Source organism: Pleurodeles waltl, chromosome 1_2 (assembly GCF_031143425.1).
Source record: "Pleurodeles waltl isolate 20211129_DDA chromosome 1_2, aPleWal1.hap1.20221129, whole genome shotgun sequence".
NCBI lineage: Eukaryota > Metazoa > Chordata > Amphibia > Caudata > Salamandridae > Pleurodeles > Pleurodeles waltl.
In genome coordinates this window covers 1,029,753,269-1,030,758,777 of record NC_090437.1, presented here as the reverse complement: position 1 = coordinate 1,030,758,777, position 1,005,509 = coordinate 1,029,753,269, and the positions used below count along the sequence as shown (strand labels likewise).

Genomic DNA, 1,005,509 nt, shown 5'->3' with positions numbered 1-1,005,509 from the left:
TTCGATCCCCCGTCGGGGCCTGGTCGGCCCGGCCACGTGCGACTTCAAGGCTGATGGAACGGACCCCATTCCGCTTCTGTCCAAAATGCCATAACAAGTATCCGTATACAGATCAGCATCTGGTCTGTAACTTGTGCTTGTCCCCAGAGCACAAGGAAGATACTTGTGAGGCCTGTCAAGCATTTCGGTCCAGAAAGACGTTAAGAGACCGAAGAGCCAGAAGACTGCAAATGGCGTTGACGCCGACAGGACAAGAGGTTTTCGAAGAGGAAGAGGAAGCTTTCTCTATCCACGAGTCGGACTCTGAAGAGCTCGAGGCCGAAGAAATGCCGAAAACCGTGAGTAAGACGTCGAAACATAAGACTCACGAGAAGTCAACAAAAGCCCAGGGGACGCCACCGCCAACAGGCCATGGCTTAGCCCAAAAAAATAGGTGACCGAGCCAAGGCACCGAAAAAGGGCACGCTGGTGTTGAAGTCATCCGACTCCGGTCGAGATACCGCCACACAGCAATCTCGGACCCGAGACATCGGCTCAGAGAAATTTCGGCACCGTGACAGCGGCACCTAACAAATTCGGCACCGAGAAACCTCCACGCCGAAAATTACAAAGGTTTCTTCGGAGCCTAAAAAGACACTGATAAAAATTTCGGTTCCGAAACATCCAGCCTCGGAGCCAAAAACAGGTTCCTATACAGAGGAACAAGGATTGTCCTCCCAAATGCAAAAACATAGATTTGGAGAGGAACTTCAAGCTGTAGAGCCAGACTATACTCAAAGAAGGCTCCACATTCATCAAGACACAGGGAAGATAACCACTCTTCCCCCAATTAAAATAAAAAGAAAACTTGCCTTTCAAAAAAAGGACAAGGAGCCACAGGCAAAGGTGGCAAAGAAAACAACTCCACCACCGTCTCCACCACCATCAGTGCACCCATCACCAGTAGCAACTCCACCACTGATGCACTCCCCGACTCATACTGCCATGAGTCAAGATGATCCCGATGCATGGGACCTTTACGATGCTCCAGTATCGGACAACAACCCAGACTCGTACCCTGCCAGGCCGTCCCCTCCTGAGGACAGTACATCTTACACACAGGTGATCGCAAGGGCAGCTGCTTTCCATAACGTCACCTTGCATTCCGAACCAATTGAGGATGACTTTTTGTTTAACACGCTATCCTCCACTCATAGCCAATACCAAAGACTACCTATGCTCCCAGGAATGCTAAAACATTCAAAACAAATCTTTCAGGATCCTGTTAAAGGCCGAGCCATAACTCCAAGGGTGGAGAAAAAGTACAAGCCACCGCCAACAGATCCTGTTTATGTTACAACCCAGTTAACACCGGACTCAGTAGTTGTCGGGGCAGCTCGTAAGAGAGCAAACTCTCATACCTCGGGGGACGCACCACCTCCAGACAAAGAGAGTCGCAAATTTAATGCTGCGGGCAAAAGGGTTGCAGCACAAGCAGCAAACCAATGGCGCATTGCCAATTCACAAGCACTTTTGGCAAGATATGATAGAGCTCACTGGGATGAGATGCAACATTTGATAGAACACTTACCCAAGATGTTCCAAAAAAGAGCACAACAAGTGGTGGAAGAAGGACAAAGTATCTCTAATAATCAGATACGGTCTTCAATGGATGCAGCAGATACGGCTGCAAGGACCGTAAATACTGCAATAACAATAAGAAGGCACGCATGGCTGCGCACGTCAGGTTTCAAGCCGGAAATTCAACAAGCCGTGCTAAATATGCCATTTAATGAACAGCAGTTGTTTGGGCCGGAAGTCGACACTACTATTGATAAACTCAAGAAAGACACTGATACGGCAAAAGCCATGGGCGCTCTCTACTCCCCGCAGAGCAGAGGCACATTTCGCAAAACACCTTTTAGGGGAGGGTTTCGAGGACAACCTACAGAAACCACAACATCTCAAACAAGGCCCACTTACCTAAGCCAATATCAGCGGGGAAGTTTTCGGGGGCAATATAGAGGGGGACAATTCCAAAAAAATAGAGGAAAATTCCAAAGCCCCAAAAGTCCTCAAAATAAGCAGTGACTTACAAGTCACACATCCCCCATCACATAACACCTGTGGGGGGAAGACTAAGCCAATTTTACAAACATTGGGAGGAGATAACAACAGATACTTGGGTACTAGCAATTATCCAGCATGGTTATTGCATAGAATTTCACGAATTCCCTCCAACAGTCCCACCGAAAACACACAGTATGTCAAAACAACATATAAATCTTCTAGGATTAGAAGTTCAAGCATTGCTCCAAAAAGAAGCAATAGAATTAGTACCAAAACAAGAACTAAATACAGGAGTTTACTCACTGTACTTTCTGATACCCAAAAAGGACAAAACTCTAAGACCTATACTAGATCTCAGAATATTAAATACATACATCAAATCAGACCACTTTCACATGGTTACATTACAAGAAGCAATCCCACTGCTCAAACAACAAGACTTCATGACAACACTGGATCTAAAGGATGCATATTTCCATATACCAATACATCCTTCACACAGAAAGTATCTAAGGTTTGTATTCCAAGGGATACATTACCAATTCAAAGTGTTGCCATTCGGAATAACGACTGCGCCAAGAGTTTTTACAAAATGTCTAGCAGTAGTAGCTGCACATATCAGAAGGCAGCAAATACATGTGTTCCCGTACCTAGACGATTGGTTAATCAAAACCTACACGCAAATACAGTGTTCACAACACACAAATTATGTCATAGAAACCCTACACAAACTAGGTTTCTCAATCAATTACTCAAAGTCACACCTTCTGCCGTGTCAAACACAGCAATACCTAGGAGCAACAATCAACACAGTAAAAGGAATTGCCACTCCAAGTCCACAAAGAGTCCAAACATTCCACAATGTAATACAAGCCATGTATCCAAACCAAAAGATACAGGTCAAATTAGTAATGAAACTCCTAGGCATGATGTCCTCATGCATAGCCATTGTCCCAAACGCAAGGTTGCACATGCGGCCCTTACAGTGCCTAGCATCACAGTGGTCTCAGGCACAGGGTCAACTTCTAGATTTGGTGTTGATAGACCGCCAAACATACATCTCGCTTCAATGGTGGAACAGTATAAATTTAAACCAAGGGCGGCCTTTTCAGGACCCAGTGCCACAATACGTAATAACAACAGATGCATCCATGACAGGGTGGGGAGCACACCTCAATCAGCACAGCATCCAAGGACAATGGAACATTCAGCAAAGACAGTTTCATATAAACCACTTAGAACTGTTAGCTGTGTTTCTAGCGCTGAAAGCATTTCAACCCATAATAACCCACAAATACAATCTTGTCAAAACAGACAACATGACAACAATGTATTACCTAAACAAACAGGGAGGAACACACTCGACACAGTTGTGTCTCCTAACACAAAAAATATGGCATTGGGCGATTCACAACCACATTCGCCTAATAGCACAATTTATTCCAGGGATTCAGAATCAGTTAGCAGACAATCTCTCTCGGGATCACCAACAGATCCACGAATGGGAAATTCACCCCCAAATATTGAACACTTACTTCAGAATGTGGGGAACGCCACAAATAGATCTATTTGCAACAAAAGAAAACTCAAAATGCCAAAACTTCGCATCCAGGTACCCACAACATCAGTCTCAGGGCAATGCACTATGGATGAACTGGTCAGGGATATTTGCCTACGCTTTTCCCCCTCTCCCACTTCTTCCATATCTAGTAAACAATTTGAGTCAAAACAAACTCAAACTCATACTAATAGCACCAACATGGGCAAGGCAACCTTGGTACACAACACTACTAGACCTTTCAGTAGTGCCTCATGTCAAACTGCCAAACAGGCCAGATCTGTTAACACAACACAAACAACAGATCAGACATCCAAATCCAGCATCGTTGAATCTATCAATTTGGCTCCTGAAATCCTAGAATTCGGGCACTTAGACCTCACACAGGAATGTATGGAGGTCATAAAACAAGCTAGAAAACCTACCACTAGACACTGCTATGCAAATAAGTGAAAAAGATTTGTTTATTACTGCCATAATAATCAAATTCAACCTTTACACGCATCTGCAAAAGAGATAGTAGGATACTTACTACATTTGCAAAAATCTAACCTAGCTTTCTCTTCCATTAAAATACATCTTACGGCAATTTCAGCTTACCTACAAATTACGCACTCAATTTCATTGTTTAGGATACCAGTCATAAAAGCGTTTATGGAAGGCCTAAAGAGAATTATACCACCAAGAACACCACCAGTTCCTTCATGGAACCTCAACATTGTCCTAACACGACTCATGGGTCCACCTTTTGAGCCCATGCACTCTTGTGAAATGCAATACTTAACGTGGAAAGTTGCATTTTTAATTGCCATCACATCTCTAAGAAGAGTGAGTGAAATTCAAGCATTTACCATTCAAGAACCATTTATTCAAATACACAAAAATAAAGTTGTTCTACAGACCAATCCTAAATTTTTACCAAAAGTAATCTCACCGTTCCACTTAAATCAAATGGTAGAATTACCAGTGTTCTTCCCACAGCCAGATTCTGTAGCTGAAAGAGCACTACATACATTAAACATCAAAAGAGCACTAATGTACTACATTGACAGAACAAAACTAATTTGAAAGACAAAACAACTATTTATCGCCTTTCAAAAACCTCATACAGGAAATCCAATTTCAAAACAAGGCATTGCTAGATGGATAGTTAAGTGCATTCAAACCTGCTATCTTAAAGCTAAAAGAGAACTGCCTATTACACCAAAGGCACACTCAACCAGAAAGAAAGGTGCTACCATGGCCTTTCTAGGAAATATTCCAATGAACGAAATATGTAAGGCAGCAACATGGTCTACGCCTCATACATTTACCAAGCACTACTGTGTAGATGTGCTAACTGCACAACAAGCAACAGTAGGTCAAGCTGTACTAAGAACATTATTTCAAACTACTTCAACTCCTACAGGCTGAACCACCGCTTTTGGGGAGATAACTAGTCTATGCACAGCATGTGTATCTGCCGCTACACATGCCATCGAACGGAAAATGTCACTTACCCAGTGTACATCTGTTCGTGGCATTAGTCGCTGCAGATTCACATGCGCCCACCCGCCTCCCCGGGAGCCTGTAGCCGTTTAGAAGTAGATCTTAAACATTTGTACATTTGTAAATATATTACTTAAAACTTTATTATGTACATACGCATTCACTCCATTGCATGGGCACTATTACTAGCATACACAACTCCTACCTCACCCTCTGCGGGCAAAACAATCTAAGATGGAGTCGACGCCCATGCGCAATGGAGTCGAAATGGGAGGAGTCCCTTGGTCTCGTGACTCGAAAAGACTTCTTTGAAGAAAAACAACTTGTAACACTCCGAGCCCAACACCAGATGGCGAGATGTGCACAGCATGTGAATCTGCAGCGACTAATGCCACGAACAGATGTACACTGGGTAAGTGACATTTTCCATATATATATGTGTGTGTGTGTGTGTGTGTGTGTGTGTATATATATATATATATATATGTATAGAAATATATGTGTGTGTGTGTGTGTGTGTGTGTGTATGTATATTATTCCATAGATATACTTTGAACTCTATCTTAATTAAAATACAAATCTTTACATTTTGAAGGCAGTCCCACATTTCTTGTGTATTTAACTAAAGAATGCCTACCAACATTTGTTACATCTGTAGGTACAGGAATACATTCAGCAGACTCAGTATCTGCACTTTCTTCATGTTCTACTTTAACTTCCCCAGTAATTGTACTGTTCACGTTTACAGGAATCTCATCCCTCCCATCATGTAGCACATTTTCAACATTATGTACAATAGTAGCAGAGGTGCTTCTAATTTCAGGAACACACCAAAAGCTTAAGTTAAATCCATCCAACTCATTTGTATCTTTTACTATTTAAGCAGCTTGCACTGGAGTGACCTTAATGACATCCTTCCTGCTTCTCCACCCTTTACCAGATAACACTGAACCTTTATATATTTTTTCAATGCGAAAAGGTCTTGACCATTTGGATTCTCCTTTTCACAGGAATCCTTGTTAACACCCAATCCCCAACATAAAGATTTACTTGCCTTACATGATGTTGCTGTCAAACTTGTTTTTGACCTTATTTTGTTTCAAGATCACATTATCAGCCAATTGTACTGAGTTTTGCAATTATTCCTTCCATTATCAGTTAACCATCCTATCCAATCTGGGCAAAGACCTGGTCTTGCATCTCTTTTCTCGATAGTGCAAATGGGCATACTTCTGTGGTATTCTGAGAAGGTAAATGGTAAGCCTAAATCTTCTCCCTCAAAAAGCTTTCAACGTCACAACCTATAGTCTTAGCTGTCTGCACACCTTCTTTCAGAAATGTGTTAATTCTCTCAACTAATCCATTTGAACTTGAGTAGAGTGCTACTTTAATGTGTTTTATATGTTGTTCCTCAATAAAATATTTCAGGCACAAAGTTGTAAAATGTATTCCATTGTCTGTCAAAATTTCATTGGGTGGACCCTGTATACTAAAACATTCTTCAAAATGTAATTTCTGATTCAGTATTGGGTACGTTTGTAAAATCAAAATGCACCCATTTAGAAAAATAGTCAATTAAGACTATCACGTATCTCTTGCTGGAAGGTAGGAGCTCAAATGGGCCTCTGAAATCAAGAGCCTTTTTCTGCCAAGCTTTATCAGGTAATGGGGCCAACTGAACGGGAGATTATGAAAATCTTAGAAATGGGGTCTCTAGTTGGCAGTCAGTTTACACCCTCTCCAAGTAGGGACCTTCACTTTAGTCAGGGTAAGGAAATACATATCTCGGATATCCCTTGCCCACCCCCTTCATAACTTGGCACAAGCAGTCAGGCTTATCTCAGAGGCAATGTGTAAAGTATTTGCACAAACACATACAGTAACACACTTAAAACACCACAAAATGACTCAGTACCAGTTTAGAAAAATACCCAATAGTTATCTAGCTCAAACAAGAACAAAACAACAAAAATCCACCATACACAAGCAAAAATATGAGTTTTTAAAGTAGAAAGAGTCTTAATTCATAGAAATCAATTGCTGCGTTATTTTAGCACAAAGTACCTAGTATGCGTCAAAAACAAAGCAGCACGGGTAGGCGTGCATCGGAATAGCAAGGGATGCGTTGATTCCTCACTCGTAAGTGATGCCGTACGTTGATTGTTTCTCCGCAAGGTAAGCAATGCGTCGATTTCCGGACTAGCAGCTTCAGGTCTGTACAGTGATGTTGGAGATTTTGGCGCCCAGGGAGGATGCGTAGAAAATCCAGATGCACAGCAGCAAGGAATCCACGCTGAGCTGGTGATATCAGCTCCTCCCTCCCACTCTAGCCCAGGAAGACTCATCAGGATATGCATGACACACCTCAGCTCCCTTTGTGTCACTGTCTAGAGGGAATTCACAAACAGCCCAACCATCAGTCTGACCCAGATGTGTATTCAGCAGCCAAGCAGAGGCACAGAATGGTTAAGCAAGAAAATGCCCACTTTTTAAAAGTGGCGTTTTCAAACAGACTATCTAAAAGATGTATTTTTAAATTGTGAGTTCAAAGACCCCAAACTCCTCATCTCTATCCGCTCCCAATGGAAACTGCACTTAAAAGATATTTAAAGGCAATCCCTATGTTATCTTATGTGAAGGAAGGCTTTACAATAGTAAAAACCGAATCTAGTAGTATTTTGCTATCAGGACATGTAAAACACACCAGTACATGTCCTACCTTTTAAATACAATTAACCCTGCCCCTGGGGCTGCCTTGGGCCTATCTTGGCCGTGACTTACATGTAGTTAAAAGAAAAGGTTTGGGCTTGACAAGTGGGTATACTTGCCAGGTCGAACTGGCAGTTTCAAACTGCCCACATAGACACTGCAGAGCATTTTTACAGTGCTACACATGGGAGGCAAAATCAATGTTGCAGGCCTACTAGTAGCATTTGATTTACAGGCCCTGGGCACCTCTGGTGCACTTTACTAGGGACTTACTAGTAAATCAAATATGCCAATAATGGATGGACCAATCAGCAATACAATTTAGACAGAGAACAGTTGCACTTTAGCACTGTTAAGCAATGGTAAAGTGCCCAGAGTACCAAAAAACAGCAAAAACAGATCAGAAAAAATAGGAGGAAGAAGGCAAAACAAATGGACATAAACTTGTAAAAATTGCCATGTCCAACACAATCCCCTCCCAGCGTAAAGCCAGGGTAGGCCAATCAATATCTTGCTGGACTTTCATGCTTAGGGCAATAGAACCTGGACAATGGCCCACTACTGCAGGGGCTCTTGCCAGTTCTATGCCTCTGTGAACTCAGATGGATCCCTCTGTCTACACTCTCAAGGCTCACTGAACCAATCCAGGGGGAACCCTTCTCCTCATCTGGTGACTCCATCTGTGCAGCACCTAACCTTACCTTGCTCACAGATGCATTGCAGTAGGCAGACAGTACCACCATGACCAACAATGTGATGTGGCCCATTCCACCCCTTGGGTCTGACCGGTTCCCCACCCAGGGAAAACTTTGACCACAAGGACAACAATCAACAAAGGCCACTGACAACTGTCAGTGTCATGAGCCAGGCCCCATGCCACCTAGGTGTCTCTAGTCTCTGTGGTTTTGAAAAGTTGGGGACAGTAGCCCCAGGTGCCTTGCACCCTTTTTCCACTTCACCTCCCACCTGTTCAGGGGTGGTATCCTGAGGCTGGTCACTGAACCTAGGGTCTGTACCCTCAGGCTGAGCAGGGGACATGGGTGGGCTCTCTTTCCCCTTGTCCCTCTTGCTGGGGTCCTGTACCTTTCGCTTTGGAGGGGTACCTCAGACAACTGAACTGTGAGGGCACCTCTGGTGGCCATCCCTCCCATTTTCCCTGACACCAAGTAGTCTATGGGAATCTGAGGTCTAACTATGACCATCTTCTGGGTCACCTCCCCACCCCACTCTAGGGATACCAGGGCCATAGTGAGGAAGGCGTCCTGCTCATGGGCTTGTCACCCTACACACTTGGCCGGTGTACTGCTCTTGGGAGACAAGCCTTTCTACCATCATGGTATGGCTAGCCCCACTGTCTCTCTGAGCAGGAATTGGGACCCCATTCACTGTCACTTGGTGGCAGTGATGTCTTCCACCCTCAGGGATCACCAACTCACCCTTTGAATCTACCTCCCAACTAAGGGATATCATTGCATGGCCTCTGACCTGCCTCTGGGGACTACCTTCCCCTAAGACCACATTGGCTACCCCTATAGAGGGGCCACCAGTGGGGGGTTTCTTAGGACAGACAACGTCCCCTTTCTTGTGTCCTAGCTGTGAACACTCAAAGCAACAGGTTTGCCCACCAGAACCTCCTTCCTTCTTGTCAGAAGGGACCTGGGACCCTCTCTCTCCCCACTTATCCTGGGACCTGTGTGTGTCTCCCTTGACCTCCCCTTCCTTCTCGGTTGGGGACCCTGCCCACCCTTGCCTGAGTCTCCTACATACAACTTCTTGTGGACCCTGGTGATCATCCAGTGGTCTGCCTCCTGGGCAAGCTTCCTGGGGTCAGTCAGCTTACTGTCAATCAGGTGCAGGCGCAGCTCTGGAAAAGTCTCTAATGCACAGGTCAAAGGAGGGAAATTGCTGCCTTAATTTGTGGTGCCCTCACACATCCTAACAAAGAGTGTCATGCTTCATCATTGGGCTACTCCTCGTAGGACCGGCGCTGCAATGTCCTAAGGGCCCCACGAAGGGTCACTTTGACAGAGCTCTTATGTTGAGTGCTGTTTTCGGAAGCCTATAAGTAAGAGGGTGTCCTAAAAATTTTAGGTCAAATGTCTAATGTTAATTGTCAATTGAGAAAAATGAGAATGGTTAAAACCACCTAGGAATTTACCAAAAAATTGTAATAATGCTGTACTCCTGACAGGACTAAAAAGCCACCAGACAGCGGCATGATAGACTACTCTGGGAATGTAATGAACCCTGGTAGTCATAAAAGGTCAACAATGAATAAAGGTCATCGTGTTTCGCACCCACTGATCCAGAAAGGTCAGATCAACGTGCTTCTTAAGGACCACAAATTACTCATAGTTCCCTAAATGGAAGCTCAAGATGTCCGTTATGTGGTGTATAAATAGCTACCACTGTAACCTTTTGAAAAATGACCTCTTCAATTGTGGAGTCTAGAAAGTAAGTAAATATCATAATACACTTATGCATATGAGAATTTCTGACACAAGTGAATGTTCAACCTGAAAGGAAAAGAGGAGAAAAGATAACATTAAATTAACCAATAATCCATATAGGGCACATCACACCCAGTTAACATGTTATTTATTCCTGTGATGAGATTGCATCCCAAGAGACATCTCTAGGTAGGAAAAATATTAATAGCGTAACCTGGGATATCCAGGAACTCTGAATCAAACAATGTCCTGAAGGTACGTGGTTTTTACACAGAACACACATATCACACATCCCACCATATAACATGTCTACATATATGCAGTTAGCAAAGCATTGTCACACGTAGACTGGTCAGATATGGATCCCATAGAAAATAACGTCAAATAGCAAAGGAACAAGGACCATAATGATCACATAGCCACCACTGTCCATGCAAATCAAGGTGACATGCATAACCAAACATATATCGCAGAGCAGAAGTCATGTCCCATGATATCAGTGGTAATGGGGGCGTGGCCAAGCGGCTGAACATGGCGCACGCCTAATTCTTCTGCTCCGGAGGGGCCGGAACTCCGTCCTTTATCATGCACCGCCCCGGGGCAAACTAAACCAGGAAAGAAGCGGAGACCCGCTTGAGTGAGCCGGGCGTCGGCAGAGCCCGGAGCGAGCCCTCCTAGGCGCATCAGTGGCGTGCGGCGGGTCCCTGGACCTAGGGCCTGCCTCTCCACTGGTGCCCGGAGCCGGGCAGAGGGGAGAGCCGGTGCGCGGCCAGCCCTGCGGCCGCGCGCCTTTGTGGAGGCACCGCCCTAACCGGGGCGGGCGATTGAGGCGCCCCCCCTCCCTTACGGGATCCGCTGGCGAGCGGAGGGGTCCCCGGGGGACCACTTGAAAAGTGGGCGGGCCCGCCGAATCGGAGGCCCTCGTGCTCCTGCGGGGCCGAGTTGACGGCAGCCCGAGCTGCGGGCGGGCCCTCTGCCCCCCCCTTCCTCCGGAATCGAAGGAGGTGGGCCGAAGGCGATTGGAACAGAAACCTGTGCTGCCCCGGGCCCGAGGCAAAGCTGAGAGCCAGATTGAAATGGAGGCCTTTTGGGGCGCCGGGGCCCCTGTTGCGGCAGACGTGCGCCTCGAGTGGCGGCTCAGGTTGGAGGGCCGGACCTGGCGGTTGGGGTGCCTTCCTGGCGGAGGAGAACATTGGGGGCCCTGACAGCGTGAGGCGAGGGGCGGACACAAGAAACCCCCTGGCGAGCGACGGGCCTGGGATGGCTCTCCGTGGGAACGATGAGGTTGCCCTGAGGCTGGGGTCCTGCCCGAGGGGCCCGGGGGAAGAGTCTTCTGAGTTCACCCGGCAACGTCTGGGGTGTAGAGGAGCCTGGGGTGGCCCTTGCAGGGGCGCGCCCCTTGAGGAGCCGTGTATCGACGGACAGCCACCGACCCAGAAGGAAGGTACAGCAGCGCGGCGTTTCGCAGTGCCTCGTTGGAGGTGGATGGCCTGCCTGGCGGAACTCGCCTGCGGAGATAAGAAGGGGACGGTCCGCGATCCCTTGCGCGATGACCCCCAGGACCGTGGTCTGTAGCGGGCGCCTTGACTCTCTGGACCGGATCGAGCCCTGAGGCGGAGATTGCCACGGTCAGTGATGTTCCTACTGACTAAACGAAGCGCGCCCTGAGCCCTTTGTGAACCAGAGCGAGGGAGCGCTGGTCCCGGTGCCACTGGGATCGGGCCTGGGAACCTTACGGGCCTTGAATTGCAGTGAAGACCGAGGATCTGAGTGGAGGAACCCCTGAGCTGGCACACTGGACTCTGATTCGCCCCCTGGGGGAGCGATCACCTGCACACCCAATGTCCCCTAAGAACCGCCACAAGGCTAGAGACATGGACAGCGCGGAGGCCCCCGGGCACAGAGGGGGGGACGCGCAGGACCCACCGCAGATCAAAGTGCAGGACACCCTGGACAAAATACTAGGCGCGATAGAAGACACTAAATTGACACTGCCACACAACATCAATCAGGTCGCAGTTGAGTTGGGCCTCCTGAGGGCTGACCACCACAAGTTATCAGACAGAGTCAAAGAGACAGAAACCACACTGGCTGACATCACGCCAAAACAAAAAGACCTGCAGGCTGAAATGACGCACCTCAGAGACAGGGTGACACGCCTAGAGCAAAGAGCAGAGGATGCAGAGGGGAGAAGCCGTCGGAATAACGTGCGAGTGGTGGGTCTCCCGGAGGGGGCAGAGGGATCGAATATGGTGGAATTCCTTGAAAAATGGTTGAGCACAGTAGTGGCGCCAGGTCAGTTGACCCCTTCTACACCCTGGAAAGAGCACATCGGGTGCCCTCGAGACCCCTGGCGCCGGGCAGGCCCCCTCGGGTGGTGATCGCAAGATTACTACACTACAGAGACCGGGACATCTTACTGCAAAGGGCACGAGAAGGGGGCCCATTTAAAGTAGCAAATGGCAAATTCACACTCTTTCCAGATTTCCCAGTAGAGGTACAAAGCAAGCGTGCCTCATACATCGCAGTCAAAAGGGCCCTAAGGAATGAAGGTATTCAATACTCACTGCTATACCCGTCTAGACTGAAAGTAATGCTAGACGGTAAAACAACATTTCTACAATCCCCGGAGGAGGCATGGGAGTTGCTGGAAGCCCGTGGAGTGCAGACGGAGTGGCTCGGGCGGGGGGTCCGGTTGGAGGCGGACCGCGCTGACCCCCCAGAGGGCGACGTGCCCGAAGCCACCCACGTATGGCACCATCCCGGAACCAAAAAGAGAGTGGCAGAAGAGCGGCACTGGAGGCAGCGGCCCGTATGAGTGGAGAGGGGTCCCCCCTGGAGTGCTCTGGAGGAGAATCGGACGAAACCGTGATGTCATCGACAGGGGGCTCGGGCAGCTCTGTGCAGGCCCCAATAGTAACCCCACAGACTGCAGACGATCTTTGACGCCCAAGGCTTCTTGGACAACCCCGGGGCGGCTGAAACTGATGTACTAAAGGCCTCTCCGTGCAGGGCCACCTCCCTACTGGAATCTCGCCCGTACAGGCAGACTGGCGAGAACAGCAACTAAAAATTGATACAAGTTGCACTGTTGCACAGGTATTCTTTTTTTGGGCAGCCTACTGTTTGAGAGGCGCCCTGGAGAGGGGGAGTTGGGATAGGCAGTTACAAGTTAGGATGGCAAGGGGTGGAGAATGGTCGGAAAACAGCAGAATTCCATTAATGAGCAGGGGAGAGCTGAAAGTAAAGGTGGTAAAGTGCAGCCGATATAAATCTGTAAAACATCAACATGACAGAATACAACTTCTTAACGTGGAACGTTAGGGGGATGGTGTCACCGAACAAACGACCCAAAATACTGGCTTACTTAAAAAGGAGGAATATACAGGTGGCAATGTTACAGGAGACCCACCTGGCGGCTGGTGAACCTGAGAGGCTGAGACGCAGATGGAGGGGGCGGGTGTACGCAACAGGGTACTCAGCATACGTGAGGGGAGTGATGATCTGGGTCCGTGCGGGCGTTCCCCTAGAGATAGAGGCCTCCAACATAGACCGAGAGGGGAGGTTTGTGATTCTGGAGGGAAGGTTGCACGGTATACCGATAGTCCTATGTTGCATGTATGCCCCTATCCAGGACCAGATCCCCTTTCTGACGAGATTATCGAGCCACCTCACCCTCCAGAGGAGAGGGGAGCTCTTGGTCGGAGGGGACTTCAATAGTATATTAGGTGTAGACTTGGATAGGTCAACTCCTCCGCGACAGGGTGCAATGACAAGTAAGATAGCCGGGAAGCTTAGTGAATGGTTGGACTCGTGGGGGCTAATGGATATCTGGCGGGAACACCACTTGCACGACAGGGACTACTCATTCTATTCGGGCCTTCACAGGCTCCATACCAGAATTGACAGGGTGGTGTGCACAGCAGACCTTACACGGGGGATGGTTCACTCAGAATATCTGGGCCGTACATTGTCCGACCACAATCCCCTACTGGTAACATGGAGGGTGACCGAGGTTAGGCTCCCCATACCGGCCTGGAGACTAACCCCTGCAGCGCTTGAGGATCCAGCATATAGAGAAACCCTGAGACAGCATCTGACTGATCACATTCAAACTAACAGTGGATCCACCACCACTATATCAATGGAATGGGAAGGTGGTGACAAGGGGTTTTTGTCTGGGACAATCAGCCGGAGTTCGTCGCACACTTGAAAGAGAACTGACCAGACTAGAGAAGATAATACATGAGAGGGAACTGGGACAGGGGGCGGACACATTAGGAAACGAGGAATACAATCAGGCAAGAAGGGACCACTCACAGGTCGAAGAGCAACTCAGATGCCACAATACACAAAAATATTTCGCCTCCTTACAGTCTGAAGAGGGTAGGTCCGGGAAAATGCTAGCATGGTTGGTAAGACAGGGTGGGGAGGCCGAGCCCATAACAAATGTGCTGGATAACGAAGGGATATGCAGAAGTGGACCAGGTACTGTAAATAACGCCTTCAAAGAATATTATACCTATCTCTATGGGAAGCCGGCTGAAAATCAGCACGGAAGTCTTTGATAATTATTTACAACAGATACCCACACCGAGCTTGACGGCCAAAGGTAGGGATAGCTTGGGGGGCCCAGTAACGTTGGCAGAGGTCAGTGAAGCTATAGCGCAACTAGCCCCTGGGAAGACCCCGGGGACAGACGGCCTCCCCATGGACTTCTACAAAAAATTCGAGAAACAGCTGGCTCCCCAGCTGGTAGAGATGTATTCAGAAGCGCTACGAATTGGGATAATGCCTGGCACCATGAGAGAGGCACTGGTGATCCCACTCCCTAAGACAAAATCAAAGCAGCCGTCGGTGACCGACTTCCGCCCCTTGTCAATGCTAAATAGTGATTTTAAAATACTAAGCAAGATCATGGCTAACCGACTGCTTAACCATGTACCAATTCTTGTACATGAAGATCAGAATGGTTTCGTCCCGAATTGCAGCACCTCCTTGAACCTGAGGCGTCTCTTTGCAGTCCTGAATATGCCTAGTGGTGCGAGACCCGCAGCTGGGGTGTTACTAGCGGTGGACTTTGAGAAGGCGTTCGACTCGATTAGGTGGGACTACTTAAGAGCAGTGATGCTCCGTATGGGAATGGGTGAAGGTTGGGTCAGATGGGTGGACCTACTATACACGTCACCGCTGGCAAGAGTGAGGACAGGCAAGACGGTATCTGACACCTATCCAATTTACAGGGGAACCAGACAGGGCTGCCCATTATCCCCAATGTTGTTTGCCCTGGCCATCGAGCCGCTGGCGTCCCAGATGCGACAAGACGGCGTAGGCAGAGGAATGGAGTGGGGACACCAAGAACATATCATCTCGCTGTATGCAGATGATATACTTGTCTATCTTAGGGACGGAGAGGGGTACCTCCCATGGGCGTTGGGAGTGTTGGAAAACTACGGGAATATCTCTGGACTACGCCTTAGCCGTAGCAAAACATGTGTGTTCCCCCCTGTCATCGTGTGGTGAACGCCCAACAACATGCCCTGGGGATATGATCTGGGCCCCACGAACCTTCAATTACTTGGGTATACAGGTATTTCTCGACAGGACAGATCTGCGCGAGGGTAACCTGGGTAGAGTGCTACGATCCCTGAAGTCCTCGGTTGGGTTCTGGCGGTCGCTAAACTTAACGATAATGGCCAGAATAACATTATCTAAAATGGTCATGTTACCTCGTCTCATATATTACTTCGCTAATTTGCCCCTTCTGATACCAGCAGCATGGTTCCGGGAACTTAATACCCTACTCAGGGAGCTTATATGGGATGATGGTCGTAGATGCACCTCGCTCTCGATACTATGCAGGCCAACTTGCCAAGGGGGTCTAGGAGCCCCAGATTTTGAAGCCTACTACTTGGCATCCCAGCTGCAGTGGGTAGCCAGATGGCTTACAGGTAAGGGCCAGCTGGAGAGATTCACTGCTCCAGCGGTTGAGGATATTAACCGGTTCATCGCGCGATTGACGAATAGGAAGCTCCCCCCCCACCCCCACACGCACAGCCTGATGACAAGAGTGGCACTGGCGTGTTGGAAGAGATGCGCAAAAAGGGTAGGAGTGGGCCCCCCGTACTCCCCGGCCCTACCCCTAGCGGCACTCGCGACTGAAGCAGGAGGGAGGAACCTGGGGGACTTGAGTATCGGACCCTGCAGGAGAGTGGGAATAGAAACTATGGGAGACCTGTTTCACAAGGGAGTACTGAGATCCTTCGCTAACCATGTTGATGATGGAATCTCCCCGGGGCAATACCTTCTATACCATAAATTGATGCAAACGTTGAAAACGCACTGGACCACGGTCAATGCAGAACCGGCCACCCACAGGGTGTTGCATCTCTTATTGGCGTCAGGTGAGGAGACCCATCTGATCACTAAACTATATCGCACTCAAATTGAGGATGCACTAGACTCCCTGTGGCCACTGAGAGAAAGATGGGGGAGTACAGTCGGTAAGGAACCGTCCGATGCGGAGTGGAACAGGGCCCTAGCTTATCCCCGGATTGTCGCTCGCAGCACGCGACTGAGTTATATACAATACAACTACTTACACAGAACGTACCTCACCCCACATCGATTAACAGTAATTTATGGGGGAGATCCTAGGAAGTGTCCTAGATGTAAAAACGTAGACGCAAACTTTGACCACATGGTATGGATCTGCCCTGAGATCCAGCAGGGGTGGGGCGAGGTGATGTCTGACCTGTCAAGACTTCTCAATGTGAACCTGAATCCGACCCCCGACATGTGTTTACTGGGCTATGGGGATGATCTACCGCGGGGAAGGGTGGAGATCTGCTTTCTGGACCTGGCCCTGGTTCTGTACAGGAGACAAATCGCGAAGAGTTGGAAAGCACAGTTTCGTCCCCCCGGGTCAGGTGGAGACAAGATGTTACAACATGGGCCAGGGCTGAACTCCAGGTTCTGAAGAACGAGGAGGGGAAGGGACTGCGCCACCACCCTATTGCACAGGAATGGGAAATAGCAGTGATAAGCTGGAGCAACATAGTGAGAGTAATGGACGCAGATACAGACGCAGCAGCAGTGGGAGAAACTGGGTAAATAATGGGGTGGATGGGACGTTACCACATTCACCAAGATGTGGATAGGTTGGACAATGGTGAGACCGAGATTGAATAAGAGTTGGATCATTAATGAATAGAGCCCAGGACATTGAGTAACAGACAGATTGGACCCAGTAGAATCCACCCCACCTGAAATCAGCCAAAGTTTAGGAGCACTGACACCATATAAATAAAAAAAAAAAAAGACAAGGATGTGGCATACCCCTGCGTAAACAATTACCACTCCCCACAATGCCATCAGGTTCAAAGTTTGAGTTAATAATGGTTTAATGCGAGTTAAATGTGTTGTACAATACCTAGAGTACTATGGCGGTACAGCGCCCAGACAATAGGACATCCCACAGAGAAGATGTGCTACTAATGTTATGCTTCTACATAAGTTTAAAATATAAAGGTTATCGAACAATGAAGTAATACAACTAAACAATGTAGACAATGGTGATGTTAACACTGGTACACATAAATATGATGCAAACGAGATGGTGCTGTAACCGAGATACTGTTTATTGAACAACAAAATGTTTTAATTATTATTATTTTTTTTTTAAATGATATCAGTGGTAATGTGGGTCACCAAGGACCTTCATGTCATAAACCACGAGTGCACAGGACAAAACAAAAAGGAATAAACATGAATAATAAAATTAATAATAATGATAACGTCCCAGTAACCTTTGTTTTTTTCAGTGAATTTCAAAAAAAAAAATTTACAAGTATTTCCTATTACATTCCCTCTAACCTTTGGTTTTTCCGGTAAATAGTTTTCTTAATTCTGTTTCCTAACTGTAACGTCCATGTACCCTTTGAGTTTTTCAGTGAATTCCTCAGCTTTTTACAAAGGAAATTCCTAACCATAACCTCCCTGTAACTTTTGATTTCTTTTTCTAAATGCATTTGCTGAGGTCATGAAAAATATTGTGACTGCTTTTATATTTATTTTTTGAAAATGATATCATCATGTACTGATAGAATGTATTATGTGTCATTTTCTTGTTTACAAACAGTTAAGTTAAAGATATTGCAAACAGTATGTAAAAGCAATAACATGTATTTTTACTGAATTTTATATGATAGAGATTTATTGCATAGCTAAGTAAATTTTCATTTGTGCAAAAAACTGGATCCACAGATTTCCTGCGGACCCGCAACCTGTGTGTGAATGGACTCATTAGTTTTTCCTCCAGCCACGTGTTACTTTGGATTCTGGTGAGCAGATTCACAGAGTTATGTTGTAAATTTCTTTTTGCATGTAATACTGTGTAAATTTAAATATAATATAACATTATGGGCGTCATTTCAACCCTGGCGGTACAGGACCGCCAGGGCTGAAATGACGGAAGCACTGCCAACAGGCTGGCGGTGCTTCCAGGGTCATTACGACCGAGGCGAAAGCGCCGTGGTTGCACCGCCAGGGCCGGCGGTTTCCCGCTACAATGACCCCGGAGGTAGTAATCCACCAGGGCAGCGCTGCTAGCAGCGATGCCCAGGGGATTACGACTCCCCCTACTGCCAGCCTTTTCCTGGCGGTCTGAACCACCAGGAAAAGGCTGGCAGTACGGGGAGTCACAGGGCCCCTGGGGCCCCCTGAACTGCCCATGCCACTGGCATGGGCAGTGCAGGGGCCCCCTGACAGGGCCCCATGCGGCTTTTTACTGACTGCTCTTCAGACAGTGAAAAGTGCAACTGCACCCGTTGCACGGCCGCAACACCGCCGGCTCCATTTGGAGCCGGTTCCCATGTTGCGGCCCACATCCCCGCTGGGCCAGCAGGCGGAAACTCTGTTTCCGTCCGCCGGCCCAGCGGGGATGTCAAAATGGGCACCCCGGGAGTGTGGCCGCATTGGCGGCCGCACAGCGGTTACAACTTGGCGGGCGGCGGCAATGTTGTAATGAGGCCCTATGTTCGGTGGCATGTGTAGCTGCAGATACACATGCTGTGCATTATCCTGCCATCTAGTGTTGGGCTCGGAGTGTTACAAGTTGTTTTTCTTCGAAGAAGTCTTTTCGAGTCACGAGACCGAGTGACTCCTCCCTTTCGGCTCCATTGCGCATGGGCGTCAACTCCATCCTAGATTGTTTTCTTTCCTCCATCGGGTTCGGACGTGTTCCTCTTCGCTCCGTATTTCGAATCGGGAAAGTTATCGAAAATTAGACGGTATTGTTATCGTTCGGTACCTGGTTAGTGTTACTGTATCGGCACCGACATCAAGAGCGCTCCGGCGGCCCTTTGGGGCTTCCATTCTTCACCGAGGCCTGGTCGGCCCGACCACACCCATCGTTCCAGATTAATGGACCGGACCCCCTTCCGCTTCTGTCCTAAGTGTCATTCGAAGTATCCTTATACAGACCAGCACCTGGTCTGTAATCTGTGTTTATCACCTGAACACAGGGAGGATACTTGCGAGGCTTGTCGAGCGTTTCAATCGAAAAAGACACTAAGAGATCGACGAGCAAGAAGACTGTAAATGGCGTCGACACCGAGAGAGCAACTCGACGTCGGAGAGGAGGAAAGCATTTCCATCCAGGGATCAGACTCGGACGAATCCGAAAGTGACCGAACCTCGACGGTTCAGCGAACAGTGAGTAAACCTGCCCGTCCAAAACTCACACAAAGATATTTAAGGCCATGGGGACACCACTGCCAACAGGCCATGGCTTAACCCATCAAAAAGAAGGTGACCAAACATCGGCACCGAAAAAGGCCAGGGATTTGCCGAAGACTTCCGACTCTGGTCGAGATTCCGGCACCAAACGATCTCGACACCGAGAGTTCGACTCACCCAAAGTGAGAAAAATATCTTCGGAACCGAAAAAGACTATGGTGGTCATTCTGACCTCGGCGGTAAAAGGCGCTTACCGCCGGTCAGAAGTCCGCCATAACACTGCCGCGGTAAACCGCCACGGTTATTCTGACCCGCAACTGGCAAACCGCCAAAAACCCGACAACAACAAAAGTCCGCCACACCAACGGCCAGCGAAAAACTTGCGATGACCAAACCTCCACCGTCACGCCAACAGAAATACGCCCATGCCATTCCGACCCACGAATCCACGCAGTGGTCTTTCAAACGCGGTATTCCATTGGCGGTACACACCGCCGCGGTCAAAATACACACACATCTCCAAAACACCACCACATTGGACAATTCAAAATACACACACCTGATACACATACAAACACCACTCCCACACACCCAATACAATATAAAACACACACCCACATCACCCACAAACCCCTACGACAAAAAAAACAGACAGAAAGCCAGAGATAGACAGCACTGCTTAGACAACACCATCACACAGAGGCAAACCACACCATCACCCACACAATATCCACGCACAAAACACCACACATCACCACACTCACCACACTCTACAACACATACACCACCCCACACCTCATCAACACCACCCTATGGCACCCCAAAGACACCCCCGGTTCTCAGACGCCGAACTCCGGGTCATGGTGGAGGAAATAGTTCGGGTAGAGCCCCAGCTCTTCGGGACACAGGTGAAGCACACCACCATTGCCAGGAAGATGGGGCTGTGGCAAAGGATAGTCGACAGGGTCAACGCTGTGGGACAGCATCCACGAAATCGGGATGACATCAGGAAGCGGTGGAACGACCTACGGGGGAAGGTGCGTTCCATGGTATCAAGGCACAACATCACGGTGCAGAAGACTGGCGGCGGACTCCCACCTACCCCCCCAGAATTCACAACATGGGAGGAGGAAGTCTTGCACATCCTGCATCCTGAAGGCCTCGCAGGAGTATCTGGAGGAATGGACTCTGGTAAGTCAAATCTTAACTACTTCTTCCCACCCCCACCCCACCTGCATCCCAAATCATACCCCCACCCCATCACACCTACTCCCTGCAAATGTCTCACCATCACAACCCACCCATCCCAACACTTAGCCCTGCATGCGTCCACAAAGCATGGACACCCATCACCAAAGCATGCCCACTGCACATACACATCTCCCCCACAAGCCACCCTCACAAAAGCCCCCACACAGGAATGCCAGCCCTGGGGTACACGGGCACCCACCCATTGACCGATATTGCACACACTGAAGCAAGAACCATACCTCTATACCCCTGCAGGACCCAAACGCCACCACACCGCCCAGGAGGGTCCAGAAATGTCCATCCCACCCCCAGAAGAGGCCACCAGTGATGACAGCAGCTCTGTCTCCCTGGACCCAGATGACCAGCCTGGACCATCGGGGACCTCGGGACAGTCGGTTCCCCTCACACAGCCACAGGCCACAGCAGACCCAACCCCCTCTGGGAACACCAGCACAGTTCCCACCCAGCGGGCCCATGCCTCTGTCTCCAGGACACGTCAATCAGTGGTGTGTCCACCACTACAGGGCACCCAGGTTAACCCACCACCCCAACAACAACCGGGACCTGGGGGCAGTGGTAGTGGGCACACCGTCCAGGGGACAGAGGCCCAGGGAAACAGGGGAACTGGGAGGGCTGCTGTGCGACAGAGGGGGGACAGGCCCAGGGAACCCACTCTCCATGAGGCCCTCTCCTCCATCATGGGAGCATACCACCACACCCAGGAGACGATGGCGAAGGTACTGCCCAGGTTCCAGGAGATCCAGGTCATGCAGGAGCAACAGTACATGGGGTTCAGGGAGGAACTCCGAAGCATCAGTTCCGCAATGGGCACCATCGTAGGGGCACTCAACCAGATTGTCACCACATTGCGGGACCATGTGGCACCCCAAAGGGCCCCTGTCACTAGCATGGACCAAGAACAGACAACCACCTCCGCCGGCGCTAGTGGACAGGAGGCCCCCACACAACAACAGGCCACCAGAACCCCACCTCCTGCAGAAGAAGAACCACCCCGCAAGCGGGGCCTGAGATCTCGTAAGAAGACAGAGTAGGATGTCAAGACCCCCGCCAGCAAACGATACCCCCTGATGTCATCCCACTGTCCCACATTGTCACACTGTCCAACCTGAAACTGCCCCAGCTCCACCTTCCACAGGCATATGGACAATGCACCTGTGAGACTGAAAAGCTGGACTCTGCCATGGACATTCCTCCACCATCACCCATCACCGATTTTCCATCCATGTCCCTAAATTCTGCACTTAAATAAAAACACTTATTGCACAAAAACAATCTGGAGTCTACCTGTATTGTGAACAAATGTATTAAACATAACGCAGCCAAAATGTCCAGTTACACAGTGATGAGAACATACCACTGTCACACAGCTGTAGTCCATGGGGAAACAAAGCAGAGGTCACGCAGTGGGGGCCACATCTCTGAAATTTAAAGGGAAAGTCACAACTCAGTTAACATACACTGGGGTAATAGGACAGACAGTAGAGAGGCAGGAGACTGTAAGTAAATGTAAAATGCCGGTGTTGAATTTTACCTGTGTGCTATTGAAAATACTGTAGTATCACTCTGTCCCTGTTGTCTGTCGTCCCCGTCGTCTTCCTCCTCTTCACTCTCCACAGGTTCCACTGCTGCCACAACACCACCATCTGGACCATCCTCCTGCAGGAAAGGCACCTGGCGTCGCAAAGCCAGGTTGTGAAGCATACAGCAGGCCACGATGATATGACACACCTTCTTTGGTGAGTACATTAGGGATCCACCTGTCATATGCAGGCACCTAAACCTGGCCTTCAGGAGGCCGAAGGTCTGCTCGATCCCCCTCCTAGTACGCCCATGGGCCTCATTGTACCGTTCCTCTGCCCTTGTCCTGGGATTCCTCACTGGGGTCAGTAGCCACGACAGGTTGGGGTAACCAGAGTCACCAATTAGCCACACACGGTGTCTCTGTAGCTGTTCCATCACATAAGGGATGCTGCTATTTCGCATGATGTACGCGTCATGCACTGACCCAGGGAACTTGGCATTTACATGGGAGATGTACTAGTCTGCCAAACAGACCACCTGGACATTCATCGAATGATAACTTTTTCTGTTCCTGTACACCTGTTCACTTCCTCTGGGGGGTACCAAAGCCACATGGGTCCCATCAATGGCACCAATGATGTTGGGAATATGTCCAAGGGCATAGAAATCACCCTTCACTGTAGCCAAATCGCCCACCTCAGGGTAAACAATGTAGCTCCGCATGTATTTCATCAGGGCAGACAACACTCTGGACAAAACCTTAGAAAACATAGGCTGAGACATCCCAGATGAAATGGCTACTGTTGTTTGGAATGATCCACTTGCCAAAAAATGGAGTACTGACAGAACCTGCACTAGAGGGGGAATCCCTGTGGGTTGGCGGATGGGTGACATCAGGTCTGGCTCCAGCTGGGCACACAGTTCATTAATGGTGGCTCTGTCAAGTCTGTATGTGAGTATGACATGTCGTTCTTCCATTGTCGACAGGTCCACCAGCGGTCTGTACACGGGAACATTCCTCCATCTCCTCGCAAGTCCCAGCGGACGGTGCCTAGGAAGGACAATATGGAGCACAGAGTCAAGCAACCCACAGGTACGTTCCCACAGCTTGCACAGTACACGATTCTCAATGCATTGAATGGCTTGTATGAGTGGCAATGCAAGGCCTAGGCCTGTGTGACGCAGTAGAAATTAAGCCATGTGGGCCCTTGAAATGGCGGCTGCCTGACCTGTGAAGTGTGACAATGGGATGTGAGGTCAATGCGCTGGCGTGGCACACCGTGGCGGTAGGCGGTCGAAGACCGCGGTGCTAAGCCGCATTGGTTAACATTGAACCCTATGGGTTTCAGGAGCCAATGAGGAAGTGCGCCGGCGGTCGCGGTACGCACCGCCGTGGGCGTGAGCGCCATTTTCTATCTGCTTAATCACTCGAGACCTGATCATCCACAGGAGAGGACCTATACTGCAAGTGCTGCTGTGACCTCGGTCTGGAAGAGACAATGGCTGCTGCGACTGGGGAAAGGGCCCCTGCCTTCACTTCAGAAGAGTTGGAGACACTCGTGGATGGGGTCCTCCCCCAGTATGCGCTACTCTACGGTCCTCCAGACCAACAGGTAAGTACAATGGGACCATGTTTTGTGGCCAATGCCTGGGTTGAGTGGGGTGAATGAAAGATAGTGGGGAGGGGAGCGAATGAGGCATGCATCGCACGACAGATGAGAGCATGTGCCACATGGCAAGGTTGGGGAGGGGGGCCACTCACATCGACCAGGCAGAAAAGTGATGATATTTCTTTTCCAACCCTGTACATGTCACATAGGTCAGTGCCCATCAGAAGATTGACATTTGGCGTGCCATCGCCAAGGACGTCCGGGCCCTGGGGGTCCACAACAGACGGGGCACCCACTGCCGAAAGAGGTGGGAGGACATCCGCTGTGGGAGCAGAAAGACCGCGGAGGCTCTGCTGGGGATGGCCTCCCAACCTAGGAGGGGTGCTACACGGCAATTGACCCCCCTGATGTCCCGGATCCTGGCGGTGGCCTACCCCGATTTGGATGGGCGCGTGAGGACATCACAGCAGACACAAGGGGGTGAGTATCAGCAAATACAGCTATATTAGCGCACAGTGGAGGTGTCTGGGTGGGGGAGGAGGGATGTGGGTATCCCTAGGCCAGGGCGATTTCTGTAGGCTAGGCCCCTCCGTAAGGCATGGCCCTGTGCCCCCGCCCCCCACCTCTGTATGGTGCTAAGTACAGCTATCCATGGCCCTGGGTCACCTATGTGTGCAGTTGTCGTCCATAGCCTTGTAGGCCAAGTCACAATAATTGAGTAGTGTACACCGAGTGCGCGGCGTAGTGCAGGGGGCTTCTGTGTCTGTCCTCTCCGCCAACGGTGTCGCCAATGCATGCACTCAACATGTCTTTCTTTCCCCCCCCCCCCTTTTTGTGGTCTTCCTGTTCATGTGTGCATTAGCATCATCAGGCGGAGGAGAAGTGGCATCGGAGCACGAGGGAGCTGCATCTCACATGGGCCCCGGAGGGCCATGCAACCGACTCCGAGTTCACCAGTGAGACAGAGGGCGAGGGGAGCTCCACAACGGGGACCCGTAGAGATGTCAGCGACACCGACACGTCCTCGGAAGGGAGCTCCCTTGTGGTGGCGGCAACATCCGTGCCCACCGCAACAACAGGTACAGCTGCCACCCAGCGCACCAGCTCTGCCCTCCCAGCAGCCCCTCAGCGTTCGCCCCGTGCCCGCTCGGCCAGGAAGGCGGGCATCTCCTTCGCCCCAGACACCTCAGGCCCTGCCCCAGTTACCCCTGCTGCCCTCAGTGCGGAGATCATTGACCTCCTCCAGACGCTCATTGTTGGGCAGTCTACCCTTTTGAATGCCATCCAGGGGGTAGAAAGGGAGGTGCATCGGAGCAATGCATACCTGGAGGGCATTCATTCGGGTCAGGCTGCCCATCAGCGATCGTTCAACGCTCTGGCCTCAGCACTGATGGCAGCCATTGTCCCTGTCTCCTGCCTCCCCCCGCCCCCCTCCAATTTCCTCATCCCAGTCCCACTCCCCTGTTCCTCTGCCTATCCCAGCCACACCTACAGACCAGCCTGCACACACCTCAACACCCAAGGGCAGCTCATCCAGACATAAGCGCCACACATCCCACAAGCATTCACACAAGCAACATCCACATGCAGACATGCCAACAGCCACTGCCTCCTCTGTGTCCCCCTCCTCCTTGTCTCCCTCCTCCCTCCCTGTGACGTCTCCACTCACACCTGCATGCACACCACCATCAGCCAGTACGTCCATCACCAGCACACCCACCAGAACACTCCGCACACGTGCAGTCACCACCCCACGGCCATTTACACGTCCCCTGTGTCCTCTCCCACTGTGTCTGTCACCCCCTCTTCCAAACCAAACAAATGCAGGCAGCCACCCACCCAACAGCCATCCACCTGACGACAGCCTCCGTCACAAGCACCTGCACCCAAAGACAGCACACTTGGCTCTCCTACAACCACATCCTCTTCCTCCACTCCCATACCCACTGCACCTACCCTTCCCACTGCTCCTAAAAAGTTTTTCCTCTCAAAATTAACCTCTTTGCATCACCTGACCCACCCCCTCCATCTCGTAAGAGTCCAAACAGCACCTCAGCCACCACAAGCCCTGCACCTACAAGGAACATTGTCCAGGGCTATTGGAGTCCACCAGCTCCTAGGGCAGGAACATCGGCCAGCAGCAAGGGGACAGCCAGCCCACCCCCTGGGAAAAGAACTAAAAAAGGGAAGGGCCGGCGCGAGAGGCCTGAGACGGCAGCCCCCAAAGACACTACCCTGGCACCGTCACCTGACACATCCACAAAGGGAGGCAAGGGCCCCAAGGAATCCGCAAAGGAGGGCAAGGGCAGCAGGGCGGACAAGTCCGGCAGCAGGCGAGCTGCCCAGGAGGGCCCCACCAGCCCCATTTCGGGGGTGAAGGAGGACACCCACGGGCCCAGGACTCCAGCACAGGAGGGCCCCGCAAGTGAAAGGTCGGATGGCGACTGAGCGGGACATATTGGCCCGATATGGTTCCCTGGGACAGCATGTCAAGCACCGCTGAACTGGGCCCCGTCGTGACAAGCACCGCTGAACAGGGCCCTTCAAGACAAGCACCGCTGAACAGGGCCCCGCCGTGACAAGCACCGCTGAACAGGGCACCGCCGTGACAAGCACCGCTGAACAGGGTACCGCTGTGACAAGCACCGCTGAACAGGGCCCTTCAAGACAAGCACCGCTGAACTGGGCCCGCCGTGACAAGCACCGCTGAACAGGGCACCGCCGTGACAAGCACCGCTGAACAGGGCCCTTCAAGACAAGCACCGCTGAACTGGGCCCTGCCGTGACAAGCACCACTGAACAGGGCACCACCGTGACAAGCACCGCTGAACAGGTCCCTTCAAGACAAGCACCGCTGAACAGGGCCCCGCCGTGACAAGCACCGCTGAACAGGGCCCCGCCGTGACAAGCACCGCTGAACAGGGCCCTTCAAGACGAGCACCGCTGAACAGGGCACCGCCGTGACAAGCACCGCTGAACAGGTCCCTTCAAGACAAGCACCGCTGAACTGGGCCCCGCCGTAACAAGCACCTCTGAACTGGGCCCCGCCGTGACAAGCACTGCTGAACAGGGCACCGCCGTGACAAGCACCGCTGAACAGGACCCTTCAAGACAAGCACCGCTGAACTGGGCCCTTCAAGACAAGCACCGCTGAACAGGTCCCTTCAAGACAAGCACCGCTGAACAGGGTACCGCCGTGACAAGCACCGCTGAACAGGTCCCTTCAAGACAAGCACCGCTGAACAGGGCACCGCCGTGACAAGCACCGCTGAACAGGGCCCTTCAAGACAAGCACCGCTGAACTGGGCAGCGCCGTCTCAAGCACCGCTGAACAGGGCACCGCCATCTCAAGCACCGCTCCGCTGGGCCCTTCATCTCAAGCACCGCTCCGCTGGGCCCTTCCTCTCAAGCACCGCTCCGCTGGGCACCGCCGTCTCAAGCACCGCTCCGCTGGGCCCTTCCTCTCAAGCACCGCTCCGCTGGGCCCTTCCTCTCAAGCACCGCTCCGCTGGGCCCTTCCTCTCAAGCACCGCTCCGCTGGGCCCTTCATCTCAAGCACCACTCCGCTGGGCACTGCCGTCTCAAGCACCGCTCCGCTGGGCACTGCCGTCTCAAGCACCGCTCCGCTGGGCCCTTCCTGTCAAGCACCGCTCCGCTGGGCCATTCCTGTCAAACACCGCTCCGCTGGGCCCTTCCTCTCAAGCACCGCTCCGGTGGGCCCTTCCTCTCAAGCACCGCTCCGCTGGGCCCTTCATCTCAAGCACCGCTCCGCTGGGCCCTTCCTCTCAAGCACCGCTCCGCTGGGCACCGCCGTCTCTGAACCGCTCCGCTGGGCCCTTCCTCTCAAGCACCGCTCCGCTGGGCCCTTCATCTCAAGCACCGCTGGGCCATTGGCAAGGCCGGATCTGTGTCGCCGGGGCTTCACGATGCACTCTGGGCACTAGTCCCCCTCCAGAACCAGTGGAGACAGGCATCCACTTGAGAGACTGTGGCTTTGCCCTCCCCAGGATTGCACAGTGGGCAAGCCACCCACTGTAGAGACTTGAGAGACTGTGGCTTTGCACTCCCCATGATGGTACAGTGGGCACCCCGCCCACTGTAGAGACTTGAGAGACTGTGGCTTTGCACTCCCCAGGATGGTACAGTGGGCATGGAGGCCCCTCGTGGATCTGGCGTCGTGGACTCAACTGGCTGAGGTGCCCCCCCTTCCCTTCCCCCTGAGGTGCCTGTAGTTTTACTATCTGATGCCCCTGCAGTGTTCTCTCCAATGGAATCGGGTCTCTTGTGTGGGCTTTGCCCATGTGTTTTGGCCCATTGGCCCACGAACAATGGATGATTGCCAATATTGGCCGGACTTTAGAGCTATGTATATATTGTTCATGTTGTAATATATTTAATTTATCTATTTCATATTTCACTTAACTTCAAATATGCTATAATATACTTCAATTTTAATGATCATTTTATTTTGTCTTTGCATTCTTCCGTGGGGTTTGGGGGGTGTCACTCTGAGTTGTTGCTCTGCATTGATTGGGTGTGTCGCGTATGTGTGTGCCCGTAATCTTTTCTCCTCCCCCCTCCCCTGTGTCGTAGGTGCAGTACTTACCGTTGTCTTCTGCGCCGGCGTTCGTGCTCCTGGTAGAGGAGCAGGTAGACAATAGTTGGTAGGATGTGTAGTTCGGGTTCCATGCTGTCCAGATTCCTCGTGGAGTGTGTAGAGGTGAGCGTTTTCCGTTTGCAATGTCTGTTTCTGCCGTGTTTTTATCGGCGGGGCTCCCGCCCCGGAAAAGGTGGCAGATTGGTGAGTTGTGATAGGGTGGGCAGTACATTGTCTGCCGCCTGCCTGTTGGCGGTGACCGCCGCGCTGTTTGTTTGTCCCGCCGTGGCGGTCGGTGTGTTAAAATGGCAGTCTGTGTTGGCGGTTCCCGCCAGGGTCAGAATCCCATTTTTTTAACCGCCTGCCTGTTGGCGGGTTGGCCACCGCTTTAACACCGACCGCCAGGGTTGGAATGACCCCCTATATCTGAAAGCTCAGTACTGAAAAAAGCGGCTTCGGAGCCGAAAAGAAGCTCTTATACAGAAGAGCAAGGACTTTCCAGCCAAATGAAGGAAAGACATAGATTTGAGCAGGAACTAAGTATGGAAGAACCAGACCATGCACAAAGGAGGTTACATATCCAGAAAGAGACTGGAAAAATACAAACTTTACCTCCAATCAAATCTAAAAGGAAACTTGCATTTCAGGAGACAGAAATGCAGCCTAAGGCAAAGGTGGTTAGAGAGAAATCCCCACCACCAAGGGTATCACCACAACCGTCCCCACCGCACTCACCACAACTGTCACCAGTGGGAACACCTCCAATGCAGTCGCCCACACATACAGGGATGACACAGGATGGAGCTGATGCATGGGACTTATATGATGCACCAGTATCGGATAACAGTCCGGATTGTTATCCAACAAAGCCGTCACCTCCAGAAGACAGTACTGCATATACGCAGGTACTATCCAGGGCAGCTACGTTCCACAACGTAGCAATGCACTCAGAACCAATAGAGGATGATTTCCTGTTTAACACCTTAGCATCCACCCATGCTTCCTATCAGAGTCTGCCAATGCTTCCGGGTATGCTCAAACACGCAAAACAAGTCTTCCAGGAGCCAGTTAAGGGAAGGGCTATCACGCCTAGAGTCGAGAAGAAGTACAAACCTCCTCTAACAGATCCTGTGTTCATAACACAACAACTTACACCGGACTCAGTGGTTGTAGGAGCAGCAAGAAAGAGAGCAAACTCTCAATCGTCAGGAGAACCTCCACCACCTGACAAAGAGAGCAGAAAGTTTGATGCTGCGGGCAAACGAGTGGCAGCACAAGCAGCCAATCAATGGCGGATTGCTAATTCGCAAGCCCTACTTGCTCGCTACGACAAGGCACACTGGGATGAGATGCAACACATCATACAGCACTTGCCCAAGGAACATCAGAAACGTGCTCAACAGGTTGTGGAAGAAGGACAGGCCATATCTAACAACCAGATAAGGTCCGCACTAGACTCGGCAGACACGGCAGCACGAAAAGTCAACACGGCGGTAACCATTCGCAGGCATGCGTGGTTAAGAAGTTCTGGCTTCAAGCCAGAGATCCAACAAGCGGTGTTGAACATGCCATTTAATCAGGAACAGTTGTTTGGGCCGGAAGTTGACACAGCAATTGAGAAGTTAAAAAAAGACACGGACACGGCCAAAGCCATGGACGCGCTCTATTCCCCACAAGTCATAGGCACCTTTAGGAAACCACAATTCAGAAGAGGTTTTCGACAGCAAACATCAGAGCCTTCCACCTCTCAAACCAGACCCACCTATCAGGCACAATATCAAAGGGGAGGGTTTTGTGGTTCCTATAGAGGACAATTCCCAAGAGGAAGCGGAAAGGTTCAGGCAACCAAACCAAGCCAGACCGAACAGTGACTTCAATGTCACAAAACCCCAACACTTATCACCAGTGGGGGGGAGGCTAACCGCGTATTATCAAAACTGGACACATATTACCACAGACGCATGGGTCCTATCAATTATCCAACATGGTTATTGCATAGAATTCACAAAATTCCCGCCAGATGTGCCACCAAGAACACACAATCTGTCCAAACAACACTTACCTCTATTACAAATAGAGGTCCAAGCACTATTACAAAAACAAGCAATAGAACTAGTACCCAATCATCAGAAAGGAACAGGCGTCTACTCACTATATTTCCTAATTCCAAAAAAGGTCAAAACGTTAAGACCTATCTTAGATCTCAGAACACTGAATCTCTTCATCAAATCAGACCACTTCCACATGGTAACACTTCAAGACGTGGTTCTCTTACTAAAAAAGGAGGAATACATGTCAACATTGGATCTCAAAGATGCGTATTTCCACATACCCATCCATCCTTCCCACAGAAAATACTTAAGGTTTGTAATGCACGGCGTACACTATCAATTCAAAGTGCTACCGTTCGGTATAACAACGGCCCCAAGGGTATTCACAAAATGCCTAGCAGTAGTAGCCGCTCACATAAGGAGACAGCACATGCACGTATTCCCATATTTAGACGACTGGCTAATAAAAACCAACACTCAGCAACAGTGTCTTCTTCACACGCAATACGTCATAGAAACTCTACAGAAACTCTGGTAAAAATTACCAGAAATCAAATCTGCAACCATCCCAAATACAACAATACTTGGGAGCAACACTCAACACACAAAGAGCAATTGCCACTCCAACTCCACAAAGAGTCCAAGCGTTCCAAAATGTAACATCAAGCATACAGTCAAACCAACACTACCCAGTAAGGTTTGTAATGAAACTTCTAGGCATGATGTCTTCATGCATAGCCATTGTCCCAAATGCAAGATGACACATGAGGCCCTTACAACAGTGCCTAGCAAAACAATGGATACAAGCACAGGGTCAACTTCAAGATCTAGTGTTGATAGACCGCCAAACACACTTCTCGCTTCAATGGTGGAACCCTATAAATTTAAACAAAGGGCGGCCATTCCAAGACCCAGTGCCTCAAGCTGTTATCACAACAGATGCTTCCATGATGGGGTGGGGAGCACACCTCAACAAACACAGCATACAGGGTCAATGGGACAATCAGCAAAAACAACTTCACATAAATCATTTGGAACTGCTAGCGGTGTTTTTAGCATTAAAAGCATTTCAACCACTGGTAGCCCACAAACACATCCTTGTCAAAACCGACAACATTACAACAATGTATTATCTCAACAAACAAGGGGGGACACACTCGTCACAACTGTGTCTCTTAGCACAAAAGATTTGGCATTGGGCAATTCACAATCACATTCGCCTGATAGCACAATACATACCAGGCATTCAGAATCAGTTAGCCGACAATCTCAGTCGAGATCACCAACAAACTCACAAATGGGAAATGCATCCCCAGATCCTACAGGATCACTTCCTTTGTTGGGGAACACCAAACATAGACCTATGCGCAACAAAAGAAAACGCAAAATGCCAAAACTTTGCGTCCAGGTACCCACACTCTCAATCCAAGGGCAATGCACTATGGATCAGTTGGTCAGGGATATTTGCTTACGCTTTTCCCCCTCTCCCACTCATTCCTTATCTGGTCAACAAATTGAGTCAAAACAAACTCAAACTAATACTCATAGCACCAACCTGGGCTCGCCAACCGTGGCACACAACACTGGAGGGACTAAAAAGAATCATACCACCAAGGACACCACCAGTACCTTCGTGGAACCTTAATATTGTATTAACACGACTCATGGGCCCACCATTCGAACCCATGCATTCTTGTGAAATGCAATATCTGACTTGGAAAGTAGCCTTTCTAATAGCTATCACATCACTTAGAAGAGTAAGTGAGATACAAGCATTTACTATTCAAGAACCTTTTATACAAATACATAAACATAAAGTGGTTCTCCATACAAATCCAAAATTCCTACCAAAGGTCATATCATCATTCCACCTAAACCAAACTGTGGAACTCCCGGTCTTTTTTCCGCAACCAGACTCAGTAGCCGAAAGAGCCTTACATACATTAGACATAAAAAGAGCACTAATGTATTACATTGACAGAGCAAAACAATTTCGTAAAACAAAACAATTGTTTGTAGCCTTCCAAAAACCTCATGCAGGTAATCCTATATCCAAACAAGGCATCGCCAGATGAATAGTTAAATGTATTCAAACTTGCTATATTAAAGCAAAAAGAGAATTACCTATTACACCAAGAGCACATTCCACTAGGAAAAAAGGCGCCACAATGGCTTTTCTTGGGAATATACCTATGACAGAAATTTGTAAGGCAGCCACCTGGTCTACGCCTCATACATTTACTAAGCATTACTGTGTAGATGTGTTAGCAACGCAACAAGCCACAGTAGGACAGGCTGTATTAAGAACATTATTTCAGACAACTTCAACTCCTACAGGCTAAACCACCGCTTTTCGGGGAGATTACTGCTTGTTAGTCTATGCACAGCATGTGTATCTGCAGCTACACATGCCACCGAACGGAAAATGTCACTTACCCAGTGTACATCTGTTCGTGGCATGAGACGCTGCAGATTCACATGCGCCCTCCCACCTCCCCGGTAGCCTGTAGCCGTTCTTAGTTGAATGAAAATTGTAAATATGTAAATAAATATTATCTTGATACACATTAAGTACATACATAACTACTCCATTGCATGGGCACCTCTAGTATGCTCACAACTCCTACCTCACCCTCTGCGGGGAAAACAATCTAAGATGGAGTCGACGCCCATGCGCAATGGAGCCGAAAGGGAGGAGTCACTCGGTCTTGTGACTCGAAAAGACTTCTTCGAAGAAAAACAACTTGTAACACTCCGAGCCCAACACTAGATGGCAGGATAATGCACAGCATGTGAATCTGCAGCGTCTCATGCCACAAACAGATGTACACTGGGTAAGTGACATTTTCCATATATTCCACAACTCATAAAAACTTGTACTGTTTATTTATATGGAATTAATGCACTTTGAAAATAAGATGAATCTGCAAATTTCTCACATAATTCTCAGAATCAGAAGTAAAAAAAATATATTTCAAGCTATCCATTGGTTCATAATAACCACACTCAGCTTTTAAAGGAAACCACACCCCACAGTAATTTTGCTGTTATCTCTTGGTTAGGAAGGGTGCATCTTGGCATTTGAGATTCCAAATGACAGAAGGTGGGGATCCTGGTATATCCACAAGCATGGAAGAACAAGATTAAGAAATGCATGGAGGTCGTAGAAAGGAAAGTGATGTGTGGAGGTGGCTCACCATCCCCACTTCTGAGACAAAAGCTTGTGCAAGGAATGTGGAGTGCAATCTGTGTGGAAAAACCTTTCCAGAAGCACTGAGAAAAAGTACAGCTATGGTACTTCCACTATGTGGAAACATTTGAAAACTTTCCATAACATATATATCTCCATTACATCACGGAGAGAGCTACTGATGCTTCTGCAGCAGGACCATCTACTTCTTCAGGAGCTGCAGCTGTGCAAAATATATCTGCTCCACCAGTCTGCAACAAGCTCAAGGAGATGGTCATCCATTGCAGTAAGTGCCAGGAACTTGTTTATTAAAAAGAATGAATAGTATGAGTTATTATGCCCTTGGGTATGTGCCTGTATCCGTATGTGTGTGCTTGAGTGTGGTAGTGTATACATCAGTGTGTGACTGGGTGTCTTAACCAGCATGCTTGAAAAAGTGAAGAGCCACCGCTGTTAATTTGTTTTACTTATTTTTCAGTTAGAAAAACACGTTTTTTGAATATGCTACAGTTTTGCATATATTTATTTTGTTTATAAAAGTTGCTTCATAAGCCATTTCTATAAAAAAAACTACTTCTAAAAATGTTTTTTAAAAGTTTTCTTCATTAAAACTTAAAAAAGATTAGTTTTAGAACTGACATATTTACTACAAAGAGGTGTGTCCTTGTTCCTATTTTTGTAGTTTATTTATGAGGGGTACCTGACTGTGTCAGTGAATACATCTGTATGTCCCTAGGTCTGTCAGTGAATGTATCAGTGTCTCACTGGCTCCGGTGTGTGATGGGTGTGTCATTATATGCATCAGTGTGTCCCTGGGTGTGATAGTGTATCCATCAGTATGTTTCTGGGTGTGTCAGTGTATGTGTCAGTGTGTCCCTGGATGGGCCCATGTCTGCAACAGTGCATGTCTGGATGTGGTAGTGCATGCATCAGTATGTGACTGGGTGTGTCAGTCAGTGCAGCAGTATATGCCTGACTGTGGGAGTGTATGCTTTGGTGTGTGCCTGGATATCTAAGTGTATACACTACTCTGTGCTTTGATATGTCAGCATCTGCATGAGTGTGTCCCTGGTTCCGTCAGTGTGTTCATTACAGTGTGTCTGGATATATACATGTATTCATAAGTATGTCCATGAATGAGTTAGTGTCTGTATCATTTGTACTTGGCTGTGTCAGTGCATGCATCAGTTTGTCCCTGGGTGTATCACTGTATAAATCAGAGTGTATGTGAATATGTATGAGTATGGATTAGTGTGTGTTTGGGTGTGATATTGTATCCATCAGTGTGTCACTGGTTGTGTTACTGAATACAACAGTGGATGTCTGGCTTTGTCAGTGTATGTATCACTGTGTGTCTGGATCTGTAAGTCAGTGTGTGCTTGGATCTGTTAGCATGTGCATTAGTGTGTCCTTGGATGTGTGAGTGTACCAATCTGTGTGTCTCTGGGTGTAGTAGTGTATGGATAACTTTGTCCATATATGGGTTACTATATACATCATTGTGTGTATGGCTATGTCAGTGTATGCATGAGTGTGTTCGCGGGTGTGTCAGTGTATAAATCAGTGTCTACCTGGATATGTTGCAGTATGAGTTACTATGTCCTTGGGTATGTGCCTGTATCCATATGTGTGTGCTTGAGTGTGGTAGTGTATACATCAGTGTGTGACTGGGTGTCTTAGTGAATTTAACAGTGTATGCCTGGCTGTGTAAGTGTATGCATAATTGTGTGCCTGGATCTGTATGTGTATGTATCAGTATGTACCTGGTTCTCTCTGTATGCATTAGTGTCTGACTGGATCTGTGATTGTATTCATCAGGATGTTGTTGCATATGTGAGTCTGCTCATCAGTGTATGCTCAAATGGGTTTCTGTACGCATTAGTGTGTGCTTGAGTGTCATTGTATGCATCAGTGTGTGCCTGGGTGTGGTACCATATGCATAAGTGTGTGACTGCGTATAGTAGTGTATGCATCAGTGTGTGCTTGACTGTGTCACTGCATGCATGAGTGTCTGTTGGAATATCTGTGTATATCCATCAGTGTGAGCTTGGATCTGGTACTCTATGCATAAGTGTGTGTGTTAGATATAATTAGTTACTTATATTAGCATAGTGAATAGCTCGTTTAATCTGTATAAAAAAAGAATACATAAATAAAAGTTAGTTTCATATTGATATCTTATGTGTTAAAAATTGTCAACCTGTAAAACAAATGATATAATGAATTGCAAGATAGAAGAATTTTAAATTTCTGTATAAAAATTACAAACTTTACTTAAACATCTAACATTACCTTCTCCACTGTTCTCAGCTTCTGCACTATAAATTAAGTGCATATAAATACTCATCCTTGAACAGTGAGGGGAAAAACAGTCATACTGACTTAAAAAAAACATAAGTACATAGCATGTTATTTACAATTAACAGTATTATGCGTACTATACATACATTTATTATCCCTGCTTGTCAAAACAAAGCCTATGTCAGATATGTGGAGTGTACTCTGTGTCAAAATACCAGAGAAAAAGTACAGTTATGGCACTTGCACTATGTAGAAACATTTTTAAACGTTCCATGAGTGAACATATGTCTGTTACATGACTGAGAAAGTTGCTGATCCTTCTGTGTTAGGTCCATCATTTTCTTTGGGTAATCCAGCGCTGCAAAATATATCCATTTCAGCAGTTTGCAATGAGCTCAAGCAGTTGGTGATCCATTGTAGCAAGTGCCAACATCTTGTTCTTTAAAACAAAAGCAAATATAATCAATATACTTGAAAAGGTGAACAGCCACCACTGTTAATTCATTTTACTTATGTTTCAGTTACCAAAATAAGTTTTCCAATAGTAACATTACTATGTGTGACACTCAATACAAATATTAACAAATGTCTATTTGGTCTACTTGTCAAATTTTATAAAGTATGTTGTACCTTTTTAACATAATTAGGCCCAGATTTATTCTTGCTTTGTGCTGAATTAGTGTAATTTTTTAAAACTAATTCAGCGCAAACTTAACTCCATATTTATATTTTGGCGCTAGACAGGTCTAGCGCCAAAATATTGGAGTTAAAGTCATTTTTTGGATGCATGGACTTACCTTGCGTCAATGAGTTGCAAGGTAGGCGTTCCCGTCCAAAAAATGACTCTAAGGCCCTAGCGCCTTATTTATCCTCCTGTGCAAAAATGGTGCACGGGAGGGAGGCCTGCGTAAATAATGGCGCTAATTCTGCTTAGCACCATTATTTAACGCCTGGGTCAAGGCAGGCGTTAGGGGACCTGTGGACCCATTTCCATGGTTAAACACCATGGAATGGGCCCACAGGTGCCCTGCGCAAGCCCCAGGAACATCCCCACCCACCAGAGGGACACCACTGGATGGGGGACCCCATCCCAGGTAAGTAGAGATAAGTATTTTACTTTTTTTTGTGGCATTGGGAGCCCTGAAATGGACCCCCGTACATGGCACTGGGTGCAATGGCCATGCCTAGGGGACCCTTGTCCCCTGTGCTGTCTACTGGGGTGGTGGGCATGGCTCCTGTCTTTTCTAAGACAGGAGTCATGTGGTATGGATGGTTTTGCATCAAGAAATGACGCTAGGCTGGTTAGAGTCCTCTTTTTTTACTCCAACCAGCCTGTCATTTTTTGGTGCAAAACACCCTTCTCCCATACCGCGTTTGTGCCGTTTTGCATCAAAAAGTATAAATCTGGGCCTTTAGTGTGTATGGATCATACTGGTACTAAAAAAGGTGCCTAAAGATATCACCCTGGTTAGGCCGTATAATGTAATAAAGTACAGTAATCCATTCAACAGCAGAACAGTATATCTCTAGTGTTCTTCTTTTAATTATTTTGCAGCTGTTCTTGAATTATAAGTTTGGCAGTCCTCCTTTGTATCTTCTATAGATGTTTGTTCTAATTGAAAGTTTTTAATCTCCATTTCCAGTTTACTATAATAAGTGAGTTTCAATCCAAGGCTAAGAACATTTGAAAATGTACAATTCTTTAACAAGACATCACCCCTGATAGGTTGTATGATGCCTTATTTTGTCATATAAAAAGTTCCACACAGCTACTATTGCATTTCTTCTTTAGTAATCTTCCTTAAAACTTTGGTTGAAGAAACAGAAGGTAAGCATTTTGTAGTGTATAGGGTAATCTCTCTTTAAATGTAAGTTTACTATCATTGCACTCTGTCTATCCAGGTGTGTTTTATATAGATGGTGTAATGTCCAGATGTAACACTGTACCTTCATGGAAAATAATGGCTGTGCAGGTTTTACTAGAAATTGAAATTTGCCCTACTTTAAAATTTGGAATTAGAGTTTCCATCTTAGTTCCATCAGCACTGCATCGCTGCAGCATTAGGATGATATAATTGTACTTTATTTGTGTTATATTCAGAGTTGATAGCAGATGTGACTTACATTTTCTGCAGGTATAATTCTGGGATGCATCTTTAAACAAGTTGTCAAAACTGACAATTTTACAGGCTGGTAGATTTAAGTAGATAAATCGTTTTGATTCTATGTCTGTTTTTAAAGAAAATTAACAATTTTCACAGTCATGCTGCCATGAGTAACTTAGTCCAAATAGGTCATTAATAGGTACCATCTCTTCTTTTAAGATACCACGTACAGTCATCAAAAATACTTATGGAGTATTTTGTGTGAAATGTACAGATCCAGTGCACATATCAATAAGGTCTCTAATATGAGTTGCAGAATATGTTCTAGTTCTATCACTAGACAAGCATTCTAACAGTGTAAAGAGTGCAGAGCCTAATTTGTTATTCTTATTGTGTTTAATTGTATGAACCAGAGCAGGTAAACAAAAACTGTGCATTGAGGGCTACATTGGCATAGCAGTTGACTACAGATACTTTTGAAATCTGATACTTTTGTTTTTCTGCAATACTTCTGTTTTTTTTTTTTTTTTCCCCTTTTCTCAGGACGTCACCATGGTCCTTCAAAATCTTTCATTTTGGTAATAATCTAGGTTTTTCATAGACTGGGCACTGTCCTGAGTGAGGTGCATACAGCTTTCTCAGTTATACTCTATCACACAGCTTAAATCAGAATTTACTTTACTGTCATCAAAGTCTAATAGATACAAACAGGACAAAGTTGTAATCTGTAATAAAGCTACATATGACATTCCTTCCTTGAATACAGTACTACCAATATTAATAAATGCTGAGTCTACACCTAGGCCTTGAGATTTATGAATTGTTACAGCATATGCTGCTAAACAAATTGGAAACTACTTTCTCCGAACATATAGGTCTTTTACAAGCAAGAAATGTGTGACAGACCTTCCTATCTGTTTTACACCATCAACATCATCAAATTTAGTTGCTAAAAATTGAACCTCATTTCCATTTGGATATAAAATTAAGTCAGTTATTTTGTCTATGGTTCCATTAACTAGTCCTTCTTCAGCATTTAAATTTTGCAGCAAAATCACCCTGCAGTTCTTACAAACACGTAGACACTTTTCTAATCTCGCAGTTTTTGAAACAGACTTTTCTAAAGAATCTAATTTGGACTGCAGTTTTTTATTCAAGACTATTGTTACTCCTTGATGTCCCATTTTATCAACTGCGGTAATATTTAGTATGTGTTCTTTCTCCAGGTGCAACAGTTCTTCATCAAAAGAGATGCATTCTTGAAGCGAAGGCATTAGACATACAGTAGATCTTTCTTGTTGAATAATTCAAACATGATCTGTGCTGCAGATTTCTTGCAAGTAAATATATTCTTTATAAGGCATGTTTCCAAACAACGTTTCCCTCCTACTGACAGTAATCCTATTCTGATATCCTTCAGAATATTTCCATATTCTATATCAGAGGATTGACGCATATTTCTAATTAGTTCTTTGTATTGGAAATTCAACCAAATGTTTACATTTCCAATGCTTCCCAAGGAATTGCGAGTTTGTTTATGTAAGAGTGTCCTAAATACAGCCTTTCCTTTCACAGGATTAAGTTCTAATAAATCACCAAAAACAATAATGTGCTTTCCTCCAAAAAGTACATGATACACTGTCTTCAATATTTGTTGCATTCTAAAATGCACAAAGGCAAGCATTACGTTTGACACCATGCTCACCTCATCAATGATTAAAAGATTTATTTTTTTCAAGGTAACTCCTTTGATGTTGTGAGCAGCTAATCCAGTAGGGGCAAATATAACACATGCCAAAATAGAGTCTGTCGTCTTCTTTAGAAATCTGCTTAGAGTTTGAATTAAAACTCTTTTTCAGTGCCATCTTGTCCACTAATATATAAACAAATTGGCTTAAAACTTGAACACATGCATTCATTGTTTTCATGCAGGAATCCATGTTCTATTTTTTCTTTGACTTATACATATATTTCTTTCTGCCCATCATTCGGTTGTGCCACTAGCTGTTTGGAGTCAACCTTTTTTTCTGTTTCTTGTTGCATAGTTGTCTCATTCATTGTTATAGACCCTTCATTCTCAATAATTGGCTGACCTAGAGGATCTTGACTGAGAGGTGCAGTATCGCAGCAACAATTGTCTCCTCCTGTTCAATTTCTTCATTCAACATTTTTAGATAGTTTGGAAATATTGGACACTCAATGTTGTTTTTTATAGCATTGAAAGAGTCTTCATAGCAGCCATAATCTCCAAATAAGTGTGTTTCAGATCGCCAAGGTTTGAAGAGTTGAATGAGTGCTAAGTAGAACAATTATTTTTTCTTACTAGTTTGACAAGTGAGTTTTCTTTTGCAAGCAACCGTCACAACCAGCAACAGCATACCTGCGTTTATCAATACTTTCTGACACGTTATTTCTGTACGTACAGTGTTGTAGAATTTCATAAAGACAAATATTTAAAACATGTTCTGAGTGTGTCTCAGAATGCCAAGATTTGAACAGTTGAATGAGAGCTAAGTAGAATTTTGTTTTTTCACAGTAGTTCGACATGTTAGTTTTCTTTTGCATGCCATACCAAGCAAAATCACAACCAGCAACAGCAAACCAGCGGTCATCAATACTTTCTGACACATTATTTCTGTATGTATAGTGTTGTATATTTCATAAAGACTAACATGTTCAAGATGTGGACTTCTTCTTGGATAGTAGGTGTCCATCATGTTCATTTTCACAATATCTCAACTCTCTGTGAGATACTGAATTTTTGGGAAAGATCTCAAAACTCTATTTCTTGTGTCTGCAAGTCCTAAACTAACCCAAACAGTTCCTCTAGGCTTTGAGTACAAGCTCGCAGAACTCAACCTATCACAGCACTCAAATGAGCTTATCTACCTATGAGAGCATTTTCAAACTGAATCTGTATAGCTTCTTTGAGAGGGATTTTTCTGCAGAAATCTCCTCCCAGGTTTCCTTCATCTGTGTTTTCTCTGATTTTGTGATGTATGAAGTGACGTAGAGAGCAACAGCAACCAAATTATCTTGATAAAACTGTATGCCCATATTTGCATTGCATACCTTCAGAATACCAGGAATATAATCATTAGTATATTTGAAGCCTATAAATATTATTTGGAGATTTTCTTGTCAGTGTATGCCTCACTGCCGGTAAAAAGCAGTTCTCTCTCCCCTTAGAAATGATAGGCCTTGGAAATCTCAAACAACATCTTGTATAAAACTTTCCTTAGCATTTATATCTTCGGTGGCAATAGTTGCCACATCTATGTGATTGAAAGCGTAGAACTTGCTGTCATAGAGATTTGTTCTGATTGTCATCTGGAATGTTGCACGTAATGTACTGTTCTATGAAAGACAGTACAGACTCATCAGTATCAGTTCCAAATTTTGGTGCATCCTTTATCCATAATAGCATGTGAATATGTGGAACACCTCTTGCCTGGTATTCTTTCCTCCAAAAGAAATCTATGACTTCACCAACAGGAGGATTAGTTTTGTTGTATTTAAAACCAAGAATTGCTTGAAACTTGTGATTGACATAAATTAGCAGGGTCCAAAGAGCAAAGTTCCCCTGCTGTCTTCAAACTGATATCTTTAACACTACAGTTTTCTTCTCTTAGAAATTCTAGTAGATCATCCCAAGCATACTCTGCACAACTAAGCGTTACAAACCAAGTAGGAGGATGTAAGTTCTGGAGCATACATTTAAGTTGTCCTTGACGAGGGTACCAGTATTCATTAGTCCCACATTGACATGCCATCAAATTGATTACGTTGTACTCCAGATTTTCATCTTTACCTTGTATCTTATCAACAAACTCCCTTCCAGATAGATTTTGAAAATTGACTCCTATTTTAAGCATATGGTTCACAGCATAAGCGAGTCCTGACAAGTAAATCTCAAATAACAGATGAAATATGTATGGAACACATTGCGGAAACCTAGAGTCTTCAGAATATAGTCTTGGTAACATGTATTCAACTGTTGGTATTTGCGCATTTCGGTCATCATAGCAGCCTCCTACTCCTACCTCCCTGCCACTAGAAAATACATCTAAATTCCAAGTTTGATTTTACAGTGAGTGTGACGACAACTAATACACACATACTCTGGTTTCTAAGAACACAGAGCATAAAACTTGTCTATCTCTTTTCCAAATTTTTCAAAACTAATCTCTATGTCCAGTTCCTCTACACCTCCAGTTACTACCTCCTCATTCTCCCTACTGTCTTCTTCAGGGCCAAAAAAATGGAACTGAATGTTGTCACAAACCTTCTCAACCTCTGCTAAGTACCATGTAAGAGAGCTCTATTCAAATTTTCCAAACAGAAAGCTAAAGATTTACAAAATAATGTCTCCTTAATAATTGTTTAATTTTTGAATGATGCACAGCTAACCTTCTAAAGTAATGAAAAGTGCATCTACACACTTTTTTAAAAGACATGCCGATGGATGGCCATGTAAATGTGTTTATTTTCTGACTTTGCATGGATCTAATTATTGAAGCATTCAAATATTCTGTTTCAGACTTCCCATGAAAGTTTTCTTTAAAAACATTTCAATTTATCAATAGATGCCTGTTGGGTACTGCAAATGCCACTACACTTTCACTTGTACGCAGGAGCCTGTTTATGCCTTTTTCTACTTCTTCAGCTATCATTTCATCTACCTTTCTATGAACTATCTCTTCTTTTTCTATGGGAGTACTGCTTTTTACTTCATAACAATGACCAGTTATGTCAACTGCAAGCACTAATGTACTCTCTTGTAAATAACTCTCTTGATTAAAAAAGGGTTCTGCACTAGATGTGTGCGTCCATTCACCTTTAACAATTTTACAAAAATTAATTTAGTTAATTAGTCTTTTTCTCAACATTCTTTTTCTTATGTACATGACTATTGTGTGTAGTGCCTTCATTCTGTTTAATATTAATATAAAAAGCTTCCTCTTCACAACAAATGCTTTCTCAATTACATTCTCAATATGATGCTTTTGTTTTAGAAGAGCAGTTCTTCTTTTAACTATTGTATTTGGAAACATTGTTACTCTTAATTCCTTAAACTGTTTTCGTCTGAACGCTTTTTGTTTCATAAATTTCATAATTTTGACAACATCAGTTTGTTCCTCGTTCTCACTATGTTTCAAGCTTTTCCTCTTAATCAATGTCTTTGTCTCATTTAGCATTTTACAGCATATTGTTTTCAAAAATCCTTAGTATGTTTACCAGTGAGTGTTTTCTTTCTCTTGCCATTTTCCACCCTATCTTCATTTTTACTGTCAGTTTGAACCAGGTAGTAGTGTTGTTTCTGTTTTCTTCTTCTTTCTGTTTTGTTATGCATTTTGAATCTTCTTATGTATGTGGAAATATATATCTGAAAAACAAACAAAGACCCAATACATTTAGCTGTACAGAAAAAAAACTTAAACAGAATATTTTTCAATACAAAATTCAATTCATAGTGAAAAAACACTTATGCACTGCATCAGTATCCACCTGGGTGTGTCATTCCATGCATCAATGCGTGCCTCAGTGCCCCAGACTATCTATCACTTTGTCCTGGGTGCATGAGTGTATATATGACTGTTTCTCTGCATATGCCAGTGTATGCATGTGTGTGAACCTCTATGATCACTGAATGCATCAGTGTGTTCCTGGGTGTGATAATGTATGCATCACTGTCCCCTAAGAATGCGACTGTATGCAGCTGTCTATGCCTATGCATTACTATGCATCCGGGTATTTTTACACTATGCATTTGTCTGTAATTGGGTGTGTCAGTGTCTGCATCAGTGTGGACTTGAATGTGTCAGTATGTGCATCAGTGTGTCCATGGGTGTATCAGTGTATGCATCCGTGAGTGCCAACCGTTCTTAGTGTATGCAGCAAGCTGCCCTTAGATATAACAGGTTACATGCAGGTGTGCGCCTGGGTGTGTCAGTGAATGTATCAGTGTCTACCTATGTATATAACTGTATTCATCAGTGTGGGCTTGATCTGTTAGTGTATCCATCAGAATCTCCCTGGATATGTCACTTAATGGCATCATCATGTCCCTATGTGTGTCAGTCAATATATGCATAAGTATGTGAATAGGTGTGCAAGTGTGTGCATCAGTGTCTATCCAGCTGTCTAATTTTATGCATCAGAGTCTACCTGGGTGTGTGAGTGTATGTCTCAGTGTCTGCATATGTGTATATATATATATATATATATATACATCTATGACTTAGTATGTGCCTGAGTGTATCAGTTTATGTAGAAGTGCATGCCTGGCTGTGGTAGTGTATGCATCAGTGCATCCCTACATGTGTTACTTTATGTATTTATCTAAGCCAGCGTGTCTCATTTTATACATTAGTGTGCACCTGGGTGTGCCAGACTCTGCATTAGTACTTGGCTGGATGTGTTAGTGTGTGCATCAGTGTGTGCCTAGGTGTCACAGTGTATGAATTACATTCTACCTAGATCTGTTACTGTACGCATCAATAGTTGCATGGTTATGTTAGTGTATATATCTGTGTTGACTTAGAAGTATCAGTGTATCCATCAATTGGCTGTTAGTGTTACTAGCTCCACTCTCTATTTAGCTACATAAGTACTGTGTCTTTACTATAGTGTACATATACCTTGGTATAGGAGTGTGCAAGCTAATATTACACTTAAACTCAGAAAATTGTTTCATGATCTAATAGGAAAGTATTCACTTTTGTCAGTATTTCCATCTCACTTAAAGGTTCAGTTATCTGTACTAAATGAGCTGTACAAAGCTTCTTAAACACATTGGCCCTCATTACAACCCTGGCAGGTTGGTGGTAAAGTGGCGGTAATACCGCCAACAGGCTGGCAGTAACTACCGCCAAATTATGACCATGGCGGTGAGAACTCAGATAGACAGCCACTTTACCACACCGACCGCCAGGGCAGATACAACAGCCACCACGGCAGTAGCCGCCTAAAGCCAGGCGGAAGTCAATGTTCCGCCCACCATATTAGGATCCTGGAAACCACCACCTCTTCTGGGGCGGTACCAACGACATCAAAAGCCTGGTGGAAACACTGCACAGAAGGGAAAGGACTCACCTTTGGAGACACGGGAAAAACCACACCGCCATGGAGCCTGAACATCAAATATTCCCAATGATTTTCTACGTCCTACTCCACCATGAACACCAACAACAGGGAAGACGACCACAGTGAGTACAGCCGCCTAGCACACAGGGGAGGGAGGGAGGAAAAAGAGAGAGACACACACACACGCACAACACACCCTCCCACCCCAACACCATACACACAATCAGCTGCAGTAATAAAACATATTTACCCCGTACCACTGAGGAATAATGCAAGGACAACAGGATTGTGCAAAAGTGAGTGTAATAATAACAACACAGTAGAAATACAAAAATGCTATGTAATGGTATATACATATGTACAGTTCATGGGACACTGCCCAGTCCATATTGTGCGTGGGCCACAGGCCAAAGTCCAAGGCCCCACTTGTCACCTGCACCAAGACGGGGGACGGGGAACGGGGGCACCTCAGCCGGCAGATGGAACAACACCTCTGGTTCTGGAGGGGGCAACATGCCCTGTGCTTGGTCCTGGGGGGTGCAAGGCCACAGTCTCTCAAGTGGGTGACTTGCCCACTGGTTCTGGAGGGGGCAACATGCCCTGTGCTTGGTCCTGGGGAGTGCAAGGCCACAGTCTCTCAAGTGGGTGACTTGCCCACTGGCTTTGGAGTGGGCAACATGCCCTATTCTAGGTCCTGGGGAATGCAAGGCCACAGTCTCTCAGGTGGGTGTCTTACCCACTGGTTCTGGAGGGGGAATCGTGCCCTGTGCTTCTGATCCTTGGGAGGCTGGGGTTGGTGGGTGTCTTACCTACTAGTTCTGGAGGGGGCATTGTGCCCTGTGCTTCTGATCCCGGGGAGTGCAAGGTCACAGTCTCTCAGCTGTGTGTCATACCCAAGGAGGGAGGACTACATACCGTCCGCCGCCAGTGATGGCTGCTCAGTGATAGTGGTGCTGCTGGTGGGGGTTGGCTCAGTCCATCCCCTGCAGTCTCGGACGGCTGCCCACTGGTGGTGGTGGTGCTGCTGGTGGGGGGAGGCTCCAGCCCATCCCCTGCAGCCTCAGACGGCTGCCCACTGGTGGTGGTGGAGCTGCTGGTGGTGGTGGGGGGAATCTCCAGCCCATCCCCTGCAGCCTTGGACAGCTGCACAACCATGGTTGGTGGTGGGGGTCCGTCTGAGTCCCTGCACCAGGCCCCTTGTCCTCCCTGCCTGCTGGTGCTGGCTCCTTGCCCTTCCTGGCAGCAGCTGGGGCAGGCACCTTGCCCTTCCTGGCAGCAGCTGGGGATGGCTCCTTGCCCTTCCTGGCAGCAGGTGGGAATGGCTCCTTGCCTTTCCTGGCAGCAGCTGGGAATGGCTCCTTGCCCTTCCTGGCAGCAGCTGGGGATGGCTCCTTGCCCATCCTGGCAGCAGCTGGAGATGGCTCCTTGCCCTTCTGGGCAGCAGCTGCAGAAGGCTCTTGGCTCTTTAGGGCAGCAGCTGGGGATGGATCCTTGCCTTTCCGGGCAGCAGCTAGGGCAAGCACCCTTTCCTTGAGGCTTTCTAGTGCCCTGGATCCTTTCCCACCACGAGTGGGTGTGGAGACAACTGGGCCCGTGGACTGGGTGGCTGAGGTGCTTGCCTGGGTTTTTGCCACCCTGACCAGACGTGAAGGACGGGTGGAGGGGCAGGGAAGAGGTCAATGGGGGAGAGGAAAAACTTCTTAGGGACATTGGGGCGGGAAGAGGGAGAAGGTTTGGGAGTGGAGGAAGAGGGAGTGGTTGTAGGAGGTGTCTGTTTGCTGTGTTTTGGTGTAGGTGCATGGGCTGGATGCTGTTGTGAGGTGGATGGCTGTTGGGTGTCTGAGTGCTTGCGTTTTTGTACCTTAGGAGGAGGGGGACAGGCACAGTGGGAGAGGACTCAGGGGATGTGTGCCTGGCTGTTGTTGAGGTATCTGCCAGTGAAGTGTGTGTTCTGATTGGTGTGATGGTGATGCTGGTAGTGGATGAGGATGTAGTGCATGCAGGTGTGAGTGTAGATGCAACTGGGAGGGAGGTGGAGGAGGAGGGGGACACAGTTGAAATTGTGGATGTTGGTATGGCTGCATCTGGATGGTGTTTGTGTGAGTGCCTGTGCGATGAAGTGTGGTGCTTGTGTTTGCTTGTGCCACTGTTGCGTGTTGTCTTGTGTACCTGCTCATAGGTTGGGGGTTGAGGGGAATGGGATTGGGAAGAGGAAGTTGGAGAGAGGAGGGTTGAAACTGGGACAATGGCTGCCATCAGAGAGGAGGCCAGAGCCTGGAAGAATCTCTGTTGGGCCGCCAAGCCAGTATGAATGCCCTCCAGGATTGCATTAGTCTGTTGCGTCTGGGCTGCCAGCCCCTGAATGGCATTCACAATGGTTGACTGCCCTATAGAGATGGATCTCAGGAGGTGAATAGCCTCCTCACTCAGGGCAGCAGGGCTAACTGGGGCAGAGCCTGAGGTGCCTGGGGCAAAGGAGATGCCCACCCTCCTGAGTGAGCGGGCATGGGCAACTCGCTGAGGGGCTGCTGGAAGGGCTGTGCTGGCACGGGGTGGAGGCTGTACCTGTAGCTGGGGTGGTCACAGAGGTGTCTGCCACCACCAGGGAGCTTCTAACGAAGGAGGCATCTGCGTCTGAATTGTCCCCTCCAGTCTCCGCCGTGGTGCTTCCCTCACCCTCCATCCCACTGATGCCCTCAGCGTTGGTGGACTCTGCCTCCTGGGTCCTGAGGGATGCAGCTCTCTCCGTTGCTGGTGCCTCTGCTCCTCCGCCAGATTATGCTAATACACATAAGGACAGGGTGACAAAACAAAAAGGGGGGAAGAGACAAAGGATACACTGGGTCAATGGCTGCACGAATACCACCATTGGCGTACACACCACCGTCACACACAGGGAACAGCCCTACGCACTATGCATTGCACTAGCAGTTATAATGCTATCCACCGAGGCATGGGGAGGGGCACATACCGCCAAATGCAGCACACCTGGGACCCACACAGCCCCGACCAGTTGTGGATGCCTACAAGCTAGGTAGCAGGATTATCACTTCAGAACCCTGGCCAACATGGGACCTACTCTGCAATGACAGGCCAGGCCTAGGGGCACCCACTGACACACATCCCCCACCCGGGTACCACTCTACCATGCGTAAGTTGTAATGATGGGCACTGTACTCACCCCCTTGTGGCTGCTGTGATGCCCTCAAGCACCCATCCAGCTCCGGATAGGCCACTGCCAGTATGCGGGCCATCAGTGGGGTCAGGGTTCGATGGGCACCCCTTCCTTGTTGGGAGGCCATCCCCAGTTGGGCCTCCACCGTGTTCCATACCCAGCATCTCAGGTCCTCCCACTGTTTCCGACAGTGGGTGCTCCGCCTGCCGTAGACCCCCAGGGTCCACACGTCCTTGGCGATGGCACGCCATATACCCTTCTTTTGATGGGCGCTGACCTGCAGAGAAATACACACAGGAAATGGTATCAGTCAGACCGTCCTGCCTGTTACACTTACGGTACACCATACCCTTCACATCGCCATTTACACACACATGGCTCAGCACACAAGCTGTACGCCACCCAGGGGACAAGTACACGAGGCCTTCACACACACCACTCCATGCATTCATGCCACATGCATCGTGCTCACAGTGTACTCACCTGTTGGTCTGGAGGCCCATACAGCAGTCTGTACTGGGGTAGGACTCCATCCACCAGACATTCCAACTCCGCTGAGGTGAAGGCTGGGGCTCTTTCCCCAGTCACACAGGCCATGGTATGTTCCAGACAATGGTCACAGCAACACATGCAGTGTAGGTCCTCTCCTGTTGAAGATCAGATAGCAATTGAGGGATGATATAGAAAATGGCAGTCACGTCTGCGGCGGTGCACACGTCACCGCCGGTGTAGATCACCATTGGCCATTGTACTCCATAGGGCCTAATGTTAACCAATGAGGAGTTGCACGGCGGTTCCCGACCGCCTAGCACACCGGCGCACAACAACAGCAGAATTACCTAACTTCCACCTGTCCCTCCACAAAGAACAGGCAGACGTCATTTCGGGGGGGGTGGCAGGGCCTGGATAATAACTGCGTCACAGTTAAAAATTGGACATACAGGACAAATAACTCTTACCCATTACATATTAACATCATGCATTGTACTGTTTGGGCTCTGATGTTTAGTTTGTGACCGGCTACTCACTCTTTTGTCCCTTAGACTGCAACCTCTGTGGATGAATAGGAGATGGAGACATAACCCCGTGTACAGACCCCTGGTGGACTTGGCAACAATGGAGGAAAGGCACATTATCTTCACCTATAGACTTAACAGGGCCACAATCACAGAGCTGTATACCCAGCTGGAACCTGACCTGATATCTGCTATCCATCACACCATTGGGATCCCCCCTCTTGTGCAAGTCCTATCTGTGCTCCATTTCTTGGCAACTGGTTCATTCCAAGTGACAGTGGGCTTGGCACCAGGAATTTCATAGCCAATGTTCTCAATAGTGCTGACAAGAGTGTTGTCTGCCCTGATTAAACACATGTGCAGCTACATTGTATTCCCCCAAGTGGAGGATTTGACCATAGTGAAGGCTGACTTCTATGCAATGGGACATATCCCCAACATAATTGGGGCAATTGATGGAACACATATTGCATTTGTGTCCCCCCGGCAAAATGAACAGGTGTACAGAAATCAAAAGAGTTTCCACTCCATGAATGTTCAGATGGTGTGCTTGACGGACCAGTACACCTCCCATGTCAAAGCTAAGTATCCTGGGTCGGTGCATGATGCCTTTATCGTGAGGAAAAGCAGCATCCCAAATGTGTTGGCCCAACTACAGAGGCACTGTGTGTGGCTAATAGGTGAGCCCTGCTTCCCACTCAGTAGATGTTGGTGTATGGGTATGGTGTGGGCCATATAGGATAGTGTGTGGCTAAATGTTGTCCCTCGATATTTGCAGGTGACTCAGGTTATCCCAACCTATCATGGCTACTGACCCCTGTGAGGAATGCCAGGACAAGGGCAGAAGAACATTACAATGAGGCATATAGGCGAACAAGATGGATAATCAAACGGACCTTTGGTCTCCTGAAGGCCAGGTTCAGGTGCCTCCATCTAACTGGGGGATTCCTGTGCTACTCACCCAAGAAGGTCTGACAGATAATCGTGGCGTGCTGCATGTTGCACAGCCTTGTCTTGAGATGCCATGTGCCTTTTCTGCAGGAGGAGGAGGCTGGAGATAGCCGTGTGGCAGCAGTGGACCCTGTGGACAGTGAGGATGAGGAGGCAGAGGATGAGGATGAGGACAACAGACCTGCAGTGATTTGACTATACTTCCAATGACACACAGGTAAGACAGTGTTGCTTCACATTTAGTTTAGTTTAGTTTTGAGGATTTGTAGAGCGGATGGCTACCAGAAGGCCTCCCAGCGCCGAGGAAGCTCACTAGGTAAGAGGAACAGACCTAAACAGGAAACAATACAGTTTTCAATTGTCTACGAAAAGAAGATTCTGACATGTCATGACAAAGTTCCAAGGGGAGGGAGTTCCAGATCTTAGCTGCGCTACAGGCGAAGGATCTACCCCACCATCTAACTTTCTCAGCACGAAAGGAGTTAATTAAAAAAGCTGAAGAAGATCTGAGTATTCTCCGGGGGTATAGGGAGTGATAATTTGTCTGAGGAAGACTGGACCCTTTTTTCAAAGGGCTCGGTGAATAAAACACATAGCTTTAAAAATAATGCGTTGTTCAATCAGAAGCCAATGGAGAGAAGCCACGGCTGGAGTGGCAGATGAATGTCTGGGGGTGTCTGTGAGCAGCAGCGTTCTGCACCACCTGAAGTCTCTTTAGAACATGCGAAGGAGAGTTCAGGAGCAGTACGTTCTCATAATCGAGACGTGAAAGTATCAGAGCCTGAGTAAGAAGTCTTTTGGCTGAAAATGGAAGTAATTTAAAGATTTTCCTAAGGGTTCTTAGAAAACCGAAACAGGTAGCTGCCAGTTTCTTAGAATGGCATTCCATTGTAAGGTGCGGGTTTAGCCAAAAGCCCAAGCTTTTTATAAAATCTTTAGCTGGAGGTAGATCTTTAGGCAAGTTCACTGCTAAGGATGGGGACCTAAGTAAGGAAGGATTCCCGATGATCATAACTTCTGTTTTCCCTTTGTTGAGCTTTAGCTTGCTCTCTATCATCCATCTAGCGATATATGAGAGACGGGAAGATAAGGTAGCCTGTTCTTGGGTATTCTTACCAGAGAAGGAGTAGACCAACTGAGTATCATCCGCGTAAGATACTAGAGAGAGTCCATGTGGCTCAATAATTCTTTGTAGGGGGGACACATAAATGTTAAAAAGAGTAGAGCTCAGAGAGGAGCCCTGCGGCACCTCACAACTTAGTGGCAGAGGTTTAGAAAAAAAAGATCGATCAAGGACTTGAAAGGTCCTGTCCTTCAGGAAGTCAGAGAGCCACTGAAATGGGGTCCCTGAAAAACCCATCCGAAAGATTCTCTGAAGGAGAATATTATGATCTACAGTATCAAATGCAGCACTCAGATCCAAAAGGATCATTGCTGCATAGCCACCTCAATCCAAGCCAATCCAAAGGGTGTCCTCGGTAACTGCCAACAGGGCAGATTCCGTGCTATGCAAAGGTCTAAAACCCATCTGAGTGTCTAGACCTAGGCCTAGGCCTTGAGATTTACGAATTGTTACAGCATATGCTGCTAAAGAAATTGGAAACTACTTTCTCCGAACAGATAGGTCTTTTACAAGCAAGAAATGTGTGACAGACCTTCCTATCTGTTTTACACCATCAACATCATCAAATTTAGTTGCTAAAAATTGAACCTCATTTCCATTTGGATATAAAATTAAGTCAGTTATTTTGTCTACGGTTCCATTAACTAGTCCTTCTCCAGCATTTAAATTTTGCAGCAAAATCACCCTGCATTTCTTACAAACACGTAGACACTTTTCTAATCTCGCAGTTTTCAAAACAGACTTTTCTAAAGAATCTAATTTGGACTGCAGTTTTTTATTCAAGACTATTGTTACTCCTTGATGTCCCATTTTATCAACTGCAGTAATATTTAGTATGTGTTCTTTCTCCAAGTGCAGCAGTTCTTCATCAAAAGAGATGCATTCTTGAAGAGAAGGCATTAGACACACAGTAGATCTTTCTTGTTGAATAAATTCAAACATGATCTGTGCTGCAGATTTCTTGCAAGTAAATATATTCTTTATAAGGCATGTTTCCAAACAACGTTTCCCTCCTACTGACAGTAATCCTATTCTGATATCCTTCAGAATATTTACATAATCTATATCAGAGGATTGACGCATATTTCTAATTAGTTCTTTGTATTGGAAATTCAAACAAATGTTTGCATTTCCAATGCTTCCCAAGGAATTGAGAGTTTCTTTATGTAAGAGTGTCCTTTCCTTTCACAGGATTAAGTTCTAATAAATCACCAAAAACAATAATGCGCTTTCCTCCAAAAAGTACATGATACACTGTCTTCAATATTTGGTGCATTCTAAAATGCACAAAGGCAAGCATTACATTTGACACCATGCTCACCTCATCAATGATTAAAATATTTAATTTTTTCAACACTCTGGAAACTTTGTGACAAGCCTCACCAGATAACTTTTGATACTCCAGTTTAATATTGTGTTCATTAGGTAGCATAAGTAGATGATTCAAGGTAACTCCTTTGATGTTGTGAGCAGCTAATCCAGTAGGGGAAGATATAACACATGCCAAAATATAGTCTGTAGTCTTCTTTAGAAATCTGCTTAGAGTTTGAATTAAAACTCTTTTTCAGTGCCATCTTGTCCACTAATATATAAACAAATTGGCTTAAAACTTGAACACATGCATTCATTGTTTTCATGCAGGAATCCATGTTCTAGTTTTTCTTTGACTTCTACATATATTTCTTTCTGCCCATCATTCGGTTGTGCCACTAGCTGTTTGGAGTCAACCTTTTGTTCTGTTTCTTGTTGCATAGTTGTCTCATTCATTGTTATAGACCCTTTATTCTCAATAATTGGCTGACCTAGAGGATCTTGACTGAGAGGTGCAGTATCTCAGCAACAATTGTCTCCTCCTGTTCAATTTCTTCATTCAACATTTTTAGATAGTTTGGAAATATTGGACACTCAGGGCCTGATTCTGACTATGGCGGGCGGCGGAGGCCCCCCGCCATAGTCCCGCCGACAAATGACCGCACCGCGGTCAAAAGACCGCGGCGGCCATTCTTACATTTCCGCTGGGCCGGCGGGCGCTCTCCAAAACAGCGCCAGCCGGCCCAGCGGAAATGCCCCTGCAACGAGGATGCCGGCTCCGAATGGAGCCGGCGGAGTTGCAGGGTTGCGACGGGTGCAGTGGCACCCGTCGCGTATTTCAGTGTCTGCATGGCAGACACTGAAATACTTTGTGGGGCCCTCTTACGGGGGCCCCTGCAGTGCCCATGCCATTGGCATGGGCACTGCAGGGGCCCCCAGGGGCCCCGCGGCACCCCCTACCGCCATCCTGTTCCTGGCGGGAGACCCGCCAAGAACAGGATGGCGGTAGGGGGTGTCAGAATCCCCATGGCGGCGGAGCGCGCTCCGCCGCCATGGAGGATTCTCCCGAGCAGCGGAAAGTCGGCGGGAGACCGCCGACTTTCCGTTTCTGACCGCGGCTGAACCGCCGTGGTCAGAATGCTCGACGGGGCACCGCCAGCCTGTTGGCGGTGCTCCCGTGGTCGGTGACCCTGGCGGTCACCGACCGCCAGGGTCAGAATGACCCCCTCAATGTTGTCTTTTATAGCATTGAAAGAGTCTTCATAGCAGCCATAATCTCCAAGTAAGTGTGTTTCAGAACGCCAAGATTTGAAGAGTTGAATGAGTGCTAAGTAGAAAATTATTTTTTCTTACTAGTTTGACAAGTGAGTTTTCTTTTGCATGCCATACCAAGCAACCGTCACAACCAGCAACCACATACCTGCGTTTATCAATACTTTCTGACACATTATTTCTGTACGTACAGTGTTGTAGAATTTCATAAAGACAAATATTTTACACATGTTCTGAGTGTGTCTCCGAATGCCAAGATTTGAACAGTTGAATGAGAGCTAAGTAGAATTTTTTTTGTCTCAGTAGTTTGACATGTTAGTTTTCTTTTGCATGCCATACCAAGCAAACATCAAAACCAGCAACAGCAAACCAGCGGTCATCAATACTTTCTGACACATTATTTCTGTATGTATAGTGTTGTATATTTCATGAAGACTAACATGTTCATGATGTGGACTTCTTCTTGGATAGTGGGTGTCCATCATGTTCATTTTCACAATATCTGAACTCTCTGCGAGATACTGAATTTTTGGGAAAGATCTCAAAACTCTATTTCTTGTGTCTGCAAGTCCTAAACTAACCCAAACAGTTCCTCTAGGCTTTGAGTACAAGCTTGCAGAACTCAACCTATCACAGCGCTCAAATGAGCTTATCTCCCTATGAGAGCATTTTCAAACTGAAGCTGTATAGCTTCTTTGAGAGGGATTTTTCTGCAGAAATCTCCTCCCGGGTTTCCTTCATCTGTGTTTTCTCTGTTTTTGTGATGTATGAAGTGACGTAGAGAGCATCAGCAACCAAATTATCTGGATAAAACAGTATGTCCATATTTGCATTGCATAACTTCAGAATAACAGGATTATAATCATTAATATATTTGAAGCCTATATATATTATTTGGAGAATTTCTTGTCAGTGTATGCCTCACTGCCGGTAAAAAGCAGTTCTCTCTCCCCTTAGAAATAATAGGCCTTGGAAATCTCAAATGACATCTTGTATAAAACTTTTCTTAGCATATATATCTTCGGTGGCAATAGTTGCCACATCTATGTGATTGAAAGCGTAGAACTTGCTGTCATAGAGATTTGTTCTGATTGTCATCTGGAATGTTGCACGTAATGTACTGTTCTATGAAAGACAGTACAGACTCATCAGTATCAGTTCCAAATTTTGGTGCATCCTTTATCCATAATAGCATGTGAATATGTGGAACACCTGTTGCCTGGTATTCTTTCCTCCAAAAGAAATCTGTCACTTCACCAACAGGAGGATTAGTTTTGTTGCATATAAAACCAAGAGTTGCTTGAACCTTGTGATTGACATAAATTAGCAGGGTCCAAAGAGCAAAGTTCCCCTGCTGTCTTCAAACTGATATCTTTTACACTACAGTTTGCTTCTCTTAGAAATTCTAATAGATCATCCTAAGCATCCTCTGCACAACTAAGCGTTACAAACCAAGTTGGAGGACCTAAGTTCCGGAGCATACATTTAAGTTGTCCATGACGAGGGTACCAGTATTCATTAGTCCCACGTTGACATGCCATCAAATTGATTACGTTGTACTCCAGATTTTCATCTTTCCCTTGTATCTTATCAACAAACTTCCTAGCAGATAGATTTTGAAAATTGACTCCTATCTTAAGCATATGGTTCACAGCATAAGCGAGTCCTGACAAGTAAATCTCAAATAACAGATGAAATATGTATGGAACACATTTCAGAAACCTAGAGTCTTCAGAATATAGTCTTGGTAACATGTATTCAACTGTTGGTATTTGCGCATTTCGGTCATCATAGCAGCCTCCTACTCCTACCTCCCTGCCACTAGAAAATACATCTAAATTACAAGTTTGATCTTACAGTCAGTGTGGCAACAACTAATACACACATACTCTTGTTTCTAAAAACACAAAGCATTAAACTTGTTTATCTCTTTTCCAAATTTTTCAAAACTAATCTCTATGTCCAGTTCCTCTACACCTCCAAATACTACCTCCTCATTCTCCCTATTGTCTTCTTCAGGGCCAAAAAATTTAACTGAATGTTGTTACAAACCTTCTCAACCTCTGCTAAGTACCATGAAAGAGAGCTCTATTCAAATTTTCCAAACAGAAAGCTGAACATTTTACAAAATAATGTCTCCTTAATAATTGTTTAATTTTTGAATGATGCACAGCTAACCTTCTAAAGTAATGAAAAGTGCATCTACACACTTTTTTAAAAGACATGCCGATGGATGGCCTTGTAAATGTGTATATTTTCTGACTTTGCATGGATCTAATTATTGAAGCATTCAAATATTCTGTTTCAGACTTCCCATGAAAATTTTCTTTAAAAGAATTTCAAGTTATCAATAGATTCCTGTTGGGTACTGCAAATGCCACTACATTTTCACTTGTACGCAGGAGCCTGTTTATGCCTTTTTCTACTTCTTCAGCTATCAATTCATCTACCTTTCTATTAACTATCTCTTCTTTTTCTATGGGAGTACTGCCTTTTACTTCATAACAATGACCAGTTATGTCAACTGCACGCACTAATGTACTCTCTTGTAAATAACTCTCTTGATTAAAAAAGGGTTCTGCACTAGATGCGTGCGTCCATTCACCTTTAACAATTTCACAAAAATTTATTTTGTTAATTAGTCTTTTTCTCAACATTCTTTTTCATATGTACATGACTATTGTGTCTAGTGCCTTCATTCTGTTTCATATTAAGATAAAAAGCTTCCTCTTCAAAACAAATGCTTTCTCAATTACATTCTCAATATGATGCTTTTGTTTTAGAAGAGCAGTTCTTCTTTTATACTTCACCTTCCTCCATAAATTTTGAACTATTGTGTTTGGAAACATTATTACTCTTAATTCCTTAAACTGTTTTCGTCTGAACGCTTTTTTTTCATAAATTTCATAATTTTGACAACATCAGTTTGTTCCTCTTTCTCATTATGTTTCAAGCTTCTCCTCTTAATCAATGTATTTTTCTCATTTAGAATTTTACAGCATATTGTTTTAAAAAAATCCTTAGTATTCCTTCTAGTGAGTGTTTTCTTTCTTTAGCCATTTTCCACCTTATCTTCATTTTTACTGTCAGTTTGAGCCAGGTAGTAGTGTTGTTTCTGTTTTCTTCTTCTTTCTGTTTTATTATGCATTTTGAATCTTCTTATGTATGTGGAAATATATATCTGAAAAACAAACAAAGAAACAATATATTTAGCTTTACAGAAAAAAAACTTAAACAGAATATTTTTTAATACAAAATTAAATTCATAGTGAATATACACGTATGCACTGCATAAGTATCCACCTGGGTGTGTCATTCTATGCATCAATGCGTGCCTCAGTGCCTCAGACTATCTATCACTTTGTCCTGGGTGCATGAGTGTATATATGACTGTTTCTCTGTATATGCCAGTGTATGCATGTGCATGTACCTCTATGATCACTGAATGCATCAGTGTGTTCCTGGGTGTGATAATGTATGCATCACTATCCCCTAAGAATGCGAGCTGTCTATGCCTATGCATTACTATGGATCCGGGTATTTTACACTATGCATTTGTCTGTAATTGGGTGTGTCAGTGTCTGCTTCATTGTGGACTTGAATGTGTCAGTATGTGCATCAGTGTGTCCATGGGTGTATCAATGTATGCATCCGTGAGTGCCAACCATTCTTAGTGTGTGCAGCAAGGTGCCCCTAGATATAACAGGTTACATGCAGGTGTGCGCCTGGGTGTGTCAGTGAATGTATCAGTGTGTACCTATGTATATAACTGTATTCATCAGTGTGGGCTTGATCTGTTAGTGTATCCATCAGAGTCTCCCTGGATATGTCACTTAATGGCATCATCATGTCCCTATGTGTGTCAGTCAATATATGCGTAAGTATGTGAATAGGTGTGCAAGTGTGTGCATCAGTGTCTATCCAGCTGTCTAATTCTATGCATTAGAGTCTACCTGGGTGTGTGAGTGTATGTCTCAGTGTCTGCATATGTGTATATATATACATCTATGATTTAGTATGTGCCTGAGTGTATCAGTTTATGTAGAAGTGCATGCCTGGCTGTGGTAGTGTATGCATCAGTGCATCCCTACATGTGTTACTTTATGTATTTATCTAAGCCAGCGTGTCTCATTTTATACATTAGTGTGCACCTGGGTGTGCCAGACTCTGCATTAGTACTTGGCTGGATGTGTTAGAGTGTGCATCAGTGTGTGCCTAGGTGTCACAGTGTATGCATTACTTTTTACCTAGATCTGTTACTGTACGTATCAATAGTTGCATGGTTATGTTAGTGTATATATCTGTGTTGGCTTAGAAGTATCAGTGTATCCATCAATTGGCTGTTAGTGTTACTAGCTCCACTCTCTATTTAGCTACATAAGTACTGTGTCTTTACTATAGTGTACACATACCTTGGTATAGGAGTGTGCAAGCTAATATTACACTTAAACTCAGAAAATTGTTTCATGATCTAATAGGAAAGTATTCACTTTTGTCAGTATTTCCCTCTCACTTAAAGGTTCAGTTATCTGTACTAAATGGGCTGTACAAAGCTTCTTAAACACATTGGCCCTCATTACAACCCTGGCGGTCAGTGGTAAAGTGGCGGTAATACCGCCAACAGGCTGGCAGTAACTACCGCCAAATTATGACCATGGCGGTGAGAACTCAGATAGACAGCCACTTTACCACACCGACCGCCAGGGCAGACACAATAGCCACCACGGCAGTAGCCACCTAAAGCCAGGCGGAAGTCAATGTTCCGCCCACCATATTAATATCCTGGAAACCACCACCTTTTCTGGGGTGGTACCAACTACATCAAAAGCCTGGTGGAAACACTGCACAGAAGGGAAAGGACTCACCTTTGGAGACACGGGGAAGAACCACGCCGCCATGGAGCCTGAACATCAAATATTCCCAATGATTTTCTACGTCCTGCTCCACTACGAACACCAACAACAGGGAAGACGACCACAGTGAGTACAGCCGCCTAGCACACAGGGGAGGGAGGGAGGAAAAAGAGAGTGACACACACACACGCACAACATCCCCCACCCCAACACCATACACACAATCAGCTGCAGTAATAAAACATATTTACCCAGTACCACTGAGGAATAACGCAAGGACAACAGGATTGTGCAAAAGTGAGTATAATAATAACAACACAGTAGGAATACAAAAATGCTATGTAATGGTATATACATATGTACAGTTCAAGGGACACTGCCCAGTCCATATTCTGCCTGGGCCACAGGGCCACAGGCCAAAGTCCAAGGCCCCACTTGTCACCTGCACCAAGACAGAGAGAACACTGCAGGGGCATCAGTTGGAAAAAAGGCAGGCACCTCAGGGGGACGGGGAACGGGGGCACCTCAGCCGGCAGAAGGAACAACACCACTGGTTCTGGAGGGGGCAACATGCCCTGTGCTTGGTCCTGGGGAGTGCAAGGCCACAGACTCTCAAGAGGGTGACTTGCCCACTGGTTCTGGAGGGGGCAACATGCCCTGTGCTTGGTCCTGGGGAGTTCAAGGCCACAGTCTCTCAAGTGGGTGACTTGCACAATGGTTCTGGAGGGGGCATCATGCCCTGTGCTTGTTCCTGGGGAGTGCAAGGCCACAGTCTCTCAAGTGGGTGACTTGCCCACTGGCTCTGGAGGGGACAACATGCCCTATTCTAGGTCCTGGGGAATGCAAGGCCACAGTCTCTCAGGTGGGTGACTTACCCACTGGTTCTGGAGGGGAATCGTGCCCTGTGCTTCTGATCCTTGGGAGGCTGGGGTTGGTGGGCGTCTTACCTACTAGTTCTGGAGGGGGCATTGTGCCCTGTGCTTCTGATCCTGGGGAGGCTGGGGTTGGTGGGTGTCTTTCCCACTGGTTCTGGAGAAGGCATCATGCCCTGTGCTTCTGATCCCGGGGAGTGCAAGGTCACAGTCTCTCAGCTGGGTGTCATACCCATGGAGGCAGGACTACATACCGTCCGCCGGCGGGGATGGCTGCTGTGAGAAAGTAGCCTCTTTCTAGCCTTGTTACCCCCACTTTTGGCCTGTTTGTGAGTGTATGTCAGAGTGTTTTCACTGTCTCACTGGGATCCTGCTAGCCAGGGCCCAGTGCTCATAGTGAAAACCCTATGTTTTCAGTATGTTATGTGTCACTGGGACCCTGCTAGTCAGGACCCCAGTGCTCATAAGTTTGTGGCCTATATGTATGTGTTCCCTGTGTGGTGCCTAACTGTCTCACTGAGGCTCTGCTAATCAGAACCTCAGTGGTTATGCTCTCTCTTTACAAATTGTCACTAACAGGCTAGTGACCAATTTTACCAATTTACATTGGCATACTGGAACACCCTTATAATTCCCTAGTATATGGTACTAAGGTACCCAGGGTATTGGGGTTCCAGGAGATCTCTATGAGCTGCAGCATTTCTTTTGCCACCCATAGGGAGCTCTGACAATTCTTACACAGGCCTGCCACTGCAGCCTGAGTGAAATAACGTCCACGTTATTTCACAGCCATTTTGCACTGCACTTAAGTAACTTATAAGTCACCTATATGTCTAACCTTTACCTGGTAAAGGTTAGGTGCAAAGTTACTTAGTGTGAGGGCACCCTGGTACTAGCCAAGGTGCCCCCACATTGTTCAGGGCCAATTCCCCTGACTTTGTGAGTGCGGGGACACCATTACACGCGTGCACTACATATAGGTCACTACCTATATGTAGCTTCACAATGGTAACTCCGAATATGGCCATGTAACATGTCTATGATCATGGAATTGCCCCCTCTATGCCATCCTGGCATAGTTGGCACAATCCCATGATCCCAGTGGTCTGTAGCACAGACCCTGGTACTGCCAAACTGCCTTTCCTGGGGTTTCACTGCAGCTGCTGCTGCTGCCAACCCCTCAGACAGGGTTCTGCCCTCCTGGGGTCAAGCCAGGCTTGTCCCAGGATGGCAGAACAAAGGACTTCCTCTGAGAGAGGGTGTTACACCCTCTCCCTTTGGAAAATGATGTGAAGGCAGGGGAGGAGTAGCCTCCCCCAGCCTCTGGAAATGCTTTCATGGGCACAGATGTGCCTAATTCTGCATAAGCCAGTCTACACTGGTTCAGGGGACCCCTTAGCCCTGCTCTGGCGCGAAACTGGACAAAGGAAAGGGGAGTGACCACTCCCCTGACCTGCACCTCCCCTGGGAGGTGTCCAGAGCTCCTCCAGTGTGTTCCAGACCTCTGCCATCTTGGAAACAGAGGTGCTGCTGGCACACTGGACTGCTCTGAGTGGCCAGTGCCACCAGGTGACGTCAATGACTCCTTCTGATAGGCTCCTTCAGGTGTTGCTAGCCTATCCTCTCTCCTAGGTAGCCAAACCCTCTTTTCTGGCTATTTAGGGTCTCTGTCTCTGGGGAAACTTTAGATAACGAGTGCAAGAGCTCATCCGAGTTCCTCTGCATCTCTCTTTTCACCTTCTGCCAAGGAATCGACTGCTGACCGCGCTGGAAGCCTGCAAAACTGCAACATAGTAGCAAAGACGACTACTGCAACTCTGTAACGCTGATCCTGCCGCCTTCTCGACTGTTTTCCTGGTGGTGCATGCTGTGGGGGTAGTCAGTCTCCTCTCTGCACTAGAAGCTCCGAAGAAATCTCCCGTGGGTCGACGGAATCTTCCCCCTGCAACCGCAGGCACCAAAAAGCTGCATTACCGGTCCCTTGGGTCTCCTCTCAGCACGACGAGCGAGGTTCCTCGACTCCAGCAACTCTGTCCAAGTGACTCCCACAGTCCAGTGACTCTTCAGTCCAAGTTTGGTGGAGGTAAGTCCTTGCCTCCCCACGCCAGACTGCATTGCTGGGAACCACGACTTTCGCAGCTACTCTGGCCTCCATGCACTTCCGGCGGAAATCCTTTGTGCACAGTCCAGCCTGGGTCCACGGCACTCTAACCTGCATTGCACGACCTCCTAAGTTGTTCTCCGGCGACGTGGGACTCCTTTGTGCGACTTCGTGTGAGCACTGTTTCACGCATCCTCGTAGTGCCTGTTTCTGGCACTTCTCTGGGTGCTACCTGCTGCTGAGAGGGCTCATTGTCTTGCGTGACGTCCCCTCTGTCTCCTGACGCAATTTGCGACATCCTGGTCCCTCCTGGGCCACAGCAGCATCCAAAAACGCTTACCGCACGATTTGCAGCTAGCAAGGCTTGTTGGTGGTCTTTCGACGGGAAAACACTTCTGCACGACTCTCCACGGCGTGAGGGATCCGTCTTCCAAAGGGGAAGTCTCTAGCCCTTGTCGTTCCTGCAGAAACCTAAGCTTCTTCTGTCCAGTAGAAGCTTCTTTGCACCCACAGCTGGCATTTCCTGGGCATCTGCCCATCTCCGACTTGCTTGTGACTTTTGGACTTGGTCCCCTTGTTCCACAGGTACCCTCGACTGGAAATCCATTGTTGTTGCATTGCTGGTTTGTGTCTTTCCTGCAGAATTCCCCTTTCACGACTTCTGTGTCCTTTGGGATACTTTAGTGCACTTTGCACTCACTTTTCAGGGTCTTGGGGTGGGCTATTTTTCTATCCCTCACTATTTTCTAATAGTCCCAGCGACCCTCTACAAGGTCACATAGGTTTGGGGTCCATTCGTGGTTCGCATTCCACTTTTGGAGTATATGGTTTGTGTTGCCCCTATCCCTATGTGTCCCCATTGCATCCTATTGTATACATTGTATACATTGTTTGCACTGTTTTCTAAGAGTATACTGCATATTTTTGGTATTGTGTACATATATCTTGTGTATATTTCCTATCCTCTCACTGAGGGTACACTCTAAGATACTTTGGCATATTGTCATAAAAATAAAGTACCTTTATTTTTAGTATAACTGTGTATTGTGTTTTCTTATGATATTGTGCAAGTGACATTAGTGGTACTGTAGGAGCTTCACTCGTCTCCTAGTTCAGCCTAAGCTGCTCTGCTAAGCTACCATTATCTATCAGCCTAAGCTGCTAGACACCCTATACACTAATAAGGGATAACTGGGCCTGGTGCAAGGTACAAGTACCCCTTGGTACTCACTACAAGCCAGTCCAGCCTCCTACAGCTGCTCAGTGGTGGTGGTGCTGCTGGTGGGGGGTTGGCTCAGTCCATCCCCTGCAGTCTCGGATGGCTGCCCACTGGTGGTGGTGGTGCTGCTGGTGGGAGGAGACTCCAGCCCATCCCCTGCAGCCTCAGACGGCTGCCCACTGGTGGTGGTGGAGCTGGTGGTGGTGGTGGGGGGAAGCTCCAGCCCATCCCCTACAGCCTCGGACAGCTGCACAACCATGGTTGGTGGTGGGGGACCATCTGAGTCCCTGCACCAGGCCCCTTGTCCTTTCTGCCTGCTGGCTCCTTGCCCTTCCTGGCAGCAGCTGGGGCAGGCTCCTTGCCCTTCGTGGCAGCAGCTGGGGATAGCTCCTTGCCCTTCCTGGCAGCAGCTGGGGATGGCTCCTTGCCCTTCCTGGCAGCACCTGGGGATGGCTCCTTGCCCATCCTGGCAGCAGCTGGGGATGGCTCCTTGCCCTTCCGGGCAGCAGCTGTGGAAGGCTCTTTGCTCTTTAGGGCAGCAGCTGGGGATGGACCCTTCTCCTTCCGGGCAGCAGCTGGGGCAAGCACCCTTTCCTTGAGGCTGCCTGCTGCCCTGTATCCTTTCCCACAACGAGTGGGTGTGGAGACAACTGGGCCCGTGGACTGGGTGGCTGAGGTGCTTGCCTAGGTTTTTGCCACCCTGACCAGACGTGAAGGACGGGGGGAGGGGCAGGGGCAGGGGTAGAGGTCAATGGGGGAGAGGAAAAACTTCTTAGGGACATTGGGGCTGGAAGATTGAGAAGGTTTGGGAGTGGAGGAAGAGGGAGTGGTTGTAGGAGGTGTCTGTTTGCTGTGTTTGGGTGTAGGTGCATGGGCTGGATGCTGTTGTGAGGTGGATGGCTATTGGGTGTCTGAGTGCTTGCGTTTGTGTACCTTAGGAGGAGGGGGACAGACACAGTGGGAGAGGACACAGGGGGCGTGTGCATGGTATCTGCCAATGAAGTGTGTGTTCTGATTGGTGTGATGGTGATGCTGGTCGTGGATGAGGATGTAGTGCATGCAGGTGTGAGTGTAGACGCAACTGGGAGGGAGGTGGAGGAGGAGGGGGACACAGTGGAAATTGTGGATGTTGGTATGGCTGATTCTGGATGGTGTTTGTGTGAGTGCCTGTGGGATGAAGTGTGGTGCTTGTGTTTGCTTGTGCCACTGTTGCGTGTTGTCTTGTGTTCCTGCTCGTGTGCCTGTGTGCTTGGGATAGGTTGGGGGTTGAGGGGAATGGGATTGGGAAGAGGAAGTTGGAGAGAGGAGGGTTGAAACTGGGACAATGGCTGCCATCAGAGAGGAGGCCAGAGCCTGGATCGATCTCTGTTGGGCCGCCAAGCCATGTATGAATGCCCTCCAGGATTGCATTAGTCTGTTGCGTCTGGGCTGCCAGACCCTGGATGGCATTCACAATGGTTGACTGCCCTATAGAGATGGATCTCAGGAGGTGAATAGCCTCCTCACTCAGGGCAGCAGGGCTAACTGGGGCAGAGCCTGAGGTGCCTGGGGCGAAGGAGATGCCCACCCTCCTGAGTGAGCGGACATGGGCAACTCGCTGAGGGGCTGCTGGGAGGGCTGTGCTGGCATGGGGGTGGAGGCTGTACCTGTAGCTGGGGTGGTCACAGAGGTGTCTACCACCACCAGGGAGCTTCCAACGAAGGAGGTATCTGCGTCTGAATTGTCCCCTCCAGTCTCTGCCGTGGTGCTTCCCTCACCCTCCATCCCACTGGTGCCCTCAGCGTCGGTGGACTCTGCCTCCTGGGTCCTGAGAGATGCAGCTCCCTCCGTTGCCGGTGCCTCTGATCCTCCGCCAGATGATGCTAATACACATAAGGACAGGGTGACAAAACAAAAAAGGGGGGAAGAGACAAAGGATACACTGGGTCAATGGCTGCACGAATACCACCATTGGCGTACACACCACCGTCACACACAGGGAACAGTCCTACCTACTATGCATTGCACTAGCAGTTATAATGCTAGCCACTGAGGCATGGGGAGGGGCACATACCGCCAAATGCAGCACACCTGGGACCCACACAGCCCTGACCAGTTGTGGATGCCTACAAGCTAGGTAGCAGGATTATCACTTCAGAATCCTGGCCAACATGCTGCAATGTCAGGGCAGGCCTAGGGGCACCCACTGACACACATCCCCCACCCGGGTACCACCCTACCATGCGTAAGTTGTAATGATGGGCACTGTACTCACCCCCTTGTGGCTGCCGTGATGCCCTCAAGCACCCATCCAGCTCCGGATAGGCCGCCGCCAGTATGCGGGCCATCAGTGGGGTCAGGGTTCGATTGGCACCCCTTCCTCGTTAGGAGGCCATTCCCAGTTGGGCCTCCACCGCGTTCCATACCCAGCATCTCAGGTCCTCCCACCGTTTCTGACAGTGGGTGCTCCGCCTGCCGTAGACCCCCAGGGTCCGCGCGTCCTTGGCGATGGCACACCATATGCCCTTCTTTTGATGGGCGCTGACCTACAGAGAAATACACACAGGAAATGGTATCAGTCAGACTGTCCTGCCTGTTACACTTACGGTACACCATACCCTTCACATCGCCATTTGCACACACATGGCCCAGCACACAAGCTGTACGCCACCCAGGGGACAAGTACACAAGGCCTTCACACACACCACTCCATGCATTCATGCCACATGCATCGTGCTCACAGTGTACTCACCTGTTGGTCTGGAGGCCCATACAGCACTCCGTACTGGGGTAGGACTCCATCCACCAGTCACTCAAACTCCGCCGAGGTGAAGGCTGGGGCCCTTTCCCCAGTCACATGGGCCATGGTATGTTCCAGACAATGGTCACAGCAACACATGCAGTGTAGGTCCTCTCCTGTTGAAGATCAGGTAGCAAGTGAGGGATGATATAGAAAATGGCAGTCACGTCTGCGGCGGTACACACGTCACCGCCGGCGTAGATCACCATTGGCCAATGTACTCCATAGGGCCTAATGTTAACCAATGAGGAGTTGCACGGCGGTTCCCGACCGCCTACCACAATGGCGCCCAACAACAGCAGAATTACCTAACTTCCACCTGTCCCTCCACAAAGAACAGGCGGACGTCATTTCGGGGGGGGTGGCAGGGCCTGGATAATAACTGCATCACAGTTAAAAATTGGACATACAGGACAAATACCTCTTACCCATTACATATTAACATCATGCATTGTACTGTTTGGGCTCCGATGTTTAGTTTGTGACCGGCTACTCACTCTTTTGTCCCTTAGACTGCAACCTCTGTGGATGAATAGGAGATGGAGACATAACCCCGTGTACAGACCCCTGGTGGACTTGGCAACCATGGAGGAAAGGCACATTATCTTCACCTATAGACTTAACAGGGCCACAATCACAGAGCTGTATACCCAGCTAGAACCTGACCTGATATCTGCTATCCATCACACCATTGGGATCCCCCCTCTTGTGCAAGTCCTATCTGTGCTCCATTTCTTGGCAACTGGTTCATTCCAAGTGACAGTGGGCTTGGCACCAGGAATTTCATAGCCAATGTTCTCAATAGTGCTGACAGGAGTGTTGTCTGCCCTGATTAAACACATGTGCAGCTACATTGTATTCCCCCAAGTGGAGGATTTGACCATAGTGAAGGCTGACTTCTATGCAATGGGACATATCCCCAACATAATTGGGGCAATTGATGGAACACATATTGCATTTGTGTCCCCCCGGCAAAATGAACAGGTGTACAGAAATCAAAAGAGTTTCCACTCCATGAATGTTCAGATGGTGTGCTTGACGGACCAGTACACCTCCCATGTCAAAGCTAAGTATCCTGGGTCGGTGCATGATGCCTTTATCGTGAGGAAAAGCAGCATCCCAAATGTGTTGGCCCAACTACAGAGGCACTGTGTGTGGCTAATAGGTGAGCCCTGCTTCCCACTCAGTAGATGTTGGTGTATGGGTATGGTGTGGGCCATATAGGATAGTGTGTGGCTAAATGTTGTCCCTCGATATTTGCAGGTGACTCAGGTTATCCCAACCTATCATGGCTACTGACCCCTGTGAGGAATGCCAGGACAAGGGCAGAAGAACATTACAATGAGGCATATAGGCGAACAAGATGGATAATCAAACGGACCTTTGGTCTCCTGAAGGCCAGGTTCAGGTGCCTCCATCTAACTGGGGGATTCCTGTGCTACTCACCCAAGAAGGTCTGACAGATAATCGTGGCGTGCTGCATGTTGCACAGCCTTGTCTTGAGATGCCATGTGCCTTTTCTGCAGGAGGAGGAGGCTGGAGATAGCCGTGTGGCAGCAGTGGACCCTGTGGACAGTGAGGATGAGGAGGCAGAGGATGAGGATGAGGACAACAGACCTGCAGTGATTTGACTATACTTCCAATGACACACAGGTAAGACAGTGTTGCTTCACATTTAGTTTAGTTTAGTTTTGAGGATTTGTAGAGCGGATGGCTACCTGAAGGCCTCCCAGTGCTGAGGAAGCTCACTAGGTAAGAGGAACAGACCTAAACAGGGAACAATACAGTTTTCAATTGTCTACAAAAAGAAGATTCTGACGTGTCATGACAAAGTTCCAAGGGGAGGGAGTTCCAGATCTTAGCTGCGCTACAGGCGAAGGATCTACCCCACCATCTAACATTCTTAACACGAAAGGAGTTAATTAAAAAAGCTGAAGAAGATCTGAGTATTCTCCGGGGGTATAGGGAGTGATAATTTGTCTGAGGAAAACTGGACCCTTTTTTCGAAGGGCTCGGTGAATAAAACACATAGCTTTAAAAATAATGCGTTGTTCAATCAGAAGCCAATGGAGGGAAGCCAAGGCTGGAGTGGCAGATGAATGTCTGGGGGTGTCTGTGAGTAGGCGAGCAGCAGCGTTCTGCACCACCTGAAGTCTCTTTAGAACATGAGAAGGAGAGCTCAGGAGCAGTACGTTCTCATAATCGAGACGTGAAAGTATCAGAGCCTGAGTAAGAAGTCTTTTGGCTGAAAATGGAAGTAATTTAAAGATTTTCCTAAGGGTTCTTAGAAAACCGAAACAGGTAGCTGCCAGTTTCTTTGAATGGCATTCCATTGTAAGGTGCGGGTCTAGCCAAAAGCCCAAGCTTTTTATAAAATCTTTAGCTGGAGGTAGATCTTTAGGCAAGTTCACTGCTAAGGATGGGGACCTAAGTAAGGAAGGATTCCTGACGATCATAACTTCTGTTTTCCCATCGTTGAGCTTTAGCTTGCTCCCGATCATCCATCTGGCGATATATGAGAGACAGGAAGATAAGGTAGCCTGTTCTTGGGTATTCTTAGCAGAGAAGGAGTAGACCAACTGAGTATCATCCGCATAAGATACTAGAGAGAGTTCATGTGGCTCAATAATTCTTGCTAGGGGGGAAACATAAATGTTAAAAAGAGTAGGGCTCAGAGAGGAGCCCTGCAGCACCTCACAACTGAGTGGCAGAGGTTTAGAAAAAAAAGAACGATCAAGGACTTGAAAGGTCCTGTCCTTCAGGAAGTCAGAGAGCCACTGAAATGAGGTCCCTGAAAAACCCATCCGAGAGATTCTCTGAAGGAGAATATTATGATCTACAGTATCAAATACAGCACTCAGATCCAAAAGGATAATTGCTGCATAGCCACCTGAATCCTAGCCAATCCAAAGGGTCTCCTCGGTAACTGCCAACAGGGCAGATTCCGTGCTATGCAAAGGTCTAAAACCCATCTGAGTGTGATGTAGAAGATTGAAATCCTCGAGAAAGCCTGAAATTTGTTTGTTAACATGTTTTCCAATAATTTTAGATTTTATCGGCAGAAGGGCAGTTGGTCTATAATTGCTCAATGACCTAGGATCAAGCATAGGCTTTTTTTAATAAAGGTTTGATGACAGCATGTTTCCAGTTTTGTGGAAGCTGACCAGAGGTGGGAGAATTATTGAGAATCCTAGTTCGAACAGGCACAATATCGTCCGCGCCTAGGATTAATATCAACGGTGGGGCCAGATCAAGGGGAGAGCCTGATTTTATAGTGCGTAGGAGATCGAGGACTAGGTTCTCAGTCAAAGGCTGAAACACTATGAAAGTGACATTCAAAATGGCTTGAAATGCCATAGTGGTTTCTTGTGCGGAGAAGTGGGAGAAGCCTTGTTGAATATCAAGAACTTTTTCATGAAAGAAAGCTGCCAAATTGTTACTGTGCTCTGAAGATGCTTTTCATTATCATTATTTTGATTATCTTTGGCACTGGCATGCTGTTATTTCCCACTTCTATGCCCACTCACTGTACCCTTTGGCAACTCATTTTGCAGATGTTGGTGCCCCACTATCGCTCCTGGTGTGATCGCTGCAGCTAACTACAGGTCTTTCCTATTTAAACATTACTGTACATTTGAATTGCAATGTTTCAACCCGGTTAAACGATTACATACTAAAATAAGTTTGACATACTCCATACTTGTATTTTTTCAAAGGGTGTTTATTTAAGTGCTAAGAAGTAGAGGGGCAAGTGCATTGGGATAAAGTCATGATGGAGGAAAGTCCAGGATATTGCTCCAGTCTATTTTGTGCACAGGTGTATTGTCTATGGGGACATAGGGAGGGGAGCAATGGCAGTTCAAGGTGGACAGGGTGACAGAGTGGGACACCAGGGTGACAATCAGGGGAGTCTTATTTCCTTGCAGGTCCTGGCAATAGTCTCTGGCATCTGCCTGGATCGCAGGGAACGTTTGCGGGGTGGTTCACCTTCTGCAGGGGAAGGGGTGCTGGTGGCCTGTTGGTCTTGTGGCAGGGCCTACTGTCCACTAGCGGCAGCGGAGGTGGAAGGCAGTTCAGATGTCTGGCTAGTAGCAGGGGCCCGCTGTTGTGAGGATTCCTCCCTCATAATGTTGGCCATGTCTGCCAGCACCCCTGCTATGGAGACGAGGGTGGTATTGATGGCCTGCAAGTCCTCCCTGACCCCTGATACTGTCCCTCCTGCAGCCGCCTGTTCTCCTGCACGTTGTCCAGGATCTGGCCCAGCATATGGGAATGTTGGTAGGCTCCCAGGATCTCTGCAAGTGCCTCCTGGAGAGTTAGTTCCCTGGGCCTGTCCTCTCCCGGGTGCACAGCAGCCCTCCCAGTTTCCCTGTTGTCCTGTGCCTCTGTCCCCTGAACTGTATGCCCACTGCCTTGGGTATGAGGTGTGCCCTGGGGTCCCTGTAGTGCTGGACACACTATTGACTGACGTGTCCTGGGGACAGAGGTTTGGGTACGCTGAGTGGGTGCTGTGGTGGTGTTTCCAGATGGGGGAGGCTCTATGGTTGTCTAGAACTGTGCCTGGGTAACCGACTGTCCAGAGGTCCCTGATGGGCCAGGATGGTCATCCAGATCCAGGCGACCAGAGTTGCTGTCATCATTGTGGGCCTCTTCAGTTGGGGGTCTGGATATTGCTTGCACCTCTTTGCTGCTGACATTGGCTGGGATACCTGTGGGGATGTAAATGCAGTGTTATTGTTTCTGTGTGTGACATATTGTGCATCAGTGGGTTGCCCTCTTTGTTTGTATTTGCCCTGGCAGCGTTCACTTGTGCACGTTGGTGTATGGTGGGATGATTCATTCTCTCTAGTGTGCATGCTTTAGTGATAGGTGTACATGCAGGTCTGTGAGTAGTGTCCATGCATTGGTATGGCATGCAGGGCTTGGCATTGGGATGAGTGAGATGTGATGGTGGGGGGTGTGGGAGGTGGGGGAGTGATGGGAGCGAGGGTGAGGGTGAGGGTGGGGGTATGTGATGGCATGCAGGTAGGGGGGTGATAGTAGTATTAAGTTGACTTACCAGAGTCCAGTCCTCCTGCTACTCTGGCCTGGCCCTCAGGATGCATGATTGCCAAGACTTGCTCCTCCCATGCTGTTAGATATGGGGGAGGAGGTGGGGGTCCACTGCCAGTCCTCTGTACAGCGAGTTGGTGTCTTGCTGCAATTGAACGTACCTTACCCCGTAGGTCGTTGAACCTCTTCCTGATGTCGTCCCTTGTTCTGGGGTGCTCTCCCACGGTATTGACCCTGTCCACGATCCTCCACCATAGCTCCATCTTCCTAGCAATGGATATGTGCTGCACCTGTGCTCCAAATAGCTGAGGCTCTACCTGGATGATTTCCTCCACCATGACCCTTAGCTCCTCCTCTGAGAATCTGGGGTGTCTTTGTAGTGCCATGGGTGTTGTGTGAGTTCTATAGGTGAGGGTGTGTAGGGTGATGTGTTGGGGTATGTGATTTGGGGTGCGTGGGTGGTGTATAGGTGGTGTGTGTGTTTTATAGGTGTCGGTGGTCTGTGTGTGTTTTACAGTGGTGTGGGTGTGAGGGTGTGGGGAGATTCAGGTGCGCGTTATTTAAATTGTTCAATGTAGTGTTGTTTTGTATGTGTGTGTGTATTTTGAGTACTGCCAATGGTTTACCCCCATTGAATGTCCACTGTGGTGATTCGTGGGTCATAATGTGATGGGCGTTGTTCTGGTGGCGTAACGGTGTGGGTTTTGATACTGCCAGTTTATCACTCACCTCTGGTGTGGCGGATTTGTGTCTGTGGCTGAATACTGACGGATTGGTGTGTGTGTGTCATAATATGGTGAATGGATATCCGCCGCGGCGGCGGTATGTTGGTGGCAGTCAGCATGGCGGTAAGTGGGATTTACCGCCAATGTCATAATGAAGGCCATTGTGTAGGACCAAGTCTACTTAAACATAAAACTATGTATCTATGCTCGTTATTACACACAACATTTTAAGACTTCGTAAGCAGCTTTTTTTAATGCAAACTGAAAATAACAGTAAACATTCAGTTACCCTTATAAGTACGATGGTTCACTTATGTCTCCTAACCCTTTCACTGCCAGGCCTTTTCCCACTCAGGTACCAGGCATTTTTTTGGCTATTTGGGGCAGGGCACGCTTAGGCCCTCATAACTTTTGGTCCACATTAGCTACCCAGGCCAAATTTGTGTCCTTTTTTTCCAGCATCTTAGACTTTTTGGGTTCCCCTGGAGGAGGCCAAGAAAATAGCCAAAATAAAGTGAAAATTTAATTTTTTTCAAAACAATTGGAAAAAAGGGCTGCAGAAGAAGGCTTGTGGGTTTTTCCCTGAAAATGGCATCAACAAAGGGTTTGCAGTGCTAAAATCACCAGCTTCCCAGCTTTCAGGAACAGGCAGACTTGAATCAGAAAACCACATTTTCAACGCAATTTTGGCATTTTACTGGGACATACCCCATTTTTACGATTTTAGTGCTTTCAGCCTCCTTCCAGTCAGTGACAGAAATGAGTGTGAAACCAATGCTGGATTCCAGAAACCCAAACAATTCTGAAAAGTAGACAAAATTCTGAATTCAGCAAGGGGTAATTTGTGTAGATCATACAAGGGTTTCCTGCAGAAAATAACAACTGAAATAAACAAATATTGAAATTGAGGTAAAAAAACTGCAATTTTTCTCTACCTTTTACTCTGGAACTTTTTACTGCCATGTCAGATTTTTGAAAGCAATATACCTTTATGTCTGCTGGACTCTTCTGGTTGCGGGGATATATAGGGCACAGCAAGTTGATAAGCACTTAGGCGGTCATTCTGACCCTGGCAGAGTGCCACGGAAGCACCGCCAACAGGCTGGCAGTGCTTCATGGGCAATTCTGACAGCGGCGGTAAAGCCGCGGTCAGAAAAGGGCAACCGGCGGTTTCCCGCCGGTTTACCCCTGCCCCAAAGAATCCTCCATGGCGGCGCTGCTCGCAGCACCGCCATGGGGATTCCGACCCCCTTCCCGCCATCCTGGTCCTGGTGGTAAAAACCGCCAGGAACAGGATGGCGGGAACGGGTGTCGTGGGGCCCCCTGACAGGGCCCCATAATGATTTTCAGTGTCTGCCTAGCAGACACTGAAAATTGCGACGGGTGCCACTGCACCCGTCGCACACCAGCAACTCCGCCGGCTCCATTCGGAGCCGGCTTCATCGTTGCTGGGGCTTTCCCGCTGGGCGAGCGGGCGGCCTTTTGGCGGTAGCCCGCCCGCCCAGCGGGAAAGTCAGAATGACCGCCGCGGTCATTTGACAGCGGTGCGGTCTTCTGGCGGTCTCCGCCCGGCGGGGGGTGCCCGCCGCCCGCCGGGGTCGGAATGACCCCCTTATTCTTCTTTTATACATTTTTAGGTTGACTCTGCTTTGGGGACCCACACAAGTGAAGTGCCATTTTACTTGGGAGACTGAGGGGAATGCTAGGGAGTAGGAATTTTGTGTTGGAGCGGTGATCCTACAAAGAAAAGTCAGGAAAATATGCTTTTTTAATCAAATTTTGAGGTTTGCAGAGGAGTCTGGGTAAAAAATGTTGGGGGATCCACGCAAGCTACACCTCCCTGGACTCCTAGGGGTGTCTAGTTTTAAAAAATGTCTGGGTTTGGTGGGTTTCCCTAGATGAAGGCCACTCCCGGGACCAAAAACATAGGTGCCCCCCCCCCAAACACAGGTAGTTTTGCGATATATCATTTTGATGTGTCCACGTAAGTCCGTGATGTACCAAACACTAAAATTATGAAAAGAAATGCACTTAGGTTATGTGAAAAAGACCCCTCACCCACCAACCAAGTTGGTGGCATGCTTCATCATCGGGGTCCCACCTGAGACACCTAACGTGTCACAAGTGTGCTGCAACGCCTGATTACAGCGGTGCAGGTTTTGTCATTTGTACCACACATACTGGTTGGATTTGGCACGAGGGTGAGTGATGGTTCAGTAGATCAAATTTTAGTAACAAGAGATTTCACAAAAGTGAAATGCACTGTTAATAACTGAAAGGCCAAAAAACTGAACCAATGACTCGTGAGCTGTAAAACCGCGTCAAGGCACCAACCGTTTTACAGTCCATTCACACACCTTTCATACATGCACAAGAAAATTCACGTCGCCAGCCACGGGCCCAGCACATTACAACACTTGCATCGACAGACAGTGGCACTCAAGGGCCCATCACTAACATATGCCCACATACCTGATACAGCAGTCACACTAGCTGATGGGAGTGTGTAGACTGACGTTTGGCACTGCCGGCCAAGTGCCACACCACGCACACCTCCAGCTAAGCGCCACCCCAAGCACACCGCCAGCCAAGCGCCACCCCAAGCACACCACCAGCCAAGCACCACTCCACGCACACCACCAGTCAAGCGCCCCCCCCACACACACCCCCAGCCAAGTGCCACCCCACACACACTGCCAGCCAAGCGCCACCCCACGCACACCACCATCACTTTTTTTTTGTTTAGAAACAACAAATAAACCACTAACTAATTATAAAATAAGTACAAAACTACAAACACAATAGCTCTAGCTAAATACATGACAGTAATGCCAACCGTGAAACTGAACATATGAAAATATAAAATAGGCAGTTTATGCTCACGGTATTTCCCCAAAATGTTTCTTTGTGTGGTAATTTCTGAAACAGCCAGCCACACCCAGCCCAGGCTTTGAAGGGCAATGGGCAGTACATCCGGCTCTCCCTCCGGATACCTCTTCGGGCACATACTCTACATTTCTTAGTGGGTAAGTCTTTTTTGGAAGTAGGAGGAATGTGATCTGGAAAGTGGCGATCTTTCAATCTAGCCACATCCTCCACCACTGCTACTCTAGGAACTCTTGCCTGTTCCACCACAATAAGGCTCTCTATCACTGACTCCTGAAATTTAACAAATTTCATCCTTGAATCAGGTGAACAATCCTTGAAAACAATAAAAGCATTAAAAGTTGCCAAATGAAATAAATGTAAGGCCAACTTTTTATACCACACGTAAGACTTACGAAGAGCAGTGTGAGGTTCCAACCTCTGATCTATTCTATCAACACCATCCATGTGTCTATTGTAGTCCAAAATGCACGTAGGTTTTCGCACTTCGGCAACCTGACCCCAAACTGTCACGGGGAAGTACTCTCATCATGGATGGTAGATAGCATGTACACATCCCTCCTGTCTGAAAATTTCAGAGCTAGCAGCTCATTATTCCTCAAGGCACCGCACTGTTCTCTCTCAAGTTTTTTACAGACAAGCTCCCTTGGATAGCCTTTCCGGTTAGATCGGATTGTGCCACAAGCAACAGTGTCCACTCTAAACAACTCCTTGAACAACTGCACTCAAGTGTAGAAATTATCTACGTACAAATGGTGACCTTTGTTAAACAGTTGTATACCAAGTTCCCACACAATTTTTTCACTAACTCCAAAAATGGCCAGACAACCAGGAGGGTCAATACTGGAATCCCTACCAGTGTAGACCCGGAGATTATACAAGTATCCTGTACTGCTTTCTGACAGCATATACAATTTAATCCCATACCATGCCCCATTACTAGGAATGTACTGCTTAAAAACTAAACGCCCCTTGAAAAGGACCAAAGACTCGTCCACACTTATCTCTTTGCCTGGAACATAGACCTCTGAAAACCGATCTACAAAATGATCAAGGACAGGCCTAATCTTAAAAAGACGGTCACAATCAGGGTGATCTCGTGGCAAGGCTAAAGCATTGTCTACAAAATGCAGCATACGAAGAAGAGGCAAATAGCAATTACGTGTCATAGTTGCAGGAAATATTGCCGTTGCCATCAAGGGACTAGTAGACCAATAAGAAGCCAGTGACGGGTTCCTTATCAACCCAATCAAAAAAGTCAAACCTAAAAACTTTTTCATCTCTTCCAGATATGTGGGAACCCACTGAGTAGCTCTAGACTGAGGCCTAAGTCTGGCAGCGTTGTCCCTCAAATATTGCTCCGCATACAAATTAGTCTGCTCCACAATCTCTTCCAAAATTACATCGTCCATGAACAAGTGAAAGAAATTGACAGGTAAAAAGTTTCCCGTATTGACTCTACACCCTGGGAGACCAGTAAATGCTGGTAACTGTGGCTGCTCCATGTTTGGGCCAATCCAGGTGTCAGGTCTTCTAATGGGAAACCCTTCAGCCACAGGCTGGTGCACTCTTGGCACATCAATGTCCTTCTCTGAAACAGGCCCTTCATCTGCACTGAGAGTGGCTTCCTCATCAGAAGAATTGTCTCGGACAGAAAACTCACTGCCAGAATCTCTCAGTTCCTCTTCTGCCTCAGATGCAGAATCAGTCTCGTAATCATGGTATGAATACGACTCAAAAAATATGCCAACAACTTGCTGAGCGGTCACTCAATGGCTAGCCATGATCCTCACTAACAACAAATGGATTGCCAACAACAATCAGCACTAAAATAAATAATAAACAAAGTGTAGCTTTATCACAAAGAGTTATGTACTAAAAAACTATACCACTCACTTGCCTGAAAAAGCTACTCACCAGCAACTACTCTTCACAGACACAGCAATCACCAATGATATCCCACTAAAAAGAAAAAAGAAAATTAGACATATGACAACACAAATATCATTGTGCTCAAATCTAAGGACATTTTCACACACAATACTGCATTTAGTACACCACCTACAAACATGTCATTCATGCATGTCAACAATACTCTTTTGGAGTAAATTGCTTTCTCTTACCTAAAACATGCAACTATGAAAACTGCAGGACAACTACTGCCAAAACCGCAAGGATCCACAGCAAAGGAAGCAAAAGCTTTGAACTAGAACAAAAAGAAGAAATAAACTGTTATAATCACAAATACAAATACTTCGCCAATTGACAAACACCCCGCCACCAAGAACTTAGAAATTGTCTCTGGTGCCTAAGTGGCTTCTGCCCCACTTGGGGGCACAAAATAGGGCGATCCGCCCCCAAGGGGGGCAGAAATGGCCAACAGCTCTGTACCCTGTTTGGGGGGGGTGACCTTTGCCAAAGGGGGCACCCCCACACAAAAAAACTAAGGGGAGAAAAAAAAATCCCTCATGTCTTAGTGGATTCTGTCCCCTTGGGGGTGGATAGGCCTAAAAAAGTAGCCCAATCTGCCCCCAAGGGGAGCAGAAATGGTCATCAGTAATGTGCCCCCCTTTGGGGAGCGACGCTTGCCAAAGGGGCCACCCCACCACCCACACAAAATACACACACACACACACAAGATCCCTGATTCCTAAGTCGATTCTGCCCCCCAAGGTGGGAAGAAATGGCCAACAGCTCTGTGCCCTCTTCGGGGGGCAACCCTTGTCAAAGGGGGCACCCCCAGCACACACAAAAACAAAGGGAATCAAAAACAAAATCTCTGACATCTTGGTACCTTGGGCAGATGGGCCTAAAAAAAAAATGCCGAGCTGCCTCCAAGGTGGGCAGAAATGGCCATCAGTAACGTGCCCCCTTTGGGCCCTTGCCAAAGGTGCCACCCCCCCCCACACAAAACACACACACACAGGATCCCTGGTGCCTAAGTGGATTCTGCCCCCCTTGGGGGCAGATGGGTGTAAAAAAAAAAATGTCCAACAGCTCTGTGCCCCATTTAGGGGGCGACCCTTGCCAAAGGGGGCAAAAGGGGGGACCCCCAGCACAAAACTAAAAAAGGGGAACAAAAAAAATCCCTGGCGCATTGGTATTTTCTGCCCCCCCTTGGGGTCAAATGGGCCTAAAAAAATAGGCCCATCTGCCCCCACGGGGGGCAGAAATTGCTAATACTAATTTTCCCCCTTTGGGGGGCAACCCCTGCCCGAGGGGTGCCCCCAAACACACAAAACACACACACATACAACATAATCCCTGGTGCCTAGCGGGTTTCGACCCCCCCACCCCGGGGGCGAGATCGCCCCAAAACACGTCCGGTCTAGCCCTGGGGGGGCTGAAACATATAAAAAATTAGTGCCTCTGGGGCAGTGACCCTTGCCCAGGTTAACCTGCTAATGAAACAATCTCTGTCATTTCTCAATATATATGTAACTCTCTATGAGTTATCCATTGCTTTTACAAATATCTGTTAGTATAGGCATAGACATTTCACTTTTTAATACTAAGAACAACATTTTTTATGTTTTAAATACTCGATGTGTTCTGTATACTAGCTTCAGCATAGCTAAGGAGTCAGTTAAGTATACTGAAACAACATAGAAATGCCCATTAAGCACCTCTTTTAATTTCTACTAAAATATTTTAGTCATTTATTTGGAGGTTTGTATAATTTTTTTATATAAAGTACAAACATACTATCTATATTTCTGGTGACATGTCTGTACCAAACTACTGAGCTGCATTCACCTATTACTTATTCATTCCTTTACTAATACTTTCTAACGTAAAATCCATTTAACTACACACACATGATAAGTGTGCTTGTTGCAGTGTGTATTCACCTTATAGTATCAGGTAGAATCTCTTCTCACTGAAAAATGTACAGAAAACCAACCACAAAAATGGAAATCTACTCTCACAGCAGGCAACCATGAAATGGCAACCTTTTCACCTTTGCTTTTAAGGTTAGTCAATCAGAAAACCAATCACAATCTCCCTTTCATCTGAAAATTATGTTCAACCACTTATAACTGGCTTCTATACTAAATCCTTTCCAACACTCCTCAAAAGATAGGTCAAAACGATATGAGTTTTCACCGGATCCACCATGGAGTTCAGCGCAGCCACCCCCATTGTAAATCCACAGATGGATCCATGGATCTGCAGGGAAATCTATTTTTTTAATACATTAAAAAAATACACATCCATATCAGTCTTTTTTACTTTTACACAAAAGCAGATCTGAACACCAAACAATTACTGCAAATCATTATTGCTTCTACATTTGCAATGATGAAGTCACAGTCTAGTCTTTTTTTGTATACCCTTCCTCTTCGTGCTCCTGTAGCTGTGTTACCATGGCTACACAGTCTGCAACATTCTACTGCAGCAGGTCACAAGTTCATAGCAGTCTCTGACTGGAGCATTCTTACTTTTAAACCATCTACATAACCTCACTACCAAATCCACCAACAAACATATGTTCAGGAGCCAACAAAATCTGTTCTTTCAGATCCTACCTTCTACCCTCCGTTTTAACAGAACTTCATTTCATACAAGCCTCATTCACCTGCAGCCATCTCCTGTGAGCTTCTCCAGATTACTTCCAAGATGCTCAGAGTGTGGATTGTGGTACACAGCTTTGTGTTTTGGGTCAGGGAGAGAGTAGTTGTATTGACAGAGACCTGGGTTTATCTAATGTGGATAATACTTGGGTTGGCCAGAGAGGATTAAAGTGGCATCAATTACTCCCTTTGGTTAAATCCATTCAGGATTACCAACATCCAGACTTTATGATTGTGCACTGTGGTGGCAATGACCTAGGCACAATTACATGGATTTGTTTAGAAATCCTAATAAGGGATATGTTTGGAAAATTAATGACACTTTTCCCACACACTGTCTCTGTATTTTCAAACATTTTCCAAAGACAGTAGTGGAACTGGCCAGCTCAATTTTGCCCACAAATTGACAAATCCAGGACCAGGGACCATAACATGGGCTCTATATATCACTCTAACTTACGATTTGACATGGAGTGTATATACAGAAATGATGGAGTTCACCTAACAGACAAAGGCAACAAGATGTTCCTGTGTAACTTGAGAGACTGCATCCTCTGTCATCAGTAGCAGTCACCTACACATCATAAACACAGAGGTTCTTCTCAAAGCCAATACATTAACCATACATAAATAAATATTTTTTACATACTTATTTTTTTATGTCATAAGCGCACAAATCCCAAAAACAAAAAACACTATTTCTAACATCTTGTACGCATTTTTTTTCAATGTGCCATATTAATTTACATTTTTTTTTAGTAATAGAACTCGTACCCTCACTCATTTATAGGCATCAGTGACCCCATATTGGCCCCCCAATCCTCTTGTGTTGACTGTCTGTCTGGACACTGGATTTTACAGCATCTCTCTAGCTGTGAGACGGTTGTGACAGTGTCTCTCCTGTTGTGAGATTAAATGTGATAGTGTATGTCTCCATGTGAGGGTGAGTGTTAGAGTGTGTTTGTAGGTGTAAGACTATGGGGTAGATTTATGAAAAGTGGCGCTGCACCCAGCGCCTCTTTCCTTGCGCCCATAAGCGCATCCCTCCGAGCACCATAACGCAGGGTAGGGTGCAATAGTGTCATTATTTTTTACGCTATTGATGTACTGTTCAGGGTTAGCGCCAACATTTTCGGGCTAACCCTTAAGAGTGCATAGGGGCCCATTGTAACCAATGGTGTGCCCCCTTTTAATGGCTGCTCTGAGCAGGCGTTAAAAAGGCCAAGATTTCTTTGTGCCATTGTTCCCCCCCCTAATGGAGGATCGCCCCCTTGCGCCACATTATGCCTGGGCCAGGCATAATGTGGCGCAAGGGGTTACAAAGTGGCGCAATGCATGCATTTGTAAATCAAGTGCAGCGATTTTGGCCTCAGGCCACATCAGTGTAAAAAAAATGACGCTAATGTGGACCAAGGAGGCGCTAGGCTCTGAGCCTATATGTCACAATCTCTGTATTAGTGTGAGTCTGAATATGAGACACTCTGTCTGGGTGTGAGAGGGAGTGTGACAGTGTCTCCCTGGATGTGAGAGTAGGTGCAACAGTTTCTAATACTAAGATAGATATAAAGTGTGAGAGTGAGCATGAGAGTGTCGGCGTGGGTGTGACAGTGAGTGTTAGAGTGCATCTCTGGGTGTCAGACTACGTGTGAGAGTCCCTGTCTAGGTGTGGGAGTAAGTGTGACTGTCTCAGTCTTGGTGTGTGAGGGAGTGTGACAGTCTCTGTCTCAATCTGAGAGTGGGTGTAATAGTATCTCTCTCTGAGCGTCTGAGTGAGTGTGAGAGTGTCTGCATGGGTGTGAGAGTGTGTATGAGAGTGTCTGGGTGTGAGAGTAAGGGTGAGAGTCTTGGTCTTGATGGGAGAGTGAGTGTGACCGTCTGTACCTCAATGTGAGAGTGGTTGTAAGAGTATCTCTGAGTGTGACAGTGAGCGTGAGTGTCTGCATGGGTGTGAGAGTGTCTTGGTGTGAGAGTGAATCTGACAGTGGTTATCTTGCTCTGAGAGTGCGTCTGAGAGTCTGTATGCGTGGCAGACTGAATGTCAGAGTGTGCCTGTTGATGTGAAACAAAGGTTAAAAACATCTCTATGGGCGTGAGAGTGAGTGTGAGAGAGCCTGGGAGTGAGAGTAAGTGTAACAGTGTCAGTCTGGATTTGAGAATGGGTATGACAGTGTCTCTCTGAGTGTAAGAGTGAGTGTGGGAGTGTCTGCATGGGTGTGAGAGTCTCAATCTTGGTGAGAGAGGGGGTGTAACGGTGCCTACCTCAATGAGAGAGTGGGTGTAAGAGTATCTCTCTCTGAGAGTGAGTGTGAGAGTATCTGCATGGTATGAGAGTGGGTGTGAGAGTGTCTTGGTGTGTGGTGTAAGACTGTCTCTAAGTATGAGAGTGCATTTGACAGTGCTCATCTTGCTGTGAGAGTGCGTCTGAGACTCTCTATATGGGTGTCAGAATGAGTGTCAGAGTGTGTTTCTTGGTGTGAAAAAAAGCATAAGAACATCTCTCTGGGTGTGTGAGAGTCTGTGTGGGTGTGAGAGTGAGTGTCAGAGTGTGTCGCTGATTGTGAGACTACGTGTCACAATGTGTCACTGGGTGTGACACTGAGGCCCTCATTAGGAGTTTGGTGGACAGAAAAGGCTGCCCGCCAAATTCCTTCAAGTCAGGAGACCACCAGTGTGGTCTCCTTCCTGCTGGCCCTATTATGAGCTTCCTGAAGGCCCAGCGGAAAAACGCACAACATTGACGCCGACTTGTAATACGGCCGGCGGAAATGCTGTTGTGCATTGGGTGCACCAGCACCCATTGCGCAAATCACTGTCTGCAAAGCAGACAGTGATTTTTGCAATGGGGCTGACCAGGGGGTCCCCCTACACCTCATCTCCACCAGCATTTACATGGCGGTGAAACCCAATCCGCCAGTGCGGTGCTGTAAGCAGCGCTGTCCTGGGGATTATGACCACCGGCACCGCCAGGCCATCTGATGGCCAAAAAGTGGCCTGCCTGCAGTCGGACCATGGCGTTTTTGACATGGTCTTAATGTGGAGGCCAGGCGCTGCATTGGCAGCGGTCCGACTGCCGCCGCGAGTCTGGTGGTCCCAGGACCGCCAGACTCCTAATGAGGGCCTGAGTGTGAGAGTCTCTGTTTGGATGTGAGAGAGAGTGTGACAGTGTGTGCCTGGATGTGAAAATAGGTGTAAGAGTGTCCTCCTGAGTGTGAGAGTGACCATGAGACTGTCTGTGTGGGTGAGAGTGTGTGTCAGAGTGTGTATCTGGGTGTGAGACTACATGTGACAATGTCTGACCTGGGTATGAGAGTAAGTGTGAGAGTCTCAGTCTTAGTCTGAGAAAGTGTGACATTGTGTGCCTCAATCTAAGAGTGGGTGTAAGAGTATCTCTCTGAGTATGAGTGTGAGAGTGTCAACATTGGTGTGAGTGTGGGTGTGACAGTGTCTGTGTGGATGTGATAGTGTCTATCTGGGTGTGAGAGTGGTTGGTAGGGTGTTTAAGTGTTTGGAGAGGTGTATGATTTTATAACTATTTTTTTATTCGTGTTGTTAAATCCACTGACCCACTTGCGGATTTACACAGGGGCACAGGGGGCCACGCTGAGCCCCGTGGATGGATAGCGGATTTCGGAAACCATAAAAATAAAACTTTTTAAAGCACTTGAAGACCATTTTTACTCATTTACTACAAATAAATAAAACCCATTGGGTTAGGGAGGCTCTACCCTAACCCAATCATCTACATTCAGCCAAGATTTCAGCCCCGAGGACCATTTCCCAATGAACAAAAAAAACGGAGGTTGCGGCCAACCAACCAAACCCTCCCTGTAGCGCATGGATCCGCGAACATCCGTGGCGCTAGATATCTATATTTCTTTGGCCTTAAACTACACCAAAACTACTGAACAGATTTACACCAAACCAAAGTGTGATCTGTAGAACAGAATCTAGATTTGTGCCAAATTTTGTGTCATTCCGTTCAGTGGTTCCAGAATGGAGAAAAAGTGTTTAGGAACCCCCCCCCTTTATTTTGGCCCCTGCTTCACAGATCACCCCAAATCTTTCAAGACAGAAGCCGAACTGGCCAAAGTAGGTTTGGAAAATTTCGTGAAGATTCGGCAAGCGATGCCAGTGTTATTGGCGAAACAAAGAATGCTCCGTCTATGGAAAAAATGGTCCTAACTATAACTACCTATGTATACATATATATCTATATGTATTCCAAAACAAAGGTTAAAATTATAGATAGAGAAACTTTGTTTGGTATAGAAACCAAAATTAAACTACACAAACAATAGAAATGTTAAATTTATCATTGATGCACCACTTATGTATTTACTTATTTCTTATTTGTCACAAACCCAAATTAAACTACACAAACATTAGAAATTCTACAGTTATAGTTTTGTGTTAAATCTATCATTTACACACCATTTTCAAATTACTACAAGTGATACATATAACTCACATTTATAGTTGCACACCACCTTCCAATTAATATGACTCCGATGTACACAGTCTTGTCACCTCACTCGCCAGACTACATTAACTATAAGTCACCCCTTCTCCAAGCACTACTTATACTCTTGCATAATAGATAAGTTATAATGTGAAATAATGTGAAATCATTGGGTTAATAACAACACTTATGACATCTGAAATTACCTGATTTGCCAAAACACAGTGCATGGTACAGTTGCGAGTTATAGTTAATGCAGTGTGGCAACTGAGGGGACAAGATAGTACAATGTCGTACAGTGGAATAGGGTAAACTGTAGAAGCTTACAGTGTTGTAATGTATAGTGGAGAGGAGTTTACTTGAGTGGTGTAGAATTTATTGTTGTTGTTAGACTTTTCATCCTAGGCGTGGTCTCCCCTAACTTTTTGCCTCTATTTCCCAGGTTGTTGATGTGTGCTGGACTCTGTTTTTGCAGTTTTTTGTTACTCTGGGCACTTTACCACTGCTATCCAGTGGTAAAGTGCAAGTGCTCCTGTATAAAATGTGTATGTAATTGGCTTTCCATGATTGGCATATTTGATTTACTGGTAAGTCCCTAGTACAATGCACTAGAGGTGCCCGGGCCTGCAAATCAAATGCTGCTTGTGGGCCTGCAGCATTGATTGTGCCAACCACATCAGTAGCCCTTTAAACATGGCTCAGACTTGCCACTACAGTGTCTGTGTGTGCAGATTTGTAACTGCCAATTCGAAGTGTACCCACTTACCGGGCCTTAACCTTCCCTTTTCTTACATGTAACACACCCCAAGGTAGGCCCTAGGTAACCCCATGGGCAGGGTGCAGTGTGTGTTTAAGGTAGGACATATACTAAAAAAAAATTATATGACCTGACTGTGAAATACTGTCAAATGTGGTTTTCACTGTTGCAAGGCCTTTCTCTCTCATAGGTTAACATGGGGGCTACCTTTAAATATGATTAAAGTGTAGATTCCCTTTGGGAGCAGATAGACATGTGGAGTTTGGGGTCTCTGAGCTCACAATTTTAAAATACATCTTTTAGTAAAGTTGGTTTTGAGACTGTGTGTTTGAAAATGTCACTTTTAGAAAGTGGGCATTTTCTGGCTTAAACCATTCTGTAACTCTTCCTGTTTGTGGATTCCCTGTCCGGGTTAGTTTGACAGTTGGGCTGTTTGCACCTCTCTCTAGACATTGACACAAAGGGAGCTGGGGTGTAGCCTGCATATCCTGATGAGCCATCTGTGCTAGGAGGGAGGTGAGGAATGGTCACTTACGCCTTAAAGGGATGTGCCTGGCCTCACACAATGCAGCCTCCAACCAATGGTTTGTGTCTGAGGCCTGACCTGGGCAAGGCAGGATTTTCACAAACAAGAGAGACCTTCCTTTGAAGTAAGCCTACTTCAAAGGCCAAAATGGGTATAAGAAGAGCACCCAAAACCACAGACTTTAGATCACTTCAGGGCATCAAGAGGAACCTCTGCCTACAGAAGAGCTGAAGAGCTGAGGAGAAGTGCTGCCCTGCCTGTGACTGTGCTGTGTGGAGCTATCCTTCTGATACCGTGCAGCAGGATTTTTAATGCAAACCTTGCTGGGCACGGAAAAATTAGGCAACGCCTGCCTGGACCGAGTGCTTGCCCGGATTGACGCATCGCTGTCCTGCGGAGAGGAAAAACGACGCACGCCAACCTGACTGGAGGAGGAGAAATGATGCAGTCTCTCGTCTGCGGGTGAAAAATGTACGCATCACTAGCCTTTTTCTGACGCACACTCGCCCATGCATGTTATTTTGATGCTACCCAGGTACTTTTCAATACTAACAGTGGTTTTACTGGTTTCTCAAGGATTTAAGGCTCTTTTTGCTTTTTAAATCATAACTTGACTTGTGTATGTTGGATTTTTGTCGTTTTGGTCTTGTTTTGTTAAATATTTCCTATTTTTCTAAACCCGTGTGTTTCATTTTTTTGTGTTTTCACTGAGTTACTGTGTGTGTTGGTACAAATACTTTACACCTAGACTCTGAAGTTAAGCCTTCCTGCTTGTGCCAAGCTACCAAGGGGGTGAGCGGGGTTTAACTGAGGGTGATTCTCCTTTACCCTGAGTAGAGTGAGGGTCCCTGCTTGGACATGGGGTAACCTGACTGCCAACCAAAGACCCAATTTCTAACATTGGTGATCAGCGGTTGGGATTGGACTTGTATTTGTACTTGACATACAGTAATGAAGTGTACACTACTGTTTTCAGTGCAGACCACTACGTGACCACATACTACTTGTCTTGTGATTTAGCTTTTTCTCTTTTGGGGATTTTTCCCTACTTCCATTTTGTGGTAATCCTTGATTGACTTTTGAACTTCATTGGGAACTTGTTTTCTCCCTTTGGAACTTTGCACTTCTGTTGACTTTTCATCATGTTTCAGTCTGGAGATGCATCAGCTGGAGCTGCTTTTGTTTGGGGAAACTGGAGAGTTACGCAGTGTCCCAATTGAAACAGTTCTGTAAGGATCTTGCCTGCCCCATTAAGAGCTCCACCAGGAAGGAGGAGCTGCAAAAAGCACTGAGGGCCTGGGTGGCAGCCAAGGAAGCTGGGGGCACACATAAGATGAGGATGAGGGTGAGGAGGAGGTGCAGAGTATTCACAATGGTATTGTAGGTGGGCCTGTTCTGTCTGGGGGGAGAATCTCCAGGGCAGGTAGCAGTGTCTCATCTAAGGGTCTGACTCCTGAAGAGTTGCAGGACAGACAGGCAGAGAGGGCTCACCAGTTGGAGTTGGAGAAAATGAGGATGGCCATAAAGGAGAAAAAGTTATTGTTGGCTCATGAGCTCAGCTTGATGGAGCTGGATCAGAGGAGCCAGTCTAATAGGGATGGTGGCAGCAACATCACAGTGAAGCCTTAGAGGAGGGTGCACATTCCTAAGGACCTTGTGAAGGATTACAAGAGGAAGGATGACATACTGTTGTGGTTTAAGGGGTATGAGTCTGCTCGCCATATGAATCTAGGCAGCTCAGGGCTCATTGGGGGGTGGGTCTGTGAAAGTACTTTGAGGTAGAGGGAAGAGATACTCGGACATCCTTAGGCGATCCCCAGGAGCTCACTTACCCTATCATGAAGGACGCCCTGATCACTAGGCATGGTCTCAAGATGAAGGAATCCCAAACATGTTTGGAATGTGTTGATTCATTCCGCAGGTCACTGGATGGTTGGTTGAAGGGCAGTAAGGTGACAACGTATTAGGTGCTTTACAATCTGATTGCTTGGGAGCACTTGTACAGTTTATGTTTTCCAGAGCTGCACCAGCACCTGATTGACAGTAAGCTGACTGACCACAGGAAGCTTGCGCAGGAAGCAGACAGCTGGGAGAGTACCAGGGACCAAAAGAGATATGGGGGAGACCACGCCAAGGGTGGGCTGGGTCCCTCTCAGAAGAAAGAGGAGTTAAGGGTAAACAGGGGGAGTTCTCTACAGGGCCCCAATTTGATTCCCAGGGTAAGGATTCCCAGCCCCCCAGTGAGAAGAAGCCATGGTTCTCCAAAGAGAAACCTGTTGCAGGGGGTCCCCACGTAAGTGCTATGCATGTGACCAAGTGGGTCATGTGAGTGGGGACCCCAAATGCCCCAAGAGTACACCGCCCCAGGGTTTAGCTAGTGTAGCGCTTGGGGAGGAGTTGGTTCCAGGTGGGTGGGAGCCAGCTGAGATTACCCTTGTCTCACTAGGGGACAGTGAGATGGTCCTGAGAACCCTAGTGCCTGAGAACACTAAAAAGTACAGGCATGGGTGACCATCAATGGACAGAGGGTGTAGGCTCTGAGAGACACAGGAGCCGGTCTGACTACAGTGAGGAGTCACCTGGTGTCCGAAGAGCAGATAGATCCCCAGGTTCTTCACCAAGTAGTTGCGGTAGACAAGTCAGAGCGCCTGTGCAGAGTAGCACAGGTTCCATTTGAATGGGGGGGGGGGTCTCAGGTTCCTTGAAGGTAGCTGTGAGTCCAACCATGCCTGTAGATTGTTTGCTTGGCAATGACCTGGAGGATTCCCCTTGGAAGGAGGTGGAACACAGGTCACACTTAGAGGTGTTGGGTCTGCCTGGGTGGGTATGCGTATCCACCAGGTCTATGGCAGCTCGTCAGGGTGATCATTAGACCCTGGAGCCTGAAAGAGTGTCCCAGAGGTCTGCCAAAAGGAGGAAGGGCAAGGGGCGAGGGAAACCAGCCCCAGAGGTTCCCACAGTCCAGGAGTCCAGGAGGAGGCTGAACGTGAGGGGGAGGCCCTGGAGCCTACAGGGGAACAGGTGGCTGAACTGGGTGAGGTCCCTGAGCTGTCAAAGTGGCAGCAGGAAGGGGGCCCACCAGGGAAGCATTCTGTGAGGCACAGAAGTTATGCCCTACTCTGGAGGGTTTGCGGTAGCAGGCTGCAGACCAGGCATCTGGCAAGGAGCCTGAATCACATTTTATTTACTGGAAGGTTGGCCTCCTATATAGCGAACCTAAGGTTCCTGAGCCTGGGTCAGCCCGTGTGCTGGTGGTACCCCAGGGCTTCAGGGCCTTTCTACTGGGCCTGACTCATGATGTGCCTTTAGCTGGTCTTTTGGGGAAGGACAAGACCTTTGAGCGGCTTGTCACCCACTTCTATTGGCCCCAAATGCGCAGGCACTCTGATGTTCATTGTAGGTCTTGCCTAACTTGTCAGGCAAGTGGCAAGAGTGGGGGGAAATGTAAGGCTCCCCTCCAACATTTTCCTGTGGGTTTGAAAATGCCACTTTTAGAAAGTGGGCATTTTCTTGCTTAAACCGTTCTGTGACTCTGCCTGTTTGTGGATTCCCTGTGCGGGTTAGTTTGACAGCTGGGCTGTTTGCACTTCTCTCTAGACAGTGACACAAAGGGAGCTGGGGTGTAGCCTGCATATCCTGATGAGCCATATGTGCTAGGAGGGAGGGGAGGAGTGGTCACTTACACCTGAAAGGGCTGTGCCTGCCCTAACACAATACAGTCTCCAACCCCCTGGTGTGTGTCTGGGGTCTGGCCTGGGCAAGGTAGGATTTCATACACAAGAGAGACTTTCCTTTGAAGTAGGCCTACTTCAAAGGCCAAAATGGGTATAAGAAGAGCACCCAAAATCACAGACTTTAGATCACTTCAGGACATCAAGAGGCATCTCGCCCCCACCCGCCAACTCCGCTCCGCCAACCTTGCCCTCGCCACCGCCCCTCGCATCCATCGAACTACAACCGGTGGCAGATCCTTTTCCCACCTCACCGCCAAGACCTGGAACACCCTCCCCACCCACCTACGACAGACCCAGGACCTCCTGACCTTCAGGAAATGCCTCAAGACTTGGTTATTCGAGCAGTAGCAGTTTCTCTCCCACCCCCCCTCAGCGCCTTGAGACCCTAGCGGGTGAGTAGTGTGCTTTACATATGCTTGATTGATTGATTGACCTCTGCCTGGAGAAGAGCTGAAGAGAAGTGCTGCCCTGCCTGTGACTGTGCTTTGTGGAGCTATCCTGCAGTTGCTGCTTCTGTCTGTGCAAGGGGACAAAGAGTGGACTTTGTTGTGCATTCCTGCTTGTGAAGAGATCTCCAAGGGCTTGTCCTGAGCTTGTCTCCTGTTGTTGAAGTCTCAGGGCCACCAAAGACTTCTCCTGCCAGCACCTGGACTCTCTGCTGAGAATCCTGCCCTGCCAAGTGGTGCCCTATCCAGTTCTTGGGGCCTTGGAAGGGAAAGCTGGCAGACCAAAACTGAAAAGCCACGCACAGACCGACGTGCAGGGAAAATATCAACGCACCTTCTGAGACGCAGCTGAAAAACAACACGCTGCCAGTTTCACAGCAGAAATTGACACTCCACCGGCATCTCGGCTGGAAGATTGATGCACGCAGTTGGAGAAACGACACGCATCACCCGCTGACGGAGGATGACAACGTCGCAACTCACACTGCGTGGTTTTGCTGATACCGCGCGGCAGGATTTTTGATGCAAACCTTGCTGGGCACGGAAAAACAACACAACACCTGCCCGGACCCGAGTGCTTGCCTGAATTGACGCATCGCTCTCCTGCAGAGAGGAAAAACAACACACACCGACCCAACCGGAGGAGGAAAAACAACACACAGTCTCACTTGCGGGTGAGAAATTGACGCATCGCTAGCTTTTTCCGACGCACACTCGCCTGTGCATGTTATTTTGACTCTACCCAGGTACTTTTCAATGCTAACAGTGTTTTTACTGTTTTCTCAAGGATTTAAGACTCTTTTTGCTTTTAAAATCATAGCTTGACTCGTGTATGTTGGATTTTTGTCCTTTTGGTCTCGTTTTTTTAAGATAAATATTTCCTTGCTTGGACAGAGGTAACCTGGCTGCCAACCAAGACCCCACCCATTTATAACAGTTGTAAAGTCTAATAGCATCTAGTGGATTGTCATAGAATGTAGTGGTGATTTCTCCATTTCAGTACAATGGAGAGGGGTACAGTGGAGTGGCATACATTTGAATAGCGTAGACTACAGTAGTATACCATAAATGTGTGGCAGAGTGCAATAGCATAGGGTACAGTAGCATGCAGTGGGGTTACGTACAGTTTGTACACCTGCCAACTTTTAAAGCAATGTCACTGTGTGAAGAGGGAGCAGGGTCTCATACCAAGAGCAATAAAGAGGCTCTCTTCACTCCCCCAACCCCCCTCAAAAATCTCTCTACCAACCCCCCTCTGCCTCCCTTCCCAAAGAAAATAGTGACTGAGGTTGTTGCCTATGTTCTAGAGTGTTTCCACACCCCTTGGACAGGGGCTGCGTGCAGTGGTTTCCAGCTAGATTTTCCGGCCACCCTGTGATTTTGACTCCTCGCGGGGTGACCATGTGAAGGGAGTTGAAATCGTGTGACACATGGTAGCACTGTGTGAGTTGGCAGGTCTGCAATGGCATACAGTTGCAAACAGTACAGTATATTTCTAAAAATAGCATACAGTGCAGTGTAATAGAATAGAGTGGTGCAGAGTGTATTTGTGAAGACTAGAGTAGTGTAGAATGGAGTGGCATACAGTGAAGTGATGTACAGTGTAGTGGAGTATACTGGCGTAAAAGAGTATTAGTCTACAGTAAATAGCGTAGAGTGGAGTGGCGTAAAGTAAACTGTTCTAGAATGGAGTGGCGTACAGTGGAGTGTGTAAATGCAATAAGACGTACTATTAAAGTGTGTTAAATTATGTTAATGCTATGTGGCCGAAATATATTTTATAATGTGTAAATGTTACTGGTAGTAAATGTAAATAGGTCAAGTCATGTTAAAGTTATAAGTTGTATAAAACGCAATGATATATTGTGCCATGGTATACTGTGATATGGTCACGATATACCACAGTACATAATGGTAAAAAGTGATTATGTGATTGGTTAATGTCTGTTTACAATAGGTAAAAGGCAGCCATTTAGTTTGTATAACAATTTTGTATGGTTCGGCGATCTGCATTTCGCTGTGTTCTGCTAGGGTCTCATATAGAGATAAGTATTCTGTTTTATTGATGTTCACTACCTGTTGCCACTCTTTAAAGTGGTAATAGCTTAACATTTCTGTTTATAATTTTCGATCTATTTTTATAGCAGTCAGTGGTGGACTGTTTTGTTGAAGTTGCACAGTCAGTTTTACTAAATAACAAGCTACTCCATTCACTTTTGTGCATATATAAATATATAAAAAATAGAAAAACACTTTAGCACACTGTATTTATAAAATATAGGGGGTCATTACGACCTTGGCGGGCGGTAACCGCTGTGCGACCGCCAATGCGGCCGCACTCACGCGGCCCCCATTATGACTTTCCCGCTGGGCCGGCGGGGATGAGGCCGCAACATAGGAGCCGGCTCCTAATGGAGCCGCCGGTGTTCCGCCCGTGCGACGGGTGCAGTTGCACCCGTCGCGATTTTCACTGTCTGCTATGCAGACAGTGAAAAGCTGGCCGGGGCCCTGTTAGGGGGCCCCTGCACTGCCCATGCCCCAGGACACCCCTTACCGCCAGCCTCTTCCTGGCGGTGCAAACCGCCAGAAACAGGCTGGCGGTAGGGGTGTCATAATCCCCAGGGCAGCGCTGCTTGCAGCGCTGCCCTGGTGGATTATCACCGCCGGGGCTAAAATGGCGGGAAACCGCCGGCCCCGGCGGTGCAACCGCGGCGATTCCGCCGCGGTCGTAATAGGGCTGGAAGCACCACCAGCCTGTTGGCGGTGCTTCCGTCCTTTTAGCCCTGGCGGTCTCGGACCGCCAGGGTCAAAATGCCCCCCATAGTGTCTTACAGTGCTTTTCCAATTTAATTTTTTGTTTTTGTTTTGGGTACCACAGTAGTACATAAGTACTCGGTATTTTTATTTTTAAACAAATCGAAACTTATCATTTTTTAACTACCTATTAATACTTTACTAAAGTGGCAATAGGTATCGAAAAAATACCAAACCTAATATTTACCTAGATTGCTAGTCGTAACGCAAAACACCAGCAAAGTCGACCTCAGAACAGCATGGCTGCCTTTAACTTTTGACTTATGGTTTCTCATCACTATGCACTGTGGTACTACCGCTGCAACAGATATCACTGAGTTAAAAAACCCTTACAACCTATAAAATACTCACCCTACTTACCTGCTTTACCCCACAGAATCATCGGTGCATCCTAATAGGTAATGCAGCCAAAATTTGTCATAATCTGACTGACAGCTCATGATACAAAATCTATGGAAAATGCTTAGGATTTTTCAACTGTTTTAAGACACCCCTTTTTCTTTGCACCCCTTGACCAAACACCACAAAGCTATCCGTCCTCTGACAATGAAACAGGCACACAAGGTCTGCAAAGTTTTGTGAGCATTCGTCAAACAGGTGCAAAATTATTGGGGAACAAAAATTTCTATCTTTGGTGATTCCAACTAGTGATTACTGTGACTCTGTAACAAAAAAAAAAAAATATATATATATATATATAAAAAAAATAGTCACATAGTCACGAAGCAACAAACACAAGCTGAGGAGAGTATTGTCAAAGCTGTGAAGCAAGGATACAAGCCTATTTTATTTGAGAACGGTTCACGGAGGAATAGTGAGGAAGAAGCTAGAAGAGGAAGTAAGGCACAAAACAACCACGTAAATACATAATTGTTGAATCCATGTTTTGTTCAGTGTAGAAAAATGAAAACAAAAATAGGGGGACTATGGTGGGTGATAGAGCAAACTGAGGAGAGGAACCAATTTACTAAGAGCCCTGCTGACTCCTGTAAATCTTTACGTACTGCAGGCAAAGGGACCAAGATGGGATGCAACCTGGGATACTAAAGGAGGAAGCGATAGCGGATGAATCACTGACAAGTTTCTATCAATCAATCAATCAATCAACAATTTGTATAGCGCGCTACTCACCCGCAAGGGTCTCAAGGCGCTGGGTATGGGGGGGTGGGGATCCATTACTGCTCGAAAAGCCAGGTCTTGAGTTGCTTCCTGAAGGAGAGATGGTCCTGGGTCTGCCGTAGGTGGATGGGGAGGGAGTTCCATGTCTTGGCCGCCAGGTAGGAGAAGGATCTTCCTCCGGCGGTGGTTCTGCGAATGCGTGGTACAGCGGCGAGGGCGAGGCTGGTCGATCGCAGCTGGCGGGTGGGCGTGTAGAAGGTGAGGCGGTTGTTGAGGTACTTGGGACCCAGGTCGTGGAGAGCCTTGTCTGCGTGGGTGAGGAGTCTGAACGTGATTCTCTTGTTGACGGGGAGCCAGTGCAGGTCTCTCAGGTGGGCGGAGATGTGGGCGTGGCGGGGGATGTCCAAGACGAGTCGTGCGGAGGCGTTCTGTATGCGCTGGAGTCCTTTCTGAAGCTTGGCTGTGGTTCCTGCGTAGAGGGCATTCCCATAGTCCAGTCGGCTGGTGACGAGCGCCTGGGTGACTGTTTTCCTGGTTTCGGTGGGGATCCAACGAAAGATCTTTCGGAGCATGCGCAGGGTGTTGAAACAGGATGACGAGACGGCGTTGACTTGTTTGGTCATCCCGAGGGAGGAGTCCAGGATGAAGCCCAGGTTTCTTGCGTGGTCCGTTGGCTTGGGGGTGGTGCCCAGGGCAGGGGGCCACCAGGAGTCGTCCCAAGCGGAGGGAGATGATCCCAGGATGAGGACTTACGTCTTGTCTGAGTTCAGTTTCAGACGGCTGTTCTTCATCCACTCGGCTACGTCTTTCATTCCTTCGTGTAGGCTGGCTCTGGCGGTGGCGGGGTCGTTGGTGAGGGAGAGGATCAGCTGGGTGTCGTCGGCGTAGGAAATGATGTTGACGTTGTGTTGGCGTGCGAGGGTGCAGCAGTTTTTCTTGGATGTTTTGAGTTCGTTGGTGAACCACGAAGCTTTCTTGCTGCCGGGTCTGCTAGGTGGGTTCTTCAGAGGTGCAGTTGGTGAGCCACTTTGTGAAGTTGCGGGCTGCTTCGTTGGGGTCCGTTGCGGTGGCGGGAGGGTTTTGGCTGAGGGAGGTGGTGAGCTGGTCGGCAGTGATCTTGCTCCAGCTCCTGCGGGGAGCGTGTTGCGGGTGGTGGTGGGTCGTGGTTCTCCTGAAGTTGAAGTGGACGCAGCTGTGATCAGTCCAATGAAGTCCGGTGGAGTGGCTGAAGGAGATGTGCTTGCTGGAGGAGAAGACGGGGTCAAGCGTATGGCCAGCGTAGTGGGTGGGGGTGTTCACCAGTTGCTTGAGTCCGAGGTTGGTGAGGTTGTCCAGCAGGGTGGTGGTGTTTCTGTCAGTGTTGTTCTCCAAGTGGAAGTTGAGGTCCCCTAGGAGGATGTAGTCAGGGGAGGTGAGGGCGTGGGGGCTGATGAAGTCTGCGATGGCTTTGCTGAATTGTGTGCGTGGTCCCGGGGGTCTGTAGATGAGAGTGCCTATGAGGGTGGTCTTGGGGTCAGTGTGTATCTGGAAGTAAAGGTGCTCGGCGGCGGTGAGGGTGTCGTGGGAGTTGGTCGTGATGCGGATGGTGTTCCTGTGGACGATGGCTATGCCTCCTCCGGTTTTGTTGATGCGGTCCCTCCGGGTGATCTTGTATCCGTCCGGGATGGCTATGGCGATGTCGGGGGCTGAGGAGGCATTCATCCAGGTTTCCGTGAGGAAGGCGACGTCTGGTGATGTTGTGTCGAGCAGATTCCAGAGTTCGACGGCATGTCTGTGGACGAAGCGGGTGTTGAGCAGGATGCACTTGAGGTGGTTGTTGCTGGTGCTTGGCCTTTCAGGTGCGGTGCAGGTCTGGAGGCAGGTGAAATTGCAGGCTTGGCAGGTGAAGGGTCTGTGGGTGCACCTCGGGGTGGCTCGGTAGCAGGCGGGGTTCACGTCGGGTTTGAGTGCGTTGAGGGTGGCGGCGGCGTAAGTCCTGGGGCTGGGCGCGGTCCAGGCGCAGACGGGCTTGCCTCTGGCGTGCCTCCACAGCGGCCTGCATTAAGAAGGGTGGAGGGAGGGAGGAGCAGCAGCTGGGAGGCGGGTGGCGAATGGGAGAGGATGGGGGTGGGGCCGCAGGGGAGGCAGCGGCAGGAAAGGAGAGCGGGGGCGGGCGGGGGTAGAAGGGCACTGAAAGAAACCAACAGCGAGAGCAAAACGGGCAAGCTAGAGGCAGAAAGCTAAAGGCAGAAAGAGATTAAAACGAGCAGAGGCTAAAGGCAAGAAACAATGTATACAATAAGAGCAAAACAGGCAGACTAAGGGCAGAGAGAGAAACGAGCAGAGGCTAAAGGCAGAGTACAATTAAGGGCAGCAGACAAGCAGGGGGAGGGAAATCGGGGAGAAAGACGGACAGAGGAAGAGGTCAGATTTGATACTTACCGCCCACCACTGGGCCACCAGGGATGAGGCGCGGGCGGGAGCCTGCGGGTGGAGGAGGGTCTCGAACTTCGATCAGCGACGAGCAGGCAGCAGGCAGAGCACTAGCAGGGAACGCTAGCGCGGTGGGGGAGCGGACCTGGCCTGAGAACAGGTCAAGGTTCGCACCCTCGCCGCTCAGCGGCCTGCATTAAGAAGGGTGGAGGGAGGGAGGAGCAGCAGCTGGGAGGGGGGTGGCGAATGGGAGAGGATGGGGGCGGGCCCGCAGGGGAGGCAGCGGCGGGAAAGGAGAGCGGGGCGTGGGTGGGGGGAGAAGGGCACTGAAAGAAACCAACAGCGAGAGCAAAACGGGCAAGCTAGAGGCAGAAAGCTAAAGGCAGAAAGAGATTAAAACGAGCAGAGGCTAAAGGCAAGAAACAATGAATACAATAAGAGCAAAACAGTCAGGCTAAGGGCAGAGAGAGAAACGAGCAGAGGCTAAAGGCAGAGTACAATTAAGGGCAGCAGACAAGCAGGGGGAGGGAAATCGGGAGAAAGAAAGACAGACAGAGGAAGAGGTCAGATTTGATACTTACCGCCCACCACTGGGCCACCAGGGATGAGGCGCAAACGGGAGAATGCGGGTGTAGGAGGGCCTCGAACTTCGATCAGCAACAGCGGCGAGCAGGCAGCAGGCAGAGCACTAGCAGGGAAAGCTAGCGCGGTGGGGGAGCGGACCTGGCCTGAGAACCAGGTCTATAACGATTTGCTACAGATAATGAAAACTCTGGGATATAGCGAAAAAGTTAATATAGTCCCAATCCACGAAAATGTGACAATTGAGAAGGGTGGCATGCAAGTAACAGCTAATGTAAGGTCAGTGGTGTGTAAATTAAAGAAATGCATTTTAAAAAAATTATTGTTTTTTTCTTTCACGCAAAACATTTAGCAGTGGGTAATACAGCATCCCGTAATATTTTCTGGACTAGCAGGCCAGTTGTGCACAGTGACTGCATCCAGTCTTGGTATAACACTGGCGTCTTGTATCCTACAGTGTAGTAGTTTTCTAGTTCTGTCTTGCAAGTAGTAGCATTTTTATAGATTACACACAACAACTTCCAGTCCAACTTAATCATCTCTCAGTTTGTCATCCGCTGTTGTCTCACTCATATGCAGGACTCTGCATCCGACCACTCTTCAACATGTTCTATCAGATTTTGTGCTCTCGATGCAGACTGCTTCAGCTGTCTCTCACAGACAGCCTTGAATGCAATACTACAAGGAGTTGACCTTGGGTCAGCTCTTTGACCATGATTGGATGGCTTTTTCTTCTATTTTCCTCCTCTTGATTCAATGTCTTTTCTCCTTTTTCTTGTGTTTTTGACACTTCAAGACATTGCATGTCCTCTTCCTTGATCTAGCTGTTTTGCATAGAGAGCATGCTCATGCTCTTTCACCGACTTCCCTGAGCTCTCTCACTCACTCAAACACTTACTAATCCCCAACATATAATAGATCCAAAGCCTCAGCGCTGGTGCCGTCATATCTGATCGGTATTATCACAATCTGTTCTTTCTTTGGAGAAGCCCAAGATCCATGATTCTCTATAAGCCCTTCTTGTCTCCACTGGAAGAGCATATAGGGCAACTACAGATTTCTGAGGGCTGTCCAGGCATTGGGCAGTCCCTGTAGTCTTATCTGCCATTGACTGAATAATCTTTCTTTTCATTGTGGCCATACAAGAGCAGGTGCACAGCCTGTGTTCTCTCTTTCTCAACACTGCAAAGACAACATCAATGAGTCTTATGGGAAAGCTGTACTCAGGATACCTCAGAGGTTAGGTGACAGGACCAACCTTTCTCCTCCTCGTTCTCCAAGGGCTGCAACTGGATCCTAAATGTGCAGTCATAGATCCATGCTGGACCATAGCACAGGTGTTAAGGTTCTTTGCTGATACCACCCTTTTAGGATGACTGGCCTTACCATCTGAGTGAACAACTCCCTGAACTCCTGGGTATCCACCTCACAGGGGTTCATCACTGTGTGGCTGGTCTGGTTCTCCTGCAAGGCACAAATCCTGTATCCTAATTTCCTGTCTTGCCAATGTCAACCAGCACACTTGTGGCATGAGGACTGCTGATGTCGCCTACCAATAGACCAAGCAGTCCACTTTCCTGGTTAGCCCCTGCCACAGGGAACCTTCACAGAGTCATTGAGATGTCTATTATCTGAGCGAGCAGCATGCACAGGGTTCTAAGTGACATCATAGACATCCAGAACTTCACTCCTGTTGTTTATTTAATGTCTCTTAGCATCTCTTGGTGAAAAACATCCCTGTTCCTCATAGTTACTCATCTATAAATCCATTTATGATTTCTCATGTCAGTTATGCTGCGCTTTGGTAATAACACTAATAATGACTTTTGTACTGCTGCCATCATTAATACATTTGTTTCAAAAAGTGTTATTGGGCCACACTTATTTTCATTGGCATGGTATGTATAGGATTAAGTATCCCTTGAAGTATGTTACAAGTATATTGCAAGCCACTGAGGAGTTACATGAGATATGAGAGATGCAGCTGAACCATCACCCTTCCCTCCAATCATTTAAATCCTTAAGACCAGGTTTACATACAATTCATGCAATGCAGTGCAAAAAGTAGGGTTTCTTCACTACGTTGCATAAACAGGAAAGAGCATCTACTAAGATGTGGAGTTGTTTTGCTCTCTCCCTGCACTGGCACATTTTTGACTGCCATGCACCACCACAGACACCCTTGCGCCATAGTGCAAAAGTTCTGCGTTATATGAAGCATAGTTTTTGTACTGGAAAAGGTCCCTTCCAGTAAAAACGATGGCCCTCATTATGACATTGGCGGTAACTCCCGCTTACTGCCATGCTGACGGCCTCCAACTTACCGCTGTGGCAGCAGATATCCGTTCACCATATTATGAAACACACACACCATTCCGAAAGAATTCAGCCACAGACACAAACCTGCCAGACCAAAGGTCAGTGATAAAGTGGCGGTATCAAAACCCACATTGTTACGCCAACAGAACAACTCCCATCACATGACCCACAAATCACCACGGCGGACATTCAATGGAGGTAAACCATTGGCGGTACAAACAGCCACGCACACAATCGACACCCACCGACAAAACAACTCCATATTGGCAAATTCATAAAACACACAACTGACACCAATACACATACCACACCCACACCACTATAAAACACACACACACATTACCCACAACCCTTTACGATTACAAATCATTGCCACCAGAGAGACAGCAAGACCACTGAGACAACTAGAGCCACACACTACTCACACCTATACACCACTCACACACTCCACATCACACACCCGAACACATTAACCAACACACCCTCACCAACACACCTCACATAACACCCATGGCACCACAAAGACACCCCCATTTCACAGAGGAGGAGCTAAGGGTCATGATGGAGGAAATTGTCAGGGTAGAGCCACAACTATTTGGAGCACAGGTGCAGCAGATATCAATAGCCAGGAAGATGGAGCTATGGCGGAGAATCCTGGACAGGGTCAACGCTGTGGGACAGCACCCGAGAACTAGGGATGACATCAGGAAAAGGTGGAACGACCTACAGGGGAAGGTATGTTCCATAGCAGCAATACACCAGCTCGCTATCCAGAGGACTGGCAGTGGACCCCCACAACTCACAGCATGGGAGGAGAAAGTCTTGGCAATACTGCATCCTAAGGACATGGCCGGAGGAGGACTGGACTCTGGTAAGTCAAATCCCTACTATTATCACCCCACTACCTGCATGCCATCACATACCCTCACCCTCACTCCCATCACTCCACTACATCACACACACACCACCATCACATCTCACTTATCCCAATGCCATGCCCTGCATGCGCTACCAATACATGGATACCCCTCACGGCCCTGCATGGAACATTCATTACTAAAGCATGCACACCATAGAGAACTAACAATCCTACCATACACTAACATACAAAAGTAAAAGCTGGCAGGGCAAATCAAACCATAGAGGGGAAGCCAGGGATGCACAATATGTCATACACATCAACCATAACACATCATTTACATCCCCACAGGTACCCCAGCCAATGTCACCGGAGCGAGGAGGTGCCAGCACTATCCAGTCCCCCAACAGAAGAGGCCCACAGTGATGACAGTAAGTCTGGTCTTCAGGACCTGGACGATCTACCTGGCCCATCAGGGACTACTGGACAGCCGGTCACCCAAGCCCAGTCACAGACCACCACAGAGCCTCCCCCATCAGGAAACAACACCACAGCACCCACCCAGCGTACCCACACCTCTGTCCCCAGGACACGTCAATCAGCAGTGTGTCCACCTCTACAGGGACCCCAGGCCACACCTCGCACACAAGACAATCAGGGACCTAGGGTCTTTGGCAGTGGGCACAAGGTTCAGGGGACAGAGGCACAGGGCCAGGGAACTAACTCTCCAGGAGGCACTCTCTGAGATCCTGGGAGCCTACCAACATTCCCAGGACACGATGGGCCAGATCCTGGACAACGTGCAGGAGAACAGGAGGCTGCAGGAGGGACAGTACCAAGGGATCAGGGAGGACTTGCAGGCCATCAACAACACCCTGATCTCCATAGCAGGGGTGCTGGCAGACATGGCCAACATTATGAGGGAGGCAGTTCCACACCAGCGGGCCCCTGCCACTAGCCAGATGTCTGAACAGCCTTCCAGTTCCGCTGCCGCCAGTGGCCATGAGGCCCCGCCACAGGACTCACAGGCCACCAGCACCCCTCCCCCTGCAGAAGATGAACCACCCTGCAAACGCTCCCTGTGATCCAGACAGAAACCAGAGACACATGCCAAGACCCCCTCCAGGAAATGAGACTCTCCTGATTGTCTTCCTTGTGTCCCACTCATTCACCCTGTCCACCTTGAACTGCCATTGCTACCCTTCCTATGTCCCCTTGGACAATGCACCTGTGCTACAAACAGACTGGAACAATACCCTGGACTTTTTCCTCCATCATCACCCCATCCCATTGCATTTTCCCCCTATATGTTAGCACTGCAATAAACACCATTTGAAAAAAATCCATTTGGAGTATGTCATGTATATCAAATATGTATTTTGGAAACGGTTACAAACATTGCAAATGAACTGTACATAGAATGAGCATAGATTAACGACTTGTAGCTGGCTGTAGTGATCACACCAGGAGTATTTGTCAAATCACCAACATATGCAAAATGAATTGCCAGAGGTAACAGTAAGTGGGCATAGAAGTGGGAAATATCAGCATGCCATTGCCACACAGATTGCAACCAAAGTCAATGAAATGTAAAGTTACACTGTCTTACCTGTGTGTTGTTGGATGTATTGACAGATCACAGATGTTCTATTATCCTCATCCTCATCCTCTGCCTCCTCATCCTCACTGTCCACAGGGTCTACTGCTGCCACTGGGGCATCTCCAATCTCCTCCTCCAGCAGAAAAGGTACATGGTGTCTGAGGGCCAGGTTGTGCAACATCCAGCATGCCATTACTATCTGGCAGACCTTCTTGGGTGAGTAGCACAGGGATCCACCTGTTAGATGGAGTCCCCGAAGCCTGGCTTTCAGGAGGCCAAAAGTTCTCTCAATTATCCTTCTGGTTCGCACATGTGCCTCATTATAACGTTCTTCTGCCCTTGTCCTGGCATTCCTCACAGGGGTCAGCAGCCATGACAGGTTTGGGTAACCAACCAGAGTCACCTGCAAATATTGAGGGACAACATTTAGCCACACACTATCCTATATGGCCAACACCACAGGCATACACCAACATACACTGGGTGGGAACCAGGGTTCACCTATCAGCCACACCCTGTGCCTCTGTAGTTGGCCCATCACATTTGGGATGCTGCTATTCCTTAGGACAAAGGCACCATGCACCGACCCAGGATACTTAGCATTGACGTGGGAGATGTACTGGTCCGCCAAGCACTCCATCTGAACATTCATGGAGTGGAAACTCTTACGATTCCTGAAAACCTGTTCATTCTGGCGGGGAGACTATTGCAATATGTGTACCATCAATCGCCCCAATTATGTTGGGGATATGTCCCATTGCATAAAACCTGACCTTCACTGTGGCCAAATCCTCAACCTGGGGGAAAGCAATGTCGCTGCACATCTGTTTAATCAGGGCATACAACACTCTTGTCAGCACTATTGAGAACATTGGCTGTGACATTCCTGCTGCCAAGCCCACTGTCACTTGGAAAGAACCAGTTGCCAGGAAATGGAGTACAGATAGCACTTGCCCAAGAGGGGGTATCCCAGTGGGGTGATGGATAGCAGATATCAGGCCAGGCTCCAACTGAGCACACAGCTCTGTGATTGTGATCCTGTCAAGTCTCTAGGTGAGGATAATGTGCTTGTCCTCCAGTGTAGCCAAGTTCACCAGGGGTCTGCACATGGGTGTATGTCTCTATCTCCTATTCATCCGCAGCAGTAGGTATCTAAGGGACACAAGAGTGAGATGGCTGTCACAAACTGAACATTGGAGCCACAACAGTAGTTTGCATTCTGTAAACATGTAATGGGTCAGTGTGATTTGTCCAGTATGTGCCTATTTCTCCTGTGACACAGCATGATTCCATAGGCCAGCCCCCGCCGCCATGAAATGGTATCCGCCTGTCCTGTGTGGAGGGACAGGTGTAAGTGAGGTAATTCCGCTGACGTTGTGCGCCATGTCGGGAGGCGGTCGGGAACCGCCGTGCAATTCCTCATTCGTTAAAATTGGGCCCTATGGGGTACAGTGGCCAATGGTGGTCTACGCCGGCAGTGACAGTATGCACCGCTGTGGACGTGACCGCCATTTTCTATCTGATTCCTCACTTGCTACCTGACCTACCTACACTGCCTGTGCTGCTGCGACCTGTGTCTGGAACCTACCATGGCCCGTGTGACAGGGGAAAGGGCTCCAGCCTTCACTTCGGAGGAGCTGGAGAGACTGGTGCATGGGGTCTTACCCCAGTACGAACTGCTGTATGAGCCTCCAGACCAACAGGTGAGTACACTGTGGGCACGATGCATGTGGCATACATGTATGGAGGTGTGTGTGACGGCTCTGTGTAAGGGGGGAGGGATGTCCTCCTGGCTGGGTACACATTGGGTGCTGGGCTATGTGTGTTCCAATAGTGCTATAAACAGGTATGGTGGGCCATATGTGTAACTAGCTGGACTGTTTGTCTGATGGTGTTTTCCTGTGTGTATTGCCTCTGCAGGTCAGCGGCCATCAAAAGAAGGGTATATGGCATGCCATCGCCAAGGAGGTGCAGACCCTGGGGGTCTATGGCAGGCGGAGTACCCACTTTCGCAAACGGTGGGAGGACCTGAGATCCTGGGCACAGAAGACGGTGGAGGCCCAGCTGGGGATAGCCTCCCAAGGAGAAAGGGGTGCCCATCGGACCCTGACCACCCTGATGGCCCGCACACTGGCAATGGCCTATCCAGAGCTGGATGGGCACTTGAGTGCAGCACAGCAGCCACAAGGGGGCGAGTACAGTGGCTATCATTACAACTTACGGCTGGTGGGGTAGTTTCCGGGTGGTGGTTGTGCGTTAGTGGGTGCCCCTAGGCCAGGCCTGACATAGCAGCGTAGGTCCTCTGTTGGCTAGGGGTCTGAAGGGATAATCCTGCCTACCTTGTTAGCATCCACAACTGCCCAGGTCTGCGTGGGTCCCAGGTGTGCTGCAGTTGGCGGTGTGTGCCCCTCCTCATGACTTGGTGGCTTGCAATATCAGTGGTGGTGCAATGCACAGTGCGTAGGCCTGTTCCCTGTGTGTGAGGGTGCTGTGCACGCCAATGGTGGTGTTGGTGCAGCCATTGACCCAGTGTATCCTTTGTCTCTCTCCCCCCTTTCTTGTTTTGTCATCCTGTCCTTATGTGCATTAGCATCATCTGGTGGAGGAGCAGAGGCACCGGCAACGGAGGGAGCTGCATCCCACAGGGCCCAGGAGGCAGAGTCCACTGATGCTGAGGGTACCAGTGGGACAGAGGGCAAGGGGAGCACCACGGCGGAGACTGGAGGGGACAATTCAGACTCAGATACCTCCTCCAATGGAAGCTCCCTGGTGGTGGCGGTCTGTGACCACCCCCGCTACAGGTACAGCGCCACCCTGTACTAGCACCACCCTCCCAGCAGCCCCTCAGCAAGTTTCCCATGCTCGCTCACCCAGGAGGGTGGGCATCTCCTTCGCCCCAGGCACCTCAGGCCCTGCCCCAGTGAGCCCTGCTGCCCTGAGTGAGGAGGCTATTGACCTCCTGAGATCCATCTCTGTAGGGCAGTCAACCATTCTGAATGTCATCCAGGGGCTGGCAGCCCAGATGCAACAATCTAATACATTCCTGGAGGGCATTCACACTGGATTTGTGACCCAACAGAGATTGATCCAGGCTCCGGCCTCCTCTCTGATGGCAGCCATTGTCCCTGTTTCTACTGCACCCCCCTCCAACTACCACTTCCCAGTCCCATTCCCCTTAACCCCAACCCATCCCAAGCACACAGCCAGATGAGCATGCACACAGGACAACACCCAAGAGTGTCACAGGCAAACACAAGCACCATACTTCATCCCACAGGCACTCAAACAAACACCATCCAGTTGCAGACACAACAACATCCACTATCTCCCCCTCTTCCTCCTCCTCCACCTCCCACCCAGTTACGTCCACACTCACACCTGCATGCACTACATCATCATCCTCAACCTGCATCATCACCACAAGCAGAGCACTCACCTCACTGGCAGACACCTTCACAACAGCCATGCACACGTCCCCTGTGTCCTCTCCCACTGTGTCAGTCCCCCCCCTCCTAAAGTACACACATGCAAGCACTCAGACACCCAACAGCCATCCACCTCACAACACCATACAGCCCATGCACCTGCATCCAAATCCAGCAGACAGACACCTCCAACAACCACTCCCTCATCCTCCACTTCCATTACTTCTCCCTCTTCCCACCCCAATGTCCCTAAAAAGCTTTTCCTTTCCACCACTGACCTCTTCCCTACCTTCCTCCGTCCTGCACGTATGGCTAGGGTAGCAACAACCCAGCCAAGTACCACAGCCACACAGTCCACTGACCCAGTTCCATCCGCCCCTACTCGTGGTGGAAAGGATTCCAGGCCACATATACTGAAGGGAAAGGAGTCTGCACCAGCCAGCCGAAAGGGGAAGGAGCCTCCACTTGCCATCCAAAAGGGGAAGGAGCCTGCACCAGCAGGCAGGAAGGTAAAGGAGCCTGCACCAGCAGGCAAGAAGGGGAAGGAGCCTGCACCAGCAGGCAAGAAGGGCAAGGAGCCTGCACCAGCAAGCAAGAAGGGGAAGGAGTCTGGACCAGCAGCTGTCACTGAGCCCCCACCACCAACCGTGGTTGTGCAGCCATAGCAGGTGCAGGGGCTGTGCAGGAGCCTCCCACCAGCACAACCACATTGCAGCCATCTGAGGGTGCAGGGGCTGTGCAGGGGCCTCCCACCATAACCACCAGCACCACCACAGTGCAGCTGTCACCGCTGGCGGACGCAATATGATCGTGCCTCCATGGGCTGCTGTGCGGCCTGTCCACTCCAGGACCAGTGGGGAAGACACCCACTTCAGAGACTAGCTTATCACTCCCAAAGGCCAAGCACAGGGCATGTTGCCCCCTCCAGAACCAGTGGGGAAGACACCCACTTGAGAGACTGTGGCCTGTCACTCCCCAGGAGTAAGCACAGGGCATGCTGCCCCCTCCAGGACCAGTGGGGAAGACACCCACTTGAGAGACTGTGGCCTTGCACTCCCCAGGACCAAGCACAGGGCACGTTGCCCCCTCCAGAACCAGTGGTCTTGTTTCCACTTACGGCTGAGGTGCCCCCCCGTGGTGCCTGCCTATTTGACAACTGATGCCCCTGCAGTGTTCTCTCCGTATTGATGCAGGTGACAAGTGGGGCCTTGGACTTTGCCCTGTGGCCATGTGGCCCACACGAACTGAGGACTGGGCAGTGTCCCTTTTTCTGTACATTTGTACATATCTGTAGCATTGGCTAAATTATTATTTATATTGTGTTGATCTTATTACAATCACTTTAGTACATTCCTGTTTTCCTTGAATTATCTGCTGATTTAGGAGGATTAACTTGTTTTCTTGGGCAGCTGGTTGTGTGTATGGTGTGTGTGTCTAGGGTGTGTATAGTGCGTGTCTGTCACTCTCGTTTTCCTCCCCTCCTCCCTTGTGTGGTAGGCGGCTGTACTCACCGTCGTTGTCTTCCCCGACGTTGGTGTTCATGGTGGAGCATAACGTAGAATATCATCGGAAATACTTGCAGTTCTGGTTCCATGGTGGTGTGGTTCTTCCATGTATCTCCAATGGTGAGTCTTTTCACTTTTGTGCAGTGTTTCGGCCAGGCTTTTGATGTTGTTGGTCCCACCCCGGAAAAGATGGCAGATTGTGTTGTCATAATATAGTGGGCGGAACTTTGACTTCCGCCTGGCTGTAGGCGGCTACCGCTGTGGTGGCTGTTGTTTCTGCCCTGGCGGTAGGTGTGGTACATTGGCTGTCTTTCGGAGATCTTTCCACCATGATCATAATTTGGCAGTAGTTACCGCCGGCCTGTTGGCGGTATTACAGCTACTTTATCACCGACCACCAGGATCGTAATGAGGGCCAATATGCTTTAATTTGCTTCACACTTTTGTATCTGTGCTGTAGATACAAAATTCCACACATGCAAAGAGGGAAAACAAGCAGAAAAGAAAACATTTACACCTGCCTAGAGGAGGTGTAGGATATCTTTGCATATAAGGATTTTAGTCAAACCCCATGGGTGGTTGCATGGGAGTGCCCATGCATCACCTATGGAACGCCCCCCTTGACACAAAGTAATGCAAAGCAGAACATGGCGTAGTTTCTTGTTACAATCTGATGCAAATCACGATTTGTGTTGGATTGTGAATCCTACATAAACAATTTGCATCAGATTTGCATTTTAAAAGTATTGAAAAACATATGCAAAGTGTCTGCACATCTGGGCCATAGTGTCTTGCCGCTTCATGTTCATTGCAAACACGAAGAATATAAGCAGAATCTGTACTGTGAAATTAAAACTAGCAAAAAAATTATTTTTGCTCAAACATATTGCAGGCATTTTCATGTAAATCGGATGTTTTTTTTAAAAACATGCAGAGGTTCTGTAATGAACTGTAGGATGGAAAAAATATATTGCCATAAATATCTTCCTTCTGCTGAACTGCTTTTCATTTTAGAAAAACATGCCAGTAGAAGGAAAATGCAATTTCAGTTTTTGTTGCTTAAACTGCAGTTGTAATAATAATTAATTATGTAATTGTGTAATTCGGAGTCACTTTGCTGCTGGTTCTGACAGCAGGCATTGTGATGTCAGAACCCAAATGTAATATCTGATTACAGTTGAGCAGCTATGTGATTTCTTTTTTACAGTTTACTAGATGTGTCACAAGTCGCAGATAATGAGAAAATTAAATACAGGCTTTGTATACAGGGATTCCCATGCATTATATTTGGAATAAACAATGAACACCCTACTTTATAAGAACATTGTAAGTCACTGAGGAGCTCAATGGTTGTATAGAGCTACAAGGTGAGCTCTGAATATGTAGAAACAGGCAGGGAGGGTATGTCTTTCTTGTCATGACCTATTGTGTGCAAAAAAAACATGTTGCCATAAATATATCCTTTCTGATGATCACTGTTCATTTTAGAAAAATAAAAGAATAAAAACCCAATTTTCGTTTTTTCTTGTTTGAACTGCAGCTGTAATTATGTTGTGTGAACTGCCTTTTACCTTGGCTGCCACCAGTGCTTAATTCGTAAAAAACACTTAAGTGTGAGGGCTCGTGTCCGGAGGCCACTGTAGCTTGCACAACACATTGGCACTTCCATGCTGCCATGACAGCAAAACACAAATGCTAACAAGCACACTCCCAAAAGTGCAACAATTCAGGCTATTCCAGGTCACCAAATCTATAAAAATGGCTTGACTGTCAGATAATATTCATTTTATTGTATACTGAATTAATAATTAACTGTTGTTGTGGTCCTCTCTAAATTAGCCATCAGCCCACCTTGTGGCATACTGTCACAAGCACCAGTGTTGACAACTAAGTGCTGGTGCTGAGCACCGGAAACCACCAGCTCAAATTAAGCACAGGCTGGTAGTTCCGGCAATAGGCATATGGTGACATCACAACTCAACTGTAATGAATTATTACACTTGCTCCAAATAACATGGATTTATTTTCTCTAGCATGGAAGAGATTGCCTCTATTAATTTATAGGTCCTGCATGGCTGCTTGTGGTGATTTGGGACATGAAACTTAACGGCAGAGCCAAAACCCTGACAGAATGGCGGCAGTATTTTCAAATGTTACTGTGTTTAATTCATTTCACAGCACAATTTTCCCAATATAGGGACATAGTTATCAATCTTTCACGCAGCGCAGTGCTGTGTGAAAGGGCAGGAATGTGCCATATTTAACATTACACGATGCATTCCTGTCATTTACTAGTGCATTTTTCCTGCCTAGTGCCAACGCAGGCACCCTTACGTCATGTTGCTGGGCGCCTCCATTGTAGGCATGTTTTTGAGCAGGAAGACCTTCCTGCACAAAAACAATCCTTAGAGGCATTTTCCTCTTTCCATCTAGGACCTATGAATTAATAGAGACAATCTTTTCTATGCTAGTGAAAGAGGAAACAAGGAGAAATGAAGATATTTCTCTTTGTTGCGCCTCTGGTGTGGAGGCGTAGACTTCTGATGCATTCACAGGTCTACCAGTGTTGGTAAATCTGGGAATGTGTCAGAATCCATAGGTGGAAGCGTTGGAACACCCACATTCCACCCTTGGTACGCCTTCCTGCCATAGAGTAATGCAAGGCAGCGATTTGCACTGCATTGAGTTACTCTAGATTTATCAAGCCACTCAGGCTCATTTAGTTTTTGCATCGACCCTGCGCCCCCTTGCATGGCTCAAGGGCGACGCAAAACCTTGATAAACGTGGTCCAGATTGCTTAAACAGCTAGGTTTCAAAGGCAGTCTTTAATATAAATTAGCAAAACTTAGAATCAATGACCGTACCTAGAAGAATTATTTATCTGCAGCAGTAAATCAGCTCTGTGCTGTAAGAAAAGTATGTGCTGCAGACAGTATTATTCAAGGTCTGTGAAGGAGCTGCGACTTAAGAATGCAATCAAATGACTGTTCCCCTGTTGTGCCTTTGTCACTCCTTGGTAGAGCCTACATAATACTCCAATGTACAGTAATAGTGCCATAAATAGGTTGTTCCTACAATGTCAGGAACCCACCATCAATCCAGGGAAACAATCACTCAATACAGAGAACAGGCACCGAGGCCCAACGAGGCCCAAAGATGTCTGCCACGTACAGGTGGCATTGATGTGGACTTTAATACAGCCCAGCCATGCAGGTCCCTCATGAGTTTTAGGCTGGCCTTTCTAAAGTGACGCACTTTCTTTGACAATAGCCCCATGCTTGCCACACAGACCATCCAGGTGGGGATTTGTTCTCACGGCAACATTATGGCCCCTGCATGCATTTCTCCAAATCACGTTTTCCTCCTAGTCCCCCAGCAAATACAATACTATTCCAACCAAGCACTCCTCCACCGAACAGTGTGCTAGATGTCTGCGAATGTGCTTCGGCGTCTCACAATGTGGCATTGAAGCGCCACGCAAATGCAAATACTATAAAATAAAATGCAATATTTTAGCGTCACTGACTTCTTAAAAAAAAAACAGTGTTTGCAGCAATACAGAACTATAAATTGTGCAATATTGCGTGGTATATGAAAGCATTCGCTGGTTATAAAGAACACACTGTACACTCAAAGAGCATCATTTCTACTGCAGGAAATTAGACCCACTTTTCAAGGCATGTATAGTTCATTGGCTGGCCATGAGGAGAAATGTAATTATCCTATATGAGCTTCAGTCAGTCCATCTCATAATGATGAAGGTAGTCAAGCCATTTTACTCTTTAGAGGAGGAGGGAGATATATGACTGGTAATGGTATTATGCTTTCAGATTGCACTGATTTACTATTGACGTTTTAGTTTGTAATCCGTGCACGCAGTGCATGCACTGGACGCGAGTGTGTTTTTGGCATGTTATGATGCATGTCTCTATTATGTGGTTGTGTTCTCGCAGAGGAGGGAATGCCATGCTTCGCGGATACCGTGACAAGTTAAATGTCACTCTGGAGTTAGCCCGGGCGCGCTAGGACAGAAGTGCTCGTTGAAGCCGGTATGGGACGTACCATGTGACGGGTCCTCACGGCTAAAATAAGCCGGTAGAATTGGTTCTTCCTGCCTGGTGAGCGCGAGCGCTGCAGAAGGTGGCATCGAAGCAGCCGCAGGGCACAGCAGATGTACAGAGTTGATAAACTACGTCAGCCAGGATCCAGTGAGTACAACGTTTGTCATGAAAGAAGACAGCCAGGGAGGGGAAGAGAGGAAGCGGGTGGCGGTGCAGAAGCTCTGCACTGCAGCTGTTCTTCGCATGTGACCATTGGTGACATTTAAAAACTCGTGCAAAAGTCACACGGGTCATTATGGTTTCATCCAGGCAGCGTCACTGCATATGTGTATGTTTATTTTAAAATACCATCTAAGGCTCGGCGAGCTTTGTATATATTAAAATGACAGGAAGATATACAGGTGCAAACTGTGTCAGGCCAGAAACCATTTCTGCCTGACTGGGCAGTTGTACTCTTTCAAATGTCGGAGCTACGCACAAGAGCACATGGTGATGTTTACAGACCTCAGTTTTCCTGTACGTCTCTTCTTCTCATTTGGCGTATCAGCTTGCAAAGTCCATGTTACCTCTGGCCTTTGTTCTATACATGTAGAGAGGAGGCAGCTGCAGCAGGGGCATTGGGAGAGTGTGTGACATGAAAGGAAGTTGAGTGCTGTAGTCAGCCAGAGACTTGGCAGGCGGTGCAGTGCTTTCCAATGTCACCTCCAGGGCTTTGTTGTCCCTTCTAAGGCGTCAAGGCCCCTTCTAGACTGCAGGAACCAACGTAGTCAACAGGTAGGTCTCTGTTTGCCATTAGTACCTCCAAGTGTCTCTGATGGGTTGTCAAATATCGTAATATTTTCATATAGTGCTGCCAACGCAGATTTGCTGTGTTGTAGCGCTTTTCTAATCTCAAAATCGAGAACGCTTTAAATTTAAATTTAGAAAATACAGACGCTCATTTTGTTGATGATAAGCTTGTGTCTCGCATAATGTTGAAAATATTCAGAGTGGTAAAGAAAGCAGTCCAAAATGGCTGTATTTGGGTGGGTAATGGATATTTGAGCAAATTAAGTTTGGCATTATTTACGTTTCCTCACGGTACTTAACACTATGGTAAAGTATAGGGAAAAGTTAAAAAAAAATGTATTAAACTTGAAAAAAGTAGCAAACATTTTTATGTTAATTAACTATATATATTTATTTTAAAGAAATTATGAAATCAAAAAAGCTACAGTGCTGGTAACCTGATGTTATTTTAAAATGTTAGTATTTTGAATATATTAAGTTAAAGGCAAGTTGTTTTTCACGAAGTTAAAATTAAAAAATCTGAAGTAAAAATGTATTTGTTATGTAAAAATCTTAAAAGGAATGTATTGAATTCATTAAAAGTAATTTAATTGTATCGTAAACATTTTATGTTGTATTTATTTTTAATTACAAAACATTAGTAAAATATAAAACGTAAAAAAGTTTTATTTTAAGATAATTTGTTTAACATTAAATTAATATAGTTATATTTTTAACTACACTAAAAAATGATATTAATGTAACATTATTTCCTTTTATTTTAAGTCCCTGACTCAATTTTTCTCTTTGAGAGGGTGCTGCAGTACCACTAAATGAGCATATCAAGTGCTAGACTCACTCCTGTTCTGAGCTAGAGTGCATTTACTGCTATCTCCTTTTTTACTGTAGTGATTTTAGAAGTACAGTTTGTAAATAGCAGTGGACTTACTCTTTTGCTAGTGACTGTATGTCTCTTCTTAAACCCCTCCTTACTCCTTGCTAAACCCCTCCCATTTAAAAGTAAGTGTGCCTCTTTTTCCAGCCACTCCCCCTTGTCCATCCCACATTTACTGCTAAGTAGCAAACTTACATGCATGATAATCTCCCCATAGAAAACACAGGAGAGGTGGAGATTTAAACTTGTAGGTTTGTGAATTGAAGTTTGTAACACATAGTGCTATTATAGTGCTACTGTACATGCTACAAAATGCAGTTTGGGACTTGGGACCTATATGTAGCAAAATTGTGTAGGCCGACAGAAGAAGCCACTGTAGATCTACAAGGTTGTTTTTTGAGTACAGTATTCAACTGCCATCCCAGCCATTGCTGTGGGGCATACACAGGCTTTTTTCAATACTATTAAAGTTGTCTAGAGCAGTGGTTCCCAACGTGTAGTCCGCGGACCCCCAGGGATCCGTGACACAGTCCCAGGGGGTCCGCAGGTCTGGGCCAGGAGGAAGACACTTCTCCAACTGGTGCCTCTGACAAACACATGCATGTTTTTATATATTTATTGCTTCATTTTTACAGCAGTTTTGAAAGCACTGCAAACTTCCTGGTACATCCAGCAGCTTTCCAACAAAAATAAAAGCATCAAGATTACCCTAGTGATTAATGTACCTGCTAGAGAGAGATGGGAGTTTTGTCTAGTGGCAGTTTTTAATCAAAGGTAGTGCGAATAGTTAATATGCCTGCTGCAAAGAACATGTATCAGGCAAAGAACAGTATTTTATGTGCATAGCACAGTGGGTTACTGCTTTTGTTATAGGGATTATTTTTTTACTGTGCAGTACATAAGTTACAAACATAATATAGCACAGTGAGCTATGAACTGCCATTAAGGAGCTACATGCAAACTGCAAGGCACAGATTAGAAAGTTGTTTTTTCCCCTAGACTTTCATTTTCCTCGCTGCTAACCAAAGGTTTGCTTGCATGGTTTGCTTACATTCTTATTAAAGTCGATGCTAACCACTGTGTTGTGTTCGGAATCCTGAGTTTGTGCTTCTCCAGACCAAGCACTCTTAGAAAATGCTTACCAGTATGGATGACTTGAATCCCACACCTTGTTGTCTCCTGTAAAGTGCTCTGACACCCTACACTGGTATGAGAGGCGCTATAAAAAATGAATTACATGTGATAGAGATGCTATGGACAGATAAGAGGCCCTTTTGCTTTTACTTCCTTTCCCTACCACATATTCATGTGAAAAAGCTTTCTCACTTATGTACCTAAAAAATTAAAACAGAAATCACTTGGGAAATGTTGAATCGGACCTGAGGATGCAGCTTTCCTAAAGAAAACGAAACATTGAATAGTTAGTCATCGAAATGCAGCGCCAACCTTCCCATTACATTTTTTTTTATTTTTTTCAATATAAAATAATTATATCTGTAGTAATCTGAGTATTTGTTTGGTGTATACTCTTTGTGTATTTCTTTTGCAAATTACTGTTTTAATGTTTGAAATTTAAACTATACAAATTGTCTGTGGGGCCCCCGGCTTCCAGTAATAATTCACTGGGGTTCCTCAGGAGTCAAAAGGTTGGGAACCACTGGTCTAGAGGCAAGAATATTTTTACTTCATCTGGTCAGGTAATCTGGTAGCAATATATGCTTTCTTGGTTGTGGCCAGCGGTGGCAGCCCCAAATCTCAAGGGGAGGGATGGGGATAGAGGAGAGGAATTAAAAAAAAAAAAAAAAAAATACCTCTTCCTGTTGCCACCACCACTCTCCTCTTCTTCTGGTGTCCCAGCATTCACTGGGACACCAGCACAGGTTTCCCAATCCTGGTGCTGCTTTCATGCTAAACTTAGCATGAAGACAGCATCAGGCTTTGTCTGAGCAGCTTGGACTGCCACTCATTGCAGTTTCCCTAGCCTAGCTGTTCAACACATTTGGGTTGGAGAAACCTAAGTGTGCAAGTAAGTTTGACTGGCCTAAGACGGCCCGTCGGCCAAACACACATTCGCACTTAGGTGCATTCTCTTCTCCTCCTCCTCCTCCCACCTACCTCCTGAGCCCACACCGCCCCCTCCCTGCACATGTTGCTGGCTCAGCCAGCAGCTCAAAGATAAAATGATAAAGAAATATTGTTTTATCTTTCAACTTCTGGCTCAGCCAGGGAAGCGATGCTCCTTCGTCATTGCCGTCCCTGGTCATGGCAATTTTGAGTGAGAGGTCAGAGTTAACACAGAATCAGAGAGAATTTGCATAATGTGTGAGTTTGTAGATCACACTCTTAAAAATGAGGACCACCATCCTGAATTGACTTTGGGTTTCGTTGGTTCCTCATGTATGAGAATACATCCTATTTTGTTAGGTTAACTGCAGAAGCCCTCGACTGAGTAAGGCCAGGATCGGAGGAAGTGAATGCCCTTTGCAGACAACAACTGTAGTGCTTTTAGCTGTTGTCTGTGCATTGCTCGATTGTGACTGCTTCTTGGGTAAATTAACTGATTGAAAAGAATAGATAGAAGAATGGGACCTGGGTAAACCAGCATATGAGGGGGGATGAGAAATGTTCGAAGGTGTTCATTTGAATGAGCTGAGGATGCTCAGAGACAAAGAAGATGAACAAATGAGACTCATGCTGATGGATAGGGTAGTCAGATGGGCCCAGTAATCTCTAAAGTCATTGAAAGGGGAGCAGCCAAAGTAGGAAGGTCGCCTCTGTCTATGATGCAAGGGGTCTCACCAACTACCTGGATGGAAAGTTTTTTTGTGCAGCGTTTTGGAAAAATTAGTTCTTTGCTAAGAGTGTGGAAGGTTGCAGTTAATGTTGAAAGAAATCTGTTGACAGTGTTGAGGTGGGGGGTGAATTATTGCTCCATGGAGTGATTTTGTGATGGCGGAGGGTAAAATATCAACCAGGACAGAGTGTTGAAGAATTCATCTTGAGGGAGAGAAGTGTGAAGGCAAGCCAAGTGAGGTTCCTGTGTGGGACATCTAGGTATACTACAAAGAGTTTCTAGTCAGGTGAAAGTTATGCTCGATTTTGTCAAGAAGAAAATGGCTGATACAGGGTTTTTTAACTGAGTGTGGGATATTGAGTGGACGGAGAGCCAATGCAGTGTTTTATAAATTTGAGGCGTGTTCCAGTCTCCTGTTTTACGATTGCTATTGTATTTAGATGATAGAGATTTTAAGTAAATTGTTTTGGCTGTTTGTGTCATTTCTGAGACTAATAACAGCTTGCTGTTTACAGCGCATAACACTGCCCCTTCTCAGCAATGTAAAGACAGATGTTACTATTACCCAGTTTGTGGTAATCAACGTATCAACCCCAAAAAGATGGAGTACAGAATCTGCCTTGGTGGATTTGGACTAGCGACCTTCACCTCATCCTAGTTGTCATCAGCAATTGTTTAACTCACTGAGCAATCCTGCCACCGTCCAGGTGTCGTTTGAGCTTTATGGATCGCCAAGGAGCGCCTAGACAAATAGTTAATCCATTCAGGAAACCAATCAATGGCATACATTTTACATATTAATGAGTTTGATCTAATATGTTACAGTGCAGACCAACGCGTTCTTGACTTCAGTAATGTCCTATGGTAATTCTAAGCTATGGCACGGCTGAGGCATTTGATTAAAATGCTCCTTCAGTTCTGCTGCCAGTTCTATTAAAGCTATTAATACTTTTTGATTTAGTTATTGATGTTGCTAGAGGCTATTTTTGTGCCAGGGCATTAAGTGTAGGCAAGTGCAACAGTGCTTCGCTCTTTGTCTACTTGGGACCGTGTTAAATAACTACCAATAAATTAACACCTACTAATAGAAAATGTGTAATTGCAAACCTGTGTTTTATTAAGAGCCAATTCAGAACAGGTTCAGCGTGGATAATTACGTTGGACAATATATGGTTGCTTAAATTAATTTTTGAAAGATTAAGAGGAAAATGTATGCCAGTATCATTGAGGAATTATATATCAGGTTGAAATTCATCATGCACTTTTTCTGTCCGAATATAAGGTATTGCCAAAATTAAAGACGTGGGTATATGTTGTATATATGCTGCACTTCAATTTTTAGGATTGTGTCTTTTTACTATCTGGAGCTTATCATGAATCAGGACTAGTCTCTAGAAGATGTGTACCTGCCAATCGGATTTAAATTACCACTCTATATCTCACTGTTATCACCATTCGCGTCACAGCAGTCAACTTCATTGCAGCAAACCATAATAAGAAGTTACAACCTTATGCATTGAATAAGAGGCCCAACATTTTACAGAAAATACAGATAACAATTATGGTTTGGGGGCTGGAGTACGTAGCTACACCGGCAACCAAGAATGTGGCATAACTTGGAGCTCCACGTCCTGGCCTGCCACTATCTTCTGCGGTACAGGACTGCCTCTGCCTGGAGGGTGGAGAAAAGGCGTTAAGAGGACTGAGTGTCCATCGGGTCCTTCGGGTGCAGAGGTGTATGTGTGCCCACTGGGTAGGGGCACAAATACCCCCATGGGCTCATTCCACCATCTCAGGGGCCTTTAGGGCTTAGAACTGACAACAGTCGTGTAGGCCTGTGGGCCCAGGTACTGAAGACACTCCCTGGAAAGCATGCCACCTAACAGCATAGGAGGAGTGGCTTTATCTCTGGGTTTCAGACAGTCTGGTACATCTTTGCAGCTGTGTTGCTGCTTCCCTTCATGCAACAGCACCTAATGCATGAGCAGACAAGGGTTACAGTCTGGCGATGAGTTAAGGAGATTCACGCTATATCCAATGAGTCACCAAAGGGACCCCTTTACTAGACGGGGTGAACTGTTGTGGTCGTATACCAAGTGGAACCTGGCATACTTTGCACAAAGCTGGTATGGGGTCATTATTGCTGACCACACCCTAACACATCTCAGAAGACAGGCTTGGACTTGCTGGCCAAATGTTTTAATTGCTACAGGCTTGGTAGTACGAACCTTCGTGCACAACTTCATGATACTTGGGTGACCCCTCTACTGCATCCCTGCAGGGCATCTGAGTACACCAGCCTGGTGTCAGAGCATTGGGTGACAGGCCTAGACATCCCGCTGATGCTGTGATGGCAAGGGTGTTCAGAAGCAAAGCAAACTAGTCTTTAAGCAGTATAGACTGAATAGATGATCAACTGCTGTGTCACATCCAATGGAGGGGCAGGGGCCTTGGGCCAGGTGAACAGTGATGGGGGCATGAGTGCTATACTAGAGGAACAGAGGATCAGCCTGAGGTCCATTGACTCCAAGACTGATGCAGTGACATCATCCCTGGATCACCTCATGTAGCGAATGGATAGCCAAAATGTCAGGCTGAATGGGCCAGAATGCTTGAAATAAGATTCAGAAGATGACTCTAAAGCAACCTTGAGGAAGCTGGTGAATGCCATAACAGAATAAAATTAATAGAAGCATGATGTTGATGCAAAAACATAAGGATTTTAGGTGCTGAGAGTCCACAAAGATAGGTCGCCTAGACTTCTTTGTTAGGAACTTGCCTGCCAATCACAATATGGCCTTAAGGCTGGCGAGGGTAAAAGCGCAGTTACAACATCAGCATGTGACTTCGGCGATATATTTAGATTTTACAGTAGAAGTACAAGATACCAGAAGTACATTTGCCGAAGTTAAACATCCAAGGCCTATACATAATGCTATATCCTGCACGGCTAAAGGTTGAGTTTGATGAGAAAACTCATATATTTGCAGATACAGGAGTTCTGTAAGAAATATGTCAATGCAAAAAGACCATCACTGGCACCGGATCACCCACTGACCTTGGAGGGAAGCCAAGAGCACAGAATGAGCATGGTTGACTACACTACTATGGTTGCTAGGAACAGAATTCCTAATTGTTGTTTTCTTCAATCCCCTCCCCCCTATCCCCCGAGGGGAGGTCTGTGGCCCTTTAGTATTGCATTCACATAATATACATTCCTCATTGGTAAGAATTTGTGAACTTTGAGTTAATGTGTTCTTGAATTGCCTCAGAACAAACAATAAATACTATGTTGCTTACAAAGTGATAAGGATAACTATTCCATAGAGCCTGGGCAGTGGTTGGCTCACCACGTCACTAGGTATGAACCACCTCTACAATTTTTCACTGGTTAAGTAAATTACATGTTCAGAGATAATTAAAACTGATACTTGAGATGACTAGTGTGGGTGGGGGAGGTGTGAAAAAAAACAAAAAGAGGAAAGAAGGAGGAAGAGATAGGCAGAAGAACAGTAATAGTGAAAGAAAGCAAGAATTAAAAAGAAATTGTAATAATGGGATAAAGGGTCACGGAGGACCTAGTGGTGGATGAAAGATGCATGAGGTGGAATCAAGACCCCATATCTTCAATACCACCGTCCATGGGCTTCTGAGCAAAACTATGGTCCCCAACACTTATTATTTTTCAAATAAAGCACTGACGATTCACCTATTAAGTTGGTATTGTCCATGTCTTGTTCTAGGTTGAGAAACCATAAAGGGTTTCTGTCAGATCCATTGCTCCGAAATGAATTGAGGGCTCCAATAAAAGACTTCATTCTGCAAAACGCGGGCTCAGTGGATAAATATGCCATACTATCAGAGGCCTTCAAAGTCTGCATAAGAGGCATAACAATTGCCAAATGTGGAGGAATTTAAAAAAATATACGTGTGCATTTAGAATACAAAGTTAAGTCTTAGAGATGGCAAAGGACAGGTACCTCAGAGAAGTGAACAACCTCATAAGAGGTATAAAGTATGCACAAAGGCAGGACAATGACATACTTTCCTGTCTACCTACTTCCTCACAATGCCAACCCCTACTTCACCCCTCTCTCCTTCCTTCGGGTTTGTTTTCTGTTTCCTTCCTTCATACTCCCCACCACCCATTAGCTTTCTCACACATCACTTCCGTTTCAGTAATTTTTTTCTCTTTTACCCTCAGCATCCCTTGTTCTTTTCTCCTTTCCTTTCCATATTTCTGTCACAATTGTATTTTCCTTGTTTCCACCTAATATCCTATCCACTTTTGCTTGTGCTTCACCTAACTCTTGTTCTTCACCCTCCTACCTTCTTACTTAACTTTATCTCCATGGAAATTAGTCACAGCCTTCAGATAAGTTAACAAGGTAGCTTGATGAGCAATTGTTTGCTGCTGACCTCTGCTTTGGTCTTCAGGTCACACGTCTCTTTCTGCAAGGCCAACTCAGCCTTCTATCATTTCAAAATTGCTTGAGTAAATATAATTAAAATGGTAAATCTTAGGGCCAGATGTACAATGCTATTTTGCAGTCGCAAAAGGTAAAAATCGCCATTTGCAACCGCAAAATGGCCTTGTACCATGTACCATCCATATTTTGCAAGTCGGTAGCCAGTTACAGACTCGCAATTAGGAAGGGGTGTCCTGAGAGCGCCCATTCCTAATTGCAACTCTCAAGGGGATGTATGATTGTTTTCTGACCGTGAATGCGGTCGCAAAACAGTCGCAGTTAACACCAATTTCAAATAGGTGTTAACCTATTCGCAAACGAGAAGGATTCCCCATGGAACCCCTTCCCCTTAGTGAATGGTAGCGAAAATGTTTTTTTCAGAGTAGGCAGTGGTCCTGTGGATGTTGCCTCAGAAGAGTTGAATAGCAAACAGTCTGGTCACCAAGGCACAGAGCAAATAAACAACTTAGACACTGATCTTTTTAATGAAGGCCAGAAGTCATTTTCAAATATACCCTTGGATGCAAGGGATGTGAGACCGTTGGCGCTGTGCTTTTTGGAGTTTAGTAACACCATGGGAATGAGAACCATGCAAGGATAGCCAGGATATCCAAGAGGGACTGCAAAGACACGTGCCCGAAAGTAATGCATGCAAGATTTGAAAATCGTGCTTGGCCCCAGGTGGGAATGTGTGGATGTGACAGACATGACACTGGAGTTATTTCTCATCTTTATTTTGAGAAAACGTATTATTTAGACAGAACATGAGGCATGCTAACACCGAAAAATCTTATTTTTATGCCTATACCTGTTTCCTACCCAAATGGTTATTGGTCTAAATGCTGTTTCAAACATAACTCAATATAAATCAAGACATGTTTATGTATCGTAATACAGGTTCAGCTAATACATTCAGCTATGTTTCAGAATGAATGAGATCACAAATAGAGAGTTTATAGTCACAATGGCTATGCTGTTACTGTTTGTGGCACAGTGTATGGATCCTTTTTGATCGAGATAAAGTTTGGAGAGCAATGACTGGGCAGCGCTGTGCAGGGGAGAGATCTGTACGGATGCCTTTAACATACCATACTCCTAAAACTGGACTTGCCTCTCCTGCAGCAGGATGGGGCTTGCACTGTGAACATTACTGGTGCAAACTCAAGTACAAGCTGCACCCGAGTGGATGGCTCTTTATTCCCGTACTGAGGCTTAACATCAACAAATCAACAATACAGAAATGACAGTGAAGCACATTAAGTCCCACTAGGATAAAAGAGAGTAATATATCTGCAAACAGTGAAAGTTTATTAGTAGATTAGCAAAGTTACAAACTCAAATTGTTTAAGGGTACCAAAGATAAATGATCGGTTACATGGATGTCTCCATTATATAATTCAACTCAATTCAAATGTGCAAATACAGAGAGAAATGCTAAAAGTTATCATAGGGCAAATCCAAACAACTCACCTTCCCTTGATGGGAAGATTCTCTTATCTGCTAGGCTAAAGAAAAGCAGGAACATTTGTGAGAGAAGTCAAGCAGGAGGTGTCAGCAAGTCAAGCCTCTAAAAGGCAGAATCAAATAAAGATTCAGTCAGGTAAGTGAGAATGGATTTGCTCTAGAGTCTAACTCTTTGAGCTGAAGCAGAGAGGTGTCTAGACTCACGAGAGTTAAAAGGGGGATCCAAATCTAAATAGGTCAGCAATGCACAAATAAAACATACAGATCTTTGGAGTGAAGAACGACTCCCTAAGGTTCCCATGAAGAGAGCCAATCGGAATCTAATATTTCACAATAAGACATTTTCAGTCTTATTCCCATACATCGCACAATGGAAGTTTTCTGCTGTATGGCCTTCAAGAGATATCTCGTGGCAGGATGATACATCATGGTCAGCCATTCCTCAATGCAGGTGTGGAGATTCATTATTTCACACTTGGAGAAACACACACACATATAAACATTCACATAGAAATGTTAAAGCAATGGCTTAGCTCCTGAAAAATACACAGCAGCCAAAAGACAGTTCATGTTACCTTAAATCATGCAAACTGAGGTCTACAATAACTATGGCCAACTTTAACATGAAAACCACACTCTAGAGATATATTCATGTGTAGTACAGATTAGTGCACATGTTACATAAAGCACAAAACAATGACAGAGCCGCACCACCTCTATGCTAAGTACTCCTCAGGTCGAAAAAATCAATATCAAGGATGTCATTGCTCACGTTCTGAGTCAAAACATCCCTACAATATATTTACGTATTCTGATACTTGTATGTTCTACTTTCTTGGAGAAATTCGAATGCCTCAAAATCGAAAGAACATTTTAAAGTGCTGGCAACATCAAGATTTGAGCTTGTTTTGAAAGTGATTGCAACAGCTATGCATTTTCATTTATTTATTGTGACATCCTTAAGTTATTTTTAAAAGTAATTACACCTTATGTCTTTGCTATTAGAAACTTCTCTCTGCAGGGTTGACTCTAGTGGTAGAACCTAAAATCTTTCTTTGCAAACAAGGGGACAGATCCTTTTCCTTCTTAGCAAACACAACTGTTAATTAGCAAAAAACACTGTTGAACTCTCTTTCACCACAGATTCGGTCTATTTTCAATCACAATCAGTTACAATAAACATCAAAACCTGGTTATTCCAGCTGTCAACCCAAGATATCCGTCTCCTTCGTTTGCTCTGTGGATTCTTTAGTGCTAGAACACCCTAAGGATAGAAGATGCGCTTTACAAGACCCTTTTCATTTATTCATTCATTCAGTATAACCCAAGAAAATTTCTTAGTGCACTGCATACACTTGAAATTTCACACCAAAACCATACCAACTGCAAATGAGATACTCTGTTGTAGGTATACTGTCATAGCAGAGCATTACATCTTCCAAGACTACCTGCAGCATTTCGCTAGGATTTCCAAAGTTATACAACAGCCCTCATTTCTTAGAAATTACCATGACATGTAGAAATGCTCAACATACCCAATCGCAAGAAGGTCTCTTGCAAAAAAGAGATGCTACCTAGGCAGCACGCTCCAGGGAAAGAGCATTAGAACACTACAAAGTGACTGCCTAAATACTTTAAAACAAATTAAGCAACACCACAAATATATGAACTTATTTGAGCATATAGGATACCAAGCAGGCAGACGTGTATAGGAAAACGATTTATGAACTGTACAAAAAATAATGAATATAATATACAACATTCAAAATATGATACATTAGCAAAAACCTTACACAAAATTCATAGGCTTATGATGTAACAGACACCTGACTCGGTAACAGCCATCGCCATCAATTAAAAACTTTAATTCATACCATCAATAACACACACTGCACACACCATCCTACCACACACACAATTCCTCTCAAAAACAATATAATTGAGTTGAGGTCACTACTGTCCCATCCAGCTTATATGCAGCTTTTCCACAAATATAATTGAAGACACATATTAGACTTCAGTAGCTTCGTGTTCCAGGGGAAAACATCAATGCAATATTTGGAAAATAACAATCAACAGGATGTCATCGGATAGCATTGCATAATCAACTTGGAGCCGACAAAAATTGTGAATATAATAATCAAGGTGATCCATCCATCCCTTGAATCGTGCCACCTTCTTCAGGGCACAGGAATTAAATCAAGAGAGATGCCGCAACCCAGAAACGATCTGCAACCACTGGGGCTATGATCCACAATGATTCTAGAAAAAAGGAGGTGTTACAACTCAGGTCTCAATAATAGTGCCTAAAACTGGCAGGGAGAGGCCCAGATGATGACAATACATAAGGACTCCAAGGCTGATAGAAAGAGGTATAAAAGGCCTGCGTATACTAGTCCTGATAACTTATAAACAAAGTGAAGATCGATATCCACCTGTATACTCCACCAAGATAATCAGGGAAGCGTCAAAGATTTCACCGCCTTTTTTTCTGGAATATTTGGGAACCACGAATGAAGTGAAGACTGACCTGGGGCTTGAAAGAGAGAAGACCAAGGATACCAGGAGGCACAAGAGAGGGAATAGGGAAGCGTGGAATGGAGTAGGGTCCAGAATGTAAATATAAAGGGATCCAAATAATAGTAGGATCCATGATCCAATCTAGTGCACAGCAAACCACCACCAAGCTGTGATCTAGGAAGGGTGTGAAGACAGAGGGAACTTTAAGGCCCATAATGCTTCAGGCATGGGGAACAGAAACCAGGACTGAAAAGTGAAGCAAAACGAAGGGGCATATTTATTCTCTTTTTGTGCTAAAATAGCATATTTTTTACGCTATTTCAGGGAAAACTTAACTCCATATTTATATTTTGATGCTAGACCCATCTAGCATAAAATATTGGAGTTAAAGTCATTTTACCTGTGGAAAACTACCTTGCGTCAATGAGATGCAAGGCAGACGCTCCCGGGCAAAAAATGACTCTAAGGCCCAGGTGCCTCCCATGCAAAAATGGTGCACGGGAGGGAGGCGGGCCTAAATAATGGCGCTAAGCTTGCTTAGCGCCATCATTTAACGCCTGTGTCAGAGACCATGGAAAAAGCCCACAGATGCCCTTCCCTAGCCCCAGGAACACCCCACCCACACCAGAGGGACAGCGGAGGATGGTGGACCCATCCCAGGTAAATATATGTAAGTAGAGGTAAGTAATTTTTTTTTATTTCTGTAGTGCCATGGGGGGCATAACTTGGGCCCCCATACATGGCACTGGGCCCAATGTACCCTGGGCATGCCCATTAGGGTGGTGGGCATGACTCCTGTCTTAACTTAGGCAGGAGTCATGTCCATGGGGTTTTAACGTCAGAAAATGACGCTAGTCTAGTTAGAGGCATTATTTTTGCCTCAGCCCATACTAGCATCATCCTTTGACGGTAAACCCGCTGTTCCCCGTACGCCTTCCCCACCCGGCTAGCGTCCTTTTCTATGATGCTAGCCCGGCCTTACTGTCGGCTACCATCATCCCATAAATATGATACCCGGCCAGCGTCTTGGTATGGCGCTAGCTGGCAGTATACATTTTGACGCTAAACTGTGTCAGCACAGTTTAGCGTCAAAAAGTATAACTCAGGGCCTAGGTATGGTAAGTGTTGAATGTATTTATTGACATATACTGATATAAAGGCAGGTTCATAAAGGGTCCTCATGAGTGACATATAGTCACAGGATGGCAGTTTTGCCTCTGTTTTTCCAATTATCACTGCTTTTATACCATTATTGCTAATTTTTTCTCACTTTCTCACTGTGTTCTTTTTTACTCCTCACTCACACTTCTCAATTTTGTTTACTTCCTTTAACCATTGATCTCTCTGGCACTTCTTCAGCTTTCAAAGTTAGCTGTTAATGCTCATCTTACTCTTTTTTTACACTCTTTTGATGTCCTTTTTTGCTCCTTCTCCCCTTTTCTGTGTCTTTTTCGCACTCCCTCACTTTTGGCCCCCCTCATGCTCTTCAATCTTCCTGCTTCCTGTACTCTCTTGCTTCTTGCCTTTTGTGCACTCTCTTAGCCCCACCCCCGTCTCTGCCTCCTGCTATCGTTTTCCTTCCCAGACCTACTTAATGGTGGCTGCATGCAGTTGGCATGTCAAAGAGAAGTCTATCTGCACCTGTTCACACCATGGCTAATGCCAGAAACCATGGTTTTCCCACACCAACGCTAGGCCACTGCACATCTCCTTGCATGCAACCCAGACATCACTCACTGTGCTACTGCACTGCACCATACAACACCTGTGAGGTGTTTTCCCAAGCCACCTGCAAGTTTTCCTGCACCCACCCACACCCACCATGCAGCACACTCGCATCAGCTGTACCCAACACTCAAATCACTCTCAACCAGTCACATCTTACACCCATCGCACCAAGCCCCACACTTTCCTATATACTCCTCAACACCCACTCTGTCACTTAACATGCCCTTAAAGTCTGGGGCCTACTTGAAAACACTCACCAAGTCTGCTCTTCCTCATGGAAACCTAGCTGACCCCCACATCTATCTTTGGCATCTCCATGGTCATCCCTCCTGGCTACAAGATTGCCATATATGACAGACAACACAAGCCCGGAGACAGAATCACCATCATTTTCAAGAACTCTCTCAGCAGCAGCACCCCCCCAGAAGTGACCCTGAGCTTGAGCACCTGACCTTCAAGCTTTGCATCACAGTCAACTTCACCCTGAGCGCCATCCTCATCTACCAACCACTGGGACAAAACTCTGACTTTATCAGCTCCCCAACGACCCTTGTCACGCTCCACAACCTTGACTCAATCACCTTCAGCATCCTTGGAGACTCTGGAAGAGAACACCAACCCTATTGTCACAACCCTACTCAGAGTCCACATGGCCCTGCTTGAAGACTGGGAAACCTTGCACTCAACCAATAGGTGGAAGGACCAACTCACGCGTCCGGATTCCTACTAAACCCTGTATTTAACACCTCCAGAAGCATCACAGTAACGAGCTGACACCATTCACCTGGATTGACCATGCCATCCTCAAATTCATCATTCCCATCCACATCACTGCAAAACCAACACCACCAAGCCCACTCGCCAAGACTGAAACAAGGTATCAGAAAAAGGCCAGACTACCAAACTATACCAATCTGCTCACATCAGCAGTCTCCTGGACTCCATTACCAACTGAACGACTGGATCACTGCTTGCACTGACTTTTTGGAACCCTTAAAATCTAACAAAACTAGAAGACCCAGACCGCAGGCCAACTGGTACACAGAGGAGGCCAGGGTAACCAAACACCACTGCTGTAGGAAAATGGCTCCCTGTTGCAGTTACTCCACACTTTTTGCCTGATATTGATGCTGACTTGACTGAGAAGTGTGATGGGACCCTGCTAACCAGGCCCCAGCACCAGTGTTCTTTCACTTACAAATGTACTATTGTTCCACAATTGGCACATCCATGGCACACAGATAAGTCCCTTGTAAAAAGTACCAGTGGTACCAAGGGCCCTGTGACCAGGGAAGGTCCCTAAGGGATGCAGCATGTGTTGTGCCACCCAAAGGGAACCCTCACCTAACACATGCACAATGCCATAGCAGATTGTGTGTGTTGGTGGGGAGAAAAATCAAAAGTCAACATGGCATCCCCCTCAGGATGCCATGCACACAAAATACTACCTGTGGCATAGGTAAGTCACCCCTCTAGCAGGCCTTACAGCCCTAAGACAGGGTGCACTATACCACAGGTGAGGGCATAGCTGCATGAGCAATATGCCCCTACAGTGTCTAAGTCCATTCTTAGACATTGTAAGTACAGTGTGGCCATATTAAGTATATGGTCTGGGAGTTTGTCAAAAACGAACTCCACAGTTCCATAATGGCTACACTGAATACTGGGAAGTTTGGTATCAAACTTCTCAGAATTATTAACCCACACTGATTCCAGTGTTGGATTTATTAGAAAATGCACACAGAAGGCATCTTAAAAGATGCCCCCTGTATTTTATCCAATCCTTCAGTGCAGGACTGACTGGTCTGTGCCAGCCTGCCACTGAGACGAGTTTCTGCCCACCTGGGGCGAGAGCCTTTGTGCTCTCTGAGGACAGAAACAAAGCCTGCACTGGGTGGAGGTGCTTCTCACCTCCCCCTGCAGGAACTGTAACACCTGGCGGTGAGCCTCAAAGGCTCATGCCTTTTGTTGCAGCACCCCGGGGCATCCCAGCTAGTGGAGATGCCCGCCCCTCTGGACACAGCCCCCACTTTGGGTGGCAAGTCCAGAGGAGATAATGAGAAAAACAAGGAGGAGTCACCCCCCAGTCAGGACAGCCTCTAAGGTGCCCTGAGCTGAGGTGACCCCTGCCTTTAGAAATCCTCCATCTTGAGTTTGGAGGATTCCCCCAATAGGATTATGGAGGTGCCCCCCTCCCCTCAGGGAGGGGGCACAAAAAGGGTGTAGCCACCCTCCTGAACAGTAGCCATTGGCTACTGCCCTCCTGACCTAAACACACTCCTAAATCTAGTATTTAGGGGCGACCCAGAACCCAGGAAATCAGATTCCTGCAACCTGAACCAAGAAGAAGGACTGCTGACCTGAAAGCCCTGCAGAGACGACGGAGATGACAACTGCTTTGGCCCTAGCCCTCCTGGCCTGTCTCCTGACTCGAAGAAAACTGCAACAGCGACGCATCCGACAGGGACCAGCGACCTCTGATGCCTCAGAGGAGTGCCCTGAAACTAGAAGGACCAAGAAACTCCAGAGAGCAGCGGCACTGTTCACCCACAGCAACATCTTTGCAACAAAGAAGCAACTTTTAAAGAACTCACTCTTCCTGCCGGAAGAGTGAGACTTCACCCTCTGCACCCGACGCCCCCGGCTCAAGCTCCAGAGAACCAACATCACAGGGAGGACTACCAGGCGACTGCGACCTCATGAGTAACCCGAGATGACCCCTCTGGACCCCCACAGCGACACATGCAGAGAGAATCCAGAGGCTCCCTCTGACCGCGACTGCCTGTAACAAGGAACCTGACGCCTAGACCAAGCACTGCACCCACAGCCCCCAGGACCAGAAGGAACCGAACCTCAGTGCAGGAGTGACCATCAGGCACCATCTGCCTAGCCCAGTTGGTGGCTGGCCCGAGAAGCCCCCCTGTGCCCTTCATGCACTACTAGAGTGACCCCCGGGTCCCTCCTTTGATTCCTATACAAAACCCAATGCCTGCTCTGCACACTGCACCTGGCTGCCCCTGTGCTGCTGAGGATGTGTTTTGTGTGCTTATTTGTGTCCCCCCCAGTGCTCTACAAAATCCCCCTGGTCTGCCCTCCGAGGATGCGGGCGCTTACCTGCTGGCAGACTGGAACCGGAGCATCCCTGTTCTTCATAGGCGCTTATATGTTTTGGGCACCTATTTGACCTCTGCACCTGACCGGCCCTGTGCTGCTGGTGTGGCACCTTTGGGGTTTCCTTGAACCCCCAACGGTGGGCTGCCTATGCCCAGGAACTTGAAATTGTAAGTGCCTTACTTACCTGAAAAACTAACCTTTCCTTACCTCCCACAGGAACTGTTGATTTTTGCAGTGTCCACTTTTAAAATAGCTTATTGCCATTTTAACTAAAACTGTGTATGTTACTGCTCTAATTCAAAGTTCCTAACTTACCTGTGTAGAGTACCTTGCATTTTATGTATTTACTTCAAATCTTGAAACTTGTGGTTCTAAAATAAATTAAGAAAAAAATGTTTCTATATAAAAACTATTGGCTTGGAGTTAAGTCTTAGAGTGTGTGTTCCTCATTTATTGCCTGTGTGTGCACAACAGATGCTTACACTGCTCTCTGATAAGCCTACTGCTCGACCACACTACCACAAAATAGAGCATTAGAATTATCTAATTTTGCCACTATCTTACCTCTAAGGGGAACCCTTGGACTCCGTGCACACTATCTCTTACTTTGAGATAGTATATACAGAGCAAACTTCCTACAACTGCAAACAACTAGAGTGCAGATGGAGAATGAGCGAGGACTACAAAGACAATATTACCTCCAAACCTGCCCTCAGATGGTTCCACCAGCAGAGTAACACCACAAAACGCTCCACACTCAAAGCGATTTGACACCAACATCAACAACAGCAAAGAGATCACCCGTCACTGGGTCTCTGCACCAAACTGTCCCAGTTCCTCTGTTGCAAGATAACCAACATATACAACAATTTCAACCTCCAACCAGACCCTGTCAACCTAACTACAACCCTCCCTATCTTGAGCACAGGTACCACACTGATGGCCTGACCTGCCATCACCAGGGAGAAAACCGCTTCCACTATACAGCCAGTCCACTCCGGGGCCCCTTCAGACCAGACTTTTTCATCAAAGGACTGCATCCCATCAGCTCATGCTCACCCTAATCTTTAACGCCTCCATCACTACAGCCACCTACCCAGACACCTGGGGAAACACCACCATACTTCCCCCTCAAGAGGCCCTCCAAAGACTTGAGTACGCCAGCCAATTAGGGTCCCATCACGCTGGTACTCTACATGACCAAAGTGCTGGAAAAGTTGATCAACAAGCACCTACTCAACCACCTCATCGGAATCATCTACTCAGTGCTACTCAGTCTGGATTCAGACCAAACTACAGTACAAAATCAGCCATCATTACTGCAACAGATAACATCTGGATGATCATGAATAGAAGAGATACTGCAGTTCTCACTCTACTGGACACCTCTATGGCTTTCGGCACTGTATCCCACCCCAACCTCATCAAACGACTACATGAAATGGGCCTCCTAAGGACCAATATTCCTCTGGATATGCTGCTTCCTGACTAGCATAACACAACATAACAAATCATGAACAAAACCTGCAATGTAAATGTGCGTGCACATGCCATGTATCCAGGCCATACATCCTAAAAGTGGGGGAACTAAACAAGTTAGGGAGCATGAAAGTGACATGGTGTGTGACATCAATTGTGACATTGCAGGAAATGACATCACAGGAAGTGTCATCACAATCCATGACTTCACAGGAAGTGACATCACAAGAAGTGCCACCAGATATATATATACACACATATATATAGAGGGTCTGCCATGAGTACATTGGGTGCATTACAATAGTTAAGAAATGGAAGCTGAGCAGTACTTAAGCCTGTTCCATAAATTCCTTGTATGAAGAAATTAACAGCCCAAATGTGGACTGAAGTTTGGTGTCTGACTAACTACAGCAGAAAAGCCACTAAGTGGTACAAGCTGGGCATACTAAAATTGGCACCAAGAACAAAGCACGGTTCATGAATTGCATTGTAATAATAGAAACTGTAATTGATAATATGAAAAATATTACATGTATTAGCCTGCCTAGTATTTCACTATTGTATACACAGACAGTTGTAGCACATGCTGATCATTATCAACAAAATGCAAGTCGCACACTGCATTTGGTATTCCAATCATAGCAAGCAATATCCCAATACTGCCTATGAAAAATGCAATTATAACTGATATTCGGCATATATGTTAATTCAGGCATTATGGACCATGCTATATCTATATCTGCTCTCTATTTAATGTTGTTTCTTTCTACAGTTTTACTTCCTAAAAGTGCATTGTGTTATAAAAGACCTACTCTAATTATATTCCTAAACCCTGCATGAAAAATTCAATGTGCCTTAAAACATTAAATTGTTTTATCTCCTTTCTTTCTTTCCACTAACCGTCTCCTTACCTTTGATCTTGTGCATGGCTCCTCTCTCAGAGTATAATGTATTCTAAGTCACATGCCTGTTTGCCTCATGGCTTTTACTGTATTTCTACAAATGACTCACACCTCATTTCATGGGTAACAACCTAGTTCCCTATAAATCATATCACTGCGACATAACAGCACTTACTCCCTGCTAATCAATGTATTCTCCTCACCAAGTATTTGTATGAACCTGCATAGCTCACATTGATGATTACAACCAACTACTTGTAATCTTCTTCAAAGAAACTGGAGTAAATCCACTGAATGGTTTTCCTTGAAAGCATCTAAAAAATAAAAAGGTTTATGAACATTAGTGAAGAATGGTGTGCAATGCCAAGAAAATTTCTTAAGGGTAACATTATAAAGTCAATTACACTGAAACCCTTTTCACATTCACTTGAAGTTACTAGTGGTGTGTTTATTGCCTCAAAAAGGTTTCCATTGTTTTGTTATCTCATTGCCACCATGCCACCATTGTCAGTACAGTCTCTGAAACCTTCTGATATGAGTTTATAATTAGAGAATTTCCTGCACAGGTCTATACACTATCGCAAACTACATACACACACAAACTTACTCTCTTCTGCATTTGTTTGTGGGGTGTGACTTCTTCAGCTTTAACATAGCACAATCCAATGTCTTAAGAAACAGTAGAATATAGGAAGGACATTTCTACATCCCACAATCAAGTGGCCTACAATATTAAAGAATGCTTGTTCTATATTCTTCCTACTGATGTCTTCCACGGTTCCGGTGCTGGGCATGATGGAAAAAGCGCAGGGTGGACTCGAGACAGGCTTGAAGCAATTTTTCAGCCTTGCTACTGCTCTCTGCAGGATCTTTACAGCAGTGCTGAAATTGGAAAAACTTTAGTGCAGGAACATACACATTGGGGGTCAATGTATGGCAACAAACAGGAGATTGAGTCATGAGGGGCAGAGTCATAAAAGGCAGTCTTGTAGTCAACTTATTTTATTTTTTTAAAACACTGCCTCAAAGAATTTGGCAACCAGGATAAATCTGACATTATATCTGTTCTGACCTAATCTGTAGCAAAGGCTGCATTATAAACTATTTTAGGGGGTGAAGACACCTGCTGCAGATATCTTTATGTGCACAGTAAATCTCAGTAAATAATTATAATGGTAAGATAACTCTGGTGGTTAATGCACTTACTGGAGAGATCTGTGTTTTGTCTAGTCGCAGTTTTAATTAATAAAGTAGCATGGGGGGTTAATGTGTCTTCTGCAAAGCACATTATGTAACATGCAGAGGACAATATTATTTTATCTTGATAGGTATGTGCTTTTAACACTGAGATCCTCTTGTTACTTGCAGTTCATAAAGTGCAATCCTTCTAATATAGCACAATAATCTATAAACTGGCTTCAAGGACCTGCATGAAAACTGCAAGGCATATGTTTAGGCCAGGGATACTGGATTTATACAATTTTGCAGCAGCTGTATTTTCTGCATAGGTATGGATTTGGTGCACTTGCCACATAATCCATCATCTGCTCCATAATCTGTAGATTTGAACAAAAAATAGTGTTTTTAGCTTAAAGTTACTAAAAACTTATCCCTGCACAGTAGAAGGCCCCTTGGCAAAGATTGAATGGTCCTCTTTCAGTTGTTTATTGCTGTATTGGTGTATTAAATTGTTACTAATAATTTTAAATATTTTCCCAAACAGGGTTCCCAAGGGTAAAGAAAATGTGCTGCGGTGCACAGCATAATTTGCATTTTCATGCCACGTAATTTAGTCAACCTTTCTTGCATAATTTTGTCTTCAGCTGCGGCATGATTTTAGTAGCCATGGTTTAGACTTCAATGTTTTTTCTCAATCTGTTGTTATTATAATGCTGCTAAAGTGTTTTGGGGTAGTAATAAAGTCTTATCATTACAGAGAACCACAATCACTGTGTTATGTTTTAAATCCTGACCATGCACTCTTAGCCTATAATGCCTAGCGATAAGGATGAGATGTAACATTTACACCTTGTAACTCTCATTGCCTTATGAAACACATCAGATACATTGATTTACACACTAGTCTGATTTATTGTCAATGTATAATGTGCATGTGTGATGGAAAGTGCTCTGACACCCCACCAAGGGCTGTTTAGGCTATAAAAGAATTACATTTATAACAATTAGTGACATTTAAATTGTTATTCGTGTAAATACTAGTACAGACCAACACATCTGACATTCCTACAGTGCATGCATATTTCTTATGTATAGGAATTGGCCAAAGTCAAAAGCTTGCCTCCATTGGTAGTTATCTTAATTACTTGTGAAGTGATAAGTTGTGTGTCTTTCTTACCCACGGCCCCCATCCCCCAGTGCATTTGCATCTAGGTGTTGGGCTCCAGATAGCTCTCGCCCAGGATTTTACTTGACCAAAAGGAGAGCTGTCGGCCCCTTAAATTATGCTTTTTATTTGTGCCCAGCTGGAATCTCAAATAAGGAAGCACACACTCCGTCTGCAAGTCGGGGCTCTGAACGGAAATCAGTCAACGCCCAGTCGCTACCGAATGTGTTCCGATGTCAGCAACTTACACTGGGACAAACGCAGCTTATTTAAACAGGGCCCACTTCATGGCAAGGGGAGGGCGTCCATCCTGTGAAAATAGTGGGTGGACACCTTCCACACGCGTGTACCCCCAACTTGTGCCCTGCCTGTAGCACTGCTTTGCAGGTCGCCAGCTTTTTCAGCCTTAAGGAACAAGCTTTCGGTATACTAGTGCTGGTTGGAGCCGGGGCAAAAAGTGGAAGGAGGCAGTGGCAGATGGCCATGAGGGCTTTCATGGCAAGAAAACAGCAGCCCACTTAGCCCTGAAACAAGCCCTCAAACCTGCGGACCAATAGGAAAAAATGAAAGTGCCCGCAGGGGCCATTCGTCCGCGGCTTCAGTGAATGTCAAGTATCATGTGCGAGAAGTCTTCAGATGGCATGGGAAGATTGCAAAACCATCACATTGTCGAAAGTTATTTATGTTATAAACAGAAGCACAGGTAAAGGCTTTTTATTTTATGAATTGTATTTGCTCAGTTTTGATTTATTTGTTATTCATTAGTATTTTTATGTGAAACACTGTTCCAAAGTATGTCTGTCATCTTATGGGCTGTCAGGTCGTAATCACATCACTCACACTCCGCACATGCATAGCCTTCAAAAAGGTGAGCACTGCCAAGCAATGTTGTAAGTCTGTGTTCCAAGTAAGAGACGCTATCCTGTTACCAGTCATTTCTCATAGACAGCACTGCATAAAGCAGACCCTGGAACCATCCCCACCCCCGCCCCAGTCTGACAACATTAATAGATTTCACTTAAGTCCACCTATGTAGCAAATATTTCAGACATCAGTTGCCATCTATAAACAAAACTGTGACGAGACCTCTGATGGGTCCTAGCAAAACATAAGTAAACAACCATAGTAAAATCCCTAGGCCCAGATTTATACTTGCTTTGCGCTGAATTAGTGTCATGTTTTTTTACGCTAATTCAGTGCATACTTAACTCCTTATTTATATTTTGACACCAGACCCATCTAGCGTCAACATTTTGGACTTACCGTAATTTTTTGTATGCATGAAACCACCTTGCGTTAATGAGATGCAAGGTAGGTGTTCCCATCCAAAAAATGACTCTAAGCCCCGAGCGCCATATTTATCCACTCGGGCAAAAATGGCATACGGGTGGGAGGCATACCCAAAAATGACGTTAACTCCGATTTGCGTCAAATTTTAACGCCTGGGTCAGCCCAGGCGTTAAAATGAGGCAAACACATCATTACTTAAGGAAAACATACAGAAGCAACATTACCAACCCACAGGACAACATGGAAGTGATACTGCTCCGGTTTGTGAGATGACGCAGAGGAGAGCAACAACAGCTGCAACCAACACCACCACAACGGGGCCCACAAAGGCAACTCGAAAGGCAGGACAGGATATTCAGAAAGAGGACAACTCTTCTTGGCCTCAGGGAACAAGACATCAGAAGGACATACAGACTCAACCGGCAAGCCATACTCCACCTGCTGCATCAAATTGAGCCTCAGATCACAGCCAGCCTGCAGACCCCACATAATATACCACCTGTGACAAAGCTGCCAGCTGTCCTGCACATGCTGGCAAGTGGCTCATTTCAAACAACAGGCGCCCTGATTGCTGGTGTGTCACACCTGTCAATTTTGGTGTTCCTGCCAATAGTGTTAGACACTATTATCTATCTGACACCCCGCCACAGCTGCTTCCCCAAAACTCAGCAAATGCAGCAGAAGATAAAATGGGTTCAACCAATTTGATGGCTTTCCGTATGTGCTCGGTGCAATCGACTGTACCCATGTACGACTTGTTCCACCTGCAGCAATAGAACATTTATAGCGGAATCGCAAACACGCGCATTCCATAAATGTGCAGGCCACATTGGATCACTTGGGACTATTAGCAAACACTTTGGCCAAGAATCCTGGGAGTGTCCATGACGCCTGCATATTCAGGCACAGCAGGATCATCGAACACTTCCAGGATGGCCAATATGGAAATGGCCTACTTGTGGGTAAGTCAACAAACCTAGCGATTTACACACAACACACCAACCCTGTGGGACACACAAGACATACACCACTCCAAAAACACATGGCCAGAGTAACACATATGTGCAGGTAACAACACATATGCATCATGCTGCAGTACAGCACAATCAGTGCACACCACAAACACATACACCCACATGTATGTAACACACCCACAACTTGACAGGCACACCAGGTGAAGGACAGGTGCAGTATGTACCCTTTGCTAACAGAAGAACTACACCGACCACCACAACTGCCCACAGGTTGGCTACTATGTACACTTCACACACATAGTACACCAAATAAAGAATAGCACCGCAATGTCAATGGCATATACCATGCTCATGTAACGTGAGCCACTAATAGGCATAGATCTCTCAAATCATGCTGTGCAAGTCTCTGCCAGAGCAAAGATAAAATGCCAGACAACTGGTGCCAATACCAACTACATCTCATTGTCACATACCTGATTTCCTTGTAGTGTGCATATACATCTGCCTGATGCATTGGGTCACACACATAGGAATATAACATTAACGGCCATCACATACCATGTGCCAGATTATTGAGAAGTGGCACCACACCTACATGCACCACTTACTGACCCACATCACCATCATGTCTGTACCGTAAACAATAAGTGTCCCACCACAGGGCAGAGTCACTGTTACACAGTGCAGATCATGGATGCCATAGTGGGACCCTGTAGAAGTATACAGGACAACACTGACCTTACATGGACTGTGCTAAGGGACACATTTGCTAAGTAGCTGAGCTCTATCCCATAGCCTGCACTGTGCATATGTGGACAGTATATTTGCTGAACCATGTTTTGGAAGATAGGGGAGACACTAGCAGCAATGTTGATCATCCTGAAACAATGGGATACACACCCTTGGACATCTAATGCCTGGCACAAACATCAGCTGCCACTCAAGATCACTAAGGGGCCAATGTAAGTGCCCCCAGTGCCATTGTGATGGCCTGCACTGTATGTATAAGTTTGTGGATTACCACTCTATTGTGACTTGAAGCCACATTGGAAATCGGCCACTTTCCTACGCAGCACTCAGGATGGAAAGTGCATGCAATGTGTGTAGCTGCCGGTCTGTCACCACACGATACATAGCATTATGATGCTGACACAGATATATGTGTCACCTAAGACCTGAGGCAGTGCCAATATCAAGCACCACACAAGGGGTGCCATTTGCAGGTTGCAATATGGAAATAGACTGTGATTTTACCCCATATGAATGTGCCAACTATGCATGTTGCATACTGCTGCACACACAGTAAGAGTCAATTGGCCATCAAAAATGTATATGTATAGGAAGGTGTCCCTTCCTGCATAGATACATCCACCTCCACAGGGCAGCTAACCAAGCTTCCTGGTGCAAGGTTGGTAGTCTTGGTGCACGGCTGCATATTAGGCTCCAGTGCAGGGGACAACAAAGGGTTGCCTAGTAACATGTCACACATGGTGCATTCCTGCTTAGTCAGAATGTTGCAGCACAGTGCTGCCAATGTTGGAGTTGTGTTGTGCATTGTCACTTACCCATTATAATGGGCCTAAGTGTTGCACTTCATCTATGATGACATGTCAAAATGGCTGGGATGTTCAGGCTCTATAGGGCTACCATGTTTTCACCACATCTGACCCCATTGTGTTGTGAGTATATGTCATGCCCTCTCTAGTGATAGCACACTGGTACATACATACTGAGCATCAGTTAAGATTCTAAAATATATGTCCCCGGCCTCACAGCTTGTGTGTGCTGGTGGGGAGAAAATGACTAAATCAACATGGCACTCCTTGAGCCAATACCCAAGACTGTCATGCTCAACAACACAGTGCTAAGTAAACTTTTCACGAGGCCAGGAACTCACACCATACCACAAACACATATGAGTCACAACCAAGTCATATTAACAACTGCCATGCTACATGACGAACCTGCTGCAAGCCTACACAACAACTTACACCTTTTATCTTTTGCAGGGGATTAGGGCTATGGCATACAGCCGTGGATGATGACCCCATTTGCAAACCCAAGCACAGCAGCAGAGCGTGCATACAAAGAGGGACACCGTAAGACATGCAATATCGTGGAAAGGACATTTGTCATACTGAAAATAAGATTCAGGTGCCTGGACCTCACAGGAGGCATCCTTCTATGTACCCCACACATTGTGTGTAAAATCATCCTGACGTGCTATCCTGCACAACATATGTGTGCGGATGAACGTTCCGATGTATGACCAGGTAGATGACCTGCATGAGGAGGAGGAGGAGAATGGTGGTGACGATATGGAGGGGGAACAGCACAACAAAGCTGCTGGCGTACATCAGAGACAGCACATAGTTCATAACTTTTACTCTTAAAAACCACTGAATTCATCTTGTCAATTTTGTAAATAATCACTGCACTAATACAACCAATCCTGCCTTGGTATTTTCAATCTCCACTACACATAGCATAGGAATGTGAATCAAAGGTCAGGGATCATGGTACAAATAAGAATCTGACAAGTACAGTTGCAATATCATATGTGATATGTAAGATTGTACTGCCACCATCACACACATCACTAACAGCCTCATCACTGGTATGTGACAACTGAAGGACACAATCTATGGCCTACTACATATTTTGTACATCCATGTTGCCAACTTGTTAGTCAATAGGTCATCAGACACAACTACATCATGTTCAAATAGGATGTATGCAAGGGGCCCACACGTGAGGTAGTGGATGTCAACAAATAGAAATTAAGTCATGTTCGAACTGAACACTGTCACAACTCAGTGTGAGAGTTGCAATGGCTGCATGGAACATGTTTGACACGAGGGCAACATCATTAGTAACTATGGTCATCATGATTTGCCCATGTACAACAACCAATGGTCGAAGTTGGCCCTGCGCAGAATATCCATGGTAATCTGTCCTGCCACTGTCATGGGGCACAATCCTGACACAGGATACACATGACCTCACACATTGCACGGACACATCTGTGGAATGCATATTAGCATGAATGAGACCATATGCAGCTAATGCTGCAGGTCCACCACACAAAATCAGAGACCATTGGTAATTGCAACGGGTTTAATCAAACTTTTGTGATCAAAACATATTCTGGGTGGAATGTGGGCAGAGTGTGTCATACACACTATGTACTAAAGATGTACACATGTCAGACAAATATGCAGGCATCACACAAGTCTCCATAAACTCAAAATATACATAGGGAGACAGCTGTTGGGTAATAATTCCTAGGAAGCAATGGTTCACCCATCATCAACAATGCCGGACCTGTGTATGTAGCATTAAATATAATGCTGTGTATGACAACATCACACATCACAGACAAAAACACTATACACAATCACAAATCAGAACTATTGCATTGTACTGAATGCCAAACATATGTGGATACAATGTTGTCACACATGCATATATATGCACGACGTGCAACAATTGGCATGCTGTTGACTCTGTAACACACACATTGGTGGAACAGATCAATCACACCCTTGTCACATTGTTGCATGGACTACCACATGTGGCCATATCCAAAATGCACTGCAGCACAGCCTATGTCATATGTATGTTGATTCGGAGTGCAGCTAAGGACAATGCAAAAAATCACGCAATCAGGAATTGAGTCAAAAAATATGAGGCAAATGCATCTAAAACATCAGCAAATGCAAAGTAAATGACACAAGGGTCCTTAGCGTGAATTCCATCTTCGCACTCCTCTCGATGCTCCGTTCAGTGAAATTGTCTATGTAAACTACGCATGTGGGTTATGCGTCTTAAAAAAACCTACGCAAATGTCAAATGCGGCAAATAAATACATGCATAATTAAAAAACGTGACACACGGGGACAGGAAGTGATGAATAGCAAATCCTGTTTACAAGCATGGTACAGTGGGTGTAGTTTCACTTTCTCTTTACAGTCTGTGCCTTTCTGACTGTGTTGTTGTGTTTTGGAGCTGGTGGTTGTGTCTTGGTAGGGTTTTGAAGTTTGTGGTGTCCCTCCTGTCGTGTCCTATCATATATTGTGTGCATTTTGTCCCAGTAGTTGTGTTTTGTGTGTTTTTTGTCCATATTTGTATTTGTACTGTGTAGTGTCTGTCCAGGGTAGTTGAGCATTTGGGATAGCTGGGACTAGTTAGTGGGGGTCAGGTTTCCGTTTTTTTTTTCTTGGTATTTGGGGTCAACCTTGACCATTTTCAACATGTCTAGTAGGGGGAGCCTGACAAGGTTGTCAGAGGATGAGTTGGGTTGATTTGCATGGCTGGTATACCACTACCTACCTATGATGCTGGAGATGGGTGGCCGGGTCATTCTGGGATACCGGACGGAGGCCAGGCGGCTGCGGTGGAGCAAGGTGCTCCACCACCTGAAGAGAGTCTACAGAAGCAGCAGGAATGAGCACCAGCTCAAGCATCGGGGGGCAGATCTGGTGGCCAGGGAGCAGGATCTGCTTGGTCACCTTGGTGTTAGATTGGCAGACCTGTTGGTGAATCTCACATTGGCATACTATTTACTGTTCACTGCTCTTCAGTAGCAGATGAGTTGGAGTGCTGCATGCTATGTTTGTGGACAGGTTGTATGCTACCAGAATGAAGTGTTTCTGTGTCAGTCTAGGCCAACCACGATCCCAATACAGGTCAGATGTCTGGTGAGTCGTGCACAACCATCACGTAGGAACACATTTTGGAGGCCATGGCGACACCTGTGCCCGGCGTAGTGTTATGTATGAAACACCAAGGCACCTCCAGCCTACCATATTTTCCTTGGATTGTGTCGACAAAGTTGGCCAAGGCATGTATAGTGCAACTTTGTTATCATTTAATTCACATAACCCCTGCCCCTGACATTATGTTAGCAAAGGGGGCTTACCAGCCTTAGGGGGCAATGTATATGGACATTTGACAACTTTGCCACATCAGTCATCGATTAATCAACGCATGATCATTGCAGACTTAAAATTGAGCAGCATGTCCATCACAGAGCACCTCTGGGTGTCTTTTAGGACAAGCTTGAGTACCTGAGTCATATGTCTTGCTAAGCACCAGGGTAGTGTCATTTTCTTTACACACCTCCCCCTTATACCATGTTGTTCCGTCTACTATAGATGGCCCACATACAATTGTTGCAGGGTGTAGCACTACATGAGTCTCTTGCCCAGTGTTAGTGTTGAGATGTGTATTTCTTTCCCACCTGAGTGTCTGTGTCATTGTGTGATCGTAGTGGTGTGTCTTTTGCACTGTTTTCCACTAGGATAACAAGCACACTCCTCACAACCAGTTCACACTGAAATTTGTTATCCACTTGCAGTAACTATGATATGACACTAAGCATGGTTTTCCATTCATGTCTTACAGGTGGACCTGCCCCCTACACAGCTGTCAAAGTGGCACGATTTGAGGACCCATATGTATCCAGTAAGCGTGAAAATGTGTGTCCTGTGAAGTAATCCAGGGTTTGGTGTGAGTGAGTTTTGTGTGTTGAATACAATGCCAGTTGTGATAAGCTGTCCAATGATCAGATATCAAAGTAGGCTGGATTCTGACATTATGGCCCAACCAACGGATCTCCATGCACCACCAGAGGGTCACATCTGGTGAGACTTGTGGTGCATAATGGCCAGCATTGTGTACACAAGGTGATGACAAGCCACATGTAGGGCCATATGTGACTAAGAATGACAGAGTGCAATGCTGTGAGAATACTGGTAGTGGCTCACTCCTCATTCTCACAACACAGGAATGCACCATATTCAGTCCAATTTGATGCATCCCTGTATTGTCATGAAGATGGAGGACTGGGCTGGCAAATGTCCCACAGCATGGCACTCCATCTTTTGCACTCCATGTATGTTACACTTATGCGGAATGTAATTGGCTTGCATGCAGGTCAAGGCCAAACGTGTGCTGGCAGGGACATGGGTGTGTAAGGAATAGTAGTGGGAGATCTGGTATTGATGGGTGTCTACACCTGGACACATGAATGTAGATGTGACAGTCCTATGGATACCAGCTTCCTAGTTGTCAGCCCTCCTAACATATGGTCCACTCCTTGACTCCATGTATGAGTGGGCATGCCTTGGTGGATGGCCAGGACAGTTGAGATGATGGATTGCATGGCCAAACCACCTCAGTCCCAGGGGGAGTCGAATACCAAATTTGTAGGTAGATGTGATGCTCACAGTGCAGGTGACAGTCATATTGATCAGGCTTGCATGTGTACCTATGAGCTCTGTCCCCTTATGGTTACCAACAGCAACCCATCCCCCCATGAACATGTCCAAGTTCCTGGTGATGTATGGTTGAAAGAAGACACAGATGATGATGAAGTTTGGGCCTGATCTATGTAAAGTTTGCACTGCCTTTGCGTTATTCTTTATGATGCAAAAGCAATGCACACTTCTATATTTTTGCTTCATTGTCACGTTTTGCGTCGCTTAAGTTTCAATAAAATGATGCTAAGGCAGCATTGTCGTTACATTTCTCAGGGCCATTTTCTTTTCTGGAATGTGAGTTGGAGTGCATGTGTAATTAGATGTAGCAGTGTAAGCTACTAATCTGTACAGACTCCACACAATGCTGGCACTGATGGTTGCCTGTCTCTATTTCACAGCTGTCAACATGAGCAATGATAAGCTACGTGCTTTTAAAAAGAGGGCAGTGAGGTACCCCCATATCCTGGCAGTGGAATCTGGCTTTCGTCACATGGCTCACCGCTACCGGGCTGAAAGGGCAACAGGGAAATGGCATGCATTCCCACAAGGGGTCCCAGCAGTGGCAAAGAAGCCACCACATACACAGAGCTCCTCAGCAATGCAGAAGGGCACATCTGGCACCACTCCCACAACTTCGACTGCAACTAATTGACAACAACTGTGCAACAGCCCACACCACCTGCTGCCATGGACATGCAATTGTTGCAGGATCTAAAGAGGGAGGTTTCCCTGGTCCTGCCACGTTTGGACAGTTTAGAGAAGGAGGTAGCCGCCAACACCAAGCGGCCGAAGTTCATACAAAAAAACTGAAGACAAAACTCTGAGTGACTTCTGAACTGCCACCTCCAAGTTCTGTCCCCTCACTTCTGCTTTTAAGTTATGTTTTATTGTGGGGTTTAGGGGGATAGTGTTAAATTAGTGTAGGTATGTAGCATAGTTAGGTTATGTGGATTTGGGGGGGTGGGGTCATGTTGGGGTATCTATGTGTTTAATAAAAACATTAATAAAAAAATATATATATATATTTAAAAAAAATACAAAAAATATATATTTGTTTAGTTTAGTTAGTATATGTTGTCCTGCATGTGTCCTGTAACTTAATGGGGGCGGTGGGCCAATGTTTAGAGTGTGGTGTTAAATGTGTAAGTTAAGTTTAGCATATGGTAGTTAGCTTTAGTTGTTGGTTAAGCAGAGTTTGAATAGGTTAGTTTAGGATAGGATAGGTTTTATTATTATTTTTAGTACATTTTAATACTTAATAGAAACTTTTTGTGTACTCCTGTACATTTTGTGTTAAATGCTAGTGTCTCAGGGTCTTCCCATGAGTACACAGTGCAAATTGTGTGTTGGCCTAGGGAATCTGTCATGCCTCTGAATACCTCTCTTGACATGTACATCACCTATTGACAACTGAGCTCTCACATTGGCAGCAACATCACATCTACGTGCCTATGCATCTGCCATCCATTGTACCCACCACTCAAGGTGACTATGTTAACTTTGTATTGGACAGGTAGGTGTGGTAATTCAGCTGTCAGTGTTGGGGTCCTGTGTAAGAATATTGGAGAAGGTGGCACATCTGACAATTGCCTACATTTGAACTCTATCCCGCAAAAGTGATTGGTGGCAATCACTTATGAGGTTAGGTACCTCTGTTTCACACCAATGTGTTCTACTGGTACTTCAGCTGACGATATTGCCCAAGAACTTTTTCACAGCCATTCTTGCCATATGTAGTGAATGATGCATGCACGTGTTCTTACTTTTTGACATACTCAGTGAATTGCTTGTAGGGGATGAGACCAGCATTGACATTTAAAATGTTGGAACCTTGTGCGTAGGTATGTGCCCCCATATTCCTGCACTCTTGTACTGACACTCTGTGACTATTGACATGAATAAAAACATCACAATTCCTAAACATAGTAGATGTGTCACAATACACTTAGACAAGCTGTTTGTGTAGGAGGGGTTTATTTACAAGTGTCGTAGTGCAATTTATGCAATGTCCAGGTCAGTGACACCATTTGTGAAATCCATACAATTGTGACACAAAACAAGTCCAGGGTTGAGGGACAAATCATGGGACATGCTTGGGTGAAGTGATGTCAAGTGCGGAGATACATGAATTGCCAATTGGAAAGTGAGAGACAATGACAGTCAATAGCAGACAGGTCAACAGTGTGTCGGTGAAGAGTGCACATATCCAACTGTGCTAACACTGGCATGATCTCAAGCACAGGACAAAGGAAAACACTGCCCATGTGGCATGGGCTGGTGCTACTGGGAACTCTTACAGTGGTGGTGGTGGAGAGGTAGAGAGGGCCACACACACTTCAGTGGTTGGAGATGTGGACTCCCAATTCCCGGCAGCTGCTATCTGTGGAACAACATATGGCATCACTGCAGCAAGGAGCTGCTGATTTTTGAGGATAGCAGCAACATCATGGTGGTAGAATAGCTATGTCTGCCCCGAGAGAGGCCACTTCCCAGTGCATGGAGTCCAGCTTGTTCTCAATTACACTGCTGCCAGTTTAGGAGAGCAGTTGTTGTGGCCTCTCCCTCATGGCAGCAGCTATGTCCCTCAGACACTGCTGGACTCCATGCATTGGGGAGTGTGTGCCCCGTTTGGCTGCAGTCTGTTCATTGGCCGTAACGAGGCACATGCACATACCCTCTGGGCTGGCTGCCATAGTCTCCATTCCCACCTGCACCTCATTGGCCAGCTCCCGCTGGACTCCTACCACTGTCTTCTCAAAGCTGGTCCCTGGGTCCTCGGAGTCCTTAGCTGTGGCGGTGCTGGCAGGTTGTATTATTGGAGTGTTTGGTGGGGCATCTGGAATGGCTGCTACATTATTTGTCTTCCTGGCGAATGGAGGTGGTATCTGGAGGGATATGAGGACTTCTTGGCTGATGGTTGTCAGCTGGTCATCCAGGTCATCGGGGTACTCCAGGACAGGCAGATCAGCAGGAGAGCCATCATCCTCTGCAATCAGATGGTGTAAAATCAATCTTTCTGTGTTGTGGCAGTTGACATGTCACGTCACTGATTTGCTATTGGAGGCTCATTGTCATCTTACTTCCCAAACATTGTTCCTGTTCATCATGGTTGCACTCTATCAGCCCTTTGCCCCACCAGATTGTCACATGAGGGAAAGCTCAGGTGGCGCAATTGGCTGTGTCATATCTACTAGGTGTGATGTATATCCTTTTTGTGGCTTGACACCATCTTGTCATTGTCAACCCTCCCTATGCATCCATTAGCATGGTAGTGCCTTGCAATGGGTGTTACAGTGGTCAAGCCACAGCACCACACATGGCAATATGCCCCTGTCCCAGTCTTACATGTTTCAGATACACCTGGGTGGTACTGAAACCTTGCACCACCCCAGGGATGGCATTGCCAAGACACTATGCTGTTGTTACCTTTGATAGCTCCTCATGTTGATGTATGTGTATGTGTGCTACATTGCACAGCACACATGGACCTAGCAGAGTTAAATTTGATCTTCCATCTGTGCTGGTAGGTGCGCCTTCCTACACAACTATTATCCCCCCTCAATGCAGCCATCCTTGCCCTATGATGCAACAGATGCAGCGTGGTGGGTGGTGGCAGTGCAGCCCATTTGACACAGGCATAGGGGTATACCCAGGGATCGCCAGCATGGGTTGCATTTTTTGCCGTTTACATCATTTTGTATGTGACAGTGCCTGATGGTAAATTAGTTTATGGACATAGCCACTTAACTGGAGTTGTACTTAGGTCATGGCCTCGAGCTGGTTTGATGGTGATTCTGCAAGTAGTCATACTGGTCCCTCATTACAAGTGCGGCAGTCCTCTGACCACGTGACTGCCATTGTCTATATGACCACCCCCAACACCACAGGCGGTAGTGGCACATGTTGTCAATGGGGAATGCCCCATAGACCAGGGTCCTTGCACCAGCAGGTTTCCGCCAGCTTATAGACTGGCAGTGCCACCTGTCTTTTGACAACAGACCAGTATTATGATTAATGCTACCCTCCATGTATGTTCCCGCTTTTCCACCAGCCTTTGCATGGCGGTGAAACCCCGATACAAAGGTTGGTGGTGATGTGGTGTTGTGTGCCCCTGCACAGCCCCTGCACCTGGCATGGGCGGTGCAGGGGGTCCCCTGCCCTGCTCCTTTGCCCTTTCCACTGCCTGATTTGCAGGGCTAAGAGCAGTGTGTCCTGTCACATCTAATGCATCCCAGGACTGGCTCTGACTATATTTGATCCATCAACATTGTTGTGGTAAGTGCCGCACAGAGCTACCATGAGCAGACAGATTTCCACCCACCTTCCCAACAGGTGACTCATACCACCAACCGCAAAGGGTACACTGCACTGGCAGTCTTACCAACACCAGACTTGTATTACGCACCATTATGTTCACAGTCATACACCATGGATTGTATGTGTGTGTTTATTTCCCCATTCCACATGGTTGTGTCAGAGTAGTTGTGGGCTCAGCCTGTATCTGTTGTGACATACAGTTTGCTATATGTGGTACATATTTTCTGTAGTGGCACATTTCAGTGGATGTGTAGTTAATGTGCAGGATGGTGGTGTTACAGGCACATGTCTGGCTACTGTTGGGATGGTTGCAATGAATTGTGTGCTGTAAGATGTAGCACATACATGTTTGGGTAATGGGGCAAGGCAGTTGCAAAGTGTTACTGCAAGGGACACCAACATGACATAACCCCAGGAATGGTATTGACTGACTTCCTTGTCTCTGATGTCTTGGTAGTGTTGGTAGGGTTAATTTGACTATATGCAAGGGATGTTGTGATGACACAACCAGAGGCACAGTCATTAGACATGCCAACCATCCCACGTGCTGCATATGTACATGTAGGTATTTAGCCCTGGTGATTGACATATGTCCATTTTGTGTATGTGTTGTGGTGCATGGCACTACCAAGGAGTAGGTACATGTGTAGCTTATGTCAGCATTGTGCAACTTGCTTCATGTGCAATGTGTCCCTCTGCGCTCCTTTGACATGTATTGAGTGTGTCCTATGTGCCTCCCCCTTGCACTTGACAATTTAGCATTAATTTCCCCATGCAACTTACCCTGAGTTTGTGGTGTTTCCTGGTAGTCTGCGCTGTCCTGTCCTGCGATTCCATGACCTGTTCCTCCAGGATGGCCACTACAACCATCTCCTCCATCTCGTCCAGGTCCTCTTGTGGTGCTGGACTACCACCTCCAGTTTGCAGTGCTGCCTTCCTGTTCCTTGCCATTTTTTCCTTTGTCCTTCCCTTGCAGTCATGTCAGAGTTTCTTGCACTCAGTTACGGTTCTCCTCACCTCTGCCACACTGTTAATCTTGTCTACTATCTGTTGCCAGATTGCCTCTCTCCTTCCAATTGGCAATTTTGAGGTGAAGAAGAGTTGATGTTGATGCTCCATCACCTCTCTCACCAGCATTCCATGCTCCTCTGCACTGAAACAACTATTTCTCTTTTTCTTCTCCCTCCTCCTGGCTGGTTCCTGGTTGATTGGGGTCACCCTGGGGTCTCTCCTGGCTTTCTGGCAACATTGTGCCTCTCCTTTGCACTGTTGTCTGCATTAGCATCTAAAGTTGACGCTAACACTGTAAAAAATGGTACATTTCCATTTTGCGACATGTTTACATATTGTAAAACAGGTCAGAGTCAAAGACTTTGATGTTAACCATTGCGCCTTGTCGTAAGGCAAAATGACGTTAACGCCGGAAAAATGATTCTAACCTGTTTTACGACATGTAAACAAATGCACCATTTTTTACCACATTAGCGCCACCCAGCGTCATAGTATAAATATGATGCCTGGATGGTGATAAAAAAAAAGTACGTTTGCACATTTTTGCATCAAAAAGTATAAATATTGCCCCCAGTGTCTCTCACTAACAGCATCCAGGATTTAAGTCATGTTCTCAGTACCGGTGGGTCCAAGCACCCAGCCACTGAAGTGGCTATAATCATTGGACATGCCCAGAGTCCCTAGGTACTTTGTCTGTATCTTGGGTAGTTCTTGCGAAGCTGACTACAGGGGTGTGGAATTTATTAAAATATCTACTTGTCCAGGGGACAGGTTGCTTCTCAAATTTACTTGTCCTGTAAAAAGATCTACTTGTCCCTTTGGTGCCATGTAGTGTGGCGCCAAATTATGGCAACAATCTCATTATGTAAGAGCTCTGATAATAGCCTTTCTGATTATGCCAGGGCTACTACCACAGTAGGGCTTGAATACTTGCAGTTTCAATCCCTACTGTAGCAATTTCCTTATTTTGCCACCTTTCTGCAGATCTGCATAATGGGGCTGGAGGAAGCAGTAAGCAATAGTTCCAGGGCTGGAATGCCTTTGAGTCTGCAAACCTACTAACCTGCATGTTTTAAAGATTTTCACCAGCTTCTCTCTAATATTTTCCCATAATAAGAAAGGTTGGACATTTACTCCTGACAATGGCAGAATTAGAACTTCTTCCAGGGTTGGGAAGAAAGTGGCTGGCGGGAAAATGAACTTGCAAATGCTCAATAGATTTTCACATGAGCAAATCTACACATGCGTATTTACCCATGCTAAAATACAGTTCACAAATATTTTATAGGGGTACAACATATACCATGGGTGCACTTTTGTGACTTTCTTTAAGAATTTGGGGCCACATGTAGGTAGGTTCAGATTTGCGACCCGCAAATCCGAATGTAGGATGGTGTCCCTGACACCGTCTGTAATTCGCAAGGGCTTCGCAAATGCCCACCTCATGAATTATCATGAGGTGGGTCGCAATTTGAGACCCCCTTGCGAATGGCGGCCCTCACAGGGATGGTGGCCTGCTGGAGACAGCAGACCACCATGTCTGTGACTGCTTTTCAATAAAGCTGTTTTTTTTTTTTTGTAATGCAGCCCGTTTTCCTTAAAGGAAAACGAGATGCATTACAAAAACGAAAAATTAAACGTTTTTGTTTCATTTTTTCAGAGCAGGCAGTGGTCCGCAGGACCACTGCCTGGTCTGAATTTTTTTTTACAGTGACATTACCGAATCGCAAAACTGGGTTTGTGCATCGCAGTGTGCTTTTTGCACATCGCAAACAGCTAAAGTCGCTGTTTGCGACATACAAAAAGCTACCCACACGTGGGTCTTGGTCCCTAATTAGGTCTGGTGTTAACAAAGACATTTTGTTTTTATTAAACTTCTATTTCTCTCTCTTTCGGCTGGCTTTACTGTGAGTGATCGCATTCTGCTCTTCCACAAGGAGCATATTGGCACACAAAGTAGTTTTGTTCAGTGTCAGGAACTACAGTGGCAATCAGTGATGTAACAAAACTGGAGGGTACCCCTTTGCAAAGAACATGGAGGAGCGCCCTCTCCAGACTCACTCAGGGCAGGTGCTGTGCTGAAGGGGCCCCCTGGAGGGCGGCTGCGGGGCCTTTGTTATGTCACTGGTGGCACCGTGTGCTTTTAGAGTTCAAAAACATTTTGGGGGGGTGGTTTGCCAGTGTTTGTTACAATGTTGAGGGCCTGGTAGCTCCCACAACAATAAAGTGTTACAAAAGCCATGTCAAAACAAGACATGCATTGATGAAACTAAAAGACTTATAAAAATATTTCAGATCAGTTGGCTTTGTCAGTGTTTGTTTATTTTCATGCTTCCCATAATCGTGTTGAAAATGGTTACACTGATTTTCCATTAGAAATATTTTTGGGAAATACTAGCATGCATCAAAACATTTTACTAAATGACACTTCATTTGCATCTAATCAGAGAGCCTTCTGGGAGCATTATACTTAGCCTCGTAGCCTAAACTTTTCAAACATGTGTATACACGTTTAGTTTTTTTTGTACTGGAACCAACGTCAGTAGTGAAGTGTGGCCTTAAAACATTTAATTACAGCACTCACCCTAATAATGAAGGCTTTCAAATAATGAACCATAAATACAAGTTCGAACAGCATTATCTTTTGGAAACACATTACCTCAACTGCAAAGAGTTCCACTCTCTGTAAACAGGCAGCCAAAGGGTTTGTGCTGCAGAGCGTTGGGCCTACAAAAAACTTGTTGCCCATGACCCCAAACAAGATGTCTCGGGCGATAGGAATTCCACATCCCTGTGACTAGTTTTTCATTTTGCAAATGAGTGGCCTACTGAGTCAGCTCTTAACAAGCACAAACTAATGTGCATATCATTTTCTTTCGTACTGGCACCCAGAATTATCCAGGAACTGATAGGTGTCTTGTCTTGTATTCATTACTGCAATGGTATCTTTGATGAGCTTTTGCTAAATCTTTCATGTTACAAAACTCTGTACTTTATTCTTCAAGTCATGCTAATCCCTGGCTGGAAATACATGAATCCAGTAGCCAGGCCTATTTATCGGTGCTGATTTTGAATTTAGTGGATGGGATAGTCCCCCTCAAATGTTACATGTGCCATATGCCATAATGCACTTGTAATACGCTGGACAGAATACCGTCATATTTGTGACATTTTATTCCTTTGCCACGGTCTAAATCTGGTCCAAAGTGCACAGCTCCCACTCTGAGTCTTAAATACCGAATTCTTTCATAGATGTCCCCGTTACAACAATGATTTATTCAGAGAAATGTCAACCTAAAATGGTCAAATCAATCAGATGTTATGCATATCCTGAGCTCATTGTCAATCCCTGACAAAAGAGACACTGATTCAGTTCTCGTGGAGACACATACCCACCAACTTGCCAAGCTACCTATAGGTGAGAGGTTGATCAGATTGGAAGGTGTGCACACTACTTCAGTGTCATAATAGATGTTGCACAGGTGCAGCAGAGATGGTTAAGGGGATATTTTTCCCAGTCCAGGTGCTGATGGTGCACTCAGGACAGCAACAGTTGTTACTATAGTTTACATAGGCCATGAGTGGTTGTGTTTCGCCTGAAAGTCCATAAGATGTGGGGCACTGTCTTGGTTCAGTGATGTACTCCACAGTGCAGATCCCCCACCTGAGTTTGCATTATAAATCTAGATTCTTTAAGGACTGGTCTTCTCGGGGACATCTGTGGAGCTGAAATATAAAGTGAGGTATGTTCAGGCACCCACATGTATTGCACTTCCATCAATGTATTAACCGTCGTGTTGTTGGATAATGGCAGTGTGCACATGAAATATTTGACCAATATATGTCAATTTTGCCCTTCTCAGTATTTCTTCAAAGTATACTCTCTTCTTCGACAGTAATGATCTACTGTGGCAGTGAGTGAGGGATACAGCACTAGGTACCACTCGTTTTACTTTTCGGGATGCTTTTTTTTAATATGTTCATGATTGTGCCCCCTAATACCTTATAACAGGTGGCTCGGGAAGTGGACTGGTATTTCCTCGCCTCATAGTTACCAATGCCAGGGTACCAGGGTAAAATCCAGCCCATTATGAATTTGACCCTCAGGGTCCACTAAGAAATAGGATATTGCAGGATAAATCAGTAATTGCAGGTAAATGCAAGTTGTAGCCCAGACTTTCACCCAGACAATCTCAGGTTGAAAGTAAACAGATCAGCGGTGTTACAACAGATATCATAGTTCTTATAGGGCCAATACATGTCATTAGTGGCTTTATCAGAGTTATGCAGTCACTTGCAATAATGGCCTAAGACACACAAACTGCCTTACCTGAAAAGGCAGATTTTGTGGATCATGATTAGTGAGAAATAGCATGAAGCCTGAGAGACAATGAACATGGTACATAGCTGTTACACTTACAGCATCTACTGTAACAAAAAAAGTGATGAAAGGAATGCCTGAATCAATCTCAGCCACCAGTGATGCCTTGCAGCTGCCTCCAAGTCCATCCTCTTTCACCTCTGTAGGAAGTTGGCTCTGTATATACTATATCAAAGTAAGAGATAGTGTTCACAGAGTCCAAGGGTTCCCCTTAGAGGTAAGATAGTGGCAAAATTAGATAATTCTAATGCTCTATTTTGTAGTAGTGTGGTCGAGCAGTAGGCTTATCAGAGGGTAATGTTAACCATTTGTTGTACACACACAGCCAATAAATGAGGAACACACATTCAAAAACTTAACTCCAGGCCAATAGTTTTTATATAGAAAAATATATTTTCTTAATTTATTTTTAGACCCACAAGTTCAAGATTTGAAGTAAATACAGAAAATGCAAGGTACTCCACACAGGTAAGTTCGGAACTTTGAATTAGAGCAATAACATATAGTTTTTGTTAAAATGGCAATACACTATTTTAAACGTAGACAGTGCAAAAATCAACAGTTCCTGGGGGAGGTAAGTATTGGGTAGATTGTGAGGTTAGTAAGGCACTTACAAGTCTCAGTTCCTGGGCATAGGCAGCCCACCGTTGGGGGTTCAAGGCAACCCCAAAGTTACCACACCAGCAGCTCAGGGCCGGTCAGGTGCAGAGGTCAAAGAGGTGACCAAAACACATAGGCACTATGGAGAACAGGGGTGCTCCGGTTCCAGTCTGCCAGCAGGTAAGTACCTGCGTCCTCGGGGGGCAGACCAGGGGGGTTTTGTGAGCACTGGGGGGACACAAGTAGGCACACAAAACACACCCTCAGCGGCACATGGGCGGCCGGGTGCAGTGTGCAAAGCAGGCGTTGGGTTTTGTATTGGTTTCAATGGAGTGGCCCGGGGGTCACTCTAGCGGTGCAGGCAGGGCACAGGGGGGCTTCTCGGGCCAGCCACCACCTTGGCTAGGCAGAGCATCACCTGGGGGCGCTTCTACTCTGAGGTTCGGTTCCTTCTGGTCCTGGGGCCTGCGTGTGCAGTGCTTGGTCCAGGTGTCGGGTCCCTTGTAACAGGCATTCGCGGTCAGGGGGAGCCTCTGGATTCTCGCTGCAGGCGTCGTTGTGGGGGTCCAGGGGGGGTCGTCTCCGGCTACTCACGGGGTCCTCCCTGTGGTGTTGGTTCTCTGGATCTCGAGCCGGGGGCGTCGGTGCAGAATGTGAAGTCTCACACTTCCGGCAGGAAGAGTGAAGTCTTTGAAAGTTGCAGAAAAGTTGCAAGATTGTTGCTGTTTGTTGAGCAGAGCCGCTGCTCACAGGAGTTTCTTGGTCCCGGGGTTCAGGGCAGTCCTCTGAGGCTTCAGAGATCGCTGGTCCCTGTTGGATGAGCTTTTTCAAGTCAGGAGGGCTGGGGCCAAAGCAGTTGTCATCTCTGTCGTCTCTGCAGGGCTTTCAGGTCAGCAGTCCTTCTTGGTTCAGGTTGCAGGAATCTGATTTCCTGGGTTCTGGGTCGCCCCTAAATACTAAATTTAGGGGTGTGTTTAGGTCTGGGAGGGCAGTAGCCAATGGCTACTGTCCTGGAGGGTGGCTACACCCTCTTTGTGCCTCTTCCCTGTGGGGAGGGAGGCACATCCCTAATCCTGTTGGGGGAATCCTCCAAAACTAAGATGGTGGATTTCTAAAGGCAGGGGTCACCTCAGCTCAGGGCACCCTAGGGGCTGTCCTGACCGGTGGGTGACTCCTCCTTGTTTTTCTAATTATCTCCTCCAGCCTTGCCGCCGAAAGTGGGGGCAGTGGCCGAAGGGGCGGGCATCTCCGCTAGCTGGGATGCCATGTGGCGCTGTAACAAAAGGAGTGAGCCTTTGAGGCTCACCGCCAGGTGTTACAGTTCCTGCAGGGGGAGGTGAGAAGCACCTACACCCAGTACAGGCTTTGTTCCTGGCCACAGAGTGACAAAGGCACTCTCCCCATGTGGTCAGCAACTCGTCTGCTTGTGGCAGGCTGGCAGAAACTGGTCAGCCCCACACTAGAAGTCGGATTGGTATTCAGGGGGCATCTCTAAGATGCCCTCTGGGTGCATTTTACAATAAATTCCACACTGGCATCAGTGTGCATTTATTGGGCTGAGAAGTTTGATACCAATCTTCCCAGATTTCAGTGTAGCCATTATGGAACTGTGGAGTTTGTGTTTGACAAACTCCCAGACCATATACTCTTATGGCTACCCTGCACTTACAATGTCTAAGGTTTTGCTTAGACACTGTAGGGGCATAGTGCTCATGCACATATGCCCTCACCTGTGGTATAGTGCACCCTGCCTTAGGGCTGTAAGGCCTGCTAGAGGGGTGAATTATCTATGCCACAGGCAGTGTGAGGTTGGCATGGCACTCTGAGGGGACTGCCATGTTGACTTAGTTGTTTTCTCCCCACCAGCACACACAAGCTGGTAGGCAGTGTGCATGTACTGCGTGAGGGGTCCCCAGGGTGGCATAAGACATGCTGCAGCCCTTCAAGACCTTCCCTGGCATCAGGGCCCTTGGTACCCAGGGTACCATTTACAAGGGGCTTATCTGAGTGCCAGGGCTGTGCCAATTGTGGAAGCAAAGGTACAGTTTAGGGAAAGAACACTGGTTCTGGGGCCTGGTTAGCAGGGTCCCAGCACACTTTCAGTCATAACTTGGCATCGGCAAAAGGCAAAAAGTCAGGGGGTAACCATACCAAGGAGGCATTTCCTTATAACCTCCTACACCACTTTCGACCGAGAACAGCCAAATGCAAATCAGTCTGGCTTCTGCTACATTAGGAGCCATCCAGTGTGAACTACCAGGCATGGTCCCCTCCGAGTAGGAATACGTGGAACCAAATACCGGATTTAGCCTGCTTAGGCTTTATCAGTGAGGTATAGGTTAAGTCGTATGAGAAAATAACAGCCACATCTGGGCATATGCATCACGTTTAAGGTGTCTACTGCAACAAACAACAGTGACAGAAGGAATGCTTGAAATAATCTCATCCATTCACAGTTGCTTGCAGCTTCATCTCGGTCCATCGTTTTTCACCCACTGTGCCACTCCAGACAGTGACAGGCAAATGCAGATTGTCTTGATTCTGCTCCACTAGGAGCAGTCCAGCTGGAACTGGCAGGTCATGTCCCCTCTAGAAAAAAACACAAGCAACCCAGACCAGTTTTTGCCGACTAAGTCATCATCAGTGAGGAATAGATGGACTTCTGGAGCGCACTGAACATGAAATGCACAACTGGAAATATATGTCACACTAAAGCAAGGTGATGGATGGTATGCCTGAATTAATATAAGCTGTTGTCAGTCATTATGGGGCACATCTCAGTCCATCATTTCTTTTACTCACTATACCAATTTAGGCAGAGACCAGCCATAAGCAAATTCATCTGGGTCGTGCTCCAATAGGAGCAGCTGGGCCTGAACTGCTAGGTCAGATGCCTCCAGATGGGAACACAAGCTACTCCAGTTGAGGATTTGGCTGATGAAAGCAATTGTAAACATCTGGTTGAGGAGAATCTCAAATGGATGAAGCAGAGGTAGCTGATTCCACTTAAGCAAAACTGAATTGCTTGCCATGGGCTCAAGGCTGCATTGGAGGAACTGTATATCACTCATAAAGTCATGAAGGTAGAAAATTCTGAGGTAAAAGTAGCGATAAAGGGGAAGTCCGTAGCAGTAGTACTAGCTAACCACCTCACCAAGAAGGGCTACGTCAACTATCTTACCAAAACATACACTTACTACATTCATGTACTTGATAGATTACAACTGTACCTACCAGACAATAACAGAGCTAAACTGGAATTGCCAATTATTGGAATAAGAATGGGCTATAATCACTCCCTACTTTTTGAAGTATCTTAGAAGGTCTTCAGAACACTCAGAAAATCCAAAATGCTCCTGCAAGTGTATTAGTGGATGTTGAATGATTCAAGCATAGCACTCCGATTCCTCGTAGAATGCACTTGCTACCTATTGCTGATCGGGTGACATGTTAGGTCTTTGTAGTGCTTCATAAAATTTTTTACCACATATGCACAAGCTCCTCAAATGCAGGGTTGAAACAATATGTCCTAGAAAGGGGCTTGAGGTCAGAGGATCATACTTTCCTAGATCTATATAAATGGAGTAGGACAATGTTGTGTGCTGGCCCTCTGAGTAAGATGGCAGAACTACCTTCCTGTAAGGCTAAAGAAGGCCCCGTGTACAGAGAGGTTCAGGAATTCTGAAAACTCTTATTCTAGATTTTGCATTAGCATGGATGGGATTTGTGCCTAGATACTACCAGATTGTGGCATTGTACACCTTGACTTTACCTGACTATTAACGATGGATGACTCAAACAAAAATGGGTTGAACATCTCTTTAACTATAATACTCTCCACCAACCTGTCTCCAAAACTAAACTCACCCTTTGATTGTCACAGCTCCAACTTCAACAACTGAATTAAAAAACCTTCAATTAATCTTTGACCAAGTGAGCTTCTTCGTTCCACTCATTAGGAATGAGAGCAGACGACATTATGAAACACTTCCTATCAAAACAATGAAAATATAGTTTATAGGCAATTATTCAGATTGTAATTCTGTAATGCACCTACCCTTTGGTATCTTTAAATATAAACTTCAACAAGCTTAAATCCAAACAGCCCGGCTGAATCATCCATTGTCACTGTGGAGCCACGTCACACCTCATTTGAAATTAATTTATTGGCTGCATATCGAGGATGGATCTCATTTAAAGTATGTACTGTCTTCTGCAAAGATTACCAGAATTCCTTGTCCCACTATACACATATCAACTTCCAGGATAGAGACATCTAATATCAGAGTACACAACACATCCCAAATTCCCAACTTTAAAAAAAATACCAAATTCCTGTGAATATTATTCTGGAACTCACTTCTGCTGAAGATAAGACTTCAAGCTTCAAACATTTAACAAGCAGTGGCAATATCAATAGGTTTAGCTTCAAATGAATATTGTATGGTAATGTGAAGCATTACAAATAAAAAGCATGACAATTAATATGTATTTGTGTGGAAGCAAAGAACTAACTGTAGAATATCATTTTTGTAGGTTAAAGGGTTTTGTGACAGTTGAACTTTCAAGCTAGAGCTAAAAATCTATGTAGGTTAATAACTACCCTCTTCCTAGCTGTGCTGCTGTCAGAGAAAGACAAATACCATAAAGTATCTAGTTATCTAAGACAGTGTCACAGCATCACTGTATCATGCATGTGCCACTGAGAGTTCAATCTCAGCCAACTGGGTAAATAAACAAAATGTTTGCGGCTGCGTGGAGGGCAAGCATTTTTTGTGGAAGCAGACAACTTCTGAGCAAATAAAACATGTGGGTGGATCTAAAGCTCCTCTAGTGATGCTCACATAATTGTCTAGCAACACCTGTGCTGGCAGCCAGACCATAAAATGGACCAAAATGAGGAAATATTTTGAATAATGCACTTTGTTGAGAGCCCGCAATTGGCAGGATGTCTCATGATTTTTGGTTTCAGTTTCTCTACTGCCCAACCAGCTTTCTACTTCTAGGCTTCTGCCCTTCTTTCTATAATTGTTTACTTTATGCACTGCTTTTTATCATTTATGGAAGTGATGTAACAAACACTGTGGATCTGATTTTTCAGGAGGTTTGTTAGTTGTCGTGAAATACTGTTCATTTCTATTACTTGTATTTATTTATGTTTTTTATGAAATCTTGTCAGAAGCTGCTGATATAAAGAACGTATCTGCTTATACTTCATAATTAAAATGCATTTTCTTTCCTAGAGAGACATAAGGGAAAAAATATTTTAATTCTGAAGTATAAGCAGATACATTCTTTCTATAACCACCTTCTGACATGAATTCATAAAATGCGTTGATACAATTAATAGAAATCAACACTTATTTCTCTGTATTTTTAACTTCCTTAAACGTCAATCGTTTTATATTTTAAGAATGTAATAGAGAATTGTTTATAACAAATAAACATAGAACTGCAGTTGCGCAGATAAAGAAATTATATATTTTCTATTTGTTCTAATTTCAGGTAGTTGCAAAATTCAAGGCATTTACGCTATTTATCCGTGGGAAGATGGACCCATTGTCATTTCGTGCCCCAGTACTGCCTACTGGATGCTGGGGTAATGAGTCAGACTTCAAACTGGAGCTAGTTGGGTTCTTGCCAGTCCATCCTTTAACCACAACGCAGATGTTGCCATGGATTGTTGAGGAAATTAGACGTGCAAATATACCTGATCCAACCCAAATCAGACTCTATGTGTCTAAAACTATGTTACGTGGTGAGCTAGACTGCGGGGTAAGCAGACAATGGGATCCACTCATCTGCAGCAGCATTTTCGAACACAAACCGCAATGTGTCCAGAAATTAATCCACAACAGCCAGGATCCCAGCTACTTTGCCTGCTTAATAAGAGATGATGGCCTTCAAAAGCAGCAGAGTATCTGCTATGTTTTCAGAGGTGCTGAACAAGCCAAGGTAAATACTATAGAACTCCACTGTGCTTATTCCTTTTCATGAGAGCCTTGCTGGTCTTAATTTTTGATGCGCTTGAGTGCAGTGCGCAGAACTAAACTGAATTATTTCATACTTTTTATACTGTGAATGTTCTCATTCTGTTTAGATTACCTTGGGTCAATGAAGTTGTTACCCTAGTGGTCAGTGTTGTTTTTAAACGTGTGCAATGGTATACTGAAAACAGCTGGATTTACGCACTATTCAAAGGAGCTCTGTACAGAAAAATAATCAGTTTTCAGGATCAAACCGTGAACTATGACAGGGGTAATCCTACTCGTTTTAAGAAATGTAGTTGAAATCACTCAAGTAGCTGTCACATAGTTTGTATTTTGAAATGTTGAAGCCCGTTGACTGGATCTTCCAACCTGTGCCTAATGCATGCAAATATGACACTGTAGATGGGTGCCCAAACATGCCCCCCCTTCGCTAATATAACATTAAAACAAAAACAGCCATGCCAGATCCATAATTCATTGCTACAGGTCCCTGGACCCTAGATTATTTGCCTTCTGATCGCATCCAGTCTATTTTACACTGAGATATAATTCGCCAAATTCTCGCATCAGTTTAGCAGCTCCAAATATTTGTGTCCAGTACACCTAGACCTCAAGTAACCAGGTAGCCTGCCATTTTTTAAGCACATTCTTCTGATACATTCCTATAGATGTAACAGGTGGCAAAATTCATGAAACCAAAGTTATTTGTTGTGCACTCAATGATCTAGTGTTCTATTGTACGCAAAATATTATTTTAACTGCAAAATGTATTTTGCAGCTAATTGCAAAGAATATATTTGCCTCAGCTGTTCCTAATTATGCATCTTTATTATCCAAGCTTATTTGGCCATTGTAAGGCTTTTTGAAAGAAGTTATTCTATGTGGTAGATTAAAGTATTATCGAATAAAGTGAAAATAATATAAGTTTTTTTTTTTGTTAAAATAAAAAGAGATTTGTTTTTTAAAGTAAGGACAGTTATGTGCTATATCAGTTTTAATTACATGGCATGAGTACTATCCCAAAATATTAGTATAAATTGTATTTTATTTTATCAGAGATTTGTAGCACTATGTTGCCTTTGCCGCTGTTTTCAGTTTTGGTAACTTCACATTGTTGTCTTGAGGATTCCATCATAGACCGGACTCGTTTGTCAGTACATGTTTCGTTGTAAGGGGTTTTGGTGCGTGTAGCGGGAGATTTTGCCAATTTAGGTATGTGTCAGCGGAAGTTTGGTCTGTCAATTGCCCAACATAATATATGTGTTCGAGGTAACTGAGACTACGGTGTCTTTTTAGAGTCCACAGTATACCTTTCCATCAGTCTCAGTGTGGAATGTTGGGTGCTTGCATGTTATTCATGTTATTTGCTGGCTTGGGAAGTTATATTGTTTTATGAAGAGTGCAGTGCTACTGTAAACTGGGTCAAGTCATCTATGCAGTTATGGATGCGGATGCGTGCTCATGGTTCTGGCTATGTGATTCTTAATTTTTGTGGATTGCACCGTATGAAGATATGTAGAGAAGGAAAATCAACATATTGTAGAATGTTGCTACCATACTGACCCTTAATGTTTCTGGAAATAGTACAAATATAAGTGAATATTTTTGTACATTAATCACTAATCAGATATGATTGATATTTCTTTTCAAAATGTAGTTTTTTATGATATCCTCAAAAAGATACATGAATATTACTGTTATTCATTTCGGGGTGTGGCAGGCCAATCTTTAATCCTGCTATACTAAGGCACACCAATTATTTTGAGAATTTTGAATTGTAATTGACATGGCCAAATATTTACTGAGATGTAGAAATGAGAATAACTCATTTTTTTTTGTCAGAGATTCTTTTGTTCAAAAGTTTTATAGTATTGGAACAAAAATATTGAACAATACCATACATTATGGAACCGTTCCAGAATGTCCATAAATCTCATACTGGCTGAGAGATAAAGGAAAAATCTATCCAAGCGATTTTATATAAAATGAATCATTCTAAAAACGTGAGAAGTATTCAACCTATCAATTGGTCTATTCCTAACTAAGAAAGCATGTATTATGAACATAAAGCAAAATAATCAATAACCTAAAGAAATAAAATAAGGTATTTATGTATAAAGCTATGGACTGAGCGTATTACACTACACTTGATGGGAAGGGACCCTCAATTGTACTTTGAGACAGACCCCTGGAGATCCACGGGGATGAGCATTTCTAAAGCAATGGAACAAGCGAATATAGGGGCATATGTAAGAGCCCCTATATGCCACCATAGAATAATTTTTTCAACGCTAAGGTGGCTCTAAAGTGGCATTTTCCCCATGCCATATTAACAGAGTGGTGCAATGCAAGCATTGCACCACTTTGTAAACCCTTGCTCCACATTATGCCTGCACCAGGCATAATGTATGCCAGGGGGATGTGCCCCCATTAGGGGGGCTGAAAAAATGGCACAAGGAAATCTAAGGGGCCATACCATAATTTATAAAGGGCCCCTATGTACTCTACAGGAGTAGCGCCAACATTTTGGCATTACTCCTGCAGAGTACATCAATAGCATTAAAAAATGACACTATTGCCCCCTACCTTGCGCCACGGTGCGCGGTATATTAAATAATGCACACTCATGGGGGCGGTATGGGAGATCTAAGGGGTGCAAGGAAAGTGGCACTGCACTGGGTACAGCACCACTTTCCTTAAATCTTTCTCACAGTCTGCAATCTAGGAGACTGTGTTTCAAAGAGAGTTTATCTTCTGTACATCACAACTTAATTAACTTCATATAGGTGTTTTGTTGAGTATGACGTCTCAAGCCAATGTTATCTGCATTATGTCCATCATGTGTGATTTGATTTTTTTACTGGAGGATTTTCTAGTAATAAAGGATTAGTTTCATCTTAAAATGAGGAACACATCCATTATTGTGAAGTCAGCAAGATTTTCATCTTGACTCATGTTGACTGCGTTTACCTCAAAGAAAACAGTCACTGCATTTAACATTAACTTGACTTTAGCAATATCTTGCATGTAAGTGTTGGTTTTCAGCCACCAGTAAAAAATATTTTTCTCAAATTTACTGGCAAACATCATGTTGCTAGATCATCTCTTCCTTCCATGCAGTTACAGCATAAATCAGATGACGAAAGACCTAATGCTTTTGAATCTCACTGGTGTCCAAAATGGTCTACACCAACAGATACACATTTGGGCTAATGCTGCAGTACTTTTAGTCATTATTTGTGATTTGCACATCATTGCCCATTTTAAGATGTAAAGAGGACTCTAACAATAATAACTCCAGATCTGCTCCCACTTCAACTCTATTGTTTTGGTTTAGCATAGAAGAAGTAGGTCTTTTATACACTTTTGATATCATATTGCTTTGCATTATGATAAATGCAGAAGATTAACCTGATCAATATGTTAAAGTTTAGATATGGTCATCTTTAATTTCATGAAAGTATAAAGTTCTAGATTGTCTAGTCCCTATCTGTGTTGTAAGTAGTTGGAAAACATTGGTAATGCATGAGAATCCGTCTCCTGGACTAAGCCTCTGATGATTCGGTCTTTCAGGTATATTGTACATTCTCCCATTTTAATTTGTTGTTCTATAATGATATAATGGAAGGTTTCTTTACTTCAATAGTAAGGTTTTTGTCTAGTTGTATCAGTGCATTCGACAGAATGGGTATAGAGTGAGTAGGCTGCGATTTGTTAAGGGTAGATATTTCTAGTTGAGATAGGATGGCAACTAGAGAATTTACATTTTTTACCAATCCAGTGAGAATGTATCATGCAGTTGAAAACAGAGGGATTTTTAGTGTACAGGAAAAACTGTTTGAACTAATGGAAAATTAGATAAGTTAACACTTCTTACCTCACTCCACATTTCCAACTTTTTCAGGGATATTCTAGCTCTCTTTGATTTCCCAATTAAGTTCACAACTAGGAGATATTTTTTATAGAATTTGATGGATAACCTTATCAGCATAATACGCCAATGATGATTTACTATAGGTGTCACTATAATTTTTGCAATTTCAGTTATTCCCCAACAGGATACAAAACATAAAAAATTTGATCAGCTGTCAAGGAGATCTGTGATTTTCATAATACCATCTCCTCATTGTACCTGGCTGAATAACACCCATACTCTATTCAAGTTTCCCCGTCTCCAGCTAAGTTTGATGTCACGATCATTCTTGTTTACAAAGGACATTGAAAGGCTGTACCCCTGACTTTTCTTTATTTAGCTTATAGTTCATAACTTCAGCCCAATCAAAAATTGGCCAGTTTAAAATGTAAGCTTCCTTGGTAAATATCAAAACATCCTCAGCCTTGACCATCATTCTTTATGTGCCTGACTCTAATCTGATGTACTGATGCTCAGAATCATTTTTATAAAATTGTCACCAAATTAAAAATTAAAAATATCCGAATGGAGAAAAAGTCAGGAAACATTATAGGATGAATGATTCCATTGTCATTGTTGTGGTTAGAGAGTTAATCAATTTCACTATTTCTGTCACGTGGCCAACAATTCTGGAACTGTCACTCAAATACCTCTTTTTTTTAAAGAAATGTGCTGCAAGTCTAGTTATTATTAAAGCTAAATCTAGTCTACTTGTTAATATCTCTAGAATCATTTTACAATAAATATTGATTAGCGACCTTGCCCTTTAGGTTTTTGTTTACTAGTGATCTTTATTTTCTTTTTGTAATAATACTAGTGTGACTTCTGCTGCTATTCTATCGTACTGTGTGATCTTTCCTCTGTTAAATGTCATGATTGCAGCAGAGTTTACAGAAGAAGGCCATGTAACCATCAAATCCAGGACATATACCCAGAGGTAACCTTTTCCACTCGCCATTCAATGCAATTGGCAGTCCACAATTCATGTAGTCCGCCCCAGAATGGTTGTTGAGTTAATGGAGGCAATGCCTTTGGTGCAGGTTTTCCTAAGTCCTCCATTGGCATTGCACCCCTAGAAATGGCAATAATGCTACAGATTGTTTAATAGGTAGTGCTGAGAAGTATGATCACTTAACAGCACAAAAAGTGATCGGGGTAATCTCTGAATTAATCTGAACCAAAGGTAATCACTGTTACATCTTTACCGAAAGCAATGTCCAAAAGTTACCAAAGACTTTGCGCATTCAAGAAAGGAAATAGCTCTTCTCCCACTGTTAGCGGGCTGTGTTCTCATCACCTGACTGAGTATCCATACTGTCTTGCCCTATCTAGTATTTCTGCTTTCAAGGTCACCCCTAGTTGTGTATTACACAAGGTGCCTGGAACTCCATGCATAAAGGGCATTGGCAGGAATCTGTGGTCCAGGACAGAATGAAAGATGTCAAACAAGGGCTTCTTCATTTACTAAATGAACACCATGACTTTCTGGAAACCTTCCAATCAACCCTTCCCAAGATGGTGGAGTCACTATTAGACTTTATATAAGGTACTCATTCCAGGATGAAGTAGAACCGTTTCCAGTGATGTCAGTTTCTGTTTGAATCATATACAAGGGAGGCGGTTACAAGAAAATGTGCTGCAATGCATTTGTTCCTGTATTTTACATTACATTCGTCTCCCCATTAGAATTTTTATTGTCAAAGATTTTTGGATGGCCAGCCGGTTCTTCTTCTCAAATCTACACCTGTAGTTCTCGCTTTGCTCTTTTCTTCTTTGTGATGAAAAGGTAAGTGTGGTGCCTTGCTAATTTCTTTAACATTAATCGTAATCTTCAATGAAGAACTGCAAAGTTTCCAAGAACTTTTTTACTCCGTTGTGGGATTTTCTGCATAACTTGGATCCTTTTACAGAGTCACTTGACACATTTCACATATACTATTCTGTGCAAGGTAGCACCATGACTACTGGTAGGAATGACCAATTTCTCTTGGGCAATCACGAAGTGGTCTGCATAGCCCATTTCAGCGTCCAGTGCTTGACAATTACCATGTGCCATTCCATGTTTTTAGCTTGTCTGTGCCATTATATACAGGGGCTTTCAAAGAGGAAGTGACCTAGCAGTTCAGGCCTGGCTGTTCCTTTTTTAACAGGAGAAAGCTGATTGACAAAGGTTAATCCCTGTCTATAGTTCTGTCACGGTCAATGCTCTGCCTTACCTATAGGAAAAGATCAGCTTCTCAGGAGGCCTCACTTAATGAAAGAGCCAAAGCATTGATGCGCCTGCAGTCATGTAAACACTATTTCTTTAACAACCCACTCAGGATCTGGAATTATACCACTCATCAGGCTTGCCTCGTCACTCTTGCAGTTCAGAAAAGAACTGAGAAGTAATTTCTTCAAAGAACACACCTTGTATCTTCATTAAATACCAGAGCCCACATGTATAATACACCAGCAACTCATCTGCTCTTCAAAATTCCAGCACTAATCCTTATTAGGAACCCTAAGCGAAATCTCTCTCTGTTTGTGCTTGGCAAGTACCAATGCATGCATGCATGAATACATACCATCCCATAAATCAGTGCAGCAGTCACATTTTTATTTCTTTATTTCGCTTTACAAAATTTCTCTAAATGTTTGATCATAATTGTCTTTAGTTTAATAAATAACAGTGGTATGTTGCATACAGTACACTTCATGCTGTGCTGGATGGAATGTACTGTAATCCATGCCAGTTCTGGGGGGTTCTATCAGCGGTGGATAATAACCAGTTGCTTATATTTCAAGTCAGATTCACTCTCTACGAGAAGGCAAAAAGACCTCAGTTTACATGCCTGGCATTATTCAGCTATAAATGGACTCAGCAGGACCTTGTCAGCGCCAAGAATAGGTTGCCAGGGCCATTCACATAACAGAGCTTCCTTCTGTTTATTATTTGATCATCAGCCAGTATTAAAACAGCCTCAAGGTTCAAACGCCTCCATTTCAGACATATACACTTTTAGTCTCTAATTTCCATAGCTAGGTCAGATCAGAATGAACATTCTTCTTTTGTTTCTTGGTGGAGTCTAGAAAAGATTGCACTTCATTTTCTTGCAGCTACAATCTCTGCAATTGATCTGGGCACTATATGGGGCACATGAACATTACCTGGCGGGCTCAACGTGCCTTTTTCTAGATAGACTGATTTGTAGAAAGATGAGTCAGTGTGAGTGATATCGTCTGCGGCTTTGTCTGGTGGAGTGTCAAATATCTAAAGGTCTGTGTGGGGTTCCTTGCTCCCTGAAAGGCTGAAATAGGTGACATTTCCTGAGGAAATCTGGTTTGTTTTTGGAGGGAGTGCTTGATAATCCCTGGTGCGCCGGTTAATATATGTGAAGGAGAGCGTAGAAAGACTCAGTGTTTTTTTCAGAGGGTGGCAGGTCTCATGCACTCAAGTGTACGCTTCCTTTCTTTGAAATGTTGAATCAGGCTCACCAAGATTTTGCCTTTTCACACAAGCACTGCCTTTCAGCGCGCCCTGCTCAGCTGCATTGGCCCGGCTTTGTCTACCACAATGAACTGGCAAAACATTAGGAAAAAGTGTGTATTTATAAGCACAGGGCAGAATTTCGGGAAGTGAGAGTCAGTAGCCTGAGCAATAATAATTGGGATATGGATCGATACATCCCAAAAGTGCTAAGGTGCTGGCGAAAGTTATCCACATGATGTACAAGAATCTCACATGCCTTCATAGCTTTTTTATTTTCCAAACTATGCAGAATGATAGAGGTGCCACTTGGATGTGCAACTATGGACCTGCCCTCTTCAGAGGTACTACAGGCAAAGTTTACAGATTATAGATCCTTAGGGCCAGTGAGAATTGGACCTTATCACACCCACTAGCATCTTCTGAGAACCTCTTTGGACCACTGTCTGAGACCATCTTCTGAGAGCCACTTTAAACCACTTCCTACTAGCTCAACAAAAACAAGTTGTCTAATTGAAAGAAAGAGTAGGAGAAAAAAACTTGAAAAGGAAAGACATTCTAGCATTTTTTATTATACCCTCATAAAATGTCCTGATATTTTCAAGACGCACAGTGGGTCGGTGACAAGTTTCAGTATTGATCCCTGATGGTTCATCGCATCAGAAAAGGTCAAGACAAACCTTTATTTCACACTTTGGACAAGACTGGTGTTTTTCTGGAATTACAGAGATAACCATCAGCAAAGAGCTAGGAGGTTTTGTTGCTTCATGCCGAGATACACTGCCTCATGACTAGGAATAATGACCACCCCTACTGAGGGTTTGCACTGCGAGAGGACGCCAAAAGGGTTTCTGAAATATAATTCAGCTCTTGAAGAGTGCAGTGGGGGTGGGAATAGGTGTTCAGTTTGGCGACTTTTTTCATCAAGAAAGTGATCCTTACTTTTTCCAGTGCACATGGATGGGCAGAACATGTGGTCACCATCAACATTTACATTGCACACAATATACAGAGCATATTTATTTATGTTACAAGCTTCATAGGGTGACCAGATTTTGAGGAGCAAAAACCGGGACAGGTCAGACATAAAAGAAGGACTAAAGAGTTTACTCTCACTTTTATATCTGGCCTGTCCCATTTTTTTTTGCATAGCTTTGTGATTGTGTGCCTATACATGTGTGTGTTTATATATATATATATATATATATATACACACACACTCACACAACACACACACACGCACACATTTACAAGGCTACATATATAAAATTAGCTATGGCTTGACTTCCCACCCTGCACCCCCAATCCGCCCACACCCACCTCTCTCTGCTCCCCACTCCATCTCTCTGCTGAGAGCAGACAGGGGACTGTGTTGTCTGACAGTAACAGATAAATTACTTTAATTATTTCATACTTTACTTATGCTTCCCTACATGATCTGACCTTTGCCCCAAAAACCAGTACATTTATTTAATGATCTGACCTTTGTCCCAAAAAACAGGACATTTTTTTAAAATTAAGGGAAGCGTCGGGACACCGGGACAGTCCTCTAAAAACCGGGACTGTCCACGGAAATCGGGGCATCTGGTCATCCTACAAGCTTCAGTATCTTTAGAAGCATATGTTCCCCACCCTGTTACTTGCTACTTGATTGCTTGTTTGCTTACCTGATGATCAGACCTATGGACGCACTACTTATATCTCAATGTATCTTTATTCTCAAATGATGATTTGTTGTTATGGCCTTACAGAAGGCTAGTCCCTGGGTACATCATCCTTTGTGTGAGTAGAATGTGAGGCGATAACTCAAAAAATGCATTTCTGTGAATTCTGTGAATCATTCGTCCTACAGTATTTTGTGATGCACGCTTAATGCACCGGCCTGTTGGCACACATGGTGTGGTACTGTATTTGAAGCATTTCATGCTCTGAGCTCATACGTCCACGCATCAATATATTCTGACACCCACCATCACCATGGTTAGAGTAGTTTCTCTGAACTTTGGGTGTGTAAATGATTTGAATCATAAACTTCAGTGAGCTGAGGCTTCTTTTGTATTTCTTCGGAACGCAACTCTCAAATTCACTGAACTATCTAAACATATGGGAAGATGGATACGCCATCTTACTGTTTTCTAGTTCTCCCCAGGAAGAAAGGTTGTTGCAGTTCTTTCCATAAAACTATGCCCTTCTACCTCGCGGGTACCCGTTGCGACACTCAAGGCCGATGTATACTGACGTCTCGCTCTCATGTGGGTTAGAAGATTACCTTTCTAAAGAGCTGCACTCCGAGCCAAAGTTCATGCTCTGTCAACAATGTTTTTAAGAACGCTATCCCTCATAATGTGCGGATATTGTTCTGGAGTTCTGTTCTACTTTGAATGCTGTTTACTAATTAGTAGCAGCCACATTGTTATCTGACAGAAGGTATCCACGTCTATTAGGTTGAGCATAGCAGCGCACAAGTGCTGCTTTGCGGACGTGTTGGTATCTCTGTGGGCTTTTAACCACTCCCACCTCACACCCATCACTCACTCCTTCGTGGGCTTGCCTTTCAAAAATCCTTTGATGACTTTGGTAAATGCTTTACCTTTGTCCCGTCTTGGGGTGGTTTTGTTATCGCCTTGGGGACCGACCCTGTTATATGGATAATTGCACGTTTGCCCATATGTTTGACTGCCAGTGAACTTCTTTTTCCTTTTGTGTCTCTTCTTCACGCTCACGCTCATGGCAGCTGTGGCGCTTTGAATTGACTTGTCAACTGTTTTACTGTACATTTTCAATTTATGTGGCAAAAAAGTCCAGTTAGGAATTTACAACGCTAATAGCTCTAACTCGAGCAAACGCGAGAACCATTGCGTTGCAAATGCTTGTTTTTATATTGATATACTTGACTCGACTGTAAGACTGTTGCATGTGCACAGGTTCCCTGTACAGCGACCTAGAGTGGAAATATCAAAAGTGATAGTGAGGCATAAATCTATCCTAGCCGTGTTTAAAGCATGACCAGAGCCACTGGAAAAACAGAAGGCCACAGGTTTCTCCATGTAAACATGAATTTGACACACTTACCGCATAATACAACGTGTGCTGCATAGATTACAGATGTTAAAGAAATATTTTTTTGTTTCTAGCTTAAATAAATGGAAAGTTATTAAAATTGGTGTGCACAAGTTTTACTTCTGACACTTTTCAAACGTTAATCGTCCCATTACAGGATTTGAAAGAGAGGGCTTTTGTGTACAGTAGCAATGTATATATTATTATATATACTTGAAGCAAGGGAGTAAGCGGTTGTTTTTTAATCAAAATGTTTTGTTTCACTATTCTCTGAGATTCAGGATTACATCACAGACACTGTATTCAGAAGGTAATCAAACTTGAGAAGAATCCAAAATATGTTACATCTTTTTGGTGGTCAATGTCCTAAATCCTAATTTATCTCTTAGCGAGGCAGATATGGAATAAATAGGAAAAGTATTACAGTGTTCACCAGGGAAGAGAGTACCTCCTATTAGACCCATTGTGGGAAGACAGGGAAAAGCTGTAACTGCTGACCAGTCTTACAAATAACTGGGATAGTCGGAATAAATGTGGGCTTCTTGTCTTCAGGGCGTTACACTGTATTGTTTTTACACAACAAATTTGTTATGGGGTAGGTCAGTAAAAATACCATATAATATTGTACTCCTGATTCCTTGCCATAAATAATCAGTAATTGTTTCTGTTGACTGTGTATAGGTTTCTATCTTAAAAGCGTATGTGTTATAACTAAATAATGTTTATTTCAAAATGTTTATGTTGAACATATCATAATGCATCAGTGCTTCAAAATACGTTTAGACAGTAAAAATGTAAAAAATTGTTCAATTAAACGATATTGGGTGCATAGGATACATTGCTGTACGTAAACAGAATATAAAATTGAGTTTGCATAGCAACTGATAGAACAATAAAAACTAGGACATGGTGAAGTGCCGATCTGTTTCTCTTTCCTCTCATCTAGACAATGGTTGTTTGGTATCTCCTCCCTACTAATTAACCTTTCGAGTTCTACCAAGGAAGTTGAAACGGTCCATCCCCACCCTGGTCTGTGGAGCTGCTGTACAGCCAGTGGCCCATTCCTATGTACCATTACATTATCTAGCCTGCTTACAGTGACCATAGTTCCTTTCAGTGTCACACTGCATAAAGAGTCATGCCTTGTCAGAGTTGCTAGGACATCTGATCACATTATAAATATTCCAAAAGATCTCATTTGGCACTGCAAGAAGCTAAAATATACTTCAAAATGACATGAATGATTCACAAGGGCCTCATACTTGACTCACAAGCTAATCTAATGACAAACTTTACTTCACTGGAAGACAAAAAAACTGAAAAAGTGTATGAAATTGGGGTTATTGGTTGAGGGGGGTGAAAGCTCCACTCAGGCAACAACCAGAGTCTTTAGAAGGGCAAACCACAAAATCACTAAATTAACCTGTGCTTATTCCTCTGGTACCTTTGCACAAAGTAGCCAGGCTTAGTTTAGAGTCAAGGTATAAAGTAATTAGGCAGCATACAAACAGTATTAAAGTGAAAACATAACACAAGAAAAATCCCAAACCAGTTTGGTAAAAACAGAATATATTTTTTTAATTAAAATGATACAAGAATGACAAAATATCAGTAGAAATGAAGATATTCAATTTTAAAGATTTATGTGAAAATAGCACCTAGAACCACAAAGCGCCACTCATGGTTATCTGGCCGCAGTAGACAGGGGAAAAGTCACAAGTTCATGTTGACTGTGATAGAGAATGAGTTGGATACCGGAACCAGGTTAGTCCTACTGGGAGTTGTACCTTAGTGTCCTTGCTGTTGAGATGGAAGGTTCTGAGTTGGTGTACGCCACACTGCATGAGATCTGATGTAACTGCCAATCAGGAGCTGCAAGATGCTGTGATGCAAGGTCCTCCGTCACGCTGCATTGGTTCCAATGAAGCAGCAGATCAGGAGATGCGAGGTGCTGCAATTTGAGGTCCTGCATCAGGTTGCTTCTAGCTGCATCAGTTTCGATGAAGCCTCCATTTGCTCCAGGAGGAGTACATTCAGCTACAGCCAAGGGTCCAGGTACTGGGGGGGTGGAGAGGGGTGGTCACTTTTTTGGGATCAGGATTTACTCCAGCAGAGACCAGCAGCGGGCTCAGTCAGGTCCAGTTGCTGGTCCAGACAGATCCAGTTGCAACCAAACAGTTGGGCAGATGCAGAGAGGGCTCGGAAGCTTGTTGCTTCCCTGTAGCTCAAACAGGAGGTCATCCAACTGACTGTTGTAGACACTCTGGGGCATATTTAAGAGCCCCTAGCGCCATTCCAATGCCACATTAGCATAATTTTTTTACTTTAATGTGGCGTTAGAAGGCAAAAAACACCTTGCCATATTTACAACGTGGTGCGCAACTTTATAACCCTTTACGCTACATTATGCATGCGCCAGGCCTAACGTATGCAAATGTGGGTCCCCCCCATTAGGGGAGCCAAAAAATGGCGCAAGGAAATCTAAGAGATTTCCTTGCACCATTTTTTGGGGCACTCCTAATGCCTGCTCGAAGCAGGCATTAAAAGAAGGCTTCCATTGCTTACAGTGAACCTCTGGGTGCTTTGCAGGATTAGCGTCAGAATTTTTTACCCTAATCCTGCAAAGCACCGGACTAACGTAAAAAAATTCAGATGCTAGTCCCCTAACTACCGCCATGGTGCGCCGTATTTTAAATACAGCGCCCACATGGTGGCATTAGGGGGACGCTAAGGGGCACAAGAAAAGTGGTGCTGCACTGTGTCCTTTAAACAGCAGGGAAGTCCTCTTGCACAGGCTCCCATGTAAAACAATTCAACATGTGCTCACACAGTGTATTGCATGGATTGCCAATCCATAGTTTCTGCCCATATGTAGATTAAAAAAGTAAACTGTGGAAACTCGAGTGCTCAATACTGAACGTGGGATGCTAAGAGAGGCCTGGTCACCACTATGGATGCATAATGCTTGTCTGGATCTAAAAAGTAATTAGTGGCTAGCGAGTCCTCAATTTTGCAATATTTGTTTCCTTTAGTGACATGTCCATTCTATTGCGTTTAAGACTTTTGCTGCATTATTTATAGTGAATGGTTTATTATAGAGGCATAGGTTCTGACGATTGATGTCTCTGAATAAAAATCTTACACGTATTTGTAGTCATATCTTTCTAAGAATTGTTTTATCTGGTTAGTCAGTCTTTGTGGTATATGTTCACCTCCTAGCCTATCCAGTCTCTGGCATACATGTTCACTTATTTAACTCCAGAGCTAAGTCAGTACTACTGTGCTGTAGTCAGTCAATTGTAGTTTATCAAAACAAACTCAGTTGCTTAGTTGACGCATACACAGCCACTTTTATGCTCTGTTATATTGTAAAACACAGAAACTACCTGCACTTCGCGTCGGCCAAGGCAAATCTCAAGGGGAGGGTGGGAGAGAGCACGGAGACAGAGGGGCTAATATAAAAAAATAAAAAAACATACATTACCACCAACTCCGTCTCCTGCCGCCTCACCCCTTTTCCCTCCATGCTGGGACACTAGCACAGGTTCCCCAGCAATCCTGGTGCTGCTTTCATGCTAAACATAGCAGCGTAAGGATTGGTCTGAGCGGCAGTCACTGCCGCTCAGACACAGCCCTGATGTCTACGCAGATTCTCCAGCCCAGCTGTTAAACACAGCCGGGCTGGAGAAACCTAAGTGTGCATGTGTGTTTGGCCAGCCTGTGATGGCCGGCCCACCACACATGTGCACTTAGTGCAAACACATATGGGCCCCTTTTGAAGCAAGCATTATGACACACATAGGAAGGTAACACTGTATTGTATTTCTTTGATTCTATGTAGACTGCAGCGGTGTTGGATGCAGTTTGTTGCATTTTGAAAGTGTGTGATGCGTCCGCTTTATATAGGCGGGGTTTTTCTGTTCCAATATAGATGTAATATCTAAAAGCTTGCTTAGCATTTTGCCTGTGTTTCCTAAGTACTAATTAGGGTGTTAAAATACGAACATATTAGGATTACATTTATACTAGATTTGTGATCTGTTGAGAGGTTTGGAAATATATTCTGAACTGTAGCTTGATTAATTCATATTTATTGCTTGATTCGTTTGTGTTATGTGAAATCACTTGTGGTCACAGTACAGGAAGTGCTGTTCTGAATAGCTAAAGGATGTTCTGTAAGCAAGTGCTTAGTCATATGTAAAGGGTGCTGGCTTTAAGAATATGAAGCAGTAAAAGAACAGCAGCTGGAGAACTCCAGGGCCAAATGTTTTGCTTGCAAGCAACTATGTTCAAATCGTTTATGGCTTCACTGTAGTAAGTATGCACAGTAACACCATGCTGCAAGCTTATGATTATATGTCCACTTCTTTACTGTTAATCCATAGCATTAAAGTTACAACCATCAATATGTATGCACCCTGAACAAAAATTAACAGCCTATTCTCTGGCAACTGACGTCCTCTAGCGTGGACCAATCATTAGTTAAGTAACCCTTTAAGTGCTTCTGCCTGCCATGTGACATCCTCTTTTTTTTGGCAAAAAAACAGCAAATCGGTAAAAATCTTAAAAACTATTGGAAAAAAATGATAGCCTCCAACATCAGACTAGGAGGACTCTTAACTCACCTTCCACGATCAGACTTCCCAGCATAGAACTTGTAATTCACCATTTTAAAATCATACTAAAAGAAAACACAGAACAAAAATGGAAGGTATGGTTGGGAGGGAAACTCTTTACCCCTTGTCTTTAATAGAATTTAAGTCTCCTGTCACATAGTGCGGAAGATGCTACTTTCTATTACAAGACCAGAGACTTAATTATGACACGTCTAATGCCTAACACTCACATTACAGAGTGGCCAACATGCTTAAGTGACTAACTTGTAATAGAAAGCTATGAAAATATATTCAAAAGTCCAGTGCACTGCTTTCGTGAAGTCCTCAAGCTGACTAAATCCAGAATGATATCCCCACCCCGCCACCACCCTCCAATCGATCTTGCTAGAGAAGAGCAGGAAACCTGTTTATAGGGTTTTCTAAAAGAAATCAAAAGCTAGGTAGGAGAAGCAAGTCTGAAGAGCAGTGTGATCCTTATAACAGCAATGGCATCCAATCACACATCCATTGGTACAGTCAGGCAAAATGGGATCTGATAGTGTTTGAGAATGCCTTTTTACTTATAGTAACTTAAAAGTCGCTCCATCCGGAGTAAAAAGATCTAATAGGTAAAAAAGATCCATTATTCACAGCTGACAACACCCTAAAGAAAATGAAATATAACAAAAAAGTTAGCTTTCAAACAAAGCTCCAAAACCATCCACACGTTGCTTAAAATTTAGACTTAGGAAAACTCTCAGTGGGTATGGAGCACAACTCTTTGTTAACAAAGACGTATTTACACTGGCTTTCTATAAGTAATTTATGGCTGGCAGACAATGTAGTCCTATAAGTATTACCAGTCGCAAAAAAGAGAGACTGGAAAGGTTACCACCTCTACTGGAGGTGACCTGATTAATGTTTTGTTCCACACATTAGACAATCCAGACGGATCAGGCACATATGTAATGACCTCGAACTGCCAGAGTGCAAGAATATCAGATGATAGTTGTAGGAAAGTGCCGCTGTTGGCATGATTAACCCTCCCACACGTTTTGCCTAGTGTTGATGCCAACTTTGATTGAAAGTGTGCTGGGACCCTGCTAACCAGGCTGCAGCACAAGTGTTCTTTCCCTAAAACTGAACCTTTGTTTCCACAATTCAATCAATCAGTCACTCAAGGAATTTGTAAAGCGCACTACTCACTCTTGAGGGTCTCAAGGTGCTGGGGGGGGCGCTGCTACTGCTCGAACAGCCAGGTCTTGAGAAGTCTCCTGAAGGTAAGGAGGTCCTTGGTCTGACACAGGTGAGTGGAAAGAGTGTTCCACGTCTTAGCGGCGAGGTGCGAGAATGATCTGCCACCGGTTGTAGTTCTGCAGATGCGTCGGATGGTTGCGAGGTCGGCAGAGCAGAGCTGTCAGGTCGGGGTGTAGAAGGAGAACCGTCTGTTGAGCTACTCTGGTCCGGTGTTGTGCAGTGCTTTGTGAGTGTGGGTGAGGAGTTTGAAGGTGATTCTCTTGTTGATGGGGAGCCAGTGCAGGTTTCTAAGGTGGCCTGTGATGTAGCAGTGGCGGGGGATGTCCAGAATGAGGCATGCAGAGAACTTCTGGGTAGAGCCCTGGCACACAGTTAAGTCCCTTGTAAAGGGTACCCATGATACCAAGGGCCCTGCAGCCAGGGAAGGTCTCTAAGGGCTGCAGCATGTATTATGCCACCTTGGGGGACCCCTCACTCACATGGCCATGCACACTGCTTGCAGCTTGTGTGTATTGGTGGAGAGAAAAAGGCAAAGTCGACATGGCACCCCTCTCAGGGTGCCAGGCCTACAAACCACTGCCTGTGGCATAGGAAAGTCACCCCTCTATCTGGCCTTACAGCCCTAAGGCAGGGTGCACCATACCACAGGCAAGGGCATAGCTGCATAAGCAATATGCCCCTATAATGTCTAAGACCATTCTTAGACATTGTAAGTCCAGTGTAGCCATATTAAGTATATAGTCTGGGAGTTTGTCATTACGAACTCCACTACAACATAATGGCTTCACTGAATACTGGGAAGTTAGGTAACAAACTTCTCAGCACAATAAACCCACACTGATGCCAGTGTAGGATTTGTTGAACCATGCACACAAAGGGCATCTTAGAGATGCCCCCTGTGTGTTAGCCCAACTGCTAGTGTAGGACTGACCAGTCTGTGCCAGCCTGCCACTTGCAGACGAGTTTCTGACCACATGCAGTGAGTGCCTTTGTGCACTCTGTGGCCAGAAACAAAGCTCGTCCTGGGTGGAGGTGCTTCACCCCCCCCCCTTGCAGGGACTGCAACATCTGGCAGTGAGCCTCAAAGGTTCAAGCCTCAGGTTACAGTGCCCCAGGGCACTCCAGCTAGTGGAGATGCCCCCCCCCCCCCGGACAAAGCCCCACTTTTGGCAGAAAGTCCGGTGGGAAAATTAGGAAAAACAGGGAGGAGTGACCTCCCAAGCCAGGACCACCCCTAGGGTGTCCAGAGCTGAGATGACCCCCTCCCTGCAGAATCCTCCATTTTGTTTTGGAGGACAGGGACTAATAGGGATAGGAAGGTGCCCTCCTCCCCAATGGGAGTGGGCACAAGGAGGGTGTAGCCACCCTCAGGGACAGTGGCTATTGGCTACTGCCCTCTGACCCCTAACACACCCCTAAATCTAGGATTTAAGGGCCTCCCTTAACCTAGCTCACTAGATTCCTGGTGACCTACAAAGAGAAGAAGGACTGCTAAGCTGAAAAGAGAAGAAGGAAGACGACAACTGCTTTGGTCCCAGCCCTACCAGTCTGTCTCCTGCTTCAAAGAACCTGATAGAAGAACAGTAAACCATCCAGCGGGCTCAGTGACCTCTGACAACTCCAGAGGACTACCCTGCACTCCAAAGGACCCAGAACTCCCAAGGACAGCGGCTCTGTCCAAAAGAAACTTTCAACAAAGTACTCCCACCTCACTCTGGATACCCGTGTCCTGACCCTTGTGCACCCGACGTCCACGGCCTGTGCCCAGGTGGTCCACCCAGCAAGAAAGCATCCCCAAGCGATTGGGAGCAAGAGCCCACCATGGGTTGGCCCCTCCAAACCCCCACAACGATGCCTGCAGAGAGAATCCAGAGGACCCCACCCTCTTACCTGCCGACCCATGGTGTGCCCGAGACACCAACCTGGACCTCGACTGCAGCCTCTAAGTGACCCCCAGGGCCCCCTCATAGAGTTGTATTGGAAACCCAACGCCCTGTTTGCACCCTGCACCCACCCGCCCTGGTGCCATTGAGGGTGTGTGTTTGGTGCCTACTTGGAGCCCCTCCAGTCCTCTCTTGAACCCCCCTGGTCTGCCCTCCAAGTCGCAGGTGGTGGGTATTTGGGGTTAACTTGAACCCCTAACGACGGAGTACCTAAAACCCCAGAGATAGGAAATGTAAGGTGAATACTTACCTGTAAAACTGTACATTCTTTTCTTCCTCCAGGAACTGTTGAAAATTGGAGTGAGTAGCCACGAGGAAGAGCTCTGGCCCAGGACCTCCGTTAACAGCCCATCCTGGCTGCGCTGCCCGAGGCACCAGTAGCAACGTCTGTCAGGGAAGGCTCAGAGGGTGGGGACTCAAGCATCTGGAGGTCTCCAGCCCCGAAAGCTGAAAAATGGGACTAGGAGTGAAACGACTGAGCCAGAAGCGCGCCGCCTGACTTCAAGATGGCGGCCGTGCTGCTTTAACCTGTTGGGTGCCTTGGACGAGGTGACCTCGTCCAAGGCACCGGTTCCCGTGTGCCTTGGACGAGGTGATCTCGTCCAAGGCACAGGAACTGGGGGGAGCGCTAGCGTTCCCCCCCTGTGCTCCCCACCCACCCCCCCAAGGCAGGGATGAAAGGGAAAGCCCTTCCCCTTCCACCCCCCACGCCCCCCCCCCACCGCCCCTGTGACATCAGCGCGCGAGCGTGCGCTGATTTGTCACAGGGCTTCCCCATCGCGCTGGAAGCTGAGCTTCCAGCACGATCGAAAGAGAAATGCTCAGCATTTCTCTTTCGATCACGTGGGGGAGGCCCGGAGAGGCTTCAAAGGGAAGGAAATGTATTTCCTTCCCTTTGAAGTCTCTCCCAGCGTTTCAAAAGCCGGATTGCTTGCAATCCGGCTTTTGAAACGCCCACTAGACACCAGGGATTTTTGTTTGAAACTAACATAAGGGAGCGACCCCTTGGGCAAGGGTCGCTCCCAATGGGGGGCATTTTTCAGGAAGGCCTTTCCTGCCCCCCCTGGGGGCAGAAACCTCTAGGCACCAGGGTTTTTTTTATTTTTTATTATTTATTTATTTTATTTTTAGGTGGGGAGCGACCCCTTAGGCAAGGGACACTCCCCTAGGGGGCAAATTATATTTAGGCCATTTCTGCCCCCCTTGTTGGCAGATTGGCCTATTTTGATGAGGCCAATCTGCCCCCAAGGGGGGCAGAAATCACTAGACACCAGGGAGTTTTTTTTGTTTTCGTGAATTTCACGCAAGGGGAGCGACCCCTTAGGCAAGGGACGCTCCCCTGGGGGGGGAATTATTTTAGGCCATTTCTGCCCCCCTGGGGGGTAGATCAGGCTATTTTGAGTAGGCCGATCTGCCCCCAAGGGGGGCAGAAACCACTAGGCAACGGGGATTTTTTTTTTTTTTTTTTTACCGATGGGGAGCGACCCCTTGGACAAGGGTCGCTCCCCTGGAGGGGAAAATTGTAGTTAGGCCATTTCTGCAGATCGGCCGATTTTTGCTACGCCAGTGGGGGGAGAAACCACTAAGCACCGGGGATTTTTTTTTTGGCGCCAATGTCACGCAGGGGGAGCGACCCAGTAGGCAAGGGTCGCTCCCGGGGGGCAGGGGGTTGGGGGAGCAAATTTATTTTAGGCCATTTCTGCCCCCCCCCCTGGGGGCAGAAACCTTTAGGCGCCAGGGCAAATTTTTTTGGGGTGTTTTTCTTTGTTTGTTTGTTTTTTTAGAGATGGGGAGCGACCCATTAGGCAAGGGTCGCTCCCCTGGGGGGAAAATTGTATTTAGACCATTTCTGCCCCCCTTGGGGGCAGATTGTCCGATTTTAGGTCAATCTGCCCCCAAGGGAGCAGAAACCACTAGGCACCGGGGATTTTATTTTTGGCGCCAATGTCACGTGGGGAGCGATCCCGTAGGCAAGGGTCGCTCCCAGGTGGGGGGGGGCAAATTTATTTTAGGCCATTTCTGCCCCCCCTGGGGCCGGCTGAGCTAGAGGCCAAAATCCACAGGTAGGCACTTTGCAAAAAACACCTCTGTTTTCTGTGAAAAAAATGTGATTTGTCCACGTTGTGTTTTGGGGCATTTCCTTTCGTGGGTGCTAGGCCTACCCACACAAGTGAGGTACCATTTTTATCGAGAGACTTGGGGGAACGCTGGGTGGAAGGAAATTTGTGGCTCCTCTCAGATTCCACAACTTTCTGTCACCGAAATGAGTGGAAAACGTATTTTTTTAGCCAAATTTTGAGGTTTGCAAAGGATTCTGGGTAACAGAACCTGGTCAGAGCCCCACACGTCACCCCATATTGGATTCCCCTAGGTCTCTAGTTTTCAAAAATGCACAGAATTGGTATGTTTCCCTAGGTGCTGGCTGAGCTAGAGGCCAAAATCTACAGGTAGGCACTTTGCAAAAATCACCTCTGTTTTCTTTAAAAAAATGTGATGTGTCCACGTTGCATTTTGGGGCATTTCCTGTTGCGGGCGCTAGGCCTACCCACACAAGTGAGTTATCATTTTTATCGGGAGACTTGGTGGAATGCTGGGTGGAAGGAAATTTGTGGCTCCTCTCTGATTCCAGAACTTTCTGTCACCAAAATGTGAGGAAAATGTGTTTTTTTAGCCAAATTTTGAGGTTTGCAAAGGATTCTGGGTAACAGAACCTGGTCAGAGCCCCACAAGTCACCCCATCTTGGATTCCCCTAGGTCTCTAGTTTTCAAAATGCATAGGTTTGGTAGGTTTCCCTAGGTGCCGGCTGAGCTAGAGGCCAAAATCTACAGGTAGGCACTTTGCAAAAAACACCTCTGTTTTCTTTCAAAAAATGTGATGTGTCCACGTTGCGTTTTGGGGCGTTTCCTGTCGCGGGCGCTAGGCCTACCCACACAAGTGAGGTATCATTTTTATCGGGAGACTTGGGGGAACATAGAATAGCAAAACAAGTGTTATTGCCCCTTGTCTTTCTCTACATTTTGTCCTTCCAAATATAAGAGAGTGTGACATCTATTTGAGAAATGCCCTGTAATTCACATGCTAGTCTGGTCACCCCGGAATTCAGAGATGTGCAAATAACCACTGCTCCTCAACACCTTATCTTGTGCTCATTTTGGAAATACAAAGGTTTACTTGATAGCTACTTTTCACTCTTTAAATTTCAGCAAATGAATTTCTGTATACCCATTATAGAATGAAAACGCACTGCATGGTGCAGCTCATTTATTGGCACTGGGTACCTCGGGTTCTTGATGAACCAAAAGCCCTATATATCCCCGCAACCAGAGGAGTCCAGCAGACGTAATGGTATATTGCTTTCGAAAATCTGACATTGCAGGAAAAAGTTACAGAGTAAAACGTAGAGAAAATTTGCTGTTTTTTTCACCTCAATTTCAATATTTTTCTTTTTCAGTTGTTATTTTCTGTAGGAAACCCTTGTAGGATCTATGCAAATGACCCCTTGCTGAATTCAGAATTGTGTCTACTTTTCAGAAATGTTTAGGTTTCTGGGATCCAGCATTGGTTTCACGCCCATTTCTGTCACTGACTGGAAGGAGGCTGAAAGCACAACAAATTGTAAAAATGGGGTATGTCCCAGTAAAATGCCAAATTTGTGTTGAAAAATTGGGTTTTATGATTCAAGTCTGCCTGTTCCTGAAAGCGGGGAAGCTGGTGATTTTAGCACCGCAAACCCTTTGTTGATGCCATTTTCAGGGAAAAAACCACAAGCCTTCTTCTGCAGCCACTTTTTCCCATTTTTAAAACAAAAACGAAATTTTCACTGTATTTTGGCTAATTTCTTGGCCTCCTTCAGGGGAACCCACAAAGTCTAGGTACCCCTAGAATCCATAGGGTGTTGGAAAAAAAGGACGCAAATTTGGCTTGGCTAGCTTATGTGGACAAAAAGTTATGAGGGCCTAAGCGCGAACTGCCCCAAATAGCCAAAAAAAGGCGTGGAACAGGAGGGGGAAAAGGCCTGGCAGCGAAGGGGTTAAGTGAACTCTATCCCCGGGCGGACTCGTGCTGATCGAGTGCCTTGAGTGGGGAGAGTCTGCCACTGAGGCCACCGACACCGGGGTGACTCCCGAGCAGAGAGGAGTGTTGAAAGGAGATGGAGGCGGCGGAGGCCTGAAGCCGCCTGTCCCTAAAATGGCGACCGCTCCGGGCACCAGCCGATTAACGCCGGACTTGACCTGCTCTGCGGGGAGCAGCCGGGACTGATCTTGATCCCGAAGCGCATATCGGGACCATCTTGCTGGCGTTGGTGGACCAACACGACCCCGTAGGGTCCTGGGTATCACTCTGGATGCGGGGGTGCGAAGAGAGAACATCCTGCAGGCTGGCGGATCGCGGAGCCCGTGAGAGACACGTCCTCTCCCCATAATCATCAGGAGATGAGCCCTGTGGGCTGGAGGACTCTGGGTGCCTGCCTGCGGCCCTGAGGGAGACCAGGGCCGTAACAGACACCTGACCGGGCCAAGTGCCCTGTGTTACTTCACCCGATAGCGGCGCAAAGAGGTGAGCAGCGTAGCTCTACCAGGCAACTCTAGCTGGGGGCAAGCAGCGACGTTGACTTAAAATAGCGGCCCCCTCTTCCACACAGGATGGGCAATACTGGGAAGAAGAAGGATGCGGTGGGCGAAGTGGATGCACGACGGACCTGCGCTACATCCTCCCCTGTTGAGATACCGCAGATTGGCGTGGTTGGGGACCCACCTGGGAGTCCCTCACTAGGCGATATCATGCAGGCCATCACATTCTCCAGGGAGAGCCTTGAGACAAAGATTGATTCACTGGCGATTGATTTAGGCCTGCCCTGCCCTGCGAAAAGATACAAAGGCAAATATAGAAAAACAGTGAGCAGGATAGGCCATGGTGTCTCATGATGCATAGCAGGATTAGTAAAAGTGGCTCACTTCCTTACAGAGCTAAAAACACAGCAGGTGTTAGCATCACTGTTCAATAATAATAATTTCCATCTACCCCAGTAGGCTCCGTTAACATTGGTATTTCTTCTATCAGTGTGAGGGTCAGGCTGGTCTACTACGCTTGCCTGGTATGTAGATGTGCAAGTGGTGGCAAGATTGAGATGCGTCTGTTAACTAAAACTGTGCTTATCTATTGATAGTACATATTGCTCTGCCTATGTGTTACTACCACCCTCCCTCCCCCCTCAGCTTATCTCCTATAGTGACGATATATCATGCCTGGTAATACCCAGCCGTGTTAGTCTCGCGGAGTGTCCCGATTGCCCTGCTCGGGGATCCGCTCTATCTGTGTTGCTCACAATGCAATTTGACCTCTGTGAGGGTATCAGTCTTTAGGTGCAATGGCCTGTGTGGGGGCACCCCCGCCAGGGTCCGAGTGCTCCCTCTGCAGTGCTATGACAATCTGATCCCAAGCCTCCTTCATCTCGGGGGACCCCAATCCCCTTCTTGGTTCCGTGTATATCGCTGCTCCCTCACTTTCTGCCCATTTCCTAAGCTCCCTTCACCAGTCTCGGAGCCTTGGGCCCCCCAGGGTCTTCCAGTTCCTTGTCAGCTCTCTCTTGGCTAAGATAAACGTGAGGTCTTGGAATCTACTAGTGGCCTTATTCTTGGGTGTATGAGGGAACCAATGAAGTATGCACCTAGCAGGTGTGCGGGCAATCTCATTATGGATAATGTTAGCCACCTCCACAACCACTGTGTCCCAGTAAGATTCTAGCCGGGGACAGGACCACAGCATGTGGAGGAAATCCGCCGCCTCCATGCCACAGCGGGGGCATTCTGCATCTCTTACTCCAAAGTGATCTTGCAATGTGAGTGGGCGTTCTTTCTAGAATGCGTACCCAGTCTGCATCCGGTATCTGAGTCCCCAAACCATGCTTCCACTTCTGCATCAGGCCTATCAGGGGTGTCCCCTCCTCTGCCCCAATCACCCTATAGAGTCTGGTAACTGCTTTATGTGTGCAGCCTGTAGTTAGTAAATAAGTGCTGAGGCCATGTTGAGGGGCTTCGGTAGCTCCCGTCCCCCATTGCCGCCCAACAGATCGGGTGAGAGCTCGATGTAATAGGAAATGGCCCTGCGGGAGATCGTGTTCTTGCCGAAAATCCTCAAAGGGTAGTAGATTTCCCTCTCTGTATAACTTCCCCATCCGCGTAACCCCTGCCTCAATCCATGTGACTAGACCCCTCCTCTCTCCCACCCCAGGTAGCCAGCGAAGCCAAGATAATGGTACCTCAGGAGAATAAGGCGTGTTCATTCCTGCCCTACGGAGGCATCGCCTCCAGCACCTACGGATAACGGCGGGTTCGATAGGCAACGTCAGTCCTCTCCCTTGAAAAGGATTCCAGCCAGCTCAGTAGCAGGGGGAACCACCAGGCCCACGACATTCTCTCCAACACCTCCATCCCCCATCCATCTCGCCAACCATTGCAGCTGTGCCAATTAACCCTCAATCCCGATAACTGACCGAAGCGTGCCACTATAGCCTGCACCCCTACCTCTCCAGGCCAGTATTTCGTAAGAATAAGAGTAGGTCATCCTCATACAGCGCGATCACATGTTGCCGATCGTGCCTGGCCTGACCTTGGTACCAGGCGGCTGTGCTGGCATGAGCGGCCAGCGGCTCCATCACCAGAGCGAACAGCAGTGGCGATAACGGACACCCCTGTCTGGTGCACCTGCCAACCGAGTACCGTGCCGAAATGAATGTGCCCGTTCTAACCCTAGCCTTGGGGTCTGCATAGAGCAGCTTTGTCCATTTAATAAAACCTTCCCCGAGGCCCATGTGAGCGAGGACCATGTACAGGTAATCCCACTCGAGGCTGTCAAACGCCTTCTCTATGTCTATGGCAAGAACTGCTGACCCTGGCTCCATGGAGGCCGCCGACTCCATGAGGGATAATAGCCGGTGTACATTCTGGGCAGTGCCCCTAGTAGGAATGAATCCCGCTTGGTCCGGGTGGACCAGCCGTGTCATGTATGGCAGTAATCTTGTTGCTAGTACCCGACTCAATATTTTATAGTCTGAGTTAAGCATGGAGGGGCCTATATGCCCCGCCATCGTCAGGAGGTTTGCCTGGCTTGAGCAATGGCACAATTAAGGCTTCACCCATCGAGGCCAGTAGGCGGCCGATTGCATGTGCCTTGTTATACAACTTCGCCAGCTTGGGGGTGATTGTCCGTGCATAAGTTGCATAGAACAAGATGGACAGTCCATCTGTGCCCGGAATCTTCCCGCGAGCCAGGCCCACTAAAGCAGTCCCAATCTCCGATATCTTGATATCCCCGCCCAGGGTTCCGCGCTCCTCCTCGGTCAGAGATCGGGGCGGCAGCACCAACAGAAAATCTTGCAGCTCCGCTCCCGTCCCGTGGGGCGAGCTGATCTAAAGGGTGGAGTAATAGTCGTGGAAGTACGAGTTTATGTCGGCTTGATGATAAAGCTTTTCACCCAGTGGGGTGGTGATCTCCACTATAGAATTCCTCTCTTGTCGGGGTTAGGCAGCCATGCCAGCAGCGCCCCTGACTCATCCCTTTCAGAGTGGGTCCTTGCAGTGTACTGTTTATAGTCAAAGCATCGTACCGTCTTGGTATGCTCCGCCACTTTTTCCCTAGCCTCGTGCTCTTCCCCTCGCCTCTCCGGGTGATCCAGTGAGAGTTTCTCCAGTGACCTAAGTTCTTTTTCTGCAGCCAGGATATCCGGCAGCAAAGACCCTTTAATCCCAATGGAGGCCGCCATGCAGCGACCGCGCACCACTACTTTGAATGCCTCCCAGAGTGTCTATGGTGAAGGAGCAGTGGGCTCATTGTCCTCAAAGTAGTGGATTATATGGTCCCTAATCTGCTCTCGGAAAGCGGGGTCCGTCAGCAAGTCAGGCTTAAGCCTTCAATTAGGTATGCACGTGACAACTCGTGTCCACGACAAATGCAGTAGGAGCAGGTTATGATCAGAGGTGGTTTTCCCCAGATATTCCACTCCTTGCGCCTGTGCGTGCTCCTCTGGGGTGCTCAGGGAAGTGTCAAGCCGCACATGGAGATCATGGGCAGCGGAGAATGAGAATAATCTCTGGACGCAGGGTTAAGAGTTCTCCATATGTCTGCCAAATGCCACTCTGCCTGCCACTCTGTGAACCTTCTAGCAAGCGCATTGATCGGGGATTCCCGCAGTGGTGGGTGGGACCTGTCTATGCCAGGATTAGCCACGCAGTTTAAGTCCCCCCCAATCAACGCCGAGTGCAGCATGTGAGGCGTCAGTATGGCTGATAATTTGTTGAGGAACGTGCCCTGTTCTATGTTAGGAGCATATACGTTAATCAGTGTTATATCTCGTCCGCCCAGGCGGCCAGTGGTCAACACATATCGTCCACCAGGGTCCGTTAGTGTGTTAGTAACCTGGATAGAGACCCCCGCTCTGATCTACATCAAGGTGCCCCTTGCGTATGCCGAGTAAGTGGTATAAAATAGTTGATCCCTCCACCTCCTTTACAGTGCTGCGCCCTCAGCGGCAGTCAGATGGGTCTCCTGTAACATTGCTATGTGTGCCCCTCTTCTACGTAAATAGGAATATACCTTATACCACTTGGTCATATTATGCATCCCTCTTATATTCCAGGAGATCACCTTATATCCCTGCTGATCACCCATTGCAGAAGCCCTCTGACCATCCCCCCCGCGCAACCGCCACCAGACCAGGAGACCCAGACCAGCGCTTCTCGTAGTCATTGTCTCACCACAGGTAAAGATGAAAACAATTCCCTCTATAAACAACCAAAACTCCCTCAACTCCCCTTCCCCAGGACAGGAGGTGGAACAGTTCCCCATCCAAACTGTGTCAAACATGAGTCAATACTAGATCGGCAGGCAGGAAAGATCTCTCGAGCCATCCAAGGAGTCAAGGCCGTGGCTCAGGATTAGTTTAAATGTCTTGCTGCATGCCTTGTGAGTCACGTGAGTCTGAAGACCGAGTGAAAGTTCGAATGCCAGATGCCAATTACCGGGGCCAACCATCATATAATGCAGTCCGAGGTTCCTGGTGTCACTGCTGTAGTTCCAGGCTTGTCGCAGCCGACCCTGCAGACTCCGGCTCCGAGTCCGATCCTCCGGTTCCCCTCGTCGTGCCAGTCGAGCATGGGCTGTCACCCCCCTGGCTGAAGGAGGCCACCGCCGCGGCAAGGTTTCTCTCCGCTTGTGCTTCTTCCTGCGTGGGCGCCACAGCTCTCAGCCTGTGTCCTCTCGCATCTCAGTGTCTGCTGCGGGGTCTGGGTTCTCGGGTGACCCCCGCCTCTGTTGGGTCCCCCGTTCCTCCAACCATTCTCTCGCCTCCTGCGGTATGTGGAAAAATCACGCTCCCCTGCCATCCGCCACCCTCGGTGTAGCAGAGAACATTGCATAGGAGATATTCAGTTGCCGGAGGCACTTCTTAATTTCGGAGTACGTTGCCCTTTGCCTCTGCACTGCTCTGGAGAAGTCAGGAAAGATACGGATCAGGTAATTCTCAAACCTTATTTCTCCAGCCTTTCTGGCCTGGATCAGTATGTGGTCCCGGACTCTGTAATGCAGCTATCACCGGTCGCGGCGCAACCCCCGGAGGGGGAGCCCTTGCAGCGACCCTGTGCGCCCTCTCAAGGGCAAAAAAGTGTGAAAGGCCCTTTGGCGCAACAGTTTCAGAGATCCAGCGCTCCAAGAATTCAGGAAGGTTACGCTGGCCGATTTGTTCAGGGAGGCCTATTATGCTGATATTGTTTCTTCGGGACCTGTTTTCCGCATCTTCAGCTCAGGCCATGAGAATTTCTGTTTGCTTCTCCAGTTTGGTAATTCGAACCTCTGCCGCTGTCAGCCCGGGACTGAGGGCGCCCAGGGTCCGCTCCGTCGTCGCCACTCTCTCCGTACCAGGCAAGCGTAGTAGACCAGCCTGACCCTCACACTGATAGAAGAAATACCAATGTTAACGGAGCCTACTGGGGTAGATGGAAATTATTATTATTGAACAGTGATGCTAACACCTGCTGTGTTTTTAGCTCTGTAAGGAAGTGAGCCACTTTTACTAATCCTGCTATGCATCATGAGACACCATGGCCTATCCTGCTCACTGTTTTTCTATATTTGCCTTTGTATCTTTTCGTTAATAAAATCTGTTTAAAAAAAAACAAAACTGTGTACATTGTTGATTCCATTAAAAGTTCTGATTATAACTATGCAAAGTACCTTACATTTTATGTACTTACCTGCAAACTGAATCTCGTGGTTCTAGAAATAACTTATCAAAACATATGTTTCTATATAAAATGCTATTGGTCTGGAGTTAAGTCACTGAGTGTGTGTTTGTTCTATTGCTTGTGTGTCTACAACAAATGCTTAACACTACCCTCTGATAAGCCTAACTCCTCGACCACACTACCACAAATAGAGCATTAGCATTATCTATTATTGCCTCTGTCAAGCCCCTGAGGAACCCCTGTACTCTGTGCACACTATATTTCATTTTGACATAATATATACAGAGCCAGCTTGCTACAATATTGATTTCTGGGAAAGGCCAGGGTCATACTAGGGAGTCTGGAAATCTTCAAGCTTTAATTGAAGGCAATCCTGGAGAGCCATTATATAAGGGACACCCATTAGACTCAGAATACATGAGGGAATAGAGGTAGACACCTTGGAAAATATCTTGAGGGTTCAAGAATTCAAGGGTTCGAGGATTTAAGGATACCATAGTTAGGCTGACTGAAATAGTGTTAATAAGTCTATGATCACCCTGTTCCTCTTGATGTGTACCAATGTTATAAGGACATGGAGAAGGGAGGAAAATCATAACCCAAAAAAGCTGCCCAAGGCTGAAGGAAAGCATTTAATATCTCAACTTTTGGATCTGTTCTCCAACTGTTCTCCAACTGTTCTCCAACCTCAGGAGCATGCGGTTAAGCCATGAAAAAAAGAGATCTCTCCGTAGCAGGCCTCATAATGGGTGCACTGTTGAAATACTCTCCGATCTAGAGCCCAATCACACCTGTCCTTGAAAACTCTGGCCCCCAGTGCACTACTACATTGGACAACTGTGGGAGATATTTTGCCTGCACCATGATATTGTTGTTTAGGCAGAAGGGCCAAAAGTCTTTGGCTAAATCCACCAACTTTTCAGATTACACTGTTCTAAACGTGTTTATGTATCTGATTTTGGAAACATTGTCAATTCGCTGGAGAACATGCCAATTCATCCATCCTATCACTAGAGTCTTTCTTCCTGGAAGGGACGTGTAAGCAGCTCTAAGTAGTTTATATGGAACACACTTTCTCCTAGTGACCACTTGACTCCTGTTACTATATTCCTGTCCCATACATCCCAGCTTAGTTTGCTTGGGTACCTGACTTGACAATCAAAAATCAGTCTTATATTCCACACTTCCACCTCGGAGAACCAGCAAGCCAACGTCACCCTTGCATTCTAAGAGAGGGAGACTAAAGCTGAGTATGAGAGCCCCTTCCATAAGTGAAGATCCTTCAGACGTTAAAGAATCTTGCAGTATAAGAATGCCTAAAAAATGGCTTGAATGATGTCAACAGAAAAGCCATAATCCTGGCCAACCTTCTCTAAGAATAAATTGTCCACTTTCACACTACTTGAATTTCTTTATTGATCAACTTTATTTTTGAGTGTCACAAAAAACAGTGACAATTTCCCTGCATTTATCATGAAACTCGGAAGCAGGATGCTTTGAGATGAAATCAACACATATTTCTTAACTGATTACAAAACCCAACTATTGCCCAACAACAGCTGCCATCTTGTTCCTTTGAACACTCTTGGAGTGGGACATAAAAAACACGTTTTCCTGATATATATTTATCCTGTTTGTTAGATCTTGATCTCAAAAGAACCACAAGCTTCAGAATTTTTGTTTAACACGAGAGAGCTGAGAAGGGGAATAATATTTGTTGCATTGCGGAAAATAAAACATCAAAAAAGTCACATATGTCCTGCTACATCCACAAAGAAGAGGATGTCACAAGGATAGCAGGAAAATTCAAAGAGTTGGCCTCGTATGGACTGGTGCTGCCGGAGACTCAAATGTTAGTTTTTGCTTAAGAGTTTATTTCTAGTATCCATTTTTGTTGATTATTGATATCTTTATAGCATGCTGATCTGGGTCATCAGTAAAGAAGTGATGTTCTAATTAAGTCCCTACTCAATTGTTTGAAGTTTAAAATACATGGGGCCTGATTACAACTTCGGAGGAAGGTGTTAATCCGTCCCAAATGTGACGGATATACCACCAGCCGTATTACGAGTCCATTATATCCTATGGAACTCGTAATACGGCTGGTGGTATATCTGTCACATTTGGGACGGATTAACACCTCCTCCAAAGTTGTAATCAGGCCCATGATCTGTTGTTGGGCATGCCTACCTATTTTCCTTATAGCAATGTATTCTGTTCTGAATGAGTAGCCACTTCAGTGGTCAATTTTAGATGCAGAATGTTTAAATCCAGTTAAAAGAAATATTAGGATGTATGCCTGATTACATCAAGGAACAATATACAAACTATGATCAAGCACCTCAGCATATTGCTTGTCACATCTTACCAATAAGTAATGGAACCACAGAACATATGGGCCTCTGAGACACTGACACTGCCACTTCTATTAAAGAATGTGTATGTGTGAATGCAAGTGTGTATCAGTCCTCTGATGATTCAGGCAGATCCCTAGCACCCTGACCTCAGGACCATTCCCTTCACTATAGACCACATATGCAGATCTTACTATGTTTTCTGCACTTGTAGCTTCCACCTTACCTCTGAATAAAAGATGGCTTTAGTAACCTTGATTGGAGGTCCTCTATGCTCATTTGAAGGGGTATGTGGTTAGTCTGTAGGTCTATCAATGCAACTGAGGAATCAGCTGAATCTCTTCTCCATAGCCCGTATGGCAGGTTAATTTACCCTGTCATACGGGCTATGGAAAAGAGATTCAGCTGTTTCCTCAGTTGCATTGACATACCCTGTCATGTGACAGCACGATTGGCTTGCTAGGAGAGGGTCACACATCCTGCAACCTTTCTCTCATTCCTTTTCACCCAAGATAATTGCTAGTGGTGTTTTGGGGATTGCGCAGAAGAGAGTTCAACGGGATGCAGCCAAAATAGACTGAGCGTGAGGCAGAAGAAGAGAAAGAGAAATAGTACGAGACAGAGAAAGCAAGAGAGAAGGAGAGTTTGTGGGAGGGTGCTGGAGTCTTTGGTAAAAACGATATGGGAGCTCAGTGCCTGTTCCTTCGATGTTTTGGTAGCATGATATTTAGGACAGATAGTATACCTAAAGTGTTGATGTGTTTAGCGTTTAGCTGCCAGATGCATTTAAGAATAATAAGGTACCATAGAAATCAGAATAAAAATGAAACAGGCTTTTATCACATTCAAAGATAGTATAAAACCTAAGGAGACTATCTGTGCTACAACTAAAAAGGAAGAAATTGAAATCCCACCTGCCAGCAACTCAGTTCTTTTCCAGCACGTTCTCCATCCTCTGAAATCTTTATCTGAAGACCTCTAATATCTGTAAGATCTTTTTGAATTAAAAAGAAAATCTAAATCTCCCCTGACAATCATACACCTCTTTTAATCTGTTTTGCCACATATACCCCTTATTCTTACTTTCCCGTCTCTCGAAATAATATGACATCTCAAGTGCACTAGTCTGCTCTCCCCTCTTTCCTTTTTGACCTTTCACTATCCCATGTGCCTTTCTTTGCCTATTTCTTTCACCTAAAACGCTGAGAATATTGATTTGAAATGATTGAGCTTTTGAGATAAATATAATTCATTGACACACTTTGTAAAGATTTTTTTAATCTGAGTCAATTGTTCTAGTAAGTAAAGAACAGTGACATGTGTCTTAAGGTAGAGTTGCGATACGAAAAAATGAAAAGGGATCATGATACTGCTTTTTTTCCATGATTCCATGGTGAACATCCCTAAATGCTCCTATAAAAGAGTCTTTAATTCCAACCAAATTTTGACAAAGTTACTTAAGCACTGCACCTAAATTGTATTTAAGAACAATTAATTAGTCATTATGACTGTCATTGGTACAATAATACAGCAAGTTTTAGGGCCATTGTTCTGTGGTCTTTGGTCAAATATCATATAATAGTTTCCAGTTCTCCACAAACTGTTTGAATAACACTAATGTAGATAAAGAAACTCACTCCATAAGAAGTAGTTTTCCAATAAGCGAGCCAAAAATGTAATCTACGCTGGAATTATATAGGTTTATTTGTTATACATAACCATTGAAAGTAAGCAAATTGACAAGACATTTTGATTTCAATGTCACCATAGCCTGGGGCTAAGTAGACCCTGCTAATTTTAGGCAGTTTTGAGCATGCTTTCCCGCAACTCTTGCCCTTTCTCTTGGTTATGGGAACATGGGCCATTGTTCCAGACTCCAGGCTTCCTTGTGGCCACACACACACACACACACACACACACACACACACTCAGGCAGACCCAGAATTTCTGCATGGGTCTTCCTTTTCACCTCAGCCCAAGCAGAGGTTTCAAGGTTGCTTCACAAGAGACATGGCAGGGCTCATAGTTACTTTCTTAAGGCCAGTAGCCCCTACCAACTCAAAGGTGGCCATTGCCATGAGATGAAACTTCACCTCATTGTCAGCATTGGAGAGTATCTGGGATAATGTGGTCCAGGGAAACCACCACTGTGGTCATGTTGGCTCCTGCATCCCTGAGAGGTTCTACCTTTTTCCTGTTGATGATGGGCCATTGCATGTCTTCATCAAGCTCCATGCTGGGAGCTAAGGTGGCAAGGGCTTCAGCATCCACACCACCCACGGAGACTAAGGTGACGTCAGTATAACCCTGGTTTCCACTGGGCACAGTTCCACCCCAATTCCTACAATAGCAATCCCTCTGAAATGTCCACCAGTGGGGGAGCTTCTTGTGACACACTGAGTCTTTCTTCTTATGTCCTGGCTTGAGACAGTACACACAACACAGCCTTTACAGGGTCAAAAGTTTTCTTCCCCTTGTATCCTCCCCCTTTAGGTTTGGAAAAGGCACTGTACTCCCCCTCATGAGTAGACTTTTCGGCGCTTGAGAAAACTCCTTATTTTTATTATTGCTGCTCCCCTCTTTCCCTTGAGGTAGGGCTAATCCTTCTTTCTTGAGCCCCACTCCTCCAGACCCTCGGGACATGTTAAATACCCTAGTGCATACCACACACATCAGCTGCCTTACCAAGCTGTCTAGGGTCAGAGAACATGGAATCTACTAGATCCTGGTGTAACCCCAGTGACAATTGCTCAAGAAGTGCTCCTTCATGATCAGATTCTATAGTCCATCATAAGTAGTGATAGCATTGCCTTTCACCCAGCCCTCTACTGCCTTTAGTGAGATATCAAGAAAGTCAACTCAGAATTGTATTGTGTTTTTGTGTGTGTCCTGAAACCTTTTCTGGTACTGTTTACGTTTGAGACCAAACTTCTGCACTATTGCTACCTTCATGCGTCTGCCAACTCTTTTCCACCAGGGCTGTGGCTGCCAGTTTGGACCATATCTCATTTTCGAATTACCTCTCACTGAGAAAGGATGAGCTGAGTGTCATTGGCGTAGGATAAGATGGAGATGCTTTGCAACCTGATGATGTTAGCTAACAGTGTCATGTACATTTTGAACAGGGCTGAGCTGAGCGATGAACCTTGGGGACTCCAAAGATCAGATTCTTAGGTTCTGATCTGTAGGATGATAGTCTGACTCACAGTGTTCTTCCTCAGAGGAAGAGGCTTATCCAGTTGAGGGCCAGTCATTGGATGCCTCTGTCATGTAGTTTTCTGACAAGTGTGTGGTGGGAAAATGTATTGAAGGCAGCGGGGAGGTCGAGTAGGATGAGGGCTGCTGTTTCTCTATGGTCCAGTATAGTGCAGATGTCGTCCGTTGCTGGATGAGGGCTGTTTCTGTGCTGTGGCTGCTCTGAAAACCTGATTGGGTGTGTTCCAGCAGGTTGTAGTATTCAAGGTGAATGGTGAGTTGTTTGTTGATTGCCTTCTCCAACACTGTGACTGGGTGTGGGAGCAGAAATGTGAGTCAGAAGTTGCTCAGTTCTCTGGGTTTGGCTGATGTTTTTTTTAAGGAGGCTACTGCAATTTTGGATCCTGACGAAGGGTTCAGCTAGGATTCTGTGAGGAAGAATAGGTCTGGCAGTGTTGCTGAGGAGATCTCAGATCTTGATTTTGTGTTCGCTGAGTATACAGGTGTTGAGAAGAATGCATGTGAGTGGTTGTTGAGCTTTGTGTTTGATGTGTTGTGTCTTATCCGCCTGAGTGGGCGGAGAAGGTGTTGGTGCATAGGGGACATGTGCGATTTTCCAGTTAAAGCAGCAATGGAGACATGTGAAGGGTTCTACCATGGTGTGGGGTGTGGTGCGGCAGCTTTGGGTGGAATGCCGATGATGGCCTTGGTCGAGCAAGCGGTGTAGTAGGTCCTGGGAGGGGGAGGAGTGCAATGGGCTGGGCTTCTAGGAATTGGTAAGAAGAAGCAGGAAGGCGACACAGGAAGCAGGTACAGAGTGGGGGAGGTGGGAAAAGCAAGGGGATAGGGTAGGGGGCATGAGGGAGCCTGAAGAAAGAAAAAGACTTCTGAGAGGAAAATGGCAGAAAAGTAGAAAAGAGGAGAGACAAATGCACAAAAGAGAAAGACATACAAGAGGGAAAATGGCAAAAATAAAAACTACACAGAAATACAGAGAAGACTAACGAAAGTGAGGCTCAAAAGTGGAGGAAAGTAGTAAAAGAGGCCAGAAACCACAAAAAACTGCAAAAAGAGAGAGAGAGGCCCTAAAGATGGAAAGGCACAAAAGGGAGGACGTAGGAAGGCTGAGGAGGCCGTAAGCTGGGGAAAGAGCTGGCAGTGGTAAACAGCACAAAAGCAGAAATAAGGCTCAAAATAGAAAATTTCACAAAAAAGAAAGTTGCACAAGAGGGAAAAAGACACAAAGAGAAATGGCACAGAAATGGAGAGAGGCCAAAAAGAGAGCAAGGCACTAAAGACAGAAGAGTAGAAAAGTGGTAAAAGAGAGCAGATAGCACAAAACAGGTGCAAAAGAGAGTGAGTGTCTAAAGAGAGAAGGGCACCAAAGTGTGGAAAGTGCGGGAAACAGGCACAAGAGTGAGAATAGCAGAGAATGAGTGAGAGGAGAGACGTTGCTGCAGAGATGGTGAGGCAGGTCCTCGAAGCCCAATGCTGAGCCTGAAAGGTCCTAGACTGGTTAGAGGACCAACCCCAGGTGAGTGGGGTGGTTGCTGGGCCTAGGCACCTGCCCCTGTTATTACCAAACCTACATGTGAAGGTCTCCGCCTCATCCTCTATTATCTTTTATGTATGAGGATCTCTGCAAGCGTACTCCTACATTTTAGTGGTAAATGTTGGATGGATGAGGGAGTGGCTGGAAAATCGGGAATATATACTACTAAACAGGAAGTGTTTTGGAATGAGAAGGGCGAGGTTAAGGGAGGGCTGGGGATGGGTTTCGATCGAGACAAACTGTAATTCTAAAGTTACTTCAACCAGAAAGGAACCAAAACAGCAGTAAATGTACTCCAGCTCAGATCTGAAGTACATCCAGCTACACATGGCCAACCACTGGTACTGGTACATCCTCCCATAGGAAATAATAATATTTAATTGAACTAAATATCTAATATATATATATATATATATATATATATATATATATATATATATTAGATATTTAGTTCAATTAAATATTATTATTATTTCCTATGGGAGGGTGTAGCAGTACATTTACTGCTGTTTTGGTTCCTTTCTGGTTGAAGTAACTTTGATAGTGGTGATAGTGGCGTCATTGTGGCAGTGTTGGTGGTAAATACATATATGTATTTACCACCAACACTGCCACAATGACGCCACTATCACCACCTCAAAATGATAGTGACTGCGATGACTCATGGCCTTCGTCTTCAATCCAGATAAATTCACAGAGTAACAAAGGCTTTGGAGAAGCTGAAATGCCTTCATTGACTTTTGCACAATACACTGGTGTGCTTCAGTTGGTGTGCCGCTTTCTGTTTGAAACTTATTTGTATATACATATGTGTATTTATATCTATATATATATATATATATATATATATATATTTACGTGCAGGGAAGACAGGCAGATGAAAACACCACTGTCAGAAAGTAGACCAGAAAGTGGACTTTGTTTGCTTTTGCGTGGTGGGAGCTGTCAGCTCCGACCAAGTAAAAGCAAACAGTTATGTCCCGGGGGTGGGCACCCTGGGAAATAGCAGGAGCCAGCCCTGAGTGGTGGCGGTCCCCAGGGCCATCAGTGGCTCCTCAAGGGCAGGGCGCGTGGCCCCCCTCCAACAAGCATCGCCCGGGGAGGTGGTGGTACCCAGGACTTCAGGGGGTCACGGACCCCCTTCACTCTTTTAGAATAGCCCCAGGGAGGTGGTGGTCCCTAGGGTTGCAGGGGGGCTGCAAGGCTCCCTGCACTGTTTATAATTACTGCACTGAGGAGGTGGTGGTCTCTGGGGCTGAAGGGGGTCTGTGCATCCCCCTCACATTGAATTTACTAATAGCCCTGCAGAGGTGGCGGTCCCCGGGGATTGGGAGGGGCGTGCACCCCTCCGCATTGAATTTGACAATAGCCCCGGGGAAGTGGTGGTCCCCGGGGCTGCATGCTACCCCCCACATTGAATTTGACAATAGCCCCAGGGAGGTGGGGGTCCTGAGGGCTGCAGGGGTTTGGGTGGCGCCCCGCACACATAATGTTTTTAGCCCCAGGAAAGTGGTGGTCCCCTAGGCTGCGGGATGGCCACCCTGCATTAAAATTTACAATGCCCGAAGACTTTGCTCACCCGAGTACTTGAGAATAATGAAGCGCAGGAGCCTGCGCTTTGTTTTTTTTAAAATTTGCCTTGGAACTGCAGATTTGCCGCAAATCGCGATCAAAATTTTAAAAAATGCCTTTTTCCTCTGGGACCCCAGCACCAAAGCTAGCGGGTCAGTGTGATTCTGCCATGGCCCTTTTTGTTTTGTTTACCCCTTTTTCTGGGACTTGGCTGAAGCTGAGTCCCAACATGGCTGACAACACTTCCTTGTTGAAGTGTCGGTGGCCAATCAGATCCCAGCCCGAGATCGGAAGGGGTTGCAAATCCTTCACGTCCCTATGTGTACAATATTGGATTTTTAAAAATTTCTCTAAAACTACTGAACGGATTTATACCAAATAACAAGAAGGCCTCTTTCTGGGCCAAGAGTTACCTTTCGGCTAAATTTGGTGCAATTCCGTCAGTGGTTTGGACGCTATCGCTGTTTAAAATCCCTATGGAAAAATTAATAGGCAAAATGCGTTTTTACAACCCCCTTTTTCTCGGCCCCTACTTGATGGGTCACCCCAAAACTTTCCAGACAGCAGTTGAAGTGAGCATAAAAGTTTTGGGGAAAATTTTGTGAAGATTCATCATCCTGCGCCAAAGATATAGGCAAATCAATAACGCTTTTTCTTTAAAAACTATGTCCTAACAATAATGCCTAGTGGTGACCGCCACTAAGTTATATATATATGTACACACACACACAAATATATGTAATTAAATGCTAAAAATATGTAAGTAAAAACGAATTATTTTATTTAAAAATATTTTAATAACCTTTCTTAAAATTTAATGTAGCTTTATTTATTTTTAAATTACATTAATTTAAATTAATTATATAATGATGTTTTATAATTCTAATACGTAAATACCTATGAACATTTCACTTTAGGTGTTCATTTTTTAATTTAAAACTAACTCTCCAAATATATACATACCATTTACAATAAATATATTAAATTGTTTCCCTAATATTTTATCATTAAAATGTAATTACTAAGTTTAATAAACTTTTCAATTTTACCCTATACTTGACCTTAGGTATATCTCCCCCTTCCCCACTCTCCAGTAGGACAAATGTGCTCCTACATGTGTAATGTTGCAAGCAGGAGCTTTAAATGTGTACATTTGGCCCTTGCTTTCAGGGGGTGGAGATATGTAAGTCTGAAGTGTGTAGTAAATTTACACTCATAAGCAGTGAATAGTCAAAAATAGTAAATGTAGTACAAAATATAGGAATAAACCTGCAAGTGTAGGTTTACTCATGTGTAGATTTACCTTTGTGAATAGCCCCCAGGTGTTTATTTGCACATTGACAACTTTCAAACTGACTTAAACTGGCTTGATTGTTTTGCGAATGTATATATGCCTTGTCTACATGATATATTACTGGTAACTTTTTGTATGTGTAACTTTTGTGCTCTGCACACCCAAGTGCCTGTAAAATTTGCCTTTCCCAAAATGTGCAAGAGTCCGTTTGATACAGGAAGCAATTTTTGAACCAATACTGGACAGACTGAACAGGGCACTTGCATTTTCCCAATGGGCTGGCAGGAAGGGGGCTGGATTTGTTGTTGGGACTGGGTCAACTAAACGTCTTGCCAGCTTCAGCACTTTACAAACAAAACACATTAGCTTCAAAACCTTTTGTTTTTGCATTTGGTTATTTATTGTCTTTTGCAAAGTCATCATGAGCACCTCTGCCTTTCAGGAGAAATGGGGGTTGAGTGATCTGCTATGGCTTGCCTCAGAGAGTCAAGTATAAATATGATAAGGACTTTTCAGACTCTTCAGAATTCAAAACAAAGTATTTCTCAATTATGTGACTTTTGGAACACATTTCAGTTGATTATCAAACATTACACTATTGCACTGAGTGACAGTTGTTAGAACTGATTCTAACCATGAACTTAGAGACATTCGTGCCCCCACCGCCACTACCCTGACAATAATGCTATCAGTGATCTCACCCTGAACTGATGTATTTCAAGGTAGTCTCGTGTGATGATAAAGGAAAATGATGCACTGTTAAAAAAATGCAATAATTGCCTAGGATCACACAATTGCAGTCATTACGACCGTGGTGGTCTTCAGACCACCAGGGCCATGGTGGCAGTCGGACCGCTGCCAATGTGGTGGTCTGGCAGCCACATTATGACCGTGGCAGTTGTGCCACGGTCGGGCTGCCAGCACCGCCAGATCACGACTTGTCGTCGGTCTGGCGGTGCTGGTGGTCCTGATCAGCCAGGGAAGCACTGCAAGCGAAGCTGCCCTAGGGATTCCGAGTCCCCTCTCTGCCAGCTTTTACATGGTGGTAGCACTGCCATGTAAAGACTGGCGGAGATGGGATGCAGAGGACCTCATGGGATGCAGAGGGCCCCATTGAGGCCCATGCACTGCCCATGCACTTGGCATGGGCAGTGCAGGGGTCCCCATGGCCAGCCCCATCGTGCTTTTCACTGTCCTCAAAGCAGACATTGAAAAGCACGATGGATGGTTGTGCAGCCTACGCACCGCAAGATTTCCGCTCCGTCTATTATGAGCCAGCGTCAATGTTGTGGGCTGTTTCCCGCTGAGCCAGCGGGCGGAAGCTCTGTTTCTGCCCACTGACCAAGCAGGAAATTTTTAATAGGGCCCACGGGAAGGGGACTGCACTGGTGGTAACCCAACTGTGGGAGTTTCGCGAGCGGTCTTTTCCACCCGCCAAACTCATAATGAGGGGCAATGTGTTCAAGTGGAAGCCAGGATTGATGCAAGTTTTCTTGGTTTCTCATTGTGCCATTTTGCCACTATATTGGTTTTCTCTTTCTTTCTCCAATTTTAGACCAACACTTAGTGCTCTGTGTTGAATTCTTTGAGGTGCTAAATCAGCTCATTGTGAAATAAGAACTGTTTTCCTAAATGGAAAATTAGTGCCAGTCTGGTATTTCCTCAGTAGGCTGCAAGATATGGGGCTGCTTACAGCCCAGGATGGGCTGCCTTACCCAATTATGCCATTAGCCCCATTCTAGTCCCTGCCTCCAGCAGTGGGGAGCTGGTTTGAACAGTTTACCAGGGTTGATTTTAGCTTCAAGTCAGTCCCTGGTTGTTCCATTGATTAGTGTAATTTTGTTTTGTAAGAGGGCCATAATCCAGGGTTTGTATAGGGTCTATCTCCAGTTAAACAACAGTCTCAGACAAAAGATGCAGGAAGTAAGAATTTATTATTAAAATTAGTTATGCAGGGCCTCGCTGGAAACCAGAAAAATTCAGGAACTTAAAACACAAGTCTCAGCCTCCTTGAATCCCCTTCAGACTTCTGAAAAAGTGAAGATCAGTTAGCTAGCAGTAGTGGTGCCCGTTAAATCGAGCAGGAAATGGGGGCAGCTGGGCCACACATGAACATACACACTAACTCATCTATATGCACATTCACTACACCCATGCATTCATAAGTGTGCACATATATGCCCACCATTAATAAGCACAAACACACACACCAATTCACAGTATACGTACACAAATAAACGTACATCTCATTGGGTGACCTGTTATCGGTCAGACAATGAGAAGGAGCAGTCCCTTACTAGTCACCGTGTGGCATAGAGTCAGTGAATGTTGCTGACGCCACACCACTCTGTTTGAAGTGTTTTTATTTTTGCAATTGCATGCTATAATTTGCATGGTTAGCGGTGCAGGTGCGCGGGTCTTAAAAATCTGTATGTCAGCACCTAAACATTTGGGTGGATTGATGACAGTGTTAACCTCAAAGTTATAAGGCACTGTGTCCCAAGAGACAAGAGTCAAACCGAATTTCAAATATATAAAAATCAATAAGAAAGAACTGACTCAAAAAGGAAGTTTGAGATCAGAAACTTAAGAAAATCATTAAGGTTAATTCAAAAGACATAATGCAAAAAATAATAAAATGCAATACAGTAAGTTTAGCTTCTTCTAACTCCATCACACTGTCTGTCCTTTCAGACGTCTTCTTCTTCTTTTCTACCCACAATTTAGACCCATCTTATTAATTATTAATTCAGAAAATTTAAATAAAAGGAATAGAACTATTGTACAAATCGACACAAAAAGAGTTAGTATATCCCGCAGTATGTTCCCACCCAAACTATCAATGCCCTCACCAGCTTTTCTAAATTTCTTTCAAAACTCACCAAACCAGAAACTCACTGATTCCCACAGACCATACATTCAAAAGTTTTTACTTTTCTAGAAATGTCTGTAGTATAATTGACATACGTGTCAATGAGCTTACTTTTATCATAAATGAAGGTGCACCGCTCTCACCTTCAGAACCCTTCAATCTCCGCCCTTCTTTACAAGCTGTTTTAGAATAATCATGGACTAATTCATTTGTTATTGATCTGGGTTAATACACCAGCATTGTTAGAGCAAGGCAATCTACAAACGTAGATAATCTTCTAACTTTACATCAGTCACAGCCACTGCGATAGATGGAAGCATAGCATCTAACACAACTTGTGCAAATTCACACTTCACTCTCTTTAAACTGACAGCATCATAGCATCACTCATCTCATTCATATGATAAACCTGAGGGAATACCAACGCAAAGTAGCAACTCCGCACCGAAGTATGAGGCAGCTTAAAGTAAGCAGTCTTACTACACGTATATTACATTCCTCAAAATAGTGGTTCTTCACCAACCTAAATCTCACCATCAACAACATTATTCAATTTGCACTTACTCTCTCCAACATATTCTATTGATTTAGTTCTTCAGAACCTTATACAATATACACAGTCCACCCTTTCTTTCATTTTCCAGTCTCAGTCTTAGATGCAAATTTGAATTCTAGAATTCCTCTTCAGCCTTAATATATTCCTTAACCTCACTTACATCTCTCTAATCTCTCAAAATGATCACTCTCCTCTTGTCATACTCCCTAATAAACTATTGATCCTCGCTACTCAAACTACATACATTCCCACATTTGGACATGTTAGTCGTAAACTTAAATGGTGCAACCTGCAAATATTTAGAACATGTGAAATGATTCCAAAGATTCTCAAACACAGGATGTTCTTGCAGTGAAGAGTTGAAATCTGACAGACATGGCAAAATAAACTTGCTTATGAAGTATACTAACAAAGCATTACAGGACAAGCTACAAGTCAACAACAGTTGGAAGTAGGTTGCACCTTCACATGCAGAAGAAGGAAGAAAAGTACAGACAAAACAATTACCTATGCCCAGAATTTCATTACTATTCACTAATCCATCCCTATGTGTTATTATCAGGTGTTCTACTTTATTATGTATTGTAATTGATTCAACTTGTGTAGGACAGGCATATCCGACTGGAGAAATTAGACATAACATCGGTCCAATTAAGACATTCATATCACCATCAATGAAACCATACTAAAACATCCTCAGCATCTGCTGAAAGCCATGTTCTAGTAAAGAAGAAAACATAAATTAAAAGAGTTCAAAACGCAGGAATCAGGGGGCATGGCTGGAGGTCACGCAAGATGGCTGCTGCTCTTTGGAGTTTGTGAGGCTTCAGCACTTTCTGGAAGAGAGGAGATGTTTTCACATCAAAATGATTAATTTCTCCAGCATTTTTGAGCACTGGAGCTCTGCCACTGCATAAATATGCCTGTATCTTGCAGAGACTTCCAGTTTTGAATTTATGTCAGAGACTTCATGTGAGGGCCTGAGGTAATATTTTATCTGTGTCATTTGTGTTCCACTTCATAAGCCTCTGCACAAACCTAAACTTTCACAGAGATGTTTCTATTTGACTTTTAACTGCTTGCCTGGATGTCATTCTACAAATATAATTCCCTTTGCAATGGAATATTTATTACCTTCTGGCAGCCAGCTGAACTTTTGACCTCTCTCTTCAAACACATTTAGCTGAGGTTTTCACTGGCAGCTCTTGTTATCAAGGAGCTATTTCAAATTGCTCTTCATAACATGGTAATTGCTTTCCTTTGACAGAGGGGATTTTTTCTTTTCAGAAGGTTCCCTTAAAACTAATCACCAATTGTTTGACTATGTGCAATAAAGTGCTTTGCTCTTGTGGTATTCTGCCATGCCTGTTCTGAGAGAATAATTTAGGATTTTCTATTTATTTCTTTTTTATTATATTTTGCTCTGTTGTTGGAAACTTCTCCCAGGAGCTTCTCATCATAATATAATTTCATCATCACCTCACATTGCACCAAATTGCTGCTGGCTTTTATGGGGAGACCACACAATTCTCAGAACAGCCAGTCATCCTCTTCCTCCAAGTCTAATAATCCTCGAGTGGTACGCACACATATAATTCAATCTCCTCTACTATCAGCTTTAACAATGGATAGTGCTACAGACTTTTTAAGGGATACCGCCTCTTCGTCTCATGCTGCTGGCGCAATTGCAAAAAAAATCTAACACCTCCTACGTCAAGCGCCCAAAAAAAGACCTTGATTCTCCCTCAAAATCACCCAAACATTTTACTCTAGATAATGTCATGGATGAATTGCATGCATTAAAGCCCTTTATGATGGACACTAATGCCTCTTTGCAACGTATTGAGGAAAAAATGTGTACTCTGGAACAGAGAGTCAGTAATCTTGAAGATTGTAGCACTGTCAATCCTCAGATCTCCAAGGACATAGCTCTACTTAAAAGGCTTACCGAAAACTTAGAAATAGGAGAAATAATCTTCATCTTTTTGGGATTCCAGAAGATTCGGAAGGCTCTAACATGATTGCATTCCTTCAAATAGCAATATCTTCAATTCTTCGCTCGTCTTCTACCTCTCCCCTCTCTATCCAACGGGCACATCGTTTAGGTCCACAGACTTCAATCGGCCCTCGTGCACCTCCTCGAGGCATTATTATTCTCTTTCTCCAGTTTACTGACTTGATGCGAGTACTCTTGGAAGCCAAAAAGATGGGCTCTTTGCAGTGGTCAGGTCATAAAGTGTTTTTCACACAAGACTTCTCTCCTGCTACAGCTGCACTTCGCAAACAGTTTTTGGACTTACGTCCACAACTCAAATCCTTGTATATTCAATATGGTCTTCTTCACCCATTCCTTTTCAAAATTACATTCAAGGACAAATCTTACTTGTTTGAGGAACCTTCGGCACTACAAACTTTTATTAACAAACACAAAACAGAAGCAATGGAACTACGAGCATCTGCAATTATTTGAAGATATAATTTAATTTGTCTTTAATGTCCCTTCTTTTTTTTCTGGACAGTTTAATAGTAATGGTTATTTTTAGTATTTATATCCATGGTTTCCTTCTCTGCCTCTTCTTTTTTTTTTATTTATTTTTTTAGATAGTGTTCTTGTGCAATCCTCATGTTCCTTCCCAACCGTATCCCTTTCTCACCATCCAAATTGTTCTCCTACACATTCCACTGGTAAGGTTTGATTTTTATTGTTCTTTATGTCAAACTACTTTACTGTAGTTATTACGTTATTTGGTCTCCTAAATGGTAAATTTTTCGTTTGTATAATGTTTTCTTTTTTCTCCATGAAACTCGCCTTCATTTGTTTTAATATCTAATATCACTTTTCTTGTGCTGAAGCCACTCTTGCCTGTCTTTTCAGGTTCTCCCCTGTCCCTCTAGCTTTCAGGGTATTCACTTTCTATCTTGTCTTCTTTAGCTTTCGTGGACTTTGGTCCCTGTATTGCCACATCCATGTATATACAACTTCTGGAGGTCATCTTCTTCCTTCTCTTTTTCTTTACTATCTTGTTTCTTTCCCATTTCTTTGCTTTTCCAAAATTGATATGCCTAGTATTTCCTTGTTACAGCAGTTGTTTATTAATACTTCTTTTTATGGAACTTAGAACTATTACTTGGAATGATAAGGGGCTTAAACACCCCATTAAACGTCAGCGAGTCTTATCTCACCTAACTTCGTTCCACATCCCTCCCACAACGCTGTTAAAAACTTTATTTTACAGCATTCTCTCTCTGATTCCTTTCAAATATACAATCCCAACCTCTTGGAATACTCTTTTTATGATCCTATCCACCATTCCCATTCAAGGCTTGATTATATCTTTCTGAGTAAAGGTTTATTGCAACATATGTCAACTCTGAAATAGGTGCTATTTTGATTTCAGATCATGCACCTGTGATTACTGACATTGATCTTTTTCTTAATGGTTCTAAAACGTCTTCTTGGAGGCTTAATAACTCTCTACTTTCAGATGCTACTTTTACCGCTTCCTACAGTAAGTTTATAGAAGAATACTTCCACTTCAACGATAGTGATCAACTATCATTTCATTTTGTGTGGGATGCATTCAATGCAGCCTCGAGGGGTTTCATCATAAGTTACGCTCACTCAAAAAAACAACTGCTCAACAAAAATCGACTTCCATCCTTAAAAATATAAAGTCCCTTAAACATGAATACTATACTCACAAAAATAGTAAATCACATCTTGAAGCACTAGTCTCAGCTAAAATGGAGTTTAACAAATATACCACTGAGCAAGCATGCGGCACCCTCCTGAAAATAAATGCCAGATATTATATTGGTAACAATAAAGCTGGTTCTCTTCTGGCTCGATATTTGAAACAAAGAAAAGACAAAACAACAATTAAATCTATCACAGATAACAATGGTGTTAAACATTTTAGAGCTAAAGATATAGCATTGTGTTTCGCATCTTACTATAAGGACCTATACACTCCAGAACACACTCTATCAGTTGAATCTATCAACCAATATTTCTCTAATCTCAAACCAAGAGACCCATTGCGGATTGACCTCTCATCTTTGGACCAACCCCTACAACTTCCAGACTATATACAGCTTTACAATCTCTCCCCAAGTGTAAGGCTCCAGGCCCAGATGGCTTCACAGTAGAATTCTTTATTCAGTTTGCTAAGTGTCCCTTCCCCAAACTCTTTCAATTACTTAATCACTTTATAAAGTCAGGTTCTGCATCTGGCTCATTTATGGAGGCCATGATTTGTCTTATTCCCAAAAAAGATCGGGATGCGACTGAATATAAAAATTATAGACCCATATCTTTAATTAATATTGATTGTAAACTCTATGCCAAAGTTTTAGCTCTCCGTTTACTCCCATATATACCTGACCTTATTGAGTCTCATCAATCTGGTTTTATCCCTAATAGAAATGTAGTAGATAATTCTTGTACTTTTTAAAATATTATTAACAAGGCTTCTAAACTTAAGATTCCTCTGGCAGCTTTACAATTGGATGCAGAAAAGGCCTTCAATAGGGTCTACTGGGGTTTCTTGTCAAAGGCATTGGAATGGCATTGACTAGGTACTAAATTCCAACATTTTATATCCATTCTTTATTCCTCACCATGTTCCTCAGTTATAACTAATGGTATCCAATCTCCATTTTTCCCTCTTAAAAGGGGCACTCGTCAGGGATGCCCATTATCTCCTTTACTATTTATTTTGGTTCTCGAACCCTTTTTATACCAATTAAAAACTTCTGAACAATTTACGGGGTTTCAAATTAATAATACACATATTAAATTTATGGCATATGGGGCCAGATGTAGTAAAATCCGATTTACCGAATCAGAAATTGCGAGTCGGTGCCACTCCGATTTGCAAAATCGGATGCAGAACGGTGTCTCAGACACCGTCTGCGAATCTCAATGGGGTCGCAAAGACCCACCTCATTAATATTAATGAGGTGGGTCGCATTTTGCGACCCCATGGAGATTCCCTGCACTCACAGGGATGGCGGCCTGCCGGAGACAGCAGACCTCCATGTCTGTGACTGCTTTTTAAATAAAGCAGTTTTTTTTTTTTGTATTGCAGCCCGTTTTCCTTAAAGGAAAACGAGTTGTAATACAAAAAAATAACGAAACCATTTGGTTTTGGTTTTTCAGAGTAGGCAGTGGTCCATTGGACCACTGCCTGCTCTGAAAAAACATTAATGGCGACATTCACAAAGGGGAAGGGGTCTCATGGGGACCCCTTCCCTTTTTGCGAATGGGTTACCACCAGTGTGACACTGGTGGTAACTGTGAATTGCTTTGCGACCGTGTTTGCTGTCACAAAGCAATTCTGCATCGCAGTGCGAGTCGCAAATAGGAAGGGAACACCCATTCCTATTTGCAAGTTGCATTCCCATTTTGCGAGTCGGTACTGACTCGCAAAATGGGAATGTGCATCGCAATGCGCATTTTGCATGGCGCAAACTGCGATTTTCGCAGTTTGCGCCATGCAAAATGCTCCCTACATCTGGCCCTTGGTGATGATATTCTTGTGTTCATGTCTCACCCTGACACTTCTCTTCCTGCATTCCTGCAGGAGCTCAACTTATGTTCTGATGTATTTGGCTGTAAACTTAATATAGCCAAAACAGTGGTTTTACCACTTAATGCTCACTGCACTGGCTCTGTATTCCTTGATGAAGGAATATCTTGGAATTCTTATAAGATTGAATGCCTGGGGGTATGGTACTGCACTACACTCAAGGATACACCAAAGAATACTAATTCTGAAATCTTATCTGCAAAGCTTGTAGATCTCACACAGAAATGGTCTCCGTTATATTTCATGTGGTGGGGCCGCTTGGACACCATTAAGATGATGCTTCTCCCTATGATTAACTTCTTCCTTATGTTGCTTCCTATTAAGATACCTAAACTTTTTTTTGGTTCAATTGATAAAATTCTATCCAAGTTCCTGTGGAATGGTAAACAACCCCGAATCTCTCTCTCGAAATTAAAACTTCCTAAAGTACAAGGTGGAGTTAATTTTCCTGACTATTTAACTTATCACAAATCTTTTGGCATTAAGCAAATACAACCCTATTTATCTACACTCAATGATGCACCTCAAAAGCTATGTTTCTCTTTGGAAGAAACATTTATATTTCCCTTTTCCCCTAAACACATTGGGGGTGATTTTAACCTTGGCGGACGGCGGAGGCCGTCCGCCAAGGTACCGCCGTGAAATGACCGCACCGCGGTCAAAAGACCGCGGCGGCCATTTAAACATTTCCGCTGGGCCGGCGGGCGCTCTCCGAAAGAGTGCCCGCCGGCCCAGCAGAAATGCCCCTGCAACGAGGACGCCGGCTCAGAATTGAGCCGGCGTAGTTGCAGGGGTGCGACGGGTGCAGTTGCACCCGTCGCGTATTTCAGTGTCTGCAAAGCAGACACTGAAATACTTTGCGGGGCCCTCTTACGGGGGCCCCTGCAGTGCCCATGCCATTGGCATAGGCACTGCAGGGGCCCCCAGGGGCCCCGCGGCACCCCCTACCGCCATCCTGTTCATGGCGGGTTTCCCGCCATGAACAGGATGGCGGTAGGGGGTGTCTGAATCCCCATGGCGGCGGAGCGCGCTCCGCCGCCATGGAGGATTCAATGGGGCAGCGGTAAACCGGCGGGAGACCGCCGGTTTACCCTTTCTGACCGCGGCTGAACCGCCGCGGTCAGAATGCCCTCGGGAGCACCGCCAGCCTGTTGGCGGTGCTCCCGTGGTCGGTGACCCTGGCGGTCACCGGCCGCCAGGGTCAGAATGACCCCCTTTATATTTATGTCTATCCCCCCAAAATTCTGGTTGCCCAGCACTATCTCCCATTCAGTCAACTTACTGAAACCTTTTTTATTTTGCATATTTCCCCCATTAATCAATTCTTTAACAGTCCTATGTGGCACAATAGTTCTCTTAGGAAACAGGGTAAAACCTTGTGTTGGAACGCTTGGATGACTAAAGGTATTCTTCTTATTTCCCAATTATATCATAAAGACTCTCTCATCACTTTTACTACTCTCTCAGCAACTTATAAAATCCCTATTCGCATGAAATCCCAATATATCATTCTTTCTACTCTGGTCCAAGAGGCCCTCAATAAACTTATACATCACAATCATTCTTCCCTTTCATCATCTCCACACCCAATCGTAACTTCTAATTATCCTAGGGCAGCTGGAATTTATAAACTTTTAAGAACGTCTGTTCCACCTAGACTCAAGTCACCTATTGAGACATTGTGGGAAGCAGATCTTGGTGATGTTTGGCCACTTTTATATGGGATAGAATATGGTATAAGATACATTCCACTGCATGCACTGCAAGCCTCACGCAGACCCTATATTTTTCTATAATATACTTTTCTACACTCCTGTACGCCTTTACAAACTCAAACTTGCACAAAATGACAATTGTTGGCGCTGCCACACTCAACATGGTACTGACTTTTACATGTTTTTTTCTTGTCCATTCCTATCTACTTTTTGGTCCTCAATATGGTCTCGCATTTAAGCAATAGCTCAGATCTCCTTACCAATGTCACATGAATTACTGTTTTTGGGTGGCATACACGAAATCTGGAGCTCATTCAAGCCTCTAGGAAAATTGGTGGGCCTCTTGCTTTCTATTGCAATCTCTATTATTACTTCTAACTGGAAATCTTCGGAGAACATTACTCTCAGACAGTGGTGGAACTCTGTATGCTATCGTCATAGACTTGACAGCTACAGGCTTAATTCAACAGAAAATTTCTTCAAACGTCATCAGCTATGGTTCCCATTAAGTAACTATCTATCACGCACTGCAAAGAAAATGGATTTTTCTCCTCCTTTTTAAAAATGTCAATATATTTCCTGTTTTACTTCTTATATATACTTATTTAATCTTACATTTACTGTAACTACTGTCTCTCCACATGGCTATCACTTGATTCCCTTTTCTATCCCTATAGCTCTTCTCCCTCTCCCTTTCTCTTTCTTCTTTCTTTATTCAAACTTGGAGTCTTTGATACTATATTGCCTAATTCATTTACATGTTTAATATGCATTTATAAATACAATATTCTTTATTCATATATATTCACAACTACATATCTCTGTTCTGGCAATGTTAAGTTCATGTTCTTGTATTTGACTCACTAAAAACGTCTTTAAAAAGAAAATACATTGTAGGAATATTTCAAGGAAATGTGGCTACTTTCGCATCCTTCTGAAAAGGTATTTTTATATACAGTTCATTCCTCTCTGAGAAGACTTTAGAATTAAATGTATAATAATTTATAGACAAAACACCACAGCATCATTCAAATGTTTTCAGTGAACATGCTCATCCTGTCAGTTATGGGGTGCTACTATATAATTAAATACCCATTGCTGTATTTTTTTGAAGCACAATATTTTTGTAAAAACACTTAACTTAATGTCCAACTCATTGTCTCAATTGTTCCACAAACCTTTTATTCAACCAGTGTTTAAACAGCCACTTTGTGGAGTCTTGCAACACAAATACCTTTATAAAAAGCAGGAATCAAAATTTAAACTTCAGGATCTTTATTTTAAATTCAAAACTTTCAGTTCATATAAATTCAGACAAAGTTTAATGGTCAAATAAAAAAACTCACGAAGAATTACCAAAAATTCAAGGTGATCTTTCTTCTTCTGGCCCATGTTCAAAGATTAATTGTAAAAATGCTGCTAGAATGTAGGTTTCTACATCTGGTTCTTCTTTTTCTTCAGGTACTTATGATATATAGTTTTGCTCAGGTGATAAGATACTTCTTGTTTGGAGTTTGGAACTCTTCTTGTTATTGGCCTCCTGGCTACAGGCAATTCTGCCTCACTACTTTCAGAATCAATTTCAATTGTCTCTGATTCTTTTTTAATTGATTCAGGTTGCTGAGTCTTCCATTGCAATCTCTTTTTGCAATTTGCAGAGACAGGCCACCTGTCACCTCAATGTGATATTTTGATTGCTGTATCTTCACTTGACTACTGCTGAATATGCTTCTTCCCTCACAGTTGGTGCAACAACTTGCCTCACATTGATTCGTGTTCCCTTGGGGTTCTTAAGACTCTGATTCTTAGTTTAACTTTTTCATAAATAGGAAAAGTCTTGGTTTCTTCCCATTGCTGTTGCTAATGACTTTGCAAGAGTGTTTCTCATTGATTCTCAATTTGCTGATTTTCAAACTGACTACTCGTACCTTCACCAGGATCTTCCTTTCTTTCTTCTCCCTGCTGTGGATCTATGCAGCAAGCTTGAGTATGACTCTGTGAATCAGTGGTTGTTGTCATAACTTCTTAATCTTCCGTCTTCACCCTCTTTGTGTGAGCTGCATGGATCCACTGTGGGATTCCTGTATATTTTACAACAGTGTTAGACAAAAGCACAACTTGATGTGGCCCTTTCCATCTTGGTTTCAAATAGCTTTTATGAACATGCTTTTTTATTAGGATCCCATCACCTGGATGCAGTGCGTGGCACAGACCTTCTTTTGTTGATGGTGTTGCCAAATTCACCTGATAAGAGAAAGATTTCACCACATCAGCCAGACCTTTACAGGTTCCAGGACAGCTATAAAATCTTTTTTAGAATCTAGCTAAAGATCTAGGGACTTTCTGGATACCCTCGTGGGATTGAACACCAAACAAGGTCTTTTTTGAGAAACTAAAATTAAAAAAGATATTGGTTGACTTCATGAATAGGAATACAAAATAATGCTCGTCATAAGTTAATGACTAAATACTACTCTGCATCTGCAGGAATTTGAAACAAAATGATTGCAGGACATGGTACCACTAGACACCATGAGACTACAATTGTATTAATTTCCCTAAGGTCCTGAACTGCTCTACACAGCTCTATAATTTTCTCATTGACAGGCTTTAGCCCCCCTTCTGCTTCTTGTGAAAGTTACATTGTCGACTTCTAGGAAGGACAGTTTCTGCATTAATTTGTATTTTGACTGGTTCTGCAGTTTTTATTATTCCTAGTTCGTTTCTTCTAACATTCTATACCCGTTCTTTCACTGTATGTTTTAAATGAAAATGGAGGTCATCCTTTGTAACAACTGGGAATGGCTGAACTATTAACTCTTGCTACGTTATTTTAAATACTGAATCTTCATCTTGGGTTTCAATTGTGACACCTTCTGGTGTGCAATAAATCATATAAGTGTAATTCATCTTGCAAAGCAAGTCTCGTGGCAGTAACAGGTCCGCTGCCACTTTTTTGATGGAAAACTCGTTGCCACCCTGGCAGTCCGCCTGCCCGATTTATATGTTGGTGGACCCATAGATGATAATGCTCCGGAGCCCAACCGGCTCTGTCAAGGATCCCCATCTGCTGCAACAGTGCCATTGGAAACAGTGGCTCATGGCAGGACTCTAGCCACTCGTACTGCCATGCAGATTTAGATGTGCCTTACCACAAAGCCAACTGTGATGGTCCAACCTCCACTTCTTAGTTAGCGGATTGGGGTGAAATGGGGTGAAAACTCACCTTTTCTCATGATTTCATTTCTGTTTTCGACTGGAAACAACAGGGCAAGACCTTCTGTCATTGCTGCCACTGGCCCACAGACAAATCGCAACCCTCGACATCACCGGGCTCAAGTGTAAGGAACCCATATTGGCTTTGTATGTTGTGGGGTCACTGCACATGAGCTGGCGACCACTGAAGACATGTACATGTCACAGTATTCTTTTGTAATTACTGTCACATGCATATGTTGGGAACACAAGTGTGTCAGACATGGATGGGGACCCCCTTGTATACAACAATTATCGCACACATACACATATGTCATTATGGTGCCAGTATTCATTGCCAAATGGCTGGTGGCAGCACAATGGCATCACAATTGCACTTGTCAACTATGTCCATGTGTGCACATTGCAAGGAGACATGTACGTGTAGTGCTACCAGTTGTGTATGCGAGTCACATGTGTGTATGATTCGATTGGTTGGTGGAGGGAGTTGTAGTGGTGATGTGTTTGTGTCACTGTGTGTGTGACTTGCATATGGCTCTGCAGTTGTGTCTGTGCCGTTGTGTGTTCTGGTGCTGTCTGTGACATTCAGGTGAGTGTGATTGTTGTGTGGTGGTCGTTGTCATGATCTTTGTAGTTGTGATATTGTGTGTGTGTTTGTGTAGATGAGTGTGTAGTTGTGTTGGTTGTCATGGTTGTGTCATGTATGAGTGTAGTGTCGATAGTGTTGTATCATGGATGTATTAGCAACACAAAAGGGTGACGGATGGAGTGCTGAAACTTTTCAAACACTGACGCCCAGTCACAGATCTGGGTTCTATCCATCATTCTTTTGCTCACCAAGCCACCCCAGTTTAGACCCAGCCACTCGGAAATCAGTCTTGACCCTGCTCCACATGGGAACAGTCCAGCCCGAACAGCCTAGACCGGAAACAAGCATCCTGAGACCGGTTTCAGAGTATTACCCCTCATCAGCCAGGTTATCTCAAATCCAGTGGCATAATGCGCAAGGGACCCACATCTGGGCATGCCCTAGCCACTTAGGGCAACTTTAGCAACACAAAAGTATGATGAACGGAGTGCTGAAACTTTTCAAACACTCACCCTCAGTAACAGATCTGGGTTCTATTCATCGTTATTTTGCTCACCATGCCACCCCAGTTTGGACTCAGCCATTCGCAAATAAGTCTTGACCCTGCTCCACATGGGAACAGTTCATCCCAACATGTCAGGCAAGGTCTTCCCTGGACAGGAAACAAGCATCCTAGGACCAGTTTTTGGATATCACCCCTCATCAGCTAGGGTAGCTTGAATCCAGTGGCACAATGAGCAAGGGACCCATGTCAGGGCATAGCCTAGCCACTTAGGACAACTTTAGCAATCTAAAAGGATGATGGATGGAGTGCTGACCCTTTTCAAAGACTCACCACCAGTCATATATCTGGGTTCTATCCATCATTCTTTTGCTCACCATGCCACCCCAGTTTGGATCCAACAAATCAAATCAGTTTTTACCCTGCTGCACATGGGAACAGTCCAGCCTGAACTGCCAGGCTAGGTCCTCCCTGAATCATAAACAAGCATCCTGGGACCAGTATCGGGGTATCACCCCTCATCAGCCAGGTTAGCTTGAATCCAGTGGCACAGTGAGCAAGAAACCAGTGTTTGGGCATACTCTAGCCACTTAGGGCAACTTTAGCAATACAAAAGGATGATGGACGGAGTGCTGAAACTTTTCAAACACTCACCCCCAGTCACAGATCTGAGTTCTATCCATTGTTCTTTTGCTCACCATGCCACCCCAGTTTGGACCCAGCCATATGCAAATCAGTATTGACCCTGCTCCACATGGGAACAGTCCAGCTGGAACTGCCATACGAGGTCCTCGCTGGACTGGAAATAACCATCATGGGACCGGTTTTGGGGTATCACTCCTCATCAGCCAGGTTAGCTTGAATCCAGTGGCACAGTGAGCAAGGGACCCACATCTGGGTATACCTTAGTCACTTAGGGCAACTTTAGCAACACAAAAGGATGATGTACGGCGTGCTGAAACTTTTCAAAAACTCACCCAAGTCACAGATCTGGGTTATATCTATTGTTCTTTTGTTCACTGTGGCACCCCAGTTTGGACCCAGCCATATGCAAATCAGTCTTAACCTTGCTGCACATGGGAACAGTCCAGACCGAACTGCCAGGCCAGGTCCTCCAAGGACCAGAAACAAGCATTGTTGGATTACTCCTCATCAATCAGGTTAGATTGTATCCAGTGGTGAATGAGCAAGGGACCCACGCCTGGGCATACCCTAACCACTTATGGTAATTTCATTATTTTTATTTTATAGTGTTGCTATGTTTGCCCTAAGTGGCTGGGGTATGCTTAGATGCGTGTCCTTTGCTCACTGTGCCACTGGATTCAAGCTAGCCTAACTGGTGAGGGGGAGATACCCCGAAACCGGTTCCAGGATCTTGAATCTGGTCCAGGGAGGACCTGGCTTGGCAGTTCATGCTGGACTGGTCCATTGGGGAGCAGGGTCAAGACTGATTTGCATATGGTTGGGTCCAAACTGGGGTGAGGTGGCAAGCAAAATAATGATGGATTAAACCCAGATTTGTGGCTGGGGGTGAGTGTTTGAAAGGTTTTAACACTCCGCCCGTCATTTTATTTTGTGGTGTTGCTATGTTTGCCCTAAATGGCCAGGTTATGCCCAGACATGGGTCATTTGCCCGCTGCATCACTGGATTCAAGCTAACCTGACTGATTAGGGGTGATACCCCAAAACTGGTCCCAGGATGCTTGCTTTTTCAGTCCAGGAAGGACCTTGCTTGGCAGTTCGGGCTTGACTTTTCCCATGGTGCAGGGACCAGACTGATTTGCATATGGCTGGGTCCAAATTAGGGTGACATGGGGAGCAAAATAACCATGGTTTAAACCCAGATCTGTGACTGGGGGTGAGTGTTTGAAAAGTTTCTACACTCCGTCCATCATTTTCTTTTGTGGTGTTGCTATGTTTGCCCTATTGGGCCAGGGTATGCCCAGATGTGGGTCCCTTGCTCATTGCACCACTGGTTTGAAGCTATCCTCTCTGATGAGGGGTGCTACCCCGAAACCAGTCCCAGGATGCTTGTTTCCAGTCCAGGGAGGACCTGGCTTGGCAGTTCATGCTGGACTGTTCCCATGGGGAGCAAGGTCAAGACTGATTTGCATATGTCTGGGTCCAATCTGGGGTGACGTGGTGAGAAAAATAATGATGGATTAAACCCATATCTCTGACTGGGGGTGAGTGTCTGAAAACTTTCAACACACCAACCATCATTTTATTTTGTGTGTTGCTATGTTTGCCCTAAGTGGCCAATGTATGCCCAGACATGGGCGCTTTGCTTGCTGTGCCGCTGGACTAGGACCAGTTAAAGTTGTTAATGCATTCTTAGAGAGAGCACTTGCACTTGCAGGTACTTCAAGTGTTGTTATTCTCTTTGTACTCATACCTGGTTCACCACCAGCGCCCATTTTAGTTGGTCTCTATATTTGTGCCTGTGCATCTTCTGTGTGAGTAGGAGGACTAGAATTTAGCAGGTCATTTAAGTAACTATCATCCTCATCTGAACAGTAACAACAGTAACAATGGTTGTTGTTGCTGTTATTATTATTATTATTATTATTTCTAAAGGGCATGATTGCCTAAAAGGCATTTTGGCATTAACAGACTATTATGGTCGGTCACATTTTACACTGCCTTTCCATCCTGTTTCTTTTCCCTTCTATAACCACTCCACCCCATTCATTTAATGCTTCAAGTTGTGTAGCTGTAACGTCTGACTTTCTGTCACACATTGCACATCTCAGACACTCAAGCTTTTCAGTATTAAAGGTACCCTCTGAAAGAAACTGCAGGTTCTTATCACCAAAGTTATTATTGTGCCACTTTTTCAGTCACACACATGTATAATACCCGAAGTCTGTCAACATTTCAAATGCAAGAGAACCTTTGTGAGGAATGTCCTCAACTTCCATAACAGGTATGCAAGGGACTTTAGCCTTTTTCAACAAGGCACCTGTTATTCCCACTCGAAATAAACCCCAAAACTCACAAAATACACAAATGAGCAACCAATCCCAGCGTGATTATGGCAAATGTCAACCAATCACAGTGCAGCTACAGCAACAGGCAACCAATGACAGCGCAACTGATGATGAAGTTTCACCAATCCTATCAGGGCTCTCAGCGTCAGTCAACCAATTGCAGTGTGACTCTTTAATGAATTGGAAATCAACACAAACCACTTTAGCCACCAAATATACGCGAATAAACAGATTAAAATCGTATGTGCCCAACCTAAACAAAGAGGAAAACCAAAGGAACCTAATAATCCAGTAGTACCAACTCAGAGATCACATAAAGACTACCTTACATTGTTAGTCCACCCCTGATTAGTATACTTACTCTTTTACAAGAGAAAGCAAATAATATCAATCTGAGTTAGACATGCATCCCCTGTAAGAAAACTTGTTAATACAGAAAACTCCCTAACAGTGTAAATGCTGTGCCTCGCGAAATACGCAACCTCTGTAGACAGCTCCAACAGCAATATTTAAAGAACCACAGTAATCAAGTCTAGGACCATCAATGCAAAATTAAAGAACTCACATGCAGTTCAAAAATTCATGTCTAAAATGCAACCCACACTCTCAACTTTGAATCCCACAATGCATTATTAAAACACCAAAACACTCTCAGTTGCAACAATCATTCACCTATTGATATTCACAATCCTTCTGCTCAGGAACAGCACTGGAGCATCAGGAATCAGAAAAATAATCAAATTGGGTTTACTGGAGTGTAAGCAAAAATTCAAACCATAGAGAAAAATTGTTAACGGAGCAATCATCTTATCTCTCCAACCTTCCTCTGCTACAAACAAACTTTGGGCGTGAGGGGCTTAGGAAATCTATATGTCAATGGTGCGTCCAAACATTGGTTGTACTGGGGATGGTGCTAACCTCCAAGTTATGGGCCAATATTTCCCCAAAGAAAAAGAGTCAAAAAACACAATAAATATGAAAAGAATGACTCAAAAAGTGAGCCTGAGATCTGAAATTTAGGCAAACCATAAACGTTTATTACAAACTCCTAAACACATAATACAAAGAATAATCAAATACAATGCAGCTTCAGAAAATGCTTAATCTTAAATTTGCAGCAAAATCAGACAGCACTGCTAGGTATTGGAATGGTCTCCCAAAAGATCAATGGCTCATCTCCAAATTCAAGAGTTTATAAACTTTACATAGTTTTCTTGCACATGAAAGTACAGAAATTGCAGTTAGCATTGTATGATAATTTCACCAGAAAATGGCATTATAAATCGTTGCGTAGCCCTTTCACCTAAACACTCACCCACTACATAAATATTGATTTGCCCATTCTGACGTATCACGCGGAGATGCTAGAAAAAAATAGCGATATCAACAAAAGACCTTTGTGAAAGAATACAGCACAGTGTGGGAGCAGAAAGCCTTGGACTATCTTGCAGTTGGGCTTTCTTTAAGGAGCCCTTCGCGAACAGTATCATACAGATACAAACAACTACATCTTGCTGCACGTAGTGTCAGAGAGAACTATAAACACAGAATGAACGTGAGGATAGGGCATCCATTTTGAACAGTATGTTGTTGAGGCCAACTGGGGCCTAGATAGCCTAAGCTAGAAAAAAAATCTCTTCTACAGCATCGTTTCATTCACAATGGCTTTACATCAGGATAATATGTGCAACTCATATTAAAGCACACTTTTTAATAAAATCATAAAAACTCTAGCACCGTGTATTTACATGATGTGCTGTAGCGTAAAATTGCGAATTTCACATACCAACAGTAAGGCAAAATTGATGAAACCACGCTAAATACACCTGCCTAACACAAAATTTGTCCGGGCCTATCAATGACCGCACACAACTTCAGTAATCCACAGTATGAGCTAAGTAGGAAGAGGAGTTAAAAGATTTCACCCCACGTGGCGTAATACGTTCTCCTCATTATCTTAAAATTCTTCCTAACATCAGGAAGTTTACCCATCTTGAAAGCTGTCTTGTATAGTTACCAAGTAGCAAAGCACTGCACAGTATTAAATGGGGGGCTGCAAGCTAAGGTAGATGTAATCTGCTTTCTTAAAAGTAGTTTATTGATGCTACTCTTTATAGTTCCTCTGTGAAACAATCTCAAATATAATATACCAAGTTTGTGAATATTCCAAATGTCAGTACTTTGCCAGGCTTGTTCACTAGGTGGCGCTTGTAGATGTGGGGCCTAGGAGCAGCGCTGCAAGGAATACACGGACACCTTTTACTGGGATACTGGGGAAGTGCCACGTCATGGCAGCCCCTCTTTATTTATCAGCTCGGTTCCGCGCTCCTCCCGGACGCGCAGAACACGATACAATGTATAGTAGAGGCCGGATGGCTCTCTACATCCCTCCCATGTTTTATTCCACATGAGTCAGTAAACCAAATATATATAGACTCTTAACCGGACCCAAACAATAGTCCATCATGTAGAAACCTGTAACTCAAACAACAGCTAGCAGCAACAATATGGGAGAACGACAGAGGTTACCCAATGATTAATATAGTGGACACACAAAATCTTTAAGTTGACTATTCGGCATGGGATTGGGCCGCAGATGATATCTTCCACCTCTATGAGATTCTCTGTCAGGTTCCCCTTCTTTTGTTGATGGTCTTTGCCCTTCTGGGACAGATGCTGTATTATTTTCCATGTCGTCCATATCGCTCTGGGTGTCACCAGAATCATCCTCAAACTCTCCGCTGTCCCTCTCCAGAGGCACAGCTCCTGCTCTCTTAAAGTGTGACACATTCCGGGTGACTCTCAGTCCCCCTCGAGCCGCTGTCACCATGGTGCCTTTCACTCCGATTACTCTCCAGGCCTCTGGTTCAAATGTTGTTTGAAACTTTCCTCTAAACCGACGACTTTTGACTACCACCAGATCACCTTCTTGAAAACCTCTAAACTTACTTCGCCTTTTCTCTGTAGCCTTTCGGTTAGTACGTTCTCGACGGCGCTGAGTAGCTTGGACATCTAACTTTGGGGCGACCCAGTGTGGACTTGCCGGGATGCAATCCCTCGGTGAAGTTTTAAACATCAACGCAGCCGGTGCACACCCGGTGGTGCTGTGCGGGGTCTGGCGATACGCACTAAGGAATTGTTGCAAACACGTTTCTCCATCTTCTTGCTGTTCCAGTCCTATTCGTAGCGCTCGATTTAGAGTGCGCATAAACCTTTCTACATCTCCATTGGCCTGAGGCCAATAGGGCATGACCTTGCGATGACGTATGGCCAGCCCATCCAAATATGACCTGAACTCTTGCCCCTGGAACGGAGGGCCATTATCCGTCCTAACTTCATCCGGGAGCCCAAACATAGCGAATGTCCTTTGAAGTATGGGTCGTACATTTTCAAACGAGGTCGAGGACACGACTTCAACAACTGGAAACTTGGTGTACGAGTCTATAAGGACAACCGTCAACCTCCCGTCCGGAAAACTGCCAAAGTCCATGCTTACTTTCGTCCACGGCTTCTGACTGGCAGGCTCCGTGATAACTGGGCAATTGGGTGGCTCTCCAGATGTGATGATGCATGAATGACACTTTCCCACCAGCTCATCCACCTGACAGTCCATACCGGGGAACCACACTTTTGCACGCAACCTGGCTTTAGTTTTGGCAGCACCCTGATGCCCCTGATGAGCTAGCTCCACCACTCGGGCCCATAGACTCTGAGGTAACACGATTCTTCTTCCCCTCAGGAGTAGGCCTTTACCATCTGTGGAGAGCTCGTCTCGCACTCTCCAGATCCCCTGCATCATGTCTTTATGTTCCAGAGTGGATGTTTTTGTCTTCTCCAAGAAGTGTTTCCAATGTTTATGCTTGAGAGCTTCCTTAGCTTGATTCAATACTACATCTGCTTTGGTGGCATCTATAATGTCCACTATCCCGAGAGCATTGGGGCATGCTGCTTGCACGACCATGTTTACGAATACTTCTGTATTCTCCTCATCTTGTTCTTGGTAATCATCTGCCATGGCCGGGGGTGGGTGGCGAGACAAGTAATCAGCTGGGTTGTTGACTCCTGGTCGATAGACTACAGTAAACCGATAGGGTTGAAGCAGAACGGCCCATCGCTCTATTCGGGGAGGCACCAGACGCACACCTCCAGCAAACAGCGACACTAACGGCTTGTGGTCAGTTATTACCTGGAACTCTTGTCCATACAAGTACAAGTGAAAGTGTCTGCACGCCCATCGAATCGCTAGCGCTTCTCGCTCGATCTGTGCATATCTGGTCTCAACTGCCGACAGCGCCCTGCTGGCATATGCTACTGGAACCCATTCCTGACGATTCTGCTCTTGAAGGAGAACAGCACCCAGTCCTACCGGGCTGGCATCAACCACAACCTCCGTCCGTCGATGGGGATTGAAGTATGCCATGGTTGCCTTGTCCAGCAAGGCTGCTTTGATGTCATTGAACGCTTTGTCTGCAGTGGAGCTCCATTCCCACCTCTGCACTCCCTTCGTGAGTTGCCGTAGTGGTTCTGCCATAGTAGCGAGCTGCGGAATAAACCTCCCACAGTAGGTGGCCATGCCTAGGAAACTTCTCACTTCCGTGGGATTTTTTGGAATCTTGGCTTGTCGAATAGCCTCCGCTTTCCGTGGGTCTACTTGCAGTCCATCTTTAGAGAACACATACCCAAAGAACTCCACCGACGTTTGATAAAACGCGCATTTCTTCCTGTGAAGCGTAAGCCCTGCCTCTGTTAATCTCTGTAATGTAGCCCTCAGGTGGCGATGGTGTTCATCTCTTGTCCTCGAGTATATGAGGATGTCGTCACTTAAGTTTATCACACCTGATAATCCCGACAAAGTCTCTCGAATAGCATTCTGGAATACCTCGGCAGCCGAGGATACACCGAAACTCAACCGTTTGTATCGCCGAAGTCCCACATGTGTTGAGAACGTGGTAATGTTCCTGCTTTCGGGCTCCAGTTCTAGCTGATGGTACCCAGCGTTCAGATCTAATTTCGAAAACCATTGCGCTCCGTTCAAGTCGGCTATAATATCGTCCATGGTGGGTGTTATGTGCCTCTCCCTCTTGATCGCTTTGTTGGGTATGCGCATATCCACACATAGACGGATGGCACCCGGTTGCTTCGGTTTTGGTGCTATCACCAGAGGCGAGACCCACGGCGTTGGTCCGTCTACCTTTTCTATTACTCCTTGACTTTCCAGTACCAGCAATTCCTTTTCTACTGCTGGTCGCAAATGAAATGGCACACGCCGATGTCTCAAAGCGACTGGCGGAACGCTTGGGTCTATGTGAAGTTTGACTTGTTTACCTCTCAACCGGCCCAACCCTTCAAACAACTGCGGAAACTCTCCAACCAGCTGCTCAACCTGTGATTCGTATATTTGTCGTGCAAAGAACACCAGTTCCAGTTCCTCCGCGGTATGGCACCCCAGCAGTGTACCTCTGTTTCCCGTTACCACATAAAATTTTGCTGTTGTTGAGACATTTTCACTAGCCACAGACACCTCTATCGTGCCTTTCAGCGGCAGCGGCTCTCGACCTCCGTAGTTGTATATTTTGGTATTTGTTGGGGTGAGAGATGGTGTTGGGACCAGCTGTCGAAACAGGGTGTCATCCATTACGTTGACAGACGCCCCTGTGTCGATCAGTACTGTTGCCACTATGCCGTTGACTAGTATGTTGCTCATTGGTGGTGATCGCTTCTTTTGTTGCCTCGCCCCGTTGAATGATATTACAAAAATATCTTCCTCTTCATCTTCTTCAAAGACAGGTACCCCTTGGGTTGTGTCTCCAGTACCATCATCCTTGCCTTTACTCACGCTCCTTACTTTGGCGTCTTTTCTCGTCTGGTCTGTGAGTTTGTTTCGTCCTGATCTGCACACTTTGGCAAAATGGTTACTTTTGCCGCACTGGTTACACGTCTTCCCTTTTGCTGGGCATCCTGTCGATGTTCTGTGTTCATACCCACAGCTACCACAGGTGCGTTCGCTAGCCCTGAATGAGTTCTGTCTGCGCCCCAACGATGGGCGCGCTTGAATGGCCTCTACTTGTTCTTCCTTTATTTGGGGCGGTCTGGTGCTAGACGAAATTGCCACCGATTGACCCCTTGCCGCTGCCATGGCATCCGCCCGCACTGCCGACAATTCGTGTGACCGTGCCAGGATCAGTATGTCGTCAAGAGACATGCCTTGTTGGCGTAAGATAAGCTTCCTCAGGGCGTTGGACCGGCACCCTTGGATTATCTGAGCTCTGATCTCCTCTGGCTGATTGAGCCCTACGCAGGAGCTTGCTAGTTTTCTCAGTCGCGCGTAAAACATGTCCATTGACTCGACATCAGTTTGTTGCGCTTGGCGAAGCTTAAAGCGTTCGTAGTCTGAGTTTAGTTGTGGGTCAAAATGTCTGTTTAACGCTAGGACTGCGGCGTCAAAATCTGACTTATCCCCTGTGTCCGGTAGTGCATCACATAACTCTTGCAGTTCCTCTCCCCCCATTAGCAGCATGAGGGATCTGCGTACCGCCCCGTCCGTCTCTCTAGTGGCGCAGAAGTAGTTTTCCAGTCGATTGAGCCATAGGCGCCATCTTGGCGCTGCGGTGGCCGGATCAATTAGTTGGCTGAATGGCGGTAGCGCAGTGACTGAGGAGTGGGCCCTGGTGTTTGCTTGCGCAGGCGGCTGAGGGTTTTCTTGCTGTGGTGCACTCATTTTCCTTTCTGGTAATGTCTTTGTGTACTTATCCCTTTTGTCTCTAGTGTCCTTACTGAGGTTCTGCCTCCTGGGTTTTTTTTCTGTTGCTGTCCCTATTATTGTCAATAGCTTTCCTTTTTTTTTTTTTTTTTTTTTTATTTTTTTTTTTATTTAGTCTCTATTGGAAAGTTCTCTTGTTTTTTTTTCTTTTCTCTCTATGATTTCCCTTTTGTTGTGTTCTTTTCTTTTATGTTGTTTTCCGTGTTTTATTTGCTGCTGCACATTTTTCTCATGCATACGTAACTTTTTTTTCTTAGACGGAGTTCTCTGACTCCTCGTTCGAAGCGCTCACTCCGTGTAGGGCGTTCCCCGCTCGAGGAGCGTTTCCGTGTGCCTCTTGTTTACCGTCTCCTGGCAACCAAGAGCACACGTGGGCCTCGTCTCCTCACGTGGTGCACGCGGGCCTCGGACGGGAGTATTGAAATGGACTCACCGTCCGAGGTCGGGCCACCTCGACGTTCCTGGTTCTCCGCCGACGACCCCCTCTCGCCGAGACAATCGGCGCACGCCGGGTGTGGCCCAGCGGGCGCACGGCGGCTTCTTCTTGCGGGGCGGCGGACCCGCTCCGGCAGGCCTCCAGCGTTGTTTTTCTCGCGGCGTCGACCGGTATGGACAGGGACGCCGTTCGTCGCGGGTGTGGCCGGGGCTTGGCGTTCGTCGACTGACTATTCCTGCACGGCGCAGGGTTCGTGGGTCCCCTCGTCGCCAGTGTAGATGTGGGGCCTAGGAGCAGCGCTGCAAGGAATACACGGACACCTTTTACTGGGATACTGGGGAAGTGCCACGTCATGGCAGCCCCTCTTTATTTATCAGCTCGGTTCCGCGCTCCTCCCGGACGCGCAGAACACGATACAATGTATAGTAGAGGCCGGATGGCTCTCTACAGCGCTGAAGGAAAATATGAAAACACGGCACAACATAAACGATCATTTGTGCTGTTGGCTCTAATGTACAGTGTACTTGGTTTAGGTAACTTACTGGTCCCATGCAGACACGAGGTGTATCCTGCTCTCTTCGAACCGTACACCTAAAATCGTATTTATAGATATTGCAATTTTTCACAAAGTAGGTGATATTGTTCCATAAAAACTGACCTCTACACTCATCGCATAACCTATTAAACATGGATTTAACATCACGAAAAGAATCAGTGAACTGGGGTAGTTGGGCTGTAGTATTTCACCTGAGACATCGCTCACTCTAAATGGTTTTCTTCTTGAGACATTCAAAACTGAAGCTTAACACAACATATATATCATTAATTTAGCAGTGTCGGTCTCTCAGAAATGTTCAGTATCAAATGTGCATTCCACTCTGTTTGACTGTCAAAGAATACGACTGTTTTATTCAAAATTTTCTTTAAAAGTATTGTGAATATAAAAGAGGGGGAAATAATATCAGCTGTAACGTGACATATATCATGAAACCGTGCTCAGATGACCTAGTGGTGCTCCTGGCTGCCTTGTGTCTATGGCACCATTTAGCTTAATTCACTTTGGCACTTGCATGGTGTCTGGCTTGATATTCACCCAGGCACTCGTGCAGTGTCTGCAAACACCTACACATTTGTGTGGTGTCTGGCTGTAAATTCCCCTCAGCACTCGTGTGGTGACTGGAAATTCACATAAGCAGATGTCCGATGTCCAGGAATTCACCCAAGTACTCATATGCTGTCTGGAAATTTACCGAAATACTTGTGTGGTGTCTGGCTGGAAAGTCACCCAAGAACTAAGTGATGTCTGGAATTTCACCTAAGCACTCAAGTGATCTCGAGAAATTCACCCGAGAACGTATGTGATGTCTGGAGGAAATTCAAATGAATACTTGTGTGGTGTCTGGCTGGAAAGAAGACCTAAGCACTCACGTGATGATTGGTGATAAGAAGCTGACAAGAAAAAAGAATCAGGAACAACAAAACTGCAGGCAAAAAACAGGATAGGTCCAAAAAACACTGGAAGCAGGATCGAGGAGCACCGCCAGGCCGGAAGTGTTTGCAACACAAGGAAAAGAAGACCTTCCGTGTTTATATACTAACAAACAGGAATTCACATGCAGGAAGAACTAAAGGTACCATCTTGGATTGGGAAAGCCACATACAGGTGAATGGAAAAAGTGTAATTGTAGAAAAGGTAGTGAAATGCATGCAGGGAAGGAAACACAGGCACCTGGGAAGAAGCAAGTATGGCCACAAGAAGAAAAGGGAAAAAGAAGAAAGAAAAAAGGAAAAAAGAAGTCCAGAAAATAAGTAAGAAAAATTACGGGGGCTGCAAGCGAACGCAGCGTGACCCAGAGCCCAAGAGAGGACTCCAGAGCCACGCTCCAGTCGAGAAAACAGTTCACGGACCAAAAAGCATCCAGCGGCAGGGCTGCCTGCCCGAAACGCGGACCGCCGCTCCGACCTCAGTCTGCGAGGGGGACGCCATGGGGACCCGCGACGTCATACACCTAAGCACTCATGAGGAGGCCAAATAGTTGAATCGGAGTGATGCTGCCTTTGGTGAAAATGTGACTACAAGAGGCATTACCCCCACCCTAGACCAGGGGGCAGTGACCCTATAGATGTAGGGCTCTACACCAGCTCGAATAATCTTCAGGTAGGCCTGACATATGCATATACTAACAAGAAAGGTTAGATTTCCCTACACATAGTGTTTTAAAAGGGATCTCAGGCCCTGAAAAATGCCCCAGACCTGTTATGGCCTAGTATGAGGGCAGAAAATTGTTGGCCCTGAAGTTGAGAGGGACTGTAAGAGTCATCACACTCTAACAACTGTCCATCTTTGTGCTTTCAATATTACCAACATACGCCATAATTAAAAGTGATGCACACTGGTGATCTGGTAGGTAATTGTAGCATCATATCTGGATCTCTGCATTATCCAGAAAAATAAAATCTGAGCACTCCCTCTGGATGTAGAGATCCGTGAGGTTGAGTCCGCCCAGGTGGCACTGCCCTACCTGGGTGGGGATACGTGGTCAAATGATGAATCATGACACTATAATGTGTGTGAGACCATGTATTCCACAAAGGAAGAACCCCCCACACAAGTCTCAAGTGCAGGGTTCACAAAAACCTGTAAAAGCCCCCATACCTTTTGTGTGTATGGCCAAAATATTTGGGAGGTAGTATGTGGGTAACAAACTTGCCTCTCTCTCCTTTGTGTGATATGAAAAAAATTACAACATACATGGTAATCCTTCTACATATACAAAAAAGGGAATACTTCCCTAGGTATCAAACTTACAACATGCCCTCTACAGTTCAGAAATATGTAGGTATTTGATCTTTTCAAGTTGCTCCTCACAACACATTGATAAACCTCCGTGCCCAAGTCACCATGGACAGAGTCTCAGCCTTACAGGTCAGATTCATCAAGGTTTTGCGTCACCCTTGTGACAGGAGCGCAACGGGTGATGCCAAGCCTATATGAGATTTATCAAGCCACGCAAGGCTATCTTGTGTGGTCCTGCATGAATTGTTAAATCTAGAGTAACGCAAGGCAGCAAATCGCTGCCTTGCATTACTGTGTCCCATGGAAGAGTTCTATGGGTGGAGAGTGGATGTTCCCATGTATCCACTTACTGATTTTGGTGCATTCCAAGATTTATCATCAGTGGTAGACCTGGGAATGTGTTGAAAAGCCACGCCTCCCCAGGTTTTTTCCTCTTTCTACGTGTGCTGCACTATGCAGCACACGTAGAAAGAGGAAAATCCCTCTGAAGATTGTTTTTGTGCAGGAAGGCGTCCCTACCTGCACAAAAACAATCCTGCCTACAACACAGGTACCCTTTCACGATGGTGCAAGAGTGCTTCCGTTGGTACTAGGCAGTAACATTGTGCGCCTGCGCAAGGAAAAAACTGAAATGCACCATATTATGTTAAGTATGGCACATTCTTGCCCTCTCCCTTTCACAAAGCACAGCAAGATGGCTTACTGCATTGCGTGAAAGTATAATAAATATGCCCTTATGTTTTGTGTACCCAGTTTCTAAGTCTGCTGTCCTTTATAGGTCCCTGGACAGTGCTCTGCTGCTTTCTAGTGAGACCCACATTGTATAAATGCCACATGCATGAGTTAAAATCATGTTGGTGTTTAACTAGTTTACATGTGACTGAATCCTGTTAACCCTATAAGCGGGAGTGCATTTACACGGCCTAGAATGGGGCAGATCACTGCAGGTTTCCCTTGGCAACAGGAGAGGATGGAGGAGAGATTTTTGGGTGAGGACTCAGCCACGCTTTCAGTATGTCTGATTGTGAGGAGGAGTGACAAGGTAACTAAGGGGATAGTCAAGGTCTGGTACACCCTACCTGTCCAAAACATTTAGAGATGAACAAGGCTCTGTTTGTTTTTGTCTTTTTATGCTTTGCGTGGTCATGTGACCTGCTCTCTGTGTAACTCTTCATATGCATTACTTGGGTAATGTTAAGTGTTCCATCACATTAACCTTTCTTTCATTCTCATATTTCTAGACCTATCCACTCCTTTGATATTGCTGATCATCCAACTCCTCATTCTGTGCTGGCAAGTCATTACAGGCAGAGCACACAAATGATGTGTCTTCTACTTCTTTGGCTACCCTTTTATGGTCTTTCACTGGATCAATATTATGAACATCCACCTCAGTCACATCTAGAGGGTGTTCCTCAGGGTTCTCTCTTTTTCTCACTCTATTTTACCTCCATAGTGGACACCATTTCCTCCTTTACTTTCTCATACCACCTTTATGTTGACAGTACTCAGTTATATTTCGCTTCTATTTTTTGCTCCTTGTCAGTAATGCAGATCTGTTTTGTGGCCATCATCTGCTGGAATCGTGTTATGGTAATCCATATTTAACTCCTTCAAATTTGAGTTCTTGTATCTCTCAGGTATTCCCCTCCTTATCTGCACCTGCCTCTCTACATAATTGAATCCACTTTGCCCTGATGCCCTACAAACAGAGAAAGATTATCCTGTAAAGTTCTCTGTATAACACACCTACACTACTATCTCTTAAGAGATAATCCACAATATAATGGATCAATGAGTCACTTGATTTTCCTTTAAAGTGTTATAATAAACCACCCTCTGATAGCTTGTTCTAATTTAATAACTTAGGGGGTCATTTATAACCTGGCCCTTAACCCTGACTTCCTGTGAAGGATGTCTTTGCTGTCCAGGGAGCTGCTGTGGCTCCCTTCACAGAACTAAAGGTCTGTCAAGTGGGCACCATGTTTAATTTTAGTAAACATCTTTGAACTGAGAAAATAAATTCTGAAAGCAAAAGTTTGTTTTCTCAATACAAATATTGGAAGCCCCCAAAGTGCAGAGACGTTTCACACTATATGCGGGGGCCATTCTGCATTTTCCCTTGTAAGTCGCCTCATCCTCAATAGGTCAAAATGACCACCACCATGACTTGACGGCATTTTGGCAGATAGGCCAAAATTCAGAGGTTTACAATGGTGGAGCCTGTCAAGGCTGAACCAGTGTAAACACAAAACGTCCCCCAACTTTAAACTTTAAATAGAGAGGTGGGACTTCAAGTATGACAGAGCAGGAGCACCACTAATTAAGACAGTGGTATCTCTATGCAACATAAGACCGAACTCTTGATTTTATATCACAATACTTCTTTATCCTAGAATATTCACCAAACAATATTGTCCAGTTAGTATCCAAACAAGAGTGTGAAATATGTCCCCAATGCAGAAAGCAGACAATTTAGATTAGAGGCAGTATAGAGAGGCTGGCATAGAGACGCTCAGAGAAAAGATCAGACTTGGGTAAAGTGACATATCATTCCAGAGATTATGTGCATATTTAGGAAAACATTTGTTTCTGAGTCCTTCCATTGTGAGCTGTTTGGTTTCAGATCAGGCTATGCCATGATTGTGTGTTGCTATTTGGCGTCAAAAGAATACAAGTATGTTAGCAGAATAGTTTTAGTAGCCTACCTAGAATTTGTCCTTAAAGGTTCCCGTGTGAAATGTATGTCCAATGTGTCTAGGGGTGTTCATAGTATGGCATGATCTTATTACTGCCTAAGTGGGATGTTACTTTAAAGAGGGGCTCTTTCCAATTTGGAGCCTAATTAGGTTTTCATAAAGGCGTGGGAGAACCTTTCTCTGAGATCAAGGTGATGATATTCCAATTGCAGGGTAAACAAGCATTTACAATGCAATAGGTCTCGCATTTGCAAGAGTTAGAGCTATTGGAGTTGTAAATGACAATGTTACTTACCTATGTGTTTTGGTTTGGAGTATAGTGGATGTATGTGGTGTTGAGTGGAATTATGTGGGTTGTATTGGAATATTTATTTGTGGAATTGTGTGGTGTGGATTTTATTTGTGCAGTGGAATTATGTGGCATGGTGAATAGCTAGGGGTGAGAGCTGCACAGAATAGGTAGAAAGGAAGATAGAGAGGGATATGTAGTTTGTGAGGAAAGTGGTGAGTGAACTCTAGAAGAGGAGCAGAAAGAGTGTGTGAGAAAGAGAGAAAGAAGGGGAGAGCAGGCCATGGACGCATAAAGAGGGAGGACCTGTGTATGCAAAAGACACACTAAGAAGAGGAGGAGAGCGTGGGTTTGAGGGAAAGAAACCTCACCATACGTCTTCCTCACACAGGTTGCAAATAAAACCAAGTAAGTTCTGTTCTGTTCCCAAAGCTTTCTGTTAGTATATGCACAAATATTTCACTTGTTGCTTTCAAAGGCAGAACTATTTGGTGGAAATGTTCACACTGCTTCTAGCGTGTTTGTGAAAATCATTGGTAATGGGGGTAAATAAATAAAGTTTCACCTTACACAACTTCTTCAAAGGAACACCAAGGTTTGATTTTAAAGGATAGACCACTGAAATATCAATGGGAAATTGCCAGAATGGAATGGTTGTCTTAGAAAAAGCCTGACAAAGGAAAAATAAACAGAATGAGAGGGAAAAACATCTCGTTAAACTGCTCTCACGCGGCAAGGAGTAAGTTGAGAACACAATTAAGTAGTTAAAAAAATTATCAAAATACTCTTTGCTTGAAACATGTGTTGCACTAGCACATAGAAATAAAAAGCCTAAGCCACAAACTATAAACTAGAATGGAACAGATTTAAAAAGTGACTGTTCACGTACTATCAAAAGAGAAAAAATAAAACGTTCCAAACTGTCTTGTACGTGGTATAGGACAACTTCCCAGCTCTCAACTGGTCTGCTTGTTTACGTCAAGTGGTGGGTCGTTCATATATTAATTTCCATTTACACTGCATTGTGAAGCTTTTGATATGTTTACTACACCTCCCACAACTATTGACATCTCTCTGACAAATGTAAATGAAGGTAGTACTATGACCCAGCCCTGAAGGATTATCGGATATCCACGCTTTACAGAGATACCTTGTTTCCAGCTGGTGCATTTTTTCATAATTCATTGCACAACGAATGCATAATTCATTGGACAACTGGAAGTAAAGAACCAAACTATAGAGCAGCCCTGGCAAAATTATATGGCAAGCAAATGCAAATGAATTGTTTTGACATTTGAACTATTCAGACTGATTGGGTAAAATTGTTAGTACCAGTTTGACACCTGAATATAGCACTTAGCCACTGAAAATGGACCAGTTAACCCTTGCTATGTGTGTGCCATTGCACGAAGCCACGTGTGGTCATTTATGTTTAGTAATTTGTGCTCAGTATGAATTAAAACTAACTTTTTGTGAAATCTGCTATTTATGCAGCAGATTGTGGATTATGTGGAGATGGCACTAATTCCTATCTATGGAGACAATGCCGCAGCCTCAGAATCACATAATGCCAGTGGCCCTGTTTATCGTAGAGGAGACATTGTGATTGCTGCCAAGTGTCGCTTTGTCATGTGTGACATCTTGAGCCATTCCTGGCTTTTTAGCCAGCACTCTACAGCAGCCTGCCGCTTTTAGTCATTGTTAGCAAGGACTGATAAACCTTCCCCTCAAACAGACCACAGGTAGTCTTCTGCTGTGGAGTCTCTGTGCCTGCCTGGAGTAACATGGAGAGCTGGGTGCCACCATAAGCATCAAAAGCAGACTGCTACAAACTACAAGTAACTGATGCAGCTACCACAGAGCATTAACTGGCCACCATCTTGGAATGGTTGCAACTACAGGAACTTCAAAAAGAAATAGTCAAAACCGAGCTACATTACAAGTTTCATTGAAATGAAATGAGACAGATCGCTTAATTAAACAAGGTAAGTGATATGTGTTAAAAATAGTTTTTCAATAAATGCAAAGTATAGAAACATAATTGTGATTATAAAAGCTACTCTGTGATTGGTCATAGGAGGCAATGAGGATGATCCTCTCTGTAATTGGTCAGCTGATCCCACCTTCTGAACTGTCAATAGTAGAGCTATACTTTTGTCGAGAAGTTGGATAAAGTTTTGTTGCATTTTGGACTCTCGCTCCTAGGCGAGAATGCTGGTTGAGGGGAAACAGCACTTGTATTTGTAGGCAACAAAGCCATTCCTACCACTGTTGGCCCAATGCTCCCAGCTCACAAGCAATACCTCACCAAAACTCAGAATGCAAAGGTGATTTCTGGCAGCCTTACGCATGGACTCTAGAGAAGATCTCTCAGGGAAGTCGTGGTGGAACGAAAGTTATCCATTTCTCTCGTTAGCAATAAGTCACACACAGGCAATGAAGGAGATGCAGGAAAGTTTTCAATATATTTATTCAAAATGCTGCAATCTACGGTAAAATGCATGAGCTGCAATGATTAGAGTAATGAACAGTAAAAGAAGTATGTGTGAAGATTTGAGTTGTGAATACAAAAAAACCCATCACCTCACAATAAATATGAGATGTGGAAATCATAGCAAAGAATGCCTAATTTCTACCCTAATGAGAGCTAGGTATGATAAACCTAATCTGCCAGTACCATGTCCATCAGAAGTACCACAACCCTTGTTACCTTGGAATGAGGTCTGACTCCATGGTGACACAAGGCTGAGTTCTGCAGCAATGTGACATGCAGCATAGATGGCATCTGGAAGGAATCCCTCTAAACACCTTGTCCATGTGAGATGTTTTTTACAAATCATGTAGGACTCCTGACACAGGTATGTTCCCAAACAACTGATAAGGAGGCAGACTTGTGGCAACAATTATATAAACAATCCCCAACAAGTGTGCATTATTTTCCTATCACACATAAGTGAGGAAGGGATATGATGTTAATACCTACGTACATCACTGACCATGAAGCTGATAATGACGCCTTCACAGAGTGGCACTGATAATGCAAATCAAAACATTTCTATAACCATAAACAATGGCAGCCATCTTAAAAGAAATAATAAAATAAATGGACTAAAACAGAGCAAGCTAAGTAGGTTAAAAGTCCCTAGGTGATGGGGGAACAGGCCTGCAAGCCAAAGGCTAAGCTAAATTCCTGAGTCCCAATAATGGCCAAAATGGGTTCTCCACAGTTTTATCAACTTATAGGTTTAGTCGGAGAGGAAAACCAGTGCTGTGCCTCAGACATCTCAGCACTTAGCTCCAAGGAAGCTGGCTCTGCCACTGCAGATCGCTTCAAGCGAAACAAAAAAAAAAAACGTTGCCACTCCGATCTAAACACACTGATCTATGCCCAGCAATATTTGGAGAGAGGACGTGGTGTAACATCCAGAGCTGCCTACATTGGCATTGGGGAACTGGGTTTGAGTCTACGCTTCAGTTCTCCCCATGCCTAGTTAAAAAAAAGATAACTTAAATACATTATTATCTGTTAGCAAAATAAAACAATGGTAATATGGAAGACAAATGCAGAATGCCGTTACAAATAAGTGTATTAGCAGTATGGAATGTGTGAAAGTGTACAGGGTGACTAAGAAAAGGTGCCATTTTGAAAACACAGGCAGTAACCAAATAAAAAATGGTGCCCTTACACAAGCCTGCATGCACAAAAGGGCAAGCCTACAAGAAATAGGGGCATACTTCATGGGAGGGTTTGACACACAAAAAGGAGGAACATATAACCCACATTGACCACAGAGAAGCAAGCCTTGTGAAGGACATGCAAAACAACCAATTAAAGGGATGGGTGGGCTTTAACCCACACAATAGATAACAGCATGTCTCAAAGAGACAGCACATGTGCTGCCTAGGCGAGACCTAAAAAGGGCAGTAACAGCAATTTGGAGATGGTCCACAGAGTTTGGGGGATGGGGAGTCAATGAAGGCATCGGTGTCTTAGGAAGCATCTATGCATGTATTGTAGGCCCATCTTCACAAGGATCTAATGTGCATCCTATTTACACAGGGATTTGTGCTTACCAGTAAAACACCTAGGGGGTGATTCTGACCGCGGCGGTCGCCGCCCGCCAAGCGGTTCCCGCCGAAAGACCGCTCCGCGGTCAAAAGTCCGCGGCGGTCATTCTGGCTTTCCCGCGGGCCGGCGGGCGACCGCCAGAAGACCGCCGGCCGGCCCAGCGGGAAAGCCCCGTCAACAAGGAAGCCGGCTCAGAATTGAGCCGGCGGAGTTGAAGGGGTGCGACGGGTGCAGTGGCACCTGTCGCGATTTTCACTGTCTGCAAAGCAGACAGTGAAAATCTTTGTGGGGCCCTCTTACGGGCGAACCGCCAGGAACAGGATGGCGGTATGGGGTGTCAGAATCCCCATGGCGGCGCAGCAAGCTGCGCCGCCATGGCGGATTCCCATGGGCAGCGGAGAGTCGGCGGTACACCACCGGCTTTCCGCTTCTGGCCGCGGCTGTACCGCCGCGGTCAGAATGCCCGGCGGAGCACCGCCAGCCTGTTGGCGGTGCTACCGCCAACCTCCGCCCTGGCGGTAATTACCGCCAGGGTCAGAATGACCCCCCTAGTGCGATGTCTGTGATAGTGATGGCAATTGAGGATGGAAGAAGACATTATGGAAATAGCTACATTTAGAACCTTTTAGAAAGGCTGGAATTTTAGAAGTTAGACCATTTATGATAAGTTATGAAGTGTAGGTTGTGTGCATTTTACAGATCTTTCATAGTTGCTGTTCAGTAGAAGAGGCTCTTAGGTGACAAAAATGAAGTGCCTTATAACGTGAGTGAGAGGGACCTCGTGACTGTTAGCACTGAGGAGGTGAGAAGAAAAAGACAAAGAACAGAAACAAAGTTAATATTGTTTTAGATAAGTAAAAGAAATATGATCACAGGCTTTGATGTGTTAACTTTGAGGCAACAAGAAGTCATCTATTAGATGATGTCTGTGAGATGAACTTTGATGTGAAGTGTGCATGAGTCAGCAAAGGAAAAAAGGCAAAAGGTATTTTATTGTTGTCTGCAAAGAGGTGACTGTCAGAATGCATTATCCATGCAATCCAGATCCAACAAGAGAAAAGTGTGTTTCCATGCTTCTCTAAACCCAATGTCAACTATACACCAAACAATATGTTGGTTAGAAGTGGACATGGGAAAAGGAGAATTGGATATGTGAGAGAAAAAGAGACACTGAATATTGTCACTCTGCCTGTTCACATTGCGGGGCATGCTCTTCATTGTAAGAGCACTGGTTTTTCAAGATCGGTAGAAGCTTTTAATGATTTTATCATTCCTGCTGCACAACCTCAATTCCTAATATTGTACATGATTTACCTTTTAAAATCTCTATATTTCCAACTCTCTACTGTCTGATGAAAGTCAGGCCCTCATTACGAGTCTGGCGGTCAGAGACCGCCAGCCTCGCCGTGGCGGTCTCACCGCTGCAGGGCAGGAGGTGAAGACCGCCATATTATGAGCTGTGGGGTTTGGCTAAAGCCAAACCTCCACAACTCCGCCTGGCCTCCCGGTGCGGTCGCACCGCCACGGCTGGCGGTGACCTTCTCCAGTCCGGCTGCAGGCCTCAGGCCGCCGTCTGGATCTCGAGGTTGCAAACTGCCAGGCTTTCCTTGGCGGTCACCCCGCCACGATAACCCTGACGGTCACACACCCAGCGACAGGAATCTCCATTGCTGGCACAATCTCCATCGCCATCTCCATTGCTGGCACACACATACACTTATGTCCCCACACATGCACACATCCCCCCACCCATCCACACACTCACAAACCCGCCCTTCATGGACGTATGCATTCACATACACACACATGCGGCACACACATCCATCCACTCAGACACCCCCACTCACTCGCATGCATCCACTCAGACACCCCCACTCACTCGCATGCATCCATGCAGACACCCCCATACACGCGCACATACACACACACACACTCATTCACATACACGCACGCATTCATCACCCTCCCTCTGTAGACACGCAAACATGTACTCAAACACACAGACCTCCTCCCCGCCTCCTCTTTCAGACCCCCACTTACCTTCTGAGTCAAGAAGGATGTCCAGGAGGTGATGGGTCCTGGCAGTCTTCCCTCTCCGCCACCACCACGCCAGCTGGACACCGCCGAGCCATATTACGTCTCGTAATACGGCAGACGGAGTCCTGGTGGCGTGGCGGTGCCGGCGAGGGAACAGCCTCTGCACTGCCGACCGCCAGAACGAATGATGGCTCCTTTCCGCCTCAATAATAGCGGAGAGCAGCCACCTCTCGTAATATGGCAGTCTGCTGACGTCATAACAAGGGCCTCAGTCTCTTCCTAAAACTGCAACACATTTGTAATTACCATTTTCATTAATAATAAAATCTCTACTCAATGGGGCAGTACTTTTGCATAAATATCTAGGTTTGTTAATTGGGGTTATCCTATAGAAGATCACCATTTCCAGTAGCCATCAAATAAAAATAGTTATGGAGCTACTTATAGGACAGATTGTGAAACCTCTGTTGAGACCCACTACATAAGTGCCACTAACTCCGCACAGACGTTTCTCAACAAGCATTGATGAAGCCATTAGCATACGATTTGCAGGCAGACATGCACACGTAGAGCAAAGCGCTCTCCTGCCTTTTGGCTAGGTTTGCACTATAGAAGAACCATAAGCATACATATACATACAAACCACATAGGCCAGAATGCCTGCAGACACAGACAAACATGCCAGTATTAAAGCACACAGATCAGCCTTTATACATAGTCTTGAGCTGTAGGGGACACGTGGTGGCGTGCATCGACGGAGTACAAAATGATGTTCATTAGTGGTACAATGTAACATTCAGCAAGGGGAACAGAGTGAGGTGCTCCAGGAAACAAACAATCTGGCATCAATGCAGAGAGGACTTGGCACAAGGGACACCTGGTGGTGTTAATCAAATAAACATAGAATGGTGTGTATCAGTGGTACAGTCTAATGTTCAGCAGTGGAAACATGGTAATGTGCATTGGAAAGAGCACAGTTATTTGCATCTGGGGAAAATTGGGCGCTGCTCATAGGGGGAGCACCAGGCGATGTGCATGAGGAGAACACTTGGTGAAGCACCCCATGGGAACGCTGGATGATGCTACTCATGGGTCCAATGAGTGCTGTGCATCGGTAGTGGAGCAATGGGTGCCACGCATGAGTTGAACATTGGGTGTTATGCATCTGGTGTAACTGCATTATCGATCAGTAGCTTCCCGATACTGAGTTCACTAGGGAGAACAGGGTAGTGGGCATCAGGGGACCTTTGGTGGTGTACAATGGGGCACCTTTGTGATGTTCTACATGGAGAAGAAATCTATAAGCATCTTCATCGTCAGCCAGGGCTGGCTTTTTAACAGCAGCATTTTGTATGCTAGAATTTCGTTTTTTAGCCTCTACTTATTTTGGTAAATGCAAAACTTCAGGTTCCCAATTGCAGAGATGGCTTCATTGGGAATTAGAAACGTTTCTCTTTCAGATTTTTGAATTCACTATGCGCTTCTATTAGAATGTAATTAGTTGTTTCAAAATGTGATACGGAACAAGATAAACAAATACACATTCGTAAATATATAGCCAATCATTTTTACAGGCTCATGATGATTTAAAAGTCTTTGTTTCCTAAGTTAAATACATATTTACAAAGTGTTGTATCAACGGATTTGTGGAAAGGTGCTACAACGTATAGAAAAAAATCATACCATGTTTGAACTTATTTACTTTTTCTGAGCTATCCGGCCCCATGCGTTGTGTTAAGATGTTGAAAAAAATAATTGGCTCATTGCAATAAACCTTCCTGACGGAGCTGTAAGCAACCAAGTCGCTTTTTTGCATTGCAAGTCTCCCAGCTGTAAGGTCGCTCGGCAGGCAAGGACATGACTAGGCATGGGGATAGCACGATTTATAACAAACGCCTGCCTTCAAAATGGCTGCTGCCAAGGCATTGCTTCACTTTCTCCCCACACTGAACCAATGTCAAATGCTACTGTTGTTGAAGGAATTTTATGCAGCAGCATGAAACTCACCGTTCAACCCATCAAAACAAAAGTTACACATAATGCTGCCCAAGGTCTTTATTCTTACCTCTAAAAGTACTGGATTTTAGAATAAAAAAGAGATCCTTGAGACGGCACAGTAATGTGCTACTCGATAAAAATACACCCTTGCTCTCTTGAATCAGTTGTTATCTATTATCATTTAAGTACATTAGCGCTTATCAAATAACAAAACAGTCCTAGTTTACTTGATTCCCTTAATTGTTCTTTTACAAGAAATATGTATTTCCTTTCCACTGTTTATATTTATACATCAACACAGAAACACTGATTGGAACATTTCCTGCAATTCCCCCTTATTAGTTTACTTGGTGTTCAGTTATCTAAATCAGCCTCATGCACCAAGATCCAGGTGGCCCAATTAGTTTGTATAATTCTATTTCCACTCTAATTCTAACAGATTGCTTGTACTGTCAGATGAGGGAGAAATTGTCATTTGAAGAAAAAGCATCACCACGCATTTAGAAAAGACATTCTGAATAGAAATGTTTAGAGCGTCCGGTATAAATCAGTTCTGAAACAAATTCACAGACACTGTATTACTACTTGCATTTATTTTCATATATTTTATTTAATTCTGCATGTCTTACTATTTATGTACATATGAATGCAATGGATGCCTTGCCTATCTATGTGGTAACGCCACCACAAAGTTAATAATAAACAAAAAATGTTTCTGGTAAAAAAATACCATAATAATAATTTCTACCCACATAGAGCTATGAACTTGTACTTTTAATATAGCAAATATTAGTCTTTTATCAATTTCTCAAGGCAGAACGACGGGGATCGTCCAAATTTCTGGTTTCAAACATTTACTCTCTCTTAGATACCCACAATACTCTTTCATTTTCACCTATCAATTTTCAATCAGTGGAGATACTCATAAAGACAATGGGACTGATTCACAGGGCTACATTCTTGTGTTAGTTAACAATGTTTTTGGTATTCACAAACAGCATGTGCTTTCTTTTTATGTGTGGATGTTCGTATGCTCCCATTAGGGAGTCTCCGCATTCATAAAAATTACCATTAGTGAAATCAAACTCGTGGTTTGTGAATACCAAAAAAATAATAAACTTACACCAAAGTGGATATTTACCTTTGTGGATCAGGTTCAATATAGGGAAGCATGCAATGCTGTGATCAGGTCAGCAGACCATAGAGAACTTTGGTAGTTATTCGGGGTAAAGGATAAATTGTGGAATGTCTGTGCTGTTTCATCCGGGCCCTCTGACTCCTTCGCCATACCGGGTAGACTACCATTGGAGACAGTAGGCTTTAAATACCTGGGAATATGTGTAATGCCCAATACAGAGCTATGTCTCGCTGCCAGTCTCTGAAGGGTGCTAACTGCTTTTCACGGGGATGAAGAACTCTGGAGGGTGCTGCTCCTGACTCTCTTGGCCGCTATTAAGAAGGGATGCCCTTGGCACACCCCTTCCTAATAGCAACTTGCAAACCCATTTTGCAATTCGGTAAATAGATTACCGAATTGCAACATTAGGTTTGTACAGTGGAAAATGTTCTTTTTTTTGTCTTAAATGGCCTGATTCTGCGATTCTGGCTTTTGGAACAAAGAAAAACCTGCGTACATCTGGCCCAATGTCACTTACTCCAGTGACTCCCTCATGCACAATACTTTTTTAATAACTTCCTCCTCTTGACGACGACCTTCTCCTTCAACTTGGAATGCAGGCCAGGCTGCCTCTTATGGATTTCACCTATGCTTTTAGTGGTAAGCCTGATTGCATTTATGTGCTCCTGGATGCTTTGTCATATACAACTCTTCGTGACTGAAGCACAATCAGAGAAAACTTTCTAAAATGTGTGTCATTGATGAACATACCTTCTTCTACAAGTATCTCTGATTCCATTTTTCAAAATTTCCATTTCTTTTTTTGGTACTGTCCTCTCTTTCAAGCTCCGAATGGTTCATTTTTGCTCTTCTCTACAGCCTACAGTGTGTGGTAACAGTCATATAAATTCCAGGACATTAGCAGGTTGAAGGTAAGAATAACGTTATTCATTGACTCCCCAGGGCAGCCTGCCAATCCCAGGACCAGCAGCCAACTGCCTCCCACAATCAAATCCCAACAATTAGCAAGGTTCCGTATTCCATGTTCCGTTCATGGGACACTGGCAGAATATATCTCCCTGTTTTACCAACACAAACAATCATATTGAAACAACATAAATCAAAAGTGACAAATGAAAAACCAAAATCCCAGCGAACCATAAAAATATTTCCATGTGGCATTAATGCATTTAAAGATTAACAGCACAAAGGGTGCACAACCAATGAGAGCTATATCATGCTACATAGCTAAGGTACTATACAGTGGCTATGCTATCACTCACACATGAAATCCTTGTATTTTCTAGGAAATGGTATTTCAATTTTTTCTTGCAATTCCCTTGAACACCTAACTCTCTGAATTTTCCATCAAAATCATCACTCTTACTTCCACCAAAAACCTTTAATAACCTACTCTTATTTCATTTGGCCCAATCATTCAGCTCACAAAACACAATGGGCGCCAACCACTGGGATGACTCAATTTCCTCAATAATGTCAAGATCAATTAAATTCTTATTTTCAAATCTAACATCCTCTCACTGCAAAAGGCAGACTCTGCACTTTGTGAATCCTAGATTGACACCCTCAAAGTAAAAGAATCTTCTGTTTAAATCGTTTCAATTCTCCAAGTTTGCCAGAAAACACTTCTGGAAGCATTTGCTAAAATATTTTCTTCTTGTACTGTGGAATTCACTAAAACCATCTGTTCAGGAGCCCCAAGTTGAATAAGTCCCATAAAGGGTGCCCCCTATGTAGCAACATAAACTCTATCAGGAAATCTCAGCAATAACAAATCCCAACAAAACCATACATTCCCCACTGTATGATTTTTTGCGCAAACATTTATCTCTAAATGCTCCACATCTTTAAAAATCCTGCACTGAAATAATGGTATACCCAGCCCCAGAATCCACTAACATTTGAAATTGATTACCATCAATTTCAATCTCACATTTGGGATCTTTTATACCCACATCTCTCCTTGTTAAAATTATTGACAGACAACACAAGTTGTTCACTAAACTCCTGACCCCCCCACCTTCATCGACCAAACACAGAATTTGATCACCACACATATCATCCGATACCCTCTCTCCATTACTTACATCACTCACAACTCCAACACACGTCAATAACATGCTTTTACACACATGTACGTAATAACCAACTTTCTTACATTCTAAACAAGTTATATTTCTTGCAGGGCATGACTTATCATTGGCCCAGTGCTTCGTAGTGCCACATCCCATACATGCACTCCTGTGTACAGCTTTATATTTTCGTTTACATTTGTCCATATCCTTACTAGACTATTTCTCAACTTTGGATTTCCCTTTGACAACATTGATCTGCTGCCCAGCTACACACCTCTAACTATTTAATTTATCTTCATTCAATAGTTTGACACATTTTGATGTCAACCCTTCACCTCCAGCATTACCCAAAGTCTCAGATAATTTGGGATTACGAGCACTACACATTTTTTAAATTGAAGAATTAGATGTGTGCATCATGAATTGATCACAAATATGCTCATCTTTACCAGTATTGCTCTCAACCCTGTTACAAACTAATCGAAGGATTCATCACTTGCTTGAACACGAGAAAAAACGTGTACCACTGCAAAATTACACTGGTCTTTTTACCAAAATACAAGTCCAACTGTTTCATGTACTTACCAAACAATGATAAATTATCACCTGCCTCCTGATTAGGAATGTCAGGAAGAGTGGTATAGACTCTTAGGGCCATATGTACGAAAGCTTTTTCCCATAGCCACAGAATGGGTAAAATCCTTTGGTACATCTGGCCCTTAGTCCCTCCTTGCAGAACGAATGCAACAACATAGCTTGTTTTCTTTCATCAGCCAGTCTTTCATTAGCAGCAGCCAGCATGAATATTTAAAACCCATCAATCTTTTCATTCCAGGGAGTTACAGGCTCACCAGGACACGGTAGACACGGTGGTGGAACATATAAATGGTGCTACATAATGTTCAAAATAACTAATCAAAATAAATAGTCACTGTCATTACAGGTTTTCCCACAAACAAATAAGTTGTCAAAAACAGGTTCTCCAAATTACATTTTCAACTGATATGGGCACAAAATCAAGCACAAAGTGGAGTCAAACATAGTCAGATGCACAAGGAAGAATCCAACAGAAAGTGAAAGTTTTATATGCCAAAATATAAATGGTGCCCCTTCACATACTGTAGGATCCATGGATAAATAAGCTTATAACACATATAAAATGGTGCACTGTAGCTCAAAGCCCTCCTAATACAAAAGTGGCGTCCTGACATTACATTTCGCATAGGCTGCTGCAAAATGACAATTCGATCCTGTGCTGTCCGTCTTGTCTATGCTGAATCCCACAATAAAAAATGGTTATCCGATTGCACAGACACATACCAAAATGGCGTCCTGGTTCGTAACATGACAATTCAATCCCATGCTGCAGGTCACGCATATGAGTTATGCCCCAATCCAAAATGGCGGTCTGACACGCAGGTATGTATAATGTTGAATGCCCCAATCTAAAATGGTGCATTGATGTGCCACCAAAACACACTGCCAGAACAAAACAGGATTCATAGAACCTGTGGAAACCTCAGGATGATGCTACTGAAAGGCACAAATTAAACAGTGAAGCCAGCTCCAATTAATTTTCATTGTGAAGCATCGGCTTTCTGGAAGCAGAGCTACACCACCAGCACCAATAATTCGACCATGAAAAACATCCTCAGGAATCTGCGATTCGTCATCACATGCCCGCTTGCACCAAAAGAGCTCAAAGTTGTTTGCAACAGAAGTCATTGAACTGCCACTTCTTATGAAGACCAGGAACCACAAACTCGATGTGGGTTTGAAGCTGGGGAGTTGTTCGCTTGCCACCAAAAATGTTGAAATAACTGTGGTATAAATTCCAGGACACCAGCAGGTTGAAGGTAAGAATAAATATATTCACTTACTCCCCAGGGCAGCCTTTCAAGCCAAGGACCAGCAGCCAACTGCCATCCACAATCAAATCCCAACAACTACTAAGGTTCTTGTTCCATGTTCCATTCATGTGACATTGGCAGAATATAACATCTGGCTTAAAACATTTGCACCAACATTTGGACTGAATGACTGGTGCAAAATGGTAATTTGGTGCAAATGTAGCTTTTGCATTTGGCAGTAGTGTCATCACTGATTTTTTATTTATTATGTGGTACCAATATAAGTGCAAAATTGTACTGGCACCAATGCATTCTAGGCAATGCTACAAAATTGTCAGGCCATAACATTAAAATACAAAGTAGTTATATATAGAAAGCAATGTAAAATAAACACAGTTTCTTGTCCACACCCACAAAGGAAAATACTGAGTGCAATCCAACAATTAAAAAAGACCAAATAAATATATGTATTCTCCATATAATCACACGGAGATCTCCACACCTGAAAAATATCAGTCTTATAAAAAGTCTGTTCGTTCCCACCCACCTCTCACTAATCAGAAAAGGATTCACAATAATCAACGAAAATTGTCGAGAACAGACTGGGACTAAATAAATATATAATCAACAACCTAGAATACTCACAATGTATGTTAGGACAAAGCTGCTGTGCAAATTGCCAGACTGTGCCAGTCCTTCATTTTTAAAAGAATATGTGTTGCATCCCAAAGACTTTTTTCTGAAGTCTTCCACCAGCGACGTAATTGTCTGGGTTGACAAATACCAAGGCTGTCTACTCTTGATAACGCTTCATCCCTCTTGTATCCACCATCATATATTCCATGCCCTTAATCTCTTACAGGGTCTGTTTCAACCCTGCTTTCTCACTTTGTTGCAGTTTTTTCATCTTTCTTTTTCTCCTCATTTCTCCCTTTCTGCCTTTCTCTTTCTTGTGATAGGTCTAAGTCTGATGAAGACAAATGGGTCCCGGTCCCCAAATATGAATGCCAGTGGGGAATTGTGGCAAATCAAAAGTAAAATGGCCCATCTAGCCACAAAGGTGACCTCAAAGTCCTACAAAACGTCCCTCAGGCTGATCGATCAGACCAGCCCATCAGGCGCTGGCTGACTGCCCTATAGGCCAGTCCGACATGGTTCATGGGTTATTGTTTACGACAGTCCTGGCAGTATCCGATTCTGTTGATGCAGTGGCTCTTGCATTGCATGTCATCCAGTAAACCCACATTGAGATATTAGACATTGTTAATTTGAATAGACACTGGCGATTCTCTAACATTGCCTTAACCTACTATTCTAAGGACACCACAGAGGTATGATTGATGGGTGCTTCTTGCTTATGTATACACAGTTTTTCTTGCCAATGAGCTCTGCAATTTTTGGCATAACTCAATCAGTGGCACACATAGTCCAAGCCGTGTGGCAGTAATATGATGGTGGTGCTGTGCTTTTCAAATAAAAATTCAACTGTTTTGGCTCAAATACCCATTTGTGACAGTTTTTGCTGTCACAGCTTTGTCATCTTTATGACAAACCACTTTTATTTCTAGGACTGGCAAGTAGGCACAAAAATACAGAAATCTGCCAGCATGATCCAAAGAAAGACAAACTTAATGTCCCAAATGCAAATGCAAAATGTTGGTTGTTAAGGTCAAAGCCAAGATGCATCAAAAATTATATAGGACTGAGTTCAGCATATAGCATTTTAGTGGCTTTCCAACACTTTTTGTCACTTTCTAAGAACAGCAGAGGAAAGCACAACTTAGTGAGGGAATGTAGCTCCAGCAGCTTACAATACAAAATTGAAACCATTTGCAGCGCAACTTGATATTGTTTCTTTCACTTCAGGCTGTTTCTGTAATCACCTCCGAGTAGCAAAGTTACAGCCACTCACAGAACTTCAAACTCTTAATCACCTGAAAATATAACCACTCATGTTCTCTGAATTTTCGCCACCAGAGGTCTGCCAGAAGACGGCAACTCAGCTTTTTATGTTTGAATGTGTAGGATTGCTGTATCATTTTAGTTTTTATTGTGTTCTTATTTTGTCAATTTCATTAAAACTGTAACACAACCTATTGACATATATTGGCATTAATATTTGTAGTTTGCACTAGCTAGTGCACAGCAATCAATGACATTTGTTAATGACATTGCATGGCACAGGGCACCAAAGACAAGCTGAGCATGTTATGTACTTGAATCTGATCCCATTCCCCTTTACCTCTTCGTCTCCACCACCCTACCACCCAGAGTGCTGGGCAGTCTAGCCATCACTATCATTAGATATCTCTGTTCTCCACTGTATTATATTTTCATGGCTTTCACTAAGCAGGTATCCACGAAAGGGTCGCCATATAAAATTGGGTCATGAAGAATGAGGCAGTACTGTCCCATATGAGTCAATTGTATCATCACAAGAGACCAGGTTTCTCAACCAGTCTGGGTATCAGGCCCCTACCCAAGAAGACAGCCATTTTACTCTTGTTGAGCAACAGTGCCCATCCTGGGGAGCGCCTTGTAGATCAAATGCTGAAGAGCGGGTGACTTTACTGATGATCATGCCTAACAACGTGTCGAATATTCTGTGCCAGTAGGCTGCCACCAAAGGACACGTCCAGGCATAATGTATACAATCTAATATAATTTCTGTGCAACCTGTCTAGAAGTGTGAGGAAAAAGTTCTTGTCGTCCTAGTTGTTTGACGAATCCAGAATAACTGCACACTAAATTTAATGGTAACAGGTACAATTTTCTGTAACCTCGATTGTGCTTTTTAGAACTTGAAATGCTTATCCTTGATTTAGTAGTGAAGTCAGTCAGTTTGTCTCCCATGGGTAACTCAAATGGAGTAAAAGGGGACCTCTCTAAATGTACTGATCATATTCAGTCATTTTTCCGTGCCCATCTCCAGCCCAGAGGAGTCAGCGCCTTGTACTGCTTGTCATAAATAGACTAAATTATCCCTGTTCTCGTATGCGCTCTGCTCGAGTTTCTTAACTCCTAGATTCAGAATTTCAAATACATCTAGGAATGATGTAAGGGATAAATAAACTGTCAGCAGCTTAAGGGCCTTCTGTCTAGCACAGACTGCCTTTTCACAGCACCTCCACGTGTAGATCGCACTTGTGCATGGCTTGTTTGTACTGGCACCTGGCGGCAGAGCATTCAAAAAGCTTGTTGTGACTGCCGCTCTGAAATCACAACCTAGATTCCAAGGTAAGCTTTATTGAAACATCTCAGCATCCTATGGCCTCAAGCAGGGGAAACTACATGCGGTTCTAAACGACACCTGAGTACCAATCTAACTGATACAAAGGATGCAGTTGTGTAAAAATGTGCTATAGGTTGAAGCCTGGCAGTAAAGCAAATACCTCTTAATGGCACACATTTTTGTGTAAGATGTGTTATGTCCCAGAAAGCAGGAGGCAGCTCTAGTGGTTAGCGTTCTGATGCAGGACTTGCTCATAAAGGTCAGTGTACTGTTTAGGAAATCACTACACCTTCAAAGGTTTGTTACCATATTGCATAAAGGGCATGACTGAAAGTTGAATTGGTCTGTATTTATCACTTCACAAAAAATACAGAAATCACCAATGCTCTTTACTGACAAATCACCATGCACACCTCTGTTAAGACAAGGTATGGTAAATGACATAGCTCCCAATATAAATACACTTAGTGGAATTCTGTGTTTGTAATGTAAAGTGTTTCTGCCTATAAAAAGGGTTGGCAATTTTGGGGCATTTCTCAAATTCCTAAATACAGAAGAATGGGTGGAAATGTGACGATTTCAGAGCTGTGCAGACATAAGTGAGCACCCTCCCAGCCACGAACACAACCCCCATACAGGAAGTTTGCTGCTCTTAAAAACAGATGGTGTGTTCCCAGAGTCGGAATGGGGACGTAACACCCCATGTTTAACAGAAGTGTAGGTTCAGGAGGTTCTATACAGCAAAACATACTGTTCCTATGGAGAAAATGAATGAGATGCAGCAAAGAACATTTGCTTCGTGGTAATGGAAACCGAAACAAATTGTTCTCTTGGCGAAAATAAAGGAGGTGCGCCAAAGAACATTTGCTTCACATTTATGCATAACACCTGGTGCAGATTTCCAGGATTACTCCTGCGGTCCTTGGTGAATCCTATGAACTGCCCTAGTGCAGACAGAACTTTGTGTAAACTATTTTGGAACTAGTATTAGCATGACCAGGAGTCATTTCTTACATATGTTGAAACAGTCCTGTGAAATAGTCATTGGAAGCATTAGCTCCTTTGGTAAGCACCACAAAGCTCCTCCAACAGAATAAAGCTCCCAGTTGTTAATAGTGGGTGTGTAGTGCTACCAGCACTTCTCCTTCTACCTGATGGCAGAGAAGCGACACAAATCCTGTAATGCCATTCCTGGACATCTGTCCCTTCTGCATCATTATAGTTCTCTAATAATTCTACGCTCAGATCGAATAAAGTCTTAAAATGTTTATAACAAGAGGCAAATATATATCTGTGAATCATAGAATCAGCCAAGAAAAAGGTTCCCCAGCAAGTGATGTACAAGTGAGCGCTCCAAGGCAAGGCAATTCTCCTAGGCGAACAGGTTTTCAACGAAACAAAGGAGTGGTTTCAGGAAACAAAGGGAGTACTCAGGTGCTGGAAGCTGAGAAAGGAAGACGATGACGTTCAGTTGTAACAAGAATGTAAACTTTATATGCTGAGCAAGCTAATCAACACTTCTCTCAAGACAGGCACTTCCTTTATGCAGTGTTAGCATTAGCAAAAACACGGCAGTCAACAGTTACAGTTAGACTAAAGCAATGGTTTCTATTGACAACTCTTCCCTCTTGCAATATTTAGTGCAGCGCAGGGCACATTATTGATCCTTAAACGATTCACTTCCAAATTATTTTCAGGCTCAAAATATCCTAAAGAACTATAATCAGATTTGCAGTCTATTATATCATTATCATCAATCATGTGTAATGGGTAACAAGGAGAGGTTTCATTGATTTCAGTAATGTGGTGGATGGAGGCAGTGCAAACATGGACAGTAATGAAAATCATTACGATGACCAATACAATTTCAAGAATCTTTATTCCCCAACCAACCACCAAACGTATGCTTCAGTCAAGGCCGGATACTTACCTTCAGAACCGACCCAGTTATTGATTGTGTGCAAGCCCTCGCCTATTTGACCACTTTGTTCATCTAGGTATAAACAGACATTAAATATGAAAGTGCAACATTTGGGCCTAGGATTGCACAAACCCCATCTTTGGCAGCCAGAACAACACCAAGAGTCGTCCTGTTCTGTAAAATGACAACCTGGTGTTTCCAATTGTTCAGAGACAACACAAGGGCAACTGCAGTTGAGTTTGACATCTCCTCCGATGCATTAACTGGTTGTCGCATTTCGTAGATGAACATTCCTACTTATTAGCTAGGAAACAAAATTGCAAAAAAATAGGCAGTTTCAGAAATCTCTCTTTGCAGTCTATTACGGAGGGGATGACGTTTAGCTGGATTGTGTTTTATGGCAGTTACAACACAAGCAGAACAGTTGGATTCAGACCAGTACTTTAGTAATCAAACGTAAATAAGTTCTGTTAGCATTGATGAAACGTGTTCCAAGCAGATCATGGTGCGGCTACAGGGTATAGGGCACTGCAGAGAGATTTTAGAGAAGTAAAAAGATAGTGTGCAAGTGGGCACAAATCCAAAATGAAGAAAAGTTTATTTCCTGCTTGTAATGCTCCAGGAAATGCAGGAAGCTATTGTCATGATGGAGTAAGTGTTTGTTGGGGGGTGAGGGGTTTGGAGGATGGGGGGTAGCAGGCTCAGTATGGTTCATTGCTTCCTGCTCAGAGCCCACCCCCTCTCCCCCCCCCAGAAATAGCCATAGGATGGGCCAAAAAAGCAGGCTTGCAGCAAAGAGGGCCAGCCAGAACCATTGCGGGATAAGGTAGCTGGGAAGCTTCCAACTATTGAGGTTGTAGTGGTAGCGGCAGCATTGTAATGAGATCTGTACAACTGGGTTGCCATAACTGGAGCTCTTTCAAGAATCCGTACAAGGGTACAGTGATCAACTAAGGCAGCACCAATTATTGCAGGAGGCACAGAACCTCCTTGACTGGCAGATACCGGGGTGGTTTGGTCGGCAGGTCCAGAGTGGTCTTCTTGCAATGCAATGCACGAATCCAGGCATTTCACAGAAGTGTTTGTGATGGGGAGTAACTAGTAGGGACCTTGAAAACAAGGTTGGAAAGCAGACTCCTGCTGATGAATGTATACAAGAATCCATTCACCAGCCTGTAGATTGTGCCCGGCTTTGGTGGAACATGGTGAGGAGGCCAACTTAGAAGGACAACTGATGAGACAGAGAATCAATTGTTTGTCACACCAGAATCACACCATCATTCAGATGCTAATCAACCAAAGTTAGAGACAATGGAACATGGTGGGACAACTGATACTGATTTTGTGTGGGCTTAGCTTTTTGGTTAGGAGTGGTTGAACATGACCGGAATGTCAAAGGTAAAGCATTAAGCTACTTGAATCTCACCCAATATGTGTCCTACCTTGTTCTTTAAAGTACCATTGACCATTTCCATCCTCCCATAGGACTTAGTGTGATAAGCAAATTGTGTTTTTAGTCATAATGCTTTACATAGCTCTTGGACCACAAATGACACAAAATCGGTACCATTATTACTCCCTATCCACAGGAGGTTCCCAAATATAGGAGTGAAACCTGCAACTTCTTTGGCAACAGTGATGGTAACTGCTCGTATGCATGGGTAGGCTCCATGCCATCCAGAAACCATGCAATCTAAAACCATAACATAAACATAAGGGTAACATCAAGGCATTAATATGAAATTGATTTGAAGGTGGATGAAATGCCTCATGGAAATGGCTGGGCAGTGGGGCAGTTTTGACACCCTTACCAATGTAGTGGGCTTGGCAAGTGTAGTAATGACAATATGGCGAGCACTGGAAGGGATGTAGGGGGAAACTAGTGAGTATTCAAAGTGTGGGACATGGCTTCTCTGCTTATATTGGTAATACTGTGATACAGTTGGGCAAAATTTCGAGGAAGCAGTTTTGGGGCAAACACTCCCTCTTGCTTGTCCCCACCGAATCCGTCAGTCCTTTTTACATGCTGGCTTTAACCAAATTCTCTTTTCCACATTCTTGTCATTTGACTTGGTCTTTCAAAGAGGCCACAAGAGCTCAGTAGGATGAGATTAAGTAACTTCAGATTTGGAAGGCAAAGCAGCCATTTTGGCAGCATGATCAGCTAGGACATTCCTTTAGATACTTCATGTTGCACAGAGCAATGGGACGCGCATTTAATTATTTGTAGTTTGGAAGGTAGGTGAAGAGTATCAAGTAAACCCTTTGCAAAGGATCCATTTAAAAAAATAAAATCGAGCAGAGGTGATGAATCCTTGTTGCTTAAAGAGGAGGTTAAGGTCATGAGTAATCCCGAAAGCATACTTAGAATCATTGACGATTGTTATTGTACAGTTTTTGAGCTGCTAATATATATGCATGTGTATAAGTAATCAATTCAGCCTCTTCGGCCGAGTAAACACTTGGTAAAAAACGTATTTCAAAAACATCACTTATTGTAAATAGTGTACATATGGTAGAGCTGTCAAGTACCTTTATAATTTCTGAAGCATCGACCATTGACATAATGCACAAAGCCACAGATTGTCAAAGGTGCATCACTGAGATCGACTCAAGGTTTGGTTTATAAGGATACAATCACGTGATTCGCCAGAGAGAGCAGTACGGGGTTCAGCACACAACAGTGACGATCTACAAGGGCAGTATGAAATGCAGACAGTAACAATATTTTATATTTTGTCCATCTTGACTTGGAAAGGTGCCGAGTTTAGTGGTCAATAATAATGTCACTGTAGTGTGTGGTACAGCAACAGTGAGCTCAGCCCCTACCACAATATTCTCAGAATCATTAACAGGAATGGCAGGCAGAGCGTCCATGCATAGGCATGCAAGCATCCCAGAAGCAACAACATCAAGTTCAAAAGAGTAATGGGCAATTGGTTTCTTTTTATCACCAAGATCCTTGAACCAGAAAATCTATAATGAACCCTCCCTTCTCCCGGCAAATAAAAGATTTGCAGGAGGCAATGCTTATTTCAGTGATCTCCATAACCAAATGTATGTGTACCCAGGAGAGAATAACATGTTTGGGTTGCTTATGGTTAGGTTCAATTCAGTCTGCAGACTGGTGTCAGTTTCCCACAGAGATGGTGTGAGCTAAATATTGAACAATAGGTAAATTGAACTGTAATTTCTCTTTAGACACTTTGGGTCTGATTTAGAGTGTGACGGAAAGGGTACACCTTCGCAAAGTCGACAGAGTACCCTTTCACTGTACTGAAGGTACGCCCACCTCATTCAAATTCAGGCAGACCTGCAGTATGTCAGTGTTAGAAACTACTTTGTCTCCACTGCTGGCATACATCTCCGACGGCCCGACTGTTGGATCCCAGTTCCCTCTTCACCACATAAGAGGTATTTGGGAATCCGCAGGAGCTTTTTCACGGGGGTTCCCCCTTATCTTTACAGGTGCAAGAAATAGAACACAACCCATATCAGACCATAAGGTGGAAGAAATTATATCAAGCAAATCCAATATTGATTGACCTGAAAAGTTAGCATTATCAGCTTGGAATAAGTCATTATTTTAACACAATTCTGCTTATATGGTATTTCAATTTTCAATTGGCACATTCACATAGACACCATCTCTGTGGACACTATGCCATACATTTCAACTTGCATTAAAGACCCCTCCCTAGAAGGTTCACCTGAGAGATAGGACTTAAGAGGAAAGCATATTAGTCAGTGATGGGACCTTGAGAGACAGATGCAGGTTTTGTGACAGAGTGAGGCTCATGTGTGTTAGAAATGCCAACCACATCAATATTTGTACACAGGAGAGGTAGTGAAAATAATTCAAAGGTTTTCAATGCAGACTTACTAGCACCATTAGCAATAAGGCATGAGGTGGGCTTTCCAATAATGGCACATCATACATATGATGCTTTCTGATATACAGGTACAAATGTACTCACACAGCACTCAGCTCCTCCCAGGCTGTCCTAACAGGTAGACTATCGGTTATGTGGAACCTGAGTGAATTCAGGTTGCTCGGGCTGTTCAAGTAAACCCTTAGGTATATTAGGATAATCATGTTTACGCTGCCCGGACTGCCCACAATTGGAACATGAGGAACTGCTGGATGGAGCAAAGTCCTCCTTTCCTCTATGTGGATCTTCCTCATCCTTGACCTCTGTGGTCATTCTGTCTTCTCATAGCTCCCAAGTGATTTCATTTGCAAAGCATTAGCCTGAACTTGTGAGGATGAGGTTTAAACCTGTCACTCACATGGCTAATTTGGTCTATCAATTCCCCATACCCCAAATTCATGTCTATAATTCATACATTTTTTGTGTCAGTTTAAAATGGATGTCCACTGTGCTTGATTTTACTTATGCTCCTTCCTTTGTTTCTTAGGTTTAATTCAGCGTTCAACATCAAAGTTATCTTCTTCTGAAAAATACTTTTTATCCTCACCACTACTGCACGTGATCCACTTATCAGTATACCTTGGCATGCTTTTCCATGCTGGAGGTACATCACATGGGCAGAAGTGCCTTTTGCCTTTCTTGCCACCATCAGCTCTGTAAACACCCTCATTCAAGATCAGGTACACAGTTCAGTGTCTGACAGCCGTGTGCCATAGCTCACCCACGGAAGGAATGGGGTAGAACGGTATGAAGGATGAGGATGGGTTAAACAGCACTGCTCATCTGGGGGCCTATTACATAAAGGGTACACTTTTTCTGTTTGCATCTGGTGCAGTTTAAAACAGGTGTGCCAGGCACACACAGAGACAGTGCACAATGTTACCTTGAAGGCGCTGCCCGCAGGGCAACTGCAAACTTGCACTGCCCTGGGAGCAGCGCATTCAAGTGAAAAACAGAGCGGCTGCTTAAAAGCCGGTCCATGTTTCATGTTTCACTGTGCAGGCAGCAACCTGCCTGCACTTTTAAGGGGGATTAGAGATCGCCTTGCAGGCAGGTGCAGTGAGTGGCTGCACCCGCTGGTAAAAGGGCATCTGAGCCCTCCGGAAGGCTACCATCAGTTTCTACGTTTAGCATAAGGCCTTTTAAAAACAGAATCATTTTAGAATGCTGCAATCAAAGTATATTTGACAGATCAGGGCTGGTAGAACTGTGTAGTCCTCGGATCTTTTTTATGAACAATTGCTGAGGTACATTTAGTAGTATAAAATGACATGCACACAAAGTACGTGTATCTTTCACAAGCACAAACATCCCTCCCACCCTCCAGGCAAAAGCTAATAGTTATGGTTTATTCAAGTGAGCAAGAAGAATAGTTTATATTAAAGCCTAATTTTGTGTGTAGCCGTCAATAGAATGCAATCCAAAATCTTTTTGGACAGCTAGTTAGCTGGCGGCCACGCACTAAGAGTGCATGTTTGTGGCCTAATAATTTTCAGCTCATTAACTTAATTGATAGTAAAAAGGGTTGGCAACAAATAGATTGAAAGAATAATAGTTAACATAAACACAAGTAGAAAGTTAATTGAATGGAGGACGCGCCCGAGAGGCTGACGGCAAGATGGCCACCACTCCATGAGGCTTTGCCAGCCAAAGTGCTGAATCTGACATTTATCTCCCTCCTGGGAGCCCATTGATAACTGCTGAACATAGCTGTGCTCCTGCTGTGACTGGCTAGCACGGTGGGTGTTTGGACGCACTGCCTGCTGGCCGGTGGCTGCCGGACAAGGCCCACCATGTGGCTCAGTTGCCCAGCATGTGACGATGTGGCGCGCTCCTGAATCAGAGGCCCTGCCTTGCTTACGGCACCTACACCTTCCCTGGCTTGATTTGTTTCCAGGCAGCCCCTGGCGGCTGATTGCTGTGCTCAGGCGCGGGTGGGTGCTCCTCCTGCTTGTGCTCCTTTCTGCTTTGGCGACCTGTGCTGCTGCTGGTGTAGTGTTGGCCCGTGTTCGGGTCAGCCCACCCTGCGAAGTCCCATAGAGGGTTATTGGGGTTCACCCCTCCCCAGAGAGTTAATGTGGCCACGTCCTGACATGACGTGGCCAAGTATATATGTATATATTAGGAGCCAGGGCAGGAAAAGGGATTCAAGCCCACACACTTACAGTAATAAAGCGTACTGGTAAATGTCATACGACTCACGTGTGGTTTATGCGGCCTGCTGCCTCGCAGCTGTGTCCGAGCTGGAAGTGCCTCCTAGGCCGCTCCCCTGATATGGGGGCAGAGGCAGACTGCAAGCCTGCTCTCACTGTTTGCCAGCTGGCATCGGAGGAGCGTTGACACATACATTCATCATTGCAGTGCAGAAAGAGAGGTGGTGGCATGCAGCAATCGAGTAAGGGGCACGGCCCAGTGCACAAGCCTTGCAATTATTATGAGTGCTTGAGGCTTTGTATCTACTATGAGGCATGAGGGATTCTGGCACCCTTAGGGGGATTCTTCTTGGCTTGAACAACTGTGAGACTTGGTTGACTGCTTTACTCTGATACATACCCTTTGGACTTGAACTTGGTTGGCTGCTGTCACTGGACGCTGGTCTGTGGAACCAGGCCTTTGCTTAGTCTGCTGCAGTGCACCTTCCCTTGGCGTACCACATGTACTTGACTGGCCTGCCTGTCCTCCCACTTATGTAGGTTACCTACATTAGGTGTTTCCCTCCTGCTACGAGTGCTGTTTCCCCTCCTTTGCCAGTCCCCTTTTGGAGGTCTCGATAAGGCAGAGCGTTTGCACGTTGGACTGGAATTTACATATCTCCGGCAGACCCCGTGAGGCACATTGGCAAACTGTATACTACTCAGGCTTATTCTCTAAACCTGTGAATGCTATCTAGCAGCAGAGAGTGACTTGCTCAAGCCTCCTGGAGCTGGAGAGACAGGGTGAGGCGGGCCGAAGGACTACTATAACATCAGACACCTCCTGCTAGTTCATACCTCTGAAGGGAGTTTGTCACTGCCTATTTCACCATTTTGGTTGGTATCCTGGCACCTTGTCTGCTTGTGCCCCCCCTATTGATGCAGAAACGGTCATTGCCACCCACTCACCCCTGGATCTGAAGACATAATGGGCAGAACTGACAACAGACAGGCCAAACTCTCCTTTGACCAGCGGAAACAGACAAGGGGAGTGGATTTTAAGACTGGACCTTCCCAACCAGACCTTCTCGAGGAAGACCCATCTATGCCAACGCTAACCATCCGTTCCATGTTTTTGAAGCTCAAACAAAGGCTTAGAACCATAGACTCTAAAATTGATCTGTTAGCAGGCAGACTAGACTGCCTCAATGAAAAGGTTGAGACATTGGATCTTGATGACAGCCACCATGCGGCCTGGGAAAAACTTCTGCAGATGGAAAGAATTTTAGAACATATTTGCAGCAAAAAAGAAGATTTAGAAGTGAGATCCAGGTGAAATAACATTCACATTATTGGAATCCCGGAGTCCACTGACATGGGGCGCGTGGAAGACCGTACAGCCAAAATGCACTGAAAGGCCACCTTAGCAATAATGACTAGTGACATCTGGCTGCTACAAAAGGCTCAGACCTGGGTCCCCTCCCCCAAAGTGTCACCCACTCCTACGATGGATGGCTTTCTGGTTGTGTGTGATTTCTTCTTCAGACTTCACTTGGGCCACCTGACTTACCATCCTTGGTGGGGCACTGTAGGGACTTGAGTTCACCCCAAAGGGATGGTTATCGCGATCTGTCTTCTACTCCTTTGTTCTGGGGTGATCTGGGATAGGTTCATTCAGTTTGGCCCAATTGCAGGGCCGAAGTGGGAGGTGTGTGGGTGTGCGGGCTATTGTGTTTTTGTGTGCTGCTTGTTGCACTATTTACTCTATTGGTGTCTCTCCTCCCCTCCATATCAACACTTGTAATGACTCTGTGATCATTCCACATCTGCCTTGACAGACAGGGTCCAATGTTGCGACTGTATTGTTGTATATGTAAAATTGAACAATCAACTGCTTGACTTAAAATGTTAGAAGACTGAATAATGTGATTAAAGCAAGACATGTCTCTGCGTATCTACAGCATCATAATATAGATATTTGCATGCTTCTGGAGTTACATCTTACTAATGCCACACAAGCTCACCTTCACGCTGGGTGGATTGGTCAATGCCATGTGGCATTGTACTCCAACTATGAGCATTGGAGTTGCGATACTGACCCGTAAAGGGATTCTCCTGCGTATCCGCAAAGTGCCGAGTGACCCTCAGGGAAGTGACGTATTCCTAGCTGGCAAACTGTATAATCACCCACTCCATCTCTTAGCTATTTATGGCCCCCAACTTTGATTGCCCTGATTTCTTTGCAGAGGTCTGGTGGCTGACCTGCACACTGGGACCGGGTGCACTACTACAGGGTGGAGATTTTAATAGACCTAATAGCTGACCGTCATAGCACCTCTAGACCACTACACCCAGGTGTTGCTTCACTGCTGTGTTTACTTATGACTGATAACTGTCTCATAGATCTCTGGCAAGCCGCACACAGTTCTGACAGGAAGGGCACTTGCATTACCACCGCACACAATCCTGGTCCCACATAGACTTCTGGCTCGCTACTCAGAATGTCGAGAAGAGAACATCCAGAGTCACCCATTTACTGCGCACATTTTGTGATCAGGTCCCGGTTCTGTTGCAATTACGTCTCCCTGTGGCTGCATTGAGGGCATTCTCTTGGAGGATTCAGAGTGGGGCCCTCAGAGTCCAAGTTTTTTAGGAGGAGGTAAGGGAGGCTATAGTTGATTATTTCAACTGCAGTAAAGCTTTGGTACAATCCCCTTCTAGTGGGGTATGCATAGTAAAGCAGGCTGGAATATTAAAATCACTGTGCAGGGACCTTGCTGATCTTAAGACTGAGATATGTGCCATTGGGCACCAGTATTTTGCTGATTGCAATCAATCTATATTGGCTGAGATCAGGACCTGCTTAGATCATTTTGAGGGAGCAGCGCAGAGGGAGGTGCACTACCTGGGGCGCGATGCATGTGCTCGGAGATATGGTGAGGGGGTCAGAGCTGGCAAGACACTGGCCAACCTTCTCCGCAGATCCTGGGCCAACGATCACATTGTTGAATTAGTAATCAGCATGAACAATCTCACATTGGGACAGAGGCAGCTCAGCAGACAATGGCATCTTACTTTTCCTCACTTTACACATCCACATGATCCACGTCCATAGGTATTCACTAGATACTTCGACTCCATCCAACTCCTTTGGCTAGATGGAGGTCATAGGCGCTTTCTTGATGAACCGCTTACCACGGAAAACATACATCAAGTTATTCAATAGCTACCTGGAGACATAGCTCCTGGGTTGGATGCCCTCCCAGCTGTCTTTTACAAGGAGTTTGCGTTAGAGAGGCCATCCACTTGCTAGAAATGCACGCAGAGCACTAAAGGTGGGGATACCTCCCTCCTCTTTGCACGAAGTGCTGATCATCTTGATGCTCGACAAAGACCTGCAGTGCTGCAAATCTTATTGTCCCCTCTCCATGATAAACATTGACAATAAGATCCTTGTGAAGCTGATAGCCACCTGATTGCTGCTCCTTCTGCCAAAGATCACTGGCTCCAATCAGTGTGGATTTGTGCTGGGCAGATCCATGGCTCACAATTTATGTATCTTTTGTGCTGTTTCACAGATGATTGCCACTACCTGCAAAGCTGCCGCTGTTTTCCTGGACACCACTAAGGTGTTCGACTCACTCAAATGGCCATACTTATTTGCCCTACTTGCCCGGCTTGGACTTAGTCATAATAAGTTCCTCTGTTTAATAGGCCTCCTATACCAACAACCCATGGCTCACCTTTGTATTAATGGTGTGATATCGGACCCAATGAAGAGAGGCACCTGTCAGAGATGTCCTTTCGCTCACATTTTATTTGCAATCACTATGGAGCCCCTTGCTGCATGACTGCATCAATATCATACTCACCGGGGTTGGCTTTTATGCCGAGGGCTGTATTAGTCTCTATGTATGCTGACGATGTTACACTCTATGTAAATAACCCCCAGAGTAATTTGGATGCTCTGATCCATGAATTTATTGCTTTTGGGGGCCTTTCAGGTATTATGATTAATTGGGCTAAGTCTATCATCTATCCAATCACAGATCTCACTGCCGCATATTCTTCATAGTTCCCACTATGCCGGACTAGAAAACCGGTCAGATATCTTGGTATCTGGTTAAAAAGAGACCTTGATGAACTGTGGTGGGATAATTATGGACATGCCCTATAGGATTGTCTGGAGAAGTGATGCAGATTACCGCTCTTCCTAACAGGCCAGCTTGAAGTAGCAAAAATTGTGGTACTCTCTAAATTCCTGTACCTGTTAGTGAATGATCCCCTCCCCTTACAACTTACTTTTCACCAGAAACTGCCATTATGTCTTATCTTACTCGCTTGGGCTGCTAAGCCCCCAGAACCAAATGGGAACTACATACGCTCCCCTTTGGCAGGGAGGCCTTGGAGCTGTACTATGATTATGCGCAGGTCCAGTTTGCGCACTTCTGGATACACCCCATACTATTTCAGCCTCACACAGCCCCAGAGCATGACCAGGTGCACCCGTGACCCTTAAAGACGGCTCTATTCCACCTCTCCACCACCCAGGGGGTCAGATTGACACTGTTGCTTGCATGGTGCGGGCATGGAATGAACTTCAGTGTACAGTTAAAATTGAGCATCTGTTAGCCCTATCAGTCCCTCTACTGAGTAATCCCTTCCTGCCCATCACTGCAGACACCGACACCTGCATAAAGCTTCGGAATCTACAACTGATCACCATGGGGGTGGCATAACCAGATGGCACTTTTATTGCACTTTTATTGAACCAGAGCAAGCTTTCAGGGCCCCATGGCCTCCATATCAAACATCCTCACTTGCCATCAGCTCAGGGCTTCTCTATGTATGCAGCATAGTTCCTTCTCACAAGCTCCAGAGATGCTCCAGGCACTAGAGATGGTAGTAACTATGACATCCTTATGCCGCCTAATCACAAAATGTTATGCTACAATGGGCTGACAATCTAGGAATAACGATCACAGATGCCCAGTGGACGCACTGCTGTACACAACCACGAGCCCTCTCTCTCAATTACAGGCTCTGCTTGCTCCATTTTAAATCCATACATAGGCTGTACTACTCACCCGAGAGGCAATGCTATCTAGGCTTGCACGAGGAGTGCACGCTTTGCGTGCTACGCAACACCCCATGCAGAGTTTCTCCATCTTGCCTGCCTCTGCCCAGTCATACAGGCAAACTGGGGAAGGTCTTTGACGCTATTACAGATATGCTGGGCTATGTCATGGAATGCTCTCCGATGATTGCTTTACTCGGCTATGTTAAGAATGTGCCGGATGATGAGCGTAGACTGGTGGCAATGATCCTCCTTCTTGCCAAACAACGAGTGGCTATGTCCTTGCGGCGGCGCCATCTACCACTCAGATTGCACAGCTGCGCGATGCAGCAAACTGCCATGAACAACTGCTAGCTTATTGGGGCCTTATGCCAGCGAGCCCTCGTCCTTGGGATGTCTGAACCCATTAACGTCATATTCAGCTACACTGGCAGCCGACTAACCATCACTTACCCCAGGGGGGCCTCCTCCATTAGGGCGGAGGAGCGTTGCACACCTGCCAGCAGCGGCAGCTGCAAACCTTTTCCCCCAAAAAACGATAATAAACTGTGTTTATTAACGTTTTTTGGGAAAGGGGGCCGGGCCTCGAAGGTGACGTGCATATGTGTTTGGCCGGATGGCTGGAGAGAGCCTGCACAGGCTCCCAATCTGCCTGGGAGCAGCACCCTGGCTGGGCGCTCCCAGCCAACCCTGATGCTGCTCTACGCAGTGTCAGGATTGGCGCAGTAGGCTGGGAGCCTGTGTCTGCAGAGGAGTGGGAGGAGTGGATGGAGCAGCGGCAGCGGTGGAGGTAAGTGGTTTTGTTTTTTATTTTTTTATTTTTAACTTAATTCCTCCCCCGTACCACTCGCCCCCTTTTTATGCCGCAAGACGCAACTGACTTACTCCCTCCTGAGCGGCTCTTTAAAATGTAATTATAGCACTGGACATTTAATACCCGAACTTACACAAAGCTGATGCTTGCTGTCTGTAAACCAGCCTATGTGTAACTCCTGTGTAAAAACGGGTTGCTCCCACTCCTTCTATCCTTCCCTCCAATGCCACCCCTCCCACCTCTCTCCTCCCCTGCTTTGCCCCCTCTCCACTTCCTTCTCCTTCCTGCTACCTTTTTACTGTGGCTACACGGATTGGTTTATTGGATATCACAGAAATTGCCTTATTTTGTAATGTGGTCTGTTCCTTCAGGTATCTGTTGTCCCCCTAGTAGAATTGTTATTGTCTGTTGTCCCTTTTGCTACTTGCAAAATCCAATAAATACAACTTTAAAACAGGAAAGTTAATGGGGTGGGTAGCAAGAGCTATATAGATGGCAAATCATTAAATATAATGAAGTGCACGCACTATATTCATGTTATCTTAACCTGAGCTAGTGAAGCAGCAGTGAACTATGATCCGTCACTTAGGGTCCCTAGCAGAGCTAATCTTAAACTGAAATGTTCACTATCTACAGTGTCAGTGAGCATGAGTTCGCCATAACTTTTAAATGTTTAGCCAGATGCATTCACGTTTTAGAAATGCAGCACTAAACACACATATCTCTGCACGGTTGTACTGAAAAGATAGATGTCAACTAGTGTTCACGATTATAAATCTTGGGCTCCACTCACTTCCTAAACCGGTTTCTTTCTTACCAAGCTCTTTCGGTGCCCTTGAACATAGGGTATCAGAAGATCTTACCTGTACCATTAGGGGCTTAAAAAATATCCAATTATGTTTGTGCCTTTTCTGACCTTGAGGCCATTTGGAAAAGTGGACAGGACTGCTCCTCTGTTACTAAAGCTGCTAAAATACAACTTTTAGGGACAGCAGCTTTATCTGTCTGTTTTTTAATTCCTGTATGTATATTGCTTTCCCTTGCAGGTGTGCCCTTTCCCCATCACTGTTGCTGGTTTTCTCTTCATTTTTCTTTCTCTGCAGGCCCCACTGTAGCCTTCGTCCCCTGCATCTCTTCTCTTCCCCTAGTCACCTACATTGCTGGTTTTCTTGAGCTCAAGGCCATGCACTGAGACCTGTATGCGTGCCTCTGTTGACTTCACAGCAGTTTGGAAAAGTAGGAACGGAGTATTTGTTATGCCGCTGTCCCAGCTAATGTTTCCTTTCACCACACCGGCTCATTTTTATCATGAAATGGAATTTCCTCCTATTAATGAAAGTGAAAAATGTCTGAGAGGAAGTCCTAGAAGGACAGGAGGCTGCGTCCTCCTGCAAAAATAGAAAGAGCAATGTTCTCAGGCATTTAGGAAAAAGTATCGGCTCAGACGGAGGGGTGAGGAAAGAAGGGTAACAATGGGTGTGCCAATTCATTCTTGTGCTGTCAGGACAGCAACTTACCAAGTGCTTCGTTTCCCACCCTTACGTGTGCTTACTGACAATCTGAGTAGTGACAGAGCGGTCCAGGGCTTCTCTGGCTGGTGCTTGTCTGCCTTTGAATCCTTGGGTAGCATAAACGAGGCTTGCGGCATGACGTTTTGGCCTCCTTCAGCTTAGCTAGAGTAAGTGAAATCTTGGCCTTTTAAAGATTGTGCTGCCTCTGCTCAGCTAGCTAAACATTCCTCATTCTTTCATGCTCACAGGGTGTACTTGTACAGAAGGCATTATGCCAATTATTACTACCTTTAAAAAAGGTAGGGGCTCGGCTGCTTCTCACATCATCAACTCCCCATCTTGCCCATTTGGTATCGTTTTGCACTTATGGCAGAATTTCTGCCTCATGCATGCTGCCATATGGATGGCTGGGCCTTCTCCGATTATGCACCTTTTCTGTCTACAAGCAAACAACACAATGCTGCCCCCCTGGAAAGGTTGGTACTACGTAATTGCCTATATCATTGACATACCTATCTCTCACACCTTCCCCATCACACTGCTAGGAGCTGCACCCTAAGAAAAGGCAAGAGCGACTCGCTGGTCACTCACACACGACTCCATAATACTCACACTATAGGATCACAACAAATACATGCTCTGCCAACCGCACACTCCCCACAGTGTAACATGCTAACTGTACAGGTGCGTCACCACAACACAATGAGATGTGAAGTTCTAGATTAAAGCTACAGTACAATGAAGGTATTTTAATACATATTGGCATGTGCTTTTAATTACTTTCAACCTAAATTCCCTTTCCATACATTAAACTTGCTTAGGCCTCCCATTTGTAGGCCCAGGACATGGAAGTTCACCACCACAAAGTGCAAGGCCTTCATTATGAGTGGCCCGTTGATCCTGACGGATCTGGTTATTGGGGTTACTCCCAACAGTCCCTTTGATGTAATCTGTGAATGTAATATGCAGAATGAGGTCTTGAATTATGTTTCCACAGATGTCTACGGTACACATGAGGTGTTCTTTTAAAGTGGGTCACATTGATTTATGTAAAATGTCTCAAATGCATCTACTACATCCACATACTGTAAAATGTTCTGTTCGTGAGCATTTTCCAAGGTGGGTCACACGTATTGTCCCTGAGAACAGTCCTTCAACCTTCTTTTGTGATTCCATTAGGTTCATGTCCTGTTAGGGAATTGCCATTGGCCTTTTTTGAATCACTCTTCATTGGCTAAATGCTATAATACATGTCTACCTCTAGATTCATCGCCAGTACGTAGCGAGAGTGCCATGGGTCTAAAGCAAGCAAGGAAAATGCTCTTGACTCCTAAGGGCAGCAATTGACAGAGCTACTTGGTGTGCAGTGTACCCACCCCTCTGTACCCTGATGCAACTGCACCTGCAGCAGACATAATATCTGTGCCACTGAGTGTCATTGATAGGTGCATTCTTTGACTCGGTCTGTAATGTTCTGCTAGTTACCACTGTGTCAGATAAAAGAGGACGTCAAGATGTGTTATACTGCATCTGCCACTGAGTCAAGATGTGACAATCCATTACAATACGAAGGTCTGTGTAGTGCTACTTTCATTGCTTAAAAAATGTCTTAGGAAAATCAATGTCCTGTGTTCCAATTCCCAAGTAACTGTATTCTGAGAAGAAGTTGTCTGCTATTACATCATGATGTAATGTTCTTTAAAGAAGCGTGTCTTCAGCTCCTCCTAGAGAGGAGCAGGGTTGAGATGGTCCTGATGCACAGGGAAATGTCCTGTGAGCATAGATGTAAGCTGCCATGGAAGTTTCGTTGCTTCGTAAAGTGACAAGGAGGAAAGGTTGAGACATAAAATCTGAGGGCTTGCCTTTGTTCTCAATTCAGAGAGCACATGCCAAGGCATTTTCGGCTGTCGTGGACTGTTCCCACTGGAGCAGGCTTAGAGCATAACTGCTCATTGTTGGTTCCCTGCCATAATGATAAAGATGTAATAAAAATGATGCTATGAACCCAAGCTTTGGAAAACATACGTCTAGGTGAAAAAGTGAACACAAGCGTTTACCTTTGGTGGCTAGAAGTGGAGGAAGTTTTTATTTGATACACATAATATTGTTAATCAGGTAAAAATGTAAATTTTTGCTAATTCACTGGAAATATGTCGGCATTTTCCACCAAAATGTGTAATTTTATTTTTTTATTTTTTTGCAGTGACTCAATTATTTTTTAAAGTAATTGTTTTGGGATTTTTTTTAAGGCGAACCAGGGTACCAAGCAATCAACTCCCCATCATATGTTGCTCCTTTTTTCCTTCGTCCTGCAGTTCTTTATTTGTTGCGCAAATGAAAGGGTAAACAGTATTGGGTACCGGAATATGATAGCACAGTATACATATGCCACCGGTTGTCACAACAACAAGAATTCCCCTGCTGAGGAGGGGGTGGGCAATCATAGGAATAGGCACCGTCAAGTAAGCCTGGAATATTTCCGGACTACAGTAGATTACCAAACCTAAATCTCAGAAACTCCAACGGAAGATAATTTAAAAACTGATCCGGATTGCACAACCATAGTAGGAACACACAAGAGATCATCACAAACAGGAAAGGACAAAAATCAAAGAAGAAATAAAAAGAAAAGCGGTCCTGAAGACCCTCATTTCATTGCTACGAAGACGTACAAAGATGTTAAGAAAATACGTGCATCAAAAGAAAATATGCATTAACGTCTTTGAAACGATGACGATTGTTCCAACGAGGTGTAAAAAAAAATACAAATGTATAATCCTAGTTAGATAGTTTTGGGAGAGTAATTATAAAATTGAATCTGTCTCCATGATCACAAATGGTACCTAAGAATACTTCTCTGCATTTCGTTCAGACTTCCGTCAGTTCGGTAAGAAGATCACATAACAACTTCCAGGGCTTTCCTTAGCAATGAGGTCCTGCTGGCAATGACAGCGTATCTCTATTGCCTAGCAAGAATGCTCTGGACCATGAGGAACTTATATTTTGACTTCAAAATAACCAATACAGCAGAATAGCGAACACAAGAAGCGTATAGCAAGCAAAGGTAGGTTTCAGAAGGTAAGCAGGAGGTGTCAAGAGTAGGAAGTGAAGAATGTCTAGAGGGGCAGAGAAAGAAAGAGAAGGAAGAGACAAAGGCAGGGGTATGGAATGATGATCTGTAAAGTTGGAAATGAGCCCAAAAAAGTGAGAGATGTTGCCAGGCACAGAATATGTATCTGCTAGTCAGGGTCTCCCAGAAGCTCCGCCTCATCCAGGAAATGTCCTTCAAGAACAGGTACCATTCTTCATATACGCCAATCCGGACTTCTTCTAAATTTGAATGAGGGCTTGAAGCCTGCATGTCTGAGTATGGCCCTTCATTAATTACATCTTTCCCACTAATTCAGACATGTCTGTCTAGCAGAGGATCTTAACCAGTAAACAAATTAACTTTCATTTCCAGTTCTTTACACAGGGTAGTACTAGCATTGAATTCATACCGCCTGTCAGGTATTAAAACTTGTGGTATTCCATGCAATCGAATGATATGGTCTATAACGTTTTTGTGCTAACTTTTTTGAAGTGGGCAACCAGGTAATGAAATGAAATACCCCATTTTCATCAAATGGTCCATAACTACCAAAATTACAGTATACATTTTAATCTTAAGCAATTCTAATATAAAATCCATAGGTATTATGTGCCAGGATTTGTATGAAACAGGAAATGGTCTCAAAACACCTACACGTTCAGTGTAGTAACTCCTAATTTGGCCAAAAATGGAACACATTTAAAAATATTGTTTAACACTTAGAATTAATCTGACCCCCACAAATGTCTCCTAATTTCTGCTAATGTTTAGCTTTTCCAGCGTGCCCAGCAGTTTTAGAATCATGAGGCCAACTCATAGCCTATTGTCTTAACTGAACTGAAAGCCCGAACACAGCCTTCCCTGGATTCAGTAACTCATCCTTCTCATATCGCCCTTCTTATTCTCTGGCCTAAGCTTCTTTATCTGTAGATTGCAGTTCTGCTTGTATGTGTCTTATAAATTATTTTGGATTAATTAAAAATATATATAGAACGACTATACTGAGTTTCAGAGTTCAAAATCAACGGAATAATCATTAATCACTTTATTTTCATTTTCAGGTTAAAACTGATAGAATAAGGCGTCTGCTTTACCACAGTGGCGTAACGAAACTTGAGGGGGCCCCCGGTACAGCACATGTCGGGGCTCCCCTCCGGGCTCACTCAGGAGCTCTGAGGCCAGGGTACTGTGCTGAGAGGGCCCCTTGGAGCTCGAGCTCCCCCCTCCACCCCCCCCCCCCCCGCACCTCCCACGGGGCCTTCGTTACGCCACTGCCTTACCATTGTTTAGACCTGGTTTACAATTTATCACAAAATAACAAGGACCATTTAAGCTGTCTGGGATTCTATGCTTTGACTGATTTAAAAAACGGTAAACTACTTTGACCAGTATGTACCAAAATGTATTTGTCAGTTATGGTACACTTTTATTCTGCTGAAGAACACGTTTGAGGTGAATAGGCCACTGGATCCATCTGCCTAGTAACTACATTTCTTAGAGACAAAAAAACCTCCAATACATAATAAAAAGCATCATTTTCAAGATAAATCGTTGCTGTGCATTTGGATGTTGCAAAACAGGGGCAAAAGAAAAACTCTTTTGGAAAAAATAAAATGCATGTTAGGCCATACAAAGGCAGCTCCCTTATGTAGTAGTTTAGCAATTAGCCTTTCTATTTCTTGTAATAATTAAGAAATGTGCCTTCTATAAAAATAAGTAAAGCATATATTCTTTGTATAGCTATTGCTAAGATAGATGTTGGACACTGAATATTTTGTAACATGTTCTTTTCGTCCATCTCAATACCTTCAGCTGTAATTATGTTAAACAAAACTTCTCCAGTAGCAGCATGAAAGGCACACCTTTCTACTAATTCAGCAAAAAGAGGATGATCTCTTAATCTTTGAAAAACCGCCTCGACAGCTGTATGAACATTCTCTAAGGAATCAGAATAGATCAAAATATCATCCAGATAAACTAAGCAGAGCACATCTACAATACCTCTCAAAACCTCATAAATGAAATACTGAAAGGCAGTTGGAGTATACTGAGTCCAAAGGGTATGACCCGAAATTTAAATAATCCAAGCTTTTTTGTGAAAATCAGTTTTCCACCCACCTCCCTTTTACACTCTAACTAAATGACATGCTTCCTGAGGGCAAATATGGACTAAATGTTTGCATTTTGTATCTGATCTAAAGGAACAGGTCACATGGGAAAGTACATTACTTACCATGCTACTTAATGAAGTTCGGTAGACATCACCTTTCTCTTTCCTCTTTGGAAATAGGGCTCTTCACAGTCCCAAGTTGTGAAGTTCTGTAGCTTGTGGGTTTTCTGAGAGTCTATTCTATTCTAATTGTGAGCACACTACTAGCACCTTACGGTCTTATTTAGAGTTCGGCGAAGTGTTCTGTGTCGCAGCAGCACCCTCTCCACCAAACTGAAGGTTTACCCTCCTGATTTATAGTCAGGTGGACCTTAAGTATGTTCGTGACATTATCCTCCGATGGCCTGACCAAGTAAGGGCTGTTGGAGGTTTGGCCATTCGACTGCCCATCTGATTTAGAGTTTTTACTCTCCCTTATTGCCATGAAACCCGTGGAAGGGACAGTAAAAGCATTTAAATGATCCCCAGACTGTGGGAAAAGAATCCCCTTGGTATAAGGCTTATTAGTCTCTCCAAGCAGGATTTAGGCACGTATTTATACTTTTTTTGGCGCCGCATTTGCGTCGTTTTTTGATGCAAAAATGGCGCAAACTTGCAAAATACCACTGTATTTTGTAGGTTTGCGCCGTTTTGCGTCAAAAAGCGGCGCAAATGCGGCGCTAAAAAAAGTATAAATACGGGCCTTAGTTTTTTGAAGAAATAAAAACTTGAGTTGTCCGCTGGGCTGGCAGAGACCTCTAAATCAGAGGAGGAGTACTCCAGCAGGGCGATGGAGTATTTTATTCCTCTGCCCTGGCGAAGTACAATCCTGTACTCCAAAGTCTAAATGAGGCCCCTCCGTCACAGTTTTAGTTTTCTCTGGATGGCATTCAGCTAAGTAATGATCTAATTGTACCACCGGATAAATGAGTTCAGCACATTTAGCAGGAGGGGTGACTACCTGTGGTAGTATATCCTTCATTTCACTTTATTTATTGATAAAACAATGATGCCTCCAGTTAGCAGCATTCTCACTTAAGTATTTCAAAACCAAGGCCACTTTGGTCACCTAGAAAATAGGTTTGCATAAGAAATGACAAGGTGTGCAAAAAGTATGATTTTATAATCGTAAAAGTATAGCCCTGAAACAGTACTCAGAAACAGTTTCTTTACACTCCAAAGTTAATTCAGACTGATGCTGATTCCAAAAGATGATCACAAAACAGTTTCCAAGGTTTTCCTTAACTCTGGAAACATGGTCCTGCCTGCAGCAACAATGTATCTCGATAGTCTAGCAAGATCACTCTGAACCACGAGGGAATTACATTCTGTAAATTCGATATGGCTTGCAAACCTTATGAGCACCCTATAGCTTCATGGGCTTGTGGTTTCCTTGAATGTACTCAGATGTCTTCTGTAGTGCATCCAGGGAAGATGTGAAGTCCTTTTTCAAGCTGCACCAATACTCCACAGGTACCACCAATGTTTTCTTCCTGGCTGCGTGCAAACTACCTGACAGTATGGAATGTCACACAGCCTGCTGGTCTAGCACAAAGAGATGAGCGAGTGCCGCAAATAATGCCAGTTTGCAACATCGAGTTGTCACATTGCCAAGAGCCTTGGTGACCATGACCTTTTTATTTGGAATTTGTTGTAATGATCTGGAAGTCAAATTACTTGTAAAGATCACCTCCTTACCTCTGCCACCACAGAAGCTCCCATTTACGTTGCTGCACGGATCACAGCGGCTTCTGTCTTCTTTGCCAGGAAGCTCGCAGTAGGGCTGTGCGGGTTGGATGGTCTCATGTGGCTTGTCTTGGCCGCGGTGGTGACACAACGATGTCTTACACCATCTTCATCTTGGATTGGGCAGCACACAGGTGCAAGGGGGTGGGCTTATCACTGCATGCAAGCTCCTGACATACACCCATGCAGGTTTTCTAACTCCATAAACGGTCTGGGGAATATTTCGTGAAATACACTAATTGTTCTCATATTACAAATTCATTAACTTAAATACCCTCATTATTCTTTCCATTCTTATCCCAATCTAAGCTGGCTAACCTAAATTTCCCACTTAGGTCACTTCCTGTTTTTCAGTATAAAAGTAGACTCTAATCCCAACTGAATCACAATTGTTTCTTCATTGCTTGCTACCTGTTTCTGTGGATTTCCTCAGTCTCCAGTTCTACTCGCCTGCAGCTTGGTGCTTTCTTCAGAATCCTGATTCCAGCCTGGACAGCTTAAAGGTTTTTTCTAGATCTACATTTTTTTCCCTTCTTGCTGCGTTATATTCTGGAGCAGTTCCAGACTCCATCTTGTCATTCTGATGTCCATCCCTTCTTCTGGTGATAAACGGTCAGAAGAAGTTCGCTCTAGCGTCGCCTAGAAGACCGGCTCTTGACGGGTTGCAATGCACCTGTATTGTAAACATGAATCAAGAACAGGAACGTTCACAGATGTGGGGCATCAAGTGTGAGGAAGCATTTCCTAAGCTCCGTCTTGAACGTTTGCATGAAGATAGGTGCCACACGTAAAGCAAGAGACTGTTTCCACATGAGTGCAATTCACAAACGTGGAGGCAATACTATGGGAGTTAAAGAGAATGGTTCAAAATCTAATGGTGTATAGATAGTGAGTAGAATCGAGGGAACCACTATTCGTAGGCATATCATGAGCTAGCAAGGAGGTGGATGAGGGGAAACATAACGTGTTGTTAAACAGAGGTATAGGAGTGGGCAAGAATAATCTGAAAGACAAATTAGGTTTTTAATGGGGTCCAGTTTCAGAGCACTTAAGAATTGATCAGTGTCCTAGATTAGTAAACCACTGCCCCAAATAATTGGCATATGACGAGGGGGGAAATCTTGTGGAAGGTCCATAAATATCAGTTGTGGTGATAAAGATGGTAATGCATGTGATCTCCAGTGTTTCTTGCTGAAGGGGAGATGATGGCGCTGTCTGGAGAAAAGAGAGGGAGCGGTGATAGGGAATTAATAACTTCTGTTTTCGTTGCATTAGGGATTAATCATTTAGTGCTAGAGTTGGTATTAGTGTTGGTATAAGAGGATTGCCCAGCAGGGTATGACCTGGGTGGAATCAATCAATTGATAGTAGAATTCAAAGTAAGAAATATGATAGCTGTGTTTTTAAGGTAGGATGTCCAGGAAAGTACATTGTGAAAATTCCATAGGTGTATACGTGGATGATTTAAATGTCTGCCATGAGATGGAGTTCCAGGTTCTAGGACTTGTTACTGTGGTCATGTTGTGAACATTGATAAACCCCCACCAACAGATGTGTGACTCAAATCCTCAATCAGCATTAACGACTAAGACACGCATGTGTGCAGAAAACCACGGGCACCTTCATCTGAAGATGCACACATGCTGCAGTTCCACATGCACTATCAATTAAATTATACATAACTTATTTCTGAGAGTGGAGATTAAAATCTCTCATAGAAGCATAGGATTTGCACCTGTTTTTCCACCAGAAGCTTCTTCCAACACCTAACACTCAAATGCCCTGTGAAGACAACGTTTCTCTGCCTCTATAGGGATGGTATTGTGGATATTATATGTGTGATTATAATGCACTATACTATAAATGTTATTATGTATTACACCTCTAATCAATGTATCTTCTGGTGCTGGTGGAAATCAGGAGTGATGCACTGAGGAGCTACCTTCTAAATGTGTGGCATCATGCCAGAATCTGGTAGTGAACACTTGTCATAACCGAGGCCCAGTGCCTCAAGTAACACTTTTGGAGGGCAGCTGCCCCAAAATGTCATAGGTGTGCCTAGTTTCTGCACACCTTTTTTGGCATGGCACCAGATATGACACATGATAGGTATAAATACCAATATGCTTGCAAGCAGACCGGAGCAAGAGAAGTGGCGCACAATTCACCCGAGATCACTTACCGCGTGGTGTTGCTAATAGTATTTGATTTGTAACATTGTTGTGCTGTGGAATCTTAGGTAACGATCTACTTCACTAAATTTTGACTGATACACTGTCCAATATTGTGAATCCAGCTTTCGAATTCTACTTCTCCTGCTGCATCTCGAGTCATCCTCCTAGTTCGATTCCTTGTGGTCTGGGCTCTGCACTACTTACTAGGAACAGGTGAATATGTAGCTGTACAGCCCTTCTGTCACTGAACTGAAGCGCTTCAATACATATTTGAGTTATTTAGAATTGTACGATAGCATTAAATATAGCCCCCTTTATCCTTGTACTTTTTACTGGCTATATTTCCATCTCTGATTACTAGATATTTTTCGACTATCAATGTAATGGTGCAGTGCCAGAAAATTGTGCTCTGTATATAGATTTTAGTGAGTTATTCTCTAAATATGCTGCTTGTAAAAAACTGTGCAAATGCAACAAGACTTCGGCCTCATTATGAGTTTGGTGATCTGACTGCCAGACCGTCGCGGTGGCGGCCGCCAAAAGACCACCATATTACGAATTACACAGCCAGGACCACCAAAAGACAGCCAATATCCTGATACCGCAAGGACTCTTGAGGACGAGAAAGAGACGGTCCAACCACCACCAGCCCATCAACCAACCACTGGACCTATTACGACTCACAAATCACAATGGAGGTTTTCCAATGGAGGCACAAACCGCGGGCGTTGGTGGTCACCAAAGTATTACACAGCACCACATTGGATGGACTCAAAACCCACACAGCTGACACACATCCACACACCCGATACACCTACGAACTGTACTATAAAAAATCACCCCTTCACACACAATCCTTTGCATTGACAATGCTACACATATAGGGGGTGATTCCAGCCCTGGCGGTCTCGGACGGAAGAAGCACCGCCAACAGGCTGGCGGTGCTTCTGGGGCAATTCTGACCGTGGCAGTAAAGCCGCGGTCAGAAAAGGGAAGCCGGCGGTTTCCCGCCGGTTTCCCGCTGCCCCAGGGAATCCTCCACGGCGGCGCTGCAAGAAGCGCCGCCATGGGGATTCCGACCCCCTTCCCGCCATCCTGTTTCTGGTGGTTTTCACCGTCAGAAACAGGATGGCGGGAACGGGTGTCGTGGGTCCACTGGGGGCCCCTGCAGTGCCCATGCCACTGGCATGGGCACTGCAGGGGCCCCCTAACAGGGCCCCATTGAGATTTTCAGTGTCTGCTTGGCAGACAATGAAAATCGCGACGGGTGCAACTGCACCCGTCGCACACCAGCAACTCCGCCGGCTCCATTCGGAGCCGGCTTCCTCGTTGCTGGTGCTTTCCCGCTGGGCGGGCGGGCGGCCTTTTGGCGGTCGTCCACCAGCCCAGCGGGAAAGTCAGAATGACCGCCGCGGTCTTTTGACTGCGGTACGGTCTTCTGGCGGTTCCCGCTTGGCGGGCAGTGACCGCCGCCCGCCAATGTTGGAATCACCCCCATAAGCCAGAACCCCAAACCAGAGTCACAGTACCATAGATTAGGCTCTCCTCCAACTTTCACATAGCATATATCCACACCCGCACAACACACCCACCACACAAAATAACATCTCTACATATCATCTACTAACCGTCACCCCCTTACAACATAGCACCTACACCACAGCATCCCAATTTTGTGTTGACTAACTGTAGAAAGCTGCCTCTGTATATACTATCTCAAAATGAGATATAGGCCCTCATTACGACCCTGGCGGTTGATCGAGAAGTGGCGGTTTTACCGCCAACAGGCTGGCGGTAAAAAATTTGGAAATATGACCATGGCGGTTACCGCCATGGTCATCTGCCACTTCTCCGATCAGACCGCCAGGGCGGAGACGACCGCTGGGCTGGAGACTTGGGTCTCCAGCCCGGCGGCTGTCACACCACCGCCGGCGGTATCATGACCCGGCTCACCGCCATGGATTTCATGGGGTTGGGAACTGCCATGAAATCCATGGCGGTGAGCACTCTCAGTGCCAGGGAATCCCTTCCCTGGCACTGATAGGGGTCTCCCCCATCCCCCCCACCCCTGAGTCCTTCCCTGACACCCCCGCCCCTCTGCCACCCCTCAAAGGTGGCAGGACCCCCAACATCAGATTACTGATTCACACCCGACACACACGCAGGCACCACCAACACACATACCCGCACACACACCAACAAACATGCCAACAGCCACACACACAGTCATACACACACACCCACATTCAGACAGAACGTGATTCAGTGGGTGGTGTTCTGTTGACATGGCGGTGGAGGTGGAGCAACCTCCACTTCCCCGCCGACCGCCAGTATGGCTGCTGGCAGCTCTCCGTCCGGAAAAGGATGGAGGGCTGCCAGCAGTCATAAATGCGCCGAGCGGAAAACCGCCTGCACTGGCGGTCTTCAGCACGGCGGTCCCTCAGCGGTCTTGTAAAAAGACCGCTGAGGTGGTAATGACCCCCATAGTGTGCACAGAGTCCAGGGGTTCCCCAAAGGCTTAGCAGAGGCTAAAGCAGATAATACTAATGCTTTCTTTTGTTGAAGTGTGGTCGAGCAGTTAGGCTTATCAGAGGGTAGTGCAAAGCATTTGTTGTACACACACAGACAATAAATGAGGCACACCCTCAATGACTAACTCCAGGCCAATTGTTTTTATACAGCAAAATATATTTTGTTATTTTATTACTAGAACCAGAAAAACTTGTTGCAGGTAAGTACAGCTGTAAGTAGGTATCACGCATATGTATCAAATGTACTTTGCATGGTTTTAGCAGATAAAGCAGTTTACAAGTAAGTAGCAATTTTCTATTTCAAAAGTTGACAGTGCAATTTTTCATAGGAGTCCATAGAGTCCTTGAGGGGGGGTATTAGTATAGAAAACAGGTAAGTACAAGACTTACAAGTCCAGTCTTCAGGATTTAGGGTGTCCACAGGTCAAAGTTTAGGCTGACCCCAAGAGTGCACCACCGGCAACACGGGGGCCGGCTGGGAGAGGAGGTCAAAGCTGGTGCTGGGTTTCAAATGAGATCCTATGGAGACCGGTGGCACTCTGAAATAGATCTGCAGGCAGGTAAGTACCCTTGACTTCGGAGGGCAGGCCTGGGGGGGTTTAGGTGAGCACCGGTGGGGGGGCAAGGTTAGCACCATACACACACATTCAGAGGCTCAGGGGCGGCAGGGTACAAACACAGTGTCGGGCTCCTAAAGCTTTTCAATAGGGGGACCCCGGTGATCACAAAGATGCTGGAGTCTTACCTGCTGGGGTCTGCTTAGAAGTCTTTCTTTCTACATTTCTTCTTGAGGTTGCCAGGAACCTAGTGAGCTAGGTGCAGGGGAGCCCTTAAATCCTAAATTTAGGGCGTTACAGGGGTCAGAGGGCAGTAGCCAATGGCTACTGTCCCTGAGGGTGGCTACACCCTTCTTGTGCCCACTCCCTTTGGTGAGAGGGGCACATTCTTAACTCTATTGGTCCCTGTGCTCCAAACCAAGATGGAGGATTTTGCAGGGAGGGGGTCACTTCAGCTCTGGACACCTCTGTGGTGGTTCTAGTTGGAGTGGTCACTCCTCCTTGTCTTACCTAATTTTCCCGCCAGACTTGCCACCAAAAGTGGGGCTCTGTCTGGGGGGCGGGCATTTCCACTAGCTGGAGTGCCCTAAGGCACTGTAACAAGAGGCCTGAGCCTTTGAGGCTCACCACCAAGTGTTATAGTTCTTGCAGGGGGAGGTGTGAAGCACCTCCACCCAGAGCAGGGTTTGTTTCTGGCCTTGGAGAGCACAAAGGCCCTCACCCCATGAGGTCAGAAAACTGTCTTTTAGTGTCAGGCTGGCACAGACTGGTAACCCTAACACTCAAGGGTTGGGTAAAATCCAGGGAGCATCTCTAAGATGCCCTCTGGATACATTGTACAATAAATTCAACACTGGCATCAGTGTGGGTTTATTGTGCTGAGAAGTTTGATACAAAACTACTCAGCCTTCAGTGAAGCCATCATGGAGTTGTGGAGTTTGTGATGACAACCTCCCAGACCATGTACTGAGTATGGCCACACTGCACTTACAATGACTAAGAATTAAGTTAGACACTGTAGGGGCATATTGCTCATGCAGTTATGCCCTCACCTGTGGTGTAGTGAACCATGCTTTAGAGCTGAAAGTCCTGCTAGAGGGGTGACTTACCTATGCCACAGGCAGTGGTTGGTGGGCATGGCACCCTGAGAGGGATGCCATGTCGACCTTACCTTTTTCTCCCTACCAGCACACACAAGCTGCAATGGCAGTGTGCATGTGTTTGGTGAGGGGTCCCTTTAGGTGGTACAATACATGTTGCAGCCCTTAGGGACCCTCCCTTGTCACAAGGCCCTTGGTACTACTGGTACCTTTTACAATGGACTTATCTGTGTTCCAGGGTTGTGCCAATTGTTGAAACAGTGGAACAGTTTTAGGGAAAGAACACTGGTGCTAGGGCCTGGTTAGCAGGATCACAGCACACTCTGTCAACTCAGCATCAATATCAGGCAAAAAGTGTGTGGGGGGGAGGGCAACCATGCCAAAAGGGGCACTTTCGTACACTAACACCACCATGTCACCACAAAAATATCCCTGTTTCACAGACAGAGAGTTGAGTCATGATGGGTGAATTTATCAGAGTAGAGCCATATTTATTTAGAGCCTAGGTCGAGGAGACTACAATTGCTAGGGAAATGGAAATGTGGCAAAGAATAGTCAACAGAGTGAAGTCTGTAGGCAGCTATCCACACACAAGGGACAACTTCAGGAAGTAATGGAATGACCTCAAGGGGAAGGTGTGGTCGATGTCATCCAGGCACCAGCTGGCGGTCCACCTCCTCCCCCACAGTTCACATAATGGGAGGAGAAGGTCTTGGCCATTCTGCATACTGAGGGCTTCACAGGAATAAATGGGGGAGTCAAGTCAGGTAAGTCACCACCCCAATAATGCCACCAAAATGTATTTTCAGGCATGCTCACTGATGGCCTTTTGCCACCTTAACAGTTTACCCACTCACCACCCCTGTCTCTAACTGTCTGGATACCCCTCTCTAGCAACACACATGTGAAGTTAACTCACCTGGGGGCACAGTGTCTGTGTATGGTGTGGGTAGTACAAGGACCGACAGCACTACAACTCCCAGCAGGCACTGTTTTACCATTAAGAAAACCAGAACAGTGTACCAAAATGAAAATAGCCTTGCATGCAAACTAAAAATGGAGTATAGACACCTGAATGGTTCACGCTGTATGTGGGAATGGCAACAATGCTATGGACATCTGCAAGTACAATACCACTAACACACAGCTACAACTGTATCCTCTGCTACTCTGTCCCTTCTACCTCCCATCACCTACTGGAGTGTACTCACCTGGGGGGATCCCACAAATATGCATTGTGCTGTACTTAGAGTAACCTGTCACATATGGCCAGGTAGAATGGTTACTCCAAATTTGATGGGCAGGTCAGTGTGCACCTGATATTGTGCAGCTGTCTGTTAACTCAACAATGACGTATTGCCAACTGGGAGGTACCATGAAACATATTATGCTATATTGCTGCTAAAATATGAGTCACTGAACAGACATCCAGGTGCCAAGATACTCTGACATCCTGTAACATGGTGAGTTAAAAAGAAAATGTTTGTACCCCAAATGTCAGCTCTCAATTATTGCAAGCAGATGTCACTGTCACAGTAGGGGATCAAGCAAAGCTATTCTGTAGATGGCCCAAAGCATATTAACCTGTCAAAATTGGTGCAACATGTCACATTATAACCTGTAACTGTCTGTTTCACATCTTCAACAGGTCTACCTGCCACTGTGACCATGAAAACCACTCGTGAGACAGCTACTTCCCCCCCCGGATGAAGCCCTCAGTGAGGAGAGCATTCCTAGATGTGTGGACGTTAGGGACTGTTCTGGCCCATCTAGGCAACCTAGTCAGACAACAACTGTCAGCCTCACCCTGCCCACAGCCCTGCTGCTTCTACATCCCAGGCAACCAGTTGCTCCCGCACCTATGTCCCAAGGACAGTAACAACCATCAAATGCACCGGAGTCCAGGTACTGGAGTCACAACTAGAAAACCTGGACAGTGATGGACCTGGCACCAGTGGCAGTGCGCAAACTGTGCCATGGGCGCAGACACAGGGGGTTAGGGTGCATTGGAGAGATGGTGTGGGCCAGCGCCAGGAGGCTGCTAGGGATAGCTCTGGCCAGGACACCATCTCCCAAGTCTTGGGAGCCTACCAACAATCTCAAGGCGTGACAGGCCAGGTACTTGCCATGCAGGGGGAGATCAAGTAGCTGCAGAGTGATAACCACCAGAGTGACCAGGAAGTCATGCAATAGTGGGAGGCCCACATGGTCTCCCTAACAGTGGTGCTGAGAGACATCAACACCACCCTGAGCAGGGAACAACCACAACACCAGACCCCTTCCATTAGCCAAGCTATACCAGCCCCTTCAACATCTGTGGCAGCCAGTGGAATGGGGGTCCTGCCAGGGGAAGGACATGCCTCAGACACTCCTACCCCTGTAGCTGAAGAACCACCATGCAAGCGTGGACATCCACCCAAACAACCAGGAGGTACAGCTGGGAGGACAACAACCACTGACAGGAAGTAACCCCCAACTGATTGAATCCCTTTGTGCCTCAGATGCACTCTGCTGACTTTTCTACACTAACTGTCCTATTTTCTAGGACAGTAGGACACTGGACTTGGGACTTCAAATGTTGTGGATGCTACTCCATCCACCATGATTGATCCATTCACTGTATGAACATTATTTATTTGCTCACATGCATCCTATTCCCCCTTGCACATGAAAGACACAACCAATACAGTATCTATGTTTGATAGTCATTTTCCACCCATGTGAGAAGTATAGACTGGTAAATATTTTGTGCTTATGATTAACTCATAAGAAGGAAATGTGAGGAGGGACATGTCACAGGTAGTGTCATGTAGGGGATCGCTACCAACACAATGACACAAGTGAACAATCACCTATCACCAATCTTTATTTACTACAATGTGAGGCACATAGATTGACCAAATATCAGGATTGTCATAGTTAAGTATGTCTAAACATTTCTTGCTTCTGCCTAGCTGTCAGTAAGTAACATCCCACTGACCACTGAAGTTAGGGACATGTCAAATTGTGTCACTCTGAATAGCCTAACAGTTTGGAGGAAACTGTCATCAGCTAAATCCGTATCACATACCTATGCCATGCCTTCCAAATCAACAGACCCCATAATACAGACAGAGGACAGTAAAATAGTCCTTTGTCAGAGAACCTTCCACTTAAATGGTAAGACATCTGTAGGTATGTCACTCACCTATGCCATTGTTGACACATGCACAGTGGCCTACAATGAGGGAACACAATGACAGCTACATACTAGTCAAACAGGATCTTTGTCAATACAATGTGAAGCTTGAATAAATTGATTGCACTGGTTGACATGTGTCAAAGACGCATTCTCATACACATGACACCATTGGACACACATACCAATGGCAAATAGGTCTATAGTGTAGCACAGAACTCTGCCATCCCACTGTCCTAACAGCCTGGGCATGAGACTCATACAGCCCAAAAATATGTAACACAGTACCTCGATCAATCCATGTCCACTTCAAATATCAGACCAGCTACAGCCACCTGCCATTGACTCAACTCAGAAATGTCCACATGAGGATGTTATTGTGAAGAGACCTGTAACAAAAAAGTAGTTAACAAGGAGTTTAGGCAGATAATGAGCTAGACTAATCTGTTCCAGATATTGTTCTTTCTCTGATTGTGCATCTTGACTGCCCTAAATGACAGAGTCACAACTCCAAGTATACACTTGCCAGACAACCTGAGCTGTATATTGCAAAGCATCAAATGACCTGTCTAATGTTGACACAGAGACCCTTCTCAATCTATCCAGACCCCCAGAGTACCCCATGGAGTCAGTGAAATTAAAGAACATCACATACTTACACTCAGGTGAAGTACTGATTGATGAGATCTGCCCGCATGTCTCTGCTTTCATCCTCATCACTGTCATCCTCACTTGGCATTTCTGCATTCTCAACTGGTGGAACTGCTGGCTCCCCCTCATCTGGGATTTATGGGATCTATCGTCTCAGGGCAAGGTTGTGGAGCATGCAGCAGGCCACAATGATCTGACACACTTTAGCAGATGAGTAGAGGAGGGCTCCACCAGACTTATCAATGCTATGGAATCTTGCCTTTAGGAGCCCAAAAGCCTGCACCACAACACGCCATGTCCTTCCATGGGCCTCGTTGAAGTAGACTTCCCCTGGCGTGGTTGAATTCCTCACTGGTGTTAACAACCAGGGATGGATGGGTAGGCAGAGTCCCCTGTAAGGAATTGTGGCATGTTTGCCAACATGAGCCCAGGGCATCATCACATTTGGCTGCAGACATAGCATGCAAACACACAACATATGTAACGTACCAACAGCCAGGCCCTCTCTGGGTACTGTTGTGTCATAAGCTGTGGGATAGGGCTGTTCCGCATGATGAAGGCATTATGGACTGAACCTAGATGCTAAATGTAGAGGTCTGCCAAACAAACTACTTGGATATTTATGGAGTGGTAGTTCTTCCTGTTCCGATAGACCTGTTCATTGGCATGTGGGTGAACCAAGGCTGCATGGGTACCATCAATGACTCCCACTACATGTGGGATGTGTGCCAAACCATAGAACTCTGCTTTCAGATGGGAAAAATCTTCACGTTGTGGAAATCGGATGTAGCTGTCCAGGTTTCTCAACATTGCTGAGAGTACAGCCTTCAAAACCAGCATGAACATAGGCTAGAACATCCCTGCAGTTAGGGGCACTGTATTTTGGAAGGAGCCTGTGGCCACGAAGTGCAGCACTGAATGACTTGAACAATGGGTGGTATGCTATTTGGATGACTAATGGAAGGCATCAGATCTGGCTCCAACTGATGACAGAGATCCTTGATTGTCTGCCTATCCAGGCGGTAAATTTGTATGATGTCTATTCTTCATGGTCTGCAAGTCTGCTAGTGGACGGTACACAGGAGGTTGTTTGACCCTTCTCATTCCAAGGTAACTATGGGAGAGTATAAAAGAAGGTATGTCTATCACGCATTGTGACCCTTGGAAGTGGCATAACATATGTCACACAAAAACTGTGACATGCCTTTTGATACAGTGAAAACATGATACACAGCACATATCAATTGTAAAAGTATCACATTAGTTACATGCCATCCTCTTGCCTCAATTAAGATATGTACACATTAACTGATAATTCAGTGAGGCTGTGTGATACTAACATCAAACAATGCCTGTGATTGAAAGGCCAAAATACAAATTTGCCCATGGCCAAGAGGGTGATGACTGTCCCACAAATGATTCCTGAAACTTAGCCGGACCACTTGACAACATGATCCTTCAATCCGGACAAATATACATCTTCTGACAAGTCAGCACAGACGTTTATGCTGTTTAAATGTTTCCCACATTGTGACACATCAAAAATTGACTTTTCCGGCCATCGAAAGTCTTTAAAATGGCTGCTGCCTAACCTACAACACTGGACAATAGGAAAAGACCACTGCCGGAAGTGGTCATGGCAGTAGGCAGATGCTACCGCGGCGGATATTGCCATTGGATTACATTGCTGCCTGTGGTGATCTTGGGCCAATGGCAGTGTCCACCGGCAGTGACGGTCATGTACGTGGCAGATGTGACCACCATCCCCTGCTTCTTCACTCACTTGACTCCTGACACTGCTGCTAACAAGATCTCCACGACCTGAGTTCCTGTGTACTGCCTCTGGGAGCAATCATGCCACGCCATACAGGTGATAGGGCCCCTGCCTTCTCACCAGAAGAGCTGGAGAAGCTTGTGAAGGAGGTCCTACCCTTGTATGAACAGCTCTCTGGTGCACAAGAGGAGCAGGTAAGAGCACCATGTGCACATATGTTTCTTTATCTCTACTTTGATTTAGTTAGCCTACGCTTATGGGCATTATGTCAGAATGTGCCCTTAAAGCCCTGTGGGTGCCATCTGTGTGCTTAAATGGTTGAGTCCCTGGGAATGTATCTATGTGAAGGGACAGGTTTAGAGTCCTGATGCATTGTGGAGAGTGTGCAATGAGTGTTCCCTGACCCACCTTGTGATTGTTGCACATGGTTAGTTGAGGGTTCATGACAGCCATTGCCAGGTTAATCCCATTATCTGGTGTGCTTGATGTGTGGTCATATGTGGTAACATGACAGCAGGAGGTGTTGATGATTTTGTTTGCCAGTTTTACACATCATGTTGTGGCTTTTATGTATCTGCACATACATCTGTGGCCACATCTGGTATTGTCCTAGTGTTGTACTGAAGCTAGCTAATGACACTCTGTGGCCCTAAGCTCTGCACAATGATAACCCTTGCCAATTTGCTATGGGATACATGAAGTATTATGATGCATCTAACCTTTTGGGACATGGTATTATGTGTGGCTTTGTGTGGTCTGCCTGCAGAGAAAGGTGCCTTTTCAATTGCTACTTTCTGTAAATATTGTCATCTGGTTATTGAATGTTTTTTGCACTGCAAGTGTGAGCCTGTAACCACACCCTGTGTCCATAAACAGCATGTGAAGCTCAAATGATCATGCCACACTACTAAGCTTCATCAGCTTGAGCCCATGCCCAGTGTTTACCATTATTATGGCATTGGGTGCATGGTGGAGAGCTGTGACAGATGTGCTCATCACAACTCTGACAATTTGTGTTACATATCCTTGACAGGTCCCATGATCACACTGCCCAGTTGGCTCCTTAATCCAGCTCTGATTCGTACTGTGGTTGCTCCTAATTATTTGGGCATTGAACTTCTGCAAACAGTGTGTTGTGCACTGATGTCCCATGATACTTGAGTCAGTGTTTTGGACATGAGGTGGGAAATGTTTAAAGCAAGGCTAGGAGTATCTTACTTTAACATGGTGTTTGTGTGCACACATGATTTGGAAATATATTTCACATTTTGTTGATGACACAGAGCCCCACTTCCTGAAGTAGCATGTGGGTGTACAGTATGTGTATATGCATAGGTATACACATATAGAGGCTTGCATCTTTGTGTGCACAACATGTGACTCCCTTGTATGTTGTCCTGGCATTATGGGCATGTCTGTAGCCTAGCTGTAACCTGTGGAGACCATATGCAGCTTGTGATCATCAGTGGTTGTGGATGTATGTGTGCAATGTTTGCCTTTTGGTGTAGCTGTCACTTGCCATTTTGCATGATATGTTATATCGTGTCCCTTGTCAACGTAATGTGAATTGCTCACATCACACAAAACACACTGCTCTACTGACTGGTCAGTGCAGGGGCTGAGCTGGTGGTTGTGACGGATACTCTTGTCGGGAGTGTTAGCAGGGATGTCCAATGTCTGCTATGTGCCATAGGTAGACAGGATGGTCAAGACAGGGTGTTGTTGGCTTGTTGGACTGACTTGTAGTTAACTCTGTTCTTGTGTGGGACTTGTGGACATGATTTTCTTTCTTGGCTTTGGCATCCATGCAGGTCAATGCCCATAAGAAGAAAGGGATTTGGCGTGCCATCACCAAGAAGGTGCGGACCCTGGGGGTCGACAGCCAGAGGAGCGCCCACTGTTGGAATAGGTGGGAGGATGTGAGACCCTGGGCCCGGAAGATCACAGAGGCCCATCTGGGGAGGTCTTCCCAACGAGGACAGGGTGCAGACGGGTCCATGACCTCCCTAATGGCCCGCATTTTGGCGGTGGCCTACACTGAGTTGGATGAGCACTTGAAGGCAGCAGAGCAGCCACAAATGGGTAAGTACAGACTTAACTCATGTTTGACCCTTTACCAGGTGATTGAGTGAGGGACGGAATACTAGCTATGACAATGTGGGAAGTGTTATGTCACAGATCTTCTGAGCACACCTTGGTGTACACAGGTCATGAATTTGCAACAGGTGTGCACATTCATTTTGGTAAGGGACGTGGTACTCAACTATGTGGACCCCTCAGTCCTATAGCATAGAATGGAGCACATATGACTGTGTTTAATGTTCCAGTAATCTGCTATTGCTACCCTGTTGAGCGTTAGTTCCCACCAACAGATCACTCCTCCCTAATGTCACAGTAGAAATGTGTGTAGGTTATTGCACACTGTCCTCTGATATGTATCATGGGGTATGTGTATGTGTGATTTTAAGACAGGCAGGAGCAAGTCACCTCTAGCGTTCGTTGGTTTCTGAAGTGTCACAGCATTATGTGATGCAGTGGTGTCCATCAGCCATATCAAATGATATACATAGTTAACATTTTTCACACCTGTTGCAAGGTAATTCCCCTTGGTAATTGAGGTATGTTCATTGAAATGTGTGATGTCCCATAAGAGTTGACAATATGCATGTTGGTTTCTAGTGTGCATATGCTACATTTCCACAGGGATACATATGTTGGTATCAGATGTAAGAATGTGACTGCCATGCTGACGTCCTGATAGCAGAAACCTGTCACCTATTTTGTCAATGGTATACTTATGTAGGTATGATACATAGGCAAGGTTCTCCACTCACAGCTATGGCCCAGACAGTACTGTGTCAATATCATGTATATTCTGAAAACAAATAGCATGCCTCACTTTTGGAATTTATCATGTGCACCTGCTGTAGCTATGAAAGATATGACACATGAGGCCAAGGTGTTTGGGAACTTCATGTTTGACGATAAACGTATTTGGTGCAGTTGTGGTAGTTCATAAACACCTGTGTGTAGGTTGGTAATTGTGAACTGACTGATGGTTTGCATCATAGTTGGTGCATCATTTATGTTAGCATCACTTTTGCTTTGCCTCTGGGAACCCTCCACAGAGGGATGCCATGCTTGCCATATCTGATGTGTGAGTAGTGATGTTGCTTCTCATTCTGTGACAAATTAGTTTACTCATGTTAGTGTTTGCAAGGTCTGATCTCTATTTCCTGCACAGTACAGTAGTATATTTGATAAATACACAAAAATGTAAACTTCTTCATGTGTGTGGGACATTGGTGTAAGCTTACTCGGTCCTAACATGCTGTGTATTGCTTGCCTTCTGGAGTCATTTATCTGAGATATTTTGGACCTGAGTCCATTGTCACTCCTTGCTACATCACGATTGGTGCATGTGTGTGTGACATGTGCACTACCTCTTTGAATACCATTGGGCAGGTGTGACATATTGATGTGTCATATGATGGTATGTGTCCATAGTAATATGATTGGATGTATGTCACTTGATGAAGGTATGACCTGTTTGTACCAAAGTTGCCTCGCAACATATGTGATTGCCTTCAGGTAAAGGTATTTGTGTGGTAATGAACGGTCTGTGTAACTGGCAAACTCCCTTACACTGGGAATCCATTGCTTGTCGACTGCTACACTATGTTGTTATGATGATGGCACCTGTATTGGATGACATTGTCACCTAGTCATGATATGGTCAATGTGATTGGTCAACTTCATTCCTGGTATTGCAGTTTTCTGTTAGCTTGCTTTGCTGGTGTGTTACACTTGTAAAACTGAGGAATATGCATTGTATAGGGTTGTGACATGATGTTGGCACTTTGCTGGCAGTTTCTGCGGGGGTTCAGGTGACATGATGGTATATTATTTCTTACTAATTTGTGATGGAAATGTTATCGTGTATGCTATGACCCAACTTTACTATCTATTTTCAGCATCAGCACTGGCAGGCGAAGCAGAAGGGGAACAGCCGAGTTGGGAATCTTCTAGCCACAGGACCTCCAGTCACTACACCAGACACCAATAGACCCAGTGGCCCGCAGGGTTATGGGGACTCCACGGGAGGGATCATATCTGCTACATCTTCATCTGAGTCCTCCTCGAGTGGCCACTCCCTGGTTTAGGTGGACCTATTGGGGACCACTCCAGAAGCATCTCTGTCTGCCACCCCCAGTCCTATCACCGCCCTCCCGGTAGTTTCCCACCCAGTTGGCTGTGCCCGCTCATTCAAGATGGTGATCATCTTCTTCCCTGCGGGCACCTCTGCGCCAGCCCCTGTTCCCCTGCTGCCATCAGTGAACAGGCTATTGACCTCCTTAGGTCTGTCCCTGTGGGTCAGGCGGCCATCAGAACAATGCGTTCCTGTAGGGCGTTCATGGTGCAGCCTCTAGCCTACAGAGATACTTTCAGGCTCTGGCCTCCACACTGACAACAGCCTGTCAAACATTGTCTACCATCCCCACTCCACCTTCCTCTTTCCATTCCAAACCCCTCCTTCCCTAACCCAGCCAAAGCACACAAACAGACTGGCATGCATCCATCTCAACAATCTCAACAGACAAGGGAAGTGCACACAAACATAAGCACCACAAGACACACCACTGGCACACACAAAAACAACATCCACCTACAGACACAGCAACAGTCACAACTTGCCCTGACACCCCCACCAGCCCCAGCATTGAAGACACAACACCTGGCACACCTGCACACACCACAACAACATTCACTGATCCAGCCACCACACCTATCCTAGCTACAGACACCACTGCAGCAGACCCTCACACGTCCACCTCAGTCACCACACCCGCCCAGAATAACACCCCCAAAAATCAGTTTCCCTCCCCAAGGCCATCCCTCCACATCCAAGGCCACTCCTACCCCCCTTGTCAGCACCCATGCCCCGCCCCCTCACCCCTGCGAAGAAGAGGTCCACCTCTCCCAGGAAGGTTCACCCCTCCCAAACCAAAGCCAAAAACCCACCCCTCCCCAGCCCCAACCCCCCACAACCCTCCAATACTCCCTGAGGTGCCTGCCTGCTCCCTTGATGCCCCTACCTGTGCTGGTTACGTGGCAGTCAGGAGTCAAGTAGGGGCACCATTTTGTGCCTTTGATACTAATATTTTGTACTTATGGACTGGCCAATGGCCTTGGACTGTCATATATTTTTATCATGCAATTTAATAAAGCCAACCAGTTGTTGGTTTTTTGGTTACATCTTTGTCCCGATTTCCTTTCCTAGGTTTGAGTTGTTACTGGCTGACACTGGTCATGTGCCTGTATTTTGTTGTCTGCTGCTTCATGTATTGTTTTAGTTGTATGTGAGGTTGTGTGCAGTGCTGTTTCCCCCAAGGGTAGGGTGTGTGTTGTGTGATAGGTATGTGTATGTAGCTGACATGTGGGTGTCATGGTATTGTGTTGTGTTTGTAGTGATATGTGTTTGTTGCAGTGATATGCAATGTGGTACAGTAAGGTGTATGTATTGTTCTCTGATGTGGCTATTGTGTACATGTGGTGTGTGTTGTGGAGTTTTTTCAGTGCAGACATGGAGCGTGTTGAGTTAGGAAAGTATGCTTTGCTTTTGTGTGCATGTGACTATTTCGGTGTTTTGCCTGGGTTTTGACCACCCTGGCCTGACGTTAAGGACGGAGAGGGAGGGGTCGGGAAGAGGTCAGTGGTGGAGAGGAAAAGCTTCTTATGGACATTGGGGCAGGAAGAGGGAGAAGGTTTGGGAGTGGAGGAAGAGGGATTGGTTGTAGGAGGTGTCAGTCTTCTGTGTTTGACTGCAGGTGCATGGGCTGGATGCTGTTGTGAGGTGGATGGCTGTTGGCTATCTGAGTGCTTGCGTTTGTGTACTTTGGGAGGAGGGGGCACAAGCACAGTGGGAGAGGACACAGGATGTGTGCATGGATATGGGGGTGGTGACTGCCAGTGAGGTGTGTGTTCTGATAGGTGTGCTGGGGCAGTGGATGAGGATGTAGTGCATGCAGGTGTGAGTGTAGACGCAACTGGGAGGGAGGTGCACAACGAGGAGGAGGGGGCCACAGTGGAGGCAGTGGATGTTGGTATGTCTGCATCTGAATGGTGTTTGCGTGAGTGCCTGTGGGATGAGGTGTGGTGCTTGTGTTTGCCATGTCCACTCTTGTGTGTTGCCCGTATGCATGCTCGTCTGCCTGTGTGCTTGGGATAGGTTGGGGTTGAGGGGAATGGGATTGGGTAGAGGAAGTTGGAGGGGGAGGGTGGAAACAGGGACAATGGCTGCCATCAGAGACGAGGCCAGAGCCAGAATTGATCTCTGTTGGGCTGCCAAGCCAGTGAGAATGCCCTCCAGAAATGCATTGGACTGTTGCATTTGGGCTGCCAGCCCCTGGATGGCATTCACAATGGTTGACTGCCCAACAGAGATGGATTTCAGGAGGTCAATAGCCTCCTCACTTAGGGCAGCAGGGCTAACTGGGGAAGGGCCTGAGGTGCCTGGGGCAAAGGAGACGCCCACCCTCCTGGGTGAGCGGGCACAGGAAACTCGCTGAGGGCCTGCTGGGAGGGCGGTGCTGGTACGGGGGTGGTGGCTGAACCTGTAGCTAGGGAGGGCACAGAGGTGCCCACCACCACCAGTGAGCTTCCATCGGAGGAGGTATCCGTGTCCGAACTGTCCCCTCCAGTCTCCGATGTGATGCTCTCCTCGCCCTCTGTCCCACTGGTGCCCTCAGTGTCAGTGGACTCTGCCTCTTGGGTCCTGTGGGATGCAGCTCCCTCCATCGCTGGTGCCTCTGCCAGACGATGCTAATGCACATAAGGACAGGATGACAAAACAAAAAGGGGGGGAAGAGACAAAGGATACACTTGGTCAATGGCGGCACCAATACCACCGTTGGCGTACACAACACACTCACACACAGGGAACAGCCCTACGCACTAGGCATTGCACTACCAGTTAAAATGCTAGTCACCAGGCCATGGGTAGGGACACATACCGCCAACTGCAGCATACCTGAGACCCTCACACGCCTGCCCAGTAGTGGATGCCTACTAGCTAGGTTGGAGGAATTTCACATCAGAACCCTGCCCAACATGGGACCTTCTCTGCAATGTCAGGCCTGGCCTAGGGGCACCCACAGGCCCCCACACCCCACCCAGATACCACCCCACCAGGTGTAAGTAGAAATGAAGAGCACTGTATTCACCCCCTTGTTGCTGCTGTGATGCCCCCAAGCCCCCATCCAGCTCCGGATAGGCCACTGCCAGTATGCGGGCCATCAAGGGGGTCGACGGGCACCCCTTCCTCGTTGGAAGGCCAATCCCTAGCTTGGCCTCTGCGATGTTCCATGCCCAGCGCCTCAGGTCCTCCCACCGTTTTCGACAGTGGGTGCTCCGCCTGCCATAGACCCCTAGGGTCCGCACGTCCTTGGTGATGGCACGCCATATACCCTTCTTTTGATGGGTGCTGACCTGCAGAGAAAATACACACAGGGAAAGGTATTAGTCGGACCGTCCTTCCTGTTACACTCATGCCCCACCATGACCCTTCCCATCCCCATTAGCACAGACATGGCCCAGCAAACAAGCTGCACGCTGCCAAGGGCCCATCCACCAACCACCCCCCCACACGAGCCCTGCACACACAGCACTCCATGCATTTATGCCCCATGCATCGTACTCACAGTGTACTCACCTGTTGGTCTGGAGGCCCATACAGCAGTCGGTACTGGGGTAGGACCCAATCCACCAATCGCTCCAACTCTGCTGAGGTGAAGGCAGGGGCCCTTTCCCCAGTCACATGCGCCATGGTAGGTTTCAGACACAGGTCACAGCAGCACATGCAGTGTAGGTCCTCTCCTGTTGGTCAGGTAGCAAGTGAGTGAACAGATAGAAAATGGCAGTCACGTCCATGGCGGTACGTACCGTCACCGCCAGCGTAGATCACCATTTGCCACTGTACCCCATAGGGCCCAATGATAACCAATGAGGATTTGTATTGCGGTTCCCGACCGCCTCGCGCAACGGTGCACAATGTCAGCGGAATTACCTCATTTCCACCTGTCCCTCTATACTGGACAGGCAGACGCCATTTCTGGGGGGGGGGAGGCTTTGTGGATCTTAACTGCGTCACAGTTCACAATTTCACTTTCTGGACATATGTCACCAAAATATTGTAACAAATGCATTGAACTGTAGTGGTTACAATGTACAGATAATGACCAGCTGCTCGCTATTTTACCCCATAGATTGTAACCACTGCGGATGAATAGGAGATGGAGACTCCCCCCGTGTACAGACCCCTGGTGGACTTGGCAACAATGGAGAACAGGCACATTATCCTCACCTATGGACTTGACAGGGCCACAATCACAGAGCTGTGTGCTCAATTGGAGCCTGACCTCATATTGCTATCTGTCACCCCACTGGGATCCCCCCTCTTGTGTAAGTTCTATCAGTGCTTCATTTTTTGGCAACAGGTTCTTTCCAAGTGACAGTGGGCTTAGCAGCAGGAATGTCACAGCCAATGTTCTCAACAGTGCTGACCAGAGTGTTGGCTGCCCTGATTAAACACATGTGCAGCTACATTGTTTTCCCCCAAGTGGAGGATTTGGCCACAGTGAAGGCTGACGATGGGACATATCCCCAACATCATTGGTGCGTTTGATGGGACGCATTCCCCTCCCCACCGGCAAAATGAACAGGTCTTCAGAAATCGTAAAAGTTATCACTCAATGAATGTGCGGATGGTGTGTTTGGTGGACCAGTAGATCTCCCATGTCAATGCTAAGTATCCAGGCTCGGTGCATGATGCTTTTATCCTGAGGAATACCAGCATCCCAAAATGGGATGGCCCAACTCCAGAGGCACAGGGTGTGGCTAATAGGTGAGCCCTGGTTCCCACCCAGTGGATGTTGGTGTATGTGTATGGTGTGGGCCATATGGCATAGTGTGTGGCTAACAGTTGTCCCTCGATATTTGCAGGTGACTGGTTACTCCAACCTATCATGGCTACTGGCCCCCGTGAGGAATCCCAGGACAAGGGCAGAGGAATGTTACAATGAGGCACATGGGCGAACAAGAAGGATTATTGAATGTACATTCGGCCTCCTGAAGGCCAGGTTTCAGTGCCTCCATCCCATAGGTGGATCCCTGTGCTACTCACCCAAGAAGGTCTGCCAGATCATCGTGGCATGCTGTATGTTGCACAACATTGCCTTGAGACACCATGTGCCTTTTCTGCAGGAGGAGAAGGCTGGAGATGGCCGTGTGGCAGCAGTGGGCCCTCTGGACTGTGAAGATGAGGAGGCAGAGGATGAGGATGAGGACAACAGAAGTGTAGTCATTCGTCAATACTTCCAATGACACACAGGTAAGACAGTGTTATTTCACATTTAATTGACAGTTTGATGTGTGACATTGTCACTGGCAGGCTGAGAATTCCTACTTCTATGTCCACTCACTGTACCCATTGGCATCTCTTTTTGCAGATGTTGGTGCCCCACTATTGGTCCTGGTGTGTTTACTGCAGCCAACTACAGGTCTTTCATATGTAAACATTAATGTACAGTTGAATTGCAATTTATGAACCTTGTTAAATGAATACATTTTGAAATCATTTGACATACTCCATACTTGTATTTTTTCTAAGTGTGTTTATTGCAGTGCTCTGACGAAAAGTGGGAAGTGCAATGGGCTGGGGTGATGATGGAGGAAAGTCCAGGTTAGAGTCTAGTCTATTTGTAGCACAGGTGTATTGTCCAAGGGGGCATAGGAAGGGGAGCAATGGCAGTTTAAGGTGGACAGGGTGACAGAGTGGAACACAAGGGTGACAATCAGGAGAGTCTTATTTCCTGGTGGGGGTATTGGCAATAGTCTCTGGCTTCTGCCTGTATAGCAGGAAATGTTTGCGGGGTGGTTCTCCTTCTGCAGGGGGAGGGGTGCTGGTGGCCTGTTGGTCCTGTGGCAGGGCCTCCTGTCCACTAGCGGCAGCGGAGGTGGAGGGCTGTTCAGTAGTCTGGCTAGTGTCAGGTGCCCGCTGGTGTGCCACTGCCTCCCTCATACTGTTGGCCATGTCAGCCAGCACCCCTGCAATGAAGACCAGGGTGGTGTTAATGGACTTCAAGTCTTCCCTGATCCCCAGGTACTGTCCCTCCTGCAGCTGCATGTTTTCCTGCATTTTGTCCAAGATCTGGCCCAGCGTATCCTGGGAATGTTGGTATGCTCTCAGGATCACAGTGAGTGCCTCCTGGAGAGTCGGTTCCCTGGGCCTGTCCTCCCCCTGGCGAACAGCAGTCCTCACAGCTTCCCTGTTGTCCTGTGCCTCTGTCCCCTGAACTGTGTGCCCACTGCCACTGACCCCAGGTCCCTGATTGTCCTGGGTTTGCGGGGTGCCCTTGGGTCCCTGTAGTGGTGGACACACTGCTGATTGACGTGTCCTGGGGACTGAGGTATGGGCCTGCTGGGTGGGTGCTGTGGTGGTGTTTCCTGAGGGGGGAGGATCTGTGGTGGTGTGAGACTGTACCTGGGTAACTGACTCTCTGGAGGTCCCTGATGGGCCTGGTTGGTCATCCAGATCCAGGCGACCAGAGCTGCTATCATCACTGTGGGCCTCTTCTGTGGGGGGACTGGATGTTGCTGGCACCTCTTCTCCTGTGACATTGGCTGGGGTACCTGTGGGGATGTAAATGCAGTGTTATTTTTTCTGTGTGTGACATATTGTGCATGGGTCGGTTGCCCTCTATGGTTGTTATTGCCCTGGCAGCTTTGCCTTGTGTGAGTTATTATTTGGTGGGCTAGCTAATTTTCTCTAGTGTGCGTGCTGTAGTGATGAGTGTCCATACAGGGCTGTGAGTGGTGTCCATGCATTGGTATGGCATGCAGGGCTTGGCATTGGGATGATTGGGTTGTGATGGTGGGGTGTGTGGGAGGTGGAGTGATGGGAGCGAGGGTAAGGGTGGGGGTATGTGATGGCATGCACGTAGGGGGGGTGATAGTAATAGAGAGTTGACTTACCAGAGTCCAGTCCTCCTGCTACTCCTGCCAGGCCCTCAGGATGCATGATTGCCAAGACTTGCTCCTCCCATGTTGTTAGTTGTGGGGGAGGAGGTGGGGGTCCACCGCCAGTACTCTGTACAGTGGTCTGGTGTCTTGCTGCAATTGAACGTAGGTCGTTCCACCTCTTCCTGATATCATCCCTTGTACTGGGGTGCTGTCCCACAGCATTGACCCTGTCCACGATTCTCCACCTTAGCTCCATCTTCCTAGCAATGGATATCTGCTGCACCTGTTATCCAAATAGCTGTGGCTCTACCCGTAAGATTTCCTTCACCATGGCCCTCAGCTCCTCCTCAGAGAATCTGGAGTGTCGTTGTGGTGCCATGAGTGTGGTGTGAGTGGTGTGGGTGAGGATGTGTAGGGTCATGTGTTGGGGTGTGTGATGTAAGGGTGCATGGGTGGTGTATAGGTGATAGTGGTATGTGGCTCTGGTTGTGTAAGTGCTCTTGCTGTCTCTCTCTGCTGGCAATTATTGGTATTTGTAAAGGGTTGTGGGTAATGTGAGTGTGTGTTTTATAGTGTGTGGGTGTGGTGTGTGTATGGGTGTCAGGTGTGTGAATTGTCCAATGTGGTGTTGTTTTGTTTGAGTGTGTGTATTTTGAGCGCGGCGGTATGTACCGCCAATGGTTTACCGCCAATGAATGTCTGCTGTGGTGATTCGTGGGTCATAATGTTGTGGGCGTAGTTCTGTTGGTGTAACGGAGTGAGTTTGATACCGCCAGTTTATCACTGACGTTTGGGCTGGCGGATTTGTGTGTGTGTCTCATAATATGGTTAGCGGTTATACGCCGCCGCCGCGGTATGTTGGCGGAAGTCAGCATGGCAGTAAGTGGGATTTACTGCCAATGTCATAATGAGAACCTAAGTATGTATGACCCATCATTTTATGTAGCATAAAAAAAAAAAAAAAAGGTCTTACCCCAAAAACTGGTGTCTGGGCCATGCCACTGTACACCAAGATAAATAAACATATTTTGTTACTCCAGCTGTGGCATTGATATCTGTTTCCACCAAACCTTCAGTCTAAAATTTGCAATGCAGAAATTGATCTATAGTTCCTCTATGAATTTACTAAAAACCTAAAACAAATCATATATATTTAATGCTGTACTCCAGCATGAGTTGCTGTGAGTATTTTTAGGTCTGGCGTAGCAGTGCAGATGTCTGCAAGATCTATTGTTTCCAGTTATTTAACATTTACATAGATTTGGCTTTGGCTCTACCCCCACAAGAGTGTTACTCCCTCACCTAATTCTATTGGTTAACAGGTGTATCATTCCACCTACTGTGTAGTGCTTGCATTGCAATGCATAAGGGACTATTTTACATCTCATAAGTACACTGAATAATCAGATATGAAATTCTCAGATGCATCATTATATAGAGCAATCCATTATATTTTTTTCATCGCAGTTGGTATTTTAAAATATTTGGCTTTACCATTGCTTGTTTGCAGTTTGTCATACAGGGAGCAAGATGAGAGAAAATACATTTCGTTTTCAGTTTGTGATATAAAGTACACACAAAAATCAAACTTATTTGCATCTCATTTCCCATTAAAACTGCATAATGTTAAGGTGCCTAAGAAAATTGTAGAAATAGCAACCTCATATACGAGAATAACATAGATTACATAGCATTTGTGACTTGGTGTAGATTTGTGCCGCAAATATCTGGGCCCCAAGAAAGGTAAATATTTGTCTCATTTGACATTCTTCCTATATCAGCTTCTAATCAATCCTGTGGTGATCTAAATACATTAAGAAAGAGCAGACCGAATAGATTTGAGAACAAGGTTTACCAAGGTTTGTATACCATGGGAGACTCAAAGGATGCTTAGAGCGTTACCTGCTTTCAGTAAATCCTGTAAAGTTACTTGATGTGCTTAGGGAGCCTTTTTAGACCATATCCAAGACAAAGGCAATGCAGGCGTAATGGACGCTACATCAGCTAATTCCTATGTCCCATTGCTTCGTGCTTAACAAAAAGCATAAATCTGAATTGTGGCAGTACCAAGACAAATTGGCGCTAAACATTTTAGAGGTGAGTTCCTTGAAGTTGGCTGCCTTCAGTAATGTCAAATAGCATTGTGGAAAATGCAGTCCTTGCAGCTTTCATTTCCTTTTTCAGTCTTGATTTACTAGTGAAATAGTGATTAATTTCCAAACAAGTACCGTCGTTTATATTTAAACAGTTAGTACAGTTCAATATTTTTCCCTAAGGTAATCTCCTGACTGCATACTTTGCTTTCATTAAAGCTCTTCAGAGGAATTTAACCTTGTTCGATGGTGGTGACTTTGAATTCTTCAGAACAATTCAAATGGTAAACCTGTTCCAGTAAAGAAGCGACTCCCCCTTAGAGACCATTGGTGATTGCATGGGAATATTCAGGGGCGGCTCCTCCATAAGGGCGGAGGAGCGCTGCCCCCCGCCAGCAGCAGCAGCAGCTGCAAACCTTTTTCCCAAAAACGATAATAAACTGTGTTTATTATCTTTTTGGGGGAAAAGGGGCAGGCCCACAGGGATGACAAGCAATGAGGGGAAGTGCTCAGCACTCCCCCTCACTGCGCATGTATGTTTGGCTGGCCGCCTTGGGCTGGCCAAACACACATGTGCAGAAGGTCTCTCTAGCCCAGCAACACAGTTGCCGGGCTGGAGAGAGCCTGCACGGGCTCCCAGTCTGCCTGGGAGCACCCTGGCTGGGCGCTCCCAGCCAATCCTGATGCTGCTCTGAGCAGCGTCAGGATTGGCTGCAGGGCAGGCTGGAAGTTTGTGTCTGCAGTGAGACAGAGGAGCAGAGTGGCGCGTCCAGGAGCAAGGTAAGTGGTATTTTTGATAATCTAATGTGTCCCGTCCCTCCCACCCCCACCCACGCGTGCCGCCCCACCCCTTCTGCAACCCGCAAGCCACGACTGGGAATATCTGAAGTGTTTACATCTTGCCTTCAAGTAAAGGTGCGTGACTCACTCTAGTGCTATATTGGAGATGTATAACATGATATTACCCTATGGTTACACATGACGATTTTTGCCCACACTCACTAGTGCATAATTAATAAATGGCTGCAATGTCTAACCATGCGGAGAGTCATGATGCTGAATTCATGAATGTTGAGAATAATTTGTAAGGTGGGTGTTCTTGTGCCATTTTTAAAAGCCTATCCAACACGTTATGTGGTCACAGGCATACACTTTAAATCTTAAATTACCTGTGCCACTTATAAGGACTTTACACAGAGAAGGCTGATTTATCTGGCAGGGAAAATGTGAGGGATCAAGACAGTGGTGGCTCCTCCATAGTGGTGCTAGGACAATGCCCTGCCGCTGCACACCACCACACACAGTGCAGATGTCAAATTGGTTTCATATAAATTACTAGCCACATTCATCATAAAAATCTGCAGGTTTAAACAAGTGCCATTTCAATGTGATATCCTGAAAGGGAATTGAGAAAAGGCTACCCACTGCCTTGTGAAAATGTGCATGTGATGCTGACCTGTTCCTTTATGTGGTCAGCCAGGCAGACACACTATATTCCCTGGAACCTGTATTGCATGTTGGGCTTGGTGAGTGAGTACACACAGCCCTACCAATCTGCAATAGAGAGTTAGATTTCCTCGTCCAGCCAATCCCAACACTGCTATCATGCTCTTTATTTCATTAGAGCAGCATCAGAACTAGTTGGGGTGGGATTACAGATGCCAAACAACCCCTATAGGCCTCCACATAGTGTATCATGACAGAAAGCCTAGCAACTGAGGGTGCATACAACATGGCCAGTCACTTTGCAGATATATTTTCAAGACACATAAAGGCTTTTTATGAAAAAGTCATGCAGTGCAGTAAGTCACCCTGCTGCGCTGCGTGATAGGGAAAGGGCAGCAATGTGCCATATTTAAGACAATATGGCGCATTCCTGCCATTTCCTTTTAGCTGGCACCCTTTTGGCAGCTTAGCACCAGTGCAGGCACCCTTGCACTTTGGTGCAAGTGAGCCTGCGTTGCTTGCAGGATTGCTTTTGTGCAGGAAGGCACACCTTCCTGCACAAAAACAATCCTGAAAGGCATATTCCTCTTTCTAAAGAGAAGGTAATGAGGAGAAATAAAGATATTTCTCCTTCTTACGCCTCTCTTGGGAAGGCGTATCTTTTTGGCGCTTTCCCAGGTTTACCCGTTCTGATAAATCTGGAAATGCATCAGAAACCATGGAAGTTGTGTGTGAGCCCCCACGCAACGCCCATGGAATGCCTTCCCAGGGTAGAGTACGCCAACGCAGCGATATGCACTGCGTTGTCTTACTCCAGATTTATGGAGCCACTCAGGGCCACGTAAGGTGGTCTTGCTTGGCTTGATAACTCTGACTTGAGGTTTGCGTCGCTCTTGAACCATACTGCGTGGTGCAAGAGCAATGCAAACTAGCTCGTAAATAGCCCCCATAGTTCGTACGTGGCAAAAGACCGGATTCAGGTGCAAGACTCTCGATTTTAAAAGCCAAAAATGGTTTTAATTTAGCTTATTACCCGCCTGGAATTCTCCCTACTTCAGTGCGAGTCAACGGGGGGAAATAAATCCACTGGTTTTTTTTTCTTAATTTCCCACGTCGATCTGCAATTCAGGGATTGAAGCTACGAGAAGCTCCCAGCTGTCTGTGTGTTGTTTAGTCTGTGCAGGGCATTGGTTTCATTCTTTTCGGCACATTTCCTCAAAGAAGTGGCGGGTATACAGTGGATGGAAACAGAGACCCTGCCCTGCCTGCGACTGCAGCAACAAAGAGCACACATGTATGAAAATAGCTATAATTGTTTTTCAGCCAGACTGAAACAGCCATTAATTGTGGAATCTCTGCTGTTTAAAGCATAAGTCCATGACAAAATGATTTATATTGGGTACAGCAGTGTTTACTAATTTATCATGTGGTCTTTCGTTTTTCAGCCTTGTTCTTTGCATTCTGGTACTCAGTGACCAGCTTTGAAACAGAAGTTAAGCAAAACTACAGCCTCCCCCCAACTTGGGGGGGCACCGGGCAGAATGTTTCTGAAATATCACCCAACCCTTCAAGAAACAACTGCATCTCTAGCTTTTGGACATATTATTAATTGTTGGCCATGCCACAAATATTACTTTTGTGCAAATAACCCTCTTTTGAAAATGACAAGAATCCTTGTTTAGAAGTGGCTTACCCACTGCTAAATAGCAAACTACTTGTAATCAGAAGTTTTCATGGTCAGACTTTATCTTCACTTCAAGACCATGGCATTCTATTTACCATTCTTCAACTCGCAAGAACTATGGGTCATGTGGTATGAGAGGCGCAAGAACGGCACAAGAACTACATGTTATGGTATGGAAGTAAAGATTTGTTGCGCCCCGTCATCAGAAACTGACCTGGTGGTGCTTAAGTGCCCCCAACGTTTGGTGAATGATCATTTACAAAGCTTTCAGACAGTCCAGTGTCTCACATGAGTATATGAGTAGCTTATTCTGCCATGTTTTTTGCATTCAAATACTTGTAATCCTTCTGTTTATAATGAGCAGCAAACCTAAAAAGTACAACAATGAAAGACTCACATCTGACAGGTCAGTTTGAGATTTCACATGTTTTTGGGTTAAACATAATTGAGCCTATTCACAAACCAATACCTTTTTGTGTGTACGGATCCCTGCACCCACTGTGAAGTCTTGGCATATGTACGTATACATTTTAGTAGTAAATATAGGGGAAAGAGAGAGGAGTAGCTGGAAAATGGGGAACACTTACTACAAAATGGAAGAAGTTGAGGGAGGAGTAATGGGGGGGGGTTAGCGAGGGACATTCACTTACCTACAAAGAGTAAGACCATAGCTATTCACAAAATGCATTTCTAAAGTAGCCAAAAAAGATCCAAATCACTAAGAAATTAACTCAAGCCCAGAGCTGGAGTAAATCCAGCACCATGCATGGCCATTCACTTGTACTGTACCACCCTCCCATAGAAAATAATAGAGGAAAGAATATAAAATAAAACCCCTTAGTTGAATGTTAAATTAGAATAAATCATTTAAACTAGTTAAAAATATAACAAGAATAAACATAATTTAATGTTAAAAAATCTAAAAATAAAATAATTTTACTTAAATGTAACATAGGTCAATAATCTTTTTTATTTAACTACAAAATAGCATTATTTTTTCTTTAAACATAAAGTACTTTGAATCAATCTTATACATCACTTTTAATCATCTGTAATCCATAGTAAAAATATTTTTTTATTTTACGTGGGGCTTTTTTTTATAATTCAAATTCATGGAAATAATTTTAGTTTAATTCAAGCCAAAATAAGTATGTTTTATATTGAAATTGTTATTAATGCTTCACTATTTTTATATTATTAACTTTCAAAATAAATATACAAAATTATTTAACATTAATATTTTACATTCAAATATTATTCTACTTTTGTAAGCTTCATAAACCTTTACACTTTTCCCTACACATTGCCATATGTAGATCTCCACCCTGGTGGGAGATACCTCTGTCTACATGTGAAAAGTTACTAGTAGTAACTTTAAACTATTCTCTCACTTTTAAATAATTATCACATTAATTTAAATATATTAAATGAAATGCAAATTCATTTTTAAAGTGTTAATAAGAAAAAATTCCACTCAAGGTAATCTGTTATATTGATTTATCGTGTATTAAAAATTACAAAAAAGTTATGGATAAATTTAATTGAAGTTCATTTAAAATTGTTTTTAATTAATTACTTTTTTAAATAAAATAGGTATTACAATATTGTATCATGAAATAATGTTTAGTTTAAAACATATGTATGTAATATTTTTAACATTCAACTTAATGTATGCATATATTTTAAAAATGATTGTCAATCATTTAATTTAATTTAACATTATTTCCTATGAGGATCTATTTTAGATCCCTGTCTCTATTATTTTCTATGGTATAGTGTTGCAGGTTCGATAGTATGTCATGTGTGGTGTTGGACTTAATACTGCTCCTTTTTGGCTGTAGTAACTTACACCCGTAAATTTGGCTCCTCCCCATTTCAGACGGTGGAGACATGTAAATCCACACTTTGGAAAAACGTCATGCTTGTAAATGGTGAATAGCTAAAAGTAGTAAAGTTACCCAAAAGTGTAAGAGTAAACTTACACATGTAGATTTACTCATGTGTAAGCTTACCTTTTTAAATAGGCCCCAATGCAGATACCGTTGGTTGGTTCAGCATTGTGGAAGAGCACTGCTAATAAATGGTTTGTTGCAGTGGGTCCGTGTGACAGCGGCTAACACCAGGACTCAAACAGAGGTATTTGTGTGAGGTGGGAGCCAGAGAGCCTGCATATCTCAGTAGGACTTCTTTTGTAAACATTAAGGAATGTTGAAAATAAGTGCACTCAGTGCAGTTTTATCATTTTTGTTCCTTTGTTTGAGGTTAAATGTTGACAGATTTGCCTACTTTGTCATGTACGCATGTTTTGAAGAGATTTAAAAACATATCAACAGAATTTTTCACAGACTTCAAATATATAGCTACCTCTAGATATATATCTCACGCTCAACAGATGGCATCCACTAGATTAACATGGAAACTTTGGTATTGTTATCTCTGAAGATAGTGCTGCCTTGTTTCCCAAACGAAAGGCATGTTTATTTATAACAACTTTTGAGATCAATTGCCATGATATATACAGTCAGGAGTAGTTGTAAACAAATAGCAATTAAGAAAACAAGCACTGGCAAATCCAAAAAGGTCTGGTGTTAGTTGGCAGCCTTTAACCTTTATCAGTGCTTGTTTTGATATGGTTTCTGTAAAACATTATTATTAGTGGAAGCTTTTAGGACCTCACCAACATTTAAAAAAAGCAGTGCCTGAAAGTAAAAAACAGACACTGAGGGCCTCATTACGAGTTTGGCAGATGAACTGGCAGACTGCCATGGTGGCGGCCACCAAAAGACCACCACGTTGGTGGTCATACAGACCACCGATTTACGAGTTGCACAGCCAGGACCACCAAAACCTGGTAAAAAAAACGACACCACCAGGACTCCGGAGGGTGAGAAATAGGAGGTCCAACCTCCGGCACCACCAGCCCGTCAACCTACCACCAACCATATTACAAGCTGAAAATCACAATGGCTGTTTTTCCATGGCGGCCTTCCAATAGCGGTCCGAACCACGGTGGGCTACTATCACCACAGTAAAACCCAACACCACATTGGATGGATTCAAAATCCACACAGCTGACACACACTCACACACCCGACACACCCACAAACAATACCATAAAACACACCCCTCCACAAACCACAATCCTTTGCTACTCCCATGCGAAATACCGAAGCCAAAGCAAGATTTTCCATCAGGAAACACCATAGATTAGGCACCCCGCCAACTCACACATTCACTGATCACACACCCTCAACATACACAAAACCCCATTTGCACACAGCACCCTTCACCATGTCACAAAAGAAAAATCCCCGTTTCACTGATGACGAGTTGAGAGTCATGGTGGATGAAATCATTAGAGTGGAATCAAAATTATTTGGAGTCAAGTCCAGCAGACTACTATTGCTAGGAAAATGGAAATGTGGCATAGAATATTTGACAGGTTGACTGCTGTAGGCACTACCCCACACACATGGGATGACATCAGGAAGAGGTGGGAAGACTTCAAGGGCAAGCTACTTTCCATGGCATCCAGGCACCAGCTGGCCGTCCTGAAGACTGGCGGTGGTCCCCCAACTCCTCCCCTACAGCTCACATCATGGTAGGAGAAGGTCTTCACCATCCTGCATCCCTAGGGCTTGACATGAATACCTGGGGGAGTGGAGTTGAGTTTGTCACAACAATTAAAATGTCACCAAAATTGTCATGCATGCTCACTGATTACCTTTTGCCACCTACAATGTCACCCCACTCACCACCCCTGTGTCCAACTGTACAAATACCCCTATCTGGCCTCTCATATGTGAAGTTAAATCACCTGGGGGAACAGCATCTGGGGATGGTTTGGGTAGTACTGGGACTGACAGCACCACAATTCCCAACAGGCACTGTTTTACCATAACAAAAACAAGAACAGTGTACCACACCCAAGTGCAAATCTCTTGTGAACTGTGCTCACTTTAGAGTGGGACCACTGGACTGTGTGAGTGCAGGACAGACACTGGCAGGAATGCTAAGACCAGGAGGCAATAATACTATTACCCACCACAGATAACACAGTGGACACTTCAAACAATACACCCTTCTCCCTTCACTCACCCAATGAATTGTACTCACCTGAGGGGAGGACACCTGCATAGTGTGTGAGTGCAGTACTGGCAGGAAAATGGTTGGATCTCATAGGAGGATCCCTTACTCTCACAACAGGCAACAGTACAGCAAACACCTGCAAAAATGATTGTGATATCTGACATTCACACATGAAGTGCAAACACCTGGAGAAGATACATAGAGGAACTGCCTTTAGTACAGGAAAACACAGCACTGCTAATGCCAGGAGGATCTGTCTACTTCATCCCATGACACACCCCACTCTAAACAAGGTCAAATATCCCTGCAGATATACTTGCATTAGAAGAAAGCCCTCCTTAGAGGAGTGGCAATGAAAACTGGGAGTTATGAATTGAGCAACTCCACTCTAAATTACACGAGCCCAAGCCCATACAACCTCAAATACCAGGCCACTCACCATATGATTATGGTTCACTGTCTACAAACTAATTTATGAACTTGCAACACTTGGGAGGGACAAAGATACAGGATATGGATAAACCGTCTGATGTGCCAACACATTCCTAATCCATCTCTAGCAACTATGCCAATATGGAAGTTGTGTGCTCAGGAAGGACACCACAAAATGTGTGAAAGAACATTTAAGATAGATCTAAGGCCACACAATGTGTAATCTGATTGGCTGTGGCAGCAGTCACATCCACAATGCCATGACCGTACGTGGACAACTAACACATCACAGGCTGCATGACACAAAACTGATATTAAGATTACACAAAGTACAGTTTGCCCACCCACTGTTCTGCCTGCACTGCTTGCATGATAGTAGTCCACAGCCATCCCTCCAACAGCTAAAAACTTACAGTCTGACCTTACTGCACGCAAATCTGACTGGCATGTAACTACATCGTCAGGACACCATAAATCTTAAGATGTGTACTTGTAACATTAGGTAAATCAGCAAATCCATTGTGACCATGGACCTAGATCAATGTCACTCTCAAATATAGGAGGTAGATGTCAAAATACAACCTTTAACATTGTATCTCTCACATCAACAGGTCGAGCTGCCATTGCGACCACAGAGACCATTTAAGAGATTTCCACCACCTGCATAGAGAAAGCCCTCAGTGAGGAGAACACTCCTGGACTAGTGGATGTTGAGGACGGTGCTGGCCCATCTGGGCAACCTGGTCAGACAACATCTTTGAGCCTCAGCCTGACCATATCAAATCCTCCCAGCCCGTTGCGTCAACATCACAGGAAGCCTATCGCACCCAAGCCTGTGCACCAAGGCTAGGTACAAACATCTGGTGCCCCCAGTCAAGATTCCTGAGTCACAGCAATCCACCTCCGACAATGATGGTACTGGAACCAGTGGGAGGGGGTAAGCTGCACTAAGGGCACAGGCACGTGGGGGTAGGGTGCGTGGGAGGGATGCTTTGGTTCAGTGGCGTGAAGCCACTGTGGAAAAGCCTGGTGAGGACACCAAAGCCCAAATCTTGAGAGCATACCAGCAAACCCAAGTCGTAATGGGTCAGGTACTCACTGATCTCAGGAAAATGAGGCAGATAGAGGAACAACCATCAAGGACGTCCAGCCAAGAAGCCAGGAGCATTGGATGGCAAGACAGACACAACTGCAAGAAAGTGAACTCTTCCTGATGACAATCATTTGTGTGCCATGTATCCACCCTGGTGACTGCACTCCAACCACTTTCCATTTTCCATGGTAGTTGGACACTGGACATTGAACTCCAAATGTAGTGGATTCTACTAAAATGATTGCATTCACTGTAGGAAAGTACCATCTTGCCTGGCATGTTACCCCCATTTTTCACTGTATATATGTTGTTTTAGTTGTATGTGTCACTGGGACCCTGCCAGCCAGGGCCCCAGTGCTCCTAAGTGTGCCCTGTATGTGTTACCTGTGTTATGGCTAACTGTCTCACTGAGGCTCTGCTATCCAGAACCTCAGTGGTTATGCTCTCTCATTTCTTTCCAAATTGTCACTAACAGGCTAGTGACCAATTTCACCAATTTACATTGGCATACTGGAACACCCTTATAATTCCCTAGTATATGGTACTAAGGTACCCAGGGTATTGGGGTTCCAGGAGATCCCTATGGGCTGCAGCATTTCTTTTGCCACCCATAGGGAGCTCTGACAATTCTTACACAGGCCTGCCACTGCAGCCTGAGTGAAATAACGTCCACGTTATTTCACAGCCATTTACCACTGCACTTAAGTAACTTATAAGTCACCTATATGTCTAACCTTTACCTGGTAAAGGTTAGGTGCAAAGTTACTTAGTGTGTGGGCACCCTGGCACTAGCCAAGGTGCCCCCACATGGTTCAGGGCAAATTCCCCGGACTTTGTGAGTGCGGGGACACCATTACACGTGTGCACTATACATAGGTCACTACCTATGAATAGCTTCACAATGGTTACTCCGAATATGGCCATGTAACATGTCTATGATCATGGAATTGCCCCCTCAATGCCATCCTGGCATTGTTGGCACAATCCCATGATCCCACGGGTCTCTAGCACAGACCCGGGTACTGCCAAACTGCCTTTTCAGGGGTTAAACTGCAGCTGCTGCTGCTGCTGCCAACCCCTCATACACGTTTCTGCCCTCCTGGGGTCCAGCCAGGCTTGGCCCAGGAAGGTAGAACAAAGGACTTCCTCAGAGAGAGGGTGTTACACCCTCTCCCTTTGGAAAAAGGTGTTAAGGCAGGGGAGGAGTAGCCTCCCCTAGCCTCTGGAAATGCTTTCATGGGCACAGATGGTGCCCAATTCTGCATAAACCAGTCTACACCGGTTCAGGGACCCCTCAGCCCTGCTCTGGCGCGAAACTGGACAAAGGAAAGGGGAGTGACCACTCCCCTGACCTGCCCCTCCCCTGGGAGGTGCCCAGAGCTCCTCCAGTGTGCTCCAGACCTCTGCCATCTTGGAAACAGAGGTGCTGCTGGCACACTGGACTGCTCTGAGTGGCCAGGGCCAGTAGGTGACGTCAGAGACTCCTTCTGATAGGCTCCTTCAGGTGTTGCTAGCCTATCCTCTCTCCTAAGTAGCCAAACCCTCTTTTCTGGCTATTTAGGGTCTCTGCTTTGGGGAATTCCTTAGATAACGAATGCAAGAGCTCATCAGAGTTCCTCTGCATCTCTCTCTTCACCTCCTGCCAAGGAATCAACTGCTGACCGCGCTGGAAGCCTGCAAAACTGCAACAAAGTAGCAAAGACGACTACTGCGACACTGTAACGCTGATCCCGCCGCCTTCTCGACTGTTTTCCTGGTGGTGCATGCTGTGGGGGTAGTCTGCCTCCTCTCTGCACTAGAAGCTCTGAAGAAATCTCCCGTGGGAAGACGGATTCCTCCCCCTGCAACCGCAGGCACCAAAGAACTGCATCACCGGTCCTCTGGCTCTCCTCTCAGCACGACGAGCGAGGTCCCTTGAACTCAGCAACTCTGTCCAAGTGACTCCCACAGTCCAGTGACTCTTCAGTCCAAGTTTGGTGGAGGTAAGTCCTTGCCTCCCCACGCCAGACTGCATTGCTGAGAACCGCGTATTTTGAGGCTACTCCGGCTCCTGTGCACTTTTCCAGGATTTCCTTTGTTCACAGCCAAGCCTGGGTCCACGGCACTCTAACCTGCATTGCACGACCTCCTGAGTTGTCCTCCGGTGGCATGGGACTCTCTTGTGCAACTTCGGGTGAGCACAGTTTCACTCTACTTCGTAGTGCCTGTTCTGGCACTTCTGCAGGAGCTGCCTGCTTCTGAGAGGGCTCCTTGTCTTGCTGGACCCCCCTCTGTCCCCTCACACAATTGGTGACATCCTGGTCCCTCCTGGGCCACAGCAGCATCCAAAAACCCTAACCGTGAGCTTTGCAGCTAGCAAGGCTTGTTTACGGTCTTTCCGCAGGAAAATACTTCTGCACTACCTCTTCACGACATGGGACATCCATCCTCCAAAGGGGAAGTTTCTAGCCCTTGTCGTTCTTGCAGAATCCTCAGCTTTTACTGTCCAGTAGCAGCTTCTTTGCACCCACACCTGGCGTTTCCTGGGCATCTGCCCACTCTCGACTTGATCGTGACTTTTGGACTTGGTCCCCTTGTTCCACAGGTACTCTAGTCTGGAAATCCATCATTGTTGCATTGCTGGTGTTGGTCTTTCCTGCAGAATTCCCCTATCACGTCTTCTGTGCTCTTTGGGGAACTTCAGTGCACTTTGCACTCACTTTTCAGGGTCTTGGGGTGGGCTATTTTGTTAACCCTCACTGTTTTCTTACAGTCCCAGCGACCCTCTACAAGGTCACATAGGTTTGGGGTCCATTCATGGTTCGCATTCCACTTTTGGAGTATATGGTTTGTGTTGCCCCTATCCCTATGTGCCCCCATTGCATCCTATTGTAACTATACATTGTTTGCACTGTTTTCTATTGCTATACTGCATATTTTTGGTATTGTGTACATATATCTTGTGTATATTTGCTATCCTCATACTGAGGGTACTCACTGAGATACTTTGGCATACTGTCATAAAAATAAAGTACCTTTATTTTTTGTATATCTGTGTATTGTGTTTTCTTATGATATTGTGCAAGTGACACTAGTGGTACTGTAGGAGCTTCACTCGTCTCCTAGCTCAGCCTAAGCTGCTTTGCTAAGCTACCTTTTCTATCAGCCTAAGCTGCTAGACACCCCTATACACTAATAAGGGGTACTTGGGCCTGGTGCAAGGTGTAAGTACCCCTTGGTACTCACTACAAGCCAGTCCAGCCTCCTACATTCGCCATGGCTGATTCACTCACATATCATACTTTATTGTCCTGTGGTCACTTAGTTTGTGCACCTATCTAAATAAATGCAGCAATATGGTAACTATTGGCCTCTTGCTTCTGTTACACATGATGAAATGTAAGCCATTGTGATGCAGATGAATAGGACACAATGGTATATGAAGGAGGGACATGTCAATGGTAGTGTCATGCAAAGGAAAACTATCCGCCCACTGAAACAAGTCTGTGGTCACATCTAAAATGTATTTGCACACTAGGCACATAGGCAGGCCCAATTTCTGTACTGTCTTAGTCCAGTATGTCTGACAACATGTAGGATCAGGCAAGATATGCCATGGTATCATCCCCCACACCACAGATGAACAGGTTTACTCAGACCTTGTACTGGAAATTAGGCTGCCATATTAGCGGATGTGTACACCAGCTGGACACGTGTCACATGCCAAAACCATGCCTTCCAACTTAACATATGCCATGGCACAGGCAGAGGGCAGTATGACAGTCCCTGACATAGCTCCATCCTATTACAATGACCAAGCAGCTGCTGCTAATATATTAACCCATGTCAGTGTCTACAAACAGAACATGCAAGTTCATTATCCAAATATGATGGGATAATGCATGCACTGAATTTGATGACATGTGTCTAGACCAAATGGTCACACACACGAGACAATCGCACCAGCACACCACTAAAAATGAGTGTATTGTGAACCTTGCCTTCTTACACACCCAATGTCCAGGTTGCTGGGGCACAGGACTCATATACTCCCAAACTGAGAAACATTACTTGGATCAATCCATTTTCACTTCACATGTAAAACCAGCAACTGCAACCTGTCAATGACACAACTTGGAAATGCTCACATGAGGATGGCATGGTGAAGACACCTGGAAGAAAATTACAGATTACAATGATTTAAGTCTGGTCACACAACACATATACACCAGTATCAGTTCTGATTTCAATGGGTAAAGTGACAATGCAGAGGGAAAGAGGCAAATAAAGGATATAAGCAAGGTAGTGACATGATCCAGTTTGAAATAACTTGCAATTCTTGCCTGTATGATGCATTGCATGAGGTTGCGCTGTCTCTTTGCAAAAGAAATGCCTACTCAACACATCCTGATCCCAACAGTTCCTCACACTGACACAATTTTCACAGCATATCACATATTTACATTCAATTGAAGTAATGGTTGATGAGATCTGTTCGAATATATCCACCTTCATCCTCATCACTGTCATCCTCACTTGGCATTTCCAATACCTCACCCAGTGGTACTGCTAGCTCCCCCTCATCAGGAATATAAGGGATATTTCTCCGCAGGGCAAGGTTGTGGAGCATGCAGCAGGTCACAATGATCATGCACACTTTTGTGGGTGAGTAGAGGAGGGCTCCACCTGGCTTGTCCAAACACCTGAATCTGGCTTTTAGAAGCCAAAAGGCAAACAGACAGGACATAAGTGACTTACCAATCAGCCAGGCCCTCTCTGGATACAGTTCTGTCATCATCTGTGGAATATCACTGTTCTGCATGATGAAGGCATCATTGGCTGAACCCGGTTAATGGGCACAGACCTAGGAAATGTAGAGGTCCACCAACCATACACCTTGGACATTGATGGAATGGACATTTTTCTGGTTCCTATACACATGTTCATTGCCATGCGGTGGAACCAAGGATACATATGTACCATCAATGGCTTCAACCACATGTGGAATGTGTGCCAAACCATCGAAGTCTGCCTCCCAATGAGCCAAATCCTCATATTGAGGGAAGCGAATATAGCTGTCCAGGTTTTTTAACATTGCAGAAAGTACATCCTTCAAGACCACACTGAACATAGGCTGGGATATCCCAGCAGATAGGGCCACTGTATTTTGGAAGGCCCTGTGGCCAGAAAGTGCAACACTGCCATGACTTGAACAATGGGTTGTATGCTGTTTGGATGACTGATGGCTGGCATGAGATCTCGCTCCAACTGCCGACAAAGATCCACGATTGTCTGCTTATCCAGGCGGTATATCTGTATGATGTGCCTGTGCCCCATGGCTTGTAGATCCGCCAGTGGACGGTACACAAGAGGTTATTGGATCCTTCCCCTCCTAGGATAACTATGTAGGACAAAAGGAGAATGCAGCCATCACACAATGTGCCCACTGTAAGACAACAAAAGTTTGTCATTTTCACACAGTGGCATGGCACCTGATTAGCAGAGTACATGCTACACAGTACACATCACCACTTTCAAATACAGATAAGTGACACCTTTCTCCCTTGCTTCTCACCATATATATTTCCATCAGCTACCTTGTCCACAACAAAATGTGCATGTGACTTTCCACGTGGACTGTGATTTCATGATCCTACACCTAAATTGTCTGGGGGAAACGATTTTGGATCTGTGCCCTTACTTATGTGGTCACATGTGCTTGGCAGCATACCGGTACAAGGGTTAAATATGTTAACAAACATGACAGGGCACTAGCAGCACTCAGGATTCTACAGAATGACAAAATCGGATTTGTGACACATCTGAAAATACCAATACTGGCATTGCATTTTTAAATAAGGATCCCTGTTCTCCATTTATACTGATTTTTACAGATAAAGACAGACAGAAAACAAAGTGTTTAATGTCTGTATTTATTTTTAAAAATGGAAAAATACAGAACAATCTGTTTCTCTTGAGTAACTTTCCATACTGTTTTCATCAGTTCCAAGCCAACCGCTGTGCAGATAGATGCGTGGAGAGTTAAAAACAAGATGAAATTTCCTTTCATTGCAACATATGTCAACATGCATTTGTAATATAATGCTTATATTTACCTGTGGGTGGATTGTTATGTTAAATGTGGCTGCTTACTTTGCTAAAACACAACAGGCATCAAAGTATAAGTGCACGTTTATTAGTTTAAAAAAATGTGGAAATATACCATTTTACACCTTCGTTTATTCACAGAACACAAAATAAATATGGATAAATACTGATAAGATGGCCAAAAAATAAATATGGATAAATACAGACGGAAATGTTAAAAAAATAAATCCAATCAAACTGGAAGCCCTACCTATAAAATGGCGGCTGCCTGACCTACTCTACTGGAAATTGGAGAACTGCCCACCACCGCCAGCGGAAATCGTCATGACGTTTGGCAGACACAACCGCAGCAGACACAGCCATAGGCTAACGCTGTTGCCAGATGCCGTCTTTGCCCAGTGGCTGTGACCGCCAGCGATGACGGTTACGTATGTGTTGGACGTGACCATCATCTCCTGCAGATTCCTTCACTTGACTCCTGACACTTCTGCCAGCAAGGCCTCCACTACCTGAGCTGCTGTATACCGCCTCTGGGAGCAATCACGCCATGCCCAACAGGTGGTAGGGCCCCTGCTTTCACCACTGAGGAACTGGACAAGCATGTAGATGAGGTCCTAACCCTGTATGGACAGCTCTATGGTGCACCAGAGGAGCATGTAAGTACCACATGTACACAGTTTCCTGTATACAGTAGCATGAATTAACTTTAGACAGGGAGTAATGTGATGGATTGTGATGGCTGTAGGTGCTATAAGTGTGCATTGATTGGTGAGTCAAAAAGCATGCTTCAGTGTGAGCCAAGTGTGATAGTGGAGTTAGTATGCTGGCTGTGGCGGATGTATGATGGTACAACGCATGCACTTACAACGCATGCCTTTACAACGCGGTAAGTACAATGCATGGTCATTACCACGCATGCACTTACCACAAAATGTTTTCACAATGCATATGCTTTTACCACGAATGTCTTTACCACGAACATTTCGTAGTAGAGGCATAGTTTGTAAAGGCATGGTAAAAACTACTATATATATATATTTATATATATATATATATATATTTATATATATATACATATATATGTAATATATATACATTTCTCTCTATATATGTGTGTGTGTATGTGTATATATATATATATATATGTATATATATATATATATATATATATACAAAAACAGACCTTTCCACCTAAAAACCTTACCTACTTTAAACCCTACAAATTACTTTACCACCTCAAAACCCATAGCCACCCTAAAACCTAAACACCCTTTACCAACCCAAACTCCATACCCACCCTAAAACCTAAACACCCCTTTCCCCAAAACCCATACCCACCCTAAAACCTAAAAATGCCTTTACCACCCCAAAACCCATAACCACCCTAAAACCTAAAAATGCCCTTACCACCCCAAAACCCATACCCACCCTAAAACCTAAACACCCTTTAACATCCCAAACCCCATACCCACCCTAAAACCTAAACATACCCTTACCACCCCAAAACCCATGCCCACCCTAAAACCTAAACAAACCCTTACCACAACAATACCCATACCCACCCTAAAACCTAAAAATGCCTTTACCACCCCAAAACCCATAACCACCCTAAAACCTAAAAATGCTCTTACCACCCCAAAACCCATACCCACCCTAAAACCTAAACACCCTTTAACATCCCAAACCCCATACACACCCTAAAACCTACACATACCCTTACCACCCCAAAACCCATGCCCACCCTAAAACCTAAAAAAACCCTTACCACAACAATACCCATACCCACCCTAAAACCTAAAAATGCCTTTACCACCCCAAAACCAATAACCACCCTAAAACCTAAAAATTCCCTTACCACCCCAAAACCCAAACCCACCCTAAAACCTAAACACCACTTAACACCCCAACCCCATACCCACCCTAAAACCTAAACAAAACCTTACCACCCCAAAACCCATGCCCACCCTAAAACCTAAAAAAGCCCTTACCACACCAAAACCCATACCCACCCTAAAACCTAAAAATGCCCTTACCACCCCAAAACCCATGCCCACCCTAAAACCTAAAATTGCCCTTACCACCCCAAACCCACCCTAAAATCTAAACATGCGCTTACCACCCCAAAACCCACGCCCACCCTAAAACCTAAAAAAGCCCTTAGCACCCCAAAACCCATTCCGACCCTAAAACCTAAAAGTGCACTTACCACCCCAAAACCCATACCCACCCCAAAACCTAGAAAATGCCCTTACCACCCCAAAACCCATACCCACCCTAAAACCTAAAAATGCCCTTACCGCCCCAAAACCCATGCCCACCCTAAAACCTAAGAATGCCCTTACCACCCCAAACCCCATGCCCACCCTAAAACCTAAAAATGCCCTAACCACCCCAAAACCTATACCCACCCTAAAACCTAAAATTGCCCTTACCACCACCAAACCTATGCCCACCCTAAAACCTAAAAATACCCTTACCACCCCAAAACCCATGCCCACCCTAAAACCTAAAAATACCCTTACCACCCCAAACCCCATTCCCACCCTAAAACCTAAACCCACCCTTACCACCCCGAAACCAATGCCCACCCTAAAACCTAAAAATGCCCTTACCACCACAAAACCCATACCCACCCTAAAACCTAAATTGACCTTACCACCCCAAAACCCATACCCACCCTAAAACCTAAAAATGCCCTTACCACCCCATAACCTATGCCCACCCTAAAACCTAAAAATGCCCTTATCACCCCAAAACCCATGCCCACCCTAAAACCTAAAAATGCCCTTACCACCCCAAAACCCATACCCACTCTAAAACGTAAAAATGCAATTACCAATAACTGTTACCCACCCTAAAAACTCTCTTGTTTTCTCTCTCTCTCTCTCTCTCTCTCTATATATATATTTATATATATATATATATATATATATATATATATATATATATATATCACTCAACCCACTTCATTTAATACTTACCTGTACTTACCTTTAAAAACGTTATCATGCATACAAAGTCGTTGTAAAGGCATGCGTGGTAAAGCTATATTCGTGGTAAAAGCATGCGTGGTAAACACATATGCGTTGTAAATGCATTGTGGTAAATGCATTTCATTGCATTCACCGCGATGTAAGTGATGTTTCCCGCTGTGGCCTGTATGGACTGTATGCTGGGGTTATTACTCAAACATATTGGTTGTTTATATGCAATAATGGTTGTGGATTTTACAAATCAATGGCCACTTAGTGTGTTGCGTATCATTGTGTTCCTGCTCTCTCTCAGGTGGCCAGTCCTTGTCTCACAGTTATTATAGTTGACCTGCCTAGTCTGTGCTTGGCCTGAGATGGGTGGTGTGTGGGTCAGCCAATTGGACAGTGTCTGTAGTCATTGTTCCTGTGTTCAATGATTGCAATGTGTCACAGGTGGTTAAGATAGTCAATACAGGATGTTTTAGCTATGCACACTGACGTATGTAACTCTGGGCCAGATGTATCATCACGGCCCTTTGCGATTCGGAAATACCGATTTTTACGAAATCGCTATTTCTGACTCGCAAAGTGCCATGTATCACATTTGTGAATTGGTAATAGCGATTTCTTAAAAATCGCAAATGCTATTACCGATTCGCAAATTGCGATACCGGCCCCATTCGCAGCTATGGGCCTGTTGGCCCATATCTGTGAATTTTTTGCATTTCCAAAATTGCTATATCTGAACCAGAAATCGCAATTTTGGAAATGCAAAACCCCAGGGTGCTGGGGGGCTAAGGCCCCCTCTGCTGCACCCCAAAAGTTTTTTTGGGAACATGTAAGGTGCACACATGCCAAAAGGGCATGTGTGCTTTACATGTACAATTTAAAAATGCATTTTAAATGCATTTTTAAATTTTGCACATGGTTACCACCAAGTTCATCCTTAGTGGTAATTAGCGATTCCTAAATGCCAAAATCGCATTTAGGAATGGCTTCATACATGTGCTAAGAAATCGCAAATAAGGAATCCTTATTTGCAATTTCTACTTTAGAGAGTCGCAATTTGCGACTCTCTAAACAGGGTCGCAATTTTAAGGCATCGCTATTTTAGCGATGCCTTAAAATTGTGTTCAGAATGTATTTCATACATTCTGAAATGGCATTTTGCATTCGCAAACTGGCATTCGCACCGTTTGCGAATGCAAAATGCTTTCGTACATCTGGCCCTCTGCCTTTAATTTGCCCACTGTCGGAAGAGGTGAGAGGGCCTAAGACGCTTGGCCCGGACTATCACGGAGGCCCAGCTGAGGCTGTCCTCCCAAGGTGGACGAGGTGCCTGTTGGACATTGACCCCCCTAATTGCCCGCATTCTGGCGGTGGCCTACCCGGAGCTGGAGGGGCATTTAAGGGCAGCACAGCAGCACAAGGGTGTGAGTACAAATGAAATTTCTACCTAGAGCCTTTGATAGGGTGTTATGGTGAGGGAGTGACTAGTACCCTTGACCATTAGGGATGTGTAATGTGTTACAATTCATATGTTATGTAGTATTAGTGGGCAGACAATGTGTTTCCAACTGGTGGACTCTGTGTTTTTGAACTGGCACCATGCACCATAGATATTAGTGTGGGAAACTCTCAGACCATCCATTCAGCAGGGAGGACATATGTGTGTGTTTAGTGATCCAATATAAATTATTTGTTTTTTTTTCTGGTGGCCCTCAGTTTTCAGCAACAGGTTACTCCTCCCAATTGTTGCAGTCCAAAGGTGAGTATGAAGTGGGTCACTGTTCCCTGCCATGTGTCTGGGATGATGTGCATATTGACATATGGCACCCTGGAGCAGGTGTTGTTAATCATTTAGTGGCAGCAGGGGCATCACTGCAGTTTGTGAAGTGTAGATGTCCATCATACATGTGTGATGACTTACATGGCTACATCTTGACTACTGCAGCACACTACTTTCCCTTTGTAACTGGAGAATGTGCAGGAGAAGGTTTTCTGTATCTTTACTGTATCCAAATTTCCTTGCGGCTACATGTCAGTATGTGTATATTCCCCTTAAAGTGACATAACTAGGCTAGGGAAACAGGCATGTGCCATCCATGTGGATGGGATGATGTCTGGGGTATCTCACATACATGTACTCTGTGAACTCTGGTTGTAATGGCAGGTTAATATAATTTGCCCTATTCTTTGAGGATCTACAGACAGGAGTGTTTCACCATCATATCCTATCAGACTGATACCATAATGCATCACAGTATGTCATTAGTCATGTACAACTGCAGTAGCATAGAGGGTCATGAGTGGTGGGGCCAGAGAGAGATGTTTTCCAGTTCATGTTCATATGTACCTTTGAAGTGTGGTCATGTTGCTATGTACAATGAACATGTGTAATGGTTGTAAGATGTGCCCAGACTGTTGGGATGCAACATGGTTTGTCAAGCAGTGATTATTTGAATCACATATGATTAGACTCAGTGATTCATCTGCTGACAGATGCAATGCTTGCAATGTGAGAGATGTGACTAGTGATATTTCTTGTAATTGGAAATCATGTTCGTTTCCTACTGCTATTGACTCAGAGTTTTGTGTCTCCCCATTCTGTATGATATAGCTCCGAATTACAAACTCAGTGCAGTGTAGACATAGAACTGGATGTCTTCCTTCGTGGAGGCTATACCTGCTCTTACAGAATAATTCTTGTATGTATTCAGAAGATGTCACTTCATAAGCTTTATGAGCAAAATAGGTGTTTCTTTGATGCCACTTGTGGGGCATATCTATGTGATATTGCTCCTACCTCATGGACTCTATTTGGGCTGGTGATGTTTGGTAAATGTTCATTGTTGTAATGTGTAAATTGTGACATGATTTTCTACATGAATGCAAGTTCAAGATATTGCACATTTGTGGCTCTGTTGTCTGCATTGCCTTTACCACAAGTGTTATAGTTGGAACCTAACATCAGTACAGATTAGGTGTGTGCGTGGGCTTGTATCTTTGTAATTGGTAGGGTACCTTATAATGGGGCCCAGTTGTTGGTTACTAGTCAGCTGTGGTGTGCTGCATGTGGCACTGGTTTGATATGGAGTGTTAACCTAGTTGTGTTATGGTAAGTGTGTTGGGTAGACTCCATCTATGCTATTGCAGTGGTTTGAGAGCCACATTTATTTAAGTGAAAGTTTTGGTTTTCCTGATGCCTTGCATGGTTTTGCATTGGTGCATGAGTGTTCCAAATTGCTGGCACTCTCAGAGTGGGTCTACTAGATATGATGGTATTTTTTGTTTTTCAGAGCTGTGATTAAAGTGTTTTAATGTCCATGTACCGACCCTATCCCTCTTTCTTTTGGCAGCATCCGAACAGGCAGGCGAAGGAGACGGGGCACCGCCGAGTGGGGAAGCATCTGGTGTCAGGACCTTGAGGCAAGACACCACTGACACAGAGAGACTCAATGGCCCGGAGGGCGAGGGGTATACCACGGGTGAGACTGGATTTGCATCAACATCATTGGATTCCTCCTCCAGTGTCCACTCCCTAGTGGTGGCATACCTATCAGGGAACCTCCCCAGCACCATCTTTGTCCACCACCCCCAATTCTATCACCACCCTCCCTGTTGCTCCCCACCCAGTTGGCCGTGTCTCCTTTGCCCCAGGCACCTCTGCCCCAGCCCCTGTTACCTCTGCTGCCCTCAGTGGGGAGGATTTTTCTCCTCGTGAGGTCCATCTCTATGGGTGAGCCCGCTGCTGTGAATGCCTTCCAAGAACTGGCAAAACAACTCCAGCAGACAAACATGTTCCTGGAGGGCATTTATGGTGCAATAGCTGGCCTACAGAGATCTTCTCAGGCTGTGGCCTCCACACTGACAGCAGTCAGCCACTCCTTGTCTTCTGTTCCCACTCCACCTTCCTCTTCCCAGTCCAGTTCCACCCTTCCTCAACCTACCCAAAGCACACAAACTGACTCTCCTGCATTCACCTCAACAGACAAAGGTAGCGCTCACAAACACAATCACCACAAGACACACTGCATTCAACATCCAACAGCAGACACAGCAACAGTCCCCACCTGCCCTGACACCACCCCCAGCATCACAGACACATCAAGCATACCCACATGCACAACACAGTCACTGATCCATCCCACCCGCAGACACCACCCCAGCAGACCCTGACATCCACCACAATCACCATACTCGCAGACACCACAACTACTGACACACCTACATGCAGCACATCCACCATACCTACAGTCACCCCCAACAGACAGATACCCACCAATCATGGCATCCCCCAGCACCTCCACCCCCCTCAGCTCAACACACATAATTGCCCTCACTCACCCACCCAGCAGACACCCACCACACACAGGCATACCTCCTACAAGCATACACCCAAGACATGCACAACTCCACGTCAGACAACCACTCCCACTCCCTCAACCTCCAAATCCCCACACCCATTCTGACGACCGTCCCCGTGTGTCTAGGAAACTTGTCCTGTGTGATCTTGACCTTACTCCTGTCACCCCCCACCCCATGGTGTCACACCCAAAAGGGCCACAGTCCTGGCCAAGGCCATCCCTCCCCCTCCAAGACCTCCCCAGACTCCCCTGCAAATACCCAGGCCCCTCCCCCCACCAGGAAGAAGCTCCCCCCTCCCAAACCCCAAGCCCCTCCAAAACCCAAACCCCCTGCCACCCATTCCCAGATAATCCCTGAGGTGCCGGCATGCCCCCATGATGTCCCTTCTAGTGGAGGCTACATGGCACTTAGGAGTCAAGTTTAGGCACATCCCAGTGCTATGAATTGGACCATTTATGGACTGGCCTATGGCCTGCCTCGAACGTTTATGAGGATCATTACTAATAAACCCAACCAGTTGTTGGTACACCTTTGTCCTGCAGTTCCCTTTCTAGGTTTCTGTTGTTCCTGAGTGACATTGGCAGTGTGCCTGTAGTTGTGTGTTTTTGTGCCTGCTTGTTGCTCCATGTGGTGTTATATACAGTATGTGAGATTGTGTGCATAGCTGTTGTCTCCCAAGGGAGGATACATGTTGTGTGAAGGATATATGTGTGTATATGGTGTGTTGCTATAATGACATTGTGTAGTGATTGTTATTGCAAGTATTCGGGTTTGTGTTGGGCAGTGTGGACATGTGTGGTGTTGGATTAGTGCCCCTGATATGTCTGTTGAATAAATTTGATGTGTGTCTCCTTGAGTTTTGTCAGTGCAGACATGACGTGTGATGAGTGGTGCTACGTAGCATTGCAATTGAGTGTGCATGTGCCCATGTATGTGCATTTCTTTTGCAGGTGGTTGGTGTAGGGGCATGTTCCATGGAGTGGGAATTCTGTGTGCTTTTTAGACTTGCCCTTCCCCATTGTGTTGGTGTGCATGACAATTGGTTTAAGTATGTTTTGTCCCTGAGATCTATGTAGGGCTATTTTCTTTGTGGATGTGGTTTGAGGGACCTGTTGTGCGTGGTATGTGTCCCTGTGCAGTCTCCTTCCATGTATTTTCCTGATGCCCCCATCCAAATTGGACTGGTATGTTACTTATGGTGATCCTTGCCTTATGTTGTTTTGTTTTGTGCCTGTGTTTTGTGCATGGCATTGTGCTTCCATTGTGTTGTGATGTGTGTGTCCATTGCGTGGTAGTTTCATGATGGTGTTGCATGTGTTCTATGCCACATCGATGGCTATGTGTGTTGCATGTGTGGTCAGTCCCAAGCTTGTGTTGTGTGTGAGTACATGCATTGTATTTGTATATGTGCACTAGATGTGTTGTTATAGCTGTTTGTGTTACTGTTGTGTAGCCTTCAGTGGCCCTGTGCCTGAGCTGTGTGGTTGTATGTAGAAGTGTTGTGTTGTGGTGCAGTGTGTGGTCCGAAAGTGTGTGTCTCGTGAGTGTGTAGGTGTCTGTATAGATGTGTGTATGTGGAGTTTAGGCGCCTCACATGGCATCCCCCCATATAATGTGTTTGCTGGTGCTGCGTGGTGTATGTAAATATTATTGTTATAGGTAGGTCTGTGTACTTACAGTTGCTATCGTCAACGTTGAGTTAGTTGTCTTTGGATGAGCAGGAGCAGCGGGATGACGTCTAGTTGTGGTCCATGGCAGCTCCAAACATGTATGGCTTCTTGGAGGTGAATGTCTCCCTTTATACTGCCCGTTTCTGCCTACTGGGACCTGGCGGTTGGACCTCCATGGTCACATTGGTGGTGTGCAACCTCTTAATGGGTCAGGTGGAAACATGGTCGCTGCCTGCCTGTCTGTGCTTCCTGGTGACTGTGGCGGACGGTTCTGGCTGGCGGTGCCGGAGGAAGGTTGGAGGTCTTGCCTTTGTACAACCGCCAAACTCATAATACGGCGGCCCGCACCGCCAGGCCGTTGGCGGTCCTTGGACCACCAAACCCGTAATCAGTCCCTGAGTGCAGGTGACTCAAGACTTAAAATAACAAGTGTTTTCAAGTGTAATTGGTTCCACAAACTACAAATATCACTATCACCCAACATGAATGTGCTCCCCTGATTGACATCAAGATGCTTAGAGGCTGAATCATTAGAATTCGAGTCAGCCACCTGCAGGTAAAATGGGGTTCTCCTCAGAGGACCTAGAATGCCCCCGAGTTTCTCTCAGCTATTTTAACGGACACAGAAAAACAAGCAAACCGGTCATTCGTGACACATTAGCAAAACAATATGGAAACGTGGAAGGTAAGAAAACATGTTTTGGGTGCCAGGGATGAAATAGGGCCTGCAAGAGGGAAATAAAGGGTTAGTAAGAGCATGTAGGTAGAAAATCGAGGCATAAGTGGGAATCAAGACTAAACAGCATTGGTATTTGGCAACCCCTACATTAGGGAATGGCGCCGACGGGTTCCTGACAAAAGGTTGGGCCCTGCACTTATTCCAAAAATGACATCAACTTAAAACTGTTTACGGAAAGAAAAAAACATTTGTAGTCGAATTATCGGAGGTTGAGGGCTGCCAAAACATATCTATCTTGCTAGCTAGCTGGAGTATACTTGGCGATAAAACACACGCACAGGTTATTACTGCTAACAAATAAGTTGCCGCATTGTAAACCACTATGTATCTAGGGAGAAAAGCAAAGACACCTAAAACACAAAGATAAACAACATCCCACAGGCTCCAGATGAACTAAATGCTGTGCACATTCTCTAAGAATACTCTTTTGGAATTTCATTGTAATTTTCTAACGTTTTCAATAAATATGTTTTCAAAATGTGCCTTAAATTCGCTTTATTTTGAAAATATTTTCAGGAAGAAAACTCTTTGAGGTGCACTTAAATCAGTCAAAGTCACAAATTATGCTGACGCCCATGCACCTTGAAAATCACCAACCACAGCTGGGTCGAGTACAATGTGCAATTAATTATTGATGGCTCTAGGTACTCTAAAGCCTGCCAAATATTCTAAAGGGTTATTTTCTGGGGTGCACTTTTCCTCTAATTCCCTTGCCATTACGCCACTAATGTCACGCTTATTTAATCTTGTCTTTCCTCATTCCTTCGTTACTCTAGATGGCTAAATCGCTGATGTGTCTTTGAATCATACTTTTCAAATACACTGCATTCTTATTTTTTAGTACACGCTGTATTTTAATCCCTGTTCCTAATGTGTTTATTGTCAGTTTGTATGCATTTTTTAGACTGGTTTGATGCCGAGTCTCCTTTGCAAAACATAAAAAATAGATGAAACTAAATCCGGAGACAACTTGTTGCCGTAGCCCCCAGCCTCACAGCCACGTGCTTGTTGCCAGGATACATCTGGCTTCTTTTGTAAAGTGAGCTGAGTCACTTATTTTTGGATGTTGCCGGTTTACACATTTTTATTACTTAACATTGCAAACCAAGCTACTGTTGCAGTACACGCCGACCTAATACAAGGTATTTCCTATAGAAGCTTTTCAAACATCCAGGACAATAGGGATTTGCAGCGATCCCAAATGTAAGTGGATAAAGCAATGTTATATAAAGTATTTTTTTTTAAATACGCAATAGCAAAAAAACAAAATAGATGAAACCGTTCTAAAAGCAAGCATTGGCAAAGCAAATAGGGCTCGCCTATACAAGAGTTATTGGCTTGGCAATGTGTTTTTGCCATGCTGTACTCCAGTTTGGCATGGCTAAAAGTTAGTGGCATGGAGTGTCAGAGGGTGGAGAGGGGGAGTAGTGCGTTAGGGTGGATTTGTTTGAGTGCAGTGTTGTAGAGTAGAGTAGGGGGAGTAGAGTGTCGTAGAGTTGAGTTGAGTTCATAGTTCAGTGGCAGAGAGTGGTGGAGTGCAGTATCGTAGAGTGGAATGGTGTAGAGTGGAGTGGGGTGGAATAGGGTGAAGTGGGTTGGAGTGGATTGAGGTAGTGGGCTGGATTGGATTGGAGTAGAGTGGGGTGGATTGGATTGGGGTAGAATGGGGTGGAGTGAGTGGGCTGTGGTGGAATGGAGTGGGGTAATGTGGTCTGGACTGTGGTGGATTACATTAGACTGGTGTGGGTGTACTGAATTGGAGTGATAGGACTGGGGTGGGATGAACTGGATTAGGGTGGGGTGGGGTGTATTGAGTGGGGTGAATTAGACTGAACTGGAGAGGTGTGAATGGTATTTATTGGACTGGAGTGGTGTGGACTGGATTTACTGGATTGCAGTGGGGTGAATTGGACTGGAGTGGGGTGGACTGAACTTGGATGGGGTGGGGTGGATTGCCTTGGGGTGGAATGTGTGGTTTGGAGTAGATTGGTTTGGAATGGAGTGGGGAAGACTGGAGTGAAGCAGGGTGGAGTGGAGTGGGAAGGGTTGGAGGGGTGGACTGGATGGGGTGGATTGGATCAGGTGAATTTCATTGAAGTGGGTGGGTTTAAATGGGTAGGGTGGATTGGAGCAGGATGGAGTGGGGTGGATTGGGTTGTGGTGGATTGGATTGGGGTGGATTGGATTGTAGTTTGGTTAATTGGGTGGGGTGAATTAAATGAGTGGGTTGGAGTAGGTTGGAATGGAGTGGGTGGATTGGATTGGAGTGGGATGGGTGAATTGGAGTGGTGTGGATTGAATTTGAGTGGGGTGGGCTGGATTTGAGTGAATTGGATTTGAGTGGGGTAGACTGTGGTGGATTGGACTAGAGTGGGGTGAGGTAGAGTGAATTGGATTGGTGTAAGGAGGATTGGATTGGATTGGGGTGGTTTTTACAGAGTGTAGTGGGGTGAATTAGGTTGGTGTAGGGGTGATTGGACTGTAGTGGGTTGGATTAAGGTAGTTTGGTGTGGGGTGGATGGGATTGGAGTGGGGTGGATTAAGGTGGACCGGATTGGACTGGAGTGGGGCAGATTAAGGTGAATTGGATTGGAGTTGAACAGATGGGAGTGGGCGTGTGGACTGGAGTGGGTGGATTGGGTTGCAGTGCTTTGGAATGGAGTTCAGTGGATTGGATTGGATTAGATTGGAATTGAATGGGGTGGAATGGATTTGAATGGGTGGGTTTGATTGGACTGGAGTGAAGTGGGCTGGATTGGAATGGGGTGAATTAGACTGGAGTGGGGTGATTGGGCTGGAGTAGGGTGGATTAGAATGGAGTGGGTTTGATTGGTGTGGTGTGGGTTGGACTGGAGCAGGGCGGACTGGAGTGGGGTGGATTGGATTCGAGTGGTGTGGAGTCGGGGGACTGTGTCGGATTGTTGTGAGGTGAATTGGATTGGAGTGGAGTACATTGCATTGTTATGGACTGGAATGGTGTGGGGTGGATTGGATTAGAGTGGGGTGGATTGGCGTAGATTGGATTGTACTGGCATAGGGAAGATTGTCGTGAAGCAGGGTGGATTGAAGAGGAGTGAGGTGGATATGAGTGGGGTGGACTATATGGGGTGGATTGGGGTGTGGTGGTTTGGAGCAGGATGGAATGAGTTGGGGTGGATTGGAGCTGGGTGGGAAGGATTGGTTGGGGTGGATTGGACTGGAGTTTGGTGAATTGAGTGGGGTGAATTGGATTGAGTGGGGTGGATTAGATGGAGTTGACTGGAGTAGGGGGAAATGGAGTGGGTCGATTGGATTGGAGTAGTGTGGGGTGGATTGGAGTAGTGTGGATTGAATTTGAGTGAAGTGGGCTGGATTTTAGTGGAACTGGATTTGAGTGGGGCGCACTGGAGTAGGATGGGGTGGATTGCAGTGTGGTGAATTGGATTAGTGTAGGTGGATTGGATTGGAGTAGGGTGGATTTTATGGAGTGCGTGGATTGGAGTGGGGTGAATTAGATTGGTGTGGGGTGAATGGACTGGAGTGAGTTGGATTAAGGTAGGTTGGTGTGGAGTGGATTGGATTGAGTGGGGTGGATTAAATTTGAGTGGGGTGGATTGAGGTTACCTGGATTGGAGTGGAATGAATTGGAGTGGGGTGGATGGATTGGTGTGGGTGGACTGGGCTGTGGTGATTTGGATTGGAGTGCAGTGGATTGGCTTGGTTTGGAATGGAATTGAATGGGGTGGAATGGATTTCAGTGGTTGTGTTGGATTGGACTTTAGTGGGGTAGATTGGACTGGAGTAGAGTGGATTGGAGTAGGGTGGGTTGGATTCGAGTGTGGTGTGGGTTGGACTGGTGTGGGGTGGGCTTGACTAGAGTGAGGTGGATTGGATTCGAGTGGGGTGGCTGTGTTGAATTATTGTGAGGTGGATTGGACTGGAGTGTAATACATTGGATTGGGCTGGATTGGGATAGACTGGATTGGCGTGGGCTGGATTGGGTTAGAATGGGGTGGATTGGAATGTGGTGAATTATTAGGTGGTGGGGTGGATTGGATTGGATTGGGGATAGGTGGATTGGATTGGAGTGGGGCAGAATGTTTGGGACTGGAGTGGGGCAGATTGTTTTGGGTTTGAGTGGGGCCGATTGGACTGTGGCTGACTGTTTTGGATCAGAGTGAGGGAGATTGTTTTGGATTGCAGGCAATGTTCTCCCTCTCTTTGAAACTGTCTTTTGACGGCTCCCAAGAGCCACGGCTGACGAGCCTTGGGAGGCACCTGTGCGCCATCAGCGGTACTTAAACCTGAGAAGACATTTGGCGGCATTCCAAGCAAGCCCCTAGTCCACGCTGCCCCCTGCTGATGACGGGCTAAACCCAGAAACATGTGTACAGGGATATACAGCACTTGCTGCACCTACGGAGGTGAAAGACTCTTTTTACTTTTTGAACGGACTATGAATCGACTGCATTTACTATGATGCATTAGGGTCATACTTTGTTGCTGGAGTGCAGGCAGTGTGCTCCCTCTCTTTGAAACTATCTTTTGATGGCTCCCTTGAGCCACGGCTGACGATCCTTGTGAGGCACCTGTGCACCATGAGCGGTACTTAAACCTGAGAAGACATTTTGCGGCATTCCAAGCAAGCCCCTATTCCACGCTGCTCCCTGCTGATGACGGGCTAAACCCAGAAACACGTGTACAGGGATATACAGCACTTGCTGCTCCTACGGAGTTGAAAGACTCTTTTTACTTTTTGAACGGACCACGAATCGACTGCATTGACCATGATGCTTTGGGGTCATACTTTGTTGTTGGAGTGCAGGCAGTGTGCTCCCTCTCTTTGAAACTTGTTTTGAAATGGAGTGGTGTAGACAGTTTTTATTGGAGTGGGGCAGATTGTGTTGGATTGGAATGGTTTTGCGAGTCACACATCGTCTGTTTGCAGGGCCCTAGAAGTTGAAAAGGAGTACATCAATCACATTGGGAGCAGCGGACGGACACTGATTAAGTTGAATCAATCAGTGCTTGGTGCCTCCTCCACAGACTGGAACTGAAATGATGCTAGGCCTGCAGTGATCTATTACAAGGCTGTAAAGAGTGTAAAGAGAGTGCAACACAAGCCAACAAATAGTAAGCAGTGGGCAGGCTCTAAGCCCATTGTAACATTACAATAGTCTCGAAGAGACAGCACATGCGTTGTCTAGCCGAGACCTAATGAAGAGCACAGCCCTGCCAAGTACCACTCATCAGGGGTTAAACTGGGGTTTAGTGCTGGTGTCCGCGTCACCGCAGTAAAATGCATTAGTCACACTTTATAGCACCCCTGAACCACCCCCATGAGGTGCACTCTTCAAGGAGCTGCATTCAAGCTAAGTATGCTGTGCTGGCCAGACAAGAATATGCTCTGACTCACAAATATGTTGGCGACTCGCTCGTGTTTACTTCTTTATTGAGTCTTCACACACCATCAAAGTTGAACGAACTCTGTAGTTGCCGGCGCATGCCCAAAATGAATAATTATCACTCATATCAAGCAGAGCCCGGCTCTGTGAGTGAGTGTATCTTCTTGTCTTCCCAGCAGACACTTTGGCTCAGGCGGCCCTTTTAGCCTTCGGCTTTGGTATGAAATCCTAATGTGCAGTGTGGGCCCACGTCTTGTGCAGTTTTGAAGACAGCGCAGACTTGACCCAGAGGTATTGGAGTGCTGTTTTGTAAAGAGATAAGCCTGTCCTGTGGCCTCACTGAAGGACGCATTGCTTCTTATTTTAATGTTTGATCATCTGCTTCGCTGGACACCGGACTCGTAACAAAGAAGCCGCTCCTCATCCCTGGCTTCATATCAGAAGCAGGGGTTTTTGTAGCTCTCCGAAAAGCTTTTCTCAAGCTGTGGCCTGAGTGATCAGACTGGCGCTCTCCGAGGGAAGGGTGGTCGTAGGAATGGGTGCTGCTTTCCATTCCATGCACCTGCTGCCCATTCTCTGCCCTCACAGCCTGTAAACACTTTGGCAGATATTGACCATGGCCGAGGGGTGCATATTTTGTTAGCTCGCTGCATGCTAGATGGAGCAACAGATCTTTGATTAAACAATAAGCACTTCAAAACAAACCCAAAGAAAGGTGATAGCGCTGATTTATAAAATGGCAATTCAAATAATGCAAGCATTAGAAAGTCTGCCTTTTTAATTAATGGTGTTTTCATTGATTGGCGAGTTTGTGCATGTGGGTGTATTTGGGGTATGTGTGAATGGTTGTGAGAATCTATTAATGGGTGCGAATAGATGGATATTTGAGCACGTCATTCATGAATGGATGGTTGAATGGATAGTGTTTGCAAGCGTAGAAGAGGTATGAGTGTGTGTGAGTACATGAATAAATGAAAGGGTGGCTGAGTGCATGGATAAGTAAGTATAAACGAGTGCTACTTGGGTAGATTAGTGGATGAAAAGAAGAAAGCATGGCTAATGGAACGGGTGAATGCATGGAGTGATTACTAAGTGCATGAGCAGATCAATGGATGAATAACATAATGAGAGTGCATGGACTGAGGAATGAGTGTGCAAGTAACTGAGCCAATTGATGCTTATATATGAGTTAGTGCACGCAGAGTTAAGAAAGTGCATGGGTGAATAAGTGGATGAGTGAATGAATAGATGACTGGGTGCATAATGTCGTCCTGAGTTGTTACACTTCGTGGCAGAGGAAGCTGAAAGGTTGGTAGGGCATGTAAACGGGGGGAATCCAGACCACACAGACACATTACTAAAAGAACAGAGCAGGATATTCAGAGGCTGTGGATCCGACCTCAACTCGTTTTGGACCCGTCTTCATCGCTCTGTTACATGAACTACTGCCTACCAATGATCTCTCTTCTGGGTTTAGACTAATGCATTTTAGTTCTGCTGCCTGCATAACTGCACTAAAATGCTGAGGTCATTATGTAATGTTATAATGTAATTATAGCTCCTCTATGCAACCAGGCTCTGTAGCTCTGTGGGGTTACATAAACTCAGCAGCCAGTGCTGTTGTGTTGCCCGAGCAATTGTTACGAGCCTGGCCTAGTTTGAAAATAGGTGTCTTATTGCTAAGGAAATCGGACTGGGCCCAGCTAAGTGATTTACTTTATTTTCTCTAAAGTCAGTCAGAGTTTCTCATATTGCCTAGCACTGGCTCATAACATTATTTGACTGCATGATCATTCAAACCGTAGCCTCTTGGCAGAGTGCACAGAACAATTTTAAATTGTAATTGCAATTGTAATTAACATGCACAAGGTGTGGAAATACAAACACCAAATTCAAGAACAGGATATTTTCAAGATGAGGAAGATGAAAGAGAAGGAACAGAGAATGAGGTGATGCAAGAACGTGTATGCAGAAAGAGAAAACGAAAATAGTTTTGAAGAGGAAGGACGCATGAGATCTGCATGCAGAGGATTTCAGAAAGATGTTGGGATACAAGAGTCAGAGAGAGACTACAGGTGAAAATGATGTGAAGAGAACACCATATTTGAGGCACTCGCAGCTAACTACTGCTTCCACAGACACCAATATTTGATACTGTCAAAACTGAAACATTTTGAATTCTATTTAGAAACAACACAATCATTGTTTTTACTCATGGATCTGATGCTACAACAAGCATTGGCAACACAAGTAGACCTGACTTGTTTTAACCGTTTGTTTACCGTGTGGTATGTCTCGATCCAGTAACAGGTTATTCACAGAGAGGGACTCACATACTCGTCACTGTTTCCATTTATTCGCGAAAAAGTGTCACTCGAAGTGTCACATATTTGACATTAGAATGCCACTCTAACAACAGTTGAAACCATTGAATTCTCACACCACGCATCCTGAAAACTTAGCAGCTATGACAGCGCCCCCTTTCCCTCGCCCCCTCCTGTCTACCCACCCCGTTCCCCGCCCTCTCAATTAACAAAATACACAACTGAGCAGCGAACTGTGGGAGCGCGTGTGCTGGCCTGCTTCCCTCCAGATACAGGAAGTAGCTCCTATTTATAGTCCCTGAGCGAATATTTCACAAAACAAGAGATTCTTTCTCTGGGCATAAATGGTCTTTTTGGCTGGTGAAGTGAGCTTAAGAATTTAACTAAGCATGTAAAAACACAAAGCCATTTCTTGTGAGAAAAACGTTCACTATTCTAATGTGCACTGCAATGTGTTCAGTGCAAGAGTATAATCAGTTTGTACTTAGGCTTTGATGATATGCACCAGATTGATGTAAAATCCTCAGGGTATTTTGCAGTTGATACCTCGAAGAATCCAAAAGTGACTTGCTTGCATGCTAAAAGTCACACACACATTTCTTCAGGACGCAGTCCTTCAGTATTTGAGCAGTTACCTCCCCAGCTATATTTATTCTAGCAGATAACAGAAACATACAAATGTTTGTTGAATCAAGACATGGTCACTCTTGCGACACAGCTAAAACTATATTACTAAATCTTCATAGGAAGCTTGTAAAAATCAATGTGAGGTGTGTGTGTGTGTGTTTATATATATATATATATATATATATATATATATATATATATATATATATATATATGTCTGTGCCTTGTCTATGTCTTTGTTTTGTATAAAGCTGACCATGGTCCATGCTGGACTTGCAGGCCTGGATGTTTAGCATTCCTTTTCCCCTTGGCCGAGTGCAGTTGTTTCTTTGGGATGTAGAAGTAGCCTTTCAGCCTTTGCTGTTGATGCATTGCTTCTACCAAAATGTCACCAGACACTCCCTCTCTTCCTGCCATGATATAATGTCAAGCCTTTCCAGAAGAAGCACTGTGCAATTTAAAAATTAAGGCCCATATTTATGGAAAAGTGGCGCTTCGCAGCAAGTCACCTTGGTGCACTGCACTGCGTCACTGGGAAAGGGCAGGAATGTACCGTTTTAAGGCGTTCAACACATTCTTGTTCTTTCCCCATCTTCTGGTGCACAATGGGCTGCCTAACGCCAATGCAAAAACCTTTGCACCATGGTGCAAGGATGCCTGCGTTGCATGCAAGATTTTTTTTGTGCAGGAAGGGGCACCATCCTGCACAACAAAAATAATCCTAGTAGGCTTTTTCCTATTTCTATGTGTGCTACAGAATGGAGCACAATGCAGCATACATAGAAAGATGAAAAAACAAGGAGATGTAATGATATTTCTCCTCGGTGAGCCTCTCCTGGAGAGATGTAAGGTTTTGGTGCTTCCCAAAGTTTACAAGGTCTTGTACATCTGGGGATGCGTCAGAATTCATGGGAGTAGCGCAATGCCCATGGAACGCCTACCCAGGACAGAGTAGCACAATGCAGCAACTTGTGATACTCCATATTTATGAGGCCACTCAAAGTTATACCAAGTGGCTTTGTGTGGCTTCATAAATCTGACTTAAACCCTTGCGTCATGCATGTATCCTTTTGCGTGGTGGAAACGTGACGCAAGACTTTCATAAATATGCCTCTAAATTTATTTCATAGACTGAGGCTGTGGCTTTGGAAAATGTGTCTCGTGGTGAAGTGACACACGTGAGTGATAGCCAAGTGTTCCTTACATAAGAACTCAAGTTAAAAATGCTATATACCTGGAAATAAAAGAATAGGTAGGTGGCGAATTGAGGAAATTATGCTAAGAGTAGATACATAATTACATTTCCTTATTTTCTAGCAAGCATGCTCTGTTGAAAGCCCTATATACTCGTCATGTCCCATTGTGTAAAATACCATGTGCAGGATCGGACGGGCCTATAGGCTAGAATGCAATGTGGCAGTGCCTGGAGGGCTGGTCGGACAGGTCAGTGTGCGGGCCATCTTTTTTGGCTGGTTCTGGGCCTGTTTTATGGTCTGGTGGACCCATGTTTTCTCTAGCATTACCACAGACATTGCCCTCATAAATGCATACAGTTGGCCATGTCTTGAAAAACACACATACAGCTTGTTGTTTCAAGTTCAAAACTGCTCTGATTTGCAAATGTGGGTCACTTTTTTAGCTTTCTGTTTCTCTTATGGAGCCACTTTCATTTTGGTGCCCAGGCCTATTTTCTGTCCCAGTCCGATCCTGACCATGTGATAGAACCTGTACTGTGCTACAGCAACAGGTCTGATCCATGTGGAGCACCCAGTATTTTTCCAAACTGTCCATGTGAAGGGGATATATGGCTTTGCATAATATAGTTTTTATGAGTCACTTACTTATTTAAGTGAAATAGTATAGATCCTAAAAGAAGAGCATAACACCGTCTGGTTTCTGGGTCCTATACAGTGTCACTCTGAGCTGTATCCCTTTTAGATAAAAATTTAATGACAGCGACGTCAAGAGGGGTCCCTATTTACTAAACTGATCTCTAACTGTGAGAAGGAACCTAGATAAGTTAAATGGCACATCCAGAATTAATGTATTCTTAGAGCAAACATAGGTCACTTGGAATATATAATTGAAGCTATGTACTATCTGTCATTACAAATGTGGTAGGACTCCGCTGCCTGTTCAGCCCGCAGTATAAAAATTTCCCATTCAGAGTGTGTTAAATGTATGAAAAGTAAGTAGTTATACATATCTTAAAATTAGACTATAAAAACAAAATTATTAAAGCTTAAGAGTCTCTCAAAAATGTTAGTGCCATTCCACTGCTTATGTGCTTTCATAGGTACGTTTTAAAACTTTTATTTGCAGCACTCCATAAGAGCGCTTTTGTTTGCAAGACTTCTCTCCCAACTCGCCCTACATTGTTGCTTGCAACCCTGACCCTCCCTCCCACCCCTTCCTGCATTCTGTTGTTTTTGCTTACCTCTGTCTCTCTCACCCCCTTCCCATTTCGTAGTTGCTTGCCTCAGGCCCTTAGCCCTGGTGATGTGAGCAGCTGCACAAAGTGGACCTTCAAAGGCAGAATGTACCTTGAGCGCCATGCCAGGGCCTGAGTTGAGGCACATTGCCCGACATTTGCGGATCACCGCCAGTGGATCCCTTTACCGCTACCATTCGGACTCTGACAAGGACCACTGGATGGTTTTGTATATAGTGTATCATATTTTAGTCTTATATTTTGAGACACTTAAAAGAGCAGAAGTACCATCACTACAGGTCTTGATGAATGTTGCTACACCTTGTTTGAGGGTTACAGGCAGAAACATGTTGACCTCCCTCTGGGGACACGAGTAAGCAGGTTAAATCCTTCCTGCAGTGTCCTGTTTTTTAATCCTGGCAAAGGGATGCACTAATAAAACTCCCTGTGTACCATGTAGTCGGTTTTATTTTCAATTTTTTTCTTTTTTATACTCTGCTGACCTCTGCTCGTTATTGGGTATTGATTAGACCTCTCAAAACATCCGCAGAGCTCCTCCCTCATAGTGAGTAGGTTGTAGCACACACCGTGACTAGGCATCATGGCGTTAGGAGGTTCCCAATGATAAAGCATGCCAGCTATGGTGGGTGAGGGAGTTTGTCCTTTAAAAGGAATAATGCTTTGTACCGCTAGTTCTTCTTCTCCCAGGAGCTTTGGAGTGCTTCAATTAAAGCTTGCCTCATCCCTCCCACCCATCCTGCATTCTGTTGTTTAACTTGCCCTGTTCACCTGCCACTCTGCTCCCTATCATTGCTTGCCTCATACCCCTGTCCCCTTCCTGCATTGTTGCTAGCCCCATCCCGACAACTCAACCCCTGCTACATTCTGTTGCTGTTGCTTGCCCCATCCATTCCACATCCTACCTCATTCTGTTGTTGCTTGCCCTTTTCCTTCCCACCCTTTCCTGCATTCCGTTGGTTTTGCTTGCCCAATCCTTCCCACCTGCTCCCATATACTGTTGTTTTGCTTGCCCCTATCTCCCACTCCCTACCTCCTGTTATTGCTTGCCCAATACACTTGAACCTTCTTTCCTGCATTTTTGCTAGCCTGATCCCTCTGTCGTTGCTTGCCCTGCACCCCTGCATCCCCTGTCATTGCTTGCCTCGTTCCCTGGCCCCCAGCCCAATTGTTGCTTGTGCCTTATCCCCCGCAGAAAAAAAGCAATATGATGCTGCCCATGTTATAGTGCTTTCATCTGTCCTCTTCACCCTCTCCCCTCATTGTTGCCTGCCTCTTACCTCCTTCCAGAAAAAGCATTGGCAAAGCCAAAAGTTCTCACCTACGCAAGATCTATAGGTTTTGTTAATTGTTTTGCCATTTGTACAGCAGTGTGGCTATTGAGCAGCATGGCTCAAAGTAAAAAAAAAAAAAAAAAGAGCTATGACGTGGTCAACATCATAACATTATTTATTTATTTTTTTAACTTTCAAACGTGCTGCACAGTAGCCATGCAACTATGCAATGTGGCTTTAAAAACACTGACAAAGTCAAATAGTAGAGAGTGTGAATGCTATTCCCCTGGATTGTTTTGCCCCTTGTCAACAGCTGGAGATTCCTGTAATTTTATTGGTACATCCAGAATGAAGAGGTCTTGGGAGAAACCACTGCTATCAGTAATTAAGGGCAAGATACTTTAGAACAAGGCTAGTAGCATTAAGTAATTAAATCCGATTTCTTCCTGCCCACATTTTTGAAGGTTTTTAGTTTTATAACTGACACCTAAAGTAAACTACAGACAACCTGCTTCCATTTTAAGGGTAAGGCCTGGATATGCAACTGAAGGTCATTTGGGAAGCCTTAGTACTCTGCACACTTTACCACTGCTGCACCACCAAGCCCTGCATAACATCACTTGACAGATCCCCAGGATCAACGCAAAGTGACGCCAAGCCCCACAAAGCCTCGCTGCACAGCTCCCCCGTATCAACGCAAAGCAATGCCAAGCCTTGTTGCAGAGCTTCTCCGGACCAACGCCCGATGACGAAAGGCCTCGCAAAGCACTGCCGCGCATACCACGCACCAGGATTTAGGGTACTGTGTTCAGCGGGCCCAAGCAGTCCCTGTAGTCAGCTCGTGCTCCATCGCAGTCGGCCTGAACTTGTGACTTTATCCTGGTCGAGCGCAACCAGATAACCACAGTTGGCGCTTTTTACTTTTATGCGCTATTTTGAACTAAATCTTTGAAATTGCATATCTCAGGATCTTCGTATTGGATTTTTGTCATTTTAGTCTTGTTTTATTTATAAAACCCTAAATTATTTTGCTAATCTGGTGTTGAGTCCTTGTGTGGTGTTTTTACTGTGTTACTGTATAAGGTATTGCACAAATACTTTACAGATTGCCTTCTAAGTTAAGCCTTCCTGCTCCATTACAAGCTACCAGAGGGTGAGCACTGGATAATTTAGTTTGTGTTGTGACTTACCCTGACTTGGATCGTGGTCCCTGCTTGGACAGGGTGCATACCTCTGCCAACTAGAGACTCAAGTTCTAGCATTCACTTTTCAGCATGTACTTGTAATCTTGAAGAAATGCAGATTCATATTTCAGTGTCACAGTGTATTTAGTTGATGAAGACAGGCTTTCTTGAGATTGTCACATACTTAAATGGACCCAAAATTCTGCATGTTGGACCACTATCCAAAATTCATGTTTTGACATTGTATCCAACAGTTAGTCACAATCAAGCCCCCTTTTGGATGTCATCTCTTGATAGCATGTTTATTTCCATTAGGGAATGATTGAAGCGGCCTGCCGAACGTGGATCATAAAATAGTGTCTCTCATCCATTCCACTCATTCCATCCTCTGAAGAGCAGCCATTCACCATTGTGTGACCATTGGTTTCTCATTTGCCTGAGCACTGGTTTATTTATTTTTTAGCTTGCTGTGTTTTCTGTGCAAACTGTCAAGCAATTCCTCCATCACAGTTGTTCCACTCCTTGTCCCTCTTAGTCTCAATTTTACTACACGTTTATTCATCCCGGTCTAAGTTCTTGCCACAGCTAAGATATGAGGGAATGTGCTTTTTAAACAATTATCTATGAACATGTTAGGAGCTTCTTCCAGAGCTTTTAATAAGATGAGCTGAAACTGCACAGGTCAATCTGTATTATCCACATGGCTTTTCCTTTTACCTAAATGTTTGAACCTGTGAAACATGAAACATTTTACTGTTAAGCAGCATGTTCTTTATATTGTTAAAGCTAACATTTTGTCATAATGCAGGCTGTACTACAATTTTTTTTGATGGGCAGCTAAAAACACCAGCCATCTGTAACTTAACCACCAGACTGACAAGACAGCAACCTTAGTCAGATCACCTTACAGACATGAAGCGGGTTTTGGCCAAGTGGAACATGTCAGAGGGGCAACAAGGCCTAAGAATTAGATGGCCTGACTCACTACAGAAATGCGGTGTTCTCTTTTGTTTGCTAGAATAAAACAGCTCTTTTCTGACTGCATTCTGAAAAATACTCTAAAATCTTCACTTTGTTTCCCATCTCTTACAACCAGCTTCAATCACATACAAAGCACTGTTGGCGTCCGAGGTGCTGAAGCCACCTGCATGAAAAATATGCTTTCAATGCTGGTCTATGTGACCTTGAGGGGAAAACCAGTCTAATTCCGATTTGGCAAATTCCTTGGAGGCACAGTGCACAAAGGCCATTGTTATTGCTTTCTGAGCTTGAAAAACATTTACACATTTGCACTGGCAGATGTTTACTTGTTCTTGGAATACTTCTTCCGATAGCAGACTTGGGAAGTGGGCCTCCTCGTTTATGCGGAATGGGTGGACCTCTTCAGTGTGACACTTTTCACTTTCCTTTGGTGCCAATCTTTGTCCAGTGCACACATTCAGCTCCTTCTTGGGGTCCTTTGTTCATACACTTGGCAACGACTAATGTAACCGGTTCCACCGTAGCCTGGGCGAATTTTGCAAAAGCCACTTTAACAAGGGATTTGGTGATTTCAAATCCTTTTCCCAAGAAAGTCATGCGTCTTCTAAACTAACTACAAAAAAAAGCCTTCAAGTTCTATACTGTACACAATAAGGGAACTTTGAAATAAAGGGTAGCCTCCATATCCGGGTTGATTACACTAATATTCCCTACACAGTTAAGGTTTTGTGTATGTTTTCACAAACACCATGTTGATTTTCTTTCAGTGTTCTCTGTTGCATTTCCGTCTTAAATGAAGATTGATATCACTTTTCCCTTATTTAAAGGTCACTGGGTAACGTCACTTTCAGGGCAAGACTTCAGAGGCATGGACATCTTGTAGAGGCTACATGGACTACATCAATTCTTGGTCAAGGTGTATGGGTGACATCATTTCTGGAGCGGGATTTTCAGGTCAGGCCTCCTAGATAATCTCACTTCCTGATCACATAGGCCTGAAGTCACCACCACTTCCAAGTATGAAACTTCAGGGTCACAGTAACCTCGGGGGCAGGGGGGTCTGTGTGCAGGGGCAAAATGTTTCCGGTTTATAGCTCATGCATGAATAATTTCTGGGGTGAGGTCTTGGGATCAGGTTTCATGGGTGACTTCACTTCCTGGATCCATGTGCCGGAATGAAATCACTTTCGGAGCGTGACATTCGAGGACATGGCTCCTCTCACATTATGCAAACCAAGCTCCCCCTTCTTGAGTTTTTTTAGAAGGAATTCCACTTTACCTCCCAGCTCACATCTATGTTTGCATTGACCAGGGCTTGTATTCACCTGTTTGGAATTGAGTGTGAAACTGATCCAAGTGAAACAATGCTTCCAGTGCACTACAGAGTATGCAGGGTCAGCACCTTTCCTTGGCACCTAGGCCAGCATAGGGATGTTACTAAGGTGTTCAACGGCAGATCTAAAAACTATCCAGTTGGCAAGGAGTGTGAGCTAGCATAATATTACTGACATCATTTGATAATAACAGTCATTATTTAAGGCCTGGGGCATCTCCAGAGCTTAGACTTTAAATTTCAAATTGATTGTTGAGGCAGTTGCACTGAGACACAGAAGACACACATAGGTAGACCAACTGTAGAAAACTGGACCAACGAAGCAGCTCAATAACCCACCCGAGGTTCTCTTCTATCACGGATGCAAACAAAGCCAGTGAGACTATACATTGACATGTGCATTCCAACAAAGCTGTCACAAGGGTGTGACACATCATCCACTACAGTTGTAAAATATTGGCTGATATCACTTGGCTTCAATACCTCTCCAAATTGAACTTGAATATGGGGTAGTCCATCTACTCCAGGAGTATAACTACTTTCTTGAAGCAAATCTGCCACCTGCAGTTCTGGTGATTTATCTCCAAAATATCACCAATAGTTACATTCTTTCAAAACACTCTCTCAGAGGTCCTAACTGGGCTCTGAGGAGTCTTGAACGTCAACAATAACATCCCTATTTGCACCTGCGGGTGCGGTGAACATCCTCAACAACCGAAGGCAACCTTTCAAAGACTCACAAATTAAGGCCACAAGGAAAAGTATGAGATTATATTTTTGAGTATGTCTTCTTGATGGAGGGAGTGTTGCGTAGACTGAGTCTCTAGCTCAGCTCCACAAGATTTGCTTTCTTACCCATGGGTGACATGAATAAACCTAGTTCAATGAACCAACGCTTGAATGTGAAAGACATTTTTGTAGCCCCGTAAAACCCCACTCAGTACATAGCTGGGTTAATAACAGTGCCCAAAGAGGGATCCAGGGACACTGTAGTGATCAGAAACAAACCTTTTTCATTTTCTTCCATCACTTACACACAAGATGTGCTGAGAAAAAGACACCTTTACTTAAAAGCACTTTTATTTCAACAGGTGCACGCTGTTGCTCAACACATCTAAAATACCCACACAGAATACGATTAAAACAGCACAAATGCACGTTGTGAAGAACAAGAGTAAAATTAATGTTTCTACCATGGATAAAATGTCATCTAAAACCCCAAACTTAAAACTTACTTCTGTGCACTACAGTGTGAAAGAATGGAGTAGAACACCCTTAAACCTTCTTCTATGCACTATGTTATAAGAGCATGGAGTACAGTAACCTGCATGTACATTTTCTTAGGGAGAATGAGAGCACTGCATACCTGTTTACAGCAAAGCATTGTAATTATCAGGAGTCAAGGAGGCTGTGTTCCCTGCAAAAGGCAAACACAAATTTAGCATCAGCTCCTCCCACGGTTGGGCTTGATTTCAGCTTTCAGTAGGAAGTGTGATACAGCAGCATCTCTGGCAGGCAGGATCGTCTCTGGCAGTATCTCGTTTATGATAATCTGTGGCGAAGGGCCTCTCCTGACTGGTGGTCAATTGGCAGTCCTTTTATTTTGTACCTTATTTGAGATGGAATTTCCAACATCACCTTGGGAATGTTTGATTTAGCCAATGAGCATCAATATGTTAATTTAAGACACATTTTTTAAACAAACAAGGTAAAAATATGACAATTCAGACTACACTGTTTTGGCTATTGTACTTATTCGACATTGAGATAAACAGTCACTTGTTCCAGACTGATGTCACATCAGGTGTCTTGTTGATGTCTTTAAATGACTAGACACTTTCACAGTTCTTGGAAAGATAATGACAGAAGACATCTGTGTCAAAGGCAGACATGATGATTCTGCAAAACTACATAAAATTGAGTATCGGCCTACTTAATGTCACACACTCACCTGGTTCCAACTGTGGGAACGATGCTGGACCTCAACTACCACCTAATAGAGGGGCTGAACAAAGGTAAAGTCAATCTCCATTCACCTGCTGCCTCCCGGTGGAAGGAGGAATGGGATAAAACAAGAAAAGATAATCTTGCATCACTGATGAACTCCTCAGCTGTCTCCTACACTGCCTAGTAAGATCGGGACTCCCTGGACCACATATCCTCAATGCAGGTGACTTGAAACTTGAATACAACTTTAAACTCTAGAAGTTTCTCCCAAAATGCTAGATACAACTTGTCAAAAAAACACAAAGGCAAATGTTCAATTCAGGTACTATAGAGTTCAGAGCACTGCGATAAAAAAATACGGAGCGCTGGGCCTCAAGGGGGTGAACACTGAAATAATGTCCAGTGTCTGAAAATTTGCTCACACCTTCAAAGGTGCCAGTCTTTGAAACAAATGCTAACCTAAGGATTAGTGCGCACTAAACTGAGGGGAAGGTACTTAGCCAAGTCAGTACTTGAACCGGGAACAAGGATAACTATATCCATAATGATCTTCCTTACCATGGAATCACTTTATATAACCCCACAAAGAAATTAAGACAAGAAGCCTTAGCTTGGTGTCATGACACCCCACTAGTAGGATATCCTGGAATTCACAAGACCTCCTGTACTGTTGCTCCACCTGGTTGTACCCCTATTAGAGTATCACAAGTTTCCTAGTTTATTAGCTTCATCCGCCTTTACCTATTGCATCTAACCATTAGGCTTATTTTTCCTCTTTCCTTGGTTATTAGCGCCAACTGGCATGACCTATTGACTCTAACAGATAATCCTCTTGGTTCTGACAGTTGATCAATTGATTTCCAACCGTCATTGCACCTGTGGCACCTCTGCATTTTTGGGGTGATGAGATCTATGAGCTATTCTAGCACCTTCCAGATACTGGAATGTAGATGATTATGACACCACTATAACGCATATTTCGACCCCCAACTAAACCAGTATTCCGAGTGTTTCAAACTGAGCAAGGCAGGGCACAGGGAAAGGGAGATGATGGACAATTTCTATGCCCTCTTGAGGGCCCTTGCAAGTACCTGTACAGATTATAATCAGCAAAAGAAGGAGCAGGCGCAACTAATACAGGGGTACAGGTCAGTGGACTTGTGGAGGCAACCAGGAATAACGCTAGAAGACATGCTCATTCTGGCCTGCACCTATGATCTCCCCAGGGCCAGACCTGAAAAAATGGATATGGCACTCAACAAGGGGAAGGGGCAGGCAGGCGCCCAAAAGCGGCCAACCATCAAGACACAGACAGTTGATGGGGTCTGTGAGAGGCCCCGCCTCACAAAGGGAGACTGAGAAAAGGCACAGAGAACTCCTGCAGAAACTGCGGGCTAGAATTTCACCTAGTGGAGAGGTGCCCAGCATGGGGTTATATGTGCTTGGTGTGCAGCAAACCCAACCACTTTGCAAGGGTTTGCAGAAACAGTAACCGTGGATGAGGGCAGGAGACCACCAACCAGAGCAATCTGCCACCGGTCAGTCAGCAACTGGCCCTTGACCGTCAGCAGGAGTGGAGACTGGTGGAACAAAAGCAAGGCAGAGGAAGAAGGCCTCGAAGACGAAGAAGTGTTCCTCATATCATACACGGCACCAGGCAGCAAGGGCCGTCAACCCCAGCCCCCCTGCAAGGTATTCGTCATGGGCATGAGGGTGACATCCCTAATCAACACTGGGGCATCAGTCATCTACTTCTGCAACCATGCCCACCCCTCAGCCCGTCGCGTACCAGTATATATGTGTATGGAGGCAAAGAGTCTCTTGTCCTGATGGGCACAATGGAGGCAGATGCTCAGAATGGAGGCAAAGCTTCCAAATGACTGAGGAGGGAGAAGGGAGAAGACAATCTTTTTGGGTGCCACTCAACCGAAGACTTGTGCCTTGTCTTCTTCACCAGGTAAAACCACGACTTACAGGTGGACAACATATTGGAGCAATTCCCAGATCTATTCAAAGGGCTGGGATGCAGAAAAGGGGCCTTGGTCAAATTACACATAGACAAGACTATATAAGCAACTACACTGAGACACCGGCGGGTACCATTCCACCTACATTAGCAGGTGGAAACCGAAATGGAAAAACTGGAGAAAATGGACTAATAGAAAAGGTCTCCGGCCCTACCCCCCTAAGTATCACTGGTTGTCTTCACAGACAAAGCTAAACAGCCGGAAGCTATTCGATTCTTCATCGATATGAGACTGCTGAACCGAGCTCTCAGGAGGGAACATCACATCACACCAACAATAGACAACATTATCTCTGACATCAATGGTTAGAAGTGTTTTTCTAAGTCAGACCTAATGCAGACTACCACCAGTTAGAGCTACACCCAGACAGCAGGTACATCACAACTTTTTCAATGCATTTAGGACTGACGCTACAAGAGGCTAAATTTAGAAATATCTGCGGCTGCAGAAGTATTCCAGAATGCAATCAGAGAAACCCTGTCAGGACCAGAAGAGGTCCTCAACATAAGCGATGACATTTTGATTTACTTCTCTACTTTAGCTGATCATCACAACCGCTTCTGGGCCACCCTTCAGAGACTGAAAGAGAGTTGTCTGACACTGTGTATGGACAAATGCTCCTTCTTCGAGCCCAAAGACCAGAGTTCTTTGGTTTTGTGATCCCTCAGGAGGGTTTGCAAATTGACACCAGGAAATCAGTTGCGATCAAGGAAGCACCAGCTCCGAGGAACGCAATGGAAGTTTCACAGCTTCCTGGGAATGGCGACCTACTGCATCAGGGGCCAGATGTAGGAAACACTTTGCGAGTCGCAAACGGCAAAATCTGCCGTTTGCGATTCGCAAATGCGTGTTTCCTATGCAGAATTCAGATGACATACTGACTCAGAGCCGGACAGAAGTGTTGGACACAGACAGCGAGGGGGTAGAGAAGTTTGTGCGGATGGTGACCGTGACTGTATGCCCTAGAGACCTTACACGCGACAATATCAGGCAGGCATTATCGGAGGACAATGGCCTCTCACGTGTTGCAAAGGCTATCTGCTGAAATGCGTGGGAGTTGTTCTTGCAAGATGCAAACCAATGGCACCCAGAGGAGAAGTCAAGGCTCACACAACTGTGGAAAATCAGAGAGAAGTTAAGCTCCATGGCTGACGGAATCATCATGAGGGGGCCGCCGCATCATAGTCCCTATGTCATTGGAGAATCCAAGTCATTGGCTGGGCCCATTAAGGGTACCAAGGTGTGAAAAAACACTAAGGCAATGATGAGAAGCAAAGTGTGGTTTCCAGGCATGGAGGGGAAAGTAGAGGAAGCTGTGGGACTCTGCCAGGCATGTCAGATCATGGGGAGCCTGGCTGCACCTGTCTCTGTGGTGACGCAAGATGCTCCCACATCAACATGGGGAAAAGTACGTCTCGACTTTATAAGATTCCCGGACAGGAGGCTGGGCATGATCATGGCAGATGTGGATAGGCCTAGTGCCCGTGAAAGGAAATGCCCCAAAACACTATCTGGACACATCAAAATTATCAAATACAAAACTACTTGTTTTTGCAGGGGGCACCTGCATTTTTGGTCCTGGGCTCAGCAGCCATACAGGGAAACCTACCAAACCAGACATTTCTGAAAACTAGACACCCAAGGGAGTAAAGGGAGGTGTGACTTGTGTGGATCCCCCGGTGTTTGCTTACCCAGAATCCTCAGCAAAGCTCAAATTTAGCTAAAAAAATATATATTTCCCCACATTTCTGTGTGGGATCACCGCACCGGGACAAATTTCCTACCACCCAACATTCCGCTCAGTCTCCCGGTAAAAATTATACCTCACTTGTGTAGGTGGGCCAAGTGCCTGTGACAGGGAAGAGCCAAAAACATGTTGAAACTGAGGGGGAACCAAAAGGGGTCCAAAAGGGCAGTTGGAAAAAAAAAATGTTTAGGCTGACAAGTGGGGCAGAATTTTTATCGGTATAGATGAGACAATGCTGAGTGGTAGGAATTTTGTGGAATCCTGCAGATTTCGGAAGGTTCCATCACAAAAATGGGGAAAAAATGTGTGATTTCCAGCAAAGTTGGAGGTTTGCAGGGCATTGTGGGTAAGAAAATGGTGTTGGGTGCATGTGAAGCACACCACCCTGGACTCACCCAGATGTTTAGTTTTCAGATGTGTCTAGGCCTTGTGGATTTTTCTACATGGCAGCGTCCCAAAGTCCAAAAAGTACAGCCCTCACCATTCCAAGAGGGACGATTTTGAGAGTTAGCCAAGCTCTCATGGCCCAATTGTAAAACCAAAACCCAAAATAATCAAATATCCTCTTGCTTGAGGTGGGATAAGATGTTTAAGTGTGCGGGGGAGAGCTGAAAGACTGTTACCCCTTCAGTTGGGGTGGGGGCATAACCAGGTCCATATTGGTTGGTAGCCACCACCCCACTATTTTTTTTTAATTCCCTGGCATCTAGTAGACTTTCTCCCCCCCCCCCAGGTGTGGATTGGGGGTAATTGCCCTATCTTCCCACTGGTGGGCAGAACAACTTTGGCCCCATTTATTTGGGGTGGGGGTATGGCCATATCCCCGCCCTCTTATTTTGGAAAAAAAAATCTTCCCTGGTCTCTGGTGGGCCTTCTGCCCCCATTGGGGGCAGATAGGCCTTCCACAAAATAGGCTGCAAGAGGGGCCGATATGGCCAACAGTAATGTGCCCCCATGGGGAGCGACCCTTGCCCGAAGGGGGGCCCCCCAAACAAAACACACATACACACACACCAATACCTGGTGCCTAAGTGGTGTCTCCCGCCCCCCCCCCCCCGGGGCAGATCGGCCTAATAGAAACAGGCCGATCTGCCCCCAAGGGGAGCAGAAACAGCCTAAAATTAATTTGCCCTCCCAGGGGAGCGGCCCTTGCGTAAGGGGGTCACTCTCCTTGCGTGAAATTGGCACCAAAAAAAAATCCCTGGTGCCTAGTGGTTTTGGCCTAATAAAAATCAGACGCCACAAGGGGAACAGGAGGTGGGGGAGGAATGGGAAGGGCTTCCCCTTCCATCCCTGCCCTTGGGGGGTGTGGGGGAAGCCCAACCGGTGCCGGGACGTAATGATTACGTCCTCGGCACAGGAGCACTGTGCCGCGGTACGTAACCGTTACGTCCACGGCACAGAAGCAGTTAAATAACGCTTAACAATACATCTCCACGTATGATATATAAACAAAACCTTCTAATTTCTGCATATCATTTCATGATAAAAAGAACAGATGATGGAGGAATGCTGAACAATGCAAATATTCACCCCCAGTCAAAGATCTGGGTTTAATCCATCCTGTTTTTGCCCACCAAGTCACCCCAGTTTGGACTCAGCCATATACAAATCAGTCTTGACCCTGTTAACCATGGGAACAGTTAAGCCCGAACTGCCAAGCCAGTTCCTCCCAGGACCAGAAGCAAGCATCCTGGGACCGGTTTGGGGGTTATCCCCCCTCATCAGCCAGCCTACCTATCCAGTGGCGCAGTGGGCAGGGGACCCACGTTTGGGTCGCTACCATTTTATGGTAGTCAGGCGTCTATCCTTGCTTTGCTATTTAAAGTGATAAGGCTAAGGCGTACAAATGTTCATTTGAATGTTGATATATTTAAAAAGCAGCGAGGAATGTAATCCTCGTTAATAATATTCCTCTTTAATATAAAAAAAGATCAGTATGAGGACTGGAACGTCCGTTCAGAGGACCCTCGGCCCGAGCACGCAGCACATTTCCTGGGAAGTAGGCAGCCTGTTGAAAGAATGCCCTGTGAGCCCGAATAATCCAATGGAGGCTGGCAGTGGTAAGGAGCCGCCGAGGCTGTGCTCTAATTGGCCAGAGCACTGCAGTGGAGTTTGGGCTGCTTAAGGAGCAATTAGCCCGCGCGAGCATGTCTTACAGGCAGAAATGCTCTTCTGGAAAAGTTTCTGATAACTTTATGTTGCTTTCACACTGAGGAGCGGTGAGATGAGGGCAAGACTTCAGAAGCTGCGATTCCTCCACATTGACACTGGGCAAAGCAAGGAAAACAAGGTAGGTTTTTTTTCGGTTCTCTACGGCTTTGGGGCTTGGGCACCTTTTCCGGTATGATTTGAAGACGGCGACGATATCCTTTTCAAGGCATAGAAACACCAGGATCGCTGTCTGCGCTACCAGTCAGTGTTTTAGTTCATGGCGCTATATTTACCGGCTCCTACACGGCTCTTACACGCCCAGGAAGCCACATATGAAACCTACAACACAGCGGCGGGTAGCTTTGAAAGTAAAATGCTGCACTGAATGGGTTTGTGTTTCATGGCTTCTCGTGCGTTCGTTTCTGGTTTCTGCAGGCGCTTTTCTGTGTTTGAACACCGAATCGGCATACCTGAAGCGCGCTGACTGTGTACCGATACATTCAATGCAAGGATTGTGATATTTTGTGCTCGTTCAGAGAACGTTGGATTACATGATGTTTCGGGCAGATTGTTTTTAAGGCGCCTCATCTGACATGGGGAATTTCTTGGTGTATACTGGCGCTAGGTTTAAATGTTATTGTTTCAGTTGCCACTTGCAACACCTTCAGCTAGCCCTGGTTTTTCGGATTACAACGTTTTGTATGTTGAGATTTTCCTGCTGTCAATTTGAAAAAATAACCTAAAAGTCCCAGAATGCAATGTCTGCTTGGCCATAAAGCCAGTACTGGCTGAGGGTGCCACACCTGACATGGGCTCGATTGACATCTGTCAGTGGCACAAATAATGTGTGTCGCGCGTAAATGGACTGTAACCCGCTACACTGTGGTTTATGAAGTGTACTGCTGTGCCACTAAAATAAACCATTCATAGGTTTCACATCCCTACAGATAGTAGGCAGATTGCAGGAGCTACATGGCTTCGCATTGTGATTGTATGCCTTAAAATTCCATTTCCTTTTTAATATATGTATCCTAAACGCGATTGGGATTTATTTCAAAATGCAGACGTGAAAGTTTTCACAGGGCATTAGGAAGTAATAAGTATGGGGTCGAGTGGTTCTCCAGTTTCTGTGTCTCCAGGACGATTTGTGTCAACATATGTGCGATATAAGGACATTTGCAAATGTATTCAGTGGCTAATGTCTGGCCCTCTGTAAAGGAATGGTCATAATATTACGTTTAGCATACAATTAAAATGTATTGCGTTGCAAACTGGCAGCTGCTATTGTTATCAAAGAATTACCCCCAACATTAAAGACATGTTTTCTTGAGAACTGCATTAGATACAGATGGCATGACCACATCCATCCTAGCAGCAGAACTTTAGAATTATTTTGATAGATGTTATAGCACACCGTCACGGTTTTGTTCCTCCAAAAATGTTTTGATATTACCTTCCTGCAAAAAGTAAATTTTTTCCAGGGCAGGTAAAGTAAGCAAAAGATGTCTACTTTTTAGGGTTTTTAAATATTGAGTTGCATATATTAAGAACGAGAAGCTCCAACGTTTTGGGAATCCGAACATCAGATGCTGAAATGCTCGTCCTGAACCTGGAAACATTTATCTAAGTCGGCACCTATCAACAAAACCCATGTCGTGACTTTAAACAGGTTCTGACGCTCAGCATACTGGGATTTGAAGTTTCATAATTCCCATTACAAAGCATATCCTTTTATGTACATAGATTCCAAGTTGGCACAGAGGAATATTACCAGACGCTATTTTGCATTCAGTGAATATTAGTTTTATTTTTAAGTCTGGCATTTAAGATTACTTTATCGGTCTCACCAGACTTTTTAAAAATAAATATTACTTCCCGTCCCTCCCGCGCCTTCCTTCTGAACCAATGACAGGCCCTTTGCCTCCAATAGACCCCTCCCTCCTCTAAATAAAAGCTCCCTCGGCCCCCCTCCTCATCCTGTTCTTCTTTTTTTTTGTCTCCATGTGGACATACCTTCTTTCTCCCTTCATGGCGTGGCCTGGGGGGCTTCGTTGTTTGCATTGGCGCCGTGAGCGGAGCTCTGGGCAGCGATTTCCTGGCTGGGTGGCTTTGCCTGTTTTCTGTGTGGCTGCAGATGGAGCGCTGCCTGCAGTCGCTGTGATGGAGACCAGCCGTCCTGTTGTGGCTGGGGTAGCACTTCCGGGTCGGCTCCTTGGCGTGTATTGGAGGCGTGGTGACTGGGTGATAGGAATGAGGTTGTGCCCATTTTTTAGGGTCGAGCCTGCGTCGCATGCGCTAGCGCATGCGTATCCCTAGCGAGACGCTTAAGGTATTAGAAAAGGGCTTGGAGCCCCGTCGACGTCACGTCAGTGTCTTTCATTGGCAAGTTGGCTTGCCTGCTGGAATCTGCTTCTTATTATTTGTGGAAGGCACGCATACGTCATGCCTTTTCCGTGGTTAGCCCTCCTCGAGCGCAGCGACCTAGTACGGAAAACATGCGTGGCTCGCTGGGATTGTGGACTACTTTTTCTCTGTTTTCAGAGTGCGATCTCGCTGGGCAGAAGTCAAGCGCTTCGTTAATGCACTTTTGCCGGTAAACTGTACAGCGCGATCGCGCTGTTTTTTTCTTTTAATGCAGGGAAAATCCGGTTGGGAGTTTACAACTGTGAACAGTTGTAACTCCGACAAATGCGAGACCCTGGTGCATTGCAAATGCTTGTCTTTCTTTGTTATGGTATGTGCTGGCCTCCTAGTCGACTTCTTGGGCTACAATTTGGTCAGCTGAGGGTTCCGCCTCTTGTCTCGCAGAGGTCAACTGTGGCCCCATGCATAGCTGCTGAGGTTTCTGATTGCTATGTGTGGCATTTTCATAATATCAGTATGCTTATGAGTGTGATTTCAATGTCTGAGTGTCACTTTCTTGCAGGCAGAATTGAGGGATGCAGACGAGGGAACCATGGACTTATCGTAATATGTTGTGTATCCTTTGCCTCCCATTGTATACCAGTACCACCGTGTGACCTTTTGATACCAACACTATTTGGGGCTTACTTGGCACAGTGAGACACTGAAACAAAGTTTTACCGCACTCCATACCACGTGGCGGTAATGTGGGAACCTGATTATTTGCTCATGGTTTAGGTCTTCATAACTCACACTGTCAGATGTGAATTCTGGTCCAGGGGTGTCTGATGTTATTTTCCTGCTGTTATGTATTTCAGAAACGTGGCTGTTTCTTTCTTTCTCTCGTAGGGGACTGTGTTTGGGTTTCTTTCTATGGTTTCTCTGCAGTCCTGTCATGCAGCTTCGGCCTTGTGCCTCCTACTTCCTGGCTTTGCGTATGGTGGTTGGAGGTTGTCTTCCCTGTGGGCTTGTTGGTTTTATGGCCTTCAGATTGGGCTCTGAATTGGGGGTTGTCTGTGGCCTGTTAGTTCAGGTCCCCGACCCTCGTGCTGTGGCCTGTGTGTTCCTGTCTATCCTCACACTGTATGTAGTGGGTTTCCTCTAGGTGTCTTTATGGTCCTTCCCCCTTCTTTGTGGTGTGTCTAGCTTGTCGGATATTCCTCCTCCTCCACATACACACCTCATGCCTCTCTGTGTTTTGGATGGGTATGTCTCTTCTGTGAGAGTGGTGTTGCAGGTCCTGGTTTTGGTTACTATTGCCCTTGAGCACAGCCTGCTGGGCCTGTTCCGATGCCCCTCCCTATGACGGCGTGCCTGTACATGCTTCTTTGGCCACAGTTTTGGGGCACCCTTGTTATGTCCTCGTGTTATGTAAGGTCACAGTGCTCGCGGTGGAATGCGTTGATACAAAGACGGTTGTGTGCTGTCGAATGCGAGTTTCGAGAGGCAGACCATGGTGGTTGCGCAGTGTCTCCCTCCCGGTCCACTCTCCTAATAAACTAACAAATAACTCACCCCGGTTTTTGACGGATTCTTCACTAGCGAACGAGGGTGGTTGAGGAAGAGCTGTGACTGGGAGGAGAGACGGCGGTATCCTGTTCTGGGGACGGTTTGCTGTTTTGATGGCGGAACGCGATGCAACGTATTGCCACTTTCGGATGGCTGGACACAATGCTACGGGGCGAGTTGTTCTCCACATGTTGGTTCGTGGCTGCTTTTGTGTGCAGGGTGAGCTGGTTTCACGGAACAGGAAAGGAAGAGGAAACAAGCCGGTGAAGCATCGTTAATTTGTTGCTAGTTACTTAGCAACGCTGCGTCAGGCATCGCTAAGGAGGTTTGAGCGTCGAGCTGGTGACGGTTGCTAAGCAACAGGAGATGCCTGTGGAGAGCCTCATTATGTACAAGTTTATGGGGAAAACGGAGCGCTATTGAACTGCTGATTTCAGCAAGTCTCAACATTATAGGCACAGGCACTGTTTGTGGTTGTTTCTTTTGAGCAACAGAGAAGTTTTTTTTCCTTTCTGGTTTCCAATGTATAGTGACTCTATTGGAGTAATAACCACTTCAACTTCTGAAATAGATACTTGATGGATTTATCTTGTGGGGAATAATTTTGTTTAAGATTATTAAAAAAACATTGTTTTATTTATATTTCGGTGTTGATTTAACATTGCAGCACAGTTTGATCTCTCTAGTGCTTTGATGGAAGGATTTACAGAACCAAGTTTCTTTTTAAACACTCCTGGCGAACCAATCACGCTGTGGGAGGACTGGAAGGAAGGATTTGAAGCCTATGTTTTGGCTGTGGGCGGAGATATATTTAAGGCATCTAGGAAATTGGCTATGTTAAAACATTGTTTGGGAGCGGAAGGAAGACTTATTTTGAAGCATTTGCCTTATCCCTATGTGGAGGAGGATCAAGATAGCGATGAGTATGTGGGAAGAAAAAGAATGTTGTTGTGAAGCGATACAAATTTTTAAAGAGAAGCCAGATACCAGGAGAATTGTTTGCGATTTATGTGGCAGGGTTGAGGGTTTGGCAGCTACGTGCAACTATAAATATCTTCAGGATGAAATGCTGGGAGACCAATTGGTTTTGAAGGTGAACGATAAAAAAATTCAAGAGATTGTTGAATACGGAGGACTTGACACTACAAAAGGCCATAGACATAATTACAAGGGTTGAAATAACTAATGAGGGTTTGAAGGAGTTGTCCACTGCTCCTGGAGCTGTGATTTCCGTCAATGCAGAAGGTTCTAAGTTTAAAAAGATCGATCAATTTGTGGGTTCCACTAAATTGGATGGGAAAAATTATTTAACTTGTTACAGATGTGGGCTAAAGGGATACATTGTGACTGACACATGTTGTCCTGCTATTGGCCAAGTTTTCAGGAAATGTAAATCTAAAGGACATTTTGCTAGAGTGTGCAAGGGTAAGCAGGTGGGTTTGAGGAAAAGTAAAGGAATAATTAATTCGGTGGGAAGTGATAGTGAGGATGTGGGTGCTCAACAATTTATTTTGCAAGTGGTGGATGTGGGAAGCGTGAATACTAATGGTCCACATTGCGTTGTTAAGATTGATGGAGTGGATATGTTGGTGATGGCTGATTCAGGGGCAAGATATACCCTGATTTTTTGAAAGAAAACATGTCAAAATTTCCAACGCATGAAATCAAACCACCAGACGTACGGTTAGTAGCTTATGGTAACAAACCAATTGACCTGGTGGGATATATGGAAGCCTTACTGAAGTTCCAAGGTACAGCAGTAACATCTAAGTTGTATTTTGTGGAGGAGGTTACTAATCTTTTGGGTTGGCTGCAACAAAAGGATCTTGGTATCATTCTTGATCCAAATCATCCTGATCAAGTTTTGGGATCACGGTCCAATGTACACAATGTTCAAAAGGCCAATTTTGTAGAAGAGTTTCCGCAAGTATTTAGTAAGGAGTTAGGAAAATTGAAAGGATTTATGCATAAAATTATATTGAAGCGGAATGCTGGTCCTAAGGTGCATAAACCCCGTCCTGTTCCCATAGTGATAAGGGAACACGTCTGGCAAGAGTTATCTAGGTTGTGTGAGCAGGGTGTGATTGTGGAGATTGAGGCGTCTGAGTGGTTGGCTCCTGTGGTGATTGCTAAGAAAGCTAATGGGGATATACGTTTATGTGTTGATCTTCGTGATCTGAACACTGCGATATGGGTGGATAGACATCCTTTACCTAATATTGGAGATATGTTGTCCATGGTTAGAGGGGCAAGTGTGTTTTCCACGTTGGATTTATCATCTGCATATCACCAGATAGAGTTGCATCCGGAGTCACGTGTGTTGACGTCTTTCATTACACCAGAGGGGGCTTACAGATTTAAACGCATGCCTTTTGGTTTGGCATCAGCGTCATCTCTATTCCAAAGAGCAATGCATCATTTGTTAAAGGATATTCCTTGCGTCACTTACTTTCAGGATGGTATTTTGGTGTTTGGTGCGGATCAAGCAGAGCATGATAGTACGATGAGGAGGGCTTTGAGTGCTTTGAGGGAGAATGGCTTGACGATTAAATTGGAAAAGTGTAAGATGAGCGTGCCTGGAGTGGAATATTTAGGTCATTGGATAAGCAAAGATGGGATTTCCCCTAAATCTAATTTGGTGGAGGCGATATAAAATGCTTCTTCTCCTGCCAGCAACGATCAACTGAGATCGTTTTTGGGTCTGGCAGAGTATTACTCGAAATGTATTCCCAGGTTTGCTGACAAGACTAAATACATGAGGAAGTTGTTGTGTTTGAAAGAGCGGTTTGTATGGAGTGATGTTTGTGAGATGGAGTCTTGTCCGTTGAAAAAACAGATTGCCTCAGCACCAGCTCTTAAGCCTTTTGACACCACGGATAGCATCATCATTAATACTGATGCCAGTTTGGTGGGACTAGGTGCAGTGTTGCAGAATAGAGATGGTGAAGAAGTGACCATTGCGTATGCTTCCAGGCCGTTGAGTTTGGCTGAAATTAATTATTCTCCCTTTGAAAAGGAAGCGTTGGCTTGTTGGTGGGGTGTAAGCCAATTTCGCAGGTATGCATGGGGAATGCGGTTTGTGATATGAACAGATCATCGACCTCTGATCGAGGTATTTTCGACTAAGGGGGCAGGAAGAGCTACACCTAGGACAGCTCGATGGGTGGCAAGAATGTTGGAATACAATTATGACTTGGAGTATCTTCCAGGAAAGAGGAATGTGTTAGCAGATTGTCTGTCTAGATTTCCGGTGCAGTCTGATCAGGAAGGAGATGGTGAACCTGATGAGCTTATAGCTATAGTTGGAGTTGATATGGGAAGTGTGACAGAGGGTAGAGTTTCTCATGAGGAGTGGGTGTGTGAGGATCAGAATGATGTTGTGTTACAAGAAGTGATGGTTTATTGTCGACAAGGGTGGCCAACTAGAGGTGGTGCTTCTTGTGATGCAAAGTGTTTCCGTCAAGTTAGTGTAGAGCTGTGTTTGGAAAAAGGTGTGATGTTTAGGGGAGAGCTTTTGATAGTTACTCAGTCTTACGGGAACGTGTGTTGAAATTGGCTCAGGAAGGTCATCTAGGTATGAGTGCAACAAAAAGATGGGTCACATCTGAGTATTGGTGGTCTGGTTTAGCTAGAGATGTGGAACATCATGTAAGGGAATGCATGTTATGTACGTGGAGCGAAAAATCTCAGTCATTAAGAATTCCCCTGTGGAGTCTGACAAATCTGATGGACCGTGGAAAAAAATAGCCATTGATATCATGGGTCCATTTTATGTGTTAGGAAAAATTCCAAAATATGCTTTGGTTGTGGTGGATTATTTTTCCAGGTGGCCTGTGGTGAGGTTTGTGGAGAATATCAACACTACGTGTGTGGTGTAATTTTTGATGGAGTTGTTTGATTAGGAAGGAGTTCCTGAAACGATTGTTTGTTTCCGACAATGGGGTGCAGTTTGTGTCTAATTATTTGAATGATTTTCTGTGTAGATATGACATTGAGCACATCAGGGCATCAGTTTACTATCCACAAAGCAATGGTTTGGTGGAAAGATGGAACAGGACGTTGAAGGAGGGATTGCAATTGGTGATCAGTAATGGAATAAATTGGTGAAAGGCAGTGAAGGATTTGATTTGGTCTTACCACACAACTCCCCATAGTGTGACTGGGAAATCGCCTTTCGAGGTCATGAGAGGTAGGAGCCCAAGGGCATTGTTGTCTAAAGGAATGGAGAGGAAGAAGGTTGTAGAGGATGAGGTGCAGGGTGATTATTAAGTTGGCGCCTGGGTGCGTGTTGTGAATGGTGGAAAATCAGCGACAGGTGAGTCTAAGTTTTTGGAGCCTTTGGAGATGAGAAAGGTGTACAAACATACCTTGTTGTTGAGTGATGATAACTTGTGGAATCGTGGGAAGGTTGTGAAGGTTCCAGTGTGTGTCAGACGGGAAAAATTATTTTATGTGGATAACAGTTTCTGGTACTACAGAGTTTTTGTCGAATGATAATATTGGACTAAGAGTGCGAGACAAGTCCACGTTAAAATTGCCTAAGAGATTTGATGACTTTGTTATGCAATAGCAAGTTTTTGTTTGTATGTTCTTGTTATGCAGTAAGCACATTTTCCGTTACTACCTGCATTTTCCTGTTGTAATATTATTATGAGAAAGGGGGATGTGTTATGTCCTCGTGTTATGTAAGGTACACAGCGGATGCTGTGGAATGCATAGCGACAAAGACGGTTGCGTGCTGTCGAATGTGAGATTTGAGAGGCAGACCGTGGCAGTTGCGCAGTGTTTCCCTCCCAGTCCACTCTCCTAATAAACAAACAAATAACTCACTATGGTTTTTGACAGATTCTTCAGCCCTCTACTTCTTTTTTTGCAGAGGTTTGTTTCCCGTGTGGAGTGGTGGACTCTTCTGGCACCTGTGTGGGTCCTCTGGTTGCACAGCTTGGGGGTGCTCTGTTTCCCTGCTGGCCTCCGCTTTCTGGTTTACCATGACCTTCAGGTTCCTTTTGGGTCCTAGTTCTGTTGATAGTTCTGTTGATGGGGCAGGTGGTTGTTCCGCTTCCTTTCCTTCGGATTCTGTGATTATTGTGCCCTTCTGTGGAGGGGGAGCAGTTGCTCCTCTGGACTCTGTTTTTGTCTTCCCTGCTCAGCTTGGCTACATTTTCTCTGGTATGCTGTGCTCTCTTTGCTGCCGCTGTTGTGCCATTAGCCTTTGGTTTTCGGGGTTGGTACTGCTGAGACGTTGGGTTTTGTCTGCTCGCCTTTCTCAGCACCTTTGACCCGCTTCTTGGTACTGGTCTTCGTTATGCTGGCTGTGGCCTTTGGGGTGGCTGTGGTGTGCTCTGCTCTGCTGGCTGCTATGGTGCAGTGGGCAGGGTTGTTTGCAACCGTTTTGTTGAGCAGTTTCATTCTTCACTGGTGCTCTGGCTGCAGCCGGGGAGTGCTTTTTTTGGGGGGGCGTGATGGTCAGCGGCCCTGTGGGCTGCTGCCTTGCTGTCTCTTGTTTGTGGGTAGGCGCTCTTTGATGAGCGATTCCCTGTTCTGGTCTCCAGGCCCTTTTCTGCGTGTTTGCATGCCTTGCCCTTTGAGAGTGTGTCTGGTCGTTTGGTTCCTGGTCATTGTGGCCTGCGGCTATGCTGTGGGTTGCTTTCTTGTTTCCCCCCCCCCCCTTCTGCAGGCATCCTACTGCCTCTGGTTCCTTCGGTTAGGATTTGGGGTTTGGCTTTTGGGGCCTTCTGTGTGCTGCCTGTTGCTGGTTTTGTGAGGGAAGAAGCCCCGACCACGTTTCTGTAGGTGTCAGGGATGTTTTTGCCAGCCTCGGTTGTTCCTTGGGTCTGTTCCCTTGCTGTTTCAGTGCCTCGTCAGGGGTAGTATTTGCTATACACATACCACATACTTTTATATCCAGGTGGTTTTTTTTTTTGTTTTTGTTTTTTGCATCCGTGGGTCTCTGGCCTCTCTGCCCCTGCCTGTTGATGTTCCCTTTCTGTGGGATCTCCGGTTGGGGGAGGGGAGTAAGGGGGAGGTTGCCTTTCCGGTTTTTGGTTCTTCCCTTTGGCCTCGACTCATCACCCTTATGTTGTGTCGTGAAGTGGGTGTACGTTATTCCCTTTGTCTGCGGTCCGGGGCACTCCCCTTTTGTCCCCCTGCTGGGGGTACCTGTGCTGGGGTCCTGCAGGGACTCGGATTTGTGTTGTCTCGATGCTTTGTGTTCTTGGTTTCTGTCCCTGGCCGTGGTGTTCTTTGGGCCGCGTTTTCGTCCTCCCTGGTTTGGTTGTTGGTACTGGGCCTCATGACTTCTTTTGTTTTTCTGGTGCATTGATCGGTGTTTCTGCTACACTTTCTGCTTCCTGGGATTTCTTTCTGTGGTGAGGGGAGCTCAAGTTCTTCTGGTCCTTTCCAGCTGGCGTCTCCGGTCCTCAGGGTTCTGTTGTGCCACTGTTGAGGTCTGCTGTTCTGGATGTTCTTTCTCTTTCTCCTCTGTCTCTGTCATTGGATGCTTCTTTCTCTGCATTGGTGGTTTGTCTGGGGTCGATGCCAGTCCTGTAGTTCTGGGTTCCTTGGACCGCTTAGAGGTCTTCAGCCAGGTAGGTTTTTGTGTCTGTTCTACTGACTCCGGTTTGTTTCTGGACAGGACTGTGACTTTTGGTGCTGCTGGTTCAGACAGATGGTATGGTGATGTGTTCTTTCATCCTTTGGTTCCGTCTCCCTGGGCGTGCTTGCTCTGGGTTTTTAGTGCCTGTCCTCTGCGCTCGGTTCTGTCTCTGATTGCTGTTGTCCTTCAGAGGGTGGGGCCTGTCCAGGTGGGACTTTTGGAACTTGGAGTAATGCCATTATGTGTAAGTACTCGTCACATTATATTCTATGCATACATGTAGGCAGTGCTTTAAATGGGCCGGTACTGTCCGGTACTGAGTACCGGCACTTTTTTATTTTGAGAGGGAGAGTACCGGCACATTTCAAGAAAAACGTAATACTTTTAATAGGAGAGTACCGGCACTTTTAAGGAACAAGCAGGTACTCTGGCACAGAGTACCGGCACTTTAATTTTTCCATTTCAAGCACTGCATGTAGGGGCATTTTGTCAGTGGTATTCATCCATTTGTCAGTTATTTTATCACTGCTTGCAGCCTTCACTGTTTACAGCATGATGCCAAGGATCAACATACTTGGTCCACTGGCTCCCCTGAGTGTGAAGGATGGAATTCGCTTGTGAGCAATCTGCATTGCATGCATAAAAAGATTCTCCTTCAGTACCGTAATTCGAGGGACAATGTTTACTTTTATTTTATTTTTAGCTCTTTAAATGTTTGTTTATTATTATTCTTCTTCTTCTTATTTTTTTTAATTTATTTATTTTACTTTAGTGAGGGCGTGGCAGACACTTTTACCGGACACTTGCTCCTGTTTTAAATTTTCCCCATTCCTAAGAGGCTTTGCTGGCTAGTGGTGGTAATCTTGAAATGGGATCTCCCATTAATTTACCAGTACAACATTTCAAAACCTTTCCAAAATGTTTCTTCTTGCATATGCATGCATACACAGATGACAATCTTTTAAGGTTTATACTGTAAAGTATAACAAACCATTTAAAGATGGCCACCTTTAAGGGCGTGCCCACTGGAGACCGTCATGCAATGTTTTTGCCATATTTTATTTTACTGCACTATTTCAAGATGACTGATTAATTTGGAAGCGATGCGTCGGCCAAGTTTTATTCAACTATAGCAAAGAAAAGAATCATTGGCAAAGAGCAAATGTCTGGAGCCACATCCAGACCTATTAGTTCAAGTTGTGCCATGCCAATCTTGTTTATCATTTGTTTTCTTGTACTTGCACTTTTGTTTTTCCTGTTGAAGTCTGAGCACAGCAAGGTTCCCCGCATAGTGGGTTGGGCACTGGGCCTTAATGGAGACCCTGCACACATCCCCTACTCATGACCTTTGACCATGCACAGTGGTCAGTTTCACACAATGAGGCTGGCTTTGTGAAAGATTCGGTGTGGGCTTTTTAGCAAACCTCTTCTGCACACTCAAAGCCAATGCATAGTTGGAGGTTGACTGCATTGGAAGTTGGGCACAGAGCCCTGCGCCCACATCTTCTGTGTGCAAGGCGCAAAGGCCATGTGCAGAGTGAAGTGGCTGCACATTGGGTGCCCTTGTAGGGCCTGGTCGTAGACCAGGCTCTGCTGCTATGCTCCACAGAGTGGAGGTTGTGCACAGGACCTTATGCCACACCTCCACTGTACAGGTCCAAGGCTGTGTGCAGTGAAGGTTAGCTGCACAGTAGAATGTGTGTGAGGTCTGGTGGATTTTTCAAGGACTTAAATAGGATGTTATTGTTACCCTATTTAATGCTAATCAGTTTATTAACCTCAAAAGGGGCAAAAAACGAGCCTGTCACTCCAGGAGTCCAACCTTTGACTTTACTGTGCCGGTACCAAGATTTTCATTTAGCCCTTTATTTACCAGTGAAATAGAGATCTGGGTTGTGTTAGCACTGTTCTTAGTCCCTTAGCTGCTAGGCCTTTGCCCCCACCCTCTCACCTCCCAGTGCTGAGCCCTGTTTTTTGGCTATTTGGTGTATTTCGTGCTTTGGGCTCAATAACCTTTTCTCCACATAAGGTACCCATGCCAAATTTCCATCCTTTTTTCTAACATCCTGGGGATTGTAAAGGGTTTGTGGATTCTCCAGGAGGGGACGAAGAAAATAAGCAAAAATTTGATTTTTTGTAAATAGAAAAATAAGGAAAAAGTGCTCCCGATAAGTGTCTGTTTTCTTTCCCCTAAAAATGTTATCCACAAATGTTTTCTGTACCAAAGTCACCACCTTCCCAGCTTTCAGGAACATGCAGAGCTGAAAAAAAACTAATTTTGTACCACAGTTTTGGCATTTTTCTAACAGGTAGCCTATTTCTGCTATTTTTTGTGCTCTCAACCTACTTCTAGTTTGTGGTGGGAACCAGTGTGAAACCCATAAGTGATCCAGGAAAGCTATAGGGTTATGAAAAGCAGATAACATTTTGAATTTAGCAAGGGATCATATGTGTAGATCCTTCAAGGTTTTGCCAAGGATAATAACTGTTGAAATTAAGAAATATTGAAAATGAGTGGGAATGACGGCCATTGGTGACATTTTCATCTGTACGTTTTTGTCACAATGGCTGATTGAGAAAAGCAATATACTATTACATCAGCTAGGCCCTTCTGGTTGCGGGGTTTGTAGGTTCTCCAAGAACTGAAGGTACCCAGATCCCACAACTGAGCTGCACCGTACAATGGTTATTCATTAAGTACCAAGGATAGACCAATTATTAAAGCGAAATAGGCAGAGTGAAAAATGGGTATCAAGGAAATGTATGTATTTGTGAAATGGGCACACAATATAGAGTTTAGGAGCAGTGCTTATTTTTACATCTCTGAATGTGTGGGTACCAGTACTAGCGTATGATTTGGTTTGACATTTCAAAGTGTCATGTTTCTTATACACTGGCTTACATTTGAAATGTACAAATTCAGCAAAATCTAACTGCTAATAACAAATGTTCGACTATTGTATGATCCCACATGTCTCATTTGATTTGTGTGGATAGGCCTATACCCCTGGTACAGCAAATCGGCTAAAACGCAACATTGACGCAGCACATTCTTCAACGAAAAACAGACCCTTCTTTTCCAATGCTGAAAGCTTGAGATTTTGGACCCTAGCTCAGCCGGTACCTAGGGAAACCTAGCCGACCTGTACATGTTTGAAAACTAGACAACTAAAGGTATGCAGGGCGGGGTGACATGCTTGAAGAGGTCACTGAACAGCTCTACTCCTCTGTAGAAATTCTCCACATAAAGGTTATATCCTTTGTGAAGGAGTAGCTGGACAAGCTCCTTTGCAATCTTTCCTGTGACTCCAAGTATGGGAGGGCAACCCACAGGGTTTAGAGTGGAGTCCATCCCTGTATACACTCTCAAGTTGTACACAGCCAGTAGAGCTCTCATACAGCATGTACAGCTTGATGCCTTAGTGAGCTCTTTTGCTCGCAATGTACTGCCTGAAAAGTAGCCACCCTTTGTACAGTATCAAGAACTCCTCGACGGCTGTATTCTTTTCAGGAGTATATATCTCTGGAAATCAGGTAGACAAATGTTCCACAACAGGCCAAATTTTGAACAACCTGTCATGGTCTGGATGGTCCCAGGACAATGCAGCAGTATTGTCATAGAAATGGAGCATGCGCTGCAATAGCAACAAACGATCTCTGCTCATGTATGGTGTGGAGATGGGGTTACCCAAACCGTTCGAGTAGACCATTAGGACTGCAGGGTTGGTTTCTGCACTAGCCCCATTTTGAGCATGAGGATCAAAAATATCTTCAACTCCTCTAGAAAAGCGGGAGTCCACTGGCGTGCCCTAGAGCGTGGCCCTAGAGTGCCTCCATTTTCTCTCTCTCTCGCTCTTTCTCTCTCTCTCTATCACAAGAGTTAACTTGATATTTTTATTGCTGCCCGAATTTTTTTTATATGTATGTGTGTGTATATATAGAATCTCTCTGTATACATATACTTCACTTTTTTACATAGATGAGTGGTTTATCTCAGCCCCCAGGTAAAGCACACATATATAAAAATACAAAATATCCCCCACGGGGGGTTGGCCCGTGTATAGGAGGGCTGATTCCCTGACAACTTCTAGATGTTTTAATATATGTACATATAATCTTGGGTGGAGGTCGGGCGTGATCGCGTCCCAGGGAAAAATTATGCATCTACAAATATGAAATTGCCTCCGGGTGATGGAGGAGGAGGCCAGAGTGGGTTTCCACGAGGGCCAACCCACTCTGACTTCCTCCTTGGTGGCTTAGTGGTAGTCCTGATCGTGGGTGGGAATCTATTTGAGAGGCCTCGCTGGAAAGAGGAGACTCTCCCCTTTCCAGCAATGCCTCCCACAAACATAGGAGACATTGAGCACCCCCCAAAACTACACTGGACGTGGAAGCAGACCTTACCTGCTTCCTCTGAGCAACTCTGGTGGGGGTTTGAAACATCATTGCACTTCCCATTTGCAACGTCATTGCACCTCCCAGTGAGCTGATGTTGCAGATGGGTGGGAAAGGTGGTGTGTAGAGATGCAGAAACAATTCCGCATCTACCCTTGGAGGGGGTGGGAGTGGGAATCCTCCAGTGCTTCGCTTCAAAGGTTTCTTTCAAGCCCTACCTGATGGAAGTCAGTGGCCGTCGGACCTCACCAGAGAGGGTGTGTGTGTGATGGCCATTCATGTGCACTGATGGGGTTTATGTCACAGGCAGTTGAGAATCTTCTTAGTGAACAATAAAATTATGAACATTGTGAGCCATTGTCAGGGTGTGTCTGGGTCAACCACCAACAGTCACTAAATTAACCTGTGCTTAACCCTCTGGTAATTTTGCACTAAATCAGTCAGGACTAACTTAGAGGCAATGTGTAATGTATTTATGCATCCCACAAACTGTAATAAAGTGGAAACTCCCACACCAATTTAGGAAAGCAGAGTAAAATATAATAAATAAAATGGCACCACAATGAAAAAATCCTATCAGTAAAACTGGGGGTATTCAATTTTAAATATGTAGCTAAAAAGTAGTGCCAAAAAGCCCAAAGCACTAACTTAGGGTATCTGGTCATGCTGGACCAGGACAAAGTCACAAGTTCAGGCTGGGCACAGGACAAAGTGTAGCATGCTGAGGATTGTACCTTACGTCCTTACACAGTCTGCGCAGAGTTGCTATGCAGGGCTGCACACTGGATTTGGTGGAAACTTCAGTTGGGCTGGTACAGCACCTTTTTATCCCTACTTGTAGGGGTCCGGGACTGGAGGGGCACCACTTATAGACTCAGGACTCACTCAGGCTAGGTCCAGGTGAGGGTTCAAGATGGATAGAGCCTTCTCTTTCCCTGAGGTTCTGATCAGGTGTCGAGCCAGCTAACCCTTAGAGTCACTCTGGCAGTCCTGGGTACAAGCAGAAAAGCACGCCCCAAGCAAAAGGGCAGTCCTCTGAGCAAACAAAGCAGGCTTCAGGCAGCAGGCCAGTCATCTGAGAGTCCTTCCACAGGCCCAGAAGTGAACTGAAGAGTGGGTCTGAGGGACTCCTTTTTATACCTGGTGCCCACTTTGAAGTGGGAGAAACTTCTGGCGTCTTCCCCCTATAAAAGTGTCTGGAATTTTCTGCCCCCTTACCCTGGTCCCAGCCTGTCTTCAGGAACAATAGGCTAGTGTGAAGTCATTTGTGTGTAGGCTAAGGCAGTGTCTCTGAAGTGTAAGTTTGACAGCTCTGCCCTCTCATCTAGCCAGGATAGCCCATCCTGGCAACACTCAGACTCTCTATTGTGTGGCTGTCTGAGAGGAATACACAAGGACTGACGACTACACCTTGTCATGTGACCCAGAAACAGGCTGCAGGCACCAAATGGTTAGAGCAAGAAAATCTGACCTTTCTAAAAGTGGCATTTTCAGAATTGTGAGTTAAAACCCACCTTTACCATTAAAGATGATTTAAAAATATAATTCCTCAGACACCCAAACATGACATCCCTACCTGCTCCCAACCAAAAGTTATCCCTTATTGAATGAAAAAAAGGTAACCTAATTTTATCCTATGGTAGAGGTAGATCTTGAACCTGTGAAAATGAAATTGAGTTATTTTATTATCAGGACATGTAAAACTTAAAAGCACATGTGTCACTTTTTAAATACAATGTGCCATGCCTTGGGGGTGTTTAGGGCCTACCCTATGGGTGGCTTATATGTATTAAAAAGGAAGGTTTAGGCGTGGTGTTGGAAATTGCCCTTTTTGCAGGGTTGTCCGCAAACATTTTGCCTCTGACCTCCTGCTTTTGATTGTGTGCTGCATTTTGTTTTTGCTGGATTTAGGGCTCTGGACACTTTACCAGTGCTAAAGTGCAAGTACTCCTTGTCTAAATTGTATTGGTGAATGGCTTTGCCTTGATTGGCATATTTGATTTACTAGTAACTCCCTAGTAATGTGCACTGTGTGTGTCCAGGGCCTGTAAATCAGATGATACTAGTGGGCCTGCAGCACTGATTGTGCCATCCACATGAGTAGCCCTGTAAACATGTCTCAGGCCTGCCACTGCAGTGTGTGTGTGTGTGTGTGTGTGTGTGTGTGTGTGACAATTGCACCCACTTGCCAAGCCCAAACCTTCCCTTTAACTACATGTAAGCCACCCCTAAACTATGCCCAAGGCAGCCCCATGGGCAGGGTGCACTGTATTTAAAAGGTAGGACGTGGACTAGTGTGCTTTACTTGTCCTGCTAAACTTGGTTTTTGCTATTGCAAGTCCTAGCTCTCTTGTAGGGTAACATGGGTATTGCCTTGAAATATCTTTTAAGTGTAATTTCCCATTGGGAGCATATAGACATGTGGAGTTTGGGGTCTCTGAACTCACAATTTAAAAATCCATCTTTTGGTGAAGTCGGTTTTTGAACTGTGAGTTTGAAAATGCCATTTTTAGAAAGTGGGTGCTTTCTTGCTTGACCATTTTGTGCCTCTGCCTGTCTGCTGAATGCACGGCTGGGTCAAGAATAACAGTTGGGCAGTTTGTGCATTCACTCTAGACAGTCACACACAGGGGGCTGAGGTGTGCCATACATATCCTGATGGGTCTTCCTGAGCTAAAGTGGTGGGAGGAGTTGACACTTGCACCTGAATAGCGCTGTGCCTCTCCTCACACAAAGCAGTCTCCAACCCACTGGAAAGTGTCTGGGGCCAGGGCAGGGAAAGGCAGGGTCTTGTTCACTACTTAGACTTCTCTTTGAAGTTTGCCTACTTCATAGACGGAGATGGATATAAGTACTGGACCTCTGACACCACAAATATACAAACCTTCAGGACTGAGCAAATTCTGCCAGTGTGAAGAGCTGGATCCTGTTGCTTTGTTGTGCTGACCTGCTGCTTCTGTTCTGTGAATGAAAGGAGTGGACTTGGCTTTCTCCATCCTGCTACCAAAGGTTGTCCAAGGGCTTGGACTGAGCTTGCCTCCTGTTAAGAAGTCTCAGGGACATCAAAGACTTCGCCTGCCAGCACCTGGGCTCTCCTGCTGAGAATCTTGACTTGCCAAGTGGTGCCAAATCCAGTTCATGGGCCCTTGGGAGTGAGTTTTGGAGCAACAAGGAAGAAACAACTTCGGAACCAACGTTGCTTTCTGACCCTGCGTTGCTGCCTGCATGCAGAGCCTCCAAAGTCCCGCCACAGCAGGAGTACAGAGTGCCATGTCACTGATGTTCGTGGCATCCAACTCTGCCGCAGCACCTATTGCCTTGAAGCGTGATTGTGACACCTCAAAGTCAAAGCTTCATGCCTTGATCTGCTGGATTCATCCACCCTGCCCTTCCGTAAGTAACCAATGCCACACCTTCCTGCCTAGCAGTAAGGACCAATGCCGTACCAGGGATGCCTCACCACCCCATCTCCGTACAACGTCTTTGTTTCCTCATTGTTTTACAAGGTACTGTTACCGATGTCAATGCAACTCCATGGCCAGCTGCGCTACCTTGCTGGTGCCGCTGGACTGTTGGAGGCGACTCTGTCAAGCTGCTTTTGATAACCCCAATTGGAGCTATTGTGTCTCTAAGCGCTATACTACATTTAATCTTTAGAAAAATAGCCAATTTTTCTAATTTTCAAACTGGTGTGAGTACTTTTGTGGTGTCTTCACTGTTAATCTGTGTGTGTGTACAAATACTTTACACATTGCCTCTGAGATATGCCTAATTGCCAAGCTACCAAAGGGTCGAGCAGGGGTTATCTTAGCTGTGTGACAATTGCCCAGTGTAGCTTTCAAATATTAATAATAGATTAAAACCCTTCCTGCCACAACCTACTACATAAGGATACTAGAGAGCCTAGTCTGCTATTACTTTTGTATGAAGATGAAAGATAATATTTCCTCCATGACCAAGAAACCGAGATGACGGTCTATGGTCTGCAATCAACAGAGATAGTTGAGGCTGACCTTCCACTATCTCCTGCCAGCTGTGAGTGTCTTTAAAAATGTAATAGGAGGTGTAGTGAGAGAGTAGGCTTTGGGTAAGTACCCTTCTGTCATTATTTTTAATGTGTTTGCCATTGAATGGATGGACATTCCATGAAGCCCACGGCATTTTGTGAATTGTTATATTGTCCCACTTTTTTTTTCTATAGGTTTTGTTGATGGGAAATCAAGTAGTCCCTTTATTAGGCTGCAGATGCAACACGGTGTGTAATTATAATAGAGTTCCAATACACGTTTCTCTTGCAGTAAGAGCAACTACTCACCGATGATGTGGTGTGATACTTGTCTGATAATGTTCGTTGGTGCCTTGCAGTTGGGTATAGAGCACTATAGAAGTACAATACAAAACAATGGGTTTACTTTGATGACATAGCATTTTTATTTCTGAGTCATTCCTGTTTTGTTAAAAAAATGCATGCTGTCTGGATGCCTTAGCCTTTGATAAAAACACAATACTAATCACTAATTGTCCTTGCACGTTCATTGCTTTGCTTTACTTTCATGATAAGTTTTTGACTTTACAACTTTTCTTGGTCGCAAAATAAAGAGACATGCTCGTATACTTTCTTTAAAAATATAGCAAAATACTGGTCCCTAAACAAAAGTACCTACAGTGCAATATTAGTATGCTAATTAAGTTTGCCACTAATTACACAATATTCTGCTTTTGTTTCTTTGAGAGTACAACTTTCTTTGCTAATGAAATCTGTCGTTGCTCCCATTTTATGTATTTTGTAGCCCAAGATGCTGTTTCTTAATGGATTTTTCTTTCTACCACAGCTGGTTGTCACATAAAGATGCTCAACTTTTACCCCGACAAAAAGCCTGACCTATTGTCTTTGCTGCTGCTTATTTCTTTTTTTAATTAAAATGTACTACCTTCGCTGAAAGGTTTCTGAACGCTTTGGAATGATTTAAAGTGTAATGGGGTGGGGGTACCACCTGAAAGATTCCCCCTGTTCAATTTCTGTCGTGAGTCTACTAAATCTACCAGGACAATTTCTGGTACATTTCTTTAGGATTATACATGGCTGTCTTGGTGAGAGAAATAATAACAAATGATAACTAAAATGTATTTTATATAACACATAATCCTACAGTATTGCTTTTTGTAAGCGATTGAATTAACAGGTGTTAGCATTACCCATTTTATCAGCCTCCAAAGGAAGAAAGTCTTTGTTGATCCGACCAGGATTAGAACTCGCGTTCTACAGAATTTACCTCCCATTATGCCAACGTGCGACTGCAAAGCGCATGCAGATACCTGCAGTCAACGTTTAATTGGCTGAGCCATCTTGTTGGCAAAAGAAGGGATTACTCATTGCCTACACTGGAGGCTTTTGGAGAGTGATCGACTCGCAGTCTCCAGGAGGGCTGTCACTCATTTTCGAAATAAATCAACCATTCACTGTAATCACTGTTTTTTAATTTCCGTCAACGATGTAGCCTAGTGCGTTTGGATAGTTAGTGCTAGTTTCTTTCATAACGTTTTGCAGCAGACAGCCGGAGTTTTTGTTTAGGATTCACTTTAGATCACTGGTGGTATAGTTGCAGTTTACTCTTAGGGGGTTTATTATTTTATATTTGTCTTGACATATTTTTTCAGATTGCCGATTACAGTTGTTTGTGGAGTAGTTTGTTTTATGTACTCACTGTAAGGGGGAGCATCATGGCAGGGCCGGGAACCAAAAGCACCCATTGCAAAGATCTTCCAACCATCCCCTGCTCCTTCGTGTCTTTCCTTCCAAAATTTCCCTCTCTCCCTGCCCGCTGACTGACCAGCTTTAACGCCCGGGGGGATGGATACAGCGGTAGTGGTCCTTTAACTTTAAAAACGAGCCCAACCTCCCGGTAAATGCCCGATGGAGTGAACGGGTTATCCGGCCCTGGACAGCATACCACTATTAAAGTGTGAAACAACATAAAAGAAAAAGACCACGATTAACACAGTTTCTTTACCTATTGCAGTGCACTGGATTACAAGCAGGACCACTGCAGTGGAGGACCAAATTATGTGGCAGGAATAACAAAATTACGCGGCAAGAAAAGTCTAAATATGCGGCGCAATCTATGCCAGTATTATTTTGGTTGTGTGTTATTTAAACACCTATGAATACTGTATGGGCCAAGTTGCAGCTCAGTAGAAACAGTTTAACACCCGAATGCAGCAATAAGCAACTGCCAGATCATTAATTAACCTTAGCAAAGAGTCGGCTATTGTTCGAAACCAAGTTTTGGTCCTTTTTTTTAGTAACTTTTTAACTGAGATAGAAACAATTGTTTTTGGTGAAATCCGCAAATCATTCATCATATTATGTGTGAAATACACCAGGTCATAGTTATGTGGAAATAGCATAACTAGTCTCCAACTGCACCTCTTCAGGTTTAACTCCAGACAGAAAATTGTTTCAGAGATGGCGAATTTAAACTAATGTACTTGGATGAATGGTATTTGCATGGCAGGTAAAATGACTATTCCCCCCCCCCCACCTTTTTAGGCCCCATGTCTCCCATTCTCGCAACCCGGCCCTGCTTCCGTCCACGACTCCTTTGTTTTCTTCTCTCCTTCCTCACTATCTGCTGGCAGACCCCTAATGCCAGATGGCCACAGTGCACTCTTGCTCCGTCCGGCGAGATACTAGCGCTTAGAGGAACACTAATGTATCCAAGCGGCGTTCTTCAGTCTCTACTGCCCCCTGTCGTTCCTTCTAGTCAAGTTTAACGTACCAGAAGGCGCCACCAAATTCGCCGGCTGAGGCCTTGAATGCAATTTATGACTAACTTTGAGTACGTAATGCTTTCCTAACTACTCTGCAATGTATAAGCCACCCAAGTACATTGAGTAATGATGTTCTACAGGGAGTGCAGAATTATTAGGCAAGTTGTATTTTTGAGGATTAATTTTATTATTGAACAACAACCATGTTCTCAATGAACCCAAAAATCTCATTAATATCAAAGCTGAATATTTTTGGAAGTAGTTTTTAGTTTGTTTTTAGTTTTAGCTATGTTAGGGGGATATCTGTGTGTTCAGGTGACTATTACTGTGCATAATTATTAGGCAACTCAACAAAAAAAAATATATACCCATTTCAATTATTTATTATTACCAGTGAAACCAATATAACATCTCAACATTCACAAATATACATTTCTGACATTCAAAAACAAAACAAAAAAAAATCAGTGACCAATATAGCCACCTTTCTTTGCAAGGACACTCAAAAGCCTGCCATCCATGGATTCTGTCAGTGTTTTGATCTGTTCACCATCAACATTGCGTGCAGCAGCAACCACAGCCTCCCAGACACTGTTCAGAGAGGTGTACTGTTTTCCCTCCTTGTAAATCTCACATTTGATGATGGACCACAGGTTCTCAATGGGGTTCAGATCAGGTGAACAAGGAGGCCATGTCATTAGATTTGATTTTTTTATACCCTTTCTTGCCAGCCACGCTGTGGAGTACTTGGACGCGTGTGATGGAGCATTGTCCTGCATGAAAATCATGTTTTTCTTGAAGGATGCAGACTTCTTCCTGTACCACTGCTTGAAGAAGGTGTCTTCCAGGAACTGGCAGTAGGACTGGGAGTTGAGCTTGACTCCATCCTCAACCCGAAAAGGCCCCACAAGCTCATCTTTGATGATACCAGCCCAAACCAGTACTCCACCTCCACCTTGCTGGCGTCTGAGTCGGACTGGAGCTGTCTGCCCTTTACCAATCCAGCCACGGGCCCATCCATCTGGCCCATCAAGACTCACTCTCATTTCATCAGTCCATAAAACCTTAGAAAAATCAGTCTTGAGATATTTCTTGGCCCAGTCTTGACGTTTCAGCTTGTGTGTCTTGTTCAGTGGTGGTCGTCTTTCAGCCTTTCTTACCTTGGCCATGTCTCTGAGTATTGCACACCTTGTGCTTTTGGGCACTCCAGTGATGTTGCAGCTCTGAAATATGGCCAAACTGGTGGCAAGTGGCATCGTGGCAGCTGCACGCTTGACTTTTCTCAGTTCATGGGCAGTTATTTTGCGCCTTGGTTTTTCCACACGCTTCTTGCGACCCTGTTGACTATTTTGAATGAAACGCTTGATTGTTCGATGATCACGCTTCAGAAGCTTTGCAATTTTAAGAGTGCTGCATCCCTCTGCAAGATATCTCACTATTTTTGACTTTTCTGAGCCTGTCCAGTCCTTCTTTTGACCCATTTTGCCAAAGGAAAGGAAGTTGCCTAATAATTATGCACACCTGATATAGGGTGTTGATGTCATTAGACCACACCCCTTCTCATTACAGAGATGCACATCACCTAATATGCTTAATTGGTAGTAGGCTTTCGAGCCTATACAGCTTGGAGTAAGACAACATGCATAAAGAGGATGATGTGGTCAAAATACTCATTTGCCTAATAATTCTGCACTCCCTGTATATGTTATAGGGCCCGCTGACGTGCAGTTGGGTCTATGTTCGTGGCTTAGAAAAAAAACTCAGTAAATGCACAAATAAATACAAATCGTTTACGTTCAAGTTGTTGTTTCCTTCATCAGTTCCACCAAAAAGTTGCATGCATGACGGAATTTTATAATGTTGTTCTTTTCTCTCGAGCATGCTAATTCACATATTTGTATGTTCTTATACAAGTAATAGTTATAACCACTCTTCTCCTTAATAACGTACTTTGGAAGGACTGAGGGGCGAGTCAACTGACATGGGTTTAAAGGGTTCAATTGGGGGTGATCATACGTTTCTACAGAAGGAGGATTAACCCACTGAGCTGTCTCTCCCGCAGTGTTAATAACACGCGTATGGGTACGTATTGAAGGACTCGCTGCAAACTGACATTTTCAAGTGGTTTTACCGATGATGTAAGCCCGACCTAACATCGAGCCGCGCGCTCTTTACCCCCAGCAGCAGAGGCCGAAGAGGGCGGGATCGGAGGGGCACGACGTGCCCATATTTTTAAATTTATGAAGAGCAGTTCTGCTACTTTTTGTGAAAACACAACTGTCCGGGGCGGTTAATTCAGCCAGTTTAAATGGTTTTGCTGAAGTCACAGGCATCAAACCAAAGGCTGGCAAACAGCTAAACAAGAAGCAAGTCTCCTTGCCAGAATGCCTGCTTCCCTGAAAGAAATGTAAATGTGAGCAACTGGTTAATCTGCAAATGTAAAGGGTGCTTGGAAGTGGTACTTGTCTTAATTGATGGAATCACTTTACGCATCCTGATACACAGACTGAGCCCTCATTATGACCCTGGTGGTTACGGTCCGACTGTGACATTGCGACCGTGACGAAAGCACCACGGTTGGACTGCCAGCACCACCACATTTCTGCCACCAGACAGCTTGGCAATGCCGGCAGTCCCAATTTGCCAGGGCAGCGGTGCAAGCATCGCTCCCCCGGGGATCACGATCCCTCTCTCCGCCAGTGTTAGCATGGCAGTTTCACTGCTTTGCAGACAGTGATTTGCGTGATGGGTGCTGGTGCACCGACCGCACAACAGCATTGTCGTCGGCTCTATTATGAGCCGGCATCAGTGTTGTTGTGCGAAACACGTAATAGGTTCAGCGGGAAGGCGACTGCCCTGGTGGCCTCCTGTCCTGCGGAAGTTTGCCAGGTGGCCTTTTCTGCCCGCCAAACTCCTAATGAGGGCCTTATTCTTTTTGAGTGGTAGTGCAAGGAGTTACCAGCTGAGCTGAGAAGTGCATGCTTTTAAGAGACACTTATAGAAAAAAATGGGCTACCTACAGTCTGTGTATTGCTAAAATCTATATTTTGGAAGCACCTTTTTATTTAAACCTTTTTGCACATTTTGTAATAGCCAATCTTGTACTGTGCGTAATGCAAGTTTAAAATACTGACATATTTACAGGGCATTTTGCTACTGGCTGCGACCTTGTAGCACTAAAAATACAGAAGGCACCATTATCCACTGCACCAACCAAGATTCAGTCCTATATTTATCAACGGATTGTGTTGCCCTAGTGCCCCGCAGGGTGACATAAGCGCAATATAATTCTTAAGTAAGATTTACCAAGCCACGCAGAGCCACCTTGCATAGCCCTGTGCGGCTTGGTTAATATGGAGAAATGCAAAGCAGCTCAAGTCGCTGCCTTGCGTTACCCTGCCCGGGAAAGCATTACATGATGTGGAGAATGGGGTTCCCATGTTTCCGCCCATGCTTTTTGCCGCATTCCCAGATTTACCATGAGTAGCAAACCTGAGAATGAGTCAAAATAGTGTGCCTTCAAGATAGAGAACAGGAATGTGCCATATGTTAGTAAATGTGGCACCTTCCTGCCCTCTCAATTTGCTGCTTTGCGTCACATAATGATGTCTGGGCCTTAATTCTGTAGCTCTACGCACGCACGCGCACACACACACACCTCCTTTTTTTGCATTAAATGAACTAACAGAGGTCATATACTGTACTATAGTGCATTTCCCATTCATTAACTTCACTTGTATTAATTTTTCATTTAACCTGTGTTATTTTACCTGAAGGTGAAAGACCAAAAAATCATGCAAAATATTTTGTCCTTTTATAGCCACACCTTTGACCCCGCCCCCAAGCTCACTGACCCCGCCCCATTGCATGCAGCATCACGGTTCCCATACTTTTTAAAGGCAGTCAGTGGATAGTTGCGTGGGGGTTTGACATTCCTTGTATGCCCCACAGTTCAGAGATCTGTGTGTTTCCTCCTACACGGGTACACGCTTTCAGTTCAAGGAAGGAAAAAGTAACTTTTTATTGAAAACTGTCCGCGACCAATGCTTGTTTCCACATCCTCCCGTAAGAGTATAATGTGAAGGATTAAAAAATTGCAGTAACACAATTTATTTTTTCTCATCCTCCGCTGGTTTTATCTGCTTCCTTAAATGTTGTGACTCGTTTCCTGGTGCGCGCCACCACTTGAATGGTGCGTTGTGAACTTGCAAAACCATAAACCCGACGAGTGATCAAAGGAAGCCGGGGAGAAAGTAGGCGAGGGGACGTTAAATTAAGAAAGCCAGCAGCAAACACGCCTGCATTCATATGTGTGCTTCTTTAAGTGTGTTTATGGTATTGAGAATGGAATGCAGCCTCGCGTCTGCCGCTCACGCGTGCATGCACAGAGCATATGACAGAAGATTGTACCAGACATGCGGCTGGCTCATTTCTTGCCAGCTCTTGAATCACGGATGGTACATGGTCACCAGCTTTACACTTGTTTACATTATACTTTTTGACCCTACTTCTGTCGGAAGCCTTTTTTTGTATTAAAAAAAACACTGTTTCTGTCTCCAACGCTTCCAATGAGAGGTTGTTTCATGCATTTAATTTATTGCGTGTGTTAAGTATCTGCTGTCTGTGTTTGCCAAGGATAAAGAGCATGGCACAGTGAAATCGCGTTGGGGAATGTCTGCCTATACCAGCTATATTACTGGGCACTATAACCCCTTTTTTTTTTTTTTTTTTTTTTTTTTTTTTTTTTTTTTTTTAGCACCGCTCTCTCTATACCTACCATGGTGTTATTGGCTTAACCATGCCGTGCTGTGACCATTTGTCCTTGCGAAGTTCAGGCCACCCTTTGTGTAATAGCGTCGAGTCCTTGACACCGTGTGGGACATCTTGGTGACAATCTAGCTGTTCCTTACACAATAGTGGCCCATCAATGACCGATGCTGTCATTGGATGTACCAACAGCATTTCTGCTCCTGGAGCTGGGGTGGGGGAGGAGGCGCAATACACTGCCTGCAGTTGAGCAGAAGTACTGTGGTGCAGCAGAACTCTATACTCCAGAGCAAGGAAACAGCAGATGGTAATCTTCCAAACACCCCATACCAAAATACGCCAAGCTCGCTTTGAGAAATGAATACTTTTCTGATTGCAGAGTATGCTACATATACTTGCTGCAAAGCATCAAGGATGTGTACATACATGGTGTTTTCTCTGGGTGTGGGTATAGTTATAGTTGAGCATGTCATCACTGTTAGTTAGAATGCCTGAAAAGTGATCAGTATCTCACAGAAGCTCAGTCACTGCTGGAAGCCATCTTGATTAGAGGAACTGATGATATAACAAAGGTTTTGATGAAGGTCCAGCTGGTGGTAGACAATGTTCATGTCAAGAGGTTTCCATTGAGGTCCACCATAGTGTCATCTGTGGTGGATGTTGGGTATTTTATCACTTGACTTCATTAGAGAGGCTCGAGTCCACCTATGCGTTTACCTGTAGCTGTCTTGGAGGCAACCTTTAGTAATAGCAAGGATGGATCCTCAGTGTGCAAGGCCTGCTGTCTCACCAGTAAGCAACGATTAATGGTCAGGTACAACTGAAGGCCTGTTTAATTTCTTTTAATTAAGCTTTATTCAATTCTTATCAATAAAAAAATAGGCATATTGTTTATGACTCCAAAGTACATCGCCTCTATTTCTAGTGAGAGACAAAATTTGGAACATTATAATAAACATTGCATACTCTAAAGGTAGCTTCCGCCCTCCCCGTTTGGATCAATGGAGAAATTATAAAAAATAGAAACACATAATTAGTTGTGAACACATTACCAATTAAACTTTGAGCTGTGTAACTAAGTTTGTATTGGTCCTGATAAGTCTGCATTCTGCCTTTCTTTTGTGGGTGCTCCTATCTGCTAAAACCTGGGGATGGCCAGTGTGTGTCTGCTTATGTCATCAAGCCATTGAGAGTCCAAATACCTTACTTGTGTACGCAAGATCTGTACAATAATCATATAGGACAGCTTATCGTCTGATGTAGGTCTATAGCCATTATCATGGGATCCCAGCCAAACGCTGCTGTTTCTCTATTTTTGGACTGAGGGAAATGTCTGCTTGTGCATATTTATGTAGCTTGTTCTTCCCATCTCATGAGGTCTGGGGGTGGATCTCCAGTTCATGGATATAGGTCTTTTCGCCAGGGCAAGGGCCAAGTCAATGCATTTACTAGCAGACTTAACCACTTTTGGCTCTGGAAGCAATCCCAGTAGGCAAGTCTTGAGGATTAGTCAAATGGAGCCCACTCTTCCATTCCATCTCAGGGCCTGCTTCCCCTTCCATACATACACCCAATAGAACACGATGAAGGCGCATTGAGCATATCTGTGTAGTAGCAGAGAGTGCAGTGTTCTATTAAGTTGTACTTTTGAATGTTTTGTGTGTATTATGTATTGGGGAAGTGAGTTGTTGGGATTTGACTATAGGCAGTGTTAACAAGTTTTGATGAATGTACATTTCTTCATCCTGATGGGATTCATAGTACAACAGGGTATTCTGGCCTAGAATCCTATTCCTTCCTCTTTGTCCTCATTTGACCAAAGGTAGAGTGGGATAATAAGTGTTTCTATACTTTTTCTGTTGGAGACAGCTTTTTCACATAAGGATACTCTGGGGGCAAGATCAGTGCTGAGCAAGTTATTTTGAAGATTTAGAAGAGAATAACCGTTTGAATCTACCATTTTTGCCTGATCTGCATCATCTTATATGGGCCAAAACAAAGAGTGAACACCAACTTTAAGCAATAGCCACAATCCTTGTTAAGGGAAATACCTGAAGTCAATAAGATTAACCTGAATTCAACCCCCTGGTTACTATGGCACATGTCAGAGAGGCTTAATGTGGCAGCAATGTGTAAAGTATTTATGCAGTAAAAAACAGTAATAAAGTCAAAACACAGCAAACAAATAATTAAAAAAATAGAGTACATTTTAAGACATTGAATGGTAATTTTACAGCAATTCACGAACCACTGCAAAATTGTTTCACTGTAGTTTAGGCATTGTGGGTATTGTAGGTAGAGTTTGCTGTAAATCCATCCGATTCTCTAGTTGTGGATCTTCAGACCAATTTTTGCCTGCCCTGAGACCAAGAAGGCAGATTTCACCCTCTTTACTTTTCAGTTACCTTTTTTGCTTAACCCTAGTAAAAATCCATTGTGAGTGAGCAAGTGCTTATCCTAATCCCGTGTGCATTTGTTTGCACATTAATTGCTTAGTTGCTTATTACCAGCACTTTCGAATGAGGCGGGTGCAGGGAACTTGCTAATAGGTGTGGTATTCTATTTTCTGTTCTCGCTGTAGTACTTCTGGAGAAGTGAAATTCATAATAGAGATGAAGCTGTGCTATCGGTTTGTGGCTGCAGATCGGTGGGTGCAGGCAAGCTGCGATGTGGGCTGCTATGGGAGAAACAATGGTTCTCCACATAATTATGTATAAAGGAGCAATGTTCTTAATGGGTTGGAAGGATATAATCAATTTTCAGCTGTGAGATTATGTGCAAGAGCTTTGACATGCCCGTGTACATTACAATAGAAAAGGATTGGGGTAAATATTTGCTAGAATGCTAAGCCCTTCTAATGCATGCAAAAAAGTCATTAACCTATATGATGCATTTATGTATGTTCTTCATGTTCAGAATTAACAGTTGTCTGCTAGCTGATATTCATCTTAGCTTATTCCATCACCTTCTGAGGCCTCCAGTTGACTTGTGGATGAAGTTTGATTCACCAGCACTTTACCACATCACTCATCCCACAAGAGTCAGAAAAAGTCTCAGCACAGGTAGACAAGCTGGAGTGCAAGATGGCATGATGTAGCATGCCTTCCTCTCGTGAACAAGGAACTGAAATGGTGTCACACAATCACCTAGTTCCAACCGGAGAGAAAATGCTGGACCTCCAATCCCAACTGGGGCAGTTTAATAAAACCAGTAATAACTGTCTGGTTCCAACTCAAGGTGTGCAGGGGATAGGATAAAACAAGAAAAAATGAACTTGCATCACTGAGGAAACTGCTCGGCTGTCTCGTACACTGCCTAGTAGGACCAGGTTCCAAGGACTTTACCCTCAATGCAGATGTGATACTAGATATCATCCTAAATATTGCATCAGGAAGAGGAGAAAACATTTCAAGAATAAACTGGTGATTTTCTGGCACAATAGAACATACAAGATTCCGATTTCATCTTAAATACAGCTTCAGACTCTAGAAGTTTCTCCCAAAATACTGTGAACAACTTGATAAGAAACACAGTGGCAAACTTTCAGTTTGGGTACAATAGAGTTTAGAGCGCTGGTATGAAAGGGTCCAGAGCGTTAGGCCTCCTGGGGTCTAATACACAAATGTTGTCCAATATCCAAAAATGTGCTCATGCCTTTAAAGGACATAGGGGGTCATTCTGACCTTGGCGGGTGGCGGAGGCCGCCCGCCAAAGTCCCTCCGTCAGAATACCGCTGCGCGGTCAGAAGACCGCCGCAGTAATTCTGAGTTTCCCGCTGGGCTGGCGGGCGACCGCCAGAAGGCCGCCCGCCAGCCCAGCGGGAAACCCCCTTCCATGAGGATGCCGGCTCCGAATGGAGCCGGCGGAGTGGAAGGGGTGCGACGGGTGCAGTCGCACCCATCGTGATTTTCAGTGTCTGCTTGGCAGACACTGAAAATCTTGGTGGGGCCCTGTTAGGGGGCCCCTGCAGTGCCCATGCCATTGGCATGGGCACTGCAGGGGCCCCGCGACACCCGTTACCGCCAGCCAGGTTCTGGCGTTCAAACCACCAGAGCCAGGCTGGCGGTAAGGGGGTCGGAATCCCCATGGCGGCGCTGCCTGCAGCGCCGCCATGGAGGATTCCCCAGGGCAGCGGGAAACCGGCGGGACACCGCCGGTTTTCCGTTTCTGACCGCGGCGGTACCCCCGCGGTCAGAATGCCCATGGATGCACCGCCAGCCTGTTGGCGGTGCATCCGCGGTCGTTGGCCTGGCGGTAGTCTACCGCCAGGGTCAGAATGACCCCCATAGTCTTTGGAATATTTGCCCACCCTATGGATTAATGTGCACTAACCTGAGGGTAAGGTACTTAGCCAAGATAGAAATTAAACTGGAATCCGAAGACTACAGGAGACATGGTGCAAGAAGCTCAAGAGGAGGCAAAACCGTAGCTCATGAAGGAAGACATGGGTAGCAGGTTCACAGAATCATCAGGAAGGCTGGAGCGCTGGAAGTTCCGGGCGACTCAGGAGGTAATTGCATGGAAATTGCTGGCGCAAGACTGGAACGAGGCTAAGCACTGATGTAGGTTCAGAGAGGGTATTAATACAGGAAGCAGAGAGTGTTCCAGAAGAGCACATATCCCACATGGGATCCTGGAATATTCAATGAACCAGGTGAAGATCATGTGTTACATACAACAGATATGTAGCTTTACAGGTGGCAGGTGCAAACTGTAATGGCAACTGTAAACAAGTACAACGGAACCCCAAGTGCCTGATGGTACAGTTCAGTGGTTCACAGTGGAAATGCAGCTGTACTAAATAGACGTGATATCTGCAGGTGCACACTAGACCTAACTTGCATAGCAACAAAACAGAAGAGTCAATAGTTCAGGCTTCCTAGGATGGGAGTCGTAGAGTACTTGAGACTGGAAGGCGCCAAAAGGAAAGCGTGACTTGGAGTGTTCGGTACAGAGAGGCGCCACAGAGGAAGGGTGGCATGAGCCCGGACAGTGAAACTCAAAAGACATAGGGCACAAAATGGCATTGTAATAAATGGGCATAAACCCATGTTCAAATATGAATCGTAATGCTTAGCATGACAGTAGTCCACAAAGAAAACAACCAAATCAATAAAACATACCACACATGCTTCAATACATCCATACACAGATATCACGTATCAGAACAAGCCACACACCACAATTACGACCCCATGAGTATTTTGAGGTGATAACAAGCCTTGGCTTGTTTTCCGTGGTTGCAGGGTGTGTAGGTTCTTAGCCAGTCTTTTCTTGGTTGTAAAGCATGTAGTGCCTTAGTCTGTTTTTATGTAGTTTCAATGTGTGTGCCTATTCCCATCCTTTTACTATGCACAAGTATGTTACAAACGATTTTCAGTGTGAATTGCTTTTAACCAGATATGAGATGTTATACTGCTTACTTTTTAATTCAAAATTAAATATAACATACTGTGCTAGCATGCACACAAGGACAATTGTCAGAATCTCAAGCAGGGCTTCAAAAGAGTAGTAAGTGTGTGGTCCATCCCAGGAGAATACAAAAATAAATTGATTTAAGAAAGTCTGAATTTCACTATGCCGGCCAGTAATTTCACTTTAGGGTAAGCCAGGAACCTAAGGGAGCGACAGACATACTTTGGAGAATAGGGCTCAATGTAGGAAAGTAGATCCCAGATTCAAATCGCTGGTAGCAGCTGAGAAAAGTAGGTATTCACACTTAGGAAACAGGGACCTTAAGTAACTCAAAAGGCAGGAGAAAGAATGAGCTACAGTATCCATACTCAAGATGGGTAGTCACACCATTTCACTGTCATCAGATTTTGACAATTGGTAACAAATGAAAGTAGCAAAATGAAAAAAAGCCAGGACAGAGAATTACCAGGAAATGAAATTGCATGTTCTTGTATGGAAGTGAATCACTTCAGGAGTTTGGCGTCAGAATCATTTAAATGTATTCGATTTACTTGCATTGGCACGAAGGACACCTTAGGAAGCATCAATTGTGAATGTTATGATCAAAGGTTTGGCTAGAAAAAGGCAGGCTTTTTCTAAAATAAAAAATAGATTTGGAGTGTATGCCGCTATTCTGTTTTGCTCTTTATACAGCAGGAGTATTCATTAGTAAGCATCAATCCGTTATTCGGTTCATGGCCCCTTTATTTCTGTTGAAGCATCTAAAATGATCCTTGGTTAGCCTGAAAGATAGCAGAGTTCAATGTTTTCCAATGCAGTCGTAATGCAGAATAAAATCAATTATAGAGCCAAACGTTGGAAAACAGATCACGAAGGTGGTCCTAATATCGAGCAGCGTGAAAGTGCTTACATATACCATAAAAATTAATATCCCCTGAAAAACAGGTTTCATTGAGACAAGAGTGAAGTGATTACTAAGTTCAAGAAAGGCCAATTAATAAAAGCTGCTTGTGGTGTAGTAGGGAAACAATGCACACAATTCTCTGTGTGTTAAGGAATCCTCAGGAGAACTCAAGTCAGTACGTTATTTTTCTATTAGTAATGGTCAGTGGCACAATTATAATTTAAATTTATATTCCAAAAAATACATAGATGTAAGAAATTGGTTATTAGTAATAAGTATAAGCAATAGCCACAATCCTTGTTAGATTTTAGTAAATGAACCTGAGTTCAACCCTGTGATTGCTATGGCACAGAACAGACAGGCTTAACTTGGAGGCAATGTGTATATTTAATATTTATGCAGCACAAAAACGGTAATGAAGTCAAAACACAACAATCAAATAATTTAGAAAACTAGAGTACATTTTAAGACGTTGAAGGCCTGAAATCCAATAAGAGGAATTGGAAAAATATTTTTTTAAAGGGTGAACTCACTCAACAAGTATAGTTCCACGAATTAAGAAAAGTTTAATAAATTTCCCTTATTAAAAATGTATTACATTTACCCTAGGAATTGATTTTGTCATAACAGTTACAAATGTTTATAATGTTTTTGACTCGATGAAGGTGGATGTGGTCAAATCACTAGAAATAGATTTAGAATGATTTATTGAGCAGGACTCCTTCATAATTTGGGTTGGTGATTTCAACATCACGGAATGCCCTAGTATGTCCGAACTAATATGTGGGTATAGTGACATCGGTGGGAAGACTCTAGGTCTCTTTAAACACAGTCTGTATGGTTTAGCTCTTCATGAACTGATGATGACATTTAATCTGAAATTAGTTGAACACTTGTGTAACAGTAGCCATCCACATTTACCCACTCTTAAATGGAGAGGCCACAGCAGTAATATTGATTACATCCTTACTACAGGTATCAATAAGGTTAACTATTCTAGACCTACAGATGGGATCTAACTGTATGAGTGATCGCAACCCAGTGACTCCTAATTTGAAACTCAGTATTCTCAAAACCCTAGATTCAGGGAATATTGACAGTCTGAGTGGTGTTAAGATAAAATGGGCAGGAGTTAATCCCATTAGGTTCTTAAAAAATGTAGTAGTTAGGCATCTATACCAATTTATGATAGAACTAGCCTAAGAAATGAATTATGAGGAGATGCAGGATGCCCATACTAAGATATCAAACTCCATCAATCAAGCATTAACGATAAGGCCAAAACGGCATAGGAATGAAACGAGGGGCTGGTTCAGTGGCCAATGCACTAAGGCACGGAGCAACCTGATCAAAAGACTAAATCAACACCCAAGGGACATCCAGGCAGTATGGGAAGCTAGAGTTAAATTCAATAATGCTATAAAACAGAGAAAGAAAGATCTACAAGGGGAGGCCTGGGCAGACCTCCTGCAGGCTGCAGAAAGAAAAGATAGTATTTTATTCTGGAGCACGATAAATGCTGCAATGTTCTCTATGGGAAAATGCCACGTCTTGGAATCCTCTATTACACTCGCTCAGTGAGTGGACCATTTTAGCTTGATTTTCTTTGTCTAGTTTGAAGGGGGAGGCCCCCACCCTCTGCTCAAACAGAACCTTTTGATAAGGAAGGATACCTTGTCTAAGGAAGGATCATTACACATTTGGTTTATTGACCTAAGCAACTTTGGGAATGTTTAGACAAAAAGGAGACTCCTAAGGAAAGCACATCACTTGTGGCCTATCTGTACTGTATATTTTAACAGCCAAAGTCTACTTTGGAACACAGGGCGAATTGACCGCACAGTTTGATATCGGGAGTGGGCTGCATATTGGTGCCCTTCCTTTTTCTTTCTCTCTCTCTCTCTCTCTCTCTCTCTCTCTCTCTCTCTCTCTCTCTCTCTCTCTCTCTCTCTCTCTCTCTCTCTCTCTCTCTCTCTCTCTCTCTCTCTCTCTCTCTCTCTCTCTCTCTATATATATATATATATATATATATATATATATATATATACACACACACACTAAACAGATCGCCATGAAGAGTGGTTTGCTTTTTTTTTTTTTCTCTCTCTCTCTCTCTCTCTCTCTCTACATATATATATATATATATATAGAGAGAGAGAGAGAGGAAAAAAAAAAAAAAAAAGCAAACCACTCTTCATGGCGATCTGTTTAGTCCAAGCAAGAAACCATGTTTATCAAATCTGTCATTAAGGATTGCATGTGTCTACAAAAGATGAATAAAACCCCTGGTTACAGCACATAAAGCAGGCTCTGCTGGCCCTGGGTCAGACAGAGAGGGATATCTGGTCGTACCTGGAGGACATCAGCAGGTGCCCTAAAAGAGCCCTAAAAGAGTATGTGTTTGGGGCCTGCTGTGGGAAGAGGATTCAAGCAGATCTCCACAGAATTCCAGTGGGACATTATACTGTACTGAATGACCAGCCTGGTTGTAAAGTGTATCTTATGATAACCAATAATCTCCAGCACAGGTGCCTTTTAACCCACTTTCGCCTTCTTATTTTTCACTGTATGACCACATTTTTTAAAAAATGAAGGTTGGGGATCTATCCCTTGAAAGTGTCCATGTAACAGTTGGTTGGTGCAGACATTTTTTTGTAAGCTTTACCTAATTCCAAGGAAAACATATATTAAACCCCTCTTTCTACAGGAAAGAATTATTGATTATCAGATGTCTTTTAGACAATTGTAAGAACTAGGGGATGTGACAATGTGTTGCAGGGTCGCATTGTTTCTTTCTAAGATGATCTGTATCATAGCCTTATTGGAAGACTCGGGGAATGTAATCAGTTAATATGGATTATGTTCTCATTATGTGACCCAGAGCCTGTTCCGCTTTGTATTAAGTTAGGTTTTTTATCATATATAATTTTTACAATTTTAGATCAAACCTTGTTTGTTACGAATTTTATGCTATTTTGTGAGATGGATGTTTTTATTGAATTTTACTGTATTGATATGATGCTTTTATAGTTCATACAATATGAACTGAATAAAGTTTTTGGAAATTGAATTGAAATGTTGAAATCAAAATGTCAACAAAAAACACCAAGCACCAACCACGGTCAACTGGTCACAGTAGAAATTGACCTAGGTGCGATTTGAGGCTGATCATGATGGAGCACAGGTTGGATACAGAAACCAGGTTTGACCAGGTCGAAAGATTTACAATGGGACTTAGGGCCTGATTTCAAGTTTGGCGGACAGGATGACCTGTCCGCCAATCGTCTGACAGGGAGGCTGCTGCATAATGGCTACCTCCCCGGTGGGCCCATTACAACGTTTCCGCTGGGCTGATGGGCGGAAACCAAGGTTTCTGCCCGTCAGCCCAGCGGGAAAGTGGCAGCAGCATTGTCGCCAGCTCATAAGTGAGCCGGCAGCAATGCTAGCGCCCGCAGGGTGCACAAGCACCCTTGCAATGCTCACTGTCTGCTGAGCAGACAGTGAAGGGTGCTGGGCAGGGGGACTCCTGTACTGCCCATGCCAACTGCATGGACAGTGCAGGGCCCCCCTGTGGGTTCCCTGCACCTGTTCTCCACCAGCCTTTTCATGGTGGTTAAACCGCTATGAAAAGGTTGGCAGAGAACCAGGTTGTAACCAGCAGGGCGGCGCAGACTTCAGCGTCGCCCTAGCTGATTCCAACCTCCGCCACCGTCAGCCAGTCAGGATCAAAGCGGAGACGACTGCCACAACTGCAGAGGTCTGACAGCCACCGTGAGAGTGGCGGTCCAAGGACCGCCACACTCACAATCAGGCCCTTAGTCTAAAAAATAGAAGTCCAGAATGAAGCCAGGCAGTTGTAGCTGACCAGAGCTCTTCTCAGGTCTGAAGCAGCAGGTGAAATCCTCTTTTATTTTCTTCAGGTCCAGAAAGTGTAGTGAGGAGGGTACTGGCACCAGCTTGTCAATGAGGGTGACTCCTCCCTAACTAACTGGATAAAAGTCCCAGGGGTTACCTTACCCACTTTTGCAGCCTTTCAAGTGTGTTCTACTTCCAACAACCCCACATTGTACCCTCTGTCTACATCCCAGATGGTGAAACCCTTCTGCTCTTGAGTAGAGCAGAGCAACCCCTCCTCTGGCATCACTTCAGACCAGTTCTGGGGGCTGCTTCCTCCCTATTGGGAGTGGAGCCTGACTGTATGTGGGAACAATCAAGGCACTTATGCAGGTGTCACCTGGCATCTATCTCTGAGAGGAGAGGCCCCTTTGAAGTTAAATTCCTGGGTGATACCGGATGGTTATCCTGCTAGAGTGCGGCACATCAAACACACACACAAGCTGATAGGAGGAGTGCTTGCAATTTGTCTAACCACTGGCAATGATGGTAGTATTAAAATCCATTGTTCTTTTGACCACCATGCTGCTTCTGTTTGGACCCAGCCACGTGCTAATCAATCTTGACCCTGCTCCAATATGAACAATTCAGCCCAAACTGCAAGGCCAGGTCCCCTCTGAAACAGTGGCCAAGGGTATGCCCAGATGTGGGGCCTTTGCTCACTGAGTCGCTGGAACCAAGCTACAACCGACTGAGGAGCCCCAAGCATGGCAACACTGGTCTAGGGTTGCTTGTGTTCTGGTTCAGAGCAAACCTGTCTTTACAATGCAGACTGGACTGTTCTTATTGGGGCAGGGCCAGGACTGATTTACATATGGTTGAGCTAATCTAAGGTAGCATGGTGAGCAAATGAATGATGAGTTAGAATGCTGCCCCAATGGATTGTCAGTGGTTACACTTATTGCAAGCATCCTCCCATCACCATTTGTTTTCTGACGTACTGCCAGAGGAACAAAAGTACCTTCCCACACTCAAGCTTTTGCTCTGGAAGCAGATGTTCACACCACATTCAAGCTTGAGCACTAAGAGGGCTGCAGCTCGAGACAATGCAAATTAGCCTCCAGAGGTTTTAGGTGGGGAAAAGGTAACTTTCTAAAAGTACCTTTTATTTAATATTTATAACAAAAATCCAATTTCACCAGTGAATTGAGCTATTAGTAAATATTATAAAGATTGTGAATATTTTCCTTAAGTATGTACATCACATGTTGTAGGGCACGTGGAGGCTAGTGTTACCTGTCGGTAAGCATGAGGATGCCATAGTTACCTGTTGCTTGGCATATGCAGATTGACATTGCCGGTTGCTTCAGGTGTAGAAACTTGTATTACCTGTTGCTGGCCATGTTGAAGCTGGTCATTCTTGTTACTGATCCGAGGCTGACTTTCCCTGACGCTTGGCACTTGGTGATAGTTTATACACATTTCTGGGCATTTGAAAGCAGATTTATTCATGTTTCATGGCATAGAAAAGTGAGTCATCTATGTTGCTAATTATTTTCAGTTATTTCCACTATTTTGTGCGGGCAAATTAAGGCCAGCACTACTTACTGCTATGCAAGAGACGGCTGGTCATTTCTGTGTTGCTTCATGCCAGGCACCCATATGCCTTCATCTATACCGTTTAAATACAAGGAAAAATGTGTCTCCCCCCACCCCCCCAATGCCGTTCTTTTTTCTCAATACTTCAAGTTGCAGCAACTACTTATCGGTCCTTAAAGAGGCGAATCGGAATGTTCCTGGTCTGATCTGGTCTTCAGAAAGAACCTCAAGACATGGCTGTTCGACCAGTGACCCTCCCTGACCCCCCTCTCCCCCCCCACCTGTTTCCCCCCCAGCACCTTGAGACCTTCACGGGTGAGTAGCGCGATCTACACATTTTTGGGATTGATTCCTATCAAAAACAGAACAGTATCTGAGCCAGGCTCTCAGCCTGCCATGTTTTTCTGACTCTCCACGGTATATTGGTTAAGCAGACAAAACTGTACTCCGAGGAAGTGGTCTCTTCTGAAGAAGATGTCACGGGTGCAATGAAGAGAGACTCTCCAGTGTTACTTCATGCAAAAAACGGCGCTGACATGGGTCTCACAGTGGCAGAAGCTTTTGTGGTTAGTTGGCATATTTCCACCGGATAAGGTTTATGGTTGTACTGTGACTTTTGCAAGTTGAATAGCTTAAGGCTAAAGGGTGTTATTTAGACCTGAGGCCAAAAAGATCTAAAAGCGGGCATCTTTTTCACAATATTGGAACGGCGTATCAAAGCGTGTCAAAGACCTGAAAGGTGGCACCAGGGTTACCACCTAGTCGTTTTAGGAAAATCGACTAAAGCCGGTCATTTTTCCTCATATCAGGGCACACTTTAAAATGGCAGATAGAAGCAGAAAGCGCTTTAAAGTGTATTTTAGAGCTGCCTTAATGAGCCACGAAGGATAAAGTAAACAAAAGCAGAAAAACGGGTTAAAAATGAATAAGGAAGATTTTATATAAATGTCTAAGTATCACGTCCAGGCCTTTTTAAAATCGTAAAATATAAACAAATGACTGGTGTCTTTCACTGGGAAAGGGGCGATCCTGGGAACTGAGGGCACAATATCATAGTGCTTCTGCTCACTGAGGAAAGTTAGTCATATTTATGTAGCTCTTCACATTTGGACTACCTCAGGGGCAGGTGCGTAGCTATCGGTGGTGCCGCAGGCGCAGTGGCACCGGGGCCCAGTTCACCCCAATTAGCGGCTGTGTGTGTGTGGGGGGGAGGGGGGGGGGGGCAGGCAGCAATCTCCTTGCTAATATGATGCCAAAGTACTATATTCTGAAAACTGTGTGATTAGTTATTTGTTTATTAAATATGATGTATTATTACCGCAGAGTATGTAGAGCATTTCGATGGAATTACACCGGTTTGTTGCATTGCTGCTAACACATTTCTTCCAAATGCAATTCATTTGCTTCAAAGCATTTAATATTTTTGATCCCTCTACTCGCTTTTTTGTGAATTTCTCCTGATACATCTATGCATCCTGCGTTGCAGTACTATGCCATCCATACAGAGTGGATTAGAAGGCAAGTGCAGCCATGAAGAATTACACTAGATTCATGACAGCGCTTTTCTAATAAAATCCGCCAAAACTCCCGGGTGAGTTTCCCAGCGTTGTGTCATACACTACAAACCCCTTGCCACTTCCTGGTTTCTCAGCGCTGCTCGTGCTGATAAACTGGCGAAGGCGGGGCCTGCTGTGGAAGGGAGGCACTTACTCACTTCTCGCCGGGTCCCCGTTTACCCAGCAGACCGATCACCGGCCAGACGTGTCACCAGGGACGCAAGCCGGTCACTGAGCTCAAAGTGGAAAAAGGGAGTCCATGTCCCCGTCACCGCGCGATTCCCTGCACGCAGAGACCCGTCCTGAGCGCTCCCCGCTTCCGCCCCACCGGTGAGAGCGCTTCGATGGAAGCTCACTTCGGGCGGTAAGACTTCGAGCGGGCGGTAGCAGGGGACCATCTCGTCCTGTCTGCCGGCTCATTAGGATGTCCCCACTCTTCAGCTGGGTGGCTAAGGTATGACGTTCCTTGGGCTTAGTAGTTCATGTGTTTTTTAGCGGTTTATATTTCGCTTGCTAGTCACCTACACAGAGTTATAGACCTATAAGAAAAGTGCTTGCACGGGCTCATGTGAGATGAAGCATACCGCTTTTTCCAGTTAGATGTGTTTTCAGAAGCTGGCATATTTTTAAAACCAACTTAAACATCGAGATTCATTATTATTGCTTGTATCGGAAGAAAATAAATGAAGTAAAACGCCGCTATTTTTTTTTATATCCGTCAAGAATACTTAACTGTTTTATGAGATATGATAAACCGCAGAGCACCGTCTAAGCATACAGTTCTCTTTGCCACAGTGGGCATGCAGCTCAGCGGATTCACTGCTGGTGGGTTTGCGCACTTCTGTGTCCGAGCTTGTTAAAACAAAAAACGGCTATAGGTTGTATAGGCACAAGTACCTCTTTGGTATCTGTGTGCACCCACACAAGCTATCTTTGATGGACATTCAGGACTTCGTATTGCTTAAAATCCTCCAGCAATCTCTCAATGCTGCTTGAAAATGTTATGCAAAATGTGAAGATACTTTAATTTTTTAATACACTTGCTCAGTGTTTTGTTGTATTTCTCAAATGCACAAACCCAAACCCCAGAACCACTATCCAAGAAAATTTAGCTCTGAATATCTGGAGTTCGCAGTGCCAAATGTGTGTGGGTTTTTCTAGGGAATGTCATGTAATCTTTTATGTAATATGAGCGTAGATCACTAAATTGTGTAGGAATCACTGATTATGGTGCACTGTTTATTTGATTATAGATGTCAAACTCAAGACTACACGGAAAGTATAAGAAATATTCATTTTCTAATCATATATGACTCAAGGAATCTATTGGTGCTAGCAGATATCCCTTCCTGTAACTGGCTGGCCTGTAGAACTCCCTGAACATGACATTTATCAGATTCTTTAGTAATTTTTCCCAAAACGTGTTAATTCTTCCCAGTCTTCCTCACACAAGAACATATTTCTGCCAAGGCATTGGCCCTCCAACTTTTGTCCTCTGGGTCTTCTGAACATGGTGGTACCAGGCATGTATTGGTTTTCTATAGGTTCAGATTGCCCTCGGGCGATAACTCGATGCAATGCATTTTGTAAATTTGGACAGCAGCTGCAAGCGACATGCCGAATTAGGATACCTATCTTTTGGTCACAGATATTACCCTGGTCTGAATGGAGACTTATGCAAACCTATATTAACATTTACACATCATGAGGTTTCCATTTCTGGATGCCAGAATTCCCCCACCCTGAATCGCTGGTCTGGACAATGCGCTGAACAAGACATTTATCATAATTTGAAAATTTTCTCGAAAGCATGATCGTTTCTTTCAGTCGTTCTCATGAAGGAACATATCCATCGTAAGGCTTGACTCAAATCTGGGTTCCCGTAGGTGTTCTGGATGTGGGGTGTCAGATCTGTGGGTTTCCATAGATTTGAGTAGATATCCACACACTAGGGAGCATGGAATGTTTTTGAGGGGCAATTTTAGGGGTGATGCCTTCATTGTTTGAGCTCTTGGTTTGGTAACTACCCAAGGCAATCTACTAACTGCAGACATATATGAAAAACTAGAGACAAATGAGAAACCACAGTCATGAGGCTTGCACAAATCTCAATAATGTTTAATACCCCAGGTCCTCTTTAAATGTCAATGTACTGTAAAAAAGAAAACAAAAAACACAATTTTCCTTTTCTGCGAAAGGAAACAGCACAACTTCAGGCAAACGGCAAAGGTCCTAACATCTAATGTTCCCTTACTTCTTGCAGTAAAAAAAAAAAACAGCTGCACGCATGTGTGGATGAGTTTAATACATGGAGAGGGATAGATCAAAATTGTGACAATGTGAAGACCCTATTAACACTAAATTAACATTTCACCCGATCCCATATTTGGCATTTTCCTGTCATTTACGATAGTGACACACACAGATTGGTACGGCCTTTAATGGTAGAAGTGTGGGAACCCTGAGTGATGGATTCCCTGCTGTTCCCCGCACAGTCCAGAACTTTGTATCACAGAAATGTGAGGACACCTTTTTTTTATCCAGTGTTTGATCTGTGCAGGGAATTCTGGTAAGAAAAAGTTGTGACATCCTTACAAGCCACACCTTGCATCACTTCTGTAGGTGTCTAGTGTCAGAAATGTCTGGAGTTAAAAGATTTCCTTAGATGCCGGACACTCCACATCCAGACATTTGTTTCTGTGCCCTAGCGAGGACCCGGACACTGTTTGAGTTTTGTCTTAGAATAAGAAAAAATCAAAACTACATCTGGGCTCTCGTCTGGGGCACAGAACTGTGCATCTGCACCCCAGCGAAGGGACCTGTCAGGGGCCAGATGCTCTTCACATTGTTTAATGGAATCAGAAAGAAAACAAGCATTTGCAATGCACTAGGGTCTCGCATTTGTCCGAGTTACAGCTATTACCAGTTGTAAACTCCTAACCGGATTTTTCTTGCCACGTTAAAAGAAAAAAACAGTGCTATTGCGCTGCTACAGTTCACTCGTAATGAAACCTATCGGCAAAAGTGCAACTATGTACGTAACCGGCAAAAGTGCAATTAACTGTGTAACAGGGTCAATATTATGCAAAGCACTCGACTTTTAATCGAGATCGCACCGGGAAAATAGAGAAAAAGTAGTCCACAAACCTGACGGGAAACAGCGAGCCTCGCATGTTTTCTGTACTTGGTCGCTGTGCTCGAGGAGGGCTAACCACCGGAAAAGACATGACGTATGCGTGCCTTCCACTAATCGAAGCAAGTAGATTCTAACCGGCAAGGCTATGAACCAATGAAAGACACTGACGTGACGTGGACGGGGCTCTGAGCCCTTTTCTAATTCCTAAAGCGTCTCGCTAGCGATACGCATGCGCAAGCGCATGCAACGCAGGCTTGACCCTAAAAACAGCATCTTGCTGTGGCACAGGACTATGTGTCTGGTCCACTGAACTGTGTGTCTGCTCCCCGGTGCCTGCCTCCTTGCTGGGGCACAGACACACAGCTCCTTGTCTTCCAAGGCCTCTCTAGTTAAGAAAAGCATTGGGTTAGGTAGGAACAGTTCAAAGCTGTATCACTAAGTAGTAATTGGAAAGGGAGGGACTAGGAACAATCCTCATCCATGTCCTTTCAGTCCTCATGTCCTGGTTTGTTTCTTCTGTTAGTGGTATGGGACATCCTCATTCACATCTTGGTTGGTCCAGCTCCAAAAGAAACAGTGCAGCGCGAACTGCGAGTGCAGGTCTGCTCTTCACAGAAAATCAAGCAACCCCAAGTCTGCTTTGGCCTATTTGGGTCTCATCAATGAGGTGCTTCTTCATTCCCATGACACAGTGATCACAGGCTTGTGCTTGGGCATATCCATCACACTTCTGGTGTTGCACAGAGGACAACAAAAGGAGATTGCGAGATCACCGTGGAATAAAGGTTGGTCTGTGGCTTGTTCCATAGCATTACAGAAATAGACACAATTAGTACAGGGTGCTGAGGACTCTTTTAAAAGAAGGTTTGTGATAGTAAAAACTGATTTCAAAAGGTGAAAACACAAGAATACAATATGTATTGAAGGTGAAGAAGCAATACATATGTAAATATTGGGTTCAGAAGGATCAGCTGTTAGAAGAGTACATCAAATGTGGTTCTAGAATGTTGTCAAGGAAATCTGTTAAATGGATATTAGCCTTAAGAATTTATTGGATAAAGTTGTAGCAATTTCTCTTAAACCCATCACATACACAGATAGCTAATCTCCCGTAAAATAAGGCTAATTACTGCTCCAGCATGCAGCCATAATGCAGTGTTTGGCACTGGAGAACATTGCCCTGAAGTTCACGGACAGTTGTTTTAATATGTTTATGGCTTTTTGGCTGCATTTCATAAGGAACTCTGACGCAAGCTGAGCATTCTGGATCCTGATCCTGCAGTATTGTCTGTTCTTCAGAAGACTGGTCACTAATCATGTGCTAGGTGGAGAATAGATGGTGGCAGCAGTAGCTGTCCTCCTGGTGTACAAAATGAGTGTAACACAAAGATGGCAGTAGTTTGACAACTCTAAATACAACAAGGTGGAAAAAGAGTAATATGACCAAAAACAACCTTAATTCTTTGTAAACTGACACCCGTGATCTGAATTATACCGGAAAAAGTTTGGAGCAGTATTAAGGAAGACCATGTGCTAAGACAATACAATGTGATGTACGAACACCATAAAATGAATCGATGACTGTGAGGGCAAAACACTTCTTTGTTTATCAAATAAATTGTATCCCAACAGCTCCCTGGAAATTCTAAGACTTTTAAAGAGCGACTATTTCATTTATTGATGATATCATTATTCTGACATACAAGGCGGCTATGCAATCCTATGTCTACATTTCTCTATATAGAAGATTTCAAATATTTGAGATGGCATAGCTAAAGGAGTTTCATCTAAGAAGATATACACCAAGGCTATTTATTTTGGGGATGGCGATTGCTAGCTTGTAATTTTACTATACTTTTACTGCCTTAAATAATCCTTCAGATATTAGTGCCTGTCTGACAATTGGGGCAATTGCTAGCTACGTTTTCTACAAAGTATTTAAATAATCTGTTGACTGAAAGTCTGAGGATCTATCATTGATGGTCAATACCTTCTTGCCGCCACAATGCTAATCTGATTATCCTAAAAGGCTATAATTACATAATTATTAAAAAAAGTGTGCATGTGATTCTTTTATTCAAATTAATTTAACTCAGTTTCTAAAATTTCTGTGAATGTCTTCCCTATTTCATCCTTACCTGTGAAGATTGAGGCAGAGGTTACAGTACACCAGCATGTCTCTATGGAATTCCCTCGGTTTCTCTCGGACCTCCAGTCCGTGTTTCACATTACTGATTGGTCACTTGAAAATGCTGTCCGGAATCATGAGACAGGTGCATGAACAGACCTGCTACACTTACATTATTAGAGTGGGAACAGTTATTGCCACTATGTAACTGAGCATTTTGTGTGATTGGGCAGTTGGAAAGGCCATTGAAGAACCTCAAGCTGTACATAGAGTACATAGTCCTTTTTTGTGGCAAGGTTCGACAAATTCAAGTTGGTCAGTTTTATCATGGTTTCGTGCGTGCTCCAAGGCTCAGCCTTATCCCTTTAAAAAAAGCATATTTACTTTTCTCTTGGCTAATATGCGGCCGTGGTCTGCTGTACCAAATTTATGTTGATTTCACACAACTCCTACTGGATTTGCATCTTACCGCGGAGGCTTCTCATATAGGACTAGAGTGTTTGGAGGTATAACAGCTATGGACGCAGGACAATTGATTGGCACTAAATCAAGACGCGAGCAAAGTCTTGCTCCATGGGCATGGGTGTCCAGTTCCCAGAATTCTCCTTTTCTGCTTTGTTTACCATGGTGGGCTACTCCTATTCCTGTGCATACAGAGTGAAGCATTAGGGTGTTCTTTTGCTGAAGTTTATCTTATCAACCAAAGGATGCTCACAGTCATGAAGGCATTTCATTTCCGCTAGTACATGATGTGAAGGTTGTGCTTTGTTCTGAATAATGCATACGGGACAACTGGATCACTCAGTTCTTTCTTCCAAATATTTCTTCCACTTGTTATTAGGATTGCAGTCTTTCAACGACAAAGCAATAATGAAAATTTCTGATCCTGAGAAATAGTTTTTTATCTAACTTCATTTTACAAAAGAACTATATTTGTTTAGTGTAGACTGCCAAATGGAGCTGAGGGTCTAAAAATATAGACACATTAATGCTATGTCTTAAGCCTACAGTTCATCAATCTCTCCTGCTTACGCCCCTTCGCTGCCAGGCCTTTTCCTCCTCGGGTGCCAGGCCTTTTTTTGGCTATTTGGGGCAGTTCTCGCTTAGGCCCTCATAACTGTTAGTCCACATAAGCTACCCACGCCAAATTTGTGTCCTTTTTTTCCAACATTCTATGGATTCTAGAGGTACCCAGAGTTTGTGGGTTCCCCTGGAGGAGACCAAGAAATTAGCCAAAATACAGTGAAAATATTGTTTAAAAAAAAAAAAGGGGGGGTGGAGGGCTGCAGAAAAAGGCTTGTGGTTTCTCCCCTGAAAACAGCATCAACAAAGGGTTTGCAGTGCTAAAATCACCATCTTCCCAGCTTTCAGCAACAGGCAGACTTGAATCAGAAAACCACATTTTCAACACAATTTTGGCATTTTACTGGGGCATAACTAATTTTTATGATTTTTTTTTTTGTGCTTTAAGGCTCCTTCCAGTTAGTTAAAGAAATGGGTATGAAACGAATGCTGGACCCCAGACACCTAAACATTTCTAAAAAGTAGACACAATTCTGAATTCAGCAAGCGGTCATTTGTGTAGATCATACAAGGTTTTCCTACAGAAAATAACAGGTGAAATAAAAAAATATTGAAATTGAAGTGAAAAAAACAGCCATTTTTCTCCACGTTTTACTCTGTGACCTTTTCCTACGATGTCAGATTTTCGAAAAGCAATATACCGTTACGTCTCTTGGACTCTTCTGGTTGCGGAGATATATAGGGCTTGTAGGTTCATCAAGAATCCTAGGTACCCAGAGCCAATAAAGGAGCTGCACCTTGCAATCGGTTTTCATTGTATACTTGGTATACAGCAATTAATTTGGTGAAATATAAAGAGTGAAAAATAGGTATCAAGGAAACCTTCGTATTTCCAAAATGGGCACAAGATAAGGTGTTGAGAAGCAGTGGTTATTTGCACATCTCTGAATTCGGGGGTCCCCATACTAGCATGTAAATTACAAGGTGTTTCCCAAATGGATGTCTTTTTTTCCACACTGTCTTACATTTGGAAGGAAAAAATGTATAGAAAGACAAGGGGCAATAACACTTGTTCTGTTATTCTGTGTTCCACAAGTCTCCAGATAAAAATGGTACCTCACTTGTGTGGGTAGGCCTAGCGCCCGCGACAGGAAACGAAACATGGACACATCGCACTTTTACATTGAAATCTGATGTGTTTTTTGGAAAGTGCCTTGCTGTGGATTTTAGCCTCTAGCTCAGCCACCACCTAGGGAAACCTAGCAAACCTATACGCTTTTGAAAACTAGACACCTAGGGGAATTCAGAATGGGGCGTGTAGTTGGGCTCTCACTAGGTTCTGTTACCCTGTATCCTTTGCAAACCTCAAAATGTGGCAAAAAAAAAAACTTTTTCCTCACATTTCGGTGACAGAAAGTTCTGGAATCTGAGAGGAGCAACAAATTTCCTTCCACCCAGCATTTCCCCAAGTCTCCCGATAAAAATGGTATCTCACTTGTGTGGGTAGGCCTAGTGCCCACGACAGAAAATGCCCCAAAACACAACGTGGACACATCACATTTTCCCAAAGAAAACTGACCTGTTTTTTGCAAAGTGCCTAGCTGTGGGTTTTGGCCTCTAGCTCAGCCGGCACCTAGGGAAACCTAGCAAACATGGGCACTTCTGACACCTAGGGGAACCCAGGATGGGGTAACTTGTGGCTCTCTCACCAGGTTCTGTTACCCAGAATCCTTAGCAAACCTCAAAACTTGGCTAAAAACACTTTTCCTCACATTTTGGTGATGCAAAGTTCTAGAATCTAAGGGGAGCAACAAACTTCCATCTGCCTCGCGTGTTCCCCCAGGTCTCCCGATAAAAATGGTACCTCACTTGTGTGGGGAGGCCTAGTGCCCGCGACAGGAAATGCCCCAACACACTATGTTCATTCATCAAAATTATAAAATACAAAACTACCAGTTTTTGCGGGGGGACCTGCGTTTTTGGTTCTGGACTCAGCAGCCATCTAGGGAAACCTGCCACACCCAAACATTACTGAAAACTAGACACCCGAGGGAGTCCAGGGAGGTGTGACTTGCGTGGATACCCCAATAGTTTCTTAACCAGAATCCTCAGCAAACCTCAAATTTAGGTAAAAAAAATCAAGTTTTCCCCACATTTCTGTGTTCTAGAGAAACCGGTTTTCTCTAGTATCATACAAATGCCTGAAACCTCATCTGTTTCCGAGATCTTTTGATGTTAGCTAGGTACTATATTTGTCTTGATGTAACAGGTTGATGCTGTTTTATTATTTTATATACTAGAATTTATTTGGATGTTAGATGCTGTTTATGTTTTGCACCTTGTAGCTGTGCTTGTATAATAATTATTGTGTGCTTTATAATAGATAAAACAGCACTGCCATGGTTTTTGTAGCACGGTACATGATAGTTTGAGATTGAAAATCCTGAACTACATGTTTCTGGGGTGATAACCCAAACCAAAAACGTAACATTGAGCAAAAATGTGTAGCATTTTTAGGTCTGATGTGTGTGTATATCACTTGCAAAATTCATATTGAATTTGCTGCTTACTGCTTAGGAGCCTTGGGGTTACCCTTCGTGAGCCATTTGCATATTGTGCCCCTGGACCTTTGAATTCTAAGGTGCTTGTACCATTCATGGCAAACTGTGCTTACTGTAAAAGGCTTTTGGTTACCCTACTTGAGCATTGGCTTTTTTTGCTCAGGAAACTTCAGCCATTGGCTTGAGACTGTCAATCATCCCTTGAATCAGTGCCTAGGAGTATTGTAGAGTCACTGTTTGGGTCGAGCGCTCAAGCGCTTTGACCTGTTGTAAGTATTATGGGCTTTTAAGCACGCCCACCGCATGCCCATCACTTCCACTCATTCATGGGCTTGCCTTTCAAAAATTCTTTGTTACATTGGTAAATGCATTCTATTTGTCCCTCCTTTGGGAGGTTTTGTTACCGCCTTGCAAAATTGCACGATTGCCGATATGTTTGACTGACAGCTAACTTTTTTCTTTTTGTGTCTCTCCTTCCTGCTCATGGCGGCCATGGGGCCTTTAATCGGCTCGCTTCTGTCAACTGTTATATAGTTCATTTTCAGTTTAAGTGACAAGAAAAGTTCAGTTAGGAATTTACAAAGTTAATATCTCTAACTCGAGCAAACGTGAAACCCATTGAATTGCAAATGCTTGTTTTAGGTCTTGCCTGCATGAGAATGTGCTAGCGCATGCACTGTTACTTGCAAAACAGTTGTGTTCTGTAATAGGCTTGGAACCCGCCCATTACTTACAATTTGTTTATAGCATTGTCACTATTTTTTTCTCACTTCTGATTGGCCAGTGCTTGCGATGTGTCACTTCCCTTTCTTTTAGTGGCACGTGGACGAAGCCCTGATTAAGTTTAATGTCTCTACGTTGACCTTTCTGCTTGCGCTATGATTCAGGTACTATTTATTTAAAAAAAAAAAAAAAAAAAATTATATGACTTGCTCAGCGCTGGCGACATCATAGTACTTTCTTTTACATTTCCCTCACCCTCCCCATCCTGCCTTTTCTCCCTCTCTATCCTGTCTCTTTTCCCACACTCCCGCCCATCTATTTCATCTCCCCTTTCTGTCACGTTTTCTTCTGCTGTTGGAGCTCCGAGGGCCTTGGCTGTTTCTTTACATATTAAAGTATCTCCATCTGTTACTTGCTGATAGATTGACAACTTTGGCTACACAAGTTGACTTATGCTGCCAGAAAAAGCATTTATACATCCCACGACGCTGTAGTAATAGGGACTGCTTTACTGAGCGTGGTTGCATCTTACTTTGTTTTGATCTCCCTCAACACAACTTGCAAATATTCTTTCAGTTATGCACCCAGACTTCTAGCTTTGACCTCTGTTGTGTGTCTGCAATGACTGGCATTGTTTAAATACGCACAACTATGTAGTGCTCCATGAACGTTCCCAGAGAAAAGTGGGTTGTTTCTGTAATGTCATTCTGTAAATATTCTTTGTGTTATAAATAAAGCGGAGTTTCTGACATATTTTGGGTTTTTTGCTGCCATCCCTTCTTCCATTCAACTCCCCTCCACACACTACCCACCCTCACCCGATTGCCAAAGACAATAGTTCGCACACAATACATATTGGCTTTGCTAATGCCTGTTCTGTTAGCTTTTTGAGTGATTTTGTTTACCCACATTAGAACGCATGAATGATTATTACGAAACAGAGATCGGTGTGTTAGTGACCTGGTAGCATTGGACAGTAAACAAGGAAAAAGCAACTGAAAAATGGGTTGTACATGAAGAAGGATTTATTTTGCAGCATTCATCTGTTCGGTTGCCTTTTTCTGAGCGTTCTCCCCCAATAGCAGATTGGTTTTGCGTTTATAAGCCGTGCACACACCTGATCCACGCATTATACAAATGTCAGACCAATTGGCTTTTCAATGGCTTTCATTAAGTTTGGACAATTGTTTTGTAATGATGTCCTCAGTATTGCTGGGAGCTTCTTTAACAAAGCATTTATGAGTGATGTCTGAAACGTGTCAGAAGCCGAGACAGCAAGTAAAAGTATAAGAGCAGAGAAGTAAAACTTAGGTTGGATTTGGGTTACTGGAATATTGTGTCCGTGCTTTGTTATTGATCTCCGGTTGCTCTCAATAAGAGTGAAGACTTAGCTCTGTGAAAAACATTCAAGGATTTACATTTGGAGGTTACTGGCTTCCTAGCTAGGCGGTCCTCACAAGTGACTATTTTTCCGACTCTTAATGCAGTATATATATATATTTGTTATTGGATTAATGTCTGATCATCTTTGCAGACAGTTTCCTTTTGTTGGTTTCATTGTATCTGGAACGTTTTCTTGCTTCCTGTATCAGAACTGCACTGCTTGTAGCAATATGTCGAGCATGCACACACTATAGAGAAAAAACACAGGTTCCCTGACTGACACCAATACATTTGGACAAAACATTTATTGGTATAGTCTCCATAGTGTGTACATAATCTGGAGGGAATATTGCCTTGAATGTACACATTGGATATGCTGGTGATTGATGTTATTAAGCTAATAACTACGTGTGACTTACTCGTAGCTTTAGAGGTTAAGTGCAGCCATTGCTCTGATATAAGATATTTTTAGTCACCATTGTTGTTTATAGTATTAATAAAATGTCTGTAATGTACATATTAGATTATAATCAGTTTATCTATAAATCATACTTGACATTGGATATACGGCTAGACATAGAGTATTTGGTCGGTACATAGGGCCCTCATGAGATGAATTGAGTGTAGCAAGAAACAGTCCTCAGGTTACCACACATTAGCTTTCGTTTTTCTGAGCCGTGCTCTTTCTAAAGTCAGGGACTTGACGAATGCAGCAGGTAACAATGAACCATAAGGGGTTTTCTTATGGCTTATCCATGGATTTTCTTTCCATATTTAGTAATGGCGGATAAAGGTAGGATATTGCTGGACCGTAGTACGACAGCTCAGCATAGGAAACCCTCCATATTGTTATGAATCAATTTTCTTAAGGGAAATTGATATCCCACCAGGAGGGTCTGGTGGGCAACCTCAAAGCTAAGCTAAGATAGACATAATTTAACAATGAGTAATGCCGACCATCTAACTGTTAAATGATAAACCTCAAAAGGCATGCAGCTTTTGTTATCTTGCTAGAATAAGGTGCTTTACGCATTTCTTTGCCTATAAAACTTTACAGCCAGTGCCACTCTACAGTTATCATCCCTTTAATAACACCCCCAAAAATAAAAATTTCAAAATCTCCTCTTTATACAGGTTAAACTTCATTATACATCACCACTTTTGATACAGAACATTGCAACTAAGTTTAGAGCATTGGGTCATAGTTTCTTGAAAGCGTACCTTGCTAATCATGCTGTGGAGTAAACTATTGGTTGGGGGAAACAAATGCTCAGTCCCAATCCAATTAAATAATTAACACCCAGGGCATCACTGGACTGGTTAACACCGCTCTGAGCCAAAGCTCAGAGACTAATACCGAATATTGACCTAAGTGTGAAACCTCACCTCGTCATGATAGGACAGACCAGATTTTCCACCATTATGGAGTAGATAAAATAAACTTGCAAAATAAATAAAGAAATCCACAGAATTTAAGTGTTTTACTCGAAAGTGGATTATAGTCAATTTTGCCCCTCAAAAAAAATCTGAAGCCCCGGCCCACCTCCCACTATCCAGAGTCTAGAAGAAAAATGCCCTTCTCCATGATGCACCGGGCTCCTAGCTTAACTTGTTCTTCCTTCTGTGTCCCTCCTTAAGGAGATCTAATACATGGAAGATAGACTAACACAAAAAACTCCCAGTAGCATCCCAACACCATAATAATACAAGGTGAAGAAATAGCGTGACTAGCAGCCTGCGAAATAGCTATAAACTGGCAGTCCCGAAGAAATCTTCTATATGGTCTTCAGGGCCAGTAACTGATATTTTGTGGGAAACATCACTAACAACGCGGTCAATGCAACGTTATGCACTGACCACGCTGCTGTTACCACACATATGCGTTTACTACGCATGCATTTAGCACGCATGCCTTTACCACACATATGCCTAGGAACAGCACAGAGAGCAGTCTGGGCGGAACAGGGAGGAGCAGCGACCAGAGGAGAAAGAGGTAAGTGGAGCGGGGTTTGGGGGGGTTAGGGTAGTTTTTAGGACTGGGTGGGATAGGTTTTAGGGTTCTGAGTGGGGGGGTGTTGGGGTTGTTTTTAGGACCGGGTAGGTTTTAGGGTTTAGGGTGGGGTGGTGGGTCGGAGTAGTTTTTAGGACTGGGTGGGATAGGTTTTAGGGCAAGATAGGTTTTAGGGTGGAGGGTTGGGGTAGTTTTTAGGATAGGGCAGGGTACATTTTATTGTTTAGGGCGGGGAGTCTGGGTAGTTTTTATGAGTAGATGGGGTAGGTTTTAGGACCAGATGGGGTAGGTTTTAGGACCAGATGGGGTAGCATTTAGGGTGAAGGACGGGGGGGTTTCGGGGTAGTTTTTAGGACAGGACCGGGAAGGTTTTAGAGTTCAGGGTGGGGGGGGGGTCAGGGTAGCTTTTAGAAAATAGTAGGGTAGTTTTTAGGACAGGGGCAGTTTTCAGGAGAGGTTAGGTTTTAGGGTTTAGGGTGGGGGGGTCGGGTAGTTTTTAAGACGGCAGGGTAGTTTTTAGGACAGGGTAGGCTTTAGGGTGGGGGTTTGGGTAGTTTTTAGGACAGGGCAGAGTAGGTTTTAGGACAGAGCAAGGTAGCTTTTAGGGTGTGGGGTCGGGATTCGTTTTTAGAACAGGGCAGGGTAGGTTTTAGTCTTCAGGCCAGGGGGTCTGGGTTGTTTTTAGGACAGGTAGGGGTAGTTTTTAGGAGCAGGTGTAGGTTTTAGGATAGGGTAGCTTTTAGGCTTTAGGGTGGCGTAGGGGGTCGGGGTAGTTTTTAGGGCAGGGTAGGTTTTAGGGTTTAGGGCAGGGGTGGGGGGTCGGTGTAGTTGTTAGGACAGGGTAGATTTTAGTGTTTAGGGTGGGGTCGTTTTTAGGATAGGGTGGGGTAGATTTCCAGGACCGGGTAGGGCGAGGGCATTAGGGCTCAGGGCTTGGGTGGGTGGAGTATGGTGTTAGGTGTAGAGGGCAGGCGGGGTAGAATTGGCCATACATATTTCTTTACCAAACATGCTTTTACAATGAACTTTGTGGTAAAGGCATGTGTGATAAAGACGCAGTTGTGGTAGAGACGGTGTTGTAAAGGCATGCGTGATATACAGATGCGTTGTTCAGTCATTCATCCATGTTTTGTCATTTGTCTCTAGAATCCTTAACATAATATATAACGTTTCACATAGTCATCTGCCATGATTAGAATGACCGTAGAAAAAGCTACTAGGAAAACTCGCCTAAGCTGTAATTGGTTTAAAGAAAGAGTGACTAAGAGGGGAGGCATGCAGCGAGAGTCTTTACAGATTGCAACCTGAGTATAAATTCCCAGAGGACAGATGAATTGCAGTCTAAGCTCCCATTTCAATATCCTTTATCACGATCGCCGAAGAAGACTAGACAGACTGAACTGCTACAAAGGCTGATCTAGTAGCATAGCGAGGGCTTTTCTTACCTACTGTTGAATGTTTCCCTAACCAAGAGTTGCCAGTGTATTATGAACATTTGTATCTTAGTGCAATTTGAATAGTACTATTACTTTTTGAAGAGAAAACATTCAAAGATAACTTATTTTTAAAGACTATTATATGAAAAATGTTTTTTTTAGTTCTCGTTATCTTTATTTTTCTAAGGTACTAATGGGATACATGACTTTTAAAGCATAGTGCTGAAATAAAGAACTGTACAGGCTAGGAGTTCATTGCTTAAGAGTGATCTTCAAAGCCAACACTATTAAAAAAAAGTCCCAGGGATCAGTAACTGACTTAGAAAGTAGTGACAGGCTGGCTGTGACTCTTGCCTTTCTTTCAACCTAAAGTCCATCTCTGTCTTGAGAGCTGCAGGAGTACCCCCGCCCCTCTCCTGTCAACACTGCTCAACCAACTGCACATTTACATTTACATTTACATTGAATCTATATAATCAAGAGGGATGCATTCAGTGTAAGGTCACTGACTGGTCAGTGGCTGCGTTGCACATTTAGTGGTTGGATCTGGGGAAGGTGCTTGTGTTGTTTCTGAGTCTTCAACTAGGAAGGAGATTTGCAGAAGGACCTAAGGCTGGCAACCAACTTCCAGTTGTAGGGGCAAGTTTTAGTAATAGTGGCTCTAATAACAGTCATGCTATTAATTCTGTCCTGAAGTCCTAGCACACAAAGTGTCAAAACCACTAAAATGTCTATGCTGTTTTTAAATCCTGAAGGGGCAATGTGCAGTATAAAATGCAACATTTGTTACAACTTTCTCTAAAATTCCCTTAAAAGGAATGATCATATTTTCTGTGATGGGTGCTCCTAAATGTCTATACTAATTATAAGAATTAGCCTGGCCTTGGTAGGGAAAGGGACAACCTTGAATGGGACTCAAGAGAGCCACCAGGCTTACAAAGTGGTTACCAGTTGCCATTGTGATGCTGGAACAAGCAGTGCACAAAGTAGTGTTATCATTTTCCAGTGCTTTTCCATTGGAAAGCTGCTATAAACCGTATCAGACATATGCTGTTTTTGACTGTCTTGTGCTTAGGTTGACAACAAAGGCTTCACAAAAATGTTGCTGCTAGACCACACTAGTTTAAAGAGACAGGACCTAGTGATACTATGCCTATGCAAGGGGTAAAAACCACACAGGGCATATATTAAAGCAAATTCAACATCTGTCTTACAGGGTACTCTGAGAAACTGATCATAGAGGTATTTGCTTTAGGTGGCAGAGGCATGTCTCTGGTTAGACATAAATTATATGTTCAGGCTTCAGATTGCAGAGCTATCTTTTAGTCTACCTGTAGCTAAAGGAATCCGACACCTGAGCTCTCCCCCAGGTGACAGTGACCCATCACCAACCATAACCCATTATTTCTACTTGATTTCTTCACAAATTGCCACTGGTCCTGTACTTGGTGCCTGAGTGCACCCACAAAATATATTGAAAACTATAAAGGTAAGATATGAGTTGAGTTGATAAATTAAAAAGTGCAACAAATACCCCAAGGCATTGTGGCACTGAACTAACAAACACACCATAAGATATATAAAGTTAATAAATAAGGTAGATGAATTTTAAGAGCCTTCTTAGAATAGTTCTCTGTCTTGTACAGACCAGGATGAGTGCATTCCAAATACAAAATCACCAAATGATAAATATATATTTTCCCACCCACCCAGGTCTTTCTAAATCAGGGGACTGATAGCAAGAGGGAAGAGCCAAAGTGAAGATTTGACTTGGAAGCAACCATAAACAGTATGGGGTGTGTTTCAAATACGATGTGTGAGCAAATCAATGAACCTTATAATGGATCCTTTTAGAAACTGGCAACCGGTGCAGCTTACAGTGAGTCTCAGACGATCCTATTAAATTTCCTGAAATTCATGATCAGTCACGCTGCCATATTCTGAACACCTTGAACTTGTAAATAGCTGTCCCAGGAAGGCCAGCATTATGCATAGCAAACATTGGCATTGTTTAATCTGGAAATTAGCTAGTGTTCAAAACAAAAGCTTCAAGTACTACAGAATAACAAGCATTTACAATGCAACGGGTCTCGCGTTTGCTCATGTTAGAGCTGATCGCGTTGTAAACTCCTAACCCGACTTTTCACCTATGGGGCAAAAGTGCATTTATGTACATAACCCGAAAAAGTGAAATCAAGTATGTAAAGCGCTCGACTTCTGCCAAGCGAGATCGGGCTCGTAAATTAGAGAAAAAAAAGTCCACGAGCCCGATGGAAAACAGCGAGCCTCGCATGTTTTCTGTACTTGGTCGCTGCGCTCGAGGAGGGCTAGCCACCGGAAAAGGCACGACATATGCGTGCCTTCGACTAATGAAAGCAAGCAGATTTTATTAGGGAAGCCTACAAACCAATAAAAAACACTGACGTGAAGTTGACAGGGCTCCGAGCCCTTTTCTAAATACAAAAGAGTCTCGCTGCGAAACGCATGCGTGAGCGCATGCAACGCAGGCTCGACCCTAAAAAGGTGTTTCCTTAAAGTGCTCGTTTTGAGGTAACAGGATGACGCAACGGAAACAGCAGGGTGAGAGAGGTGTAAATACTATCATTGTAATTTTGTCCACCATTATTCAATACAGCCAAAGCAGTAGTCTCTGTGCCTAAACTAGGCTACATACTCATCCCGCTAGCCTCTCATAACTGGTGCTGTTCAAGATGTTTAGAAATCCGCTGTGCCAGAACGTCTCACTAATTTTGTGACTGCTGGGAAAAGAAAGTTGATGATTAGTTTGTATGAGGTTGTCATTAAGGCCCCTGCACAGTCCAGTACACATCAGCTAAATCATTGTGTGTGACCTGGAAGCTGCAGCAGCCTGGGCTAAGGCACGCAACCAGCTGGAGAGACAATAGGGGGATGGCTGAAGCCCTTTAGCCAATGGGGTGTTTGCATGCCTGATCCCTAGAGTGGCAAGACTATAAAGTACCCAATAGGTGTAAGGATGATATGTCATAAAGTGCAGATCTGGCAATGCACCATCTATAGTATATCAATCACGAATGTCCAATATATTCAGTTGTTCTCTTTTATTTGTGTTCTTGACATCCGGATTCCAATTCATATGACAAATGGATACAACCAGCCTACGAGTTTTGTCTACTTAATGTAGACTTCTTCAGGGCTGTAAACAACAACAAATACACATGTAATACAAAAAGACAATAATACATTAGACAATACTCTATAAAACCATATAAATTATTCAGGCTACATCCTCCCGATATTTTTCCACATTGGGATCTATATAGTCAGAACAGAAGAGAAAGAGGTTCTGTAATATAAAATTTTCCATCCGGGGACCGCAACCTTTATCGTCGTAAGAGGGTGGCGAAAAACCAGAGATAATAAATACTAATATCAGTCCAAGAGCATAATCACATCTTTAACAACAATTTAAAAATATTTTTAAAGGTTTTCACCAAGCCAGAAATATTAAAGTTGGCGAAAATGCAATAGGAGCATAGCAGATGGCATACCACGTAGAATTAAGGCCAGATAAATAACATTCCTTCCTAAACATATTATCAATACGGTGAATACAGTCAATTATAGAGGTTTTGATTTCATATGGCTAAAGCTTGTCTTTTATATGTTTTTGCCCTTAGCTCATTTAAAAAAATATTTTTCATCTAACTATCTGCTTTGTGCAGTGTTTTCCTCCACAGAAAATATAATCATGCACTAAATAGATTTTCCGTCACCCGACTCGGTACACTATCTATGGATGTTGCTTGTTAAAAGATAATTTCTTGTGCACCTACAATGATTCTGTTCGGAAAGAGACTTGCACTTAAATTCAGGTTTTCCGCAGACCCCAATATGGCGTCATTTTACATGTGGGGTGTCGTGCATTTGTGGGTGTTCACATCTTGGAATTCATAGCTCCTCCACTGTCTGTGGGCATATAGAGGAAGGGCTCGCTCCATCGAGCAGAACACTTGGAGAAAAATACACTGTAATTTTTGTAGCTTCATGATTGCTTCTGGAATTCTGTGTGCATTCCCAAAATTATCTGATATTTACTAAAAATGTAGACGTAAGTTATTATGAGTAATTTTTTTTATATTTTGTACTCTTTTTATGAACATATAGCCCAACAAGCAGTTTTCCTTTTGATTTGTACAATAAAGCAGATCTCTACGCCACTTTCTATTTTGTTACATTTTATTTTATATAAGTGTATGTGTACAGTAAAAAATACCTGCACTCCAGTTATGAATCAAGGTTGCTTTAGTAAATTCTAGGTCTGGCTCAGCTGCCCCTTTTGTCATTGAAAAGCGAAAAATATGTAGAGATAGACTTTGGGTCACATCATTTCAACTATTTCTTGAATAAAATGTCATTCATATTTTGGAATAGCCCTGAGGATTCTTTTATTTTTAGTCGGGCTGTTGTGTACTAGATGTAATAGTCCTCTAAAGAGTGTTTTTATCATAATGCATGGATGGTGAAGTGTCTTTGTACTGCATTTGAGGCACATATTTTCTGTATGTTTACCATGTGGGGCTTTTCTCTTCAAGGGTGTGGCAAGTGCCCATCACACACCTGAGCCTGCCCACACTCCTCTGTTGCCACATGAGTCAGCAAACTCGCAGAAATCACAGGAAGAAGAGAAAAATCGAAGATGGGAAGAGGTAGTGCTCAGTGACAGAGGCAAGGCATTACCTTAGTTGTTCCGACAAAGCAACCCTTCCACCATATTTTGTATGATGTATTTGCAGAGCAAAGGCCACAAGGCTCAATGTAATGCAGGCGGAAATTGAGTTGTGGAAGAAGAGTGCTTGGATGTACGAGGGGGCCAGTTGGTGCAAGGCCCAATGGCAGTGCACTGAGATTTAGAAAAATAAAAAGTGTTTTTTAATAGGGAGTCAGTGGATTGGCCAGGCATGATGGGATATATAAAATGTTATTCCTAATACCAAATGTGCAACTGAATTCTTAAGAGGTTGAAAACAGTATTGAAGAGCATGTGGAATGATGACACAAATGGAACTGCCATGATCTAATCTGGATATCAGAACTACCTATACATATGTATTGCGTTGAAAGGTAGGAAGAAACAGGTCCTTTAGAAGTAAAAAACATGCAAATATAGAGATTCGTTCTTTGAAAGAAAGTTGAGAGTCGACAATGATTCCCAAATTAATTGCTGACTGATCCAATGGGAGGAGGAGTCTAGGCCACTTCTCAAGGCCACCAGTCAGGTCCCCAAAGGGAGAGATTGCTCATGATCAATATCTTGGTCCTAGAAGAATTAAGACTTGGGGAAGTTCTATTGATCCAGATGGAAACAACTGAAAAAACAGTTTCTAACCAGTGTGTGAAAACACAGATTGTCACCATCTTAGAGTAGTCTTGTGTGTCATCATCATAGCAAAACAAAAGAAGGCCAGCAGATTGTATCAAAGAATCCAAATGAGTGATATAATGCTAGAAATGGTTGGGACGGAGATCAGGACCATGAGACATCCCACAAGTGAGCCATATAAATTTGGAATGATAAGAATGAAACATTACCACTTGAGAACTGAAGTTGATGAGAGCCAAGCCGGAGCCATGCCCACACCCCAGTGTCCAAAAGTCGGTCAAAGGGAATGGTATAATGTGTATAGATTAAGCAAATCAAGCAAAATAAGTGCAGATACTCTACCCTTATCCAACTTCATGGTCAGAGAGATTAAAATGGCTTCTGGTCCATGCTGTGGATGAAGGCCTGATTGATATGTATTTCCTGTTCTTTTTGTACTGATGTTGGAAAGTGGATTATTGGTAAGGGACAGGTAAGTACCTACACACAGCAAAAGGCCACTAAGCCCACTTAGGTCCAACTAGGCCTCAATAAATTAAATCCAGCTCAACCCTTGGTAGTTTGGCAAGGAGCATTAATGCTTAACTTAGGAGACAAATGTTTAAAGCATTTAGAAATCACAAAACAATAAATAAGTAAAACACAATAAAATTCCAACACCAGTTTATAAAAATGGAGTGTGTTTTTATCTGTAAAATGACATGAAAACAATCATAATAGGATAATGGGAACCGGCGATGCAAATTTTTAAAGAATTAATGTTTTCTAGCACATAGAAACTAAGAGCGCCAATCTGGTCATCTGGTTGCACTAGACTGGGGTGAAGTCAAAGTTTGAGGCCGACCGCGATGGAGCCCTGCTCGACTACCGCAAGCGGGAGGCCTCGGTCAAAAGTTTACCTTCGGACTTAGTCTTTTTCTTGAAGATTTTCTTCAGCGATACGAAGTCACCAATCTGATCTGACCTCTCTGGAGCCCTCTTCAGATACACGTCGCAGGAGACCTCGGTGAAGAATTCCACCTTCTGATTCAGATGATTTTTCAATACGGAAATCTTCGTCCGGGCCAAAGCTGAGTCTCAATCCTATGTCCCTGGAGCTCTCCTGGAATATGCTACGCGGGAAGACTCGGTCAACTTTTTACATTAGGAATTTGTCACTTTTTTGGAGCTTTTTTCTTCTGACGGGGGTTGACCCACCACACCAATCCTATTTCGATACAAGGTCATTGGATCACCTTTCCAGGATCCCCTGGTAAAATCCTGGAAGTCTGGGGCTCCAGAGCTTTTTAGCAGGACAAACCTGCAAGTCAGACTGGGTAGCGGTTGAGGTAAGCCAGCTTGACTTAGTATGGCAGGTCAGTCCCTTTATTGAGCTTTTTTCCCCAAAGTTTTCCAAACTTCTGAATCTTCGTCCAGAAGGTCTTTGAGGGTCCTTTAGGAGTCCAACACTCAGCCCAAGGTTCCATAAGCTCAGAGTTGCTCCTTGAGGGTTATAACTCCAACTCCCAGAATGCACCTGGTTCAAATTCAAAAATTACCACTAGCCACTGGTCAGCTTGTCAGTTCCTTCAGGTTTTGATGCAGGGGACTCAGGTTAGCTATTTTTCACCTGTAGCGAGCAGGGAGTCCCTTATTGAGCCAGTTGAAGACAGGCAAAGTCTATTTAGTGGTGAAACCCAAGTGTGCAGCTGGTGCAGTTCTTCAGAGTACAGTGTCCAGGTGCAGCTAAGGTGTCCAGAAGGGCAGTCCTTCTTTTTCTGTTGTTGTTCCTTGTAGGGAACTGTGGTGTGGTCTTTGCTGTTGAAATGAAAAATGGGAGCGAGGGGGCAACTGTCCAATCACAGGCAGGCCACTACCTTCTTGGATGACCACTTCCTGGGAAGTGTGACAAAAATAAATCTTAGGGAGCAACATTCCTTAAAAATCCAAAATGGTAGAAACTGAATTTGGAGGTTAGGTCTGGCTGAGCCCCCCCCACTGGTGTGGCTAAAAATCCTTAACACACCCCTCTCCTGCCCTCTCCTAATCTAATCAAGAGGACACCTGGTTGTCTGGGTTTGTAGGAAATGGGGGAGGTCCTGAGCAGCTCCAAATGTCCTTCCCTCCTTTGAAGACCAGTTTGGCCGATCTCCCCCTCCCCCCCCCCCCCCCCCCCCCATCCTGTTTCCTCCATCTGCTGAGGCAGATCTTCCTCCCCCAGGCACTTCCTTTGTGTTCAGCCCAGGCCACTTCACACCTTATTAAGGCAACCTGGCCAGAGGCCGGCCAATCAGGGAAGGGCACTACAGAGCTGAAACTGGTAACTTATAGGAAGAGTTCTAAAACTCTTTCTAGGTGAAAGTTATATTAAATTCAACAGTGGCAAGTTGTTGTAATTGTTAGAACATTGTTTGATTCCAAACTTGACAGGTCTAGCTCCTTTAGAGACGTTATTAATTAAAATAAAGTCTCCCCATTTTAGCCTATGGAGCCTATTCACTAGAATGAGGGAAAAACAAATTTGGCTATTTTTCCTCACCAGGGCTTACAAAACATGTTTTATAAGGTCCCTTCTTATAGTTAAACTGCACCCACCCTGGGGGCACCTAGTGCACACCTTAGGGGTGGCTTATCTTGAACAATAAGGTAGTTTAAGACTTTGGAAGTACATTTAATTCCAAAGTCGAATTTGCATGTAACTTTAATTCAAAAGCAGCCAGCAAGGCAGGTCTGCCTTTAAAATGACCCTGGGCACCTCGGCAGTGCACTTATGGGGGCACTACCTATGCTCTGGTCCCTTAATCTACATGCAGTATCATGTATTAGGGATTTATAGGTAGGTTGATACTGCCAATAACAATTACCCTAATTTGCATATTCATTTTATTCAGAGCACAGGCCCTGGGACTGGTTAGCAGTACCCAGGGCACCATCAGAGTCCTGAAAACACCAGTAAAGTGAAAAATGGGGGCAAAAAGTTAGGTGGCATCTGCAGTCAGACCAGTTTTCTCACAACTGGTTACAGTTTTGGTGCTGTTTCATTAATCTGCATATACGTTTCACAACTCTAGCAAAACTGGGTAAATTGGGGCACTCCAAGTTTCATGCAGATCTGTGCAGTGGAAAAAAGTCAAAGGAGGGGTGCAAAAAATAATAATTTCTAATTTTCATTCCCATAGGAAATGTTGCTGTCCGCTACAAAAAAAAACCTGCAGAACGGATTGACACCAAACGTGGCATGAAAGTACAACTCCCCAAGAACCCATTTTTCTTTTGATTTATTGTAAATGTATTCAGTAGTTTTTGAAATAATAATAGCATTTGAAAATGAACCGAGACGCTTCAAAGAGTTAATTTTGGACCTATCTTGGCTGTTAAATTCTAGGAAACTCAGGAGTTCTGTTAGTCACATTTCAATTTTCCATGAAATGTCATGTGACAGGGGATTTGTATTTTCTTTCATCATCTTGAATTTCATAACAAACTCATGAATAAATAGAAATTGAAGAGCTATGACCGAGAGCTTGAAAAAAGTCATGAATTGAAAAGAAAGATGTGATTGGACAGGGAGGGCCTTTGTGGATACACTGGTGGTTGCACATAGGTCTTGGATGCAGACTATGTCATGCCTCCAGCTCTGCTGTGCCTGGCCAGCAGCTGCAGCACTGTGGCTTGGACACATGGGCGCTACTAGTCAGACTGAGTGTCCAATACTGGCTGTGGGTGGCCAACGGTTGTGCATTTCATGGGCTGAAGGCACAGACCTGGCTTGCGTCTAACCCCTGCCACGCATGACCACAGATTGGGTTTAGCAGGGGTTGACACAGATGGTTGGGACTAGGGCTTTGCCACATGCCAGGCCCTACTCCCAACACCTACTGTGCATGCCCAAAGGCCATGTATGTCAAGTTTTGGACTCCTGAATGGATGGGTTTATGGCCGTGGCCCAGGTCACACCCAGGGTTTAACTCCCCAATGTGCATAACCTGGCTACATAGACAGTTGGGCGCAGGGCCTGCATCAAATTCTCGCCATGTATAGCTGATGGATATGTGCAGCAGGTTTTGGATGCATTAACTGCTAGTTGTGGGGACTAGGCAAAGCATTTTCAGGATCTGATCCTGTCTTACTTCGCTGAAAGTCGTATACAATAGGAGCTGGTTGGATGGGCTGTTGAAGCAGTTGCAGCTGCATGCCATGACCTGTTTCCTACCTCAGCCACAATTAGTCAGAGGGTATTCATTGCAAGGGTTGGACACACAGGTAGTTGGCTGCTACAGAATAGACCCTGCATAAAACTGCTCCATGATTGCCCAAAGGCTGTGCATAACTGGGTGGATGCACAAACGGTTGCTCTACATCCAACCACTTATGTCACTTTTACAAAGACCTGATGAATTTAATAAAAAATCACTGTTAACAATGTTTTGGCTCTGGTAGTGCAAACCAAGTTAGACTCATATTTGAAATAGTGAAAAAAATCCACTGGAAAAACACAGATAAAGTTACATTGTGGTTCAAAATCAAAAAAAGACCTGAATTTCTCCTGTTAAGGTCCACTACACCAATCATACCTTGTGCCCCTCCATCAAAACCATCCCTCGCCCATGAACTATTGTGAGGAACCTACTCCTCACTGGATTGGGCCAGGCTGACGCGTAAGTGCTGGCAGTGGTCAGGAGAAAGGAAATGACCCAATTCCAGAAGTGCCTGTCCTTTAGGATATTGCTTAGGTGTTGTAGTCTAGGATAGAATGCTTGTATGTGGTAGTAAACTTTTTCAGGAAGGGATAACCTTTTCATGATTTAGCAGGTCAGAAATTCCTAGTGTCTGGTTCAGAAGATTGGTAATGTCACGAGAGAAGTGGTAAAAATCCAAGTTGCCCCTAGTAGCAGATTTATTTGAATTCAAAGATGACAGAAGGAGTTCAAGGATAGGAGTGTATGTTTATCATTTTTTGTTTTTTCGCAGAATCTCATGTATATATTTTGTGTAGTATTTTTCTGTTTCCTTTGTATTATTTAATTCTATTTCCCGTGAGTTTGCCGGTCCATGTGATAGCCTCTCATAATTCCGGATCAGAAACAAGGGTGCCGTTATTCAACGTTGGCATGTATGTAGTGCCTTTGCTGTGGAAGTGAAAATGTTGGCTTTTAAATCCAAGCGGTGAAATGATGCCTAATTTTATGTATCGTCCGCTGCCAGGGAAAATATTACTTTTTGCACATTGTGGTAATTATGCATCTTTTCAGCCTTGACTTTTGTATCCATATTTTAAATTTATCAGAAAAGTAGCTTTTCAAGAAATCGTTTTTTAAACATAATTATGGACAAATTGTGGAATTATGATAATCTAATTCTGACTCGATTTGTTGAGTTTACAAGGTTTGTAGTTAGTAATGAGTTTTTGTTGCTGATTCGATTTATCCATTAAGACCCGTAATTCCTGTTATCTAGTTTGTCTCGTTGTGGTTCGGAAAGGCAGTCAATTGCATTAAAAGGCTGGGACTAAATGTCATATGGTGTGTCCTAGTTTGAGTCCTTTGCTCACGGTCCCTTTGTAGGGATAGCTCCATGGCTCGCTTCTCCTACAGGGATACATCACGCAGTTTATTCTGACGCGTGCACTTTACCTGTGAAGCTGCACCCTCGGAAGAGCCACACAACAGCCACGTGAAGACTGCTTTCCAAGTAAACATGTTTGATTAAATGCTACCCATATCAAGCAATATAATGATCCGCACTGACTGCACACACCACCAGATTTCGTAGTGTCAACGTAGTTGTATTTTCAGGAAAGAAATGCAAAACCTACAGCACTACAGAGGACTACCGCGGATTTAACTTTGGGCTGAGCCAGTGTAAAATGTTCTATTATGTTTGCGTAATTTGCCTGGTTTTGTTTGCAGGTGCAGTTTCCATAATTTTGCATTTTTTTGCACACAATTTTTTGTAGGGGACTGGTCCAAGTAGGAAATGTCTTGCAGGTGTCACGTTCGAGCAGAAAATGTGTTGCAAAAGATTTTCTTTGTGAACCCGCCAGTTTGCCGGCATCTTGATTGGCTTTTGATCCCGAGAGATGCCCTTTCGTTCTTTTTAGGGTGGAGCCTGCGCCGCATGCGTATCGCCAGCGAGACGCTTTAGGTATTAGAAAAGGGCTCGGAGCCCTGTCGACGTCACGTCAGTGTTTTTCATTGGTTCGTGGGCTCGCCTATTAAAATCTGCTTGCTTTCATTAGTCGAAGGCATGCATACGTCATGCCTTTTCCGGTGGCTAGCTCTCCTCGAGTGCATCGACCAAGTACAGAAAACATGTGAGGCTCGCTGTTTTCTGTCCGGCTCGTGGACTACTTTTTCTCTATTTTCCTAGCACGATTTCGCTTGGCAGAAGTCGAGCGCTTTACACAGTTAATTGCACTTTTTAGGGTTAAGTACATAAATGCACTTTTGCCGATAGGTGAAAAGTCGGGTTAGGAGTTTACAACGCTATCAGCTCTAAAACGAGCAAACGCAAGACCCGTTGCATTGCAAATGTTTGTTTCACTTGAGGTAACCCCAACATGCATTTCGTGTACCTTTGCATAATATTCTTGGCATTTTGTGTAATTTCAGAGAAGAAAATAGACAATTTTGCACTTTTTTACTTTAGGAATACCACATAGAAGTGTGGTTCTCTATGACAGGTTGGGAGATGGTAGTTGTATCTATGAGGTATGATTCTTACCAAAGTACACGTTGTAAAAGCGGAAAATGTGTAGCTTACAGGGGAAGAATTATTTGCATTGTTAAAGGAAACTGCCTTAATGGAAACCTACTCGCTTGCTAGCTGCATATGATATTTTTGCTTTTCAAATGAGTTCTCAATCTTTGCTTCTGCGCATCTCCAATGAAATACCCCTGTAACCAGCGCACAGTTTAAAATAAACCTGGATAAGATCTGCACATAATTTGTTTTAAATGTTGATTGCAAATGTATCTGTTTTGTCACAATCACTGGCTCTTCTTCGGGTAGAAATTTATGGGTTGTATGACAATAAAAGGCAGTACCAATGACAGTTGCTTGCAATTAAAGACATTGTTATCCGCACAGTATTATAGCTGGGTAGCTAAGAATAACAATAACAAAATTGTTCACCTAGAGATTAAAGGTAGTAGACGTGGTTCTCTGGTTGGCAGGGGTATCCACCTTGTCCAGCTGAAAAATCCCCTTTTGGTTGGAGGATGCCTCAACCCAGTATTATAGATGGGTAGCTAACAATAACTAAAGTGTCCACCTAGAGGTTTAAGGTGACTGTGAGAAATTAGGTTTCTGTTTGGCATGGATATGCACATTGTCCCCACTGAAAAATCACCTTTTGGTTGGAGGATGCATCGACGTCTGAGACCTGATGCAAGGAGCAGAGGAGGTGATACACAGACGATGCGTCAGTTCTGATCAGCTCAGCCGGGGATACGTTGTTGATGAACCCTTGGCGATGAAGTTGAAGCTTTGCTGAAGCCTCGTCATTGAGCTGTGCAACTGGTGATGCAAAGGCAATACATCGGTGCCTGGGGTGATAAGCTGATTCCGAGCCATGCAGCTAGTGCTGCGATGTCCTGCGTTCGTGAGAGATGCAGTGGTTCAGATAAGTGCAGTGATGACTATGCGTATATTTTTGTAAGAACAGCTGCAGAACCCTCTTTCAAGGACTGGCTTGCCACCCCTTGGTAGAGCAGGACTCACAGTTGGCAGAGACCAGGGGCTGTAGCTAGGGTGAGTGAAGTCTTTGATGTCCTTGAGACTTCAGAACAGGAGGCAAGCCAGCAAGCCCTTGGAGTCATTTTTTTCTGGGGATGTAGAGATGTAGGTCTAGTCCTTCTCACTCCCAAACAAGGAGGCCAGCAGGACAGCCACAGCAGGGCACGAATCCAGCAGAGTGACAGTCCCTTCAGCAGCACAGTAGTCCTTCTTCCTGGCAGAATGTCCTGCAGTCCAGAATTGTACTGAAGTGGTTGTGTCCGAGGTCCAGTACTTATAAACTGTATTTAGAGACAGGCAGAGGAACTAAATGATTTAAGGCAAGAAAATGACAACTCTTTAAAAGTGGCATTTTCAGAATTACAATTTAAAGTCTGACTTCACCATCAGTTGGGATTTTAAATACTGATTCCAGAGACGACACACTTGGGGGGTCCCATCTCTTCCCAATTAGAAATTACACTTATAAAATGTAACAAGACACCCCCAATGGTAACCTATTAGAGAGACAGGCCATGCAGTAGTGAAAAACAAATTTAAACGTTTTTCACTACCTGGAGAAGTAAAGCGTAAACGTATGTGCCCATCTTTTTAAATACAGTGCACCCTGCTCTTGGGGCTGTCTAGGGCCTAGCTTAGGGGTGTCTGACACACATTAAAAAGGAAGCTTTGGACCTGGCAAGAGGGATAACTTGCCAGGTCGATATGGCAGTTTAAAACTGCACACACAGGCTGTGCAATGGCAGGCATGAGCCAAGTTTGAAGGGCTACTGCTGTGGGTGGCACGATCAGTGCACCAAGTCCACTAGTAGCATTTTATTTGCAGGCCCTGGGCACAGGTAGTGCACTTTACTAGCAACTTATAAGTAAATTAAATATGCCAGTTGTGGATAAGCCAATGTTACTATGTTTTAGGCAAAGAGCACATGCACTTCAGCACTGGTCAGCAGTGGTGAAGTGCCCAGAGTCCTAAAGCAAGGAAAAACGAGGGCAGAGGGCAACAATTTGGGGGACGGCACACCGAGGATGCCAGGTCCAACAGTGATAGACAACAAGAGTAAATATCTTGTTGCGTATGAAAGACCACACAGTGGAAAACTGTTACTGAGTGTTTACCCATATATATTTGTATGTTATGGATGCATACTCCTCCCTCAACACACAAATTCCCTTCTACTGTGTGGCTAATCCTATGAATGAGCTGCACAGTGGAAGAGGAATCAGGAGGAAACCGCACACAAAGTGGCTTCTACCCATTTAGCAATCTCCATCTAACTGTAGTTTTAAACCAGCATTGGCAAAGCCAGTATGTTTCACCCGTGCAAGATCTATTGGCTTGGTCAATAATTTTTGGCACTGCTGTGCAACATGGCTTAAAGTACAAAAAAACCTATTTGACGTGGCCAGTGTTGACCGCGTCATAGCACTTTTTTCCCATTAAGGCATGTTGCACAGCAGCCTGTGCTACTGTGCAGTATGTGTAAAAGCACTGGGGGCAGCAACATGAGGGGGATGCTAAGGAGGGAGCTTCAACCACAGATACCTAGATTTCTTGGTATCCTCTGGGTGATTAGTGTGTTATACAAATCAATACAACATAAGATGACATAGACTGGGAGGAGGGCTGGGAGTGGGAAAGAAACAATCAACGACAGAAGAATGATGTTAGGGGGATCTTAAAGAACAACCAACAGCAGGAGGAGGGCAGGGTGGTAAAGAAACTACAGCCAGCAGGAGGTTGGCTGTGGAAAGCAACTCAAGATCGGGAGCAGCAACAGTAGGAGGAGAGCTGGAGTGAGGGAGAGGGACTGCAGACACATGCACTCTGTAGGAGTGCATGTAAAAAAGTTAAAAAGAAAGAACCTGCAGAAGCTTGCGGCCAGTGGAATGACACTGGCTGCAAACAGGAAGCTGTACTTTGTCCATGCTCTATTGAAGAGACAAACACAAAGACCCAGGAGGAAGCTAGAGGCGAGAAGGAGGTGCTGACCAATAACAAGCAAGGAAACGAAAGTGGCGTCAAAGCCAAACAATGGTAAATAATGGTAAGTAATAGGCGAGCTGTAGGTCCGTTTTAAGATTTGTTTCTTGCTAACAAATAGATTTTGTTAACAGTGCATGCGTGCTGTTCATGCAAAACCTAGAAAGCATGGCTTTGGTGTTTTGACACTTACTCCCAGTGCCTTCATTAATACCCTCTTTCCCAAGTACACAAATTATACTTGGACCATACCACTCTCATTCACCCTGATATTTAAAAAAAATATAATACCTGGTGTCCTGCTACACCTCATAAAACTCTCACAAAAATATCCTCTCCTCTCCCACCCCGAAAAAACAGGAAAAAATCATGAAAACCACCCCTCCCAAAAAGTAAACAAAAAAATGTCTCCTACCCCCCTCCTCAAATTCCACTTCCCTCCTCAGCCCTCACCTGAAACTCTGCTCTAAGGTCTCTATTGGAGAAGAGAGCCAGTGACGGACTGAAAGCAGCTTAGTGGAGGCTGCAGTCCCACATCCGTGCAGGTCAGACCAGACCTTTGCTGATGGAATTGAGACGGTTTGGATTTGTCGGCCTCCGGCCAAACGGGGGGGAGGGGAGGAGGAGAGAGGGCTGGAGACGGGGAAAGTGAACACTTTCCCATATGATGTAGCAGTAGAAAACAGCTTTTGTTTGTCCAGTGTTGCTTCGTCATAGCAGTCAATATCTATGTTTAGAATTCAGTATTCACTAATAGCTCACTCTGAGAGCGAAACATAACAAAACATATTTACAGAAGGGAAAACCAGTCAACCACGATAAAGTTTGTATACTGAATATTTTGTATCTCAGGAAAAACTTTATGTTTGATGAGTGGATTCTCTAAAGTATATATAGCTTTTGCTTGATTTCATGACCGATGGATTTTATATCTTACCTCTAGATATTTATTACATTTGCAATGTCCAACGTTAGGCCTTTTCCATGAGGTAAAGACAGCTTAGCTGAATCTAATTCTGTCTACTGTCTGGACTCAGCCAATAGATATCTTATTGATAGACTATTTACATGCAACACGGTGCACCATAAAAACGTGCCTGGCATATGTAGGTTTTCCTATTGTGAACTTGGATATCATTGACTTTTCCTTTCTTCCTTCTAAGTTAATAAATAGATTACCAGTGAATTCGGTAGTAATGACGCATACTTCTGGTGCTTCCAAAAGGGAAAACTTTGGCATTAAGTGTGTGTATGAAAAGATATTTTGGTTTTAAGTATTGTATGAAAACAATCGATTATTCAATTAGTTTGCGGATTTATCTATGGCAGGGGTAATTCCATGGTGGCTTACCTATGCTAATGTAGTCTATTCAGGGATTACAGTAAGCATTTTTTACCAATATTCTTACATACGCGCACACTCACACTTGGGTATGCGCATGTTTATAGTACAGATTTCAAGTTAATACTTTGTACGTGATAATTTACAAATCTGGTTCAACTAATACATTTTTGTGGCTTAGATTTTTGTTCTGTATTCTGTATCTATAGTCCTTTTTCCTTGGGCTACTCGTGTTTCTGCTGTGCTCGGCCGAGGATTCAGAAGTTTCTATTGTTGCTCATGTTTTTCACAATACTATATATTTTCATGGATTCATTTTAGATTTAGAAAAACTTAGGTGGTTTAAACTCCATAAAGACATAGCACTCATTCTGCTCCCTGATATGACGTATATGCACTTTACATTGCATGCAAAATGTAGGTACATTCTTGATGCCTGTTGCCAACGGCAATAGGTTAGACTTGCGTTTTGAGTACAACTCTAACCTATTATGCTTGCCAATGCTTTTCAGTCTTTTGGCACCTAAAAACTTTAGGCAGGGTATTCACCGTATCTTAGAGAATCAAATTGAAACTACATTTTTTTAGATTTTCCTTGAAATAACTGATATATGTACAGTTTTGAAAGACGGTGCTTTTCCTCAAATGAATAAAATTTTAACTTTTCTAATAACAATAGTTTACGAATTCAGGCGAGGCTAAAACAATAGTCTGTTTACAAATCTATTTACAAGCATATATTATCTTTTAGGTCTGGGTTTTGACAGCACAGCTGCCAATCTGACCTAAAGCTTACACTGCACATAAAGTGGATTTGGGGTCAGCGACTTTGTCATTTGCTTTCTTCAAGCGGTACCTTCCAGCTGTTGGCTCTAGGCCTTGTTAATCATGTCTTGGTTCAGCCAGTGGACTAGTCTTCAACTAGTGTAATTTGCTGTGTGGCTGTATTCTTCTACCTCAATTCAGGTGCTTGCATGGAACTGCATACTTTACAGCATGAGTCCTACCTGTTTACTCCTGCTGGCCCCCACCTGGGTGGGATGTGTCGCTGTAATGGAGTGGTTCCCACCCTGTGGTCCGGGAACCCCTGGGGGTCGGCGAAGCCTCCTCAGGGGGTCCGTGACTGCTTAGAAAATTAAATAGTATTCACAGATTAATAAAGTGTACATAAAGTGGCCAAACCTACAATAGAGCATTTTAAAAAATACAATTAACGTCAAGGAACTTGAAATTGGAGGCTACAAATTAAATTAGTATTCTTAGATTGATTCGTGGGAGCAGTGCAGGTGAATCAAACAGAATATAGTATGGATTATGTGTGATTTCAGCTGAATTTAGAAAAGCTCTACCTTTCCTATTCAAATTATATTTTTCTTTTCATATTTGTTTGCAAATTAAATAAAATGTGTTATCATTTGTGTATGTGTTTGATGAATGCTTGTTCCTGTATTTTGTGTGTATTGTTTAGTGTTTCAAATCATCGACACTGTTTAGACTGGGTTCCCCGGCTTCCAGTAACGACTCAGAGAGGGTCCCCGGGTTCCAATAATGATTCCGTGGGGGTCCCCAGGTTCTAATAATGATAACGTGGGGGTCCACAGAAGTCAAGAGGTTGGGGACCACTGCTCTGATGTGTTAGAACATTACTCATTGGCTTTGCCAGTGCTTGTATTTAGGTGTGACAGGGAACTGCTGTATCTCACTTACAGAGTTAGTTAATCTACGGAGAGGAGGTGGTGAAATGTTAGCTCTTTCAGCTGTTTCTTAGTGTGTAATTCACATATTCATTCATCAGCCATTGGTGCTTAGCAGCGGCATTCATAACATAAGGAGCTAAGCTATTGCAGCTGTGCTCTCACACCGGCCATGTTACGGCGGGCAGGCGCTTCTGGAAGTAGCCGGTGGGAATGTCTCCAATGTGGCTTCAGCTGGTGCTGGCATTTGGCTCATCAGCTGTCCACATACCACGCTGCAGAGAAAGTTGATTGCCTTACCTTGTCATATTCAAGGGAGCATCACAGAAAGAGGAAAGGAATCGCACTGCACCTCTTTCAAATATGCTGGGATTTTGACTGTGATAAAATTTAGTTGCAATTAATTCGTTATTTAAACAGTGAGCCGCAGACAGTGTGGGGGACGTGAGGGGGAGGAGTTGTTTAGTAGCAGCCAGTGGGCTCCACTCCAGTGTGGCTGTTATCTGTGGGCTTTGTTTATGCTGCCCAGATGAAATGTGGCTCTCATCCCAGGACAGCTGTTAGCTGTTCTTTGAACAGACGGTACAGTGGCTCAGGGTTTCTGCGGTGACTGCGGTCTACTTTCGCAGCAAAAGAGAGAAAATAAGCTGTTCAAAATACACCCTGTGGGGATCTCAGCTTCATCCCCTCTGAAAAGAAAACAAGTTTCTTTTCAGTATGACAGCTTTTTATGGGCAAAAATATAAAGGGGCATTGTACAGTGATTCCTACACATTAATACTGGGTGTTGGTCCAAATGTGTGTACAATTTTGGCTAGCCACTCCTTTTTTGAGAGACGGAAAACACATTAGCCTGCACTGAGTTTTACTAAGTGGTGATGCAGACCTTGGTATCTCCTGAGGTTTTTTTTTAATGATAAGTATTGTTAACTATATTGTGCGGATAATGGTCCTCTTTTCCGAGACCATGTATTAATGCATACATAACGCTTCGGTTTAGACCGAGAAGAGTTCGTGCAAAATAGGTCCTATGATGAATAAGTGAAATTATTATTCAGGCAACTACATTAACTTAAGTATGGGAGAGGATCCTCCTTTAATAGATGGATCAGTTTGCAGACACACATTTGAAGCCTTTTGAGAACAGAAAGTGGTGTTTTCCTTTAAGCAGCGTAAGGGCCACAGTGCTCACTTGAAAAAGGTATGCATAAGTAATTTTTTTTTACAATCATTATTTGAAAATCAAATGTTTATACAATATGAAACATAAGAAGCTGAATGAACTGGAATAAAGCAGGTGTCATTGACAAACAAGCTTCATATACCAGTCCCACCCATTGGTGCTCCACAGGAGTACCTCTCCCAATAAAGTTACAAGTAGTAGGTAAACTACTTGGGTAACAAGAAAGGAGGAGGAAGGGAAAGGGAACAGGAACAACTAGAGAAACAGGATGATAGGCAACAATAGAGCCATTGAGCACCTCATCCGTCTCTGTAGTATACAACTATACCTACTCAGTGGACAACTGGGTAGCAAGAAAGCAAGCACACTCAGGTTTTCCAGTGCCCCTCAGTACTTCTAGTCCCACTCCTGCATAGGCTCTAAGACGTTAAGTGAATAAGGGGATGACATACTATCATTCCATTCACAAAAAAGTGGTCCCATATTGCACACCTACGTTTTAAGAATGGAATAGGATTTTTGCGAACCTACCTATGTTCAAATACAAGTACAAAAATGGTAGAATACCACATCCCAGCAGGTAGCAGAACGGCCAGCACATTTAATGTTGATTAGGCAGGTCACAATTTGCAACCTACTGGCCACAATTACAAGGATGTTAGCAAGCAAGAGTCCGCAAACCACCATATCTATGATTGTGTTTTTATATATAGAAATCAGTTACCACCCCAGATTGGAAGTCGATAACTGATTAAGTGTTTGTGACTGGAATTGTGGTTGGAAACCATTGACACAGTGTACTGAAGGGACGGCCTCAAAATGCCCGTCCCAAATAGGGATTCTTAATCTGGTTCTAAGTACATTAACAAATTCAAAAACAGTTTTTGGAATCTGTACATGTGTTTGGTAGATACACAGGGGTGTGGAATTCTTTTAAAAATCTGCTTGCCCTTTAGAGAAATCCACTTTACCTACTTACTATCTAAATCTTACCTAGACCACAACAAACCGTTCATAGCCTTCTATAATAGCAAAAACATGTCTTGTGTTTGGACAGCTTGAGATGTTGTTGGGTGTGAAATGGTGCAATTTAGTATGTTTTAATTTATTTTTCAGGTTTGCTCATTTTAACTCATTTACCCCACTACAAAGCTCCTACTTGGAGTGCAGTGCTGGAATGCTGCTACTTTATTGGAATTGCGACCAATAAATTACAGATAATCTTTGCATATGGTGCATTATTCACTTTTAACTAAATCCCTAGAGTTGAAAATTGGTCACCTTCAGGATAAGCCATAGATCCTCCAGTAGGTGCATTTACAGTTTTGTGACTGTGATTAAAACTCAAACCATAGCTGTGAAGTTTAAATATTGGTACCACTTAACAGAAAATTATATCCATAAGTCTTGAAAGGTTCCATTCACAGGGTACCCAAATCACATTTTAACACACAACATTCATTTCTACTTTTTTAAATGTTTAAATAATGTTCATTCTTTTCCCTTTTCCCTATTTTTGAGCCTGGGTTCCCTCACCTACAGAATAATTCCCTTCATATTTTTGCTGATATCTACTGTCTACTGTCTGTTTCGTTTTTTCCTCAGTTTAATTTCCTTCTGTGGTCTCTTCTTGCCTTTTTGTCTGTCTCATCATGTTCCCTTCTTCCTGTTGAAGTGACAGGCGGAGCAGAATGACTTCAAGAGCTGCTGCTTTTGAGCTGCTTATCCTAAATATCACTGTAGAGAGGGGAGGCCCAGAAGAGTGTCAGCCCTCACACAAAGCACCCAGCAGACGCCTCACACACACTCACACACATAAATACAAACACCCTCTTTTCGCATTCACACATCTCTAACCTGCAGACACAGCCTCCTGCAAAGGTACATTGAAACACACACAAAACCTGCTAAACAAACTTATCTTCTTGTGGCATGCATACAATCTCCTGCAGACGCACATTCAGAACAAACACATGTTCCTCTGATTGACTGGCCTCTGGCCTGGCAGACTCCAATGTGTGCACGCACACACGCACACTCACAGTCCACACAGCCGCACAACTCGCTGACACACCACCGCAGCAGCAGACAGCGCCACAAGCAGAGCTATGCCACCTCAAACAGCTGTTGCAAATACTAAGCTTCTGCCTGGAGAAGACGGAGAGAGGCATGGGGCGCAGTTTAGACTTGAGGTTCAGTCTGCATGGGGGGCATAGACGTATTCGGGGTGATTAAGTGTACACAGGTGCCGGGTCTGTAACTGTCTTCAAAGGAGCAAGATTTAGTTACTGAAAACGGAGCAGAGAACTGGCTAATGCTTGCCTGAGGTCAGGGGCCAGCACATGCGATCAGACGGCGAGGATTGCATCAACGAGGTATGATTGACGTACAGATACCGTATCTAGAGACCTGAGGATGATGGAGAGCTCTCATGGGGAATGGTAGTAAAGAGGCCCGGGAAGCTTCAGGTGGTGAAGGAGAGATAGTGGCAAAGCCAGCACAGCGCTCCTAATCTGTTAAATGTGCACAAAAGCACACCATTCATGCGCACGTCTTTCTGACCCCATGCCCTGTCCCAGCTGGTAAAGAATGAACTGTGTCTGGACACAAAGATGAGAATGCCAGTGTTGCACAGTAGTGTTGCACAGCTAATAGCTGAAACCTACTGGAGAGAGTTGCGCAGCCTGGCTGAGGGTGTCATTAGCAGAGAGAGGTATCTAAGTTCCAGGGCAAACAAAAAGCCTGGAGCAAGGTCCAGATACAATGGGCAGGAGAAACAGCGAATCAAAAAAACTATGAGAAATAGTCCCGGGTCAGCTTTAAAAGTACAATTTGGTCTCTGATCGGAACAAGCTGGGAATGTGCAAATGAAAAGGAAAGGGGTTTGGGGAGCTTCAAACAGCTTACTGCAGGAACTCGAAAGGCAGGGATGAGAGGCCACATTCCCTCTCCAACCTCATAAATGACGATGCTGGAGCCGTATTTGGAGGCGCTGCATTGGCGTCACCTTAATTGCAGTTTTATCAAGGATTTCGGGCTCCAATATATGCTCACATCAGCGTCTGAGTAAAAGGGGCGGAACGCTCCGTGATCCCTGTGAGCCCGTCCCTAGGCAGTTCTAGCAACAGGAGATGTTTTACCTGGGAGAACCCCTGAGTTGAGAAGAGTCCTCTACCTCTGGCCAATCACAGCCCCTTATGTATTACCCCACATGGTTGGGAATTGTTTCTGAAAACTGATTGGCTCGGGCATCAGGGTTCTGTAGCAGTGTAATTTAGGGCCATATGCATGAACACTTTTTCCCATAGACACAGAATGGGTAAAAACCTTTGATACATCTGGCCCTTAATGTCTAGTTGCCCATAGGACAAACTAGACTTTAAAACGTCATGCTGTGACTGAAATCCACATGGCTCAGGCGATATAAATTTCCCACCCCTGAATACAAAAATGCTTTTAACAGTTGCAAACCCTCTGTTTGGTGAACGTTTTATTCAAATACTCATCTGAGGGAGGTGCACTTGCTTGCTTTCAATATCATAGCATAGAAATCTGGGCCACAGCTAAAAGTAATGCCTTTCACCTATGACTATGGACAAGCAATGCTGCAACAGCAATTACAATAAGTAATATGGTCAGACTGTGTAATACTGAATACTCTCAGACCCACAGAAAATGCAGTCAAAACCTTATTTGCTACAAAGTCAGCATCTACTATGATGATCATTTGTCTTATGCAGTCTTGAAGGCTAGCTCCAGTTCTTTAGGAGCTTGAAATACAAAAAATCTCTAACAAATCTGTCTTCAACCAAGGCAGCAGGGATGAGCAGTCTCCATGGGAACATTCAAGGTTTTGTGCATCTTGCCACTGTATCTTGGTATAACTTTTAGGTTTGAAAACAAATTCTTAATAAGTACACTGTACAATCCCAATATTATGCTCCAAAATGTATCCCACACTTTGATGTATTGAAGAATAGGGAATTCGAATAGTTCAATCAGCACAGGGAACAGAAGGCATCTTTAGGAAATGTGGCATTTGTTAATATTGCCAGAGGTACTTTCCTGCTATGCCACATTCAATATATAAAAAGGTGTTTTTTTAGGGTCCTGTTAAAATTCAAAAAGCTGTGTGGTTTCATTTGTTGGTTTTACAACCTTTACCTTTACTGGCATCGTTTGCTCACAAGATACCCATTGCTAATTTTTATTGGTAATATGATACATGTTTGTTTCTTGGTTAAGGCTTCATTAGATCATCTGGTATTTTGCTTTTTCCTTGATCACTTGTTTTAGCAAATTGTTGCATATAATTGTCAACAAGAGTCAGTCTGTTGCTGATGGTATAGTCCATGAAAGCCACATACTGAGTTTGTTATGAATAGTACAGTTGAGACAAGAGAAGCTGGTTATATTTCGCAGGTTGAGATGTAGATGTTGATTGTGGATCTTTTAGTTATATTTTGAAAACATCATTATGAATTAAGATAATAAAACGTATCAAGCTAAAACAAACTATAAAATACATTGTGGATGGCAAACCAGCTAATTAAATCATTCTGTCATTTTGCAAAACTAAAAGCAACATCAATTACCAATGTCATTCATACCCTTTATAAGTCAGAAATCCATATCCTTAAATGTATTAAATATAGTGCATTCACCATTTGCGTTCCCGTGCAGAGTTGAGATAAGGCACCTGAATCCTATAAGTTCCATTTGAATTGAAGATCAAAGTAATGTTTTCTAATTCTGAGAATAGATGGAGAGATGCAAAGGAAAATTGGTGAATGATTCTTTACCCATACAGTGTAAGTGACAACTAGACTCCAAACTCCCATTGCATTTTTATCTGTGTTGTTGATATTGTAAGAATATATTTCTTATTTTCTAATTTATCACTTCCAGAGAAATCACTGGGGAGGGACGACAAATTCATACGTAGAGTAGAGTAGCAATCAAGTCTTTGTTTCAAAGATATCTGAATGAGCTAGCATGAAGCTATACCTATTAATACCATCTCAGACCATTTTCTCTAACTCAGCCGCAGACCTCTTCTCTTGAATACACTCTTGGTTAAGCTCATATGGATTAATTAATTCAAATAAAACATGCTTGGCCAAAAAATGCATGACATCATTTCATCACGTTCAAAAGAGAGACTAGACCAAAAAGATTATAATTTTGCCATATGTAACAGGTTATGACTGATGCGTCCCAGAGTTTAATTGTGGTAAGGCTGAACTCTAAGCATAGAAAAGCTTGAGGGGCAGGCTGCCTTAAGTTTATTTTCTTAGGTATAGAGCTTCCTGTTTGTCAACTCTGTAATTATTAGCTCCATTGCGAGATAATATCAAAATTCTTAGGGTATTTTAACATGACCGAAAATAATACTGTGATGTACGAAACTGTGCCACATCTCATAAGAACCTGTATAAGCCCATCATTAACTATGGCATATTTCAGAGCTAAATAGTCTAATTGTGGTTTCAGCGAACAGTTGAGAGGTAACCAAGATGGTCATTGGCTTTTTTTTACCGCCATATGGGTACCTTCAGCAGTCCATTTAAAATGACAGTGGAAATTTACCAAAAACCATTATGTTGGTTTTCAAGGACTTCACTTTTAATTCATTCTCCCTGCTATATTTCATTCTATGTTTAGCAAATCCAAACAACTAAATTTTCATGCGTCGTAGTTTAGGAGAACAGTGAACCTTTACAATAAGCAATTATATATCTGCCAGCTAAAGATGGGACCAAGATACAGCACTGGTTCACAATGTGTGGTGTCAGAATTTTTTTATGTAGTCAAATCGTTGTTGACTCGTGGAGTTTTTTGATGAAATGTAGTAAGTTGGCATCAAATTGAAAGGTCTGCATCGTGGTCCGTATATTATACCTGTCAAACTCAAAGATTTTGGGCAGGTCTGGATTTCCAATGCAGTCCTTTACTGTTCTGTTAAATAAATACATTAATGTGAAGCCAATCAGATCTCACCATGAGATCTGTGCTTAGGCTCTGCCCATATATACAAACTTAGAGTTTCTTTAATTTCTGGCACACTACTGAACGGATTTACACCAAATCACAGAAGCACAGTGTGCGAAACAAAATCTAGCTTTCTGACAAACTTGTTGTAATTCCGTCTAGTGGTTCAGACTGTAGTCGTGTTCAAAACTCCTAAGGCGATTAACATGAGAAACACACATTTGTTGACCTGGTTTTCTTGGCCCCCGCTTAACAGATCACCCTGAAACTTTCCATGTGCAATAAGAATCACAGCGCACTTTTTGTTTTTTTATAAGAAAATTTTGTGAAGGGGGAGGGGGAGGCAGAGAGGGAGAGGGAGAGGGAGGGATGGAGGGAGGGAGTGTGTGTGTGTGTGTGTATCTCCCAACATTTGAGAGGGTGTATCCAAGATGGAAAATTGTGAATTTTTAAAACTCGTAAGCCGATATTTGAAGAATTCCCAAAATATACTTAAAACTGGTGTTTCAGCGATAAATCATGGGGGTTGGGAAGACTTATTACTAACATTATTATGTTGTCACTATAGGGGCATTGCAGCTGCTTTATATAACCCATGTAGAAACATTCCAAATTGGCAAAGCATATTTTATTTACCTTACTGCTGGTAGCCCTACTTGATGCAAAGAGATAATCACTGCTAGCTATCTCACATATGGTGGCTAGTAATGTAATCTTTTCTAATGTTATGACAATACTAATAATATTAGTAGCTTGGGATGATTATCATTGCACATCAGTAGACCCCCCCCCACCAAGTTAGCCAAATATGCCTGATAACAGAGACTTGTAGACGCCCAGGACTTATCCATGGTGTTAGACCTATATGCAGACTTCTGGCATACAATAGGAATTGCTCCTCTCTTGCTCCCTTGCACACATTATAGAATAATACCAGGAGAGCTACTAAATGTCTACAAATTATAATGAACTGCTCTTCTTTGTGGAACAATGATCAGGGATCCAATAAATCATCACCTCATGTCCATATCTTGCACTGCACTGGATAAAGAGGGTTTCTCTGCCTTTATGAGCACTACCATGATGGAGATGCTGGTGGTTGAAGAACCAGTGCCAGACTCCCCTTAATCCCAGCCCCCTGATATACCTCCATTAAAAAAAAAAAAAAATGTTGTCCAGAGACTATCATTTTTTATTTATGTTTTTGGATTATTAGAGAAGTAATTACGCTTGGGTAGACATTGCTGATCCAGTCCAAATTGTTCTGGATAACATTTTTAAAATGGTGCATATGTTGCAGTGATGATGAAATATTTCAGGAACCATGAGACCTTTATACTTCATTTCGGTATCAAAACATAGGCTTTGGGGGTCAAGTAGTCTTATAGGGACAGAAAAGTAACTCCCTAGAGCAACCCTTCAAACATTTTCCAAAATGGCGGCTATATGAGAAGAAGAAGAGACATATGTTGAATTGAAACAAATAATGGTCATAAACAATGTTTTTGTGATCTGAGTATGAAAAAAAATGTTTATCACTCCTGTTTTAGAAACATTTTCATAGTTCACTTTAATGGTTTCTGAAAAAGCTTGTGATACATTGCAAGACTGTTGAAAATTTCAGAAGAGCATATCAACAGGGACATCTTGTAGCACAGGTTTTGCAACTACGTGTAAGTTCTGTGGGTAGAGGCTTTAGAAATTTCGTAGGTTTATGCACCCCATCAATATCTTCCCAACCAAATTCACATGTATCATTCTCTACATCTGCATGATCCAAAACATTTACACATCTTCTGATCAAGTAGAACACTCTTTTATTGTGTCCACGCACAGAATATGATGTCATGGGAAGGTCAATTAGAGGGACTGATCTTTTGAACTCACTGTACTGAAGATAATCAGATGTGTGACGGAACTCGTTTTCCAAACGTCTTTAAAGTCACATTCTTCTTCTGTCTTAGCAGATGTTTTTAGGAACGTCACAGGTTCAGCAGTTAAACTCCAAGCTTTGTTCCAGTTTTGCTCATAGTTTCATCACCCGTGAGCATCTATGCCTTGAAAAGAACACTGGGCATCGCTGGGGCAAGTTTCTTGTACAGAATATGAAGCTGGATAAAGTGTCTTTTCTCACATGTTCCATAACGTATACATAACTCTGACAATCCTTGATTTATGAACATTGCAACAAATCTAAGTAGCACAATAATAACAGCTGTGTCATTTAACAGTACAATGACTCGATCAGAACCATTTCAAACAGCCCACTCATCATGTTGCACAACACAAATGTCTTCTTTCTCTAGTTTGCTGGTAAGTTATTGAAAAATAACGCCCATACCTCTTGAAAATATCTCTGCAGGCACCAACTCCTCATTTACAATCATTCCACTTGGAATAATTGTAAACTCAGTGTTTACTAAAGTATCATCAATGTTTTGGTGAGTTAACATCTCCAAGTTTATCTTGTTCGATGTTGATGACCGGAATTTATCAAGTTGTACAGTTATAGGATTGATGCAGGCAAGGTCAATTGTTCAACTTGTAGACATTCATCTCATTCTCTCTCATTCTTTGATAGAAAGTTCAAGATAACTGTCCAAGACAATGTGCGGTTCTTGCAAGGAGAACACTGACTTTGATATTTGTAAAACAGTCTGAACGACCTCTCCAAAGTTTGGCATGGATGAAATCTTGAACATTCTCAACTGTGACATATGGTCCACAACAACAGCAGTTTTCAATGAGGACACATTTTTTTATTGAAATTCTTCAGGTGAAAGTATTTTTGAGCTCTTGTACTAGTTTTGCTTCACTGGTTTGGTTGCATCATCTCCATCAAATAATGCACTTGTTGGAAGATCATGCATCAGAATGTCCTTGATAAATTCACCCCTTTCTTTTGCAACATCCACCTCTCTATGTGCTTGCAAATGTGTTTTTGTAACCTGTTTTGTAGTGTCTGGTTGGACGAAACTCTTACTATGGCAATTAAAGCGTGGAAGTTTAGCTTTAGTGAATATGTCAAACAACCTTTTCTCTTTCAGTACAAATCTCTGCTGATTCAGTTCTGCATATAGTTTTGATCCATGTTCCAGGAAATCTAGTAGATGTGTCTCCAATCGTTATCCACATATTGTTGGGTCACGAAGTTGTGTAGTCGCACTCGCTCATTAATTTCAAAGGGGTTTCCTTGCTGTTGCCTGAAATGAAGAAGGCTGTCAACATGTTTATTAAAATGTTCCCCTCTTTTTTCCAGAAGATCATGGTGAGGAACCGTTTCACGATGGTCCATTAATTTTGAATTTGTCAACTTTCTGAAAACATTGGAAATAGAAAGGACTTCATGGTAAACTAGCTGCCATTGAGCAACATATTCACTTTTATGTGTCTGATCAATGATATTCTATGAGCCTTCCTGTGATCTCTGGATCGGCTGTTCCACTTTCATATCTGGAACCATAGCATTGAAACTACCCTCTCTGTCTTTCACCACAAAATGTCTGTAGAGGTATGTTTTTTCCACCTCAAGCTTCTTCACTCTTTCCAAATACCAGGACTCATAGCTCAGGTAGTTAATGCAATCGAATTCCCGAAACACAGTAATCATTGACTACACAATCTTCACATGCAGCCAGTCATCTTCCCAATCAGCATGTACCAAGTTATTCACTAGAGCTATCATGTGTAAAACATTTCCCCACCACTTGCAAAGTTCTGATGTTTCTTCACATTCTTTGACAAACTCTACAAACTTGGTTTTCAGGTTTTCTGATTTTAAACTGAGTGTATTGAACATTGCCTGGCTTTGCATTATGTATTTTGAATAAAGTGCACCCTGTGCCTTGTTCACTTCTGGTAAAATGTGCAAAACCAAATTTGTCTTTCTTGTTCCAGAAAGCATTGTAACGCAATGTTTCTATAGCCTCAGATATGATGAGCATACCTTGTAACGAACAAACATAATGAGTACCGCTCAATACTGACTAGCCACTTTTACTTCCAAGGATTTCAGCCTCAATAAGTGCTTCATCAATGTCTCACCCACTAAGATAACTTTTGCACACCTCAACACAACTTGTTTTCATGTGAAAACACCCATCGATGGGTCCACCCACCCATGGATAAAGATCATCAAATTCTACTGAATTGCTCATACAAATGTCAGCTACAATACAGAAGACTTCATTGCAGAAAATTGGCAGGATAGGCTGGTCTTCAAGCTGAGCACACACATTTTTTATTTTTTTATTAGAGCTGTGTATACTGTTGCGTAGTTTGTGACTGGAGATGGTATTGCTAGTAAAAACCCAACCTTCTTCAGTGGGACTGTATTCTGGGAGATCTGAGCATGAATTCCAGCTCACGGGGAAATGGCTTTTAAGTCCGCACTGAATAAGCAATATGATAAATTCATTTAAATCAGCATCATGTACTCAGCCACTTTGAAACTTTCTGGTAGACTGGAACGTGTTAATGGCTTGTAGGGATTTTGCACAAGATGGCAGTTGGGTTACAGGTTTGCAGTTTTGTTTGTTTATACCTACAACTGACACAGCTTGTTTTCCAGCAGCTACTTAATTGGTACAGTCTTAATGGCAGTATCACGGGTGCTGGATGTTCCAGACAAAGAAGAGCTGTCTTTGAAATCAAAATGATCAAGACCAGCAATTGTAAATTATTTTCTGGTACAGTGACGTGGAAGTGGAGTGCTGTCGGATTGACAAGATTTTACAGCATGAGCTGCTAACAAGTTCCTGCTCCGTACTATGTCATTATAACTTGTTGATGCACCTATCCTATTCATTGAAATGATTAGTTCTCTACTTTTGCACTTGTCATAGATTGCATGGGCAGTCATCATGTGTAGTGGAGTTTTCTTTTTGCTGTGATGTAATTAATAAAACATGATTTGGAAAAGACAGTACATTAGCACATCATAAGCCTGTTGGTTTATGGGATTCCACTTCTTCGCTTAGCTTCAAAGTCATCACCAATGTTGTCGGCTTTTGTTCTGAACTTAAGGACTTTAGTTGGTAACAGTTTTGCTCTGCTGATGCTAAGAAATGATGTAAAAAATGTTAAGACAACATCAGGCATTCTTGTAGACTCTCACGATTTACGTAGCTGTGGGGCATCACAGAATTTGACACTAAACCCAAAATCTAAATCTTTCAGGACATTTCTTAAAATGGTTCCTGCTGATTTCACTGCATCCTGTGATCTTATTTTGGCAGCAAGAACTTCAGGACTCAAATTAGCTAAGAAACACCATAAGTAGCTAATCCTTTTTGTTATGTAGCTAAAATTAAATTCTGTCATTGTACATTCTCACCAGAAAACTCTTAATTTTGCTATTATGGATCAATAAAGTTTCATCTATGTTGTCCATTATTTCTCTGATCTCACAGAGCGTGAACCCATAGCCAGCACTCAAGAGTGGCTTTAAAACTTCATTTACTTTTTCAGAGAGTGCAAATTTAGCTGAAAGCTTGTGGTTACGTTGCTGCTGGGAGTTCATTGTACATTCATATTTTCGAATGTATGCAAGCATGCAGTTCAGGTGGGCATACAAATCTACTGCAAATACATTCATCTTACTGTTTAGATAAGCTACTTGGTTGAAAAATTTATCTGGGAAGAAACTAACTACAGATAACACCATGTTTGCCTTTGAGACTCACATACTCTGTACTTTCTTTCGTCAGTCCCTTTGGCCCTTGCTCTGGCTGAATCACAGATAACACATTGAAGATCCTCTGCTTTCTGATCAGTACTTGGAGGTAGACAAGGGGCAGCCATCGATCTTCTGAGTACATGGGCACTGGGTTTGGTTGTCATTGCTTTCTCAGAAGACTCGGATTCTGGTTGTGATTCACTGCTTTCTGCTATTTTTTGACTATTTTTTTCCTGGCTTTTTTCATTGTATATGACTTGTAGCACTTGTTACAGTGATAAAATATTTTGTCCTCTTCACCCATCTGTTTCAGTCTTTTGTGAACTTTTTCTTGGCGTATTTCTGCAGCATCTATAACTCTATTCTGTCTAGCCGCAGTTGATGTTATCTTTCATTTCGGATTAGTTTGGCATATGAGACATTTTTCTTTGTAAAAGGAGTCCTCAGATTTTGTAGTTAGCAGCACTCTGTCAGGAAGTAATGACCCTCTACTACCACCTGTTTCGCTCATGTTTACAAATTTGAATCAACTGAAAACTTGAAACAAAAACAATATGTAACTAAAGTACCAATACGATGGCTAAAACACATCATTATAGACCTCGTCATTTTGGAAAATGGCAGAAGGATTGCTCTGAGGAGTTATTTCCTGTCTCTAGAAGACTACTTGGCCCCCAAAACCTACATTTGGACACCAAAATGAAGCATATAAGTCTTATGGTTCCTGAAATATTACATCATCACTGCAACACAACTGCCATTTCAAAAAAAGTTGTCCAGAAAAAATCAGCCTGGATTAGCAACGTCTACCCAAGCTAAATTACTTCTCTCATGATACAAAAACACAAATCAAAAATAAAAATTTCTGGACAACAATTGTTTTTACGGAGGTATATCAAGGGGCCAGGACTACTTTCTTTTTATCTACCTGTGAGCCTAAAAATGCATCCATCGCAGTTGATGAAAGTAATTCATAGGGAGTTCTTTTCTGTTTGGAGCTATTGTTCATTACTTAAGTCAGTGCATTGGTGAAATATGTCAGCATGTAGTTTTCCATATTTTGAGAACTTATTATTTTCTTCCAAAAAGGCTAGAGGGTTCAGCTCATAAACACCCTTCTTATGGCCCAAGTAGATTACTGTGGCAATGTTTAGGCATGGATACCAAAGAAACTCATTGATGTTGCAAAGACTACAAAATTAGATTACTAAAATGTGCTTGAATCTCTGAAGGCGCATGATGTTGTAAAGTAATCCCTAATATTACTTCACTATCTCCAAATGGATGAATAGCTTATGGTTAAAGTGCTTTGCACTGTACATCTGCTTTGGCAAATGTTCTGTATACATACAGAAACTGATACCCCACTAAATGCAAACGAGGAACCTTACCTCAATGACCACACAGTAAATCTACCATCAGATCTACAACTCTAAAGCAGATTCCACGGCCCCAGTTTGTGAAACACACAGGACACATATTGAGCGCCCTATGCAAATACAGATGGTCTAGTAAACATTTGAAAACTGTCTATTTAATTTTGAGTTGGATTGATCACCATGCAGAACAGGAGCTCTGATTGAAGAATGTCACACAAAGGTTCCTCCAGATCCAGGCCTTAACACTGATTGTTTGCTCAATACACCTCTACACTCTCAAGTGATCAGAAATGTGATACAGTCCCTCATACTCCCAGATTAAGAGCAGTGTTATACCTTGGGGTAAGAAAAATAAGCAGGCAGTGATTTACAGTTTTACCTATGTATACTGATAACAAGGATGCTAAGAATGGTCTAGAGATACAACCGTCTGTTGTTGACTACAGATGATTGTTACGAAGAGGGCAAGAATTTATTGGGCATGGAGTTTGTTGTATCAGTTCATTTAGAAGTTATTTCTCCAAGCGAAGTCACGTGTTGGAGTGATCACATTCTATTGCTTCCATCGTCTTGCCTTACGTTTCCTATTCAAAATATCTGAAAATTAGGATGAACCTACCTTCATCCATCAGTCCATTTATATATCTAGCAATCCCTCTTGTTCTGCGCATTCCACTATCCATGAGTGCCTGTATGTGTGCTAATGGGCTCTGATTTTTATATATTTATGCATGTGTGTCTGTTAGCCTCAGTTTATTGCATGCATTGTTTGTGTTGGTGGCTGTTGGTTTCTGCATAGGCCAGTATGCCTGTTGGTCTTTGTGTATCTATGTAAGGCCAAGTGGGTGGACATTTGTGGATTTACTTGACTGTCTGCATGCATGTCCTTTTGTCTTTAATCCTGTGTGCATTGGGGCTACCTGTTCGATTTGGTTGCAAGTGTGCACCTGTGCTTGTGGGTCTATTGGTCTATGTTGAGTTGTGCTCACAAATGTGTGTGATATGCTTATGAAGGTGTGCATGCCCGATGTGCACTATACAAATGCAAAATCTGTTGACTTCTTTTGAAAAGATGGTGCTTTAATTCATGGACTATTTAGTGCACCTTGCTAACCTATCAGTAAATGGATGGAGAGAAAGCATGCTATACAAGGTAAGCATTTCTGGAAGAGCCAGAATGATTGTGCATTTGTAAAAAAAATTTGTTGCAAATATGTGATTATTTGTTAATACAGGCACAGCTCAGTGACTAGATCTGTGATTTAAAATCAGTTCTGTGAGTGAAGGCTCATTAATGCTGCTTCCGCCGTGATTTGATGCGTGTCTATGTACAGAAGACTTTTGATGCTTTCGATGTGGCTAGATGGTGATAGCAGAGTGCAAGGGGTGTGTAAAGGAGAGGTGTTTTTGAAAGGATTCAAAAAGGTTTTCACCTTCATAAAATTGTACCTTCTAATTTGATCACAATTGGAGCAAATTAAATATAGTAAAGTCTACGTTTTTGTGGTTGTGGATTCTTTAGTCTCCTGCCTGTGTACTCTGTTGGTCTCTACTAAATAATATTCCTAAGTCTTTCATACGCAGCTATCGGTTATCATTTCCGAGCAACCAATACATTTTCTTCAGATTTTCCTTAATGGAACCATTCATAGTGTAAAACCTACCAACATATACCACTGTCCCCTCACTGTGGCCAAAAGCTTTTTTATCTGTTTCCTAAACATTCTGATTAATGTGATAAAGGCTACCAGAGTGGAGCAGGATTGAGGTGTGTGAAGTGGTGTTATTTGAGCTAAGTTGGCTTCTATCATTAATTAGGGATTGTGGAAATTTGTTTATGTTGTACGTTTGTTTTGAAACTAAGCCAGGCAGATGAGGGAAGGCCGGTGTTGAAATTGTAGAGTACAGTACTGGTTTATGTGATTACTAGGTTAAGATATTGAAATGCATTGATCTGGCTTTGATACTAGTTAAGCATCACATCGCCATGTGCTGGAAGACAAAACACGGTCTAACATAAAGGTGTGGCATGGGGAACTGTCAGAGGGAAGCCGCTGAGAGGAGAGTTACCCTGCTACCTCATCTTTTAACCACTCACCTACTCTTCCACCCTAGACAGACAAGGTGGAAAACCTTTTTAACTCTTTTTACTAGCCTTAAACATGTATTCTAGATTTGATCACTTAATAATGTTTTGATATGTGATGTATTTGAAGTTGCATTATCTTACTATTAGTGAAACAAATGACCGTGCAGGAATATCCTGTGACTCAATATATATTGAACAAGATGAGAATATGGTTCAGTAGTCTCATGTTTGGGTTATGGCGATGTGCGATGACTGGTACATTTCTTGGATGCTGGTTATGTTAGAACAACAAATTGTGGTTTTAAAAAAAGATATTAAGATGTCTTTATCTTGTTTGAACTTTGAAGTCAATGAGGTTTTGAACTTTGAACAACGGATTGCAGTGGTTCACATTAAACAGATCAATAAATGCATCCTTGAAAGGACTCTTGCAAATGAAGCTAGATGATGGACACTCCAAGGCAGCCAAGTACTGGATCTTGCTGGTGGGCGATTCTCCTTCACTTGTTTTAGAATTTATAGCTAGAATGGCTTTTGATCGACCGGGGTTCAGTAAGGAGAGCCCCAGTGATGAACTCATCTTGTGTAGTCAAGGCTGTGCCAGGAAATGTTTCTATGCTGCACATTAGTGATTGGTTTTGCTTTACTATTTCTCATGCTGCTGGCATGAAGTAGTGTGCCCTATTTTGTGACGAATTGACCAGCTCTCTAGTTGGATGATATTTGTGCCATTTAGATAGAAACAGATTTGTATTCCTTCAAGTGGATTAGCAGGTTTCCTTGTGTTGAAAACCCAAGGATTGCTAATCTAAATCGTATTCCATCTGCAGTTGTACACACCCGGGACAAGACAGTAGACTATATTTACTCATTGGAAATCCTCCTAGAAGTTATGTTACAGAATGCTCACTGGCAGTGGATGACTATTGCTGTGAATCCGAGGCTGCTGTAAAAATTCTAGTAAACCACACAACTGTTAAATGACCTCCATGGGATACAATAGGTGTCCGTGTGGAGATATGTAGCACACTGCTGTACAGGGTCAAAAGCAACAATACATTTAATGAGTAATTGGAGGGGAAACTAAATTCTGAGCGTGGACGTAGACTAATGTAATGTAGTGCTCTTTGAAGTGGTGTGTCATCAGTTTTTTTTCTTCAGTTGGAGGAGGGATGCAGCAATCCTTATGTATACAGGAATGTCAGCATAATTAAATTCTACAATGAATCTGCTTTCAAGTACCACATGTGGTATCTTTTGTAATAAGCTGCTGCAGATTTACTCGCAGGTGCTCAGGGCTGCAGATGCCGACCTTGATGTACGCTTTTACGGTCACTCATGAGAGGTGTAAATGTACACAGCAGACAGAGAGTGCCCTTTAAAGTTTATACCACCGGTTAACCTCCCTTTTAGGGTCAAGCGCACATGCGCTCTATCCCTGTTGTAATCTCTCTTTTGGCTTTTAACCACGCCCGTGTCACGCTTGTCACTTTCATTGGTTCATGGGCTTGCCTTTTAAAATCCGCTTGATTTCATTAGTGAAAGGCATGCATACGTCATGCCTTTTCCGGTGTTTAGCCCTCCTTGAGCGCACCGGCCAATTACTGAAAACATACGAGGCTCCATGTTTTCAGCATGGTTTCCGTACTACTTTTATCTTTTTATTTTCCACGCAGCATGATCGCGTTGGGTTTTACTTAGCGCAATTGCACTCGGTTTTTCGGTTTTCAATTTCAGCGCATTCGAGCTGTGTTTTACATAGCGCGATTACGCTTGTTTTTTTTCTTTCAACTTATGTGGCAAGAAAAGTCCAGTTAGAAGTTTACAACGCTAATAGCTCTAACTTGAGCAAATGCGAGACCCATTGCCTTGCAAATTCTTGTTTTGTTTTACTGTGGTTATACTTTAAAGTTAAAAATGCCATTTGGATTTTGCCAGTCTTCCACCATGTATGTTTAGGGGATGGATCAGATGCATTGGCAGCTGATAGGCAACATCCCAGTGCCTAGAGTCAAAACATGTCAGGAAATCCAGTCCTATAAACACAAAAGGTGAATTTTCCTACTACCTTAAAATTTCTTGGAGGAATGAAGCTAAACCATGGGGATGCAAACTCTGCTCCCAGTTCAGGTTAAAAGTATCCCACTGTGGAGGGAGACATTGGTGAAGAGGCTGCTTTCGAGAAAACAACCTCTGTAATCATGAATTCTGAAGTCTGGGGTAACCCCACTGATATATTCTAAAACACTTTTCTATGAGTCTGCAACACAGATGTGAGTAGCTGAAAGGGAAGGGCAGATGTGTTTTAGAAGTGTGATCTTGATTATTGTGTAATACGTCCATTTTGCAGATTATTCAAGTTTCTGCATAAACTGGGATTTGACTGCAGATTATGTGGACTTTAACATCAAACATGTACAAAGTGCTGCAGTATAAACACAATATCAGTTACTCAATAAGTAACTTATCTGAGAGAGGATGCAGTTTTATTCAGTACTATTTGCATCACATTTTGATATTTAATCCTGTCACCATTATGCAGACAGAAGAAATGTACAAATGTGGTAAGAGATAATCCAGTCTATAAAGACAGAAGCAATATAAAAATATGAAAATTCTTTATTTTATTGCATGCTGGCAGAAGAAATGCAAACATATGCTTGCTGCCCCTTAGACACTTTTAATTGTTGGCTTTTACCAAAACGTGCAAAGCACTGATAAGTGAAAGTAGTCAGCTAAACAATGTGGGAATATTACTACAATTTTCTCTTTATCAAAGTAGTGGTGCCTGATTCAAAAACTTTCCCCCTGAAGTGACATTTAACAAATAGGCTGTGTAGCACATATGCACTGAGTTTCCTGGCTTTTCCATGATATGCAGTACCTATATTTTACTACTGTTGTGCAACGGGCTCTAACATTTGATCGTATGAAGCTTTGAGGTTTTTGCCAAGCTAGACACCTCCGGAATGCTGTTCGATAGGTAGTCATCTGATTAGAGTGCTGCAGGTATCTTAAGTGGGTAAGGGATGATAGTACATAAACTTTGGATGCTGGTAAAATGTAGATACATTTTAGTAGAATTCTAAATGCTATATACCGTATTGTAGGTTTTATACTCTCCTTTGATAGTTGTACATGATGTAACTAAACCGCACATGAATTATTGTGAGGGTCATGGTACCCAGTCAAGCTGAAAGTCCAGGGCCAGTACCAAAGGCCTCATTGCTAGGAGTTTAAAACATTTGATGCATGGGCTATAATGAAGCAGGAAACCACAGATTAACATGGAGTGCTGGTTGGCATACTATAGCAGTGGTACAACCAAGATTTATGCTTTCTGATTTGGTGTCAAATGATGCAATGATGAACCCTCTACAGACCAGGATACCAGGAGAAGGTTTCTGGATGCCACTGTAAATACTTGAATATTTCACAGACAACAATACAGATGACTGTATGGAGCCATGGGGGGTGCAGTAATGGGTGTGTATTAGAATAACACAGAGAGCCAAAACAACTAACCACATGTTGCCAGGTGTTGTCTCTATGTTTGATAACTTCTTAAAGGCTGGGTTCCCTTTTTTTGTCCAGACGGGACCTGAAACCAGTGTGTAGATAATACAAGATCACCAGCATAAGTTCAGTGGTCTAGTGTTCAGATATTCAGTTTCTATTGCCTCGTCGTCCAGAGTCTCCAACTGCAAATCACCCATCGCCTCCTTCCAAGACTAATGTACTGAGGTCCTGACCACTATTTAGAAAGAAAAAAGAGTAACTTTTCTTCAATACACGTGCTACTGTTAACATGCTGTTCATTTGGGAAACAATTTGAGTACCCCTTCTCTAAATAATCTGGACTCGTTTAGTGGTCTGGTCTTGGTACTGTTCTCAGTTGATGCTGTTATGCATATTTTTAGGCCTTGCTTGATAGTGCAACTGCCTATTGTTACCAGTGTTTGAAATATACCAAGAATGGGCTTTGGCTCCAACTGAAGGAGTATTTTTCCACTTAGAGGAGTATTTGTCCTTCATCTCATTTTATTGGATAGTTTGGTGTATTAATCCACCTTTTAGAAAGGTATTCAAATGGAATGCATTAATGGACTATTTTACATCAGAAACATTACCCTGTTATGCCTCATTTAATTCTTTCTGCCCTATATGCATTCTATGTTTCTGACTTTAATTTGCTGAACAGCAAACAAATGCAAAACCTCTTTTGGGAATGCCTCTGTTAACACAGATTAGGACCAGGGGTGGGTGGTGAACTTGAAACGAAAAACTCTGTGTAGTGGAGTGGAGTTTTCTCCTCGCGCTAGTCAGCGGTGAGTTGGCAAGCACGAGCAAGGAAAATCTTACTCCAGATTCTCAGCGATATTTCCTGGCGATATTTCTCAGCGTGAGTGGTCGCAGATGGTTGCGCCTGCTCACATTTAAAAATCTTCAGTTTGCGTTGAGGTAACTGCAGCTCGAGTAGAAAATCAACTTGAGCGGCAGAAAAGAAGCAGCTCTCTCTTGTGCTGCGCAGGGAGTTGTTTGCACTGATTTTTCAGCGCAGGACAAACACTTGGCACTAAAAATTAGTGTGAAGGGCGCAGACCAACGCACTCCACCGGTTGCAGAATGCTGCTTAGTGCGGCAGAGTTTTTTGGCACTTTGCAGTGTTCCATGTAGCGCAACTCTGCGAACTCTGCCCAGGCCTAGTTAGGACATTTACTACCATCTATGCAGTCACCTTTGTCTGACTGACTTATAGAATTTATTGCACACTACTGCTTTTTTGACTTCTGGAAATAGAATTGTATCAAAAGTTTCTTTGTATGCAAACAGGGGCATTGTTTATATTTTTCATTGCTGTACACAAACGTCTGGACCTTTATATATGGCGGTGTGTAAACTGTAAAGTGTCTAGTGTGAAGTAGTGTGGTATGTAGCATCCCAGTCCTGGGAGATGTGCAGTTTTACAAGTATTTAACAGTGTCCTGATTGACAAACATATTTTGTGATTAAACTTAACTGGAGTTTACTGTGGCATAACTGAATGTCTTTTGAGGGATGTGCTGTTTCTTATCTAACACCTTTGCTGTGCTATGCAAGAAGTCCCATCTTCCAACATGGCTGCTTACAGGCATCACTTCTGAGCTCTGCTGCTGGTAGTTGTGTCTTTCTCGAGCTTTAAAACATGTAATGTTAACAATTGTTGTAGATGAATGTGGACTCCGTCTGTAACACAAATCCACTTCTGCTGGACTTGGAAATAACATATGAAAGCATTTCTGGTGTGATGGAGGATGTCACTTTTTCGGTGTTACTTCAGTGGCTTCTTACCAAATCCTACTCGGGCGTTCAGACTGAAGTCAGGATGTGAAAGAAAGTTGGATCATTGCCAACTCACTTGTTTATGGTGGATAATCAAAAATGCAAGTCTTATACCTTTTTTGGTAAAGTCAAAGGGATTCTGCATCCAACTGCAGCAAGAACGCGGTTTCAAAAATGTAGTTCAAGCAGAGCAAGTTTTACATGTTAAGTACATAAATCCCCTTTAAAGTACTCTTCGGGACTATTTGGCCAATGTTTTGACATGTTTGGGATTTGCACTTTCAAATAACTGCTTTCAGCATGAATGTTCTTGCTTCTTTCGTGCACTTGAACACAAGTTTACTGACCCACACAGACTCCGTTTTTATTTGCAGTAATTGTCTGGAATCCGTCTAAAAAGATGTAAGGCATAAGGCTTTGAATTTTTTTTTTTGGCTTTAGGCTCGAGATAAGACTTTCAGGTGGAAGTATTTTTCACGTTTTGATACTGGAAGTTTGAAGTAAAGTCCATTTTTTGGCAGATTGAAATTATTGTTGCAGATTTGAAACAGCACATATGTGATAAAAAGACATTACTTATTTTCAGCAAGTTAAGTCAGTCAGACACCTAGAAATATATGTTTTTCCTTTAAAACAAAGAATGCGTTCCCTTGATTGTTTTGCGCTGCTATTAGTCTATTCTGATCCGTCTCTCTTAGACCTTGTGCCCCTCTCTATGATCTTGCTCCTGTTTTGACACCCCTGCTGGTGGCTCTCTAGTGCTCCACGTGCCATTTTCTTTGTCATTTCCTTTGCCCCAAACGTATGGCTACCTGCATTTCACTTGTTTTGCATCCTTCTCCTATTACTTACTTGGAGTTATGTTCCCTTGTATACAAAGCTGCCAAGTTTTCAGATTGCTTATCTGTGACATTTCTATGATTTCAGTGTAGCTATGTGTGACATTGCACTGACAAAGACATTTTCCTGTCAGTAAATTAAAGCAATGATTAGTATTTTGGTGCTAAAACCAGAGGAGAATTCACTGGTATTCTTTTTTTTTTTTTTTTTTTTTTTTTTTTTTTTACTGTACTGTGGCTGAAGCCAAGGAGTAAGCATTGCTTCTAGAAGTCAGAATTTTCTCCATTTAAGGCCATCCCAAAATCACGCCCTAAAGACTGCTGTCTCGCACCTTATCTGATTAGTGGTGCAGTGACATTATCCACATTGTACTTATTGTTACAGACCAGGATGATGTCTGAAAGTCATCTGAATATGGTGCCTGGACTGCACAGTGTGAAACTTGAAAATCTGGGATCATTCCCGGCTTCCATGCTTGACCAAATTGTGTGATCCTAGGCACACACTTTTATTTCACTAAGCCTACTCTTTGTTCATTATCACAAAACAGAGAACCTTCAAATACATGAGTTCAGGATGAGTGCTGTACAAAAAAATATCTGTCTTGTTTAATAGACTAAGGGCCTGATTACAACTTTGGAGGAGGTGTTAATCCGTCCCTAAAGTGACGGATATACCACCAGCCGTATTAAGAGTCCATTATATCCTATGGAACTCGTAATACGGCTGGTGGTATATCCGTCACAATTGGGACGGATTAACACCTCCTCCAAAAATGTAATCAGGCCCTAAATGTTTGCTCCATGTATAAAAGAAACTACCGCACATATAGGGTACACGTGACTGACTCCTGACATGCCACTTAGTTCACTGATCGCATTGTCAGCAGGGTGTGAGCGTGAATATTGCTCAGTTCATGTTTAAAACCTCTCACTTTAAATAAATACTTCTCAATGTGACATAATTTCATGTGCAAAGATAAAACGCTTTTTACGTGTTGCAGAAAATCTTTTTTTTGTTTTTAATGTAAAGATACATTTTAATATTCTAACATCATGATTTGTGCTCACTCTTGGTGGCTGGTACGGGAGATGATGAAGACAGCAGGGAAGAGGCAACCTGGTGATGGAAGCGGTAAGGCTCATCTGAGGCTGTTGGCACTCGGAAGGTGATTCCCGAATCAACTGGTGACTGGGGTCTGATCAGGTCAGACGTCAAACGGGCCCTTATGAGAAGGAGTGAGCACAGGAGGGAGTGAATGAAGTCTTTGAGGGGCAACAGCAAAGGAAAGAGGGGCTTGTGTTTGAGCCGTTTGCAGTTGTACCTGCTCGTGTTTGGTTGACTTCAGGGAATTGTCAGCTGCATCGATGTTACTACTTAAAATGGCAGCTCCTGTTTCTAGCCTTCCACTGCTAACGCGACAGCACTGAAATCCTGCGATGTTCGGTGGTGAGATCTGTAAACTCTTAGATAGTGTACAACAACTCCAGGGTCTCTTCACTAGACCCCGAACTGTCTCATGATGATGCCACCAGTGGCCAAAATAGCATTTCCTTGACCTCCAGTTTAGTACTGTAAAGTCACACAGTACACACTTAGAAACTTTCGAAAACTAAACGTTACTTGAACAACATTATCCTTTTTTTTTTTTAGGTCGAGCGCGCAATTGCACTGGCCTGTTGTAATCTGTCTATAGGCTTATAACCACATTCACTGCACGCCCATCACTATCACTCGTTCATGGGCTTGCCTTTAAAAAATCTTTTGTTAGCCTTAGTAAATGTTTTACGTGTGTACCTCCTTGTGGCAGTTTTGTTACCACCTTGCCATCGACCCTGTTACATGTATAATTGCACATTTGCCGATACATTTGACTGCAAGCGAACTTCTTTTTCCTTTAGTTTCTCTCCTTTGTGCTCATGGTGGCGGTGGCGCTTTGAATCTGCCTTCTTATGTCAGCTGTTTTACTTTTCATTTTCAATTTATGTGGCAAGAAAAGTCCAGTTAGGAATTTACAACGCTACTAGCTCTAACTCGAGCAAACATGAGACCCATTGCATTACAAATGCTTGTTTTCTTCTGTGCTCAAGCTATTCATTTTTTTATGCTCCTTCCGTACAGCTTTCATACCTGTTGATTTCTTCCTTTATGTTGTAATTTTTCTCTCCCTTCCATAACTCCACTTCTCCCTTCCGATCCTTTCTGCCCTTCTTTTCCTTCTCTACTTTCTTCCTCATTTTCATTATTACATGTTTTTTCACAATAGGTCCTTCTTCAATTCCAGTAGTTGTTTATTAGTTTCACACCTTTTTAATGCTCACACTCACACCTTATGTATTCTCACAGTCGCACTTTTTGAAAGAGTCCTATGTGACCAGACTCACGCTTTTCTGAATAACCCAGTGTTGCATAATTTAGGAGGAAACTATTTTAAATATTCTGCTTGTGCACAGGCTCTTGTAGCCAGAGCCGGCTCGGCTCAGCTCTCTCTGTTGTTTTGTTGCCTCACTCACCTGGCACGCTCCAATTGTGTCAAGGAGATATATATATATATATATATATATATATATACATATATATATATACATATATACATATATATATACATATATATACACACTGCCCATGGCATCCTTGCTCCCTCACACACTGCAGAGAGGGAGGGTCATTGCGCAGTGTCACCTAGTCTGGACATGGCGAAAACCGTCGCCCCTCTACCAATAAACTATCCTGTCAAGTCGAAAACAGGTGGCGGATCCACATTAACAGCTGGTCCCGCCGGCCGCGTACTGTTTATCTTTTAAATTCCACGCCCTTCCGTGACCTTAGGCAGCAAGTTCAGGCTCAGCTGTCAGAGACTAAAAGTACACTTCCGGGGACTGCCAGCAGTACATAGCAGCTTTAGCCGAATCGCTCGTCTGCTGTTTAGTTAAATTTTTCACAGCGCAGTTTTGCACACAAGAACTTTGGAGTTGTAATACACGACAAATGCATTTTAATGCAGTGATGTGGACACCAGCATTAAAATGCGTTAGTCTAACTCCTGATGCGTGGTACTTGGCAGGGCTGTATAAACCTCACCCTCGCCCAACTACATTGTGGACCGTTTTCTAAAATAACTTGGGATAGCAAGCAGCTTCATTTAATAATCTTGTGTCTTTTCTCTTTAGATAATAGCTTTGGTTTAGTGTGTAAATGAATCTTTCCCTGGATCACATAAGTAGTTTGTGATGAATCTCCCCCACTTTGTCTTTACCTCAGTTTTTTTCTTATTGCATTTTGATATGTGTGCTGTTTCAAGATGGGGTCCTCTCTGCCTCTCGGTGCAGCTACTGTAACATGGGACTTATGTGCCAAGGTTTGAAACAGCAGGCAACTGGCACTTATATGTGCCAAACACCTCACATGTGAACAGTGTTCAGCTGACTATTTAAAGGTAAGTGACCTGGTTCCAAAGGTATCTACTATGGTTGGTGCTATAAAAACATACTTTTCTATGACAAGCATGACTTATCAAAATTCAGCCATTCTTCCCAGAAAACTATAACACATGCCTGTTGCTTACTTTATCAGTCCTGTCTTGTTAACAAAGGCACAAGTGAACCATTTGTCCTTTTCTCGAAAGAGCCAATAGGGCTTATGATTCCTCATTCGAGGCAAGTAAGGCCATTAGTTTTTAGGTTAGAACTGTAGATGTCGCTCGGAGTGTCTGATCTATTTATGTACAGGCCAAAGCTAGACCTCAGTTGCATAGCATAGGGATGGCAGTTGTCAGTGTAATATGTTACGATTATCTTATATTTCCTTGGTGGGCCATAAGCAGAGAGGCCTGTCTGTCTTGAGTTTTCTTGCTACATAGACCTCTGGGGATTTTATGCCTACAAGGCTTGCTCTAAAGCTTGTCATGCTTTACATAATTATGAGGTAAAAAAAGGTGGAATCTGGAGTGAGAATTTTGGGTAGTGGGGTGGCTTTTCACCAAAGTTATAGGGTTACACCCCTTAGGTATTCCAGTTGGGGCTACTGTTCCTCAGAACCACCCGAAACGTGGAAGATGAAGAATTAAGGTCTGCTCTTAAAAATGTCTGCTATGATGATGCACCAGACTACCTCTTGGCTTACACCCCTGGTCACAGTCAGCTAAATTCTGGAACTGCTGGGACCTACTTGACATGTCTTATGCTTGCAGAAAGCTTGGGGAGGCTTTTCAGAAGGCGCTTGCACAGATGTTCTTTTGGCCTTGTGAGCTCTTTTCCTGCTCACATATAGATGCTGTAAGGATTCTAGAAGCCTGAATGTTGCAGGGAGATTCAAGCAGCTGTGTATCCTGCATGAGAGTTTGATGCCTACTCGCCAAAGGCCTGACGCAGAGTGAATTGACTGAATCTGGCCTGGTAACGTAGTTTGGAACAATGGATGGTTGTAACATGTTAAAAAGAAAAACTCGGAAATTCACTGGTAGAGTTCTACACTAAGTTGAAGTCTGCAGTGCCTACAAGAACTCTGATGCAAAGTCTCCTAGGGTATTTAAGGAGACAATGAAAGCATCTTGACCTGTAGTGGGGATTTAGACTGTGTCCTTGGTAACCAATCTACCTTGTAAGCTACCGGAGACAATAATATATGTACACTGTTTGTCAATCTTGTATAATTGTGGTTTAAATCTGAGTGACGAGGAAGAACAATACCACTCAGTAATGATATATTATTGCTTGACCTACATTTACTGCCACAGACTATCCTTGTTGATTGGAGAGTTGAACCCTTTAATCTTTAGAGATATCAGCCTATGTTTCTTGAATACATCAGGGGAGCATAAGATGTTTTTGGCAAGAGATGCCTAGCCACCTTGTGAGGCAATCGTTATAGCATGTACATTGTATGGAACTTATAAACAGTAGTTCATTGGGTGAAAATCCCCAGTACAGGGTTTCCCACCATGGTCCAAAAACATTTGGACCACTGAATTCCACAGTGAGCAATGTTGTCCCCACCATCTCCCCGGGTGCCTCTGTGGGTACCTTAATTTGACTACTTTCTTATATATAAAGTAGCACTAAGTGACCTTCATATTTTGCTTATTGCAAAATCCATACTGTACTACAGTTTATCAAGCAAGCCATCCGGCGTCTCTTCCTACATATCGATCGTCCCTCCCCCAATCCAGCAAGAGACCAAATATTGTTGGAGGGACAAGTAGGGGATGAAAGGCGAAGAGTTTAAAGCAAGTTTGCTTTGTATAATTGAACGATCAAAGTTAAATATGGGTGAATTTCAAAGAGAGAAGCATCTTCAAATTGACCTACTTGTACTAAACCTATCTCGACATCTCTGAGCTCTTCTTTTCCTCCAGGATTCTTGTGGTAAAACTTCTTGCAAGATGCCTGGTGAATGCTCATGGGCATCCATTTCAGAGTCAACCGAAAATGTCCATCGGTAACAAATTTTGTCTAACCGAAGCCTGACAGTTAAAGTTCTGAATAGCTGATTTTACTGCAAATTGCAGTGTCCTTGTGTAATGCACGAATGTTCTCTAGGAACAATAATGTAGCTTGTTTTCTAGCTGCCAGGAGAATTTTCTTTTATCTAGAAGCTATGCAGATTAAAGGGAATGTCTCTGGTTTCTTCATTCCTACTAGTTGCCTCGGTCCTCTTCTACTGTGAGCAGGGCCACAAAGGCATATCACCAGTTGCTATCGCAGCTTATCTGAGTTTGGACTTCTAACCTGTCCATTCTTCTCTGCTAACTTGCAGTGGGCTGCCCACCACAGATCCACATCAAGAACACTATGCCAACTCCCACTGCTGCTTTGTCCACTGCTTCTGGGAATCACAGAGCCAGTGCCTTTCTGCTCGGTGGTAGGTAACTCGGTGACCACATCAGCACTGCCATATGACTCTGCCATGTGAATCAGGCAAGATCTGAGCGGTCTTCCACTCCCTCCAGCTGTAAGTTGATTTCACCACTCAGAGGATTGTACTGTTATAAAATGCAGCAAGAATTGATCAGAAGTTATGATGTTAGTATTGACACCAACTAGTAATCTTACAGTGATGTACTGCCCCGGTAGGGTACCTATGAAATGTTACACCTTTTGTGACAGATGGAGCACAGAGTGTAATGGATGGTTTCGGAAATCAAGCTTGCACCGTAGTGGTGCCCAAACCAGAAACCTGTGCAGTTGCTTTAGGGCTGGGGTGATTTTTTTAGGTGAGAAACAGCCGGGGTGAATACTCTGTGAACCTGTAGGAATAACGACAGAAGTAGGAAATGCAAACATTTTCGAGTTCGGTCAAGACCTACCATATAAAAGTGTCCTTACCAATCCTGTTCATGGTCTAAACGTGCAAGAGCCAACAAGGCCTAGATGCTATGGAAGGTTTGTCATGGCGGTGTTTGTCAAAGCTGTGCTGTGGCTGGTCAGTCATCCTAATGAAACGTGTGCCTTGTCATTGGAGCCTAGGGTACTAGACAAAAGCCCGACTAAGGTTATTGATGTTTAATGCGGGGCACAGATTTGTGGGCATTGTTGCACATAAGGTATTGACATTTATTTTTTAATTGAACATGCAATCGTTCGAGCCTTGTGGTAAAGGTAAAAAAAGTGTGTGTATGTAAAATATGTCACCTTATGAGTTAAAGGGAGGTTTAAAACTCGAGTGCAACATTTAAATGATTGTGGGTCATATTAGTACTGCAGGGGAGATAGACATTTATTGGATGCAGAAGGAAAACGCTGCCCCAAAATACTGAGCAGTTTCTAAGGGATATTGTTGCTTGTCTCCATTATGTTAGTCACAGAACTGTACCACGTGAAACTAAGCCATATAAAGTCATAGAATATTTACACTTCCGCTTTGTGTGATTGGCTCGGGATGTTTGAGCGGATGATGTCTGTAATGCAGAGTAGATCCATAGCTGTACTTATTGGAGCTTTGCCCTCTGGTGTCCGTGTATGGCCTAGACTGCTTTGCTTGTTTATCACCACACTAGTCGAGATCACCTATTAATTGCATTTCACTGCCTAATATTATATCCGTGCAAACAGATCATAATATACAGAGTCATGTGCAATCTTTTACTTTGGTGTCTATAGTAGGTACCTCACATTTTGGGTGATGTGGTACGTTTCAGCACAAACTGTTTGAGGTGCTATTACTGTTCTTACTCAAAAATGTCAAGCAGCGAGGCCATTGCGGTATACAGTTTATGAAGTCCTGTTTAAAGTTTCCAACCAAGGCACGTGTTCTCTCAAGCTTTCATGGGCTCTTTAACGTTTTACACTTGAAACATTTTTTTTAATTTAACAGTACTTTGCTGCTGGCTCTTTTAAAAGACCAAGTAGCAAACCTGTTTTGATTTCCACTAATGATTGTGCATACTAACCGTCATGCACAAATATTGGGTTGCTTGGGTGGTTACACTGCAGTAGTGTCTGCTCAACCCAAAGAACTGCCCGGGCGAAGACTCCTGTGTGTGACGCTCAGTTCCTTGTGGTTGCACATGTGCAGAGATGGACTGTCGTGCGTCTGCAGACACCTCTGTTTGCTAAGCTCTGCCACAGACTGTAGGTTTGTGGTGAGCCAATCGCTGCTGCATCTTGACTTTTTGTGAAGGTCTTTAGCTGCTTCTCAGTCACAGCTTCTACAATCAATAAACATTTATCAAAGGTTTGAGTCAGTAAACTTTACACACCATGGCCCATGCCACCATGAATAACCACACAATTTAGTAAAAGTTAGAATATTTTTTGCCCTAGATTAACAGTGCTAATGTCACGTAAAGCAATCTCAATATAAGCTGGTAGACGACTGAAGAACTTTCATTTTACCAAAGCATTTAACATCAAACATTCAAGAGATACCGTACAAATTAATATCAACACCAACTGGATTAATGAGATGGCATACATTTAGGCATTTACAGGTAAACAAAATCAATCCTTGGTTAATAATTATTGTTAAACATGGACACACTAACTAACCCTCTAATTCGAATGGCATGATTGGCTTTCATGCAAAAGTCGAACAAAAGTTAATTTGAAAACATCTAGCTATGACTCCAGCAAAAATATAGTGGTTGGTACCTAAAAAAACAAATCCAAAAGAAAGAAATAGAAAAATCCATGACAAAATACAATTTCATCTCATTATACCGCTCCTGAATGGATCAGCAAGCAGAGACTTCTTTATTCAGCTGGACATCCATCTGGTCAACATTTGCAGTGGGGAAAGTATAGGGAATTGGTTCAGCCACAGTGGGCTCGAAGATAGCCGACCCAAGAAAATATCATCAACATTAAAATGCAATAGCTAAATAAAAGTCTAAGAAAAGATATCTAGGGCTGCTCTGGATCTCTTCTGGAACATCTCTCGGCTCTCCTGGTCTGCAACTGTCTCCAACTCCAACTAACTCTCCTGCTAAGCGTAATATGGGTAAATTGAAAGTATTTTCTCACGCCGTCATTGGTCAGAATATCAACTGTTTACAGTAGAACCAATAATTATTAATTCTCAAATCTGTGATATAGTTACAGTCTTTCACACGTGGATGATTCTGTCATCAGTTTCCATTAGGTAGCTTTTAGCTGCAATTCACACTCTTGTCAGTGAAGCCATTGTCCAGTCTTGGGAACATTAGCTTCTCACACACCAGTGATACAAATGTAATGGTACTTGAGACATCATATTACAACAGACAGTTCTCACAAGAAAGTTAAGACATCATCTAGTTTCCTGGTGCAACATTACAAACTATTTGGTTAACGCTGTGTGTATAATGAACAATGGACAACTGAAGCTTCTTTCTCAGAGCAGAACAAACATTTATGAACATTTATTAATGCCATGAAACTTAGCATGAGGCTCTATTGACTAGGCCCAACATTTCTCAATCTATGCATAATAAGTTTAAGCAAATACATATCATTTATACATTCGTATGGTCCACTGATACATTTTATTCTATATGTGCACACTGCTTTAACAGTTAATTTAATTTCTTAATAATTGTCTTACGCCTGATAGTGGCTACCCAGATGGGCACATTTTCCAAAACACTCGATTTCTTTGTTAGCCTAATTCATGTAAATTCCTAACTACTTATCAATGCAAATTTATTATTAATTAGTTCAGCTTTCCCAGTTTGTGGTGAGCCAATGGCTGCTGCACCTTGGCTGTTGTGAAGGTCTTTAGCTGCTGCTCAGTCAGGGATTACACAATCTTGCACATAGAGCAAATGATAAGTGTAATTGAGCCTGCGAGGATTTGCTGACTATACAATGTTAGGTCATTGTCTACTTAGCCATCAAAAAGAAAACAGCTGTAACTTTCAGCCAGCATCAGCATCAACATTTCATGATTACATAACTCCCTCAACTCTGCTTTCCTAAGATTGTTCCCTTGATTAAATGACTAAAATAAAACCACATCGCCGGCCAGTGTGTCTAAGATTCATGAGTGACAAAGTGCTCTCTTAACATATACCCTGCCTCTATGCCTTTTTGTTGCTGCACTTTTTTCAGCATTGAACTTCTGAAAAGGTTGAAATGTGAACGGATAATCTGGCCCACTTGCCTATTTCCCAGGGCAGTAGCAGTCCGTGTCACGCCCTTTGCAGCATTTGTAAACGCTGATGCGCAGCCATTGAAAGATGGAGTCCACTAAATTCAAATGCATCTTCTTTGTTGTGCATTTCAGTTTCATAGTAACTATGGTTTCTTTTTTATTGGTTCTTTATTTTGATATATTTTTGTATCTTTCAAATAATGAAGCAAACAAGCAACAAATCTGGCTAGAAGTCAATGACATTGTCAGAGCGTGCATTATAACCTTATTAAAGAGCTGACGGTAGAGCATTGTAAAAGCAGTGCTCTTGTGTTCATCCACCTATCAGAGGAACCATTAAGGCAATGTAATCAGTATTCTTGCACTTTGCAGAAGTAGTCTAGAGTGAGGCTGTTTTTCTTCCAATTTTGTCATCAGTCATATAAAGCGCATCATGCGTACAGAGAACATCTATAAATGGCAGTGTGAGCACAGGAGTAGGGGAGAAGTAAAAGGCAGGATAGGGGAAACTAGAATAATGCTGTACAGCCCTCAAAACTATCCCTTCGCACCTGTGGGTTTTGGAACACCATAAGCCAGCAACACCAGCAGAGGGAATGATCGTGAAGCAGTCTGACATAATGTCCAGCAAATCCAATCCTTGACGGCCGCTCAAATATATATCAGAATACAACGACTACTTGATCATCGAGGGTTAAACCAGAAATTCAAAATCAAGCTTGTGGGAACCGAACACATATCAACATCATGATCTCTTGAACAGTAGGGAAAGGGTGCCCTTGGCACAGCTTGGACGATTTGTTCAAACTCTTGACAACGGTTCATAACTCTTTTAATGGTACCATCTGGTCATTTAATCTATAAATCAATGTCTTATTTAGTGCCATCAGCAACATTTTCTCCCCCGTTCATCCTGCATAGGCGTCAGGGAAGCCTTCTATTTATACCATACACAGACCTTTGCTGCTGCCAACTAGATGCAAACCATGTGTTGTGTAAGTTGCTGTGACAGATATATCACAGATGTCATGTTGCAGTTGGGACAGCATTCTTGCCCACAGGTTACCCAGTGTGGCCCATTAGTAGAGGATCTATGTCACAGCCGCCCCGCTGTTGTGTCCTCGTTAATTAATAATGGAAAGAATATAGATTTCCAACAAATCTAATGGTATAGAAACTATCCACGGTAATGTGTACAAGTTAAAAGCGTCTCTGTTAATGCCCTTCGTCAACTGCCTGTTGAAACATCCCTCACAATTCCAAGTCAGAGCACAAAACTTCATCAGTGGATCATAAATGTGCCATAGTAAGACATGAGCATCGTTAAACTTGATCCGGATCATAGCAATATATTTTAATTATAAACTACATTACAACACCACCTGTATTTTTAGCAGCATGAATTCAGAGAAAGGTCTTCAAAGTGTTAACATATTTTTCCTAAATAGAAAAAAATCTTCATTTTAAATGTGTTATTTAGCATAACTGAGCTTTATTTGACGTCACTAAGCCAAAGTCAACCTCACTGACATTTTGCATTGACAGGAAAAATGTGGCTTTTAAAATTACAAGAACGAGTTTCCTACCTGCCTATTTATCTTCTTTGTTTTATTTTTTCAGAACATAAGTGTAGGAAGCTGGCTCTGTATATACTATATCAAAAATGAGATATAGTGTGCAGAGAGTGCAGGGGTTCCCCAGAGGCTTAACATAGGCTAAAGTAGATAATAGTAATGCTCTCTTTTGTGGTAGTGTGGTCGAGCAGTTAGGCTTATCAAAGGGTAGTGCTAAGCATTTGTTGTACACACACAGTCAATAAAGGAAGCACACACTCTGTGACTAACTGCAGGCCAATGGGTTTTATATAGCAAAAATATATTTTGTTACTTTATTTCTAGAACCAACGGAATCTTGTTGCAGTTAAGTACATTTGCAAGTAAGTATCAAGCATATGTATCAAAAGCACTTTGTTTAGATTTGGGAAACAAAACCGTTTACAGACAAGTAACACTTTTCACCTTAAAAACTTGACAATGCAATTTTCAATACAGTCCTGGTTGGGGGGGTGTTAGTGCAGTTTTGCGGTAAGTACTCGACTTACAGTTCTGGTCTCTGGGGATTAGGCTGTCTACTGGTCAGGGTAAGCACTTGGGGGGGTGGGGCACAGGTCAACACCAAACACACATCCTCAGCGGCACAGGGGTGGCAAACTGTAGGGTGCAAACACAGTGTTGGGCTCCTAATGCTTTTCAATAGGGGGGCCCCAAGAGTCACAAAGATGCTGCAGGCTTTGGCCCAGGGGGTCGGTGCTGGGAAACCACAGGCTGGATAAGGAGGGCCACCTGCTGAATGTTGCTGGAAAAGTGGTCAGATTCCCCAAGGCCATTGGAGAGGCATCAAGTATCCTCGTGTGGTTCTCTTGCGGTCGGGTGGGGTCCTCTGGTTTTAGGCTGCAGGTGTCATTGTGTTTGTCAGGAGGGGTCAACCCAGGGTGGACACAAGGTCAGAATTGCCTGGGGACCTGCTCTGGACTGGTGGGCCACCTGAACACGGGTCTTGGTCTCCTGGTGCACAGTGGGCAGGACCGGGGTGGTTCTGGAGCCCTTGTTGGAGTTTCTTGTGGACAGGGCCACTGTCCTCTGGAGTTCTTGGTCCTCTGGAGGGGAGGCAGTCCTCTGGGGGTTTGTAGAGGTCACTGGCCCTGCAGGATGCATCGCGTTTTTGTAGCAGGGCTTCTGAAGCTGCAGACCGGCCAGTAGGTCTGGGGCCAAGTCAGTTGGTGTCTGGAGCCCTCTCTGCTGGGGGGGGGTCGACTTAGCAGTCTTTCTTCTTTCTGCTTGTCTTGAGATAGTCAGGAATCTGAAGAGCGAGGTTCATCTCCACTAGCTGGAGTGCATGAGGCACTGTAACTGGAGGCCTGAGCCGTTAAGGCCCATCGCCAAGTGTTACAGTTCATTACAGTTCCTGCAAGGGGGAGGTATAAAGCACATCCACCCAGAGCAGGCTTTATTTCTGGCCTCAGAACAGAGCACAAAGGCTTTCACTCCAAGAGGTCAGAAACCTGTCTGTTGATGGCAGGTTGGCACAGACTAGTCAGACTACACTAAAGGGTTGGGTAAAACACAGGGGGCATGCCCTCTTTGTGCATTTTACAATAAATCCAACACTGGCATCAGTGTGGGTTTACTATGCTGAGAAGTTTGATACCAAACTTCCCAGCCTTCAGTGAAGCCATCTTGAAGCTGTGGAATTCGTAATGAAAAGCTTCCAGCCCATGTACTCAATATGGCCACACAGCACTTACAATGTCCAAGAATGGACTTATACACGGTAGGGACATATTGCTCAAGCAGCTAAGCCCTCACTTGTGGTATAGTGCACCCAACCTTAGGGCTGTAAGGGGGGTGACTTACCTATGCAACAGGCAGTGCATTGTGGGCATGGCACCCTGAGAGGGATGCCACGTCGACTTAACTTTTTCTTCCCACTAGCACACACAAGCTGCAATGGCAGTGTGCATGTGTTTGGTGAGGGGTCCCTTAGGGTGGCACAATACACGCTGAAGCCCATAGGGACCCTCCCTGGTCACAGAACCCTTGGTATCATTGGTACCTTTTACAAGGGACCTAGCTGTGTGCCAGGGGTGTGACAATTGTGGAAACAATGGTACAGTTTTGGGAAAGAACACTGGTGCCGGAGCCTGGTTAGCAGGATCCCAACACATTCTCCTTCAAGACAACATCAATATCAAGCAAAAATTGTGGGATAACTATGCCAAAAGGGGCACTTTTATGCAATAAGCAAATAGATTTTATTTCAGGGTGTTAGTTTTGCTGAGCTGAAATGTATTAATTTGTGTTCCTCAAGAAGAAAGCTGTGTGCTGAATATTCCTGTATTTACAACACATTCCATACTACTTGCCATGGTCTACTCTAAACAGTTGTGCTGTGCATTGTTTTCAAGTTTTGCACAAATATCACAGTATTTTCTTGAATTCTATAAATTTAAGTATGTGTTCCTAAATGTTTAATTTTGTCATATTTTCTTGTTTTCCCTTGACGTGTGAATGAATCATCATTAGCACAGCCCCTACTTTTTGCCTTGTGCAATGATTCTTACATTTGAATAAAAGTATATGGCTCTGACTTTGAATTTTGTCCTGTGAAGATTTTCTTTATTGGCATAGGGTTGCCGTCATTTGATTCTTGCTTGGCCCTATCTTGTGTCTCAACCTTTTTAATATAGAAGTTAAACGCATTGACAAGAGCATAATCAAGTTGGAGACTAAAGCTCTTCTGGTAAAACCTTAAAGCATCCAAATGTTTGTCGGCTTCTATGAGACCTCTATGTTATGTTCCATTTGATCTTGTTTTATATAGCACTCGAATGCCCGAAGGTGTTTTGGCACTGACACTGCATGTGGGAGAGGAAAAAAGTGCCATAGCAGGTTTACAGATCCTTCTGTGTAAAAAGCCAAGTCTTGAGGGATTTCCTGAAACTACTCAAATCAGTGCAGTTCTTTGTATTTAAGGGGAGAGAGCTCCAGAGCTGAGCTGCTCTAAGAAAAAAGCCCCTGCCACCCCAGGAAGCCTGTTTAAACCTGGGTAACAGAAAGTTCTTGTATACTGTGGATCTGAGATTTTGCGACGGTCTATAAATTATGAGTCTGTCCTGAATATACGAAAATTGACTATGGGCTGTTCTTTTTTGCTATAAAATGTACAGTGTCTTAAAATTCCATTGTGATGTTCAGAATTGCATGATGTAGGTATGTACGTATATTTTCACTCCAGACAGACCACAATGAATTGGAGGGTACTGCTGAGTCTGTTGCTCACCTCCTGAACATACACGGGATATTGAGAATACGTAGAGGGGAGATAATGCAGTATCCCTTGACCCCTTAGTTTGTTAATCTGCACTGTTTTATATGCCATAGACGACATTGCTTAACTGGCTCCTATCAATAACTAACTACATCAGTGAGTGCATACATCTCTTTTCTGTTGAACAGTTTGTTGCTCCAAACCAGACACTCAACCTGGCTCACACTCTGGGGCGAGTGAGGGTTCCAGGTCTTGACAAACTGCGAAGGTTTACCAGTGAGATGTAGTAAGTAGCATCAACCACTTGTTAGTATGGGTTAAAAGCCCTCTACCTCATCACTTAACCTGAGGTGGTACCAGCTGCAAGTCAAGCCAATGCCTGGACGGTGAAATCAGGTCTGGCTTTAACACTGGCTGCACCAAGTGTGACAGTATTCGTTTGTGTCCCTCTCCTCCACCCCACCACCACCAGCTCGTATTCCCTCACCTGGCAAAAGTGCCCCTCATCTTTCCATTGCCTCTCTCACACACTTGTTAGTTTTTTTTGTTAATAGCGCTGGTAAAGGCTGGCTTTACTTATCAACTCACGTACCACATTCTTTGCAGCAGGCCTACTAACCCCTTTGTGCTACTGTATGGCAAGTCAAAACTGCCACTAGGAAAAAACTCAGATTTCTCTTTCTAGCAGGAACATTAATCACAAGAGTTATCTTGACATTTGTTTTGCTTCCTGAAAGCTGGATGCACAAGGAACTCTGCAGCAAGTGTAAGCACAAAGCTCCCCCCCTCCCCCTTTGATGTCAGTGTCCCTCCTCCAGGTCACACTGATTGCATTGCAATAAAGCCGACCCTGAATGAAATGGTAGTAACCCAGGTTGAAAGTGGGTTCTCTTTGTGTGCACCCCATCTCCATTGCATCCCAAAACCATCCTTGATCACTTCTGGGCAGACTTGTGACAAATCTTCTGAGCAGGGCAGCATTAATTGTCCATCAGAAATGGTGAAATTTGGAGCCGAGAGACACAGAGTTAGATTACATTAATATGTTTACTGTTTCTTAGTCATTTGGGGAGGACATCAGATAGGGTGTAAAACATATATTTTTATAACAAAGGGTTTTTACAGTTGCGACATCATCCATGGTACTGTAAATGGTTGTTCTTTTAGATTTCAGTGAAAGGTTGCACCAGGAGTAGGTGCTTGATGAATGACGTGGGGCTGATAAATGCCAAACGTGATTGTGACAGAGACATAACCTAACCTTAAGGAGAGGTAGCCTCCATGTGTTTGTGTGTGGTGGGGAGATGACTGGTGGGGAATATGTTGTGTCTGGCGATGTGGATTCTCAGGCTGTGTTTACTTGGGGTTGGGAATGTTGCTGGAGGATAACTGAGGTGGCGAGGTGGCGCATGTGAAAGGAAGAGGGGAGGAGCAAAGGGAGTAGAGCAGAAGGGTTTGGTGGGTCTGCCAATGAGTGACGCAGTGAGCATGTGACTGAGTAATGTGTTTTCAAAGGGGTTTTGTTTGTAAAGAGACTGAGATAAGTGTTATCGGCGTTTGTGTTTGACATGCCATCTCTCCCACCTTCTGCACACAATCGTGTTTTCCTTTGGAAAAAAACTCAGTTTTTTTCTGTATCAGTCGGACCAAACTAATAATTAAGATACTTTTTGTCGTAGTATGGTGTAACAGGCCAGCACATGCACAGTAATGTTATGTGTGTGCTGCTCAATGGATGAGGTACAGCTGTAGACACTCACTGAGGTTTAGAGTTTGATAACTAACACCTGCTGATTCTTCAAACTACAACATCAGTAATGCAAAGAAATTAACTACGTTTCATGATGAGTTTGCAGGATAGAACTAATTTTAAGTGCATCATAGTCTAATCAATTTTTTTTGTTCAAAATGCATTAACTTTTAAAGCTTTTGACAGGATTTTATTTGTAGCCTTCTCTGGGCTTCTGAATTAGGTTGTAAAGTCTTGTTTGACAGCACTTCGAAAAAGTTGGGAAAATGTGGTTTACAAGAGTGGTCATAGGTTATTCTTAGATTACAACGCATGGGTCTTTTACTGGAGAATATTGGTAGAATACATCTCTTGTCAACTCATTTACCTGTTAAAACAATATCATCCATTGAGAGGTTTGCTCAGCGGCACTAACATTTACATGGGTCAATGTGTTTATTCACTGAATTAAAATACAGACTAATTGTTCCAAATGTATACACTCTGCATACTTGACAGTAATACACCCCATTTAAACCTACATCCTAAAATAATAGCTGGATTTATCCTGTAAGAATATATTCTGTTAGTCTGTAGAAATAACCATCTAAACTGTGAGAGTCATAATTTCTCGTTAATTCCTGGTGAAGTGATAAGGCCTGAAATTAGTGCTTGCAATATCGCATACATGACACACATAAAACCTAAGATTATTATTTTTATTTCCTTTTGTTGCCTTTCCCAAAAAGAGATCCTCTTCCCAGTTCTGAGAGCCATAACGTGGGGTTTTGTCAGGTATGAGAAAGTCGGGCATATCGCCAGGCTACTTGTGAGTAAGGCAGGTTGATTACCCTGAACTTGATGCTCGTCTGGTAACAAGTCATGTGATGTGATGAGTTTGGTTCTCTTTATACCAATGACGAGAATGAGGTGAGCTGTATACCCTTATTACTAGTAGCATGTTCTGCTTGTTTTGGCAGGGTGGACTTTGTAGCCAGAATTGTAGTAATACACTGAAAAGGCGAAAGTGGTGTGATGGTGAGTTAACCGTGGAGGGAAATTTGCATCAGGAACAGAGGACAAAGAGCACATTTTCGGTTCCAATATTTTATCAAGTCAGTGAGTTGAATGACTGCTTGAAGTCGAATATTACAATCTAGATTGCAGACTGAGCACACATGCTTGAGGTAGAGTGTAAAAGGAGTGAATAAGGGAGGGGCTCAGTGGACGACCCTCTGCCTATGATGTGATATCCATTTTGGATCCATTTAACAAAAACATAGATGTAGCCTTTATTGAACTTGTACAAGGCACCCCATCCCATTTCCACAATCAAAAAGGCCTTTAGAAATTCTAATGTGGGTGTCATTGATGTACAGTTAATAGCCTATGTTATGGCTACTGAGGCTGGCTTACACAAGAGCACTGAATGTGCTAAAGAGGGTGGATGGACAGCCCTGACCTTTGTATGTGATTGTTGGTTGTCTTGGAGAAGATAGATCCTACTTTCACCTGAAATGTCATGTATAGGGAAACACTGGAGTACCGCCTGCCATGTACCACACGTTTTTTTTTAAGCTGGTAAAAATGTTATGACCCACCTTGCTGAAAGTGCAGTGGTGTACATGAGGGTCAGAGCATAGAAGCAGAAGAACCCTGTTCTGTGGAGTATCAGTTATTCCTTATGTAGTCAACAGTGTTTCCGTTACTGTGACGGAGATAGAACCCGATTGTAAATCACTGTGTTTGGTATTGCAATTTAAACAGCTGTATTTACTAGTTCTAAAACTCTCATTCTTGGAAGGATGAGCAGTTCATTTGAGCTGGGCTTCCCTGTAGTTGAACTTGACCTGAAAGTTGACCTACTGAGCCATCTCAGGTTATTGAATTCCAAGTGAGTATGAAGTTGTGGAGTGATCATGATTTTAAATAGTATTGGCATGCATGGGAGGGCAGAGACTAACTGGATGTTTGCCAGGTCTTCTACTGCTGCAGTCAGACTTTTAATAATATAATAATGAAGTTACGATGATCCCTCTGCCATTCTATTCAAAGGATCAGGTTTGGGATCTACCAAATCTTCAGTTCTACGTTGTTTCATCCGTAGGTCACATCCAAGACCTCCTGTACAATATGCATTTTGAAGAACAACCCATTGAAAAAGCCCAATGCAGTTTGATGTTTTAATTAGTGCACCTTTGGGAAGAAATCTAGTCTTTGCAGAAATGTTTTGAGTCTGGCATTTTGTTGTGAAAACAGCATTCTTGCCATTACAGGCATAACCTTAACCCCTCAGCATGACAAATGCTTTTGCCCAAAACCCGAGACTGAGTGAAGGCGTTCATATTTCTGACCAAAAGGATAGCTACCTGACAAACAGTGCCATGCCGGGAGCCAAGTCATCACCAGACTTATAACAAAAATTTGCAAGATTAAACCAAGAAGATTGGCCACCTCAGTCTATGGTCCCACCAATATGAAAAGAGGTTCAGCTGTGATGTAATAAAGAAGAAAACTGAAACCCCATCTCTGCTAGAAACACCATCCTCTCTGCACCATAGAACCCAGTCTTTTACCTGCCTCTTCAACAATCATAATTTGTACCTTAGGGCTTTACTCACTGTTTAGCATGCTATGCTTCCCAACTGGGTTTTCAGTTTACAAATACCCTTACATATGGGTATGAGGCTAGAAAGAACCACTCACAGAACGAGGATGATGGTGACATCAAGAATCATGTATGAGGGGGTGTTAAGGGGTGACCAAGCAAAAATGCATGGATCACCCACAAACCTTTATCCGTTTTGGTATTCTAAAACACTGGTTAAACAGTGGTTAAACTCTGGGGTAACTGGATGTCCATTGCAGGAATGGGTACAGGAACACCCTCCAGATTTAATTGAGGTGGGGTAGAGTTTCTTGACTATTAAAAAAAAAATCTAAACAAAAAATCAGTGGAATACAAAAAAATGAATTCCACAGTTTTAACCTCAGCCATGGTGCTTGTGTCCTAATCACATGACCACCAGAACCCTCTGATGTAAACAGCAGAGGGATTTCCTTTTTTATTTTTGAGCCTTGAGGAGCATGGGCTACCCGAGGCATTTTTTTGTCATCACTGTTATGATGATCAAAGTGAAATGAGCCGTTCTGCCTCTGGGGGGAAGGAGAGGGGTAAGAACCACTACACCCCAGGGATTACTATGTTTTTTTTTTTACTAGTAGGGGTGGGGGCTGCGTGGCGTGGCCATGCCACCCCACAAAAAGGAAGCATTCTCCTGGGGGTTGAGGGGGAGAAAGCCCACTAGACACCAGGGATTATTTTCTTTTTATTTGTAGGGGCGAGGGCTGTGCATGGGCATGGGCATGCCCCCATCCCCTCCCCAAAAAAAGGGAAACAGTCATTCTGCCCCCCGGGGGATGAAACGGGGGCAATTACTTCCTTAAGGTGGGGGGGGGCAGAAAGACAACTAGACAAAAGGGATTACTTAAAAAAATATATATATATTGGTTGTGGCTGCTCAGCATGGGCATTGCCATGCCCTCACCCACCCCCATAAACACTGGTCACAGTCAAACAAGTGAAGTATAATTTTATCGGGCAACCAAGGGAAACTCTGGGTGGTAGGAAATTTGTGCCAGCGCAGTGATCCCACACAGAAATATGATGGAAAATGTGTTTTTGTTTAAGCTAAATTTGAGGTTTCTAGGGAAGAAAACGTTGGAGGCTGTTCACAAAGTTGGTAGGTTTCCCTAGATGGCCGCCGAGGCCGGGACCTAAAACACAGGTCACCCCCTTGGAAAACCAGGTTGTTTTGTGGTAGATAATTTTGATGTCTTCACAATATGTTTTGGTCCGTTTCCTGTCACAGGCACTAGGTCTACCCACACAAGTTAGGTACCATTTGTATTGGTAGTCTTGTGGGAATGCTGGATAGAAGGAAGTTTGTGGCTCCCCTCATATTTCAGAACTTTGCATCAATGAAATGTGAGGACATTTTTCTTTTTTACAAAATTTGAGTTTTGCAAAGGATTCTGGGTGAGAGAACCTGGTAAGAGCCCCACAAGTCTTCCCATCCTAGATTCCCTTAGTTGTCTAGTTTTCAAAAATGTACAGGTTTGCTAGGTTTCACTAGTTGCCGGCTGAGCTAGAGCCCAAAATCCACAGCGGGACACTCTGCAAAAAACACATTGGTTTTCTTTGGAAAAATGTGATGTGTCCACTTTGCGTTTTGGTGTGTTTCGTATTATGGGCACTAGGGCTACCCACACAACTGAGGTACCATTTTTATAGTGAGGTTTGGGGGAATGATGGGTGGAAGGATGTTTGTGACTTCCCTCAGACTGCAGAACTTCGCATCACTGATAAGTGAGAAAAATGTGTGTTTTTTTTGTTTTTTTCCAGACAAAATTTGAGGTTTGGAAAGATGTAAAGGTTTGCTAGGTTTCCCTAGGTGCTGGCTGCCCTACAACCCAAAATCCACAGCTGGGCTAGGCAAAAAAAGGCATCAGTTTTCAGTGGAAAAATGTGATGTGTGCACGTTGCGCATTTGGCTCTTTCCTGTCACGGGCACTAGGCCTACCCACACAACTGAGGTACCATTTTTATTGGGGGACCTAGGGAAACACTGCGTAATATAACAAGTGTTATTACCGATTGTCTTTCTCTGTATTTGCGCCATTCAAATGTAAGACCGTGTGAGAAAGAAGTAATTTTGAGAAATGCCCTGTAATTCACATGCTACTATGGGTACCCCATATTCAGAGATGTGCAAATAATCACTGCTTCTAAACTCCATATCTTGTGCCCATTTTGGAAATGCATAGGTTTCCTTGATACCTATTTTTCACTCTTTATATTTTACCAAATGAATTGCTCTATACCCCCTTCACCCCGGATGACTCCTGGTGGCCCTCAATGCTCGGATCCCTCCCCGCCCCCACACTAGTACCGACCACGCACGCAACCTTGGCATCATCCTTGACTTCTCGCTCTGTCAACCACCAAAGTCAACGCCATCCTCATGCTTCCACACACTCTGCCTGCGCTGAAAGATCTTCAAATGGATCCTGATTGAGTCCAGGAGAACATAACCCAGGCGCTCATCAGCAGCAGGCACTCTATGCCAGCACCACCCTAACACTCCCCAAAAAAATGCAGAGAATCCAGAACGCCTCAGCCAGACTCATCCTGGACATCCCCCGCTGCAGCCACATCTCCAGTCACCTGAGAGACCTTCACTAACTCCAAATCAACAAAAGAACCACCTTCAAGCTCCTCATACACGCCTACAAGGCCCGCATACCCCAACTACCACCTGACCTTCCGCATGCCTCCCAGTCACCTCCGCTCCACCCAACTGGCCCTCACCACAACCTCAAGGATATATGCAAGAACTCAGCTGAAGGAAGATCCTTCTCTTACCTCACCGCAAAGACCTGGAACTCTCTTCTGCTGCACCTCAGGCAATCTCCCTCATTACCTCAATTCAAGAAGGACCTCAAGACCTGGCACTTTGACTGAACTCCCACTACCCCCAGCGCCTTGAGACCCTGACTGGTGATTAGTCGCACTTTACAAGAACCCTGGTTAATCGATTGATTGTGTACCTGGTACACAATGAAAGGTGCAGCTAATTTTTTGGGTTTCTGGGTTCCTTGGGTTTTTGGTGAACCTGCAGGCCCTATATATCCTCACTACCAGAAGGGTCCAGCGGACGTAACGGAATACTGCTTTTGAAAATCTGCCATAGTTGCAGAACGTTACAGATGAAAACGTAGACAGAAATGGCTGTTTTCTTTTTTTTTTTAATTTAATTTCAATCTTTTTTTTTTTATTTCAACTGTTACTTTCTAGAGGAAAACGTTGAAGGATGTACACAAATGACCCCTTACTGAATTGAGAAGTGTCTACTTTTCAGAAATGTATAGCTTTCAGAGATCCACCATTGGTTTCACACCCATTTCTGTCACTAACTGGAAGGAGGTTGAAAGCACAAAAAATAGTAAAATGTCAAAACAGCGTTGAAAAATGTGGTTTTCGAATTCAAGCTTGCCTGTTCCTGAAAGCTGGGAAGGTTGTGATTTTAGTACCTTTTCCCTATTTTCCCCCCAAAAAAACAGTTTCAGCTGTATTTTAGCTAATGTCTCGGTCGCCACCAGGGGAATCCACAAACCCTGGGTACCTTTAGAATCCCCAGGATATTGGAAAAACAAGGACGCAAATGTGGCGTGGATAAATTATGTGGACAAAAACTTATGGCGGCCTCAGCGTGAACTATCCCAAATAGACCAAAAAAACAAAAAAAAAAGGCTTAGCTTGGGGTGGAGGCTTAGCAGCAAAGGGGTTAAAGCAAGGTTAGTGTATCGGTCTCGCAGTTAGTTATCTAATGTGGCAAACTGAAGCTGCAGCAAATGGAAAGCCTAGAGATTAGTGAATCGGCTGCATCATTCAGGATCTTTGGTCATCGTCTTTCGGTTATAACGTGCGTACATTTGTCTTTCTTCATGAATGACCTACGGAAATGTAGCTGAATTGGTGCAAGTCCTAGTGTTTTAAAAATGTTTTGTGAATCACTCTTCCAGGTCACTTCCCTGCTGTGCCTCTCATACTATTTAGTAAAAAGTCCCACATTCCTCTGGGGCACATGGAGTCCCTCTGTAGGTCCCGGTCAGGCCGCCCTACTCCACGATCCTGAAATTAATGGTACATGGCTGCGTGGGAGGGAAAACCACAATATTTTTCTATTCAGAGAAACTAATAACTTCTGTATTATTTTAGCTGTTGTTGGCGAAGCAGTTGTAAGTACTGTGATAAACCGAAGGCCCCCTTTCTTTAGAGCTTCTTTTAAAGCGAAATATCGCACCCAGTGCTAGAAAAGATTATTTGAAATTGCCTTCTCCCTTGATGTGAAACAGCTGCAGAGTTCAAGCACCAGAGGCGGCAAGTGGCAGGAATTGTTTATGATGATGTCACTGAAATATAAATAATTGAAACATTTGTAGCACATTTCAGGGCGAGAGAACCTACCCTTTCATGTACACAAATAGAAGATTCCTTTTGAAATGTACACACTGAAGTAGGTCTAATTATTTGAACTAGAATATAAAATGTGTGTGTAAGCTTTATAATTATGTAATGATGTACCCATTAATTTGCTTATCATATTGACAATGGAACACCCGCTCTTCACTTAATAGAGATTTGTTTCTCAGGTCACTAAAGTGAATGACTTTAGGTGTTGCAAAGGTAATTGTTTTGAAATAATGCTGCTATATTTGTGAAGGGAGGAGACTTCAGGAGCCCAGTCTTGCTGAGCTGAAAGTGTATGTGAAGTGTGGCATGTGGGAGATTGTGAGAAAGGGAGGGTTGTATCCCTGATTCTTTCCTTTGGAAGCTGGAATGGCAAATCATTTCTATACATGGCAAGTTTACTTCAAGACAAGAGCTGAGAGGTTTGACTGACTTACCTTGTCTCCAGTGGTGATGGGTGCCTTGAGTAGGGTTAGATGTTCTCTCCAATCTTGAAGGCTATACTATAGCATTCAAGGAAGCATGCATAACGATGATACCTCGCTTCATCCAACGAGGAGCTTTATTCCATGTCCTCTTGATTTACACATGCAAAGATCTCTCCCTTGTTTTGCTCTGGGTAGTGAAGCATTTCTCCCTGGAACATAATCATGATGTTCTGAGCGGAGAGTCCCACAGACATTGAAGAATTTTCATGTGGTAGAACCACACCACATCTTACTCTCTTTAGAGGACAGCGAACTATATAAAATGCCACACAACACCAAATACCTACCTCCCTTCAAACTGCAGGGAACAACACCTGTTGTCATTACACCTCCCTGCCTTCACAGGATAGGGAACAGCATAGGAAACCACTTCACTACCTTCTGTTCATATTACATCAAACAACACAGGACCACACAGTAGATGTACCCGTTTTTGTTCCAACCTGCTAGCAGAAAGCATCTCCAGCTAAACCCAAGGCTTTTAGAACATTGACACCAAACAACAGTGGTTTGATGTTTGACCTGAGTGCCACAATGACCAGTAGCCTGTGTTAAATACACCCTGCCCACATCTAAAAACAACAACAAAAATAAGACCTTCTCTTCCTAAAAATATTTGTTGTTCTTAAGTGTCACTGACGGTTATGTATTCCACAATACGCAAAATATGAAGGAGCATTGTGCCAGCAAAATTACCTTAGACATGGAAGAATTTAAAGATCACTTTTTTGAGGGTGTTTGACGTTTTCTCTAATGGGATTTTTTTAAAGGAGAAACATATATTAATTTTGTACTTTGAATGCACTTTGTGCCAGTAATTGCAATAAAGCATGACTTGATTTAAAGACAACAGCGTTAACCTTGCTTGACAGTTGGGTGGGTGGGCGGAGCTCTCTCTAAAGGAATGCTTAAGACAAATATGTAAGACAAGTGTTTATTAATATTTAAGTACATTTGGTCATATCGTTGATAACAAGTAACATCATGAGAAGACCACGCCATAGGACTGTTTGATAGTTTTCCTCTCAAAGAATATTTTGAAAAGGTATGAAATAGTGTATTGTCAAGCACATTGAGCTGTTAAGTCTGGGAATGAATGTAAACTACTTTATTTGGAGGCCGGGGAAGAGGGTTGAGATCGTAGTTCTCTCCCAACACCTTACTGGAAAAAAGAGTGGCAAATGGTGCTTTCTACAGCATTTAAAGCGACTAACATCGACAAACATTTGATAAGAAAGAAAGTACATTGATTGCGCTTCTCTTAAAAGTCTTTTTTTTAACCGATAGTTGCAAAATTATGCATTTAATGCACTTTGGACGAGAAACAGCCAAGTAATGAGCTTAAAAGATTACTTTAGAAGGCTTATTGGAAATTCACCCTTTTCCATATTTAGAGTGTGTGTAAATGTCTGGAGCTTTGGCAGACATAATTGCAATTGTATTGTGATAAATGTTGTCAGTTTCATGTGTCCTGCGTCGATATGGCACCCCCACAAGCCTATCAACTTTGTATGTATGTGTGCCCAAGGAGAACCAATGGAGTTCCTTCAAGACAATGGTGATGGAACATATTTCTCAGGACCTGGATGAGATGTGCTGCTGTGTGTAGAATGCTTTGGGGGGGTGCCAATGTGGAGCCTGAGAGGCCATGAAGTAGGGAATTACCACAATCCAGAGCCAAGAGGTGATAGAGCGGTCCGTAGTAATGATTTTACCTGTTTTCGGACGCTCTTTAGGACGATGAATCTTTTGACTAAGTGGGACTCTCTGTACTCCTAATCGGTCAATTTCATCAAATCAATAATGAATAACGAACATAAGCAATACCTTGATCGACATAACACTTAACAATTAATCCAGAATACATTTCGGCGAACCCTGACCTTTCAGTCAGGAATAATCACACCAGTTTATTGCAAAGTTAGTGAATTTATTTCCCTATATTAACAAAGCTAGCACAATATAGATGTGTCTCAACACCAAATGATAAATGTAAATGAACATTAATAGCTGTCCATAACGGCGAAACAGGTGCAATCTATGTAGCATTTGAATCACAAGGCATTCGATAATAGCAATGCAAATCACTAATACGATAATCTGTAATGAGCTAATCGCATACATTTAGTCAGCATAACAAGATCTCAAATTGCATCGTGCGACATATGGAATCCTCATCTAACCTCAAATTAGCATCAGCATGTGGGGCTTCATGCAAAAACAATTTAGCAACATTAATTTAGAAAAACTCCTAACTAGGGCTCTTATCAAAATCAGCAGTTGGTTACCTAAAAGAAACACAATGCAATTTTACAATTTCCTTTCATATTTACCAATTACGATCAGCATTCAAGGAAGTCTTCGTCTCACAGGTACCGTTTCTCGATCAGCATGGGTACCATTCGATCAGCATAGGACGGGGCAAAGGGGCAGGGGTGGACGGGGCAATTGCCTCACGGCGGCAAGGTAAAACTATTACTTCATGCAAAGGGATCAAAGTTAAAGTCTCTAGGGCAAGAATCATTAAAATCTCTTTCTCTCGATTAGAGAAAGCATCAAAGTCTCTTTCAAAATGGCGTCGCAGCAAAGTGGGCCATAATAGCTACGAAATAACGCAATGGGCGTAGTGTCCGGGTAATGGCCTAATCTCTTCTCGTGCACCTGGTTTTTATAGTCAACAGTTCAAATCCAGTAGGGTCTTCCATTGGAGGGTTCATAGGTTAGCTTCAAATTGTCCAATCAAAAACGACAGTTCTCAAGCTTTTACTTAAGCATACATTATCCTTGGAGATGGGTACGCAAGTTGCAACATTTTATGCCAATTAACTCACTTTCAGAGCTTCCATTGTCCGCACCTGCAGATCGACCTTGGAGTAAAGAGAAAATATGCCAGGCTGGCACGAAACCTTAAGATAAGCATGTGAACGATCTCAGTGGAAAAGTACAGCTTCAAGCAAAAATACACGTTTATTAGCACAGTGGAAAAATACGAACATCTAAACCGTGAGACCAGGCCACTAGGCCAAAGCCTCCGCTAAAGTCATGCTAAGCTAAAACATTTCAAACAAGCAAATCGTAGCACACGTTTATGATTATGTCGGATTAGTGCAATTCTAGTACACCACGTTATATAAAGCACGCGTATAAATGTTGGCAAACTACTCTGAGGGCACATTTTGTCCCCGTACAATCTTTATTAGTTCGGTTAAAGTCACACATGATTATTTCACACTACGTTTACGTTTTAATAAATGTAAAACCTTCATTTTCTGCTTCATCAATCCCTCCTCTGATGACTACTTGTCATCACACCAAACCATTCCCACAAATTTTATTCCATTAAAATTCTGTCAGTTCTCTTTTCCTTTTAATTCCCCTAGTTTGCGCTTTGTATTCCTCTGCCATTCTTTTCATAATTTTCTCTTCTTTTCTTCTCTTAATTCTTTCCATGATCATTATTATTCCCCTTTTTATTCCCCAAATTCCAAATATACAAATTATCACTATTAATATCCCCTCTATTATTTTTAGCAATATTCCATTCCAAATTCCCCCAATCCAATGTCCCACTGAAGCAAGTCCTTTTCCAACCTTCTCCCACACTCCTGGTTCTTTCAGTTCCTTCAAATCTGCACTTTCTTTTGTTAGATTAGCAAGCATAGTTTTAATTTTCACACTATTGTCTGGAATATAAGTACAACAGTGGCGCGCACCAAGCATTTTGCAAACTCCACCATCCTTTGCTAAAAGAATGTCTAAAGCAAGCCTATTTTGAAGAGTCATAGCTCTTTCCGCTGCAAGTTCAGCATCTATCAGGATTATAGCACCTGAAAACTTTGTCAACATGTTATCCACTATAGTAGACAATTTTCTTATTTTGATGGAATTCAGCACAACTCCCAACGAAGGAATCATGGCTCCAAATATATCTCCTACCACAGCAGCTGCGGTCTCTCTTTTCTGGATACGATGGGATCCAGATGTCTTTTGAATCATCGATAGGTCATCCAGTTGATAAACCTTTGGGAACACTATACCCAAATAACATCTCCCCCACCATCCCTTTGGAAGACGAGAATAGGCATTATACCCACAAATGTAATATACACCTGGAATGACAGGGTCAAGTCCGTTCATCATGAATGTCCATTTGGCCTTAAAGATAAACGTATGTTTACACTCACTCGCTCCTACAAAAATGTTGTCATAATAAGATTCTCCTCGATATATACAAAATTTCCCTACATGCCAAGCATCTAAAGCTATTTTCCCTTGTGTCTTTATTGCAGCAAAATCATAATTATCTACTGAAGTCCTCTTATGTAGCTCTTTTTCTAATTTCGCCTTCATTTGTGCCCTTCTATCATCTGTGCGATCTAAGAAGCTTATTTCTATTGCAGAGAGTGAGCAGGTAAGATTTTCCCTATGAGCGTGAGCCGTTTCAAAAGGTTGCATTGGCTCGAAAAATTCTCTCATTATTTTAGCATCCCAATCTTTAGCAATCTGGCTTAGCTGCGCTATTATAGGAACATATGCAAAGGTAACATCATAATTCGAATAAAAATACTGTATGTTAGTTTGACCATAAAACCTAGACATTACTATACTACACGTAATCCCGTATGTAAGTGGCATGTGGTGATAAGTCACCCCTTCCTTTACTGATGTCGGTATCTGTGTACACACGTAACAATCCTTCGCATCCATAGTCTCAACATATTCTGTTAGCAAGCGATAGAAAACGTTATACGAAAGCTCCTTCCTATCATGCAAGAGCCTCTCATCTATTTCTAATCTTTTCAATGCGGTTAGTTCAGTGACAGTAACAGGAGCAAAAGTAGAAGCCTCAATATTCTCATTCTCACCCTTTCCATGCATTCCAAGCACAATTGCCATTATTATTAGTACACATGTAATTACCAAGCCTATACACACATATTTACAATATTTCTTTCTATTGTTTTGCGTCATGATCTATATAGAATCAGAGAGCTGGAAGCACCTATAAAATAAAACTATTTTGCAATTCAGTTACAAAGCTGAACGAGCGCAATGTTCACACCGTCTTCTTCAAGAGGCCAAGTCACTTATCAGTTAGCAGCATTTGTCTCAATTCGGCAATAACTCAGTCTTTATCGGTTTAGCAAATGTCTTATCCGGTTTAGCAATGTCTCAGCTGGTTGTTTGTTTCACGTTAGATTGTAGCAAGCAATATCATTTATTACTCTTTCAATCGACAGAGTCTATAAAACTTTTCTTTTCTATTGGTATCTCTTCTTCTTCTTCGTTCTCGATGCTTAGAGATACAAACTCGTCAGTCCAATCGTCATTGACTGCATATGCCCATTCAGGACCGGAATATCTCCTGTTTGGTATCCTTTTCCTTTTCAATTTGGCTTCCCTTTTCGATTCTGCCTCGCTGGTACTTTCCTCTTTTGTCGAGTCTTTTTCTTCACTCGGGGATGACGCCCCGAGAATTACTTCTTTTCTTTTCTCTTTCACTTTTGGCCTTCCTCCCTCGTTCAAACTTTCTTCAGTCCTTTGTTTTATTGGTGATATGCTTAGTCTTCTCTTTGCACCATGTCCATTTGATGGACCTGCGATCTTTCCTGAGGAATCTTGAACCTTTTCGTTCTGTTCTGCCTCGTCCCCTCCTTCTGGGGAATCAATCACGTTCTCCTTTTCTTTTTCTTTACCGTCTGCTTCTGGGAAAGCCCTCCTCTGATCAGGCTCTCCTGCTTTTTCACCTTCTTCGAGCCCTTCGTCACCGTTATTTTGGTCAGGCTCTTTATCACTTTCAGCTGCTTCAGGTTCTTTGTCACCCTCAGCTGCTTCAGGCTCTTTGCTACCCTCAGCTGCTTCAGGTTCTCTGTCACCTTCAGCTGCTTCGTCGCTGTCTGAACTTTCTCCTTGGTCTCCCCCAAGCAAGTTGGTCTCTTCGTCCTCAGAGAATATCTCTTTCTCTCCCGTTTCTACCTGTTCGCTTTCAGTTCGGTTTTGCTCTGTCTCAGCACTCAGCACTGTTTTGTCAGACACTGGCAGTTTCAGCGCTTCAACTTCCTCCTCTGTGGGACACAACACTTTCTTTGTGTGACTGGCGTGAATCCAGTTGGGAACCCCCGCACACTTTACAGCGGTAGTTGTCGTCAGGATCACTTCGAAAGGGCCTTTCCAACGGGGTTCCAGACACGACTTTCTCACGTGCTTCTTTACCACGACCCAGTCACCTGCTTTCAGTGCGTGTCCTGGACCTCTGATCGGGGGCAAGGTGGTCGCTTCCACCTGGTGAGAGAAAGAGCGAACCACGTCAGCCAGTCTTTTGCAGTAGTCTAACACCATATCATCTGTAATATTCAAAAGCGCGTTTGCGGGAACTGCAGGAAGTCTCATAGCCCTGCCCATGAGTATTTCATGCGGGGACAGTCCAGTCTTTCTATCAGGGGTGTTTCTCATTGACATTAGCACCAAGGGCAATGCGTCAGGCCATTTCAAATTTGTCGATGCACATATTTTCGCCATTCTCGATTTCAGTGTACCATTCATCTGCTCCACCAGTCCTGAGGCTTCAGGGCGATAGCTACAATGCAGCTTTTGTTCAATGTTCAGCGCTTCGCAGAGTAACTTTATCACCTCGTTATTGAAGTGACTTCCCCTATCTGATTCTAAAGAGATCGGGAATCCGAAACGTGGTATCAACTCCCTCAACAATAGCTTTGCAACTGTAAGGCTGTCATTTCTACGTGTGGGGTATGCCTCAATCCAGTGACTAAAAATGCACACAATCACCAACACATATTTCAGACCTCCATGCACAGGCATCTCAATGAAGTCCATCTGCATACGACTAAAAGGCCCGCTTGCCCTACCAATGTGGCTCGCGTTCACAACTGTTCCCTTTCCTGGGTTCATCTGCTGGCAAGTGACACATCGATGGCAAACTGCTTCTGCAGCTTGACGAAATCTGGGGTTAAACCAATCAGTTTTGAACAATCTTATCATGGCATCTCTCCCTAGGTGAGCCTGCCCATGATAGAACCGCGCAAGCTGTGATAAGAGACTATTTGGCAAAACAAATTTTCCCTCATGTGAAACCCATAACTCGTCTAGTCTCTTTATACATTGTGATTTAATCCAGGAATCTCTTTCATCCTCCCTGACATTATTTTGTAATGCTTTTAATTCCTCTATTGTATCTACGACCTTCAAGGCAAAGGCTTCAGCTGGTTCGAGTTCTGGTTCACTTATCGAATTCCATTCATCTCTGAGTAATATACAGTTCAAGGCACAAAATCTTGCGACTTGATCCGCATATGCATTTCCCAGAGAAACATAGTCCTGTCCTTTCGTATGAGCACTACACTTTACCACTGCTACTTCGGCTGGCGCTTGAATGGCGTGTAACAATTCCCTTATCCTCTCCCCGTTCTTCACTGGGGATCCTGAAGAAGTCAGAAAACCTCTCTGTGACCATAGTTGTCCAAAGTCATGCACAATCCCAAACCCGTATTGACTATCAGTGTAAATGGTGACTTTCATCAATGCAGACAGTTGACATGCTCTGGTAAGGGCTACAAGTTCTGCTACTTGTGCAGAATAGACTCCTTGAAGCCATCCCGCTTCCAAGACACCTGTTACAGTACATACAGCATATCCTGCTTTCAAAATCCCCATCCCGTCTCTTAGACATGACCCATCAACAAAAAGAATTTGGTCATTTTCATCAAGCTTAGTATCTTTAATGTCCGGTCGAGGTTTTGTGCAAAATTCAGTCACCTGAAGGCAGTCATGCTCGACGTCTTCAGCGTTCTCAATTTCGGCATTTTCTCCAGGGAGCAACGTTGCTGGATTCAACGTAGTGCACCTTTTCAGCTGCACATTCGGTGAGCCCAGAATTATCGTTTCATACCTTGTGAGTCTTGCTCCAGTCATGTGCTGCGTTCGGGAGCGGGTCAAAAGTATCTCGACTGAGTGAGGGACCATGACTGTTACTGGGTGTCCCATCACTATTCCTTCACTCTGAGTGAGGCTGATACCAACTGCTGCTACGGCGCGCAAACACCCTGGGAGTGCTGCTGCGACCGGATCCAAAGTAGCTGAAAAATACGCTACTGGTCTGTTTACGCCACCATGGGCTTGAGTCAAGACAGACAAAGAACATGCATCACGTTCGTGGCAAAACAATGTGAAAGGCTTTGTGTAGTCAGGCATACCTAGAGCTGGAGCCCTACACATGCATTCTTTCAATTCAACAAAAGCATCCATCTCATCTCCTTTCAGTTCAATTTGATCCAAGGCATCCTTCTGGGTCAGTTTCAATAAAGGCTTTGCTAGAGTCGAGAAGTTGGGAATCCACTGGCGACAGTAGCCCACCATTCCCAAAAACTTCCTCACCTCCCTCCTTGTCTTTGGAGGACTCATTTGAAGTACGCTTGTAATTCTTTCCTTCATTATTCTCCGTGACCCTTTCTCTATTTGGTGACCCAAGTATTTCACTTTCTTCTGGCAGAACTGCAATTTGGAAGGAGACACCTTATGTCCATTCCTTCCCAAGTGGTTCAACAGAGCAATGGTATCGGCTGTGCAGCCACTTTCTGTCTTTGATGCAACCAGTAAGTCATCAATGTACTGTACTAGGGTTGACTCGAATGGCAATTCTAATGCTTCCAGGTCTTTCTTTAGGATCTGATTGAATATTGACGGTGACTCAGAAAACCCTTGAGGAATTCGACACCAACTGTACACTCTGTCTAAGAATTTGACACAAAAGAGGAATTGGCTGTCCTCATGAAGAGGCACAGAAAAGAGTGCTTGTGACAAATCGATGACTGAGAACCATTCGGCATCGCAAGGGATCTGGAACATTATCACAGCCGGATTCGGTACTACTGGGCAGCATTTGACTATGATGTCATTTATTTTCCTCAAGTCCTGCACGAGTCGGACCTTTCCACTCGGCTTTATTAGTCCCATTATTGGTGAATTACATGGACTGCTTAACACTTCTTTCAGTACCCCCTGTTTTACAAATTCGTCAATAAGTTGAGCAACTTTCATGAGGGTGTCTTGTGCCATGTGGTACTGTGGGGTCTGGGGAAAGATTGCATTGGGCTTTACAGTCACTTTCACTGGTTCCACTCCTTTCATCAATCCCACCTCTTTCCCTGTCATGTCCCACACTTCCTTTCCGACTGTCTCCCGTAATTCGGCTGGAATATCTCCTTCAGTTATCATCGGGAAAAGACAAATCAGAGGATACTCTTCATCTACAGTTTCCATCTCATCCCCCTCTACACTGTCCTCTTCTTCCCCATCACTGCTCGTCTGTATTGTTATTCCCTCGTTCGAACACATGATCGAACAACCCAATTTGCACAATAGGTCTCTCCCTAACAGTGCTATCGGGCTTTAGTCACATACCACAAACTGATGTACCCCTTGATAGTTACCGATGCTGACTGGTACCGGATCTGTAATTGGGTTCGTCAGATGTCTGTTTGCTACTCCCACCACTTGAACTGTCCTCCCTGAGAGTGGCAAATTTGGTACTTCACTGCTCTTAACAGTTGAACGTGTGGCTCCTGTGTCAACCAAGAATGAGACACAATGACCCATTACTCTTCCCTCTACGTACGGACCCTTTGATCAACTTCCAAGGATGCTGCAAGCACACAATCTCCTTCTTCTTCTGAACTTTCACTCTCCCATACATTGTTTATTCCACTCTCACTGTGTAATGGGAACTGTTGTACGGTGCCATTTGTACTCATTACCTGACCCGAGACCTGTGGAGGAACCATCACTTGCTGCTGACTCATTGGTGCCAAGGGTATTTGCATTTGCTGATTAGGTACCATAGGTAACTGCTGTTGCATTGGCTGCATTTGCGTCATCTGCATACGAGGCATCTGCATCTGCTGCGGCTGCATAGGTTGCAACCCCTGCAACTGATTTACGGTCTGAAAATTTGGGCTTGGACCTCTCATTTTCGGTCCCCTCATTGTCTGAAATGCATTGACATCATTGTTTTGCTGACCAACACCTGCACCTGCACCTTCCTGCACCACCATCGGGCACTCGCGTTTCCAATGACCGACAATTCCGCACACGTGACACGGCATCACCTTCTTCATTGCCTGCACACCCGTCACAACAGTGTTCAAATCCGGACCATTATTCACAAAACCTCCTCTGCCTCTGGCTGAAACGCCATGTTTCCCTGCAACTGCGGCTGCGGTTGCGGTTGCGGTACCTGCTGTTGGAACCCTTGCATCCCTTGCAAACCTTGCAAACCTGTCTGAGCTGCATTAAGCTGCATCATCATCACCTTCTCTTTCAGCTTTTTCTGTTTCACTTCAATTTCGTCACTACAGTATTTCGCATAATTCAACACTTCATCAATCGGTTTCGACTGCCAGCAAATCAAATGCGACTTTATCATCTGACTTATTTCTGGTCTCAGCCCTTCCACAAATCTGAACACAAAATGAAGCATGTCCTTCGCCTCGATTGTTTCCGTGCCACTGTAATTCTTAAACGCCTTTAACAACCTCTCATAGTAACTATGAATCGATTCTTTAGCCTCTTGGGCAGTTCGATCGATCTTCTGCCAATCCACATTTTTCGCGGCTACCTTCGTCTTCAAATGCTCAATCACCTTATAGTACAAGCTCATCACCATAGGTGATGGTGCACCCGTCTCCCTGTCTCTCTCTGGTTCACTTGTCGGCCAACCTACCGCTCTTTTGCAATCCTCCCACAAATCTGCTGGAACCACAATCTCAAAGAGAGTATTCAGGTCTTCCCAGAGACATTTTGCAAGCTTCACAAACCTATCAGTCTGCTGATACCATTCAATCGGTTTCTCTCTCAGTTTGGGAAAATCATCCGTAAAAGACTGAATGTCACTTCTGTGCCATGGTACATGTATTAATTTTCCCCCTGCTGTTTCCCTCCTTGGTAACATGGTTACTGTCTCGCTGCTTTGTGGTCTTTTCTCATTGTGCTCTGTAGCGCTGTCCCTCCTCTTTTCCTTTCTCTTTACCCACCTGCTTTCCCACTTGTCTAGACACCTCCACACTTGGGCACTCTGCAGCAATTCTCTAAGGTGTGCCTTCATGCCTGCTGACCTCATGTGTTCAAAATCTGTGGTCCCAAAATCCAACCTGTAGCTTCTGCTCAAGTGTTTCATCTTGTCTATGTCAACCCCGTTTCTGTCAGCTGCTTCCTGCAAGCTCTTATGTACCTTGTTCACTTCCTTCGTAATCCTGGGACATAGATACCTCAGCTCTTCTTCCGTGTAGGACTCTAACCTATTCACACCCATAGTCCCTTCCACCAATTCTTGTGCTTCCATGTTCAACCTGACCCTATTCATATAGTCTTCTCCTTTCCCACTGGCTGAACTTTGTGTGGAATTTAAACTGTTGAACCACTGTGTCAGCTGTTGCGCATTCACCCCCATCAGTGTAGCGTTCACATCGACTGCCATTGATGGTTGCGGCAACTTTTCAGTGTTCGATGTTAGAGGTATTATCAGTGGGGGGCTCGACCTCACCAGTGTTGACTGAGCACATATGGGACTAAACTCCATCAAGGATCCGGGTCCATTTGGCTGAGCCGCTATCGGAGTTATCCCTGGAGTGTTCTCTATGCACCTCCTTTCTGTCCCATTCTGCAGTATTGATCCTTGACCGCTCATACCTAGGTTAGGCTGACTATACAGAGGTACCGGTGGACCTACAGTAATGGGTAGTGATATCGCATCCGGGTTTTGTCCAGTTCCCATGTTCTGTGGCATGTTCATGCCCACACCATGGGTCATCATTGCCGGCATGCCCATCTGACTCCCCGTCATCTGAGCATGTGCGTTTCCTCCCTGCATCTGCTTTTGAGGCATCAAAAACTGGGTTGATTCGGCTTGTGCCAATGTCGGGTTGTGACCACTCTGTATTCCCCTTACGGTTGGATCTAGAATCATTCCTGTACTGTTGTCACTGCTGTAGTACCCTGGCATCTGCGGCTGATAATTTTCTGCTGGTTTCAACATGGGCACATCTGGATATATTCTCCTAACCTGCGGTATCTGCGGGGTGAACAGTAAACTCGGGTCCTTAGATCCCGATGACGCTCCTGAACTCTGGGTTTCACTGTTCTGTACCGGTGCCGGAGGGGCAGAACTTGTACTTGGACCTTGTCCATTCTCCGCATGAGGTGGTGGACGGTCGTTCAGCAATTGCATTATTAACTCCTCATCCTCTAACTCCTCTTCTCTTCTCAACTTTTCCTCGTCCTCTCTATCCTTGGAATACTTCCTGTCCGTCTTACAGGTAGCTTTCTTACCTGTCTCCTCTTCTTCCTTAGTAATTGCGGGAAACAATTTTATCCCCTGCAATACATCTGACCTCCACACCTTTTGTGCATTATCCCACCTAGCATCCGCTAGTGTCTTTTCTACCTTTCTCATCCTGGTCTCAAACTTCTTCTGCTGTTGCTGTCTGGCCATTAGTTCCCAAATCGCTAGAGCCTCAAACTGGGCTGGCCTTGGAGGCACCTTCATGTCGTACATCGAGAATCTCAAATTCTCTAGGATCCTTATATTGAATGTCCCATGTATCGGGAACGCTACGCTCCCATGTTTCTCTGTCAACTTGTGCCATTGCTTTAGCCAAAGGCACGGAGCTACCCCCTTCTCTTCCATTACAATGTAAGCTGGTGTACCTTCGGGCGGCGTCTCCTCTCCTACGCTCGCTTTAATATAAGACTCCCCCTTCATCGCACTCCTAAATGCTTTAAAGAATTTCATTTTCTCGTCTTTTTATTTCACAAAATTTGTAATCAATAGGTGACTTTAATTCCCGGAATACTCTTCGCTTGCCTTTCCCCTTCCAATCGAGCCCCACGGACTGCGTCCAATCCGTGCGCGACCCTTCTCTGCAACCAACCTATCCCAGCGCGGCTCCTAGTGACGTCACACTCACACACACTGCGGCTGACAAAGCCTCGCGGCTAGTCCTCCTTCACTCACCTCCTCCCGTAACAACTTCTTGCATGTATCGCGAGCTACCAAAAAAATAAAACAGATCTGTCGGTTTACTACAGGAAGGGTAACACAGTTGCTTCAGGACCTTAGGGACCTTTCACTAGCCTCGGCCGCTATTCCGTCTTTCTCGGTCCCCACGTTCGCAAGCAAATCTGACCTGCAGACCTACTCTCAACTTGTCAATGATCTATTCTAGTGCACTTAGAATCTTGTCAAAGCCCGAAGTCGAAGTTTCTTTCACTCCCTAACACACGTACCGACTTGTTGACCACGCCCGATCAACCTACTAAACTGCCCAGACCACAACATGGATCAACATACTCCGGAGTCTCTTGACCTCGCAGGGCCCGTCTCAACAACAACAACCACGTGGACCTTTTTATGCACAAAGCGCCACACGCACATGAAGTTCGACGACTTCCCTACTCTCACACTCGGAGTCGCACCTCCGCTATCCTCTAAAAAGAAAAATCCTCGCAACCTTTTCACACACCTTGCGGCAATAAGCTGTGCAAGCGCAAAACCCTAACTTCACTCATACCATCACTAGTACCGCCAACGCCGATTCCACACCTCCATTCTCTCCATTCGCAAGTTCCGAGATCCCGGGAAAGTCGCGGTGGACCTAGCCCATCATCATTCTGTCAATCTATTTTACCCAAGAAAAATCTAATTCAACTTCTCGAGTGGGGTCTCAAAATGCGTAACCGTTAATTCAACACCATGTACTTTAAGAGTACAGGGTCCCAAAAGAAGAAACCGTCCTCTGCTACCATCTACTGATAGAGCGGTCCGTAGTAATGATTTTACCTGTTTTCGGACGCTCTTTAGGCCGATGAATCTTTTGACTAAGTGGGACTCTCTGTACTCCTAATCGGTCAATTTCATCAAATCAATAATCAATAACGAACATAAGCAATACCTTGATCGACATAACACTTAACAATTAATCCAGAATACATTTCGGCGAACCCTGACCTTTCAGTCAGGAATAATCACACCAGTTTATTGCAAAGTTAGTGAATTTATTTCCCTATATTAACAAAGCTAGCACAATATAGATGTGTCTCAACACCAAATGATAAACGTAAATGAACATTAATAGCTGTCCATAACGGCGAAACAGGTGCAATCTATGTAGCATTTGAATCACAAGGCATTCGATAATAGCAATGCAAATCACTAATACGATAATCTGTAATGAGCTAATCGCATACATTTAGTCAGCATAACAAGATCTCAAATTGCATCGTGCGACATATGGAATCCTCATCTAACCTCAAATTAGCATCAGCATGTGGGGCTTCATGCAAAAACAATTTAGCAACATTAATTTAGAAAAACTCCTAACTAGGGCTCTTATCAAAATCAGCAGTTGGTTACCTAAAAGAAACACAATGCAATTTTACAATTTCCTTTCATATTTACCAATTACGATCAGCATTCAAGGAAGTCTTCGTCTCACAGGTACCGTTTCTCGATCAGCATGGGTACCGTTCGATCAGCATAGGACGGGGCAAAGGGGCAGGGGTGGACGGGGCAATTGCCTCACGGCGGCAAGGTAAAACTATTACTTCATGCAAAGGGATCAAAGTTAAAGTCTCTAGGGCAAGAATCATTAAAATCTCTTTCTCTCGATTAGAGAAAGCATCAAAGTCTCTTTCAAAATGGCGTCGCAGCAAAGTGGGCCATAATAGCTACGAAATAACGCAATGGGCGTAGTGTCCGGGTAATGGCCTAATCTCTTCTCGTGCACCTGGTTTTTATAGTCAACAGTTCAAATCCAGTAGGGTCTTCCGTTGGAGGGTTCATAGGTTAGCTTCAAATTGTCCAATCAAAAACGACAGTTCTCAAGCTTTTACTTAAGCATACATTATCCTTGGAGATGGGTACGCAAGTTGCAACATTTTATGCCAATTAACTCACTTTCAGAGCTTCCATTGTCCGCACCTGCAGATCGACCTTGGAGTAAAGAGAAAATATGCCAGGCTGGCACGAAACCTTAAGATAAGCATGTGAACGATCTCAGTGGAAAAGTACAGCTTCAAGCAAAAATACACGTTTATTAGCACAGTGGAAAAATACGAGCATCTAAACCGTGAGACCAGGCCACTAGGCCAAAGCCTCCGCTAAAGTCATGCTAAGCTAAAACATTTCAAACAAGCAAATCGTAGCACACGTTTATGATTATGTCGGATTAGTGCAATTCTAGTACACCACGTTATATAAAGCACGCGTATAAATGTTGGCAAACTACTCTGAGGGCACATTTTGTCCCCGTACAATCTTTATTAGTTCGGTTAAAGTCACACATGATTATTTCACACTACGTTTACGTTTTAATAAATGTAAAACCTTCATTTTCTGCTTCATCAGAGGAAAGGGGATGAACAGCAGGTTTGAAAACATTTTCCTGGAAGAAACAGTTTAATTTTCTTTAAAAGAGAGAACTGGTACCGGGATGTTTTTTTTTTTTTTTTTTTTTTTTTCTTCTTCTTCTTCTTCTTTTTGGGACAGTGTGCTCCTTAGCAGTCGGATTGGTGTTCATAATGAGTCCAAGTGCTTTGCCAATCGATGAAAGTTTGGGTTCAAGGCGTCCACATTTCAAGCAACAGATAATGCCAATCACTCTGTCTAGCCACAAGTGCTATTAACTACTCAAAACAGCTACCAGTAATGGAACCTCCAAATGTTCAGCAGCAGATAGTGCATTTCTCCAAGTGCCCAGAAACATGTTTCTATAGTCTTCAAAATCCCAGCACGCCTCCATCACCATATTCCATGTGAGCAGAAATAGGTATTATAGATAACCTCTGTGTGAACAGTAACTGGTATGAGCAGCTCGACTACGGCAACACCCTCTTCGCCGGCACCTCAACTAGGAACATCAAAAAACTTCAACTCCTCTAGAACGCCGCTGCCAGACTCATTCTGGGCCTCCCTCGCCAAGAACACATCTCCCAACACCTGGGGACCCTCCACTGGCTACCGGTCGAAAAGCGAATCACCTCCAAACTTCTCACCCACACGTACAAGGCCATACGCAATGCAGGACCAGCCTACCTAAACCACCGCGTCTCCTTCCACACCCCCACCAGATCCTTCTGCTCCGCCCAGATGTCCCTAGCCCACCGTCCCTTTCATCTGCAAAACCACCGCCAGAGGATGATGTTTTACCTACACTGCAGCAAAGAGCTGGAACAACCTCCCCCTTCAACTCAGACAAAGCCCGTCGCTCACCATCTTCAGGAAGAACCTCAAGACGTGGCTTTTCGGATGGGCCCGGTCCCCTCCCCCCCTTGCCTTGAGACCCTCACAGGTGAGTAGCCGCGCTTTACAAATACTGATTGATTGATTGAGCAGTCTTCATGTTTCCAGCAACTGGCAATGCCAGTCTCCTTATGGTGGTCTCTCACATGGAAATGCCTTTATGTCCAATATGTACCATAGGTATAAGTGACCCCATGCTAAGCATTAGGCAACCACAGACTCCATATGCACGACAGTAGTTATAGGCTGCTTGCAGATGTCAATAAATAATTGGTAACCTGCTTCCATATGCCCAGCAATCTCAAAGAAAAATGAACCCTTGCTCAGGAGCTGTGGATAACTGTGAGTTATCTGTATCTAATTCTTTGTCAACTCAAATACGTCATTCTACTGCATACTGCTAAGGAGCAAGTAGGAGTCAGAGGAAATCTGTTAGTATTTACTTGTGGGAGATTATGGATCAATTTGTCTCCATTGAAGTGATTAGAAGCATCGAGAAAGCAACAGGCTGTGACAGGCACTACATACACAGCGGGAGGTAATGAAAGTCTCAACAGGCCTAGCAGCAGCCCTTCCATGCAACAAATGCCAGTCACCACACTCACAACAGCGAGTGCAGGCAGTGCATAGTAATGTGAATTTCCAGTTTCCAAGTTATCCCCAAACTCACCGCCTCCTCCTCATTATTATCCCCTTCCTTCTCCTCTCCCTTGTTCTTCTGCTCCTTCTCTTTTTCCTTCTCATTCCTCCCCTCGGGCCTCTGTGGATCTTATCCAGTGTGGAAGGAGGACTTCTCGGAAGGTTGCAGCGGGTGTGATGGCCCTGTTCTCAAAGACGGTGCTGACTCTCATCGGCTGGTGCGGTGGGACCTCGGGCATGCAGCCACCCGCCATGGAGACGGTTTGTCAAAAATGAATTCAGCATCACCCGCCTTCCTTTCCATCCGGCGTGTCTGCGTGCCACTGAAGGGAGGCTTAGGGCGGAGGCTCTCCCGCTGGCTCAGGCTTTTGCAGGTGGCAGACTCCCGTCTAAACATTTTTCCATGTGAGCAGCGATAGAATGAGGGTGTGTGCTTCTCTCTGCTAGGAGTGTAACTTGATGAGCTAATCAACTGTGTGTGCGTGTGTGTTTCTGTGTCTAGTGAGCAAGCAATTATTTCTCATGCGGATTTATGGCTCTGCACCCCTGTTTGTAAAAATGTCTGTGCCTAAAATATGTTGCCCACCTTCTAACTGATTGTACTGGTAAGGCCTCTCCATCCCACTTTAGACTTCCTGTGCTTGATCTTGCACCAGTATAAAGTTTTTCCCTATACATTTCTGAAGTCCTTTTTCATTCACTGCTTGCCTGAAATCATCCTAACAGTCAGTGCTTAAAGACTGATATCCTTAATCCAGCCGGTGCTGTAGGACTAAAACCTCTCCCAGTCAGCACTACATTGAAGAGCCCCCCTTCTTCCAACTCTGTATGGCTAACATCCTTCTCCAGGCCAGTGCTGTATGGCTGACCGCCTTCCAGTGTGACCGGCAAGCTAACGCAGAACAATCAGAGAGGGCACTCATGCCCCAGAGAGCGCCTCTAGGCGCTTACAGCTGTGAAACGGCTGAGAATGCCTTTCCAGTCAAGGTGTGTTTGAGAGCTTCCTTCCTGAGTCTCCTTGTGTCTGACCCATCCAATTCCTTCATTTATTCGTTGTTTAATAAAATATCAGCCAAAAGAATCAAAAACAATTAGGGCTCAGATTTTCGGCTCAGAATATTTTCTCGATATTTTGAGTTGGTAACAAATGATCAGTTTTTAACATTCAGTAAAGTCATCCATTTGCCCCAAATTATCTTTTTAGACTCCTAATAGATTTAGACATATTTTCAAGCACTTAACACAGAACAGCAATCTAGAGACGATCACGTGATGCAGATCTCTTTGAGGGCAGTCTCTTATAACATCAAGAAGAAATATTTTTTTATATAGCGTAAGAAAATCTTTCAAGGGAATTCTTGAACTGAAGTACAACTCATAAAGTGATAAGGATTTTATTTTGTACGTCCTTGTGCATGTATTGTAGCCATCCTCCTGTATCCTCTACCCAGAAGAGAGCAACAAGGGTCGGTACAGCCAAAAGGACTGGCTTATAGCTGAAAAAGGCTCTTCACGTATTGCTCATTTAGGCAGTCAGTCATTCCACTTGCAAGCGCCCTGTCACTTAGCCTTGCACGCATGCACCCATTCACCCATTCACCAATCCCTTGACTCTTGCATTTGCCCACGGCCCTGCCACGCACAGAAATTCACAAGTCTTTGAAGAGGCTCTTTTAGTTATAAGTCAGTTCCAAACCCAATCAAACACGTGCGCATAGTTACATTTTTTTTTTGTAAAACTAAAATCGTCTGGATTCGCCTGGGTAAGTGTGGGCACATTAACAATGGCAGCAGCGCTGCTGCCACATGAAAGTTTAAAAAATATACTTTCAGAGCGTACTACGAATTGCAGATATCCTAATGTGTTATGCCGGTTCGATAAAGGGGGTACAGACCTGACAGATGTGCATCCGACTGTAAAAGCCTTCATGCACGGGGCAGCCGGCTCGGTCCTGCTTGTGTTGTCTCGGATGGCTGTTGTGAAATGATGCACGCATTCACAACATTGGGGCAGTGCCTTTTTTATATATTCTAAAGAAGCCTCGCCACATCGTGTCACCTCCGCACAACTGGATTCAACCTCACAACGACTGACTTCCATGTTTTTTTGTGTTGCTAAGCCTTTTTTGAAAGGGTGCTTGGGTGTTTGCTCAGCTTTCTATCCAGTTCTTTCTTGTTCAGGCTCACGTGAAGCATGAAACAGTGCAGGTAGGAGAGGCATGTGAGGGGTTGTCAGCACCGGTAGCAAACTGGGGGAAGAGTCGAAATACGAATGTACACTTAAAATGCAGGCTGTGCCCCTTTTTTAATTGCTGCAACGCTGTATATTTGAGTGAATAATTCCATACTTGGAGTATTCCTGGAGTAAGGGGCCTTCCTGGCACAGCTGTTAATTAAGATCGATTTCCTAGACTGTTACACTAGCAATTTGGATTTACTAAAAAGCTTCTAATTGTGTTTGGCAGGGCTGTTTACTACTTAAGCAGAAACCGTGACAGATAACCAGTATTTGGCGTCGCTTGTAAACGTGGGGTGCCCCTACCGACTAGGAATACACCATCAGTTTCAAAGAAACACACCCCGCCGCTCTGCCTGCCTGGGAACGGGTGTGTCCGCTTCAGAGCTAGAAAGTGGCATTGAATTATCGTTGAGTGCCTGTTTGTTCACATTTCTCTTTTTTAATGATAATTAAGGCACATGCTTGTGCATTTTATCCAGCTCTACGTGTTTTACACCAGCCACACGTCGCAAGGGAGGAGGGCACGGAGCAGCGTGGTCCGTTTGTCTGGTAATTAATTCATAGGTGAATGTACTCAGGTGGCATGGCTGTGAGCTCTCACCCTACCGCCTGGCACTGAGCAGAACACGAAGGTGGTTGACTGCACCAAAAACAGCCGCTGCAGAAGGGTGGACAGACAGCGGGGTAGCTGCCAGGCTGCCTGATTTTCACCATGAGCGCCCTGCAGCAGAGGCAAGGAAAGGGATAGATACTTTTTGGAAGTGTCAGAAAATGTAAATACCCACATAATGCCATTGGCTGATCCAAAACGTGATGGTCAGCCCATGGAGCTGGTGCTTAAAGAAGACATGTGATTGGCTGAAGAGGGCTGGCCCAAAGCTCCTTTCTGTGGATTTGTTGTGGATGGTATTTTTTGGGCACATGAGATCTTGCAAGACTTGCAGCAGAATTTAAACTGAAGACTGCACATTTCTATCACTACATGGTTTTAACCTCCAGGGCCACCTGGAAGCAAGAAGAGGCAGTTGTCCTGTTTCAGCTTTAAAATGAGATTTATTTGCTTTTTATGTAGTAATTGCCTGCCGTTGTTTGAATAGGAATCGTGACCCAGCTTCTTACCGATGCAAAAGATGCCCGTTCCTTTCCCTGGAGGGTATGCTCCTTCCAATCGTGCAAGGCACTTTGGAGCAAACATTTGCTCAACTGCCCTTCAGTGCAGCACTTCCCGTTTACAGAAGTAAAGTGAAAGTTAAGAAACAGACGAAATTATCAAAGATGGAGATGGGTATTGTCTGTCAGTGGTTCCCAACCTTTTGACTTCTGTGGACCCCACTTTATCATTACTGGAACTCGGGGACCTCCACTGGATCATAATTGGAATCTGAGGACCCCCCACTGAGTGATTACTGAAAGCTGGGGAACTAATTTGTTAATATTATTTAATTTTCTAAGCAGTCGCGGACCACTAGAGGAGACTTCGCAGACCCCTAGGGGCCCACCGTACCACAGGTTAGGAACCACTGGTTTAAGTAATTTGCATGCAGGTCTCCTCTGCACATCTGCTATATCTGCAAATGAAAGTTCTTTTGTAATCTGATAACTGGGTGTGATCGTTACAGTTCTTGTTTGCAGAAACCTTGTGTTGGGTGGGACTGGCTGTCAGTTACGTATGCATTTTACTTGCTTTATTCAGTGAAGTGGAGTTGTAAGAGGATCCACTGTTGAGATCTGCTATATCTGTGTCGGTTGCATGGTTTCTACTGTGTTACTAATATGTTTGCCTTGAAAGACAGTGGTCTGTGGGGCTGCGATTTGCCTTAGGCGTTTATAACAAGTTTTGCTGCATTAAATTGAAAACCATGGTGCTTGTGGTGAAATAGATAAACATTTTTTGAGACCCATGACCAGTGCAGGAAACATAGGGGGTCCTGGATCTGGCAGCTAGTAATGAGCCACATCCGTGCTGGCCTTGGTGAAATATGCTGAATTTATTTCGGTGTAATTTGCAGACACCAGCACATTGAACACTGCCCCCATGTGTGCTTTCTGTTGAGAGCAACCCCCGACGGGGTACAAACCAAAGGACTGATATTATACCGCAATCAGATCTCGTTTTGTTCCAGTTTCATTCTGTCTGGGAGCTACCTGGAGCCTAAAAGGTAGATGCCAATGCAGTGGAGGGAAATAAATGCACTGAGCTTGTTATCACTTCACAAGTACTTTAGAAAAATTATGATTTGGAGGCTTTTTTTTTTTTTTAAACTTTATTCAATCCTTGTGTACAAGAGAGATGCATGCACTCTAAGAATGCCAGATGTCTCTAACGCTATGTGTAAACACACAAATAATGATTTAAATAGCACTTCCTAATTATTTATTTATTTTGTTATGCAACTCATCCTAATGTGGGGGTATCAGACCACGTTACACCTTATGTCTAAATTATGCACAGAAAAAAAAATCGTGCAAATGCGTAAATTAATGTACACAAAATGTTACCTAGGACAGTAAGGGTGTTAAGGTATAATACTCACACATTGTCCAACCTGGGAAGCCTATCTTTAGATTGCATACGCGAGAGAAACACAAAATCAGGATTTAAAATATAACAGTGGTTGGAGTTGTCTTTAACACAAAGAGCTTACTCAAAAGAACCCTTTTAGCAACCTTAAAAACAAAAATAGATTGGGAAAAAATTGAAGATTCTAAACCTACGCCTTACACTTTCAAACATCTCTTTGGTGACAGTTAATTACTCTCTGTGCTATATTTGAAGGACTGTAAATTATGAACTGCAAGCAACAAAAGGATTTGTGTGTCAAAAGCAGTAACCCACTTATCTATCTACATAAAATATGAATCTGTGATCTTCATGTTACATAATGTGCTTTGCAGTAAGATCATTAACCCTTTATGCAACTTTAGAAATCAAAATTGTGCACGGACGTCTCTACCAAGTGCACTAACCACCAAAGGCATTGTGCTTTCATTATTTACCTAAAAAATTGGTAGGCACACAGACCTCTGCAGCAGGTTACTTATTGCCATAAGGTATTTTAAAAATATAGCCTCTTTGTGACCAATTAAGTCAGCCAGAACAGATTTAGCGTCATGTTTGTCATTGTTTACCATTTGTTTGTGGCCAAGGTTTTAAATATACATGTATAAATTAACTGTCACGACTCTGGTTTTAATAACTCTGCCCCAGCACTCCTCTGCTGCTACCCCTTAATCCCCAGTTCATGGGTCCCCAGAGTAATGTTTTTTTCAGCGCTGAAGGACTGGTCACTCCTAGTCAGCCATTCTCTTTTTCCAGTTGACTAAGTGAATTTTAGGTGGACATTTCTTTTAGTGCAGATACAAACGCATTGCTTGTATCTGGTAAATAAGAAAAAATTGAATCCCTGAAAGCTAATAAAACCTGCAAAACAGGGAAAGAACTAAATATTACCCAAAAAACCCGCCTTCACTATATTATTTTCTAGAACACATCCAATTAAAATCACTGATAAATAGACAACACATAGCCCAAATAAACCGTTTTATTGAACATTTCACAATTACTTTTTATTAAAACAGTTGATTAAATCCCAGAACATTATTGCTTTATACAAAAGATAACGTTATAAATTATATAGACGTAATTCTGGAATACAAATAAATGCAGTGAAATTTACAATAATCAGTGGACCCACCCAGCAACTCTAACAAACATAGGACAATTAAAAATAAACCATTCATCCACTCTCATACAAAAACATACATACCTATATCTCTAAAATTACTCAAAACCATAGAGTGTCGTCAAGGCAATTAGTAAGTATTGCTACTCAGAGATACTTCTATGTGGCATCTCATTTATGTTCCATATTCTTTCTCTCTTTGTTATTTTCCATTAGTTTCATCTGTCGACTCGCGTTTCAGTGCACACCGGTTGAATGACCGTCCTCCTATGATACAACACCACGCTTTTTTGCTCACCAGCTGATCAATTGTATTATAGTTGCAGTTATATAGCTCTTAATTCCTGTGACAGCATGCCTTTGTGCATGAGTAGCATGATACTCGGCTGCTTATTGTAATATTTTGTCAGTGCATTTGTGCAAGGTGTGAGCAATAGGTTGGGTAAGCATTATATGGTAGTATATGGACGGGTACAAACTTTGTGAGAACACCATACATATGGTATTTGTGTTATGCATTTTTGGTAGTGACTGCTCCAAATGTGTTGCAGCAAGTGTTCAACTGCAACTCTGAATGGGTGTGGGAAAAAATTGTGTCAAAAATACATCATTATTCATATATGTTAGTAGCAATCAGTTTTGGGTTTATTGTGCTATGCAGTTTAAAAAAACATAGGATGTGGCCATCGTGAGTGCCCAACGTTAGATGATGCTACCTTTGGCGGCAGGCATTCTAGCTTTGACCACAGTGTATTCTCTGCAGTTCACACAGGCGCTGTGGAAGAGCAGCCCTTGGGAATTTGCATGATACATCCGGATGCTATGTCCCGTGAGAAGGGGGTCACCCATAACTTTTAAGGATGCAACCTCTAGGAATGGGCGTGATGCTGCCATCTATTACTGCAACTGAAGCATCCAGGATGGGAAGGGCTCCTCCTTTTTTCCCAAATGAGAACCCAGTTCTGCCTGCTCTGGGGCTCTCTGTTATGCTTAGCATGATGCTCTCCCTTGAGATGCAGCTCTATTGGTGTCTTTCCTGTATGAGATGAACATTGATGACTGACGATCCCATACTCAGAAGTAAAACCACCATTCTGGAGGATATGCTGCTCATCTTGCCAAGTGTGGTGCCGGATTGGTGGTGGTAGAGGTGATGGCTAGGCTCTACCCCAGAGTTTGCTAGAGGAGATGTACTCATGATCTCTGCTCCCTTTGAAAGCAAAGATCCCACCACTCCTGGTCTTGCAGAAGGAGGGAATGGTCCTTTTCAGGGACTCTGTGCCTCCTCTGCTAAAATAAAGTCCTATCTGCAGATGCAACAGGCAGGGTGGGCTGGTCAAGAGAAGCCATGGTGATACCAGAGAGTGTAAGTAAAAAAACATACCGTATTTTCCGGCGTATAAGACGACTTTTTAACCCATGAAAATCTTCTCAAAAGTCGGGGGTCGTCTTATACCCCGGGGGTCGTTTTATAAGCTGGTATACGGCCCAAACCCTATATTTTAACAGGGAAAGTAGGGGGTCGTCTTAAACGCCCAGTCGTCTTATACGCCGGAAAATACGGTACTTACATTACCTCCGCCTCAACTTAAGTGCCTCAGAGTGGATGCTCTCATGATGTAGCCCTAAACAGGTTCAGCACACACTGTAAGTGCAATGCTTCTACGCCTGCAAGTGCTGGGCTGCGCCTTCAGTAATGATTTTTTTTTATAGTGCTTAGTATATCTCTTCTTTATTTTTTGGGCCACAGATGACACACAATACTAGCGCCTATTTTAATGGTTCTCAGTTACCTGACTTCAGTAAATTTGAATGCGGGGTTTGAATTCTTGACCTTCAGCGCACTACAAAACTAAGTAGCAAGTCTTTAACTCTGTAAGGCATCTTGTCAGATGTTTTATTATTCTTGCCTAATATCAGTTATCTGAGATTGGTTTAAGTATTATTTTGCGTTTTTTAAATCCCTTTCCCATTCCTTTTAAGTGACTGTTGCACTATGAACACAGTGAGGCGCCTCGAGGGCCGAACCTCAAGCAATAAATGTAATTTTCATTCAGGAGGCCTTGAATGTCCATTATTTTAATTATTCAATTTCTTCATTGAGGATACTTTGTTTTGTGCTAAATGTTATTTTATTGCAATTTGGGACTGATTAAGAGTTCAAGCACCTAGAAATAAATTGATTTTTGTGTTCTCAGATTGGCATAATCATAGACGCTGTCCTTTGTAAATAAGACACAATATATCCTATCTTTTCATTTTTACCACGCATCACATGGGTGGGATTTAGCAAACCCTTCTCTTGCTGCACAAGGTGGCCTTACTTGATCTTGAGTTGTGCGTCCTGTCAAGAGGGATCAAATCAAATCATTTCACGGTGTACAGTGAGGATGTAATTTGGTGTGCGTATCCACAGACCTGTTTCATGCAGTATGCCCGTTTCTGTCTCTGAGGGGTTGGCATTCTAATGAGCTCGCTTACTGCCTCTGGGAAACCAGTGGTTCCAGCAATAACATAGTTTCCCCAGGAGACTCCTCTTGGCTGTTCCACGGCCGGGGGAGGAGAGGGCTGGTTTTCTTTTCCTTTAGTAGAATTACGGATTAACGAGAGGCTACCAAGAACTGGGAAAGATCGGCAGATAAAGATACCGGGCTCCATAAAAGTTTGTTTTAACTCCCATGTAAAAAAAAATATTTTATATTTCGGCGTTATTATAATTATCAGAAAAAAACGTTTTACCTACAAGTAAACGTACCATAATCTTGCATGGTAAAAAGCGAAGTTAATAAAACAAACACTCGAGTAAACTACTATACCATGGTCTGCGTATCATTTTAATATGTTAGATTATTGAACATAAGTGTTTATTTACTTAAGAGAGTGAATGTGTACTATCAATAGAAGTGAAAACGATGATCACGCATGCGCAAGTTGGCTGCTCATTTTTATGAAAAAAGACGATATCCAAAAGATGAATGTGTAAGTGTGTGGTTATAAGGAAAGGCACATGATTAGGTGGCATTTGGTGAGATAAAATGGTTGCTACAGCATACAGAACTTTCAACAGGTACAGATCTAAGAGGCAATGTTTTCAAAATGTCTACTGTGTGATAGCAGAATATGACGTGCAGTCGTTTGAGGACTTCACAGTGTACGTGAGGTGTTTACTGTCTCTTTTAAGGACATCTTCAGTGCGTTTCTGACCAAATGAGATCATTTTTTTGCAGTTTTATATAGCGCGAACTTGACTTGAAGGCTTTGGAGCGCTGTAAAAGAGTACCAGTTACATTGCACAAGCACGCATTCATGTTTTTTGGTAGACACGGGGTAGATGAAGTGATTTGCCCAGAATCACAAGATGTTGAGCACAAATTCAAACCTGTTTTTTCAGAACTAAAGTCGCCACATCCACTCCCCAGTGTTGTTTCTCTGGCCATTTCTAGTCAATGCATTTTAGTTATCTTGCAGTGTGTGATCTAGTCTTGAAGATCACAGGTGTCCTATGTGATTTCTCCAGCCAGAGAGATCTGAAAGTGTGTACAATTTGATCAGTGTTATGAGTGCGGTTGTAGGGAGTCATAAGATATATTTGAGGATATTTTAGAAGTGCCTTCTATTCCCTCAGTGATAAATCAGCAGCTTTGCCCATTTGATAAGGAGCCTCCAGTGATGTTGATGTAAGATGATCAAAAGAAAAATACCAGGTGTGATTGATACCGCACCCAAAGAGTAACCACATTTCTTGTCAGGGTTAAACACAAGCAAAACCCCAAATTAACCTGTGCTTAACCCTCTGTTACCTTGGCACAAACCAGTCAGGCATAATGTAGAGGCAAGGTGTAAAGTATTTATGCAGTATCAAAGTGAAAGCACAACAGAAGAAAAATCTAACTTCAGTTTAGCAAAAATAGAGTAAAATGTAGTAAATTATTGGAGACCAAAATGACAGAAATCCAATTAGTAGAACTGGAGCTATGCAATTTAAAAAATGGAAATAGTAAAAACAGTGCTTAGAAGCATAATGTGCAAACTGTGGTTATCGGGTGGTGCCAGACTGGGACAAAGTTACTGGTTCAGGCCCTCCGTGATGAAGCACTGGCTGGATACAGGTACCAAGTTAGGTCCACTCAACAAAATACCTTGAATCCAGGTTGCCCATGGAGGATGTGTCACATGGGGCATTTCTGAGAACTAAAGGTGGCAGTACGAAGTCGTTTTCTGAAGATGTCACGCAGCGGCGATTCCAATAAAGCGGCCCATCAAGTGGGCTTGCAGTGTGATGTCCTGTGTGGGAATGCTTCGTGCAGCATTGGTTCAGAGAGGCTGCAATACAAGGTCCTGTATGAGGGATGTGTTGCGCAGTGGCAGTTCTGATGCGAAGGTACAAGGAGATGCAGAGATGCGAGAGCATTTGCAGAAGTGTGTCGGTTCTGCCCAAGAAACCACAGTGTGCTGGCAGAGCACCTTCAGACACACTTCCAAGGGATCAGGACTGGGGAGGCACCAAATGGAGGGGCAACACTCACAGCAGAGTCCAGGTGCTGGGTTCAAGGTGGTTGGAGTCTTTTCTGTCCCTCAGGCTCTGATCAGGAGGCCAGTAAACTAGCCCTTGAAGTCACTCTGATTCTCCTGGGTTCAAGATGCAGGTCCATTCTTTCTCACTCAGGCAGCAGAGTGGCTATCCTTCTGGCAGCACAGTGGCCCTTTTTCTTAGTCTTCCACAGGTCCAGAGGTGTACTGAAGAGTTGGGTGTGATGGACAATCTTTATACTTGGTGCCAGCTTTGAATTAGGAGAATGCTCTAGAGGTTTACACTCCCAGAGGTGTCCTGCCTCCCTGCCCTGACTCCAGCTTGTCTGGGGACAAACTCGACAGGTGTGAAACCCTTTGTGAGTGTGCTGAGGCAGAGCCTTTGTGATATGCAAGTGTGGTAGGTAGCAGCTCCCCCCATCATGTCAGACATGGCCCATCCTGCCAACGCCAATTCCCCTTTTGTCTCACTGTGTGAGAGTAATACCCAAAGACCAACTGACAGCTACACCTAGTCATGTCACCCACAATATAGACACCAAATTATTGGGACAAGAAAATGCCAACTTTCTAAAAGTGGCATTTTCAAAATTGTAACTTAAAATGTCACTTTACCATTAAAAAGAGTTTTACATTAAAATTCTTAAGTCACCAAACACTAACTTCTTACCTGCTCCCAATTGAAACTGACACTTATTAAATGTAATAAGGTAACCAACTGTTATCCTATAGGAGAGGTAGGCCTTGCAGTACTGAAAAATAAATGCTAGAGTTTTTCACTACCAGGACATGTAAAAGTTAAAAGTACATGTCCAACATTCTAAATATACTGCACCCTGCCCTCTAGGCTGTGTACGGCCTACCCTAGGGATGACGTATGTGTATTAAAAAAGAAGGTTTAGGTCTGGTAAAAGGTTTATTTTGCTAGATTGAAATGTCAGCTTAAATTGCACTAGCTGCACCCACTAAGGTGAAAAACTACAGACAACGGATTACAGATGAAGTAAGCACAACTTTGTACTGCATTTACCATAGTGCAATGGGGCAAACTGCATGCTGTATTGTGAGGGAGTCTGCTCCCAACTGTTTCCTGTTTAAAAGACTACCTTGATACTCATATCATAAACACATTAATCAACCTGGTGTCTTGCATTCCCATCCCCAGAAATATGCCTATATTTTCTCCCACGTGAACTCACATGTAAACTCACTTTCTGGTTTTGAGTATCCCCCATCGTACTGAGCTAATTTTGCTAATTTTTGTAAGTTACTCCCTTGTCCTAGCTCATACTTTGGCATTGAGCATTGCTTCTTCTTTTTTAAGTTTTTCTTTTTTATTGAACAATTAAACAACATAAACTGCGGTGACATTGCAGATTAATTAGAAGAAACAAGCCTTTGCAATGCAATGGGTCTTGCGTTTTCTCAAATTAGAGCTATTCGCATGGTAAATTCTTAACTGGATTTTTCTTGCCACATAAATTGAAAATGAACAGTTGAGAGAAGTTAGCCAATTCAAAGCACCACAGCCACCTTGAGCGGGAGTGCGAAGGAGAGACGCAAAAGGAAAAAGCAGTTCACTTGCTGTCAAACATATCAGCAATCGTGAAATTATCCATGTAACAGGGTTGATAGCCAAGGCGGTGGCAAAACTGCCCCAAGGAGGGACAAACGTAAAGCATTTACTAATGATAACAAAGGATTTTCGAAAGGCAAGCCCATGAACCACTGATAGTGATGGTCGTGCGTTGGGTGAGGTTAGAAGCCCACAGAGATTACAACATGTCAGAGTGCTTTCGCGCTTGACCTAAAAAGAGCACCAACCATCATCAAAGACCCTGTAAGGCAAGTACATTACAGCATTAGACAGGACATATTTGTCAATTATTGTTTGCAATATTAAGATATTATCTAAGCTATTATGGACCTTTCTAAAGCCTGCCTGTTCCATCGGAAGAATGTCATTTTCCTCTACTCACTCAGTTAATTGCGTTAGGATACTTTTCGTAAAAATCTTGCCCATTGCATCTAACAAGGCAATTTGTCGATACTTTAACGGTACTGTTCTATCTCCCTTTTTGTATAAGGGGAGTATAATACTACCCATTCAAGATTCCGGGATATTACCTTGAGAGTAGCAGGCGCAAAATACTGGGTGAAGAAGTCTTGCCCAAAGCGAAGTCTCCCATTTAATTAGTGTAATCTGAACCTCATTGGGGCCCAGGGCACCCGATGAGCTCATTGAATTTATAATCCCCTCTAGCTCAGACACGGTGGGTGCGCACATATTGTCCATTACCCCCTTCCCATATAATGCTGTCACCTCTTTCCCAAGGGCCACAACCCGGTTTTCGTCATAAAGGACCCGAATATACAGACTCCAGTCATCCTCTGCTATCGTGGAGGGCAAAAGGGGTTTTGCGATTTCCGCATCCCTCGGAGATAATAGCCCAAAATTTACTAGGGTTTCTCATTGCAGCTGCTTCCCTCAGTGCGATCCACCTATGACTCGCTTCTTTCCTTTGGATGGCCAGTTTCACCTGCGATCTTCTTCACTTGAGTAGTGATATTTTCCTACTCCTTTCCATAGACTTTTTTTATTATTATTTATTTATTTATTTATTGTATATTAGAGAAAAACAACATACAACAATACAGGGACAAAACAGGCCGCAGAACTGATTACACAAGTACATCAAATTCAAGCCCCGAACAGTCCTGGGCCCCACCTGTGAAGAGAAAATGCAATAATTCACTGGTCCATGCGCCGAGCAAGACTCCCCGCACACCACTAGGGGCCCCAGTCACGGCTAGATAAACATGACCGCAACAACCTGATCTCAGGGTGGTTCACACCTAGTCCATCGGGCTAGCAACTGGATAGAAACACAGGAATGGGAAGAATGAAAGGAAAAGAGGCAGGCAGAAAGAAAACATAGGAGCACATACAACAACCAATGTCACACTTCTGCTCCCAGAGAGAAGAGCGAAGGCGCACAATGCTCCTAAACGCATAGGCAATCTTGCAATGTCAACACATCCATATTATAAGGCATCCCAGACTTACACTCCAATTGTCACCTTACCAGTTTGTTAATTTCTCTATTCAGATTCACAATGGGTTGCTGAGCTTTTTTATTTCCAGGTATGTTACGCTCGGGCTGATTCCAAGTAATAATATGTCTCATTAATTTAGCAAAATATATTATGGCGTCCTTCCCCCAAACTTCCATATTTCCCACAATATTTTCCAACAGTGGCTTCAACAATGTTATTTTAGCTGTCGGCTAATACATTCTCCTATTTTTGCCATTAATGCTAGGTTTTACGTCTTTTATGGACCAAGGATCCACCGCAGCTAGCTGGATTTTTAAAGTGAGTTTTAGAATCATGTGGTCACTATACATGGTATCTATTATTACCGTATCCTCAACTCTTTGAGCGATATTGTTCGAGGTGCAGATAAACACTATAATAGAACTACTCATAAAGGACTTATGAGTGTAGTCTGCGGGCGAGTCCGAACAGAAACGCCCATTCAGTATAATGCGACTAAAGGACTCAGACCTTTCAATAAGATAAGTCCTCTTTTATCTGTCCTGATTCTGGGAGGAAATAGGATGGGTGGGATGTTCAACGCTTTGTCCCTTTCTGGATCACAATAAATGTAGAGCGTGCAATTTGAAATTTTGCAATCCGTCATTATAACTGAGTCAACAAAATTTCCAAAAGCAAAAACTTGGTTAAGCATCTGTTGAAGGATAATGTCAAAGTCCTTTTCAGGAGGGATATATGCATTTACGATAATCAAGGGGAATTTCCTACCCTTCTTTCCACGAACGTGGACTTTCACTATTTGAAATAAAGTTGTAGTCATGGGAAGACTAATGAATTCCCAATTATATCTATTGCTTAAAAGCATGGCTATACCCCCTGTAGCATGCCCTTTTTTTGAGGGGAGTGCTTTTTTTCTTAAAACCGTATAACCGGGGCATGAAAAATCATTTAATGACCAGGTCTCTTGAATGCATATCAAATCAATCTTCAATGAACAAATTACATTTAATTTTCCTAGATGTTTCCCTAATCCTGCAGCATTCCAAGAGACCAATGAGAGGTTAGTGTTAGTAACTCGACTGTATCAACTTGCCCTTCGACTGAGACCTATTCAAAGCCCCCACCAACCGATTCCAATTTTCATGTTTAGGACTGGTGACCTGATGTAGGGGACCTTCCAAAACCTTCACCCCCCTTGCACCCTGGAATAACGAAACTTGGACAAATTCACCAGAGGATGATAAACATTTCCCCCCCTGTTCAAATTACTATTTGAGGAGCCTAGGCCATGAGTAGAATACTTCCCACCGAAGTATGATAACTTATCCCAAACTGGGATAACATCTATATCTCTGCGTTGAAGTTGAGCACAATTGACCAAAATTAATTTAAAAACAGTTTGAGTTGAACCAAACCTTTGCTTTACACCCACCTATACCGTGGTCAAGAAAGACCCTCACAAAATTGCTACTCTCAATTAATTTGAGTTCCTCTATTTCCAGAAAACACTACAGTAGAAAGGATCAACTTAAACTTATGTTAATGTCAAATATAGTCAAAAACTCCAGGCTATCCGGTAACTCCGTATGCCTAATAAGGTCATTATCCCTTCTGGGTTTTTCTCCCACATTCTGAATGTCCAGTATAGAGCAGGTGTCCAGAGCTCTTAATGAGACGGTGCCAGGCAAGATTGCATCAATTGAGTCAAATGTGCCTCATGGCATCACCGGGTAATCTGTCTGTCTGTGATCTCACAATGAACCCATATCTGGTGTTTGCTGTAAAACAGGAAACACCTCCTCAGTCCCGTTCTGGGAGTTCTCCATTGTGGGGACCTGATCCTGCACATCCGGAGATCCCACATGCTCCCTTTTCTCAAACTTGACCTTCCTCGCCTTCTTTTTAGTGATTCGCCGATTCCTTTTTTCCCTGCCTTTTTCCCTCTTATCTTAATTGTTTGACTGGCCTTTTCCATCTCGTTTCCAGTCAGTTCAATCGACTTTAAGGAGGGGTGATCTTTAGGAAGGAAAATTGGGAATGGAGCCGCTCGAGGGTTTAGAGCAAATTCCTTTTTCTGAACATCTTGGTCCACAGGTGGAGTATTACACGCTGAACTCATGCTGGAGAAAAGATTGTCCAGAGAATATACCACACACTCCTGGGAGCAGGATTCGCTAGCGTTGGAACTGATTTATCCAGTTGTGATTTTCCCGCTTGGATTCCTTTATTGGAGTGCGTGAACAAATCTCCTATGTTCATCAAATACCCAACAGTTGAGGAAGGCAAACGGGTACCATTTATGTTTAGTCCCAATAATTGACATACATCCTTTACAGTCGTCTTGGCCGACTCGTCAGAAAGGTGGCTCACATAAAACCTCCAATATGGAAACTAGGATAACCTGGGTGGGATCAGGATTTTTTTATGGATTTTTCGAGGAGTTCCAGAATCGACAAAAGGATTTTTTCAAGGCACTTAAAGGATTCAGAGAGGACTATGTGTTGATCCAGTGGACAATTGGAAAAGTTCCACATGCAGACAAAATCTGGGGTTTCTGAAGACCTTATATCCGAAAGGAAGTGGTCCGAAGGAGTACTTCTAAAAAGTTTTAACATGGAAGAGCAAGGATTAGATTTAGCTACTACGGGCGTCGCTGGAAAGGATGGAGAAACAGTTCAAGGGGCGGGCACCTCATCCGGGTCAATGTCGGGGAGGGTAAATTCCCGAATTTCAGCTTGATTGGCCCTACTAAAGAGAGGTGAGGCGGTGACATCAACTAATTCTCTCCCACCCCTCCTCCCAGCAGCGCCCTGATCCATCATGAGATTTAAATCATTACCCTGGTCGGAACCTTGGGAGATATTATTGTTGGTACTGAGATAATTTCCCGCCTTACCAACCAATGTCTCACATGGGTCCTTTTGAAGAAATGGGAGAATAGAGTTCAAACTTTTTGTGTTCAGATGCTGAATACCCTTATTTCTTAAGGGGCTTGATTTAGTTTTTTTGCAGGCCCGACTGAGGAATGACCTGCTCCTTCTCATGCGCTTAGAAGTCATTTTTATTAATTCTGATCCTTTACTCCTTTTTATTCTACTTTGTTCCTGAATCCACTCTCCAAGCAAACCAGTATTTACTTTCAAGAATTTTGTTTGGCGTTCCACCAGGACCTAGTATAGAACTAAATGCAGTTTTTCCTGTTGCACCCTGAATTACAATCGCCCCTGGATCTCTAAAAATCGCAGTCCATGGGCCTCAAGTCACCCGCTCTATAGTGATGCAAACTGGCTGAAGCTCAACAGCAGAGCAAAGCAGGGCCAGGTGGAAAGGAGTAAGGAAAAGAGTGGAAAGCCAGGGACTAGCAACAAACCATAGTGTCTCAATGTCAGAAATACAAGCGCCCCTCAATTCCTGGCTCACCCAGCTCTCTTCCGCCCACTGTTCACCATGTCCTGCTAACCTGTATCCTCTGCGTGGGCCGGCTCCTTGATGCTTCCTCAGTGCTGTTCAAATGCTTCCCCCTCTGGTGTGCAGAAGGGGTCTGGTCTCTCCCTCTTTCTCCCCTCTGCCTGTTGTTATCTTAGAGCGATGCCAGGACTTGTCTCTAGAGAAAAGTGGCAGCTTGTCTCAGCTTCATGGACCCCGCCGACCTTTTCCTCTGTTGACGGTGACTTCTTTGGGCAAACTGCCCAAATCGGCCTGATTCTGCCCACTTCGGGCAACCCATCCTCAGTGGGAGGAGCGCGCTCACTCGTGCTGCCTGCGCCTCCCTGTAGGAAAGTACCATCTTGCCTGGCATGTTATCCCCATTTTTACTTGTGTGTCAGTTTGTTTTTGCCTGTGTCACTGGGATCCTGCTAGCCAGGACCTCAGTGCTCATAGTTTGTGACCTATATGTGTTCCCTGTGTGGTGCCTAACTATCACTGAGGCTCTGCTAACCAGAACCTCAGTGTTTATGCTCTCTCTGCTTTTAAAATTGTCACAAAGGCCTACATTGCAGTGTTGACTGGTGAGAGGGCCAGCGGTCTGTTTATTGTTGTGGATGGCAAAGAGATCTCTCAAGAGGAGTCCACCCTCACGGAGCCTGTGCAATAGCACCCCAATATCTGAAAAAGCATAATCATCTAGTCTGGCGAGGGGGGATGAGTGGAATGTAAAGTGATGTAGTGTCAAGCATGGAGCCCTCCTATTGTCCTGTCACTGCCACAAACCTCCTGTGTGGGTCAGGCCATGTCTTCTGTATAGTCAGCCGGGAGAGTTTTGCTCGCAAGGATGCCAGCTCCCCTCGTCCCCCTGGTGTGCCCCATGTGGGCTACCATCCTTTATCCCCCTCCGTCTAATGCATGGTAGGTATTGCAAGATGACATCCTTATCTCGGTAATTGAAAAAACATGGTATGATCGGGTGTGGAGGTGGTCCTGGTTTTGGCAGAGTGCTCTGTAGGCTTCTATGGGCCCATTCAACAGAGTAGTAGTTTGAGATGCCTTGGGGCTGTAGCTGCTTAATTATGAGGTTTTCAACAAACAGGTCGACTGTTGGCCTTCTGCGTCTTCTGGGACCCCTGTTATTTGGATGATGTTCTATTTGGAATGGACTCCATAGTCCTAAAGGCAGGCCTCCATGGTTTTCGTAGTAGTACTCAACCCCACCACTTGGGCTTTCAGCATCTTCATCTCCGCCTGAAGTGTGACAATGGAGTCCTCGTTTGCTTTGACTCATGTTCCTATGTTGTGGAGATCCACCCTTATCAGGAAGACGTCTTTGGATATGCTGTCTATTTTTCCTTCCAGTGCAGTGCGAAACCCCTAAATGGCTGTCATGATGTCTTTTAGAGTGGGGGTCTCCACCGCCTCAGCTGGTCATTCACTGGGCGAATGTTGGTTCACTGGCTGTGATTTAGGAGTGGCCTTCCTTGCCACGGCAAATTTATCCAACTTTGTTTGGTGAAAAGCCGAGATTCCGTGGCTGCCTGTCATTTTCACGGACAATGAGTACTTTGCCCCACCCGTGGTCACCTTTATGTGCTGGAAGAGGGTTGTGGGAGGGCGATGGGGGCGATGGGGTGGCTGGGTTGGTACTCACTACCGACTGCCACTACTGACTACCAAGGGACAACTGGCTAGTCCAAAGCAGCCTGTCAACTTTTCCTCCTCCATCCCTTTACCCTCTGGTGACATGGCCAGCAGTGGTCGTGTCTCTGGAAAAAGCACTTACTTGAGCATTGATTCTTTGAACATTTTTTTTATTGCTTTCTTTAGTTGAAAGCATTGCTCTAAATTTCTTTCAAACTAGAGCAAATGTTTCTGTAACTTTCACAGGTGTTTTATTTACCTGGTTTTCCAAGAGTTGATCAACCTCCATATGTTATTGTTTTTTTTTCATACCAAGCCATCTCTTTTCCAACATATTTTCCATTTGATGTTAAATCCATATATAACCAATCATGTTGACTGTTACATAAATGTTTCTCTGGGTGTTTGTTATTGTGTAAGTGGGTTGAATTATCATGAACGAGTAAAGAAATGAGCTTGTCAGGCTCTCCTAACAGCTAGCCATGTGAGTTTGTGTAAAATGATGAGTCAGTATGCTTGCCACAACATGCACACTGCTTCACCATTTTGGCACACATAGAATTTAGCTTCAGCTCCATCCTCATATCTGGGCCTCTGAAGCTTTTTCTGAGAAATTGTCTCTCCATGAACTAAGAGATATTTGTTTAAGATCTTGCTAGCAGCTTTAAAGAGTTTTCTGCATAATCCTTTGGCATACTATAATGAGAGTGATCGTCCTCTTGAAGGATACAAATTAAATCAGCTATGAGGTGAGAACACCACTCTTAGTTTTTCATTCTGTGAAGTATGTTATTGATCATGAATTCAATACCTTTAATGCAGAATCTAGAAAACAAAGTTTCTTTAAAAATATATAGCATTAGGCTTACAATTAAGTCTGCTATCCTGATTAATAGGCTCTAGTTAAACTTTCGGTTTTCCATAATGTTAGGATTTGCATTTGAATTTTGACACTTGTTGAAATGTCTCATTGGTTGCCAACGTATCTGGGGGTGGTGAATAAGGCTCTCGAATGCATATGACAGTACTGTCCCTGTTAGCTGCTACGTTAACTTTGGTATTTAATTATTGCATTAAGTGTAAGAATGTTGCTATGCCAGCCCAAGATTTGTGTATGTGTGTTACCTGTACCTGATACTGATCCCATATTTCCTTTCAATTGGGAGTGTAGTGATAATATGTCAAAGTTATTATTAATAATCGGACTTTTTCCCACATGTGGCATGGGCAGTTCAGTGTGTTGGAAATTGTGTTTCCAAATCTTGCTGTTGATTGTTAGTTTTCATTGTCCAAGCTTCCAGGTTGTAGGGAACGAAAATTGTGCAATAGATCAAGCAAGTTTAAATGAAGACCTCTGAATAGAGGTGTGTAATAATCTTAGTGTAATTATTTTAAATCTGCAAGACGCTGTACAGTTTCTGCCATTGCTTTTTTGGTCCCTTAAGTTACACCATTAACATTGGCACTTCCACAAATGAATTTGAAGGGCAAATGTTAACGGTGAAACTGATCATTTTATAAAAATGAAAATGTGCTATTTTTATTGAGATGTTATCAAACTTTTTTCAAGAAGAAGATTGAGGATGGTTTTAGAACTGATCAAATGAAAAGTGGATCTGTGTAACATCGGTGAATGTTGATGATTTGGTTTGGAAAAGGCAAAGTTCATGGAAGTTTGGTGCATTAGAGGTAATGAATGCAAGAATAATAGGTTTTCTGTGTAACTACTGACTATGTAAAGTAGTTTCATTTAAATTAATCTTAAATAATAACACTTAATTTATCTTATTTCGATATCCTAAAAATCTGCCTTTCGTCCTGTCGCTTGGATCCACATTGGTGACCCCAGGCCTGTTTACTTATTGTACTCTCTGTTATGGAGAAAGATGAGGGCTACAAACTGGGCCAAGGGAAGATTAAATTACATTGTGAGGAGTATAGGCAAGGACTTTGTAGTCCAATGTGTCAGATGGAGAGAGGTCCAGTAGTTAGATGAGAGCCTATTTCCCCTTATCTCGAGCTTTATGGTGTCATCAGCTATTTCTTCTAGGAGTATAGCTTTAAGTGGGTGTATGATAATGAGCCTAATACCCCTGAAAGTGTGGAATCAAATGATAGCTTCTTGATAGCTGAACAGGGGATGATGTGTTTACATCCTGCAGAAAATGTAGGTTGATAGTCAAAAGGGTCTAAAAGATATCTCATAGTATAGGAAAGAAATGGGTGAGTGGAATCTAACCACTGAGGGTGGAATGGGATTGTCAACAAAAGCCATTGGTGTGGTATACTGTGCCTTATGCCAGTACAAATTAAAGTTAAAGCGCACATGAGTTAGTTTAGAAGTACAGTATATATTTTTAATATTTTGTGGATCTCCATCTTTTTAATTGGTCACAAGAAGGACTTGCGCTAAATGTGAGAAATTAGCCAAAGATCAGCAAGTGATGTTTGGCTTAATTTTCGAGAAGAACTGTTTGTGCTGATTTTATTTGGATGTAAACAGTACTTGGCGACCAACCGAATGTTAATCCACGTAAATGTTTTTTTTTATTTTTATTCACACTTCCAGGCATATTAATTTTCCGTAGTGAACCTTATTTTCTACAAGACAAGTTTCAGATACGGTGTGATAAATTGCCAAGACTCATCCTAGTGTTTGTATCCTTTGATTTCCAAAGTTCTGGTTTTGCTAATAAATGTGTTTTTCACTAAGGGACAACAGAGAGTTCCTGCTGTGTATTTAACTAATTTGTAGAGTTGTCGACCATGGAAATCATTCGTCAAAACTCATGTAGTTGCAATACTAGAATCTGGTATTGTATGTGACGCCATGCCATGGCATGAGGGAATATCTCGGGAGCTCGATTTGAATCCCACTTCAATAATGTATTTAATGGTTTCATTTATTTGTTCTGAAAGCCACATTCCACTTTACAATAGTTGATATAAACCAAAACTCACATTCAGCAAAACCGCTAAGATACATAAAATTATGGTTTTGGGTTTCGTTCCATTCTTGCCAACTCTAATTTTGTTCATGTATTCGCCATCCAGTACATTCGTTTCCAGCAGACATCCGTAGCTTTGGATTTCACGTTGTGGGAGGCGATTGCTAGTAAAAGATATAAAAACATAACCCAAACTTAGGATGGATCCCACACTGTGATATACAAGTGCACCGCTCTAGTGAGTAGACATATATATATTTCCTTTGAAATTACAGTTCTGTAATTGACAGTCCTCGGAATGTTGCAGTAGTACATTCCTGCTTTCCTGCTTTAAGTCATAATTGTATGTTTCTTTTCATGCGGACAGAGACCACATATGAGAACATATTTTTCCAAGAGGCACTGATCACAGCGCATGAGTAATTGTGGTTAGATAGTCATCTTGCTAGAATGAGGTCATAGTTAATTTTGTCTTCAGTTGATACACAGATTAGAGGTGACTATTGGTGTTAGTTCTATTTGTCAAGAGACCTCCTTGTTTTTGTTTTTGGGCCTGGGTGTAATTTTGTGAATGCATACTGGGATCACTTGGAGCAGCCATTGGGCTTGTCCTCCTGTGGAGGCCAGGGGATACAGCTATTTAGCTACAGCAGCTTAAAGAGGAAGCCTACAAGGCCCATGGAGCATTACTGCGGAACAGTTCTCAGCACTGCCAGTTCTGCATGTTCTCTAGCTAGTAATAAAGATTAGGAGAATAAGGAAAATAAAGAATATTGCACGCATTTCTGAGGTTTCTAGCATGCTTTAACTTGCGCAAAATTCCTGCTTGCTTACAGGAGCACGTGGCTTCAATGTTTCAAAGCACGCAGAAATGTATTTACATGCATAGCATATTAAAGCCAGGCATTGTATACACTTAGCTGGTATCAGACTGCTTTATAAGTTGCTATTACATTACATTATTGTTTTACCAGTGCTACGGCGACATTGGTAGTGGTGGTACTGCTGATGATGATGTTGGTTTTGGAATTTGTAGTGTGGTGGTGGCATTGTTGGTGCTTAGTGGCGTTGGCTCTTCCTGTGGAGTTTGTGTTGGTTGTGGTAGCGATATTGATGGTGGTGTTGCTCATGGTGGTGATGTGGCAGTGTTCTTGATGATGATAGATTTGTTGATAGTATGACTGGCACTAGTATATTACTGTTTCTCATGGTGTTGGTGGTGGTATTTTTATTACTGATGTTGGTATTTTATGAGACTGATAATTAATCACCATTGAATACTGGTGACAAAGGCTCTCAGTCATATCAGTGTTTAAGTAGAATCTCACAGTGCTCGCAAATGTTACTTGAAAGCAGTTCTTAAGGGCTCTTATTTCTGCACGCTCTCTGCAAATAAGAAATAGAAACTACAGAGCACCTTTCTCCCGTTTCTAACATGCTTTAACTTGTGCTAACATCCTGCTGGGGTTTCCAGAGCAGCACAGCCAGGAGGTAAAAGGAAACCTTTTAAAAGAACTAAAATAAAGCTCTGTCCGAGTCCTCGTCGCCCACGCCGGTTGAGCTCCCGAGTGGCCTGGATCTTTTGAAATTGTGCGTTTCACCAGGTGATATCCGAATCCACCTGTGGCATCCCTCCAGCAGGCGGTTGTTCAGGACAGCGCTCTCATGTTGGTCTCACCGTGTCCTGTTCTCGTTGCTGAGTGTAGACGCTTTATTGCTTCCAAGAATCAAGTGTGAATCACAGCAGCATTCACGTCATACTGATGGCATCTGTAATGCTTAGCGAATCGGTGCAGAGATCAACATATGTGTTTCCTTAGGACAGGAAGGTGTTGCCGTTTATAAATCCAGCATTAAACAGGTTTTACTGCCAGGACGTTATCCAATAGGAAATTCAGAAGACTAAAGGCAGCAAAATAAATGATGATAAATTAGCTGAAAATCCAAACCAACTCGTATATTAAAAGCAGTAGGGGCTTTGCGCTCCTCCCAGCGCTGAGTTCTTATAAACTGATGATGGAGGCGGGAAGAAGTGCGCAGATAGACGTTTGTAATTTGGACCCTAATGTTTCTTTATTTTTAAACGTATTCCTGAAATGGTTAACATATTTATTTATTACATAGTTTTATGATCCACTGTTTCTCCTTTTGTTACTTCAGAGTGACGTAAAATGCAGCAGATGGTGGGAGAGAATGTCAGTTTCCGAAAGAGTAGCCATGTCCGAGATTACTCGATTATGATCCCTTTCCTGAAGTGAGTTTTGCTAAAGGCACAGAAGTCCTTCCTTGGGTTTTGCCAAATTAAATTAAATCACAATTAAATCACTTGACCCAGTGTTCTAGAATAAGCGCTAGAAATAACATTGTGTGACTTTTGACACTAAAGACATCACAGGAAATTACATACATTAGTTATTAAAGCCTCGAGAGCCGCTTACCTCTCCTTCATTGTCACCTCGCCAAAAAATCCTCCCCGAGCGCTTTTCGCCAAAGGAAAGTAGCGTGGAAACCTGCGGTCTGTTCGAACACTATTCATCACACGTTCGCTGCACAGAGAATTTTCATTCTTTTTTTACGGACAAAATAGAAAAATAATTTAATTTTCAGCAGCAAGTGGATTCTAACACCACTCTCCCTCCCTTCCACTGCACGAACATTAACTTTACTCTTAACAGCTTTGAGTCACTTTCTGAGAGTCCTACTTTGGATATATTAACCTCTGTCAGATCAGGCTCTCTGCTTCACTCGTGCACTCCCCCACCTCACTGAAATGAAGGACATTACAGTACCAGCTACCACATATCATTGCAGTCTGCCTTTAGAATAAGCAGTAGTACCAGCATTCTGGAAACGGGTGATTATTACCCTGTTACTTAAAAAGCCCACCTCGGAGCCTTCCATCTTGGGCAACAGTAGCCCATCTCCTTACTGCCACTGTCCTTAACAGTGAGTCGAGAAAATCGAACACACAAATCTCTAATTACGTTGAAGGCTACAATCTTCTAGGTCCCTCACAGTCTGGATTCAGTCGAGGACATAAGACAAAATCAGACCTCCTTGCCATGGCCAATGATCTTGAACTTATTCTCGATGAAGGCAGAACAGCAGCCCTTGTGTTTCGGCAGTGTTTGACACTTTCAGCCAGTTGTACTAACAGTAGGAATACTGATTTCATAATTGTGGTTATCTCTGAATCGCAATTAGGAAATCAGTGTTAATAATGTACAAAACCCTTTTATTTCTAAATAGCGATTCCTAGTAAGTTTGAAATCGACCAACCTTATGAATATTAAGGCAGAAGGTCTGAATTTGCAACCCATTAATAATCTGTGCCATCACAGGAATGGTGGCCTGATTGGGTCAGCAGACCACTACGTCTGTGATTGCTTTTAAATAAAGCAATCTTTCTTTTTAAAAATGCAGCCTTTTTTCCATAAAAGAAAACTGGGTGCATTTAAAAAAAAGTATATGAAACGTTATAAGTTTCATTTTTTAAGGAGCAGGCAGTGGTCCCTCTCTTACATAACTGCCTGCTCTTAGTTTAATTTTTTTTTTTTTTTTTTTTTTTTTTTAACATCCTCAAATGTGACCTTTCCTGTTTGGGAATGGATTACCACCACTTTTAAATTGATGGTGAAGTAAACAGTAATACATACTGTACTGATTTAGTATTTGGAAGGAACGATATTTGTTTGAAAACCCAAATTGCAATTTGGCAACAAGTTACCAAATCTCAATTTAGCCTTTGTACTTTTGAAAAAGCATTTTTGCGGTTGCAAACGGCCTGACTCTGCTTTGTACACCTGGTCATTTGTCCCTTTCACTACTCATAATTAGATCAATCGATTGTGGCTTTGGGGATGCTGCCTTGAAATTAATAATACTCTCTTTCCTAATGAATAGAGTTTATACACTTAATTTAGGCCTGTTTTAATGTGATTCATTTTATTTTGGGTGTAGGGTTTCTCGTGACTCCTCTTTGAACCCACACTTTTTAATATTTACATGTCCCTTCTTGCGGAATAGTTAGATCTTTTGGTCTCAAGTTAATATCTTGTGCAGCTGAAACCCCAACTGTCCTTACTATTTTGGACAAACATAGTGAGACCAAAACTAACTTTCAAAACTGTATGAAGGTGGCTGCAACGTGAATTAATAACAGTTGCCTCATGTTGAATGACAGTAAGAGTGCAATTTTAATTTAGTTTTTGGTTAACAATGTGAAATCTTCACATTTGACTGGTAACCAAGCAAACTGGGCTCTCCTCCTCTTCAAGTCAACTCAGCCAACAAACCTTGGCATCTGGTTCAACTCCTCTCTGACCTTGTTGCTTCTGATTTCCAAAACGGCTTACTCCTCCTTTCTGATTTTTCACAACCCACTCAAAATGTTCCCTCTACTCCCTTCAGACTCTAGAAAGGCAATTGTCCATACTCTTATCTCCTCAATAATTGATTACTGTTATTCTTTCTTTTTAGGCGCTCCCACTACAATCCTCAAGTGCCTGTAGATAATTAAAAATGCAGCTGCCTTGCTTATTCTTGGTATACCTAAGTACACACCTGTTACAATCCTACCATTTTCATTTACATCAGTTCCCAATTGATAAAATAATTTCCTTTGACTCCTTGTTTTGCACATAAAGAACTTCATAATACTAGACCTACATATCTAATGACAACATTTTCTAGTTTTACAAACTCTTTGCAATTTCAGATCGAAGTATACATTTCTGATTAACATTCCTACGATCAAGTTCTGCCAAATGGGAAGTAGGCCTTTCTAGTACTACAGGTAAATTGTGGAACTCGCCTTAATTCTTGTGATCTTAACATAATCAAACTCTCTTCTGTAAAATTCTTAAAACGTAACGTTTCTCTCATCAATATCTCCGGAATGCTTTATTTTCAGTAGTATAAACCCTAGTTCCAGGAGGCCTACAGGGAGCTGTGTGCTTTATAAATTCACTTTCATTTATATGCAGTTTAGAAGTTAAAACCGGAAATTATATGGAAATTATCCCCTCTCCTAATAAATATTAGTCCCACACTTGTAAATGCATACCTAGGGACTCTTAATGCATGTGCATATATTGCCAGGAGCGGAGAGTGACATTACCATTGTTTCAAAGTTTATTGTTTTGAAGGAATCCCATGCTGCCTTAGTGCTATGCCTTCCTAGACTCACTTTGCAGATTGACCTGCAGCGATGCTTGATAATCTTCAGGCTAGCACTTCCCGTATTCCATAGTACTAGACACAAACAGTTTTCAATAGCAAAATTGCCAATATCTAACATAAATTAGGGTTTACTGGAATTCACCTGTTTCTCTCTTTATTGACACACAGTCAATAAAGGTTCAAGCCTAGATCCTTTCTCTGTGGATATGACATGGCTAAAAACATAAGAGTATGCTCTTTAGCCTTAGTCAGTGTATGAACCATACTGAATGTTTTTTTTCTCCATAAAAATACAAACAAACTACTTAAGACAGCTACAGCCATTAGTAGTCTGTAAAAGTATGCAGCGTTCAACCCTCACAGTCGTTCCTTTGTAATTCTGATATGAAGTAATTTGCATGTATTCTGCTCACCAAAAATCTAATCTTCTTGAATAATTTACACACCTAGGAGGCGTGGCTTTTACACAGACCTGCACCGTAGGAATCCAACACAATTAATGACTGAATGAAGTCTCAACATATGCCCTCTGCTTAGAATGCATGTAGTTGAGTTCCTTATTAAGCTTGCATTTTACTCCTTTTGTGCTGCCCATAAACAACTTTACTAGTTAAGTCCAAGGTTGGAGCTGTGGTCAAAAGCAGCCCTGGCAAAAATATTCTCCCAGCCCTGCTCACCTCCTCCTCCTCTCTGTCCCTCTATCTACAGAAATCCAGAAGGACGTCTGCAGAATTCACTAAGCCAAGACCTCAGTTACCAACCCAACCTATTGTCCTTCGAGAATAAAGTGAAAACCTGCTTCTTCTAAAAGGTCTAGCCAATCTGTTAAGCACTCAGGACCCACCCTAATCTATTTTAAAGATCGGGCCTGTTGAAGAGCCTCCCCAAGTCAGTAGTCACTACAAGTAACAGTACTGGTAAGATCTTCTAGAGATTAATTATTGCCTACCTGCTAACTCTCAGGAGAAACTCTTCGGCCATCAATTCAAAATGACTGCATGTGAAAAGGCAGTGGTTTATAAACCAATAACACACCTAAAGGTGGTAGCCTACTTCCAAAAATGGGATGATGGGAAGTTCAACAAAGGAAAACCACCAGCACCAACCCATTTCCAAAGATTCCCTCCAAGAGTAAGCAAACCCAGCCTCTGTACTCCTTCAAACAAATATCAAAGTTAATTTATGGATCTGGTCAAAGCAAGCAGGCCTTCAGCTGCCCTTCTGACCCTTATCCACCACACATCTTCAGTAATATTCTTTTATCTACATCTGCTGCCACGCCAGTAAGAAGATACTTCTTTAGCTACAGGAATCTTTCCTGAAGATCTTAAAAAGGCATACATATGCCTGTTATTAAACAAAAACAAACATAGACCCACAGGACTCCAGCAACTACAGACTGATTACAGATGGTCCTTTCCTGGGCACACTGATAGAAAGAGCAGCTTTTGCCCAGATGTTACAATTCATTGAAGATCACGCCATACTTTCAGACTTCCAAACTGGATTCTGCCCAGGAAGAGGCAGTGAATCTCCCCTCATCGCTATCTGGGAAAATCTTAAAAACTCAATAGACTGCAATGGAGTTGTTGCACTACTTCTTCTGGACCTCTCAGCTGCCTTTAACACAGTTGACCATGACACTCTAATACAAAGACTCAGCAAAGCTGGCATAAAGGGGGGTGCTCTCAACTGGATCTCATCCTACCCTCAAAACAGAACTAATTTCATCCATACTCCCCCTTTCTCGTCCAAACTCTACTTCGATAAAGCATGGGTCCCTTATCCCTCTAAGCTGGATTACGCCAATGACCTCTACCATGCATCATCTTTATCTACTATGAAAAAAACTACGACGCATTCAGAAATTGGCTGCCATACTACTCTTACACCTAAAGCAACTAGCCCACATATTCCTTGCCTTTAGGACCCTACATTGTTTATCTGTTGCTAGAAGATCCACCTTCATGCTGCTCTGTATCACTCACAAAGCAATACATGGAACAGGACTGCTTTTCATCAGGAATAAAATCACTAAATACATTCAACAAAGAAACCCCTGCTCAAGATTTGCACCCCGCCTCAAAACACTACCATGCAAGAAAAAGACGACAGGTGGCACGTCTCTCTCAGTTCAAGCGGCCAAACTATGGAATTCATTACCCCCAAATATTAGATCCATCTTCAGAAGACTACTCAAGAGTTGTAATAATCGCCATACTCAAACAGCAATGGACTGCATATTCCTGTGTACGTAAACATGTTATAATTTGATTATCTGTATACAGCTAGATATGTGTATTTCTTTGTACAAATATGTATAACTGCTGTTTTATCTTAAAATATATACATACTCTTTAGGCCAGTTTAACAGAAGGATATTTTATTTAACAATTTGTGTGTGTATATATATATATATATATATATATATATATATATATATATATATAGGTGTATATGTGTATGTATTATGGATATGTGTATGTTTCTAAGTGTGTGTGTGTGTATATATATATATATATATATTATCCTCACTTGACATGTTCATTGGTTATTGCATAGTTTCTATGCAAGTTCCTTAATTAGATGCTTATGGGTCTCTGTTTTTATTTCATTTATCACAATAGTTAAATATTATCTTAACTATTTATCTACAAGCACTATTGAAATATTGAGGAAAGATAAAATGCTGTGTAAAAGTACACAAATCAATTTGCTTCAAATACTGTAACTCTTGAAAGCTTGTGTTTACACAATGCAACTTTAAATCTCAATATATTATATCCCATACACATTTAATCCCGATTACATAATCATGTATCTATATATGTACTACTCTGATCCTACTGTACATGAGAAAAAAACATTTTACTCTCTCAAAAGCTTTACTCTGTTTGACCATCACCCTATACCTCTATCAATCTATCCTCTATCTCCACTCTCTGACTCATCCCAAACCCATTCTACCGCTATGATCTCCAAAGTAACCCTTCCCAGACTCTTCCCGCCTCTACCTCTCCTGGCTCACCCCAAACCTCAGTTTACGACTATGAACTCCCAAACATCCTACTAAATTCTCCTTCATTTACCTCTACTTTGACTCATCTCAAACCCCATTTAACTACTGTGATCTCCCTAATGCCTTTCTTACATCCTCCACCTCTACTTTACTCATCCCAAACCTCATCTTACTACTATGATCCTCCAGTTAACACTTCTGGATTCTTCCCTTCTCTATCCCACCATTATTCTATTCTATTCAAATCAATCAACAGACTTGCATGTCCTATGCTCAGAATAACTCATACATCCCTTTACCAGTACCATACTCATATTTCCTTATACTAATCCTCCACTAATCCTTTTGGGTTCCGGAGTCGCATGCTACTCTCCAAAAAGCGCTTTGACACCTCGTCATGGGTAGTAAACGCTATATAAATACAATTACTTATTTTGAATGACAAAGTCTTTAAAGTTACTCCAGATGATTCTTATTCATCATTTAGTCCTAGAAAGTGTCAAAGAATGGGCACCACTGACTGGATTTAAGGCTGAAGGCAATAGGCAGTGTTACTCTTGGCATCACTCCTTGAGCTATAGATGGCTTATCTGAAGCTGTCTTCATAAAATTAAGACGTTCCACATATTTGAGATTCACACTTGGTCTCAACTATTTTCCACTTGCGAGTATGAAAACAATACTTTGCAAGAATGACTTCCACATCCTGATTTAGAAAATTAATATTTGAGGAATTTTATCATTGTAAATGGTTTTAATAATGCTGAAATACAGGCTAATAAACTGTAGATAAATAAAGTGGCTAAATGTCCAACTGAAAATGTTAAATCAATATAAATGTCAGGGAATTTGAAATGGGAGGCTTAAAGTTAAAGTAGTATCCTCAGGTTGATTTGTGGGAGCAGTGTAGGTGCATCTGACAGAATAGAGTATGGACAATGTGTGGCTTCAATAGAATTTAGAAAAGCAGCAACCTTTCTACTAAAATTATTTTTTAAATGTTTTTATTTATATTTGTTTGCAAATTAAAATGTGGTATCAGTTGTGTATGTATTTGATTTATGCTTGTTTCTGTAATTTTTTTATGTATTGTTTTCCGTTTCAAATAATCAACAGTGTTTAGGTCAGGGTCTCTGGCTTCCAGTGAATACTCAGTTGGGGTCCCCAGAATCCAGTAATGATTCAGTCGGGGTCCCCGTATTCCAGTAATGATAATGTGGGGTCCTACAGAAGTTAAAATGCTGGGAATCACTTGTCTACTGTGTTTTTGTGGCAGCCAGTATAAAGATTAAGTGCATATTTTCAGATGACTATTAAAGATCACATAGACCGAAATCAATTAGGATGATGTTTTCTAGTATGAAAATATATTTAAACCAAAAATAGCAAAATTCATTTTTGAGAAGCCTTGAAATGAAAAACCCATTTAGTGAAAATATATCTAAAAGGCCATGTTCAGTCCCTGTTAGGGAACAAGGTTTTAATATCAACGCAGAAAAAAATGACAAGGATGCCAAGATATATAGCGGCATGTAGTGTCAGGTTTAAAAGAGGGAATGAGGATACAAATGGGGGTCACACAATGTATAAAATAAACAATTTGTCAAGGAGAATAAAATAATATGAAAAATGTATTAGGAAAGTGTTGGGCAATATCCCATCACAAAAGGAGGAGGAGGCCGCCAGAAGAAAAGGGAACGTGAAAAGAAAAAGAAAGCAGTTGAGAGGTACAGGTTTTAGGTGGTAAACACTAGAACTACTTCAAAGAAAACAACTTTTTAACTTTAATGACATTTATACCTCAAAACAAGCCCTGGCAAAGGCAGTGGTTCTCAGCGCTAAAATACTGAGCTACTGGCTTGATCATTTTATTTTCTTAATACATACATGCAAATGTGTCTTGGCGCTTGTTCAGGCATGGTTTCCAATCAAGAAGTGGGTTTTCTATTAAAGAAAATTCCCATTCCAGAATGGACACATATGTGCACACAAGCGTTGTGACACACGTCCTTGCTCATGCATTGTAATGTAGGTAACCGTTTATTTTCCTATCTAACATTGTAAATGGCCATGTTAGACTGGCAAATTAACAAAAACAATAAAACAAATTGTTCAAAGCAAGAAAAGTTGAACTACCCACATGGCAGCACCTTCCAAACGCTGGGTCTTGGTTAAAAAAATATATATATATATTATAATAATAATAATAAATATGTAATGAGGAGAGGGCATGCAACATCCGGCAGGGAAGATAAGTGAGCAGCCCAGCAGCATTTTGCAGCTGCCAGGCCCTCTTAAAAAGCAAAATAAAAAAAGGGGAAAAAAAAATGCAGAGAGCGTGGTGGGGGGTGAAAGGGGAGAGTGCGAGGGGGCTTTTTAAGAGCTAGAAAGGAAGGAAACTCATGAACTCCATAAAGCACTTAAAGCAGACTAAAAAAGAGTTCCCTCAAGCACACAGTGGAAGAATAAGTCATCCAGTCAGACTACTGTGAGGCTTTCAGGCACTTCGGTGGGACAAACACTAGAAAGGGAGGAAAGCCATGGAGACAAGAGCTTTGAAGTGTTGTGAAGCGCTCTTTTTGGATGGTCACTCCCCACTTTTTGCTACTTGATGCTGTTGTTTTTGATCCGAAAGTGCACTGAGGCCTGCTGAACAGACACCCCCAGTGCCAGTGCTTATTCCCTTAAATTGTACTGTGATTTGGTATACCTAATTGGCAATTACTTTACCACCCATTTAAAGCCCTAGTAAATTGTACTAGTGGTACCCAGGGCAGGGATGGTAAAGGGGTCACCAGGGCTGCAGCACCTATTGTGCCACTCTGCTTAACCTAAGTAAAACCAAAGCCTTCAGAGCTGCCATGCCAGCCGGCACGAGCAGCTTGCCTGCTCAGGTTCAAGTCTGCCCACACTAGGGGCAGGCAGAGTCCCTTCACTGCCCATACCACAGGTCAGTTAACCCCTAAGGCAGACCTCCTATAGTCCAGGAGACAGAGTGCATTGTGTTGTGAGTGTGGAGCACATATGGCCCTACCAGCATTTAAAACGTAATGCTACCGCAAGTGATCGGCGGTCTATTGGATAATATGGGCTGGCACTCAGACAAACCCCAGATGTCCAGTTCCGTTACAGCCTGACTGAATTTCCCCATGTTTGGCATCAAACACCGTGCTTTTTAACCCTAAACACGATTATCATTCTCAAGTTTACCTAGCATTTGCCCAGGTGGTGTCCTCAGCTGATGCCCACTGAGTTTGTCAGCTTTCTCCTGCCTTGGTTGGCTTCCTCGAGTTTTTGCCACCAAGACAAGAGTCTGCCCTCTTGTTGGTTGTGCTTGCACTTCCCCAGGACTGAGGCAAGGGAGTTGGGCAGGATAGAGGTGACACCTCCTCCCTCACAGATTGTCTAATGTTTACAGTAATGAAGGCGTTAAGCCTCAAAGACTTTTCACTGCCCTTGATATGTGATCTCTTGTCCCCGTTCAAGTACAAAGTCCTTCCCACCCTGTCCAAGCCGACAGGTGGGAAAATTAGGTATTCAGGAGGTGTACACCCCGAAAAGACTAGCCACACCTCTTGAGTGCACTAGGAGATCTGTATAGCTGAGGAAGGGTTCTGCAATCTTGTCAAACCCTAAATTAATGGGTTCTGGGTAGAAAAGTGACATACTCCCATAGGAAGCTGTCACCTCGTGGGCGTATGAGCTGCAGAGATCAGCAACCCATTTGCCACTATCCCCCACACCCTTAACACCCCCTAAACTAGGATTTGAGGGGAAGAGGCAGAAGAGGCACAGATAACATGCCATCACTGACAACAGGACTTTGGACTGCACTGCAGCGCAAAGATAGGACACTTAAGTGCCCTGAGGAGGCCATATACTGGAACCGTGTGTTTGATGTGTGCTTGTGGCAAAAGCGTGTTGCTCCCAGCAATAGGGACTCCAATGGACACCAGAAACTGAAGAAGGCTTCCCTGACTGGCGGAACCAGTCACTTGCAACCTGCAGAAGAATCATCATGCTGTGTCACAAGAAGTGCAATCCGTCTGGCCCCTGTTGAGTGAGCCCAAAGAAAATGTGTGACCTGCAACCTAGGAGATGTAGTGAGACTCACACCAAGTTTCAAGCCACTACACCACTCCTGTCGACCTCCAGCCAACAAAGTATCCGTTGATTACTTTTGCGTATGCCAAGACTGGTTGGTAGCCAGCCCGGTAATCAGCACTTTCTCAGACATCACCGACTCCAGAGCAACTCCTAGCAATAGTGAACTCTGTTAGCAATGACCCCCATAGTTCAGATCCTGCATCCTGAAGAATGTGTCGTCGACCAATTGGCAAAGCATCTTTGGCGCCACCCTCCCTTAATGGACAGCCCCAAGGCTACATCTGCATCAGGAGCCGCCGGATGTGGTAGCAAAGTTCATTCTGTGGGATCCAGGTCCTGGGACCCTAAAGGCCTCTACTCTCCAAAGTTAGAGTGTAGATCCATCTTCAAGTGTGTTTTTGTCAAGTGCTGCAATTTTGACAGCGCCTGTGGATCCTGTCAGCACCAAGGACAGCCATAGCAACTCTACACCTGGACTTCCTGGGCAAGATAACGAAATACCGTCTGCTGAGACTTGGTCTAGAGACCTGCAAGACCTTAACCCTAGTTAGGTTGCATGGAACTCACCCCACAAGTGACTGATTGTATACTGTTGTTTCTCCCAATGACCTCACTGATAGATTTTGACAGCTCTGCAAAGTACTGATTTAATTAAAACTTCAAAATCTATAACTCTGGTTATCTGCAAAGTATCGAATTGGTTTTGGTGTCTAAAATAATATAGAAATCTGCTTTATTTTTATAAATTGGGGTTTGAATTCTTTTCAATCATGTCAATTACTTATCTCCATGTTGGCACTGTGAAATGCTAAACACATGTTTCTCTAACTAGCCTGACAGGTCTTTTCCACTCTATCGGGACGGAGCTAAGGTTTACTGGTGTGAATCAGAGGTCCACATCTGGGTAACGCGTTAGGATTACACGGAAGGACCCCCAGTCATACCACGTAATACTGCCACCTTGCTACAAAGTGAGATAGACAACAAAGCCATCCAGTTGTGACCAAGGATCTCACTTGAAAGCCAGTATATATAATAGTATGTATTGTAGAAAATTTATCTTGCTCCCAGACAAGTTAAAACTACCTGTAGCCAGACTAAAAAAAAAGCTGGCAAAAATAATTTAAAGAAAAAAAAGTGAAGTGGTTTCTCCCAAATCGTAAATGCCATCCCATCCATCTTGATCATTTAGAATAAAAGATTTTGATGAAGTGCTTTTAGAACTGTATTTTTGGTTTTTCTATGAAATCACATAGTTTTTATATTTTAAGAATAAAATCAGTGTTTTGTGCCTTGTGGAAGTAAAGTGATGTGGAAAAGCTGTCCCATATCACTTGATCTTGCTTGGAATACTCTGCTGATCATTGTGAACCCACCTTGGATCATTGGTGCTCTCAAGTAACTGCACCAGTCCATGCTGGACGTATTCTAGGGCATAATTCTGTATTTGAACATTACTTTTGTACATTAGCTTTGCACGGTAACGAGATAAAGTGAGTTCAATAGCAGAGTTTCATTTTTGCCACTTAAAACAGTTTTTCTTTTGTTTCTATTAAACATGCCTTCAGTGCTCCAAACCGAAAACTGACAGACTGCTTAGAAAGAGTAACTGCCTGTCATTTCTCAGCTAGGGAGAAATAATTGGGCATCAATTAATCTGTTTATCCGTGATGGCCGTCGATTGTGCCTTCTAATTTTGGGGGATGAGGGTGTCACATTGTGACTTACCTTCTTATATTAAGCGATGAGTGTTTTTTTGTTCCAAGTACAAATTAAGTTAAATGACAGCCATTTGTAGGAATGCTGCGTGCAGTTTGCCTGAAACTATTCAAGAAACGTTACATAAACATTTTAGAAAATACAATTGCAACTGTCATTCTTCTTGAAAGTCTCAGGAGAGAGACCAGAGCCATAGCACAGACTGAACTTGGTTTAGCCGTCAATCCTCACCCATCATGCTCAGAAATCTTTATTAAAACAGTCACCTGACATAGGTGAGCCATCCACACTACATTGACTACACATCTCCACAAAGCGAATGAGACTCCAGTCTGTGTTGGAAGCTTTGAAGCCACAGGGAAAGTTGAGTGCATACTACCAAACGTTGTGCCCTGCCATACTAAAGGCAGTATGTGTGCTGCACAAATGGCAAGTTGTAAAAATGATTTAATGCCAATAACCACCTTCCGAGCCTGTGCAGCGTTGGTGTACACGGAGATTTACCTGGACGATCCAGCTTCAGTCATCTTGCAGTGTGTATTAAACTGTAGTCCTTAATCTGATTCTCAGCTCCACAAGCAAAGCCAACATCTTGAGCAGGGGCACGGGAACACCAGCAGTAGTTGTAGCCCATTGTATTATTCTGCAGTTCTTCTAAATTGCTCTGCCCAGTACCTGTCCTCCTAACCACTCTGCAAAACGTTCTGGGAGGGTTTAAGGCTTCAAAAAGCCACTTTTTCCACCCTATTGGTTGAACCAGCCTGCTCCCATCTGTTAAGATCTGCTGAACCCCGATAACGTGTAGTACAGAGCTTACGGAACTTCAAGCAAGCTTGCTCACGAACGGGGTTGTGACTGAAGAACCTAGGCAGGTTCACCGCACTAAGCGGACCTTAATGTCCAACCTGAGTTACCAGGGAACAACGCCAAAATAAGTCAAACACAAGCATCTGCACCCTACCCATTTGAATGCTTCAAAGTCTGTCTGTGGAGCTTGCTATGATTTTGCAAGGTGGGGTAATTGTAAGAAAGCCAAAACAGAATGTACAATTTAAAAACGCTACGAGCTGCTTCCTTCTGAACCTACGCTTTCGAGGCATCCTTTACCAATTGAGCTTTTGCAAAAATAAATGTTGATTGTATATTGAAGCAACTAATTGTGTAAGTTGCAGATTTCACTTCTGAGCGTTTTCCTTTTTTGCTTTTAAAATTGGAAAAAACTGAGCAGAATTCTAGAGCAAATCTGACTTGCAAAAGTCATAATTACTCCTTTTGAAATGTTCTTGAATACATCTAGAGATCGCCGGGGGCGAGTTAATCCTCCTCTTCTGTGTTCAAGCCAGCACCCCCCACTGTGCCCTTAACCTCAGACAATATTTTAATCAATTTCATGGTCAACAAGGGATACAGCCACACATACATAAGGATGTTTAAGAAGCAAAATGTGGAAATAAGTATTACTTGTTGCGACGGGTTTGCCCGGTTCTAAAGTTTGAAGAATTGAAACTGATTAGAACTAAGCAACTTGCCTCGATGCTGCCTCACTCCAGAAATATTTTAGGAGATATCGCATTTAAATTTTTTTCAAACACTTGCGCTTAAGAGTCTGTTTTCCCTCCACAGGTTATGTTCTGCTTCACAATGTTGCAATGATGCTATATATGACTTTTGAATCAATCCGTGAGTGTGTGAATTTGTGGAATGTTAAATGTGAGATGGTATGTTAAAATGGACATACATTTGAATTCCACTTTTAGGGGCTGATTGGTGGATGGATGTTTGCGTCCGCAAAATTCACAAACTCCTGACAGGGATGGCATGCGCAGTGCAGGGGCTCTCCCGTGGCCCCTTGCACTTGTTCTCCGCCAGCCTTTTCATGGCGGTTCCACCACCATGAAAAGGCTGGCGGAGAACAAGGTTGCAATCATCAGGGCAGCGCTGAGTTCAGCACCACCCTGGCTGATTGCAACCAGGGCCACCGTCAGCCCGTCGGGATCTCTGATCCTGGCGGGGACGGTGGTAGGTTGGTGGGTCTGCCTGCCAACCTCGTAATGTGGCGGTCAGAGCTTCACAGCCACGGCGGTCCGACCGCCACCTGCCAGCCTCGTAATAAGGCCCTTAATCTTTTTTTGATGTTGCTGCAGTCCTAGAGCAGCTGTGTACAGAGCATGTTATATTACCTCTTTGACTGTAAGTTACGAAATGGCTCTGTGTCTTTACACTGCAATTCTTGTATGTTTGTGATCATCCCTCCGGTGCATAAAACTTAAACAAGGCTTTGTTTGTATTTTACAGGTACCTGAAATCATAAGTTCCATTCGCCAGGCTGGAAAACTAGCTCGCCAAGAAGAATGCCAAGCACGTCTCTCCGATGTTGATGATGCTTTTGCTAAAAAGTTTGAGGTGCTTTTCTGTGGACGAGTGACAGTGGCTCATAAGAAGGCCCCTCCAGCACTTATTGATGAGTGTATTGAAAAATTTAACCATGCCAGCAATACCAAAAAAACTGATGACAATTTGGGCTCTCAAGGGGAAGAAACTGTCAGTCATATGGGATTCTTGAAGAACACTACATTTCGGTCCATGTTCCAGTCTCCTTTCAGTGAAGAAGATGATAAGCCATTTCGAAAATCCGTGTCTCAGCCTGGACTACGAAGTTGGGCTTCTAAAAAGGCCTGGCAAGAAAGTGGCAGCAGTAGTCTTCCTGGCTCTTTTGATGAGGAAGAAGTATCATTGGATATCCAAACCCCAGTAACCCAGGGACGGAATCTTGTACAGCCAACAGACATAGAAGGAAATCGAACTATGCTGTTTACGGTATGATTGAACAACCATTTTCCTTAGATACTTGCTCATTCATATGCATCTTAAAGTCGCATTCGAAGGCTTTAACCTCTGGCCACAAATCTCTGCAAAAATTGACTACTTTTTTTGCTAAAACTATTCAGAGCTTTTCAGAAATCTTTTGTAGCATGCAATTGTATGCATTGTGACTTGTGTAGGCCTCTAGTTATTTAGTTTTATTTAATATAAATTATAGTTAAAAAAAAAAATACAAATTAGAACACTGTAAGGTTGAGAGATCCATTAAAGACAATGGAGTGGCAGAGGGCCAATAATAGCTGGAGTAGAAGAGATCTGTTCCAACATTCCAGTGTTTACCGTATTGTTTCTCCATGTTTAATTTAGAACATTCCGCCCTCACTGGATGTGTTTGTAAAGTCAGAATCCAATACATTTCAGAAAAATTTGTTGTAGTTGAAACACCATACACAGCTTACAAACACGTCCACTCCTTGTCTCTGTCCTCCAACCACTGCCCTCCGCATTCCACAATTGAACATGGAACACGAGGAACGTGCATGGAACGACATTAGTATTACAAAGGTAAGCATCACTTAATACAGAAAGCTACCTATGTATGTAACTTATATATTAATCCACTATGCTAACAACAGTAACAAATAATAAGGTAACATAAAAGTAAAACACATCTTCCCCTTTTTATATAAATTAAAATTCACACTTTTATCTAAACTAGATATTAATATCACACACATAATCATCCAACCACTTTGGCCTAGCACAAATTAAACTGCTCCTGTGTCCCTTACATTCCTTGTCAGCATCTCCAAGAACTCCTGGAACTTTATCCATTTCCTCAAACACTTCCTGTTCCCCTATAGGAATTATCTTTTCTTCAATCTCTTCCCCTTCACTTGTAGCAATTAACTCTGCACCCTCTTCCTCTCTGTGCAAAAAATGTTCACTACTTGCGTTCTTTCCATTGTAAATATTATCACTAACTTTTTTTTCTTTCTCATTATTCTCATTCATTCCTTCTTTATCTAACATAGACTCTTCTATTGAGTTGTCAAAATTGTGCTTGTACAAATTGCTGTGCCCTTTAAGCACAGCAATTCTTTTGAGGTTCCATACTTTCCCATCACTCAAAAGAACAGCATTGCCTAACAATTTGCATACTTCTAAAGTTTCTGAAAAATGACTGCCCCCCTTCTTTACCTTCCATTGTTTCTTTACCTTTACCAGGCACCTTTGCAAATTTCAACATCTCTCGTTGAGCCTCATTTATTATCAAAAGATTGTTTATATTTCTGATGCTTCTTGATTAGCCCTTTCCTGACCTCCTTAAAAGATACTTTGAGATCAGTTGTCTGCAATAACCATTCCGAGTTACATTTCATCCTGGGTACCCTTCCTCTCATTATCTCAAAAGAAGACAAACCAAGTGCTTCATGATTGCTGGTTCTATACATCTACACAGCTCTAAAAACTTGAACTTCCCAGTCGTCACCATTTTTACATGCAATTTGAATGGCATACTTCAAGACTCTGTTAAACCTCTTGATCATGCCATTACCACTAGGATTGTACAAAGATGTGGTTCTATGTTTCACACCTAATCTTTCAACATATTGTTTTGTTAAATTTGACACAAATTGTACTCCATTATCACTGATAATTTGTATTGATCAACCTTCCTCCACAAAAGTATTGCCCATAGATGTTAGCACTCCAACAGAATCGATCTTCCCTGCAATCTTAACTACAGGCCATCTAGAAAAAACATCAATCATGGCAACTATATACTTTGCAGGCATACCAATGGGACCCATAATGTCTATAGCTACAGTATGCAAAGGTTTACTCAGAATAATTGGCTTGCACATATTTGGTCTTAAAGTCCTTAAAGTTTTGTCAGAATTGGCACACACCACACAATCCCTGACCATTCTTTCGGCATGCACATTCATGCCTGGTCACCAATATCACTTCTTTACTCCGTTTGGTTTTCACTATACTGCAGTGATGTTCGTGCACAGTTTCATAATATTATTCCTAACTGCCAATGATGGAATTCAATAGTTGAAAATCCATACACAGCTTACAAATGCATCCACTCCTTGTCTCTGTCCTCCAAACACTGCCCTCCCACATTCCACAACTGAACATGGAACACGAGGAATGTGCATGGAACCACATTAGTATTACAAAGGTAAACCTTGCTTGAGGCAGAAAGCTACCTACGTATGTAACTTATATATTAATCCACTATGCTAACAACAATAAGAAATAATGAGATAACATAAAAGTAAAGCACAATGGTGCTGTTATAATAATTTATATTCTTTTTTTTCCTTCCGGTTGTACCTGTCTGTAAAAAGCCATTTCCCCTGCTATAGAACCTTGCCTGCAGCTTGGATCTGTAACTGTAGTAGAGGGCCTTTAAAAACAAGCATAGCCTCACAGTGGACTGGAGCGCTTTGTTAAACATGTCATGGATATCTCAATTGCATTGAAGACGTGAAAAGTGGAGCCACAAAGAGATATGGCTGGTGACCTATTAGTAGACCAAATAAATCAAATATGTGGTTTCCCATTAACCCGAGAACGATTCAGCTCCGCTAACAGTTATAAGAAAGGATTTGTTTTCAGGTTTCAGTTATTAATCTGTGTAAATGGCTTCTGTAGATGCCACTGTTACTGGCAATGAACATTCAAAAGGATAAGTTGGTAAAAGTGATGAGCAAATGTTGATGCTGACATTGTTCTGCTCTTTACTGTTCCATGCAAAATGGTGGCATGCACAAAAGTGAGAGCGAGGCCCCTTCGCTCCATTCCTTATCAGTGAAGCTGCCACATGCAGTCCTAAATAGATCAACTCTCTGTTATCCCCTCTGAAAAACATGTAGTTTGACCACATTTTTATGAGAGATGACCTAATTTGCCAGTCTCTTCTGAGTTCTATGGCCTAAGAAAAGTACTCTCCCTGCTACTTCATTCATTCTCTCACACATTTGCAATATCGTTTCCTTGTATGCCTGGATTACTGTTTCTCATAATTGACAAGAGAAGAGGAACTCACAATATACTTAATTTCATAAAAAAAGTTTATGAAGGGCAAATTTGTCTCTGTTCTGGAGAGCCCTCCACGACCTACTGGAATACGTGTTAAAATATACAATAAAATCAGATTACAAATACAGTGAGTTTCCACAAACACAGCGTACATCGCTTTACAAATGGTTAAATTAATCTGTATATTCTTTAAAGAAACAGATTTATTTTGAAAACTAGTGAATCTAAAAACAGGAAGGCGCCCAGAATAGAGCGATATGGAGACTATTCCATGGGAGGGGGTGGAAGACAAGGAAAGCCCTGATTTATTGTTTGGCCAGCTTTATGAGTGAATCTCCAATCTTACCTCTGACCTGCCCCTTTATGACTGACTGCTGCAACATTAAGATCGGCAATGAGGTAACTTTTTTTTTTTTTTTAATAACATGTTCTAAAAGTGCTACGTGCTTTGTTGAACAGAATAAAATCCTCAAATAGAGCCAATGAAGATAAATCCGATAATCAACATCTTCTTGAACTTCTTATCTCTCAAAATTGGGCGTGATGCAGAATTAATGCAAACTTGTAATTAATAATGTGTGTTCCTAAGCCATCTAGTGAGGAAGCTTTGTCTTCATCTAAATGGAACATACCCAATGCCCTTCTCTCTTTTGCTGTAGGTCAAAGTCTGAAGATGAAAATTAAGCCCATGTTCCCCAAAACTGGGTTCCTAGGTCCACCAAATGCAAGTACCACCACAAATTAAGCACTGTCTGGACTAATCACAATCGCTTCGCAATACAAGCTTTCACATGAAACTGAGAAAAAGGGCACACAATCAACCGTTTTGCTGATGTAACAAGTTTGGGAGCAATGCTCTCAAACTCAACAGTGTAAGCAAGGTTTAACTTTAAGGCAGATGGTTATTATGTATTGACAAAATATATTGGTTTGTTTGGTTCAGGGATCAAAAAAATATCTAAAGCTCACACCCAAAGCTGAAAGTGAATTGCTCAGGCAATGGAGATTAGCATGGAGATATTCTCGGTAAATGAAGATGTCAAACCAATAGCAATCCTAGTAACTCTATGTAAAGAACAAAGATTATACATGGCTAGAGGAAACCCTGAGTACTGTGCACAATTAAGATGGAGCAGACTAGATTCACTAGTGAGACTTAGAGAAATGGCAGCTCCGACTGCATACCTACTTCTCCACACAGCAGATACTGTCTCCAATTCGTAGCATAAATACACTGTGATGAAGTCACAGTGACATTATGTGGGCAACAGAAGCCCGGTGAGGCTCGCAGGTATTCCCGACTCTGGGCCTGATTTAGATCTCAGTGGTGGGGTTGCGCTGTTGCAACAGTGACAGATATCCCATCCGCTGAAATCTAAATACCATTGTTTTGTACGGTATTTAGATTTCGGTGGACGAATATCCATCACTATTGCGACAGAATAACCCTTCTGCCAATATCCAACTCAAACCCTCTGGCTCCAGAGGCTACTTCACAACACTTCCTTGACACTTTTGTCCAGGTCTGGATGTGCTGCATGCTGCTTAATCCACTACCCTCTCAACATCTATTGGATTGTATACTGTTCGTGCAGTACAATGCCACTGTTACGTAACCTCTAATGTTGCTGCCTGTGTATGCAAAATTGAAAGAAAGTAAAAAAAAAAAAAAAAATTGATTCATTAGCTTTAATTGGGTTCTTTTAGGTGGTAATAAAACAATCAGTCCCATAAAATACCTGCCACAGTCTTATCAAAAGACAAAGAGGTGAAGACGTAAAAGCATACTTACAACCCTATCATCTGGCACAGTCGAGGAATACTCCAGCGCGTGAGGTATGAATTTTTCAGCACTGCACCAAAAAGTAGCCATATTGTATGATTAGAGTATCTTATAATCATCAATTTGATTATGTAAAGCCATTGCTCTTCCGAGAACACTCCCTACAAACTGCCAAAAGGCCTGTGCTCACTATTTTATCACTGTATAATTTAATAGAAATTGTCATAGAATTCTAGATATATTACTGGAAAACGTCAGAAGATTTCTAGGAGTATTTATGTACATTTTCATTTGTGCATCTGAAAATGTACCATCAAATCAAATATGTGCATGCACCAAACGTAGTTTGAAAGGGTTTCTTAACAAACAAAAAATGATTTGTCTGTGAATCAGCTTCGGCTGACCAGAGTGTCCCCGCGAAATTTAATTGAGCAAGTTCTGCAAGCAGAGGCAAGAGACAAATATATACCATTTCAGATACAACCTTCCTATGAACGTGGAATGGCTTTGTGAAATAAAAAGGGCACACAGCTACCAAGGCCTCAGATCATGAGAAATGAAGATCACTTGCAGATGTAACAAAATTGTTTTTTTTGGGCTGAGCATGCTAATCAACAGGGTTTTATGTTAGGAACTTCGATGTGAAAGAAAGGCTTGAAATTTCATAAGATAAGCAGATTCCTTTAGCCTTGGTTCGTATTAGCATGGAAATATAACTACAGCAGTCAGTTAAGGAAAATTATTAAGTCCCATTTCACAAGTCCCTGCGTCTTGCACTATTTTTTAGGCAAAATAAGAGACATAGACAGTGATTAAATCATTCACTTTCTACCAAATCTTTGTAAAGAACGATAATCAGATTTGCAATTCAGGTCATCATTATTATCCAGTTGTTTGCAATACAGTCAGACCATCATTCAGGTGCCACTCAAGCAAAGGTGGCATTATCAGATGGATAGAAGTATTAAGAAGGGTCATTGGGCATCCCATTATTATTTCCTTGGAGTTCAATTTAGTAAATTTGGTTAGGAGTGGCTCCAAAGGTAGAGGCAGGCAATTTAGGCCTGTTCTCACTACAACTCTTAGCTTTCTTGTTTTTCTGAGCTGCATTAAACCTCTTTACTCCTCCTGAAAATTTGGGGTGCTAAGCACAATGAAAGTGTTGATTGATTCCTAAGGCCTTACATAATTCTTGGACCACTGATGGTACAAAGTCAGTACCCTGGCCACTCCGTATCTGGAGAGGAATTCCAAACCAGAGGTTAAATCTCTGAGCAGTTTCATAGCTACACTGATTGATTGTATTGGCTCGACCACATGGATATGCCTCAATTCATCTTCAAAACATGCACACTATTACAAAAAGGTAAGCCGAAGAATAATACTGGCATTTGAATGTAGTTGGGGTGTATATGGTGAGGGGCTCTCATGGAGGTGGGTGTGCAGCAAGGATGGTTTTGATACCGTTCTCAGTACTTTGTGGTTGACAAGTGGCACAAAAATGACAATACTGTTGGGTAGAAGGGAGCACACCAGTAAGTACTATGGCACAAATTATGCTGTCTCGTCCGGTGTTGCAGGGTAATTAAAAAAAGGAAAGAAAGACAGACTCTTCTTCAGCAATGTAAAGACAGCCCTTTACTGCTGTGGCAGGGAGATCGGCCCTCTCACACAGCCAGGCTGCCAGTCTCCATTTGCTGTAGCACAGACAGCTTGTTATATGCAGATTCACACAATGCTTTACTACAAAACAGTAAATAATAATTGACTGGCCAGTCATAGATTGAAACAGAAAAACATTTGAGCACCTGTGATCCCATAACCGCTAAACTCCGAACTAATCTTGTACACATTCTTCACTTGTGGCTTTAACAATGCACAGCAAACTAACCATTCTTCACTCTAGAAAACATTCATACTTGTGGTAAATACAACTTCAATTGCAATGGAACCAGAAAACCATGTGGTGAACCAGAGCCAAAGTGCACTACAGAAGAGGCCTGTGGGCCAATTTAACTCTTAAGTGTTCCAAAGGTCAATGGATTAAACCAAAATCAACCTGCTATCGTACATAATTTATTCATGACATGATAGGCAATTATTCTCAATATTTATTGACTGTGGTATTATACAAATGTTGCTTCACATTCAATGCACTGTCAAAATACAACTGTACGTAGACCAATGTTCACATAGTGGTTCGTATTTGAAACCCATTGCATTTCAGATGATGGCAACCTTCACCAGGGATAACTAGAGTGGATAAACAAAACAGTGCAAAATCTGTTATTCGATTAAAAAAAAAAAGATTTTTCCATAAACAAGAGGACAGAGTTTCCAAACATAAGAAACTCTGCAGGATAACCAGGCTCACCTTAGTTATCAGAACAAAACAGCATTAAGTATTAAATCCTGGGGCAACGCTGTATATTGATATAAAAGATAGAAAAGTGATTATAGGAATTGTCACTCCCCTGAAAACTTCCTACACATTCTGCCCGTACATTAAAGCTCTTGTTTTTCACATGGCTATAAGTAATTCCCAACAGTAATGACTCAAGGAAATGCTGCCAAGAAATCCATCAGGTGCATGGCAATAGTGTCCTTATTAAATGGTGCGAATCTCAAACACCGACTGAATCAGAGTCAAACGTAGCTGTGTATCATGCATGTTTCCACATGGTTGTTAACAATGAAAACGATAACTGTGGGTGACATATTAAAAGCAACTACAATGCCCATCCTGCATCTCATGAATTGAAAAAACCTGCTTCCTTACTAACTGCGGAGGTTATAATTCTCTGTCCGAAACAACAATCAATCTGAAGGCAGGAAATAAACTGCAAATTAAACATGCATGAGCCATGACAAAGACAGTATTAATGTGTGTAGAGTATTTTATATGTGCTAACATTCAAGCCAACTCACACCACTGAAGTCGTGTCTCCACGAGATTCCAAGTCTTAATTCGCTTGTTAATGTGGTGCGATTCCCAGAAGGGTTGCAAGGTCAAACTCATGCAGTTCCTAATGTTAAAGCATACAGATTGTCAATGTGTACAGCGAAGTACTGGTTTAGATTCCATAAGTGGGATATAAAAAAAAAAAATGCGTGTAACCGGTCTAGGTTTTTCACACCGCCGCGCTCCGTTAGTTTCCTTGCTAGTCCTTGTGACATAATCTAAAATATGCAGTGTATATGTGCTTTTAACACGTCGCAACACATGACCGAGTCCATGATAGACATGGAAGAAAGACCATATTCCAAATGAACCACCATTGAATCAATACTACTGAAGTAATATGCAACATAAATCCAAGTTGTCCCTGATGAAACAATATGATACACAGTGTCTGATCGTACAGTTTGCTGAGAACCCAGTGGTTAAGTAATCTGGGATACATAAGAGTGTCTTCAGCATTGGGAGATAAAGCCACCTTTCTAGTGTCTGATCAGCGAGGTAATTTCTTTTAGACACTTCATTTTGTGGAGCCTGTTGAGTAGTACATTTAACAATTGCAATTTTAAAAAACAGTTGAGGAGCATTGAGCAACTTGGGACTCCAGCAGAGGAAAGAAAACCTTGTTGCAAAGCCCAAAACTGTGTACATGGCAGAATTGTATCCGGTTTTGGTACAACTAGGGAACTTGGTAATGCAACAGCATTAATAGCACATAAATCAGTACAAAATGGCAAGTTTCTCTTCCAGAGTTTTTGATCCGTAAAATAGAAGCATACCAGAAGCTTACAGTGGGCACCAAGACACCTTATTTGAGCAGAGCAACAGTGACTGAGCAGATTCCAGATTCCTCCTTTGGAATTAATGGGTATTAAGGAATTCTTGGGAGCTTTTTGATAGAGTTTATCCTATCCATATCATGAAAGGTTTGGCAGTGTGAGAGCTTTTTACCATTAAAAGGGCCGCTAAGATGAATCTGGCCATGTGAGTCTCAAAGAGGGAGAGCCTTAGGCATTGGATTTACAAGAAAACCCACATAGTAACATCTTCACAGGAAAATCCCTAATGTAAAATCCATGCAGGAAAAATCTACACAGAAGAAGATTCAAGTACATGACATGAAGGTTTATTTAAATTTAAAGAAACATTACTGAAGCATATTTAGAATCGGTCACTATTATTTCAGTCTTTGAGGCTGCTAATATGCATGCATGCATAAGAGCAATTAGTTGAGCAATTTTAGCAGATTCTACATAAAGGCAGATATTGAATTTCAACAACAACATATAGAAATCAAACCACAAAACCTGAAACTGGAGTTGCTGAGACATGGACCATTAACATAATTCACATGGTCACAGCTTAGAAGAGCTTCATCGTTGAGATCAAAACAGGGTTTGGTTATTTGTGACATCTCAAATTAGCTTGCTATCTCACAAATAAGTCACTTTGATCTATACGTTATTCCATTCCATGTGTTTAGTTGCCGCTTTCCAGGCCCTTACAACAGCCCAAGTATATGATGGCAGATCACTGGTCCTTCTGTTTGGTATCTAGGTCTGAGGTCTATCCCTGGGGACATAACCAAGTTTACCTACCATGATTTAACATTCATCTAGTGTGGAAAATGCCAAGTTGTTAGCCACCTCTTAGTGAGTGGCTCAACTTCAGATTTTCTGGGAGGGCTGATGCTTTCATTAAGGTCTATTTGTTTGTGGCCCACAGCAGTACAGCAACGGTGAGAGGAAGGGGATCTGGTACTGTATTTTCAGAGGCTTCAAGCAAATGGTCAGCAGAGGCCACTACAAGCTGCCTCAAAGGAATCCCTGCTACAGCAACATCAATACCAAAAGAATAATAGGCTGTTGGTTTTTTTCTGTCACAATGATGCCAAACAAACACCTAAAATAATATGAATGTCAATACAATAAAACGGTTTGGAATAATAGGACCTCCACCAAAGTGGGTGCTTGTACTCTCTTCTAGGACCAAGGCAGAGGTTCAGATTATCTTTCTTAACAAGATCTTGCAGTGGCATAACAATATTTGATAATCCAAAAACCATTGCCTACAGCAACCTGCCAATCTCCAGGCTACTCTCCATGCCTGGAGACGGTAATAGTTTTGGTAGCTTATGGACGGGTACTGTGTGGTTCAGAGGTATGTTTATTCCTCTGCTATGTGTTGTTCCCTAAATATCGAATATGGTTAAGCAGAACTGTAATTTCTCTTCAGAGGCTTTGTGTCACCTTCATAGGACAATCAGTGAGCAGATACAGAGAATCAGCTTTGCATTGGTCCAGTGAGCTAGAAGCAACCAACAAATGATCAACAGATGGACCTAGTGTAGAGCCTTCTTGGAATGTGAGGGTGTCCAGATTCTTCTTGAAAGTCTGTGAAAAGATAGATGATGACCCTTTAGACATCTATGGGAGACATAGCCATGTGAGTTAGCTCCCAGAAAATGTGAAAGCAAAAATATATTTATTTTCAGGTAGATTGAAATAAAGAAGGCAGAACACAGACCCACAACAATGAACCATGTGCCATACGCCAGTGTACATGACAGAATGTTAGTAGGTTTTGGTACAGCTGGAGAACTTGGCAATGCAACAGCATTAATAGGACATACATCATGTGCAAAATGGCAATTTTATTTACCAGATTTTTTGATCTGTAAAATAGAAGCATAACAGAAGCTTACAGTGGGCACCAAGACCCCTTATTTGAGCAGAGCAGAAATGACTGAGCAGATCATGCTTCCTCCTTCGGATTTAATGGGTATTGAGGAATTCCTCAGAGCTTTTTGATAGTTTATCCATATCATGAAAGCTTGGCAGTCTCAGAGCTTTTTACCCTTAACAGGGCTACTGAGCTGGATTGGGCCATGGGAGTCCAAAAGAACGAGAGACCTAGACATTGAATTACAAGAAAATCCACAAAGGAAAATCTACACAGGAAAACCTGTACTGGAAAATCCACATAGGAAAATCCACTCCTGACAAGATTCAAGTACAAACCATGAAGTTTTATTTAAAATGAAAGAAATATTACAGAAGGCAAAAATAGTTAGTTGGTCAAATCAATACGTCTCAAAATGTAAATAAACAAGAATTAGCATAAGGTTAGAAGACTGGCGTTAAGTCAGAACAGTTCAAAAGCAAGGGCAATCTCTCTCAAATCTCGAACTATAAAGTCAAAGAGTAATGTGCCATAAAGACATGCTCATTAGAAGTCTCAGAAAAGTCTGTCTCTTCCCTAAAAGAGTTGTGTATACCTTTTCAAACAGAGAAATCACTCTGCCAAGGTGGAGTGAAACAAATGTTACATCACAATATCCAGTGGTAAAACAGAAAACGTGTCACATGAAAAATTACTTTTGCTTTACAACTAATAAATAATTGTGTATTAAGTACGGAAGAGGAAGCAAAAGCACATTTAAAAGTATATACACACAAAGCTAGGCTAGAGGAAATAGCATTATAAAGATCTATCGGCCCGGCTCCTTCCTCCAGGAACATCTAAAACATGAAACAGAATATATTTTAATAATACATCAGGACAGGACTGTTAAACTGTTTGAATTAAAGATATTTTACAAAATGCTGAAGGTTATATTTTAACTTAAGCTGCACACAGAGAGAAATGAGAAAACATGCTTTAAATGTGCAGTCTACAACTCAAGGCGATTTGAGACCTAGTTATGTGAGCTTTAACAGCTTTGTTAGGTTAAACACTGTTGGGTTATATGATTTGTAATGCATCCATGTTAATTGAACATACATAATTTGTTAATTTTAAAATTCACTCCTACAGCAGCTAGACTACAACCTCCATCATTAGCATGTTCAGACTATAAAGTGGAAATAACTTGATCAAGAAGATGAGACCTCGCTTGAGATGACTGTTTTGCAGGGTTAGTTTCATATGAATCTCAATTTCACAAAAGACTGCCAATACACTGTTCTGGTTTTCAGCTGGTACCTTCAGATAGACACCATTTCTAGTACAGTATACACTACATTTCAATTTACACAAATGATCCCTCCTTTTGGCCCCTTCTGATTGAGAGGGTTTGGCCACCCTCAGGTTGTTCTCAAAGGTAATGTATCAGTTTAGCAAAATCTCAGTAAATTCAAGTTGTTTAGGCTGATTATGTGGACACCGGGGCAGGTGAGAGTGTAATCAATTGTCCAGTTCCTCAACTGCCCATAACTCAAGCATGAGGAATCATCATTCGGAGGAGAATATTCCTTTCTGCCCCCATTGGTTCCAACCCGGCTTTCCTCTTCCTTGCCCACCACGTCATTCTGCCTCTTTCCCTCCCTCTGACTGTTTATTGGAAGGGTAGCGTTTGTAAAAACATTAGCTTAGATTCAGTGGATGCTTTATTTCTTTCTTTCTGTTTTCTTTCTTAACAACAAAATAAAGTAGAATTGAAACCAACTCAGAAGGACCTTTAGTTTGCCAGCCTCTATAAATAATGCACAGCTGCTCCTTCATTTTGAGCAGTAGTCCTTGAACATATGCTGCATTTGTTGCGTTTTGAACAGTTTCTGTAGCATTGGCAAGACCAGAATGATGATCAAATTATTCAGCAGGAGTTTCGCTTTTCTTCTGTGTACAATTAATAATTTTGGGCTTATTGGTTTTAACTGGACATAGATCAATCACAGCCAATCTGTGAATTAATAGTGGATTTCTAGCAGCATAAAGAGCAGTTATACCACTGGTGCTTGTTGTGGCCAGTTAGCTTTCTCTTAAAGGCAACATTTTTTTCACTTGCCATTATAATGCATAACAATTTAGTTAGTCCGGTTAGGTTTGTAACATTGCAATAGAGTTTGCATTCTTCACAAAATGTGTGAGGTTTATACTCTGTATTGGAGAATTGTTGTTTGACATTGACTAGGCTGGCTGGAGACCAGGGAACATGGACAGGTACTAGACTCTTACCCCAGAGCCTGGGTGTTATTACAGGTGCAGAAGGGTGTCAGGCTGAAGGCTAGCTGTATTATTGGGGTCACCACTGTCTTCTCTGCTTTCCGAGGAAGGATATCCTTTTAGACAGGGTGTTTTTTTTCAAATATCTTGCTCTTTGTGTCTTGGCCTTTCTTAGAGTCCTTTGAGTGATAGTTGGGGCTACAAGTCTTTTCACTCTGATATGTTGGTTTGGGACAGTGGGATACTGACAGAAAAAAACATCTAGGGTGGCAAGTGTGGTGTTAATTTCTTGTCCTTGCACCAGTTATCTTTCTTGCCCCAGTTGCTGCACTCATTTGCCTTAAATTTACCTACACCCTACTGCCAATTAATTTAGTGCCACTGCTTCATCCCCAATCATGCCCTGTGGTACACCTCCAGCGTCTCTTGATCTTGAAACACCTAACAGATTCTGCTCCTTTTCTTCTACCGCTTCTGAGCTCTCACTAGTGGTTTGGGAAAAGATATGAAAAGGAGGTGGCACAAGCTGTAATCCAGTCTCTCAAATGACTAATTTGGTTTTTCAGTTTGCCATGGTGTCTTTCAATCCCCGAACCTCAGAGTCTTGTTTCCGCTTCTTGCCCTCTCATACCCATTTAGAAAGGCTACCCATTTTACTGGACTTGGTTTATACTTAGTAGCCTTAGATATATTTTTATGATTATTCAAGCACTCAATGTCAAAGGTATCTTCTTATGGAAAATATTTTTTGTCCTTGCCACTAGTGCACTTAAACAAGTATTTATTATACCTGCACATGCTTTTTCTATATTGATGGTTCATTGCTTGGGCTGGATTCATTTTAGCTAGGGCTTTGTCGACAAAATATTTTTCTGGCCACATTTCCTTACCGCATCTTCATCCACAACCAGGCACACACAGTTAGGTGTTGGGTGGAGTCAGGGCCAGCTCTTCTCTCCGACCCAATCAAGCACAGGTACTTTCTGGCACCAGCTGTCTTGGGACTGCACGGATGCACATCGAAGCCTGAGAAATTTTATGAACAAGAGAAAAATTGATTAACTGTGACTCACCGATTCGGCCAACTAGGAGGGTATCTGAGCAAACTGAATCTGGAGCAGCGTAATTCTGGCTGCTCCCCCATGTGTTACTAAAGTAACTTGGCAATGTAATCAACAACATATATACTGTGTGTCTTAACCTTATTAATGTAAAGTGACGCATCAAATTATATTATAAAAAGTGCGTTCACTGTAGAAATTAGGTTTCATTTATATGTTTCAGTGCTAATGTTTATCTTTAACATGAAATTTGTAGTTGCCTTTCACATTCACGTTTTCATAATGACACTGCATTTATTAAAAACCACGTTGCATGTATTGATTGCTCGTGTTTTACATTTATTCTGATAATATGCCTACAGTTACAACCAATTGTTTAACCCTGCTTATTAATGGTGTTTTGCTCAGTTAGACTGAGTGGGCCTTCGTTTTAACAAGTAAAATGGTTTTTCCGTGCTTCACATATTTTTTCCCTTGTACGTGCACATTATTGGTTGCTTAGCTAGTGAAAGGAGTATTATGTATTAGAGATAGAAAGGCTGAGCAAGAAGTTGGCGTGGACTGAATGGTTTAGTGTGCCTCCCATTCATTCACTATCTGGGAAGGAGAAACGCAAGGGCCAACCTGTTCCATATTGCAAGTGCGCACCTTGAGAAGGAGAATTATTTTGGTTTCTGATGACATGCTCCGAAGACGCTGATGCTCCTGGAACTTTCCGCATTAATTTAGGGACAGATGTATGTAGCTTTGTTCTTGTGATCTCCTAAGTGTGAATCTTCGAGATGCATACTGGAGTGTGTTTTACACTGTTTGCTATTCCCACTGGGTCGCAATTGACCTGCCTCATTATTATTTATGAAGTAGTGACCCATTGGGAATCACTAAAAAAAAACACAAGGATTGTGGCCTGCTGGGATCATCAGACTACCATGTCTGTGTTTGCTTTTAAATAAAGCAATGTGTTTTTTTTTTTAAGTGCATCCCGTTTTCCTTAAAAGAAAACAGAATGCCTGTCAAATAGAAAAATTAAAACATTTCAGTTTCATTTTTTAAGAGTAGGGAGTGGTCGGTGGGACCACTGCCTCCCTTTAAACGTTTTGCATGGATTAACAAAGGGGAAGGGGTCCCATGGGGCCCCTTCCTATTTGCAAATGGGTTCGACCAAATTGAATTTGGTGGTTAAAAGTGAATGTTTTGCAAACGCAATTCGGTAGCAAAACATTCATGCATACCACTACAAGTCGCTATGAGGAAGGGATGCCCCTAACATGCCCTTTCCTGATACGAATCAATAACCTATTTTGTGATTCAGTAATAGGTTACCTAATCGCAAAATATATTTAGTACATAGGAAAATGCTTCTTTCAGGTCGCAGACAGCCCGATTCTGTGAATCATGCTGTTTGTGACCTGAAAAAGGCTTCCTACATCTGGCCTTTAGTATGCAAACTGTGAGAATTTCAGCAGATCACTTTTAGACTCTGAGAGGTGCAGCCCTCAAGACCCCTTGTCATTAGCTTTGTGCTATCACAAGATTCTTTATTTTCTGAAGACTTCTACTGGAGTATTTGTGTTCCTGAACCCTACCTTGCTTTGACCCATGACCTTTGAGTTCAGCTCTATTTAGGATAGAAGCTATCCCTACTTGCCCTTATTTCAATTTGTGCTGAATAGAGGGGACTTGAACTTTTTTTTGTTATAGAATATCACTTATTTCTTTTTTACATTTCTGTGACTGTAATTTTTATGTGTCTTTTTGAAAAGACTGTTTGTTTCGGTGTTTCAGGTTGGCAATTTTGATTTTGTATCTCTATGATCAGACTTTGATATGCTCATATAATGGAATGATTACTAACTTTTAATACATCTTCTAAACATTAATACTGACTCCTGGTTCTTTTTTGTGTAGCCAAATGGGCTTCACAGTATTGTAAAATTAAACTGACCAGCGGTTCCATGCATGCTCCAGGAAGGTTGAGCAAGACCCTCAAACAAAGCCACTGCACTAATATATAATATTTTACATACAGTTTTCTAATGAGGAGTGCATGACTTTGTAAAACAAAGGGAGTACACAGGTGCCTGAGACTGAGATTATGAGAAAGGAAGACGATGACCATCAAATGTAACAAGACTATGACCTTTTTTTGGTTGACCAATCTAATCAATACTTTCTAAAGCCAGGAGGCAAGATGTGAAAGGGAGTCTTCAAACTTTATAGATGGGCACTTATAATAAGCATAGTTAGCCTAAGAAAGAAATCATGGCAGGAGCAGTCACTTGAGTTGAAACAGTAGAAAGTTCCCATTTCCCATGGAGAAATGTGAAATTCAGTGCATTTGTACTTGTGCCATGCATTTTCTTGTTTCACATCTGAGAAATGTTTCTTCTCCATTCTCCAAAGTTTTGCCCTTGACATTTATAAATCTATATCTTTCAAAGTAGAAAATTACCTAGAAATGTTATCTAAAAAGTTTACAAACCTGCCCTTTCTTGCGTATTTGCTGGCTACACATTTTCACCACACTGGCAGAATGTTTGAACAAATCCCATACACAGTGGCAAAATCACAAAAATTAGTTCTTCCTCATCAATTACTTTGTAAATCGAACCCCTGATTTCTAGTTCTTGGTTATTGATTGTCTGGTTTGGACTCTTTAACTGTATGAAGAAAGCAAATATTTTCAAATGATTTGGTTGCATTTCATATTTGTAGATCAATCTCTGTAAAAACATAAACCAGTAGGTTTTAGGAAGGGAAGGATATCTTATCTAGCCAACTCACAGAAAAGATGTATTTTAAAGTGCTTTCTGAAAATGAGAAGGATGTGTATTTTTCGGATATTAACTGGTAGAAAGTTTGGGACAGTAGTTGACACTCCTGTGAAGGAGTGCTTTCAAGCAAGTTAATCCTTCTCGCTAATAGAAGCCCATAGAGGTCACTAAGTATGGTGGTGATGTTGTTGCATTTTCTCTTGACCATGATAGGTCTGGCAGCACAAGATCAGTATCGAGAAGCACAAGTGAGGGTTGTGGAGATCTTTCTAGGAGAGTGTTTCCAAAACCCAGTCTGGACACAATAAAAGCTCTAGCTACCGTTTTCAAATGGTCTGAGATTGTTGTGGCAATTGATTTAATTTTTGGTAGAAATTACTGACTTGGTTACACAGTTCATGTGTGGCATGATGATGAGCTTTGAATTTGGAGAGAAACAGAGAGGTAAAAAGAAAGAAATAGAAGTGGAGACGTCTTCCAGTTTGCTGTTCATAGCCTGCAAACAAATGTAGATCTTGTGCATATGGTAACTGGGCATTACTTAGCTTAAACAGCTTCTGAAAATGTTTTACTATTTTTTAAATATGTTTGTGACACTTTTTTGCACACTCAACAATGGATCAAATAGTCAAGACCATGCCATGGTAATAGAGTTCCATATCCTTCAGCAGACCCATCCTACTCCAACTGGATTCTAAGATTTAAGGCTGCCACCAGGTTTCAATCTGATAATACTGACCATGTGGCGTGCGTGGGTGTGCCCTATTTATTTTGCACCGTCAGGTCACAGTTGCTAAAGAAGGGTCTAAACTCTTTTGGGCAGCCCAAAATGACCATCCAAAATGGTGCACATGGAGCGCCGATTTGCTGCCTTTATTTTTATGTTAAAAAACGATATCGTTATCTACTTGGCTCCCACGGCTGTAGATTGGATAAATCCTTATAGGCAAGCAACAGCAGAGTGTGTGTCTTTCAGAATCTCAAATAGCAGTACAAAAGGTGCAAACCTGGGAAGCTACACTATTGGAGACCTCAGAGCACTCATATGAGAATCCTCATCGGTGGCTAACTTGCTGTGATTTGGGTTGGATAGTCCTGCTCTGCGAGCAGCCACTGGAGTGCACCAGAGAAGACTGATGATGATTGGTGTAGTCTTGCTTATACTACACATGCTTCACACTGACACAGGTGATAATTTGAGACCGGAATAAATTTGTGCATTATTGGGCAGGAGAATAATCGCAATTTGTGGGAATGACATCTGTACAATCACTACCACTTAAGGAGCTGTTACTAATATTGGTGAAGTATTGCCAAATAATGTAATCAATGTAACTAATTGTTACTTGTTAGTTAATTACGTATTACTCTTCTTTTTGCTCGTCTGAAAATACAATGAAATACAACTAGCACTGAAAAAGATTAAATCGCCCCCAGTGGTGTAATACATTTTCCACATTTCTGGTTAAAATTGGAAGAAATCCCCTCAATTTTTACCACGGCTTCATCCCTTTAAAATTGAAGGTACTAATTTAAGAATTACAGCAACACTAAGCATCTCATCTGATACATAGGTCGATTACTTTTCAGGATGTGATGAATGTGTGTGGGTGGTTGACGTACTGGAGACCATAGTAATCCCTAAAGAAACATAGCACACACCACATGAGCGGACTGGGACCATCAGATTGGTTTTGCATATGTGCACCGAATGGTCCAAGGAGGATGGTTATAACCTATGTACCTAAATGTTAAACGTTTGTAGCGTACAATCAGTATTTTATGACACTTAGGTGTTCCCAGAAAAGTGCACTGATCCATTTACCTGCTCTCTTTGGCACCATATTTTGGTTATCAGTTAATGTTTTCCATGTTGGTTGATCTGCAAACAGGTATGCCCTCACTAATTTTCTCATAAAACCTGATTTGGGTGGTGATGGAAGTTACTGGCTGAATCAGGATAAGAAGGAGTATAGGGACATTGGCTCCTTTTGATTTTACTTGGACACATTAGGCTTTTTAAAAACAGGCCTAATGCATCCTAGAAAAAAAATACAGAACGATGCAAGACATACACGGATTCCTGTGGTTATTCTCCATTCTTCCGGATTCAACTTGTAATGGTGCTGTAGTAGCACACCCGGGAATTAGTTTAATCCATGGTATCCGTAATTCTGGCTGCTGTATTAACTGTGTCTGTCATGCACAATTTGCACTGAGCCCCTTATGTCTTCGGGCGCGGAGCACAAACAAGAAGTGGTCCCTATATTTTGGGTTTGCTAATTGTGTAAACTTTAGCTCTAAGCTTTTGACGTTTTACACAGCTTTTTGCTGGATTGCTTGGCTTTTTCATATTGTCCCACTTATCGCCCTTTGCCTATTGCATGATAAACCAGGTAGCACTTTGTATATTTCCTTTATTTGCCGTTAGCACACTTTTATTTTTTTGGTCTGGCTTGCCAGCACATGTTCAATAACGTAATGTAATCAACAAAACAAGCATTGGCAAAGTTAATAGGTCTCCCCTATGCAAGAGCTGTTAGCTTTCGCAATGGGTTTTAGTCATTATGTTCACCATTGTGGCAGCTGTCGACATTGCTAAAAACTAGTGGAGTGGACTGGGATGGGCTACATTGGGGTAGAGTGGAATGGGGCAGATTGGGGTGGACTGGGTAGATTGAAGTGAAGTAGATTGGGGTGGATTAGAGTTGGGTAGATTAAAGTAGATTAGAATTGGGTAGATAGGAGTAGGGTAGGTTGGGGAACAGTACAGAAGGATATATTCGGGTAGATTGGAGTGGGGAATAATGGTGAAAAGTGGAATGGTGTAGAGTGAGGTAGATTGGAGTGGAGCTGGGTACAGTGGAGTGGAGTAGATTGGGGTAGTTTGGAGTGAGGTGGATTGGGGGTAGAGTGTATTGGAATGGGTTTGATTGGGGGAATGTAGTACATTGGAGTGGTGTGAGATAGATTGGAGTGGAGTGGGTTAGATTGAGGAAGAGTGGAGAGGGGTAGATTGGAGTGCATTTGGATATATTGGAATGGAGTGGAGTCGGGTAGATTGGAAGGGGGAATATAGGGTGGATTGTCGTATGGTAGAATGGAATGGGGTAGATTGGGATAGTTTGTTGTGGGGTAGATTGGGGAATGGGGTAAAGTGGTGTGGGTTGGAATGGGTAGGGTGGGGTAGATTGGGGTGGAATGGATTAGATTGGGGTGGAGTGAAGTAGATTGGGTGAAGTGGGGTAGATTGGATCAGGGTAGATTGGGGTGAAGTGGAGTAGATTGGGGAGGTGTGGGGTAGATTGGAGTGCCTTGGAGTGGTGGAGTGGGTTAGGTTGAAGTTGGGTAGATTGAGGTGGGGTAGATTGGGGCAGAGTGGGGTAGATTGGAGTGGGGTAGAATGGAATGGAGTAGATTGGGGTGCCTTGGAGTGGGTGAGTGGGTTAGGTTGAAGTTGGGTAGATTGAGGTGGGGTAGATTGGGGCAGAGTGGGGTAGATTGGGGCAGAGTGGGGTAGATTGGGGCGGACTGGGGTAGATTGGGGCGGACTGGGGTAGATTGGGGCGGACTGGGGTAGATTGGAGTGGGGTAGAATGGAATGGAGTAGATTGGGGTGCCTTGGAGTGGGGGAGTGGGTTAGGTTGAAGTTGGGTAGATTGAGGTGGGGTAGAATGGAATGGAGTGCGATATATTGAGGTAGAGTGACATGAGATATTTTGGGGTAGAATGGGGTGGAGTGGGATATATTGGGGTGGAGTGGGGTAGATTGAAGTGGGGTAGAGTGGAGTGGGCTAGCGCGGAGTTGGGTAGATTGGAGTGTGATAGATTGAGTGGATTATGGTAGTGTACATTGGAGAGAAGTGTGGTATAAGGGAGTGGAGAGGGGTAGGTTGGAGTAGAGTCGATTGGAGTGGAGTTAGCTAGAGTGGTGTGAGGTAGGTTGGGATGGGGTGGGGTAGATTGCAGTAGAGTAGATTGGGGTAGATTGGAATGGGGTGGGGTTATTGGTGTACATTGGAGTGGAGTACATTGGACTAAGATAAGTGGTGTATAATGGAGGAACATAGAGTGGAGTGGAGTGGCATGTTGTGTTATGGAGTGAGTGCCGTAGATTGGAGTGGCGTGCCGTAGATTGGAGTGGCGTGACATGTCGTAGAGTGTCTTAGACTGGATGGGCATAGAGTGGAGTGGCAAGTTGTAAAGTGGAGTGTAGCATCATAGAATGGAGGGGCACTGTGTGGAGTATGCATAGTGTGGTTATGCACTGCCATTACATTCAACACATTTTCTATTGAAATGACTATTACATTTGTACTAAAATACAGTTTTACTGCACACAAACAATAAAGTGTGTAAATGTCATCACCTAGTTTATTGATGTGTTTTGATGGTATTCAAATATTTATTTCCACCACACTTCAGTTACAAAAAACATGCGCTTCATTTGTACTAATTCTGATATATTCTGAAACATCAGCAAGTTGGGGTTTTTTTGTATTAAAAAAATTACACATCCTCTCCTCTTATGTAGATACTCAGCAGGATTCTCACATAAATTCTCCCACTTTGAAGACCGAGAAAGAAAAGCAAACACCAAACTCCCTGGGAAGTGAGAGCCTAACATTTGACCTCTGTCTTTGTATGCACAGGAAATGATACAAGAATAGGATATAAAGGTCTGTTTACAGGAAGTGAGTGGGAGAATACAGTCAACGGGGTTTGGGCAGCTGGAGGGAGGAGCTCAAGCTGGGCAGCCTAAAGCAAATAAAGCCAGCAAATTGAAAGCTAGAAAGAAAATGTGAGTTACAACCATAAATCCAATGGTAAGCAACAGGTGTAATGCATTCCCAGGTGAGCTTTTTTGAAAGTCTCCAAGATGTCTTTAGCAAAGCAGACTGCTGAGCTGTCTGGTAGACTTCAAATTAAAAAGAGTCTTAAGAAGCATTACCGAGAGATGGACTTTGCCCCAACCCACATGTTGGTTCTCCTGAGTACAGAATGTATTTGGGTGAAGTTGTGTAGTTCTGTAGAAAAAAGAGTGCTTCTATTAGACTTTTTGCCTTGTTGGGAAGCACATGCTGAATACGGAGCTGATTATGGTGACGAGCCAATGATTCAGGCTACAGGATTGATCTGCTTAATATTTAAAGTTAAAACAAAGGCACAAGGCTTGTCTTACATATTGTGAAAAACATATGTTAAACTACTAGGCTTATGTAGATGAACTGTTATCCCATCGTATTATGGACTGTAGAAAGGCATTTGTTGACTTAGTAGGCAAGGGTGTCTGTTGGTCATACCCTCTGGCAAAACCTGGGGAAGACTAGAACTTTGATGTTCGATTTTATGTTCTCTGAGAAAGGAGCGTATATTGTTTTTAACTGTAATTTTGCACACATTTGCAGTTTTGTGACTTTGCCTGATAGTTTCCTTCTGAGAAACCTTATGCACAATACAGTATGCCTACATTGTTTATGTGACAACAGACTGTAGGCTTGAGGAACATTATGTGAGATGTCAAAGGTCTGACCTTTTACTAGGAAATGTTTGACAAAGGCAGTAGGTCTAACTTATTTAATGTGTAAAGCAATTGTGGCAGCCAATAGACCTTCAGGGTTGGTTTGTTAGTACACTTTGTTCATCATCATCATTTAACTTTATTTCGGTAAGTAAGAAAACATACCATAAAAGTACAGTACAAACAATAACAGTTGAATATTAAGACGCTAAAAAAACATACACAGTAGAGAATTAAAAAAATACAAGAGGGTTAAAATCCAACCAAAGTATCAAAAATGAAACTCTTAACAATAAGGGGGTCACCTCAGCAAGGGGCCACTTCCCAGGATCAATAAATACTCAATAATATAATAGAAAAATAACTTTATGCTAAGAAGAAAAATGTAAAATTGAGTGAGTAGATATGCATAAATAAGTATAAAAATTGACTACCCTGTATTTTTCTTTAAAATAACTATTCTAAGGCGCCAGATTGCTTCGAGAAATTTTGCCACTGGAAAAACTACTCGGACAGATGGGTCAGATTTTAAAATTCTCTCAGCATGAAGATGAGACCTGACACCAATAGATTTACAAAGCGGGATAATCCAAAAGGCTCTTGGTTTAAGGTATGCATGACAGAAAAAAAAAACATGTGCAACAGACTCTTCACTTTTACAACCCATCGGGCAAAACTTAGATCTGTTAGTGGAACTATGCCAGTTGTACGTCAAGGAACATAAAGGGAGAGACCCTACTCTAAATCTAACAAAAAGAGCATGTGCGAATGGAGATAGTGCAATGTCCATGAAGGGCTCAAGTTCATAATTGCATTTGATTGATAAGAACTTGTCCGACATGGAGAGAGGGACAGTCTTAGCAAATTGCATAGTCTGAACATTGTGCCAAAAAGCATCCTTCAGTACCTGTGCAGCATTTTTGGGAATGGAGGATGGGTCCATCCAAAAGGACCCTAAACCTAGGTGAGTTAAAGACTGTTTGACATAAATACACCATTTGGTTTTAATGATAACGTTATGACCCACCAAGGATAGAAGCCCGCAGCGAAATGGAGATAGGGCATCTGTTGACCAAAGCCGAATCCAAAGTAGCAAGGGCCTTAAAGCAGCAATCTGCAAGATAGAAAAAAGGTTTAGATGCAATCGAATGGGCAGAGATGGAGTACTGGAGGGAACTTTGAGCAGCATTTTCAAAAATTGATTTTCTGCCCTTGCCAAGTTCACCAAACTGCAATGGCCCCAGAGCTCGGCACCATAAAGGCCCCCCCCCCCGCCACAAGCTTGAGATTTGTATATTTCGAGGGCAGGAGACATTGCAAATTTGGGCGATCAAGAAGCAAATCTGACAATGCCACCCGCCCTTTGCTTCAAGCACAGTAAGGATGTCTGGCGCTGAGCATGCCAAAGATGCGAATCTTCCAATTTAATGCCCAAGTAATCGAAGGTGCCCACTCTTTCCAGGGGAACACCTTCTAAGTACACCGGCCTCTTCATTCTGCACCTATTGTCCCCAAAGACCATATATTTAGTTTTTACTGAGTTATTTTCCAACCCGTGGACCTTGCAGAAATCCATAAAACGGGAGAGCAGTCTTGAGAGGCCCATTGCAGTTCGTGAAAGTAGCAGGGTGTCATCCGCAAACAAATGGCAAGGGAACTTTTGCCCACCCAGACTTGGAGCGTCACCATAAGGATCTAAGAGATATGGGATACATGCGTTGATGAACAGTAAGAATAAAGTAGGCGCCAAAACGCACCCCTGTCTCACACCGCGGGCTGTAGGAAAAGCTGAGGACAAATCACCAGCCGAACCCCAACGAACTCTGGCATAGTTATCAGAGTAAAGATGTTTGAAAATGTTAATCATAGAGCCCGGGATTCCGGTAGAGCTCAGAACCTCCCAGAGCTTAGCGCGCGGGACAAGGTCAAACGCAGATTTCAAATCAACAAAGGCCACGAATAAGTGACCTCGGTCAGCGTCTACGATCTTCCATTTGATGGTAGTAAATCAGAAAACCTGGTCGATGGTGCTGACCTTGTCCCTAAATCCAGCCTGTAGATGTATTTTTCGATATCCAGTACTTTAGTCTGGCTAGAAGCTGGAAAGAGAATTTTTTTTGCAGGTTATCTAATAGACTAATAGGTCTGTAGTTCCCTGGGAGCTCTTGTCTCCTTTTTTATGGATGGGAACAATAATTGCCACCTTCCACGAGTCCGGATAAGAACGAGTTGTTAAGACGCTATTCGAAACCCTGTTGATGTATCGGGTCCATACGGATAAGTCTGATTTATACAAATCCGAAGGGATGCCGTCTAGACCAGGAGCCTTCCTTCTTTTTGGGGCACAAATAGCCAGCTCTGTTTCTTTCAATGTAAAGGGCGAAACAGCAGAAAGGCACGATAAAAGATTAGGGGGAGTGTTGTCCATATCCGGGCAGGACCCATACAAATCCCCAAAATGAGAGAGCAAGGTTTCTGCATCAATGTGACACTCAGGAGTAGATAAAAGGGCAGGATCTCTACGGGAAACCAGAGACCAGAAAAGTTTGGTATCACGAGCACTGGCCGCCTCCGCCAAGCATTTCCATAGATTTTCCTCATGTTTAAGTTTAGATAACTTACATGTGGAAACATAGTTGCGTCTCGCATGTACAATGGCATCCCTGTTCTTTAACTTTAAAGCTTTGGACAGAAGGCTCTTGGCCTGCCGACACTCCTTATCAAACCAATTGCTATGTGATGCAAGAGGTTTCTTATGTATTAAAGAAGATTTAGTAAAAAGCTCCTTAAGGCCCGCAAAAAGAGCCTCATGGGAAGACATGACTTCTAAGGGAGAGAATACAGTAAAATAATCGAAAAGCTGATGGCAAGAAACTAGGGCGCAAAGCTTATCGCTAAGCTGATTGGATTTCGAAAACAAAGACCATCTCACTGCACGCCTGTTACTGGATAATTCCAGTGGAACTTTGGAAGCGACCAAGGCAGGAAGAGGAGCGTGCCCTTTAAAAAGCATTGCGTTGTAAACAATTTGTATGGGGGCGTGATCACTGGTACACCTCGAACCAACCTCCACATTGAATATGGAATGCCAGACTCGTAGATCAAGGATAACGTAATCCAGAGTACTGGTATAAGAGCCTCTGAAGAAGGTAGGTTTGGCTGGGTTATCATTTGGGAATCGACCATTCCCAATACGGAGGCCATATGTGACTGCAAGGTCTATTATCTGCAGCACCCTAGGAGGGGGGATACAAGAAACTGAATGGGATGAAAGAGGGGGAACGTTCCACACTTCATCCTCATCCTGGATAGACTCAGAAAAAGCGGATTCCAATTCAATTTGGGCGTTAAAATCACCTGCAATGATGACATGATATCTCAAATGGAATTCAGATAAAAGGTTGTGCAGAAGATGGATGGTATCAGACTGAAGATTAGAAGGACCTGGTCTATTATAAATGTTGATACATATAACAGAACACCTGAAATTGGCCATATTACTGTTGCTAAGATATCACAGGAATCAACAGCAATTTCCTTAACCCTGCCCACCTCAGTCAACTTGACCCAGGTACATAGACCCCCAATCGCCTTTCCCCTAGTAGATTGAGTTGCCTTTTTAGTAAAACAGCAATAGCCTTGCCTATACACACAGTCCTTGGACCAGGTTTCCTGGAACATGCATATGGAAAAAGAATCAACATAAGACCCCCACTCTGGGTCGGATAATTTTCTCTTAATACCCGCTACGTTCCAAGACAGTAGTTTCCCAGGTACAGTACTGCAACCCAGCTTACACGAGTCAACATTAAAAGGTGGATTGGGGAGCGCATTAGTAGTACAAAGTTTGGCCCCTAAGGTATTGACCCCCGTGTCCAGTTGAGATCCTAGGGGAGGCACTTGTTGATAATGTGGAGTGCAAGGTTTGCCAGAAGAATAATGGCGTAGTCAGTCCACATCAGATGTATCCCCTGGACAAATAGGGTCTCCGCTATTAAGAGCTTTAATGTTGCAAACCTTAGCAGCCCCATCACTAGAAAAAGGCAACAAACCAGGGGTGGCAACAGAAGCAGGAACATTACAAGGAACGGTCATAGCCCTAGAGGGGCAAGAGAACAAGGTCTTGTCATCCATAACGGGCAAGCTTTCTCTAAAAAAAAAATATCTAGATCCGTTCTTGGTGGATTGCGAGCTTCCATGTGCAAAAGTCCCTTAACTAAAGCGGGATTAGCCAGATTGAGTTTGATGGTATCCCGCCCCCCAGGGCAACCTCGAACACGTGAAGCAAAGACAATGTCGGCATGAATAATAGAGCCGCAGCCCCTGTGTGGCGAATCCAATACGACACCTTGTTAATAAGAGAGGAAGTATCTTGAGGTGTAAGTTGGGGTACATTGCACATGTCAATACAATTTTGGTCAGACACAAATGTAGGGCGAGCCCTAGGATAATCAGAACTATGAGGGGCTGGAGCTAAGAACAAATGGTTTCTGTGATAAGGTCTACAACTAAGACCCTTGTCAACTTCTCATGGTAGTGGCAAGACTACTGGCAGAGGAGCAGGAGCCAACGAAGGGGCAGCATGTGCTGAAATAGGGGGCGAGGTACACTGGGGAGTTGATTCGGGTTTTTTGAGAAGTTTTAGAACTTCAAACAGTAGGCTCTTCAGTTCCCCAACTTCATGTTTCAGACTGGACACCAATGTTGTAACGTCTTCACTAGGAGGATCACGGTTGGAGTTGGAAACTGAAGAAGACAAAGGCTGGATGACATCCTCCAATTCTGGGGGAGCCAGAACAGAAAATCGGTTTACACAGGAAAACCCATTGGGGAAGGAGACGGGAGGAGCAACCTCCAAATTGGAACGGGATCGAGGATGAGGAGAGGGGCAGGCCAAACAAGGCAAGGGGAAGGTAGCGGGGCCGGAGGCCAAAGTTGACAAAGACTGAGCATCAGAGGGTTTATTTGGGCCTGTTGTCAAAAATGGGAGCAAAGATCCAGATTTCAATCTCTTTCCGGCGTTGCACTCTTGTTCTTTAAGAATAGATTCCACTTCCTCGATTAAGTTATTGATTTCTCTAGAGACACATTTAGAGTGGATTTGCGTTTCTCTATTGGATTTAGAAGATTTGGACTTAATTGAGGCTGAATCGGGACTAGAGCATACCTTACGCTTCCCCATGTTGAGGAAAAAAGGAAAGGCTCACTCAATACCACTGGCAGCACAAAAAACAAAAATTAAGAGGAGTGGCCCAGCCCAGCCTCATTCGGTCTCAGACGCGCACAGGACGGGCCCGCCCTTGGCCGGGCTTTGCCCAGGCGCGCCCGCGAGCGGGAGCGCTATTACGTTTTTAAAGGGCTCCTGCCCTTTCCGGCTTGCGTCTCCTCCCAGGCCCCCAGGTGAGGGAAAGCAGAACGAACGTCCCCTTTGTTAAAACCTGTAGACAGCTATTTTGTTGCATGGCATCCCAGATACTACCTTAGTAGGCAAGGGCTTTGGTCCTGAATATCTCCTTTGGGAAACCCTTCAGGTAAAACAGTTACTCTGTTAGAATCCCGGTTAAGCACCTGTTAAGAGGTATGTGTCTTATTTTATAAATTGTGTTGTACATATTTATAATTTTAGCACTGTATCCTTGTTGGTTGCCTAGTGGGAAAGCCTATGCTTAATAGGGTGTATAAGTTATGAAGGCAAGCAGATTTTAAAGGTTAAAGGTGCAGTTGATTCCTTGGGAAGCGTTATAACATATGCCATTGGTCTGATAAGTTTATCACAAAATGTTAAGGCAAGGGCAGTATGCCAAACTATTTATAGCAAAAATCATGCGTTAAAGCCAGCAGGTCAATAAGGGTGGATTGCATGGTGTCAAAGCATTTAGACCAATATTTTGTTTAATGGAATTTCACAGATTTCCTCAGTAGGCAATGATATTGGTCACCCCCTCGGACGAGCCTTGAGGATAAAAGAATACCAGCTTAATAATCCTTGTTGGACCATTTTGGGAGAAGTGTATATTGTTTTCCAAACTAATTTTGTGTATATTTCTAATTTCATGACTATACCTTGTGGGAAAGCTTATTCTCAACATAGTAGGACTGATTTGGTTATGGTAACACTCCACTGATAATAGCTTAAGTCCGCATTGATTCATTGGAAAACGTTATGTCAGATGCCATTGGTTTGAGCTGTTTATTATGAAATGTTGCCACAAATTATATGTTAAAGCTAGTAGATCTTTACCACGGTTTAATAGTAATCCACCATTAAAGCATGTAGCCACGTAGATTGTTACATGGAATATCTCAGGTTGCCTTTGTAGTCAAAGGTTTTGGCATAAATTAACCCTCTGTTAAAACCTGGGTGTAGAAGATGTCCACTCTGATAATCCTTTCTAGACCTTCTTAGAAATATCTGACACAATTGGTTATTTGGCTTTTGTGATTGAAACAGTTGTAAAAAAAAACAAAAAAAAAACAAAGGATATGTATGCACATACATTCAAACACACGAACATTTATATATAAATATATATTGAGGAACTTTGGGTAAGTCCTCTTCTGCCATTGGTCTGTGTGGATGTCATTCTAATTATGCTTCTGCCCATGGCAATGTACAACATGGGGCAATGAGTCAGCTCATTTAAGCCATTTGCCCTATGAATGATGTAATTTTGCCTGATCACCTGCTCACATCCCCCTGAAAATAAATATGCTTCAATGCTCAGGTTGGTGGGCCTGTTCTTTAGTTTTCAGTTTTCTCCTCTTGTAGGTCTCATTTTATGTCATTCCCTTCTCCTTTTTTTTTTCTTTTTTAAGGATCCTGAAGTTGTTCAGACAGTTTCCTGGTCAGCCTGTCTGAAGTGCCCTGCTTCCCGTGGCACCACATTTAGGCGCTTTATGTTAGCCATCTTCGATCGGTACAACAATGATACACTGTTTACAATACCATTTAAATATAGCTGCCTAGTGCAGTGTTTACTTAGCGATCATCTAATATTGGTACTGAGCTTAATATATCATTGTTTTTGTGTTACATGAGGGACAGTATGCGGCTTCTACACATAGTGGCCATCTTGAAATTTTAAAACAACAATGCGTTATGTCAAATACTATTACAAATGGGCTGCCTGCTGCTTTAATTTTGTTTTTAATTTTCCAGGATACAGCAGCCTATTAGCTTTTTCATCTTTATTTTTTTAGTGTATCTTGCATATGCTTGTTGAGTGTGTGTTTTGATTTTATTGTTGATTAGTAAAGTGCAATGGAAGACTGAGCCAGTCGGTGGATGAATGGATGCCTGGGTGTTCAGATGAGTTGCAAAGTACATGTGTGGTAATGTATTGACTGCATACACTCACCAGTGACTGAAGAGGCACTATCTGTTATCGGACAGACCTATTTGCATTGTTTTATAAAATGTAAACTAGCGTTTTACGATTATCCTTAATGCTTCTGTTGGCATGCTTTCAGGTTTCCATAATGTCCCGCTTGAGACCCTTTGCAGCTTTGTTCCCCTCACTTTGAAAGATGTGCTATTTTCCATAAAGCTCCAGTTGTTACTCTTTGCTTGATTAGATTTATCTTGTTTTGAAGTACTCAGCAAATTCAATGTGTTACTAGGGCCTCATGGCATTTCTAAATAAGGACTCATCACAGATCCTTCTGCCAGATTTTGTTTTCATCCATTAGGAGCTGCTCCGCTTGAATAATACTGTAATGTTATCTCATGTCCCAGAGTGCTCAGTAGGTTATACGTTTCTTGCTTGTTACTTTGTTCTGTCCCCTTTTATTTTAAGTTGGGCTAGGTCTTTAACCATTGAAAATGATAGTCATCACTTAAGGCGTAAGTCTCAGAATTTGCACGCACAACTGTAACTTTGGTTTGCACCAGTTGTTTGAATCCGTGTGTGTTTGTGGTGGCCTTTGGCACTAGTTCGGAAGCCCTAGGGCATGTATGGTTTACTGATTACCAGGTATGGGAAATGGGCCCATTTACCACTGATGTCCTCAGGGGTGTGGAATTTTATAAAATATCTACTTGCCGATGGGACAGGTTGCTTCATAAATCTACTTGTCCTGTAAAACAAATCTACCTGTCCCTTTGGTGACATGTAGTGCGAAAACAAATTATTGCAGCAATCTCATTATTATATATAATAGCTTAAACAATAGCCCGTCTGATTATGCCAGGACTAATACTGTAGTAGGGCTTGAAAACTAGCAATTTCCTAATTTTACCACCTTTCCGCAGATCTACAAATTAGGGCTAGAGGTGGCGGTAAGCAATAGTTACAGGGTTGGAATACTTTTGCAAACCTACTAACTTTCATGTTTGAGAGTTTTTACCAGCTGTTCTCTAACCATTTCCCATACTGAGAAAGGTTGGAAATTTACTCCTGACAAGGGTCAGAAGTAAAACTTCTACCAGGATTGAGGAAGAATGTTCAAAGGGAAAGTGAGCTTGTAAACGCTTAATACATTTTTGCATGAGCAAATCTACACATACATAATTGCTCGTGCTAAACTACAGTTCACAAATAGTTTCTAGGAGTACAATTTCCTGATCTACTTCTGTAAATTCTTTTGAATTCCTGAAGTATATAAATCTGCACTAATGCAAAGGCATATACCATAGGTGCACTTTTGTGACTTTCTTTAAGAATTGGGCCCCTAATTAGGTCCGGCGTTAACCAAGACCTTTTGTTTTATTAAAATTCAATCTCTCTCTCTCTCTCTCTCTATCCTTCTTTCAGCTGGCTTCACTGTTATGATCCTACTTGCAGAACTCGCTCCTACTAATCTCCTGGATACCCTCACGAGTGACAAGTTTCACGCTCTACAAATCCATGTTACATTATAATACAGTTATCACAATCTTCTCTTTCACACGGAGCATATTGGCACACAAAGTAGTTTTGTTCAGTGCCACGAAGAACTACATCAATGTGTGCTTTTTGCGACCAAAAAGTATTTACAGTGGTGAGGGCCAAGCAGCTCCTCCAAAAATATATATATATTCTTTATAACAGTCATGTCTGAACAAGACATGCATTGGCACAAGCAAAAGACTAACAATCAGTATTGGACATATTGGCTTTGCTAATGCTTGTTTATATTCATGTTTTCCATAATCTTGTTGAAACTGGTTATACTGACTGTCCACTATGAATATTGTTTGGATATGCTACCATGCATCAACACATTTTCCAAATGATGATTCAAAGAAATGGTATGTAAATTTTACAGTAGTTTAGCAAAACAGTTTTTTCCTAGTTGCTTTTATTTTAGTGAACATTTTATTTTGAAAGCAAATATTCATCAATCTTGCTTTCAGTCTTCTACAAATATATGCATCGAATAAGTGAGCATTATACATAGCCTCATATTTTTTAACTTTCCAAATGTGTTAACACGTTGTTTTTTTTTCTGGAACCACTGTCTATTGCAGTCTGCGCTTACCCTAATAATAAAGGCTTTGCATTAATGAACCATAAATACAAGTTTTGACAGCAATAACATATGGACAGAAATATTACCTCAACTGCAGACAATTCCTGTTAGACCTGACAGCCTTAGGGTGACCTTTCCCCTACTTTTTGCCCACCTCCTCCCTCTATTACACGGATCTCGTTTTTGCTGGTTTTACGACTCTGTCCACTTTAGCGCTGCTGACCAGTGCTAGAGTGCTTGCGTTATCTCCCCTAAACATGGTAACATTGGCTCCTACCCAATCTACATAAATGCTACTAGTGAGCCTGCAGCACTGATTGTGTCACCCACATAAGTAGCTACTTAACCATGTCTCAGGCCTGCCATTGTAAGGCCTGTGTGTGCAGTTTCACTGTCTCTTCAACTTGGCATGTAAAACTACTTGCCAAGCCTTAAAACTCCCCTTTTGTTACATATGTCACTCCTAAGCTAGGTCCAAGGTAACCCCCTAAGGCAGGGTGCAATGTAAGTAAAATACAGGACATGTACTTATACCTTTTTCATGTCATGGTAGTGAACAAAACCCAAAGTTGTTTATTACTATTGTGAAGCCTGCTCCTCTCATAGGCCAGTGTTGGAAATTCCCTTATATACTTTTAAGTCATCATTTTTGACCTGAAAGGAGTGGCATTGCCATGTTTGGCATGGTTGGAATGGTAGTGAGATATCCTGCTCACTGGTGAAGTTGGATTTAACATTTCTATTGTAGCAATGCCAATTTTAGTTCAGAAAATAGGCATTTCTCTGCACTTTCTGCTCTCTGTGCCTTACAGCCTGTCTCCAGTCCATGTCTGGTCTGTGCTGGTTGACAGTTCTCCTTGTGCATTCCACCCAGACAGCCATGAACACAGGACACTCAGCTGCATCTGTGTTCATCTGCTTACTGATCAATCTGGGCTGGAAGGGTGAAGGGGTTCTCACACTTCAAAGGCTAATGACCTGCATTCATACAAAGGACAGATAACCTCTCCACAGATCTGGCAGACAGGGTTGGGTTGAAAGGGGAACTGGAGCACTTCAAAACCCACTTAGTCTCCTCCACTTCAAAGGCATATTAAGGTATGTATACTGGGCACATTTAGGTATATATACTTCTGGACCTACAACTGTACTCTGTCAGAAGGACTTCCGTGCTGTCTAAAGGACTCATCTTGACTGCTTTTTCTGGAAGGTCTGCTCTCCTTCATGTTGCCTTGCTGCCTGCTGTTCCCTGACTCTGTTGGAAGGACTTTGCCTTCCCCCCACAAGTGATGTGATCTCTAAGGGCTTGTACTGAGCTTTCCTCATGTTAAGAAGTCTCAGGGCCATCAAAAACTTCACCAGAGAGAGCAAATCCGCAATGTTGGTAAATTGACGTGACACCTGTACAATTCAATGCAGCACCTGTCTCGCAGTTGAAACATTGCTGCATTGCCTACCAGATTGACAAAGCACTTGTTTCATGCTCCTAGCACATTTTAGATTTCCCACGCATTGTCCCTGGGTATCAAAATATCACTGCAGTAAGGAGCCAAGGCTGCACACCCAGAAATCAACACATCACCTTGCCTGCAAGTAAAGAATCAACACATCACCTCCGCTGTGCAGGAAAAGTAGACGCATCATTTTATTTTCCAATGCATCACCTTCCCTGCATCATTATTTTTGACGCATCCTAGATACTGTGTGTTAAAAAGATGCACCCATTGATACCTATAGATTAAGACTTAACTGAACCTCTAAAAAGTGATAATCTTGTCTTGTGCATATTGGATCCTTATCATATTGGTCTTATTTTATTCAGATAAATATGATCTATTTTCCAGAACTGGTGTGGAGTACTTGTTGTAGTGTTTTCACTGTGTTACTGTATGTGTTATTGCACAAATACTTTACACATTGCCTTTTAAGTTAAGCCTGCCTGCTCTGTGCCAAGCTACCGGAGGTTAGCACAGGATAATTTAGGTTGTGTTGTTACCCTGACTAAGATTTTGGTCCCTACTTGGACAGGGTGTATACCTCTGCCAACTAGAGACCCAATTTCTAACAATTGTCCTCCCTGCTATGTTATGTGGTACTGTAAATTGGCAAGCTAAGGGTTGTGCTGCAGAGAGTTGCGCGCCTACTTGTCCCAATTAAAAATTAATTCTGAAAACTTATTGTCCTTGACCCCAAACAATATGTCCTGGGCATTGGCCTATAGGAATCTCACACCCATGTTGTCCTAGGGTTGATTTACTATGCAATTGAAAATTTAGGATTAGCATTTGCCTCTGAGGGCAGTGAAGCAAGTAATCCATACCTTACCTGGGGAGCTGCTTTCGGGTAGAGTTAGGAGCTCAGTAACTCACAAAGTAGCTTTGAATAAATAGAAACTTTAGCCAGTACTTTATAATAAGAAGAAGTACTTTATTTTACTTGTGGCATAATGCTACACATAGCATATTTCTTATATCGTGGCAGATTTTCAACAACTACAAACAATAAACGAGTAAAGAATCACAGTGACTTTGAATAATTCAACCTATGGCTGTGGCCCTAGAGTTTGTCTTTGAGTTCTACTATGCCAATTGTACCTTAATCACAATTGGGGGGACTAAAAGGCAGTCCCAGTAGCAACATGTCTGTGTGATATGGAAGACTCAGGGGCCCTCATCACATTCTGCAGGGAGGGCACTTCAATGCCATTGTGTCCTCCTGCTTCCTAGAGTATGGCTTACCTGGAACACATCATGGACTCATTTAAAGGAGCCCAGCAATATTATTGGTTGGCTACCTTCATCCTCCTTTGTGTACAGCACACACGCAGAGGAACTACAAAATGGATTACACTTTGTCCTTAGTCAGCCATGACAAACACATACTTTACTCCATTTGCTGCACACACGTGTGCACACATGCAGCATCCATTCACAAATGAATGCATTCAAGGACCCCATTGCAGAGAACTTGCAGACACATTTAGAGTGGGGGAGCCGAGCAGGCAACTCTCCCTGTATAGAACACGGATGCAAACGCCTCTCCTGTCATAATAATACATCAGGGTCTTGACTGTCAGTCCTCTACAATCCAGTGAGCTGATGGGCAGTCACAGTGAAATTAAGGTGGGTGTGTATGGTATGCCTCTCCAACCACAGATCATCTTTCTGGGTCTCAATTCATGATTTTGGACTCTTAGCATATGCATGATTGTTGTATGCTGAGGCAAAGTAAAAATAATAATTATATAAGAGACTCACTCCTTTGGTATCTCAGGATGGGGGTGTGCTGTGAGTAATGCAGGGGATGTTCTCATCCCAAACGTAGCTTAGTGGGACCCCAATATTTTTCAGTATTCCTAAAGAAAATCTAATGACCACTTGTTGTTCAGTTATCTTAATTGTGTGACCATTCACCTGATGGTTACTGGAATATAAACTGACTATCCAACTGGATTTTGATCTTGAAGTTCTTGGAGTCTTTGCGAGGCAATAATAAGGTGATTTTTGTAACCTTGTCTCGGTGTAGCATTGGTTTGTGAGGCTGTCATTTAGTAAGTGCTTGACCTCTTTTGTCCCCAATATAGCTGAGTTTTCAAGGGGCATGTTAGGATGCTAGGATATTATCTCCAGTGTTTGATTGTGTAGGCTGTGAAATATTTCACAAATTCCTTATTTTTGTTTTCGGGTGCAAAATAATGCTGTCCTATGCTTCATTTGTGGAAGATATTCGGATTTCGATAACTGGGCAGTTGAGGGTAAAGTGCTGAGAGCCTGGATCCTTGCATTACTCTTTTTTTATTTTACCCACCCACCTGTTTATATACATCATGTGTAGAGGCAGGAAGCACTGGTAGAACTAAATGATCCATGATGGTTTGTGTTGAAATGCTAAAGACTATAAGCTCGATTGAGGTGCATGTGATGATGATATCACTTATATAGCATGATTAACTTTCGGACGTCTGTAGACGCTACACATCCTATTACTTGGAACAGGAATGTCAAATCATTTGGCACGCAAATTCCTATACTGTGCCTGACACCGGAATTTCAACAAATTGGACTGTCTGTATTAATCTCTTGGCAAGTCGAAGTCTAAATTAATTCTCCTAATCAGATCTGAAATTGACAGTGGCTCTAAACACCATGCTTTGCCAGTGCTTGTTTGGTACATGGCATGTAGTGAATCGCCCTTCTGAGTCAGCCCAATGGGAAAAATATTGTTTCATTGATAGATTTACATCTCCAATTACGTTCAAGTTGTTGACAAACAAGACTTCTTTTATGTAACAGTTAATAAGCATGATTTATGTGCCATGTAGAAACACTTCTGTCTTGGCTCTTTTTCATTGGCTTAAAGGACTATCCAAGACTTTCAGAAACAAAAGAGAAGATTGGCAAAGTGATCCAATGTCTCATCTGGCTCTCCCACATATAAGCTTTAAATAGAAATGTGTAGTGCATTTAGTGGTAAAATAAAACTCTACATTTGTTTGATTAAAGTCTCATGAAGGCAGTATACTCTCAAGTAATCAGATCTGCATGAAAAAAGGCTGATTAGACTACCTGACAATAGGCACTACTACAGTGATGTAGCATTTTCATCCTTCGGAGGAATCAATGCTCTTCGAGGTGGACGAATCTTTGGACCCAGTAAGTAGTGCGGTAGAACCATCAACAGAATTTCAATAGTTACCAAAAAACAATTTAAACATCATGACCGATGTGGCCACAGAATAAAGTTAGATTTTATTAGAAACACAAGCTAAAAGTCATGTAGACAATTCACAAAATCAAGTTGTAAAGATACATAAGCACCAAGGGTTGCCCAAGGCCTCGAAATAGATGTAATCAAACTAGCATTAATAAAACTAAACATTCAAGAAGAAGAATGCATATTATCTACAAGAATGTCTGAGTTACAGAGATGACACCTTGCTCAGAGTTAACAATCATCAGTCACATTGAATTGACAGAGTTCATACCATTAACTGCGCACAGGTCAACCCTTCAGCTAACCAAACCAAGGAAATACGTGTGTGGGGAGAAACACACGTGGGCAAAAGACTAAAAAAACACAAGGAGGACAAAAATAATTCGGAAAAAGAATCTCGGACTGCAGGACACTAAGTTAGGCAAAAGATAGGTAAAAAAGGGAAATAATCAGCATGTCAGAATCTCCATCAAGCGTCATCTGAAGGGGAAGTTAAAAGGATTTCTAAGTTTTAAAAGGGCATTTCAAAGTACAATGGTTGAGAGGGAGTTACCTCTCTAAGGAATACAGCATTCAGGAATTTTTCATCAGCAAAGCATCTACAAGCATCAGGACAGCATCTGGGGACTGTTAGGATCTCTCAGGGACTGCAATTTCAACTCCTCAGAGTTCAAATGCCCATCAATATTTCAGAATTCCCACAGCATTCTAATCCGTCAAAGGTATCCGTCCATGTCACGTTGAATGGGCATCATTCAAAAGAAATTGATCATACGACTCCAAGTTCAAACAGTTCAATTCTTTCCCAGATCTGTGTGCCTCCACGCAAGTTTTAAACATTTGCATACAATGTCAGTCTATGTTCCACAATATTCTTCCATCAAGGACACTATGCTACATTCTCTGTATGCTTAAATAATAGAGCACATTACCAACTAGCCAAGCTTCTCATGAGAACATAACCTTAAGTTCACGTTAGAAAATGAATCCACATTTCTAGCACGTCACAAATTACAAGCTTCAAAAGCCTCACTCGTGCTAAAACAAGGATTATATTAATGCATTTAATTAATATTTTTTAGTAAAACACATGTAATATGCAAATTTATAAATTCAGCATTAATAACAATTCACTTATGAGTAATACATTCCATTTCAAATGAAAAGGCTTGGTTACTGTATTTGATTAAGTATAACATAGAAGTATATGCCTCTCATTTCTGCACGTATTTTGAATTAATTAATCATCAGAAATCCGATATCGTTTCTATATGCACAGTTAGTGTAGAGTCTAAATTACAATATAACATCAATTTTATCCATCTAATGTTATTTAATTCAAATACCACCTAAGTGATTATTGTGTCAGTGCATTGTCTACTTTTTACTGTTAGCACTTTGATTAGCATAAGATGTAAACTGTCACATTCTGATTACCTTTGACACAAGGGGCTCTACTAAAAGTCATACTACATCGGCCCCCTTTTGTTGACTACTAAGTCACCATAAATTACTCCCACTCCCACTTTCATTTTCAATGAGACAGTACAAAACTTCAGAGGTACATTTCAGGTAAGATCTTCTGAAATATGCCTGATATTAGTGTAATACAGGCTTCTTCTAGTCCCCATTCTATCTCTTCCCTGTTGCTCTTTGCTTTCTTTCCCTTTCAGTATCTTGTAATACTTGTAAAATGCAACTGCAACTAGGGCACCTAGACACCCTATGAAAACAGTTCCCACAATTGCTTGTCACAGCTTTCCAAACCATCTACCAATGGCTGTAAAACCTTTCCCTATAGCCTCCCATGCACCCATTGCTGTCAGTTGTTTCAGGTCTTGTTTTAACTCAGTCATGTTTAAAATGTACTATCTTATCTCCTTACTATTGTCAGGTATGTATGTACAACATTGCAACATATGTAGCATTTTGCAAACTCCACCTTCAAAAACATTAATCTCATAGCTCCCATTTTGTGTCCATTAACAATATGGCACCTGTGGTGTCTGTAAATAACGTATCTACTATCGTTGGGAACTTTCTAATTTTGATGTCATTCAAGATCACACCTACTGATGGAATTATGGCACCAAAAATATATCCTGTAATCTCTGAAGCACTTGCCTCTTTTTTATCTCTGGAGTTTGATTTCTCACTCCAAACTGGATCATTAAAATGGTCCACTTGACAGACCCCGGGAAAAACTACTCCCAGGTAACATGTACCATACCAGCCTTTCGGCATTTTGTAATAGTCATTTCTTCCAGGTATGAAATAAACACCTGGTATGGTGGGGTCTTGACCAATTACCTTAACGGTCCAAACGCTTTTAAACAAAAATACATGTCTATACTCACTAGTACCTACAAAATGTCAGTCTATGATTTCAACCTATATATATATAGCTTCCTTACATGTTGCAATCAGTAGCCAAGAATCCTTGATTTCCAGCTACTGAGTGTGTCACATCTTTCTCCGAATTTGTCAAAACTACTTTTTTCTATTCTTGCTTTCATTATTTTCCTTCTGTCCTCAACTTGTCCAATCCATTCCTTTTCTACAGGGCTAAGAATACAGGTTAAATTATTCTTGTGTGCATATACTGTTCCAAATGTCAATGTAGGCTCAAAGAAAACTCCTACATAATCAATGTTCTTTGTCTTTATAGTGCTATTTAAATGTTTCATAACAGGGACAATTGTAAGCACCAAATCATAATTTGAATAGAAGTACTAGTAATACTCGTGCTGAATAAACCATGTTAATAACAGTCTACAGGGAATTCCATTTGTTAGTGGTATACTGTAATATGTTATTCCTCCACTAACTGATGAAGGCTATTGTGTACACACGTAGCAGTCTCTAACTTCCATTGTCTGAACTTACTCTTACAACTTATAATATACATTTGTTGATAAATCAGCTTTATAACTATTAATACTTCTCATCTGTGTGAAACAAATTTTGATCTACAAGGGGATTTACTAAATTTGAATCAAGTGTGGGTGCAGTCTGAGCAGAATCTTTTACTATGAGAAAACTCAAACCTGCAGACAATAATATGATCATGATAACTGTCACTATTGCTAGACCTATACATGTATATTTACTCCCACTACTTCTATTGCGATTTGAATCCATGAGGTCTCTAATTCCAGACAAAAATGTCAGAATAAAAAACAAATCAAAGCGGCTTTTGTTCATCACTGTCTCTTTTCAGTTATTGTTATCTGTGCACAAAGCAATGAAAAAATAGCTTTAAAAAAATAAATATATATTCACAGAGTTCCTTGATCTTCTAGAAAGTTCATCAATAATTTCTTCTACTTCCAAATGTTTAAAACTTCCACTAAAAATCTCAGATGTCTATAATAAAGGCACAGTTAATAATCACTAATAACCACTTCCAAAATGTATTGTCTTTCTTCTTCAACTGGCAGTGAGATTTCAGTGTTCAGCTCCAAGGCAATTTCAGTCTCAAGAATATTGAGGTGCATTCAGATTGTAAGCACAAAAGGTAACAAACTACTGTTCCCAGTCATCAACTGAGTAATATGTCTACTATTCAGGTACTTTCTGCTTGGTACTCTTTTTCTTTTTGATCTTCTGTTTACTTGACTCACAGCATCCCTTTCACTTTGACTCGTCTCTTTAGTTTCTTCAGCAACACTTGATGGGACAGCAAGCACAGTTTTCTCTTTAGGCCAATTGCCTCCGGGTACAACTCTTTTATCTGGCATAACTGATCCTTCGTCAGCATCGGAACCTGCATGAGTCAGCTGATTCTGCCTCAACTCTTCTGTACCATCCACTGTTGTCACTGTTGTTGTCTCGTTCAGAACCCCATCAGACTGAGTCTGTGCTGCATCCTCTTGTCCAGCCCCAACTAATTGGCTAACCTGATCCTTTGCGCCCACAGTAACTGATCCTCCAGGAATAGGTGCTGTTTCATCAAGGGGACCTAGAACTTTGCGAGTGTGGCTCACGTGTACCCTGTTCAGGGGACCAGCACACTTCACAGCTGTTGTCATCACAAGAGCCACTTGGTAGGGACCTTTCCAACGGGGTTCCAAGCATGTCTTCCTTACATGCTTCTTGAGCATAACCCAGTCACCAGACATAGTTCATGACACAGTTCCTGCTGCGGCGGTACAGTAGCCTCTCCACCCTGGTGAGATGAAGACTGTACCACATCAGCTAGACCTTTGCAATAATTCCGCATGTCATCTGTAATGTTCACAAACGCATTTGCAAGCACTACTGGCAATCTCATAGAACCCCATAATGATTTCCTGAGGATACAATCCTGCCTTCCTGTCGGGGTGCTGCGCATTCTCATTAAAAAAAAGAGGCAGTGCACCTGGCCATTTAATTTTTGTGGATGCACATACGTTGTCAGTCTGGACTTCAGTGTTCAATTTATCTGTTTTACCAGACCTGAAGCTTCTGGTTGATAACTGCAATGCAGTCTTTGCTCAACTTGTAGTGTCACACACAACATTTTAGGAACCTCACTGCTGAAATTAGTTCCTCAGTCTGATTCTAGAGATGTCAGTCTGAGAAATATAATTTCTCCTAGTGGGGTAAGCCTCAACCCAGTGTGAAAAAATGCATACAATCACAAGAATATACCTTAGTCCATTGCACACTGGCAGATCAATAAAATCCAGCTGCATTCTGTTCTCCTGATCTACCTATGTGACTCATTGTAATGACTCTGCATTTCCCTACATTCATTTGTTGACCGGAGATACATTGGTGACATGTAGCTTCAGCAATCACGCTAAACCTAGGATTAAACCATGCTTGTCTGAAGGTTCTGACCATTGCATCTCTACTTGTGTGTGCCTGTCCATGGTAATGTCTTGCCATCAGGGACAGTAAGCTATCTGGCAACACTACTCTTATATCACTTGAAACCCATACATCATCTTCATTCCTTTTGACACATCCTGCTCTAATCCAACTTTGCTATTCTTCCTCTGTCACTTCTTCCTGCAGTCTTTTAACTTCCTCCCATGTGTCAACAGTAGTCATCCAGAAATGTTGTCTTTTCTCATCCTGTGCATCACTGTTCCACTCTCCATTAAATGAGATACAACCAAGACACAAAACCTTGCAACTTCTTCCGCATAGGCATTAACCAGGGTAACATAATCAGTTGATTTCCTATGGGCTAGGCATTTTCACAATGGCAATTTTTGCTAGTAACTGTAATACATTCAACAAATGATAAATTTTATCACCGTTTCAGATTGGGGAGACAGAAGAGGTCATAAAACCTCTCTGAGACCATAACAGTCTGAAATCATGAACGACAGCAAACCAATATTGGCAGTCAGTGAAAATTGTCACTTCAAGCTGTTCAGAACACAGCATGCTCTAGTAAGAGCAACCAATTTGGCTACCTGGGCTGTTAAGACTCTTCGAAGCTAGGAGACCTGAGACTGTGCAAACTGCATAACCTGCACTCAGGATCCTATCTTTATCTTTCAAACAGGATCCATCAACAAACATGACATCATTATTTTCATCTAAGGGAACGTCTTGAAAATTGGCTCTTGGTTTGGTGCACAATTTGGTCCCGTTGAGGCAGTCATGCTCAACCAATCTTCACAGTCACTTGCATTTTCAACAGGAATGGGCATCAGGGTTGTAGAGTTTAAATCTGTGCATCTCTTGATATTCACATTTGACAAGGCAAGGACCCCTTGCTCATAATGGGTTAAACGGGACTATTTAGATATTGGGTCTTTGTACAAGTTAACAAAACCTAAACTGAATGGGGAATAAAAACATTCAGTGGATGTCCCATCACAATGCTTTTGCACTGCTTTGTGCTGATGCTGAGGGCAGCAACGGCTTTTAACCAACCAAGCAATACTGCAGCTACAGGATCAAGTGTAGCAGAAAAATAAGCCACAGGTTTGTTTGCAATTCCATGCAACTGTGTCAAAACTGAGAGTGCACATCCATCTCTCTCACAGCAAAACTAAGAAAACATTTGTTATAATCAGGCATTCCCAGAGCTGGGGTTAGGCATAGGCTTTTTCTCAGCTTAGTGAAGGCATGTGTGTAATTTTCATCCAGTGGTACCAGATCCTTCACATCTTTGTGTTAGCATCTGTAAAAGCTTGGCCAAAAGGGAAAAGTTTGGAATCCACTGAGAACAGTAGCCAACCATTCCCCAAAACATTCAGACTTCTTTCTGTGTTACTGGAGAATTCATTTTCATGGTTGCTGAGATTCTTTCTTGTGACACTTTCCTCATACCTTTCTCAGTGTGGTGACCTGAATACAGGACTTCTTTCTTGTAATTCTGTAATTTTGCAGGAGAAACTTTATGGCCATTCTCTCCTAAATGGTTAAAAAGGGCATTGGTATCTCTTCTGCATGCTTCTCTGGTGTTTAATGCAACCAACAGGTGGTCAATGTATTGCACTAAGACTGAATGATTTTTTCAGCTCTGGTCGAAAATGGATGGTGACTCAATATACCCCTGAGGAGTTCAGCAGTATGCCAGAACACTACTGCTGAATTTAAGTGTGAATAAATACTGTGTTCCTCCTGCAGTGGAATGGAAAAGAATGCCTGGCAAACATCAATGACTGTAAACCATTCAGCTTCACAGGGAATTTTCAATGAAATTGTTGCAGGATTCAGTACCATCTTACAACATGGAACGACAATCTTGTGCACCTTCCTCAAATCTTGAACTATACGATATTTTCCATTGGGCTTCCACAATCCTAAAATAGGTGAGTTACATGGACTTCCCATGATTTCTTTTAGGATACCCTGCTCAATTAAACAGTCAATCAATGGGGTAATTCCAGCAATTATCTCTGTGGACATGTTATACAGGGGAATATTTGGATACACTGCATTTGGTTTCACTGTTATTTTAATGGGCATAACTCCTTTAATGAGTTCTATTTCCTTTCCTGAACAATTCCATCCTTCAGGTGTCACTGTTTCCTGTAAATCGTCAGGCAAATCATTACATGTCATCATGGGTATAATGTGACACTCGGGTACTGCTCTACAATTTTACAGGGCACATTTTCCTCATTTGCCTGAATAGCTATTCCTTTAGGTGGGCACCTGATGGAACAATTCAGCTTACACAACAGATCACATCCCAGCAAACCTATGGGACTTGAATAACATACCACAAATTGGTGCTCATCTTCAAATGAACCTCTTTTAACAGGGACATACTCTGTTACAGGATTTGTCAATTGCGTATTGGCAACTCCTACAACCTGGATTCCGTTTCCTGAAAGGGGCAAGCTCAGTACTTCATTTGTTCTGACAGTGGAACATGTAGCTCTGGTGTCAATCAAGAACGACACACCATGACCCATAATGTTTGCGTTTACATAGGGTTCACATTGATCTGCCTTTAAGGATGCACCTAGCATGCAATCCTCATCACCAGAACTATCACTGTGAAACATTTCTGCAAATTCCTCATCACTCAAATCAGTTAAGGGAAACTGTGATGCTATTTGGTTCATGTTTACATTTGCAATCTGATGCATGTTTCACTGAGGAACAATCACCTGCCTCTGTCTCATCGGGGCTTGTGGTGTCTGCATCTGTTGTCCTGGGGACACAGGTACATTCTGAATATGGGGTCTTTGAACTCTTTGAATTTAAACCTGATTATTACCTTGTGTCTGAGCAACTCCAGCATTCTGCACTTGAACATTCACATTATAATATGGGCATTCCCGTCACCAATGACCATAACCTCTGCACGTATGACATGGATTAGTCTTCTTCAAAGACTGGGCATCAAGAGCACCTCCATTCTGAGCCATCTGAACACCATGTCCTCTACTTCTAGACTGGACAACATTTGTCACCTGCTGCGGTACTAATTGCATCGCATTAGTGTTCACCATCATCTGCGGATTCGGATTTGCTTTCTGTACAGTTTTTAATTGCAAAACCAAGACTTTTTCTTTCAGCTTTTTCTGTTTCCACTCTCTCATCACTATAGTAGTTTGCATAACGCAGAATCTCATCAATTGGTTTATTCTGTCAACAGATCAGGTGCTGCTGAGTTATCTCACTTATGTCTTGCTTCAATCCCTGTACAAATCTCCACACAAAATTACCCATATCCGTAGCTTCAATAGTTTGAGTTCCACTGTGATGTTTGAAAGCTTGCAATAATCTCTCGTAGTAAGCAGGAATTGATTCTTTCGTCTCTTGGTATGTTCTTTTAATTTTCTGCCACTCAATATCTTTTGGTGGCACTTTATTTTTCAAGAACTCATTCACCTTGTAATACTTTTTCATTACCTCTTCGTAGTGTGCACCTGTTACTGGATCTCTCAAAGGCTCACGTTCAGGCCAATCAACATGCACTTTACATGCAGTCTACAAGTCAGTTGGAACGACCCTCTCAAACAACGTATTGAAATCTTCCCACAAGCATTTTGCATGTTTCACAAATTTCTGCTTGTACCACTCCACAGGCTTTTCTCTCAACCTCGAGTAATCATTGGTGAATGACAGTGTATCAAGGTATGTGAACATAACCTCCACCTGCTATTTCTCTCTTGGGCATGATTTTCACATTTTCCTCAACTTGATTTGCCCCTGCCAGAGGCACATTTGACTTTGCTTTCTTCTGATCTCTTTTCTTTGCCCATCTGCCTCCCCACTTATCAAAAGCTCCCCACGTATGTATGTAGGTAATCAATTCCTTAATATGCAATGTCATTCTAGTAGATCTCATGTTATCTATGTTTTTTTAACTGAACTCTAATCTGTAACTTCTCTTCAAGAGTTTTGATTTTTCCAAATCCACGTCATATTTCTTGACTAATTCAGATGTTCTCTCATAAGCCTGTCCTGCACATTGAGTTTTGTTCATCTTCTGTGTAAGTTTCCAATTGAGCAATTCCCAACATTCCCAGTGTTAATTCATTCAGTTCTAATATTAATCTGGGTACATTCACTGTTCTCTCTCTCACTGGTGTGTCTTGTGTTCTGGTATTGCATTCTGTCAATCTTGTTGCACTCTATGGTCTCAAACTATTTAGCCAATCTGGCAATTGCTGTACAATGAAACCATGCAAACTAATATTGTTTCTCTGGGATATTTCTTGTGAGATACTGCAATGTACATTTGGAATCTGATCTGGTCTGAGCATGGGATGTTGTAGGGTTCCCTGAGGAAACTTTGCATCAAGACCTGGTCCTGCATGAATTAACATCAGGTTAAGTGCTGCAGTTCGTGTGGGGTCAAAGGTGAAAGAAGAGAAGTTGTTCTCTCCATCTCCGAATTGTTTGAATATACTGATTTCTGCGTACCAATTGGTGATATCCCAGGAGACATAAGTGGTATTACAGGAACAGTTGGGACATTTATTGAAAGAGTATTTCTTCCAGTATTGCCTGAAGCATACAAGAGAACAACTTGACCTATAATCACCGAGAACTGTTCTTGATTTGGGACCCATAAGATATGTCTGGTTTTGAAGAATTGGCATTCCTGCACTCTGTTCTGTTAGGACAGTGCTGAAACTTTGACCTGTTTGACTCTGGGTAACATTTGGCATTGATTGAACTGGATTAAACATTGGTGCTGATCTGTGCAGGGTACAGTTTTGAATGGACTGATTCACATAAGGTATCTGCACCATTTGACTCATATTGGGACCTGGAACAGTTTGATTTACAACTGGACTTGAAATGGGCTAAGCTGTGTTAACAGGCAAAATTGGCAGATAGGCCACAGACACTTGTCTTTGAATCTACAGATGTAACTGGAACAATATGATTTGGGATCTTTGCAGCTGGAGCAGTTGGCACATTCAAAACTACATTCTGTACTGCGTCACCTCTCGTTCCTGTCTCAACTGAATGATACAGTGGTGGATGATTCATCTATAACTGATTTATAAATTTGTCATCTGAATCACTGTAATATGTTACTGTCTTTTTACTCTCAGCTTCTGCTGTCTGTCCTGCTTTCGTTCAAATTTTAGGTTTTATACTCCTGTCACCTTCCTCTGCAATAACTGGAAACATTCTGACTCCATTTAATATATCTGCTCTCCACATTTTGTGTTCTGCATCCAATCTAGCTTCTGAAAATGTTTAAATTGCTTTCTGCATCCTATTCTCATATTTAGTTGACATCCTTTCACAGGCAATAGGTACCCCAAATACTGAGGACTTCAAATAGTGTGAGTCATGGAGGCAGTCTCATTTCATACATTATTCACCTCAAATTATCTAAAGTGCTCAAATTAAATGTTTAATATCGAGGGAAATGCTAATGCACCTTCTTTCTCTGTAGGTTTACACCATTGTTCAAGCCAAAGAGAGGCATGAAAACTTTTAGTGGACGACACAATATAGTCTGAAGTTCCTTCTGATGTTTTTTCTATACCTTCTTTAACTGGAGCAAATACATCTCCACTTGAAGCACTTTTTATTGCTTTGAAAAATGTAATTTTCCATCAAATTCAGTTAATTCCACAATTTACGATCGAATCAGGAAGTAATCTCAATCCCACAATCCTTTCCTTTTAGTGTCCTCAACCAATAGTAACACAGCACTGTCCATCAATACCACCGCAGTTTCACACTAACCAACCTATACCAGCGCCGCACAATATGACGTCACACTCACCTCGTTCAGCAATGCAGTCGCTTCACAATTGTCTGTCACCCAATTGTTCACACACACCTAATGCAATATATTTGGAGCAAAAAACAACAACCTGTCCGCACACTACTGTTAGAAACTCAAACACGTCAAAGCTACATGAGCTTACACTTTTCTGACAGTAGCTTTCACAATTGCACAGTGAGTGAAACCTGACCAGCAATTCTCACTCTGGTTGATATAGCTCCTCCCTTGGCCCTTAGGATTCAGTAAATACCAACTATCTACTCACACTCACTTAGGGACAACTATTGGCACTGTCTCATGACAAGTACCTCACTGCAGATGATACATTTTAAAAAGTGTCTTCTACACTTGTGCGTTATCCCAGGATATTAGGCCACGACAGACCCATCAACAACAACTGGGGACATTTTTTTAACGAAAAGCACCTCAATCACTTTGAGTACGCCGACTCGCAAAACATTTCATAATATCACACTTCACCCCAATCTTCAAGCCAAAGCATTGTAAGGGCGAAACCCTAGTTACACTCACGCTCCTGTCACTTGTAGGCACAACGCTGGACTTCATCAGTCTTCAGACTGAACCATGGGACAAGATTTGTAGTGGGCAGCCCTTACACTGGACAGTCACATGGGGTTAATCCTCTGTCCCTATGACTACAATCAAATGGTTCTTCTCTACTTATGGGAGGAAACCATCATTCTGCTACCAGAACTGATGTAGCATTTTAATCCTTCGCAGGAATCAAGGTTTTTCGAGGCAGATGAATGCTTGGACCTAGTACATAGTGTGGTAGAACCATCCACAGAATTTCAGTACAACCCCAAACAATTTAAACACCATGATCAGTGTGGCCACAGAAGGAAAACTCCAATCAGGAAATAAAGTTAAAATGTATTACAAACACAAGCTCAAAGTCATGTAGACAATGCGTAAAACTAAGTTGTAAAGATGCATAAGCACTAAGGGTTGCTGAAGGTGTCAAAATAGATTTAGGCAAAGTAACATTAATAAAACTAAGCATTCAAGAAGAATAATGCATACTATCAACAAGAATATCTGAGTTACAGAGATGATACGTTGCGCAGAGTTAACAGTCATCAGTTAAATCCAATTAGCAGAGTCCATACCCTTAGCTGGGGATAGGTCAACTCTTCAACTAATCAAATCAGGGAAATACATATCTGGGAGAAACACGTGGGCAAAAGACAACAAAAAACAGAAAGAGGACAAACATAATTTAGAAACAGGTAATCTCGTACTGCAGGACACTAAGTTAGGCAAAAGAAAAGTAAAAAGGGAAAGCATCCGCATATCAGAAACTCGGTGAAGAGTATTCTGAAGGGGAAAATAAAAGGATTTCTAAGTCTAAAAAGGGCATTTCAAAGGACAATGGTTGCAAGGGAGATACCAGTCCAAGGAATACAGCATTCAGGAATCCTTCATCAGCATCAGGAATCAGCAAGGTGTCTCCAAGTATAAGGGCAGCATCTCTGGACTGCTAGGAGCTGTCAGGCACTGCAACTGCTCAGAGTTCACATGTGGATCAATATTTCAGAATACCCAAAGCATTCTGATTCGTCAAAAGTATCAGTCCATGTCACAGTGAATGGGCATCATCCAATAGAAATTGATCATACGATTCCCAGTTGAAACAGTTCAAATCTTTCCCAGGTCTGTCATTGGAACATCTTCCATCTGTGTGACTCCACACAAGTTTGAAACAATTGTACATAATGTCAGTCTATGTTCCACAATGTTCTTCCGTCAAGGACACTACACTACATTCTCTCAATGCTTCAACAATAGAGTCTATTACCAACTAGCTAAGCTTCTCATGAGAACATAACTTAAAAGAAAGTTCATGTTAGAAAATTAACCAGCATTTATAGCACCATCACAAATTACAAGCTTCAACAGGTCTCACTCATGCTAACACAAAGAATTATAATAATGTATTTAATTAATGCGTTGAGGTAAAACACATGTAATATGCAAATTAATAACAATTCATTATTATGAGTAACACATTTCATTTCAAATGAAAAGGCATGGTTACTGTATTTCATTAAGTATAACAGAGAAGTACATGGCTCTCATTTTTTTTAACATATTTTTAATTTATTAATCATTAGAAATCCAATATCGTTTATATATGCACAGTTAGTCTAGAGTCTAAATTACATTATAACATCAACTTTATCCCACCAACATGTGATGTAATTTACATACCACTTAAGTCCAACTCTGAAATACAGGCAATTGCATATTTGGTGTCAGTGCAGCTTCTATCTTTTACTGTCTGCACTTTGATTAACATAAGACATAAAAGGTCACATTCTGATGACCTTTGAGGGGCTCTACTAAAAGTCAGACTACATCAGCAGCAACAGTTTGTTTTATATTCTTCCTAATTCTTGCTCGACTTTGTTGTTTTTGGATTGCACATGTTTAGGGATGAGGTCTACTTGTATTCTCCCGTTTTTGGACCTTTACTTCTTCCTGCATTTTTCACATATTTTCAACTTTTCATGGCAGAGATTGCTTTTCCAGTAATGTTAATGTAGGCATGATGCGCTTTCTTGATTTCAGATATTTGGTTAAAAAAAATGTGAACCAGGCCAGGGGGGGTTACATGGGGTGAGAGTTTCAAATTTTACCCTATAAAGAGCCTTGAACCAGTTATCATAGCAAAGTAACTGCAGAACACTCGCATTGAAGTTTCACCATTTAGTTATAATTTAAAATCGAGTAAGGGTTTAACTGTTTTAATATCAGTTGTTTAAACATTCAGTTTATCTTGAATGTGTCGATGGACTAGCACTCTGCACTAACAACACTCTTATAAATTAATTCCAGGAAATGCTAATTATGTATATGAATATCAAGCTGTCAATAATCATTCTTTTTTTTTTTTTTTTTTTTAGATCGCCCAGTCTGAAGTTTACTTGATTAGCCCTGACACCAAAAAAATTGCCATAGAAAAAAGCTTCAAAGAGATTTCCTTCTGTTCTCAGGTTAGTGAGGAAAGTTCCTTCTTAATTTATGACTGTGTATTTTAATGCTTTCATCTGTTCTGTTTCAAGGAGGTACAAGTGTAAAGCGGTCTTGTTTTAGTTCTGGGAATAATCTTTTATGTATGTTCAGTGATAAAGATCAGTACAAACATTATTTTCCTTTTCAACTACATCCAGCTGTGTTGTACAATCGTAAACAGTGCTCAGTGTAAAACCTCAGGGCTGATCTGCTCAGAGTCTACTTTTAAATATTTGTCTATGTAGTGTGGGTAGAGTAAAAGCAAATATGAATGTAAAGAGTTGAATAAGTACAAATAGTGATATAAAAATGCAAATCGTACAATAATGGACTCTGCTTTTCCAAGGTTTACATTACATTTACTGTTGAAATTGATTCTGCTCGCCTTTTCGGGTGGTTCCTGTAGTTAAGCAGAGTCCTACATAAAGCCAGTTGTGTCTTGGATTAAACCTTTAAGCTACTTGCTTCTAATTTGATTTTAGTTGGCATGCAAAACCTCTGCATGACTTGCCTAAGTCCTAGTTAGTTTATCCTCATTTTTATAGCCAAAGACTCATTTTTTTGTTTTGAATTATTTTTTTAATACCTTTATTTGTGTGATTTTACAGTATGGCAGTTTAATGATAGATGGACATAAAAAATTACAAAGGACAGAACATCAGCATTTAACCTCTTTCCCACTATACTCACACCTGGTGTTGAGAGAGAGAACACATTTAGTAGGTAAGGAGTGTACCAGGTCAGAAATTACGCATGCACTTGGCCTCATAAATGACATACCTGGAGTCCAGGTCCCTGCAAGGATATGTGCAGGTGGTAAGTTACACTTCTCCCTCCTCGGATCTTTTGTCCGAGTTAGATCCATCACTGCATTCTCCGTGTGTTTGAAACCGTTCCAGCACTAATGCCCATATCGCAATATCATCTAACACCTTGTCATCTGATCTGGATAACTGAATATACTGTTCTTCAACTACCGCCCATTCCAGCACATCCCTGACCCACATGGCTGAGGTGCACGAGTGCCCATCCACCTAATTGCCACTGTCCGTTTTGCCAAGAGGAGCACCAGTTGCGCAAATCTATGCAGCATTTTGTTACCCCGAGGCTGCGGCAATTTCCCAAATAAACACTTTCCAGGTGGCATTCCAATTGGGAGCTCAGTTGCAGCTTCAATTAGTGGTATTATCCCCCCCCCCCCCCCCTCCTCCGTATGCCCTGTCCTCCCCACAAGCCCACGCCTATGTAAAAAGGTGACTATTTCTTCCCCACATCTGGGGCATTTCAACTCCCTAGCAGGCTAGATTTTGCTAAGGACATACGGGGGTCATATAATTTCGGTAAAGGTAATTGACGTGTATAAGTTTGACCCTGCTATGGCAGGAAACCATGCGAACCAGTGCACATGCTCGGTCCCATTCTGTCAGTGAATGGGGTCATTCATTTCTGATTCTCATGCCCTTCGTGCACGTAACAGAGGCTGGGCAGTAGTGCACCTGAAGGCTTTGTACAGGAGCATGATTAGACACCGTCCCTTCCCCAGCTAAGGAGCCCACCTAGTAAATGTGACGGTTCCACTGCAGCCAGGAATGTACGCCATACCGCCCGAGCAGTACTTTCTAATTTGGGGTATTGCAAGAATTTCCCTGCACCAACCCAAAAGGTGTCCTAGACCTCCCGAAAGGAGATGAAGACTTTGACAAGGTATATCACCTGCTAAGATGTAGCCACCCCTCCTACAATGCTCCATGGACATACCAACATCTATAGTGTGAAATGGATGGAGATCTCACAATCTGAGTCCCTGATCAAATTATGCTCTTCAAATTACTTTAGTGACCACCTCTTCCCAGATAGCCTCTGTCTGTTGTATCAGATAGGGGATCAGAATATCTGCTCTCCCTCCCTTCATGAAGAGTTGAGGCAGTGTCTCATCACCGAATGTACAGCGCAACAGGCGTTTCTCCAAACTGTTTTAGTCAACAAACCACTGGTCTGCATACTGCATGTGGACGGCATAGTAGTAGTGCCGTATATCTGACAGAGCTAGCTCTCCATCAGTCATGTACTGTTTCAGTACTTGCAAGGCCACTCTGCTGCGATGACCCATCCTTACTAGTGAAGTTAGCAAGCTGTCCAGTTTCCTGAAGTCCCCGGAGAATATCAGACAAAAAACGTTTTGGACCGCATATAGGCAGCAAGGTAGGAATACCAATTTTGGAATGACAACCCGACCCATAACTGAAAGGGTTAGCGTGTTCCAGAAGCGAAGGGACCTTCAGAAGCCCTGCACCAACCAGTTTGTTGCAGCAGTTTTGATGCGTTTCTGTATAGGCCACCATGACCCACAGGTAATGGAAGCTTTTAGTCTCACAGTGGAATCCCAGGAGGTGGCCTTGCTGGATATTTGTCAGTTCCCCGGAGGAAATAATAAGGTCTTATGCCTGTTGAACTGGAGTCAAGTGGTCTCCCAGAATGCCTTGACATGTCTCATTAGGGCCAGTACCACCTCCTTAGGGAAGCGCACAAACACAAGCGTGTCATCTGCATAGAAGGAGACAATGTCTGTAGTGTCTCCCACCATGATAATTAATTCCCTCATCTCATGCCATAACAGTACAGGCAGCGACACAATTGCCATTGCAAAAAGCAGGGGCAAGAGAGGGAAACCCTGTTGGGTACCCCAACATACCACCCATCTGTCTGAGAGCACTCCCCCCACCCTGACCTGGGCCACAGGCTTGTGTACAGTAATCGCACCCACGTTCTAAAAGAAGGACTGAGCTCCATTTCTCCTAACTCTGACATTAAGTATGACCAGGACACCTTGTCAGAAGCCTTCTTCAGATCTAAGGCCATCAGGGCTAGCTCATGTCCCTCAACTTTGTGCAACACATGGATCAGTGGGCATATTTTCATTGCTGTGCTTTGACCTGGTGTGAAGCTACATTGGTCAGTGTGTACTAGATCCCATACCACTGCCCCAAGTCTATTTGCCAACAGTTTACAGAGGACCTTAATGTCTGAACTAATCATAGTAAGGGGGTCGGTACGAGGAGGGGTCCATCTGTCCCCCCCCCCCCCCCCCCCAGCTAAGGAGGGCATATGACGTACTCTGGTGCATAGTTAAAGGGAGAATTTTCTTCACGCAAGCTTCCTGAAGGACTTCCAGTAACCTTTTTGAAAAGTGAGCAGTGGAAGTTTGATAAAATTCCACCAGGAAGCAATCACATCCCGGCATCCTAAAATTAATTAGTTCCCGCATGGTCCCCCCCTTCAGCTCCTCCAGAGATAGGTCCTCATCTAGCTCTTGCATGCTCTCCAGAGCCAGCCCGGGTAGTGGCAACCCACAGAGAAATGTCTGTATCGGTCCCTAATCAGCAGTCTCCCCTGTACTGTATACTGTCTGTAGGTGAACCTGAAAGGCCTTTTGTATGTCTAATTGGCCCATAACTGTGTTACCCCCTGGGGCCCTCAGCTGGTGTGTGGGAGGGGATTCCCATTCCCGTTTTAAAATCCATGCCAGGCATTTCCCAGACTTGTCTCCTTCTCTGTGTAGGCGTTGCCTATAAGGAGTGAGGATGTAGTTGTCCAGTGTATTCCAGAGGTCATGCAACTTGCGTTTAATCTCCACTATCCCTCTTTTTGCCTCAGGGTAGTCCACCTCCTCCTTCTGGTGTTCTGCTAACCAGCTCTCTTGGGTTGTCACATCCGCCTCTAAACGTCTGCGCGTCCCAATAGTGGATCCAATACAAACCGTGCAAGTCGGGGTTCCTCATTTATGTTCTAGGTACTCCGTCAGTGCCTCAGCTAATGATGCCTTACACACATTGTCTGTGAGGATGTCGGGAAGCAAACACCAGTTTCTCCTACTTGCCACCTCGTGCCGCCATTTTATTCGCAGAACAACTGGGGCATGGTCAGACAGGCACTTCCCCAGGTGCACTGCTTTCTTCATGGCATTGTGTGGAAGTCCTGCCATGAGTATGCAATCTATCTGACTAAAGGTGTTGTGTGTTAATGAGCGACATGTAAATTTGCGTTATTGGAGGTGAAGTGCTCTCCAGCTATCCAGCAAACCCAGGTTATGCATGTCCTATGTAAGTGACTTAGTTGTATGCGGTTTCATTCCCATGTGAGGTGTGTGGCGGTCAGCATTACCACCCACAGCGCAGTAAATCTCCCGCCCAGCATATAGGAGAGCCAATACTGTCTTGAAGCAGGTCTTACATCTCCACAAAAAAGTACCCGTCCTCTGTGTTGGATACATTTCTATTCAGGACAGTAATAGGTTTCTCATCTAGTGTACTCTGCACATAACGGCTTCACACATCTATCTCAATGTAAGTATGGCGGAAGGGCATTCCCCCCCCATTTTTTGGCCAATTTTGTTCTTTTGTCAGCCATGAGGTGCGTTTCCTGCAAACATGCTATGTGCATCTTGGTGCATCTCAGGAAAGAATGGACCTGGTGCTGTTTCGTATAATCCCTTAACCCCCCTGACATTCCAGGAGATTAAATTAGTAGAGCACATAACAGGGGATCATATGCTTCCATTAGTGCCCTCTCGCCCCTGATGTGAGAGGCACCCGATGTCTCCCTTGCTATGTCTGGATGCAACTGAGGACAATGTGCTGTAACCCAAGTCTGATAAAACCATCGGAAAACAATAAGAAACCAAACAATAAACTGACCCATCTCCCCTCCCCCGGCAAACAATGTAACAGAAACCAACAACAGTCATGTTCGCCCATCTGTGTAATGCTGCCAGGATCCGCAGCTTAAAACAAACCCAAAGAAAAATAAGACGTACACTCCCCATGTTGTAGGAATCTCTCAGCCCGTGTATAAAGTAAATCTCAGACAACATGCATAAGTGCTCCCCATCAAATTACTAGTGAGTGAAACATGCCCTCATGTTCTGCCCTACCCCCACCCCCTCAGGCAATAATAAATCAGTATGACAATCAATGCACAACATCACCAATCCTGCCGTCCCCCCCGAGCATCAGGGGGGGGGGGCACATCACCAGTCAGGGCACCATCATCAACTGCTGTCCAATGTAGGCTTCCAAGTTCAAGTGGGGTCCAGATGACCTCTTTCTGTGCCGATGACACTGGACTCCAGCTTCATTACCGCTGAGGTCCCCCCCCTCCCTCCGTAGCCGGCTCCTCTATCATGGTGCCATCCGATTGGATCACTATGTGGGGGGGATACTGACCTCCTGTTGGTGCGGGGTCTGGCCACTCAGCCTTGTCTCTGGTCCTGCAGTTGAAGCAAGGGCTCTGTTCCCTGCTTGGTCAGCTTCTGCAAGATCCAGTTTTATGATATGGTGCCTTAGCCCACATTTCCAACCAACACCAAACATTGTCTGGACAATCAAAGAAATGTGATTTGCCCTCAGAGATCACCTATAGCTTAACTGGGTACAGTAGCATATACTTCAGCCCCATGGCTCTCAGCTTCCTCTTGACGTTAAAGCATGATTTCCTGTCCCCTTGGACTATGTTAGAAATGGGGTCTCCAGTTGGCAGCGGTCTGCACCCTATACAAGTAGGGACCCTCTTTCTAGTCAGGTTAAGGGAGTTACAAAGCTAAGATAACCCATGCTCACCCACTTGGTAGCTTGACACGAGCAATCAGGCTTATTTCAGAGGCAATGTGTAAAGTATTTGTTTGTACACACACCCCTCCCCCTCCACACACACACACACACTAACACAGTAAATACACCACAAAAGTACTCCACATCAGTTTAATAAAATATCCCATATTTATCTGAGTAAAACAAGACCAAAATGACAAAAATCAACATACACATGCAAAGAAACACATTTTTAAAGATGAAAGCTCAGTAAAGCGCTTAGCAACACAGTAGCTCCACTAGGGCTATCATGACATCTTTGATGGATGTCCCCCCCCCCCCCCCCCCCCACAGTCCGATGCCACTCGCAAGGGGGTGCAGGCCGGTCATGGAGTCGCACAGACCTCGGGCACAGTACCTTTAGAAAATTATGAGAAAGCAAAGATGTTGCAAGGAGTCAGGGAGGTGAGGCGTCGCTGGAGCCGGTGCAGCGTTAGTTCCTTACTGCTACTGGGGAGGTGAGGCGTCAGTTCCTTACGGTTGCAGGGGAGGGGATGCAGCGTTGGTGGTGAAGCATCAGTTCTTTACAATCAGACGGGGTTGATGAATCCAGCAGGTCAAGACGGAAGGCATCAAATTCACGGTGTCACGATCACACCATGGGGCCACAGGTGCTGCGTCGGAGTCAGATGTCCAGGACGTAGGGGACACGGCACTCAGGACTCACGCTGTGGCAGGACTTCGGAGGTGCGGCGGCGGTATCGGGTCTGCGATGTCAGTCATGGTTGTTGCATTCATCAGGGACCATGACTCCGCTGCACATAGCAGCACGGAGTCAGACAGCAGGACTGGTTCTGAAGTTGCTCTGGAGTCAATGTACTTGGTTTCTTCCTGGTTACACCAGAAGTCACTCCCAATGGCCCGGAAAATGGATTTGGCACCACTTTGAAGAACTGGGAAAGGCAGGCTCACCTCTCCCAGCGGTGGAGGGGACACCCTAAGCCTTCAGGGTCTCTTACCAGCAAAGAACACAACAGGCGGAGTCACGACTGATGAGGAAGAGAGAAGTTTTATTAGACAAACAGATAATAGCTCGAGCTAAGCACAGTGTCCCAGGACAGTCTAAATGACTTTCCTACGGAGGCTGGCTGCTTCATTCTGCAGCGTACAATCTTATATAGTTAAGCTGCCCCCCCTTCAGTCAGAAAGCCACCCCTCCACATCTGGTGAACACAAAAGCTTCAAACAGTTCTCTTTTTTAACCCGAGAGCATCCTGCTGACGTACATACATTAGATTAGTCTTTCCTGCCTGTACTCCTACTATCTCTGGAGTATCCTGCTAATACACGGCAAAGTGACAGTTCATTTGACAAAAGTCAGTCTTATCACAGTTGGTTTGATAATTTACGAGGATATCCCTTGCAGGAGGCCCCTGGAATGCGGTGGGAAGAGGTACAGTTCTGTTCGTGCACAATGATAAGAAGGATGCAGCTGTGGCTCGGTTTTCTGAGAGTCAGCTTGGTTAGATAAGTAGAGAGGCCCAGAGCAGGAGATAGTTTTAGAAAAAACAGAGTTCACAGGGAAGTCAACTTGCACAGTTCAACGAAGAGTCAGTTTTGTCGAGCACATGGCAATATTAATGGAATAAGCAGAAATGAAGTCTGAGGCAAAATCATCTTGGATTATTATTTAACAACTTGATGAGTCAGGACTCTCATCAAGATAGCTCAGGTGCTGGCAGATGAAGTCTTTGATGTCCCTTAGACTTCTAACAGGAGGCCAGCTTAGTCCAAGCCCTTGGAGAACCTTTGGAAACAGGATGTAGAAATTAAAGTCCAGTCCTTTCACTCCCAGGACAGAAGCAGCAAGCAGCAGGCCAATAGAGCAAAGGAACAGGCAGAGTGACAGTCCCTCCTACATCGTCTAGCTCTTCTTCCTGGCAAAATGTCTTCAGTCCAGAAGGATTCTAAAGTTGTGGTCTCAGACGTCCGATATTTATACAAATTTCTGCCTTTGAAGTAGGCAAACCTCTAAGGAACATTTTTATATTGCACAAGACCCTTCTTTTCCTGCCCTGGCCCCAGACATACTCCAAGGGGTTGGAGACTGTTTTGTGTAATGACAGGCACAGCCCTATCCAGGTGCAACTGTCTGATCCTCCCTCCACTCTTGCCCAGGAAGACACATCAGGAAATGCAGGCCACACCTCAGCTCCCTTTGTGTGACTGTCTAGAGTGAATTCACAAACAGCCCAACTGTCATCCTGACCTAGACATGTATTCCACAGCCAGGCGGAGGCACAGAATGTTAAGCAAGAAAATGCCACTTTCTAAAAGTGGCATTTTCAAACTTAGAATTGAAAAACCAACCTCCCTAAAAGGTGTATTTTTAAATTATGAGTTCAGAGACCCCAAACTCAAGATCTCTACCTGCTCCTGATGGGAAATTACACCTAAAAGACATTTCAAGGCAATCTCCATGTTACCCAATGGGAAAGATGGGCCTTGCAATAGTGAAACCCGACTCTAGCAGTATTTCACTATCAGGACATGTAATACGCACCTGTACATGTTGTACGTTTTAAATACACTGCACTCTGCCCATGGGGCTGCCTTGGTCCTACCTTAGGGGTGACTTACATGTAGTAAAAGGGAAGGTTTGGGCTGGGCAAGTGGGGGCACTTGCTAGGTCGAACTGGCAGTTAAAAGTGCCCACACAGACACTGCAATGGCAGGTTTGAGACATGTTTACAGGGATACTCATGTGGGTTGCACAATCAGTGCATCAGGTCTACTAGTAGCATTTGATTTACAGGCCCTGGGCACACACAATGAACTTTATTGGGGATTTACTAGAAAATCAAACTTGCCAATAATGGATAAACCAATTACCAATATAATTTAGACAGAGAGCACTTGCACTGGTCAGCAGTGGTAAAGTGTGCAGAGTCCTAAATCCAGCAAAAACTAAATTCAGCACAGGATCAAGAACAGGAGATCAGAATCCAAAAAGACAGGGAAAACCACACCATGAGCTGACAGGTCTAACAGACTCGCTGGGTGTTGTCAGGGTAGACAAGGATTTTGTGGTTGTCATAGTGGGCGGTGTACATCTCACAGGCGGCCCAAAGGTTATTGTCCCTAGCCTTATATTTAAGGACACAGGTGTTAATGACCGAGAGGGCCCCAGGGGGCGGTGGAGCAGTCGGAGCCCTGTGTGCCCTTTCTACAAAAAAGTAGGCCGAAAGGACTGCTGGCTCCAGAGCTTCCCTCACCCATTTTCCAACTAATTGCTCTGCTGACCTTCTTTCAGCAAGCTCAGAGAAGACCAGGAGTCTGACATTATTATGTTGCACTCTCGCCGGTGTCTTTTGTCAAATCCGCCAGCATTGTTGTCTCGGAGAGAACAACAGTCATTTGTTTTTTAAAAGTAGCCACTTCCAGTTGGAGTCCTCCCAGTAGTCTCCTCGGATGTGTGCACCTTTTCTGAGACTTTTCAGAGATATGTGCGGAGTAAATTAACCTCTATGGATATGGTCCCGATCTTCTCCAGGGGGACCCTGGAGCCCTGATTTGCCATCAGCAGATCCACCCTGGAAGGCTCTCCCACCTGCATATCTGGGCTGGGATCGCATCTAGGGCCCCCTTGACGCAGCTGTCTATGGGTGCTTGACTGAGGCATGGTAAATTGTTCTTTAGTATTTTCCTGGCTTGGGCCCAGGGGCTTGCCCTTCCCTGTGAGGGACAGCTGCAGAGCATAGCATGTCCAAAATGAAGATTAGAAGGAGAACGGTGCCCCAGCAGGTATCTGGAGACTCGAGGCCAATCTCAGTTGTGTTCACCAAACATGTGTCTCTCCTTGCACTTTTTAGCATTTGACCTTGTAGCCTCCTACTCAAAGAGGCCTATTAGTTCCCCCCACGCTTACAGCTCAGCTCAGCTCAGCTCAGAGTCTTTTGACGGGTCACTACTACAGGTCCTGCTCTAGTCCGGTCTCCTATCTCCAGTGAACCTCCTGAGGGAGAGGGAAGATGTGCCATACAGGTCCTGTTCGTGTCTCAGGAGTCTCAATGTGAACAAGTGGCCAGTATCATCAGTGCTCTTAAGTCATGCACACCAGCGATCCCCCATCTCACCATCTTTCAGGGATCATCTGCAGGCCTCACCAGCGTGATCTGTGTTGCCAGTCTTACTGTTGTGTGCAACCGGTCGGGAGCTACCCGACTTCCCCGATTTTCTGAGGACAGGCCAGATGCCCTCACAGCAGCCCTGACCTCCGGCGCAGCCCTGGACATTTATTCCAGTCAAGGGCGCAGTGTCCGGCGGGATAATCTGACCCATGGCGCCTCTGACAGGGGAAGCTTCTAGCACCAGCCACGCACGTCAGTCCTGGCACAGGGGCCACAATCACGGGTTCCACACGTCTCCCTGCGTCGCTGGCCCAGGAAGGGGTTGTGCTGCCTCCTGCAATTCTATGGCGTGCAACACACTCCCTTCGGCTGTCACCCGGCCCGGGAACGGCTGCTCAGGCCTTCCACTGCCTTCTCATCATCTGGCCTGTGATACCACCAGTCTCTGACAATCCGGTCCCCAGCGCCGGACTGCAAGCACATAAACAATTCCAAGAGAGGGGGGGATGCATGCTTTGTCCGCCATCTTGCATGGCCACGTCCTCTTTGTGAATTCTTTTATTGACATTTTAATCAAAGCCACACAAGCAGCCAAAAACTATTGGACACTACAAACTGTATAAATCTAATAGAGCGTGCTCCAGAGACTCATATTTTGAGGTGCTATGTATAAAAATAAAAACAATACAGGCACGTTCATTTCACTCAATTTCCAAATGTAAAATATTGTTGCACTTCCTAATGAGAAGAATATTTTTGGTACTGTATGGAATTTGGAAAGGGGCAATGCTTTTGTGAGCAATTTAACAGTTGAGACTCAAATATAGGACATATGCAGAATTTGTCCTATGTTTACATTGTAAAGTTATTCTGTTTTGTCACATTGTGGAAAACAAATATAACCACTTCAAACACTATGCAAGATGACCGCATTTGAGTGACGTTTGGTAGAATTGCTACGACATTCTCAGGAGAATTAGGTCAGCAGTATTGTGATTGAAGCCAACGGAGATACCATTGGGGCCAGGTACATCACCTTTATGGAGACTCCACGAAGCGGACTCCCACGGGACAAAATCATTTCTGGTAAAAAGGGCCCTTCGGGTATGGCAGTGCATTCAAAGCTCTAAGCCGGACACTCGGCGACCCATTGATGTGACAAAATTGGGGGGCCTTGCTAGTCGTGTTGCCTTGCTAGTCGTGTTGGATCGTGTTTGTACTTCTCCCTGGGAGGTCACCTTATTTAAGTCAGCCTTTACCCTTGCCTTTTATGGAGCTTTTAGATTGGGTGAACTGGTCGTGCACAACAAAAGGTACACCTCGGGGGGTCTGCAGTTGGCAAGTATTAATTGGCCGGATGGGTCTGGGTGTCTGGCGATTACTGTTCCCTGCTCTAAGATGGATCGGGATGGAAAGGGGGACCACATTCTATTGCATAGAGCCCTGGGTAATTCATGTTGTCCTATACGGAACTTGGAGGCCTTCTTAGCACTGCGCGCTCCAGGGGCGACGGGTGTGGTTTTGGTGAATGCAGACGGCACGCCACTTACTAGGTACCAATTCTCACAGGTACTCAAGCGTTCCCTTCTGGCAGTGGGTTTGGATGCCTCACATTTTGGCACTCACTCCTTTAGGATAGGGGCAGCCACAGCGGCTGTGGCAATGGGTTTCCCAGGAGCAGCGGTTAAGAGAATTGGAAGGTGGTCATCGGATTGCTACAAGTGATGTGAGGCTGAGATGCTATGAGTTCATGTCCTTGACACCTCTCTTTCTTTGTACTCTTTGCAGACACCCACCACAAGCATTTGACGGTTCCAAAAACTCTGGTGCATGCAGGAGTTGCGGGTATCATCATGGTTTGGGTAATAGGACATTCCCATGTCCGACGTGCAGGTGAACAATTTGCAAGTAGTGCCTTTGCGCCACGAACATCAGAGGCTGGTTTCGGAATCTCTTTCTTTGGCCGAGGTGGGCTGGGGCTCACTCAATTAAGGGCATTCCTGAATTCAATGCCCCCTTTAGGGTATTCGTTATTGGACATCATTGTGCTGCACCTTGGGGGTAATGATTTGGTTGCGCTAGGACGCCGGCAGCAGTTTGAGCTGGTAATATCCGACATTGGTTGGTTGGCCAAAACATTTCCTCAGGCTGCCCTTGCTTGGTCGAACATGATTCCTCGTTCTTTCTGGAGGGGCGGGATCTCAGTGAAAGCCCTCAATGACTCAGTAAGAAGAATCAATAGCAAATTGGCCAAGTTGTTTCGGTCTCCAAAGTTGGCTGTGATCTTGCATGTCTGCATTAAAGGAGACAGGTTTTTTCTGCAGGACTGAGTTCATCTTTTGTGAGTAGGCTATGAAATGTTTTTAGAGAATATACTCGCCTGGCTCTCCCAGCTTACGTGACCTCTTCATGGGGGGGAGGGGAGGAGCACATCGTCGGGCAACGATGTGGGCCTGTGGCGGGGTGAGATCATGACCGGTAATATAAATGGGTACCTTCTTATTACAAAATTGGGTGACAAGCTAATTGGACCCTCCAAGGGGTGCTGGCTGGGAAGTGTGGACGACACATAGGGGTACAAGGGGTTTCGAGCAGTCGCTGGCATCTGGCCCCTAGAGCCAACCACCCGCACATGCGCAGAAGGTCTGAAGCGAGCACTGGCCTTTTGGGGGGTTGAGTCTCAGGGTGGCGGGGGCTCCCGAGGTAGGTATCCTAGCAGGCAGCTGGGCCCCCTCCACAGCAATCCAGTCTGGAAGGTATGAGAACACCCTGATGGAGATCCTACCCGTGGGATTTGTAGCGTAAGGGTAGGGTTACAGTCATGATCTCATTCACAGCCACCAACATTGGGTATGCAGGAACGAATGGTTTTAGTCAGTGACAGGAATGTGGATGTATTAGCGTACTCTGTTAAGGCTAGGCATCCCTTGACCTCTGTAAATACTTTGTGAACATGATTGTGGTTACTGCATATAATTTTTTATTATGATTAACAATATTTTGTCAATAAAATACGGCCGGGGGTTTACGACCCCTAATCCCAAAGTGAAGTGCATCTAAGGTTTTAATTCAAGCCTACGCGGAGGGGGGGGTGAGTGGTGTTTGGTGGTAGGAGGCCTCGGTAATACCCGGCCATAGGCCTCTGGCTGAGATGACATCTTTAAGCTAAGCTTTAAGCAATATCTGCTTTTAGAGGCACCTTTGCATCTCTACTTGTCTTTAGTTCATTGGTTTAGTAGAGCAAAAGAAGGTAGATAGTTGTCTGATAAAGGCATTAAGGGCATCTAAAGAAGATTGAAAAGGTGCTTCAAGGTTACAGTTAAATTGTTCCCAGCTAGCAAATTAACCAAATTAAGTATGTAATAGCATAAATCCGATTGTGGTCCCGATTCACAAAGGGAGTTACAACTCTTAAAGTTAGGAGTATGCAGTCAGCGCACTTGGGGCGCAGTCTCCACACTTCAATACTGAGTGCAGAGATTCCTGCCCTGGTGAGGTCTCTATGTGACCTGCATGTGTGGGTGACAGGTTCTGACCTTTCTGATTGGACATAGATTTTATCGCTCCAATGTAGATAAAGTAACTGAAGCAGCTGACCTTTGAGTCTTCACGTGGGATTAACAGAGCTGCAGCAGTACTGGCCATCTGTACATCTTCTTCCTGTGTTTAGTCTCAGACCTGAGGCACCTAATGACGTGTGCCATCTTGCTTCTCATAGGCTGGATATGGTGGCTCTTTACCTCCAGTTTTTCTAACAGGGCTGTGATAGCCTTTGCTTTGAAGGTTCCTTACAGCTATACAGACTTCACCGGGTAAGCCACCCCTATACTAAACCAGCAGCGCCCCTGTGAAGAGGAAATCACACAGCAATGGACAGTGCTGCATACTCTCTTAAGCCATTATGAGGTTTTTCTTGTTTTTTTTGTCTTACTGAGACTGCCATTCCCCATCATGAACATCACAGGTAGCCTCCATGTTGTTGCACTCTGCCTAGGGATTTAATGATTTAGTCTCTGGGTATCTCTGAAGCGCGCTGCTTTGGGGATAATGTTTTAACTTGCACCCACTTTTTACTGTGTCCTGACAGACGAGCTTCTGGTTATAAGTTAGTGACTCATCTTACTTCTAAAATGCGTCAGATGGGGATGGCTAAAGGTTGCACACACTATGTCCGCCTGGACTGGCCTTTTTTCCATTGTACGTTCCCCTAGTGGGCTTTAGACATCAGGGACTAGTTTAGGAAGCCAAAAGCCACTTCTGGTGCCTCTGTCACTTTCTCAGACTCCCTAAAGTTAACTGCAGTAGGTACAGGGGGCTACAAGAGAGAGAGGGAGGCAAAGTAGATTTTTTTTTAAATTACAGCAAGGAAAGAGGAGAGAATGGGTGGATCTAGTTGGCAGCTATGTATGCCTAAAATAATTGTGCAGCACCTTTCTTTTCCCTTCTATATTATTGAATATGTCCTGATGCTTTATATCATTTTGTCCACTTACTTGAATTTTTCTGTTGGTGCTGTAAATTACGTTGCTAGCAAAAATCAAAGTTTACACATACAAATATACAAAAAAATAATTGGGTTCAACTGGAATCTGACATTTTATTAATGCACTATAAATATACCTGTCAAAAAAGTACTTGAGCTCTTTAAAGAAAGGCAGAAAATTCCAGGGAAGTCTGTTTTTATTTTTTATTTATTTGTTTTAAAACCCTTTCATGCTCTTGTACATGGTCTGCTAAAGTAAAACCTGAGCCCCTGACGTGCACCTCCTGATCAATAGTACTTTGTTGAATTAAGGTCACAGATCAGAAAGCTTCAAAAGCAGTGCGCTTGTGTGCCAGGTGATACTTTTTCTCATCAACCGTCCAGTTTGCAGGAGCTGCAGTCCTTTCATTGCTTTTAGAATGGTATAAATGACGTCCATTCTTCATTTGTTGATAATGCCAAACATGTACAAATGCAGTCATCCATGCCTTACAAGATAAAGCATGCAAAGAACAAGAGATGTTTCCAAGGATTTTTAATGTTTCCTGTATCCAACCGTTGTGATCACCATTAAAGTCATCTTCAGGAGTTTACATTTGATAAGTCATTAATTTACGCCAATCTCTTAGCATTTTAATATTTAAGTATTCGAAGTCTCACAACTTCTTTCTATGTTCTTCCACTGCTCCACTATATCCCCGGCGCCTCTGACCCTTCCCAATGCTGCTCCTTTGCAGGCCCTGTCTCTTTTTCCCAGCGAGCGGATGTCGCTGCGCGTTAGCAGTGTGGGGAATGACTGCAGCCGCCCGGTCCTGAAACAATGTGCCTTGCTACTTTTGGCATACCCATCCTGTGGTGCCTGGCACACGGCTGCTGGTAGCGTTGAGGGATGGGGAGAGAAACCCGCGGCAGCTGGCTCAGGGTGTTCGATAACCCTGCTTCTCCTCATAATGTGCTTTATAGAAAATTCAGATTGCTCTAAGGGTAATGCTTTAAAAGCCTTTTAGATACTTTGTTCCATTTCAAATTGTAGCATTATAGACCATTGATGAGGGCTGAAAAATTGTTTAAGACCCTCTTTCTGAGTGGTAGTTATGAGCTGTAGAGGCAAGGGCCTACAACAAGGGCTAGGGCTTTTAACAGCTGTTATCAGCAGAAAGGCAATAATGCTATTAATACACCCCACAGCGAGAAACAGAAATATACACATTGCGTTGTTGAAGCGCATCTGGGGGGCATTATTCATGAGCAGATATTTAACGTGTGATATAGACAATTTTAGCAGTCTATGAAGCTGTATTTTAAAAGCTGTAGTATTTGCTTAGTATGTATAACGCTGCTTAGTGATATGATACGATCACTAAAAAAATGAGTCTTCTATTTTGCATTAATACTTTCTACTTTTCTTTCTCTTCCAGGGAATCCGACACGTGGATCATTTTGGGTTCATCTGCCGCGAGCCTTTAGAAAATGGAGGGTTCCATTTTGTGTGTTACGTTTTTCAGTGTACCAACGAAGCTTTGGTGAGTAGGCTAAAACAGTGCGGATACAGACGCATTTAATTTTCATATGATCATTAAGTATGTCTTTGTTCCGTGGAAGTAAAGTCTACTTTTAAATAAAAAAGGCAACCAAATTATAAGCATCTTAATTTCTCAAGACATGCATGAAATTATACATGGAAGAAAACACATTAACATCTTTTTGTTATAGACAAATGCCACATTACTGCATTTTTTAAACTTTTCACTAAAAACAACTTTACCTGTGTAGCAGCAAATTTATCTTCTTTCGCCCATACATTTTAATTTTCTAAACATTGCTATGTGGATCTGAGCAAAAATTCCCTTTTTGTCAGTGGCCAGAAAAAAATGTCTTTTTGATAAAGGACCATCACGGAAATATTTATGGCTTTACACAATCTGTACAACTGGGCAGGATACAGAGTAGCAGTATACTTTCGGAGATTAATCATAAAATACGTCTGTGATACTACTTTTCACTGCAAATAAATGCAACCTTATTTCTAACAAGTTTAGTAGTGGCTCCCCACTTTAACCTGCGTTTCCAAACGTTTGTCATTTAATTACCTTTGCAATTTGTGACCTACGTTACAAATTAAAAGCAAATGTGTCAATAATACTTTTTTTACTGTACTACAGAGCTACCTATAAGCACACTTTGTTGACAGTGAAGATAACTATTTATTTTACAACTAAACCATAGTATTCTAAGATTATTATTTTTTGCACTCATTGGAAAAAAAAAAAACCTTTTTGTAGCACTATAGGTGACACTGTGTATTGTTGCCTGCTTAATGAGTTGATTAACCCATTTCTTACTTTTAACAGGACAATCTGTCCCTTAGCAACTGGATCAGCCTTTCTGAATTTGTGTAATAAGCATTAAAAGCATTCACCGTATAATTACATTTCACCTCCACGACAGCCATCAGAACACTCCTTTCTGACGCCTCACTCCACAATTCCTTACATTTGTTTTATTCTCTTAATATATATTTTTAGCTTCTGCCTTCTCCTGCAATGAACAGAACTTGTCTGAATGAAGCAGCTGTAACTTTGCCACCTAAACTGGCATTCGTTGTATTCTAAACCCTATTTCTCAGAAATGTCTACATGTAGATCATGAATCAACATCTTCTATGCCAGTACTGGAAAGATGGTATCTTCATTCAGCTATTCTTTGCAGATTTGTAGTTATTTCTAAAAATCTGCCATAGAACCTTACCCTAAGGACTCCATACAGATTAGGTATGACAAGGACAAATAACCTGACTTTTTAGAAGTAGATTGGTGATTGCACACAAGGGTATACTGTAACACTTTGTGGGAAAGCCTGATTTATTTAGTGAGTTTCCAAAGTAGAATTTTAAGTCAGTAAGTGATGTTTGAAAAGTTACACTTTTAATCCAGAATATTTATTAATTGGTTTACAACACTTCTCCAGACATGACTGTCCTCCATCTTTTCACTTCCACAAGATAGGAAAAAGAGAGAGAGAGAGAGAGAGAGAGAGAGAGAGAGAGAGAGAGAGAGAGAGAGAGAGAGAGAGAGTGTGTGTGTGTGTGTGTGTGTGTGTGTGTGTGTGTGTGTTAGTCAGTCACTTGTTTTGTACTGAAGCTTCACCCGTGAAGTTCTTTGAGCCAGCCCTGACTGAACCTCAACACTAGAAGCTCAAAGATAAGAAAGATGGTTTCTGGGCATAAGTTTTGTGTCGCCGTGCATTTCTGACAGAAGGTGGGTGCTGTGATTATAGTGGAAGGCAGTCTGTTGCACCCGACTTACACTCCTGCAACTTTTGAGGATGGCACTTTCAAGTGAGCTTCGTATCATTTACAGTTGAGGCTATTGATCCATGAACACAAATGTATTGCTTTCTGTTTCCAGTGTCATGCTGTGCACATCTTAGCTGAACATTTTGCTGGATATACAACCCCTACTCACCCAAATCTAAAGTCTTTCCTAGAGTCCCCTGCCAGTCCCCCATTAGTACCAGTTTCTTCTTAAAGGAACCTATCTTTCTTAAATCAGCTTAGAAAAAACCCATGTGTGAAAAAATGGCATTACAATCTGATAACCATGTACACTGCTGTGCCTCTGGAAGGATCCTCTCCTAGCGGAAAAGTTTTCATCTCTGTAAGATTGTTTGACTGAGAGCACCAAAATCAATCAATCAGAGAGTGCTGAATTAAAATTGCATATCACCGGCTCCCTCTTCAAGTGTTGATGTTCTTCTGGCAGGATGACCATTAGGGCATTTCCCAGGAAACTGAGTCACTTCAAAGAGGCTTCCTCTGTCAAAGAAAAATGTTAGCTGACAACTGGGCAGGCTCTTCCTTTGTTCCCAGATTCATGCAGGTTCCAGTCACAGTGGGGAGGGATCTGTCTTCAGGACTGGTTTGAGTTGACCAGAGAAGGAGGGGTTGCACATTTCTCTGGCCTCTCCGCTGGGGTTGGTTTACAGGGTCTGCACAAAGGGAAAATGGTTTTACCATCCTGTATTTAGGAAAAAAAGGGGCATTGTAGGATTGTTTGCAAGAAGACAGACAGGAACTCTTGTAAATGTGGGTAGGCATACATCTTGGACTTGTTTCTCTAATTCCCTATTGGTTGGGGAGGGGGGGAGGAGACAGCCTTACCACAGGGTAATGCCAGGCATAAATTGGCACACTCTTCAGAACACTCTGGATCTGTGGAAGAAGAGAAGACAAGACCTGAAGGGCTGGACCTTCTCCCACTAGTATACAGGACAAAGAAGTTGACTCCAAAAGTCAGTTGACTGATCTCCTCTTAAGCTACAGGGACACAACAAAGTGGAAGAAGCCCTTTTCCGGAAGAGCCTACCTGACCAGTTTCAACTGGATCCTCCCTGGTCACTGTTGGTGACTTCTGCTGGAGTCAGTCTTGTCCAGAGTGCTGCTTCTGAGGTCCTGGAATCCTTGGCTATTTTAAATCCTACTCCTCCTAACATCCTAAAAAAATCTGTGACTTGAAAAGTGTTTGGTAGCTTCTAAAACCTACATAGCACCGAGGCAAACCTTCCAAGTCGCTCCGATCAAGATACATTGCCCCCTGGGTAAAGATTCAGTTTTCTTCTGCTTTGAGTTTTTGTGCAGATGTAAATCTGTTTCAGTGGGAGTACGCAACAAAATCAATTGGGCTTTGTGGAGCTATCTTTGTCTGTAGCTTGCAGCTTTGTCCCGCTGGAGGAATCGGAGTTATAAAAAAAAGACTAAGGTCCTCATTACAAGTTTGGTGGGCAGCGGTGGATGCCCACCAAACCCATACCACCATCTGACTGCCAGTGCGGCCAGAACACCACCAGCCCTATTACAAGTTTCCCCACTGGGCTGGTGGGCGGAAACGCCAGCCCAGCAGGAAACAGGGCCTTAACATTGATGCCAGCTCGTACTCGAGCCGGTTGCAATGTGGCGCTGTGGCGGGTGCAGCAGCACCCGTTGTGCTTTCCACTGCCTGTAATTTGGGCAGTGGAAAGCACGACAGGGCTGTCCATGGGGGCCCCTGCACTGCCCATGCCAAGGTGCATGGGCAGTGCAGGGGACCCCCCGACACCCCTATTCCGCCAGCCTTTTCATGGTGGCCAGCCGGCAAGAGGACTTCCTTGGGCATGAATATTGAATTTTCCCACTCTGAGCATTTCCCACCTAAACCAACGATGACTTTGGGGCCTCAAACTATGCGTGTCTGACATTGTGAAGCTCTTCTAGGACACAGACTGCTGCATTGTCTCACTTAAGGATTCAGACTTCCAGAAAATAGACTAAGTCCCAGGTAAAACCTCTGACATGGTTGATTGTGGCTGGTTTACCCAAGCTGCACTTCATTGCGGTCTGCCTCAAATCACACCTAGGTCCTAGTCTACTGCGACCAGTTGGTGGTGGTTAGTGTTTAACTCTTTTTGGCACTAACTTCTCCCTGCAACTAGCTGGATTTTGCTATTCTAGATCGATGAACAGAGCACAATAATTCCAATATTATATTTCACCTGTAGACTAAGAGTGGCTTTCTGTCATAGGTTCAAAAGTCTATGCTCCTTTCTTCGCTCCTTAACATATAAAAACCCTTTTTCTCTTGGAGGTGCAAGTAAGTGCAGGTATGTTGCACCATCAACCTTGTTACAGCTGTACATGTATTTGTGTAATTGGCATGCACTATTGACATACAGGCTTTTGTGGGTTTGACCGTTGTTACCTTCTGCGTTCTTCTTTTTATTCCATAAGCTATGCCCCTTCTCTGCGGATACACTGGATTCCTTAGTCAATCCCATTTTACTGTGCTGTTTTCCACATAACCCAACATGAATTAAAAAAGGAAAAATCTGTATCCAGAAGCATCTTTAAGTTGGCTACTATGGGACTAGGTCGTCTCTCACCATTGGGCGTGAATCTGTGGAATGGTTACCCCCAAGTCATTGGGCAGCAACATCTTGTGCATCACCTTGCACACAGTGTCACCTGAAAACCCTTCTATTCCATTAATTCCTGGACGCAAGAATTGACAGTCTGTGCTGAGAAATCGTCTCCACCACAGAATCCTGGCTTGTTTTCTTTTTAAATGCTGTATCTGGAGATAAATTCGTAACTATTTATTTTAGAGAAATGATTAGGTTAAGATTTTTTTTATCACTTGATTTCCTTTATTTGTCATCTAGGTGGATGAAATTATGCTGACTCTGAAGCAGGCCTTCAGCGTAGCAGCAGCACATCAACACTCTAAAGTCCAGGTCCAGGTATGCGATGGATGCCCAATGCAAGGTCTGCAGAAGCTGTGTGAGAAGATAGAAGGTAAAGCCCTCTGCTGCATAAGTAAAGTTATATTTTTGACTTTCTTCAACTAGTAGCACTGGATCTGTGCAAAAGATCCAAAAATCAATTTAAATTAATTTGCTAGTAGATGAAATAATCTTTCGTTAATCTTGAGTTACTTTTCATCCTATTTTGTTGCTTTTAGTTGTGCAGATCAATGCAGTGTTCGCAGAGTTTATTATACGATTAAGAGGATGATTGTCAAACACAGTTTTTCCTCTGCCCGGCTGTGGTACTGTTTGCAGCCACAGTAACAGACTTCCAATTACTCTAAACCGAAATTTAGATCCATGACTGTCAGCCTCATAAATATTTCTCCATTTTGTTGGAAGTGATCAAATTCGTTTTTTAATTATTTTTTAAGTGACATCCGTATATATAAATCTATTTTAATTACATAGTGGCAGTCACCAGTGTGTAGTTATAGGTAGGTCAGAGTTTCCATAGGAAGAGTGTTTTTTTTGTTTCACTAATAACTTTGTTGCCGTTTGATGAATCATCCCAAAATATTTTTAAAAATGATCATCCTCCTCAGCTACTTCCTGGAAAGTTTTGTGTTCGGTCAAGTGGTAGCCGAGAATAAAGGGCCTTTTCCCCATCCAGTTCCATAGGGAATTTTAGTCAGTGCTGTAGCCAAAATGGTTAAACAGAATTACACCAAATTTGGAAAAGGTACATCTTTACTCAGAAAATGTGTTTTTTGTGATTTGGTGCTAATCTATAATTTGTGAGAAATTAAGACTTGATATTAATAGATGAATTGACAGTTGATCCCATGGGCATCTCGTGGGAGTGAAAGTAAAAACAAAAAAAAAAAAAAATGTTTTGATTTGCCAAGGGATCCTTTTCTCCTGTCGGCCATTTCACTCATGCGGGAGCAAGATTGCTCCTATGAAAGTCAAGACTGCTCCTGTGATAGTCAAGACTGCCCCTGCGAGATTTTGCGTTGTGAGTGGCTGGACACAACAGTCTGAGAAATGTTGCAGCTGCCATTACAGGACACAGGGGCATGTTCCTAGTGTCCAAAAAAACCCAATTAAACGTCCCTTTTGTCAAATAAAACAAAATATAATTTGAGTCACCGTGGTCCTGTGGGACCAGTAGAGATCCCCCCAAAAAAATATTAAAGTACAGCCTTCCAGCTATGCAAAGTTCTTTATGGAGAGTACACTCCCAATAGACCGTGAAGTCTCATTATCATTATGTCGGCAAGCCACTACAACAGTCAGTGCTGAGTACACAGACTATGTATATAGCGACTACCTCCAGAGAGCCACATTACCTATACAACCCACTACTATGCACAGTCTGTGCTTAGGGCCAACTCCCTTCAAAGACCTAAGCTGTAATAGGTTGGTAAGCTCCTACTGCACAGAGCCCACTCCTCCCAGAGACCTGGACTTCATAGGTTAGCAAGTCCCTACTATGCACAATCTGCACTCAATGTACAGACTGTGGGGGTTATTACAACTTTGGAGGAGGTGTTAATCCGTCCCAAATGTGACGGATATACCACCAGCCGTCTTACGAGTTCCATAGGATATAATGGACTCGTAATACGGGTGGTGGTATATCCGTCACTTTATTTTTGGGACAGATTAACACTTCCTCCAAAGTTGTAATAACCCCCTGTATCTAGAGCTCACTCCCTCCAGCCACACAAGTCCCATTAGGTGGGCAAGCCTGTGCTGCTTATAGTCAACGCTCAGTGTGTAGAGCCCACTCCATTAAAAGCCCCATTAGATGGGCAAACCCATACTACTCACAGGTCAGCACACAGTCTGCAGACTGTGCATGCAGCCCACTCCCTCTAGAGACCCAACATCCATTTGGTGGACAAGGTATATATATGTACCTACACTGTGTATCGTACTCATGGCATAAGGTAGGTTGTGGTAGGATTAGAATAGAATATTTATGAAATTTGTTGTGTTTATTTTAAACTATTTTTCCCATTTAATTGATCTTTTAAAGATATTCTGTTTCTTCATGCACTCCATAAAAGCCGAAATCTTTTGGTGCACTCCAACCTTTCTGCACCTCTTGAGTCTGGATCATGTATGTTCCCGATAAATGACTACAGTGTGAGAATCGCAGTGGGGTTTGCAATTGCACTGCATTTGTATGATCACTAGTCAAATCCCTTTTTTTCTAATGATATGTCAAAAATACCTGTGCATAGTTTATGCACAAGTTAAACATTTCATGTGTATGTAGAGTATGTATGCCAAACACATTCATATTATGACTTCTCTTAGGCTGAACTGTGTGCTGCCTTGTCCTCTGCTGGCTCATAGAATCCAGTTATTGGCTCATTGCACCTTTTAAGCATGGGTCCCCTTGTGTATTCAGGCCACAATCCAACACTAAATGCTCTGTCTGCCTCTTTGGTCCGCTGCCCTATTGGAACTCTGTGCTTTGCCTTTCAGTCAGGCTCCTCTTGGAACGACAGCTTTTTAAAATCTTGATTCCTGCTATTTAACTTTGTTTTTTTACTGTGAATATTGGCTCTTTTGAAGGGCCCTCTGTGCCCATTTGATTTGTTTGTTCATTTTCTGTGGGTGGTTGTAAGTGGTTGGGTAATTAATAGCACAGTGATCTAGCTAGGCAAATGATCTTCTGATAAATGCCTATTCACGTTACTAACTTATGAGTTCTTGATTATGAGACTCGCCTCTTTTCTTCTTATTTTCACTAGGACTTCATCCAGCGAAAACTAGATTGGAACTCCAGAAACACCTCACAATGCTAAATAATCAGGAACAGGCTTCAGTTTTTGAGGAAGTACAGGTACAGTGTGGTATTTAAATCAAATGCTAATTTAGCAGATGACTTTTCCATTGCTTTCATTCATGGCTGGACCAGATGCAAAATTCTGTTTGGACACACTTTTTCAAAGTTCAGACACCACTAAATCAAATGACACTTCCCAACCCCATACTATACGTTTGCATAGCTTACCATATTTTAGAAATGTAGTTTTTTTTTTTTAATTCCATACTGAGGGTATTCTCTTAAGGGGGCTCTGGAACCTTGACTCATCAAATGTTGGGACAGCTATCAGTCTGTGAAGCCTACGATCTAGTGGTTGGAAAAGACAGTTCTCTTGAGGTAATGCATACAAAGGCTATTAGGAGATTTGAAAGACATTTAGGTTTTTATAACATCCTGCAGTCTCAAAAATGCTCTTTTAATAGAGAGGTGGCATATTCCTAACTTTGTTTCAAGGGACTAGTGCCTCTTTTTCTTCAGTTGGTGGAAATGCTTGGTATAACTTCTCTGGCAACTGCCATATGAGGAGCTAAACAGAACCACACTACACCCCCAGTGCTGAATAAAACTAAATTCAGCCGTAGAAAGGCTAATCAGGAAGGTTTGTCTCCTTAGTGTGGTCTGTAGTATGAAAAAGTACCTCCAGAAATTCTTGAAAACGTTTTTAAATTCAAATAATACTTTACCCTCAATGCAGTGCACACTTTATTCCATTTTCATGTTTTATATGTTCTCCAGGGTAACCATATCCTGAAGAAGCACCTCTTGCTTGCGGTGGTCTCCTTTTGTGGACTTGCTACTTGGCTCAATGCGGTGGCCATCTTGGAATTATAGAAAATAGTCCAGATATGTTCGCCCACCACTTGTAGCTTTGCCAGTGCTGGTGCTGCATTGCCAGAGCCAACCAGTACTTCAAAACAACCAGCATTGGCAAAGCAAGACCAATTGACTTTGCTAATTCTTCTTCGATTAGGCCTCATATTTTGTGTCTTTGTGCTAGTTAACATGTGCTCAGACCTCTTTGGTGCCGATACGTATCGGTGAAAAGTTCTGTATTATATCTACTTTAGTCTCCCACTTGTTGAAGTTATCTCTCAATTGTATCAATAAATTGGTGTCCACATTTAAGTAGTAGTACTATACTGTGGTGCAGTTCCTATTATGAAAAACAGGACTGCGCCTATGGGATGGCTGAACTTAAGAATGTGGGGGACTGAGTCATTCCACACCATCTCAAAATGTCGGTCCAGTGCCTCACCTGAACCCCCTAACCCTATAGGCAGAAGGTGATTTGTGGCAACCTGAAACATGACAGTCTGACTCCCCAGCGAAGCTGTGGAAACAGATCTCACCCTTTTGTCATATTACCCATTCATGCCAAGCTCAAAACAGAGAGAAGATATGTTCTGAGTTTTTAATATATTTATTGAAACTAACTTAAATCTTATATAGAATGAGCTGAGATAATTAGGCAGATGAAACAGAGCAAAATAATCAGCATTATGAACAGGGTGAAAACAATGAACATTCCCACCATTAGTTGGTTGGTTCTAGAAATTCTAGAGATTCCTACTTTGCTCTAATACCGTAAAGAGAGCATATTTCGATGTACCCTTCTGTCTGCTCAATTTAGGGGATTAGTGTTCGCCTCATACCTGAAGCTGGTGTCAGGAGTCTGCGGATGTGATAAATGTCAATCCTTGTCAGTAAGCTGGTGGATCAACACCAGTAACGCTGCATTGTCATGCTTCCTGCTGGAATGCCCGACAGACCCTTGTGGTCAGCGCATTGCTTATATAATAAAACTGCACTGTTAGAAGATGCAGCTCTGACTTGATGCTTTGTCTTGGTATTAGAAGCTGTCACCTAAACTGGCACTACTGCACCCAGAATATCTTGTTCAGTATGTAGCTTTGGACGGAGTGTTCCTGATTATGTGCCAAGAAAGCTAGCTAGAAACAAGTGTCCGGTACCCTGCCTTATCAGAATAATATCATTTGAGCTTGTAAATAAAAAAATAATACTGCTAAAATTTGCAATGTGGCTAAAATGTACAACATGTAAAATTTTCAATCCAAAAGACAGCAAAGAAACAGGAGGAACCAGACTTGTTCCAAGATGGACATCACTACACCCTTCCCTAGCTAATGACAGGGACTGAGTAAAAAAAACAAGTGAACTAATAAAATTATGAAATGTCACTCCAACAAGCAAAGCAAACAAACTGAATTAAAAAATACATGAATTTAAAAGGGAACAAATTTAGATAAAAAAATAGGAGCCAAATTCTAACAAGGGAGGCTTCCAAATTGTCAGTTGCAGAGGAATCCAGGATGGATCTCACATCTGCTAATGATAGTACCGCCAAAGCCTCTTTGAATGTATTGAAGGTACACTCATGGTCAGTGACTTCAGGTGCCACTGAGACAGTAGCATCATGTGCAGTGCCCACTGTTGATGCCGGCAAGAACGATCCCTGAAGTTGCATTCACAAGTAGTGGCTCATAAACAACATCCTTAAGCAATCATATTGTCATAGGACAACACTGAAAATGGGCCCATAATAGGGACATCAACAGATTAATGTCCGTAGTTAGTACCTATTGTCTTGCAAGACAGATATCCAGTGCATTTTCATAAGGGCACCAAAGAAAGCGGAACACAGGCTGGACGTAATAGAATCATATTGGTCTAAAGGACAGAGACCAGTCTTCATTCAGTTCCTACAGTAAAGATGCGCCAAAGTACTGTATCATACATTTACAACACAGGCTGACATGTGAAAGTTGTATCTCCCTTTGGCTTTGATATGGGACATCCATTGCGGAGCAGAAAAAACAAGACCAAACTGCTACCTAATTAAGTCAGTATTAGTGGAAAGCCCCTGAAAACACTTGAAAATAAAGATTGAATTGCTGCAGTAATGACTCCGCAAATAGTCTGAAAGGTACTGACAAAGCCAAACCGCACCGCTTTAAAAAAGGTGTTTGATGCATTAAAATATGCAACCCACAAGTTAACTAAAATGTCTCAGAAAATTAAGCGTGTCTTTATTTCAGAAGACGACCTTTCAGCTTGCAATTCAAACATTTCACAGGCAGATGTAAGCTCAATGTTCTTCTGAAACAATAGTGCTTTGAGTCAGCTCAGCTTGCCTGGTGCGGGGGGGGGGATGTTAGCACTTGCCAGTGCTCAAACAGGTCCCTCTCTATAATGGGTGAATCCCTGCCTGGAGATTGCTCTCCTGCGGTGATTCAAAAGCAGGTATCCACTAGGAAGAGGCAATGCTGGAACCTCTTCTCTGGCTCCTTTTCAGTAGTGCCTCTGTCCCACTGATCAGTACTCTATGTGGGGGATGGTGGCCGAGTGAAATCCTAATGGTGTAAACTGCTTTCACTTCTGACACAGTGACATCTGCATGCTATGCATGCCGATAATCACAGTGACAGAAAAACTAGGGAAGCTCTTGTTTTTAATTTTAGTTTTTTTTAAATCCCTCTTGCGCTATCACCAGAAAGATTTTCTCGTGCAGTGTGGTGAAGGAACCGCTCACATCCACTACACTGCAAAGGTAGTGCGATGAATGTGAATTGTTCATACACCCCACTTAATAGGCTAACAGGGAAAAGCCCATCCAAACAAACATATTGTAAGTGTGAAGGACATAAGGAGCGGAAGGGTAATGATAACAAGAAAACTGATCTGTTTTTGAGGTATTCATGATTACTGGGGTCTTTAGGAGCTGACTACTTTATGGGCTAGGTAGTCCCGTGGCCTGCAGTGGAAGGTTTTGTGCCTAATGAAGGCCAGTTTTACAATTCCTAAGGAACGATCTGGGCTCATTATTTTACAGACAAAGTCGCCAAGTATGTATGAGGCCACGTTTTTCTCAGACCAGTTCTCCAGTATCTGTGAGGAGGTTATGTCCTCTGCTATAAGGGTGCAGCATAAGCCGTGCATGGAAGGCAGGACGTGCTTGATGACCATGAAATATTCTCTACTCCGACTAGAGGCCAAAGAAGTCCATACTGCCCTCTTGAAGTTTAAGCCAGAGTCCCCCAGTGATCCCTGCTTGGTGGCCATTTTATGCCCCTTTGTCTACCCCCCTTCTTAACGTCCATTAACTCCCCTCTGAAGGAATGGTTGATGCCAGTGGTCTGCAAGGAGGGTGGGAGAACCCCTGTGTTGAAGAAACATAACCTGTAGAACCTAACAAACTAAATAACTGGAATTTGATATTCCCCTAGGTAGAGGTATCTATGAACTAAAGTAAAGCATCTCAGTCATTCCAAAGAGGATGGCCACACATTTGCTAATGGCTTCAGGCTCATTTCTGGGGCATAAACATGTAATGTTTTACCACAGCAAGGATCTAATTAACATATGGTGGCATCTTCTCCCCAGGATAGCAGGAATATCCTGGGAGGAATTATAATTAATACATAAAATACTAGTCTAATTACTCTCCTCAAATCTTGCTCCTACTTGTCAGGCTCGATCGAAAGGTTGCACTTCTAAGAAATATGCAAATGTACAACTCTGAGCATTGTGGCGTTCATGCGTGCTTGAACCATGAAATTTAGCAAAATCTGTAAAGTTACAGGAAGTTTTAAATATTATAAAGCAACAATCATAATAGATTATAAAATATTGATATATTTCTTGGTTATAAATCCGGATGTTAGCAACACAAAGCCTACTATCAAGCTGTGGTTTACCTAGTTTTTATCTTTTTTTAAGCCAACCGTGCATCACTTGGTAATAAAACATCTAATAAATAGAAATTGGGGATAAATGAAAGCTATGCATTTTTTAAACATACCAAAGAATCATAATTTGGGGATAGGAGTGAATTTAACCACTTTGTATTCTGAATTAATTAAATACTAGGTGATTATGAGGACGTTTTTTCAGAAAGTGTTTTTGTGACACTGACTTACTTACAAGACTACACAAAGTCAAACATATTTGCAAATGGCCTATCATCTTGTGTCCCCGCACTTCTCTTGATGTTTTGGTACTCCGTAAGTGTGGGTTGACTTTTCATCTGTGACAGCAAAGGCCCTAGAACGCAACTGTACAAAAATAAATTGAATAATCAAGTCTCTCCAGTACTGGACCTTTACCTTTCAAGGCGATATTGAAGCTCATGCTTTATGCACAGGTGGAATTGGTATAGATCCAGCCAACAACTTTCTGGCCCGTTATCTATTTCCGGATATACTCTAACACATGAAACATGTTTTTCCGACATGAGTGAGTCTCTCCTGCACCGACCAGAGGCACAGGGACACCCCAGCACCACAGGAAGCAGCTCACTGACCAGGATGCACTGGGTTTTGATTGTTTTACAAAATAAAGTCTGTAACTCTACGTGTGGGAGGCAGGAGTATGTTTATCTTTGTGTATCCCTTTATAGCTCACTCACTCACTCTACCACGGTCAGATTTCTGCTGCATATAATTTTAACACCTTCCGTACCACATCCCCAAAACTCTAGGCTCCAACGGGCTCGAGATCTTGGATCTTTCTTATTAATTTGTTGTGTCAGCATTATTGTTGTTGTTATTATTGCTGTTAATATTATCGGTCCCCGCAATATTGGTGTCACATGAAACATTGGTGTGTTCTTTTCACCAGGCATGCCCTACAAGGGTTCATGTGTCCTCGCCCTTTTCGTTTGCACTATATGTGTATATGGATGTAATGATACATACATATGTGTCCTCAGTTGTGCCTGAAGAAACATGCATTTTACTTGGCGTTGTGGCTTCAGATGATGCACGTTGTGACCTTGACGTCTTGCGAGCTGGACGAATGTAGGGAAGAGTGGCAATGATGCCGGTTATTAAATTCTGCAGGGAAGGAGGATCTGTGCCAATGGTTGTGTGCATGTGTGTGTTTTCCTTTTGTCCCCTCTTTTGTGCAGTAAAGATTCTGTGGTCCGTTCCTCACTTGGCAAAGGAAAAAAACATTAATTTTTAAGAAACACAACGAAGTGCATCCAGGCTTTCCTTTGCTCGGAAAATCCACATGATGCCAATCCTGACCTTGTCCTTTTTATTTTGAATTGCCTTTTTATTAGCTCAATATATAAAATTGTAAATCGTCCATCACAATGTCATCAAATTATTTGGTACTCAAACCCACATTTACAATGACATTTCAGATGATTTTGGATGGTTGAAAAACGTGTTGTTATTGTGGCATTGCTGTGCAAGAGCAGAATAAACCATCTTCACTGCGAGTGCATCCATTCTCTCATGCATCAGAAACAGTTTGAGGAGACCCTCCTTCCAAATGTCCTCCTAGGCTGCTCTACAGACCCAACATTTGTGTAATGATACCCTTCACAGCAGGGTAGTCTCCAGCCTGGGGCACTTACAACAGAGACACAAAGACGTATGAGTTTCTGCACTTCGATCAAAGTCCAACTGCAAGTGTGATCAAGGAGGACAGAAGGTTGGCCCTCACTTAAGACCTCTTCACCTTGCACAACAGGATCTACAGTTCCACCCTACAATCTTACCAAAGGGCATAGCTTCCTGAAGTCTAATCAGCAGCCCCATGCTAACAAAGCTTTCACTTGAATTTTTAAAGGGAGAACATTTTCCATCCTCCACACTTAAGTATCTGGAACTCTGCCCTCCAACAACAAAAACGCCAGCAATACACTTCCACTGTCTAGCGAAGCTGTCCTCACCTCTATCCTACACCATGCTGAAGCAGTCACATCCAAATAGATCCCACCTTTCCTTTTATAATTATTTGAACTGGAGGCCCAACAACTAAAGACATGCTGCAGCATTTTCAGAGTTTGCATTCATTACCCATATAATTTCTTAAATTACTATGATATGGAGGTAACTGCTTCCTTTGAGCGTAGCCTAAAGCTCTCAATATTTCTCTACATAGCCATTATTTTTCGCTTCCTTCCCTTGTGCTCATAACCTGACCAGGCTGGAACAGTGGTCTAGGACTAGCCTAGCAGATGAATATCTGTTTGCTTATATTAGTGTCTATCAAAAATACCTAAAGTAACACTATATTCGTATGCAAATAATGTTGTTTCACTCTACAGTCTTATATCCCCAAATTGCATGGTAGCTCAAAAAACGATCCACTGGATCCCTAAAATGTGGAGTGACACGCGGCCTTTACGTAAAATTTCTGCATGCCACCTCTCCCTTTCGCTTTCAAATGACCCTCTCCTTACCTTCCATCCTATGCATGCTTCAATGCTCTTAACACAATTACCTTGTCAAATACATGTTTTTCTTAGTGTCTATTATTGTATTTCTGCAAATTGCCTGCAGCTTATTTACAAGGCCACAACCTCTCCTCTGAAAGGCATATCCCTGCAGCCTAACAACACCTAACCTCCCCTAATTCATCTATTAATCCCACCAACCATGTGCATTTGTGACTCCCCCGTCACCCCACCACTGATCACAAATAAGTCCTTTTAAGCTAATACACCACAGAAAACTGTAATGAATGCATGGAATGGTTTGCTTGGGCACACATGACTAATCCCAATAGTGGTAATACTGGGCTAACCACTCACCTTGGGTTCCGGAGCAGCGTGCTGGCCACCGTATAACACCTCAATGCTTCATCAGTGGTAGTAAGCACTATGTAAATACAAGTAAAAGACAGACACCCTATACCAGCATTTCTCTTCAAGTGGCCTTTGACATTACTTGAATGCAGTGCACCCAGTGTGCCCCCTGTCACCACTTCCCATTGATTGAAAACTCATACATGTCTAGTAGCCCCACACTCAGACCCAGGAAAACACAATAGTGGGTGAATCCATTGAAGGGGTATGTTCCTGCAAGGTGTAAACTGCAGGGAATTGCCATTTTTTGGAGACAAAATTGCTGAAAGGTTGACAATCCTCATGTCCAGCACTTCAACCCTGCCAGCACGTCAGGGCGAGGGAGGTCTGACTTGCAGCAGTAGTTACCTTACCTTATATAGAAATAGAAAGTGCCTAGTTTTTATACTTTCTAGACAGCCTAAGTGTGATACGTCATCAAATTAACAGTGCAGCATTTTTCTGAAAACAAAAAGCTAAAACACTCTTGCACAGGGGTGTAAACACCTCAGAAGTTTAAGGGCTAATTGCTGAAAACCAAATATACTAATTAATTCAGAGTTCAAGTGAGAGTTTGTTACATGAGAGAATATTGCTGCAACAAAAACTCTGATGTGACATGATAGATCACAGAGACAAATTTATGTTCTGTGAGTATTAATATAATATTTCACAATTCCATAACGCAATCATAAATGTGATTTTATAGGGCAGTTTTTATATCTGCAGTTACCTTAAAATATGAAACTTATTAACGCTACCCCGTTCCAGTGTTAGCCTAGCATCCTGACACCATGCTAGGAACTTCTTGCAGTAGCATGGGTTTCACTGGGAGAGAGTGAAGCAAAGTGTCATTTTGCACAGACCATAGTGACTGCCTTGTTTAATGGGACTTAGATCAGGTCATAGGCTCAAATCATGTGGCTCCATTGAAAAGAAAATTGAGGAACAACTAGATTAGAGATAATTTCTAACGTCTTTTTGCCACTAGCAAGTGTGAATTTAGCACCTTTTGAGAAATATGTACAACAAGATGACTGATGATGATTAGGGATGGGACTATAGCCCCCTGTTTGCAGTGCAGAGAGTATAGGACTAAACTATACGGAACTGTGAAGTTCTTGTGGGATGCTTGGATAGCTCCTCTGAAGAGTTTCATTCTCATACTTGCTTTATTGATCATTATGGAAGGGTCACGAGGGGGCTGTTTCCCCCTTTTTCTAAGGCACCTGTAACTCATAATGTTTACCAGTTAATAAAATTAAATGTGGGGTCTATGATCCATTTGAAATTTAGCTGCTGCTCACGTCACTGTGCATATGCACATTTCTTATTGGTGCATCTGAGGGGCATCATATGCATGAGATTTCTTTATGGTGCACTACTTTGACCAGTGGTATTTTGATACCTTCATGTAGAGAATCTATATTTTAAGACTTCCTGTATGTGATAGTTTGTCTTTGAAAGGCGATATCTTCGGCATAGTCCACTCACTTGTAATGGGAGCAAACAGGGATAGTGTATTTATTTGCCTACACCCCTCTTCATCCTTAGATCACCTGATCGAACAGCCGCTATTCTCACTTTTTAATCAAATGTATTGGGTCAGGCCATGTGCATGTTTGCAGTTCCCACTGAGACACATTTATGTTAGGTTGTATGTACCAGTCTGGTAATGTGGTTAATCCCAACTGTCAACCGATCCTAGATAACCTTTTAGCCTGACTCTGGGGGTACCACTAGTAGGTCTAACATCTCTGGAAGATTTAATATCATTGCATACTCAATGGATTTAAGTATCCAACAACACTGGAGCTGTGGGGAGCAGCATTCTTGCTGTGGCTTGAACTGAGTAACCCGCTGCATCTACTGCCTGCATCCAGATTTTAGCCTTATAGCCCACTGCAAGCTATAACTAAGGCTCTATTTGGAGCTGGTGATTACAGATGCACTACAGGGCCTCTGCTCGTTGCATATTTGCATCTATTTTGTTATCTAAAAATGGAAGTAACAGAGTTGATCTGGAAGCATTGGCTCAAAGAGCATCCAGTTTATATGATTATATGGATTTTAGTGGCAAAATTACACAGAAACTACTCACAACTTCAGCCAAGAGATTGAAATGGTAATCAAGATGTAATAAATCACTTTCAAAGCTGTGCATGCAGCCTGTAAACATACAAATCTGCATTATTCACCATTGCTTCCTATATGGAAATCCTGCTTGATGGAACGCTCTAAGGGCCAGATGTAACAAAGGTTTTTACCCATTCTGTGTCTATGGGAAAAAGTGTGTGTACATATGGCCCTAAATCCCAATTGCCTTTATTGCCAAATTAGACTTATTTTCTCCAGTATCACAACATTTCATCAATCAGCGGCTTATAAATGATGTCATCTACATTGATTCAGATCATTGGGCTTGCAAACCCCTGGACTGGACCTGTCACTTTGCCAACCCTATGTCTCTGCTCAGTGTTCTACCAACAATGGGCAACACAAAACAGAAGAACAAATCTTCAGATCTTTCAAAGCCTGACTAATGTTTGAACTGATTTGTCACTCTTTCATCTCTATGTACAACCCCAACATCCCTCTGAACGACTTCAACAATGTTTTAGAAAACTGCTTGCACCTCCTTGCCCCTATTACAGCACACCAGAGGAAGCCAAATCCTTCAGCATCATGGCATTCTAAAGATCTTGCTAGCAATAAACAATCCATCCGCACACAGGAAAGAAAATGGGGGAAAAATAGGACTCCAATAATCTCTTGATACTGAAGTCCCTTTGTGCAACATGCAGACAGCTCATCACATCAGTCAAAGCAAAGTACTATGCCAACACCATCATTGAAGCATTGGTAAACACTGCATCAACCACCTGTTGTACCCACCTATTTTTCACACCACAGAAACGGTCGATGCCACCAACTTCTTCATTGAACACATCCAGAAGATCTGAGAGCAGATCGACAACACAAACTCTGCTTCATCTCTTTCACCTAATCATTTCTGCAGAATCCCACAATGGCCAGCCTGGTATCAATGCTCTCTTCTAAATAAGGTGAAACCATTTCTTTCAATATGCGACTTCAGAACTGCTGTTCATGTCCTTGTTTGAAGTCTCGCATTTGGATGGTTGTAATACCCTGCTCCTTGCCGTCCGAGACCCCACTAAGGACACCCATTAAGGACATTCTACTTGCTGCAGCATGTCTCGTCCAGGGCCGGATGAAATATGAGCACATAACTACCATCCTGATGGAAGTCCTTTGGAGCCCCTTGCTGGCCCACACCATCATCATAACCAGGTGCATTATTTGCAAAGCAATCACAACCAACACCCCCACATACCTTGCAGACAAGCTCACCATCTGTGATGGTTGTCAACACACCTGCAGCTGGGGCACTTTTAAACTGCACACTAAGAAATGTAAAAAAATTACAAAAGCAAGACAACAAGCCTTTTCCTCCTATGCAAACAAGATCTGCCTGTAGCTTTCAGGACTGCCAAATACTGCTTCAGTTTGGGAAAGAGTTGAAGACTTGCCTTTTCAAAATTATTACATCACAATGTATTAATCGTCCTCAACCCTGCTTGTTCTCCTACTACTGGCTGACTTTTGCTTGCCTTGACCGTGTACCATGCTCCCCTGTCTTTTGACCAGGTTCAATTTATAGACATACCATATACCTACATGCATTTACATATATGCAAAGAAAAGGATACCTTGCCCATGTCTTTTTACTACTATTCCACTCTACCTCCAGCTTATTATAAACGTGAAGAACATTCTGAAAAGTATTCAAAGTTTCTTTTACGTGTCGGGCACTAGAGTTCATATCCACAGCAAAGGTAAGAAATAAACTTACTTCAACAATAACGGGACAGATGGTGATGTCTTTCAGAAAGCCAATCTGCACATCGAAGAGCAAAATAAAGATAAAACTCAGTATTTGCACTTGGTCCATGCATCCTGCACAAAGCTGAACACTTTTGCTAGAAATGGTACCAAAGCCAAGATGAACATTGGCGATCTGTCAAAAATCACAATAATATTGAAACGAAGAATGGCATATCCTGGCACGAATCTAATTTAAGAAAGTACGGGCCAACTGTCTCATCACAAGTAATATTCTATCTTGAAAAATACTATTCTTCATGGCATACAGCAATATCCTTCCACTTAACAAACTCTTGGCCAAAAGATCCCAAGTAAAGTTGATGGCAAAACGAAGGTGGACTTAGTTAGTACAGTCTCTAACCAATGTCCAGCTCCTTTGTGAAACTTATCATCAACTTCACAAAAGGACTTCTGTATTAGAAGTCAGATCTTAAACAAACAAAACCCACATCATTGCATGGGCTACTGAAGAAACCATCATACGAGCGTGCTGCTTCCTAAGAGAAGCAAAATAAAGCTAGTAGGGAAAAGGTGTCATCCATCACCTCTGGTAACTGTACTCTGTCTTCTCACTTCTTTAGTCCATTGTATTTTCTTAAATGTCTCCCATCTCTTCTAACAAATTCCTCTCATCTCCCTTCACTCCTGCTTTGTGTCACTCATACCATGGTGCATTTTCTTGCGCTACAAAGCATCATACTTTACTGTTTTCATAATCCGTTACGAAAGACCAACAGCTTAAAGTGTAAATAAAACTATAAAGTGTTATCTACTTGGTTTGTAAGCCACCAGAGAAATAGAAGAAACTTAATAAATAGTTTAAAAAGTGACATTGAGCAAAGCTATTAAATTAGGGAATGGGTTGAAAATTTGAAATATTCAAATTAATCTTCATAAAATAAAGCATTTCCAAGATCAGTGAAATATTGCCACAGATGAAGCCAGTTTGTTCCAATCTTAATAACGTGAGCCATTGTATTATCCAGCACACAGAACAAGTTTGAGCACTGATTCCCTGGAGCTTACTAGTGTGTATTTTACATAATGCTTGTGCCCTATATGGCACCTGTCACCCTTCGATGTGTCTGCATCCATGTCTTATTTGTTTACTTCATTAGCTGCACTATAGAAGTCTTCTTTAATTTTTCATTCTGACCAGTGTTGTAGGGTTAGCCATTTCGTCACAATAATGTGTTACTGAATGTATCAGTTTGATAGCTTTATGTGATGAGTTTACCCTATAGGGATTTCATTCTGTGATGCACATTTCTTCAGTGAGAGTCTTGTTCTGAAGCCAATGAGCATGGATCATTTTTTTTACTGGAGATTTGGTAACTAGTGTTTTGATTCTGAGGAGTATGGGATCAAAAATGAATTAAATTGTTTTAGGTACACAGTATATAAATAATTTAGAATTGAATGAAATTGAGTAGACCCACTCAATCACTGAATTCTAGATCAATCAAACTTTTAAATAGAGTATTATAGAATTAAAAAATAATTGGTAAATTCAATGCCAAGAAGGCTCTCAATTCGGCATTATACAAAATATGTAAAAATCGGAAAATATTCGAAGTTACAGTAGGCTGCAAAATCGGAAAACAGACAGCATCCTTGGTAGAACACAATCGTCTTCTCCAAATCTCCACCAAAATCGATTCTATACATAATCCATGAATAGAAAAAATGAGAACTTTTGCTATGTCACAGTGGTATGAGCAAATGTATTATTTTTTTCAGCATATCAGAGCACAAGAAAAATAAATGTAACAATACTTTAGCACCTAAGCACTATCCCACCACATGAATAGTTATTCTTCACCCTCTAATGTCATCTGAAGAAGTTTGAACTAACAAATTACATTTACAAATATAGCAGATATGGCAACATGTCACCAGTTCAATCCAGGCTGGAGAACAGAACAACTATAACAATAGGAATATCCTAGTACATTTTAGCTTTACTGTGTGCTTTAGAGCTCGTGGTAAGAGGATGGATGCAGGAGGGGAAACATTCAGTGAGTGACAGAGACTTCGATCTTGGTTAAAATGGAGTTGGACACAGAACTGTGGCATTTCTAATATCCATTAGAAAAACAAACTTGTACACATCATAGGAAAATTGTTAAAAAAATAATTATATTAAATCAGTCAAGTACATGAGAAATCAAGTGTAATGCTGCACATGAATAATGCACAAAATTAGCGCCCATAATATGTCATTACAACTGCAAAACACAATGCAGTTTGTAATATGTGAGTAAATATACTGCTTATTCTAGAATCTCGACCACTTTGGCCATATAGTGGTCAAAGTAGATGGGAACTTTTGCGAACAAGATTGTTTTTTTTTTTTTTTTTTACTTTCTGAAAAAGAGATCTGTGCTTTAAAAATGTTCCTGAACAGTTAGCTGTGGCTTTAACGTGTCCAGTGCTGATGGAACCTTTCTGGTGTCCTGGGTTGACAGCAGGTAGATGTGAACGGACAGCTAAAGGAACAGCAAGGAAACCCTGTATCCCCTGCTTGACAGGTTGCCTTGCTTTTTGAAAGAACGACAAACACCTTAAATCTGGCTGCAGCTGACTGTAGATGAGTCGTCGACTCCTAAGTGAGGGTTACTGCCGAATCATTATCACTCTGGAAGACATGCTCAGCGTTACCTTACTCTGGGAACAATGTCCTTTACTAACCAAACCTACATTTGCTTAGTTTTAAACCATGCCACTTTACATTATTTATAAGTCGGCTACTGTTGTTTTTGAGCAAAAGGTAAATGACTAACAAATCATTTTCAAAATGCTGTTTTCACATTTTGTATGTGTGATCATATATAGTTTTGTTATTTCTGTGGGATGGTCACGCATTCAAGAGACCACTTAAGTGATTAAAGCACAACATGCATAGCACTTTCTATTAAATCTTCATAAGGGCGTTCATTGATATTTTTAAAAGTTGGCTCATGTAACCTCTCAAACATTTACTGCTTCCCAATGATGGACGAACTAGTAGATGGATAATAGAAATTTGTGGTTTTCTTATGAACATATACATCGTCGCCTTTTCGTCGTACATGCATGTATAATGTACCCAGCTTAGACTATACTCCAACTTTGACTGGAAATTATTCCGAATATCAAATACATTGGGGAATATGTACTGAAATAACTTATTGCAACGTTAAATTATTTCGTTAAATGTGATCATAACAAGAAAGGAAATGGGAAGAAGAGAATGAAACAAAGACTAGAGCGTACAACCGCTGTAAAGTAATTAAGTGGGAAGACAAGGAATAAAAAGTAAATGCAAGAAGTTGGCCAAGCTAGAGAAGGCAGATAGAAAGGACAAAATGGGAGAAAAGCTATGGCAAATAAGAACATAAGGTGGTTTGAGACATGTAATAAGATACAGAAAATCATAGTGTAAGAGGAAAATTCGGAAAAGATTGAATATTAAAAAAAAACAAGGGTAATGATCAAAAGGATAAGAATTAATATAGAGAGAAAAACTGTTTGATGATGAATAAGCGCTGTGTGTTTTAGTCCAGTGTTTAATCGCTGGTCATTGGTTCCATTCCCTTTGAGATAGGTCAGTGAGTTGATAGACTCCAATGACCAATGTGTAGCTTGTGAGTCACAGATTCTAAAAACAGACTGAAAACTCAGTAGGTAAATGTACCTATTGCCGAAATCGGGGTAACCGCAGGCCAGAAATTCTGATCCCTATGACAAAGGTCAGTGGGTAAATGAACCGGTTGCAAATATTTTTGTGTGACCTGTAGGTCACAGGTCCCTCATACTGAAGTATGCCAGTGGGTTAGGGGTGTAATATGCCCAAACAAGAGATTAGTATCCTGTCGGTGTAGTTTGGTAGCCACATACCAGCAAGACACTAACAGTGTGGAACACACTTTCCAAAACCGTTACTTTTTTTTTATTTTTTATCATTCAGGGTGCCAGAAGTTGCATTCTTTCAGTATTTTCATTAAATATGTTTTTTTTACAAATCTTTATTACAATTATACAAAATGCTTGCTGATAAACCAGTTAACAACAAAAATCAAAATGGGCCAGTGTTTTTTTTGCGAATCCATTATTTAATATCCGCTTGGTCGGTAGTGGTCAATCCTATGTGTACACATAATGAGTTTACACCACAAGGTACATACCAACCCTCTATACCTCAGCTGCAAAGTGTAATAACAGCGTGGCACTTGCATGATTGGTTTAAAAAGAAATAAAACTTCTTGCATTTTGAGTTTAAATGAAAACAATGTATGCTCTAGGAATCAAATAAAACGTGGTTGTAATATTTTAAATGCATTTATTTGAGCAACCTCTAACCCTACACCAATGGCCCCATCCCCGCTGCATTGGGGAGCCCGGTTACTATACTTTTTAGGGTTGACTTTACAGCACAGCAGCTGCCTGACCTTATGTGATCAATAGAAAAAGAGCCTCCAGAAGTACTATTGAGAGGGACTTTGGCTTCACACAGATGTGGGTGTCCTTGAATACAGCATTCGATTGGGCAGAAGTTATATACTTCCTCTGAAACCGTCCTTGTATTGTGCTCCTGTTGGCGGAGGGAGGGTTCCCCTCATCCATCAAGTTTCCATAGTTCCAACACAATATCGTGGTGGTTGTTCAAGTTGCAACCCTCTGTTATGCCGCACTAGTATTGTCTGGACTACTCCTGATTAGACATACCCTAGATGTAGCACTACAGAAAGTGTATTTCCATCTGTGCATGGCGACCTCCTCTGCTACTTACACAGATGCCCATGAATTCAGCGTATTGTCCACTGAGAGTTTTTAACCACGGACATTTGTCTGTAATTTCAGTACTTCTGACACACCTGACAACCAGTCACATTTCTGGTCATATTCTGGGAACTGTCTGGAAGTGAAAGAGGCATTTTATGTGTGAAGTGACTTACGAATGGCACAGCTGGCAGAATTTCAGCCAATCCTAGTACGCTGTGCAGAATTTTGAAGTGCTGATTAGCTGTGGAGTCCTCATCTTCCTCTGTGTTATGTAAGCACTGCCGGGTTATGCTCTGACTCAACCTTGGTGGTGGATAATGAAAAGTATGTCCGACACGGACCAGCTACTAATCTGAAGCTGGGCTGAGAGTCATTTGGAGCCCCGTAGTCCCTTGCTACTGCTGTCATCCACATTCTGGAAGTGAAGACTGGGGGCAGTTCGTTTGCAGTTGCACTTTACAGCAGGGCTGACATCATGTGGTATGAGTGAATGATGGTTGGACCCGAACTGGTGTCCTTGTGAATTACAGACAGCCGTCCAGTTCCAGATGCCCTAAGCAATGCTGCTGTTGGAACTGGAGCTCAGGCTGAATTGGTGACTCTTAATAAGCATGGCAGTGATCACAGCAAGGTATGTGTGGGGGGCAGCAGTGCACTTAGGCATACGCAGGAGGATGTTTGCGGTGGTACACCTTAGTCGGCTGACCTTCCTGTCTAATTGGATGGTGCCAGGAGGCTGCCAGGAATGGGACGCTTAATTGGATAGTCTGAGCTTGTATTTGCTAATATGCATGGCTTGTACCAGTGCCCATTGAGGTTTCCATTGTCCTGAGATGAATGGTCCAAACAGTAAGTTCCTGCAGTAACAGCTCACTTCTCCTCTCCCAGTCTCCCAGATGTCTCCTGGAGGCTTTTGTCAATTTACTGATGAGAGAGCTTGAATACAAAGTGAACAGTGACTCTGCAGGTTGAGAAGTGTGTGAGTAGAGGGTGAACAGTGTGTTATTATAAAATGATTATTGTATCCTTAAAAGGTCAGAGTGCCTCAGTGTAGGGTGAGTAGTGTTGGAGTGCAGAGAGTGGCGTGCAAGTTTAAGATGAGCAGTGTGAGTGCATAGTGAGAGTTGTGGGGGCAGTGTGTGAATACAGGGTGGGTAGTGGTGAGTTCAGAGTGGGTTTTGTATGTGCAGGAGGAGATATGCAAGAGGGTGAGCAGTGTGTGTGAGGGGTGAGTTAGTGGTTATGTGAGTGTAAGTTGAGAGTTCTGAGTGCAGTGTAATGGATGTGTGAGTACTGTTAAGTAGTGTTTGAGTAGGGTGGCCAGTGCACAGTGAGTAGTACGTGTGCAATATGAGTGGTGCAAGTGTAGAGGTTTGTGAAAATCACATAATTTGCTTTTGAATATGTTAGACCTGTTATCCTTAGGGTGGTCTTCCCCTTAAACATTTTGCTGATTTGTTTGTTGGCCTTAGGACTCTGAGCTATTTACCACTGCTGACCAGTGCTGAAGTGCATATGCTTCTCCTCTAAACATAGTAACATTGGTGTATACTTAATTGGCATATTTAATTTATTTGTAAGTCCCTTCTAAAGTGGTGTAACACATACCCAGGGCCTGTAAAATGCTACTAGTGAGCCTACTGCACTGATTGTGCCACCTACTTAGGTAGCCCTCTAAACATATCTCAGCCTGCCATGCAGACTCTGTGGGTGCAGTTTTACTGCCACTTTGACTTGAATTAAAACCCTTTGCCAAACCTCATACTCCCCTTTAAATACATAGAAGTCAACCCTAAGGTATACCCTAGGTAGCCCATAGGGCATGATGCTATGTAACAAAAAGGCAGGGCATGTACTTTTAAGTTTCACATGTCCTGGTAGTGAGAAACTCCCAAAGTTGTTTCTCACTACTGTGACACTTACTCCTTTTACTACATTTATAGGTTAACATTGAGAATTTCTTAATACACGTTTAAGCTCTAATTCCGGAGAAAGGAGCAGGTGTGTCATGTTTCATATCTCTGAAATGGAAATAATAAATCATCTTTATTGTTAAAGTCGGATTTAACATTACTATTTTGGAAATGCCACTTTTTGGTTGTGTCCCTAATGATAGGGCACCCTATAACCCACAGAACAAGGGTTATACAATAAAAAAAAAACACGTTCTGCCAAGTAGCAGCATCAAGTAGGACAATTTTTGAGGTTTATGGGATACCAAGAGACACATCATTAGAAAAGCACCATCATAAATATGTGAAAAAGAAAAGAATCACAAATAAAATGTTCTAAATGCTTATATATGGTGTATTTGAGCCCAACATTATTCTTTGTAAGCAGAAAGTGATCTGTCCTACAGAACAGTGCCCCCAGTGCAGAGTGATACAGTGTGCCAAAACAAAGTGAAAAAAGTAAAAAATAACATGAATATATACAACATGTAGACAGACAAAGGAATAAGATTGAGCCATAAGACAGGAACTTGATATGAATGAATCAATTAAATGTCCACTTATAAAATGGAGATTGGTGCATCCCTTCACTGCATGGAGAAACCAGGCACATCAGCTTTGGAACCAATGCATCGAAGCATTGGTGCTTCGCATTTTGAACCAATCCATCGACAGCACTGCATGAAGAAAATCGGCACATCTTGGGACTGTGACCAGCTTTAAGGTACTTTGCTCAGCGGGCTCTGGGTGGGTCCTGGAGCTGGTGCTTTATCGTGGGCAGCCTGAACTCTTGACTTTGTCCCAGTCCGGCGTGACCCCTACAGCTTTTAAGAGCTATTTGCTCCTAGGCACCAGAACTATTTTTCTTCTTTAAACATTCATAACTGGACTTCTACTTATTGGATTTTTGTCATTTTGGTCTTGATTTATTCATTAAACTGTTGTCTGTTTAGCTAAACTGGTGTGGCGTCTTTGTGGTGTTTTCATTGGATTACTTTGTGTGTGTGTGTGTTGCACAAATACTTTGCACATTGTCTCTTTAGATAAGCCTGCCTGCTCTGTGCCAAGCAACCAGAGGGTGAGCGAGCATAGGTTATCTTTTAGTGTGTATCTGACTTACCCTGACTAGAGTGGTGGTCCCTACTTGGACTGGGTGCATATTCCTGCCAAAAAGAGACCCCATTTCTAACAGTGTAATTATGTGAAATACAAAACTGTCATTTATCGCTATATGTTAGTAGGAAATGCGTCCTCCAGTCCATTTTGGACATGAGGATGTTCCACGCAAAAAAAAAAAAAATGCCTAAATAACATAAGTGCTGCAAATAACAGCCACTTGCCTTCTGGTCATTCGTGTTGTCCCTGTGCTCGCATGCCAAAATGTTGCCACATAGTGTAATGGCATAGTATGTGAATCTCACATGACAAGTGTAAAGCAAATGTACTCAACATTACACCGGTGTAACTGAAGTAACTGAAGTTTTGCCTGGGCCTATGGGTGCTCAGGGTGAGGGATCAGTGAACATGCAGGGTGAGTGATAGTGTGCATTGTCAGGGGAGAGTCAGTACACAGGGTGAGTGGTCAGTGTGAGGTGTGTTTCAGTGGTGTGTGAGTGCAGGGTTATGTTTAAGTGTAGGATGACCACCTATCTGTAATTTGCACAGACTGGCCATAATTTAGCCCTTCTGTCCGTTGTCCATGATGAAAGGCTTAACGGACAGCATTTGTCAGCAATTTTAGCCTTTCAGCTCAAGGACAAATGCAATTAGGATAATTCAGTTTCCCCACCTAGATTGAAAGGCAGGGAGTCTCCTGTGCTCTGATCCTGAGGGAGGGGCGGACAGATAAGAAACCGGCCTTCTTGCCAGGGTGTCTCCTTCCCAAAAAGACATGCAATTGTGTGCAGCAGTTAAATCTGCAAATGTAAAGGGGCTTGGAAACCTGTATTGTCTTTAATCGAAGGATTCACTTGAAGCTTTCTGATGGCAAAGATATTTTCTTTCAGAGATGTACTGTAAAGGTGTTCCGAGCTGTGGAATGTGTGATTTTAATGGACAGCTTTAAAAAATGTTTGCACTAGGTATAATCTTTATATTATTGAAATCTGTATTTTAGCAGGACTTTATTTAACCTGAATGTATTTGCACCTTTTGTGACAGCCTATGTTATGCTGTGTGTAATGCATGTTTAAAATAAGGACTTGCACATTAACTGTGCTTTATGGGTCCTCAGCATCTCACAGTACTAACAAACATTGCCAAAGACATTACGTCTCGTCTGCGCAAGAGTTATTGGTTTTGCTACTGTGTTTTAGCCATGTTATACACCAGAGTGGCTGCTGTTCAGCATGGATAAAAGTTAGTGGGATAGAGGAGAGTGGCGTGGAGTGTCGCAGAGTGGAATGGCGAAGAGTAGAGTGCTGTAGAGTAGAGTGGCAAAGAATGCTGTGTTTAGGAGTGGCACACTGTGGAGTCCCATACAGTGTGGATATATTTTAGTGGTATGTAATAGAGTTGACTGGTATAGAGTGGATTGACGTAGCGAGTTGCAGAATATAGCATTGTAGAGTGAAATGGCATTGAATGCAGCAGCATAGAATTCAGTGGTGTACAGGGCAGTGTCATAGAATGCAGAGGCATTGATTGGAGTGGTGCATAGTAGAGCAGGGTGGTGCAGAAAGAGTGGCACAGTGTAGTGATATAGAGTAGAGTGGCATACAATAATGTGGCAGAGTGTGCAATAGTATAGAGTGGTGTAGAGTGCTAGGAGACTTGAGTGGCCTAGAGTGCAGTTGTGTAGAGTAGTGTAGAGTGGTGCAGTGGCGTAGAGTGTATTGGCGTAGAATGCAGCAGGAGCGGCTTGCGACGCTTGGAGGGGTGGGGCGGCACAGGGGGTGGGTGGGGAGTAGGGGATGGAAGAAAAATTAATAATTAAATAAAACAAAACTTACCTGAATCCGCCACCGCGCATCTCCTCTTTCCTAGGCTGCAGGCACCGGCTCCCAGTCTGCCCTGCGGCCAATCTGAACACTGCTGTCATGCTGCTGGCAGCATGACAGCAGCATTCGGATTGGTCGGAGCGCCCAGCCTGAGCGCTCCCAGGCAGACTAGAAGAGTCTGCCTGCTTTCTCCAACCCCGGCACTGCTTTGCCGGGTTGGACAGAGCTTAGTGCGCATATATGTTTGGCTGGCCCGAGACGACCACTCAAACATACATGTGTGTTGCCGGGGGAGTGCTGAGCACTTCCCCCTCTGTGCTCGTCACGGCCTGTGGCCCCACCCCTTCTACAATAAAGTGATAATAAACGTATTTTATTTTTGTTTTATTGTAGCAGTTTTGCAGCTTCTGCTGGCGGGTGGTGGGGGGATGCTCCTTCACCCTAACGGAGGGGCCGCACCTGGAATGCAGTAGTACAGAGTTAAGTGATGTAGAGTACAGTGGCGGGTAGTGCAGTGTTGCACAGTAGAATGTCAGAGTGTAGTGGTGTAGAGTGGCATAGTGTACAGTGGTGCAGAGTAGAGGGCAGTGGCATACAGTGCAGTTGTTTAGAGTGCATTGGCGTAGAGTGCAGTGGTATAGTGTGGCGTGAGGCAGAGCAGAGTGCCATAGAGTGCAGTGTCGTACAATAGATTGGCAGAGAGTGCAGTAGTGTAGAGTGGTGTATATTGCAGTGGTGTAGAGGTCAGAGTAGGTTTGAGTGACATAGTGTGCAGTGGCGTAGAGTGGAGGTATGCAGAGTAGTGTGGCATAAAGTGCAGTGGTGTAGTGTATTGGTGCAGAATGCAGTAGTACAGAGTACAGTGGTGGAGAGTGCAGTGGTGTATGGTAGAGTAGAGTGGCATAGAGAGCAGTGGAGTAGAGTACAGTGGTGCAGTGTAGAGTGAAGTCATGTATAGTGCAGCTTAGAGTGTTAAGACAGAGTGCATTGAAGTAGAGTGTAGAGGTTTAGAGTGTAGTGGCGTAGAGTAGATTGTTTCAGAGTAGAGTGCAGTAGGAGAGAGTGGAGAGGTGCAGGGTAGAGTGCGTTGGCATAGAGTGCAGTGGCGTAAAGTAGATTGTTTCACAGTAGAGTGAAGCAGAGCGGTGCAGGGTAGAGTGCAGTTGTGAAGAGTGGTATAGAGTGTAATAGCATAGACTAAAGTCGTATAAAGTGCTGTGGTATAGAGTGCAGTGGTGCAGAGTATATTAAAGTGACACACTCTGTTGCTGTAGAGTGCAAGAGCATGGAGTTGAGTGTTACAAAGTAAAGTGCATTAGCATAGATTGTATTGGCATACAGTGCAGCGTTGCAGAGTGGCATAGAGTGGAGTTGTGCGGAGTAGATTGGTGTGGCCTCAACTGGAGTGGTGTAGCATGCAGGGTCACAGAGCGCAGAGGTGTAGAGAGTCCAAAAGTTCATTGGCATAGAGTAGAGTGGTACAGAGTAGAGTAGAGAGGTGTAGCATGAAGTGGAGTGATTCAGAGTGTCGTAGAGTGCAGTGTTCCAGAGTGCAGTGGCGTAGAGTGGTATAAAGTGGAGTGGTGCAGAGCAGAGTGGGGTATGCATGGTGTGTTAGCACACTGCCATTAAAGACAACATGTTTTTGATTAAAATTACCATTACATTTGCACAGACATACAGTTTTTCTAATAAAACTATACAGTGCACAGACGATGTGTGGAAATTGTATCACCTAGTGTAATGATTTGTTTTTATCATATTAACGTATGTTTCCTGCACAGTTCAGAATTAACAAAAATGTGCCTCATTTGTATTCCTAATTCTGATATATGCGGAAATCTTTGCGCAGTTCATTTAAATGTTGTTGTGTGCTAGAAAAACTCTTTGATACCCGGCAGGACCCAGCAAGATTGTCACATTAATCCTCCCACTTTGAAGTCAGAGTAAGAAAAGTAAACACCAAGCTCTTACTGAAGACAGAGCCTGACATTCTCCCTTGTTCTTTGACTACCCAGCAAACATGATGAGATAGAACAAGATTTAAAGGCCTGTTTACAGCACTCTGAAGTATACAGCAAATAAGATTTAGGCAAGGGAAGGGTCAAACTCAAGTTGGACAGCCTAAAACAAATAAAGGCAGAAAACTGAAAGCACTGAAATGTGATTTACAAACTACAAAGCCAATGGGAAGCAACAGGCGGAATGCATTCCTAGGGGGTTTACTATGAATGTACTTAAAGTGGCAGCCACAGGATACTTTGTAGGGAAAGTCCAGTATTTTAGACCGGTCTGTGTCTTGTAGAGGTTTGGCCACATCAATCTACCAGGTAGTATGACATGGTCTCCATGTTGCAGGAAAGGTCTGTACACCCACCTTATCAGTTTGTCACCATTCCTATGGTGTACAGCTTCTGGCACACCTCATGTAGAGTTAGTACTAGGTGGCAGACATGAAACGGGGAATTTAATGATTGTTTAAGATATTTATAAGTAAGGAGTTGACCTGGGTGAAGATGGTAGTCTGCCACAAGGGTTTGGAAGTCTAAAATCTCACCATTCAGAAACAAATCCTCCAATTTTAAGATGCCTGAATCATGCCACTGACAGTGTTGCTCTAAGTGCAGCCGTCCTGTGTGAGTGGGAAGGTTTCTTCGTGTCAGTGAGTTTACAGGTTCTAGCAAGGCAGGAGAGCGCTGTGCAGGATAACCCCAGACAGTGTTCCGTAGAATAGTCAGTAGGAAACAATGCGTAGTGCAGTAAGCCCTCCTTAAAGTCTTTATGGATAAGCCCCATCTCATGCAGGGGCCGGGCAGACAGCCAGCGAGCCACCCATTGGACCTGTGCAACTAAATAATAGCATTCCAAGTCTGGAAGGCCTAATCTACCCACAGTCATGTGTAGCTTTAGAGTGGAAAGAGCTAACCAACAGCTCCCCAGCAACCAAATCAGATGTGTGGCATGTCTGAAGAAGGACTGAGTGATGAGCAGGGGAAGGTTTGCAAAATAATACAATAATCAGGGTAGCACACCATCTTCACTAGTGCCTCATGGCCCACTACAGAAAGCAAAAGAGAAGACCAAAAAGCAAACCGTGTCGCTCTGCTGAGATTTCCTTCCTCCAAATCAGTGAGGTAATGGTAGATACTATTCCCTAGGTATCGAAAGGTAACTGGTTCCCAGTTCATTGTGAGATCTATTTGTATATAAAGGGGAAACACTAATTACATTTTAAAGTCTTTCTTCTGTTCTTACATTTTGTTTGTGCCATTCACATCCCAAATATTCTTAAGATTCTCTGTATACGTTGACACTTGGGGATTAGCCAGATCATGGGTTTGGCTTTTGCTCAATTGCAAAACCATTTTAAGACATGAACAGAGAGGGCAATAGCCTTGCACATCCTTGCAAGGAGTCTGGCCCCTGTTCACCCTTCACAAGCACGAACAGCGGACCATTGTTCCAGAAGAGTTTGCAAGGTGGGTTGGTGCTGCTTGTTCAACTACTTGACCGTGCCTCTTCTGTTTCTCTGATGTCTGCAGAGACAACTCCACAGGCATGCCATACCTTCCTACAATCTTGGTGGCCCATCTTGTCTGATTTTAGGAATTGTCCCACCTTGTTCTTCTCTTCCTTATTTATCCAGATCTTAGCAACAACCCTTTGAATCAGTTGCTGTGGATCTCCCATCTGATCTCGATTTCATCCTCCTCTTTTATTATCTTTGATTGGTAGTCTGGGCTCCCAGCTCAGAGATAAATTAATAATAATGGACATACACTCTAGTGCTGTGAGACTATAGACTAGATGTAAGTACCTCACATCCTGCCATTAGGTGTGAGACTGTCGCCCACATTATCTGCTCTGCCTCATTATTTTTTTTAGGTTGAAAATCCATTGGAGATGTTTTTGTTCACCTTGTTTAAACTAGCATAAGGTTGCTTGCGTTAATGTTTCCCAAATTCTTTGCCATTGGTTTTAAAATGTTAAGAAACATAATTTAAAATGTTGCTTCCTCTCTAAGAAAGATTGGGTAGATTTGGGTAGGGGTGATGGCCTTGACACAGTGCTGAAGGGCATTAGTTTACTACTGAACAAGGACATAATGTGACACCTGAATGTAGCATACCAGGAGGCAATCACAGAAAGACCACAGTGAAAAAATGGTGCTATGTAAGAAAAAGACTAAATAAATGCACTGATAAGGTAACAGCGTATGGCCTCTTTTGGATGTTTCTGTAAAACTGACATTTGTTGTTGAATTTTTGTCCTGAATGTTGACATTTCGTCCTGAATTTTTCTGAATTTTGACCCTGTGTCCTGATTTTTTTATGGTTCCGTCCAGAATTTGCCTCGATGCCACGTGGTCACCCTGTTTGGGTGAGCAGTGTGTGTGTCTGGTGAAAGCTGGGCGAGTGCTGGGTGTGCCGTCAGCGTGAGCAGTGCTGTAGTTGTGTGAGTAACGGGCTAAAGGTGTGTGGCTACAGTGTGAGTGTGTAGGGAAGACGATGGGCGAGTGCAAGGTGTGCGGTCAGCGTGAGCAGTGCTTTCGTCATGTGGGTTCAGGGTGAGTGATGGGTTAGATGGGTGAGGTTGCAGGGTGAGCAGTGGTGAGAAGTGTATGGATATACATCGTGCATTTGGTGAAAGTGTGATCGGAGGGTGAGCGGCAGGTTGACCGTCAGTGTAAGTCGGGGTGAGAGGTGTGCCCAAATACCTTGAGTGCCATACAGCACAAGCCAAATATATTGCACTTTCAAAGATTGTTTAGACTCCGACCACTGGCTCCATAATACTTTGTTGAACAAAAAATAGACAACATTGAAGGTGTTGTACTATGTAGCTTTTCGTCTTAAAAAGTTTCAGCGAACAATCACTGTGGTTTAATTCCCCATCAGCGCCCTCTGGCGTTCATTCTGGGGTGCTCTTTACATTTCATTAATTTTGTAAAGCTGTTTCTTTTGTTACTAAGCCTCTGAAGAAGACACAGAGAGACGATATAGCATGGATGTCATGTTTAGTGTTTATCTTTTTACAGAAAATAAGGCCAAGATCTGACCAGAAAGAGAACGAGATGATTGTTTCTATCCTGAGATGCTTGTATGAGGAGAAACAGAAAAACCACACCCACAGTTGGGAAACTAAGCAGGTAGGGTATTTATTCGTTTAACTGTGATAAAGGTGACCTTGTGGCTGTGCATGGAATTCATTAGACTATGCAGCTTTTTAGTAATTTTTTACAACAATAACATAAGGACATTAAGGGGCATATTTAGGAGACCCTAGCTCCATTCTAACGCCACATTAACGTAATGTTTTATGCTAATGTGGCATTAGAAGGCCAGAAACTCTGTGCCTTATTTACAAAGTAGCGAAATTCATGCATTGTGCCACTTTGTAACCCTTTGTGCTACATTATGCCTGCGCCAGGCTTAATGTATGCAAAGGGGGCGTTCCCCCTTTAGGGGGGGGCTAACAAATGGTGCAACTAAATCTAATAGATTTCCTTGCATCATTTTTTTCAGCACCTATAACGCCTGCTCAGAGCTGGCATTTAAAGGGGGCATTCCATCATCTATAATGGGCCCCTATGTACTCTGCAGGAGTAGGGTCAAAATGTTGGCGCTACTCCTGCAGAGTACATCAGTAGTGTTAAAAAAGAAAAAAAAAATGACTATTGCCTCCTACCTTGCGCTATGGTGCCCCGTATTTTAAATACAGCGCACACATGGTGGCGGTGGGGGGGGGGGGGTGTTTAGGGGCTCAATGAAAGTGGCGCTGCGCTAGAGGCAGCTCCACTTTTCTTAACTATACCCCTAAGTATTGAAGACGTATATGAGTATCTTCGTCAGCTGAATATTTTTTTTACTTGAATAAAAAAGAACAGTTATTAAAACGAGCTTCATAACAACAAACTGTACAAGCAGTGAACATTTTGGACTGTATAAAATGCCAGAGGAACCATAGGCTGGCATGCATACAGTAAACTTCAAACCAGTGCGCCGCTAGAGTTTTTGTCAAACTGGTGCATTGGAGTTGAAACCCTCTGTTCTACCGATTTGTATTTCTTGTGTTTTTGATAAAACGTGAAATACATCCAGTGGTGCTTTTATGGTGTTTAACATGTCTAATATGTTGTTTTTTTAGGCGTCACAGGCAGACAGTTCAGCCCCGGAGCTGCCGAGCCCTGCCCCAAGATTCCGACTCGATATGCTGACAAGCAAGGCGAAGCGATCGCTAACGGAGTCTTTAGAAAATATTTTATCAAGGGTAACAATCGTCTCCCACCTTTGCTTCGTTATAAATTCTTCTTCCCTTGTTCAAGGCTTAGTGCACATTTTAATGTCTAGACAGAAAATCGCTAGATTTTTTAAAGCCACTTTTCACTCAAGCCAACTTCAAATACATACTTCGAAGTCACACTGCTTTGTGCCACGTTTTGTAATAGACAAAGGTACAATATACCTCGTGTTCTAGACTTCAGGGGAGGCAGAAAAGCCTGAAATTAAATCCAGCATTCTTCTGTTGGACGTTGCAGAATGTGATGCTCGTTTGTGCACGCAGCTAACAAATATGCATTTCCTGTCCGTGACATTTCCTGGATAAATATACAACCGCTTGTTACATTGCATAGCAAATTACAGACTTTTCTGTGACAAGTTAGATTCATTCTAACAAACCTGCTGGAAAAACCCAACTTCTGGGTGATATATCCGTACATATGTATTTGCGTATTCCTACCCTGGCGTCTGGAAATAGTAGACACACAGCTGTTGGTATTTTACAATAGATTGTTTAATATGTACTGTCCGCACATAAATATTATGTATCAGAAGTATGGTAATTATTATGGTGATATCAGTAATCATTATGTAAACCAAACTGAATATCATAAAAACCCAAATAAGTTTACATTGCACACCCCTACAACTCCTAATACCTCTAATTCCTACCTAGCAGGTATATGTATAAATATATATTGAGCCTATGGTTATTCAGATGACCGAGCTATTCATGATCTCCCTAACTATTGTATGCCAGCCCTCCCAAACCCACATATCCCATCATATGTCAGAAATGTGTTGGGCCTACAGTTGAATAATGGCACTCCAGCATATTCCGTCTAGCGGACAGTCTTCGGGTGCGCCTCGCCTAGATTCCTGGGTCCCTTTTTACCTTTCTCCTCAATGGTTCCCCAAGGAGAGGGCAGGAGAACCTTCTGAGCAGCATCTTGTATCAGCATGAGCAATGCCTTTATTTGAGATATTAGACACACACTCAAAAGGTGAGTAACTGTAACCAGGTTTGCTCCCTTGTTCCTTCCAAACATGCTCCATACAAGGGCACACAGCCTTGCAGCACTAATCACTACCCACAGTCCCACACACAAAAGAATGGAAGATTTCTGTGCGTCTGTGTTTCTTAGGGTGACTAATGTCAACCTGCAGCTAGAAGAACATGACAATCTTGCCCACTCTTGTTAGCATCATCATTTGGAATATTATTTCCTTTACCCTAAACCTTACACATGCACACTCTGAAGGGTTAGCGCTCTTCATACGATATGCAGCCAGCTCTGGTTTGCATGTATGTGTTATCAGGAAAGCCCTGCCACACAACACTATAATTCATTCGTCAACTCTGCTGTTGTGTATCCCCTTTCCTAAAAGAAAATTATTAGCCCGTCATTCCTTAGAATAATCGCAACATCATAATCTTGAATACTGGTGGTTTGCTTGATCTAGCATTGAAATACCTGCTATATGAAAACAACCTTTCACTCTCTAAACATACCAAAGCAGCTACACACAAAGTGTGTCAATCAAACCTCAACATAGTTATTAATCCTTTCAGTGCCATATTATGCTTCATCAAAACACCAAGTAACCGCTCCAGACCCACACCACCACCATTTCTGTACTTCCTTTACCCAAAGCCATGCAGTATCCACTTGCAGTCCATTGCTCTTCATTCTCTTACCCTGTGTCTATCTTCATATAAATACAGCACATTATGACAATAACCCATGCCTTTTCATCTCAGTCAATGAGAAGCAACATCCTCTGCATCCTCAACATCTCATTGTTACAGAGCAGCTTTCCTTATGGCCAGGGAATCACCGATGTCCCAGGGATACCTACCCCCACCCACAACCATCCATATTGACGACCAAGCATGACACCAGCTCTTTTTGGGTTAGGGGGCCTTAAATCATTGCACGTATTTATTTCACACAAGAAAAAGCATTTTAAACTTCAAACATTTTTGCACAGTAACCACAGTATTTGCATGTTTGTTCACAAGTAAGGCCTAGTCTTAACATAGATCTAATACATGGTGTTTCCCAACCATACCTAGATTGTTCCTGTGCAACCAAGAAAAACATAACTGTCCAAGGGAACTCATGACTGGTTTTTGGTGTCCCTTTCTCTTAAAACCCCTGCCCAGCGGATAGGTCCCTCACTTTTTGAGGATGTCACCTTACCTCTCCCATACCTGTACCAGTAGGTTTGCTTGCCTCGAGAGTTCTTGTGATGGTGGCCTGTCTGCCTTTAGCATACCAATCTCGGGCACCACCTACACCCAAGTTCCTTGTCCCCCAAGGGCCTGTGCTAGTTCATGCCAATTGTGCTTGCGCGGGTGGTTGACAGGAAAGGAGCGCATGTCAGCGACTGCTCCAGCCCCTCACGCCACTGCACCCTCTTTTCCGACTAGCTGCCAGCACCCCTTGGAGGATCCAGTGGCTCCAATGTTATTTTGGTATAAAAGGATGTTGTAGAGTGACCTGAGGACCCAAAGTGTCCCCACCAATCATGACCTCACCCGCCACAGGCCAGCGTAGTTCCCCTGGTGTCTGCCCCCCCCCCCCCAACCATCTTACCATGTGCTTTGGACAATCCCAGGCCAACAGATTCTCCAGAACCGTTGCATTACCCTCCTTAGGTAAGTGCACCCCATCCTGTGAGAGTGAGGTTCACCCCGAGGTATGGATGCTAAACAAGTTGTGTTCAACCACTTACCAGCCTCCCTGTTCAACTGTTTGACCCACTCATTGGGGCCCTTACCGACTTACCAACTCTCCAACTCAACCTTTGGACCATGCTATTATGGCCTACAGAACTTCCTTGAGAGTTGAAACATTCCAGAGGATCCTTAATTCAAATAAGTTGTTTCCCCCTAGCTTAGCCAACTCGGTGCCTCCCAATGTACAATGGCAATTCCTGAAGGGCAGAAACCTCTAGTGCACCATTTCCTCAAATGCAGTTCTTACTTTGGCCAAGCGCACCTCTCCTTGAACACTGGAAGTCAGCCGAAATCCTGGCTTCCTTGCCTGCGTGATGTAGTCACCTGTAGAATAACAAACCTTTGCCTAGCTCACGTACGAGCTGCCCAACACCAGCATTTCTGAAACACCTCTAGCTTCCCACGTTGACTGGAGTCAATGAAGTGTCCAGCAGCCTTATCCTATAGTCCACCTGCATTGACAGGAGAATACTGTAAAGGATGGTAGAAGTAGTGCCAAGACAATTACAACATGTTCAATCTCACATAGCACTCGTAACAGTCAGACTTTCACCTGCCTGTCCTTTGAACCGTTTGTGCCACCAGCCCCATTCCTGCTGCTGCAGTGGCTGTGCCAAAGAATGGAACTATACTCTGCAGGATCCCCACCTGCAGAACACCAGGGCCCTTCTGAGTGCCCTGGCCCCCTGTGCCCGTGTGCCATAAAAGCTCCAAGGTTCCCCAGTGGGCAAAACTCATTCCCTGGGGCCCTGTGCAACAACAGGTCGACACCCCCACCACCACCCCATCTGGTCGGTCTTAGAACATGTAATGGTGACCGCCAAGGAGCCATTCGGCCATTGAAAGCCTGCAAGCTGCCAACCCCCATTTCTGTCCTCCTTGCTCTTTGCTACTATCTCCCCTACCTTCGGTGCCCCACAGAAACGTTACGGAGAAAGCTGCCATGAACAAACTGACCTCAGCTGGTGACCTGCAGTGGTGTACCTTCAGGGTGGGTTTTTGGGATGTTACACACCTGAATAAATGTATTGTCTGGAAAATAGTTGGGTAGAGGTGCTTTCAGTCTGGTATATTTAAGTGTCTGTTGTATTTCACAAGGATTTTATTTACATGAACAGACAAAAACACATACTCTCTCCCTCTCTGCTTTGAAAGTCTTCAAAAATGTTGGTTATTTTACAAAGTATAGTGTTTTCTCCCATTTAGTACCCCTACAAATCCACTTTAATCTCCCTTTTCACTGCCCCTTTGGCCCCTCTCATGTGCCCTGCTTGTCGTATAATGTATTTTGACATAATATGCCAGCATAATTGTTGCAGAGTTGAAGCTCACAGGCCCCAATCTTACTGACCGAGCCATGCCCCTGGTGACCTGCGGACAATGGGCGAACTATAGGTATGAAACGGAGAGCAAGACTAAACTGCCCCACCACCATCTAAAACTAATACAGTGTCACTTTGTCAGCAGCCCTATTGTCCTCCAAGGCCCCTGTGAATGCCTCTACTTTTCCTGGGGAAGACTAGACACGCCTGCCTTATAATCCAAATCTATCCCTAGAAATTCACATTCTGCAGTCTGCCCCCTGATCTTAGCCTGTTCCAGAGGTACACCAACATTGCCATTAATTCATAGAAAGATTCTAAAGCCTTCCCACACCCCGTGGCAGGGGAACCAAGAACAGGAAGTCATCCAGGTAATGGTGTACCCACCGGTGCCCTGGTCTCTGCCCGGAAAGTAATAAATCTCTCAAAGTAAGCACAGGAGAGCAAACTGCCTATGGACATGCACTTGTCAAAATAGAAGGTGCCCTCAAATTGGAAAACCCACAAAATGAAAATTTGTCAGAGTTCATCAGTAGCAGCCAAAAAGGGGGATTCAATATCCGCCTTTGCGAACAGTGTCCCAGGCCTGCACAGTATTGCAACCACCTGGTCTAGCGAGGCACGCTTGACTGAGCATAATGCCCGCCCATAGCCTCATTAACAGATTTTCCCTAGGTGCTGATAAGGTGTGTATCAAGTGGTACTCCCCTGGATTCCTCTTTGGTACCACCTCGAAGGGGCAACACACACAAATTCTCCAGTGTAATGGAATCAAAAAGGGAACCTGAAACCCTCATTTAAGTTGTTTCCCTTCAAATCCTTATCCATGGCAATGCTAGGATTAACTCTTACTGAGTGCTGGACTTGGAGTACGTCACCCCCACACAACCCTCCTGCTGGGGCCCTGAAACTTTCCTTAAAACCTGCATACAAGGCCTGTGCTGCCGCTGCGTTACTGTAATTATTCAACCATTGCCTCATTTCACTTGACCAGTAGTGGTTGCTTATTCCCACTTTTTGGGGACCTCTATCTTTTGTCTTTTTCAAAGACGTGAGGTGTGAAGATAGGCTGTCGATGGAACAACAGTGTTTGAGGTTACACATCCCTGGGACTCTGGCGTAGGATCGTCCTTGAAATCACTCCTTCTTTCCCCGCCCCCTGAACTACCACCTGCCTGTAAGGCTGCCCAAAAGGGCTGACTAGGTAAGGCCTCAAACTTCTGTGGCCTTGTAAAACACAACCATGTGTTCACATCGATCTAGTCTCAAGCCAGTGCGGGTCTAGTGGCCTTAATTCTTCTATTTCTTTGTCTTAATCACTCTACTCCTTGCTCCTAAACACATTGTGGGTGCATACTATCCTACTCTGGTAACCCTCCAATTGAAAATGTCTGGGAAATTGTGCAGCACTGGACCCAAGTCTTGTAAGGCCAATGCCAACACTCCCTTGAACTGGAACACTCCATGCTTTTGTTTGCCCTCCTTCCATTCAGTCCTATCTGCAATTAACCTGCACATATACACCTAACCAGCCTTTTCCAAGCCTCTCCATCACGTCCGCCAGCATCTGTATGCCCAACATATTGTGCTTATACTGCACATCCCCCAAACGAATGCTCAGCAATGTTGCCAGCTTAATGGATCGTGTAACTCTTTGGTAAGGGGTAGGACTTTGATTGCCTCCGGGACCACCTGGGCTACACTACCTGTGTGTGAATGTCCCACCACTTCTGACCCCTGTGCCACCTGACCGACTACTGCGAGCCCACCAACTGCTCCCACAGGCGCACACACAAGTCCTGTTGCTACATGGCAATGGGGATAGCAGTGGCACTCTTCTGCACGCAGGAGACTGGGAGATGCCTTCTTGGAAGTGGTGTGCTCACCAGTGGACCATCTAGTGCCACTCCTTCTTGAGTCTTGAAATAACCATGGGTGGTACTTGCTGCTAAGACCAGATTGCCCCACAAAAACATGAAGGTGATGGTCCAATTTGCCCAGCACTTTGTCTCCATGACTTATTTTAAGAATTGAGGTGTGCGACAATGCACGCATGTCTTTGAACTTGAATTGCAGGGAGTTCAGGCGTATAGCTTGCTGTGACAGAGGCTGTTGGTTTGTGGCGGAAACCCACTGCACAGCAGCGCTCTGGTGTGTACAGCATGGTAGGCCCACTCTCCTGTACGTACAGCCCCGGGCCTTTCTGACAGAGGCTACCTTCAAGAAGCAGTCTTCTGTTGTTGGTGAACACTGTGCTTTGAACAACAGATGATGGTAGTCCCTGACTGGAGGCGCTGCATCTCCCTGGCAGACACAGCACACTCTGCGGTGTGCTGTACCAGACGTGTCCACCATCTCCTGCCTCAGGGCTGCACTAGGGGCTAGGAGGACCAGGGATGTGGCCACATTCACGGCAGGGCTGGAGCGGTGTGGCAGAGAGTGGTAATGTTTCCGGTAGCCCAAGATAAAATCGCACTGATGCACTCTTGTCTTTTTACCACCAGTCTATTGGCACATTCCCACCAGGCTCCTAGATTGTGGAAGGCTGTTCCATAGTGAGAGAATGGAAGAGGAGGGCTGACTGTAATTGACTGTGGCATGCAACACGGGGATGCCCCTTTTCATGTCGATTCCTCTGCCTCCTGTGTTAGCAAAATATTTAGGGACAGATGAAGCCCAAACAATCTGCAGAATGTTGTCCCCAAGGCTCAAACACTTGATCTTTCCCATGTAGAGCCGGGCACTTAACCCCTAGGTTGCACGTACAGCCTTGTTAGTGGGCCTCGAAGCAACTCCTGCACTCTCCCTTCACCCCGCAGAGACCTTCACTGCCCTCTGGTCCTCTGGAGCCACCACCGAAAGATGGTGAAACAGTCCCCAGGGTCAGGCAAGAACATTTCTCAAGCCCACGTGGCTCCCGGGGAGCAGTGTGTGAAATTATGGTTGTCGATGGGGTGGTGATGTGAGGTGGAGCTGGAGCGTGCAACCTTAGTGGTACGGCGAGCAGTAACAAAGAGACCTACTTGCCGCAACTCCTTAAAAGGGACATGTTCCCATCCCCTGTGCCCCCGGAAGCACAATACTGCTTCCAAGTTAGCATCCACGGCAGCCCAACCTACCCACCCTCCCCGCTAACCTTCAGCCTGGGGGAGGATGCGCTGCAACCAGGGTGTGTCCCCCTACTCCCTGCCATATTAGTTGGCTCTCCTGAGTTGGGAGAGCCTTGGTAAGATGTTTTGAAAGTTGTGTTGCTGCTTCTGATATTATCTTTCGTACCGGTCATTGACGCAAGTTATTAAGTATTTAAAGTCATTTCTACAAGTCATTGTTCACTTCTAGTTCTCTACTCCCCAGTAGACTACAGGTACCCTAGACTCAATTTTCCACATGTTTTATTATGAATATGAGGGACACTCAGGGTTCTCTCCTTAACACTACGTTCACAATCAAAAGTACTGAGCAGAAAGGCGAGATGAGAGTTAATGTTCCATTTTAATAAAATTCAAATTTGTACATCTAAACATACAGAAGCTAAAGAGACTAAATGCTAAACATCTACCTCCATTAAATATTCATGAGATTTATGAGGTTGGACTATAGAATGATCAGACTCTTAGTGTGCATGGGGTCTTTAAGAAATCATACAAAAACATCAAATGTGGTTGTAGCTATCTGGAAAGAGAAGGTCGGGATTCCACCATTATGCGTTTGAATGAACCTGTGAGCAAGGCACATACATGTGCATATTTATGGCAATATCTAATGCAAACTGATTGACCCAGCCACTTTTGACTACTGTGAATGAGTGCTTGTTTGAATGACATTTCAGTTTGTAATGTTCAAAATATGTCATTAAAACACTACTTTTGAGTGACAAACATCCTGCCGACTGATTGGCGGATGAACGCATGCGCACAAAAAATACATAACAGGTAACTGTTTAATATGGTCTTGTATTATCATATAGGGATTCTGGTGACATCGTGAACCAAGAGGCCGAAGACTGAGTGTTTGAAAATATCACCAGAGCTCCCAGATGGCAGTATATAGTCACTGTCACAAAAGTTAACAGTTTTGCTATTTTCATATTATTTATATTTAGGTGCACTTAGCTTGCATACAACAGGCAAAGGTTTATTGAAACCAGCAAGTAGATTACTAGACTATATTGTTTGACTGTAGACAGTAGTTAAGAAGACGGGGTTTCAAGTAAAACAGACCTTTTTGGAGGCATTCTCGATATAGAAGTCAGCTCTGCTATCAAGTACATTAATTACAGTTAGAATGTTCAGCTTTCACACAAACTAAACAAAAGGCAATGATTTTACAAAAATATTTTTGAATCTGCTGCCAGCAAGGCAGAGCTTACAAAATACCCCGATTTCAATTAGAATGTTAAGCTTCCATGCATTGACTGCCAATTAAACAATAGATAGGGATATGCCCAGATTGTTAAAGGTACTGCACTACGGCGGAGTTATCCATGGAACTTCATGTTTTTCTTTTATTTCACACATTGACTCTTGCTAATTAAACAGTGAGCTATGTTTTTTTGCTTAGATGTTTGAAATGCTTCCTTAGTAATTAATCAGTGGGCACTGCTGAAGCTCTTGACGTGCTGTCATGTCATTCTGAGATAGTTATGTGTGTATATATATTAATATATATTACTCCTTCCTGAAATGGCCTGCACATTTCACTCTGGCAGGACCAGGAGACTGCACAATCCTGTACGAAACTCATGCTTTTGTTTTGTTAAACACATTTTTATTCTTATTATTTCATCATAAAAGTGCAAGATGCTACAAAGACCTGGCTTATGCGTTTCGGCAGAAAGCCTTCAACTGGGCCATATTTAAATATTAATATTACCTACTGGCAATAGCCAGTAGATGGTTATCGTTAGGACCAACTTTTTCCATAGATGGAGTGTTTTTTGTTCTGTGGTGATTCATCAAGCAAGGGCCAAGAAAAAAGGTGGGCGACAAAACACTTTTTCTCCATTCTATGCCTATGGGATTTTTTGCATACAACAACAGCTGGAACCACTGAACGGATTTACACCCAAGTTGGCAGAAAGCTAGATCTTGGTCAATGAGCGTGCTTATTTAAGGTTGGAAAATATAACTATCTAGGGATGCTGATCCTCCGGATCCAGGGAGGGGGGGAAGGAGCAACTCCCTGATTGACAGCAACCTGGAAGGAAAGTTCAATTTGTGACATGCAAGTGTACTCATGGACAATATGGTCATCACTCTCCCTTAATCAGTCATTCATATTTATATCTTTTCAAGCCTCCTGTAACCATGTCACATTTCTTTATCCTTTTCCAACATGGAGAATTTTCCAGGTTACTTAACCTTTTCTCAAGGCTCTAGCACTCATAGTGGTATAATCTTTTCATGTGTGTAAGACATGTATTTAAAATCATGAAAAAAATGTTCTGTGATGAGTTGCTGGAGCGGTGTGATATATCTCTTTGCTGCAGATCAATTTAATTACTGTGTTGTAGCACATACAGTAGTTGTGAGAAGATGTCTACTGCCCTAAGTGAGTGTCATTGTGGGAACCGTCTATTAGTTGATGATTGAATTGAAAGTTACTGCATGTGTTCGAGAAAGGTCAATAGACATCAACATTTGATCAATATGTGTTTAAAAAAATCTGGATTTTAGAGTTTAATGCTATTAAAACGTTTTCCTTAGGGCAGTAAGGCCAGACTCCAGCAACAAACATCAGGAAGTTTGGAATTTGACAACCCCTTGACTGGTCCATTACATAGTGAAAGCACTGTAAGTCCATCCTGTGTAAGTATGTATGTGAAGCACAATTAGGTAATACTGAAGAGTTGACTTAAAATGTACAACTTCCAGCTTACCCTTATACTCCTACTGACAACATGTTCTACTAACATCGGCTGTAGATATTTAGCATGAAGGTACCTCATTAAGGCATCGGTTTCTCTGTCAGTCAATCTGCAGAATGAACTGCAAACACGCTTACTTCTCACTTCTAGGCACTCAGTAGTGAAAGCAGCCCCCGCATTAAAATCACCAGCTCATTTTGTAGACACATAGCATCAATATGATGAAAATCCCAGAAACATTTCACAGACTTGGTACATATTTTTAATTCATTTTGTTGTTGCGAGCTACAGGCATGAAACAAAATGGAAACAGCAAATGATTCTCAGGAACTGCGTGCATCACACGCTGGACTGGCATTCTTGAGCCATTGTAGTACCCAGAGCAGTATCTTCTCACTTGTCTCTGACTTTTTTTTCCCCATATTCAAGGTTTTCGGCAGCATTCTTACATCAAGAGGTATCTTCTCTTAGGCACAGTTCTGTAAAGGAGAGCACACTTCTAAGGAAGAGGTGTCCAAAATAGATTTGAGGGGGCGGATCTGTGCTAGAATGCCAGAATTTTCACATAAGCTAGATTTACACAGAGTTAATCTAAGTGTATGTTTGCCTTTGAGCAAGTACAGCGCTTTGTTGTCATTTGCTGGCTGTGTCTTGGTTTACCCTACACATGAAGGAATCCAGATGTGCAGAGGCCTCTCCTGAGACTGTCCTCTTCAAGGGACATCAGTGCATCTTTTATTTAAACGGGAAGTGCAATCATGCCAAGGGTGTTGCCCTGAACTCTAAAGGACATGAATCAAATCAGTGGCATTGTGACTACCATTGACCTGAGTCTCCATCTCAACAATGTTTAGGTGGTCCCATAAGCACAGCAACATTTTTTTAAAATATGTTACTCTTTGGAAACCTTTGTAATTAACCATTATGCAACATCAGAATGTGGGTTGTTTATGAAGGTGTAGAGATGTTAAACACCCCATTGTTACAATAGTAACCTAATGCATTTGACATTGACACATTTAGGACTGGTTTTGCTCTGGTACTGTGCTGACACAATTGCCTAGAGACTGCAGAACACATTCACCACTTGAATGCAAGGTGCGTAGAGGAGAGTTGTAGCTGAAGAACATGAGGAGAAGTAAAGGATTTAGTAGAGTAGCCACATATGGCAAGAAAAAGCGAAGGAGCCTGACTGATCAGGTAGCCAGACTCATCGGCCGATCACCTTGATTCAAGTGGCATCGAGGGAGCTGCCACAGAGCTGCTCGGCTGCACAGTGTTGTGTCTACATCACAAGAGAAGATCTAGGCGCAAACATTTCAATGCCAGTCACCTTTCCCTGCAGCTGCACCTGCCGTTCGAGGTGTGCATATGACACAGTTGCTCCAACCCTGACCCATGTTCCTTCAGCAACACCGATATCCTCATAGAGAAGAAGCTAAAATATTGCTTAAAGGGCCCCCTCGACCTCAGCCCCAGAATAAAGAGTTACAGCATGCCGCATAATTCTGCTCCTGCACTAGCTGCCTTGATTGTACCAACCAATGCTGGTGATTCTTGAAACTTATCAATGGGAGCGGGCAGGGACTTTCAGTACCGTGCAACCAATGCTGGTGATTCTTGAAACTTATCAATGGGAGCGGGCAGGGACTTTCAGTACCGTGCAACCAATGCTGGTGATTCTTGAAACTTATCAATGGGAGCGGGCAGGGACTTTCAGTACCGTGCAACCAATGCTGGTGATTCTTGAAACTTATCAATGGGAGGGGGCAGGGACTTTCAGTACTGTGCAACCAATGCTGGTGATTCTTGAAACTTATCAATGGGAGTGGGCAGGGACTTTCAGTACCATGCAACCAATGTTGGTGATTCTTGAATTTTGTCAATGGGAGCAGACAGGGACTTTCAGTACCATGCACCCAGGCCCTGGATTGTTACAATAATACTGACTCCCGCAGTCTTATTTTTACCACCTCTAAACAGCTGTCACTTTGGGCTCACTCATGCCTCGCAAAACGAAATATTTTTTCACAACGAAATAGAAACCTAAGGATTGATTCCCACATGAAGACGGTTGTGTATGAAGTTTTGCTGTTCATTTGAGAAGCATATGGGTGGAAAGATCTGTTCCGCATTTGGGTCCAAGTACAACACAGTTTTTTATTCTTATAATGAAGAAATGCAGTTCCTTATTTTTCTTGAAAATATGCTGAGCAGTAGAGCTGTCCTGAAACAGACCAGTAAATGAAGTTTTAATTTTCCATTTTTTTTTGCAAATTTGGGAGCACGTTATAATTTCACCAAAAAAACGGGCCATAAAATGTAAGAACTATCTTCTCAAGGGTGGTATTTTTTCTTTTCTTTTTTAGGACCAGTCGACTAGTGATGCAGAAGCTGAGGAGCCTGCTGAAGCCCCCGTGAAGCCCCATGGATCGGTGGGAAACCTCTCCCAGGATGGTAAGAGTCCATGCTCTTCTCAGCCTGAGGAACCATCCCACCCGGCCTTCCGACGGCGGGCCAACACGCTGAGCCACCTCCCACTCGAGAGGACAGAGAGCTTGGATATAGTTGAGCGAGCTCCATCGGTTTCACAAAGAAAACTCACAAGGTATCACTCGCTGAGCACCGAGTCTCCTCGCAAGCAGGAGTAAGTATCGCAATGAAGCTATTTGAATGATAACTAGATGCACACCACACTATTGATCGCCTGTCCAGAGTCATATAGCCAGGAATTTGTATTTTGGATTTATTTAAAAAGCAGTCGCCCTTCTAACTGATTTGCTATATATTGTTTCAAGGGATGAACGGTGGTAAAATGGGATTTTACCTAGAGGTAGGTTTATGAGTCAAGGCGATTTGGGTTTCTAGGCACAAGCTTAGGAAGTGAGCCACTGACAAAGGCAACATATTTCATGGTCAGTCCCCTCAATGTATTTGATTTTAATGAATTTGTGGTGTATCAACATGACACATAAAACCTTGTGTAGAAATAATTGCCCTGACAATGCTAAAGACTTGAAATCGGATCAGCTTTGGATCATTCATAAGCCTATTGCAGGTGCACTATGTACCAGTTGCCTATTTTTCTTGCCGCCCCACTACCCTGTTTGCACCTAGAAGCCCCTCCTGCAAGCCTCACTTTCACTGCGGCTCTTGCCACCCCCACCCGCAGCTATGTTTTAAGTTTCTTTCCTGCTCCTCTCCGTACTAGGATGTCATAATTACCGTGTACCACTACAGCAGGCTTCTCAGTAAGCACCTTTGATGAGGGTGAGATGGATTAATGATATGAGCAGGAATGTCATGTAATGGATTGTGTGTGTAACTCGTTTATTTGTGGGGGTGTTCGGAGTATACTGGAGGGGTACTAAGGGTTGTATGGCTTACCTGTGTAGGAATTGCTCCCGGTTTTGAGGTTTCAGAACGTAAAAATTACTTCAACTGAACTTTTTCATATGGTTTCAGTGTTTGGTTAAGACATTTTATGTTCCTTAACTAAGGTTTGTGTAGCGTTTTTTTAGTGATATTCGCCCTGTATGCCATCAACATAGGACAAGGACTGTAGCCGTGATCTGTATGCGCTGCACACAGACTATGGTCACCGCCTACCTGTACCTACTCATGGTCTGAAACGTTCAATTCTCTCGTGGGCGGTGGCATTTCCCTATCTTCAGATTGCACCAAACGTCATGCCATATACCCACCACATACAGGGCATAGCCCAGTAGTTCCTAAACTTTTTTGACCCGGGGCTCCCCTGATCTTTTGGTCATTGGCCGTGGCTCTCCATTATCTTATGTTTTTTTTTGGCTGGTGGGGGGTGTAAACCTGGCTTTGGGAGTGCTTCCATTTTCCTCCCTGAAAATAGTTGGGATGAAGGTATTATAATCATTATGCGCTGCAACATCAGTGAGGCAGTTTGGTTTTCCCCTCACCTGTGAAGGATTGCGGAACACTGTGGCCTTATTAAGGTGTAGTCTGGCGAAACCTGCAGTTTCTGTTTTAGTTTTGCCTGACTACACATTTGAAAACACCCACCTTCTTTTTCTGAATTAAGTGTCTGTTGTCTCTGAAAATCACCCTTCAAAAAAAGCCCTTCAAGTGGAGCAAAGAAGCCCTGGTAGGATGAAGAGAGAGCGAAAGAGAGAGAGAGAGGTAGACAGGGGAAGAGAGAGAGAGCAAGAGAGAGAGTCTGTGTATGTCACATCTGTCTTCTAGGTTCCCAAACCATCATGAAGCATAAAATGTACTTAGTGACGCCATATGGGTGCATAGCTGCCAAGGTGTCAGACTGCATTTGTGTAACATTTTGGTGTTTTTAGTGTGTGTATGAGTGACATTCTACTGTCAAATGGTTGACACTTTGAGTGACACTTTCTTTCAAGTAGATCAAAGCAGTAAGTAGTACTCGAGTGCTCTCTGTGAATTTTCTGTACTTATATCTAGACATATTCCAAAAATGAACACACGCTTAAAACAAGCCAGAACTATTGGCATTGCCAATCCTTGATAACAGTAGCAGCTATGTGAATCAAATAATTACATTTGAAAATATTTGGAGTATGAAAAGATGTAATTGTGAATTAAGCATTACTAGGAAGTGTGAAAGGGCTAGGGGTCTTCAGAGTTTCTCAATCCGATCACTCCTGTGGTCTCTTTAAAATACTCTCATCCACTGTGTCTTACTGTTAGCCACTTCCACCCTGTTTTTACTTGCCTCTGAAATCCTCTTCTGCACATCTTAGATGTCTATTCATCACTGATTTGTTTTACTGTGTCCTAAATAACTACTTGGGTGCCCCCTTCACCACACAACCACCCACCTTCTCTCCTCACCTGTAAACATACCATTTTCTTATCATGCTGCCAGTATTTCAACATCTATTCATTACTACTTCAGACACTTTCATATAAAATAAAAGTTGCTATTGGCACATACGTGAACATCACTCTGCAGAAAGGCCAAAGGGTGGACAGGCTGATCACCTCTTTTTCACTCATGGACAGGCACTGTGAGAAGCTCTGGCCATAAGCTTTATCTTACCTATACACTATAAATACTCCAAAAAAATAACAATATTGTCTGGGAAATTCAAATGCTTTTAGGGAGCGTGTTCAAGTGAATGTTTTTAAAGGTTTGGATTTCCTGATAATGCATCAGGAAAGGAATCACCTAAAACATAGGTTAGCAAAACTTTCAGAGTGCAACAGGTTCATTTCTCTATCAGACCAGCTCACGTGGGGACTGGCCCAAATACCTATATCACGTGTCTTATCATGACTCTCTGCCATGATAAGAGGTTTCCACAGCATCTTCCACGCAGGCTGCAGGAGATGATCTGATTTAGGGGAGAAAGTGCCAGGCACCCTGCCACATGCATACACTAGTAGCCGCCCTACAACATCATGCAGCTGATGTGAGCACAAGCAGCATGAACTCCCCCCCCCCCCCCCCAAAAAGTATTAAGACCTAAAACATGCGAATATGAAGCGCAAGATAACATTAAAAAATGGTTTTATTGCTGAGTTACATTACTAGAGGCTGCTGCTGCCAGTTTCAATTTCGTTTTGGAGCTGAAAGCAAGTATATGACAGTCTGTGACCTGCTCAATCATCGGAAACCCACTGGGCGCGGAGAGGGGGCCTGAGAGCCACTGACCAGGAACACTTGGATAAAATAACTGCAGTACAGCTGGAACCATCATCCGAGGCTGGGCTTATGCTTGATATTATTAGTTTATTTTACTCTGTCACAGTTTAGCCCCTCCCCCCCACCCCCGGTCCAGTGCTCCAGCACCCCTTGGTGCCTCCAAGGGGCGGGGCCACCAGAGCACAAATGATTTTTGCCGCGCAGTATAGCACAGCAGCTGCTGTGCAGGCTGCTTTCGTTCAGCCTGGAAGCTCCTCTCGTGATCCCCCTCTGCCTTGAGGAGCTGTTAGGCCAGTGGTTGTTAAACTGTGTACGGTGCCCCAGGCTAGTTTTGACAGCGTGCCAGGGTGCCGTGGCGCACAGATTGGGAACCACTGGCATAGCCCATCACATTGCTCTATTTTCGGAGTGCACAGGACAGGCCCTGCGGCTGTGATCTGGGTGGATGTCACACATCCATGACCTGTATATACTGTAAACAGTGACTAGGGCAACTCATTAAATTTCACATAATCAATTCGGCCTAGGACAGAATCTTTTTTTTTTAGCTCTGCTTGTTAAAGCATTTTCCAAAAAGAAGATACCATACATTACAGTAAACAGTGTAACACTTGAAATGACAGGACATGCACAATTGTACACATTAGACCTGTTTGAATGATTGATGCATGAAGCCAGATTGATGTGCCTCTATCAAATTATCAATCAACTGAATGAGCCACTCCACGCGCACCTTAGCTAAGGTTTTAATTTTAATATTTAAAAGGGTAACGGGTGTCTAGGAGACACAGTGTTCCTTTGACTTGCCCTCTTTGCGAATGAGGACAATTGTGGCTATCTGGTGAAACTGAGCCAGACTTTCTACCCTCTTTGCCTCTTGAAACATTTTGTGGAGTGGTGTCACAGTCTTACTATAGAGGATCTTAAAATATTAATCAAGGAACCTGTTGGGGTCCGGAACCATTCTGGATTTGAGCTGTGTAATGGCATTGCCGATTTTGTGTATTTTGATGTCTTCATCTAACATTCTTCTGTTGTTGTCTCCTAGCGAGGCCATCGGCATGTCAGTGACAAACCTCCGAAGGTCCTCCAGCCTCTCACCTGCTTTGTGCCGATATAATTTGGCCATGTATGTGACAAAAGTCCCCACTATATCACCCAACTCCTCCACCACCGCCAAGACCTCAGCTTCTATTTTGTGTGCCTTTCTCCAACTTTGCCAGGCAGGCCAGGAAATTGCCAGCTTTGTTTCTCAAACTGCTTGTGCTGTCTGGCTTGGTATATTGTCCTGCCCTCTCCAGCCTCTCTTACCAGGCCAAACTGGACATTAGCTTGGGTCTCGGTTGTGTGATGTATTCTGCCTCCCTGCAGCCCAGCCTCTCCTCTAGGTCTGTTATCACCTTATTTCTTCGTCTCGTCCTTTCTACCTGAAATATGGCAAATTAGGAGTCCCCTGACAAGTGTCTTGGATGCCTCCTAGACCCTGTGTTTTCATTAAAATGGTGGTCTGTGGCTTAACCTACAAGCTTGTGTGTGTGCTTGTCGGTCAGTTCCCACCTGTACTACCACCTGGAGGGCCATCTGTCAAGGGATATGCTCATAAGCGAGTGATCAGAGACCCCCTCGGCAAGAACCTTGTATCTGAAAATCTCTATTCTTGTGTGTGGGAGACCAGAAAGTAATCCAGTCTGGACATTCAACCCATTGTTCTAGACATGAAGGAGTATTGTCTACCGGTGAGGGTTACCCTCCCTCCACACGTCCATTAGTCCCACAGGATCTAGAAATGTCCAAAGTCAATGGCCTATCCCCAACCTGTCCTATTCTTTCTTCAGAATGAGATTTTATGTTTAGCCCCAGGGAGGTGGCGGTCCCCGGGGCCCTCCCTTATTAATAGTAAAAGTTTTGAAGCTGAGCCTCAAAATGGCTGCCAACATTTCCTGGTTGAAGTGTTGACAGCCAATCAGATCTTTGCACGAGATCGGGAGTTTTCGTGAAGCCTTCGTGCCTCCAGATATACAAATTTGTTTTTCTTTGAATATTTCAAAAACTGCTGAACGGATTTACCCCAAATAACTAAAAGTCTTTCTGGATGAAAAGCTACCTTTCTGCCAAATTTGGTGTAAGTCCGTCCAGCGGTTCAAGCTGCAGTCATGTTCAAAACCCCTATGTGAATTAAAATGGGAAATGCACTTTATTTTTTAAAAAAAAATTTTTTTAAACCCATCCCCCCCCTTCTCTTTCTGGGCCCCACTTGATGGATCCCCCTGAAACTGTCCATTCACAAAAAGATTCTCCGGAACACTTTTAAAAATATTTTTTTGTAAAGAATCATCAAACGGCACCACAGTTATAGGCAAGTCAAAAAACACTTTTTCTATGGAAAATAGGCCCTAACCATAACTACCTACTGGCAACCATTAGTAGGTAATATATACATTTTTGTAGTCACTGAAAAAACCAAAGGTTACAGGGACATTATAGTTAGGTTCTGAATTTACATGCACAAAACCATAGAGATTTAGCTGTTATAGTTAGTTATTTCAAGTAACTATAACTCATGTCCTAACGTAACTTTACCTCGTGCCCCCGCCATGCAGTTTTCTCATCAATAATTTTATCGCAAATGTTGCAATGATAAATGTCATCAATGATGTAATAGGTGGGGTGATTATCTGTGCATGGTGAGGGCTTGAGTAGAAGTACAGAGAACAGAAATCTATGCCAATGTTTCCCTGGACTTTCCTCTTGCGGTGGTAACAATAATCCTGTCACAAATAGATTATGGCAACATATGCTACCAGGGCCTTCCGCTGGAAAGATTCATAGACTTCAGCATGTCCAGAATATGTCTGCCAAACTAGTGAATAATCTCTAGAAATGTGTAAACTTGACCAGGTCTAGGAAATGCACCGCACTGGCTGATAATGGCCCAGGAGATTTGGTTAAAGCGCTCTGTCACGCCCACAGAGCTTTGCATGAACTTGGGCCCTTTGGAATTGTGCTGGGTTTTGACAGAACATTCCTGCATTTTCTCTTCATTCTCTTTCTCTGCTCAGTGCTCCGGTTCTGGTTGGAGGACATCCTCTGTCTTGCCATTTATTCAAATAGTTAATGTTGGAAAGAGGCCATACAATTTCACCTGATCTGCTCACTCTATTTACCTTATGTAGCTATCTCTCTTGACGTAACACCACGATCACTATGTGCTTATAAATAACCCATGCATATTTAGCTCATACAGACACAATAACTATCAAAAGGGCAATATGTTATTGTCACACACCCACACACCATCTACTTATGGAGTGAAGGCATAGACATTTTTGTTATTGTTTCCATATAGCAGAAAGCTCATTGTCTCTGTAAAAAGTGAATTTCTCCTCGTGCCTAAAATCCTTGCTGTCCCTACCATGGGTTACCTATGTTCTTTAGAGACCAAGGACATTGTTGCGTAGACTGTTGTAACAAGTGTGACGTCATCAATACTATTAGGGTGGTCGTCTCATTTTTTTGAGTGGCTCCCTTTGTGAGCGCACAGACCCATACATAAAATTTCCTTTCAGCGTACTGGCTTTGGATTGGAAACAGGGTAGTCCCTTCGGTACTTTGGTGCTCCCTGCTGGACCCGTCCCTCATAACAAGCAAAGTAACAAATGCACTTAAGGCATGAAATAAGCATTTCTGGCCAAGGATGACAAGGACTTCGGTTTTAAGATTTACTAAGTGAATTAAAATACAGAAATGCATAGGGTGACCCCTCACTCGAAATAAATATGCATATAACTCAATATACAATAAAGCAAAGAACTCAGTAAAGGTCTAGTACAAATCCAGCATAGATTTTCCTTCTAAGAATTGAAAGGGTCTCCGCCTCACGCTCTTCTATAGTATTTTAGACAAAAGCTTCATACACTTGCTATATTAATTCATAGTTCACATACTCCTGATAGGAAACAGGCAAAGAGCACCAGTTGCAATGGGATATATTAGAAGATGTTCTCACTAATTCTAATTTAGGGAGCTCTAATGTTCACAACATCTGTTATAAGCAGTTGCAATGTTACATTTCATATGATTCAGTCTGGGACATTTACTGTGTCCTTGGAGAAAGTACACTCTGCCCAAGCAGCTACGAAAATGATCTTCTCTGCTAATGAAGTTTAAGTCTTTATTGTGACACAGCATAAACTATAATTCAAGTCTTCTGTTAGGCAGCTGTGTCACAAATAATGGCAGAAGAGGCCTAACTTCTCCTAAATTAGAAAATGCATGGATTCCGGAGCGCTAAGCATTGCAATTTCAAATAATTTTAAACAATCCACTTGTACACCCACAGACATGAGGGATTGAATACTTGATGGAACAACAGAGCTCAGCCACCGAAAAAACATTGTTGCCTGGCGACCCTACATTTTTTTTCTGTTGTAGAAATTTTTTTCATGAGATTAACACTGCGGTTTCTGTTGGGCACAACATAGTGCAAAGGATAAAGAAGTGAAAATGTATGAAAGTGTACAGTGCCACGGAAACGAAAAAAAGGCGTTATGCTGTTACATCTGGCAAAGTCTTTTTTTTGCCACAGAGTGCCTTACCTGTTTTCGTATTAATTATTGTTTCCGGGTTGGTAGAACTGTGGTGCAATCATCAATGTCCAAACCCGAAGTTTTTAAAGTTTCAACTGACTGACGCATCAGACAAAGAAAGGGCAATCCTGGTTATATTCAAAAACTTTTTTTATGTTAGTGTAGGCTGTTGCTATTTTAAATATTTATAGTATGTTTTAACCGTCATTGTGGGGGTCCCTTCATAGCATGCAAACGTATGCCTCTGTTTTTAAATGGGTACGATTTAAGTAATGATGTGTCTGAAACTGGGATCATTTTTTACTATATTCTAAATATCTTATATTCTAACCTGTTTGCTGTGTTACATTTCATGTAACAGAAAACCAATCTGGTAATGTGATGTCTATTTTTTTCTGAACAAATACTTCAATTTGCAAGGTAGACTATTTATAATTGAACTGAACGTGGTACGCGCTGCCCACTTTGTTTTGGTATTTCTTCTGCTGTATTTTTTTTCTTTCCACCCCTCCTTCTCTGTGGCTCCCTCCCTTCTGCTCTCCCCCTCGCGCTGGAATGCTGCTTGCATAGCTCGGACATGCCTGCAAGTGAGCCTCCAAGCTGCCCAGACCAGCCTGCAGCTCCTGCTGCTTCCGGTCGCGCCGCCGCCTCTTCCGCTTCACCTAGTTTGTTTAAAAAGTTTATGCCCAGTTCCTATGCGGACCAAGGTGGCCCCACAGTGCAAAAGAGGTGAGCCGGCAAGCATAGTTTGGTTTGTTTGCTTTCGGCATTTTATATATATTTTTTAATTGGGCACAAAAGTTAAAAGGACAGAATTTTTTGTTATCGTTAAACACAATATTAATTAAATATCATATATTTTTTTCTATAGTGGAAAAAGTAATTATACCTGTTGCAAATTTTAAACTAACGCTAGAGCATGGTAATTTGAATCTCCTCAAATAAATGATGTAATAAGGTGTATGTGACGTATGCTACGTAAAAGTAAAACGTTACACTTTTGATATTTATTGGGTGAGTGTGGGGTGGATTAAATGATTTAGAAACCTATGTAAAACTAATGTCAAAAGTTTTATTTAAGTCTTGTAAACGTAGAAGAGCCAAAATTATAATTATGGACGTCAAAAACCCCTTCTACTTCAATGGATTTCGTTTATATAACCCTTGTTTTATGTGTTTAAAAAATCCACATTATTGTGGGAGTTTTTGTTATAGCTTATATTTTATGTTCTTTGCTCTCTTGCCTTACCTGACTGCTTCTTTATTTCAAACTGTCCTCCAAGCTTCTCCTACCGTACTGTCCTACGGAACAAGCTTCGCTCTTCTTCCTCTGTGCCAAATTTTCTTAAATTTCTGGCTCCTGTAGCGGAAAATAACTCTTCTGAGTTAAACAGGAAAAAAAGGTAGGGCTCAATTATTACTGTCAGGCTACTGATAACACATCTTTAATTATTTGGATGTTGGATTTGGTAACCGCAATATATTTTGGTAAACATTAAAATGATTTATTATGTAGAAAGAACCCAGATATTTCCTTCTAACAATTGGTTGGGAATAGCAGACTGTTTTTACCCGTGTGAAGCTTCCCTGGACTAACTTTGTAATAGCTCATACTTCTGCCTCATGCATGGCGTCCCAGTGTGGAGTCCGCTGCACTCTTTCATTGAGTAGCATTGCTCTTCATTTCACAGGTGCACCTGCAGTCGAAGGCTTGGTCTTACTTTTCTGTTGCACATTTACTACTTTCAGTGATTTGGGATGTAAGCCAGATGAAGCGGACATTAACAGTGAAAGCCCGATAAGAACTCGGAGGCATTCATGGAGACAGCAGATATTCCTGCGCGTCGCAACACCACAGAAATCCTTCGATTCTCCAAACCGATATGAAGGAGGTAAGACAACATAAACATGTGTTGTCGATATTGTTGGGTTTCGATTTGCAGTGGAGTTACATCCTTGAAGAAGCAGTACCAATGGCAGCATGCTTACTTGTGCATCAGTGTGACTGTGTACTGGTTAGGACTATGTTCAGCCGTTGGTTATATCTGAAATCACTGTGTACGCACCGAGCATTGGTTTGTAAAGGTGCACAAGCTCCAAGGGCTGGAGCGGGCTCCATACATGAATGACATACGTAGAGTTTTCTATTTCAGAGAGAGATATGTCTACTGAGGGTCTTATCAAAATAGATTCTCTTCTATCTTTATTGGGTAGGGACCTAAACAGTGTGCCAAGCTTACCTTGTTGCAGTGACTGAGAGAGACCAATTAATATGCCATGCTTGACCTTCTTTCTGAGCTGTTTGTAGAGTAGTACACATAAACCAACTTTTGTTGTGAGGTTATTTTAGTGCTTATGTAGGCACAATTAGTTTAGCTTGGGTCTGAGGCCTGTGCCCTCTCACCTAGTCACTTGCCATTTTATTCCTCTTATTGTTTTAGCAAGGCGTCATTTGTGGCGATGTCTCATTATTTTATATCGCCTTGCCCTTCCAGACAGAATTCATTTTTCTGCACAACATTTCATCCTGTGTTCACTCCAAGGCTATACGCAATAGTTTACCGGGTATTGCCGGTCCAGAGAGTACCATGTCTACCCTACACGGAATAATAGGTGTTGTCACATCAGGGCAGTTCTCAGAATAACCAGATGTTTTATAAAACAACATGCTGCCCCCACCAACTAATAGGGGACATTCCAGTCAGCTTACCATCACATGTTGCATGTCGTTGCAGTTTCTGCTGAAACCTCACGTTTCCTCTTTGTCTACGTGGGAGGACTCCCAACAGACTAACAGACCTCTTTGTTACCCTTAACATAGGTATGGGGTTTCGGCTTCCTTCCTGGACTAGAAGGGCAGATTAGGACTATCACTGCTATTGCTCTCATGCAGAAACGTAGTAGTGTAGGTAGGGATACTAGGGGTGCTATTGTGACAATATGGTAGGGGACTCTTCCTGCGTTTCACTTTCCTCGTCACTGCTGTAATAGTGTTGTTTCATTATCCTCATAATTGCAATAAATGCCTTTTTACATAGAATACAGTTGCTTCAATGAAACCTATTGAACCAAGATCCTGCTTCTGTTTGTCTTTGCATATATGAGACTTGTATAACTGAGAGAAAGGAGTACGATCTGTTCTACCACAACTTTCATGAGGAGTCTGAGTGTCATGCGATAGGCTGCCGCAAACCACTTTTACCTTTGATACTGGTGAGGTGCTGCTAGCTAGCGAAAGGTTTAGGCCGACAGCTGTCACACGGTTGTGGGATCAGACTCAGACTCCCGTACTCTGTGGTGCTGCCACCCAAAATCCAGTAGTCTCTTTTTATAACGGGAGTCTACAACACTTTCTTGCAACCTTCAAAATTGGGTGCACTGCAAGAGACAGATTATTCTCTTTAAACTAACCTTCACTAAATAAATTATTATAGGTAAATATAACTGGGGATGTTTATCCTATGCCATCATACGTTTAAATTCTGAAAAGGAGAAACCATCTGTACCTATAACAAAATCACCTACTGAAGATTTCATGTCCACCTCTCCCCTCCCGCCCCTTGCACCAAACTTACAATTCTCAACAACTAGCAGCGACAGCCTGAACACACAATTTTACTTTAGATATTGCCCCAGAATTTTGCTCAATATGAAAATGTTATTCTGTACCTAAGTAGGCAAACCTGCCTGTAGATTTGCCAGTGTGTTTTCTTTCTGCTTAATATGTGAAACAATAGCATATGACCTGCCAAAGTGCCAAAAATCTATTATTTCTCGATAACTTAATATTTGGACTATCGCTGTCTTACAAGTGTGACATAAGGCAATGGCATATACCCCAGGACCTCAAATAGGGACAGTAAACCTCCCAAGTGATACTTACCAGCTTCTACAGGGATGGAAACAAATATGACCGGTTACAAATTACTGCAGTGCAGGTGCATTGCTGATACCAGGTTGATTTCTGTGAAATATGCCTTTGCATCCTATTGGTGTACACTCTGTCTTCCTCATCAGTAAACCTTTGAGAGTCTCCGTTTTGGTACCAAGCCCATGTGTAGTATTAAATTCATACAAACGAGAGAATGACATAAACTGCTGCCAATGTTGGCTGGCAGAGCATTCACAATAACAGGGATCAACTCAAACCTATTGTGACTCTTACTGGTGGATTTAAATGTCTTCCTGTAGACACATCTATATATTCCCATATATTTTATTCCACTTTACTTTATGGGACACCCTTGATCTAGAACCTTATTTTGTTCCCTCTCAAACATACTCCTAAAATGTCCCTTTGTAATGTAATATCCCTTTTGAGACTTTTAAACATATTGAACATTATCCTTTCAAACTGTGAGATAGCTGAAACATAGTGAACATTTTCCTTGGAAAACATGAAACCACTCACGTAAGACTGAAGGAAGTCACCCTGAATAGATATATAGCAGAAGGCCTGATGAAAACAGGTGGTATTTTTCAGTCTGGGCAGACGTGTGTTTTTTCTCTTCAAACTGCTGCTGTTTATACTCTTATCAAGGAGTGAAAGGTATTAGTTTCAAAGAACATTGTACCTCAAATTATGTGTGAATTTCTTTGTACTTTGAAGATTTAAGAGTGTCAGTCTGTCTTCTGTCTCTATACTGGACCTACAATCTGGTGTTCTAGTTTTCTTTATTCACCTGTGTTCACAAGATCTTTGTAGTTTGTCATCTTGAAGGATTTGCTTTGGTATCAGCAGCCCCTTGACACACGTGTTGGCTAGCTGTACCAATATTGGTTCAAATAATCATCTTTACTTCCATCATAGCTAGATCAATGTGCTTTTGGAATCGAGAACCAAGAAGTTTGCCCTTCTTGAACCATAGTGCTAAATCAAGTAAAATTCAATATTTCAATGCACTACTTTTTACGACAGGTGTGTCCCCTTTGAATAATTTCCAGAATTACTAATGACATCGATGAAGGGTTGCAAAATAAAAGAACTCTGAATCAAATATACTCTTAATTTTTTAGAATTGCTTAATAATTTGTTTTCACTGAGCATTGCAAAATGAATGTACTTTTTATGAACTTTTGAAATTCACAAATTAACGTTTCATTGGTTTATAATTTATAATAATAACATTGTGGTCTTAATTTAACTTTCATCTGTAACGTTTTAATTTTCGGCCCCAAGCAAGCTTGTATCACTTTACTACTACTTTTATACAGCACTCAAACTCAGTGTTCCTCCCTGACACACAGTATAGAGTTGCCTACTTAAGGCAAACACAAACTTAAATGTAGTAACTTACAATTTACGATATCTTCACAGTAATTTTTGATATTGTGTCTAATGGACCCCTCAGTGCATGAGAGAGCAGAGGATGGCATCTGGGTCTATCTTGTGCGCTGCAACTGTACCTAAGCGAGTGCATGGCAGGTTTTCTGCCTTGAGTTATTCTGCTGCAGCTGGCCCATGTTATACTCTTTCATTCCTCAAATGAATGAATGAGTGGGAATATATTTAAACACACTTCTACAGGAAAGTCTCTAGGCGCTATGAATGCATCTTCTCAAAGGGTCAGGACAGATTTAATTTTTAATTAAATATGTGGAACTTGAGTGGCTTCCGAAAAGCATTATATTTTCAATTTGATCAAAGGTGGAGCGGTAAGCAATTCTGCAACTGAGTTGTCTGAAGAAAGCCCTTCCTCCAAGTCGACGAGAGTTGAAGGGACCATAACGTACAACAATCCACTGACTGCAGAGGGCGAACAGGCACCTAAAATCACAGATGTAACATGCTTATAATGAAAGCCAATGATGTTTCTTTAGGGTTGAAAAATTGTAGTAGTATGTATTTTTAACTTTTCACATGAGCAATGGCATGCAATCCAGGTGGGTACTGGGGACACTGGTTAGCAGGAAATCCAGGTTTGAAAGAACCAGAGCTCAGATGTTGTTTGCGAAGTTGTCTTTTAGGAGGTGTGGCAGATATGATTTTACTTGAATGAGAGTTGAAGTAGCACAGTTTGCTTCTTCTTGCTGAAGAGGACCTTGCCGACAAAGACACTGACTTTAACAAAGCGTAGGCATTTCATGTTATGGTCATGATTTTGTGAATCTTTCCCACTTCATCTGGGGATGTCAGTCCTGGCTCTAGGTCTGTTTGACATTCTTCTTAATGAGCATGAATTTATCTTGATATTCATTTTAGGGTCGGACTAGTACATACGTCACTCGAGAAGGGCAGAACTTCCTTGGGTTCTTAAATGTCAATTTAAGTGAGGGCTGGCTATCATCCGAGTACTGTTAGCTCTTAATTTCCTAGCTGACGTGGTAGAGTCTGAGACTTTTTCTACAGAGTTTAAAAAGTCAGTGGTGAGATCTTGCGGGTTATTCTGTAGGCTCCGCAGCAGCTGGTATAAACGTACTCAGCTATAATGGATCTTGAAATCTATGGAAATATTTATCTTGCAGTGTACCGGTTCAGGGATGCAGAAGTGCTTGGTCTTATTCATTGGATCCTGAATCATAACCTTTCTATGCTTATCCTCTGGATAAAAGATCAGCTTGTCTTATTACATCATTGACCAAAGAAATAGCCAGGATGATCATTTTAAAAGAAGATTCTTCATTGATACCAGAAAATGTCTAATGGGACTCTGAATCAACTGGACAAATTACTTTTCTGTCCTCTCCCCTCCAAAACTACTTTAGTTGTTGCAAAAGGAGTGTTGGAACTGGAATTGGAGAGTCTAGTGTGATCACCTGGAGAACATCAGGCAGGATGGCTATCTAAGGGAAGATTAATTAATTTTAGTAGGTTTTCGATGAAAATGTGACTACAGTGGTTTTCACTTGGGAGGGTTGGTGGGTACGATTTTCTTGCTCTTGAGGCATTTGGGAAAAGAGTGCACAGTGACTTCCAGCTTCTGGGCATGGGTATCTCTGTTGAGGTTGAATCACCTCAGCAGAGTAAGCTAGAGAGTGGTTGGAAGGTGGTTCACATCAAGTTGAATTCTTCTGAATTCGAAGCAGTGGCATGAGGGCCAGTAAAGGAGAATGCCCAGCAAGCGAGGACTCAAATGAGGCTGCAAAAAGGTTGAGTGAAGAGTGTAGGGCTGATGTGGAGATAGATGTAGGTCTTTTTTTAGATGAGCTTTGCTCTCCATCCATTTTTCAGGGTGCTGGGGACTTAAGTGCAGTTGTGATAGAGGGTTGCAGACAGTGTTCTGTCATTGAACTAGCTCAAAGGTATGACCAGAAAGGAACACAATTCTGTTTCACACCAACCTCAAATTCCATTGTAGTGCTCTGGGAAACAGTTTAGGAATGGGTGTATAGAGGATTGGGTCTGGAACAGAGGTTAGAAGTTCCTGAGTTTTTTTACGTTGAATATTGGATTGAAGGCTAAGCAGAGAGAAGGGGACCTGGTTAAACATTTTAAATCTGTTCAAAGATAGTGGGGTGAGAGAAAAGAAGGAAAATGTAAGTGCGATGGTCATGATGATGTGGGAGGTTGTGGGCCTCTAAACCAAGTGCCTCTCCATGCCCTATGGTGCCAGAATAATCAGGGAGGCAAAGGCACATAGGAAGCAACTGAACAAAGAAGAGGCAGTTGTAAAAAAGAGTCAAGCAAACTGAATCAAACTGTTCAATTCACTGTAATGAAATTATTTTATCTGTTTTTCTAAAATACAGCATATTAGGGTTCGATCTAAAGTTCACAGGAAGTAAATTGTATAGTCTAGATCCCAGAATAGAACATCTCTGCTCATTTCTCCACCTAAACCTAGCTCGAGATAGTTTTGATTGCAAGCTTGCAAACAGTACATATATGCCTAGATATAGTATACACCCCAGAAATATAGTTAAGCAAAATCGTGGCATACCTGAACATGAGAAATCAATTTAAAGATAATGTGTTTAAGGACTATGAGGAGTGCAAAGATTTGAGGCTGTGTGCAATGATATATTTATTGACACTTAGGATCAGGTGCACTAGGGCATTCTGGACCTCTTGCAATTGAGTACGTTGACGCATCGGCGCCAATTCAAATAGAGCCTTGGCATACTGAGTTTTATGTTAATCAGAGAGCCAGGTACTACGTCGTGATAATACTGGCTAATCAATAGCAACAAAGTTGATGAAGATCATTAAGTTACCTGATCAAGTGAGCCTTTGTAAATGTTGATGGCAATTTCTGTATCCAAAATGACTTGAAGTGTGCCTGCAGGAAAAAAATGGGAAGCTGAAAGAGAAGGGAGGGGAATGCTTTCTCTTAAGTGTAGCAGAGATTTAACAGATGTATATATGTTTTATCCCATTCAAGCTTAGGCTATTATGTTATGTTAGGGGGTATTTGTAAAGTGCCAATATGCATAAGCCTCTTGACGTTGTACGACGAACACAACCTAAGCTCATCATCTCGAGTTATAGACATTTATTAGTTAAATACTCGGATTTTCAAGTGTTTTCTGTAATCTAGAGCAGGTTTAGGATTGTAGGGATAGAGGTAGCAAGTTTTTGCAGCAGCCACGGAGAATGCTCTGTCTCCGTAGGAGGCTACTTGGGATCTGAGGACTGAGTGAGGCATAAACTGCTGGAGCACAGGTTTCCAGTAAGATTGTTCCACGAACACTTAGAAGCAAGAAACATTAGAGAACTTTTATAAATGACCTTATGCAAAATCATCAGAGATTTGGACGCATTTCTATGATGTACAGGTAACCAGTGAAGCGATAGTAAGATGGGTGTAATATGGTCCCGCCTGCTGCTGCCGGCATTTTGCACAAGCTGAAGAGGTTGAATCAATTTGTTAGAAGAAGCCAAGTAGACTGAATTAGAATAGTCTAGTCTTGTCGGGATCAGTGCATTAGTAACCGCCATGTGGAAGTAAGCCTCCAGTTATGAATCCTATTTGTAGCTGCAACTCCTCTAGTACTTCATTTATCAAAACGAAATCATCTTGTTTTTAACAGACTAGCAGGCAGAATGCCCCTCTTTGGCATAGAGGTTAGAATTAGAGCTCCTCCCTCCTGTGAAACTCAAAAGTGGCGTGATGAAAATGTAAAATAAAGGCTTTAAAGGTGGAGGCTCTTGAGGGGGCTCTACGTTCCACCAATGACTATAGAGAGTGAAAGTTTTCCAGTTTAACTCATTACTGCCTACCTACCCAACATATGCATAATCACTATAATTCAGGATCTGACATTTTAGGATTATAACAAGGATTATCACAGTGGTTTTAAGCAGTCTGGACAGATCTTGTGCTGGAGCTCTCCATCCCATAATGTCTCAAAAACCTGATTGATTATTTTTTAAAGGTTGTACTGATCAACTAAGTTCCTCGTTTGTTAGGCATTGGTGTGCTTCTGGATTTTTGCTAGCTACTGGGGACACGATCTGCAGGACCGTAATTCTCTAAAATGTCCAGGATTTTACCTGATCCCTTGAAATGGTGTATTAAAGAGATGTGTTTAGCCCCTGGAAGACAGCTTTGAATGATCGTTTGACTATTTGGGTGAGCTAGGGAGAGCTATGACTTCAACCCATGTATTATGTTATGTTATCTTATGAGGATTTATAAAGCGCATGGCTACCCTCTGGCCTCCCAGCGCTATGCGGAAATCTTCAAAACACACAATGGGCACAGATCAAAATAACCTAGTTTTAAGCAGGCGACAGAAGGACAATTCATTAGCAGTTATGGTAGTCAGAGATTTATATATGTGATAGGAGGGGCAACGTTTTATATTCAACCATTCTCCATCGTCTATCTCCACCTCCCTTAGAATGAATTCTGGGGTATAGTGAGTGTCACCAGTGTTTTCTCTTAAGAGTTTGGGTAAAGTTTAAACGTAGTCAGTTTCTCTAGAGGACTTATTCCAATCCAGTTTCTATCCACAAACCATTCTAACCTAGAGCTTTAGAATACTTAGCACAGTCATGACTGCAACACCCTGAATGTATTGGATTACTAGGTAAAAATACAGGAACGGGTTATGGCATCCCTAATTAATCCAGTTGGTTTCTATTCCCCTACATTTCTGTCAGGGCCACCTGAATATCTGGTAAGCTTTTTGTTTTTAAGAGTCCCGTCATATTTCAATGTAGGGTACATAGGCTACAAACAGCAATCAACAAGGACCATAGGAATTGATCCAACCGTGCTTCCATGGTGGAGACCACATTAAGAGTCTCAACATTCCTGTTTATCACATTATTTAGACAGTGGGATTTAGAGCATGGTGGAGAATCGTCCAGAGAAACCATGCATTGACAGTCAGTCATATTTGGAAAAGTTGTCTGTGCCCAAAGCTTTGCTCAGAAGCCTAAGTTTGGTGCAATTGAATGTCATCGCGCCGAATACCATAACTGTGTAGTGAGTTCACCTCCTTCTTCTTTAATTCGCCACCAGACACTGCTTGCTTCTTTATCTCACTCTTGCATGTTCCTGTTATCTGCCTTTGTAACATATATTCCGTATTGCTCTTCTTCTGTGTTTCCTCTTTGTGTGTTTTTCCCTCTCTTGCTATTGATTACTGTCTAATGCAGAAAAGTAAGTGTCGGCCTCCAACAATAAGTGTTGGTGGCCCCCACTGGCAGCCACCGGCTCAATTTAAATACTGGTCTCTGTGCTTGAATAACTGTTTTTTTCCAGCCAGAAATGGGTAGAAATGAGCCGGTTGAAATCCTGTAATGCTATCACATATTGTGAAGAAAGCACTTTCTTAAATAGACCACTGAAAAAGCTAGACTTGCTGGAAGAGGAAATCGATAAGTCATGAATTCCTTACTGTTTTTTTAGTAATACATCACAATAATTAATGAAAGAGAATCATAGTTGCCAACAGAAGCAGTTCGTGACCATTTATTTACCCAGAGAAGGCGTATGAAAATCGTTGCAACCCCTTCTCTCTTCTAGACCATTGTCATGGTAGTATGTCCATGCTCCATGTTGCATAGTAGACTGTTTTCCATTTGATCTGCGCTTTGAGCACCCACGGCATCCATTTCCGTAGCACAGCATTTTATTTCAGAAGTGCAATTATTACTGTTTAAATAAAACTACGTCCCTCAAGCATACTACAAAATACACACATCCAGGAAGTGAGGGTCCACAAAAACTTTACATGTAATAGTCAATTTGCGGTGTATATCCTGGAATGCCCATGTGACCAAAAATGTATTGGGAGCACGACTTGCACCCTTCATAAATTTTTGGAGCATTCCTATGCAATTAAAAACATGGATTACTCCTATGTAATATCAAGACAGTGTCAGTAATTTTATGGGACAAGGCCTCAGGCCCTATGACATAGTGGGATTGGCATGTACAAAATTGACAGAGGTAGCTACAAAGTCAGAATTCTGAGAAAGCTGTAATAACGTTACATTATACAATTTAAAATGATATTCCCAACCGGAGACAATCTGGATGAAGAACTGTTTTTGTATCTGGAATAACTGATGACAGTGTTGAAAATGGACATCAGGCGTGCCTCCTTATGGCAGTGCCCTGACATATTTTCTCCACTCATTCCATTAAAATGTAATCATGTATTAATACTAGAATCTAAACTTGCGTTGCAGAACCCACCATAGTATTAGTCCATGAGAGAGAGTGTCATTCATAAGGTTAGAAAATGCCTGGACGTAAGCCTTATTAACCAAAGATAGTTTATTATTTGCCCACTAGAGGGAAACCCGGTGTATAAGCGAGGGCTAGGAAAAAATAATATTGGTCTTTGTCGAAAATGGCTATCCTTTTGATAATATTTAATAATGAAAATAAATAATACAGTGCAAATGACTGATTTGCCCAGCAGAGGACGGAATTTGCGTCTGTTTCAATATATTTCAGAGCAGCCACTGGAGAAGGAACCACTGAAAACCTCTCTTTAGAGATATATATATATATATATATATATATATATATATATATATATATATGAGGGGAGGGTAGTAGGAGCGCAATAAGAGTATGTGCTGCCTAACCAACCAAAGGATTTCCCAGAGTATTGCTCTTTTTGTTCCTTCCTTAATTATATTTCAATATTTTATTGCCACTAACGTGTGAGTCCAGGAAAAATAGTTTAATCAGCTGAGAATGTGTATACTTAGGCGAAAAATGAAGTATCAAAAACCTTAGAAGAGGAGGAGGACTCGGTTTGCACTGAACATATAATTACATTTAGTATCCAGCAGATAAAGCCAGAACCGCTATCCAGCTACTCTACACGCTGCAAAGAAATGAAAATAAGAAGTTGCTGAGCTCTCTTTTAAATGACCAAAGTGCAGGTTTAGTGGTGGACAGCGCCCCTCCCCGTTTAAGGCACTGGCTCTACAAAAACGTATTACATCACCACAACTAATGACATAACTCTCTGCAGTAGCCGAAAATAGAACTGCAAGAGATTTTCATGAAAATATACTCTATAAACATATGGAAGAATTTAAAGATGGCTACCTAAATGAAAGCATCTAAAGGAAATGAGAGCACAGCACAGGCAGTCAAGCAGGATGTAACCCACAGTTAAAATGCAGACCATTATTAAATGGATAAGAGTAATTGCATGATAGGTAGAAGGGGGTGAAAAACGTGCGGGCTGAGCCAATAGAAATAGATTTGGTTCCTCCTGCAGATCTTGGGCATTAATGATGCTTGTGCATTTAAGTTATTTAATATAAACAGTGAGCAAGCACTTCACTAAGAGGGATATGTTTAGGGGCGTGTATATCCTGGAAACTCACGCTCCAGAGATATGAATTTCGTTGGGGTTTAGAAAAGCAGAATCAGAGCCACATGGGCTTCATTACAACAAATAGGATTGGTGCCTCCTTTACAAACCTCCCTCTTCCGGCCTTTTAGATATGACAACTTTGTCTGTTTTTAACTATGAAATATTAGATATAAACTATTCTTTCAAGAAGACGAAGTGGTGGAGGAGCGACCTGGGGCTGTTCTATGAGATATTGAAGCCTAGCTAGTAAGCCTGTCGATAGTGCATATTAAATGTGCTTGAGTTTTTTGGTACATAGAACAAATGGCAGACACGATGTTTACAGCTTCAATGTGAAAATGCGGACTGAAGACAGCCACCGCTAAAACATGAGCTGGTTACCATGGGGACAAGGAGGAAGGTCTGTAGGCATAAGACACAAGGTTGGGAAGGAGATCCAAGCAAGGAAAGCTAAGCTTAGCAGACAAAAGTTGAACCTGTCTGAATGGCAGGCGCAACAATTAAGAAGACAATGCTTCTAACAAGCCATAATGGAGTGATTTCATTGTGTTCTTGAATTGTTTCTGGGATGACAACTAGAACGAAAATGTGCATGTGGTGCTGCCTCCTTGCCTTGCATAAAAAATAAACGTATAGGCATATCTGAGATACTTTCTGGCAAAGGTGAGTCAGACGGGGTTAATTCTAATTACTTGGGGCCGGTGTCTATTTCAGTTGATGATGTCAGAAGTGGTTGCATAGCATTACATGTAATCTCGATGATGGTCGTTTGCTTCTTTTTCAATTGACAGACATATTGACACCTGAATTGGTAAGAACTTCAAATAATGGTTTCTAAAAATAAGAACATTGCATATAAATTATTTAGCCTTGGTTAGAGAGCCTCTGCATTAATTATGATTTCCTATTTAAAAATCGTGTACTTCGTTGTATTTGTTGCGGATGGGGTAATACCATTATGCTTGTGAATGCAAGCCATATTCTGAGGACTGGCTAAACTTTACATTCCCCAAAGAACCTTTTCAGTTGATTTCCCTTGGGATTACATTTTTGTCTGTGTGCGCTGGCCTGAATCCTAATTGGAAATGTTTCTGGATATTTCATCTGTATTCTGTGTGTTTGATTTCCACTTTTCTCCCCTCCTCATTCCCCGCCTGTCACCTTGTGATCAGTCCACTTGCCCGGGCCTCATGCAGTGTGGCTTGGTCGGTGCCACGAATGTACCATGGCCCTTTGTTTAGATGTGCGTTGTTTTATGCTGGCTGCGGTGCTTGTTACATTTAAAGTGTCTCCATCTTGTTCCAAGGTATTTTAGGGTTGTAAAAAAGATACCTCTTACTTTCTACTTACTGCTTCCTCACTTCAACAATCTCCTTCCTTCAGTGACAGCAACACTTGTTTCACCTGTATGGCATCCACAGTTTAAGTGAGAGAGGTGATCTGGTGTGTCACATGCATGCGTCCAAAACCTATCCTCCTCATCTGCTCTGCAGTTGGGTGAATTCCGATGTTGGCTTTTTAATAATAAATTGGTCAGCCGAGCCTTGTGCAGTGTCATGGCATAATGCTAAATCCAAGTGCTATGTGTGTGTGTGTTTCTCTTGATCCAGGCCTGTGGGTCTCTGTGCATCCCACTGGTGTGAGGTCGAGCTATGACGATCATCACCCAAACCCAACCATACAATACAACCTCTGTCTGGCTTCCGTGATGGACAACTCACCTGTCCTGCGAGTTGCCTCACGTGCAGTTCCACTAATACAGGTGTGGTCCATATGGCTCACCTGGCGGAGCAACGCCACACAACTCTACCCATCCCCCAATGCACAGATAAGAACTTTTGTGACGCATGCAAAAATAATCACGCCTAGATGCCCAGCAACACCAGGAAATTGAGCACAATTCATCCGGGTTGAGAATGGTACCAGCATATTACCACTATGGGGCTGTATATTTCTGCACTATAAACAGCAGTGTCAAAATGCTAAAGACCCCACTTTAGGGAACCACAGGAAAATGGATAAGAAACATCTCAAAGACGGTCACACAGCTGTGTAAGGAAGCACCAACACAAAACATCTGTGATTAATCAACGTATGTAAAACAAAAGGGAAAGACACATTGTTAACATTAGCCCTATGATTTTGCCACAAGGCACACATAACATTCTCCCACACAGTGGGACAAACTGGACCGTCATTCACATTCATCACCTTGGTCACGGTACTGATCGCCTACTTTGTCCAGTTTGCCAGCTAGGATTATGATCTTTTCTTCTTGATACAAAAAAAAGCCTGAAGAATCAATGGACAAGTTCAGTGTTCACCTCAAAGAGCTTGCTGCCAAGTGCACACTCCCTGATGAAGCAGATGAAGTATCCATGCATTTCTTACTAGGTTGCATGTCTGCCAAACTTGAGGTGACAAGTGGTTCGTGAACTAGACAGGTCGCTCCAGGATACTCTGACACTGGGAAGGGCAATGGAGTTCTCCAACAAAAGTGCTACGAACATGGAAATTGCACTGATAAAGCCCATTAAAGTGGAACTTGTTAATATGGTATTGAAGAAAGCACCAAACTTACTCCCAGAGACACCAGAGGGAGAACCTGCAGGTAATTTACACAGGAGACTGCCTGGCTAAAGGTTAGTAATGTGGAGCATGGAGAAAAATACACCACTTTGCATCTGTTTGTTGGTTATATTGCAGAAGCAAAACCTCCCAGGGAGCTACAAAACACCATTAATTCCAAAGATTCAAAGTAGTGCCAATGGCATTTGATGATGATGACAAAGAAATAGAAGTAACATTGCATGTATTCTAAACCAAATAATGAAGAATGAGCAATCTCCCCTACACTTTACCCAAAGTCAACATGATCTGACACTGAACCACTGTTTAAACCTAAGGAAAAGTATTTGCCTACATAACGTCACCCTTACATTTATGTGGTGTTTTCCATGGCGAAAAGTCCATAACAGTTAAGATATATGTCCCAAGAAGGTGAAGAAACTCTGTCAAGCAGCTCAAGAGTTACAGTTGATTTGGTTCAACTGCAGTGTGCACACTAATGATATTAGCATTCTGCTATCTAAAAACCAGACCCTCTTTGAGGGCTCTGCATGTTTGAAAGGGACAGCCATCAAGTTGCACATTAATGAGTTTATCTAATCTGTCACTCTCCATCACCATGTGTTTGCTGAATCTTGCCTTTCATTAAGAAAGCCATCTGAAACTTACTCTAGATGACCTAAAAGCTGAAGTCAGTGGCTTGCAGTAGTTCTTCACGGTTGACCTCTACTCGGGGTACCACCAACTTCTCCTAGATCAACCTTCACAATATATGACAACTTTCCAGATTCATAGCAGGACCAATTGAAGTTCCGCATTTTCAGCAAAGCCAAAATCTTCCAAAATACCATCAGAGAAGCACTGTACAGAATAGTTGGAATAATACACATGAGTGATGACATCCTGTTCCACACAGGTTCAATCAAAGAGCACCATGCACACTTCAAGGGTCTTTTCTAAAGGCTGCACAGCTGTGCCATCATGCATGGCATGAAAAAGTGTGAGTTCCTCCAATAGGTCATCAGTTTCTTCCAGTACAGATACGTAGTTCAAGGAATCACCCCTGATCCAACCAAGGTGGTGGATATCAAAACAACACCACCCCTCTACCTCCCTGTCAGTGGTGAGATTGTCTTTGGCATGGTGACTTATTGTGGAAGGTTCATATTAAATCTGACAATTCTCACAGAACATTTTGAGAAAGCTAACCAAGTTATCAGTCCTTGGGCATAGGGGCAATGCATAGACGGCTGCATTTCACGCCACAAAAGAAGCATGTCTGAACACATGACGCTGAAGTACTCTGATACTGAACTATCCATAGATGCTGTTACATCAGAGCTTGGGCCTGTGCTGTCACAAAGACAACCAAATGGCGAGTGGATGCAAGAAACCTTTGCAAGTCTATCACTGACTACCACAGAGCAATGATATTGTCACTAAAAAAACAAGCTACCTCTGTCCAATAGTGGTGTTGTCAGTTTATTTATATCCAATCCTTGTGTCCGTTAGTCACAAACCTGTTACTGCTCCTCTTCAAGGAATCACCTGCCACACCCCCCCATTAAGAATAGAAAAGTGGATACTTCACCTCAAAGAGTAATCCTTCTCCATCAACCATCTCCCTGGGGCAAAGAATCCGGCTGCCTTCTTGTGGCTACCCCATCATGCCATGCCCAGTGAGACAGATGAAGTTACTGAGATAGAGAAGTACATCATACTCATTGTGTAATGGTCAAGGCCGAAGCCCATGTTATTGGAAGATATCATAGCAACGGTCAGCTAAAGACTAATTTCTACTGCTTATTGTAATCAGAGCAATACAGAAAAGTGACTGGAAGATCACCTTTAAAAATATACAGATGCAAACCAAGGAAGACCAGCTCTGCCTCGATCTCTTTACACCATGAATTGGCAATGACCCCAGAAGGCCTCTGGGAAAATTGGTGGGTTATTCCCAGTACCTTTACTGGCTGGTGGATGGAGTTTACTCATGTGGGACATCAAGGAATAGTGCAAACGAAAGTCCATCTCCATTTAAAAGTTTTGTGCCTTAGGCTAGATCAACAACTGGAAGAGGCCAGAATGGGAAGGGGGACAGTCACTCCTGTTGATTACCCGGCACCCATCATTACTGTGGTCTCCTCATGCTAGGGTTAGAGGCAGCAATGTCTTTGAGTCCCTCCCCATAGGTGGCACATACTGGTGGTTATCGATGATCACTCCAAGTGAGGTAGGAATTGCAGAGTCCATCTACCGACCGATAATGGCCCTCCTTTTCAAAGACGACAACTGGTGGAATACCTTGTTGCTGCTAGTTCTCAAACACTGGGAGATAACTCCCTGACGGCCACAGAGCAATGAAGAAGCGGAGCATTTTAAGACAATAGCAGCTAAGTCTATCCGGGTATCCCACACTGCTGGCAAAACTGAGAATGGGCCTTACACACACACGTTCCTGCAGGAGTAGAGGCTGACCCCCTCCTTCTGCCACTGGGAGAGCCTATACATACCTTTGCCAAGGGCGAATTTTAAATGATGTGATTCCACCCCACTCCTCCTGGGGCCAGAGGTACGAAGCATTTTACCAGTTGCAAACAGCCCATCAAAAAATGCTTTTTGCCGTGTACAAAAAGCAAAATGCAACTCAGTAGCTTGTTACCGAATCGTATTTTGTGATACTGTATTAGGAAGGGGCATGTTGAGGATGTCCTTTCATAATACCGAATTACACTGATATGTATGAATGTTTCGCAACTGGAATGCAGTCACAAAACATTTACAGGTTACCACTAATTTCAAATTGGTGGAAAGCCATTTGCGAATAAGAAGGGGTCCCCAAGGGACCCCTTCTCTTTAGTTAATGGGGGTGCCAAAAAAAATTCAGAGCAGGCAGTGGCCCCATGGACCACTGTCTACTCTTAAAAAATAGAAACAAAACGTTTAATTTTTTTGATCGAAATGCACCCCTTTTTCCTTTAAGGAAAACTGGATGCATTTAAAAAAAAAAAAAACCTGCATCATTTAAAAAACAGTCACAGACATTGTAGTCTGCTGACCCCAGTAGGCCACCATCCCTGTGAGTGCTGGCCATTCCCAATGGATCAAAAATTGCGACCTACCTCCTGAATATTAATGAGGCAGGTCTCTTGCAACCTATTTGGGAATCGGAAACAGTGTTTCAGACACTGTTATATGTCAGATTTTGCGACTCCCGATTACATTTTTCGAGTCGTAAAATCTGACGGACGTACATCTGGCCCCTGGTCTTGTAAGTCTGTGGACAATGAGAGAACTCTGGCCGTCAAAGTGAAACAGAAGTGTTGAGCACAGCTCCACGTGAAATCACAGTCTAACTTGGTGGTTGGGCATGTGATGCAGCGCATACATGACACCAAAAAAAGTTCCACCTTACCATGAATCCCCCTCCCCGTTTTCATCTGCTATACTTTTGGTTGCATCCCGTAACGTTCACCTATTAGTGAAAGGGTCTAACAATCCCCGTCTTCCGGGCATGATGCTAAATCCAAGTTCAGTGGGTGTGTTGTTCTGTCCTGTCCAGGGGCTGTAGGTCTCTATACGATCCGCACACCTCAGGAGCTCAAATCACAGTGATATATGTGAGGAATCTCTAAATAGTCGAATTATCTTTATTTAACTAGTGTATGCGTTTGAAGAATTATTTTTAACCACTGCTTTTAAAAAGCTACGATGATGTCCTTTTGTTAAAGCAAATAATGAAACCTATTTGAAGGTTAAGATGTCCTGTGTAGGAACTCGGCCAGTGAGTCGAGAGGGGAACAAGTGTGGTCTGGCTTGATGTCTTCCTGTAAACTTCCTGGTTCACCTGGGTCAAAACAAAAAAATCCTGTTATTCGTCGAGCTGAACATGTGTCTGATTGCCATAAGATGGCAGTGTTTCGCCTTTTGTTCCTGGTTTTGGTTTACATTTGTGTTCTTCCGTCTCTCATTTCTTTGTTGTGTACACAGGGGCCTGTTTTACAGGTGCACCCGGATAGTGACTATTGGGTCGTTTTATGCTGCAGCGTGCACCGCTTTCCTTTGACCTACCGTCCCAGTTGGGCTGCGTCTGTTTGAAAATTGACGTCACGTTACCGATTACGATTTTATTAATTTATTTGTTGGCGTATTGCCAAATTGCCTTATAAGTCCATTCCAAATATGACAGGAGGCGGGACCGCTTTCAAGTCATTGAAAAGTGTACAGTTGCTGAATTGGAGACAGCGGGCAGGATTTGGTGATGGTGGCGCCGGGCTGTACGTGATTTCTTTTGCTATGCAGTTGATGTTTGCTCACATTAAAATATATCTATGGGATGGATTGTGGCTGCGGTCCATGCTGCTTTCTACGCGCCTGATTAATAAATACGAACACAGGAGCTGTGAACAAGAGCTAACACACTACTTTCTAACTTTGCATTTTTATGATAAGTTACATTTTAAAACTCATTCTTTCACATATAAAGGAATTTATTTGTGTATCTCAAACTCTGCCCCACACAAACCCTGTCCTGGACTCTTGCTCTCTTAGTACCCTCCTTAAGATGCAAGAAAATGGCTGGTTCAACTCTAAGTTACTAGCCCTTTTAAAATCCACCGCCCTCCCTGAAAACACGCCTCTGGTTTTCCTTTAAAATGCGGAAAAGTGTGTCCACAGTCCCCATCTTCAGAATGGAAGGCACATTCTCCCTCCTACCGAAAGATCATCAGTGTTCTTTCCTTACCACCGGGCACCATGGAGTGTCTCCTGAGGGTGTAAACCCACTTGTCCTGAGGGCACTGTCGACACCAACAGTTACTGGTGGCCGCAAACCTCGACTTAGGGAATGTTGAGTCCTGATGAATGTAAGCATCTTGGGGACCACACACACCTACACACTTGCCCAGGTTCCTAGATACCCTCTCAGGTGATTAGTATGCTACACAAGTCAATATAAAATAACATAACATTATGGTACCTGGTATGAGTGCCTGTATTGGAGTATCTGATAAATGCAAAACTCACATGGCGACTTACTACAAGCAAACCAATCTCTTAAACGTAATGCAGGAAAATTGTATGTGAATTTCCTGTTAATCTTTAAAGTAAGACCCTACCAGCAATACTGTAGTGTGGTTTATCCAAGGCGCACCCACACCATCATTAAGGACACACATACCAAATACTTCTGTTTGCAGTAAGACCCCCGCACTCCCTGGGTACTTTTATTGTTTTCACTTCCATCATTAGGCTCTTCTACTGTGGTCATTTATGCAGGGAACCTCGTTCCCCAATAGTCTGATCCCTTTGACGTAACACTGGGGACATTATATTCCTCCCAAAACAAAAAATCCCACAAACGCACATTAAACCTCAGTCTCCAGTCCAACCCTCACACTTCAAAATCACGGTAACGAGTAGGGCTTACATTAGGGTGACTTATAAGTACTGAAAATGATCTTTTAGGCCTGGCATAAGGTTTATTTTGCCAAGTTGGAATGGCAATACTAAAACTGCCCTTCAGGCAGCATTGGTAGGCCTGGGACAGATTTCGCATGAAAGGCTACTTAAATGGGTGGCACAGTGAGTGCTGCAGGCCCACTATTAGCATTTAATTTACAGGCCCAGGGTTCAGGACTGACCAATTACTAGTGAATTACAAGTATATTAAAAGTGCCAATCAGGTACATGCCAACTGTACCATGTTTTAGGGAGCGAGAACAAGCACTTGTTTGCAGGGTGAAAAGTGCACAAAGTCCTAATGCCAACAAAAACTGATTTAACAAGAAAAGACAACAAATCTACAGGACACCCTGCAAAAAGGACAAGGTCCAACACTCATCTCGATATTATACAGTGCATCTAGTATTTGCTGGGCATCATGAGTCCGGTGAGACTTGCACTTTCAGAGTGCACCATTGCCTGGCGTTCACGGCTATCAGAGCTATTTACAGGCAGTCTTCACTCCTGGTGGTCTGTGTAATGTTGTCTAGTGACCTTGAAAATGTCTGTGACCCTACTAATACATACCAGACATGCTTCTCGGTTTCTTGAGCCACATATTCCTCCTCTGGTGCATCAGAAAAATAGGGGATCCCAATGGGGTGGGGCCTTCCACATTTCCATAGTATCGACCTTTTCCAGCTTCCTCAGCTAGGTCCCACTTTTGGCTTCAAGTGGAAGGCTACCCTTCAGTGTCAAAGAGTTGTACAGAGCTAATATAACAAAAAGTAAGAAAAGTGTTAAACTGTAAAATGAAGAAAAATGCTTTTTAGAGGGGCGGGTACTTCTAATCCATTTATCAAGAATTAGATTTCATATAAAACAAAAACATAAAAAGTTAGAAATAAAATAGTATTTCAGTGAGAAGAACTGGGCCTGGGCAAAATTTAAATTGTACTAACGTAATGACAAAAAGTTTGGATTACCCTTTTTACGCAAAATTCAAGAAATTATAATACTTTGCATACCTATGCTGTAAAAGTATAGTACATGAACAAGCAGAATGACCAGAACACAAGTTTTTGTGCAAAAGTTCATGCTGTTCACACTAAAATTTAACGCTATGTGCCAGATTTGTATTGTGCATAACTAAATGACATTTCACATAATTTTCCTGATATTTGACGTAATTGAGGAAAAGCAAATTATATGAATTTCACACATCCCTAGCAGTTCAGTGGCAAGAATGGAACACTCCATACCAAGATGTTACAAAGTATGCAGCACAGGGCAGCAGTGAATCACTGAAAGTTAGCTGCTTTGCTTACTGCTGAGTTTTCACTATGTATGCTTCTGGTGTCCTCAGGACTGGTTACAGTGTACTGAGTTTACTTTGAAAAATGCTGTAGTGGATCCACAGAATTGAAACAAGCAATGTATTTAATAGCTGATTTCATTTCTATGTCTCACCTACTTGACAGAGTATATGCTGTCTGTTTCAAGACATTAGCTTACAGTAGGCTTAGAGCCCGTCCATTGCTTACCCTTGGTTGGCTTTATTGCCACTGTTACTAACTTGTTTCTTATTTGTCACCTTATGTGGACTTTCCTTTCTCTTCTTGTTTTTGTCTCTGCCCTTTAGCATGCACGCATTACTTGTGTCCTTCCATGACTCACTTTTCAGCCACTACATTTTCTTTTTGTTTAGGCATTCCACAAGATTGATTGTGTTTTCCAGCTATCTCCCTTTTGTGCCCTTCCCCCTGCTCCACATTGCTTTCTCTCGCTTGATTTATTTTCTCCCACCTGCGCCCTCCATGTTGCTTCTGCCTTCCGCCCACACCCTCTGTATTTCTCCCCCAACCCCCTCCCCAGGTTCTTTCACCATTTAAAAAAAGAAAACCAAAAAGTAAAAATAGCGCCTTGGTGCATATGCCTACAAAAGTATGTGACTGGCTGCCGTCAGTGTCTTTTTTTTTTCTTTAGTTATGCTGCACAATGTTTGGGATGCTGTGCAAGTTTCCTAAATCCATAGGCAAAGATAATAGGTCCAAAATACAAGGCCTGCTGGCTTTGCCAATGCTTGTAATGTTGCTGTGGCTAATGATACAGATTGTCAGTGATGTCCTGTGAATATTTAAATACAATGTGATGGATATGTAGTTTTGATCAAAAACAAAAGAGTGATGCTAGAAACGAAAACATCATTTATAAAGTGTAATAAACGTTTTAATCTAATCTATCAAAACACCAAAATGAAATGGAAAATAGCTTTTTTTTTTCTTTTTTTTTACTAAGACCCAGTGCCACTTTCCAGAAAAGCATTGATGAAAATTGCAAAATCCGTATACAACTTTATTATCTTCCCCCATGGCAAGCTTGTACTTGACTAAAGTGCTGCACTCTGTGAAGGAAGGAACAAGCATGATACATTTCCATGCCAGGATGCTGCTGCATACAGGCATTTCATGTTTTGATCACCTACTATGCTCCCATGTTGCCAGGCAAGGAATCATGCTCTGGTTAACCAAATGAATCATCTCAAAAAAGAGAGCCGCACAGGTGATCATCTTGATTGTGCTCAGCTATGACTCCTTTGAGGCTGCAGAACTATGCAGTTTTGTGGTTCAGATGCTCAAGTCCATAGGTGAAAGGGACTTTAAAATGACTGCTACCTCGATATGACAGCACTAACCACTCAGTGGAGTCATCTCTTGGACATACAAGAGCTTTTAACCAGGCTGATCCTATATGCGGATCCCCTTTTGATACAAGGACCCAAGGTATGTCCCAGATTTACCAAACCGTTTGGGGTGCTGCCACAAATCTGCAGTTCTCATCACCGCTGTGCTGCTTTTCAGCAGCCTAGTTTACAGAACGGTCTGTCATTCATGGAAACACTACTGAAGCTGGATCTACACAATAACGCTGCATTAACCAGAGTAAAGAGGTATTTGAATAAATGCTACCCGTGAGGATGACATGCACAGAATACATTATAGCATTCAACAGTGCCCTCTAGACCACAAAGGGATAGAGCAGTGTAGCATTCCAGTGTGTACTTTTAAGGGGCAGACTCTGATTGCCACTTAGACATTTCTTATATTGTCAAGTGGAAACACTGACACCATGATTACTGGTTCGTTCTTGTGCCACGTACAGCAGATATGCTACTAAGACAAGGTATGATCTTGTGTTTCTTGAGTTTCAGAAAGCTGTCAATTGGGCATTGGCACAGCTCTAGATCTTTAGGGTCTGGTCACCAGAAATTCCTTCAGTATACTCCATATTGCTTCTATAACTCTCATTTCTATAAGCTGCGGAGAGTGATACTACATACTGACTGATATTTAGCTGTTGTTATAAAATGCATTCAAGAACAAATGTAGGCAGGTCTTTACTAACTCTCAAAACCAAAGTTTGACCCAACTTTTTCATAAATGCAACCACTGAGGTGTATTGTGGACTTTCTCTGGTTTATCTTGATAACATGGGTGAGGTCCTTTAAATAGTAAATTGGGTCACCACTTTCTCAAAAACTCACCCAGCCCGCTACCGGCGTAGTCACACGCCAATCTAGGGGCAATCCAGGAAGCATTAGGAATTTTAAACTGGCACATGGGTTGTTACCGTGATGATTGTGAACATGGTGGAACAGGACTACTGTGCTAAACAGATAGGCCACTATTAAGTAAAGTATATTGTATGATGGTCTACAAGTGCCATAATAACACTTGTTAACTCACCTTTCCATTATAGTTTGCACATGGAGCATTTCGTTGTTAATATTGAAGACCTCTTCATGTGCTAATAATATGCATTTTACTGGTATTTTTAAATTAACTTAATATGTGAGTGGTTGAGATGCATTCTGATCTGCTGTAATAGTGTTCCTTTTCCAAACTGATTCATTCTCCGAGTACAGTCACCTGATGATATTATAATGCTGACAGCAAAAATGGATGTCTCTGTGTGATCTTGTGTTTACGCGTAATGCATTCGAACAGATATTTTAATCATGTTCTGTTCAAAGTGCTAAGAGTAAATTCCATTCTCTAACCCAGTTCAGGATGGAGAATTTTAACAGCATCTCCTTCATTACTGCAAATATTCAAAACCTGTGAAATCATATGCCTGTGAAAATACAGTTGAACACTATGTGAAGTGTGGGTGAGTATGATCTCCCTATAAAGACCTGGCAATTATTTTCTGAATACAAGTGCATTCTGCCATCAGAACAGCCTTGTAATAAGAACAGTGCTTCACTCATCACCTGCTATAAATTAATACAGGAGATTGACATCAGTGGCATCTGGGTCCGAGGCTGCTGAATTGGTGTTGACACTGTCAGAGGTATTGCAACCGCCCGTGGTCCCTGGCCCGCGGTCACACCTGGCGAGGGAGAATATGAAGTGTGAGCTGAGCTGCCGGAGGACTTTCACAGCTACTATCAGTGTCTGCTCAATATTACCTTTCTGTGAGGCATGACCGGTGTGGACTGGCAACGCCGTGAAGCCGGCCAAAGGCAGTGCCCCTTGAGCTCCCTCAACCAAGTGTTATTGAGGGCCAAGGACTGCAGGCAGCAGCTGGTTTAAGGCCTCTGACAGCATCACTCACGTTTCCACAGCCATGAATATAAATGCTACTAAAACAAAAATATTAAAAACCCAAGTAACTGGGGGACAGTTAAAGTATTCCTTTTAGCACTACCGTTATTTTTTTTTAAAAATAAATAAACTCGATACATTTAAGCCACAATAGTAAAATGGAACAGTACCTTTACATAAACGTATTTACTTGAAGCAAACTAGAGTCTGTGAAGCTTGGTTCCCCAGTAATAAATATTTGTGGAAGAGTGTAATCACACTGTGGCTCGTGCATCTTAAAAGTATTTTTTCTGTAAAGTCCTTTCCCCCCAAATAATTAAATTAACATATATTTTAACTCTTAACAGACATCAGTCCAATTTTTTATATTCTGGAAAAAATATTGAGTCTTGAGTCGCTCCAGTATAGTATTTCCATTGTATTAGTTTACAATTTTTTGTAACTATTATAGATTTGTTTTCTGAATATCTCCAGAAGGACTACATTTATGGTATGTCCTGATCCCTGCTGGAAATAATTCCAAATAAAAGGAAAACGGATGTAACCCGACTTAAATTCATGCGGAGAGGTTCAAATATTTCTAATACAAAGGCAATGCGATGATCTCTGTGTTTAAAAAGCTGCTGTAAACATATATCTAGCAATGCCAGTAGGACGTGCTCCTCCTATATAATCAAATGTATTTGCTGCATTCTGTTCTCTTTTTGATAATGATAACATAATCAAAAGAGATAAAGAGCCTGATTCCCAAATCCATAAATGTGGCCAGTTTAATATAAACCCAGGTTTCGTATTCACAAAACATACATTTACATAAGTGAAAACATTTATAAGATGTTGTTGTATTCACTTGGTTTTTGTGCAAGTCTTTTTAAGTATGCATTCTCCTCTCTTCTGAAATTACACTGATATTCTGATTGCTCTTTTGTGGTGTGGAGAAGGAGATGACTGAGGCATGTAGGCCAAAGAGGTCACCCTTCCAATATTATAGTGAGTACATTGATAAATTGTTCGTTTTAAGGAATAACATATAAACCACAGGGAAGACTGTATATCATTACAGTCAAAATTACAAAAAGTAATCTTAGAAGTGGAATTCGAGTTTCGAAGGCCACCGTTACCCTCCACCTGAAAAGGACATTTCTAACAACCTTAAAGATAATGTGTAAGAACTAAATGCATTTCATTGTAAGACATTTTAAGATGTGAATCAGTTTCTACTTCAATCAAGAGGCAAAATGCATGTTAGATGTTGTTTAGTGGTAGCCTCAGTATATGACATTAGTTGTGATGAAAATGACAGTTTTGAAAACTGCTTAGCGCTATTGTAATTTGGCCATCCTGCATAATTGTTGGAGGTTGTAATATGGTGCTAGATCTAACATTGCATAGCACATCACAGTTCTCAAAAGAGAGCGAAACCAAATCCACAAAGTAGGTAATAAAAAGATTAATGATTGGCATTGGACTGTTGAAGAAATTGAATATAACTAGCTCTTACTTTTTTATCACAAGAAGAGTTATTCAGAATCGAGCATTCTTGTGCAAGGAAGGACATTAGGGTAAATGTGGTTGAATCTAAGCATTTAGTAACACTCTCTTCAAATTTTTAGGAATAAACTTCTACATTTCTGAAAAAGTTAGTAAAAGGCTGATATTTGATAAGAAGTAGCCTGACTCCCAACTGCCTATTAATAATGCATACAAAGACTAGAAATTCTTTGTAAATGGAGTCACTCTACCTATCAAGGAATCTGGGATAGCTATAACATGTTTGTCCAGAACAGCATTGTGGGGTTTGTTTTGAGAAGACGTGCAGCAAATAAAATAAAGACACATTTTGGAAGGTTGTTGAGCTGGAAAAGGAGATATGAGAAAGCCAAAATAATAGTGAAGTCCCAGGCGAGTTGCAAAGAAAGGAAAGAGATTTTTAACAACACTTTAAAAGTGTAGTGTTAAAGAGGTAAATTCAAACAAAGAATGTTCTATTAATGAAAACAGTGGGAATGCTTCTTCTGGCTTCGAAGTCCTGAGGAAAGAGAAGAGAAAATTATATTTCATGTTCGAATCATAGCCAGGACCCCTTTCAAATTCAGGTTTGACCCAATTTCAGTGGAATCAGCACCGAAATAAATGCACCTGTCAAGGTGGTAGGGTGACCTGGTAAGTAATAGGCAGGGCCGGCTATAGTGCTGGTGGTGCCTTTGCGACAGTCTTTTTTGGCACCTCCAGCCCCACCACCATGAAATGTGCCCCTCATCGCTCCACAGCCTCTTTCACACACACTTCATTCATTTTAAAGCGCTTGTAAAGGCTGACTTTACCAATCACTCAGCCATCCACATAAGATATCGTTTTGTTCTTTGAAGCAGATATATTAAACCTCTGTGCTTTTTATGGTGAGTCAAAGCTGCCTCTAGACAGAACTTCCAGCTCTGTCCCTAGCAGAAACATTACTAACAAGAGGTATCTTGACATTTTAATTGCTTCCTGAAGGCTGGACCCACAGCGCCCCCCTGAGGTCAGCGCCCCCCCTGAGGTCAGCCCCCCCCCCCCCTCTGAGGTCAGCGCCCCCCTGTCCAGGTGAGCTCCCGGTGCAGCCGCACCGTCCTAACGCCAGCCCTGGTGATAGGCTTGCTGGAGAGCTACCAGGGTCTGAATTTGAGCAACATTAATGGAAGATACAAACCCAAAGACTAAATGGCTGTGGACTTGGGTGTGTGATCGACCGCTTCTAGAAATCCTCCCTTTCTATTTAGCCAGGAGGTATTTGTGACCTAAAAATGCCACCTTTCTTGATTTTGAAGCATATGAGTAACGTATGTAGTCCTTAAACGAAAGTCAGTATATTTAGTTCCCCATGCAGCATTGCTAGAATTAGCATTTTGGAACAATTGCAAAGGCTAGAAAAGCTCATGAGAAAAACCGATGTTTCTTGGTAAGTTATTAGAACCTAAGGGTTGTACTCTTGAAGTGACTCTACTACCACGAATGGGATTGTCAACTGATATTAGTTTGCCATTGCAATCTAGATCAAGAATAGCTATTGTAGAAATTCACAGTAACAGACAAATATGCATAGCACTGATAGAAGATGCTGTTGTTTTTGTTTTATCTGAGAAACTTCTCTGACACTACTCAAGCAAGACATCCGATGTTATAGATAACACTTAACGTACATAGTTCAGGTTTCAATAAATATGTGGTACAATCATGAAAAATGAATATAGAAGACCGCGATATCACCTGAATCCCATGCATAGGTACATTGCACATAATTAGTCAAAGAATTTCTGTCAGGTACCTTTAAAGTGCTTAGTGATGGGACAGAGTAGGGGCCTCTACTTTCAGCTATGCCTGTTACTGATACATAGTACTCATGGTCCTGCTGTTTCTGTTATGACCAATGCGCCCTTTTTGTTCTGACATTTAAGGTACTTAGGCCACTGTAGCCTCGGTGACTGAGTGAGTGATGCCTTCAGCAGTTCTAGAGCCGTACTTTGCCAGCTTTGAGAAATAAAAAGGGGAAAAATAGACTAGAAGAGAATTGAATACTTTCAGTGAGTAGGCCCAAGACAGAGCAATTCAAATTTGCTTTCTGACATAATGTGAGACACAATCCTGAAACAATATAATTAACCATCAAATAAATTAAGGTACAGAAGAAAAGCATGTGTCATTATGAAGGCAAACTTCTTACGGGTTTGGTATTTAATTTATTAAGACATTTTAGAAAGTTTTAAAGGAACCCATAGTCAAAGTGTTTACTTTGGTCCTTAAAGTATCCAGAGCGCCTGTGCCTCTGTGATGACATCAGCATTATATATTTTTAATAAAACACATAAGGGTATATACATGTAGAAGAAGTGGGACAATGTTACTGTATGTTTTGTCTTACCTGTAATCTGTGGTCAAAAGCCATACTTAAATGCAACTCGTGTTGACTAATAAAGAGAAGTAAAATGAGTTTACTCAAGTCTGTGATCATATATTTTAATACTGCTATCCCTGTAACCAGTGCCTGCAATAGTTACAGGCAGGGACGTCGTGAACTCCCCCCCGCCCCCCCTCACCCCCGCTTTAGCAGCCGTAGTGGGAGTTGAGTTCTATATGGCCTCCTCTGTCTGCAGCTCGGAAGACAAAGGCTCATAATTAACTTGATAAGCTGGGTAAATGAGTGAAAGGATGGATGAATTGCTGGATGGATGGGTGTGTGTGAAAGGATGGGTGAATGAGTGGATGGAGAGAGGGCTGTATGAATGAGTGAAAGGGTGGGTGGATGGAACCGTGGATGGATGAGTGAAAGATTGATGGCCGAGTGAAAAGGTGAATGGGTGATGGAGTGAAAGGGTGGACGGATGAGTGAATGAATGGGTGAAAGGGTTGATGGATGAGTGAAATCATGGGTGGCTGAGTGGAAGGGTGGCTGGATGAATGGATGAGTGAAAGGATTGATTGATGCATGGACGGTAATGCTGGATGGATGGAAGAGTGAAAGGATGGAGGAGTGAAAGGGTGGATGGATATGTTTGATGAATAGGTTTGCAGATGGATGGATAGGTTTGGATGGGGCGTTGTGATCCCCCTGCATTAGCGGGGATGGATTTCTTGATGGGCTTTTTCTGACTGCAACTCGGCAGACAAAGACTCATAACTAATGTGAAAGGGTTGGTGGGTTTTTTTCAATGAAAGAATGGGTGGATGTGTGAGTGAAAGGATGGGTGGAAGGATGAATGGATAGACGCTCTTCTGGGGAGGCTCGTGATGACTTGCTTCACTTACTTGTTGCCATTAGAAGTTGGTTTAAAATGGGGGTTATTTTAATTGGCTACTCCCTTGGTTATATTGTTGAAAGTTTGTCGAAAACAGAACAACAAAGAACCTGTACCTGATTTTATTGGAAGGTGTTGTTTTTTGTAAAAACACACAAGGATTCACATCATTCTCACTCTCTGCTTTCAGTGCTTGCTGGCTCCGTATTTTTTTTGCAATGGGGCACGGATCATGCACAAACTTCGATGTTAATTGAACAATGTTACTTGGTGAATAATTTGAGGATGAAATGTTTTCCTAATCAAAACTGTAATATGGATGTTGACATTGAATGCATACACTGATCTAACTGACCATTGGAAGGTGTCTGTGAATGACAGCAATGAGAGCCATTGCTTTTGACTAACAGATAACAAATAAACGAACAAGATGCATGGGAGTTAAAATGACTAGGGAAAGTGCACCTCTGTTTGAGTATAAATTTGCTAGGATATATAGAGAATCAGAAAACCCCACGGATAGAAGGATGTACCTCCCTTTCACCTTTAACATTCATGTGTAGGATACATATAATAAAGGTGACCACACTTATGTTTCTCTTTAAGCAATCTGTTCATAGTGATCAAATGAGTACTTTGAATACATGTTTAAGTTGACCAATAAGTTGCCCTTTGTATGTGTGTCCTACATCAAATCTGTGGTCAAGAGCCATACTCAACTCAAACTGTTTTGTCTATTAAAGAGAATTAAAAGGTGTTTACTAAAGTCTGCCAGCATATATTGTAATACTGTGATCCTTGTAATCAATGCCTGCAATATTTACAGCCCCATCATGTAAATGTGCAATTTGCATTCATCTGCTAGAGGTAGGTGAACTTTAAATAATATCCAATGGGCATTGAAATAGTATATTGAATATTAATAATTTGATTTCTGATGAGATTATTTTATGGTACTTGCGTGATAGCAACTGTAAACAACATAAAACTAGTAGAACATAAGCTATGGCCATAAAGTAACAATCCAACCTTGGAGTGTATGAGTGAATTCATGTTTACAGCTTTACAAAATAGCTACAGGGATCTAAGTTATCCTAACTCTCCCAGCAAATGATACTACAGCTCAGGAACTAAACATATTCAACATCTTTCTCCTCATTCCAAGGGAGCATTTGCAGACTGGGATAGCCTGAACATAATAGACATTATGTATGGGAATGCACAGAATGTCAGAATATTACATAATGCAGGGTTCTCCAACGAGTAGCTCAGGAGCTACTGGCAGCTCACCAGATACCTGTGAGTAAACCCCCTTATGTGTAGCCAAACCTAGTAAATGAACAGCTGTTAATTGGTTGAATAAGGCATGTTTCCAAAATTGAAAAAGGAAAAGGTGTATTTACCTGTCAAAGACGTGCATCTTCAGAATTGATGCTCAGATGTTTGCAAAAATATATATATGTCTGATATTAAGTGGTAACTCATGCTGTGTTGGGGAGTTTTATTATTGATGCCTTTTTTAGATGCCAGGGTGCACTGGGTACATGACTTCTGCATAGATGCATTCAAAATTAAAACTGGTAAAGCTTTTTTTGATGTTATTGCTTGTGTCCTTACCTAACCTGATGCGCTGATGTTGTCACTGCTAGTAATCCTGCAAGTAATGGCCCTTAATGGAATCTTGTCCGAAATTGTCACTATTCTAATTCTTATAATTTGTGTTTGTAGCTCTGGATGATTTTTATTCAACATAAGTAACTCTTAGAAAAGTTAAATATCACATACTGGCATAGTGTATCAAAACTCTTAAGTGAGTTGGAGACCTCATCTTAAGAACCTCCACATTGACCACATTTCATCTTAATATATTCTGGTTTGAAAACCGTTCTACAACAGCCTAGTCCCTTTATCCAGTGGAAGTTTGAATGGTGGCAATATGCTGCTCCATGGCCTTCCAGACACCACACACTGATGCCTCCCCATAAAGCATCTTGCATGCCAAAGAATGCATCATCAAAGGCGTGAAGAAATTCAGCCACACTGCCCTTACCCTGACTCAGCGCTGCTGCATGCCTGCATCAGCCTCACAAATAGCTGCATCACTTACAAACTCACCTGGAGAAACACTGCTGCCTTTTGGCTGACAAATTGACCTACCTGGCAGTTCAGAGTGCAGTAGCAATCAGGAGACTGCCAAATTTGAGACAAAGAAATGTAAGACGTGAAAACACAGGAATAAGACCTTCTCTGTCTACACTCCCTGATCTGTAAATATATTCCTGTAAAAAGTCAGAACTATTCTTTCCCTCCTTCCTTTAATAAAAACACTGAATACCAACCTCTACAAAGAACGTTTTGTCCCAAAGCTTTAAAATGCCCTAACCCTTCACACATTTCAGTACCTCTTCCCCTCAACTTTCTACTCAATCCAGGCAATTGATAATGAGCCTCATTAGCATAGAGGAAACCACAACAGTTATGAAGACCATTCACTCTGGGCTCCAGTGGACTCCTTTCCTCACCACGCCTTCACCAAAAGAGCAGTCTCTATCAGCGAGGCCCTCACCTCTATCCTTAATACCTTCATCAGCACAGTCACCCTCCCAGAACCATGGAAACACGCCGCAGTCAATGCCCTTCTAAAGAAACCCTAAGCTGACCTGACCAAACTTGTCTGTGACCGACTGATATCCCACTTTTCCTACCCATCCAGAGTCCTGGAAAAAATTATCAACAAGTGATTCTCCAAGCTCCTCATCAAATACCAACTTCTCGACAACACACAATGAGGACTCAGACCAAACCACAGCATGGAAACTGCCTTTATTAGCAGCAATGGATGACATCCTAATGGTCTTTGACAAGGGGGAAACTTGCAGAGTCCCTCAGCGCTCCTCACTCAGATCAGTGCTCTTCAAAATCTACATGACCCTGCTGGCCAACTTCATACTAGTTCACAACATAAAAATCCTCACACCAACAACCTACAACTGAATACTCTCCCTCTCGGACAAAACACCCAGCATGAGGAACAGGTTCACCACATGCATGATGAAAATAGCCAGCTGGATGAAATCAAATTGCCTCATATTGAACATTGACAAGACTGAGGTGGTAGTCGTTGGGAAGATCTCCTTGCTACGGGATTTTAGCTGGTGGCCCACATACCTTTGTACCATCTCCATGCCCTGCTTGCAAGCAAGAAACCTCGGAATCATCATAGACAATAAACTAGACATGACTGCCCAAGTCAACGCAGTGGTCTCGGCCTGCTTCAGCATGCTAGGGATGCTGAAGAAAATCCTCATGTTGCTACCAGACAACACCAGGAGAACAATCACCCAAGCCTACACCACCAGCAGACTAAGGAAACACCCTGTATTCAGGGATTACCAACCAGTTCACAAGAAGACTTCAGACTGTCCAACACACAGCAACCAGATTAGCCCTTCACCTCCCACAAAGAGCCACACCACACTACACATTAGGGAACTCCACTGGCTCCTGATGCATAAGCTTGCACACATTAAACTCCTTGTCTACTCCGTCAAAGTTCTCCACAACATGGCATTCACTTCCGCCAACCTGCATCTTCTCATACTTGGCCCTTATAGCCCGGAAAGATCTCTAACAACATATCAAAGTCTCCTCTACTCTGACTTTAACAGTAAGCTGAAGACCTGCCTTTTTGAGTAAGCCCCCATGGCCAGCCTCACACACCTGCTATAGAGCGCCCCGATACCCTCATGGGTTTTTTAGTATACTATAAAAACATTGATAATAACAGTGATGCACCTATCTTCAAGATTTTATGAAGGAAAATAATATTTCCTTTTTTTTAAGGTCTCCCATCATCAGCTTTAGTTCTGTGTCACATTTCATGTAAACACAAAAGGCAGTATGCAACAAAAAGGTGGTTAAGGTGAACCCCTTCAGCCTTTCTCTTTTTTGGGGTTGGCCCATCCAGCTATTTGCTCCATTGGAGGTCCATCATGATTTGTTGACGATTACAATGTTTTCCATCACATTTTGCATTGGTTACAGGTATAAAACTAGTATTTTATTGCATGGTGTAAGAATGCCACAAGCCAAGGTCATGAGGCAATAACATCCTATATTAGTGTATTTCCCTTGTTTGACCCTGCACCTTGGTATTTGCTTTTGGTATTAAAAATCCTACTCTTGCCACCTCCTTCCCTTCTGTCTCCTGTGGCACCTTTCAGACCACCAGCCCTACAGAAGTAACACCAAGCCCAGCAACTGTAGGAGAGTTTAGCTTTAACAGGCCCGTCTGCAGCCCACCACCTCCCCCAATCACGCGGTAGCACCCACAGCCTTCTTGGGCACTGCCTTCCTGATGGGGTGCAGTATGGGAAGCTCTTCTAAAAAAAGCCCGTGTATTTTTGACCCCCCTCCAACCCATAGTGCACTGGTGTTAGAGTCGGCGGCTACTTCCTTGAAAAAAAACACACTCACCCACCTCTCCCACACCCCTCCTCTCCCTCCCTCACACCCCCTCATGATTTGGGAAAGCAGTCAGTGTTCCCGATCTGTAGAAGGACTGCAGACTGAGTGAAACCATGTTTTCAGATTACTGTGCTGGATCTGGGGATTGTGGTCATCAACTTCTGTGCCCCGGCTCCTAGTCCCGCATTCACTTGTGCTCAGGAAAGGGTGGGCATGCAACAACTAAGGGACTCATTCCCAGTGCTCTAATATCCAGTAGGGGCTGGTAGTGGGAATTACCAGGATTACAAAATTTGTGGAAGCATTGCAACGCTAAATAAATGTAATGGCAAATGAAATCGGTGAAAAAACAGCGACTCCTGCATGTTATTCCACATTAGCTCGAAATCACGAGCAAGTGCCCTACCCCAGAAATACTGTTTGTCGCAATGTCAGTGATTGTGGGGTGCGGGAGTTACGTCCTGATTACAACGCCATTTGTAATCGTACCCGGCCCTCACAGTTGATTATGTAATTCTATGGCTTTTGGTGCATATGGGATTGTTTTTCATGTTTACGCATTGAGAAGGTGTTTGGAAATTTGTCATCTTTTTTTGCTGCTCGGGAATAACAAATATATAATTTCTTCCCATTAAATTGCTGTGTTCAGCCCTCCGTCTCGTCAATTACACTCAATTGTAGGAGTCAAACATGGACAAGATACCATGCAGTATCTTAAGATCAGGTGCTTTGCAACTTTCCACATTCACATGAGGGACAAATTCACATTTGAGCATGCATGTGTTTTAGTCTATACCATATTGAAGACAGAACTGTTTGCGTTCAAATGCCTATTTGTAAAGCCAGAATTTAAGGTAAATAATGTAGGTTTAATGGCTGACAGTTGGAACTGTGACTAGAAATGTTTGCACACTTTTTAGCGCATTGTTAGAGCTATACGCAGAAGGTCACAATCAGTACCTCGCACACCATAGGAAAAAAGTCTACCTTTAGTTTATGGTGAGTCAGCACTTTTAAGTGCTCTGCAGCCGATGCTATGACGTTTTAGCACAGCAGGGGGAGCTGAAGGACCATATGGCGTACACATTTTTTTTTTTTTTTTTTTTTTTTTTTACAGAGCTGTCAGTTGCACAATGTTTGATTAACTAAGTGGCTGGGGCTGGGTCAGGGCGTGTATTGTGCTGGACAATGTTTCCTGGAATCAGTGTATCAGTCTTACTAGAAAAGCAAAGTTACGCCTGCGGCTATTAAATGCTCAGAAATGTTTCAGAAGTGAACACAAATAAACGATTCTTCCAAGAGAGAGGCACACATTCTATGCCTCTGTAATCAGAGGCTCAAGTTACCATTCCATACCCCAGTAGATTCTGTGGAATTCGTGGCAGCGCTTAGTAAAAATTGTCAGTAGCAAAATGTTAGAAACATTGTTTATTTAAAATTAAAAAAAACTGTACTTTTGAGGGGAGGGGTTAATATCTCAAAATAACCCTCTTCGTTACAATATGAAACTAAAAAGATAGAACATTTATGGACCTGTGTCAAATCGCACATGGCTGGTGTGATTCTAGGCAAACAACTTAGACTTGGATAAGTATGTAATGTAATTCCACTTTGATGTATATGACCTTGATTATTTTCCAACACCACACAATGTTCAGCTGGAGGTTGGGCCCCAAGGAACCCTCAATGCCCCCCACCCCCAACCCCCAAATTTCTGATGAAGACACTGTGGATGCTTTTTCACTTTAAGGGAGGCTTGGCTGCTGATAGAATGTTGGCCGTCATCGAATGAGGGGAGGGGCAGCATTTAAAAGTTTGAAGACTTTTGGCATACGTACGTACATGAGATTTGTACACAGTTGCTACAGTTCGGGAACTGGCCCAATCATCTGTGCAACAGAAGCTCTCTTGAACGTGAAGTATTCTAATGACCAAGCTGTAAACTCATACCAGGGGTCCTGTGGCTTTGTCACTAAAGTTGCACAAGAAGAAAAGCGACTGGAGTGCCTGCAAAGCTGCCGACATCTGCCATTCTTAGCTTAATGAATACGTCTTTGTTGCAACCCCGTCTGTAATAAGAAATGTGTCGCTGCAGATGTTTAGCAGGTGCATTCCTTAAATTCGCAGACCCTTGGGGATATTGGAATTTCTATTACCACACACAGTTACTAGGTTTTGAGTTTGCCTGTGTGTAACCTATCTGTGCCTGTTTCTCATTTCAGTGTCTTAAGTGTGACAATTTGCATGGGACTTAATAACCAGTAGAACAGAGTAGTTATGACCATGTCATTATGTTAAATATAGCAGACAGATATGACCATGTAATTATGTTAAAAATAGAAGACCCCCTTTTGTGGAATAAAACGGTCAATATACTGCCTAAATACAGCTGAAAATGCAACTTGCTGTGGCCAAGGTATCAGTCATGCAAGGTGATGAGAACACCTTTAACCTGAACATCAATGGACCAGAGTTCAAACTCGATTGGAGCAGCAGCACCGTTTGGCTTCTTCCCAACAGCCTGTTGGTCCCTATTTAGCTATAATTGAGTCATTTCATATTTTGCGCGGCACACCTTCGAAGATCTCACAGTGCAAACATCTTGTTATCAACATACCTGTAACTAGCCCTGACACACCCAACTTAGAAGCAACCAGCACCTGCAGGAAATACCACCCACCTAAAATTCTAACATTTGCTGTATTTCCTCAGCTTCATGATGTTAACAAAGCTATCTGAAGAGTCCCATTCACAGGCTGCGACATGCTACAGTTCCCAAAATTAAAGCACACTCAGTATGAGGAATCCCGGTTGGGGGATGCCAAGCCCTTCAGAAGGTACCGTGACCTAATTGTAACAACTGGCGTCTCTTACCTCTGGTGGCCCTGGGGCCTGCGCACTGCTTACCCCACTCTGGGATCCAAGTACCCACTGTTAGCACTTGACTCTTGAGGGACCGAGGAAGGGCGGTCCAAGGTTTAGTCAGGGGACCTGCTGTGGGCTACAAACTCAGTAACACAATCACTTCAAAACCGTTATCCAGTGAGTGCTTTTTTATGTAAAGGAAAAGTATGTTATTTTATGCAAATTATATATTTAGAGAATAACGGGCAGAAATGCCTGTGGGTCTAATGCGGTCTCACAATCTAAAATGGGTTCACATTCATAGAGGTCACACAGGAATAATACCCGTTAAATGTTTAAATATACTCTGGATACTCCGTACCAGAAGCATATTTAATGGTCTTTGCAACAACAATTCCTAACTCCTAAAAGCACAACAACCCCATGTGTGTCTATCATAGTATGAGGGGTACATTAGTTTAAAATAGTGCCTTTTTACTTTTAGTCAAATGCAAAAGAATCCCTTCAGCCATAATGAGGCTCAACATGGAAAACCTTTCCAAATGGTAGTACTTTCATTGACATAAAAATATGCAGTGGTTTAACTTTCGTTTGTGCATGTCAATGAAGCATAAGATGTTGAATATTTCAGTATCAGAGTCTCATTTCTACATTTAGTCAAGATTGACTAGCAGCCACATGCCCTAGCAAAAAAGGTCTATGCACACCAGAGCCTCTGAACAAAATCCCCACCTCCAGGAGTGCTTGTAACTATAACAAGCATTTACAGTACAACGGGTCTCACATTTGCTCGACTTAGAGCTATTAGCATTATAAACTCCTAACAGAACTTTTCTTGCCACATAAATTAAAAATTAAAAGTAAAACAGTTTCACATAAGGGACCGATTCACAGCACCACGGCCTCCATCAGCATCAATGTGAAGAGATGCACAAAAGGAAAATTAAGTTTGCTTGCAGTCAAACTTATCGGCAAAAGTGCAATTAGCCATGTAACAGGGGCGATGGCCAAGGCGGTAACAAAACCTCCCCAAGGAGGGACAAACATAAGCCATTTACCAATGTCATCAAAGGATTTTTTGAAGAGCAAGCCCACGAGCGAGTGGTAGTGATGGGCGTGATGTGGGTGTTGTTAAAATCCCAGTTACATACCAAAACATCTGAGAAGCAGCGCTTGCCCCCTGCTATGGTGAACCTAAAAACGGATCACAGGGTCATTATCTCTAGGCCATGGGAGACCTAGTGTGGCAAAAAACAAAATTCGATGGTGGCATTCTCCAGCTATTTTCCTCAGGGTCTCCCCATCTTTAAAATTGTTGACGTTTTTGGAGCTTGTATTTTATACCACGCTCTATCTGCTGCTCCAAGTTGCAGGTACCTGCTCCTCAGCTCTTCAGCCTGCAGTCTTCCAGCAGCACCACACTGGGGATCTTAAGGCAGACTGTAATGCCAGTCTGCACTTCCCAGGCCTTCTCCTTCAGAGGCTTCTGGTAGTCAACCATTTACTTTCTCCCAGAGGGGGCTTGGAAGACCAGTGCCACTGGCCATGGAAACAGTCCAAAAGAGTCCCAGAAATTGCATGCCTGGAGTCCTCTCCAATCAGTCCACATGGTGAGTCTTTCCTTCCTTTTTTCTGTAGTTCTGCCTTCTCTCTAAATCTTCGCAGTTGTGCAGGGATTAAAAGCTGAAGGGGAGCCTTTTCGAAGGGAGCTGTCTCTTCCTGATCCAAAGATGATGCATCACGCCTCCAAACCTAATGAGCAGCACTTGGAGCTGCCCACTGGCTGGTTCACAGTTTGGTATTTTCAAAATAGTGGAAAGAAGTTGTTGCCTGTCAGAGCTCTATGTGGGTATTAGTTCTGCCCCTAACTGGTACTGCAGAGCTGGTTACTTCCATCAAAGATTCAAAGGGAACCCGGGGAGTGACCGCTAGTCGTCTAATTCGTCATTACCTCTTCTACAGTAACAATGAAAGAAAACCGCTGTCAGTTTGAGGATCAGCTCTTCCTACAAGTATTGGGAATTCCTATGGACAGTACGTTCATCCCCAGCATGACAACATTTTATGTGCACCACTTTGAAGGCACCTACATATATACCCTACCACTAATCCTTTTCATCAAAATTTTTCTCTGGCACCATTATGTAGATGGCATACTGTTCTTCTGGAAGGAGAGGAAGACATGAGTCACTTTTTTTTAATAAAATTCCTTCAACACACACTTAAAATTCACCAGCCACTACAGCCGCACAGAACTTCCTTTCCTCAATCTCTTGTTCTATAAGGAAGGAGAGAGATTGGTGCCACTGGTATATAGGAAACCGACTGACAGGAATGCAGCCCTCCTGTACAATAGCTTCCATCCACAAGCAGAAAAGGCTAACTTGTCTGTTGGTCAAGTCCTGCACCGCAGGCGAAACTGCACTCACTTAGACACTTTAAGAATCCAAGCATCCCAACTAGGCATCTGATTTAGAGTTTGTCGTCGGAAGTTACTCTGTCACAAATATGACGGATATCCAGTTTGCCGTATGACAATTCCATTATAGCCTTTGGAATTTGTAATATGACGGACGGCATATCTGTCACGTTTGTGATGGGGTAAACCTTCCGCCAAACTCTAAATCAGGCCATAAGAGACTACTACAAAAAGCATACCCACGTAGTGGAGAAAGTCAGGAAGCCTACCAAAAATGTTAGTGTTACTTAACACACGCATACCAAGACTACATCAGTTCAATTGTTATGTGCTAGCTCTGTTTTAGAAATATGCTAACAGCATAACAGCATTGAGAAAATGATTGTCAAGAATAGGATTTGACATACCCCTGTTTGCATTCAAATGCATAAAGAATCTCAAAGACTTACTAGTAAATACAAGCCCAAGAGGTGCTGTGTGCAAAGAAATCCTGCGAAGCCTCACCAGAACAAATGTATTTGGTGGTGTATTACAAAAAGTCCTTTGTTATTTATCTCAAGTTAGCAGAGAGGGAATGGTCCTAATAGATGTCATTACACTTCCCCCTTAAGGCACAGTTCAAGCATAAACGTATTGGCTACTCTCCTAGGGTGTACTCTTACACGCCTTTTGCCTTTTAACCTTACCCTGTGGTGTCACCATAACATTTTAAACCATCAAGCATCTGTTTAACATCACACTGTTTCCTAAATATTTCCCCTCTGCACCTTTATTGGTTTATTATACTGCACCCAGTCTACTTTCACAGGGATCTCCTCCTATTATATCTTCTTTAGAGCACATCTCTCAGGAGGGATATAGCACACACTAGCATCTTTCTTTAGTGCCAGTGTTTGGAGGGTCCGATAATGAAGCATGCCACCTCTGGATGGGTGAGGGCTTCTGATTCCAAAAATGTAACCACACACATAGTTCCAGCACACTTAGGGCAGTAGTTACACTGTGGTCATAGATTAGTTTTGAGACAAGACTACATGATGCTACTGCAGCCCCATTATGATGATGCGTGTTGGTGTGTAAGTGACTATGCAGCAGCCACTTTGTCTTTGTTTAATTTACTGGTTCAGGATGGTGGATGGCCATTTTGCAACAGTAATAAAAATAAAATAAAAATTCTAAGTGTGACCAAAATGCATTTTTTGAAGAACAAAGAGACCCACCAGCAAGTTGCAATTGCTAGGCCATCAAAAAAGAAAAAAGGGAACAACTGTGACAATAATGGGGCAGGTTGTGGGGAACATAACAGTAGGGAGAGACATAAGCTGTTGTGGGATGCAATTGAAGAGTTGGGTTGACGGATGGCTTAAATTAATTTTTATATATATATATATATATATATATATATAGTCGGGGGAGGGGCCTGGGAGTCAATTGAAGACGCTAGGGGCAGCGGAAGCAACACAGAGCTTGTGGGTGCTGGTGGTTGTAAGTGGAAAGTTGCATACAGAGAGCAGTAAGAAAAACATGCACTTCTGTTGAGTGCTGAAAACAAGTAGTAAAGAAAAAACTAGTTCCCTGGTTTGGAGCCAAGGAAAGTTTTAAGTCATCCAAATAAGAGGATGGTGAAGAAGCTGTTCAGCAGGGAGAGACCAGCACAAGGAGGGGAAAGGCCGTCGTCAGATAAGGTACACACAAATGAAATTGACAATAAAGTCAGCCAGTGGTAAGCAATGTTCTGACCAATGTACACTGTTAGTATTGATATTTTCTGTAGGGAATACCCAAAACAAATGTTCCTATCTGCTTACTGTTTGTGGCTATTACATGAGTTAAGCTTTTCCCGCATTCTTCAGTGCTAGAACTACTGAAGATTTAACATTTTACAAACCCATATATGCAAATAATAGCCTGTGTGCAGTTTTATAGGCTGAGTAATTTGGTATTTGTGGGAGGCAATTACCTTAGCAACAACTTACCTGGATGCCTGAACTTTTGAATGTGTTAAAAACTAGCTTTATAGCTTTTGCACTTTGGAGCTACCTGAGGAGTAAAAGTGACTCGACACATCCTCTTTTATTAAAGTCTAGAAATTCTTTACTATTTTAGCAACTCATATACTCTTTCTCAATGTGTGCAGTAAAACTTGCTTTTGGAGACTGCTCGTACAAGATAGACTCTTAATTTATGTAGAATCTTCACGTATCTACAGGCCACTACCGAGATAGTGTTCCAAATTGAAGTTTGTCAGCATCGATATTTGCCTTATAAACATTACTTTTTCTTTGCAGCCCATTTGAAATGCTGTGTTTGGCTAAGCTAATCAACTGCTTAGGATGCTGATATTGCAGTTTATTATTGTTTGTTATTCTTGCTCGTAAGTTAATTGAGTGTTTGTGAAATGGAGCAGATGGCCCGGGTCAATAGGTGGGTGTTCTACTATGTGTGGTGAATAGTGATGTATGTAAATTAATGGAAAAACTAAGAAATGGGTGGTGTTTAGGGGTGTTGAGCGTTCAGTGAATTAAAATCATCCAAAGTAAATGTTCAGCAATGTAAACAATATAAATCTGAAATAATATCCCCTGACATAAAAGATTGAAATAAATACCTTTGACAAAAACGTAGCCCTACAACAATTTCATTTAGACCTTAAAAAATAAGTATGTAGAATCAGAATCCAATTTTGAAAAAACTACTTTATGAAATGGTGAATGACTTTCATCCTGAAAATTTCCACTAGACCATTTAGATGCGATGGTTTCTTAGTAACTGTATTCCTTTAAATTGTTTTTTCTATGAAATAACATACAACCAGTGAATAAGATTAATGGTGGACTCTAACACTTATAGCCAACATAATCTCGGGAGTAAATAACCAATAACTGTCTTTTCCTCTAAACCTGTGACCTTGCCTTCTGCTCTGGCTCGTAGGTGTGCTGCAGTTACCCCAGTTTAGAGCTTTGGAATGTTGTCAGGTCCACTGAAGACAGTTAAGTTGCTCAGGACCACTAACGGCTGGTATAGTCCATGTGTTCCAATGTGGTTATTTTTCTCTTTCTCCCTGTTTATTTTCAGAACTTTCCACCCACAGTCGGAGTAATGTTTAAATAGGATTATCACCCTTTTGCACTTGCTACAATGCTTGTTAAAGCCCTTCTCCCTCCTTATAGGCCCTAGCCTGCAGCTGAGGCCTGTAGCCTTGAAAGTCTTTAACAAAAATGTATGGTAGCTGGCTGTAATGCTATATCAGCTGCACAGGGCAAAAATTGACCTTCAAAACCAGGTGCGGCCTGTCATTTAGGGCGAAGGTGCCACGTTACCACCACCCCCTCCCCCCCCACCTTTTGCCCCTCATGAAGAGTGTCTGTTAGGTTGGACAAAGGTCAGCTTGACAGACACTCTTCATGTTCAGGTCAGGCAGCCAGAGCAGACATGCGCGATTTGGGCAGACTCCTGGCTGCCTGAGCTGAACTTTGCTGGGCTGAGGAAGTCACAGCTCCTATGGGTGTGACCTCCTCAGCAAAGGTGCCTTGAGGCCCTCCCCTAGGTGACGAGGAAAGCACCACCCATTGACTTAGACCTGGGCGCTTCAGGGTTAAGCCCTGAAGAGACCAGGGCAAGAGTCAATCAGTGACACTTCGTCACAGAGTGGGGTGGGGTCAGCAGTCTCACTGACCCCATCCCACTCTGTGAGGAGGCTGGGACTGCTGCCATAGGTCAGCCAATGAGGGAAGGCAGCAGTCCCAACCCTCCTGGGTCCTCCGAAGCTGAAGGTAAGTGTGTGTGTGTGATGTTTTAAAATTAATGTTAGGTCCGTGTGTGCATGTTTGAATGTTATGAGTGTTGTTAATGGATGTGCGGGCGTGTGTGTGTGTGCGTTTCCCGCCCTCCCTCCTAAAGCTGCCGGCCACCACTGTTCAAAACGTGAGGTGAACTGTATAAATGCGCATGAACGCGATCCTTTTCTTTTTCGGGAGCTGCAAGGTAATGTGTATGATCAATTTAACACAAACACTACCTTGAAAACTGTATGCATTTGTTTTTTATTTCTGCATATAACAATCTTTTACAGTATCTGATTTAACTTCAATACAACCCTAATTATATAGCAATAGGCATATGGTTGGTACCAACGAATTCTAAAGTGGCACACATAATGGATACATCTTCACAGAATCTTGTTTACCGGGATTAACTGTTTTGAAGAGATGTAAAGAACATGGTGCTTTTGTCCATGTTCTATAGTATGTTTCTGCAAGTGAGCCTTGTTGTTTGTTACTGTAATTTGTGTGGAAGCATTGGTGCCGCATATTTTTTGTTAGCGTTTGAACAAAATGCAGCGCCCTTTTGAAGTTTCTCACGGAAAGTCTTACAGTTCTGAGACACATTATAATGATGCCCACCGGTTGTGCATAGAAGCGAGTGCCTAACAACAATTGGCATTTGAAATGCCTCATGGTCTTCATCTTCAGGTCTTTCTTCACCACTGAACACTAGACTTTTAAGCAGTATTGTAACACTGGCTAGCGCAAACACAGAGAGGCCGCAGTGAAGAAGTCTGCCCTCGGCTAAAAGTGGGAATCCGTACAAGTTTAGGGCCTTGGTTTGATCTCTACTCCTTTTTTTCTCCTCCTTCCAAGAGAAGCTAGATTGTTAAACATACACCCTTTAATTACTATCCTTTTATCAAAACATGACTGCTACTGAGAAATCAACATCTGTCAACAATTACTTGTATTTCTGTGCCAGGACATGAACTGTTGATGCAAACGCATCAGGACTCTCTCACTTCTATAGTTGATGAAGAACTTACCAATTGCACTCATTTAGGCTTAAAGTTAGGTTTTGCTTTGCAGAAGGGAAGTAAATGGCGACTATTAATTTAGATTTCCTAAAGCGGTGCAGGATACTTTGATATCAGCATTGATCATGCTGTACAGTTCTTTATTCTACCAAGTCTTTTGCATGTCTGACCGGGTGTGCCAGTTTAATTATCAATACTTCAATTACTGACTGACCTAATTACTCTGATTCTTTTCTTCATCCCAATCCTTACATTGTGAATGTATCCACACCCTGGAAACTGACACCCAGCTGCCTAGGTTAAAAAAAGTTTAAAATCCTACCCCTCTAAGCGTGCTTAAATAGGGCCGCACAGAATTCTGCAAAGCAGCACAAGAGACTGCAGTGAAAGAGGATGAGAGTGTTGTCAGGTTGTAAATTTGGGACAAGGGAGCAAAATCAGAGTAATGACATTATCGGAAAGCAAGACTCACAGTTTTCTATTTTTTACTAATAAATACAGACAATTGATTTCCACGTCTCTGTGTGTATATATATATATAAGATAAAATGTTGAATTGGTCTTTGGTGGGATTCATTGTGGTGCCAATTGTCATTACTAGACAAAGAGTGGGAAGGTTTAAGAAGCTTATGGAATTGTAGGGGTGTGTATGTATTTGCACTACTGTTCTAATATTTCATATTCATGTATTGATGTATCACATGAGACTACTTAAAGCGCAGCAACCCATGTGGTATCTAAGTGAAAGTGTAATTTTATTAAATAAATGTGAGCATGTACTAGTTAGTTGGAGCTTAGTTTTTCACCAAATACAAGATAAATTTGATGAATACAGATGAAATGAGTAAAAATGAATATGGATAAATTGCAACTGTAGTTTCAAAAGTATAGACACCATAAAACTGAGATCCCTATCCACGAGTAATTGAACCATTACTCCATCATCACTTCCAAATCCTAGTGCTTACATCATGCGGATGTATGAAAGCAGCTATGACTCGAATCAACCACGACCTAAGATAAAGGAATAATGGGCAAAGCCCAGGCACAAAAGAGGAAAGGCGCCCATCGATAAGTAGCTTTATCCCTTATGTCACTTCTTCCTTATTTATTCTTTAGACACAGGATGTACGTATATGGAACATGTGAATTACAGTGGGAACACTTAGTGTTCAAGTGTTGTAATTCTGTTAATCTGTAAGCAAATGCATATTTTGATAAAAAATAATTAAAAAATGCAAGAGGGAAGACAGAATCTAGGTTAATGGAGTCCCAAATATAACACACCAGCGATAACTATGTCCTGTAAGTCAAATAGAGAACTAAGGAAGCCAGTGCTACTAGTCAGCCTCGGAATCAGGGGACTATAAGGCAGCAGCACAGATACCATAGACCAAGGCCACCTGTGTCCCTCAGGTAAGTAAGCATACCACAGCTGAAGAAGAAGTCCTACCCTAGGAGAGCACAGAACGGATCGGGCAGGGGCAAGAGCATTCCAGAAGCCAAAGAGTAAAGGCAGTGGCCAAAACAACAATCACCACAAGGCAGCAACAAGTGCTGATCACACATAAACGAAATGACACAGTCAAGTGAAACACACAAATGGAGGTCTAAAAGATAAATCATATCTCACACAAATGTCATACATTTGGAAGTAGGACACACCCCAAAAGCAGAGGAGTCCTCATGCCCAGAAAGAGTAAGAAAGGAATCCAGACATGAACAACACCCTAGATCGAGTCTGTGCAGCACCCCAGATCCCTTCCTCTTCTCAGGCAACACAAAGCATGTGAGGGGTGCAATGAACTGGGAGTGGGGGAGTTCAAATAAAGTGAGCCAAGTCTCATACAGGACCAGCGATCTAAGGCACTGTTGTAGGACTCTTACCATGGGGATAAGACTGCAGGTTTCCGGACGAAAACACCTGCCATGTGGTGAAACTGGGTTATTCCATCACTGGTTGGAAACTGTTGGCATAACCATTTTAGGTAGCTAGCAGCACCTCATCCGCACCTAGTAAGTGAAGGTGATCTGTGGAAGCTTAGAACACATGACGCTCTAATTCCTCAGGGAAGTTGTGGTTGGCAGGTCCTACTCTTTTCTCATTTCCACAAGGCTTTTATGAGCAAAAGTAGGTGACGAGATGCAGAACAGTTTTCAGTGTATTTTTTAAAAGGACTGCATTACATGGTAAAAAAAACATGAGCTGTGATTATTAGGAGATGAAACATATCACAGTGCTGTTTGTACTCAACAGTGAGAAACAAATAAAAGGTCCCAGCATGCTGCAATAAGCATATCTATGAATTCCTACCTACACTTCTTAGCAGCTTTGTGAAAGCATAGCAGTGATAGCCCTAGAAGGAGCTCCCGCTCCCATACCTGAAAACAGGGGTTTGCCTGTCATCCTCTTGGTTGGCTGTACAGACAGGACTGAGGTCAGCAAATTTGCAATGAAGTGACACAGAGCATATGTTGGCTCCACTGGCTGGAATGACCTCTTTAACCTCCTTTGGCCTGTGTGGTGTTTTTATAATAAAGTATGGTGTGTTATGAGAACAAGCCTGACATGATAATTCATATAAGCATTGAAAGCTAGCTTTTCACTCTTGTGGCGGCAACACTAGATAAACTATAAGATACAGCATTGAGTACAGGCACAGTGTGAATTGTTGTGTGAAGAACTAATAACAGTTTCCCAGAATAGCAGCTGATTAGAGAAATAAATCATCCCCGCTAAACTCAAGCAATGCTGAAATGAATGAATGAATGAATGAATGAATTAAATGAATAAATGAAATAAGTGTGTAACTAGGTAAAAGGCCACAGGCCTAAGCTAAAACAAGTGTGCTCCAGCCAGGTGCTAAAATGAACCCATAACAGCACCAGGTGGCCTTAGCAGATACAAGACCAAAAAAGGAACTTGTGCAAGCCTCTTCTTCCAAGCCTCCCACAAAAAAGTGCTAGATCGACAGAACGCATCACACAAGAAGGCTTCCCACATAGCAATGGACAATCTGCCTGTAAAAAAGAGGAACAACCCAAAATAGGACCAGAATGTAATGCAAGGAGGAACTCCTATCCAGAGAAAGGCAAAACATGAATATGTTGGCTGAAGGTGGCCCGTTATAGGCCTACATATAAGGAAGAAGGAGTTTACACTTCTCTTCTAAGGAGGCAGTGGGGCTTCTTTCTTTGGGATGCAGACACATTTTATGATGAAATGACTGGGCGAGGCATTGATTAGGAAGTACATTTTATTTGTGGCTTAATTTGATAACTTCTAATGCCATTCATTCTTAGAGCTGTAGAAGGTGAGCAGTATAATTGGTTCTTATGTGGAAAGTAACAGTTTTTCACTTGATGCAATAGTAAAGCATTTTTTTGTTATTTTAAATAGAAATTGCAGAAGGTAAAGGGATAGTCCAATTAATTAACTACACATTTTGTTTGAACTTTTACTCGGCTGTATGGACTTTGTTTAACAAGAGCACACGAGTCAAGTGAAAGCCATTGTATTTCATTATTTAGGGTATTTCTGTAAAGGGGTTTAGTCAGGAGATCATTTTAGCAAATTTCAAGTCTGTAAAGCGCATAAATAAATCCACCCCTGCTCTTTGAATGGACGATACAGATGTAACAAAAGCAAGATGGGAAGATTTAGGTCTTGAGGAGAAACATTTATATGCCCAAGCTGAACATGTCTTTGTTTCTAGTGCCTTATCAACGTTGAGCTTTTCACGTACGTCTAGGTAGTGCATATTATGTACAAATACGCCTGCAGAAGCCACCTCGAAGATTCCTGGTTTGCTGAATACCAAGGCTGCCCATTCTTGATTACACGTACTGCCTATTCACTGCCCAAGACTGACTCCTTAATCTTGACCTCTTCTTCTCCCTTTGCCGCAGTCTTCCCAGCTTTCTCTTTCTTTCGGCCTTGACTGCTTTTTTCGTGCTCTGAATCGAAATCTGATGGTTTACCATGTGTCATGAGTGTCTGTGCCTTCCAACTGCGACCATTGGCTCTAATTACGCAGTGGGAGCTCATAAACTCTTGCAGATTTAATTCCTGGCAGGTCATACAGCTAGTGGAAATGGTTTATGTTATTCTAATGATACCCACAGGTGGGTAATTTAAACCAATACCCTTGCACCCAGTCACGCAGGTTGAGAGGATTTTGCACATATCTTCCAGCTGCAGATTATCCCAAGAAGGTATGCAGGAGGCATGAATAGGAGATGCAGGAAACTCATGCAAAATTCTGTTTTTTACCGATGGACTCAGGTGTTTGTTGTTCCTAACTAAAGTAATTTCATAAGCCCCTGGATCATCATAGGAAGTATTTTAAGGCAGGTTTACTGTTATAAACTCTACTCAGGTAATTTACTTTGAACTGTCCAAAGAAGTTGAGTTTCAAACAAAGGCAACAATTAAATGTAGAGTAACATGATCGTATTTTTTCTAAACACATGAACACTTCGTTATTTGTATTGCTTATGGGGCACTTAGTTTTAGTTAAACGTGTTGGTGAGATTTCAAACGTTGTATGACTACAGGTGGGTCTGGGTCAATCTAATAAAATCTGGGAAGTGTTAAGGGAAAATTCAATTGAAGTTTGGCTTCAAGAAGGGATATGTTTTTGCCCTGTAAAGGTCATATCTTTATACTGATGCTTTTTAAGGGTAAGTCTGAAAAGGAGAGGGGTTCCTGCTAAGGTAGTTAATTAATAGTTTACTTATTCATTGAAGCAACACTATTCATTGTAACACGTACAAATTGGCTTATAGCAAACCTGGGTCTGGTAAAAAAAAAAAAAAAAGTTCCAAATATACGCTTTGATTATTGCAATATAATGGAATTGTAAGAACAGATACTTCTAAAAACAGAGTGAGGAAACTAAAACAGGGTGAGGAAAGTCATCCGTCCATGTGGACCAAACACCTTCCACCGCCTTCTTGAATTCACAGTCAGATTATGGTCTAGTGGTCGTCAGTTGTCTGCATTAGGTAACTGAGTTAAAAGCTCCTCTCCATCATTACCTTCCTTGGTTAGCCAATTTTATTAAAGGAATGTTCTGCACCCCTGTCTCTGTAAGCATTATTCTTTTTCTACAGTCATATTGAAAAGATGCTTCTTCCAGTGCAGATTGCTTCATTCACTTTCAAACCAAAAAAGCATGTAAGATGGGATGTTGGATAAAAGGGTCAACTTTCTCTTCTGCTTGAATTCTACATGTTATGATGTCTGCTCTATTGTCTCTGGTTGTTGGAGACATATGTGCATTTTTCTCAACAATGTATATACAGAAATAGGATTATTAAATTTGCTCCCACACACATTCCTACAAAGGACACCCCTTTGTCAAGACCTGTTTTATATGTATTATGTTATATCAAATCTTTTTATAATCAGAATATTTTTGTCTGTGATCTTGTAACTTGTTGCTGCATCTGAATGCCACCCTCTTGTTTACCCCTCGCTTGGCCCTGTGTAGATGATTATTCCTTTCTTTGCATTCTTGAAGTGGTTCTTGAGTGCACAGGAGTTCCTTCCTGCACACTGGGGACTTCCCTTGACTCCCACACTCACCACCACAAGGCCCCCACACAGACAAGGTGCGTAAAGTCTGCAGATTAGTGTCACCACCCTGGGGCTGCCTTAACCAAAGGAGGTGCCTGCTGGTACCCCGGTGGCACTGAGGAGAGCAAGCTTCGTTCACGCTTGCTGGTCTCTGCAGGCGGTGGCACTGTACTCTTCCTCCCTCCATAAGGGAGGAACTATTCACTAGTGGAAGGGCACGCTGCATTGGGAAGAAACAGGAGTGCTCACCACCCGCATCCTGGACAACCGCACGCCACTCGGGATGAGGAGGGAAACAAGGCACACGCTGGTCAGCCCTCATTTGGGAGCGTCTAGCCCGCACCACACTAGGAAACCTTCAGTGCCTCCCCAGGTTGACAAAGAGCTTTACTCTGCACTAGAAGCAAGGAACAGGGGTGCACACCACCCTGCCCCAGGAGACAACTGGGGAACACAAGGGCAGAGTACAAGCAGCAGGTCAGCACATTAGACCAAAATGGCAGCCCTTCTTGCGGCTCAGCAGGCCACAGGTCAGCGCAACAAGTCAGTCTAATGGCCGTTCCTCCCAGCAGCATTACAGTCCCTTCTGGCAGTGTGCAGAACCAGCAGCATCTGGTTATAAGTCCATGCAGTGTCTGAAAACATGAGGTACAACCTCTGTACATATGCTCAAAATGATTTTGATCCATGGGGCACTTCAAAGGAATTTCAGAAGTGCACAACACACTCTCTCAGCCCTGGCTTCAGACATCCATAGGGGTAAACGAGCCCTTTGTGTGAGGGCAGGACACAGCCAATACAAATGTAAGCGTGCCCCTCCTCCCAATCTCCCAGCCCAGAAAGACCATTCAGTATGCAGATGTAATCCTGTTTCACCTCCACCTTCCCTGTGTAGTGCCTGTCTGGAAAGCATGCGCAAAGCCCATCTGTCACTGTCACCAGACGTGGATTGGAGTTAGGCTGAAAAGCTCAAGAGTCATAAGCACAGTGAAATGCCCACTTTCTAAAAGTTCTAAGTGGGAAAGGTATGTCCAGAAGTGGGTCCCGTGCTCACTGTGCCACAGGAATCAAGCTAGCCTGGCTGTTGAACAGTGATAACCCTGAAACCAGTCCCAGGATGCTTGTTTCCTGTCCAGTCCAGGCTGGACCATTCCCATGGGGAATAGGGTCAAGACTGATTTGCATATGGCTGGTTACAAACTGGGGTGGCATGGTGAGCAAAAGAATGATGCATTAAACCCAGATCTGTGCTTGGGGGTGAGTGTTTGAAAAGTTTCAGCACTCCATCCATCATCATTTTGTGTTACTTTCTAAAAGTGGCATTTCGACAATAATAATAAAAAATCCGCCTACACCAATAAGCAGGATTTCTCACTACCATTCCAAACATATTAAACATGCCCAAGCTACTCCGCATAGATCAGAAATTACCATGTAGACATATATAAGGGAATTCCTAATGCAAACCTATGAGAGGGGCAGCACTCACAGCAGTGAGAAACTAAATAGGCTGTTAGTCACTACGAGGACATGCCACACAATGAAGAAACATGTCCTACCTTTTACCTACATTGCACACTGCCCTCTGGGCTACCTAGGACCTACCTTAGGGGTGACCTATATGTACTAAAAAGGGAGTTCTAGGCTTGGCAAGTACGTTTAGATGCCAGTCCCTGTGTGTATGGGCTACCACTGTACATGGGAGTTATAGGTAGATGTAATATGAAACAGTTGTAAGCCAATCATTCCAAGTGTAAAGAAGAGAGCACATGCACTTTAGCACTAATCAGCAGTGATGAAGTGCCTAGAGTCCTAAAGCCAACAAAAGAGGGTCAGAAAAACAGGACGAGAAAGGCAACATTTTTGGGATGACCCTGCAAAAAAGACCAGGTCCGAGACGAGTCATTGGACTTCAGTACACTGCCTTATCATGTGGTCTTCTAGCTGCTATTTACAGTGCCTAACTACCAAAGTCCACAAACCCCAATTTTATAGATCAAATCTGTTTATTGGCTTTTTCAATTATAAAAAATCGCATGCACAACGCGTCAGATTAATACAATTACGTTGGTATATAGCATACATCAGGTGCAGCGATAAAAAACTTAAATACAAATTCAACTTTTTCCCTCCGCGGCTGGCATACAATACGACAATCATGCGGTCCCAGGCCTCATTTCAGTGCAATCCCGGCCCTATGTATACATCTCTACTGCAAGTTCGCCCCCATTCGCTCAATTCAAGTCAGAACCCTCAAATAGATAGGACATGTCAATTCTGAGAACTCCCCAGACAGTATTTGTAAGAATGGTTGCCAAAGTTCCCTAAAGTCCCCACTCCGTTGCTGCGAGGTTAAAGTAAGCTTTTCAATAGCAAGGATAAACCAGAGCTTATGTAACCATGAAGTTACTGTCGATATTTGGTCAGTCCCCCATACGGTTAGCAACAGCTGTAGTGCCGCGTTTAAAGCCAAGGCCATCTGCTGTCCCTTCAGTGATCTCAGGGGGAAAGTGAGAGGGTTGGGAAGGCCAAGCAAAATGTACGCAGGGAATCTAGGGATCTGAGAGTCAAACGCTGTGTCAATAATGTCTATTATGTTCTCCCAGTACCGATGAAGTTTAGGGCAGTGCCATAGTAAATGGACAAGCGACCCCCCACTCCCACACCCCCTCCAACAGAGGTTAGACTTAGTGGGATCCCAAGCGTGAATCCTTACTGGGGTGTAATACCAAGAGGAGGCCACCTTATAAGCTGTCTCTGTACCTGCTGCATTGTAGGCTGTGTGGTGTGCCCTGTAAAAAATGCTCTCCAACTCCTCATCTGAGAGTTCCCTCTCCCACCTCAGCTGGCCCTTAGTCTTAGACGAATGGGACTCCCCCCTCAGGAGAGCGTAAAGCTCCGAGATCACACGCTTATCGTCCTTTTTCATTAGAATACATTTTTTAAACGGTGTTAACGGCCTATCTATTAATGTTCTGTTGGCTTGTGTCAGGGCCCAGTGTCGGATTTGATAATACATCATCCTGTCCACCTCGGTCAGGCCATATGTCTCCCTCAGTTGGTCAAAGGGGATCACCCCCTGCTCATCAAATAGGTATCCTGCCCTTTTACAGCCCCCTTCGTGCCATCGACGCAATGCCTCCGATTGAAGACCCGGACCAAAATCAGGGTTTGCACCCAAGGGGGTCATTGGGGACGGGAAAGTCGTCAAGCCCACTCTGCTGGCCACCCGATCCCACACCCTGATCGACACCTCCGTGACCGGGGATACGTACAACCCCCGCGCTCTGTGACGGCGCCTAAGCCAAGGCTCCTTCCATATGTGGGAGCTAGCCACCGCTTGGTCCATGAAGCACCAATGTTTCTCGGAAGACGGGCGGCTCCATTCCAAGAGAAAACGCAATTGTGCTGCCTGAAAGTATCGCAGAAGACAGGGGACCGCCAGTCCGCCCTCCTGCTTAGGACGGTACAGCAACTGTTGTGATAGCCGTGTCGCTTTCCCTTCCCATATAAATCTTAGAACCGCTGTTTGGAGGGTTGCAATCGTTTGTGGTGGGGGTTCTACCGGAAGTGCCTGAAACACATACAGTACATGTGGCAGGACGGTCATCTTCACTGCCGCCACCCTGCCCAACCAAGACAATTTAAGTCTCCCCCAGGTCTCTAAATCTCTCTGAACCTCTCGGATTAATTTTGTGTAGTTCAGCGTCGCCGTACGAGCGACCGTGGGGCCCAGCTCGACCCCCAAGTATGGAAGCTTTGAGGATGACCATATAAAATGGAATCGGGCCTTCTGATCCCTTTCATGCTCGGCACTGATAAACCTGCCCATGGACTGCGACTTTAGCATATTTATCCGGAATCCCGAGACTTGTCCAAATTCCTCTAATACACTCATTAGTACCAGCAGTGAGGTCGCAGGTTCCGCCAAGATAAGAATGACGTCATCCGCATATAATGATATGATGTGCTCGTCACCCCCAGACTTCACCCCCGTGGTCCGAGGGTTGTCCCGAAGCCTTTGCGCCATAGGCTCCATATAAAGCGCGAACAAGAGGGGCAAAAGTGGGCACCCCTGCCTGGTCCCTCTTTGAACTGAGAATGGTAAAGAGAGCATTCCGTTAACTTGGACCGCTGCCCGAGGCGCCTGATAGATGCAGCGAATCCATGCCATAAAACCCGGGCCCAACCCGAAGCGCTCTAGTACCTTGAACAGATATGGCCAATGAACCCTATCGAACGCCTTTTCATTATCGATAGAGAGGAAAAGCGCCTCCCTGCGCGAGCGTTCAGTTATATCCAATAGATGAAGCAGTCGCTTGGTATTATCACTACACTGCCTATGCGGTATAAATCCCGCTTGGTCGGGATCCACAAGCCCCGGCATATAATAGTTAAGGCGGTGTGCCAGAATGCCAGTGAATAATTTGGCATCAGTATTTAAGAGGGAGATCGGCCTGTATGAGGCGCATTCCTCGGGGTTCTTCCCCGGCTTCGGGATGACCACGATAGTAGCATCTAGCATGCTAGGCGTAAGAGTCCCCGTGTGTCGAAAGGAATTAAAGAGGCGCACTAAAATGGGTACAAGTTCCATACAGAAGGATTTATAAAAAAGCGCGGTGAAACCATCGGGCCAGGTGACTTCCCGGTCTGCAAGCGCGCAATTGCTGAAATAACCTCCTCTGCCCTTATAGGTTGATCTAACGAAGACGCTTCCCTCTCAGCCAAGGGAGTAATTGCAATACCCTCTAGGAAGGCCTCCAGGGTTGAATTACCGGGCTCCTCAGCCCCATATAGTCCCCGGTAGAATTCCGCAAAGGCCTCCGCTATTTGGTCGCTCGTACGCGCTTCCGCTCCCGAGGGAGAGCAAACCAGTTTTATCATTGACGCCGCATGCTGCGCTCTCAACCTATGTGCCAGCAGCTTCCCACATTTATTACTTCCCGTATAGTACTTATGTTTAAGGCGGACTACCGCATACTCTGCCCTGTCCAACCTCCTCAGCTGCTTCCTTACTTTCTCAAGCTCTCGCCATATTCTCGGTGCACCGGTGTGCTTATGTGAGCGCTCCAACACCCTCACTCGCTGTTCTAAATCCTCCCTGATTTGTCTCCTTGCCTTATTGTCCCTAGCAGAGAGCGACATCACCTCACCCCTGAATACAGCCTCCAGTGCCTCCCACAGCGTCGCAATGCTTGTTGTCCCGTCATCGTTAAGGCTGAGGTAGTCTATTATTGCCCTACGAATTGCCTCTAATGTTGCACCATTCTGAAGCATTGAGTCCCTAAATCGCCACTCCGATGCACCCACATGCTTCATATTCATGTGAACCTCAACTGTAACCGGGGCGTGATCTGACAGGGCACGGGACTCAATCACTGACTCCCCAACCCGGGGAAGAAACTCCTGCGAGGCCAAGAAAAGGTTCAACCTAGCATATGTTTTAGTCGCTGCCGAGTAAAAGGAATAATCTCTTAACGTGGGGTGCGCACTCCTCCAGATGTCCACCAGGCCACACTCACCCAGCCACTGACGACCGGCCACCGTCATAGATCCTGTCTGTCCATACCGGTGACCTGAACGATCCAGGTCACTGTCCATCACCAGGGTAAAATTGCCCCCCACCAGAATGGCCCCATCAGGGGATTGCAGGAGCGGGGTCAGAGCCTGTTTTAGAAAGATTTCCTGCTGGGGGTTAGGCGCATATAGGGAAGCAATAGTGAAGGAAACCCCCCCCCCCCCAGTCTCAACCTCATGGCTAAAAGCCTCCACTGCACCTCATGCAGTTTTGATATCACCTCCCCGGGGAATGAGCGCACTAAAAGTATCGCCAACCCTGCATGCTTTGGTGGTGCCGAAGACCAGAACTGCCTGGGGAACCACTTAGAGCGCATACGATAAGTGTCTTTTGGAACAAGGTGTGTCTCCTGCAGAAGGCATATATGACTCCCCGATCTCTCCAAGACAGACAGGACGGCTAGCCTCTTGGTAGAGTTTTTGAGCCCCCGGACATTCAAGCTTGTACATTTAATAATCATATCCTATAATGAGGGCAGCATACAAGAGGGAAGGGGGCTCGCAGGAGGACCACCCCCCTTATCACGATCTAGACCACTATAACACCAGGGCCTGAGTATATCTCTACAATAAAGCCAGTATCGCAGTGAAACCCAACAACATTCAACCAATACGCACAACAGGTGCATAGAACACAGAAGTCTTTGAACGTCCATCTTCTCGAGGTAAAATCTCCACGGGGCAGTATATCCATCCATGTTTGGTAACCAGTTCCTTCGCCCCCGCCGCCCGACCCTCTTCAATGGTTAACATGCTGTTAGCAGCAAGGCCATAAGACAATCCGGGAGACCCCCGCCCCCCTTCTTTAAGCTGAAGTTCCGGCGGCCACGCTGTTCAAAGCAGATTTCCTCTCCGACCTCAGCTCCGAGGCGGTTGGGCGCTGCAACTTCCTCTTTTTCTCCTTCCACCGCCAGCGCGGAGGACCCCCCGCCGGCAAGATCGCCTTCTCGCTCGCCTCTTGGCCTATATCTTCCAGACCCAGGATACGGCTTGCTTCCAAAATGGATTTCACCTGCCGGAGCTGTTCCTCCCAGCGGAAGACCAGGCGGAACGGATGTCCCCAGGAGTAGGACACATTGTGTGCAAGTGATCTGTGATCAGTCTAAATTCCCTCCGCCTCTGCAGGGTCCGCACAGAGGGATCGTGAAATAACTGGAGTTCATGCCCTCAAAAAAGTACCTGCTGAAGATTGCGAGCCCGCTGTAGGATCGTTTCTTTCAGAGCAAAGTTATGGAGACAGGCTAGAATATCCGGAAGGCGGTCTCCAGGGCCACCAGCGCGGCCGACACGATGAACTCTATCCAGGAGTACCTCTTGTGTCTCGTCCGGACCAAGCAGAGAGCTAAACAGACCCGCCACATAGTCCCCAATGTCCTTTTTTTAAGCACCCACCGGAGCCCCTCTAATGCGAATATTTTGTCTCCTTGAGCGGTTTTCCAAATCCTCGACTGCTATCTGGAGGAGATCCTGCTGCTCTCTAAGGCGAACTACCTCCTGCTGCAGGCCCGCCACTTCTTCACCTCGGGGGATCTCACCATCTTCCAGCTGCGAGACTCGCTCTCCCAAGGAGGTAACCTCTCCTCGCAACTCCTTCACCTCCTGAGATATGTCCCTACGCAGCTCCTGGTTATCGCTCCGAAGCGAATCAAACAGGGAGGTCAAAAAGCCCTTCGTAACGGGTGAACCCTCATCTGGGTCCATCTCCACCGACCCTCTAGGGCCCTCGCTGCCAGTGAGACCTCTGCCATACCCCCCATCGTCAGGCGGGCCCCTGTCAGCATCTCTCTCACCGAGCGCTCTCGCTTGGATTTAGACGTCGCCATGGCACACCGGCCTAGTCTCAGTTTGCCAGATCAGCCCCTCAAGTCTCTCCAGGAGCTCCGTCCAAGTCAGATCACCAGATGTCGCCGTGTCAGATACTGCGCCTGGGCCTAGCACATGGTAGCCACCTCCTGCGAAGTTCCGCTTTTATAGCCTCTATCTCCGTATGTACGGGCCCACGCTTACTATAGCTCCTGGTGTTTATGTGCAGCAATATTGGGGCAAAGCAGCAGGGCCCCCCGTCTTCACTAGGGGGCCTCGGTCTTCTACTCCGTCCGGCATTGGGGCGTTATGGTGGGGGGCGCCAGTCTCCAGCCCCCGATCAAGTCCTGTAGGCAGGGGCGCTGCCCGCGCCCAAGGCGCTTGCGCGTCCCGGGGTCCAAGCCCCACTGCGGTCTCGCTTCTTGCGGGGCCCCAACCGAGCCCTCCAGGCCCTCGGCCCCTCCGGCACCGAATTCAGGAGGCCGCCGTAGGAGGGCACGCCTCGCGGCTCTGGGCCGACCGCTCGCCAAGGGAGCAGCGCGGCTCACCCCAGAGCCCTCACGGGCAGCAAACAGCTCACGGGGGCTCTCCTCACCCCGGGGGGGCCTCCAGGCATCCCCCCGCGGGGTCAGATGGCAGTTTTTCAGGCCAGGGCGGCGGAGCTCGGACGGGCACGTCCTAGCGCGCCACCATCTTGGACACGCCCAAAACCCCAATTTTAGTCATATGATTTTCCATATTTTAGTTGTCTCTGCATAATTTTTGCTTAAGCAAAAATGATCAAACATAATGATTTTTTATTCTTTTAAATTTTTTATCAGTTTGAAGTGTGAATTTTATTTTTACCCAAAGGAAAATTTAACTAACCGATGATGATTATATTAAAAGACCTTCATTCTTTCGCTATATTCCCCAGTATAACGGGTTAGTTGAGCATCCACATTTAAATTCAGTAGTAATATTTGCATACATCTCTATGGAGTTGTAGTTTTTTTTTTTTTGCAGGTAGTAGCTTCGAATAAGAATAATTCTTTGTTCTGGGAGCTGCAAACATTCTTCTGACCCTCGCGTGCTATCAGACGTGATTCTTTTATAATGAAAATGTGATGTACTCAATACAAAGTGCCATACAAAGGGGTTTTCTGGAACGTCCTACAAAAAGCTACTTCATGTAAACATAAGACATTGTAGTTTGGCCTAGCAGTATTTATAATAATGTGTATTTTTCCATGCTACAAATTAAAAAGTTACCCTCTAGGCTATAAAGTGTCCATACTTCTGTATATGAATGACTATGCCTTTACACTGAGCCAGTAGAATGAAGCTAGTCTGTCAAACGTATTGTCCACAGATATGTTATGCTTCACTCATCAATTGACCGTACCTTACTATGCCTTCTCTGGCATACAGTGCCTCTTGACATCATGCATTTCAATTATTGCATTCAAATAGATATGAAAATGCTTAATATAAATTCATGTTTGTCTTTTTTCACACAGTGAAAACTAAGAAAATTAGGTGTTGGCATTACATAGCTATATCTGGGGAAATACATTATTTCTCCTTTTGTGTTGCGTGATCATCATAAAAAAGTTCTGTATATTGATTGGACTATTCCTTGACTATTATCACGACCTAATCCAGTTATGGTCTATGAAATAAAATCTACAGACTTTAAAAAATTGCATTGCAAACAGATGCACACACAAATTAAAATAGTTTTTTGAGATTTTTATTGAGAACTATCATTTACATACCTAAACACTAAAGGAGACCAGATTCTGCAAAAATTGGCAGTTGGGAAGTTGGATCACAAGAGCATGTATGTTAAAAATTCAGGGTTATGTCACTGTGTTACACAGCATGTAATATATATTAAAAAAGCTGACGATGCAAATATTGCTGTTTTCCAGTTTCTTGTATATTCCTGTAGAGAATATTTTTAATATGTTGTATGGGATTTGTTTCCTCATATACTGTTTTTGCACTGAATGCAAATTGTATTGTCAGGTTAATTCAGCATTCTTTATTTATCCCATTTCCAATGTCACAATCAGCCCGTTGGCCCAAAGACTTATATTTAGCAAAGATTTCAGACATCTGAACCAAGGCAGGTTTTGCCTTTTAGATAATTATAGGGCACCTGCTAGGTAGTTGTTACAATATGCATTTTATTTTAAAATATTATCTATTTATTTTGTGTATGATGCCCCTTATTTGCATGCCATGATTTTGTAAATATTGTTTTCCTTTTGTGTTACTTTACACATGAAAATCACTAATATGTTTTAGGTGATGGTTGTATGATGCTGCATCGTCTAGATTGGCAAGCAAGAGCTTTGAAGCTGAAGATAGTCTTTAAGTTGTAGCAGGCACTGACAGCCGGTAATTTGAGTAGATGGGGGTTGGTGGGCCACATGCGCGGGCGCACAGACACACACACAGACACACACACACACCCATCTACATGCACACTCACTTACACCGATACATTCACAAACATGTACACATACACCCATACATTCACAAACATGTACACATACACCCATACATTCACAAGCACAGTCACGCACAAATCCATTCACAGCACCCATGCACTACTACACATACATTCGGACGCACATATACGCACTAAACATTTAAAAAAAAAATAAACAAAACACAAAATTTACCAGATTGCAGGAGTGATCTCAGGTAGCGGAGGGTAACCTCCAAGGTTCCTGGAGGTTTGGGATGTCCCTTATGCGTAACAAAGTGGGATGGAGACAGTGGGAGTTGGTGACCCCACCACACCCTGTGACAGTGTCACTGACGGACACTCTGCCAGGCACCTGTGCATTCAGTGCATGTATAGCACCTGGCTGCCTTACCTAAACATAAAGAGTTTCTATTAGGCTGACTTTGCTCAGCCTGATAGACATTCTTTATGCCTGCAAAAAGGTGGGGGCCAGGACCCCTCCTGCCTTAAGGACAGGCCACACCTGGTAGCAGACTCTGGCAGCGGTTGAAGTAAGTCTGAGTAGCCCTTCAATTAATTTGGCAATTGCTCTTGGCTTTTTCATGTGTAATGACATGAGAGGGTACTCATTGAAGGTGTCAAATGTCCTCACTCTAACATAGATAGTGCCACATTCCAGGTTTTACTGTGTTTTACTCTCACCACTTATAGGCATCAATGCTTTGAGGAGCGCTTTCATAATCTTTCCGAAAGCTCTTTTGTGCTCACTCGCAGATTCCATGTTCCCTTCTCAGCTACCATGTGTTACTCTTGATGGCTTTGGGTGCTTGATCTACACTGTGCCAGTTCCCATGCCTTTCCCATGACTCAAGCAACAATTAAAACACATTCTTCCGGTCATAAAACTAGGTTGAGTAGATCTTCATTCCTACAAGCAGACACTTTTACTAGTAAAAAATTGAAAAGGTGTTGGTGGGGGGAATTCTGGACCTCAGTGAATGTTTCGGAGTCATTTCTTAAAGTTTGACATTATTAAGCGAATTTCTAACACTCACCTAATTTGAACCACCTTCTCACTTGTAGGGAGTAGAAGGGGTGTGTGTGTGCGTGTGCTAAAGGATTGTTTCAAACCAAAGGAACAAGCGGTATTCAGAACTGGTTGCACACATTCCCTCACCGCATCAGCCTGGTCCTTCTCAAAGGACTAGCCATATTTGCCAGACATCCCTGTACAACACATTTAGCAGCAAAATTAGGCTAAATGTGTCTAGCACCCTTTAAGGTAGTCTGCAGCTTCAGAGGTTGCACCACTGAGCATGAAATATACAGTTGTAGTTTCTCGTGTAGGAGATTTATTGAATCTTCTATAAAAAGAAAAGTCAGTGAAAATAGTAGATGGAAAGCTGCGATTTGTAGATTTAATTTCTTTTACAAGTTTTGTGATTCTGCCCAAGGTGTTCTTTTCTAGCAAGTGTGTTTTACATGCTTTTGCAGAGAATGAGAAATTATAGGGGATGAATGAAGGGCAGCCTTCTGTACATTATACCTACTAACACAATTCCTGTATTTATGTGGGCTGTGACCGAAATTATTTCACGACCATGATTCTGTTTATTGCTCTGTTGGCAGCGTAACTTGCATGTTATTCTGCATTGTTTTCTATTTGCATACTTAGCACATATGCCTGCACTGAAATATTTGCTGGTGCCTATTTGCATCAATTCTACTTTACTCACTGCTTCGTTTTGCTTGAGCGCCCACTGTTATATATAGACCAAGGCTCTTATTTCCGATGTTGTTCTTGCCCCTTTCACTTTGCCCACTGTTAGTAGGCGGGTAAATAACTATCTTCAGTTGCACATAAATATGGATTTGTTGCTGGGTTCGGAGGCAATGACCAGGTCTCTGCATGTGGTTAGTTTTACAGGCTAACACGGTATCATGACCCACCTTAAAAAATATACTAGCCGAATGCAAATCTGCTTATTCTATGTGTGGGGTGGCGCTCCACACACCTCCTTTCACAAAACGTTTCTGTTAATCGTAGCTGCCCTTGGATTTCTCTCTGGCACAGTACACTTAGCTACAGGGAAGCAAACACATTAATATTCCTCTTCCTGTATGCTCAGCAAGTTTTCTGTTCATCACCTAATGGGCAGAGGTTACGGCAAATCATGCAGACCTGTGTACCATGTGGTTGGCGAACTGGAAGGTCAAGTGCTCACAGTTTGTCCGTGAACGCATTTTCTGGGAAGTGTACTTAAAGGCCAGCCTCTATGTAGTTGCATCATCTGTAGTCTGCAGGTCAAGGCGTGTTTGTTCCTCGCCCCTGCATTAGGTGATTGTTCTGCCTCAGTGTGTTAACTTCACCAGTAGTTCCGAAATAGCTCTTTTGCGCCATCATATACATAGTTGTTTTTCAGATATGTCAAATTAGCTGTTTAGTTGATGTCTCCATAGCACCGTCCTCATGTACACGAGTCCAGGCATCTTTTGGAAACTATGATGAGGAAAACAAAAACAAAAAAGAGTATGCACAGATATGTTTACTCCAAGCTTTGCAAACTTTTTTCAGGGTGTTGGTGGGAGGATATGTGACAGGTGTCCGGTGATGCCTGAAGGTTTCAAGCTAAAATGAGAGAGATGAAAATTATTAGACCTGTAGTACACCTGTCAGTTTCACAAATTTCAGAAACGTTGCCATGTAAACGTAGCCCAGACTGGCAATTCCGGCGTTCTGGCATTTCCCTGTAGACTCCAAGGTAGGCACAGCTTTCGGGGTAGGAGGGGCTGCCATGACCCATCCATGCCCAATGGACCCCATTCTAGCCTTCAGCAGTGTGGGTCTGGGTTAAACATTTTTTGCCAGGAATAATTTTGGTTTCCAGCCTTGCTTTGAGTATAACAAACCTGGCTTGTGGACATTTGTTATAACGTTCTCTATCTAGAAAGGCCCGTGTCTAGGTAAAAATGAGGGTGGGGAAACCGAATAAGCCAAACTTATTATTCGCATGTGTTTGTTCATATGCATGTATGGTTTTTTGATAGCAGGACCTTAGCTAGAGAGTAATGGAGTTCTGAGGGCCATGTGATGAAATTCAGAATCATTACAGTGAGGTAAACTATTTAAAGGACTTCCAGGGTCGAAACATCAGCAAGGGTTGGTGATCTCCCCAAAATCTGCACATTAACAGCTTTCCCACAACCATTTGCAGGTAGTCGTCCACCCAACGTTCATACATGTACAGCTGACAGTGGCTGGAGTGTTGCTGCCAATGCTTGTTCTGTAGAGGGTCATGCGCCTCTGCATGTGGTTCTTCACACATTTTTGTATGGAGCTGTCTGGAGCTCATCTATATGCACAAGTGAAGCCCCACACATGAGTACACTGGTAGATCAAGTCCATATTTGCATTTGATTTGATAAAGGGGCTTGCAGATCATCATGTGAAAACATTGTGCGCACAGTGCATGCTGGAGCTCAGTGTAATACAGGCAATAGTTGTTTTTGCTCTGTAGTTTACTTAGTAAGGATAATTCTGATCCTGTATCACACTTTTGCCAGAGTAAAAGTTTGTCTAAAGGGACAGAGGCTCATTGCCCTTACGTATTGGGGCATTTGATTGCTGTTACCCTCAGTGGTTTTTTGACTTCTTTTGATAAAGTTTTCTCATCATCTAATCTTGAAGTAACCTGTGATATGTTAAGTAAACATATCTGTCTTGTTCATCATTCATCTTTACTGTCCTCAATAGTGTGAGGGTGGTTGGGCTTCTCACATCCCTGAGACTCATGGTAACAGATATAGCATAATAAGTGATCAGTACTACAAAAAGAGTACATCATTCAATGGGCCTACGTGGTTCTCGTGAAACAGGTTCTCATTAAAGTGTTCTCTCAAACCATATTGTCTAATCCAAGCAGGTGAAGGTTTTCAATCAAATTGTGGATTAACTCGCTTTTGTATGGAGTTACATGTATTCTTCCTCACTGTTTTCTGTTTCTTTATCTTATTTTGCATTTTGTTACTGTTTAGCGGGAAAACCAGAAAACCTCCCCTTTGAGTTATGCCGGTTTTCTTAAAGTATATCTACTGGTTTTTACATGGAGGACAACAGTTACAATTGGCAAAGTCCATCAGAATGATTAAACATTTCAGCGCATATCGTGAGCAGTACATAGTAAATGAAAACATGAGAAATAGTACATTTGAAGTAGCTGTGTGCATGCCAATTTGGTTATGAGTCTTTGTAGAGGATGGGAGTGTACTGCCTTGGTGATGCAAACTAGGGACTAACCTGTGAACTGGGGTGGACGTAGGGTGAAAGAACAAGGGGGAACCAGCAGGTCACGTCTGTACAAGAGAGATATGTGTGTAAGTGGGCAGTGAAGCCGATTGTACTGTGATGAGGTGGTGAGATGAGGTGCAAACAACAAGTGAGGTGAAGCACAGAGGTCCCTCTCACAGCGGCGATAGGCCCCAGATGCGAGATGTGTGTGTCATGGGGAGAGATCATTGTTCCCCACCCTTTGCAGGATCTGTGAGAGGAGGGCAGCCCATTGAGAGGAAATGGCAGTTTGCTCAGTTTGCGGACTCCGTCATAGCAAGGGCGCCCTCAGCTCTCTCACATTGGGTACCTTCCCGTGGCAGACTGCCACTGTTGGGGAGTGCCAGTGTTGGGTGAGTGTGCGTTTGGCAAGGAAGAGTGCCAAGGATGCAAAGCGGATTCATACCTTATGCAGCTTGCAGCATTTGAAGATGTCTAAAGAGCATGCTTCCCAGGGGTTAATGCCAGGTAGTTCTGTGACCTCCCATAAGGTGTCCAGAAATGATGTAGGGGGGGCAGGACCAGAGCATGTGGGCAAGTCTACATCTGGGGCCTGACAGAGCAGGCAGCCCACCCTTGCACCAGGAAAGTAGCAATTTAATTGGGCTGGTGTAAGGTACGCTCTGTGTAGTATAAAGAACTGTATATTCTTAAAACAGGAGTTACGGGATACAAAGCCCTTGCCCATTCCTTATCATGAAGTACTAGTCCATAATCGTCCACCCACTTCTGTCGAAGCGCATCGAGAGGGGCTGTAATCAGTTCACCAATGGCCTTGTACAACCAGGGGGCAGCTGTCACCCATGGTGAGTTTGGTTTGCAGTACTGGATGTGCTGCGGGTTTTGCACTCCTTGGTATACCACAGGGTGCAACGTGTGTGGGTAAGTTTCCTATGAAAGAGAAATTGCCCTGGCAGAAGGCCGTAGTCTATAGTCAATTGGTCGAAGGAAAGAAACTGACCATCTATGAAAAGGTCACCCAGTCCACCATGTCCCATCGCATGTAAAATTTCAGTAATCAGGGGAGTCCAACCAGGGGCAGCATGGGAGCATATACTGGCATCTCTGTGAGAGGTGATGAATACGGCCATACATGTCCAGGCCACTGCAACTGGTAGAGGCCATGAGGAGGGGGGGGGGCAAACCCTCAGAAGAACAAGGCCTCAGAACGTTGGTACTGGCAAGATTCCTTGTTCACTGCATGTCTCACCCAAATATCGGCCAGCATTCCAGCGCCATAGCCATTGCAGCTAAGCTGCTAAAAAGTATGCCTCTAAAGAGGGGGTGCCTAGTTCTTCTTGGTCTAGCGGGAGCTGTAATTTAGGGAGAGCAACACAGCATCTCTTATTCACACAAAAAAGGGGTTTCAGTAAGAAATCTAGGGCCATATGTACGAAAGCTTTTTCCCATAGACACAGAATGGGTAAAATCCTTTTGTACATCTGGCCCCTAGTTCTTTAAAAAAGGGGCGTGGTGAAACAACTTGAAGGCTGATGAAATAGTGTAGAAGGCAGGGTAGAATGACCATCTTTGCCAATTCCATCTTGCCAGTCGGGCCAGGGGTGTAAAGATTGCCAGAAATGTATTTGAGACCTGATACTTGTCAGAGTCTCACGGAGGTTCCCTTTGCACATGTCAGATAAGGTATGATAAAGGCAAATCCCTAGGTAAAGGATTGTCGCGCCGTGCCAGCGCTGGAGGGTCTCACCCAGGTATGAGTTGTGGGGGCTGATCAGGACAGAGCAGATATATGGCTGACTTATGTGACGTCTCTCAAGTACAGTAGCAGGTCATCTTCCTACAGGGACACTGCTTGTGTCCTGTCCTCTTGGAGTATATCCCACTCCCGCCTCCTCTCCCTGCAAGCGTATGGCCAAGGGCTCCCATCATGAGTGCAAAAAACAAGAGAGACTGTGGTCACCCCTGCCTGATCCGATGGTTCACCGGAAAGGAGGCGAAGATGAGGTGGCCCAGGCTTATTCGAGAAGTTGGCCCAGTGTAGAGTAGTCATGTGGGCAAGGAGCTGTAGTCCGACCTCCATGCAAATTAGCACCAGGAAGAGAGAGTGCCATTTCAACATGTCAAATGCCTTCTCTAGGTCCCATATGACACAGACCACTCGGGGGAACTGTCCATGCACACAATCTTGTATGTAAAGGAGGTGACCGATGTTTTGGGAGGTGCTTCATTTGGGGGTAAATCAGTTTTGGTCAGCGTGGATAAGCTCCGAGGGGAACACGGACATATCTGGCAACCAAGATCTTCCTCAGAATTTTGTAGTCTGCTCCTAAAATGGCTATAGGCCTAAAAGAAAATTGTGTTGGCTCTCTGCCCGATTTGGAAATGGAGACCTGTAGAGGAGGGAATTCCGAAGCGAGTGTGTAAGCTGTCAAGCAAGTAATGCTGCCTTGTACATTTCCATGAGGTGGGGCACTAGGAGTGCAGAACATGTGCTGTAGTACTCCAGTGGCAAGCCGTCTAGCCCCGGTGTTTTGTTTCGGGCTAAATCTCGGATTGCCTGGGCCACATCCTCGGTCATTATCATAGCATCTAGGGAGAGTCTGGTGGAGGTGGGAATGTGAGGCAGTTCAACCCCCTGTTAAGAATATTTGGGAGTGCTCCTCCACAGAATCAGTCGGTGCATGGTAGAATATAAAAAGACTGCAGTATCTTGTCTTGGGTGCAGACAGTAGAGGCCGTGGTTGTAACCAACTCAGCAATAGGGGCAACTGAGTGGTCTTGTCTAATCAGCCAGACCAGATGAAGATGGCCTTTGTTGCCTTCCTCTCTGTGAACCTTTGCCGGGTGAGCCATGCATTTAAAGCATCGGAGACGCTATAGGAGGGTGGCGTACGAAGTTTTCCTAGCCCCAAAGTGTTCAAAAGGTGTGGGGTCGCGATCTGCTTCTTTGCCTAGTTCAGTGAGGTATTTTTTATCTTCTGTGATTTATCTGTCCAGGTTCCTGCTGACTGCCACTTTTGGATACAGATGACCTATGTCACCAATTTGAAGGCATTTCATTCCAGCGTGCTGGTGGAGGCTGTGTTGTGGTTCTCAGTAAAGTCGTGCCAAATGTGGTTTCCCTGCTCTTTGCGGAAGACAGGGTCCTCCAAACATTTGTGCTGGAGATGTCATGTGGATGTCAGTGGGTGTGGGGGAACCCACCAAAGGTCAATTGTGTGGGCATCGTGACCAGAGATAATGCAGCCTAAATAGTCTAAATATTGCATGAGTGGTATCAGGGAGGCAGAACAGTGGAAACTGTTGAGGTGCACGTGAACACCGGGGCTCCAAGTAGAATGGGTGTAGTCTGGGTATTGGGGCCTCCAAGCGTCAAGCAGGGACCAGTGTTGTACCCTGATTGGGTAGTTAGTAGCCTGTGTGTGGGGGTGTAGCATAGCAGAGGGGGATGAGAGCTATCTAGATTGTGGTCCAAAATTGTAGTCACCCCCCAGTACCAAGGTTAGTGTGGTTTTATGGGCCAGTATAGTGGAGAGGTCCCAGAAGGTCCCCTGATCTGAGTTTTGGGCATAACTGGGGCAGAGGAGTATGGTCCGGCCATCGAGGTGGCAATCAAGGAGTATGTATTGATTGTCTTTTTTCACCACTGTGTCACTGCCTGGAAGGGGAGGTCAGGTCTAACCCAGATTAAAGCACCACATGCACTTGCTGAATAAGTGGTTGCATGAAGATGGCCTCTCCAAGGTTTACGCAATTTTTCCAATTCCTCTGTATGGTATGAATCTCCTGCAAGAAAACTATCTGTGCTCGTTTACACTTTATATAAGAGTAAACTGCATACCGCTTACTAGCGGTGTGCATTCCACGTATGTTCAGTGTAAGGAAGCAAATGCCAGTGTTTGAGGCCATCATCTGGGCTAGAGACAGCAGGGAGTACAGGGTGTGACGCACTTGTGGGGTGAACCGCTTCATCTACCAGTCCATTGGCCCACTCAGTTGTCTGCACGGTAATACCACAATATTGGCCTGCCGCATCTGGCCAGAAGTGTAGGGGCAGAAGGGGATAAGTACTGTGTGTAACTAGGTGGGAACAATGGGGGAGCCTTACTACATCACTGTGTCGTGTCAGGCCACAGGCTGTGGGAGGAGACCAGTTCAACAGTGTTAGCCCAGTGCTGTGTTAAAGTCTGTCACTAGTTCACACTTATAAAGACAGTTTAAGCAGAAGAGGAATTAAAGGAGGGAAGTCAAATGAGATTGTCTGCTGTTTGTGGTGTCAACATCGGAGGGGTTTGAGAGTCCTGTTGAGAGTCCTCAGAGGGAAGAATGTCATCAGTAGTAAAGATGTGCAGGCCCTTCTCGTCAGTGGTGGCAGCGTTGGTCCCCAGGTCAGCTGCCGTTTGTTGGACCTGCCTTCGATTTTTGAATAATTTGCACAAGGTTCGGAGGTGTCATCGGGGACGAACACAATGTGGTTCCTTCCCCGGGTTTGCTCCAGCGTTTTGGCGCCGTTTGGACGGAGGTGGGGTGGGTCTAGTACGGTCCAGTGTTGTTTCCATGGTGTTGGTCTACCCTGTCCCAGACATTCTTTTGATAAGTGAAGAAAACCGAGGATCTGTTGGCCATGATCTTGAGGTAGGCTGGGAACAGTAGCAAATATTGCACTCCAAGCTGATGAAGCCGGCATTTGACCTCCAGGAAGGAGGAGTGTTGGTGCTGGACCACTTAAGTGTAATCAGGTAACAGCATGATCACTTTGTCCTCCACTTGGAGGGGGCCAACCCTCCAGGTTGCACATAAGAGAGTGTCTCGATCTTTGAAGTTTAAGAGTTTTGCCAGCATGGGACATGGAGAGGTCCCAGGGGGAAGGTGGCGAGCAGGAATGCGATGCATCCCCCCAAGGAGAAAAAAAGAGGGTGAGCTCTGAGGCTAGAGTAAAGGACTTGAACCAAGCTTCCGAGTATGGCATTGGGTCCTGACCCTCCACCCCCGACAGTCCCAAGATTCGTATATATTGCTTCTTTGTGAGCAACCTGTCTTCCACCCTGTCTTCAAGCCGGTGCACTCTTTCCTACAGGTCCCAGATGGGAATTTGTTTGTTAGTTGCTAAGGGGTGTAGAGTAGCTAGGGCTTTTTCCCCATCCAAGACTTTGCCAGATAGCTTGCAGTGATCGTCGCGCAGAAAGCTCAGTTCAGTAGCCAGAGTGCCTAGCCTGGTCTCCATAGAGACCTGTGAGTGTTCTATGGCAGCCAGCACTTGATCCAGTTTATCTGGCGCAGGCAACAGTGGAGTGGGTCCCAGTAATAGAGTGTCCGGGATAGCTGAGGGTGGAGCTGCAGCCGGCGAGGATGGAGCTGGTGTGGCGAAGCATAGCCTGACTATGCTGAGTTGCACCACGGAGGTAGTGCCGTCTGATCTGTGACAATGGTAGGGTGGGATGCGAAGAATAGCAGGAGAGCCAGCATGATCTGCAGCAGGGGTGAGGTGAGTTGGAGACCCTCAGTGGTATCTCACTGACAGAGTTGTAATTCGTTCTTGGTTCACTGATGGTTCAGGAGCTCATCCTGGAGATAGATTAGGGGAAGGACGTGAATACTCCACACTGCGGGGGCTACAGGACGGTATGGAGCTGGCTTCAAAGCCAGACAGAAGCCCTCCAAAGGTGACCACGGCAGACGTCGTCCCTTGTACCTCTCGGTGTGCAGCAGTCCAGAGGGTGTGCGGCTGGCAAGGTTTGAGCTCCTTCCTGTGAGCTCCAGTTGCCCCATGTGTGACAAAATGTGGGGGGAGATATTGGGTACAGAAGAGGCAGGGGTGCAAAGGTCCGTGGTGGTCCTCCAGACCAGAGTTGTCTGAAAGTAGGATTACCCCCTACTTGCACACCTCGAAGCTGGCACTGAAGGGGACAGTGCAGGCACAATACAGCCAGCCTACTATGTAGGCATCATTTGGAGTAGGGGCCTTCCTGCAGAAGCTCACCAAGTTATCTCACAGCTCTTCCCGGTGCGAGTCTTAGACCCCCAACGAGATTAGTCAAGGTGTTTGGGCCACTGCAGTGGAGGGGAAGGCTACCCAGGTCGGAGGACATCCAGTCAGGGGGTGGCGAGGAGCGGGTGCAAGTCTGTCGAAGTCTCCAACCGTGCGTCTCAATGCTGATGCTGTAGTGGGTTGGAGGCTTGCACAGGTTAATCCAGGCAACAGAAATGCCCCTCCAGGCCAAGCAGGTCCCAGTTGGCGATCAGTCTGCCCGCATTGGCCTTTTGTGTCGTCAGGCCATTTGTAGGACCCCCCCTAAAGCTCCTTGATGCTGAGGTGGGGGGGTTCAGCACAGGGGGCGTATGGATGATGGGAGTGCCCTACTAGGCCTCAGGGGGAGAGCAGCCACCTACTAGGTTCCCCACAGCGAACCCCTGCAAGCAAAGTCTCGTCTCCAGACCCCCTTGCTCATCCAGGTGGTGATGCCTAGGTGGGGTTGGGGGGGCAATACAATTATAGCACAGTGTCAGGGAGCGTCACGCTAGGAACAAAAAACACTGGTCGGCAAGTGGCTCCCCCACAGCAGCCCTCATATAGACTCCGATGCAGGGGAAGGGGTCTCTGTGCAGATGTCAGGTAGGCAGAGGGTGGTCTTGCAGGGGGGGGTTGATCGCCCGGCGGGCCTCGTCTGGTGGTCACCAGTAGGTGGGCCTCCACTCCTCTCCCCATGTGGACAGGGCTTCATTCTTGTACACCCAGGAGGATGAATCTAGCTCTTGAGTTGGGAAGGGAGGCCTGGGAAAGGAAGGGCAAGTGGCCACGGCCCCAATGGTCTTGGCTGCAGTCCATGAGGTCTGAAGCCACCAAGCTCGACCACGTGGTTCGGGCACACAGGGGCCACCGGCAGGTACGGCGGTGTATGTAGGGTTTTTTTGTGCCCCTTAGTGGTCCTGATGCAGGGCCACTGGCTCAGGGTGTGCAGCGATTTGCCGGGCGGTGGACGGAGCCTCAGATAGTCGAGCATGCCATCTTGGCTGGCCTCACCATGCCCCCTTCTGAGTTACCCCATTTTTCTGCCACCTTACCTCCTCAATACTGCTCCTCACTCCAGCCTCTTGCCCATATTCTTATAAGGATGTTCTTTTCTTACCTGCCAGGGGTCACCTCTTTACTCTTTCCATTTATAAAACTCTTTTCTATAACAGTGGCGTTTGGGGACATCTGAAAGTAGTGGGGAGTAAAAGTTTGTGATGGGTGCCCTGTGGCGAATGTGCAAAGCAGGCAAGCCCAACTTCCATTGGGAGGGCCTGGGGAGTTCGCTCCCATACCCTCCCTTCCCCCCCTATGATAATTTTGAAAAAGGAGTGGGAAAATGGTGCACTTTCAAGCAAATTTGAGGAAGCAAGAAGGGTATTAAAGCAATTGTGAAAGTGTAGTTATGACATCAATACAGAGATTTCATATGAAAACGACGTATGCAGCTGCTTATTCATTATTATAGCTATTCTTAACATACCTGGGTATTGCTAACTCCCTGCAGTCATCTATTCACGCGAACAGTGCATCAAAGGCAAGTGGGGCCTCCTGGGATTTCCTTTCTCAAAGATTAGATTACAGTAGAAAGGAGTACAGCCCGAGGAATCGTATTGATGCCAACCCACGGAATCTGTTACCACCAGACCCTGTGTTTGTATTGGTTTATGTCCAGACAAATGGCTTGCATTTTGCTGCTTGTATTTGAAACCTCCTGCTTTCTGCAAACCTGTTTATGTACGCGTCATGCAAGCCATTTGTCAGGCCATAAACACAGCACACCACGGGACAGAGGGCTCAGGAGGAGTCCGACGAACTGTAAACTGTTGTGTTGGCAAAGGAAGTGGACAGGACAGCCCAAGTAAATTATGAAAAGTAAAATGCGATTCATTTACATGAAAGCCTGCAAGCATTTGTACAATGTTATCAATCCTCCTCTGGGGAGTAAGGGCTGCGTGGCCTGGTGCTTTAATTGGAAACGGTTAGGGGTGATTTATGACACTTTTCCGAGTTAAGTTGTTTAACAAACAAAACATCCTGCGCGAGCGGTGCTGCTCATAAATGTGTGTTAGGCCCTTTCAAGAGGCAAACCGATCGCGGTCCTGAGTGCTATCCTTCAAATGGCATTGGTTTGATGCTCAAGGACATACAAGGATGCATCGGACTACACAAATGAAAATCAAAAAGTGCATCTTTCAAAGGGCGCTGCAGAACAACAACTAATCCGCGAAGTGTGCCTGAATGCCGTTTGGCCCGGAAAGTGAATTCTTACAGTGCCATCATAAGTTTAGGAATAGACTGCTGCTGCTGTATCTGCATTGAAATTGGCAAAGCAACAACTCCAGGAAAACGCTACATATCACATGCACTTCACAAAAACGTGTCTGCTAATACAGTATTCACCTGTCTTGCCCCAGAAAGAAGGTTGTGTTCACAAAAAAGTCCGTTTGTATTTCACTGTAGTAACCATACTGTGCATGGTGGTGTTCCCAATCAACTTTCCTAGTACCACCCACTCTACCTGGTGTAGCATTCATACCATGTAGGCACGCGCTTCAGCGCCCTGGCCTGTTGCGTTAAGCGCTGTCTGAATGTTACAGTACATACATATAATGCAATCAAGGCCGCCTCCATTGCCTGCTGGTTGAGAAGTACAATCTAACACTTTATTTTGTAAGTGCACTATTACATTTTCCAGGTAACTGAACATAGTATTGTTGCCATCTGAAGGAGTCATCAAAATTAAGGAACACGTTCAGCACAAACAAAACATCTGACCTGTACAAGCAAAGCTGCTTATGTTTCTATTGGTTTTTGTTGGTCCCTGACCCCTTCATTCACGTGCAAACAAACAGATCGAGGTCCTTCCTGACAATTGAAAATACATCTCAGCCAAATACTGCACCAACTGCACCAGCAGTTTTAAAGTGTTTGCAAAAGCATATATGGGTACTGCTTTAAGTGATATGCAGATCTGGTAAAAACGATATTGCACGTGTAATGAATACACGTGTATTATTTGCACGGTCACAGATCGCCTACTCACTATTAATAATTAAACCTACCTATTTGAAAGCAGGAAGCTCTTTTCAGAGGTTTGCAGACTAGTAGCAAACGACACCTGTCTCTTCGTGGCACGCGAAAAGGGAGAGAGAGACCGCTTATTCCCGTGCTGCCTCACATGCACGCACTACAACAGAGGCCCCAAGTAACTACTGCATCTGTCTCTACTGTAGCCAGTACAGACGCTGATCCTGCTGTTACAGCAGCGCCTGAATAGGCCAGGGCAGGCAACCTCACAGCTCATGACAGAGACTGGGGGCTGCAGCTTTGAGTCCCCGCCAACTCATTAATAGCTGGTGGAGAGAGTGGGAGAGACATCTAGTGCACATGTCTGGCTTGCTAGAGAAAGGGAACTGTCCAACCTGACATGCGCACTTGGGCCCAGGTGTCCTGGTACTAACTAGGAGGACAACTCCAACAAGTACTGCCCCACCCCCTCAGGCCCACACTGGCTCCTTCAGGACCCACCCCCACCTCGCATGCTTGATGCATACTGCAGTCGGCCAGCGGCTCACTGAAGGGGACTTTAAAATGTTTAGTTAGTATTTAGTAGTGTATAATGTGTTGTTCACATTTAATTGGGGGCAAAGGGGACCAAAATATGAGTGGCGCAACGCCCCAAGGCCCTTAAAACACCACCCCATTCAATAGTCCCCTTTCCTCCCTTGGTCTCCTGCTCCAATTCTTCCCACCCAGACACCCTCTATACTTTCCTCTTTACCTCTGAACAGTCCTGCATTCTGTCCTTCAAGTTCCTTCTTAATGTCTACAATTGAGGATTATGAAAGAAATAGTAAACAAGTACTGCAACCATAAACTGTTGTTTAATAAAAAGGTGCTTCAATTCAATATACAACAAGAGACAGTCCTCAGTCCCCGGTGCTGTTACTGCTCTCCCAGTCATAATGTTTAATTCAACTAACCGTTTCCTGTTTTGCCAGACACCTCTTGTTTCTTGTTTTTTAAGGTAAATTCTCATTCGGTCAACACTGGTTATTTCCCTTTGCAAATTCCTTACTCTAATTTTTTACATTTAAAATTGTTTCCAAGTATTTCTAATTCTGCTTGCAGGTACTAATGAAAATTATTGTTATAAGACTGTTTCAAAAAGTGGTTGCAAATTGTACATCGGAATTTTGCAACCAGTCTTTAATTTTTGCATTGTGATATACTAGTGGCTTGCATCACATAATTTGCAGGTTGCAGGACGACCTGATCAATTAATATTAATTAAGGAGGTCACTATTTGTGCTCTCACCGTGATGGGTTACAAGGTCAGGGATGGTGACCTGAAAGGAACAGCACACCACCATCCCTACTTTTGCTTTCCATAAAGGGAGCCTTTAAAAAAAAAAAAAAAAAAAAGCTTGCCTTTCTTAAAGAAACCAATGCTCCTGGGGCAAAAAGCATAGGTTTCCTGCCTGTGAAGATATTTGGGGGAGTAGGCAGTTGTCCCAAGAACCACTGCCTACTTTTGGTGAGGCTGCTAACACGATTCCTGAAGGGGGAACGGGTCCCCAAGAACCCCATCCCCTTTGCAAATTAGTTATTACCTTCATTGAGGTGTGCTGGCAACTGATCAGTCGTATAAACCTCAATAGCAGTTTCTAGCCATTGACACCTACCATACCAAATCATGCTTAGAAATGAATTCCACTTCCTAATTGTGATTTGGAATAGATCACTAAACCCATTTTGTGAGTTGGAACTACATTTCTGACTCACAAAATGGACTTAGTACATCGTTAAAAAAACTAATTTAAAAAAAATTGTATTTGCAAACCTGTGATTTTGTGACACGCACTGTTTGGAAATGCAAAATTGTTTCTTGCATCTGTCCCTTGTATCAAAGTATTTACCAGCCCCCTTGTGCTTGTGTATATAAAGTAAGTTGCCCGCCATTGGAATGGAAAGAAACAACTACTTGCTCTCCATTGGAATGGAAAGAGAAAATGTAAATGGTACTCCCACATCTGCAACCCCTACACTTACTTTGGCTTGCCTGGATAGCCATTCAACAACAAAATGTCCTTAATTGCAAATTTCTCAAGTTGCTCGCTCATCAATTAGAAATAGCCATAACATTTGATCCAATTGTGTTATTCCAGCAAGCATATTCTTTAAACTGACTTACTACAGACTTCTTGCACCAAACCAGCTACCGTTCGAAACCCACATAAGACTCATAAAATGACTGAGTGACATATTGGTACGGAGACAGTGATTGACAGACAGGTAGACCAATTAAAATTATTTGTATGTAAAGCAAGGTTGAAAATAAATTATTCGTATGTTTTTAGTTTCTATAAATACAAACTGAGAAGTATAGGGTTATTTGCATGCTGAACTTCGATAAGGTGTGAACAATGTTTTTCTGTCCTTTTAGAACGCTTGGACTTGGGGGACCTGGTACCCCGATCACCCTTAGAGCCCGTGTTTGAAGATGGTCCTTTAGGGCCAGCAATGCAAAGGACTCGAACGTCTCAAGAATTACGTGACCTGTGGCAGAAGGCCATCCTTCAGCAGATACTGCTTCTGCGAATGGAGAAAGAAAACCAGAAGTTGCAAGGTCGGTGAAGGCATGCATTGTGCAAAGAACACGTGTTGTTTCTGCAGCTTGGGTTGGGTTTCAGTGAACATTTTTTCACACTTGCCTAATCCAACATTGTTTGTATGGTCTTAAAGCTTCTTTATGTTTGTGGTTTTTCATTTGCTCCTTGAGTGTTGGGTAAATTCTCCCTTTCTAGTGGTTCTGGAGGTGTTTGGACCGATCAGGGCCCCAGTCGCTTCCAGATCAAACAAGCCAAGGCACATTATATATTTAGTGTACAGGATAACTAGTTTGTTGAGACACCCAGGGTGTGTTGCTATGAAATTACACTATACTTGAAGCAAGGGCGAGGCCTGGGGTGAAACAGAGGGCATTAACTCTTTCTCCTACCGGTTATGATACATGAGTACATTTCCTGTTTGTCAAACTTAAGATACATCGTGCTTTGAGCAGTGAACAATGTTGCTGATGCACTCCTGTTCCACAGTATTATGATGGCTGTGAGTCCTGCAAATCTCTTCAGCATTTTGACAGTTTCCTAAGATTACAATACTAAATTTTTCTTTCACCATGTGGAGGAAATTATAGAGTTCATAAAGCAAACAGATGAATGTAAAAATGAGTAAATCCCACAACGTACTCCCAAGCTTTGCCCAGAGTTGTGTGTCAACGTAATACCAGGCCCGTAAGTGTTAAGAAGTTATCAGCGTAGGTAAATACTTGTCAGTATTGGGCGTGGGGGCTGCTGAAATGCTGCGTCAGGTCACTAGTACTGTGCTCGCTCACTGGGATAATATGAAAGCAACTTAACCGTATTATACAAGCACACTTCAGTGCTGACAAAGTAGAATGTAATAGCTCAGAAAAAATGGTGATGTCGCACACTATATCCATTATATGAAGATCTCCAGGCTTCCATCTGAAGTCATGTGGAAAGAATGCCTAATTTCATACTGCGGGTTCTAAGCTCCGCCCTCCCCAGTTGGCGGGTATCTATAAAAACAAGCCAGAAGCAGTTTGGGACTTGACCAAGTTGCAATAGGGACATTTGAAATAATCTCTCATTTTATGGGTGTAAATAAGTTAATATTGTTATCTTCTTATTTTAAACTACCAGCAACATTTTAGGTACATCGAAGTTCCACATCAGTGATCATATTTTTCAGATATTTATGTTAAGTTGTAAAATCATCAGTATTATCCTGGCTAAGTAATCGGTAATTAATCATCTCATACCGCTAGATTACAGTCGCTTGAAACAAAGAAAAAAAAAAAAATACACAAGCAATGCAAAGAAATGCGGGGCTCTTAAACCATATAATTTAGAATTACTCTTTCCCCAGATTCTTCTTCAGAAATGGCCTGATGTCGCCGTTCACGTGAGTGGGTAGACAGACACAAATCTAGTCAGAAATGTTTATGTTGGAAATGCCTTTACGGGCATTAGCATTCACCAACCTCGAGCTCTTATTGAGAAGCCCAATTACAATAGGCACCTTTTTGGAGTGACCTCTCACCCCCATGTTCCCACTGAAACAACACGTTGAATATCTGACAATAGGCAAAATTCACATGTAGTGACATTCTAGTATTAGGCATTCATTAAAACACCTGCCCTGATGGCTCCCTTCGTGTGTTCTGGATATGCTGCACAAAAATGATTGAATGGAGGTACAGTAGTATATTGTATTGCCATGCTTCTAGCCAACAACCAGCTTTTTGTTAATGGCTTAGAGAATTTGTATTGAATAGGCACATATTACAGAACCTAACTGATCAGATACCTTTACTGGAGAGTTGGGTCTGGGTAAATGTCTGGAGTGAACTCCTGGCATTCATTAACATGTCCAAAGTAGCCTGATTCGCTCTCTTTTGATATACTAGAAGTCCCGTTAAATCTAGCAAAGTGTGTGGGCCCATGATTTGTGTCCCTGTAAGCCACACTGTGACGGTGTTTGCAATGTTGACGGTCTTACTGTCTGATTTTCAAGACTATGCATTTGGTATTTTTTACACCGGAATTAAGTAACATTCGATTAACATGGCATTAGGTTCAACCACTCACACCTGTTCCGAGGTAGAATTTTCAAACATATTTCCTGAGAATGATACTCTTTATCGCATCCTAAGCCACCCAATTAACCTATTTGTTGCTGCAGTGATCTAAATTAATAAAGCAGACCCCCAGTTTCTGTATTATTTAATCAATATGTCATCCTCACATTTTGTGGCATCTTTGAAATTTCCACCAGCTGTTATTAGTAGCTTAGAATATCACTCCATCCGCCTTAATGTCCAAGGATGAATTGCCTCACTACTGTGAGTCAGCGCTAAAGTTTTTTATCATCTCCCAGTTCAACTGTGTACATCTTTATTGGTGTCTAGTGCCCTTCTTAGATGATTTTTAACATTGTAAATTGCAATGTGAGCGCCCTAATAACATCCTTGACTTTGCCCTATCTGGGTTATTTTCCATCTGTGAGGGTACGTTTCAGCTTTGATACCAGTTTAATAGTCATTTTAACATAGAATGAGAACAGCCCTCCTTACAGTCTCAGCCTCAAGTCACCTTCCCCTATTGTGATGGGTGTTGCATAATGTGCGAGCTACTACATCCTTACTTACTTTTCCCAGTGTAATTTCCTAGGCAGGACGGTAGCTTAATTTAAGATTACACTTTAAAATGGCATATTCATCCTTGCTCACTTCTGCTTCAGAAACTTGATTGGGGCACCAATTTCCCAAAGTACTGATGTCTGCACTGCAAACCTGGTAGAGGGCGGAGGGAAAAATAACTCATATTACAGACCGTACACCAGGGCTCCAACGGGCCTGTGTCCCTATTTTCTACCTTCATAGGCCGCTGTTGGATTACAGAAGGGACCTCAGATGCTTTTGCAGCTCCTTTTGTAGTATAGATGGCGCCTGCACAAATGAAGCGCCAGCTTTATGTTTAGAGGGCATTTCTTCATTTGTATAGGGGTGTGGCACCATGCAAATGAGGGAAATCTTTTGCCTCTGCACCCACACTGTAGTTTTGGCACGGGTTCAGAGACACATAAGCCATTATGAGGTGCACTGACTGTGCGCTATAATAGTCAGTGTGCCCCTTGAGGGCAGACCTCTGAGGCACTGAAAGAGAGTCACATGGACCCCCCTAAACTTCCTTTTGTAGACGGGTACGCCCACCTGCCACACTATCACATTCCCCTCTGAGGTGCGGGCAAGCGCCTCCTGCAGACTGAAAGACAAAGCAGCTTTTTAAGCAGCTGCTCTGCCTTTTGCTAAAGCGCTGGCATCAGGGAAGCCACAATCTAACCTATACCCAGTAATAGGGCACACAGCCCCTGCTTGCCCATTGCAATCATTTGAAGGTGCGGCATGGCACAAACATGGACAGTGCATCTTTATTTTATTTTGGCTTCAGACCTTCTAAAAAGGTTCTTTTATACTGGAACTGGAAGCATACATGTACCGGTTTTAGCACTGGCACAGACAAAGGAACTTTGCAAAAATAGAATTCTTCAACGCTTTGCAGCAGTTACAAAACATGGCAACAAGCTGTGCATTTGTAAGACTAAGTCAATACGCCAAACAAGCGTCAGAGCTCGAAGTTAAGTATAGATCATGTTAGGTCCACCTGTTATTCCCAGAGTGGTGCAGCCTAGACCTGAGGAAGCACATATAACGGCAGCCCACCCCATGCAGTGAAGTAGGCAGCTGAAATATGAAACTCAACCTCCACAACCCTGCAGGTTGGTTTATATGCCACTCTCTCCCATATCAGCCCCTTCTAGAGAAATTATCTCATGCATAAGCTTAATTGTGTGTCAGTGGTTTGGGTGTGGGGTAAAGAGTATGTCTCTGACTCAGGGATGACTGCCACCTCTAATACCTCTACCACACACACAGTGTATGTGCTCACTCCTGCCTTGGACACGTGGCTGTAGGATTGCCTTCTCACAAGAAAGCAATTGAGAAAGTGTCTGCCTCTTCTTTACTTGAATAAATATTGTCCCCTGAGTTGGAGGGGGTGCCTCGCCAACTCATAATGCACAACCCTGGCCCACCGGTGCCCCTTACATCCCAAGCATTTCTTCAAAGCTTGGCACCCACGTACCCAGCTACTTACTCATTTTGATAAATAAACACAAGCCAAGAGAGTGGCTTTGCATTCGAAAGTTGACAGAATAAAAAAAGGAAGAAACTATCAGATTTAAAGAGGGTTCTTAGAGAAAAGGAAATTGCACCCATATCTCCAACATAGTTTCCTAGGCCACTGCCAGTTCTCTACCTTGTTTCATCTTCTCTTCAGTGACCGTTCTCTATTGGTAATCCCTTTAAAATTGTAGACCGTGTTTAGGCCATGTTATCCATCTAGATCCCTTGTACAGGGTTCCTTTCACTGAGTGCATGTAGATAGAAATGGCAGGCTTCTGGTTCACCTACGCCACTGTCTTTACCAGCAGGAGATTTTCCACAGGTCATCTACTGGATGCACTGATGCCTGGACAGTTTTGTGGTGCTCAAGTCTGTCCTGGGGTTAATACAATGACAACTGTTTTTTGAGGGCACTCAGTCTGATTGCTCCGTACCCCCAATTCCGAGGTCACAGTAATGAGCAGTGGCATTCTCAATTATGCTGCTGTTTTAAGCATTTCACCATGTGCTTCATTTAATGTCTGTCTTCAGAATTGCTACTGATGCGCACCAGCTGCTTCTCTCACCTAAGCAGCTACGCGGACTCCTCTTATACCTGACCTTTCCACATCTGGTATTCACTGAATGCCTTGCTAGCTTCATGCCTAAACTACAGATGCAGGTGGAGACCTATTTAATTCACAAAATTATGCAGGTCCTGGAATAGACTTGGAGTTTCTGCTGAAGAAAGCAGTGCCATGTGTCCTACTAAGGGCCTTGAGGCGAGAGAGCCAATGGGGCGATGTGAGCTGTGACCATGTACAAGAGCAATGCTCTGGGAGTTTTATGTTCTCGGTTTGAAACATGGCACACTGTTAACTTGTGGAATCTGGCCTTTCTCTTCATTCACAATTTTCATCTTTATTCCTGTTTCACACCAGGCAATATATTGTACGATAATCCATGTAATACATGTGATTGACACATTCCATCTCCATATCATTATGTTCACAGCCTTGAAAAAGTAATTTCTGACGAAACAAGTGTCGGCTGTTGTTTTTCCGAATATGAGAACTGTATTGGCCTGTTGACACCTCGCCCATTTGTTTCACTGGGCCAGGTTATGTCTTCTCTGATACACCACAGGAGAATAAATTGACACTTCTACGAATATGCGATATGCCGTGGTTTTTCTTCTCTCTACAAATCAACTTTGGACCTTCCGAGGCGACAGTTCATGCACCTTGTGGCTGGGTGTTAAAACCGCTTGGGCACTCTCCTTCAACATCCAATTGAGACTTGATGGTTTATGTACTTTGATTACATGCTTGAGCTTATTTTCCGGAAGTGCGCACCATTTCTACACAGCCACAATTTGTTGTTACGATTGTTGGAAGCGGCAGGCAGGTTAGGTCTTATCGCGTTGGGTGTGCTACATGAAGTGCAGCCCATGCGGCTTGCTGAGGCTGGTTTGGCGGTAGTAGTATCGACATGTTCGACACCACGCCTGAAACCGGCTTTCAGAGGGCATGTGAGTGGCGAGGTGAGAGTCCTCAAGCAGGCGGGAAAGACCTTGGGGCTCTCACCATGCTTCATTAGGTCATGGTGAGGGCCCCATACCTGAAAAAACTAGTCGTCTGGATCAAGCCTCCAAGCAGGCCCAGCCAATGCGAGAGACAACTCCAAGGTCCTGGCAGAATGGAGTACAGGAGGGAAAGGAGCGGGGCTTCTGGCAACGCTCGGGCATCAGCAGTAAAGCCCAGGGGAAGAGGAGCACGGACAAATTAAAGGTACAAGGAGAAGGGGAGGGGTCGGAAGACGGTCAGGAGGCAGTTTTTGACGCACCAAGTGCTGTGCCACATTTGCATCATATGCAATTCCCTGAAGGGCTATATGAACAGACAGTAGAGGTTAACTGGGAGGTGGGAGAGTATCTGGCAGGCACAGCAAGTATTAGGAGAGCTTCATAGGGGAAGCAGGAAGTGCATAAAGGTGAATGGATAGTGCCCACCAGGCAGCAGGGCAGGAGCAAAGGTTGGCAGGTATTTGGGGTGTACAAGGACAGGGGGGGATATAGGTCCAGCCTCTTCTTTAGTGCAGTGATGTTGGAGTCTAGTGATGAGGACGAGCATGAGGGGCCACAGGTTGAGGATGGGGTTCACATCTACATCCATTGTACAGGGTTCCTTTCACTGAGTGCATTTAGATAGTAATGGCAAGCGTCAGTTTCACCTACGCCACTGCCTTTACCAGCAGTAGATTTTTCCCAGGTCACCTACTGGATGTACTGATGCCAGTATAGCTTTGTGGTGCTCAAGTCTGCTCTGGGGTTATTAGAATGACAACTGTTTTATGTGGGTACTCAGTTTGTATGCTCCTCACCCCCAATTCCAAGGTCACAAGAGGACAAAGGGGTTTTCCAGTGTAGGCCCCCAACCAAAGTGTATGGCAGGCAAGGATGCAGTGGGGTAGGGAAAGGGGTGTGAGGCCTTGGGTGGAGCATCAGGTTGGAGTGGCAGGACAACCAGAGGCCCCTATTTCTGGAGGGGAGTACAAAGAATCACTCAGGGAGGACAAGGCATTGGAGGGCAGGATAGCACACCAAGATTTTGAGCGTAGGGTTCGGGTAGGTAGGGTCTTGTCCAGCACACCAGGCCTCTGTTCTGTTTTACTGGTACTGGCAAAGAGTGGCATAGCGGACTTGGGAGAGCTCAGTGCAGATTTACACCCCTGAGATTAAAAGAACACAGAGCCCTGGGCAGTCTGCTGGATCAAGGCGGAAGATATGCATTTGGTGGAGAGGCACAGTGCCGGACCGTAGATACAGACTGAGGGAAGGAAGGTTTCAAGCAGCTGCAACGTCTGGGCACATTAGTTTGACTCTCATTCTGCGGCAGTGTAGGAGAGAGGGCACTTTACGGCCCCTCGGAGCCCATCATGGGCTGCCAGAACACATCGTACATGCACTTCCAGGTATCAAGAAGAGCAAGCAGGGCCATCATGGGCGGTGGGTTATGAGATGTGAAGACACATTATGCTCGATTGTGAGGAAGAGAGTTTGGAAGAAGGGGAAGTGTGGGACAATAGGGTAGCACATGAAGGGGGAGGCCCCATGGTGGCAAGAGAATGAAGAGCTGGTGTGGGGGAGGGTAGAAATGCATTACCTTGTCCCTCATGTCTTACAGGTGCTGAGTGCTGAAGGGAGCCCTAGCAGTCACTGGGATGCACCCAAGAAAATGCAACCGGCAGGGCGGCAGAGTCACGAGTGGCCACCGACCTTGACGCCATTTAAACTCATAGAAGGAAGCCATAGCAATAGGATGGTATCAGTGGAAGTAGAGGCGGTGGAGCCTTGTGGTGGCAGGGATGCAGGATGGGAACAGAGAACGGGGGACCTGAAAGGAGCAGACAAGACAACAGTAAAGGGAGACAGTTCGCATCAGGTGGATGATAAAGCAGCGGTTAGAACAAGGTCTGACGGTGTGCAAGTTGTCGGGGACAAAGCTGACAAGCAGGAAGGGCTAGAGAGCAAGGAACTAAAATAAAGACGCTGCCCTGCATGCGTACTTCTAAACCGTTTGGGGTTCACCTTATGATGGCAACAAAAGAAAAAATTTGGAAAGGGTTGTACGTCAAAATGTTGAAGCACCTGCATAGGGATCTGTGGTCAAAATAGTGTTCCAAAGAAGAGGAGTTTGAGCTGGCAAAATGGCTTTGGTCCTGGTCACCATCGAGAATTGGACGGTGGCTTTCCTGATCTTTGCCAGCGAATAGTGCAAAAAATATCCGGTGAGGTTGGTAGCCCACTTAAAACATGTGGCTGTACCTATGCCCTCATTCACTTCCAATTCTACAAGTACCTACAGTTGAGGAACACTCTTCAGGCCCAGATTTCAATGGCATGACCATTACCTGAATTTAGCCCCTTACAGGCAAAAGTACTTATGGAGTACCTGGGACGAGGGGGTATCTCCCAAATATATTGTATACTGATCGCCAATTCGCCTGACACACTGGAATATCTGCAGCACCAGTGGGAGAGATGGATTGGTCCACTGGAGTATGAGGATTGGCACGATGCTCTGATGGCCCAACGGTAGCTTGCCATCACCGCTAGATTGCGGCTAGTGCAGATGTACTACTGGCACACTGCCTATCTTACACCTCTCCGAATGCATAAGGCTGGCTTCCGTTCAAGCCCCTCCTGTCCTAAATGCGGGCATGAACCAGCAGATTTTTACCACATGTTGTGTGTGTGTGTCCGGTAATCACACTTTATTGGGCTGGAGTAGCGCAGGAGCTGACACAGTCCCTTGGCTCGGAGGTACTCCTCTCTCCCAAGCTGATATTACTTAGGGTGATGGAGGGTGTGGGGGGGACGAGAGCTGAAAGAGTATTCCTAGGTACAGCCCTCCTGGTGGCCAAGAGAAATATTGCTGTGTGCTGAATGTCATCGTCCTCCACGTCCCTATCTGAGTGGCAAAGCCGAGTGAAAGTGCTGTGCACCAAAGGAACGAGTGGTGTATGAGGCTCGGGGGTGTCCACGGAAACACAACTGAATCTGGGTCAAATGGCTGGGTCAACTGGGTTAAAGTGGTTGGGCTTAGGTGGGACCTCACAAACCAACTACCTTCGTACTGTGATCATTCTGATGGAAAGATAAAGGTGGTTGTTCGTTTCCAGGTGCCTAGTGAGGTGCTTATGTGTCATAATCTTGATGTTTACTGCAAGTAGAATACCAACATTCAATAAAATTGGTTTATAAACAAAAATATATGGATGTGACCTGGAAGGTCCAGATAAATTACAGGGGGGGGGGTGTGCCTAGGTTCAGTATGATGAGGAGTTTTGGGCTCGGATGGCCGTGCATCCAAAGGTACAGTGGGGTGAAATTGATGCTGATCTATGGCAACACACTATAGAGCAGGCACAGTTTAGAAAGACAGTATTTATGGCTATCTGTCTACCCATAGTTTACTGCCCCTTTTGAGACCGTCCCACCTCTGGTGGGTGCCACAAAGAAAGGACAGAGTAGCAGACAAGGCAGTGGGAGCAGTTAGGTGTGGGCTTGCTGGGATTTCAACCGAGGCCTCTGTACAAGAGAATACTGTAAAGTCTTTCATGAATGCACCGGATGTTCAGGTAGGCATGCAGTCATCAATTGCTATGGTGGGAGAGGAATACCACTGGTGGAACTGGAGAACAGTGGCAATCACATCAAGGCAGTGCAGGGGTCCGGGCGCCCATGGTGAGAGGGGTTCATGGACTTGAGGGAAGAGCTCCTATTCCAGTTATCCTGGACAGACTGCTTTTTTGGCAGGCATAATGAAATAAATTGGACAAAGCAGCTCTACTGTGGGATGGCTTTACTTGGGGGTTCTGGCTGAAGTACATAGGACCTAGGGGGTGACAATAGGCTGACAACCTGAAATCGGTGGGGGACACATAAACAGGTGGTACGGGACAAGCTGCAAAAAGAGATTCAGAAAGGTCACATGGCAGACCCTTTTTTTAATTCAACAATGCAGAATTCGATTGTGTCCCTTATTGGTGTTGTGCCAAAGAAGGAAAGAGGGCGATTTAGATTGATAAAACATTTGTCGTTGCTGGAAGGAAACTGGATGAACGATTTTATTCCTGAGGAGCAAGTATAAGTCTCTTACGCATCTGTGGATGTGGCATTCTCCTTGAAGGTAGAGGTCGGACAGAGGTCCCTCATGGCAAAGAGTGACATTGTCTGCTTTCTGTTAGTTGCCGGTACACCCTGATGACTTCGAACTCCTGGGTGTCCAATTTGAAGAACGCTGGTACATAGATAAAGCTTTCCCGATGGGCTACACGCTTTTTGAATGCTCTAGTACATTCCTGCAATTGGTGTTTTCAAAGCAGTCGGGTCACAAACAATCGCGTACTACTTGGATGATTTCTTTATAGTAGGTGAATCTGAATCACAACAATGCAAGATGTTGGGTATATTCCAGGAGATAATGGGTGAAGGAGGAGTCTCTTTGGCACCAGAAAAGGCGGATGGCCTACATAATTCTCTATCATTTTTGGGAATTGAAATTGACTCAGTGGCGATGGAAACCCACCTACCAGAGAAGAAAAAGGCGACCATGATAATCCTTTTGACAAGATGACATGCTTGGCATGCAGGGTTGTGAGGGCAGAGAGGACATTTTGCAGATGTCTGGGGTTGTCCTTGGGAGGTAGACAGTTACCCCATCACCATGTGCGACTGTTGGCAGGGGTGAAAGATGACTTACGGATGTGGCATATGTTTTAGGTGCTTTAAATGGGGTACCTCTGACGACTTGGCAAGAGTTTGAATAGGACGCCCAGATCTTCTCTGATGCTGCGGGATGGGCTGGCTTCGGCATCTACTGGCAGGACAGATGGTGTGCAGAGGAGTGACCTTATTCTTGGAAGTTGGGCAAGCTGAGCATTGCTTTCTTGGAGTTCTTCCCCTTGGTCGTAGCTGTGAGCCTATGGGTGAGGAATTTGGCTCATAAGAGGATACTTTTCGGGATTGACAACATGGCAGTTGTGCATGTGGTGAACCAGAAATCAGCCACGGATGTGCAGGTGGCCAAGCTACTGAGAGTGTTTGTATTGCTCTGTCTGCTGCACGATATAGCATTTAGAGCGAGGCACATCTCCGGGTGATTAATGACACAGTGGATGCTCTGTCTCATTCACAGTGGGAGAGGTTCCTTGGTCTGGCCACGGACGCGGAGCTCAGGAAGGCCCTGATGCCTCCAGAATTGTGGATAATAGAAGACAGAGAATGCTTCAACTGGTGTTGAATTTGCTGGCAGTGTCCACACGGCAGGCATACTCGCAAGCCTGGCTGGAATTTGTGCAGAATGGGGCACAGCAAGACTGGGAGAGAGTGGAAGATGTAGTGCAATACATATTGACACTCATAGAACGGGGTCAATCCAAGGTGACAATATCAGGAAAATTGGCAGGAATCGCTTTTATGGGGAAATTGTGTTGGGGGTATGCCCCTTCGGCAGGGGAATTGGGAAAGCGTATGTTACAGAGGTGGGCTAGGGAGGTGGGTCGGATGGAGCTAGCCAGTCGGGCTTAGTTTTTCTTACTGCCATTTTGCTGACTTTGCTCACAGTATGTATTGACCAGGATGAAGCCATATTGTTTAGCTCCTTGAGGGTTTGGATGTTCTTCGAGTCGTTTCGGGTGTTAGAACGTCTGGTGGGCAGGGAAGGACAAGGTGTGTTGTGGGAAGACATACATTTTATGAGGGAGTCCATTTGGATATTGCTCCGCAGGTGAAAAACAGACCAGTAAGGACTAGGCAGTAGTGTTCAATTGATGGCCTACCCCAATATGAGTACATGCCCATACGATGGGGTAGTGCCATACGGGCACAAAGGGGAGTGGCATGAGAGTTGGTTTTCATTCACAAGGATGAAAAAAAAACCTGTGACAGCTTTTTAGCTGCTGTCAGTACTGAGAAAATCATTTAAGTTACTGGGTCTTGAGACCTAGGCATTTGGCACACATTCTTTTAGAATAGGACTGGTGACAGAAGCGGGTAGGAGGGTTTGCGTTAGGGAGCGCATTATGCTGGCGGGCAGATGGGTTTCTGACAGTTTTCAGAGTTATGTGCGTAGGGGGGATCTGCTAAGTGTGCTAGAGTAGTTATTCTTTTGATTGTGATTTTTTTACTGGTTCAGTACCTGGCCTGGAGAGCGAGATTCTTTCAGTTAGGCTGGTGGGCCACTGTGTTATCAAATGGGCTCAAAGACAAGCACACCAGACACTCCAGGGAGGCAACATGGGCCTCTACGCTTTCTTGAACAGTGTACAGTGGCATGGGAAAGGGAGGGGGTGCAACGGCAAGAACTGTTAACTTGATAGTGAGGGTCCAGTGCCTGGAGTTGCTGATAGTACACTTAGGTGAGAACGATCTAGTTTATGAGAAAGGTTTGCATATTAGCAAGAGAATGAAAAAGGATTTACAGGTACAATGCCAGTGATCAGGGTGCCACATAGTCTGGACAGCATTTTGCCATGGAGGGTCTGGTGCAGAGCAAGAAGGACGGGTGCAGTTGAGCCTGCGATGCAGAAGGTAAACACAGAATGGTTTTTGTAGTGAGAGGGGCATTACTGTCCTAGACCATGCTGACTTAAGGTCTGAGGATGCAGAGAGGACATGGGGTCCATTTGCCCTTTATGGGCATGGAACTCTATTTGCTGCACATAGAGGACAGCCTCCTCAGTATGACGCACATACGTTAGAGGGCTCCTACTTGGAGGGGCACAGAAAAAGTATTTTGGAACTTTTTCTGCGTGGCGGGGGCAGGTGAAGTTTACATGGTTTTCAGAGGTTTAGGCTTGTTGAAAGTGGCAGTCCAGGTGGGGAAGGAAAGAGAATACTGGGTCACGCCTGGACAAGCCAGGTTGCTAAATGTTTGGCAGGAAGTTATGTTCGTTACAGTTGCAGTTACTATAAAATGGGAGGGATTTTAAAGCCAGCAGTCACTCAAATTACAAGGGGAAATTACAGGACTGCAATAGTTAAATCAGAGGAGGTTGGGGCGGCGAGAGGGAAGAGTACGGTAAGGGTTGGGGGTGTGTTACAGGTCAATCATATGTTTAGTGAGGCTTTTTGTTTTGTGAATCAGAGGCCCATGTATATATTAAGTGCACCTGCTTTCAATAAAGCGGCCTTTTCCACACAGCCTGTTGTCACAATCAGTTATGCTCCCCTTTTTCCCCAATTCGGCTCTGCAGTGTATTTTATTTATTTTATATTTACATATGGCACACCTGTGCCAAAAATGAACTGTCAGTGTGTTTCACAGAGGGATGGCAGGAAGAAAGAAATGACAAGGAGAGAGAACTGTTTTAAAAAATAAAATAATAATGTTCCGCTTTCTTCTTTGACCCACCAACCTGGCACTTGTTTAGAATTCTATGCATGCTCCCTTTCCAAACCTCTTTTTGCGCTTGTTTTTAAGTACTTTTTTTTTTCTTTCAGCTTCTGAAAATGATTTGTTGAATAAACGCCTGAAACTTGATTATGAAGAAATCACTGTGTGTCTGAAAGATGTAACATTGGTTTGGGAGAAAATGTTAAGTGTCCCAGGAAGATCAAAGACCAAGTTTGACGTAGAAAAGATTCATAATGCCGTTGCCAAAGGTATGTGAGGCACTGGAATGGTTTGCTGAGCCTACCATGTTTGCGGATCTCGGTTTCGTAATATTGACCCATGAATGCAGGCACAGTTTCGTAAGGCCTTTCACTGTGTTGTCCTATAAGTACTCAGAGATGTCTGCATTAACATTGATGGGCATTTCTGAATGTTCTGCTAATTATCATACTGATTTTGAATGTAATTTATTTTCATGTGTCTATCGTTCTTTAATTCGTGAATAGGTTAATAATACTCATTGAAATGCTTTTCTTTCATGTTGTACCACTGTGTTTTCAAGTGATACTAGGACCGATCTCTTATCTTCACTGCTGGGAAGTTTCCCTGTGCCATCATGCATGGCACGCTCCATCGCTCTTAGCAGCAAAATAATGCTTTGAACTCTTAGATTTGCAGATTCATTTGTTTAAGATGGAACATCTTAGAAACTATGTGCAATTCCAACCTCTGTTCTGTGGTGTCTTGTTTACATCTGGAAAAAGTGCGTTATATACAGTCAAATGTAATGGCACTCGAAACCTCCCGGCCATAAATAGCTCACTAATGCCCAGTTCTTACTTAATTAGTCTTTGTTCTGTTTCATATTAACCATCTGCAAAAGAATGTAAGCAGAGCCGACAAAGAGTACTGACAAAGCCAATAATCCTAACTACTAAAAGGGCGAATTATTTGCTCTACCAATCTTTATTTGCATTGGCGTTTCTTGACACCAACATGTCCATCAGTGCACCAGGACCATGCTGACGCACAAGAGGCTATCAGGGAGTGGGTTTGTGTTGAAGAAAAGCCATGGCCGCTGATGCGCACCCAGGTGTATGTAAGCCACACAAGTTGCCACACAATCATTTTCTATATAGTGTTGATGAATGGCCGAAAATTAGAAAGACAAAAAAAAGAAAGTGCGAGGGAGTGCAAAAACAATAGTGAGTGACTGAACACTACTTTGCAGCTGCCAAGCCTTAGCTAAACTGTTCGCAATTTCTTGTTTATACAGGGAGTGCAGAATTATTCGGCAAGTTGTATTTTTGAGGATTAATTTTATTATTGAACAACAACCATGTTCTCAATGAACCCAAAAAACTCATTAATATCAAAGCTGAATATTTTTGGAAGTAGTTTTTAGTTTGTTTTTAGTTTTAGCTATGTTAGGGGGATATCTGTGTGTGCAGGTGACTATTACTGTGCATAATTATTAGGCAACTTAACAAAAAAAAAAAAATACCCATTTCAATTATTTATTATTACCAGTGAAACCAATATAACATCTCAACATTCACAAATATACATTTCTGACATTCAAAAACAAAACAAAACAAAAACAAATCAGTGACCAATATAGCCACCTTTCTTTGCAAGGACACTCAAAAGCCTGCCATCCATGGATTCTGTCAGTGTTTTGATCTGTTCACCATCAACATTGCGTGCAGCAGCAACCACAGCCTCCCAGACACTGTTCAGAGAGGTGAACTGTTTTCCCTCCTTGTAAATCTCACATTTGATGATGGACCACAGGTTCTCAATGGGGTTCAGATCAGGTGAACAAGGAGGCCATGTCATTAGATTTCCTTCTTTTATACCCTTTCTTGCCAGCCACGCTGTGGAGTACTTGGACGCGTGTGATGGAGCATTGTCCTGCATGAAAATCATGTTTTTCTTGAAGGATGCAGACTTCTTCCTGTACCACTGCTTGAAGAAGGTGTCTTCCAGGAACTGGCAGTAGGACTGGGAGTTGAGCTTGACTCCATCCTCAACCCGAAAAGGCCCCACAAGCTCATCTTTGATGATACCAGCCCAAACCAGTACTCCACCTCCACCTTGCTGGCGTCTGAGTCGGACTGGAGCTCTCTGCCCTTTACCAATCCAGCCACGGGCCCATCCATCTGGCCCATCAAGACTCACTCTCATTTCATCAGTCCATAAAACCTTAGAAAAATCAGTCTTGAGATATTTCTTGGCCCAGTCTTGACGTTTCAGCTTGTGTGTCTTGTTCAGTGGTGGTCGTCTTTCAGCCTTTCTTACCTTGGCCATGTCTCTGAGTATTGCACACCTTGTGCTTTTGGGCACTCCAGTGATGTTGCAGCTCTGAAATATGGCCAAACTGGTGGCAAGTGGCATCGTGGCAGCTGCACGCTTGACTTTTCTCAGTTCATGGGCAGTTATTTTGCGCCTTGGTTTTTCCACACGCTTCTTGCGACCCTGTTGACTATTTTGAATGAAACGCTTGATTGTTCGATGATCACGCTTCAGAAGCTTTGCAATTTTAAGAGTGCTGCATCCCTCTGCAAGATATCTCACTATTTTTGACTTTTCTGAGCCTGTCAAGTCCTTCTTTTGACCCATTTTGCCAAAGGAAAGGAAGTTGCCTAATAATTATGCACACCTGATATAGGGTGTTGATGTCATTAGACCACACCCCTTCTCATTACAGAGATGCACATCACCTAATATGCTTAATTGGTAGTAGGCTTTCGAGCCTATACAGCTTGGAGTAAGACAACATGCATAAAGAGGATGATGTGGTCAAAATACTCATTTGCCTAATAATTCTGCACTCCCTGTAAGTATAGGAAGATGAAGAGACGTACAACACACTTGTTTGAAGAGTGAACATGAGTCCAAGGTTGAAATCCTCCGTGTGTGTGTGGAAGTTGAGAAGTAAGGTACTAGCATAGTATGAAAGGAGAAGACAGGTGGCGGTATTGTGCAAAACCTGATTTTATATAAAATACTCAACAGTCGAAACACTACATAAAGGTTGTTGTGTCCCCCACTAAGGGAGATAATCTGCTGAGGATAGAAGTGCCAAACTCACTGTTCAGTCACAGTGTGTCACAGAAATGGTTGGCCGTGCATTTGTAATATATGTCTTATGGAATTTGTGAGAGGAGGAGATAGTGCACCAGTCAGGCAGAGGTAATTGTGCCGCTCAGTTGGACGTGATGCATGAGGGACTGTAATTTGCAGTAATTTGAGCAGTAGATGGAAAGGACTATGCTGAACTGTTACACATTTGCATTCACTTCTTCAAGCAAATAGCTTCTGCTGGGGACTGGACTTGGGTTAGACAGATTTAACTCAAGGTGTGGCTGTTAAAATTGTCCATAGATAAACCAGGTTCCCTGACCAGCTTAGACATGTAGTAAAATACATTCAGATATAGTCACCATGGATTCGAAAGTTACCACGGTGGCCATATTTGAATGCATTCTGGGTGTAGTTTTTTGAAACATTAACAAAATACATTGGAATGAGCCGGTAGCATGTTCATCAACATGCACACTCATGGGCAGCCGTCATGAAATGGTTAAAAAACAAAAGATAGTCACATGTTGATAGTGTCAGGTAGCCCTGACAGAACAGTAGGGCTGAGGGCAAGAAAGGTGGGTTAATAAAGAAAAAGGGAGTAAATAGTGCATCATATGCACTGCTGTGCAAGGTCTGATGTCACCAGTGGAAGAATTCTTTATGCAGCCAAAACACTGTGAGACCAAAATGGTCCTGGGTGGGACAAATACAAGAATAGGGAGGGAAGTCAAATCAGGAGCAGGGAAGTGAGACAGATAAAAAGCGATCCAATCCTTAGCAGGAGCTAACTCAAAGCCCACTCTTGAGTGTATGTAATGAGTTGGAAACAATAGGTTTCCAACAGATTGCTAAATCTGTCTGTTACTGAGACCTAAAAAGGACAGCTGCATACACTAAGGCAAGTGAGAACACAGGCCTAAGACAGCAACACTGTTTGGAAGCATAAGTCTCTAACAGAGAACCTTTCTGCAACATGTAACACATTTGATGCCTTTAGTGAAAATGTAAATTATGTATTGGTGGTTTTACAGCATTTAGGGGAATTGAAGTGAATTGAAAGCCTTTTTGGAGTAGTTCAGTTACTTTATTCAGATGTCAAAGATAATAATGAAAGATAGTGTACAAAATACATATGAGTAAATTATAACACACGTTACTGATGAACATGAAAGAACAACATAAACTAGAAATGATACCCTTGCGATAATAGGCAGCTGCTTTAAGAAAACTGCCCATTCTGAAGCATACATCACCACTAGGGAGTGATTGTAAAAAAAGAAGAGCAACTCTACATTTCTTAACATTGTGAATCTTAAAGAGAGGCAATAAATGGGCTCTAATAGGTTTATACAAATCACAGAAGATCATAAAGTGCATTAAAGATTGAGGAGACATCTCACAGACACATTTTCTCCCTTCAAGCTTCATAGTTCCAGCTTAAAATCTTAACAATAAAGCTCTTTACCAGTTATTGGACATGTAAAATAAATGTGGTTCAGAGCGAAGGTTGGTTTTTAGGGGGATGTAATTCCTGACTAAAAGTTTTCTAAGTTCCAAACTATCCCTTATAGCACATAGTCTTTCCATTAATAATTGCGTCATAGAATATTTGTCAGCCTTACATATTCATAAGGGATTATCCAATAGAGCAGGTTTGCCCAAAATCCAGTTTGATGTGTTCAAGCCAGGGAAATTGGAATCCTTGTTCACACAGAACACAATCATGAATTAAATTGTGACTGAAAGAAGCCCTGGGGTTATTCCAAATTGAGAGCCATAACAAGAGGGGTCCCAGCTTAATGGAGTCCTTGAGATATGGCAAATTAAATTCTTCAAGACAAATATAGTGAAGGATTGATATAGGAAGCAAGAGGAGACGCCTGCAAAAGTTGGTCTCCTCTACCTACAATGCTGTACTTTCCCCACAGTCCCATATTTCACTACCATACCTGGCAATAGGTACACATTTTTTTAAATATATCTCAGCCCCCAAGCACCGAGGAAGACCAGAGAGGAATCATTGGAAAGGGGAAAATCCCCCCTTTCCATTGCTACCCTTCCCTAGTGGATCCCTGCTTTGGGGATCACCACGGGAGGGCGTCCCCAAGCAGGGATCCACCCACTATAGAACAGGAAGGGGGGAGTGGGCCCCATGGCAAGGGTGTTTTACTCCCCCCCCTTAATTTTATGGGCATATTACCCCCAATTTGCACCCCAGGATGGCAGAAAGCCCACTAGACACAAGGGATTTTTTGTTTAATAAAAGAGGGGTAGGGTATGCCCAGCATGTGCATGGCCATGCCCACACCCCATATAAATGAGGACCAAACTCTTTCTGCCCTCCCCCTCCCCCTGTGGAGGTACATAGGAAAATTACTCCCAATCTGCCCCGCTGGGGAGGGGCAGAAAGCCCATTAGACACCAGGGATAATTTTTTTATTAAGAAATGTCTAGGAGTGGGGGCTGCCCAAAATGGGCAGAGCAATGCAAAAAAAAAATAGGCAGTCTTTCTGCCCCCCAGGTGGCAGATGGGGGTTATTACCCCCAATCTGCCCCAGAGGGGGGAAGAAAGCCCACTAGACACCAAGGTTTTTTTGGGGATAAAGGAGAGGGGTGGTGGCTGCCTACCATGGGCATGGCCACGTTCCTACCACACATAAATGGGGACCAAAATCCCCGACAGGGGCACATAGAGTAATAACCCCCCTTTTTTTTTTTTTTTTTTTTTTTTTAAATTCTAGGGGTGGGAGCTGCCCAGAATGGGCATGGCAAAGCCCCCCAACTCATATAGGCACAGTCTTTTTGCCCCCTGGGGCAAAATGCCCACTAGGCAATGTATAAAGTACTTGTGCTGCACACACACAATAATCCTATGAGATATACCACAGAAAGAGTCTGCACACTGGTATATAGAAAAATAAAGCTTGTTTATCACGATGTTTTAGGTTTGGTACGATACAGGAATATTTAGCTTTAAATACTTCAGATAGTATGATAAAGGTACAAGAAAAGAGTCATGGATCAAAAAGATGGTGCCGGGGACTCCTCGGGTCACAAGTGTCCGTGGTTGTGCTCCTACCAGGAGCGGGATGTGGCTATGCAGCGCAAGAGCTCCCCGGGTTTGAAGTTGATGTGGTGCAAGCGCCTGAGCTGTGCAGGGTCCACTCGAGTGAAGCTGAAGAGACGAGAGCGATGAAGCAGGGTAGTCTCACTAGGGTGATGTTGCTGCAATAGGAGCGGCAAGGCAGGAGCCACTTGGGCGAAGTTAATGCGTTGAAAGCGATGAAGCAGGGCAGATACCGCTCTGGTGAAAAGTCATTGCAATGAGAGCAGCACAGCCGGACAAGAACCACTCGGGTGACGTTGATGTAACGAGTGGAGAAGTGTGGCACAATGGTTAGAGCGGCAGACCCTGAAGCAGAGATCTGGCTCAGGACCAGGGTTCAAGTCCCGCCTCGGCAGGTCTTGGGCTCAGTTCCCTTGGACCAGATAATTCTCGCCTCGGTGCCTAATCTAATTTAATGGGTCCCACTCTGTAACTCTGGGCAATAGCTTGCTTAATCTCCACAACGGCCCCAACAGCACTTGGATGCCTGGCTTCACCCTGGGGGTGCCCAGGAGTGAGCACCTCACAGGGAAAAGCCAGGAGGGGTTCCATAGCGGTATGCGTACAGCGCCTTGAGACCCTAACGGGTGAGTAGTGCGCTATACAAGTGCAAAGTTTACAGTTTACGAGTGCCGAAAGCAAGGTTGAGGCCGCTCGGGTGAAGTTGTTGCGATATGAGCGGCAAAGCAGGTCAGAAGACGCTTGGGTGGTGTTGATACATTGAGTAGTAAAGCAAGGCAGAGGCCACACAGGTGGAGCTGATGTGTTGAGAGCAGCAAGGCAGAAGCCTCTCGGGTGGAGTTGAAGCGATGCGAGCAGCACAACAGGCCAGAAGCTACTCGGTGGAAGTTGTTGCGATGCGAGAGGCAAAGCAGGTCAGAAGACACTTGGTTGAAGTTGGTGCAATTCGAGCATCAAAGCAAGGTAGAGCTTGCTCAGGTGGAAATCAGAGAGTCTCAGGGCGAGCAGTGAGAGGAAAGCAGGACTGCTCAGAGTCACTCTGCCTTGGAGGTAAAGTCTTGGGTTGCTGGGCAGGGATCAGCAAGCAGCAGGGCGGCACAACCAAGCAGGGCAGCTGTTGAGATCAGTCAGTCCTGGTATAGTAGCAATCCTGGAACACAGCAGCCCTTACTCCATCAGCGTGTCTTGAGTCCAGAAGTGTATAGTCTTGAGTATGTAATTGGCCCAATATTTATGTTAGAAAGTGCCTTTGGTGTGTGAGGGTGACTCCAAACTGTTCGTTTGAAGTGCACAGGACTAGACTATCAGTGGGAGGTAATCGGCCACTTTGTGTGGACTGCAGACACTACCCCTCTGAGATGTAAGTGTGAGCCCTTCCCAGCCTCCTCTCCACAAAGACCCATCAGTATGCAGATGCAGATGCAGTTGAGTATCCTGTGTTGCCAGTGTCTGAAGGGAATGCACAAGTGTAGCTGTCACCTAACCGCAGCCAGAAGTGTAGTGGAGATAGTTTGTAGGCACATTGGGCAGAGAGTGCAGAGAAAGGCCTACTTTCTAAAAGTGGATTTCTAACATAGTAGTAATAAATCCAAATTACCAGGAGAGAGGATTTATTATCACCATTCCAAAGGTACTAAACATGATGCAGCTACTCCTCTCAGATCAGGAATTACATCCTAAGGGTGATATAAGGAATTCCCAATGCTGACCTTTGGAGAGTGGCAGGCCTCACAGTAATGAAAAATGACTTTGGGGAGTTTTTAATTGCCAAGACATGAGAACTTAAGGAGTACATGTTCTACCTTTTGCCTATGGGCTACCTAGGGCTTAGCTTGGGTGACTTAAATGTAAGAAAAGGGAGATTCAGGCTTGGTAGAGGTTTTAAATGCCAAGTCAGGGTGGCAGTTAGACTGTGCACGCAGGCTCTGTGGTAGCAGGCTTGAGACATGTTTACAGAGCTACTTGAGTGGGTGGCACAATCAGTGCTGCAGGCCCACTAGTATGATTTAATTTACAGGCCCTTCGGTATAGGGTATACTACTCTACAAGGGGCTTACAAGTAAGGTAAATATGGCAATCGTGGGTACACCAATGTTAAAATGTTTTTAGGTGAGAAGCAGACACACTTTAGCACTGATCAGCAGTGCCTAAGGCCAACAAAAAGATACATCAACAAAACATGAGGTAAAGGCAAAATGTCTGGGGGCAGACCTGGCATCCCTAGGGTGATCTAAAGGTGAGGTAAATATGTTTTTAGACAAATGTTGAGGTTTGCAGGGCATTATGGGTAATAGAACCTGGTGGGAGCCACAGAAGTCACTGCATCCTGAATTCTTTAGGGTGTCTAGTTTTAAAAAATGTACAGGTTTGCTAGGTTTTCCCTAGGTGTTGGCTGAGCTGGAGCCCAAAATCCACAGCTAGACACATAGCAAAAAAGAGTCAGGTTTCGATGGAAAAATATGATGTGTCCACGTTGCTTTTTGGGCCATTTCCTGTCACGTGCACTAGGCCTACCCATACAAATGAGGTCGCTTTTTTATTGGGAGACCTAGGGGAACACAGAATAGTAGAACAAGTGTTATTACCAATTGTTTTTCTCTGCATTTGTTCCTTCCAAATGTATGACAGAGTGTAGGAAAGAAGTCATTTTGAGATATGCCCTCTAATTCACATGCTTGTATGGGTACCCACAAATTCAGGGATGTGCAAATAGCCGCTGCTTCTAAACTCCATATGTTGTTCCCATTTCGGAAATACATAGGTTTCCTTGATACCTATTTCTCACCCTTTATATTTTACCAAATTAATGTCTGTCTACCCAGTACACAATGAAAAAACATTGCAAGGTGCAGCTCAGTTATTGGCTCTCGATACCTAGGGTTCTTGGTGAAGCTTTAAGCCCTACATATCTCAGCAACCAGAAGGGTCCAACAGATAAAGCTGTATATTGGTTTCGAAAATATGTTCATTAGAAGAGGTTACAGATGAAAATGTAGAGACAAATGGCAATTTTTTCCAACTCCATTTCAACATTTGTTTTATTTCAACTGTTACTTTCTGTTGATGGTATTGTTTTTACTGTTTATTTTCAATAAAATAACTCTATTAGCCTTCAACCAAAATACCTTTTCCTAATTTGTTACCTCTGAACATTGATACCCTCTGTCGCACTGCATTAATAGATTTTTAAATCTGGGAGTAGGAAGAGTTTTGAAGAAAATGAAGGTATTTATATTCAGTCTTTCATTGTAATATGTTGGAATAGATGTTTCAGAGGGGCCTGAAAATTCATTGAGTTAAAGGCTATGCTCGCACATAATTAATAGTTTTGCACCAAAAAGTGTAATACTCGAAAGAGTTGGTCTTGTCATACAAGGTTGATTTCATTGTTCGCGTTTCAGTATTTCTTTTTTAACCCCTGCCTTTTGCATCAAACTGCAGGGAAGTGTACTGGATTTAAAGGCATGTTTATTTTTTGTATAATTTAAGGGATTTTATATGATATTTGTAATATATGGAATGCCTTTCCAAGAATCAATATGAGATGTTAAATCTAGGTATAGGCAATATCTCCCAGGGGTCTAATCACAGAAGGCTAGGCTTTCATAGCTCTAATGACCTGTACTTAAAACATGTTATTGTAAACACCATCTACTTGGTAAGGACTGGCAAGCAAATTGTAACCAAAGGATCTAATTACTAGTTTAAAATTAGCAAATTACATATATATATATATATATATATATATATATATATATATATATATATATATATATATATATATGTTCAATGGCATGTGTAGCTGCAGATACACATGCTGTGCATATCTAGTGTTGGGCTCGGAGTGTTACAAGTTGTTTTTCCTCGAAGAAGTCTTTTCGAGTCACGAGATCGAAGGGACTCCTCCCATTTCGGCTCCATTGCGCATGGGCGTCGACTCCATCTTAGATTGTTTTCTTTCCGCCATCGGGTTCGGACGTGTTCCTCTTCGCTCCGTGTTTCGGTTTGGAAAGATAGTTAAATCTCGGAAAACTTGACGGTATTGTTTGCGTTCGGTATCGGGTTAGTTATAGCAGATCGACACCGAATAAAAGAAGAGCTCCGGTAGCCCTTCGGGGCTTCCATTCCACGGCGGGCCTGGTTGGCCCGACCGCGTGCGTCTTCAAGGCTAATGGAACGGACCCCATTCCGCTTCTGGCCCGAATGCCACAATAAGTATCCTTACACAGACCAGCATTTGGTCTGTAATTTGTGTTTGTCCCACGAACACAAAGAGGATACCTGCGAGGCCTGCCGGGCATTTCGGTCGAAAAAAGACACAACGGGACCGGAGAGCTCGAAGGCTTCAAATGGCGTCGACTCCGTCAGGACAACACGACGTCGAAGAGGAGGAGACTTACTCCATTCCGGATTCGGACTCGGACTAGGCTGAAAGTGAGCAGCTGGCGAAAACCGTGAGTAAAACAGCCCTGGCTAAAACTCACACCAAGATAATGAAAGCCCAGTGGACGCCACCGCCGGCAGGCCATGGCTTAACCCGTAAACACGGTGACCAACCATCGGCACCGAAAAAGGGCACACACGTGTCGAAGACATCCGACTCCGGTCGAGATACCGGCACAGAGTATACTCGGCACCGAGATACTGGCTCTGACCAGACTCGACACCGAGATACCGACACCGACCAAAGTCGGCACCGAGAGATCGGCACCCCGAAACCGAAAAAAGTGGCTTCGGAGCTGAAAAAGACTGCGGAAAAAGTTTCGGTGCCGAAACATCCAGCATCGGAGCCGAAACAGAGCTCCTATTCTGAGGAACAAGGCCTGTCATCCCAACTTCAAGGCCATAGATTTGGACTACAATTGGAGCTAGCAGAGCCAGACTATACTCAAAGAAGGCTCCATATTCAAAAAGACACAGGGAAAATAAGAACTCTTCCCCCATTAAAATGAAAAGGAAACTTGCTTTCCAAGAAACAGAGAAACAGCCAAAAGCAAAGGTGGCAAAAGAAAAAACTCCACCACGTTTTTCGCCACAGCACTCACCGCAACTGTCACCAATTGCAACACCCCCTATGATGCAATCTCCAACGCACACAGGGATGTGCCAGGATGACCCAGATGCATGGGATCTCTACGATGCACCAGTATCTGACAATAGTCCAGACTGCTACCCGGCAAGACCGTCACCACCTGAAGATAGTACTGCTTACATGCAGGTGGTGTCCTGAGCAGCTACTTTTCACAATGTAGCACTGCATGCTGAACCTATGAGGATGACTTTTTATTTAATACTTTGTCGTCAACACACAGCCAGTACCAGAGTCTGCCGATGTTACTAGGGATGTTAAAAAACGCAAAACAAGTGTTTCAAGACCCAGTCAAATGCAGAGCTATTACACCTAGGGTGGAAAAAAAGTACAAGCCTCCCGCTACGGACCCTGTGTACATCACACAGCAACTAACACCTGACTCAGTGGTAGTAGGCGCAGCACGCAAAAGGGCAAACTCACAGACTTCTGGGGATGCACCACCACCCGACTTAGAAAGTCAAAAGTTTGATGCAGCGGGGAAAAGAGTTGCAGCACAAGCAGCCAATCAATGGCGCATTGCCAATTCACAGGCTTTATTGGCAAGATATGACAGGGCTCATTGGGATGAAATGCAGCATTTTATTGAACATCTTCCCAAGGAGTTTCAAAAGCGTGCACAGCAAGTGGTGGAAGAAGGCCAAAGTATCTCCAACAACCAGATACGATCGGCAATGGACGCAGCGGACACAGCCGCCAGAACTGTGAACACAGCGGTCACTATTCGGAGACACGCATGGCTCCGCACCTCCGATTTAAGCCAGAGATCCAACAGGCTGTGCTTAATATGCCTTTTAATGGACAACAGTTGTTTGGGCCGGAGGTGGATACAGCTGTAGAGAAGCTAAAGGAGGACACTGACACGGCCAAAGCCATGGGCGCGCTCTCTTCGCCACAGAGCAGAGCCACACTTTAGAGGGGGGTTTCGAGGCCAAAGCACAGACCCCTCAACCTCACAAGCCAGACCCACATACTAGGGCCAGTATCAAAGAGGAGGCTTTCGGGGACAATATAGAGGTGGACAGTTCTCTAAAACCAGAGGGAAATTCCAAAGACCCCACAAACTAAACAATGACTTCAATGTCACAAATCCCCAACACATAACACCAGTGGGGGGGAGACTCACAGATTATTACCAAAATTCGGAGGAAATAACTACAGACTCATGGGTCCTAGCCATTATCCAACATGGGTATTGCATAGAATTCCTACAATTACCACCAAATGTGCCTCCAAGAACACACAACATGTCCAAACAGCAGTTGGATCTATACCAACTAGAAGTCCAAGCGTTGTTACAAAAAGACGCAATAGAACTAGTACCCAACCATCAGAAAGGAACAGGTGTTTATTCCCTGTATTTTCTAATACCCAAAAAGGACAAAACTCTGAGACCCATCTTAGATCTCCGAACACTAAATCTTTACATCAAATCAGATCACTTTCACATGGTAACACTTCAAGACGTAATCCCCTTGCTCAAACAACAAGACTACATGTCAACGTTAGATCTCAAGGATGCGTACTTCCATATACCCATACATCCTTCACACAGGAAATACTTAAGGTTTGTAATCCAAGGAGTACATTACCAATTCAAAGTGTTACCATTCGGGTTAACAACAGCACCAAGGGTATTTACAAAATGCCTTGCAGTAGTAGCAGCACATATCAGAAGACAGCACATACACGTATTCCCGTATCTAGACGATTGGTTAATAAAAACCAACACTCAGAAACAGTGTCTTCAACACACAAAATACGTCATAGAAACCCATCACAAACTAGGGTTCTCAATAAACTACCTAAAATCACACTTACAATCGTATCAAATACAACAATACTTAGGAGCGACAATCAACACAAAAAAAGGGATTGCCACTCCAAGTCCACAAAGGGTACAAGCATTCCAAAACGTAATACAAAGCATGCACCCAAGCCAACAATATCAAGTAAAATTGGTGATGAAACTTCTAGGCATGATGTCCTCATGCATTGCCATTGTCCCAAACGAAAGATTACACATGCGGCCCTTACAACAGTGCCTAGCGACACAATGGACACAAGCACAGGGTCAACTTCAGGATCTAGTGTTGATAGACCGCCAAACACACACCTCGCTTCAATGATGGAATCCTATAAATTTAAACCAAGGGCGGCCCTTCAAAGACCCAGTGCCTCAATACGTGATCACAACAGATGCTTCCATGGTAGGGTGGGGAGCACACCTCAACCAACACAGCATCCAGGGACAATGGGACAATCAGCAAAAACAACTTCATATAAATCAACTAGAACTACTAGCAGTGTTTCTAGCATTAAAAGCATTTCAACCACTAATAGCCCACAAACACATTCTTGTCAAAACAGACAACATGACAACAATGAATTACCTAAACAAACAGGGACGGACACACTCATCACAGTTGTGTCTCCTAGCACAAAAGATTTGGCATTGGGCGATTCACAATCACATTTGCCTAATAGCACAATACATACCAGGAATTCAGAACCAGTTAGCCGACAATATTAGTCGAGATCACCAACAAATCCACGAATGGGAAATTCATCCCCAGATACTACAAAACTACTTCCAAAACTGGGGAACACCGCAAATAGACCTATCCGCAACAAAAGAAAACGCAAAATGCCAAAACTTCGCATTTAGGTACCCACACCCTCAATCCAAGGGCAATGCGTTATGGATGAGTTGGTCAGGGATATTTGCTTACGCTTTTCCCCCTCTCCCACTTCTTCCGTATCTAGTAAACAAATTGAGTCAAAACAAACTCAAACTAATACTAGTAGCACCAACTTGGTCACGCCAACCATGGTATACAACACTACTAGATCTGTCAGTGGTGCCTCATATCAAGCTGCCAAACAGACCAGATCTGTTAACTCAACACAGACAACAGATCAGACACCCGAATCCAGCATCGCTCAATCTAGCGATCTGGCTCCTGAAGTCTTAGAATTTGGACACCTAGACCTTACACAAGAATGTATGGAGGTCATCACACAGGCTAGGAAACCTACTACAAGACATTGCTACGCAAATAAATGGAAATGATTTGTTTATTACTGTCATAATAATCAAATTCAACCATTACACGCGTCCACGACAAACATTGTAAGCTACTTACTACACTTGCAAAAGTCTAAGTTAGCTTTTTCATCCATTAACATACATCTCACAGCAATTTCTGCCTATCTGCAAACTACTCATTCAACCTCGTTATTTAGAATCCCAGTCATAAAAGCGTTTATGGAGGTACTAAAAAGGATCATTCCCTTAAGAACACCACCAGTTCCTTCATGGAACCTCAATATTGTATTAACACGACTCATGGGTCCACCATTTGAACCCATGCACTCCTGTGAGATGCAATACTTAACATGGAAAGTAGCCTTTCTAATAGCTATCACATCTCTTAGGAGAGTAAGTGAAATATAAGCCTTTACCATACAGGAACCCTTTATACAAATACACAAACATAAAGTGGTTCTACGCACAAACCCCAGATTTTTGCCAAAAGTTATATCACCGTTCCACTTAAATCAAACAGTGGAACTCACATTATTTTTTCCACAACCAGACTCTGTAGCTGAAAGAACATTGCATACCTTAGACATAAAAAGAGCACGAATGTATTACATTGATAGAACCAAACAATTTCGCAAAACATAACAATTGTTTGTAGCTTTTCAAAAACCTCATGCAGGGAATCTAATATCCAAACAGGGCATTGCCAGATGGATAGTTAATGTATTCAAACCTGTTAAAGCAAAGAGAGAACTGCCTATTACACCAAAGGCACACTCCACTAGAAAGAAAGGCACCACCATGGCCTTTCTAGGAAATATACCAATGACAGAAATCTGTAAGGCAGCCACATGGTCTACGCCTCATACATTCACTAAACATTACTGTGTGGATGTGTTAACAACACAACAAGCCACAGTTGGACAGGCAGTATTACGAACATTATTCCAAACAACTTCAACTCCCTCAGGCTAAACCACCTCTTTTGGGGCGATAACTGCTTACTACTCTATGCACAGCATGTGTATCTGCAGCTACACATGCCATCGAACGTAAAATGTCACTTACCCAGTGTACATCTGTTCGTGGCATGAGACGCTGCAAATTCACACGCGCCCTCCCACCTCGCCTGGAGCCGTTATAAGTTGATGAAAATACACTTGTACATTTGTAAATATATATATATATCACTTTTAGACACATTGTGTACATACATACTTACTCCATTGCATGGGCACTATTACTATATACACAACTCCTACCGCACCCTCTGCGGGGAAAACAATCTAAGATGGAGTCGACGCCCATGCGCAATGCAGCCAAAATGGGAGGAGTCGCTCGATCTCGTGACTCGAAAAGACTTCTTCGAAGAAAAACAACTTGTAACACTCCGAGCCAAACACTAGATGGCGGGATATGCACAGCATGTGAATCTGCAGCGTCTCATGCTACGAACAGATGTACACTGGATAAGTGACATTTTCCATATATATATATATATATATATATATATATATATATATATATATATATATATCCAGTAGAAGGCGTCAGACGAAACACGTAGACATTTTCTGATTGATGGCATAGACTGCAACGCAACTTTAATAAACAGATGAGCACTCTCGGATTGAGGCAATTTGTATTTTGTATTTTTCCATCGGGCGACTCGTGAACATTTAACTGCAGAACTCTTGTGGGAACGGGTGCCTCGGTCCTGAAAGTGGCTTCACGCTTTAAAATCCCAAAGCAAACGTTTCACAAAGGAAACTACGAAGCAGTATATGGGTTTATCTTCTCCAGTCTATTAACTACAAAGACGCGTTTCGGCAAAGGAATTTGCTCTTCTCAATGTTGGTTAGATAAGTAATATCACATGACTGGTCTTTAGATCAGTTCAAATTCCCTCCCATTGGACGACGGATCATAGTCACTGAAAACAGGTTGTTCAATCTCCATGAAATAACTTAAAAAGCATGCCACCTTCACAGCTTGTATTTCCAAGTGCTCATTAGTCCCAATAAAGGTTTCTGTGTGCTAGATTTGTCTTAAGTAGATGTTTTTCATAGTGGACATAAGCCTCGCAGCACATCCAATTGATTACATGCACGCATGCTACATATGTTGTAATTTTTATCATTCTTCCCGGAGGGAGTGATCTTACTGTAAATAATAAATTTAAGTGTCTACCCCTTCGTTCGGCCACACTTGCCATGTCCACGTGTACACACCCGACAGCGCTGGCCTGGTGACACTCGCTGTTACATTTAGTAAATTTCGACAGGTATGACATATTTTGGCTGCAGCGGTTCTGGTAGCTATAATAACACAAGAAATGTGTGTTTGAACTTGTCGCCTGGTCTTCAACTTGCTTTTCTCCACAATCTTATTTCATATCCCTTGCTTAAAACTTTGCAGCACAGCAGTGCGCCTTTAGCGCTTCGATGCTTCAGCTGGAATGCGCTCTATAAATAAATACAATACAATACATAAGCAGAAAAGAATTTACAGAGGCACCTGAAACATTCTTCTAGGCAGCTTTTAGGTGGAGTTTTCCTGGTACAGTCTAGCTAGTGCTAACATCATCTCACTAGCACCATCCCTGTGCACGTGTAGCTGCTTTACTTCCTTTTTCGTGATTTCGCACTCATGCTGCTTTAAATTGACATGTCATCCCTTTTGACTCTTCCAGCATGTACTGCCACCCATCTTTCCTACAAAGTGATCTTTCTTTCATTATTGCTGAAGGTCTGTACAAAATAACAGTTACCTATGCATTCAGTAAATTATTGTATTGTTTGCTGTGTTTGTCAAATGTCTACATCAGTATGTGTTTCATTGAATGTACTGTATGCCACATGGTTGGTAAGTGTCCTTGTAAGAAAATGACTACATTTAACTTAAGAGACTAGACCTCCTTCCACATGGGCTTGCTTCTTTTACTCCACACAGCTTAGAAAATCTTCCCCTGCCTTGGTCAGACTCTGCTCTATTTGCAGAGGGGATCCTGGTATGGCAAGACCAGTTCTTACTGGTGTATCTGCACTTTCTGGAAGTGGCTTTCCTGGTGCTGTTTACAATGACAGTCTAGGAGATAAACCCTTTCTGTGTGGTTACCCTGGATTTCTTTGCCTTTTACTGGACCATATATTTTTGCTTGTGCTGGTTTTTAGAACTCTGTGCACTTTACCCCTTCCAACCAGTAGTAAAGTACGTGTGCTCCCTCTTTAAACATGGTTGAAGTGTCATACTTCTAATTGGTTTATTAAACTTGCCTATAATTCTGTAGCACATGATGTAAAATGTACCCAGGGTCTGGAAGTTTAATGCCAGTAGTGGACTGCAGCACCCATTGTGCGATCCACTACAGTGACAGTGCAAACATGACTGTAGCAGTGTAAAAGACTGCAATTCGACCTGTCAAAATATAGTCTTTTGACAGGTAAAAGCATCTTACTATTTAAGTATAAAACAAATCACCTATATACATGCCTGTTCGCCCACAAGGCAGTGTGCATGGTATTTAACAGTAGGACATGAAGACATTTAATGTTAACAAAGGCTATTTTCACTGTGGCAGGCCTCACTGCCCTATGTCGAAAACCAGAGTACAGATATAAATGCTAATAATGTATCACAAGATAGGATCAGCTATAGAAATAAATAACCAAGTATTTTAATAGTTATTAAAAATTCAGTTCAGTGCTGTTCGGACTTTTAATAATTATTAAGCAACAGTAACTTTTAGAAAGTTGTATTTTCTCTGCCTGACGTTCCTACAGGCTAACTTGTATTGGCTGTCTAGATTCTCCTAGCCAGTAAATAGCCCTGAATAGTTGTGAAATACCTCATAGGTACAAACAATAGACATGAATGGACAGAGATAACTCCTCTGAATATGCAGGGTGGGAGCTTTGGGTGTTGTTATTGACACTACAGTGTCAAATCCTGTTTGACAGATCTGCTGGATTCATGTATAGCTCTTGTAGCACACTTAAAGGTGGAGAGAGCAGGTTTCCGAGACAATTCTTGTGGAGCCACTGTCAGGCTGCTTAAGAACTATGTTTTAGTTTTACCACACATGTATCTCTGGGCTTGATGTGAGTGTGATGACTGTCTCCAATGTTATTGTTAGGTGTGGGCATACTTTATAATACACTCACCAAACAGACCTCCAACCCTCAGAGTTCAAGTTTAGTGTGACTGAAACTTTCAGCATTTGGAAATTGGCGGAAGTGGGTAGAATTGGCTTAGTGACATTTTACCCCATTGGTTAGGGCATGCTCTGGAGTCATTCCTACTCACTTGCTTGTACCTAGCATAAACGTAATACCTCCAGACACCCCCTACAAAACACGTCTGGACCAGCAGAAGATCAGAAAAGAACTGGACTGAGATTAGCCGTGAGGGACTGGACTTGCAGTTTCTTGTGCCAAAGTCAAAGGAATGGACACCAAGAGGTCAGTTGACTGACCTCTTGTATGGCTACTAGAGACAACAAACTACAAGAGGCCTTTTCTTGGAAGTACCTATCTGAATGGGGCAGTTGAACTAGAACTAGATCCTGGTGTTGGCCTCTGCCTGACACTCTGTGAGTCTCTAAGTCCCTCCCATGAGGGGCTTTAGAAGTGTACTACTGTGGTGAATTGGGAGTTAAAAGGACTAAGTCAGATGTTAAAATCTTTGACCAGGACCTGGTTGGTGTATCCATGCTGCGTTCCATTGTGGTCAGCCTCAAATTGCGCTTTGGTCCTGGTCTAATGCAACCAATGGATCATTTTTCATTTTGTGCTTCTTGGAACATTTCTACTTAAAACTTTTAAAATTCATATATCCGGTTTACCTTATTGGGTTTTGCTCATTATTTTGGTCATTTTGTTTGTTAAAGTTTACTCTGTTTTTGTAAACTGATTTGGGGGTTTTATGGTTGGGCATTTTGACTCCATCACTGTTTTGGTACTGCTTGAATACTTTACACATTGCCTTAATTAAACCTGGGGTGCTCGAGTACCTGGCACCAAGATTGCTGCCCTGTTGCGAGGCTCCTGGTGCCGGGAAAAGATTTGTCTGCATCTCAGCAGTGCAAGACTACCAATCTGCCATAGATGGGTGAGGTTGTATCATAGGATACCCTGTGAGGATTCTAAGCTGGTGTACAGGCCAGAGAAACCCGTCTTACGGTGCTTTTTGCCACCTGTAAATCTTTATTCATGAGGGCCAAGTTGCTGATGACTGGACTAAGCACGCAAGCTTTCTCCGCACCTGCCGGAGTCTTATGTCTTCCCTAGGCACTGGTTGATGGCAGTGGATTGATCCAGCACCACAGTCACCCACCCGGTTGCATCATGATGGCTCTTGAGCACCTCCAGGAAAAACCTGCTCTGCTGACCGGCCAGCGGTTCTTGTGGACACTTGGTGGAGCAGTAGGATGGATGAGCACGGTGACTAAAGCGCCAGCAAGGGGTACCTAAGAAATCAGCCTCTACACACACAGTATATTGCCTTTTGGGTGACTGACCTGAAAAATGAGCCATTCGGTCAGCTGCCTGACCAGTGCAGCGAATCGCCCATGTTGCTTTGTTCTTCTGAATCAACCTGCTGCGCCTAACCTCATTGTTAACACCACCTTTGATGGACCTACCTTTCAAGAAGTGCTGAATCTTCCTGGCTACTCCTGAACACCACTGAGGCTGGCATTTGGCTTTTTCACCATACACTTAGCTGCATTCTGGAGCTTCTCAGGCAGCTTGCCATCCACTGCAGACTAGTACAGTCCTGTTAAGGTCTGATTACACTGCCTGTGCCTGGAGGGTGATAGCTGGACGCAGTGAGTGGAGCTGGGAGTACCTGCCGCTGAAGCGCAAACTGCAACAGGCTGGCATCTCGCATGCGATGCTCTGTCCTGCATGCTTCAGTATCACCCACCATAATAATTGGACATTTTCCAGAAACATCAAAGTGCAGCCCCATTTACAAAAAATGTCATACCTGAAGCTAACCAGACACCCTCTGAGGCTTGCCATTACATGATGGAAACCTCAGTAAGGTGGAGGAAAATCTTCACCTCACTGGTGACGGAGGGAAGCCCTTCGCAACTACTGCTACTCAGGATGACCGGTGAATCGGGCCGCCATGCAGCACCTGACGTTCTCCTTTGGTGCAGGCCTCTGCCGCTTCATCGTCATCAAGAATAGGATAAAGTATAGCACTCTTGTCTAAACTATTGCTCCCCCAGGTTTTCGAGGTTTTCGTATCATGTGACATTGTGCACGGTCTTCAGTGCACATGATTAGTTAACGGTCTCCTTGATGCTTGCTCATTGAGCTATGCTCTCCTGGCAAATACCCCCTAAATGGAGGCACTGGATAAGCTGTCATCTGGACTCCCCTTGGAGTAAGCCCCTTTCAGTTTGGGATTGCTGTTTGTTTTGCAGCTATATATCGCTGCACCAAGTTAATATGAACTGGGTGGGTGGGTTACCACTAGCGTGTTGGAGTTGCTAGTGTGGGTGAAAGTGATAGAGTTGTTGAGGTTAACCACTGCTGCACACAGAAAGAACTGCTTATCAGACAGCGTTAGGCACACTGATTCACAGAGTGCACCTGGGGATATCAGACACCCTCCCTACCCACAGAGACACACGCTACACACAAGTAACACCTCTCTCCCATGAGTAGCTGCAGCACTACATTACTTTATCTCCTAATCTGGACTATCCGAGTCCAGAAAAACCCTAAATCCTGCATATCTCAACAGGCACCAGATAGACCTAGCGTACCTACAGTAAACACACCTGGCTGACGTGAAAATAGTCCTCATATGCAGGAGGCAAAGCTCTCTTGGTCAGAAAGGGTATTCAGTTTCAACTACTTCTGTGTATTTTAATGACACACATGGACAATATAGCTTGATTCAGGCCACCCACTTGGAGTAAATGTTACTGCACTGGCACCTATAGTCAATTTTAACATCCACCTTTTTCAGTCTTTCACCCATCACAGACCAGGAAGCACTTCACATCTTTGGTCCTTCTTCTTGGCACGTGTTCTACACATGATCTCTGGCAAAGAGCTCTCTCGCTGGGCCCGTCGGGCATTGCAGTACCTTCCTGATGAGGAGCAAGCCTGATGAGAGAGCATTCCACCTAATGGTGAGTGAGGGCTCTTGCTCCTAACAAGCAATTGCTTTGGGTGACCCCTTACTCCCCTCCAAAACTGGTATTGTGGAGTATATTATTTCAGAACAGTGTATTAATTGTTTGTGATTTATACTTCTGTGGGAGAGTGTACACTGGGTCGCTTTCTATCTCCCAGTCCTCCTTTATTCATTATTCATCATTAATGGTCTGTATAAGATGCTTGTCAGAAATGGGGTCTTTGGTTGGCAGTCAGGTTGCCCCCTTTCCAAGCGAGGACCCTCACTCTAGTCAGGGTAAAGAAGAATCTCACTCAGTTAACCACCACTCACCCCTTTGGTAGCTTGGCACAAGCAGGCAGGCTTAACTCAGAGACAATGTGTTTACTATGTGTACCAAGACACACGGTAATACAATGAACCACTACAAAATGACACAACACAGGTTTTGAAAAATAGTAATTATTTTATCTAAATAAACAAGATCGAATGCAATAAAAATCCACAACACACCATTAGAAATATGATCTTAGCACTTAAAAACACGACGATAGTGCCTAGAGGCACAAATGCTGCAATTTGATGTTAAGTGTCATTGTGACGAAGTCATTTCCTACAATGTGGCGCCACGGGCACCGCTTATGGAGTCGGACGGACCCCCAGGTACAGTACCTTAGTAAAACAAGTAGAAAACAGGCTGGTGCACGGAGTTTGGGAGCAAGGCGTAGTTGGATTCCATGTGGCATTGATTCCGGTGCTACGGTGCAGAGGAGCAAAGGCTTTGTGAAGAAGCTTCTGGTCCTTACTGCAGAGCGGTGGAGGTGAGGCAACGTCGGTTGCGAGGTGTTGGTCCCTTGGTATATCCGGCAGAGATGAAGTCCGGCGAAGTCACACGATGCCGCGGTGCGACCTCAAGTGGTCGCGCTCACGACACGGGGTCACAGGTGTTGCGACGGAGTCAGGTGTCACGAACGTCGGTGCTACGACACTCTGATCTCAGCGAAGTTGTGCTGGATCAGCGGCTGCGGCGATGAGAGGTCTGCAGAGTTGTTGGGATCATTGTGCTTCTGCGAGATCCACGGCTTCAGGTGCAGACAGTGTCGTGTGTTCCGTGCAGCGGCTTCTTTAAGGAAGTCGCATGGTGTTGTCTGGCGTCGTTTCAGAGGATTTCACCAGAAATTCACTTCGAGGGGGCCAGGAACTGGAATGGCACCCTCTGGCAAACTAGAGTCCACAGCATGTAGACTCAAAACTGGATGGTGAAGCCTTTGCTGTCCCTGAGGCTTCAAAACAGGAGGCACGCTCTACTCCAAGCCTTTGGAGATAACTCCCAAACAGAAATGCACAGCAGAGTCCAGTCTCTGTTCCCTTTCACAGGCAGAAGCAGCAACTGTAGGATAGTCCAACAAAGCACAGTCACAGGCAGGGGCAGCTCTTTTCCTTGGCAGAGGTTCCTCTTGATTCCAGAAGTGATCTAAAGTGTGGTGTTTTGGATCCACTACTTATAACCCTTTCTGCCTTTGAAGTTGGCAGACTTTAAAGGAATGTTTCTGTAGTTCACCCGATCCTGCCTTACCCAAGCCAGGCCCCAGACACACACCAGGGGGTTGGAGACTGCATTGTGTGAGGGCAGGCACAACCCTTTTTAGGTGTGAGTGACCACTCCTCCCTCCACTCTAGCACAGATGGCTCATCAGGATATGCAGGCCACACCTCAGCGCCCTTTGTTTCACTGTCTAGAGAGAGTTGAAAAACAGCCCAACTGTCACAGACAGGGAATCCACAAACAGGCAGAGTCAGAGTGGTTTAAGCAAGAAAATACATAGTTTCTAAAAGTGGCATTTTCAAACTAACAATCTAAAATCCAACCTCACTAAACAATGTATTTTAAATTGTGAGTTCAGAGACACCAAACTCCATATTTCTATCTGCTCTCAAAGGGAATCTGCACTTTAAGAATATTTGAAAGCAGTCACTATGTTAATCTATGAGAGAGACAGGCCTTGGAACAGTGAAAAACGAATTTGGCAGTATTTCACTGTTAGAACATGTACATCATATCAGTACATGTTCCCACCTTTAACATACACTGCACCCTGCCCATGGGGCTACCTAGGGCCTACTGTAGGGGTGCCTTACATGTATAAAAATGAAAGGTTTAGGCTTGGCAAGTGGGTGCACTTGCTATGTTGAATTGGCTGGTCACAACTGCACACACAGACACTGCAGTGGCTGGTCTGAGCCATGTTTACAGGGCTACTCGTGTGGGTGGCACAACAAGTGCTGCAGGCCCACTAGAAGCATTTGATGTACAGGCCCTGGGCACCTCTAGTGCACTTTACTAGGGACTTATTAGTAAATCAAATATGTCAGTCATTGAAAAGCCAATACATACAATTTCACAGGGAGCACTTGCACTTTAGCACTGGTCAACAGTGGTAAAGTGCCTAGAGTAACAAAAACAGCAAAAACAGAGTCCAGCACATGGAAAACAACCTGGGAAGTAGAGTCAAAAAATAGGGGAGACCACGCCAAGGATGCCAGGTCTAACAATCCTACTCAACACATATGGCCCCAACATGGACAACGCAGACTTTATAAGAAAGGTCTGGCTTAAACGTGGCTCCTTATCAACTTAGATAGTGCTATGGGGCAGACATCTCAATCTAGTTTCAAACAGGCCAGTTGACGTCTCCAGTCCCACATCCTGCACATGCAACAAAGCTCGACCTTGTCAGTTGACATTATGGAGAGAGAGGGACTGGTTGATGTTTGGCGATTTACACATCCACTGGCCAGGGAAGGAAATACACATTTCCATGACACATGCCACATGGACACTGTTGGATAACTGGCTGGGCACACAGGATGTTTAAACATTGCTGAAGATAACGGAACACCTTCTGTGAACATTATCAGACCATGCCCTTGTCAAGCTCACACTGGAAATGCTGGCTTCCGAACATCGTGCCTTCACTTGGCGCTTGTCCCCAGCAGCCCTACTAGAAAATACCTTTCAGAGGAAATACAAACCAAAATCTCAGATTTGTTAGCGATGATCTAACACTCAGTGGGCACCACATGAGTGGCCTTCAAGACATATTTGCAGGTCATTTGCATTGCTTAGAACACAGGGTGCGCAGAACCTTAAACTCCCTTCTGGATAAGCTGGAGTCTGAGATACAGGCCCTTGAGGAATTCCTGAAGCAGGGCCCTGATGCACAGGAGATGGCAAGATTGTGCACCAGGCTGACTAAGTTTGAGGAGCTGGCTGACCAGGAGCAGAAATACTTGCATAAACACCAGGCTGTATGGGAAAGCCGAGTGGCTGAGCAGGACCCTGACTGCATTACTACATGGCCATAGGGCACCCCAGGCAGTTGCCCACGTAGAGAGATATACTGGGTAGCCTCTATATGAGGCAGACAACATCCTGGAGGAACTTGTAAAGAACTACTCCTCACTATATGGCTTGGGCTATACTGCATACTTTGACGATATCACTCTTACGTGGTTAGATGTTTCAAGATGGCAGTTCATGGAATCCCCCCCATAGCTCCGAAAGACATCAAAGCAGTAATTTCAGGTCTCCTTTCATGACAGGTCCTGTGTATTACGTTATATCTACGCAACTAGATCACAATCTTAGTCCTGTTGTTAGAGAATTCATGCTATACAAAGCTGTATCAGGCGCTACCATCAATTGGAATAAATTCATATTGTTTCTGCTGACACTCATCACTGCCGAGGTCACGCTTGAGTGGTGCACCCTGGGGCCAGGTTTGCAAGTGAAGCAGTCATTGAGGGTACGATCACAGACAAGGAGTGGAGTTATTATTGCTGTAAACAAACAGGAAAATGGTCCCCAAATGGCCAATGGAACCATTTCAAGTTCCTGCATCAAGTGTACCTCTCTACACTCAGCCTGGCGAAATACCGGCTGCAGTTGGACTCTTGTTGTTTTAGATGCAGGACCCTGGATGCAGACTTTATTTATCTTGCCTAGGGATGCTCTTCAGTAAGCATATACTGGACCAAGATTTTTGACACCCTGTTGAAAATGATTGACGCCTTCCCCAAGGATTACACTGCTGGAGTATACTGCTAAAGTTCAAGTTGGCATATAGCGATTTGTCTCAATAGCCCTCCTGTTGGCCAAGACACGTGAGATATAACTGGGGTAGAGACAAACCCCCACTATTAGATAATGGCTGCTTGACATACTCTGCATGAACAATGACCATTGTTCTTTGGATTGGATATGCATCCGAGTGTGTGCCAATCACTTATATAATGTATAACAGATGTGGGTTCTATTGCCTACTCTATGTACTAGCTCGCATCATGCTGTGAACTGATATGCTGTTGGTTGCTCATGTTATGTTTTTAGTGGTAACCACAGAGAGAAAAAAAACAAGTTAGGGCTGTCTGCTCTGTGCCCAAGCTTCGGTGTTGCTGAGCTCAGGTTAATTTAGTGAATTTGAAGGTTTACTCTAACAAGGGTTGTGATAGTTCCTTGATTGTCACACAGTCAAATAATAATCCATTGTTTTACAGACTGCACCTCGTTTTATGTAATCTTCAGTATTTTTGTTTATACTTTCATCACAATTGCTTTATTCCAATGTGGGGAGAAGGGGATGTTAGTTTAGAGTTGGGGTGACCTTCCTCTGGTACAAAAAGTCTGCCTGGCTGTGCATTTACATCCGGTTTATGATTTGTGGCTTTTCTTTTTTTCCTGCCTCATGTGTACCTACACTTTCTATTAATATGTTAGACAACATGTTCCTAAGATGTTGGTTAGCCCATCTTATACTTCATGTGGTCTTGTTCTTGTTTTCTCTCCTTTGCTGCAGTATTGCTATGCTTTGTGTGCTGCGACAACTGCCAAGCCTTCAGTCTTGCTCTCTGGCCTCCCTTCCTACCCACTGGCACCCTTACTTCCTTCCCTCTTCTCTATTTCTCCTACCTTGGTTCTCCGCCTTTCAATCACCTGGTGCACTCAACACACTCACTTTTCCTTGTGGCTCTTCCCCATGTTTGCTGCAGCCAACTGTCTTGGGCAGCAAACCTCTTCTGGTCCAGCCTGGTCCTGTATCCATTCACCAGTCAGCCTTTTGCACTAAAGGGAGTACCTTGTTTAGCTCTCTACTCTTTCTGGCTCTTCCAGCTCAGACACACTATTCATTCCAGTCCCCACTTCTTTAGTCCTCCTGTTTCAAGCAGGGGAGTTGACTTTCTTCCTTTCAGTCCTGATTATGTAGCGGCCTGGTCTCCTCCTCTTGACGTTCTGAATGCTGTAGAAAACATTTGTAAGGGATTTGGGCATAGGTTAAGGAAGGTACAAGACCCTTAAAGGCCCTAAATGAACCCAAACTCACCCTCCTGGTAGCTGTGGCACAGAGCAGGCTGTCTTAACTTAAAGGCGATGTGTAAGAGATTTCTGCTGTACTCAAACAGTAATACAGTGTAAACACAACACAGGAAAATTCTCGAACCAATTTAGGAAAATAGAGTACATTTTAATAAATAAAATGACACCAAAATAACAAAAATCCAACAGGTATAATCAGAGGTATGATTGTTTTTAAATTGAATTTAAAAACACTGCCAAAAAGAATACGAGCCAATCGCGGCAGTCATCTCATTAGCAGGGGTGAGTGCACAGAGTTCTAAAGCCAGCAACAACACTCATGACAAAAGTCTCAAGCAACAACACTGAAAGAATGGCAATTTCCAACACCATTCTTACAATAAATCTGATTGGATGGGCAAGTCTTAGGATTTTAATTCGTTTCTGGTGCAGTAAAGTGACAGAGGTTCGGGCTGTATTGCCGCTAGTCAGCCATCCATGCCATGGACCCTCAGTGTATTATTTCTGCATGAAATATATTTCCTTGTAGAAAAGGTGTGTGCCTGGCTGCATTTGCTATGTTTTGTTTCCCCAGGCCCGTCCTTTCCATTTTACAACATTAATGATCTCAGGAAAGAAAGTGATGTGCACAGTGCTAGAGTACACCGGAGGTTGCGAGCCGTCTGTCACAACTCGACCATTAATCACGACAAACGAAGACTGAAAATGTCTTCAGGGCAAACGCTGGAGCTTTTCAGTACGTGTTTCATGTAGTGTAGAAACGTGGTGATTTGTGTTTGTCACGCAAGGGGACAGTGACGAATTATGTGTTAGACCTGTAGACTAGTGCTGGGTTTTTCTAAATGTTGCTTGGGGCAGTTGGTGGGAGCGTTAAAGAAATAAGCTGTATTTTTCCCCATAACAAATAAACGCTAAACACTAACAGAAATTTGCACGACCAGTAAGAAATTCTTTTTGACGTATACTCCGAGTATAGGGGCAAACACTTTGTAGTGAAAATGGATCTGATGTTCATGCGCTGTGAACAAAAAGGCAATTTCAACTACTGAGGTGGTGCTAATCTGATCATTGTGGCACTCATACTCAATATTTTGAGCTGCAAAAAGGGATTCGGGTGTGCTTGTTGGAACTGTAGCCTTTTGATTGGTGCAGCAAGAGAAATATGAAATTGTCATGCAGGACATGAAGGGCACCTCATTGCAGTAATAACCTGGGTCGATTGCTGCTCAGAGAAGTAAAAACATACTATAGTACTATGGGTATCAAGTCTACACCTAAAGTAAGGAGAAATCTTGGCATGTTAGACGCCGAATATATGTTTTACATGGGAAATTAAATCAACTGATTGCAAAAAGATCTTTAAAAAAAACCCACAAAGATTTAAGACCGCGATTCCGCTTAACAGACTCCGGTACTCGGGGAGTTGTTGCCTTTGTTTGCTTTATTTGAAACAAACTGCTGTCGAGCATGATTTTTAAACTTCAAGTCCTGGACACGACAAACAGTGTTCGTCATACCTGGATGGATTCTGACAATCCTAATTGTGTCATATGTTGTTCCCAGATCTAAGCTAGTACTGCTCATGCACTGTATGAAAGAGACTACAGATGGACTATGCATGCAAAGTGCACTCTACTGTAACCTGCAGTACAGAGCACATTGTTGTTACAAATGTAATTATTTATTCACAGGTTCCAAATACAACCGATTCTAGTAACAATGAAGGTACTCATCACAGAATCTAATAAACAGTACCCTTCAGTCCAGGATTTCTTCACTGCTCCGCGCAGTTCTTGCAGCGCATCCTCTTTTCCTAGGAGCTAAGGATTGCCTTTCCATTGCATGTTTAATGTGCAGTGTATTTCGTTGTTATTGACTTTGCCTCTTAATACCGGACGTGCTCTTTATTTCGTATCGGGAATGTTTTGGTTTCTTCCTTTCCTTTCTTCGTCCCTTCTACACGTGCCTTGAAGAGTATGCTATAGCTCTGTTTAAGATCCTTGGTTCTATAATTTTAGCTTATTTTATTTTTTGCTGCATTCCCCTTTCTTTAACACTTTCTACGTTCTACATCTTAAATGTGAACGTTTGTTATTCAAGGTTATCTCAGCCGTGATGCCATCAATGACACTGAGATTTCATGAGTTGTCCTTTGAGATGTCATTAGTGATATCATGGGTAAGGTCTTGGGTCCTGGCAGTACAATGCATGGCATATATTATGGTTTGCATAGTGCATACATATATTTTCACTGAAAAACTAAGGTTTTTAGTTCTGTATGGTAATAAGATCTTAGCTTTCATTAAAAAAAAAAGCTAGAAATTCACTGAACAAGCAAAGGTTTAAGTGATGTCTGGAGCCAAGCATCCACTATGGGCAGAGCCCCAACATCCCAGCGCCAAGCTATTTCTCATTTGACCAACAATAGGGCGATGGCTATGTAGCTTCGTGTGGATTTAGGGAGTTCTTTGACATAGTCCAGCAGGGCCAAGAGTGGATCTGGTTTAAGCGGTAGTTCAGTCACCACCGTCAGGCTGCTGAATATATCCTGCTAATATTGTTGCATTTACGGGGCACGTCCATGTCATATGTGTAAATTTGGCTAAAGTTGTGTGACATTTGGGGCATGCTGAATAGCGTCAGAGTTCAATCTTGGCCACTGCTGCACGGGTAGTATAAGCGCGTCATAAGAACTTAAAGTATATGAGCTTATCCCGATGGTTCATAGAAACCAATAGTGTTTGCATGCAGCATGCATTCCAGATTTTGTCTGTGGGGGGGCGGCCCAAGTCCGACTCCCATATGTCTCACAACTTCGCATCACGAGGAGGTAGCAGGTCCAAGCAGGTGCGGTAGGATTTGCTAATTAATTTCCTCCACTCCATGTCAGTGATTACCAAGGTAAGCAGTTTAAATTCTTCCAGTGCAAAGGGATGTGAAGGGATTAGGGCGTGTAATGCGTATTGCAGCCGTCTGAGTGCAAAATGCTCCGTATGCGTAGCAGCAGAATCTAGGATCTTCTGTGCATGAGAAGACGTGTCCTTCCGGCAACAGGTCCCCAAAAGTGCAGAGACAGGCTGTTCAGCGTATGATCTACCAGTTTTTTTGGGTTATTGGAAGCCATGGATTGTTTGCTATAGGTAATGCGGGGGAGTACAGTATCCCTCTGCGACGGATACGAACAAGCCGTTGCCAAGCCCAGTAGGCTGTGGAAACTGTTTGATTATCCTGGGGGCCCAGGGGGTGGCCTGCAGGCAGCAGCACCCTTAACGGTTTGGGGAAAACCAGATCTTTTTCCGTTATGAGGTACAGTAAGCGTGCGTCTGTGTTCTATAGTGTGTGTAGTGACATTGTGTGGCTAGATAGTACAGGTGAAAGTGCTAAACACCAACCCCCCTGTTTATAAGGGCGTACCAAGAGATCCCAGCAGATCCAGAGCCTTCTATCCGCCCACACCAGTTGTGTCAACAAACTCCTAAGGGAGGCAAAAAAGGGGTTAGCGAGAGGAATGGGTAAATTTTTCAATAGGTACAAAAAGCACAGGAAGACTACCATTTTTATGATGGCAATGCGACCTACCATTGATAACGGCTAGCGGGTCATTCTAGGTGTTCAGCCTATCAACTCCTGGACCATACTTTAACCGCATGACCTGTTTTTTGTCACAATGCACATGTATGTCAAGGTATTTAACAGAGTCAGCACACCACCTCAGTGGGAACTCACAGCTGACGGGGTGATGATTTCCATGAGGGGAAACATCTCTAATTTCGCCCAGTTGATGCACAGCCCTAACAGCATTCCAATTTAACAGAGTATGGGATCCAGGTTGTCCACAGGATGGCGGATAAACAAAATGTCATTCGCGTATAAGGACATGAGTAAGGGGCCCAGCCTGAAAGCTGGAGCTGTGCCTTTGATTGTGAGTATAATTACATAATCAGGGAGGTGAACCCCTGAAAAAATCCCAACTTGCACAGAGTTGCTAATTAAAATGGGCCACTCCAATGAGTTAAACGTCTTTTCAGCTTCGAGAATGACAACGGCAGCTGGGGTGGTGAGAGAGATCTGATTGAGCACCACAAAGAGAGCACAGAGATTGATAGATTTGGATCTATGTGGTACAAACCCCGACTGGGCCGGAGATCTGATTTGGTCCATAATTAGGGTACAGATGTGTTGCTAGTAATTTAGCTAATATTTTATTATCGAAGTTCAGTAGGGGCAAAGGGCGGTAAGTGCCGCACAGCCAGTGATCTTCGTCCAGTTTAGGTAACAGTGTGATTACAGCTTCTCGTACGGTGGGGGCAAAGCCAGAGCTTTGGTGTATATTGCCAGTAAGTGTGGTGCCAGAATGTGGCCTGCGCGTTTCCCCAAATAGTATACTTCACATTCCACCAGGTCTCAGAATTCGTCCATCAAGGAAGACCTGCTGCGTAATTCTGGGCCTCCAGACCGATGTGTGTCAGTTCGAACTAGCTCTATCAGGGCCACCTCAACCCGGGCAAGGCCATTGCGAATGTCTTGCACGACTCCCTAATGTTTTGAGATGCAAACACCTCTCATGTTGACCTTGAATGCCCTCCCATAGGGTGGCCCGAGTAGAAACTTGAACCCTTGTTAAGTTCAAAATAACCCGTTATGGCTGTTCAGAGCTCGTCCTGGAATAGTGCATCATAGAGGGCCACCTTGGGGAACCTCCACATGCGTTTGCATCCTCCTGAGTGAGGGAACCCGGCAGTTCATCATGGCCGGGGAGTGGTCAGAGAGGGTGCGTGGTAAGTGAACAATGGAGTCTATCCACGGTACCATCTTGGGGGACACCAGCCAAGAGTTGTAGGGAGCTGAGTAAAATGTGTGTGCTGGGCATTAGGGAAGCTCAGGTGCCATGGGTCTCATAAGGAAAAGACATCACATATGTATCGTAGGATGCTTCATGAGCAGAGCTTACCAGTAGGGTGGGTAGCCGTAGTATCGAGGGTCAGATTAAGCAGTATGTTAAAATAGCCACAGCAGACAGCATTGTCAGTATCCTCACGCTCAAGGTGGGACAATATGTGCTGAAAAAAAAAACAGGGTAGTCCGTGTTCAGGGCATAGACATTGGCCAGAAGGATCCTCACGCTAACCAGTGCTCCTGTGACCAGCACAAACCTATTCTGATCGTCAGAATATGTGAAATAAGGACGGAAGGGAAGTTGTTTATGAATGAGTGCGCAAACCCCCTGTAAGTATGAACTGTAGCTTGAAAACTACTGGTGTGGATCCCAGTGAGCCGCAAACCTGTGTGTGGGGTACGGTGGAAGGTGGGTTTCCAGCAGGAAGATTGAGCTTTATGTCTAGTCAAGACCTTTAGTACTTGCTTGCCCTTTCAAGGATTGTTGAGTCCTCGGATGTTCCAGGAGATGAAGGTGGTGTCCAGCATGGGGCTCCCTGTGTGTACAGTGCTTGTTATCTGTATAGGCATGTGTCTATGTATGGTGCAGCATGTATGGCAATAGATCGTAGCACATAACATCATTACAAAACAGCAAAAAGGAAAACAAAATCCACAAAACATAACCCCTCCACCCACCCCGCCTGGCAATAACACGCCAGGTGGATCCCTGTAACTTTAACATAAAAAAAACAACCCAAATATTGATTTGCTTGGTATCAACCATGGGGGGTAGCAACACCATGACGGACGACTCCGATAATAGGATACACTGGAGGAGTAAAGTGGCTGAGCAGCTTCCAGCATCTGGAGGGGTCTTAATCGTAGTCCATCAGGCAGTGCAGTAGTCAGTGCCACAGCTCGGGCCACATAGTCCTAGAAAACTAAGTTCCCAGAATGCCCGCTGTGACAATAACTATGTAATCAATTGGATGGAGGGGAACAAGTCCATGCTGGGGGTTAATTGCGAATCCGGGGGTGACCGGGCGGGGGAGTCCCTCCCTGGGGGGAGCACAGGCTGTGACACGTGCTTTGCAAAACTCCCAAACATCTGTGGGGGAATCAAAATGTGTGCTTTACCATTGACCAGGAATCTTGCAGGGCATAACATACCATAACTCAACCCCAGTTTGCGGAGTGTCTGTTTGGCCTCGGTGAACTTACGATGCACTTTCTGCACTGCTGCAGTCCGAAAAGAGGGACAGTGACATTCCCTCATACTGAAGAGGGCCCAATTCCCTTGCCAAGTGACAAGCAGCATCACAGTCTCTGTAATTCAGTAACCGGGTGACAATTGGGCGTGGCGCGGCACCTGGGACAGGATGTAGCCCTAATGATCTCTGTGCCCACTCCACCACAAATGTATCAGTAAAGTTCTGGCAGCCCAGCAGCTCAATGAGGAGCTTTTTGACGAACAGGTCCAAATGACCCGTGTCCGTGAATTCCGCAACGCCTAAAATAGAGAGGCTGTTGGAAGGGAACCCGCGCCTACATTTTTGTTTTTAATGGTCACAGTCCACAATAAGGATTCCAGTTTCTCCCGTCTCTTCTTCATCTGGGTCGCGTGATCGTCGAGCTTAACTAGGAGTCTCTCCGCCTCCTAAAATCCGCTTGTCCTGCTTTCTGATCCGGATGTGCAGCAATCATGTCGAAGCGGGAGTCGATCGTGCGAAACCTGGATCATAGTTCTGCCAGTACTACACCTATGTCCACAGTCTATTCTGGTTCGGCTCCCCCAGCTGTTCGGTCCAGCCACTGTAGACTGCCTAGGGTTTTCAAATGGTCGTTTTCACTGCTTTGTGTCTCCCTGGACCATGTCCGCAGCAGTGCAGGAAAGTGTTGCCACTTAGTCACAGTATGAGGCGCGGGTGGCTGGAGTTTAGACCCCGCTAGCAGATATCACCACCCTCCAGCCAGCGAGGTTCTTTTCAGCGCGGTAATCAGCACCAAGGTGGTCAGCACGCAGTGAGGGTAGAAATGCACAGTTTTTCCCCCATGGCCCCAGGCACTCATAGTCGGCCATGCACAGCACTAAACTGACCACTGGTTGCAGCTGCAGCAGGCAGCCAAACAGGCCGTAATGTGCCTCAGCAGTGGTGTTGAGGGGGGCTGCAGGGTAGCCAGGGGGTGCGAGACTGCATCGCCGTTCGTGCTATGCCCCGTCTTCATTCCTGGCCGTAGGCGACCGCAGCCCCCTGGAGCACTGTCCATGGTGGCCACCATCTTGAATTCCTCATGTGAAGCCTCATGGATCCCCTCGGCTGGCAGCAGCACACCAATCCTTTAGGAGGGTGGATGGAGTGCAGGCAATGCAGCGCGACCCAAGCAGAGCAGACCAGTATTACACCGGCGCGACCCACCAGCCTTATGCCTCAGGCTCATCTGTGGCCCATAACACTGCGGGGTCTCCGAGGTGCAGGCTGGCACCGTGGGCTTTCGCTGCAGGCTGAGTAAGGAGAGTGGTCCAGCCCCTGGTCACTGCCCCCACCGCCGCGGTCGGTCACCTTCTCAGCGATGGTGCCCCAGCAGCATAGTGGGACGTCAGACAGCTCATCTGTCCCTCACTAGGGAGCCGTTCCACCAGAGCTTCAACATTGCACTGCCATGTTGTTTGACAGCCTGGCTTCGCCCCCTCAGGTGTGCATTTTAATATCCAGAACTTGCTGAAGATTTTGAGGCATTGCAGATTGTGGAATAATGTAGAATGTAGGAGTGTCTCAGTTGGTGGTGGTTTATCTCACACTGGTGTTGTAAGCATAGCTCTAATGTTGTATGCCATGGTGTACATCTCAGGAATGTCTGTAGTGTAATTTATTACACTACTGATGTATGTCCAAGATGTCTTTTCAGTAACAAATGTATACCTGTCAACCTCTTGACTCAAAATTGTGGGTCGTGCAAAGTCTTTGAGGGTAATCCCATTAAGGTGAGTAGAATTTACCGAACAACTAATTCGAAGAAACCCCATTAGTATAAAAGCCTCAAGTGCTGTAGAGCCCCTTCCTGGCTCTACTTGGAGTATAAGAGTGACAGATTAGAGGCTTAGAGATCCATTAAGGTGAAATATGTTTTTGTAGGAAACTTGGCTAACTACTTGCTTAAATTAGTTTCGGCATTCCAGGTTTTTTGAAGGTCTGTCCATGGGGGGAAAATGTTAGGGAGGGAGGAGGAACAAACAGCAAGAGATTTCTGATTATAGCATCAGTAGGAACAGCTGAACAGATCTACACCAAACTATGCAGAAAAGTAGACCTTCACCGAGGAATCAATCCTTTTTTGCTTAGGGGTAAATCTTTTCATTAGGTTTTTGAGATGTAACTGTATTGTTAAAGTTTGTCAGTGAGATTGAAGGGATTACCAGTTTTGTATATCTGTTGTTTTAACAAGCAGGTTATAACGTGTGAATCCTATGAATCACATTTTGAATCTTCTTAAAACGGGTATTGGCTGTATTAGGGCTGAAATCTTTTTAAAGACACCTTGAAACTCGTGAGTCGGCTCTGTTTCACAGCATGACGCGTTGTCACCCAAAGGTGACTGACCGCAAGCAACTGTCAGTGGTACCAGACACATGGGAAAATAAAACAACTCCAGAGAAAAAAAGCACCTAAACGGTGCATGTCACATGTCGGGCCGATACATGAGCTCAACAGTTCCCATTTTGGGTGTTGGATTCAGCGGCAATTTTGTGTCTAATTCGCAAAATTCAGGGTTTGTATTTAAAAAAAAAAAAAGGCTGAAGCAAAACTAAACGACAAAACAAGTGCCTGGCCTTGGTTGCAGGTGTAGGACCTGGCCCTTACCAAACCCCACTTTACGATGCCTTCTGCAGATTAGGTGTGTGGCCTGGTCACAAGCCCAGCCCTGTGTCCACAACCTCCCCTACACATGGCCAAGGGATGTGCATAGTACATGTTGGGTACCTTTGGCAGTGTTAAGAATGTTTTAAAACAAATACAAAAATAATATTAAAAAAATATTTAAATACAGGAAGAGGTAATATCCATGTAGTGCTTTGGATGTAATTACAACGATAATTTAAAAATGTATCTTTCCAATGCAGTTTACCATAGTGTAGGCTTGAGATAAAATTACCTCTGATGAAAGTTGAGCTGACTTGGAGGCATACAAATTGCTCAAAGCACCAGCCACGTTCCTTGACCTCTCCAAATACGAAACCATAACCCCCCAACTCTGATGGACATTTGTCTGCACAGAGGTTTTCATCTGAATGTCCCGTATTTCTTTCTATTCACCATCTATGTAACACGTTCCCTACATGCTTCTCAAATAATTTGCAAGATTGGTGTAAAATTAGTGTTAGGTAATCCTAATCAACTCTCTCTTCCTGAAGTCTCTCGACTTTTCAAAAGTATACACATATTTTATTCAAAAAATATATTTATATTGATAGTATAGTATGCAGATTGACATCAGGAGACTTGCAAAATACCTAACAGAAATCGGCATAGTTGTGCCCATGCTTCCAGACTTTGGTGTTGGGGGGGGAGGGGGTTAAAAAACATCTCCCGTATATCACTTTCGTTTGTTGTGCACTCAGGAAAGAGTCAAAGGATTATTTGAAAAGCACGAGTTGGTAAAAATGTTATACAAGTAGAGAAGCAACCCAGCGTGCCAACATGGAAAAATAAATCATGTACCAAAAAAAGAAGGAATATAGTTAACAAACCGTAATAAAATATGGGTCTGAGTTGGCCATCAATACAACGCATTATAGTGTGATTAAGCATCATCTATCACGGGAATCTATCCGAGTTGATGCACTAACGTGCATTTGTCCAGCATTTCTTCAGTCTAAGTTATCTCTATGGTGATCAACAAAGTGAGGCTAAAGGTCCATGCGCATGGACTTTGATTCACCAAAATGCCAGGTGTGGCGGCAGTGATATCACGCACCCTTTAACCTTAATAAGACCACTGTGAGTGACCTCTTGTGAGTATGACTCCAGACTCTCCTTAGGAAGTGATCTCACAAAACCTTGAACTTGAGGAGATCACAATAATTGTCATTGTTAAATTTTCTTAATAACAATATGATTAATAGAGCAACACAACACAGAAAAATGACTATTTTTGGGGTTGGTGACATTATCTTTAAAGGGGTGGGGTTTAATGCCTGCCCTGAATTTTAGCAAACTAGAAAGGGGATTGAGACCGGCAGGAAAGTTTGGAGGGTTCTTCCCCTGAGAACATTTTGAAAGAAATGTGGTCAAATAGTGTTTAAAGCATGTGCGTAACTCACATTTGCCAGAAACCTATGGGCTCAGAAAGTGCACTCGTCAAATCTTCAAGTCCTTTCATGGTGTGCCAGTCCAGTTAGACCTAATATTTACAGGACCTGACCCCATTTTTTCAAAATGTGGTAATGGTGCACCAATATGTCATAAATTACCTCCATTGTGCCAGGGCTTGCGTATTGTCATGGGTGCTCCTTGATGCAATGGGTGCTACTTAGGTCAAAGATTACATGCAATATTGCTGTGCCAGAATGTTACTATTAATGCTGTGCATATATACCATGGGTGGCCTTTAGGTCAAAAATTATTAATATGTCAGTGTCAGCATTTTATCCTGGTTGCCCTCCCTTATGACAGGATTTACCTCTAATGTGCAACCAACATTTTGTCAAGGTTGCCACATGCCAATAGTTTTTTCCAGTATGCCATTACCGGCATTTTTCTGTGGCTACCAAGAATTATCTCTAGTATGCCAGAATCAGTATTTTAACATGGGTGCCTATTATGTCAAAATCCACATGCAAGCGCAAGTATTTTGTCACCAGGGCCTGTCATGCCTACAGTAACCGCCAGTATGCCAGTGCCTTTATTTTGCCATGGGTGTCCCTCTAAGCAAGCATTACCATTAGCAAACCAGGGCCAAGGGCATACTCGCAAGCATAAAATCACATTCTTGTCACATTCGCTCACACTCTCATTCATTTTAACTTGCAATCACTCTTATGCACTCAACTTGCTCATTTAAACTAGCTCTTGCTCATTCTTACTGACTAACGCATGCTTTCTCCACACACTCACTTGGACTCACTCTTACTCTCACTACCTCAGTCACTTTCACTTATTCTCATTCACGGCTTCCCATTCACTCACTCTCGTGCATTCACTCATATCCACTCTTTTTTCAATAGTTCTTTTTATCCCATTTTGTAAACCATCATAAGAAACGATACAGTAGAAGTAGAGCAAAGGGACTCCATCATTCAAGTCAAACCGTAGGTCATGCATGTGACAAGTAAGCGATGTCAAACAATGTACAAGAAACTCATTGTGGGCATTATTTATCGGTTTGACTGGGCGTCCGCACTATCATTCATTCTTACTCACACTTTCTCACTCTCGTGAACTAACTCTTACTGTGACTCATTCTAACTTATTTTCACTCACTCTCACTCATTCATTCTCTCTCACCAATTCTCACTCACCCTCTTTAACACTTCCTCACATTCATTCTTACACATCACTTAGTGACATCCAGTCTAACTCATTCTCACTCAATGCCTGTCACTGACTTACTTTCACTCATGTACAGATACATATACCGGTACATACGCTCACACATACGCAAGCCCTCACCTACAGGCATGCACACACAGCATGCATTTAAGCACATTTTATGTACTTACAGTATCAGTGATGCCTTGTTCCGGATCCTGCTGTTCCATTTTATGTTAAACTCACAGTGATTAATTGAGTGTTATTCACTATTTGTGTAATAAAAAATGGGCATAAGAGCTGGTTGCCTCTGTTCTTGGCTCTGATTTTGCTACCTCTGAAACTAGGGGTCACAGGTTGGAAGGACAGGGTCAGAGCTGTGACCCCTAAATAATGTCCATATCCATGCAGTCACTGTTAGCAACACATAAGTAGAGAGAACTCCCTGTCTTTGAATGTTGCTTCTGATTCACTCTCACCTAGAGTGTGCGCAAGAAAGCATATTCCAGCTAGTATTGGATGCTGGGTGTGCGAGTGCTTTCTAAAAAAAAAAATAGAAACAGAAAGCAGTGTAATTCTGAATCTGTTACTCACATAATTTGGAAGCTGTGTCATTTTGCAGACTTCTGCGGGCATTTTGAGGTCCGGGGTTATTCTGGTTGGACTGTAATCCGGAGTTTGATTGAAGTAACCAATTGTTCCCCTACATCTTGCCCTTTTCATGAATGTGTAGTGGTGTCTTAAAGATGTGTGGGACCATGGGCAAGGCTAATTTAGGGCCCTCTGTTACAGCTTTGAATTTTACTATCCACTTTTGTACTCGTTGTAGCCTGTATGATGCCAAACAAACCTTTGGAAACAGGTCTCACACAAAAATGGTTGAAATGTCCTTCGGAGGACCCCAGAACTTCAAGATGACACTGGGAAAGAGAGCCCGAGGTAGAGTTCGGGAAAGAGAAGAAAAGATATTCACATATAGAAATAGACAGAGGTAAGATAGTGAGATAACATTTAGGTTCCCAGGGGCCTCCTTGGAAGGTGGGAGTCCAAGGCAATTGCCCACATAGCCATGCTGTAAAACGTCTCTGAACTGCGGCAAGGACCTTGATGTTAAATGTGAGATGCAGAGACCCTACCACATAAGGTGGGGTAAAGATCCTTGAACCTAATGAGGTTAGGTAGAGGTACGTGCAAGTTGAGAGGTAGTCCATGGTGCAGAAGTAAGGAGCAGAGTCCCAGGCACTAAAATTGGTGCAGAGATCCTGGCACTGCAGTTGTGGGAACAAACAAGGGTGTAAAAATTTTACAGGCAGAGACTGGTGCCACAGAGGGAGGGGACGATGTCATTAGTAAAGGTGGGGGATAAAGGTGCAGGTACTCAAGATTACGACCCTCCCATTAAAGTCAAGGAGGGGACAAATATCCAGGAGCTAAGGTTGTTTCCCAGATGGCCAACTGATGAGGAACCTCTCATCAAGCTCCTGAGGCAACTTTCATAAAACTACTGATTGTAGCCCACGTAGCTGCTTAGCACGTAGGCACTTTTTGCTTTATCTAAGAAACAAGTCTCCAGAACAAAATATTTAGTTTCAATGACTTTTTCACTCAACTGTTGTGCTGTGAGACTCCGCCATATCCCATCTTGGTGACCACCTTCTCCAAGATCTCTGTGCTCCGTTCTCACTGTAAGTAATCACTCATGCTGAAGAGACTTAAGATTACCTGCTGTAGCCTCTTAACCAAATGTCTGTGAGATTGTAGGACCCTCCTTCAGGTACCACTGACTTCTGAGGGCGACGTTCTTGTGCAGAGTTCATACAGTCTAGGACGCAGTCCCGGCCTCAGTCATGCCACAAATTATGATTGGCCTGCTGCACCTCTCTTGGAGCTCAGTTTGGCTAATATCTGACTGCCATCATTACTGCCTAGCATTGCCAGACCTTGGACCACAAAACTGCAGTGCTGAAATGCAAATGGCCTAACAATTCAAAATCAGCTTTTGCTAACTATCAGTACATCAGTGAAACACAAGCATATCCCCTCAATCGATCAGATTTTCTTCCTGATACTGTATAGCATCTGTCTTGAAATTACTACATGTCAGAATATCCAGCTATTATAAATACAGTGCTGAAAAGTCCATTAAGTAAAAATAAAAAAAAATGTACATGTTTAGAAGCACAGCGAATGCTAATGTAATGACTCATTTCACCAACCTCTCTCACCTCCTTGAGAGCTCTAGCATGAATTCTCAATCGACAGAATCAGCGCTTGACCCCTAAACTGGCCATAACGCTTGATCCCTGAGCTGGCCATCATGTTTTAAGAACCACCTCATCTTCCCATTCTAGCAGAGCATTACTCCACCTCTCTGTGGCAGTCATCTTGACACTACATACACTTCATTAATTTTTACTTTGAAATAAACACCATGGAGGCGGCCATATTTAAATATACTTGAACTTTACTGCTCATGCAGGAAATATGAATAGCTGTACAACCTAACAGTAATTTCACCTACAGCTGTGCTATGCCAATTGCTCAAGTCAGGTGTTGTTTTCCACTCCTAGTCATATATTGACAATGCTGCCTAGTTTATAACTTTCAACAATGACTTAAACAGGCACCTGGACACCTAGCCTGTCACTTGCCTGTGGCTTCCAGTTCCTGCTTGTTCTAGACTGATCCAGTGACACTGCAGCTGCCGGGGTTTTCCCGCTGGTGTTTTCCCACCTCGGTTTTCCCACTCACTGTTCTTCCCACCAGCAGAAGCCCCACCCACATCAGGCCTAATTAATGCAGGCAGCAGGACCACATCAATAGGCACCTGGACACTAGCCTGTGGTTTCCAGTACCTGCCTGTTCCAGACAGATCCAACTGCCTGGGTTTTCCCGACTGGGTTTTCCCACTCACCATTCTTCCCTCCAACAGAAGGCCCACCCAACCCCACGATCTACTTAGTGCAGGCCACAGCACAACCACATCAGTAGGCACCTGGACACCTAGCCTGCCACTTGTCTGTGTTCCCGATCCTGCTTGTTCCAGACTGATCCAGTGACCCCGCAGCTGCCTGGTTTTTCCCACTCACCGTTCTTCCCACCAACACAAGCCCCGTCCACCCTAAGGCCTACTTAGTGTGACTGCGCCACTGGGGCACCAATGGCAGGATCATCTGCACCTGAACCACAACTTGCGCCACGACCCCCTGGCCCTCCTTCCCTCCGAAGATGCACCATCGGCGAGCTCTACACCCTCAATCCAGAACGCCTCCACAAACACTGCAACCATGCCAACTCACGCTGTATGTTAGGACATTTCACCTGCACCCACTGACACTTCACCTGTCGCAACACACACCAGCCCCACCCTGAACACACAACAGACACCACCTGAACAAAAACACCAACTTGCATGCATTCTTCCCAACACACACCCCATGTGCAAGCATTCCATCGAATTATGGAACCTCATCGCCACCCTTGCACCTGACTTCTCCTTCCTTACTGAGACCTGGCTCAACCCCACATCCACAGCAGACATTGCCATGGGAATCCCCGATGGATATAAAATCACTCACCTGTACCGCTCCAACAAGCTGGGAGGAGGAACAGCCATAAAGACACCATACAGTGCACCACGACCATCGACAACGCCACCACCCCCATGGAGCATCTCAACTTCAAACCCTTTATAGACAACAAAACAACCATCAGAGGCACCCTCGGGTACTGACCCCCAGGCCTGAACTCCAGCTTCTGCAGCACCATTGCAGTATTCACTACGCCCCTAGCCTTAGACTCCAAGGACTACATCTTCCTGAGTGACCTACATTTCCACATTGATGACCCCACTGAGAACAACACTGCACACCTCCTCGACAATATGAGCTGCCTTGGATTGACCCAGATTGTCCACGACCCTACACACTGCAGGACACACCCTGGTCCTCATTTTCATCTTCACTAACCGCATCAATTATAGGCATGTCACAGAACTCACATTGACTGATCACTCCATCGTCCACTTCAGCATCTCAAGCTCCCGCACCTCCACCCCAAAGATGACCAGCGCCTTCCACCAGAGGTGGAACAAAATCTCAGAGACCAGTTTGGCAGAGGCCCTCAACACCATCAACCCAGCTACCACCACCAGCCTCGAACAGCGAGTGAAAAACTTCAACGTCTAGATCACAAATTGTGCCACCAGCATCGTCCCCATCAAGAGCAACGTCCAGAGAAAATCCTCAAAAAGGCTACCTAGAACTCCCAAGAACTCAGAACCTCGAAATGAGACAGCAAACAGCTGGAAAAGAGATGGTGCATCAACGAAGACATCTCTGACAGAGCAGCTTTCAAGACCTCCCTCAATCTCTATCACCGCCTGCTGAAATCAACAAAGAAAACAGCCCTTGCCGCACACATCGAAACCAGCGCCAACAACACCAAGGAACTTTTCAACATCTTTAAGGAATTCTCCAACCCAGCTGCCAGCGAACACAACATCAAACCCTCACAGGAGCTATGCGACAACCTTGCCCACTTCTTCCACGACAAGATCGCGACCATATACAGAAACTTCAAAACCCAACCCACACCTTCAGACTTCCTCAACAGATACGCGACCACCGTAGCTGACACAAACCACACACTGACCACCCGGGAACATGCTCTTCACCCAGGACATCACCTTCACCATGAAATGCATCCCTTTGGGAGCTCCCACAGACCCATGCCTGCACCACATCTTCAATCTGGGAAACCAAAGGATCGACCAGGAACTCACCAGACTGCTCAACACCTCTATCACCACCAATGTTCCCTGTAAGGCACGTGCGCACCTTTCCTTCCCCCATCGCGCATGCCCCTTCGGCAAGCACCCACATTAATAAATAAGCCTTTTAGAGCGATATACGTGCTCCCCTAAGGCAGATAATGCTCATATTTGAATTTGGATTGAAGTGAATGAAAACAGCGTTTAAATGCCACGGGGAGTGTTTTAAACACCATTTGGCGTACTTTAGCATACAAGCGAGCAAGTGATATTTATGTTGAAAACTAATGGTTAATGAGCTAGGAAATGCTTCAGAACAATAGGAAATGTGCTGTTATCAACTTTTCCATCATTGTCATACTTCATAGTTGTTTATATGCATTATCACTATCTCAGCTCAAATAAGCCTTTTAGAGCGATAGTCGTGCTCTCCTATTGCAGAAAATGCTCATATTTGAATCTGGATTGAAGTCAATGAAAACAGCGTTTAAAGGCCGCGGGCAATGTTCCTCTGTTTTCTCTAACTGGGGTGTAGGTGGCACTTAACAGGTCATGTCCTTGGGGTGTGCAACCAGGTCACAAAACTGCCTTGATGCCCTATTGCATGGAGCAATGATATCCCTTTTTTGCTTTAGTGGTATGGAGAGGCTAATGCCAAAGATCTTGGCTAGTTATGAATGGTCAATTTCTTGGCGCACGTATCCTTGGCTGCAGCGCACAGAGACCGCACACTGCCGCACACAGTGGAAAAAAATTAGAGGGAACATTGATCACCACCGCAACATTTACCAATGCCTGGAAACATGCCGAAGTCAGACTACTACTCAAAAAACCCTCCAATGAACCCCAAAACTACTGACCAATGTCCCTACTCACATTCCCAGCAAAGGTACTGGAAAACATTAACAAGCAACTCATGACATACCTGGAGCAGAACCAGCTACTTGACGCTTCCCAATCCGGCCTCCGCAGCAATCACAGCATCAAAACTGCCCCTGATCGCAGCCACTGATGACATCTGATCCCACCTCGATTAAGGAGAAACAGCAGCTTTGATCCTCCTCGGCCTCTCGGCACCCTTCGATACTGTATTCCACCACATGCTGATCGAAAGACTCTATCACATAGGCATCCAAGGGGATGTACTCAGATGAATCACCTTCTTCCTCAGTTGGAAGAACCCAGAGGATCCCCCTCCCACCTTCCAATTCGAAACCCAAAGAGATCACCTGCAGTGTCCCCCAGGGCTCATCCCTCAGGTCCATGCTCTTCAATGCATATATGACCACGCTGGCCAACATCTTCAGATCCCATGGTCTCAACATAATTTCCTGCACAGATGACACCCACCTCATCATCTCACTCTCCGATGCCCCTTCCACCACTAGAACCAGCTTCCACAGATGTATGACAAGCGTCGCTGACTGGATAAAGAACAACTGCCTGCAGCTGGACATGGAAAGACGGAAGTAATGATCTTTGGCAATAGCAGCAACACATGAAGTGACTCCTGGTGGCCATCAGACCTAGGACCCACACCCAATCCCTCCAGCCATGCCAGAAACCTCGGAATCATCATTGACAACAAGCTCACCATGAAATCACAGACCAACACTGTCTCCTCCTGCTTCCTCACTTTGCACATGCTCCGTCAGATCTTCAAGCGGCTACCCCTACACACGAGATGCACCGTGACACAGGTCTTCATCAACAGCCAATTGGACTATGGCAAAGCTCTCTATGAAGGAATTGCTGCGCACCATCTACAGAGACTTCACACCAGACATAATGCCGCAGCCGGACTCATCCTCGGCCTTCACCGACGAACCCAATCACACCCCACCTCCGGCAACTCCAATAGCTCCCCAAACAGTAGAGATGCCAATTCAAGCGGCTGACCCACACACAGAAGGCTGTACACAACCAAGTATCCGCGTACATTAACCAGAGCCTAAACTTCCACCAACCATCAAAAAGACTACACTCTGCCTCTCTTTCACTTCCCTATACTCCCCTCATCTACCGAAGCAGAAGTGGAGGATGCTCCTTCTCTCACATCGCAACAAAAACCTGGATCAACTTACCAGCACCACCGGACCATCACCTCACTTTAGGAATTCTGAATGGCCCTCAATACCAAGCTGTTCGATAAGCCCCTGATATCTTCAAGTGCCTGGAAACTCTACTGGGTGAATAGCTATACCTTATAAATACTGATTGATTGATTGAAACCTTATTAATGTCTTAGGAAATACCCTTTTGCCCTTTATCTTTTAACATTTACTTTTACATTTTTGTGAAACTTTCCCCCCGGTCCTCGATCCAATCCAACAGAAGCCTACATTATCTTTACTGATTTGTTCTAGTTCAAGATAATGCATTATTTCTACCTATCCTTCTGGCTTCCTCACAGACACTGTCTCATTAATAGACCACATAGTACTCTATTCATTGATCTCACATTCTTAAAGGGAGGTTTATAAATATGTTAATTTTGCTTAAACTTCTAATCACTTTTAAATCACAGTGTCCTGGTCTATCAGCCTGCCCTTGCTTATTTTCCTCAGCTATTCCCAGTCAGAGCAGCTCTTTTTGCAGAGCTTGCAACTGTAACACTTTGCTAGTGATATCGGACTCAACCCTACTGCACAAATACGCAAACATCTTGCACAATACAGCATAGTTCTAACATTCCCTTCTCTAACATTTCTTTAAGAGAAAGCACTATTATTAATATATTATTAGCATCTTAGCATTTCTTTGAAGTTTATTACCACCTGGAAAACCGCAGTTTTAGCCTCCCTGGTTTACCAGAGTTCTGAGTGCAATCACCTGTCATCTTTCACAAACTCATAAACCCATCCTACAACAAAATATGCTTAAACAGATAATCGAGAAAAGAGGTAGTGTAGCTATCATTCAGCTTAAATCAGTCGCATACAAGGAGATTCTTACTGTCTACAATACATCCTTTGAGCTTCAAATGATCAGATCCTCTATTAAATCCGACTCCTGACTCACCCTGCTATAATCTACAGACTCCTTTCTTACAGCATTTCCTTTTGGGAAGAAGTCATCAACCTAGCCATATACATAAAATATCTCTTGAATCATGGCAATTTCAACCTTGGAAAGAGTACAGCGTCAACAGTAAACTTGACATCTAATATTGTAGAAAACATGGAGCTTCAAAGCGTCTCCCGCTGGGCCTTTCACCCACACCAAGCTGGTCACATACTTACTTATTGTTGCGCAGAACTGAATAGTAAATGATTTGGAAATCAGTCATTCAAACAAACTGTACTTGTAGAGCGCAGCTTATCAACTGTGAAGGTATCCAGGCACTGGATCGCTGGGCTTAGTCGAAAAACCAGGTCTTGAGTCTCTTCCTAAAGTCCATGAGCGGGGCTGATGTTCAGAGATTGGGGCGTTCCAGGACTTGGCCGTGAGGTGGGAAAAGGAACGGCCTATGCTGTGGCTCTATAAGATATGTAGTGTTAGGATGAGGGAGCAGGGGCAAAGGTTCTTGGATGGTTGGTGGAACCTCAGGCAGTGGTTCATATGTGCTGATCCTTGGTCCTGGAGGGCTTTGTAGGAATGTGCCAGTATCATGAATTGGCATCTTTTCTGGAAGGGGAGCCAGTGGAGGTTCCTCAGGTGTGGGATGATGTGGGTCCATTTGGGCATGTTGAGGATCAATCTGGCCGCTGAGTTATGCATCATCTGGAGCCGTCTCATAAGTTCGGTGGTGGTTCTTGCATACAGTGTCTTGCCGTGGTCCAGCCGATTGGTGATTAATGCTTGTGTGACTGTTTTTCTCGTGCTGATGGGAAGCCATCTGAAGAATCTTTGGAGCATGTGGAGAATGTGGAAGCAGACGGAGGGGACTGTGTTGATCTGTGGTTTATGGTGAGTCTGATGTCAAAGAGGATGCTGAGGTTGCTAGTGTGGTCCTTTGGTGTGGGAGTGGGTCACAGTTCAGTAGGCCACCAGGTGTCATTCCAGGAGGAGGCATGGTTGCCAAAGATCAGCACTTCTGTCTTGTCAGTGTTGCCCTTCAGACAGTTGGCCTTCATTCAGTCTGCAACATTCTTCATGCAGTTGGGAAAGTTGGTCTTAGTAGTGATGGGGTCTGCTGAGAGTGAGAGGATGATTTGGGTATCATCGGTCTATGCTATGATGTTTATGTTGTGGGTTCTAACATTGTCGGCAAGAGGTGTCATGTATGTGTTGAAGAGGGTGGGCTGAGGGATAAACCTTGAGGGATGCAGCAGATGGTGCTCTTGGGTTCTGAGGTGAAGGGAGGTAAGCAGACATTCTGTGTTCATCATAGGAGGGATCTGGCAACAGAGCACCCACCCAGCAACACACACTGAGGCCCGACTGGCAGTAGCTGCTACTGGGTTATCCATGGGTGGAACATAGTGGTAGTACAGGTTCAGGTGTACACCAAGGTGATGAGAAAAGTGATGCTCAGCATGAGTGTATTGAGGGCCGATGCTACCACTCTTAGACACCACTGCTTGTGGGAGGCAGCACAGAGATGGAAACTGCACACCACCTACAGGGTCAATGATCCTCCCCTGCATATCACTCCAAACCTGCCACCCCACTAAGCAGTAGGGTACTGGCTGCCAGCATGTCCAGCACCTCCAGCACAGCCCATGTCAGCTAGCACTTGCTGTAATGTAGGCTTATCATAAAGAGACTTCTAGCACCAGATTACCGTAGCTTAGAATTTTCCCTGCCCTCAGACTGGATCCAAAAGAATTTTTGTGAACAGTACCCCTGTGTCCCGGTATGTGGCGTCATTCGGCTCAGTGTGTGTCGTGTCGTCTGCATTGTCCGCACTGGATATGATGTCTGTGCCACTTCTATAGGCACCATCCAGTTGCGCTTGTCAGTTCTTTTCTTTCCACACTAGTCAGCGCAGATCTGGGAAGAGCTACCCCTTCAGTCACTTTTTGACTGTACATTTTCGATGTTTTGTTGAGAATTTTTGAGGTTTTCCTCCTGGTGTGGCAGGATGGCAACAAAGAAGGCCATCTTCAAGCCATGTAGTGCCCGTCACCAACTGATGTCAGTGACAACCCGTACCTTGTTTGCTTATGGTGCCTCAGGCACAACCATGACCTGAAGCCATGCTCTGACTGTCGCACCATTAATCCCAAGGCTTTGAATGACTGGTCTCTCAAGCTGATGGTGGCCGATCATGCAATGCCATGCCGTTCGAGGTCTTGGTAGAGAGGGAGGTCACAGGATCAGTTGCTGTGTCGAAGGTCTCCATCACACTCCAAATCGTCTGGACATTTGGGTAAGTCCTGGCATAAAAAGAAGAAGTTGAAGCTTTCTTCAACTTCTCTGCGACCTTCAGCTGACAAGATGCGGGACCATCTGCATTCTAGGCCTCACTCCACGGTTGAGCCTGTGTCTGGGCTGACTCCATGGTTCCTCGAGTTTCTGGGAGCCGTAGCAACCCCAGCCCAACTAAAGAATTTTATGACGCCATGTGCCTCATATTTGGGCAAGCCAAACACTCAGGCATGCCTTTGAGACCCATGGGGTTGGTAGGGGCCCTTTCTGATTTGCGCTAACGGCTGTAGCCCCGGCCACAGTGGGGCCCCAAGGATCCATTCCGGGATCCAAACCTTCCTATATAGGTACCATGGCCGTCTCATCCAGCACAGACAATGCCGACGATGCACGCAGAACCGAACGTCACCTACCAACACTGTGGTACTGCTCACTAAAAATCTTCCAGAGCAATAGCCTCTACCAGATTAGGCGTTACCAAAGGTAAGTAACTTGCCCTACAAAACCTAAGGTGCAATGGCTCATATAGCCCTTGTAGGTTCCCAATGTTTGTAACAAATCTTATACGTAAACTTGTGTTCCTTGCATTTCATCAAGATTAATCATTTAATTTCAAATCACTAAAAAATCAATTATTTTGGTTTATGTATTGCAATGCATGTTGGGAATTAGCGCATCCTTCATCAGTGAGAAGCCTCTTTACAGTGCTGTTTGTATTTATCAACGGTACTTCTACAGTAAAGAAAGTCCTTGAAATATCCCATTATAATATATAATTCACTGTTCCTGTTGACGAAACCTGTTGTAAGGGGTTTAAGTGGCCAGATCTCTCTGGGTCTCAGACCCATTAGTAATCTGAATTACAAAAATGTATCTACAAAATAAAATTCGGAAAAAGATTATTTTGCTAATACATTTTAGACAGTGGCGAAATAATGTGTACTGCTGGATGAATTGTTTACCTGTCACTCTTGAAATTCAATCGAAATTCTATTTTAAAAAAGTGAATTAGGGGAAGAAAATGCTTTGCTAAAATATTAGTCTACTCTTGGTCAAATACAGAGCTCGAGCATTCACTACCACACAAAAATAAACCAATATCTTTTCTTTTTTATGTTATGTCTGTTGGCAGGAGTTCCACGTCATCATCGTGGGGAAATCTGGAAGTTTTTGGCTGAGCAGTACCAGCTGAGGCACCAAGTAACAAGTAAACAGCAGTTAAAGGATACGCCCTATAAGGAATTGTTAAAACAGTTGACTTCCCAGCAGCATGCCATTCTTATTGACTTAGGTAGGTATGCACCAATATGTACGCCCTTCTATAGATAAGAATTGTAATCTAGGTTTTATCGAGTTAAAACAGTCAGACGATTTGTATGTCCTATTACATGTGAAATATTCACAATGATATCTGAGTTTCTTTTCTGGGAAATGTGGTTGAACTGAGGGGCATCTTTGAACATGTTAATAACCTACGGTATTATATTACAGATTTTGTTGTCCTTATACTTCAATAATGGGTGATGTGCATGCAAGTTAGATATTAATATGATGATAACATCTCATTGTTACTTTATAACATCTGTGGTGATGGAAATGCCCACTGCAAGGTATATAGGCATGCCCCCTTTCCCTGAGTGCCCACCTGTGTGTGTATCTGGTATCCTGGTATCCTGACTTATTTTGACCCTGGTGTCATTATAGGAATGCGAGTCAGCTTGTCCTTGACCAAGTTCAGTCCTGGACCTGTCCTGGAGATGGCACCCCAAAAGTTCTCACTTTATTCCCCCTATTATGGATGCAGCACATAGAGAAGTGGTGACAATGTACTTTGTTTAAGAGAAATAAGTAGAGTGACCAGGCCTTTTTTTGTTCTGTCACTCTGGTTGCGGCTTACTGGCCCACCTGTATATAGTTCTGTTCCTATGTGCATACCAGTAACCTTGTGCTGACATCCTGCATGTGTGCCAATGGGTTGTAGTGGGTGTAACACATGCATGATGTTTGAGTAGGCCAAAGTAGTGGTCAATTGGGATCCATTTTGCTTACACCCAAGGTCTGGCCATATATTGTTGGCATTTCTGTAGCTGGCAGGAGAAGACACAGTCCCTGAAATAAGAGGAATATAGACAGGCCTGCCTTGCACAGAAGTACCTAAAAAATAAGTGATAAATTCTCTTTGCTTGCTGAATGTATATTTATGGGTAGGATTATGTTGTTGGAATTCATTTAGGGAGGGGATATGTGTTGAGTATTCATCTAACGATGAGTGAGAAATCCAATGTATATCTTTGTGATGTCATTTGTTTATTTATTGTAATGTTACAAGGAGGAATTCTGGCAACGAATATGTATTCTCCGGTTACTGTTGGACTACCTGCCAGTTGGTCCTATGGCACCATGTAATAATTAATGAATCATTCCCATCAGATTCCTCTGGGCCGCTTCATTTCAAACTCCTACATTTGGAGGTTACAGATGCAATAATGGACCGGATCTTCTATTACTTTTAAGCATATGTATAGTTGTTATTACTATATAATCCACAGGATTCCGTAATCCCTGTATAAATGCCTGTTTCTAATTTCTTTATAATTGGTGATTTGTGATGCACCCAGTTTCTGATTATCAAGAAAAGATGTCAGAACTCAACTACAGGCGAGTTCTGATGTGTCAGTGACTGCTGCCAGAGCCAGTGGCTGAGCAGAAAGGCAGGTCAGGTAGCAAGCATAATTTAAGCAGCTGTTTAAAGCAGGGTAATTGAATGTTGCCTTTCTTTCTTCTACTTTATTTTAATAGCTTACTTTTTTTAAATGTAGAAAAATTTGCATTGCAAGTGGAAAGATATGCGAATAACATACACAAATTAGAAAAAAATACCATAGAAAATCTAAACAAGAAAAAGAAGAGGAAAAAACAATAAACAGGATGAGGGACAATCAAAGTTAGAGCATAAAGTGCTGAGTGCGTCATAGTTAACCAGCCACCAGAAGTAACAGTAGATTACTTTGTACCACTGACTAGTCATGATCAGCCCGTGTCCAACAGAACCACCCCCTAAATGGGTCTTTAGCCTAGTTCTGTATTCATCATCGTCTGGTAAAGACATCTTGAGAGAGCGTGTATTTAAGAATTCATATCACCAGCCCATAGAACTAGAGTCCGCTTTTAAAGGCCAGTGTCGAGCCAGCACAAATTTGGTAAGAGAGATGGCACTGAAATAAATCCCTGTGAGATTAGGAGAAATTAAGGGAGAGTGCCCAAAAACTGTTAATTTAGGCTCCCAGACAATGTCGACTGACCTGGAAAATTCCATTAAGCTTCTCTAGTATTGTATCCCAGTAGCGTATAGACATGCAAGCTACAGAGATATGAGTAACTTCCACACCCTCAGCCCCTCACCTAAAGCATTTCCCATGCTGCCTCAACTTCATGATGAAAAGACGATGTGCTGTATAATAAAAATAGTCAAATTTCGTGTGATGGACCTTAACCTGAGAGACATTAAGGACACTCTGTGCAACGGAATTAGTATTCTTAATGTCGTAAGTCGCTCCAGGGTGCCAACTCCACTTGTCTGCACTGAGCTGAAATAGGTCAGCACCCTCATACAGTTGTCCCAGGGTAGTTTAGAGCCCTCCCAGCACCCAGGAAAGCTAAGGTTGACAGACAAAGGCAATTAGGATAATAACCAAGATGGGTAAATCTATTTTGAACAGTGACATCTGATTTTTTTTTTTAAAGACGGGTCCAGATTATGTGGAACACCCTCAGGGTCTTGAATCTAGTCCTCTTTAAGTATAAGGTGTTGATAATACTGGTACAGGGCATAATGGCATCCCCCTGCGGCAGATAATCTGAGAATATATGCCCCAGAGGCCACGGTTCCCTGCCAAAGACCATGGTAAGTCATGACATAAAAGGAGCCAGATAGAGCTGTAAACCCAGTAAACAAACGTCCCCCTTGGAGGTAATTGAAGAAACTCTATACTACACGAAGGTTTCTGGTAACCCCAGGTAAATCCTTGCCAACCAGCATCGATTTTATTAAAAAAGACCTTTGGAAGGTAGAGGGGTATATCCCTAAAGAGATAGAAATATCGGGGTAGGATGATCATTCTAATAATGTTACGCCTCCCGATCAATCCCAAAGGTAGTCTGTTCCATTTGTTAAAAATCTCGATTGACTGTCTGAATAGTTTGCCAGAATTATAATCAGTAATCTCATCCGACTGTAAAAACAGTTCTACCCCCAGGTATGTTGCTGACTGAACCCAACGTATATCCTAAGCAGGAGTGGTAACATTCGTCAAGATCTGTGTTTTGTCGAGGTTGAGCTTGTATCCTGAGACAACATCAAATTTGCGTGCTATACACTCAACTGTCAATAAAGCAGCAGCCGGGGTAGGTGTTAAAATAACCATGTTGTCAGCTAGGCTAAAACTTTAAGATCAAGACTGATGGCCTCCATTGATTTAAGAGCTTGAATATAAGGCTTAACATAGAGTGCAAAAAGCTGGAGTGAGAGAGAGGACCCACCTGCTGTGACCCTTTGGTCCGAGAGAGTACTGGTGCAAGAACTCCTAGCTTACAGTTGCTGAGCCCAGGATATAAACCGAGGGCGAAATCCTGAAAACGCCTATGACACCCCAGAGAAATGGCTACAAGACCTGATCAAATGCCTTTTTAGCATCAAGCATTATAATTTCAACAGGGGCTCTATCAGCCGAGCCTACCTCCAAGGCAGTGATTTCCGTATTCACATGTGAGGTCGTATCACGCCCGGATATGAACCCATGCTGGTTCCGATCTACCAAGCCAGAGATCATCAAAGGTAGTCTGTTGGCCAGGATCTGAGTTAAAATTTTGGAGTAGGCATTTATCAGTTACATTGAACGATAAGAACTGCATTGTGTAGGGTCTTTCACTTTTTTAGGGAAGATAACAATATTAGTCTGCCCCGAGAACCAGGCACTTGACCCAAGTAATCGAAAGAGTTAAATAGATCGCAGAAGACCCATGTTAGAGCTTGTGCGAACTTGGTCCGGAACTGAAACTTTGCCTTTAGCTGGTTTACTCACAGCTGTTTCAACTTCAAGCAATGTTATGGGCTCCTCTAAACTTAGCTGCTGTGACGGAGTCAATTTACAATGATGATATTCTTCAATAAACCAATTGATCGAATCCACAGAAGCAGAGCAGTCCTCCCAATAATGATTATGATAAAACCTTTGGAATTCCTTCCTAATACTTACCTGATCGACAACCAGCCTCCCTTTGTTGCTAACCATCTTCTGAACGACACTAGTGCTTACTTTGTCCTTAACTTCAAAGAAATTTTTTCCGAACTATCTCCTCATTGGGTTTGAAGATAATCAATTGTTTGGCCTGAATCCTTTTAATACCTCTATCGCAGAAACATTTCCTAAGGGCAGCTGAGTGGTTGCAAATCGTTCTGAAAGCAATGTAAACCTATGTCAGTCATGAACGATTATTCACTGTACCATGCTATGTTCAATAAGGCCAAGAGAGGAGCGAAATCTGGCCTCAGCTACACCCGATTCCTTGTGTTGATGCATGGCAAAGATTAGTGTATACCCCCTACAAAAACCTTTTAGTACATCTCATATGGAGATAATAGAAGCAGAGCCAACATTAAGCTCTAAATAGTCCTTCAGATGACCATTCCTAAAAAGAAAATATTCATCATCAAGGAGCAGTCTCCGATCAGAGGTCCAAGCCCCTTGCCTGTGAGCTTGGGGAGGCAATTAAGTGCAAATTAACAGAGATAATGAGTTGTGATCCAATGATATTCTCTGGTTTATTTGACTATTAGGTTGCAGCAGCAGAGAATAACGAGAAACATATTGACCCATGAAAAAGAGTTATGAGGGGTGCAGTAGAAAGTGAACCTGAAGTCACTGGGTCTACAGCAACGCCAGACGTCAACCAGCACATAGGAGGTCAAAGTGCCCCTGAGGGGGCAGCCTTCCTCTGATGGACGGACTCTGCATCCTGCGATGCAAAGACTCAATCCCTCAGGTGTAAGGTGCGATTGGTGCAGTTCAGCAAACAAGCAGCTGAAAATCAGTGGGTCATCGTCTGTCGCATCATAGATTATACATACAGTAAGTGAATATTCTCCCTAGAGATTGTTGCAATAAGCCTTCGGCTGCTAAGGTCCGACTTCTGTCCCAAGACGGCTATTTACACAGAACTCGATAGTCCAGCTCCTTCAAAAATTAGGGTAAGTCCTACAGAGCTGAGTATCATGTAAACAGATATGTGATCTCAAGGTAATAATTCTTCCCCTATTACCTTACGTTTTGAGGTGCCCTAATGCCATTAATATTCCAGGGGGGGATGTGCAGGATCTGACCATGACTCCCATCAAAGTTAACCATTATCATAACATGTCATGAGTGTATCAACCTGCACAAGCCATAGAAAACTTTCTGCAGCCCACCCCCACACCTTTGGGACTGTCTACTGAAACACCGTAGTCCACTTTTTATCTCCAATTTTTAATGCAATACCCCCACCACCATCAAACAAAAAAACAACTCATTTTGCTGATTGTCTCTAATGTAGCAGCTCAGCCACGTTTATGGTGTCAAAACAAAAGCACAGTAAACCTTCATGCTTTATCCGCAGAATAGCTGGATCTGTGAGAGAGACTGTTTCCCCCATTTCTTGTAGGGCAGGTATATGCTGATGGAGCTGCCACCTCCGAACCACTGTTTCATGGCAGAAGTCAGACCATACAAAAAACTCCACCCTCAGGCTTTGATTGGTGACCTAGGGTGAGCCGCCCTAAAAATGGCCTGTCACAGTATGGTATTGCTTATGTAGTCACGAATGGCCCTGGGGTAGTGAGACAGTCCTCCCCTGTTGGGTGGATGCAATGGAAAGCGATTTGTTCTTAGAAACGTGCTATCCATATCTCAACTGCTTAAGGCAAAAAAGGGCTCTCTGGAAAGACGTATAATATAGCCTCTTGGATTGTCACACTCAGCCCCCTCAGGGATGCCAAGAACTCTTAAGATTATTCCTTCAAGGCCTGTTCTAAAAACAAAACTCCCCCGACCTTCCCACCTGCTCTAAAAACAAAATTACCCAAACCCCCCCACCCCTAAAAAAAATAAAGAAAAAAATAGCCCAACACCCCCAAAGCCATTTATCCATCCTACACCCCTAAAAACGACTCCCTCAACCCTGCCCCAACCCAACTTACCTGACCGTCCTCTCCCGATCCACTTTGCCTTTTCTGTGCCTTAACCACTCATATGTGTAGTTCAGCACAGACGTGGGTAAGACAGAGAAAAATAAGAGGCAGGGGCCGGGTCTCTGTGGCTCAAAGAAGCATCATGTGCAGCTTGGGAGGGCTCTGGGGTCTCCTCATGGCTAGCCCAGATCCACCATCTTCCTCTCCTTTGTCAGCTCCCCCTATCTTAATAGCTTATGGGGACAAATAGAGAAAATATTTTCAGTTTTTGCATTCCTTAAATAGGGGAAAACTAGATTCTTTGCTTGTACACATTCCGAGCTACTGGGCCTTTTTTTTTTAAATTGACTTGTATTGAAATGTTTGTTATATCTCTTTGCAGCAACTATCTAACAGATAGTTGATGTGTTTCATTTTGCACTAGAAGTTTAATTTTAATTTTTCATGTTTGCATACAAGCTCGCTCTTTCATATGAAAAAGCAGCGCACCAAGATTTTAAGTGGTCCATGGGAAAGCTGATGGTGTTACCGTGTATTGTATTAAGTTCCATAACCCCTGTTCCTCTATATGGTTTTGAAACTCCTCAGTGACAATTTCCTTATAATGTAAGGCAGGGGGGTACTTTATCCCTTATATGTTACAAAAATGTTAGGAAACTGAGCTGATAGGGATGGTGTTTGCCGATAGAACCAAATTTCAGTGTTCATCATGGTTTATATATGGACACATTAATGTGATTGTATTCAACTCTGGGATATGAATAGTGTTGGGCAGAGTTCCAGCTGTTTAGGGGAGGGAGGTGGGAAATGACTTGATGCAGAAAGATAGGGAATTTATTGGTAGTGCTGTGCACTGATCCTTAGGTGTCCTACTTAGTTGGCTTATTTAGTGGATTAAGTCATTTTTGTAAAAGAAGTACTTCAGTTGACAAAAAGGTGGTCATTAAGTTTGTAATCCCTCTTACATCAATAGATCGACATAAAAGATCTAGGTGAGAAAGAGCAGTATTTAACAGTTCTGTAACCCCCCTCAGTTAAGAAACTAACAACTGTACTGCAATGACAATTTTCATGCTGGGTAGGTATTACATTCTTTGGACCAGCAATAGCGGAGGGGTTAGGTGGGGCTTGGGGGGGAAGTGACATAGATCTGATTTGTACTTTGTGTGTGGTCTAAAGGAAGAGGCTTATGTGTACATATAATTTTAAAATAAATTTGGTTACGTGAGAGAGACCAGTCAGTGCAATCTAAACATTCTGCTAAAAGTATGAGGTTGGGCCAGGAATGCTCCTGGATTGGTAGGTCGACGTGCACCCCTGTCCAGAGTTGCCAAACAGCAAGTGAACTTAGTATGGCTCTGAGATCTATGCCTGAAACTGCCCATGAGTCCCAGAACTCTGCTCTGATGTCAAGTGGGGAATGTCTAAAAGTTACCTCTTAAGTGACAAACAACTGTTGTCTGTGTCCCTGAAGCATGGCAGTAATTGGTTGTGGCAGCATACTGTTTTTGAAACAATAGTAGTTGGACAGTTTTTTTTCCCCATTCCAGGAATGAGTGCAAAGCTTACTGGCTTGTGTAAATGTTCCACTTTGGTGTCCAGACACTGCGCTGATGTCCTTTTGTGGATGTCGACTGTGTGGTGTGGGTACGGTGCCTGCTTGCAGGACTCCATGTTAAAAGTGAGTGTATATGCTGCAGTCTGTGGGATCCAATTTGGATTGGCCCTAGTTGACATGCCATAAGTTGGCGATTCAGCATCTGCAGACAGTGGAAGTGTATTGTGTATACTCCTAAGCTGGTACGTTCATCTCCAGTCACCGAAATGTTGGTGGTTGAGAAGGAACATGACCGCCTTTAGAAATTCCATTCAACCTTTTTTGCAGTGTATTATGAATTAGTATTCCCTGAGCACTGCAACTAGGCTGATGGTATGGAAAAGGGAAGTTTCTAGGCAGCACCTATGCTTTTTGTCTTTCCTTGAGTGGCCCATCTAGGAAGCTTGATTATAGCTCATAGTATGGATGCTTCTGCTTGGAGTCAGCTTCATCATTATCTGCTGTGAGAGCCATTAAAGTATTCAAAGAATTGTCTGTAGTGCAGAAAGAAGACGCTATGAAAAGGAATCATTCCAAACTGATTCCTGAACTGTAGACAGTCCAGCCACATCTTCTGGAAACTTTTTACAAAAATAAGACCCAAACTGTAGTGTCTTGCATGCTTCAAAACAGAAACTTTCTGGCTCCCAGCGGACTCTGTATCAGTGCAATGTAATCACTAGAGTAGAATTTAACGAAAGCTTGGTTTAGAATGTTGGAGTTCACAGGTACACGCAGAAGAATAAAGATGTGTGATTTACAGCTCAGTGTGGCCTAGTCAGTAGCAGGTACCGAGTCTGGGTAAGACACTACAACCGGCAACATAGGAGATAAGTAACCCGAAGAAGAAAGTGCTCTCCTGAAGAATGTGCTGTGGTCTAAGCAAACCTCTGCGCATGCCACTTGTGCCTTTGTTGTAGTGCTGATTCGATGATTGCCGTATGTGGAGTCAAAGTGTAACTCCAGCCTTTGTGAAGTGTGTGAATGGAAACAGAGCATCACTAAGAAGTCTACGCATTGGTGGTCAAGAAGCTACTACCAAGTTCATATACATTGTAGGGAGTGTTAACGCCAAAAGCAGATTCAACCAGGTTTTGAAAGCACAGTCAAAGTCAATCAAAATATACCAAATAGTGCTGCAAGGCAGAGATTAACCAGGTGTTAGAAAATGCAAACTGAAGTGTAAAAGGATAAAATAGATGATGTACCGAGCCCGCTAGAGAGAATCATTGTGCCACAGCAGTCAACAAAGTGGCTGAAGGAGATGTGCTCTGGGTTGTGCTTACAGAGCTGCCCATACCCAAAGCAGTTGCTCATCAAGCTGCTGAGTTGGGCTCAGAACAACTTCATTGGTCTTCTAGGAGTAAAGAGTTGAAGGCAACAGTTGGATTCATGAAACTTGAAAGTGGCAGCTAAGAAAGAAGATACCATTTAAATTAATATTAAAGATGATCCTGAGGTTCACACGCAAAAGACTAAAGAAAGTTTGCACAAAAACGATCATCCTACAGTGTCAGGAAGCATGCTACTTTCAATGTCAGTAAGTTCCACAGTGGTTTACAGTGCTGGCCCTTCCTGAAACCGCCACCACGTTCGATACTGCCAAAAAGCAAACTATTGGTGATAGATGGACTGCCTGGGTAGAGATGTTTAAAGATTTCATTGATGCACTTCAAGAGACTGATAACAGAAAGATTATCAAATACCTCAAAATATCTTGCTGGTGATGGTGTGAAAGAAGCCGTTAAAAAAAATGCTGAGAACTGATGAATACCAAATGTTGATTATGTGACGATACGTTTTCAGTCAAGAACGTGAAAGAATTAGTGAAACAATCAATGAATTTGTGGAAAGACTCAACACACTCATCAGAAGCTGTAAGTTCAATGAATTTAGCAATGAAGAAGACATGTGGCTTACAGTAATCAATGGATGCTTGTCAGATTAATTCAGCCGACGTATGCTGAGAGAAGCTCTTAGTGAGGAGCAAGTGTTGATGGCTGCTAGAACTGAGGAACGTGCTGAGAGACCAGCTGCTGATACAGAGACCGGAGGTACCCAGAGTCATGAATGTGAAAAGTAATTCGAAATAAAAGAGTGAAGGGCACAAAGTGATGAAGCCATGTGAAAAGAAGTCCTATTTCAGATGTCGATTTTCATTTCCACATGAAGGAAAATGTCCCGCAATTGAACAGATATGAAAAGTTTGTGGTAAAGAGAACTATTTTGATACAATACGTAAAACAAAGGAAAAAGTAAGTGCATCACGATGCAAAGACAAAATGGCCACCCGAATGTTCCAGAGGCAACGCTCCATGCATGCCAACAGGGCCAAGTGACATCAGTTGAGGCAAATAGATACTAAACAAAGTCGATCGTCATCTAAATCGTCATCAAACAGTTCTTCCACCTCAGTTATAAGTCAATTAAAGAAAGTGATTGTGCCATGTCGATGTTTACCTCAGAGAAAGGTGGACGTTGCACTGGTTGCATGTGAAGAAAAGTGTCAGTCAAAGGAATGTCGACACACCAAAGCAACAAAATCATACACTATCCAAAAATTACATTGAAAATAAATGGATGTTCAATACCTTTCTTTATTAACAGTGTTGCATCCCTCAATATAATGGCTGAAGAGAAATACCATGAACTGTCTTGATTACTTCAGCTTACGCCATCGAAGACCCAAGCATGTACTTGGGCTGCAACAACTCCCATGAACAGTAAAGGTTCATTTATAGTGACAGTGAAACATAAAAAAACAAAGGTACAATCACCGATTTATGTGCTTCAAGGTTCAGCAGCAAGCACCTGTTTGCTCAGTTTCAACAAGGCTGCTGATATGGGACTGGTTTCTGTGACTTAAAACATGAATACTCTGCACAAAATAAGTCAATTCCCATTGTTGTTTCATGGTTTAGAAAAGTTAAAGACTTTGAAAGTAAAGCTGCATATTAATTAGGATGTGTGTCCTGTTGCCCAGAGACATCGACTACTATCATTGATTAGAGAGACAACATGCATTGAGTAGGAAAATGCCACTGTTGGCATGGTTATCCCCCCACATTTTGCCTAGCGTTGATGCCAACTTTGAAAGTGTGCTGGTATCCTGCTAACCAGGCCCCCGCACCAGTGTTCTTCCTCAAAATCTGTTCCTTTGTTCCACAATTGGCACAACCCTGGCACACAGTTAAGTCCCTTGTAAAGGGTACCCATGGTACCAAGGGCCCTACCTGAGGGAAGGTCTCTAAGGGCTGCAGCATATATTATGCTACCTTAGGGGACCCTTCACCAAGCACATGTTCACTGCCTTGCAGCTTGTGTGTGCTGGTGGGGAGAAAGACAAAGTCAACAGTGCACCCTTCTCAGGGTGCAGTGCCCACAAACTACTGCCTGAGGCATAGGTAAGTCACCCCTCTAGCAGACCTTACAGCCCTAAGGCAGGGTGTACTATATCACAGGTGAGGCCATAGCTGCATGAGCAATATGACCCTACAGTGTCTAAGTCCATTCTTAGACATTGTAAGTGCAGTGTAGCCATATTGAGTATATGGTCTGGGAGTTTGTCATTACAAACTCCACAGCCTCATAATGGCTTCACTGAATACTGGGAAATTTGGTATCAAACGTCTCAGCACAATAAACTAAAACTGATGCCAGTGTGAGATTTATTGAAAAATGCACACAGAGGGCATCTTAGAGGTGCCCCCCTCTAAGTTAGCCAAACTGCTAGTGTAGGACTGACTGGTGTGTGCCAACCCGCCACTATCACACAAGTTTCTGACCAAATGGATTGAGTGCCTTTGTGCACCCTATGGCCAGAAACAAAGCCTGTCCTGAGTGGAGGTGCTTTACACCTTCCCCCTACAGGAACTGTAACATCTGGCTGTGAGCCTCAAAAACTCAAGCCTCGGATTGCATCGCCCCAGGGTACTCCAGCTAGCGGAGTTGCCCGCCCCCGGAAAAAGCCCCACTTTCGGCGGCAAGTCCGGTGGGAAAATTAGGGAAAAGAGGGAGGAGTGACCACTCCAGCCAGGACCACCCCTAACGTGTCCAGAGCTGAGGTGACCCCCTCCCTGCAGAATCCTCCATCTTGGTTTGGTGGACAGGGACCAATAGGATTAGGTTTGTGTCCTCCTCCCCAAAGGGAGTGGGCACAAGGAGGGTGTAGCCACCCTCAGGGACAGTAGCCATTGGCTACTGTCCTCTGACCCTAAAATGCCTCTAAATCTAGGATTTAAGGGACACTATGAACCCAGCTCATCAGATTCCTGGTGACCTAACAAGAAGGAGGACTGCTAAGCTGAAACCCCCAGCAGAGAAGAAGGAAGGCAACTGCTTTGGCCCCAGCCCTACCGGCCTGTCTCCTGCTTCAAAGAACTTGCAAAAGCACAGCAACATGTCCAGGGAGACCAGCTACCTCTGCCAAGTGCCAGAGGACTGCCCTGCATCCAGAAGGACCACGAACTCCCGACGACAGCGGCTCTGTCTAAGAAAAACCAACAACTAAGGACTCCCACCTCACTCCGGATGCGTGAGTGCTGACCACTCTGCCCTTGACGTCCACGGCACATGTCCAGGTGGCCCAACCAGCTAGAGAGGATCCCCAGGCGGTGATGAGCAAGTGCCAACCTTGGGTTGACCTCTCCACCCCTCCACGATGACTCCTGGGAATCCCGAGGACCCCCCTGCTGCGAAGCTCCAGACAAAGATACCAGAAAAACACACTGCACCCGCAGTCCCCAGGCCTTGGAGAAATCGACACCCGGGGCAGCTACGTTCAGCAGGCGGCCCTCCTCCATGTCCAACTGGTGGTGTTCCCGAGACACCCTCCTGGACCTCACCTGCAGCCTCTGAGTGACCCCGGGGTCCCCTCATAGACTAGCATTGGAGGACCGACGTCCTGTTCGCACCCTGCACCCGGCCGCCCCTGTGCCGCTGAGGGTGTGTATTTAGTGCCTACTTGTGGCCCCTCCAATGCCTCCCACACCCCTCTGGGCCTGCCCTCCACGCTGTGGGTACTAACCTGCAGACAGGCCTGACTCTGAGTACCCCCCCAACCCCATAGGAGCCCTCGTTAAATTTGCTCATCTTTGACCTCTGCACCCAACCATCTCAGTGTTGCTAGTGGTGGGTGTTTGGAGTTACCTTGAACCCCAACCTGTGGACTTCCTAAAACTTGGAGACTGAATCTGTAAGTGTGGTACTTACCTGCAAAATGAACTAACATGTATTCGCCCCAGGAACTCTCTGAAAATTGCAGTGTCCATTTTTAAAACCGATAAATTCTACAGTTTTTTTAAATATTGACAATTATCGATTTCAAACAAAGTACTGTTGATACATGTGTGAAATACGAATTTATTGAAGTACTTACCTGCAACTTGAATGTTGTAGTTCTAAAAATAAATTAAGAAAATATATTTTTGATACATAAAAATCTTTGGTCTGGAGTTAAGTCATTGAGTGTGTGCTTCTTCAATTGCCGGTGTGTGTACAACAAATGCTTTGCACCACCCTCTGATAAGCCTAACTGCTCAACCACACTACTCTTACTGTAAGAAGGGTGAAGTGTGATGTATGCCATCTCAAATATATTAAATGTTGGTTTGTTCCCTTTAGAGAACATACAGTGTTAAGAATGTAAAGTTTTTAGAAATGACAGTTAGGACAGAGCCAAGTGGATGAGGTGCACTAATAAATATAGTTCCAGCCTCCACGTCGGCGCTTGGCATTTTGGGGCAAGATTGATTTTGTTACACAAGGATTACGGACTGACCTGCAGATCATACATTACAGGAAAGATGGTTCACTTTTCCCTATGTTTAAGTCTAAGACTTTCTATTTCTCAGTGTACAAAGCCGTAGTTCAGTAGTGTGCATCAGTAGTACTTCTTTATGTAGTGTATTCCATTTTTGTGTTGATAAAAAACTTCTCTTTTCTTTAAAAAAGCATTTAGGCTGGACAGTCGCTTGTTTGTATGTAGCATTTGGGTGTTTGAGCTTTGAATCTACGCAGCATGCTGCCTTGCTGAGATGCATATAATTGGCCACCCTTGATACCGTGAGTCAAATGTGACAGGGGTGTACTAATAGCATTATCTGTGAACAGCTTGCCTGTTAGGTGTAGGTTGCTGTGTTGTTATGTAAGATACTATTCTGTCATTTATGAATAGGTCAGCTAGGGCATGGTCAAGCATATATCTCTGCCATACTCTGTGCCCAGTGGGAGGTCTCTAACCATCTTCCCCCTTCTAGCCGAAATGCCCGCTCTCTCTGTTTAGGGACTGCAAGAATACGACCGTTGCTGCAGAAATGCCCAGAATTGGTGCCTATGTTTAGAGTTAAATTTTATTTTGATACCTAAATACCCCTTATCTAGGAACCTTTTCATTACGTCAGTATACTTCATGAGATGGTTAGATCTATCAGCACTGTTCAGATCAAATGTCTGAACTCCCTGAATTTAAAGTAATGTCATTTTTAAGTCTTATCTACACAGCACATGTGCTGTGCTGCAAAACGTATTGCTTACAATTCAGTGGGCTTACAAACCGCCTACAGAATACCATTAGCTGTTTTCGTTGACACTCTTAATTGCAATCTTTCAGTTGTTTAGCTCTCGTAGACTTCCCTTCTTTGCTTGTCTTAGCTCCTCCATGGAGCATGGACTAAGTATATGTGTTCTTCCTCGTATTTTTGCAACATACTATTTTTTATTTTATTTTGTTAGCATTTATAAGCATGTCAGCATTATACCTGGACATGCAGTGTGCTTTCCTACTTTTAACACAGGCATACAGATTCTTATTTATGTTGCTTTCACCCTATATGCCATCTATATTGACGCTTTAGTTACTTATACATGCAACTGTACTACTCTATGCCACTCTGCCTTACATCACTCTACTCTGTCACTCTACTTCACTCTAGGCAACCCCACCCAACTCCACTCAATGCCTCTACGCTATGCTACTCTGCTGTACGCAACTCTTCATCACACCACTCTGTGCCACTCCATGCCACTGTAGACCACTCTGTAACTCCTCACCTCTCTGTTAAGCTCTATGCCACTGTACTCTATGCAACCCTACACCACTCTACGCTATACCGCTCTGCCCCACTTTACTTTGTGCCACTCTTTTCTACCCCACTCTATGCCACTCAGCTGTACACCACTTCATTCTACTCTGTGTAACTCCATTCTGCTCTATGGCAGTGCATTCCATTCTAAGCCACTCTACTCTACACGACTTCACTGCACTCTACACAGTGCCACTCTGCGGCACTCCACCCCAGTCTACTTCACACCACTCCACTCTACACCATGCTACTCCTCTTTACTCAGTGGTGAATATTTAAGGTTTTTTTTTTTAATGTAAAATAAGATATCATTACAATTCCTAACTATAATACTATAATGTTACTTTAACCTTTGTGTTTTAGTATAACATATATATATATATATATATATATATATATATATATATATATATCCCCAAAGGAACCTCTGTCGGTCGATAGAAAAATCACGTGCACTCCAGTCAGAAGTAGATCAGCTCATTTTGTTATTTGTGGCACAAACACATTAAGATTCATCAAATGGTGCCAAAGTTATGGGCAAAACAAAAAATGCTTTTCCGATGGAAATTAGGTCCTAATTAGAACTACCTGACAAATCTCCACTAAATGTTCAAACTAGTTTGCCACTCACTTCCGCTGCTTTCTGGAAAGTTTTGGGGTGATTCATCAAGCAGGGGCCGAGAAAAAGAGGGGGCAGGGGGGTCCCAAAATGTTTTTTCCAGGTGCAGTATCCTATAGGGATTTTAGACGCGAGTACAGCCCAAAACACTGAACAGAATTACAACAAATGTAGCAGAAAGACAGATCTTGGTCCAGAAAGATCTCTTTTTGTAATTTTGTGTAATTCTGTTCAGCAGTTTTGAAGTTATTAAAGAAAAAAGATTTATGTTTTACTAGAGACACAGATCCACCGCGGCAGAATCGTGGATCCACACGCCACAGCAATGTCGTGATTGGCTGGCCGCAGCCTGAGGACAAAGTTGCGTCCATCATTTTGTGTATTGGGACTCAGTCCCAAGGGGAAGGGAAATAAAACTTAAAAATCCTTCACAGGCAAGAAATTACCCCCAAATTATTTTTTTTTGTTTAATGTGTGCGAGGATCTGCGGATCCATCGTGGTGCTGAGCCCAGCATATCGCCGTGTGAATCCATGATGGATTTGCGGATGCAGTCCCCATTAAAAAAAAAAAAAAAAAAAACACTTGTATGCCCATTCACTCACCCACAAATCCGCTACCACACACGTTCGCAGACCCACACAGCCACTCACAACCCACTCATGCACACAAAACCATAAGCACACCCAGTCACAGACCCACATAGCCACAGACCCACATAGCCACTCATGCACCCACTCACTCCCAGTCACAGACCCACACAGCCACTCACAAACCCACACAACCACTCAAAAACCCATGCAGCTACTCATACAGCCACTCACAGACCCATAAAACCATTTGCACACACACACCCATGCAGCCACTCGCACATCCACTCAGACCACAAAACCACTCACACACCGAATCACAGACCCATAAAGCCACTCATACGCAGACACACGCAGGCCCTCATCCATTCACTCACAGACCCACACAACCACTCACACGCCCATGCAGACACTCACACACCCACAAAACCACTGGCACACCCACTCACAGACCCACGCGCCACCCCCACACAACTTGGCACAGCATGCATGAATTTCGTTTAATACAGGAGCAGTTCTGTATTAACATGCATTTGCAAAGCCAATAAGTCTCACCTATGTGAGAGGTTTTCGCTTTGCCAATGTCTTTTAGCCATGTTGTACAGCAGCGTGGCTAAAAGTTGGCAAGGAATTCCAGTCTTCTGTTTCCAGTTTAGAATTCATGTGTTTTTATACCACTTGAACTCAGACTCCTAATCCTGTTTATATTTACTGTATCTTATCTCAATGACTACAAGTCCTTCTGGACGTGATTGTTCAGCAGTGATTTTTGTGGGTAAAAGTATTGACTTGCCTTACGCCCAAGGTACTGCCAGTTTATAGCTAACTGTATTAGGATTTTAGATTTGAAATATGAATTCGGGTGTGCGATTTGTAGTGGCTTATTATCTCTATCTATTTTTTAGCAGCTATTTGTAAAGTAGCCATTTAAACTGATTGAAGGTGACACCATTGTAGGTAGCTTGTGAAGGTAAGTATACTGTAGGAGAGTGACTGCTCAGTTAATAACCAGGGCATTCTTTTTTTTATGATAGTTAAACTTCAGTGGATTTTTGCACGACAGACGCAGAAGGTGGGGGCTACACATGATTGTCATTTCGGCAATTGTTAGGCTATGAAAACAAACACCGTCATATGTGTCAAAGCCTATTTCCAGGCTGTCACGTCTGTTCTGTCCTGTAGCCATTACTCTGGAATGTATTTTTTTCCACAAATGTGAGTCTTGTTTTTTGATAAAACATTCCATGCTGTAGTAATCCCCAGAGTTACTTTGAAAGGATGCACAGAACTATATCCTCTTTGTGTTAGATGCCTTTGATAGGGAGGTTTTGTGGGTTTCATGCGGGTGAATCAGTTCTAAGGTCAAAAGTGCAAAGTGTGTCTCATACCCTGTGGCTCACAGTTAATCTAACCCTCAGCGACAATTTGTGTTTCAGAGATAAGTGTTTAAAAGAATGCTGCCTTCTCAGCATCGCAGAAGTGTTTTAACACCTTTGTCCAGACACAGAGCATAGTACAACACTTGAATAGTTTCTGTTCGCAGAAAATTATGTTACTGTTCTCAATATAATCAGGTTTTACTTTTCAGAAATGGCATACGTGGTTCTGCTTTTCAAAAATAACGAAATGAAAAGTAATGCAGCTAAATATTATTTGGAAAACGGCATTTCCTTACCATTTTGTTTTGACATATCTCAGATCCTGCTTGTTTGCATTGTTTGCGTTTTTTTGATTGTTTTCATTCGTTTTCTGCAGTCCCCAAATTATTTTATTGGACTCGTTTCTTGGTTGTGTGGTTCTAAAGGTCTTACCTTCTTTACTCATCTCTCTTGCAATAATACCTCTAGACTAGATAAAAAAACGGATTTTATTTTCCCTGTCAAATCACTTGATTTTTAGCACCTAAAACAAATATTGCAAGCTAGAGATTTGTTTTCACAATTTTTATTACTGAGATTTTTGTAGACTTTTAATACTAACTATTGAATATATTTTTCAACAAAGCAGCGTCTTTGTCCATTCTAAAGAAGCATACATAAAAGCAAAGACAACAGTAAAAAAGAATGGCAAGGGCAGACAAGGAGTGTACAAAGAAGTTACTGGATTAGACCATTACTGCTATAAGAAACATGTAACTGATTCAAAACTCTTTTTAACCCTTTAGGGGAAATTGAGCCAGAAACTGTGCTGTCACGTAGCTGCTGGCTGGGGTTGGAGTGCAAACATTGCTTCTTTGAAAGCAATGTTGTTGTTCCCGGAGCCAACCTATTACACGTACTAAATGAACAGTTTCATTTATAGATTGTCTTTTAAAATTGAATAAGCAAAAGGAGTTGTGAATTACAGGAATCACAGGGTGGAGTATAAATTGAAGAAGATCAATGACTTGTTATCAGTTTGCATTATACAGGCTTCCAATTTATCAATGATTGTGACTATACATTATGCTTTTAGGATATAGTGGGTACAAGTTGCATCAAACAGAATCAGAAGCGCAGGTCAGCACATCTGTAAACAATGTTTGCTGTGGTGCTGGAGTACCTTTCTCCTTCTTTCGTTCTTTGAAGGTAGGGTGCCACCATATAGTCAAATAAGACATAGTTTTCTATTTATAGGATTTTAAAGTTATGGAAGTGCTATCCCATGTCTACTTGAGATGAGGAATAGGTAGTCCTAAATGTCTGACTGGTCTGCTCCAGAGGTAGCTTTGAAGGGAGACCTGTTGTTGGAAATGAGTGTGGAAGAGAACACATGGGTCCCTTTTTTTGGAAGGGCATACTGCCCAGTTATTGTGGTATTTTACACATAAGGCAAGAGGATAAGGCGGCAAGAGCTGATTTCTAATTTGGGGCTGTGGGAGAATATTTTTCAAGTTACAGAGTGCTTTGTATCTTATGTATTAATGAGAGCAGGTTAATCAAGGTAATTCTGTGTATTTGAAGAACTGGAGAAACATATGGAGTGAAGTTGTGTTGCAGTGTATTTCATGTACTGTACAAATGAAATGGGGAACCCTTTAAGCAGTGCTCCCATTAAGTACTCCTGGCCTTTATCCAGTTCCCAGCCAAATTAGCCGACCATTACCCTTACTAAGAATTGCCTTTAATAATCATAATCTGCATAACACACATTGAACCGTACTAGAACTGATTAGGAAAATCGTATCTTACCTGCATTTACCCCACATGATGATGCATCGTCCCAGATGTAAGAACATGGGATGCAAGGTTCTGTATACCTCTAAGCCCTCAGAATTAGCTACAAGATGTCGTGTTTTTTAGACTGCGGCTGCAGGCCACCCAGAGATTGCAGATGACTCATGACCTTCAGGCGGTAGGATCCACTGCCCACCAACAACAGTCCCCCCACAATGATTAATTTGTCATTGGAGGTTAACAAATTTGACAGATTTCTTAATGAGACACTGCCTTTGTGACTGCTGTAAATAGTTTTACGTAATTAGAAAAACTGACATTTCATATCAGAAGTATAGGATCCACAATAATTGATTTCAAATAACAGAAAGCATTAATGGTCAAGGCAGGAGTAAAGAAAAAAAATAAATCTTTGACAGAGTGAGGCGTGTTGTAATGTAAGATTGTTTATCTTGACAATTAGTGGGTTTTACTTTACAATTGAAATTACTTTGATGTGTTTCTGAAGACATCAGGCTTTACACTGTTGAGTTATAGAATTGACAGTGGTAGTTGGTGACATTTGAAAGTGGTGGGGCGTGAAAGTTGGGTATGACTTTTATGTATTGAGTGAAGCGACCAAGCTAAATGGACAAACATGGGTCCAAGGTGAGTCCCCCTCCCCAGAAAACATTGAAAAACGAACGAGAAATGGTACATTTGAAAGCAAATGAATTTAGTGAGAAATCAAGGTTTATAAAGCAGTGGGAACATACAGTCATGAAATACTAAACACATTAAAAACTGCCCCATGTCTTTCTGCATTAATATGTTACTTTAGTGTGCAAATTGTACAGTGCGACAACTTCAGGCCCTTTAAAGTGTGTGCTTGTCCAGTGTCTTGCACTACATGCAGCACTAGCTTTGGAAGAAAATGCTCTAACCAAGCATCAGGAAGCACCCACAGCTACTGGCTGCAATCAATCATACAGAAATATGTGCAGACAGATCTTTAAGTGGGATGAAAAAGTGGAGGCTCTCGAAAAGGGAACATGTAAAATAAATTTCTGTGATTCCCATAGTGTGCCACCCGGCCTTTATTTTGGTTGCGCTCACATCCAGAAACATAACACAACAACTGACATAGACCTAAAACCTGTCAGTACTATTGGCTTTGTCAATGGTTGTTAACTGTTTAAGATTAATTAGTAACAACAATGATTAGTTACAAATTATTGACATTGGAAAGTCTGTTCTGAAATTGTGAATTAAATATTATTGAGGCCTATGGAAGTAGTATGGCCTTCAGTTATGTGTCCTTTGCGTTAGATACGCATGCCCGTTTTCTCTTCAGATCTCATCCATCTGCATATTTTCAACCCCTTCTCTTTCCCCTTCAGCACCCTCTTTTCCCTCTCCTCTGAATTCACTCCCCCGCATCTGTCTCATTTTACCAACCCAAACATACACACTTAAGCACTTTATTTCATTTTGCTTTTGCCTTCTAAATATGTTGACCTCTACACACCCCCTCACAAACATTTACACTGAATTTAATTTGCAGCTGGAATACATGGCCATTGTTCTGTGTGCTCTGCAGAGACCAACCCACTGTCAGGCACTTTGCTTTGCCTTCAGCCTCAGCACTAGCGCCCTCAATCGGAGCCCCTCATAAACCCCTGTCATGAGTCAAAGTATGCACTATGCATTAGTAATACCGTGCACAGAAACACAACATGATGAAACAACTAGCTGTCTTGAGGAGTGCAACGTTAAGTAAAACATGTGAAATAAGAGGTACTAAATGGCTGACACACATTACACACGTTTTAGCATTCATTGTTCGCATATCAATCTATGTTTGTGGTATTAGTGTTAAGGGCATGAAGATAGGGCCAGCTTTAACACCATACAGCAGATAACGGCCTTTACTGTAAGCATGTATTTCTCCCCTCGCGCTTGACTCTGATATTTAGATGCATTTTGCTAGGGAGCAAGAACCATGCTCGTCGTTTGGAACAGTTTCACGAGGAACAAGTGCAGCAACTCAACTTCTAAAGGAGCCAGAAATCTGCTGCCAGGGCCTGGGGTGTCACATGGGGGAGGTTAACGTGACAAGGGGTCTCAGTATAATAAAAATAACACAAGATTAGCATTATAACTGTTACTGTTACTGAAGACAAGGCACTAAATCACACATGCTTGCATCCACTCTTACTGAATGACAAATGAGGAAAGGATGTGATCTATGCCTGTTAATGACAGATGGCTGCCCTCACGCAGGAAAAAAGCATCACTTGCCTATAGTGGATACTGCCATAGACCACAATGGAAATGAAGGGCTTTAGTGCAGTCAGACCCGTCACAGTGTAAAAAGTTGATTTATTGTCTGGCTTCTGTCTTGTGTTTCAAAGCAAGGCAGGGCTGGCAGCCTGCAACAGACAGCCCAGACTTAAATGCATTGATTTGTTTAGAGATACGATCATATCTCTAAACAAATCGATCTATTTAATATTTTTATGTGAATGTGTAGGAACTTCAGAGGGATGTAGCCCTCAGCCCTAAAACAGAAACCACCTCTGAGAAGTGATGTAATTGTTTCCAAGATGCCTATTACGTTTTTCTGCTAGTTGATATAAGAAATAACTGAGAAAAATGTGGAAATCTAGTTCTATTTAAGAAGTGACAAGACAACATCAGACGAGGACGAACAGTGACGAACAAGAAAAATAGTTTGACCCCTAGTTTTCTTGACTTGATCATAAACTATTATACACATTCGCACAATGAAGACATTTGAACACTTCAAAGCACGTTGACATTGTGAAAGAGTACGTGTGAATGGAGGCTATAAATGGGTGGCCTTGCAGATACTGGTCTGTTTCGGCTTATCTACGTGACGAGGCATTAAACTGCCGTCAAGACTGTGAAGAATGTACATTTTATTCAGTGACTGTAGATACTGGCCTGGTGATAGTGCTTTATGTATACTGGGGCAGAGTGAGAGCTTTACATACTGGGGCAGTGTGGATACTGGTCCAGGTTAGTGCTTTGTGTACTGTCATTGCGGATAGTGCCCTGCGGAAAGTTCTTTACATACTGAGGGACTATAAATACTCGACTAGGATGGTGCTTTAGGAAATTTGAAAACTGGCCTAGATATGGTGTGTTGCATTTTGGGGCACTGAGAATTCTGGCCAGGTGAGTGTGTCTTGTGGTTTTGAGCAAAACAGGTCTAGCTTTTTTGGTTAGGGTGCTTTAGTTACTGGAACTTTGTGGATACTGGCCTGGGAAAAGTGTTTTACATACTGAGTAATCTGTTGGGTTGTTGTAAGAATATAGGTATCAAAAATATATTAGTTTGACGAAATATTGTAGCCTAAATATTGTTTGCAAAAATATTGCCCCACCAGATGTAGATTTTCGATTCATAACTACGATGGGTTGATCATTTTGTAAACAATATTTAAGGCACAATGTCATACTCAAACAGTATTTAGGGCCAGATGTAGGTAAGTACGGGATTGCGACTCGCAATTTGCGAGTCGCAATCCCATATGCAGGATGGTGTCCCTGACACCATCTGTGAATCGCAAGGGGGTCGCAAAGACCCACCTCATTAATATTAATGAGGTGGGTCACAATTTGCGACCCCCTTGTGATTCCCTGCACTCACAGGGATGGTGGCCTGCTGGAGACAGCAGACCACCATGTCTGTGACTGCTTTTTTAATAAAGCAGTTTTTTTTTTGTATTGCAGCCCGTTTTCCTTAAAGGAAAACGAGTTGCAATACACTCGGGAAAATGAAACCATTTGGTTTCATTTTTTCAGAGTAGGCAGTGGTACATAGGACCACTGCCTGCTCTGAAAAATATTTTGAGAGCCATTCACAATGGGACCCCTTCCCCTTTACGAATGAGTTAGCACACACTTCACATGGGTGGCAACTGCGAATTGCTTTGCGACCGCGTTCGCTGTCACAAAGCAATTCTGCATCGCGGTGCGAATCGCAATAGGAAGGTTTGCGCCATGCAAAACGTTACCTACATCTGGCCCCTAATCCCTTATACTCAGGTACAATATGGTGGAAACATGACTGGCTATGTCGCTTTTCGCTCTTTACCTGCACTGCTGATACTTGCCTGGCTGTGGCACTCTGCATGCTGGTACAGTGTGGGACTGACTTGGCAGTGGTGGTGGACGTGCCTGCAGTGTGGTAGTAGTGTGGGTACAGTGCTATTCTGAAAGTTCTTTAGGATTGTGTTAAATATCTGTTGCTATATAGCTATTATGTATGATGAATGGTGATGCAAAATGCATTGCTTAGTTCTATTTGTTTAAAAATTTAAATGGAGTGGGGTAATCCAAAACCCCACCCCACTAATAGCCTGGAGAAGGTGATTAAATTCCTAGGCTACAGTACCTTGAGACAGTTTGGGGCTAACAAAAATATGAGGGCCTTTTTGCATTCCCTTTCCATTCCTGAAAATCACTGGATGAAGTGTGTTACTTGAGAGAGGAGACGGTAGGCGGGACCTGCCCTCCCAACTCTGTGTATTTTTGAATCTTCAACATCTCAACAAACATCTCTCCACTTCGTTCTGGCTGGAATAAGAATCACAAATTATAGGGAAGCGTCTTCCCTTACGGACTTGAGTGTAATTTTTTCCCTTTAATCACCACCTAGAAAATGAGATATTGCTCTGCTACATCAATGTTTATGCATTACTGCTTTCCTCTGATATAGTATGCTGTACATTTTTTCTCAGATTTTAATTGTACTTCTCATATCACAAACAACACAACCCCCTCATAATTGTGGAAGCTACGCATCCTTGGCCTAACTCTCTTTACCCATTCTTGTGCCCGCAGATGGCATGGTTGGCCCAAAACATGATGACTAACCACATCTTTTCTATGCTGAACTAGTCACGACAGAACTGCTGTGGCAGCTTAGATGCGGTTTCTAGGTGCACATCTTCTTGAAACTGACAGTAACTAATGTATAGAAACTTCATTTAGAGGGTGACTCCAAATGCATGTTTTTTAAAGATGCAGCCGGGGCGTCTCTGTTTCCACCAGGGCAAAAATAGAGAAATGTAATAGTCAAACAATTGCAGAAAACTATTAAACAGTGTTTGCTTTTAACTAATGTTGCATGTGATATACACAATTAAAAAAAGAAAAGAAAACGGCGCGATAATTTGTTCAAACAAAGAAACACACTTTTCCTCTATATATACTGCTTTTGTAATAAAAAATAGAAAACGGATTTAAGCCTGGTGAACATAAAATGTGGCAACCAAAATATAGAGTATCAGAAATTAACAATAATGTAGAAAACTTGAAATATGGAGAACAAAAAGTTGTTTGCATAAATTTCCACTACAGCATTTTAAAACTTTGTGAGCAATTACTATTATTTGCTATTCACCAGAAATTGCGTAATATTCATAAAAATAGATGCAAAAAGGTGTGTTTTTGAGGACAAGGAAGAGGAAAGGGAATTCGACATGTTAACAAAATCTGAGTTTTTCATAATGTATTAAAAATGAATACATATTTTTTATTCTTCAGATAATAGAATTAATGCTTTTATTATTCATCTGCTGTAAAAAAAAAAAAAACGTAATAAGTACTTGAGCAATCCTTGTTTACCTTGCTCCTATCCCTATTACTCTTTTATAAAACTGCAGTAAAAATGTGATTACGGATGAAGTGTGGAAAGCAAGCATATACAGAAACACTTAAGCCGTGTATAACTAGGAAACTCTGTTCACCCTTTGCGTGCAATATTGAATGTGTTTTTCTCAATATCACAAACGTTCTTCAAAATACGCACACTTACAAATGCTACAGAAGCATCGGACGGTTCCTTGAAAAAGCAGTATGTTCCTATCGTTTAAATAAGCAATCAGACACTATTTCTTGAAATGGGGCTGTCATTTTTACGAATTAGAGTTATCGCACCTCGCCAGGTGCCTTGTGAAATGTGCTTATCAGCTGCATCTAAAAGAGTTAGAAGGAACGCTAAGCAAATGGATAGTGTTGACTATGACAGATGAAGTTGCACCTCCCTGTTCAGCTCCAGACATTCATGTTTCAGCAGGTGTCTAGAATTCACTAACATATAGCGTTTCAGCTGGTGAGGTAAGCAAGTATGTGAATAAGGCATAGAATGAATGATGTCCCCATTTTATGTAGCCTAGGTATTGGTCGGTGTGCATATCGACTCTTTGCAACAAAAACAAGTGACAAAAGATTGTTAAGTTTGCCTCTCAGAATATTAGCCTAGGCTTAATAAAGGAACTGTGGCCATAACATCTGCACAAGGAACATTGTGTAATCCATTGTTCTGTTAGAGGGGGGGAGAACAGCAGAGACTTAATGCTCCTTAAATAATTCGCACATCGTTTACACTCTGTTTCATAAACTGTGAGTAGACAATTTTCTCCAAGTGTGTATGTGGCTATACATAGTTGTAGTGGTGTCCACAAGCAACAGAGCTAAGGTAACTGTGGTAAACCATTTGGTTGACTGGTTGATTTTAAGAGTTAAACCTTGCAGTGGGTTAGCAGTATTCCAAAAATCAACATTTGTAACCGAAAAAATGTCAAGGTAAGTTGTGGTGTCATGTTCACTTCTACAAAGTAAGGCTTGATTCTAAGTACATCAGACATTTAATTCAACTAGAGTTAAAGTGAAGTTGCGGATACAGACCAAAACTTAAAAAACTTCAGTTCCCCGGTTTTGATATGCTAAAACCAGTGTGCTATTAATGATGACCCCTTAGGTAATCAAACTAAAATTCCCAGACTTCCGTCTCTGAAGTTTGGTGTCAATCTGACCCCGTAGTCTGTATGCAATGAGATATGTCCACATATAGGCTTTGAACCCAACCCAGACGAGACCAAGTGGGAACAGGGCTTGGCCATAGGTTTATCCCTGCGCTCAACCATGTTGTGAACAACCAAAAAGTTGATCATAGTTTGCTATATCCACAGGGCCTGGCCTGAGGCCAAGCATTGCATTCAACCCATTATATATGACCAAAGAAATTGCTAGTCAGTTCCAAAGGACTTAGGTGTTAATGGTAAAAAGGGGATTGTTGCCCAGAAATATGGCATTCGAAAATAACTGTGCATGGCTAAAGACCATGCACAACAGAGATAGAAGGAATAGGGGATGAGTACAGTGTGTGTGCCCTAATGTCACACCTTCAGCCCAGACCACAGTGAATACAGCCAAATTGCAAATTTTTCGTTGTCATTCCTAGAACTTCACCATTTCTACCTGCACATACAGTTCAGTTATGTTCATGTTCCCAAAAGTGTAGAATGTGGCACCTCCATGGTACCCATTACATATTAATCAGAGACCCCTGTCCCAAAACCTTTACATCACAGACAAGCTGCACATGGATAAAGGCGAGCACAGCTTTCTTGTGAGGAGAAGGGGCTGGGGCATCCAACTTGCCGTCACAATGGGGTGGGATCCTTTTAGGGCTTGATGGAGATTGGGCCCAGGGTGCAAATCACTGTAAACAAAAAGGTAGCCCTACAGCTAAAAGCACATTTTTTCAATTATGTCAGGGACTCGTTAAAATTATTTAATTAATATTATTTAAAAACATTTTGTTCAAAACTTTACTGAAATACATCTTTGAAAGTTATGTGGTGCAAAGTAATTATGCATTTGTACTTCCAAAGTGAGGTATTTAATTCAGGGGCTGTTGAGAGTATTTTTTTTTAGGGTAGAGCCTGCGATGGCATTTGCTAGTGCTTTGGTCAGTTCAAAAAGAAGGCGTGCTCAGTGTCGTCGCAGGGGTGCCATGGGACCTAATGCAAGCAAGAAAAATCCCCCAAAGACCCACAGTTTGGACCCCAGCTATGGTTATATTCAACTTCTAGAGCACCTCCTCGACTCTTCGGGCCCTAGTGGCAGTGTACCTCCTGCACTATGAAAGTTACACTCCTGCTTACTCGTGTGTCCTTATTTGGGACAAAATTGCCTATTGAAAGCACAGTAGGGGCCCGATGTTAATACCGCATGTCCCAAATAGCAGGTGCTAACATTTTGTGACATGCCTGTCACTTTGCAATACCCCTGTGTATCTATAGGTCACTCCCAAAATAGTCATGTGCTGAGACAATTGGTCACTGTTTGTAACTCCTACAAATTGCCTATGAATACAGGGATGGAAGCCTATAAGAGATAGATAGCAGACCGTCATCATTGCATTCACATTCCAAACAAGACTTTTGTAAATGTAGTCCATGTCCCTTTAAAGGACAGGTTCTTCTTTAAAATGAAAGTGTCCCAGTTGACCTAAGGGGTCATCATGAATAGCACACTGGTTTTGCAGTTTAGGGTACCCCGTTTGACCCTCGCCCAAATGAGGAGCAGAGTTTTCCAGCCTATGTGAACAGATTAAAACAGGGTTGCCGACCCTTGAAGTTGATCCTGGGAGCGGGAATTGATCTCCCTAACTACAGTTTGTTCCCTCTGAGGCCCTCGGCACTATTCTGAAAGGGGAAACTGTCCCCTTTTTAGGGTTGAGCCTGCGTTGCATGCGCTCGCGCATGCGTATCGCAGCGAGACGCTTTAGTTATTAGAAAAGGGCTCAGAGCCCTGTTGACGTCATGTCAGTGTGTTTGATTGGTTGGTGGGCTTGCCTAGTAAAATCTGCTTGCTTTCATTAGTCGAAGGCATGCACACGTCATGACTTTTCCGTGGTTAGCCCTCCTCGAGCTCAGCGACCAAGTACAGAAAACATGCGAGGCTCGCTGTTTTCTGTCGGATCGTGGACTACTTTTTCTCTGTTTTCCTGGCACGATTTTGCTTGGCAGAAGTCGAGTGCTTTACACAGTTAATTTCACATTTTCGGGTTATGTACATAAAAGCACTTTTGCCGATAGATGAAAAGTCGGGTTAGGAGTTTACAACGCGATCGGCTCTAACATGAGCAAACGCGAGACCCATTGCATTGCAAATGCTTGTTTAAACAGATGCCGCCCTGACCCAGGTGTCTGTATCTTATTAATGGTTTGCAACCATAATTGCAGTCCCATGCTTACAGATACATGCCGTTGACAGTAGCCACGAGAAGGGGGCGGCCCCATCACTTTACCTCATAATTGCGATCAGAAACAACCCGCAGAACACCTTTTGCAAATTGGAAAGGCTTTTGCGACTCACAAAAGGAGCTTTGTCCTTACCAAAAAGTAATTTTGCGGGCTCAACCCCTGTGATTTTGCAAATTGCAGGCTTTGCAACTGCACAAGAACCTTTGTATGTGACGTCCATAGATGCGTGTGCCGAGCGCACGCATACCAACAAAAAAGAGAGAATCACATGCAAACTTCTTTCAGATTTAGTTTTGACCACGTAGTCTTTCTTAGGGAAGTATTTGTTGTGCACAAAAGAGCTCTGATTGTTTCTCACAGCGTACCTACAGTGGCTTCATTAGAGCAGCATTCCTGGAACAGGAGGGGTGGGGTGTTATTTAACAAGTGGGTTGCTGCAAGAGACGCTTCACTTGCCGTGGAAGAAAGGGGCTATTAGAAGGTTTCTTACACACAGACGGTCTTTGTGTGGAAGGGGTGGAGATGGAATATATTAGGTTTCCTTTCCTTTAAGGTGGAAAACCCACTTCATTTACAGCCAGGCCGTTTTAACTGAGATGCCTCTCGATCCTCGCATGTGCCGCAGACCAGTGCTTAATTTGTAAATAAAAACCTGCCGGTGCCCAAAGCCCTCCTTTTAAACAGCGGCTGCTGCAATTAAATGTGGGAACACGGAATACTGAGGCGGCGTAATCCTGAAGGCATCTCGGGCCTCTTCAAGCCATATAAAGCCACTCCCTGCCCCTTCAGCTCACTCTTGCAGATTTCTACTTTATCCCTTTGTGACGCTTTTTCGTTTTTCACTTCCTCCGCCTTTCCCATATGTGTCTTTTCGCTCGCAGCAAATCCTTGAGGCCGAAGAATAAGTCCCGGCCCTCAAAAATAAGTGCTGGTGCTCAGCACCGGAAACAATAAGCACATATTAAGCACTGCCGCAGACATGACATTTGCAAGCAAAGGTCGATGTTGGCTGATGGCCTAATTCACAAATCTTCTGCGTTGGAAGCTATAGTTGTGATTGTGAAAAGTTGGATTGAAGGTCCGAAATCCCAGATCATGATCACAGAATCAGTCATTAAAGTTTTTTCCCCTCTGGGTATTGCGTTGTTAAGTTGAGCATTTTTGCAATTTTCACCTTGGAAAGCTGAAATTAAAAAGCAAATGGCGGGAAAACACATCCGCTGAATGTTGGTTTGTGAGCCAAAGGTGTCTGTTATGGACAATGAAAAATGTCCAACATGGCTCCCCTTTCAGGGTCGTTTATGTGGGGTAGGGTTGGGATCTTGGACCATTACAAGCAGAGGGTAGTCGTAACTATATTCCTATTAAAAAATATCAATTATATTTCACATCTAATTTGCCCCCCTAACTTTAGAGGTAAATTAAATGTTGTGGTAGTAGTGAAAATAGGACATGAATGTTCTTCTAAACTCCACGTATTTGTAGTGGATGTTGTGGAAGGGATTTCTTTTCAAAGAAAAGTATTTCCACGTGAAGGATAAAAATTAGTGCATTTAGAATCTGAATCCTAACACAAATAACCTGCCTGTTAAATATTATGCAGGTACACAGATTTGTTTAATGATTTCCATATATGTCTGTGCACAAGGATTTTTTTGTTTTGTTGTTAGAGGATCGTGACAAGGTGCTGTATTTGGAGTGGAGTGATAGTTCAAGTCAAGCAGTGAGTGACCCTGTGTGTTATACTGTCTGTCAGTTGAAGATCAGTTATAACTGATTTATAAGAATGCAATTCACAAATCATTGTCCGTAACGTGAAAGATTGTAACTTAGCACAACATTAGTGGGAATTTCCTTGCACAAAGTGCACTTGTGATTTAGGAAATTCTGCTACTGTTGAGACTTGTGGACGCTTCTGAGTGTATCCCGCTGTAAAAATGTTTTTTTCGCAAAGATGTGTAAGTAGTTTCCCAATTGTGATACCAATGCAAATATACTGCCTTCTGCATTTCCAGAGTAGGAGGGTTAAGGGATAAACAATTTTAATGTCATTATAGGCCAAGCTGTACTTCAAGTTGCTAAAATATTTTCTCTATGGAAAATGTTTCACAAAATGGAAACATTTTAATAAAAAAGTTAAAACCTTTTAATTTAATTTTTTTAGAACTCCCTCCCTACAGATCTTGCACAAGTCTGACTGACTACTAGGAAGCTGTGCCTGGATTCCTTGAGAATTAAAGCACGTAAAATGTGTTCCAAACGCAAAAAAAAAAAACGAGACAATTTCGATTTAAGTGTTGTTTGTATTTAAGTTCTGTAAATCAAACCTCTAAGAGGACGTCTATAGCCCTCTCTCAATGCATTGTTTCGTGTTTCGGGGTGGTGTGTAAATTCCAACATTTGCCGCTTAATTTGTGGTTGTTGAAAATATTAGCCCATCAGCCCAATGCTTTGTTTAGACGTTTGCATCGATGAGGATTAATAGTGCATTATTGTAATATGAAATCAATTAACACCGTATAAAACTGATGTGATCGTTCCCACGCCCAGCCAGTGGGGGTCGCTGCGGCTGCATGCCTTGCACCTCTCGACGCAGTGGGAGCTGGGCTGCAATGCCTAGTGTACCTTTTAGAACCTAGTTGCCGAAATGTTTTCGAATAGCATATTCCGAACCGCTGCAACACGCGTTTATGAGCTATCCGTTTTTATTGCAAAAAAGACACAACATGACGGGCCAAGGACAAGCTGATTATATGTTGTTTACTCAGTGATGGTAGCTTTGAAAGTTGACTTACAAAGATAAGACGGCTTCAAAGGAGTTGTGTTTGTTTGACCTGTCTAGATAGTAGAGTTGAAAAAGGCATGTTTGAATTGCTCACCTCTTGTTTTCGCAGGACGCACCTTCCCGACACACCCTTACTTCTCGGCCCAGCTGGGAGCAGGGCAGCTGTCCCTCTACAACATTTTGAAGGCCTACTCTCTGCTGGATCCTGAGGTTGGATACTGCCAGGGCCTCAGCTTCGTGGCCGGAGTCCTGCTGCTGCACATGAGCGAAGAGGATGCGTTTAATATGCTAAAGTTTCTCATGTATGACATGGGCCTAAGGAAGCAGTATCGGCCTGATATGATTATTTTACAGGTAATTGTTTGCTGATGTACTTTTCAAATGTAGCGCCTTACAGGATGAGAGGTTATATAATTATTCTAAGGTCTTCATTTTTCCCCAGTATGCCTTTCAAACTTAACTACTTAAAGGGCGGGGTGTAATACATGACTATTCTGCAAGTATTTGTAGGCATAGTGACATACAGGATACAGTCTGCTTACCACACGTGGTCGTTCTGCAGGGCGTTCTCTTTCCCTAAATTGCCTTTAACATATAGGGCGAGCAGTGTTATTCCCAATCACTATCCGGGTGCAGTACGACTGTTGTACTAATAGGTTGCATCACAAATTGTCCGTTGTCACAAAGGTGTGAAATGACCTTAACATTAATCCTGTCTTTATTTGCGACTCGTGTGATTGGTAGGCACTCTACAGGATGGAGGCCTGCAAAGAACAGTAGACCTCCGTCCCTTCATTTGCATTCCAAAATGGGAAATTGTCTTTCCTGCCGCCTTTGTGTTTTTTTGGGAAGGCCGAGGCCGGGGAGCAGGCAGTGGTCCAAAATTGTAGCCACAAGCAGTTGATGCATTCTATTCCCAACCACTCCTTTCAAGCCTCATCTAATTTGCGGTTCAAAAGGATGGAAAAACCCCTTTTATGACTTGTAAAAGCGCTTTTCTCCATCAAGAAAAACCCGTTTGCAGTTGCAAGCACTTTGATTTTTTTACCAGAAAGCTCGTTGCACATTTGGCCATATGCTGTTTACAGTATTGGAAGCTGATATGAGTATTCTGCACATTCTTCGCATTCCCCAAGGTAACTTTCAGGCAAACCCTTACAGAATTTTAATGCGATAAGGCCATTCTTTAGTCCATTCTCATTTCCTGATATTTTACAGGTAAGTCCCATACCTCAATGTGTTGTTCACGCATAGAGCCTTATAGGATGGAAAGGAGAGATTGTTTGTTTCAGATTTTTCCCTAATGGACCTATCAAACACAGCACCATACAGGAATATCATTTGTGTAACTCCCATTCCAGTATTTTACTTTCATTTAGAGTGCCAACTCGAAGGTGATAACATTTCAAACACCTGAGCATCCCAATCCTCCTCCCTCAAACCCATTATTTAAAATTGCTTTGGGTCATTTGCAATCCTAGTGACCCAATACTTCCACAGAAACACAAGAAACAACCCAAGATCTACCTGATGTAAAAAAAAGAAAGCACAAGGGTTGCTACTATCGGGACTGGTAAATTAATTATGTTTCCGTTGGTCTCAAAACCCGGAAGAAACAAAGGAATGCCTATTGTTACCGATTGTTATATGGGATAAAATCCTGTATTTGGACTTTGAGCCCCTCTCTAAAAACCGGTACTTACAGAAGATATTGTAGTCTCCATTGCCTCTCTTATTTGACCCATTGTGAGAAAATGCCTATTTTGTCCTTGTTAGCCCCCACCTTTTGCTTGGTATTTGATGTAGTTTCAAAGTTGTTACTGCCTAGGCCTCATTCTAACCAGGTTCCCTGGGCCAGATCTCTTTCCCTAAAATTGTTGTGATGCATTGGCACAATATGCAACACCTTTAGTTGGCACTATAAGTCTCTAGCAAATGGTGATTAGGTACCCAGGGCATAAGGTACTAGGGATAGGCCCCTGAGGGCAGCAGCACAGATTGTGCCACCCTCTAGGGTTATGCATCGAGAAGCACCAAGCACTACCATTGCAGGCTGAGTGTTCTGATGCAATCCTAAAAGACAAACTCAACATGGCACACAGCGTCTGTGTCCTCTCAACTACTCACTGCATGCACTATAGATACATCACCCCTCTGGCAGGCCTTACTGCCATAAGGCATGGTGCACTGTATTGCATGTGTGAGCATAGTTGGATGAGCAACATGCCCCTACCTTGTCCTTGCCAAACCTGGGACAGAGTAAGTGTTCATGGCAGCCATTTTAATACATATCCTGGACACTGGTCAGTATGAGTTTCACAGCTACATGATGGCTACTCTTAACCCTGGGTTGGTTGGTATCAAACAGCTCAGAAGGATAAATCCAGACTGGTACCAGTATTGGATTTGTTACAAAATGTACCCAGGAGTCACCTTGGAGGTGCCCCCTGCAAAAGCTAACTACCCTGGCATTGTTGCTGGCCAGTCACAACAAGCCTGCCACTACCAGACAAGATTGTTGAATCCTGGGGTGAGAAATCCTGCTCTCTTGGTCCTAGTACAAAGCCCTTCCTGGATGGAGGTGCAAACACCCCCCAGTCACAGGAATGTGCACTGCCCTGCTAGCAAGCTTCAAAGGGCTTTACTGTCCTTGAAACTCGACCCACAAGCCTGCCGCTAGCAGCAGATGGGCGTCCCCTTTGCAAGCCCCCGCTTTTGGCAGGAGCAACAGCGGGAAACCAAACAAAGGATAGGAGGAGTGTCATCCCCAACTTACACCACCCCTAAGGTGTTATATGCGAGGTGACCCCTCCATTTCATTTTCCTCCATCTTAAATAGAAAGAAAATAGCCAGTCAGGTGTAGGGAAGTGACCTCCTCCCACAGGAAGTGGTCACTTAGTGGGTGCAGCCACCCTAAGGGAGGTGACCCATTGGTCACTACCAGGTATTCCCCTAAATGCCCACTAAATAAGTATTTAGTAGGCATCCTGGACCAAGAAATCAGATTCCACGGTCAAAAGAAGGCAAGCATCAAAGAAGGCCCAAGGCTCGGGAACTGAAGTCCTGCTGCACCTGGAAAAGGTGCCAAACCCTGCCTTCTGCACCCAGGACTCAACAATCACCGCTGAGGTGTTGCTCAGACAATGGATGGACTCCACAAAGCCCCAGAAGACCGCCACACTTAAAAAATTGTTCAGAGTGAAGGCATCTGTCTACAACACCAGGGAACCAAAGACCCAGTAAAGGCCCCTTCACTGACTGGCTGCTGAACAAGGGACCGGACGCCACAGTCAGCCCAAACTCCACCCAACAGACCGCGAGGACAAACCCTGCAAGTGTGCCAAGTTTGGTGGCACTGCACCTTCCAGTGGCCAGACCGTGCAATTGCCCTAGGGACTGGTCACCTCACATCGGGCACCAAGAAAGACAGTCCATTCCAGACTGTAAAAGGATAAGGAGTGAGCCCCCGTCAAGGGACTTCAGAAGCCACCAGGATCTCCCACCAGAATGCCCCTGTTGTCCTGCAAGCGACCTTCAAAGAGACCTACCTCCTGCTTCCAAGGGCACCTTTGCATACAGCGCCTGGCTCATCGATTCGCTCTGCACCCAGCTGCCCTGTGCCCTGCACTGAAGATCCAGTTGTGCCCTAAGGGTCCCCAACCCCTTGCGACGTCAACAATCCAAGTGGACCCACCGGACTCCTGTTGAAACTGGGAGCCGCCCAAACTTCCCTAGCTGGTCTGTGGTGCCCCCGATGACCTTAATATACCAGCAAAAGGAGACATTGATAAACACACTGCCTGATTTTATATACATTTTGAAAGAATTTTCTCCATTGATTCCTATGGTGCGTAATTACGCACAAAATGACTATTTTTATCAAAACTTCCAAAATTCATAACTTAAAAAGAACTTACCCGATTTTGATGAGCTTGTCTTTAATTTTAAAAAAAATCTGAAGTATTTTTTATAATTGGTCTTGGCTTATTCTTTTGAGTGTGTGGTCTCATTTATTGATACTGTGAGTACATCAAATGCTTTGCACTTCTCTAAGATTATCCTAACTACTCAACCAAGCTACCATAGAAATTAAGAGCATTAGGTGGTCTAATATTAACCTCTGGAAACCAACATGTAGTTGCCTGGACTCCTTGCACAGTGTGTCCAGCTTTGTACACTACATAGAGGGCCAGCCTCCTACATCAAGTGCTTGGTGGGATAAAGACTTTCCATTTGCTGATACCACTTTGTCAATTTTGTGAGCATTCAAATATCTTTCCAAATTGTCTTTAGCATAAACGTGTTTGTTTTTCAATTGAATAGATTTTTTTTTTTTTTTTTTTACAACTTTTTAAAATAATTATCTGATAGAGACTTCTAGTTGCAGATTCCTTACCTTACAATTTCCCCCAGGCATTGGACTGGATTCCGAGATTTTTCTTCGAGCAATACCCTTGCTGGACACTTCTCCAGATGCTGTCTCCTCCTACCGTGGCTCAACCTCCTGACAGAGATGCTTCAACCAGGGGCTTCCACATCTGAGCCCCTTTTACCATTCAATGCAGCCCTCACCAATGTCCTTTTGGGTACTTGGTCCAAACCCAACACAGGGGCTCCTGTGAATAGGACTATCTCACACTGCCATCGGCCCACCCCGAACAACACTAAATTCCGTTCAAAACACCCCACGCTTGAGACTCTTGTCATCCAGGCTTCCTCTTCCTCAGGCACATTTCCCTTCCGCACCCCCAGATAGGGAATCAAAAAGGCTTGAACAATTTGGGAAGAAGATGTTTCTTCCTCCAGTCTCGCGCTGCGATCTTTGAACACCGCATGCCTTTTGGGCCACTAAACCCACTCTTTGTGGGATACGGTTGCGCACGTTATGCCGCGGATACCAGAGTAGGCCCATGCTATCGTCTCACAAGCTGTCAACGATGGGAGAGATGTGAAGTTCACGATCTGATGTGGGCTCGACGCGACCGACTCTCTGGGCAGATCGGTTGCTATGACAGTGGCCTTGAGACGCCACACCTGGTTGAGTACTTCTGGTTTTTCGGGGGATGTCCAACAGTCTCTCATGGACATGCCCTTTGATGGTTTCCATCTCTTTGGAGACAAAGCATAGTTGGCCTTTGAGATATTCATGGATTCCCAGGCTATGGCTTGGTCCCTTGGTCTTTCTACTGCACCTCAGACCCAGCAGTCCACTTTTCCCCCCTTTCCTGGCCACGGAAGGGGCTCCCTGTTGCGTGCCCTACCCAGCCACCGCGCCATCCATGCTGTTCAGCCACTGCATGGCCGGGGACATGGAATATCAGAGGTCTGCCCAGTCCACCTCTGCCCCTGCTGCAGCCTCCAAACCCTCCTAGTTCGTCCCCTCACACTGATCCAGTTGGCGGCACTATTCGCCATCACCTGCCACACTGGGAATCCATTACTACGGATAGGTGGGTTTTGCACATCATTCGAAAGGGCTACCCCTCCCTTTTCGAATCTGCCACACTGGCCATGCCTCCATCACCTCAGCCAACTCCCAGAGGATCATTTGGCACTTCTCCGCGGCTCTTGGCTAAGGGAGTTATAGAGAAGGTCCCTGTGCCAGGGTTGTGGTTGCTATTCCTGCTACATTCTGATGCCGAAAAAGGACAAGGGCTTACGTCCTATCCTAGACTTTCGGGACCTCATCTACTTCCTCAAGAAGGAGAAATTCAAAATGCTCACCCTGGCTAAGGTTCTGTCTGCCTTAGACCCAGGAGACTGGATGGTAGCATTAGACTTGCAGGACGCTTATTTTGACTCGTGGTAGGTCACAAGCAGTTTACCGTACTCCCCTTCGGCCTTACCAGTGCCCCTCGGTGGTTCACAAAACGTAATGGCGGTGGCTGCAGCTCATCTGTGCAGGTTTGGGTCTCACTCTTCCCCTACCTCAACGACTGACTGTTGAAGGAGGACTCACCTCAGAAAGTCGTCTCCCACCTTCAGACTATCCAGAAAGGGGTTCCAAATTTATAAAAAGGTCCCAGCTTTATTAAAGTAAAGATGTCTGATGCAGAGAGCCAGAGCCAGGAGCTCGACCTGGCCACTTATCAGGCATATAAATATGACCAGTTAAGGAGGTGCTGCAGAGTTTACTAAATTAATACTGGAAAAAGCCCCAGTGCAGATAAGCTTAGGCTTCTGATGGCCCAGAATGAAAAAGATAACCCTACAGATGAGTTAGATGATGAAGTATCTGGGGGAGAAGAAGACTCAGTGGGAAATAGGGATGAGGGTAGTTCCTCTAGCCAAAACACTAGTGCACACACAGAAGAAGACCTGGCCTTAGCCAGACTGACTAACAGACTGTCCTTAGAGAGTCAGCTTTTGGAAATTGAGAAACAGAGAAAAGAGTTGGGCTTAGGACCCATCTCTGGTGGCAGCATCCACTTATTGAATGAGGAGCCTTTCAATATTAAACTACCAAAAGGAGTTGCCCCTCCCTATACAGAATGGGATGATATGGTGAAATGGTTTTCTGCCTTTGAAAGAGCCTGCATTGGGTGGGAAATTGAGAAAAAAACACTAGGCACACACTATTATGGGAGTTATTCTCAGGAAAGTGCAGGGATAGACTCCTGACACTGACTAAAGCAGATTCTATATCCTGTGACCTCATGAAGGGTACCCTGATTGAGAGCTTTGGATTTACAACTGAAGAGTACTGCATAAAGTTCAGGGAGGCTTGAAAAACGCAGAGCCAAAGTTGGGTAGAGTTGTTAGACTATGTGGTTGGTTAGCTGGAAACAAGGTACAAGATTATGACGGGTTATAAAACCTATTCATGAAAGAGCATCTGCTGAGTAATTGTTACAATGAGAGGCTACATCAATACATGGTAGACCGAGATACACTTTCCCCTCAAGAGTTAGGAGGAAGGCAAATCACTGTGTCAAAACAAGGGTGACTAAAACTACCACTAATGGGGGAGACCAAAAGAAAGAGGTCAACCCCCCACCACCCCAAAGGAAAGATGGGAGCCAAAACAAAAATAAAGTCTTCTCAAGGTCCCCAAAAACCTGCACAGGATGGTGGGTCCAGACACCCCTCACAATCTAGGAGTGAGTACAAAGGAAAGAACTTTGATCCCAACAAGGCTTGGTGCTATGATTGCAAAAACAGAGGGCACCAAACTGGAGATCATAGCTGTAAAACAAGAAGAATCAACCTGCAGTAAATTCAGTTGAAAATCTCCAGATGGGATCAGAGGTGTGGCCTGACCATGTCAGTGATCCCACAGAGGCAACATTAGTCACTGAGGGAGGGGTAGAATTATCCTGTGCTTCCTGGCCAGGTAGTATTCAGAAATACAGGCAGCACCCTTTGATTAATGGGGAGGAAAACACAGGAGCTAGTGTTACCTTTGTAACTCAGCACTTAGTCCACTCAAATTCTGGTATAGAAGTCTTACCCTGTCACCAATGCTGACAATGAGACAAAGTTACATCCCATGGCTATGGTAACCTTTGATTTGAGGGAGGGAGTAGTCGGGCAAAAATAAGTGGTAGGGTCCTCATCTATCCCAGTAGATTGCCTGCTTGGAAATGACCTGGAGCATTCCCCCTGGGATGAAGTAGAACTAAAGACCCTTGCAGCCATGTTTGGGGGTCCCAGAGTGGGTCTGTGTCAAGAGTATGGCACAAAGCAAACTCAGAAAGAAAAAAGAGATCTGGATCCTAAAATAGTGGACCAGCCTCCGAAGAGAAAGGGCACAAAGCCTGGGGGAACAAGCTTCAAGTCAGATCACAAGACAGAACCCCTCTTCCCAGGAAGAGGACTTGCCAGTTCCAGAGGGAACTGAGAGTTTATTGGCAAGATGGGCTCCTGTTCACTGAGGCCAGAGACCTCAAACCTGGTGCAACCAGCTGGGTGGTAGTGCCTCAGCAGTTCCGAGAAGTTCTCCTCACTCTAGCCCATGACATTCCCCCAGCTGGGCATTTGGTCCAAAGCAGAACTTGCAGTAGGTTGGTTAACCATTTCTACTGGCCAGGAATGTCACAAAAAGTGAATGACTTTTGTCAGTCCTGCTCTACCTGCCAACCCAGAGGCAAGGCAAGAGGACACTTAAAGGCCCCATTAATGCCACTATCTGTGTTTGGAGTTCTATTTGAGAGGGTCGGGGTTGATATTGTTGGCCCCGTTAACCTCCCAAACAGTATCAGAACATTAATACATAGTGGTGATAGTGGGTAATGCCACTAGATATCCTGTGGCTATACCCCTTAGGACTATTACTGCTCTTGGAATTGTAAAACCCCCCTGGGTATTTTTACCAGAGTAGGGTTCCCTAAGGCAGTAGAATATGACAGAGGTTCTAACTTCACATCTGCATACTTAAAACACCTGTGGAAGGAATGTGGTGCGACATATATGTCCAGTACCCCATACAGTCCTCAAACAAATGGGTTGGTTGAAAGGTTTAACCAGACCCTCAAAGGCATGAATGGAGGCATCCCTGCAAAACACAGGAGGAGAAAGGATGTCTTACTTCCATGTCTGTTTATTGCCTGCAGGGAAGTGCCACAAAATGGAGTTGGATTCTCTCCATTTGAACTTTTTGTTTGAGCATCCTGTTAGGGGACCAATAAGTCTTCTAAGGGAAGGCTGGGAGAAACCTCTCAAAGAGCCCAAGCAACACACTGTGGACTATGTACTTGGCCTACGTTCAAGGATGACAGAGTACATGGAGAAAGCAAGCTGAAATCTTCAGGCCAGTCAGGAGCTGCAAAATCTCTGGTGTGACCAAAAAGCTGCTATGGTGGAGTTCAAACCAGGGCAGAAAGTTTGGGTGTTGGAGCCTGCTGCTCCAAGGGCTCTCAAGGACAAATGGTTTGGACCCTAGCCCATTCTTAAAAAGAAAGGGGAAGTCACCTATTTGGTGGACTTAGGCAGTTGCAAAAGCCCTAGAAGAATCATACATATCATCCGCCTAAAACCCAATTGTAATACAGTGGATGTGACCATGCTCCTGGTTCCAGATGAGGGACAGCAAGAAGAGAGTGAACCTCTCCCTGATCTCCTCTTTGGCAACTCCCAAAATGTTTCAATGGATGGAGTGGTCTTGTCAGACATCCTCACAGAATAACAGCAGGCTGATTGTAGGCAAGTCCTCAGCCAGTGTGCTGAGTTATTTTCTCTGACCCCTAGGAGGACTGGCTGGTGTACCCTGGGCACTGGCTACAGCTTGCCTGGCAGAAACAAAATTTAGATACAGACCAGGTCAGGGAGAGCATACAAGCTGAAGTCAAAAAGATGTTGGATCTGGGTGTCGTTGAACCCTCAGAGTCTCTGGGCTAGCCCCGCAGTTTTAGTCCCCAAAGCTCACACAGAAGGAGAGAAAAAGAAGATTACAGGAGCCTCAATTCTGTGACAAAAACCGATGCACACCCAATCCCAAAAACTGATGAGCTAATTGACAAACTAGGAGCAGCCGCATATCTGAGTACTTTTGATTTAACATCAGGGTGCTGGCAGATTGGCCTGACCACAGGAACGAAAGAGAGGTCAGCATTCTCCACTCCTAGTGAGCATTACCAGTTCACTGTTATGCCCTTCGGATTAAAGAACACACCTGCCACATTTCAAATGTTGGTGAACCAAGTCCTTGCTGGGCTGGAATCCTTTAGTGCAGCTTGCCTACACGAAATAGCTGTCTATTTAGCACCACCTTGCAGGATCGCCTGATCCACCTAAGGAAGGCTGTTGTGGCTCTGCAAAAGGCAGGCTTCACTATCAAGCCATTAAGTGCCAGATAGGGCAGGGTTAAGTTGTTTACTTGGGCCATCTGGTTGGTGGAGGCGAAGTTCAGCCCCTCCAACTCAAGAATCAGACCATTCTCCCTTGGGAAGCTCCCACAACCTAGACACTGGTCGGGACATTCCTTGGCTTGAATGTGTATTATAGGAGATTTGTGAAGGATTATAGTACCATAGTTGCCCCCCTCACAGAGCTAACCTCAAAGAAAATGCCCCAAAACGTTAACTGGTCAGTGAGTTGTCAAAGGGCTTTTGGCTCTTTGAAGAATGTTATGTACTCTGCTCCAGTCTTACATCTCTAGATTGCTCCAGACAGTTTATCCTCCAAACAGATGCCTCTGAACCTGGGGGTATGAGCGCTCCTAACCCAAAAACATGATGGACATGACCAGCCTGTTCCTTTTATAAGCAGAAGACTACTACCTAGGGAACAAAAATGGAGTGCCATAGAGAGGGAAGCCTGTGCTGTGGTTTGGGCCCTGAAAAAGCTGATGTCGTACCTGCTTGATTCTCACTTCATAGTTCAGACTGGCCACAGGCCTCTGAGATGGCTACAACAAATGAAGGGTGAAAAGCACAAACTGCTTAGGTGGTCCATCTTGCAACAGGAAATGGACTTTCAAGTGGAATACAAACCTGGGTCTGCCCATGCCAATGCAGATGGCCTTTCAAGGTTCTTCCACTAAGATGATGAAGACTCACTAGGGAAAGGGTAGTCTCACCCTCTTTTGTTTTGGTTTGGGGGAGGAGAGTGTGAGAAAAGGCCTCTTATGTCATAGTTAGCCTCCATTTTTGCCTGATATTTGATGTAGTCTTAAAGTTGTTAGGGCCTAGGGCTCCTTCTAACCAGGATCCCTGAGCCAGATCTCTTTCCCTATAACTGTTGTGATGCATTGACAATTGGCAACACCTTTAGCTGCCACTATAAGTCCCTAGTAAATGGTACTTAGGTACGCAGGGCATGGGGTACTAAGGGTACTTAAGGGTAGGCCCCTGAGGGCAGCAGCACAGATTGTGTCACACTCTAGGGCATTGCATTTAGTAGCATCCAGCACTGCCACTGCAGTTAGAAATAGGGTCTTGAGTTGGCAGTCAGTTTATTCCCTTTCCAAGTAGGGGCCCTCTCTCTAGCCAGGGCAAGGGAGGTACACAACTCAAATAACCCCTGCTCACCCCCTTGGTAGCTTTGCACAAGCAGTCAGGCTCATCTCAGAGAGGCAATGTGTAAAGTATTTGTACTAAAACATACAGTAACACAGTGAAAACATCACAAAAGGACTCCACACCAGATTAGAAAATAGCTAATATTTTAATCAAACAAGACCAAAACGACAAAAATCCAACGTACACAAGCAAAGATATGAATTTTTAAAGTAAAGAGAGTCTTAATCAATAGAAATCAATGAATGCGTTGTTTTAGCGCAAAGCACCAGGTATGAATAAAAAAAAAGCCGCACGGGTGGGTGTGCATCAGAAAAGCAAGCAATTCTTTCCTCGCAGGGAGGGGATGCGTCGATTTCTGGACAAGCAGCCTCAGGTCTGTGCGGTGATGTTGAAGGTTTTGGCGCCCATGATTGTTGCGTAGAAAATGTTGACGCGCTGTGTGAAGGGTCATCATTGAGAACAGGCGCTGCGTCAATTCTCCAGCCCTGAGGCCGGCGCTGCATTGAATTTTCGGTTGCGCGACAGGCACTGCGTTTATTTTTCTGACGCACTTACAGCGGTATGTGGATTTTCTCCCGCAGGTTACCAGCTTCAACTTCTAAGGGCCCAGGGACTGGGTTTGGCAGTACTTAGCAAGTCAGGACTCTCAGCAGAAGAGCCCAAGCACTGGCAGAGATGAAGTCTTTGATGTCCCTGAGACTTCAGAGCAGGGGGCAGGCTCAGTCCAAGCTCTGGGAGAAATTTCACTAGCAGGTTTTCAGAAAGCAAAGTCCAGTCCTTTCCCCCTGAAGGCAGAAGCAACAACAGAAGGCCAGCATAGCAAAGCCACAGGCAGAGTGGCAGGTCCTCCTCAAGCATCAAGCTCTTCTCCTTGGCAGAGGTTCCTCCTGATCCAGAAGTAATCTCAAAGTCTGGGTTTTTGGTCCACTACTTATACGCATTTCTCCCTTTGAAGTAGGCAAACTTCCAAGGAAAGTCTTTGTAGTGCACAAGACCCTACCTCCTTGCCCTGCCCCAGACACACACTAGGGGGTTGGAGACTGTATTGTGTGAGGGCAGGCACATCCATTTCAAGTGCAGGTGTCAGCTCCTCTCTTCCACTCTAGCTCAGGAAGACTCATCAGGATATGCCGGACACATCTCTGCTCTATTTGTGTCACTGTCTAGAGTGAATTCACAAACAGCCCAACTGTCAGTCTGACCTAGATGTGTATTTAGCAGCTAGGCAGAGGCACGGAATGATTAACCAAGAATAGGCACATTTTCTAAAAGTGTCATTTTCAAACAGACAATCTAAAAACCAACTTCACCAAAAGATGTATTTTTAAATTATGAGTTCAGGGACCCCAAACTCTAGATCGCTATCTGCTCCCAATGGTAAACTGCACTTAAGAGATATTTAAAGGCAATCCCCATGTTAACCTATGGGAGAGATAGGCCTTGCAATAGTGAACATCAAATTTGGCAGTATTTCACTATCAGGACATGTAAAACCTTTTTAATGCACTGCACCCTGCCCATGGGGCTGCCTTGGGCTTACCTTAGGGGTGACCTATATGTAGTAAAAGGGAATGTTTGGGCCCAGCAAGTGGGTGCACTTGCCAGGTCGAATTGGCAGTGCAAGACTGCACACTCAGACATTGCAGTGGCAGGCCTGAGACATGTTTACCGGGCTACTCGTGTGTTGCACAATCAGTGCTGCAGGCTTACTTGTAGCGTTTGATTTCCAGGCTATGGGCACCCATAGTGCTCTTTAATAGGGACTTACCAGTAGATCAAATGTGCCAATCATGGAAAACCAATATCATTTAGACAGAGAGCACCTGCAGTTTAGCACTGGTTAGCAGTGGTAAAGTGCACCGAGTATCAAAACCAGCAAAAAAAAATTACAGGACAGGATCCAAAAGCAGGAAGTCAGGAGCAAAAACTACAGGGAAACCATGCCAAGTGCTGCCAGGTCTAGCACAGGCTGAGTGTTCTGATGAAATCCTAAAAGACCAACTCGACATTGCACACAGCCTGTGTGCCCTGTCCACTACACACTGCATGCATCCCTCTGGGAGGCCTTCCATCCCTAAGGCAGATTACAGTATATTGAATCTGTGGGCATAGATGCATGATCAATGTGCCCCTACTATGTCCTTGCCAAACCTGAGACATAGTAAGTGAACAAGGCAGCCATTTTATTACATGTGCTAGACACTGGTTAGTAGGAGTTTCACAGCTACATGTTGGCTACCCTGCACCCTGGGTTGTTTGGTATCAAACAGCTCAGAATGATAAATTCAAACTGGTACCAGTATTGGATTTATTATGAAATGTACTTGGGGTCACCTTAGAGGTGTCCCCCTGCAAAAGCCAACTACCTTGGCATGGTTGCTGGGCAGTCACAACCAGCCTGCCACCACCAGGCAAGATTCTGGAACCCTGGTGTGAGAGACACTGCTCTCTGGATCCCAGAACAAAGCCCTTTCTGGGTGGAGGTGCAAACATTCCCTCCCTCAGGAATGTGCACTGCCCTGCTAGTGAGCTTCAAAGGGCTTGCTGCCTTTGAAACGCAACCCCTAAGCCTGCCGCCAGCAGTAGATAGCTGCCCCCTTTGCAAACTCCCACTTTTGTCAGGAGCAATGGCGGGAAACCACACAAAGTATGAGGAGTGGTCATCCCCAGCCTGCACCCTCCCTGAGGTGTTGCATGCGAGGTGGCTCCTCTGGCTATTTTCCTTCCATGCAAGATGGAAGAAAAGGAAATAATCAGGTGTAGGGAAGTGACCTCTGCCCACAGGAAGTGGTCACTTAATGGGTATTGCCACCAGATGGTAGATAACCTATTGGTCACAACCAGGTACTCCCCTAAACGCCCACTGAATACACTATTTAGTGGGCATCCCTAGACCAAGAAATCAAATTCCAAGGACAAACGAAGACCAGCAACAAAGAAGATCTAAGGCTCGAGAACTGAAGCCCTGCAGAAAAGGTGCCAAACCCTGCCTGCTGCACCCAGGACTCAAAAGTCTCAATTGAGCAGGACTCGAAAAATCTACTGGACCACTGGCTATGGCAATTTTATTTTATGAGGTGGAGCCATTTTTAGATTCCAATGGACCCTTCTGGCAGTGGATAAAGAAGAGGTGTTCTGTTCAATCAGAAACTGAAACAGCAACTAAGATGCCTTTAAATCTTATTCTTGTCACATGTGCTCTGTGTTCAGAGACAGAGGTCAAAAGTCAGTTTGTCTCCTTGCAATGCAAATACTTTTCCTTGTGTCTGCAGTGTTCCAGGATTTTGTAAGGTGAACTGTCTGACCTATGTGAAATGAAAGGCTTTTGGTATCAGGTTTTTCCCCAACATGCAACATTTATATAACTAAGTCAGCTTCACAAACATTTCAAAATATATTTCAGTAGCTGTGAAATACATACCATTTTTTGTACTTCTGTGTGATGGAAAAAAAAAACATTAATAGGATGAAAAAGAAGTCATAACACTTTACTTGGTGATGTGCCAGTGATAAATGTTTTCTGAAACTCAATTTTCACAGATTATTGTTAATACACTAAATAGTTTTATCAGTTAAGCTGCAAGTTAGTGGGAAGGTTTTTGGACATTTCTTGGAAATTTACTGTCTGTAAATGACCGTGCGCTAACACATCATGCTTTAGTAATATATTTATTTAAAGTGAGTTTTTAAACGTAAACTGAGAAACACTCCTGCCGTGATTGCAAAGCTATTAGTAAACTAAGAGGCAAGTCATGCATGGATCATGTGCACCCTATATGTGGGCTAGATTTATTATACATGGAGCAAACGTTTAGTATATTTAATCAAACAAAAGAGGATTTGTTTTACAGCACAAATGCTGAACTCATGAAGGTGCACTCATGTGAGAATGAAGAAAAAGCTCACTGTAAAATACAATATTTGCCTAGGATCACATAATTTGAAACCTGTTTCTGGGTCAAGTACATTACAGTTAGGTTGAATATATTATTCAAGCAACTCGACCTGCGGGTCTAGTAACATTTTATGATTTTTCAAGCCTGCATTGAGGGGTTGCTTGGATGTTGGACGGACTCTACAAACCCCCAGAGGACCTCAACTGTTCAAAAATCACCAAAAATCTCCCCCCATAGTGAAAGCATCACTCTACAACACCAAGGAACCAAAGACTCAGCGACGGCCACTTCACTGATCGGCTGCTGACCAAGGAACAGGACACCGCAGCCAGACCAAACTCCACCCAACGGACAGTGAGGGCGAACCCTGCAAGAGTGCTAAATTTGGTAGCATTGGGCCCTCTAGTGGTCAGACCATGCAATAGCACTAGGTACTGGTCACTTCATGTTAAACACCAAGAAAATCAGTCCATTCCAGACTGTAAAAGGACCAGGCGGAAGCCCATTCAAGGACTTCAGAAATAACTAGGACCTCCCACCAGAGTGCCCCTGCTGACCTGCAAGCGACCCTCAAAGAGACCTACCTCCTGCTTCCAAGGGCATCTTTGTGCACAGCTCCTGGTTCACCAATTCGTCCTGCACCTGGCTGCCCTGTGCCCTGCACCGAAGATCGAGTTGTACCCTAAGGGTCCCCAACCCCTTGCGATCTCGACACTCCAAGGAGACATACCAGACTTTGCTTTAAGCCCACCTATGCAGTGCTTTTCCAATCTGGACCCCCCAGTGGCCGGGCACCAGCTCCAGCAACTTTCTGCAGCTGCTCCCGCCAAAACTGGGAACAGTCAGAACTTTTCTACCTGGTCGATAGATGACCTCTATGTACCTGCAAAAGGAGACATTGGTAAATCCACTGCCTTTATATGTATTCCTATGATCCATAATTACGCAAAGAAAGACTTTTTATGTAAATTACAAAAATTAATAACTTAAAAAGTACTTATCCAGTTTTGATGATCTTGGTCTTAGGTTTTATAAAAATCTGAGGTATTTTTGTAAATTGGTCTTGAGTTATTCTTTTGAGCTTATGGTCTCATTTATTGATACTGTGAGTACAACAAATGCTTTGCACTTCTCCAAGATTAGCCTAACTGCTCAACCAAGGTACTATAAAAATGAGAGCATTAGTTGGTCTAGTTTTTATCTCTTCAAACCGTGTGGTTACCTGGACACCCTGCACAGTATGCCTAACTTTGCATACTACATAGAGGTCCAGCCTCCTACGCCTATATTGATTTGTTTCCTCTGTGTGGAGGACAGAAATGTCTGTTAGTAGTTTGTCTTGCAATCTTGTCAAATCAGTGTCCTCCTGACTGAAGATCACATTGGTGCATTCATTTTTGTGAATTGTAGACTTTCTAGTTGTTTAAATCATGCCTCCATGTAGACTTCAAACCCCGAGAGACCTTCCACGCAGCTCTGACACCATAGTTCGGTCGGCTTTTCTCCTGGTCTATTTCCTATCATCCCTGATTTTTGTATCTCTTTTGTAGCTTGATCATCTTTCTGCACTTTGTGTCATTTTGGATTTACTCTTTTCCCTGAAGGATTCATCTTTAGACAAACTCTGTGTTTATTTTGGCTTGCTATATACTTTCTTTTTCCTAACCTAGCATTCAGAACTCCCTTCCGTTCCCACAGTACGAGATTTTGAATCTACTTCCAATCTCATCATATTTACCTGCTTACTACTTGTCTCACAACCTATCAATTTCTTTTACAAAGTTTACCTTGTAGTTCCTACTTGTATTCTGTTCTCCAGGGTACATAGTTCTTGGGTTCTCTATGTTGTATGATTCATTTTTGACCACTTCTCTACTGCTGATCACCTACCAGAGTTGTGAGCCAGCTAACAGCATCAAGTGTGTTCTGGCGAAACTGCATCCATCCATGAGACCTCCTCCCACTGTTCTCTTTATTATCCCAGAGTCATCTTCCTTTCTCATCACAGCCGTGAAGCGTTGTTAAACTTTAACTCATGGATCCTTTCGTAGATTAAGACTTAGATTTTGCACCCCGAATAGTCTCTGGTGCCTTGTTCACCCATTGATGATAACACAAACAGCAGAGTGACTTTGTGGGTAAGTGGTCTTGGTTTGGCCTCTGAGATCTCCTGTTGTGTTTTCCTCAGTTATTAAAGCACCTCAGTCTCCCACTCAGACATGTTAGTCAATGTGAAGCGGAATAGCTAAGCCTCCCCAGCTCTCTCTTGGCACAACCCAGAAGGAGATGTGGGTGATGACTGGAAGCTGCGTTTTGGCCCTGCCCTTTTTGTGATCCCCTTCTCAAGTCCAGATGGGCTCATTGTCACAGACGCACCAGGCTTAACAGAGGAGTGGGGTTACTGGACACTGCAGCCCTAGGACCACCTTTTTGTTGCCCTCCTGAAAACAGAGGAGGCTAGGACAATCTCTCTTGATGTTCTCTCCTTGGAAACCCTTTAAAATCTCTCTTATGGCTAGCTCGCTTTGAGGGAGGGGATTTTAATGCTTTTTTCACAAGAATTATTAATTGTCCTCCAAGCTAATCTAACATTTGGCTAGAACCCTATATGTATACTATTGTCAATCTCTTATTACTTTGTGTCATTATTCCTAATCTATTTTTGCTTCATAGTGCAGTATTGTTTAACACATCTAAATATAGGGCAGCACCTAACCATGCCATTTGGTTGCATATTTTCTACGGATGAATCTAAAGTTACAGCAGGTGCTTATGAGATGAACTTTCATGTTTATTTTCCTCATTCATTCAAACACAGCAACCACAAGAGCTTGACTGTTAAAATATTTGTCATAGACACGAGTCCGACTGACCCTTCCCAATTGGCAGAATGTGAAAACAAAATGATGATTAACACATGGGCTAATTCTCAAGTAAAGGTATTTACATTTGAACTAAGGAATATTAAGAAGGTTACAATGTAATCCTTATTTCCTGGGCTAAACACTTAGCGTGTCCTCTAATGGACGATGTACTGCATGTGATGTGATAAACAAGCAAACTACTATAGCACAATACAAAAAAAGATAAACTTAGCATCCTTACATAATAATATCAGTCAACAGTACCACTCCCTACTCTCACTTTCAAGCAGAAATGGATCACTAATATGCCATTTTTAAATCAAAGGTAGAATCTGGAATTAAAGCGGTACTCTAGCATGATAAACGTGATAAGATGAACTGTTATTAAAGACTTGTGCTTCTCTCAAATGCATTTTAACCTATTGCTGTTAGAATAACTGAAATAATTGATCTATGATTCTGTTTGGTGTGTTTATATTTGCATCTGATCAAACTATTTAATGTTTCTCCTCACTATCTCTGCATATTTTATAAAGGCATTTTCATGTGCATGAAAGCTAATTGCATTTATTATCAAAAGCTCTGAGATACTGTTCCCATTTGTTACACTTCCCAATTATACCATTGTATTATTGACATAGTTTTGCAAACCTGGTTTAATCTGTCCTGTCGTGGGCACTATGGCCAGCCTCACAAGTGAGGCACTGTTTTTATCGGCTGAAGAGTAGGAATGCTAGGTTTTAGGAATATTGTGGATGCTTGCAGATTCTGGAACTTTCTTCCCAGAAATGTGAGTGAAATGCCCGATTATACGCATGTTTAAGTTTCATGGCAATGTGGGTAAGAAAACCTAGTGGGCTCCACTGGATTCTTCTGGGTGACTAGCTTTCATAAATGTCTGAGCTTAATACGTTTCTCTGGTGGCTTGTGAACCTAGGCCCAAAAACCACAACTGTTCACAACTGCAAAATGTGGCATTTTGCATGCCAAAAATTTGGAGCTTGTTGTGTCAGAAACATACATAATAGGCCTAACACCACAAGTAGGGTACCGGTTTTATCTGGAGAAGAGTGGCAATGCTGGACCATATGAATTTTGTGGATCTCCACAGATTCTGCAACTTTACCTCACAGAAATTTCAGAAAATGCATTTATTTAGTTAGAGGTTTACTAGCCATTCTGGGAAAGAAAATGTAGTGGTGTGCATATAAGTCATATCACCCTGCATGCCAGTGTCCAGTTTTCAGAAATATCTGGGTGTATCAAAATGACAGATGAATACATTGTCACCTGTTTCCTATTTTTCTCTTTTTACATTTTTTTTTAAATTTCAATGAGTAGTCAATTTGAGTAAACCAGGAGCAAGCTGAGGACATTGGCTAGCATCTTAGATTATGTACTACTAATTAGAACAACATAGTCAAAATAAGGCATTACCCATTTCAGAGCTGTTGCCAAATCTGGTTAAGCAAAATCAATAAATCACACACAATTACAGAAAATTAATTAACATAAATGTAAACCATATTCATAACTAATCTGAAGTACATCTATTACAGTCAAGATCAAAACACAAGTACAGCCTAAATCTATGTCGAGTATAGAACAGCAGATGAGTTCATTATTTGTACTTGCAGTGGTGGACACACACACACACACACACACACCCCTCACCCTCACACCCCCCCCCCCCCGCCAGGTAGTAATTGTTAGGGCCTAGTTTCTATAGAAAAAGCATTTCCGGTTGACAAATCTTCACAAAGTGTGGCTCAATGGTTAGAGCGGCAGACCCTGAAGCAGAGATCTGGCTCAAGACCAGGGTTCAAGTCCCGCTTCGGCAGGTCTTGGGCTCAATTCCCCTTGACCAGATAATTCTCGCCTCGGTGCCTAATCTAATTCATGGGTCCCACTCTGCAACTCTGGGCAATAGCTTGCTTAATCTCCACAACGGCCCCAACAGCGCTTGGATGCCTGGCTTCACCCTCAGGAGTTGGCACCTCATAGGGAACAAGCCAGGAGGGGTTCCAAAGCGGTATGAGTACAGCGCCTTGAGACCCTAACGGGTGAGTAGTGCGCTATACAAGTGCTAATTTACATTTTACATTTACAAATATTTCCCCAAAAATCAGCTGCTGTCTGGAAGGTTTTGTGGTGATTGGTACAGCGGGGGCCTTATTAAAAAAATGGGGGTCCCAAAACGTGTTTCTCCTTGTTAATTTCCATAGGGATTTTGAACAGGAATAGCGGCCAAACCACTGGACAGATTTACATCAAATTTGGCAGAAAGCTAGCTCTTGGTCCAGAAAACGACCTTTTTGTGAGTTGGTGTAAATCTGTTCAGCAGTTCTAGTTATTAAATGAAGAAACGAGAACCAAATGTGTGTGTGTGTGTATATATATCTATATATATATATCTATATATATATATATATATATATATATATATATATATATATATAACCCTCCGCAGATTTGGAGGAAAAGCAAGGCCTGATTGGCTGGTTGCAACCTGACAGAAAACTTGTGGCTGCCATTTGGTTTCTCGCATTGCCTGGGGAGTGGGAATATAACAGTGTAAAAACATAAGGTGTCAGGAAACAGGTATCCTGACACCAGCGGACACATGGAGGGGTCCTCACAGGTGAAACATTGCCCTTTTATTTGGTCAATCCACAGATTCAAGGATCCTCCTCGGATCCTGGGGAGAAAAGAAAGGCACTGATTGCATTGCCTTTCTGCAACCTGACACAAATATTAATGTGTGTTAAAAAAAAAACATAGATTTCACTGACAACAACAAATATTATAGGGACGTTATAGTTAGGTTGACGTTTTACCCATACACAGCCATAGAAATTCAGCAGTGATAGTTAAACTTATCTGACGAAACTGTAACTCATGCCAGAAAGTAACTTTGGGCAACGAGTTGTAGTTTCTTACCGTAAATACTACGAACAACTAGATAGAAATGTAAGTAGATGTGAATGTAACTGTAAAACACAATGATGCTCATAGGAAATTAAATACTGGCTAGAGACACTGCTGCCTTTGGACAGCACCCATACAAGTGCGTCCATAAAACATGTGTCTTTATGCATTGAAGTCATTAACATTGTTCCTTTGTACAATAACTGTACTAAGGTCCGCAAAGCAACCTATGCAAAAACAATATATATGCTACGATCGCTACATATTTATTAAGCACAAAAAAAACGAGCACATGTGAAAATAATTGTATAACAAAATAATGCTCATTGATAATCAAAAATAAAAACTGACTAGAGACCCTGATGATATTAAGCAGTTATATATATGTATATGTAAGCTCATGTGGGCAAACACCGTACCAGATACATGAAGACCTATTTCAGTAATGAAGAAAGGGAACGATAAAATGTCATTATTGGGAAAAGTTGTTTCCTTGATGAGAAGGAGACAAAATGTAATATTTGAATCCTTGTAACCGGTACTGCCAAGAAATGCAGTACTAAAGTCAATGAAAGCAGAGAGGAGGAGACAATGAATATGTTTCAAATAAAATGTATGGCCATGCATTTTATTTGTAATATGTTCATTGTGTAGGGCAACTGGAGCCCAACTCAAACCATCGCGCTGCAGCCACAGGACGGCAGTACTGTTGGGAGCTGTTTAAAAAAAAACATATATATTCAAATATTTTATATATAGATGAGACACAATGCCAATGCACTAAATAACACTGTATGATAAATTACTACACTTTTCTCTCATAAACTACTATACTCTGCTTGATTCCAATCTACAATTCTCCAGTCAGTGACAATAGGCTTTGACACTCTCCTCCACTGTACTGTACGACACTCGAGGGTGCTGAAAAGCATGTGTAACGAGGTCCACCACTTATAATAATTTGAAGGTGGTGGATAAATTGTAAATGAAAGTTATAACTTTAGAATTTTTAAAGTTTAAACCTGGTCTGTATAGGGAAAATACGTTTTCCTAAGTATAACTAAGCTGAAACCTTTGGTTTTTTTTTCATTGAATTTCAAAGTTTTCTTTGGCATTTTTAATAAAAATGTGTTTCATAGTATAGAGTCCAGTGTTGCAAGTTATGTGGAGTGTCGTACAGGACAGTGGAGGAAAGTGTTGCAAAGTCTGTTGTCATAAACAGGAGTATTGTAGATTGGAATCGAGTGAAGCAGAGCGTGGTATTGTGTCCTACAGTATAGTAAAGTGTTACATAATGTAGAGGCATGGTGTCTCATATAGTGGATTCAACTATTGTAGACAAGCAGCAAGTTATACAATGGAATGGCATATCGGAAAGTGGAGTTGGGTGTCAGAGTGGAGTAGAGTGTTTTAGAGTAGGGTGAGGTAGAGTGTCGTAGAGTTAAGTATCGTCAGAGGAGGAGAGTGTCAGAGAGTGGAGTGGCGTGTCATAGAGAGAAGTTGAGTGACATGTCATATAGTGTAGTACAGTGGCGTAAAGTGGATGGGCATAGGTTAGAGTAGGGTGTCATAGGGCAGCATAGAGTGTAGTACAATGAGGTAAGTTGGAATTGGATACAGTGGAGTAGAGTGTCAGACAGTGGAGCGGCATCAAGCAGAGTATAGAACAGTGGAATAAATTGTAGTAGAGGGTGGTGTAGTACACTGAAGGGGGTAGTGTAGAGTGAAGTCAAGTTTCAGAGTGGAGTGGCGTGGAGTCCAATAGATTGGAGTGGCATAGCATAGAGTCGAGTAAAGTGTCATTAATTGCAGTACTGTGTTGTACAGTAGAGTGTACGTTGTCGTACAGCATTGGCATACAGACTAGTTGATTTTTTGTAGAGTGGAATGGTGTATGATGTTGTAGAGTGTGAAACAGCAGATTGGCATACAGAGTTATGGAGTACAATGTCATTGAGTGACGTGGAGTGGCGTACAATGAAGGAGTGAAGTATTGTGTCAGGGTGGAGTAAAGGGGGGAGCAGTGAAATGCAAAGAGTTGCTTACAGTGTTGTATAGTGGACTAGAATATCGTAGAGTGTTGTACAGTGTACTACACTGTTATACAGTGGAGTGAAAGGGTATACACAGGAGCAAAGCGTTGGAGAATGGCATACAGTGTAGTGGAGTAGAATTAGACAGAGTACAGTAGACTGAAACAGTGGAGCTGCATAGAGTGGATTGTTGTATAGTAGCGTGGCATTGAGTGGCGTGTACTGGCATAGCATTGATAAGTGTTATAAATTAGAGTGGGCTCTTGTACAGTAGAGTGCTGTGCCATATAGAAAGTGGTGTATAGTGGAATGGAATGTTGTACATTGGAGTGTATGGGTATAGAGAGGAGTATGAAGTTGGACAGTGGGGTGTACAGGAATAGAGTAGAATAACATTTCATAGAGTGCTATGGTTGGACCAGGACCTTTTTGTAGGGTCATTCCCAAAGGTTTGCCTTCCTCCTCCTGTTTTTCTGACCTCTTCCTGTTGGCTCTAGGACTTTGGGCACTTTATCACTGATGATCAGTGCTAAAGTGCATGTGCTCTCCCCTGAAGCTTGGTATGATTGACTTACACCTAATTGACTCATTTAATTTATCTGTAAGTACCTTGTGTACCGAGGGCCTGTAAATTAAGTGATAATAGTGGGCCTGCAGTGGAGCTTGTGTCACTCACAGAAGTAGCTTTTCAAACCTGTCTCAGGCATGCCACTGCAGGGCCTTTGTGCCCAGTTTATTGTTACAGTGGCTTTGCATCTGAATTCACTTGCCAGACCTGGAACTCCCCTTTTACCACATATAGGTCACTCCTAAGTTAGGCCATAAGTAGCCCTATGTGCAGGGTGCTGTATAGGTAAAAGGTAGGTCATGTGCCTTATTGTGTGGCCTGTCCTGGTAGTGACAAACAGCCTATTTGGTTTCTCACTGCTGTGAATGCTGCCTCTCCCATAAGTTTGTGTTAGCAATACCCTTGCCTATGTCTAAGTGGTATCTTCTGATCTATGAGGCGCAGCGTGGCCATATTTGGTATATTTGGAATAGTAGTGAGAAATGCTGCTTATTGGTGTAAGTAGATTTTTTATTACCATAGTAGAAGTGCCACTTTTAGAAAGTAGGCATTCTCTGTGCTGATGACTCCTTGTGCTTTGCAGCCTGATTCAAACTCCACATCTGGGGTAGGGTGACAGCTGGGCGTTGTGCTTACTTTCCAGACAGCCATTACATAGGGAGGGTGGAGGTATAACAGGATTACATGTGCATCCTGAATCGTCTTCCTGGCTGGGAGAGAGAGGGGGGTGCTGCACCTACATTTGTTTAGGCCTGCTCTCACACAAATAACTTGTTTAACCCCTACTGATGTCTGGAGCCAGGACTGGGGAGGAAGGGGTGTTGTGCACTTCTAAAGATCCTTTGAAGTGCCCCCTGTGATCAAAGACAAAATTAGAATGTGTTGTTCCCCATGTTTTGAGAAGAGAGACACTGGGTGGACTTGTATTCAGATGCTGCTGGGAGGGACTGTGATCACAATTGGGAGTAGTAACCTACTTTTTGTGCTGACCTGTGGCCTGCTAGGTCATCAAAAGGACTGCCACTGGATTGCCAGGACCCTCTTGTGCTAGTCTGCCCACACCCACCTTGAGGCCCGAGGATTTCCCATTTACCAGATGCTGCCCCTGGTCCTGCTGATATAGTGTCTGAGGAGCGCTATAGTTTGGTTACTAATAACTTCCCTTGGGCAGGACAGAGCGTGTGGAGAGTGCTCTCTGCGCTTTCAGGTAGTTCTGTGTTCTTCCTCCCCGGGTTGGGGGAAAAGTGAAGAGTATTCGCGGCATCTAGGAGCGTGGACGAGGTCTGCGCTAGTCAGTACACTGTGGGCACAAGCAGGCATCCACTTTGGTTACCCTTCATTGCCACGACCCGAGTTGTATGGAGAGCGTGAGCCAGCTCCCCTGCTCATGTGAGCTAAAAGAGGGGGCCCATCAATGCGTCCGTGCCCCAGAGCCCCTTTTTGCCAAGTACCAGTGCCTCTCTGAGTCGGGAGCACACCACTGGAGGAGGATGGAAGGTCGTGGTATTCGGACCAAGAAAACCACAACGGCTCCAGTGGCTATCTTTGCTTCATCCACCTGGAGCCTGTGGTGCCCTTGAGGAGGAGCAGCGGGCATCCCTTAGGCACAGCCGATCACTTGTGGAGCCAACCTGTAATAACAGTCTCCCCCCTAGTAGAGGGGCGGCTGCCATACAGGAGAGTGCAGCCGCCTGTCCAGGGAGTAAGACCGCTCCACCGAGGCCGTGGGTAAACCAGTGAGCCGGGAAGCACTTTTGGCCATGTTGTGCCTCCCCGAGGGGGAGAACCGATGGTGGCCCCAGCTGTCTTGCATTGATTTACACCGGGAACCCAGCAAGTCCTTCCCACCAGGGTGGTGGTGTGTGTGCGCCCCCCACATTGTGTCGGTGCCCTACTTGTGTTAGGTAACTAGCGGGATGGGACAAAGACCTCAACGAAGGCCCCAGCCCCATTAAAAGAGTGTACTGCATTCATCATAGTAGGATGGAGCCCCTAGACTGGACCAAGTGTATTTCTATTCACCACCCCTCATCGGGAAAGGAATGCAGAAGACTCTGCACCTTATGTTGCGGATTTCCCTTGACTGCATAGTCTACAGGAGCACAGAGGCACTGTGGCCTTCTTCTATAAGGTGTTTTGTGGTGATTCCTGTAAATGTCGACTTTCACCACTGTATTTCTGCCCTCATTGTGCATGCTGCATTGATTTCCATGATCTGACCTATGCTATATGTCGTGTTTGCCATGTTTGGGTGACATATGCATTTTCAGGGTCTGCCTCATATGCAGAGGGAGGGTGTGCTCAGTATGACCTGTGCAGTATAGGAATGTTTTGTGCTATGTACACTGATGATGATGGTTTGACAATTGCCTGCTTGGCAAAGTATTATTGTCTTATGGCGTTTTGGTCTGTGATGTTTTGTGTTTATGCAATATAGTGTATTTTTATATGACTTGTTGTGGAGTTTTCTTTGTGGTGTATTTATTGTGTCACTGGGTTGTGTGTGTTGTGCAAACGCTTTGCACATTGCGTCTGGGATAAGTCTGACTGCTCTGGCCAAAGCTACCAAGGAGGTGAGCAGGGGTTATCTTAGGCATGTCGCTCCCTTGTCCTGACTAGAGCGGTGGTTACTGCCTGGCTGAGGTACCTACCCTAGCCAACCAGAAACCCATGTTATATAGTTTGGCAGGGTATATCACTCAATAGAGCTGCATGGAATAGCGTAAACTGTAGTGGTATAGAGTGGATTACCATAAAGTAGAGTAGCATACAGTGGAGTAAAGTACAGTGGAATACTGTACAGTGGAGTGTAGAAGAGTGAAGTGGCATAGAGTGGAATAGCATAGAGTGGAGTGGTGTATAGTGGAGTAGGAAATAGTGGAATAGTGTAGTGGGCTGGCCTGCATTGAAGTGGCTTAGTGTAGGGTCAAGGAAACTGTTATAAATTGGAATATTGTCTCATACAGTAGAGTGGAGTGCTGTGTCGTAAAGTGTTGGAAACCATCGTAGAGTAGAGTGTTGTACAATAGAGTGTATGGGCATAGGCAAGTGCAAATTTGGACAGTGGAGTGTGCGAGGATAGAGTGGAGTAGAGTCTTGTAGAGTGGCACAGAACGTAGTTACGTTTTTTAGAGTAGAGTTATATAGCATGGAAGATAGTACACTGGAGTTGCGTAGCGTGAAGCAGCATCCAGTGGAGTTGCATAAAGTGGAGTAGTATAGACTGGAATGGCATACAGTAGAGTGGCGCAGTGTGCCATAACATATAGTGTAGTAGCATATAGTAGAGTGGTGTACAATGAAGTGGTTTAGACTGGAGTGGGGTAGAGTGTAATAGCATACAGTGGAGTTTGATAAAGTAGAATACCATACTGTAGAGGGGCAAACATTAAAGTTGTGTTTGGTGTAATAGCACATAATAGAGTAGTGTACAGTGGAATAGTGTAGAGTGGAGTACAGAGGAGTGGCGTAGAGTGGAATAGTGTAGAATAGCATAGCGTGGAGTAGTGTAGATTGAAGTAGTGTACAGTGGATTGGGTTAGAGTGAAGTAGCATACAGCAGAGTGGCATAGAGTGAAGTGGTGTTGAGTGGTAACCAATGGACTGGTATAAAGTGGAGTGGTGCAGAAAGGAGTGGTGTACACTGGAGTGGCATTGAGTGGAGTAGCATATAGTGAATTGGTATACAGTGGAATACCGTAGAGTGGAGTGGTGTACAGTAGGGTGGCATTGACTGGAATAAAGTACAGTGAAGTGTAGATTGGAGTGGTGTACTCTGAAATGGGTAGTGTAATAGCATACAGTGTAGTAAATTACAATGAAGTGGTTTCCAATATAATAGTGTAGAATGGAGTGGGGAAATTGGAGTGGCGAACAATGGAGTGGCATCCAACAGAATAGTGTAAAATGTAGTGGGGTAAATTGGAGTGGGATACAGTGGAATACCATAAAGTGGAGTGGCATATACTAGAATTAGGCAGAGTGGAATAGCATATACTGGAGTAGCGTATAGCATAGAGGCATATAGTGGAGTGGCGTACATTGGAGTGGAGTGGAGTTGCAAATAGTGTAATAGAGTAGAGTAGACTGGCATAGAGTGGAGTTGTGTACAGTGTAAAAGCGTAGAGTGGAGTGGCGTAGAGTTTAATAGTGCATGGTGGCGTGGGGTAGAGTGTAATAGCATACAGAAGAGTTGTGTACATTGGAGTGGGGTCCAATCGTATAGCATAGAATTAAGTGGCATAGAATGGAGTGCCGGAGAGTGGAGTAGCCTACAATGGGACTGGGTAGGAATACCCTGGCGCTTGGGCTGGAGTTCGGGTTCCCACAGGGATCCAGCCTGAGGCTAAAAAGATTTTACTTTATTTTATTGCAAATTAAAAAAATAAAAATAATGTAGGGCGTTCTCCCTCACCTGCTTTTTTAATGCACCCTGGGTGAGCCAGGCACCGGGTGGGGGGTGGAGCAGATCTGTTTGGGGGACGGGGGGCACTTGTGCTCCCCTCCCAAGCTGATTTTGGCCATGGTGAACTCATCACCTGTGGCTCACCCTAATAAAAACACAAAAATGGGGCACATGGCACACCGCTGCACTCCCCAGGTGGATTACGGCCCCATGGAACCCATCCCCCGGGGGCCTGGCTGTTAAAGGGGGAGGGGCACTGTCGTTCCCCACCCGGCCACATTCAGGCCCAGGGTCCCCATCCCCTGGGGCCAGGTCGAGAATGAAATGGGGAAGAGGGCCATGCGGCCATCCTCCCTGAGCCATTAATGGCCCTGAAGACCCCATCCCCAGGGCTGGCTCAGGCTATGTCCAGAGGAGCCCACCCTAGAAACATCGTGGTATCCCTGCCCACACTGACACAGGTGGTGAAACCTCTTTACTCTCAATTGGTGGGAGCAGTTTAAAAACTCTTGTCAAGCGGGAGCAAACACTAAGGGGGTTATTACAACTTTGGAGGAGGTGTTAATCCGTCCCAAAAGTGACGGTAAAGTGACGGATATACCACCAGCCGTATTACAAGTCCATTATATCCCATGGAACTCGTAGTACGGCTGGTGGTATATCCGTCACATTTGGGACGGATTAACATCTCCTCCAAAGTTGTAATAACCCCCTAAGTCTGCTCCCAGCCGATGGAAGTAAAAGAAATGCTCCAGCCTGCTGGGAGCAGACTTCATCTGTTTCCCTGCCTGCACTGAAGTGGGCAGAGAAACAGATGAAAAGATTGCTCCTCCTGCAGGGAGCAACATCTTTAGCTATAACTCGCACCCTTGCCATGCACTGCGAATTACCCCATACATTACATCAGTCATGACAGCTTCTATGACATCTTTGATAATATCTCTGCAACATTAGCAATAAAATTATTGATGAGAAAACTAGGTATGGCAGGGGTGTGAGTTATAGTTACCTTAGGGCATGAGCTATAGTTTCTTGTCCTAACTATAAGTGCTGACTTTCTATGGTTTTCTGTGTGTTAAATCTGAACCTAAATATAACGTCCCTGTAACCTTTGTTTTTAAGTGAATATATAGGTTTTTTTGTCAGCTCAGTGTGTTCTCAGAAAATGGTAATCTTAGCACAGCAAAACCTTTTTTGCTCCCAATTTTAGACACTTTATTGCGCTGCACATTTTTTGAACAAAAAAAGCAAGTTTTGCTATATTTTAGCTATTTTCTTTCCCCCTCCTAGTAACACCCCAAACTGTGTGTGTGGGGGAGGGGGGAGAATGGACGCAAATATGGCATGTATAACCTTTGTGGAAAATAATTTCAAATCAAATCAAATCATTAACATTTATAAAGCGCGCTACTCACCCGTGCGGGTCTCAAGGCGCTAGGGGGGAAAGGGGGGGTTATCGCTGCTCGAACAGCCAAGTCTTTAGGAGTCTCCGGAAAGCGGAGTGGTCCTGGGTGGTCCTGAGGCTGGTGGGGAGGGAGTTCGAGGTCTTGGCTGCCAGGAAGGAGAAAGATCTCCCACCCGCCGTGGAGCGGCGGGTGCGAGGGACGGCAGCAAGTGCGAGGCCAGCGGAGCGGAGGGGGCGGGTGGGGACGTAGAAGCTGAGGCGTCTGTTGAGGTATTCCGGTCCCTTGTTGTGGAGGGCTTTGTGTGCGTGGGTGAGAAGACGGAAGGTGATCCTTTTGCTGACTGGGAGCCAATGCAGGTGTCTCAGGTGTGCGGAGATGTGGCTGTTGCGGGGTACGTCGAGGATGAGGCGGGCCGAGGCGTTTTGGATGCGTTGCAGGCGGTTTTGGAGTTTGGCGGTGGTCCCGGCGTAGAGGGTGTTGCCGTAGTCCAGGCGACTCGTGACAAGGGCGTGGGTCACGGTTTTTCTGGTGTCGGCGGGGATCCAGCGGAAGATCTTGCGGAGCATGCGGAGAGTGAGGAAGCAGGCGGAGGACACGGCGTTGACTTGCTTGGTCATGGTGAGAAGAGGGTCCAAGATGAAGCCGAGGTTGCGGGCGTGGTCTGCGGGGGTCGGTGCGGTGCCGAGGGCCGTGGGCCACCAGGAGTCGTCCCAGGCGGACGGGGTGTTGCCGAGGATGAGGACTTCCGTTTTTTCAGAGTTCAGCTTTAGGCGGCTGAGCCTCATCCAATCTGCGACGTCCTTCATACCCTCTTGTAGGTTGGTCTTGGCGCTGGCGGGGTCCTTGGTGAGGGAGAGTACAAGTTGGGTGTCGTCGGCGTAGGAGGTGATGATGATGTCGTGCTTGCGTACGATGTCGGCGAGGGGGCTCATGTAGACATTGAAGAGTGTCGGGCTGAGCGATGAGCCTTGAGGTACGCCGCAGATGATCTTGGTGGGTTCTGAGCGAAACGGAGGGAGGTAAACTCTTTGGGAGCGGTTAGCGAGGAAGGAGGCGATCCAGTCCAGGGCCTGGCCTTGGATCCCGGTGGAGCGTAGGCGGGTGATTAGGGTGCGGTGACAGACGGTGTCAAAGGCAGCCGAGAGGTCGAGGAGAATGAGGGCGACTGTTTCACCGTTGTCCATCAGGGTTCTGATGTCGTCTGTGACTGAGATGAGGGCGGTTTCCGTGCTGTGGTTGGTTCGGAATCCGGTTTGTGAAGGGTCGAGCAGGTTGTTGTCTTCCAGGAAGGTGGTCAGCTGTTTGTTGACGGTCTTTTCTATTACCTTGGCTGGGAAAGGTAGAAGAGAGATGGGGCGGAAGTTTTTCAGGTCGCTTGGGTCAGCCGTAGGTTTCTTTAGTAGGGCGTTGACTTCAGCGTGCTTCCAGCATTCGGGGAAGGTAGCAGAAGAAAAAGAAGAGTTGATGACGGTCTGGAGGTGCGGGGCGATGATGTCGTCGGCTTTGTTAAAGATGAAGTGCGGGCAGGGGTCCGAAGGGGCGCCGGAGTGGATAGAGTTCATGATGGATTTGGTTTCTTCCGTGTTGATGTGGGTCCAGTTGTTGAGGGTGATGTCCGGGGAAGCGGGTTCAGTGGTGTATGGTTGGGTCTGGTGTCCTAAGCTGTCGTGGAGGTCGCTGATCTTGCGATGGAAGAAAGTGGCGAGGGATTCGCACAAATCCTGTGAGGGCGTGACGGCGTTGGCGCTGGCGCTGGGGTTGGAGAACTCTTTGACGATGCTGAAGAGTTCTCTGCTGTTGTGGCTGTTTTTGTCTAGTCTGTCGGTGAAAAAGTTCCTTTTGGCAGTGCGGATCAGGTGGTGGTGTTCGCGTGTAGCGTTCTTGAGGGCGGTCATGTTGTCAGCGGTGTGGTCCTTGCGCCAGGCCTTCTCAAGGGCACGACAAGTTTTCTTTGATTCTTTGAGGGTGTCAGAGAACCAGAGAGGTTTTTTGGTGTTGGTCTGTCGATGCGTGCGTTTGAGGGGAGCAAGGTTGTCAGCGCAGTTGGAGATCCAGTTTGTGAGGTTGAGAGCTGCGTCGTTGGGGTCGGTGGTGAGGGTGGGTTGGTTGGCGGCGAGAGCGGAGAAGAGTTGCTCTTCAGGGATCTTGTTCCACTGTCGATGAGGGATGGGTTGAGTGCGGAGGTGGGAGCAAGAGCAAGTACCCCATACAATTTTTAAATAAGGGCTTTCCACGGGGGCAGGAAAAGCCTCAGAAGCTAAGGGGTTGCGACTAATACAGGAAGATAGTGTGTCACATAGAACTCTTATTGCTGTAAGGAATCCTTCTTTCGAGCCCATTTTGCACAGGACAGCTTATGAGAAGCACGACTTTACCCATATCAAATGTCTTCTTGCATCTACAAAAATTATCACTCAGTGCATTTTCTCACAGGTTGCGAGGTCTAAATCGAATTCCACCATATTAACGTATTCAGTGGTTTTCTGACTTGGGATAGCATGGAGTTGTTCTCTTGAAATCGTATTTGCAAGAATTCGTTTCTGGGGGTTAGCAGGAGTCTTGGAGTAGGTATTTCCTTGAGGTTCAAGAATAACATTGATCTTCATTACGCACCTACAGCTGGCGTGGAAGTTTTTTTTAACAAAGGCACATATATCTTGCCAGGAGCCACACCGAAAAGGGGCATATAGCTTGATTTTGTGCATCACCTGTAGCTAGCCATAATGGGCTTAGAAACAGAAGAAATTCAGTGTAAACTTCCACTGGTCAACCATCTGACGCTGCTGCTTTATTGTGAGATAAGGATTTAAATGCAGAAGACATTTATCTGCTGGGAGGTTGGAGTTGACAATGCCTGCCTTTGTTTCCTGGTTAATTTAGCAAGTGGATATTCACTCATGATGGTATCTCTCCTAAACCGCCAGTCTTTCAAGGACATACTTCTCAGGTTTGGAAGAAGTTTCTTTAATATCTACAGTCTAATTGGCCATGAAGCGTATGCTAGTTTTCCTCCATTGCTCTTTGTAATGTAAAGCCTGATCTGGTTCTAAAGTCACAGTAAAACAATGCAGGGCAATGTGGGCAGGGGGAGCCCAGCCCTCTCTCTTCCCACCGCCAACAGCAAGGTTAAGTAGAACATAGCCTTAGAGTAGTAAGAATGGGAAATGCTGTTATTACCCAACAGTATGGTGAATAAGTGATGCGCTGGGAAGCTGCTTCTACTATCTGGAGCTCTGCCCTTTCCTCTTGGTGTCCTTGTGAAATTCCCTAAAACTGGACTACGTCAGGAGCCCAGGAGATTCTTTTAGAAATAAGTATGTTATGCCAAAAGCTTTCTTGCCCTTTCATATGCCACACTCGATGCATGATATGCCAGCAAACTTGAAGCATGACTTTTATCACTCATCAAATAAGTACTCGCCATACATCAGTGTTATGTCTGTGTGAGATCACATAGCAGTCAGCTGTCCCATCTGTTTTACTCCACGTAAGTTAATCAATTGTGGAAGCTTCCACTGTTTCAGAGAAGATATATATTCTGTTTCTTCTCAGATAAAATGCCCCCTGGACATATTGAGCTAATCAGGGCCAGCTAATTTTGCTCTCCCAAAAGTGTTGCTGCACAGTGAATGCACTGAAAAGGTCTGCCACACATGAGAAAAGTTAGACCTAGGAGAAATGGAAAAATTTACATATATTTTGTCAATCATATCAGAGTACATACAGAGTACAGGTTCTGTATGTCTGTGTGAGTAGTTTTAATTATATATATGCAAAGTCACATCAGAAATTAAATTGAATTACATCACAGGTGTTTTAGATGTCACCTCACCAATGAAATGGATGATATCCCTGAGATCACAAACAATGGCTCATTTCCTCATCTGTTTTTCACTGTATATTCAGGCTTCTGTCTGTGCCTTGTTGGCGTTGGCGCCAGGTGGACTGGAAGCAGTGGCTGGCCAAAGGCTCTACCCAGTGGGCTCTGGCAGTGGTGTAAAGCAAAATGATGACCCCCCTCCCCTCTGCAAAGGTGATGACGGGGGCCTGAGTCTCTAATATTCATTGTCCCTAGGCTGAATGGGGGTCCCCATGTAGGATTGGGAGCCTCCCTGCACCACCACACCCCTCACTTTAGGGGCTGTCGCGCTCGGTGCGTAGTGTAGTCAAAGTCTATGTCCTGCAAGCAAAAATAGCTGGGCATAAGTGAAGGCATTTTGCTGTGGGTGGACGTAGAAAGTGGGCACAAGTGTGTCCAGAGCCTTTTGGACAAGGTCAAAAGTCATGTCCTACAGACTCTGGCAGAGGAGTGGCCCTGGCACTATTCAAAGTCGACACCATGTGCCCTTGGAGCAGGGCTTATGACTCTGGGACAAGACGACTGTGTACAAGGCATTGCCAAAAGGTCCTGTCCATTTGCCAATTAGGCACTAATATACTAGGAAATAGGCCTGTGCCAGTGGTAAAGGGTGCTTTCTTGGTCATTAATGCTCATTAGACTTGGTTGATAGCCATGCCAAGTGGATACTTGGGACATACATGGTATTTGTAGCAAAACGTAAGAAATTCACTGTTAATGAGAAGCTTAAAATACCTAAAACAGTGATTTTCACAAGGATATATTCTAATTTTGCACCTCAATCAGCAAGTGTTATTGTCCAATTCCTGTTATGAAATATTTGTCAAGGACGAATGGTTGGTGCGTTCTTATATGCATTTTCGTGCATACATGTAGTACCTCAACTGATCGGGAAAGACACGTCCCACATCATCTGATAATTAATCAGAACTGGGTGAAAGAGAATGAGTAAGGAAGGCAGTGATTGTATAGTATTTCATCATCTGTTGGCTAATGTTCTATGCAGATACCAGGCAATGGTATATGCACTTCCGTGCCTGAGGCAGCACATTCTTTCCTAAGTGCTTTGGTAATTTTCAGGAGAGAGAGAACTAAGGCATACTGAAAGAACGTAAATCAAATTATAAATACATTTTGGGTCAAGTAAGCAACCGCTGTAACCTCGGTTTATTCCAGCAGAAATCATGATAAAGATCAGAGTTAGTCAAATTTAATGCCCAAAAGGTACCAGACCTCCCATTATGCAACTTTGAGCTGCTGTCCATTATTCCTTTCATTCTTCATTAACATATGATAAAAGGGTAAGCATACTGTGGCTTCTTTCTCAACTGTAGTTTGTTGTGCAGTTGCGCAAGTATCCGTGTTATTCTGTGAAAACAGTGGTAGGTCGTGGGGCCATGACCAAGCCGACGACGAAGATGGCCACACTGTAGTGAAGTTCCAGTGACTTGGCCCCTTTAATGCTAGAAGCTGGGCCTTAACCTGCATCCAAGCCCATCTGAGGCACTGGTATTGCCGTCCTATCAGGTGAAGCTTGAGAGAGCGAAGTTTGGGATGCTGAGACACCCCGCACCAGAGTAAGCTCGTGGTGGCCTGGACTTCACCTCAGAGGCTATGCGGCGACAGGGGCCACGGGTGAGCCGAAGTTCTGAGGCAAGCATGCCTCAGTGGGCCACATGTGCTGCACGCACAATCAGGTGACCCTCCCAGGCAGGAAAGCAGGTGGTCATCTCCTGGCAGAGAGGGCTGGAGGCACCCAAGTGTGTTGAAGGGGCCCTCTGGCCCACTACGATCCTGAGACTGACCCATTTCAGGCCAGGAGTGGGAGACCATGACTGCTGCTGCAAACGGCGGCTCTCACCCTGCAGCCCTTTGGCTACACAGACCAACTGCGTCCCCTGCTGCAAGTGAGATTCGGGCCGGGAGGACCCAGCAGGCGGCGGGTTGGAGCTGGATGACGACTATTGACCATGTCCAACTCTCTTCACCACCGCTGGGGCCCTTCCGCCCACTACAACCCTGAGACAGTCCCAGGCAAGTGAGATTCAGGCCTGGGAGGTAGGTTTGGGGGGTGGGAGGGGCATGGGCAGAAGCCGAATGATTTCTCTTGGCCCTCATTATCTCCTTCCTTGCTGCTGTCCGCTGGTGATTTGACACCCAACAGGCCCACCACGCCTCCCTGCATGCCTGATTGCCCCCTTCCCACAGGAACACCTAGATAGCTTGCAGCACGCCTACAACCTCTTTCTGCCTCTGCATGCAGCAGAGGCCACAGGGACCCAGCTACCCTGATGGATTGTCCACTAAATATGGTGAAGCCGCAACACTTCAACAACAACCCTCTCCACCACAGCAGTCTATTGGACCTGGTCAGAGGCTTCTCATCATGGTGCACGGTGATCTCAAACAAGAGAAGCTACCTTTTAAATGGCCCAAGGCTCCTGACTGATCCGATGCTCCATCGGTTTTGGGCCTGGTCGTGACACGGACACTGAAGAATTGACAGGCACAGAAGCAACCTTGGCAGAGCTCCACGCTGGCTTTTGTTTGATAGATTCCCGATTCAACACCCTCGCAAGCCGGATAGACCGAATGGAAGCGTGGCTGGACCATCTGAACGTTAACCTACATGGGGTGGAGGAACTGATATCGAACCTGGAGGATGATGTTGGTACAGTCACTGCCTGGAGAGAGTAGAGTGGCTCCTTAAGGTTGTCACCATCAAAAATGAGGTCCTAGAAGCAAGGTACCAGCTCAACAACCTCTGCATACTGGGCATAGCGGAGTCAAGAGACACTGGCCGCCCGACCTGTTTGTTGCGCACCACCTCGTTGAGCTTTTCAGCCTCCAGTGCTACACATCAACCATCGTGGTGGAATGGGCCCATAGGTCAATCGGCCTGCAGCTGCCGTCTGGTGCCCCAACGCGTCCTATAATAGCTTGCTTGCTAAACCTCCGGGAGCAGGACACTGCACACCTCCTGGCACGAGAAGAGGTCCCTATACAGTACCAAGGATCATTTAATCTCCTTCCTGGTCTTCACAACGGCAGTGCAGGAGACACAATGCAAATGTACCAAGGCCAAAACCATGCTGCCGAACCTGGCCCTGAATATGGTATGCTCTACCCCACCTGCGTTGGGATTGATTGCAGTGGTAAGGCCCACTTCTTCGATACTCCGGCTGACACACTTACTTAATGCAAACAGAGATCTCTCCCCCTTCTGTTCTTGGTAAATGTATATGCCCCAAATGTCGACTCCCAAGAGTTCTTGCACAAGCTCTGTTCCTTACTGGTGCACACAGATTCTTATCATAATATAAAGTGGGGAGACCTCAGCAGGATTCTTGACTCACAGTTAGACATTACCACAACAGTGCCAAGAGGCAAGCCTTGTTCACTTATGGTCCTTCGAGACCTCTGCAAAATTTACATCCTCAGGGACACCTTGAAGCCTCTATCATGCCTCCAATCCTGGCTAAATGTTCTACTCAGCACCCCATAACTTATGCACCCTGTCCAAGTATGGGCCACAAGCCCAGTCAGGGCAAGTCAATTACACAACATAAATAGGCCTGTGCTCACCCTCTGGTGGCTAGGCGCAGAGCATGCAGGCCTAACTTGGAAGGCAATGTGGAAAGCACTTTTGCAACAGACACACAATAACCAGAGGATGTACACCACAAAAAGACTAGCTACGGATGGAGTGAAATAAAGCTTGGTTGCTGGTTAATTCAAGATGAGCATGATACAGATCAAATCCATAAATAGTTAAATATTTGCTTTGCAGACTCTAAATAAAACAAGATAGTTAACCGATGATGTGATTGAAGAGGTGGTGCTGTGGACTCCTCGTCACAAGTGGACAATGATTCCACAGACTACGGTGATGTTCTGGTTGCGCTCCTCAGGGAGAGGATGGGTGATTCCTAGGCACGGTCACCAGGGTAGCAGGTGGGGACTGTGGGGGAACAGTGCGGCAGCCATGTTTTGCAAGGGCGCTCCAGGTGCAGGAAGAACATGGGTGGTGACGGCTATTGGCGCCGCTACAGGTGATGGAAGCTGCATGCAGCAAAGTTGGTCAAGGCCGCTCTGGTTGATTGATGCAACGAGCGACAAAGGTTTAGCAAGCTGCTCCCCGGGTTCACAGATGCAACTGGCAAAGCCACTGGGGGTGACTTAAGTGAGTGGCACAGGTTCAGTAGAGCTGCTCCGGGTGTTCACAGATGCATGACAAAGAGGTTGGCAAAGCCGCTTGTGGCCTTTGAAGTAGCGAGCAGCAAAGGTTCAGGAGGGCTGCTCCATGTGAACAAAGATGCAAGCAGCAGAGTTTGACAAAGCTGGTTGGGTGATTGAAGTAGCAAGTGGCAAAGATTCAGCAGGGTAGCTCCGGGTGATCAAAGATGTAAGTGGCAGAGTTTGGCAAAGGTGCTCGGGGTGTTTCAAATAGTGAAAGGCAAAGGAAAGCAAAAGCCGCTTAGAGTCACTCTGGGTTTGATGAAGGAGTCTTTGGCTACCGGGCAGAGATCAGCAGTCAGCAATGCGGCACAGCAGAGCAGAACAGCAGTTCCTGGAAGCAGTCAATCCTGGCAGAGTGGCAATCTTGGCACACAGCAGTGTTTACACCAGTAGCGTTTTCTTGAGTCCAGAAGTGTACTGATTTTAGGGGGACAGGGACCCAGTACTTATACTAGAAAGTGCCTTTGATGTGGGGGGGTGACTACAAAGAGTTCTTGTGAAGTGCACAGGTTCCCCTTTCTGGTCTGCCTCGGCTCCAAACTATCAGTGGGAGGTAATCAATCCCTTTGTGTGGACTCTAGTCACTACCTTTTGAGGTGTAAGTGTTAGCCCTTCCCAACCTCCTCCCCAGTAAAACCCATCAGTATGCAGATGCTTGCAGGTGCGGCTGAGTATCCTGTATTGCGCGTGTCTGAAGGGAATGCACAAGTGTAGCCCAAGCCAGATGTGTATTGGAGATTTTTAGGCTGTAGGCACACATGGCAGTGAGTGCAGAGAAATGCCCACTTTCTAAAAGTGGCATTTCTAAAAAAGTAATAATAAATCCAACTTTACTGGTAAAGAGGATTTATTACTAACATTCCAGTGGTACTAAACTTGATGTTATATAAGGAATTCCCAGTGCTGGCCTCACTGTAATGAAAAGAAAACCGTTGAGTTTTTCATTACCAGGACATGAAAACTTAAAAGCATATGTTCTGCCTTTTATTTAAATGTCACCCTGAGCTATGGGATCCCTAGGGCCTACTTTAAGGGTGGCTTATATGTATGAAAAGGGGGGTTTAATGCTTGGCTAGAGGTTTCAAATGCCAAGTCAGGGTGGCACACATAGGCTCTGCAGTGGCAGACCTGAGCCATGTTTACAGAGCTACTCAAGTGGGTGGCAAAATCAGTGCTGCAGACCCACGAGTACCATTTAATTTACAGGCCCTGGGTATATTGTATACCACTTACAAGGGACTTTTAGGTCAATTAAATATACCAGTTGTGGTTACACCAATGTTACCATATTTTAGGGGAGAAGCACATGCACTTTAGCACAGTTCAGCAGTGGTAACATGCTCAGAGTCCTAAGGCCAACAAAAAGATATAGTAAAACAGGAGATAAAGGCAAAAGTTTGGGCCATGCATGCTGTCCTACAACTCCCCGGTCCGGATGGTGCTGAGGCTACCCTATGGAGGGGGCCTGGAGCACCAGTGGTGCTTTCCATGCAATGCCCTGCATGATGAGGTGTTCCATTCGGAGTGAAGAGATTCCATCACAGAATACTTTGAACTCAAAACAGGCTCCATCTCCCTGCCTTTAAGGCTTACATTTGCAGGATCTGCATAGCTAAGAATGCAGCGGTGCTGCAAGACCTTTGTAATAGTTTGGCTTGCATAGAGGCAGCACTCATGGATATCGACTGAGAGACAACTCAATTCATTTCCAGATTCCATTAGTACCAGCGTACTACCATCCTGGAGGAGTTTCGAAAGTTGACTGAGCGGCAGGTGGCCTTCCTAGGGAGGCACTCCAGGACTCGCCGATATGGTGAGGGGGAGTGACTGGGCCGCAAGTTGGCACAACTACTTTGGCTGCCTAGAGGCAGCAGTTATTGCCCAGAATTACAACTACACAGAGAGTCATGCAAGAAGGAGAATGTTGGGGTACTTGCTGAGCTCCTCAAATATTAACCACATCTGTACCTGTGGGTGTTGTTATCCTGATACTCTGCGTGGTTGTAGTTATTCTGTTGCTGAAACCATGCAAGGACCTTCAGTGTTGTCTCGTATCGTCCTTTGTCATTGCTTAACTTTGTCAATAAAATACTGGCCAAAGTTTTCACGAACCGGCTTTCACTATTGCTGCACCAGATAATCTCACCCATGCAATCAGGCTTTGTCCCTCGTTGCTCTACCTGGCTGAATCTGTGCACTTTTTTCTCTGTGCTACAAAGGATCTTCCCTGAAATGCCAGCTGCCATGGCCCTCTTGGATGTAGAGAAGGCCCTCGACTCCCTAGAGTGACCATTCCTGAACATGACTTTGCACAAACTGGAATTGCCACGTGGAATCATCTCAGTAGTCATGCTGCTATACTTTCAACCTGTGGCTCTTTTTCAGGTCAGTGGCTCATGTGCACCTCCCTTCAATATCACTAGAGCAACCAGACAGGGATGCCCCCGCACTCACTTCTTTTTGTTATCGCCATGGACTAATTGGTCTGTCAACTATAGGAGAAAAACATCTCTCATCTCCCTTTATGTTGATGATATTTTATTGTTCATTCACCACCTGACTGAGAACCTGCTTCCTATAGCTAAAGAAATTCATTGCTTCCATGGGTTTTTGGGCCTACTGTTGCACTGGAACAAATCCGATCTATTCCTACTCACAGACGCTACAGCACCTGTGGTTCTCGACTTCCTAGAGTGACCATTCTTGAACGTGACTTTGCATAAACTGGAATTGCCACGTGGAATCATCTCAGTGGCCATGCTGCCATACTTTCAACATGGGACTCTTATTTGGGTCAGTGGCTCCCTTAAACCTCCCTTCACTATCACTAGAGCAAACAGACAGAGATGCCCCCGTCCTCACTTCTTTTCATTATGGCCATGGACTCATTGGTCCGACAACTACAGGGGAAAACCGTAATCGCAAGATGCACTTTAAACCATGCCCCTTGCTTATCTCCCTTTATGCTGATGATATTTTATTGTTCATTCGCTGACAATATTTTATTGTTCATTCACCGCCCGCCATAAAACCTGTTTCTTATAGTTAATGAAATTGTTAGCTTTCATGATTTTTTGGGCCTACGCATGCACTGGAACAAATCCGATCTATTCCCCTTCACCGTGACAAGGAGCAGGTGATCTATTTGAACTATGGTTACTCCATCCACGTGCTGACTACCCAAATAGACCAGTGGCTCCGGCTCCCGCTTTCTATGGCTGGGTGTATCACAATCATTAAATTGGTAGTACTCCTGCGGTTTCTGTACCATACCTACCCCCTCACTAATGCTTTTTTTGCTACCTTGAGGAGCCTCTTTTTGTGGCTCTCTCAGGCTGATCGTGGACCCAGGATCGGATGGAATCCCTTGTGATCAAGGAAGATTTGGGATCCTTAACTTCCATCTATACTAGGTAGTTGCGCGCAGTGTCAGTTTGCACACCACTGGTACTGTGCGGATATTCGCCTCCCCTATGGCAGGCCAAGGAGGGGACAGACCGGGTTCTCTCGGAGGGCCTCCGACTGGACCCCACTGACATCCAAACGCTCTCAACTATCAGTTTGGCATGGAGGACACTCATCCAACTACGATAGTGGGGGGCAAGGGGGAAGTAGGCATTAGTGGATAACCTATACAAGTTTGGAGATCTTTTTCCGGTCAGCCATGTCCATTCCCAGGCAGATGATGCACAGTTCACCAGCGCCACTCAAATGGATCATTTTGTACTGCAACGCATTCACAGCGCACTGCATGCCCAAGTCCTATCTTATCCACTGTCTCCGAACGAGTTTCCTCCCTTGACACTGGGGATAATGGAGCCCTGCCAGCTGGGGCTAGTCTCCAGGCTATGTAGCGTCAGTCTAGCCTTGTTGTGGACGCTAGATGGGAAACTTAGAGCGACCTGGGAACAGGAACTGGGACCTCCCCTGCCTGACAAAATGTGGTACTACTGCCTCATCAGACCCAGCTTGCCTTTCCCAACCACATGACAAATACCTATGTAGAGCCTACATCACACCTAGTGCACTGGCTAAGTATGACTCGAGTAAATCCACCACCTGTCCTAAATGCCAGAGTGACAAAGCTGATTTTGCTCACATGACACAGACCTGTGGCTGTGTGGGAAGATTTTGTCGAGATGTGTTCTCCCAGCTCTCATTAATGACAGGAATCAAGCTGACTCCCAATCCACTTCTGGCCCTGTTGGGTTATGTAAAAGACATCCCTAAAGGAGTCCGCAGATTCACATCTGTAGCACTCCTGCTGGCAAAGCGGGAGATAGCTCTACATTTTGATGGTAGGTGCTGCCTGACCGATGCTGCTTGGCTAAATAGTTTGACATACTGCAACACCACCAGCGAAGTGTATGCCCTGGTTCAGCTCCCGGCTGCCCAGTCTAAGGATATCTGGCAACCACTTAGAGACTATCTGCTGACCCTGGACGCCACTGATCCGAACTGAATGACACATCGCATTACTTGGTGTATATGTTACTGCCCACATATCGCTGTTTTTTTCATGCGAAAACTGATGTAGCTGTTGTGACGCCCCCTCATTCCCTCCTCTCCCCCTCATCCCCTCCTCTCCCCCTCCTCCTCTCCTTCTACCCTGCTTCTGTGATCACCTATGTTGCTGTGCTGTGCTTGTTATAACTGAATGTCTCTCCTCGCTATGGTGACGCACTTATTCGTATCCCACGACTGTGCACATGGTGAGTTGTATTGCATGTTAATTAAGTCGGAACAAAAACGTTTTTAAAATAAGAACACAGCGAAAGGTTTAACCGTTATATACTGCAATAGGCTGCAGGGTGCTAACCTTTTTTTTTTTTTTTTTTTTTTTACCACAGATCCAGATGTACCAACTTTCACGACTTCTTCACGATTATCATCGTGACCTTTACAACCACTTAGAAGAGTATGAAATAGGTCCCAGCCTGTATGCTGCCCCTTGGTTTCTAACAATGTTTGCTTCTCAGTTTCCTCTTGGATTCGTGGCCCGAGTGTTTGGTAAGCAGTTTGGTGTTAAATTTAGCTCTAAACAAATTCTTGTACATATTTGTTTGGAAAATGTTCTGAATGAGTAAAGGCCAAATTGCAGAGAACAACATTCCAGAGTGTGCCCCATGGGAAGTATATCTAAATGAAATGTTGTGCTTTCTTTGGTGTTTTGTGATGTGCTGATGCTGCCGTGCCTCTGCATCTTGATAATCATTTTTTTTTTTTTGGGAGAAAATATTTTTATTGCTGTAAGAGCTACTCAAACACAAGGTGATGTAAATAGAAATGCATTGTCTCTTTTGATACCAGATTACTTTTTTTTTTATTTTTATTTTTAACTTTCTTTATTGGTATTTCTATCACGTCTGGTATCAGCCATGATTTAACAGTACAATAACACAAAACATAACAAGCAGTGCATTTCAGCAATTCAATAAAGGAACAATCTCAGAGGCCTGAGCATGAGCAAGGGCAATACATACAGTCTAGATCACATATCCACTGGAGCCGGGCCTGCTGCTTTTCAAGGCACATTGATGCCCAGGTGACACAACGACCACACACATGGGGACCACCCAGCAACACTGTTAGTCATCAAATGTTACAATCAAAAATAGAAAAACACTACAACGGTGTCCACACATCACTCCCCCTCACTTAAGGCATCCATAGAATCATACTCATCCTTCTCTGTAAAATTGTGCAGTAGGGACCCCCACAGCGCTACGGCCTCTGAGGCCCCCCTGTCCCTACGGGTATTATGCATATGCACCTCCTCCACCACTCCCCATTCGAGGAGATCCCTCTGCCATGATGCCTCCTGTGGAACCCGAGCACTCATCCAGTTTATGGCCACTCGTCTCTTGGCTAGCATCAACGCCAGTTGGGCCATTCTATGATGCATCTGTCGTCCCTTGGGTCTAGGCACCACTCCCAGAAGGCAGGCCTTCAGGGTCAAGTGTATCACTATGCCAATCCCCTCTGTTATCTTAGGAACCACTTTTTCCCAGTATCCGAGCCCCCCGAATGCCCAGGCTAGATGCAAGAAATTGGCGCCTAACTCCCCACATCTCGTGCACCTTGCCTCCATATCAGAATTATTCTATTAAGGTCCCCCAGGGTCACATATGTACGGTCCAGGAAGTTAAAATGGAGCAATTTAAATCTGTGATTGCAGGACACCTTCTTCACCAGCATACATGCTTGTGCCCAATCAGCGTCTGTTACAGGCTCCTCTAACTTTCTCGCTCACGCAGCATGTGCCACACACTGGGGGTAACACCTGCTCACCTCTAACAGCTTTATAGAATAATGAGATGAGGTGTCCCCCCCTCTCCCCATCAGAGCAAGCCTCCCAGCTCTCGTGAAGGCTGGGGGGCACCCGGAAACCCAACCCGAACCTCCCACATCACAATTTCCAGCTTGGCATACTGCAGAAACTGGCCTGGCCCCACCTTAAAAGTTTCCTGAGCCTCTGGGAACTCAAAGAATACCTCCCCGGGGTAAAGATCCCTGCCAGTCTGGCAGCATCTGGCCCGCCAACGATCCACAGACATATCAGCGTAGATGGCCCTGAATGGCGCAAGATCCCAAATGCGTAGCTCCCTGTCGAATGGGGCCCTAACCAGCACCTTACCCACGAACGCTTCCCAGATTGTCGCGGTCTGCCTCACCAGATAAGGAATTCCCTCCGTCAATCTCCTTCCTCTCATCAGTAATTGCACCAAGGTATCACCACACAACATACTGAGGAACAACCTCTTCTCCCAATTGTCTGGTACTGTCAGTCATCATGCCGCATGTTGTAAATGGGCCGTATAATAGGAATGCTGCATATCAGGCAGGGCGAGACCCCCATCCTCCATATCCCGTTTAAGAACCGACAATGCCACCCTACTACGATGTCCGGCCTAAACCAGGGAGATAAGCAAACTTTAACTTCCAGAAAAAGGAGAAACGGATCGGGAACATGGCATTCTGAATCAGATAAAGTAGCTAAAGAAAGTATCCTTATGAAAGTTCTGCAGTCTGGGCTTGCTTCCACTGAGCCCTTATCCCCATTCAGTGAACCCCTAACTGATTAGCTGATGAGCCCTTGGTCTATGCCTCAGACCTGCCAACTCAGACGGTGCCACAGTGTGATACACAATATTGGCTCCCCTCACACTGTCTCCTGGTGAGGAGCCAAAATCACATGGTGGCAGGGGAAATTAGCTTAAAACCACCGTAAGCAGTGGTTTTCAGCTCGTTTTCAGAGACTTTTAACTGCTGAAGTCCATTAATGGGAGTAAAAACACCCCAGGACATCGGCAGCAGCCTCAGCAAACATTTTGTTTCTTCTTCTTCTTCTTTTTTTTTTTTGAGGGGGGTTATTGCTGGGCTGAGCAAAAAAGTGCCTTTTAGTTGCTTCTCAGCACAAGGACACGGCTTCTCCAAGTTGACAGGTCCAAAGCCTTGCCTTTGCCTCCGATGAACAGGCAGTTGGTCAGATGCCACAGCCCTGTGATCAACAACCCTGATTTTCTTATGCACCCTACCGCTAAGACTTTGGTGACTGAGCTTTCACCAGTAAGGTGAATACTAATTCATTCCCCATGACCCTCCAACCCCTTTTATTGAGGCATTCAGAAAACAGATGCTTTCTTTGGACAATCTAGGTTTAAGATTGGTCATTGCAGTTTACCTACTCACTTGCTGTATGCACGCCCTCTAGAATATGGCGGTGGTCCTTGAAAAATGTAGGATCTCTGTGGCTCTAACCATTCAGGATGGTCAGGAAGCATGCAGATACTTCATTCGTGGTGGCCTGGATGCTACAGGTTGCTTGGGAGAATAGTTAGCACCAGTGTGGTGCTCTGTCGCTACGTGTGGAAGCTGTCATCGGGGTTCTCAGGAGATGTGCAGGTGTCCCTCATGCATATGGTTTTTTCTTTTACATGTCCATTAGGAAAAAAATGCCAACTCCACCATGAAACATTTTAAGGCAAGCTAACAGCATGTTCTTTGACCTCTCAACCCCTGCCAGACAGTTTCCATGCCAGTTTTGGCTTAAATGAGGCTACTCAAGAGGGTTGGGTCGTAACAGTCACCTTCGTCCTTTCGTGGCCAGGGATGAAGATCAGTCATGTACCGTGTAGGCCACCCAGGGCACCAATCTTACTGATCCAGGTCCTCTGCGGCATCAGCTACCAAACAGCTTTAGTTTTCTCTAAGCAACGCATTCCCTTCTTAAGGCAGGATCTAAGTTTCATGCAGGATGGAAGTTCATCACATCAAACATATGGGTCCCCCAGATTCGTCATAAAGGCTATACCCTGCCATTCCTTTCCTACTCATCACAGCTTCCTCCCACATCAGAGTGACTCTCAGTGGAGGACCTTTACATCTTGCTGCAAGAGATGCAAGCTCTACTTTCTAACGGTGGCATCAAGAGGGTTCCAGACTCTGAGAGATATGGGTTATTACATCCAATATTTCCTATTTTAGATCTTAGCCCTCTGAATGCCTTACTGAGAAGGACATATTCAAAATGCTTACAATGACCTCCCTGGATCCAGGCAACTGAAAGGTAGCCTTTGACCTGCAGTACTTGTATTTTCATATACATATTTGCATTCCCACAGACGTTACCTGTTGTTGATGGTAGTCCAGAAGCACTTTTAGTATGCTCTGCTCCCTTTGGCTTTACCAGTGCCCCTCAAGTGTTCACGAAAGCATTGGCAGTGTTTGCCGCCCATTGCTGGAGGTTGGGAGCACCAGTTCTCACCTACCTTGACAGCTGCCTGGTGGGCTCTCGACAGTCAGTTGAGGACAACCTCCAGATGACGGCTTACCTCCTGACATTGTTGGGTACCAGGACCTTACTTCTGTGGCAAGTCCAGGACATTCGGGAAATGATCCTGATCTTTCATCCTCAGTCCTGATCTTGATAAAAGCAGTTTTAAGGCTTTTGGGCGTGGTGAACTCCTGCATACTACTTGTCGACTACGCCAGATGGCATATGCAGGCTCTGCAGTGGAATGGGAAGTTTCAGTGGACCCAGCACAAAAAAAACATGTCAGATACCATCCAGATTTTGGAGGAGACTGAATGAGATCTGCAGTGGTGGCTGCTCGGCCACAATTGAACCAGGGGCAGACCTGTATCCCTGCCCAAGCCAGAGCTGATGGTGGTGACGGGTGTGTCACTGCTGGATTTGGGAGTTCCTGTGGGATGAGTGAATATCAGAGGAATCTGGTGTCCAGCAGAAACCTTGCTCCATATCAATCTGTTGGAATTTTGGGTCATTTGCCTAGTGCTTAAGGCCTTCCTGCTGTCTATGAAAAGGAAGCTGGTGCAGGTTCTCATGGACAACACCCCAACCATGTGTTACAACAACAAGCAGGGCGGAGTGTTGTCCTGTGCCAAGTTTCTCTGGGCCTCTGAATTTGTTTAGAGCATCAGGGCATCTCCCTGCTCATAAACTGCTTGACAGGATCTTTAAACACCAGGGCAGACAAGCTTAGCCAGCGGGCCTTGGCAGATCACAAATGGAAGTTGCTCAAAAAGCAGGGAGAACCCTGGCTAGATCTTTTCACAGTAATCGAGAATGCACATGATAAAAAATGTAGCACATTGGCTTTGTATAGAAGATGCATGATGACTAGATTGGAGCACTGAACTGCTCTATAACTTTATACCCCTGCTTCTCCTGCCGTGAGTTCTAAAGACGTTTAGGAACAACAATGCCCAAGTCATCCTACTGTCTCACAATTGCACCTGGAGAGTTGTGCTCACTTATGTCTGGGCACAAGTGTCTATCTTCTGATCAGGCTACTGCTTTGGGAGAATATTCTGTTGCAGAAGCAGGAAAGGGTTTTGATCCAAAGCCTGCACAGTGTACAACTCCATTGATGGAGCCTGAGGAGCAGCAGTTGACTGCATTCGATCTGCCACCTGATGTTAGAGGCAATATCCTTTCTGCCAGGCATCCCTCTACAAAGTTAATTTACACTGGGTGGAATTTACGGCCTTGTGTGGAGTCTGTAACACATCTCTCAAATGCCAAACTCTGGGGTGTTCATTGTTTATTTTGTCTTTGGCCCAGCAATGTATTGCAGTAAGCACTTTTAAAAGTCAGCCTTTTAGGCTTTGTGTTTGTTTGGCTAACCATGCTTGTTTAAATGTTGTGATGCATCCTAAAGTTTTGACACACATTCCTTCTCAAAACATTTCTTATGCCACAGAGGGACTTTAACTTAGTTCTCATGTTCCTCATGAGTACTCTCTTTGAACCAATGCACAGCTGCGCGTTATGACTAGACATTTAGTTGCAGATTCTTTCCCTTAGAATTTCCCCCAGGCATCAGTCTGGATCCAGAGATTTTTCTCGAGTAATACCCCTAAGCGCCATTAGGTGGTGTTGATCAATTCAGCATCCGTTGTTAACATTGTTCATGCCGGCATTATGTCCCGGGTCCTGTATAGGCACCACTTCGCTGCTCTGATGTCAGGTCTTTTCTTTCCGAGCTAGACAGCTCCAGCTTGTGCTGATCTGAGAAAAGTTACCTCTCAGTCAATTTTTGACTAGCCTTTTATCAACTTTTTATCAAAGATTTTTCGAGTTGTTCACTCCTGGTGCATCAAGGGATGTCATTAAGGAAGACCGGATTCAAGTCGTGTGAGTCCTGTCATCGGGCGATGACCAAGTCTGGAGCATGGCCAAAACAAATTTGTGCTCCGAGTTTCAGGCCATGCATCGGAAGCCTTTAAGTTAGAGGTCCCTAAAGCTGATGGTGGCCTTACTCTTGACTCTGCGCAAGTCACGGTGTTGGTTGAGAGCAAGTCTCAGGATCAGTTGTGGAGTCCCCCCTCATCATCCTACTCCAAGTCATTAGGACGATCAGGTAAGTTGAGGCATAAGAACAAGTCAAAGAAGCCGAAACAATCTTTGACTTCCCCTGGTCCTCTGGCTGAAGAGACGAGGGAACTCGATGCCAAAGACAGGAGAGCTGTGCCTCCTATGTCGGATCCTGAACATTTTTCCTATGGGTGAGGTTACGGTAAGGGGGGGAGGGCTTGCTGGACCCTTTGGAGTACCAGCTCCAGGACCCTATGGACTGGTGTACAGACTTGAGTGAAGCCAGTGGACTGGATACCTCCCCAGATACTGCCATGCTTTCTCCCCCTACTGTGGCTACAGAGGAGGGAGTGTAATATTCCATGGTGATGAGAAGAGCAGCAATGGTCCTGGACCTTGAGTTGCCTTCGGTGGCAGTCAGAATTAACCTTGTGACAAACATGCTTCAACCTGGAGCGTCATCCTCTAACACCCTGCTGCCCTTCAATGAAGCCCTTACCGGTGTCTTACTGGGTACCTGGTCCAAACCCAGCACAGGTGCTCCTGTGAACAGGGCATTTGCCCACCGCCTTCACCCTGCTCGGGTCGTCCCAAGTTTCCTTATGTAACACCTCACCCCTGAGAGTTTGATTATCTATGCCTCCACTTCCCAGGGTGCGTTTTCTTCTTGACCCCCTGATAGGGAATCCAAGAGGCTGGACACACGTGGGAAGAAGATGCTTTCTTCTGCCAGCCTGTCATTGCTGTCCATGAACACTGCATGCCTTTTGGGCCGTTACTCCCACATGATGTGGGATACGTTTGCGCAAGTGCTGCTGCAGGTCCCGGAGGAGGCTAGGCTGTACTTTCCCAAGCAGTTGCTATAGGAGAGGTGCAGCAAAGTTCATAATCTGATGTAGAGTGGACACAACCGACTCACAGGGCAGAGCAGTTTCATCGACGGTGGCCATGAGGGGCCAGACCTTGTTGAGGACATCTGGCTTTTCGGGGATGAATCAATTAATCAGGATTTATAAAGCACGGCTAATCACCCGATAAGGTATCAAGGCGCTTGCAAGTCCCGGAGGCTTATTCAAACAGCCAGGTCTTGAGGGCAATTCGGAATACTGGAAGTGAGGTGATGGTCCAGCAGTGCGAGGGGAGGTAATTTCAGGTTTTTGCTGCGATATGAGAGAAGGCGCGTCCTCCACTTCTGCTCTGGGAGAAGTGGGGAGTATGAGCAAGTGAAAGGGAGGCAGAGCATAGTCTTCTGGATCGTTGGTGGAAGTTCAGGCGGTAGTTATTGTACGCTGGTCCTTGGGTTTGTAGAGTCTTGTGTGCATGGGTCAGCAGCTTGAATTGGCATCTCTTCTGTACGGGGAGCCAATGGATTTACATAAGTTGAGGTGTGATGTGTGTTCATCAGGGAAGGTAGAGGATGAGTCTGGCTGTGGCGTTCTGTATAGTCTGAAGTCTCTGTAGGAGGTGTGTTGCGATTCCTATGCAGAGAGCGTTGCCGTTGTCCAGACTGCTCGTGATGAGGTCCTGTGCCATGGCGCATCTTGTGTGTAGGGGTAAGATCTTAAGTAGCAGGCGCAAAGTGAAGAAGAAGGCAGAGAACACAGCTTTGATCTGTGATTTCATGGTGAACTTATTGTCAATGACTTTTCAGTGGTTTCTGGCATGGTCGGAGGGAGGGAGTGAGTGCTGGTGCTAGGTCTGATGGCCACAGGAGTCGTTCCATGTGTTCCTGCTGTTGCCAAAGATCAATACTTCTGTCTTGTTTGTGTTCAGCTGCAGTCAGTTGTGCTTCATCCAGTCAGCGATGCTTGTCGTGCATCTGTGGAAGTTGGTTCTGGTGGTGGAGGGGCGGTTGGTAACTGAGAGTATGAGCTGGGTGTCGTCTGCGTAGGAAATAGTTTTGAGACCATGGGATCTGACTGGGTCATGTATGCATTGATGAGCATGGCTGAGAGATGAGCCCTGGGGAACACCACAGGTGATCTTCTTGGGTTCAGAGGTGAAAGGTGGATCCTCTAGGTTATTCCAGTGAAGGAGGTGATCCAGCTGAGCATGCCCCCTCGGATGCCGATGTGGTAGAGTCTTGATCAGCATGTCATGGGATATGGTGTTGAAAGCTGCCAAGAGGTCACAGAGGATCAAAGCTGCTGTTTCTCCTTGGTTGAGGAGGGTTCGGATGTTGTCGGTATCTGCAATCAAGGCAGTTTTTGTTCTCTGATTGCTGCGGAAGCCGTATTGGTAGGCGTTGAGTAGCTGGTTCTTCTTCAGGTATGTCATGAGTTGCTTGTTGATGATCTTTTCCAGTACCTTCCCTGGGATTGAGAGCAGGAAGGTTAACTAGTCGTTTTGTGGTTCCCTGGGGTCAGCGGAGGATTTCTTGAGTGGTGATCTGACATTGGCGTGTTTCCAGGTGTCGGGAAATTTTGTGGTGGTGATAAATGTAGGAAGCTGGCCTGGTGAGCACCTATGGTGTTATTACCTTATAAAAGGTCCAGATATCTCCTATTAGTAAAGTGTAGGCGGTGTCTAGGAAGCCATGACTCTCTAGAGGTAGCTGTGGATGAGCAGCTAAGACTTATTTAGGAGACATGCAAAGCTTATGCAATAGCACTATAGTCACACAGCACTCTCACACATGAAAGAACCACACAGTGTTACAAAAATAAAAGTACTTTATTATGGTAACACAAATACTAGACTACTGAGTAGGCAGTCCCTATCTGGAGGTAAGTAAACACACTATTATATATACACATTAGCAATCAGTAAAGAGCATAGAAAGCAAGAAACATTGGCAAAAGCAATAGAAAATAGTGTGGGCCCTATGGGAGGGCCAACCATATGTAAGAAAATGTATCTCCGAAATTAAATTAATTAACGTGGGTACATGTACCTCATATTCTAATTAATAAAGCATATTCTGAAAAACAAACAATACATGCTGAATATAAATGTAGAAATATACCTTTATTTGGATCATATCAAATATATACATTTTTTGCAATTTCTTCAAAATAGTAAAAAATTAGATAAATAATATAGTTTAAACAAAATTGTTAGAGGTCCAAAATGAAAGAATCTACTCTCATACCGTCATTCATACAACACAACAGTCTACCATAGCACCATCCAATAGTATAGAAAACAGAGACCTATAACTTAAATACAGATAAACAAAAATAAAGTGATACAAAGCAAAGTATACAATTCTACAAAACAGAGATAGATAACTGTATCAAACACTGGGCCAGTTGTTCATGACCGATGTTAAACGTATACAAAATCTAATAATAAGGCTTTAAAGATCGAGCCGGTCATGTTGAAATCAAAAATGTACATAGAATGCCGGTTTATCCTTCTATATTCTTTTATGTGGCCAAACAATGTTGACAGTCCAATTTCAGTGCCATATCTTAATTATGTCCTAGTGGCCAGGTGATAATTGCTTGCTTCTCTATAATTCATCAACTAGAAGATGATGATAATTTTGCTTCCTGTTAATCCAGAATACATTTGGCGCAAATGTGTCTGCCTGCCGACGTGCGTTTCGGTGGATGCAATACTAATTCAATCGCCACCTTCTTCAGGGCAATAGTTGATGTATATACTAATGAACCTCCAGGAAAATGTAGGCATAAACACAATCATAAATATATGGCTCCCAGAACAAGGATAAAGATGATGTAGCCAACTAACGTGCAAACCTTAAAGTAGACGGAATCATCTAAAGCCAATAAATAAAAACACCTCTAAGTGATACACAAATAAAAAAACGATAAACCATAATCATGCAATCAGCCACCCACACACATGTTGATGCAAAAAGGAAAAAAAGAATTCAAAGATTGCCACCATCTCAACTCTTGAATGGCAAAAGGATATTGTCAACTTCATCGTACCTGTTATACCTGAAAAAAGATAGAAAACGGATATGTATAGAAGAGTGGGGCCTTTATGTAATTTTGATGTAATGAGCAGAGAGTATCTGAAAAATAATTAATGACCTATGTTATCCAAAGAGAGATAGATAACGGATACGTATAGAAGAGCGGGGCTTTCTTTATGTAATTTGATGTAATAAGCAGAATATATCTGAAAAGTAATTATTGACATCAAAATTTGGGCGCCTCGATGCAGAGAGTCTTACAAAGTGCCAACGTGTGTTGGAAACATAGACCTAATGAAATCAAAGGACTATAGACCAACAAACAAATGTTAACCATACATTTAAAAACTAATGAGTATATAGAATCTCATTTTGTTCACAATAATCTAAAGCTCTATAAATACGCTGAAGTTATAGGCTGATGTTTAAGCTTATTTGGATGTCTAGAGTTCAGGCATGTCCTTCAGTCGCTTCAGAGAGGAAACAGCTCTCTGTTCTTCCATCTTTTAAGCAACCAAGCCACATGGTAATTACTAACGCGGACTAGAAAGAGAATAGGGACCAACCAAACGATCTGCAGGGGATTGTAGGGTGGTGGCCATCTTGGAATATAGAGAAAGAAATGAAAGAATGGTCAAATTCAATTGACAGATGTATCATGAAAGTAAATGAAGAGTTTTTTTATGTGTGTATATATAGAAAAAAGCGCATAACAAGTGAATTGAACAATCGAAAAATTATTTGAAAATAAAATAAAGGAAAATGCTCAAATGGTACCCAAGGCAAAGACCTAAAAGATGTTAAAATACTCAATAAACTGAAACCGGTTATATATGTATTGAGATTAATAATGGAATCAGGTCGGTTCTGCTTGCAGCTGAAAATGATTAAACAATATTTTGCCAAGGCATTTCTTCATTTAGGCCATTGTTGTATGTGTCTAATTTGAAAATCCAAAAAGCCTCCCTCTTGTTTCTGATGACATTGGGATCTTGTCTAGTCTAGGCTACGATTTATTCAAGTTTGGTCCATCTGATTTCATGTTCTCTATGACCTGTAGACAGCCAGTGTGATACTAGCGGTGCATTAGGTTTATTAGTCTTAATAGAAGATCTATGTTCATAGTATCTCATCCTGAATTCTCTTGCTGTTTCTCCTACATACCCAAGATTGCATGGGCATTGAATTAAGTAAATAACATTTCTAGATCTACAGTTTGTCATATTTGGTAGTTGTATAATGTTTTCGGTCCATGTAAGGGTATCAGAGACAATGGCTCCCAAACAGACTTGACAATTTCCACGCTGGAGATTGCCTTTGATTGCCGTTAGGCCAGTGACTCATCTTTGAACCAACTTCCTTCCTGTGGTCATGGTTGATTTGACTGGCATGTTACGTAGGTTTCTATTTCTTTTAAAGGCAAACATAGGTTTGCTTAAAGAGTCAGATTCTGAATTTATGTTCAAAATGTGCCATTGCAAGTTAATGATGTATCACTTAGCAAATCACTGATGGTTTCCAAGGCTTGTCTCTGAGGAATATTGGTATATAGTGCTTCTAGATCCATAGTAACCAGTATTTCATGTTCAGGGTCGACCTGCATTCCGTCTATTTTTGAAATAAGGTGACCTGTATCTTTGACATACAAAGGTAACCGCATGACCAAAGGTTTAAGGAAAACCTCTACATACTGGGACACTGGTTCTATAGCTGAACCAATAGTAGAGACTACAGGGCGCAGTAGAATTTTTGTGCACTTTGGGAGTTCCGTAAATAACATGTAACCTGGTCTGAGCTTGAGTAAGATAATCAAATTCTTTATGACAAATCAATCCTCTTTGTAATGCTGAACCTCTGTGGTCATATATAAGTTTTTTAACTCATTCCTCTGGATTCTTTCATAAGTTTCAAATAAAATTCAGAGCATTGTAGCATGGCAGCCATTTTATTTATGCAATTAGTAGTATCAAAAATAGCTAGGCCTCCTCCTTTATCACATGATTTGATGATATAATTTTGTTTTAACTGTCTGAGGGCAAAGTTTTCTTCCTTATTAAGATTAAATTGAGGTCTGGGAACATATCTTAGCCTATTCCTTACTTTTTTTGTCACTGTTTTCTCAAAAACTACAACTTCTGTGCCTAAGCTGTCTAGGTTAGGAGTGAAGGATGATATTGGTTTCAGTCCTGACTTATTTTGGTCTTGTATGGTCGAATGTGAGAAAAAGTATTTCTTCAGACGGATATGTCTGAAAAATGCATAGAGATCCCTAACCAGTTCAAATGTATTGAGACCTATGCTAGGAATAAATTACACATTTCTAGATAACAATGTTTCAGTAGGGGCAACACAGGATTTAGAACTAAGAGTAAATAAAGGAATACTATCTAATCCCTCCAATATTGATTGCGTTGTGTTTGGAGAAAGTGTGGAGTAGGATCCGAGTTCAAAAATCTGTTGTAGTTGCCCCTACTGTTGCCTAAAAAACGTGTGCCTGATTGAGTTTGATATGACTGGTAACGTCTATTGCCACATGAATCAAAATGATGGGAGCTGCCTTCCCCTTCAGAGTCAGACGTGTCTGAAAATGTCACAATTTTCTTAGAGGTCCAATCTGGTTTCTCGGTAGAGAATGAATTGTGTCCTGCCTGTTTGTAATAGTTTTCAACTAAAAATGGATACGCTTTTTCAGTGCTGAAATATCTAATATCTTTTCTTAGTTTGTCTTTTTTTCTTTTAATGATGTATTAATTAAAGGACTCAAACTCTAAGCTAACTTCTTCTAGTTTTTTCTTAGCCTCATCTAGGACTACCTCACATGCTGTCTCAATAGGGGAAGGCCAAACCATATACTAAATAAGTGGAATGCGAGATACTGTCCCCCACCCAAGGATGTGGAATTGTTAGAGGAGAGCTGGAGGAACTAGGAACCCCAAAAGCTGAGTTCCCGTGACCCCCAGCGACCAGGAGAGAAGAGGAAGTATCTGGTTTTACCCAAACCCAACATGAAGACTTTGGAAAATGATTGTGCAAGACCCAAACAAGAGTGCAGTCCAGTTCCTTATGGAGCGTCCGGTTATGGTAGGAGCCACTACCCACCCTTCTGTGGATGCAGGACCAGGTCGAAGAGGGATGAAGACGAAAAGCAATGCAGCACAGGAGATGAAGAGGAGTTCTTGAAGTGATACAGATGGTGTCCGATGTCGTCTGTCAGGTTGCAGTTGGTCAGTGGTGCTGGAGAACCACCAACAAGCCTTGGCAAATGCAAAAGATGAAGAAGAAGAGTTGCAATGCTGAAAAGGCCCAGCAAGGCCCAGGGGACTCTGCCCAAGGAGGGGATGACCCTCAGCAGCCAGGAGAGTTAAAAGAAGAGGAGGCAGCCCCCACAGGCAACCCTCTGGCAGTAGGCACAGCATTTGTAGTGAGGCCCACTCAGCACACCTGAAGAGAAGTTCAACATCGCTGGAGCAGCAAAGAGAAGACTGTGCTTGGCAGGAAGAAGTGCTGGGGGCCGAGTCTTCATGAAGCCTGAAGATCCCTTGGAGGAGGAGCAAACAAGCTTTGGTAGCTGCAAGAGTCGCAGTGCACAGGGGTACTATCCTGCAAGGATAAGCAAGGGCTTATCGTCTCCCAAGTTGGACAGCTGGCAGAGAGGACCAAGGGCACCACTCCAGACCATGGCCTGTGATGCAGGATCCACGCATCTCAACAGGAGAGAAGATCTAAGCAGGCGGTTGTCGTTGTAATCTGATGGAGACTTTTAGTTGCAGATTCTTTATCTTAGAATTTTCCCCAAGGCAACAGACTGGATCCGGAGATATTTGCTTCGAGCAATACCCTTTCGTGTCGTTAGGTGGTGTTGGTCGATTCTTTAGGTGTTGTTGGTGTCGTAGTCACCGTGATGACATCGGGAGTAGTACATAGACGTTACCTCATTGCTGTGACATTAGTTCTTTTCTTTCTGCGCCACACACTGATCTGGCGAGAACTACCATAGGTCAATTTTTGACGGACTTTGAATCTTTTGTCAAGTATTTGTTGACGTTTTTGGTGCGTCAAGGATGTCCTCGAAGATCGGCTTCAAACCTTGCAAGGACTGTCGCTGCATGATGTCCGCATCAGGTCTGTTTGTGGTGCCTGGAGTGCGACCATGACCCGAAGTCGTGCTCCGAGTACAGGGCCATGCACCCGAAGGCCTTGAGGGAACGGTCCCTCAAGCTTATGGCGGCATGGTGCTCAGCTCCACTTAGGCTTCAAGGTGTTCCTCTCAAGTGAGACCAGGAACTGTCGCGGAACCACCACCACTCGTCTTCCTCAAAGTCTTTGGGTCAAGGTAAGAAGTCGAGGGCCTTTGAATTCCACGCCGGTGGCTCCGGTCTTCAAAGTCCCCTCCGGACCCGCTCTCGGATCCGTACCAACGGCGATCGTACAATCAGGACCTTCCCCGGTTCCTGTTCGAATATCGACGCTCCTGACGTTGGTGCTGCCCACTATCGACCTCAACCCAATCCTGATCCCCAACGACACGAAGTCGGAATGGCATCGGCCAACGCCGCCTCCTCCTGCCATGGGACCTATTCACCCCAGGTAGGATTCTGACCCTTATTTTTATAGGTACGAATTTGGGGAAAGATTGGAGGGGTCCCTGGACCCTTATGAATACCAGGATGATTCTAACCTGGACTGAGCCCAGGAGTTGGGCGAGGCCAGTGGTCTGGATACCTCTCCAGACGCTGGCGTGCTGTCTCCTCCTACCGTGGCTACGGTGGAGTGAGCTACTTATTCCATGGTGTTTGATAAGGGCGGCTGAGGTCCTCGGCCTTCAGCTGCCTACTGTTCAGGTCAGGTCTAATCTCCTGACGGAGGTGCTTCAACCAGGGGCTTCCACCTCTGAGCCTCTTCTCCCATTCAATGAAGCCCTCTCCGATGTCCTTTTCGGTACTTGGTCCAGGCCCAACACAGGGGCTCCTGTGAACAGGGCAATCGCACACTGCCATCGGCCTGCCCGAACGACCCTAAATTCCTGTCCCAACACCCCACGCCTGAGAGTCTTGTTATCTAGGCATCCTCATCCTCTGGCGCATTCCCTTCCACACCTCCGGATAGGGAATCAAAAAGACTGGAACAATTTGGGAAGAAGATGTTTTCTTCCTCCAGTCTAGCGCTGCTGTCAGTGAACACCGCATGTCTTTTGGGCCGTTATACTCACTCTCTGTGGGATACAGTCACGCAAGTTCTGCCACAGATATTGGGCGAGGCCTGTGCTATCGTTTCCCAAGCTGTCACCGATGGGAGAGACGCTGCAAAGTTCACTATCCGATGTGGGCTGGACATGACCGACTTTCTGGGTAGATCGGTAGCGACGACGGTGGCCTTGAGGCACAACGCCTGGTTACGAACATCTAATTTCCCAGGGGATGTCCAACAGAACCTTACGGACATGCCCTTTGATGGCTCCCGTCTCTTTGGAGACAAGGTGGACTCAGCGCTAAGAGGTTCAAGGAATCCCAGGCTACTGCTTGGTTCCTCTGCCTTTCCACTGCCCCTCGTCCCCAACAGTCCGCCATTTGCCCCTTTCATGGCCACGGAAGAGGCTCCCTGTTGCGTCCTTTTCCCAGCCACCGTGCCACCCATGCTGTTCAGCCTCTACGTGGCTGGGGATGTGGAATCCCACACGGTCATGGGACAGGGAATCAGAGGTCTGCCCAGTCCACCTCTGCCCCTGCTGAAGCCTCCAAACCCTCCCAGTCCGTACCCTCACTCTGGTCCAGTTGGCAGCAGGATTCGCCATCACCTGCCGCCATCACTACGGACAGTTGAGTTTTGCAGTTCGTTCCAGGGCAGTACTCCCTCCCCTTCGAGTCTCTCCCACTAACCATGCCTCCATCATTCAGCCGTATACCGGAGGATCATTTGGCACTTCTCCGCCAAGAAGTCGTGGCTTTCTTGGCCAAGGGAGTCACAGAGAGGGTCCGTGCGCCAGAAGTAGGTTGTGAACTACTTTTTGGTGCCCAAAAAGGACAAGGGCTTACATCCTATCATAGACCTTCGGGCCGTCAATCTCTTCCTCAAGAAGGAGAAATTCAAAATGTTCACCCTGGCTCAGGTCCTATCTGCCTTGGACCCAAGAGACTGGATGGTAGCGTTGGACTTGCAGGAAGCTTATTTCCATGTTACCATCCTGCCTGCCCACAGACGTTACCTACGATTCGTGGTAGGCCACAAGCACTTTCAATTTATTGTGCTTTCCTTCGGCCTTATCAGTGCCCCTCTGGTGTTCACGAAAGTGATAGCAGTGATTGCAGCTAATCTGCGCATGTTGGGGGTTTCAGTCTTCTCCTACCTCGACAACTGGCTGTTGAAGGCGGACTCGCCCCAGAAAGTCGTTTGCCACCCTCAGACCTCGGCAAACCTCCTGCATACGCTGGGGTTCACTATAAACGTGCCAAAGTCACACCTGACTCCCTCTCAGATGCTCCCTTTCATCTGAGCTGTCCTGGACACAGTGCAGTTTTGGGCCTGTCCTCCCGAAAAGTGAGTCCAGGATATTCAGGCTATGATTCTGATCTTTCAGCTTCTATCTTGGGTTTTCGCTGAGACTGACTCTGAGGCTGCTGGGCCTCATGGCCTCCTGCATCCTGCTAGTGACACATGCCAGATGGCATATGCAGGCTCTGCAGTTGGACTTGAAGTTCGAGTGGGCGCAGCATCAGGGAAATCTCGTCGACATGGTCCAGATTTCAAAGGGGACTGCGAAAGATTTGCAGGTGTGGCTTTCGAATCAGCATTGAGTCACCGGCAGAGCCCTCTCCCTTCCCCATCCAGATCTGTCAATAGTGACAGACGCGTCACTTCTGAGATGGGGCGGCCACAGGGGAGAGGCAGAGATCAGAGGCCTCTGGTCTCCGGCAGAGTCTGGGCTCCATATCAATATTCTGGAGCTCTGGGTGATCAGGCTTGCGTTGAAAGAATTTCTTCCCTCTCTCAAAGGGAAAGTAGTGCAAGTGTTCACGGACAATACTACTGCCATGTGGTACTGCAACAAACAGGGCGGAGTGGGGTCTTGGACCCTTTGTCAGGAGGCTTCGTGCCTCTGGACATCGCTGGCACAACAGGACATCACCCTGGTGATTCAACATCTGGCGGACTCTCTTAATGCCAGAGCAGACTAACTCAGCTGTTGATGCAGAGCCGATCACAAATGGCGTCTCCATCCGGAGGTGGCGCAAGGTCTCTTTCAGCGGTGAGGAGAGCCTTGGTTAGATCTGTTCGCCTCCGCAGAGAACGCGCAATGACATCTGTTTTGCGTGTTGGAGTTTCCAAGGCAGTACTTGCTCGGAGATGCTTTTCATCTTGAGTGGAAATCCGGCCTCCTTTACACCTTTCCGCCTACACCATTTCTGTCCAGAGTTCACAAGAAGATCAAGAATGACCGGGCCCAAGTAATCTTGGTGGCTCTGGACTGGGCACGGAAAGTATAGTATCCAGAGCTACTGAGCATGGCCACCTATCCTACACTCTGACTGACCCTTTGGGAGGATCTTCTGTCACAGCAACAGGGGACGGTTCTCCACCCGAACCTGTCCAATCTCTGCCTTCATGCGTGGAGATTGAGCGGCGACAGTTGACGGCTTTTGACCTTCCGTCCGTAGTCTGTGATGTAATCTTGGCAGCCAGTCATCCCTCCAGCAAAATGATATACGCCAGTCGTTGGCATACATTTGTGGCATGGTGTACCAACAAATATGTTTCTCCCCTCCCTGCTCCTCTATCTGAGGTTCCTTTGTTCATTTTTTCTTTGACCCAGCAGGACTCTGCTTTGAGCACCCTTAACGGCTGTTTACTGGCTATCTCAGCCTTTCTTAGGTTGCCTGATCAGCCTTCATTCTTTAAGTCTCCTATTGTTAGTAGATTCTTTAAGGCTCTCACCCATTTGTTTCCTCCCACTCCATTTATCATGCCTCATTGGAACCTCAATCTTGTTCTTACTTAATGTGTGTTCCTATTGAGCCGTAGCACAATTGTCCCTTACTGCTCCTTACTTTCAAAACTGTTTTTTTTGGTGCCATCTCTTCTGCTCGCAGAGTGAGTGAGCTTCATGATCTATCTTCTAAGCCCTGATTTTTGTCTGTGCACCCTGACAAAGCCCTGACAAAGTGGTGTTACTCAGTAAGGCTTCCTTCCTTCCCATAGTCGTTACACCTTTTCATGTAGGGCAGTCCATCACTTTGCGTACTTTTTACGCACCTCCACATCCTTTTCATGAGGAGGAGAGACTTCACCGCCTGGATCCAAGAAGAGCATTGGCATTCTATCTCAATTGTACTGAAGATTTACAGGTGGACGATCAACTCTTTGTTGGATATGTAGGTGCGAAGAAAGGGAATGTGGTGCAAAAATGTACCATCTCATAATCAGTACTTCTTTGCATTAAAATGTGCTACACTTTGGCACAGAAGCAACCCTCTGAGGGCTTGCACGCTCATTCCACCAGAACAACTGCTGCTTCTACTGCGTTAGCACGCAAAATTCCTGTCCTGGATATCTGCCAGGCAGCTATGTGGACATCCTTGCACACGTTTACTAAACATTACTGCCTGGACAGTCTGATCCATATGGACGGCTACTTTGGTTGTTCGGTCCTGCAGGACTTTCTACTATGATCTTGGTTCGCAGCCCACCTCCGAGGATGGCACTGATTGGATATCTGTTCAAAGGTAAGGAATCTGCACCTATAAGTCTCTATCAGATGTACAAGTTACTTACCTTTGGTAACAATATCTCTGGTAGAGACATATTCTAGTTGCAGATTCCTTACCGACCCATCCATCCTTCCCGCTTGCGAACTGATTTCTAGGGACAGGGCTTACTTATTCAGGTCCTTAGCTCTGGTGCATCAATTTCAGTGTTCTTCGCAGCTCTGTCCTTTGGCATGGAAAGTCGTGAGAAGAAACTGACGTCACTGCGCTGAGGCAGCGTCTTTGTACTACTCCTGATGTCATCACGGCAACAATGACGCCAACGACACCTGCAGAGTTGACCGACGCCACCTAACTACACCCAAGGGTATTGCTCAAAGACAAAATCTCTAAATCCAGTCTGACGCCTGGGGGGAAATTCTAAGGTAAGGAATCTGCAACTAGAATATATCTCTACCAGATATATCTTTACCAAAGGTAAGTAACTTGTACATTTGTGCCTGCAGATGCAGGGGATTGACTCCTTCACTCCAAGGGAGATTTCTTCTTACTTCTTGGTGCAGGTGGAAAACTCTCCACCCTCAGAGGATGCACATCCGGGGAAATCTTGCAGTTGCTGGATGGAGCCAGAGAAACAATGTTGCAGAGCGGCGTCATCGCTGGAGTTTGATTGTTGGTTCCTGGAGAGTCCAATTGCAGTCCCAGTAGCCTGAAGATGAAGTGAACAACACATAAGAGTCCTGCTGGAATCTTGCATGTCGAATCTGAGGGCCCTCCCAAGAGGGAGACCCTTATTAGCCCAGGAAGGGGATTAGTCTCCTAGCAGGGTGGCCACCTATCAGGAGGGGGCTGCAATGTCACCTACCTGACCTGGCCACTCAGATGCTCCCAGGGGCCTCTGCACATCTTGGATTCAGAATGGCAGAATCAAGTGGCCACGTGGAGGACCTCTGGGCATCACCCCTGGAGTGGTGATGGACAGAGGAGTGGTCACTCCCCTTTCCTTTGTCCAGGCTCGCACCAGAGCAGGGACCCGGGAGGTCCCTGGACTGGTGCAAACAGGTTTATGCAAGGAGGGCACCAAATGTGCTCTTCAAAGCATACAGGTGGCTTGGGGAGGCTACCCCTTCCAAGCAATGTCACACCTATTTTGAAGGTGAGAGGGTTTTGCCACTCTCTCTCAACAGGAAATCCTTTGTTCTGTCTTCTCCTTCTTGAGCTGGTCAAGCAGCAGGAGGGCAGAAGCCTGTCTGGAGGGTGTCAGCAGCGTGGGCTGCTTGCAAAACCCTGAAAGACTGGTAGGAGCAATACTGGGGGGTCCTCTAAGGAGCCCCCAGAGTTCATGGAATTATACAGCTGGCAATATATTGGGGTATGATTCCGACCCAAACATGCCCAGGCTCAGAGTTAACATTATGTAGCTGGACACAGGTAAGTGACCTGTGTCCAGTACGCGGATAAAATGGCTTCCACACACTTATGAAGTCCAGTGCAATGAAGCTGGAGTTCATAGGGACACCTCTGCTCATGCAGGGGTTCCCTCAGACACAGGGACCTGCATCCTGTCCTCTGGACTAGGAGGGTCAACCATAGGGGTGATTTCATTGACCTGGTGAAGTGACCTGTGGTGAAAGGGTGCATGCACCTTTACACGCAGGCCGCAATGGCAGGCCTGCAGACACATTTTGCATGCGCTCCCAAGGGTGACATAATACATGCTGCAGCCAGTGGGGAACCCCTGGTGCCCCAATGCCCTGGGTACCTAAGTACAAAATATACCAGGGACTTATATGGGGACACCAGTATGCCAATAGTGGGGTGTGCAAAATCTTAAGCAACCAAATTTATAGGGAAAGAGCACAATCACTGGGGTGCTGTTTTTAAAAAAATGTGTATATTAAGGTTTTCTATCCACGAGCAAGCATTACTAAAAAAAAACTGTTCCAGTGAGACATCTTGACAATATGTTCTGCCCAGCCATTGGCTGTCATTTGTCCCAGTATTACAATACAACTACAAACATGAAATCCCCAACCCATCCCATCCTCTCCTCCCCTGTAATCTCCCTCTTCATGCGGGGACCCTTCTCTCCTGAAAGCATTTCACCACTAATGCCACATAAACCCCTGAAGTCCAATAAACTTGCTAGTCTATTTTATACGCAGACAATTCGGTTTCTCCCATCCTCTACATTAGGAGTCTGCATGTACTTTGGCACAGTTTGAGAAGAAAAAAACAACCCACCTCCTAATTAGGTTCCAGTGCTGGAATCCCTACAATGATTCTTTAGACATGAGTATATAAAAGGCAACAATGACTAGATCTACGCTGCACATTCCTATATGTTTTGAGTCAAATTCAAAATGTGAATGGTGCTCATACACTGTAATATTTTCGTTGCCAACATGTATATGCTGGTGTCACAAACAACACCAGTTAATCACAAAACAGAAACATAGTGGAGCACACCATATCTCAAATATAAAACATCTCATTATAAGTGATGAAACACAAGATCAATTGCGTCCTTACATGAACTGCTTCGATGTGAAGAAAAAAATAAAGGGGTCTAGGTGTGAATTTGGGAAATGATTAATGTCTTTATTAGTTGATATTTACAATTAAGACATATATCACAAATCTATTTATTGAACGTACATATTCATAGAAAAAAATTCTAATACATATACAGAAACATACATAAAACAACATCTGGTGTGTTCCACTATGATTTTGTTTTATGATTCTTTAGGCGTCAAGCATAAACTTATACATACAAGAGAAATATTAAACATGATTATTTTTATTTAGGTCTATGCAAATTATTATTCATTATCATTGTATATCTGTATCACAAGAGGAGGGACCTACATTTCTACTTCCTATCAAAATCATGCATACCTACATACTCTCCTCATTCTCACCATTTAAAAAGATTGTAGAAATATAAATGGCCTATAGGAATTACTTCCATGCCCCTCCCCTAATATGAAAAACAGTAACATAAATTATTAAATTTACAACACTTAGGTAATTTTCAACCTTGATTCAAAAACATTGTATATTCATCACACGTCTTCCTATATTGTTGAAAGTCAGTCGTAATATATTGGTCCCAACTTTCGATGAATCATCCTCCAAGCGTCTATCTCTATTGAAGGATTCAAGAAGAGAAGCATCCAGAAGTCATTACCGGCCAAGGATTGTGCCGATGTGCGTTTTGGTGTAAATTGACCAAAGGTCACACACCTTCTTCAGGGCACAATATTGATACTTGCGGATTAAAATTTCACACAGGGACGTATGGTCCAATCTTTAGCACATCTCCTGCTCCTTTGCAGTAAAGATCTTATTCAAAGTGACAAACTCCAATTCTTGCCACCGACCTAGGCTTCTAAATAAAGCCAATCAAGGATTTTTAAAACAAACTCCACAAGGATTCAAGTGGGAGGCGGGGGCCGTGGGACTCCTCACACTGGCAGATTCACACCCACAAGTCTTTCACACCGGGCGGCACGCCACCTCCCTTCTTACATCACCTCTTCAAAAAACCTTGGCCCGGTTTCCCCATCAAGATCCGAACCCAGCAGTTCCTGTATCATCAGTCCCCATGCAAGCAACACCTAAGGGAATTTAGCATCTTTTCTCGTTCATCTCATGTAGTCCTCCTCCACACTCGCCCACTCCCGCAGGTCTCTCACCCAGCTCTCTTTATTTGGGGCTTGGTCAGCCATCAAATGTATCGCAATTCTTCGCTTAGCCATCGTGAGGCCCAGCACTGCAAATCACCTGCTAAGCTGTTGCTTCTGGTCACAAGACAGTAATACCAGGTGACAACTATTTACAGTCAGGGGGCTATCCACCCAGTGGTTTTCTTAATCTGCCCCACTACTTCACCCCAGTACTTCTGTATCACTGGGCACTGTCAAATGAAGTGCAGAAGTCGACCTGTAGTGCCAGGCATTTGGGACTCCTGGGGTCCCCGACCAGTTGATTTGTGTGGAGTCTTTTGGGAGAGAGTTAAGTCCTATGAATGGCATTGTATTATATTTGCTTCAATGGATCTGAGATCAATCATCCGGGGAGAACGGTTCATCACTAAAAGCTACCCATTTCTCCTCTACTTTCAGTTGTTTAACTGGTCTATCAGTTTGTAATGCCCAATACATAGGAGTCACCAGTCTACGCCCCCTGCTGCTGACAACATGCAGAGTAACGTGTGAGTAGGATCTGGGGCTTCTGGGAACATCTCTCTTGCCATGGCCACAATTTTGGCATATTGGAGAAACTGTCCATTGCCCAGTACAAAGGTTTCTATTGCATCCTGCAGTGTTATAAATCTCCCATCCGGACATAGATCGGATAACATCAAGCAACCTCCCTCCTGCCGATTTCACAACTGACATTGATTTCTGTATCTGCGTAAAGGGGGGGTATGATCCAAATATCCAGATCGGGCGCATAAGGCGCTCTCTGTATCACTGTTTTCACCGTCCTGTCCCATATTTTGGCAATTAAGCATATTAGGTATGGGTAGGTGCCTGGGAGAGATCTCCACCTCATCAAGAGTGCCCCCAGTGATTGTGTTGCGCAAATGCACGTCAATTGGGTTTGCTCCCAGCTAGGATCTGTATCTACCTAATGTATGGCATGCTGAAGTTGTGACACTAGATAGTATAATTCTAGGTCTGTGATCCTAGGCCCCCTCGCTCCCACTCCCTCTGCAATATGGCAAGACTCACCCTACATCCCTTCTGCCATTCCACAATAGTTTCACCAGGAGAGAGTCTAATTCACAGAAGGTTTTTCTCGGCATCTCATAAAAAGTGCATTGCATGACGTAGAGGCATCTCTGCAACACCACCGTTTTAACTAGGGCTATCTCACCCATCAACAATTTTAATGTATTCCAAAACTGGATGGATTGCCGCAACTCCCTTAGCACCCGTCCCATGTTCGGCTCGTAACTTGTAGTTTCCTCCAGCATTATGAACATTCCGAGGTATTGTATTTTGTCGATCACCTGTGGTAACTGAACCCTTGGGAGACGCCCCAACTGGGATTCAGTCACCCCCCCCCCCCCCCCATGGGAACAGGAGAGATTTTGCCCTATTCACTCGGAACCCAGAGACCGTTGTGAACTTCGCCAGTTCTGTCAGCACCAATTTGACCAATTCAGCTGGTCTCTACCGATAAAGCAACACATCATCCGCATAAAAAGAGATGATGTGCTCCATCACACCCACTCGTATCCCCCATCCCTGAAGTTCTTGTCTCCTATGGCATGCCATGGCCTCCATAGCCAAAGCGAAGATCAGAGGTGACGAGGGACAGCCCTGTTGAGTAGCATGTTGGAGTTCTATAGTGTCCGAGACTGCACGCCCCATGCGTAGCCTGGCCTGTAGATTTGTGTAGAGCAGTTCTATCCATTTAATATATTGTGGGCCCAGTCCCACCCTATGAAGCACCTGCCAGACATTGTACCATCGGACTGTATCAAATGCCCGCTGTACATCAAGGAAGACCAACGCATAATCACTAATCTCCCCTGTCGTCGAAGAGATCACATGGGCCAGCCGGTGGAAATTATAGAGGGTGCTCCTACGCAATATGAATATCAACTGGTCCTCGTGTATTAATTGTGGGAAAAAAGGGCAGCAATCTTGCTGCCAACACATGGCTGAATACCTCGAGGTCCTCGTTCAGCTTGGATATGGGCCTATATGAGCCCGGTTCCATTGGGTCCTTGTCAGGCTTTGAGATCACCACAATAAGAGCCACTTTCATGGATCGTGTCAGGTCACCCCCTCAAGGGCCTCAACATAAACCTCGAGTAATTTGCCTACCAGTACATCAGGCAATTGGTGGTAATATTCCGCCAGAAGGTCATCGGCCCCTGGGGATTTAGCTGGTTTCAGAGTCCATATCGCCTCCAGGAGCTCTGTTTTGCTTACTAGGGCTGCCAGGGTCTTGCGGCTCTCTGGGGTCAGACACAGGAGAGTAATTTACTTCAAGTATGTGATTATCCCCTGGTCGTCCACTGCTCCCTGTTCCTCAGTGTAGAACCCTCTCAGATGTGTTACAAAGATATCGTTGATTGCTTGTTGTGTGTGCACTACAATATTGGGGGGATAGGTTCTCCACTTTTGTAAGACGCGCTAATAGGCAGCCGGATTTGTCACCCTCTAAGTACCACTGCCCACGATTGACAGACCTAATGTACTTATCTAATCTGTCCCACACCTCACCCACTTTCTGTCACTGGGCATTCCATTGTGCCACTTCTGTGTTCCCCGCACCGCTCAAGTATTAATAGCTGTTTTTCTCACGTAGATAGGTCCTCTTGTAGCGCATGCCTTATTCCCTGTGTTGTCGAGATGCAGACCCCTCTCACTACCACCTTCGTAGCGTCCCATTCTGTGGCCCGCCTATTTTTTGGACCCCCAGTTGTGTTCAAGGTAAATTAGTAAGCTTTGCGCAATTTGATCTCTAAATACCAGGTCCATAAGTGACTGGGCATTCAGTCGCCACAATGGAATTCGGGGCTGCGGGCTCGACTGTGAGTAGGTAATCAGTAATGGGGAATGGTCAGATAAATAACGTGCCAAGTATTGTGCATCAGTAATGTTTTGTTCCTCTGACGCTTGTGCAAACACATAGTCCAATCGACTATAAGTTTCTGTCGCCAGGGAGTGGCAGGAATACGTTTGAGCTGTCGTGTTTTGACCCCTCCAAATGTCTATCATGCCACTTTCAGAGCTGCTACTGACTTGTTTTGGTCCCTCAGCGGGGTGGGGTTCTATCCAGCTTGCCAATTAAAACACAATTAAAGTCTCCAGCCATTGTAATCCCTGCATCAGGGGAGAGGTGGACTTTCCTTTCATTGCTTCCAGGAAATCCCCATCATCTACATTCTGAGCATATACATTCACTAGACTGACAGGCTGGGCATCAAGTGTTCCTTGTATCATCACATAATGACCCTCATCATCAATACATGTTCTGATGGACTTAAAGGGGACATTAGGCGCCATCCAGATTTAAGCACCCCGTGCATAGCCGGAGTAAGCGGTAGCATATAGTTGTCCCCTTCATCGTCTCCTTGCGTACTTAATATAGTCCCCCCACACATGCGTTTCCTGAAGAAATGTGATCAAGACCCCATATCTCCTCAAGTAGGCTTAAATCTGATTATTTCTAACATAATTATTTAGTGCACATACATTCCATGTAATGATTTTATAATCATCCCCAGTCCTTTTCACGTGTTAGTGGTATAATCACCCTTCAGACGGCAATCATAGTTTAAGTTCCCCAGCACAGTAGTCCCTAAGAATCTCCACAAGCATAGACTCTCAAAAGAGAAAACTGTTTCCTTTTCTGAAATCCCAAATAGAACTTCAGTCATCCCACCCTTGGAGAGTGGCCGCCCATCCCTCCCAGCTCAATGATAAGCAAGAGGGCTGCCAACCCCACCCCACTTTTCTCTACCCACACCCCTTAAGTTTAATCTAAAAACACATTAGTAACTGCTATATGTACAGTCTGACCAGTACGCCTGAACCCAAGTACAGTCCGAGTCCCTTCTAGTGAACCATTGCCGTGCACAGGCAAGTTGCTCGGAGTATCCTGCTATAATTACTCAAACCTGACTGGTAGGTCCACTGTCATGTCATGCCACTAGGAACACTCTTATTTGTAGCACACACTTGACTCCTCAACTCCGAACGGTCAGTCAGCTCCCCTTTTTTGTCAACCTATGCCTCCTGCAGACACTCTCTCAGCTCCTGCCGGCAACTATCCATGGCTATCCATCAGCAGTCTCTCCTCCTCCTAAGTATCCTGTGCCAGAGTGAGTGGCGAAAAGGCGTTTTCTCATCTCCAGAGGGACTGGTTCAGCTGGCCGCTGTTATTTCCTTTGTCTTCCATTCTGTTCCTGGTTGTATGAAGCTTGTTTCAAGCCTGTTGTGTCCATGCATTCCATTGCTTTGCCAGGAGTCTCAAAAAGGAGAACCTTTGCATCATGTTGTACCCTGAGCCTAGTCGGAATACCAGGCTGTATCGGATGTCATGGTCTCGCAGCCTATGTTTGACCTCCAGAAAACCATTACAGAGGTCTTGAACTTTTTTAGTGTAGTCTAGGTAGATGTGAATTTGTTTCTCTCAAAGCGGGGAGGGCTGTGCACCCGAACATGTTGGAGAATTGCATCTCTGTCCCTATGGTTGAACATTCATGCTACAATGGCTCATGGAGGCATCCCTGGCCTAGGGGCAGGACCAGAGTCCTATGTGCCCTCTCAATTGAGAAAAAGTTTGACAGTTAAATTGGGCTCAATGCTTTTGGTATCCATTCCTCTAAAAATAATTCGGCCGAAGGGCCCTCTGACTTCTCATGGAAGCCAAGAAGACGTCTGTGTCCCTCTGTGTCCTCAACACACACTTCCATTTGGTTTCCTTAGTCTGGAGCATTACCACTGTATCCTGAAGTGTCTGTACGTTTTCTCTGAGCTTTACAGTCTCTCCTCAACCTTGCTGAGATCGAATTGTAGATGATTAATGTCCATTGCCATAGTGTCCATTTTATTTTCTAGAGCTATACGAGTTCCTTGTATGGACTCCAGTATTTCATGAGTGTCTTCTGTCTGTGGTCATTTATCAGGACTGCGCTCTCTCATTTTCTCGATCATGCGCACCCTGGACAGCGGCAGTGTACTGCAATATTTGATTAGATTGAGCCCATCTCTGGATTTTATCTTTCCCCATCTTCTCTTCCTGGAGTAATGTCCGCCGTCGTACCGTGGAATCTGTATTTGAGCTATGACCGTGGCATCCTCCTCTCTCTCAACATCGCCTCATGCATCAAGATCAATTTATCTCAGCAACACATAGGGGCCACTCTATGCCCAACCAGAGCTCCCCACCTTGTCCAAGAGCCCCCATCTTATGGCCATATCTTCACCGAGATCACTGGTGTTGTAATCATATGGCCGTCCCTCTACCTCCTGCATCACTGACCCCCGTTGCCTCCTCATCTGTACTGTCAGGAGCTCTTCCACCCAGATCTCGCAGCAGTTCCAATCTCAGACCGCAGACACGGAGCCCACTGTCCAGCAAGGAAACCCCTGGGGGAGGCCTCCGCATCTCACCCCTGCCACTTTAGTGTCTTGTGGAACAAGGGAAGGAGGGACCCCCAGGGGACCCACCAGCTCTGTCGGGTCCTGTCAGCTGCTCCCTTGAGCTATTCTCTGGGTCCCAAGGCAATGCCCCATCTCACCCTGAGGGCTGGCCAATGCCAGGGGCTTCCATGAGGCTTTCTCTCCAAACCCCCCTCCACTGGGGAGGAATGCCGAATATCTGCTCTCTGTCCGGCTCCAGGTGGCTGCATCACACTCCCAGGGTGACCCGAGGGGGTAGGGACAAATTGGGCTTACGCTCCCTGGATCCCGACCAACACAGCATTCCCCCTATGGGTCCCAGCTTCGGCAACAGCCACTCAAGGGACAGGCCGTGCCATTTTAAGGCTTAGGCCATCTCCGTTCTGAGTTTTTCCTAGGACAGCCACGTCTCCGCAAGAGTTGGCACTCTCTTCTCCCTTTCCCTGTCTCTGGCACTGCTGCAACAGCTCAGGATTTATGTGGACCCACCAGATCAGGCAGGATCATGTAAGATTATTTTGAACAGGGTCGGCTCTCGGCCCGGGCTCGTCTACTCGGCCATCTTTCCAGTCCACACCCCCCCACTGGGGTCCTGGTTAGCAGGATCCCAGTGAAAATAGTCAAAGCATACTGACAGCATGCAAAAAGTGGGGGTAACCATGCCAAAAATGACTTTCCTACAGTAGAGGTGTTGGGCAGGGTGGTTAGTTCCATGCTGATCCTTTGGTTTCCATGGTTGAAGATGTGGTGCGGGCAGGGGTCTGGGAGCTCCAGACTGGATGGATTGCATGGTGGAGGTGATGTCCTGGTAAAAGAGGATGTTCCATTTGATCAGTGTGTGATTTGTGCTGGGTACTGTGATGGCGTATTTGTTGAGGAAGTCTGTAAATGTGGGTTGGTGTTCAAAACTTCTGTATATGGTTGCGATCTTGCCGTGGAAGAAGTGGGCTAGGTTGTCACACAGCTCCTGTGAGGGTGTGATGTTATTTTTGCTGGCAGCCGGGTTGGAGAAATCCTTAACAATGTTGAAAAGTTCCTTGGTGGTGTTTGCGCTGGTTTCGATGCGTGCATGAAGGGCTGTCTTCTTTGTTGTCCTCAGCAGGCAGTGGCAGAGGTTGAGGGATGTCCAAGCCAATCTTATGGACATGCCCTTTGAAGGCACCCGTCTCTTTGTAGAAAATGCAGACTCGGTTATTGAACACTTCAAGGATTCTCGTTCAACGGCCAGATGCTTGGGCCTTATGGTGGCCCCCACCCCCCTCAGTCTGCTTTTCGCCCCTTTCATGGCTACGGAAGTGGCGCCCAACTATATCATGCATAGTGCCCAGCCTTTGCATGGATGGGGATATGATATCCACCGACCTTGTGGATCAGGAATCCAGCGGTCTGGCCAGTCGGACCCCTCCTCTGCCCCATCCCACCCCCTGCAGCTTGACCAAACCTTACTAGTCTGACTCTTCCCCACCTGGGACAATCAGTGGGAGGATCTGCCTTTACCTGCTCCTCTGGCAATCCATCACGTCAGACAGGTGGGTTTTGCAGATATTCCAAAGGGGCTAATCCCTTCCCTTCGAGACTACCCCTCCATCCATGCCACCATCCTACGATCGGATGGCTGAGGATCACTTGGCGCTTCTCCGAGAGGAAGTTACCGCTCTCTTGGCCCAGGGCATCAGAGCATTCCTGTGCCAGAAGTAGTTGCTATTCCCGCTACTTTCTGGTACCCAAAAAGGACAAGGGCCTTCGCCCTTTTCTTGACCTCCGGTCCCTCAATGTCTTCCTCAAGAAGGAGAAGTTCAGAATGCTCACTCTGGCTCAGGTTCTTTCTGCCGTGGACCCAGTAGACTGGATGGTAGCGTTAGAATTGCAGGACGCTTATTTCCATATTCCCATCCTGCCTGTCCACAGATATTACTTGCTGTTCATGGTAGGCCACAAGCACTTTCAGTTCTCCCTGCTCCCCTTTGGTTTTACCAGTGCCCCTCGGGCGTTCACCAAGGTGATGGCAGTGGTCACAGCTCATCTACTCAGATCAGGGGTTTCGATCTTCCCATATCTCCACAACCGGCTGTTGAAGGCGGGCTCGCCCCAGGATGTCATCGCCCACCTACAGAATATGTCGGACTTCCTGCATTCACTGGGGTTCACTATAAACGTGCCAAAGTCACACCAGACTCCCTCTCAGATGCTCCCTTTCATCATAGCTGATCTGGACACTGCAGTTTTGGGTTTATCCTCCCGAGCAGCAAGTCCAGGATATTATGCACCCCCACATCCTTCTAAGGAAGAGGAAAGACTCAGCCTCCTGGACCTAAAAAGAGCATTGGTGTTCCATCTTGATCAAACATAGGAGTTCTGGGTGGGTGATCAACTCTGTCAGTTATGTGAGTGCAAAAAAGGTTGGGCAGCGCAGAAGTGGACCATCTCCAGATTGGTTGTCCTCTGCATAAAACTTTGCTACGCACTGGACAAGAAGCAACCCCCTGGGGGTTTGCGTGCTCATTCTACCAGAGATGAAGCTCTGACCACTGCTTTAGCATGCAGAGTTCCAGTCCTTGACATCTGTCAGACGGCCACATGGGCTTCTTTGCACATGTTCAACAAACACTACTGCCTGGACAGTCAGGTCCATAGGGACGGACACTCTGTTCACTCAGACTGCAGGAATTTCTAGTATGATCTTGGTTTGCAGACCCTCCTCCGGGGATGGTACTGCTTAAGTATCTTTTTTAAGGTAAGGAATTTGCAACTAGATGTCTCTATCAGATGGACAAGTTGCTTACCTTCGGTGGTGCCTTATCTGATAGAGACAATATCCAGTTAGATTCCTTACCAACCCACCCATCTTCCGTGCTCTGTGAACTGATTTATAGGGACACGGATTCCCTTTTAGGATCTTAGTTTTGACGCTGATTAAAAGAAACTGACGTCAGCACACTTAAGTAGAATCAATATAGGACCGGCGACATCATTCCGCCGTGGATGATGATGGATGTGGAGCTGATCTACGCTACCTAAAGGCACGCAGGTGTACTGCTCAAGAAAAATCTCCAGATCCAGATGAGTGTCTCAGGAAAATTCTACGGTAAGGAATCTGAAACTAAATATTGTCTTTACCAGATAAGGTGTTACCCAAGGTAAGTAACTTATCCTTTGATGCTTAGGACTGTCTTCCTCATTCCCATCACTTCAGCTTGGAGTGTGCGTAAAATCCAGGGTCTTTCAATACAACCACCCTATACCACCTTTTTTTTCCAGATTGGCATTGAGGACCTGGGCGGCCTTGCTAAAAGTTGTAACTCCTTTTGACATTTGCCAATACATCACTCTCCCAAAATTCCTGCCCCCACCTCTCCCATCAAAAGAGGAGGAGACATTCCACCTCAAGAATTTAAGGCTGTTTCAGGTGCAAACTCTATCGAACCATAGTTTCTTCACTGCCCTTCCAACTCCCTGTTCCGTTGAGTGGTCTCTTTTTACTATCTAAATACCAAATTAGAGATCTGCACATTTGTACCAACAATTGCTTTGTGTTTATCAAACAAGGGGGGGCCAGGAAAGATTCAAGCAAGATATTGACATCAGGGCCTGGGGTGGCAAGTGAAGAGTCTTTGAGGTCCATCACAAAGTGCGTTATTGAAGGTAAGTAACTTGTTCTTCTTAATCCTTAACCCTTAATTCTTAATTCGTAATGATCACAATGGCAGGTCCCACCACAACAGACTTGACATTTCCCTGATGCATCCTGGATCTCATTGAAATGAACTTGTTCATCTTCACTGCAGTATCATGCAGATACGCCACATTGATGTGGATCAGCTGCCCGTCACATATGAATGAGTTTAGCTGACCCAACAAGAGAGGTAAAAAGTCCTTCAGGAAAGCTATCATGTCTTCTTTCTGCAACAATACAGGAAATCCATATTGGTGGATCCTGTATCTTTATGAATGTTCCTCCATTTTGGTGATCTTGCGACTTGTGCTATAGTTACATACCCAAATCCAGTAGAAGTCTGCCTCTCAGTATCATCTAGTCTCCTAACTGTGAATCTAGACATTTGTGTAGTGATGCAAAGTCAGCTCCCAAAGATTTATCCTCTGAGTAAATTTCATTCACTGTGGTATCTCATACGTCCATCTGGATGGATATGGCTGAGATCTTCTTAGTAATCATTTCTGGAGTAACCTTAGGCATTGTGGAGGAATGTTGATGGGTGACCTGTTTGCCACCTGAAAGGGCTGAGAGAAGGGCAGTTTTCTGGCCAGCTTTGAAGAAGACATAAGTAAGCAAAAGTGGGATAGGCATGAAGGCGGAGAGCTGATTCAGAGGCCTCAGTAGACTGTGTGTAGAACAATACGCCAGATGTCAGTATTTAATTCAGTGGTTGAGATAAGAGGGTTTACCCAATATGAAGATGGATGCTCCAGCAGAAGACACTAAGCAAGCTCAGAAATCACTCTAACTCTCTTACTTAACGTTAGAGCCACTCTCAGTTGGCCACTTAAGAATGACAAGGCAGTCCAGAAGAACAATGGGAAAAAAAAGTGCACTAAGAGGAGTTGGGGGACATTTGCAAAGTGAATCTGCCTGTTCTGTAGCAGATTATCTCCTGATTGCCCAGTCGAAGACTGAGAGCCAGTCCAAAGGTACAGTGATACAGGGCCCCCACTACCCATCGCAAAGACACCACCAGGTAGAGCATTGGGTTTCTCAACCATCAGATATGGGAATCTGGCTGTGGTGATGCCATCAAGTAGGCATAAGTGGTCTATTAGCAGCCCTTGTCACTGTGTGTAGTTATTGCAGCAATCGAGCATCACTGTGGAGCAGCACCAAAGTTGTCAGTACTTGCCCCATTCCTCAGTGATCCAGCGGTGAGGTGTTGCAGGATTTCATGGAGGTGCAGTGCCTCACAATAGTCCCCTTATGTACCGTAAGGTAGGCAGAGAGGATTTTGCAACAAGGAGGGTTTGCACCCCACCAGGGCTTTGTCAGGGTGAAGTCTCAAGCAAACCCTTAATTAATCTGTGCTCAACCCTCCGGTAGCTTGGCGTAGAGCAATCAGGCTTAACTCACAGGCAGTGTGTAAAGTATTTGTGCAATACTTCAAACAGTAATGACATGAAACCTCTAAACAAAAAAGATCCCACACCAGATGAGAAAAATAGACTACATATTAACAAAAAAGACCAAAACAACAAAAATTGAAATAGTAGAACCAGAGAAATGCAATTTTAAAGATAGAAATAAAAATGACGCCACAAAACACGAAGTGCCAATTGTTGAAATCTGGTCGCACCAAACTGGAACAAAGTCACAAGAGTAGGCTGATCGCAATAGAGCGCAGGCCGGCTATAGGGACCGAGTTAGGCTTGCTGAAAAGAGTTCCTCAAGTTGCAGGGACCTGCGAGGTTGCGATGAGAGGTCCTGCATTGTCAATGAGAGAAGCTTGCAAAGTGAAGTCCTGCATCAAAGATGTGTCACGCGCCACCTGGTTCCAGAGAGACTGCAGAGCTTGCAATGCAAATTCCTGCATCTTCATTGAGGCTGCTGTAGACAAGAAATTTGGGTTGTGTGAGAAAAGTGGGGTAATTGCAGAAGCCCCCTCACTTTTTGTCCCCATTTTTAACTGATACTGGTTTTCACTGAGTCTGAATGTGCCCTGGGCACTGCTAACCAGTCCCAGGGCCTGTACTCTGATTAAAATGTAATATGCAAATTATGCATAATTATAATTGGCTCTGACAACCTATCTTTATGTTAGGGCATGTAGAGCTAAGGACCCCAGTATAGTTAGTGCACCAGTAGGTGCACTGCTGTGGTGTTCAGTGTCATTTTAAAGGCAGGCCTGCCTTGCTGGCTGTTTTTAAGTTATAGTTAACCCCAAATTCGACTTTGGAATTAAAAGTACTTCCAAAGTCCTAAACTACATTGTGTGTATATATATATATATATATATATATATATATATATATATATTTCACCCCTACGGTCTGCCATAGGTGGCCCAAGGATTAGGTGCAGTGTAAATATAAGTAGGGACTCTAAAATAATATTTTATAATCCCTGGTGAAGGGAAAACAGCTACATTTGTTTTCCCCGTTGTAGTACGTTAGCTCCATAGGCTTACATTGGGATACTATATTTAAAATGAATAAAGTCTCATTTCCACTAGAAAATCTGTCAAGTTTGGTATCAAATTAAAGGTTAGAATAATTCAACAACTTGCAAGGGTTGAATGTATCATAACTAGTACAGAGAGAGAGTTTTAGAACTCTTTCTGAAAGTTACAAAAATGAGGTGTGAAGTAGCCTAGGCTATAACAAAGGAAGCATCTGGTGGGAGTAGAACTGCTTCAGCAGATGGCAGAGGTTGGTGGAGGAGAGTGGCCAAATGAGGTCATAATGAGGTAAAGCTACCTGGGACAGAAACTGGGCCTCCCCCATTTCCTGTTCCCCCAGCCAAATGGGAGCGCCAATAATTAGATGAGGAGAGGGGCTGGAAGGGGTGTTTTAAGGAAACTTGACCACACCAGTGGATGGGCTCAGCCAGATGTAACCTTCAAGGAGAGGTTTCCTCCCTGTTGGATTTTTAAAGAATGTTGCTTTCTGGGACTCATTTTTGCCACACTCCACAGGAAGTGGTCACTCCAGAGGGTGGTACTCTGCACCCCATTGGTTAGTGATGCCCCCCTCCTTACTAACCCAGGAGCAAGGATGAATATGGCAGAGCTGCCCAACAATTCAGCTCACTGCTGGAAGAAGATACTGGAGAAGGAGGACTACACTGCTGTGAACCCCTGTTCTGCATCTGAAGGACTGCACCAGCTGCACACTTTGGGTTTCACCAAGAAAAGGAATTTCCTTGCTTCTGCAACTCCAGGAGTTGACTCCCTGTAAACTACAGGTAAAAAGGAGCTGGCCAGAGTCCCCTGCACCGAGTCCTGCAAGAACAGCTTAGCTGACCAGCGTCCAGTGGCCATCTGAGAATTCTGTCCAGGTGCATTTTGTAGTTCCAACTCCCAAGAAGCAACTCTGAGCTTCTGGAGCATTGGATCAAGTTTGTGGACACTTCAGGGACCCACAAAGGACCTGAAGAAAAAAGATCCAGGAGTTTGGAGACATTAGGAGCAACTGACCCCAAAAGGCAAACCAGAGCCACTGAACCCTTGACTCGTGCTGTTGACCACTTTCCTGAATAAAAAAACACTTCTTAAAGTAAGTGCAACAGTGTTACATCGTGGGAGGCCTGAACTCTATACTTTGTCCCTGTCCAGTGTGATCTTTTTCAACCTTTTTTAAATCCCTTTGAGCGCCACTTGCTTCTAAATGCTAGTTTTACTTTTAATCTATAAAAATGTATATGTCTGGTCCCCCTACATTGTATTTTTGTCATTTTGTTGTTATTTTAAAGATAAAAATATTTCCTATTCATAAATTGTTGTCAGATTTTCTATTGTGTGTTGTGTTTTATTTATTTCCTGTTTTGCTGATATTAAGGCCCTCATTCCGACCCTGGCGGTCAAAGACCGACCGGGCCGGGGACGACGGAAGCACCGCCAACAGGCTGGCGGTGCTTCCTGGGCCATTCTGACCGCGGCGGTAAAGCCGCGGTCAGAAAACCGGGTCCGGCGGTTTCCCGCCGGATTTCCCCCGGTTGCCCAAATCCGCCATGGGGATTCTGACCCCCTTCCCGCCAGCCTGTTTCTGGCGGTTTTTACCGCCAGGAACAGGATGGCGGGAACGGGTGTCTAGGGGCCCCCTAACAGGGCCCCTGCACTGCCCATGCCACTGGCATGGGCAGTGCAGGGGCCCCCTAACAGGGCCCCAGCCTGCTTTTCACTGTCTGCCTAGCAGACAGTGAAAAGCACGACAGGTGCAACTGCACCTGTTGCACACCTGCAACACCGCCGGCTTCAGTGTTGCAGGCCTCTTTCCCGCTGGGCCGGCGGGCGCTACCTTGGGTAGCGCCCGCCGGCCCAGCAGGAAAGTTGGCATAGCACCAGCGGTCAGAATGACCCCCTAAATGCTTTACACTCCTATCTCCTACGTTAAGCCTAACTGCTCGTGGGCCAAGCTGCCAAAGGTTGCGCAAGGATTAATTTATTGAGATCTTGACTGGACGTAGTGGGGATTGTGGCCCATTGCTACGTGTAGGTACCTACCTGCCCTTGCCAATGACCCACTTTCCAACAGGATGCGAGGACCTGCATCCTGAGAGGCATTGTTGAGCAGCAGTTCAGATACAGGCTGCGGGGTTGATGCTGGAAGACTCCTCGCAGCAGAGGCAATTCATTGGTTTTCCTCACAGTTGCGCCGCGGAGCAGCGGTGATGCATCAGTTCTGCTGGATTCACACAGGCTGATAGAGCACCTTCAGGCCCACTTCCAAGGGTCCAGGACTGGGGGTGGCACCACTTGGCAGGGTAGGACTCTGTTGCAGGGTCCATGTGTGGTTGCAATAGACTAGCACTTACAGTTACTCTGGTGGTCCTGACCATGGTGGAATGTGAGCTGGCTAAATGGACCCAGTTAGCCCCACTAAACAAAGTACCTTCAATCCTGGTTTGCGGAGCATTGCGAGGATCCACATTAGAGATGGGTTGCGCAGCTAAAGCAGTGCGTTGGTTCTGAGACGCGGCGAGCCTGCGGTGTAAGGTCCTATTGCGTAGTCATCGAAGGTCCTGCAAACAAGGACTTGCAATGCGAAGTCTGGATGTGTCACGCAGTCAGGGCGATGAATTAGTTTTGAGGCGATGCAAGGCTGCAGCGTTTGGTGTCATCATGGAGGTTGTCGTCGACGAGAGCTGCAAGGGCCTGTGCCAAGGATGCATCACGCAGGAAAATGCCAACTTTCTCAAAGTGGCATTTTCAAAACTGTAATTTGGATTCTGACTTCACCATAAGCTACTATTTTAAATTAGGATTTCAGAGACACCAAACATGAATTGATTACCTATTCCCATTCGGACATTACACTTATACAGTGTAGTAAGGTAATTCCAAAGTTATCCTATAGGAGAGGTAGCCCTTGCAGTAGTGAATTACATAAGAAAGAGGTTTTCACTTCCAGGAAATGTAAAACTTAAACACACATGCACTAATTTTTAAATACATTGCACCCTGCCCTCTGGGCTGTCCATATCCAGCGTCTACCCTAGGGTGGACAAATATATGTATTGAATAGGAAGGTTTGGGCGTTGTCAAAGGGCCACATGGCAGTTTAAACACAAAGGCTCCAATGGAAAGCCTGAGACATGTTTACAGTGCTACCTAGATGGATGGCACAATCAGTGCTGCGAGCCCACTAGTAGAATTTAATTTACAGGCCCTGGGTACATATGATACCACGTTACTAGGTACTTATAGGTGAATTACATATTCCCATTGAGAATAAACCAATGATACTATGTTTAAGGGAGAGAGCACAAGCATTTTAGCACTGGTTCGTGGTGATAAAGTCTGCAGAGTCCTAAAGCCAGCAAAAACGAAATCAGTAAAAAATGGAGAAGAAAGGCAAAACATTTGGAGGTAGGACCACCCTAAGCCTGACAGGTCTAAAAACACCTTATCATTCTCCATCAATAACACGTCCCAATCATCACCTAAAAATTATATATAAAGACAATGTTTCCCCCGGTCCTTAAAGTGGAGAAGTGGTGTTAGGAATAAATATGGTTAATGAAAGTGGAGTATAAACCTGATATAGTTTCCCCCAAACTCTTTCTAAGTGAGTAGATACTGAAGGATCAGGGTGCATGGCAACGCCAAAGTCATCATATGTATAACTGTCTTTAGAGAGTAAGCTGTGATTCGCACCGTTCTTGTGAAGTGAGTGAACAATGCTAGTGGCTAAGGCCCAAGAAAGATTTAAGGGATCCTTCATACAGCATGTCATCTAGATGGGTAATCGTACATTCTTTCCAGATTGACCAATTAAGTTAGTCACCTCCAATCAAGATTATTTTATTACACCACAGTGGTGCTTCATTGTGGTGTGTGTTCAGCACCATGCATATTGCGAAGTGAGGATCGGTGTGATGCGCAAGTCATGCGTATTGTATATCTTGAAGGCCCTTTGTAAGTTAAGCATGTCTTTTTCCATGTGAGACCAAAGTGGGGTTCTGTGTGTGTTTTAAGTATGTATATGGAATCGGCCAACTGATGAGGTTATCAATAGCATTCCTTGTTGGGTAAACCAAATCCTCCAGCCGTCATCACTGCATAGAGTTTTGGGTCGTTCAGCCTTGGTTTATCATCCCCGTGTAAATGCAGAGATATGTTTCTCTAGGTCTATAAGAAGGGAAGGAGGGAGTTGCAGTGGGAGCATTCCAAATGGATAATTAAACCAGGGGGTTCTAAGAGGGGAACAGTATTGCCCTTCACCATATTTTCAAGATATTTCTTTATGAAGGTCTCTAGGTATTTCAGTTTTAAGTATTTATATGCAAAATGTAATGGACCTAGTGTTGTGCGGGTGGTGGCAGGGGTCACAGGGAGGGCCTCACATTAAGACCAGTTAATGTGATAACCTGAGAAACTCGAGAACAAATGTATCAAGACGGTTAATGCCCGTGGAGAGGCCAGTAGTAAGGACTTTGTGTTCACCTTTGACAGTGGGAATCCCAGAGATATTGTCCTCCCTGCATATCGCAATGGCAAAAGGTTCCAGAGCAATTGGGAACAATAAGGGGTACACAGGAGAGCACGCCAGTGCTCATGGTCTATCCAGGTTTTTCTGCCTTAGTGATGAGAACTCCCTAGAGGTTCGGTAGATCTCCCCACCTTCAGCCTAATCCAGGGGTGGTGGGCGGCAGAGGGCACATGTGTTAGACCTGTCATCCTTAGGGTGCTCTTCATTCAAACATTTAGCCTGCTTACCCCCTGTTTTTGCTGATTCTTTTTTTTTGGCCTTAGGACTCTGAGCACTTTACCACTGCTGATCAGTGCTAAAGTGCATGTGCTTCTCCCCTAAATATAGTAACACTGGTGTATCCACATTTGACATACTAATTTTACTTGAAAGTCCCTTGTAAAGTGATATACCACTTTGTGCCACCCATTGAAGTAGTCCTTTAAACATGTCTCGGGCCTGCCACTGCAGAGCTTGTGTGTGCAGTTTACTGCCACTTCTACTTGGCATTTAAACCCCTTGTCAAGTCTTACACTCCCCTTTTATTACATATGTCACCCCAAAGGTAGGTCCTCGGTAGCCCATAGGGCAGGGTGCTGTGTAACTAAAAGGTAGAACATGTAGTTGTAAGTTTTACATGTCCTAGTAGTGAAAAACTCCCGAAGCCATTTTTCACCATTGTGAGGGCTACTCCTCTCATAGTGTAACATTGAGAATTCCTTAATTCAGGTTTTTTAAGTTGTAATTCCTGATTAGTAAAGAGCAACTTTGTCATGTTTCATATCTTTCAAATGGTAATGATAAATGCTCTTCACTATTTTAGAAATGCCACTTTTAGAAAGTGAACTTCTCTGCTTTTACTGCTCTGTGTGCCTGCAGCCTCTCTCCAATACACGTCTGGAGTGGATGACAGCTACACTATGTGCATTCCTCTAGACAGTCACATGAAGGTTAGGTGTGTCTGACTGCTCATCTGGATTCATCTACATTCTGATGGCTCTTCCTGGACAGGAAGGGCAGGAGGGGATGACACATCTGAATAGGCAGTACCTGTCCACACACAAAGGGCTGATTACCCCTTACTGATAGTCTGGAGCCAGGTCTGAGGAAGAAGGGATAATTGTGCACTTCAAAGACTCTTCTTTGAAGTCACCCTCACTTCGAAAGGCACATTTGGGTATAAGGACTGGGTCTCTGAGACCACCAAATCAGACACTTCTGGACATACCACTGGATTGTCACTCTGCTGGACTGCTAACCTTGACTGCTGTGCTGCCTGCTGCTCCCTGATCTTGCTGAGGTAGAGCTGAACTGTGCCTTGCACCCCAAAGTGATCTCCAGGGGCTTGATGGCTTACCTCTTGTTGCTAGCGACTCAAGAATATGAAAATCTCTGTTTACAATGGGGTCTCTAGTTGGCAGTGCTTTGCACCCTGTCCAAGTAGGGACCCTCACTCTACTCTAGTCAGTGTAAAGGATCCACACAGCTAAGATAACCCCTGCCTCTCCCCCCTTGGTAGCTGGGCACGAGCAGTCAGGCTTATCTTAGAGGCAATGTTGAAAGAATTTGTACACACACACACACACACACACACGGTAACCCTGCCAACACCAGAAAAGTACTCCACAACAGTTTAGAAAAATAGCCAATATTTTTCTGAGTAACACGAGACCAAAATGACAAAAATTCATCATACACAAGCTAAGATATGAATTTTGAAAGATTAAATGTAGTATAGCGCTTAGAAATACAGTAGCTCCAACTGGGGCTATCACAACACCTTGACTGAGTCGTTTCCAACAGTTGGGCGCCACTCGTGAGGGAGTGCAGGCCAGTGCCGCAGTTGCACGACCACAGGTACAGTACCTTGAAAAAAAAGATGTTGCATGGAGTCACGGAGGTGAGGCGTCGCTGGAGCCGGTGCAGCTTCAGTTCCATGCTGCTACCAGAGAGGGGAGGTGTCAGTGCCTTACGGTTGCAGGGGAGGTGATGCAGCATTGGCGGCTCCTTGGGTTAAGGCACGGTTGATGAATCCAGCTGGTCAAGATGCGGGTTATCAACTTCGCTGTGTCGCAATCACATGACTGGGCCACAGGTGGTGTGCGGAGTGGGTGCCAGGTGACAAAGCACTCTGGACTTACACTGTGGTGGGACTTCAGAGGTTCTGTAGCACCATCGGGCCTGCAGCGTCGGTTGTGGTCGTTGTACTCAGCGGGGACCATCACTCTGGTGCAGGCAGCGACGCAGTCAGACAGCGACGCAAGCTCTGGAGCTGATGGTCTTAGTTTCTTCTTGGTTGCACAGAATATACTCCCACGGGGCCAGAAACTGGATTTGGCACTACTTGGCAAGTCAGAACTCTCAACAAGAGAGCCCAGGTCCTGGCAGAGGAAGACTTTGATGTCCCTGAGACTTCATAACAGGAGGCAAGCTCAGTCCAAGCCCTTGGAGAACCTTTGGAAGCAGGATGTAGAAAGCAATATCTAGTCCTTTTGGTCCCAGGACAGAAACAGCAAGCAACAGGCCAGCACAGCAAAGCAACAGGCAGAGTGGCAGTCCCTGCTACAACATCCAGCACTTCTTACTGGCAGCATGTCCTCAGTCTATGTGGTGTCAGAGGTCCAGTACTTATACCCATTTCTGTCTTCAAAGTAGACAAACTTCAAAGAGAAGTCTTTGTAGTGCACAAGACACTGCCCTGACCCGAAACACACTCCAGGGGGCTGGAGACTGCTTTGTGTGAGGACAGGCACAGCCCTATTTAGGTGCATGTGTCAACTCCTCCCACCACTCTAGCTCAGGAAGAACTATCAGCCTGGTGGTGGGCCATTAGGATATGCAGGGCACATTTCAGCTCCTTTTGCGTGACTGTCTAGAGTGAATGCACAAACAGCTCAACTGCCATCCTGACCCAGGCATGTATTCAGCAGACAGGCAGAGGCACAGAATGGTTAAGCAAGAAAATGCCCACTTTCTGAAAGTGACATTTTCAAACTTACAATTCAAAAACTAACTTCACCAAAAGATGTGTTTTTATATTGTAAGTTCAGTGACCCCAAACTCCACAGCTTTATCTGCTCCCAGTGAGAAATGACACTTAAAATATACTTCCGGGCAATCCCCATGTTTCCCTATGGGAGAGATAGGCCTTGAAAGAGTGAAAACTGAATTTAGTAGTATTTCACTATTGGGACATGTAAAACACACTAGTGCATGTCCTACCTTTTAAATACATTGCATCCTGCCCATGGGGCTGCCTTGGACTAACATGTAGTAAAAATGACTAACCTGTAGTTAAATGGAGGTTTTGGGCCTGGCATGTGAATGCACTTGCCAGGTCGAAATGGCAGTTTAAAGCTTCCCACACAGACACTGCAGTGGCAGGTCTGAGACATGTTTACAGGGCTACTCATGTGGGTGGCCCTGTGGTTGGGTAATTAGTGTTGTAGGCCCACTAGTAGCATTTGATTTGCAGGCCCTGGGCAACCATGGTGCACTATACTAGGGACTTATAGTAAATCAAATATGCCAATCATGGATAAACCAATCACCAAATACAACTTAGAGAGAGACCACTTGAACTGGTCAGCAGTGGTAAAGTCCCCAGTGTCCTAAAGCCAGCAAAGACGAAATTCAGCGAATGTGATTTTCTTCTTGACGGGGAGCCAGTGTAGGTCTCTCAGGTGGGCCGTGATGTGGCTGTGGCGGGGGATGTCCAGGATGAGGCATTCTTTATGTATTGCAGTCTTTTCTGGAGCTTGGTCGTGGTTTCTGCGTAGTCTGTTGCTTACGAGGGCTTGGGTGACCATCCTTCTGCTTCCAGTTGGGATCCATTTGTAGATCTGAAGCATGCAAAGGGTGTTGAAGCAGGAGGAGGAGACAGTGTTGACTTGCTGGGTCATTGATAGCGATGAGTCCAGGATGAATCCCAGGTTTCGTGCTTGGTCGGTGGGTGTCGGTGGGGTTCCCAGTGTGGCAGGCCACCAGGAGTCATCCCAGGTGGAGGGGGTGGAGCTGAGGATGAGGACCTCAGTTTTGTCAGAATTCAGTTTCAGGCAGCTGTTCTTCATCCATTCGGCAATGGCCTTCATTCCTTTGTGCAGGTTGGTTTTGGCGGTGGCGGGGTCCTTGGTGAGGGAGAGGATCAGCTGGGTGTCATCTGCTTATGAGATGATGTTGAGGTTGTGAGACCGGACGATGTTTGCGAGCAGAGCCATGTAGACATCAAAGAGGGTCAGGCTGAGGGATGATCCCTGGGATACGTCGCAGATGATTTTGGTGGCTTCAGAGCGGAAGGGAGGGAGGCGGACTCTCTGGGTTCTGTGGGTGAGGAAGTAGGTGATCCAGTCCAGGGTTCTGTCGCGGATCCCTGCATCATTGAGGCGTGTGCAAAGGGTGTGGTGGCAGACGGTGTTGAAAGCGGCTGAGAGGTCCTGGAGGATGAAGTCCGCAGTTGTCAAGTATGGTCCTGATATCATCTGTGTTTTGGTGCTGTGGTTGCTGCGGAATCCGGATTGGGACGGGTCCCAGGTGTTGTTCTCCTCGAGGAAGTGGGTTAGTTGTTTGTTGACAATTTTCCCGATTACTTGCCGGGAAGGGGAGCAGAGAAATGGTCCGGAAGTTCTTGAGGTCCTTTGGGGTCCGCCTTGGGTTTTTTGAGGAAGGTCGTGGTCTCGAAGGAACTGTTGATGATCTTCCGGAGTTGGGGTGCAATGACCGAGCTCGCTTTGTTGTAGATGTGGTGAGGGCAGGGGTCGGATGGTGAGCCGGAGTGGATGGTGTTCATAATTTTGATGGTGTCGTAGTTGACGTGGGTCCAGGAGAGCAGTCGGCTGGTGTGGCTGGGGGGGGCGGTGAGTATGTTGTGTCGGTGGTTAACGGGTGGGTCTGGGTATCACCACTCCTGCATTGGTATAAATAATGCTGAAAGTAGGAACAGGGACGTTGTTTGTCCTTGGGGTCTCTGTACCGAGAAACGTTCATGTGCCATGATCCATGAGGAGGCCTGCTCCGTTGGAGGTTTATTTCAGTCTCTAATAAGTCTTGGTCAGAACTTCTGCACAGGAAAATACTGGAAATACTGGTTGTCGGTCCTGGGGGTGCAGCAACCACGAAGGTTCAATCAGTGCATGATCATGTTTAATGTTGTGAGGGTTTTATCTGTAATGTCTTATGTAAGGTGTGCCAGATCTATCCAAGATGGGGTCAATGCTTACATCCAAATCTTCTCCGATGAGCTCTTTTTTTTAATTTTGCTGAAAGAGACAAGGAACTGCACTATGTAAGCTAGACTGTCTGATTTATCCCCCATATACAGAACCCACCACCAGATATATGTCTTGGATTTTAAGTTTAACAAAACTGCTTCCCACATCTATCCATATCTCCAGTACTTTTATGGGCAAAGATTTATGAATAAGCTCAGCCACCTCCCAATTCCTATAACTAAGGGGGAAGTCGTCATGGGCAGCACAACTTTCGGCATTGTCTGAGTGAAATACCTTCTCAACCTAATCTGTGTGCACTTTCTCACCATCTTCTGCTGTCAAATCTGTTTCCTGTACAAGGGCAATATCTGGGAGTCTAGCTTTCAGAAAGGAGAGGACCTTTTTGCATTTTATGTAGTGCGTCAGGACATTGACTTTGAGAGAGGAAATAGATATTGGAAGCATGGCTGGTGTAGTGATGATATGGTATGGAGAGGCACTCTAGAGGAGTGGGATCGTGCCATTTACCTACATTGGAACTAACAAAAAACTGCATTACCCTTGTGGATATAGTCCACGTAGACACTAGAGCAGGTCAGTCTGCAGCCAGACAACAAGTGGATGGTGGGGGAGTAAAGAAAGGTGTAGGGTGGACAGACATAACCATATCAACGGAGGAGAGAGCTGAGTCAACGAAGAATGCCTGTGAAGGTTCCCGGGAACATGTCTTTAAGTATTTAATGGCAATCCGGATTTGCCTTGGTTTCAAGGCTTGGCTTTGTCCTTGCTTGTGGCCTTGGGATCCCTTTTGAGGGACAGTAGACAGATGTGCTCTTTCATCAGAGATACCATCCTAAGGGGAAGTTGAACTAGTTAAAGTGAGAATAAGGAAATGGGCAGGTTGTGACATGTCCTTCTCAAAGCCCTCTGGGCATCAAGAAAATGTTTACATTCCTCCAGATCATCATATTCAGTGGTTGGCAGGTTCCAGTAGGCCGTATCTGATGTTCTTTTACCTCATCCGGGGCCTAAGCGCTAATACTGTACTCATGAAGTTAGTTGAGAAGAGAAATCCTCTTATAGAGAGATCTAACTGTTGTGAAATTGAAAATGACCATATTTCTTAGCTGCAACATGCCAGTATCTACCATGACCTGGTGGAGTCATGTCCACATTGTGGTGTCACACGGGAGGCTCGTTGGAAGGCTAAGTGAGGCTCAAACGTAAGGTTCAGAAGGGTCAGTCTGTTCAGGGATCCTGTTAATTCACACATTCTCCCTCCTACTTCTATCCTCCAGATCACCCACCTTGTAATGTAGTCTCCACAGATCTGGACCCCAGTCTGAAGACTTGTCGAAACATTGTTCAACAACATTGATCCTGGACTCCATTGTTGACAGTTGTTGGTGAAAAGAGGAGACTCCCACCCTCAGACCCCAAACCTCACCCCCAGGGGACTGGCCATCAATAGCAGTAAAAGTGACGTTGGAGTTTGAAGAGTTAAGTGACACCTTAATGTCCACTAGTTCTTTGAGAAGCATTGTCAATGCAGGGTCTGTTGGATCCGAGTAGGTCAATGAACGTTGCCAGATCAGGGTATGGAGGTTCAGATTTGCTAGTGACTACCGCCGAGAACAGTTACTATTGAGAATGTTTATGTTTTAACATGTGAAGAGCGCAAGGACAAGGCCACAGACCAACTGCCTCTAAGATGTAATTAAGTCCATGTCGCAATAAGGCCAAAAAACTATTTGGTAGGCTTGATATGGTCTCCAAGTTGGGTCATGCATCAAGATAATACAGTCTTTCTTGGTAAGAAGCAACTTCAAGAGGCCGCAGTGCAAGAAATGAGAGAGATGAATCCACTATATACATTGTTTTTTCCAGGGAAACAGCATTCCTAGATGGCCATTCCCACGTGTATATTCCAGTCTCTCGTGCATAGACGAGGCAATGACCTATCCAAGATGGCCACCATAGTTTGAAAAATAGTCTTTCTATTGATTCTTCCCCTCATACAGCTTTTTCCATTGTTTACAAACATTTTACTGGACATTCTCAGGAATAATTATTCCCCACAACCACCTTTTTTGCCCCTGCTACCCTTTCTCTTTATTTGCTGCAATCTTTTCTCTTTGTGCTCAATCATTATTCTGTCCTCGTGATAACCTGTCAAACCATGTAAGTTCAAAATGCTGTTGGCAATACCCTGACTGGAAAAGAGGCTCATTATTAACTATATGTGGTTCAATTGAATAAACACGAACTGCTTACTTATGCTCTTATCCATCCACATTGCTAAACGATTTTATCTTTTCACTTTCCTTTAGTTTTTTCAGCACATTGTGCCATCCACACGAGTTTCCCAAGCACAGTATATTCACCTTGCACACTGAGCACCTATTTTTAAGTGTATATTGATGCTGCTAATACTTGTATTGAAAGAACTTAGAAAATAATACCCTCTGTTTTAGATTCATACTGGCCATGTTTTTATCTATGGTTTCCCTATAGACAGTGCATTTGCCAAACTATTGGATAATAAGTTTGTCAATTACTATAAGAATGATCAAAGTCTGTTCCCCTTGTCCTCTTAGGTCTATGGGTGATTCCTGTTTCATAAATAGAAACAAGTCAGACAGGCGGAAAAAACAAATCAAAAGTGCTTCGGAAACCAGCAAACTTAAGTGAGAAGCAAAGAGACACATGGTGACACCTAAAAGCGAAATTAACACTGCTCACTCATTTTATGAAGAGAATGAAATGTCAAATATATCCCAAAATGTGTGTATATATTTGTTATTTCTATAGCTTGAACGTAGCCAAAAGGCAATGAAGCACTGTATATGGTCAAAGGCAAGCTTAAAGGCAATGAGTAACAGGAAAGGAAGCTAGTCTGTGAACAGTAATGGATTGTGATGTAGTTTTCTTTAACAAGGTGAGTCTTCAATTGTTCCTGAATTGAAGCACTGTTGGGACGGTCATAATGGACACGGGGATGTTGTTCCAAATCCTGGGCGCATAAATGTAAAAGGCCAATTGTCTTGTTTTTCTTTTCTTTTCTTTTCTTTTTTACATTTCTTTCTCTGCAGTCTGATAGTGCCGCGGCTTGAGGAATACCAGGAACCACCAGTGATGGTGATCTTGTCTGCAAGACAGGCAGGGTGCTGATCGTGATGGCTTTTCAAATAACAAAGCTGGTTTTGAAAATAGTGCGGGGAAACAAGAGGAGGCAATGGAAGTCCATCAGGATGTGGTTTGGGGGTGGGAAATTGGGGTTTGATGTGATCACATGTCCAAAGAAATAAACCAACATAACTGGACTCATAAGATACCCTTTTTAAAATTATATAAAATATAATTGCTTTTGTATTCGCTAGCCAGAAGGATAGCAATCTTGACCAGTCATTCCAACACATTTACTCACTTCTTAGCAGGTTTAACTAAACGGAACTGCCCCTGTACTCCATCCTCTGCAATGTGATTTCAGTCCTTCCAGGATCTGAAGAATCTAGATGCCGATTAGATAACTCACGCTCCCCATTCTGGAGAGGAGATAAGCTTTTGGGATCTGGGTATGGTTTTGTGACACCCAAAGATCTTCTAACTGAGTGATCAGAAGCTGCTAGGATTGTCTCAAGCCATTGGAATCATGGGTGGTAATCCATTAACCTGGTATTTGTGTAGGCAAGCGTAGCACCTTTATTGAAATATGATATAAATATTATATGAAAGAACTGAGTCAACTTGAATTTAAATACTCTCTCATATATTACAGACACACTGAAGGTCTCCTGAGTAACTATCAGATAAACATCCGAGATGTACAGCCATTGTTATCAATGACTGGTGCCTTTTGTATACTTTATTATTCAGTAACTATGTCGTAATCAGGAACGTTCAGCTCCCTGTACATCATCCTGCAAAGAAAATTTTAACACATTGTAAAATCTAAAGTTTATTTGACAGGATTTTTAAATCACAAGATAACATTGTACTTGATAACATTTCAAAACAAACCCTATTGTTTGTTTTTCATTCCATGTCCCTTCTTAACACGTTTGAGCTGACGGCTCTACGAGATAATAGCACAGACAGATTTTTTTTTAACTACCATTTGATTTACACGAACGTGGAATCATAAAGGTCTGCAGCCCGCTGTGTTCCGAGACTAAGCTAAATTGAGATAAATCGTGAAGCCTTTAAGCAACGCCTGCTGAAGTCTAAAGTGAGTGGTGTTTGGGCTGGCATGCTTCCCATGTACTGCAAGCCATTAGTCCTGGACAAGATCCGAAAAACAAAACAAATTATCATTCTGTTACCTAATGCTTCTGAGTGAGTAATTTAGAAGCGAGCAGTCGTTGAATACGTGTTTTATTTTAATTTTAGTGGGCGTTGCATGTTAACGTTTTGTACTTCAGTTTTCTTTTTTTTTATTGCATTCAGCCTACTTGCATTTTCTCAGCCATTTATCAGAACTGCACGGGTTGTATACACGTATAAAAATATAACTGGCATATTTAGTATATCAAAATGAGACCATAAACAGTACATATGTGAAATGGCTGTTATCATCTCCTGAGACAGGAGCAGCAGGTCGTTACAAGCCCTCTGGTTAACGAGGAATGATGTGCAAGCAGAGACTCTGTGTGGAGTCGGAGGGGAAGACGCAGATCCATCATTCCCTCGTTGATTTGAGACACTGGCTCTTTGTGGTGACTCGGTAAAGACACGAGTAGGATCAGTTGGTAGAGGAACTGACAGGACAGAGACTGCAGTTTGCCATAGGCTGTTCTTTATTGGAGATCTACTTAGGGACTTCCTCTGAACAGAACCCTTCACCGATGTGATGACGGCACTGGTGCTGAATATCCAGAGCTGGCACCAGGCACGCCGCGGTGGGGCCCAGCCCCTAAATAAAACTCAGACAGAGTTTGTAACTCGTGGGACCTCTGGCGCACATGGAGACCTAACTCCACCGGGCTCCGCTCCATATTTATTTATTGCGGCCCACATGACTGTGGGACCACACCGACACACTGGTCCAATGTGTGAATATACATGAACCCCCTCCCAGAGTTTCCACTTGACTTGGGTGTATACCAATTATGTCACTGGTTCACACTACATCCCTTCCCCCTCTTAGAGAACCAGACTATAACTCAGAACAAAACAAGCTGATTTCCAAGACATGCACTTCAGAACCAGATAGCATCTTCTCATTAGCCCCAACACTTACGCATGTGTTAACCTTCACTTGACTGTTGGTGAAATGTGAAATGCCTGCTTATCCAACATGATCTCATAGCCTCAGGGACAGGGTAAGGTTGCTTCAGAGTCGATACCGAGTATTCCCTTCCTGGCCTCCTTGACTCTCCAATGGACTCAGACACGGTCACCCTCAGTCTCCCCAATAAAAGACCTCTCCAATGTCTCAGTATCTGGAACCTCTCCACCAGGCTTTCCATCACTCTGAAGACTGGATCACTCTTCATTGCCTCTGTCTGATTCGGCCTCAGTGGGTCCCTCGCTAGCGGCTGTGGCATAGGGTGGAATCTCTTAAAGTGTGAAATCTTTTAAGTGATTACTTCTTCTCCCCTTCTGGCTGTCAGTTTGGCGCCTTGCCTCTGAAACACTACCCGTGGGTGTCGCTCAAACGAGAGCCTAAACTTGCTCCCCGGAAAATGATCTCTGTCAAGCACTTAGTCCCCTACTTGTAGATCAGACACTTTTGCCCGTCTCTGCCTACTCATGCGGGTGTTGGTTGCTCATCTCTTCTTAAGGACTAGCTGATCATCTATGGAATGTGTCGTCCACTTCCGATGATGGGGGATGGGATCCTTTATCACACGTCCCATGACAAGGTGCCCCAGTGCTTGGTTGGTGGTTGTGTGTGGAATTTGTCAATACTCCTGTAAGAATGAGTAGAAGGCCCATTGGTGCGGCTGTTGGTTAGCGTGTGCAATTCTGATGACTGTATTGAGTGTCCTCATAAACTCTTCCACATCTGCGTTGGCTTGTGGCCAGAGGGGCTTGACTCTCCAGTGTTTTATGTTAAGTGATTGTAACTATGATGCCATCTCTTGCCCTTCAAATGAAGGGCTGTTGTAAGTCCTGAACTCTTGTAGGAGGTCATGGTTAGCCATCATCTTCTCTAGTTTGCGAAGCACTTCATGGGTCCTTTGGGTATTGAGGATCTTAACTTCTGGATATTTGGAATAGTCGTTAGTGAGGACAAGAATATACCTTCCATCGGGGAGGCTGCCACAGTCAAGGCTCGCACATACCTATGCTTGCTGAGGCTCTTGTTTAGTCATGATGGGAGCTGCGGGGTTGGGCGCTCCCACTGCTTAGCAACATGGGCAGGATTGTACAGTCATCTTGACTAGCTTCTCCATGAGAGGGATCCATACCTTGCTTCAGAGTCATTTTTCATTTTAACGTTTCCCTGATGGTCATCTTGGGTTAAATGCACCATTTGATTGGTTACAGATGTGGGAGTGACAAGATGGTACCCCCTTAATAGGCACCAGTTGGGGTCCGCTGCCAGCTCATGGTGGATATGGTATAAGGAGTACATTGGGCTTCTTGTGTGTATTGGGCCCAGTTTGTTTATAGCGGATACCAGTGACCCGTTCTAATTGCTTATAGGGACGCTGCAGACACTCATCCTTCAAAGTAGCTTGGCATATGGTGTCCATTTACATCATTAGGGGGTGAAACCGATCTGCCATGTACCAAATGCACTCTTCAGTTTCCTCCGCATCTTCTTCCTTCTCTGAAGTATCTGCCAGTGGATGCAGTGACAGATAGTCCGCAGGGCTATTGGGTCCAGGGCGGTATTCCACCAGGCAGTGATATTCCTGCAGTTGTAACATCCACTTTTCGATATTCAGGGGTGGGTATGATGCTGTTCCATGGAGTAGGGGAATCAGGGTTTATGATCTGTAGTAACCATGAAAGGGTAGCTGTACACATAAAAGTGGAAATGTCGGCACCTCCAGTGTTTCGCAATTGCTTCTTTTTCCATTTATTAATATTGCTGTATAGTCTGAGTTAGCGACTGGCTCGCATATGCTATACGTGCCCACTCCCCGCACTCTTGTTGTTGCATCATAAGGAAGAAAGAGAAACTTCCTCAACTTATCTGAGTAGGAACTGCATAACACACCTCCTTGACTCCAGCATACTGGTCCCCACACAGTCTAGCTAAGATAATCCACTTCCCATAGTGTCCTCATCAGTTTCAACCCTTTCAAGCCTACTCCAGTGGATTGGTATATACACAATCCAAGGTCCCCCGCAACAGTCACCCAAGTCCTTTTGTGCCTGGAGACAGGGATCAAGCAGACATCGCACAGGTCACCAGCAAAACTGTTCTTCTCATTCTCAGAGGCTCTTTCACCTTTTTGGTTTTGATTCTGACCAGAGTTTGCCATACCCTACATCCTACGTCTGAGAGTGTGGTGGTCCAGGCTTCCACCAGCAAATTACATTCCACACGACTGCTGTCTGCCTATTAGGTCATTATGCGCAGGTTCTCTGGAACCTGTCCAGCAAAGAGCTTGCCGGCAGTCTGTAATAGTTTAGGGCCTTGTTGGCTCAAATGAATAAAGACGGACAGGTTGCAGTCAAAAACATGATTTCTTCTAGTCTGGAGAGTACTAGTTTCCTTGGGATGAGCAGTTGACACAAATGTGGTGCTTCATCGTCTGGTGTGAATGTGATCCACATGGTTTTCTGGAGTATGTGTAAGCATTCCTTATGGATATGCCTTTTAACTGATCCTGTCTTTTTGACAAAAGGTTAATTCTGCCCTCAAACACTTTAAGGAAAATAGAGTCAGAGCACGGTCCTTGAGCCTTTCCACTCTTGCTAGACAGTTTCCTCATCAGTTTCAACCCCTCCAAGGCTACGCCAGAGGGCTGGCATATAGATAAACCAGGCTTTCCCACTTCCACTATAGTCACCCTATCAAGCAGACATCGCACATGTCACCAGCAAAACTGTTCTTCTCAGTTCCCACCCCCGCAGTATTAGCCCCAAGCTGTTTTAGTTTGCCCTTAGTGGCTCACAACCACCCTTTGAGAGAGACAAGACAAAACATTATTTCCAAGAGCCGTACTCTATCACAGTTGACAGCTGTGTCCTTCAGGTCGTCCAATATGGTTATGCCTTTGCGTTCCTTTCCAACCTGATGAAGCATCTGATTACTTAAAAGCGGTTTTCCATCTTATTAAAAAAATGCAAGCTCTAGTGTCTAAAGAGGCCATCAAGACTGTTTCGGACTCATAAATAAGAACAGAATGTCACTTGTGCTATTTCCTCTTGCTCAGTTTTTGTCCTATGCTGGATCTTGGCTCTTTAAACACCTCCATGAGGAAGGAAAAATTGAAAATGCTCATGTTGACCCAGATTCTGTCTGCCCGGGATCCAGGCAACTGGACGATAGTCTTGGACCTGCAGGACGCGTACTTTTCTATGCCCGTTCTGCAGTCCGACAGATTTTATTCTAAGTTTAAGGTTGGCAAGGAGCATTGTCAGTTTGCTGTGCTCCCTTTCCACCTTATCAACACCCCTTGGGTGTTCACAAGAGTGATTATGGTGGTTGATGCACCTCTTCAGAGGTTGTGTATATCAGTTTCCCCCTACAACGATGACTAGCTGTTGAAGGTCTGCATGCCACAGTCCGTCGTAAACCTCCTCCAGAAGATTGTGAACCTCCTAACATTATTAGGTTCTTGATCAGTGAGACAGTCACATCTGACTTATTCGCAAAATCTACCTTTTATATGACCTGTATTGAACATGGTGCGGTTAATGGGCTTCCTCTGCTGTCACAATTCTAGGACATTTGGCAATGACTCCAATGCTTCAGCCTTTCTCGTGGATCTCGGTGAAAGCAGCTGTAAGGCTTCTTGGACTGTTGCCTTCATGCGTCCTGCTTGTCCACTTCACCAGGTGGCGCATGTGGGCAATGAGATTGGAAGTCTTAGTGGGCCCAGCAGGAGACTGCAAACGGTCGCCAGTGGTGACTGCTCGACCACAACCTGACCAGTGACAGAATCCTCTCCCTTCCCTGCCTACCTGTGCTGTCATTGGTAATGGATGAGTCACTACTGGGTTAGGGAGGTCATCTGGGAGAGGTGGAGAAAAGAGAACTGTAGTCTGCCCCCGAAACCTGACCAGTCAGTTGCAGGCCATTCGCTTGGCGCTGAAGGCCTTCCTGCCATCCATCAATGGGAGTCTGGTGCTGCTTCTCACAGACAACACCACCTCCATCTTCTACTGCAACAAGCATGGCAGAGGTGGGGTCCTGTGCCAATAGGCACTGCGTCTCTGGAGTTTTCTGAAGTGTAATGGTATGTCTCTGATTGTGAACCACCAGGCAGGATCTTGAAATTGCAAGACGGATAAGCAGAGCTGGTGATAGCTGGTGGATCACAGATAACTCGAGGTGGTCCAGAGTATCCACAAATGGTGGTTTTACCCTGAAGTGGCGCAGAGTATCTTTTGACAGTGGGGAGAGCATCAAAACTTCTGCACATTGAAGTTTCGAAGAAAAGCGCTCTTTAGGAGATTCCTTTTGGCTACAATGGAGGACAGGACATTTGTATGTCTTTCTGTCTCTGCCTATCTTGCCCTGAGTTCTTAAGAAGATCTAGAAGGATTGGGCGATATCATCATATTGGCTCCCAGTTGAGCCAAGAGAGTGTGGTACCTGTGCCTTCTGGGCATGAACATTAATCCTCTGACCAGGCTACCGCTTTGGGAGGATATTCTTTCACAGCAGCAGGATTCTGCACCTGAACCTACGCAAACCCCTTATAATCCAAACTGTTGGATTTTTTATTGTTTGTTATGTATTGCATTGCACACTATTAAGGGATGTTTGTCAGCCCTTTCAGTTTTTGCATTTGCCATATCAGCCATCTTTGTGTAAATCACCTTTTTGTGATGCAGTTTGTAGATAGCTTGACATATGTTCCATCTACAACCGCTTGTGATGCTACAGTGAGGTTTTAAGTTGGTCCTGATGTTCCTCATGTGCAGTTTTGTCCTCTGACACTCAAAATGGTCTTCTTCATTGCAGTCACTTCAATTTGTCAAGTGAGTGAGTCCAGGCTCTCTCAGTGCAGTCCCCCCACTCCAGTCTTTTTCATTCAAACTGGTTTTGAGGACCACAGACTCTTTTTAACATTGTTCATCCAGTACAATTGATGATCCATCATCATCGCAATGCTGTTTGCTCAGCCTTCCCCTCAAAAGAGGAGAAGAAACTCCATTGGCTAGAGCCCAAAAGAGCTGTAAGCTTTTACATTTAATGCACTAAAGACCATGGGGTGGACGATCATCTGGTTCTCAGGGGCAAAGAAGGAAAGGCAGTGCAGAAAAGAACTTTGTCGCGGTAGATAGTCCTCTGCATGTTAAGATCTGCTACGCATTGGCCAAGATGCACCTTACAGAAGGACTTGAGGGCTCACTTCACCACGGCCAATGCTTTTGACATTGCATTGGCATACGGAGAGCCTGTTCTTGACATCTGTCAGGCTGCGACATAGGTGTCAGTGCACACATTCATAAAACACTCCTGCCTTGACACCTAGGTTCGAAAGGAAGGGCATTTTGCCTGTTTGGTACATCAGGACTATTTGGTCTGAGTCCACTCCACAGATCTTCCACATTTTGTATCTATCTATTCGAAAGATGAAGAATCTGCAGTTAGAATTAGCCATCAAAAGAAAAAGTTACTTATCTTTGGTAATGGTCTTTCTAGTGCATACTCCACTGTGACACTTAGAGTGGAACAAAAACAACATGGAGCAGCACAGCTTCACTTGGCGGTGTGCAGAAGCATTGCTGTGAAAACACCTGGATCTAGTCTGGCACCGGGGGAATATTCTAAACGTGAGAAAGTTGTGGTTAGTTAGAATATCCACCAGAAAGTGTGTTATTAAAGAAAAGTAAGTTGGTATTTTTCCCACATATTCTAGATTCTAAATATACCCAGGGTTTGTGGATTCCCAAACCAAGAAAATATCCCAAAAATACCAAAATGTAGTTTTTTGGGGGTTTTAGTTTTTTTTTTTTTAAATGGGTAAACTTTTTGTGCAAGAAAGCATATTTTATTCCCTAAAATGGCATTAACAAATGATTTTCTCTCCTAATATCACATTCAACAGTCTTAGGAACAAGCCGAGATGTAAAATAAATCATTTTTTTAACATTGTTTTTTCATTTTTCTTATGGGAGTTGATTTTTCCTATTTTCAGTTTACCCTACCTGCAGTTTGTGGTGGAAGCAGGTGTGAGTGCCTTTGGTGAACCCGGGCAGTTATACATTTCAGAAGGGAAGACAAACCTCTGAATTCAGCAAGGGGTCACAGTAGATAGATCATGGTTTTCCCACAGAAGCTAAAAATGTAATTAAAAACATAATGAAAATAAATTTTTGCTGTGATCATTGATTTACAAAAGTAATACACTCTTACGTCGGCACATTTGAGTGGCAGAGATATATAGTGTTTGTTGGTTGTCCAAAAACACATGATGCCAACAGCTAACAACTGAGCTGAAGCTTATACCAATATTTAATTGTGTACTGAGCACACATTAATTGATGTGGTAAAACGTAATGAATGGAAAATAAGTGTGGAAACCTATGCATTTCATAAATGTACCCAAAACACGGAGTGTAGGAACAGTGGTTATTTGTAGAACTCTGAATTTTAGGTTACCCACTGTTTCATATGATTTAGAGGACAGTTTGCAAAATGTATTCTTTCTTGTACACTGGCCTGCATTTAGAGGCCATAAATGCAAAGAATTGCGTTGATAATAACAAATGTTTTAATATTTGTTATTCACACATTTCTCCTGACAAAACCAGTGCCGCACTTGTATGACTTGGCCTGCTACATGAAAGGCTTTAAAACGCACTATGGAGACATAACATTTTCACCATGAAAACAGGCCCTTTTGGGTGATGTGGGTAGCTGAAGAATTTGGACTCAGGCTCAATCGCCACATGAAACTCACAAAATCTAGATATTCCTGAAAATCACCCACCCATGACAGTTCAGGCTGGTGAAATTTGCATCGATCCCACAATGGGGGAATCTTGGTTAGAAGTATCCATCAGAAGAATAACTTACTTACCTTCTGTTATGATCTTTCTGTTGGATACTCAGACTAACTGCAGGTTCCTCACCCACCCTAACCTCCCTGTTCTGTGAACTGAACTCACTTTCTATGTAAAAAGGTTGTATTGTAAAGATCTGTACACTGATCGTGTAAATTTGCTGATGGGGCTCTGTGTCTGATGGCAGGGACAGCCTAAGAAAGCAACTGATGTCAGCACAGATCGGTGGTGCTTATATGTGGCTCCACTAGTCAATTCCAGAGTAACAAGTAGTGCTTTAAAGTTAGTTATAGTCTGACGCCTTTGGAATATTCACAAGGTGAGGAATCTGCGGTTAGGTAATGTATGCATGATAGTTCCTAAGGACAGTAATTCGTTAGGTGCTAATAAACAAGCTTATTGGCCTAAGGTTACCGCATACCCTTTTACTGGGCTTTACCTTTTTTCATTTGATTGATTAGTCTCCAAACAAAAAAATCTCGGTATTAATCAGACTGTTAATAGATTTCTAGTGCTAGATTTGTAATTGTTTTGTAGTTAAGAAGTAGTAACTGTGAAATGCTAACGTGAGTGTCCGGTAACTCATTTTAAGCCCCTTTAGTCATAGGTAGATTGGTTTATAAGGAAAGTAATTTACAAGATTTTCCTATAGATCAGCGCCTCCAAATAGGTAGGAATCACTTTAATTATCTGAGCTGCTTTGAATGCATAAGCCTGTCCCAGTAGGGACCAGTTTGCTACTTACGGAAATCCTGTAGACCCTGAGGCTGCCTGTTTACGTTTCTGTATCTGCTACACAAACCTGATGTTGCAATCAGAAATAATTAAAAAAAAAAAAAAAAAAGAACTGGGCCCACTCCACCCTTGGCAGGCTGGTCGCTGGGTTGGCTGCCCTAAGAGCTTTCTTTCTGTTTCCCGTCTGTGAAAGGCTGGAGTCGAGGCGGGTCGTTTGTGACAGGAGGGGAGAAAGATAGCAAAGGAAGTGTTTGTTGGAGGTTCCTCTGCTCAATAGATAGTCTGTGTACATTCATGCTGCGACCACCTGCAGCAGCGGAGAGCACTTCCGGCCTGCCAGACAGCGGGAAGAACCTGAATACAAGGGGAAATAATTACTAGACGGTCGACCCTGCTTTCTCCTTATTTTTATGAGGCTTCCCCATTAAGTCCTGCAAATTAGCAGGAAACCGGCAAAAAGTTTACAAAAGGACACAGTCTTGTTATGTTGACATGAGCTGGGGCTATGAGGTTTTTTTTTTGTTGTAATAATTTGACATTAATGGCTTCCTATTAGTTGACAAACCTGTTCCACTAAACGTGCAGGCATTCGATGTGTTTTTTTAAGCTTCTGTTGTGCAAAATGTTCACTCCCACCTGCATTGCTAGAAGATAGGGTTGATATAAACCTAGCTCAGCGTCTCCACTGATAAGTAGCTCTGAATTCAGTGTTGTCCCTCTATAGAAATTCTTGGTGTCAGGACGTAGACAGTTGTGCTGGCGCACAGTATAAGCGCATCCTGCTTGTGCACAGTAGATGAGTGGGCTCAGAATGCTTTTAACAAACGATTCCTGTTCCAGTTACTTATAAGATTAACAAGCAAAGGCAACGGCAATAGATCTCCCCTATGCGAGATCTATTGGCCTTTTCAGTATTTGATTTTTAGCCATGTGTACAACAGCGTGGTTGCTGTATAGAATGTCTCAGAGTAAAGAAATATTTAAAAAACACTTTGATAGTGTGGTATGGTATGGCCTTTCATTATGTTGTATCGTATGGTGTGGTATGACCTGCCATTTCATTATGTGGAATGGAATGGCTTGTCGTTGAACAGGGTGGTGTGGTATGGAATGGCCTGTCCTTGCATAGTATGGTATGGCTTGTCATTGTATTGTATGGTATGGTATGGCCTGTCATTATATAATATAGTATGTTCTGTTATTGTATAATATGGCATAGTATGGCGTGTTGTTGTATAGTGTGGTAGGGTACAGTATGGTATGGCCTTTCATTGTATAGGATGGTATGATGTGGCTTGCCATTTTATAGTGTGACCTGTTATATAATATGGTATTACGTGTCATTGTACACTATGGTATTGCCTGTGGTATAGTATGGTATGAAGTTGCCTGGTACAGGGTGGTATTGTATGGTTTGGCTCGGTATCTCCTTTTATTGCATTGTATGATCTGTCGTATGTTATGGTATTATCATCTTTGTTATAATGTACACATTAAGCAGGAGAAAGTGCAAAAGGAGCAGACAAACAAGTAAAAAAAAAAGCTCTACAATATAATGTTCTTTTCACACTAGAATGTTCGATCTCACCCGTAATCGTACAAACATGAATCAATTTAAAACGCACCCTGTTTTTTTGCATAACATAATTTATTTATGCCCATGAAATCCTACTAATCATGAAAACAGCACTCTATAAATCCACCTTACATTATATATACTCTTGCAAAGCTCTACAAGTCGAAGACAAAAAAAATAGGCCAAGATTGAAGGCAGAAGCAGTGAAAGGACACTCCCCAAAAAATTGAGTACTTGGTCAGTGCTTCAAGGACGTGGGACCACACATACCGAAAGTGAAAGCAGCACTTGCTGACCAACAAGAGCCAGCTAATAAGGCTGATACTGAAGCCAGTCAGTGGTGAGCAATGGGTGGGCTCAGCCCTTTGCAAGTAAACAAAATGGCTTGCAAGTGATAGTGCATACACTGTCTCAGGGGGGACCTAAACATGATTAATCCACTGTTTTGTGACAACCCTTTTCATATTGTGAAGCTGAAAAGTCAAAAGTATTGTCATAATAACACGTGTTGTACATTTCATGCAACTCAAGCGCAAACTGCTGGTGTATAAGAGCTGAATAGATCAAGAATTATGTTAGGTAGGTTGCTTAGCAATACACAGCTCTACACCTCTTGGATTTGCATGCATAATGGTAAAACCAGACAATTACACATCTGTTATACTAGCATGGTGATTCAGCAAATATACACCATTACAAGGGAATAAGCTCTCACTATCATATGGTGCGCAGCTTATGGCTGGTCCCTGGCATGTATGAGAAAGAGCCTTGTAAAAATGGCACTTTGGGTCATCTCGGCTTCCAGTTCCTAGCCTGCTCACATGTACATTACCATCCTATGAGCCCTTGACATGTGTTACAGGTTAATGACTCTGTCTATGCTACAGTCTTTTACAGTGCTTGAGATGGAAATTTAGAAGTGTGCGTACTTCTGGTTCTCAAAGTACCTGTGCTGCAGAGAAGTGCTGGTACTCTTGTATTTAAATCACTGTAGCATTGCTGAGAAGTGTGGGTACTATCTCTTCCAAATTAAAGGAGTGCAGGTGCTGGGTTACCTGATAGTGACTACCTATTTAAAGCAGAAAAACATTGCTCCAATGGTCCAGCCCTCTCATTTAATAGAATGCCCTTTTCATCCAGTTGTGGGCTACCAAATGAGGTATAGACCAATTAACCTCAATGGAGATCCTCAAGTCTGCAAAAAAGAGATTGGTAGGCCCACCATAAGTCCAGTATGTACATTCAAATCTTCACACTGCCAAAATGTTTTTGATTAATGCGCTGAGTCAAGTCAGTGAGTCCAGTGAATGTTTATTATAACACACTTGAGAAGCAACAGCTGACACGTGTTTAGCCCCCTAGGGTATATATACCTGGGGCTTTCTCAAGGCTCTCCAAATATTCAAAAGAGTGTGTCCATTTTATGGTTTCCAAGAAGACACTTAGAGGACCAAAGTAATCAATCTGTACTGTCAAAAAGCAGAATACTGTGAAAGAACATCTGCTAGTCTCGGGTTAAATCCTTAGCACTGGTTGCTTGCATTGAGGCATCGGGTGCTTACGGTTGACAGTGTGAAAATTTGAATGTACATACTGCACTTATGGTGGGCCTACCAATCTCTTATTTGCTACCTATTTAAAACACTAGTCTTTAATAATGTAAACATTCCTCATGGCTGTCTTTGACTTGTCCATTGCAAACTATTCACTTTCATCTGATTCGATGTAGTCACCTTTATCTGTATTTTCAAAATTGCCAAGGACACCTTTCACATTACATGTCGGTTCCTGGCCCGTGTGTTCCGTGTACTGCTTAAAGCAGAGACAGAGTTGACAATCAATTTGTTATGTATCAGCTCCATAGGAAAGTTCTTCCGTTTGCATCAGATTCTAAGTCTGGTAAATGACTGCTGTGATGTAGCAAAAAAACTCATTACCCACTGTTGCTGTGTCATAAAGGCATTCCAGTCCAGCCTGACAGGGCTCTCTAAGAACCTGTCAGCGCAGCACTGCTTGTCTGCTTTGACTGAAAGCTGCAGGGCGTGTAAGGGAATGAAGGCAGGCAAGATGGTGGGGGTTGTTTTTTTCGCATTTAGTAAAGGGAGGAGAGGCCATGTTATGTATTGCTACCCATTACTCCCCTGACCCTCAATAGTAGTTGCAAACAAGGATTGATGATTTTAGGGGCCATACATAACATAAAATTATAGATGGCTAAAAAGTGAATTGCAAGAATCCTTTTTACCTAGGGTCCTGAGTGATGTGATATAGACAACTTGAGCTTCGCTCTTGTAGTTTAGTTAATGTCACTTGTAAAACATACCCATAATTCAGTGTTAACCATCTGTATGTTAATATGTGATGGGTTAACACAAGGGCCCGGATTACAATTGCTGTGGAAGAGTTTATATGTACCAGACACAATATGATGTAAGACCGCGGGGTTTGAATTTGAGTGCAATAAGTTATGCCTGTTGCAAGTTTTGTCCTAAAAATGGGGCATAACACAAATTTGACTCCTTTCCGTGCCAAAAATGCGCATGACCTTATATTTTCTGGGGATTTTTCTCCTGGAATTATGCCAGGAGAAATTGCTGCGGGGGAAAAGTGGGGTTATCGCAGCTACTAACTAGCATGTGCAGTAAATTATGCAGAATTTATAGTTCCAGTCAATGAATTGAATTATCCGGGGCATATGTAATCTGCCCCATATCTTGTGTACCAATGTCATACACTCATACTTTAAAAGTGATGAACAGAAACGCCTTTAATACCCTAAGGAATTTGAGTAGTAATTCTTGAAAACACCCATATTTTAACATTAACGAAAGGAATAACAATGACTTGTAGAAGTCAATGTTGTACAGAGTTCTCAAGGAAGTGGCTCTATTGAAGCCAGTGTTGTCAAACTTGGGCCTTTCAGCAGTAACTGATGACACAAGTGCATTGTTCTGCCTCGCGTCAGTTACCTTTCCTATTCCTACCTCTTTCTGTGAATAGATGTGCAAGTCTTCATCTTCACCTGTTGTTTCCTTTGAATGAGCCAGTGTGTACACCTCAGAGCTAGGTGAAACATGCATTTTCCACCGGGGATTCATACTATCATTTTGCAGACTTCGGCTGCCTTTACACTTCAAGATGCGTTTTCTCATAAATAGTGTACTTTCGGTGGTCAAAAAAACCAGCAAAGGACACTAAGATAATGTTATGCCCTTGGAAATGTTATTGCTGCACCAATCCACATCGTCTGTAACTACATCGCCTTTGGTGCATTTAAAAGGTAAATTGTAGTCAATTGAACTAGAATGAAGTTAAAACACTACCAATGGTAGCATATTGCGTTTCATTTTAAAGCTCAGTGGGGCAGTGATAGTTTTCCCCGAGATACGGTATTTATTGTAACCTTGTTTGTAATCCATTATGTTTTTATTACTTATTAGGGTTGTTCATTTAATTGCAAGATATGTAAAAATGCAGGTTTGCGTGTTTTCTTCAGATTAAAGATTTGGTAACATTCATGGTGCATTTATTATATTTAATGCATTTTCAATTTAAAGTGTATTTTTAATTTGCTTTAAAAATCATAGAAGAATAAACTTAAAGGTATTTATTTTAAAATGTTTGAGTTAAGAAATGGTCAGTGTTAGTATAAGGGTTAGGCTTGGAATGATACATTATTTAAAAACAATTTACGTAGAATATTTAGAGTTATGTTGAGTATTAGACGTAGTTAACGATAAAACATAAAATATATCATTTAAAACCCAATAATAGGGTTAATTGTATCTATACAAACAATGTTAGGGTTAGACTTAGGGCTAGAATACGGATAATTAATCAAAAGTGATCACATCTGCTGAAAAGCAGAACGGAAAAAAAAGATATAAATACTTCATTAAAAAACTTAAAATTGCAGCTTCGGAAACAAATTGACCACCTTAAAAAATGACAAACAAGCCATGGTAGTTGTTGGGTTCATGTAGTGAGTTGGAGGTAGTGGTATACTACCTTACCTTGACAACATAGGTTTCCTCAATGTAGTGATTACGATGTAGTCGGAGGTCGATGTACTGCTTTGGTAACGTAAAACCATGGGCTGAATTCTAATTCTGGAGCTTTAATTTGTCATTATGCAAATCTAATGCCAGGCTTAGAGCAAATTAGCACCAAGTTCCCTGACTGGGATAGCTCAGCCCATCAATTAACTTTTACTCCGTGAATAAGGATGTTTATAGTTTGGACAGTTGCATTTACAGCCAGAACATAGTACAATGCACCTGAAATAGTTCATTAGCAAATTCTAACACTAATAATGGACAGTTCTGCTCTGGTAGAGCCAAGTGCAACTTGTGTAGCAGAAGAGGAAGCAGAGAAGGCAGGAAATAGCCCAGAAGAACGTTTTTTGTATATTTAAATGAATCTTTAACTGCGAAACGACTTCTTGATTAATGCAGTTTCACGGATGGTCATCACTGGTAGTGGTAGGTGGTAAAGCAACAGTCTGGGTTTGGGTCTCAGGACAGGGTTATAATTAGTAGTTCTGGTGACCTGATTCTCAGATTGCACTGCTTTCTCCTCATAGTTGGCAGGACCTTGACATTGACTTAGGCTTCATAGACACTTCACAGTGCCTGTGGGCATGAGACTTACTTTCATATCCCTTAGACTGTTCTGAGACCCTGTCTAGCAGTGTTGCACCATGCTTCTTCTATAAATGTACATTCTTCCACAAAGTAGGGATACACATTTTATGTAAATGCCACCATACATGGTACTGGTCTGGCCAAAACATGCCCTTTTTGGTAGTTTGTGGGCATGTCTGCCCCATTGGGGAATTCCATGCCAATCCCAGAAATGCCCAAAGGTTTTCAACGTGTATGCAGTTACAGAAACGGAGTCCTCCTTGCTATTGTTTTCTCAGCAGTTGCTAAAAAATATAAGGCATGTGATGCGTTTTGTGTGATCTCGAAACGTTAACTGGCAGCTTTCCAGAGAATCAATGTTCTGCTTTCTAATATTTCAGGCTAATAAGAAAATAGTGAAACGATTTGCTGGTGTCTCCTGGGCCTTCAGCATAGCTATATCTTTGCACTGTTGTCTATGTTCCATGCACTTTTCTGTTTGGGTACTAGAGAAGACAGAAGACACCTAAGGAAACTCGCAAAAGACTAAAGAAGTACAGACCACAGTTCAGCAGACTGAATAGTAGCAAATCCTGATGAGCAGTACCACCCTTGATTCAACCTTTTACCTTATGCTTTCTCTTCCCAGTTTTACCACCATTCACTCCTCTTTGTTTCTTACCATCCCTCTGTTTCCTCTTTACTCTGCTACCCATAACAAGTAACCTGCCTGCCATTCTGTCTCAGTGTTTTCTCAGCATTGTGATTTCCATTAGTATATCATCCATTATCTTTCACTGCACAAGACATCACATTACCCATGTAGCCCTCCAGCCAGCATTACTAGACAACGACCAGCAGCTGGAATTGAAACAGCACAGTCTGCATCAGCTATCTCCCTGATTTAGGTTCTTTAACTATTACTGTCTGACACTAATCATCTTTCCTTTAGCTTAGCTTTACTTAGGCTTAGCTTTACTTGGACCTTATCCTGGTTGGGTGCCTTTGAGTACTACTGACAATTGGGGACTATTTGTTTTGCCTTGGATTGACAGTGCTTAATGACCGATGTATGTGTTGGTATAAAGAAGTTGGATACACTGTGATGATTAAGATCCTGATTAGTAGTCATGAAGGAGAGCGTTGCCATTGATCTGGTAATTAGGTGGCTTTTGCTTCCTTGATAGTCATTCAGAGGAAGGGCAGGTGTAATTGGTTCTCTCATGGTTTTAGAGAATGTGTTTTACAGAAGAGAGAAAAATGTTCGTTTTTAGTATAATGGGGTGGAAGGGAGGCATTGGTTATTTTGAGAATTGCTTTCTTATTTAGGTTTGGCACAAGCCTTGTATGGATTCAGATTGGTAGGTGATTGCTTTGAGGGAGGTTAGTTAGCATGTTACTAAGTTTTCAGAGTGTGAGTAAGATCGAGGTAGACCAAAGCAATAAGGTCAGATGGGTGGGACTTTGGCTGTTTGTTTGATACTGGTTAGGTGCTGCCTGGCTTTATCTATTGTTTTGATTAACTGATTAATGGTATTTCACTTGTCCCCTTAAGGGCATGCTTTATAAGTATAAATCTTTTAAAGATGACTTGGCTTTTGTTGGTTGTATGTATGCTGGTGGAATGGTAATGGGTTACTTTGTCCTTAGTTATGACATTCCTACATGCAAAACGGAGACTGTTCGAAGAATGATTCTTTTGAATGTGATGTTTCAGTGGTAACATCTTACTTGATGTTTATGAAGTCCAGGAGTTTGAGGAGCACTTTCTTCGCTATTGTGGTAGGTTTGTACAGCTGATAATTGATGCTTCCTCACATAGTTTCTGCTCTGTTTCTGTTTTTCCTTTATTTACAGCTTCATACCTCTTCACCTCCTGCCTAAGGCAGTCCCTCAGTTTTCCAAATGTTAGCATTGCCTTTATGTCTGTACAGTGTAACTTCATTTAACTAGCTGAACCAAATCTTTTTAATGTGCAGAGAGAATAGTTTTATGATATTACTTGAGTTGTATATAAATGTATTGAGATATGATATTGTATCGATGTAAATCCCATAATTAGATTGGGTGTACCTTTTATTACTAGTTAACAAAATGTGATTTGTTTGTCTTTTCCACTAGATATCATATTTCTTCAAGGGTCTGAGGTGATATTTAAAGTTTCCCTAAGCTTGATGGGGAGCCACAAACCTTTGATTCTTCAGCATGAGAACTTGGAGCCCATAGTTGAGTTCATTAAAAGCACTTTACCTAACCTGGGCTTGGTACAAATGGAAAAGACCATCAATCAGGTAAGTTATCTTTTATCAGAACTACATTGATGTAAAGAAAGCTCCATATTTCACACTATCTTAAAGTATTTTGGCATGGCGCGTAAAAGACATCGTATCTATTCTCCATTTCCTCTGTTTTGTTTGAGTTGTATCAGTGTTTGGAGCGTTCATACTTTTGTCGGCGATAGACAATTTGATTGAAATTACACTTCCTGAGAGGGAGGTAACTTTAAGTAGTGCAAACCTATATCACTAGTCTAAAAAGCTCCCTTGGACAAAAAGAGAATGTAGAGGTTGAAGTCTTATGGATTAGCTGTTTTTACCAGGAACTCATTCAAAGGAATTTGTGACCAATTTCCTTCCCACTGTGCAACACTTCCAGCCATGTGATCTCCAGTGCCCTGGGCTTACAGCCTGTTTTCACAGGGAAAGAAGGAATGTCTTAATTGTCTTTGAAGACTTTTTCAGATTCTGAGTGCAAGGCAAGTGATGGGGTGTTCCTGACATGGACTCTGGAAGTATGTGTTGCTACAAGGCAGTGAAAGTGCATGGTACTTTAGGAAGCTTAGAAGCGTAGTGTACGAAAATTAGTGTAAGGTAGGGTTAGATGTCCTTACTCATGATACGTCTGTATCTAGATTTTAGTATTTTAACAGAGCCTCTTTTTCCTATATAAAAATCTGAAACTGGACAAGAAAAATAAACTTTCATGGCTGTGGCGCTAAAGAATCCCAATATCTATGTGCATTGATGTCTGAAAAATTTCTTTTAATCTGTCAGTCTTTTATACTCTCCCTCCTCATCTCGGGTGCAGACCACCATCATATTTTCAGTTTTTAATTCTCCCCCTGCCCCCACCACCACCACCTTCCCACTTCCTCTCTCACCCACTGGTATGATTTTTTCACCCGGGACATATGTTCTCTTCATCTTCCCTTGCCTAGTTTCTATTCTAGACCTTTTCTATATGGGTTACCCCCTTGACTATCTTGTGTGAGCCTACTTTGCTCTACCTGACACATTTCCCATCTTCTTTGCCCAAAACATTATTCATAAGACTGGTTGTAGGTGTTATAAATCCTATTCAACTAGTGACCTTACATCTCTCTCTTATTCATACTTCTACAACTTTACTGTCCTTCACGTCTAGTGACTTTACTTCAGAAGCATAGGTAACTAATTTCCCCATCCCTGCCACTTCACCTCTTCTTTCAGTCAACCTTTCTTGCCTCTCTTTGTTGACCGTTTAACCTGTCACCTCTCCACTTAGCTATTTTTCTCTTATTTTGGTCTATGTTCCCCTCAGTTTTCTTGCTCATGCTAAACCCATGACTGTTCTGTCTGGCACACTTCACCTACTTCTACTATTTACTGACATATACTTGTTTTTCTATTCTACTCCTTTAATCTATCCCTTCATTGGGCATCTTCACCCACTCAGATAAACACACTACTGTCATGGAAAAGAACTCAACCAAAATTGCTTTTTTTCTGTCACTAATTCCCTCACCTAATCCAAGTTCAACAACTATATTGCTTATTGATCTTTCCTGAACGTTTGGTGCTGTCAATCACCCTGTATTAATCTAATTTCTCAATTTGGGTATCCCTGGTATTTCACTGTAGTTAGTTGAGTCTAGTAGATCTGCTGTGCGGAACATTTTTTTTTTAGGTCTGGAATAACTGGGCATTGAGAATGTCCTGCAGCAGAGGAAGGCTTGAGTCCATGTGAAGAATTTCAATGTTAATTGTGTGCTGGCAGAACGTAAGTGCACATGGTTGTACTAATGTAACTACTTAAACAACTCTTTTCAAGAGAGTCAACATGGCCAGCTCCAAACATTTTTGGACGAAAACTATTGCAGAACCAGTGTTTTTCATGATGTTGTTGCAACTATAAGTGTTATAATCACCAGCCCATTGTCTACACCGATATCTTCTCCAACCTCTAAACCTATGTGTCCCTATCTTTTTAACCCACCTCAGTATCCTCTAAAAGATGCACTTCTACAAGTTGTGGCCCTGCTTCCTCTAGTTGTAAATTATCTGAGGCACATCTGATGTGTGTTACACATTATGTGCAATGGTGCCTATTATTCATCTGCAGCCCCCTGACAGTTCATTGCCGCTGCTGACTTCTGTTAGTGTATTATGCAGATATTTATCTAATAGTGCGCTGCTTTGGGTTCATGTATTATGATAGTGTGCTACCATGTATAGTACAGTGTTTAGCTTAGGCGTAGTGTTTTGCAAGTATACTGACATGTAAAACTGTAAAGATTCTTTATACTGTGTCAGCACTCATAGGAACATCACCTCATTTTTGTTCTGCGAAACAGTACAAATGGAACGCTTTGAGTGTCTGGGAGGGAGAGGGGCCTATGCTTGCATCTGGTGAGTTTATTTCCCCAAGAAGACTGGTTGATAATCTAGCTGGGCTCCTACTGAAAGGACCTAGCCTTGCAAGCAGCGGGCAGTGCACCCCTAGCAGACAGGCATACAGTGATGTGTTTCATTTCTCACAATGGCAGAACTTTTAGGTGTTAGTTCCAATTAGCGTAGACTCAATCGGATAGGGACACATACTATGCTATCTCTTTTCATAGTATTTTCATTATACTTATCCTATTTTGTCACTGTAACCATTATTCTGCATTTATTTTCCCTTAGTTTATGTTCTATTAAAACTCTCTAATAATACTAGTCCAATAATACTAGCCCTTGTTGGTGTGCTGCCTCTGGAACAGAAATGAGATAAAGAAATCAAATTACACAGTTTCTCTGTCAGGTTTGTTTGTGTGTTTGTCCCTAACGTTGTTCATGCCAAGTAAGTTTGGGAGAGGTTCGTAGGGCACCTGCACATTTTTCATATTCTAGTTTGTGTACCTGTATTGCCTGGGGTGGGTGACCAAGATTGGCTTGGCACCAGGACATATTTACTGTTTGTCACTATTTCAGCTAGGAGTAATATGATCCATTTTATTTTGCATTGGTGTGCTATTGTCAAAACGCTCCTATTGGATTCTTTACTCCAGTCAAGTCCACCAAAATGAAGAGGTTTCTGTGAAAGTTTCTTTGCTCACTTTTGGTAGCTAGTCCAGAGGTGCAAGAAAATCCTTGGAGAGATTTATGAAGTTTTCAGCCAATCAACCAATCAGATTTGTAGAGCTCTCCTTGTCACCTGTGCGGGTATCGAGGCACTGGCTGGGTCCAACTAATTAGCTGAATAGCCAGGTCTTGAGGGACTTTTGGAACTCTGGAAGAGCTGGGGAGGTACGTAGATGAGCGGGTACCTCGTTCCATGTCTCTGCTGCTAGGTAGGAGAAGGAGCAAACCTCTGCATCTGCTACGTTGATTCAGGGGGTGAGGGTTAGAGAAAGGATGCAGAGCAAAGGTTTCTGGTGGGCTGATGGAAGTTCACTTCAGGCTGTGGTTCAAGTAGGTGGGTCCATAGTTTTGTAGGGCCTTGTATGCATGGGTCAGGAACTTGAACTGGCCTTATTTCTTTACAGGGAGCCAGTGGCATTTCCTGGGTAGGGGGTGATGTGAGTTCATCTAGGGAGATCCAGGACGAGTCTGGCTGCAGTGTTCTATATGGCCTGTAGTGCGAGGAGGTGAGCTATGATACCTGAGTAGAGAGTGTTGTTGTAGTCCAGTCGGCTGGAGATGAGGGCCCGGGTAATGGTGCGTCTGGAGCTTTGGGGTAGCCATTTGAATATCATGGTTAGCTTGTTGTCCAGAATAATGGCAAGGTTCCTATTGTGGTCAGTGAGGGTAGGAGTAAGTCTGAGTTCTAGAAGCCACCAGGATGTGTCCCATGGGGAGCTTTTGTTTCCGGACATCAGTACCCCTCTCTTACCCATGTTGAGCGTCAAGCAGTTGTCCTTCATCCAGTTAGCGATGTCTGTCATGCAGTTGTGAAAGTTGGTCTTATTGGTGTCTTTGGAGAAAGAGGAATGAGCTGTGTGTCATTGGCATAGGCTATGACGGTGAGTCAGTGAGTTTGACGACACTGGCCAGAGGTGTCATATAAGAGTTGAAGAGGATAGGGCTGATCAGGGATCCTTGGGTTACTCCACAGATGATTTCCTTAGGTTCAGAGGCAACAGCGGACTTTTTGCACTCTTCCGGTCAGGAAAGAGGCGATCCATCTGAGGGTGGTTCCTTGGATGCCTATATTGGGCAGCCTTGTGAAGTGTATGTGGTGGGAGACCATATCGAAAGCTGCTAAGAGGACTAGGAGGATCAGAGCCTCAGTGCCTCCTCGGTCGAATAGGGCTTAGGTGTCATTGGTAACTGTGATGAGGGCTGTCTTGATGCTGTGGTTGCTGCGGAATATGGATTGGTAGGAGTGTGTGACAACAAAAGTAAATGTACAGCTCAGAAATGACATTAAATGTTCATTTTAAAAAAAAAATCACGCCATTAATAGGTCTGTTGCAAAAAGAAACGATGAAAAATTATCAAAATCAGAAATTGGAGAAAAAATAACACAACTAGAAAATAGTTTTTCTCTCCCAACCATTAACAAGCTTGCAGCAGTGCACTGAGATTTTTAGTTGAAGAGCAGGCGGACAGTCATAAAGTGTTTTTAAAGAGGCCAGAAGGGATAAGAAATATGACAATTACCTCCTGTCCTGGAGAAGTTATGGAAAAGTTTCAAAATGTTTTCACAATCTTCTTCAATGTGAGCTCCAAGACTAATTGTTCTTTTTGCATCTTTGCACATCATTTCAGGGTTCTCCATTTATTGGCACCCACACTTCCGGTTGGCATACCTTAGCAAGCTCTACCTTTCTTCCTGCTGACATGTCTTCTACTTATTTTATCTTTTGTAGTTACATTTACCAAGGCTACAGCATACCTCTGGCAGAGTTGCTCATGTCCCAGGCCTACTCATTGTCATGGCATGGAGTTGACAAGATGTGTCTCTTCGAAGTTTCAGGCTGGGCACACAGCTAAGTCACTGGGGGCAGTCGGAAGGTCCTGAAACTTGATCACCTACAGGTGGAGATATTCTGTTAAACTCCTGTTCACCGTCATTGGAAAAGCATCTGCCACCCATGACCTGAATGAAGCCTGTAGGTTCCTAGGTCTTACTGGCACAGCAACACCTGCCAGAGACAGAAACTTCGACCAGGGCCACATAGTTCCTGCACCTGGGATGGAGACCACCAACAACAAAATTATGTAGAGAAAAATTAAAAGCTAGACAGGGCGGAGAGGCAGGTATGTGCAGCCACCTCCTACAGTGGCTTACTGTTTGTGAATTGACTGTAAGGCTATGAGGGTGATTCCAGCGATTTCCATCCTCCTAGATATGCCTTAGGACACTATATCCTAAGTGCCACCATCCAGAACGCTATGTCGTTAGGCGGACACCCAACATTTATTGCCCCAGATGTGTCTGAGATCAGTGGGGACCATATGTTGGGTCACTCTCCTTGGTTGCTTGGGACATGGCCAGTGTGGTTAACCGGATTCCTCCCAAACACTGAAAGAGCTCTACAGCATACCCACTGAGAAGATATGTCTTGGTAATATGATTTTTCATGGTTGGTTTCATAGTTATAGCAGTTTATTGTGCAGTCATGAAAACATAAAACGACGATCTGGGGAGGTGAGTTTTGAGGGGTTCTCGCTTACAGACTATTCTTACGAACCAGTGCTGTATGGTCCCAGAGCGGACATCCAGCATCAACTATTCTCGAGGAGCGAGAGTGGGAGGGTTGGGACAGTGATATCGTGATCAAAGGAAGCACCATCTCTCTCCTCGATGGCACTGGGCCTCCCTTAATGCCCGCGGTTTGAACACCTCAGTAAAACGCTTTCCAATACTAAAATGGCTCCATGATCAAGAACTCGGGGTTTCTTTATTGCAGATGGCATACTTCCTATGCCAGGACTCCCATAGACTTAGATCATAGTGGCACCTGACACAAGTCCCCTCAGACGCAGTTAACAAAACAAAAGGGTTAAACATTTTGTTGAGAACAACATACCATTTAAGCTAGAAGCTGTGACTAGAGACTAGCTGTGTTGGATGGTAGGGATCAGAGGTAACCTACAAAATCTATCATATCCATCTATGGCCCGAATGAGGATAAGAAATTACGTTTTTCAAATTGTTCCCCAAAATAGAAGCTTCGTCCGTGGTCGCTTAGTCAGAGCTTTCAGTGCCACCACTAAACGGACTGGGAGGGACTCCAGTCTCTGAGTCTAGCTCTTTCAGTGTGGAAAGACTACAGATGGCTGGGTCAAATAATAATGTAATGGGCATGCTTTGGTACCTTCCACCCGCAGAACCGCTGGAGCAGAACTGAGATCCAAAATGCTCAAATTTAGGTAGCAAGTGTATACTGTAAATATGCGTTCAGTAAGGTTTTGGACTGTGTGTGAATCAGGTTGCAGTAAGTCATAAAAATGATGCTGTATTTTGTAATGTATAATAACATTTTAAAAATAGACTTGTGCTTATCGTTATCTGTTCGCTGATTGCTGTGTTTTGCTGTTGCACAAGTAATGCGGGTGGAAGAGGGATGCCACACTAAGACCCCACCCTCCACTCCACCTAAGACTTGTGACTTACGTTGCACTGCATTGTATTCCGCTGTGATTTATGGGAGACTTAGGGCGCCCTCTTCTTATCTTGTAAGGGTGCTCCTCATTTTGCATTATTCCACTGCTGTTGGATACAAACCTGTATTTACTGTTCTACTCATTTAAATGCCTCCTGTGTCCCCTACATTCCACGATTATCATTGATTCTATATTGTTTATTGTATAAACTTGCCGTCCCCGGCTCCGAGATGCTCTTTAAATCCATATAGAGTATGTTATTTGAGACAATATTAGAGTGACCACCTTCCTATCCACGCTTTCTAATATCTTCATGTGCTTATATTGAGCAGGTGTTCGAGATGGACATTTCCAAGCAGCTGCAGGCCTATGAAGTGGAGTACTATGTGCTGCAGGACGAACTGATAGACGCCCCTCCGCTGAGTGACAATCAGAGGATAGATAAACTAGAGAAGGCAAACAGTAGCTTGCGCAAACAGAACCTTGACCTGCTGGAGCAGCTGCAGGTATGAAGGCCCTACTACTCCTGGGCAGATAATCATTAACCGTCTGTCAGCTTACAGTGTGCCCAGAGTCGTGTTCAAGCTTGACTATGTCTATATAATGGTCTGCTGCTTTTGCTGTTAGTCATTTATTATTTTGCTCCTGCGGAGACAGCTTTAGAGCGACGAAGGACTCTACCTGTGGCACAGTGTGTTTTTGTAAACCGCATCTTAATATGTTTGCATTCTGACTTGGAAACAATGTGGCAGAGGGCATTCTTTGTACACCCAGGAGTAGGATTTAGACATATGTAGCATGTATAGTGTACTGGTTGTGCAGAGTATGGATGCTGCATTAGTTAAATTCAGTTGTAGCAGTTGTATTAAGTATGTGGTATCTGCATAGGGCAAATCTAGCCAAACGTCAGCGGGGCGGGGGTCAAAGGCAAGTACAAAGTCATCAAATGTTTGAAGAGGTAGCTGGGTTCAGGGACAGCTGCATTATGATGTAGCGTTTTTTAAAGAGGCGTGTCTAACTATTTCTGAAACTGAAGTAGGGTCAGGTATTCCCGATGGATACCCAGATGTTGTTCCAGATCTTGGGGGCATAGGTGTAAAAACCCCGTCAACTAGCTTTTTGTTTTTTACACTCTTTCTCTAGTCTGATGGTGTCCTGATTGCGAGTGTGCAGAGAGCCACTGCGGATGATGAGCTTGTCAGCCCCATAGGCAGGTATCCTTATTGTAATGGTTTAGTAAATGATGCAGCTCTTTTGAGGACATCGTGGGTCAGAAAGGAGAGCCAGTTGAGTCCCATCACGATGTGGGCTATGAGGTCATTTTTTCAGACCATGCTGTCTAGCTATGAATTAGAGGATGCCCTTCAGGAACTAGTAAGCAGTCTGGGGGTGGGCAGGGAGCAGGGCTTTGCCACCATCTAGATGCGAAAGCACCAGGGATTGAACAACAGTTCTGAAATCACAGTCTGTGAGGGACAATTTCTTTTCCTTTAGTAGAGAGAGCTGGCATCACACTGTCTTTTTTTCTTGGCAGTGCGCTCCTTAACGTTTGCATCCAGAGTGAATCTAGGTGACTTGGTACTAGGTATAAGTTGTAATTCGAAGTCGTCAAGGTTAATGTCTTTGAGTTAGGTCTGAGGAATTCTGTCTATGTATAGGTGAGCTTCAGGTAGGTCCTTGGCATCCAGGTCTGAATGAGGTGCAGATAGTGTCTGAAGTTTTGAATGTCTGGAGCGGAAGAGTCTTTCAAAGAGAGGCCCACATATTGTTGATTTTTTAATACTATTATAAGGGAGTAGAACCCCAAGGGGCTCCATGTAGAGACTGATGATGATGTGGAACCAGATGAAACTCTGGAGGACTCCACATATCATAAGCGTTATCTGAGCCCTGAGGTGCCCTTGGAAAAGAACTGGTATTGATTGTTTAGGCTGGAGGAGAACCAGTAAGGATGTGATGGTTGATGGTGTCAAAGGCAGCAGACAAGTCTCTGAGCTGCAGCATTGTCTGAAGTCAGCATGTAGTGGTGAAGGAGATGGTTGGTGTTGATGAGATCTTGGAGAGGGTGTAGACTGTTTTTTCTTTTTTGTCTCAAATGTTTTATTTATGAAGAGAGAAAAAGTATCAGTGTGCCATACAGTAACATTTTAAAACATAAAAGATGTACATGTCTAACAGTATGATTTCAATCGCCATGTGGGGGAAGGGGAATATGGGAGCATGGTGGTGGGTAAAGCCACAAAAGGGAAAAGAGCACCCCTAGGACCATATTGTCATCGGGCAATAGTGGAGCCCTCCTGGATGTAGAACTCATAGAGCCATAGTGATGTACATAAGCATGTAACATTGGTGCATAATGAAGTACTTAGTCATGGCAGGTACATCAAACATATTATAAACAAAAAAAGTATACAGTTAACTGAAAACTATCCAATTGAAATGTTAGAAAAATATCAGCAAATGTCCCCTATTGTTAAATTAAAACAACACGATAACAGGGAATGAGCAACCGGGTTGTAGGCCTTTCCACCGCTGTTAGACTATAGTAGAAGAAAATAAATAGTAAACAATTTTCCGAGCATCCCGGGTGCAGGAGGAGGTGTGAGAGCTCACCCACAACCAATGCAGGGGTTGCAGTGTCACTTAGGTCTGCTGATACCTCGTCCTATCACGTCTTATCAAGGAATCTACTCCATATCTGTTCAAAATTGGAAATCTATCATTGATTTTATAGAACAGTTTCTCAAAGGTTGCCATTTCCAACATCCTCTAACCACTCACGGTAATTGGGGTTCTGCTTCTTGTCCAATCTCTCAAAATCCTCATTTTGGCGACCTCTAGGGCAGTAGCTACCCATTGTGTGAAGTGAGAGGGTATGTCCGGGATGTCACTCAAGTCGTGGAGAAGAACCAATGTTGCAGTCAAATCCTCTTGGACCATTAGGTCCGTTTTCATAAAGGCTCATATTTGAGTACAGCAGTTATTATATATATATATATATATATATATATATATACATACATAGTTCAGTTCAACATGGTCTAGTGAGGTTTTTTTTTTTAGGTTTAGGATGATGCTTGCCTTGAGAGTGTGTCTGACAGGTTGCTGTGTCTTATGGGGGCATTGGCAATGGTGGGTAGGGCGTGAAAGACCTTCTCCAGGGAGAGCTTTGATGAAAGACAACAGTAAGATATTTTCACTGGAGGTAGCTTTGACAGAGTTGAGTATGTCAGTGAAGGTGACTTGATGTCATGCATAGTGTGGTGAAACCTTTGGGTGCAAAATGCATTGGATCTATTTCAGTGACATTTGGTGCTGGAGAGAGTTTGAGGGCACATAAGAGTCTGGAAATTGTCAATGGTTACCAAGAATAAGAGGTAACTGGAGAAAATCAATTTGGGCTTGAATACCAGAAACATTGATGTGGTGATTCTATTTGTGTAGTACTCCTTGAGTGTGGTCAACTTGTTTCCCAAGTAAGTGGGTACTTCTGTGTAAAAGGTTTAGCAGTTTATGCAAGCATTTGAAACAGTTATTTATATAACTTTTGTAAATTACTTCACTTAGCCAAAACCGGATTTTCTTGTAGTTCTCCATTCTTCAACTTAAAGTGTTTGTGAAATTCATTAGGAATAGTTGGGCAAATCTGGCATTGACAGATAGAGAAATTTAACCCCTTCTGCTCTAGATCACGTTTCCAGTGTTGCTGTGCTACTTCTTATCCATCACTATTGGTTCTAATCCTTAAAATAAATAAATAATTGCATTGCCAAAATTTATGGGATGAGTTCTAACACCTTTTCTAGTGTACCCTTCGGCATTTGATGACTCTTTAACATACTTAACAGCAGATTTTTTTTCATTGCATATAAAAAAAAAAAAAACTTTGAGAGACTTTGCTATTGGGGTCAGATCAACCCTATCAGCCCCTCTTAATTTCCTATCAAACTGTAACCACTCAGCCTTCTCCAGCTAATTGTAGACTTGGTTTAGGCGGGATACTCCTGGTTTTTAAACCCCAAATGACTTAATTTTAGCTGTTTTGCACCTAAAATCTCCTCAGCTTCAACGTAAGATAATAGGAGAAATATATACCCTGTATTGTTTTTCAAAATCTCTTTCCAGGTTCAAAATATTGGCATGTTGGAACCTACACAAATAAACTGTTATGCAGGATATAAAATCAAGTGAAAAAATACTTCTGCAGTGCAACAATATATTAGACAAGGCGTTACAAGGACACAAAACAAACAAATTACGTAAAAGCTATTTTTGATTGACTAAAAAGCAGTTTTCTAAGGAAAATGAGAATTCTGAAAGCACAGAATAATGATTTGCAGGTTATGCAATAGCTTTATAATGAACAGCTATCTTATTTCTAGGTCTGCATGTTCAGCAAGTTGATTTGATCTACATTTTAAAACTCGCCAACAGACCACTTTAGCTGTTTGTTGTTGAAGGCTGGATGTACTCTTATTGTCTGAAGCTTAATGGGGAGAAGACCAAGATTTTATGGTTTAGGAAGGCCAATAGTATTTGGGATGATTCTTGGTGGCCTGTTGCTTTGTGCTTGCCCTGAAGTGTAACATCAGGCCAAATGCTGTTTAGGGACACATTTTTCAAATGATGTAGTACATCTGTTCCTCAGCTATCACTGAGTGTACTTTTTTCAAAGAGCGACTAGGTTGGTTTGATCTTTGGCCATAAATGTAAAAATAGGGTGTGTTGTTATCCAATTATATATCTGGGAGATGCAGTGCTCAGAATTTTCTGGTTGACTGAAACTTTGAAGCCCTCAGTTTGGTTTTCAATTTATTGTTGACTTTAGGGTCGTTTGGAAAATCAGCAGTGGTAGTGTCTACAAAGGTAACTTAAATCAAAGTACAGCTACCATTCAAGCTCCTCTACCTTGCCCAAGGATGAAATGTGAAACTGAGAACCAAGGGTGAAGTGGGCAGCAATCTTTACAATTATGGATTGCAAATTTTCTGTCACCACATGTCCACCTCTTGTTAACTGATACACTTGTGTATTTGTATTTAAGATTGTAGAGTACCCAATTAAACTCTTCGCTTGCTATTTATGCTCTTGTAATGGGCCAGGTGATCAATATGGTTTTGTTCCCACGTAAACTCAGTATTTCCAGAATATCTCAACCAGGGCTATCAGATGGTATACATAAAGGATTTATTCTTTGGCAACATAAGTAGTACGTCTCTGACATATAAGATCACCTTCTGTTCTTCAGCTTGAGTAGCTCTACCTCTAATCAATAGAGTTTGTCCATTGTCTGCTCCCACAGAATCTAAGGCAAGGAGAAAGGAGGAAAAGCATGGGTGGCAAGAGGCATACTTGCCTGGTACTTATGTTGACCTTGAACGGTTAAGTTAAAAGCCCACCACAGTTAACGTGAGCCAGAATGCAGGCCCATAGCCTTCGATATGAAATTAGGAGTCAGGCTTGCTCAAGTGTATGGGAAGGTAGTATCCTATGCGTCAAGTGAAAATGCCTCATTATCATCATACCTCATTCTGTGAGCCAAATGAAAGAGTTTATAGGGGTCATTCTTGAATGATTAGCTAGGAACGAATTTCACTTGCAATTAATGAACAATAATTGGAATCATTGTGCTGAGTGTTTCATCCAACTTCTGTATTTTCATGTCAGTGATAATGAGCGATATTGGCTGGTAAACAGCACGTTGTAGAGAGTCCTTCTCAGGTTTGGTAATGTAGATATAGTGGCTAATTTGAAGTTTGGGCAGAATTTGGCTGAGGCTTCTCTGTCCTTGAAGACTTTGCACAAAATTGAGTACAGCCAAGATTTATCCATCCTATATAACTCAGTGGGAATCCATCCTCACCTCTGCTTTCTCGGTGGCCATATATTTGATGACTCTATTGCTTTTTCTGTAATTTTCCTCTCAGTAGCCTGACTTGCATCAACAGTTAATTTCAGAATGTGCAGCTGATTTAGAATCTCCACTGCTGTGTCAGTAGTATCCCAGCGATCTGGGTGGCATAGTTGACTTTAAAAAAGGAGACAGAAAGCAATACGGCCAATGAGTGCCATGCTAGTTAGACATGTCACATGAGGTGGTATTGTGGGACTTGATGGACATAAACTAATGTTTTCCTGTGCTACAGCAGATTAATCCAGGCACATGAATAATAACTAGAAGAAATGTAGGGGCATGTGTTGGCCCTTTGGCGTACTTCTACACTTCATGTCAAACATGTAGGTACTAGCTATGCCTTCACAGATCTGGAAGTAGTGCTAGTGTCCCCAGACAAACTGTGGGTTGAGCTGGATTCTAGTCGCTGGATCTCATCAAGTACAAGGTGAGTATCATTCTTACGGATTTCACTCCATCATTAATCCTTGAGTAATGTTATTGCATTATGGACTACTGTTAGATCTTTCAGCCTTATGGTGGTCTTCTCCCAAACCTTTTGCCTTCTTCCTCTATTTTATTTTGATGTTGTTTTTGCTGGCCTCTGGTTTCTGTGCACGTTATCAATGCTAACCAGTGCTAACTTATGTGTGCTCTCTCCTTAAAACATGGTTATATTGACTGATCCTCAATTGCATGCTTGACTTACTTGTAAGTCCCTAGTAAAGTGGCACTACATGTGTCCTGGGCCTGTAAATTAAATTCTACTAGTGGGCCTGCAGCACTGTGTCACCCACTTAAGTTGCCCTTTAAACATCGCTCAGGCCTATCATTGCAGCCTGTGTGAGGAATTCTTAACTACCATGTCGACCACCTGGCAAAATAAACTCTTTGCCAGTACCACATCTTCCTTTTTAATACATATACCACACCCACAGGGTAGGCCCTGGACTGCCCAGAGGGCAGGGTGCAACATATTTAAAAAATGGGATATGTACTTTTTAGATTTGCATGTCTTGGAAGTGATAAAGTCTAACATTTGTTTTTCACTACTGTAAGGCCTCCCTGTCCCATAAGATAACATTGGTGTTACCTTATTACCTTTTATAACTCTAATTTCTGAATAGGGAATAGGTAACCAGTTCATGTTTGTTATCTCTAGAATTGGAATTTTAAATCCTAACTTATTGTGAAGTCAGCTTTAAAATTACAATTGAGAAAATAACACATTTAGAAAGTTGGCATTTTCCTGCCTTAGCCATTTAGTGTCTGTAGTCTGTACCAGGGTCGCATGCAGTCTGTACTTGGGTCACATGACTGGGTGCAGTTGGCCTTTGTGTATTCCACCTAGTTAGCCACATACAATATGGACCTTAGGTATGTCCTTCCTCTACACAAAGGTCTGCATACCCCCTGTTGTTAGTCTGGAGCCAGTACAGAGAAGGCAGGATGCCTGAGGACTTCAAAGGAAAATCCCTAGAAGGTTTTTCCCCACTTCAAAGGAGCAACTGGTGTAAATACTGGACCTAGGACAGCACCCTTTAGTATACTTCTGTACCTGTGGATTCTCTGCAATGAAAAATGACTGCTGTGCTGCTATCAGAACTGCCACTCTGCTGGACTGCTGCTCTGAAGGAACTGCCACCCTGCTGTGCTAACCTGCTGTCCTTTTGCTTGGATGAGGACTGGACCTGCATCTCTTGAACCCAGATTGACTCCAAGATCTATTTGCCTGATCCGGAGCTTCAGGAACTTAACAGGCTTCCAACAACCTTGTACCTGGACTCTTATCATCTGTGAGTCTGCCCAACCAAGTGGTGCGACCCCAGTCCTGGACCCTTGGAAGGGGGCTTAATGTGCTCTGCCAGCTTCTGTGGATCCAGTAGAAATAACACATCTCCTCTTATATGCTACACATCCCTGAGCAGAACTGACACATCTCTACTGCTGGATGGATTGGACCTGTTGCAGAGACCTGCATCGCCACTGTAGCTCACGTCGCCTTTGGAACCACCACTGCCCAACACATCTCTCCTCAATGGCAACCTTGAAGACGACACTGGACTCGACATCACAGCCTCACAGCTCCTCAGAACCGACTCAACACTCTGACTGCATTCTGTATCTCTAACTCCACACTTTGCGTCGTAAGCCCTTATCAACGGAATCCTCAACAACACAACAAGCCCTCACAGCGCAGCCTCACCACATATCGGAACAGACGCATTACTTCGACTCTGCGACACTTCTTTAATGCAGATCCTACCAATGCTTTTCAAACCAGGATTGAAGGTACTTTGTTCAGTGGGTCCCTGTAGCTGGCCCACACTCCATTGTGGTTGACCTGCACTTGCGACTTTGTCCCAGTTCATCGCGACCAGATACCCACAGTGGGAGCTTTACGCCTTTTGGTGCTATTTTTGCTCAAATCTTTAAAACTGAATAACTCTGGTTCTACTGTTTGGATTTGTGTCATTCTGGACTTGTTGTGTATATTACAGAATGCTCTATCTGTCTAACTCTGTTCTGGGCCTCTTTTGTAGTGAAGTTGCACTATGTTACTGTTTGAAGTGTTGCAAAAATACTTTGCACTTTACCTCTGAGTTAAGCCTGCAGGGGTGTAGAATTTTATAAAATATGTACTTGTCCATGGGACAGGTTGCCTCATAAATCCACGTGTCCTGTAAAAAAAAAAAATCCACTTGTCCCATTGGTGCCATGTAGAGCGGCGACAAATTATATGGTTTGAATACAATCAATTCCCTTATTTTGCACCTTTCAGCAGATCTACATACTGGGGCTGGAGAAAGGGGTAAGTAATAGTTCCACGGTTGGAATGCCCTTTTGAGTCTGTACAAACCTGCTAACTTGAATGTTTTATGGGTTTTCCCCAGCTCTTCTCTAATCTTTCCCCATACTGATAAAGTTGGTAATTTTCTCCTTATGTGGGCAGAAAAAACTTCTTACAGTGCTGGGAAAAAGTGATTGGAGAGAAAGTGAACCTGTAAACGCTCAAAAGATTTGTTGCATGAGCAAATCTACACATATGTATTAGCTTAGGATAAAATGTAGTTCACCAATTTTTCTTGTACAATACCAGAGCCTATGTCTGTAAATTAATGAATTTGTGAACTCATTGAAGTTGTAAATCTGCATTAATGAAAGGTGAAAACCATTGGTGTAATTTTGTGATTTTCTTTAAGGATTGGGCACCTAATTGTTATACAAGACCTTTTGTTTTTATTAAAAATCTCTCTGTCTATTTATCTATTGACTTCACTGTGAGTGACAGATTCCTCCTCTTTCGCAAGGAGTATATTGGCACTTGAAGTTGTTTTATTCAGTGGCAGGAACTACTGTGGTAATGTGTGCTTTTTGAGACCAAAAATAGTTTTGCTTTTTGCCAATGTTTGTTATGATGGTGAGGGCACAACAATAACGTTCAACAAAAACTCTGTCAAAAAAAAAAGACCCCCCCTGAGAAAACCAAAAGGGTGCCCACCAATGTCAGACCTATTGGTGTTGCCAATGCTTGTTTATTTTCATGTTTCCCATAATCTTGTTGAAATTAGTTACACTGATTTTAACATTAAGAATATTTTTGGGAAATACTAGCATGCATCCGTACATTTTACTAAATGATGCTTCAAAGAAATGGGACCGAAAATTTCACAGTAGGTTAGCAAAATGTTTTTTCCCTAATTCATTATTAATGAGTATTTTATTTTGAAATAAAGGAATCACTCTTGCTTTCAAGCTTCTGTAAATATTTCCATCTACCCAGAGGGCATTCTGGAAGCATTATACTTAGGCTGTGATTGTTAAACTTTGCAAACGTGTCTACAGATGTTTATGCTGAAACCACTGTCAGCAGTGCAGTCCGAGCTCACAACATTTTCAATAGAGTGCTCTTTTTAGTAAACTTTTTGCATTAATGATCCATGAATACAAGTTTGAACAGCTTTAACATATGGACACAAATATTACCTTAGCTGCAGACAATACCTTTTCCTGATACATAATTTGGTACTGTAAACTTGCAGCCAAGTGGTTGGTGCTGCAGGGGGTTGGGCCTACCTGTCCCAAGGACAGAATTAACGTTAAAACTTGTTGTCCTTGACCCCAGACAATATGTCTTGGGTGTCAGGCTATGGGAATTTCACACCCAAGAGTTCTTGAAGCATGCTTTTGTATAGGTTTTGTACTGTTGTTTGGTTAAGTCTAAGACTTTTTTTCAAGGAGTCTTACTTGTATCATTATTTCTCTTTTATTGGCCTTCCGTCACTCTTTATAGACATTTGTAACATTCTCTTTTCTTCTGGAAGTGTTCATCTGCCACCTGGTCATTGGCAGCAAGACATAGCCCTTGTTTCAGACACCTCTGAAACATAGCATTGTACAATGTTCCTAATCGAGCATGAAACGGTGAGAGCTATCCGACAGTAGCGTTCCTGATTGTTGAAAGAAGTCACTTCTGGTTTTGTTGCCATGGACACAGAAGGCACATATCACCTGTCCTGTGATGTGCCAAAACCCAAGGGTCTCCCAGAGTGATCTGTGGCAAATAAACTCTGACCTAATTTCATGGGAGAAGTTACTACACCAGCCGTCTTCATAGGTAGAAATCCCAGGCCTTGGTTGCCTGAGATGTGTTGGTTCATTGCCATGCAACACTTGTTTCTAATAATTGCTTTAACTACTTAAAGTATTCTGCTTAGAATCTTTCTGTTATCCATGAACAAGATCATTATGGCGACAATTGTTTTTATACATTTTTGCATTTAATGCACTGTGTTTTTTTCGTTTTTTTCATATTTCTTTTATTGATTTCAAAAACAGGTAAGTACACAACTACAATTAGATTCTTGTCCCTCCCTCCCCCCCACAAACATGAGCAAGTTGTAGCAGTTATATTCTGGTAATACGTGATGGTTCACAAAGAGGCACTTGGACAACACATCTAACATTTCAGTTCAGTAAATAAGCATTGTGAATCTCTTTATTTCCATCTCAACCCATTAATCAACCGTCAAGTCTTGTGTATCAGTTCCGCCAGTTTCCTCCAGTTCTCCCTGTAAGCATACCTCCACTATATCCCACTCACCTAACCATCCCTGGTTCATACTGCTATATATTAGTTTGTGGGAAGCCCCACACTCTGCCTGTGTCCATTTTGCAAATTCCCATATCCAGTGCTTTTTGCTGGGTATCTTGTTTGTCATCCACTTAAAAGCAACACATTTCTTGGCCTTCCCCAACCCAACTCTATTACTTTTACCATGCGTTTGGCATGCCTTGATCGTGCTACCAGCCCCATCAAACACAGAGTAAGCATTTGCTGGGTCATCAACTCTGTTAGGTCCCTCATTTTATCAACCACTTCCTTCCAAAAGGCACCCATCCCCGGGCATACCCACCACCTACATAAGTATGTTCCCTGCGCTGTCTTGCACTTAGGGTACTGCTCTGGTTTGGTAGGGTTGAGCCTGTTCAACCATTGCAGTATAACATAGTCCCTGGATATACATTTGTAGTGTATCAATCTCAGGTGAGCATTTCGTGTTACTTTCCGGCCGTTGCCCAGCACTGTCAGCCACTTGCTCTCTCTAACTTTTTCCCTAGGTCACCCTCCCATTGAGTCCTCAACCTTTCTATTTTGGCAACTCTGTTAGGCAGAAGCAACCCATATAGCTGTGTGATAAGTTTGCCACTGTCCCCCAGATCCAGGAGTGTGTGGCTTATTGTGTGTCTCCGGCTCTTGAGGGAACTCCTCCCAAGCTTTGCCTATAGCCGCTGCTATACCAGCGTATGCCAGAAAGCCGCCGATACCCACTCCCCATTTAGTATAGAAGGCCGCATAGCTGATTAATCAGCCATCCTCGTATAATGCACTTATATTCAGTGGCATGCTGCCTCCATCTCTGGCTCTCAGGAATGACGGGGGCTGACACCTGTGGGCCATGGTATCAGATTCTGCATATAAATATATTGATTGTCCTTTCTTCTAGAGACCCATTCCCAGATCTCCAGGAGAGTCCTAACTTGTAGTGGTACCCTTTTTTTTTTTTTTTTGAGGGACCACAGGCAGTGCTAACAGCTCCTGTGGCAGGGCTCGGTGTTTCAGTTTATCTCTCACTGGATCAGTGTCATTCTCAGTGTCATCCTCCCAGAACCAAGGCACTACATATTGCATGTGTGAATCACAGTAGTAGGTGGAAATCCCAATAGTAGGCTTGAAATTCTGGAGCCTGCATCCCTCCTCGTTCCCCAGACAATTTCAAGACATCTAAGCTTCTTGCACGTCCAGTCCCCCAGTAAAATAATCTAAGTAATTTGTCCAGTCTATGCAAGCAAGCTTTTGAGATGCACATTGGCATATGCTGTAATATGTATAGGACCCTAGGCAGCATTATCATTTTACTGATGGCTACATGCCCCAATAATGACATGGGTAAGTGCAGCTATCCACATATGCTCCGGTCAAGGCTCACCAGCAGCTCACCTGTATTCGATTCATAGGTTTCAGATATGTCTCAGCTCAGGTATATCCCAAGATATTTTACTTGTGTGGTCTGTACCTTGATGGTGTGTGTCTCTTCTATCCCTTCCAGTTCCTTTAATATCGGCTAGAGCACTGATTTGTCCACATTCAAGGTGAAGCCTTAGTGAGTCCTCACTTCTCCTATGGTGTCATTAAGCATTGTCCAACTAGTCGCTATGTTCCTCAGGGTCTCTAAAATGTTGTCTACGTATAGTGATATAATTTCCCTTTTGCCTCCGCCAAGATACCATCATTTGTGTGTCTCTGACGTATAATTTGTGCTAGAGGTTCTATAACCAAAGCAAATATTAGGGGAGAGAGCAGACATCCATGTCGGGCAACCCTCTCTATTGGCCAGGCATGTTCACTCTGGCTGTACTTTCGGTGTACAGCAGCTTTACCCATCTTAGGTAGTCCTCCCCTAATCGATATCTATGTAGTGTCCTATCCATGAACAGCCAGTTAACTTTATCAAACACCTTATGGGCGTCTAAGCTAGCCAGAGCACATCTCTCCTCCTATCGCAGCTTGCTCTGAGATGAGGAATGCTTTCTGAATATTAGTAGTGGTGTTTCGTCCCCGTACAGATCCTGCATGGTCAGTATGTACGGCTTTTTCCAGCCACCTTCACTAGTCTATGGGCTAGAATCTTCCCCAGGATTTTTGCATCCACCGTGATCATTGACAGTGGTTGATATGATTTGCAGTCTACAGGATCTCTCCCACCTTTAGGTAGGGTTACTATATGTGCTTTCCTCAGTGATTCAGGCAGCGCTCCTGTTTCAAATGCCTCCCTATACATGGCTAGTAATGGCTTGCAAAGTAAATCCACATATGTTTGGTAGCATTCTACTGTCAATCCATCATTGCCCAGAGCTTTTCCAGTGTGCATATGTTCAATAGCCCATCTAATGGCTGTTTCCTCTAGTGGTGCATTCAACTGGGCCCTCATTTCCTTTTCTTTTCTGCCTGGGATAGCTGCACATCTTCGAGAATAGATTATATTTCTGCATCAGTACCCTGGTCCTGTCCTGAGTAAAATTCAGCAAAGCGGTGCAGGATTGCATCTTGGGACGTCAGCATTTTTCTGTTTGTATACTTATGGGCTACCACCACATTTCCCCCTGTCTCTCTTTTGACCAGCCATGCCAGCAACCGACCGGCGGGGTCACTTTGTTCATGTGTGTTTCCAGGTATGTGTGATGATGTTTCGTTAGTGTGTTGTAGGCTTCATCTAGTTCATCCCGTAGTTTGTCTCACTTCCCAGACCTCGTTTGTGTGTGGATCCTGCCTATCTATGTCTGCTATCTGTTTTACCAGTTGTGAGACTGTCACGCGATGACCTTTGCAATGAATATGTCGCAGCCATACACTTCCCCTAATAGTCACCTTAAAGCCTCACAGTGTGCCAGCTGATTGAACTGTACCAGTATTAAGGTGAAAATATTCCTGTATTGCCTCTTAAATATCTTCCCTATAAGCCTGCTCGTGTAATGCCCGGGATTGAAAGCGCCATTGTAGAGTTAGGATTACGTAGGCCTGGCCCTGCAATTCCATTGCAAGTGTGGCATGGTCCGATAGGGTACGATCTAGGTACTGTATATCCCCAAATTGTTCCACCTGCACTGAGTGTATGAACATATAGTTTATCCTAGAGAATGTACCGTGTGGTGGGGAGTAGAAGGAATAGCCCCGCGTCTGCTCATGGCGTACCCACCACAGTTCCACCAGCCCCTCCAGTAATGCTTGTGATGATGTATCCAGTGGTTGTTCCATTGGCCTTGAACTGTCTAATTTCTTGTTCAGCACACAGTTGCAAATCCCCCCATCCATATGATATACTTTGCAAATGGTGTCACTTCTTTGAGAAATGCTTGCATGTCTATATTCGGTGTATATGTGTTGAAAAGTACTGTCCATCTGCCACCAATTTCACGCACCACTCCAAAGTATCGCCCATCTGCAGTTTTCAAGATTGTCTCTGCCTTAGAGGGAGCACTGGCATCCACCCACAACAGGACTCCTCATGCCGAGGAGGTGAAACTGGCATACCACAGTTGGCCTCCCCTTTTATGTCAGATCTTTTCTTGTTTGCGTGGCAAGAAGTGTGTTTCTTCTAACCTTACTATCTCTGCTTGTTGTTTGCGAAGATATGACCATATTATCTCTCTTTTGATTGGGTTCTGTATCCCTTTAACATTCCATGATATTATTTTCACCCCCATGTAAGAGATATGTAGTTCTGTTATCCTGCGCCCTCCCTGTGCTGAGAAGTAATTGCTCTGCTCAGTTTGTAAGCTTCTCTCCCCAAGTTCCTAAAACTGAACTGCCCCTCTTATCCCCACCCCTTTGGTCCACCCCAACCTGGCCTCCCAATTGACACATTTGGTGTCCATCCAATTTCCCATATGTAATAACAATCAAACATCCCCAACATAGTGCACTGTTCATGTGCACCCCAGGTCGGGCTGCATCACTCGCAGAGTTATCATTAAGCGTGCACACTAGGAGAGCTCCCAAGTCTGTATTACAAGGTTTGGGTCCAGCGTTCGATCTGCTTTCAGTCAACTGGTATTCACCCCACCTTGGTGACACAGTTCAGTGCCAGTGCCCCCTTCCTGCGGACATGTTTATATACCCACTCTCCTGTGCTTCTCCTCGATCATGAGTTCAGTTATTTTCAATAAATTGCATGGCTTCCTCAGGTTGGTCGAAGAAATGTCTTTTCCCGTGAAGTCTACTAGTAGCCGCACCTTGGGCAGCAGTGCGTGTGCCAGACCCCGCCACATTCCCAGAGCTTTTTTTAATCTCCATGAGGGACCTCAGTTTCTTAGTCAGGATAGAAGGATGTTCTATTCCTATTGTATTTCACGTCACCTTCTGCACATGCTGCCTTTAACACATTTGTTTTATCTTTATATCTCTGCATCCTGGTTAATAAGCATGCGTGGTGGAGCACTTGGTTTCAGTTTGCCTCCTGGGGTTCTGTGGGCTCTGTCCACCTATAAACCCCCATCACCCTCGAGGCTTGTCAGTATAGTCGGTACCCAGAACTCCACAAATTGATCAATCTGCTCAGTCTCCATCCCTTCCGGCAGCCCCAAAATATGGACATTATTATGGTGCAACCAGTCTTCCAAATCCGCGATTGGATTCTTGCAGCTGTAGTCAGCCCCAATGATTAGTCAGTTTGAAAGTGCGTTCCCCCACAATCTCCTCCACTCCATCCGCTCTAGTTCCCAGATCTTGCACCTTTTCCCACATCTTTTCCATATCTTGTCTCAGTAATGCTTATGTTGTGGACACCCCATCAAATTTTTCAGTGATAACTTTGTTGCCTTCCAATATCTGTTTTTTAAACTCAAGCATCGATTGCGTCATAGCTCCCCCCATCTCTTGCTCCTCACCTGAGTTCACACACTGTGCCATCCTGGCTAGTCCTTTATCAGTTGTGTGATGTGGTTTGAAGGCTGTGCTGGGACCCGCCCATGGCTTGGGTGGCATTTGTGTTCTCTGGCGTATCTCTGTGTGTTCTGTGAGGTTCACGGTTGCGCAGGGGTGAACTCTTCCCCCCGCGTGCCTGCCAATCTGTGGCCTGTCCTCAGATCACCTCTCATCGGATTATGCTCCAAGTGGTAGGCACCTGACTTTGTCCCTGTGTACCACATCTATCTATTCTTTGAATAGGGGGGTCACCACGCAGTGCCGGGATTACGATCAACACTCACAGCAGCTTAATCACTTTTCGCTATTTAACTTTCCTTTTTTTATATGTCCTTGGTTTATTTCGTATTGTGTACCTCTGTTTTCATGGTCATAGATATGTTGCTGTTGTCCAGGGTCTCAGCCTCTATCTCAATCAGTCTCTCATGCAGGCATTGGTCTTCACCAGTTAGGCGTGCAGTGCTGCCCTTCAGGCCTGTTATTGAAGTTAGGCCCCACACGTGCTGGTCTCTATTTCCGATACACCTGAGGTTCCTCTTTTGGGGGAGGAGTGATAATTGTCTTTCTCTGGGCACCTGTTGCTACTGTTTCTCGCCCCAGCAGTATTTGAGGGCCTACCTAACAAGGGCCAATGCAGCAGTTGCCTGCCTCTTGCCAATCGTCAATGGAGGCTCCAGCCCCTCAGATGACTATTACACGGTTGGCTCCCCACTCGCATGAGGCCCAATCGCCGTCTTTGTTATGCTGTTGGCATGCTGCCACCTCGACTCCAGTTCTGTCGATGCTGCCGCCGCGCCACAGCGCTGCATGCCCTCGCTGATCGCTGAAGCGTCTCGTTCTTCTCGCGCTCATCCTCCCGGGCTGGCCATGTCCGACTGGGGCTATCTGATCGCAGTTCAGTCTCACGACCTTCCTCAACCGCCCTGGGACCAGAATGTCTCCTTCTAATTCTGTGTGTGAGGAGGGCACACCGCTCCCTCTGTGGTCATTGTTACGGGCGTGTTTAAGCCCGAGGAGGGGGGTCCTTAGCGGGTAATGTATTGAGTCAGAACTGTGGTGCAGCGAATTTAGGCTCCTCCTCAATGCACTATATTTTTTCAAATAATTTTATCCAAATATGTTATTTTATGCTCCCAATAACGCTCTCTTTTGTTACCCATTTTGTCATGTACAATGCTGTTCATCATTGAGATATGGTGAAATACTGATGTGGGGAATTTTCTATTCTGCACTTGGGACTTTTGCAATGTTTGTTTTGTTGTTTCTTATGTGAAAATCAGTGTTTATTAAAAAAAGGAAAAAAGGCTGTTTTCCAAAAACATGCGCAGACTCCAGCATTTAGATCCATTTTAGATTATACAAATTTGATTCCATCTCGTGTAAGCTTAGAGTTCTACATTTGTTACTTGTTGAAAAGATACATTTCAAAACATTGTGGATTCCGCACAGGATATTTTTTTCTGCTCATCCTAAGTGTTGAGCTCTGAATTTCCTCATGTGTACTCCTGCTTTTAAGTTTCTCTCAGTGTCATTCAAACTCAGTATGGTTTCCAAATTCAAGTGCTCCAACTCTCAAGACGCAAAACCTGACCCATTGATCAAATCATCTAGTCACTGAATACACATGCTGCATTTCTGTGCTCGGTAACCTCTAGGAGCAAGAGATTTCTTTTGGTCTGTGGGTTTTGCTCTTTATTAATACTCCTGTAGAGAGAAAGGTAGATGTTGGCGCTCATTCACCCACTGCTGCAAGGTGTGCTGCCAAACAGTCCTAAGTTGGCAAAACTGTCAGACTTGCACCATTACAGGCATACGACCATACTAATGCCATTTTGACCCTTTTGGATCACTTTTTGCAAATTTAAATCAACAGTTCAGGTCCATCCATGTTTTTAAAGTGTTTCCAGCGAATGGTTTTAAAAAACAGTAATGCAGCTCTGCGGTTGTTATACGCGTTTATTTTGTGGTATTCGGATCTGTTGCTACGAGTCACTTTTTGCAAAAGAGATTGCGTGGGAGATGCTGTGTCTTTTGTAGGATAATTACGTTGGGCATTTAGTTACTTATAATGTGACAGGGCCTTGTCATTTAAAGAAAGACTTGCCAGAGTATTTGGTACAACCTGTTCCAAACTGAGATGAGACCTAGTTTATCAGTTGTTTTTTTCAGAGTGTGTATAATGTTGATTACCTGTAGAAGGTGAATCTTTTGTATGTACCAAATTGTTACGGAAATCTTTAAGCTAAAAGCAATGGGTCCTATTCACAGATGTAAACGTACACGAGTACGTTACATGTGTACATTTTGCCATTCCCGAGTATAACCATCTACAAATTGTAGATTTACATGTTGCTACCCCATGGAAGAAGGGGTGGATTCAGGAAAAAGGCAAATACGACTGTAAAGACCATATTTTATGTTCTGCACACTTGGTGAAGTCTCCGCAAGCGGGCGGATAGCTCCCTATTACAAAGTATAAGGAAATTTACAAAAGTTAAAAAAACAATAATTTTGGTAAAGATTAATGTAATGTAAATGCCGACTTAAGGTAAAAAGTTTGTATTGATTTATTAGGTTTTAAACATTACTAAAAGATATGTATAGAATTAGTTTAAATGTAATTATTTTTTCAAAAATTAAACTTCCATTTATTTTTAAACTAAAATAAATAATGAATTTAAAATGTAAAAAATGGATGCTAAATATGAATAATTTTATGTATATTTAGTTTTTTAAACATATAATTAAATTAATATACATTTTTAAAAAGTCTGAGCTAATTTATTTAACAATATTTCCTATGGAGTTGTATTTCAAGTCCATGCCTCTGTTATTTTCTGTGAGAGGGTACTGCTGTGGTTGACCAGGTATGGGACTGGACTTACTCAAGGTCTAAGCGGAAGTACATTTGCTGTTGTTTTGGGTCCCTTTGGTTATAGCAACCATAGAAGTACAGTTTGTTAATAACAATGTGCTGACTGTTTTGTGAGTGGGTGCTTGTCCCTCCCTAAGCCTCTCCTTACTCCTCCCTACACCTATCCCATTTATTAGTAAGCATTAACCATTTTCCAGCCACTCCCTACCCTCTTCCCCCCACATTTACTACTGCAGTATAGTGTTACATGTGTGGCGATCTCCACGTTTACGCATAGATATCCCTAAAGATAAAATAGATGAGGTAAAGGTGGAGACCTCTGGAAGTAGGTTAGTGAATACCATTTTGTAGTACATAAGTAGTGCTAATATAATAGTGCTAAACGTACTACAAAATGCAGTTTGTGAATAGGCACCATTAAATGAACGATCCATGGGGCATTGAAGCTTTATTGGGAAGAGGGACAGGATAGAATGTGGTCTCCACAGCTTGGTAAATCCTTTGTTAAAATAAATTGTAAACATGCCATGAGGCAGTACCTGTTGGTAGTTTGCAGAGCCAACAACACACGCAATGCAAAGTCTGGGTGCCAAGATTGAGAAGCATATGTCAGACTGTGGGTGGAGGCAACCTCTACTGTGGATTCTAGCACCAGATATAGCAGTGAATGGGGCCCTCTGCATGATTGCCAGCAATTCATTAGGTAAACAGTATACTGGTGTCCATGTTGTCACACCAGATATCTTGCTGTACAAGATAATGATGCAGCAGAGCTCTTCAGGAAACCAGCCACCTTCCTCGCACACGCACTCTACCTCTCACCACTAGCAAGTATCTATTTCTACCAGTCTCATTTGAACATCAACCTTCCAATTTATCCGTACAACTTCAGATTCACCTGTGTGTCAGTTTATTAATTAAGGAGGATCCCACCAAATTCTAAGACTACATGTTAGGAATCAATGGGTTGATGAGACCATTATCTTAGCCCAATTAAATCTAAGATCTAGCTGATGGAAGAGGACCAAATCGGAAATATTTAGTTGATATACCAGGCTGTATTGTGAAAACCTGTTGCAGCTCGCATTACACAGATGACTGACAATATTGCTGCTACCAAATTTTAATCACTGATATTCTAATTTCTATGACAGTTATTAAGTTAAAACAAAAACTAGAAGTCTATGAATTTCGATCTTGTAGGAAAATCTTAAATCACCCTGTAGTCAGAGCAGAGCCACATGTAAGCGCAAACCCTGTATGCTGTTGTGAGTTCCTTTCCTTCTGTGACTTCTGACGTGGATCTGATGACTCCAAACAACTTTCAACTCTATGTTAGGGAATGATAGCCACACTGAAAATGGCAGGAATCAAGATTTGCTACAACTGGGGAAGTAAATGTCGCTCATGGATCCGCACAAGGTTTGCCTTTGGTGCCTGGTCTCCAGCCATAACTCAGGGACATGTGAAAAATGTTCCCCCCATGCACCCAAAGGTGATTCTACACCAGAAGGTGACGTTGTGTATAACTTAACATAAGAATAGTTACAGTGGCCACCAAGCTGCTTTAGTTTGCTCTCAGCGGCTCACACCCTTTCAGTGTGGGTTAGATTAAGCACTGCCTAAAAGGTTGGTAACACATCCCGTCCGACAGATGGGTCTTGTAGATTGTACATTTCCCACCTAATATTTTTCCCTCACCAGAATTAATTTGCTACATGAGGTACGTATTTTACTCTCCAAGGATGTTATTTGTGTTATTTTTCTTGTTACGGCAAAGGACTGTTGCCTTAGGCCTATCCTGGTTCTTCAAATTCTGAACGCCTTTCTGCAGAAGGAGAAATTCAACTTGCTCACACTGGCTCAGATCCTATCTGCTCTGGACTCAGGAGGCTAGATGTTGCCCTTGGATAAGCAGGACACACATTTCCATATAAATGTCCTGCAGCCCTACAGGTTTTACCTGTGATTTTAGGTGGCACAGAGCCAAGAACACTTCAATTTCTCCTGCTCCCTTTTGGCCTCACCCCGTCCCTCTATGGGTGATAAAGTGATGACAGTAGTTATTGCCCATCTTCAGAGATTAGTAGTTTTTGTATACGCTTATCTCAGCGACTGTCTGCTAATGCCAGGCTTGCCACAGGTGGTCATGGATTGCCTCGGAACCATGGGAGAACTCCTAACATCATTTGGTTTTACCATAAATTAGCCGTAGTCCCACCTGATTTCATCATAGAGGCTTTCTTCATTGATGTGATTCTGGATATTGTGAGGTTCAAGGCTGTTCCTCCACCACAGTGAGGGTGGGATATTTGGGCTCATTCAGCCTCCTTCTCAACTGTGCCAGGAGGTATGTGCAAGCCCTGCAGTAGAACCTGATATCACAGTGAGCCTGGGATCACTGTTGCCTTTCCAACACTATCCAGGTTGCAAACAAAAGAACCTAAGTTCTGCAATTGTTGCTGAGCGATCACAATATGTCCTGAGACAGGCCACTTTCTCTTTCCCACCCAGAGCTGACAGTGATGACAGACGCATTGCTACTGGATTTGGGTGGGTTACCTGGGAGAGTTGAATATCAGAAGTCTCAGGTCTTCACTGGTTTCTACTGTAGGGCCTCCAGTCTGGCTTCCACCATTTAGTACACCCCCTCTACACTTTGTAACACTTGAACTCGCATTGGGTTCAGCCCTGGCTCGAGTGGCGATTGCGGTTCCAGCATCACCCCACTGTGCGAGTTCCCGTCACATCAAAGATAGCCTATTGTACTATCTAAATCCATGTAAAATCTATCTCGACTGAGGCTGCATCTGGCTCCGACCGAAATGCAGCCAACAGGCAAACCCTTTGATTCTGCTGTTGTGAATTTACCACACGTTAGGGGCCAAACTTTACACAAAATTGTTTTGGCACTAAGAATTATGATGTGGATGATTATATCCCACAATATGATACGATATGATAACTGGTAAGAACTCCAAGACACCAGTGGTCGAGATACTGGACTAGTATCCCCACCATCCCCATCCTCCACACCCCTATCCTGGGGTACTGCTATAGAGGAAAACTCCTTTGCAGTTTTTATGCTGAGGGTTACAGAAGTCCGAGACCTTCAGCTCCCTACTATGGAGGACTAGGGTAATGTTTTAACAGAGGTACTTCAGTCAGGTCATGCCCCAACAGAATCTTGATTGACATTTACTGAGGCCCCTATGGACTCCAACTCCGTGTTGAGCACTTGGGCACAACTGTGTTCAGGTCCACCTGTTAACAGGCAGGTTGCTTGTCTCCACCTGAAAGATCATTACCAAGTGTAAGTAATTTGTGTGATTATCCTTGTGGTATGTAAAGTAGATTTTGCTCATGATCTGCTCCTTATCCTACAACACTATTTCCTCCAGAGACTGGGAAGTCACCAGATTACTGCAGTATACATGTTGGTAAAACAGCTGCTAAAAATGTACCTTTCCGTTGTACTTCATTTGTTGGCTGCCGACATAAATATGTTTTTTTTTTTAAAATGTGCATCCCACATACTGGGCCTTACCAAAAAAAAACTTTTTAGGTCAAGCTTGCAAGCACTCAGGCCTGTTGTAATCTGCTGTAATCTATCTGTGGGCTTTTAAACTCGCTCGCCGCACGCCCATCACTGTCACTCATTCATGGGCTCGACTTTCAAAAATCCTTTGTTATCATTGGTAAATGCTTTACGTTTGTCCCTCCATGGGGCAGTTTTGTTATCACCTCAACTCTGTTACATGGATAATTGCACTTTTGCTGATACGTTGACTGTGAGCAAACTTATTTTTCCTTTTGGGGCTCTCCTTCACTCTCATGCTGATGCCCGCCACCATGCTTTGAATCAGCTTGCTTTTGTCAACTATTCAGTTGAATTGCCAGAACCTGAGTCCTTTCTTAAATTCCAGAAAACATGAAAAGGTCCGTAGGTGAAGGGGAGGTCTTTCCAAGATTTCTCCGTGAAGTAGGAGAAGGAACATCCTCAACTGTTGCTTCAGTGGATATTGTGGTGAGTGTGCAAGGCAGAGGGAAGTGTAGTGCAGGTGACTGGAGGGTTGGTGGAGGTTCAGGTGGTGGTTGATGTATGCTGGCCCTTGAATGTAGAGGGATTTGTAGGTGTAGATCAGCATTTTAAATTGACACCTCTTCTTAATGGGGAGCCAGTTGAACTTCTTGAGATGGGGGGATGGTGTGGGTTTGTTTGGGGAGGTCGAGGGTGAGTCTGGTCACTGAGTACTGTATGGTCTGCAGTCTCCTCAGGAGGTGTGTGATGATTCCTGTGTAGAGTGTGTTGCTGTAGTCCAGCCAGCTGGTGACTAGGGCTTAAGTGACAGTTTGTCTGGTGTTGACATGGAGCCATTTGAAGATCTTACAGAGCATGTGAAGAGTGATGAAGCAGGCGAAGGACTCTGCATTTGTCTGGTTTTTCATGGTGAGCTCGCTGTTTAGGATGATGCTAAGGCATACATTTCAGATTGGTTCATCAGCTCTGAAGTTTCTTGAAATCCAATTAAAGTTATTTTCTCATGGGACAATTCCTATATGTAGGTCAATATAATTGCAAGGTAATGAAAATGAGAAGGAGGCAGAGTAAAACTATCTGTATTGTTTCTAGATAGATTTTTTCAACTTTGCCTTTCTTAATCGACAGCCTAGGAAACGCATATAAATTTATTTGACAGGGTAAAATGGAGTATGTTACATTGTCAACTTCACATACAGAAAATGTATATTTTTGTACAGAATGTGATAAGGGTAAAGTATCTAGATTGCAATTTAACTAATGTTGCCATCAGCATCAAGCAAGATGTTTCTATGGCTGAGTTTTCATTTAATAAATATATTCTTTCTGTTAATTGTAGTTTCAGGTGCTTGCATTTTACGAGTTGAATTAACACTTATGATAACAGTGATTCGTAAAAGAAAAGCACTAATTACACTAATACAGATATATAAAGTATTATCCCAAAGAATCCTGGAATGGGCTTACATGTACACAGTCATTTTGGTGAACATTCCTAAGAGGGTATATACTTACTGGCCATGGAGCCAAAAGTGTTACATCATCTGTTAGAAGTCATCTAACGAAGAAGGCCAAAAATTGAATGAGTGTTGACATTTCACTCTTTTCCTCACTTTTCTTGCAGATTCCTCTGCAGTGTGTCTAAGGAATAGGCCTGCATCTTCCAAGCATTCTTTTGTCCTTGTGTTCTTTGAGTGCTGTCTGTGAGCGTATGTTTGTCCCTGCATGTTATGTGTGTGTTCATGTGTGTTTTTGCCTCTGTGTATATGGGTGACACTGTCTACTTGACTGTTAATGTTTGTGAAACAGTATCCATATATATGATGTACACATACCTATAAAGTGTGACTCTAGCTGCAGAGTAACAGTCTCCATGAGAAGAAGGTTGTGGTACAAATGAGATGGGTTGAAAGAGCTCTATAGTTATGGAGCAATCCATATGGTGGTGTGGTAACTACAGCTACTTGTGAATAAAGTGTTCCTTTGAGAAACCTGCTTTCGGTTCCTTTATGAAATTAGTTATAAGGAACTTGATGGATCTGTGACCAGATGGAGTTCAGGTTCTGAGTGTTTCTAATCATTCTTTACCTTAAATCTGTTGGTTATTGTTGCATTCAGGTTCTTAATTCTGTCTGCCATTTAAGGTGATGTGTTGAGTTCAGTACCTCAAAATAATGTAGCGGATCTTGAATGTGTTGTAGTAGTCAAAGGGACCCAGTTGAAATCTTGAACCCTGAGGTCAAATGTTACCAGTCATGTTGAGTAACGCAACCAACCACATGTACGCTCTACAAAAGTAACAGGTTAGTGTCTGAAAGCAAGGTGTTGCATACATCCAAGTGGAATAAGACGAGTGGTTGACCAGGCATTCTGGATTCAGGTTTTGGGAATTGTGGGGGAAGAGTTGCTGCTGAACTGTAGGTGTCTACATATGCCGTGTCTTAAACGCTAGCTTTCTACCAATGCACATTTGAGATATGTGGTGCTGTGTCATTAATGTACTGGAGCCTAAAGCGTTCAAGGTTTTAATTGTTTTAACTCCGTAGATTTACCACTCTAAGAAATGGCTTGAAGCATTTGACACCTGATGAGTCATAGTTCAGTGGAAAAACCCTTAATCCCTTGTTGGGGTCATGTTCCCATTTTTTGTTGTTATAGGTTTTAGGCTTGTACTTTACAAATATCTGGACAATTTTGAAGCTTTGTAGCTACTAGAGGCTTAATTTCTGTTGTGATGGAAACAAATGTGTGGAGGCAAGTTGGCGATCGTGTAGGACGCTGGCTTGCGGCTCTCCCCCGATTTCCGGCGATCTCTGATGGAAACGGAGATGGAGTAGAGAGAACTTGGTATAAGCGGCAGCTTAAGGAGATGACCTGTTGTTCGGCACGGCAGTCCTTTCTCAACCCTTGGTCACCCTGTGTTTTACATCACACCTGTGAGCCAGTGCCTCAGATCCTGCTCAGCTGCTGCGGCTCTCTTCCAGCTTGCTCGTCAAACTGTCAGATCTCCCCACCGTACCTTCTCTCAGTGCCTGTGGGGGTAGAAGGGCTACTGCCTCGGGAGATGACAGGAAAGCTAGGCTTACTGTGGGCTTCTGAGAAAATGTGCCCAAAGATAGAGAGGAGCGCCTCAGTGGTGCAGAAACTTGAAACAAGCATTTCAAAGGACAAAAATGCTCACCCTCCAGCACCGCCAGGAAAGAATTCCCGTAATGTTGGATCAAATTGCACAGATTAACAGCAAGGTCAGTGTATGCCCCCGAAGCAGCCACAGACCTCCATTACTGATTATTTTCCAGTGGGGACTGAAGAAACCAGTGGGGAGACTGTGGAACCCTTTAATGACCGCAAAAAGGAATCAGCTGGAGACAGAAAGGATGGTGTGGTTCTTGTAGCTGTTGCACTGCAGGCCGAGGACCTCCAGACACAGTTGCAATCGGATGGTAACAAAGTAGCACAGAACCATAGAAATGGGTTACCCTAGTGCATAACTGAATCGGACTCTTCGTGAAAGCTACAGGTCAGTGCAGGACGGGACAATGCTGTCGGGGCTCTCGCAGGCTCACTGGCTAAAAACATAAACGTGGCGGTGACTGAGGGGTTTGGTTTACTGGCTGACTTACTGGCTAATCCAGAGAGCAATCTCGGGATGGCACCCAATGGTTTGCAAGTAGCGCTAAATGTCATGGTAGATAACGTTACTCTTACAACATCTTTCTCCACTTCCAACATAGATAGTACACAAGGTTCGGGAGCCACCAAAGGCTAAATGTAAAAACAACTCTCTACAGGAAAGGCAGGACCTCTCTGAAACGGACTGAATCACTTTGCCAAAGTGGGTGGACTCCCCAGAGCACGGCAAAAAATTATTCTCTCTGATGGATGAGTCAGAAGCTTCTAAAATAAGTACAAGTGCCCCTGACTCAGAGCAGGATCTACAATCCTTCTCATCAGGTGCTTCTGGGGCACGATCAAGGAACACATTTGGAGGATTAATTAATACTGTTAAGCAAACAAAGCATAAGCACAGATCATGAGACGCAGGCCTAGCGGAGGAAAAAAAGCAAGAGTCTCAAGGAAAGGCTTCAGGGCCTCGGGCCCTGAAGTGGGGTTACTCAGCAATGAGACAAGTCTACCCAGATGATTCCAAGCCTGAAACCACAATGTTAACAACCAGTGAAAGCAGTCAGTTGACCCCTTCTGTTAAGAAAGAGCCCTCGCTTGGTCAGAGCTACAGCTCTCTAAAATAGTTACAAGAAGAAATTCGTAATAAGAGCCGCCGTGCTCACTTGGACTCTAAGAAGCTATCAGAAAAGTTAATAAAATGGACAGAGATCTGGGGCAGGATCACCTCCGTGGGAGAGAGAGCAGGAAATTTTGACGTTGGGACACTAAAAAAGCAATCTTCCACCCAGCAATCCCAGATGTCTGACTTAATGTGGAAAATGGAAGATTTTGAAGGAAGGCAGTGATATCAGGGTCTTTCTTGTGAACCTCTTGAGAGGGTCCTTTCCCAATATTACAGCATGGTATTAGGACATGGAAGTCCAACATGTGCATAGATTCCCTTTAATGCTTAAAAAACAACATAATAGCAACATGTGAAACCACTTGTTGTTTTGGTTTATTTTGGTAATTTCCTGCTCCGACAGGCAATCTTTGAAAAAGCTCGTCCAGATGTGAAGCGAAGCTTTGAGGGGCATTTCTTTATTGTGAGACCAGACTTTTGCCACCACATGGTGGAGCGTAGGTGGTTGCATAGGCAACTTATCAAGGTGTTCGAGGATCAAGGTGCTGTAGCGTATTTTTTAAACCTTGCCAGGCTCTAGGTTGTTTACAGTGACCAAACTCGCACATTTAGTTCTGAGATTAAGGCAGAAGAGTATCTCAAGGAAATTTCTCCAGGGGGTCAGCAGCCTACACAGCTAAGCTTGTTATTTTTTAATGTATAGGTGACATAAGACTGGGAGGACGGTCTATATCCTTTGGGCAATATAAGAGGGAAAACGGGGATGCCCTCTGTAGTGGTAAATGTTATAGATTCAGTTTATTCTCCTTAAAGTGCTCTCTAAATGCTGTGGATTAGCTCAGGGGATTGGGGGCAAGAAGGGGTTCTCAGATAGTCCTCACTCAGACAAGGGTGGTCTGACTGCCTCAGTATGGTGGAGGGGGGTGGGGCGGGGATGTACTACTAGGGTGCTAGGGTGGTTGGGAGTGTCAGGTGTGACGGGGTGGGGTAGGGACAACAAAAGAGGTGGAACAAAGGAACAGATGGGCTTATCTCAGAGTAGATAACTGCTATGTGAATGTATATTTGGAGTTTTAGTGCTGCTGGACTTTCTATAGAACATTGATGCGTAAGATATGAACAGCAACTGTGAACATTTGTGGGTTGAACGACAATCATAAAATAAGGAAAGTTGTCCTGGATTTGAAGACATTACATGCAAATATTCTCTGCCTGCAAGAGACTCATATTGAAGGGGGTAAAAAGTATCTATTAGAATCATTGGGTTTCACACTGATAGGACACACAACACAAGGGGTTAGGACAATATGGGGTCGAACCAAGACAGATAGGGCTGGAAGATGGGTAATAACTGTAACTGTTCAAAGGGTATTTTTACTGTGGTCTCGATATATGGGTCAGGTTTGGATGATCCAGGGATTTTCGACTGGTTAGACCATGAACTTGCACTTTGGCCAACCCCATCATAATATACGGGGATTTCAATATCAACATAGGGCGAGAGCAATTAGAGGGAATGCTGCAGTTGTATTCAGAATGGAAGCCAAAAGTTTTCCAGTCATTGGCCCAACTAGTACCCAACCATGGGCTCATTGATGCCTGATCTAAACTAACATTTTCAGATGTGTTTTTTACATATTATTCCTCCCCACATCTCCCAAAGTCTGGCAGTTGGCTCCGAGATGGAAAGGTTTCCCAGAGTAATGTCGGATCATAGCCCAGTGGTATTGGGAATAGCCGGGATGAGCCTGAGATGGAATATATGGGATTGGACCTCCGAGTGAGCTTTGCTTATTGACGGGGCATATGTTCAACATATGAAGGGCTGGACTTCGGAGTTTATGGAGATTAATGGGGGGAGTGCATGACTTGGGGCAATATGGGATGCCTTTATTGCATAGGTACGGGCGAGATTCTTATCTTCACGTTAAATCGTCGAAAGAAAAAATATATATGAAAGTTATACAGACGTCTCAAAGAGGTAGAGCTAGGGTTAATTTCAGCAGAATCGGGAGGACAGGATATTGATAAAGTTTATCAAAAGGTTGTGCTAACCAAAGCGGCAATTAATAGTACATCAGGAAAGAGGGCCGCAGAAAAATGTATAACATGGAAGAGGGAGTGCTACGAGTATAGCGATCGGGTGGGGCATCTTCTGCCTGTGCAGATTAGGAAGAAAACTGTTCAGTCTGAAATAAATGGGATAAAAGACTCTCGAGGGATGGTGATCTCTGATCCCGAGGGAATTCGAGAAGTATTCCAAGAGTATTATGTGAGGCTTTATGGAGCAGAAGTCTCCGAGGAGGGGGCGGAAGGAAACTTAGCACAATTTTAAAAATCAGTTCTATTTGAGAGATTGTCTGGAAGATCAAGACTTGCTGGATGCCCCTGTCCTTTGGAGGAACTTCAAACCGTGATAAGAGAATTGCCCTCAGGTAAAGCTGTTGGGGTGGATAAAATCCCAATGGAAGTTTAAGACATTCTCCTCGCAGTTAAGTAAAGACTTGTTGTCTACTTTTGTGCCAATCCAGAAAAGGCAGCATGCTCCTGATTTGTGATATAGGACTAATATTATGGTATTTCCAAAAATGGAAACCACCTCAAGAGCCAGGGTCTCATATGCTGATAACGTTAATCAATAGCTATGAAAAATATATGCTAAGGTACTTGCCACACATCTGAGTTCAGTGATTGGAAAGATTGTATCTCCCAGACAGCATGGGTTAGCACCCTGTCTGACACTGCGTTGGTTGACAGGGGCCCTATGGCTTTGATTTTATTAGATGCCGAAAAGATATTCAGTAGTGTTTCCTGGAAATAACTATGGACTGTGATAGGTCAGTTTGGGATAGGTTCAGGATATTTCAATGCAATAAGGTAATTGTATCATAAACCCACTGCCCATATTCAGCTGATGGGTGCGCAGTCTGGGGAAATACAAATACAGAGAGGTACTAGGCAAGGGTACCTATGCTCTCCTCTGCTCTTCACTCTGTATATTAACCCCTTAATATTGAAATTAGACTAAAACCCCCTGATAACACCTATGTGCTGTCAGGGAGCAGATACTAAAGAACTGGCCTACGTTGATGATATTGCTATAGTCAGGCCTGACCCGGAGATAGTTATTACAGAGATTGAAAATAAGGCTCAGAATTTCGGGAGTTTTTCTGGGTATCTACTTTATAAGTATAAATAAAAACCTTTATAAGTATATTTCGTATGAGGATAAAAGGATAGTTGAGACTTCAGTTTATCTAGGGATTATAATGGCGACTGAACTGGACTCACTTGTTGAAATTAATTTAGGCCCTATCATTGATAAAGCCAGTAAGGACCTGCACAGAATGGATAATTTACATCTGTCTATAGAGGGGTGCTGCAATGTTATCAAAATTATAATTTTGCCAAAATTGCTATATTTCTTCCAGACTATTCCTCCAGAATTCAGTTGTTATTGATTTACGACTATATACAAAATGGGTACATGCTTAATCTTGGGTAATTGAACAGCTAGACGGGCTCTTAAATATCAAACACCCCTCGGAGACAGAGGGGCTGGGCAGTCTGAGATTTTAGACTTTACTATTGGGCAGCAGCTTGTCAGTACATATGCATCTTATTCAGAGAGCATCGACGGGATAAGGTGGTGGAAGAGATTCCTTTGATCTTCCAACTACTTCTGGGGGACGAAGCCTATGGCTTTTATATCAGTAGAATCTTTCCGTTTTTGAAAAGTATGTTTTAAGACTTGACAAAGAGTGTTTAATGTATGGCACTCACTATGTAAAAAGATAGGGGTAGGGCAAGTTCACCATTACACAGCTATTTACAGGAACCCATTGCTGACGGATATCTTTAGGGCCACCCCCCTTGTGATGGGTTGGATAAACCAAGGGCTCGGGAGACTCAGTGATTTTGTTTCTCCTGAAAGGATTGTCTCTTTTGAGGAATTATGCTCTAATCCCATGAATCCCCCGAAAGGACTTTTTTAACTATCTTCAAATTCGGGACTTCCTAGCTAAGAAGACCGGGGGTGTACAGGAGTTTGGGAAAGTGGACAGGTTGGAAGTGAATTCTGCACTATAAGTCAGCTATATAAAGATCTAGTTATTCATTACTCATAAGATGATATGGAAAGGCAAGGTGAAAAGTGTCAGATTAAGCTGGCCTATTTAGATGGCTTTTTAGGGATTCACTGACTGGAATTAGCACAAACGACACTAGTCTCGGCCAATCTGCAGGCCCTACATTGCAAAATCATTTACGACTCACCAGGGAAAATTGGCAGATGGGGAGGGTAACCGGCACCTCATGCCCACGGTGTCAGTATCCTAGGGCAGACATTACTCGGATGTTTTGTGACTGTCCAAACTAGAATTGTTCTGGAAGGAAATCACAAAGTTTCTCGCAACATCCCTGAAATGTGACGTTGTTCTCTCTCCCCAGCTCATCTTGTTTGGGGGACAAGAGAAAACAGGTCTTGAGATCGCTCAGTGGTTCATATTTGTTGCTATGACTGTGGCTCGCCTATCCGTCGCCTCAGCTTGGCTTGATAATACCGCCCCTCAAATTACCCCACCCCCCTGAAGGTTCAACACTGGCTGGCCTACTTGTTAAATATTTTTTTAATCTGGAAAAAGCTTTATGCTGAAGAAAGGGCAAGGAGGCTAGTATAAAGGGGAAACAGATCTGGGCTTGTTATTCAGTGGTTGTGCAACCAAGTTCCTGATCCTAGTCTTTAAGAAATAGTGTTGGATCTATAATTTGAGCGTATGGTGAGCTATGTATATAATATCCCCTCACTACTTAAACTTCATGGCATCTGTATATTTGACTCCTAGAATTCCCCCTTCTTCATTAAGATCCAGTGGTTGCCTAACCGCACAACCAAATCTTTAGTGAGTCAAATGCCTGCCATACCCAGAGTAAATAATGCCTATTTCCATTCCAATATCTTTTCCCTTCCTCAAAATGAACCTTGTAAAATAATTTTTATATTTTGAGTTGGAGAATGATGTGGCAATTTTGAAAATCACTACTTTACATTTCAGCAGTGCAAGTGAGAAACATGTTTGGAAAGCATACCTTAAGCACATGAATTCTATTTGGCCAAGTGAACCTTTCATTATGGCATAACAAAATGTAATAATTTATGTATCTGGTAGACATCTAATTGCAGTATGTCTGGAACGCCTATTTCTACACCATATTGAGAGGACCTGATCTGTCAGTAAAAGCTGGATTGTTCTTGTTGGAGCAGGACCAGGGGCCATTTGCATTTAGCTAGTCTCTTTTTAGAGTGGCATAGTGAGCAGAAAGTGATGGTCTGAAATGTGGCTCTGAGCATATAGAAATGCCTGCGATTAAATCTAACAATTCGTCCATCACTTTTTTGTTTGTTGCAGCAGACACACTAAGTGCCCACATATACTTAGGAGTTCCCTTGCTCACAGTGCCACAGGACTCACGCTGTACCTCATTGTCGAGGACTAAATAGCCCAAAACTGGTTTGACACCTGTGCTTGGCTTACCATCCGGAAGGGACCTGGTATGTTATTCCAGGCTGGAATGTTCCTATTGGAGCAGGAACAGCTCTGATTTGCTTAACAGTGCAGTGGTTTCTGTCTAGAGTAGCACAGTAGTTGAAAATGATGGTCTAGAATGTGGCCCAGAATGATCAAGCAACAGACGAGCCTAGTGCTTGAACCTAAGTTCTTTGACAACCAAAGCAAGATACTCTCCTCTACTACAGCATGTTTACCAGCATTAGTTCCTTGCTACTTTTTTGAGCAATAAAGATGGATTTTTAGGGAGGGTGCTGATGGGAAGGAGATCTGGAAATTAAGGAAAATCTGTTAAAAGGAGCAGAGAAGGATAGTGACGAAGTAATCCCTGGAGAAACCTTTCATTAATTTGACAGCAAGCCGGACATCAACTCAGAAGCTAATCTAATAAAAGTAATAAGACCAAATTATTTTCTAGCTAACTACTATATTTTGTGTTTACACCTTGTCAAGGTAATAGGTTATCCAACTTCCATGTGAAGTAGCAGCTTTGTAGTGTCAATTCCTTTTGTGTAACCTCACTGACCACAAATTGTGTTCCCTCAAAGGAAAATAGTTCAAAGATCAAAAAACTACTATGCACCAACAGTTACAGTCAAAATTGGGGATCCCATCATTTGTGCAATGTTTCAAAACAAAAGTTTGGATTTCCAGTGTAATTTGTTTTGACACAGTCTCACAAAGAAAACACTTCAACTCCGTTTTAGTTTTAAAGTCACACCAGTATTTACACAAAAAAGGTACATTAATTCATCAACCGTTCTGATGTGAATGTATACACTTGCAAAGTGTTTTAAGGGAAATCCCCAATTTGGCCTGATGGCTTCAGCTGTGCCCACAATGCCCTGATGAGGGTGCTGATGACCTAAGGAGAGCATGCACCAGCAAGTAAGGAGACTGCTGCAGTCTTTGGGTTTTCCCAACTACTCTTTCATCTTCCTCAGAAGAGCCACTAAAGATTAGCTTGTGACCAAGTTGTTGTATTTCTCATACCTGCAGTAGCAAGATGTCTATTTCACATGACATCCTGGGAATGTAGTTCTTTATTTGCTCAGCAGTCTGTTAAGCAGCTTATTAGTATTAAGACATGGTCCAAAGGAACCAGCCACAACTGGTTAACTCTGAATTTTGTTTGGACCTTGCTTGCAAATTCCAGGTTTCAGGCACAGCTGCTGATCCTGAGTGAGCACATACTGGGTGACTGAAGCCTGATCATGATGACAGTGGCAGCACCGTCCACCATGGCTTGCAGGTCTCATGCAGATCTCTGCAGCACTTGTTCAGCCAACTACAGTAACCTACCATTTACGCAAAGCGAGGTTTCAATGACATGAAGGGAATTTGTATGTAGGGAGGACTACCAGCCTCAAATGCCCAAAACCTGAGTTATATTCTGCTTTGCTCCCAGTTAATGAATGGGGCAAGAGGGAATATACCACAAGCAGTACTGTATGCCTGCAGAAACCTGCTTAGACTTCAGCCTTGTTCATCAACTATCCTGAAATCTGCATAGTGAGCAAAAATTGAAACCTCTGACCTTGCAGACTGTAGCAGTGTTATGGCTCACATGCTCAATAAGCAACAGCCATCCTATCTCCTTTCCAAAGCAAGGGACACTCTGTCAGTAAGACATGATGGACAGGCAGACACCCCACATAGCATAACTATTGCCACCCATGACACAAACCATAGAGGGGTACCAAGAAAGCACCTGGTTCTGGCCCCAGCGGGACAATATAGCACCAAGAACATTAGACATTATCACGATGAACATTCCTGAGGAATACCAGGCATAAAATACATCAGTATACTAACCAGATAGGCCCATTCACCTAGACAAAGAGTAAAGAAACAATTGGTCACTGGGTGTCAACCCAAGAATAAAGTTGTAGCAGAGCCTTCCAAAGTGAGAAAATGATGGGATACAAAAAAAGCTGTAGAAAGAAGGGTGTTGAGCCTTCATACGTAGCACCTTTCAGCTCAGATTAAGGGAAGCCAGCAAACTTCCGAATGAAAAGAAAGTTATTTGTCTTTCTGGTAAGGAAGAGGGACTAAACATTTTATTAAATCGAAAGGAGTAGTGCCCTTGCCAGCTCCAGGATCGTGGTATATCAGACTCCCATATACATGAAATACTGTCTTAAACATTGTCTCATTTGGTGTATGTTTTTAATTGTTAACTCAAAATGAGACAAATGTTTTGTGTATTTAGGACATAATACTCAAATGATATTTTGACAACTATATTCTCGTACCATGCCAAGGGCACAATAACCGAATGCTGTCAGGAAGGACAATATTGTAATATGGGTTGTACTATATTTTTTATATAGAGGAGAAATATATAACCAACAAACCTTATTGAGAATTTTTAGTGCTAAAATGGTAATAAAACATTTTCCAGCCATGTTTATCACTGAGCCAACACAAGGTCACAAGTGGTGTAAAATGTTGACAAACATTTCTACCACGCTAGCTGTGTTGCACCAAAACTATCTTCATTGGCATTTCATTAGTTCTGGTACTAGTTTACTGGGTGTTAGGAATGGGGTCTCTGGTTGGCACTCAATTTACACTCTGTCCAAACAGGGACCCTCACTCTAGTCAGGGTATGGGAGATACACACCTAGGATAACCACTGCTCCCCCCTTACCCTCCCCCATGGTAGCTTAGCACAAGCAGTCAGGCTTATCTCAGAGGCAATGGGTAAAGTAGTTGTAACAATACACACAATAATACAGTGAAAACACCACAAAACGACTCCACACCAGTTTAGAATTTTTTTTTTATCTAAATCAAACAAGACCAAAATGACAAAAATCCAACATACACAAGCAAAGATATTAATTTTTCACAAAAAAAAGTCTTAATCCATAGAAATGAATAGATGCATTGTTTTAGCACAAGGTACCTGGTATGCGTCAAAAATACATTCGCATGGATGAGCGTGTGTCGGAAAAGCAAGTGATGCATTGATTCCTTACTCACAAGTGAGGCCGTGTGTCGATTCTTTCTTTGCCGGGCAAACAAGGCATTGATTCTTTCCTTGCAGGGTAGAGATGTGTTGATTTCCGGACAACCAGCCTCAGGTCCGTGAAGTTGCAGGTTTTGGCGCCCAGGGACCATGCATAAAAAACCAGCCACACAGCAACAATGAATCCCCGCCAATTTTACTGGCGGTGTGTTGATTTTTCAGCCACAGTGCATGTGTTGCATCGATTTTTCTGCAATTCGGCTCCGGTGCGTGGACTTTCACTTTGGGTTCACCAGCTTCTCCTTTTAAGGGCCCAGGGACTGGATGTGGCACTACTTGGCAGAGTAGGGGTCTCAGCAAGAGAGCCTAGATGCTGGCAGATGAAGTCTTTGATGGCCCTGAGATATCAGAACAGGGGGCAAGCTCAGTCCAAGCCCTTGGATAATCTTCACAAGCAGGATAAACTGCAAAGTCCAGTCTTTGCCCTCTTGAAGACAGAAGCAGCAACTGCAGGACACCCAGAAAAGCACACACAGCAAAGGGGCAGTGCTCGGCCTCCAGTTCCTCTCCTTGGCAGAGGTTCCTATTGATCCAGAAGTGTTCTAAAAGTCTGGGGTTTTGGGTCCACTAATTATACTCATTTCTGCCTTTGAAGTAGGCAAACTTCAAAGGAAAGTCTCTGTTGTTCACAAGATCCTGCTTTGCCCAGGACTGGCCCCAGGCGCACATCAGGGGGTTGGAGACTGCATTGTTTGGGGACAGGCACAGCCCTTTCAGGTGTGTCAGGTCCTCCCTCTTCACTCTAGCCCAGAAGACTCATCAGGATATGCAGGGCACTCCTCAACTCCTTTTGTATCACTGTCTAGAGGGAATTCACAAACAGCCCAATTGTCAGTCTGACCCAGACATTGATTCCACAGGCAGTCAGAGGCACAGAATGGTGAAGCAAGAAAATGGCCACTTTCTAAAAATGACATTTTCCAACAGTCTAAAACACAACACTACCAAAATATGTATTTTTAAATTGGGAGTTCAGAGACCCCAAACTCCAAATCTCATCTGCTCCCAATAGGAAAGTGCACCTAAACGTAATTTAAAGGCAGTCCCCTTGCTAACCTATGGGAGAGATAGGCCTTGCAATAGTGAAAAACGTATTTCACAATCAGGACATGTAAAACACACCAGTTTATCTCCTATCTTTTAAATACACTGAGCCCTGCCCATTGGGCTACCTAAGGCCTACCTTTGGGGTGACTTACATGTAGTAAAAGGGAAGGTTTGGGCCTGGTCGAATTGGCAGTACAAAACTGCACACACAGATACTGCAATGGCAGGTCTAAGACATGTTTACAGGGCTACTCGTGTGGGTGGAACCATGAGGCCCACTAGTAGCATTTGATGTACAGGCCCTGGGCACCTCTAGTGCACTTTAGTAGGGACTTACTAGTAAATAAAATATGCCAATCAGTGATAACCAATCATAATCACAATTTATACAGGGAGCACTTGCACTTTAGCAGTGGTAAAGTACCAAGAATACCGAAAACCATCAAAAACAAAGTCCAGCACACAGTCAAAAATACAGGAAGCAGAGGCAAAAAGACAGGGGAAACCAAGCCAAGAATGCCGGGTCTAACACTGGGTCTGATCCTTAGTCTGTCTCTAAAGGAATTGTAAGTAATGTTAAATGTCTCTAGTTATGCTAACATGCTTTTCCTATTGCCTTATTTTATTGTCTGGTTTTTGACTATCAAAAACAATCTTGAACCCCCTGCTACATAATGATAAACATCAGACCACATAACTTGCTTGTCCAGTTTGTTCCACTTAAAGATGCAAAGAAATGTTCAACCACGGATATTTTTATTTAACTTTTGATTGTTTTCTTTATCCTGAAAAGCCTTGCCATGTGTAATTGTTTGAATGATCACCTTTTTGAGCAGTGTGCAGTGCATCTGTATTATTTCCCATCATGAATTCCTGTCAAAAACATCAAAGTCTATTGAATAGTGCTATTAACATTAGATGGTCTTCTGTCTGAATCATGTCTGTACAATAGGTACATGTAAATCGTGATCTACTGTATAATCCAGAATTATTTAAAATGTGTAGGTGCTTGTATGAGATGGGTTTCCTATCAGTTCAGCATTTGCTTTGGCTCTCTTTGGAGTTCTATACAATTCTCTCTGATGCTCTGGTATCCTAAGTAGATGTCTTATCTCCACTAAAATTCTACTTTTGTTTTAGGTAGCTCATGGGAAGATTCAATGTCTGGAATCCACAGTGGACAATTTAAAGAGCTCTGAAAGCAAATTGAAGCATTCCCACCTTGCTTTGGAACTTGAGCGGTCAGCACTGCTGAACACAGTAGAAGAACTGCGTAGTCAAATCCACACCCTTACCCTTCAAGGAATAAACCAACGGAAGACAAGTAAATGACTGCTGCTAACTTGGGAGTTATGACTTCCTTAGGAACTACGCAGGGGAGGACAGTCATTTCAGTTACTTCCTTGAAATGCACTACCCAATAATTTTACCCTGTCTTCAGAAATTGGCCAGTGGAGTGATCTCACTATAAGGATTCCTCTCCCAAGACAATCTTTTGCAACAGGGATGACTTTTGGAGGTCCACAAGAACTATATCATTTAACAATAAGGATTGTGCAGACGCATTCAGGCCTAGAGCGTGTCCCATGCTGTCCTGCTGCCTTTGACATTTTATTTAAGATATTTTATTTGATTCTTCTCAAGTGTGGACCTCGTCCTCATGTTTTTAAGTTCACGATTAGATCTAATTGCAACAGATGGTGTGTTATTTTACTGACTGTACAGAATACTGACTCATATTTTTAACATGTTTTTGCTTTGTGTTTTTATGGCCAGAGGCTAAGAAATCTCTCTTCTTAATGCAGCAGTATATTTTCTGAGCAGTAATGGTAGCTGCATCAGCTGAGTCATGCCCAACACATCATATTTTTAGTCTTTTGTATGGCCTTGTGATGCTTGAAGCATACCAACTGTGATAAATGTGACAGTTATAATATTTAATTAATCTGTTTTTCTTTTGAATGTTCATGAACTTTGGATGTCACGTTTTTGCACATTGAGCATATTGATGCAACAAATATGACAACAATCTATGTCCTTGTTTCTGCTCAGTATTTTATAGATACATTAATTCCTACAGAAAAATTCATATAATTTTCACAACTTCTTTAATTTGGTAGCATTTTTAATTTTAAAATCTTAAGGGGCATTTCAGTTATTTTATCTCTCTGAAATTATAGCTTAGATAGTTTGAACAAAGTATATTTCACAAAACCCACATAAACTAATTCACTTTTTAGAAAGTTTCAAGAACTTTTTCAGACAACTCTATTTGCACTTCTTTAGTACTATGGTCTCGGTTTTGAGCACAAAGGTGTGAATAAATGTCTAACAGGAGTGCAATCTCCTTTTTAACTCTTCATTTACAAAAAAAAAAAACTTTAAAAAAAAAATATATTCCTTCGCAACTCAGATATACGTAAAAGTCTCACGACTTCACAATTTTATGCCACATTTTTTTCTCCACAAGTTTCATCACCATTCATAGAAAGTGCAGTATGAAGATTTCAAAAGGTGCGTTTTGTAGTATCTCTTCTTTATAACCTCTGGTACGCTCATCAGCTCTGAGGCTTCTCCTTGTGTACTATTTAATTTACATGTGATTTTTATTTTTTAAACTTTTTCACAAGACAACAAATTATATTCTCTGTGAAAAGAGCTTATATTTTATCACATGATTTATTCTATAAGATTTAGTTTGAGAGCCCTTGATCAACACTTTAAAACCTGGAAGCATACAGGACAGTTTGAACCATCCTCTTGCATCTCACAAATGACTCACTGTGGAGAATGCATGACAGCGCACACATTTAAAGGTGGTTTGGTTTGCCTTTAATCATGCATAACACTGTATATATATGTATATATATATATATATATATATATATATATATATATATATATATATATACATACATACATACACACACACACTCGCTAATCCTTGTTAAAAAGCAGGTGTCTAGAAAACAAAGTGCCTGTTAAATAAACTAGAGTTAGTTATCAAATGTTTACAGGCTTTTTGAAACCTATACACTTGTCGTGGCAGAAAAAGCAATCGTATTGTCTTGTTAGAGCCTACACCAGTATCATTTTGAAGGTACTCAGGGGTTGCCATTTTGAAGAAATACCTGACTAGTCACTCCTTACAATGATCTCTGGGCTCTACTATCAGTATAAGTCATAATAGGAAATTAGTGACAGGCAAAGTGCTTTACACTTTAGTTAGAACTGTCAATTTAAATAGTATCTGTCCTCCCAAAATATGGAAATTAGTTAGACCTCCAGTGAATCGGGTGTCTTGTTTTGTTTTTACTAAGAACAAACTTGAGTAGGAGCTATTTCTGTCTCTGTCTGTCTCTAACAAGACTATTAGCATATACAAGACACTATTCTTAAAGAAAACTGCGTGTTTACTTATCTTGCTGTTGGTTGTTCACGTGCTGTTTAATTTACATTTAGTGAGTGAATTATTTCGCCAAGAAAAACCTAGCCTTAAAATGTCCTTACGTTTCTGGCATGCTTCTTTATAGTTTTTATATTGTTCTGTATTGCACATAATGATTTTTAGAAGTATGGCCATTTCCTTTGCTCACATAATACCTTCTGTAAGAGCATTTTTAGTTCACTTTGGTTCAACGTGCATTTTCATTTTTGGTGAAAAATCTTACTGTGCATGGCAACAAACGTGTAGTAACAAATTTGTAGTATGATGAGTGAAATCTGTCCTAATATGCAGGTAATTGTGTTGAGACTGCCATACTATTAAAAATACTCCACAGCAGTTAATGAGGGAAGAAGAACAACAGAGGTTGTTAGACCAATCACGTTTTCAAATTTTCTTGACAGGCGTTCCTTATGTCATTTGTAAGGAAATCTTAGATGATCTGAAGGTTGTTGGGATTTCAAACTGTATAAAAATTGTTGTTGAAGAATCAGCCTCATCCTCATGAAAAATCGTACCAACTCCATATGAGATTTGCTGCCTCAAGGAACCATGGTACATGTAAAACCTGATTTATAGGGTGGTACATTGAAGTTATCACAATCTATAGAAAAAAAACTATTTTACTGTAGCAAAATAGCATTAAATTATACTATGCTTTCAGCCTCATCATTATCTTCTGTGTATTTGTCCTATGGCCAGTGGTTAAAGATACTATATGTGAATATTATTTAGCCCTGAAAAATACAGTTTCTTTAAAAAGACATAGATTGCAACACTGTCCATATAACAAAGATATGTGTGGTACTATGTGGGCTGCTGTTGGGGAATCAGGGTACTAGCATATGGCAGGGATGCCACAGACGTCTGAGCTGTGACTGAGCTCCCACCAGGCACAAATCAGCTTATCTATAAATGTAAACTTTCTGTGACGAATGCCTGACTTGCAGTTTGGTAACTTGCTGAATCTGCAAGATACTCGTCTAGGAAAACACATGTAATGTAAGTGCAACAGGTCTTATATAAAGTGCTAGGCATGTTCATCTGCTTTCTGCTTCCTGGGGTATTTTTCTATTTCAGAAGGGGCCACAGACACTTGCATGGCCCCTTGTATAATAAAGAAATTGCTGGTCACATGTAGTACCATCCTAAATTGGGGTTCTCATTTGCATGGGGTGTGACCCTATGCAAACGAGAGGACACCATTTTAGGATGGCCCCATGAAAATGAGGGAAGCATTTGCACAACCATGAGGTGCAAGGTAGGAAAGGAGATCCCATGTACCACCCAGACATCCCCTTGCAGGTGGATGCACGCATTCACTGCATCCGCGTGCACAGGGATGTCTGTCCCACCTTTGCTGTTCAAGTTGGATGCTGCCTGGAATTTAAAAGATGGAGAAGTTGGTGCAAACTGTCGCTCCTCCTTTCACTAATGTGCTGTCCCCAGGGCAGTAGCAAGTTTGCATCTCTCCTGATGGTCAATGATTTATCTGTAATAGGATGCACTGCCTCTGATTGCACCCCCGCCCCCACCCACTCTCAGCAGACCCTGTAAAAGGTTTGCTGCAGCACAACAGGCAATGTGCCTTATCTTAAATATGGACCAAGGTAGTCAGAATTATGACACAAATATTACAAAGAAACCCAGCAGGTGTGAGATGGGTATCATACATTCGGAGGCGGTAAACCCCAGTGTTTAAGTTGCAGATGCTAGAAACTTGGTAGCATTCAACTTAAAAGGTTACCATTGCAGTCTTGCCCCCTACCCTCAAACTTGTTGCACTCATGGAAATGCTAAGAAAAAAAACGCATGTTGTGGGTAGCACAGCATGTATGTCACATTTCACAAAGAACTGAAAAAGCAAGTACAGTTCCGGATGTCAATTGTGACTTTAAAGACCAATTTATTTTCTCCTTTTAGGTCTTAAGAAGACATGATAGCACAGTCTTCTCACATCTTTTAAAAGCAGCTGACCCGTGTTTCAGCAAAATTGAACTTATCAAGGCCTGATCTATGTGGGGAAAGCGGGCACTAGAGAATGCTAGCTCTTGGTAGGCCACAGAGCCCTGATAGTAAAAAAGCAAAAGTCTTTTGGTAAGACAAAACTAAACAGGAAGTCAAAGTAATTGTTGGTACGTTGTAAAGAATGCAAGCGATACTAAGAGTGAAGCCACCTTAAAGGATGACTGATCCATATGGTGATGCCTGATAGCACCACATTTGGTGCCCTACATTCGCTATGTCTGTTTCCAGAACATAATACAAAAAAAGAAACAAAAAAGATTAGAAGGTACAACCCAACTTTGATGAGCAAAATAAATTAATAAGAACAATATCACAATAAGGAAGAAAGCCAGATACAAGGAGCAAAAGATGTACAGAAAAGGATAATCACCCCATTGAAAGACATTTGACAAGGGTCAGTGTTATCTATGGGAAGAGAAATTAGAAAAGTGTCAGTATCTTCCTTGCATTTGATTGGAGTGGATGGTCACTCTATCCTGGTCCTAGTCAACCTCATATAGCCACTACGGCCCCACACTCAGTCTGGCACTTTGTTTCTGGTCAACTGCCACTCTTTAGTTGCCTACAAGCTTGACATATTTGACTTATTAATTGAGTCCAGCCCAGATGTGCTGTTTCTCACTAAAACGTGGCTGTCTGAGTGATCAGGCCCTAAGGTGCCTAACTTCATTGCTCATTATTTTGATCTGTGAATATGTCTTTCTCATTCACACAGTGTCCCTCCTTCTCCTTCTCCAGAGTTCTCTTATACAATTTCTTCAGGGTCTTCCAGAAGTGATTGGTGGACTTGCCATAGATAGGGCCAATTTTACCTCACTTGGCAGCTTCAACCTTCACATAGATATAGTGAATACTCATGCCTCTAAGCAACTCTTACATGACATGGCCTCCTTCCAGTTAATATCTTTGATGGATGACCCAACTCACAATAGGGGGTGTACCATTGACCTTGTGTTCAGCAACACCCCCAACCTGCAGGTCCAGTCCCCTCTTACTTTAACTTGGTATGACCACTTTCTTATTCCTCCCACTTTCTGCGCGTCTTCTGTACCTGCTCCTATTCGTCCTATTAGAGGATTTGAACGACCATGGCCTAAGCTTAATGTGAGAAAGCTGGCTGGATACTTTTGAAACATCTAGGCCAGACTTCTCAGCACAGGTCACTGTGGCCTCCCATCAGTTTCAGTGGATTGATAAATCTATGAACACGGTTTCACCAATCAGGTGGCAAAAAAACATCCAGAGGTCCCACAAATCTCCTCAGTTTAATGCCAATCCAATGGCACTGAAGAAGGAATGTAAGCAACTATAGAGAAGGTGGAGGAGGGCTTATGATGAGACTAGTAAACCTGAGTACTGGGAATCCATCAAGCGTTACCACGCTGACATAAAGGCTGCTCAGGCAGCCTACTTCTCCACTAAAATCACTAACTCTCCTAAGGAAATCTTTAAGATTCTTAAAAGTATCACAGAGCCACTAACAGTTAGTCCCCCACAGAAGCCTTCACTGAACACAGACACAACCTGGCTTGTTTTTTCAGAAGATAATTATGGACATGTATTCCCCTTTCCTCGATGCGTCTTATCTGGCCGATCCCTTCTGCAGCAAACCCCCTTGGGGCCATCAAGAGGACTCTTTTGTTGTCTTTCTGATTCTCGCTGTGAACCTTGTGAAAGATCTCCTAAGCACTGAAAAGCAGGCTCTCCTTTGAACCCCCACCCCTTTCCACATTCTTCTCCAAGGCTCTGAATGCATTGCCCCAATTGTGACAAAGCTGTTAAACCTTTCCATCACTTGCCCTCAGTGGAAGCATGCAATAGTTAAGCCACTTTAAAAAATAAAAAACTAACCTTGATCCCCTTTCCATGTTGACCCAGGCAGATCCCTAGAGGCTAGTGCAACCAGAGCTAGAGAAAGCTACAGGTGCCAAAGTACAAGGCTAAGATGAAAACACCTCTCTAAATTACTCAGGCAGTCAGGAATTTGTTTCTGTGGAAAACTCTTCTTGCAAAGCGGGTCGATTTAAAAAGTAAACCAGTTAGATATGGTTATGAGGCCTACATAGTCCTGATAAGATACCCAGGTTTCCTTCTCCAGTTTTTCAAAATAATTCACTTCCCGTCTTGGATACATGCTCTGTGGCAACATATTGATCACAGAGTTCCAGGCTTTGACTAACAGTGGTTGTGGTTCACTGTCTTAGCTATGTTGTGCTCTCTGCAATACCCAAACTCCATCCATGGTCTTGCCATTGCAGCCCTTAAGATAGCATACAGAATATCGTCCTCTCTGCTATTACTGGTCCAGTCCTTCTATGGTGCCTAGCTTCAGTGAGGCATGGGAAACCCTTGTTCTGAGTATGCTGCAAAAGCCTTTACAGACACAAATGTCACTTTTGGCAAGTCCCTAGATTTCCCTTCTTCCATCCTGCTTTTTTGTGTGGCTAGTCCTATGAATAATCAGGTGAAAAACATCCTAGATCATCTGATCATGGAGAGTCTGAGAGGAAATATTTCTATATGTATGTTTTTTGACTGAAATACAACTCACCCTAATCAGTAACACATTCTTTGATTAGAGGTGCTACTTAGAAGACAGCCTAATTATAGCATAAAATACCACACTACTTTGTCCTAACATACCTTGTAATTTTTCAGGATAACATCAATATAATCCACTTCTTCTTACGCATCTATTCTACCTGCTGTCAGTCACCAGCCAGCAATTGAGGAGTACCTTGAGGTAGAGGTGCCCAATGGGGTTTTGATAGCCTACCAAGGAGCCTATGGTTCTGGTTGGGCACATCTAATGAGGGACCACCAGTAGCTTTATGGTAGGACCCTACCTTTAGATTTGTTCCTGAAGGATTACCTTTTACAGTTCACCAACTGACTGAACGGACCACCCACACCCTATGTTCATTCTTGCACCTTTTCACTCTAACTACTCTAAGGGAGGGTTAGCTATTCTGTCCAGAAAAATCATTTAAGAACATCACTTGAGCTGTCCTGTCTGTCTGGATCACATGAACAGGTATTGTACTGGAATACAAAACTTCTAAACTCCCTCATTCACTGGAGTACATCCTTCCAGCCAACCTATAAAACAACTTAGAGGCACAGTCAATTGTAGCCTGCACCAAAACATGCACTGGCAAGCTAACAAATTGGTTAGACACGAAAGAGACACAACAAAAAAGCTGAGTTGAAGGAATAAACCGAACTGTGGGAATAAATAATAACTGTGGAATTGAGAAGAGACAATTATAAACAAGCATTTACAATGCAACGGGTCTCGCGTTTGCTCATGTTAGAGCTGATCGCGTTGTAAACTCCTAACCCAACTTTTCACATATCGGGCAAAAGTGCATTTATGTACATAACCCGAAAAAGTGAAATCAACTATGTAAAGCTCTCGACTTCTGCCAAGCGAGATCGCGCTTGTAAATTAGAGAAAAAGAAGTCCACGAGCCTGATGGAAAACAGCGAGCCTCGCATGTTTTCTGTACTTGTTCGATGCGCTCGCGGAGGGCTAGCCACCGGAAAAGGCAAGACGTATGCGTGCCTTCGACTAATGAAAGCAAGCAGATTTTATTAGGCAAGCCCACCAACCAATATAAAACACTGACGTGAAGTTGACAGGGCTCCGAGCCCTTTTCTAAATACTAAAGTGTCTCGCTGCGATACGCATGCGCGAGCGCGTGCAACGCAGGCTCAACCCTAAAAAGAGGTTTAGAAAAAGGGGTGCAATAGATAACCAGGTAACTAACAAAAAATTGAAATATACAAATGAACCAGTGTGGAAAACTATGAGAAATCTAGGTTGGAGGGTCCCAAGGTTGTCAAAAAAGCATTTGGCCCCAATTGTAACAACTGGGGTCTTTCACTGTTGATGTCATTGTGTTGCCATATTATGGACCACCAAATTGAGAAGTGGTTTGTCTCTCACTGTAACAAGGCAGAGCAGTCTAATGCTTTCTCAGAGTAGTTGTTGTGGGCTAAAGATTCAGAACACTGGAGCACACTCAATAAGTTACTGTCTAGCCAGTGCTTTTACTTTTAAAAAGAAAAAGTACTTTATAGCTTACAAAATTGAATACTGTGCCAAATAACAAATATCTGCAAATTGGCAGGTGGAAATGCCTATGGGGGGGATACACTCTAGAGGGCTTCACGCACAACAGGGTGATGCACAACAAAAAGTGGTGAAGCAACCCTGTAAGTGTGGCCTGGATCACCTATGCTGGAGGCATCTCTTACTGTTTCTGCCACAGCCCATAGAATGGGGTTTTGGGGGGGTTTACCGACCAAAGGAAGGTCTCCCCATCGGAAGGAAGGTGGTGCAGTCTGAGACTGCGTTGGGCTAGTTTGGGCTACATTTGGGCTATGTTATAGCCTAGGAAACATTAGGGAGCCATTACGTGATAAGGTCACCATTTTGAGGCAGGTGACACAGTGGCTGGTTGCAAGCTATGTGTTAAAAATTCTCTGTTAGGCTCATAGAGTGAGTGGGGATTTTGCACAGGTACATTTAATATAGTTGCCACTTACCAAACAAAGATATCCAGCAAAGACAAAGTGGAGCAGGCCCTCTGCCTTCTAAGGGAGGTGAGCGACATGGAGCACATGCAGGACGGCTTGCTGGCAGGCCTTTGGCCTGCGCACAAAGTGGCGTGGCAGCGGCCATATTGGCCTGTTCGCCGCCATGCGAGGAGCGTTGGTGCCTAGGTAAGGGTGGGAGGCTACCTGCGATTTTGGCAGGTGGAATCGGTAGCAAGCTTTGAAGGCCGGGGAGGGCATCTTGTATTGCCGCTCCCAGTGGGAGGCACGCCGGCGTGGAAGGCTCGCTGCCATGCGACAAGCGTAATCAGGAAGAGGTCTCGTACTCCTGGGGGGGGGGGGAGGGTGCCTCCAAAAACAATCACGTGGAGGCCAGGAAAGTGTGGGGGAGGGACAGGGTCCTGCAGGTGTCTGCCCAGCCATCGAGTTTAGCGAGAGGGGGAGATTGGGGAGGTTACTAGTCAGTGTGGAAGGGGGAGGGATATGTGAAGGGGACTCAGCAGACATAATTGAGATTACAGAGGAGCAGGAGGAGGGCCAGGAGCTGGGGGAGATCCCCCCGGTGCAGGGAGGGAAGGGCAGAGGCTGAGTGAGAGCTGGAAGGCCAGGGAAGGGGGCCCGGGAGGCAGGGGTATGGCAAAACAGTGCTGGAAGGGGGTGGGATAAGCCAGAGGCAGTTCGCTGGCCCCCCATTGTGGAGTGGAGCGGAGGGAAAGGGGGAGCAGGAGCAGGGAGGTGACATGAGGATGCAGAATTTAGAGCATCCACTAGTAGTGAGACCCCTGCCAAGGTATATGCCCGGAGGCCAACAGATAGTTCACACCCGAGGTTGGGAGTGTTGAGGGAGGGTGGCTGTCAGATGAGCAGCTGGAGGAGTTCAGAGAGGGGGCAGTGGTAAGTGTGAGCAGAGAGAAGGGTAGCTTGGGGGCACTTGGGGATGGGAAGCCATATTTAGGGCAGGAAAGGGGTGGCGCCAGCACACCGTACCTGTTTTCTCTTTGGCAGGGGGCATCATGATCAGTTGGGCATGACCTGGGCAGGCCAAGTACAGCTCAGCGACCCTGGGATGAACATAAGGTGGGGCCACAAGCAGCAGGCCAGATGTGGTTGGTAGGAAAGGCGGTCCCCTGGACATGGCATATCAAGGAAACCTTTTCAGGGCAGTGTGAAGGATGGGGTTGTGCGCCCGCTGGCGTCACAGTGCTGAAAAGGTAGCATCCTGATACAGCAGAGTGGCATAGAGGGCTCAATACGGCCCCTCTGTACCAGCCAGAAGAGGAAGCCAAGCTGGTACAGGGCAAGAGGTGTCAGGTTTAAGGGTGCCCAGTGAGTATGGTCAACACGACTGGGATACATCATAGTTGGATTTTAATGAAGACAAAGTGAAGGAAGGGGGGATCAGAGACGAGGATGAAGGAGGGGAGGAGCAGCAGTGTTGGGGGGATGGGGAGGGGGGCTTGGTAAGAGATGTTCTAAGTTGTTACAGGAACCAAGTGCAACAGGGAGGCCTGTAGGTGATCGGACAGCAGGGAGAAGACCCAGTTGGCTAGGCAGAAGGCACCGGGACAGCCACTGACCTTGATGCCAGGTAAGGGGGTTGCGAGTGGCAATAACATGGTATCAGTGTCTATTGAGGCCAAGGTTATTGGTGGTGGTAGGGAGGTCCGCTTGCTAAAAGGAGTAGACGTGACAGATGTTGACAAAAAAAGGTCATGTGGGGGGGGTGACAAAAAAGAGCTGCAAAGGTCAGCAAGGACCGAGAAGGGGACAGTAAGGCTCTCTCAGTCGACTGGGGATGCCAAGGTTGGGGAGACAGGAGACGGTAGCCATGACAGAGGGGTGACAGGGTCCATGGAGAGAAAAGAGATAAAAGTAAAGAAAATGCCATACATGGGCACAGCAAAGCCGCTGGGGCCCGATCTTATGTTGGCAATGAAGGAGAAAATATGGAAGGGGAAGTACGTGGAGATGCTAAAGCTACTCCACAGGGAACCTAGGTCAAAAGAAGGATCTAAGGAGGAGGAGTATGAGCTGGCAAAGCATCCCAAGCTCCCAGGCATGATTTATAACTGGACAGCTGCATTTCTAATTTTCGCTATCTTGTACTGTGAGCGGTACCCAGAAATGAAAGTTGCGGTGTTCAAATACATGGATATTATCTGGAAGGTGCAACTTAATTACAGAGGTTATGCGTGGGTACAATATCATGAGGAATTTCGGGTGAGCATGGCGGCAGATCCTGAGGTGCAGTAGGGGGAAATTGACTCAGACCTCTGGCAAAACATTATGGGGCCGATGAAATTTGGTAAGACCATTTTTATGGCCAGTAGGCTCCCTATTACGCACTGGCCCTTTCAGGAACGGGGAAAGGGCAGTCAGGAACGCAGGGGGCAGGATCAGCACAGCCTGGGGCATGCTGGGACTTTAATAAGGGCATGTGCATGGTGGAGTACTGCAAATTCCCGACACAAGTGCTCAAAGTGTGCAGGCAGGCATGCAGTGGTCCATTGCTTTGGAAACAATAACTCGTCACCCAGGACCACAGAACTGGCAGCCAGCACCTATGGGGTGAGGGGCTCAAGGTCCTGGAGGAAAAGGCTCCTACTCCAGTTAAATTGGAGGAGTTGCATTTTTGGCTAGCCCAATATGAGTGGAAGAGGGACGCAGAATGGACTCACCTGGGGCTTTCGTTTGGGGTATTTGGAGCCGAGGGAGCGTTGATGGGCAAAGAACCTGAGATCGGTAAGGAGACATGGGGAGGTGATGAGGAGCAAGCTCCATAAGGAGGGGGGAGAAGGTTGCAGATTGGCTGATGCAGAACCCATTGTGTCCCCCAATTGTTGTGGTGCCCAATAAAAGAGGTGTGGCAATCCAACTAATTCAGCATCTTTCGTGTCTCCGGCGGGCACATCGATGAATGACTTTATTCCGGAAGGGTTAACAAAAGTGTCCTACGCCTCAGTAGACGTAGCAATGGCAATGGTGAGGAATTGGGTCCTAGGGCGTTGATGGCAAAAACCAACATTAAGGGGGTCATTATGACCCCGGCGGTGAGTGTTAATGTGGCGGTAGTGCCACCAACAGGCTGGCGGCATATACTGCCACATTATGAGAATGGCGGGTTGGCTGCAGCCAACCTGCCACTGCTCCACTCATACCGCCATGGCGGTATTAGCCGCCGAGCCAGAGATATCAATCTCCAGCCCGGCAACCTGCACAGTTCCGGCAGCGACATTATGAGCCTGCCTACCACCATGGTTTTCGTGGTGTTAGCAATGCCACAAAAACCATTCCAGTAGGTCGTACCGGTGACAGGGAATTCCTTCCCTGTCACCGGTAGACGGCTCCCCCACCCCACAACACACTCCTGACACCCCCCATACACAAACTAACCCCCCTACCCCTGACATTCACATACACCCCCCCACCCCGGATCCAAACTCACAACCCCCCACCGCGGATCCAAACAAACACACCCCACCCCCGATCCAAACACACACACACCCCCCACCCCCTCCGATCATCACACACACCCCCCCAACACACGCACACACCTGTAGACACGCACCACGCATACACACAATCCCTCACATTGGCATTCCTGCATTCATACATGCATACTTCCAGACGTGCTCGCACTCATTCTTACACACAGTCACACTGACATGCACTCACGCATACAACCACGCAAACAACACACAGACGCATTCACACACTCACTCACACATGCATGCAAACACTCAGACACACACAACACCCAACACCCTAACACCCCCCTTCCCTTGTCAGAAGCCCGACTTACCTATGTCGAGGAAGTTTTTCGGCAGGGAACAGGAAGCGGCACTGCTACAGCCAGCAGCACCCCGCCAGCAGAACACCGCCAGGCCTTATTACTTGTCATAATACGGCTGGTGGCATTCAACTGGCGTGGCGGTGCTGGTGGTAGCAGCGCCACCTTACCACCGTCCGCCACCATGAAAAATGCCGGATTTCCACCCTTCTTGTGGCGGACGTAGGGCAGTGTTCATAATATGGCAGACGGATGGTAGCCACGGTGGCAGTATTTTGCCGGCAGCCACCGCGGCGGTAGGAGGTTTTTACTGCCAATGTCAAAATTACTACCTAAGTCTGCTGTTCTGATGTTGCCGGTGCACCCCGACCATTTCAAGCTCCTTGTTATCCAGTTTGATGGGCCTTGGTATGTGGACAAAGCGTTACCAATGGGATGCTCCATTTCCTACTCCCTTTTTGAATGCTTTAGCACATTTTTGCAATGGTTATTCACCGATCTCTCTTGGGTGACCCACTACAGCAGGTTTCACCCGGTGTATGGAGCTATTGGACCACTTCACAAATCTGATGGGGGACTTGGGTGTGCCCCTGGCCCTTGAGGAGAATGTTGGACTGCGTTCAGCGTTATCCTTTTTTGGGGATTGAGCTGGATTCGGAGACAATGACAGCGTGACTCCCAGAAGACAGGAGCGTAGTCATGATGGCATTAGTGACAGATGTGCTAAGCAGACGAAAGGCGACGGTCAGAGGCATACAGGTCTTGTTGGGGCATCTAAAGTTTGCCTGACGAGTGATGCGGGCTTGAAGAACCTTTTATAGGTGACTGGGACTGGCTCTGGCTGGAAAGAGATTACCTCACCACCATCTGCGACTTTCCGCAGGGACAAAAGAGGACTTGCGTATGTGTCGTCTCTTTCTGCAATCTTTCAATATTATTCCTTTGCAGGCATGGCAAGAATGTGAGTGGGATGCAAACAAAATTCTGATGCGGCAGGTGTGACAGGATTTAGCATTTACTGGCAAGGTAAGTGGTGTGCAGAGGGGTGGCCCCTGGAATGGAAGCTAGGACCGAGGAACATAGCCTTTTTTGGAGCTATTTGCCCTGGTAGTCACAGTTTATGTATGCGGTCATCATCTGGAACACAAAAAAGTCATCTTCAGGGTTTATAACTTGGCAGTGGTGCACATAGTAACCGCAAGGAACCCACAAATGCTGCAGCTGTTAAGGATGTTTGTATTGGGTTGGTGGCACCATGGCATTCCATTCAGAGCAAGACGTGGTGGGAGTGGACAATGATATTGCGGATGCTTTGTCTCGTTCAAGTGGAAGAAGTTCCATGGGCTGGTCACGGAAGAGGAGCTTGTGAGGATGGTGATGGTGGCGGCGCTGTGAAGCATAGGCAACAGATGATGCTTCTCTTGGTGGTGAACTCATTGATGGCTTCTACACAGTTGGCTTAGGTGCTGTCATGGCAGGAATTTTTGCGATCAGGGGCAAGGAGATGGGGGGTGGCCCGGGAAAGGGTGGAAAATGTAGTACAATTTATAATGGGGTTGATTGAGAGAGGTCAGTCCAAGGTAACTATAGTGGGCAAGCTAGCAGAGATCGCCTTCATGGGGAAACTGTAATAGGGCTACACACCGTCTGCGCGGGAGCTGGGGCAGAGAATTTTAGAAGTGGGGGTGAGGGATCTAGGTCAATCAGTGACATCTAGGAGACTGGTTACACTGGGTCTGCTTAAGCGGATAGTAGTGGGGCTTCACACAATCTGTGTGGGAGAAGGTGAGGGCTTCTGTTTCGTTCCTTAATGTTTTTGGGGGCTTTTCAAGTTTCTGAGCTCTTGGGAGGGAGGCACTCAGGAGAGGTATCTTGGGGGGATGTTTATATCAGTCAGAAGGGAATCGGTGTGCTTTTCCACTGCTCAAAAACAGATCAAACCCCGGCTGGTATGGCAGTATTTTTGAAAAGGTATCCTGCGACGTGGGTATGTCCTTGGAACATAAGAAAACACATGAGGGACCCGAGTAGGGCTTTGTCAGGAGTGGTGTTTAAGCACTGGGATGGCAGGAAGGTAACATCCTTTCATGTGCTAGCGGTACTGCAAAACTGCTTAAAGGCTTTGGGCCTGCATGAACAAATGTTTGGTACGCATTTTTTCAGAATCAGGATGGCCACGGAGGCTAGCATGCAGGAGTGGAGCAGCAAAGCAATCATGCTCACAGGGCAATGGAGGTCTGATTGTTACTAGTGGTACATGTGCAGCAAGTGCGTCCTGGGTTCTGGGGGAAGCACCTAACATTGTTCTTTGTTTCTCAGGTGTCGTCCCGGCCCCAACACAGGATTTATTTCTATTTGCGTGGTGGGGCATTCTTTTATTAAAAATGGGTGCAGCTCTAAGCGAAGTCAAGCAGCCTCGGAAGGCACCTGGGATTGGATCGGGAGCGGTATCTAGTGCGTTGGGAGTGAAAAGTGGGGATGAGATGGAAAGAATGTTTGTTGGCCTAAGATAAGTTTAAGTCCAGAGTCCATTGTCCGAACCTACTGTTAATCCACTTGGGTGAGAATGATTTAGTAGTGCAGACAGGTTTGGATATGATGAAAGCAAAGAAGAGAGATTTGTTGGTGATTCAGAGGCAGTGGAGTGGGTGCATTGTGATTTGAACAGCATTTGTCCCACGAAGGGCTTGGAGGGGAGCAAAGAAACCATGTGCGATCGAGAGGACATGCAGAAAGATTAATAAGGAGATGCAGGGGTTTTGCAGTGATAAGGGGATTGGTTATTTGCAGCACGTAGGCCTGCGTTATGAGGATGTTGAGTTTTTTCGCAGTGATGGCATGCACCTGTCCTTTATGGGCATGGAGCTGTACTTATTGCAAATATGTGACATCTTGAACCAGCTTTTGAACAGGCGTTGAGCTTGAGGGGGCCAGAAAAGAGAGGGTCACCTTTTTCTAGTGGGAGAGGCAGGGTGAGTTCAAATGGCATACAAAAATGTACGAATACCATACCTGGCAGTTCACACTGTTGTGGGGGGGGGACAACAGTAGGCCTGGACAAACCAGGAAGTAAAACGTTGCCTTAGGTTTATGCGATTTCCAAGTTCATTGTTATGTTGCATCAGGAGGCAGTTAACAATAGGAAACCATTTGTACGGGGGTAAACAGTTTGAACAGTTTAAGGAGTACTATATATATAAGGCCAACTTTAAGGGGAGGGGGCTGTAGGGCAGTGAGTTTGGTAGGTAACTGGCTGTATAGTCAGGTCTCAAGTTTTGTAAGGTGGAGGCTGAGGGTTTGAATTGTAAGTGCGCCTGTTTTCCGATAAAGAGGCCTTTTCCACACAATTCTTGTGTCGGTGTTGGTAATGCCCCCCTCTTCTCCAATGGGGCTTTGGGGGGGGTTGCCGACCAAAGGGAGGTCTCCCCCCTGGGAGGATTGGGACGGTGGTGCAGTCCGAGACTGTGTTGGGCTACCTTTGGGCTATGTTATAGCCCAGGATATATTAGGGATACATTTGTGATAAGGTCACCATTTTGAGGCAGGGGACACAGTGACTAGTTGCCAACTAAGTGTTAACAATTCTCCCACTCCCTCCCCAGTTATCAGGGGTTGAAGTGGCATAGTTTGAGAGGTTCTTGCCGGGAGGCTGGCTTTTGTTGGGCGATGGGTGCACAGGGGCGTCTTTTGGTAGTAAAGGTTTGTCGCTTGGTGCAGGCGGAGGCAAGGCGAGTTCACATGGCATACAAAAATGTACGAATAGCGACCCTGGAAATCCACATTGGGAACTAAAGGGGGTGGGGTGGACAACAGCAGGCCTGAGCAAGCAAGGCAGTAAAAAGTTGCCTTAGCAGTTATGCTATTTCCAAGTTCATTGTTATGTTACATCAAAAGGCAGTTAACAATAGGAAACCATTTGAATGGGGGGTAAACAGTTTCAACAGTACTATATGGCACGGTCAGGTTTAAGGGGCAGGGGAGGATAGGGTAGGGGGTGAGTTAGGTAGGTAAAGGGCTGTAAAGTGAGGTCTCTAGTTTTGTAAGGTGAAGGCTGAGGGTTTGAATTGTAAGTGCACCTGTTTTCCAATTAAGCGGCCTTTCCCACACAATTCCTGTGTCAGTGTTGGTAATGCTCCCTCTCTTCCCCAAACATAACACTCCGCCCTCCTGTGTGCTTGATACATGAGGGATTCATGATTAGAATGTCAGGCCTGCTGACTTTGGCCCTCATTACAACTTGCCGAAGCTGCGAGTGCCAGTATACCGCCAGTGCTGGTGTTATTTCTTGCTCCCTATTTTGACTTTTCCGCTGGCCCTGCGGAAAAGTCACATCAACATTGCAGCCGGCTCGTAATAGAGTTGCGGCAATGCTGATGTGCAGTGGGTGCAGTAGCACCCGTCGCGCATTTCACTGCCTGAAATTCGGGCAGTGAAATGCGCAATGGAGCTGTGCCTGGGGGCCCCTGCACTGCCCAAGTGCATGGGCAGTGCAGGGACCCCCAGGAGCACCCCGAGTCCCCCTTACTGCCAGCTTTCCATGGCAGTGTTTACTGCCGTGGCCAGGCTGGCGGTCGGAGACTCATAATCCCCATGGCAGCAGTGCTTGTATAGTGGAGGGGCCGTTGGTATGGCCGTGGCTATTGCGCCACAGTCATAATAGCTGGCCGAACACCGCCAGCCTGTTGGCGGTGTTACCGCCAGCTTACCTCCGGACGCCTGCGTTGTAATGAGGCCCTTTGTTGTGGTGTCACCATATAATCCAATAGTAGAACGGAATCTCTTCAATCATGGATTCCAGTTATGAAAAACCTTTATAAATGCTGTCAGAACTATTACCTGATTTTAACTGTCCGCAAACTATGCCTGAAATAATGCAACAGACTGCAATAACAGAACATTAAAACGGTTAACATTTATTACAATAGACTTTCTAATTTTAGCGAGATTTCCTAGCAAGCACAGAAGACCTAATAACCAAGATCCATGCACCTCAAAAGCCCGTGTTACAAAAAGTGATAGCCAAATCAACAAGATAAATACAAGTCTCCTGGGTCACTGTTTCATTTCAGTTTGACAATGTTAAAATGGTATGGGGAAGTGTGATAGGGGTCTGCCGCCCTCCTGGCAGCCCCCAGAGTCGCCATCTACATGTGGGGCGCTGCCCAATATGCACAATTTTATAGGAGACCCCAATGCAACATATGCCATACACGGGCTGTGACTTTAAATTTGAACATCTCAACATAGCATGCTATTGCACATAGCCACACATTGACAAGTAACAATGCTTTCACGCTAACACCAGTGGTGCTGGAACAATTTTTAGAGTGGGGTGCTGCTATTAATGCTATATTCCTGAAGTCATAAGGACTGTGAAAAATCCAAGCATCATACAAAAAAGTGTAGCAAATGCACCATGCCAATTCAGCGGAACAGTGGTCAAGATGTGTTATGTAGCTGGTGGTGCATTTTGTTGCACTAGTGTGGTTGCATAATCATTACATCACATTTTTTTTTTTTAATGGCCACTAAGTTTGCTTAGACATACAGTTTTACTGGTAAAGCTATATAGCACATAAACGATAATATGCAGAAATCGGGTTTCAGTGAATATTTATTATTTGTGCATTACCAAGTAAAGGATCCTCATCTGTGTTGATCCTATTAAAATCTTTGTTTCCAACACACTTCAGGATAGCAAAAAAGTGTTCCATGTGTGCTTTCCTAATTGCTGACATAATTTGAAACGTGTGTATAGTTAATTTCCCAATATGTAAAGGTTGCTAGGTGTTAAAAACTAACATGCTCGAACCTTTCCTTTCCTTTACTGTTACAGAGCAGGATTGTCACCTAGGTCACTTTTACAAAAAACAATCTTTCCAGTCAGAGCATTAAAAGTACACTCCAGTTTCCAAATTGTAGCCTGATAGTTGACCTTTGTCTTTGAACCAGCTAATGAGACAAGATAAATACTCTATTTAAAGACATCTTTCCTGCTCATTAACCTTCTGAACTCCAGCATGATCATTTTTGGGGTGCTGCAGCACCCCCAGCACTCCTACTTCCATCGCAGCGTATGGCTAACATCTGATCCAGTACCTTGAGATGTGTTTTTCTCTCCCAAGCGGAGATTGTACAAACTCCATCTTGCATTGCCGTATCTTAAGCACAGCTTCCACACTGATGCAGATATGTAATCATGCTAGAACAGACCTAAAAACACAAGTTTCTTACTTTTATACATACCAGAATAACAATCTATATATTGGTAATTTTACACACTGCGTCCTCACTCTGTGACAATGTGATGAAGGAAACATTCTTAACTGTGTGCGTCTTTCAATTAAAATAAGCCCTTAGAGAATCACACGTTTCCAACTGTAGTCAATAGAAGCCCAGACCGCCACATATTGTATTGTAATAGTATTTATATAGCGCTTACTACCCCCTGACAAGGCGCCAAAGCGCTTTTTGGCGAGTAGCACGCTACTCCTGAACCCAAAAGGAATTAGTGGTGGATTAGTATAGGGACATATGAGTACAGTTTACGTATTATTATGAGTTAATTTGAGCCGCGGATATGTGATTTTGTTAGTTGGATTGACTGGAGTAATGGAGCGGTGGAGGAGGAAAGAATCTAGAAGTATTAATTGGGAGTTTATAGTAATAGGATTTAGGCTTGGGATGAGTAAAGGGGGGATGGAGGAGGGAAGAGTCTGTGAAAAGGGTTAGGGAGATCATAGTAGCAGGGTGAGATAAATGAGTGAGAATTTAGTAGGGTTGTTTGGGAGATAATGGTAGTAAAGTGAGGTTTGGGTGAGGTAGATGTGGAAGAGGAGGGAAGAGCTTAGGCAGGGTTATTTAGGAGATGAAAGTAGTAGAATGGATTTGGGAAGAGTCAGAGTGGGAATGGAGGATAGATTGATAGAGACGTGACATATGGTGATTGGTAGACAAAGTGTGAAATAAAATGAGAGCAGGAATTTATAAGTATCTAAAATAACAACTTATCTAGGAGTTATGCAATGACCTATGAACATGTTAAGCATAGAATAACATATATATATATATATATATATATATATATATATACACAAACACACACACACATGAATACACACCCATATGCACACATATATGTATATACATATTCAAACCATGAGTAAATATACATTAAACAGGTTTAAAAAGTATGTGTGTAGTTTATGGTTATGACATAGTAGCGATACATATTTTCTAAAGAATTATATATAACTAGAATATACACATTCTTTGTTGAATGTATTTGGTTATTTTGTTTCTGATAAAAAGCGGTCCTGTTCCATGTATAGCTTTGTGGGTGATACAAAGCAGCTTGAAGGTGCATCTTCTGGCAACGGGTAACCAGTGTAGTGCTCTCAAGGCAGGGGAGATGTGGGCTTGTGGCTTTACATGTAATAGTAGCCTGGCTGCGGAGTTCTGAATACGTTGTAGTTTTTTCATAATAGATAGAGATGATCCATTGGCATAATCCACTTTGGATAGTACAAGCGAGATAGTAGCTTGCACCTTGTGTGGAAATCCGAGGTGGGGGAAGATGCGTTGTAGAGTATTCAAGGTGATGAAGCTTGTTCGTGCTAATTTGTCCACTTGGGCATTCATTGTTAACTTGGAGGCCATGGTGATTCCAAGGTTTTTAACTTCCTTGGATAATTGAGGAGGTGGTCCGAGATCGTCAGGCCAGGCGCACAGTGAGTCATAATTTTTCCAGTCACCACATATGAGTATTTCTGTTTTGGAGGCATTTAGTTTGAGATGGTACCAAGTCATCCACTGATCAACGGGTCTGAGGCAACTGAAGATTAGTGAGTTTTCAATGTTTTTGGGGCATTCTAATTTAAGTAGTATTTGTGTGTCATCTGCATAGTTGTAGCATGTGAGATGAAAATCATTGATCATTTCTGGTAATGATATCATGTAGATGTTGAAGTTTTTGATTTAAATTGTATGTATCTTATGGAGCTAACTTACTTGTGTGAGAAACATACTTGTCTCAACCACTTAAGTGCAGCCACGCACACAGTCAAAATAATGGAGGAGGACTGTGCCTAATGTTCAACACATGGAGAATTTCTGCAGTATTTTGTGTGGCAGTGTTTTAATTAAAATAAATGATGTGTGTGTGCATTTTTTTAATTAACGTTTTAGCGTTAACAGTGAAAACATAACAGAAACTCACAAGTCATTAGTATTATTGTTCCCTGCACTCTTAATTTAAGAATCACATATATTATTAACCTTTCCATCCGAGTACATTATGGACATACACATAGGATCAGTAATATATACTGACTTTCATAATTTAAATCTCTTGTGCCTTTCCCTTGGTGGATAGTAAGTATGTCACCAGTGGGCCTCAGATGTTTTTGGGCCATGAGGGAACTAGTATGTCCTCCGCATAAAGTTCTAGTTGTGATTTACAGTATGCCATATCATATAACCAGTTATTCACAGTAGGTGCTGCCTGACCCCCTCAGTGGAGTGCCACTCTCCTCTTCGCTAACAACAATGCGATCAACACAAATTTGCGATTGGACGACTGGAAGTCCTTTACCCATTCCAATAGACATATTCTGGGATCAAGTTTAACAGGATCTAGAATCATTTCTGCTAAAGTCTCTGTGACTTGTACCCAATATGGACGAACAATTTTACAATACCATGCAAGATGCATAAAATCCTCCTCCAACACCCCACATTGTATACATTTAGCATTATCTCACAGCCCTCACTTGTGTAATTTTACCAATGTGTAGTATGTTTAGTGTAAATATTTGAGATGTAGATTGCAGATGGACTCGAGATTCCGCATTTGAGCACAGCAATATTTCCAGTCTGCTCCTCCAAAGGCTGCTCTAAATGACGTTCCAACCATCCAGGGCTTTGTTGTCTGCACTGTGTCCAGTTGTGCTGCATTATAAAGCTTGGTTTTCATGTGATGGCGTGTGTCACTAGTTAATATTACTTGCGAGGCAACTAGAGTCGGTGGTTCCTAGGGGCATTGTGGGTTGTATTCCCTCATAGCAGCACGAAGGTGGTAGGAAACAAAGGTGAGCAATGGGGTGTGTTGTCTATGTATGATATCTTTGAGTGTCACAAATGTGCCAACCGCAAATGCATTTCCAATTGTGCGGAGCCCCACGTGTGCAAGTAGTCGCATGACAGAGGTTTTGCTAGAAACCAATTGTTTGGTATGATTTTGTAACAGTAGTGCTGGTGCATAAAGGAGCGGTTTCCCCACTTTGGTACCCAGCAGTCTCCAAGCCGTTGACGTAGTGCACGGTGTTATATTCAGTACGCACTGGCCAAACTAGTTTATGGAGTAGCAAGTCTTGAAGGGGCATGGAATAGGGGTTATCATGCTCCACAGCTACATGTGGTGTATATTCATGTGGTGAATCCCAGTAATGAGCAAAATGTGCTTGTGCACATAAGTAATGGAGATGGAAATCAGGGACAGTGCATCCCATGGCTGCGTATGGCAATGTAAGGACAGCCCAGCAGAACTTAGGTTGTTTCTTAGCCCACATCAAGGTCAAGAGGTGCATTTTGAGTTTTGTGAAGAAATGTAGCAGTAAGACAATAGGTATATTCACAAACAGATACAAAATTGTCAGTAATACCACCATCTTAAGGATCTCCTGTCTATCTGCCAGTAATAGGGCTGTTAGACCTGGCATCTTTTGGTATGTTCCCCCTATTTTCTTTTGCTTTCTGACCTCATGTTGTTTAAGGTATTATGGCCTCTGTTTTGCTGGTTTATTGTCTTTACCGCTGCAGATCAGTACTAAGGTGCAAGTGCTCCCTGTGTAAATTGTTTTGGTGATTGGTTTATCCATGATTTGCACATATGATTTACTAGTAAGTTCCTAGTAAAGCACACTGTGTACCAGGGCCTGTAAATCAAATGTTACTAGTGGGCCCGCAGCACTGATTATGACACCCACATGATTAGCCCTGTAAACATGTCTCAGACCTGCCACTGCAATGTCTGTGGTGCAGTTTTTAACTGCCATTTTGGCGTTGCAAGTGCACCCACTTGCCATGCCCAAACCTTCCCTTTTACTACATGCAAGTCACCCCTAAGGTAGCCCTAGGTAACCTCATGAGCAAGGTGCAGTGTATTTAAAAGGCAGGACATGTACTGGTGTATTTTAAATGTCCTGATAGTGAAATACTACCAAATTAGTTTTTCACTATTGCAAGGCCTATCTCTTCCATAGGTTAACACAATGTAAAAATACATCTTTTGGTAGAGTTGTTTTTTAGAATGTCTGTTTGAAAATGCAATTTTAGAAGTGGGGATTTTGTTGCTTAACCATTCTGTGCCTCTACCTGTGGAATCTACATCTGGGTCAGACTGATAGTTGGGCTGTTTGTGAATTCCCTCTAGACAGTGACAATAAGGGAGCTGATGTGTGTCCTGCACATTCTGATGTGTCTCCTGGGCTAGAGTGGAGAGGGAGGAGCAGACATCTGGACCTGGAAGGGCTGTGCCTGTCCCCTCACACAATGCAGTCTTCAACCCCCTGAAGTGTGTCTGGGGCCAGGCATGGGCAAGGCAGAATCTTGTGGACAACAGAGACCTTCCTTTGAAGTTTGCCTACTTCAAAGACAGAATTAAGTATAAGTAGTGGGCCGCAAACCCCAGACTTTTAGAACACTTCTGGATCAAGAGGAACCTCTGCCAAGGAGAAGAGCTAGAGGAGGAATACTGCCCCTTTGCTGTATGTGCTTTGCTGGGTTGGCTTGCAGTTGCTGCTCATGCCTTAAAGCGGACAAAGACTGGACTTTGCTGTGTATCCTGCTTGTGAAGTTTCTCCGAGGGCTTGAAGTAGAGCTTGTCTTCTTTTGGAAGTCTCAGGGATGTCAAAAACTTCAGATTCATCTGCCTACAGCACTGGGAACTGTGTATTTTTTAGTGCTGTAACAGAAGAATAACCACCACAATGACATCAATGACGTTGCTGCCTGCACCGTGACCTGACGGTGATGTACAAAGCCGTGCCCCGCTTTGCACGCAACCCTGGTCTCGCCGCCACCACCTGATGCCGTCACCAAGCCGCTACTTGCACTGGGACCTGTGGGCCCCGCACTTCACATCTCCTTGCTCACATCACAGCCTTGGCATCCCCGACAACGCAGCTCTACGCTGACACTGATTCTGCTGCCTGCACCGTGGCCTGAGGACACCGCTTGTGAGGTACACAAAGCATTGTCCCATCCTGCACCGCAGCTCCGGTCCACCAACAACAGTGCCATCAACTCCAGGATCGTCAACAGACTCCCCTATCTGCACCTCGACCCCTGGGTACCAAACGGAGCCCGCACCGCATCATACCGCTGCCTTGGGCTTACCGACGACAGCGCCTCAGCAATGACGCCGCTGTCTGCACCGCAACCTGGAGACACTGCACGTTGCACCACTCCGCTTCACACTGCAGCTATGATCTCACCTATGCTGTCTGAAGCCTCCACCAAGCCGCTTCCTGCACCGTGACTTGTAGGCACTGCACGTCGCATTGTTCTGCTTCACGCCGCAACCCCAACGCCATCAACGCCAGCACTCCTGACTTTGTCATCAGCCCAGAGTTTGATCTGCTACACATGTGACCACAAGGGCACAACGGCCCCTGCACCCACCTCCGGAACCAATGCCCTCTGACACTCTGGATCTCATTGCGAGGATCACAACACCCTATGTTTCCAAGGTACTGTTTGCAGATCTTCCCGACATCATAGCTGTCCCGCAACATGGCAGCAGGCCTGAACTGTTGGATTTGTTGTTCATGACACCCAGATAGTTCTAAACGGAGCTATTTATTTCTAGGAACTGTATTTTTAAGTTAATTTTTGCAAAATTCATATCTTTATTATTGCATGTTGGATTTTTCTTGCTTTGGTCTTGTTTCATTCAGATAAATATTGGCTATTTTTCTAAAACTAGTGTGGTGTCCTTTTGTATTTTCTTCACTGTATTACTGTGTGATTTGGTCAAATGCTTTACACATTGTTTCTGAGATAAGCCAAGCTACTAAGAGGGTCAGCAGGGGTTATCTGAGCTTTGTATCACCCTTACCCTGACGAGAATGAGTGTCCCAACTTGGACAGGGTGTAAACCGACTGCCAACTAGAGACCCCATTCCTAACGGGCAGTCTCCACCATCTACCAATCTGGTCCTCCAGGGTTGCCACTGGCCTACTAGCAGACCACCAGATCAGGGTCTCTGTCTGTCCAAATGCCCAGATATGTAACTGGTTCCACTGCCACTGTCGTGGAAACTCCAGTTGATATTTCTGTGTGCCTGGAATGAGTGGAAATATAACTGACTTTGCCCAATTAATGCTCAATCTTGAGAAACGCTTAAAACAGACATATTCCCTAATTACAGGTAGTAGGCTTATATGTGGGTCCCTAACATATATAGCCATGTCATTGGCGTAAAGAGATATGCCTATAGGATGCAGGCAAAACCTCAAGGTAGAAGCAGAGTGTCTTTGCCATATAATACACACCAGCGGTTCGAGAGCTAGAGCAAGGAGCAGTGGCAAAGGGGCACCCCTGTTGTGCCCCCCTGCCAATGGGAAATTTTGCTGATGTGTGTCCGTTAATGTGCATCCGGGCTACTGGGTTTGTGTACAACAGTCTTATCCAGCGCAGGAATGGTTCTTGCATTCACATGCGTGCCAAGACTGTGAACATATACCCCCATTCAATGGAATCGACTGCCTTAGCTGCACCTAATAGGACTGCTGTTGCTGATATGGAGGGTTCTAGGTAATGTAGGAGCGCCAACAGGGTGCACAGGTTATGGGCAGTAAATCTGGAGGGAATAAACCCTGATTGATCTGTTCACATCAATTTAGGGAAAAGTGGCTGCAGTCTTGTCGCTATAACCTTAGCTAGTATTTTTGTATCATTATTTATAAGTGATAGCAGCCTATATGATTCACATTGTTCTGGTGCTTTATCTGGTTTCAATAGCATCACAATTAAGACCTCTCTCAAGGAGGGAGGCAACCTCTGTTCTTGATAGGCCTCCTCATACATTACATGGAAATGTGAGTCTAGGAAGTAAGCATACTCATTATAAAATTCCTCAGTTAAGCCATTCAACCCTGGCACCGTCCCATTTGGAAGTTGTTGTAATACATTTTATATCTCCTCTATCGTTAGGGGCTGTACCAGGTATTCAAATTGCCCTGCTGATAGCCAAGCCAGTTCCACATCATCTAGGTATGCATGAGTTTCAGCCGCCGTGGCCAACAGACGAGACCCATATAAGGTAGAGTAAAAATGTATGAAGGCCTGACGGATCGCCGGACTGTCATAATGCTCCAGGGTGACCTGAGTGGTTATTTTCAGAATATGTTCCTGCCCTGTTGGGTGCCTCATCTTATTTGCAAAGCTGTGGCCAGGAACGGCCTCCCTTGCCATAAGCTCTTGACAAATGCCATTTCAATAGGAACTGCTGTATCTATGCCACCAGGTCCTGAAAGTGTGTGAGCTGTTCAGCGATAGCAGCCAAAGTGGTCTGTTGCAGGTCTAATGCATAGTCCCTCTCTAGGGCATGCAGTTCGTCTTCTGTTTTTTGTAATTGGGTACAAATTGCCTTTAGTATTCCGACTTGTATAGCAATGCAGACACCCCCAATTGTGGCCTTGAACGCCTTCTACGTAGTGTCCTTATTCTCCGCTGTTCCCACGTTCAGTTCAAAATATTCAACGATTGCCTTTTTTTAACTGTCGTGGAAAACAGCACTTAATAGTGCACCCCCCACAACCACCATGTATATGGGGGAATACGCAGTGTTGGGGTGAGTTTTTAGCATAACCGGTGCATGATCAGATGATATCAACAAAGGGAGGGACTGGGAGATTAGTTGGTCCAGTTTACGGTCTCCCAATTAACTGAACATACAAAAAAGGTGTACACTGTTCCAAATGGAAAAATATAATCACTAGGGGAACATTAAAGTTCAGGAGCAAGAGCCCTCACACATCCGAGAGGATGTCATGCTTCATCATCGGGTAGCTCCTCGTCAGACCGGCGCTGCAATGTCTGACGGGCTCCCCGTAAGGGGGCTCTTTGCCGGAGATCTTTTAGGTAGCAGCCGTGGTAGCGGACACTACAAGACCTGGTGTTGCGGTCAGGTGATAGATGATAGCTTGGGCCTATGTGTGATCTCTGACACTCATGAGCACATGTCCTTGGAGATCAGCCAGTAGTCCAACCTGGACCACGAACCATGCACAGAGGATGTGAGCGGGCCCTCCCGAGACCCCAGGTGACCGAGTCTGCAAGCATCTGCCAAGCCGTAGTCTTCCGCCCCGGCCCTTATCACTTTAGCTGGCTGTTTACCCTTCCAGTCCGTGGTGTCTGACCTATCCGTGTTGGTTTCAAGGAATGTGTTAAAGATTCCTCCCATATTAAATTCACTGATGACATGTTGTGTATATGCCACCAAACTGAGGTGTAAAATAACAGGTCATCCACATTAGGTCCTTATGTGGTGATTGTCACTGGGGTGTTCTATAGATGTTCCAGGGCAATCACTAGTCTGCCCTGCTCATCCACTACCGAGTGTGTGACAGTAAAGGGCACCCCCTTCCTAACCAGAAGGAAAATTCTGACGAAATGGATGAGGCTAACCTGTACACTGCCCACTGGTATAAAACAGTATGTTCTGTTGCATGTGTGAGGTGCGTTTCTTGAAGGAACTCTATTTATATATTGCGTCTGGACAAGTAGGAGAGTATCAGTCTGATTTTCTGGGGATTAAGTCCCCATACATGCCATGTTAGGAGTGATATCGTGTTCAGTTGTCGGTCTACTTTGAACATAAAGATAGTGCTATATCCTTGTGCCCCCGTTGGACCTGTCTGCTGTGCACAAGGTTTTATAAGTTGTTTGTGGTGACATGATGACTGTTCAAGCAAATAACCCCACCCTCGACTTCAGCAACCCAATCTTGTTAAAGACATTTCCAACAGCTTCAAACTCCAGAGTACACCAACTCTGAAAACAATACAACACGTATACTTGCAATCTACTTATCAAAGTCATGTGGGGTGCTCCCTCGTGAGGGCACCAGAGGCCCAGTGCCCCTCCTGTGGTGCAGAGGTGGCTGGGGTATCATTATACTCATCACCCTGATGTATCTTATAATCCACCATGATCAGAGTACTAAGTCAAACAGGCCAGCACCCTGTCCTGGTGAAGGAGTAAGTTAGTCATCTTCGACTTCAGTATCTGCACTATCTCTTTTTTTTCTGGATGCCTTAAGGAAATGTTTGCTGCCTTGGGAGTTGTGAATATTTTCTGTTTCCTGTCCAATTCAATGCAAAGTCTTGCTGGGTACAGCATGGCATACAGAAGACCCATTTGCTGCAGCTGCCTTTTTACAGGTAGATATTCCTGTCGGGATGTCTGCACCAAGACTGTGAAGTCCACATAGAAAGAGATCTGGTTGCCCTGGATTTTAAACTCTCCCATTTCAAGTGCCAGTCTGAGTACTGCGTCCTGGTCTCGATTGTTCAGGAGGCACACAATTATGTGTCGCAGAGGTGTTCCAGGAGGAGGGCACACTGTCAACAACTACCAGCATTTTTGACAGGCTCTCAGATTCAAACAAGGTAGTGATCATATGCTCAACATATAGCTCCAACTTCCCTGTATTGCTTGATTCAGGTACTCCCACAATTTGTAAATTGTTTCTACGGGAGCGTGCTTCTAAGTCCTCATTCTTGACCTGAATCACTGCCAGGATCTTTTCCATTTCCAGGCACTTGGTACCCACAGTCTGAAGTTCATCTTCAGTTGACGAGAATTGCGGCTTCACCATTGTCAAGATGCCTGCTTATCCAGTTTTGCCGCAAGGTGGTCCATGCACAAGTTTAAGGAGTTAATTTTCCATAGATTGATTGTGGACTTTGTTGCATGGCTTTTAGTGTAGTCTCTAGTGCAGAGGTCCCCTGTTCTGCTGCATCTAAGCTGTTGCCTGGTGACTGGTCCTGCACCATCTTTCCTGAGCATCTAGCCTCGAATGTGAGGCGTGGTTGGTTTCTCTCTGCTTTCCTGATTCTTCAGGGGTTATTATATCTGTCTATTGGCAGGGGTTGCTGTGCAGTAATTAAGGCCTGGGACACAGGCCTTGAGGGGTGGTACTCCTCCCACACAGAAGTATGCCATGGCCGTAGGGTGCCTGTACCACCCCCACCCCAGATTAACTTGCTGGTTCCTCAAATACGCACTCACCAGTGCTATCCAGTCAGTCCCAGGCTAGCAGCCATTAACAAGGGGAATCAGTCATCTTCATGGCAGGTTAACATCATGGCCTGTCCTGCTATAGTGTTGCGTCTATGGCAAGCAGGGGTGCAGCCCCAATATTTCACTTGCCTGATCGTTGGTGCCTGACCATCCAAGTTGCTCCAGATGTCGTTCGCTCGACCCACGGCATCGTCCCAGGTGCGGTGGATCACCGAGACATGCACGCCCAGGCCACAGCCCTTCTTACTTGTGCAGCTTCAGCTGTCCGGATCATGGGTGCACACCACCACGGAGCGACACTGTGTTTCCAGAGTGCAGCTACAGTTTCCCCAGGCTCGCCCAGCAACGAATGTCGCAGTCCTCTCTGTCCCAGGTGCTGCTAGCTTGTCGGGGCTAGCTGCTCCCTCTCTTCAGGAGCGGGCAACCTCTGCTTTTGCACCCCTCACTTCAGCCCAGTCTCTACCAGCAGGCATATATGCAGGCCCGTGGCAGTCTCTATTCACTGGGGGAATCGCATCCTCTCAGGACAAAGGATTTTCGGGAAGGATTTTTGGGCACCAGGTGTGCCACGCAAGCCAAAGGTGCCACTTCTCACAGCCGCAGGCCACTGTTTCAGTTCCGGCCATGCGGCCCGGGGAGGCAAGTGAAGACTTCTGTTGACTGCTTTCCCCTTTACTCGGCAGGATTTCCACCAATGCCAAAACATTCATGTTGCCTCCTGGCTTGCAAATCAAGGGGGTCATTACAACATTGGAGGTAAATGCCGCTTACCGCCGTGCAGAAGACCGCCAACACACCGCCGTGGCTGCGGAATTCCGCCACAGCTATTACGACCCACAGCTCGGAATCCGCCAAAATTTAGACACCCACACAAGTCCGCCACACCAAAGGTCAGTGATAAACTGGCGATAACAAAACCTCCACCGTCACGCCAACAGGAATATGCCGACACTATCATGACCCACGAATCCACGCGGCGGTCTTTCAACCGCGGTATTCCATTGGCGGTACACACCGCCGCGCTCAAAATACACACACATTTACAAAACACTACCACATTGGACAATTCGAAATGCACACACCTGATGCACATACACACACCACTCCCACACACCCAATACAATATAAAACACACACCCACATCACCCACAAACCCTTACGACCACAATTGCGACTGAAGGCCAGAGAGAGACACCACCATCTAGAAACTAGCATCCACAGGCACTCAACACCATCACTCACACAACATCCATGCACAAAACACCACACACCCCTAAACATCACCCCACACATCACAACACACACCACCCCACACATCGCCCACACCACCCGATGGCACCGCAAAGACACCCCAGGTTCTCTGAGGAGGAGCTCACAGGTGCAGCACATCACCGTAGCTAGGAAGATGGGGCTATGGCGCAGAATCGTGGACAGGGTCAACGCAGTGGGACAGCACCCAAGAACACGGCATGACATCAGGAAGAGGTGGAACAACCTACGGGGAAGGTACGTTCCGTGGTCTCAAGACACCACATCGCGGTTCAGAGGACTGGCGGCGGACCCCCACCTCCTCCCCCACAACTAACAACATGGGAGGAGCAGGTCTTGGCTATACTGCATCCTGAGGGCCTCGCAGGAGTAGCTGCATGAATGGACTCTGGTAAGGCAAATCTTTCACTACTTCATCCCCCACCCTACCTGCATGCTATTGCATACCCCCACCCTCACCCCCATCACTCCAACTCCTCACATATGTCCCTCTATCCCAACCCACCCATCCCAACACCAAGCCCTGCATGCAACACCAAAGCATGGACACCCATCACCAATGCATGGCCACTGCACATACCCACACACACCCCTAAACATTTAGCACACAAGGTCCTACCCAAGAATGCAAGCACTGGGGTACAGGGTCACCCACCCATTGCACACCATGGCACACACAGATGCAATAATCATGCCTTTACACCCCTACCCAATGTCACCGGACAAGAGGTTCCAGACATGTCCACTCCCCCCACAGAAGAGGCCCACAGTGACGACAGCAGCTCTGTCCAACTGGATCTAGACCAGCCCGGCCCATCTGGGACCTTAGGACAGTCGGCTCCCCTCACACTGGCACAAGCCACAACAGAGCCTCCCCCCTCTGGAAACACCAGCACAGCACCCACCCAGTGGGCCCATACCTCTGTCCCCAGGACAAGTCAAGCAGCAGTGTGTCCACCACTACAGGGAACCCAGGCTAACCCACCAACCCAACAACACCAGGGCCCTGGGGGCAGTGGCAGTGGGCACACCGTTCAGAGGACAGAGGCCCAGGAACACAGGGGAACTGGACGGGCTGCTGTACGACAGGGGGAGGACAGGCCCAGGGAACCCACTCTTCACGAGGCCCTCTCCAACATCATGGGAGCCTACCACCATTCCCAGGAGACGATGGCAATGGTACTGGCCAAGTTTTAGGAGACCCAGCGGCTGCAGGAGGAACAGTATTTGGGGTTCAGGGATGAACTCAAATCCATCAATACCACCCTGGGCACCATTGTAGGGGTGCTGAAGGAACTCGTCAACACCAGGAGGGACACTGTGGCACAACAAGGGGTCCCTAACACTAGCCTGGATGATGAACTGCCCACCTCCTCCACTGGCGCTAGTGGACAGGAGGCACCGCCACAGGACCACAACACCAGCACCCCACCCCCTGCAGATGGAGAACCACCCCACAAACGGTCCCTGAGATCCAGGACAAAGACAGAGAACAATGCCAAGACCCCCGCCAAAAATGAGACCACCCTGATCGTCATCCTTCTATCCCACTTTGTTGCCCTGTCCATCCATCAACTGCCCCAGCTCCACTTCCTATGCCCCTTTGGACAATGCACCTGTGAGACTAATAGACTGGACTCTGCTATGGACATTCCTCCACCATCACCCCTGACCATTTTTCACCACCCTCCAATATTTAGCACTTAAATAAACACCCTTAAAGCACAAAACAATCTGGAGTCAGTCTGTGCTTTCGAAAATGTGTATTTGCAATAACTGTGGAAAACTGCTATATCCATTGTATTGTCAACATACCTATGTCACACAGCTCTTGTCCATGCGGAAACAAAGCAGGTGTCACACAGTGGGACCCACATCTGTGGAATTGAAAGGGAAAGTGACCACTCAGGGTCCATACACTGGGTGAAAGTGACAGACAGATGACAGGTAGAACAAGGGTATCAGATGTAGCAGGCAGTGATGTCTTCTTACCTGTGTCTCACTGGAAGCATTGATGAATCACTGTGTTTCTGTTGTCGATATCCTCTTCTTCTGCTTCCTCGTCTTCACTGTCCACAGGCTCCACAGCTGCCACAACACCTCCATATGGACCATCCTCCTGCAGAAAAGGCACCTGTCGTCACAAAGCCAAGTTGTGAAGCATACAGCAGGCCACGATGATCTGGCACACCTTCTTTGGTGAGTAGAATAGGGAACCACCTGTCATATGGAGGCACCGGAACCTGGCCTTCAGGAGGCCGAAGGTCCTCTCTATAACCCTCCTAGTTCGCCCATGGGCCTCATTGTATGTATGTATGTATTGGGCATTTATAAAGCGCATTCCGGCCCTCGGGCATCGAAGCGCTAACTGGGTGAGGCAGAAAAGACCTAAGCAAAGGAGCTCCCAAACTTATTGAGGAAACAGCCATGTCTTGACCAGTTTCCTGAAAGTTAAATGGTTGTGTACTTGCCTTATACTCAGTGGAAGAGAGTTCCAAATTTTAGCAGCTGCAATAGTAAAAGCTCTGTCTCCCCATTTTACTTTCCTAGTACGGGCTATTTGAATTTGATAGGCACCGGCTGAACGCAACAAGCGATTAGGCTTATGCCATTTCAGTTTGGTGGTTAGTGTTGTAGGCCCAATCCCATGAGCCGCTTTTTGAGTGATGCAGAGGGCCTTAAAAGAAAGCCGATGGATGATCGGAAGCCAGTGTAGATCTTTAAGGCCCCTCTTAACAGAGGCCCCACGAGGTAATTTTAGTAGCAGCCTGGCAGCCGTATTCTGCATCAACTGAAGTCTGTGCAGAGATTCTTTATTCAGATTAAGTAAAAGCGCATTCCCATAATCCAATCTGGAAATGACCAGGGCCAAAATGACGGTGGTTCTACTGGTCTGAGGAATAAAAGGGAGAATTTTTTTTAATTTCTTCATTGTCCACACACAGGACTTAATTATCAGATTCACCTGAGGTTTAAATGACAATTGCTCATCGAACACTACTCCTAAATTTCTCGAGTGAGACCGTGGAACAGGAAGCGTCCCACACTCTTCCGGCCACCAGCTAGAGGTCCAATGTACCCTGTCAATTCCGAAGCACAAAATCTTGGTTTTTTCGCAATTGAGTTTCAACCAATTGGACTTCATCCAGTGACTGACTGCCGTCATACAGGCATTGAAGCGAATAGCTACTTCTTCAAGATCATTATCAATAGGGATAATGATTTGAGTATCGTCAGCATAAGAAGTAGGAATGAAGCCAAAAGACCGAACCAACTCCGCCAGAGGTGCCACGTACAAGTTAAACAACGTCGGGCTCAAAGAAGAGCCCTGAGGGACCTCTGCCCTTGTCCTGGGATTCCTCACTGGGGTCAGTAGCCATGACAGGTTGGGGTAACCAGAGTCACCTGCAAATGTTGAGGGACAACTGTTAGACACACAGTAACTCTTAGGGACATCGCCAGACCCAGACACCTAGTCACACTGTATAGGGTCCATGTCCTCACCTAATAGCCACACACGGTGCCTCTGGAGTTGCCCCATCACATCAGGGATGCTGCTATTCCTCAGAATGTAAGCGTCATGCACTGAGCTAGGAAACTTGGCATTAACATGGGAGATGTACTGGTCGGCCAAACACACCATCTGCACATTCATAGAATAGTAACTCTTCTGGTTTCTGTACACCTGTTCACTCCTGCGGGGGGGACCAAGGCCACATGTGTCCCATCAATGGCACCTATGATGTTGAGGATATGTCCCAGGGCATAGAAGTCACCTTTCACTGTAGGCAAATCCTCCACCTGAGGGAAAACAATGTAGCTGCGCATGTGTTTCAGCAGGGCAGACAACACTCTGGACAACACGTTTGAGAACATAGACTGGGACATCCCTGATGCAATGGCCACTGTTGTTTGAAAAGACCCACTGGCCAGGAAATGGAGTACTGGCAGCACCTGCTCTAGAGGGGGGATTTCTGTGGGATGGCGGATAGCTGACATCAGGTCTGGCTCCAACTGGGCACACAGTTCCTGGATTGTGGCACGGTCCAATCTGTAGTTGACAATTACATGTCGCTCCTCCATTGTCGACAGGTCCACCAGCGGTCTGTACACCGGAGGATGCCGCCATCTCTTCACCTGCCTCAGCGGACGTGCTCTATGGAGGAGAACAGCGAGCAGAGAGTCAGCCAACACTGAGGTACGAAAACACAACTTTATTCCTCAATTTTTTTAATCCGCTATGTGCTTGTATTAGTGTGAATGCAAGGCCTAGATGTGTGAAGCATTTACAATTAATGCCATGTGGCCCCCTGAAATGGCGGCTGCCTGACCTGTACTGTGGGACAAGGGGAGGTAACTGTGCTGGCGTTGTACACCGTCGCGGTAGGCGGTCGAAGACAGCGGCGCAATCCTGCATTGGTTAACATTGGACCCTATGGGTCCCAGGAGCCAATGATGATGTACGCCAGCGATGACGGTACGCACTGCCGCGTACATGATCGCCATTTTCTCTCTGTTCAATCACTTTATACCTGATCTTCGACAGGAGAGGACCTACACTGCAAGTGCTGCTGTGACCTCAGTCTGGAAGAGACAATGGCTCATGTGTCTGGGGAAAGGGCCCCTGCCTTCACCATGGAGGAGTTGGAGAAACTAGTGGATGGGGTCCTCCCCCAGCACACGCTACTCTACGGTCCTCCAGACAAACAGGTAAGTACACTGTGAGCATGCCGAATGGGCAATGCCTGTGTGGAGTGGTGTGGATGGAAGATGGGGGGGATAATGAGACGTGCATGAAACGACGGTGAGTGCATGTGCGTCATGGCAAGGGTAGGGATGCGGACCAATGACTGTGATGGTGCGGACGGTTATATCTTCTCCTTTTCCCCTGTACTATTCCTGTAGGTCAGCACCCACCAGAAGAGGATATTTGGCGTGCCATCACCAAGGAAGTCTGGACCCTGGGGGTCCACCGCAGACGGAGCACCCACTGCCGGAAAAGATGGGAGGACATTCGCCGCTGGAGCAAGAAGACGGCGGAGGCCCAGCTGGGGATGGCCTCCCAACGTGGGAGGGGTGCCCGTCGCACCATGACCCCCCTGATGTTCCAGATCCTGGCGGTGGCCTATCCGGAGTTGGATGGGCGCTTGAGGGCATCACAGCAGCCACAAGGGGGTGAGTACACTCGCATTCAGCTAATTTAGCACGCATTGGAGGTGTCTGGGTGGGGGAGGTGGGCTGTGGGTTCCCCTAGGCCAGGGCTAGTTTAGTAGGCAAGGTCCCTTCGTAAGGCAGGCCATGTGGCACCCCACCCCACTTGTGTTCAGAGCCAACTAAACCTAGTAAGGCTCCTGTGACTTCCATGTGTGCAGCAATCGGGCATAGGCCTTGTACCCCATGTCCCTGTGATTAATTAGGGAACTCAAAGTGCACGGCGTAGAACGGGGGGCTTCTCTGCCTGTAGTGTCCGCCAACGGTAGCGGTATTGCATGCACTCAACATGTCTTTCTTCTGTCTTCCCCCCCTTTTTGTGGTCTCCCTGTTCTTGTGTGCATTAGCATCATCAGGCAGAGGAGCAGTTGCACCGGAGCAGGAGGGAGCTGCATCCCACATGGCCCTGGAGGGCGACACAACGGAGTCTGAAGCCACCAGTGGGACGGAGGGCGAGGGGAGCTCCACGGCGGGGACAGGAGCTGAGACCACCGACACAGACTGCTCCTCTGATGGGAGCTCCCTTGCGGTGGCAGGCCCCTCTGTGCCCACCGCATCTACAGGTACAGCCGCCACCCCCCCCCCCTACCAGCACCGCCCTCCCAGCAGCCCCTCAGCGTGTGCCCAGTGGCCCCTCACCCAGGAGGGTGGGTATCTCCTTTTCCCCAAGCACCTCAGCCCCTGCCCCTGTCAGCCCTGCTGCCCTCAGTGAGGAGGCCATTGACCTCCTCAGGTCACTTACTGTTGGGCAGTCTACCATTTTGAATGCCATCCAGGGTGTAGAGAGGCAGTTGCAACAGACCAATGCATACCTGGAGGGCATTCATTCTGGTCAGGCAGCCCAACAGCGAGCTTTTTTCAGACTCTGGCCTCAGCACTGATGGCAGCCATTGTCCCTGTGTCTAGCCTCCCCCCTCCAACTTTCTCCACCCAGACCCAAACACCTGTACCTCAGCCTATCCCAAGCACACCATCAGATCAGCATGCACCCACCTCAACACACAAGGGAAGCTCTGGCAAACAAAAGCACCACACATCCCACAGGCACTCACACAGGCATCAGAGCCATGCACACATACCAACATCCACTTCCTCCACTGTGTCCCCTCCTCCTCATCTCCCTCCTCCCTCCCTGTCTCGTCTCCACTCACACCTGAATGCACTACATCTTCAGCCACTACGTCCATCACTAGCACACCCATCACCACACCCCGCTCACTTGCACTCACCACCCCACTACCATTCACACATCCCCTGTGTCCTCTCCCAGTGTGTCTGTGAGCCCACCTCCCAAGGTACACAAACGCAGCCACACACCCACCCGACAGCCATCCATCTCACGACAGCCTCCAGCCCATGCACCTTCACCCAAAGTCAGCAAACGTACACCTCCTACAACCACTACCTCTTCCTCCACTCCCAAACCCCCTCCATCTACCCGTCCCAGTGTGTCCCAAAAACTTTTCCTGTCCAACCTTGACCTCTTCCCCTCACCTCCCCCACCCCTTCAGTCCCCTAGGGCCTGCCTTTCCAGGTCCCAACCCAGCACCTGAGCCACAACATCAGCAGGAACAGTGGTGCCAGCAGTAACCGGCTTCTGGAGTGCGCCAAGCAGCAGGGCAGCCTGTGTGCCAAGGAGCCAGATCACGGACAGTCCCCCACCTCAGAAGCATAAAAGGTTGGCCACTGCCCGGCGGGAGAAAGGCAAAACATCTACCACCAAAGGCTCTCCCAGGAGTACAGTTGGGAGTGGGAAGACAGCTGCGCCACCATCCAAGGTGGGGAAGGGGCACAGAAAGACAGGCAAGTCGCTGAAAACCTGCACGGTGGACAAGACCGCCACCAGCACCGCTGCCAAGGAAACCGCCGCCACCAGCACCGCTGCCAAGGACACCGCCGCCACAAGCACCGCTTCACAGGACACCGCCGCCACCAGCACCGCTGCCAAGGACACCGTCGCCACCAGCACCGCTGCCAAGGACACCGCCGCCACCAGCACCGCTGCCAAGGACACCGCCGCCACCAGCACCGCTTCACAGGACACCGCTGCCAAGGACACCACCGCCAAAAGCACCGCTGCCAAGGACACCACCGCCACCAGCACCGCTTCACAGGACTCTGCCTCCACCAGCACCGCTGCCAAGGACACCGCCGCCACCAGCACCACTTCACAGGACACCGCCGCCACCAGCACCGCTGCCAAGGACACCGCCGCCACCATCACCGCTGCCAAGGACACCACCGCCACCAGCACCGCAGGCCAATGAGCGCCGACAGCTCCGACACTACTGAGGCCGCCATGAGCAGGAAGAAGCACTCTGGGCACAAAGCCCCCTCCAGAACCAGTGGAGAAAGGCATCCACTACCTCAGTCCTTGGCAGAATGAAGCACTCTGGGCACAAAGCCCCCTCCAGAACCAGTGGAGATTCACATCCACTACCTCAGTCCTAGGCAGGATGAAGCACTCTGGGCACAAAGCCCCCTTCAGAACCAGTGGAGAACTGCACCCACTACCTCAGTCCTTGGCAGGATGAAGCACTCTGGGCACAAAGTCCCCTCCAGAACCAGTGTTGATTCACATCCACTACCTCAGTCCTTGGCAGGATGAAGCACTCTGGGCACAAAGCCCCCTCCAGAACCAGTGTAGAAAGGCATCCACTACCTCTGTCCTTGGCAGCATGAAGCACTCTGGGCACAAAGCCCCCTCCAGAACCAGTGGAAACTGTTATCCACTAGAGAGACTGTGGCTTTGCACTCCCCAGGATAAAGCAGTGGGCAAACCACCCACTGGAGAGACTTGTGAGACTGTGGCTTTGCACTCCCCAGGATAAAGCAGTGGGCAAACCACCCACTGGAGTGACTTGTGAGACTGTGGCTTTGCACTCCCCAGGTTAAAGCAGTGGGCAAACCACCCACTGGAGAGACTTGTGAAACTGTGGCTTTGCACTCCCCAGGATAAAGCAGTGGGCAAACCACCCACTGGAGTGACTTTTGAGATTGTGGCTTTGCACTCCCCAGGATAAAGCAGTGGGCAACCCACCCACTGGAGAGAGTTGTGAGACTGTGGCTTTGCACTCCCCAGGATAAAGCAGTGGGCAAACCACCCACTGGAGAGACTTGTGAGACTGTGGCTTTGCACTCCCCAGGATACAGCAGTGGGCAAGGAGCCCCCTCGTGGATCTGGCGTCGTGCACTCATCCGGCTGAGGTGCCCCCCCTAGACTTCCCCCTGAGGTGCCTGTTGTATTTCTATCTGATGCCCCTGCAGTGTTCTCTCCGTTTTGATCGGGTATCTTGTGTGGGCCTCGTCCATGCATTTTGGGCCCAGTGGTCCACTGACTTTTATGGTGCAATACCTTGGACTTGTATTCTTGGTGTATATATTTGTTTATAGTGTATATATATTTTTTATGTACTGGATTTATATCGATTACAAACATTCAAATCATTTCCTTTTGTCTTTGCATTCTTCCGGGAGGTTTGGGGGTGTAACTGTAATGTATCATGATGTATTAGTGTGTGTGTTGTAGTGGGTGAGGGTGGGTGTGTTGCATGTGTGTGTCACTCTCTTTTCCCTCCCCCCTCCCCTGTGTCGTAGGTGCAGTACTCACCGTGGTCTTCGCCACCGGCGTTCGTGCTCCTGGTAGAGGAGCAGGAGGACAAAGGCAGGGAGTATCTGGAGTTCCGGTTCAATGGCGTCTTGGTTCCTCGTGGGGTGTGTAGAGGTGAGCGTGTTCCCTTCCAAGTCCTATTTCCGACGTATTTTTGTTCGCGGTGAATCCGCCCCGGAAAGGTGGTGGATTGGACTGTTGTAATACTGTGGGTGGTATATTGTGTTCCGCCTGTCTGTTGGTAGTTACCGCTGTGGTGTTTGTTTGTACCGTCGTGGCGGTCGGAGTGTTAAAGTGGCTGTCTATGTTGGCGGTTTCCGCCATGGTCGTGATTCAATTTTTTTTTACCGCCGGCCTGTTGGCGGATTTACCGCCGCTTTAACACCGACCGCCAGGGTTGTAATGACCACCCAAATGTTGTGGTGTCGGGATGGAAGGATTTTCAGCGGATTAATGTGATCGGCAGTCTGACCTCCACTACTGTGTGGCCATCTTGCTGTGGGCTCTTTAGCACCCCGCCCCCCCGACAGTCCTGTGCTTCACTACAGTTACGCGGGTGATATATAAGCAACTGTTTCTAGAGTATACTGCAAAATTCTGTTTAATTGTCAGTGCCACAGTAGACTACAACATTTTTTGTAAAAACTTTATTTTCGTTTTTATTTTAGTTTTTATTTTAACACTGATTGTACATGTTGTATAACGACAGGTTTCATAACATCATAGGCACCTTGGTTTTTAGAGCTATTGTTTATGACCAGTATCCTGCATCAGGAAGTGAGAGGACTAAAAGACATCATCAAATCAAATCAAATCAAATCATTAACATTTATAAAGCGCGCTACTCACCCGTGCGGGTCTCAAGGCGCTAGGGGGGAAAGGGGGGGTTATCGCTGCTCGAACAGCCAAGTCTTTAGGAGTCTCCGGAAAGCGGAGTGGTCCTGGGTGGTCCTGAGGCTGGTGGGGAGGGAGTTCCAGGTCTTGGCCGCCAGGAAGGAGAAGGATCTCCCACCCGCCGTGGAGCGGCGGGTGCGAGGGACGGCAGCAAGTGCGAGGCCAGCGGAGCGGAGGGGGCGGGTGGGGACGTAGAAGCTGAGGCGTCTGTTGAGGTATTCCGGTCCCTTGTTGTGGAGGGCTTTGTGTGCGTGGGTGAGAAGACGGAAGGTGATCCTTTTGCTGACTGGGAGCCAATGCAGGTGTCTCAGGTGTGCGGAGATGTGGCTGTTGCGGGGTACGTCGAGGATGAGGCGGGCCGAGGCGTTTTGGATGCGTTGCAAAGCTTATCAAAGCTTAGTACAGTGAAGGAATGCACTATATCAATAGTTCCGCTTAGTGTTGTCCAGGCATATCTCATCTGTCACAGTACGATTAATTTTACATATTCTGGAGTACCATAGAACATCTAGCAGGACTGTGTGCTCCCCACCAACTACTTGAGTCCTCTCTATGCGAGTAGTAAACTTGTGCCATACCTGCTCACAATTGTACACTCTGTCATGCATGATGGCCGAAAGGTTTTCCATTACAAAGATCAGCTATAGCTTACCCCACCGCATGTAGAGTTGTGAAGCGATCATCAATTTCCAGTAGGTCAAATTAATTTTCCTTTTGGTGTGTTCAAAGGAAATATGGTTTTCCTCTGCTAGGTCCCCCAATAGCAGCTTTGAAAGCTGCAGCAGAAGTATACTTCCTATAATGTCTAAATATGTGATAACTTTTTCCCAGCGGGATAACTTGATAACAGGGCAAGGTCACCATACGTATATTAGTGTGACCTGGTCCCTGCACCCCTTCCAACATACCCTTCAACAGCCCTTCAGTCTCATAGAGGAGAGGTACCACATTGTCGTGAGCTTGTATGCGTTTTCTCTGTGTTGCATACAGATTGATGACTTAGTTGCCTTTTCCAAATCACTAACCGGGTCTTGTATGGGAATTCTTTCACTAGATCTATTTCCAAATGGCTGCATATTTGTTTGTTAAAGGTGACGAGTTCTCGGATGTATTGACAGATTAAAGTAGTGCCCTTGCATCTCATAATAACTAATGAGGATTCTAAGTACATTATTTTTCTGTCTTGTCCTTTAGCTTTCAACTGTTGACCCAATACAAAATCTGGGTAATCCTGTATTCATCATCCCGGAGTCCAGCAAATTTGTCCCTTCTAGATTTGCATGAGGAAATTCCCTAACGATGGTGGCTTGTTTTGATCCCATTTGCCAAACCCCTACTCTCAAAGGCCTGGTGGAAATTCCAAGTTATGGACTATTGGCGATAACGGAAAGGGTTTGCATGAGGAACACTTTTTCCTCATCTGTTGCCAATAATCTAGAACGATTGATGTGGCACAAAGAAACATGTTTGATGTGGGATGACCCATGAGGGGGAGCCACAGCAACCATTTGGGGAGTAATGGGGTGGGTGGCTTTTAGAGACTTCCTGTTTTACTTGTATAAAGTGTTTTAGTTAGGATCATAGTTATAGTAAAAACTGAGCATAATTAAGCTGCTTTGATATATGTGTCTTCATCAAGAAACCACAGGCCGACCTTCTGTAGTAGAGTGACATAGAATTGTTCTAGTGACCCTGGGGTGGCGTTCTTTTCAGACACTGCCCAGCTTTTTTTTCTTACTTGGGTTAGCGCAGTTGTAGATAAATCATAGATTAAATCTTGGGCCACATACAATGGGCGAGGTAGAAAGTTTATTTTGTGGCACACTATGTTCCCCATCTATGAGATTTCTAGTTTGCCCCTGCGATACATGTTCTTGTATAAAGTGAGAATAAGAGGAGGAATACTGTAATCCTATATTTCTCTGGAACTGAAGTGTAATTTAATTCCCTGGTATTTTATTGAGATCATGCTCCAAATGAAGCCACATTGCGCCAATGATCCCGATCAGTTTCCTTGGGATTTCACATAGTTTAGCCAGAAGAGGTGGAGTTCAGTTTGTAGGGTTTGTGTAGACTGCCTATGGTTTGCAATAAAGCAGAGGATGTTTTCAGGAAATAATGCTAATTTCTGTTCCTTATCTTTCATTTTGAGTTCTCTAACATCCAGGTTTCGACTGACACGTTTGTTTGAGAGGGCGTGAGAGTGTTATTTCAGTCACTAACTGATAGAATGACAAGCTACGTAATTTAATGTTTTGAATCGGTATTTTTGGAAAGAAGACTGAAATGGTTGTACAGTCAGGCCACGTGTGAGGGCTTTTCGGATTGGTTTCACTTTCCACTCTCAAACCCATTGGCCAGGTAGGCATTGTGACTACTTGGGAGCTCTCACACACAGACAGGAAAATATATCGTGTTACATCTGTATTTATATGTGCAAATAAATAAAAACAGAACACATTGCTGCCTTCTTTAACCTTAATTTAAATTATTAGTTTGAAAACATGAAAATAGAAAGATTAGGAAGGTAGATGGACTCTGTGCAGAGCATGGTCATTGTTTCATTTGGAGGACATACAGGCATGAGAAAATAGGAATTTTGTTCTCTGGTACGGAAAACCCTGAATTAAAATTCTAACTAAGGCCCTTAAATATCTCTGAAGTCCCTGGCGTTACTCTCTACATTGTTGATGGCTTCTGTGCTTTAGACTCTTTTCTTTAGTTAATGTCCTGGCTTGTGGGTAACTGCATCTTACAGAACTCTTTCTTCCAACACCAGGCTGTTGCCAACCAGACAAGTTTCAGTAAATCCGCCAAATCTGCCTAATCCTACATTTAAGCCCTGTCAATCAACATGCAGTTTAGCTGCAGTGCACGTGAAGTAAAATGAAGGTGAATGAAATATGGTTATACAGGGGCTTTTCATTTATTAATGTGCTTTTTTTACGTAATTATGTTATTGTTTACGCATTTCGGATTTTAGTTCATAAAAATAGTCTTTTGATTCCATTAACATAAGACAAACCTGCTGCTATAATTTCCTATACAAAGAACAAATGGAAGCTGGTTGGCACCTATAATCCTTGCACAGCGATATATCCTGGGTGTGTCAAAGTTTCAGGGACATTCTGTTCCCTACTTCCTGGATCATTCCGTCTTTCAGTGTGCTCTTTCGCCATTGCATACGTGAGATTTGGAAATCCTTGATTTCTGTCCAATACAGGATGTATTATTCCTTCATGTTCAGTATGTTTGTTTACCACCAGTTCAAAGGTATAACAAAGGACAGGCGGTGTCCTGCCCCATTTTCTATATATGCCACAACACGGCAAGAACTGCTGAGACTGCTAACGTTTTTTTCTCGTTTTTTTTATTTATGTCGAATAATGACCCTTGACTCGTGACCTTTCTTGTCGTAAAACAAGTATTAACTCACTTAAACTATAGTATTTGTAACCTGCGTTCCTCCGCCTCCTATGAGTTTTTTCTCATGTTTCCATTTTGGCCCTATGTACTTAACTGCATGTTAATTTTTCCCACCAGCAGGCCTCTCACATTTTGTACATCCAACCATTGTTCACTTGAATTGTACTATTTTGATGCAAGGTATACTGTATCAGCGAAAAAAAAGCGAAGTTTGGCCTTTGCCACCTTAAGGTGAATAACCGGTGACACTACTTTTAGCAGTCGTAAGTATGTAATAGTAGTTCCTTTTAGTCTTAAAAATGGGGATATTGGTCATTGCTACTGATAGTTTGAACTACTTAGGGTATTGTGGAAAGGTAAAGATACCCCAAAAACGTGTGCAACACCTGACGTTAATTAAAGGGTGCCGCCATTGATGCGACCAGTATTTACCTGGCAGATATGTGTAATCCCCGAGTCCAGTTAGAAGAATGTGTCCTCTGATGACTCCCTAAAAACTCAATGTCTTAAATGTCCTACAACCTGTACTCAATTTACTGATCATAGGACGTGAGGTTTAGAGATTAAAGCAGTGTGGTTTACTGGGGAGGATATTTCAGCTATGCACAGTGAATAACTTACCGAAAGCTCATTAGGAAATAGTCCCCTGCCCGGGCACGGGGTTTGAAGGTCAGAGCAATTCGTCAGTTCTGATCGCCAGACCGGGACTAAAACTGTACAAACTAAATGGTCACTTCTGTTTGGTGTTACTGCAATCCAATGCAATGAGTCTTAAAAAATGTTGCAACCCCAAACAATCTTTTTTCATTCACTACCTGCTATCACTGAAGGTAAAATATTTCTATTTCCTTATAGAAAAGAATTTACAATGGTGCACGCTCTGATGATATAAATTGGTTCTATCTCTAATATCCAAATTGTGTAGGGTATGAAATGTGAAATTAAAAGCAACAAATCCTCAATCAGGAGAAGGAAATAAGCACCAGTATCACCCCACTGTAGCAGAGGGCCCTAGCGGAGAACTGCTGTGAACTACATGCCCACCTGCCCAACAATGCAGATGTCAGGCCACACAGTGCTTAATTTGAGCTGGTGCTTTTCGGCGCTCAGCACCGCCACTTAATTTCAAACTCAGGCATTTATGACAGTCTGACACTTGTTGACGCCGTTTGTTTTATTTAGAGATGAGCACAACAACAGTTGTTTATTAAATCAAAATTCATTAAAAATGACTAATACCTCCCAACCAAGCAATTCTTATAGCTTTGAGGGTCTGGAATAGTCTGACGTGTCGCACCAGTAGGAGTGTGATGTTAGTAGGTGTGTTTGTACTGTCACTGGCACCGCTGGCCGGTGCAATGGGTGGTGCAAACTGCAGTGTCCTCCTAACAAAGGCCCTGGCGCTTATGTTTTGTAGAAATTAAGCACTGGATCAACAGCATAGCTGGGAGAACAATCTACTTCTGATGCTTTACAAGTCCTTTTTCCGACTGGACACTTTACTTATATCCTGTATTGGAATGAAAAATGATTTTTGCGAACATGATGACCATTTTGGACCGGTATCACGTGAGGAACTTAGCCGTGTCAAATACTTTTCTGTAAGTTGCACCATACAGTTCTACCTCCCAAACCAACGTGTTTGGAATGGTTGGTGTGTATCGTAATGTGCACATCTGTCCTACTTTTGATTTGTGCATGCTTTTGTGATACACAATTATTCTTGTTTCATGTGAATCGAAAAAGAGTATTCCAGTTTTGGGGACAGCGTGGAACAATGCTTGATGTGTAGCTGTGTTTTTTGTGTCTTTATAGACTAATAGTAGAATTCATGAGTATAATGTCACAAGTTACGATTCAACACATGGCTGTCAGGTGTATAGTAATTAAACTCTTACCCAGGAAAACTATTCTGTTTTTTTCATTTCAGTTCTGGCACATACGGTTGTGGACGCTTGAAAAGCTCACAATGTTTATATTGTTTCATTTTTTTAAAAATGTACTTGTGCGCATTCTAACATATTCTAATTGTATTGACCATGAGTACGAAGTAGATAAAGGAGCTTGCTGCTTCAAGACTGATCTTGATTCCAAAGTGTGTGAACCTTTCGCTGCAGCACAATCATTGGTCCCACAGGCAATGGCAGTAGTTGGATATAAGTGAGATAGTTTTTTTTAAATAATCTTTATTTTATTGGTTTTACCTACAAACCTCATACAGTGTTACAAGCAATTAGACAGTACCATGAGATAATTCCACCACACAAGGAGAAGCAAATCACCTAGTCACCCAAGCCTTGAAGATTATATGGTAACTGGCATATCCTCCCAGTGTTCGATGCTGTCCTTAGGGATAAAATGGGCTCAGTATTCATGCATGGGCCATATCTGCTATCTGTGTTAGTCCGTTCAAGGTCCCAACTTAGTCATAAATTCATATGTTCTTTTCCATTGTTAGACAGATAATGTCCCGTGTCTCCCCTCATCCCTCCTCTTCTGCTGACGACTCTGAGCTGGAGTTCTTCCCCTATGCAAATTTCTCAAGTAGCTGTCCCCAAGCCAAACTTTCAGCTGCTGCGCTTCATCAGTGCGCACCAGCTGCAAATGTTGCTCCTCCGCAGACCCCCATTCCATCAAATCCTTTAACCAGTGATCCAAGAGGAGGCTTTGAGTCCCCATCCACCCAATAGCCACTCTCCTCTTGGCTAGTAGCAGAGCCAATTGGGCCATCTTACATGATATTTTCCACCCTTTAGGTCTAGTTATTATCCTCAGTAAACAGGTTTTCAGGGAGCGTGGGAGAGTCAGCCCAGTAGCAGCTGTTATTTTAGGGATTACTTCCTTCCAGAAAGCCTGAACCTATCACATGTCCAGGCCAGATGCGAGAACTCAACCTCCAGTGCTCCACAACACCCACATTGGGTCTCCCTGGTTCGATTTATTACATTCAGTATTTGAGGCATCATATATGTGCGGTTCAAGTAATTAGAATGAAATAATTTGAACCTGTTGTTGTATGAAACAGTGTGCACAAGTTCCGAGGCCCTCTTCCATTCATCATCAGTGAGTGTCTCCTCCATATCTTTTTCCCATGCGCTATGGGCTACACCCTCTGTGGTTGTCCTATCACTTCTAAGTGCCTTGTAAATCAGTGGGATCAAATGATGCCCTTACCCCGCATCTAATGAGCACCTCAAGATTTGTGAAGCCTGCGGAGCCTCCGGAAAATCACTCCAAACCTCCTGTACCACCTGTTCCAGTTTGACATACTGCAAAAATTGCCCTGGGCACACTCCAAACATCTCCTGCACCTCCTGAAAGTAGATGGGTAAATATCCCCAGCTGTTAGACATCCACCCTCTAGCCAGAGCTCCATGGTCATACATTCCTCAATGGCCCTGAAGGATGCTAAGTCCCACAACTTCAAGTCTCTATCAAAGGGCGCTCGTCTGCTAATCTTTTTGACCACTTGCTCCCATATAGAGGCCGGGACCTTCACTACGTATGGGATTGGATAAGCCGATCTGCCCCCTTTCATCAGGAGTTGTGGCAGAATGACCCCACCCAGCATCCCCCGAAAGAGCCTCTCCTCATACCCGATTGATTCCACCATCTATTTGGCCACATATTGTATCTGTGATGCATAATAATAGAGCTGCAGATCAGGAACCGCCAAGCCCCCGCCTGCCAAATTTTTCTTTAGTATGGAAAGGGAGCCTCTGCTACGTCGTTTAGCCCAGATCAATGAGACCCATAGTCCATCCAGTCTACGAAAGAAGCTGGGTGCAAGTGGAAATAAAGTATTCTGAATAAGATACAAACAGAGGGAGGAACACCATTTTGCCCCACCCATCACAGATTGAGGAAGTCAATTCCAAAAAGCAACAGAGCTCACCAGACCACCAACTACTCTCTCTATGTTGAAACAATTGTTACTCTGTATGAGTAATCCATATGCCCAGGTATCAAAACCCTGCCAACTCTCATCTCAAACCACCTTCAGTAGTTGGGCCACCTGCTTTTCCTCTAGTTCCCCCCAGGGGAAACAACAAGGACTTTCTGGCATTAATCCTGAGTCATGAAAAATTACCAAATACCAACAGGAGCTGCATTAGCACCGCCACCGACTCCCCTGGCGACCTAAGATAAATCAGTGCGCCATCTGCATATAATGAGACCACATGGGATTGAGTCCCTATTTGTATCCCAAATTGGTTCATATCACGGCGCAATAATGTTGCAAGAGGCTCTATCGCCAGGGCGAATAGGAGCGGCGACAGGGGACATCCTTGCCTTGTACTCCTACCCACCATCCATGTCTCAGACAGCAGGCCCCCTACTCTTATACGAACAGTGGGCTCTGTGCACCCATGCACAGAACTGTGGCCTGAAATTCATGTAACGCACAACTGCCAACAAGTAATTCTATTCAACAGTGTCAAATGCCTTTTCCAAATCCAGTGACACCAAGGCGAACTCCTGAGCAGTCTCCGAGGTCTCATGAAAGACGTGCAACGCGCCATAGATTAAGGGCGCTGCTGCACGCCAGTATAAACCCATATAGATTCTCATCGATCAGGTCTTGTATCACTCCCCTCAGTCTGGTGGCCAAGATCTTGCACAGGATTTTAACACCTGAATTTAACATAGTTAGGGGTCTGTAAGCTGAGGTATTTGTTGCATCTCCCCCAGTTTTAGCACCAGGCATACTATCCCTTCCCAATGGACACCAGTAATGTTCCCCTGTCCCTTGCTTCCTTGAATACCTCTAGCAACTTAGGCAGGAGTGTGAGCTTAAAGGTCTGATAAAGGTCCACCGGGAACCCAGCCCCACCTGGAGCTTGAGCTTTGTTCATTGCTTTACTGGTCTCGTCTAGATCTTCCAAAGAGATATCATCCTCCAGGCCCTGTTGCTGCTCAGGTCTCAGCCTGGGAAGACCAGCCCCTCTCACAAAACCATCAAGGTCCCGTTCCAAACCAGGAGTACCCGCACTGTATACCGCCCTGAAGTGTTTGGCAAAGAAGGCCAACATCTCATCTCTACTAAATACTCCCTGCTCCCTAGCATCTTTAATATATAGAATGAGAGCAGGCTCAGTCTCCCTTCGCAGTATCCAAGCCTGGAGGCATCCCGGTTTATCTCCCTCCCTGTGCAAACTCTGACAATAGGCTCTTAGGGTCATCTTATCAAGACTTTTCCAGACCTCATTCATGTCCCTGTGTGCTCTTAACAATTCCCCATGCATGTTGCTACAGCGTGTCTCCTCTCTTTGAAATTTTGCCAACTTTTTCTCTAATGCCTTAAGTTCTGCCCCTAGTTTCGCCGCACTCCAAATGTAGTACTCATGCATGTTCCCTGAAAAAGCAATTTCAGGGCCTCTCATGCCACTGCTCTGTCCTGCATAGTTCCCTAATTCAGCTCTAAACAATCTTGCCACAAGGATGTCACTGCCTACAATATCCTCAAGAAATTCTGAGGGCATCCACCGGGCCCACCGCACTCCCAGCCTGGATCCCCACTGCATGGTCAACAATACTGGTGCATGATCTGAAAGGAAACGACCCAAGTGCTTAACTGGAGACAGTTGTGTGGCAGTGATCCCTCCCAGATGAAATAAATCTAAATGGCTATATGTATTGTATGTCTTTGAATGACATGAGAATTCAGGATTCTCGTGGTGCAACTCCCTCCAACCATCTAGAAGTCCAGACAGTCCATTACCCTCCTGAGTGATCGCACCATAAGTAGTTTTGCACCGTGCCTTGGGGTGGGGGAAGGCAGGGATCTTTAACATCATCCAACACACAAAGTCTCCGGCCCAGATCAGGGGAGCCCCCACTGCATCTTCCAGCATATCTAGCATTTTGTTATAGAGCATACAGTCATTGGAGTTTGGGGCATATGTGTTTAGGATCGTGACCAGTTTCCCATCTAGTGTGACCTGTATCAGTATGTAGCAGCCCTCCACATCAGCTTCACAGTAAGTGTGCCTAAATGGAACCCTAGGTGCCACCCATTTGGCCACACCCTGAGCATAGGACGAGTATGTGCACATAAACATTTGCCCTCTCCATTTCTTCCCCAATTTTTTGTATTTCCTCGCCTATTAGATGTATTTCTTGCATGCAAGCAATCTGTACACCCTGTCTACAGAGAAACAAATGGACCCTATATCATGTAGTATATCGTCCGAGCCATCTAACATTACATCTAACATTACAAGATATTACCTTCAGATGGTCTGCCATTTATTCTGGAAATAGGGAACCCTCCATCCCCTCACCTCTGCCGCAGCAGCGGACTTCGAGCTCCCAAGCCCGCTTCTGTTCTTGGGCAGCTTGTCCCAGATTTCAAGCCACTGCCAAACTTCCTGCGGGGTATCAAAAAAATGTGATTTGCCCGCAGTGATCACCCGGAGCCGGGCGGGTTACAACAGCATATAGTGGATCCCCATAGTTCTCAGTTTAACTTTGACTTCCATGAAACCATTCCTGGAGGTTTGTACCTTGCTGGTATACTCTGGGTAAATAGCTAGCTTATGGTTCTCATAGCAATCAGAGTTTGTCTTCCTAGCAGCCCGCAACACACAGTCACAATTTTTATAGTTCAGGATACAGGCTATAATAGCTCAAGGAGGAGCTCTTGGCCTGCAGGTTGCCACAAGTGCACAATGTGCTCTCTCAATAATGAACCTAGGCAAGAGTTCCTTCAGCTGCAGTGTGGATCGGATCCAGTTTTCTATGAATTGCCCGTTGGACACCCCCTCCGCCCTCTCCGGGAAAACCAGAAGGTGGACAATATTGCGTTGAGATCTACCTTCTGCATCTTCAATCCATGCCTCAAGTGCTCCATTTTGGGATGTGACCACCTCCACCTGTCTCCGAAGATTGGCCATCTCCAACTGCAGCTCCACAATGGAGCCCTCTGCAAGTCACGCTTTGTCGGATACCTTACGCAGATCTACGCGTAGTGGGTTCACCTCTATCGCTACTGACTCAATTTTTCCTTCCAATGCCTCCCTAGAATCTTTTATAGCAGCCAGAAGCTCAGCCCTCCAGGGCTCCCCCTCGAACTCACCAGCTTTTTTTTCATCAGACATGTGCCTCAACACTCGGTGTGATGGAGTGTCTGCTGTCGCATAGTGGTCTATAGTGTTACCTTGGGATGCCCTGGCCTGTCTATGCTTCCCCATTGTTGGTACCACTTCTCAACTGTTCTGGGCTAGCTGTCCGATTTGTTGGGGTTTGTTGGGGTTGGACACTGCCAAACTGCTGTGTCTCAGTCGCATAGAAGCAACTACCCCCTTGTAAGTCCTCCAACTGCCACCACACAGGTCGAGAAGTTGCCCCCCCGTCCAACAGGTCTTCCAGCACAATATGATCTCACCACTCCTGCGTTCCACCAGGATTTCCCCATGCTCACCTCCAACTCTGCCTAGTGGTCACAAGTCCATGCAGGCCAAGGAGACTCTCCTTCTGTATCCTCCCTGGAGAGCCCCACCTCAGGATCCCATTCAAACTCGTTCCAGGCCCAGGCTTGTCTTAGATCCCCGTCTAGCAGGAATGCCTCACTCCCCACTTCCACTTCTCGCGGTGGGCTCCCTCTGCTGATTCACCCTCGTGGGGCCTACACTTTCTCACCGTGATCCCCTTGAGGCAGCCCCGATTCCACCTGGGATGCTCCAGGGACTGCAGCGACACACGGCCAATGGCCGTCTCTCCTCCTCGTCCGCTTGTAGGATTACTTCGGGGGGGGGGGTAGGCCCTCCCTGCTCCGGGCACAAGGCTGCTGCAGCCCACCCCTAGCATGTCAACTAGGCAGTGCCGCGTGCAGGCTCAGAGTAGCCAGGTCCACTCGCTGCCCCCAGTAGCCCAACCAGGCAGGCAGCTGGTAGAGCCCCTGAGCCGGGCACCGCTCTCGTCTCCCCAGCCTCCTTGCTCCCCTCTGGGATGTCCAGAGCCCAGCGGCCCGACCCGAACAGGGCTGCAGGCTGCCACAGCCCAAGGCCGGCACTCCAACCAGGCCATGCTGCTCCAGATCCAGAAGAGCCGGGTCACCTCACAGCCCGGCCAGTAAAACCACTGGCAGGAACCCAGTGGGCCACCATTACCGTCTCCTCAATCACCAGGCTCCTTTCAGGAGGGCTGGGGCAGTGTCGCCCTCCCCGGCTCCGGGACTGCCTTCCGTGTCTATGTGGTGGCCATCACCTGTTTCCCCGCCGCCACCCACCGCCAATCTTGGGCAGGGCCCAGACCCCCCAACAAGTGGAGTAAGTGACTTTCAGGCCAACAGGATGTTGGAGGAGTTTCACGGGGTCAGTTGGGAGCCTCTTTGGAGTGCGTCCTGTCGGCCATCCTGGTTAGACCATAC

General features: G+C 44.2%; 1 protein-coding gene across 10 annotated transcripts; it reads left to right on the top strand.

The window, feature by feature from the left end:
- Nucleotides 1-110,317: 110,317 nt before the first annotated feature.
- On the top strand, nt 110,318-954,963 carry TBC1D1 (TBC1 domain family member 1). 10 transcript variants are annotated; one of them, XM_069202110.1, is made up of 22 exons: nt 110,318-110,400; nt 157,072-157,521; nt 512,040-512,561; nt 562,417-562,506; nt 578,142-578,246; nt 582,916-583,048; nt 585,768-585,859; nt 612,041-612,151; nt 613,150-613,272; nt 623,054-623,140; nt 625,584-625,861; nt 634,021-634,179; nt 634,734-634,853; nt 635,200-635,342; nt 709,296-709,478; nt 722,608-722,769; nt 771,919-772,077; nt 803,013-803,257; nt 844,911-845,070; nt 909,675-909,844; nt 916,738-916,911; nt 953,737-954,963. In XM_069202110.1, exons 2-22 carry the CDS (start codon nt 157,117-157,119, stop codon nt 953,926-953,928), a joined length of 3,813 nt encoding a protein of 1,270 aa, XP_069058211.1. In that variant the 5' UTR covers nt 110,318-110,400; nt 157,072-157,116; the 3' UTR covers nt 953,929-954,963. The 10 variants fall into 10 exon arrangements, with proteins under 10 accessions (XP_069058211.1, XP_069058210.1, XP_069058212.1 ...); XM_069202109.1 differs by having other exon boundaries at nt 623,054-623,155; XM_069202111.1 differs by lacking the exon at nt 634,734-634,853 and having other exon boundaries at nt 623,054-623,155.
- Nucleotides 954,964-1,005,509: the final 50,546 nt, after the last annotated feature.

Excerpts from the sequence above, each read along its gene's own strand:
- TBC1D1 (XM_069202109.1), top strand. The coding sequence starts at position 157,117 with ATGGACCCATTGTCATTTCGTGCCCCAGTACTGCCTACTGGATGCTGG. Across the intron at positions 583,049-585,767 it reads GCTGTGTGAGAAGATAGAAG|GACTTCATCCAGCGAAAACT; the intron begins GTAAAGCCCTCT and ends TATTTTCACTAG. Across the intron at positions 722,770-771,918 it reads TCATAATGCCGTTGCCAAAG|GAGTTCCACGTCATCATCGT; the intron begins GTATGTGAGGCA and ends GTCTGTTGGCAG.